The 1,153,433-nt window shown below is 34.8% G+C and overlaps 1 protein-coding gene and 3 pseudogenes across 2 annotated transcripts; 1 reads left to right on the plus strand and 3 right to left on the minus strand.

The window, feature by feature from the left end:
• Window positions 1-10,143: 10,143 nt before the first annotated feature.
• On the plus strand, window positions 10,144-10,572 carry LOC125389328 (small ribosomal subunit protein uS8 pseudogene; annotated as a pseudogene).
• A 217,232-nt stretch (window positions 10,573-227,804) lies between these two features.
• Window positions 227,805-954,819, minus strand: Pcdh11x (protocadherin 11 X-linked). 2 transcript variants are annotated; one of them, XM_048417810.3, is made up of 8 exons: window positions 954,505-954,819; window positions 881,931-882,514; window positions 846,049-848,544; window positions 607,590-607,670; window positions 579,203-579,232; window positions 469,129-469,327; window positions 325,444-325,467; window positions 227,805-232,795 (listed from the first exon to the last, which is right to left on the minus strand). In XM_048417810.3, exons 2-8 carry the CDS (start codon window positions 882,468-882,470, stop codon window positions 232,113-232,115), a joined length of 4,053 nt encoding a protein of 1,350 aa, XP_048273767.1. In that variant the 5' UTR covers window positions 882,471-882,514; window positions 954,505-954,819; the 3' UTR covers window positions 227,805-232,112. The 2 variants fall into 2 exon arrangements, with proteins under 2 accessions (XP_048273767.1, XP_048273766.1); XM_048417809.3 differs by lacking the exon at window positions 325,444-325,467.
• On the minus strand, window positions 563,959-569,897 carry LOC125389205 (endosome-associated-trafficking regulator 1-like; annotated as a pseudogene).
• A 71,142-nt stretch (window positions 954,820-1,025,961) lies between the features above and the next one.
• On the minus strand, window positions 1,025,962-1,026,929 carry LOC148117354 (tRNA-splicing ligase complex subunit RTRAF pseudogene; annotated as a pseudogene).
• Between the last annotated feature and the right edge of the window lie 126,504 nt (window positions 1,026,930-1,153,433).

Below are 1,153,433 nucleotides of genomic sequence, written 5' to 3' on the forward strand. Positions count from 1 at the left end.
AGAAGACTAACAAATTTGCAGACAGTCTAGGCTACAAAACAAACCAATTCATGGGCAAGACATTATGTGAGCAAAAACCTCCTGTCCTACTATCTTCAAACTAAAAAAAAAAATAATACTTTGTCATTCTTTCAGACACAAATATACAATGACTTGCTTGTATTTCTGAATTTTACCATCTCTGAAAACAAGAATTTCTAAAAATGAAGATACCCTATTGGTTCTATTTCTCCTAAGTATCTTAAGTGAAAAAGTACCATTTCATTGTTTGTAAGTATCCTTTCTTCATTCTCTCTTACTTTTTCATTTATTTATTCCTTTGGAAGCTCTCTTGATATATCACTGTGGAACTGAGCATTTGAAAAATATTCCTGTAATCAAAGTCATTTAGTTTCTTGGAGATGTGATCATGATGCAATTTACCCTGGCTACAGTCATAAAACAATAATTTCCTGAGTAACTATTTCCACTGGGGTGTTAATTTACAGTTGGAAAAGTTACTTAACATATAGAAAAATTTTTTCAGTGAATAAGAAGCATAGAACTTAAATATAGAACTGGTAAATTTTTAAATGGGGATAGAGGTGGGAGTGGGGATGGGGGAATGGGGGAGGGGGAGAGAAAGGGGAGAAGGTAAAGACTGGGGAGAGCTTGGGGGAGTGGGAGGGTGGAGATAGAGGAAGGGTGGATATTGCAGCAGGGAAGAAGATATCTACATAAAGGGAGCCATTTTAGGGTTAGCAAGAGACTTGGTTCTAGAGGGGATCCAAGGTGTCCAAGGGGATGTCCCCAGCTAGGTCCTTGGGCAGCAGAGGAGAGGGTGCCTGAACTGTCTTTGCCCCACTATCACCCTGATGACTATCTCGAATATCACCATAGAATCTTAGTCCTAAGTAAACAAGAAATAAACAACTTCCAAAAATCTAGAAATGACAGAGACATCTTGCTTCCTGAACAGTCACACAAAGTTTTTCTGTACCATTGGGGCATCTCTCTTGAGCCTTCAGGCCCATAGTATCCAGCAGACTTCTCCATGAATCAGGAAATTTCAAATACAGTTTAGTCATTTTCTTTTGTATCATGCAGAATGCCCCACAAGCTTTCTTGATACAGGAACCCCAAGAAACATCTCACCTTTAGGCAAGTTCAATAGTCCTCTCTCTGTGGGTTCTTCATGTCCAGTTTAGGCATCAGTTTAGGCAAGAGCAGTTTCTTGCCCAAATGGATATCAAACTCCATAAGGAGCCTCTTTGATGCCCATCTTCCTCTTGAAGTAGATTGGTGCTGCCAGGAACAGATGTGTCTCATTGTCATGAAAAGCCCTAAATTATTAAAACATTAAATGTCATATTCTGTAGTCTTTGAAAGCTATGAAGAATGCCTATCTAACTGAAATATATTTTTATATATCTAGAAAATCTAACTAAAATGACTACAAGCTTGACTATTAGTAATGCTTGCCTATTAACCTATATTTCTTAATTATACATTACATTTTTAAATGAACTACACAATACCAATGCAAATTATTCATATCTATAACATATCTCCCTTTAAATGCAAACAATATATGGGAATATGGGCGCAGTTTTTTCTCTCCAAACTGTTTCGTGCCGAATGGGGGTGCTGTTAATCAGGTCTCTCATGGTGTATCCTGTGTGTCAAGTTCATCTCAGTCTGCAGTTGAGCAAAGTAAGTTTTTGAGGGTGTTCAGAGGAACCCTACAGGAGGGCGTAGTCTATCATACCATATTGCTCAAGAATCTATCCACAGGGTCTCATCTTCTGTGAAAACAAAAGAAGAACCTCTTTTCCAAAGCATCATACTCTTTGACCCAAATTGTGATGTCAAGATACCTTTAGAACATACATGCTGGTTTAGCTTAACAGACTACACAATGAAATGTCTGTCTGTATTTAGCTCCTTCACAGTCAAAAAATTCAAAGAAAACACAACGAACATAATCCAGACTCACTGTGAATTTTCCATTTTTATGTTTATTACTTTATTCTGTCTTTTTAATGACCTTACTCTTTTTTTAAAACATTAACTTTATTTTATAACTATATACTCTTTTTATTTTCTCTCCCAAGTCTACATATGTTTATCTAACACTATGGTCCACTTAGAGGTCTTTTATGTCTGAATCTGTCCTATTGCATTGTCTGTAATTCTTTACTGTCTTAAAGAGCTTTTAAAATGTTAAGCAGCTTGGTTGAGGCTGCTCTGGATGTTGACTCCACCTCTCTCCAATTTCAAAAGGGTGGATGTACCATTTCTGCTAGCTCTGGGCCGCCAGGTAGGAGCCACACTCAGCACTTTAACTCTGAGAATGAGCGTGCAGCCCATAAACTCTTTCTTTTTGAATTACAACCAAATCTGCCACGCAGAGCACTATGCAGCCTGGAAACATCTCTGTGTATGGAGGTCGAAATCTGCCATGCTTTCTTGCCTGCCCAAGCCGAATGCCACCGTCTGCAAAGGCAGAAAGAGCTGAGCTTTGGGCATGATCCCAGATACTTTCTTTCAGACCCTGATTGGACACACAAACACCAGGACCCACAAATGCTCCTTACTGGAGTTTGCACTGGTGGCAGGGCCCAGGAAGCCTCGTTTTAAAATGGTGCAGCTTTTTTCCTGCTGCTATTGCTGAGTCAGGGAAATTTCTCGGAGACACCCTGCAAGCAAACAGCAAAATAGCTGTGTTCGACTCTATGTTTGTGTCTAAAATTCTTTTTCAAGCCCTCTCAGGTTTTTAAGTGGATTTAGTCCATCACATCGCAGTGCCAATCTGTAGTATGGGGGGGAGCAGGCTTCATCCCGCCGCCTGGCTAGCTTACACCCGAAATAACCACATGGAAATTGTATTAATTAAATTACTGTCTGGCCCATTAGTTCTAACCTCTTATTGACTAACTCTTACATATCTGTTTAACACATCTCCATTAATGTGTATCGCCACTTTACTGTGGCTTACCGGCATGAGTCTAACCAGTATCCATCACAGACAGGAGAATAATGGTGTCTGCCTGTCTCTGCTCTTCTTCCCAGGATTCTGTTCTGACTACTCTGCCCACATATGTTCTTCCATATCAAAAGGCCAAGTCAGTCTCTTTATTCAGCCAATGAAATCAACACACAAAGAGAAGAATCTCCTACACCATTGCTTTACTAAGGGGTCAATATTTATGTTTCCAGTACTAAAAACTGAATCTCCCTGATTGCTGAGGCACTGTATTTCTGAACTCCTGATCAGACTCTAAATGACAGTGTGACAGCTATTCTTGGGTTTCAACTTGTTTACATCTGGAATGAACTAAAACCCAAGCAGCTGCACACACCTGTGGGGGATTTTTCTAAATCAGATCATTTGCAGTAGGAAGACCCACCCTAAATCTAGGCCACACCATGTAGTGGCAGCCTATATATGAGGGTCATGGGGGAAGGAAGCTTTTGCCCTTTGCTTGCTGGCCTTCACACTCACAAGCAAGCCTATCTATCCCACTGCTGAGGCTTTCCTTTACTGACATTGGAGCCTACTTTTTCAGTAGGTCGATGTATACTAAAGACCAGCTGAGACATCCATCCTCTTGGGCTGAACTATTAGATTCTTGGAACTTCTATCAGTAGATAGCACTTGTTGGACTAGCTAAACCATAGCCTGGAAGTCACTACTATACTCATTCTCTCAGTTCTCCTTTAGAGAACCCTGACTAATATAGACAGTTTAAGCACCACCCCCCATATACTTTTACACTTCTGGAAAGAGACACGTTCCCAATATACACTATCATCAACCATCCTGACTTTTAAGTCCTGCTTTATTTTTTCGTTTGGATGTTTAGTTCCATTTAATTGCAAGCTGTAATTACAAACAAGAATCATGCATAGGACCAGTCTGATTTTAATCCAAAGTCTAGTCATACATAGTCAAGGCCATCTTTCTGAATCTTCATTTTTGTTTTCTTCTGTTTGTTTTGTTGTTGTTGTTTTTTTCAAGAAAGGGTTTCCCTGTGAAACAGTCCTGGCTGTCCTAGAACTCACTCAGTAGGCCAGGCTGGCCTCAAACTCACAGACATCTGCCTGCCTCCTTCCCCAGTGCTGAGAATAAAGATGTCTTTAGTTCCAGGCATACCAAGCATGCCTGATTTTGCTTTCACTTTCTTGGACAATTTTGCCTATGCTATCCCCACTACACCTGCCACATTACCCAAGACCTCGAATAACATGATCTTCTGCGTATCTGACAAGCGAACACAATAGTGTATGGTCCCAGTAAATAATGCCATACACCCATCCAATGCTCACCACAGAAAAAGATGGATGGTTTTAGTGAGGCACAGCAAAAAAAAAATATTTTGGCTGTAGGGTCCACCTTGAAATCCTTAGCTTGTCATGTTTGTGACTCTGTTATGATAATTTGGGTGATAGGTTTTACTATTTAAAATTCCCACCTTCTGAAATGTGATTTCTCTCTGCCTACCATGAATCATAACTTTTAAAAGAATGCAAAAAAAGTAACAAATCACAAATCTCTGCAAATCCAACTGAGAAAATTTAAGGAGCAACAGACAGAAAGACACATCAAACAAAAAATTAATATGTTGGGAAATTTGGTCTTACTTTTAGAAGGCTTTTTGATATCAAAATCTGCCTTCCTTAGGAAGCTATGGTATTCAGTCGATTAAAATGAGATGTCCACCATAGTCGCAGGCATTTGAATACTTGGTCCCAGTTGATGGCAATGTTTCAGGAGGCTTGAGGTGTGTGGTCTTGATTTAAGATTAAATATGTTACTGGGTAAAGTTTTGAGGTTTCAACGACTCTTGCTACTTCTATTTAGTTTCTTCTCCCTGTATCACACCTGTGGTTCAATGTGTAATCTATAGGCTCTTGTCACCATGCCTTTACTCTACCATTGTAAGTGGAGACTGCGCTTTTGATTCCTTGATTCTGAGACCTGAATATTCACAACAAACTATGTTAATTATAAAACTACTTGACCAATAGTCCATGCATATCTCTAGCTAGCTCTTACATCATAAATTAACCCATAATTCTTCTCTATGTTTAGTCACATAGAGGCAATCTTATTTTGCTTCCTGTATGTTTGAGTGGCGACTGTGTCTGGCCTTTCCTTTTCCCAGAATTCTTTTTCTCTTGTTGCTCCACTTATATCTCCTACCTGGCTACTAGCCAACCAGCATTTTATAAAACCAATACGAATAACAAATATTTATAGTGTACAAAAGCATTATCCTACAGCAAACTATCTCTGGAACATAATCCTCGCAAAACCTTTTTTCTCTAAGTGCCTTGGTCATGGTATTTTAGCATAAAAATAGAAAGGTAACTAATATTGTTATCTTTTATTAAAACCTGAAAAGTGCTTTCCCTGAACTCTAGCAAGCATGGACATATGAATATGACTATGTTCCTACTGATTTAGGGACAATTGCAGTTATCACAATGGTTGAAAAATTGTATTAACAAGTAAACAAGGTCAACCCATTTCAGACAGAGAGGTAACCCATTTCTAGGAAATTGCTGAGGTTAGCTCAGATGCCTGTGACTTCAGCACCATGCTAATAGCTATCTATCACAAGAGCTATATCCTGGAAGGGTTTAAGAGACCTCAAAAAGAAGATCATGGACTATGGCTGCACCTCAGTGGTTCAGCTTTTGCCCAGCATAGCAACACTGAAAAATTGTAAGCCATGCCTAGTGAGGAAAGTTGGGAAAGTAGTCTCAAATAGATCTCATTGCTGTTCTCTTCTATTAACACTGGTACCTTCTTCTTCTTCTTCTTCTTCTTCTTCTTCTTCTTCTTCTTCTTCTTCTTCTTCTTCTTCTTCTTCTTCCTCCTCCTCCTCCTCCTCCTCCTCCTCCTCCTCCTCCTCCTCTTCTTCTTCTTCTTCTTCTTCTTCTTCTTCTTCTTCTTCTTCTTCTTCTTCTTCTTCTTCTTCTTCTTCTTCTTTTCCTCTTCTTTTTCTTTCTTTTCCTCTTTTTCCTTATTATAATTATTATTCTCTCCTACATAACATCTGAAACACATTTCCCCTCTCTCCATTCCTCCCAGTTCTCTTCCCCTCTCCTCCAGATTCATTCCTCCATTTCTATTTGGAAATGAGCAGCTCTTCCAGGGATATCAACTGAACACGGAAGAACAAGTTACAGTTAGATCAGTTACTCGCATTTATCAAAGCTGGATGAAGCAACCCAATAGGAAGAAAATAAGATGCAAGCAGTTTCAAGTTTACAGCAAGATCCAGTTCTAAAATAAAATGTGTTTATATTTTTCTTCAATTCAAATCCTTCTTTACCAAGCATCAATGATATAAATGGTAACTTGGTTCCAAAATCAACCCACACATATTATTTAGCCTTAAATGTTGAGGAATGCTGAATCTTTGCAAAAGAAAATAGCAGAATATAGTTGAAAAATCAATAGCTAATGTAAAATGATAACAGAATAATCATTTAAAAATTTTCATCCCATGGAAATGCTGGAGGTCACATATGCTTAATTGGGGCTGATGAGGATGAGAGGTCTATGATAACTTCAAGGGTAGGAGTTGGGGTTCTTGGACTCCTTGATAAGCCACAGAACTTGCTGTTCCTGGTGCCTTAATTTGAATTTACTGCTCACCTTCTGCTAGTGTTTTAGTATTACCTTCACTGAACTCAAAGATTAGCTGGATTCCTTGTTAGAGTATCTTGAGGAAATGACATAGATGAACATATCTTTGCCTCTTGCCCAGTGTTATATCCATCATTAGACACATGGAAACCATGGAATGAACTCTATCTGACTCCTATCTACAGTAGGAATAGAAATCTTTATTAAACAGCATTTCTAAATTAGTAGTTCATGAATTCAGTTTATACTGTAAAGTAAGTAATGACTACATGTAATTTTCCATTTACAAAGTCTGTAACTTGAAGGGGGGCTGCTTGTTGGGGTTTCTGTCCATACTGGTCCCCCAGCCTTTTAGTCCCAGAGAAAATCATGCAAAGACTCAACCAAGAAAGAAAATTACAGACCCATTTCACTCATGAACATCGAAACAAAAATTCTAAATAAAATATTGGCAAACTGAATCTAAGAATACATCAAAAAAATCCATTATGATCAAGTAAGCTTCATCCCAGAGATGCAGGGCTGGTTCAACATAAACAAATCTATCAATGTAATCCATCATATAAATAAACTGAAATAATAAATATATGATCATTTCATTAGATGCTGAAAAAGCATTTGACAAAATTCAACACCCCTTTATGATAAAGGTCTTGGAGAGATTAAGAATGCAAGGTTCATACCTAAATAAAACAAAAGCAATATACAGCCAATTGACAATTTACATCAAATTAAATGGAGAAAAACTTAAAGCCATTGCACTAAAATCAGGAACAAGACAAGGCTGTCCATTCTCTCTGTATCTCTTCAATAAATTGCTTGAAGTTCTAGCAATAGCAATAAGACAACATAAAGAAATCAAGGGAATTCAAATTGGAAAGGAAGAAGTTAACTTTCATTATTTGGACATAATATGATAGTGTACATAAGTGTCCCAAAAAACTCTACCAAAAATCTCCTACAGCTGATAAATATCTTCAGTGATGTGGCAGGATACAAGATCAAATCCGAAAAATCATTAGTGCTCCTATACACAAATAACAAAGAAGCGGAGAGGGAAATCAGAGAAACATCACTTTTCACGATAGCCACAAAGAGCTAAAGTATCTTGGGGTAACTCTAACCAAGGAAGTGAAAGATCTATTTGACATAAACTTTAAGTTTTTGAAGAAAAAAATTGAAGAGGATACCAGAAAATGGAAGGATCTCACATACTCTTGGATTGGTAGCATCAACATAGTAAAAATGGCAATTCTACCAAAAGCAATCTATAGATTCAATGCAATTCTCATCAACATCAAAACAAAATTCTTCATAGAACTTGAGAGAACAATAATCAACTTTATATGGAGAAACAAAAATCCCAGGACAGCCAAAACAATCCTATGTAATAAAAGTACTTCCAGAGGCATTACCATCCCTGCCTTCAAACTCTATTACAGAGCTAAAGTAATGAAAACAGCTTGGTACTGGCATAAAAATAGAGATGCTGATAAATGGAATTGAATCAAAGAACCAAATATTAATCCACAAACCAATGAACATGTGATTTTTAACAAATGAGCTAAAAGTAACAAATGGAGGAAAGAAAACATCTTTAACAAATGGAGCTGGCATAACTGGATGTTAACCTGTAGAAGAATGAAAATAGATCCATATCTATCACCATGCACAAAACTCAAGTCAAAATGGATTAAAGACCTCAAAACAAATCTGACTACACTGAACCTGATAGAAGAGAAATTTTGGAGTAGTCTGCAACACATGAGCACAGGAGACCACTTATTACGTATAACCCCAGTAGCACAGACAAAAAGAGCAACAGTGAATAAAGGGGACATCTTGAAACTGAAAATCTTCTGTAAAGTAAAGGACACTGTCATTAAGACAAAAAAGCAACCCACTTAAAGGGAGAAGATCATTACCAACCCTACATCAGACAAAGGCCTGATCTCCAAAATATATAAAGAACTCAAGAAACTAGACATTAAAACTCTAATTAACTCAATTAAAAAAGGGGGGTACTGAACTGAACAGAGAATTCTCAACAGAAGATGTTCAAATTGCCAAAAGATACATAAGGTCATGTTCAACTTTCTTAGCAATCAGGGAAATGCACATCTAAAGAACTTTTAGATACTATCATATACCTGTCAGAATGACTTAAATCAAAAACACCAATGATTACCAATGCTGAGGATGATGTTGAGTAAAGGGAACACTCATCCATTGCTGGTGGGAATACAAACTTTTGCAACCACTTTGGAAATCAGTGTGGCTGTTTCTCAGGAAACTGGGAGTCAACCTACCTCAGGGTCCAGCAATTCCACTCTTGGGAATAGACCCAAGTAATGCCCAATCATACTACAAAAGCATTTATTCAACTATGTTCATAGCAGTACTGTTTGTAATAGCCAGAACCTGGAAATAACCTAGGTGCCCCACAATGAAAAACTATATAAAGAAACTGTGGCACATATACACATTTTGATTTCTACTCAGCGGTTTAAAACAATGACTTCTTGAATTTTGCATGCAAATGGACGAAAATAGAAAACACTTTACTACGTGAGATAACCCAGACCCAAAAAGATGAATATGGTATGTACTCATTCATTAGTGGGTTCTAGTCACAAACAAAGGACATTGAATCTATAGTTTGTGACCAAAGAGAAGCTAAATAAGAAGGTTAACCCAAATAAAAACATATATTTATCCTCCTAGATATTGGAAGTAGACAAGATCTCTGGGGGAAGGGGTGTTTGAGATTGAAGAAGGGTGGATATGGGATCAAGGAAGAAGATATCTTAATTAAGGGACCCATTTTAGGGTTGGCTAGAGACTTGGCTCTAGAGCGGTTTCCATGTATCAAAGGGTATGTTCCCAGTTGGTCCTTGGGCAACAGAAGAGAGGGTGCCTGAATGGCCTTCTCCCATAGCCACACTGATGAACATTTTGCATATCACCATAGAACCTTCATCTGGTGATGGATGGAGATAGAGACAGAGACCCATATTGAAGAACTGGACTGAGACCCCAAGTTACAGATGAAGAGCAAAGGAGGTAGAACATGAGCAAGGAAGTCAGGACAGTGAGGCATGCATCCACTCACTGAGATGGTGTGACTGATCTAATGGGAGCTCACCAAATCCTGCTGGACTGGATCAGAATGAGCTTGTGATCAACCCGGACTCTCTGATTGTGACTGACAATGGGGGATGACTGAGATGCCATTCATAATGGACTGGTTTTTGATTCTACTGCATGTACTGGCTTCCTAGACCTGGATGGAGAGGGGAGGGCCTTGGACTTCCCACAGTGAAGGGCACCCTGACTTCTCTTAAGACTGGAGATGGTGGAGGGAGGGGAATTGTGGGGAGTGGGAGGAAATGGGAGGCATGGAGGAGGTGGAAATTTTAATAAATAAATAAATAAATGAATACAAAGAAAAAATTCAAACTGTTAAAAAGCTATGATCGGCTCTTTCCGCCATCTTCCCAGCGCCGCCACCATGGTGCGCATGAATGTCCTGGCCGATGCTCTCAAGAGCATCAACAATGCAGAGAAGAGAGGCAAACGCCAGGTCCTCATCAGGCCCTGCTCCAAAGTCATCGTTCGGTTCCTAACCATGATGATGAAGCACGGTTACATTGGTGAATTTGAAATTATTGATGACCACAGAGCTGGGAAGATCGTTGTGAACCTCACAGGCAGGTTGAACAAGTGTGGAGTGATAAGCCCTAGATTTGATGTGCAACTCAAAAACCTAGAAAAATGGCAGAACAATCTGCTCCCGTCCTGTCAGTTTGGCTTCATTGTACTGACTACCTCAGCTGGCGTCATGGACCATGAAGAAACAAGACGAAAGCACACAGGAGGGAAAATCCTGGGATTCTTTTTCTAGAGATGTAAAACAGAAATAAAAAGCCTTTATGGACAAAAAAAGCTATGATTGTTTAACAGATAGAGTATCTTTCCAGGATTGCAATTTCCATGCTATTTAAGTAATGTCTTAGGATGAGGTGTTATATTTAAAGAAGAAACCTCAGACATGGAATCGCATGTACAGAATGAGGACCAGAAGCTAGGTGCCTCAAAGAAATCACTAGAGATATATACATGCCAGGAGATGTAGGCTTTACAAAAGACAATTGTAAAGAGATTTTAAATAACTGAGGCAATTATTGGAACTGATGAACAGAGAAAGAAGACACAAGAACAGAATGCAACATTGCTAGTAGCTCTCAAAGATGACTTACCCAGGATTTTAGCTTCCTATCCTGTAATATACTCTAAAAAATCATCAAGATCTAAATGCCCAAAAGAATCCAAAGAAGGTAGATGAATTTCTACAGGAATGAATGACCTAAAAGAAATTAAGTATGCTGTTGTAACTTATGGTTTGAATTACACATTTTTAGGGAGTTGATAAAGATATGGGATTCTAGTATCAAGTCAACATCACTTGATAGTCTTCAGTTAGTTTCAGCAGTACTGGATTATGGGCCACAGCTGATGTTTAAATGTTATTTCTGGAAAGAATCAAAAATTTTGGAACAACAGTTAAAAGCAGGAGGATTTGAGACTTCCCAAGATCAAATTCTTGGTGAGGGCACTTATGCTGACACATAGGTTCAAGCTCTTTACAATGAACAACCATTTTTCCTATGCCACAAAGAAGTCTTAAATGATTGGGACAGGACTTAAGAATCAGGAAAATAAATTGAATCATGTACCAGGATTTAATAGGGCCAGAGAGAACTCTTTAGTATCTTTTTGCAAAGATTAACTAAGACTGTACAAATTGGAGTAACAGACCCATATGCTAGGTTTTGAAAATGTCAAATAAGAATGCAAAAAAATACTTGGATCTTTAAAGGATAGATTAACACCTATGGATGAAAGGATATTGTATATAATGAGCATTGAGACATTTGATTCTAATACTTAATCATAGAGAGGGAAGAAATTTCCAAAAAGTGAGGAGATATTAAAATGCAAAATGTTTTAACTGAGGTAGAATAGGACATCTGAGAATGGATTGTAGACAAAGAATTCCTAGGAATAGTATTACCTATGGGAATAACAAGAATAAGAGGACTCCAGCATTCAGGTATATGTAGTAGGTGTGGCAAAGGGAGACATTGGACAAATGAATGCAGATCAACAAAAGACAGAAAAGGCAACCTGAAACCATCAGGAAACTTCTTGAGTGGCCTCTTGCAGGCCTTCAGGATATGCCTCACCAAGGAAATTAAAAAAATATCCAGAGCCTTCTGTAAAAGACCATACTGTTCTAGATGATGGCAAAACATGGAGGATATGTCAAAAATTCCAATAGGAAATGGGAAACATATATACTGGTAGACTTCTATCAATGATCAAACATTTATGTAAATTATTACAATTTTAGGATATATTTATCATGTTGCAATACACATTTCTACCTCTGATAATGATACTTATACATTTTTTTTAATTTTGAGGTTATTGTCCTCTTTTTTGCAGATGTTTATTGTATAATATTCAAATATAATGTTTTAGTCTTTATATTATATAGGTATTATGAATTATAGATCAATAGTCATCTATGATTGTCATACTTATAGTTAGACTAATCAGGTTCTTTAGATTCATAGAGATTGTATTTTGCATAGACAGGTAACTTTCAATTACTTTAAAGAGCTATAAAATATGGCATTTAAATATCTTATGGTTCTGTTAAAGTGAGACATGATTGCTCCTGCCAGCATAAATCTATTACCAATAGAATGTTGAGCACCAAAGAAACATTACTTGGAGCTTGTTTTCTTCTTCTGAAAACTGGTCTTTGGGCAAGGAACTGCCATGCCTCCACCACTGACAAGGTACATAGTATCCAGGAATGGATAAGCTGGACACAAGGAAAAATACTGTAAAATCATTCAAAGACATGGTAAAATGGTTATGAAAAATTTCCTGCCTCTGAAAATTGTCAATTACTCTAGTCCTTAGCTAAAGTTGCTTGCTTCAACGTTGCAAATGAGAATTTGGGTGATGTAACGTGTAGGCGCTTGGCTCTGTCACTTGTTGCACAATTTGAAATTTGCTTAATTTCACTTCCTGATTACTCAAGTAATATTATTTCCCTTCTCAGATCTTCAGTGAGGTTGAAGACTAGATACTTGTTGTTACTTTATTCTCATGACTTGGCCAATTTTTTTATTATACAAGACTTAAACTCATTAGGATAGGATAATAATTAAATGTTTTTGCTATTATTGTATATAATGTTGCATTATATACAACTTAGACTTAGAAATCTCTTTTTTAACAAAAGGAAAGGTGCTGTAGAAAACCCAACAGCAAGTAGGCCTTAAGTTACCTGCCAGTGGTGCATGCCTCTAATACTATTTATGCAGATGTAAAGCATGCATCTGGCCTATTTTCTGGATTTGAATTTTGGTTACTGTTTTTCATTCGAGAAGAGGATAATGATTTGTGAATATACTCCTAAATAAATAACAATCTAATATTTTCAAAACTGCGCTATTGTCGGATTTCTTTTAAGTGTCCTTCTTCACTTTAAGACATCCTTTTTATTATTTTACATTCTCTTCTTCCTCATTTTATCATATTTGTATATTTGAAGCTAGGAACCTTAAATAAGATAAAACATGAGATATTTGTATTTCTAGGTCTGAGTTAACTCACTAAATATGATCTTGCTAGTACTATCCATTTATCTACATACTTCATAATTTTTCTTCTTTTTACATTTGAAATAGTTTGCAGAGTATATGTACATCACATTTCATTACACATATATCTGTGGAAGGATATTTCATTTGTTTCCATTTTCTACCTATTGTGAGTAGATCAACACTACACATTGCTGATCAAGTATCTCTGGAATATGATAAATCTTTATGCATACGCCAAGGAAAAGTATAGCTAGGCAACATAGAAGATGTATTTTTCTGAAGTAGGGAAATTTAAAGGCAGTTCAGTTATTAACTGCTATGTCCTGCAGAATGTATCACAGACTCTTTTATGAATTAGGAACCATGAAAGATCATCTTACCTTTAGGCAAGTTCAGCAGTCCTCTCTCTGTGGGTTCTCTCTGTCCAGTTTATATGACAGTCCAGGCAAGAGCAGTTTCTTGCCCAAATGGCTAACTAACTCCATAAGGAGTCTCTTAGATGCCCATTTTCCTCTTGAAGTAGATTAGTGCTGCCAGGAGCAGATGTGTCTCATTGTCATGAAAAGCCCTAAGTTATTAAAATACTAAATGCCATGTTTTGTAGTCTTTGAAAGATATGAAGAATGCCTATCTGAAATATATCTATGCATATCTAGAAAATCAAACTAACATTACTACAAGCTTGACTTTTATCGATGATTATCCATTAACAACCTATATTTTTAATTTTACATTACATTTTTAAATGAACTACACAGTCACAATACCTCAATAAAGATCAGAAATATATATACATATAACAAAATTGACATTAAAATCCATACCAAAGCAAATTATTTATATTTATATCATATCCCCCTTTAAATGTCAAAGAACATTTATAAGCAATATTTGGGAACATGGACGTAGTTATTTCTCTCCAAACTTTTTCCTGCTGTTTAGGGGTGCTGTTAATCAGGTCTTTCATGGTATAAACTGTGTGTTTGATTCATCTCAGTCGGCAGTTGAGCAAAGTAATTTCTTGAGGGTATTCATAGCAACCTTTTAGGAGGAGGGGTCCTACAGGTTGGAGGTGTTGATAATCTTATGGGGACCTAAAAAATTATAATTATTTTCAAGCTCTGAGCGTAAGGCTTGATCGTCTCAGTCAGCAGGCTTGAATCTTTTCTGGATGTAGAACATCTAGATGATCCAGAACATCTGTTTCTACTGGAATTTTCTCAGTTGGTCTTCCTTAATCAAATCCTATTTTTCTTAACTCAAAATGAATCCACAGCCTCTCATTTCCCATGGAAACAGAAGATAAAACTCTTCTCCAAAGAAACATACCTTTAGACTCCAATTTTGAAGGCTAGGTACTTTCAAAATACCTATCTTGCATTAATTCAGCAGCATTTATAAACAAATATCTTTTAGCAGCTCTTGCTCCTTCCTCAGCATACAAAAATTAAAAGAGAACTTAATAACATACAGTATCCCAATATCTGTGTTTTTCATCTTTACATGGCTTTACATTAACCTCTATTTCTTTTATTTTTATTTTTTAATTTTTGGCTTTTTGAGATAAGATTTTTCTGTATATCTTTGTCCCGGAACTCACTCTGTAGTCAAGCCTGTCCTTGAACTCACAGAGATTCATCTGCCTCTGCCTCTTAAGTGCTGGGATTAAAGGTATGTGCCACCACACCTTGAATTCACAGAGTTCTGCCTGCCTCTTTCTCCCAAGTGAGGGATTAAAGGTGTGTGCCAATACACCCAATGGCTCTCTTTCTTTCATTTTTATTTTAAGGATTTTAAACTTTTTCATTGCTCTCCCAAGCCTGCATATATTTTTAACACACTGTAAATCATTTAGAGGGTTTTTTTCATCTTTGAATCTCTTTACTATATATATCTCTCCTTTTTTGACCACATGAGTCTGTAATTTGCTAAGCAATATGGGTAGGTTTAAAGCTGTCAATTTGATGTCTGGATCCAGCCCATTCTTTAGATTTCTGAGATTCCGGCCTCATGGCAGAGGTACTGACTGGAGCCATGTTTATTGCCACAACTTAATGACGTTTCAAGGTCCCTGACACCACCAGAAAGCATGCAGTCAGCTTTTCATTAACACCATTTAAGTGTTTCATGGCAGGACCTCTTAAAAGAGCTGCAAGATTTTCCAACTAAAGCAGAGTCAGAAAACCTCTCTTAAATTAGAGTGATTGCCTCTAGCAAGCAGAGCCCACCTGAGAAAATGCTGCTATCAATAAGCCATGCTTAAATCTATTATATTCATCTAGAACTACTTCCCATGCTCTCTCAGGTTTTACTTGGATGCAGTTGTATATGTGGGCACCATTTGTTGACTGAGATTTCTGTCTTGCCCGGTTCCCATAGTCATTAAGTCCCAAAGAAATCACACAGAGATCTACATTAACTAAAAACTGATTGGCCCATTAGCACAGACTTCTTATTAATTCTTATAACTTATATTAGCCCAGTATTCTTATCTATGTTAGCCACGTGACTTGGTAGCTCTTTCTGTAAGGCAGTTAACATCTTGCTTGCTCTGTGGCCAGGTAAGGACAGCAGACCAAGCTTTCCTCGTTTCATAACTCTCCTGTTCTCATTTCCCATCTCTACTTCCTGTCTGGTTGTCCCACCTATGTTACTTGCCTGACTACTGACCAATTAGCATTATATTAAAATAAAATTGACAGGATACAAACCATTTTCCCACAGAAAGAGTAGATAACACTCATCATGCTAAAAATAAATTTACTTGAAGATTTAGCTATATTAATTCTTGGCATATACACAAAGGATTCAACATCTTATTCCACAGATAGCTTATATATATATATATATATATATATATATATATATATATATATGCAGATATGCAGTTATTTTCTTAAAATATCAGGCAATTTAGGTCATTTATGGTTTTCTCAACTAAATTTCCTTTGAAATATTTAGATTTCACAGATTTATAAGTAAATATTGTTAGGAATATTTTCTACCGTGAGCTCTCTGCCAATGCAAAAATCCCATTCAAGGCAAATCACAAGTTGAATTAAAGGATATCCAAGTTTAATGGTATTTCTGTGCTCTTGGGTGACCTCTAGGGGAACTGAGAAGCTGCCAATGCCAATGCGATCACCTGGGGGAAAGAGGGAAGACCACGAATGGACTTTCCCGGGAAGCAGTATAAATAGACTAGGGGAGTGGTAAAGATTTGGTGGGCTACCTTGACCTTCCTCTGGGGGAGGGGTCAAGGTTTTGGCAGGCTACCTTGATCCTTCTTCAGGAGAGGGGTCAAGGTTTTGGTGGGCTGTCTTGATACTACTCAACGGAGTGGTCAAGGTGTGGTGGGCATAGGGTGGGGCCTCCAAAGGTGGAGGCCATAGACTGGGACTTACATTCCAGACTGTTTGTATAAGGGGTTACAGGAATCTGAGGTGATATTTTTACTAACATTTAGCCTTTCTTTGGAAAAATGGTGTTGGCTCAATTCTGGCTACTTCCTGCGGGCATGGGGCAATGTGGGAAAAGGGAGAGCTGGGTGTCTGTGGGTCCACACTTAGTGAGAGGTGTGACTGGAAAGTCATCCTGTGTACTGTCATCCCAGAGATGCCAGGCATATGTTCCTTGGTGGAGGTAAGAAGGCAGGTGTCTAGGAAAAATATTTTGTTATTACCTATCTTGATTGTATCAACAAAGATGAGTGTGCCAGGATGAGGTGTAGTTAGGCCCTTCATTATGGCATCTTGGAAAACAGGAGGGTGGAAGGTCCTGTCATCTGGACAGACCAAGTGTTCCTAGTAGGTGCCCGCTTGATTCTGGAGAGACGGTACCAACATGAGTGTCCTAGGAGTTTGGCAGTTGAGGAGGTGGTGAGGATTATCATGTGAGGTCTTGTCCATCAAAGTTTGAGGGACCTACGAGTTAGCTAAGAATATATTGACCCAGTAAAGGTGTTGGGAAAGCAGGTATCATTAAGAAAGAATGACAGAAAAATTGTCCTGCAAGAATGCAGGGCAGTGACAAAGTTTTAAGTGGGGGAAGAATGGGCGCAATCTACACCGAAAACTGAAATTGGTGAGAGGAATATAAGGCTGAGTGAAATGTTATAACAGAATAGTTAGCTCTCATGTCCAAAAGAAAAGTAATGGACTTACCCACTACCTGCAGCTCTAACCTTGGCTCGAATAGGGTTACAGGATATGACATGTCTGGACAGCATCAATCCTCTGTAAGGCTGAGAATTTCGAAGATTTCACAGTTTCACTTGCCGATGTTGGTAAGGCCAGATATCCATTGCATGACATAGAGAACAAGCCTGCATGGGGCATTGTGATTTCCAATGCCCAGGTTGCTGGCATATTGGGTTTGGCCTTGTAGGAGGTTTAGTGCAGTATTGTGCCATTTGGCCATTTAGGTAGGCCACACTTGTAATAGCTTGCCTGTGAGGTTGACTTAGGCTGGGCTTCAGCATGGTAGAGCCTTGTGGTTGGCTTCACTTGTCCTCCCTCCTGTGGCCTTAGGGAAGCAGCTAAGGCTTGAGCTTGCAGATTAACTGTTTGTTGTAGCTGTGTCTGTTGGGAAGACTCGAGTGTTTCTTCTCAGTTATTAAAAACTTTAAAGATCTTTTTCACCAATTCCTTTATAGGGGTGTGGGGATCCTCCTCAACCTTTCTTAACTTTTTTTCTAATATCTGGTGCTGACTGAGAAATAAAATGGGTAGCCAAGACCGTGGATCCCCCTAGGGAGGTTGGATCTAACCTGGTATATTGAGCCATGGTCTCTTTTAACCGATATTAAAAAAAAAAAGTCTAGATTTTCATGTTGTGTAATCTTTCAGAGTTTGAAAAAATTAACTACTTTTTCCAAGACCATTCCCATACCATGAAGGAGACAATGAACCATGATTTCCCACCTCTGTCAGCAGATTTGGCCAGGTTGTGACACAGCCACTTCTCCCACAGGGACTGTACTCTCTACCAAATTCGTCTGGTCCTCACATTGCCTAGCTGCTACCTGTATTCTATTTTGCTCCTCAGGAGTGAGAGTAGTAATTTAGATGACGTAATAGTCATCCCAAGTTAGATCATAGGCCTGAGACAAATAATGAAACTCTTTAATATAAGCAGAAGGATTAATAGAAAAAGAATCTAGTGACTTTTCTATCTGCAAGAGATCTGGAAGCATCTGGAAGATCTGGAAGATGGGAACATGAACTTTGATAATGCCATCCTCCCTGCCACTTCCCAAAGCAGGCAGAGAAGGGCTGGGATTTGATGGGATCCGGTATGGAGTAGACTAGGGAGGATTGGAAGGGGCTACCCCAGTGTGAAGAGGGAGTCCAAGGGTGGAAATATGAGATATGAGAGGGCGAGGGGGAGGAAGGTGGGTAAGGTAGAAGTTCACCTTGAACTTCTGGATTGGCAAGAGAAAGGATAGGTGAGGACAGGGAAGAAGAGGAATGTGGAGAATGTTGCTCCACAAGAGGGGGTGGGTAGTGTGAGTTTGAGGGAGTAGGGAAGGGGCCAGTTCCTCTGATTGTATGGACCAGCAGGAATTGTGGTGGTCCCAATTTCCAGATGACCAGGAATTTGGAGGCATCGAGGTACTAGTGACCAAGACTGGTGAAGCAAGACCTGGCTACTGAGGGAAGGGTGAGAGAGTACAGAGTCCAAAAACCATGTACATACATAAGCTTTATCCATTTGTACCCACAGAAACAAAAATATCTAGGTCCCAGAAGATGGTAAGCTCAAGGCTTAGGGAATTTAGCCCTTTGGGAAAGATTGTATTGGACAGCCATGATTTATAAAGATATTGTAAGAGACAACAGTGGATCTGGCTCTGAACTGCAAGTAAAATGTCCTGCAGAGAAGGGAGAGAGCATGAGACACAAACAAACCCACGTGTATAAGTTTATTAAGAAGATCTATGTCAAGCTCAGGGGAAAGACAGTGACGCGATGGTGAGGGGAGCGAGGAGAGGAAGAAAGAGCGGAAATGGCACTCTTAGCTTTTAAAGGGTTCCCAGAACATGCTCGTGAAAGAAAAGGCATGTCTATGTCAGACACTGGTGATGGGCGATGCTATGTTCTGTGCTTGTGTACAGGGGCTTCTATGCCAGACGCTGGTGACGCAGATGACAGGTGACTCACAAATGAAAATGTGCCTACGCCAAGTCCTGCACATGGGGTGGGGAGTGTACATCAGATGCTGGAGACATAGAGGCAAGTGACCCACGCATGTGCACCTGGGATACCCGAGCTGGTGGAACCTGGAAGTGCAGTCTTCCGGGTGGCCAGGGAATAACAGCAAGTGCCCATTTTAAAGTTTATGCCCATCTGTGTGGCCTAAGCCTATTATAGTGTGTCCGCCAAAATAGCTCTTAGGCCTAAAGGAGGTTGTGAAAATTGAATACTAGGCATCCATTAAACAAACAAAATTCACCTCAGCTAGGTCTGGCCTAGCTGCTGAGATCAAATTCTTGTTGCGAGCCTGCATTTTCCACAAGAGTCCGATAACTGAAAAAAATTATGTACAATTTGGTTCCCCAAAGCCCTATAGCATTGACAAGAAAAAAGGCCTCACCAAGACACAGCCACTGTAGTCCTGGAGCTGGTTTTAGCCTGGTGTGGAGAGTTTGGATTGTGGACAAGGGTGCTTTCGATATATGGCCATAGGTTACGAGAAAAAGCTTCCCTATCTCAGTGGGATGTCCAGATATTAGGAATATTTTCTAGCGTGAGCTCTCTGCGGATGCAAAAATCCCAATCACGCCAAATCACAACAAGCCAAGTTAAAGGATATCCAGGTTTTAATGGGATTTCTGTGCCCTCGGATGGCCCCAAGGGGAACCTGGATGCTGCCAACATGACCACCAGAAAGGGGGAAGGTCACAAATGGATTTTCTGGGAAACTCTTCAAATAGACTGGGGGAGTGGTCAAGATTTGTCAGGCTACATTCACCCTCCTCTGGGGGAGGCATCAAGGTTTTGACAGGCTGCCTTTACCCTCCTCTGGGGGAGGGGTCAAAGTTTGGCAGGACAGGGCGGGACCGCTAAAGATGGAGGCCAAAGACAAATATGAATGGCATTAAAAGCATTTAGTCTGAAATACTAGATTATTGGATGTTCTACATAATAAAATTTCATTGTCCTTAGATATAAAAAAAAAAAAACAAGTTTTGTGAAACTGTTTCCAGTATCTATTCTATAGTGGAAAAAATCAATTTTAAAACTTTTACTATTCCTCTAGAGTCAATTAAATTATTTTTTAGTGTAGATAGAAAATACTAAGGCCAAATGTAATTTATAAAAGGAAGCCTTTATATGGCTTATGGTTCCATAGATAGTATGTATAATGAGAGATTACACAGGACAACATGTGGCTTCAACAAGAAGTTGAGATATCTCATCTTTAACTATAAAGTTGAAATACAGGATGGGAACTGAAAGTGGCACAAAGAAATAAACTCTCAAAGTTGTTCGAAAATAAAATAGTTCCTCTATCTAGAGATCACATTCTAAAGGGTATTTACCCTCCCCCAAAATCACCACAACAAGAACTAATTTGTGCCTATAGGAGATATTTTTTGTTAAAAGTATCACAGTGGTCTTTCTCTGTAATAATTTTTTTGTTTGAAAACTGTGGAATTGCAACACAATTTTTACAATGTTAACCAAGGAAACTATTGTTTACCAATCATGTTAAAATTTGGATATACTTGATATACTCTAAGCAACTCTCAAAAGTAAATCTTTTATGATTCTCAAATTACCTTCAAAGAGAAAAGTAATGCAAGTCAGGTAAAACAAGAAGAAACATATCTAGCTATTAGAAGAATAGATAATACCTTTTCTTCAAAAGATTTTGAGTTTTAGGTTTTACCATACTATAAAGAAAATAAAATGCATCTCTTTTATGATTCCTATAGATTTCTAGCCAGATGTATATTGTTATTAGTTTCCATTTCATCATCCAGAAAAATTGATTAATAGAAACTATTAAATTATATTTTATCTGTCAAAAACATAGATGTTAAAATATGAAATTAGTCTTTGTAAAAGTGTATCTAAACTTGAATCTTAGTCTTATCAGAAAACATTAGTGACACATTTGCACATAATTGCTGAATTGTTGGAATTCACAAAGCTTATTCTATTCTGACAATAAATTCAGTATTTATCTGAATGCTACTTAAATGGAACTATTAAATCCTGGCAGTCAACTAAAGCATAAAAGTTTATTTCTTGCTGAAAAATAGACAATAAACATCATTTCAGATAATCAGTAGTTTATTATAGGATTAAAATTAATGAATATTCATGATGTAATGATAAATCAACAGTTTTTCATGTTTTTGTTAAAAATATTTACCAGAATTAAAGACAGAAGCACGCCATTATTCACTACTGTGATATTAAAACATGGAATGTATTTTTAAATATGTTTTTAAAATAAGTATAACACAAAGAGACAAATTTGTGGTAACAAGAGTTTCCTAGAAGATCAATCACACTCTGTTGAATAGGCTCAGACTCTGAATATGAAAACAGTACAACTTGTAATCAAGAGTTTATTAAACAAGTAAAAAGGACAGGAATTTGTGTGGTTGTTAAGGAGGCATTGTTATATTTTAGTAGAGTTAACTAGGGGACTTGTGTGTATGTATGATCAAAATACATCATATTTAATTCTCAATAAATTTATAAAATCTATATATTTAAAAAATTGGTGTGGGAAGTCCTTCTGTCTATGTGTTGTTTTTATTGGTTAATGAATAAAAAATTCTTTGAGCCTATGGCAGGGAAGAACATAACAAGGACGGAAAAGCTAGACTATATGTTGGGAAAAAAAGGATGGAGTCAGAGAGCCACCATGGAGCCACAATCAGAGATAGATATGCTAAAACTATGCTGGTAGGCCACAACCTCATGCCAATATACAGATTAATAGAAATAAGTTAAATTAATATAAAAGAGTTAGTCAATAATAAGCTAGAGCTAATGGATCAATCAGTAATTTAAATAATACAGTTTCTGTGTGATTATTTTGGGTCTAAGCTAGCAGGGTAGCCAGGAACAAACACGCAGCTCTCTTCATCCAACAAGAAATTAGCAAGTTTTAAAATGTTTAAGTCTGTTGAAAACATTAATTTTCTACTTATATTTTGTTGCAAAGGAATTAAGTTCATAAATGCACAGTCATCACATACATCACAATCTGTGCACATATCAACATGTGCACACAAATTTCACACAATTTCTAAAAATATTTGTCCCATCACCCTTTACAATAGCCACAAATAACAAAAAAATATCTTGGAGTAGCTCTATCTAAATAAGTTGAAGAACTGTATGACAAGAACTTAAATCTTTGAAGAAAGAAATTGAAGAAGATATTAGAAAATAGAAAGATCTCTAATAGCTACCTACCTTGGGTAGGTAGAATTAACATAGTCAAAATGGCAATCTTAACAAAAGGAAACTACAGATTCAATGAGATGACCATCAAAATATCAGCAAAATTTTTCACAGACCTTGAAAGAATAATAGTCAACTTTATATGGAAAAGCAAAATTTCAGCATAGCCAAAACAATCCTATACATTAAAGGAACTTCTGAAGGCATCACAACCCCTGACTTCAAACTCTACTACTGAGCTACAGTACTGAAAACAGCCTGATATTGGCATAAAAATAAACAGGAAGACCAATGGAACTGAATTGAAGACTCTGAAATAAATCCACACACCTATGAATACCTGATTTTTGATATAAGAGTAAAACATATAAAAAGGAAAAAAGAAAGCATATTCAATAAATGTTGCTGGCATAACTGGATATAAACATGTAGAAGAAAGCACAAATGCACAAACTCAAGTCTAAATGGATCAAAACTCTCAATGTAAAACCAACCATACTGAACCCAGAGAAGAGAAAGTAGGAACTACACTTGAAACATTGGCACAGAAGATCACTTTCTAAATATAACCCTAGTAGCATAAACATTGAAAGAAAAAATTAATAAATATGATCTCCTGAAACTAAGATGCTTTTGTAAAGCAAACAGCACAGTCAACAATACAAAACAGTACACTACAAAATGGCAAAAACCTTTATCAACCTTACATCTGACAGAGGATTGATCTCTAAAATATACAAAGAAATCATAAATTATTAATCACAAGAACAAATAATCCAATAAAAAAATGGGTTCACCTAAGCAGAGAACTCTCAACAGATTAGTCTAAAATGGCTGAAAGACACTTAAGGAAATGTTCAATGTCCTTAGTCATCAGAGAAGTCTAAATCAAAACAACTCTGAGATTCTATCTTACAGCTGTAAGAATGGCCAAGATCAAAAATACTGATGACAACTAACTTGTGCTGAACAGGATATGCGGTAAATGAAACACTCCTTCATTGCTAGAGGGAGTGCAAACTGTTACAGCTGCTTTGGATATCAGTTGATGATTTCTCTGAAAATCAGAGGACAACCTATATCAAGACCCAGCAATATCATTTTTGGGTATTTAAAATAAATGTCAGGATGTATGCTAATAACTTATTTTTCACATGTTCATTGCATAGTATTTTAATCATTTTAATTACAACAATAAATAGTATTGACAAATTCCATACTGTATATAAAAATCTCCTATTTCTAAAAGCTTTTTAATGCATAAGAGTTATAACAATTAATAATGTCCTTTCAATAACATAGCAATCATCAATTCTGTTTCTTTTCATTGACATATTTTATACCTCATGTATTTGTGATCATACTATGTTCATTCACTATTATCTGGTTTAATAAAATATGCTTAAAATATTTAAGTTGAATATGTCAGATATTCAAACCTTTTTATAGCTCATTTTTTATTCACCTAGCAAGACAAGACTCCAAACTTGCATTAACTAAGTGTATGCAAACTGTCATTTTGAATCTGTGCTTTTGTTTTCTTTGAGCTTGTAGTCAGAAGAAAATTCCTTTATTATATATGTTCCAGTTTTCCAATGTTCCCCTTTACTTAGCTGAATACTGAGTGTAACCACATGTAGGATCTTATACATACCAGAGAAGCAGTCTAACACTGAGATCCAACTCCAATTTCTATTTGATAAATACTATTTTTAAGATGCCCAAAGGAAAATTAAGATCACTCTCTGACATGGTAACCTCTCAAAATTGTAATCCTTCTGTGTACCTCCCAGATTATAGAGTAATACAGGCCTCTACCACCATGGTAAGAGTGCATTTCAAGTTTCATGAAGTTTCTTTCTAATCTCAATTTGTTTGATGTTCATATTGTTGCATGGTATTATTTCTTGTCTTTTAAGAATTGAAAACATACTTATAAAATACAATCTCATCATTCTCTACTTCACTCTCAGGCCCATTCCAGATAATTTGCACCTCCCTATGCTCCCACCTGTGCTCCAAAGCTATTTGCAATTGGTACCCCCATGCATAGGAAAAATTAGACTTCTTCAATTCAGTGTCCCTTTGTATAATAACAGTACTATAGTGTATTATTTTATCAATTGTTTTTCAACAAAATTTAGGTTATCATATCATTTTTTAATTTTTATATTTTAAATGTGTTACTTATTCTATTGTCTTCCTGTATATATTAAATGTACAACATATATTTATTTCTATTATAATTCTTATATAAAGTTTTCCTTTATTACACTTCCTTATCTCCTTGCCTATTCCTGATGCACCTATCCTCTACTCTATTTTCAAGTATTTTAACTTTTTTCCAAGATTTCACAAGAATTTCTGCATATTACTTATTTTGCTTTGATTAATTATCTTCAGTTATGTACATTTTTCTGCTACATTCATGATTCTGATCTCACAGTCAAAGACAAATGTAGTCTGAATGTAAAAGAAAAGAAATATTATTCTAATCACTACTTAAAATGACTAAGATTATTACTTGATAGTGATACAGTTCACAAACAGTACATCAGTAAGGATTATCAATATGCATATATGAAGAAAATTATTTCATACAAGCAAGACGGTGCCCAAATGACAGACTGAACATAGTGATTGCTCATTTCTCAACAATAGATAAGTCACAAAACAATATGAAGAAAAATTGAGTTTTCATGTTCCATTCTTTGTTATGCATGAACTGGTGTCATAGTTTATTAATACTGTGATAAAAAGAATAGAATTTTGGACCAGGTTTAAGTATTAAATCAAAAGTCATTCTAATTTCTATTTGTACTGACATTTAACAATCTAATTTCTATTTACCATGTTATTTCTATACTTTTCTTATTGTTTAGACACAATTCTACAGAAAGTTTTCATGGAAGCTATGGTGAATAGATACAAAACTGTCATTCCAATGAGCCATGATAATTGTAAATTCTTCTGCAGACAGTTGTACTCAGAAAATACTAAAAGATTATTATTAATATTGATCTCTGGGCGATATGCTGTTCCGAATATTTCATACACTGACCCACAACATTTTTGTATTTATATGAAAGAGAAAAAACAATTTTTATTTACTTAAATGTAGGAAGCAGATTGATATATAACAAAGGTATCTTAGCCCATGTATATAAGGGAAAACAAAAGTTAATTACAAAAGTGTCCATATATATAAAATATAATTATGAAAAATTCTGTTGATTTTCTCAGGCTATTTTATGTAAGATTGTTATTTATTTATTAGAATATTTACTGGTATAAAGTAATGGTGAGCATTAAGATAATCCATACAATTTATTTCAGTCATGTTCACTCTCTTCTTTACTTCTCCCACATTCATGCTGATAACCTTTCTCTCATTATCCAACATATGTGAATTTTTGCTTTTTGTGTTTCTGATACTGGCATGTCTTTTCTGGATACAGATAATAACTTTCTGTGTCTAGGTACACTCAAGTTTGAAACTACAGATCCTCACATTCACAATTCCTTTCCTCCTTTCTAGAATTTCTCACATTATTCTTTTCTGCTGTACCACAACATTGTGATTTCAAACTCCCATCAACTAACAAAACTAATTTTAATAGCAGTTGTGATATCTGTTGTGTTCAGATTATGTAACCCTTCCTTTGTTGTGTATATTGTTTCCATCCCTCACATTGATCTGATGGACTAGAATTATTCTATCCCCTCCACATTCTGACCTTCCTCCTCTTTCTTTATTTCTTTTTTTTTTAGATTTGCTTATTTATTATGTATACAACATTCTTTCCATGTCTGCCTGCATACCAGAATAGGGCACCAGATCTCATTATAGATGGTTGTGAGCCACCATGTGGTTGCTGAGAATAGAAATCAGGACCTCTGGAAGAGCAGTCAGTGCTCTTAACTTCTGAGTCATCTCTCCAGCCCCCTCTTTAATTTTTTCCTGATTTTCTTCTTCTTCTTCTTTCCCACACACAAACACAAACACAATCATACACACAAACACATGCATACATGCACACAAACACACAGGTGAGAAAGAGACAGAGAAAGAAAGACAAGGACATACAGAGGCAGGAAGAATCAGCCAGAGAGAATTAACCATATATTTAAATAGGAAAATGAATTCAAAGAGGCTTACTGCAGTATTATTTGAACAAGATATCAAAACATGGTGATCAAAGAATCCTGGCCACCAAGGGGCACTGATCATATTGCAGCAGATTCATCACTGGGGTGAGTTTGCTAAGAACCGCGGCAGAACCCCTACAAGGAGGAGCTCAGACATCCCTGGGCCCCCTTGACTACCTAGCTACTCTACAGGGGCTAAGACCTCTTGACTCCTGGTCCATCCCACCTTTCATCCAGGAACCCCTTCCTTTATTCCTCCCTTCCTCCTCCTCAGGGCCATAAAAACACCCAGCTCAGCCAGCTTGCAGGATGGGACTGGGATGGAAGTGTAACCCAGCAGGAGGGAATGGCTGTGTTTCAATAGCCCGCCTGCCAGGGGTGGAAAGGTAGGCCCTGCATCAGCTCAGCAAGAATCCTGGCCAGCAAGGGGCTCTGATCCTGTAGCAGAAGATTCATCAGAGGGGGGAACCTGACCCAGGACTAGAAGATCCACTAGAGAACAGTTGAAGGAAGAGATGGGCAGACGCCAAGGCAAGAATTCCACCAACAATCTGAAAAACAACATGAAAATGCCAGATCCCAGGGATCTTACTACAGATGGACTTGAACACCCTGTTCTGGAAGAAGTGAAAAACAGTGTCATTATGAAAGCAATAGAGTCCATTAAACAGGGTATGAATAACTCACTCAAAGAACTGGAAGAGAAGTATAACAAAAAGATTGAAGAAATGAATAAAGAAATGGAAGAGAAATATAACAAAAGGTTTGAAGAAATGAGTAAATCTGTAAATGACAACCTGGGAAACCAAGAAAAAACAATCAAACAGGTAGTGGAAACAGTTCAAGAATTGAAAGCTGAAATGGAGGCAATGAAGAAAACACAAACCGAGGGCCAGCTAGATATGGAAAATCGACGTAAACAAACAGAGACTTCAGAAATAAGCATAACCAATAGAATACAAGAGATAGAAGAACAAATCTCAGATTATGAAGACACCATAGAGAAAATAAACGCTCTGACCAAAGAAAACAGCAAATCAAACAAATTCTCAACACAAAACATTCAGGAAATCTGGAACAAAATAAAAAAAAAACAAGTCTAAGAATAATAGGGGTAGAAGAAGGAGAAGAATTTCAGATCAAAGGTTCAGAAAATATATTCAACAAAATTATAGAAGAAAACTTTCCCAATCTAAAGAACAATATTCCTATCAAGGCTCAAGAAGCATACAGAACACTGAATAGACTGGATCAAAAAATAAAACATCCCCTCGCCATATAATAATCAAAACACAAAGCATTCAGATTAAAGAAAGAGTATTAAGAGCTGCAAAGGAGCTCTCTTTCCCCCTTCCCCCTGGGGGCACAAGATCTCCCCAGATCTGCTCCCTTGCACGCTGAGCCTGGGCTGTGGGCTCAGCCGGGCAGGGGCAGTTTCTGTGCTTTGAGAGCCTGCCTGAGGACAGGCAGGCCCTGAAACAGCTCAGCCACATTCCTGGCCAGCAAGAGACAATGAACTTCTAGCAGACATCCATTGGAGGAGGGGTGAGTTTGCTCCTGGCCCGAGGGCTTCGGGTAGGAAGAATTCAGACTTTCCCCGCCCCCCTCAACTTTCTGGTCACCCTGCAGTGGTGGCCCCACCCTGCGGAGCTCTCCCGAATCCCATCCCAGCCTTCATCTGGGTACACCTTCCTCTCTTCCGCCCTTCCCCCTGGAGCCACAAGATCTCCCCAGAGCAGCTCCCTTGTGCACTGGGCCGGGGCTGTGAGTGCAACCCGGCAGGAGGAAGTGCCTGTGTTTCAATAGACTGCCTGAGGAAAGGTAGACCTTCTGTCAGTGAAGTCTCTGATCAACAAGGGAACCTGACCTGGTACCAGAAGATCCAATATAGATCTTCAATATAGCAGTTGAAGGAAGAGATGGGCAGACGCCAAGGCAAGAACACCTCCAACAATCTAAAAAAAAAAAAAAACATGAAATCACCAGATCCCAACAACCCTACAATAGAAGGACTTGAAACTCATAATTCAGTAAAGTGGAAAAAAGTGCCATTATGAAAGCAATAGAGTCCCTTAAAAAGGATATGAATAATTCCCTTAAAGAACTGGATGAGAAGTACAACAAAAAGATTGAAGAAATGAGTAAAGAAATGGATAAGAAGTATAACAAAGAGTGGAAAGAAATGAGAAAATCCGTGAATTATACGCTGGGAAACCAAGAAAAAACAATCAAACAGGTAATGGAAAGAGTTCAAGAATTGAAAACTGAAATGGAGGCAATGAAGAAAACACAAAACGAGGGTCGGCTGGATATGGAAAATCTAGGTAAATGAACAAAGACTACAGAATCAAGCATAATCAATAGGATACAAGAGATGGAAGAACGAATCTGAGAGTCTGAAGATACCATAGACAAAATAAATGGTCTGATCAAAGAACAGCAAATCCAACAAATTCTCACCACAAAACATTCAAGAAATCTGGGACAAAATAAGAAAAAAAACAAATCTAAGAATAATAGGGATTGAAGAAGGAGAAGAACTGCAGATCAAAAGCCCAGAAAATATATTCAACAAAATTATAGAAGAAAACTTTCCCAACCTAAAGAATGATATTCCTATGAAGGGTCAGGAAGCATACAGAACACCAAATAGACTTGATCAAAAAAAAATCCCCTGGCCATATAATAATCAAAACACAAAACATACAGATTAAAGAAAGAATATTAAGAGCTGCAAAGGAAAAAGGTCAAGTAACTTATAAAGGTAAACCTATCAGACTTACACCGGACTTCTCTAGGGAAACCATGAAAGCCAGAAGATCCTGAATAGAGGTACTGCAAAAACTAAGAGACCATGGATGCAAACACAGACTACTATACCCAGCCAAGCTATCATTCATTATGAATGGAGAAAACAAAATATTCCAGGATAAGAACAAATTTAAACAATTCATAGCCACAAACCCAGCCTTAAAGAAAGTAATAGAAGAAAAATCGCAACCCAAGGAATCCAACATTGCCAACACTGCCTACAAAAACTCAGACATCTAGCAACCCTTCACGAGCTTAACTCAAAGAAGAGACACACACAAACTCTATTAAACAAATAAACAAAAAATAATAGTAACTAGAGTCAACAACCACTGGTCATTAATGTCACTTAATATTAATGGACTCAATTCACCTATAAAAAGGCACAGACTAAGAGATTGGATACGAAAACAGGATCCAACATTCTGCTGTTTACAAGACACACACCTCAACCACAAAGACAGACATCTACTCAGAGTAAGGTGCTGGGAAAAGGTTTTCCAAGCAAATGGACCTAAGAAACAAGCGGGTGTGGCCATTCTAATATCTAAGAAAATTGACTTCAAACTAAAATCAATCAGAAGAGGTGGAGACAGACATTTTATACTCATAACAGGAACAATTCATCAGGAGGAAGACTCAATCCTGAATATCTATGCCCCTAATATAAAGCCTCCTACTTATGTAAAAGAAACACTTCTAGAACTCAAGGCAGTCAAGGTGTGGAACATATACACATTAGAGTTTTACTCAGCGGTAAAAAACAATGACATCTTGAATTTTGCATGCAAATGGATGGAAATAGAAAACACTTTACTGAGTGAGGTAAGCCAGACCCAAAAAGAGGAACAAGGTATCTATTCACTCATAAGTTGATTCTAACCATAATTAAAATTCTTTGAGCCTATTATTCGTGATCCTAGAAAAGCTAAATAAGAAGGTGAACCTGATGAAGATTATTTAGCTATCGGCCAGGAGATAGGAAATAGAAAAGAGTCCCAGGTAACCTCAGGTACATGGGGGTTTGGGAGGGTTGTTGGAAGGGGAGAGGGTTAGGGAGAAGGGAGTAGGGGAGGAATGGGGAAAGCTTGGTGGACTCAGATGAGGGGGAGGGAAGAAGGACAAATATGGGATCAGAGAAGAATATATTTCAACTAAGGGACTCATTTTAGGGTTTACAGGAGAATTGATTATATATGGGATCCAGGTACAAGGAAAGATCCCCAGATTGTTCTCTGGACAGAGGAGAGGGTGCCTGAACCGGCCTTGGTCCATAACCATACTGATGAATATTTTGCTTATCACCATAGATCCTTCATCTGGCGTTGGATGGCGATACAGACGGAGACCCACATTGAAGCACCGGACTGAGCCCCCGAAGGTCCAAATGAGGAGCAAAAAGACAAAGAAAATGAAAAAGGAAACTGCGAGGGATGTTATCACCCACTGATACAATTTAAACAATAAGTATCTACAAATCCAGCCTTACAGAGAGTATTAGAATGAAAATCGCAACCCAAGGAATCCAACATTCCCAGCACTGCCTACAATAAATCAGACAGCTAGCAACCCTTCACAAGCACAACTCAAAGAAGGGAAACACATACATTCTACTTCCCCCCCAAAAAAATAACCGGGGTCAACAACCACTGGTCATTAATATCACTTAATATCAATGGATTCAATTCACCTATAAAAAGGCACAGACTTAGAGATTGGATATGAAAACAGGATCCAACATTCGGCTGTTTACAAGAAACATACCTCAACCACAAAGACAGACACCTACTCAGGGTAAAGGGTTGGGAAAAGGTTTTCTAAGCAAATGGACCTAAGAAACAAGTGGGTGCGGGCATTCTAATATCTAAGAAAATCGACTTCAAACTACAATCAATCAGAAGAGACAGAGATGGATTTCATACTCATAACAGGAACAATCAATCAGGAAGAAGTCTCAATCCTGAATATCTATACCCCTAATATAAAGACACCCACTTATGTAAAAGAAACACTTCTAGAACTCAAGGCAGTCATGAAACCACACACACTAGAAGTAGGAGACTTCAACACTCCTCTCTCACTAATGGACAGGTCAATCAGACAGAAACCTAACAGAGAAATAAGAGAATTATTGGAGGTATTGAATCAAATGGACTTAACAGAAATCTATAGAACATTCCACCCAAATAGGAAAGAATATACCTTCTTCTCTACAGCTCATGGAACCTTCTCGAAAATTGACCACATACTGGGTAACAAAGCAAACTTCCACAGTTACAAAAAAATATTAGTAACCACCTGTGTCTTGTCAGACCACCATGGATTAAAGTTAGAATTCAACAACAATACTACCCCCAGGAAGCCAACAAGTTCATGGAAGTTGAATAGTCAACTACTAAATCACCCCTCGGTCAAGGAAGAAATAAAGAAAGAAATTAAATCTTCCTTGAATTTAATGAAAATAAAGACACAACATACTCAAACCTATGGTATACTATGAAAGCAGTGCTAAGATGAAATTTCATAGAACTAAGTGCCCAATTAAAGAAAACAGAGAAAGCACACATTGGAGACTTAACAACACATTTGAAAGCTCTCGAAAAAAAAAGAAGCTGATTCACCCAGGAGGAGTAGAAGACTGGAAATAATCAAAATGAGGGCTGAAATCAACAAAATAGAAACACAGAAAACAATCCAATGAATCAATGAAGCAAAAGGCTGGTTCTTGGAGAAAATCAACAAGATTGACAAACCCTTGTCCAAACTAATCAAAAGGCAGAGAGAGAACATGCAAATTAATAAGATCAGAAATGAAAAGGGGGACATAACAAACAGACACAGAGGAAATTCAGAGAATCATTAGATCTTACTACGAAAGTTTATATGCCACAATGTTGGAAAATGTAAAAGAAATGGACATTTTTTTAGATAAGTACCATATACCAAAATTGAACCAAGACCAGGTGAACAATTTAAATAGACCTGTCAATCGTGAAGAATTAGAAGCTGTTATCAAAAATATCCCTACCAAAAAAAGCCCAGGACCAGATGGTTTCAATGCAGAATTCTACCAGAACTTCCAGGAAGAGCTAATACCTATACTCCTTAACGTATTCCACAATATAGAAACAGAAGAGTCATTGCCTAACTCCTTTTATGAAGCTACAGTTACCCTGATACCAAAACCACACACGACACAACCAAGAAAGAGAATTACATGCCAATCTCACTCATGAACATTGACGCAAAAATACTCAATAAAATACTGGCAAACCGAATCCAAGAACACATCAAAAAAATTATCCATTATGATTAAGTGGGCTTCATCCCAGAGATGCAGGGCTGGTTCAACATATGCAAATCTATCAATGTAATCCATTATATAAATAAACTGAAAGAAAAAAACCATATGATCATTTCATTGGATGCTGAAAAAGCATTTGACAAAATTCAACACCCCTTAATGATGAAGGTGTTGGAGAGATTGGGTTTGCGAGGATCATACCTACATATAATAAAAGCAATATATAGCAAGCCGACAGCTAACATCAAATTGAATGGAGACAATCTCAAAGCCATTCCACTAAAATCAGAAACACGACAAGGCTGTCCACTCTCTCCATACCTCTTCAATATAGTGCTTGAAGTTCTAACAAGAGCAATAAGACAATATAAGGGGATCAAGGAGATTCGAGTTGGTAAAGATGAAGCTAAACTTTCGTTATTTGTAGACGATATGATAGTGTACATAAGCGACCCCAAAAACTCTACCAAGGAACTCCAACAGCTGATAAACACCTTTAGTAATGTGGCAGGATATAAGATCAACTCAAAAAAATCGGTTGCTCTCCTATACACTAAGGATAAAGAAGCAGAGAGGGAAATCAGAGAAGCTTCACCTTTCACGATAGCCACAAATAGCATAAAATATATTGGGGTAACTCTAAGCAAGGAAGTGAAAGATCTATTTGACAAGATTTTTAAGGTTTTGAAAAAAGAAATTGAAGAGGATACCAGAAAATGGAAGAATCTCCCTGCTCTTCGATTGGGAGAATCATCATATTTAAAATGGCAATTCGACCAAAAACAATCTATAGATTCAATGCAATCCCCATCAAAATCCCATCAAACTTCTTCACAGACCTTGAGAGAACAATAATCAAGTTTATAAGGCAATAAAAAAACCCAGGATAATCAAAACAATCTTATACAATAAAGGAACTTCTGGAGGCATTACCATCTCTGACTTCAAACTCTATTACAGAACGACAGTATTGAAAACAGCTTGGTATTGGCATAACAAAAGAGAAGTCGATCTATGGAATCGAATAGAAGACCCAGATTTTAACCCACAAACCTATGAACACCTGATTTTCGACAAGGGAGCTAAAAGTATACAATGGAAGAAGGAAAGCATCTTTAACAAATGGTGCTGGCATAACTGGATGTCAACCTGTAGAAGAATGAAAGTAGATCCATATCTATCACCATGCACAACACTCAAGTCCAAATGGATTAAAGACATCAACATTAATCTAACCACTTTGAACCTGATAGAAGAGAAAGTGGAAAGTAGTCTACAAGATATAGGCACAGGAGACCACTTCCTAGGTAGAACCCCAGTAGCACAGACAAAAAGAGAATCAATGAACAACTGGGACCTCCTGAAACTGAGAAGCTTCTGTAAAGCAAAGGGCACTGTCAGTAAGACAAAAAGGCTACCTTCAGACTGGGAGACGATCTTCACCAACCCCTCATCAGACAAAGGTCTGATCTCCAATATATACAAAAAATTCATGAAACTAGACATTAAAACTCTAATTAACCCAATAAAAATTTTGGTACGGATTTGAACAGAGAATTCTCAACAGAAGAACTTCAAATGGCCAAAAGACACTTAAGGTCATGCTCAACATCCTTAGAGATCAGGGAAATGCAAATCAAAACAACTTTGAGATATCTTACACCTGTCAGAAAAGCCAAACTCAAAAACACCAATGATAGCCTATGCTGGAGAGGATGTGGAGTGAGGGGAACACTCATCCATTGTTGGTGGGAATGCAAACTTGTGTAGCCACTGTGGAAATCAGTGTGGCGATTCCTCAGGAAACTGGGAGCCAACCTCCCTCAGTACCCTGCAATTCCACTCTTGGGAATATACCCATGAGATGCCCTATCATAATACAAAAGTATTTGTTCAACTATGTTCATAGCAGCACTATTTGTAATAGCCAGAACCTGGAAACAACCTAGGTGCTCCTCAATAGAAGAATGGTTAAAAATGGTGTGGAACATATACACATTAGAGTTTTACTCAGTGGTAAAAAACAATGACATCTTGAATTTTGCATGCAAATGGATGGAAACAGACACAAAAAGAGGAATATGGTATGTACTCACTCATAAGTGGATTCTAGCCATAGTTAAAGGTCTTTGAGCCTATAATTCGTTATCCTAGAGAAGCTAAATAAGAAGGTGAACCTGAAGAAAATCATATGGTTATCCTCCTGGATATTGGAATTAGACAAGATTGCCAGGTAAACTTGGGTGCACGGGGCGTGGGGGGTTGAAGTAAGGGGAGATGGTTAGAGAGAAGGGAGTGGAGGAGGATTGGAAATGGCTTGGGGAATGGTATGGGCGGAGGGAGTAAGGATGAATATGGGAGCAGGGAGGTATCTATCTCAACTAAGGGTGTCATTTTATGGTTTTCAAGAGACTTGATTCTGGAGGGGTTCCCAGGCCCAAGTAGAGGTCCCCAGATTGTTCCCTGGGCAGCAGAGAAGAGGGTGCCTGAACTGGCCTTGGCCCATAATCATACTGATGAATATTTTGCATATTAAAATAGAACCTTCATCTGGCAATGGATGGAGATAGAGACAGAGACACATATTGGAACACTGGACTTAACTCCCTAGGTCCAAATAGGAAGCAGAAGGAGGGAAAACGTGAGCAAGAAAGGCAGGACCAGAGGGAACCTCATCTGAGGATAGATGGAGATAGAGACGGAGACCCACATTGGAGCACTGGACTGAGCCCCCAAGGTCCAAATGAGGAGCAGAAGGAGGGAGAACATGAAAAAGGAAATCAGGACCGCGAGGGGTGCGTTCACCCTCTGATGCAAGGGGACTGATCGAATGAGAGCTCCCCAAGGCCAGCTGGACTGGGTTGAAAGAGCATGTGATCAAACCGGAGTCTCTGAATGTGGCTGACATGGGGGCTGACTGAGAAACCATTGACAATGGCACTGGGTCTTGTTTTGTCTCCATGTACTGGCTTTTTGGGATCCTAGTCTGGTTGGATGCTCACCTTTCTAGACCTGGAGGGAGAGGGGAAGTACTTGAATTTCCCACAGGGCAGGAAACCCTGACAGCTCTTAGGACTGGAGAGGGAGGAAGAGAGGGAGTGGGGGAGAGGAGCAGAGGGAGTGGGGGGAATGCGAGCGTATGGGGAGGAGGAGAGGAAGTGGAAATTTTTATAAACAAATAAATAAATAAATTTGAAAGAAAAAACATGTTGATTTATCTTGATATATTCCACTCGCAGAAATCTGTCTTTCCATGACACATTCTTCAGATATCCCATAAATTAATTTTTCATTTCCTACTTCATCATAGTTTTTCCTCCCTTTGTCCTTTCTCCCCAGTCCCTTTAGCCAACCTTTCTTCTTGCCCTCCATCCCTTACACTCTTTCTTCTTTCTGTTCAAAAAAGGGCAGACTTCCCATGTATATCAAGTAAGACAGGGCACCTTCTTTCCTAATAAAGCTGGATGGTTACACCTAGTAGGAGGAAAGAGTCACAAAAGCAAGAAAAGTTCAGATACAGCACCTGCTCACTCTGTTAGGAGTCCAAAAAGAAGACCAAGTTGTACAATATATACGCTATATATGTGCAGATTCCTAGGTAAATCCTAGGCAAATTCTCTGGATTATGTTTCAGTCTCTGTTAGCTTCTTTAAGCACAGACTAATTGATTATGTGTGCTTTCTATTTTGTAGATTTCTTGTCCCCACTGCCTTGTATAATCCTTCCTCCCCTTCTTTCACAGGATGTCTGCAAGGTCTGCCTAATGCTCATCTATAAGTCTATTCATCTGTGTTCATCAAAGGCTTGGTGAAGGCTCTATGTTTACAATTGGTATGAGTGACAATCTATGAATATATTAGAATAGCATTATGAATAATTTCATTAGCTATTTTTTCCCTTTTTAAATAGTCATGATTTTTTCTATATTAGGTCTCTTGGCTTTCAAAACTCTGGGTCCTGGGCCTATAAGCATTGTAGGTTAAGGGTTCTTTCTTAAATTATGGGTCTCACACTTGAACAGTTATTGGTTGACCAGTCCTACAATTTCTGCACCAACTTTGTCCCAGTATATCTTACTGGCAGGGTAAACTGTAGTTTAGAAGTTATGGTGCTAGGTTGGGGTCCCAGTCCCTCCACTGGAAGTCTTGTCTAGTTATAGGAGGTGGTCAGTTCAGGTTGAATATTTTCCATTGCTAAGAGTCTTAGCAATGATCACCTTTATAGATTGATTAGAGTTTCCTTTGTTCTAGGTTTCTAGATTTTACTAGAGATTCAGTTGTCTTTCCTAATATTCACTCCCTCCATCATCCTTCCACCTGGTCCACTCTCTTTCCATCTCTACTCACCAATCTATAATCCTTCTAGCATCCACTCACCCACTGGAAATGTTTATTCTATTTCCCCTTCACAGTGAGATTAGTGTGTCTTCCCTTGAGCCTTCCTTATTACGTAGCCTTTTTGTGTCTATGGATTGTAGAATGGTTAATTATTCTTTGCTTCATGGTTATTATCCAACTATAAGTGAATACATATGTTTGTCTTTATGGATCTTGCTTAGTTCACTCAAGATGATCCTTTCTACTTCCAATAGTTTGTCAACAAATTTCATGCTGTCATCATTATTAAAAGCTGAGTAATACTGTACTGTGTAAAGTTATCGCATTTTTTTTGTCGATTCTTCATTTGAAGGACATCTAGGTTGTTTCTAGGTTCTAACTATTATGAATAAAGCTGCTATGAAAATAGTTGAACATGTGTCCTTGTGATATGGTAGAACATTTTTTAGATATATACACAGAAGTGGTATAACTGAGTCTTTAGATAAATTATCATTTTCGAGAAACTTTAATATTGATTTCTAAAGTAGCTGTGCAAGTTTGCATTCACACAATCAACAGAAGAGTGTCCCTTTGTTCCATATCCTCTCCAGCATGGGATGCCACTTGTGTTTTTGATTTTAGTCATTCTGATAGGTTTAAGATTGAATCTCAAAGTCATTTAATTTGCATTTCCCTGAAAGCTAAGTATGATTAACAATTCTTTAAGTGGTTTTTTTTTTTTGGCTATTTTAAACTTTTTTTTTTTGAATATTCTCTTTTTAGACCTGTACACCCATTTTATTGGATGATTTGGTATTTTGATGTCTATTATACTGTGTTCTTTATATAATTTGGAAATCAGCCTCTGTCAGATTTGAAGTTGATGCAGATCTTTTCCCATTTTTGTATGCTGCTATTTTATCCTTTTGGTGATGTGTCTTTCCATACAGAAGATTTTCAGTTACATGAGTTCACATTTATTAATTGTTGATCTTAAATGCCTACACAATTGGTTTTCTCTTTGGATAGTTGTTTTCTGTGCCAGTGTGATCAAGGTTATTTCATGACTTCTCTTCTATCAGGTTCAGTGTATCCAGATTTATGTTACTGCCTTTGATCCACAGGGCAGATTGATATATATGCATATATGCATCTATTTATATTCTTCAACATAATGAAATATATATATATATATATATATATATATATATATATATATGCACTATTTGTTGAAGATACTTTCCATTTTTCCATCGTATATTTCCGGCTTCTTAACCAAAAATCAGGGGTACATATATATGTTCACTAATGTTATGTCTTCAATTCAATTCCATTGATAACCTTGTCTAGTTTAATGCCAATAACATTCTTCTTTATTATTACAGTGCTGTAGTACACGACAAAATCAGGGATGGTGATAGGTTCAGAAGGATTTTTTCTTACTGTACAGAATTGTTTTGACTATCCTTGGTTTTTTGCTTTTAAATATGAAGTTGAGTATTTTTCTTTCAAGGCCTATAAAGTATATTGTTGAAATTTTTGTAGGAATTTCTTTGAGTCAGTAGATTGTTTTTGGTCAGATCGCCATTTTTTACTTTAATAATTCTTCCAATCCATGAGCATGACACATCTTTTCATCTTATGATATCACCTATAATTTCCTTTTTCAGAAACTTGAAGTTCTTGCCATATATGACTTTCACTTGCTTGGTTAGAGTTACACCAAGGCATTTTGTATTATTTGTGGGTGTTATGAAGGGTATTGTTTCTTCAAATTCTTTCTCAACCTGTTTAGCATTTGCACATAATATCAGGCAGACTATTTTTTTGAGTAAATTTTATATCAGTCACATTGCCAAAAGTGCTTATCAGCTGTAGAAATTTCCTGTTAGAATTTTGTGTAACATTTGCATACTATTATATCATCTACAAAAAATGATAATTTGACCTCTTCCATTCTAATTTGCATTCCCTGGATATATTTTAGATTTTCATTTCTTTAGCTAGAATTTGAAATACTATATTGAATAGAAATGGAGAGAGTCAACATTTTTTCTTGTTCCTGCTTGTAACACCAATTCTGTGTTACCCCCTCAGTACAGTTCGCACGCACTGTATGCGAGTCAGGGAAAGGGCCTGGAGATTGAAAAGAACACACAAGAGACCTGGGTCATTCAAAGGAGATCAGCAGAATGCTGTTTATTCAATTCTGGGGAAATCCTATTATACCTGGCTGCTGCACAAAGATTTCCGACAAGGCAAATTACAAGGTAAGGTAAATTACCATATCAATGATGAAACAATGCCCTACAGCTATTCACCAGGCCTGGCAGAGGGAGCACAGGAACAAACAGGATGTTTTAGCTGGCTGACCAGAAACTGTCCTCAAGATGCACCCCAGGAGCAAGGGTAGACCAGACCCTACACCTGCTTTTAGTGTTTTAGTGGAATATCTTTGAGAATGTTCATTTAATTTAATATTGTCTGTAAGCTTGCTGTAATTACCTTATTATGTTATGGTGTGCCCCTTGTATCCCTAATCTCTCCAAGAACCTTTGCATGAAGGATTGGTTTTTCTTCAAAATCCTTTCTACCATCTAATGAAATTATCTTTTACAGTTTATATTATCTTATTTTTGGAGTCTTTTTTGTGGTTGGTGTATCAGTGTGACTGTGGACAAATAAAATAAATTTGACAGTATTTCTTCTGTTTCTGTTTTGTGGAATAATTTGGGGAGTATTGGTATTAGTTATTCTTTTACAGCCCATTAGAATTCTCAGCTAAGTCCTTCTGGGCCTAAAATTTTGATTGTTATTTTTGTTGTTGTAGTGCAGGAGACATTTACTTCAAATTTTATAGAGGTTATAGGTCTACTTACATTGTGTCTGATCATAATTTAATTTTGATATTTGTTATATAACAAGAAAAATTTTCATTTCGTTGAGATTTTCCAATTTTGTGGAACACAGGTTTTTAAATATGAATTAATGATTTTTTGATTTCTTAATTTTTAATTAAATATTAATAAAATATATTTTGTCATGGTTTGCCCTTTCCAACTTCTTCTAAATCTTCCACACCTAACTTTTCCTCCTACTCTATGCCTTCTTTCCTTCTTTATTTAGAAAACATTCAATTGGAAAACATTAGTATTAAAAACCATAAGAAGTAAGGACATAAACATATACACATAAGGGTACCTAAAAAAACAAAAGTTGGAAAACATAATACACATGCAAAAGAACAATAACAGAAGAAAATCCAAACAAAGCTCCATAAAACATAATGTCTACAGAAACATCATGGCCACCTCCTGGTGAGTATGGTGCATGCCTTTCATAGTGCTTGATAAACCCAGTGATATTCCATTGGCAAAAACATTTTTTTGCATATGGGTGTCAATTAGATATAACTTCTATGTTAGGAATGGAAAGATGTGCTTACTTCTACCTCTTAACCCTGGGAGCCAATCTGGCTTAAACCAGTATTCCCTTGTGAATACAGCTACAGTCTCTGTGAGTTCATATATGCATTGGTCCTTTTGTGTCTGGAAGACACTGTTTCCTTAGTGACATTCATTCTCTCTGCCTCTTAGAAAATTTCTCCTTCTGCCTTTGATTTTTAACAGACTCTCTCACTGTACCTGAAGCTCTACATTTCAACAAGACAGATTGGCCAATTAGCTCCACTGATTTGTTTTATTTTGTCTTCTCCATAACTGAGGTTACTGACAGACAGTATTTCTTGTTTGCCCTTAACTGATGATTTGCTAGAGCCTAGAATCAACTAAAAGGAAAAGCATCAAGTGAATAATTTTTAAATCAGATTGATCCTGTGGACATATCTGCTTTGTATTTTCTTGATGACTAATAGATATATAAGTGCCTAGTACACTGAGCGTGGTACCATTTCTAAAGTAGAGGACCCAGACTGTATCACAAAACTAGATAAACATGGTATTGAATTAGAGAAAAAATATTCCAGGAAACACTTCCTGTGAGAGGTCCTTCCGTCTGTGTGTTGCTTTTCTTGGTTAATGAATAAAGAAATTGCCTTGGCATCTTGATAGGGTAGAACTTAGGAAGGTGGGGAAGATGGAACTGAATGTTGGGAGGAAGAAGGGCAGAATCAGGGAGAAATGCCCTGAAGCCACTGAAAACAAAGATACACATGCTGAAAATTTGCTGATAGGTCATGACCTCATGGTGATATACAGATTAATAGAAATGCATCAAATTAAGATATAAGAGTTAACTGATAAAAGGCCAGAACTAATGGGACAAGCAGTGATTTAATGAATACAGTTTCTGTGTGATATTTAGGATTTATGCCAGGACAAACAATCAGCTCCTCCTTCAAAAGACTGGTCCCCACATGGCCAACTGAATCCACATAGAACCTGAGAGCTCTTACAAAAGTAATTTTAGACAAAAAAAAATACAGAGTTTAACACAGCTTCTTTCTGTTTGCTGGCAGCATGCCACAGATCTTTTAAGAGAGATTTCCCTAATTCAGACATACCAGGGAAAATGCCCCAGCCATTTTAAAATGCTGGCTTTCTGGGCTATGCTGCCAGTGTGCCCTCTGGCTTTTTCAGGACACAGAGCATTTGATTGAGGTTTGGGAGTAGCATGCTGTAATTTGCTTGATGGAATCTTGGACCAGCTTTGTGCCTGGGAATGTGGCAGTGTACGATTCTCAGAGGCACAAAATGTTCTGCTTTGCTGGACTGTGCTAAATGAACATGCAGTATGATATATATCATAGTAAATTTACAGCTTAAGTATTAGCCTGGGCAGGTAGTAGGCACTGCCATATTTCACCTAATAATGGCACAGCTTAAGTTTTAACAAGTGCTTAACATTTTAAAAAGTGCTTCTGGACAGAAAATAATTAAAGCTATGCATTAGATACAAATCTAGATAAAATGACTTCTAGATAGGTCACAGTGTTAAATAAATGTATGTAAGCTTGAGAGAGAGAAGAAAATAAGTATAGAGAGTTGAAAAAGAAGTAAATCATTTTAAATAAAAATGAAACAAAGTCTTTAATGGTACAGAGTACAGATAGTCATAGACTAAAAGGTGTAAAGAAAAATAAGCGATGTAAAAAAGGATAATTCAAAGATAGTCTGGATTATGTATATTATTGTGTTTTCTTTGAATTTTTTGACTGTGAAAGAACTAAGTACAAGAAAGATATTTCATTTTAGGGGCTGCTAAACTAAATCAGGATATATATTATAAAGGTATTATGACATTAAAATTTGTGTTTAAAGATATGTTTTGAAGAAAAGTTCTTCTCTTGTTCCACAGAAGATGAGAACCTGTGGAAAACTTCTAGACCAATATGATTTGACAGAATAATACACCCTGAAAGATTGCCAAGAACACCCCCAAAAATTACTTTGCCCCATTGCTGACTGAAATGAATCTAGCACACTGGATACACCATGAAAGACCTGATTAACAATGCCCCCAAGCAGCAGGAAGTAGTATGGACAGAAATATGCCCATATTCCTAAATATTGTTTATAATTGTTTATTTACATTTAAGGGGGGATATGCTATAGAGATTTGCATTGGTATGAATCTTGGATTACTGATACAAATTTAAGGTCAATTTTGTTATATGGATATCTGTTTCTGATCTTGAGTAAGGTATTGTGTTTGTGTAGTTCATGTAAAAATGCAATGTATAATCAAGAAATATACATTAGTAAGTAATTATATGTAATATTTAAGCTTGTAGTCATGTTAGTTAGATTTTCCAGATATATAGAAATATACTTTGGTTAGATTGGTCTTCTTCAAATCTTTCAGACACCTTCAAGATAAAATGTTTAAGAACTTAAGACTTTCCATGACAATGAGACATATCTGCTTCTGGCAGCACCAATCTACTTCAAGAGCAAGATGGACATTTTAGAGGCTTCTTATGGATTTGGTTAGCCATTTGGACAAAAACTGCTCTTGCCTGGGCTGCCTCACTGAACATGCAGGACCCACAGAAAAATGAGTAATAAACTTTCCTAAAGGTGAGACCATCCTTCGGAGTTCCTGCTTCATGAAAATGTCTGCAAGACATTCTGCAGGATACAAAAGAAAGTGACTGGCAAACTGCCAATACAGGTAGACCTGCCTTTAAAATTTCCTGCTTCATGGAAAAGTCTGCTGGATACTATGAGCCTGTAGGATAAAGATGGGTACCCCAATGGTACAGAATAATTTTGGGTTACTATCCAGGCAATGAGTTGTCTCTGTCATTTCTAGAGATTTGGAAGTTGATTACAATGCACCTCTTCTTTACATAGGTAAAATTATTTATTTCTGGATTTTTTGATGGAGTTGAAGAATTTATAGTAATAGTTTCTGTTTTCCTTAGTTGTAATAAAATATCAAACTGGACTCTCTGAATGTGGCTGACAATGAGGGCTGACTGAGAAACCAATGATAATGACACTGGGTTTTGATTCTACTGCATGTACTGGTGCTGCGGGAGCTCCTTCTGCTCCTTCAGCCAATAGCTGCTGAGATACCAGCCCATTGGGACGTGGTCTCTCTCTCTCTTTAAAAAAGCAGTGGCTGTCCTCCACTCTCTCTGGCTTCCGGCTCTGCTTCCTGCTTCTCAAAATATTGCTGTTACAGACTGAGTCATGTGGCTATAGCTGGAAACTCTGCCATGAGGCTGGAAAGCTAGGGAATAGGCTGGATCTAGACGTCAAAGCCACATTTCTCCATATTGGTTAGTAAATTAAAGGCTCCTGTGGTCAGAAAAAGAGAGATATACAGTAAAGAGGAAGAAAACCTCTAAATAGTTTACAGTGTGTTTAAAAATATATGCAGGCAAAAAGTTAAAGTCATTAAAAATAAAAAAGAAAGAAAGGGAGAAATAGGGTGTGGTGGTACACACCTTTAATCTCAATGCCAGGGAGGCAGAGGTACTTTGACCTCTGTGACTTCAAGGGGCAGAGGTACATTGACCTCTGTGACTTTAAGGTGTGGTAGCACACACCTTTAAACTCAATGCCTGGGAGGCAGAGACAGACAGATCTCTGAGTTCAAGGTGTGGTAGCATACACCTTTGAGCCCAGCTCTGGGGAAGCAGAGACAGAGGGATCTCTGTGAGTTCAAGGACAGCCTGATCTACAGAGTTATTCCAGAACAAAGATATATACAGAGAACCTGTCACAAAAAGCCAAAAGTTAAAAGAAAAAATAAAGCAAATAGATGTTAAAATAAAGCTGCATAAAGATGGAAAATACACAGAGAATCTTGATACTGTGTGTTATTATGCTCTCCTTGAATTGTTTGAATGCTGAGGAAAGAGTAACAGCTGCTAAAAGATATTTGCTTATAAATGCTGCTGAATTAATCTAAGATAGATATTTCGAAAATACTTTGGCTTCAAAATTGAAGTTAAAAGGTTTGCTAGTTTGGAGAAGAGATTGTGCTTTTATTTACACAGGAAATGAGAGGCTGTGGATTCATTCTGAGTTAAGAAAAATCAGGTTCGATAAAGGGAGACCACGTGAGAAATATCCAATAGGAACAAATGGCCCCGATGACAGAGTTCTTCATCCAAAACAGGTTCAAGACTGCTGTCTGAGATGATCAAGACTCACAGGATACTCCAGTCATAACTTGATTATAACTTTAAATATTCTTTAGATCCACATAAGATTATCAGTGCCCCCAACCAGCAGGAAGTAGCCTGAAATACTACGCCCACATTCCCAACAAATGGACTATGGATATTTTCCTTTGTTTTGTTTTTTTTTTTTTAAAAAAAGAGGGAAATGGTGTGGGAGAATTGTCTGTATTCTGTCAATCATGTATTTTAATAAAACACTGATTGGCCAGGCAGAAAGTAAAGGTGGAAATACCAGACAGGAAGTAGAGGTGATGCAATGATCCAATGAGAACAAGAGAATTCTGGGAAGCAGGAAGCTTCCTCTGCCATTCCTGCCCAGACCACTGAAGAAGCAAAATGTGAGCTGACAGCTGCAAAAGGTACCAAGCCATATGGCTAACGTAGATAAGAATAATGGGGTAATATATGTTATAAGAACTAATAAGTAGCCTGACCTAATGGGCCAATCAGTTTATAACCTAATGTAGACTTTGTGTGATTTTCTTTGGGACTTGCCGGTTGTGGGGTGCCAGGCGGGATGGAAACCCCGACAAGCCGGCCTTCATGTTACATACTGGCTTTTTGGGAGCCTAGTCTGTTTGGATACACACCTTCCAAGACCTGGATGGTGGGGGGAGGGCCTTGGACTTCCCACAGGGCAAGACACCCTGACTTCTCTTAGAACAAGAGAGGGAGGGGGAAAGGAAAGAGTGGGAGGGAAATGGGAGGAGGGGAGGAGGTGGAAATTTTTAGTAAACAAATAAATAAATAAAGAGAATTTGGATTGAAATTAAAAAAATAAAAGAAAAGTAGATATAAATATTGTAACTGTGATTTTTGCTAAAATTTTACTATGTTAAATCCTTCCTTTTTGTTTAAACAGAAAAAAAAGAAATTGTGTTCTAGGTCCTTCTGTCTGTGTGTTGATTTTCTTGGTTAATGAATACAGAACCTACTTTGGCCTATTGATAGGGCAGAACTTAGATAGGCAGGGAAGATAAACCTGAATGTTTGGAGGAAGAAAGGTGGAGTTAAGGAAGAGGTCACAATCAGAGATATATGTGTTAAAATTTTGTTGGTAGGCCATGAAATCATGGTGATATACAGATTAATAAAAATGGGTTAAATTAAGATTTAAGAGTTAGCCAATAAAAAGCTAAAAATAATGAGCCAAGCAGTGATTTAATTAATATAGTTTCTATGTGGTTATTTCAAATCTAAGCAAGCTGGGTGGTCAGGACAAACATGTAGCTCCTCATTCAGCAAACAATGTACCTACAATGTTACTCTCTCAAGTTTCCCCAGCTCTAAGAAGACTCTATGATGATATGTGACCTGAAAATGAAAACCAAATAAATCCTTTTCTCCCCAAATTAATTTTAGTCAGTGTGTTTTTTTAAATCTCCACAACACAGAAATAAAGATCGCATACTAGCACACACTATATCTTTGTGGGTACTAGAATTCCAAACTCAGGTCTTCCATGTCGAATGACATGCACTTTCCTGACTGAGCCATATCTCTAGCCTCTGTCATCATTTTAATCTTCAAACCTGCATATCCACTAACCTATTTGAAGGTTTTAATTAATGTATCATTTATGTCATATGAAATATTTTAAATATTGAGTTGAAATAAAATGTTACAATGCTGCTACTTTTGCTCACTGAAATCCATATGTTTCCATCAGAAATACTTATCTTCAACATATAAATGATGATCATCATCATTTAAGTTGCTTTTTTTGACACATTGATTTTTAATTTTTTTGAGAATTTCATGTCATTTCTGTTGCCTCCCTCTTTCTCTCCAACTTCTTTTGTGTCATCTCCCCCTGTACTGCTATATATGTATAAATGATTATATATATTTGCATGTATGTGTGTGAGATATATATATATATATATATATATATATATATATAAAATGTAAGTATATACACATATATACATGTATGTGTATACACACATACATAGCCTGATGACTGTTTGGTGTTGTATTAGTCAGTAGTTGTTCAGTTCATATCTTAGCAGTCCCATTCAGCTTCTGGAGTTCAGGTGCTAGAGAGTTGCTGGTTGTCTGTAATTGTTGGAATCCAGAGAAGTATCCTAGTAATGTAAGTTGCTTTATAATGCTCTTTCATTTTCAAATTTAAGTGTCCTTGATAGTCTTTCTTTAAAAAATGCTGCTAATTGGGATGAAAATACTTCTATTATTTATTTGACTGGAAGCCTTTAATTTGTTCCTCAAAATTGCAAAAGGTTTCCCATGTATAGAATTTCAGTTTAGGTGATTTTTTTTTCATTTCTATGTGATAAAAGCATCAATCTATTTCATTCTATCCCCTAAATTTTCTGATATGTCCTATGACTCTTGTTTAAGGGTTCTTGTATGTGATGATTCATGTTTTCTCGTTCTGTTCAAATTTTTTCTTTTGCTTTCAATTGTTCAATTGTGTGCTTTAGTGTACCTCATCTTATTTTTATTTTAATTGGAATTTATAAAATTTCCTGGAATTTTAAACTCATGTTCATCATCATTTGTAACATTATACTATTTCTTTAAATAATACATTTCTTTTTGATTCATGAAACCAAACAGAAGAATTGACACCAATGGTGTTCTTACATAGGTCATTAGGGTATATTCATATTTATTCATTACTTTTCCTTCTGTTCATCAGACTCAGTTATTTGAGTTTCCCATATTCAAACTTTCTTATTCTCATTATTAAATATTGTTATTGATATACATCAGATATTTTTAATTTCTGTTATCATACTTTTATCTCCAAATCTTGTTTTTATGATTTCTATTATTTGTTTACATTCTCGATTTGTTAATGTAACTTTTCATTATTTTTCATTATTTTCTTGTACAGCCTAATAACTTCTTGAATATATTTAAATTGCATAAATGTGTCGTATCTTAAATTTGATTACTGCTATTTCTCAAATATAATTTATGAAGATACATTGCATACTTTGCCTCAACCAGTATTCCATAATTTTTTGTAGACCCAGTGAAACATTGTTTTGAAATCTGTAGCCAAAAGAATAATAATAGTAGTTACTTAGTATGCTTTCTGAAAACTGGCTTCTACTTTGAAAGTCATCTACATAGTATTTTGATTTGTTCTAAACATGAAGAGCAAGCAGAAGTTAAAAATTAAATTTCTCTCCATAATTTTCTGAGAATACATGTTACATGTACCATTGTGTATATCATTTTGTTCGTGGCTAATTTTTATTATTTTACTACATGATAGGAGCCTAAATTAAGCTTCTCTTCGAGGCCATAGATCATTTCTTGCATGTCTATACACAATGTGTTGTCACCAGATCCTATATGTGTATGATTTTCTTGTAGCTTTCACAAATTTCCCTTGCTATAATTCTTACATAAGATTTAAGATGAATGAAAGAAAACAGCTATACAGTCATCCTAATATAACTTGAATACAGCAAATACTTTGTGTAACCCACCACTTCCAAAATGGGGATTTGAAACTAGTCTGGACAAATGATGTCAAGTTCAGGGGAAAATTGGAGTCTTCATTGCATTCTGACACACAAAGAAACATAGTTTGACAGTTTCTCAGAGAGTCAAATCATAAAATCACCATATGAAACAGCATCTATGTTCTCACTTCTATACATGCAAAATAGAATAAAATGAAAAATAATAGGAGAAATGAAGCACAGGAAACATACCACAATATGAGTGAACCATTACAAAATATGGAAAATCAAATAAACAAATCAGAAAAGGCAATACATTGCTTGATTCTACTTTTAAATGCCCAGAAATGAGACTTCTACAGTGGCAGAGTACTGCAACATATGCTTATGTTGACAGGAACAGAGGATGAGTTGCTAGACTTAAAATGATTATAAAATTATGGAATATCCTTTGAGACAATGAAAACCTCTTGGAATTAGAGAGTAAAAATGAGTTCACATAATGATAACTCCAATTGCTAGCCAAACACCTACAGGTGTGTAATCTCCTTTCTATTTAAGCAATGTTTCCCACTTTGGCATATTCTGTGAGTATGTTAAATTTCACTGACTTTTATATGTAAGCCAATTTCTTGCAATCTGTAGTATAGCAACATAGGTCATTGTTATAAAATCACTACATAGATATAAAAGTTGGCTAATATTATTTTGCTATTCCCTTAATTATATCAATAATGTCAATATTACAAAATTTGTAGAATGGTGTATCACAAAATATAGTATAAAATGTATGAAAATGTGTTTGATACAGAAAATAAGCAAGATTTGAAGATAGGAATATACATGGTAAAATGGCTTAGTATCTTTAATAAAATGGTCATAAAAGAAAAGAAAATTGTCTTATAATGGCAATAAAAACAATTTGTTTCCTGTTTCTATAGAAATTAGTGCATTATTAGCATCATTCAAATGTCAAAAATAGTGTCTTCTATATGGTGAATTTGGATGTAGGTTACTTTTCTTCTGTGCCCCTTCTTCTCAGTATATGCTTTCAAATTTCTATAACAGAAAATTAATCTGAAGATTTGTGTAGGTGCCCATGTCTCAGGCTAGAAATGTGAGTAACTATTTCCACTTTTAGCATAGAAATCATAAGCTGTCTCTTAACTCTTCTATCCTTAAAAAATCAGAAAAAATGTAGGTTTGCATATGTCAACAATGAGACCCGAATATTACAAAATATTGATAAAATTTGTCAAAAGTTTTATGCTATGTGTTTTCACCATTTCAAATATTTCTGAACCCTAACTCCTTTCAGTACAGGAGAAAAACTGAGAAGGAACTGTTCATTTTTTTTCACTTAGGTAAACATTGAATATTCTTTCTCCTTTCCTCTAAAACTCTCTACTTTTTTCAAGTATATTGAAATCCATAGAAGATAGAGTTATCAAAAAATTCAAAATAGGTGCAAAATCTTCTGGTTTGTAGCAGGGAAAAAGAGAAGGAATTATAAAAGCTTAGATAGGAAAATAATTAAGCTTAGAATAGAGATATATTGCTTGCTTATATGCATGTGTTCATGTTCACACAAAAAAATATTAATAAAACACATGCTATGACACAATTTCTGTGTTCATTCTTTGTGTACATATATCAAACCTGAGAGTGAAAAAAGTAAAAAGGAAGCATGAGATTGTATTTCTCGGTTTATTATTAAAGTTTTACTAAAATTATGTAATTATTTTTCATTAATATTTCTGACCTAGATATCAGTGCTTATTCATAGTTGTACTTCATAGTACTCCTTCATCCTAAACCAAGGGCATATTAGAACTTCTTGTCATAGAAGTTTAAACACAGTGTTCAATACCAAATGAACCTTTGTGCATTCTCACTTTTATTTGCCTGTGAATATTAAATGCAAGAGTATTCTTGGTATTATCTTTCTGTATTTATGTTAATTACTTTGTTTACAAATTATATAAAACAAATGCAAATTAAAATATACAATTTAAATGAACCATCTTATGAATTTAGGAAATCCTTGTCTACATTCAGATTCAACAACTAGAGCCACAGACTTAAAAATTGATAGATATGACTTTTTCAATATCTCAAAAATGTTTACTGTATATCTTGAACATTTTGAATGTTAGTAACTTTGACCACATACTCTGCTACTTATGTAGAACATAAGAAATTTATTTCCTCAATAGTTACTTGTTTATATATTGATTTCTGAGTAATATAGACATCTAAATGTGCCAAAGAAAGTTGACAATTGACAATAAGCCCCATACCTCATTGTGAAAAGAGACCAACATTAGATATAAGGATCACTTGTGCCATAAATTTTAGCAGGCTTTGTCTGTCCAACAGCTTCCAAATCATGACATGGATACTTATTATTATTATTGAATTCTTTGTCTTATCTTTTGCTTGTTGCAATAACTCATATAACTTAATTTAATCTGTTTCTCTTCATCTGCATTTTCTCTCAGGTCTTTTTACCTTTTGTGTTTTCATTCTATATGTCCTGTTCTTTGTCTGGTTGACTGACAGCTGAGTCAACAGACCTGGGCATCTCCCCTTCTTTCTCCCTTCACTTCTTTTCTCCAGGTTATATTTCTCCTTCTATTATTCCCTCTGACTGCCAATTTGCCTATCCATCTACTGCCTAGATATTGGCTGCTCAGCTTTCTATTAGACCAATACAATGCCTTAGGCAGGCAAAACAATGTGTTTGTACATTGTTAATCAAATGATGTAAAATCAAATGCAATACAGCTTTATGTTTTAAATAATTTTCTATAACATAAACAAATATAACACATATTTACATTGTCACAACAATAAATCTGTAGTTGCATTTTCAGCAGCATTATTGAAGGGCTGAACAAGCTAAGGCTACTTGGTACCTCTACATTTCCCATGTTTCAATTACACAGAGTTTTTTTTGCCATATCAGTTTCACACTGTTTTAAATTATAGAAATTTTGTGTTTCATTCACAATCAATTTTTTTGTCAGAATAAGTTAAATATTTCTTGTTTATAACAATATCTAGTGGTATTTTCTTTTCTTTCTGCTTTTCAGAAAGGGCAATTGTTTCCTTATTTTCTGTACATATTGATAAGATATGATTATGCCATTTTGGAAAATAGATTATGCAAAATATTATTTCCTGTCCACCTACTTGCAAAATATAAAATAACACATTAAAAAACCCTCATATTTTAGATGTAGTAGTATAAATATACTGTAGCATTTTTCTTTTATAGATCTTTGTTGTTTATTCAGTACCATAGCTATTTGCTACATATTTCATTCTATTCTGTTGAATGCAAAACAAATGAAAAAAATCTTGTTTAAATACAGCTGAGGCAAACTGACTGAAAAAAAGCATTTTAGTAAAGGCTGAAAATGATAGCTATTTATACTCTAAAGTGGAAAATAATTTGGAAACATTGTCATTTTCATAAATGATGAAACACAAAAAGTGTACTTACATCAAATAAGAGATTGCTAAAGAAAATGATAAGACCAATATATTAATAAAGTTTGTTAGTTGTTAATTGTGCTTCAAAAACTTTTGGAAGGAAATATTACACAATTTTGAAAATAATTAGAGCAGAAGAGACAGGAATAGAAAGGTCAGGGAGTAGATTGAGGGTGAGTAGACATAGCAGGTAAAAAGGGATAAAAAAGGAAACTTGATTTCTGTATAGTTGAAGTGATTACTACTTATGAGCTCTAAACGTAAAAGACACAAGACTGATAAAAGCTTAAGAAACCAATGACAAGTCAAACCTTAATCTTACAAAAATTGCTTTCAGGAAAATTTCTATTTAAGTGTATAACACCCAATACTTTTTTTCAATTAAACAAAACAACTATATAAAAAAATCACATCAAATAAGTGCTCTTCTAAGAGAAGATTGGCAGCTTTTGGTTTAGCTGTTTTCAAATTGAGAAAAGATAATAACAGTTTTTCTCTTTTTTTTGAACTTCTTTTCCTTCATTCTCTGTACAGCTATATTTTTTACACACAGGTAATTGAGATGGTTATATAAAATAGCACTTAAAATAATTTTTTGTATAAAATATATAGTAAAATAAATATGTATAAATAATATTAATAATGCATAATATTTATTTAATATATTTAGAATTCAAGAAAAAATGGAAGATCATTTATATAGAGGTATAGCTACTAAGAATTTATTTTATTTTATGTGCATTAGTATTTGACTATAAATATGCTAGTATATCACATTCATGTCTAGTGTCCAAGGATTTCAAAAATGGAAATCTGTTGGGGCTAGTGTTACAGGTGGTTATGGGCTGCCAGATACCTACTGGTAATCAAACCTATGTCTTCTGGGAAATAATCCAGTATTTTAAAAAAACAACCTCAGGAAAGAAAAGTGGGAAGGAATATTGCAGGAATTATATAAATGTAATAGGAGGTATTTTTGATCAAAACATATGCATGCTAGGAATCTTAGCTGATGTCATCCTTGTGTATGCCTAGGAGATTCACTTGCACCAAGTTTTTCATTACCCCAAAATGTCACCCATTACATTAATCTCTTTCAGTTCTTGGCCCCTCCAACCCCTGGTCATTCACAAAGTGATTGCTCATGTTCCTAGCTTCAAGGCTCCTAACAATACTGTATACATAGTCTGAACTGGCCATCTGTGACTATGCAAGATTTCAGGTAGAGTTATTTGAACAACAACCCAGTCACATAACCTTCAACCTACAGTATGTCCTGCCTGTGGGATGTGCTAGGATTGGTGCCAAGCCCAATTTTCTTCAAAGAGGTGTAGAATTATTATTGCTTGGGCCAGAAGCTTACAAATAATAACTCACCAATTTATATGAAAGCTTGGCCTTAGTTTTGGCTTGTTCTTGACTAGCTCTTATAACTTCAATTAATCATTTTCTATTAGTCTGTTTTTTGTCATATATCACCAATTCTGTTTCCTTTGTACCACTCTCTCTCCTTCAACAAATTCCTCCTCCTACTTCTCTCTGTATGGATATACTGCCTATTCCCCCTGCCTAGTTATTTGCCATTCAGTTTTGATTATACCAGTCACTGCAATATAGTTTCACATTGTGTACAAATATTCAACAAGAGAGGCTTCATCCCTTACCTGATGGAAACAGATGCAGATAAACTGCCAAACATTAGGTAGAGCTCATAAAATCCCACAGAAGTGGAGGAGAAAGGACTAAAGAAGCCACAGGGGTCAAGATCACAACAATAAACTCACAAAATCAGCTAATGAGGGCTCATAGGGGAATCAGAGAGATTGAATCGATAAGCAGGGATTCCTTGTGGGACTGACCTAGATCCTGTGCATATACGTTATAGTAGTACAGATTTTTCTTTTTGTGGGACTCTGAACAGTAGGTACAGAGGCTCTCTCTGATAGTTTTACGGTCTTTTGGGACCCTACTCTTCATATTGGGTTTCCTTCCCCTGCCTTAATACATGGAGAGGTACTTAGTGTTACAGCAACTTGATATGCAATATTTTGATGATACTTATGGGACTCTGGCAATTTCCTGAACAGAAATAGTGGAATAGCATATTACAGGTGACAGCAAATGGGAATATGGAGGGAGGTACTGAGAATAGAAGAAGGAGGGGAAATTGTGATTAGGATGTAAAATAAATAAATAAATAGATAACAAACAACAAAAAAATACACTTGTATGAAATTCTCAAAAAATAAAAGGAGAAAATAAATTTTAAAATAACTTAAAATGTATGTATTTCATTATAATATTTAGCAATATTTTCCAATATCAAGTATTAGAAAACTTATTTATTCAATTTTTTCACATAATTTTATAATGGTTTCTTCAATTCATGATCTAAATATTTTTACTTTCACAATTCTTCACTATATATTAAAATATAGTTTTCTTAGAATATAAGGATGTGCTTATTCTTAAAAACAGCAAAAAGAGGAACAGACTAACATGTTCAGTGAATCATTTGATTGTGTTCTGTTATGTTCTGCTTCACATCCAGTTGGTGTACTTATACAAAGATTTCATGGGTACACTTCCTTGTATAACAAAAACATTTCATAGACCATGACATAATTCAGACAATAACTAAACATTCAAAAGATCCTCTTGTCATTTTTAATAGTGATGAGAACAATGATTATTAGGTGATATATGTCAGTCTAATCTGTTAATTTTGAAATTCTACATAAACTTTTCACATCAGAGTTTTAGTGTTGATTGATGATCATTGTGTCAAGCATTTATTTCTTTAAAGTTTGCCATGTGACCAAATATTATTTCTGCTGTTTCTTTAAATGTTAGCTGAAATAATTTTATTTTTATGTTTGTTAGATTTCCATATATTGCAGCTATTATATAATTATATACAAATTAACTAAATTTTGATTTATTTTATACTCAAATATATTCACAAATTCTGTTTAGATAGCTGAAATTCGTATCTGTGAAAATAAATATATATATATTACTTATATTTTCATTTCAAAATTAAAAGTTTGACCCTTTTCAGTTTCTGCTCTGCATTGCTGAATGTCTGGACTTCTATTTACATTATTAAAAGCATTTATTTGCTCAATATTGCAATATCTTGACAGTATTTTTGAGGCAAATAACATCATTAATAAAACATGCAGTCTTCATTTTTCATCAAGGAAAATTATCCTTGCAACAGAAAGAGACCTCTCCAGAATACTACAGAAAAACAATATGCTCAGTTACCCTGAAACACAAATCAAATGAAGAAAGAAAAAAGAAAGGGGAACAGATTAATCTTCCTCATTAACAGAGATGCAAATCTACCCAATTAAATAATGGCAAATCATATTGAAGAACACATAAAAGAATCATCCACCATGATCAAGTGGAATTCATTCCAGAGCTGCAGAGATTGTTCAACATTCAAAAATCTGTCAATTTAATCCATCATATAAATAAACTGGAAGAAAACAATACACATGATAATCACATTAGATGGTGAAAAAACCTCTGACAAAATCACAGATCCCTTTATGATAAAGGTATTAGAGAACTCAATGGTACAAAGCTCATACCTATATATAATAAAGGCAATATACAGCAATATATTAGTAAACACAAAACTAAATGGAGAGAAACTCAAAGTGATTCCAAAGAAATCAGGAGCAAGACAAGGCTGTCCACTTTCTAAATCTATTTAGTTTTATACTCAAAGTTCTAACTAGAGCAGTAAAATAACCAAAGAGATTAAGGGGATACAAATTGGAAGGAAAGAAGTCAAGCTGTTACTACTTGCAGATGGTATACTAATATACATAAGTTGAAAAGACCCCAACTCGTTTTAGCCACAGTTATGTCATTTTGCAAGCTTAGTTCAGGGAAGGGCCCCCCGGAATGCTGAGCAAAGCAGGATACCTGAGGTCAGAACGAGGACAGCCTTATCAGGCTGCAGGACAGGGGATTTATGGTCAGACATCTGGCGAGATATCCAGGACAGCCTTATCAGGCTGCAGGACAGGGGATTTATGGTCAAGGCATCTGGCCTAGGTGGAAACAAAGACTTCAAAAGACTGACCATATGTGCTTGAGATAGGGTCAGATCAGTTATCTGGTTTCTTTGATCCAGGCCAAGGACCACAAGGCCTGCCCTCAAATTCACCCCTCGCCTCATTCAAACTGGCCAATGGGACCCCTGTAACCGCGCTTTTGCTTCTGTAACATTGCTTCTGCCTATATAAAGATACCCCAAGACGTAGCTCGGGGTGCTCAGTTCTCCATGTGACTGCAGCACCCACAGGCCTGTGAACAATAAAGTTTGCCTCTTGTTCTTGCATCCAGTGGCTCTCGGACCTGGTTCTTGGGCATGGGTCTCCTCGCATGTGAGACACCCTCTGGGTGCTCTTTCAAAGTGACCCCTAAACATTCTACTAGTGAATACCTACAGCTGATAAATATCTTCATTAATCAGGAAGTCTATAAGATTAACTAAAATAAAGTAGCCTTCCTATATACAAATGATAAATGGGCTAAGGAAGACATAATAGCAACATCATTCTTTAAAATAGCCACAAATAAAACAAAATAATTTGATATAATGCTAAACAAGTGAAAGACCTGCATGACAAGGATTAAGTCTTTGAAGGAAGAATTTGAAGAAGAAATCAGAAAATGGAAAGAACTCACGTTCTCTTAGAGAGGTAAGCTCTATATAGGAAAATATGTCAATCATACCAGAAACAATCTGTAAAGGCACTTTAATACCCATCAAAATCCCAAAGCAGGTCTTCACAAATTTCCAAAAAGCAACACTCAGCTTCATATGGAAAAACATCAATACCTGAATACCAAAAAGTATGTACAATAAAAAAAATTCAAAAGCATGACCATCTCTGAATAGCAAACACTACTATAGAGCTATAGTAAAAATATATATAAATAAAACTTGATATTGGCATAAGAACAGAAAGTTGGACCAAGGGAATTGAACTAAATATCCTGCTATTAATCCACATACCTGTGAATACCAGGTTTTTAAGTAGTACCCAAAATTTCTCAATGGAAAAAACAAAGCATCTACCATAAATGATGATGGCATAACTAAATAACAACAAATAAAATAAAAAAATAGATCCATACCTAGACTCATGCACAGAATTAAAGTAGAAATGGATCAAAGACCTCAACATAAATACAACTACACTGAACTTGACAGAAAAGAAAGTGGAAAGCAACCTTAAACTCATTGGTACGGGATATCACTTCAAAAATATAAGATTAGTAGCACAGTCCCTGAGAGCAACAATTAATAAATTCTACCTCCTGAAACCAATAAGCTTATCTATGACAAAAGACAAAATGATAATAAGACAAAATAGCAGCCTAAAGAACTGGAAAATATCATTACCATCTTTACATCTAACGAAGAACTGATCTTTAAAATATATAAAGTATTCAAGAAATTAGACATCAAAATATAAAATAATCCAATTTAAAATGGGGTGCAAATATAAACAGAGAATTCTCAACAAAAGAATCTAAAATGGCCAAAAGACATTTAAGGAATTACTCAGCATTCTTAGCCATCAGAAAAATGTAAATCAAAATGATACTGAGATACCATATTTCACTAATTTTTATGGCTAAGATCAACAACAGCAAAGACAGTTTATGTTGGAGAGGATGTGGGATAGAGGAAATATATATATACACTGTTAGTGGAAGCAGAAATTTGTACAGTCACTCTGAAATTAATATGATGGTTTTATCAGAAAATTGGTAATCAACCTACCTCAAGACCCAGCAATACCACTATTGTGCATTTACACAACAGATAATCATATCACAAGATCCCTTACTCAACTAAATTTTTACCAGCATTATTAATAATAGCTAGAACATAAAAACAACTGAAATGTTCTTCAATAAAAAATGGATAAACAAAACACAATAAATTTATACATTGGAATATTACTCAGAAGTTAATAAAACAATAACATCTTAATATTTGTAGGTAAATGAATGGAACTAGGAAAAAAATCATCATGAATGGGGTAAAACAGACCCTGAAATACAAGTACATTATGTACTGACAAATGGATATTGGATTCAAAGCAAAGCATAACCAGGCTACAATCTGGAACCCCAGAAAATCTAACAAAAAAAAAAGGAACTTAAGAGGGATATATTTGGATGGTCCTGGTATGAGGAAACAATTATGATCTACATTGATGTGGGATTCCCTTCTGTATACTCTACTTACCAATAGTGAATAAAGAAAACTGTCTTCAGCCCATGATAGGGCAGAGCTTAGGTAGACAGAAAAAACAAAACTGAATGTTTGGAGAAAGAAGGGAATAGTAAGAGAGAAGCCATTTAGCCATCACCAGAGACAGATACTGGGAACTTTATCCCATAAACTGCTGCCACATTGTGACACACAGATTAATAGAAATGGGTTACATTAAGATGTAAGAGTTAGGAAATAAGAAGCTAGAGCTAATGGGCCAAGATGTGATTTAATTAATACTGTTTCGGTGTGATTATTTCAAATCTGAGCAGCTGGGAAATTAAAAAGCTGCCCCTTCCACCAACAAATTGGTGCCCAACATGGAACGCTCCATCCACATAAAAACCAGAGAATGGTTAAAAAGAAATCCGAGGCACAAAAGAAGAGAGTTAGCATTGCTTCTTGGTAGCCAGAATTTTTCTGGCAGCTTGCCACAACTCCTTTAAGAGAGGTTTTCCTGATTCAGCAGTGGCAGAAAAAAAAAATCTCCATTTTTAAATGTTTGCTTCCTGGCCCATGCTGCCAGCACTAACTTTGACTCTTTCAGGAAACAGAGTATTAAAATGGTGTTTGCAAACAGCGTGATACAAACCGCTTAATGGCTCCATATAGACCCACTGCATACTTGGAACTTGGATTATGTGCATAGCTCAGAGATAGTTAACGGACCTCCTCTGCCTTGTCAGATCGTGCAGAACAAGCAGAAAGTACCATTTATACCATAGCAATGCCGTAGTTTATATTTTTAAGAAGTTCTTAGCATTTTAAGAAGGAGTCTTGGTCAGAAAATTATTATAATATACAATAAAGAAAAATTCAGATAGAAAAGACCTCTAAATGGGTCACAGTGTTGGATAAAAGTACATAGGCTTGGAAGAGAGAGAAAAAGAATATAGACAGTCATTAAAAGAATCAAATGTTTTTTTTAAAGTACAATCTTTAAAGAGACATAGTACATACAGTCATAGTTTAAAAGGAGTGAAGAAATATTAAGCCATGAGAAAATGGAGAATATACAGAGAGTCTGGGTTGTTTTGTTTTCTTCAAAATTTTTGAATTCAGGGAGACATTTGATACTGGGGGCTGCTAAGCCAAGCCAATATATCTGTGTGTGTGTGTGTGTGTGTGTGTGTGTGTGTGTGTGTGTGTATGTGTGTGGGGGGGTGTATGTATGTATGTATATGTGTGTATGTATGTATGTATATGTATAAGTATATATATATATATATATATATATATATATTTAGGTATCTTGAATTCAAAATATGGTTCAAACTATATGTTTTTTTGAAGATCAGATTCTTCCTTTGATTCCATAGAGGATGAGAAGCTATGGATTTCTTCCAGAATAATGTGTTTTTATGAACAAAGACCCTCTGAAAGGTTTTAGACAACTATTAAAGCTATTGTTTTCTTGATTTCTTCTTTAGACTTGCATTTACATAGAGGAAGTCTTCAAGTTTCTGTAAATTATGTTTCTATCATGCTACTTTATTGAAAGTATAAACTTTAGAAGTTTCCAAGCAAAATGTTAGGTTCTTTTATGTATAAAATCATTTCATTTACAAATAAAAAAAAGACACAACTTCAGTGCTGAAATCTGGACAAGTAAATTCATCTCTGTAAAGTTACTCTTCAGAACCTCTTATTCTATATATATTTAAGGGAAACTAGTTTCTTTCTTTTTTTCTTTCTTTTTTTTTGGCATACCACTGGGGAAATGAGTAGATAATATCCTTTGTGTACTGGTTCATAATGAAAAAAGCAAACAATCTCTAGTCTACTGAAGAGATGACATATTGTTTTGTGTTTAATGAAAGATAAATTAAAATCATTTGACATTTCCATATGCTAACAATCATTTCCTGAGTAGAAAGAACATTACCACAGATGACTGGATAGATTGTCCTAGAAAGGTTGCAGGGAATAAACCCTCCATTCTTGCTATAGTTGTTGGTGTGAAAATAGACACAATATTCAGTGAACACAACTGTTGAGAAATTATGGCCATGTCTTCCATTTTGAATCAGGTACATAATGTGAACAACTTTGACTTATTTGGATAAATCTTTGAACATAAAGTTTAAAAAGCATGCAGAAAGATGTTGTGTGTATTCTCATACTCTAGCTGATAGATCCAATAATAATCAGGTGTGAATAGGAAGCCATTCAGACTTTTAGTCATGACAATTATTGTACAAGTTCTTAACATTAATATATATATATACATACATATATATATATATATATATATATATGAAGCAAGGTGTTTTTATCAATATCAACTATGGTCAATATATAAGATAGGTAGTATTACTATGTTCAAAATATCCTGAAACTTAATATGTAAATAATATGTACATTGTTTGACATTTGTTAAAATTATAAAATATTATTATATATAATGATAAAAAAAGAAGAGGAAAAAGAGGGGGATTGGCATGGTATGTAAAATTAAAAAAAGTATTCAAATAAATAAAACTAAAATGACAATTATTTGGTTTTCTAGCATATTAAGTGATTTGTTTTATTAACACATGTTCAAGAAATAACATAGAACTTAATGTTAATTAGAAAATTGTTTAGCGTTAACCATGTTTTTACTTCACTTTTGATACATTAAACTGATTATTTCAGAATGAGTTAGAGGGTTTTTTTCAGGATATTTTAAACAGTAATAAATAAAATTTGAACTTGAAGAGAGTTTTATTGTCATGCCAGAGAAATTTGGGTTCATCAGCTCTTACCAATATTTATCGGAGGGTTATTACGTGCTGTTCACATATTCCTTTCAGTTGGAAATACGAAAACTGTCATCAATTATTTTGATTTCATGACTTACACATATTGTAAGGAAATACAAAGCTGCATTGTATTAATCCTTTGCTGAAAATCAGCTATTTTTAACTATGTACATAAAATTGTGAAGTTTAAGAAATCAAAATTCTTGTTCAAGATAAACTTTTAGATGATAAGAACACTTATTTCAGGATTTTTTTTCTATAAACTAGATACAGTGTGTTCTTATACTCTAAAGTAAGCATTCAGTAATTTTTGACACATCACTATCAAAATCAACTTTTGAGATACCTAGCTTCAGAAATCATCACAAAAATTTGCATCTGAAAAGCATTGACATAACTGAAGCAGGTATTACATTACAGCAAAGTCTTTCTACAAGCTTCTTTTCTAAGAGCTCAGAAGAAATTGAGGTTGACAGCATGATTAGAAAGCTGCATATAGTACTTATTCAAGGAAAATCAGAGGACCAACTTTCAATTACCTACAGTAATAGGGTACTCAGAGAGCACACAATTAAACTACATAGGTAATTATTTTAACTGTGACTCTTAAACCATCTGATCCTTTGCTAAGGACTCAATTTTTTCTTCATTATTAGCCTGACTATCCTTTAATAGAGCATTAAAATAAATTTTTAAGGCAGAGGAACAGTGATAAATTACTAACAATGTAAAATTTCATGAATCAAATAATTTTCTGTATATATTTGGAATTTGGGGACTGCTTACTTGAGAAAGATGATTTATCTATGGATAAATGATTCATCTATGGATAACAACAAATAAATATTGTGAAAAAGGCAGTTAATGCAAACACTATGTTTTGGGACTGACAGAAACCTAAAGAAGAGAAAATATCATTATCAATGGATGGGTCATATGAACATTATAGCTATATATTAATGTTGAGTAGCAAAACTATTCCTAAAGTAGATTTTTGATGCACATTATTAATATACATAAAAATAGTTAATTGGCACCTAGAGAATTATCAACTAACTATTGTATACTTACATTCTGTGTATACAAATTCTAAATTATTTCCTTCATTACTAATTAGTTTATACTACATATTATTATTTATTGCTCATCATATTATCCCTCAACATTTACTTGTCTATGATAATAAGTACAAGTATCATTTAAATTTTATTTTTAATGATGACTATGTATTGAAAAGTAAAGATAAATGAGATCTAACCCTAAAGACTGATATTTCATAATCCATCATAGATTAACTTTGAGATTTCAGCTAATTGCCATAATACAAAAGTATCATGGGGATGGCCAAGAAAAGAACATAATTATAATTATCAGTTTTTATTTTACCCCCTTTTGTTTTTACACGTAAGAAGCAAAAGTACTTAGTAGAGACAGTCAAACCATGGGTATTAAATTAAGTTTTCATCCAGTTGACAAGCTTTTATACTTTACACCATTTAACAACTGTATATTTTTATATACAGTTTTTTATATAACAATGATATTTGTTATATAACAAATGAATATTTGTCATTTCTTATTTTTATGACATATGTTAGTTAAAAAGACAGCATTTATTTACAATTTTTTTTAATCAAACATCATGTCATTTATAATTATCTAATACACATTCTTTTGTATTTCATTTTCCATGGTGAGTACAAAATTATAATCATTTTCTAAAACACATTTCCATTTATAAGGAAAAAATCATTAATTCATTTTTTTCTGAAGCAAGAAGACTCTTGACGCTGCCTAGTGTGACATAATGTTTATCTATGTATCCTTATGAACCAGGGTATCAAATGACAAATTTGCTTATTGGATAGAATATTAATATACTTTTATCTAAAATATCATTGCACAAAAAGAAAACAAACACCCATTGTGTAAAAGCAAAAGAAAGTGATAAACAGAAGAATTTACTTGAGAGTCAATAAAAATATCAAAGCAATCTGAACATTATTTTAAAATGTGAAAGCATACGGTCTAATACATTCTTTTGTATAAATGTACCAAATTTTCTGTTGAGGGACATTTACATTGCTTCTAATTTCTTGCAATTATTTTTTTTAAAAAAACATAATGATTACAGTTGAGCAAGGGTCTTTGTGGTAGAATGAAATATCTTTTGGGTATATATTCAAGACTTGTAGTTGTATCTTGAGGTATGCAGAAAGAGTGGTGGGCCACTTACCGCCACCCGTATCTCAGCTAGCTTTATCCCTGAAATAATTACATGGAAACTGTATTCTTTAAAACATTACTTGGCCCATTATCTGTAGCCTCTTATTAGCTAACTCTTACATATTGATCTCACCCATTTCTAATAATCTATGTAGCACCACAAGGTGTTGGTTTACCAGGAGGATTCTAACCTGCAGCTGTCTCGGAGAGGAGAGTCATGGCGACTGCCTCATTGCCTTCTTCCTCCCAGCATTCTGTTCTGTCTACTCCACCTATCTAAGCTGCTGTCCTATCAAAAGCCAAGGCAGTTTCTTTAGTAACCAATGAAAGTAACACATAGAGAGTTAACCGTCCTCCATCAGAGGTTCCCCAGATTATTGTCTCTTTTGCCAAAGAGTTGAAGACTCTTTTATATTTTTCTTCTATCACACAAGGATTTCTGTCAAAGAAAATTTTCAGTCAGTTTTATCCAAACAAATATGTTTTGATAGATTGATTCTCCACACTATGTTCTATGAATCTCAAATCTCCATATGTCTTTTTCATGTTTCCCATGATTTAGGTCTCTTTCATCTTTCCCATGACTTTGGTCCTTTCATATCATGCTCATGTAATGTGTAATTGTTCATTTTGTTGTTATAAATATTGTCTGAAAATGAATAATTAATTTAAAATATCATTTTCATCTTACATTTTATTCACGGGACAGAAAGTTCAAGAGTAGAAGGACATACTTCTCTGAGTTTTCAGTAAACTACCTTTGACTACACCACAATAAAGCAGATGACATCAGAATGCAAGTGCACAGCCAAGTAAAGTTGCACAGAGTTACGAAGAAGAAATAAGTGTTAGAAGGAGCTGTTGGAGGGAGCACAGGCCTTTTGTTCATCCTGCCTGGCTAGCTTACACGAGAAATGACTACAAAGAAATTGTATTAATGAAATCACTGCCTGGACCATTATTTCTAGCCTCCTATTGTCTAACTCTCACATCTTGATTTAACCCATTTGTATTGATTTGTATAACACCATGAGGTTATGGATTACCAGGAAAGATTCAGCATTTCTGTCCTTGAGTCCCCATGGCAAACCTTTCTCTTTTCTTTCTCCCGGAATTTAGTACTGTCTTTTCTGCCTACCTATGTTCTGCCCTATCAGGCCAAGAAGTTTCTTTATTAATTAACCAATGAAAACAACACACAAATAGAAGGACCTCCTACACCATTTCCCGTTTTCTTTCTATTTTATTTTCTTATTGTTGTTGTTTTTCCATTATTAGAATTAAGTAAAACTATCAATATTTGCTAAATACAAACTGTAAATTTTGATCCCCTTGTTTTGATTGATCATCACAAAACTGTCTCAGTAAAGACTTGGTTCTGAATTAAATATTATGCCAAAATAGCACTGGTTTGGTGCCAAGGATGTTATGAGTTCTTTGTGAATATTAAGATACTTTTGTCCACCTCATCTATATAAGTGCTCCAAAGAATACAAATGCAAAATCTCTTCACTATAAATATTTCATGATAATCAGATCTTTAAATCAGAAAGTTCCTGTAATTACAGAGAAGTGTAGTGGCATTTAATTTGTATTTTAATACATAAAGTTTGCCTGAGGATCAGAAGGTAAAACAGCCATTCTGCCCAACTTTATAAACTTGGCAGCAATGACATACACCTTTAATCCCAGAAGCCACAATGACACACATCTTTAATCCTAGCAGCCACACTAGCATGATGGAGCTATTTAAGCCCACCCCCACCCCTAACTCCACTCCCATGTTTCCAAATTTTGCCTAGAAATCTTGTTTGCTTCCAGTTTCCAAGAGGCTCTATATAGGTTTTTCTTTGGGTTCACCTTGGTATTTGACTTCTCCAAGCTTAAAGTCCTTTGTTTATGGCTAGAGTCCACTAATGAGTGAGTATATACCATATTCATCTTTTTGGGTCTGGGTTATCTCACTCAGGATAGTGTTTTCTATTTCTATCCATTTGCATGCATAATTCAAAATGTCATTTTTTACCACTGAGTAAGTACACTAATGTGTATATATTCCACACTTTCTTTATCCATTCTTCCATTGAGGTGCATCTAGGTTGTTTCCAGGATCTGGCAATTAGAAATAATTCTGCAATAAACATAGTTGAACAAATGCTTTTGTAGTATGATTGGGCATCTCTTGGGTATATTCCCAAGAGTGGTAATGCTTGACACTGAGGTAGAAAGATTCCCAATTTTCTGAGAAACTGCCACACTTATTCCAAAGTGGTTGCACAAGTTTGCATTCCCACCAGCAATGGAAGAATGTTCCCATTACTCCACATCCTCGCCAGCAAAGGCTATCATTAGTGTTTCTGATTATAGCCATTCTGACAGGTGTAAGACGGTATCTCAAAGTTGTTTTGATTTGCATTTCCTGATGGCTAAGGAGGTTGAACATGACCTTAAGTGTCTTTTGGCCATTTGAACTTCTTCTGCTGAGAATTCTTTTTTCAGTTCAATACCCCATTTTTTAATTGGGTTAAATAGAATTTTTGTGTCCATTGTTTTGAATTCTTTGTATATTTTGGAGATCAGGCCTTTGTCTGATGCGGGGTTGGGAAAGATTTTCCCACATTCAATAGAATGCCTTTTTGTCTTAATGACAGTGTCCTTTGCTTTAGAGAAGCTTCTCAGTTTCAGGAGGTCCCATTTATTCACTGTTGCTCTTGTTGTCTGTGCTACTGGGGTTATACATAGGAGGTGATGTCCTATGTTCAAGTGTTGCAGTCTACTTCCCACTTTCTGTTCTAACAGGTTCAATGCGGTCGGATTTATATTGAGGTTTTTAATCCATTTGGGCTTGGGTTTTGTGCAAGGTGATACACACGGATCTATTTTCATTCTTCTACTGGTTGATATCCAGTTATGCCAGCACCATTTGTTAAAAATGCTTTCTTTCTTCCATTGTATACTTTTAGCTCCCTTGTCAAAGATCAAATGTTAATAGGTTTAATGGGTTAATATCTGGGTCTTAGATTTGATTTCATTGGTCAATGTCTTTGGGTTTTTTTGTTGTTGTTGTTTGTTTGATTTATGACATTTTATTTATTTATTTATTTTATTAATTTATAAGAGTTTCCACTTCCGCCACTCCTCCCAATACCCTACCACTCCCCCACTTCCTTTCCTCCTCCCTCTCCATCCCTAAGAGCAGTCAGAGTTTCCTCCCCTGTGTGAAGTTCAAGTTCTTCCCCACTCCCTCCAGGTCTAGGACGGTGAGCATCCAAACAGACTAGCGACCCAAAGAGCCAGTACACGCAGAGGAAACAAGTCCCAGTGCCATTATCAATGGCTTCTCAGACAGTCCCCATGCCAGCCACACTCAAAGAATCCGGTTTGATCACGTGCTCGTTCAGTCCCAGTCCAGCTGGCTTTGGTGAGCTATCATTAGATCACTCCCCTTGTATCAGTGGGTGAATGCACTCCTCACAGTCCTGCCTTCCTTGTTCATGTTCTCCCTCCTTCTGCTCCTCATTTGGACCTTGGGGGCTCAATTCAGTGATCCAATGTGGGTCTCTGTCTCAATCTCCATTCATCGTCGGATGAAGGTTTCCTCTGATCCTGTCTTTCTTGCTCATGTTCTCCCTCTTTCTGTTCCTCCTTGGGATCTAGGGAGTTAAGTCCAGTGTTCCAATGTGGGTCTCTGTCTCTGTCTCCATCCATCTCAAGATGAAGGTTCAATGGTAATATGTAAAATATTCATCAGTATGGTTATGGGCCAAAGCCAGTTCAGGCAGCCTCTCCTCTGCTGCTCAGGGAACAATCTGGGGACCTCTCCTTGGGCCTGGGAACCCCTACAGAATTAATTCTCTTAAAAACCCTAAAATGGCTCCCTTAGTTGAGATAGATACTTCCCTGTTCCCATATCCATCCTTCCTCTCTCCCCTCCATCCCAATCCACCAAGCTTTCCCCAATCTTCCCCTACTCCCTTCTCTCTAACCATATCCCCTTCCATTCACCCCCCCTCGTGCACCCAAGGTTGCCTGGCACTCTTGTCTACTTCCAATATCCAAGAGGATAAGTACATGATTTTCTACAGATTGACCTTCTAATTTAGCTTCTCTAGGATCATGAATAATAGGCTCAAAGACCTTTAATTATGGCTAGAATCCACTTATGAGTGACAATATACCATATTCCTTTTTTGGGTCTGGGTAACCTCAACAGTAAAGCATTTTCTATTTCCATCCATTTGCATGCAAAATTCAAGATGTCATTGTTTTTTACCACTGAGTAAAACTCTAATGTATATATGTTCCACCCCTTTTTTAACCATTCTTCTATTGAGGGGCACCTAGGTTGTTTCCAGGTTCTGGCTATTACAAATAGTGCAGCTATAAACATAGTTGAACATATACTTTTCTGGTATGATAGGGAATCACTTGGTATATTCCCAAGAGTGGAATTGCTGGATCCTGAGGGAGGTTGACTCCCAGTTTCCAGAGAAACCGCCACACTGATTTCCACAGTGGCTGCACAAGTTTGCATTCACACCAACAATGGATGAGCGTTCCTCTCACTCCACATCCTCTCCAGCATACACTATCATTGGTGTTTTGAATTTAGCTAATCTTACCAGTGTAAAATGGTATCTCATAGTTGTCTAGATTTGCATTTCCCTGACCGATAAGGATGTTGACCATGACCTTAAGTGTCTTTTGGCCATTCGAAGTTCTTCTGTTGAGAATTCTCTGTTCAGATCAGTACCCTAATTTTTATTGGGTTAATTAGAGTTTTAGTGTCTAGTTTCTTGAGTTCTTTGTATATTTTGGATATCAGACCATTGTCTGATGAGGGGTTGGTGAAGATCTTCTCCCTGTCGGAAGGTAGCCTTTTTGTCTTACTGACAGTGTCCTTTGCTTTACAGAAGCTTCTCAGTTTCAGGAGGTCCCAGGTGTTCATTGATTCTCTTATTGTCTGTGCTACTGAGCCTCTACCTAGTAAGTGGTCTCCTGTGCCAATGTCTTGTAGACTACTTCCCACTTTCTCTTCTATCTGTTTCAAAGTGGTGAGATTAATGTTGAGGTCTTTAATCCATTTGGACTTGAGTTTTGTGCATGGTGATAGATATGAATCTACTTTCATTCTTCTACAGGTTGACATCCAGTTATGCCAGCACCATTTGTTAAAGATGCTTTCCTTCCTCCATTGAATACCTTCAGCTCCCTTTTCGAAAATCAGGTGTTCATAGGTTTGAGGGTTAATATCTGGGTCTTCTATTCATTTCCATAGGTCAACATCTCTGTTCTTATGCCAATACCAAGCTGTTCTCAATACTGTCGCTCTGTAACAGAGTTTGAAGTCAGGGATGGTTATACCTCCAGAAGTTCTTTTATTATATAAGATTGTTTTGGCTATCCTGGGTTTTTTGTTTTTCCATATAAACTTGATTACTTTTCCCTCAAGGTCTGTGAAGAAGTTTGATGGGATTTTAATGGGGATTGCATTGAATCTATAGATTGCTTTTGGTAGAATTGCCATTTTTACTATGTTGATCCTCCCAATCCAAGACCAGGGAAGATTCTTCGATTTTCTGGTATCCTCCTCAATTTCTTTCTTCAAAGACTTAAAGTTCTTGTCAAATAGGTCTTTCACTTCCTTGGTCAGAGTTATCCCAAGATATTTTATGCTATTTGTGGCTATCATGAAAGGTGATATTTCTCTGATTTCCCTCCCTGATTCTTTATCCTTTGTGTATAGGAGGGCAACTGATTTTTTGGAGTTGATCTTGTATCCTGCCACATTACTAAAGGTGTTTATCAGCTGTAGGAGTTCTTTGGTAGAGTTTTTGGGGTCGCTTATGTACACTATTATATCATCTGCAAATAACGAGTGTTTAACTTCTTCCTTTCCAATTCTAATCCCCTTGATCCCCTTATGTTGTCATATTGCTATTGCTAGAACTTCAAGAACTATATTGAAGAGGTAAGGGGATATTGGACTGCCTTGTCGTGTTCCTGATTTCAATGGAATAGCTTTGAATTTCTCTCCATTCAGTTTGATGTTAGCTGTTGGCTTGCTGTAAATAGTTTTTATTATATTTAGGTATTATCCTTGTATCCCCAATCTCTCCAACACCTTTAACATAAAGGGATGTTGAATTTTGACAAATGATTTTTCAACATCTAATGAAATGATCATATGTTTTTTTTTCTTTCTGTTTATTTATATGATGGATTACATTGATAGATTTCTGTATGTTGAACCAGCCCTGCATTTCTGGGATGAAGCCTACTTGATCATGATGGATAATTTTTCCAAAGTGTTCTTGGATTCGGTTTGCCAGGATTTTGTTGAGAATTTTTGCATTGATATTCATGAGTGAGATTGGCCTGTAATTCTCTTTCTTGGTTGTGTCGTTATGTGTTTTGGCATCAGGGTAACTGTAGCTTCATAAAAAGAATTTTGCAATGACTCCTCTGTTTCTATATTGTGAAATACATTAAGGAGTGTAGGTATTAGCACTTCTTGGAAGTTTTGATAGAATTCTGCATTGAAACCATCTGGCCCTGGGCTTTTTTTGATCGGAAGGTGTTTGATAACAGCTTCTAATTCTTCGCGACTGACAGATCTATTTAGATTGTTCACCTGGTCTTGATTTAACTTAGTTAAATCGTAGTTATCTAAAAACCTGTCCATTTCTTGAACATTTTCCAACTTTGCGGCATATAAGTTTTTGTAGTAAAATCTAATGATTCTCTGAATTTCCTCTGTGTCTGTTTGTTATGTCCCCCTTTTCATTTCTGATGTTATTTGCGTGTTCACTCTCTGCCATTTGATTAGTTTGGCTAGGGGTTTGTCAATCTTTCTGATTTTATCCAAGAACCAACTTTTTTTTTCATTGATTCTTTGGATTGTTTTCTGCTTCTATTTTGTTGATTTCAGACCTCAGTTTGATTGTTTCCAGCCTTCTACTCCTCCTGGGTGAGTCTGCTTCTTTTTTTTTCTAGAGCTTTCAAGTGTGCTGTTAAGTCTCCAATGTGTACTTTCTCCGTTTTCTTTAATTGGGCACTTAGTGCTATGAACTTTCCTCTTAGCAGAGCTTTCATTGTATCCCATATGTTTTAGTATGCTGTGTCTTTATTTTCATTAAATTCAAGGAAGACTTTAATTTCTTTCTTTATTTCTTCCTTGACCCAAGGGTGATTCAGTAGTTGACTGTTCAGCTTCCATGAGTTTGTAGGCTTTCTGGGGTTAGAACTGTTACTGAATTCTAACTTATTCCATGGTGGTCTGACAAGACACAGGTGGTTACTAATACAATTTTGTAGCTGTGAAAGTTTGCTTTGTTACCGAGTATGTGGTCTATTTTTTTTTTTTAGTAAATTTTATTAAATTATAAAAGTTTCCATTTCCGCCCCCCCTCCCAACACCCTCCCACTCCCCCCACTCCCCTCTCCTTCCCCTCCATCCCCCAGGGCAGTCAGGGTTTCCTGCCCTGTGGGAAGCTCCAGCTCCCTCCCCCTCCCTCCAGGTCCAGGAAGGCGAGCATCCAAACAGACTGGATCCCCAAAATCCAGCATATGCAGAGGAAACAGGTCCCAGTGTCATAGTCAATGGCTTTTCAGAAAGACCCCGGGCCAGCCACAGTCAGAGAATCCGGCCAAATTCCGAGAATCTGGCTAGATCACGTCCTCGTTCAGTCCCAGTCCGACTGGCCCTGGTAAATTCTCATCAGATCCGTTCCCTTGTATCAGTGGGTGATAGCATCCCTCGCAGTACTGATTTCGTCTTTCATGTTCCGCCTCCTTCCGCTCCCCCTCCGGACCTCGGGGGGCTCAATCCGGTGCTCCAATGTGGGCCTCCGACTGCATAGCCGTCCTTCGCCAGACGAAGGATCTATGGTGATAAGCAAAATATACATCAGTATGTATATTGGTGGTCATGGGCCACGGCCGATTCAGGCACCCTCTGCTCTGTCCAGAGAGCAATCTGGGGGATTTCTCCTTGGACTTGGGATCCCATATATAATCAAGTCTCCTGTAAACCCTAAAATGGCTCCCTTAGTTGAAATATATTGTTCCCTGATCCCATATTCATCCTACCTCCCTCCCCCCCCATCCCCAGCCACCAAGCTTTCCCCGTTCCTCCCCTACTCCCTTCTCTCTAGCCCTCTCCCCCTCCATCGACCCTCCAACCCCCCCATGCACCCGAGGTTACCTGGGACTCTTGTCTATTTCCTACCTCCTGGTGAATAGCTAAATAATCTTCATCAGGTTCATCTTCTTATTTAGCTTCTCTAGGATCACGAATAATAGGCTCAAAGACCTTTAATTATGGTTAGAATCCACTTATGAGTGAATACATACCGTGTTCCTCTTTTTGGGTCTGGCTTACCTCACTCAGTAAAGCGTTTTCTATTTCCATCCATTTGCATGCAAAATTCAAGATGTCATTGTTTTTAACCACCGAGTAAAACTCTAATGTATATATGTTCCACACCTTTTTTAACCATTCTTCTACTGAGGGGCACCTAGGTTGTTTCCAGGTTCTGGCTATTACAAATAGTGCAGCTATGAACATAGTTGAACAAATGCTTTTGTAGTATGTTAGAGAATCTTTAGGGTATATTCCCAAGAGTGGTATTGCTGGGTCCTGAGGGAGGTTGACTCCCAGTTTCCTGAGAAACCGCCACACTGATTTCCACAGTGGCTGCACGAGTTTGCATTCCCACCAACAATGGATGAGTGTTCCCCTCATCCCACATCCTCTCCAGCATAGGCTATCGTTGGTGTTTTTGACTTTAGCTATTCTGACAGGTGTAAGATGGTATCTCAAAGTGGTTTTGATTTGCATTTCCCTGATCGCTAAGGAGGTTGAGCATGACCTTAAGTGTCTTCTGGCCATTCGAAGTTCATCTGGTGTGAATTCTCTGTTAAGTTCAGTACCCCATTTTTTAATTGGGTTAATTAGAGTTTTAGTGCCTAGTTTCTTGAGTTCTTTGTATATTTTGGAGATCAGACCTTTGTCTGATGAGGGGTTGGTGAAGATCTTCTCCCAGTCAGAAGGCAGCCTTTTTGCCCTACTGACAGTGTCCTTTGCTTTACAGAAGCTTCCCAGTTTCAGTAGATCCCATTTATTCATTGTTTCTCTTATTGTCTGTGCTGCTGGGGTCCTACTTAGGAAGAGGCCTCCTGTGCCTAAATCTTGTAGACTACTTCCCACTTTCTCTTCTATCAGGTTCAAAGTGGATGGATTAATGTTGATGTCTTTAATCCATTTGGACTTGATTTTTGTGCATGGTGATAGATATGGATCTACTTTCATTTTTTTACAGGTTGACATCCAGTTATGCCAGCACCATTTGTTAAAGATGCTTTCCTTCTTCCATTGTATACCTTTAGCTCCCTTGTCGAAAATTAGGTGTTCATAAGTTTGTGGGTTAATATCTGGGTCTTCTATTCGATTCCATAGGTTGACTTCTCTGTTCTTATGCCAATACCAAGCTGTTTTCAATACTGTAGCTCTATAATAGAGTTTGAAGTCAGGGATGGTAATGCCTCCAGAAGTTCTTTTATTGTATAAGATTGTTTTGGCTATCCTGGGTTTTTTGTTTTGCCATATAAACTTGATTATTGTTCTCTCAAGGTTTGTGAAGAAGTTTGATGGGATTTTGATGGGGATTGCATTGAATCTATAGATTGCTTTTGGTAGAATTGCCATTTTTACTAATTTGATTCTCCCAATCCAAGAGCAGGGGAGGTCTTTCCATTTTCTGGTATCCTCCTCAATTTCTTTCTTCAAAGACTTAAAGTTTTTGTCAAATAGGTCTTTCACTTCCTTGGTTAGAGTAACCCCAAGATATTTTATGCTATTTGTGGCTATCATGAAAGGTGATGCTTCTCTGATTTCCCTCTCTGCTTCTTTATCCTTTGTATATAGGAGGGCCACTGATTTTTTGGAGTTGATCTTGTATCCTGCCACATTACTAAAGGTGTTTATCAGCTGTAGGAGTTCTTTGGTAGAGTTTTTGGGGTCGCTTATGTACACTATCATATCGTCAGCAAATAACGAAAGTTTAACTTCATCCTTTCCATTTCGAATCCCCGTGATCCCCTTATGTTGTCTTATTGCTATTGCTAGAACTTCAAGCACTATATTGAAGAGGTATGGAGAGAGTGGACAGCCTTGTCGCGTTCCTGATTTTAGTGGAAAGGCTTTGAGTTTCTCTCCATTCAGTTTGATGTTAGTTGTCGGCTTGCTGTATATTGCTTTTATTATATTTAGGTATGATCCTTGTATCCCCAGTCTCTCCAACACCTTTATCATAAATGGGTGTTGAATTTTGTCAAATGCTTTTTCAGCATCTAGTGAGATGATCATATGGTTTTTTTCTTTCAGTTTATTTATATGATGGATTACATTGATAGATTTGCATATGTTGAACCAGCCCTGCATCTCTGGAATGAAGCCGACTTGATCATAATGGATAATTTTTCTAATGTGCTCTTGGATTCGGTTTGCCAGTATTTTATTGAGAATTTTCGCGTCGATGTTCATGAGTGAGATTGGCCTGTAATTCTCTTTCTTGGTTGTGTCTTTGTGTGGTTTTGGTATTAGGGTAACTGTAGCTTCATAAAAGGAGTTAGGCAGTGACTCTTCTGTTTCTATATTGTGGAATACGTTAAGGAGTATAGGTATTAGCTCTTCCTGGAAGTTCTGGTAGAATTCTGCATTGAAACCATCTGGTCCTGGGCTTTTTTTGGTAGGGAGATTTTTGATAACAGCTTCTAACTCTTCGCGACTAACAGGTCTATTTAGATTGTTCACCTGTTCTTGGTTCAACTTTGGTATATGGTATTTATCTAAAAAAATGTCCATTTCTTTTACATTTTCCAACTTTGTGGCATATAAACTTTCATAGTAAGATCTAATGATTCTCTGAATTTCCTCTGTGTCTGTGGTTATGTCCCCCTTTTCATTTCTGATCTTATTAATTTGCATGTTCTCTCTCTGCCGTTTGATTAACTTGGATAGGGGTTTGTCAATCTTGTTGATTTTCTCCAAGAACCAGCTTTTTGATTCATTGATTCTTTGGATTATTTTCTCTGTTTCTATTTTGTTGATTTCAGCCCTCATTTTGATTATTTCCAGTCTTCTAGACCTCCTGGGTGAATCAGCTTCTTTTTTTTCTAGATCTTTCAAGTGTGCTGTTAAGTCTCCAATGTGTGCTTTCTCCGTTTTCTTTAATTGGGCACTTAGTGCTATGAACTTTCCTCTTAGCACTGCTTTCATAGTGTCCCATAGGTTTGAGTATGTTGTGTCTTTGTTTTCATTAAATTCAAGGAAGAGATTAATTTCTTTCTTTATTTCTTCCTTGACCCAGGGGTGATTTAGTAGTTGACTGTTCAGTTTCCATGAGTTTGTTGGCTTCCTGGGGGGAGCATTGTTGTTGAATTCTAATTTTAGTCCATGGTGATCTGACAAGACACAGGTAGTTACTAATATTTTTCTGTATCTGTGGAAGTTTGATGTTACCGAGTATGTGGTCAATTTTCGAGAAGGTTCCATGAGCTGCAGAGAAAAAGGTATATTCTTTCCTATTTGGGTGGAGTGTTCTATAGATGTCTGTTAAGTCCATTTGATTCAATACCTCCAATAGGTCTCTCAATTCTCTGTTTGGTTTCTGTCTGATTGACCTGTCCATTGGTGAGAGAGGAGTGTTGAAGTCTCCTACTATTAGTGTGTGTGGTTTGATGACTGCCTTGAGTTCTAGAAGAGTTTCTTTTACATATGTGGGTGCCTTTATATTAGGAGCATAGATATTCAGGATTGAGACTTCCTCCTGATGAATTGTTCCAGTTATGAGTATGAAATGTCCATCTCCATTTCTTCTGATTGATTTTAGTTTGAAGTCGATTTTGTTAGATATTAGAATGGCCACTCCCGCTTGTTTCTTAGGTCCATTTGCTTGGAAAACCTTTTCCCAACCCTTTACTCTGAGTAAGTGTCTGTCTTTGTGGTTGAGGTGTGTTTCTTGTAAACAGCAGAATGTTGGATCCTGTTTTCGTATCCAATCTCTAAGTCTGTGCCTCTTTATAGGTGAATTGAGTCCATTGATATTAAGTGATATTAATGACCAGTGGTTGTTGACTCCGGTCATTTTTTTTTTTAAGTAGTAGAGTGTATGTGTTTTTCTTCTTTGATTTGTGCTTGTGAATGGTCGTTAGATGTTCGAGTTATTGTAGATCATGTTGGGAATGTTGGATTCCTTCGGTAGTGATTTTCCTTCTAATATTCTCTGTAAGGCTGGATTAGTAGCTACGTATTGTTTAAATTTGTTTTTATCCTGGAATATTTTGTTTTCTTCGTTGATAGTGAACAATAGCTTGGCTGGGTATAGTAGTCTGGGTTTGCATCCATGGTCTCTTAGTTTCTGCAGTACCTCTATCCAGGATCTTCTGGCTTTCATGGTTTCCATAGAGAAATCCGGTGTAAGCCTGATAGGTTTACCTTTATGTTACTTGACCTTTTTCCTTTGCAGCTCTTAAAATTTTTTCTTTAATATTTATGTTTTGTGTTTTGATTATTATATGGCACGGGGATGTTTTTTTCTGATCCAATCTATTCGGTGTTCTGTATGCTTCTTGAACTTTCATAGGAATATCGTTCTTTAGGTTGGGAAAGTTTTCTTCTATAATTTTGTTGAATATATTCTCTGGGCCTTTGATCTGCAGTTCTTCTCCTTCTTCAATCCCTATTATTCTTAGATTTGGTTTTTTTATTGTGTCCCAGATTTCCTGAATGTTTTGTGAAGAGAATTTGTTGGATTTGCCGTTTTCTCTGACCAGAGCATTTATTTTCTCTATGGTATCTTCAGAATCTGAGAGTCGTTCTTCTATCTCTTGTATTCTATTGGTTATGCTTGATTCTGTAGTCTCCGCTCATTTACCTAGGTTTTCCATATCCAGCCGGTTCTCGTTTTGTGTTTTCTTCATTGCCTCCATTTCAGTTTTCAATTCTTGGACTGTTTCCTTTACTTGTTTGATTGTTTTTTCTTGGTTTCTCAGGGTATCACTCACGGATTTACTTATTTCTTCAAACTTTTTGTTTTTTCCCATCCATTTCTATACTCATTTCTTCAAACTTTTTGTTATAATTCTCAACCAGTTCCTTAAGGGAGTTATTCATATCCTGTTTAAGGGACTCTATTGCTTTCATAATGGCACTTTTTTCCACTTCATCTGGGTTAGAGTGTTCAAATCCTTCTGTTGTAGGGTCATTGGGATCTGATATTTTCATGTTGTTTTTCAGATTGTTGGAGGAGGTCTTGCCTTGACGTCTGCCCATCTCTTCGATCAAATGCTCTCTATTGGAACTTCTGGTATCGGGTCAGGTTCCCTTGTTGGCAGGGAGTTCACTGATAGAATGCCTACCTTTCCCCAAGCAGGGTATTGAACCACAGGCACTGCCTCTTTCCGGGATGCCCCTATAGAGCAGGCCCAGTGTGCAAGGCAGCTGAGCTGGGGAAAATTTATGGGCTCAGTGGGAGGGGAGAAATATAGAAATTTGTACCTGGATGGAAGCTGGGATGGCAGGTGGGAGAGCCTAGCAGGGTGGAAACAGCACTGCAGGCTGACCTGGGAGTCTATGGGGTCGGGGAGAGTCCTAGCTCCCCCTCGCCGGGCCCCTGTCGTGGGCCCGAATCAACTCACCACTCCGAAGGCCCTCTGGATGGAAGCTGGGATGGCTGGCGGGGAAGCTAGCAGGGTGGAGCCAGCAGAGCAGGCTGACCTGGGAGTCTATGGGGTCGGGGAGAGTCCTAGCTCCCCCTCGCCGGGCCCCTGTTGTGGGCCCGAATCAACTCACCACTCCGAAGGCCCTCTGGATGGAAGCTGGGATGGCTGGCGGGGAAGCTAGCAGGGTGGAGCCAGCAGAGCAGGCTGACTTGGGAGTCTATGGGGTCGGGGAGAGTCCTAGCTTCCCCTCGCCGGGCCCCTGTCGCGGGCCCGATTCAACTCACCACTCCAAAGGCCCTCTGGATGGAAGCTGGGATGGCTGGCAGGGAAGCTAGCAGGGTGGAGCCAGCAGAGGAGGCTGACCTGGGAGTCTATGGGGTCGGGGAGAGTCCTAGCTCCCCCTCGCTGGGCCTGCGGGGACCCGAATCAACTCACCACTCCACTCCGAAGGCCTTCTGGATAGAAGCTGGGATGGCTGGCGGGGAAGCTAGCAGGGTGGAGCCAGCAGAGCAGGCTGACCTGGGAGTCTATGGGGTCGGGGAGAGTCCTAGCTCCCCCTCGCTGGGCCCGCGGGGGCCCGAATCAACTCACCACTCCGAAGGCCCTCTGGATGGAAGCTGGGATGGCTGGCGGGGAAGCTAGCAGGGTGGAGCCAGCAGAGCAGGCTGACCTGGGAGTCTATGGGGTCGGGGAGAGTCCTAGCTCCCCCTCACTGGGCCCGCGGGGACCCGAATCAACTCACCACTCCACTCCGAAGGCCTTCTGGATAGATATGTGGTCTATTTTTGAGATGGTTCCATGAGCTGCAGAGAAGAAGGTAGATTCTTTCCTATTTGGTTGGAAATTTCTATAGATATTTGTTAAGTCCATTTGATTCATTACCTCTAGTAATTCTCTTATTTCTCTGTTGGGTTTCTTTCTGATTGACCTGTTCAATGGTGAGAGAGTTGTGTTGAATTCTCCTACTATTAGTGTGTGTGGTTTGATGACTGCCTTGGGTTCTTAAAGTTTTTCTTTTACATAAGTGTGTGCTTTTATATTAGGAGCATAGATATTCATGATTGAGACTTCCTCCTGATGAATTGTTACTGTTATGAGTATAAAATGTCCGTCTCCATCTCTTCTGATTGATTTTAATTTGAAGTCAATTTTGTTGGAAATTAGAATGGCCACACCCACTTGTTTCTTAGGTTCATTTGCTTGAAAAATCTATTCCCAACACTTTACACTGAGTAGATGTCTATCTTTGTGGTTGTGGTGTGTTTTTTGTAAACAACAGAATGTTGAATCCTGTTTTCATATCCAATCTCTTAGTCTGAGCCTTTTTAAAGTTGAGTTGAGACCATTAATATTAAGTGATATTAATGACCAGTGGTTGTTGACTCCGGTTATTGTTGTTGTTTTTTTTTTCTGTGTGTGTGTGTGAGTGTGTGTAGTAGAGTTTGTGTGCTTCCCTTCTTTGAGTTGGACTTATGAAAGGTCACTAGATGTCTGAGTTATTGTAGGCAGTGTTGGCAATGTTGGATTCCTTGGGTTGCGATTTTCCTTCTATTACTTTCTGTAAGGCTGGATTTGTGGCTACGAATTTTTTAATTTTTTTTTTCTCCTGGAATATTTTGTTTTCTCCATTGATTGTGAATGATAGCTTCTCTGGGTATAGTAGTCTGGGTTTGTATACATGGTCTCTTAGTTTCTTCCGTACCTCTATCCAGGACCTTCTGGCTTTCATGGTTTCCATAGAGAAGTCCAGTGTAAGCCTGATAGGTTTACCTTTATAAGTTACTTGAACTTTGCAGCTCTTAATATTCTTTCTTTAATCTGTATGTTTTGTGTTTTGATTATTATATGGCGAGAGGATGGTTTTTTTTTTTTTTGATGCAGCCTATTCGGTGTTCTGTATGTTTCTTGAACCTTCATAGGGATATCGTTCTTTAGGTTGGGGAAGTTTTCTCTTATAATTTTGTTGAATGTATTTCCTGGGCCTTTGATCTGCAATTCTTCTCTTTCTTTTACCCCTATTATTCTTAGATTTGTTTTTTGTATTGTGTCCCACATTTCCTAAATGTTTTGTAAGCAGAATTTGTTGGATTTGCGGGTTTTTTTGATCAGAGCGTTTATTTTCTCTATGGTATCTTCAGAATCTGAAATTCGCTCTTCTATCTCTTGTATTTCATTGGTTATGCTTGATTCTGTAGTCTCTGTTCATTTACCTAGATTTTCCACATCCAGCCGGCCCTTGTTTTGTGTTTTCTTCATTGCCTCCATTTCAGTTTTCAATTCTTGAACTGTTTCCTTTACCTGTTTGATTGTTTTTTATTGATTTCCCGGGGTATCATGTACGGATTTACTCATTTGTTCAAACTTTTTGTTATACTTCTCATCCAATTCTTTAAGGGAGTTGTTCATATCCTGTTTAAGGGACTCTAATGCTTTCATAATGGCACTTTTTTCCACTTCTTCTAGATTAAGGTGTTCAAGGCCTTCTATTGTAGGGTTGCTGGGATCTGGGGTTTTCATGTTGTTTTTCAGATTGTTAGAGAAGTTCTTGCCTTGGCATCTGCCCATCTCTTCCTTCAAATGCTCTCTTTTGGATCTTCTGATACCGGGTCAGGTTCCCTTGTTGGGCAGGGACTTCACTGACAGAAGGCCTACCTTTCCTCAGGCAGGCTATTGAATCACAGGAACTGCCTTATTCCGGGTTGCGCTTACAGTCCAGGCCTAGTGTGCAAGGCAGCTGAGCTGGGGAAATTTTATGGCCCCAGGAGGAAGGGAGGAATAGAGGAAGGTATACCTGGGTGAAAGCTGGGATAGGAGGTGGGAGAGCTTAGCAGGGTGGAGCCACCCCTGCTGTGTGACCAGGGCATCAAGGGGGTCAAGGAAAGTCTTTACTCCTCCTTACCAGCCTTCTGCCACAGGCCAGGAGCAAACTCACCCCTCTGATGGGTTTCTGCTAGAGGATCAGTGCCCCTTGCTGGCCAGGAATGTTGCTGAGCTAACACCAGGCCTACCTGTCCTCAGGCAGGAAATTGAAACACAGGAGCTTCCTCCTGCCAGGTTACACTAACAGCCCAGATCCAGTGCCCAATGTCTTTGTTTTAATGCCAATACAAAGCTGTTTTTATTACTGTAGCTCTGTAATAAATTTTGAATTCAAGGATGGTAATGCCTCCAGAGGTTCCTTTATTGCATAGGATTGTTTTGGCCATCCTGTGTTTTTTGTTTTCCCATATAAAGTTGATTATTGTTCTTTGAAAGTCTGTGAAGCATTTTGTTGGAATTTTGATGGTGATTGCATTGAATCTATAGATTGCTTTTCGTAGAATTGCCATTTTTACTATGTTAATCTTCCCCATCCAAGAATGGGAGATTCTTCCATTTTCTAGTGTCCTCTTGAATTTCTTTCTTCAAAACCTTGTCAAAGAGATCTTTCTCTTCCTTGGTTAGTGTAACCCCTCGATACTTTATGCTATTTGTGGTTACCATGAAAGGTGACATTTCTCTGATTTCCCTCTCTGCTTCTCTATCCTTTGTATATAGGAGGGCTACTGATTTTTTTTTTTTGAGTTGATCTTGTATCCTGCTACATCACTGAAGGTGTTTATCACCTTTTTTTTTGGTTGGGAGGTTTTTTTATGACAGCATCCATTTCCTCATGACTTATAAGTCTATTTAAATTGTCTACTTGTTCTTGATTTACTTTTGGTATATTGTATTGATCTAAAAACAAGTCCATTTCTTTTACATTTTCCAACTTTATGGCATAAAGGCCTTTGTAGTAAGACCTAATGATTCTCTGAATTTCTTCAGTGTCTGTTGTTATGTCCCGCTTTTCATTTCTGATCTTGTTAATTTGCGCATTGTCTCTCTGCCTTTTGATTAATTTGGATAGAGGCTTATCGATCTTGTTGATTGTCTCAAAGAACCAGCTATTCGTTTCATTGATTCTTTGGATTGTTTTCTATGTTTCTATTTTGTTGATTTCAGCCCTCAGTTTGATAATTTTTAGTCTTTTACTCCTTCTGGTTGAGTCTGCTTCTTTTTTTTTTCTAGAGCTTTCAGCTGTGCTGTTAAGTCTCTAATGTGAACTTTCTTCATTTTTTTTTAATGTGAACATTTAGAGCTATGAACTTTCCTCTTAGAACTGCTTTCATAGTGTCCCATAGGTTTGTGTATGTTGTGTTTTTATTTTCGTTAAATTCAAGGAAGACTTTAAGTTCTTTCTTTATTTCTTCCCTGACCCAGGGGTGGTTCAGTAGTTAACTGTTCAGTTTCCATGAGTTTGCAGGCTTTCTGGCTTTAACTTTAACATAGTAAAATTACATATAACAAATCAGGTATCAGATAAGAATTACAGTTACAATATTTATATCTATTTTATCTTTTATTATAGCAAAGGAAAACTTTAAGAATCTATCTATTCTTCAACTCTATCAAAGACTCCAGAAGGATACAATATTACCTAAGTAAACAAGAGGTAAGCAACTACCAAAACCCTAGAAATGACAGAGACATCTCGCTGTCTGTACAGTCACAACAAGTTCTTCTATATCGTTGGGGTATCCATCTTAAGCATATAGACCCAAAGTAACCAGAAGACTTTTTCAGGATTCAGGAAATTTCAAAGATAGTTAAGTCCCTTTCTTATGTGTTTTGCAGAATGTCTTGTAGATTCTTTCATTAATCAGAAACCCCAAAGGATCATCTCATCTTTAGGCAATTTCAGCATTCCTTTCTCTGTGGGTTCTTCATGTTCAGTTTATGCAACAATCCAGGCAAGATCAGATTCTTGCCCAAATGACTAACCAACTCCATAATGAGCCTCTTCGATGTCCATCTTTCTCAGGAAGTACTTTGGTGCTGCTAGGAGCAGATGTATCTCTTTGTCATGAAATGCATTAAGTTACTAAAACATTTTAAATGCCATATTCTGTAGTCTTTGAAGATACAAAGAATACCTATCTGAAATATATCTATGTACATCTAGAAAATCTAACATGAGTACAAACTTGACTATTATATATGATTGTCTATTAACCTATATTTCTTAATTAAAAATTACATTTGTTAAATGAACTATACAATCACAATACCTTAATCAAGAGCAGAAATATACATATGAAATGATGATTTTAAATTTGTATCAACAAAGCAAAATCATACCAATGCAAATTATATATATATATATACACATATATATATCCCCTTTAAATATAAACAAAGATTTATAAACAATATTTGGGAATATGGACATAGTTACTTCTCTCCAAAGTTCTCCCTTCTGTCTGGAGGTGCTGTTAATCAGGTCCTTCATGGTATATCCTGTGTGCTAGGTTCATGTCAATCAGCAGTTGAGTGAAGTAATTTTTGAGGGTGTGCACAGCAACCATTCAGTGGGCCGTGGTCTATCATACCATATTGGTCTAGAAGCAATCCACTTGTTCTCATCTTCTGTGAAAACAAAAGAAGAACTTCTTTTCCAAAGCATCATATCCTTAAACCCAATTTCTGAAGTCAAGATGCCTTTAAAATATACATTCTTATTTAGGTTAGCAGCCCATACAATGAAATGTCTCTCTGCACTTAGCTTTTTCACAGTTAAAAAATTCAAAGAAAACACAACAATATACATAATCCAGACTCTCTGTGAATTTTCCATTTTTATGTGGCTTATTTTTCTTTACCTTTTTAAATCTATAACTATCTATACTCTGTCTCTTTAAAGACTTTACCATTTTTTAAAAGCATAATCTTTTAACAAAATATAATAATATAGACTCTATACTCTTTATCTTTTCTCTCCCAAGCCTACAATGTACATTTTCCTACCACTGTGACCCATTCGGAGGGCATTTATGTCTGAATCTGTCCTATTGTGAATCTGTAATACTTTACTGTCTAGAAGAGCTTTTAGAATGCTAAGCAGCTTGGTTACAGCTGCTCTGGATGTTGGTTCTTCCTCTCTCCAATTTTTAAATGGTAGACGTACCATTTCTGTTAGCTCTGGGGCTGCCAGGCAGGAGCTGTGCTCTGTACTTTAACAAGAATGAACGTGCAGGACATAAATGTTTTTTATCTGAGTTACAGCCAAATCTGCAATTCCCAGCATTGTACAACCTGGAAACGTCTCTGTTTATGATGGTGGGAATCTGCCATGCTCTCTTGCTTATGCACTGTTAGAAGACCTGATCTCGCTGAGTGCCCAGGTAGGGAGCACCAAGCCACAAGCATTGTCTTAGTCAGTTTCCTCCTGATCCCGAGTGGTCACACAAACACCCAGGCCCACAAATACTCCATAACTGAAGTTTGCACCAGAGGCATGGCCCAGGAAGCCTTGTGTTAAAATGGCATGGCTTTTTTTTCCTGTTTCTATTGCTGAGTCAGGAAAATCTCTCTGCAGCACACCAACAGCTGTGCTAAACTCTATATATGTATCTGGAATAACTTTTAAAGTGGTCTCAAGTTTCATGTCGAGCTAGTTTATCATGCTGGGTTCCAAACTCTATGTTATTATGCTCTCTTTGAATTGTTTGAATGTTGAGGAAAATGCAACAGGTGCTAAAAGATATTTGTTTTTAAATGCTGCTGAATTAATCTAAGATAGGTATTTTGAAAATACGTTGATTTCAAAAGTGAAGTCAAAAGATATGTTACTTTGGAAGTAGCCTGGGATACTATGCCCACATTCTCAAAAAGTAGACTGTGGCTATTTTCCTTTGTTTAAAAAAAAGAGGGGGAATTGGTGCAGGAGAACAGTTCTATATCTGTCAATTATGCTTTAAATAAATGCTGATTTGTCAGTAGCCAGGCAGGAAGTAGAGGCGGGACAACCAGACAGGAAGTAGATGTGGAACAATAAGAACAGAAGAATTCTAGGAAGGAGGAAGCCCACTCCTCTGTAGTCCTGTCCAGACACCAAAGAAGCAGAATGTGATTTGCCCCACTAAAAAAGTTTTTGAGTCATGTAGCTAACATGTACTTGAATAATGAGCTAATGTAAGTTATAAGAGCTAATATGAAGCCTGCGCTAATGGGCCAATCAGTTTATAACTTATGGAGACTTCTGTGTGATTCTTTGAGACCTAACGACTGTGGGAACTGGGCAGGACAGAAACCCTAACAAGCAATCCCACATGTCTACAAGGAGACAATCCCATTATTTTTTTTTTTAGAGATCACTTTTGAAAAAAAAAATTCATAAAAAACTATTACTATGCTTTTATCAAAAGTCTTAAGAACTTCAATTATGAAAAAAAAACTTTGGACTAATGAATAGATTATAGATAATAGAGCATTTTCTCTGAATTTCTTAAATGCAAGTGGACAGTACTCTGTCAATTCAATTCTTACTTGATTAATGTTCTTTTTGTACATAGTTTTGCTATGTTAGTTAAAAACTTCCCTTTAACTTAGACAAAGATGGAGAAATGTTGTACTATATTTTGACCATATCCTGACAATAAAGTTGGTTTTGAATTCAAGAATATTACCTACTTTCTCCTCTATCAAATTCAGGGTATATTATGTATTGTGTTGATTTTCTTGATCCACGGAGTTTCACTCTTTTGTAGAGTGAGAGGTAATGATCTAGTTCATTTTTTATACTATAGTTGAACTTTCTCACTACTATTTGTTGAAAATTGTAGTGCTAGGTGGAAATTACCTTCCTAGTAGTTATTTGTAAATAAGGATCCTAAGGCACCACCAAACAACAAAGGCTACTGTTATTACACCTGCATGTCCACCATAACTTGATATTAATACTATATTGCTGAAGATGCCACGGAGTGTAGTTACAAAAAAGAAATAAATCTTGAACTGACCAGATAACTTTCTTCCTGCTGAACAGTTTTCATAGTACTGGAAAATTCATTTGAAGATTTCAGAGGAAAGAAAGATATCACTGATCATACTCAGCACTGGAACTTGTATACTGCAATACCGGTTCACATATCAAAAATAAATATGTTAACTGGTGAAAGAGTAGCAGTACTGTTTATTAAGATATGTAATATTTTTGACAGATTTAAAGCTTGCTCCATAGGAGGGAGTTCATGTCTGATAATGTAAGTAAATAAGGTCAAAATTCACTTGTCAGAAATAATATGCCCAAAGTTAGAACCAATAGATATTGTTTTACTAAGTGTTTCCATTACCAGGCTGCCTTGTAAATATTTATTTTATATCCAAATATTTGTATTGTTTTCATATTTGGTTAGAAAATCTTGCAGTAGTTAGTGTTTATAGCAGAAATTCAAGGTACTGAAAATTAGTGACTGTGAATACTCAGCTCTAGAAAGAAAAGCCATATAAACCCCCTGTATCCAAGACAGTGGAAACATTGATTCAGATGGGGCAGAAATAATGTAAGAGATGATAAAGGGAAGGAATCCTAAGACTGATATCTGAGGTACTAATTTCGGTTGATGGCTGATGAGGATGAGTCCCTATTTTCCAGTAGTGTTCATTGGTAGGTGTTCCATCAACAAGTTGAGAACCCCAATACCTTGCAAATATGACAAATACTAACTGGATGAGCAATAAAAAATACAAGATGAAGTAAGGAGGGAGTTATGTTGCAGAATTTCCTTAGGGAATTTTTAGAGAGTTATTGATAATATAATCAGGACAAATTGAATACAAACATGTAATTTGCAAGCAGTAAATAAAAATAATTTCATAAAGGAATCTGCATTCCTATAGGAAATAGTATTGTCATAAAGACATAAAAATGATGCATGTTTAAATACTTTTGTCTGAGATTAATGCCACTACATTATTCATGTTATCCATTTCATCTCTCCTAAAACTCAAATGTAATCCAACTTTATTCTCTTTAAAATATTTTGATTGATATAAAAAACATATATGTGTTAATAAATACATAATTACAATTTGATCAGTCAATGTAATGTATATGATTTGAGGGGTGAACATTTTGTATTGGATAACCAATTGATGTGCTCTCTTCTGAAGAAGAATTTTTCTCCCATTCTCACAATTTTATTATTTACCTTCTATTCAATGTCTATAATTAAGGTTTTGGAGCTTTCTCCCTTCCGCAATAGCACAATGTTAGTTGTTGGGCAGTCAGTTGTGGCCACAACTCTGGAGAAACTGAATCTTGATTAGTTTAGAAGGCTTTATAGGGTGCATGGAGGAGAGTATCAGAAAAAATCACCTGGTCAGATCTAGGTGATGGATGTGTATGCAGTGTCTGGTTGACACCAGTGCTGTATTCTGAATCTATGTTACTGTCTAAAATTCATATATTTGATTTTAATAATAGTATTCTCAAATACATTGCATTGAGCTGTGCCCAGCAGATAAGAATATCATACCTTTGATCACCTTTGATTGTTTTTATTTTTTGAAGCCATTTCATGAGAGCACTAACTAATATAAAAAAAAGTTATGGCCTGAAACCAACTATCATCACCCCCAATCTTGACAGAAATAAAGCAAGTAGAGAAAAATAAAGCTGAATCAGCTCACAGAACAGGGATTGTCTCTTTGTGTCCCATCTTTCAGGATCCAAGTTCTCCCTGTGCAATATGATCCCATTCACATAATGTTCTCCCCAAGTACACTGGCTGAGAAAACCACAGAAATGTTGGATAATATGCCAAATTAAATCTCCTTCCATTAACTTGTTTTCTCAAGGATTTTAATACAGAGATTATAATGTCTGATTAGTACAGAATCCAAAGTAATATGAGCTAGGACCGTTTAGGAAGCAATTTAATCATGAACACTCTGAATTCTTAAGTGGAATTAGTGATTTTGTTTATGTTATTATTTAAGGATGATATTGTGCTTAATTTTCTCTGTTCCTTCTACTTTGTAATGTTACATCACTTTCTTTTGTGCAACTATTACAACAAAATAACACCAGTGTGAAACTGACCTTTAACAGACAAGGAAATATGTTGAATGCCTTTGATCATGAATTCCTTTGTTAATAAAACTATAGGAAATACTCCTAATTTTATGTGTCCATTATGAATGGTTTCATTTTTACACTATTAGAGAAGTACTATGACATCAAAAAATTATTACTTATGGTTCTGAAGGCTTAGAATCAATGTTAAAGGAATTGTCTCTCCTGTGGCTTGCCCAATTTCTTGCTATGTTCTCACAAGGCCATTTTTTTTCTTTGTGCATTCTTCTCTCTGATTTCTCTTCTACACCAATATTGTAGACTTTGGATGAAATTTTAGAGGCTCATTAAATCTTTGTAGTGAGGGGCTGCAGGCAGGCCTGTTTTTAGTCCTGCCCAGCTCCCGCACGGCTAGCTTAGTCCCAGAAATAATAACACACAAGTTATATTCATTTAAACACTGCCTGGCCCATTATCTCTAGAGAGTTAGTTACTGACTAACTCTCATATCTTGATATTAACCCATTTCTAATAATCTCGTGGTTGCACCAGGAGGTAGTGGCTTACCAGAAAAGATTTAGCATGTCTGACCTGGTGGCTGGCTCCATGGCGTCTGGCTCATTGCCCTCTTCCCAGCATTTTGTTCTGTTTACTCCACCTACCTAATTTTCTGTCCTATCAAGGGGCCAAGGCAGTCTCTTTATTGACCAATAAAAATAACACAATAGACAGATAACCCTACTCCATCATTTCCCCTTTTTCTGTTTAAACAAAAAAGAAAGGCTTTCATTTTAACATAGTAAAATTACACATAACAAAACAGTTACCAAGCAAGAATTACAGTCACAATATTTATAACTATATCTTTATCATAATAATGGAAAACTATAACTACGACTATCCATTCTTTAACTCCATCAAAGACTCCAGAAGGATATATTACCTAAGTAAACAAGAGTAAGCAACTTCCAAAACTCTAGAAATGACAGAGACATCTCACTGCCTGGACAGTCACCCAAAGTTCCTCTGTATCGTTGGGGCACCCATCTTCAGCCTTCAGGCCCATAATATCCAGAGACATTTCCATGAAGCAGGAAATTTCAAAGGCAATTCAGTCACTATCTGCTGTGTCCTGCAGAATGTCTCGCAGACTCTTTCATGAATCAGGAACCCCGAAAGATCATCTCACCTTTAGGCAAGTTCAGCAGTCCTCTCTCTGCGGGTTCTCTGTGTCCAGTTTATATAACAGTCCAGGCAAGAGCAGTTTCTTGCCCAAATGGCTAACCAACTCCATAAGGAGCCTCTTTGATGCCCATCTTCCTCTTGAAGTAGATCGGTGCTGCCAGGAGCAGACGTGTCTCATTGTCATGAAAAGTCCTAAGTTATTGAAACATTAAATGCCATGTTCTGTAGTCTTTGAAAGATAAGAATGTCTATCTGAAATATATCTATGCACTTCTAGAAAATCAGACTAACATTACTACAAGCTAGTATTATCCATTAACAACCTATATTTTTAATTATACATTGCATTTTTAAATAAACTACACAATCACAATACCTCAATCAAGATCAGAAACATATATACATATAACAAAATTGACCTTAAAATCCATAACAAAGCAAATTATTCATATCTATATCATATCCCCCTTTAAATGTAAAAGAACAATTATAAACAATATTTGGGAATATGGACGTAGTTATTTCTCTCCAAACTTCTTCCTGCTGTATAGGGGCACAGTTAATCAGGTCTTTCATGGTATAACCTGTCTGCCAGGTTCATCTCAGTCGGCAGTTGAGTGAAGAAATTTTTTGAGGGTGTTCACAGAAACCTTTCAGGAGGGTGTGGTCTATCATACCATATTGGGATAGAAGCAATCCACAGGGTCTCATCCTCTGTGAAAACAAAAGAAGAACCTCCTTTCCAAAGTATCATATCCTTAGATCCAAATTCAGAAGTCAAGGTATTTTCAACATATCTATCTTGGATTAGTTCAGCAGCATTTATAAACAAATATCTTTTAGCAGCTGTTGCTCCTTCCTCAGCATTCAAACAATTCAAAGAGAGCATAATAGCATACAGTATCAAGATTCTCTGTGTATTTTCCATCTTTATGCAGCTTTATTTTTAACCTCTATTTCTTTTATTTTTACTTTTACTTTTTGACACAGGTTCTCTGTATATCTTTGTCCTGGAATAACTCTGTAGACCAGGCTGTCCTTGAACTCACAGAGATCTATCTGTCTCTGCTCCCCAGTGCTGGGATTAAAGGCGTGTGCTACCATGCCTTGAACTCAAAGATCCTTCTGTCTCTGCCTCCCAGGCATTGGGATTAAAGGTGTGTGCTACCACACCTTGAAGTCACAGAGGTCAATCTACCTCTACCCCTTGAAGTCACAGAGGTCAATATGCCTCTACCTCCCGGGCATTGGGATTAAAGGTGAGTACCACCACACCTATCTACTCTCTTTTTACTTTAAGAACTTTAACTTTTATCCTGCATTTATTTGTAACACACTATAAACAATTTAGAGGTTTTCTTCGTCTTTGAATCTCCCTTTACTGTATATCTCTCTTTTTCTGACCACATGAGTCTTTAATTTAGTAAGCAATATCGGTAGGACTAAAGCCATGGCTTTGACAGCTAGATCCAGCCCATTATTTTGCTTTCCATCATCATGGCTGAGGTACCAACCAGAGCTGTGTTCATTGCCAGAACTCTATGGCGTTTCAAGGTCCTTGCTAGCAAGCAAGCTGCAGCATTCTGCTCACAGACCACACTTAGTCGGACTGCCTGCCTGAAAGAGTCAGAGATTGCCCTGGCAGGACAGTCCAGAAAGCCGGCATTTTAAAACAGCACAGCTTTTTTCCTGCTATGGCTGAAAACCGAAAAGCATGCATTCAGCTTTTGATCAACACCGTAAGTGTTTCGTGGCAGAACCTCTTAATGAGCTGCAGGGTTTTGCAGCTAAAGCTGAGTCAGGAAGCCTCTCTTAGACGAGAGCATTTGCTTGCCTCTAGCAAGCAGAGTAGACCCGAGAAATTGCTGCTACCAAGAAAACATGCTTTACTCTATTCTTTCCCAAGCTTTCTCAAGCTTTCTGTGGATTCAGTTATCCACGTGGGCTCCATCTGTAGTGAGGGGCTGCAGGGCAGGCCTGCTTTTCGCCTCACCCGGCTCCCGCATGGCTAGCTTAACCCCAGAAATAATTACACATAAGTTGTATTCATTTAAATACTGCCTGGCCCATTATCTCTAGAGAGTTAGTTACTGACTAACTCTCATATCTTGATATTAACCCATTTCTAATAATCTCGTGGTTGCACCACGAGGTAGTGGCTTACCAGAAAAGATTTAGCATGTCTGACCTGGTGGCTGGCTCCATGGCGTCTGGCTCATTGCCCTTTTCCCAGCATTTTGTTCTGTTTACTCCGCCTACCTAATTTTCTGTCCTATCAAGGGGCCAAGGCAGTCTCTTTATTGACCAATGAAAATAACACAATAGACAGATAACCCTCCTCCATCAAATCTTAATTATTTATTCAAGTCTCTATATTTCTAAATGTAATCACAATGATTTGTTAAGGTTTTTTTTTAATTTGGGGACAAAAGAACAATATAACAATCAGTCCATAGTATTAACAGATTATGTTTCAATTGTATGTGCTCATATGGGTTGCTCTAACTTCCTTTCTCTTTGAAAAGTTTGTCCTTTTTTCTAAGGACACAACTACCAATATCCAATATTAAAAGTAATTTAAAAGTAATTTTGAGGTCTTTTTGTATTAAATACTAACACACTTTTGTGGGAAGAATGTATCACAACTAAAACTTTTAGAATGAATATTTCACTCATATTATAGGAAAATGTAACTGTATTTGATATCAAGTCCTGTATAAAAATAACTGAAGCATAATTAGGATATTTTTCTGGTCTCTAATTTGTTGTAAATTCTGTGTTCACACAAAGATAAAATCAGGCTCTAAATTTTCACCAAGTGAAATAAAGCATAAAGACTTATAGAAAAGATAGTCATTAATCAGACAGGAAATGAAGTATGAAGAAGTAAACATAAAATTATTTTGACCTTCAAGTTACAGCCTTCAGATAAATGAGAAAGTAATATACATTTTTACTTAATACTTGTTATTTTGTCATGGTTACCCTAGAGAACAACACAGCTACAATTTTTTATAATGATTATATGTTTTTATGTATTTAACATAGTCTTTTTCATTCCCCAATCAAAGCTATTAATCTTTGTCTGTAAATTGGTATGTTAAAGAATTGGGGTACAAATCACCAAATCAACCAGAGATGTAGTCCACTAGACTTTTGAGATAATTTCTCCAAATTATAACCTTGTAGAAACCTAACTCAAGTATTGCAGATTAAGTGCAAACCTCGAGAAGTCACCAGAAATTTATTCCTTTCATACTCTGTTAATGCATCCAAATGACCCAGCAATCCAGTAATAAGTAAAACTAAAATCTTCCAAGAAAAGCTCATTACTCTTTTCACTTCGCAAACATACTCTATATTTTAAAGTTTTGTTTTGTATGACTAATAACAAAAGGAAACACTGTAATGCATTTTTGGAATTTAGGATTTGTGTTTTATAGACTCAGATTTTTACCATTTCATTTTCAGTGCAGTTGTAGATTTCTTGCTCTTTAAATATCTGCCTGTACTGTTGCAAAATGAGTCTAAAATAAAAAAGAAAGCTGGCAGACAGCAACACTCCCAAATCACAAGAGTGCAAATGGCTGAACTGTCAGTTTAGTCAATTTATTTTCTACTATCTAAGTCATCTGTGTACCCCAGAATGATCACTTTTATTACTTCACTTTCTAATATTAAAATTTTTTAATGTATTTTGAAATTCATATCAATTGAGTTATATAGTACATAGTCTTTATTTTTTGTTCAACATGACAGAGTGTGTGAAATTGTAACTTGTCACTTTATGTAGTATCATTTTAGCATTTTTAAATTATCCATAAAAGTATATTGTATAGCATTTCTTGAAGAGGGACTTGCTCTTTGGTATAGCAGGAATTTTAATTGGTCTTAACAATAAAAACCCAGAGTCAGATATTAGGGGCTGAAAACTGAAAATTCAGAGACGCAGAGAAGCCAGCCCCTAGTTCTTACCTCTATGGAATCCTCAGACTGAATGAAGTATCCCGTCTCTACAAATCCTCAGTCTGAATACTGCCACTGTGAAACCTCAGACTGAACCCTGAGCTCCTGTCTCCTACCGCCTTATATCAATCTCTCCATCCAGCCATATTGCTTCCTCTCTCCACCTGACTAGTACTGGGATAAAAGAAGTGACCCCATGCTTGTCTGTTTCTTTCTTAGACTGATACAATCTCATGTAGCACAGGGTCGCCTTGAACTCAGAGAATTCTCTCTGTGTCTGTAAGCCAAGTGATGGAATTAATGATATTGTAACCACTGCCTGACTCTATGACTAACTAGTGTGGCTAACTACACACTCTGATCATCAAGTTCTATTTGTTAAAGTATAAGGAAAATATCACAACACTTTGGCTCCTTTCACAGCTAGTAGCCATCAGTTTCTTTCTTTTTGCCATAGCTCATGGATATCAGGGATTTCTGTTTTAGAGAATGTTGTGTACTTTATTCTAATAAATATATAACTACATATATGTTACCTATATGTTAATTAGTGGGAATTTTGGTTCCTAATTTACATGTGTTAAGTTTTAACAGAGTTAGAGGAACAATTTGATAAAGTTACTTTCCTAATTTTATTAGTGTTCATACATTCATTTCAAAATTCTTTAATGAGTCTATTTTTGATTTCTGTATAGTTTGTACTTCATTTTTGAGACAGGGTTTCTCTGTAGCTTTTCATCTTGTTTTGAAACTAGCTCTTGTAGACCAAGCAGGCTTCAAACTCACAGAGATCTGCCAGCCTCTGCCTCCCACATACTGAGATTAAAGGCATGTGCAACCACTACCCAGATAAAGATGTATGTCTTTTGATGCTCTAAATTTTTCTATATGTTATAGGAAGAAACATGATCAAATCATGTAGATCCCAATAAATCACATTCCCCCCAAAATTTTCATTAATTTTGTGGATTTTTATTAAAAGAATTTATACATTTTGATATAATTTGATTTTTTGTTTCCTTAACTCAATATTTTTATAATTCCTGTAAAAATACTTTTTGTATATAAAAGCACTGTATAAAAACAAAACAAAACAGGCATTGTGTTGCCCGCCTTTACTCCCAGCACTTGTGAAACAAAGGCATGTAGATCTCTTTAAGTTCAGGGTCATCAAGGAATTCAATGCTCTTCACAGCTATATAGGGATAGTCTGTGACAAAAAAATAAGATCAAACCAACAGAAAATTATGTGAACATTCTTTTTTAACTCCCAGGAGTATTGTAGCTTTGCATTTCACAATCATTTTAGAAGTGCAATTCATTGGTACTATTCAGGAGAGATGATACACCACCATGTTGAACTGAATTTTGCATCCGTAGCCCCCATGTAAAAAGCAAGGTACATCATTGAATATCTGTATCCCCAGCTCTGAGAAAGCAGAGGTATTTAGATGTATACAACCCTCTGGGCAAAGAACTTAGCCAAATCTTAAGGTTTATTTGGAGAATATGTACATATATATGCATGCAAGAATGTATATATATATGTGTGTGTGTATGTGTGTATGTATATATATATATATATATATGCATACATGATGAGATAATGAGTAACAGATGAAGACACAACACTGACCTACCTCCACACTCTAATATGTACATAAAGGTGTAAATACCTTTTTGAACAAAAAATGATTACTAGGAAAATTTCTGCAATATGAAAATATCTCCATACCTCTTCAATATAGTGCTTGAAGTTCTAGCAAAAGCAATAAGACAACATAAGGGGATCAAGGGGATTCGAATTGGAAAGGATGAAGTTAAACTTTCGTTATTTGCAGATGATATGATAGAGTACATAAGCGACCCCAAAAACTCTACCAAAGAACTCCTACAGTTGATAAACACCTTTAGTAATGTGGCAGGATACAAGATCAACTCCAAAAAATCAGTTGCCCTCCTATACACAAAGGATAAAGAAGCAAGGAGGGAAATCAGAGAAACTTCACCTTTCTCAATAGCCACAAATAGCATAAAATATCTTGGGATAACTCTGACCAAGGAAGTGAAAGACCTATTTGACAAGAACTTTAAGTCTTTGAAGAAAGAAATTGAGGAGGATACCAGAAAATGGAAAGATCTCCACTGGTCTTGGATTGGGAGGATCAACATAGTTAAAATGGCAATTCTACCAAGAGCAATCTATAGATTCAATGCAATCCCCATAAAAATCCCACCAAACTTCTTCACAGACCTTGAGAGAATAATAATTAATTTTATATGGAAAAACAAAAAACCCAGGATAGCCAAAAAACAATCTTATATAATAAAGGATCTTCTGACGGTATAACCATCCCTGACTTCAAACCCTATTACACAGCTACAGTATTGAAAACAGCTTGGTACTGGCATAAGAACAGAGAAGTCGACCTATGGAATCGAATAGAAGACTCAGGTATTAACCCACAAACCTATGAACACTTGATTTTCGACAAGGTGGCTAAAGGTTATCAAGGGAAGAAGGAAAGCATCTTTAACAAATGGTGCTGGCATAACTGTATCTCAACCTGTAGAATAATGAAAGTAGATCCATATGTATCACCATGCACAAAAATCAAGCCCAAATGAATTAAAGACCTCAACATTAATCTGACCAATTTAAACCTGATAGAAGAGAAAGTGGGAAGTAGTCTACAAGACATAGGCACAGGAGACCACTTCCTAGGTAGAACCCCAGTAGCACAGACAATAAGAGAATCAATGAATAAAAGGGACCTCCTGAAACTGAGAAGCTTCTGTAAAGCAAAGGACACCGTCAGTAAGACAAAAAGGCTACCTTCTGACTGGGAGAAGATCTTCACCAACCCCTCATCAGATAAAGGCCTGATCTCCAAAATATACAAAGAACTCAAGAAACTAGACACTAAAACTCTAATTAACCCAATTAAGAAATGGAGTGCTGATCTGAACAGAGAATTCTCAACAGAAGAACTTCGAATGACCAAAAGACACTTAAGGTCATGCTCAACATCCTTAGCGATCAGGGAAATGCAAATCAAAACAACTATGAGATACCATTTTACACTGGTCAGATTAGCTAAAGTCAAAAACACCAATGATAGCCTATGCTGAAGAGGATGTGGAGAGAGGGGAACTCTCATCCATTGTTGGTGTGAATGCAAACTTGTGCAGCCACTGTGGAAATCAGTGTGGCGGTTTCTCAGGAAACTGGGAGTCAACCTCCCTCAAGACCCAGCAATTCCACGCTTGGGAATAAACCCAAGGGATGCCCTATCATACCACAAAATCATTTGTTCAACTATGTTCATAGCAGCACTATTTGTAATAGCCAGAACCTGGAAACAACCTAGGTGCCCCTCAATAGAAGAATGGTTAAAGAAGGTGTGGAACATACATACACTAGAGTTTTACTCAGCGGTAAAAAACAATGACATCTTGAATTTTGCATGCAAATGGATGGACATAGAAAATGTTTTACTGAGTGAAGTAACCCAGACCCAAAAAGAGGAATATGGTATGTATTCACCCATAAGTGGATTCTAACCATAATTAAAGGTCTTTGAGCCTATTATTCGAGATCCTAGAGAAGCTAAATAAGAAGGTGAACCTGAAGAAAATCATGTACTTATCGTCCTGGAGATTGGAAATAGACAAGAGTCCCAGGTAACGTCAGGTGCATGGGGGGGGGGAGGGTGGTTGGAAGGGGAGAGGGTTAGAGAGAAGGGAGTAGGGGAGGAATGGGGAAAACTCGGGGAACTGAGATGGGGGGAGGGAGGAAGGATGGATATGGGATCAGGGAAGAATATATCTCAACTAAGGGAGTCACTTTAGGGTTTAATAGAGACTTGATTATAAATGGGATCCCAGGTCCAAGGAGAGATCCCCAGATTGTTCTCTGGACCGAGGAGAGGGTGCCTGAACCGGCCTTGGCCTATAACCATACTGATGAAGATTTTGCTTATCACCATAGATCCTTCATCCGACGATGGATGGTGATACAGATGGATACCCACATTGGAGCACTTGACTGAGCCCCCCATGTTCCAAATGAGGAGCAGAAGTAGGAAGAACATGAAAAAAAAACCCAGGACCATGAGGGGTGCGATCACCCACTGATACAAGGGGACTGATCTAATGAGAGTTCACCAAGGCCAGTTGGACTGGGACTGAATGAGCCCGTGATCCAACCAGATTTTCTGAATGTGGCCAGATTCTCTGAATGTGGCTGGCCCGGAGCCTTTCTGAAAAGCCATTAGCAATGACACTGGGACTTGTTTCTTCTGCATATACTGGATTTTTGGGATCTAGTCTGTTTGGATCCTCACCTTCCTTGACCTGGAGGGAGGGGGGAGGAACTTGAACTTCCCACAGTGCTGGAAGCCCTGATTGCTCTTAGGGATGGAGAGGGAGGAGGGGGGGAGTGGGAGGGTGTTGGGAGGAGGGGCGAAAATGGAAACTTTCATAATTTAATAAACTTTGAAAAAAAAAGAAAATATCAGGTTCACTGCAAGGGAAGGATATTTAAGATATTTTATAGAATTTATTTAACAAGATAAGGAGAGAAATTATTCATGCAAGATATATCTTAGAAGGATATGTAGACCATCTAAGGAAAAAATCCATTGCTACTAGAGTAATTGTGATGTCTGAGGAAGAATTAAAGAACATGCAAACTAAAAATGTAACTTGATACTGGAATAAAAGGCAACAGCAAAATTGCTAAACAGAGGATGATATCAACTTCAGGTAACCCTAGGAACAAATAAGGATAGAAAAATTAGCTCATCAATATCAATCGTTAAAAAAAGAGGAAGATGAAAATGCAGGCAGTCAAGATGTTGTTCTTATTACATGGCATAACCTTGTATGAATTTATAAACTGAACTTTCATTTTAACTAAATTTGATTGTGCCTGTCTTCTTAAAATAATGAACAAAGTTGTTTTATTTTTCTATCATAATTTCTAGATAAAATTTTCATCTTTAAATACTTTAAATTCTATGGTTTGTGAAAAAATTCAAGTTTATTTTTTTTACATAGATACGCAGTTGGATTGCACCATTTATTGACAGTAAATTTATTTGCCAATATATGATGTGTCATCATTGAAGTAAATCAGATGGCCTTTCTTTGAGTCAGTGTCAGAGATCTGCATTCCTTTTTTCCTTACTCTCCTATTCTAATTTAAAAATACCATCTCTATCACTATATTTTAATAAAACATAATTCCTTCCCATCCAACATTGTCTAGGTTATTTTTAGGCCACGTAAATACATATAATTTTATAAATGTAAATTTTAAGAAGTGGCTATTAACTCTGATTACAATTGCTTTGAACCTGTACATTTTTAAGTGAACTACACAAGCATAATACCTTAATCAAGATCAGAAATACAAATACATATAACAAAATTGACCTTAAAATCCATACCAATACAAATTATTCATATCTATATCATATCCCCCTTTAGATGTAAAAGAAGATTTATAAACAATATTTGTTAATGTGGACGTAGTTATTTCTCTCCAAACTTATTCCTGCTGTATACGGGCACTGTTAATTAGGTTTTTCATGGTATAACCTGTCTGCCAGGTTCATCTTAGTTGGAGGTTGAATGAAGAAATTTTTTGAGGGTGTTCACAGCAATCTTTCAGGAGGGCATGGTCTATCATACCATATTGGGATAGAAGCAATCCACAGGGTCTCATCCTCTGTGAAAACAAAAGAAGAACCTTCTTTCCAAAGTATCATATCCTTAGATCCAAATTCTGAAGTCAAGGTATTTCCAAAATGTCTATCTTGGATTAGTTCAGCAGCATATATAAACAAATATCTTTTAGCAGCTCTTGCTCCTTCCTCAGCATTCAAGCAATTCAAAGAGAGCATAATAGCATACAGTATCAAGATTCTCTGTGTATTTTCCATCTTTATTTGGCTTTACTTTAACCTCTATTTCTTTTATTTTTACTTTTACTTTTTGAGACAAGTTCTCTGTATATCTTTGTCCTGCATTAACTCTGTTGATCAGGCTGTCCTTGAACTCACAGAGATCCATCTGTCTCTGCCTCCCAAGCATTGGATTTAAAGGTGTGTGCTACCACACCTTGAAGTTACAGAGGTCAATCTACCTCTGCCCCTTGAAGTCACAGAGGTCAATCTACCTCTGCCTCCTAAGTGTTGGGATTAAAGTTGTGTACCACCACACCCAACTACTTTCTTTCTTCCTTTTTTTAACCTAAGAACTTTAACCTTTAGCCTGCATATATTTTTAACACATAGTAAACCATTTAGTGGTTTTCTTTATCTTTGAATCTCTCTTTACTGTATATCTCTCCTTTTTTCTGACCACATGAGCCTTTAAGAAGAGGATTGAAGTCATGGCTTTGTCGGCTGGATTCAGCCCATTCCTAAGCTTTCCAGCATCATGGCTGAGGTACCGGCTGTAGCCATTTTTATTGCCACAACTCTATGGCATTTCAAGGTCCCTGCCAACAAGCAAACTGCAGCATTCCACTCACAGACCACACTCAGTTGGACTGCCTGCCTGAAAGGGTCAGAGTTTGTCCTGGCAGGACAGCCCAGAAAGCCGGCATTTTAAAACAGCGCAGCTTTTTTCCTGCTACGGCTGAAAACCAAAAAGCAAGCATTCAGCTTTTCATCAATACCGTTTAAGTGTTTTGTGGCAGGACCTCATAAAAGAGCTGCAAAGTTTTGCAACTAAAGCTGAGTCAGGAAACCTCTCTTAGATTATAGCATTTGTTTGCCTCTAGCAAGCAGAGCATACCCGAGAAATTGCTGCTACCAAGAAAACATGCTTTATTCTATTCTTTCCCAAGCTTTCTCAGGCTTTCTGTGGATGCAGTTATCCACGTGGGCACCATCTGTAGTGAGGAGATGCAGGCAGGCCTGCTTTTTGTCCTGCCTGGCTCCTGCATGGCTATCTTAGCCCCAGAAAGAAGAACACACAAATTGCATTCATTTAAACACTGCCTGGCCCATTATCTCTAGAGTGTTAGTTACTGGATAACTCTCACATCTTGATTAACCCATTTCTAATAATCTGTGTAGCACCATGAGGTATGGCTTACCAGGAAAGATTCAGCATGTCTGACCTGGTGGCTGGCTCCATGGCATCTGCCTCATTACCCTCTTCCCAGCATTCTGTTCTGTTTACTTCACATACCTAATTTTCTGTCCTATCAAAGGGCCAAGGCATTCTCTTTATTAACCAATGAAAATAACACATAGACAGAAGGCCCACCTACATCAAGTGTCTTTTCCATTCAGTGGTGCATCCCACGTTCAGAGTAGGTCTTCAAAAATCATCACAATTTCTAATAGGTATGTTAACAGGCAAACCTGATCTAGATAACTCATCAATGTGATTCTCTTTTTTCAGGTGACTCTCACTTCTATGAAGTTCAGAATAAAACTAAACAGCATAAAACTAAACACTCAGATATTTTAGTAGGGATTGATTCCATAAGAGTCCTTTGTAATAAAGCTCCCTTTCCTCAATAACATAACTTTTCATTAACTTTTACTTAGGAATTCTAAGAGTCTCACTAGAATCTTTAGCAAAAATATAATAAATATTTAAATTGGAAAATGACTTGATGTACCTATCCTATGCTAACTTCAAAATAAATAACTTCAAAATAAATTGAGATTTGCATTTATCAAGTGATTTTTTTCTTCTTAAATGTCTAACAGATTAATTAATAGAGACTCTTTGTATTGATAATGAAATTATTCACCAATGAAATATAACAATATAAATCACAAAATTTCTAATCAACCATGATACATAAATTCTTTAATTATAAAAATTAATGATTTATTAACACGTACAGTGCTTCTATTTCATGAAAAGATTACAATTTTTTTATTAAGGCAAACTGTATTTTAGAAAAACTAAAAAAAATCAAGAAATCATTGTATTTACTGAACACTTTTTATTTGTAAACTTCTACCTCTCTAAGTCTTGCAGGAAACAAGTTTCCTTAACTAATCAGAATCAATTTCTTTGAGCAAACAGAGTGTCAAATTTTGACTTTCTTAAATTACTTAGCAAGAGGTAAGTTGTTAGAGATAAGAGAAAAGAAAACAACTGTTTAAATTACTTTAATTTCCATTTAAGAAATCAAGAGTTAAGCTTATTGGGTTTAATATAAAATTTCATGCAATAGTATCCCTAAGGAATCTGAAGAAAAGAAAACAAGCTCATTCTTTTACTAATAAATCATATGAAGATCCTTGAGACATATGAATAATTAGGAAGTCAGATTACCAAGAGCTTTACAAATCAGAACAAGCACCAAAGGACAGAAAGGCCAGATGAATTTAAAGATTTGAAATATTGACTCTCTTGACTGAGACTATCACCTTTGATATGAGTAAACACATCTGCTTCCATGCATTGAACACAAAGATTGAGCAATGAGTTTGAAATAAAGCTGTTAAGTGTTCGATGACCCTGAAGTGAAGGCCTCGATTTCCTGCAATTTTAAAAACAGAGATCAAAATGTAAAATTGGGACTGATTAAACACTTTATGTGCAAGAGATCTCATACTATTTTGATAGAATTTACTAAAATAAGATTGTTAGAACATGAGGTCTACAAATAGGTAAAACACATATCACCTGAGAAATCAGATGTTGCTAGTTTGACTTTATGATTCACTCTGTTAGAGACTCAAACTATCACGTATATTGAGACACTAACAAGGGCTCAAAGGTCTCCAGGAAAGTTCAAGAATTGTATTCCCTAAGGCTTGTGCAAACCATGGGAATAACCATATGCTATATGTAAAAAAGAAATAAAGATGAATGGAGTGAGACATTTCACCATAATTTGATGAGCTGTTTAAGCATTCCAAGAAAGATCCACTGTATTAGATAAGAAATGTTGAGGAACATTTGTTTAACTATGCAAAGATGTATTTAATCTCTTTAACTATATAAAGATATGTTGCGCTGTGTCAGCTCAGCCACATTCCTGACCAGCAAGGGGCACCGACTTCTAGCAGACAGCCATCGGAGGGGTGAGTTTGCTTCTGGCCCAGAGGCAGGAGCCCGGCGAGGAAGAGTTTAGACTTTCCACGAACCCCTAGACGCCCATGTCACCCAGCAGTGGTAGCTCTACCCCACTAAGCTCTCCTGCCTGCCATCCTAGCTTCCATCCAGGAACAACTTCCTATATTTCTCCCTTCACCCTGAGGTCATAAAATGTCCCCAGCTCAGCTGCCTTGTGCACTGGGCCTGGACTGTAAGTGCAACCTGGAAGGAGGGAGTGTCTGTGTTTCAATAGCCTGCCTAAGGAAAGGTAGGTCTTCTGTCAGTGAAGTCCCTGCCAAACAAGGGAACGTGACCGGGTACCAGAAGATCCAATAGAGAGCATTTGAAGGAAGAGATGGGCAGACATCAAGGCAAGACCTCCTCCAACAATCTGAAAAACAACACGAAGACACCAGATCCCAACAACCCTACAATAGAAGGACTTGAACACCTTAATCCAAAAGAAGTGGAAAAAAGTGCCATTATGGAAGCATTAGAGTCCATTAAACAGGATATGAATAACTCCCTTAAAGAATTGGATGAGAAGTATAACAAAAAGTTTGAACAAATGAGTAAAGAAATGGATGAGAAGTATAACAAAAAGTTTGAAGAAATGAGTAAATCCGTGAATGATACCCTGGGAAACCAAGAAAAAACAATGAAACAGGTAAAGGAAACAGTTCAAGAATTGAAAACTGAAATGGAGGCAATGAAGAAAACACAAACCAAGAACCGGCTGGATACGGAAAACCTAGGTAAATGAATAGACACTACAGAATCAAGCATAACCTATAGAATACATGAGATAGAAGAACGAATCTCAGATTCTGAAGATACCATAGAGAAAATAAACGCTCTGATCAAGAAAACAGAAAAATCCAACAAATTCTCTTTACAAAACATTCAAGAAATCTGGGACACATTAAAAAAAAATCTAAGAATAATAGGGATTGAAGAAGGAGGAGAATTGCAGATCAAAGGCCCAGAAAACATATTCAGCAAAATTATAGAAGAAAAATTTCCCAACCTAAAGAATGATATTCCTATGAAGGTTCAAGAAGCATACAGAACACCGAATAGAATGGATCAAAAAAAAAAAACCCTCGCCATATAAGAATCAAAACACAAAACATACAGATTAAAGAAAGAATACTAAGAGCTGCAAAGGAAAAAGGTCAAGTAACTTATAAAGGTAAACCTATCAGGCTTAAACCGGACTTCTCTATGGAAACCATGAAAGCCAGAAGATCCTAGATAGAGGTACTGCAGAAACTAAGAGACCATGGATACAAACCCAGACTACTATACCCAGCCAAGCTATCATTCACTATCAATGGAGAAAACAAAATATTCCAGGATAAAAATAAAATTAAACAATTCATAGCCACAAATCCAGTCTTACAGAAAGTAATAGAAGGAAAATCACAACCCAAGGAATCCAACATTGCCAACACTGCCTACAATAACCCAGATATCTAGTGACCATTCACAACCACAACTCAAAGAAGAAAAACACACAAACTCTACTATACACACACATACACACACACACACACACACACACAAATAATAACCGTAATCAACAACCACTGGTCATTAATATCACTTAATATTAATGGACTCAACTCACCTATAAAAAGGCACAGACTAAAAGATTGGATACAAAAACAGGATCCAACATTATGCTGTTTACAAGAAACACACCTCAACCACAAAAATAGACATCTACTCAGAGTAAAGGGTTGGGAAACTGTTTTCCAAGCAAACGGACCTAAGAAACAAGTGGGTGCGGGCATTCTAATATCTAACAAAACTGACTTCAAACTAAAATCAATCAGACGAGATGGAGATGGACATTTCATACTCATAGCAGGAACAATTCATCAGGAGGAAGTCTCAATCATGAATATCTATGCCCCTAATATAAAAGCACCCACTTATGTAAAAGAAAAATTCTTAGAACTCAAGGCAGTCATCAAACAACAGACACTAATAGTAGGAGACTTCAACACTCCTCTCTCACCAATGGACAGGTCAATCAGACAGAAACTCAACAGAGAAATAAGAGAATTACTAGAGGTAATGAATCAAATGGACTTAACAGATAGCTATAGAACATTCCACCGAAAAAGGAAAGAATATACCTTCTTCTCTGCAGCTCATGGAACCATCTCAAAAATTGACCACATGCTCGGTAACAAAGCAAACTTCCACAGATACAAAAAAAAATTAGTAAGCAGTGCTAAGAGGAAAGTTCATAGCACTAAGTGCCCAATTAAAGAAAACAGAGAAAGCACACATTGGAGACTTAACAGCACACTTGAAAACTCTGGAAAAAAAAGAAGCAGACTAACCCAGAAGGAGTAGAAGACTGGAAATAATCAAACTGAGGGCTGAAATCCACAAAATAGAAATAGAAAACAATCCAAAGAATCAACGAAACAAAATGTTGATTCTTGGAGAAAATCAACAAGATTGACTAACCCCTAGCCAAATTAATCAAACGGCAGAGAGAGAACACTCAAATTAATAAGATCAGTAATGAAAAGGGGGACATAACAACAGACACAGAGGAAATTCAGAGAATCATTAGATCTTACTACGAAAGTTTAAATGCCACAAAGTTGGACAATATACAAGAAACGGATTGGTTTTTAGGTAAATACCATTTACCAAAGTTCAATAAAGACCAGGTGAACAATCTAAATTGATCTGTCAGTCGCGAAGAATTAGAAGCTGTTATCAAAAACCTCCCAACCAAAAAAAGCCCAGGGACAGATGGTTTCAATGCAGAATTCTACCAGAACTTCCAAAAAGAGCTGAAACCTATACTCCTTAACGTATTTCACAATATAGAAACAGAAGAGTCATTGCCAAACACTTTTTTATGAAGCTACAGTTACCCTGATACAAAAACCACATAAAGACACAACCAAGAAAGAGAATTACAGGCCAATCTCACTCATGAATATCAATGCAAAAATTCTCAACAAAATACTGGCAAACAGAATCCAGGAGCACATTAGAAAAATTATCCATTATGATCAAGTAGGCTTCATCCCAGAGATGCAGGGATGGTTCAACATACGCAAATCTATCAATGTAATCCATCATATAAATAAACTGAAAGAAAAAACATATGATCATTTCATTAGATGCTGAAAAAGCATTTGACAAAATTCAACATCCCTTTATGATAAAGGTGTCGAAGAGATTGGGGATACAAGTATCATACCTAAATATAAGAAAAGCAATATACAGCAAGCCAACAGCTAACATCAAACTGAACGGAGAGAAACTCAAAGACATTCCATTGATATCAGGAACACGACAAGGCTGTCCACTTTCCCCATACCTATTCAATATAGTGCTTGAAGCTCTAGCAATTGCAATACGACAACATAATGGGATCAAGGGGATTCGAATTGGAAAGGAAGAAGTTAAACTCTCGTTATTTGCAGACGATATGATAGTATACATGAGCGAACCCCAAAAACTCTACCAAAGAACTTCTACAGCTGATAAACACCTTTAGTAATGTGGCAGGATACAAGATCAACTCCAAAAAATCAGTTGCACTCCTATCCACAAAGGATAAAGAATCAGGGAGGGAAATCAGAGAAACTTCACCTTTCATGATAGCCACAAATAGCATAAAATATCTTGGGATAACCCTGACCAAGGAAGTGAAAGACCTATTTGACAAGAACTTTAAGTCTTTGAAGAAAGAAACTGATGAGGATACCAGAAAATGGAAAGATCTCCCCTGCTCTTGGATTGGGAGGATCAACATAGTTAAAATGGCAATTCTACCAAAAGCAATCTATAGATTCAATGCAATCTCCATCAAAATCCCATCAAACTTCTTCACAGACCTTGAGAGAATAATAATCAACTTTATATGAAAAAACAAAAAACCCAGGATAGCCAAAACAATCTTATATAATAAAGGATCTTCTGGAGGTATAACCATCCCTGACTTCAAACTCTATTACAAAGCTAAAGTAATGAAAACAGCTTGGTACTGGCATAAGAAGAGAGAAGTCGACCTATGGAATCGAATAGAAGACCCAGATATTAACCTACAAACCTATGAACACTTGATTTTCGACAAGGGAGCTAAAGGTGTGCAATGGAAGAAGGAAAGCATCTTTTACAAATGGTGCTGGCATAACTGGATGTCAACCTGTAGAAAAATGAAAGTAGATCCATATGTATCACCATGCACAAAATTCAAGTCCAAATGGATTAAAGACCTCAACATTAATCTGACCACGTTGAACCAGATAGAAGAGAAAGTGGGAAGTAGTCTACAAGACATAGGCACAGGAGACCACTTCCTAGGTAGAACCCCAATAGCACAGACAATAAGAGAATCAATGAATAAAAGGGACCTCCTGAAACTGAGAAGCTTCTGTAAAGCAAAGGATACCATGAGTAAGACAAAAGAGCTACCTTCTGACTGGGAGAAGATCTTCACCAACCCCTCATTAGACAAAGGCCTGATTTCCAAAATATACAAAGAACTCAGGAAACTAGACACTAAAACTCTAATTAACCCAATTAAAATATGGGGTACTGATCTGAACAGAGAATTCTCAACAGAAGAACTTCAAATGATCAAAAGACACTTAAGGTCATGTTCAACATCCTTAGCGATCAGGGAAATGCAAATCAAAACAACTATGAGATGCCATTTTACACTGGTCAGATTAGCTAAAGTCAAAAACACCAATGATAGCCTATGCTGAAGAGGATGTGGTGAGAGGGGAACTCTCATCCATTGTTGGTGGGAATGCAAACTTGTGCAGCCACTGTGGAAATCAGTGTGGCGGTTTCTCAGGAAACTGGGAGTCAACCTCCCTCAAGACCCAGCAATTCCACTCTTGGGAATATACCCAAGAGATGCCCTATCATACCACAAAATCATTTGTTCAACTATGTTCATAGCAGCACTATTTGTAATACCCAGAACCTGGAATCAGCCTAGGTGCCCCTCAATAGAAGAATTGTTAAAAAAAGTGTGGAACATATATACATTAGAGTTTTACTCAGCGGTAAAAAAAACAATGACATCTTGAATTTTGCATGCAAATGGATGGACATAGAAAATGCTTTACTGAGTGAAGTAACCCAGACCCAAAAAGAGGAATATGGTATGTATTCACTCATATGTGTATTCTAGCCATAATTAAAGTCTTTGAGCCTATTTTTCGTGATCCTAGAGAAGCTAAATAAGAAGATGAACCTAAAGAAAATCATATAGTTATCCTCCTGGAGATTGGAAGTAGACAAGAGTGCCAGGCAACCTCAGGTGCACAAGGGGGGGGGTTGTTGGAAGGGGAGAGGGTTAGAGAGAAGGCAGTAGGGGAGGAATGGGGAAAGCTCGGGGGATTGGGATATGGGGAGCGAGAAAGGATGGATATGGGATCAGGGAAGTATATTTCTCAACTTAGGGAGTCATTTTAGAGTTTACAAGAGACTTGATTATAAAGGGGATCCCAGGTCCAAGGAGAGATCCTCAGCTTGTTCTCTGGATAGAGGTGAGGGTGCCTGAACTGGCCTTGGCCCATAACCATACTGATGAATATTTTGCATATCACCATAGAACCTTCATCTGGCGATGGATGGAGATAGAGACAGAGACCCACATTGGAACACTGGACTTAACTCCCTTGGTCCAAATGAGAAGCAGAAGGAAAGAGAATGTGAACAAAGAAGGCAACACCAGAGGGAACCTTAACCTGTTGATGGATGGAGATTGAGACAGCGAACCACATTGGAGCACTGGACTGAGCCCCCAAGGTCTAAATGAGGAGCAGAAGGAGGGAGAACATGAAAAAGAAAGGCAGGACCGTGAGGAGTGCGTTCACCCACTGATACAAGGGGACTGATCTAATGAGAGTTCACCAAAGTCAATTGGACTGTGACTGAGCGAGCACGTGATCCAACCAGATTCTCTAAATGTGGCCGGATTCTCTGAATGTGGCTGGCTAGGGGTCTTTCTGAAAAAGCCATTGACAATAACACTGGGACTTGTTTCCTCTGCATATACTTGATTTTTGGGATCCAGTCTGTTTGGATGCTCACCTTCCTGGACCTGGAGGGAGTGGGTAGGAACTTGAACTTCCCACAGGGCAGGAAACCTTGACTGTTCTTGGGATGGAGAGGGAGGAGGAGAGGGAGTGGGAGGAGTGGGAGGGTGTTGGGAGGAGGGGTGGTAATGGAAACTTTTATAAATTAATAAGCTTTTATTAAAAAACGATATGTTGCAATTGTATAATTGTGTAAAGATGTGTAGCTGTTTTGACTTGCAAGTCTATAGCACCTGATTGGTCTAATAAAATGATGAATGGCCAGTAATGATGAAGTAGGTTTAGGCAGCACTTCAAGGCTGGGAGATTAAGTAGGAGGAAGAATTTAACCTTGAGGAATAAAGAAAAGGGTACAACAGGGAGAGGGCGGGGGTTACACAGTCAAACATGGAGGAAACAATAAAGTGGACAAACAGAATGAAAGAAAGGTAAAAAGCACTGAGACAAAACTTAGATGAATAGAAAAATATTAAATTAAATTAGAAGAGCTAGTGGATCAAGGCTAAGCTAAGGTTAAGCATTCATAATTGATAATAAGCCTCCTTATCTTTATTTGGGAATTGATTGGCAGCCCCCAAAAATTCCAACTACAAAAGATTCAGTTATTAATAAGAGTTGAAATCACAGAGTTATACTTAAACTCATAGGGGGCATACTAGTTATTTTTATTTTAGCTATTTTCATTCCTATCCAATAGAATCATGCATAAAATATGACCTTCTCCCCAAAATAAAATCAGTTATATACACTGAAAAGGGCATTGGTAGTTAATTGAGTATGGACAGGTGAGCGAAGCTTGATTTCAATCAAAATCATGGGGAGACGGTGACAGGAGAAACTCTATGAATTCCAGGCCAGTCTGGTCTGTAGATATAGTTCCATGACAGCTTGGACACTTACACAGAGAATCACTGTCTTAAAAATATTAATTAATTAGTTAGTTATTTTAAAAAAATATACGTAAATGTTAAAACACTATTTGTCATAGTCATGTCATATTTTGTTGCTGTTTTTTCTTTTTTCTTTTTTTTTAATTTTCCATTCAAAAATTACACTTCTTCCCCTCCTCCTAATTCCCTCCTGCTCCCCCACTCACCCTCCTCCCTGCCCCTTCCCTGTTTGAGAGAGAGCAGGGAACCCTGCCCTGTGAAAAATCTAAGCCTCTCCCCCATATATCCAGGCTTAGGAAGCTGTGCATCTATATAGACTAGGGACCCCAAAAGCAAGAACATGCCATAAAAACAAGTCTCACTGTCTTTATCAATGACTTCTCAGTCAACACCCATTGTCAGCCACAATCAGAGAGTCCGGTATGATCACACACTTGTTCAGTCTCGGTCCAACTGGATTTGGTGAGCTCCCATTAGAACTGGCATGCTGACTCAGTTGATGGACCAACCCCTCGTGGTACTGACTTCCTTGCTCATCTTCTCCCTCCTTTTGCCCTTCAACTGGACCTTGGGAGCTCAGTCCATTGCTCTGATGAGGTTCTCTGTCTCTATCTTCATTGGTTGCCGGTTGAAGATTCTATGGTGATATTTGAGATAATCATCAGTGTGATAGTGGGGCAAGGAAAGTTCTGGCATGATGATGGGGTGTCATTGTGTGTCCTTGGCTGTTCTTGAACACATTTTATGGACCATACTGTCCTGAAACTCAGAGATCCATTCCCTTTGCCTCACAAGTTCTGGGATTAAAAGTGTAGTCCACCTCTGACTAAGGGAAAATTTTATTAAATAAGATTTCTTCAAGCTATATTGTCTTTCACATTTTTTCATTCGTATATCCTGCCATATTCCAATCTTTTTTTCACTTTTAATTTGTTTTTCTTTTTTCTAAAGTAATTTTATTAAATTATAAAAGTTTCCATTTCCACCCCTCCTCCCAACACCCTCCCACTCCCCCCACTCCCTCTCCTCCTCCCTCTTCGTCCCTAAGGGCAGTCAGGGTTTCCTGCCCTGTGGGAAGTTCAAGTTCCTCCCCCCTCCCTCCAGGTCCAGGAAGGTGAGTATCCAAACATACTGGATCCCCAAAATCCAGTATATGCAGAGGAAACAAGTCCCAGTGTCATTGTCAATGGCTTTTCAGAAAGACTTCGGGTCAGCCACATTCAGAGAATCTGGTTGGATCACGTCCTCGTTCAGTCCCAGTCCAAATGGCCTTGGTAAGCTCTAATTAGATACGTCCCCTTGTATCAGTGGGTGATAGCATCCCACGGAGTCCTTATTTCCTTTTTCATTTTCTTCGTCCTTCTGCTCCTCATTTGGACCTTGGGGGACTCAGTCCGGTGCTGCAATGTGGGTCTCCGTCTGTATTGCCATCCATCGCCAGATGAAGGATCTATGATGATAAGCAAAATATTCATCAGTATGGTTATGGGCCAAGGCCGGTTCAGGCACCCTCTCCTCTTTCCAGAGAACAATCTGGGGATCTCTACTTGGACCTGGGATCCCATATATAATCAAGTCTCCTGTAAACCCTAAAATGACTCCCTTAGTTGAAATATATTCTTCCCTGATCCCATATTCATCCTTCCTCCCTCCTCCCCATCCCAGTCCACCGACCTTTCCCCATTCCTCCCCTACTCCCTTCTCTCTAACGATCTCCCCTTCCAACAACCCTCCCATCCCCCCCACGCACCAGAGGTTACCTGGGACTCATGTCTAATTGCTACCTCCTGGCGGATAGCTAAATAATCTTCATCAGGTTCTTCTTATTTAGCTTCTCTAGGATCTCGAATAATAGGCTCAAAGACCTTTAATTAAGGTCAGAATCCACTTATGAGTGAATACATACCGTGTTCCTCTTTTTGGGTCTGGCTTACCTCACTCAGTAAAGCGTTTTCTATTTCCATTCATTTGCATGCAAAATTCAAGATGTCATTGTTTTTTTTTTTTTTTTCCGCTGAGTAAAACTCTAAAGTGTTTATGTTCCACACCATTTTTTAACCATTCATGTATTGAGGGGCACCTAGGCTGCTTCCAGGTTCTGGCTATTACAAATAGTGCAGCTATGAACATAGTTGAACAAATGATTTTGTGGTATGTTAGGGAATCTCTAGGGTGTATTCCCAAGAGTGGAATTGCTGGGTCCTGAGGGAGGTTGACTCCCAGTTTCCTGAGAAACCGCCACACTGATTTCCACAGTGGCTGCACAAGTTTGCATTCCCACCAACAATGGATGAGTGTTCCCCTCATTCCACATCCTCTCCAGCATAGTCTATCAGTGGTGTTTTTGAGTTTGGCTGTTCTGACAGGTGTAAGATGATATCTCAAATTTGTTTTGATTTGCATTTCCCTGATCACTAAGGAAGTTGAGCATGACCTGAAGTGCCTTTTGGCCATTTGAAGTTCATCTGTTGTGAATTCTCTGTTCAGTTCAGTACCCCATTTTTTAATTGGGTTAATTAGGGTTTTAGTGTCTAGTTTCTTGAGTTCTTTGTATATTTTGGAGATCAGACCTTTGTCTGATGAGGGGTTTGTGAAGATCTTCTCCCAGTTGGAAGGTAGCCTTTTTGTCTTACTGACAGTGTCCTTTGCTTTACAGAAGCTTCTCAGTTTCAGGAGGTCCCTTTTATTCATTGTTTCTCTTATTGTCTGCACTCCTGGGGTTCTGCTTAGGAAGTGGTCTCCTGTGCCTATATCTTGTAGATTACTTCCCACTTTCTCTTCTATCAGGTTCAAAGTGGTGGGATTAATGTTGATGTCTTTAATCCATTTGGATCTGAGTTTTGTGCATGGTGATAGATATGGATCTATTTTCATTTTTCTACAGGTTGACATCCAGTTATGCCAGCACCATTTGTTAAAGATGCTATCCTTCTTCCATTGTATACCTTTAGCTCCCTTGTCAAAAATCAGGTGTTCATAAGTTTGTGGGTTTATACCCGGGTCTTCTATTCGATTCCATAGGTCGACTTCTCTGTTATTATACCAATACCAAGCTGTTTTCAACACTGTTGCTCTGTAATAGAGTTTGAAGTCAAGGATGGTAATGCCTCCAGACGTTCCTTTATTATATAAGATTGTTTTGGCTATTCTGGGTTTTTTGTGTTGCCATATAAACTTGATTATTGTTCTCTCAAGGTCTGTGAAGAAATTTGGTGGGATTTTGATGGGAATTTCATTGAATCTATAGATTGCTTTTGGTAGAATTGCCGTTTTTACTATGTTGATACTCCCAATCCAAGAGCAGGGGAGGTCTTTCCATTTTCTGGTATCCTCCTCAATTTCTGTCTTCAAGGACTTAAAGTTCTTGTCAAATTGGTCTTTCACTTCCTTGGTTAGAGTAACGCCAAGAGATTTTATGCTATTTGTGTCTATTGGGAAAGGTGATGTTTCTCTTATTTCCCTCTCTGCTTCTTTGTCCTTTGTATATAGGAGTGCAACCGATTTTTTGGAGTTGATCTTGTATCCTGCCACATTACTAAAGGTGTTTATCAGCTGTAGGAGTTCTTTGGTAGAGTTTTTGGGGTCGCTTATGTACACTATCATATCGTCTGCAAATAACGAAAGTTTAACTTCATCCTTTCCAATTCGAATCCCCTTGATCCCCTTATGTTGTCTTATTGCTATTGCTAGAACTTCAAGCACTATATTGAAGAGGTATGGAGAGAGTGGACAACCTTGTCGTGTTCCTGATTTCAATGGAATGGCTTTGAGTTTCTCTCCGTTCAATTTGATGCTAGCTGTCGGCTTGCTATATATTGCTTTTATTATATTCAGGTATGATCCTCGTAAACCCAATCTCTCCAAGACCCTTATGATAAAGGGGTGTTGAATTTTGTCAAATGCTTTTCCAGCATCCAATGAAATGATCATATGGTTTTTTTCTTTCAGTTTATTTATATGATGGATTACATTGATAGATTTGCGTATGTTGAACCAAACCTGCATCTCTGGGATGAAGCCCACTTGATCATAATGGATGATTTTTCTAATGTATTCTTGGATTCGGTTTGCCAGTATTTTATTGAGTATTTTTGCGTCAATGTTCATGAGTGAGATTGGTCTGTAATTCTCTTTCTTGGTTGTGTCTTTATGTGGTTTTGGTATCAGATTAACCGTAGCTTCATAAAAAGAGTTTGGCAATGATTCTTCTGTTTCTATATTGTGAAATACATTAAGGAGTATAGGTATTAGTTCTTCCTGGAAGTTCTGGTAGAATTCTGCATTGAAACCATCTGGTCCAGTACTTTTTTTGGTAGGGAGATTTTTGATAACAGCTTCTAATTCTTCACGACTGACAGATCTATTTAGATTGTTCACCTGGTCTTGATTCAACTTTGGTATATGGTACTTATCTAAAAGAAATGTCCATTTCTTTTACATTTTACAACTTGTGGCATATAAATTTTCGTAGTAAGATCTAATGATTCTCTGAATTTTCTCTGTGTCTGTGGTTATGTCCCCCTTTTCATTTCTGATCTTATTAATTTGCATGTTCTCTCTCTGCCGTTTGATTAATTGGGATAAGGGTTTGTTAATCTTGTTGATTTTCTCCAAGAACCAGCTTTTTGATTCATTGATTCTTTGGATTGTTTTCTGTGTTTCTATTTTGTTGATTTCAGCCCTCAGTTTGATTATTTCCAGTCTTCTAGACCTCCTGGGTGTATCAGCTTCTTTTTTTTTCTAGAGCTTTCAAGTGTGCTGTTAAGTCTCCAATGTGTGCTTTCTCCATTTTCTTTAATTGGGCACTTAGTGCTATGAACTTTCCTCTTAGCACTGCTTTCATTGTGTCCCATAGGTTTGAGTATGTTGTGTCTTTATTTTCATTAAATTCAAGGAAGACTTTAATTTCTTTCTTTTTTTCTTCCTTGACCCAGGGGTGATTCAGTAGTTGACTGTTCAACTTCCATGAATTTGTTGGCTTCCTGGGGGTAGCACTGTTGTTGAATTCTAACTTTAATCCATGGTGGTCTTACAAGACACAGGTGGTTACTAATATTTTTTTTTTGTATCTGTGGAAGTTTGCTTTGTTACCCAGTATGTGGTCAATTTTCGAGAAGGTTCCATGAGCTGCAGAGAAGAAGGTATATTCTTTCCTATTTGGGTGGAATGTTCTATAGATATTTGTGAAGTCCATTTTATTCAATACCTCCAATAATTCTCTTATTTCTCTGCTAGGTTTCTGTCTGATTGACCTGTCCATTGGTGAGAGAGGAGTGTTGAAGTCTCCTACTATTAGTGTCTGTGGATTGATGACTGCCTTGAGTTCTAGAAGTGTTTCTTTTACATTAGTAGGAGGCTTTATATTAGGGGCATAGATATTCAGGATTGAGACTTCCTCCTGGTGAATTGTTCCTGTTATAAGTATAAAATGTCTGTCTCCACCTCTTCTGATTGATTTTAGTTTGAAGTCACTTTTGTTTGAAATTTGAATGGCTATACCTGCTTGTTTCTTAGGTCCGTTTGCTTGAAAAACCTATTCCCAACCCTTTACTCTGAGTAGATGTCTGTCTTTGTGTTTGAGGTGTGTTTCTTGTAAACAGCAGAATGTTGGATCCTGTTTTCGTATCCAATCTCTTAGTCTGTGCCTTTTTATAGCTGAATTGACTCCATTAATATTAAGTGATATTAATGACCAGTGGTTGCTGACTCCGGTTATTATTATTTTTTGTTTGTTTGTTTAATAGAGTTTGTATGTGTCCCTTCTTTGAGTTAAGCTCATGCAGGGTTGCTAGATGTCTGAGTTATTGTAGGCAGTGTTGGCAATGTTGGATTCCTTGGGTTGTGATTTTCCTTCTATTATTTTCTGTAAGGCTGGGTTTGTGGCTACGTATTGTTTAAATTTGTTCTTATCCTGGAATATTTTGTTTTCTCCATTGATAGCGAATGGTAGCTTCACTAGGTATAGTAGTCTGGGTTTGCATCCATGGTCTCTTAGTTTCTGCAGTACCTCTATCCAGGACCTCCTGGCTTTCATGGTTTCCATAGAGAAGTCTGGTGTAAGTCTGAGGTTTACCTTTATAAGTTACTTGACCTTTTTTCTTTGCAGCTCTTAATATTCTTTCTTTGATCTGTATGTTTTGTGTTTTGATTATTATATGGCGAAGGGATTTTATTTTTTGATCAAGTCTATTCGGTGTTCTGTATGCTTCTTGAACCTTCATAGGAATATCATTCTTTAGGTTGGGAAAGTTTTCTTCTATAATTTTGTTGAATATATTTTCTGGGCCTTTGATCTGCAGTTCTTCTCCTTCTTCAATCCCTATTATTCTTATTTTTGGTTTTTTTATTGTGTCCCAGATTTCTTGAATATTTTGTGAAGAGAATTTGTTGGATTTGCTGTTTTCTTTGATCTGAACATTTATTTTCTCTATGGTATCTTCATACTCTGAGAGTATTTCTTCCATCTCTTGTATCCTATTGGTTATGCTTGATTCTGTAGTCTCTGTTCGTTTACCTAGATTTTCCATATCCAGCTGGCCCTCGTTTTGTGTTTTCTTCATTGCCTCCATTTCAGTTTTCAATTCTTGAACTCTTTCCATTTTTTTTTTTTTGGTTTCCCAGTGTATCTTTCATGGATTTATTCATTTCTTCAAACTTTTTGTTATACTTCTCATCCATTTCTTTTCTCATTTCTTCAATCCTTTTGTTGTACTTGTCATCCAGTTCTTTAAGGGAATTATTCATATCCTATTTAAGGGACTCTATTGCTTTCATCATGGCATTTTTTTCCAATTCTTCTGAATTAAGAGGTTCAAGTCCTTCTATTGTAGGGTCGTTGGGATCTGGTGATTTCATGTTGTTTTTTAGATTGTTGTAGGAATTCTTGCCTTGGCGTTTGCCCATCTTTTCCTTCAACTGCTCTATATTGGATCTTCTGGTACCAGGTCAGGTTCCCTTGTTTGGCAGGGACTTCACTGACAGAATGTCTACCTTTCCTCAGGCAGTCTATTGAAACAGAGGCACTCCCTCCTGCCGGGTTGCACTCACAGCCCTGGCCCAGTGCGCAAGAGAGCTGCTCTGGGGAGATCTTGTGGCCCCAGTGGGAAGGGCGGAAGAGAGGAAGGTGTACCTGAATGAATACTGGGATGGGATTCGGGATAGCTCCGCAGGGTGGAGCCACCACTGTAGGGCAACCAGAAAGTCGAGGGGGGTGGGGAAAGTCTGAATTCCTCCTAGCCGAAGACCTTGGGCCAGGAGCAAACTCACCCCTCCTCCAATGGATGTCTGCTAGAAGATCACTGTCTCTTGCTGGCCAGGAATGTGGCTGAGGTGATTCAGGGCCTGCCTATCAGGCAGGCTTCAAAGCACAGGAACTGCCCCTGCCCGACTGAGCCCACAGCCCAGGCTCAGAGTGCCAGGGAGCAGCTCTGGGGAGATCTTGTGGCCCCAGGGGGAGGGGAGAAAGAGAGGGAGGTGTACCTGGATGAAGGCTGGGATGTTATTCGGGAGAGCTCCGCAGGGTATAGCCCATATTCCAATCTTTTAACTTTTCCGAGATAAAATAAGGACCTTCGTTGTCTTGGAAGAGCATAATTTGAATATCGTTTAGTGGTTATGCTTTAAACCAAAAAAATAAACTTATCCTCTCTATCTAAAATTTGATACATTCCTTGATTTATATTGACAATTTTATGTGGAATTTTAGTCAGTCAATTTTAACTTTTGTAAAGTCTATCTTTTAAGGTTGTGCAGATGCCTGTTAAAAGTTTTAAGTTTTGATTTTGTGTGAAGTAAAATCATTGGCATCTTATTTGACTATTTAAGTTTTACTTGTTTATTTATTTTGATATTTTCCCTGAGCTTCACTGAGGCATAACTGAAAAGTTGCATCTATTTAAAATATAACATATTATTCATTGGTTTACATGAAGAATGTCAAATAAATACTTGATTCAAACTTAAGAATATGTTTCTTCTCCCAATCCATGTGTTGGCTTTTGTATGCATATTGTGAAAGCAGTTGTGATATAGTATATAAATGTGTATACAGTATTCAATTTTTAAAAATAGCCACTGTGAAGTATACTGGATTCAAGAAATTGGGTCAAACTTTGATCATATTTTCAAATGTCTCTAAATTTCCAAACCCAACTCTTCTGTTAATGGATTTTTCTTTAGGACACTGTCTTACAGATAATGACATAGAGACTTATTATTAATTATGAAAACTTGGCCTTACCTTAGTCTTGTTCTTAACTAGTTCTTATACATCACATTCAACCATGTTTTTAATCTATGTTCTTCACAAGACACATAACCTCATCTCCTTACTCCCCATCCTACTTTCTCCATGTTTGAGTGGTGACTCCTTGTGCTTAGACACCTCCTCCTTTTCCTTTCACTTTCTGAAAATCCTGCCTATATTTCTTGCCTATCTATGGGACATAGAGCTCTTTATTATAACAGCCACAGCAATTTATCTTCACACAGTGTGAAAATATCCCTTATTTCTCTGTTTTTTTCTCTAAAAACAAGGAAGGTTTTAACTCTGACAGAGTAAAATTACATACTATAAGGAATATTAACAGTTAAGAATTATGTTCACAATGCATGCTCCATATATATTTGGTATATTTGGAGAAATTATTGCACTGTGAAATGTTATTTTAAGATAGGTTGTATTTGTTTATGCTCTGGAATGATTGTTTAATGATATGAAGATATTTTACTTTTGTTTAAGCTGCACTTGTTTATCTCTCTGAAGGTGTAATTCTTTGACTATCCAAAATACCTGATGGTCTAATAAAGAGATGAATGTAATAGCAAGGTGGAAGAAAGAACAGATGGAGCTGTAAGTCAGAAAAAAATAAATAGAGGAATCTGGAAAGAAGAAGGAGCAATATAGAAAGAAAGGAGGACAAAAAGGGTCAGCCAACCCCCTACATAACAAAACATGGGGTAAAACTGAAAGTCAGAGAGATAGAACTGATGGGTTAACTTAAGAAAAATTGGAAAGACACAAGTCAAGCTATGGCCAGGCTTCTATAAGTTATAATAAGTTTCTCTGATTGTGATTTATTTGGGAACTGTGTGACAAACCCCTAAAGAACAAAAGGATAAAGAGTAATCAAAATAATCAAAAACTCTACTATATTATCTAGCCTATATTTTAGTCTTAACTTTTATACATAAACCCTAGATTTTCATAAATTGTTTTACCATGGGAGAGGGTTGAAAGAAAGGGGAAAGGAATGGAGTTGAACCGAGAAAAAATTATAGATAAATTAAATCAATAAAAGAGGAAAAATTGGTAAAACAAAAAAATATGTATTACCATCCTAAAAATATATCTTAGATCTTAAAACATCTTCTTAGATAAACAAATTAAGCTTTAACATCTCAACCTTATATATTTTACACCTCTTGTGTGAATATTTTCTCAGAATTTCATAGCAAGAAAAATCGTAACTATAACTATCTAATCTTAAGCCCATTAAGACACAAAAGATTATAATAGTTTCTGAGTAAACAGTCTGTGCAGAATAAACAACTTACATAACTATAGAAATGAAAAGACAGCTGGCTGCCTGGACATTCACTCAAAGATTCCTCTGAAATGTTGGGATATCTTGATCCTACAAGCCTAAATATTCTGACAGTGTAATGAAGCAAGAACATTTGAAGGACTGTCCTACTATGACTTGGGAAAGTTCAGTGGTTAACTTCTTTTGTGTCCTTATTGTCCAATTTGAAGAGCATACTGTTACAAATTGAGGCAAAGACAATTTCTTCCACAATGGCTAGCTTTAACACATTGAAACTCCGTATGAAGTTTCTGTGATGCCCATCACCCTTTTTTGAAGTAGTTTGGTGCTGTCAGGAACATGTGTCTCACTATCATGAAAAAAATTATAACATTAAAACATCTAAGTGACCAGTTATGTATGTCTCTAAAGTATATAAAGACTTTAAAATATATCCCTGTTTGACTTTCAAAACATACCTAATATGAATAAAGCTTGACTGTTTTATACAAATAACTACTAATCTGCCTTAATTTATAATCCTAAATAGTTTTTAAAAATAAAAACTTTACATTACATTTTAAATAAGTTGCATAGGTAGAACATCTTAAAAAGGAATAAAAACATATATACAGTATAACAACAATAACCTTAAATATGTATCAATATGCAAAAATCCATACCAATGTAAAATATTTGAGACTGATAGTTGTTTTTAAACATGATGATAGCAGACTAAACCTCTAAAAATGTAATCCAAACAAAATCAATGTTTTCATTTCATAAGAAAAAAATGATTTTTGGTTTAAAGTTATTAAATAATCTACTCTTTATCCTATTATTTCTATAACACTGTTTTATTTTAATAACCGGGTCCCAGAATATAATTTTCCTGTTTAGTTTCCTCCCTGGCCATGAGCAATAACAGCTTTCAACTAACCCCACTGAAAAATGAAAAACATCCACCAAATGACAAAAATCGCCTGTTCTATCTCTTGGAAATATGGTCATTGTTTTCTTTAAAGTATTTATTGTTTTCTGGGAGGTAATGACAATTTTAGGTAACTTTATGGTACCTGATAAATTTGGAGTAATGATCAAGTCATGGGAGACCTTGATGTCCTCAGTTTCAGTGTGATGGATAAGTATGGGGCTTATTTGAAGTCCTGATTGAAGTAGTCTGTGAGGTTGGACCATTTCATCTAGTAGCTTTGAAGTTGTTCTTAAAGTATAATTTTGAGGAAACTGTAAAAGCATCACATTGAGAGGTTGATTCACCTGGGCTCCTTTTATTTATTGGTTTCTTGTCCTTTTTTTCTGAAAACACACAACTTTTAAAGGAAATATACATATCTGTATTAACAGAAGTATGGATGGAATGTGTGATGTGCACAAGTTAGCAAAAGATATTTTTTTTCTTTTATGTTTGAGGAGTTAAAGACATCTGTCAACTCCATAAGTACATTCAGGATGTAAAACTAAACTACATGAAGACTTTGTTGTCAGCAAGATTCATTATGTATCATCTAGTCTAGGCACTGTTCCCATGTAGAGTGATCAACATATATATCACATGTCTTGTAGGGTTTTTGTTTGTTTGTTTTTTTAATGTCTGTAGTCAAGATTTTTCAGAGGTCTCCCCTGATTAAATATTTTCCTTACTAATTTTGAAGAAATAGCTTTTGTTTCTTATGAAAACAAAAGCAAAACCTCTCCCTATATACAACATATATTTAACTTCATTTTTAAGTTATGACATTCTTAAAATATATTGGTGAGTTTAATTTTAGGTTAGTATTCATAATCCAATATTTCTCAGCAGCTATTGTTTTGCTGTTGTTTATTAGCATTTAAAAAGTTTAAAGTCAAAGAAATACCATACAGGATCTAGATGTCCTATGCAGTTCCCATCCTTATATGGCTTATTTTCCTTACTCTATTTATTCTTTATTTAAAAACTTCTACATGTTTTCATTTCTAATCTATCAATTTTAATTACAATCTATACTCATTTTTTTTCTTTCTTCAGCACCTAAGCACATTCAAATGTATTGTAACTGCTTAGAGGAATTATCAGTCTAAAACTGACATTTTGTGAATTTGAAGCATTCTCTGAATAGTGAGCCAAATCTTAAATTGCTATGTGGTGGCTAGGCTACATACCACAAGGTTCTGCTTAAGACATGGCATTGATGGCATTGAGGTTGGCTCTGGCCACTTCAGGTGGATGAAAGTGCAACTTCATGCTACCTGTCCCTGGCCTTGAGCCAGAGTTTTCATCCCAGCTCCAGGAGATTCTTCTAGCTAGTGTTCCACCACTGTGTAGGGAGTTGCCTGCCACACATAAACCACATTCAAGTATTTGGTAGATGATTCACATTGAAGAAGCCACACCTGTGTTTGTCGTTGTCACTGAGCCTATTTGGAACTTTGTTTTTCACTTTTCTCAGGTTCTATTTGGATTTATATGATCTGCTACGTAACAAATGCAGCAAGTTTTATTGTCAGACTATCTTTAGACTGTCAACCCACAAATAATGACATGGAGACTTATCAATTATCAACGATTGTCATTAGTTTAGCCTTATGCCACTAGCTCTTATGTAGTGGTATTATTATTTGTACTTTGATAAAGAAATTTGCCCAAAGGACAGAGGCAAAACTAAAGCCCCAAGAGGTTAAATAATGGTGACACACACCTTTAATCACAGGATTTGGGAGATGGAGTCATATGGATCTCTATGAATTCATGACCACCCAGAACTTGAGTTCACAAGATCAATGTAGAAACAAATCAAGGTGGTGTTGGCACACACCTTTAATCCCAGTGTTTGGAATTTACAGGCCCTTAATCCCAGCACTAAATGGAATATAAAATAAGAGACAGAGGCTAGAGAAACACCAGAAACTTAGTTCACCAGCTTTGGAAAGTCTCTCTCCCCAGGCAGTCTGCCTTTTAACAAAGGATAAGGAGCAATACATCCTGGCCTTTGTTAGGTGGCTGACTTGCTTGTTTGGCAGGATTACAGCTGCCTAGTGCCCAGTGAGCCTGCCTGGAAATTATTTTATATGAAATATGGGCCCACAGGAGATGTGATTTCCAAATGATTGAGGAAAAATTAAAATGTCAAATAATATAATTGTGGCAAAGTCACCTTCAAGCGATTGTATAGGAAGAATTCCTAGAAATATTTTTTTCTAAGAATAATCTATTCAGAATGTCCCTCCTTACTGAAATATGTTGACACTGTGGCAAAGGCATGCATTGGACTACTGATGAATATTGATGTATTCATGATGTAGGTCAATGATGAATATTGATGGTAATCCTTTGGCATTGGACAGCTTCTCAAGAAGCCTCTTTCAAATTGGGTTCAATCATTTCCTGCCATTGTAGAGGAAAGTCCTTCCCAGAGCACTTTAAAAACCTAAAGTCTATTGTAAGAAACCATACTGCTGTGAATAGTAGAACAAATGTAGAAGAGGCCACAAAAAATTCAGAGAAACATTAAAGTGACTATTTGACAAACTTTAATGAATGAACAAAATCAAAATTAAAAATATGAATAAACAATGTCATTGAAGTTCTAGTAGACACAGGCACATATGTAACAACAATTTCATCAGAATCTTGGAATCCAAATTGGGCACTTCAGGATGTAAATGTTCAATTTTGGGGAAATGGAACTTTATCTCACATAATGCAGAGCAGAGATGGATTGAATATATATGGCCAGAAGAACAGAGAGGATTATTAAAACCATGTATAGCTAACTAAGGTATGAATTTGTGTGGATGTGATATGTATGGAATACTCAGATTATCATTCCCCAGATCTTAGAAACAAACAACCATAGATTATTGTCAGTTTCTAGGGAAAATATTAGAATATTAAAAAAAAACCAGCCATCGCCCATGCAGTTTATAGAAGAACAGGGAACAACAACTACTGATATTTCTAAGACACCAACAGTTCTATTCTTAAATTGGTTTACAAAAAAACCCATATGGGTTAACCTATGGTCTTTAACAATAGAGAAACTGCAGGCTTTAGGACATCTAGTAGAGGAATAATTAGATTCTCTGTACATTGAAAAATCAACAAGCTTTTTGAATTCTCCAATATTTGTTGTTAAAAAGAAATCTGGAAAATGAAAAATGGCAACAGAATTAAGAGCTATTAATAAGTAAGGAGATTCAGCCAGCAGTCTCTAAACAGTCTGGCATTCCTTTGTCTTCTATATTTCCCAAGGGATGGCCTCTTATAGTTACTGATTTAACAATATATATTTAACTATATGTAAAAATTATTTCTTTACTGTACCTTTACAAAAAAGACGGAAAAATTTGCCTTCACAGTGTCTAATTATAACATTTTTCAGACTGCAAAAGATATCAATGGAAGGTTCTCCTACAGGAAATTTAAATATCCCTACCCTCTGACACTATTTTGTAAGTCATCCATTGGAAATGATAGGAAAGCAATTATCTGAATCTAGAGTTTAACATTACATGGACAAAAGTTTGTAATCTGTTTCAAATGTAGAAACTTTAGAAAGAATGTTTGAAGGTGTAAAGAAAATTTTGCTGTGTTTGGCATTACAAATTGCTCCTGAAAAATACAAATAGAAGACTATATTAATTATTTAAGTTATAAAATAGGGACATAAAAAATTAGAAACTGAATTATACAAATTAGGAGAGATCTATTGCAGACTCCTAATGACTTCCAAAGATTGCTAGGAGACATTTCCTAGTTATGATCCACTATTAGGATACAACCTGATGGACTGATTCATTTAAACAAAACATTAGATGGTGACAAAAACTTAAATATCCTCAGAGGATTATCAGCTTCACCTGAGAGAAAATTAACATTGATTGAAGAGAAATTTGAAAAGACATATGCGGATCATTGGGATTCTGTGGATCCGTATATTAACTGTGCTCTGGTCATATTACACTCAAAATATTCCCTTATTGTAATTTTAAAGGAGTGGAAGGATATTATCTTTGAATGGATCTCTTTACCACATAGACTAAGCAAAAAAAATAAAAACTTTATGTTAAAAGGTCTATAAATTAATTATAAAAGGAAAATTGAGACTTTATCAATTGGCAAGAATAGGCACAGAAGAAATTAGTATATTTTACTAATGATAAAATTAACAGATTATGAGAAGAAGGTCAACCAAGGCAAAAAAAGCTTGTTGTAATTTTGTTTTTGCAGAGGTTAACAAGAAATCCCAAAAGTGAGAGAGTTTAACTTATAAAGAGAGATAATTGAGTCTTTTTTCACACTGTTTGAGATACACCAATAACTGGAGTCTCTACTTTTTATATTGATAGAAGTAAACTGGGAAAGATAGGATACAAATCAGAAATTTTAAATAAAGTGGATCAAAGTTCTTATACTTCTGTTCAAAATTCAGAAATATATGCTACTATTTCTAAGAGATTTTAAAGAACCTCTCAATATAGTTACTCATTTACAATATGCATAAAGAGTTGTTTTGCATATTGAAACAGCTGAATTTTTGCTATATGATGCAAATTTTATTTTGTTTTTCATTCATGTACAAGATATAATCAGAAATAGGAATTATCCCCTATATAGAACGAACATTCCAGACCATATATTTCTGCCAGGTCCTCTAGAACAAGGAAATGCAGAAATTTGTTTATTATTGACTGGAAATGTGCTGAAACACTCAGAATTTCATAAAAAGCATCATGTAAATAGCAAAGGATTAAAGACGGACTTTTCCATTACATTCAAAACACCAAGAAAATTATAAGAAAGTGTCATACTTGTTCTTTATACCACCAAACACCACTACCTGCAGATGCAACCAAAAGGGTACTCAAAGAAATGAAATCTGGCAGATGGATGTGTTCCATTTTTTAGAGATAAAAACTATAACATGAACACCGTATCATTAATACTTATTCAGGTTTAAAAGGGTAAACTGCTTTGAGTTTTGAAAAGGCTGATTCAGTACTCACACATTTGCTAGAAGTTATGGCCATCATGGATATATCTACACAAAGACAGACAATGCTCCAGCATATTTCTCCATAAAAATGAAACAATTGTTTGCATATTATTTTAAAATATATTACAGGTATACTTCACAAGTCTACAGGGTAGTCAGTAATATAAAAATCAAATCAAGCTCTAAAGGATATGTTAAATAAACAGAAATAGATGCAAACTACTCCCAGAAAAGATTGCATAATGCTTTATTATTTTTGAATATTCTAAGTGATAATGAGGAAGGAACAAAAGCTGTGTAGTGACATTGGATAGTAGAAAAAGCAAAGGAACTTAATCAGCCAACAGACTTAAAAATGTACTGACCTCAGAATGTATAACAGGACATGTTGTGGAAGGGATTTTGCTTTTGTTTCAACAGGAGAAAAAAATGTTATGGATAATAGCAAAAAGATTTGATTTAAATAAGAGACACCTCTTAATTAGAAGAGATAATAGTTCATCAAACATCAAAGACTTTTAGTTTGAAATAAACTAAAAAACTAGCAAATCCATTTCATTTGAACAGTTATATCTTGCCAAGAGAATATCCCCAAAATTAGGGTTGGGGAAACACTTTATTTTTGTCATTTCAGAGAATAAATGTATCCAACTAAGAAATCTAAGAACTACTGTACAAATGAGATATTTGAAGAAAAAGGAAATATCATTCAGAAAAAAAAATCAAGAAAAAGTGTAAATTGGCTTATTGGTAAATGACATTTCCAACAGGGTAAAAGTTCATAAACCATCCCAAATATTTGTTTCTGCTATTCTCTATAGATATAAAATGCAAATTAACTCTTTGTAACCCCAGTTGAACTAAAGTTTAAAGCAAGATTTGAAGATGGAGTGTGGTTTTTATTCTTTAAACCCAAACATGCTTATTAAAATGAAATTCAAAAATCTCTGTCTCATGTCAGAAAATCCATCTATATGGGACAGAAAAAAAACAAAAAAAATTAAGGACTGTTTTATTAATAGTAATTTCATAATCCTTTGGTTCTATATTGGCCCCTTGAAAGCTTTTCTTATGGTATAAGATTTATATAATTTAGGATAATGAGGAAATATAAGTGATTAATTATATAGTGTAATTCAACTTATCGTCACATTAGGTATGTTTTTAAGGTCTAAGAAAGACATATTTTACATGAAAACTTCATCTTCAGACACTTCAGAGATTACAGAATATGGCATTTAAGATGTTTTAATAACCAAGAATCTTCTTCATTTTTATGACAATAATACGTGTCTGTTCCTGGTAGCACCAATCAACTTCAGAGAAGATAATGGTCGTCCAAGAAACTCCACATGAAGTTTATTGACTTTTTGGCAAAAGTAAGCCCCTGGGCAAGAAAATACACTTGCTTTGACTGCTGACAGGATGCTGTTCTAATTGGACAAGCAGCACACAAAAAATAAGTGACTGCCATACATTGTCAAGACAAGGAAGGACAGCCCTTCAGAATATCCTGCTTCACTTGAAAGACTGTTCAATATGGGAGGCTTGTAGGTTGAAGATAGAATTGCCCCAAAATTGCAAAGGAACTTTGCATGATTATGCAGGTATCCAGCTGTTTCTGTCATTACTCACTTGTTTTTTGGAAGTCTGTTAATTGCACTTCCTGATCACTCAATTAATATATTTATTTCTCAGGTCACTGTAGTAGTTAAAGAGTAGATAATTATAGTTATTGTCTTCCTTGTTAATGAAACTCAGAAAAGAAATTCACTAAAATATATAAAGTATATAATGTTGAGAGACAATAAAAGATAGTTTTGGATGGTAATGCAAGTTATGGTAGATAGTAAATTAGGTACAAAATTTGGAATCACAAGAATAGGATAGATGTGGAAAATTTTCTCTGAATTTGTCAAATGCAATTGTACTAAATATTATTGATGAATTTCTTGCCTATATTTATTGTATATTTTCATTATATTTATTGTATGTGATTTTTCTCATATTATTTATACCCTTTTTAACTTTAGATGAAAAGAAAAACTGTAGTGGTATATTATTTTTTTTTTGATAAATGAACCTTGCCTGATGATCAGAAGCAAAGCAAAACCCACAGGAGTTCAGACAATGGTGATACACTCCTTTAATCCCAGGGTTTGGTTGACAAAGACAGCTGGATCTCTATGAGTTCAAGGCCACCCTGGACTATGAAAAATCAATGTAGAAACCAATCCAGGTGGTTTTGGCTCACTCTTTTAATCCCAGTGTTTGAGAGTCACAGGTCTTTAGTCCCAAAACTAAAAGCAGTATAAAATGAGAGTAGAGAGAGACTTAGGCTTCTTAGTTTTCAGTCACCAAGCCTTGGTAGACGTATGATTTCTCTAGTGGCTTGAGTGCTTTACTTTTCTGGTTTTCAGGATGAACCTCAGTTTCTGTCTCTGGGACTTTATTATTCATGCTACACTCATAAATTAAATGAACCTATTTGTATTAAACTAATTCCTGCCCCATGATTTCATTACCTCTACTCTGTACTGTATGTCTGTCATCTTCAGTGTCTCTCTGGCTTCCCACTAGCATAATCGGTGTGTGTCTAAATCTTCTATGCTTCTGCTTCCTCTCACATAATTACATTCTACTGTACAATTTCAGCATTTGAAACATCAGCAATTAAATATGAGAAGATAGAAAATATGCATTTGGCATTCTATTTATTATATAATCACTTATTCTTATGACAAATTACTTGAGTTCAAAATATCTACTATTTTTATTAATAATTTAATCCTCTTTTAAAACTAAAATAGCTTTTTTATTTTTTGAGATACTGTTTCTCTGTTGCTTTAGAGCTTGTCTTAGAACTAGCTGTTGTAGACCAGGCTGCCCTCAAACTTACAGAGCCCCACCTGCCTCTGCCTCATGAGTGCTGGGATTACAGGCATGCAACATGACTGCCTTGATAATTAAGACCATTTAAAAAATAACATTAGAAAATAATACTCAGGAATCAACAACTGTTAATTAAAGTGATACTATTCAATGAATGCAACTATTTCCTGACTGATTAAATAACATTGATTTTTCTAACCAGATTATTAACAAAACTCCTAAATTTTATTGGTCAATATATTTTTCAAATCTCTTTTTCTTATTCTACTATTTTTGAATAAAACTCTCATTTCCATTTTCTTGATTTCTCTGCTCCAATTTCAGACAATTATATCCATATCTTAGTTATTGCTATTTAATATTGGGTAAGTAAATTTTTTAAAATGTGATTTGAAGCAGTGCTTCATATGTGATATATATTTACCAATTATCAGAAAATTCCTAATATCAAAGGTCTTCACTTTTATGTTATATTTGAACACCACATCTATTATAACTACACCATCAGCCTTTTGCAACATTTTGGTGAATATTGATCCTTTTAATGTATATATTATTTTTATCATAATTTTACTACCATTATTATTAGTTGTAAATTCCTTTAAGACTGCCCATTATTATATTATCTGATAATAGTTTATTTACTAAATGTAACTTTTAATAAATTTATAATTAAGAAAATTAGTAGCACATTTATTCTTAATGAAACACAATGTGTCATGGTTCCTTTTTTATTTTCTTTGTTTACTAATGTTATCCTTAACAGTTATTCATTATTTTATTTTCACTGTTAGTTTAGAAGTTTTAATTTTGATTCATATTCATATATCAAGCATAATAATTATATTTATTTACTGAGTGAATCACTAGCAGAGACACAACTTATTGTTATTCTTTGTAACTACAAAGAAATCCTTAGACTATTTCCACTCCAATTCCCAAATTTTCAAAAGGATTTTATTTATTTATTTATCTATTTATTTATTTATTTTAATTTACTTATTTATTTATAAAAATTTTCACTTCCTCCCCTCCTCCCAATACCCTTCCACTCCCTCCACTCCCTCTCCTCCTCCCTCTCCAGTCCTAAGAGCAGTCAGGTTTTCTTGCCCTGTGGGAAGTTCAAGTTCCTCCCCCCTCCCTCCAGGTCTAGGAAGGTGATCATCCAAACAGACAAGGATCCCAAAAAGCCAGTACATGTAGAATAGCAAATCTCAAAAACACCAATGATAGCCTATGCTGGAAAGGATGTAGAGTAAGGGGAACAGTCATCCATTGTTGGTGGGAATGCAAACTTTTGCAGTCACTGTGGAATTCAGTGTGGCGGTTTCTCAGGAAACTGGGAGTCAACCTCCCTCAGGACCCAGCAATTCCACTCTTTGGTATATACCAAAGAGATGCCCTATCATATACTACAAAAGCATTTGTTCAACTATGTTCATAGTTGCACTATTTGTAATAGCCAGAACCTGGAAACAACCTAGGTGCCCCTCAATATTTACTTTGTTTTAATTTTGTTTATAAGTCCACTAGCGTAGGTGGAGACTTCTTGTTTGATCCAGACCTGAAATAATAACACAGTAACTATATTAATTGCAGCACTTCTTGGCATATTAGCTTAGATTTCTTATTAGCTAACTCATATCTTAAATTCACTCATTCCTATTATTTTGTATTTTACCATGAGGCTTGTGGTTGACCATTAAATTTCTGACATGTTTGTCTCCTTTGGTAGTTACATGGCATCTCTTTGACTCTGACTACTTTCTCCTCTGTCTCTTCTTTAAAATCCGATTTTGCTCAATTCTGCCATGTCAGTAGCTCAAAGCTGCTTTTTTTTTTAATTAGTTTTTAAAAAACACATTCACAGCATACAAAGGGGATTCTCACACCACCTCCTCTTTTTTTGTCTAAATAAAATGGAAGGTTTTAACTTTAACATAGCAAAATTAAATATAGCAGAACAAGTATCAAGCAATAATTAGAGTTAGAATATTTAGTCTATTTACATTAGGCAAATTAAGGAAAACACTATCATCTATCCTATCTTTTTAAGTCTAAAGTTTTATATCTAATTTATCTTTTATCATAACTAAGGAAAACTATAAATATTACTACCTAGTCTTCAACCACCAAAGACCCCAGAAGGATATAATATTATCGAAGTAAACAGGAAGTACATTGTAAGCAACTTCCAAAACTCTATAATTGACTGAGTCATTTCGCTGCCCTCACAGTCACCTAAAGTTTTTTGTAACATTGGGCCATCCAGCTTTAGCCTGGTATTAGGCCCATAATACCTGGCAGAATACCATGAAGCAGGAAATATGAAGATCTGTTTTGTCTTTTAATGGCAAAGTTCATCAGATACTTTCATCTGTGTCCTGCAAAATGTTGGTCAGACTCTTTCATGATAAAGTAACCCCGAAGGACTGTCTCACTTTCTTTAGAAAATTTCAGAAGAAATTTTTCTGTGTCCTGCATGACTTGCTCCTCCAGCATACAATCAAGCAGTCCAGGCAAGAGCAATTTCTTGTCCAAATGTTTAGCAAGCTTCATAAGGAGTCTCTTCGATGCCCATCATTTTTATGATAAGATTGGTGCTCCCAGGAGCATATGTGTATCATTGTCATAAAAAGATCTAAATTCTTAAAAAATTTAAAATGTCATATTTGGTTAGTCTTTGAAAGTTTGAAGAATAGCTATCAATCTGAAATATATCTCTGTACATTTAGAAAACCTAACGTGACTACATGCTTGATTAATATAGATGACTATCTTCAAATGAGCTGCATAAACAGAATATCTTAAACAAGCGAATATATATATATATATATATATATATATATATATATATATATATGACAGTAAATTTGTATCAATTAACCACGATCCGTATCAGTGCAAAGTGTTCATCTCTAAAGCAACATTGAATGGTGTATTTTTCTTCTGCATCATACATTCATGGTTCATTTGACCTTTATTTATTTATATTTTATTTATTTCCTATTCTATTTACATCCTACCTAATATCTCCTTTTTCACATTAGTCTCCACTCTGCAGAAGTTTAATGTGTAGTAGTTATATTATTTCATGAAGTTCAATTGCTATAAATTTCTATTTTATTATCAATACAATTTTGTTTCCTCATAGCTATAAAATATCATTAGTTGCCCTCAAATTTTATCTTCGACAATGTTTTATTTTTTTTAAATTTTACATATCAACCACAGTTTTCCCTCTCTCCTTTCCTCCCTCTCCCTTCCCCCATCTCCCTTCTACTCACTCCATCCACTACTCCTCCATCTTTATTCATAAGGGTACAGCTTCCCATGGGAGTCAACAAAGCATGATATATTAAGGTGAGGCATGACCAAGATCCTTTCCCTTGCATGAGGCTGGGCTAGTCATTCCACCCTAGGGAATAGGTTCCAAAGAGCCAAATCATGAATCAGGGACAGATCTTTGTGCCACTATTAGTGGCCCCACCCAAAACAAAGCTATACAACTATCACCAACATGCAAAGGGCCTAGGTCAGTCTCATGCCAACTCCCTAGCTATCGGTACAGAGTTCATGAGCACCTATAAGCTCAAGTCAGTTAGTTGTCTTGGTGGATTTGCCTGACATTACCGTGATAACCTTGCTCACATAATTCCCTTCTCCCTCTCTTCAACTGAAACCCAGTGCTTGACTCTGGAACTCTGTGCTTGATTGTGGATCTCTGCATCTGTTTCCTTTACTTACTGCATGAAGGCTCTGTGATGACAATAGGGTAGTCAGCAATCTGATTACAGGAGCAGACCAGTTCAGGCCCCCTCTCTGCTATTGCGAAGAGTCTTGTCTTGGATTATCCTTGTGGGATCCTGGGAGTTTCAATGACACCAGGTTTCTCCCTAAACCCATAACTGCCCTCTCTAAAAAGATTTCTCTTTCATTACTCTCCCCTTTCTTCCTGCCCCCATCTCAACCATTCTGATCCCTCACATTCCAATCTCTCCACACCCACCCCTCTCTTTCCCCACCCCCAGTACACCATTGATTTCTTCTTCCCAGGGATATGCATCCCACATAGGGTTCTCTTTATTAACTTAACTCCCTTCTCTGGGTCGGGTTATACTTTGCTTTATGCTTAATATCCAATTATAAGTGAAGACATGTCATGTTTGTCTTTCTGGGTCTGAGATAGTTAACTCAAGATGACTGTTTTCTAGTTGTATCCATTTGTCTGTAATTTCATGATATAATTGTTTCTTTTTTCCTATTGAATAATACTCCATTGTGTAGATGTACAAGATTTTCTATATTTATTCTTCAGTTGAGGGACATCTAGGTTGTTATCAGGTTCTAACTATTATGAACAATACTGCTATAAACATAATTGAGGATGTGCCCTTGTTATATGATTGAACATCCTTTCGGTATATGCCCAAGACTGATATCATTGGATCTTAAGGAAAAATGATTCTAAATTTTTTGTGAAACCACCATACTGATTTCCTAAGTGCCTGGGAAATTTCGCACTCCCACCAGCAGTGGAGGAGTTTTCCCCTTGCTCTACATCCTCTCCAACAAGATGTCATTAGTGTTTATGATCTTAGAGATTCTGACAGGTGTAAGATGGTATCTCAGTATCATTTTGAGTTTCATTTCTCTGATGGCTAAAGATGTTGAACAATTATATGTATTTTTGCTAGTCATGAGTTTTCTGCTACGAATTCTCTGTTTAAATGGGATAATTTGGTGTTATGATGTGTAGTTTCTTTGGTTCTTTATGTATTTTGTATATCTTTCTTCTAAGATATGGGGTTGTTGAAGTCCTTTTCCCATTCTCTAGGCTTCCATTTTATCTTATTAACAGTGTCCTTTTCTTTACAAAAGCTTCTCAGTTTCTGGAGGACACATTTATTAATTTAAGACATAAGTGTTTGTGCATCTCATTTTATAATTAGAAAGTAGTCTCCTGTCCCCATATTTTCAAGTCTACTTCTTGATTTCTTTTCTATCAGCTTCAGTGTAATTAGATTTATGTTGAGGTTTTTGATCCACTTGAACTTGAGTTTCTCAATAGATATTTCAGAGACATTTAAATATTTTATCATTTGGAGGACTGACCTTTACTGGCTACCACAGGCTGCAATTGAACAGTCCAAACCATAAATTCATGATGTCTGTTGTACATCCAGTATTTTTCAAAGACTGAACCGTACTTACGACTGATAATTTTAAACCTCTTTGTTCACGGAGACAATTTTCTGACTTCATGGTGAAAGATACGAAAAGTTGCACATGCTTTTTACACTGACCATCTGTTAAACAGCAAATTTAATTACAAAACTTTGTCTGATAAGAAATAATCTGCAAGAAAAAAATCAAACATTGAATGTGTCTTGGCCCAACTTGATAACTTTGGACAGTAAGAAATTGGGACTTGTTCTTGCAAACAATAATGTGAAAAACACAAAAACTATAAATAATCTGAATTTTAAATTATTTTTAAAATTCAAGGAAAATTGCTTTTGTTGCTGTGTATATTGAAGATCCCCTTAGAGATTTCTCCTAGGTCTTTACTGGTCCAAGTCACAGAATTTGCAATTGCAGAGACTGAGCTTATTATTTAAACTATGACACAAAATTAGGTGAGGTCAACAATATGAAGACTGATCCAGGAGTATATGGTAAATTTTTATAGAAATTATATAGTCTTGGCAACAGGTTTAAGACCAGAGGATCTTTATGTTTATTGTTTGTTTGTCTTATCATAGGTGTCATATTTTGTAGTCATTGACTTCATACAGCCTAGTATATAATTGGTCAACATCAGCTATATATCAAAAATAAAATGCTCATTTTTCAGCACCATTATAATTTTTATTTCAATTAGACCGAACCATTGTGCAGGAAAATCCACTTAGAATTGTTCAAGATCAAGATGGGTTTAGCTGAATCCCTATAGCATTATTTGTACTTTTCAATTTTAGAAGTTCTTTACAAAAATTAGATATAAAATATTCTGGATTTAAAATCTTTAAAAATTACATGATCAAAATCTCATCACTTTGACTATTTTCTCTTAGTAGAATCCTCTGTGTAGAAGGACAATTAATTTTATGAAGCATACTTTAGTGTTTTAGTTATTTATGATGATATTCTTTATTTAGCAAATTGCTATCAAATAATTTTATGAAAATACAATGTTTTAGATATTTTGAAGACTCAAAATTTATTTATATATAAATATGGATTTTGCCTAGTACCACCAGATGTCCTGAAACTCATTATACGTCCCAGACTGTCCTCAACGGTACAATGATTTATCTGACTCTACCTCACTTGTATTATGATTACAGTTTTAAGCCATCACAGCTATTCTGACATTTGGGGATTTTGGCAGTCTGTCCATTTTGAATTTTTTGTTGTTATGAGAGTAACCATGCAGTTTGATAATTTTCAAGAACATTATTCCTTCCAAAACTAATTGGCTTAATTCTTCTTTTAAATCAGTTGACTATTTAAGAAAAGACTTACTTCAGATTACTAATCTATTCTCATTTGTTTTTCTATGTATTCTTACCTAAGTACCTGTGCATTCTTATTGATTTTTTACTTTTTAGTTTTTTCAAATCAATTTATAGTGTACATTCATTGCGTATAGTAATATATATCAATACAATATTTGACTATGTAGTGATATTTTATTTGTGATTTATCAAACAAAGCTTACCTGAAGATCAGAGTGCAAAGCTAAGCCTCCAGTTAGCCATAGAGGCCAGGCAATGGTGGCCTTTAATCCTTTTAACACCTTTAATCCCTGAACCAGGGAGGCAGAGATGGGAAGTGGTATGGATTAAGAGAAAAAACAATATAAGGCAGGAGGAGACAAGATCTCAGAGGCAATCTGAGAACACAATTGAAAAATCATAGTGACAGTATCATGTATTTGGTTTGAGACCTTTCAGGAGGTCTTGGTCCCTGAAACCATATTCACCTGGAGGCAATCCACAGGTACTCATCTTCTGTCAAAACAAAAGTAGAACCTTTTTTCCCAAGCAACATATCCTTAGATTCAAATTTTGAAATCAAGATACCAACATATTATACATGCTGGTTTAGCTTAGCAGCCCATACAATGAAATGTCTCTCTGTACTTAGCACCTTTATAGAAAAAAATTCAAAGAAAGCAAAATAATATGCATTCTTCATATCTTTCAAAGACTACAGAATATGGCATTTAAAATGTTTTAATAACTTAGGACTTTTCATGACAATGAGACATGTCTGCTCCTGGCAGCACCAAGCTACTCCCTGAGGAATATGGGCATTGAAGAGGCTCCTTATGGAGTTGGTTAGCCATTTGGGCAAGAAACTGCTCTTGCCTGAACTGCTGAACTAGATATGCAGTACCCACAGAAACATGACTGTTGAAGTTGACTAAAGGTTCAGGGTTCCTGCTTCCTGAAAGAGTCTGCAAGACATTATGCAGGATACAGAAGAAAGTGACTGAACTGTCTTTGAAATCTCCTGCTTCACGAAAAAGTCTACTGCATACTATGGGTCTATAGGCTGAAGATGGATTCCCCAATGGTACAGAAGAACTTTGAGTGACTGACCTTACAGCAAGATTTCTATGTAATTTCTAGAGTTTTGAATGATGCTTACAATGCACTTTCTGGAGTCTTTGATCTAGTTGAAGAATTTATTGTTATAGTTCTCCTTAGTTATGATAAAAGATAAAGTATATATAAGCATTATAACTGTAATTCTTATTTGATAGCTGTTTTGTTATATGTAATTTTACTATGTTAAAGTTAAAGTCTTCCTTTTTGTTTAAACAGAAAAAGGGAAATGGTGTAGGAGATTCTTCTGTCCATGTGTTGTTTTCATTGGTTAATGAATAAAGAAACTACTTTGGGCCTGATATGGCAGAACTTAACTAAGCAGAGAAGAAAGAACTGAATGCTGGGAAGAAGGGCAGAGTCACAGACACCATGGATCTTCTGCCTGAGATGGACAGGTTAGAATCTTGCTGGTAAACCATGCTAAAAAGCAATACATAGATAAATAGAAATGGCTTAAATTAAGATCTAAGAATTAGCCAATAAGAAACTAGAGCTAATGATCAAAAAATGTTTTAATGAATGCAGTTTCTGTGTGGTTATTTTGGGGATAAGCTAGCCAGGTGGCCAGGAAAACTAAGCAGACCCTCCCCTTGCAACAGTTACCTATAACACATGTGCACCAACTGCATGCAATTTCATAAAATAAATTTTCTCCTGGATTTAAAGAAATGGATTGATATCAACTCAATACTAAAGGTGATTATGACATCACACTTCCTCCAAAAGACATTAACATGGATAAAACATAAACATAAACATAGAAATTTCAGAGTTCAATGTCATCATATATCAAACAGATTTAACTGAAATTTACAGAACATTAAAGCCAATCATCAAATAATAAACTTTATATTAAGAAGTATAATAAAGCCTCCTTAAAAAAGATCACATTCTAGAACACTAATTTATTTTTAGAAATTCAGGAAGATTGAAAAATATTTGTAAAAAATTTTAAGATTGACAGCAAACAAAATTTAGTAAATTTGCAAATTAATGAAGTAGTGATAAATATCTCACTACTAAATGATAAATGGGATCAGAGAAAAAATCATAATTAATAAGCTCCTAGAACTAAATTAAAATTAAACTATTATTGTAAATAGAGACTATGTCTTTGTTTCCTGGACTCCTAGACCTGAATAATCACACAGAAACTATATTAATAACTCTGCTTGGTCAATGGCTTAGATGTATTCCTACCTAGGTTTTATATCTTTAATTAATACATTTTTATTAATCTGTGTATCACCACAAGGCTGTGGCTTATTGTTAAATATACTGGCCTCCTCCTTTTGGCTGCTAGATTGTGTCCCCCTTACTCCAACTTCTTTCCTCCTCTAATTCTTCTTGGATTTTCTACCTCATTTTAATCTGCCATGCCATAGGCCAAAGAAGCTTCTTTATTATCCAAAGGTAATAGAATATATTTATAACACACAGATGGGAATCATACATTATTTCCTCTTTTCTGTCTAAAGAAAGAAAAAGTTATTAACTTTAACAATAAAGTCACACATAAAGAAGCAGGTATCAAAAAATAATTATAGTTACAATATTTTCGTGAGTCTAAAGTTTCATATCTAACTTATCTTTTATCATAACTAATGAAAACTATAACTGTAACTATCTGCTGCTATCTCCAGCAAAGACCTCAGAAAAATATAATATTATCTAAGTAAACAGAAAGTGAATTGTAAGCAACTTTCAAGACTCTAGAATTGATATATATATCTCACTGCCTTTACAGTCACCCAAAGTTCTCTGTAACATTTGGGCATCCATAATTTGCCTTCAGGCCTACAATATCAAAAAAACTTTTCCATGAAGCAGGAAATTTGAAAGACTGTTTCACTTATATTGGCAATTTGTGTGTTAATTTCTTCTGTGTCCTGCAAAATGTTTGTCAGTCTCTTTCATGAAGCAGAAATACTGAGGGACTGTCTAACATTCTTTTGAAAATTTCAGCAGCCATTTTCTGAGGATTCTGAATGTCCAGTTTATATAGCATACAGACCAAGCAAGAGAAGTTCTTGCCCAAATAGCTGACCTTGTCATACTGAAGTCAAATTTCATAATGAGATTCTTCAATGCCCATCAACCTCTCTGAAAGAATTGGTTCAGTCAGAAACAGACATTTCTCATTGTCAAGAAATTCTGTTTGCAAAATCTTTTAAAGGCTGTATTCTTTAAGTCATTGAAGTGTTGAAGATCATCTATCAAATCTAACTAAAATATATCTCTGTATATTTAAATAGCATAAGTAACATTACTACAAGTTTGATTATTATAAATCACAATTTATTAATCTGTAATTTTAATTACACATTGTATATTTAAATGAACACTATAGCCATAATACCTGGAACAAAAGTGGAAATAGACATATAATAATATTGACCTTAAATTTGTATCAATAAAGTGAAGTCCATACCATTTTGAAGTATTCATTTCTAAATCATATCCACCTTTTAAATGAAAACAAACATTTATAAACAAATATTTTGGGAATTGTGACATTGTTTTTCCCAAACTCTTTTCTGCTGTTTGTTGGGTGAAATATTTTTAGGATTCATGGAGACATTACAATATGTCTTGTTCTATCAAACCACATTATCCTTGAAGAAATCCATATTTTCTCATCTTCTGTGGAAACAAAAGCAGAACTTCTTGTCCAAAGAAACATATATTTAGACTCAAATTTTGAAGTCAAAATATCTTTAAAACATATATGCTTGTGTAGCTTTGCCATCTATACAATAAAATGACTCTCTGTACTTAGATCAGTCACAGTCAAAAAAATTAAAGAAAACACAATAGTATACATAATCTTGGCTCTCTATGTATTATCCATCTTTATGTGGCTTTTTCTATTGTTTTTAAATATTTATTATCTTTACTTCTTTAATCTATGTCTATCTGCATGCTTTATAGACTTGTATTTGTTTAAAAAATACTTCTTTTTTTAACTCTATATTCTTTTTTTCTCTTTCCCAGGCTTATGTACTTTTTTAAAACACACTGTGCCCTGTTTAGAGATCTTTTATATTGGAATCTCTCATGTTGTGTATCTGAAATCCTTTATTGACAAGGACTATTTTAAAATCATAAACAGTGTGGTCTCAGCAGCCCTGGAAGCTGGGTCTACCTCTTTTGGCCTTTCCATATGGCAGAGGCATATTTACTGCTAGTTCTGAGACAGCTAGGTGGGAGTAATGCTCATACCTCAACTCTGGAAAGCACCATCCAGCACATAATTTTTTTTGTCTGAATAAAAGCCCTGAAGCATGTTGTGCAGCCTAGAAATATCTCTGTGTATGGCAACAGGAATCCATCACGCTCTGCTGACTATACATGCTTAGAAAACCTTACCCCACTTCTTGGCCATGTGGACAATGCTGAACTGGATTGCTGAGCCATACAACAATGCTCTCAGCTATATTACTCCTGACACTGAGTGTGTGTAAATGTACCTGGTTCGAAATGGATTGTAGACCATGTGGGTTACCCAAAATGCTTCGGTGTCATTTTGTGAATAGAGACTGGGAAATCATGCCCCTGACACCCAGATTTAAATACAGAAACCGTATTAATTACAGCACTGTTTTTAACAACATTTAGGTGTATTTCTACCTATCTCTTATATCTTAAATTAGTCCATTTCTATTAATCTGTGTATTGTCACAAGACTGTGGTTTACTGATAAGTTTCTGTCCCCTTCTTTTTGAGCAGCCAGATGGTGTCCCCATGACTTCACCTTCTTTTGCTGCTCAGACATGAATAATACAGACACTATATTACTTAAAGCACTGTTAGGCGAATCACTTATGTATATTGCTAGCTAGCTCTTATATCTTAAATTAACCCATGTCTATTAATCTGTGTATTGCTACACGGCTCTGGCTTACTGGGTAATGTTCTGTCCAGAGTCTGTCTCTGGGCAAGGCTATACGACTTCTTCCTGATATCCTTCTACTCTCTCTTTCTACATCTTTATTTGGATTTCCTGCCTGGCTTTACTCTGTTAAGACATTGGCCAAAAGAAACTTTATTTATTAACCAATAAAAACAACAAATACAAAGAAGGACATTCAGCACCATGCTTGGATTTCCTGACTTAAAATATTCTGCCAAGACAAGGGTCAAAGAAACTTCTGTATTAAACAATGGTAAAAAAATATATCCACAGCATACAGAGGGAAATCACACACCACTTTATACAACAAAGCTTCTGAGTCACATTAAAATTTTCCTACAATGGAAATTCATTGCTATTAATACTGATAATATAGATAATATCTGGAGTTTTTTCCAATGGAGTGTCACTTCATATGTCAACCAAATACAGGGAAGGCTCTACACAAAGGAGTAACTGATGAACAAAAAATGGACTCCTTATTTATGTGTGTGTATTTGGTTTTTGTTTTGATTTGTGTTGGTTATACTTTGTATTTCTTGTTTGTCTTTAATTTGATTTTGATTTTTTTATTTTTCTTGATCTTTCTTGTGATTGAGAAAGATCACAAGATATTACAGATCCACAATAATAAAAACAATATGGTACTGACACAAAAATAGACACATGGGCCAATGGAACAAAATTAATGACCTAAATATGAGTATAAATATCCTTAGCCAATTAATATTTGTCAAAGATACCAACCAAATAAGCTAGTTTTTAAACAAAGAACCTCCAATGAATATTGCTGGAAAAATTAGATGTCCATATTCAGAAAACTGAAATTAGAACCAAATATATCCCTTGGAACAAACATTAAGTACAAATGGATTAAGGACCTAAAATGTAAAAAAAAAGACAAAATTTCTAGAAGAAATTCTTATCAGTACTGTACACTAAATTGATGCAAAATAGAACTTTCTAAATTAAACTTTATTTGGCCAAGAATTAAGGACAACTTAAAAGTGAGACTTTGTAAAACTATAAAACATCTTTACAGCTAAAAATGCAATCTATTGAAGGAGAAATGCATACAGAGGGAGAAAATTTTTTCCAGTTATACAACTGACAAGGATTAGTGTCTAGAATATACATTAAAAACCCAAAACACAGATTGAAAAAAACTCCCCTAAATGGGAGGGTAGGGGCAATTGGGTCAATATAAAGTTTACTGAAATTGTGTTTGTGCAGTAAAGGAGAAGCATCTCCAAAATATTCTTTATTCTAGGAATTAGAAAAATACAAATCAAAACAAAACTTTGAAATTTAGTTTCATCATTTTAACATTGCAGGCACCCATCTTCAGCCTACTGGCTTATAACATCCAGCAGACTTATCCATGAAGTAGGAAATTTCAAAGACAGTTCCACCTATATTGTCAGTTTGTCAGTCACTTTCTTTTGTGTCCTGCAAAATGTCTGTCAGACACTTTCATGAAGCAGGAACCCCAAAGTAACATCTCAACTTTAGGCAAGTTCATCAGTCATTTCTCTGTGTGTCTTCCATGTCCATTTCATACAGTAGAACATCAAGCAGTCTAGGCAAGAATAGGTTCTTGCCCAAATGGCTAAACATCTCCATAAGGAGTCTCTTCAGTGCCCATCATCCTCTTGAAGTACTGCCAGGAACAGATGTGTCTCACTGTCATGAAAAGTCCTAAATTCTTAAAACATTTTAAATGCTGTAATCTGTAGTCTCTGACAAATCTGAAAAATATCAATCCATCTGAAGTACATCTCTTTACATCTAGAAAACCTAATTAACATGACAACAAGCTTGCCTATTACAAATGATTGTTTACTAACCTACATTTCTTAATTATACATTATATGTTTTAAATGAGCTGCACAAACACAATACCATAATCATAAGCAGAAATATACATACAATAAAATTGTTTTTAAATTTATTTCAATAGCCCAAGTTCCATACTAATTTAAATCTCTCTATCATATCCATGTTTAAATGTAAACATATTTTTAAAAACTATAATATAGGGAGTTTGGGTATTGTTATCTCTAAACTGCTTCCTGCTTTTTGTTAAGCAAAATAATTTTGGGGGGTATTTACAGTGACCTTTCTGGGGTTCTTGATCCACAAAAACCATATTATTCTGGAAGAAATGCATGGGTTCTCATCTTCTGTGGAAACAAAAGAAGGACGTCTTTCCAAAGTAAAATATCCTTAGGCCAAAATTTTGAAGTAAGTACCCTTAGAGTATATATATATATATATATATATATATATATATATATATATTGGTTCAGCTTAGCTGGTCATACAATAAAATGTCTCTCTGTACTTAGCTCCTTCGCAGTCGAATAATTCAAAGAAAACACAATAATATATATAATCTAGTCTCTCTGTATATATTCCATATTTTGTGACTTATTTTCTTTAGTCTTATTACTTTCTCTGCAAGTTTAATCTTTCTCTTTAAAGACTTTGTTATACTTTTAAAAATTCATTTACTTCTTTTTATAACTCTCTATAATCTTTCTCTTCTTTCTCCCAATCCTATGTATATTTATCCAATACTGTTACCCATTTTGAGGTCTTTTTAATTTGCATCTGTCTTTATTGTATAACTGTAATTATTTTCTTACCAGAAGTATCTTTTTTTTTGCTTTCTAAAATTTCTGGTCTGCCCAGTTCCCACAGTCATTAAGTCTCAAAGACATCATACAGAGGTCTATATTAATCATAAACTGATTGGCCCATCAGCTCAACCTTCTTATTAACTCTTACAACTTACATTAGCCCATTATTCTTATTTGTGTTAGCCACATTGCTCAGTACCTTTTTCAGTGTTGCAGTCACATCTTGCTTCTACTGTGTCTGTATTGGACTGCAGAGGGCGCTTCCCTCTTGCCAGAATTCTCCTGTTCTCATTGACCTGCCTCTACTTCCTGTCTGGTTATTCCACCTATATTTCCTGTCTGGCTACTGGCCAATCAACATATATTTAAAACGTAATTGGCAGAGTATAGACAATTGTTCCACACCATTTCTTTTTCTTTTACTATTTCTATTTTTTATTTTTTAGCAAAGTGTTCATGGCTAGGGCCACGAATGCCTTCCTGTTGGCTCTGCCCAGTTCAACATGATGAAACCATGTTTACTGCCTCTTAGCATGCCCAGTGGGAGTCAATCTCAACCCCTTAACTCTGCGAAGCACAATGCAGCATATAAACACTTTTTTTTTCCTTAGTAAAAGCTAAATCTGCCGTTCAGCACACTGTATGGCCTAAAAATCTGCCACACTTCACTTCCTGTGTTTGCCTAGCAGACCTGATTATGACACCTATGCAGGTGGGGAATACTGAGCTATGGGCATGGTCTCAGCTAGTCGCCTACTTAGCCCGAGTGGGCATATAAGCATCCAGACCTGAAGTGAGTGGCAGGCATCAACCACAAATGTTTCAAATCATGTTGGAATGCCAATTTGTTGGGGAAGACTACTTGTTCATTTTCTTGGCTGCCCAGACTCCCAAAATAATCATAAAGAAACTATATTTGTTGCAATACTATGTAGCCAATGATCCCCAAATTGGGAGGGCAGGGGTACTTTGGTATGAATAAAGATTACTCATCTGGTTGGGGGAGTAACTGAGAAGCATCTCAAAAATATTATTTATTCCACCAATTATGGAAATAAGAATCATGGGGGCGGGGTGGGAGGGTTGTTGGAAGGGGAGAGGGTTAGAGAGAAGGGAGTAGTGGAGGAATGGAGAAAGCTCGGTTTACCGGGATGGGGGAAGGGAGGAAGGGTGAATATGGGATCAGGGAAGAATATATTTCAACTAAGGGAGTCATTTTAGGGTTTACAGGAAACTTGATTATATATGGGATCCCAGGTCCAAGGAGAGATCCCCAGATTGTTCTCTGGACAGAGGAGGGGGTGCCTGAACCGGCCTTGGCCCGTGACCATACTGATGAATATTTTGCTTATCACCATAGATCCCTCATCTGGCGTTGGATGACGATACAGATGGAGGCCCGCGTTGGAGCACCGAACTGAGCCCCCCAAGATCCAAACGAGGAGCAAAAGGAGGAAGAAAATGACGAAGGACTGCGAGGGATACTATCACCCACTGATACAAGGGGTCGGATCTAATGAGAGTTTACCAAGGCCAGATGGACCGTGACTGAACGAGCATGTGATCCAACCAGATTCTCTGAATGTGGCCGGATTTTCTGAATGTGGCTGGCCTGCAGTCTTTCCGAGAAGCCATTGACAATGACACTGGGACTGGTTTCCTCTGCATATACTGGATTTTTGGGATCCAGTCTGTTTGGATGCTCACCTTCCTGGACCTGGAGTGAGGGGGGAGGAACTTGGACTTTCCACAGGGCAGGAGACCCTGACTTCCCTAGGGGACAAAGAGGGAGGAGGAGAGGGAGGGGGGAGTGGGAGGGCGTTGGGAGGAGGGGCGTAAATGGAAACTTTTTATAATTTAATAAAATTACAAAAAAAAAAGAATCAAAACAACTTTGAAATTTCAATTTACATATTTTAGAGTGGTAAGGATTATAAAAAATACCAATGGCAAATACTGAAGCAATTGTGGTGAAATGGAATTCTTCATTTACCATTGGTGAGATGGAAAACTGGTGCAGTCACTATGTAAATCAATGCAAAGAATTGCTACTTTTTCGCATATGCCCTAAGGTCTCACAATTATACTCAAAGTCAACAGATGGTTGTTCAACCACTTTCAGTGCTTCTATATTTCCAATAGCAAGGAAATAGAAACAATACAAAATTCTTTGAGCTAACAAAACAAAATGTGGTACACAAAAACTATAAAGTACTAATCAGCTATGAATAGAAATGAAATCACAAACTTTGTAGGTAATTGAATGAATTAGACAATGTCATATCAATTGAGGTAACCCTGAGATCCATTTTCTGTCTTCTAGGGTACCTAACTTTAAATATTCATGTATGAGTACATAGCCTAGAAGACTAGAGGAACCAGGAATTTAAAATGAAGCCATTGTAGGGGAGGAGCAATAGAGACAGGAGAATAGCATTGTACAAGCAATGTAAGTGGGGAAATAGGAAATATGGCAAATGTTCTAGCTAATTTTATATCAACTTGACACAATCTCTAATCATGTGAGAAGAGGGCAATTCTGTTGAGAAAATAACTCTGGAATAGTCATTTTCCATCTTCATAATGATCTGATATTTAAGAGAGGTATTTATTTTGTTATGATCCTAACCATAAAATTATTTAATTGCTACTTCATAACTGTAATTTTGCTACTCCTATGGATCATAATGTAGATTTCCGATATGCAGGATATCTAGATATGTGACCCTCAAATGAGTGGAAACCAAAAGGTTCAGAATCACTGGTGCTGTAGAATCTAGTTGCAAGCAAATAAGCCTGTAGGACATTTTCTTGATTAATGATCAATGTGGGAGGGCCCAATCCATTACAATTGGTACATCCTTGGGCTGGCGGTTTTGGATTCTTTAAGAAAGCAGATTAAGCAAGGAAATAAACAGTACTCCTCTATGGCTTCTTAATCAGCTGCTGCCTCCTTATTACTGCATCTACATCCTGCTTTAAGTTCCTTCAGTAATGAAGAGTCATGTGAAAGTGTAAGTCAAATAAACCCTTTCCTCCCTGACTAAGTAGGTTCCCAACATATTGTTTCATCACAGCAACAGTAACAATAACTAGGACAGAGGAGTTATTGTTAGGGAGTAAAATAAATAAAGATGGTAAAGTAACTGTAAGGTTGTCTGAAGAAATTATGAGGAATCATACTATTAACTACCTACATAAAAAACCTATAGAACACATAAGAGTTTTAAGAATTATTTTACTTGTACTAGTTGTTTAGGATAAAGTTTAAAATAAAGAATGAAGGCATATTGAAGTTGAAAATGTTAATTAGTATCCTGAATTTTCCTCTGTGTACTTTATTTGCTCACATTACTAAATGCCTCTGATTATCAATAGCTTTCGAAGTAAAAAATGAATACTAATAGTTGTTAATTTTTGTAAAAGGGGGCTTTCAAGTGTATTGTCTAGATAGAATATTTGAGTATCCTGTTGGAATGCCAATAAATAGTAGAAAAAAGATGGATATGTGTTACTTTGACAAAGAAAACTCTGGTACAAAGCTAGTGGTATGTGTGTATGAGGACCTTATGTATATTTGTTGCTTTCATTGGTTAATAAATAAAGAAACTGTCTTGGCCTAGTTGATAGGGAAGAACTTAGGTATAGGAGACAGAACTGAATGCTGGGAAGAAGGGCAGACAGAGAGAACCACCATGGAGTTGCAGGAGTCAGCCATGTTGAATCCTGGTAAACCATGACCTCATGGTGATATACATATTATTAGAAATGTGTTAAATCAAGATGTAAGAGTTAGCCAATAAGAGGCTAGAGCTAATGGGCCAAGCATTAGTTTAATTAATACAGTATCTGTGTTGTTTTATTAGGTATAAGTTAAGTGGGCAGTCAGGATGAACAAGGGCCACCCTACTCTCTTTGTAACAGATGTGTGTTAGTTTGACAAAGAAAACTCTGGTACAAAGATAGTGGTATAAAATAGTGGTTGGATGCAGTAAAGTTAGGAGCAAAATTCTAGACAGGAATCATGCATCTCTAAATTGAGACTCTATGTCTCAGAATGAAAAAGAGTACAGAATTGAGAACCATATCAAAAATAAAATCTATGTATCTTGGTTTGTTTAATCAAGAGATGTCTTTAATCAGTCGACCATAATACCTCCTAAATAGCCCATTTTACATATGAATTCCTTCAAATTATCCCTGCTAATGAATGTATGATGTATGAGGGTCATCTGTCTATGTGTTATTTTAATTGGTTAATAAAGAGATTGCCTTGGCCTTTTTGATATGCCAGCCCTTAGGTGGGTGGAGTAGACAGAACAGAATGCTGGAAAGAAGGCAATGAGGCAGACGTCATGATTCTCAAACCCAAGGTGGACGCAGGTTATAATCTTCCCGGTAAACCACTACATCATGGTGACACACAGATTATTAGAAATGGGTTAATCAAGATGTGAAAGTTAGCCAGTAAGAGGCTAGAGCTAATGGATCAGGCAGTGTTTAAAAAAATACAGATTTCGTGTAATTATTTCGGGTATAAAGCTAGTCGTGGCAGAGCCGGGCGAGAACACAGTCTGCCACTCCTTTTTACAACAAATGTAATCCTTGATTATTTCATAGTTAAATCATTCCCACGTGACATCTTAAGGTATGTTTTTGAAGTACACACACAGCTATATCAGATTGGAGTATTGATAGTTGCCCACACTAATATATATATATATATATATATATATATATTATATTATATTATATTATATGTAATGAACTCTTAAATTATCAACAAGGAATAAAATGACAAGACAGAAATAATTCAAATATGGAAAAATATTTTCTTTTAAAGAAATTAAATTTAGTAGACCAAAGACAATTGCATATATAGTAGCAGACTGAAATTAAAAGGATGTGCAGTATAAAATGGAGTGAAAATGAAAGTCAATACATACATAATAAAAACTAAATTTAATGAGGTCAGTGAAAATTAGAAGAAAAATGAGTATATTCATGGATTTTTTTATCAGAATACTAATATCATGCACAAATGAAAAAAGTTATGGCTAAATAAACCTGAAAATAATGATATACTGTAAGTACAAATCCATGTAACAAGAAGTCAGAGACAATACAGTGAATATAGGATAAATTAGTTACTCTGCTGTTGTAAGGAGAAGGTCTGCTTGTTCTTTCTCTCCTCTTCAGTATTTTCCTTTATACATTTATTTCTTTACATAGATTTATAACCCACATTGGATACCATTTCTGTATTGATTACTTTTCTTTAATTGCTGTGAAAAAATACCTGAAAAAAGGTACTTAAGAAAGATCTTATTGTGGAGTTTGGTCTGTTCGTGTGACTCCTGGCAATGACAGCAGGGCCTCTCCCAGGTGAATTTCCTGAATTTTGAGAACTATTCCTTATGCCTTGTCCAGACTGAATACAAGGAGGGGGGAGGTTGGTCTTATGACAGCAAGGTATTATCTTGACATGATTTATTGATGCGCTGGGAGGCCTGCTCCTTTCAGAGTGGATTTGGAATAGTGGTGAATTGACAGGTTGTGAGGGAGGCAAGGTTGTGGTGGGGATGTAAAATAAATAAAGATATGCATTATTCCATACACATATACATAAATAAATATTTTTTAAGGAGTGAGACCCTTTTTCAGCTTGCCATTTAAGTAAGTATAGTCTAAGAAGGGAAGACATGACAGTAAGAACATAAAGTATCTGATCAAATCACTTTGATATCAGTAACCAGAGAATGGAAAGAGAGTATAGCCTGACTATAAAAACTTCAGAGTGTGCCCCCAGTAACCCACTTCTACTAAGGGTCAGCTTCATGAAGGTTACACAATTTTCCAAGTCATTTCCAACAGCCAAGGAACTCTTTTCAAACAAATAAGCCTACTTGAAATATTTCATGTTAAAACTGCACTGGAGTATGTGAAATTAACAATGAAAAGAAGAAAGGTAAATGGAAAATAAAGACTAAAGAAAATATAAAAAACAAAGAAATAGCTAATTTACATAAATCAAACATTAAATTTAAATTTAATAACTGCTGCAGGTGATGGTACTATAGTATATGACAGTTGAAATCATACAGTATAATGTAATTCCTGTCTCTGAAATATATATGCCTAGTGAGCTGATTATTAGTGGGGATTTCCATAAATTTCTTATAAGTTTGTTTTACACATTTCCATATATGATGATTTTCGCCTTAATTAGAGCAAAACTGTTTCTTACATTAAAAAATACAAATGCAAAACAAAAGAATTCTTTCACATTTGTATTCATTGTATAATATTTTACTTATTACCCTTTGTATGTATTTCATTGTCTATTTTGATAGGTTTTCCTTCATTATCCACAAAAATATTAATATTCTTGACATTCCCTAAATCTAGAATTCACACAAGTACCTCACAAACCAGTCACAATTTCTCTTCTTTCAATGTTAAGCATTACTCTTCAATGAAATTGATTTATGTGCTGCACATAAAATTTTGTTTTATGTCAAGTAACTTCTCTTTCACAGTTCTGTTGTAGTTGTAGATATTATCAACTGCATACTGTTGTTATTTTTCTTCCTCTGACTTTTATATGGCAATGCTTTTTGATTAATACCTAAGTGAATTTTCTATATACATTTTCAGCTTCTCTTAATTCTACTGCCTACTAAATATGTAATCTAATATGTACCATCTTCATAAAACATTTACTGATATTGTTTACTATATTTGGCTCTGGCCATTTCTTTTTAGCCATGGGGTAATTATTTATGCATGTTACATTTTTGATGAAACTTCATTACACTATTATATCTGGTGATGAGTCTAGATAAAAATAGTTCTGATTTTGACTGTTGTCTCTCTACCTAGCAGAATTAGTGTTGCTTCAATGACAGATATGTCTCTCACTGTTGATGCCTTTCTTCTTTTTTTGTTTTATTCTCTTTACATGGTGTGTCAGGCAAAACATTCATCTTCTTCCTACTGTCAAGACTAAATATTGTTATATGGTAGTTTAATGATGCATACCTCCCTCCCCTTTCAAAAATTTGCTACTAAATTCACAAAGCATTGTTCTTGTCTATCTATAACTTTAAGAACATACAGTATATTATCCCTTCATGGGTTTCCGGCAATCAAACTTTGGTGTGGTGAGGAAGATGGACATGTTACACATTAATATACAACAAAATTCTGAAGTCAGAAGTGACCTGGATGTCAACATGAAATTGAAAAAAAAACTTCACAACTGATATCACATGACAGATTGTAGTACAAATAAAAATCTCCTGAATATACTTTATTAAAAAGTTTAGGCTATGTATATGAGAGATGTATGCTTATTTTCTCTAGATTTTTCCAATGTCCTCAATATGACATTATGCACTTAAAATAGCTGAATATTAAAATAGCTTAATAATTCCTAGTTCAAAAATTTTCAGATGCACTAATAATTTAGAATAACAATTATATATCAAGAATCTATAAAGTTTAATAATTGTTCTGCATATTTACCCAACTATAACATCTTTGATTCTTTTAAAATTTTACACAGTATTAGTTTTCCCAACTATCCATGGAAAGACATTAAGCAATTGATAATTGTGAAGACTTCCAGAAGCCCCACAACTAGTAATTACTAAGATAGTGATTCAAACATCCATATTTTTGGTTTAATATATTATATTTTTCAACACCAGGTATTAACAGCTTCCAGAGTTCCTGAGAAGATCAGTATTAGTGCAGGTAGTGTTGTGAAATGCTCTCCTCCAGGTATAAGGTAACTATTGCCACCTTGACCTGCCAGTAACTGAAATTTCCAGAAGGAAATATTGAGCTGACTTTGAATCATAGCAAGGGGAAGGGCTCAAAAAGTCCAAGCTATCCTCAAGAGTTAGTCAGTTCAAATTACAAAAGGACATATCACACAAGGCTCTGCCCTTCTCTAAATCTTATAAGAAGTAGAGAATTTTTAGGGGAAGGGTCTCTCAAGGACATACTCCACTATAAGGATATATAGACTTTTAACTTTTCTTTTTGGAAGAAAGCTATTTTTCTTCAGTAGTGCTTTCAATTTTGCCTCTCATCAAACTCCTAATGAAACTATTTGACTAAGTTAGTCTTTAATACAATCATTTCATTTGTCTGTTTCTGCTACATTTTGAGTTAGTTGATAGTTGTTCATTTCCCTATGAAAAGGTCACACAGTAAATTGTATTTTCACAAATTAACTAAGCTTTGTCAGTGGGCAAAACACATGAATGAAATTTTAAACTTTTCTGGAAGTAAATATGTCAAAAGACCACAACAGAATATTGAATATACCTAAATATAATTAGCTTTTATAATTTTTTTCAAAGGAAGACACTTCACAGATGCCATCAAATGACATAATTACCTCTTTGAATAATTGCTTACATTGTTATTGCCCTCCATCTGACTACTTCTACTTTTATATAATTATTATTATATACATATAATTTTAATATTTTTCTCAAAAACGCTTCCTCTCAGAAAACAAATCTATGCTGAAAATTTCTTATGTTACTACTACACACAATGCCTCCTGCCTTGCAACTTCTGATGAAAAGAACTGTACAATAACAACTTATTTGATATTTCCAACTCACTAGCTCTATAAAGCAAATATCCTTAGAATTGCATTCCCCATTTTCTTGTTCTATACAATTTATTGCTATGTCATCTAATTTATTCCAACAATATTACTCAGCTAAAAATCTCTATGCTGTCTTTTATTTCATCTCCTTCATATCCTCCATGGTCAACTATCACTGAATTTTATAAACTATAATTCTATGGGATAACTAACTGAGATACATTCTTTTTATGCGTTCTAAAGCTGCTGAAATATAGTCTTCCTTTGCTAGTATTATGCCATTGTAAGAGATATTAAATTGATGTCTATATTTTTTAATTGCTGCTACTTACAAGTTGTCCTAACCTGATATCAAAATAAACTTATTTCAGGCAAGCTTCTATGTTCCATTAAGCTTTTAAAAATATTAAACAGTCTGTTGAATTAATATTAAAATTCTCAAGCTAGTATTTTAAATTGTCATCATTTTCACTCAAAAATATTTTTTATAGTTGTACACATTTGCCTGAAAATTTCATGATGTCATTGTTTTAACTATTGAGTAACAAATACACCATTGTATAAATGTACCATATTTTCTTTATAAAGTCTTTATTTGAAGTATATCTAATTAACTTTCAGTTCCAGGATATTTTGAATAGATATACACTGAACATAATTGAGCCAGTATCATTGAGGTTTTATGGAGTGTCCTGGGGTATATTCCCAAGAATGGTATAGCTGTGTCTTGAGGAAGGTCAATTCTCAATATTCTGTAGATCTGCCACATTGATTTTCATTGCCTGCTCTTGGGACTCTTTTCTTCATTTTTTGTTGCATTATCCAGTCTTGATAATACAGCTCTTGCCTTGTTTTAATGTACCTTATTTTCCCTATTTGACTATCTCTCTTGAAGGTCTTTTCCATTCTGAAATAGAAAACAAAGGGGGAGTATGTCTGTGGAAGATGAGAGCTGGGAGAAGTGGAGGATGGGGAAACTTCCAATGGGATATATTGTCTGAAAGAAGACAGGGAAATTGAAAATAGTCAAGTTATTTGTTTTTACTTTTAGCTTTAATTTTCTCATCTACAATGGAATCTTTACTGCCTTTTCTTTTAGCCAACCTTGTTGTTTCTCTTTAGTTTCCTGCAGTGCCCTCTGTCATCTGTCTCCATCCTGAATTTTGTATGTCAAGATGTTATAGTTATATATAAACAATATTTTATGAAATATCATTGATTTCCATAACTTTTTATTTTTATTTAATTGCTGCAAAATTTTGTTAAGATTTTGGTAGAGTTGTTACAACCTGATTCTTTTAGCTGCTCTTAAATTTACTTTAGAGACTGCTCTATAATTCCACCTAAACAAGCTTCTGAACATTATCATTTTAAAATCACAGAGGGTGTTACTTCTTCTACTTTTTCCCTGTAGTGCTTAACATATTTTAAAGCACTCAGTAAATATAGCAAGGGCCTAATGTATTCCTCTGGGGAGGGAGTGTAAAGGCTGAAAATGAAAGAAAAAAATTATGAGAATCCAATCAAAGATATAGAAGATATTACTTTATTAAGCAACAAGGAGAGCAGTGTATAGCCTTCCAGCACCCAGTCAATCTAATCCATTGTCATCACATGGCCACTTTTTATTGACTAGGCATGATTAAGACCTCTGACCGTGCCTGTTGCTAGGCCCTCTGACAGCACTGTATAATTGTCCTTCATAGGCTAGGCATGACCAGGACAGCAGCAGGCAGAATCCAGGTTGGTTCCTCAGCCTGGTAGGCCTTAACATGCTATAAGTAAAATCATTTTGTTGAATTAAAAATTTAAATATAACGTGATTATTTATATAGAGGCTGCAGGTATAAACCATATATTAGTGTACTTGGAAAGAGATAAGAATTTACATATGTCATGTTTACCATATGCTTGCTACACCTTTATGCTTTTGAAAGGATCAAACAAACATCAGTATATTACATAGGTCTCAGCAAAGAAAATGAAGATTATATAGATATAAAAGTATATGTATTCCAGAATTATCTAATACAGTTATGAATGATGGTATGTTTTGGGATAAATTTTGAGGAGGATTAGCTTATGCAATGATTTTAGGTTAAGGGTGAGGAAATAAGGGAGGGGGAGTATTGATAGAAGTACCAGAATCCAGAGCCTCAAGATTATAAAATTCATAGATCAAAGCACAGGATGAAATAGGTCACAAATTTATTTTTCCTGTATCAATTTGGGTAACACTAAATTCATTGAATGGTGTCCATTCAATAGGTTGAGAAATCTTTCTCAGTCTATAGTTTATAATGGAAATGTCTTCCAGATGTATTCACATAAACATGTGTAAAAATAATCTCTTAACAGCTGTGTTAGTGTCCCTTAACCTATTAAAATGACATCTTAGATTATGTTACAGACATTTCCATTTCCCATTAATCACTGGTTTGTAGTAATAAACAATTAATCATCTAAAGATAGTATGCAAAACCACTGAGGGCAACAAATGTCTGTGTTTATCTCACTGCTGTATCCTCTGTTTAGAGAAAACTATTTGGCATATGAATTAAATTATGTGTAGAATAAACAAAAAACAAAAATGTAAGAATTCTGTGTCACATTATTGTATATTAATTATTTTTGTATTTATGGATATTAGACTCAGACATTCACCTTTATTAACAAGAAAGAAAACAGAGTAGAAAGACATAGTAAATTCAATTTTTAAATATATTGATTAAAATAGAATTACATCATTTAACCTCTCCCTTACCTCCCTCCAGACTTTTCATGTACCCTCCCTCCAAGCCTTCCCATATCCTCTTTCAAGTAGATATCTTCATTTTCTTAAATTATTCACATTTGTTTAGATGTTTTTGTGAATAACTGCAGCTTGATAAATCTAGTTTTGTTGTTTTTGTGTTTATGGTTTCAGAATTTACCAGTCTTCATTGAACAACCAATAATGGGACTCTTCCCAGAGAAAGGCTAACTTTCTTTCTCTCAGCAGTCATTATTTGCATGTAGCTCTTTATGTACCCTGTTGGATCCATCCTTATATTTGTAATCTCTATTAGTGTTGGCTGTAACATGAGGGGGCCTGCTTATTGGGGTTTTTGTCCTACCCAGTTCCCCACAGCTGGCAAGCTCCAAAGAAAATCACACAGAGGACTCCAAAAGATTACAAACTGATTGTCCCATTAGCTCAGGCTACTTATTAGCTCTTATAACTTATGTTAGCCCATTATTTTTATCTACGTTAGCCACATGGCTCAGTACCTTTCTCAGCGGTGCAGCTTACATCTTGCCTCTTTGGTGGTCTGGACAGAACTGTGTAAGGAGCTTCCTGCTTAGTGGTGTGGGAGAACTGTCTGTATTCTGTCAATCATATTTTAAATAAGTACTGATTGGCCAGGCAGAAAATATAGGCGGGAAAACCAGACAGGAAGTCGAGGTAGAGCAATGCAAATGGGAGTCTTTTTGTAGACTCTGTCTAATTAAAATTAAAGCCTGCTTTGGAGTTGGGGTGTGGATCTCTAAAGCAAAGTATGTTTATTACAATGAAAGATAAAATGTCTGTCTCATGTCAGAAAAATCACCTGTTGGAACATCCATATCTGATTGAAATGGCAGAAATCATAAAGACAGCCTAGCTCTTTGACAAAGATCTAGCAAAGCTGAGCCACAGGAAGGCCACCATGCCTCATATGGCTTTCATCTCCACTTGTTGCATATTTGTGAGTTTTTTCATATTTATATAATTTGGGACTACTGGATAAGTGGAAATTTTCTTATGAATCATTTATACCTTCTCCTAGGAAGGTTATTTCTAAGTTTCTCTAGGACAGTCATGAGAAAACAATTACCCCCGCTTTAGGGAAATATCCTTATCTACTTGAAAGCCTTCCTTTCAAGGAGGTCGTGATTCACACAAAGACACCAGAGGTTTCTTCATTAGGCTATGAGATATTTTTGAAGCATCTGTCCCTGTACTTAGTCAAGAACAAGATAATCAAAGCATGCCCTTGCTTTGAATTCTGACAATATGCTTTCCTAATTGGACAAGTAGGACACAAAACATAATGACTGTCAAACATTTTCAAGACAAGGAGTGACAGCCCTTCAGAATATCCCACTTCACAGAAAAGTCTGTTGAATATTCTAGGCATATAGACTGGAGATTCATGTCCCAACATTGCAGAAGAAATTAGGGTTACATTAAGACAGTCAGTTGTTTCTATTATTTCTCACAATTGTGGATGTAACTTGCTTACACTTACCTTACTCAGTTAATATTATTTTCTTCTTGGATCTCTGAGGGAGTTGAAGACTAGATTTTTATAGTTATAGATTTTCTTGTTTACAAGATACAGAAAGAAAGTTATAATAGAGAGTAAATTAGGTACAATACCTTATACGCATGAGATATGATAGATGTGAAGTATTTTCTCTAAATTTGCCAAATGCAACTGGAATAGACATCGCTGATGTATTTGTCTTTTTATATTATATATAGTTATTATGCTTTCTATATATAGTATTTCTTTTTTTTCAAAGTAATTTTATTAAATTATAAAAGTTTCCATTTACGCCCATCTTCCCAACACCCTCCCACTTCCCCCACTCCCTCTCCTCCTCCCTCTTCGTCCCTAAGGGCAGTCAGGGTTTCCTGCCCTGTGGGAAGTTCAAGTTCCTCCCCCCTCCCTCCAGGTCCAGGAAGGTGAGTATCCAAACAGACTGGATCCCCAAAATCCAGTATATGCAGAGGAAACTAGTCCCAGTGTCATTGTCAATGGCTTTTCAGAAAGACTCCGGGTCAGCCACATTCAGAGAATCTGGCCACATTCAGACAATCTGGTTGGATCACCTCCTCGTTCAGTCGCAGACCAACTGGCCTTGGTAAACTCTCATTAGATCCGTCCCCTTGTATCAGTGGGTGATAACATCCCTCGCAGTTTCCTTTTTCATTTTCTTCGTCTTTTTGCTCCTCATTTGGACCTTCGGGGGCTCAGTCCGGTGCTTCAATGTGGGTCTCCGTCTGTATCGCCATCCAACGCCAGATGAAGGATCTATGGTGATAAGCAAAATATTCATCAGTATGGTTATGGGCCAAGGCCGGTTCAGGCACCCTCTCCTCTGTCCAGAGAACAATCTGGGGATCTCTCCTTGGACTTGGGATCCCATATATAATCAAGTCTCCAGTAAACCCTAAAATGACTCCCTTAGTTGAAATATATTCTTCCCTGATCCCATGTTCATCCTTCCTCCATCCCCCCCCCATCCCGGTCAACCGAGCTTTCCCCATTCCTCCCCTACTCCCTTCTCTCTAACCCTCTCCCCTTCCAACAACCCTCCCACCCCTCCCCATGCACCCGAGGTTACCTGGGACTCTTGACTATTTCCTGCCTCCTGGCGGATAGCTAAATAATCTTCATCAGGTTCATCTTCTTATTTAGCTTCTCTAGGATCACGAATAATAGGCTCAAAGACCTTTAATTATGGTTAGAATACACTTATGAGTGAATACATACCGTGTTCCTCTTTTTGGGTCTGGCTTACCTCACTCAGTAAAGCGTTTTCTATTTCCATCCATTTGCATGCAAAATTCAAGATGTCATTGTTTTTTACCGCTGAGTAAAACTCTAATGTGTATATGTTCCACACCTTTTTTAACCATTCTTCTATTGAGGGGCACCTAGGCTGTTTCCAGGTTCTGGCTATTACAAATAGTGCTGCTATGAACATAGTTGAACAAATGCTTTTGTAGTATGTTAGGGAATCTCTAGGGTATATTCCCAAGAGTGGAATTGCTGGGTCCTGAGGGAGGTTGACTCCAGGTTCCTGAGAAACCGCCATACTGATTTCCACAGTGGCTGCACAAGTTTGCATTCCCACCAACAATGGATGAGAGTTCCCCTCATTCCACATCCTCTCCAGCATAGGCTATCATTGGTGTTTTTGACTTTAGCTATTCTGACAGGTGAAAGATGATATCTCAAAGTGGTTTTGATTTACATTTCCCTGATGGCTAAAGAGGTTGAGCACGACCTTAAGTGTCTTCTGGCCATTCGAAGTTCATCTGTTGTGAATTCTCTGTTCAGTTCAGTACCTCATTTTTTAATTGGGTTAATTAGAGTTTTAGTGTCTAGTTTCTTGAGTTATTTGTATATTTTGGAGATCAGACCTTTGTCTGATGAGGGGTTGGTGAAGATCTTCTCCCAGTCAGAAGGCAGCCTTTTTGTCTTACTGACAGTATCCTTTGCTTTACAGAAGCTTCTCAGTTTCAGTAGATCCCATTTATTTATTGTTTCTCTTATTGTCTGTGCTACTGGGGTCCTACTTAGGAAGAGGCCTCCTGTGCCTATATCTTGTAGATTACTTCCCACTTTCTCTTCTATCAGGTTCAAAGTGGATGGATTAATGTTGACGTCTTTAATCCATTTGGACCTGAGTTTTGTGCATAGTGATAGATATGGATCTACTTTCATCATTCTACAGGTTGACATCCAGTTATGCCAGCAACATTTGTTAAAAATGCTTTCCTTCTTCCATTGTATACCTTTAGCTCCCTTGTCAAAAATTAGGTGCTCGTAGGTTTGTGGATTAATAGCCGGGTCTTCTATTCGATTCCAAAGGTCGATTTCTCTGTTCTTATACCAATACCAAGCTGTTTTCAAAACTGTAGCTGTGTAATAGAGTTTGAAGTCAGGGATGGTAATGCCTCCTGAAGTTCCTTTATTGTATAAGATTGTTTTGGCTATCCTGGGTTTTTTGTTTTACCATATAAACTTGATTATTGTTCTCTCAAGGTCTGTGAAGAAGTTTGATGGGATTTTGATGGGGATTGCATTGAATCTATAGACTGCTTTTGGTAGAATTGCCATTTTAACTTTGTTGATTCTCCCAATCCAAGAGCAGGGGAGGTCTTTCCATTTTCTGGTATCCTCCTCTGTTTCTTTCTTCAAAGACTTAAAGTTCTTGTCAAATAGGTCTTTCACTTCCTTGGTTAGAGTAACCCCAAGATATTTTATGCTATTTTTGGCTATCATGAAAGGTGATGTTTCTCTGATTTCCCTCTCTGCTTCTTTATCCTTTGTGTATAGGAGGGCCACTGATTTTTTGGAGTTGATCTTGTATCCTGCCACATTACTAAAGGTGTTTATCAGCTGTAGGAGTTCTTTGATAGAGTTTTTGGGGTCACTTATGTATACTATCATATCGTCAGCAAATAGCGAAAGTTTAACTTCATCCTTTCCAATTCGAATCCCCTTGATCTCCTTATGTTGTCTTATTGCTATTGCTAGAACTTCAAGCACTATATTGAAGAGGTATGGAGAGAGTGGACAGCCTTGTCGTGTTTCTGATTTTAGTGGAAAGGCTTTGTGTTTCTCTCCATTCAATTTGATGTTAGCTGTCGGCTTGCTGTATATTGCTTTTATTATATTTAGGTATGATCCTTGTGTCCCCAGTCTCTCCAACACCTTTATCATAAATGGGTGTTGAATTTTGTCAAATGCTTTTTCAGCATCCAATGAAATGATCATATGGTTTTTTTCTTTCAGTTTATTTATATGATGGATTACATTGATAGATTTGCGTATGTTGAACCAGTCCTGCATCTCTGGGATGAAGCCTACTTGATCATAATGGATAATTTTTCTAATGTGTTCCTGGATTCGGTTTGCCAGGATTTTATTGAGAATTTTCGCGTCGATGTCCATGAGTGAGATTGGCCTGTAATTCTCTTTCTTGGTTGTGTCTTTGTGTGGTTTTGGTATTAGGGTAACTGTAGCTTCATAAAAGGAGTTTGGCAATGACTCTTCTGTTTCTATATTGTGGAATACATTAAAGAGTATAGGTATTAGCTCTTCCTGGAAGTTCTGGTAGAATTCTGCATTGAAACCATCTGGTCCTGGGCTTTTTTTGGTAGGGAGATTTCTGATAACAGCTTCTAATTGTTCACGACTAACAGGTCTATTTAGATTGTTCACCTGTTCTTGGTTCAACTTTGGTATATGGTACTTATCTAAAAAAATGTCCATTTCTTTTACTTTTTCCAACTTTGTGGCATATAAACTTTCGTAGTAAGATCTAATGATTCTCTGAATTTCCTCTGTGTCTGTGGTTATGTCCCCCTTTTCATTTCTGATCCTATTAATTCGCATGTTCTCTCTCTGCCGTTTTATTCATTTGAATAGGGGTTTGTCAATCTTGTTGATTTTCTCCAAGAACCACCTGTTTGATTCATTGATTCTTTGGATTGTTTTCTGTGTTTCTATTTTGTTGATTTCAGCCCTCAGTTTGATTATTTCCAGCCTTCTACTCCTCCTGGGTGAATCAGCTTCTTTTTTTTCTAGAGCTTTCAAGTGTGCTGTTAAGTCTCCAATGTGTGCTTTCTCTGTTTTCTTTATTTGGGCACCTATTGCTATGAACTTTCCTCTTAGCACTGCTTTCATAGTGTCCCATAGGTTTGAGTATGTTGTGTCTTTGTTTTCATTAAATTCAAGGAAGACTTTAATTTCTTTCTTAATTTCTTCCTTGACCCAGGGGTGATTTAGTAGTTGACTGTTCAACTTCCATGAGTTTGTTGACTTCCTGGGGGTAGCATTGTTGTTGAATTCTAATTTTAATCCATGGTGATCTGACAAGACACAGGTGGTAACTAATATCTTTTTGTATCTGTGGAAGTTTGCTTTGTTACTGAGTATGTGGTCAATCTTCGAGAAGGTTCCATGAACTGCAGAGAAGAAGGTATATTCTTTCCTATTTGAGTGGAGTGTTCTATAGATGTCTGTTAATTCCATTTGATTCAATACCTCCAATAAATCTCTTAATTCTCTGTTTGGTTTCTGTCTGATTGACCTGTCCATTGGTGAGAGAGGAGTGTTGAAGTCTCCTACTATTAGTGTGTGTGGTTTGATGACTGCCTTGAGTTCTAGAAGAGTTTCTTTTACATATGTGGGTGCCTTTATATTAGGGGCATAGATATTCAGGATTGAGACTTCTTCCTGATGAGTTGTTCCTGTTATGAGTATGAAATGTCCATCTCCATCTCTTCTGATTGATTTTAGTTTGAAGTCGATTTTGTTAGATATTAGAATGGCCACACCTGCTTGTTTCTTAGGTCCATTTGCTTGGAAAACCTTTTCCCAACCCTTTACTCTGAGTAGGTGTCTGTCTTTGTGGTTGAGGTGTGTTTCTTGTAAACAGCAGAATGTTGGATCCTGTTTTTGTATCCAACCTCTAAGTCTGTGCCTCTTTATAGGTGAATTGAGTCCATTGATATTAAGAGATATTAATGACCAGTGGTTGTTGACTCCGGTCATTTTTTTTTTTGGGGTAGTAGAGTGTATGTGTTTTCCTTCTTTGGGTTGTGATAGTGAAGGATTGCTAGATGTCTGAGTTATTGTAGGCAGTGTTGGGAATGTTGGATTCCTTGGGTTTTGATTTTCCTTCTAATATTCTCTGTAAGGCTGGATTAGTAGTTACGTATTGTTTAAATTTGTTTTTATCCTGGAATATTTTGTTTTCTCCGTTGATAATGAATGAAAGCTTGGCTGGGTATAGTAGTCTGGGTTTGCATCCATGGTCCCTTAGTTTCTGCAGTATCTCTATCCAGGACCTTCTTGCTTTCATGGTATCCATAGAGAAGTCTGGTGTAAGTCTTATAGGTTTACCTTTATAGGTTACTTGACCTTTTTCCTTTGCAGCTCTTAATATACTTTCTTTAATCTGAATGCTTTGTGTTTTGATTATTATATGGCGAGGGGATATTTTTTTCTGATCCAGTCTATTCGGTGTCCTGTATGCTTCTTGCACCTTCATAGGAATATCACTCCTTAGGATGGGAAAGTTTTCTTCTATAATTTTGTTGAATATATTTTCTGGACCTTTGATCTGCAATTCTTCTCCTTCTTCTACTCCTATTATTCTTAGATTTGGTTATTTGATTATGTCCCATATTTTCTGAATGTTTTTGATGAGAATTTGTTGGATTTGCTGTTTTCTTTGGTCAGAGTGTTTATTTTCTCTATGGTGTCTTCATAATCTGAGATTCGTTCTTCTCTCTCTTGTATTCTATTGGTTATGCTTGTTCCTGAAGTCTCTGTTTGTTTACCTAGATTTTCCATATCCAGCCGGGCCTCGGTTTGTGTTTTCTTCACTGTCTCCATTTCAGTTTTCAATTCTTGAACTGATTCCATTACCTGTTTGATTGTTTTCTCTTGGTTTCCCAGGGTATCATTTATGAATTTAATCATTTCTTCAAACTTTTTGTTATATTTGTCTTCCATTTCTTTACTCATTTCTTCCATCTTTTTGTTATATTTGTCTTCTATTTCTTTAAGTGAGTTACTCATACCCTGTTTAAGAGACTCTATTGCTTTCATAATGACACTGTTTTCCACTTCTTCTGGAATCGGGTGTTCAAGTTCTTCTGTCATAAGATCGCTGGGATCTGGTGTTTTCATGTTGTTTTTCAGATTATTGGAGGAATTCTTGCCTTGGCGCCTGCCCATCTCTTCCTTCAGATGCTCTCCAATGGCTCTTCTCTCCACTGGGTCTTCTTCTACTGGATTAGTGCCCCTTGCTATCCAGGAATCACTTTGCCTGCAGCCTTAGCTTGCTGCAGGCAGGCTATTAGAACAAAGGGACTTCCATTCCTTTGCACTCACCACCTGTCCGGCCTGCGGTGCCCACCCAGGCTGAGATGGAGGAATTTAAGCCCCAAAAAAGGGAGAAGGGAAGGGTAGAGGTTCCAGGCAGAAAGCGGGGAAGGCATAGAAGGGGAGAGGGTTTAGCTGGGGGAAGCTGCCCCTTTGGAGTAGCCAGGGAGATAAGGATGGCGGGAATATTGTGTATTCCCTAACCGGACTTGTGTGGTGGTCAGGAACACTTACACCTCCATTGTATCCTCTGGTACAGGATCAGAGCCCCTAGCTGGTAAGAAGTCTCCCTGCCTGCAGTCTTAGCTTGCTGCAGGCCGGCTATTAGAACAAAGGGACTTCTGTCCCTTTGCACTCACTGCCTGTCCCGGCCCGCGGCGCCCTCCCTGGCTGAGATGGAGGAATTTAAGCCCCGAAAAAGGGAGAGGGGAAGGGTAGAGGTTCCAGGCAGAAAGCTGGGATGGCGTAGCAGGGGAGAGGGTTTAGCTGGGGGAAGCTGCCCCTTTGGAGTAGCCAGGGAGATAAGGATGGCGGGATTATTGTGTGTTCCCTAACCGGACTTGTGTGGCAGTCAGGAACACTTACCCCTCCATTGTATCTTCTAGTACAGGATCAGAGCCCCTAGCTGGTCAGAAGTCTCCCTGCCTGCAGTCTTAGCTTGCTGCAGGCCGGCTATTAGAACAAAGGGACTGTATATAGTATTTCTTATATTAGTTAATGCTTTCTTTTTTATTTTAGACAAAAAGAAGAAATGTAGTAATATTTCAATTGTATAAAGGTTTCCTAAAGAACAGAATGCTAAACAGTTACGCTAGGCAGCCCTGAAGTCCAGGAAGTAAGTACACATAACTTTAATCCCAGTACTTGGGAGACAGAGGCAGATGGATCTCTATGAATTTAATGCCATCCTGGGATACACAATATGAATCTGCCTAAAAGAAAAAATGGATCTCACACAAAGTTGATCCTAGCATTTTAAATCACATACTTTTAATCCTAGAACTTGTGGGGTTCGCTCCATGCCACGGGGTCAACATCACCACCCACCTCCCATGAGTTCTAGATTGTCCTAGGAATTGAAACACAGACACACACGACACAGATAGAGTTCGAGTCATCCTCAAGAAGAGAATGCCCAATTTATTTAGCTTAATCTGGGGTTAATATACCCTTTTGCCCCAGTAAAGAAAAAACCTCCCACCTAGAGGGGGCTGGGGAAACTGGCGCCTGTGAGAACTCCGCAGGCAGGTGGTCGAGGGTGCAAGGCAGTGTCAGACAGGGTAGATGGACCTTGGCACCTGGGCTCTTCCAGGCAGGTTGAGAAATTACCAATTTAAAGTGATATAGAGCCCCTGGAATAACTAGCCAGACTAAATGACAGCCAATTAGTAAATTTTGTATTCCAGGGCCCATGAAAAATAGTAAAAATCCTTATGTGTGACCAGCAGAGGTCAAAAACCATATCTAACCTGTAAGATTAACTGCAGTATCCAATTGTAAATTTAGCTCAATTTGAATAACCATGGCATTTTATAACCTGCTTGAAGGTACCCACAGTGCTTAGCAGAAACAACTGACAGGATAAGGGGAAACCCTGTAGTACAGCAATTGTACAGCAACGACAATACAGCAAAGATTGACAGATCAAGGGTAGGGAGCTGGGGGAAGATGAATTCAGGCACTGGATAGCTTTTTAGGAATCCGCCAGCTCCGCAACAATCAGGTCAGACAGCTCCACAGCAGAGGCTTTGTCCTCAGGCTTCTGGACAGATGTACAGCACAGCAGTACCCAAATGGACTGGATCTCTAGAAGAGACATAAACAAACTTCTCTCCCAGGTTAATACTTAAGAGTAATAAAAAACTCAGGTTAAAATTTAATACAGCCAGTTCTGGTGTAGGCTGGTCTTGAACTTACAGAGATCTGTAAGTCTCTGCATTTAAAGAGTAAATCCTATTGGCCTGTGCCACCGTTGCAGGCCTTTGTATTGGGCTGAATAGCCAACCTCAAAACATTTCCTAGAATCAGCTCTGCCTGGAACTTTTCCAGGGGCAGAAAATAATTATCTGATCCAGTACATGAGCATTCACACAACTGGAAAGAATTATTTAAATTGTCATCTTCATGGGGGCACATAGTCTCCCACCAAAATTTAAAGAAATAATTAATAGGATCTGTAGAACTGAGAAGCTTCCATATAGCACAGAACAGTCAACAAGACATACCAGGCTATAGACTTGGAAAATCTTTATCAGTCATCAATCCACTTAAAAAACATAAGGACTCTAGAAATTAGTCCTCCAAAGAGCATTTAATTAAATAAAAATATATGCAATAGACCTAAACTGAAAACTCTCAATAGATGAGTTTAAAATCACTGAAAGACATTTAAAAAATGTTTAAATATAACATCCTTAACAGTTGGAGAAATGTAAATCAGAACGACTTTGAGACTCTATCTTATCTCTGAAACATAACCAAGATTAAAAATATTGTTTATAACTTATGTTTAAGAGAAACTCCTCCACCACTGGTGGAAATGCAAACTGGCACAGCCACTTTGGATCCTAGTATGTTGAAATCTCAGAAAACTAGGAACAAACCATCTCTAGATTTAGCTATACCACTTTTGGGCCTATATACAAAAGATGTTTAACCATGTCATAAGGACATGTGTTTAACCATGTTTATAGCAGAATTACTTTATCATATATAGAACTTGAAACCAACCTAAATGTACTTCTTTTATATATCTGATAAATGAGATAGTCATAAATACCATAAAATACCTTCGAGTAACTCTACTTACGCAATTGAAAAACCTGAAGAAATTTAAGCCATCAGTTAATGGAAAGATCTCCTATTTTCTTGTGAAGACAGTGCCAATATAGCCAAATTGACAATATTATTGAAAATAATCTATAAATTTAATGTAAGCTCCCATTAAATTTATAATGAAAATTTTAGACTTTTAAATAAATTAATTTTAACCTTATGAGAAAAGACAAAACTCAAAATCCTGTATAAATCAAGGAACTTTTGAATTTATTATAATTTTTGACTTTAAACTTCACTACAGAGCTATAGTACTGAAATTAATTTTTCTTGAATACAAATTTACCAGTCTACAAGCTGCAGACTTCTGACAAAGAAGCAAAATTGTAAAATGGAAAAAAGCGTTTTTAACCTGTTTATCTAGAGGCTGTCTTAACTTAAACCTGTCTTTTCCAGTAGCTGAAGCCATGCTGCACAGCAGGGAGCAGAACACAGTCCCATTTCGTCTGTAGACTGTCTCCTGAGCTTTGGCGGGCGGGTTTTTAACTATCCCTTTATAATAACTTGTAAATCATAAAATTAGGAGAATTTTTGAATCCTCTCCTCTGTTTATAGACTGTGTGAGGTTAAATTTGCTCGCCATATATTTCCTTTGGCCAAGGCAGTGACTGATGAGGCCGAATCTTTTTTTTTTAATTTTTTTTATTACTTCTTTTTTTTTCCTTTTGTAATTTTATTAAATTATAAAAGTTTCCATTTACGCCCCTCTTCCCAACACCCTCCCACTCCCCCCTCCCTCTCCTCCTCCCTCTTTGTCCCTAAGGGCAGTCAGGGTTTCCTGCCCTGTGGGAAGTTCAAGTTCCTCCCCCCTCCCTCCAGGTCCAGGAAGGTGAGTATCCAAACAGACTGGATCCCCAAAATCCAGTATATGCAGAGGAAACTAGTCCCAGTGTCATTGTCAATGGCTTCTCAGAAAGACTCCAGGCCAGCCACATTCAGAGAATCTGGTTGGATCACGTGCTCGTTCAGTCGCAGTCCAACTGGCCTTGGTAAACTCTCATTAGATCCGTCCCCTTGTATCAGTGGGTGATAGCATCCCTCGCAGTCCTTCGTCATTTTCTTCGTCCTTCTGCTCCTCATTTGGATCTTGGGGGGCTCAGTCCGGTGCTCCAATGTGGGTCTCCGTCTGTATCGCCATCCAACGCCAGATGAAGGATCTATGGTGATAAGCAAAATATTCATCAGTATGGTTATGGGCCAAGGTCGGTTAAGGCACCCTCTCCTCTGTCCAGAGAACAATCTGGGGATCTCTCCTTGGACCTGGGATCCCACATATAATCAAGTTTCCTGTAAACCCTAAAATGACTCCCTTAGTTGAAATATATTCTTCCCTGATCCCATATTCACCCTTCCTCCCTTCCCCCATCCCGGTCAACCGAGCTTTCTCCATTCCTCCCCTACTCCCTTCTCTCTAACCCTCTCCCCTTCCAACAACCCTCCCACCCCCCCCCCCCCATGCACCCAAGGTTACCTGGAACTCTTGACTATTTCCTGCCTCCTGGCGGATAGCTAAATAATCTTCATCAGGTTCGTCTTCTTATTTAGCTTCTCTAGGATCACGAATAATAGGCTCAAAGACCTTTAATTATGGTTAGAATCCACTTATGAGTAAATACATACCGTGTTCCTCTTTTTGGGTCTGGCTTACCTCACTCAGTAAAGCGTTTTCTATGGCCATCCATTTGCATGCAAAATTCAAGATGTCATTATTTTTTACCGCTGAGTAAAACTCTAATGTGTATATGTTCCACACCTTTTTTAAGCCGCTCAAGGTTGCTGTGCTCTCTGTTTTCACCCCGCAACTCTCTCCCTCTCTCTCTCTCTCTCTCTCTCTCTCTCTCTCTCTCTCTCTCTCTCTCTCTCTTTGTGTGTGTGTGTGTGTGTGTGTGTATACCGGACGGACACACCGTGGCTCGCTCTATTGTCCAAGTCGCTGCTCTGCTCTGTCTTTGGAAAATTTTTACTTTTTGTATTTTAAAACTCTAACCCAAGGCCCGCACTCCAAAGAGTCACCTGCCAATCTCTAGCCGCCAGCTGTGCTGGGCCCTGTTGCCTAGGAAACAAACTATCACCGGGCGCAAGCTGTGCTCGCCAGCCTGTTTTCTTTAGTAAAAAATTAAAGCCCCGTGCTAGTAAAGCCAGGGACTGAACTTTAATAAAAATATTAGGCATTTACTACCTACATAAAAGGAAACTGTTTTAAGGAACTCCCATGTAGTGTCGTCTACATTAAAATATTGGTGCTTCTTCAAAAGCACTGGCAATTGGCCGTAACAGGCCTCCCTGTTCTGAACAAGAACAGAGATAATTGTATTCTAAAATCCCAATTCACCCTTAACATATACAGCTGGCCAGCCTATTTTCTCAGGGCAACCCCATAGGTTTTTTACCTTTTTAGAAACTCGTGGCTGCTTCTTCTTTGTATCCCAGCAGGGCCTCCATCTGTGGGGGTTGCTCCACGCCAAGCCACGCCACGTCAGCATCACCACCCACCTCCCATGAGTTCTATATTGTCCTAGGGGTTGAAACACAGACACACATGACACAGATTGAGAGTGCGAGTCATCCTCAAGAAGAGAATGCCCAATTTATTTAGCTTAATCTGGGGTTAATATACCCTTTTGCCCCAGTAAAGAAAAAAAACCTCCCACCCAGAGGGGGCTGGGGAAACTGGCGCCTGTGAAAGCTTCTCCACAGGCAGGTGGTCGAGGGTGCAAGGCAGTGTCAGACAGGGTAGATGAACCTTGGCACCTGGGCTCTTCCAGGCAGGTTGAGAAATTACCATTTTAAAGTGATATAGAGCCCTTGGCTATTATACCAGGCTAGAGCAGAAGCAAGCACAGAACTTAGCAGGAAGCTTAGCTGGTTAGCGTAAACATTTTTTGCATCCTGTGCTTTGGCCTCGAGGAACAGGAAAGACAGGACCTCACAAGTACTAGATAGAACTATAAAGTGGAATGGGACAAGAACTCTTTCTCTTTCAGTCTTAATATTTCACAAAGGTAAGAGCTCTCTAGTGGCTTGGCTGCTTTCCTTTTCTGATCTTCAAGTTGAACTACTATATTTGTCTCTGGGTTATTATTATTCATTTCATGCTACATCTTGTTCAAGGTTTTGTATCTATACAGTTCATTTAACAGTGTTACGTAAATCTCTAATCCTTGAAAGTTATTATTACAAACTATCTAGAATAATAAAGAAATGCAGGTTAATAGACACATCTTTACATCAAACTTATATTTATTTTAGCATTGTTTTCCAAGTCAAAAAAAAAGGATTTATTTTTGATAGAAAGGAGATTTTCAAATACTTCAGAGATCTATAGATTATGACCTTTAAGTTGTTTTAATAATAAGGCTTTTATGAAAATGAGAAATGTCTGCATTTATGAAAATTATTATGAAAATTATTATGAAAATGAGAAAATGATGGCAGCATCAATCTAATTCAGAGGAGATGATGCACATCAAAGAAACTCCATATGGAGTTCATTTTTTGTGACAAATATTAGTCAGTAGGCAAAAAAGTGCCATTGCTTCAGGTGATGACAATATGCTGTCCAAACTGTAAAAGCAGGAGACAAAAGAAAGTGACTGCCAAATTTTGCCAAACCAAGGTAAAAGAGTCCTTCAAAAATCTTGATTCACATAAGAGTATTTCAGTTATTCTAGGCCTGAACATCAAGATGGATGTTTCAAGCTTACAGTGGCTCCTTGTATGAATTTACGTGCAGCCATCTACTTTTGTCATTTCACAGTTTTGGAAGATGTTTGCTCTGCACTCCCACTTTACTAAGGTAATGTTAAATACTTCTCAGGTCTCCTTGGAGTTGAAGAATAGATTGTTACAGTTAAAGTTTTCCTTGTTACAAATTTCAGAAAAGAAACTAACAAAAGAGGTATAAATTGCATTATGTCAAAACCAGAAAAGGGTAATTTGTAATGGTAGCACATGTTAGTGTAAAAAGTGATATAGGTGTAAAACTTTGGACTCACCAAGAATAGGAAAATAATGAAGTACATTCTCTGAATTAAACAAATGCAAATAGACTGTACATTTTTAATGCAATTCTTATCTGTATATATTTGTATATAGTTATTATAATTATTGTATATACTTTTATTATGTTATCTTAAACCTCCACTTTCTATTTAGACAAAAAATATATGATATTTTGATTTTTTTCTGAGAAATAAAGCTTACTTGGTGTCAGAGGACAGAGTTTTCCACTAGCTGACCAACATTAACCATAGATGCTTGGAAGACTGTAGATAGAAAGGAGACAAGAAGTCTTAAAACAATGCTGAGAGAGGATCTCAACCCTTTTGGAGGAAGAAACAGAAGAGGGAGAAGGCAACTTGTTGACTGGGGTTTTTGTTCCACCGGGTCCTACATCCATTTAGTTCCTAATAAACATATAGAGGCCTACATTAATTATAAACGTATTTGCCTACTAGCTCAGACTTTTTATTAAATCTTACAACTTATATTATCCCATAATTTTTGTCTGTGTTAGCCACATGGCTTGGTACGTTTTTTGTGAGGTAGTCACATGTTGTTTCCTCTGTGTCTGGGTGACAAATGTAGACTGAGTTTTTCCTCTTTTCAGAAGTCTCCTGTTCTCATTGCCTCACCTCTACTTCTTGCCTAGTCACTCCACCTCTATTTCCTGTCTGTCTACTAGCCAATCAGCATTTTACTAAAATATTAAAATGGTGTGATAGGGCACACACCATAGTCCCACAGCAATAACTGATGGCGTATGTCTGGTAGACAACTTTTTGTTAGTCTATGATTTTATGGGAAAACATAATCAAATCAAAATACGCATACATGGATATGTATCTGTGGCTATGTATGTGTGTAATGTGTATACATGTATGTTTGAGTGTATACATGTGTATCTGTGACTTTAGATAAGCACAAAATAACCATTATTATTCATAGATTTATCTAATACCTTATGTGAAATTAAGCCTTCCTCTTTCCTTTTTGTGGTCTGCAGGTAAGTTTAGATCATCCAAGCTTAGACAGTGAAAGATAGAAAGCTGGTGAAAATATAATTGAACAAGGGGACCATGGTCCAGCTTCATGAAGCAATAGAACTTGACAACTTCAGCTGTGTGGTTATGGATTTAGTTAATGAAAGAAGAAAGAGGTTATGGAGCTTGCACCTCTTTCTTAAAGTAAGCCACTGTGGTTAGGCATGTGTCAGGGGTAACCCTGAATGGAGGCCAAGTAGAAAAAAACATTGTGAGAAGCTAAGAATATGTATCCTGGATTGCCTTGAGACCACAAGATTTTGGAGATATTAGAGATGTGGGATAGCTGCCAAGGAAGGCTACTAAAAGGGAGTCACATTAATCCAAGAAAAAATAAGAGTGATCCAGTAACAGTGCTAAATGAAGTTGGAGATCCTACAAGCATTTTGAGAGAAGAAATGGAGATACAGATTTCATGTTTGCCCTGCTGGCTTTTGGTCTTGCTTTGGTCCAATATCTTTGCTAGGATCCCTTTCTTTTATTTTGGAGAACATATGCCATTATATGATTGAATTATGTGGTATACTTTTTGACTTTGATTTTTATAGGAGATTCCATTCTCAAAAAAAACTTAGAACTGTGGACTTTTAAACATTGTTGAGATTATGATAGACTATGGGAAATTTTGAAGTTTAACTAAGGGCATTTTGCAACCTAGTATTGTTAAAACCTTATGGGGGACAGGAAGTGGGATGTAGAGTTTTGAATGTAGTTGGTCCTCATAATTTTATAAGGAGTGGCACTATTATAAGGTTTGGCTCTGTTGGAGTTAGTATGGCCTTTCTGGAGTAAGGGTATTACTGTGGGGATAGGCTTTGATGTTTTCTGTGCTCAGGATACCAGACAGTGTCTCAGTTAACTTCCTGTTGCCTTTAAGATATAACAGTCTCAGGCCCAGCACCACATCTATCTGCAAAGCCATCATCTCCATTATATTAATAATGAACTGAAACTCTGGAACTATAAGAGAGCCCCTTCAGTTAAATGTTTTTCATATAAGAGTTTCCATGGTCATGGTTTCTTATACAGCAATGAAAACCCTATCTAGGACAGAGGAGATGAGAGAAAACATTTTATGTTTGTCTTTCTCAGTCTAGTTTATCTAACACAACACAGTATTTTCCAATTTCTATCTATTTTCCTGTACATATAGTTATTTATTTTTTTCTTTATACATAAGTGGTATTTCACTATGTATATTTACTACATTATCAATATTCTTTCATCAGTTGAAGGATGTTTAGGTTGTTTACTCTTTTATCTATTGTGACAAGAGCTGGTGTTCTAGTGAACTCAATTGGGAAATTTCTCTTAATGTTGTGATCATTTAATGCAGTTCCTCTTTTTGTGGTATGACCGAACCATAAAATTTTGTTGCTACTTCACAACATTAATTTTCTTACCATTATGAATCATAATGTAATAATCTGTTATATAGGATGCTTGTTATGCAACTCCAAGCAGGGTTTTAATGCACAAATTTAGGACTACTGCTTGTAGTGAAAGGAGCGGTGGGCTGCATTCCGCCGACTGAATCCCCAGCTAGCTTTTCCTGAAATAATTATATGGAAACTGTATTCATTTAAACACTGCCAGGTCCATTAGTTTCAGCCTATTATTGGCTAATTCTCACATCTTGCTTTAACCCATATTTAGTAATCTGTGTAGCACTACGAGGTTGTGCCTTACCAGGAAAGATCCTAACCTGCATCTGTCTTGGAGAGGAGAGTCATGACGACTGCCTCACTGCCTTCTTCCTCCCTGAATTCTGTTCTGTTTACTCCGCATACCTAATTTTCTGTCCTATCAAAGGACCAAGGCAGTTTCTTTATTAACCAATGAAAGTAACACATAGACAGATGACCCTCCTCCATCAACTGCTTTAGAATATGTCAATTCCTGTGATCATACTCCAGGAAGTTTTAGAACTGTGACATATGGTAGATTGATCTTTAGATTTCTTTGTATTTTTTCATACTTATTTATAGAGGGCTACTCTAGTTTGCAATCACATTAACAGCAAATGAGCATTCCTCTTTTTCTACATCCTCAAAAGCGGTAGGTTTCCTGAGTCCCCTTATTCCCCAGGAAAAGGTGAATGCCTCATACTTTCCACCCATTCTGTAGCCCCATGATGCAGGATGCCCATTTGGCAGCCCCATGATACAGGACAATCAGACATGATAGGGAGTCGTGTCAAAGCAGGAACTCAATTTATTACTGTGAGCATCCACTTATAAATGTTAAACGATATCCTGTGATATTGGGGTACCTCCAGTCAATGAGAGGCAGCCAAACCCTCCCTCTGGGTGGAGAGGCATCTACCCAGTTTTGCCGTCTCATCCTTACTCAAACTTGAGAAAAGCTTTTCTCTTTTCTGAAATCAAGACAAGCTATTTTTCTGTCCTATAGGCCTTGAGGTATAGGCGTTGAGATAATTTTCCAACATCTCCACCTTTTATTTCATATCCCACCCTCTACCCCAGTCACCAGGCCAGAATAGCCCATCAGGGAGAGAGCATGGGTCAGGTTTACCCCTATCCAGAATTTTGACCTGGACACCCTCAAATTGAGAATTCATCCTTGGAATGATGTATCAAGCCTACCATAATATACTTGAAGGGCCATGTTACCTTGTTATATCTGTTTTTGGAATGCTTGTTTCAGCCTTTAGAATATGTATGGAACAAAAAGAATGATCAATGAACATATAACCATCGACCCAATCAGGGAAGAGAAGCCATAATTGTTGGATACTATGTTGATACCATTCTGAATAGAATGAAATGAATTATCAAAGTTTTTGATTGGTATTTCGCTAAATTTCAAGGGACACTTATCAATTTTTGAGGTGTTTCTTAGCCATGATTTATTCTTATCTTGAAAACGTTCTATTTAGATCCACAGTCTATGTGTGTGTGTGTGTGTGTGTGTGTGCGTGTGTGTGTGTGTGTGTAATCTCTTTGTGTTTGTATTTAATAGATGTATAGTTGTTAAAGATTCTCCCATTCCGTGTGCTTTCTCTTCGATTGTTTCCTTAGTTTTACTGGAACACTATAGTTTTATGATGTCTTACTTGCAAATATTTGCCGTAATTCTTGGGCAAATAGTGTCAGACTAAGAAAATTCTTTCTTATACCTATACATTGTATTGCTGAATCTATTTTCTTATAGCACTTTCAATGTTTTAAGTGTCAAATTGAATACTTATTTTCTCTTAAAGTTAATTTTCCTGTGCCTCATATATTGTCATAATTGGTTTTGTGAAAATGACTTTATTTCCAAAAGTTGTCTGCAGATGCAAAAAATATTCACATGAAAATACAAATGTTATTCCTCACAAAGGAACAAAACTGTACCAAAATCCACATGTAGATTAATATTTGTGTTTGTGCAAGTGTACAGATTATGAAATTAAAAATTGAGGGTTAGATGGAGGATGTTTGGAAAATATAATGTAATAGAATTAGTTAATAGAAAGTAAATGAAGTGACATTTGAGAGGGAGGGAACAGAAGGAAGCAAAGCAAAGATGAGAAAATATGATGAAATCAAATTATTATGAAAATATTATAATGGAACCCATGTTATATATGTTAATTTAAAAATAAATGACCAATTTTTATCACAATTTCTAAATAAACTATGAAAAATCCTTTAAATTTTTGATAGAAGGCATGTTGATATTGGGTTAAACTATGTATGAACCTAAGAGATATCTGTCTATGAATGGATTCAAGAAATAAATGCAAAAGAAACAAACATAGCAATACATTGTGATGATTTGCTACTGAGAAAAGTACTACCGTGCTTTAGACTTTGCAGCAGTAATTATCCACCTTCATAATTGTGTGACTCTTATAATACAGTTCCTTATGTTGCATTGACCACCAACCATAAAATAATTTTCATTGTGCAATTTAAAACTGTAATTTTGTTACTGTTATGACTCATTGTTATAAAATATTAATTTAATAGATTGCATTTGTTTATGCTGTTTAACTTTTATAATGATGGAAAGATTTACTGCATACTTTTATGTTTCATTAGTTTAACTCTGTGAAGTTGTCATGTTTTGTCTACCAAAAACAGGTTATTGTTCTAATAAAGAGATGAATTGCCAATAGCAAGGCAGGAGAAACAATAGGTGGGGCTGACACGCAGAGAAAATTAATACCAAAAGAAATCTGGGAAGAAATGTTTAAAGAGTGGGAAAAGAAGGGGCAAGCCACTCAGCAACAATAGAAGACAGCTCTGACTGAGAAGTCAATGATAATGGCACTGAGTTTTGATTCTATCGCATGTACTGGCTTTTGGGGAACCTAATCTGTTTGGATGCACACCTTCCTAGACCTGGATGGAGTAGGGAGGGCCTTGGACTTCCCAAAGCACAGGGCACCCTGACTTCTCTTAGGACTGGAGAGGGAGGGGGGAGGGGGAGAGTGGGAGATAAATGGGAGGAGAGAAGGAGGTGGAAATTTTAATAAATAAAAAAAATAAATAATATGAAAAAAGATAGTGTAAATGAAAATAACCTCATAAAATAGGAAAGACACAGGAAGCCTGGATCCTGCAAGTTATTTGTGGATTTTGATATTTTTGATTGCTGAAAAGCAAAGGACAACAGGAAAAGACCAGGAATTGAAAAAGGATTGTTGAAAAAGAAAGCAGCCTATGCACTTTAGGATGATTTAAACTTAAAAAAGTGAAACATGTATTTGTAAAACGCAACTTAAAAGATGAATTGTTTTGAAAAAGCAGTTCTGCTTCCATTTACTTAGAAAGCAATTGGCTGTATATTCATTCTATGTTAATATGGATTAGTTTTCATGAAGTAGAACCTCCTGAATTTTGACAGGTGATCTCTATCAACAAAAGTTATTGCTGGTCTTCCCATGAATTGGTCATTATCTTAATTTTTTTCAGGGACTCCAAAAAATGCCTTTGCTCACAGAAAATGGGAAGCAGTCTTGAAAAAACAATGCTGTGTGTATTTGTCGGTTTTGTGGTAGGCTGTGGTTGTTTGCTATCATTTTTAAAAATAAAGTATATTGATACATATTTAAAGATATTTTTATTAAACTGGACATATGTTTCTATTCTTGTTTAAGGTATAGCTGTGCAGTTCATTTAAAATGAAAGGTAAACTTTTATTTTCTGAATGATATCATTATAAACTATTTAGGATAATCAAGAAACACACATTTATTTTTGTCCTTCTATGGTGATTGAAAGTTTTGCTGGATATAATAGTCTGGGATGATACCAGGGTCTCTTTATGTCCGCATAATGCTTGACAATGACCTTCTGGCTTTCATTGTCTCCAATGAAAAGTAAGATGTAATCCTGATAGGTCTGCCTTTATATGTTACTTGGCCTTTTTCCTTTGCAGCTCTTAATATTCTTTCTTTACTCTGTATGTTTAGTGTTTTGATTATTATGTGGCAAAGGGACTTTTTCAGATTTAAAAAAATGCCTAGCCACAAGCCCAGCACTATACAGAGTATTAGAAAAGAAAACTCCACCCCAAGGAAGTTGGCTACATCAACAAAAACACAGACAATTTATGGTCTCATTGCAGCAAATCCCAAAGAAGGGAAAAATGCACCAATTAACGTAACTAAAAATGGAAACTAAATTAACAAGAGATAGCAATCACTGGTCTTTAATATCCCTTAATATTAATGGACTCAACTCACCTATAAAAAGGCACAGACTAACAGATTGGATACAAAATGAGAATCCGTCCTTCTTCTGCATACAAGAAACACACCTCAATCTCAAAGACCGACTTCATTTCAGAGTAGAGTGTTGGGAAAAATATTCCAATCAAATGGACCTAAGAAACAAGTGGCTGTAGCTATCCTAATATCTAACATAATAGACTTCAAAATAAAATCAATCATAAGAGACAAAAAAGGACATTTCATAGTAGTTACAGGAGAAATCATCAAGAAGAAATATCAATACTGAACATCTATGCCTCAAATACAAGGGCACCCTCATATGTAAAAGAAACAAATCTAAAGCTTAAAACATACATTAAACCCCACACACTAATAGTGGGAGACTTCAACACTCCACTCTCACCACTGGACAGGACAGTCAAACAAAATACAAACATAAGAAATAAGGGAAATAACAGAAGTTATGACCCAAATGGACTTAACAGACATTTATAGAATAGTTCGTCCAAAATAAAAAAGAATAGACCTTCCTCTCCACACCTCATGGAACCTTCTCAAAAATTGACTACATACTCAGTAACAAAACAAACCTCAACAAATATAACTAAATTGAAATCACTCCATGTACCTTACTGATAGCCATGGTTTAAAACTAGAAGTCAAAAATAATATTAATTATAGAAAGCCCACAAACAAATGGAAATTAAACAATGCTCTCCTGAATCATCAATGGGTCCAGGAAGAAATAAAGAGAAAAATTAAAGACTTCATTAATTAAAAATTCAATGAAAATCACCACACAACATATCCAAATTTATAGGACACAGTGAAAGCAGTGTTAAGAGTAGAAAAAATAGCAGTAAATGTCTACATAAAGGATCTGGAAAAATACCACAGTAGTGAATTAACAGAACATTTGAATACTTTTGAACAAAGTGAAGCAAACTAACCCAAGAGAAATAATAATATTGGAGCTGAAATCAACAAAATAGAAAGAAAGAAAACAATAAAAAAATAATTAAACAAAGAGTTGGTTCTTTGAGAAAATCAAACAATTGACAAAACCTTTATTAAAAGTAACCAAGAGGCAGAGAGAGAATATCCAAATTAAAATCAAAAATGAAAGGGGGATATAGCAATAGATAAGGAGGAAAAACAGAGAATCATCAGGTCATATTTTGAAAACCTCTACTCCACAAAATTGGAAAACTTAAAGGAAATGGACAACTTTCTTGATGATTTTCACTTACCAGAATGAAATAAAGACCAAATGAACAAATTAAACAGCCCTATAACTGCTGAAGTAATAGAAACAGTCATCAAAAGTCTCCCCTCCCCCCAAAAAAGCTCAGGACCACATGATTTCAGGTCATAATTTTGCAAGATTTTCAAAGAAGAACTAATACCAATTCTCCTCAAATTATTCCACACAATAAAAACAGAAAGAACATTGCCAAACTCTTTTTATGAGGCTACAATTATCCTGATAACCAAACCACAGAAAGACATTACTAAGAAAGATAGTCATTACTAAGATAGACATTACTAAGAAAGATAGACCAATCTCACTTATGGACATTGATGAAAAAATACTGAATAAAATACAGGAAAATCAAATCCAAGAATACACAGGAAGCATCATTCACCATGATCAAGTTAGTTTCATCCCAGAGATTCAGGGATAGTTCAACATATGAAAATCTGTCAACATAATTCAGCATATAAACAAACTGAAAAATAAAAACCACATGAACATCTCATTAGTTGCTGAAAAGCTTTCCACAAAATATAACATCCATTCATGATAAAGGTCGTGGAGAGTAGGGATACAAGGAACATACCTAAATATAATAAAGTAATATATAGCAAGCCAACAGCCAACATCAAACAAAATAAAGAGAAACTCCCAGTGATCACACTGAAATAAGGAACAAGACAAGATTTTACACTCTTCCAATATATATTCAATATAGTTCTTGAGGTCTTACCTAATGACAACAAAAGGAGATCATGGGGATACAAATCCAAAAAGAAGAAGTCAAACTCCCACTATTTGCTGATGATATGATAGTTTATATAAGCAAAAAAAAATCTACCAAGGAACTTCTACAACTCATAAACACTTCCAGTAAGGTAGCAGAATAAAAGATTAACCCCCTCCCCCCCCCAAAAAAAATCAGTATCCTTCCTGTACTCAGATGATAAAAGAGCTGAGAAATCAAAGAAACATCATGCTTCACAATAGTCACAAAAAGCATAAAATATCTCAGAGTAACTCTAACCAATCTAGTGGAAGATTTGTATGACAAGAACTTTAAATCTTTGAAGAAAGAAATTGAAGAAGACACCAGAAAGTGGAAAGATCTCTCATGCTCTTGAGTAGGTAGAATTAAAAGAGTAAAACTGACAGTCTTACCAAAAATGATCTGCAGATTCAAATCAATGCCTATCAAAATCCCAGCAAAATTCTTCACAGACCTTGAAAGAACAGTACTCAAGTTAATATGGAAAAACAAAAACCCAGTATAGCCAAAACAATCCTGTAGGATAAAAAACAATTCCGGAGGCATCACAATCCCTGACTTCAAACCCCACCACAGAGCTATAGTACAGAAAACAGCCTGGTATTAGCATATAAACAGACAGGAGGACCAATGGAACCAAATCAAAGACATGGATATTACTCCACACACCTTCAAATACCTGATTTGTGACAAAGAAGCAAAAAATATCAAATAAAAAATAAAGCATATTTAACAAATGGTGCCAGCATAACTGGATAATAACATGAAAAAGAATCAAAATAGATCCTAATGTATTACCATTCATAAAACTCAGGTCTAAATGGATCAAAGACCTCAACATAAAGCCAGCCACACTGAACCTTATAGAAGAGAAAGTAGGAAGTATACACTTGAATTTATTGACACAGGAGACCTCTTCCTAAATTTAACCCCAGCAGCATGGACACTGAGAGAAACAATAAATGAGAAATCTTGAAACTGAAAAGCTTCTGTAAAGCAAAGCAGATGGTCAACAAGATAAAATGACAGCCTACAGAATGGGAAAAGTTCTTCATTACCCTACAGCAGATAGAGGTCTGATTTCCAAAATATCCAAAGAACTTAAGAAATTGGTCATCAAAAGAACAAATAATCCAATAAAAAATGGAGTACAGACCTATATGGAGAACAGTCAACAGAGGAATCTAAAATGGCTGAGAAACACTTAAGAAATTGATCAACATCCTTAGTCATCAGAGAAATGCAAATCAAAACAACTCTGAGATTCCCTCTTATAACTGTAAGAATGGTCAAGGTAAAAAGCAATGATGACAACTTATGCTGAAGAAGTTGTGGGGTAGTGGGAACACCCCTGCATTGCTGGTGGGAATGCATCAGGTACAGAAACAGAGAAAGACAACCCCAGAGGCAAAAACTGAATGGAATAATTTAAGTTAAGAAAAGCTGACCAGAAAAAAGCCACACTAAAAACCTGGCACTTAAAAGTAATAATAAGCTTCAATGTATGATATTTTGGAACTGGGTGACCGACTCACAAAGAAAAAAATGTAAAGAGAAAAAAAAATAAACATTAAATCATAATATAAATATCTGTGTTTGCTGATGGTCTTAGTTGACCCCTGTGAAAGGGCCATTGGATACCCCCCAATGGATATTGACCCAGAGGTTAAAAAACCATGGATCTACCCACTGCAGAAGGCAAAAATCAATATCTTCAGCACAAGCATTTTTAATAGAATTATTAACCATAACAAACATATAAACCTCTCTAGGTGACATGTAATTATTTAAATATAACCAAAGAAAATTATTTTCTTCGATTTTTTTGATATTTAGAAAATATTTAAATTTTTACATAAAAACAAATAAATGACACATATTTACATTATGGTACAGGTAGTCTAACAGATAGTTAAATATACATGCTTGCAAACTAAAATTTTACAATGAGATTGAAATGAATCAAAAGAATACTTTGCTTAGAAATTGCTATTGTCAACTAAAGAGACTTGAAAGTAAGAGCAATAGGGAGTTAATACATGTGTGACTTTTAACCCACAGGCAACAAGCTGTGATTTATAGAAGCAGGGATCTGAAAATATAGCTCCACTTCTCGGGCACACTTCTTTCTCACTTTCCAGTTCCCAAGTATGCTACATGGAAACATAATATTATTTACAAATGTGTGGCCAATAGTTCAGGCTTGTTCAACTCACATATTTTAAAATTACCCACATTTCTTATCTACCAGCTGTCATGTAATTCATTGTTTATTACTTCATTTTGCACATTTCTTGCTTCCTGTGTATCTTCTGGTTTCTCTTCTTACTCCACCCATATTTATCCCAGCATCCTTAGTTTGGTTGTCCTACCTATACTTTTTCTATAGCTACTGGTCAGTTGGCTTTTTTGTTAAATCAATTACAGTGACATATATTAATGTAGTTTATGGAAATATTTTACAATTCTCCCATGTTGTCTAATTAAAAATGAAGGTATTACCTTTATTATAGCAAAATTATATAGAAGAAAACAGTTATCACATAAGAATTACAGTTATAATATTTATTTCATTTGTATTTGTCAAAATTAGAGAAATATATTATATATTTTATCATTGAGGCTCTAGAATTTTATAACTAATTTATTTTTTATTATATCCAAGAAAATGTTTAACTGTGACAATGTAGTCTTCAGTTTCACCAAAGACCACAGAAGCTGAAATGTTATCTTATGACAGGGATATCTGTCTGCTCAAACAGTTACTGTAAGTTCTTCTGTAATGTTGGAATCTATCTTTGTCCTATAGTCCTATAATATCTGAAAGCCTTTTATCTGAATCTGGAAAATTTGAAGGCCTGTTTTATCTTGTCTTGGCAATGTTGTACAGTAACTTTCTTTTGTATCCTACTGGTCCAGACAGGATAGTATATTTTCAGCAATTGAGGCACAGGCAGGAATTTTGCCCAAATGGATAGCTTTGTCAAAAAAAAGGAAGCTTCATTTGGAGTTTCATTGGTGCCCATCTTCTTCAATAAATAGTAACAATAAAAATAGTTGCTATTTTATTTTTTAAATAACTCAAAATATGATAGTGCCCACTACTTTTCCTGTTTGGTTAATCACAAGAGGGACAAGGTAGCAGAAACTAACAAGACACTGGAATGTAGAATATTCCTATACACTATGTGAATGTGTGTTGCTTTCATTGGTTTAATGAAAAACAAAGGCAGAAGTTCTAGCCATGTTGCGTAGCAGTTTATAGGCTTGCACAGCCAAGAAATTAATCCACATATTTAATAAAGACAGATTCAATTAAAAAAATCTTAAAGGGTTATACTATATTGAAAATAACTATAGTCTTTGAAAAGAGAATTGGAAGAGGATATATAGTTTAGATTAAAAATAAAATTTTAAAGTAATGATATCCTTAAAAGGAATAAAATAATAAAAATATAAGCCATGCAAATATAAAAAATACACAGAGTCTGGATTCTGCATGTTATCATGCACTCTCTAGATGTTATGATTGCCAAAGAATAATAGTTGCTAATACACATTGAATTGTGAAAATGCTCAATTTACCAAACCAATATGTTTTCTAAATTTCTTTACTTCAAAATGGAAGTAAAAAGATATGTTACTTTGGGGAAGAAGTAATGCTTTTATTTCTACAAGGAATGAGTGTCTATTGAGTCCTTCAAGCTCAAAAATGACCAGTTTTCTGTTCAGTTCAGCACCCCATTTTTTAATTGGGTTAATTAGAGTTTTAGTGTCTAGTTTCTTGAGTTCTTTGTATATTTTGGAGATCAGACCTTTGTCTGATGAGGGGTTGGTGAAGATCTTTTCACAGAGAATTCACAACAGATGAACTTCGAATGGCCAGAAGACACTTAAGGACATGCTCAACCTCCTTAGCGATCAGGGAAACGCAAATCAAAACCACTTTGAGATGCCATCTTACACCTGTCAGAATAGCTAAACTCAAAAACACCAATGATAGCCCATGTTGGAGAGGATGTGGAGTGAGGGGAACACTCATCCATTGTTGGTGGGAATGCAAACTTGTACAGCCTCTGTGGAAATCAGTGTGGCGGTTTCTCAGGAAACTGGGAGTCAACCTCCCTCAGGACCCAGCAATTCCACTCTTGGGAATATACCCAAGAGATGCCCTATCATGCTACAAAAGTATTTGTTCAACTATGTTCATAGCTGCATTATTTGTAATAGCCAGAACTTGGAAACAACCTAGGTGCCCCTCAATAGAAGAATGGTTAAAAAAGGTGTGGAACATATACACATTAGAGTTTTACTCAGCGGTAAAAAACAATGACATCTTGAATTTTGCATGCAAATGGATGGAAATAGAAAACGCTTTACTGAGTAAGGTAACCCAGACCCAAAAAGAGGAATATGGTATGTACTCACTCATAAGTGGTTTCTAGCCATAGTTAGAGGTCTTTGAGTCTATAATATGTGATCCTAGAGAAGCTGAATAAGAAGGTGAACCTGAAGAAAATCATATAGTTGTCCTCCTGGATATTAGAAGTAGGCAAGATTGCCAGGCAAACTTGGGTGCACGGGGGGGGGGTGTGGAAGTATGGGGAGATGGTTAGGGAGAGGAGAGAGGGGGAGGATTGGGAATGGATTGGGGGAGTGGGAGGGGGGAGGGAGGAAGGATGGTTATGGGAACAGGGAAGTTTATATCTCAACTAATGGAGCCATTTTAGGGTGTGCAAGAGACTTGATTCTGGAGCGGTTTCCAGGCCCAAGGAGAGATCCCCAGATTGTACTCTGGGCAGCAGAGGAGAGGGTGCCTGAACTGGCCTTGGCCCATAACCATACTGATGAATATTTTGCATATCACCACAGAACCTTCATCTGGCGATGGATGGAGATAGAGACAGAGACACATATTGGAACACTGGACTTAACTCCCTAGGTCCAAATGAGAAGCAGAGGGAGGGAGATCGTGAGCAAGGAAAGCAAAATCAGAGGGGGCCTTCATCTGACGATGGATGGAGATAGAGACGGAGACCCACATTGGAGCACTGGAAGTCAGGACCATGAAGGGTGCGTTCACCCACTGATACAAGGGGTTTGATCGAATGAGAGCTCACCAAGGCCAGCTGGACTGGGACTGAATGAGCATGAGATCAAACCGGACTCTCTGAATGTGGTTGACATGGGGCTGACTGAGACCCCAAGGTCCAAATGAAGACTGAGAAGCCATTGATAGTGACACTGGGTCTTGTTTTGTCTGCATGGACTGGCTTTTTGGGATCCTGGCCTGTCTGGATGCTCACCTTCCTGGACCTAGAGGGAGGGGGGAGGAACTTGGATTTCCTACAGGGCAGGAAACCCTGACTGCTCTGGAGAATGGTGAGGGTGGAGGAGAGGGAGTGGGGGGAGTGGGAGGGTATTGGGAGGAGGGGAGGAAGTGGAAAGAGTTTTCGGATACTTGAATAAACAAGTCTAACGGAAAAAAAAAATGACAAGTTTTGATCATGGAAGACCCATTAAATCTTGGCTACAGACATAAAAAAAATAAATCTATGAAAACCACAATATATGCAATGCATATTTTACCTGCTCAAACAAAAAAAAATAAGCTTTGGCTGACTTGTGTAGTGCATAGTCTATACTTATATTAATGCAGAACTTTATGAATCTTCAGATCAGGGGTTCATACACCAAGAAACATGGATGATGCAGTGATCCAACATCTTAAAGAGCTTCAAAGATGCTGGCTGAGATGATCTAGCCTCCCAGACTATTAAAGTCAAGAAATAAACATCATCATAAATTTTCTCAGGCCAAAAATTATCATCATCCCCAAACAACAGGAAGTAATCAAGAAATGGCAGCCACATTCCAAAAGTATTTGTTAAAAATGTGTGTTTTCATCTAAAAGGCACATCATATAAGTTGTTATTGATAATGATTATAAATACTATACAAAGAAGAGTATATATCAGGCATCTCATTCTGAAAAGATAAAAGTTTGATATAAAAATGATAGGACCATTGGGTAGATTGATGGTGTGGGACAATCATCGATATTCTGTCAATTATATTTTAAATAAACGCTGATTGGCTGGTAGCCAGGCAGGAAGTATGTGCTGGAAAACAAGACAGGAAATAGAGGTGAGGCAATGAGAACAGGAGTATTCTGGGAAAAAAAGAAGCCCATTCCTCCACAGTTCTGTCCAGACATCAAAGAAGCATCATGTGTCCTGCCCCACCAAAAAAGGTACCGAGCCATGTGGCTAACATAGATAAGATTAATGGATTAATGAAAGTTATAAGAGCTAATATGAAACCTGAGCTAATGTGACAAACATTTTATAACTTAAATGTAGACCTCTGTGTGATTTTCTTTGGGATTTACTGGCTGTGAGAACTAGGCAGAACAGAAACCCCAATGAGCAGGCCCTCATGTTACAGATTGATATATCTAATTTTAATCTATTAAAACAACAACTAGTGTTAAACATTTCACATTGATATGTATTTTGGCATATTGATACAAATATAAAGTTAATTTTGTTATACTGTATGTATATTTTGGCTTTTGTTTGTGGTATTGTATTTATGCAATTCATTTTAAAATGTAATGTATAGTTAAGGAATACAAGTTGATAGTCATCTACAATAATCAAACGTATAGACATTTTAGATATGTCTTCATTGTAACACACAGAAATAATTAGATAAAATTATTGTTTTCAAACACTTCAGAGACCTACAAAATGTGACATTTAAGGTGTTTTAACAATATAAGTCTTTTTATGACCATGAGAAATATCTGCACTTGGCAGCATTATTGTTTGTGTATCCCAATCAATGTTTACTTTCCCTCCCATCTTTACAGTCCCTCCTCTTCCTTTCACTCAATGCTGTATTCACACCTTTTGCACTGTTTCTCTTCACTTACATCCTAGTTTCTCATGGATATTAAGCAGCCATGATATATCAAATTTTACTGAGACTAGGCACCTCCTCTTTTGATAACAATGGCTTTGGCAATCTAATATGAGGAAAAGGGTCCCAAAAATCAGAAAAACATCAGATACAGCCTCTACTTCCACTTTTGAGAGTCTCACATGAACACGCAGTTATGCAACTCTAACACATATGAAGAGAGCCTATGTCAGTTCTATGCAATCTCCTTGTTTGATAGTTCAGACTTTGTAAACCCCTATCTGACTAGGGTAGTTCAGTATGTGAAATAATATCTTGTGTTGCCCTTGATACCACTGAGTCTTTCATTCCTTCCTCACTTCTTACACAGAATTGCCAGAGCTCCACCCAGTGTTTAAATGTAGAGCTACACATATGTTTCTATCAGTTGATGAGTGAAGCCTCTTTGATGACAGTTGGGCAATGTATTAATCAGTATATTCATCAGACTCATTCTATTAGCTTTTATTTGGCCATTCTATTTAGTTCTATCCTAGGTCTCCAAGGTATCATGCCTCTGGGTTCTGGCCCTCAGTGAGGACCTCCCTATCAGGGTATGGTTTCCAATTGTTCAATAGTTCGTTACTACCACAATTTCTATGGCATATTTACCCCAGCACATCTTGTATGCAGGACAAATTGTAGGTTGAATGGTTTGTGGCCATGTCATTGACCCTTTCCCTCCCATGGAAGTTTTGTCTTATTACAGGAAATGCCTGGTGAATGCTCTGTATCCAATATTGAGAGAAGTCTTAGCTATGGTCACCCTTATAGATTTCTTAGTTTTTATTGCTCTAAGTTTCTAGATCATCTCAGAGATGTCCTCAGATCCCAGTGATCTCTCCCAATACACTCTAATTACTCAAGAAATTAGAAGCCAAGAGTCAAATAAGTCAATTAAATTGGGGTATAGACAAATCAGAAAATTTTCATTGTATGAGTTTAAAATGGCTATGAATTCCTTAAAGGAATGTTCAACATTCTTAGCTATCAGTGAAATGCAAATATAAATGTATTGATATTCTATCTTACATTTGTAAAAAGAGCTAAGATGAAAAACACAGGTGACAGTGTGCTAGTGAGTATGTGAAGCAAGGGAATCACTCCTCTACTACTTGTGGGGGTGAAAATTGTATAGCCACTTTGGAAATCAATATGGTAGTTTCTCAGGAAGTTGCAAATCAATCTGTCTCAAGATCCAGCTATTCCACTCCTGGGCATATACCCAAAGGAGCTGCACCTTATCACAAAGACACTTGCATAACTATGTTCAAAGCATTTTTATTCATAAGACCCAGAAATTTGAGCAGCATGGATGCCTCTCAACTGAAGAATGGATAAAGAAAATGTGATACAGTTGAACAATGAATAAAGAAATGTGGGTACATTTACATAATTTTAACAGTTGTTTAATAAAATAACATCAGGAAATTTGCTGGAAAATAGATGGAACTAGAAAAGATCACCTTGAGTGATATAATCCAGGCATAGAAAAACAAACATGGTATGTACACAAGCATTAGAGAGCATTAGCCATAATGTAAAGAAGAACTGTGCCACAACCCAGAGATCCAGAGAAGCTGAGTCACAGCGAGGGCTTGGGGGAGGGGGAAGTGTGTGCATAAATGTGACTGTGAAAGGAAAGTAGAATGGGTATATCCAGCAGAAATGCAGAGGGCTCTGGAAAGGGAAGTGAAGGAAGAGACAGGACTTATTGAGATCAGATTAACTATTTCTAACCCTGTCATAATTTGATACTTTTTCTCATTTCCTCAAGAATATCAAGTTGAAAGGAAAACTTGCCTTTTCCAAAAAGTGGTTGTTGTTTTTAAAAAAAGGAGAAACAAAAACTAGAAAGTATCAAAGCTTTGAGTAACAAAAATATTCATATTTTTTAATCTATAAAAGGTAATAAAGTATGTCTAACATACATGATAATTGAACACCAATGTGAAAACTGACTATGGAATATATTATCATGATAAAGTTGTACCTATATACAATAACTGTGTTACATGATTATTTGTATATATTATAATATTTTACAGTATTTTCATATTTTCACTTAGAAGGCTCCCTCAATTTGCTTTAAGATTTCTACAACAAAGTAATTTTCTTATATTTGAAAATAATGAAAATAAGGCAAGTTATATAAAAGTCACTTTATATGGTAAAAAATTATTTGTTAAAAAATTCAAAGAGATACTTCAGAAGCTTTGATGGAATTTACATTTTAATACAAGGAAATAATAGTTTAATTTTTTTTTGAAAATTGAGAAGCAGCATAAAGGTAATTAATTACCTATTTATATAGTCTCTTGTTGCTATCAATATATTAATGGACCAAGAATCCAAGCGATTCTATGGTTGTCTTTATTTTCCCCTTCTCTATGTATTGTTCATTTAAAAATTATCAAAGTTCTATTAGTAATCATGAATTACTTGCTTTGTTTAATATTGATGTTTTAATATCAAGAATTAGGGACAGCTTCAGCCAATGCATTGCTACATACTGACCATTGTTTTCTTTTAGAATTTGAAGCATTAAATGTTTTTCTGTAATGAGTTATTATTAGTTTTGTTTGGTAAAAACTTTACTTCAGTTTTAGGTTACTTTGTATGGAGTTCTGCAAAGAGCACCACATTTGTGTAAAAAACTATAGACTACTGGTATTTCCCTTGGCACTATAAATCCCCAAGTTCACAAACTTTGGGTGCAAGATGTAGGAACATCAAACTGAAATAGAGTTGCTGGAACTGGATTGCAATCATTTTGTTAAATTACAAGCTTTTAGTCAGAAACTGTTATTCATGTTACTGAAAGAGAAATGACCTGCTGTAAAGCTGCCTTTGTAATACTTAAATTTATATTCATCAATTAGTACTGCTCTTACCTTGGGTCAGCAAAATGTCTCTTTGCATTAGTCAGCAGGTAATATAGAAACTATAACTGGTCAAAAGAATAAAAATAAGGGACTGTTGATTGTTGAAATCTAAATGTGACACCGATATAACACCTCCAAGACTCACAGAATGTTGATGAAGGAGGATCAAGAAAAATTTAAAACATAGAAGGTGAGGTGAAATGCTGAGAAATTATCTTCAAGAAACCACATGACACATGGTCATGGTACTCATGAACTCAAAGCAGCAGTACATAACTTTACAAGCTTTGTATAAGCTTTGTCGTATCAATGTTTCATAAGTAAATATATGAAACTGTCCCACAATTTAAAAAAAGTATTAGAAGAAATATGTTATTCTGCTTGTTTTTCTGTATTATAATTGGAATTTCATAATGACTTAATCATTCTTCCTTTTTCCTGCATGTTCAATGTTTGAACTATAATATGATGTGTGCACGATCTTTCTTTATTCATCTAAGTTTAGTGTCCTAAAATATTTATGCACTAAGATATTCAAATTTTTACTAAGATTTTTGAAATTGTTAGTTATTTTATTGAATATACTGTCTATATCTTTTAGGTTTTATCTTGTAGCTCTTCTTCTAAGCACATGATTTGTAAGTTTGCTATTTTAATGGCATACCAAAGGTCTCATATGTTCCAATCTTTCTTTCTTAGGCTTTTTTTCAATATCTACTAGAATATTCTAATTTATTGTCCTTATCTTCAACTGCTGATATTCCACCTTCTTCTAGGTGCAGTTATTTGTGAATTTTTTTCTTTTTTGCTTTTAGTGGTTAATTCTCACTTGGTGCTACAGACTACATTCTGAAGTCTATAATGCTCTTGCTCTATGTAGACATTTCTTTTTTTTTTTATGCTGACACATTGATTGCAATAGTCACATTATCCTTAGATTTTTGTCTAAATCTCAAGTCTAGAAGTCTTCCAAGGATTCCTCTGGCTTATATCTTCCTAAACACATCCAGGAAATTTTAAACAGATAGTAAATTATAGAAATTAGAATTTTTTTACATTTCTCATAAATGACTATCCTACCGTACTTGTATTTTAATATTCTCAAAAGTGTTCATGTATGTTATTCAATTTTGTGTTGCCTCTGACAATCAAGTAAGTGTAGTATATTTTACTTTATCAGAAAAGGACTAATTGTATTATTTCTGTTATTGTCACTTTAATGATATTTATTGTCTAGGTTTATTCAAAAACCCAAGATTATGTTCATGGTAATAAATAAACAATGAAATATTCCTTAGGAGATTTGTTTTATAAAGTAAATGCTCTTTACAGTATGCTTAATAAGCATTTACATGAGTTGGCAAGAAATCTTTCATTTAGGTTAGTACGTAACAAACCACATGAATTCACAAATGTTCAATAGGTGTATAGCTCACATTTCTTTGTTGGAAATTTTTCTAGTATATGTAATCAATGCACCAAGAAATGAATTTATATTTTTAATGAGAGGAAAATAATTAGCATTTTTTATAATCTTACTTTCATTAAAATTATAAGTGACACTATGGAATTTTTATGGGTTTTTAAATAGAATGTAGAAGAAATGGCAGAATATAAAGAGAACATTCAGAGAGATAGATTTCCTATATGAGAAGTAGCATGCAAGCATGTCCTGTAATGAATGTTATAGATAGTTAAAAAGATGGTGAATAATTTTGTGTAAGTATATATTTGCTAATTTGTTACTGCTATAATAAAAACCACCTTCACCAAACACTTCATAAAATAAGGCACTCAATTGAACTTTCAGTTCCAAAGTATTAGAGTCTTTGATGGTAGAGCAAAGGAATGGTAGCTAGAAAGGCTTATAGTTCATATCTCCAAGCATAAGCAGAAAGCAGAGAATACTGTGTATGTCAAGAATCTTTGAAAACAAAAATTAAAACCCCAGTGAATTATTTGCTTCAGCAAGGGTATACTTCTTAAGATTCTCCAAACACCAACCAACACTGTACCAAGTATTAAAAATGCCCCAAAATTTTGAGGAGCATTACATTCAAATTATCACAGCAGATAAGTGTATTATTCTTGTAATAGCAAATTAACACTATCATTTGTAAAGCATTATAATTTTTACAGTTCAAATAGTTTAAGTTCTCCAATAACACTACATTTTGCTTTGATATAAAATCCTAACAATTACATTGTTCATTTAGCATTCAACAAAATTTATTTTCAGAACCAGCCAGATAATAATAATATACAAACTATTGAGATACATTGAAAATATTCATTTCATAGTCTAATCATGGAACAAAATAAATCTTAGATATTGCAATAGAAACTTAGTTCTAATATTTTATGCCAACAGTGCAATGGAAGTATGTAAATTTTACTCCACTTCCATAAGGATGGAGGTTAAAAAAAATCACTTTCCTTTTGTGTTGTATTCTCAGATAACAAATTTCCATGTAGTAACTGAGCACCACCAAAAATACATAAATAAACATCTTTTTACATGGAACTCTATCACATTATTATCATGACAACCATAATTTAAATTTGCCTGAATGTGTTTAACAGAAGTTTGGACTCTGACCTCTTGATCTTCATTCCAGTACAATAACCTTATATGTCAAGATAGGTGACATTTTAGTCTACATTTCATGCAAATTTAATTTTTTAAAGGTTTTCTTATCATTCCAATTCATAAAGGATATGCTGTTAAATGTTTCAAGTAAGGACATGACTGTTATCTTTTAAAAGCACTGGTTAATGTGAAGAGTGATTCCTTTTTTTAAATTTTTGAACAGAATATTCAACATATTCTATTTGAATACAATTTGTATAATTTTAGGTTCGTTGAATTATCCAAATGCATTCATATTTCTTGATTAGTGAATCAAGTTCACAAGAATATATTTTACTTTATGACATGTCACATTAATAATTTATCATCTCTCACTCCTGTTTCTTTTAGGAAAGCAGTGGGAAACATTCAGCAAAAGTAATTCTCAAAATCACAGTGATACTAATTCCAGGTAACACACCATGACAAGAAGAATAATCTTGGTGAATTTGAAAAGGACCATTAATGTTCTGAAAATTGCAACTGTATGAAGATATACAATTATAGAAATTTACAATGAATTGTTTTCTTAAGAATTATGTCAATAATTATATTTAATCAAATGCCTTTTATCTACAGTTTATCTTAATATTCTCAAGTGGCTTCCTAATAATACTCTGTCTTTCCAGCATTTTAACATGTCTATACTCTGATTATTTAGTTGAAGCATTAAATGGAAATAGGCACACTTCCTACATTGAAACTAGTAAATATCCACTGGAAACCTGTAAATGCAATAATTACAAAGAATTTCATGAATAAAATACAGAGTGTTAACCAGTTCTATATGGCAAACATTTCCCAATGTGCTGCCAAAATTTTTTTAAAATGTAATGTGGCATTTTATTTGTAGTTTAATGAATAAAGCTTGACTGAGGTCAGAAAAACAAAGTAGACCCATGTCAGGTGCCATTTGAAGCACAATTAATAAAAACTCAAAGACAGATATTGGGATTCAACCTAAATATAAGAAAAGCAAGGTAGTTATCCTTTGGCTCTTACCTCAACCTTAGTCCAAAAATTGTGACTCTGCCTCCAGGAAACCTGAGAATGAGACTGAGGCTAACTGTCTCCTCCATTTTATAATACTCTGTAGTTCTGGCATTGAAATCATGCAACACTACCACCTGGTTTCTATGTCAAGCTAGTCTGGCTACTGGGATTAAAGGTGTGTGTCATTGTTGCCTGGTCTATAAGTCTACCCAATTTGACTATTTTACTTTTCTGATATTGAGACAAGCTTTATTTATTAAAAGACACAAGAAATACCACTACATTGTAACTACATTATATAAGTAAACAGTTAACAAACTTCTATCTGTTAGAAGAAATACTTGATTGAACAATTAAAATGACTAACATTCAGTTGCTATTAAAATAAAATCTAATATTTCATGTATCTGAAGAAATTTGCCTTATGGCTACATATAAAAGGGTAAAATAAGCCAAGTGAAACAAAGAGATCATTATTGAAGAAAACTGAAAAATGAAAGAATGGTATGACAATGTGACATTATTACTGCTTTGAAATACTGCTATATTTCAGTGATGATAATTTTATGACTATTGTTGAACTTATCTTGGTTTTCTGCTTCAATAGCAAAATATCACAATCTAAGTGATTTAAAACAAGTGAAAAATAGTTTTGTCATAGTTTAAAGGCTGCAAACTCTTGTAAAGACCTTATAATTGTGTGATCCCAAAGGAAAGTAGATGAGAGAATGAAATGAATATAAATTTAAAATCTTTCATTTTCTGCATTCCAAAATTCAAACCATAATACAATTCATAACCTATTTATATTTTACTCCCTAACACTGTGGTATTGGATAGTATGGGTCCTTAAAAACAGATAAACAAACAAATGCTTTAGGAGACATACTTTCAAATCATAACAATCTCTTTAGTAGTTATTTTAATGCTAAGGTTGAGAACTTAGTCACTGACTACTATATTTCAAATGTGTCCTGTAGTATTCTCAAATCAAAATATCAAATGAAATACACATACTGGTAAGCTCATTTTCCTTCACTGATTCTATCACAGAATTTACAGCTTTTAAGAAGGTTTTTACAATTATTTAGTGAAGATGTGGTCAAAGCATTGTTTAGATATATTTCTAAAAGTAATTCACGGACAGATTCAACAAGAAAGCTCTCTTTACATTTAAATAATTTATTCTTTGAACTTCTAATCAATCAGTACACACCTTCTCCATGTATTTCATATTGGCCTGAGTGTAAATAATCTGATTCAATGAATTCCAACTTGTGGTTTCAAGAGTCTCTCCTTTATCTTTAAATGTGATATTTGGAGGTGTAGATGGAGACTGCTCATTTCCCAGCTTCCCAGACGCAAATAATAACACAAAAACTATATTAATGATGTGGAATCCCCCTCTGTGTGCTGTGATTACCATTAATGAATAAAGAAACTGCTTTGGACCTAAAGCAAGGCAGAATTTAGGTTGGAAGGGAAAGCTATGCTGAATGCTGGGAGAAAGGAGGCAGAGTAAGAGAGAAGACATGGAGCCATCGGTGATAGAAGCTGGGATCTTGACCCAGTAAGCCACAGGCACATGGAAATACACAGATGAATAGAAATGGGTTAAATTAATATAAGAGTTATCCAAAAAGAAGCTACAGCTAATGGGCCAAGCAATGATTTAAATAATATTGTTTTTGTATGATTATTTCAGTTCTAAGCTAGACAGATGGCTGGGAATCAACAAGCAGCCCTTTTCCAACAGAATGGCACCAATGTGACAAACTAAAATCCAATTAAAAACCTGAGGAAACTTAATTCTAGACACAAAATTACAGCGTTCAACACAGCTTTTTGCTGTTTCTTGGCTGCATGGTGTAGTTTCATTAAAAGAAGTTTCCCTGATTCAGCCACAAATCGTTTTGAAATGCCAGCTTTCTGGACCTTGCTGCCAGGATAACTTCTGGCTCATTCAGAAGACAGAGCATGTGGATGAGGTTTGTGAGCAGATTGTTGCAGCTTTCTTAATGAGAACACTGACTGGCTGTATGTCTGAGAATGGGGCTGTGGGCATGGCTATCAGTTGCTGCAAACAGCTCTGCTATGCTGAGCTGTGCTGAGCAAACTGGAAGTACCATATTTACCATAGTAATGGTGCAGTTCAAGTTTTAAGAAGTCCTTAGCATTTTTAAAAGCACTCCAGGACAGTAAAGTATCATAGATATGCAATAAAGACAAATCCAGATGAGTTATAGTGTTGGATAAATGTTTGTAGGCTTGAAAGAGAGAAGAAAAAGAGTATAGCAAGTCATGTAATAAATTTAATGTTTTTAAAAAATGGGATAAAATCTTTAAATATAGAGTACATATAGTCATAGATTAAAAGGAGTAAATAAAAATAAACCACATAAAAATGAAAAATTTGCAAAGAGTCTGGGTTATGTATATTATTGTGTTATCTTTGAATTTTTTTGTCTGTTAAATAGATAAGTACAGAGAGCCATTTCATTGTATGGGCTGCTAATCTAACCAGCATGCATATTATAAAGGTTTTATGACCTCCAAATTTGGGTGTAAGGATATATTACTTTGGAAAAGAGGTTCTTCTCTTGGTTCCACAGAGGATGAAAACCTGTGGATTGCTTCCAGACTGGTGTGGATTGATGGAAAAAGGCACCCTGAAGGTCATCATGAACACCACAAAAATTATTATGCCCAACAGTCAGCAGGAAGCAGTATGGATAGTACTTCACCCATATTCCTAAATATTATTTGTAAAATGATTCTTTACAATTAAAGGGGGAATGTTACAGAGATGTAAACTTTGCATTGGTATAGATCTTGGTTTATTGATACAAACATAAGGTAAATGTTGTTATATATAAAAATAAAATGTATAATTAAGAAATATAAGTTAATAGATACTCATCTATAATAAGTAAGCTTGTAGTAATGCTAGTTAAATTTTCTAGATGTTTAGACATATAATCCAGTAAGATATGTATTCTTAAAATCTTTCAGATACTTTAAGAATATGGCATTTAAAAATTTTAATAACAGATGACTTTTCATGACAATGAGACACATTTGTTCCTTGAAGCACAAGCTACTTCAAAAGGAAGATGGGCATCAGAGAGGCTCCTTATAGAGTTGGTTAGTCATTTGGGCAAGAAATTACTCTTGCCTAGACAGCTTTACTGAATATGCAGGACCCGCAGAGAAATATATTGCTAAACTTGCCTAAAAGTCAGATGATCCTTTGGGGTTCTGGTTTTATGAGAGGTTCTGCTAGATACAGAAGAAAGTGACTGACAAACTTCCAATATAGGTGAAACTGTCTTTTAAATTCCCTGCTTCATGGAAAATTCTGCTGGGTACTATGGGCCTATAGGATGAAGATGGATGCTCCAGTGGTAGATAAGAACTTTGGGTGACTGTTTAACAAGTGAGTCGTTTCTGTCAATTCTAGAGTTCTGGAAGTAGCTTAAAATTTGCTTTCTGTTTACTTAGGTAATATTATATCCTTCTGGAGTATTTGATGGGGTTGAATAACTTATAGTTTTAGTTATAGTTTTCATTAGTTATGATAAATGATAAAGAAGATATAAATATTGTAACTGTAATTCTTGTTTGATGCTTGTTTTGTTATATATAATTTTACCATGTTAAATTTAAAACCTTTATTTTTATTAAACAGAAAAAGGGTGGTGATGTGGGAGTGCCCTCTGTGTGCTGTGATTACCATTAATGACAAAAGAAACTGCTTTGGACCTATAGTAAAACAGAACTTATATAGGCAGGGAAAGCTAGGCTGAATGCTGGGGAAATATTAGGCAGAGTAAGAAAGGAGGCAGCTCCATGGAGATACCGGAGATTGATGCTAGGATCTTTATTCAGTAAGCCACAGCCACGACGTGATACACAGGTTAATATAAATGGATTATATTAATATAAGAGCTAATAAGAAGCTAGTGTTAATAGGCCAAGCAGTGATTTTTTTTTAATACAGTTTCTGTGTGATTATTTCAGGTATAAACTAGCGGGGCAAGCGGGAACCAACAAGCAGCCCTTCTCCAACATATTAATTACAATATTGTTTGGCCAATAGCTTATGCATATTTCTAAATAACTCTTCCATAATAAATTAACCCATTTATATTAATCTGTGAATCACCATGAGGATATGGCCTACTGGTAAGGTTCTGGTTGGTGTCTGGTGTCATTCTCCTTTGGCAGCTATATGGCATCTCCATGACTCTGCCTATTTTCTCTCTATATCTCTGTTTGGATTTCCCACTTTGATTTACTCTATTAAGTTATTGACCAAAGCAGAATCTTTGATGACCAATGGTAAAAAAAATGCATTTGTAACACATAGAGGGGAATCCCACATCATCTCCACATTTCTACCTAAATAAAAAGGAAGATTTTAACACTATCATAGTAAAATTACATTTAAAAGAAACAGGTATCAAAGAAAAGTTACAGTTGCAATATTTATGGCGTTTTTATTTTTTATCACAGTAAAGAAAAATTATAGCTATTCTAAAGGAAACTTAAAAGAAATCCCACACTAACGAATAGTTGATTGTAACCGAGGGTTATTTTTTTAAGAGTATACACACAGGTCACAATCCTCTGAGGGAACAAGGAATATCAACTGAATACCACAGCTGGAAGAGGGCAGACTTGTGCTTTACAACAGCATAAATAGTATAAGAGGCCATGCCCAAATAGGGAAGTAACTTAAAGGATACTGTTGGTTGGAATTTCTACAACACTTCCCACTTTTGTTTAAATAAAAGAGTTCTAAGCCTAATACAAAATTATATACAATAAGAAAAAATATATCAAGCAAGAGACATGTAATAAATGTTTCAATAATGATCCTATCCTCATGAGTTTAAGTCTTGTGTAATAAATATCTTGGACAAATCATGAGAGGAAAATGACTATAACATCTAGTCTTCAACCACAACAAAGATCCAAGAAGGGAAAAAAAATATTACTTGAGTAAGTAGGAAGTGTAATCAAGACAGTTCCAAAATGTGCAACAAATGATAGAGATAACTGACTACCTGGGCCATCACCCAAAGTCTCATTTTCAGTGTTGTAGCAATCAACTTTGACTAAAGCCTAGAGTAACTGACAGACCATTTTCAGAGGCAAGAAAATTTTCAAAATCAACTTACACTCTCTTGGCAAGATTTAACAGTCTTTTTTCTTTTTGCCTGCTTATCGTGTCTGGATACTATGCATTTTGTCAGTGGTTGATGCATGGACAATTCCTTGCCCAAAGGCCAATTTTGCCAAGAAGATAACAAGCTTTAAGTGGAGTGGCTTCAGTGCTCAAAATTTTCTCGGCAATAGATTGGTGCTGCCCATGAGCAATTGTGTCTCACTTTAACAGAATGCCAAGTTATTTAACTGCCACATTGTACAGCTCTTTGAAGTGGTTGAAGATTACCTATCTATGTGGAATTTAATCTCTATTTATCCAAAGAACCTGATTAGTCTAACTATAAGTATGACAAACATAGATGTCTATTGATCTATAAATCTTAATACCTATATAACTTAAAGACAAAGACTTCATATTAGAATATTATACAATAAACAGCTGTGCAACAAATGAGGACTATGACCTCAAAACATAAACAATGTATAAGGATCTTCATCAGAGGTAGAAATGTACATCACAATATTATAAACATATCCTAAAATTGTATCAACATGCAAAAATGTTTTAAACAGAGGTAGAAGCATGCATGTATACAATATGACAAAATTACTTTGTTTAGATATACAAATATTATAGACAAAAATAGGAAAATAATCAATATAATTTGGTTGTATCAATGTACAAGAATCTATACCAATGAAAATTGACTACAAATAATAGCTCAAAGTATTCATTCTATTATTCACCATTATTATTCGTGTGAGTAAGCTCATACTAATCAATTATCCCATCTAATTTCATGCCCCTCCCCATTTTTTTCCCAAAGAGATACCCGAGCCTACATAATTTCCTCCCAACCCTCAACCTTATACGAATTATAATCAACCCCTAAATGATGTCCGTAATCATGAGGATAAACTTTGTTGGAAGAAGGTATGTTGTCTTCTAGAATTACTTCCAGGTGTCATGGGTCAATGCTTATTCTATGGGATCCCATGAAAGTAAAATGATAGTTAAGTTACCAGATTACTGTATGGTATAATTGTAAATAGTCTCTGAGTGTTTGGTAGTATTTTTCTGAGGTTCCTGGTCAGGAGGTTCCTGAGGTTCTGGAGTTCTGGCCAGAACATTATAAAAATGTACACAATTTTAGTTAACCAAGATGGAACCATCTCGAGCAGCTGGTACACAAAACAGGTCTTATAGTAACACTATCAGAATATTGATGTTATATCAACAAGGTGGAGTTATTGCTGTTGGGCTCCACCTTTGTCCTGGTAACTTCAAAGAATAAGGCAGAAACATTCATTGTTCATTGTAGAAATCTTAAACATTATTTATATAGACATAGAGAGACATACATATTCAATGAAATGGATGATAGAGACAAAAATAGGTATGAAGAAAAGTAATTTCCTTCTAAATTCCTTCTTATTTCGGCCACATACCAGACAGCTCTTGACATGAGACAGAAATTCTGAATTTTTCTTTTAACAACATGTTTGCATTTAGAGAAGGGCAGATCTGTTATCCAACTCCAAAACCAGCTGTATATATTCATATATATTATACTTATTGCCTAGTTATTTTTCCATTTTTCAGCATCCAAACACCCAGGGTATCTTGAATTTTTGAAGAAGTGTATTTTCTTGTAAAGACAAGAGCAAAACCCTGCCCCAACCCATATGAGGATTTCTTACCACCTGTATGATTGTCATTCCTGTGGATGAGCTGACATTTCTCTTTTTCAATAGGTTTCTCTTTTCAACTGAATCTTTATTAATTTTGATGGTAATCATAGTTTTTTTTTTCCTTCTGTGGAAACAAGAGCAAAACCCCTTCCCCAACCTAGAAAATTACCTGGCTTCCATTATGAGTTCAAAACATCCTTGAAATATACTGGCTAATTTAATTTGAAAGAATTTCTGTTATCCAATGTCTTTCTGCTGCGGTTGTCCCTTTCTCATTAGCGTTAAGAAAATTCAAGGTTAAAAAATCACTTTGTAATCTATTTCTAGTGGTATTTTCCATCCCTTTTTGTTTGTTTAACATATCTTTTATAGTTTGTTTTGATCTTTATACAACTGCCTGACATGTAGGATTGTTTGCTATACCTGGTCTATGCTTTATATTATAATAATCAAAAAATGTTTCATTTTCTTAGAAACATATGCTGGACCATTACCTGTGTTTATTTGTGCAGGTATGTCCATGATATTCATAACTTCTAATAAATGTGTGATTACTGAATCAAACTTTTGTGAGCTTAAAGCAGTTGCCCACTGAAAACACAAATAAGTGTCAATGGTGTGGTGTACATACTTTAATTTTCCAAAATCTTCAAAGTGGAACACATCCATCTGCCTGATTTTGTTCCCTTATGTACCCTTTGTGTTAGTTCCTGCAGGTAGTAGTGTTTGGTTACAGAAAAAGCAAATAGAACTTCTCATTATAATCTCTTTAGCATGTCGCCATGTAATAGAAAATTCTTTCTTTAAACATTTGTTATTGACATGATGCTTCTTATAGAATTCTAAGGTCTTCAACACACTTCCAATTGGTAATTGATCAATTTCTGCATTACCTTGTGCTAGAGGACCTTACAGACAGGTATGGGATCATATATATCACACACACACACACACACACACACACACACACACACACACATATATATATATATATATATATATATATGGGACAAAGCCTATTCTTCATTATATCTTGAAACTGTATGAATAATAAGGTCAATTCTGTATCATCTGGTAAAAATTTTGTGGTTTAAATATGTAAAACAACACTTTCTTCATAGTGTGAATCAGTAACTATATTAAGCTATATCATTTTCCTGTCTCTTCCTATCTCTGACTATACTTCTCAGTATTCTGGAAAATCATCCTTGTACAAACATACTTTAAAGCTTAAAACACAAGGATTTGTAAGACAAACAGAAGGAATTTAAAGATAGAACTTAAAATGAGGTTTAAATTCCATTTTATTATATTCTAATGATTAATATAGTATTTTACCTGTATTAGTTTCTTTCTTCTTCAGTCTCTAGCAGTCGTTTTGCTTTCCAATATTTTTTCTTTAGTATAATATTCATATCTTGGCATTCCTTATGATATTTTTAAAAAATATCTATATTTGGACTGATATTTCACAGACTCACTTTCTGGTTTAAGAAATTCTACTCTCAGCCTAAATTTATCCTAATATTTTTACTATATTACCTTTCGCATTAATTATATAATTTTTTTACTATTACTAGCTATTATACATATATTATTACATTATATTTGTAATTATGCAATATCATCAGTTTTATGTGCACCATCATATAAAGAAACACAATTCAAAAGTAGTTCTGACAATTCAACTAGTTTACATTTTGTCAGTTATAACTTCTATTTTATTCCATTAATTTCTTTTAAACTCTTATTTAGGAATAAATTTTTTAACATATTACTATTGTACTTGTACTCTACCACCACATGCAATGGTCAAGTTCTAATCTCTTGCTTGCTTAAACCTGAATTGCTCACCTTATTGTGAGATGATACAACCAAGTGGTTACCCTTATTACAGAACAAACTATGAACTACATTAACCATTATATTCATAAAGTAAATTAATCTATGACATATGTTTAATGATGTTATAAAAGACTAACTAATAAAAAATATTGGTACCAGAGAGGCAATTCCAAAAAGTCTATCTCACTAGATTGCATTAATGTATCTTTACAAGTGACATTGCTGTGGAATCGAAAGACCACATATCTGGTAGAATTGTAAATCTTAAATTACATCAAAAAATTATTACTTATGGAAATAAAGATTCCATTGCAAAATAGAGAAAACAACACATTTAATAAAACAGGGCAAAAAATCTGGACTCTGATTTTTAGAGAAAGGAAAAACTAAAAGTCATTAACTTGTTTATTTAGTGGTAGATATTTCTAAACAAGGAAGTAGTGAGAGTGTAACCTCGGTATTATTATTCACTGATAGTTACTTTTACTTTGAAAATATTTGGGAAAAGAAAGTAGATCACAAAGATTAAGGAAGTTCATAGACTCGCTAGTAATAGACAGAAAAGTTATGTGAGAATGTGTCCTGAGGTGTAAAAAGATTGGCCTCTTATTAAAAGATTAGCAGGAATTTAAATTTAGTCAAGTGTTTCTGTTACAAAAATAGGACATCTCAGTAATCTTGCAGAGCAGAATTAATTAAGGAAAGAACTTTATCTCAAGTTGTGTTCCTAGAAAAACCTAACATAATTGTAGCTTACTACTGAATACTCAGTAGATACAATATTTGAAATGCACCTATGTATCATGGAGATATTTGGTACCATCTGCATTTTTATAGCTATACAAAAATACAAAATGTAAAGTGCAAGAAATAATGATTATATGGAAATATACATGAAGATTAAAAAGAAATTCTCTAGGTAGTAGGCCAGAGTTAGAATTCTTGTCCCCCATGAGGTTATTCTTAGTATTTTGAAGGATAACAGAAAAGGAACCACCCCAAAAAATGAGTAAAAAAACTCAGCAAAATGATACATCAACTTTGGAAATGATACACAAAATTTGCTTCTCTTTCCAGTGTCTCAGATGCCATATTTGCTGTTACTCTTGTTTTCTGGGTTTGCTTAGATCAAGGAAGAACATTTTCATAATGTGACAGGGTCCCAGAACATAGAAAAATTAATGCTAAGATGAAAGTACCATTCGAACCTTGGAACCCAGCAAGTGGGCAGCAGCATTTTCAAAAATGAGAGCAACAGTCTAAAATATCAAAATTCATAATTCTGGGAAATTTAATAAATATTCTAACTTTGTCTTTAGACTACTTATTTTTGCTTCTGGCTAACTGTTCTTTCTCAGGTGTGTCAACCCAGGATGTAGATTTTGACTTAAAATGTCACCCTGAAAAAGGCTCAGGTTTGCCCAAGAGACACAACAAGTCACCAGTTTTTCTTTCTTTCTTTCTTCCTTCCTTCCTTCCTTTCTTTCTTTCTTGCTTGCTTGCTTGCTTCCTTCCTTCCTTTCTTTCTTCCTTTCTTTTTTTTGTTTTTTTTAAGACAGAGTTTTTATGTAGTTTTGGGGCCTGTCCTGGAACTAGCTCTTATAGAACCAGGCTGGCCTTGAACTCACAGAGATCCACCTGCCTCTGCCTCCTGAGTGCTTCGATTAAAGGCACGTGTCACCACCACCCAGCTGTCACCAATTATTTCTTAGGTTTTAAAACCATTTAGATACTGCGCAACCTGTTTTATACCAAAAGCTATCTTCTCCCTTCATTGATGGAAGGTTCCTGTATTTCCACCAACATATGGTTATTGAGCCCTACAAGTCTGTTTGGTGTAATGAAATACTTGAATTCTCTCTGTTTAATTGAATACTAAGTAATGTAGAGAAGATGTTGCTTCTTCCTTTTAGTCTCTTGTGCAATGTATGTAAAGAGTGAAATTGAGTTGTTAATGAAAGGCATTCAATTATGATAATAAACTTTCTATTCACAAATTGGAATACACTTTAGTGGTTGAAACTTAAAATATTTACAATGGTTTAATAAAGAGATCAAAAATGTTATGTTCTCAATTTTTATTATTTGTAGACAAATGTTAATTATTATTTCATTGGAGGATAAAATCAAACCCATGTCATCAGCTCCTTTCAGATAGTAAACATACTCATATGGATTCCATAACCCATGAGACACCTAAGTTTTCTTAAGAAAGCAATGACTATCTTTGATGTTATTGGACTCAGGACAAACCATAAATAAAGTGATAAAAAACCAAGTTGTTCTCTCCAGTAGACTTTTCTGGATTGCAAACAAGCTCCCAAATCAAGACATAGAGACTTATTATCAAATACGAATGTTCAATCTTATGTTTGTTATACTAGTTCTTATATTTAACCTGTTTCTCTTCATTGACAGTTTATTTTATTTATTTTACCAGCTGGTTGGCTGACTTTTTCTCTCACATTATCTTCTCAATATAGCCTGGTGTCCTCTCCTCATTATTCGCTTTGATAGCCAGCTCTGCCTATCTCACCTCTGCATAGGTATTGGCCAATCTGCTTGTTGTTAGATCAAATAGGTACCTTAGGCAGACAAACCAACAGATCTTTACACTGTTAAATTTAATTCATCTTTACATAGTTTAATATTCCTCAACAGCTCTCTGATGGACCCTAAAATTTCCTTTTTTGTACGACATTCTTTCTGTCCAGATTAGGTCTTTGCGTCATGACTGGTTGCTCCTTTTGCACTCCATCACAGTCTCATGGGTTGTGCAATGAGGTATTATCTATTAGGAATGTACAAAGCACACAGGTGCCCTGCACATCAGGATAAACAAAGATGAACTCCTTGATAAAAAGCAAGCTATGCTCACATTACAGTAGCAATCACTGTAGTTGGTGAAGACCAGGCTAGGTTCCAATGGGGACAGAGGTTCTTAGAATCACCCTCTAAAAACTTAAGGACATCTTCAGTATAAAAAAAATGCCACAAGTGCCCAGCTTCATATAATCACCTGGGAATGCCATGATCAAAGAATTTTCTCAGCTAGCAGGTGTTGAACATTCAATGTTCAATGTGAAGTTGTCTCATACATTCATGAAAACACACACCCTCTATCTGTGCTGAAGAAAAAGAAGTTGATGATACAGGTATAGAAGTTAAGGACTTCAGATAGGTCTTATAAACAAAGGAAGTACAAGACCTGAAGAGCAACTGTAACGATATTGTAAATGCTGTTACAAAATTGAAAAGGCACTTAAGAGATACCTCAGTGATCAAGAGCACATATTTCTACTGTGCTCCAAGGAGCCTGTTTTTGTTGAACCTATTGGTTTTCTTTTTTCTTTTATTTAAATTTATTTATTTATTCAAAATTTCCACTACCTCCCCTCCTCCAATTTCCCTCCACTTCCTCCTTCCCCCTCCCTCTCCAGTCCTAAGAGAAGTCAGGGTGCCCTGCTGGACCTGGACTGAATGAGCATTCAATCAAACAGGGACTCTCTGAATGTAGCTGAAAATGGGGGCTGAATGAGACATCATTGATAAAGTCACTGGGACTTGTTTCTACTGCATGTACTGGCTTTTTGGGATCCTAGTCAATTTGCATGTAAAGGTTCCTAGGCCAGAATGTGGGAGGGGGGGCTTGGACTTGCCACAGGGCAGGGTTCCCTAACCTCTCTTAAGGAAGGAGGGAGGGGGGAGGGAGGAAGGGGAGTGAGGGAACAGGAGGGGAATGGGAGGAGGAGAGGAAGTGTAGATTTTTGAATGGAAAAATAAATAAATAAAGTAAAAATAAAATTTCCACTACCTACCCTCCTTCCATTTCCCTCCCCCTCCCTTTCCACTCCTTGGAAAAAACAGGGTGTCCTGTCCTGTGGGAAGTCCAAGGCCCTCCCCCCTCCATCCAGGTTTAGAAAGGTATGCATCCACACAGACTAGGCTCCCAAAAAGCCAGTACATGCAGTAGAATCAAAACTTTGTGTCATTATCACTGGCTTCTTCTCGGTCAGCCTGCATTTTCAGCCACATTCAGAGAGTCAGATTTGATCACATGATCATTCAGTACCATTCCAGTTGGCCTCAGAGAGCTCCCATTAGATCATGCCCTCTGACTCCATGGGTGGACATACACCTCACGGTCTTGACTTCCATGCTCATCTTTCTTCTTTTTGGTAGAATTGCCATTTTTACTATGTTTATCCTCCCAATCCAAGAGTATGGGAGATCATTCCATTTTCTGGTATCCTCTTCAATTTCTTTCTTCAAAGACTTAATGTTCTTCTCAAATAGATCTTTCACTTTCTTGATTAGAGTTACCCCAAGATACTTTACACTATATGTGGCTATCGTGAAAGGTGATGTTTCTCTGATTTCCCTCTCTGCTTCTTTGTTCTTTGTGTATAGGAGGGCAACTGATTTTTTAGAATTCATTTTGTATCGTGCCACATTACTAAAGATAATCTGCTGTAGGAGTTCTTTGGTAGAGTTTTTGGGATCGCTTATCTATCATACCATCTGCAAATAATGAAAGCTTGACTTCTTCCTTTCTAAATCGAATCCCTTTGATCTCCTTATGTTGTCTTATTGCTATTTCTAGAACTTCAAGCACTATATTGAAGAGGTATGGAGAGAGTGGACAGCCTTGTCTTGTTACTGATTTTAGTGGAATGTCTTAGTTTCTCGCCATTTAATTTGATGTTAGCTGTCGGCTTACTGTATGTTACTTTTATTATATTTAGGTATGAACTTTGTATCCCTAATGTCTCCAAGACCTTTATCATAATGGGGAGTTGAATTTTGTCAAGTGCTTTTTCAGCATCTAATGAAATGATCATATGTTTTTTTTTTCCTTTCAGTATATTTATATGATGGATTACATTGATAGATTTTCTTGTGTTGAACCAGCCCTGCATCTCTGGAATGAAGTCAACTTGATCATGATGGATAATTTTTTTTGGATGTGTTCTTGGATTCGGTTTGCCAGTATTTTATTGAGAATTTTTGCATCGATGTTCATGGGTGAGATTGGTCTGTAATTCTCTTTCTTGGTTGAGACTTTGTGTGGTTTTGGGATCAGGGTAACTGTAGCTTCATAAAAGGAGTGTGGCAATGACTCTTCTGTTTCTATTTTGTGAAATACATTGAGGAGTATAGGTATTAGCTCTTCTTGGTAGTTCTAGTAGAATCCTGCATTGAAACCATCTGGCCCTGGGCTCTTTTTGGTAGAGATATTTTTGATGACAGCTTCTAATTCCTCACTACTTACAGGTCGAACTTAATTGTTCACCTGGTCTTTATTTTGGTATATGGTACTTATCTAAAAAAATGTCCATTTCTTTCACATGAATTGTTCCTATTATGAGTATGTTAGGGGTATAGATATTCAGGATTGAGTTTTCCTCCTGATTAATTTTTCCTGTTATGAGTATAAAGTGTCCTTCATCTCTTCTGATTGATTTTTTGTTTGAAATCAATTTTGTTAGATGTTAATATAGCCACACCTGCTTGTTTCTTAGGTCCATTTGATTTGAAAACCTTTTCCCAGCCCTTGGCTCTGAGGTAGCGTCTGTCTTTGAGGTTGAGGTGTGTTTCTTGTAAACAGAAGAATGTTGAATCTTGTTTTTGTTTCCATTCTCTTAACTTGTGCATTTTTATAGGTGAATTGAGTCCATTGATATTAAGTGATATTAATGATCAGTGGTTGTTAACTCCAGTTATTTTTTTCTGGTGGTAGTGTTTGTGTGTTTCCCTTCTTTGAGTTGTGATGGTGGAGGGTTGTCAGATGCTTGTGTTATTATGGGTGCAGTTGGCTTCTTTTGTTTGCAATTTTGCTTCTAGTATTTTCTGTAAGTCTGGGTTTTTGGCTATGTATTGTTTAAATTTGTTTTTGTCCTGGAATATCTTGTTTTCTCCATCAATGGGGAATACAAGCTTTGCTGGGTATAGTAGTCTTGGCTTGCATTCATGGTCGCTTAGTGTCTGCAGCACATCTCTCCAAGACAATCACTACATAGTTTCAGATCCACTACACACACTTACTATTGCAATTTAAGTCTCTTCTTTCTTTTCCCTTTTTTCCCCACTTCTGCCACAACTGTGACCAGCTTTATATCACAGGCTTAGTTTCAGACCCACAGCCTAAAATCCAGATTTGCTCCATAATTGAATTATCATGAATCTTGTATAAACCCAATCTAAATTATGCCAGATTCTTATATCAGACATACAACAAATGAAAAAAGTACACATGCACAGGTTAAGTAGTAAAATATAAACACACATACAAAAAAACCCCATAAATTATAAGAGAGTGTGGCTCCTATCAAACATGCTGGCTCTGTAAAAGTGTTGTCTAAAAATAACTATTGAGGTGAATCTCAGGATATAAACTTAAAAAAAAATTTCATAAGTTTTCTTTATAAAAGTATTCAAAATATTTTACGAAGACATAAACAAATGTAGTTCATTAAACTCTAGGAGGATAAAAGAAAGTGTCTGAGTAATGTCCAAGAAAAAGTATGTATGTGGATTAGTAATATGATAAATATAATTGAGCATTTTGAAAACTTAGTTCAATAAAAAGAAACATTGAAAAAAACACAAGTGTAACATGAAGGGCATGCTTGTTGGGGTTTTTGTCCTTCCCAGTTCCCACAGCTGGTAACCCCCAAAGAAATCACAGAGAGGTTTATATTAGAAACTGATTGGCCCATTACCTCAGGCTTCTTGTTAACTCTTATAACTTAAATTAGCCCATTATTCTTATCTACATTAGCCACATGGCTTGATACCTTTTTCAGCGGGGCAGGTCACATCCTGCTTCTTTGGTGACTGGACAGGACTACAGGAAGAACTTCCTTCTTCCCAGAATACTCCTGTTCTCATTGCCCCACCTTTCTTTTCTGTCTGGTTGTCCTACATATACTTCCTGCCTGGCTACTAACCAATCAGCATTTATTTGAAACATAATTGACAGAATACAGAATTGTCTCACACCACATAAGCTGAATTGATGATAGTGAAAAACTCAACATCCCAATTCAGAAACTCAGAGGAATCCTTACAAGTTGAATTTACCAGGTAGGAGATATTATATCAGGACTATATGATTAATGTAGAGGAGGTAGAAAAATAAGCAAATATCATGAATAACTTAAAAAACCACAATAAAGATATATGCAAAAAATTTGGGACACAAAGAAAAAAAAACAATGAATTGCAAACTTATATGAGAAAAAAGAATCCTAGATCAATAGCATACTACACCTCTTAACAGATCACAGACAAATACTTTCACAAACAAATGAAAGACATTTCCATACAGAGACACAAGATCCAACTTAACAGTCAAGACCAGAAAACAAACTCCACCAAGACATATAATAATTATTATACTAAACCTTTGGAAAAAAGGAAAAAAATGTTGGATGCTGAAAAAGAAAAAAGAAACAAGTTGCATATAAATAAAAACCAATAATATCTGATTTAGCAATGAAATCTCTAAAAGCCAGATGATTCAGGAGCAATGTATTCAAGTTCTAAAAAGTCACCACTACCAATCTAGCCTATTGTAGCCTGCATAACTATCTGTCATAGTAAAAGGAAAAAGAAAATCTTTTCATTATCCAAATTACCTAAAATAACCACATTCAAAATAAAACAACAGCAACAAAAATTAACCAAAATACTGGAAGCAATATTTTGAAAATATTATAGTAATAAGCACAGTCAAGATACTCTAGAAAGAACAACAAATGAAATTATAAGTTATTGGAAATAAACCCCAATTAAGAACACATACTAGTAAAAATTTTAAAATGACTGCAATCCACAAACACCTTCCAAAAATATGCCTTAATAATACCCTCAACTATCTAATCAAAAGAAATACAGACTAGATGAATGAATTGAGAAACAAATTCTATCTTTCTTTTGTCTACATGAAACTCATCTACTTTTTAGAGATAGGCAATACATTAGAGTGAAAGCATGGAAAAAGAACACCAAAAAAAATAGCAGGAAGCAATCATGTGCTTGCATCCTATTATATGAGAAAAAAGAATTCAAACAGAAACTCATCAAATGAAGTCATCATTCTTATAAAGGGATTAATTACTCAAGAAACATATTACAGTAATATTAAATATCTTGGTACAAACTTCTGGGTCACCAAATTTTATAAAAAGCATAATATGGCATTAAAATCTATATTAAAACAAATCCAATAAATATAGGTGATTTTCCTATTCTACTTTCTCCAATGAATACATCATATGGACAAATATTTTACAGAGAAACCACAGAATTAAATGATGTCTTATATCAGTAGAAATAGATACTTACTGAATATTCTACTTGAATTCCAAATAAAACACATTCTACTCAACAACATGTAGAAGAGTATCTAAGGTAGACCTCAGGCTGAAGCACACACACATGCACACACACACACACACACACACACACACACACACACACACACACACACACACACACATTCACACATGCAAATATTAAGAAATACAGAAAAATTGAAGTAATTACAAGTCTTACCTGACCATTATATAAAGTGTGGTAACACAGAACCAAAAAGACAACCACCATATGTTCCCTTTCTTCTGATGTTCTTAGCTCCATATCTTCATATGTATACATATTAAATGGAGTACCACAGAAATCAGGGAAGTATAAAGGGACAAATGTAAGGGTGACAGAAAGAGGAAATCAGAATACAGGTGATAAGGGTAAAATGGAAACAATGGGAAGGGACTTTACTGGAAAGAGGACAGGGAGTTCAATACAGAGGAAGAAGGAGGGTTAGAAAATACCAATATAGTTGTTTTGTAAAGCCTCAAGATATATTGTTATATGCTTACATAAATTTATAAACAATACATCCGATTTTCTGCACCTTGGGATTACGAAAACACCCATGATAACCACTGACTAACAAAATGCAGAACATGGGACAAAATACCTTTTTTTGTAAGTGGTCCATCTGGTTATTCCATGCAACTCTCAAAATTATATGGGCTATAGTTGTGTCTTTAGAAACATCTAGAGAGTGAAATTAAGCACCCTATTGCTAAAAATAAAATACATTTATGACACAGGATGCAAATTATCAGAATAAGCTCTAAAGTGAATGCTTCTTTTTTGTGGAGGAAATTAATGCTCATATGTATCTGTGACACCTATGAATCACAATCATAACAGTATGGCAAGATATACAAATTGATACAATAGTTATACTTATGCAATGGTATTAAATAAATGTTGGATATGTGGTATTCAATCTCATACAATATAATAGAAATTAGGGCATCCAATTCACCCTCAGATCTTCCCTACTTTAGTGGATCCCTTGACAGACAATCCCTGCTCAATCATTGGCCATGACTACCAGAAAGCCAGGTAGGCCACCTAACCTCTACCTTAGGACCTTCCCCACTCACTAACTTCCAACAGACTCAATGCTTATCTGTCCTTCCTACACTCATTGCTGTGTCACTGTTCCAGCTACAGCAGATAAAACCTGCCCAAACACAGGTCACAACTGCCAGAAGACCAGTTCGGACACATACCAGTGGACCTCCTTCACCTTCTTGGTGCCCTCCTCTGACACTATCTCTAATCTTCCTCCCCTCCTTGTTTCTATATCACATCTTAAAACACAGCCATGGACACCCTGATATACCAGAGGTCATACAGATCACCAGAACTGTAGCTCCCAAATTGGATGTAGACAACCTAAGACAAGAGACTACAGAAACTAACAGAAATCCAGCCTTCAAATAAGATTAAGGGCCCCTTATTTGGAGGCCACCCAGGCCAGAAGGCCATACTGGAACCAGAAACAAAGTTAGAAAAAATATCTATCCAATAAAGACAAAGCCAGAAAATGACAGCCAGATCTGCTGGCATCTCAAACAGAGATGTCTAAATGCCAGCATAGGAACAAAATCAATAACAGCCAGTGCAATACGTCCAGCTATCTTTCTTCATTAAGCTTTGAATATTCCAACACTGCTAAAGCACAAGAAAAAGATCATAATACTAATTTTATAAAAATGATAGAGTTCCTTAAATAAGAAATGAAAAAATCTTTTAAAGAAATCGAGGAAATGATAAATAAACATTTGGAGGAAATAAATAAAGCCCTTGAAAAAGCCAAGAAAAAATAGTTGAAAGTAAATGTTTAAGATTAGGAAATGGAAATAGAAGCAATAAAGAAACACAAACTGAGGGAATTATGGAAATAAAAAATTGAGACAGGTGAAAATAAATTATAGACACAAACACCATAAACAAAATACAAGAGATGGGAAAGAGAATCTCAGGCATTAAAGATAAGTTAGAGGAAATAGATTCATCAGTCAAAGAAAATGTTATATATAAAACTTTCCTTAAACAAGACATCCAGTAAATCTGGAACACTATAAAAAGACAAAACCTAAGAATAATAGAAATTGAAGATGCAGATGATTCCCAGATCAAAGGCCAAGAAAATACTTTTAACAAACATTACAGAAGAAAATTTTTCTAATATACCAAAGGAGATGCCTATAAAAATAAAAGAAGCATATAGATCATCAAATAGATTGGAACAGAAAAAGAAGTCTGCTTACTAATTAATAATCAAAACACTAAACACACATAACAAAGAAGGAACAGTGAAAGCTGCAAGGGAAAAGATCAATTATAATATAAATTAGAATTCCACCTAATTTCTCAATGGAGATTATAAAAGCCTGATGGCCTGTACAAATGTCCTGCATACTCTAAGATAACACTGATGCCAAGCCAGACTACCATACCCAGAAATAATTTCAATCATCATCGAAGCAAGTTTAAACAACATTTTTCTCCAAATTCAGCCCTATAGAATTTACAGAAATCTCTAACCCAAGGAGGTTAACTACAACCATGAAAATGCAGGAAATAAATTACCTCACATGATCAAGACAGAAAAAGGGAAATACAAACACACACACACACACACACACACACACACACACACACACACATGGTGTGGGAGTTCCTTCTTTTGTGTGGTGATTTCACTGGGTAATGAAATAAGAAACTTCCCTGGCCTAGTTGATAGGATAGAACTTAGGGAGGTGGAGTAGGCAGAACTGAATGCTGGGAAGAAGGGCAGAGTGGCAGATGTCATGGATCTCCTGCCTGAGACGGATGCTGGTTAGAATCTTGCCGGTAAGCCACATTCACATGCAATACACAGATTAATGGAGATGGATTAAACTAATATGTAAGAATTAGCCAATAAGAAGTTAGAGCTAACAGGCCAGGTAGTGTTTAAATGAATACAGTTTCTGTGTGATTATTTCGGGTATAAGATAGCTAGGCGGCCAGGACAACACACAGCCCACTCATCCTGTTACACACATACACACACATGCACATGTGTGTGCACTATCACCACCAAAACAACAACAACAAATCAACAGGGATTAACAATTATTGGTCATTAATATGAATATCTCTTAATATCAATGAAATTATTTCCCCAATAAAAAGACATAGACTAATAGAATGTATGAGAAAAGAAGATTCATACTTCTCCTGCATACAAGAGACATACCTCAGCATCAAAGATGGACATTACCTAAAAGTAAAATGTTGAAAAACATTTTCCATGCAAATGGACCTAAGAAGCAGGCAGGTGTAACCATTCTAATGTCTACCAAAATAGGTTTTAAACAAAAATTAGTCAATGGACACAAGGAAGAATACTTCACATTCATCAAAGGAAAAATTCACTGAGATGATATTTGAATTCTTAACATCTATATCCCAAAGACAAAGGCATCCACATTTGTGAAAGAAATATTGCTAAAACTTAAACCACATATTCACTCTCACTTATTGATAGTGGGAGACTTCAGTATCCCACACTTACCAATAGACAGGCCATCCAGACAAAATCCAGAGAAATACTGGAGCTAATAGACTTTATCAAATAAAGAGACATTGTATATATTTACAGAACATTTCACCCAAGCATGAAAGAATTCACCTTCACAACTCAACATTCTCTAATATTAACCTTATACTCAGTCACAAACCAAGTCTCAACATATATAAGAAAATTGAAGTTTCCCTCTGCATTATATCATACTGCCAAGGATTAAAGCTATATTTTAACAATAGAGATATCAGAAAGCTTACAAACTCATGGAAACTGAAATTTTCTCAACTGAGTGAATAATGGGTTAAGGCAGAAATAAGGAAATAAATGTTTCCTAGAATCCAGTGAAAATGAAGGCACTATATAATCAAACTTAGAGACACATTGAAAGTAGTGTAAAGAGGAAAGTTCAGAAGACTAAATACATACCTAAGAAAAGAAAAGAAGAGAGATATCATATGTGCAACTTTATAGCAAACCTGAAGGCTTACAAACAAAAAGAAGCAAAAACCAACAAGACATGTAGATGGAAGGAAATAATCAAATTCAGGGCTGAAATCAATAAAAATATAAACTTAGTGAAGGATACAAAGGATCAATGAAACAAAAATATTTTCTTTGAATATATATATATATATATATATTTATATTCAAATATTTGAATATCAACAAGATACACAAATTTTTATCCAAACTAATTAAATGATGGAGGAAGAATACTTAAAACAATAAAATCAGAAATTAAATTGAAAATCTTATAAATTATTATCCTATACTTTAAAAACCTGAAATCCACAAAATTGGAAAATCTAAAGGAAATGGCTAATTTTCTCAAGAGATACTACTTACCAATGTTAAATCAAGATCAGACAAATGATTGAAAAAGACCTATTAATGCCTAAGGAACTAGAATATGTCATTAGAATTTTCCAACCCCCCCCATAATATCCCAAGAAAAGACAGTTTTAGCATAGAATTCTACTAGATTTTCAAATAATAGTTAACACCAGTTCTCCTTAAAATATTCCACAAATACGGAAACATAAGAAACATTATCAATTTTATTTTAAGAGGTCACAGTCACTCTGATGCCCAAACCATACAAAGATTCAGCAACATAAAAAAGAAAATAACAGAGCAATTTCTATTATGAATGCAGATATAAAAATACTCATAAATTATACAAAAACTGAATCCAAGAACACATGAAAAAAATCATCCAAAATAATCAAGGAAGTTATATTTCAGAGATACAAGGATGGCTCAACCTATAAAAATGAGTCAATGTAATCAACCATATTGACTAAATGATATGCATACACACACATGATCACCTCATTAGGTGATTAGTAAGCCTTGACAAAATCTAACACCACATGTTGTAAAGGTCTTGGAGATATTAGGGATACAGAGGTCATGCCTAAACATAATAAAGAGAATTTATAAAAATCCTATTGGCAACACAAAATTAAATGGAGATAAACACAAAGCAATTCTATTAAAATCAGGAACAAGTTAAGACTGTCCATTCTCTCTCTATATATATACATTTACATCGTATTTGAAAAGCTAGCTAGAGCAGTAAGATATCTAAAAGATATCAAATAGATAGAAATTAGAATGCATCAGTAGAATTAACATAATAAAAATTGCTATGTATAGCTTTTTATCAAAAGCAATCTATACATTCATTGCAATCCTCATCAAAAGACTAAAACAATTCTTTACAGATCATGAAAAGACAAAACTTAATTCTATATAGAAAAACAAAAGCCCAGGATAATTAAAACAATTCTGAACAACAAAAGAACATCCAAAGGTATCACTATTCCTGAATTTAAGCTGTAATACAAATATAAATTATATACCATATATTTTTATATATAGTATATATGTTATATATACTATATAAAATATAGTAATAGAAATCACATGGTATGCATATAAAAACAGAAACATTGATCAATTGAGTGGAATCAAAGACATAGGCTTAAATCCACACACCTATGGACACCTGAATTTTGAAAAGAAATCAAAATTACAAAAATGAAGAGAAGAAAACAGTTTCAACAAATGCTGCTGGTCTTACTGGCTCTCTGCATGTGCATGGAGAAGAAGACAAAGAGACCCATAATTATCACTTTGCATAAAATTCAAGTCCGTGTGGACCAGAATATCAACATATTACAGCTGGGCATTGGTGACACATGCCTTTATTCCCAGCATTCGGGAGGCAGAGGCAGGTGTACCTCTGTGAGTTAGAAGCCAGCCTTTTCTACAAGAGCTAGTTCCAGGACAGTGTCCAAAGTCACAGAGAAACCTTTTCTTGAAAAACCAAAAAAAAACCCCACAAAAACTCAAACTCAAAATATTACTCAGAAACACTTCATGAAAATGACAAACTTATAAGGTAAATGACACAGACATTAGAACAAAAAGGCAACCCAAAGAATGCCAAAAGATTTTTACCAACACAAGATCCAACAGCAGATTAATATCCAAAATATATAAAATACCTCAAGAATTTAGATACCAATAAACTAAATATGTCAATGCAAAAATGAGGTACAGATCTAAACTGTGAATTCTCAGTAGACAAATCTCATATAGCTGAGAAACATTTAATGAAATTTTCAACTTCAATACCAATCAGGTAAATGAAAATCGAACTGCTTTGAGAGTCCATCAGTTAAGCTGTCAGAATGATAGCTCATGATGGTGAATAAGTGGAGAAAGAGAAACACTCCTTCAGTGCTGGTGGGAGTACAAACTCGTAAAACCACTATGGAAATCAATGTTGTGTTTTTTTATTAAGTTGGGACTCCATTTACCTTAATATCCAGCTGTACCACTCTTGGATATGTACGCAAAAGAAGCTGGATCCTTCCACAAGGACACTTGTCCAACTGTGTTCATGTGTGCTTACTCATAATTGCAAGAAATTGGAAACAACCTAGATGTCTGTGAACCATGAATAAAGAAAATGAGTTGCATTTACACAATGGATTATTACTTAGCTGCAACATAAAATGGTATCATGAAATTTAAAGACAAATGAACAGAACAGAAAAAAATATCATCCTGCTTGAGCTAACCAAGGCTCATAAAGACAAGTATGTTAAACACAAACTAATAACAGGATATTAACTGTTAAGCAAAGTATATTCACAATATAATCCATAGACTTAGGATAAGCAGCAAGTAAGGCTCTAGAGAAACACATGAACTTCCCCAGAGAGGTGAAATATTTGTGAGTGAGTTGGCAGCAGGTGGAGATGGAAACAGGAGTGGTCAGGTTGGGAGAAGAATGGATAGAGACAGTATTAGGAGAAAGGACTTGAATTGGGGTGCATTTTGGAAAGTGATATAGAAACCTACTACAGTGGAACCTTCTTGGAACAATATGAGGGTGACTATAGAAAGACCTTCTAGTAATGAAGGATAGGCAACCTAAACTGGCCATCTTCTATAACATGACAAGATTTTCAGTAGTAGGATTGGGACAACAACCCAGCCACAAGACCTGAGACCCACAACCTATCCTCAGCAAGATGTGATTAGGTAATGTTGGCTCAGAAATAGAGTGGGCAACCAGTAACTGTTTAAATTTGAGTCCTAAGCCATGAGAGGGAGCCTGTGCCTGATACTGCCTGGATGTCCAGGAACAAAAAGCTGAATATTCCAGAGACCTAGAATATAACAAATCATAACTGACCAAAATAAATAAATGAGTAAAGAAAGAAAGAAACAGAAAGAAAGAAAGAAAGAAAGAAAGAAAGAAAGAAAGAAAGAAACAGTGAATAAAATTGTTCATAATGGTATTCTTCTATACTCACGTTATCAGTTGTTTACCCATTCATGTTCAGAGAGACTTCCTCTAGCAGCTGAGGGGGGGAGATATAGTGACCCACAGGTGGAGTTTAGCAAACCATCGGGAGAAGAGAGAGGAAGAATTGTAGGAGATACAACATTCAGGAGTCAAGGAACACAGTCCACAAAACCAACTAAGCAAGGCTCCTATGGGCTAACAGAGAACTGGTAATCACAGAGCCTACATGGGTCTATTCTAGATCCTCTGAAAATATGCTTGGTTGTTTGGCTTTTGCTTTTTGTGGGACTCCTAACACTGTGTGTTTTGGTATCTCTGACTCTTTTGCCTTCTCTTTGGTTCCTTTTCCTCTTACTGGATAGCCTCATGTAGCCTTGTTGTGAATGGATGTGCCTATTATTATTTCATCTTTTTATGGCATGTTTGTTTAATGTCCCAGGGAACCCTGCTATTCTCTGAAGGCAAATGGAGGAACAGTAGATTTTGGGAATATAGGTGATGGGTGTTATAGGAGGAGTGAAAGAAGGGAAGGCTGTATTGTATGAGATGTTTTGTATGAGAGAAAAATATTTTAAAAAGCCAGAAATAAACAGGATGGAAATCATGCCTGGGCCTTGAACTAGTCAGGACCCTAAAAGGGTTAAGAAGGTCATAGATTCTAAAAGAGAATCTGCTACCACATTTTCCCAAAACAACATATTTCCTTACATACATTCTAAATCATATCCATAATAGCAAATGGAGAGCATCCCAAAAAGAAAACTATAAAACACAAATGGATCTAAAGAATAAATTAATAGATTTTTTTAAAAGCCCAGAGAAACAGCTACACTTTCTACATTTGTGGCTTTAGGAATACAGTGGAAGAGGGAGTTGAAAGATTTCAAAAGTGAGAATACCAGATAGTCTGCTTTAAGACTGCTTCAGAATGGATAAAGAAAATGTGTTATGTTTATACAATGGAGGACTACTCATCAGTAAAAACAGTGACATTATGAAATTTGTAGGCAAATGCATGGAAGTCAAAAAAATCATTCTGAGTGAGGAAACCCAGACCTAGAAAGACAAACATGGTATTTACTTACTTATGTGTGAATATTAGCTGTAACGTAAAGGATAATCAGGCTACAATCCACAACCCCAGAAAATATATGTAAAATGGAGGGCCCAGAGAGAGACTCATGGATTTTTCTAGGAAGTAGAAATATAATAGATCTCCAGAGTAAACTATGACACAGAGAAGAAGTTGTGGAGATATGGAAACATGGGGGATCAGGTTTGGCGGGTTGAGGACATGACTGATGGGGATAATATTTAAAGAGACATCTGGGTATGGGGGAGCAATTTTGTAGTTAGGGAGAAGTATGTTGCCAGGAAAACTCCCAGGAACCCACATGGATGACATCAGCTAAGACACCTAGCAACAGTGGAAAGGGTGTCTGAACTGGTCTTCTCCTATAATCAGATTGGTGACTATACTGTTATCAGAGAGATTTCAGCCAATTAAGTGATGCACTGGACTGAGATCTGGGAGTCCTCTTTAAGAGGGAGAAGAATGATTGGATAAACCTTGGGTGTCAAGGTCATGACAGGTGTACCCACAGAGACAGCTGACCTGAGTTCCTGGGAACTCATTGACTGTCAACCAACAACTAGGGAACTAGCATGGGACTAACCTAGTCCCTCTGCATGTGTGGGAGAGTTGTGAATATTGCTTTGCTTGTAAAACTCCAATCTGTGGAATCAGGACCTGTCCCTGGTACTTACCTGGCTTTTGTGAAGTCAAACTTCATGTTGGATTGTCTTTCCAAAACTTGATGCTGGGGGAAGAGCTTAGTCTTCCCTCAACATGATGTGCCACGCTTTGTTGACTCTCAGGGGAAGCCTGCCTATTTCTGAATGGAGATGGAGGAGCATTGGAAGAGAGGGGTAAGGAAGGGAGGTGGGTGGTGGAATCAACAAGAAAAAGAACAAAATAAATAAATAAATAAAGGAATGGCTACATTAGTAAACAAGACCTGAACAATGGCAATATTAATAGACATGTTTATGTGAAAGGGAAAATTCCAAGAAATTCCATCTTCAGAAAAAGAACTATAGATAACTAAAGACTGTTGAATTTGGAAGAATTAGCACTTCCCAGGAATGAGCATTAAGATGGCTATCCAAAGTAAATTAGTCTGCCCTGAAAGAATTTACATGCACACAGATAAAATGAACTCATTGATTTGCATTTATACAGTGTTCATATGAATATATATATATATAATATAAAAAATAATATTAAAAAAAGATTATCAGTTTGAGAATGGGATGTGGGAGAAGTTTAAAGGAGGGAGATACATTAGGAGAAGAAAGAAGGAAAATGAATAGGTAATATAAATATATTTGAATTTAAATTGTAATTTCAGAGATAAATCTTTAAAAATTAATGTTGGGAATTGTGGCATATACCTTTAATTTATGTAATTAGTGGGAAATGGAACATGGTTCTGCCAATAATATTATATGAGCAATCATCTCCTCTTGAATTTTCTTTAAGGTCCATTCTATGAGATTAAAGTCATACATTTCAAAACAATGCTAAAGTGACAAAATTCTGAGAATAGTTAAGTCATGGCTCCTAAGGGAAAACCTACTGCTGTCATTCTGTTAAAGAAACATAGCAATGAAATAATTTCTAAAGTCATATTGCTATGCCTATATATTAGCTCATTGTTTATCTTTCATCAGAGAAGCTTTTACTTTCAGTAAATAGGAATTAGAACAAAGATTCACCAATGGACATTGTGCAGAAAGTGAGAGACTTGGAACACTAAGCCCTAAATTAGATGTCTTTATCAAACCCCTTTGTTCAGGGATGAGGGATTTATTCTCAAAAGAATTGGAAAGACTGTAAAAATTAGAGGTACTTAGCAAATCCAAGGAAACAATGTTTTCTAGAAACAATAGGGCTGATACACAGAATTATATAGACTGAATGCATGCACAAATCCTGCTCAAGTTCAAACCAGACAAAAACAATCAAGTAGAAAGGGAAATGGATACAAAATCTCAACCTAACCAAGAAGTTATTTGCGATTGATATAAGCTAGGACAGGGAATAACAGTTTTCTCCAAAGGAATGATAGTGATATGTCAACCACACTCCAAGGCAGGCACCATTCCCAGTAGTTTTCCTACACAAAATGGACTACATTCTTTTTACATGCTTTTTGTTGGACATTTATTGACTTACCAATTTCTTTATTTGTTTTATTTTTTTTTGTTTTTATTTGTCCTCTGGAGAGATAGACAAGGAAAGACGTTGTGCAGTTGAACGGGTAGGGAGGTGATAAAGATCTGGTAGGGGGCTGGTACAAAAATATGTTGAAAGTGTATTTAAAAAGTTATATAAATCTTTTAAATAAATCAAAATCTGCCATTGGAAGATGAGAACAAATGATCCTAAGAGAGCAACTACAGGTATTTCTAAACTGTATAAGATCAAATATTTTCATTTTTCTGATATTTGTTTTTTCTTTGACTGTTAGAAAATTACTCTCCTTATCTCTTCCCTCTCAAAGCCATCAGTTCTTTGTCTGTTGCTATCATTAATAGCTTAGAATCTCTAATATGTCTTCTCAGAGTGTTTTGGTTTGGCTACAAAATCTATTCTATAATTTAATTTATTATGAAAATTTATTCACTTCAACAATAATTGGTTTAGAAAGTACTATGGTACGATCGCATTTTGAGAAATAGCAGGTAGACTCCAGAGGAAACTTGTCCTTTCTCTTAAAATGGGACCCTGGCAAGGTAAAATATACCTCTAATCCTAACACTGAAAGGGAAAAAGCCAGTGTATCTCAGTGAATTCAGAGCCAACTTGGTTTCAGTAGCAAGTTCAAAGACAGGCAAAGCTACATAGTAGAATACGGTTTAAAATAAGTGAACCTTGGCTGAAGAAATGGCTCCATTAGTAAAATACCTGCTCTGTGAGAAACAGGCTCTAAGTTTAGAAGTTTAGAACTCTGGAACCCAAGTTAAACATTAGGTGTCATGGTGTATGCCTGCAATTCCAGAATTTGCTGGCAATGACAAGCATATCTTTGAAAGTCATTGAACTGCTAATGTTGATTCAATGTGCTTTAGACTTATAGAAAATACATTTTTCAAAAATACAAGTGTGATATGGTCAAGGAAAGATACCTATCATCAATTTCTTTCATTGACAACTATACACACTACACACACATGCACACATACACACGCACAGATTATACATCTGTATGCACATGTGTGAAACACACTGCCAAATACCTACTCCACACAATATAATCCAGAAAGGCAACACACACACACACACACACACACACACACATACATGTTACCTTTAAGTAAACTAATGGATGAAAATTCTCAATAAAATATTGGCAAACAAAATCTAAGAATACATCCAAAAAATTAGAAATCATTATCAAGTAGACTTTATCTCAGAGATGCAGGGCTGGTTCAAAATAAGAAAATCTATCAATGCAATCCATCATATAAATAAACTGAAAGAACAGAAATCATATGGTCATTTCTTAGATGCTGAAAAAGCATTTGACAAAATTTAACATTCCTTCATGATAAAGGTCTTGGAGAGAGTAGGGATACAAGGTTCATACCGAAACATAATAAAAGCTATTTACAGCAAGCCGACAGCTAACATTAAATTAAATGGAAAGAAACTCTAAGTCATTCCACTAAAATAAGGAACAAGACAAGGATGTCCATTCTCTCCATACTTCTTCAATATAGTGCTTGAATTTCTAGCAATAGCAATAAGACCGCATAAGGAGATCAAGGGGATTCGAATTGGAAAGGAAGAAGTCAAACTTTTGTTATTTGCAGATGATATGAGAGTGTACAAAAGCGACCCCAAAAAAGTCTACCAAAGAACTTCTACAGTTGATAATCACCTTTAGCAATGTGGCAGGATACAAGATGAACTCCAAAAAATCAGCTGCCCTCCTATACACAAAGAACAAAAAGCAAAGAGGGAAATCAAAGAGACATCATCTTTCATGATAGCCACAAATAGCATAAAGTATCTTGGGGTAACTCTAACCAAGGAAGTGAAAGATCTATTTGAGAAGAACTTTAAGTCTTTCAAGAAAGAAATTGAAGAGGATATGAGAAAATGGAAGGATCTCCTATGCTCTTGGATTGGGAGGATCAACATAGTAAAAATGGCAATTATACCAAACACAATCTATAGATAGAATGCAATCCCCATCAAAATCCCAACAAAATTATTCACAGACATTGAGAGAACAATAATCAAGTTTATATGGCAAAAAAACCCAGGATAGCCAAAACAATCCTATATAATAAAGGTACTTCCAGAGGCATTACAATCCCTGACTTCAAACTCTATTACAGAGCTACAGTAATGAAAACAGTTTGGTTATTGACATAAAAATTGATGTTGACCAATGGAATTGAATCAAGACCCGGATATTAATCCACAAAACTATAAACACCTGACTTTTGACAAAGGAGCTAAAATTATACAATGGAAGAAAGAAAGCATCTTTAACAAATGGTGCTGGCATAACTGGATGTCAACCTGTTAAAGAATGAAAATAGATCCATATCTATCACCATGCACAAAACTCAAGTCCAAATGGATTAAAGACCTCAATACTAATCTGACCACACTGAACCTGATAGAAGAGAAAGTGGGAAGTAGTCTGTCACACATGGGCACAGGAGACTACTTCCTACATATAACCCCAGTAACACAGTCAATAAGAGCAACAACGAATAAGTGGGACCTCCTGAAACTAAGAAGCTTCTGTAATACAAAGGATACTGTCAGTAAGACAAAAAGGCAACCTACTAAATGGGAGAAGATCTTCACCAACCCCACATCAGACAAAGGTCTGATCTCCAAAATATACAAAGAACTCAAGAAACTAGACATTAAAACTCTAACTAACCCACTTAAAAATGAGGTATTGAACTGAACAGAGAATTCTCAACAGAAGAAGTTCAAATGACCAAAAGACACTTAAGGTCACGCTCAACCTCCTTAGCGATCAGGGAAATGCAAATCAAAACAACTTTGAGATACCATCTTACACCTGTCAGAATAGCTAAAATTAAAAACGCCAATGATGGCCTATGCTGGAGATGATGTGGAATAAGGGGAACACTCATCCATTTGTGGGTGGGAATGCAAACTTGTGCAACCACTTTGGAAATTAATGTGGCGGTTCCTCAGGAAACTGGTATTCAACCTACCTCAGGATCCAGGAATGCCACTCTTGGGAATATACCCACGAGTTGCCCAATCATATTACAAGAGCATTTGTTCGACTATGTTCTTAGCAGTACTATTTGTAATTGCCAGAACCTGGAAACAACTTCGGTGCACCGCAATAGAAGAATGGATAAAGAAGGTGTGGCACATATATACATTTTAGTGTTTTACTCATCGGTAAAAATCAATGACATCTTGAATTTTGCATGCAAATGGATGGAAATAGAAAACACTTTCCTGAGTGAGACAACTCGGACCAAAAAAGAGGAATATGGTATGTACTCACTCATAAGTGGATTCTAGCCATAAACAGAGGACATTGAGACTATAGTTCGTGATCCTAGAGAAGCTAAATAAGAAGGTGAACTTAAAGAAAAATATATAATTATCCTCCTGGATATTGGAAGTAGATAAGATCACTGGGAAAAGTTGGGAGCATGGGAATGGGGGGACTTCGGCGGAAGGGGAGATGGGGAGAAAGAAGGGAGAAAGAGAGGATTATGGAGAGCTTGGTGGAATGGGATGGTTGAGATGGAGAAAAGTTGAATGTGGGAGCAGGGAAGAAGATACCTACATTATGGGAGCCACTTTAGGGTTGGAAAGAGACTTCATTCTAGAGGGGTTTCCAGGTGTCCAAGGGGATTTCCCCAGCTAGGTCCTTGAGCAGCAGAGGAGAGGGTGCCTGAGTGGCCTTCTCATAGCCACACTAATGAATATCTTGCATATCACCATAGAACCTTCATCTGGCGATGGGTGGAGATAGAGATCAGAGACCCGAATTGGAGCACTGGACTGAGCACCCAAGGCCCAGATGAAGAGCAGAAGGAGGGAGAACATGAGCAAGGAATCAGGACCGTAAGGGGATACGTCCACCCACTGAGACTATGGGACAGATCTAATGGGAGCTCACCAAGACCAACTGGACTGGTACTAAACGACCATGTGATATAACTGGACTCTCTGAATGTGGCTGACAATGAGGGCGGACTGAGAAGCCAATGATAATTATACCGGAACTGATTCTACTGCATATACTGCCTTTTGGGGAGCCTAGTCTGTATGAATGCACACCTTCCTAGAACTGGATGGAGTGGGGAGGACTTGAACTTCACACTGGGCAAGGCACCCTGAATTCTCTTAGGACTGGAGAGGGAGGGCAAGGAAAAGTTGGTGAATTGGGAGAGAAATGGGGGGATGGGAGGAGGCAGGAATTTTTAATAAATAAAATAAATAAATAATAAAAAAGAAAACTAATGGAATTACAATCAAAGTTAGATGCTGATTTACCATGTCTGAGTTTCCTTAACCCAGACAGTACATTTGAAATACAAGAAGTAAGTGCCCCATCCTTTACCTATATTAGTAAATTTTATTTTGTCTGGAACTATCTTAATATGCAATGTATATAAAATATTCAACTTCAATTGTTTCACTTTATTTTTATAAACTCATATTTATCCCCAAATTCTTGTGAATATATGAAATAATATATGCACTTATAACTATCACCAATTTTATTATAGAAGTGAATATACCCTTCATTGGTTTGTTTTTTTCAATTGTGTATCATTAGCTAATAAGCTTTATTTCATGGTTTGTATTGATTATAAATTTGGCATGATCATGTATCAGCTAAGACACAAACTTAGACGTAACTGTGGGAAATTTTTTTAAATTAAGATAATAGAAGTGTGAAGATCCACCCTGAAACTTGTTGGCAATACGTTTTATTCCTGAGCTAACCTGAGTTGCATAAAATTGATAGAACAAGTTGATCACCAGCATTCAAATCACTCTACTTTCTTATTAAACTGCAATGTGACTTGCTGTTCCAAGCTCCTGATGCCGTGACATCTCTTCTTGTTAGACTGAACTGTGAGCCTAAGCAAATGTCCTCTTTTAAATTTATCTTGTCAGAATGTTTTATTGCAGCAATGAGGCAATTTCCCAATGTGCTCTTTAAGAAAAGGAACTGACTTTAAACTCTATTACAGAGTTACAGTAATGAAAACAGCTTGGTATTGGCACAAAAACAGGGATGTTGACCAATGGAATTGAATTGAAGACCAAGATATTAATCCACAAACCTATAAACACCTGTTTTTCGATAAGGGAGCTAAAATTATACAATGGAAGAAAGAAAGCATCTTTAACAAATGGTGCTAGCTTAACTGGATGTCAGCCTGTAGAATAATGAAAGTAGATCCATTTCTATCACCATGCACAAAACTCAAGTCCAAATGTATTAAAGACCTCAATATTAATCTGACCACACTGAATCTGATAGAAGAGAAAGTGTGAAGTAGTCTACAATACATGGGCACAGGAGACCTCTTCCTCCGTAGAACCTCAGTAGCACAGACAATAAGAGCAACAATGAATAATTGGGACCTCCTGAAACTGAGAAGCTTCAGTAAAGCAAGGGACACTGTCATTAAGACAAAAAGGCAACATACTGACTGGGAGAAGATCTTCACCAACCCCACATCCGACAAAGGTCTGATCTCCAAAAATATATAAGGAACTCAAGAAACTAGACTAGGCTACCATAGAGCTAGCAAAAGAGAAAGCCATATCAGAGAATCTTCACTAACTGAACTGAGAGAGTTTGGTCTGAAAGCAGTCATAGGCACCTGTTTCTAGTGTGTGGAAGTTATTAACACTGAAATGCTACTACTGAGAGCTGCAGCATAGTTTTTAGCAGAAAAAAAATGAATTATACATTATTTTCCACACTGTGGTGACCCATCCCCACTCAAGTATGAACAGAAGTGAAGGCATAATTTAAAAAAAAATTAAAATATTTTTAAAAACCTTAATATTTAACGTTACTTGGCCTTTTGGAATTTTCTTAGAACTGATTTTCATTTCTTCATCTCTTTTTCTCCCACTCTAAATATAAATATCTGTCCTATGACTTTTATTGATTTATTTTAATTTATTTACTTTTAGTTTCTCTCTGGTGTCTTTTATAAAATTGCATTTTACTGGTAAATGACTTGTAGGGATTTATCATAATCATAGCTGATAGACACTGTGTCCTAAAATTAATTTTATTTTAAGGAGGGCTGCAAAGAGGGATCAGCAGTTAAGCTCACTGGCAAGTCTTGCAGATGACTCTGGTTCAATTAAATGAACCCACACAACAGCTTACAATCATTTTTAACTCTAGTTCCAGGGTATTCCACAACCTTTTTGGCTGTTATGGGCACCAGGCATGCAGGCAGTACATGTACATATACAAGTGCTGGCAAAAGACTCATGCACATATTTTTTTATAAAAGTGAATCTTTTAAAAAATGAATTTTACCTTAAGTCTCACCTGTACTTGATTTGTATATTAAAACTAGATTTTTTGGACTTTAACTTTTGAAATAATAATGAAAGAAAATAAAATATTCAAGGATGTTGATATATAATTCGTGGGTTTTGCATAAGAGAAGGATGTGAAGTTTGGAGCAGAGAGCAGGATTATAACTTTATTCTCTCAAAGTTTATATCACCCAGAATTAATAAGTTATTTTATAAAAACTTGACCTTATTAAGGGTTGGAGTCTCTGGGATGTCCTAAGAATATTTTATTTGTTAATGTATTTAAATCCCCTTATGAAGGAAACTATTGTAACAGAACAAGGATATCTCCATCTTTTATTCTGCTGAGGCCATTTAAGGTTTAACTAGAATTTGATCTCATAAACAGAGTTTCTCAGGGAAACTTATTTAACATTATTCTAGATAAAGATTAACCAGCTAAGTTAGCTTCTGTTAAACAGTCTGCTTGGGTATAACCTGCTCCAGATAAATGCTTATTTTAGTTTCTGTTAGAAGTGCCTGCTTGTACAGAACTTCCTCAAGCTAATTGCTTGTCTTTGCTCCTGTTAATTGGCTTCCTTCTAGGAAGCACCTCTGCAGCTGTGAAGCAAGATGCCAGGAAATGACATGACATTTTTTGTTGTTGTACACCTCTGCAGCTGTGAAACAAGATGCCAAGAAATACCACGACATGTTTTGTTATTGTTGTTTTGATTTTTGACCTTCAACAACAGCATGCTCTGGTCACTTTTTGCTGCCTCCAGGACCCTGACTACCTGAGTGTAGTCCCAACTTGTTGAAATACAGATTTCCAATTGGCTATAAATTGAAACTGAGTGGCCACCTCTGGTGGAATTCCCTGTAACACTCAAGGAAGCTTTTGTATGTATTCTTGTTTCAAAAAGTGGTTATAACCATATTACAACTCTGATTTTTGTTTTAAAAATTTGTTATTGCTACCTTTTATGAATATCTTCTGTTATGTCTATATTGTTATAACCACCTTATAATCATGTATTTCTTTCAAGATACTGTTCTGCTTATGTCCAACCCCTACTCCTGTGTATTTTGCATACCACAACGCCCATTAGAAAACTCCATCCCTGAGCTATAAAAATCTTGTGTTTTTTACATTCAATGCTGAAATCTTGAAACAAGACTTTGAGGGAGGTGGTGTGTGTACACAAATGAAAAAGATTTCTTTAATTAATTTGGCCATAGTTATTAAGGTTACTGGCCACATCTTTATGATTAACACTTGTCCAAATATTAAAATTTTCCCTAATTTCAAGTGGAAAAACTGAGGTCTGTGTTGACATTGTTATAATTCCAGAGACTAAGAAAGTAGACAGAGAGTGATACTGGAAACAATTCTGCATTTGCCCCAGTTATACTACAGCAACATTCTTCTCTTTGTAATGGAGTATTATTTTAGTATGTGGCTTGTTTGGTTTTAGAGACTGAGTTCAAATATCTGAATAGTATACTAACAGGTAGCAGAGGTAGGATAGAGCTGAATTTAAGTTTCAAGATGGAAAAAAATCTACTGACAGATATGGTTCCTCTTTAAAACAGATCAGTATATTTTTCTCTTTAGTTCTTTTAAAATATTTTTGTGTTTTTTGAAATTAAAATTTAACTATATCATTTTTGTCCTTCCACTTACTTGTCCTTCCCACAACCCTTAAATTGCATACCTCCAAATGCTTGCTTTTAAACTAATGGCCTCTATTTCTTTAACTGTATATTATTTCATATACATTACCTTTTTATTTTTTATAATTTTTTAAATTTTTTTAAAACATTTTATATTCTAACTGCAGATCTCCCTCCCATCCCTACTCCCACTTTGCTGGATCACCCCAGCCCACCCCCATCCACTCCTCCTAAAGGATAAGTGCACCCATGGAGAGTCAACAAAGCCTGGCCCATTAAGGCAGAGCATGATACCCGACCATAGAGAATGGGCTCCAAAAAGCTAGCTCCTGCACCAGGAAAAGATCCTGGTCCTATTTCACGAGGCTCCTCAGGTAGACCAAGCTACATAACTGTCTCCCACATGACGAGGGCCTAGTTCAGTTTCTTGTAGATCTCTCTGCTGTTGCTCTAGTTTTCATGAGTTTCCCCGAGTTTGGTTTAGTTGTCTCCGTAGATTTCCTCTTCATAATTTTGATCTCCCATGCTCATATATTCCCTCCTCATTCACTTCAGCCGGATTCTCCAGAGCTTTGTCTGTTGCTTTGTTGTGGATCTCTGAATCTTGTTCTATCAGTTCCTGGATGAAGGTTTTATGATGAAAGTTGGTGTACTTACCAATCTGATTATAGGAGAAGGCCAATTCAGATTCCCTCTCCATTATTACAAGGAGTCTTAACTGGGGTCATTTTTGTGAATTTCTGGGAATTTCCTAGCACCAGGTTTTTCACTAAACCCATAATGGCTCCCTCTTTCAAGGTATCTCTTTTATTGCTCTCCTACTCTGACTCTTCCGTGACTCAACCATCTCAGTCCCTCATGTTCTCATCTCCCATTCCCTCCTCTTTGTAGGCCCACCTCGCCCCCAGTTTATCTAGGAGATCTCATGGATCCATTCATCACTCTTAGCTTCCTCCTTGTTACCTAACTTCTCTGGAGCTGTGAATTGTAGTCTGGTTATCCTTTACTTTACATCTATTATGCAGCCTGTACAGTCTGTAAAGTGTTAGTTGTTTGTATATGGTTTCTGGACTGGCCAGTTGGTATTGCATAAGCAAGTGAGAGGCTTGTCACTGAAGACAACTATTTCTCTCCTATTATCATTACTTAATTGCCTGGATTTCTTTGTCTAGGACTGATGCCCCATAAGATTTCTGCATTCCATGTTAGCATATCTATTGATGTTTCTATTCAGGTCTTATTTAGGCAGTCAAATTGATGAAATTTTGTGGGTGAGACTTCTCTGACTTTTCTCTGAAATGAAATATTTGATTTCTGTGAAGATTTTTTGTCCAAGCACAATCCATTTAAAAGTAAATCTCAGCCAAATAACATTTGTGTTACCTTGTAAGATTGAGATATATTTAAGAGATGAGTTCAAGCTTTCAAGGCTACACTGAGCAAGATAATAAAACACATCTAAAAATCTATCGTTTTTGTAAAGCCTACTGTGAAAACAAACAACCAGATGTGTAGTTGAATAACTTCTTTTCTGTAGCCAACTCACATTGACACAGTGAAATTAAACCTACACCAAATCTTAGTACCGTTGTGTGACTCATTTAAGTGGTTTTAAAGGGAACTATCACCTATCCCTAGGATTATGTATTTGAATACTTTGTCCTTATTTGGTAGTCTATTTTGGGGAGGTTATGGTACCTGTAGAAGGTTTGGTCTTGCTAGAGGAACTGTGTCACTGGTGATTGAGATTTGATATTTTATGACATTATCCAACTTTATGTTCTTTCTCTCTGCTTCCTATGTGTGAATTAATTGTGCCTAAAAGCTTTTCTCATCCTACATCTATAACATACTGTGCTAGCCGCTAGAGACACTGTTAATGAAACTACCTTTTTGATATGATGTATTTATTAGAATTGATATATAATTTCATTGCTACATCATTCTCAATTCAAATCCATGGTATATTTGTACTTATTTTGAATTTATTTAGTGACCTTCGAAAAACTAAATGCAAAACTGCATCCATGGTCCCATATAGCATTTTGTTTACATTTCTCTTTTAGATTCCTTTAGACTGTGATATGATCTTGATTTTTCCTTGTCAATAATACCCTTGACAAGTTAGAGAAGGAGTACTGATCAGGGATGATGCAGAACAGATTTCATAAAAAATATTTTTTTTTCTAAATATTCTCTCCTAGGATTTAGCCTAGAGATGTAGATTTTCAGGTAGAGAATTGCAAAGGAAATTTTAATACCTTTCTTATCACCTTGCATTACTTTAACAGAGTGTGTAATAATACAGTGTTACCCTATGTATTTAATACAGGGAGTGGTTTCATGTTAAGTTTTATGTATAATATTTTATCACTGAAGCAGGGTGTAGAAAATATTGAAGCACAATATTGTTTAACAGTTTTCAAATTGATTGAAATAATGTTTAAATTAAAGGACATCTGCTGTAAAGACCATGACATCTATTTTGTACAGGGATCATGTACCCAGGGAATCTCACTTCTACGACTATCTACAGAAGAAATGCATAATGATAAAACATCAGTTGACATGCCAGTTCACAAGGAATAAATTTCATAAGACCTTATTACTAGATGAAGAGTTACAGCTTCATTAATGGCTGCTGAAGGAAATAAAATCAGTCTTTCCCAAGAAGTAACCCTTGATAGGGTTTTCGATTACTGTAACATCTAAAGGTAATGTCAAATACACTAAGCAGGCAGTGCGTGTGTTTGTGTGCATGTGTTTATGTCTGTGTGTAACAGCAATTAAAGAAGTCATGAATTTACAATGGAGCAGGCAGGATACATGAAACATCAGAGGTCAAAACGCAGGGTAGAAACGAATCATCTATGAAATTCTCAGTAAGAATAACAAAAGTAAATCAATATGTTATAATCATTTATAACATAGAAAACTTACAAAATATGTCACCATCAACAATGTGATTTTATTTTAATCTTTGCACATTTAACACAACAAAAAACAAGAACAAAATCATAGTCACTGTTTTCACATTGGTGGTGTTTGAACCTATGTTAGGCAAGTGTTCCAGCTCAACTTTTGAATTTTGATTACACAAAAACACACAAACATAATCATTTCTCATAACTACTTTATTAATATCTATCTTTATGAATAAGAAAACATGCAGTACATAAAACTGAAAGAGAAAAATTAATAAACAATTATCACTGCCATACTGGTCCAAATGTATCCAATCTTTATCCAATCTTTTACTTCCAAAGCATCCCATACTTTGGGATGCTGTTCATTTTCAGAAGCTGTATGATGTCACAAAGGAATCTTCCAGAAATACAAACATAAATATACAATTAATAAAAATTCAAATAATTGAGAGGGAACAGCATAAATTTCACAAATTTAATTCCTAAAATTAGCATATACAATTACAAAAGAATTGCCTTCCTTATTTTTATTTGTGCACACACATTTTTATAAGCTTTTTTTTTCTCTCATCTTTCTGTTGTAAACTTACAGTACTTTTAACAATCATACTTATGGAAAGCACATGGGTGGTATAACATTAGCGTAAGGAAGCTCCTGTGAATGAATATTTTAAGGTTGTTGCATAAGACTGTGTGGTAATTGGCACATGATTTTAAAATATCTCTGTCCAAATATACTCAACTTCTCTGCTCCCATAGTAACCAGGCCAATTGTGCCACTTGAAAATAACAAAAATATTACCCTACCTTTGTGAGAAAATTTTCACTTCAATGGAACTAAAGTTTGGCTTACAAAAAAATGAAATAAAAAAATCACAAAGTATAACCACATTGAATTACAAATTAGAAGAGGGTAAAGAAATCATATTTCCATAAATGCATAATAGATAAATACACATTCAGTCTTAATAAAATAATTAAAGAATATTGTTTAAATATGCATAGGGGAAAATGTCATTTAATCTATCCACTACTGAAAGTGATCTTTTTGAATATGATATGATTGTATTTTAAGGACTGCTCAATTTATGATTTATTTGGTCTAATATTTTACTACTTTAATGAAAGTGTGTGACAAACCTTAATTTGAGAAGGCAGAGGCTTTTCATACTGTCCACATTGCACAATATCACTCATCATTTAACAGTAATTTTTCTATCCAGATTTGCATAACTAAAAATAAAATGTTAAATTACTATATGAGACTACATAAAATGTACCCTCTAAATTGTTTACATTGTTGGTATCATATGTAAAGTTAGTTTTAATACACTGACACATTATTTGTTAAAACTTGTAGATAAAGTTTGGTAAATGGATGTGTATGTATTTAGCACAAGATACACAGTATTTGAATACAATTACAAGTGTGATATTAAAGCTATAGCTAGAAAATTAATAATTACTTTTTAACTGAATATAGCCACAATACAGAATAATCAGTCTGGCAGACATATTCAGAAAATAAAAACTCACTGTCTAAGTCCAATTAAAATCAAATACTTTTTTTCTTTTTTTGAGGGAAACCTATTTAATGAAGGTAAACTAAGATATTTTGCAGTTGTAAGATGACATATGTTGCTTTTCCGAGGAACCACTTGTCATTTTTGTCAATCTATAGCTCTGTCCATCCATGCAATGAATTTGTAATGTAATGAGAAAGATCTCATCAAGTACAAAGTCGTGGGATTTCCAGGTTTCCAAGGTTTTACCTATTGGAAGCAAAGAAAGAGAATGCATAGGGGAGAATAACTGGGCTCTCACCCCTAGCCTCTTTGGGTAACTCAGCCTGCTTCCGTTCAATTTCTCTCTGGTACAAAACCAGACAAAAGTGCCCAGTCATTTAATTTCCTAAACACTGTCTAAGTCTGATAATAAAACCAGATTTAGAAAGGGAACAAAAGCATATCTGTTCATTCCTATATTTCTAGGAAAGTTATCAACACTTCTCAAATTGTTAAATATCAGGATATAAGAGCTTCCCTGTTAATTCAGTAACTCTTGTGATCAGAAAAAAAACTTAAATATCTGATATTTTCAGATTCTATATTTCCATTAGCAAAATAAGCATTCAGATTTCTGATGCATTAATTAATGAAATTTAACCTCAATTTTAATATCTTTAAATTTTGTGTTTATATGTTTGAATAAAATGCAATAGTTATGGAAATAAAATGTATAAATAATTAAAATAATTTCCCACTCACATAATTCTGTTTTTCTTTGTTTATTTGTTTCTTTTTTCCTTTTTTATTTTTTGTATGTGTGTATTGAGACGAAAAACAGCAGTCTAACTCTACTGGAAACACTGATTTTGTCATTCTGGGTTTCTTTATCTTCCCCAGGTTAAGTATCTTCATTGACAACAACAATAGCAACAACAATATCAATACATATACATGATCATATTTCAACAAAGTTTCAGACACCATTGATCTTTTGGGAGTTTTGTGCACCTGGAAAACCAGTATGCTTCAAATCCCTGAATACACTAACAAATACAAAGAAAGAACAAAGGAAGAGTAAAAATTATTTTGAAATTTCACTTATTAGACTCTTGGTTTTAAAATTAAGAAGATATTCTATACACCAAATCAAAATCAAATTAACTTGACGAGGGAACAATATATTCTCAAAATACTACTTAACCTGCCAGAAACACAAAGGAAAACAATTTTCAATATTAAGTGAAAAACATTACTAACAAAATTATACATTTACCACAATTTACATTACAACATTTACACACAGTTTAATTATAAATTACATACCATCATGTTACACATTATAAATTCTACATCTAAATTATAAATACATCATTATAAATTCTACAGGAAATTTTCAGGACCCTCAAACCCAAAAATTAATTGATTCTTTGTTTAGTATAATACTAAAACAAGACACTTCTTGAATTTGTTATGGGAGAAAATTAAGTTTGTGGTGTTTCTGTATGAATTTATGAAACGTGCTCATAGAAGGTAACGACCATTTAAGCAGATGAAAAAAAAAAACTAAGTGTAGGCAACAATGGAAAGTAATGTTTCCTATGAATATTACTGTATTCTTTGTTTAGGATGCATTCATTTCATATGTGAGATTTTGTTCTTCAGTGTGTGTTACTGGGGTATTTTTTTTAGTCACCCCAAGAAATAGTCTTAAATCTTATTTCTCCTACACATATTCTTGAAATTCTGTGTTGAATATTTGTTAGGTTTAGAATTAAGTCTCTTGAAAAGTTCTTTCCTGACTTTCATCTTATTTTCAGTAGTTTTCTTCAGTAAATTGAGCTAGACTGACAAAAATACCTTAGTCTTATATACTTAGTATGTGGGTTTATGTACAATTTATGAATTTGTTCTTTTCAATGCGAATTTTTCAGTAACAGCTATTGAGCTGTCAAATCAATATTTAAATCACACTAATTGTCTTTAGAAAACAGTACATTGTAATAATAGTTAAAGTTAATAATGCATTTAATGCATCCACCTTCTTTGTGATTTTTATATATAAATTTCAGAAAGTAAATACCCAAGTTTTACTGGAATGTAGGCTTAACGTGGCAGACACAATAATATTTCTGATGTACTTTAATCTGATGATTAATATACAAAAGTATATTGATATAAAAAGCACAAGCCCATTCTGGCTAACTGTTGCCAAATATGAGCAAAGCTATTGCACTTCAGTGTCTCGAACTCTACTAAAGAGTAGAGAAATAGGTTTAAACCTTTGTCTGTACAGTTTATATTTTTTTTTTGGAAAATGTATATACAAATTATATCAATATATTCTTGAAATAAAGGTAAAAAACATAAAAAACAAGATTAGAGACAAAAAACTGTAAAAGATTTTATTTACACCCCCTCTGTACATTTTTGAAGGTAGAAATATGGCAATAAGAAAGTAGAGAAAATGAAGGTAGACAGAACAAAAAGATGAAAAAAATGCTACTATAGTACTTATGTCTCTAATTTTATCCAAAAAAAATTAGGCAAACTAAAAGAAAGCTTTGAAAATAAGATCTTCAACAATTTAACAATAACTATATACTGAGTTCACAAAATTCAGAATGGAAGAAATCAGCAATACTGCACGAGGTGGTAAAAACTAAAAATTCATTGAAGTACATCAGAAGTGTTACACACAATATATTAATTTCTGCCATGATAAGCCCTTCTGTACATGGGGATATAAATTGTACAATATTTATTTTAAAAATTTACAGTCCAAATCAAATAAATCTTAATTTTATTTTATATCAAGTTTCGGTGACTAAGTGTCTAGCTCTAGTTTTAACCTGGTATCTGTTTCTATTTACAAAGCTATTTACAAACATTTTAATTTGGAATATTCATTAAAACTGAATATTAATCTATCTATCTATATATGTGTGTATGTATGTATATACATTTTTAATATGAAATATTCAGATAAGCTTTACAAGGGATGTTCTTCAATGATGGGAGAATCACTCCTTGAAGATCTGGTCTGTTTACCTGAAGTAAAGGTGGTCAAGGGAATGACTTTAAGAGAATCATCATCTGAATGGAGTCTTTCAGTAATGGGGTAAAAATGAGCTCTTGTATTACCCTGTGCTCCCTGATCAAGGGGATGCAGTCCTTCAGCTCCAGTACCCTGCACCCTTCCTTGCTGTAAACTCATTGCTGTTTGGGCCTGATTGCGATGGAGTATAGCAGCCTGTGTCAGAGGAGGACTGTGGTGAATTATCACAGCCTGTGCCAGAGGTGGGCTGTAGCAGACTGCAGAGGCCTGTGCTGATGGTGGGCTATGGCGGAGTGCAGTAGCCTGTGCTAAAGGAGGACTGTGGTGGAGAGAAGCCACCTGTACTGGCGGAGGACTATGGCACAGTGCAATTGCCTGTGTCACAGGGGGGCTGTGGCAGATAGCGATAGTCTGTGTTACTGGAGGGCTGCAGCGACGAACAGATGTGTGGGTCCTGGGTGAGCTGTGGCAGAGAGCAGAGGTCTGTATCTGTGGAGGGCTGTGTTGGGTCAGAGTAGCTGGCATCCAACAGGAATCAGAGTGGCCCAAAATGAGGCATTCTTGAGTACAGTTGTCAGAGGCTTCTTCCACAGTTGGTTGCATTTTTATTTCTGCAGCTGTCAGAGTGGAGAAAACAAAACAAAATAATTTTTATTATCATCTACATAAAACTAAGTCATATCTAACTAAAAATTTAATAGTCTGTTTAAGAACATTGGAGGTTTCCAATGGATTTATAATTAGTGTCTAGTGTCATATATATATATATATATATATATCAGGAAATATTCTTGAAGTCATATAAATAGCAGAGAGTAGATAAACAGGTGGGGATTCTTTTCTATAATTATATTTGTTCAGCAAAAGGCGCTATAAGGAATGAAAAGATAAGCAGCAGCATGAACTTATTTACAAATTACTTTCTTATCTATCAATTTGAATGCATGAAGGAAGAGAAAATTCAATAGGAAAGAAATAAAAGTACATGAGTGAATCTTAAGGAAAAGAAGTTGGAAATAAATGTTTACCATATGTGTAGGTCCCATTCTATAACCTTATGATAAAGAATAGAATTTTAGGGATGATAAAAAGGATTGGTGAGTTCGAGGCCTTGGGAGTGGAGCAAATCTTCACTAAGGGGCAGCAGAAAGAAATTTTATTACAGATGCTATTCCTATGAAAAGAAGATTGTATGTTCATGAAATTCATGAACCATTTTTATAAGTATATGAAACTATACAGCATGAGTTTTATTTTACATTAATATATAATATAGTAATGAGTGTTAATCAAATATCAATAAAAATTCTTTACAAATTATTTCTTGTTGGCTATAATTCAACATAATTCTAATGAGATAGCACTGGATGCAAAATACATATTTTCTTTGCAAACTTGCTCTTTGGGATATTTTAACTTTCAAATTTTATTATTTACTTTGTGTATTTGTTGTTCTCTGTGTGCACAAAATACATGTGCATATGGTGTGGGTGTAACACATGAACATATGTGAATGACTCAGGCTGTAGTCATCTATTCCTAGGCCAGAGCAAGAGTTTCTTCATCTAGTACTCTCCACCTTAATGTCTAGATAGGGTCTCTCAATGAATCAGAGTCTTACTGTTTCTCCTGCCTTGCTGGCCAGTGAATTCTTGGCATCATCTGTGTCCTTTCTTCCAGTTAGTACTGAACTTTCAGGAATGCCTGGCAATTTGGTTGCTTCTTTGTTTTCTTTCTGTTTTACTTTATTAGACTATTTATTTTGAGTGAGTGTGTGCATGTATACTTCTGTATGTCTGTATGTATGGATAATGGGAACTGAAATTCAGGCCCTCATATGGCATTGACACGTGACTTTTCTGACTAAAGCACTTCCAAAGACTACTGAATAATTTTATATAGGGATCAGATTTAAAACATACTTCTGAAATAGTAGAAAATACTAAACTGATTACCCATATACAGAAGAACCGGAAATTTTATCATATAGTATTATAAAAGAGAATTGGTTTATTTGCAAAGTGTATAACCAAAACTCTAATGTAGTGTTTTATGAAAGACTTAGATTTCTTTGGAGATTATCTACCAAGTCAGAACTTAAATGTGGAATGATGACTTTATTTGTGCATTTTTATCTGTCCATAATACTGAAAGACTACAATAAGATTAAAGAAGTTGGATTATATATATATATAACTTGTTTATTTATGTCTTCCTATTTTCTTATTTTTTAGTTACATCTATTGCCAAGACAGGGTAGTATGATTTTTGAATATTTCATGGCTCTGAAAATGGTCTGTCAATTACTCTAGGCCTTAGCAAAAGTTGGTTGCCCCAATGTTGCAGATGAGATTTTGGGTTATTGTCCAGGTAGTCAGTTGTCTCTGTCTTTTTTTTTTTGGAAGTTGTTTGATTTCACTTCCTGTTTACTCATCTAATATTATTTTCCTTCTCAGGTCTTTATTGGGTTTGAAGACTAGATAGTCGTAGTTATTAACGTCTCATGACTTATCCAAGCCATTTCTAATAAAAGACTTAGACTCTTTAGGATAGGATAACTATTAAAACATTTAGCATATGTTTCTTGTTTGATTTTGTTCATGCTGATTGCAATTCTAATTTTTATACTTGATATTTGTTCTTACTGTATATAGTTTTGTATTAGGGTTAGAACTCTCTTATTTAGAAAAAATGGGCGAAAGGCTGTGGGAACTACTTCAGCCAATAGCCTTTAAGATACTGGCCCACTTTGGGCATGGTTTCATGTACAGACAAAAAGCATGTGCAGGCCCCTTGGCTGCTAAATTCAGTTCCAATTCCCCACAAATGCAGCGGACTGTGGATTCTTGAAGAAGTTATGAATTTCAGGTAATTCAAATGAATGGGATACTAAAAATAGTATTAATACATATATATATATATATATATATATATATATATATATATATATATATATATGAGAATACCCTTTTCATTAGGGAATCCTTTAGTAAAAAATCATGAGAATAACACATATTCTATAGTTCAAGTGAGTATACCTAAGAAGTATATTTTTATCATATTGATAATCCTTTTCAATAAGGACCCAATTAACAGTCTTAGGAGTCTTTCTATGATGTAGGAAGGTTACCTCTCTATGTGTTACTTTCATTGGTTAATAAAGAAACTGCCTTGGCCTTTCATAGGACAGCAGCTTAAATAGGTGGAGTAGACAGAGCAGAATGCTGGGAAGTAGGGAAGTGAGGAAGACTCCATGATTCTCTGACCCCAGACAGACGCAGGTTAGGATCTTTTCCGGTTCATCACCATCTCGTGGTGCTGCACAGATTATTAGATATGGGTTAATTAAGATGTGAGAATTAGCCAATAAAAGAGTAGAACTAATGGGCCAGGCAGTGTTTAAATGAATATAATTTGTGTGTTGTTATTTCGGTTGTAAAGCTAGCCATGCGAGAGCCGGGAGGCGAAATGCAGCCCACTGCTCCTTCTACAAATGGTGCCCAGACGTGGATAGCTGAATCCACAGAAAGCCTGAGAAAGCTTGGGAAAGAATAGAGTAAAGCATGTTTTCTTGGTAGCAGCAATTTCTTTGGTCTGCTCTGCTTGCTAGAGGCAAACAAGTCCTCTCATCTAAGAGAGGCTTCCCAACTCAGCTTTAGTTGCAAAACCCGGCAGCTCTTTTAAGAGGTCCTGCCACAAAACACTTAAATAGATGATAAAAGGTGACATCATGCTTTTGGGTTTTCAGCAGTAGCAGGAAAACAGCTGCTCCATTTTAAAATGCTGACTTTCTGGGCTATCCTGCCAGGACAAACTCTGACTCTTTCAAGCAGGCAGTTCTGACTATGGACACACTGTTGCAGCTTGCTTCCTGGCAAGAACTTTGAAACGGCCATAGGAGCTTTTGAATGTTGCTTATGGAAACACTGTTGCAGCTTGCTTTCTGTCAAGGACCTTGAAATGCCATAGAGTTGTGTCAAAAAACTTCTCCATATTCCTTAGCAAATTAAAGACCCATGTGGTCAGAAAAAGAGAGATATACAGTAAAGAGAGATTTAAAGAGGAAGAAAATCTCTAAATAGTTTACAGTGTGTTAAAAATATATACAGGCTAAAGTTTAAAGTTCTCAAATTTAAAAAAAAAGAAAAAAGAAAGAAAGAGAGTAGTTGATGTGCTGGTACACATCTTTAATCCCAGCACTAGGATTACATTATACACTAGGATTATACAGCATTGGTATAAATTTTGCTTTGTTGAGACAGATGGATCTCGGATCTCTGTGATTTCAAGGATAGCCTGGTTTACAGAGGGAATTCAAGGACAAAGATACACAAAGAACCTGTATCAAAAAGCCAAAAGTTAAAAGTAAAAATAAAAGAAATAGAGGTTAAAATAAAGCCACATAAAGATGGAAAATACATAGAGAATCTTGATACTGTATGCTATTATTCTCTATCTGAACTGTTTGAATGCCGAGGAAGGAGCAACAGCTGCTAAAAGATACTTGTTTCTAAATGCTGCTGAACTAATCCAAAATAGATATTTTGAAAATACCTTGACTTCAAAATTTGGATCTAAGGTTATGATGCTTTGGAAAAGTTTTTCTTTTGTTTTCACAGAGGATGAGACTCTGTGGGTTGCTTCAATCCCAATATGGTATGATAGACCACACCTTCCTGAAAGGTTGCTGTGAAAAACCTCAAAAAATTACTTCATTCATCTGCCAACTGAGATGAACCTAGAACACAGGTTTTACCATGAAAGACCTGATTAACAGCACCCATATACAGCAGGAAGAAGTTTGGAGAGAAATAACTACATCCATATTCCCAGATATTGTTTATAAATGTTCTTTTACATTTAAAAGGGGATATGATATAGATATGAATAATTTACATTGGTATAGATTTTGCTTTGTTGATACAAATTTAAGGTCAATTTTGTTATATGTATACGTATTTCTGATATTGATTAAGGTATTGTGATTGTGTAGTTCATTTAAAAATGTAACATATAATTAGGAAATATAGGTTGTTAATGGATAATCATCAATAATAATCAGGCTTGTAGTCATGTTAGATTTTCTAGATATATAGAGATATATTTCAGTTAGATAGGCATTCTTCATATCTTTCAAAGACTACAGAATTTGGCATTTTAAATATTTTAATAATTTAGGGCCTTTCATGACAATGAGACAGGTCTACTCCTGGCAGCACCAAACTACTTCAAGAGAAAGATGGACATTGAAGAGGCTACTTATGGAGTTTGATAGCCATTTGGGCAAGAAACTATTCTTGCCTGGACTGTTGCATAAACTGGACACAAAGAACCTGCAGAGAGAGGACTGCTGAACTTGCCTAAAGGTGAGATGGTCTTTCGGGGTTTCTGATTCATGAAAGAGTCTGCAAGACATTCTGCAGGATACAGAAGAAAGTGACTGAACTGTCTTTGAAATTTCCTTCTTCATGGAAAAGTCTGCTGGATACTATGGGCCTGAAGGCTGAGGATGGATGCCCCAATTGTACAGAAGAACTTTGGGTGACTGTACATGCAGCAAGATGTCTCTGTGATTTCTAGAATTTTGGAAGTAGCTTTCTTCTTGTTTACTTCTGGAGTCTTTGATGGAGTTGAAGAATGGTTAGTTATCAGTCACCCTCATATATTTCTTAGTAATCGTCAGCTCTCTAAATGGACTTAAAGTCCACTCAACAGAAGGGAAGTCATGCCTGGTATGAAAAATCTAGCCAGTTTCCCTGGGGTAGTGAGGTCCTGGACCTTAGAAGGGACTCTACTGTCACCACTTTGCTCGCCCAGCACAATTCATAACAATATTCTAAATCTTAAACTGATACAGGTAATTAATTGATCAGTAATTAATTGTAGCTATCATTTCCTTACCCAAAACACCTCTGTTCATACCAAATGAAGGCATTCACAGAAAATCACAGGTAAACACAATGTAGAGATTAAAGGACTGTTGGGAACCCAGGCCTGATAAATATATCTATTTCAAAGCTCCTACATTTATGCCCAGGGATCATTGTTCAAAAGGGTGCAGAAAGGTTTTAAGAGTTAGAACTCCAGGATGTCTTCTCTGAAACATCATTTCATAGAAATGACTGCATAAATAAGACACATAAAATCATACATAACCTACTAACTACTTAGAATAATTAGCTCTTCCAGGGATGAGCTCCTTAGTAGTTTAGGTTATTTAATATAAAGTGGTTAGCCTTAAATCCATATACAAATACCTACACAAACAACAAAAATGGAGTCAGCAGTTCATATATAAATAAACATACATATGTTTATATATGTGGGGTATTGTAATAACAATAGTATTAATAATAAAAGAATAATAATAGGCTCTCAATTTGAGAAGAAGGAGGTAGAGCTGGTGGTTTTAAGAGTGGCTAGAGAAACAAAATTGCCCTGATGCACCATAGGCCACTCCAACACTCAGATCCTCAGCTCACATCTCTGGTGAAAACCCCCTGCTCCATAAGGGGACATGCCAGCACCTAAATCTTAAGATCACATCTCTGGTTATAGCTTCCTGCTCCACCTGAGGCTACTCCAGTCTACACATTCAACAGATGGCCGTACTTCAACAGAGGCCATTCCAGCACTCAGATTCCTAAAGATCTCATGTTGGTCATTAGAATTCCAGCCTCCAACTTGTGTGGACACCCTCTACTTAATTACATGCTACTCTGGCAAAATATCAGAGAGAAGACAGAAGCCAAGGAACAAAATACCCATACCACAAAGATAAACTCAGAATTCAAACCTATATCTATACTAACCCCCAAACCATATACATAAACACAAGTTTAAGAAGACAATCAACAACACTCAGGATAATAGGTTACCATCAGAGCTCAGACATCCTATTTCTGTAAGCCCCAAATATGTCAACATAGTTGAACCAGAATAAAATATCCTTAAAATGAACTTTTTAAAGAATATAGGGGCTCATAAAGAAATGAAAAAAAATTCTTGAAAACTTGAAAAAAACACAAACAACTAAAGGAAATGAATAAATGTATTAAAGAAAACCATGCTGCCTTATACAGATCCAACAACAATGAGGCAGTCTAAAATACGACCTGGAATCTCAAAATCAAATGCGCAGTCTACTGTGTAAGATGAATTTGTGTCTGTAAGTAAATTTGCTAAGGTTCTTGCTATAGAAACAGAACGGAGACTAATATAAGAATATTATTTTTGTTTGTGATTATTTTATCCTCCCACCCTCCAAACTGTATTTGTGTGTTTGTGTTTGTGTGTGTTTGTGTGTATGTCCAAGGTATTCAGGTATTTTCTAAAGCTAGAAATTCTAAGGCCAGAGTTATTATTCCTGAAGTTATTGTTACAAGGGGTGTTGAGTCATCTGCCATATGTGTTGTGAATGGAACTCTAACTTTCAATGAGAGTGCTAGATTACAGTGATTTTTTCCAAATCCAGCAAATTCTTAATAGTAATGATCTAAGGCAACACTTAGAATAAACCAATGAAAGAAAACTAATCCTAGCAAAATGAAATAAACTATTAATCTTTACACTAAAATATTTTTACACTTAAAACATTACACATACATTAATATATGTCTCCTATTATAAATAATAGTTAGTGAAAAGTTCCTTCCACTCATGAAACTCTTTAAATTTACTAATAAAAATATCCCTAAATAATATAAAGTATTTGGGGGTAACTCTATCCAAGTAAGTGAAATAATTGTACAATTAACCCTTCATGGCTTTGAAGAAATAATTTGAAGAAGATATCAGAATTTTATCAGTAGGATTAAAAAAGTTAAAATGGCCATCCTATCAAAAGTAATCTACAGATTCAGTGCAATCACCATCAAAATTCCATCACAATTCTTAACAAACCATGAAAGAACAGTACTCCACTTTATAAGAAAAAATAAAAAAACAGTATAGCTACAACAATCCTGTACAATAAAAAACTGCTGAAAGAATCACCATCCCTGACCTGCTGCTGTTCTATGGAGCTATAGTAATGAAAACATCATGGTATTGGCATAAAAAAATGTATTGTGTATAGAGACAATTTCTGAACAAAATGCCAATAGCACATGCACTAAAATCAGCAATTAAGAAAAGTGACCTCATGAAGGTGAAAAGGTTTGTAAGGCAAAGAACACTGTAAATTGAACCAGGAGGTAGCTTATGAAATGGGAAAAATTTTTACTGCACATCCGATAAAGTTTTAATATCAAGAATATTTAAAGAACTCAAGAAACAAAATATTAAAACAACAAATGATCCAACTTAAAAATGTGGTGTAGATCTAAACAGATAATTTTCAACAGAGGAAACTGAAATGACTAATAGACATTTAAATGTTCAAAATGCTTTAGTTATAAGTAAAAAGTTAATCAAAATTACATTGAGAGTCTATATTAGACCTGTCAAAATGGCCAGTATTAATAACATAAGTGACGTCTCATGCAAGAGAGAATGTGAAGCAAGGGGTCACTCCTCCATTACTGTTGAGAGTACAAACATTTACAGCTACTATGGAAATCAATATGAAAGTTCTATCTGAAAAACGGTAATCGAGCTATCTCAAAAACCAGCTATAATTCTCTTGGGCAAATATCAAAGAATACTCAATCATACCACAAGAACACTTGCTTGAGTATGTTCATTGTAGCTTTATTCATAATAACCAGATGGAAATATCCTAGATGTCCCATGAATAAAGATAATGTCAAACACTTACACAACAGAGTATTTTTTTTAACTCAGCAGTTAAAAAAATAGTATCATCATGAAAATTGCCATCAATTGGATGGTACGAGAAAAAAAATCATTCTGAGTGAGGTAACCCAGACCCATAAAGATAAATTTGGTATGAATTCACTTATAAGTTTTATTAAGCTCTTAAGTATAATATAATCACAATCCTGCTGAAATTCACAAACCCAGAGAGGTTAGGTAAAGAGGAGGAATATAGTGGAGAATCTTGATAGATAAAGAAAAGACAACAGATTCTGAGAGTGGACTGGGGACAGGCACGGATGGGAGCAGGAACATCAGGTGGGTAGGGTGAAAGGAGAGAATATAGAGAGAGACAACTTGAATGGGGGCCATTTGGGAACAGCGAGGAAACCTAGTGTACTGGAAACTTCCTGGAATTTATGGTGGTGACCTTAGAGAGAACTTCTGGAAATTGAAGATATGGACTATGAACTGGTCATCTTTCATAGCCCTGCAAGGCTTCCAGCAGTGTTATTGGGTTACATTTTATTGAATTGTTAGCCAAAGAGATCCAATGAATATCTCTAAACACCCCAGGCTAATGCTAGGAAAGAGAAGTCCCACTGATTCTGTATGCATCCACTCATCATATTGACCAAGAGAAGTAAAGTTGATATGGTGTTAGAGCCTTCACCCCTACATTCTAGTATCTTGGCATGAGTAAGGAGGTACTCTGGAAGCTATGGAAAGAGAAACCTGGACACTACCCTAGTTATGACTGCCCCCATCCAACTACAACCTATCCTTCCTTTAAGATGAACTGCGGCAATGGTAGATTAGAACATGTGTGTTGACTAACCAATATTTGGTTTAATTTGATGTCATTCTCATGAGAGGAAGCCCATTCACTTCACTGCATGGAAGACTAGGAACCAGATATTGAATACTCCAGAATCTTGGATAGAATAACATAGGGCTAGCCAACAACCAACAAAAACAAGAAAAAAAAGTTTCCTATGTTATCTGGTAGTAATTTACATCTAAGTAAGTATTCTTATTAAGCAATTTTATACTAATTCTGAAAATAATAACCACAAAGAAAATCCTATGCACTCTAATTTTGTTCATTGATTAATTAATTAATTGATTAATTTTTACTATTGAGGGGTACACTGTACCACAGTGCTTATAGATGTCAGAGGACAACCATCACAAGTTTCTTTTCTCCTTCTGTCCTTAGAGTCAACCTTTCAGATTTCTAGTTCAGTTCTCAGGCTTATCAACTAACCCATCTCTTCAGCCACCATGGTGTCTCAAGTCTCAAGTGGGCCCACAGATGTGAGTCTTATTCCACCTTGGCTAAAGGTCATAGAGTTTGAGCTTTTTATTTTTTTTTCTCTTTCAAATTTGTTGACAACAGGTTTGGCTGAAGAAAAGAGATCCTGATCTAGGGTGTGGATAATTAATATTTTGAATCTAGCAGTGGATCCACTCCACCTTCACCAAAGGTCAAAGAAAACAAGTCTTTTCCTTATATTATATTAATGATGTCTGTTGCCTTCTCCCTCTCCCTTTGGAGTAGAATATATAAGTATGTGGAAAATAATTGCAAATAAACTCAGTATCCACTGAATTTCTCTCCTTGTGCTGTTCTGTTTCTGTCTTTTATTTCTCTCATATCTCTTTTCCATTTGCTTGATAATTCTAATCCTCATGCTTCTATACTGGAATGTACAAAATTGTAGAGGCTAGACACTGACAGATGTCACCACAATGTATGACTTATGACACTCTAACACATTCTAAAAGTACTATTCAAATAGTGTCTTACAGTGACATTTCAAGAATTCATTCAGTTAAAGTAAGTTAACTGTGATTTCAAGGATAACTTGAGATATATAGTGAGGTTTTGTGATTTTGACACATAATAAAATAAGAAAGCTGACAAATAAATAAATGAAGATTTTATATGTTTAATAAAAGTAGCAATTCTTGTGTGATATAAGGTAAAAGCCTCTGAATTACCTCAAAACAAAATAAATTCATAAATAATATGGCAGGACTGTAAAATGTTTGAATACCTGAAATTATTGAAAATTAAAATTTACATGCAAGGATGGAAATAGAAAACGCTTTACTGAGTGAGGTAAGCCAGACCCAAAAAGAGGAACACGGTATGTATTCACTCATAAGTGGATTCTAACCATAATTAAAAGTCTTTGAGCCTATTATTCGTGATCCTAGAGAAGCTAAATAAGAAGATGAACCTGATGAAGATTATTTAGCTATCCACCAGGAGGTAGGAAATAGACAAGAGTCCCAGGTAACCTCGGGTGCATGGGGGGGTGGGAGGGTCGATGGAAGGGGAGAGGGTTAGAGAGAAGGGAGTAGGGGAGGAACGGGGAAAGCTTGGTGGCCTGGGATGGGGGGGGGAGGGAGGAAGGATGAATATGGGATCAGGGAAGAATATATTTCAACTAAGGGAGCCATTTTAGGGTTTACAGGAGACTTGATTATATATGGGATCCCAGGTCCAAGGAGAGATCCCCCAGATTGCTCTCTGGACAGAGGAGAGGGTGCCTGAATCGGCCGTGGCCCATGACCATACTGATGTATATTTTGCTTATCACCATAGATCCTTCATCTGGCGAAGGATGGCGATACAGTCGGAGACCCACATTGGAGCACCGGACTGAGCCCCCCGAGGTCCAAATGAGGAGCAGAAGGATGAAGAAAATGAAAAAGGAAATAAGGACTGCGAGGGATGCGATCACCCACTGATACAAGAAGACGGATCTAATGAGAGTTTACCAAGGCCAGTTGGACTGGGACTGAAGGAGGACGTGATCTAACCAGATTCTTGGAATTTGGCCGGATTCTCTGACTGTGGCTGGCCCGGGGTCTTTCTGAAAAGCCATTGACTATGACACTGGGACCTGTTTCCTCTACATATACTGGATTTTGGGGATCCAGTCTGTTTGGACACTCACCTTCCTGGACCTGGAGGGAGGGGGAAGGAACTGGAACTTCCCACAGGGCAGGAAACCCTGACTGCCCTGGGGGACGAAGAGGGAGGAGGAGGGGGAGTGGGGGGAGTGGGAGAGGGGGCGGAAATGGAAACTTTTATAGTTTAATAAAATTTACTTAAAAAAAAGAAACCAGAAAAAAAAAGAAAATTAAAATTTAATGTATATAATCTTTTATGGCCCTCTCATTTTATATTTCTAGTATGGTTAAAGAGTGCATACAACTTTGATGAAGAGAAAATAATAATATAGGTATAAAATATTATAATGGTAGCAATTGTGATTCAATTTTAACAGAAACGCCTTGCTTGTATTTATCTTTGGAAATCAGAAAGAACACTATTATTCCTTTGCATCCTTAAAAAATATGTTATTGTTTACCTAAGTGTTATCTAACATCCAAGTCAAAACAGGACCACTGGTTTTTTGGACTTATCCTTCAATACCTTTTACAGCTTAATAAACAACTTGTCAGAATAATTGTAGATAATTTGTTTACACTAATAACCTGGAAGAGAGTAATAAATCAACTAGTGAGAGTAAAAATGGAGAGAATACACATACATTCTTTCAATACTGGGACAATTTAGTTTTATACTTTAAAGTAAATCTTTTTATTATTGCTTCACTATATAAAAGGCAAAATAGTCAAAAATACTAATATGCAGGGTCAATATTTGCTTCTTCGATTCACTATATTTATTGACTTACTTGAAATATATGAAATAATTTCTCCACCTCAATTTGTAAGTATTCAGGAAGGGTAATAGGTAATTGTTTTGATATATGTATACCTATAATACATTAAAATTCATTTTATAGATATGTAAAATTAAATGTCCAGTTTAATCTAATAAATTGCATTCACCTACCTGTTCTTCAATATTTCATATTACTATGTATTAACATCAACACTTAAGTTTATTTTTAGTAATCATTGTAACTTCAGAATCATTGAAATGCTTCCTTTTATTCTTTGTCAACTTTAAAGACAAACACAATATAATTTTTTTCTGCAAGTATATTTAATATGTTTTAAAACATATTTATTATTATAGAACTGTTGTTTAGCCCTTAGATAAAACAAACTTTACAATAATCACATTGAAGCAAGGCTTATGTTTATAAATTCATCAATATGTGTCAGGCATTTTTTACTTTCTTAATAAGATAACTTACAAGAAATAATTTTTCAATGTTAAACAATCATACATTTCTGTGATATATCATAGTATTTTATTTATTATAGCACTTCATTTGTAATTAACTATTCATTTTTTATTATTTGATCTGCATTAATGAAGGATTTCCATTTCTTTCATTTTTTATTCATATAATTTCCTGTCTTGTTTCACATTAATGTTGGTGCTGTAAATGAGATATATAGTTTTCTTTCTCTAATAAGTTCTTAAAATAATTTTGGGCAACAATTTAATTCTTTCCTAAATAGTTGCTAAAAATCATGTGTGACAATATCAGAGGAGATTTTATTGTGCAAAAATTAATAGAAAAATGCAGCTGTCATAAGTATGTGTTGTCTTGAGAGATTTATGACAGTTCTGTCTTTCAGGGACTTCATTTTTATGTGCCACATTGTCTAAAATGTTGAATAAAAAATTCTTCAAAATTACTGTGACATTTCATTTATGCTTACTTTATAATTACTTTGAATCAATTTCACTAGTTTATTAAAGTGGGATCGTGGAGTATTGCTTTTTATTTCTCTTCTTTATGAGAAATATAAGTATGCAAAACATTAGTTTTCCTGTGACTAGTTTTATTTAATTGTAATGTATACATTTTAATATTTTCTCAGCTTATTATAAATAAGTTTAAATTTTGTTTTACTTTTAAGTGTTTTGTCATTTGAAGTACAGAGTTAAATTGCTTTAGGATGTAATTTTTTTTACTATATGTGTTATTAGTATTTATCATTTTACTGATGTCAATAAATGGATTATATGTGTCTTCAATATTTTTTAATGTTTTCAATCAGTTTTTTCATTAAATGTGCATCGGAGTGAACAATAGAAACAGACAAAAAAGCTTAGTAGGCATTTTAGAGATATTTGTTTCAGTTTTATAGTATCATGTTAGATCAGGATGGTTAGTTCTATAGTGTAAATTCTTGATTTGTAATCATCAATCAAGTCATCTAAATGTTAAAAATATCTTGTAATATTTGAGATTTTCAGTTTCATGTTTAATTCTATTATATGTACTTAATTATTTTGTAGCACCTAAGTAGATTAATCAATACATCTTCCTCAGAAATTAACATTCCCGTCACTAGTAAGTATTTCTAATTACCTTAGGGATAACTGTGTGCTCAAATCTATTTTGTATTATCAAAACAGCTTAACATTTACTGTTTATCTAATACATCTATTCTTTCATATATTTTGAAACTGTATTTTTTATTAATTACATTTCTTTCAGATAAAAATTGGATTTTCTTTTCTCTTTTACTTGGAATAATTATTTAAACTTCCATATGATTATAATAATTCACTAAATTTGTCATTTTGAAATAGTGTTCTGTTTGTCAACTTTTTTAAAATCTTTTAAATTTTTGCTGATTTTTACTATTTGAAACTTTTGGATTTTAATATTATTTATTGGCTTTTTGTCTAATTGTCTTTGATTATTTTGAAAATTCATGTCATAAATAAATACATATTTTCATCAGATTTGCTATAATTTATGTTGTATTATTAAGGACAAATAGTCTATCATTTGCTCAACTGTATTTCAATTCTACTACAGTGTATGTATATTACATCATATTGGTCAGCAATATTCTTTTGAATTAATTGACTCTTTAATGAGGCAATCAAGCAGCAGTGTGTTTTGTGGAATGTGTGTAGGGTTAGTGGGTGGAAAATCACCAAAATAAGACACCAGTAGTATGGAGCCTCTTACTAAACCAAGTTAAAATGATGCTCACTCGAGATTGGGCACTGTGATCAGTAACAGCGCTGGGTACTGTCTCCAAATTGACTTAAAAAGATTCCTGTTAAGGGTAGACTTAGTAGGTGAAGATAAGAGCCAAAGTCAAAGCCTGTTTGAAAGGAGAGCATAAAGGAACTACTGTAAAAGCTGATGATTAAGAACACTATTGCCTCTATCTCTTTATAAAATACAAAACATTAAGGCAGAATACTTATGAACTATACATAAACTAGTAATATAAGGTATATTTTTGGTTGTTATGAGATTCTTAATTGTAGCTACTTTAAATTTTCATACTTTGAAAACACACTCATACTGAACTAGTTCTCTTTGTGTTAGTCTAATTCTCACTCCTCAGAAATATGTTAATATCTTCTTGGAAATACACATTGTTATTTTACCAAAAGTACACCAAGAAACTAATATAGTGATGTGGTCTTGTTATTTCTGGTGTTTGTGGAAGCTAAATCACACAGACATATTTGGTAAATATGCCATTTGTATTTTGACTTCCCATCTTTACCTCATGTCTGACAGAAGGAATTTAAGAAAGAAGAGTCAATTTTGTGATCAAAATAAAATATTTATTTAGAAATGTTAGCAACTCAATGTGTTTGGAATAATGATTTAATATCCTTTTTGAGTTGAGTCTTAAAACATTAATAATAGCATAAATAATAACATAAATTCTATATTTTGTCTTTGCCACTTACCAAGGTAATATATGCCAAGAAAACACTACTGTAATTTTGAATTTTTAACTTAGCAAGTTAACAAATTGAAGGGTAAATTTATAGCCTTTTTGCAAAATGTATTTCATGAGAGTGGGAGATTATTTTCTAGTTTATTTATTCTTATCGAAACTATCTGAAATAAACTTGTCCTTAAATAAGTTTATAAGTACAATTTAGACTAAGGTATTTTATTTATCCTTAGAATGTTTTACCTAAAACAGAATTGAGTTTTCTATCCTTCAAGTCTTTTAATTCTAAATTTTATATCAATATCATATTACTAAATATATATACTTTAATTAGAATTTTTTTGATATTACACCTAGTGTCAAATATATAAGAAAATTCACTTAGCAAAATTATTAAATTGGTTTTATCTAATAAAGAAAGAGTCAATGTGCTATTCTATACACATATATATCCTGATATTTTAAATATATCCTCTGGTAAAATATGTTTCATTATTCAATGGATTCATAACAAAAATGTATTATTATTTTTATTTTGTACATAAGTTATACAGATTTATGTCCTTAGGAACAAAAAAATAATGTTTTTTTATTATGGAACTTCTATTTTTCAAGCCACTTTCTCTAATTATTTACATAATTGTTGCTAAAATACAATTGAAATATATTTCATAACTCTTAACTATGTGTGTTTTGCTAATCAAATGCTTAAGAATATTTTATCAGATTCTATTAAGTGTCTCTAAAAATATAAATACATTGGCTATAAAATGAAAGCATTTAATAGATGACACATCTACCACATATTCACCCCATTTCAAATAATAAATATCATATAAATACACATATATATGTGTGTGCATTAACTATTAATATAGTTTTATAGTTAATATATGTGATCAACATGTGTTTTTTAGAGTCTGTCTTATTCACATTTTAGTTAATAGATGTGTATGCTATGACATATATTTATAACTTAACTTTATCTAATCCAAGTTTTAGCTTTCTCTTGAAAAAATTTTATGTATGACTCATCACAATTTTAGCAAAACTATACACACACAAACAGCAAAATGGGCTCAACAGGTTCTATTCATATTTCTACAAACTCATACAATGCATATACATTCGTACTAAAAGTAAAGCAAAAGAGGAAATCAATTTGAAAGTTGGAGGGCATGGAAAGAATTGGAGGTAAGTAGCAGGGAGGTGCTGGAGGGAACAAAGGGAAGGAAAAAAGTGAGGTAGTTATATTTTAATGAAACTGAATAGGAATAGATTAAATTAAAAATAAGTTAAACAGGAGCTGTGTATAAATAGTTGTAAAGGTATTTATGCAAAAGTATTGAATAGAATTGAGAGCCGGTATATAGGATGAATGTCTAAGAGTAATGCCTGAAAATTTAAAAGGTTAAACTTTCATAACCAAACGGATTTTACCAGATATAATGGCTAAACATATTGGTTCTACACACATGTGAAACACTATGTGTGATAATAATTATAATTTGCAATATGAACAAATTTAGCAGTAACACCTAATGAATAAAGTTGGCCTCCTGCTGACATCAAAAAGTTCATGGGCTGGAATGCCAGGTATGGAATCTACTGCATAGAATTAGTCTACAAGCATTTTTTTTTGAAATTTATATCAAATTTTAGTCCTTCCTTTACCTTTCTTTACTTCTTGTTGGTCAAAAATAAAATAAGAGGTTTTGGTACATGCTTTTGTTTCCATATTGTGCTCAAACACACAGAGCAAAGACACTAGAGGGTGAAAATTCTGAGTCAATGAGTCATAAGATATTCTTTACATTGAAAAGCATTTGGTGACAACCACTATAAAACTAAGTAAAATACTTATATAAATGTAGCACAGTGGTAAAGTAATTGTACAGTTTGAAAGCCTATTATAAGCATAAAATCTCACATGATGCATACATAAGTGCACATAATGACTAATATGTAAATAATATTGATTTCTATTCTCAACTCACGAATGGATCAATATTGGATGTCAGCATAAATTAGACTAAAGTAAAACTTTCAATCTCTAGGAAAGAATAGGAAATTGGCATTAGCTCCTTTTTATTATTTGTGTAATATATGATGAAAATAATTCCCAGTTAAAAGAAGGATAACAAGAAAAACCTTAGTAATATCATTTAAAATATTCTAATTAATTATTTATTATTTTTTCCATTTAAAAGTTTACACTTCTTCCCCTCCTTCCATTCCCCTCCCACTACCCTATTCCCCCTCCCCCCCCTTTAAGAGAGGGAAAGGTATCCTGCCCTGTGTGAAGTCCAAGGTCCTTCCCCCTACTCCCAGGCCTAGGAAGCTTTACATCCAAATAGACTAGACTCCCAAAAAGCCAGTACATGCAGTAGAAACAAGTCCCAGTGCCTTTATCAATGACTTCTCAGTCAGCCCCCATTTTCAGCCACATTCAGAGTCCGGATGGATCACATGCTCATTCAGTAGCAGTCCAGCTGGATTTGGTGAGCTCCCATTAGAATAGGCACATTGTCTCAGTGGGTGGACCAACCCTTTGGTGGTCCAGACTACATTGCTCATCTCCCTTCTTCTGCTCCTCAACTGGGTCTTGGGGGCTTAGTCTGCTGCTCTGATGAGGGTCTCTGTCTCTCTCTCTCCATCTGTTGCCAGACAAAGATTCTAAGAGGACATTCGAGATAATCATCAGTGTGATAGTGGGGCAAGGCCAGTTCAGTAACCCTCTGCTCTGCTACCCAGGGACCTAGCTGGGGACATCGCAATGAACACCTGTGGTCCCCTCTAGAGCCAAGTCTCTTGCCAACCTTAAAATGGCTCCTTTACTGTAGATATCTTCTTCCCTGTACCTATAATATTTTCATTTCGAGCTTTTTGAATTCTTTATATATTTTGGAGATCAGATCTTTGTCTGATGAGGGGTTGGTGAAGATCTCTGATTCAGTAGGATGTCTTTTTGTCTTAATGACAGTGCCCTTTGCTTTGCAGAAACTTCTCAGTTTCAGGAGGTCCCATTTAGTCACTGTTGCTCTTGTTGTCTGTGCTACTGGGGTTATACGTAGGAGGTGATCTCTTCTGTGCTCATGTGTTGCATTCTACTTCCCATTTTCTCTTCTATCAGGTTCAGTATGGTCAGATTTATATGGAGGTTTTTAATCCATTTGGACTTGAGTTTTGTGCGTGGTGATAGATATGGATGTATTTTCATTCTTCTATAGGTTGACATCCAGTTAAACCAACACCATTTGTTGAAGATGCTTTCTTTCTTCCTTTGTATACTTTTAGCTCCCTTGTCGAAAATCAGCTGTTCATGGGTTTGTGGGTTAATATTCAGGTCTTCAATTCAATTCCATTGGTCAGCATCTGTGTTTTTATGCCAATACCAAGCTGTTTTCATTACTGTAGCTCTGTAATAGAGTTTGAAGTCAGGAATGGTAATGCCTCCGTCAGTTCCCTTATAGTATAGCATTGTTTTGGATATCCTGGGTTTTTTATTTTTCCATATAAAGTTCATTATTGTTCTCTCAAGGTCTGTGAAGAATTTTGTTGGGATTTTGATGGGGATTGCATTGAATTTGTAGATTGCCTTTGGTAGAACTGCCATTTTTACTATGCTGATCCTACTCATCTTAGAGCATGGGAGATCCTTCCGTTTTCTGGTATCCTCTTCAATTTCTTTCTTCAAAGGCTTAAAGTTCTTCTCAAACAGATTTTTTTATTTCCTTGGTTATTCGAACCCTAAGACTTTATGCTATTTGTGCTAACCTGAAAGGTAAAGTTTCTCTGACTTCTCGCTCTACTTCTCTATCCTTTGTTTATCCTTTGTTTATAGAAGGGCTACTGAGTTTTTTGAAATGATCTTGTATCCTGCCACATCACTGATGGTATTTATCAGCTGTCGGAGTGCTTTGGAAGAGTTTTTGGGGTCACTGATGTACACAATCATATCATCTGCAAATAATGAAAGACTGGCTTCTTCCTTTCCGATTCAAATCCCCTTGATCTTCCTATTTTTTTCTGTTTTTTTTTTTTTTTTTTTTTTTTTTTTGCTATTGCTAGAACTTCAAGCACTATGTTGAAGAGAATGGTTAGAGTGGAGAGCCTTGTCTTGATCCTGATTATAGTGGAATGACTTTGAGTTTCTCTCCATTAAATTTGATATTTGCTGATGTTTTGCTGTATATTGCTTTTATTATATTTAGGAATGAACCTTGTATCCCTAACCTCTCCAACACCTTTATCATAAAGGGGTGTAGAATTTTGTCAAATGCTTTTTTAGCATCTAATGAAATGATCATATTTTTTCTTTCATTTTGTTTATATGATGGATTACATTGATTGATTTTTGTAGGTTGAACCAGCCCTGCATCTCTGGGATGAAGCCTACTTGACTGTAATGGATTATTTTCTGATGTGTTCTTGGATTCTGTTTGTCAGTATTTTATTGAGAATTTTTGCATCGATGTTCATGAGCAAGATTGGTCTGTAATTCTCTATCTTGCATGAGTCTTTATGTGCTTTTGGTTTCAGGGCAAATTTAGCTTCATAAAAAGCATTTGGCAATGACTCTTCTGTTTCTATTATGTGAAACACCTTAAGGAGTATAGGTATCAGCTCTTCTTGTAATTTCTGGTAAAATTCTGCATTAAAACCATTTGCTCCTGGGCTTTTTTCTTTTTTGGTTGGGAGGTTTTTTATGACAGCTTCTATTTCCTCATGACTTACAGGTCTTTTTAAATTGTTCACCTGGTCTTGATTTAATTTTGGTATATTGTATTCATCCAAAAACAAGTCCATTTCTTTTACATTTTCCAACTTTGTGGCATATAGTCCTTTGTAGAAAGACCTAATAATTCTCCTAATTTCCTCAGTGTCTGTTGCTATGTCCCCCTTTTCATTTCTGATCTTATTAATTTGTGTGTTCTCTCTCTGCCTTTTGATTAGTTTGGATAGGGTTTGTCAATCTTGTTGATTTTCTCAAAGAACCAGCTCTTTGTTTCATTGATTTTTGGATTGTTTTTTGTGTTTCTATTCTGTTGGTTTCATTACTCAGTTTGATTATTTCAAGTCTTTTACTTCTCCTGGGTGAGTCTGCTTCTTTTTTTTCTAGAACATTCAGCTGTGCTGTTAAATCTCTATTGTGAGCTTTCTCCATTTTTAATGTGGGCACTTATTGCTATGAACTTTCTTATTGTACTGCTTTCATAGTGTCCCATAGGTTTGGGCATGCTGTGTCTTTATTTTCATTGAATTCAAGGAAGACTTTAATTTCTTTCTTTATTTCTTCCCTGATCCAGGGGTGGTTCAGTAGTTGACTGTTCAGTTTCCATGAGTTTGTAAGCTTTCTGGGGGTGGAATTGTTGTTAAATTCTAACTTTATTTCATGGTGATCTGATAAGGCACATGTGGTTACTAATATATTTTTTGTATCTGTGGATGTTTGCTTTGTTACCGAGTATGTGATCAATTTTTGAGAAAGTTCTATGAGATGTGGAGAAGAATGTATATTCTTTCCTATTTCGGTGGAATGTTCTGTAGATGTCAGTTAAGTAAATTTGATTAATTACCTCCATTAGTTTCCTTATTTCTCTGTAAAGTTTCTGTCTGTTTGACCTGTCCATTGGTGAGAGAGGAGTGTTGAAATCTCCTACTATTAGTTTTTGGGGTTTGATGTGTACTTTGAGTTATAGTAATGTTTCTTTTACATATGTGAGTTCTTTTATATTAGGAGCATAGATATTCAGGATTGAGACTTCATCCTGATGAATTGTACCTGTTATGAGTATAAAGTGTCCATATCCATCTCTTCTGATTGATTTTAGTTTGAAGTCATTTTTGTTAGATATTCGTATAGCCACATCTACTTGTTTATTCGATCCATTTGATTGAAAAACATTTTCCCAACCCTTTATCTTAGCAAATGTCTGTCTTTGTGGTTGATGTGTGTTCCTTGTAAGCAGCAGAATGTTGAATCCTGCTTTCACATCCATTCTTTTAACCTGTGCCTTTTTATAGGTGAATTGAGATCATTGATATTAAGTGATATTAATGACCAGTCTTTGTTAACTCTGGTTACTATTTTTTTTGTGGTAGAGTTTGTGTGTTTCCCTCCTTTGAATTGTGATGGTGGAGGTTTGTTAGATGTTTAAACTATTGTGGGTGTTGTTGGGTTCTTTAGGTTATGTTTTCCTTCCATTTCTTTCTGTAAGGCTGGGTTTATGGCTATGTATTGTTTAAATTTGTTTTTATCTTGGAATACCTTGTTTTCTCCATTGATGATGAAAGAAAGCATGGCTGGGTATAGTAGTCTGGGCTTGCATCCATGGTCTCTTAGTTTCTGTAGCACATCTATCCAGAAATTCTGGCTTTCATGGTTTCCATAGAGAATTCAGGTGTAATTCTGATAGGTTTCCCTTTATATGTTACTTGACTTGTTCTTTTGCCATTCTTTATATTCTTTCTTTATTCTGTATGTTTTGTGTTTTCATTATAATATGGTGAGGGATTTTTTTTTCTTTTTCTTTTTTTTTTTGATCCAGTCTATTTGGTGTTCTGTATGTTTCTTGTACCTTCATAGGAATATCCTTCCTTATGTTGAGAAAGTTTCCTTCTATGGTTTTGTTGAATATATTTTCTGGGACTTTGAGCTGTAATTCTTTTCCTTCTTCTACCCCTATTATTCTTAGGTTTGGTCTTTTCATGGTGTCCCAGATTTCCTGGGTGTTTTGTGTTAAGAATTTGTTGGATTTGCTGTTTTCTTTGATCAGTGAGTTTTATTTCCTCTACAGTATCTTCAGTGTCTGAGATTCTTTCTTCTATCTCTTGTATTCTGTTGGTAATACTTGTCGCTGTATCCCCTGTTTATTTACCCAGATTTTCCACATCCAGCTGTCCCTTGGTTTATGTTTTCTTCATTACCTCCATTTCAGTTTTCAAGTCTTGAACTATTTCCATTACCTCTTTGATTGCCTTTTCTTGGTTTCCTAGGGTATCTTTGAGGGATTTATTCATTTTTTCAAACTTTATGTTATTCTTCTCATCCATTTCTTTAAGGCAGTTTTTTGCATCCTGTTTACAGGACTCTATCACTTTCATAATGTTACATTTAATGTTTATTTCTTCTATGTCTTCTGGATTAGGGTGTTCAAGTCTTCCTGTTGTATGTTTGCTGAATTCTGGTGTTATCTTGTTGCTTTTCAGATGTTGTAGAAATTCTTGTATTTGAGCTTGCCCATCTCTTCCTTCAAACGCCCTCTGGAAAAACAGATGTTCTGGTACAGGATCTAGGCCAATTGCTGGCCACAGACCCCACAAAAAAACGGGCACACTGCTGGGTGCAGGCTCAGCATTTGCTCTCACTACTTTGTCCCCAGACTCTCAGCCCCAAATCAAGCTGAGTTGGGGGATCCTATGATCCCCATGTCGAAATGGGGTAGCTGGGGGGCAAGCTGAGCTCCCTATCCAGGGTGTCCAGCTGGCCACTGGTGGGGCACATACTCACTCTTCTGCAAGGATGTATCTTCTTGTTCAGGGTCCAGCCCACTTGCTGGCCAGTAACCTCACAGACAAATGTGTACCCTTGCTGGTTTCAGGCTCAGTGGGACAAAGAAAGTCCTGCAGCAGTTGCCCTAACCACTTTGTCCTCAGACCCTCAGCCCCGAAGCAGGTTGAGTTGGGGAATCCTATGACCCCACAGATGGAGAGGGGTACTTGGGGGGAAAGCTAGGATGGAATAAAAAGAGTAAGGCATCAGCCAGGGGGAAGCCCCTCTTGAATGGCCAGAAAGTTTAGGGGACTAAAATATTTTTAAATAATACGCATACATATTTGATAATGAAAATTTTCTAAGATTTTACATTATATGTACTGATAGGAAATAACATTATTTGGATTTTAAGCTGTGAAGTTTTTTATGTTTTCTTAGTTGAATGGCATTGGACTTAGACATTAATAGTTTGACAGTAATCTGATAAATATTTTTCTTTCAATTTCTATTCCAAGTTTCATGACTTAATCCGTTTTGTTTCTGGAACTAAATACAAAACAAACCATTTCTTTTAAAGGTTCTTTTGTTGCTCCAAGAGTCAGTGATTTTCATGCATCATTTCCTGCTTCACTTCTTTCTGGGACATGTGAAGCAAGACAGAAAATCAAAAGCAAAACTTTTCTCTCCTGAGAGGCAAAGGAGTGGAAATGAGTGTGACTCGGTTAACAAGTATAGCCCTTACTTATTTAATCTATTGGGACCATCAGCACAGATATTAAAGGAAAGTTCCCCTATCCTCCATGTCCCATGTACTTTCTTCAGCAATGCCCTTGCAGATAAAATTGGAAGTGTGGTTTACTAATTTACTAGATTCATTTCTGTCTTATAAGATTGTAGATAAGGATTTAAACATCACACGTACACAACAAGTGGGTGTCATAAGTGACATTCTGTCACCCAATTTACTCATTTATAAAACAATTTTAATTGTATAATTCTTATAATTTATTTAGATATAAAGCCCAGCTGTTTCTATTTTTCTGGTATTTTGTGTGAATTAAAAGTCTATTAATTCTGCAAAAATCCTATAATAACTTTTAATATTAAATAACTTTTTATCTTATACATCCTTCCAAAATAAGTAAATTTGATTCACAGTGACTGAAGGCTAGTGATAATACTAGTTTAATAAGTTAATAATAAGGCTAGTTAATAATATGTGGTTTTGAAGAAAATGGTAACAGAGAGAGGTTATTTTTAAACCAATTACATTGTGTGATCAAAATTTTATATGCTTAAATTTTAAAATTTTAGGATATAATCATTCTTCTCTTCTTAATTAATGATAAAACAACATGAAGAATTTTATTAGACAAATGAAACCCTCTCTAATATTCATTTTTAATTTTTTCAGTCATTGGGAGATGCTGCTGATTTCAAAACTGTCTTAATCCTGTACTTATAACAGTGAAACACCTTGATATTATGCAAAGTGGCTTCAATATAAGTATCTGTTCATTGAAATAATTTGGAGAATTTGCATGTATTTAGAAATCATTAAACTGTTTTAAAATAAATCTCCAAAAGTTACTTTAGAAAATCTAATATTTTCCTCTTATGGTCAAGAATTGTAGAATCCTACTGTCATTATCATAATCAGAGTAGTGTGTTTAGAATCTTTGAAAAGATAAATGTCATCTTTTTAATTATTGAGAGAAATGAGATTATTTCACTAGTTCTTAGAAATTTAAATGAAACACAGAAGTGAGTGATTTGGTACTGCAGGTTTTAGAAAGATGAAAGTGTGTGCTGAGGAACTGTAAAGTCTTATGATGAATAATCGCTTCTAGGACCATTAATAACAGAAATGATTGAAACACTTTTTTTTCCTGTGTACTATGATGTATCTAGACAGATGGTCCTCAGGAGAGTAAAATATTTTCTTTATTGAATTTTTTAAGATTATCATGTATTTCTTTTATCACAGTTACATTAAATTTGTAGATATCTGAAACTAGAAAGATTTAAGTCTTCCAGTGATACACCAGGCAGCAGAAAATTAATGATGTTTTCTACTGTGAACAGGGTTTCTCTTGTTAAAGTTGTGTTTTTCTACAATTCACAGAAAATAAAGTCTCATTTTTTTCATACAAGAGAATTTCATAAATTCGTATATTTGATATCAATTTATTTTCTTCCTGAAGTTTATATTTAAAGAAACAGAATGAAAATACATTGTTGGTCCAAGTAATCTTTTCCGTTTACTTTGAGTTCTTGAGAAAAAGATGAAGATGTTATTTTATTGTAATTGTAGCATAATTCAAGGATATTTAAGGTATTATTAGTGTAATTATTCTCTGTATAGTATAATCATAGAGAAATTATTAATTAGTGGGAATCATTGAAATTAAGTCATGTTTTTTTCTGGGGCAATTGTAGATAATTCACAGTATCACCTTTGTCAACTAATGGTCAAATATGTATTTGTTGATAGAAAACTGATTTTTAATTAGTTCAAAATGAAAATTAAAATAACCACTAAAGAAAGAATAATTCAAATGCATAGATTTTATATCTCACATTATTATATATCTTTTAAATTCAGCAACAAATAAATACTTAATCATAACTATGCAGTGTGAGGATATACTATATAAGAATTATATTTAAAATATTTACAATAGACTGGGCATTGTGGTACATGATTTAATCCCAGCACTGTGAGGCAAAGGCAGGTTGATATCTGAATTTGTGGCCACTCTGATATACAGTATAGCCAAGAAAAACTCTGTTCTAAAAACTAAACAAAACAAAATAAAACAAATAAAAAGTTCAAAATTAAAAAAAGTTGTAACTAATATCTCTGTGAGGTAGAAATAAATTCTTAAGTATGTTTAAACTACAAAGTCTGTATCATATAATGATCTTATTATGAAACAAAATCTAGCAAATGAATGATTATATTCACAAGATGATAAAGATTCTTCAACATAGATTATTCATCAAACCACATTGTCCTTTTGTTACATTATTGATGAATAGTTGAACTTTAATGATATGGAAATAAAATTGCAGTGGTTTATAAATGTGCTACAAATTTTTTTCTTATACTGTTAATGAATAAATATCATATAATAATTAACTAAATGAACATTTTAGCCTGGAGAAACAGAATTAAAATATAATTATTCAAATAAATTATATTACATATAAAATATTAGTTAACTAGAAACTGAAAATAATGAAAATATGAATCAGTGGTCAAATATTGCAAAAAAGATATATATATATATATTTAAGAACACCAATTTAAACTGAATTATTCCAGATATCAAAATCTTGGGCCTTTCTTTTTTTTTTTTCCTTTTTTGGTTTATGAGACATGGTATCTCTGTGTAGCTCTGGCTGTCCTGGAACTTACTCTGTAGACCTTGCTGTCCTCCAATTCACCGAGATACGCCTGCCTCTGCTTCTCTGAGACCTGAGAATAAAGATTTGCACCACCACCAGGTATCTTAGGTCTTTCTTAATTTGTAACTGTTTTGTGAAACTGACAAAGTACTTTAATACATTTATATCCTCAAAAGTTTCAGACTGGGAAACTAAAAACTTTACAGAAATTATTCATTCAAGTATATATTCAGTCACTATTATAAATTATGTTGTTATGAATACAAGAGTTAGTTCAGTTATAAGAGCATTTGTTGCTCTTCCAGAAGACTGAGGTTTGGTTCTCAATAGCTCAAAATCTTCTGTAATTCAAGTTTAAGGAAATTAAATGCCCTTTTCTAGAATCTGTAGGCACCCAAAACACATGAAATATGGAGATATGTATGCAGGCAAAACACTCATACAAATAAAATAAAAATAAATGAATCTTTTAAAAAATTGTTTTATATAGTTTGATTTTTAATGTACCTAATAAGTTTTTCCTACTCAGAATCTTTTAATGTGTTTTAACCAATAAATTTGAGCCCCATCAACTTCACTGCTAATGAAGTAAAAGTAAATTATAGAAAAATATGTTGATTTTAGAATTTCAAGAAAGTTTCAAAAATTTATTCTTATATTATTGAATAATAAAATGAACAAAAATATTCTGACATCATTATTTAACAAAGATTCTTATAACAATTTGTTAATAAGATAAATAAATCTTAACTCACCCACAATCTAACTGACATACTTGTGATAATTGTGAAAATAACCATAATCTCTATTTTTATAAATCATTAAATAAAGTATATACAGTCAATATAAATTTTAGTTGCTTTAATAATTTTGTATGGTACCCTGTTTTGGTCAAACTTTTTAAAAGGAATATACCTATTCTGTAACTATTTTATGTAAAAATGAAATAACTAATATTTAATATCAAATTTCCCATAAGGAAATGCACATTTTCTTACCTAAAAATCTATTTATTAAGCAATGATGTATTATCAAATGTCTATTAATCTTTACAATTATATAATTATATGTAGCTTTTAAGAGTTTTAGAAGCCCTAAAAATAAAATACTGATTTGTTTTAAGATGTTAAGATTTCATTTTGATTGTATTTTCAAAAGACTTTAAGAATCATATATTTTTCTCCTGCCTTTCATAAATCATAAAAGTTCTCACTAGATAATGTTTAACTTGTATACAAATAACTGACTCTGGGTTTTTACTGATTAAAACTAGTAAGATTCATATTTCATCTGGTCTCCAACTTTTGCGGCACAAATTAATGAGAAAGCCGCTTACCCATGGATTTGCAGCAACTAGAACATGCCTGAGCTGCACGTGGGGTTCCTGCCAGAGTCACCGACCCACCGCCTAGGTTTTCCTTTCTATTTTTCCTCAAGCTCTCTGAGTGAGTTTGGGATTTTTCTGTTGCAGCTTCTCTGCATCAAACTTCACAGGCACTTCGGTTTCATATGATGCCAGAGCTAGCTGCTTTTGCAGGCATCCTCATGCAGATGGTATATATATATATATATATATATATATATATATATATATATATATATATATATATATATATATATATTTTACTTCTTATCCCCCTGTGGGCTGTGAGCTTTTCCTGGACCCACTCCTCGGATTGCTGCCACACTTAGGCAGCTGCCTTGACACCTGCTTGGGCTTCTACATAGTAGCAGTCAGCCTCACACTTCACTGTCAGCTTCACCAACATCATCAGCAGTTTTGGTGAGACAATTCGATATATTTAAAGGGAGGAAAAAGTTTAGAAAAAAGACAAAATTTTCCCATGTTAAAAATGGGAAACACTATTACAATGGAGGGAGTTATGTTTCTGTATTATTACATGATGAATGATTTTAAAATGGAGCAATTAAGTGAAGGGATAATCAACATAAACAGGATTGACATAATATTATCATTTTTATATTTTTATTGTTGATTTGATAATTCTTGGTTGTCCTCAAACAGGTGGTTGATATGAGTGCCAAGATAAAGGCATTAGCAAAACTTATTAAAACATGTCATAGAGATATTCAGATCCATACAAAGGAATTTAAAGAAGAACCAACTTCACTATTACATTATAAAATGACAGAAGAACAGGGCAAGATTTGCACACAACCAACCTTAATTTATCCAGAAACTTTATAGGAACTGCCATATGTCAAATATCCCCATGGCTGAGTAAGAGCTGATTGAATTTCTGTGGAAATGTTAGATTTAAGGAGATTTAAGGAAGTGATAGTCTCATATGATATGCATTCAACTTTTGTAAAGTAAATGTTAAATTCATGGTCAATTAATAACAGAATTGTTCCACAAGCCTGGAGAGAATTTGTTATAGCAGTATTTGAATCTGTTCCTCAATTACAGTGGAATTCATAGTGGAAAGAAGAGGTTAGGATCATTGAGCCGATGAATGTAAATCAACAAAGGACAGGAAGCTTAACCCTTAGAAATTGGGAAATGCCTTGGGATGTCTATCATGTTCCCCTTGTGTCATTCATTCCCTGTGACTGTGGGGGAAACTCCTCCACAGAGCAATTAAAAACATCTAAAGCCTATTATTAAAAAAACCCACACACACTGCTCTGGATGATAAAAAAAGTATTAGAATCTAAGACAAATATTTCAGGAGAAACCGTAAAGCAAATATTATAAAGATTAGATTAGAATAAGAGAGACAGACCTCTTGATTAGAAAAGATTACAGTTAATCGACCAGCATGACTATTCAATATAGTCTAACTTAAAAGACTAAAAATTACTTTTCTTTTGATCAGATATAACTTGGCAAAAGTGAAACTCCCCAAAGTTAGGGATGGTTAGGGTTTTGTTTTTGTCTTTCCAAGAAAATAAAAGCAACCATCTTGAAGAATTTAAAGACTTTTGAACAAATAAACATCCAAAGAAGGGAGAGATACCTGGAAAAAATTACCAAGAAAAGGAATAATCTGAGCTAATAAGATCTTGGAAGTTTCTAAAGAGATAATGGGGTACAACAATGATTTTACCTAAAGTAGTAATGATTCAAAGCCAACAAAGACAAATTAAAGGTTTGCTTAGGACTACAAAATGCTCAGGAAAATTTCAAAGTGGCTGGCTGAGATGATCCAGCTTCAACGACTACTGTAGACAGGACTTGAGGCAAGGCCTGTACTTTCCTATTATATAGAAGCTACACAACAGATGATAGAGCTAGCCAATGAACCCATTTTTACAGAGTACCCTAAAGATGCTGCTGTTCCACAAACATCAGGAAGTATTTTTAAGAACAATATGCCCACATTCCAAAGAGATTGGGGGTGAGTAAATTTTGGTCATTCAGTTGGTTATGTATATTTGTCATTGTATAGGAGGAGTGGCTACAAGCTGTTATTGGTAATGAATGGTAAGGAAAACATCTGAAAAAAGTGAGTAGATTCAAGCATCTCATTCTTAAAATAAGAAGGGAGGATACAGATATGTGAGGAAAAAAAGCATAGGTTATTGAATTTTTTTTAAAAAAAGCAATGACTACTTCTAAATTTTTTACATTGGTATGGCTTTTTGCATATTGATACAAAATTGAGGTTATCTTTGTCCTACTGGATATATGTCTCTACAATTGTTTAAAATTTTTTTATATTGATACAAATTTAAATTTATTTATGCCAACTCCCTTGGTGGTCCATCATATCATATGTACTCACTCATAAGTGGTTTTTAGACATAAAGCAAAGAAAAATCAGCTTAAAATTCACAATCCCAGAGAACCTAGACAACAATGAGGACACTAAGAGAGACATACATTGATCTAATCTACATGGGAAGTAGAAAAAGACAAGATCTCCTGAGTAACTTGGGAGCATCGGGACCATGGGAGAGAGTTGAATGGGAGAGGAGAAGAAGGGAACGGAGCAGAGAAAAATATATAGCTCAATAACATCAATAAAAAATTTAAAGTTATTTTTATTAGAAACTACTATATATATTTTTTTACTCTTGCTCAAAGTATTGTACCTATACAGCCAACAATGTAATGCAAATTTCTTGTCCTTGGAAGCTCTTATTATAAACTATTTTGGGAAATCAACAAATACAAATTAGTACTTAGTCACCTATAACAGTCAAACTTACAGCCTTGTTAGGTATGCTTTCAAGGTCAAACTGAGATATATTTTAAGTAGACAGGTGGTCTTCAAGCACTTTAGATAACTATAGAATATGGCATGTAAGATGTTTTAATAACATTAGATTATTTTTATGACATTGAGACATGTCTTTCCCCGGCAAGCCAACTATGAATGTCCCAACATTGCAGAGGAACCTTGGGTGACTATCCAGGAAGTCAGCTGATTCTGTTATTTTTTTTAATTTAGGAAGTATTTCCTGTTTACTCAGGTAATATTTATATCCTTCTCAGGTCTCTGATTGTGTTGAAGAATAGGCTGTTATAGTTCTCCGTGCTAACAAATTCAGAAAAGAAACTCACAAAATACATGCAAAGTGTATAAGGCTGAGATAAATAAAAAGATAGTTTTGGTTTGGTAATGCAAGTTAGGACAGAAAGTGAACTGGGTACAATACTTTGGACTCGCCAAGATAGAGCAGATAATGGAGTCTTTCTCTGATCAAAGCTTGTTTTCTTTTTAGCATTTGTTTAACTAGATATACTTTCTGTAATTATCTGACTAGATAATGCCTATCTAGAATTGCATATAGTTACTGTACTTAATATATATAGTTTTTCTATATTAGTTAAAACCTTCAATTTTATTTAAACAAAAAGGAGAAATGGTGTGTGGTATTTTGTTTGTCTTTTGACAAATGAAGCTTGTCTGGAGATCAGAGGGTGACGCTAGCCACTAGATAACCATACAAGCTGGATAGTGATGGTACATTCCTTTAGTCCCAGCACTCAGGAGGTGGGAACAGGAAGTGAGATGTTGGGGTAGAGAAAGGATATCAGACTTTTTGGATGCAAGAAAAAGATAGGTAACAAGCAACTGTCAGCTGTTCCTCTGCTTCTCTGATCTTCCAGGTTTTTACCCCAATTTCTGACTCCAGGTTTATTGATAAGAGTAATTAGATTTATGCTTCACTGAATTAATAATTACTGTATTGTAGATATAAAGTCTGTTTCCAGAAAACGAAAAATATCTTATATCTACTCTAAATTTGAATAACAAAGGTAATATTGTGTCTGAAGATTCTTAAGGTGACAGCAAATGTACTATAATTTTAGGATAATTCAATATCCACCGTTTCAAAAGAATTTCATACTGATGTATTCCTTTTAAATAAATTTGCTACTTTGAGAAATAAGCACTATATGAATAGGCAATTTTTTTCCAGTGAAACCTGGAACAGAAAAAGACAGAAAAAAATCATCTCTAAAGATCACAGGTTCATCATGATTAATATTCTTTTTGTTTTGTTATATGCTTCCTTAATGAATTTTTTAGTAGATCTTAGTTTTCCTAATGTCTACTTTGCCCTTGTAATATTTTACCATGAGTGTTGAGGTGTCTCTACAGTATCATTATTAATATATTACTATAACGTGACAGAAAATCTCATTAATTCTTATAACAGCAAGAAAAGATAGGTATTATATTATCCACATTAGTGAAATTAATGAACTCAAAGATCTTTTCATTTCTAGTCCCTCAGGCAAACTGAGAGGCCACGATCTTTCAGGATTTTGTCTCAGAAAAAGATAATTGACTTTATTTTTATGACAATAGGGGACTTAAATAAAACTGAAAAAAAAACTCATAGCTAAGTAAGATTGTTTAAATGGGTCATTCACTTAATCTTAATAGACTTAACATACTGTCATGTATACTTATTTCTAACAAAACCAGAAAAGCATTGTGGTTAATGATTAGTTCTGTTATTGATAAAAGTCCCTTGTAATTTTACCTTTCAAATTTAATTCCAAAGCACAATACACATGCAAACTTACATTTAGCCATTTACACTTCAAAAATTATTTCTTGAATTAGTGTCCCATTGAACATATTTTAATAAGTTATTAACTTGTGGGTCTTTGAGAAAGCTGAACCTATTTTAAAATATTAAACCAGACAGGTGATATATTCTTGGATACTTATATCTGATTATTCACAATTTAAAATTCTTAGTCTTTTTTACTTTCATTCAGGCCAGTACTACTCTGGGAAAGAGCGTACACCATAGTTGTTCTTTATTATAACAGTTGTAAAGGATACAGTATATTATTAAAGTCCATAAACATAATAAATAACTGGAACATAAACACATGAGAATCTGGGAATGGTAATGACACTAAATAATACTTACAGAGTTAGAAGACTGTAATAAGCATTTCTCAGAAAGGTATCACACTTCTGTTCTGTTGTTAGAACAGCTTTTGCAACTGTGGAATAAATCTAAATTAACACTAGAAACCTGGAATAATGTATCTATCATGAATAAGCCACACAGAAACAAGCAACTGTGTTTTGCTTGTTGCATCAGCAGAGATTACACACTAATCACTGTCTGTTCTATATACATCAGTCCTAATGTGTTCATTTCTTCTGATTTCTTGAAAATACATTTATCCTCTAAAGTCAGAAAAAGTGCAGTTTTATACCATGTGAAATATAATAATTCAGAAGAAAGTGGCACGTTAAACTTCTACTTATATACTAGTCTGCAATATAAGTTTATCAGATTTTCTTTTATTGAAAAAATGGTCAGATCTGAATATGTCTTATAGTGTCTCTCTGTGTGACCTTTATTCCTCCCATACCTGTCAATCACCAGTTAATAATGAGATAAATATTACATTGAAGAAAAAAATGGACCTCAGTTCCTAAATCTCCTTGTTGATACTTGTATTATACAAATGAATTGCAATATACAGTGCTAGATGGATTTTTATAGAAAAAAACCCACTACTGGCTGTTCTTTCTTTGACCCTGAAAACTATTGTAAAAGAATTATCTCATGATTTTAGTGGAATCATTTCAAGTTTCTCTCCATTTAATTTGATGGTACGTGTCAGCTTGTTATGTATTGTTTTTATTATATTTAGATATGTTACTTGTATCCTTGATATTTCCAAGACCTTATTCATGAAGGGGTATTGGATTTTGTCAAATGCTTTTCAGTACCTAATGAAGTGATTCTATGTTTTTTTTTCTTTCAGTTTATTTATTTGATGGACTACATTGAGAGATTTTTGTATATTGAACCAGCCCTGCATCTCTGGGATAAAGCCGACTTGATAATGGTTGATGATTTTTTGATGTGTTCTTGGATTTGGTTTGCAAGTATTTTATTGAGTATTTTTGCATCCATGTTCACAAGAAAAAGCTCTTCACTCTCTCCATATCTCTTCAACATATTCTTTGAAGTTTTAGCAAAAGCAATAATAAAACAAAAGGAGATCAAGGGTATTCAAATTTGAAAGGAAGAAGTCAAAAATTTTTTATTTGCAGATGATATGATAGTGTACATAAGTGACCCCAAAATTCTACCAGAGAACTCTTACAGTGATCTATACCTTCAATGATGTGGCAGGATACAAGAACAGCTCAAAAAAATTAACAGTCCTCCTAAACACAAATGATAAAGAAGCTGAGAGGGAAATCAGAGAAACATCACCTGTCACAATAGCCACAAATAACATAAAATATCTTGAGGTAACACTAACCAAAGATGTAAAAAGCCTATTTGACAAGAACTTTAAGCCTTTGAAGAAAGAAATAGAATAAGACACTAGAAAATGAAAAGATCTCCCATGCTCTTGGATAGGAAGGATCAACATAGTAAAAATGGCAATCCAACCAAAAGCAATCTTCATCAATCCCCATCAATGCAATCCCCATAAAAAACCCCAACAGAATTCTTCACACATGTTGAAGGAACAATAATCAACTTCATATGGAAAAACAAAATATTCAGGATAGCTAAAACAATCCTGTACAATAAAGAAACTTTGGGAGGCATCACCATCCCTGACATCAAGCTCTATTCCAGAGCTACAGTAATGAAAACAGATTGGTATTGGCAAAAAACCAGAGATGTTGGCCAATGGAATTGAATTGAAGACCCAGATAATAATTCACACACCTATGAACAACTCATATTTGACAATGGAAAAAGAAAGCATCTTCAATAAATGGTGCTGGCATAACTGGATGTCAACATGTAGAAGAATGAAAATAGATCCATATTTATCATCATGCACAAAACTTAAGTCCAAATGTATTAAAGACCTCAATATAAATCTGACCACATTAAACCTGATAGAAGAGAAATTGGGTAGTCGTCTTCAAGGCATGGGCACAGGAGACCACTTCCTAGATATAACCCCAGTTGCATAGACACTGAGAACAACAATAAATAAATGGGACCTCCTGAAGCTAAGAAGCTTCTGTAAAGCAAAGGACACAGTCAATAAGGAAAAAAAAAACAGCCTATTGAATGGGAAAAGATCTTCACTAACTTCACATCAGAAAAAGGACTGATCTCCAAAATATATAAAGAACTCAAGAAGCTAGACATTAAAATTCTAAGTAACCCAATTTAAAAAAAAATGGGGTACTGAACTAAACAGAGAATTCTCAACAGAAGAGTCTCAAAAGGCCAAAAGATACTTTGGAAATCAGTATAGTGGTTTCTCAGAAAATTGGATATCAATCTACATCAGAATCCAGCAATACCACTCTTGGGCATATACCCCAAAAATGATCAATTATACTACAAAAGCATTTGTTCAACTATGTTCATAGCAGCACTATTCATAATAGCCAGAATCTGGAAACAACCTATATGAATAATAGATAAAGAACTGAAGAATAGATAAAGTACTTGTGACACATTTCTTTATTAGAGTTATTTAGCACTAAAAATACATTGACATCTTTAATTTTGCATGCAAATGGATGGAATTAGAAAACACTATTCTGAATGAGGTAACCCAGACCGAAAAGCATGAATATGGTATGTACTCACTCACAAGTCAATACTTGCTATAAACAAATGACATTGAGCCTATAGTTCATGATCCTAGAGAAGCTAAGTAATAAGGTGAATCCCCTCAAAACATATATAGACCCACCTATAAAATGGAAAAATAAAACAAGATTGCCTGACAAAATTGGGAGCATGGGGGTAGGTGGAGAATGGACGGGAGAAGGGGAAGAGGAGGGGAGAAGCAGAGGGTTGAGGAGAATTTGAGGGAATGGGATAGTCGAGATGGAGGATGGACAGAGATGAAAGCAAGGAAAGAGATATCTTAATTGAGAGAGCCATTATAGGGTTAGCAGAAACATGGCTCTAGAGAAATTCCCCGGAATCCACAAGGATAACCCCACCTAAGACCCTAAGCAATAGAGGAGAGGGCAGCAGATCTTCACATGCCCTGAAGTCAGAATGATGATTATCTTAAATATCACCATAGAACCTTCATCAAACAACAGATGGAAACAGAGATAAACCCACATTGGAGCACTGAAATTAGCTCCCAAAGTCAAGTTGAAGAGGGGAAGGAAAGAGAATATGAGCAAAGAGGTCAAGCCCATTATGGGTTCACCCACTGAAACAGTTTACCTGAGCAAATGGGAGCTCACCAACTCCAGCTGAACAGGGAAGAAACAAACATAGGACAAAACAAGTCCCTGTGAATGCAGTTGACGTTTGCATGGCTGGGTCAGACAGGATTTATCCCTACTGCTTGTACTGGCTTTTTAGGATCCTATTGTCTTTGGATATATACCTTGCTCAGCCTAGATATAGTAGAGAGGGCCTTGTACCTTCCACAAACAATGTGCCTTACCCTCTGTGAGGATCAGATGGGGGTAGGGTGAGAGATTGTGTGGAGGGAATGGGAGGAGAAGAATGAGTGAAAATTTGGATTGGTATCTTTTTTAAAAAAATATAATAAATAAAAACAAATTCCTCTTTATTTCTCATGAATTTTGAAATAGTAGTTCAAATTCTTATAAAAGACAAACATTCTGTGGGTTATATGAAAATGAGTTTAACTGCAATTTCACTAAGGATTCTTGTCTTGATTTAAGATTTACTAAATATATGTTCAATGTGTATGTGCATTAATTTACAAGCATGTCTACATCGATCTAATTTTGTTAAGAGAACACTCTTTAGTGTGCTATTCCATATCTTCCCATTCTTAAGCAATTGAATTCAAATAACAAAACAAACAAAACTACTATTACCACTAGCCACACGTGTACTAACTCTATTTTTATTTTGTTTAGTAGTCAGGAGAGTTTTAGAGCTAGTTCTGAAACCTTCCTGTAATTCACAGCTATTCATTTGGGAAAGACAAGATCTTTTACATTCAAAGTGTTATTCTGGAAACCATGGCCTTTTAATTCATATGTGCATTTTCATTCTTTTTTTAATAAATGAATGATTTGATTTTAAATATGCTTGACAATAATGACCTAACGGCCATAAAATGTTTCTATAAATAAAACATTTACATACTTTGGATGAACAGTTTATTTGTATCTTTAGAACAAAAGAATGTGTGATGTTCTCAAGGAACAATTCTATTATTTTTCATACCTTCAAACAAACAGATTCTCAATAGGTGAATAAATTTTATATATTGCTTTTTGAGATGTTATATTTTAAAAAATAGAGTCTACATATTTTATAAAATAAATCAAATATAAAGCAAAGATTTCAGGTCATATCAAATAACACAAGTTCATTTGTATAACTGCTTATCATTTTAAAATATAAGTATTCTAAAAGTGTGTGATATCATCCAGATTATCATCCCATTCAGACAGACCACAGAGAAGTGCAAGCTTATTTATAAGCTTTGATTTTTGACTTTTTTTTTTTTGACTATAGGACTCTCTGATTCCTAGTGAGGGAACAAGTTTATTGTAGTGTCCCATTTGTAAAACTGTATTTCTCTGGATATCATTCGATTGGAGAAATACTGTTGTCTGCTTTCCTCATGCCAAATATGACATAAATAATATTAAGACCCTTCCTAGGCAGAGTGAATGGTTGATTCTTTCTTCTAGTCTTTTGTTGGCTGAAGAGCTAGGCTATGACACATAGGAAATGCTCACACATGCCTTGGCTTAGCTTTTCATGTGTGCTGTCCTTCCTATAGCCCCAAGTAGGTATAGAAGTAAATCAGAAAAGAGTAGACATGAGTCATGTTTCTAAATTGCTAGCTTCCTAAGCATGTTTGTGATTGAACAAACATTTTACAATGTGAGATTGCACAATGAATATTAAAGACTGTTTCCTCCTCTCGATTGTGTCATCAGCAAGACCCAATGTACTTTAAAGCACAGTGTACTTTAGCTCCTTTAGAATGGTTCAGAACTGGGTTCGGAGCATTGCTTGATCTTACACTAGAAGAAACACAACTGCATTAATAAAAAGTACAGCTTTCCCTAATAATTCAATAGGAGACCCTTGTTTTCTCTAATAATTTATCAGTGGACTCTTATTTTCTCTAATGATTTGTCAGGAGACTCTTATTTTTAGTCAGGGTTACCTCATTGAATTTCCTAGACCAAGACCTTAGTTTAGTACTTATTAGCTGTGTGACCATGAGCAATTTATTTATCCATGTTTATACTCAGTTTTCCCATATGCAGATTGAAAATGATTTAGGATTAACTTATGACATTAATGTGAGGACAAAATGACATGACACACATCAATTGTTTAAAGCACAGCAAGTAGTACGGTCTTAGTATATGCTAAGAATTCAATAAGTATTAACCATTCATACCCACCTAAAAGTATGTGATATCATATTTAATTGAATGAGGAAAAATGTATCCTGTAATTTCAAATATAAATCATATGAAGTTGTACTCATAAGACTTTTACATTGAGAAACCAATTTCATTTAATTTTTATACATTATGTTAGTTTTCAAAATATTAGAATCATTTATGCATGTAATTTCTCAAAAATATTTCTGATTTATTGCAAAGACTTTCACCTTGAACTCTCTAAAATCAAGTAACAAAAAGTACTTTATGATGCCTATGCACATCAAAAACAACATAGTAACTTGTTTCTTTCAATAAACAATGAATTTTATAATATTGTAAATAGTTATATTGGTAAAGATCACATATACACTTATAAAAGATCCAGTTTTTAAATATAAGCCAAAACAGTTTAATTTTTATTCTGACAAAATATACAGATTCATTGACAGACCAAAATGAGTTAAAATCTTTTCCTTGTGAAAATAGAATTTTCCAAAAAATATTAAGTGATATTAATGACCAGTGGGAGTGGGAGGGTGGTGGGAGGAGGGGCGGAAATGGAAACTTTTATAATTTAATAAAATTACAAAAAAAGAAAAAAGAAAATAGAATTTTCCAAAAAATAAAGCAAAAAAGGTTTTCTCTCTTTTTCTATAGTATAAGTGGTTCATATTTTCAAAAAATGCATATTTTGCTTTTTAATGTAATGATGGTTATAAACCAGAGCAAGTAAAAAAGCAAGTGGAGTAGAGATTATAACAGACTCAATTTATGTAGAGTCACAGTGCCACAAAATAACCACAAACTTCTTTTCCTTCCTTCCTTCCTTCCTTCCTTCCTTCCTTCCTTCCTTCCTTCCTTCCTTCCTTCCTTTCTTTCTTTCTTTCTTTCTTTCTTTCTTTCTTTCTTTCTTTCTTTCTCTTTTACCCTTTGATGCCCATTACCTACAGTCCTATCACATTTTCTAATGATCACAGAACTGGGACTATATATCAAATATTGGAGGCGATAAAATAGAGGAAGGAAATGAGGAAATGTTAACATTAATCTACAGGGACTTATCCTTCATGCAATGAATTAAGAATGACTGATATTTCAAGGATAGATACTCTCTTCAAAGTTCAGATGCAGACCTGTTGCATTCTAACACCTAAGAAGTAGACAGTAGCATGGAATTTGCTTCCAAGGTACTAAGAATTACCTTTTTATAATTGCATACTAATTAGTTATTAAGTAATTCTGTAAAAAGCTATTTTCTTCTTAAAAATAAATCAGAAAAGGAAATGTGGTAATAACTCAGGAAATATAGTCTATGCTCTCATGAAATATTTTTCTTTTAAGTAATAATTATCAATTGAAAAATAACAGATTTTCTTTAAGAAATGATGATATTATCATAAAAAGTTTTGCAAGCCAAAGCTGTTACAAATGTATTAATATTTTAATAAGGAATTATGTGCCAAGTTTGTCAAGAACTGATAATTACTTTTGTTAAGAGTGTTATGTTATAATTTCATAAAGTATCATTTTTATAATACCTTGAATTATTTTTATCTTTCTCTTGACATCATGCCTATGTCTGTAAATGCTAAAAGAGACAGTTTCTTATCTAGTTGCAAATGAAGACATAATACAGGAAGGAAGTTGGTAGTTATAAAAAGATAATTCAAAATGGGTTATAAGGATATGCTAATATTAATCAAAATACCACACAGATACTAAATTTAAGTTCATTCTTTTGGGTTGATTGAAGACATGTAATAGTTTATGAATATTCTTGGTTTCTATTTAAGTACTCTTAACTTTTTATACTGAGTAAGGAAAAGCATAGCAAAGTCATTTACTGTGATCAAATTTACTTGCTTGGTAGGTGGAAGATCAATTATAAATCACAGTTTTATGACAGAAAAGTGAAGTCCTATGCAGAAACAAGAGCATAAGATCCTACTTTGAACTGAGGCACTACCACATACATTTTTAAAAAGTGATGATTTCAAAAGTTGGAATTCTATTGTATTATCTGTATCTGCTAGAACTGAGCACCACACAGGATCCCTTGTTCTACACATTTTGATTGGTTTTGGAAGACAGTACAGTAGATTGTAAGAGCCAGAGTCATAGGAACATTGCTGAGAGATTATCTCTTCTAGAAAATAAATATTAGAAAAGTTACACCCATCAATTCTCATCAACATGACTGCCTAAATAAAATCTGAACAACGAAGACACAAAGAGACACACTAACATAGAAAAGCTCACTAAAGGTGCTTCAGTACTAGACAAAGAACTATAAATTACTAAGAAATACTGAGGGTTGGAGAAGCAATCTTTCACAGGAAAGAATCTCCCAAATGTTTGACAAGTTGTCAGCTCTTAAACTATATACATATGAGTAAAATGATATGGATTCATCAAGTTACATTTATATATTTAGAGTATATATAGATTATGAATATGTATATCTATGTATGTGTAACAATAAAGAAATAAAAACAGTCCATGAAAATGAGAGAGAATAAAAAAAAGTATATATGGAAAGGTTTGAAAGGAGGAAATTATAAAATTAGAGTATAATTTCAAAAACTAAAATTGTCACTGTAAAAAAGTTAAAAGTGTTGTAAATTTGTTTTAAAATTTTGGGGTTTAGAAAAGAATCAAGGTAATTTTTCCAATCCAAAAGTACCTGGAGATTCATTTTTCTACATCAATTGACAATATTCTGAAATGCCTACACTCATGGCTCAAGAAAGTCAGTGCATTGATTGTGTTCACTAGATATCATGGTATCATTCACATGATGTCAATGTAGAAGCCACAGAAAATAAGAGTAATAGATAGAGAAGCATAGTGGTTTCTAACAGTGCACGACAGGGTCTTAGTTTCTAAAAACAGTCCCTAACAGAGTTAAAAGTGAGATTTTTGATGTAAAGCCTAACTTGTAGTTAAGACTAAGGAAATCATATATACAAGTTTAAGAAAAATTCAACAAGATAACCTGATGTCAACATGTAGTCTCCGCCTTAGTGTGAGGTCACGCTAATTTCAACTGTCAAATTATGCTCTGAGCTTCTGATAAATGGACTGATAGTTTAATGTAATTATTAAGGTTCACATTTTTGATAATGTCTGCTTATTATTAGGAACCATAGATAGGATGTTATATTTACATAAATTTTTATCATAATGATCAATGTGTTAAATTTTTGTGGAACTATCCATACATGGTGGAAGCTTTTAGAAGTATGCTCTAGCCAGATGGTCCAAGCACATACCTTTAACCCTAGCACTTGGAAGGCAGAGGCAGGAAGATCTCTGTGAGTTCAAGGTCAGCCTGGTCTACAAAAGGTAGTTCCAGAACAGTAAAGGTTGTTACACAGAGAAACCCTGCCTCAAAAACAAACAAATAAATAGATAGATAGATAGATAGATAGATGATAGATAAATGAAAACAAACTAAAAGAAATGTGCTCTAGAGAAATGTGCTTAGGTCACTAGTGCATGGACAAAAAGGAGTTATCTTTGAGATTCCAACCAAGCATGTGGTTCCTACCATTGCTTTTAAGCACTCTGTAATGATACTTTCTGATTATCAACTGGTGCTTTCAATATCATCAACAAAAATATTTTTTTCTTTTAATCTGATTATCTTATGTATTGGGTATCATAACCAACAGCTGACTATGAAAAAAAAACTGATTTGTTGTTTGAAGAATCAGCAAAGCCTGTAGCAGATCAACACTGCCATTACAGTATACCATAAAAAACTCAGTGCTTGGAGTTGCTGGCCAGTATAATTTCATATACCCACAAACATTACAGGTGATTGTCATTGATTTTTGTTACCCTCCACAACTTGATGGTAAGACACGATTGCATCACAGACTTGATCTTTGCCATATGGGAAATTGAGCTGGTACCGAGCAGGAAACTTGATCTCAACTGTCTTGATTACACTGTGTTGGAATGTGTTATTCATACTATTAGAGATAAAAATCAATCTTTAACCAGTCACATGTGTGAAACACGAGTGACAGTAAGAACTCACCTGTCCCACTGGTGCAGTAGTAGCAGACACATCACAGAATTAACCTTTCACTTTGTGTCCTCCCACTTCACAAACCCATACCTATCATCATTATTGGACCAAGAATCTGTGACTTGACCATTCATAGGACTGATTGGAAAATCTATTACGAAATGGGCATAGAATTAACCTGACTCTTAATTTTTTATCATAATACCCATACTCTAATATAGTTTTTAATACTCATTAGAGGATCTTCTATTTGCAGTATAAAGTGATTAACACGGAGATCTGTAACTGTCCAAGATGCAGAGAAAAAGAGTTTGAAATATTTCTCATCCATAGAACATAGATAAGATACCACCTCCTCCCAAAGCTCAGGTATCATTTTGAGAAAAAGGTCAGAAAAAGTATATGAGCAAGAGTTGGTAGTTGACTGCAAGGAAATGTATGTTCTGGATAGCCCATGGTAACTGTGTGTATGAACTTGAAATCATTGTGAGAGTATGTATAAAACCTTTACTAAGCCAAGACAGAATCTCATTATAAGGATGTAATATATAGTGTCATGAAATCTGACCCTTAACTCTAGCTATTATCCATTGTCAGTTACTAATAGAAAAAAAAAAGATAGGTTTCTCTGAGTCTTGTTCCTGGTAAGCTAACCACCTTCCAGTAGAATACCATACACCCAAGGTATATATTGGTCTTGTATGGATAGGGGAGGAGGATGGGTCTGGGACGAGTTAAGGGAGGAGACTGAAAATTCTTTGAATGAAAATTCTTTGAACAAAATGCTCAAAGAACTAGCAATTTTTTTAAAAAAAATGGGGAAAAAAGAAACAAGGCACTTGATAATAAATTAAAATTTTAAAAATTCACTTGTTAAAGAATTAAAATGGTTATAAAATAGTATGATAAGTTGTATGAGGAAAGAAAATTAGAGGAAGAAAATAAGTGCAACTTCTGTATTTGAAAGAAGAGAAAATGTTTTTCAATGTCTTTTAAGTATTGTTATGATGATGTTAATGATGTATTAAAAAAGAAAACTGAGTCACTGCTGTGAAAAATGCCTGCTCGAGGTAAGTCTTTACAAAAGCATAGATGTATTCATCAGAGCACATTATCCTTCTTTTATAGAAACTTTGAGCATTGTAGGAAAGAATAACAAAAACAGAAAAGTAAAAATTTGTTGTGGGATCTATAGTTCTCTATGTAATATCTAGCATTCACATACTTAAGACTATAAATCACTAGTTAAAGTCAAATTCCAGTATTCATTCCAAGTATCTTTTTATATGAAATGTAAGAGATATTTAACATAATTATGATACCTTCAGAAATGAAGCAAAGCTCATGGCCCTCTAGAATATTTTAAGGGAAAATAAAGAAAAATAATTTGTTGAAACAACATTTGTGAAACAATCTAATAATTTGAAATTTTAGATACAGACCAATTGTACTTTTGTGTATTTCTAGAATGAGAGCATTTTTTGAAGTCTATGGTCTTAGTACTAAGCAAAAGAGGAGTCTTATCCAAGTCAATAAACATCATCGTTTGTATCAAAAAGTTTTTGCATTATTGTGAAAACTCCAGTGGTGTGATATTGAGCAGCGGTGAGAATGAACTGTATGTGTTGTAATGTTACTTTGAGGGAAAGAATTATAGAGGACTTTCATATTAATAAGATGTTTGCAGCAACTGAATAGTAATCTAGACCAAGTCATTGTTAAGCATATAGTTTTCTGAAACATGTTAGAATTTTATATTACCACGTTCAGCAGTTATACTCTTAAGCATAAAATTTAATTAACATTAAAATGGTGCAGAAGCCCTGGCCGCATGTCTCCTTTCCTATACATTTAACTCACTTTCTGATTTAACTATCAATGACTAATTTCTCAGACGAACTAATATCTGATTGGTAAAATATAACTGCTAATAATAATACATTCCATCCATGTGATGACAAATTCTGAAAATAGCATCAATACTACTATCAGATAGATCTGGGATTGTTTTTGTTGCTGTATAATTTTTCATGTAAAAATGATAATTTTCTTGCTCAGAATTCTGTATCATTTTTCTTTCAGCTCTAGAGTGAAGTTTTAATTCTTATACCTTAGAAGAACAAGAGAGGATTATGGAAGGAAAAATTTGGTTAAATAAAATGTTATTTACTACATAAAAATGCTAATATCAATTCACCATTATTTTTCTTTTCTGTCACTTAAACACATATACTTTTGAAACTTATGTTTCTCTATTTTTGCAACAGTCATAGTATAACATTATCTTTATCCTATTTTTTAAAATTAGCAGTAAATCAGCTGTTTTATATCAATGAATGAAGCAGAATATTCAATATTTTCCAAAGTTATGTCCTAAATATAATGATAGAAACAAATCTGTAGAGGTATGCCTACATTTATTACTACTGTCCTTACGTACAATCCCTCAAATCTGCCACAAGTAACAGTTTAAATGTGTGTTAGCCAAAGTTACTGAAAGGTAATATAATGGTGGCAAAATATAAAAACTCTTTGTTATAAATGTATAGCAGCATGATTTTAACATAGTTAACTAAAGAAGAATACTATTCAAAAATATGTGAATATTGAAAATTAGTGATGTAGGTAACTTTAATTGATTTTCCTTTTACATATAAAACACACAAACACAGATACTCACACGCACAATTTGATACCACCATGACATTCATGCATCTGGATTCCATGTATAAACTGAGCTAATTATAAATCATAAATTAATGCAGTTTTTAATAGATAATTCTACAATTGATATAACTATCTCTAGAAATAAAAAATATAATTATTATTGAGAATCTTGCAAGACAGAAGGTAATATTAGTTCAATCATATAAAATAAAAAGACAATACTCAAACTAGATGGTATTTGAGAAAAACATGGCTATTTTTTTACCGTGTAATGATTGAGATGATAAAGAAATCATTTCCTATTATAATAGAAAGAGAAAGAAGTTTAAATTCAATTATAAATGAGCAACTCTCAATTGCTTCATTGTGTTAGTCAATTTATCTTTACATATTTTTCATCTGTAATTAGAATGTATGAGTTTTTGGTGGGTTGCTTTATAAGTTATTATAAATAGGAAGTAGCTACTCTTATGGTTCTCATTTTGAAGATGAGAAAATAATGTTCCAAATGTATACTAATTTATTTAAAAACAATAAGTTTCAACATTTCATTGTTATAGTGATTCATACCAGAAATTAGTATTGAAAAAAGAAAATAGAAGTTAGTGCTTCAGAAAAATGTTAGGATTAAGTAATTATCTTAGGAAATACACATAGTTTTATTTCCCCTGTAGTTAGAACAATATATACTCATACATTAAACAAAATCTTGTAATATCTGATATAAGAAGGACACAACCAGAAACTTTTATATAACAAGTTATTCCTTCATTTCTTTCAATATTGCTGTGTTTTTGTCATTTTTACAAATGTGTATGAGTGTTATGCCTGCATACATTTATGTGTAGTGCTTGTATGTGTGATGAACATGGAAGACATAAGAGTCAGTTGGAGGCCATGGAACTGGAGTTACCAATTGTTCTGTACCTCCAATTGGGTGTTCGGAACCAAACCTCAGTCCATTGCTAGAAAGTAAGTGATCCTTTTTTTGTTTTGTTTTTCAAAACAGGCTTTCTCTGTTGCTTTGGAGTCTATCCTGGAACTAGTTCTTGTAGATAGTCTAGCCTGGCCTCGAACTCACAGAGATCTGCCTACCTCTACCTCTTGACTGCTGAGATTAAAGACGTGTACCCCCAATACCCAGCTAAAGTAAGTTATCTTAACAGATATGCCATCTTTTCAGCCCCAAGCTTGTTTTTCTTAATTTTCCAGATCACTGTATTTTATTTGAAACTGAATCTACATTACTAACTTTCTCATCTCTTTTGATCACTGAGTATAAAATCATTCAATGGCATTGTCACAGAAGTTGTTTACACCATCACTGACATTGTATAACAGACCATGACCAACATTCCATAACAGATTACATAAGTATACCAAGATTGGTGTGGGAATCTGTAGTAAGAGAGGAGGCTTGTTGTTTTCTGGCCACTTAATCACCCCCCCAAATACCGCAGAAACTGTATTAATTAAAGTACTGCTTGACCCATTAGCTCTAGCTTCTTAGTGGCTAACTCTTACATATTAATTTAACCAATTTTTATTAGTCTGTGTATTGCCACATGATAGTAACTTATTGGGTAAAGCTCCTAGCATCTGTATCCAGTGGCTCCGTGTCTTTTCTGTGATTCTGCCCTTTTTCCTCCCAGCATTCAGCTTAGTTTTTCCTGCCTAGGTTTGTTTTGTAGTTGCCATAGGCTCAAAGCAGTTCTTTCTTTATTAACCAATGAAAGCAACACATAGACAGAAGGACCTCACATACCATTTCCCCCTTTCTGTTCCCAAATATTGTCTATAAACATTTGTTTACACTTAAAGGGGGATATGATATAGATATGAATATTTTGCATTGGCATGGATCTGGTTGATTGATACAAATTTCAAGTCAATTCTGCAGAAATAAGTTGATGATTTATGATTAGTAGAGATAGATAATAATTTAGTAGATAATTGCACTGCTACAAAACTTTATAAAAGTTTATATGATGTTTTAGCATGATTTTGATATTTTTAGTCTTTATAATTCAAAACATCATGGACTTCCTCTTTATGAAATATTTTTAGCAATTTATAAGGTTACTTTTATCTAAAAAGTCATCTCATTTTACTAGTATTTATTTATAATTCTAGTATAATTATTTTATATTTCTTACAATGTAAATGTAATTTTTAATTCATTGCTATTTTGTTATCCTTTTTAAAAGAGGAATTTTTAAAGCTTTTAAGTTTTTATTAATTCACAAAGAACTGCATTTTATTGTTACATTTTTAAAGCAAGTATGCTTTGTTGTTTCTCTCCTCACTTCTTCCCCATGATCTCACTCCTATGGCTACTTTTATCTTATTCCCAATTTCACGTCACATGGTAAGCCTGAACCTAAATTTCTCAATATTCCATCTACCTTTCATAGTGAATTGTTTTTGTTTTATGAAAGAATTAACAATTCCATATATTACTGAATTATAGTGACTGTATCTGCATAGATTTTCAAAATGCATTCATTATCAAGTCTTTTCATTTTTATGCTCTTATCAGGAGTATCAAGATTAGTAATATTTTAATCAAGACTAAAAAGGGGCATGTTTCTATGATTTATAATTATAAAAACCTGACTTGATCATATTAAGTTCCTTTCTAATGCTTCACAGTCACTCCATCTATAATAATCTTCACTGTGAATACAGATGACTCTTAATGATGGCCAAATGTATGCCACACACTTATCCAAAGTCATTATAATTTATCACCTCTCATTTATTCTTCAAGGAATTCTCATGAAGTAGTAACTATTATTATCTCCATTTTAAGGTAAGAAAAGCCAAAGTGCAGAGTCTTACTATAACAGAAGAGCTAAGAATTATAGATGAACGATTAAAACTTTGCCAATCTGATTATAGATCAATGCTCTTAACCACAGTGCAATATTACCTCTTACATTTTATTAAAAATTCATGCTCATGTATCACAATAATTCAAAATATTTCATTTTGGTAAAATTTCAAACTTTTTGTTGTGTTTTAATTCTCAAAAGGTCCACTGTGGAAAAATTACTCTATTTTTATGGCCTGTAGGTACAAAAATACTAATTATGGCTTTAATTAAACATTTTTTCTCCCTTTCATATACCATCCTTTAAACATTTCTCTAGTACTTTCATCCCAAGTAATTATTTAATTCTCAGGAGAAACTCAATTCTACATTTTATAAAACCAGTTTCCTCCAGACATTTTAGTCAGCTCTCTGAAAATGTAACACAAAGAAGAGCATTCTGATTAATTTAATACAATTTTACCTAGGCCCCTGCCACAGTTCCTAGAATTATCAAGTGAGCTACTCTTTACAAATCTATGAATGTAGTAGTTATCAAATCTGTTACAATTTTTAGTGATGTACCTATCTTGTCATTATAGGTAGAATACTGATTCAACTCAGTGAATCAGGCAGATGTCATTTTGCTTTCTGATGCATAAGTAAAAGGATGAGTATTCACATGAAAGTGTTCATGACATAGAGAAGAAGATGATTATGCCAGTATGTCATTCACATAACAGACGGAATGTGAAATCAGATTATTGGATGATGAGGTTTCCAGGTTATGATTCACATTTTATTCCTTAACATCAAGCAACACCACAAACTTTGGAAGAACTTTTCTACAGCATCGTTTACAATGATTTATATTTCAAGGAATATCTTTACTCAGAGCAATGATAAGCAATAGATATTTTTTTGATTCCATGGATTAAAGTGTTTTAAATTTCAACTGAGTTTGCTATCAAGGGTTGTCATACTGCTGGGAATTCTTTCACATTTCTTAACCCCATGAATACTATCAAGAACTAAAGAGTGCAATCTGAAAGATTGGACTTCTTTTTACTATGCTGAATTATTCATAAGCAAATACAGAGAAATAGGATAACAGTTTTCTGCCTGTATTCTGTGTCACTAAACTTGTCAAGGTACAGATGTACTGAATTAAAATTCATTTTTATACTCATCCAGTTCAGTGTACTTACTTCTCTCCTTGTGTCTACTATAATAAAAATAATTCATCATATCAAAAGCTACAATAAATTTGAAAACTATAATGTGACAAGCACAGCACTTATCGTTTTACACACATTATTTCATTAAATTTGTTTGAATTATATCAACTTTACAGTTGTATCACAATAGTCTAACAACTAATGAAAATAATATTCAAACTCAGACTCACACTTCTGTAAGTGTTCCTGCCCAGACCTATTAATATTCCCTGTAAAACTTATTATTACCTACAAATTGTATTGTGAGATTTAAGAGTTGTAGCTTTCCTTCCTTATGTGAGCAGTTGTCATTGACATTTAATATCACTCAGTAACTGTCTCTTCCAGGGGTAAGTGCAATTTAGTAGACATCCCCAAATCAAACTGCTGCCATAGAAAAACCTCTCAGATGCATATAATAGATAACAGTAATTTTCAGATACACTCAGTGCTCCAGAGAGTTTGCAAAGGTATATATTATGGTCACATGGAGATAAAAATTTAGTGAAAACGAAAATCATTTTCAACTATCTTTAACTACTGTAATCTAAATTACAGTTGAACAAATTGACCTGCAGTACTACCAACAGCAGTAAGTGAGGATGCCTAAGGTCTGAACATTCAGCAGCTTTGAATGTTATTGCTAAATGTGCACTTCTTCGAGATAAACACTAAAGATAATTGAAAGCCTGAGAATGGATTTCCATAATTTAAAAATATCTTTCACGTACAGTAATTGAACAGCCCAGTGAAAACGGTGCATTTGAGAAAGAGTTGTATTAGGATAATAGACTGAGTTTCTTAACAATCCAATAAAATGCATAAGCAGGAGCATTATATTAAGAATAAGTGCATCTTTAAGAACAATCCCCCAAATTATAGTCTGTTGACAAAAGGAAGCATTGTAAAGAATATTGCCTGATTCATCCCAATAACTGAACCAATTCTAGAAAGTAAGTGAGGTCAACCTGATGGTATAGTCATCTATTGCTTGGAAAATTGCAGGAATTTATTAAATGACCTTAGTGTATTAGTGATTTGGAACAATTTTTACAAGCATTGTGGTTGAGATGTACTTCTCTCCAGATTTATGGTGCTAGTTCCAGATTTATGGTACTGGTGTCATAAATTGATTCAAGATTAGCATTTAGGAGGCTGTTGTCCCTTCATTCATTTAGTTATGTGTGAGTGTGTGCGTGTATGTGTGTGTGTGAATGTATATGTGTATATGCCACAATGCACGTGTGAAAGTAGAAGATCATAGACAATTTTTAATAGCTTGTTCTCTCCGTCTACCATGTGATCTCAGTAGTTGAACTAGGGTCATCAGATTTGGCAGCAAAAGTGCCTTTACTCACTAAGCTATCACTTTTGGTCACATTGAATGTTTAAAACCATGTTGTCACAGCCTAAGTTCATATAATATTAAGTCATTTTTTTTAGGAATAGGTGAAATGAGCCCTCATGGCTTATATAAAAAAGAATAAAATATTCAGTTTAGTGAACCTTCATAGACAATTAGTAATAACCTGGTGATGGTTCATTTTAGACAAATACTTCAGTGCTTTCCTCAATAGGATATTAATTCTAATTATAACAAAACTAATTTTTAATAAAAGGAAATATTCAGTTCATTGACCTTCTGTTCTGAACGCTTATCTCTATGGAAGCATAAAACACATACCATTATATATCAAGGTAACAGAAAGAAGAACATATTGTGCAATATTGTTGAATATGATAATTGTTAGATCTGGATTATGACAATATTTCTTTGCTTATCTTAAAGTGTTACATGTTTCAAAAAATGATAGTAAGGTTTCAATGAACTCACACATCAAGAAAGTTAACAGCTGATATGAAAGTTTAATAATTCTTTTTCAACCAAGGTTTCCCTTTGTTGCTTTTAATTATTATGAACTTTATCTTTGGATCAAGTCTTTACCTAAGTTAAAGAATGCAAACACACAGCTATTAATCGTCTCTCATGTATCAAATATAAACTGTAGAACAGGTAAGCCTACTGTTTTTTCTTATTAGATACATTACCTTATCTTCAAAATGCAGAGGGGAAAATAAGCAAAATATAACTGAGATGATGTGAACTCTTTTAATGAATAAATAAGTAACTGTCATCATACAAATATACTGTTTCCAAATAACACTTAAAAACCTTTTGAGTAATTAAAATAATGATGAGAGAAAATAAATATTTCTTGTCCTTGTTAAAAGTAATTTATTTTCATCAGATTTTCTTTAACCTTTAAGAATCAGGATGTGCAGACTCTCAAGTTAAAATTTATTCAATTGTGTAATTCATAAATGTCAATTAACATGTGGGTAAAACTGATATAACCTCCCCTAGCCCCAACTGAACCTCAGACACACTCAATAATTTTCATTCCATCATTTCAGCTAAGAAGTACATCTGACAATTTATTACAATGCTCCTTCACCAGATAATGGTCCAATTAATGGTATGCAACACAGCAGCTTAACTTCAAAAGCCACTGTTGCTCTCTTTAACCACTGTTACTGTTGCTTTTCTCAGCTTCACCTTTGTAAGTGATTCCTGTTTCTCTAAGTTATTGCTATGAAATTGAATAAAATAAGTGGTTGAAGTATTTTTCCCAATATGTACATCAGAGTTTCTCTAATATAATAATATGACTGACACCAGCTACATATTATTTTTCTAGTCAGTCTAAGTAAATGACTAATATATCATCTTAGCTAAACTCTATTTTTCTGGTGGCATGATATATTGAGGCATATAAATGTAATTAATTAATTGGAGCAATTTTGATTACAAACATACTTGTAATGCAAACACTTTAATATATGTCATATTTCAATTACTCATGTGCAAAATTATTTTTCAGTCACATACTAAAACTATAGGTAAATTTCTATCTGGAATGTCACTTTTACTTTTACTATCATTCTATCATTTGCTCTTATATTCTTTCATAACAAGGGACTTAAAATGCAAAATATGGAGAAAATTTATGTATTCTGGGAGGATTGAAATAAATTTATTAAAATTATGCCACATAGTTTAATATTAATGTACTTGCTTATTTTGATATTTCTTTTGAAATTTCATAATTGCTCTTTTGTTTGATTCACTACCAGTATGTTTTATAGTTAACTATTTGGTCAATTCAGTAAGGTAGTTCAATGATTCATTCTTTGGTCATGGTTGTTTTTTATTTTTTCTTTAGTAGTTTTAATAAACTTGGCAACAGAAAATTTGAAAGAAAAATAAACCTCTTCTTTGAAAATAGAGCATATTTGTTTTAAACTATTAAATATCTGTATATTTAGATATAATCTTGTACACTCTGTTAGTTAACCACAGGTGTAATGTAAATAGTGAGTAATTTGGAGTAACATATGTGCAGTCATTCTGTCTCAATAGGATAGCATCACTACTATATAAGCATTGCAATTTGCCATGATACTATTGTCCCTCAGTAGATGAACTATTTTTACTTCAATTAAGAGAAAATAAACGATCTCTTTTAAACAACATCCATTCAAAGATCACCTTAAAAATAACAATGTGGATCACACTTAGTTGAGACTATCAAAGATATTGACCCAATTATGGAATAACAATGATATTCTATTCAAATGTTTTTTTATTTTAGAATTTAAACAGAGAAGGGATACAATTTTTAAAATCAATAACAGAGTGAACCTGAAAAAATAAAAAAAAATGTTGAATTTTCAGTCTAAATAAACTAATTAGAATTTTCTTTGTTTTCGAACAGAGTCTTGTTATATATCTCAGGCTCATCATGGACTTGCTTTTTTGTTTCTGTTTCTTCTAGTTTTTGGGTGACAAATGTGTATGACCATGCTATTATAATTAAATTTCTTTCTAATCACAGACATATTCTTAAGTGATCAATATCTGAATGAAATGGCATAGAAACATTTACAAGAATGTAACTGGTAAAAATTGAGTAATTATACTTTTGTCAACACTCTATTATTCTTAATTGGTCAACATATAGATATATAAATGGGATTTACCAAGATCATAACATGTATCAGAAAAACTATAGATATTTTGATTTATATTTATCAAGAAACTTCAGTCCTAGTTTTGTATCTATAAATAGAATTATTTGAAGTAGTGTTTAAAATGTAGCAATGCATAATATTCATTTAGTTGAAGTAGTTCTAATATTCACAATTAGTAAAGAATAAATTTTAGGCTTGAAATGTCCTAAGTGATGTTTCCTTAAAATAGGCTAGGATCTAAATTCTAATGGATATCTGCCTATTAAAGTTGCATTTTATTTTATTTTATTTTATTGTTTAAATTAAAAGGGAGTTGGTTCTCCTAAAATGTCAGGGAATATACAATCTTAAAATATTATCAACATAGCAGCTTAAATAAGACCTAAGTAAGGAAAACACTAATACATATGTTAATAAGGAAGAGAGAAATACTACAGGGCCTAAGACACAGATAAAGAACTACTACTAACTAAGGAATGCTGAAAACATGTAAAGTAGTCTTCCCCAGAGAAGAACCCACACTACTTAATTGGTGATCCAGTATGAAGTGGTCAGTCCTGAAATCCTAAAAAAACACAGGTAACCAAGAAGCATACTGACTGAGCAGGATGTATTTATGTATTTAAGAATATGTAAACATTAAATAAAAAGAAACCCAAGGCCATGGATTTATGAGAAAGAATGCACAAGGTAACATGGAATGGATGAAAGGATAAATGGAGAGGGAAAGATTATATAATTATACCCAATTTCAAAAAATAACAAATTAATGTCATAGTTTACTTTTTGTGTAACATTCTACACTAAATTTCTGTTCAATATTGATTGCATGTGCCAAGAATAAACTATCTGAAAACAACACATTGTTGAATGTTGGCATTCAGTCTAATAAGAAATACACAAAAAGAAAAATCTTAAATGTTGCTTCAGTACCTTGTGATGAATGTTGTGATTGTAACAGACACTATTTTTTTTCAAAAAATTTCATTGATCCAAGGTTAATCAACTTTATTTTAGCCCTTTCCTATAATACATAGTTTAGGTGTGCCTTGACTTCATGCTAACTTTCCTTCATCCTTCTTTTGATAACTCTGACTCAAGTTTGTGATGTTTGTTTAACAACAATTTCCACTATCCTTTATTATTCATTTTCTATTTTTCATCTACACAACCTCACTCTATAGCTCATGTCTTAGCAATAAATTATCATGTTCTTATATTGGAACTAAGCCCAGTTCAGTACTCAGCTTTCTTTCCCCTGCTGTAATAATGGTTGAATAATTTTTTTCTGCTTTTTTTAACCTGGCTCTAGTCTTCTTCATAATATAATTCCACAGTGGTATGGAATACAAAGTAGAGGTACCCAAACAATTCATCCAGAAATATCTTCTTCCAAGAGACTACTTCAAAACTAGAGATCAAGTGAAAGAAATTAGGAGATATGAAAATCATTCTCAGGAAAGTTGTTTATAAATTGTGTAAGTTGAGAGTGTAAATAATTCTATAAATGTGGGGACCCACAGATGTGAATCGTGTTTCACCTTGACTAACAGTCACAGTGTTTGATCTTATTCTTTCAAAGTTGTTGACAATAGGTGGTGTGGGAGAATTTCCTATTCTGTCAATCATGTTTTAAGTAAATGCTGATTGGCTAGGTAGGACATATAGGTAGGCCAACCAGACAGGAAGTAAAGGTGTGACAATGAGAACAGGAGAATTCTTGGAAGAGAGAAGCTCTCTCCCCAGTACTGCCCAGACAATGGAAGAATCAAAATGTGACCTGCCCCCACTGAGAAAGATACCAACCATGTGGCTAACATAGATAAGAATAATAGGTTAATATAAGTGATAAAACTAATAAGAAGCCTGAGAAAATGGACCAATCAGTTTATAATATTATGGAGAACTCTGTGTGATTTTCTTTTGGACTTGCCGGCTGTGGGAACAGGGCAACATAATCCCCAACAAGCCTCTCCCTCATGTTACAAATAGGTGTGGCTACAACAAGATATCCTGACTTAGAGTGTTGTTATGTGGTTCTTTGTACATGAAGATGGCCCATAGAGTTGGATCTGCTTGACCCTGACCAAAGGTCAAAGAATTCAAGCCTTTACCTGCTCCTTCATTTTTAAATAGGAGGTTTGACATAGGATGCTTGGCCTATGGTCTATATCTTGACCAAAGCACCTAAATGCTTAACACGAAAAAAAAATGGATTTATGTCTCAAGTACTGGAGCAAGTAACTGTTCTGGTTATTATTTGTATCATGTTAAAGCAGTCTTATGCCTACTTCCTCCTATGTCTCTGCATTTCTTTCATATCTCTGTCTATTCTGCCTAACATTTTTTTCTTTTTTTAAATTCTGCCTAACATTTCTATTCCACATGTCTTTACACTGACATATAAATGCACAAATTTGTCGAGGCTGGACCCTGACATATAATTTCTAGTTGCTTAGAATACTTAGACTGTTAAGTCTTATAGGCACAGTAATTCAAGATGCATATGTAATGTTTTGGTCTTCATACCTATTGTCAAGGAGGAATTATTTCAGTTTCCATTAATATATATTTTTATAATCAAAGGGTTTTATTCTTTGTCATCTTCATGGTAAATTTGCTATTTTGGCATAAAAGATCAAAGTTCCAATGTAAACTAGTTTATAACCCTAAAAGAAAAGCCTTCATAATTATCTTCACATACTTACACACTGTCTTTTAATCATAATAAAACCTTGCTTTGCTAACATTGTAATTTACCTTCAACAATTCCCAAATACAACGTCCAATAATTTTGTTGAATTCACATTTTCAGTCAAAAAAATAAAATGTAATTAACTAATCCCCATTCTAGGTCTGTTTAAAATATTACATTATCATCTTATGCTATATTGTTATGATTTTAAGAAATTTCTGTTTTATTATATAAGGAATAAGTGAACAATTTCTCTCCACAATTGCTATTTTTAGAAACACTTATACACAAGATTTATCTCTAGCTATTAAAAATTATCTAAACTATATTTTAGAAATTTAAGATATACAAGCAATTCTCAACCTTCTTAACACTGTGGCTTTATAATACAGTTGCTCATATTTTGGTGACCCAAACTATAAAATTATTTTCATTGCTACTTCATAACTGCAATTTTGTAGCATTATGATTTAATAAATAATGTAAATATCTATGGTTATTTGTGACCCCATGAAAGTGTCATTCAACCCCCAACATGTTGTGATCCACTTGTTGAGAACCTGTGCTCTATATTATATATTATAAATTATATTAATAAGAAAGGGTCATTCAACCCTCAAAGATGTTGTGACTTACTTGTTGAGAATCTGTGCTCTATATTATATATTTTAAATTATATTACTAAGAAACTTATTTCCATAAGTATAATGCAATTGAGAAATGCATTTATTTTTGTATATATTTATTTATTGCTCCTTTATGTCTAAAAATACTGATATGGTTATAAAATGCTGTTTAGTCATGTTATAATATTTACCAATAATAAAATAAACTATAATCTAGTAGTCATTGCAGTAGATACTAGGAACTTAAGGAAACTTTTGGAGCACAAGAAAAACCTTTAGTATTTTGTTGTGATGATACATTTGTACAAATGAATGTGCATAAAACAAAACTTAAATATTTACATGATTTACATAGGGAAAATTAGTAGGGTATTAATTATCTACCAGTAAATCCATCCAACTAAATAATAATATATCTTAACTATTATGATAGTCATCCATATATTAAGGTATTAATTATCTACCAGTAAACTTGCCCACCTAAATAATAACATATCTTACCAATTTGACAGTCATCCATACATATGGTATGAGAGATCGTAGAGGAGAAGTACTGATTCTACCTAAGAGTAATGGTATCTTAGTAAATTTTTGTCAACTTGGCAGATGTGGGTGTCACATTGGAAGAGGAAACCTCATTTGTAAAAATGTATAAGAAAGCAAGCTGAGCAAGTCATGGGAGGTAAGCTAATAAACAACACTCTTCCATGGTCTCTGCTTCAGTCCCTTCCTCCATGTTTCTGCCTTAATACTATCCTTACCTCTCTTCACCATTCACTATAAGCTATAAAATAATATAAACCCTGCCATCCTGAGTTGCTTTTTATATAAACTAAGTATATAACCACTTCAAGTTATGGTTGTTAGTAAACGTTTGATCATAGATGTGAGGGAGAGTACAGCCAGAGGAATCTGGAGGAGTCTAGAGCAATGTCTAGGAGAGTCTAGGAGAGAATGGATGGAGTACACTGAACATGGCCAGAATACTGAACTAGTCCATTATAAGAGAAAGAGAAAGGGGATGAGAAAGAGTGTGAGCAGAGGAGACCAAGAGAGAGGAGCAAGAGAGAAGAGAACAATGAGAGCATGCAGTCAAAATAGCAAGGCCATTAGGAAACAAGCAGTTTGGGAAAGAGAATCCCATTTATTTTTCCAAGTGTAAGATACAAGATGGAATGAGAAGAGATGAGAACCAGGATGCCATTGTACTTGTGATACCTTAAGAGCCTGGAGGACAGCGTATGCTTCAATATACTGATAGGCACCGAAGGTAAACAATTGTTCCGAGTATCTTTTGGACCTGACATTTTTTGATCACAGTTTTCATCACAGCAATAGAAAGCAAGCTAAAACAAATTGAAACTATATTAATAAAGTTGACTTTCATAAAATATTGAAAGTTAAGAATAGTTTCCAAAGCAGATTTTCAAAATACTACACTAGAGTCGAACCCAAAACAGGAGTTTGTATCATTGAGTGAACTTTAAAATATTTGGCTTGCTTGAAATATTTTGATTGAGGGATTAAACCAGAATGTAGAAGGACAGTCAATATCATGATAAGTAATTTGTATCAGTTGACAAGACACGAACTAGATGAAAGGGTTGTATCGATATATAAAGATGTCCACACATATTAAGGGAACCTATAACAATGCAATATAATATAATTAAAAATTAACTAGTATAAATTATCAAAAGTTGATTGCTAAATGTCACTTCAATTTGGTACTTATGTGTATCTAAGTAAGATACGTAACATTTTAAGTCTCACTTCACATATTTAGATGGTGGATTACTAAGATATTGAGACTTCTATGCCCTTAAAATGGTATTTTAATATCTAGTATACAGTTGTTTTTAATAAAATGGGACCTTGTAATCTATGCATATAACCAAAACAATAGTAGCTAGTGATGCAAAAATAGTTGTATTCAATTATTCTTATAATACTAGAAAACTATTCACAAGTGTTTTGTATATACTGCTACGTTTGTTTAAAATGAAATCCTACCACTACTTACAGTCTCTGATTCTTTACTCCTAAAAAAAAAATAGCTGTATATCATTGCATTTTCTTGAAGACATTATGAAAATTAAGTATTGTCAGTGAGAAAGGATGGATTATAGTGGCTCTGGCCTATAAAATTCACCAGAGAAAACATGATTTTGTTTTTGGAAAAAACTCAAATGTCAGTTTCTCTCTACTGAAACAAAATGAAAGGTGAACTATTTATACATATGACTTGACAGCCCCACTAGTACATACTTCATTTTTCATAGGAAAAAATGACAGTGACATTTAATACTCCTAACACGGGCTAGATGTTCTGATCTATAAAACTACTTGACAATTCATGCAGAGAAGACAAAAGTGCACTAATATGCTATTGAGAAGTCAAGACAAAACATATTTTTGAATTACAAATGACATGAAACAGACTTGGGAATGACCCTATTTGAAAGGGTTTGGGGTTATTTTTAAAGTAAAACTTTCTGAACAGCTAATATCTCTTTAGTATCTCATATCCAGTACTTTACCATTATTTTTCTTAAGAGAATAACTGAATTGTGTATAAATTCAGGGTCATTTCAACTCTTTTTGGAACTCATGGCTAGTGTGTAAACCCCAAAATAAATTTAAAAAAATAATTGGTAAACACTCACTTGAGTGTTTGATTCTACAGCAGATAATTACTCTTTCTTTTACATTACATTTTCTGACCTGGAAAATAGAAATAAAAAAAAAAACTTTGAATAATGTTGGCATAAAATTGTACTAATAGACATGTAGGAGATGTGTAAGTTCTCTCTCTCTTTTTTTGGTAGACATGGTCAAAGCCCTAAAGTATGACTTCCCAATTATTTGTCCTAAAATTCACTTTGTACTGCAAATAAAACTCATTGGTTTCTAGGACTAAGAAAGACAATGAATGAGTGGATTTATTTATTTGTAATTCTAAGATTATTAGTTATATATATAAATATATATCATTTTAAGAATTATCTTTTTAGAACACTTGAAATCTATCTTTAAGATTTTAATCAAGTGATAAAGTACTACTGTTTATACATATACATATGCAGTTCTGTACAGAAGATTTCTTAAACAATGTGTTATTTTTTTGAAATGATACAAATTATCATACTGGTCAAAATAAAATATCCACTCTACTATCATATATCATAGTCTCTAGGTAAAAAAAAAATTATATTATACATCTGTATAGCCACATAAGTGTTTTTTTAATGAATTCTAACAAAATGTTAGTTCCACATGATTCAGAAAAAAACAGAAATAAATTATTTTAATCCATTCAAACAAACAAAAGGCAACAGTTTAAAAATATTTTCTAATTTTTTTAAGACATGCACATATTACAGATAGTTTGCTCTATTTTAAACTATCTCTCAACACTATGTGGTTGGAAGGATAAAGAGACATGCTGTGAAATAATAATTCTGCATACTGTGAAAATATGCTGCTCCCATTTTTAATAAAAAGCTGCTTGGTAGACAGCTAGGCAGGATTTTGGGGGTAGAAAGAATGCTGGGAGAAAGAAAGGTGGATACTGAGGAGTCATGAACCAAATGTAAAGGAAGCAGGAAGTACAGAAAATGAGATAACATACCAGGGACACATGGTAGAACTTAGAAAAGAAATATATGGTATTTTAAATTAGAGATAGTTAGTAACAAACCTAAGCTATTAAATGAGAATTTAGAATTAACAATAAGTCTTTATGTGGATCTTTATGGAGCAACTGGTGGGACAAAAAACGTCTGCCTACAGATACACAAAGCAATTTTGCTAATCTTTCAAGAAAGAGATTATTATAAAGGTAAAGTTTAAGAAAAAAAATTTTCCACCATTTTGTGAAATATTAGTCTTCTTAGTATGAAGTACAGAAATTCCATTTGTTACCCAACACCCGTATTTTCTAGATTTTCAAATATATTAACAGTGGCATGTAACTGATAAGTGTATTTTTAAAGCTAATGTCTATATCTATAAGCAATCATACCATTTATAAAGTATTATTTTAGACAGCTTGTTTATACAGTTTCCTGATCTTATTTTCACCTTGCAGGTAAAACTCTGCAAGGAAAAGGATGCTGTAAGAGATCACTTACATATTAACAGCACCCTGGAAATTAAATATTTAAGCATTCTACCTGACCCACTAAACTAGTTAGCACCCCTGGGAACCACTCCAGGGACACCATTCATACTTCCAGAAGATCTCTCACATTGTTGTGTGGAGATATTTTCAAAAAAAAAAAAAAAAAAAAGAAAGAAAGAAAGTAAGAAAAGAAAGGAAAGAAAGTTATATTCTAAGAAATAAAGACCTATTGTTTAGGTCCCATTGTCATTTTAATGAACCTGATCCAGTACTCTTCTGGGTTGACAGTGTGTAATACTAAACTAAAAATTAAAAATTCAAATAGGTTATAGAATAAGTCTAAGTATCTTTACAGATAAGAAACGTAATAGGTTGTGTTCATATGCCCTCAAATTTTGTAATGAATAATTTCAAGTCTAGTGAATGATTCTCACAACTTGACTTAAGCACAGGGGAGAGTCATCTCCATATGGCAAAAGAATCACCACATAAAATGTGTTAAGGCAAGAACTATAGCACACATCTCTACATTCTCAACCACAGGAACATTGAAACTTATAAAATAAACTTTTACTGATCAAAGTCTTTGCTTTTAGGGTTAAAGAATTAATTGACTTTAATTTATAGCTTCTTTACATCACTAAAAGAAGAAAGCTCGTTGTTGGATTGAGGAACAGACAAATTGATCAGGTCATGTCTGTCACATTTTCTGTGAGAATAATTTGAAAGAATGTGTGATCTCTCTAACAGTGCTAGTTTATTTAGTTAACACTAATGATTTAAATAAAGTACTTATCTTTCCTTTGTATATACAGAATTAAATCTGAATCACAATTTCCCCAAATTATCTGTCCAGATGGAAAAAAAAAACTTTGCCACCTGAATCAATGAGAGGATAATAGCTTGAATTCATTTCAACAACTTCACAGCTAAGACAGGTTTATCCAAAGTAAGTATGTTTTGAGAAACAATGAGAGGACAAAGTAAAATGATGATGTGAAATGAAAAACAACATGTAGAAAGGGAGTTACACATTCATATCTACATAATTAGAAATGAAAATAAAGGCACAGTAAAGGTTCTTACTGTTTAGTTAGAAACATCAACTCAGCTCCCTAAAACCCCATTATACAAAGAATCTGGGAGTGGCCACAGTCCAGACTCCACCACCAAGAAAGCCTCGAAATGGTGACCATTCCCCAGGGTGGGTCAAGAACACTCCCACAAGTTATTTAAATTGCCCCCCCCAGAGAATGAACACATGGTCTCCCCTTTCCCTCTCTGGTGGTCATTCCAGTTTTCCTCTCCCTTTCCCTGTTTTTTCCCAGGGGCCAACCTGGAGCACTAGCAAACATTAACCTGGGCATCTTTTAATTTGGTCTGATTGAGATTATTGTATTGGTGGAGAGGTTTTTCAGTTGGAAAATACTCAATATTTGGAGGTCCCACAGGAGGTGGTGGGGGGCTGTTTTTTCAACTGGCCAAGGGCTAAGTGTTGGAAAAGGCCCTTCTTGCCCATGCTCTCTGCCTGGCTAAGATTGGCTTTATCTCAGTGAGTTTCTCTCTCTCCTCTCTCTCTCTCTCTCTCTCTCTCTCTCTCTCTCTCTCTCTCTCTCTCTCTCTCCTTCTCTCTCTCTCTCCTTCTCTCTCTCTCTTTTTCCAAGTACATGTCTGTAAGGCCTAGGGCCCATTTACCTTTATGTCTGTTGGGGTGTTTGTGGAAGCCATGGTCCATGCCATGCGCCCAACTTTACAAGCAGTAAGGCAGTCCTCATTGAGATGAGGTTGCCTGGGTAGAAGACATCTGCCCACACATTTCTCAATTCCCTCTGCTTCTAACTCAAAAATCTTATCAGGGTGGACACATTGTGATAGGCATTGAGTTCTGAGATTTGCAGAGAGTTGTAAAATGGGCTTTTGCAATTCAAAGCTGGATCTTCTATTGCCCTTGGGCTGTCTTCTACAAAATTTTTCTAAATTGGGACTGTCCAAAACCAATCTGTCCCGAATAGCTAATCTCTCTACGCAGAAAGATCTGGCCTCAATGTGACCTTGACAATGTGACACAATGGCCACTGGAGGGACCTCTTGAATTTTCTATCCTCCGGGCCCTAGAAAATTTTTGCTGGAATGGGGATAAGTGGATAGAACTCTCATATGTCCATGGTTTCTGAGCACTGTGCTCCCATTCCTCCCTCAGTAGCCAGTGTCTTAGTTGCCAGGGTCTTGGTTGCCAGGGTCATGATGCCTCCAGATTCCTGATTATCTGGGAATTTGGGACCCTGAAACTTCCATTGTGACCTTGCTGTCAGAGATTCTGACCCTTCTCCCACTTCCTCAAACCCTGACTACCCAACTGCCTCCTGTGGAGCAACATTCTCCACATTCCTCCCCTTACCTACTATTACCCACTCCCTCCTCAGCCAAAGAAAAGCTTAAAAGGACAACTTCCTTGTCCTTACCCACCTTACTCCCCTCCCCTTTCTCCCACCACTTCTCACTACACCTCCATGCCACAACCTACCTACTGAACTCCTTCTATACACTGGCCTAATCCCCCAATCTTCCCCTGTTTCCTCTCATAACAGGTCTCACCATAACACTGCCCTTTTCTGTCCTCTCTGGGAGGTAGCAGAGGTGATGGTATTATTAAAGTGCACATTCCCTTCTTTCTTCCCAACATCTCTCAAATAGAAAAGCAGTTGATTTCCTTCTCTGCTCATCCTTCTGCTTATATTAATCAGTTTCTCTATCTGTCCCAGGCCTATGATTTAACCTGGCACGATTTCTGTGTCATCCAGGACTCTACTCTCACACTTGAAGAGCAAAGTAGAATTCAGGCAGCAGTTAGACAGTACGCAGAACAGACCCACCTGGTAGACAATACAGTCCCTGTTGGGGAATTGGCTGTGCAAGCTACAGAACCATACTGGGATTATCAACCAGACTAAAATGGCCAACAGAGTTAGGACATCATGCTCCAATACCTCCTTCAGGGTATGGAGATGGCCTCGGAAAAAGTTGTTAATTTCAACAAACTCCAGGAGATCTCACAGCTAGCTATAGAAAACCCAGCCATTTTTTAAAACTGATTACAAAAGACCATGGTTCAGTATACTAGATTGGACCAAGCTTCCTAGCGAGAGCCATGGTCCTGGGTGCCCATTTTATTTCTCAGTCAACACCAGATATTAGAGAAAAATTTTAAAAGGCTGAGGAGGTTCCCCAAACTTCCATACAAGAATTGGTGAAAATGGCATTTAAAGTTTTTAATGCCCGGGATAAGGCAACTGAGTCATCCTGAGAGATGAGGCTGCAGCAGGCAGCAATTCTCCAAGCCCAAGCCCTAACAGCTGCCCCGAGGCCACTGGGACCCCCTCAAGGAGGACAAGAGAAATCAACCATGAGGCTCCATCTTGCTGGAGCTCAACCTAAGTCAACCTCTCCAGGAGCCTGCTTCAAATGTGGCCTAAATGGCCTTTTGGTACAATATTGCTCTGAGCCTCGGCTGCCTATGAGACCATGGCCTATCTGCCAGCAGCCTGGACACTGGAAATCACAATGCCTCCATGTGGGCTCATCTTCTATGCCATGCCATGGAAGTCCAGCCTCACCAACATCAGCAAGTGAGACTGTGCCAACCTTTGAACTATTCAAACTGGTGGAGGATTGACATGGCCCAAACTTGGTCACTCCCATCGACCTATCTGAGCATAGGGTAATGCTGCAGGTAGCAGGTAAGTCCATTACTTTTCTTTTGGACACAGGAGCAATCTACTCTGTTTTAATGTCTCACTCGAGCCCTATGATCCCCTCACCAACTTCAGTCATGGGAGTAAATGGATCAGCTCCTTCTCATTGAGACTCTGCAACTGTCCTGCATTCTTGCAGGGTGATTCTTTTCTCATTCTTTCCTAGTCATACCTGCTTGCTCTGCACCGCTTTCGGCACACACTCACTTTGACCCCAGCATTCTCTCCTGTGTCACACTTTCTTCTCACCTTTATAGCCTCACGGACTACCCTGTACCTATTCTCCCTAATCTAGTAGGTCCCCAAATATGGGATATTTCCACTCCAGTGGTTGCTACTTACCACCAGCCTGTCCTAGTTTGCCTTAAAGATCCTTCATCTTTTCCTTCCAGATCCCAGTTTCTTATTTTTGAAACCCACCACCGAGATCTTAAGCCTATTCCACCAGCCTCCTATCTCAAGGACTTTTAATTCCTATTGGCTCACCTTACAATACTCCCATCCTTCCCATACATAAGCCTTCAGGTGCTTACCTTTGAATTCAAGACCTCTGCCTCATAAATGAGAAAGTTACTTCAATTCACCCATTAGTTAACAATCATACAATCTCTTGTCTAATGTCCTTCCTGCCACCTCTTTCTTTACTGTTCTAGACCTAAAAGTTGCCTTCTTTACCATCCCTTTACACACTGACTGATACTTCCTCTTTGTCTTTACCTGGGAGGCCCCTAACTCCTGGTCCTCCAGACAGCTTTCAGGGACTGTTCTCCATCAGGGTTTTTGGGACAGCCCCCATTTCTTTGTGCAAACTCTGGCTTGGGATCTCTCAAACTTTGACCCTGGTCTTAGCGTGCTTCTCCAGCATGGTGTTGATCTCCTTCTCTGCAGTCCTACATTGCCTCTGTCCCAACAGGTCATCTCTGCGCACCTGAACTTCCTTGAATCCCTGGGATATTGAAACTCCCCATCTAAGACTCAGCCGTATTCTTCCATGGTGGTATATCTAAGTGTTCAACTCAGCCCACGATCTAAGACCCTCACCTCTGACAGGGTCCAGGCCCTGCAGGATTTACAGCCACCCACCACAGGGACTCAGATTCGCTCATTTGGGGGCCAGATAGGATTCTTCCATCATTAGATCTCTAACTTTGTCATTACAGCTAAGACTCTGTACCAGGCACCCAGAGAGACCCCCACAGGGCCTCTCACCAACCTGGCCATCATCTGCCGCCACATCTCACATTTCACTGCCTACTGTGAAATGCCCATCTAATGGCCCCTTTTTTGGTCTTTCAGAACCCACGAGACCTTACCACCTTTTTAAAGATGAGAGATCAGGAGTGACCAAGGGAGTTCGAATCCAACAGGTTTTGCCTTCGAATTGGGCTGTCACTTTTTTATCTAAACAGCTTGACCTCACCGTCTGTGGATGGCAGCCATACTTAAGAGCTCTGGCAGCACAGCTGAACTTACTTGGGAGGATCTCAAGATCACCCTGTCCAGGCCAACCACAGTATATTCCACCCTCTGTCTCTCAGACCTTCTGAGTCATTCTTCTCCCTCTCTCCTTGGGCCTTCACAAATCCAGGTTATTCACTTACTGCTTCTATAAAATTCCCAAATTACTTTGGCCTCCAGTCCTGCCCTTAACCCTGAAACTCTCCTTTCTGTTCCTTTCCCCTCTGGTACTCCCTCTCACTCTTACTCAGAGGCTGTAGAGACCTTAAGTTCACCTCAGCCAGGTCTTCTAGACTTGCCACTTGCAAATACCCAACTCACCCTATTTGTTGATGGAAGTTCCCTTACAGACAAATTAGGAAATCACAAGGTAGCATATGCAGTGGTCACTTCCACTAACACAGTGGAAGTGACCCACCTGTAAATGGAAACCTCCTGAAAAATGGCTGAATTAATTGCCCCGAGTAGAGCACTCCTAATAGTCAAGGATCAATGGGCTAACATTTATATTGACTCTAAATATGCCTTCTTAATAACCCATACCTATTCAGCACTGTGGAAGGAAAAGGGGTTTCCTTACTACCAAGGGTACTCCCATAGTTAACGGACCCCTTATTGCCAAACTCTTAGAGGCCCTACTGCTCCCTGTAGAAGTATCCATAATTCACTGTCGGGGATACCAAACCTCCAAGGACCCAGTGGCTGATATGGGATTCCCTTCTGTATGTTGTGAATGTCATTGATTAATAAAGGATTGATTTGAGCCCATAGCAGAGCAGGGCAAAAAGACCTAGACAAGGAAAACTAAAGTGAATGCTGGGAGAAAGAAGGGCTGAGTCAGGGAGAAGCTGTGTAGTCTCACCGGAGACAGAGAGCAGAACTTTAGCTTGTAAGCCACAGCCACATGGCAATACACAGATTAATAGAAATGAGTTAAATTAATATGTAAGAATTAGCCAAAAAGAAGCTAGAGCTAAGGGGCCAAGCAGAGATTTGATTAATGCAGTTTCTTTGGGATTATTTGGGGCTGAACAGCTGGGAACCAACAAGTGGCCTCCTCTTACAAGTGGCCTTAGGCAATGCCAAGGCTGATTCAGTGACCTGGGGGCTGGCCTCCAGCTCATTTAATTCCACAAAACATATTTTGTTCTTGACTCCCTCCTACCAGCCCTGTTACTAACAAAAAGAAAGGAATGAGCTCATAAAAAAAAGGGGGCCACAGAAACCAAAGGGTGGATGGTTCTACTTAAATAACCGTGTCATCCTTTCTCAAAACCAGGCATTGTTGTTCATTTCAGACAGCTATCAGACCTTACACATAGGTCCCAAAGCTTTGTTTCAGTTTTAGAGACTCTCTTTGACCCCACCCATCTCCAAAATCATATTTCCCAGGTTCACTCTTCCTGCCAGACATGTGCCCAGGACATCCACAGAGGGATCTCCATATATATATACATATATACATATATATACATATACATGAGCTTCATGGACATCAACCAGCAAAGAATGGCAAGATGGTTTTACCCATATGCCTACTCATAAACAACTTTGTTATCTTGTAACATTTGGGGACACTTTTACAGAATGGATAGAAGCATTTCCAGTATCCAGGGAAACAGCATATGTAGAGGCTCAGGTAGTCCTATATCACGTCATTCCTTGGTTTGTCATCCCATGACCACCCAAACGGACAATGGGTAAGCCTTAACTTCCAGAGTCATGGGGCTTATGTCAGAAACTCTCAACATCTCCTGGAAATTGTACATCCCCTACTGCCCTCAATCCTCGGGAAAGGTGAAGAGTGCCAATGGACTCATCAAACAATAGCTAATCAAGCTCTCTATTGTCCAAACTCCTCTACTGGCAGGGTACATACCTTAGCACTCCCTTCTGAGGCCCTTTCTCCATTTACATGTTGACAGCTATCTCCCTGCTCCCAGTAGACCAAAATGACCCTTAACCTTCCCCTCTCTCCCCAGGGTACAGAATACTTCTCAAAGAGCTAGTTCCTAGGTCTCTTGAACCTTGATGGACAGGACCTCATATAGTATTCCTTACCACCCCTTTGGCTGCCAAGCTTCTGGAACATCCATGCTGGAACCATCTCTTCCGGCTCAAGCAGTCACCTATTCAGGATACTTGGTCTGTCCAGCACTTTGAACCTTCCACCCTCCAGCTTTCCAAGATGCCACAACAAAGGGCCTATCTGCTCCTCATACTGGCACACTCATCTTTGTCAGTACAAATAAGACCGATAATAACAATATTTTTCTCCTAGCCACCTGCCTTCTGATCCCACTCAAGGAACAGATGCCTGATGTCTCCAGGACGACAGTAAACCTGAAGTCTCTCCAGCAACACCTCTTGTTGAGTGTGAGCCCACCATCTCCCAGCTCTCCCCTCTCCCACATCACCCCATGCCTGGAGGAAGTAGCCCGACTTGAGCCAGAACCCCTTTATCCAAAGAGAGTCTGGGATGCTTGGTTAAAACCATCACCTCAGCGTCCTAACACACATTTAAACAAAGAGTCTAGAATATTTAGTTGGGGGCTTCACCCCACCCCTCTGGCATCCATTTTTGAAATCTACGTCAGAAAACTCCATTTCAAGCCCCCTCCTTTGGGAGTGGCCACAGTTCAGACTCCACCTCCAAGAAAGCACACAAAATGGTGACCCTTTCCCAGGGAGGGTCAAGCCCACTCCCACAGGCTACTTGAACTGCTCCCCAGAGAATGAATATGTGTTTTCTTCTTTTCTCTCTCCAGGGGTCATTCTGGTTCTCCTTCACCTTCTCTGTGTATCCCGGAATGCCACCCAGGAATGCTGGCATCTATTAAACCAGGAAATCATTTAATTCTGTCTGATTTGGTATGATTGGGATTATGGCATCAGTGGAGAGGTTTGACAGTCGAAAAATACTTAACAGTTTCACCTGTGAATTCCAGTTTAGTGATTGGTTAGCAGCTCATTTGGGTAGACTCCGAGTATAAAAATATTGTCTCTGAATGTGATGCAGTCTTTCTTACAGTCTGCACGACTTACTATTTCCTTGTAGGAATAGAAACATGTATCTTCTAATACTTCCAAATTATTCAAAGGGTTATAGGCAATAAACAAAAACTTGGCAAGTAAAAATTTTAAATTAAAGGGCAGGGGTTGATACCCCACAGGTTAAAAACACCAACTGTTCTTGCAGAGTACCTAGGTTCTGTTCCCATCACCAACAAGACAGTTCATAACTGTAACTCCAGTTCTACAAGATCCACAACCTCTTCTGGTCTTCTCAGCAAGCACACAAATGGATGATACACAGACATACATTCAACCAAGTGCCTATATACATAAAAATAAACTTGCATGAAAGTTAAAAACTTAATTAATCACAACTTAGTTATTTCTTACATAGAATTAAAATAATGTATGTTGCAACACACAACTGTGTGAACTTAAAAATTTGTGAACTTAAAAATGTATAACACATCACCACCAAAATTTTCTAACTGTTGCATACTTCACCATAAAAAAATAAAACAAAAAAAGTAATTAAGTTCAATTACAAGTATTATTAACATAAGTTGTATATTTATGTTAGTAATAGAGATAATATTCTACAATAATATTTAGCATTTGGAAATATATACTACTACTGCAATAATTTGTGTGATCCTAAAGAATGTTAGACGAAGTGAAATAATGATAAACACCTATTGTATGATCTGATTTACTTATGGAACCTGAAAAGTATGTTGAATGCATAAAAGCTACATTAATAGGTTATGTTAGGATTTACTAAGTAGCAAGGAAGAGGAAAGAAACAAAAACATTAAAGTCAAAGAACACAAAGTTTAATTATGTAGGATTAAACAATGTAAAACTTTAATGTCTAATAGGAAAATATAATTAATGATATTACACTGAAATATGGTAAGGGGCATTTTAAGGAATCTTATCACACACCAAACTGTCAGTCTGAAATATTCTCAAAAATTTAATTTGCTTCACTGTGGCAATCTTTTCACAGGCTGTATAATTTATAAAACTAAAATAAGTAAATTTGGTTGATTAATTAATTGGACATAGAAATTTAAAAGAAAAGTCAGTTTCTTCTATTATGCAACTTGAACACATTTCTGGAATTACAATCCACAAAACAGTGCGTTTGTTCCAACTCAGTTAGTGATAAGATACTGAAGAGCCTCTGGAGTTTTGAAGAATGCATTTCCTGTTACATTGCTTCTGTTCAAATTTCTCCCTTAAAATATTTTGATAAGATTTGATTGGGGAATTTAGAGTAATTGGTATATCATGTTTTAAAATGAAACTGAATATATCAAATAAGCTCACTCACACTTTACTGAACTTACTTAGTTTTAAAAGTGGAGCTCACCAAATCCAGCTGGACCGGAACTGAATGAGCACATGATCAAACCAAACTCTCTGGATGTGGCTGACAGTGGGGGCTGACTGACAAGTCATTGATAAAGGCACTGGGAAGTGTTTCTACTGTGTGTACTGACTTTTTGGTACCCTAGTCCATTTGGATGCAAAGCCTCCTAGACCTGGATGTAGGGGGGAAGGGCCTTGGACTTCCCACAAGGCAGGATTCCCTGCCCTCTCTTTAGGAGAGAGGGGGAGGGAAGAGGGTGAGTGGGTAGCAGGAGGGGAATGGGAGGAGGGGAGGAAGTGAAAATTGTTGAATGGGATAAAAAGAAAGAAATAGATATAAAATATCCTGCTGAGGTATGTGATCTGTTATCATTGTTTGATATGTTTGTGGTTATTTGTAGTTATTTTGTTATCAAAATTACTCACATAGAATTACTTAAGACTGTGTCAGAAATTAAAGTTGATATTTTTACTAGTAGCAATTTTAGTAATTATGCCAAAAATGAATTGCTTAATTAAGAGGGAATGAATGCCATTCCTATATCGAGGCTTCCAGATCAGCCATTGAGGTGAGACAGTACACACTACTTCAATTTCAGAAAATGTGCAATTGTTTTTCTTTGCATAAAATTGAAAGGTATGATTTCTGACGTTCATCTCTAACATGCATTTTAAGTTCTACTGCTGGTATGTTCATTATAAATATATAGGTCTTTCATTATCATCAATACCTAAAATAACATTTTACATAGATTGTGTACATCCTATGACCACATCCCGCTTCCATTGAAGGCTTCATTTAATTGAAGGAGCTAGTTCAAATATAAACTTTACTTAAATTTTAGTAATTAAAAATTAAAGTTTCTATTATGTTACCAAAATTAAAATAAAATAGTTCTGATGTTCTTAGCCTGTTAAGTATGAGTCAGTAGAATTAAATTATCATGTTGGATATAAAATAGTAATATCTGACAGTTCATTTTACAAAGATGAATATTACTTAGTATCAATATTCAGAGACAAAGTGATTGAATCCAATTTAAAATAAATATAGATGAGTTAGTGTATGAAATAATTTCCATGGAGATTTGGATGTCACTTTGTGGAAATTATAATTGGGTAAATTATTTGAAATGATTGTCTTGAAAGACAGTGTATTATCTTTGTTTGTTCCTTCTCCTTATGATAAGGTCATGATTGTATCCAGAGCAACCCATATACCAATTTTTTTTCTTTTTTATTATTTTCTTATTTATTTTTTCAAACAATCTTTTCTCATTTTATATACCAAACCAAGTTCCCCCTCCTTAAATCATGGTTTTTAAACAACTTAAATCCCTGAAAATCAGAAATTATCCAGTGTTCATTTGTTCTTCAGTAATGATGATTTCACTTTGTATAGATTTAGAGTGAGTTTATCTTTCCTTGGGATCCCATATGAAACTCTTGAATACAAATTTGAGAATACAAATAACACTTTCTTTAGTCATGCATGAATCTACATGAATCTACTGCATACAGAAAAGAGTGTGTGAATACACAAGAACATATATAATGAAATAAAGACTTTTGATAAAATTAAGGCATAGATATGAATTTGACTTTAGTTATTATAGGGAACTTGTAAATAATTACTAAATACATATAACAATTTGACTCCACTAGTAATATAATCAAATACTAGGTAGTAGTTACAATTAGAATATGATTCACTAATTATTTATTTAAAACTATCTATATGCATGTTACTCCTTATAGGTCTTGGAAAACTTAAGTGAAGAAATTAAAAAAGATCCCTGCCATCAGGGATTTGAGATTATAATAAGATTATTTCCAATGAATTTGAGAATAAGCTTACTTCATTAATAATTAGGGCACTAATATCTTACCCCCAAAGTAAACTCCCTCATGTCTTACAATTTACAAATCCTCACTCACTTTAAATGGAAACGGCTGTTCCTATCACATGTTAATCAAGAAGATAGTCAGAAGATACAGTTCTAATGAAAAGTGACAAAACCTGAACTTTAATGATAGGAATTGATATTAATTAGGTGACAAATGAATCTCAACATCATAAGGTGCCCATTGAAGGATAAAATGTTTTTGTTAGTAGTGTGTAGACATCATTAAATTGTCAATATTGCAGATCTTTAGAGAAAATTTTTACTCATCCAGATTATCTTTTATCATTAGATTAGAAAAAATTCATAACTAAACCTTTATTACCTATTGTTTTTAAATGTCTATGCATATAAATGTTTTCAGAAATCAAAGATAGCAATATGCTTTTTTAATGAAACCTTATTTCTAATACAATATCTGACATAAATTAAACACTTAGAACAGCTAACTTAACTATTATTGACTGCCATACACTTTTGAAAAGTATAAGAATTAAACACCATTTATAATTCATTGCTTTAAAACAAGAAATTTATGGACTATTTTTCTATGCACAGGAGTAATTTTGTATGCTAAATAATTAAATATTTAATAAGCTATAATGTAAAATTTAGAAACTGCATTATTATCTTATTTCAACTCTAATGAAAGATAATAAGGAATTCCATAAATTATCCCAATGAGAGGCAAATTTATTTTCAAGTTTTGATGTAGCAATGACTGGATACAGTTTTCACTGACATAACTTGAAGATGTAGTATCAGTACTATTAAACAGATGACTTATTTATGCATTGTGAAATAATGGTATGTTGTGGTAAGTGTTAGAAGCAGTCTGATGTAAAAGGTAAAATTTAGAGAGGAGGATTCATCACTATTTTTCCAAGTGATCAACTAATCTCTGAGTTCAGTGAAGTTCCATTAGGTGCTCAGCTTGCATTATGTGGTATTAACTACTTCTGTTCATTAGTATTCTTTCTTTCTAAAGTGAATTTGTTTAGCGATAACATAAAGAAGATAGAAATATTAGTGACATGGGTAATTTAATATTGAACACTAGTCATGTTTTTGAAAAGTGAAAATGGATTAAATTCATTTTAATGGAAGAGTACATATAACATGATACATAAAACATATTCTCTTCATTATTAAATTAATATAAATTATTTATAAAATATTTAAAATTATTTTAGTATGATGTTATTCAATTCCCATCTTCATTTTATACTTATCATACATACCAGCTAAAACTAATTCCATTTCTGAATCAAAATACTTTTATTTGGTTAGTGGTTACCATTTTAGTCAAAACTAGATACTTAAAAACAAACTTTATAAAGGTTAATTATATACTATACCGCTAAGTTTTATTACCCAAGACCTATCTTAGATTTGAACATGTCTGTCTGAAGAATCAGAAAAAAATATAAAAATTCATACTTGTTTTACTATTAGTAAGATTTTTTATTTTCCTCTTTTCTTTTTCTGCACCAAGAAGGAAAGAGGTTTTTTTTTTTCTGCTTTAGAGAATTATTTGGTAAATAAAATAGTATTCTAAGTTGTCTTCATTTCTTTGTTTTATGGATTGAAATTAGGAATAACAAGTCTTTATTCAAGAGAGTCCTTCCTTTTACCAGTCCAGGCAATAGTAGTCATATATCAAATATACATGGTCTAATTATTTCTTCATTATTAACGAAGAAAACTATTAAAATTGAACATATACTGTTATATAAATCTTTCTCTATTATACGATTTCTTTAGTGTTTAGAGTATGTTTTGCAAACTGGGAAATTGTCTGTGTATCTGAATTGCCGTCTTAAGTTTAAGTTAAGGACAAAACAATAAGACATATTTAATAGTTGAAGAACCTGGTATTAGTCATATTGGTGAAGCTCTGCATGGGAAGCACTTTATCAACAATTATGTGAATTTCCTGGCTCTACAACATAATACTTCAGTCAAAAGCCTAACACAGGATTATATGACAGTTGGAAAACTATAATGCAGTATTTCCAATAGGATAGATAGAAACCCTTTTTGTGACAAGATGATTTTACCTCTGTTTTAAGACATGCAAATGCTTTCAAATTATGTACTTAATAGTTTGAACAATGATAAAAATTACAATAAAATTTAACATATTTATCTGCTTTTATTGACATATTTTTCAAGCAAAAAGAAAAAGAGTATAGGAATGATAAATCTCAATAAATTATAAATTGTGATGCAATTCTTCATGTACAATTATATGTCATATTACATGTAGTGCATGGAGCAAAAGTAGAATGTTTTATTCCCCCAAAACTCAACATCCAGGCATAGACATTTTTAATGTGGTATTTGTTAAAGACATTTTATAACTTTTGCATTGTATCTTCATTGTTCATTATTTTTAACAACTATGAGTTTTAATTTATTACAATGAAAATCATAGATAGATTAATAAAATAATGACACTGAAGTGCTTTGTTTATTACTTAATATATTCATATAAAAAATTTTCATTAATATGCCCACAATGTAGAAGCCTGTAAATAAATATGGTTAAATTTATAAGGTTTGATATGTAAAGTATAATTACTTTTATATAAAATTGGTGACTCTTTTAACTTCCATAACACACTTCACATTAAAAGTAAATAATTTATGCATTTTCAGATTTTACATATGTGGGGAAGTTAACATTTTGTTTAATGATAGTAATAAATTAATTTGTCTTTTGGTCAAATTGGTATTGAGGAATTCTACTTGCTATAAAATTATCATTTACTTTTACTGTCAAAATCACATTTTATAAAGCTAGGCAAAGTCTTTGGATTGAATGTTTTTGTCAGAACAGTATTCATAAAGAATAAATAATGTTTTCATTGCTAATTCAATACATGGTCTGAAAAAATCATCCAGTATCACTTTTAATGGAGCAATGCTCATGTTTCTTATTTTTGCTGTATTAATGGAAAAAAAAAAGATTCAAAAGTCCAAGATTTTCTGCTCTAATAATAAAGTTGTTTTTAAGTTTAACATAATTCACCATTTCATCAATCTTTTTGAAATTATACATACGTATACCTTTGGGGAAAATACTATTAAATTCATTATTGGTAGTAATTGAAACATTATTCAGTATTAAAAATAATAAATTAACTAAAGAAGCTAGCCTTTCCTCTCATCATTTAAAAATAGCTTTTAATGTGATGACTAATTGTGTCATCCTGTGAAATTATTAGAAAATCTCATTAGTAATTACAAATTTTCTGTTTAATTGCAAAAATGCTTCTTTTGATGCAAAATGAGCATTTTACACAAAAAGGAAATTTTCTTTAGGTAATAATGGTTTGTTGCATATTGTTATACCTTGCATTATTACATCACTGTTTATTCAGAAACTATATTCTCATACAGAAACAAAATAAAGCTACAGAGAAAAAAAAAACTTCACACTAGAATAGGAAAAATCTCAAATGCAAAGTTTTTCCAAAAGTTTAACTGTTTCTCTTTAAAGAAATATTTCATTTTATGGAATAGATTTTGAAAGAATAAAATAAAATGTAATCTTTCTCCTGATGGTGGGTATAACTGATGTTTAACTATTTACCAAGATAAGACACAGCAATAAACAGTATGAAGTACAATTTCCTTGTCCTCATTTTTACTTATGCTTTCTACTAGCATTAAACAAGAAAAACAAGAAATTGTCAGAGTAATGCAGACCATTATGCACCTTAAACACCAACTTCACTGGCAGATCTGATATTTGAATAGAGGAAGTTTTAGACAGATAATAACTAATATAGCACTGAGATTGATCCTCTATTGAGGATTGGTCATCGATATAGACAGTTCCATTAAGAAACGGTCAACCCTGAATACACACATACAGGTAGCATTATATGGTATTCACAGGTTAATAAAAAATAAGCTGTGAGTTTGGAGTAGGAACCATTATGTGGGAGGGTATGAGAGAGAAAACAGGAAGGGAGAAATGTAATTATAGTCACAAAAATTAAAAAAAAATGAGCATTTCGAAATTTTCTGTATCCATGTTTAGATGTAGACTGGAGTTCTCATTATGAAGATCTTGTTTAGAAAACTATGTCAAAATTTCACTGATATAGCTCCATTGAAAACATAAATCATACTCTCTTCCATCCAAGGTCTTGGTCATAAGGACTCATCCTTAAATGAAGAGTGGTAGGAAATTAATGTCTTCTGAGAGAGAAAAACAAAGTCTTCTCTTTGGATGAAAACTCCATGATCCAGTCCCAGTGATGAACTTTAAGTACACACACATATAGGCAACACTAAATAAACTCTTTTGGTTAGGTATCTCATAATAATAGTTAAAGAAGAGGTTATGAATTTGAGAGGAAGAATGAATCAGACACAGTAGGAACTAGAATAATGAGAAGTTAGCGGAGAAATATTGTACATACAGTACTCACCTATAAAGCTATCAAAAATGATAAAGACAGTTTAAATAAAGAGGAAAAGGAAAAACAGGATTGCCAATTATTTGAATCATTCATCTTATCTAAGTTAATTTCTCATACTACATAATGCTATGATGAAAGCAAATGAACACCAATAAAACAGCTGCAGAAAACTTTATATTTTTTCTTTGCTGTATGTGAAGTTAGCATTTAAAATTGAAGAAAATTACTTATGCTTAAAGTTATGTTCTCTTAAGTCAAATTAAAAAATATGTTCAGTGATATTATTTAAAGTTCATATACTATGTTAAAACAATAACAATAAAATATGTATATGAATATCTTGAGATATTCCGATAAAGCAAAAAATAATTTGCAATAATTAATATGAATTCTTGAAGTATGTTTTCATAAGAGTCAACTACCAGATACTCATAAAACTTCTGTTTCTTCCTTTAAGTAATCTTTAGGTGAGGCTTTCCAAAATCACAAACACATTCATTTTTAAACAACCAAATTTTGTGATGTCAGTATCATTTTCAAACAAACTATTTACCAATAACACTGATGATAATGAATGTACAGATATTCAAAAGAATGCTAGAAAATCCAACCCAATATCACATTAAAATATTATTTAATATAACCCTTTGGATTTCCAATTTGGGACAAAACAAGGGGTGAATATATGTTAAACAATGCATAGATTCAATATATCAACAAAATGGTAGTAAAATCTTCTTCACTGGTGAATAAGCAGTGGACAAAATTAATATCCCATTATGATAAAATAAATCAAATGATATATTTATGCAAAAATATCCTTAACTCAGTAAATAAAATTTGTTTTTACTTCTCCTAATTTTACTCAACATGAAGTTGGAAGATCGAGTCCAAAAAATAAAGAAACTGTTTACAAGATGACATAATTTTAGACATACAAAAATTATCAAGTCCATAAAAATCTATTAGTACTAACCCAGAAGTTGAGAAAATTACTGGTCAGGAAGTAATATAAAATTTTTAACAGTATGGCTAATATTTGGTATTATTGGGCTAACTGAATTAGAAATCAAGAAAATAATTTAATTTATGACAGCAATCAAAAATAAATTAGCAAATGCATAGGAATAAAATTAAAAATTATAAAGAAATTAAATTATTTTTAAATGTAATGGAAAAAACTGAGGAAAGCAAAAAATGAAAAGACCCCATGTTAATTGTTTGGAAGTATCACCATTATTAATGGTTTACAACACCAAGAAAAATCATACATTCTATATCACGTTCAGTACAACAAAAATGATACTCTGCACAGAACCATAAATGTTTTTGAAATTATATGGAACACTAAGACAGGCCCAAACAGCCAGTGCTACCTTAAGACATATAAGCAAGCCAGGAGGAATTATGCTACATGACTTTAAAAATACTATTATTAAGTAGAAGCTTAGCTCATTAAAGAACTGAAAAAGAGCACCACTTCTCATAAAAGGACATGAAATACATTAGGTAGGCCTGGTTGTCTTCCTGAGACAAGATGGAAAAATGCTTGTACTAGTTCACTAATAGTCAGAATATAAGCATTACTATGGTTGAACCATCTTCTATTTGCTCAAATCCTCCAAAATACGATAAAAAGAACACAAAGTTATAGTCCTCAATATATTGCATCACGACAAAATATGTTTCAGGTATTTCTTAACCAAAGGAACATGTACAGAATCTTCCTAACCTTTCATATAGTAAATTTTTCATCTCTAGGATTACTTAATTACTTATACATATAGATATTCATGTTATATATCAGCTTATAACAGATGAAATTCTGGGAAAAAAAAAACTGAGCCAGACTCTTTCCTGAGATTCCTCACTTTTTGAGAGTCACAGAAAAGAGAATAAAATGAAGAGATGTGAGCCCTATGCCAGATATAATCATTGCCTTTGTTGCTAAATTTATCTGTGTCCTTATTTTCAAAAGGGTATTATTTCTTGTGGGGCGCTGCTCGCCTCCCCCACATGGCTCCCCAACTGTGCCTTAAAGATGGCACTGGCTTTTAACCTTTCTAACGGCCACCTTGGAGTAAACAACTCCTTATTTGGCATCAGATCACAGCTCCTCTGTGGAGTGACTCTGCGTCATACTCTGACGAGTGTCTGCAGTTGCCAAGGAGCCTATGAGCTATGCCCACGTGGCTAACATTTATTGGAGAACAGAGGCTTATAAGCTGGTTACACGGAGGGCTCAGGGAAGAAGACTTTATTACCCCTAAGCTGTAACTGAAATCCTGCATTAAAGCCGCTTGCTGGAAGACTCCTTGTTGTTACATCAATCTTTGCTGGTCGAGGTTGGGCGTGACAATTTCTGTTCTTGCTTACATACTAAACTTTTGACTGCTGTTATTTTCTTTAATACAAGGCCCAAGACTGCTGATTTTCTGAATGGAACAGCTCATAGGCCAATAATAAATAGTATAGAGACTACAATAAACCTATAGTTACATCTATAGTCAACTTACTTTTGACAAAGTAGTTAAAAGTATGCTTTGGAGAAAGTGCTATTTTCAATAGAGTGTTTACAAATTGTATAACCAAATGCAGAAAATCAAGTAAGACCTTACATTTTACCACTTACAATAATCATCATCATCAACAAAACCAATCAAATATGTAAGACCCAAAGATGTGAAAATAAGATAGATCTTAATGCAGTGAGTATAAAAAATGATGAAATAGATGCCAGAAAATGGACAAACTTCTACAATCTAAAGAAAATTCTCAACACAAGGTAGTGATAGTACAAAATATCTGAGAAAATATTAGCATTAATAGTACAATGGTATATCTCTGACAAATCTTGATATCCAGAATTCATGCGAAATAACACAACAGTGAGAATTGATCTGATTAACATAGGTAATAGAAAGTTGCATGGTTTGATCTTGTGATGGTTTAAGTCTACCATTAACAAATTATGAAAAATTCTGGTAGAGAGAGAGTCACTTTAAGAATGTGTCTTCTTGCACTGGACTGAGCCCTCAAGGCCCAAATGAGGAGCAGAAGGAGGGAGAACATGAACAAGGAAGCCAGGACCACGAGGAGGGCAATCACCCACTGATACAAGGGAACTGATCTAATGAGAGCTCACCAAGACCAGCTGGACTGGGACTGAACCAGCATGTGATCAAACCGGATTCTCTGAATGTGGCTGACATGGGGGCTGTCTGAGAAGCCATTGATAATGGCACTGGGACTGCTTTCATCTGCACGTACTGATTTTTGGGATCCTTGTCTGATTGGATGTTCACCTTCCTAGACCTGGAGGGAAGGGGGAGGAACTTGAACTTCCCACAGGGCAGGATGCCCTGACTGCTCTTAGGACTGGAGAGGGAGGAGGAGAGGGAGTGGGGGCAGTGGGAGAGTATTGGGTGGAGCGGAGGAAGTGGAAATTTTTATCAATTATTAATAAAAAAAATTTTAAAAACATAAAAAAAGAATGTGCCTTCTTGGTGGAGGAGGTTTGTCTGTCTATATGTTGCTTTCATTGGTCAAATAAAAAAACTGCCTTGACCTTTTGATAGGGCAGAAACTTATTAAGGTGGGAAAAACGGAACTGGATGCAGGGAGAAAGAAGGCAGGCAGGAGAGCCACTATGAAGTTGCCAGAGTCAGACATGCTGAATCTTTCTCAGTAAGCCACAACTTTGTGGTTCTACATAGAGTATTAGAAATGGGTTGAATCAAGATGTAAGAATTGGCCAAGAAGAGGCTAGATATAATGGGCCAGGCAGTATTTAAATGAATACAGTTTCTGTGTAATTATTTCAGGGGTTAAGCTAGCTGGGTTGGATGGAACATAGGGGCCCTGTGCTCCTCATACAACAGATTGGCACCTACTAACTCCACGTAAAACCTTAGACTGCTTGAAAAGGAATTATAGACACACAGAAAAAAAAAAACAGAGTTTAACACAGCTTTTTTCTGTTTGCTGGGGCATGCTGCAGAGAGATTTCCTGGCTCGGCAATAACAACAACAACAAAAAATCTGGGCCCTGGCAGTGGTGCAGGTGGCAAGATCATGTCTACTAAACGTGCACATGTGGGAGAACATGGTGGATTTCTGCCACCATACAGAGAGATGTTTCCAGGTTGTGCAGTGCTCTGCCTGGCAGATTTGACTGTAACTCAGATGAAAAATGTTTATGTGTTGCACGCGCATTCTCCATGTTGGACTGCTGAGCATAGCTCCTGCCTGGCGGCCCCAGAGCTAACACTGGTAGTGCTTCCACCATTTTAAAATTGGAGAGAGGTGGAGCCAACATCCAGAGCAGCTGCAACAAAGCTGCTTAACATTTTAAAAGCTCTTCGAGACAGTAGAGAATTAAAGACAATGCAATAGGACAGATTCAGACATATAATACCTCTAAATGGTTCATGGTGTTAGATAGACATATGTAGGCTTAGGAGAGAGAAGAAAAAGAGTATTAAAAAGTTAAAAATAAAATTAATGCTTTGAAAAAGGGGTAAAGTCTTTAAAGAGACAGAGTACAGATTGTTATAGATTAAAAAAAGTAAAGAAAAATAAGCCATGTAAAATGGAAAATTCACAGGGAGTCTGGATTATCTGTATTATTGTATTTTCTTTGAAATTTTTGACTGTAAAGGAGGTAAGTACAGAGACACATCACATTGTGTAATCTGCTAAGATAAACCAGGATGTATATTATAAAGGTATCTTGACTTAAGAATTTGAGTCTAAGGATATGATGCTTTGGAAAAGACATTCTTCTTTTGTTTTTACAGAAGATGAGACTCTGCGGATTGCTTCTATACCAATATGGTATGGTGGACCACACCCTCCTGAAATGCTGTGTAAACACCCTCAAAAATTACTTCACTCAACTGCTGACTGAGAGGAACCTAGCAAACAGGATATACCCTAAAAGACCTGATTAACAGCTCCCCCAAACAGCCCAAAGCAGTTTGGAGAGAACTAACTGCGCCCATATTCCCAAATATTGTTTATAAATGTTCTTTTACATTTAAAGTGGGATATGATATAGATATGAATAATTTACATTGGTATAAATTTTGCCTTATTGATAGTAATTTAAGGTCAATATTCTAATATATATATATGTATTGTATATGTATTTCTGAGCTTGATTAAGATAATGTGATTGCATGATTCATTTAAAATGTAATGTTTAATTAGGAAATATAGGTTAATGGATAATCATCGATAACAGTCAAGCTTGTAGTCATGTTAGTTAGATTTTCTAGATATATAGAGATATATTTCAGTTAAATAGGCATTCTTCATATGTTTCAAAGACTACAGAATAAGGCATTTAATGTTTTAATAACTTAGGGCTTTTCATGACAATGAGACACATCTGCTCCTGGCAGCACCAATCTACTTCAAGAGGAAGATGGGCATCGAAGAGGCTCTTTATGGAGTTTAGTAGCCATTTGGACAAGAAACTTCTCTTGCCTGAACTGTTGCATAAATTGGACACAAAGAACCCACAGAGAAAGGACTGCTGAACTTGCCTAAAGGTGTGATGGTCCTTTTGGGTTCCTGCTTCATGAAAGAGGCTGTGAGACATTCTGCAGGGTACAGAAGAAAATGACTGAATTGTCTTTGAATTTTCTTGCTTCATGGAAATGTCTCCTGGATACCATGGGCCTGTCGGCTGAAGATGGATGCCCCTATGGTACAAAATAACTTTGGGTGACTGTCCAGGAAACAAGATGTTTGTCATTTCTAGAGTTTTGGAAGTTACTTACTTCTTGTTTACTAAGGTAATATATCATTCTGTAGTCTTTCATGGAGTTAAAGAATAGATGGATAATTATAGTTTTCCATTGTTATGATAAAACATAAAATATATCTAAATATTGTAACTGTAATTCTTGCTTGATAACTGCTTTGTTATATGTAATTTTACTATGCTAAAGTTAAAGCCTTTCTTTTTGTTTAAACAGAAAAAGTGGAAATGGTGTAGGAGGTTCTTCTTTCTATGTGTTGCTTTCATTGGTCAAATAAAGAAACTGTCTTGACCTTTTGATAGGGCAGAAACTTAGGTAGGCAGTAAAGACAGAACTGGATGCTGGGAAAAAGAAGGCAGTCAGAAAAAGCCGCTATGAAGTCACCAGAATCAGACATGCTGAATCTTTCCTGGTCAGCCATGACCTCGTGGTTCTATACAGATTTTTAGAAATGGGTTGAATCAAGATGTAAGAATTATCCAAGATAAGGCTTGATATAATGGGCTAGACAGTGTTTTAATGAAAACAGTTTCTTTGTTGTTATTTTGGGGGTTATGCTAGCCAGACAGAATGGAACAAAGGGGCCCTGTGCTCCTCATACGACACCTTCTGGAAGGATAACAACAATCTTGTGGGTTGAGCCTGTGTTGCACGGTTTTTGTCAATTTGTTGCAAACTAGAGTTGCCTGGATAACGAAAGTATTAATTGAGTAATTTCATCCATTATATTGTTTTATTGGCATGTCTGTGATGCAAAATGACAGATTAACGATTGATATTGGTGGAACCAGTTCAATGTGGATGCAACTCTGAGCAGGTGTTTATAATGCTTATAATGTTTATAATGTTTTATAATATAGCAACCTGATCTAGCTAAGGAAATTAAGTGGAGACACAAGGCTCTCTTGTTTCTGCTCAGAACTTCTGCCTTAAATTTCTGCCATGAAATTTCTCATGTTATGCATTGTTTCCTGGATATATAAGCCAAATAAAACTTTACTTTTAATGTTGCTTTTGGTCATGATGTTTATCCCAGCAATAGAAACCAAACAAGGATAGAAATTGATGCTAGGCACGGTGGGTCTGCTGTGATGCATTTTATCATGTGTCCTCTATATCTTTGAATGTTTTGTGGCAGCAAGTTGGAGAAATTTGAAACTTTGGGTAAAGAACCTTCCTCAGTACCTACAGGTTAAATGGTTATTCAATGGTGTTTGAAAGCTAAGAATGCTAAATAATACAGATATGGATTCCTGGTTTGAATAGGTTCAGAAAGAAGGTCGAGAGCCCACCAAAGATTATATTGGGATCATTCATGTGATATTTTGCATAAAAATCTATGAATTATGATCAGATGGAGCTGAAGACTCTGCTGTGCCTAACAAGTATTCTGCATCACTGAAGAAAAACCTTTGTTTTACTGGGACATTCAATGCTTCTTACCTAGAACTGAAATATAAAATGTTATTAATAAGAGAACAGCGTAATTCAAGGTGAAATCTTAGAAGTGTTTCCTCAGGCTAAGAACAGAGAAGTTGTGATCAAGAGGAGCTAAGAAAACACCTCAAGCCAATAGCCAAACTTAGTGTCACACACATGGTAATTGTTTGTCTTCATAGAAGCTGAAGGATAAATGGGGTCATGGAGATAAGATAAAGCTTAGATAAGGGGCAGGGACAAAGTCTCTGAGAATTCCAGGAGGTATTTATGAGACTCAGGTGTAGTGACAGCCCCAACATATTGGAAATTCTAGGACATTGAGATGACCACTAAAGATGTGGTAGATAAGGAGTGCATTTGGACTGAACCTAGAAGAAAAGTTGTGTGATGTTATGAATGGGAGAGCCAGAGAAGTGAAGAGCTCAAAGTTCTTTATATCCCAGAAATTCTTCCACATGTCAGACATTTGAGCTTCTCAGACTGTTAGACTTTGATTTTGCTGATTGTAACTGTGCTCTAGTTACTTCCCTTTTAAAATAAGAAGTTTATAAATTCTTTGTGATTTTTACAGGAACTCACACTAAATACTTAGCTGTTTAAAAAATAACTTGGACCTTCAAATCATTAAAATGTTTTAAAAATGTTAGGACATATGAAATTGGCTTGGCCAGTGTTTTACTCACACCCAGAAATATATGGACAGTCCAAATTGGAGTCAATAGACTATTAAATTAAAACAAAAAGAGAGACCACAAAGTAGGAGAGGTATAAAAGTAGAAGCAGGTCTAGGAGGAATTAAGAAAATGAGCCAGGAGAAAATATAACAGAAAAATAATAATGTGAAAAATCTTAAAAATTAATAAAACAATTTAATGAAAAATAGGTAAAAGATCTAAATAGACAATTGTCTTAAATATATGTATATATATTTAATATATATTTATATATAATATATATTTATAAATATATATATATAATACATATATATATATATATAACAGGAATACAAAATGTTAACTATTACTAATCAGAGAAGTGCAGATCAAAGTCACAAGATGTCGCCTCACCTCAGTAAGAATGGTTAATATAATATAGACCCAACATTTTGAACAGTATAAATTTCTCCAATTGATACATGTTAAATAATAAGTTTCCTTGACCAAATTTCAGAACAGCAAAAATCTATGCATATGAATTTAAATATTTGCGGAGAATTTGACTACATGATCACATAGTTAAACAACAGTAGCTTAACTCCTAGCACCTATGTCTTCTCTAGCCAGGTTTTTGTTTGTTTGTGTATTTGTTTGTTTTACCAGGTTCACAGAAGTATCAGGTGTAAACAATTGAGTGCATTGGTATTTATTGAATATCTATGTCAAACTGTTTCTCTTCCAAAGTTCAAGAAATTTGTTGAAGATGAATCATAAAGAATATAAGAGTTAACTGATGGTCAGGAAATAAGAAAAAGAGCTGTGAAATGTGATCTGCTAAACATGTTGTGTCTGAACACATGTACTCACATGAACTGTGGTTACATGAACAAGACTTTCACTAGAATAAAAAAGCTAAAATTTTTAGTGTGGATGGAGAAGAGGCTTCAAGATCTTACCACTAAGAATTTATTGGCATTTGGAGGAGGAAGAGTCATTTTTCTTTTTGTGGTGTGGTAACAAGTAGGTTACTAATGCTTCACTGTATGATACCATACCCATGTGCATATGAGCAACATTAACTCAACATAGCAAAAAAATAATAATAACAAGAAAATCAGTCAATGTATCAACAAATGGGCAGGAAGTAAGGAGATATATATTTTGGGATATCCTAGGAATTGAAGGCAGGGAGAGAAAGTGAATATAGTCAAGGCACATTTATATAGTCTTGAAAATTTCAAAAAATTAAAAACATTCTAAAAGACTTAATGTACTCAGTGCTGATAAAGATTTGGGGAAAACTAAACTATAGTACACTGTTGGTAAGAATGTAAGTTAGTATATCCATTTAAATAATAATACAGAAGTTTCTCAAAACAGATTTCAACTGTATTATAATATGGTCCAGGAGCCCTACTCTTGAACATATATACTCACAGGAAATGTAATCAGTATGTCAAGAAACACTTTCTCATAAAGTTCATTGCAGTTGTATCAAAAACAGTCAAGAAATAAGAACAACCACAATGTACATCAACTGGTGAATGAAAAGTTAACATGTGGTATATATAATAATATAACATCATTTAGGTATAAAAGAAATTTTTCACAAGAAAAATAGCAAGGTTAGAGATGTAGACAATTACAGTTCAAAAATATATGAGATATGAGGCCTCCCACACATGCAGAACCTTTGAAACCTTCATAAAAGTAGAGTAGAATGGTGATTCCAATGAGCATGGGAAAAAGGAATGAGAAAGGTGTGTAAAGGTTGATAAATAAGTACTAAATTACAATTAGATGGAGAGACAAACTGTGCTGCACACACATTATAGGAATTATAGAAAATAATAATGTACATTAGAAAATTCTAGAAGACGGGATTCTAAACATAACTATAATCAAAGGTCAATTTTGATAATGTAAATATAATTAACTTCATATAGATATGATGTGGTATTCAAATGAATGTGTTTATAACATTGTTCTTTACTAACATGACCAGTTTTTTTTGTCTTAACTATCAATGAAAAGTAAAATTAAATATATACACTAACATGGAAATAAATAAAAACTAATGCCAATAATTGAAATTGTTAATGTAAGGGATAACAGAACTTCTAGTTATCTTTTATGAGGAGCTTTCCCACTACTTCTTCCTTTCATATATTTATTGTTGAATTTTCTGCAAGAAAATTGTTGCAGCAATTCTCATAATGTTAAAAGAGGTATGAAGCTACTTTAAGTCCATATGTTCCAACTACACGCCCACTTATCCTATAGTTTTATAGTAGTGTAGTCCTCTACAACATTCTTCTAACTTTGACCAAGAATTGGCATAAACACTTAGTATATAAGTTTAGAGAAGACAATAAATTAGGAACAGTAAAATTAACATAGTCTGTTTTCCCCTGAAGCTATGAAAACTGATAAAAAGTGACTTCAAATGTTTTTGAGAAGAGCATTTGTTTAACTATGTTCAAAGATAGTACTTATTCTATGTGATGTCACATAAAATTAAGCATATCATTATTTCAAAATAAATAAAATTATATAAAATCAAGTAAGTGTTGATGTTATAAAGTTCCACCGCATGCTATATAATTTTTAATGTGTCCTGAATTAATTTTCTATTTTGGACAGTGTGTAATAGAATTGAACACAAGATATGATAAAGTAGAATCAGGTTTGAACAATTAGACTGATACTTAAGTGGTAGAGACATAAAAATGACTTGTTTCTAAGCTATAGCATTCTGTAACTGTATAAAATACTTTAAGATATCAGTTTTTGAGATTGTCTATGGTATAGCTTATATTTTATTCTTTCTCAATGCCAATGATCTATTGCAACATATTTCCAAAAGAGTTGTATCTGTATTTTCAGAACATAGAACCATACAAAATACATAATAAAGTATCTGGCAGATAAAAGTTGATAAATAAGTATTAAAAAAAGGTCATATATTTGTTTTTTGGTTGGCTGGTTGGTTTTGTTTTATTCTGATTTGTTTGTTGGCCTGTTTATTTTCTTTAAAAAGGTAGAAAAGTGACCGGAGTTGAATGACTGAAGAGTTTGAAATGATATTGGAGGATACAAGGGAGAATAAACTATGAAAAGAATATAGTGTATAAAATATTTTCAACTAAAAATACAGTAATATAAAATGTCAGAATAGATGAATTTTTAATTTTATTATGATTTTATTTTGTGGATGGATACATGCTAGGGTGAGTAAGCACATTTGTGTAGATGTTCATTTGTCCATGTTACAACTATGAAGATCAGAAGATATTTTGTAAGAGTCAGTTCTCTCTTTCAACAATAGTAGAATTAGGAATAGCCTCATGTCATGAGTCTTGGTAGTCTAGGGAAATAATGATCTCAAAAGGATAAGTGCATATTAAGGACTTTTAAGGTTGTTGTTTATTATTTTATTTGTCCTTGAAAAACGTTAACACAGTGGGTACCAATGCCAAATAGAAAGGATAACTGCTATTCTTTTAGAAGGATGAAAAAATTATGTAGTGGCCATTAGCCAAAAACAGCTATTCTAACACAAAATATGATTGGCTGGAATTGAGAAGTTTTAAATTCATAAATTACATACTTAATTCCTATATACACTGTGAGAAAGAATAGAAATATCTCCCATCTGAAATTTTAAATCAGTTATGTTTTAGGTAGGTAAAACTTGGGGTATATTATGTTAAAAGTTTTATTAAAACATTTTGTCTATGTCTTTTTACTTTTCTTCTGAGACAGGGTTTCTCTATACAACAGCTCTGGTTATCCTGGAACTTGCTTTGTAGAGCAGGGTAACTTCAAACTCACACAGATCTTCCTGCCCTTTCCCTCCCAAGTGCTGAATTAATGGCACGCACCACCACAACTCAACTCTTAACTATTTAAGAGTACAATAACTAGACAATTTAAAATTTCTCTCACTATATTTTCATGTGACTGTATTAATAAAATATATAACAATACATGCTCTAAATCTAAATGCTGTTCAGCTACAGGTCTTAAAATTCATACTGTCTAAAGACAAATTTACATAAACAAGAATAATTTCTGTGGCATACAAAATTTTGCTTTTAAGTAAATTTGAGCTTTTTCAGACATATTTAGAAGTTTTACAATGTTTATGTCACATTTAAATTGTTCTATGAATCAGATGCCAGTTTGTAATGTCATTTACTTCATGAACCTTTAAATTTTTAAAAGTCAGACATACAAATTCAAACTACAAATTTGGGTAAGGTGTTCTGTTATCACTGGTTATATTATTATTCAATACTATACCAAAAGTTTAATCAGAATGATAATAGTGAAGTGTTATAGATATTTAAACTTTAATAAGCGTACTGTCTCCAAATTAAACTTTGTTTATTTTTATACTATATTTTTTATGATAAATCCTTTCAACTTTTTAATTGTTTTTATAACTAAGAAAAATGGGAGAAAGGTAACAGAATTTTATTTCCATCTATTTGCATGCAATATTCAAGAGGTCATTGTTTTTTACCACTGAGTAGTACTCTAATGTGAATACATTCCACACTTTATTTAACCATTCTTTCATTGAGGGGCATCTAGGTTGTTTCCAGGTTCTGGTTATTACAAATAAAGCTGCTATGAACATAGTAGAACAAATGCTTTTGTAGTATGATAGGGCATCTCTTGAGTACATTCCTAAGAGTGGTATTGCTGGATCCTGAGGTAGGTTGATCCCAAATTTCCCGAGAAACGGCCATACTGACTTCCAAAGTGGTGGCACAAGCTTGCATTCCCACCAGCAATGGATGAGTGCTCCCCTTACTCCACATACTCTCCAGCAAAGGCTATCATTTGTATTTTTGATTTTAGCCATTTTGACAGGTATAAGATGGTATCTCAAAGTTGTTTTGATTTGCATTTCCCTGATTGCTAAGTAGGTTGAGCATGACCTTAAGTGTCTTTTGGCCATTTGAACTTCTTCTATTGAGAATTCTCTTATCAGTTCAGAGCCCCATTTATAATTGGGTTGGTTAGCATTTTAAAGTCTAGTTTCTTAAGTTCTTTGTATATTTTGGAGATCAGACCCTTGTCTGATGAGGGATTGGTGAAGATCTTCTCCCAATCCAGACCCAAAAGATGAATATGGTATGTACTCACTCATAAGTGAATTCTAGCCATAAATAAAGGGCATTGAGCCTATAATTCGGGATCCTAAAGAAACTAAATAAGAAGGTTAACCCAAAGAAAAGCATATAGTTATCCTCCTGAATACTGGAAGTAGACTAGATTGCCAGGCAAAAATTGGGAGCTTGGGGGTGGGGATGGGGTGGGAGTAAGGGGAGATGGGAAGAGAGATTGGAGAAGAGGACAATGGGGAGAACTTGGGGGAATGGGATGGTTGGAATTGAGGAAGGGTGGATTTGGGAGCAGGGAAATAGATATCTTAATTAAGGGAACCATTTTAGGGTTGGCAAGAGACTTGACTCTAGAGGGGTTCTCAGGTGTCCAAGGAGATATCCCCAGCTTATTCCTTGGGCAGCTAAGGAGAGGGCACGTGATCTGGCCCTAACCTATAGCCACACTGATGAATATCTTGCACATCACAATAGAAACTTCACCTGGCGATGGATGGAGATAGAGACAGAGACACACATTGGAGCACTGAACTGTCTCCCATGGTTCAAATGAGGAACAGAAGGAGAGAGAACATGAACATGGAAGTCAGGACTGTGAGGGATATACCCACCCACTGAGACAATGGGGCTGATCTAATGGGAGCTCACCAATGCCAGTTGGACTGGGACTGATGGAACATGTGATTAAACCGAACTCTCTGAATGTGACTGACAATGAGGGCTGACTGAGAAGCCAAAGACAATGGCACTGGGCTTTGATTCTATTGCATGGACTGGCTTTTGGGGAGCCAATCTGTTTGGATGCTCACCTTCCTAGATCTAGAAGAAAGGGGGAGGACTATGGACTTCCCACAGGGCAGGGAATGCTGACATCTCTTTGGACTGGAGCGGGAGGGAAAGGGGAAGGGGGAAAAGGGGAAGAAAATAAGAGGAGGGGAGGAGTTGAAAATTTTTAATAAAAATAAAAAAAAGTTACAGAATTTTATTAGGAGTTGCATTTTGTCTAGCTTTGTGTTAATGTACAATATATAATGAATATTGTTGAATTATCATGTTATAAATTACCTGAAGAAAACTCTTTCGATATTTAAATCTTTAAATCTAAATGCTTGATAAGACTTAATACTTTTTGCAAATATTTTTCTATCACATTTTATGTCTATGATTAGTCATCAAAAAAGTTAACAAAACTTCAGTTGATTCAGTCTTGTGGCCTGTTAATGTATATAGGTTTTTGAAATAGAAGAGATCAATTGTAATACACATATAATTAGTAACTTAAAACTGTTATCATTAAAGCTTACCTATGAAAAACATTTTCATTAAAAACACATTTTCATTAATGTCTACGCATGAAAAATAGATACTTCATATACCTATCCTTCATACAGATTAATTACTTTTTGTGTTTATAGAGTCTTAGCAACAAGGTATTTAGTAAGTAAGCCATTTCAGGAGGCTGAGAGAAAACTAATTTTAAAAAGAGAAATAACAGCTCCTCAACAATGGTGACAAACATACAGATGGTAAAGAAATTTCATAAGGGTTGGGGCGGGGTTTTTTTCTTGTCTTTGCAGGAAAATACTGATCTTCAAAATTTCAAGAGACCACGGATATTTGAATATTGACAGATGGAAAAATAACTACCCAATAAGGATCATTAAGAAAACTGAATATACAGTATACAGTTATGTGTATATTTATGTATGTATGTATTTATATTTATGAATATATAGAGCTGGTTTTGGAGTTGGACAATGGCTCTGTCCTTCTTTAAATCCAAGCGTTCTCTTAAAAATAATTCCAGAGTTTCTGTCTCAGTTCAGGAGCCATGATATGGAACAGAAAAAAAAAAGAATTTAGAAAACATTTTACTTTTCTTCATATCGATTTTTGTCTTTATCATACCTTTTATTGAAAATATATGTCAGTGTATATCTGTATAAATAATGCTGAAGTTTTCCACAATGAACAAAGAATTTCCTGCAGTAATCTTTGAAGTATCTAGGAAGAAGACAGGACCCCACAACAACTCCACCTGGTTTATATGACATCATTATGCTGACAGTGCTACTACAAGACTTGCTTTGGGTACCAGCTGCAGAAGATGGTTCCAACTTTCCTCTCATGACTTAGCCAAGTTGTTTACTATACAAAACTTAAGCTAGTTAAGATGGGATATTGGTTCTTATTGTATATAATTTTGTATTAGGCTTAGAACTCTCTTATTTAAACAAAATGGGGAGGTGCTGTAGGAAGGCTTGCAGCTTGTAGTTACCAGACTACTGGGGTGTGGCCTCTTACACTATATATGGGGATGCAGAGCCTGTCTCTGATCCTTCTTCCTTTGCCCTGGCTGCTCATTTGTTCAGATTGTTGGATTGCTATATTCAATCTCTGTCCATAGTCCAAGCAGAGAATTCTAATTTGTGAGTTTACCATAATAAATAAATGACTATCTTTTTTCTCAAATCTGAGCTAGTGTAGAATTTCCTTTAAACATCCATTCATCAGAGCTTGCATATGAAAGTATGATGAGAATGACAAATGTTTGCTGTACAACAACATGCACAAATAACTGCATATATGAATACTAAATAGTGTCAAATTCTATGTATTTTAATTACAGTGTTATATCTCTTATACATGTGGTTACTACAACATTGAAAATGAAACAAAATTGAATCTGGGGAATTATCTCAATTGGTTGAGTTCTTGTCTAGTATAACCAAAGCATTGGTTTCAGTCTTTAACACCACATAAATCAGATGTTATTGTTTATGCCTGTAATCTCAGCACCCTTGCAATTTTAAGGTTATACTCTGGTATATGTTGTATTCAAGGCCAAATTTGGCTATGAAGGGAAGAGGGCAGGACGGATAAAGACAAAGAGAAAGGAGATGAGTAAGAAAAGAAAATCAATAGAGAAGAAAGGAAACATAAATTAATGTTGTATTTTTAATGTTAAATGACTTCATTGAGTGCACTCATATAGTCAGGTATAATACTATCATCAGAATATATGCGGTCCTAACTTATATTCAAATTTTCATTCCACTATACCTCTATAAAGTGTTTATAAAGGTACAGTGCTGAGTAAAATAAGTAAGACACATAAAGCCAGCTATCACATGATTTCATACCCATGAAAGAATACATTATTGAATAAAAGAAAATTAGGTACCTAAACAAGGATTCTGGGAAATGGTTCTTCTTTTGAGTTTCTCAAGATGAGGTTTCCATTTCCTTAGAATGTCAATGCAATATTGATTTCAGTTTTAAAGCTTTTAAAGCATAATAAATTATAGGTTTTGATCACAGTAAAGCAAAAGAAAAGTCATTTTCAAATATGAAATAAAAATGAGCATAAATATGTGATGCATTCAGAATATCCAATAACCGTTTTAAATCCTATGAACAAAAATTTAAAATTATATACCTTTTAATTGGTTGCTTAAATTTCATTTCTAAAAATACTGGTTATTTCTTAGCCTTATCTTAGGGGAGCTTTACATAAATATTGATAAAAGTATACCTTACATACAAGAAAGGAGAATGAGACTATTTTGATAGGCATAAGTAGAGCATGGAAATTATTTTAGACCAAATTAGAAAAGAAATGCTGAACCATAAAAAAATTCTATCTTTTTCATTCATTCAAATGTTGAAAATATTCACCTGGTTAGAGGACTACATAAACAATTAAATCAATAGATAATTGGAAAGCAACTATTTTCAGTCAACTAAATGACTATATGACTACAATTTTGTTACATGCAAATTGTTGAAAAGAAATGAGAAAAAGTCATTCAAGTAGTCAAGATAAAAAAAAAAACCTAAGGAATATTCTTTTAGAAAGCAGTTATTTTAATATCTGAAGCAAGCAGTTAAAATTTTAATGGTTTCTGAGAAGTGTAAAAAGGTCTTAAAACACAAATAAATTCATTGTGAAATGTAACATACATTTTAGTGAAGTTTTGTTTTTGTTTCTACTGTACCTTTCTTTAGTCCAGGAATGAAAGCTAAAAAGAGATTTGTATAAAGTTAAACAATATTCATTTTCTCTTCTTCTGAAAATACTATATAAAATAACATATAAAATATATTAGAATAAATTATATGATTTTCCATTATATTTTCAACCTAATTTCACGGAAAGTATGTTAATGTAAAGAATATTTAAATTTATCAATTTGTCTTTTGAAGTTTGCATGACTGAGATTTGACCAAGCTTATGTGATATGTTGCACTTTCAGCATGCAATGATTTGTCCTTAACAAATAGCTATGTGCTTTTAGGCATTAGTTAGCAGCTCAATATTTTGCAAGAAATAAATACAATTCCCACTTCATTAACTGTGAAAGGAATATACAGTACATGATTACAATGCCAATGTATTTATATAAAACTCTACTAGAAACACAGTAATCAACAAGCAGCATGTTTTACCAAGAGTACCCTGTCTCTAATTTCTAGTAATAAATATAAAGATAACAGACAAAAATCAATAGACAATAGCATGACAGTGGTTCATTAAAATTTATTTCAGACAATTAAAGTTGGTGATTCAAGTGTATTCTAATAATATTCTAGATAAAAACAGGACGAAATTTTTAATTAATATTCTCTCAAAGACTCTATGACATCATGTTTCATAACAAGTAATCAAGTTTAATTTTAAAATAAATAGCTTAAACTAATAAAATATTAGTATTCTATCAATCTGTATGAATGGTTATCCTGTTTATTATTCATAAAATTTTAAATATACAGTAAAACTTACTTATTATTCACTTCTGTGTTTTAGTATATATTTTTAAATGTTTACATATAGATAAAAGCTTAAAAGACAAGCAAAATGAAATTTCATAAAACCTACATTAATTAGAACTGAGGTAGTTCCAAATGAGACATAAAATTAAGGGAGTAAAAGAAGGTAAAAAAAAACATAAAAGCAAATGGTAGTGTGAAAACAATGCTATTATAAAATCACATGAATTAATAAAAGAAGATTGCTGACTAATTTTAGTGGCATTGGGATATCACTGAACATTTATTTTCCCTCACAAGGTATTTCATCATCAAGAAGTAATGCAATTTAATAGTTAGCACATGCTAAAAAAGAAAAGAAAAATAATAGTTCATTCCAAAGATACATAGTATAAGATTGATATTTTAAATAAAATCCTAAAACTCTATATACTTGATTGATTGTATTCTTGGGGAAGATTCACCTGCAAACACATACATGAAAGGATAATTCCATCCATTATTACAATAAACAATTAATACATATGTTATCTCAGTATTATTTGTGCATTTCTTAAAATAAAATGGAAAATTAGAAATAAAATACTTGCTTTTAACTTCTAAGGTAAAATTACAATGTAGTCTAGTGCTTAGTGATCTGAATTCTGTTATTTGGTAACTTAAAAGTTCAAAATGAAAGGGATGTTTGGAGCTAGATATGTTTCTAGGGCTCTGGATGGGTATTTTCCCCTTAAATATGCAGTTTATTTATGAAAGATTTCATGAATATGAAACATGATATTTCATAAATTATTTGATACCAGGATAACAGTGAGTTATACACTGACAATACCCTTGTATTTGCATATTTGTGTCAATATTCTATTTCTAGATTTCACATTATTAATGCAATTTCCATTAAAGGTTCCAGAAAAAGAATTGGCGTCCCCTGCTTTGAAGTGGTATTAAAATATTCTGTTTGTGGATTACTAAGGAAGCCAGTTGTGTAAAGCCATATTCTAGGGATTATTTTCTTTTTTAAAATTTTTATTGTGCTCTACATTTTTCTCTGCTCCTCTCCCTACTTCTCCCCTCCCCATCAACCCTCTTTCAAGGTTCTCATGCTCCCAATTTATCTGCCTCTCAAGTGCTGGGATTAAAGGTGTATGCCACTGCTGCTCTCTGGATATTTTTTTTTAATAATTAAAAAAAGTTTAATAAACTCTAAAGTGTATATGTGCCACATCTTCTTTGTCCATTCTTCTATTGAGGGGCACCTAGGTTGTTTCCAGGTTCTGGCTATTACAAATAGTGCTGCTATGAACATAGTTGAACAAATGCTTTTGTAGTATGATTGGGCATCTCTTGGGTATATTCCCAAGAGTAGAATTGCTGGGTCCTGAGGTAGGTTGACTCCCAGTTTCCTGAGAAGCCATCACACTGATTTCCAAAGTGGTTGCACAAGTTTGCATTCCCACCAACAATGGATGAGTGTTCCTCTTGCTCCACATCCTCTCCAGCATGGACTCTCATTGGTGTTTTTGAATTTTGCATGCAAATGTATGGAAATAGAAAAGATTTTACTCAGTGAGGTAACCCAAACCAAAAAGAGGAATATGGTATGTACTCACTCATAAGTGGATTCTAGCCATAAATAAAGGACATTGAGCCTATAATTCGTGATCCTAGAGAAGCTAAATAAGAAGGTGAACTTAAAGAAAAACATATAATTATTCTTCCTGAATATTGGAATTTGACAAAATTGCTGGGCAGGGGTTGGGATCACAGGAGTGGGTGAGGTGGGGATAAGGGGAGATGTGGGGAGAGAAGGAAGAAAGGGAGGATGAGGATAGCTTGAGGGAATGGGATGGTTGGGATGAAGGTGGATGTGGGAGCAGAAAAGTAGATATCGTAATTAAGGGAGCCATTTTAGGGTTGGCAAGAGACTTGAATCTAGAGGGGTTCCCAGATGTCCAAGGAGATGTCCCCAGCTTGTTCCTTGAGCAGCAGAGGAAAAGGTGCCTGAACTGGCCTTCTCCTATAGCCACACTGATGAATATCTTGCATATTACCATAGAATCTTCATCTGGGGATGGATGGAGATAGAGACAGAGAACCACATTGGAGCACTGGACTGAGCTCCCAAGGTCCAAATGAGGAGCAGAAGGGGGGAGAACATGAGCAAGGAAGTCATGACAGCAGGGGTGTGTTCACCCACTGAGACAATGGGACAGATATAATGGGAGATCATCAAGGCCAGTTGGAATGTGACTGATGGAGCATGTGATCAAACCAGACTCTCTGAATGTGGCTGAAGGTGGAGGCTGACTGAAAAGCCAAGGACAGTAGCACTGGGCTTTGATTCTTCTGCATTGATGGACTTTGTGGGAGCCTTGTCTGTTTGAATTCTCACCTTCCTGGACCTGGGGGTAACAGGGAAGACCTTGGACTTCTCATAGGGTAGGAAACCCTTACAGCTCTTGGGCCTGGAGAATTAGAGGGAGGAGGAGTCGGGGGAGGGGAGAGGAGGGGATGAAAGTTGGAGGAGAGGAGGAAGTGGAAATTTTTAATTAAAAATAAATAAATAAGTTTAATAAATATAAAAACAAAAGCCAAAAAGAAACCAAGTGTTTTAAAATAATATAGTCAAGACCATTGTTTCCCTAACCTAAAAACTGAAAACTGATTTATGTATGACTCAAATCAAACTGACCAACTTTCCTTAAATCTCAAGAAAATAAGGATTATTCCATGTAAAGGTTTCCTTATAAAGGTTGGGTTGGCAGTTAGACACCAGAAAATGGAAAAATCTCCCATGCTCTAGGGTAGGTAGAATCAACACAGTAAAATTGGAAATTGTATCAAAAGCAATCTGCAGATTCAATGCAATGTTCACTAAAATCCGAGCAAAATTCTCCATGGATCTCTAAAGAACAATCGTCAACTTCATATGGAAAAAGCAAAAAAACCCAGGATAGCCAAAACAATCCTGTATGACAAAGGAACTTCTGGAAACATCATAAGCTCTGAATTCAAACTCTACTATAGAGCTAAAATAATGAAAACAGGCTAAAAATAGACATAAAATCATACAGGATATGTTGGCACAAAAATAAACAGGAAGACCAATGAAATCAAATCAAAGATATGGATATCAATCCACACACTAAGAACATCTAATTTTTGACAAAGAAGCTAAAAATATTAAGTGGGATTAAAAATAATATTCAACAAATTATTCTGGCATAACTGGATATCAACATGTAGAAGAATGTAAATACATCCTTATCTATTGCCATGCTCAATACTCAAGTACAAATGGATCAAAGACCTCAAAATAAAACCAACCAAACTGAATTGATTTGGCAAGTCCTCCTGCATATGTGCTTCTTTTATTGAATAATGAATAAAGAATCTGCCTTGGCAGAATAGAAAAAGACAGAAATTCAAAGCAGAGATAGAGGAGAAAAGATGGTGTAGTCAGGAAGATGCCACATAGCTGGTGAAGGAGACAGACACCCTGGAACCTTACCAGAACCTTAAATATATTTAACCTCATGGTAAAATATAAAATAATTGGACTGGGTTAATATAAGATGTAAGAGTTAGTTAACAAGAAGCCTAAGATTTTGCCAAACATTCTTGTAATTAATATAGTTTTTTATGTTATTATTTGGGTCTGAGCATCTGGGAAGCAAAGTAGCATTTTCCACCTACACTGAACCTCATATAAGACAAAGAGGAAAGTACACTTGAATGCATTGGCATATTAGATCACTTGCAAAGTATAATTCAGACATTGATAGCAACAATTAATAAATGTGATCTCCTGAAACCAAGAAACTTCTGTCAACAGCCAAATCTCAAATGGCTGAAAGACACTTAAGGAAAATCTCTTGACATCCTTAGCCAACAAAGAAATGCAAATCAAAACAACTCTGAGATTCCATCTTATACCTGTCAGATTGGCCAAGATCAAAAACACTGATGACAGCTTAGGATAGGGAGGGTGTGGGATAAGTGGAGCATTCCTCTTTTTCTGGTAGGAGTGCCTCTTTGAAAATTAGTATGGTGATTTCTCAGAAAATTGCGAATAATCTACTTCAAGACCCAGTAATACCATGGTTTGGTATCTACCCAAAGAATACTCAATCATACCACAAGGACATTTATTTGCTAAGTGATGTTCATAGCAGCATTACTTGTCATAGCCAGAAACTTGAAAACATCCTAGATGCCCCTCAACTAAAGACTAGATAATGAAATGGTCGTCCATTTACATAATAGAGTACTACACAGTGGTAAAAAGTAATGGCAGCTTGAAGTTTGCATGTAAATGGATAGATTTGGAAAAAAAACATATTCACTGAGGTAACCTAAACCCAGAAAAACAAATATAATATGTACTCACTCATACATGGCTTCTAGACGTACATCAAAGAAAAAAATAAACCTACAGTTCACAATACCAGAATGCCTAGGTAACAAAGAGGGTCTTAAGACATATATGGATCTACATAGGAAGGAGAAAAAGATAATATCTCCTGAGTAAATTGAGAGCATTGGGGTCTTGGGAAAGGGCAGAAGGGGAGGAGGGAAGGGAATGGTTTAGAGAATATGTATTGCTCAATAAAAAACAATAAAAATTTTTAAAATAATTAAAATAAGTAAAGGAAAAAAGGTTTCCCTTACATAGTCTGATGAAACACTTGAAATAACAACATAAAATTTTCATATGGAGATATTTTCAGCATCTAAAGCAGTATATTTAAGACTATAATAACACAATAAAACATATATAAAATTATGATGTTTGTGTTATATAAAAAAATTAAAAACATCATACCAACTCATGTATACACACACACACACACACACACACACACACACATATATATACCCATATATATTTCAAAAATATATAGAGGAAATTAATTTGAAAGGGAGCAAAAGGGTACAAGAGAGATTTTGAAAGGAAGAAAAAGAAAGGGTAAATGATTAAATTATATTAAATATATTTTAAAAAATTAGTCATATACATTTTTGAAAATCATCCACAATGTTCTACATTTTTTATTGTATATATGTATACATCTTTATCTATGTCTATATTTTTATTTTTGAAGACAGGGTTGCTCTCTGTAACAACTCCAACTTTCCTGAATCTTGTTTTTAAGACTAGGCTGACCTCAAACTTACTGAGATCTGCTTGCATCTACCTGCTGAGTGCTTGTTCTAGATCTTTTATCATCAAGATAAACATGAAGCTTTTCCTCTGAGATGTTATAGTCTTAATGATTAATGAGTAAATCAAAATTTTTTCTTATGGATATAATTAAATCCAATATTTATCAACAACTATGTGTATAGTAGCATTAATATTTAATATAAATATAATTTTAAATAATAATAAAAATGGATATATTTATTAATAAACATTTGTTTTAAGCAATTCTTTGCAGGTAAGGAGTTCTGGTTTTCTTTCCTCTTTCTTTGTTGCAATGACTGTAAATGTGTGCTCCAGAGCCCAAATGGGGAACAGCATGTGTGTAGGTAGGAGGACAACTTGTGGAAGTAGAACTTCTCTTTCCACAAGGAGAGTGGATTCTGGGGATGTAAATTAAGGGTAGCTTCAAGCTTTCTTTTCACAACATATCCTCTCACTAAGTCCCTTACATTGGTTTTAATAATAAGATTGTTTTTAAACTGTGAAGTATTTTATAAATCAGGTATAATCTGTACTTATAAAAATGTAACAATAATATGAAATTGTATGTTGATATGCATGCATAGTTTGACTACACTTTATATATATATATATATATATATATATATATATATATATATATATTCTTACTTTCAGTACTTGTGAAGAGACTCATGGCCTTGTACACACTATGGGATTCTTATCTTCTATAATTGGAGTTTTAAAATTATTTTGGAATATATGATCTAAATAAATACTTCATTAATATTACTTTCGAATTACCTAGACTATTTGCATTTCAAAATTAAAGGAGCACATACTTAAAAGTAGAAAATGTAACTCCAAACTAAATTATATTAATATTAATAGTTTATCATAAGAATAACACAACAACATAGAGTATCACACTATTCATGTTTATTGTCATAATCCTAGAAGAAATATCCGCATCTTCAATATTCATTAGAACTATCCTGAAACAACTCACAGCTTCTCCTATAATTTTCTAGATAAGACTCTTCTGTTGAGGGAGTTCATTTTCATCAATGTGTTCTAAAGCTTTAGAATGTCTTTGAAGTGCTAAGGAGGATCTAGTCAGCCTGATCATATAAATCACTGTAAAGATAAATTTGGTGACATATGTCAAAAACAGACTTCTCCCATATACCAGATAAAAAAATGAAAATCATTAATTGGTTAACAGGGGTCATCATAGAATTGGAAAGATGTACACATATATTTGTCAGTGTATCAATTTATAATTTCTGATTACTTCAATAAAGTAATCACATCTGAAGCTGTTAAAGAATCTAAAATGTAAGTTCTAAAAATTAACTTTAAGAGAAGCAGTTTTACAATAAATACTATCCCATTTCTTTGGAAATAACTCAAAATTTAAAGAATTTTTTTATACATAATTGAATATTTGACAATGGATTCAATTGAAGAATAATATTTATTACTATATATAGCAATATTTATTATCCTTAAAACAGTGTATAAAATTTTAGAATAATTTATAATATAGGGGAAAAAGTAAATGAATCAATATGCAAGTGAATTTAAACCCTAGGCATATTCTCAAATTTTATGAACTAACATTTGAGAATAAGTTTTTAATTTATTTTCTTATGCCAAGACTTTGAGTTGAGTACATAAGATCATATAATGCAGTAGAAAAACAGCAAAAAAAGGTAAGAGTTGTAGACTTGAAGACTAAAATGATAAATTAATAGTCTAAGATCTAATATTCTTTGAAAATTCTAATTTTAAAAATGATAAAATTTTCTCTGAAGATCTAATTTTTCTTGATATAAGGTTCAAATCACTCCTGTACCTATTCTATTGATTGCATTACTAACAAGTTGTATAACAATGATAATTTTCTAAAGTAAATGGGCTTCAAAAAAGGAAAACAGTTGGGCCCAAATCATAGTTTCTTTTTAAATTGTGTAGAAGATAAAGACTACAAATGTAAATGCTGGGTGAAGGTCATTCACATAATGAGCATCTAGATTTTACAGAAAGAAATATTGAAAATATATGCTTAATTCCTCTATGAGCTATAAATTTCTCTGTATTTTGTTTTGTCATAAACATTGGAAGGGTACTGCCTCCAAGAAGCAATTATTTAAAGTTTGCAAACAGATAAATTGTGTTCCTTTTATTATGAAAATAATAAAACATTTAAACTAACCACCATTATCCATATTAACACAACTTTGGTTGATCATGCTCATGCTGTAGCATACTATCAAGTGTTCCTCTTCATTCATAGACCAAATCTATATACAGAAATGTTTAAGATTAACTCATATTCTCATTTCTTACATCTCACTTCTCTGCCAGTTATCTTCTGCACTTTCTGCCCTTTTATTGATAAAAACTCTTATAATAGGTACACTCTAAATTAATTTTCAAGTAGAGAATGATTACACATTTCAAAAGCTAAAAGATGAATGTTAAAATATATTCAGCATAACAATGAATGTAAAGATGAAATACCAGTGCCTGTAATAAGTCCTAAGTATATCATGTGAACAATACAATAATATATCTGGAGAACAATACAAAAGTATGCTACATTATATTACACAAATATCTCTATTTATATATTTAATATATATTAGAAATATTTGACAATTTGAAAGAAAACTAGGAATTGATTTCTGCTTAAAATGCATCATAGGAATGTATTATTCTACTCAGCATCCTTAGTACATGTGAAGAAATAAGTTTAGAACAAATGACATAACATTTAACTTAAACAGCAATATAGAGTCTAATTAGAATTTGAATTCATGTTTGTGGTTGCAAAATACCATTTACTGTGGAAAACTACCTTATACCAATCATCTTATATAATCAGGAAAGTCTTACAGCAATGAGACTGGGTTACCATCCCATCCACAAAACCTTCAATTGTTTTGTCTTCAAGGTGTGCTTGAGTATTTGTGGTGTAGAATTTTTGAGAGTGACCAACCAATGACACCTCCAACTCGAGGGCCATGCAATAAGAGAGGGAACCCAAGCCTGAGATCATGTTGATAATGGTCAGGAAGCAAATGCTGGACAGCATTGAGACCCAAAAGATTAGCAAATAGGACTGATGTGGTAGTTTAGATGTATTTGAACTCATAATCTCATAGAGAATTGCACTACTGGGAGGTGTGTCTTTGTTGGAGTAGGTAAGCTTGGTTGCATGAAGCATGACACTTTGGAGATAGTCTCTAAGGTCTCATACATGGTCCAGCCATGCCCACTATCTCAGTTAATTTCCTATTGACTCTGGATCAAGTTATAGCTTTTTTTCTACTCCCACTTCTTCTCCAGGACTATGTCTGCCTACATGCCATCAGGTTGCACCATTATGAAAATGGACTAAACCTCTGAAAATATAATATACTCCAATCAAATAATTGTCTGTTTTAAGAGTTGCCATGGTCATAGTGTCTCTTTATAGCAATAAAAAAATCTAACTAAAAAAAGAAGTTGGTATCAGAGCCTGGATATTTCTGAAATTGGCTTGACAATGTTTTGTTTGGAGAAATTTGGTTCTTGAGATAGGAATGTAGTCAAATTCTTTATGCTCTGCTTAATGGAATGAGCCATACTAGGAACATGGATGGCAATGATGCTGAGAAAGTTTTGAACTGTGCAGGACTTGCTCAAGAGGTTTCATAGGAGAATAGTTTTATTATGTTGTCTGAATTTCATTCATGTGCTATTTTGGAGAAGCAAATGGATGATTTTTGCTGTTGACTGAAAAATCTGCCTGAGGCTTAAGTTAAGAGTTTGGAAGTAATTCCATTGACAGAGGAAATCTCAAAGAAACCTAATATAGTATATCATGTGGTTATTAGTGGTAACTCTAAGGAAGATTTATAATGAAAAGGAGCGAACTGATCAGGGTAAATTACACAGTATAAAATTTGTGGATAAAAGAAGCACCAGAAAGTGAAACGCATCTGAGTCCTGTGTTGAAGGAGATAAACAAATAAGAAATATGATAAAATGAGTGGTGACTTTAGGGCAAGATTCCATATAGCTAAATTTTCTACTTGTGAAAAGAAACTAAATAAAAGTTTAGAGAGAGCTGTGGTGGAACATGCCTTTCATCCCGGAACTCTGAAGGAAGAAGCTGGTGAATCTTTGAGTTTGAGACTTGCCTTGTCTACAGAGCAGTTCTAAGAACAGGCAAGCATAGGAAAAGAAAACCATAGAAAGCATAAAGCTGCTAAAAATTATGTGATCCATATATAATTTTTTGTAAGATGTAAGAAGTACTTGCCATGATCTGACCCCAGTAAGTAGCAGGATATGGCATCTTCAGCCGTATGATTATGGAGTTAAGGATAGAAGAAAGGATCTATGGAATTTGATTCTGAGACTAAAGAAAACCTCTGAGGATAGGCACATGTCAGGGATGTCTCAGAATGGAGACCTTGAGAGGAGATTGGGTGAAGTTGCAAATGGAAGTCTGAATTGCCTTTAAGTCCCCAAGATATTGAAAATGTCGTAGAGGTGGGATACCTGCAAAGGAGAGCTGTTCACAGGGATTGGACCCAGCACAAGAGAAAAAAGTATGCTGTACTCAACAAAGCTGAAAGGATTTGGAGATCTGAAGAGTGTTTTGACATCAGACATGGAGATGTAGAGCTTGGAGTTTGCCATGCAGATTTATGTTCTATCTTTGGTCCAATATTTCTTTACTTTGACCCCTTTCCTATGCTTTGGAATTCTATGTATACCCTGTACTATTATATGTTGGAAGTATATGGTCTGGTTTTTTTTTATTTGATTTTATAGGGAAATACAGTTAAGAAATTTCATGAAGAGACTTTGCACTTTAAAACATTGCTAAGACTGTGATTGACTTTGGAGACATTTTAAGTTAGACTAAATATAATTTTCATCATAATATTGTTAAAAAATTATGGTGGTCTGGAGTGGAATGTGTCAATTTGAATGTGATTGATCTCCATAATCTCATAGGAAATGGTACTGTTGGGAGGTATAATTTCATTGGAATAGGTATGGCTTTGTTGTAGGAAGGGTGTTACTGTGGAGGAGGGCTTTTAAGTTTCATATATGCTCAATCCATGTCCAGTATTTCAACTTCTTCCTGTCACCTCTACATTACAGATTTAGTTTCTTCTCCACTCTCAGCTCCTACTCCAGCACCATGTCTGCCATCATGCTGCCATGTTGTACAACAATGATAATGCACTAAATCTCTGAAACTGTAAACAACCCCAATTAAATAATTTAATAATATAATTATTTAATTAAATAATTTAAATAGTTGCTGTGATCATGACACATCTTTACAGCAGCAGAAATCCTAAGATAACTTGGGAAAAATTCAATGAAATAAATACTAATGATATTCTGCTCTACTCATAGATCAGTTGTCATCAGAGAAGCATCATCCAGCAACTGATGGAAACAGATGAAGAAATCCATAGCCAAACACAAACACTAGGCAGAACCAAGGGAATTTGGCTGAGTATGGGGAAGGATTGCAAGGGCCACAGGAGTCAAAGAGACCTTGAGAACATGGTGCACATCACCAACTAAGCAGGTCTCCTAGAGGCTCACAGAGACTGGAACAGCTATCAATAAGCATGAGAATATGCTAGGTTCTCTCTTTATATGTTGTTGGTTACTAATCTGGGGATTTTTATGGGATACCTCAATAGAAGTCTGGGTCTGGTATCTCTGACCCTTTTGCATGCTCTTGGGACTCTTTTTCTTTCACTGAGTTGCCTTATCCAGCCTTATATTAAAACATGTGGCTATTCTACTAGAATTTACACTGTAGACCAGGCTTCCCATATACTCAGAGATCTGCATACCTCTGACTCTTGAGTGCTGGGATTAATGGAGTAAGCCATCACTGCCCAGATTTTATAACTCTCTGTGTCATGTTACATGATATTCCTGGGCCTGCTTTATTAAAAGGGAAACTGAGGAGGAAAAGGTTAGGGAGAGAAGGGAAATAGGAAAAAGGAGAAGTAGACACCAGAGGACATAGATAAGTGGATGGAGGGAAAACTGCAGTTGGAATATAAAGTATCAAAAATAAAGAAAAAATATTTCCTAGAGATGAGAACATGTATTTCCTAATGTCTTTGCTGAAGAAGGCAGCCTTTTTTCAGCAAATAGTATGAAGGTGCTTTTATTAGTATTTTAGGAAATTTCAACATCTTCAAATACAAATGTAATTTATCCTTTCACGTAACAACCAAGGGAAAAAAAACAAGAAAATATCATAGTTTATAAATTAAAATACTGTTTTGGCAAAAACATTAAAATGTCTACTGAAAATGGGAATTAGTAATCAGTTATATTCTGAAAGGAAACATAGTTTGCTTCTCTTTTAACTAAGAAATAGTAATCAGCTTCAAAAGTTTAGCCTTAATTTATTTAAATGATTCAACCTCGTATGAAGGAAATCTAAAAAATCTGATTTCCATGTAATAATTTTAACTAAGAGAAGTAATATTCTGCGATACACAGACTGAATTCACTGTAGAAAAAGTAACTCCTACTTTTCATCAAATAATATGATTTCATTAATCAATCTGGGGAAAACATCAATTTTTCTTGGTTATCAGAAATACTTAATAGAGAATTTTAACTTTTTTGAAAATATTGTACTTATTCTCAAAGAGAACCAAAATTTAGAGTAAATATGGAAAACTGAACTTTTCAAACAAAATCATTTGAATACATATATTTTTATAGTATACTAAAAGATAAATATGGCTATTACTATACTGATTGGAAAAGCAAATGAATCTTTGATAATAGGTAAATGTTAACAACCTTAAGAAAGTTCAAAAGCAAACCTTAAAGAGCTGGATGCATTTTTTTCAGTTGTGAGAGAAATTATTAAATCAATATTTTTGAAACCTGCCTCAAAGCTATTTCAAATGCTTGAAACAGTTACAGATTTCAACCATTTCACAAATTTTAATATTCAATCTGTTCTTCAGTGAATAAGTTCTAAATTAAGATATTGTTAAAATAGGACTTGGTTTCTGTGTCTGTTCTTTAGGACCACAGAGAGATTGATTTTTTTAATCATATTCTTTGGTTTAGTTTAATGCAGACAAATACAAACTTCAAAGCTAACAATGTAAAATCTGTCCCTTACTAAAATTTAAATTATTATTTTCCTTTAATAATTTTCTCCAATATTATGAAATTTGAATGCTTTTCTAGCAAATAATTTGGGTTGTGCCAATAGAAAGTTATTGAGAAAAATCTTTATTATGTTTAGCAGAAAAAACTATAATAAATCTTTCAAAAATAAGTTTATAATTAGAATGGAAATAATTAAACCTTTATGTCTCATTTTCACTAACCTCTTTATTCTATCACATTTTGCTTTTAAAACACTTTTGACATAAAAGGAACACCAAGTAATTAAACATTTTGATAATATAAGTGGATGCAGTAATAGAGAGAGTGTGTTACATAACATGAAGCTCTTTATTACTGGTGAAAGTCCATCTAATATTCTATGTGTAGAATATGATACATTAGTAAAATCAGCTAATATATTAGAATCTATAAACAGTTTGCAGTTTGAGAATAAACAGATTTCTATTTAGAAGGATTTATTTCTAATAAATTACAAAAAAACTATATTTATATTACAACATAATTAGATATTATATTATTAGTAGCATATAATATAGAAAAACCACTAAAGTAAATATATCATATAATTACTATTTTCCAAATGTCCTATTTCAGCTCTGTTATTTCACAGAATATATATTTGTATATGAATGCTTAGAAATAGCCTGAAAAAAATTATGAATGTTCAAGGACCTTCACTCTTACAAATGGCACATAGTTTCCTCAAAACAATGTTCTGTTAATTTAATGTTAAAATTCTGTATAAAATGAAAAATACAGAGAGGTTGATTTACTGAAAACTTTTTCTTGTCTTAATAATCAGTTTAAATAAATGCATATGAGTGACAGTAAAATGATAGACTTCACTGAAATATAGTTTGCCCCCTGTTACTACTGTGGAAATCAGTATGGCGGTTTCTCAGGAAACTGGGAGTCAACCTCCCTCAGGACCCAGCAATTCCACTTTTGGGTATATACCCTAGAGATTCCCTAACATACTACAAAAGCATTTGTTCTACTATGTTCATAGCAGCACTATTTGTAATAGCCAGAACCTGGAAACAGCCTAGGTGCCCCTCAATAGAAGAATGGTTAAAAAAGGTGTGGAACATATACACATTAGAGTTTTACTCAGCGGTAAAAAACAATGACATCTTGAATTTTGCATGCAAATGGATGGAAATAGAAAATGCTTTACTGAGTGAGGTAAGCCAGACCCAAAAAGAGGAACACGGTATGTATTCACTCATAAGTGGATTCTAACCATAATTAAAGGTCTTTGAGCCTATTATTCGTGATCCTAGAGAAGCTAAATAAGAAGATAAACCTGATGAAGATTATTTAGCTACCCGCCAGGAGGTAGGAAATAGACAAGAGTCCCAGGTAACCTCGGGTGCATGAGGGGGGTGGGAGGGTTGTTGGAAGGGGAGAGGGTTAGAGAGAAGGGAGTAGGGGAGGAATGGGGAAAGCTCGGTGGCCTGGGAGGGGGAGAGTGAGGAAGGATGAATATGGGATCAGGGAAGAATATATTTCAACTAAGGGAGTCATTTTAGGGTTTACAGGAGACTTGATTATATATGGGATCCCAGGTCAAAGGAGAGATCCCCATATTGTTCTCTGGACAGAGGAGAGGGTGCCTGAACCGGCCTTGGCCCATAACCATACTGATGTATATTTTGCTTATCACCATAGATCCTTCATCTGCCGAAGGACGGCGATACAGACGGAGACCCACATTGGAGCACCGAACTGAGCCCCCCAAGGTCCAAATGAGGAGCAGAAGGAGGAAGAACATGAAAAAGAAAATCAGGACTGCGAGGAATACTATCACCCACTGATACAAGGGAACGGATCTAATGAGAATTTACCAAGGCCCTCTGAGTACTGGGATTAAAGGCATGTGCCACCACAGCCCGGCTAAATATTATATTTTTCATACTTATAAAAGGAAAGCATGTCTCTAAGTGTGGAGATTTGGAGACTGTGATATAAAATGCAGGGATTGTGCCACCCGTGCCAGGGGAGGTGTTGAGTACTGCCTTGGAATCTAAGAGAAGTTTCATGAAATGCTATGGAACATTTCAGAGTAACAAGTCCTCTGGCCTTATCTCTAAGTTGCAAGTATCATATACCCAGTGGTTTGCCGAAATGGTTGCCCTGAGGCATAGTCTCAACTTGAACCAGCTGTCCTGCTTACTGGAGGAAATCTTAGAATAGATTGGGACAGTAAGATAACGTCTCTGAGGACCCTTGTTTAAAATAGGCCAGGATGTCTTGCAAGCCCCCAGACCACCTTTGTTACATTAAGCTGCTTTGTGTGCATAATCTAAATAAGTCCTTGGTTAACTCATGATCTATAGTTCCTCTTTTAGATAAAACTGTTGACTGAAGCAATTATTTCCAAAGTGTTTAAAAGGATTGCTTAATAAATGTGCAGCATGCATTTGCAAGTGCTGCTTTTGCTCTGCATCCCCTGTGTCCTGATTTGTTTGAGACCCTTACCCAGGGACCCCGACACACTAGACGTTGACATCTAAGAGGCAAAATATTGCCTGAGAGCTACTTTTTATTTAACAAGGAAAAAATAAATCTTTCACACACTATAAATTCATGTCTACATTTGCTTGAATTACTAAATATTAATCTCTAACTTTCTTAGTTATTTCAAACAAAATGTTAGCATTACTTCAGGCTCAAATGGGATATCAATGTAGAAATGAGCTTACATTTGCAGATAAATATTGCTCAGAACTTGACTTAAATTTATACTAGAAATAAGTTCATGAACAACTGGTACAATTATTTAGAACAGATGCCAGTCCTATCTAGTCCTCTACAACCCATCAAAGAAACATTGTAACAAAGAATTTCTCCTGTTCCTTAGCAAAAATTCTTTCTTTCTCTGTTAAAGTTCCCCTTCTTCATTATCCAGAGAATATACTATTGTTTCTTTATCGCATCAAGCTATATCTTACTGGAGGAAAAAAATGTGCCCCTAAGAAATGTACTTTAGTTTCATTTGAATCAACTTGAAGACCTACATGTATTTGTCTCTCAAAATTATAAACAAAATTAACCTACAAAATGAAATATTAAAAGAAAGCTTCATGGGAAATCATTAAGTCAGAACAAAATATTCTTATCTTCATCCTATAGTTTCTATTCTAACCAGGATTTGTAAACATTAGTAGGTACAGAAGCATATTCAAATTCTTTATAGTATATTCTAATTGGCTTAAATAAACTCTAATAATCTTTTTTTCATGAGAACTACATTTTCCCCACTACACTGTATGTTTTATTCATATATTAATTTAGTTTTATGCCATGAAATTTTTAAATAAATATACATTCATTTTTTGATTTTTCCAATAAATATTTGCTATTTACTACAAATACTCAATGGAATGCTATCTAAACAAACTGCACAAGTGTAACTTTTATTCAAAATAATATCCGTGGAAATTATAATTAAATCTAACATTTTGCAGAAAACCCATCCATTTACAAAACAAGACTGTTCAGTCATATGTGTTTATAACATTGTCAGACTATTTTGTCCAAAAACTACATGTAATGTGGATTAATACATCAAGAAGAAAAGAATTGTAATTCATAATTATTTAAATAACCTAAATTCAGAATTTAAATACTATGTAACACACTAAATACAGAAATGATTCTGAAACTTGGGAATACCGAGATAGCTCACCAGTTAAGAGCACTTGTTGCTCTTTCAAAAAAACTGGATCTCATTCCCAGAACCCACATGTTGGCTCAAAATTGTTCTTTACTCTAGTTTCAGAAGATCTAACACACTCTTCTAGCCTCTGCAAACATTAGAAATCTACTCATTGTATTTAAACACATGCTAGGAAAATATTCGTAAACAAAAAAGAAAAAGAAATAAAACTTGAACTATCAACTTGGTATTATTAATTATAAGAACTCAAGGTTTGTGAGACTTTCTAACAAATGCCCTTAAGAAGAAACATTTACCCAGGTAAAATGATTTTCAATCTATATATTAGAATGTAGTACATCTATACAAAGTTTCAAATGACAAAATTTATTTTATGGATTGCAAATGGCATTGGAAATATATTATCTCAGTAGAAGCAATGATCTGAAAATAGCTCATTGCATAATTAGGATGAATTAACAATAGAGCTATCTGTATTACCATAAAAAGAAAAAAGTTTTTAAATATGTTTATTGAATATTTTGTAATGATTTTCTCCAAGATAAATCTCAACAATGAATGAAAGCTCTGTAAGACACAGGCTAATCAAAAGGAAGGGAAATAGCTATTCATCAAAGGAACTCATTAATACACAGAATGTTCAAAAAAGAGGTAAAACATTCTATAATGAAATGTATCTCTTTAATCTCTAGAAGTAAATATAGGATGCTGGAAGTCCAGATTTATTAGGAAATTTTCTCCCCAAGGGTATATCATTCCTAAGAAATGAACAAACAAGTATAGCTGTCTAAAAGACACAAAGAATAGCTGAATAGACTAAAATGAAGCAGAGACTAGCTGAGAGGCTAGGAGGAGGGAGAGACTAACAGTGACACCTACATAGGAAATTCTAACCTTTAAATTTTGGTGACTTCATTTTTAGTATCGTAAGTAGTCCCTCACTTACAGTCTTACAATTAATCCCAACACAATCCATTGATTTAAGTCAGAATTTGGTGATGTCTTTATTTTGGTGTGTCATTTCATACCTATTTGAGATGAGTATGTGTTTATTTACATCTCCTCTAGAATAGTGTCACACTGCATTCAACAACTGGAGTACATTCAACTTAATTGAAAGTTATCCTAGTAATTATTAAAGGATGGAGTTTTCAAAATCTATCATTATAGAGTTTACTTAGCAAAAGGCTTCCCCTGACCTACTGTGTTTTGTGATATCTAGAAATAGTATACTTTGAATATTAAACATGGAAAATATTTTATTTTCACAAGACAATATCAATTAGTAAAAAACTCAAGTAGATACTCATGACCATAATATTCACTATATGTTTTCTAAAATTCATTGCTTAAATAAAGCCTTTGCTAGTTTATGAAGATAATAAGATGCTTTAATAGTTCATATTGGGCTGCCTTCCAAGAAGTCAAATTGACTTAAATTTTTCTAAATTAATAATTAATTCTGAAAATGTGGAGTATTACCAGTTACATTATAAGTTAGGTTTAGGAAATGAAGCATCTATAGCACAAACAATGTTTTAAATATTGACACATCTATAAAATGAAAACTTAATTATAATTCCATACAGACTACTTACTAAGCATGGAAGCAAGTCAGTAAACTTGTAAGAGACAAATGAAAATAAATATACAGAATTAAAAGAAAAAATACATAAATAGTCCAAATGTTATATTCTCTATCTTTTTTATATAATTGTGCACACACAATAAATAAAGTTTGACTTGGTTATGAATAAATTCAACTTCACACTATATTTCTTAGATGATGTTTCTGTCCTCATGACATCAAAGGATATACATCTATTTCACAAAACATTCAAAATGTTTTTCATCTTTCAGAAAGTTTTCACTGTAGATGACTGAAAACTCAGAAAATAAGTGATTTTCTTATGTTAATTTTCACAAATATATTAGTATCTGGGTCCAAATGATTTGTATCTTTCTTTATCTATTTCTCTATAACATATATCTTTATCTATGTCTATCACCTATCTATATTATTTTCTAACCTTATGGTACATAAAGGGTTGATATGAAAAATTTAATCATAAGTGAAATGATTCTATATTTTGCCTATTAATTTTATCAATTACATCAGATTATAGTATGATACAAATAAATTTGTATCACATCCTTGACTAATTATTAATAATTTTCCTCATTTATACATTTTGGGCATTACAAAATCAATGTATTTGAATTCAAAAGAATTTGATATGTCATTATCTTTTTTAAAATCATAGTCTTTTTATGGAAGCAAGAATTCTCAAATTAGTTTTAATTTATTTAATTTATATTTTTTCTGAAGGCAGAAGAAGGTGAACATTTTACAAAATGTTTCTCATCCATTTATATTTAATCTTCTGAGAGCACTATGCTTAATTCTATCTCACATTTGTTAAATTAGGGTGATTTCTTGATGTTTATTTTTTTACTTCTTTTCATATTCTAGATGCTTACATTCTGGTATTGGTTAGTAATTATTTTTCTCTTTCTGTACCCTGTATCTTTGTTCAAACACTGGTGTAATTTCCTGCACCAAAGATTTTTACATTCATGAGGCCCTACTGGAGTTCAGATGGCCCACAGCTCCTTTATTGGGCACAAACTCAGACTCAGATGTACGGCTGAGAATAGAAAGCTGCAGACACTGTGGAAAACTGAAGGTATGAGATAAGGCTTAGGAGGAATGTCTCAGACAAAACAAGACCAGGAGGTTGAGGGAAGTATAGAAGGAAGAACTTAGATGAGGGAGTCCAGAGATTGTTTGCTCAAGCTATGTTTGTAACTTTATCATTACTACCTAGCTGAAGGTTATATATGTAGTTTTGGAAATAAAAATGGTTCATTCCTAAAGTGAACAGAATCTGGTATTTCTGTCTACCAATATGCTCCCCTCCAGGTCCATGTGTTGCTCACAGCTGCTCTGGCCACAGCAAGGACCCATTTTTTAATTGTGAGACTTAATATATACACTATCAGAATTCTTTTTTAAGAAGTTATTTTGTATCCATGAGTTCAAAAATATTCATTATTTTCTCCTTTACCATATTCAGGCTATTAGATTTAATTCTGAAGTTCATTTCCATTTGTAGTTGAAATTTGTGTAGAGTTACAGATAAGGAACAAAGTGCATAATTCTACTTGTATACAACCAGAATTACCAGCACCATTTTTTGATGATAAATAATGTGTACTTCACTTCTGTATGCTATGAATATGTTTTATTACCATTAATAAAGAAACTGTTTTGCCTATAGAAAGTCAGTATATAGTTGAGCAGCAAAACTAAACTGAATTCATGGAGAAAGAAGGAGTTAGTCAGATGCCATGTAGCCACACACAAAACAAGATTTGAGGTATCAAACCATGAGTTAGATTTTCTAGATATACAAAGACATATTTCAGTTAGATAGATAATCTTCAACACTTCAAAGGTCTATATAATATGGTACTAACAATGTTTTAAGAACTTTGTCTTGACAGTGAGTCATGTCTGTTTCTGGCAGCACCAATTACTTCAGAAAGACTGATGAGCAATAAAGAAACTCATGGATTTTGCCCTCTATGCAACAAGGCTAGCCATTTGGGCAAGAAACTGTTCTTGCCTGGACTGCTTGAAAGTATCCTATATAAACTGAGCATGCATAAACCACAGAAAAATGACTGCTAAGTTTGCCAAAAGAAGGTGAGACAATACTTCAGGATTCCATAAAAGAGTCTTCAAGACATTCTGCAGGACACAAAAGACAGTGACTGGTAAGCTGTCAATATAGGTGGAACAATCTCTTTCAAATTTCCTGCTTCATGGAAAAGTCTGCAAGATACTATGGACCTGTATGCTGAAGATGGATGTCCCAATGTTACAGAAGAATTTTGGGTGACTCTCCAGGCAGTGACATGTCTCTGTCAATTCTAGAGTTTTGGAAGTTGCTTATAATGAACTTCCTATTTGCATAGGATATATTATATTCTTCTGACCTGTCTGGTGGAGTTTAATACAAATAGTTATAATTATTGCTTTTCTTAGTTATAATTAAAGAAAAATTAGATATGAAACTTTAGGCTAACAAAGATAAATTAAATGATAGAAGATTTTCTTTATTTTTTCAGATACTAGTAGACTAATTATTGTAACTGTAATTCATGTTTAATACTTGTTTTGTTAAATGTAATTTTACTATGTTAAATTTAAAACATCAATTTCTATTTAGACAGAACTTGAGAGATGATGTGGGATTCCACTCTGAATATGTTTTATTACCATTTATTAATAAGGCAGCAGCTTTGGCTTATGGCAGACCAAAATAGAGCTAGGCAAGAAAACTGAACTGAATTTAGGGAGAAAGGAGGAATCAAACATACACCATGTAGCCACCCAAGAAGCATGTTGTGAGGTAACAAACTTTGTGATGAAATACAAAATAATAGAAATAGGTTAATGTATACATAAGAGCAAGTTATGAATATACCTGAGCCATTGGTCAAACAGTGTTGCAATTAAAATAGCCTTTGTGTGATTATTCATGTCTGAGTGGCTGAGAAATGAAAACACAGTGTCTGATAACATATAAAGATAATGATTATTGAAGTAGTTCTTTTCAGAATCAGGAATTCATAAGATATTTGATTTTAGAATAATGAGCTTATGTATGGACCTAACTGATATTCCATTGATCAAAGAGATTGATTTATTCTAGAACTTTACTATTTTATAAAGGTAAATGGTGGTGTAAATGTGGAAAATTTGGTACATTTTTTACTGCTACTAGGAGTCCAAACAAGTGTAGCCACTATGGAAATCAGAGTGGAGCATATACAAAAAGAAATAGATATTATATGTAATCCAGCTATACACTATTGGACACATACCCACATAACTTTGTAAGATTAAATAGAGATAGATTTTTATTCATGTTCATTGATTCCTATTCATAATAACTAGGAAATAAAATAACCTAGGTATCTGATGTGGAATTCTTCCTCTGTATGCTTTGAATGTTTTATTATCATTAGTTATGAATAAATCTGTTTTGGCCAATGGCTTAGCACAGTAAATCCAGGCAGAAAATCAGAACCAAGATAGAGAGTGTAGGCAGAATCAACGAGACACCAAGTAGTTGATGGAGGAGTCAGAGGCCTGTAACTTTACCTGGTAAGCAACAGAATTAGGGCAATACACAGAATAATAGAAATGGGTAAATTTAATGTGGAGACCAAGAAAAATGTGACCCTAATTCCACCTTGTCTGAAGGTCAGAGAATTGTAACTTGTTCAAAGTTGTTGACAGCAAGTCTGGATACACATCCTGACAGACAATGTGTCTACTTGCTTCTTTTAACATTTAGATGGCTTTTGGGGCCATGCTCCTAGCACAAACTCTGACTCTTTTGGGATGTCCAGCTATGGAGGACTTAGATTGGGTTTGTGAGCAATGAGTTACAAACTGCTTTATGGTGCATCATAGGCCCGATGCATTCTTGAAACTGAGGGTGTGTGTGCATTTTACAGAGGAAGTGAACATGCCACCACCGTGTTGAACTGGACAGAGACAAAAAGCAATGCAGCCTAAGTCTTAGACACTTTGTGGTTTAGCATTTTATAATGAGTTCCTAAACTGAAAGGTAATTCAGATACATAATAAGACAGATTAAACATTAACAACCTCTAAACAAGTCACAGTATGTTTAAAAAATGTATCTTTGCTTGGAAGACAGAAGAAAAAGTGTAATGAGACAATAAATGTAATAAAAAAAAGTACAGACAGTCAAAGATTAAAGGAGTAAAGATAATAAAAGAAATATTAAACTTATAAAAAAAGCAATTGAAGCTGTCAAACTCTAAAATAATTCTGAGGCCTCTCAGCAGTAGTACCCCTCTCTCCTGGGAACCAAGGACTGAACAACTATCATGCATGTACTGAAATGTTGGAAACTTTTCATCTCCCTGAGTCCTTGTGAGTGTTCTCCAAATAAAGTTCTGTTCCTGAAATTGGGACAAGATAACCCAAAGATGTCCACAGATGTTTTGACTCAGTCCCTGGGCATGGAACAACATGCCCCTTAGATGTCTTCTCTTACCTCATCTGATCTGGCAACTGCTTTCCAGCCAATTATTGGTAATAGCCCTTTAAATAAGACAATCATAATAGTTAAAAAACAACCCCCAGAACCCCCCCTTGTTTCTGTGACTTTTTGCTTTAAAAGTAGCCATTCAGGATCTTTCTAGCTTCTCAAATGCTGAAAGACACTTTCGCAACAGAATTAATAAAATCCTCATTCTTTTACATCAACTGTGGTATGAGAGATGGTCTCTTGGGGTGACTCTTCCTGGTAGTTGGACTTCAGGGTACAACAAAGCCAGACAGTGGTGTTGCATGCCTTTAATCCCAGCACTCAGGAGGTAGAGGCAGGCAGATCTTTGTGAGTTTGAGGCCAGCCTGGTCTACAAGTGCTAATTCCAGGACAGGCACAAAAGTTACAGAGAAACCCTATCACAAAAAAAACCAAAAAAAAAGAAAGAAAAAGAAAAAGTAATAGAGTAAGAAAAATAAGCCAAGTAAAGATGGAATATACACAGAGTCTGGATTATGTATATTACTGTGTTTTCTTTAAGTATTTGACTGTAAATGTGCTAAGTACAGAGAGACATTTCATTGTATGGTCTGCTAATATAAACCAACATAAAGGTATCTTGACTTCAAAATTTGGGTCTAAGGATTTTTTTGCCTTGGAAAAGAGGTTCTTTTTTGTTTTCTAGATGAGAACCTGTGGATTAATTCCAGACTAATGTGGTTTGATAGACCAAGACCCTCTGAAAGGCTGCTGTCAACAGCCCCCAAAATTACTTTGCCCTACAAAAAACAGGAAGCAGTTCTGAGAGTACTACAACCAAATTCTCTATATGATTGTTTCTAAATGTTTTGTTACATATAAAGGAGGATATGCTACAGAGATTTTCATTCATTTGGGTCTTGGTTAATTGATACAAATTTTAAGTCAATTTTGTTATATGTATATTTCTGTTCTTGATTAAGGTGTTTTTGTGCAGTTTAATTAAGTAATGTATAATTAAGTAATATAGGCTAATAGTCATATTTAATAGTAAAGCTTGTAGTCATGTTAGTTAGCTTTTATAGATGTACAAAGATATATTACAGATGAGCATATATTCCTGAACCCTTTCAAACACTAACAGAATATGGAATTTAAAATTTTTTAAGAACTTAGGATTTTTCATGATAATGAGACTCATCTGTTCTTGACAGCAACATTCTTAGTCAAGATGAGGATGGACATCAAAGAGGCTCCTTATGGAGTTTAATAGCCATTTGATCAATAAACTGCTCTTGCCTGAACTGCTTGACTGGATTTGAAGGACCCACAGAAAAGTGATTGTTGAACTTTCCTAGATAAAAGACAGTCCTTCGGGATTCCTGCCTCATGGAAGAATCTGCCAGACATTCTGCAGGACAAAAAAGTGACTGAAAAACTGCCATTATAGGTGGCACTGTCTTGGAAAGTTCTTGCTATGTGGAAAGGTCTGTTAGATACTATGGTCCTGTACACTAAAGACTGGATGCCCCAATGTTTCAGAAGAACTTTAGGTGACTGTCCAAGTATCGAGATGTGTCTGTCAATTCTAGAGTTTTGGAAGATGCTTACAGTACACTTTCTGTTTACTTACTTAATATTGCGTTCTTCTGGGGTCTTTGATGGATTTGAAGAATAGATAGTTATAGTTATAGTTTTCCTTAGTTATAGTAAAATATAAAATAAATATAAATTTTGTAACTGTAATTCTTGCTTGATCTTTGTTTTGTTATATGAAATTTTACTATGCTAAAATTAAAACCTTCCTTTTTATTTAGACAGGAAAAGGAAGGTATTATAGAATTCTGAACCTCTGTATGTTGTGATCATCATTGATTAATAAAGAATCTTCGTTGGGCTTATAACAGGGTAGAACAGAGCTAGGTGGGGAAAACTAAGCTAAATGCTGTGAGAAAGAAGGTGGAGTCAGGGAGGAGACATGTCATTCCACAAGAGACAGACACCAGGCGGAACCTTGCTGGTAAGCCAAGCCACATGTTAATACAAAGATTAATAGAAATGGGTTAAGTTAATATGCAAGAGCTAGCCAATAAGAAGCTAGAGCTAATAGGCCAAGCAGTGATTTAATTAACATAGTTTTTATGTGGTTATTTTAGGGCTGATCAGCCGGGAACAAACAAGTGTCCTTCAGCCAACATCTTTTGTAATGGGCTATAAAAGTGTATGTAAAATTAAACACTGACAATTTCAGTGTTCACTGGAACTCCCTCCTGGTACTATCATGTGTTTTATTTATTATTTTACTCATATCTTCCTATTCTTTATTAACATATCTAATCCCCATGGCCTTATCCTGATGAGTGGCATTTATGTTGAGGCTGATCCCATAGCTTCATGGCAACACAACTTAAAAATATAAAATCAGAAAAATTAAGAATTGCCACATGTTGTAAGGAGGCCTATTTGCTTGTTTCCTAACATCCTGGCAGCTGAGACTTGAAATAACGACACAGAATCTGTATTAATTAAATTACTGCTTGGCCCATTAGCTCTTGCTTCTTATTCATTAATCTTTAATTGTCTTTTGATAGAATAGATTTAAGAGAATTGTGATTTGACAAGTTGTGTGTTATTGTTAATTTCTACACTAGAATTATGGTATCAACCTGTTAATGTTCATTAATGTTTTAGTTTCGAAGATTAGAACTTGTATAAGAGAAGTTTGACATTTCCAATGAGTTATTAGATTTGTCATTTGATAAGACTAATTTAGATTATGATACAACTGAATACTGTTACAAAACACTTTAGACCAATTAAAAGGTGGAATTCCATCCCTGGTGGTATTCTACTCCTTTAAATAGAAGATACTGCAGCCATAGGAGTATATACCTCACAAAGCATTATCTGCTTGCACATGATTATCTCGCTTTTGGTAAACTCTCTTGAGAGAAACATGGTTTAGAGACACAGAGGCCCAAGGTAATTTCTTCCTTAATCCTTTGCTTACCAAAAGTGGCAGTCAGAGATGCATTTCATACATTTTCCCCCTAGGCATCTGAGATATGTGCATGCTTAACTGTAATGCATGTACCAAAGACAGGTAAGTCCAAAAAACGGAAAAGTGTTCACTTAAGGCAGATATGATCATCTGTCCATTTGTGGAAACACAGGCTTTATAAAAATTAATAAAAAGAGAAAAATTTTGAAGGACCAAAAATGTGAGCCTATTTCCATTTTGTCTGAAGGTCAGAGAATTGTAGTGTGTTCAAAGTTGTGGACAACTGTGTCTATATATCCTGACCCAAGATGTGGTTACTTGATTCTTTTGGCATTAATTAAGATTTCACATACAGGTAGATCCATTTCATCCTGGCAGATGGTCAGTATATGGAAACATACTTCTGCTTCTTTTGTAACAGGAGGGTTGACCGATGTAATTGCTGCCTTTAGGATATTTGGTCTAGGGTTGCTCCCCTGTCTAAAGAACAGAAAAATAATGACTTGATATCTGAAAGTGTTGAAGCAATTAACTGTTTGAGATGTTCTGTGTATCATGTTACAAAACTCTTGCTGTCTTCTCCCTTTTGCACTTGGGTTCAAAACTGTATGAAAATTTTAACACGGATAATTTAAATATTCACTGGAACTCCCTCCCAGTACTATCCTATGTTTCTATTTTATTATTTTATTCACATCCTCATATAATTTTCTAACATCAGATGCACATGTCCTTACCCTGGCAAGTGGTATATATGTCAAGACTAATTCTTGACAACTTAAACTTGTAGCTAGAAATACACTTGAGGCATTGTTGAAACAATTTGTAACTAATATACCTTCAAATCTGGGCAGTTAGGAATGGAAGAGCAGAGTCTATAGGTGTCCATGAAATGATGAAAATAGATAAAGAAAATTTGGTACATTTAAATATTGAAATATTTTTCAGATATTAAGAAGAATAAGATAATTAGTACACAGGAAATCAACGGAGCTGGAAACAATCATTCTGAGTAATGTAACAGGGATCTAGACAGAAAAAAAAATGGTGCATGTTTTCTCTCATTTGTAGATGTTTCATTTGAATCTTCAGATACGTGTGTTCCACTTGGAATACGGACGAGTAATAAAATAGAGGCCATGAAGTTAGTAATGTAACAGTGAGAGGATTAAAGAGATGGAAGGTAGAATACTGTATTACAAAAATTCAAGTGTAATAACGGAATGGGAGTGGTTAAATAAAGTGAGGGATTGGGAGAGCTGGTCTTAGGTGTGCAGGGATGACTAACACTAAGAAGATTTTGAAAAATTCATAGGTAAGTCAACTACTAAAGTAGCTTTCTAAGTTATATGCATATACACATTTAAAAAAGAAATTAAATGGTATTATCATATTACAGGGCAATGATGATAATACTATATAACAGAAGAATTCAAATAAAAAGCTCAGTGCTAGAAACAATTTATCCCTTTTGGAGTTGATAGACAGTGAGAGCAGCAAGGAATACAGAGAAGGATAAGTAATAGTAAAGAATATTTGACAAAAGTCACAGGTAAACCTACCTTCCCCATTACTATCTAGTAACTACTGCTATTTAAAGTAAAATTATCCTATATCTTAGTTACTTTTATATTGTTCTAATAAGATAGTGTTACCAAGGAAACTTTTAACAGAAAGCATTTTGTTTACAGCTCATATTTCAATAGGGTTAATTTCCTGCCCACATTGGTGGGGACCATGGCAACAAGCAGAGAGGCATGGAATGCAAACAGTAACAGATATCATATCTTGATCCATAAATATGAAGCAGAGAACTAGCTGGGAAGGTCACTGATTTTTGAAATCTCATAGCCTGTCCCCAGTGACATACTTCCAACAAGGCCACATCTTAATCTTCGTCAATTTCATCAATTGGATGTAAATATGCACACATTTATTTCTATATTGGCCATTCTCATTCAAACAACCAAATGCTAAAACTGTATGACAATGCCACTAATAGATAGCAAAGACTATTCCTAGTGGTTTAACTGGCTTTCTTTAACGCATTATCTTTGGAGGGATAACTTGTTCAGTGTACATATAGCAGTGAGGATCTTGGCTCTGCCTCAAAGTGATGTGCCAGACCTTGTTGACTCCCCATGGGAGGCCTTACCCTCTCTGAGGAGTTGATGTGAGTGGGGTGCCAGTAGGTGGAGGAAACAGTAGGAGGGTAAGGAGAGGAAACTGGGATTTGCATGTAAAATGAGAAAATATCGTTTTTTAAATAAATAAATAAATAAATAAATAAAATAAAACACTTTTCTATCCCATGTGGCTAAAATAATTGGTGAAATCAAATGCAAAACTTTACTTTTAATTTGAAGTTGTAAGTGAAAGACATTTTAAGATTTTCTTCTTAAATTAGTGATTCTTTTTTTCTATTCATATCTTTGCAAAAATATTTCTAGCTTCAGAGGATATGTGCATAATGGAAGAATATGATACAATAATTTAGTAACTAAAAATTATTAGAATTATAGCATTTTAAAATGCTATTCAAATTTCCAAGTGAACACTATTTTACAAACTATGTGTTTGTATATTACAAACTATGTGTTATTAATGTGTGTAAAGTTTTCTCATTGTATTAACTGATAGGTAAAAGCACTTTATCACATTGGGAGCCATGTATATATTTCCTAATTTAAAGCATTTACCTATCTTTTACATATGCATACCCCTATAAGTATAGGTATACATATATACATATATTTGCATATGTAACTAAAAAGCATTTACAGCCTATATTAATTTTAACCAATCAGTAAACACTTCTCATATATCTGCTAAACAAACACAGAATTAAATATGGTCATGTACATAGAAATTCAAATTTTTATGTGTTTGTATCCTTCTAGCAAAACATTCATTCATTAGACTAACAAAATACATATTATTCAAATTTCTTCTACCTATAATTATATTTTTTTGTACCTTCTTGACTGTATTTCTTCATTTGACAATGTTGTTTTGGGGGTCTTAGTTTGGTTTTAATTGATTTTTTTCCATAAGTTTTGATTGAAATTTAGTTCTATGTCTGTTCAAGATATTCATCTGCAATCAAATGTATATACATTGAAAGTGTGTTCTTCTTTTAGGAAGAACTTTGGCATCATCATTTACTTCTTGGAAAGTTTAATCTGGTTCAGTACCATTGGATTACTAACGTTATTTCCATAAAGCAGTGTTTCAGATATGAAAAAGAAAATAACTTTGGGCAGAAGATCCATCAGAGGGGTGTGTGTGCTCCCGATCCACAGCAGAAGCCCAGAAATGGAGCATAGACATTCCCCGACCCCCTTAACTGCCTGGTCATTCTGCAGGGGCTGCTCCACCCTGCTATGCCCTCTTTCTTCCTATTCCATCCAAGCTTTCACCCATAAACACCTTCCCTTCTTCCTCCCTTCCTTGGGGCCATAAAATCCCCCAGCTTAGCCTGTATGGGTACTGGGACATGCTGGTGAGTGCAACCAGGCAGGCGGGAGTTCCTTTGTTTCAATAGCATGCTGGCAACAAGGTAGGTTTTTTGTCAGTGAGGTCCCTGGCCAACAAGGGAACCTGACCATGTATCAGAAGATACACTGGAGAGCATTTGAAGAAAGAGATGGGCAGGCACCAAGGCAAGAATTTCTCCAACAATCTGAAAAACAACATTAAAACACCAGAACCCAGCGATCTTACAACAGAAGGACTTGAACACCCTAATCCAGAAGAAGTGGAAAAAAGTGACATTATGAAAGCGATAGAGTCCCTTAAACAGGATATGAATAACTCCCATAAAGAAAAGGAAGAGAAGTATAACAAAAAGTTTGAAGAAATGAGTAAATCTGTAAATGATACCCTGGGAAACCAAGAAAAAACAATCAATCAGGTAATGTAAAAAGTTCAAGAATTGAAAACTGAAATGGAGGCAATGAAGAAAACACAAACCAGGGGCCAGCTGGATATGAAAAAACTGGGTAAACGAACAGAGACTACAGAAACAAGCATAACCAATAGAATACAAGTGATAGAAGAATGAATCTCTGATTCTGAAGAAACCATAGAGAAAATAAATGCTCTGATCAAAGAAAACAACAAATCCAACAAATTCTCATCACAAAACATTCAGGAAATCTGGGACACAATAAAAAGAGCAAACCTAAGAATAATAGGGGTAGAAGAAGGAGAAGAATTGCAGATCAAAGGCCCAGAAAATATATTCAAGAAAATTATAGAAGAAAACTTTCCCAACCTAAAGAATGATAGTCCTATGAAGGTTCAAGAAGCATACAGAACACAAAATAGACTGGATCAAAAAAAATCCCCTCACCATATAATAATCAAAACACAAAACATATAGATTAAAGAAAGAAAAATAAGAGCTGCAAAGGAAAAAGGTCAAGTAACTTATAAAGGTAAACCTATCATGGAAACCATGAAAGCCAGAAGGTCCTGGATAGAGGTACTGCAGAAACTAAGAGACCATGGATGCCAGCCCAGACTACAATACCCAGCTAATCTATCATTCACTATCAATGGAGAAAACAAAATATTCCAAGATAAAAACAAATTTAAAAAATACATAGCCACAAATCCAACTTTACAGAAAGTAATAGAAGGAAAATCACAACCCAAAGAATCAAACATTGCCAACACTGCCTACAATAACTCAGACATCTAGTGACTCTTCGCAAGCACAACTCAAAGAAGAGAAACACACAAACTCTACTACTAAAAAAATAATAATAATAAAAAATAACCAGAGTCAGCAACCACTGGTCATTAATATCATTTAATATCAATGCACTCAATTCACCTATAAAAAGGCACAGACTAAGACACTGGATGTGAAAACAGGATCCAACATTCTGCTCTTTACAAGAAACACACCTCAACCACAAAGACATGTATCTACTCAGAGTAAAGGGTTGGAAAAAGGTTTTTCAAACAAACGGACCTAAGAAACAAGAGGGTGTGGTCATTCTAATTTCTAACAAAATTGACATCAAACTAAAATCAATCAGAAAAGATGGAGATGGACATTTTATAATAATAACAGGAACAATTCATCAGGAGGAAGTCTCAATCCTGAATATCTATGCCCACTTATGTAAAAGAAACACTTTTTATGTCAAAGAACTCCAAGCAGTCATCAAACCACACACACTAATAGAAGGAGACTTCAACACATCTCTCTCACCAATGAACAGGTCAATAAGACAGAAACCTAACAGAGGAATAAGAAAATTAATGGAGGTAATGAATAAAATGGACTTAACAGACATCTATAGAACATTCAACCCAAATTGGAAAGAATATACCTTCTTCTCTGCAGTTCATGGAACCTTCTCGAAAATTGATCACAGACTCGGTAACAAAGCAAACATCCACAGATACAAAAAAAAATATTAGTAACCACCTGTGTCTTGTCAGATCACCATGGATTAAAGTTAGAATTCAACAACAATGCTACCCCCAGAAAGCATACAAACTCATGGAAGCTGAACAATCAGCTACTGAATCACCCCTGGGTCAAAGAAGAAATAAAGAGAGAAATTAAAGTCTTCCTTGAATTTAATGAAAACAAAGACACAACATACTCAAACCTATGAGACACTATGAAAGCAGTGCTAAGAGGAAAGATCATAGCAATAAGTGCCTAATTAAAGAAAACGGAGAAAGCACACATTGGAGACTTAACAGCACACCTGAAAGCTCTAGAAAAAAAAAGAAGCAGACTCACCCAGGAGGAGTAGAAGGTGGAAATAATCAAACTGAGGGCTGAAATCAACAAAATAGAAACACAGAAAAAATCCAAAGACTCAATGAAACAAAAGGCTGGTTCTTGGAGAATATCAACAAGATTGACAAACCTCTATCCAAACAAATCAAAAGGCAGAGAGAGAACACTCAAATTAATGAAATCAGAAATGAAAAGGGGGAGATAACCAGAGACACAGGGGAAATTCAGAGAAACATTGGATCTTACTACAAAAACCTGTATTCAACAAAATTGGAAAATGTAAGAAAATGGACATTGTTTTAGATAAGTACCATATAACAAAGTTGAACTAAGACCAGGTGAACAATCTAAATAGACCTGTTACTCCCAAAGAATTAGAAACTGTCATCAAAACTTCCCTAGCAAAAAAAGCCAAGGACTAGATAGTTTCAATGCAGAATTCTACTAGAACTTCCAAGAAGAGCTAATACCTACACTCCTTAATGTATTTCACAATATAGAAAGAGAAGAGTCATTGCCAAATTCTTTTTATGAAGCTACAGTTACCCTGATACAAAAACCACACAAACACACAACCAAGAATGAGAATTACAATTCAATCTCACTCATGAACATCGACACAAAAATTCTCAATAAAATACTGGCAAACCAAATCCAAGAAAACAATAGAAAAACTATCCATTTTGATCAAGTCAGCTTCATCCCAGAGATGCAGGACTGGTTCAACATACGCAAAACTATCAATGTAATCCATCATATAAATAAACTGAAAGAAAAAAACCATATGATCATTTTCTTAGATGCTGAAAAAGCATTTGACAAAATTCAACACCCATTTATGATAAAGGTATTGGAGAGAGTAGGGATACAATGTTCATACCTAAATATAATAAAAGCAATATACAGCAAGCCGACAGCTAACATCAAATTTAATCGAGAGAAACTCAAAGCCATTTAACTAAAATCAGGACCATGACAAGGCTGTCCACTCTCCCCATACCTCTTCAATATAGTGCTTGAAGTTCTAGCAATAACAATAAGACAACATAAGGGGATCAAGTGGCTTCAAATTGGAAAGGATGAAGTCAAACTTTCATTATTTGCAGATGAAATGATAGTGTACATAAGCGACCTAAAAACTCTGTCAAAGAACTCCTACAGCTGATAAACACCTTTAGTAATGTGGCAGGCTTCAAGACCATCTCCAAAAAATCAGTTGCCCTCCTATACACAAAGGACAAAGAAGCAGAGAGTGAAATCAGAGAAGCATCACCTTTCAAGATAGCCACAAATAGCATAAAATATCTTGGGGTAACTCTAACCAAGGAAGTGAGAGATCTATTGGACAAGAACTTTAAGGCTTTGAAGAAAGAAATTTAAGAGGATACCAGAAAAATGGAAGAATCTCCCATGCTCTTGGATTGGGAGGATCAACATAGTAAAAATGGCAATTCTACCAAAAGCAATACATAGATTCAATGCAATCCCCATCAAAATCCCATCATAATTCTTCACAAACCTTGAGAGAACAATAAGCAAGTTTATACGCAAAAACAAAAAACCCAGGATAGTCAAAACAATCTTATACAATAAGGAATTTCCGGAGACATTACCATCCCTGACTTCAAACTCTATTACAGAGCTACAGTAATGAAAACAGCTTGGTATTAGCATAAAAACAGAGAAGTTGACCTATGGAATCAAATAGAAGACCTGGATATTAACCTACAAATTTATAAATACCTGATTTTCGACAAGGGAGCTAAAAGTATACAATGAAAGAAAGAAAGCATCTTTCACAAATGGTGCTGGCATAACTGGGTGTCAACCTGTAGAAGAAGGAAAGTAGATCCATATCTATCACAATGCACAAAACTCAAGTTCAAATGGATTTATGGCCTCACTATTAATCTGACCACATTGAACCTGATAGAAGAGAAAGTGGGAAGTAGTCTACAAGACATGGGCACAGGAGACCACTTCCTAGGTAGAACCCTAGTATCACAGACAATAAGAGCAACAATGAATAAATGGGACCTCCTAAAACCAAGAAGCTCCTGTAAAGCAAAGAACACTGTCATTAAGACAAAAAGGCAACCTTCTGACTGGGAGAAGATCTTCACCAAGCCCTCATCAGACAAAGGTCTGATCTCCAAAATATACAAAGAACTCAAGAAACTAGACACTAAAACTCTACTTGTCCCAATTAAAAAATGGAGCACTGTACTGAACAGAGAATTCACAACAGATGAACTTCGAATGGCCAGAAGACACTTAAGGTCATGCTCAACCTCCTTAGTGATCAGGGAAATGCAAATCAAAACAACTTTGAGATACCATCTTGTACCTGTCACAATAGCTAATATTAAAAACACCAATGATAGCCTATGCTGGAGAGGATGCGGAGTAAGGGAAACAGTCATCCGTTGTTGGTGGGAATGCAAACTTGTGAAACAACTTTGGAAATCAGTGTGGCAGCTTATCAGGAAACTGGGAGTCAACCTAACACAGGACCCAGCAATTCCACTCTTGTGAATATACTCAAGATATGCCCTATCATACTACAAAAGCGTTTGTTCAACTATGTTCATAGCAGCATTATTTGTAGTAGCCAGAACCTGGAAACAGCCTAGGTGCCCTTCAATAGAAGAATGGTTAAAGAAGGTGTGGAAAATATACACATTGAATTTTTACACAGAGGTAAAAAAACAATGACATCTTGAATTTTGCATGCAAATGGATGGAAATAGAAAATCCTTTACTGAGTGAGGTAACCCAGACCCAAAAAGAGGAATATGTTATGTACTCACTCACAAATGAATTCTAGCCATAATTAAAGGACATTGAGCCTATAATTCATGATCCTAGAGAAGCTAAATAAGAAGGTGAACCTAAAGAAAATCATTTAGTTATCCCCCTGGATACTGGAAGTAGACAAGATTGCCAGGCAAAACTTGGGTGCATGGGGGTATGGGGGGTGAATGTAAGGAGAGATGGGTAGATAGAAGGGAGAAGGGGAGGATTCGGGAAAGCTTTGGGGAATGGGATGGGTGGGATGGAGGAAGGGTGGATATGGGAGCAGGGAAGTAAATATCTTAATTAAGGGAGCCATTTTAGGGTTTGCAAGAGATTTGATTCTAGAGGAGTTCCCAGGTCCAAGGAGAGTTCACCAGATTGTTCCTTGGGCAGCAGAGGAAAGGATGCCTGAACTGACCTTGTTCCATAGCCACACTGATGAATATCTTGCATATCACCATAGAACCTTCATCTGGCGATGGATGGAGATAGAGGCTGAGACCCACATTGGAGCACTGGACTTAGCTCCCAAGGTCTAAATGAGAAGCATAAGGAGGGAGAACATGAGCAAGGAAGTCAGGACCTGAGACAGTGGGACTGATCTAATGGGAAATCACCAAGGCCAGCTGGACTGGGAGTGATGGAGCATGTGATCAAACTGGATACTCTGAATGTGGCTGGCAATGAAGGCTGACTGAGAAACCAAGGACAAAGGCACTGGGTTTTGATTCTACTGCATGGACTGTCTTAGTGGGAGCCTGGTTTGTTTGGATGCTCAGCTTTATAGGCCTGGATTTAGGGGGGAGGACCTTGTTCTTTGCACGAAGCAGGGAACCCTTACTGCTCTTATGACTAGAGAGGGAGGGGGAGGTGGGAAGGGGGAGGGAAAAGGGAGGAGGGGAGGAGGTAAAAATTTTTAGTAAATAAATACATTAATAAAAAAGAAATTAATTTGGGTAACAAAAAATCCAAGTGCAAAAGATTAAAAGAGCAGGGAGAATGAAAGGCTCAAACTTGATTTTAAACTATAGTGTAGGAGTTATCTAAAGAGAATACAATATGTGAGAATCAATTGTTACTTATTTTTAGTAAATGGAATAGAGAATGTGGAAGCATGATTACATATGATACTAGCTATAATGAAAAAGAACTAGTATAATCAAAAAAAAGAAAAATTAATATGAGAAATCTAGAACTTATATTACATGAAAATAATTAAGTCTAATTTTGAAGGTCTTTCACAAATGATTAAAATTCAGTCACACATTAAGAAGTATATTGGGTTAGAATTATGTTTATAGTCCTAACCTTTGACTCCATGAAAATACTAAAACAGGAAAACATGCTATGAAAGAATTTCTGCTTCATTGACATTATGAATTCAAGCACATATTAGTATATTTTCATGCAAAATATCTTAATTCTAGCACTAGGATGGCTGAGGAAGAATGAGGCTGAAGTCTAGGCCAGGAGAAGCTAGGAAACATTTGGAGACATTGTGTCAAAAAGAAAGGAAAACTCAAAATTTCCAAACCAAACCAAATGAAACAAACAAAAAAACACTTCAAGGGTAATATATTCAGTGTATAATATTATATGATATTTCTTCAAATTTATTTATCATATGAAACTCTTATTATTTTTTATTCAAATTGTTTCATACAATATTTTACTTTACTTTGGAGACAGTAATTTTTTGCTATCTCTTACTTCCTTTTTCACCCTCCTAACTCTTCTATATACTCTTACTTGTTTCTTTAAAATTCATGCTCTCTTTTTATTAGTGTTTATTGTAGGTATTGATTTGATGTATATACATAAATATTTCTAAATATAGCCTCTTAAGTTCATATTGTATTACTCTTATAATATATATTTATTTATACCAATTTCGCCCTGCCAGCTCCTTTCATATCCTCTCCATCTCTTCACCCACTCAACTTCATCTCCTTACTATTTTAAAAAAAGAAAAAAAACAAAACCCACAAAATCCAAAAATCAAAATAGACAAATTATGAAAACAGATAATATAAAAACAGCAAAACAAAATAATGTGAGACAAAATGTCTAGAAAAATTGAGTTTAAGTTAGCTTATTACTTCTTAACCTTGGTCCTGTCCTGGAGTGAGATTAATATACCCAGTGATATTTCATTGACATAAACTGAATTTTCAGTTACAGACTGATGCCATTTGCAAATTGCTTTTAGGGTAAGGGTGGATCAATTTACATTCTCTCTAATTTTTGGTCTCTATTTTTGAAATTTTATATTTATGTTTGGAAGGAATATAGTTCAGGAAATAAGAAAGTATACAAGGGTTATGGAGGAAGCATAACAATAAATGAAGGATATTAAATTTTGGGGACCTAAAAGTGGTGGGAATAAGAATGTTGGGTACGTTCATATGTAAAAGAAACATTACTAAAGCTTAAATTACACATTAAACTGCACATATTAATAGTGGGAGACTTCAACACCCAACTCTCACTACTGGACAGGTCTATCAGGCAGAAAAATAACAGAGAAAAAAAGGGAACTAACAGAAGTTATGACTCAAATGACTGTACAACATATCCAATTTTATGAGATGCAATGAAATCAGTTGATGTGGGAGTTCTCTCTGTGTACTGTGATTACCATTAATGAATACAGAAACTGCCTTGGCCTATTGATAGGGCAGGACTTAGGAAGGTGGAGAAGATGGAACTGAATGCTGGTAGAACGAAGGATGGTGTAAGAGATGACATTGATATGCCTCCAGAGATAGAGATGCTGAAAATTTGATGGTAGGCCATGACTTTCTGGTGATTCACAGATTACTAGAAATGTGTTAAACTAAGAGTTAGCAGATAAGAAGTTAGCGCTAATGGGCCAAACAGTGAATTAAATAGAACAGTTTCTGTGTGGTTATTACAGATCTAAGCTAGTTGGGTGGCTGGAAATAACAGGCACAACAAATTAGTGCCACATGGCCAACTAAATCAATGTAAAACCAGAGAGGGTTTGAAAAGCAATTCTAGACACTAAACACAAAGTTTAGCCACATTTTTTTTCAGCTGGCAGTTTGCTGCAGCTCCATTAAGAGAGGTTTTTCTGATTCAGCCATTGCAGAAAAAAAGCTGCACAGTTTTAATATGCAGCTTCCTAGGCCATGCTGCCAGTGCAAACTCTTGTTATGGAGTATTTGAATGACATTAGTGGGCTTGGGTGTTTTTTTGCCCTCTTGGGGTCAGAAGGAAAGTAGCTGAGACCATAGCCATGGTTCAGTGCTCCTGGCCTAGGCAGGTGACAGGATCAGGTCTGTTAGGCATGCATTGGCAGGAAAGCATGGCAGATTTCTACTGCCATACACAGAGATATTTCCAGGCTGCACAATGCTCTGCATGGCAGATTTAATTATTACTCAGATAAAAAAGGTTTGATTTATGTTCTGCATGCTAAGTCTCAGAATTAAAGTCCTGAGCATTGATCCTAGCTGGGAGTCCCAGAGCTGACACTACTGGTACCTCCATTTTAAAAGTGGAGAGAGGTGGAGCCATCATCCAGAGTAACTGCAACCAAACTTCTTACTATTTTAAAAGCTCTTCAAGGCAGTAAAGAATTACAGATATGCAATAAAGACAAATCCAAATGAGTCAGTGATGGATAAATGTACGGAGGCTTGGAAGAGATAAAAAGAGTATAGAGAGTCATAAAATAAAGATAATGCTTTAAAAATGGGGTAATGTCTTGAAAGAGACAGAGTACAGATAGTCATAGATTAAAAGGAGTAAAGAATAACAAACCACATAACAGTGGAAAATTCACACAGAGTCTGGATTATGTATATTATTGTGTTTTTTCGAATTTTTTTGACTGTGAAGAAGCTAAGTATAGAGAGATATTTCATTGTATGGATTGCTAAGTTAAACCAACATAAAGGTATCTTCATTCCAAAATTTGAGTCTAAGGATATGTTGCTTTGGAAAAGAGGTTCTTCTCTTGTTTTCACTGAAAATGAGAATCTGTGGATTGCTTCCAGACTGGTGTGGTATGATGGAACAAGACCCCATGAAAGGTTGTCATGACCACCCTCAAAAGATTACTTCATCAAACTGGTGACTGAGGTTTAACTAGTATGTAGGATACACCATAAAAGACCTGATTAACAACACACCCAATCAGCAAAACAGTATATAAAAAAAAAACTATGCCCATATTCCTAAAATTTGTCTATAAATGTTTGTTTACATTTAAAAGGGGATAGGATATAGATATGTATAATTTGTATTGGTATGGATCTTGGTTTATTGATACAAATTTATGGTCAATTTTGTTATATGTATAATTGTGCTCTTGATTAAGGTATTGTGTTTGTGCAGTTCATTTAAAAATGTAATGTATAATTAAGAAATGTAGGATAATAGATAATCATCTACAATGGTCAAGCTTTTAGTCAGGTTAGTTAGATTTTCTAGATATACAAAGATGTATTTCTGATAGGTAGGGATTTTTCAAATCTTTCAGAAACCTTTAGACTACAGCATCTAAATGTTTTAAAAATTTAAGACCTTTCATGACAGTGAGACACATCTGTTTCTGGCAGCACCAGTCTAATACAAGAGGAAGATGGGCATTGAAGAAGCTCCTTATGGAGTTTGTTAGATAAACTGGACATGCAGGATTCATAGAGAAATGACTGCTGAACTTGCCTAAATGTGAGATGGTCCTTCAGGGTTCCTGCTTCATGTAAGAGTCTGCATATATTATGCAGGACACAGAACAAGTAACTGACAAACTGCCAATTTAAGTAGAACTGTCTTTGAAATTTCCTGCTTCATGGAAAAGTCTGCTGGATACTATGAGCCTATAGGCTGAAGATTGGATGCCTCAGTAGTACAAAAAAACTTTGGGTAACTGTCCAGGCAGCAAGATGTCTCTTTCAATTCTAGAGTTTTGGAAGTTGCTGACAATTCACTTCCTGTTTATTTAAGTAATATTATATCATTCTGGAGTCTTTGATGGAGTTGAAAAATAGTTATTATTAGAGTTTTCCTTACCTATAATAAAAGATAAATTAGACATAAAAATTGTAACTGTAATTATTGCTTTATAACTGTATTTTCTTTGTAATTGTACTATGTTAAAGTTAAAACATTCCTTTTAATTTAATGATAAAAGGGGAGGTGATGTGGGAGTCCCCTCTGTGTGCTATGATTACCATTAATGAAGAAAGAAACTGCCTTGGCCTGTTGATAGGGCAGAACATAGGTATACGGGGAAGATGGAACTGATTCCTAGGAGAAAGAAGGGTGGAATCAGAGAGATGCCATAGATCTGCCACCAGAGTTAGATGTGCTGAAATTTTGCTGGTAGGCCACAAACTCGTTGAGATATACAGATTACTAGAAATGTGTTAAGCTAAGATGTAAGAGTTAGCAAATAAGAAGTTAGAGATAATGGGGCAAACAGTGATTTAAATAATACAGTTTCTTTGTAGTTATTTTTGGTCTAAGCTAGTTAAGCTGCCAGGAAGAATAAGAGGCCTCCTCCAACAATCAATAGTAAGATAAAAATTCATAGCATTAAATGTCTACATAAAGAAGCTGGAAACATCTCACAGTAGTGAATTAACAGAACATTTGAAAACTCTGGACTGAAAAGAAGCAAACTCAGCCAGGGAAAATTGAGCGCCGAAATCAATAAAATAGAAACAAAGAAAGTAATACAAAGAATCAATGAGGCAATACATTTTTTTTAGTGAAAATCAACAAAATAGACAAACTTTTATCCACATTAAAGAAAAGGCAGAGATAGCATATACAAATAAGCAAAATCAGAAATAAAAAGGGGGAACATAACAACAGATATGAAGGAACTCCAGAGAACCATTAGATCATATTTTGAAAACCTGTACTCCACAAAATTGGAAAACTTAAAGGAAATAGACAATTTTCTGGGTAAACATCAATTATCAAAATTAAATAAGACCAGATAAGCAAATTGAATAGACCTGTAAGTGTTAAGAAATAGAAACAGTCATCAAATGTCTTCCAACCAAAAAAAAAAAAAAAAAAAATCCCAGGGCCTGATGCTTTTGGTGCAGAATTTTATAAGATTTTCAAAGAATGACTAATACCAACACTCCTCAAATTGTTTCATATAATAGAAATAGAAGGAACATTGCCAGACTCCTTTTATGAAGCTATAATTACTCTGATACCTAAACCACACAAAGATATTACTAAGAAAGAGAATTACAGACCCGTCTCCTTCATGAACATTAATGCAAAATACTCAATAAAATACTGGCAAACCGAATTCAAGAACACATTAGAAAAATCATCCACCCTGATTAAGTTGGCTTCATCCCAGAGATTCAGGGATGGCTCCCCATACAAAAATCGGCCAGTGTAATCCACCATATGTACAAACTGAAAAAAAAAACATAATCATCTTATTAGATGCTGAAAAAGCCTTCGACAAAAGGTTTTGGAGAGAACAAGGATTCAAGAAACAAATTTAAATATAAAAAAGGCAAAATAGAGCATGCTGACAGCCAACTTCAAACTAAATGAGAGAATCTAAAAGCTATCCCACTGAAATCAGGAACAAGACAAGATTTCCTGTTCTCTATATGTCTATTCAATATAGTACTTAAGGTTCTAGATAGAGCAATAAGACAACAGAAGGAGATCAAGAAGATAGAAATCAGAAAAAAAAGAAGTTAAACTCTCACTATTTGCTGATGATATGAGAGCTTACAAAGGGAACCCAAAATTTCTAACAAGGAACTTCTACAACTCATAAATACTTTTAATAATGTAGCACGATTCAAGGTTAACTCAAAAAAATCAGTAGCCTTCCTTTACACAGATGACAAACAGGCTAAAAAAGAAATCAGAGAAACATCACGTTCACACAATAGCCACAAATAACACAAAATATCTCAGTGTAACTCTAACCCAACAAGTGAAATACCTGTATGACAAGAACTTTAAATCATTGAAGAAAGAAATTGAAGAAGACACCAGAAAATGGAAAGATCTCCCATGGTCTTGGATAGGTAGAATTAATATAGTAAAAATGACAATCTTATCAAAAAAAATCTACAGATTCAATGCAAAATCTATCAAAATCCCTGTAAATCCTTCACAGACCTCAAAAGAACAATACTCAAATTTATATGGAAAAATAAAACCCAGGATAGCCAAAATAATGCTGTACAATAAAGGTGTTTCTGGAGGTTTTACATTCCCTGTCTTCAAATTCTATTACAGAGCTACAGTACTGAAAAGAGCCTTGTATTGGCATAAAAACAGAGAGAAGGAACATTGTAATCAATTTGAGCTCAGATACCAATCCACACACCAAAGAAAACCTGATTTTTGACAAAGAAGCAAAAAATATAAAATGGAAAAAACATATTCAACAAATGATTCTGGCATAACTGGTATCAATATGTAGAAAAATTAAAATAGATCAATATCTATGCCCATGCACAAAACTCAAGTCCAAATAGATCAAAGACCTCAACATAAAACCAACCACAGTGCATCTCACAGAAGAGAGAGTGGGAAGTATACTTGAATATATTGGCACAGGAGACTACTTCCTAAATATAACCCCAGTAGCACAGACACTAAGAGAAACAATTAATAAATTGGGATCTCCTGTAACTGAGAAGCTTTTCAAAGCAAAGGACATGGTCAACAAAACAAAATGACAGTCTAGAGAATTGGCAAAGGGCTTCACCAACCCCACAGCAGACAGAAGACTGGTCTACAAAACATATAAGGTGTAGGTACCAAGGTCTTTTTCCCTTCTTCCTGGCGATTCGCAGGGCCCTGTGACCTCCAGCTCCCTGGAGATTCTGCACTAGCACTGGCTTGAGGGGATAGCTTAGGAAGAACCTGGCTCTCTTTGTTATGGTGATTCCACCTGTAATCAAGGTTCTAGCAGTGGGCTCCACATGCCTGGCCCCTCCCAGCTGATTCTGCCTGAGGCACCGGGGCCTGTATTCTCCTTCTCCTGCTGCTGATGGGAGGAGGCCTTGCCCTTTTGATCCACCTTGCCCACTGGTATAAATACCTGACTTGAGTTTAATAAAGTGGCCATTTACTCTTGGTAAGTGAGCAGGTCTCTTTTGTGTGTGTCTGTTTTAAACCCTCAGGACAATCGTCCATTCTCGTGTTCCCGAGTACAGGAAGGCGCACGCCTGGATCGGGTGTGGGTATCCACAGAAGAGGCGGGGTCCTACAATAAGGAACTTGAAAAACTTGACATCAAAATAACAAATAATCCAATAAAAAATGAGGTACCACCTAAACAGAGAACTCTCAACAGATAAATCTCAAATGACTGAAAGACAACTGAGAAAATGCTCTCATTATCCATAGTTAGCAGAGAAATGCAAATCAAAACAACCCTGAGATTCCATCTTTTACCTGTAAGAAAGGCCATGATAAAAAACAATGATAATAACTTATGTTGGAGAAGATATGGAGTAAAGGAAACATTCCTCTATTGCTGATAGAAGTGCAAAGTGGTATAGCCACTTTGGATTTCTGTATGGCAATTTCTCAGAAAATTAGGAAACAACCTACATGATGACCCAGCAATAACACTTTTGGATATTTACCCCAAATGAATTGTGCTCAAATTTGTTCATAGCAACATCATTTATTATATTCAGGAACTGGAAACAGCATAAATGCCTCTCAAATGAAGAATGGATAAGGAAAATGTGGTACATTTACAGAATGGAGTACTACACAACAGAATAAACTAACGACATCTTGAAATTTGTGGGCAAATGGATGGATCTAGAAAACATCATATTTAGTGACATAACCCAAACCCAGAAAGAGAAATACCAATTTATACAAAATTTTCTGAGTGAGGTAACCCAGACTCAGAAAGACAAATATAATATGTACTCACTCATAAGTAGCCTTTAGATATACAGCAAAGAAAAAAAAAACATCTTACAATTCACAATCCCAGAGAACCTAGACAATAATGAGAATCCTAAGCAAGACATACATGGATCTAATCTATACAGGAAGTAGAAAAAGATAAGATCTCCTGAGCAAATTGAGAGCATGGGGTCCATGGGAGAGGGTAGAAGGGGAGGGGAAGAAGGGGTGTAATGGAGAAAAAAATATATAACTCAATAAAAAACAGTTTATAAAAATAGAATGCTATGTATGAGACATTGAAAGTGATAAAGGAATAGGAAGATGGGGGAAAGCTAGAGGTGGAGAATGTAAACATATACAAATGATCCATGCAAAATCTACCACTTTAGAGGATATTTATTTTATATACACACACACACACACACAAACACACACAAACACACACAAACACACACACACCTTCAGAGATACTCTGTGTTGTCGGATAATGCTGCTCCCAGAATATACTGTTTTTTAAATGAATATCACAGGGATAGCTAAAAAAAATTGCTAGCCAAGAGTGTCCAGAATCTTACAAAACAAGAAAGGCTATAACCATTGCTCTTGATTGTTCACCACAATTTGATGGTAAGACTCAGTTACTGAAGACATCATATGCTTTGATTAGAGGACACAAAGAAATTAATTTGAATGTGTTTGAAGTTTCCTCCTGAAAGGCCTTTGTATGTAATACAAGAAGGTGCTATTCAGGCATTTGGAGAAAAAAAAAGTTATCAGTAGTTTGTCCCAGCAATTCTCATCCCTGCCCCACCTTGTTACAACTCTAACCTGGCAGGAATACAGTTCCCACTGGGGCAGTAACAGCAAGACTGTGTGAAAATCAAGCAGTTAATTTATTGAAACATGTTTCATGGAAGGGATTAAATGTCTGGAACTATAAACCATACAAAATTCCTATGGGTAGGTAGGTCATGGGCTTTATTTTGGAAGATACTACTGCTATTTTCCTAAATGGGTATGTTTTCAAATTATCTTATAGATGCATATGTTTATATCTCTAGACTAGTGTTGATCTCAAAGCCGGGCAGCAACCTTCCTATTCCACTGTGTAATAGTTAATGTGGAGAATCTTATCTGGCCAATGTGATAGGAATAAGTAACTAAAGAATTAATGGAAACATGCTATATTTCTTTACAAGGTCCAGGAAACAAAGCAGGAACGTGTGTGTGTGTGTGTGTGTGTGTGTGTGTGTGTGTGTGTGTGTGTGTGTGTATGTGTAGGTTGTAATATAAAAAATGGAGAACTGGAAGAAGTTTTGTGAAGTGTTGTAAAACATTCCATCTAGATGTTACATATCTCTTGCTATGTGACCACAAAAAAGTGAAGCATACCTACACAAGGTATGCTGCACAGAATTAGATCCTAAAATATTCCATCATGAATGAAGGAGGCATCCATGATGTAGCACATTTCATGAGTATTTATTGGTGGAGAGTGGTTGCTGGGGAATGGGTATTATTTTCTAAAGTATAAGCACTGTGGTTTACTCATGCTTCATCAATAATGTTCTGGCTATGCTTAGGAAAACAACGTTGACCTACAATCTATTCTTGTTATAGTCTGGTCAGGAATCTGATCCCATTTGGTCTATTTCCTAAGAATTTGAGTGAGGTTGAATTCAAAATAAGAGAGCAATTTGATTGATGGAGGACATTACAAGATTGTATAACATTTGAGAGTGGTAATTGTCACTGCCCATTACTCTAATGCCCTGTCTACTTTGCAAGAAAGCAGAAAATTGAGTAAATGGAAATGTAAAACACACAGTTTAACAGGAAAATGACTTTTTTTTAAAGTCACAGAAAAGGTATCAAGGAAGGTGTTGAGAAATCATGCACTAAATAGATTAGATTACTAAATAGATTAGAACTATTAAAGAGCGGTCTTGTGGTTATACTGGGATAACAGAAAATATACACTAAGAGCAAGACTCCATCAATGAAAACCTCTACCTTGCGATAAAAATGTAAATTCATTTCAAAGCAAGGAGACTTAGATGAGCATTTTACCGAAAGAATTCACTGCTTGAAAACAGATATCTAGGGTAGTGGTTTTCTGAGTGTCACCAAATAGAGACTAATGCACCTGTGGTCTCTCCAAGTCAGATGAGCTCCATGTGTAGTGGCAGCAGAAATTAGTAGCATAATTCTGATTATTCCAGTTTTGTGGTCATGGGAAATGCAAGAATAAGAAGCTCATAAGTGGTTGTAACACTGTTCCAGAAAACCAGTTAAGCCAGGAAAAGTGTAGTAGTGTCAGACTCATTGTATGAATGAAAATTCCTGATAAGAAGCTGTGTCTGACTGTGGATAAAACACATACACACACACAATCACATACAATCACATACATACACAATTAGTTTATAAGAGTGGGTCTATAGAACTAATAAGATACCAAAGGGTTAAAGGATCCTCACAGTTAAAAATACCTTATGAGGCCAAGCCAGAAATACAAGGTAAGTCATGAATCCAGTTAGAGAGTGCAGAAAATATCAAAGCAGGAATAATCACGGTCATAGATCTAGATCGGTAGTCAAATGGTGAATATGAGCACTATAGGGAGATAATGTCTAGTCCAGTACTGATGAATGGAATGACAGCTAGTACAAGGAATGATAAAGTAGATTCGATAGGCCTGATCAATATACAAAGAATAACTAGAGCTGAAGGCCCAGGAACATTTTGACAATCTATGTCTATCAGTCTCATGACACTCAAAATGTTCCTGGGACTTCAGCTGGTACCATCATTACAGATTCCAGTTAAGAAAGTGTAACATTCACTTATTTGATGGAATTTACACATTCTTTGGTGTAATTTTTCTGATATAGTTTTAATCTACCCACATGTTAATATTTTCCATTCTCATTTAACAAAGTTTATAGGTCATGTCATTTTACTTTTATTAGTAAGCTATTAAATAATCCATGCCTCCTGCTTGGTTCTGGACCAGAGTAAAATCCCTGTATGCAAATGGGATTCAAAAATTCTGCCTATGCATTTGCACTCAAAATGAAGCTATATTCCACCATTTTAAGTGGTTTCTTCCAAGGCAAGTCACTGATTTACACAACACTGTGTAACTTAGAGCAAGTTACAGCCTAATACCCACAATGTATTTATATAATATACAAATAATGTTTGAGGCAATTAACAAAATGCTTCAATTTTCATTTGAACAACTTTTTCAGCAAATAGCATTACTGTAACAAAACTTATACTTTATACACTAGGCTGCTTGACTGAGTATGAAAGTGGAACACATAACCTCTAAATGTTATTTACTGGCTTTTGGGGAGCCTAGTATGTTTGAATGTACAGCTTCCTAGACCTGGATGGAGGGGAAAGGGCCTTGGACTTCCCACAGGGCAGGGCACCCTGATTTCTCTTAGGACTGGAGAGGGAGGGGGAGGGGGAGTGGTGGGAGTAGGAGGGAAATGGGAGGAGGGGAGTAGGTGGAAATTTTTAATAAATAAATAAATTAAAAAAATAAAAAATGTTATTACCATCCTGAATTTTAATATGCTTTACAATTATTCTTTCTTTTTGTCTTACTGCATATAAAATTAGGTATAAATCATATGTCTCACTATTTATGGCTATGATATTGAACATATGGTGATTTCTATTCAGTACTGTATTGCATTTTACTTGAAGCATTTTGTTCCTCTATTGTTAACACACTATTTAAATTTTATTTCAGTCCACAGGTTGCTTATGGTTAGAGCTACCTATTTTAATTTTCTGCTCATTTTTATGTAAATTATATTTTTTGTGTCCTTGATTTTTATTGCATCCAGGTATCCACTCTGAAGCCTTTGTTAACCTGATACTCTTTGCAATTCATTTCCAAGGCATATTGAGATTTGAGGTTACAGTTGTGAGTCACCATACCTGTTATAGCATATATTTTAACAAAAGTCCTTTCTAACATTTGTGCTATTTTCAGAAAAATTTGAGTTTATAATTTCTCTATTACCTGGGTATCTTAAGAAAGAAAGAAATTAAACAGCATGCAAAAGAAAATTAAATGTGTTTTCATTTAAAACTATGAACCATTTCATGTGAGAAATCTTCTCTTCATCTTCTTTAAATACCTCAAATGCAATGAAAGCATAGTTCCAGGAAGTAATACAATTAATAGAAGCCACTGAAATTAATTAATGAGTAGATACTAAGTTTATAGAAAGAAAGGAGGGAACACAACAACCATTATCAAATTAATTATACTCATATTTATTCCTCCATTATTAAGGTCACTTATGTATTTATTTTAAGTAAGTTGCATTATCCCTAATTATCATAATCTGACTTAGCCAACTTATATTTACTCTTAAAATTTTCACTTTTCTTAACAGAAAATCACTGGGCTAACAGTACAAAAATTACTGACATGGAGCATAAGTTGAATATTTCACTGTGATCACTATGTGATTATCTTTCATCTGAATTATGAGTAGCAGTGTGGCTTGCTAACAACCTTGACAACAAACTGTTACTATTGCTAATCTTCCATCATAATGAAAAATACACTATGCCATGTGTTTATCTCTTTGTAGTTCTATATATTTTCTTTGCAAATGGCATCCATCATGTCATATACTAAACACATCTGCTTTTTGCTATATTTATTGATAATGATAAACAAGTAATTCATTCTGTTAATTAGCAATTTTTAGTACATCACCTTTTTGTTTCTACATGAACACATCTATGAAATTATGTGCAATATATTTATTAAGTGACAATGCAATAATAAGCAGAAAGAATCACTTGCGAATACTTGATGATTTCCCTCTCTGAAAATTTTTAGAAGAGCTCTAGAAAATTTACTTTAAGACTTCAAAGAAAAGGTACACAGCATCACATCCCAGGCAACTTAGATTAAATGACTTATATTTTTATTTTATCTTACTAAATATGGAATTGATGTTTTTGTCAATAATTAAAAGTTTACTATATTTAATTTTTCTTTTTCTAAAATGCTTCCATGTAGATAGTTTACATTTCTAAACCAGGAAAATTATATACAAAGAGTTGTACATTTCTCACACAATGATACATTTCTATGACAAATCACACTGGATCCATATAGTCATATACAAACATAATCGCTGCTGGTTTCTAAATTAGTGAATAGTGTTATAATATTCAGTTTTAATTAAGTACAACATTATTTTTTTGTATAAGTGTGTGTTTCTTTTCATCACATGCATGCAAGAGGCCCCAGAGACAGCAAAGTGTTGGATCTCCTAGAACATGAGTACAAATAGATGTGCCATTAAATAGGTGCTTAGGACTAGACTCATAGTATGAGCAGCAATTACTATGGCTTTGAGACATATCTTTGGCTATGAAGCTCTTCATGATTATAGAAAGGAATGAATGAGACTTAGTGCTGTATTCAATTTTCTAAATATCATTTTCATGAATCTAATGAATAAAAACGATTTATTGGAAGGCTAGATTCTGTAGACATTGATAGATATTTAATACTTACACTTTATAAAATAATATATTTTCCATAAATCTCTACTTATTTAGTTATTAAGATAAGGTCTCTCTCTGTAGTCTTGGCTGTCTTGGAACTTACTCTGTAGAGAAGACTGGCCTCAAATTCAGAGATTTGCCTGTTTCTGCCTCCCAAGTGTTGGGATTAAACACATGCACTATTAACACTGGGCTCCATAACTCTTTTTAAAAGTTACATTGAATTTGTGATTTATAAGAATTGCATATTTTACTATAATGTCAGTTTCTCAGGTACATGTGTTTTATAGTTTTATTTTTATTTTCCTTGTTTTTTGAGAATTTCCCAGTATTCTGTCATCCATTCCTTGCATTTAGAATTTGTTTGCATTAGAATGGGATTTTTCCTTTCAAATTAATAGAAATTTGACTATATTTCTTTGTTTGTTAAAAAGTAACCATTTTTCTTAGATTTTTGAAGACTTTTTTTAGTATTTCTTCCAAGTTATTATTATTATTAAAAGATAGATTTTCATTTGAGATATCTGATATTGATATTTTCTTAGTTCTCATTTGGCATACATTAGAAAATATTGTTTGAAATTGGATTTTACAATGATAGTAAATCCCACTTTTAAAATGAATATATCTATTGTTAGAATGTCAATATTCTTTCAAATTTCAATTCATTCTGAATAAAAATGCTTACAACACTTTGCCAAGACTAACACTTATGTTTGTCTTTTTATTTTAGCTAAGCTATCCCAATGCAAAAGTAATATTATTCATTTAGGGAACTGTTCTGATTTAAATAATACTTTTAGCAGTTGTGAAATCAGATTCATTTTTTTCATTCAGCTTCTTTCTTGTTTAATCAAATGTTAAGCAACATATGGTGAGTGACAAAAGTCTATTTGTGCAACATGGTATGAATGCATAAATAGAAAAATATGTAGAGGATAGAAGGTATGAAGGTAGACAGATAAAATAAACCAGAAGGTAATGTAAATACATATTTATGAAGAAAAGTGGATTTTCTTTAGATCTCCAAATATGAACACAGCATGGTAAATTGAATTTTAGTTTAGAATTCCCTGCATTCTCAGGAGTCTAATGTATATTCAGACCCTTTTGTTCACTCTTTTGGCATGACTCACAACACTGATGTTATGTGATCATCTTTGCAACTTCAACATAAGTGAAGAAAATAAAATTGTTACCATTAGCATCCATATATTTGCCTCAAATACTATGCAAGGAGCTTCATATATATTATGGCATTTGATCTGTGCATTTTCATTAAAATCAATATTCACTTCCAGTATAGTTGACAAAATGCATAGTTCTTTACTTATTCTAAACTGAAGGTCAATTACAAGTTTTCATGTCATTGGCACTTTGATAGTACTCGATTCCTATCAGAGGTTCTCAGAGCTCAAACTGTAACAAAAGGAATAAGGATTAAGAGACATCTTCTAGCTTCCTTGTGTCTCATACATATGCTAATGATGCCACAGGTTAAAAGAGAAGACATTATGTCTCTTAATTGAAAGTTACCTTAAGGATATAATAAGAAAGTTGAATATTATTTATTTGTTTTACTAAAAATAATTAGGGTTATGTATATATCAACTATTATTTCCTAGATCTTTTAGTTCACTTGGTTCAGGCAAGTGAAGGAGCAAGTTATTAAAGCTTTGAAACAGTAAGTGATTTATACATTTTCCCTAAATAAATATATTGTTGACTTAGAATCCCAAAACACCATATGAATAAAAGCAAAATAATCAACACAATATTCTAATGCAAGTTGTTCCTCCTTCATTCTTTTATATTGAAAAAATTATGGAAATTCATTTTTATCTATTTTTTTTGTTAAACTAAACTACATTTGCAATGTCTCTGTTCACACTAGAAAATTTATATTAAATTTTGAAATAACACATCTCTTATATAATACTAGAAATAAAATACTCTTTAAGATGATTTAAACTAAAGTATATTTTAATTGAATTTAAGTATAAAAATAAAATAAAGATTTGCAAATTTACAAAAGTTTGGGCATCAAGAATAACAAGTACTGGTAGCATGGTCAGAAGAGACTCTTCCCCACAAGCCCATCAACTTCTGAGACAGCCTGGGGAGCTGACGCTGAGGTAAGAAAGAGTGGCATTGATGTCCCTACCCCCATGAGCTTTAGCACTCTGGAAAGCAGGTCCTGTACTTAGCCTGAACAGCACAATACAGCCAACTCTGTTGGCACAAGTGTAGGTAAACCAGGACAGAAGTTGTAAACATTAGATAGCTGTACTCTCTACTCATCTGTCTTGTGGTGGCATGGGTGAGTAAAAGATGCCCTCACTCTCTTGCACACTAACACCTGAGGCAGGTGAAAAAGCTGGCCCTAAAGTCACAAGAGTAGGAGAGCTATTTATGCCCTCGCTAGGTGCCTCACTAAGAAGAACAAGTCCTGCACCTAACGTAGGCAGCACAATAGAGATAACACCGTTGGCAGAAGTGTGGGTGGGCCAGCTCTTAAGAAGTGAGAAAAGAATTCCTAGCCCTACCCCACATCTACCATATGGTGGCATGGACTGGAGAAAGATGCATCTCATCACCCATCAATACTTGAGACAGGTGGGAGAGCTGGTCTTGTGGTTATAGGAGCAGAAGCACTGTGTTGACTCCATAACTGCTAAAACTCTCAGGAGATCAGGGCCTGTACCTCACCAGGGCAGCATAATAGAGCCAACCCTGTAAGCAGAGGAGTGTGTTAACCAGTCCCAAATCTGTAAGCATGAGAGAACTGTCCACATTATCATCTATATTTTGGTGGCATGGGTGGCTGAAAAAGCCCCCCCAACCCATCAATACCATAGGCAGGTAGGAGAAACTGGCTCTGAAATGACAAGAGCAGGAGAGCTATCCCTGCCCCCATCAGTTACAGAACTCAGGAGAGCAGTCCCTGTACTTCACAGGGACAACATAATAGAGCCAACCTTGCTTGGCAAATGTGTAGACAAGTCAGCCCCAATGTTGTAAGCATGTGAGAGTTGTCCCCACTATTTGACACTCATGAGGAAGTAGGGAAGAGATGTCCCCATTTGCCCTCCCATGCCCTTTACCACATGCAACAGAAAATCAAGATGCCCCTCCTTCTTGCCAGCTTTGGCAATCAGAAAAGTGGGCCTTGCTCCTCACCTAGGTAGCACAGCAAAGCTAGCCCTGTTGTTAGAGGTGTGGGTGACCAGTTTCAATGTTGTGTTCATAGGAAAGCTGTCCCCATTACTCATCTGACACATGGTGGCATGGGTGAAGGAGAGATGCCCTCCTTTCCACCTCTACCCATCAATATCTGGAGCAGATGGCAGAACTGATCCTGGGGTCATAAAATGGGAGGGCTGTTGCTGCTTCTCACAAGCTACACCACTCATGAGAGTGCCCCTGCCCCTTGCTTAGACAACACAATAGAGCTGGTCCTTATGGTTTAGGCCAAGGAGAGGTGACCCTAAAGGTACGAAAGCAGAAGAACTGGGCCCACCCCTCACTCATTGTTGCAAGGGTAAATTAGTTGGGCAATGCTGGAGAGCTCAAACTGGTAATGAGGATGGGAATAACTGACAGGCTGACCAAATCCACAGATGCCCAAACCAAGAACCAGGGTTAAAATTTGGCCTACCCCAATATCCACTCCATCTATGATCTGCTTGAACACTTGAAGGTATCTTATCCACAAACCCAAAGATGGAAGATTTCCATGACACAGCAATAATAAAGAGGTGTTCTAGTGAGGGCCAGTATCAATAATATAGTAAAAGCAAAGGCCTTGAACCAGACCAATGACTTTGCAATGAATACTTGTAAGTAAAGATATATGGACAAAGGTGTTTACTGTGTGACTTAATGTGTCACACTGCAGCTTCCATGATGAGACTTTCAACTTTTTTCTTTTTTTCTCTTAAATTTAGAGTTATTTTTTGGAGGGAGAAGGTTTCAGAGGCATAGCTTAGTTGCAAAGAGACAGAGAAATAAATGGGATCAAGATATATGATGTGAAAGAAATATTGAATAAATAAAAAGAAATAAAATACAAAAAGGAAAACAATTAATAAATGTATAAAAATGTTGCCATAATAATGAGTTAGTTTGTCAAATATCTTAATTTTACTTAATTGTCATATTCTTGATTTAATAAAAATCTAACCTACTCATTATTTTAAGGAATAAAAACTATGTAAAACAATCAATTTCTGGCAGAATTTCTTTAACAACTGTTTCTCATTGATATTCAACTCTAACTTAATATTAAATATGGAATCACCTGCCAAAGGAAATAAAAGAAAATATTATATGATAAATATTTTTATCTTTATCATCTGAGGTTTTCACTGTCAAACATATTGTCACTAAAATCAGTACTCAGTAATATGACTGACAAAAATATTAGATATTTATTTAATTATTCAAAACCAAGGGTTCAAAAAAGTTTGTTATTATCTGGTAACTGGGTGTGTATATATATGTGTGTGCATGTGTGTATGTGCTATGAGTAGACACACATGTGGTTGGTCACAGGACAACATTATGTAGTCAATTTTCTCCTTCTGCTTTTTTGTAGTTCTAGGAAACCAAATCATGCCACCAGGCTTACATATCTAGTGCTTTTAAACACTGTACTACTTCAATCTCCTCTGAACTAAGAATTTATCAGCCCATGTGATGGAAGTTTTCAATTCTGAAGAGAAAATATTTACAAAAAAATGGTTTTATGAAAAGAGATTATTTTTATCTAGAAATATCAGATGCTGAGAAATACATTTTAAGTAGAAAATTATTTATAAATCTTCTCTTTGATACAGAACTGGAAAAGTAACCTTTTGTAAATTGAATTTTTGGAGAAACGAAAGCCATAATCTATTGTAAGAAAAAAAAACTATTTTCAGTATTACGAAAAAAGTAAATACGATATTTTTTTCTACCATTTCTCAAACAAAACTTTTGATACAGTCATAATGGCTCATATCTTTAATCCCAGGATTGTAATCTTTTACATGTAAGGCTGAGAAGGGAAAATTTATATGATGATTGGGACATCCTGAGCTACCTAGTGAATATCAGGTCACTATGGCTTTCATAACGACTCTTCATTTCAAAACCAGCATAAAAAAAGGAAGAAAAAGAGCCAAGAAATTTTAGAAATCTGAAGTAATTGCTAAAACACCAAAATTTGTACATAATTAGAGTAATCTTGCGGCAAAAAAGTTAAAGAATTTACAAACACTGATAAACTATACAAATCATTATTACTATTTGAAAGAAATGTGGATTATTATGTTTTGAGTAATGCTTTTTCATGTCAATCAAATTTAAATAAAATATATTCATTTTTCCATATTTTCATGCTTGTGGTATGCATACATATGGACATGTATATTCATAAATGTCTGGGTTTAAACTCATGCTCATTCATGTGTCCAATTGTGGAAGTATATTGACGTCCAAGATCTTTCTAGATAATTCCTTATCTCATTTTTTGATATAGGATCTTTCAGTTGAACCCATAGCTTGTAAGTCTAGCCAGAAGGGGTAGCCAGCTTGCAGGGTCTGTCTGTTAAAAATTCACAATCTCTTTTCCCAAGTATATTATCACAGAAAGCTGGCATGTCCATGAGGCATTAATGTTTGTTTTAACAAACAAAATTAATGTCTTTTGCATGGCAAGTGTTTCGTACACCCACTGAATGAGTAGTATGTCAGTAAAAAACAAAAACAAATAAAAATAACAGAAAACAAAATACTTTTTTCTATACTATCTGAAGGTAAGATTAAAATTATTGAGGTCTAACACACCATACTTTTAGTCATGATAGTATATAATAGATTGATAGATATTGTACCCTATCCTCACTCTTAAAATATAATCCTCAGTTTCAAAATACCCAAACACTTCAATTAGATTCAACTGATGACTTTGTCCCCTTTATTTTCTTACAAATGTTTAGAAAAACATTGATTGAGTTTTCTTATGCATCTTAAACTTGAATAAAAGTTGATGAAATTATTATTTTTCTTTTGCCAATAAACTACTCAATCATAGATGGCATTATTATGTAGGGTTAAAATAACAATGTAAAATACAGTCATTTATAATTTTCAGCTATTTTATGAAACAATTTCTTGTATATAAATTGTTTTACTTTTTTTAAAAAAAGACTTCATATGTGAGCACTGCATCTACTTTTCTTATTCCCTTTGAACACAACCTTTGTCTTCCCTCACTAGTTCATGATCTTTTTTAAACTACTAATTATATATAATATATACACATATATATTATATATATAATACTAAGTCAATATATTATTGCCCATATGTACAATGTGTTCAGCACTGGTCATGTGATATTGGGCAACTCTGTGGGAGCTCATCCCTGGAGAAATCATATTCTTCCTCCCTCAGCATTTAGCTCATTAGTATAGCAGAGTTCAAGATAGTGTATTTTATTTATAATTTCATCGACTTAAATGATACATATTAGTGGAAATATGAAGAAAATACCACTGGTTTCAGCAATAATCTGAAAACAGTAAATTCATATTTCTTTCATATTACACTTTTATATTTAGAAAAAGAAAGCAGCTGGTCTATGGTGGTGCATGCCTTTAATCCCAGCATTCATGATTCAGAGTAAGGCAGATCTCTTTGAGTTCTAGGCTGGCTTGGATAGCCAAAGTTACAATAAGTAACCCTGTATTGAAAAACCCAAATCAAGAGAGGGAGAGAAGGGGAGAGAGAGAGAGAGAGAGAGAGAGAGAGAGAGAGAGAGAGAGAGAGAGGAGAGGGAGAGGGAGAGGGAGAGGGAGAGGGGGAGAGAGAGAGAGAGAGAGAGAGAGAGAGAGAGAGAGAGAGAGAGAGAGAGAGAGCAAAAAGTATTTTGACTACAAGGAAATTTATGGTTTTTGTTAGTCAAGCATTGCTTAAATCAGGGAGGCCTACAATTTCAGGTAGACCTCTTACCATCAGACCTCCCCTCCTCTCTCTATGCAAATAACATATAAAGGCAGACCTATTAGAAATACACCTGGATTTTCAATGGATACTCAAGAAGCCAAAATGTCAAGAACAGATGACCGGCAAACTCTAAGAGACCACTGCTGCCAGCCCAGACTACCATATCTAGCAAAACATTTATTCACCATAGATGGAGGAAAACAAGATATTTCACAACAAAATTCACATTTAAACACTGTATATCTACAAATTCAGCCTTTTAGGAGGTACTAGAAAGAAAACTCCAGTCTGAAAAGATTGACTATATATATATATATATACACTTGAAATTTAAGGCAATGAACAACCTCAAACCAACACATCCAAAATAGGCCTTACCTCAGAATAAAAGTTTGGAAAAAGATTTTTCAAGCAAACATACCTAAGAAACAAGCAGGTGTAGTCATTTTAAGATCTAGACTTCAAAACAAAATTAATCAAAAGAGATGGGGAAAGATACATCATACTCATCAAATGAAGCCTCCACCAAGTTGATGTTTAAATTCTTAACATCTATGCCTAAAATTAAAAAAAAACATTACTAAAACTTAAATCACACATTCATAGTGATAGACTTTAACAGCCACTCACACCAACATACAGGTCATTCAACCAAAATCAAGCAGAAATCCTGGAGTTAACAGATGTTATAAACCAAACGAACCTAACAGAGATCTACAGAATATTTCAGCAAAACACAAAACAAGATACCTTCTTCTCAGCCTTTTACAAAACTTTCTCCAAAATGGAACATATACTAGGTATCAACAGGTACAAGAAAATTGAAACTTCCCCACATATCGCACCAGTCTACCACAGATTAAGGCTGTATATCAACAACAGTAAGCTTACAAACTCATGGAAACTGAACAATCCTCTACTGAATGAAAACTGGTTTAAGACAGAAATAAAAGAGTTAAAGCCTTTCTAGAATTCAATGAAAATGAATATATGATATACTCAAACTTATGGGACACAATTAAAGCAATACTAAGAGGAAAGTTCATTGCAAAGTGCCCACATTAAAATAATGGAGCACTCTCATATTAGCAACTTAGCAGCACATCTTAAATCTTTAGAACAAAAAATAAATAAGCATATATCAGAGGAATAGATAACAGGAAATATAAAACTAGGAGACAAAATTAATAAAATAGAAACAAAGAGAACCACACAAAGGATCAATGAAACAAAGAGATCTTTATTTGGGAAAATCAACAAGATAGATAAACCCTTATCTAACTAAATAAAAATATTGAAAAATAATACTCAAATTAGTAAATCAGAAATGAATAAGAGGACATAACAACAAACAATGAGGAAACCAAAAGAATCATTAGATCATACTTTTAAAAACTTTGCTACATAAAATTGGAAAATCATAAAGCAATGGATAATTTTCTCAATATATAACACTCAACAAAGTCAAATCAACATGAATTAAGCAATTCAAATAGACCTACAACCTCTAAGCAAATAGAAATATTCATTAAATGTCTCCCAACCAAAAAATCCAGGGTCAGAGGGTTTTACAGCAGAATTCTACTGGATATTCACAGAAGGGCCTATGGTCTTTTGAATAGTCATCAAATTTTCCACAAAATAGAAACAGAAGAAACATTGACAAATTAATTTTATGAGGCCACAACACTCTGACACCCAAATCACACAAAGATTCAGCAAAGAAAATTACAGATCAATTTCCCTAATGAACAGAAGTGCAAAAAATTTAACAAAAAAACTTACAAACTGTATCCAAGAACACACAAAAGAGACCATCCACCATGATTAAGTAGGTGCCATCCAAGAGATGTAAGGATGATTCAATGTACAAAAATCAATAAATGTAATTCACTATATAAAAAAATTGCAAGACAAAGCCCTCATGATCATCTCATTAGATGCTAAGAAAACCTTTGACACCCATCTCTTCATGATAAAAGTCTAATAGATATCAGGAATACAAAGAACATATGTAAATGCAATAAGGGCAATTTTCAGTAAGCCACCATCAAATTAAATGGATAGAAACTCAAAGCAGTTCTACCAAGATCAGGCACAAGACATGACTTCCACATCTTTTCACTATAGAATTTGAAGTTCCAGCAATAGCATTAAGACAATTGAAGGAGAACAAGAGAATACAAATTCTAAAGGAAGAAGTAAAATTATGGCTATTTGCAGATGATAAAATAGTACACATAAGCAACTCTAAAAATTCTGCAAGCAAACTCCCACAGCTAATATACAATTTTGGTGAAGTGACTGGATACAAAATTAACTTAAAAAAAAGGTATCAATCAGCAGCCCTTCTATATGCAAATGAGAAGTGGACTGAGGAAAAAAATCACAGAAACACTTTTCAAAATAACCAATAATTATGTAAAATATCTTGGGAAATTCTAAACAAGCAAGTGGAAGTCTTAAATGTCAAAAAAAGTGCAATTTTTGAAGAAGTTGAAAAAGATATCAGAAAATGGAAAGATCTCACATCCTCATGAATCAGTGATATTAACATAATAAAATGGCACTCCTATCAAAAAGAAATCTACATACTCATTTCAATCCCCCAAAAAAATCTCATCAAATTTCAGACCTTGAAAAACCAATACTCGACTTCATACTGAAAAGCAAACAAACAAAAACACCCAGGATACCTAAAACAATCCTTAATAATAAAAAAAACTTCTGGAGGTATCACAGTCCCTGATTTCAAGCTCTACTATACAGCAAATGTATAAAGAAAATACCCACAAGGTATTGGCATTAAAATGGACTCATTGACCAATGATATTGAATCAAAGATCCAGACATAAATCCACACACATATAGACATCTGATTTTTGATAAGTCAGAAATACACACTGGAAAATAAAGGATCTTCAACAAATTGTGTTATTCCAACTGAATATTTACACATAGAAAAATAGAGTTGATTCATATTTATTACCCTGCAGAAAACTCAAGTCTAAGTTGATTAAAGACCTCAACATTAAACTAGGTACATGGAACCTAAAAGAGATAGTGAGGAATAGCCTTGAATGCATAGGCACTGCAGACAACATCCTGAACATAGCACCATTACTGCAGACGTTAAGACTGTCTGCTAATAAATAAAACCCCATGAAACTGAAAAGTTTCTGTAAGGCAAAGGATACTGTCAATTGGACAAAATTATAGCTTACAAAATATGAACATATTTTCACTAACTACACATCTGGTAATATTCTGTATATATTGTCCAAAATATATACAGGACTCATGAAACTAGACATCAACAAAAACAAACGAAAAATCCATATTAAAATGGAGCGTGGATCTAAACTGAAAATTCTCAATAGAAGAATCAGAAATGACTGTGAGATACTTAAATGAATGTTCAACACCCTTAATCATCACTACTTTGAGATTCTATCTTATGGCTGTCAGAATGGTTAAAGATCATTAGCACAAGTGACAGCTCATGTTGGCAAGAATGTGGAGCAAGGGGATGCTCCTTTATTGCTGGTAGTAGTGCAAACTTGTACAGCCACTATGGAGATTAATATTTTCTTGAAAAATTATGAATTTATCTACCTACCTCAATTTTCAGCTATACCACTTTTGGGGGTATTTGCCTAAAGCATACTTCATCCTACCACAAAGATACTTGGTAAATTATGTTTGAAGTAGCTTTATTCATGAAATCCAGAACCTGGAAAGAAGTTGGATATTCCTCAACTGAAGAATAGATAAAGAAAATATGCCACACTTTTTTAATCCATTCTTCAGTTGAGGGGCATCTAGGTTGTTTCCAGGTTCTGGCTGTTACAAATAATTCTGCCATGAACATAGTTGAACAAATGCTCTTGAAGTATGATTGAGCATCTTTTGGGTATATTCCCAAGAGTGGAATTTCTGGAACCATGGGATCCTATTCTTTTTGGATGTAAACCTTACTCAAACTAGATGTAGTAGGAAGGGCCTTAGACTTTCCACAGGACGGAGTGCATGGTACTCTCTTAGGGTTGGACAGAGTGGGGAGGGAGGCTCTGTGGAGGGAGAGGGAGGGGACTGGGAGTAGGGGATGGAGTGGGAATTTGGATTGGTATTTTTTAAGTAATAATAAAAAAAAGAAGAAAAAGCAAAAAATAAATAGCAAAAAATGCAACAAAATGTGGTATATTTATACAGTGGTGTTTTCTCAGCTGTTAAAAACATGATAATATGAAATTTGCAGGCAAGTTAATCAATCTAGAAAAAAAAATCATCCTAAGTGAGGTAACACCATTTCAGAAAGACAAACTTGGTATATACTCATTCACAGGAGGATATTAACTCTTACCTTATTGATAAACTTGCTATAGTTCACAAACTCAGGGATACTAAGTAACAAGAATGACTCTAGGTGGGACACCTATATCTCCTTAGGGAGCGAAAACAATAGATTTCACAGGCAGACTAGGATCAGGTAGGGTTGGGAATAGGAGAAATGGATTGGGCAAGGATGAACGGAGATAGTACATGGAGACATGACTGGAATTGGAGGGCATTTGCAGGGAAATGTGGAAACCAATTGCACTAGAAACTCCCTGGGATCTATTAGTGTGAACCTAGTGAGGACTTCTAGTAATGGAGGAAATGAAACCTGAACAGTTGATCTTTCATAACCAGGTAAGGGTTCCAATGGTGGAATATGGACACAAACTCATCTACGAAACTGTAGATTTACAATATGTCCTTCCTGTGAGATGTGTTTAGGCAAATGTGGGAGTGCTCGACTCATCTAATTTGATGTCCAAGCCTTGAGAGGAAACCCATGCAGGGCACTGCCTAGATGACAAGAAACTGGTAGCAGTATAGCCCAGAGACCTTAGGTAGAATAAGACATGACTGACCAAAAAACAAACAAACAACAAAAAAGCAATACCTAGAACAATGGAATGATTTCTAATGATATTGCTAGACTGGTGTGTAATCTGCCTCTGCCAGCTAATAGGAGCCGATACAGAGACCCATAGACAAACTTTAAGTGAAAAGAGAGCTCAGGTTGGAGGTAGAGTCCCTCACCTCAGTGCTCATAGAATCTCATGGATTAGGGGGAAAAAGAATTGAGGGAGCTAGTGGGACATCGAGGACACCAAGAAAGCAAGTAATTAACTAAGCAGGTGTCATTGGAGCTCACAGAGACTGAAAAGGCAATAGTGGAGCCTACATGGGTCTGTACTGGGTCCTCTGCAAATATGTTATGAATTTTGGCTTGGAGTTTGGGGGCTACTCCTGAGAGTGGGAGTGGGTGTCTTTGACTCTTTTGCTTATTTTTAGGATTATTTGATTATTTTTCTTCTACTAGATTGCCTTTTTCTGCTTTGAAGTGAGTGTTTGTGCCTGGTCTTATTTTAGATTGTGCTGTGTTTGATTGATTTCCGTGGGAGGCCTACTCTTTTCTGGATGAGAAGAAGGAGGGGAGGATGTGGGGGAGAGGTGAGTTCAGATGTGAACTGGGAGGAGTGGAGGGAAGGGAAGCTGTGATCAGGTTGAGTTGTATGAGAAAAGAATAAATAAAAAAATTAAAAATCAGGGATTATATTATTACATTACAATAGAAGATATTTCATAATAACAGCTAGCACTATGAAACATACATTATCATACATGGTAGAAGAAAACAACGTTTTAAGCTTGACTTAGTTTTATTAATGTATGAAATACATTACAATATCAATTATCACTTAAATGCCTAATGACAATGACCTACTTATGAAAAATAATAATATGATGATAACATGTCTTGGTTTCAGAAATTTTTAAGACATGTTCTACAATCATTTTTGCAACAGAAATATAGTTATCTTCATTTATGTTTTAGATATATTTTCTAATCACTCTTGTTGCTGGAAGTTTTACAATTGACTTCAGTGTAGGCTGCATATTACTTTCAGGAAAATGACCAGAGTTCAGACACATAATAGAGATATTTGCAACATACAAGACAGCCAAACTACTTTAAATCAAGATGTTTTGTCAGCACGGTTCCTTATCTTTGACTACAATTAGTGAAGAAACACTGACATTGTCACAAAAGTGAATGTTCTCAGAGAAAATGTAGAAAATGTTCAAGTGACACTGAAAATGAAACTTTCAGTTAAACAACTCTGCCAAACTACTGAATAAACATGCAATCAATTGCTATGGTAAATTGTGTTGTATTAACTCAGTGGTTATGTTTCATTTTTAGCGTTTTTCTGCTGAATCCTATTTAGCATAATCTTCATAATAAAGATAAAAATAGATCATAAATTTTCCCAAACGAAATCAGGACAGAAATATTATGCATAATCAGGTGAACTCTCACAGAATTCCAGAAAAAAAGCTTGACATTTGGCAGGGTGCCACACAGAATATTTTCACAATGGACAAAATCTTAAAGATGCATGTAGCACAATAGACTGAAATATATTAATTTTGACTCTGGAAAGCAGTCACTGATCATTCTTCTCCAAAGACAGCAGATGGTAAGTCTAATATTCTTGAATGTGGCATATTTGATTATTCCACAAAGACTGAAACTCACAAATTGAAAAGAAACACTTTATCTGTTGTTTAATAATATACTAAACGTTTTAAGAAAACTTATTTTATTGGAACCTTTCTTTTCAGCGTTTCATCCACATTAGCACATTTGAGCATGTCAAAACATATTAGTAGACCTCACTAGACAATGATTCTCAATGAGGATATGCACAACAATATGGGGATTTAGAGAGTATATTTAGTAAGAAGTAAATGATTTGAAAATGCCTAGCTTTTATCTGGACATGTGCTTTTCCATAGAAAAGAGCTTTCTACTGGCTTATTTTCTTGGAAATTCACTGAACTCCTCCTATAGAATAAAAAACTATGATCAAAGGCCCGAGTATAAAAGCATTGGAATCAGTGACTATACTAATTTTTTATTGCCCAGGCATAGACTACTGTTTTGTAAATTCACTAACATTCTGAACTTTGTTTTTGATATAGCTTTTTTTAATTGCTAAGGAACATATATTGTAGAAAACACATCATGCAAATAACAAGTCTGTCACATAAAGGATCTTAGTGACACTGATTTTTGTAGGACAGTCTTTGACCTTTCAGGGATGAATTTTCTAATTATTTATTTTCTTGTATTTTTATTAGTAGAAGGACAACAGCCAATTTCACATTTAGTTGTCTTTTGTACCCTCAAAAGTATTTTGCATATATTCCTAATTTGTCAACTTGAAGTTTATTATATAAATGAAATAGTAAGTTGTTTTGCATTTTGAATTGCCTTCACCAAAATATATATCATCTTAGCCAGTTCATGTTATTGTCTACTAGCAAGAAACTAATATTTTGCATATAAATTTTCATTTTTATTTCCTTTTCAAAATGCAGTTTCAAACCATATGGAAATGATGTACCTATGATAACAATTAGTTTCACCCATAACCATGTTATATAGGACATGTTCAATTTAACAACTTTGATAGAATGATAGCTGGTCTCTATGTAGTAATATCCAATCATACTTTATTGAAAACCAGAGTATACGAGTCCATCAGCTCCAGATTTGCCCTATATGTGTTTATAACACCCTATATGTGTTATAAAAGCTCTCCTGCTCAAATACAAGGGTGAAATTATAAATACTCAGGTGCTTTGATAGCTGTAGTACAAACTGGATTCATTTAGCACATGTTAATTATATCATAAAAGAAACTACCATGCTATATTTTCAGATGACACAATAGTACCTGCATGATCACAGAAAGTAAATGTAGAAAACTTCAAATTGTGAAAAGAAAACTATGATATTTTATATATTTATATATATATAAATATATATATTTATATATTTATAAAATATACCTGAAGAAAGACTAGAGTGTTTTAGGCATTTACCCACCTATACAATTTGTAGATGGGAATGAACATTCCGTGAAATCTTATAGAAGAATTTTAAATGTACAGAAGCCAAAAAAGAAGCTACCAGAGAAGGATGACTATAATAGTTAATTTTAATGTATACATGTTCCTTTACATATATCTATCTATCACCATTATCAGCAAGCCATAAAGGAAGGGAAAACATCATTTTCTCCTTAGCATTCTAGAAGACAAAATAAGACATAGCAAGCTTAAATAAATGAAAAGTAAAGAGTATATACTATCTCTTCATTTTGGTATCAATAAGATAGCTATGATAACAGATGCAAATTTCAGTTTACACTAATTAATACTATAAATTGTTGTTTAATTTATTATTCATATGCAATCTTTACAAGGGTTTTATTATGACTCTAATTGCGTAACTTCAAGAGACATGACTTTACTGTTTGTATATATGTATAAAAAATTACAGTGATCTCAGTAAATATTATTTGAAGGTTCATAATTTTTCAATATCTATTTTATTCTAAAACCCAGAGTTAAATGCATTAATGGCTGTCTTAACTTGATTATGATTATTATAAGAATGGAATTTCCAATAATGAAATGTGAAAGTCAGAATTCTTAACATGAATATGAAGTGACTTTAGATTATGTATAATGTCTCTATTTATTTATTTTTATTAATTCTCTTCTTTTCTTTCCTTTTCTTTTTTTTTAATACATGCTTTCTCTGTGTAACATCCCTACCTATTTTGGAGCTCACATTGTTGACCAGGATTGCCATTAAGTCACTAAGATCTGCCTGCCTCTGCCTCTCAAGTGCTGGGAGTAAAGTCACAAGCCATCATTGCTCAATCATATCTCCCTTTATTAAGGATATGGCAACTCAATTTAAAATTTCTAAGAACTATAAAGCTTCAGTTTTACTTGGATATGATTTCTGAATAAATAATTCTTAATATAGCTATGAATATTCAAGAACATCTTTTTCAGTAGAAGAATGTTACTCATGCAAATATGATCAATAATTATCAAATATTTTAATAGTTAAAATAATTATCTAAATAATTACTTTAAAAGTTATACCATTCCAAGTTGGTCATTTGAAAGTACACATAGTTTTAAAAATTAGCACCTTGAATTATCTCTGTATTCTATGTTTTCTGTGGGAGCTCCTTCTCCTCCTTCAGCTAATAGTTGCTGAGATACTAGCCCATTGGGGTGTGGTCACTCTGTCTTTAAAAAAGCAGTGGCTGTCCTCCATTCTCTCTCTGGCTTCTGGCTCAGCTTCTGGCTCCTAGACTCCTTTCTTGATTGTGCAGAGAGGCTGTTGTCTGGAACGGTAATCTGTAAGTTTTTTCCCCTTTGAATAAATAACCATTCTATTAGTCATAATTCCAAACTGGTGTGCGATTGTTTGTGACCTACGCCTTCATCTGGTGCCCAACATGGGGCCCGAACCCACGACCCTGAGATTAAGAGTCTCATGCTCTAAGAATTGTCTGTAATCTGTCAATTGTATTTTAAATAAATGTTGATTGGCCAGGCAAAAAGTATAGGTGGGAAAACCAGAATGGAAGTAGAGGTGATGCAATTAGAACAGGAGAATTCTGGGAAGCAGGAAGCTCCCTCCATCATTTCCATCCAGATCACCAAAGAAGCAACATGTGAGCTGACAGCTGAAAAAGGTACCAAGCCATATGGCTAACACAGACAAGAATTATGAGTTACCGTAAGATGTAAGAATTAGTTAATAAGAAGACTGAGCTAATGGGTCAATCAGTTTTTAATCTTATAAACTGTGTGTGATTTTCTTTGGGACTTGCCAGCTGTGGGGCACCAGGCGGGACAGAAACCCCAACAAGCCGGCTTTCATGTTACATATATTAACAATATGAGTATTATATATTAAATCTTTCACAAATTAATAAGAAAGGAACTGTTAGCTACAAGGCGTACAATTTAAAACAAGACGTACATGCCTGTCTACACACATAAAACAAATAATATTCAGGCAAATTAGTCACTATCCCAAAGAAAACAAGAACCTCAGGAAGTTATTGATCAAAATTCATGAACTAAATTTGTAGGTTTTACTGATATTTCTTTTTCTATGTTGGAATATATGAGTTCTTTACACTCTTTTATCTTCCTTTCCACATGTAAAGGAGTAAGAACAAAGTTAAAATGACTAGAGAGGAAAAAAGAAAGAAAAGAAAAAGTCATATAATACAGGAGATGAGGGAAGTCGGATTGATGATGATGTTTGTTTAATATGTTCAAATTTCTTTTCTGATGTGATAAGAGTACTAAAAACTATGCACATATGAAGAATGTCAAAATTAGCTGGATTGTTTTGAAAAAAAATCATTAAATATGTGCTGTAGGAAGTCTTGCAGCTTGTGGTTACCCGCCTACTGGGGCATGGCCTCTTATACTATATATTCAGATGCAGAGCCTCTGTCTACCCCTTCTTTCCCAGTTGCTTTTTTGGGTTGCTGGATTTGGTCTCTGTTCTCCATTCAAGCAGAGAATTCTGATTTGTGAGTTTTCCCCTAAATAAATAATCATCTATTTCTCAATTCTGAACTAGTGTGGAATTTCTTTTAAGCATCCTTTCCACATTTGGCACCCAGGTGGATTCAGACCCATACCTATTGGATGAACAGCCTAACAGCCTAGCAGTTCCATGGCCCAGACAGTCTCCCAACCCTGCCAGCTTGACTCAATTTTACCTAAGCGGTTTTTGGCTTGCATTTGCCTGTTGGATCCCAGGCTTTCCCGGGCTCCTCGGGTGTGCTATGCAGGACTGTTTACCCAACCAGTCTAGCTTCCTGTCATCTCCTCTGCTTGCTCCACCGGCTAGGGGAATTACCATAGAGAGCCTTATCCTCTATTGACATGGTAATTCCACCTGCAAAGAAGGGTTCTTGCAGCCGCAGCGGTGCCTGCCCTGTCTGTTGCTGCAGCTAGCTCGGCACACCCTGCCTGGAATCTCCTGCCACTCGGCGCCAGGCGCTCAACACCATGATCTCACTCCCAGCTGAGAGGGGGTTCTCCTCCTTTGGCCCCTAAGTTTATAAACCTGGAATTTTGCTGAATAAAGTTGACATTTACCTTTTGGGCAAATGATCCAGGTCTCTCTCTCTCTCTCTCTCTCTCTCTCTCTGTGTGTGTGTGTGTGTGTTTAACTCCTAGGACATTGTTCCAAGCTCGCGGTTTGATATGGGAGGCGTGCAACCATATGGGGGGGGAATTTGCAGAATGGGGTGGAACATTTGCCTAAGCAGTTTGGCTCACTTTTACCTAAGCATTTTTTTTTCTGTATAATTCCCACCACAGTGGAGTTTACTGCATGTGGCAAATTGGAATTTTCCCAAGTGCACGCATGACTGCTGCATTCCCTGGGGTGGTTCCTTGCCAGATGATGAATTGTGCAGCTTCCGGTTTCTGCTCCTTGCCCATGAGTTCTGGGTATCTTCCTCCTTGTATGAAATTGATTTAGTTGCTTTTAATTTGTCAAGCAAAGCATATTAACCAGTATCAAAGCATTTTAACCAGTACCAAGGCAAAAACTAAAGCAGCCCAGGACCATTCCTGTCGCCACTGGTTGCATAGAAACTCTGCAACCACAATACCTGCTGGACAATAAAGATTGCTGTTTACTGAATCATATAACAGGCAATTAATAAATCGATATGGCAGACTTCATTAATTGTAGTGAGGGGCTGCAGGTAGGCCTGCTTTTCATCCCGCCTGGCTCCCGAATGGCTAGCTTAGTCCCAGAAATAACAACACACAAATTGTATTCATTTAAGCACTGCCTGGCCCATTATCTCTAGAGAGTTAGTTACTGACTAACTCTCATATCTTGATATTAACCCATATCTAATAATCTGTGTAGCACCACGAGGTGGTGGCTTACTGGAAAAGATTCAGCATGTCTGACCTGGTGGCTGGCTACATGGCGTCTGCCTCATAGCCCTCTTCCCAGCATTTTGTTCTGTTTACTCCGCCTACCTAATTTTCTGTCCTATCAAGGGGCCAAGGCAGTCTCTTTATTGACCAATGAAAATAACACAATAGACAGATAACCCTTCTTCATCAATTAATATTACAACTTTCAGTAACTTTTTTTGCTAATACTATGAATTGTGCAATGTGAGGCATATATGGCGGTGATACAGGATTAATACCATAGAAAATCCAAAGTTACCTGAAAAAGTTAATACTATTACAGACAAAATTGAATCCATATCTAAGGGTACTAATAAGTTATCTGAAAGAATTCATACTGTTGAATTTGACAATCAAAATTTATCAAATTGCTATGATAAGTTAGCAGAAAGACTGTCTCTCCAGGAATGCAATCTGCACGCTATTCAAGTAGTGTCTAAGGATGAGATGTTATCTTTAAAGAAGAAACTTCAGACTTTGGAATCACATGTAGAGAATGAGGACCAGAGGCTAGGTCCTTCAATGAAATCACTAGAAATATATACAGTCCAGGAGATTTAGGTTTTACAAAAGACAATAATAAAAAGACTCGAAATAATTGAGGAAATTGTTGGAGCTGATGAACAGGTTATAGGGCACAAGGACAGGATTCAACATCACCAGTAGCTATCAGAGATGACATACCCAGGGTGCTGTGGGAGTTCCTTCAGCTCCTTCAGCCAATCGCCGCTGAGTTACCAGCCCATTGGGGCGTGGTCTCTCCCTTTAAAAAAAGCAGCGGCTGTCCTCCACTCTCTTTTTGTCTTCCGGCTCTGTTTCCGGCCCCTGGACTCCTTTCCTGTTCGCGCGGAGGGGCTGTTGTCTGGGACGGTAATCTGTAAGTTTTTTCCCCTTTGAATAAATAACCATTCTATTAATCATAATTCCAAACTGGTGTGGGATTGTCTGTGACTTACGCCTTCATCTGGCGCCCCACGTTTGGTTGTAGAACCTCCCCTTCCCCCCCACTCAACTGCTTGCTACCAGCTCGGCTAGTCACGAGACCTCCCTCAGCTGCGGCCTGTGCCCTGTGTGTGGAGCCAGCAGTTCAGTTAAACCCCACGCCTCCCAAGCTCCACAGGCTCGGGACAGTCTCTGCCTGCCTGGTTTGCTCTTTTCTGAGTTGTTTTCAAATTTCCCTTGTAAGTGCGGCGCTTTAGTGGCGTGAATCAGAACGACTCGGTCACGTGGAGGCATACGCGGCTTCCGGGTTGCTCTTTTCTACCCCTGGATTCTGGGTTTCTGGTTCCGTGTATGGAATTGATTTAATTAAACTTTCTTTCTTGAGCAACTTATATTTCCTAGTTTTTAACAAATACTAAGGCAGACACTGAAACAGGACCTGTTTAAGTCACCTTTGCAGTGGTTCTAGTCGCAACTTGGCAACAGCGCCACCAACTAGACAAGAGGTAATATGGCAGTTTTTGTTTCCAACGCCAATTTTACTGTTTTCTTTATTAATACAATGGATTATGTCATGCAAGGTTTATATGACTATGGGAATATATTAATTTACTTGTTACTAGGTTTCAGTTTTCTTTTCAATATTTTATCATTAAGAAAGATACGATTTTTACGGACTAATATTGAACAACTAGTTGAAAGGATTAAAATTATTGAAAATCAGGGGTTATCTGAACAAGTGGATACTATGATAGACAAAATTGACTCCATGTCCAAGGGTACTAGGAAGTTACCTGAAAGGGTACAGGCTGTTGAATTTGACGTTCAGATGTTACCACAAAGTTTTGATAAGGTAACAGATAGAATGAACCTCCAGAATGGGAACCAAAAAACTGATACCTTAGTGAAATTACTAGAAACACGGGTAGGTCAGGAGATTCAGGATTTAAGGGATACAATGATAAAAAGATTAGAAATGATTGAAGAAACTATTGGAGCTGGTGAACAGAGTAAGAAGGCACAAGGACAGGATACAATGCCACCACCAGCTGTTAGAACTGGCTTACCCAGGGTCCTAACAACATACCCTGTAATTTATTCTGACAAAGGGTTAACTTCCAAAGGCTCAAAGGGAGTTAAAGAAGCTAGATGGACACCAATAGCAATGAATGATTTAAAAGAAATTAAGCAAGCTGTCATTAACTTTGGCTTGCACTCTGCATTTGTTAAGGAAATGATAAGGACTTGGGCTTCTAATGTCAGAGCTACCCCCCATGATTTCTCTCAGCTAGTGTCTGCAGTTTTAGATGATGGGCCTTCCTTGATGTTTGGAATTTATTTCAGAGAAGAATCCAAACATATGGAACAGCAAGGAAGAGCAAAAGGTGTGGAGGTTTCCCAAGATCAAATTCTTGGTGTAGGAGCATATGCTGATCCACAGGTCCAAGCTCTTTATGATGAAGAAGTGCTGTCCTTATGTCACAAAGCAGCCTTGAATGCTTTGAATAGAATACAAGATCCAGCAAAAAGGGTCGAATCATATACCAGGGTTAGGCAGGGACAGAGAGAACCCTTTACTGACTTTGTGCAAAGATTAATTAAGGCTCTGGACATAGGGGTAACAGACCCAGAAGCTAGACGAATACTTCTTGAATCTCTAGCTTTTGAAAATGCAAATACTGAATGTAAAAAGATAATTGGGCCTTTAAGATCTAGATCAGCACCAATGGAAGAATGGATACAGCATACAATGAATGTTGAGATGTTTAGCTATAACGATGAATCCTGGGTAGGAGAAGCGATTTCCAAAGCTATGAGGAGACATCAAACTACCAGGTGTTTTAATTGTGGTAAATTAGGACATCTGAAAAGGGATTGCAGGCAAAGAAATCCTAGGAATAATATCTCCTCTGGGAATGACAAAAGTAGGAGATCTCAGCCTTCAGGTATATGCAGAAGATGCGGTAAAGGCCGACATTGGTCCAACGAATGCAGGTCAACAACAGACAGACAAGGCAACCCGATACCATCGGGAAACTCCTTGAGGGGCCTCTCGCAGGCCCCCAAGCCAAAAGTGGCCCAGTCATTCCCAGTTACAGTCGAAAATGTGTCTCACCAAGAAAATTAAAAACTCCAATGTCTGCCGTAAAAAGTAATACTGGTCTAAATGATGAATTACATGTGGAGAATGAGTCAAAAAATTCAGGAGGACAGAGTAAACGTATATTTTGGCAAACGTATATTAACGATCAAAGACCAAAGCTAAGAGTCTGTATAAATGGCATTTTTATTGAAGGCTTATTAGACACAGGTGCGGATGTAAGTATAATTACTCCAGAATCCTGGCATCCGAATTGGCCTCTTCATGAGGTAGATGTTCAGTTCCTGGGAATTGGAACCCTATCTCGTGTAAAACAAAGCACAAGATGGGTGGAATGCATAGGGCCTGAAGGGCAAATAGGAAGATTAAGGCCATATATAGCAAATATTGCAATAAATTTATGGGGCCGTGACCTGCTACAGCAATGGAATACCCAGATTAACATTCCTGTAGTTCCAGGAACTCACAATTCTGGGAAGGATATAATGAGGTATTATGGAAAAAGGTCACCAGCCATTCAGGCTGTACAAGAACACACAGCCAATAGCAAACCTTTAGAGGTACCAACAGCCCTACCTTTAAAATGGCTAACTGAGAAGCCAATATGGATCAAGCAGTGGCCTCTAGCTGAAGATAAGTTACAGGCTTTGGAACAGCTGGTACAAGAGCAACTAGATGCTAACCATATTGAAGAATCAACCAGCCCTTGGAATTCTCCTGTGTTTGTTGTAAAAAAGAAATCTGGTAAATGGAGAATGGTGACAGATCTAAGAGCTGTCAACAAGGTAATTCAGCCTATGGGTCCGCTACAATCTGGAATTCCTTTGCCTTCTCTATTACCAAGAGGATGGCCTCTTATAGTTATTGATTTGAAAGATTGTTTTTTCACTATACCTTTGCAAAAAAAGGATAGAGAAAAATTTGCCTTCACAGTGCCTACTTATAATAATTCTCAGCCTACTAGGAGATATCAATGGACTGTCCTCCCACAGGGGATGCTCAATAGTCCCACATTGTGTCAATATTTTGTTAATAAGCCACTGGAAATAATTCGTAAGCAATTTCCCAAGTCCATAATTTATCATTACATGGATGACATTTTATTATCTGATTCAAATAAAGATATTTTGGAAAGTATGTTTGAAGAAGTAAAGAAAGTTTTGCCTAGGTGGGGATTACAAATTGCCCCTGAAAAGATTCAAAGAGGAGATTCTATTAATTACCTAGGCTACAGAATAGGGTTAGAGAAAATTCGAACACAAAAGGCACAAATTAGGAGAGACCGGTTACGGACTCTTAATGACTTCCAAAGATTGTTAGGAGATATTTCCAGTCTACGACCAGCTGTTGGGATAACACCTGATCTAATAGTTCATTTAAACAAAACCTTAGATGGTGATAAGGATTTGAATAGTCCCAGAAAATTGACAGTTGAAGCAGAAAAGGAACTGACAATGATTGAGGAAAAATTACAGGAGGCACATGTGGATAGGGTCAACCCGAATCTTAGTTCCATCCTAGTCATACTGCCTTCCAGAATTTCTCCTACAGGGATTTTAATGCAGAGGGAAGATATTATTTTAGAGTGGATATTTATACCTCATAAACCAAGTAAAAAATTAAAAACTTATGTAGAAAAGGTTTCAGAATTAATTATAAAAGGTAAACTGAGACTTCGTCAACTAGCAGGTATAGACCCAGCAGAAATTATAGTGCCTTTTACTACTGAGGAAATAAGAAAGTTATGGGAAGATAATGAACCATGGCAAAGAGCTTGTGCTAATTTTTTGGGAGAAATTAGCAGCAACTATCCCAAAAGTGATAGACTTAACCTCATAAAGAGAACTTCTTGGATTCTTCCTAGAATTGTACGTGATGCTCCAATAACTGGAGCTCGGACATTTTATACCGATGCAAATAAATCAGGGAAAGCAGGTTATAAATCGGAAGAATTGAGTAAGGTGGAACAAAGCCCTTATAATTCTGTCCAGAAGGCAGAATTATATGCCATTCTTATGGTGCTAAGGGATTTTAAAGAACCTCTTAATATAGTTACAGATTCACAATATGCAGAAAGAGTTATCTTGCATATTGAAACCGCTGAATTCATACCAGATGACACAGAGTTGACTTCATTGTTTATCGAGGTACAGGACATAATTAGGAATAGGCTTTGTCCAATGTACATAACACACATCCGGTCCCATACCGGTCTGCCTGGGCCTCTAGCACAAGGTAACGCTGAAATTGACCAATTATTGATTGGAAGCGTTCTGCAGGCCTCAGAATTTCATAAAAAACATCATGTCAATAGTAAAGGCTTAAAAAAAGAGTTTTCCATTACATGGCAACAAGCTAAGGACATTATAAAGAGATGTCCTACTTGTTCTTTCTATAATCAAACACCATTGCCTGCAGGGAGTAACCCAAAGGGTACTCAAAGGAATGAAATCTGGCAGATGGATGTGTTCCACTTTATGGAATTTGGTAAATTAAAATATGTACACCACACCATAGACACGTATTCAGGTTTTCAATGGGCAACTGCCCTGAGCTCAGAAAAGGCTGATTCGGTAATCACACATTTATTGGAAGTTATGGCCATCATGGGTATACCTGCACAAATAAAGACAGACAATGGTCCAGCATATGTATCTAAGAAAATGAAACGCTTCTTTGCTTATTATAATATAAAACACGTTACAGGTATATCAAATAATCCTACAGGTCAGGCAGTTATAGAAAGATCAAATCGTACTATAAAGGATATGCTAAACAAACAGAAAGGGACGAAAGATACCCCCAGAAATAGATTGCATAATGCTTTATTAACCTTGAATTTTCTTAATGCTAATGAGAAAGGAACAACAGCAGCAGAGAGGCATTGGATAATGGAAAAAACTTCTGAACTAAACCAACCTGTTTATTTCAAAGACGTGCTGACCTCTCAATGGAAGCCAGGAGATGTGCTACGTTGGGGAAGGGGTTTTGCTCTTGTTTCCACAGGAGAAGAAAAATTGTGGATACCATCAAAATTAATAAAGGTTCGATTTGAAGAGGAGAAACCTCTTGGAAAGGAGAAATGACAGCATCTACAATGATGATAACCATACAGGTGGTAAGAAAAGCATATAGAATGGGGGCAGGGTTCTGTTCTTATCTCCACAGGAAAACACTGATCTTTGAAAAGTTCAAGGGACCCTGGATATTTGAATACTGACAGATGGAAAATAACGGCCCAATAGGGACTATCAAGAAAACTGAATAGGTTCTGTAAGTACCATATACTAAATCATATTTCTAAATTTATAGAGCTGGTTTTAGAGTTGGACTCTGGCTCAGTCCCTCTCTAATTCCAAGCCTGTTGTTTAAAGAAAAACCCAGAGTTTCTGGAGTTTCTGTCTCATGTCAAGAGCCATGATATGGGACAGAAAGAAATATGAGTTTAGAAAACATCTTTACTTTTCTTCATATCTATCATACCTTCATTAAATATATCTATCATGTCTCTCATTGAATATAGGTATTCATGTATATGTCTATATAATTAATGTTTAAGTTTTCCACAATGAACAATGAGTTTTTCCTACAGTGACATTTGAAGTTTCCAGGAAGAAGATGGGGCCCCATAACAACAACTCCACCTGGTTGATATGACGTCATGATACTGATAGCGCTACTACAAGACCTGTTTTGGGTACCAGCTGCACAAGACGGTTCCAACGTGCTGAAATGGTGCACATCTTGTACAACATTCTGGCCAGACCTCCACAAAATACTCAGAGACTATTTGCAATTTTAAAAGACATTGATCTTGAAATTTAACCATCATTTTACTTTCACAGGATCCCCCAGAAAGAACGTCGCCCCCATGACAGCTGGAAGTAATTCTAGAGAACGACGTCCCCTCTCCCAATAAAGTTTGTCCTTGGGTTTAGGGACATCATTTAGGGGTTGGTTATAATTAGTATACGGTTGAGGGTTGGGGGAGGAATTTTATAAGCACAGGAATCTTAAAAAAAAAAAAAAAAAAAAGGAGGGATAATTGGATTATGGGATAAATAGATTTGTATTTGTGAGTTATTGCTTTTAGACAAACATATTGGTATCGATTCTTATATATTGATACAAAGTTAAATTATGTTGACTATTTTATGCATGCATGCTTCATGCTTCTACCTCTGTTTAAAACATTTTTATGTATTTGTATATATATATTGTATTGATATATGTATATTTACCATATTGCATTGTACACTTCTACCTCTGATTAAGATACTTATATATTGTTTATGTATTGATATATATTTACCATATTGCAATGTATACTTGCACATTGTTTATATTTGGAGGTCTCATTGTCCTCATTTATTGCACATTTGTTTATTATCTCAGTCTTTAAGTTAGATAGATATTGAGAATTATATAGATCAACAGTCATCTAAGTTTGTCATTTATAATTAGACTAATCAGGTTCTTTAGATATATAGAGATTATATTCAGTATAGATAGATAATCTTCAACCTCTTCAAAGAGCTGTAGAAAATGGCCTTTAATCTAATTCAGAGTTCTATGGTAGGGAGACACAATCACTCCTGGCAACACTGATCTATGCCCGAGAGAATGTTGAGCACCAAAGACACTCCACCTGGAGCCTTTCTTCTTGGCAGAACTGGCCTTTGGGTAAAGAAATGCTCATACCTCAACTACTGACAGAGTTACAGAATATCCGTAAATGGATAAAACAAGACTGTCATATCCTGCCAAGACAGGGTAAGATAGTTTTGAAGTTTCTTGCCTTTGAAAATGGTATGTCAGTTACATCAGGCCTTAGCCAAAGTTGGTTGCTTCAACGCTGCAAATGTGACTTTGGGTGTTTGTCCAGGTAGCCAGTTGTCTCTGCGATTTGTTACATGTTCTGGAAGTTGTTTGATTGCACTTCCTAATTACTCAGATAACATTATTTCCCTTCTCAGATCTTCGATGGGATTGAAGATTATATAAATGTAGTTACTTTCCTTTCATGACTTGGCCAAGTTATTTGTTATACAAGACTTAAGCTAGTTAGAATAGGATATTTGTATTTATTGTATATAATTTCGTAGGTTTGTACTTATTGTATATAATTGCGTAGTAGGCTTAGAACTCTCTTACTTAAACAAAAGGGGGAGATGCTGTGGGAGTTCCTTCAGCTCCTTCAGCCAATCGCCGCTGAGTTACCAGTCCATTGGGGCGTGGTCTCTCCCTTTAAAAAAAGCAGCGGCTGTCCTCCACTCTCTTTTTGTCTTCCGGCTCTGTTTCCGGCCCCTGGACTCCTTTCCTGTTCGCGCGGAGGGGCTGTTGTCTGGGACGGTAATCTGTAAGTTTTTTCCCCTTTGAATAAATAACCATTCTATTAATCATAATTCCAAACTGGTGTGGGATTGTCTGTGACTTACGCCTTCACCAGGGTTTAGCTTCCTACCCTGTAATCTACTCTGACAAAGCATCAAGTTCTAGAGACCCAAAGGGATCCAAAGGAGGTAGATAGATATCTATAAGAATGAATAATCTAAAAGAAATTAAGCAAGCTCTTGTAACATATGGCTTGCATTACGCATTTGTTAATGAGATGATAAATACTTGGGCTTCTAACATCAAAGAAATATGACATGATTTCATTCACTTCATTTCAGCAGTCCTGGATGACTGACCTCTATTAGTGTTTAAAATTTATTTCAGAGAACAGGCCAAAATTTTGGAACAACAGGGAAAAGCAAAAGGTCTTGAGACTTCCAAAGATCAAATTCTTGGTGAAGGCTCTTATGCTCACCCACAGGTTCATGCTTTTTATGATGAAGAAATCTTGTCCCTGTGCCATAAAACAGCCTTAAATGTTTGGGAATGGATCCAAGAACTAGGAAAAAATAATTGAATCATATGCCAGGGTTAGACACGGACAGAGAGAACACTTCATTGGTCCTTTAAAGGTTAGATCAGCACCTATGGATGAATGGATTCTGCATACAATGAACATTGAGACCCTTGACTATAATACTGAATCTAGGGTAGGAGAAGCAATTTCCAAAGGAATGAGGGGACATCAAAATGCCAAATGTTTTCACTGTAGTAGAATAAGACATCTGAGAAGGTATTGTGGACAACAATTCCTAGGAAAATTTTCTTCTCGGGGAATGGCAAAAATGTCTTCAGATATATGTGGAAGGGGTGGCAAAGGCCAACATTGGACCAATGAATGCAGATAAATAACAAAAAGACAAGGCTAGCCAATAATATTGGGAAGCTCCTTGAGGGGCCTCTTGTAGGCCCCCAAGCCAAAAGTGACCCAGTCATTCCCACTGACTGTGGAGGACATGTCTCACAAGAAAAATTAAAGAAATCCAGAGCCTTCTGTAAAAGACTATTCAGTTCTAAATGATGGAATAAACATAGAAGATAAGTCAAAAATTCAAATAAAAATATATTCTGGAAGACTTCTCTAAATGATCTAAGAACAAAGCTAAGAGTGCATATAAATGGCACTTCAATTGTTGGTTTGATAAACACAGATGTTGATATGAGTATCATTACTCCAGAATCTTGGCATCCAAATTGGCCTCTTCAAGAAGGAGATGTTCAATTAATAGGAATTGAAACCATATCTCAAGGTAAACAAAGCACAAAATGGGTTGAATCTATTGGGCCAGAAAGTCAAAGAAGAAAGCTGAGGTCATATGTGGCTAATATTGCAATAAATTTATGGGGTCATAGCCTGTTGCAATAATGGGATAGCCAGATTAAGATTCCTGCAGTCCCAGGAACTCATGATTCTGGGAAGGATATTATAAGATACTGTACACAAAGATCACCAGCCATTTAGTCTACACAGGAAAAAAAACAACTAGCAAATCTTTAAAGAACCAACAGTCCTACCTTTAAAATGGTTAACTGAGAAAGCAATATTGGTTAAGCATTGTTCTCTAGCTGAAGATAAGTTGCAGGCTTTAGAAAAACTGGAATGAGAGCAAATAAATGCTCACCATATTGAAGATCCAAACAGCACTTGGAATTATCCTGTATTTGTTTTAAAATGGAAATCTCGTAAATGGAGAATGGTTACAGATCTAAGAGCTGTCAATAAGGTTATTCAACCTATGGGCCCCCTACAATCTGGAATTCATTTGCTGTCTCTATTACCAAAAGGATGGTGTCTTATACTTAGGGATTTAAGATTATTTCCTCGTTATACTTTTACAAGAAAAGGATAGAGAAAAGTTTGCCTTCACAATGTCTACTTATAATGATTCTCAGCCTACTAGGAGATATCAATGGGCTATTCTCCCACAGCGAATGCTCAATAGCCCGACATTGTGTCAATACTTTGCAAGTCAGTCATTAGAAATGATATGTAAGCAATTTCCTAAGTCCATAATTTACCGTTATATGGACGACATTTTGCTATCTGATTCAAACATGGATACTTTAGAAAGAATGTTTGAAGAAGTAAAGAAAGTTTTGCCAGAGTGGGTATTACAAAGTTCTCCTGAAAAAATACAGAGAGGAAATTCTGTCAATTACTTAAGTTATACAATAGGTTTGCAGAAAATAAGGACACAAAAGGCACAAATTAAGAGAGACTGAATGTGGACTTTTAATGACTTTCAAAGATTATTGGGAGACATTTCCAGACTATGACCAGCTGTTGGATAAAACCCCACCTAAAAATTCATTTAAACAAAACCTTAGATTGTGATAAATACTTGAATAGTCTCAGAGAATTAACAGCTGTAGCAGAAAAGGAATTGACAATTTTTAAGAAAAAATTACAGGAAGCACATGTGAATAGGGTAAATCCAAATCTCAACTGTATTCTAGTCATACTGCCTTTTAGAATTTCTCCTACAGGAATTTTAATGCAGAGGAATCATATTATATTAGAATGGATCGTTTCATCACATAAACCAAGTAAAAATTAAAAACTTATATGGAAAAAGTGTCAGAATTAATTACAAAATGTAAATTGAGACTTCGTCCATTAGCAAGTACACACCTAGCCAAGATTATAATACTTTTCACTACAGATGAAATAAATTTATGGGGGGACAATAAACCATAAAACCGAGCTTGTGCTAATTTGTTGGATGAAATTCATAGCAACGATTCCAAAAACAATAGACTTAACCTTATAAAGAGAACTTCTTAGATTCTTCCTCGAATTGTATGTGATGCTTCAATAACTGGAGCTCACACATTTTATAATGATGCAAATAAATCAGGGAAGGCAGGTTACAAATCAGAAGAATTAAGTAATGTGTAACAGAAGGCATAATTATATGCTATTTTCATGATGCTAAGTGATTTTAAATAACCTCTTTATATAGTTACTGGTTTACAATATGCAGAAAAAGCTATCTTGCATAATGAAACTGCTGAATTTATACCAGATGACACAGAATTGGCTTCATTATTTATCCAGGTGTAAGACGTGATCAGGAATAGGTTTTTCTCCTACATACACAACACACATCTGATCACATACATGTCTGCCAGGTTCTATAGCACAAAGTAATGCAGAAATTGATCAATTATTGATTGGAAACATGTTGTAGGCCTCAGAATTTAATAAAATAAAATTATGAAAATAGCAGAAGTTTAAAGAAAGTGTTTTCTCTTACATGGCAACAAGATAAGGAGATTATAAAGACATGCCATACTTGCTCTTTCTATAACCAAACACCACTACCTGCATGGACTAACCACAAGGGTACTCAAAGGAATAAAATCTGACAGATAGATGTGTTCTACTTTGAAGAATTTGGAAAATTAAAGTATGCATACTACACCACTGACATGTATTCAGGTTTTCAGTGGGCAACTGCTTTAAGCTTGGAAAAGGCTAATTTAGTGATCCCACATTTATTAGAAGTTATGGCCATCATGGGTATACCTGAACAAATAAAGACAGTTAGTGGTGCAGCATATATCTCTAGGAAAATGAAACAATTTTTTGTTTACTATAATAGCAAGAATATTACAGACATACCACACAATCCTACAGGTCAAGCAGTTATAGAAAGCTCAAATTGAACAATAAATGATATGATTAACAAACAGAAAGGGGTGAAAAATACCCCCAGAAATGGATTATATAATGCTTTATTAACCATGAATTTGGTTAATGATAACGAGAAATGCACAACAGCAGCAGAGAGACATTGGATAATAGAAAAGTCTTCTGAATTAAATCAACCAGTTTATTTTAAGGAAGTGCTGACCTCACAATGGAAGCCAGGAGATGTACTACGTTGGAAAGAGGTTTTTGCTCTTATTTCTACAGGAGAAGAAAAACTATGGATACCATCAAAATTAGTAACAATTCAGTTGAAAAGGAGAAACATCTTGAAAAGGAGAAATAACAGCTCATCCACAATGGTGATAACAAACAAAGTTTGTGCTCAGGGTTAGAGACAACATTTAGGGGTTGATTATAATTGGTATAGGGTTGTGAGGGAAATTTTTTAGTCTTAGAGATCTTTAAAAAAACCGGGAATATTGGATGGGATTATAAAATAGTGTGAGTTTACTCATACCATTAATAATATTGAATAATAGAGTGAATACCTGTGAGTTATTATTTATAGACAATTACAATGTTATAGAATCTTATATATTGATACAAAGTTAAAGTATATTGAATATTGTATGCATGCATGCTTCTACCTATGTTTAAAATATTTTCTCACAGCTAAACCCCCAAAATTTCTGACATTCAGAGAGGCTTTTCTCCCTTGCCTTTCTCTTCTGCTTCCATTCCAGCTTGCTCCCAGAAACCCCTTCCCTTCAGCGGGGTCATAGGATCCACCAACTCATCCTGCTTTGGGGCTGAGGGTCTGGGGACAAAGTGGTGAGTGCAACTGCATAGGAGTTCCTTTGTTTCACTGAGGCTGCACACAGCAAGTCTGCCCCTTTGTCTGCGAGGTCCCTGGACAGCAAGTGACCCTGATCCTGTACCAGAAGATCCATCAGAGAGCATTTGAAGGAAGAGATGGGCAGGCACCAATGCAAGAATTCTTCCAATAATCTGAAAAACAACATGATAACTCCAGAATATAGCAAACATACAACAGGAAGACTTGAACATGGAAATCCAGAAGAAGTAGAAGATATAGACATTATGAAAGTGATAGAGTCCCATAAACAGGAGGTGAAAAACTCTTAAAGAAATGGATGAGAAAAAAACAAAAAGTTTGAAAAAAATGAATAAATCCCTCAAAGATACACTAGGAAACCAAGAAAGAGCAATCAAACAGGTAATAGAAACAGTCCAAGACTTGGAAACTGAAATAGAGGTAAGGAAGAAAACACAAATTGAGGGACGACAGGATGTGGAAAATCTGGGTAAGCAAACAGGGACTACAGAGAGAAGTATAAACAACAGAATACAAGAGATAGAAGAAAGAATCACAGACACTGAATGTAAGGAGCCGCCAGGATGTTGCCTTGGCGAGATAGTGCCAGCGGTCCTACAGCCTGGAGGTATACAAATCCTTTGATGCTGCCGTGCAGGCCAATGTGCTTGGGGCCTTGTTTTGCATTTCAGAGACTTGGTTCCCTGACCTGTCCTGTGGCCTTGGGCCCTAGCAGACTGGCATCAACCAATCAGCATTCGAGCCTCTCACCCTAGAAAAGCAGCTGCCTTTGGGTTTTTCGCTCTCTCTCGTCATCCCTTTTCCCCATTCCCCTTTTTAATCAAGTGGCTCCAATAAATTGTGATTGAGAAGGATTCTTGATTTTGTGATCGTTCCTTCTTGCTGGACAAGGAGTGCGTGTCGCAACTGAAGATACTATAAAGGAAAAAACCTCATTGATCAAAGAAAACAGCAAATTGGACAAATTCTAACCACAAAACATCCAAGATATCTGGGACATTATGAAAAGACCAAACCTAAGAATAATAGGTTTAGAAGAAGGAGAAAAATTACAGCTCCAAGGCCCAGAAAATATATTCAACAAAATTATAGAAGAAAACTTTCACAACCTAAAGAAGGATATTTCTATGAAGGTACAAGAAGGATAGAGAACACTAAATAGACTGGATCAAAAAATAATCCCTTTGCCATATTGCCATATAATAATCAAAATATAAACCATACAGAATAAAGAAAGAATATTAAGAGCTGCAAAGGAAAAAGGTCAAGTAACTTATAAAGGTAAACCAATCAGAATTACACCTGAATTCTCTATGAAAACCATGAAAGCCAAATGGTCTTGGATAAATGTGCTGCAGAAACTTAGAAACCATAGATGCAAGCCCAGACTATTATATCCAGCCAAGCTTTCATTCACCATCGATGGTGAAAACAATATATTCCAGGATAAAAACATATTTAAACAATACATAGCCACAAATCCAGCCTTACAGAAAGTAATAGAAGGAAAATCACCCAAAGAACTCAACAATGCCCAAAATAACTCGGACATCTAACAACACTTCACCAACACAACTCAAAGAAGGGAAACACACAAACTACCACCAAAGGGGAAAAAAACAGAGTTAACAACCACTGGTCATTAATATCACTTAATATCAATAGACACAATTCACCTATAAAAAGGCACAGGTTTAGGGATTGGATGTAAAAACAGGATCCAACATTCTGCTGTTTACAAGAAACACATCTCAACCCCAAAGGCGGACATCTACTCAGAGTAAAGGGTTGGGAAAAGGTTTTTCAAGCAAACGGACCTGAGAAATAAGCGGGTGTGGCTGTACTAATGACTAACAAAATTGACTTCATATAAAAATCAATCAGAAATGGTGGAGATAGACACTTTATACTCATAACAGGAACAATTTATTAGGATGAAGTCTCAATCCTGAATATCTATGCTCCTAATATAAAAGCACCCACTTATGTAAAAGAAACATTACTAGAACTCAAGGCACACATCCAACCCCACACACTAATAGTAGGAGACTTCAACACTCCTGTCTCACCAATGGACAGGTCAATCAGACAAAAACCTAAAAGAGAAATAATAGAACTAACAGAGGTAGTGAATTTAGTGGACTTAACAGACATTAATAGAACATTCCACTCAAATAGAAAAGAATATACCTTCTTCTTAGCATCTCCTGGAACCCTCTCGAAAATTGATCACTTACTCAGTTACAAAACAAACTTCCACAGATATAAAAAAAAATTAGTAACTACCTGTGTCTTATTGGATCACTTTGGAATAAAGTTAGAATTTAAAAATAATTCTACCCCCAGAAAGCCTACAAACTCATGGAAACTGAACAGTCAACTACTGAACCATCCCTGGGTCAAGGAAAATATAAAGAAAGAAATTGAAGTCTTCCTTGAATTCAATGAAAATAAAGACAAAACATACCCAAACCTGTGGGATACTATGAAAGCAGTGCTAAGAAGAAAGTTCATAGTTCTAAGTTCCCACATGAAAAAAACAAAACAAAACAAAACCAAACAAAACCAAACCAAACAAAACAAAACAAACAAAAAAAAAAACCAGAGATCGTTCACATTAGAGATTTAACAACACAGCTGAAAACTCTAGAAAAAAAAAGAAGCAGACTCACCCAGAAGGAGTAGAAGACTGGAAATAATCAAACTGAGGGCTGAAATCAACAACACAGAAACACAGAAAACAATTCAAAGAATCAATGAAACAAAGAGGTGGTTCCTTGAGAAAGTCAACATGATTGACAAACCTTTATGTTGTGATCCAGCTGCCCTCACTCCCCATGACTGACAGAAGAACTTCCTTGTGGTCTGTAATTGACAAAGATGTTTGTGTTCTTCCTGGATGGTGGGTCTCCACAGAAGGAATAGAGGTATAAAAGGTAGCTGGGCAAAATAAAGGTTGCTGTTTTTCCACGTGAAAAGAAACCTCCATGTCTCAATCCCGGCACTCCCCGCCAGTCTTGGCTATCCAGGCTGCACTGGCTGCAGCAGTTTATCCAAACTAATCAAAAGGCAATGAGAGATTACTCAAATTACCAAGGTCAGAAATGAAAAGGGGGCATAACAACAAACACTGAGGAAATTCAGAGAATCAGTAGGTCTTACTACAAAAGCCTATATGCCTCAAAGTTGGAAAATGTAAAATAAATGGACTTGTTTTTAGATAAATACCATTTACCAAAAGTGAATCATGACCACATGAACAATTTAAATAGACCTATAAGTCATGTGGAAATAGAAGCTGTCATTAAAAAAAACTCCCAACCAAAAAAATCCCAGGACCAGATGGTTTTGATGCAGTATTTTATAAGAACTTTTAAGAAGAGCTGATACCTATACTCCTTAATGTGTTTTACATAATAGAAACAGAAGAATTATTGCCAAACACTTCTTTTGAAGCTACAATCACCCTAATTCTGAAACCACACAAAGACCCAAACAAAAAAAGAGAATTACAGACCAATCTCATTCATGAACATCGATGCAAAAATTCTCAAAATATTCTGGCAAACTGAATCTAAGAAAACATTAAAAAAATTATCCATTACATTAAAGTAGGGTTCATCACAGAGATGCAGGGCTGGTTCAACTTACGGAAATCTATCAATGCAATCCATCATATAAATAAACTGAAAGAAAAAAAAAAACATGTGATCATTTCATTAGATGCTGAAAAAGCATTTGAAAAAATTCAGCACCCCTTTATGATAAAGGTCTTGGAGAGATTAGGGATACAAGGTTCATTTCGAAATATAAAAAAAGCAATATACAACAAGCCATCAGCTAATATCAAATTAAATGGAAAGAAACTCAAAGCCATTCCACTAAAATCAGGAACAAGACAAGGGTGTCCTCTCTTACCATATTTCTTCAAAATAGTGCTTGAAGTTCTAGCAATAGCAATAAGACAACATAAGGAGATCAAGTGGATTCAAATTGGAAAGGAAGAAGTCAAACTTTCATTATTTGCAGATGATATGATAGTGTATATTAGTGACTCCACAAACTCTATCAAAGAACTCCTACAGCTGATAAATACCTTCAGTGATGTGACAGGTTACAAGATCAACTCAAAAAAAAATTAGTAGCCCTCCTATACACAAAGGATAGGACAGCAGAGAGGGAAATCAGAGAAACGTCACCTTTTACAATAGCCACAAATAGCTTAAAGTATCTTGTGGTAACTCTAAACAAGGAAGTGAGAGATCTATTGACAAGAACTTTAAGGCTTTGAAGAAAGAAATTGAGGAGGACACCAGAAAATGGAAGGATCTCCCATGCTCTTGGGTAGGTAGCATCTACATAGTAAAAATGGCAATTCTACCAAAGGCACTCTATAAATTCAAAGTAATCCCCATCAAAATCTCAATAAAATTCTTCAAAGACCTTGAGAGAATAATAATCAACTTTATACGGAAAAACAAAAAACCCAGTATAGCCAAAACAATCTTATACAATAAAGGAACTTTTGGAGGCATTACCATCCCTGATTTCAAACTCTATTGCAGAGCTACAGTAGTGAAAACAGCTTGGTATTGGCACAAAAACAGAGATGTCAACCAATGGAATTGAATAAAAGACCCGGATAATAACCCACAAACCTAAAAACACCTGATTTTCAACAGAGGAGCTAAAAGTATACAATGAAAGAAAGAAATCATATTCAAAAAATAGTGCTGGCATAACTGGCTGTCAACCTGTAGAAGAATAAAAATAGATCCATATCTATCACCATGCACAAAACTCAAGTCCAAATGGATTAAAGACCTCAATATTAATCTGACCACATTGAACCTGATAGAAGAGAAAGTGGAAAGTAGTCTACAACACATGGGGACCAGAGACCACTTACTAAGTAGAACCCCAGTAGTACAGACAGTAAGGGCATCATTGAATAAATGGGACCTTCTAAACCTGAGAAGCTTCTGTAAAGCAAAGGACACTGTCATTAAGACATAAAGGCATCCTACACAATGGGAGAAGATCTTCATCAACCTCACATCATCCAAAGGTCTGATCTCCAAAATATATTAAGAACTCAAGAAACTAGACTTTAAAATACTAATTAACCCAATTAAAAATGGGACACTGAACTGAACAGAGATTTCTCAACAGAAAAAGTTCAAATGGTCAAGAAACACTTAAGGTCACATTCAACTTCCTTAGCGATCAGGGAAATGCAAATCAAAACAACTTTGAGATACCATCTTACACCTGTCAGAATGGCTAAAATCAAAAAACACCAATGATAGCCTTTTCTGTAGAGGATGTGAAGTAAGGGAAACACTCATCCATTGCTGGTGGGAATGAAAACTTGTGCAACCACTTTGGAAATCAGTGTAGTGGTTTCTCGGGAAACTCGGAATCAATTTACCTCAGTATCCAGCAATACCACTCTTGGGAATATATTCAAGAGATGCTCAATCATACTACAAAAAGCATTTGTTCAACTATGTTCATAGCAGCACTATTTGTAATAGTCAGAACCAGAAAACCACCTAGATGCTCCTCATTGGAAGAATGGGTAAAGAAAGTGTGGAGTTTATATGCATTAGAGTCCTACTCAGCAGTAAAAAACAACGACATCTTGAATTTTGCATGAAAATGGATGGAAATAGAAAACATTATCCTGAGTAAGATAATCCAGACCCACAAAGATGAATATGGTATGTACTCACTCATTTGTGGACTCTAGCCATAAACCAAGGACATGAAACCTATAGTTCACAAGCCCAGAGAAGCCAAATAACAAGGTGAACCACAGATAAATATATATAGATCCTCCTGGAAATTGGAAGCAAACAAGATTTCCGGGAAATAGTTGTGAGCATGGGGATGGGGATACAGGTGGAGGTTAGGTTGGGGAATGAGTGAGGGGAAGAGGGAAGTGAGAAAGGAAGAACTGGCAAGAGCTTGGAGTAGTGTGAGAGTATAGATGGAGGAAGGGCAGATATAGGAGCAGGGAAGAATATACCCGCATTAAGGGATCCATTTTAGGGTTAGCAAGAAACTTGGCTCTAGAGGGGATTGCAGGCCTCCACGGGGACGTTCTCAGCCAGGTCCTTGGACAGCAGAGGAGAGGGTGCCTGGAACTGTCCTTGCCCCACTATCACAATGATGAGTATCTCAAATATCACAATAGATTCTTCGTCCAGTGATGGATGGAGATAGAGACAGAGACCCTTATCAGAGCAATGGACTGAGCTCCCAAGGTCCAGTTGAAAGGCAGAAGAAGGGAGAAGTCGAATAAGGAAGTCAGGACTGTAAGGGGTTGGTCTACCATTTGAGGCAGTGTCCCTATTCTAATGGGAGCTCACCAAATCCAGCTGGACCGTGTCTGAATGAGCATGTGATCAAACTGGACTCTCTGATTGTGGCTGCCAATGGGGACTGACTGAGAAACCATTAATAAAGGCATTGGGACTTGGTTTTACGGCATATTCAGGCTTTTGGTGACCCTAATCTATATGAATGCATAGTTCCCTAGGCCTGGATGTAGGGGGGAGGGCCTTAGACTTTCCACAGGGCAGGGTTCCCTGCCCACTATCAAGCAGGGAGGGAGAGGGAGGAGTGGTGTGGGGGAGCGAGAGGGGATTGGGAGGAGTGAAGGAAGTGTAAATATTTGAATGGAAAAATAAAAAATAAATAAAATAAAATAAAATAAAATAAAAAAGAGTTAGCCAGAAATATGCTTAGGCTATTGACCAAACAGTATTGCATAAAAAACATTTTATATATTGACACTGGGACTTGTTTCCTCTGAATATACTGGATTTTTGGGATCCAGTCTGTTTGGATGCTCACCTTCCTGGACCTGGAGGGAGGGGGGAGGAACTTGAACTTCCCACAGGGCAGGAAACCCTGACTGCTCTTAGGGATGGAGAGGGAGGAGGAGAGGGAGTGGGGGGATTGGGAGGGTGTTGGGAGGAGGGGTGGAAATGGAAACTTTTATAAATTAATAAACTTTTATAAAAAAAAAAGAATCAACAACAGCTGAATGCCAAAGAGAAAAAAAAACATTTTATATATTGATATATATTTATTATATAGCAATGTACGTTTCTACCTCTGGTCAAGATTCTTATACATTGTTTACATTTTGAAGTCATTGTCCTCATTTGTTGCACAGTTGTTTATTGTCTTAGTATTTTAATTATAGATATATTATGAATTATAAATCAATAGTCATCTATGTTTGTCATATAGTTAGACTGCTCAGGTTCTTGAGATACACAGAGATTATATTTTGCATAGATATATAATCTTCATCCACTTTAAGAGCTGTAGAAAATGGCATGTAAATAACTTAGGATTTTATTGAAATGAGACACGATTGCTCCTGACAGCACCAATCTAGTCCGAATAGAATGTTGAACAACAAAGACACTCCACTTAGAGTCTGTTTTCTTCTTGGTAAAATTGGCCTTTGGGGAAGCGAAATGCCCATGTGTCAACCCCTGACAAAATACATAGTATCCGTAAATGGATAATCTTGCCAAGACAGTGTAAGATAGTTTTGAAAATTTTCCTGCCTCTGAAAATTGTCTGTCAGTTATTCTAGGCCTTAGCCAAAGTTGGTTGCTTCAACATTACAAATGAGACTTTGGGTGATTGTCCAGGTAGCCAGTTGTCTCTGTCATTTGTTGCACATTTTGGAAGTTGCTTGATTGCACTTTCTGCTTACTCAACTGATATTATTTCCCTTCTCGTATCTTCTATGGGGTTGAAGACTAGATTGTAGTTTCTTTCCTCTCATGACTTACCTGGCTAAGTTATTTATCTTACAGGACTTAAACTAGTTAAGATAGAATAATTATTGAATATATTTGTTCTTATTTTATATAATTTTGTATTAGGTTTAGAACTCTCTTATTTATTCCAAAGGGTGAGGTGCTATATGAAGTCTTACAGCTTGTGGTTACCTGCCTAATGGGGCATGGCCTCTTATACTATATATGCATCCGCAGAGCCTGCAGCCCTCCCTTCTTCCACAGCTACTCTTTTGGGTTGCTGGATTCAGTCTCTGTTCTCCTTTCAAGCAGAGAATTCTGATTTGTGAGTTTACCCCTAAATAAATCACCATCTATTTCTCAATTCTGAACTAGTGTAGGATTTCTTTTAAGTGTCCTTTCTACCTATATGCTGTATTTTCATTTCTACAGTTGGAATAAAATAAAATTGTGATAGAACTTTTCTAGAATGCACTTCAAATGCCAAAACAAAGATATATAATGTCACTTTTACTTTAAACTTAGATAATAAGAAAAAATGTTTATAAGAGATGTGTTAAAATAAGCAATATTTTGTTTTCACTATTTCATCATTCTCAGTCATCTTAAAAACTATCTAAAATAATATTATTTTAATAAGCAAATTATAAGTATTTATTTATATCTTTGTCTTGTTATGTATATAAAATGCAATTGACCCCTTCTCTTTATTGGCTTCCAAATGAAAATATTGATAAATATTTTAATGATGGGGGTGGAAAATCTTAAAACTTCCTACTCTTTGTCAAAGAACTACAGGCTACTAATGACTGCTGAGAGAAGCAGATTTAATATTTCCCAAGTATTAGCTCCCGAATATAGTATCCATTACAAAGTGGTCAGCCCTGAAATATATGCATACAAAAACAAACAGTGTAGGGTGTTTTTATCTATTTGTGCATATGTATATATATATGCTAATTTTGTTTTAATCCTGTGCATATGCATTAGTTTTTAAATATACTTAGGATTTAAAACAGAGCCATCATCCATTAACTGATGGAAGCAGATGCAGAGATTCAAAGTCAAACAATGGGCCTAGATCCAGGAGACTAGTTGAAGAGAGGGAGGAGGAATTAAATGAGCAGTGGTGGAAGGGCCAAAATCATGATGAGGAAACCCACAGACCTGAGGAGACCTGAGCTCATAGGAACTCATAGCCTCTTTACTGCCAGCTAGGGAGCTGAATAGGACTGACCTAGGCCCTCTGCATGTGCATGACATTTGAGTAGCTTGGTCTGTTTTTGCGGACACTAGCAGAGGGACCAGGATCTGTCACTAACACATTTGCTGACATTTTGGAAAATATTGTATACAGTGCTATGCCTCTCCCAGACTTGATGCAATAGAAAGGAGCTTGGTTCGGCCTAAACTTAATATGCTATGTTTTTCTGGGGACCTCTCCTTGGGCCTGGGAACCCCTCCAGAATCAAGTCTCTTGCAAACCCTAAAATGGCTCCCTTAGTTGAGATAAAAACTTCCCTGCTCCCATAGCCATCCTTCCTCCCTACCCCCTCCCATTCCCCCAAACCATCCCCAATCCTCCCCCTCTCGCCTCTCCCTAACAATCTCCTCTTACTTCCACCCCCCCCCCCCCCCCCCCCCCCCCGTGTACCGAAGTTTGCCTGGCAATCTTGTCTACTTCTAATATCCAGGAGGATAACTATATGATTTTCATCAGGTTCACCTTCTTATTTAGGTTCTCTAGGATCACGAATTATAGACTCAAAGACCTTTAATTATGGTTAGAAGCCACATATGAGTGAGTACATATCATATTCCTCTTTTTGGGTCTTGGTTACCTCACTCAGTAAAGCGTTTTCTATTTCCATCCATTTGCATGCAAAATTCAAGATGTCATTGTTTTTTACCGCTGAGTAAAACTCTAATGTGTATATGTTCCACACCTTTTTTAACCGTTCTTCTATTGAGGGGCACCTAGGTTGTTTCCATGTTCTGGCTATTACTAATAGTGCAGCTATGAAAATAGTTGAACAAATACTTTTGTAGTATAATAGGGCATCTCTTGGGTATATTCCCAAGAGTGGAATTGCTGGGTCCTGAGGGAGGTTGATTCCCAGTTTCCTGAGAAACCGCCACACTGATTTCCACAGTGGCTCTTCCCTGGGCAGCAGAGGAGAGGGTACCTGAACTGGCCTGGGCCCATAACCATACTGATGAATATTTTGCATGTCACCACAGAACCTTCATATGGCGAAGGATGGAAATAGAAACAGAGACACATATTGGAACACTGGACTTAACTCCCTAGGTCCAAATGAGAAGCAGAGGGAGGGAGATAGTGAGCAAGGAAAGCAGAACCAGACAGAACCTTTATCCGACTATGGATGGAGATAGAGACGGAGACCCCCACTGGAGCACTGGACTGAGCCCCCAAGGTCCAAATGAAGAGCAGAAGGAAGGAGAACATGAAAAAAGAAGTCAGGATTGCGAAGGGTGCGTTCACCCACTGATACAAGGGGACTGATCGAATGAGAGCTCACCAAGGCCAGCTGGACTGGGATTGAACGAGCATGTGATCAAACCGGATTTTCTGAATGTGGCTGAAATGGGGGCTGACTGAGAAGCCATTGACAATGGCACTGGATCTTAATTCGTTTGCATGGACTGCCTTTTCAGGATCCTGGTCTGTTTGGATGCTCACCTTCCTGAACCTGGAGGGAGGGGAGAGGAACTTGGATTTCTCACAGGGCAGGAAATCCTGACTGCTCTTGGAATTGGGGAGGGAGGAGGAGAGGGAGTGGGGGGAGCGGGAGCGGGAGGGTATTGGGAGGAGGGGAAGAAGTGGAAATTCTTTAAATAAATAAATAAGAAAAAATATGCTATGTTTTTGTTGACTTCCATGGTAGGCCTTTCCCTTTCTGGATGGAAAGATAGGAATGGATGGGGGTAAAAAGAAATTGGGAAAAGGGAACAGGAGCAGAATAGGGAGGGGAAATTGTGGTTTGTAGGTTACGTAAATTAATAAAAATAAATAATTATATAAATAAGTAATAAAAGATTTAATACTGTTTTCTGTCCACTTATGCAAAATCTATATTTTGATATGTTAATAACTTTAAAACAAAATCATATGCATTATTTTTCTGAGATTAAAATGTTTTTCAAACTAAAAATAATTTTATGCAAATATTTCCATATTTGAAAATATACATATCAATTTTAGTTAAATATGTAATCCAAAAAATATATTTCAAAGTTTTAATTTTTTAAAAAACTTCTTTTTTAGTCAGTTCTAGTGTCTCTATTTCCTTTCTTTATGTTATCCTTCTGAAGATAAGACTGCAACGTTCTAATTTGCTTGTAGTAACACCTGATATCTATACCAAAGTATCCAACTAACTCAGTCTGTGATAATTAAGCTCTATTTTTTATAAATTAGCAATTTTGTCAGTTCCACTACACTTTTAGTCTTTGTTAGTTGTAGCCCACAACTTTTCATAGCTTCCTTTCCTGAGAGGAGTTACTTAACTGAACAACGTTCTAGATTATAATGGCATTTTGTGAGGTACTGTCTTGATTGTTTAATTGATATCAGACATACCCAACTGCCTATAGCATCATCTCTAGGCATGTGATTTTGAACTCTATAAGAACCTTGCGTATAAACTGGCCTGCCATCTATCTAGCAACAAGCATTTTTTTGTGATTCATGCTGCACATCTTTGGCTGTGAAGTAAGTTCTTTGATTGGATTTAATGCTATGTGAAACAACAAGCACACCTTCCTTGAGTTCCTGACATGACTTCTCTCAATGATCGACTGGGATGTGTACTTGTAAGTTGAAAGAATGCCTCTTTTCCCCTATGTTGTTTTATATCAAAATATTTTATCACAAAAATACTATGTACATCTTGCAAGCACTAAGAATCTATAGAAGAGATACAGCCAAAATGAACACATAAACTAGATTCTGAAATAAAGATATTTATGGAAAAATTTAGAAAGAAGGGATAGAGGAATAAAATTCACAGAGACAAACCAAATTGCTAAAACAAAGTTTAATCATACCAATAAATGAATTAAGTATTTATAACAGATATATTGGGTTGGGTAAAAGTAAAAATGAAGTAAAATAGGAAGCTTTCTTGTATCTATAATTAAGAAATATATCATAACTATAGCAATATAATAATATAAAAGTAAAAACTGAAAACTATACTATAAATAGAAAAATCTAATAAGAATCAAAATAGATAAAGAAATTGAAAACACAAAAGAGAATTCTGTACACATCAACATAACCAAAAGCAAACAGAAAATTTCTATGATGATAAAAGCACAAAAACACCAATAATCGATACTTCTACTTGAATATGAGTCTTAAAATTTAGCTTTGAAATACAGTCATAATTCAGAACTTCAAATGATTTTTTGCTGTTTATGATTTTTTTATATTTTTGGTTGTGAGCTTATTCCTTCATGCCTGATCCACCTAGAGTGATCTAAGACAGTCATATAATTTCTAAGAGAAAATAAAAGCCAGACAATTAGAAGAAGAAAATAACAAAGCACTTGAACATAATTCATGTGGTAAAATGTAAGGCACAACAGAAATTAAAAAAAATATTTGAGTAGAATTAAAAACAAAAAGATGTTGGTGGAATTGTTTTATTGTAGCAACATGGGAGACTAAGGCAGGAGAATTTCCAACTCAAGGAATGTCTATACTCAGAAGAAATTCAAGGTTTGAGCTGTATCTCGGTGATAGAGTGCTCGCTAACATGTGTGAGGGTTAGAGTTTAATCTACAGCGTAAATGAGGTTTAGAGTTTGAATCTAGCTTAGAAAGTCAATAAATCTACAAACATAAACAATGTATATAGAATATTTCAGGCTCAAAATCAGTAGTTAGATCAAAATTAAATTTACTATTAAAAACATAGAAAAGGGTACAATCTTTAAATTCTTATTTAATTTTGATGTATATTTGTTTTTAAGAAACTAGAACAACAAGTTTTACCCAAAACAAGTAGAGAATGGAGTGGGGGTAAAAAAAAAAGACAATGAAATTGAATTCTTAACCATTTATGCAAAAGTTATTAACTAAAAACCTAGGACATAGCATACTCATTGTTAGTGAAAACAAAAGAAACAACATACAGGATTTTAACAAATACATTTGCTTTACAATATTTTTGATCCTTTATAGAAACTAGATCTGAAGGAAATATGGTCATGGCTTTAGTTATCTTATTCCTTTACATAAGGAGTTGGATTTTTGTTTTCTATTTGTATAGAAATAATGAAAATGACTACTTGCAAATACACAATGATGAATGAGATAGGATCTCAGAAACGACATTAGCTTACAAAATGTGTTATCTTCAATGTCACTACATGTGTTTCACAAGCAAATGGTTTTTATCATGAAATCAAAATATTATGAACATAATGATTGCTAATGAATGTTGGACAAGGTAACATTGGTGATTATATGGGACGATATTTTAAATATATATTATTTTAATTTAGTGTGGAAAAGTTGTAACAATAAAAGCCTTGAGTTTTGTGCATGGTGATAGAAATGGATCTACTTTCATTCTTCTATAGGTTGACATCCAGTTATGCCAGCACCATTTGTTAAAGATGCTTTCTTTCTTCCATTGTATAATTTTAGCTCCTTTGTCAAAAATCAGGTGTTCATAGGTTTGTGGATTAATATCTGGGTTTTCAATTCGATTCCATTGGTCAACATCCCTATTTTTGTGTTACTACCAAGCTGTTTTCATTACTGTAGCTCTGTAATAGAGTTTGAAGTAAGGGATGGTAATGCCTCCGGAAGTACTTTTATAGTATAGGATTGTTTTGAGTTTTGTTTTTACATATAAAGTTGATTATTGTTCTGTCAAGGTCTGTGAAAGATTTTGTTGGGATTTTGATGGGGATTGCATTGAATCTATAGATTGCTTTTGGTATAATTGCCATTTTTACTATATTCATCCTCCCAATCCAAGAGCAAGGGAGATCCTTCCATTTTCTGGTATCTTCTTCAATTTCTTTAGCACTGGACTTAGCTCCCAAGGTCCTAATGAGGAGCAGAAGGAGGGAGAACATGAGCAAGGAAGTCAGGACCACGAAGGGTGTGTTCACTCACTGAGACGGTGGGACAGATCTAATGGGAGATCACCAAGGCCAGTTGGAATGGGACTGATGGATCATGTGATCAAACCAGACTCTTCGAATGTGGCTGATGTATCACACACTGTACATGCTAATTTCAAATGGCTTTGAAGGCAGTTTGACCTTGTACTGATTCAACTTTGGCTTGCTGCTCTGAAGAAGCTATTTCCTTGAAATAGCATTTGCCTCTCAACTCCCCACCCAGTAAACATTATTTTTTAAATATTTTTTAAAATAAAACAAACTATTTTTATTATACATGCCAATGACAGTTCCCACTCCCTCCCCTCCTCCCATACCCTCCACATATATCCCTACCCCTTCCCTCATCCACTCCTCAGAGACTGTAACACACATTGATTTGGGGAAGGTACAAGGCCCTCCCTACTATATCTAGACCTAGCAAGTTATCCATCCAAAGAGAATAGTTCCCCAAACAGCCAGTACAAGCAGTAGGGATAAATCCTGGTGCCACTTCCAGTGGCTCAGCAGTCTGTTCCAGCCATATAACTGTCTCCTACATTCAGAGGGAACAGTTTGAAACTAGACTGTTTCTTTCCCTGTCTGGCTGGAAATGGTAATCTCCCATTAGCTCAGGCAAACTGTTTCAGTGGGTGCCCCTATCATGGTCTTGAACACGTTGTTCATATTCTCACACTTTCCGCTCTTAAAAAAGGACTTTGGGAGCTCAGACCAGTGCTCTGCTGTGGGTCTCTGCCTCTCTCAATAGTTGTTTGATGAAGGATCTTTGGTTACATTTAAGATATTCATCAATCTGACAACAGGGCAAGGCAAGTTTGGACAATTTGTCTTTCATTGTTTAGGATATTAGCTTGGTTTATCCTTGTGGAATCCAAGGAATTTATTTAACGCCAGGTTTCTTTCTCCTCCCATAATTGCTTTCTCAATCAAAATATCTCTTTCCTTGCTCTCATCTCTGTCCTTCCTCCATCTTGACTATCCTATTCCCTCAGGTCCTCCCCCTCCCCTTCTTCTTCATCTTCCCCTCCCACCAACTGTTCCTGTTCTGTCAGGAAGTCTTGTCTATTTCTCCTGTCCAGTAGGATCTATGCATGTTTTTTTAGGGTTCACTTTGTTACTTTTCTATGATCATGAACTATTGGCCCAATATCTTTTGCTTTATAGCTAGTATCCACTTATGACTAAACATATACATTGGTCTTCTTTCTTGGTTTGTGTTACTTCACTCATGATGTTTTTATTTTTCTAGTTTCATTCATTTGCATGCAAATAATATGTCATTATTTTACCACTGAGTACTCCATTTTGTAAATGTACCACGTTTTCTTTAACCATTCTTTGGTTGAGGGGAATCTAAATTGTTTTCAGGTGGTGGCTATTATAAATAATGCTGATGTAAACATCGTTGAACAAATGCCTTTGTAATATGACTGAGCATCCTTTGCGTGTATGCCCAGGAGTGGTATTGCTTGGACCTGAGTTAGGTTGATTCCCAATTTTCTGAGAAACAGCCATAATGATTTCTAGAGGGTTTGTCCAAGTTTGCATTCCCACCAGCAATGGAGGACTATTCCCCTTAGTCTATATCATCTCCAGCATAAGATGTCATTGGTGTTTTTGTTCTTAGTTATTCTGACTGATGTAAAATGGTATCTCGAGTCATTTTTATTTGCCTTTCCTTGATGGACAAGGACATAGAACATTTCCTTAAGTGTCTTTTAGTAATTTGAGATTTTTCTGTTGAGAATTCTCTGTTTCGTTAAGTATCACATTTTTAATTGGACTATTTAGTATTTTGATGTCTATTTTCTTAAGTTCTTTATATACTTTGGATATCAGTCTTCTGTCTGATGCGGTGTTGGTGAATATCCTTTCCTATTCAGTGGGCTGCATTATTGTATTATTGACTGTGTATTTGCTTTACAGAAGCTTTTTAGTTTCACAAGGTTCCATTTATTTATTGCTACTCCCAGTGTCTGTGCTACAGGTGTTATAATTTTGAAGTTGTCTCCTGTGCCCAGGCATTGAATGCTACTACCCTCTTTCTCTTCTATCAGGTTCAATGTGATCACATTTTTATATTGAGGTCTTTAATCCACTTGGACTTGAGTTTTGTGCATGGGGAGAGATATGTATTTTCATTCTTCTCCATGTTGACATCCAGTTATATCAACAGCATTTATTGAAGATGCTTTCTTTTTTCCATTGTATAATTTTACCTTCTTTGTCAAAACTCAGGTGTCCATAGGTATTTTAATTAATATCTGGATCTTTAAATCCATTCCATTGGTCAACTAGTATGTTTTTATGACAATATCAAGATGTTTTCGTTACTGTAGCTCTATAATAGAGCTTGATGTTAGGGATGGTGGTGTCTCTGGAAATTCCTTTATAGTACAGGATTATTTTGTCTATCCTGGGTATTTTGATTTTCTATATGAAGTTGATTCTTGTTCTTTCAAGGTCTCTGAAGAATTGTGTTGGGATTTTTGTTGGGATTTTGATGGTGATTGCATTGAATTTATAAATTGCTTTTGGTAGGATTATCATTTTTATTATGTTGAGAGCATGGGAGATCTTTCCATTTTCCGGTACCTTCTTCAATATCTTTCTTCAAAGATTTAAAGTTCTTGTTGAACAGGTCTTTTAGTTCTTTGGTTAGTCTTACCTCAAAATATTTTATGTTATTTGTGGCTTTTGTGAAGGGTGATGTTTCTCTGATATCTTTTTTAGTTTCTTTATCATTTGTATATAGGAGGGCTATTGATTTTTTGAGATGATTTTGTATTTTGTCACATTACCAAAGGTATTCATCAGCTGTAGGCGTTCTCTAGTAATGTTTTTTGGGGTCATTTATGTATTCTATCATATTATTTGCAAATATTGAAAGTTTGACTTCTTTCTTTCTAATTTGAATCCTCTTGACCTCCTTTTGTTCTCTTATTGCTCTATGCAGAACTTCAAGAACTATGTTGAATAGATATGGAGAGAGTGAGTAGATTTGGCTTGTTCCTGATTTTAGTGAAATCACTTTGAGTTTCTCTTGATTTAATTTGATGTTGCCTGTCTGCTTGCTGTATATTGCTTACATTATGTTTAGAAATTTTCCTTGTATCCCTGTTCTCTCCAGGATGTTTGCTATGAAGTGGTGTTGAGTTTTGTCAAATGCCTTTTCAGCATCTGAAGAAATGATCATATGCTTTTTGTTCCTTTCAGTTTATTATGTAGTAGATTACATTGATAGATTTTCACATGTTGAACCATCCCAGCATCTCTGGGATGAGGCTGACTTTACATTGGTGGATGATTTTTTTATCTGTTTGACAGTATTTTATTGAGAATTTTTGCATCTATGTTTATGAGTGACATTTGTCTATAATTCTCTTTCCTAGTTAAGTCTTTGTGTGGTTTCAGTATCAAGGTAATTGTAGCCTAATATAGAGTTTGGCAATGTTCCTTCCATTTCTATCGTGTGGAACACTTTGAGGAGTATAGTTATTAGATCTTCTTTGAAAGTCTTGTAGAATTCTGCATTGAAAACACCCGGCCCTGGGCCTTTTTGGTTGGCAGATTTTTGATGACTATTTCTATTTCCCTGCAGATTATAGGTCTATTTAAATTGCTCACCTGGTCTTGATCTAATTTTACTATGTGGTAGCTACCCAGAAAATTGTCAATTTCTTTTACATTTTCCAACTTTGTGGAGTACAGGTTTTTGTAGTATGACCTAATTATTCTCTGGATTCCCTCGGTGTCTGTTGTTATTTCTTCTTTTCATTTCTGATTATGTTAATTCAGAGGTTCTCTCTCTCTGCCTTTTGAGTAGTTTGTGATGAGGGACTCCCCTCTGTATTCTATGGATACCACTGGTTAATGAGGAATAACTTTGGTTTTATATCATCAAAGAATAGGGCATGGTGAGAATTCCAAGCAGTTAGTGGAAGAAAGAAGGCAGAGTCAGAGAGAAGCCATGTAGCTGCCAAAGGAGAAAGATGCGAGCCACCAGTCAGAACCTTACTGGTTGACCTTTGGCCTTGTGGTAAAATATAAAATAATAGGAATGGGTTAATTTAAGATATAGGAGCTAGGCAACAAGAAGCATGAGATAATAGGTCAAGCAGTGTTGTAATAATACAGCTTCTGTTTGATCATTTCAGGTCTTGGCAGCTGGGAATGATCAAGCAGTTTTTGTCAACTAATTGGCATCTTGTCATACCATTTGGATAAAGGTTTGTCTATCTTGTTGATTTTTCTCAATGAACCAGCTTCTTTTTTCACTGATTATTTGTATTTTTTTTGCTGCTATTTTACTGATTTCAGCCCTCAATTTGGTTATTTTCTGTCATCTCCTGTTCCTGAGTGAGTCTGCTTCTTTTTGTTCCAGAGTTTTTAGGTGTCCTGTTAAATCACTAGAGTGAGCTTTCTCCATTTTCTTTATGTAGGTAGGCACTTAGTGCTAAGGACTTTCTTCTTAGCACTGATTTTATAATGTCCCATACGTTTTTATATGTGGTAACTTCATTTTCGTTGATTTGAGGAAGTCTTTAAGTTCTTTCTTTATTTCTTCCTTGACTCAGTGGAGGTTCCATTGAACACTGTTCAATTTCCATTATTTTGTAGGATTTCTGTGATTAGTGTTGCTATTATATTCTAACTTTAAACCACGATGATCCTGTAAGACACAGGCCTCAGTCCAAAGTTTTTGTATCTCTTGAGGTTTGCTTTCTTATCAAGTATGTGATCAATTTAAGAGAAGGCTCCATGAGATGCTGAGAAGGTATATTTTTTTTATGTTTGGGTGGAATGTTCTATATATGTCTGTTAAGTCCATTTGAGTGATAACATCTGTTAGTTCTCTTATTTCTCTGTTTAGTTTCTGTCTGGTTGACCTGTCCATTGGGGAGAGTGGAGTGTTGAAGTCTTCTACTGTTTATGGGGCTTGATGTCCAATTTAAGCTTAAGTAACGTTTCTTTCATATATGGGTGCTCTTATATTTGGGACATTGATGTTTAGGATTGAGACTTCATTTTGATGATAGATTGTTCCTATTATGAGTATAAGGTGTCCTTCTCCATCTCTTCTTGTTGGGGGAGGCTGTTCATTCATTACCAGCTGCCTTGGCCCAAAATATTTACCCAGAAACTGTATTAATTGCAACACTGCTTGACCAAAAGCTTAAGCATATTTATAGCTAGCTCTTACATCTTAAATTAACCCTTTCCTATTATTTTATATTTTACCACAAGGCTCATGGCCTGCTGGCATGGTTATGGCTGGTGGCTGGCATCTTTGTCCTCTGGTGTCTATATGATATCTCACTGACTCTGCCTACTTTCTCCCAATACTCAGTTTCCACCTAGCTCTATTCTGCTAAGCCACTATCATAAACAACTTTATTAATCAACCAATAAAAGCAACACATTTACGAAAGGACTTCCTACACCATCTTCTAATTGATTTTAATTTGAAGTATATTTTGGTACATATTAAGATAGCTCCACCCATTGGTTTCTTAGGTACATTAGATTGGGAAATCATTTCCTAATTGTTTACTCTGAGGTAATGTCTGTCTTTGAAGTTGAGGTGTGTTTCTTGTATATAGAAGACGGATTGATCCTCCTTTCACATCCATTCTATTAGTCCGTGTCTCTTTTTAAGGTGAATTGAATCCATTGATATTAAGAGATATTAATGACCTGTGATTGCTAATTTATGTTATTTTTCGGTGGTAGTATTTGTGTGTGTCCCTTCCTTGGTGTTTGATGGTGTTAAGTTTCCTTTTCCTCTGTTTTTGTGGGTGCAGTTATCTTCCTAGTTTTCCTTCTAGTACTTTCTGTAGGGATGGAATTGCGGATTGGAGCGGATAAAACTGGTTTTGTCATGGAATATCTTGTTTTCAACATTGGTAGTGATAGAAAGTGTTGATGAGTATAGTAGTCTGGGTTGCATTCATTGTTTCTTAGTGTCTGCAGCCCATCTGTCCAGAACCTTCTACCTTTCATGCTTTCCATTGACAAGTCAGTTGTAATTCTGATAGGTTTGCTTTTAAATGTTGCTTGACATTTTTCCTTTGCAGCTCTTAATATTCTTTCTTTATTCTGTATGCTTTGCATTTTGATTATTATATGTCAAGGGGATTTTTTTCCTGGTTCAGTCTATGTGGTGTTCTGTAAGCTTCGTGTACCTTCATAGGAATATATTACTTTAGGTTAGGAAAGTTTTCTTCTGTGATTTTGTTGGATATATTTTCTGTGTCTTTGAGATGAAGTTCTCCTTCTTCTATCCCTATTATTCTTGGGTTTGGTATTTTCCAGGTTTCCCAGATTTCCTAGATGTTTTCTATTAAGCATTTGTTGGAGTAAATGTTTTCTTTGACCAATGAATCAATTTCCTTTATAGTATCTTTAACCCCTGAGATTCTCTCTTCCATCTCTTGTATTGTGTTGATTATGCTTGCCTCTGTAGTTCCCATGGTTTACTCAGATTTTCTATATTCAGATTTACCACTGTTTGTGTTTTCTTTGTTGCCTCTGTTTCATTCTTCAAGTCTTGAACTGTTTGCTTCAACTCTTTGATTGTTTTTTTTTCTTTGTACACTTGGATTTCTTTGAGAGATTTATTGATTTCTTTCAATTTTGTTTGCCTTTTCCTACTTTTAGGAAAAAAATTCATTTTCTCTTTAGAATTTTCCATTATCTTTATAAAGTTACATTTAAAATTATTTTCTTCTGCTTCTTCTGGATTAAGATGATCATGTCTACCTGTTGTTTCACCACTGAGTTATTTGTTATCTTGTTGCTTTTTATGTTTTTCGACAAATTCTTGATTGGCGCCTACTCATCTCTTCCTTCAATTTGTGCTATCAGTGTCTTTGCATCTTGGTCTAATTTTTGGAGTGGCTGTTGTTGTCTTTAGAGACTATTGCTGGTCTGTGCTATATTGTCACTGTCTGTGTGTTAGTGAGCCACTGAGGTCTCTCTTGACCCTCTCTCTTTGCCTGCTCTCTTGGTCTACTCCCTTGGTGCTCACCCTCAGTCTACTCTGTGAAGTCACAACTTGTGCTTCAGTGTTCCTTTTTTGGTCCCCTCTCTTGGTCCTCTTTGTGTAGTAGCAAGCTGTCTTTCAGAGTTCCACTGTAGTAACAGGCTGTCTTTCACAGTTCCACAGATAGGAAGGTTTGGGAGCAGAGTGGGACTTGTAGCTTTCAGGGTTCTTTAGATGGAATGGGAGAGATGGAACAGCCTACTTGCAAGAAACTCGCCTCCAGTAAACATATTATTAAGTGAATTATGATGGTAAGTGAATGTAGAGGAGCTGTAGTTGGAAAGCAAGTGCTAAACTATGAACTCCCTCTTAAATAACTCATAAAATTTTGTTTGCTAGTGATATTTTCTTGCTATTCTAAATATGCCACATTGTACTATGAATGAAATTTAAATAGCTATAATTTTTATTCATGTCCCTTATGTATATAGTGCTAGGTAATTTGATGCCATTCTACAAGGATAATATGAATAATTTATGAAAAGTCTCTGAGGACTAATTTTGTGATATTCAAGGTTAAGAAATGATTTTCCTTCCCAAAGGTTATTATTCTGACCATCAAAGGTAGTCTTTGATTTTAGTGATATTTATAAAAATAGGAATATATATATATATTATTATTCAAAACTTAACAGATGATATATTGGTAAATGCTGTACTACTTGATTGAAAGTTACATTACAATTAATTTCTTTTGCATTCAAGTGATGTTTTTAGCATGTTCTCAAGAAGCTAACTTCAGTTTATAATATCCCTATATTTGCTTCATATTGTTACACATAAAGTTTCATGTTTATCAAGAGATAAGAGATATCAGTTAACCATAATTTATGTTTCTACAAAATATGCAAATATTTATTTAAGTGGAAAATCAATAAATTTTATCAATGTTAATGTAGCAAAAGAAGTGAGAACAAATAATTGATGGAAAAAGTCATATGTTGTTTTTGGGTTACAGTTATGTGTTTGTTTATACTTTTTACTATATGCAGGTATAGATAATGAAAAATAATTAATAACCCATGAATGAGTAGCTCTTGGCAAAGTAACTGTCATTGATTTTACTAAAATTTATGTGTTTAAGAAAACACACTAATAGAACAGAAAGTTAAAAGGCCTAATAAAAGTTTGTTCAATCAAATATTGACAAAACTCAGTTTGGAGTATATGGATCTCACAGATCTTTTATTATCATTCATGCTGCTAAATTATATTTATAGATTAAATTTATCTAAAAGGCTAAAAATCAGATCATCTATTATAGAATTTGAATTAATATTATACCATGTAAATACCTCTTACTCTAGGGCCATGGGTCAGTATATTATTGTTAACAATTTGAAAATAATGAAACACTTTATTGACTTAAAGGTGAAAATTCACATCTAATTCATTGTCAACAAAGTAACCATGAGAATTTAAGAGTAAGAGAAGCAACCATGTGAACTATTTCTTCAGAGACACCAGGGAGATAATTCTCATGGTAGGTAAAAAATTATTTAAAAATTGAATTAATCATGCATAAATGGATTGTAATTTTCAAAATAAAAAGAACTCATATTTTTCTAGATGCTAACAGTATTTGGTATTTACTAAAGAACTGTCTTCTCTTTTTTTCTTGTAGCACCTGACGAATCTATTCTTACCATTGATTAGAATCAAACAGGGAGGGAAGAAATATATCAATTACCCAATAAAACCAAATAGTTTTAGAAAACTTAATAGGAAATAAAAAAATTAATAGAAAGTTATCTTTAAAAAAAAGTTAAAATAAATTAAAGAGTGTTAGCAATACTGTCTTCATGCTTCTTAGGAGCTACAGTTTTGGTTCTGTACATTACCATGAGCAGAACAATTAGAAAAAAACCGATGATATATACTACTAATACAACAAAAAGAGACATACTAAAAAGTTTCACAAGACACAGCTATTTTCATCCATAAACTACTGAACATACATACTATGTAGCTTTTTCTTGGCTGTCATGAAGAAAATGATAATGCCCACCTTTAAGTCTATCTAAAATAAATTTATTTACATAGTCTGAATTGTAAATCAAAACACTATAATAGGTATAAAATATGTCAAAAATATTCAAAAACATGTAAATAGGTATTAGTTAATATTTTTTTCTTCTTCCAACCACTCCTGTTCAGAAAAACTACTTTTTATAATGAGCCTGATAAAAATAAACACCAAGAGTTTGTGTATATTTGTAAAAGTGAAAGAATAGAATACAAGGCCCTGGCAAAATACACATACACATACACATGCACACACCCACTATTTATGTATCTATTACACACACCACTGGATAAAAAAATAATGTATGTGTTTTTTTATTTTCAACATCAGATTTCAAGTTTTAGAAATTAAACTGTCAATTGTCAATACTTTATGCCCTGTGTGACAGTGTATCACCTTGGCAGATCTTGAAACATTCAATTAAATTGAAGTCAAACTTGCAATGTCAGAAATTTAGTGTGGAAGGAAACTACTGAAGTTGCTCATCTACAGAAATACTTTAGGAAGTACAGGGTGAACTCTCAATAAGACATATTTACCAATCATTTCCTCCACCATAAGGTTTAGAAAAAATCCCAGATGAAAAAGAAAAACAATACTAGAAGCAAAGTATAGGAAGGACACTCTGAAATAGCTGACCTCTGAACAGGACACAATTATAATACTCACTCACTTTCTGCAGCTGTGACTACCTGCATAAGACCATCACAAATTTAGCTGACAAAACTTCCATCACAGATAGAGGAGTTGTTAATGAGGGCCCATCTCTAATTGCAGAGTTATTGGCAACTGATAGCTGCTAATGAAGAGAGACTCAATGACTAATGGTCATTAGAATATTGCTTGTGCTCCACTATATGGACCCTCAACCTTGTGCCTATGACCCTCACTAAATGAATTCAGTGAAGTATTTAAAAAATAAAAGAAGTAAAAGAAGACTCGATGTAGCATGAGGGCCAGCTTGTTGGGGTTTCCCTCCCGCCCGGTACCCCAACAGCCGGCAAATCCCAAAGAGAAATTACACACAGGACTCCATAAGGTTATAAACTGATTGGCCCATCAGATCAGGCTCCTTATTAGTCCTTGTAACTTACATTAATCCATTATCATTATCTATGTTAGCACATGGCTCCGTACCTTTTCTCAGCTGGGCAAGTTACATGTTGCCTCTTTAGTGGTCTGCGCAGGAGTGGCGAGAGAGCTTCCTGTGTCCCAGAAAACTCCCAGTCTCTTTGCTCCACCCCTACTTCCTGTCTGGCTTTCCCGCCTATACTGCCTGCCTGGCCAATCAGCGTTTTATTAAAATACATGATTGACAGAATACAGACAATTCTCCCACACCAACTCGAAGATGGAAGAGTAATGTAGGATGAATATTTTGAGAGGTTAAGAGAGATATGGGAATGGATACAATCATATTTCATAATATGTGTGTGTGTGTCTGTGTGTGTAGCAGCTTCAAGATGAATAAATGAAAATAAAATAGAAAGGCAGTATGTTTAACAATGAAGAGATCTTGTTCCCTCTTTATAATTTTATAACAGTATCTCGTAGTTTATCTTCTCCTAGAGAAAGAGTTTGTTCAGTCCAAGTTCCCTTTTGCCTCTTACTCACACTTTCAAATATGGAAAGCTACATGTCCATAAATATATCAGACATGGAGGGAAATATAAGTTAAGTAAAGGCCTTCAGAGAATTAACCATCTCAAAGATGGTATGACACACACACATAAAAAAGGATGGTATGACAATATTCTCTTTCAAGTTGACCTTTCTGGGATACCTCCAAAGTAAGTTTTTATTTCCCTCTATAGTATTAGCCTTTGTTGATTAAAAATAAAAGCTGATAAAAGTGCAAGAAATTATACTTTGTAATGATAAATGTAATGCATAGTTGTATGATTAAAGCATATGAAGTCATTTAAACTAATTATGCAAAAGACAATGATAATTACAAACCAGACTTTCCATTATATTAAAAATTTTCCTTTATATTTAAAATCTACTACACTTGTCAAAGCTATATTTTCTGAAAGTCAGTTTTATTATGCCTTTTATGCAGTTGTAGCACTAAAATTCTCTACTTTGTGCTCCAGATGAAATTCTGCAGGAAAAGTAGAAGTCAAGGGCTGATTTCACACTGAAAATATCGTAAGAAGAAACCTTTTATTTCTGGGCAGCTAATTCTTAACATTGAAGATGTATCATCCAGCAAAGTAACTCCTTATAATCATTAATAAAATTAATTTTCTCTATCTGCATCTAAACACCTGGAGGAATGACTACCAGCAAGCATGCAGGGAGAAAATATAAATATTCTTGGTAATTTCTAAGTGTGATTTCCTTCTTAATTAGGTTCCTTCCTATCAATTTACTCAATGACAATGATAGGTGAAAAAAAACATGTAAAGGATGTTTCCTTAAAAATGAATTATGATTCCACTGATCCACTGATTTCTCTGCATGGGAGAGGCATGAAGGAGCTAGAAATTTTTATATTCATGTCTATTTTTCTCTTTTTAAAATTGTCTTTTAGTGTAATTAAAGCTATTATCACTACTACCATATCTTAGGTTTAATTTTCCTATCACCATCTTTTCAAGCAAATACATGTACATTTTAAGATGTTAAAAGCAGGCTTTTAAAGTGCTGATGAAAGACAAATATTTTATACTTCAAAGTATATATTTTGAATAAATAATTTCTTGTAATTGATTCTTCTGTAATACAAATGTTGAGTCTACTAATTGATATAGAATAAACACAAGCAAAATAAATGATGTAGGGTAGTTAACTAAGAGAAGTATGAACCAAATATACTAAATTTGACTTGACTTTATCCATTCCAAATTATTAGAAAACATATTTAGTATAATATGCCTCTTACAATGAATGAATGAATGACAGAATTTGAATTTGATATTTTTTTTATTCCTGAGCTGAGTGGAAAATGTTCTTAACCTGAATCATTTTATCTTTCTTATCATCATTTACTTGTAATATATACATTATACTTCTATTTGTATTTATCATTCAGATTACCTTTTCACAAAAATAAAAAACTGAGCTTATCAACATGAAAGGGATTTATGTTCTTTATTTTGAAAAATAATAAAGTAATTAAGGAAGAAGGCAGCTAATTTTTTTTTAATCTCGTGCCAGAACAAACTGAAACCTGAAACAACTTGTAGCCTTTTAACGTGTATTTATTTCTACATGATAGTGTTACTATTTAAAATTATCCCTTGTTCAACTATGATGATACCAGATATATTATTTGGTGACACATAATTTATGTTAATTCTAAAAACTCTTTTGATATTATAAATAACATCTCACAAATTAGTGCTACATGATTAAAATAAGTATAGCCACAATCAAAGAAAGTCATGCTAGCAAAGTAAATTACACCAAAACACTTTAAAACACTTCTAAGTAGCAATCAATGTCCCAATCCCCTATTCTCAGGAAGTATATAATACACCACCAAATATTATTACAATGTTGGCAATTTTAAGCTTAAATTAAGTCACTTTAAAAAGAATCAGCTAATTTTCTTTAAAAATACTTTAATGCCAACCATTATTTCACATACATGATGTCAACATACATTATACAAAAATACATTTTATGTAATACTCATAATCAGGCATGTCTCAAATTGAAATGTAATCTTGCTACTATGACACTAGAGTTTTGAGTATTTCTCCCTTCTTGTACATGAATTTGACAATGTAAATTAATCTCTGCTGTATCTAGCAACTTATGTAATTAATAACAACTAAAATTTATTTTTTCAACAATAATCTATAATAAAATGCAAGGCTTCACTTTTTCAAAATAGTGTTTTTAAAGATATCACACACAGGCCAATATATTTGGCATGCTATATTTACTTTTACTCAAAAACATAAGAAATATTGAGACAGTAACAATATGTGGGAAACATCAATAGTGACAGAAAAAAATGCAAATTTATGGAAACTCTGTGACATTTTAAATGACTGCATTCTTTAAGTCAAAAGGCAGAATTTAGGAACTTATTTTAAAACACAGATGAAAATAGGACCTCAAAATATGATTTATGGAGACAGTTCTATTAAAAAACTCAAGTTACAAGAGCTCTAAAGATCTATCTATCTATATATATCTATATCTATATCTATCTATTCTATCTATATCTATCTATCTCTCCATATATATATATATATATATATATATATATATATATATATATATATAGAGAGAGAGAGAGAGAGAGAGAGAGAGAGAGAGAGAAGCATGGAAGGAACCCAGTTTGACATGATATCGCCATCTTGGTTATAACTGCTATCTTTGTCCACCAGCAGACTACAGTAAATATTCCAAACCCAAGAGATAAGAAAATTCATTAAAACTTTGAGTCCTCTGTTTCATGTCAAGCTTAGGACTATTTCATAATCAGTGCTAGACAGTTGAAAAATTAAAACCCAGGATCACTGCTGTGATAATTTTTGTTGATTGTTATCTTGATAGCTCTAGACTAACCTTAGAGACAACTCTCACTACACTTATACTTGTAATTACCTGTAACTTGCTAAATGAGGAGAGTAAGCTCCTCCTAAGTAGAGAAGGCACTGTTCCCTCAACTGTAATCCTGGACTGTACAGAAAGCAGAAAGTTAACCTAACATACACATTTTATGCTCTCTGCTTCCTGACTGCAGGTTCAACGTGACATACACTTTAGCCCTCTTGCCACTAAGCCTTCTCTACCATGTTGGATTCCCCCTCAAATGGTAAGCAAAAATAATCCATTCCTTCCATAAATTATGTTATCAAGTATTCTGTCACAGTATGGAAGAAAGTAGCTAATACAATTGCCACATCTTTCTAGCTTAGTCTTTAAATCACTTCCTTCTGTCACTGCATGCAGGGTTATTATTTCTTTCTCTTATCTAGGACAAAGTATGTTTTCAACCATGTATTAAATTACACTTTTTCTGTTTAAAAATCTTCTTATCTTGGATCATCAAATCTTTTTCCTTTTGTAACCAATTCATATCTATTGAGGATTTTTAAAATGGATAATGAGCTATAATCTATTTGAATTCACATTGCATGTTTTTCTTAATTTTATTTTAGGAAAGAAAAAGCTTCTATTTCCATGCAGATGATGAATAAAAAGAAACAAGCAGAAATACATCTGTACTAAACTAAATCTGGAATGTACAGTGAGATTAGATATTTTAAACAAATTTCCTGAATTTGCAAATTGTAAAGGAAAATAACAAAGAGCAGATATCAGCTAATTGTGCCATACTGTTCACAGTTAATACATTTACAAAGTAACCCCTACATTTAAGGATCAGAGAAAATTACAGAAAGTAAAAGATTCAAAGAACTAGAGGCCTAGAACAGATGCTGTGTGGTAATCTCTTCTAAAATGATGAATTAAAAGAGTAGACAGGGAGGGAGCAGTATGCAGGCATGGAGGTATATATGATGAAAGTACATTGCATGAAACTCTCAAGAATAAATACAATAATTATACAAAAGAAATTGTCATTCTACATAGCTGTATGATTCAAAGGAAGACAATTTTCTACTTTGTTTATTTGATTCTAAATGATAATTTCAATTTTATGACTATATTATCTTCAAAAACCTTGCTTTTCAACTGGAATATGATATACATGGTCATGTTCTGCCTCCAAAATATCTCTATGTATACTGAAATATTCAAAGCATGCAGTATATTATTTATTTAATCACCTCCTGTTAATACTAATAGATAATGTTAGGAATTCTTCATTTTGAAAAAAAAACATTGTTATATAGGAATTTTAAATAGTGTCTATCTTTGTTAAATTAACTCTTGTTTTTTGAAAGGGAAACATGGTTTAATTAGTTTTCTTTAAGTAAGTTAGAAAATGTATAATTATCACAGGACATTTTAAAATTTAATACACTTTTATGTCATATCAAAAGGAGTCTCATTATTAGCATCAAATAGAATGCTAAGTCCTTTAGAATTGAATTCTAACAGTATCAGCATTGTGCAACTTTAATGTTAGTCATCATCATAAAGATAAGCTAATGAATCAAATTAGTTACTTCTATTTTTGATTTTAAAAAGAGATTGCTCAAAGTCGAAAGATTAAATCTTGCAAAGGTAATTGGGTAATATGAGTCACTTTGATATTTTGTTCAATTTTATCTAGATGACTAGGCTTTGCTTATAATGTGACATTTTATTTTCCTGATTGCAATCTCATTTTACTTGCCCTTGCTAAAACATGTTTTCAGTGACCTCCTGCTTGTTAAATATTCAATAGAAAGTTTATGGTCTTTCACATAACCTTGATTTAAAGCCTTTTGGAAAACTAAATGCTGAAACAAGAACTTTATTTGAAAAGTAACTCAAGTGTTACCTGATGATTTCTGTTTCACTAACAGTACTTGCAATCAGCAATCTCTGACAAAATATGAGAGCACAGGTGAAGTATGTTAAAGCACTTTCACTTGTTAGTAGGTGAATAAATAAAACATTTACAACTTGGCTTAACATCTGGAAAAATATTATTGAGCTCATGGGAATAAGGCTTGAAGTAAAATCCAAATTGTCATGCTACAATATAAAATGCCAACATACATTTTTCTTTTACCCTCCAGAGGAAAAAAAGAAGATACTCAGCATATTCAAACAACAACTCATGAAATGACATTCACGTATTGAATAAAAGTTAACTAGAGATTTTTCAGATTTAGATTATCTATGCAGAAATTCCCACTGACTTGAAGTGCCATTATCTCAAGACAGACTATAATCTACCTAATGATTCACTAAATCATATTAATCGTAGCTTGGATAAAAAATGGAAGACAAGCATGGTCATGGCACTTGCTGTTTATAGTCCCACAAGTTGGGTGGAAGAAGCAGGAGGATCATCTCAGATTTAAAGCAGTTTTCTTTACAAAATGAGCTCCAGGACAATCAGATCTACCGAGTGAAAGCAGACGAAATCTAGAGTGGAGTCATGTATATGGTCAGTGAGTTTTTAACATTTATTGAGCATGTGTATGTGTCTATGTTGTTTTAACTTATCGCATTTTTAATTTATTTTGTTTTATTACATATATAAAATAAAATATTGAAAATATTCCTTCTCATTAGATTTATGTCTATAATAATAAAACAATCAGATAAGCATCTAGGTTGAAATGTCTAAACAATAATATTGGAAGAAACTTTAGTTCTTTAATTAAATTAAAATCATAAGTCTAGGACACAGTCTGAATTATTTAAACTTTGACTTTTTCCTGGATTTAATTTCTGTTTAACAATAAGCTTATAACCAAACTGTTTATTTCTTGTGTTTTCTATTAAAGAATATTGTCAGGTTTACAATACTAACTTAGAGTAACTTTTTTTTGTATATTTCCTTCTTTCCTTTTCATTCTTTTCCTTTATTTGCAAAGAGATAGATAGGATTTTGTAGGGTCATTCACAAACAAGCAAAGGATTTTACCATTCAGATACATATCTAACTTAAACATTATTTTCTACTATGTTGAAAAATAAATAAAAGAATACCAGCATTTACATGCAATCTTATTGAAGGCATTTTATTTAATATCCTTTTAAGTTGTACTAACAAGAGAAACATGCTCTTACATTTGCTACTGAGATTTTTGGAAGTAGTAATAATCTACCTGTTATAAAGAATTTTTATTAAAAATTAATTATACAAATAAAAATAGCATTTCTTTACAGGTTTAAAAATAAAATTCATTTGCCATATAAATGCTGCCAACATTTTTGGAGATTATTTCCATGTTCCATACAACTTATGCATGACAAAGGACTTAATATGTTTTAGAGATTCAACATATATAAGATATAAATTCATAAAAAAGTCATGTTGATAATATGCACCTGTAATATAAGTACTTTGAAGGCTAGAGAAGGAGGATGCAAATTCTGGCCATACTGGAATACAGAGTAAGTTTGAAACCAGCTAAAGTAGCAAAGAAATAATTTCTAAAAATTGAGGAAGAAAAAAGAAAAATAAATTAATTTCAACAGCAAAACCATTAACAAGGATAATAACTTTTGTATTGTTTCTAATGTTCACCATTTTGAGTAACACATGCTGTGTTCTAAACTTCAAAAAATCTGAAAATAAAGTTGAAGTTTAACTAATGTGTGTATATGTATGTGTATATATGTATGTATGTATAGGTATCTCCTTTAGAATTCAACATGAATTTATGAAATATGTGAATAATGCATCAGCTATGTAAAGATATTTTAAATATAATAGTTCATTTGATTTTGTCAGCTTCTCTTATAGATAGTTTGAAAAATCCACCACCTTATACAACATTATTGGAATAAAAATGTGCTTGTGTTTGTGTGGTATAGAGTCTTAATTGCTTGCTATGAGAGACTACATTCACAAGAGCAAATTCAGTACCTTTTCTTACTTACACTACATCCCCTAACTAAAATATAATCATTAAACATTATTACTAAGCTGAACTAAACAGGTCTATTTATAGTGTATTAAAAACAAAACAGTGTGTAATTAACTTTGCCTTCAACCACCTAATATCCTCCTACTCAAGAATTCCAATGAAGTAATCATTTCTATTTAACACCCAAAAGTGGGAAGCATAAGTACTCAGTAGTTTTCTACGTATTTTGTTTTCCTTACTTCTATATTATTAAAAATTAATATCTCCCACAAATTAAGAAAATCAGAATATTGATAGACACATATATAGCTATTATATTTGTATATAGTTAAATACATGAAAGTATGAACACATCTATAAGAAAAATTGGAACAGCTGACAATACAATGGTAATAATGGATCTTTTATCTAAGAAATAATTTTGAATTTCACCTAATTGCAGAAAATTCTAAAAGCTTTAGAATTATGTAATCAAAATATCCGAAGAGAAATCTCAAAGCCTTAGGTGGGTTGTATAGCACCTTGTGTACAGGACTATAATGTCATGCTTCATGAGAGAAATCTATAGTAGATATTGTAAATATATGCTATTTTTATTGTGGTTGTTGTTTAGGAAATCATGCAGTACTTGAAATGTCATTCTTCTGCTACTATTTGTATAATAATTTAATCCTCCCTTCAAAATATTTACATAATATATGACAATTTATCTTTAATAACATACTTTACTTCAAACTATGTATTGTTTATCAGAATGTGCTATTTTATACTATGTATCCAAATTAATAAATAACAGTTGCACTGCCTATAAATCACTGTCTCTGGGTCAACAGGCATAATAAAATACTTTAACAGTCACATAGAACGGTTTAAACTTTTAAATATATCTTTATATATTCTCAGCCTAAAATTTATATTATACTTAATTATTTATTATAATTTCCTTTAAGGCTTAAATGTTGCAAGATATTCCTGTTAGGTATTAAGCTTATGAGCTTTTGTGATAATCTAGGTCTCTCACCTACACCTATACATCCTTTTTTTTTTTAATCCTACTAACCATTGTTTCTGGTCTGATAGAAAGCTCAGTTTCAGTACTATGATATGAATAAGAGGTATTAGTGATAGCTGTTGCTGTGGGAGAAATCTCTCCCACACTGTAATAATTTGTGATTCATTTTGGCTTAATAAAACACCTATTGGCTAGTAGCCAGGCAGGAAGTATACGTGGGACATCCAGACTAGGAGAATTCTGGAAAAAGGAAAGAGAGACACACAATTCCAAGAAAAACATAGAGGAAGTAAGATCAAAATGCTTCTCTGAGAAAAGGTACCAAGCCACATGACTAAACACAGCAAGAATGATGGTTTAATTTAAGATGTAAGAGATATTTAATAATAAGCTTTTATTGGTAGGTCAAAGAGTTGATAATTAATGTAAGCTTCTGTGAATTTCTTTGAGACTGAATGTCTGAGGGACCACGTGGAACAGAAACTTCTGTCTACAAATGGTGCCCAAACATTTGGTAAGAAATAAACTTCCACATTAAGACTAAAAAAGCTAAAAAAAAAAATGACTCTAGACAGACTAGAAAAGAAGCACAGCTTCTTGGTAACCATCCTTTCTCTGGTAGGATCTGGTAGGTTCTGATTGCTGCTGGTGAGCAGATGCACTGTTCCTTCAAGAGAGGCTTACTGACTGAGCCTTAGTGTCAAAAAGAGGTGCTGCCATAAAACACTTAAATATTGTTTATGAGGAGCCAGCATCAGGCTTTTTTTTTTTTGTGATGGCATGGACCTAGAGGCTTGACAGAGTTGTGGCTATAAATATGGCTCCTGTCACTACCTTTGCCATGAAGTTAGACTCTGAAAAACCTCAGAAATGGATTAGAGCCAACAACCACTGCAGCTTTAATCCTAGTCATATTGCTTTGCAAATAAAAGACTCATGTCATCAGAAAAAGATAGAGATATATAGTAACGACAGATTCAAACAAAAACCCCCCATCCTCTAAACAGTTTACAGTGTTGTTAAAAATAAAATTGGATTGGGTGAGAAAAGGAAAAAGACAGAAAAAGTATTTTTAAAAAGGAAATAGCATAGTCAGGTTTGGTAACATGTGCTTTAATCTCAGAATTTGGGAGGCAGAGACAGACAGATATCTGTGATGTCTAGGCCAACCTAGACTACAGAGTGAATTCCAGGAGAGTCAAAGATACACAGAAAAACTGTTGTAGTAACAAATCTGCTCGCCTGCTCTGTCACAGGTGTACGTTATTGCTTTAAAAGACAAGCCCTGACCACTCGTAATCTCCCCCTTCTCATGAAGGCAAGAAGATAACATCCCTCCGACCCATCTTTCTCTCTCTGTCTGTTCTTTTGAAGAAGCTTCTGCCTCTCCTTTTCCCTCCCTGTTTCTTCTCTTTCTCTGTCCCAGTCTCTCTCTCCCTCCTTCTCTCTCTCTTTGCCCCCCTCCATAACCCCTTATACTCACACCCATCCCAATACTAAATAAACTCTTTGTCCAAGCTTTCTCTGCATGACCTGTCTGTCTCCCACCTGCCATGGCCTTGCCTCACCCACACCATGAATCATAGCCTTGGTACGTGAATCGGCCAGGATTTCTCCATATTCCCTCCTACCAGCAGGCAGGTGGGCTGAGGCACACAGGAATCCTGGATCTTGAACACTTTACAACTTCTAGTGTCTACTTTATCACTGCACACAGCACCGACTAAATGTTGGTAAGGTTCCCTTCTCCAAGTCAGCTTTCCCTTTCATTCATCTCTGGTTATTCCCCATGGCTGAGAACTGAGATCTCATCTTATGTCTTAGACTGCAGTCCCTCAGCCACTCAGAAAGTTTCAAGTCCCCACCCTCTGTGTTGTAGAGTCTGAGGATGGCTTGAACTGTCTGCTCGATGTCCACATTATTTGAAGGATGCCTGAAATACTTGCTTGTGGATCTTGGCTTTCGTGTCTCACTGAGCTCTAGAAACAACCTAAAGCCCTTAAACAACACTCAGCCCTTAAAAACAACCTGAAGTGGCTACCTACTAGCAGACTGAAACATGAGAGCGTTTTAATTTCTGTCAGTAAAAAGGCAGATGAAAAAGTTTCTATCCAGCCATGTTAGGCTCTGTCCCACCAACATCTCATGCCCAACTGCTTTCTCGTTTCTGGCCTGCCTCCCACCACAGCTAAGCTTATCTGAGCCCCCTTTTCTCTGTGGGATGAGCTACTACTGCTGGTCCCATAAAAACCAGCAAAACTGGTTGCTTATGGCTGCTCCAGTACCAGACCTCATTGTTCATGGCTGCCACCACCAGGCAGGCAATGCTGAATACTTTTGCTGTATACTTCATATATGAAAGAATGTGTAAATGGTGTGGCCACACAGATGTGATTATGTTTTAAATGTTTGTTCTACAAGTCCTCTATGTCTCTCTTATTATTTGTATCTCTTCAAAATTCACACTGAGGCTCTGAAAACATGTGGTTTCTCCAGAACACATCACCACTGTCATCTTGACTATGGACAAGGAGGGCACATCAAATGACCACACTGCTATCTTTGCTGTGGATGATCACATGGCTACTACTATCTTGACTAAGGGCAAGTCAGATAACTGAGTCACCATCTTTACTGAGGTACTTCTTGCCTCATTTTGCCATTTACTTATATTTTTGTCACTAAATTAATCTTACTATCTTTTTTAAAATTAATTTATTTATTCATTAAAAATTTCCACCTCCTCCCCGCCTCTCCTTTCCCTCCCCCGTGCCACCTCCCCCTCCCTCTCAAGTCCTAAGAGCAGTCAGGCTTCCCTGCCCGGTGGGAAGAACAAGGTCCACCCACTCCATCCAGGTCTATGAAGGTGAGCATCCAAATAAACCAGGCTCCCACAAAGTCAGTCCATGCAGTAGAATCAAAACCCAGTGCCTTTGTCCTTGGTTTCTCAGTCAGCCTTCATTGCCAGCCACATACACAGTGTCCAGTTTGATCACATGCTCCATCACTCCCAGTTCAGCTGGCCTTGGTGAGCTCCCATTAGATCAGTCCCACCGTCTCAGTGGGTAGACGCACCCCTCATGGACCTGACTTCCTTGCTCATGTTCTCTCTCCTTATGCTCCCCATTTGGAACTTTGGAGCTAAGTCCAATGCTCAAATGTGGGTCTGTGTCTCTATCTCCATCCATCGCCAGATGAAGGTTCTATGGTGATATGCAAGATATTCATCAGTGTGTCTATGGGACAAGGCCAGTTCAGGCTGCCCAAGGAAAAATCTGGGGACCTCTCTTTGGACATGGGAACCCCTCTAGAATCAAGTCTCTTGCAAACCCTAAAATGGCTCTCTTAGTTGACATATTTACTTCCCTGCACCCATATCCACCCTTCTTCCATCCGACCCATCCCATTCCCCCAAGCTTTCCCGAATCCTCCCCTTTTCCCTTCTCTCTACCCATCTCCCCTTACATCTACCCTCCCACAGCCCCGTGCACCCAAGTTTTTTCTGGCACTCTTGTCTACTTTCAATATCCAGGAGGATAACTATATGATTTTCTTTAGGTTCACCTTCTTATTTAGCTTCTCTAGGACCACGAATTATAGGCTCAATGTCCTTTAATTATGACTAGAATCCACTTATGAGTGAGTACATACCATATTTCTTTTTTTGGGTCTGGGTTACCTCACTCAGTAAAGCGTTTTCTATTTCCATCCATTTGCATGGAAAATTCAAGATATCATTGTTTTTTTACGGCTGAGTAAAACTTCAATGTGTATATGTTCCACACCTTCTTTAACCATTCTTCTATTGAGGGGCACCTAAGTTGTTTCCAGGTTCTGGCTATTACAAATAGTGCTGCTATGAACATAGTTGAATAAATGCTTTTGTAGTATGATAGAGCATCTCTTGGGTATATTCCCAGGAGTGGAATTGTTGGATCCTGAGGTAGGTTGATTCCCAATTTCCTGAGAAACCGCAACATTGATTTCCAAAGTGGCTGAACAAGCTTGCATTCCCACCAACAATGGATGAGTGTTCCCCTTACTCCACATCTTCTCCAGCATAGGCTATCATTGGTGTTTTTGATTTTAGTTATTCTGACAGGTGTAAGTGTTTTTTGCTTAGTTGCATGATTTTGGTAGGGCCCACAGAGCATCCACTTCACCGAACTCCTGCTTAAAATATGTATGTGTGCATGTATGTGATTTTTTTATTTAACTTTATCTTTGAACAGAAGTTAGCTTTAACTCTGTGTGTGTGTATGTGAATGAAACATAGTTCAACTTCATATACATATACTTGCTGCTAAAAAAATGTTTCATGTAGTCCCAGTCTGAGAATAAGAAAGCAATAAGTCTCAAATATTTTAAGTTTTTATATACTTTTAAATTTGTTATAACATACTGTATATGTAATCCAACTCTGCTCTAATATATATTAAGCTGTTCTGCACTATTGTCAGTTTTATGGTTAATCATCTATTGCTAACAGTTTTTTTCTTTGTCTTTCACAAGTATAAATCTCACCTGTTAAGTTAAAAACCAGTACAGTCAAACTTAGACACAGCTCTCCAGGCAAATCCTATACTGTAGTAATAATGTTAAACATATAGCTGATAAACAGCCCTCAAGTGCTCAGATATCTGTGGAATGTGACATTTAAATGTTTAATTATTAAAAGACTTTACATAACAAAGAGACAAATTGGCTCCTAGCAGCAGCACCCAATTTCCTCCAAAGAAGACACAAGACAGATGGGCACAGAAAAATGTCCATTCACAATTTGTTTCATCAAGTAAAAATGCTAACCACTGGGGAAAACTGCCTTTTATCTAAACTTCTGAAGATCTCCAGACAGTGGACAGAATTGACTGTAACTGACTTACTAGCCACTCAGTGCAATGTTTGATTGTTTTTCTACAGATTCCTAACACAGGATCTTCTGAAGTCTGGCAAACCATGTGCTAACAGAAGGAGAATATAGTTCTAAAAGCTTCTGCCCTTAACGGCCATGGAAGACCCTGAGGAGTGGCTCTAGGTAGCTCTCTACCCACCTTTCTCTCTCTACTTTGAAATAAAAAAGGTAAAATGCTGTAGGAGAATGCTCTTGTATACTGTAAAGATTTGTTACTCATATTGATTAAATCAAATGCTGATTGCCCAGTAACCAAGCAAAAATTAAAGACAGGGCAACCAGACTACGAAAATTCTGAGAAGAGACAAAGGAGAGATATAATGGCAAACAAGACATAGAGGAAGCTAGATGAGAATGCTGCACTGAGAAAAGGAACCTAGTCATGTGGCTAAACACGGGTAATAATTATGGCTTAATTTAAAATATAAGAGCTAGTTAACAATAATCCTGAGCTAGTAGGCCAAACTGTTTATAATTAATATAAGTCTCTGTGTGTTTCTTTGAAACTGAACACCTGTGGGTCCAGGCAGAAGGGATCTTTTTTTAAAGCTGTCATTTATGACACGATTTAGCATCCTTTGGATATATACCCAAAAGTGGTATTAAAGGGTCTTGAGGAAGATTGTTCCCTAATTTTCTGAGAAATCTCCACACTGACATCAAAAGGGGCTGTACCAGCTTGCATTCCCAAATGCAGGGCTGTTCCCTTCACCCCACAAATTCTCCAGCATTAGTTGTCATCATGTGCTCAACTACATTCATAAAAGCATTGTTTGTCATAGCCAGAACCTGAAAACAACCTAAGTGTCCCTCGACCGAAGAATGGATAAAGAAAATGTGGTACCTTTACACAATGAAATACTACACACCAGAAAAAATAATGACATCTTGACTTTTGCAAGAAAATGGATAGAGATAGAAAACATAATTTTGAATGAGGTAACCCTCACACAGAAAGACAATTATCATTTTTACTCACTAGTAAGTGGTTTTAAAACATAAAGCAAAGAAAACAAGCCCACAGCTTACAATCCCAGAGAACTTAGACAACAATGAGGATCTTAAGAGAGAGACATACATAGATCTAATCTACATGGGAAGTTGAAAAAGACAAGATCTCCTGGGTGAATTGGGAGCATGGAGACCTTGGGAAAGGACTGAAGGAGAAGGGAGAGGCAGGGAGAGAAGCAGAGAAAAATGTAGAGCACAATAGAAATTATAAAAATCTATATTTAAGGAAATTATTGTTTCTATTTAACAACCATTTTACTCAAATACTCCTGTATTTGATTCAATATCTGAATTTAAGATAGTGGGGACAGTATTTTTTTTTGTTCGAAACTTTAAATAATAGTTTTGAAATTTTCATGTAAGGACTAGGTTTGTCTTTATTAGACTGTAACTCCTTAAAAATGACCATAGCATCAAGATTGAAAGGGTATTTAGTATGCATAAATTCACAGCATTTTTTTACAGACTTAGAGATGAGACACTGATGTGGGTTTTCCCCTCTGTATGCTGTGATTACCATTGATAAATAAAGTAACTGCTTTGGGCCAATAGCAGAGCTATAGGGGAACAGACCTAGGTGTAGAAAACTAAGCTGAATGCTGGGAAAAAAGAGGCAGAGTCAAGAGAAACCATGGAGTCACTGCCAGAGATGGATGTGCTAAAACTTTGCTGGTAGGCAACGACCTGATGATGATGCAGAGATTAATGAAGATAGGTTAAATTCAGATGTAAGAGTTAACTAATAAGAAACTAAAGCTAATGGGTCTAGCAGTGATTTAAAAAATATAGTTTTTTGTGGCTATCATGAAAGGTGATGCTTCTCTGATTTCCCTCTCTGCTTCTTTATCCTTTGTGTATAGGAGGGCCACTGATTTTTTGGAGTTGATCTTGTATCCTGCCACGTTACTAAAGGTGTTTATCAGCTGTAGGAGTTCTTTGGTAGACTTTTTGGGGTCACTTATGTAAACTATCATATCGTCAGCAAATAACGAAAGTTTAACTTCATCCTTTCCAATACGAATCCCCTTGATCTCCTTATGTTGTCTTATTGCTATTGCTAGAACTTCAAGCACTATAATGAAGAGGTATGGAGAGAGTGGACAGCCTTGTCACGTTCCTGATTTTAGTAGAAAGGCTTTGAGTTTCTCTCCATTCAGTTTGATGTTAGCTGTCGGCTTGCTGTATATTGCTTTTATTATATTTAGGTATGATCCTTGTATCCCCAGTCTCTCCAACACCTTTATCATAAATGGGTGTTGAATTTTGTCAAATGCTTTTTCAGCATCTAGTGAGATGATCATATGGTTTTTTTCTTTCAGTTTATTTATATGACGGGTTACATTGATAGATTTGCGTATGTTGAACCAGCCCTGCATCTCTGGAATGAAGCCGACTTGATCATAATGGATAATTTTTCTAATGTGCTCTTGGATTCGGTTTGCCAGTATTTTATTGAGAATTTTCGCGTCGATGTTCATGAGTGAGATTGGCCTGTAATTCTCTTTCTTGGTTGTGTCTTTGTGTGGTTTTGGTATTAGGGTAACTGTAGCTTCATAAAAGGAGTTAGGCAATGACTCTTCTGTTTCTATTTTGTGAAATACATTAAGGAGTATAGGTATTAGCTCTTCCTGGAAGTTCTGGTAGAATTCTGCATTGAAACCATCTGGTCCTGGGCTTTTTTTGGTAGGGAGATTTTTGATAACAGCTTCTAATTCTTCACAACTGACAGGTCTATTTAGATTGTTCACCTGTTCTTGGTTAAAGTTTGGTATATGGTACTTATCTAAAAAATGTTCATTTCTTTTACATTTTCCAACTTTGTGGCATATAAACTTTCATAGTAAGATCTAATGATTCTCTGAATTTCCTCTGTGTCTGTGGTTATGTCCCCCTTTTCATTTCTGATCTTATTAATTTGCATGTTCTCTCTCTGCCATTTGATTAATTTGGATAGGGGTTTGTCAATCTTGTTGATTTTCTCCAAGAACCAGCTTTTTGATTCATTGATTCTTTGGATTGTTTTCTGTGTTTCTATTTTGTTGATTTCAGCCCTCAATTTGATTATTTCCAGTCTTCTAGACCTCCTGGGTGAATCAGCTTCTTTTTTTTTCTAGATCTTTCAAGTGTGCTGTTAAGTCTCCAATGTGTGCTTTCTCCACTTTCTTTAATTGGGCACTTAGTGCTATGAACTTTCCTCTTAGCACTGCTTTCATAGTGTCCCATAGGTTTGAGTATGTTGTGTTTTTGTTTTCATTAAATTCAAGGAAGAGTTTAATTTCTTTCTTTATTTCTTCCTTGACCCAGGGGTGATTTAGTAGTTGACTGTTCAGTTTCCATGAGTTTGTTGGCTTCCTGGGGGGAGCATTGTTGTTGAATTCTAATTTTAGTCCATGGTGATCTGACAAGACACAGGTAGCATAAAGGAAGTAAAAGACCTATTTGACAAAAACTTTAAGTCTTTGAAGAAAGAAATTGAGGAGGATACCAGAAAATGGAAAGACCTCCCCTGCTCTTGGATTGGGAGAATCAACATAGTAAAAATGGCAATTCTACCAAAAGCAGTCTATAGATTCAATGCAATCCCCATCAAAATCCCATCAAACTTCTTCACAGACCTTGAGAGAACAATAATCAAGTTTATATGGCAAAACAAAAAACCCAGGATAGCCAAAACAATCTTATACAATAAAAGAACTTCTGGAGGCATTACCATCCCTGACTTCAAACTCTATTATAGAGCTACAGTATTGAAAACAGCTTGGTATTGGCATAAGAACAGAGAAGTCGACCTATGGAATCGAATAGAAGACCCAGATATTAACCCACAAACTTATGAACACCTAATTTTCGACAAGGGAGCTAAAGGTATACAATGGAAGAAGGAAAGCATCTTTAACAAATGGTGCTGGCATAACTGGATGTCAACCTGTAAAAAAATGAAAGTAGATCCATATCTATCACCATGCACAAAAATCAAGTCCAAATGGATTAAAGACATCAACATTAATCCGTCCACTTTGAACCTGATAGAAGAGAAAGTGGGAAGTAGTCTACAAGATTTAGGCACAGGAGGCCTCTTCCTAAGTAGGACCCCAGCAGCACAGACAATAAGAGAAACAATGAATAAATGGGATCTACTGAAACTGGGAAGCTTCTGTAAAGCAAAGGACACTGTCAGTAGGACAAAAAGGCTGCCTTCTGACTGGGAGAAGATCTTCACCAACCCCTCATCAGACAAAGGCCTGATCTCCAAACAGAGAATTCACAACAGATGAACTTCGAATGGCCAAAAGGCACTTAAGGTCATGCTCAACCTCCTTAGCGATCAGGGAAATGCAAATCAAAACCACTTTGAGATACCATCTTACACCTGTCAGAATAGCTAAAGTCAAAAACACCAACGATAGCCTATGCTGGAGAGGATGTGGGGTGAGGGGAACACTCATCCATTGTTGGTGGGAATGCAAACTCGTGCAGCCACTGTGGAAATCAGTGTGGCGGTTTCTCAGGAAACTGGGAGTCAACCTCCCTCAGGACCCAGCAATACCACTCTTGGGAATATATCCTAAAGATTCCCTAACATACTACAAAACCATTTGTTCTATTATGTTCTATTATGTTCATAGCAGCACTATTTGTAATAGCCAGAACCTGGAAACAGCCTAGGTGCCCCTCAATAGAAGAATGGTTAAAAAAGGTGTGGAACATATACACATTAGAGTTTTACTCGGCGGTAAAAAACAATGACATCTTGAATTTTGCATGCAAATGGATGGAAATAGAAAACGCTTTACTGAGTGAGGTAAGCCAGACCCAAAAAGAGGAACACGGTAAATATTCACTCATAAGTGGATTCTAACCATAATTAAAGGTCTTTGAGCCTATTATTCGTGATCCTAGAGAACCTAAATAAGAAGATGAACCTGATGAAGATTATTTAGCTATCCATCAGGAGGTAGGAAATAGACAAGAGTCCCAGGTAACCTCGGGTGCATGGGGGGGGTGGGAGGGTCGATGGAAGGGGAGAGGGTTAGAGAGAAGGGAGTAGGGGAAGAACGGGGAAAGCTTGGTGGCCGGGGATGGGCGGGGGAGGGAGGAAGGATGAATATGGGATCAGGGAACAATATCTTTCAACTAAGGGAGCCATTTTAGGGTTTACAGGAGACTTGATTATATATGGGATCCCAGGTCCAAGGAGAGATCCCCCAGATTGCTCTCTGGACAGAGGAGAGGGTGCCTGAATCCGCCGTGGCCCATGACCATACTGATGTATATTTTGCTTATCACCATAGATCCTTCATCTGGCGAAGGACGGTGATACAGATGGAGACCCACATTGGAGCACCGGACTGAGCCCTCCGAGGTCCAAATGAGGAGCAGAAGGAGCAAGAACATGAAAAACGAAATCAGTACTGCGAGGGATGCTATCACCCACTGATACAAGGGAACGGATCTAATGAGAGTTTACCAAGGCCATTTGGACTGGGACTGAACGAGGACGTGATCTAACCAGATCCTCGGAATTTGGCCGGATTCTCTGACTGTGACTGGCCCGAAGTCTTTCTGAAAAGCCATTGACTATGACACTGGGACCTGTTTCCTCTACATATACTGGATTTTGGGGATCCAGTCTGTTTGGACACTCACCTTCCTGGACCTGGAGGGAGGGGGAAGGAACTGGAACTTCCCACAGGGCAGGAAACCCTGACTGCCCTGGGGGACGAAGAGGGAGGAGGAGGGGGAGTGGGGGGAGTGGGAGGGTGTTGGGAGGGGAGGCGGAAATGGAAACTTTTATAATTTAATAAAATTTACTTAAAAAAAAGAAAAAAAGAAATATACATTGCATAGAATTCAGGAATCTCTCAGACACAGACAAAATCCATTTGCTTCTTTGGAAATAAATTCAAGGAGAAAATTCTCAAGCCTTTTTCTAATATTGGGACTGCACTTTCTGTTCTAGTTTTTTTCAGAAATATCTCCCTCTTTGAAGTAAATTTAAACTACTTTTGGCTTAGTTAATAAATATTGAGTGAACAATAAAAATATATATATATATAGTTTTTTTAATTAATTTATAAAAATTTCCACTTCTGCCCCTCCTCCCAATACCCTCCCACTCCCCCCACTCCCTCTCCTCCTCCCTCTCCAGTTCTAAGAGCAGTCAGGGTTTCCTGTCCTGTGGGAAATTCAAGTTACACCCCCTCCCTCTGTGTGATTATTTTTGGGCTATGCTACAGGGAACTAACAAGCAGTCTCCTCCAAAAAGACACTGCAAAACTTCATTCTGTAAAATAAGTTTTTCTTTGCCTGTTACCTTTTTAAAAGAAAATAATAACATTTTGCCAGGGATTAACTTGCAATATGTCATCTTAAAATATTGCAACAAATAAGCTTGATTAAGCTCATAGACATTATAAGTAAGTTTTGAAACATATTAAAACAGTACTGTTGAGTTCTCTCATGATAGAAAGCAAAAAATAATAAATTGTGTCAATGTATCTTAAGAAGTGTGTAATACTAGGATGGAAATATTGGTGAATGCCAATAATCTTAGCACTCTGGTAGAAGACATTGATGGTCATTAGTTCTAAGGTAAGTATCAGATAGATAGTGAGACACATTTTCAAAAAGGATAAAAAAGTTTAATAATGATAAAGGTGTTTTCGTTCTATGAAGATATGAAGTCTTTATAAAACTAATAAGAGCACTGATTATTCATTCCTTCAATGAGTGTGTTTGTTGTCTTGCTTTCGGTAGATTCATTTACCCACATAGAACATTTTTTTTTCTGCTCTAGAGTATGAAGACACATTTACATATTTACAGTAACACATGATGAATTTGTCTCTTTTCGCATACTCATCTATTCACTTATAGTGTCTCTGTAAGCTCAAACATGAACAGTTTATTTTTAAATATGTGATTTTAATTACCATTTCTATTATTTAGGACAATTTTTTATCTTTTTAAATAATTTACTTATTAGTTTTAAAATTCTAAATTAATTGGCAATAACTAAAACAAGACATTTTTAGCCTGTTGAAGTTTTCATTAAACCCAGCCATAATGTTAAATAGAAGTGGCTACTTTTGATTTCTATCAGGGGATAGGCAAATCCATATACTCAGAGATTAATACAAATCTGCTTACAATTTCCCCATGCATCTATATTCAGAAAACTTCATCCATACTAAAAACACATCTTCCTTTCATTTTATTCCCATTAGAATTGAGGTGCAAAGACTACTAATAAAAAATTTAGTGGGAGGGTGCAAACATAATAAATTATGATAATAAAACAAGATGCAAGAAAAATAATTAGTCAATAATTCTTTACTCTTTCCAACTAAAATAGGATATATTGGTAAGCAACAAGATAAAAGAATAAATAAAACTCACACATCATCAGCTATTACACATTTAAATTTCTTATCATAGGATGAATCAATTTTAAATTGCTAAGCAAATACACTTCTAAAAACAATTAGGATTTTAACAACAGGACTTTTTATTATGAATTACAAGACATACAGAAAAAAAAGATTTTAAAAGATATATGCAAATGCAGTCAAAACAGTACAGACTGAATCTGTTAGGAGATTTATCTTTCTCTTTTTCTAGTTTCTGTTCCTTTACTGAGTGCTTTTTATTTAATATATTACAATAATTTTCTTAGTAATCTAGACCCTAGAGATGATCCAGTAAAATAATTAACCACCTTGTTTGAGATTGAGAGTTTGCTGACTTCACTTGCATAGAAGATATTTGCTGATTTGACTAGTTGAGAATGCAGCTTTGCCAATATGCTTTCTTTCTTGTTTTGTCATAATTCATTTATGTGAAATAAAATTCTGTAATATCTGTATACCAGGAATAAAAAATAGCTTTTATCTTTTCTTGGAGGGCATGGGCAATATACAGTTATGTTTCTTTTCATGTAAGAACTGTGAGAACAATTATGAGGTATGAATATATATTTGCATGCACACATGTGTATGGCTATAGTAGAGAAAGAAGAGCAAGGATCTTTAAAGAATAATCCAGTGAATATACACAAATGCACTAACACTTGGATTCTATTTGTCCTTTCTTAAATGAATTATTGTTAGGCATAGCCTTAAGAATATATATTGTAAATGTCAGAATAGTAAAAAATTTCAACTATTTATAAATAGAAAATAATTTATTTTAAAACATTCCTGTATTTCATCATCAATTATTTTAATTCATCAAACAACTTATTCTGCGGTGGTTATTCATTTAACATATTTGTTAGAACTTCATTTCCAAATTGTGATCAATAGACTAGCATCATGAATATAACCTAGGGAGTTTTTAAGAAACATAACCTGAAAGCCAGGTGATGGTGGTACACACCTTTAATCCCAGCACTCAAGAGGCAGAGGAAGGGAGATCTCTGTGGGTTTGAAACCATCCTGGTCTACAGAGAGAGTTCCAAGGCATACTCCAGAGCTACACAGAGAAACCCTGTATTGAACCAAAAAAGGAAAGAAGTCTAAAAATCCCATAGCTTGATTCATGCCACTTACTAACTTATTTTCACTTTTATGAAGATATCAATGCAGCTTTATATCAGTGTAAGGTGAAAAACTATAAAATAAATCCTTCCTAAAAGAAGAAATATTTTAAATTATAGAATAAATATATACATCAAATATAGTTATATATGTTTATTTATAACAATACTTGGGGATTCCTGCTTCCAGCATAATAATTTTAAGGACAAACTCAAATAAAATAAAAACCTGAGATAAAGGATGATTAAATGTCACACTAATGAGTCAAAGCATTTATAAGAAAAAAAGATATTTTTAATTTAGGCAACTGCCCTCAACTACTTTAGAAATGCTTTTCTTAATAACTACTTATTAAATCATACAAATTATGGAATTAATTGAGTTCTTTTTTGATTAAAAATTAGTACAGAAATAGAAGAAAATGAAACATTTGTATCCTCTAAATTATAATGTATTTTAAAAATACTTTTCAAAATTTTCATCAGAGGAAAGATTTCTTTGGCAGTACACTAAAAGGAATTTCTGCTATATATGAAGACACACTTTTGTAAAGGCAGTTTGAATTTTACATCAGGTTACATCAGGTGTGACGTGTGTGATTAGTTTTGCCTATTCAGTGGTCTTTCAGTCTCTGCTCCCAAGGCACTCTAGTTCACCCTATGTTGAGTAAAAATATATAGACATATTCACTTTATTCTCTTTGTATTATGGGAGCTTTCTAGTTAAAAGGTGTTTTGTTTTGCTTTGTTTTGTTCTTTTACTTAGCTGTAGACAGCATTCTTTGAAATCTATAGGGGATTTTGAAGAGGTAGATAGGTATTGAATTGGTCTCAGTGTGTTTAAGATCGTTCTCCATGCTATTTGTATGTCAGATATTATCTTTTAGAAATCAAGTTGTTATGTAAAATTGAAATATGAAAGAAAGACAAAAAAAGTTTAATACAATGGACTTTTTAATTGGAATTTCAATATTTGAATTTCATTCTATTTTAGCCCTGAAAATCTAACTTTTTACTGGAGAAAATATTTTGTGACATTTTCCATGTTTCTCTGTTTGCTAATTCTTCAAAAGTCAACACTAGGACTAGGTTTAATCATTATACTAAAAAAACATTCCTGATGGTATAATACTTATTAGAGTTTAGATTTTTGAAATAGTTTTATAGAACGTTGTCTGTGGGAAAATAAACAAACAGCTTAATAATTTTCTCATTGATCCAATAATGAATGTGGTCTATGTTGTGCTGTATTTCATAAATAACTTTAATGAGTGTTACATCTGTGCTGATTCAATTTAAATCAACTTGATCAAGCTAGAGTAATCACAGAAGAGAAAGTCTCAACTGATAAAATGCCTCTACCATACTAGCTTATCAATAAGCTTTTGGTGCATTTCATTTGGTTGGTTAATTAATTAATTAATTGTATTACTTCTTTTACTTTTGATATTAAAATAAAATTATACACTTTTTACCTTTTTATTTCCTTTAAACCCACCCATTTACCCCTCCTTACTCATTTTCACATTCATAGCCTTCCTCTTTTTATTAATCATTGTTACATGATGTATGTGCATATGTATAGGCATGTGTAGCCAAATATTTCCTCTGCTCTCCTGTATCAGTTTTTCTCCTGCCTGCTTGTTTCCTAAGCTTCTTATAAAATAATCATTCAGAGGTTTAATTTTAATTATAATTTCTTGTTGATTGCTCAGGCTTACTACTGGCTATATCTTATATATAAATAAACCCATTTCTAATAATCTGTGTTTGCTATGTAGCCTCATAGAATTACCTGTTTTCTAGTATGTCTTTTTGCTCCAGAAACTTCCTTATTTTTCCTCTCAACCCTGCCCTTCTTCACCTACATTTCTGTTTGGTTTCTTGCCTAGCTACATTCTGTCCTTCCATAGGCCAAAACAACTTTATTCATCAACTTATAAAGCAACATAGATTTATGCTTTAGGAAGTTTTACAGCTTGTTATTACCCACCTGCTGGGGCATGGCCTCTTACACCATATATGCTGATGCAGAGCCTATGTCTGCCCCTTCTCTGTTCGTCATTTAAGCAGAGAATTCTGATTTGTGAGTTTACCCTTAAATAAATAACCATATATATCACAATTCACAAATGGGGGGATTGGATTGGATAATAGATTGGTATGAGCTTACGTACACTAATAATAATAGTGAGTAATAGAGTGAATACTTATAAGTTATTATTTATAGACAATTATATTGGCATAGATTCTTGTATATTGATACAAAGTTAAATTATATTGAAAATTATATGTATGCGTGCTTCTACCTTTGCTTAAAACATTTTATATATTGATATAAATTTATTATATTGCAATATACATTCCCACCTCTGATCAAGATACTTATACATTGTTTACATTTGGAGGTCATCCTCATTTATTACACAGTCATTTACTGTCTTAATCTTTAAGCTAAATAGTTATTAAGAATTATAGTTCATCTGTGTTTGTCATACTTATAGTTATACTAATCATGTTATTTAGATACATAGAGATTATATTCTGCATAGATAGATAATGGCATTTAAATAACTTAGGGTTCTGTTGAAGTGAGACACAATTGCTCCTGGCAACACTGAACTACTCCCAAGGGAACGTTGAACACAGAAAACACTCCACTTGGAACTTGTTTTCTTCTTGGCAAAATTGACCTTTGGGCAAAGAAATGCCCATGCCTCAAACACTGACAAGATATCTAGTATTCAGAAATGGATAAGCCAGACTGTCAAATCTTGCCAAGACAGGGTAAGACGGTTTTGAAATTTTTCCTGACTTTGAAAACAGTCTGTCAGCTATTCCAGGCCTTAGCCAAAGTTGGTTGCTTCAACATTGCAAATGAGACTTTGGGTGATTGCCCAGGTAGTCAGTTGTTTCTGTCATTTGTTGCACATTTTGGAAGTTGCTTGATTGCACTTCCTGCTTACTCAAGTAATATTATTTCCTTTCCCAGATTTTCAATGGGGTTGAAGATTAGATAATTGTAGTTACTTTCCTTTCATGACTTGGCCAAGTTATTTATCTTACAAGACAAACTAGTTAGGATAGAATATTTGTTATTATTGTATATAATTTTGTTTTAGGCTTAGAAATCTCTTATTTAAACAAAATGGGGAGGTGCTGTAGGAAGTGTTAGAGCTTGCAGTTACCAGCCTACTGGGGTGTGGTCTCTTAGACCATATATGCTGATGCAGAGCCTGCATCGGCTCCTTCTCTCCTTCTCCTTTTTCCCTGGCAGTTCTTTCAGATTGCTGAATTGCTGGATTTGATCTCTATTCTTTCAAGCAGAGAATTCTGATTTGTAAGTTTACCCCTAAATAAATAACCACCTATTTCTCAATTCTGAGCTAGTGTGGGATTTTTTAAGCATCTGTTCTTCATATTTGTAATATACAGAAGGACATCCCACACCAGGTATGTATGAAATATGTAAACATATATGCATATATTTTCCAAAACATAACCTGCTCAGTCTTCTATATAATGTTACCTACATGTGTGTTTTCACTGTTTACTATATGGCACTGAATAACTGCTATTTTTCCTGGGAAGTACTATTTGTACCACTCTTAGAATTCCTTATTTGTCTGTAATTCTTTGTGTACCATACAAGTCAATGATCCCTGACAACTGCAGGAGGTGCCACCCTAGAATGGGCTTCCTCGATTGTATAAGAAGACATTTGGAGCAAGTTATGAAAAAAGTCTGCAAACAGCAATTCTCCATCACGCTGCATCAGTTCCCACCTCCATATTTTTACCTTGAGTTTCTGTACAGGCTTTATCACAGCAATAGAAACACCAATTAAGACAGTATAATTTCAACAACTTTAAAATAAACTTCTTAAATGCAATGTCATCTTTATAATGCAAAATGGAAGCAGTTTACAATTAATTACAAGAGACATTCAAAACAAAAGAAGAGTTGAGCATAAAGCAAAATGAATAGGCAGTATATTTAGAGATTTTTTTCTCCCTGATATTATATTTAATTTTGCAACACAGAGAAATTATGAATTCTAAATTTATTAATAATTACAAGTTGTTTTAAAGTAGTGCAGAATAATGTAATGATTGTAATGGTTCGGTAGTATTTCCGTGTTTTCTTTAAAAATTACCTTACTTATCTCTAATGTCATTTCAGAAAGAGCAAACTATACTGTTTTTTAAATTATGTAAGATTCTAAATGAGAAGCTTTGCTTGAATCAGGGCCTTCATATGCACACAAAGTTTTCCATATGAATATACTACCATAGTTTCTTAGGGTGGTAATAACTATTTAAATTTTAGTTTAGTTTATTCACAATGAGTTCATTCATTTAAATTGCAAATATAGGTGCTTATAAACATTAGTATCTTTTGATTTTAGAAAATGATAAACATCAGATCTTAGTTTAGGACCTTAAACAGTTGATCAATAGGATAAATCTTGATTTAATATTTGCACGTGGTACCTAACCAAAAAATCATCAATTTCTTTTTCATTTTTCAATTTTGTATAGTACAGGTTTATGAAGTATGTTCTAATGATTCTCCAGATCTCTTTGGTGTGATCTCTTTGGTGTCTGTTGTTTAATCAAGATCAGGTGAATAATTTAAATAGACCTATAAACAGCAAGGAAATAGAAATAGTCATCAAAAGCCTCACAACACAAAAAGGTCTAGACGTGGATGGTTTCAGAGTAGAATTCTACCAGAAATTCATAAAAAGACCTAATACCTATACTCTTTAAAGTGTTCAATATAATAGAAATAGAAGGGACATTGGTGGTCTCTTTTTATGAAGCTACAATTACCATCATACCAAAGCCACAGACTCAGTAAAGAAAAAGAATTGCAAACCAATCTCACTCATGAATATAGATGCAAAAATACTCAATAAAATACTGGCAAACCAGATCTAAGAACACATAAGAAAATCATCCACCATGCTCACGTTGGCTTCATCTCAGAGATGCAGATGTGATTCAACACATGAAAATCTCTCAATGTAATCTACCACATAAATAAACTGAAAGAAAAAACCATATGATCTTCTCATTAAATGCTGACAAATCATTAGACAAAATCCAACACCCCTTCATCATAAAGTTCCTAGAGAAATCAGGGATACAAAGAACATATCTAAACATAATAAAAGTAATATACAGCAAGCCAACAGCCAATATCAAATTAAATGGAGTGAAAATCAAATTGATTCCACTAAAATCATGAACAAGACAAGGCTGTCAATTCTCTGCATATCTATTCAAAATAGTAGTTGAAGTTCTGAATAGAGCAAAAAGACAACAAGAGGAGAGTAAGAAGATTAAAGTTGGAAAGAAAAAATTCAAATTTTTTGCTATTTGAAGATGATATGATAGGATATATAAGTGATCCCCAAAACTCTACCAGAGAATTCCTAAAGCTGATAAATACTTTCAGTAATGTGGAAGTATACAAGATATACTCAAAAAAAAATCAATAGCCCTCCTTTATACAAATGATAAAGAAGCTGAGAAAGAAATCAGGGAAACACCACCCTTCAAAATATCCACAAATAACATAAAATATCTTGGGATAACACTAACCAATGGATAAAGAAAATGTTATACATTTACACAATTGAGTACTACTCAGTGGTAAAAACAATGACATCTTGTAATTTGCATGTAAATGGATGTAACTAGAAAAGAACATCCTGAATGAGGTAACCCAGACCCAGAAAGATGAACATGGTATGGACCTACTCATAAGTGGATACTAGCTGTAAAACAAAGGATAACGAGCCAATATTCCACAATGGTAAAGAAGCTAAGTAAAAAAGTGAATCCTAAGAAAAACACACATAGGTCCAACTGGGAAGTCGAAAAAGACAAGATCTTTAGATGAAATTGGAAGCATGGGGTTGGGGGGGGGAGGAGGGTGTAATGGTATGGGGAGAGAAGTAGCCAGAAGTAGAACTTGAGGGAAGGGTTTAGGTGAGATGGTGGAAGGACAAAGATGAACAAGGAAAGAGATATTTTGAATGTGGGAGCCATTACAGCACTAGCAAGAAACCTGGCACTAGAGAAATTCCCAGGAATCCATAAGGATGACTCTGGCTGAAACCTTAAGCAATATTGGAGAGGGTGTCTGAACTGGCCTTGCCCTGTTGTCACACTGATTTTGTCTTAAATATCACCATAGAACCTTTATCTAGCAACTGATGGAAAGCAGAGAAATGCAGTGGAGCACTGAGCTGAGATTCCAAAGTCCATTTGAAGAGTGGGAGGAATGAGAATATGACCAAAAATGTCAAGATAATGATGGAGATACCCACTGAAACAGTTTACCTGAGTTAATGGGAGCTCACCAACTCCAAACAGACAGGGAAGGAACCAGCATAGGACCAAATTAGACTCTCTGAATGTGACTGACAGTTGTATGGCTGTGGCAGACTGTGGGGCCACTGGCAATGGCTCCAGGATTTATTCCTACTGTTTGTAGTAGCTTTATGGGAACCCATTCTCAATGTATGGATACCTTGCTCAGTCTAGATATAATAGGGAGAGCCTTGAACTCTCACCAAAACAATGTACTTTATACTCTGTATGGAATGAATGGAGTGTGGAGTGGAGGAAAGGTGAAGGGAATGGGAAGAGAGGAGGGACTAGGAACTGTGATTAGTATGCAAAATGAAAAAAAGATATTTATTTAAAAAAATAAAAGAAAAAGGTCTAAATTTCAGTTCTCTCATTTGCATTATGAGGAGGTTAGACTAAATGTCATCCAACATCCCAAAGAGCCTGAAAATTCAAAGTCAATATTAAAGCCAATACCTCGAGTTTCACATTTTGGAATTTAAATAGTTATAAATAACCCTAAGAGGAGGATCAGTATAATCTCTTCATTTTACAGCAAAGGAAAAGGAGGTAACATAATCTATCCAATGCTACCGAGCTAGTAAACTACAATTTATAGATGAGAGTTCTGTGGTATACAAGGCAATTGCCTGAAGGATGAGATCTATTTTGCATTGTGGTGAAAAGATTTCATGAATAGTAATTACAAAACGAAGAAGTACAATAAAGAATTTTATTTAACATCAAATATTGTAAAAGTTTGATTCAGGTAGTTGTTTACAGAGCCTCCATGTGGCTTGCTCATCTGCCTCCTAAGCCGGGAGATATGTTTTCTTTTTTCTTCTATCTCTTTCTTTCTGATATTGGGCCTTATTTATCATTCTTTTAGATTTATTGTTTAAAAATTTCATACATGTTTATATTATAGTTGATCAAACACACTCTACTCTCTCACTCAAATAACTTTTATTCTCTCCACCATATTTTATTTCCAACTCCAAATACTTTTATAATAGCTCACTGAGTCGATTTAATACTTTTCATGCATACATGGGTGTCTAATGTTCTTCTCCCCCTGTCTGCTTACAGTAAAGGATGTTTGTTGAAAATCCATTGGTGATCATGCTAGGAAGCTTAAAAGACATGGCTTCTCTCTTCTACTTCTCAATAGCCCTTCTGAAAGCTGCTGTTATTTATTCCAGGCATATTCTTCCAGTTCCTTTTAAAATCTAAAAATGTTTCCTGAGATTTAAAAATCTGTAACTAGTTTTTAAAAGTAAGTTTTAAAGAAATAATGAAAGGTAGATGTAAAATCATGAGCTTGTCATAGGTTTGATGTTATTTTTTTAGGAAAAAAAAATTTTAATGGCTAATTTTATTTGTACTGCTTGAAAGAACATTTTTGTATAAACTAAATTTTTCCCAAAATAACATTAAAATTAGTGTGTAAAAGAAATATCATAAAGCTACAGATATGGAGACAACTTTACCTATATTATTTATTTAACAGGGGATAAAACTGACTCAACATACAATTGTAACTTATACTACAGTCTTTGTTGCAAAATTTCAAAATCCAATAAAGATATAAATTTAAGATTGCAGAGATCACTCTGACAGATTTTCCATAGTTATTTATTATGTAATGGATTTACTGATATACTCACTAGACATTGCATGTTAGTGTGAGCAGTAGTGAGAGCTGCATGTTATTTTACAATTTAAAAGCATCAAGAAAATCCAAAATATATTGTTGTGGTATTCCTTATTCATTATAAACTGGGCACTATATTTAAGAAATTTGTATGTGGCTAATATTGTTAAGTAGTTTAAGTCACCCATCAGTTGAAATCTGCCTATCTGGTTGTACTGACCTCCAAAATCAAACTACAAAAGAAGCAAATGGAAAATTATCTTGTTTTATGATCAAAGTAAAACAAGAAGAAAGAATCAGATAAAAGAAGCAGATGACAGAAGAAGGTCATAAAATGAATAGCTTCTTGGCTTATAAGAAATAGAAACATAAATTTCAAATTAACTTTTTTGTATGGTGTAGGTAGTCTAATAACAATTTAGAACGACAGGGAGAATTAATATGCATAGTAGGCCACTGATTCTCTGTCATTGAAGGTGGTTATTCAGTTTATTGATACTTCAGACTTTATGGCATAGGCTTTCTATGACAGCTGGTGCCAAGCTCCCAGAGTTGTCATTTTCAAACAGAAAAGACAAGATATGAGATTGCTTTACATACAGAGGCCTGCTTTGAGTGATAAACCTCCACCTAATCCATATTAGGTTTATGATATTAAAGATAATGCTCATCTTCCACGCTGTCATTAAAATGGAATGCTGCTAATATCTTTAAGTTTTCAACTTTAAACATATTTATCTTTTGATCTATGACATTTGTAACATTTTTTAAGATCATCTCTTGTAGAAAATCCTTCTTTGCCTTCACTAAGTCCACATATTACAAATTAAAAAATTTTTTTCAATTGATCTTCATTGTTACTACAATTTTTACTAAGGGAAGTTGAAGATGATAGACCATTCACTAAAATATTTATTTTACCAACTTAGATAATATGCCCTTATTCGAAACCCTCAATAGACAGAGATAACAGTCCTTTGAATTTTAGGCCAGCCTGTTATACAGAGATAGTTTTAGGACAATCAGGGTTACACAGAGAAATGCTGTATTGTCCCTCCACAAACAAAGAAACTAAAAATATTCATTTTACCCATTTTTTATTATAAACTACATTTTAAACAAACTTCCATGGAAAGGAACTGACATAACACATACACCTCAATTGGTAAAATTTCTACATCTACCTAAGTAAATTGATCTTAAAGAATCTATGACTGTCACATGTCATTTACTGTCTCTCTCTCAACAACAAAAATAAATTTCATTATATGTTTTCAATATAACACAATTACTATATAACAGACCCTAAAATAAGTCAGCAGTAATAAATAGTATCAATGTTTGCAGTATTTTTCTTTTAGAAAAAAGGCTCTGTTTTTATTGTTACCTTAAGATATTATATATGAAATAATATTTTATCATTCCATTGGATTATAAAGCTGTTCATTCTGTTCTGTTTGCAATCCAATGAGAAAGAAAACATTTCTTCTGTATAATTATCAAGCCAAAATCACCATGTTCAGATACTTTATCCGAATAAATAATATCAATGAAAATCTTACCAATGCATAAAAACGCTGATAGATTTAAAAATATTTTCACATTTCATGAACTGATTTAAATTATATTTTCCTCTATAGTCTTGCATTATTGTAGGTTAAGAATGCACGTTTTAGTAACATGTGCTCCTTGATAAATCGGTGGATTCATATCACTATAAACCCATACTGAATAAAAATATTCTGTCACAAATATATTTAATATACCTAAGCTGCCAAACATTGTAGATTAGCAATGTAGACAGTAGAGTATGGGTAGATTTTCCACATAAAGGAATGACTCAGTTATGTTTTTGAGGATTCAGACAATATTATCTCTACCAAAGAAGTGACCAAAATTCAAAATTGGAATTTTATTTTCTCTAAGTACATACTGCTTCCATAAAACTGTACTCTAAAAAAATCACAATTTAGCTATTTCAATAAAAGGATGTGTGTATATAGTCCATACATAACAGTCAGAATCAAATAAATTATTCATTCTTCAGGTGGTGCATTACTTCTCTTAAGTGGAATTAATTTCATTTTATTTCTTATAACATTGTAGTCAAACTGATGGGCATTCAATTTTATTCTCAATGAAATGAGTGAATTTGTGTGAGGCTTACCTCAAAAGTATCTCATAAGAAAAAGGCTTATGTAGTCAAATTATCTTAGTTGTTTCTAAAGTATAATGAGCATGGGATTGAATACCTGAATATCTACTACTCCAGAGGCAGGATCAGAAGGATTCAAGAGTATTCCAAGCTATATACTTATTTCATGTTCATCCTGCCTCACAAAAACAAATCACAGTCTCAGAGAACCTAGACAACAACGAGGGCCGTAAGAGAGACATACATAAATCTAATCTACATGGGAAGTAGAAAACGACAAGATCTCCCGAGTTAATTGAGTCCATGGGGATCGTGGGAGAGGGTTGAAGGAGAGAGGAGAGGAAAGGAGGGGAGCAGATAAAAATGTATAGCACAATAAAATGAAAATTAAAATAGAGCAAAACCAAATAAAACAAAACAAATGGAAAAATACCTAATAAGTTTAAAATATGTATGTAACAGTGAATAAACTGTTCATAAGAATAATTCTGAAATTTTCTCAAAATATATTAGATTCCCCTTAATATATAAGGAATTATTCTTTTTTACTCAATAACTGAATTATAATTTTTTCCTAGATTTTTGGATAAATAACAAGAATAATCTTTCTACATTATTTGTATACCCTTAAAATAGAAGTATAACAGCAGTTGTTTGGGAAATTATTTGAGTGGTTTTATTTTGGTTTTGACTTATGAACTTACTAAGTACCTAATATACATAATTATAGTGTTGCATTTTAATGATGTATTATTAGTATATCTTTATACAGTATCATAGGTTTATTTATTTATTTTAAATTTTACCAGCTGTCAATCTTTAGAATATTATGTTCAGCTAATGAAACACTCAACTCATGAATACCCTGGTGATCTCAATATCAAGGGCTTTACCCAAAAAAGACAATTTTGGAAGATTTCTGAGAAGTAAAATAGTAAGTCAAGTTATTTTTCCACTTCTTACACCAATTATATAGGTTATGATAGAAGATCAATCAAAATGTCCTATCAGGAAAAAATAATTACTTCTTTTTTTGGATTAATTAAAAGTATATTAGAGTACTAAGCATACCTATTTTGTAAAAGGGAAACGAATACCAACATATGTGATAACCTGAGATATAATATAACAATATATCATTTTAAAATTAGGAAAAACATCTTTTTCTTTCTTTTATATATAGAACATGTGTATATAGTCTTAAGACTCATGTATTTTATTTTGTTACTAAATACACAGGTATTATTTGTTGGAAGGAGGGTCCCTTCTTCATCCTGGCTGCCCAGAATCAAAATAATCACACAGAAACTGTATTAATTAAAACACTACTTGTCCCATTAGTTCTAGGTTCTTATTGGCTAACTCTTATATTAATTTAAACCATTTCTATTAATCTGTATATCACCATAAGGTTGTGGCCTACCAGCCAAGTTTTATCACACCTATCTCCAGCGGCTCCATAGTATCTCCCTGACTCCATGTCATCTCCATCTACCAAAGTTATGCCCTATCAACAGGCCAAGGCAGTTTCTTTATTCATTAATGGTAATCACAGCACACAGAGAGGACTCCCACATCACCTCCCCTTTTCTGTTTAAATAAAAAGAAAGGTTTTAACTTTAACATACTAAAATTACATATAACAAAACTGGTTTCAAATGGGAGAACTGGACTGAATGCTGGCAGAAAGAAGGGCAGAGTCAGAGAAACACCATGGATCTGCCACTAGAGATAGATGTGCTGAAATTTTGCTGGTAGGCCATGACCTTGTAGTGATTTACAGATTAATAGAAATGGGTTAAATAAAGATGTAAGAATTATCCAATAAGAAGCTAGAGCTAATTGGCTAAGCAGTGTTTTAATTATTGTAGTTTCTGTGTGGTTATTTTGGTTTTAGGCGGCTGTGATGAACAAGCAGGCCCTCCTCCTGCAATGATTGGAGACAAAATATATAAAATTTTACACTTAAATATTTTGTTGTCTTGAGGATCAAATGTTATCCACTGAGTGATTTACTTAATAATATTTTCAGGAATTAAGGCATCATGTATGAAATGACCATACACTGTGATAATATGTTTTCAAAGGCACAAGATATATCTTCTTCTCTGCAGTTCATGGAACTTTCTCGAACATTTACCAAATACTCGGTAACAAAGCAAACTTCCACAGATACAAAAAAATGTTAGTAACCACCTGTGTCTTGTCAGATCACCATGGATTAAAGTTAGAATTCAATAACAATGCTACACCCAGGAAGCCAACAAACTCATGGTAGCTGAACAGTCAACTACTAAATCACCCCTGGGTCAAGGAAGAAATAAAGAAAGAAATTAAAGTCTTCCTTGAATTTAATGAAAATAAAGACACAACATACTCAAACCTATGGGACACTATGAAAGCAGTGCTAAGAGGAAAGTTCATAGCACTAAGTGCCCAATTAAAGAAAGTGGAGAAAGCACACATTGGAGACTTAACAGCACACTTGAAAGCACTAGAAAAAGAAGAAGCTGATTCACCCAGGAGGAGTAGAAGACTGGAAATAATCAAACTGAGGGCTGAAATCAACAAAATAGAAACACAGAAAACAATCCAAAGAATCAATGAAGCAAAAAGCTGGTTCTTGGAGAAAATGAACAAGATCGACAAACCCCTATCCAAACTAATCAAACGGCAGAGAGAGAACATGCAAATTTAAAAGATCAGAAATGAAAAAGGGGACATAACCACAGTCACAGAGGAAATTCAGAGAATCATTAGATCTTACTACGAAAGTTTATATGCCACAAAGTTGGAAAATGCTAAAGAAATGGACATTTTTTTAGATAAGTACCATATACCAAAGTTGAACCAAGAACAGGTGAACAATCTAAATAGACCTGTTAGTCTTGAAGAATTAGAAGCTGTTATCAAAAATCTCCCTACCAAAAAAATGCCCAGGACCAGATGGTTTCAATGCAGAATTCTACCAGAATTTCCAGGAAGAGCTAATACCTATACTCCTTAATATATTCCACAATATAGAAACAGAAGAGTCATTGCCAAAATCCATTTAAATGTCATTTTTTGATGGATTCTTCATTTGCTGATATTTTTATTAGTCTAAGTAATGTCAAAGAATATGAACATGATGAACATAATGTTGTGATGTTATTATAAGAGGAAAGTTTTGGAATGTAGGTTGTTGTTCCAAACACAAAGAAATGTAGATGAGTGTGCCAAGTGACCCTAATATCAAATGCTCTATAAACCAACTATAATATAAAATACAAAATTTCAGAAAGCTCTCCAATGACACAAAATGTTTTACTAAAGTTGTTTCCCAAACAAGTAAATATATAAATAAATTCTCATTTTTAAATTTATTTACATTTGTTATATTTAGTTATATGTCACCGTTTGTCTGCTTGTGTATTTGTGCATGTGAGTGAGTGCAGTTGCGGATTGGTGGCAAATGTATTTGAGCTGGAATTATACCCGTTTGAGATTCAATGAACTTAACTCAGATATTCTTCATAAACGGTAAACACTCAATTCTAAGATGTTTCCCTAGCCAAACTCCTTTTTTCCTTCTTACAAAAGAAAGTTAATATTATTGGCAAAACCTTAAGAAAATGGACTGTATAATTTATTCATACAATCAATGATTTTTGGTCAATCTGGTGCTACATAAACAAAACAGTATTAACAAATTCCTGTAACAAGTTTTGAGAAAAATCTTATTCACAAAAACTATATTTCTGTTTTTGTTAACTTACAAGGGACTTTAAAAACTATGTGCTCATTTCAGCGATTCCTTTTCAGGAAAAAATATGATTGAGGTTTCAACAAATTTCAGAAATATGTTTAAGCAAACTTTAAAGGAACATAATAGATTCAGTAAAAGAATTGATTATTATTATAACCCACAGTAAAAGTAAGTTTCTTTTTTACACATTTTTTTTTGTTTTTGTTTTTGTTTTTGTTTTTTGAGACAAGGTTTCTCTGTAGCTTTGGAGCCTGTCCTGGAACTAGCTCTTGTAGTCCAGGCTGTCCTCAAACTCACAGAAATCCACCTGCCTTTGCCTCTGATTCCCGAGTGCTGGAACTAAAAGTGTGTGCAACGACCTCCTGGCAAAAGTAAGTTTCAAATATTGACCTAATAATGTTTAATTTTTTGCACAAATGGAAATCAATTTGAATTAGCTCTAAGCCTCCCCTAGGCTTATTAAAATATAAGTAACACAAATACAACATTTGTTTGCTAATATTACAGCCAACATCAAGATTAATGTAAAATAAAATCTACTGAACTTTAGAAACTTGGAACTTCCAATTCTTTCTTCCTGTAGAATAAATATGAAAAAAGATTCAATGGCCAACATACTGGTTTCATTTTCATCAGAGGAGATAAGTGGTCAGTCCTAATAACTGAAAGAAGATTTTGTGTATATACATATAAGCCTTATAAGACATGTTACATAGGCCTTATTATGTCAGCTAAAGTCATGTCATTAACATTTGTGTCTTTATTTTTCACATTAGGGATTGAACATTTAAGGCAGCATATTAAATACAAAAAAGACAAACTCATTTCTTTTTCATATTTCAAAGAATACTCTATGAATATGTATTTTGAAGATATCTCATTAAAATAGGATCATTAATATAGCTATATTTACTTTTAAATGATTTATAAATAAAGATACACTGTAAAATATAGTATTTATAATCATTTTCTATAACTATAAATAAAATTCCATCATATCCAGCTTAAAAGATCATTTCAGGATTGGATGTTTATTCTGAGCAATCTTATTTGAAAAGGAATTAGTAACAAGACATATGTAAATGATTCTGTTTTTCTACCTTATAAAATGATATTCCCTGCATTCATATTAATCCACAAATTATGATAGGGATATATTTAAAATAAAAGAAATACATCTGAGTTCATCAGAGTAATGAATCATTTTAAGAACTATGCATGGTCCCTAGAATGTAAAGGAGGATACAACTATTATCAATGCTTACTGAACATTTATAGTTTTTAAATTAATATTAGCTTATTGTTCTGAGTATGAAATTGAAAGTATATAATGTAGAGATCAGGCATTTAAGACTTTGTGTCTATTATTTTACAAAAACCTTTGAGCATCTATATTTGCAGAGAGGAAACATGAAAAATGATGAGGTGTTTTTATTTATTGTGACTCTAAAGATTTATATTAAATCTTGATGGTTAACCATTATATTTCCCCAAATTTTATTTTAATCTAAAGGAAGAGATTAAAATGTGATGAGAAAGGCTGGAAAGATAGATGCCTCAGTAGTTAGGAAAATCACTGCCCCTGACGATCTGGTTCATTTTCAACGCCCATCTCAGAAGCTCAAAAGCACCTGTTGTCTCATTTCCATGTGATCAGAACATATTTCTAGTCTCTGCTGCCCTTTGAAAAAATGTGATATTTTTTAATTTATTTTTAATTTGTTGTAGTTAGATTTGTGTGTGTGTGTGTGTGTGTGTGTGTGTGTGCAAGCGTTTGTGTTTCTCTATGGGAGTCTGTCCCCCAGATCCCAAATATACAAACAGAAACTTATAAATGCTCTGCATTAGCTTGGCTTGTTTTTAGCCAGCTCTTCTAACTTAAATTATCCAATTTCTCTTTAGTGCATTTTGTCTTTGGGTTTTTTAATTTTTCTTTAGTTTATATATATTTCTTTTTTCCTTACTCCATGGTGACTGGTGCCTGGCATCTTTTCTTCTCCTTTTTTCACTTCTCACTCTCTTTCCTAGATTTCTCATCTTATCTAGTTTCTTTGCCTACCAGACTGGCCAGTTGCACTCTCCGAACTAACTATTGAACCTTCAGCTTTTTACAAGACCATTCAGGTGATTTAGGCAGGCAAAGTAACACAGCTTTACAGAGTTAAATAAATGCAGCATAAAAGAATGCAACACATTGTTGCATCATTAAGCAAATATTCCATAGCATAAATGAATGTTAAAATTTTAAGAACATTTTTAATAAGACTCTTTCCCTCAACTCCTCCCAAATCTTACCTAACTCTGTACCAACCTAACACAATTTTATTTCTTTTTCTGTCACTCAATAAAAGGAAACTAACTCAAATAAGCAAGCAAAAAAAAATAGACAAAAAGTACAGAAAACAAAAGGAACATACACATACAGACATGGAGATCACTTTGTGGTGACAAATTACTCCTGGGAATGGAGACTAGCCTGCAATGTGGTTGATATAAAAGGCCATTTCCACAAGAGAAAATTGATTTTTCAATTTCCTAGTAGGTATCAATTGTAAACAGCTTTTTGTTTAAGGGTGAGACTTTTAAACAATGGCATGACACAGAACTATGATGAGAGTGTATTATTAAAATCCTCAGTACAATAGCCTCTCCACTAGAATTAAAATTTTATTTTTCCTGAAATACTTGGAAATTACTTTATCTCTATTAAAACACAAACAACTATAAAATAATATAAAAATTAGTATAAATTATTATGTTTACAAATTTAGTAAATGAGAAGAGATGGCAGATTGTACATAAAGATATACAAAAAAGGAAATTTCCTACCTGTGCCTAAACAAAATTACTATTATAATTTTCCTAGTAAATTATGTTTAGAGAATATGCTATCCTGTATTTCATATACTATCAGCTATTGTATATATGTCAGCCACCTTATTAGGTTTACCTTTTATGAATATACTACTAGCCATAGTAATATGACTAGTATAACCTTATAAATAAAGCTATGAAAACCTAATTTGTAAACAGAAATAATCTATTTCTATTGAGGAACTAGGAAAGAATCACTTACTAGATTCAGGATCAGAGTTACCATCTCCTTCAGTGCGGTTGTTTGGAGTGCCATGATCAAAGTACTCTTCCTGAGGATATCCGAGAGGGAGGGCATGGGATGTGCTGGAAAGGCTGCCTGCATCATGGTCTCCCAATCCACCATCACTGATGCTTTCCTGAGAGCCTTCTGGTAGATGAAATGTGACCCGTCGCTGGGACTGAAAGAAAAAAAATATACAGGGTTTCATCAATGTTCTGAATAATTGCTTAATTCGTCCAATTTACAAAATGTATTATTTCATATATCTTGTAAAACCACATAAAATTATCTTGCACTGTGCAGAATTTCAGACATTTTTTTAAACAAGCAGATATAAAATGGCTAAATAAGTTAATACAGAAAAATGAAGCATAAGTTATTAAGTGTAAGAAGTCTATGAATTCTAGGAACAGAAATATGCTAAACAGATGCAGCACCATTTTAGTTCTCAGTATTACTAATTTGTACAGTATCTCATGTACAAAGATAGCCCCCTGACTGAACTTCACTTCCTGTTTTCACAACCTTCTGCATCTGGACCAAATAACTCTGGACTGGGCCAGTATAATCAAACTTACAACACCTGTTTTGCTTTCTTGGATTAGTCATGTTGTAGAAATCTAGCTCTATTCTGATGTGTCTGAGTACAGAAGGACCTATACTACTAGGAAGTACAAACAAGTGAAATGGACAGACAACATAAAAGAAAAATAAAAGGTAAAATCCAAAAAAAAAAATAAATAACCAAATTGTTTCAGAATAGAGACATTATAGACTGGGAAGAATTCATAGTAGATATTTTATCTAAAGTTCTTAATCGAATATCTCTGCCATCTCCAGACATTCGTATCACCTTAATAGATATGATCTTAAATATATAAGAGACATTTATACTGTACACTGAATTTCTGACCTGCAAGGTTAAAAAGTTTTTGGGTTTTCAATCCCACAATATTAGGGATAGTCATAAAAGTATATATCAAACCAAACACTAAACTATTAGCAGAATAAAATAAACAAATAAAACATAATTATTGAAGAAAATTTTTGAATCAAAATGACAAATTTTTTATACATTTTTGTGACAGAAAACAAAAATTATTGCTGCTTGTACACTGTAAAGATTTGTCACACACTTATTCACTTAATAAAATGCTGATTGGACATTAGTCAGGCAGAAAGTGTAGGCAGAAAAAGCTGACTAGAATTCTCGGTAGACAAAAGGAAGAGATGCTGTTGCAAGTCATCAGCAGAGGAAGAAAGATGAGAATGCCTAAGTGAGAAAGGGTACCAAGACACTAGGCTAGATAAGAATTATTGGTTAATTTAAGTTGTAAGAGCTAATTAGTAATAGGCCTCAGCAGAAGGCTGAACAGTTTATAATTAAAATAAACCTCTGTGTGTTTATTTGGGACAGAATGGCTCTCTTTCCAGGCAGGATAGAAACTTCTGTCTACAAATGGTGTCCAACATTCGGCAACTCCATCCACATAAAACCTGAGAGAGCTTGTGAAGAGATTCTAGACATAAAAGAATGGAATCAAGCACGGCTTCTTAGTAGCAGCATTTTCTCAGGTGAGCTCTGTTTGCTAGAGGCAAGCAGATACACAGCTTATTTAAGAGAGGCTTCCTGAAAGTATTAGTAGTGACATTTTTAAGCGCCTAGTTATTAAACACTTAAAATGTGTTCATGAGGAGCTGCTGGCATGCTTCTTGTTGGTAGGATGGACCTAGTAATTCTGCAGAGTTGTGGCAATAAATGTGGCTCATTCCAGTACTTCTGCTATGCATCTTGACTTTCAGAAATCCAAGGTGGAGCCAGTTGCCTAAATTGCTGCTTTAACCATAGCCATTGTGCTTATCATATTAAGATTCACATGATCAGAAAAGATAGACATATACAGTAAAGTGAAATTCAGATGAAAAATTCTAAACACTTTACAGTATATTTTACATATACGTAGGCTTAGAAGAGAAAATAAAAATGATAAAATCCTTAAAAAAGAAATAGAATAATGGAAAAAGTCATGGAAAGATGGAAAATACACAATGTCTTGATATTATATGTGGCTGTATTGTCTTTGAATTGTTGACATCTGAGGAAGGATCAACAGATGGTAAAAGACATTTCATTCTAAATGCTGCTGTATAAACAAGATATATATATATAGTATCTTGAGTTCAAATTTCAAGTCAAAAATTATGTTACTTTGGGAAAAAGGCTCTGCTTTTTTTTTCACAGGAAAGGTGAGGCTGTGGATTCATTCTGAGTTAATAAAAACCAGGTTTGATCAAGGAGGATGCCCCTAAAAATCTCTGATAGAAGCAGATGCCTCAGATGATCCACTATCTCAGAGTGCCTCTGTTGTAGATGACTCTGAGTTCTACATGCAGAACAGCTTCAAGGTGATTGGTTGAGGTGATCCAGCCTCACAGAGTACTCAAGGCAGGATAAGACAAAAATCCTAATTTTTCTCAGGGCCCTTCAAAGATTACAAACACTCCCAATCAGCAGCAAATAACCAAGAAAATTATGCCCACATTCCCCTCAAATAATGGGTTATTGATGTTTGTCTTTGTTTAGAGTGTTGGTTACAAGTTTTTATGGATAATGATCAGGAAAAAAAAGCTAAGCAAAGGAGATTAGATTCAGGTTTTTATTTTTGTATTTTTTTAATTTTTTTTTCCGTTAGACTTGTTTATTCATGTATACGAAAACACTCTTTCCACTTCCTCCCCTCCTCCCAATACCCTCCCGCTCCCCCCACTCCCCCCACTCCCTCTTCTCCTCCCTCACCATTCCCCAGAGCAGTCAGGGTTTCCTGTCCTGTGGGAAATCCAAGTTCCTTCCCCCTCCCTCCAGGTCCAGGAAGGTGAGCATCCAAACAGGCCAGGGTCCCAAAAAGCCAGTCCATGCAGACGAAACAAGACCCAGTGCCATTTTCAATGGCTTCTCAGTCTTCATTTGGACCTTGGGGGCTCAGTCAGGCCCCATGTCAACCACATTCAGAGAGTCCGGTTTAATCTCATGCTCGTTCAGTCCCAGTCCAGCTGGCCTTGGTGAACTCTCATTCGATCAGTCCCCTTGTATCAGTGGGTGAACACACCCTGCACAGTCCTGACTTCCAGTGCTCCAATGTGGGTCTCCGTCTCTACCTCCATCCATCGTCAGATGGAGGCTCCCTATGATTTTGCTTTCCTTGCTCAAGATCTCCCTCCCTCTGCTTCTCATTTGGGCCTAGGGAGTTAAGTCCAGTATTCCAATATGTGTCTCTATCTCTATCTCCATCCATCGCCATATGAAGGTTCTGTGGTGATATGCAAAATATTCATCAGTATGGTTATGGGTCAAGGCCAGGTCAGGCACCCTCTCCTCTGCTGCCCAGAGTACAATCTGGGGACCTCTCCTTGGGCCTCCAGAAACAAGTCTCTTGCAAACCCTAAAATGGCTCCCTTAGATGAGATATAAACTTCCCTGCTCCCATAACCATCCTTCCTCCCTCCCCCCCTCACATTCCCCCAATCCATCTTCGATCCTCCCCTTCGTCCCTCTCCCAAAACATCTCCCCGTACTTCCACCCCCACCCCCCGTGCACCCAAGTTTGCCTGGCAATCTTGCCTACTTCTAATATCCAGGAGGATAACTATATGATTTTCTTCAGGTTCACCTTCTTATTCAGCTACTCTAGGATCACAAATTATAGACTCAAAGACCTTTAACTATGGCTAGAAACCAGGTATGAGTAAGTACATACCATATTCCACTTTTTGGGTCTGGGTTACCTCACTCAGTAAAGCGTTTTCTATTTCCATCCATTTACATGCAAAATTCAAGATGTCATTGTTTTTTACCGCTGAGTAAAACTCTAATGTGTATATGTTCCACACCTTTTTAAACCATTCTTCTATTGAGGGGCACCTAGGCTGTTTCCCGGTTCTGGCTATTACAAATAGTGCTGCTATGAACATAATTGAGCAAATACTTTTGTAGTATGATAGGGCATCTCTTGGGTATATTCCCAAGAGTGGACTTGCTGGGTCCTGAGGGAGGTTGACTCCCAGTTCCCTGAGAAACCGCCACACTGATTTTCACAGTGGCTGTACAAGTTTGCAATCCCACCAACAATGAATGAGTGTTCCCCTCACTCCACATCCTTCCAGCATAGGCTATCATTGGTGTTTTTGAGTTTAGCTATTCTGACAGGTGCAAGATGGTATCTCAAAGTGGTTTTGATTTGCATTTCCCTGATCGCTAAGGAGGTTGAGCATGTCCTTATGTGTCTTCTGGCCATTCGAAGTTCATCTGTTGTGAATTCTCTGTTCAGTTCAGTACCCCATTTTTTAATTGGGTTAATTGGAGTTTTAGTGTCTAGTTTCTTGAGTTCTTTGTATATTTTGGAGATCAGACCTTTGTCTGATGAGGGGTTGGTGAATATCTTTTCCCAGTCCGAAGGTAGCCTTTTTGTCTTACTGACAGTGTCCTTTGCTTTACTGAAGCTTCTCAGTTTCAGTAGGTCCCATTTATTCATTGTTTCTCTTATTGTCTGTGCTATTGGTGTTCTACTTAGGAAGTGGCCTATATCTTGTAGACTACTTCCCACTTTCTCTTCTAACAGATTCAAAGTGGACAGATTAATGTTGATGTCTTTAATCCATTTAGACTTGAGTTTTGTGCATGGTGATAGATATGGATCTACTTTCATTCTTCTACAGGTTGACATCCAGTTATGCCAGCACCATTTGTTAAAGATGCTTACCTTCTTCCGTTGTATACCTTTAGCTCCCTTGTCGAAAATTAGGTGTTCATAGGTTAGTGGGTTAATATCCGGGTCTTCTATTCGATTTCATAGTTCGACTTCTCTGTTCTTATGCCAATACCAAGCTGTTTTCAATACTGTAGCTCTATAACAGAGTTTGAAGTCAGGGATGGTAATGCCTCCAGAAGTTCCTTTATTGTATAAGATTGTTTTGGCTATCCTGGGTTTTTTGTTTTTCCATATAAACTTGATTATCGTTTTCTCAAGGTCTGTGAAGAAGTTTGATGGGATTTTGATGGGGATTGCATTGAATCTATAGATTGCTTTTGGTAGAATTGCCATGTTTACTATGCTGATTCTCCCAATCCAAGAGCATGGAGGTCTTTCCATTTTTCTGGTATCCCCCTCAATTTCTTTCTTCAAAGATTTAAAGTTCTTGTCAAATAGGTCTTTCACTTCCTTGGTTAGAGTAACCCCAAGATATTTTATGCTATTTGTGGCTATCGTGAAAGGTGATGTTTCTCTGATTTCTCTCTCTGCTTTTTATCATTTGTGTAGAGGAGGGCAACTGATTTTTTGGAGTTGATCTTGTATCCTGCCGCATTACTAAAGGTGTTTATCAACTGTAGGAGTTCTTTGGTAGAGTTCTTGGGGTTGCTTATGTACACTATTATATCGTCAGCAAATAACGAAAGTTTAACTTCATCCTTTCAAATTCGAATCCCCTTGATCTCCTTATGTTGTCTTATTGCTATTGCTAGAACTTCAAGCACTATATTAAAGAGGTATGGAGAGAGTGGACAGCCTTGTCGTGTTCCTGATTTTAGTGGAAAGACTTTGAGTTTCTCTCCATTCGATTTGATGTTAGCTGTCGGCATGCTATATATTGCTTTTATTATATTTAGGTATGATCCTTTTATCCCCAGTCTCTCCAACACATTCATCATAAATGGGTGTTGAATCTTGTCAAATGCTTTTTCAGCATCCAATGAAATGATCATATGGTTTTTTTTCTTTCAGTTTTTTTATATGATGGATTACATTGATAGATTTGTGTATGTTGAACCAGCCCTGCATCTCTGGGATGAAGCCTACTGCGTCGATGTTCATGAGTGAGATTGGCCTGTAATACTCTTTCTTGGTTGTGTCTTTGTGTGGTTTTGGTATCAGGGTAACTGTAGCTTCATAAAAGGAGTTAGGCAATGACTCTTCTGTTTCTGTATTTTGGAATACATTAAGGAGTATAGGTATTAGCTCTTCCTGGAAGTTCTGGTAGAATTCTGCATTGAAACCATCTGGTCCTGGGCTTTTTTGGTAGGGAGATTTTTGATAACAGCTTCTAATTCTTCATGACTAACAGGTCTGTTTAGATTGTTCACCTGTTCTTGGTTCAACTTTGGTATATGGTACTTATCTAAAAAAATGTCCATTTCTTTAGCATTTTCCAAGTTTGTGGTATATGAACTTCCGTAGTAAGATCTAATGATTCTCTGAATTTCCTCTGTGTCTGTGGTTATGTCCCCCTTTTCATTTCTGATCTTTTAAATTTGTATGTTCTCTCTCTGCCGTTTGATTAGTTTGGATAGGGGTTTGTCGATCTTGTTCATTTTCTCCAAGAACCAGCTTTTTGTTTCATTGATTCTTTGGATTGTTTTCTGTGTTTCTATTTTGTTGATTTCAGCCCTCAGTTTGATTATTTCCAGTCTTCTACTCCTCCTGGGTGAATCAGCTTCTTCTTTTTCTAGTGCTTTTAAGTGTGCTGTTAAGTCTCCAATGTGTGCTTTCTCCGTTTTCTTTAATTGGGCATTTATTGCTATGAACTTTCCTCTTAGCACTGCTTTCATAATATCCCATAGGTTTGAGTATGTTGTGTCTTTATTTTCATTAAATTCAAGGAAGACTTTAATTTCTTTCTTTATTTCTTCCTTGACCCAGGGGTGATTCAGTAGTAGTTAACTGTTCAACTTCCATGAGATTGTTGGCTTCCTGTGGGTAGCATTGTTGTTGAATTCTAAGTTTAATCCATGGTGATCTGACAAGACACAGGTGGTTACTAATATTTTTTTGTATCTGTGGAAGTTTGCTTTGTTACCAAGTATGTGGTCAATTTTTGAAATGGTTCCATGGGCTGCAGAGAAGAAGGTATATTCTTTCCTATTTGGGTGGAATGTTCTATAGATATCTGTTAAGTCCATTTGACTCAATACCTCCCATAATTCTCTTATTTCTCTGTTGGGTTTCTGTCTGATTGATCTGTCCATTGGTGAGAGAGGTGTGTTGAGGTCTCCTACTATTAGTGTGTGTGGTTTGATGACTGCCTTGAGTTCTAGAAGTGTTTCTTTTACATAAGTGGCTGCTTTTATATTAGGGGCATAGATATTCATGATTGAGACTTCCTCCTGATGAATTGTTCCTGTTATGAGTGTGAAATGTCCATCTCTATCTCTTCTGATGGATTTTAGTTTGAAGTCAATTTTGTTAGATATTAGAATGGCCACACCTGCTTGTTTCTTAGGTCTGTTTGCTTGGAAAACCTTTTCCCAGCCCTTTAGTCTGAGTAGATGTTTGTCTTTGTGGTTGATGTGTGCTTCTTGTAAACAGCAGAGTGTTGGATCCTGTTTTCGTGTCCAATCTCTAATTCTGTGCCTTTTTATAGGTGAATTGAGTCCATTGGTATTAAGTGATATTAATGACTAGTGGTTGTTGACTCCGGTTATTTTTGTGGGGGGGGTAGCGGAGTGTATGTTTTTCCCTTATTTGAGTTAAGCTTGTGAAGGGTCGCTAGATGCCTGAGGTATTGTAGGCAGTGTTAGGAATGTTGGATTCCTTGGGTTGTGATTTGCCTTCTAATACTTTATGTAAGGCTGGATTTGTAGCAACGTATTGTTTAAATTTGTTTTTATCCTGGAATAATTTGTTTTCTCCGTTGATAGTGAATGATAGCTTGGCTGGGTAAAGTAGTCTGGGCTTGCATCCATGGTCTCTTAGTTTCTGCAGTACCAGGACTTTCTGGCTTTCATGGTTTCCATAGAGAAGTCTGGTGTAAGTCTGATAGGTTTACCTTTATAAGTTACTTGATCTTTTTCCTTTGCAGCTCTTAATATTCTCTCTTTAATCTGAATGTTCTGTGTTTTGATTATTATATGGCGAGGGGATTTTTTTTTTTTTTTGATCCAGCCTATTCGGTTTTCTGTATGCTTCTTGAACCTTCATAGGGATATCATTCTTTAGGTTGGGGAAGTTTTCTTCTATAATTTTGTTGAATATATTTTCTGGACCTTTGATCTGCAATTCTTCTCCTTCTTCTACTCCTATTATTCTTAGATTTGGTTTTTTATTGTGTCCCACATTTCCTCAATGTTTTGTGATAATAAGTTGTTGGATTTGCTGTTTTCTTTGTTCAGAGCGTTTAATTTCTCTATGGTGTTCTCAGAGTCTGAGATTCTTTCTTCTATCTCTTGTATTCTGTTGGTTATTCTTGTTTCTGAAGTCTCTGTTCGTTTACCTAGATTTTCTATAGACAGGCCGCCCTCGGCTTGTGATTTCTTCATTGACTCCTTTTCAGATTTCAAATCTTGAACTGTTTCCATTACCTGTTTGATTGTTTTTTCTTGGTTTCCCAGAATTTCCTTTACGGATTTACTCATTTCTTCAAACCTTTTGGTATATTTCTCTTCCATTTCTTTACTCATTTCCTCAATCTTTTTGTTATATTTATCTTCCATTTCTTTACAGCAGATTTTCACCTCCTGTTTAAGTTCCTCTATTATTTTCATAAAGATCCACTTAGAGTCAATTTCTTCTATTTCTTCTGGAGTAGGGTGTTCAGTTCTTCTAGTTTCCTTATCCCTGGATTCTGGAGATGTCATGTTGCCTTTCAGGTTTTTGGAGGAATTCTTGCATTGGTGCCTGCCCATCTCCTCTTCTCTGAATGAAACTCCTCAGCACTCTCTGGATAGAACTCCTCAGCAATCTCTGGATAGAACTCCTCAGCACTGAAGCATGGATATCTGGTATTTCTAGGACCCAGGAGACAAAAGAGCGGCAGCAGTGGGGGTAGGGAGGGGTCCCGTGGAACACCTAAGACCCTGCTGCAGAAGCTGAGGGGGAAGGGGCTGTGCACTCTTTGGGGACAGGCTGTCCAAGGGAGCACCCACTTACCTCTCTCGATCTCAGGTTTTTATTTAATAGAACAGAAACAGGAAATGCTGTGGGATAATGTTCTTGTACATTGTAAACATTTGTCATCTGTATTGGGTTAATAAATATTGATTGACCAGTAGCCCCGCAGAAAGTATAAGTGGGGTGACCAGACTAGGAGTATTCAGGGAAGAAAAGAGACAGAGACACAGTCTAATGCAGCCATATACAGTCTCTGCAAGTCATATGCAGAAGAAGCAAGATGAAAATGCCTTACTGAGAAAAGATACCAAGCTACATTGCTAAAAATAGATAAGTGTTATGGGTTAATTCAAGTTGTAAGAGCTAGTTAGTAATAAGCCTCGGCAACAGGCCAAACTACTTACAATTAATAAAAGTCTTTGTGTATTTGTTTGAGACTTAATTACTTTGGGACTAGGTAGGACAAAAACTTCTGTTTACAAAAACTTTCATGAATTCAGTTTATATGTTTTGGAATTTAAGATGGGAGGATGCAAATGTTTTTATTCCCTCATCTGATAACAAACAATATACAAACATATATGCATATAGTACTTAGTTGCTTAATTTGCATCCTGATTATTTTCATATTCCTAATTTCCAGAGTATAGTCTTAATAAAATATGAAAAGGTTAATTGCTATGGTATATTTAATGTGCTTATGATCAGAAATATTTCATTATTTCTAATAAGATTCTTTTGATATTTTATTACAGCATTATAAAAATATTGACACCTGCAATAGGGAGTAGCAAGTTGTGTTTGTTGAGGCATTTGAGGCAGAATTAACCCATAGCACAAAAAAGCTAAATACAAGTAAAATCTGGTAGATTGTGGTGGTACACAACTTTAGTCATCGCACTAGGGAGGTATAGGCAGACAGATATCAGTGAGTGGGAAGCCAGCCTGATCTACATATTTTGTCCAAGACTTGTCAGGGCTACAAAGTGTCGAGTGTGGTTCTCTTAATACATCATCATTACCATAATCATCATCATTTGTTTTAACAATGAAATAAGGAAGAGTTCAGGGAAATATTGTTATTTTTGCTCTTTTTTACAGTGTATGTGTTATTGCACAAATAATTTTTAGATGATGAGATTGGATGTTATATGATTAAACTATAACATACATTTTAGGATCTATGCATTACTCCAGGAAACTTTTTAAAAAGGTGGAACCTTTCTTGGATTTTGCCCATTTACTACCATATTTCTGCTATTCACTATGTAGGGCACAGTTCATGAAATAGAGAAAAGAAAGGCTTCAGGTTTTTAATAATCATCATTATTATAAAGGCATAATCTGAATATCAGACTGATTTTTATTTTCATATTCATCACTCACATTACATTTGATCAAAGTAGAGGAAGGTAATAAATTCCATGTATATGAGTATCCTATATTTCATCACCTGTGAGTTATGCTTTTATTTATTAAGACTAAAGGTATTTAGTAGGAGTTCATTGGAATAAATAACAATGTTGTATTCTTAAAAGTACAGAGTTTTATAATTGTTTATAGAAAGCATAGCTGTTGAAAATTTGAAGTTTAAAAGCACTATCTAAGCCTTAATCTAATTTTTATTTATTTATTTACATATTTATTATTCTCTAATATAATACATTCTAGGCAGAGTTTACTTTCTTTCTTTACTCTTCTCCCAGTCCCTCCCCTTACCTTCCTTTCCTCTCCAGGTCCACTCCTCTGTTTCTTTGAGGGTATGTGTCTAGTATTATTTTAACTTGTTAAGCATTGATGGTCTTATAATCAAAAACGTTCTCAGCTCGTTGAATGTGTTAAGATATTGCTTGAAAACAGAAAGTAGACTCTGACTAGGCAGTTTAAAATAGAAGATACCACAAGTACATGGTTTATTTCGTCATTGAAAGCTAGAAAATTTCCTTGAACATCTTAGTAGCAAATGTTGCCAACATTCTTTATAGGTTCTGACCTCTTCCCTGGTGAGTAAATAATTCAAGGTGACATTTTCAGAGGGAGTAATGTTATGAGAAGAAAATCATGGATGGGAGAGTAGGCTAGAGATTCAATATTCAAATTGTGCTTTAAGGAACCCCCACAGGATGTCAGAGTCAGCTTAAGCCATGCAGAGACATAGACAAAATAAATGGTTCATTAGTGAGCCACTGTATGTTTCCTTCCTAGAATGCACAACCCTAGAGCAGAAACTTCCATGGCCAAAGGCTGCAGAGTAAATACCATGGAGCTTGTAAATCACCTTGCATTTCTAAATTCAGAAAGTAAATCTCTTTCTTTCTTGGCAAGTTTTCCTTATCTTTCTAGGATATCTCATGTTTGAAGGTTCTTTCTTTCTTTTTTCTTTCTTTCCTTCCTTTCTTCCTTCCTTCTTTCCTTTCTTTCTTTCTTTCTTTCTTTCTTTCTTTCTTTCTTTCTTTCTTTCTTTCTTTCTTTCTTTCTTTCGTGAAACTACCCTTTCTCTTGTGTGGCTGTTTTTTTACCATCTGGTAAGCTGGCTAGCTTGAATTACAGGGAATACTTTTTCTACCATTCCATTCTTTTCTTTCAGACAGGTGAAGAGGTTTTAGATTTTGCCTGTCTAGGGATTTTTTCAAAACTACTATACAAATGTCCTTGAGTTTAAAAGAAAAAAGAAATTCCTAATACAAATAATGAATAAAATATATGCACATTTTTGACAGTAAACACTAATTATCCTCTAGAACAGCTGCCACAACCATGTTGTGAAGTAGAATAGAAATTTCTATTTATTAATGGTTTAATGGTAAATGTTTAGATTTTCTGAGACATTAACTCACCATTACAAGGTTCATCTTATAATATAAAAACTGTCTTAGAAAATATTGATATTAGTAAATTTCCATTTGTTTGCTTTAAACAGTTTTAATCTATATAAAATCTTATGTGTCTGGAAAGACTATTTTTGTTTAAACTTTTAAAAACATTTTCCCTATTGGCCAGAATTTGCAGAAACCCTGATGGAGGCTAATCTTATCATTCCAACATAACAGTTTTAGACCATTTTCTAACTAAGAAACTAGGAGAGTTGTAGTTCTAGGTTTAACTTTACTCATTGCACATGTTAGTTACTATGATTAATATATTTTTAAGTATTTCAAGTAAAGTATAAAGATGTATACTTGTTATTATTTCAAAAATTAAAAACCTTGGAAAATAGGTTGAGAAGTATACAAAATATTACATTATAAAAATTTATGTATCATCAATTGTACATAATTTAAAGTTAATATAATACTCCATGCATTATCTAAATGACTACACATCAATAAAATATATTGCCATAAAACTATAATTTATTTTCTTATACTTAATAAATACTTTAAAAAATATTAATTTATATAAATACACAAGTTTTTATATTCCAGAAGTAAAATATTTTATGTATCAACATTTTAACATTATATTATAGCTTTGTCATTTAAAATTTTACTGTTAAAATGATAATAGAACAAGATAATAAAAAACACTGCTGGCATAAATACATGGAATTGATAGCTTAACCTCTATGTTTAAGGAGTCAATAATCTCTCCTTTTAAAACTGAAGTCCCCTGTGACTAGTACATATCATTATGGAAAATTATAGAAGTGATGGCTATGTACATTATTTTGGGATGTAAAGAGAGTGATGCAATATATATCTATCTTCACTAAAAATAGCAAGGTAATTTTAGTACTAAGATTTATTCTATTCTGTGGTAGTACCTTTAAAAAACCATCAAAAAGAAATGCCCCCAGAATGAATGTGTCATAGGTTTGTGTATATATATATATATATATATATATATATATATCTTCAGATACATTGAATTTTCAAAAGTATATATGAGAGAGAATAAGTGAGTATATAAGAGTCAACCTCAGAGAACAAAACTCACTGCCTTTGCTGACCATCCTGAATGTGTTTAAAAACACAAACACACCATTAGTATTTCAATTTTGAAAAGTATTTCTTCCACTTGAAACTTTCCCACTTATTCATATATACTGGAAAACCCATCTGCAGGACAGACACACTGACAAAAGATTTTATTTATTCTCTCTTCTATCATTTGTACTCCAAATAATTGGAAATACTAAACTTGAAAGCAAGGCAATGGCTCAGAACTAGAAAGACAAGAGAGAGGTGTTTCTATTCAAGACAAAAATAAATCCAACGTTAAATTTCATTTTCCTAACTAATTAGTGTCAAGCTACAGGGTCAATCCTATCATTTTTTGGTAGTCCTGTGGTGTGGGAGAACTGTCTGTATTCTGTCAATCATATTTTAATAAAACGCTGATTGGTCAGGCAGGCAGTATAGGTGGGAAAACCAGACAGGAAGTAGAGGTGATGCACTGAGAACAGGAGAATTCTGGGAAGCAGGGAGGTTCCTCTGCCACTCCTGCGCAGACCACTAAAGAGGCAGCATGTAACTTGCCCAGCTGAGAAAGATACGGAGCCATTATGGCTAACATAGATGAGAATAATGGGTTAATATAAATTATAAGAGTTAACAAAAAGCCTGACCTAATGGGCCAATCAGTTTATAACCTTATGGAGTCCTATGTGTGATTTTCTCTTTGGGGCATGCTGACTGTGGGGTATCAGGCAGGACAGATACCCCAACAAGCCGGCCCTCATGTAACAGTCCTGAGTCAAGTTAGAAGGTTAACACTTAAGAGGGATTCAGTAGCTATTTGTTGAATAAATGAAAGAATGAATGAAATGACCCTGAGTTGTGATTGTTAGATGTATGCAGAAGCATGAAACACAAGTCAACCATGATATTTTATTACCTTGGTGATTCTGTTTTCTTTTAAAGACATTAATAGCTCTTATTGAGTGAAAAAACATAGTGTAGAAAATTATTCCTTAATTCATGCAATGTATCAACAAGCATGCCATTCAATTATCCTTCCGTGTAGCCTGAGGCTTCATTGTAGTTCCAGAAGCATAGTAAACAAAAAGCTTACAAGCAAATGTTAGCAATCTGACCAGACTTCCCTTTCAATAGAGCATCTTAAATACTGCATGCCTGTATTCAGAGGCTGCATTCAAAGGTGGGAGTGGAAGTAGGGTGTGGAGAAGGGGAGAGGTGGAAAGAGAAGGGAGAAGGGAAGGACTGGGGAGAGCTTGAAGGAGTGGGAGGGTTGAGATGGAGGAAAGGCAGATATAAGAGCAGGGAAGAAGATATCTTCATTAAGGGAGCAATTTAGGGTTGACAAGACACTTGGCTCTAGAAGGGATCCCAGGTGTCCACGGGGATGTTCCCTGCTAGGTCCTTGGACAGCAGAGGAGAGGGTGCCTGAACTGGCCTTGTCCCATAGTCACACTGAAGAATATCTCGAATATGACCATAGAACCTTCAGCCGGCTAGAGATGGAGACAGAGATGGATAGAGATGGAGACAGAGACCCACATCAGAGCACTGGACTGAGCTCCCAAGGTCCAGTTAAAGAGCAGAAGGAAGGAGAAGATGAGCAAGGAAGTCAGGACCTCAAGGGGTTGATCCACCTACTGAGACAGTGTACCTGATATAATGGGAGCTTACCAAATCCAGTTGGACTGGGACTGAACAATCATGTGATCAAGCCGGACTCTCTGAATGTGGCTACTAATGGGTGCTGACTTAGAAGCCATTGATAATGGCACTGGGACTTGTTTCTACTGCATATACTGGCTTTTTAGAACCCTAGTCTATTTGGATGCACACCTTCCTAGGCCTGGATGGAGTGGGGAGGGCCTTGGACTTCACACAGGGCAGGGTACCCTGCCCTCTCTTAAGGCTGGAGGCGCAGAGGGGGGTGAGTGGGGGAGCAGGAGGGTAATGGGAGGAAGGGAGGAAGTGAAAATTTTTTAATTCATTTGTTAGAATTTCTTAAGTTTAAAACATGATGAATTGTTCATCAAGAATATAAGGTAATCTAATATTCATCACATCATGAATGTTTGAGTTCTTTCTCAATTCTCTGATCTGATATACTTTTTTCTGTTTTTATAATTTTTATCAGTTCAAGAAATATCACTTACATGAACATGCATGTATGTACACATGCATCATTGCAGACATTTATGTGTGTGTGTCTGTGTGTGTGTGACATTAATGCAATGATCCACATGAGTCAAGAAGGGGACATTGTATCAACTGGAGCTTGGGAGCTTGGTGCTGGGAACTGAACTCAGGACTTGTGGAAGAGCAAGAAATACTTTTACCTGTTGAGTTATCCCTCTGCCCTATCTAGGGCTTTAATTCTCCAAGAAATGTTGTATTAAGTAAAACTGTTAGAATTGGTTCAAATAGAATGTTTTATAGTCCTTTTAAATTTAAAATTTGATGGATTATGAATACTAAGTTTTTGCTTTTCTTTTTCTCTTTCTTCTTTTTATTATTTCCCCCCAAATTATTACTTTAGTGATCCCTGCATCATTTTGCCCTTTTTATAATTGTGGCACTTCTGGAAAGAATTGAACAAAAAATGATTATACTAATTTTTATAACTTAATACTCATAGCATATCTTGAAAAAATGGCTTATTTACCTTTAATATTTTAATTATTGTTTCTATTTTAAATTTTTATTGTACTGGAGGTTTTTTTGTTTGTTTGTTTTGTTTTTCAAGACAGGGTTTCTCTGTGGCTTTGGAGCCTGTCCTGGAACTAGCTCTTGTAGGGCATGCTGGTCTCAAAGTCACAGAGATTCATCCTGCTTCTGCCTCCTTTGAATGCAATGCCTTGCACATGACAAACACATGTTCTATTGTAGAACTGTATCCCCATCACTACTCTTTACTTTTTATGTCTAACATAATATTTTATTACATTTTTTTAATTTCCTACAATGTACCAGATTCACAGTTGCTTCCCATGCTTTGCAGGTCCACCCTCTTAGCTTTATGAATTCTTCTCCCCCATTACCCCCAAATAAGAAAGAAAAAACACTAACTCGGAGATTGATCAAACTCCACTTAAAGAAAGCTCAGTCATTCCCCACCCTCTCCTCAGAAGCCATAAACTGTGAAGAGCTAAACTTTTGTACTTTTATCAAAATTTTTAATGACTCTTATAAATGGCTTCATTGCTGTACTGTTTCTTTTCTTGGTGGGTGGTGGCACAGAAACATTCGGTGTCTCTCATAAGAGTCCACTGTCATTAATATCACTGCAGGAGAGGCTTCCCTCTACATGACAGTTCAAATCCTTCCCTGTCATAGTAGCACAGGACTTCCACAGGTTTTCAGGAGGTAGCAATGATTGTGGACAACAACATAGTATCCAGCACAACCTGGATCATGGACATCAAACAGGATTCTAGTGGTAGCATTCATTGTGATCATCAACATGCTTTCGAGCAGCAGCATGGATCACGGATATCTTTAGAGGATACCTAATCTAGATGAAACATTTTTCGTCTAGGATAGCTTGTTGTAAAGTCAGGGTGATCATGTGGTTCGGTATTTGTCTGGGTTTAGGACCTACCTGATCTTCATGCTGTTGTATATCACCTTACTGTTTAGGAATAGTATTTAACTAGGCAAAGAAGTATTATATTTCTTTATGCTGCAGACTATTACTTTAACTGTGTGATGATGTGCTACTTTTGTTTATGTTAGATTTGTTCAACAATGTAAGGATGTGTGTTTGTGTATATATGTATGTATATATACATATATATGTATACACACACACACACACACACACACACACACACATATATATATATATATATATATATATATATATATATATATCATTTGTTTCACCTTGCTTGCCTAAGGTATCTGACTGATCCAATAAAGAACAGACGGGTCAATACCTAGGAAGAAGAAGGGTACATGAGTCTGACAGGCAGAGAGAATAAATAGGAGGAGAACTCTAGGTTTTAGAGGAATAACAAGAGAAGAAGGAGAGGAGATTGAGGGATGCACCCAGGGTAAGAAGCCAGCCAGCCACCAGCAGTCAGACAAGATAAGTAGTGAAAGTAAGTTATACAGAAAGAAAAGATACAAAGCCCTGAGTTGAGAGGTAGATAAAGAGGTACAGTTTAATTTAAGTTTAAATAGCTACCCAGAAAAAAGCCTAAGGTAGGCCAAGCACTCAAAACTATTAATAAGTTTTTGATGGCCCAAAAAGAAACAGCCTGTTACACTGCACCTTCTTTTCTAGCCACCCACAGGGATCACTTGCAGCCTTCAGGCCCATGATCTCCTCTCTCAGCAGGCAAGACAATAAGCAGCAGTAGCAACAGCAGCTGTGACTCCATGTAGAGGTAGGGCATGTGGACCAAGTGGTGGCAGTCACCTAGCAGGCATCAATGGGGCAAGGTGGGCCTGGTCATGACCTGATTCTTCTGTAGGTCAGAAAAAAGGTCCTATTTGGCAACAAAGTGTTCCTGCTATTCCTGTGACCAGACTTCCATACCTACTGCTACTTGCATCTATAGTTTCATTTCTCTCTATTGCTCATGCTGCTCTGTTTTGCCATTTCTTCCAAGTTATACTCTTTACTTTTTAAATAATGAATTTTTAGTGTCTATTGTCGCTTTTTCTGCTCCTATTCATAATGCAGGAACCTTCAAAGTAAATATCTATTTTTCTTGTCTGCAATATGTAGAACTGTTAACTATTTCATGTAAATAATTTTTAAACAAAACAAAAAAAATAATTTTTTTTAATATTTTGAGAATTTTTATAGTGTTCCTAAAATGTGTACAATTATCTCAATATATAATATGATATCACAATATAATAATATAAATGTATTAATCTATTAATATGCAGCCACTCAGAAAGTTATGGTGTCTGTCTTGAAACTAAACTCTTGATTGAAATTATGATTTAATAAATTTTAGATTTTTCCTGAATAAATGACTGCATTTTACAATTTGCTATTATCACAAGGGATGCTGTTCTCTAAATATACATCCCTTTTTTGTAATTCACATCAAATTTTCATAACATTTCATGAACAATACCGGTTTCCTTAACTAAATGATTCATAGGTAAAATGCCACTATACCTCATAAAGCTACAATTCTATACTACAGATAATAGAAATATTACATTTCCATAATATGATTCAAGTGACATTTTAGAAAAGTTAAGTTGTCACCAAAAATCTGCAAGCTTTGCCAGCATGTGATTCTCATTAACTAATGCTTGAGTAGTCTCTTCTGAGTAACATATTAGAATTACCTGAAAAAGTTTTCAAACTTATCATACAACATTGCATTTCTCCTGACTCTAATTTTAATATAGCCTGCAACAGCCTTTCACTAGAAACATTGTCATCACATGTAATTCTTAGTAGAAAGGGTAGCCATAAAAATGCACATTGCTTTATAATGACTATCATGTAACAAGGTAGTTTTTGATTCATATATTAAGAACACCCAACTACTAAGCATATGCTAAGCTTTTGAATTCCTAAATTCTGAAATAATCAAAATACTTTTGATGAATTTCATGGATTTCTATATTTTCTCATGGGAAAATATCTTTAAAAATTGAACTTTAGTTACTCAACATATTAGAAAATAATTGTGAAAATATTTTCAAACTCAACTAAAAAAATACTTATCTCTATTATATGGTCAACTCATGTGTCTTACTTGAAGGTCCTAGCTGATATAGGAAGTCTTTTGTATTTTAAGTAAAGTCTATGTGTTTGTGTCTTTTAATTTGTAGACTGTTTTATTTTTATTTTTACATTATTTGTTTGTTTTAAAACTGTGTCCTGTAATTTGTGGACTGCTTCTTTTTTAAGAAAAATATTAATAATTTTCTTTGTTTTTCTCTTATGTTTCTGAAAAAGGCTTGAATAATCACATCCTTTTTACATTGTTCACACAATAATCCTGAAGTTTTAATCATTCAAGCCTTTGCTTGATTGTTTCTATGCATTTTTGTATTTATTGCAATTAGTGCATTCTATAGGAAAAATCCTTTATGCTCAGTTGTTTCAGAATAAATGTGTTCTCTTAACTCTGATTATTCAATTAAAATTATCATGATATCTGAGTGTGAACCTGTTCCTCTCTCTCTCTCTCTCTCTCTCTCTCTCTCTCTCTCTCTCTGTGTGTGTGTGTGTGTGTGTGTGTGTGTGTGTGTGTGTGTGTAAGTGTGTGGTCAGAGTTTGACATAATTCTTTGACACAACCCAAGAGCATCTGAGTTTAATTCATGATTAATTTCAATTCAAAAAAAAAAGGATGAAGTTTCTTTTTTCAAAAACAATGATAAATATGGAATTACCTGAGTTGCATGAATTTTGAAAATGAATCAGGGTGGATATAATTACAATACAGTTGATACATAACAATTAAATTAAAATTTTACATGCTTTGTAGTTAACATGTCTCCAAAATTATAGTAAGTAATAAAAGCTAAATACTAACACAAATAACAATAATTGTCACAATAAACATCTTCCATATCAATCAAAAATTGCAAAAGAAATTTGTATGTTGCACATATTTATAGCTATCTTTAGTGATTTACATTTAAATTAACAAATTAGCCGATCATTTTTATATACAAGAAGAAACCATATCATAGATTCAAATATACAAAACTGTCATATACAATAAAGCATGTAGAAAAGAATATGTGAATTGCCAAGAGTGTTCACCAACTTCATGCTGAGAAGCATACAAATCTTACTCTTTTTAGAGAATCAAGGTTTTTTTTTTTTTTTTACATTTTCCTTCTTTGAGAAGCTAAAACATTGACAAAAGAAGAAATCTCCACCAAATATCCATAAAGCTGCCTCCCAGAGTTTTTGTTAAGAATGAGCATAGTCCTTCCCTTTTAAAACAAAGTGCTCCAGCAGTATAAGATACTTCAGGGTTTGCACAAGTCTTTTGACTTAAAGTGGGAAATACTAACTTAATTTACATGGCCATCAGAATATTTACTTTACTAATAACATTGGTATTTGCATGCATATTTACATAATGTGAACAAGGCAAAGTGACTTTTATCACTTTTGATGATAAAAATATACGCCATTATTGGTGTGTTTATAGATGATATAGAACAGTAATAATCATGCAATTTGTAAGAATGATAGTTGATTTTTTATATGCTAAACTCTGTGAATTTTGTTTCTGTGAAAGAAGCTATGCTTTGTTTTAAGTTGTGCTTCTCCTCTGCTGTCATATTTTTGTATTTGCAAAATAATTTACCCATTGCCATAGTTACACAACATGTTTGTTTAATTGATGCATTTTAAATAAACCAAATGTCATTTGAGCAACAGATGGTTTCTGATTTGAATTACACATGTTGGAATAACTATGAAGCATACAGCGGAAGAGGAGAAACCTGGCATTTTCATCAAATACATAAACATTTGAATCAAAATATTCTTGGTTTAATGTTAGCAGCTATCACAACAAAAATGTGATAAGGACCAAAAACTAGTTTACAAATACTAATGATTAAGCTATTTCCCTCTTTCCAAATGAATTTATACATTTGATAGTATGTTGTCTCTTTCTTTAGTGTGTTGAACTTTTGAATATTGCTCATATACTTTAAAATAACTGTAGTATTACTTATTTTAAATACAATTTTCATCTCTGTTACTTAGTACTCATCAGTATATCCCATGCAACGGCTATTTGTGTAAAACATGTCACATTCGGAACTCACTCCATTGTTCTGATGCGAGTATCTGTCCCTGTTTCCATCAGTTGCTGGATGAAGGTTCTATGGTGATATTTAAGATAGTCATTAGTCTGACGATAGGACAAGGCCACTTCTGGCACCCTCTCCTCTATTGTTTAGGGTCTTAACTGGGATCCTGAGCATTTCTCTAGAGCCAGGTTTTTTGTTAACCCCATAATGGCTTTCTCAATCAAGATATCTATTTCGTTGTTCTTTTCTCTGTCCTTCCTCCATCTCTACTATCCCGTTCATTTAAGTTCTCCTTGACCATCCCCCTTTCCCTTCCTCTTCCCCTTCCACACTTTCTTCTCTCCCCACCCCTATGTTCCAAATTTTGTCAGGTGATCTTGTCTATTTTGACTTTTCAATTGGATCTATATATGTTTTTCTTAAGGTTCTCCTTGTTACTTAGCTTCTCTAGGATCATGAACTATACACTCAATATCCTTTCTTTATAGCTAGTATCCTCTTAAAAGTGAGTACATATCGTATTCATCTTTTTGTGTCTGGATTATCTCAATCAGAATGCTGTTTTCTAGTTCCATCCATTTGCATGCAAAATTCAAGATGTCATTATTTTTCACTACTGAGTAGAGTAGTACTCTAATGTATTAATGTGCCACATTTTCTTTATCCATTTTCTGTTGAGGGGCATATAGGATGTTTACAGGTTCTAGCCATAGACTGAGCACCCAAAGTCCAGTTGAAGAGTGGGACAAATGAGAATATCAGCAAAGAGTTCAAGACCATGATCGGTACACCCACTGAAACAGTCTACCTGAGTTAAAGGGAACTCATCAACACTAGCTGGACTGGGAAGGAACAAGCATAGGACCAAACTAGACCCTCTGAATGTGGGTGACAGATGTATTACTGGGGCAGATTATGGGATCACTGGCAGTATCACCAGGCTTTATTCCTACTGCATGTACTGGCTTTTTGGGAATCTATTCTCTTTAGATGGATACCTTGCTGAACCTAGATATAATAGGGAGGGCCTTGGACCTTCCCCAAAGCAGTGTGCCTTACACTCCAGAAAAGAGGATGGGGGTGGGGTGGGGGGCTAAGTGAAGGGAATGGGAGGATGGGAGGGATTGCGAAGTTAGATTGGTATGTATAATGAAAAACATAGCTTGTTTTCTTTTAAAAAAATAAAAAAGTACAGAAAAGTGTCACTGAAAATTAAATGAAATGAAAAAATTATAATTGCCTTTGACTTTTTCTTCACATTTAAGAGAAAAATTGAAGTTCTATAAATCCTATAGATAATTAATGACAGAATTAAAATAGCATGATTTTCTTTCAAGAACATTAACTGTAAAAAAGATAGAATCCTGTAGTGCTGGGGTAGAAGCAACTGAGTTCAGAGAGGAGGAATTGGCAATCAATATTATTTACAATACTGTTGAAACTTACACTTGTGTAACTCTTCTTAAATAGCAATTAATTTTTAAAAATGAAGTTCCCTCATCTTGATTTATAAAGAGAATAATCTCCCAAATGAATATACTTTATACACATAGATAAACATATGTACAATACAAAGCAAAAAAGAATCTTCTCATGATCAAGCATCCAGATTTAAAAAATTAAGCTTAAAACCATTACATTAAAATATATATTAGCATAAAATGTCTGAACCATATAATAACACACTGCCAATGTAATTAGATTCATTACTGTTTAATATTGTCTTCATTATGCAAAATTGTATTTTTGTTGAGATGAAAGTCAAATAAAATCACAGAATGCATTATGCTACCCCAATTCTATTTTCAATAAAAGGAAAAAGTGTACATTTAAGTAAATCCTTAAAAAGAGAAACTAAAGGAGTATTTCAAAAATAAGCAATCAAGTAAATGTATGAGCTTATTTTGATATTGAATTTTCTTCAATATTTGAAGAAACAGTATGATATAAACAGTATGGATAAAAAGTATGAGAGTAGAAAAAAAGAAAGATAATTACTACTCAAATGTTTAAAATCTTCCTTGAGCATGTTTTATAGCCATATATGCTTGCATCCTTGGACTTTATTTTTAAATGTATTTCATGAAATTTATATATTTTTAAAAAGTCATATGTGTTCTCTATTTGCATCATTTTCATGTCTCACTCTTATCCCTCTAACTTCTCACATGCTTCCTACTCTCTGTCAAATTCATGACCATTTCTTAATTATTATAGTTACATTTATACAAATGAGGGAGGGAGAGAGAGGGGAGAGAGAGAAAGAGAGATAGAGAGAGAAAGAGAGAGAGAGAAAGAGAGAGAGAGAGAGAGAGAGAGAGAGAGAGAGAGAGAGAGAGAGAGAGAGAGATTAGCCTGTTAGCCTGGTCTATCATGGTTGGCCACATAGGATTAGATTACCTGTCAAGGTTTTTATTCCTTGGGAGTAATTGTGTTTTCTCTCTCAGCAGTCACTGACTCTCTGTAGCACATCTCATAGAATTTGTTAGAGGTAAGGTATCAAGAATTAATTTATTGCTATTCAGAAGGTTTTAAGAAAAATTAAATGACTGTTGGTTACCCTAAAGACATTCTTTTTCTTTAAAATGTTGATTAATAAAGGTATAAGTTAGAATTTCAAAATATTATACAGACATATGGGCACATATACATTTGAAATATTTAACTGTTTAACTTTGTAGTGAATATCTAAAAAACAAAATTTATGTCAATTTCCAGAGTTATTTTGTTCCAAGGACGCCAGAAAAGAATGAATATCAGAAATAGTAAAAAACAATTACTATTTTATTTAGATTAATTAAAGAAAAGGAATGTAGTTTGCTTTCACCTATGAACACTGTTGTAACAATAATTTAATTGATTCAATAAAACATGGTTGTCTGAAAATAAGTCTTATCTTTAAAATATAAAGGTATATTTGTAAAAATATAAGATAATTATCTTTCTGATATCACTCTCAATGTGTAGTAGAAAATGAAAGTAGTTAATATCTGCTAACCTCTCTAGAGAAGAGCTGATTTCATGATTCAAAAAACAGAAATATTGTTTCAAAAGCATCACTTTAAGTGTCCACCTCTGTTCAGTTTCTTTCTTGAAATCTAATGCCATAAAGTAATTCAGAACATATCGTTCCTAAATATACTTCTTTGGCACAGAATTATTTTGAGCTAAAGCTACTTGGAAAAAAGCAGGTGCAAGATTGCTCTCATTTTGATTCTATTTCTTGAAATAAAGAGATGAAATTCCTATGTGAAAGACACCCTCTCTGTGATAGAAGAAATATAACATTCTTATCATAAAGGGCAGAATAAGGGCTATCTGAATAAAAAAGCAGCCAATTTCAACTAATTCATGTACTTTACAAAATTACCAAACGTTGCCTAAATCCCCTTCTCCTATCATATTTTCCAAATTGCTCTTTGTCTAATCAGACAGATAGATAAACAGGCAGAAAAATTGATGAATGGATAGGTTCAAATATATCTTTGCATCTTAAATTCATTATAGAAAAAGATGCCCTTGAAATATATTATACAACTAGTATTAAATAAATGTAGATGATTTTCTCTTCCAAGGATAAGTAGCAGATATAGCTGATAGGTCCTGATTGGAAATAATTTTTTATAACCATTAAAGCAGTTTCCAAATATATTTGGACTCTCATTATCAATACATGAACACAGATTTTCTTTTAAATATAAAAATCCATTTAACTGATTTATACTGTATCCATTGTCATGTTTCAAATTAGCATACTCAGCCAGTGCAAATAATAAAAATTGATAATGTCAGTACCTCAGTGATGATCATGATTTCCTTTTTAATTTTAATCTATTCAACTGTAAAATATTGTTAGTAGTATAGTTTTAGCAATATATCAATTGCATTTGCTATAATTAGTTGCTCTCAAACACAAACAGCAAAATAATAATTGGTAAGATAACTGCTTAATTTTTGGAAATCCTTTATATAACATTTAATACCTCTAGCATAAGTCATTGAACATATGATAAGTTCAAGCTTAAAAAGTCATATGTCCCTAGTGTTTCACCAAATTTCTTAAAACCATCTATTTATATCAATTCAAGTCTCTCATTAGTTCACTTTTTAAAGTAATTAATCCTACTGAAAGATATATATTTATCATGAAGATACTCAACAATGTTAACCCTAGATGAACTAGAGACTAAACACATACTTAATGTGTGTTATCTAAACAAGATATGGTGAGCATGACAATAGCAATATTCTATGCTTACTTATGACCAAATCTTCATATAGATCTAAAGGGTAAGCAGGGCAGTATAGCTAATATCAGGTGAAATTTAAAATTAAATCAGAAAAATTACTAAATACATTCTAAATATTTATCCTTGTACCATAGGTAAATGCGATTCTCACTTCACATCAAACAAGCATCTCTTTATAAGAAACAGAGGTCATTACAGAAAACCACAATTAGGCTCAAAGACCTTTAATTATGGTTAGAATCCACTTATGAGTGAATACATACCGTGTTCCTCTTTTTGGGTCTGGCTTACCTCACTCAGTAAAGCGTTTTCTATTTCCATCCATTTGCATGCAAAATTCAAGATGTCATTGTTTTTTACCGCCGAGTAAAACTCTAATGTGTATATGTTCCACACCTTTTTTAACCATTCTTCTATTGAGGGGCACCTAGGCTGTTTCCCGGTTCTGGCTATTACAAATAGTGCTGCTATGAACATAGTAGAACAAATGCTTTTGTAGTATGTTAGGGAATCTCTAGGGTATATTCTCAAGAGTGGAATTGCTGGGTCCTGAGGGAGGTTGACTCCCAGTTTCCTGAGAAACCACCACACTGATTTCCACAGTGGCTGCACGAGTTTGCATTCCCACCAACAATGGATGAGTGTTCCCCTCACCCCACATCCTCTCCAGCATAGGCTATCGTTGGTGTTTTTGACTTTAGCTAACCATAATTAAAGGTCTTTTAGCCTATTATTCGTGATCCTAGAGAAGCTAAATAAGAAGATGAACCTGATGAAGATTATTTAGCTATCTGCCAGGAGGTAGGAAATAGACAAGAGTCCCAGGTAACCTCGGGTGCATGGGGGGGTGTGGGAGGGTTGATGGAAGGGGAGAGGGTTAGAGAGAAGGGAGTAGGGGAGGAATGGGGAAATCTCGGTGGCCTGGGATGGGGGGGAGAGGGAGGAAGGATGAATATGGGATCAGGGAAGAATATATTTCAACTAAGGGAGTCATTTTAGGGTTTACAGGAGACTTGATTATATATGGGATCCCAGGTCCAAGGAGAGATCCCCCAGATTGTTCTCTGGACAGAGGAGAGGGTGCCTGAATCGGCCGTGGCCCATAACCATACTGATGTATATTTTGCTTATCACCATAGATCCTTCATCTGGCGAAGGACGGTGATACAGACGGAGACCCACATTGGAGCACTGGACTGAGCCCCACAAGGTCCAAATGAGGAGCAGAAGGAGGAAGAACATGAAAAACGAAATCAGGACTGCGAGGGATGCTATCACCCACTGATACAAGGGAACGGATCTAATGAGAGTTTACCAAGGCCAGTTGGACTGGGACTGAACGAGGACGTGATCTAACCAGATTCTCGGGATTTGGCCGGACTCTCTGAATGTGGCTGGCCCGAAGTCTTTCTGAAAAGCCATTGACTATGATACTGGGACCTGTTTCCTCTGCATATACTGGATTTTGGGGATCCAGTCTGTTTGGATGCTCACCTTCCTGGACCTGGAGGGAGGGGGGAGGAACTTGAACTTCCCACAGGGCAGGAAACCCTGAATGCCCTAAGGGACGAAGAGGGAGGAGGAGAGGGAGTAGGGGGAGTGGGAGGGTGTTGGGAAGAGGGGCGGAAATGGAAACTTTTATAATTTAATAAAATTTACAAAAAAAAAGAAAAAAAAAGAAAAAAAAGAAAACCACAATTAGTCAAAATGGAGAGGAAAAAAAGATCTTCTGGTGCTTAGGCCCATTTGATATGTCTACAATATGGTTCCTGAACCCAAAGCTAAAAATCATTGTGGAAGAAAAGGTGGAAAGATTGTAAGAACCATAATAACCAGTGTTGGGTGTATAGCATGAAGTCATTAACTCTCTAGAGAAACCAGGATGTTAAACATACAAGATTGCATTTCTGGTGGGAAAAATGAAAAACCTATTCTTCCATACAGAAAAGTGAGAATTTGGAGTGATTAACAGTCCGATGATCTGCTTCATCCATTATGTGAGGCCTTGACAATCTTCTACAAACCAGGACTGGGGTCGGGGCTAATAATTAATCTTAATGACCCTGATAACCAGAGGTTCTCCCAAGCTTCCACAACCAAGATCAAATGTTGCTACTATTTCAAATGACCTTTACTCTGTCTATATGACAGAGACCTTTGGCCCTTAAGTTAGTACAGGTAGTCTGTCTATAAAACCCATTGTCTTGGAAGAAATGACATTTACCCTAAATTGTGTTTCAATGTCATTATGATTCCTTGTGCAATGGGGATTATATTACACTATAAAATATTTTTTCCAAACTAGCCATGGCTCAGATACATAAGGAATGAGCCATCTGCTATTAAACTCCCTGGAGTCTGATACAAGTTGACAAAATTAATATGTACTGGGTTTTATTCTTATATATTTGTGCATTTGCTCACCACTATGACACCTCCAGGGATATCCTCAAACAAATATTTCTTGTGAGATTGTTTCTCTAGAACTGTCATAAAAACTGCACTCATGAAGGCTTATCAAAATGGATATCTAAGCAAGTCCATGAAAATCACAAAACCAATGAACATACTAACATGAAAGAGGTGGTCATGGAAACAAAATCATAGACAAAGAACTATAGTCAGCTAGTTAAGACTAAGAGCAAGAAAAGTGATCTTTTACAGGGAAGACCTGTACACACTCACTCAGTAGGCTATCTGGAAATTGGTGGTCAGATCTGAGATCATGTATATGGCAGGTAGTGTTGTAATTTAGAAAAATACCAGCTGGAGAAAAATGTCATGCAAAAGAAGTCATGTGGAGGGGTTTCTATTGTGAAAAGGGAGTGCAAGAAGAGGGAATGTGAGGGGGAAAAATCTTGATTTTATACATAGTTAAAACCAGGATTTTTTTCATTTTCATGTAATGTGCCTATTCTGGTTATTCATTCTACTCTAGTATATTAGCATTAGATAATTTCAGTATACTCCAAATTAATACATAGATAGATGCAGTGATTACTAAAATAAACCATAAATTGGAAACATACTGGGATTTAAGTCTCAATGCTGTACAAAGCACCTAGAAATTTTGTAATAATGGAAACATATCCTGAATTGTGAAAATGCTCATATATTGACATTTAAAACAAGGACTTTTATCATTATACAAATAATACTTGAATAGTTAGTGACACATCTAAATTTTGAAAAACTATAAATATCTTGTCAATAATCATTTAAAATGTATGGATTTCAGGGCATGGTGCATGACACATATTCAAGAATAATGAGAGTTTTCAAACAGATGAATGTCATTACATTTATGATAGAATTGAAAAAAGTTAAAGGGAATTTTGAAAACACTAATTAAAAATACCTTGTTTTATTTGATTCTGAGTAGTAGTGATTGTATTGTTAATACTCTATCATCCCAGGAGAATATGTTTGCACTCTCGATGTCGAAATTAATTTCTATGACAAATGTTTGTATTAGTATGAGGTATCCAGTTTTTCACTAGTTTCAAAGTCTTCTATTCAGTTTATTTACCCCAAAGGATTCTGTAATTCACTGGCAATTTTATTGTTTGAAATTTAATTTTTAATAAAAGGTATAATATAATTGCGGGCTAGAAGATTATTATACCTTCCAAATATTTTAAGGGTGATGAAAAATCAGTGATGAGGTGTCCAAAGGTACAAACATCAATCTAAGTGTTTCATAATCAAAAAGGGTCTGAAATAACTGTCAAAGATTTTATAAAGCTCTCTTACAGCTACCTTAAAGGTAAATAACTTCAAGAAATTTGTCATATACTCAATAATTACTGAAAATTTTCAGAATAGATGAATGTAATTAAATTTAAAGTAACATACTGGGTCAATATACTTTTCATTTCTTTACTTTTACCAGAAACAGTTTCATTGCTCTACAATATAGATAAAGCCTGTTAACACTTTACCCCTTTAGATGAAATACCTTGAAAATCTGCAAAATTTACTAGAAGATATGTATATGTATATATATATATATATATATATATATAACAAAGAAATTGAAACAACCATAGATTTCATACAGAATGTACAAAAATAATGTAGAGTAATTTTGTATCTTCTATGAATGAAATTAAAGCTACTTTCTTATTTGACCAATCATTTCAAACTTAAGCAATGTTTAAGGTAGAAGATATGGAATGAATTAAAGTATCCATTTTTGTTTCATTTTAGTTTAATTTAATTAAAAAATATTATTGAAAACATCTTAAAATTGTAGAAAGTTAGATGGATTGGCCATGAGAGTCCTGCCCGCCTTGCCTGGGGAGCAGATGAGAGTGTGACTATCCCACTGATTGATATTGCTATCCTCAGTATGAGGGTCTGTAACCTGAATATCGAGGCCACTATCACTGTTTCCTTATTGCAAAAGATGAATCTGACTAACTGTCTGCTCTTGGGAATCAGGAGTTCTATACCAATTCAAGCCTATTATGGCTGTGGTCATAGTGTACACCTGTATCAGCAAAGCTCCTTCTCTGCACATAGAGTGCTTGGCCTTCCATATCTATTCAAAGATTAATAATCCTGTGAGGTCTTCTGCTCAGCCAGGCAGCAAGGAAGAAGCCAGTGAAATGGTGACTCCATGCTACAGAAGAAGGGGGGAAAATTGGGTGTCATTTATCTACAATCAGGCTGTCCCTAGTAATAGACAAATTGTTCTCAGAATCTTATGACCCCAGATAGTTCAGTTAATGACACAGAGAACCTAAACAACACTGTGCACCTGACAAGAGCAGAAAGCAAGAACTTTGGTTTGTATATTTCACAGGGTTCCGCAAAGTAATCTTTAGAAATTGATGTCAAACCATGTCTGCTTCTAAAATTATGTGTTGAAGAGAATGGCCATTGTAGGCACTTTGAAAGTCCAGAACTTCTGAGAAGATTGTGGATTTCAGAATCATCTTTGACACCTGGAAAAACATCACAGACTTCTCTTTGTAGGTATATGAATGGAAATTATGCTGATTCTAACAGGGACCGATTCTCTTTTGATATCAGCTGACCCTAGAAAATTTAGTCTTACAAAATTTTGCTCTGAGCTCCAAGTGTAATTTAAACCCTCAGTGTTCCTAAGGTCTATTCACAGGGTGGCTTAGTTTCCAGAGTTAAGTAAGCTGGGGCCAGTACTATTAGTGACTGCAGTTGAAAGACCCTGGCTCTAGTCATAAAGTACAAAAGACCAAAAAAAAATGAATGAAATTTATTTGTCACTAGACATATCTTTTTAACAATATAGGATCTTATTTAATTTTTTTCTTAAACCAGAAAGTCCAGTTAGATTTTCTTCTCAGCTGTTTTCTTGTCCAGAGGACAGGAGGTGTCCTGCCCCTCCATGGTACGTACCTGGGACAGCCATGAGTGAAAGCACAGGATGGTGACCTAAGTATCTGAAGAGGAACAAAGCCTATTGTTGATGAGGAATTTGAAAGCTGACTAATCTCTGTACTTCCACATGGAAAATTAGTTATCCTGAGGTCATTCAGTCTCCAGCTACCTATGGCAGATCCCTAACTTTGATCTCTTGTCATGCATCTGCAACACTTCCTTATGTGGTCCTTCACTTACAAGTCTACTCAGAGCAACCTTTATCTCACATATGTCACATGAACCTCATGAACTATGTTTCTTTTTATTTTATTTTATACGTACAATATATTCTTATTAAGCTTTCTCCTACTTTTACACCTCCCAGTTCGTTCATACCTTCTCTACCATCCACTCCTGCCACATTTCTGTCTCTCCTTAGGGAAGAATCTAAATGATAATAATAAAATAAAATACATCAAGAAAATAAAAACTAACAAATCAGACTAGGAAAAAGCAAATATAAAATAGAGAACCTACAAAGAAACAGACATAGATACAGAAACCGTTGCATTCACACAGTCAGGGATCCGATAAAGACACAAAACTAGACAGGTACAGGCCCTATGGATATTGTCTCACTTTTTTGAGTTTGGATGTATATTCAGATGTGTTTAGAAGGCTTTGATTCCTTGGTGTCTTCTATCATCTCTGGCTCTTAAACTCTTGCTGTCTCTCCTTCCACAAGGTTAATTCAGCTCTGAGGAAAGGGATTTGAAGGAATTGTGGAATCCTACTGTTTAGGGGTGTGTTTTCCAAGGTCTTTTTCTACATATTATCTGGACATGAATCTCACTGTTTTTTCCATTTGCATATTGTTGCAATTAGCTGTTATGATAGTGATAAGCAAGCTACAGTCCAGGAAATCAAAGAGATTAGGAGTAAGAGTCTAAGGGAAAGAGATAGATCTCCTAAGGAAATGAAAATAGAATAGATAGCTATGGATGAAAAGTGGGTGAATGGAATGAGAGGATTGAAAGGAGAGAAGGAGGAAAAGGGAGATATAGGAGGAAATATGGGAACGGACAACAAAATTTATGGGCCACTTGTATTATAATATGGAATTCTAACACATTGAGAAACTTCAAGAGATATACAAACACAAAGATGGTAAAAAAAAATGAGATCAACTCTTTCCCCCATCCCCCTGGGGTCACAAGATCTCCCCAGAGCAGCTCCCTTGCACTCTGAGCCTGGGCTGTGGGCTCAGCCCGGTAGGGACAGTTCCTGTACTTTGAGAGCCTGCCTGAACACAGGCAGGCCCTGTGTCAGCTCAGCCACATTCCTGGCCAGCAAGAGACAGTGAACTTCTAGCAGACATCCATTGGAGGAGGGGTGGGTTTGCTCCTGGCCCGAGGGCTTCGGCTAGGAGGAATTCAGACTTTCCCCACAAGCCTCGACTTTCTGGTCACCCTGCAGTGGTGGCTCCACCCTGCGGAGCTCTCCCGAATCCCATCCCAGCCTTCATCCAGGCACACCTTCCTCTCTTCCCCCCATACCACTGGGGTCACAAGATCTCCCCAGAGCAGCTCCCTTGCACGCTGAGCCTGGGCTGTGGGCTCAGCCCGGCAGGTGCAGTTCCTGTGCTTTGAGAGCCTGCCTGAGCACAGGCAGGCCCTGTGTCAGCTCAGCCACATTCCTGGCCAGCAAGAGACAGTGAACTTCTAGCAGACATCCATTGGAGCAGGGGTGAGTTTGCTTCTGGCCCGAGGGCTTCTGCTAGGAGGAATTCAGACTTTCCCTGCCCCCCTCGACTTTCTGGTCACCCTGCAGTGGTGGTTCCACCCTGCAGAGCTCTCTCGAATCCCATCACAGCCTTCATCCAGGCACACCTTCCTCTCTTCCCCCCATTTCCCTGGGGTCACAAGATCTCCCCAGAGCAGCTCCCTTGCGCACTGGGCCTGGGCTGTGAGTGCAACCTGGCAGGAGGGAGTCCCTGTGTTTCAAAGGCTGCCTGAGGAAAGGTAGACCTTCTGTCAGTGAAGTCCCTGCCCAACAAGGGAACCTGACCTGGTACCAGAAGATCCAATATAGAGCATTTGAAGGAAGAGATGGGCAGATGTCAAGATAAGAACTCCTCCAAAAATCTAAAAAACAGCATGAAATCACCAGATCCCAAAGACCCTACAATAGAAGGACCTGAACCTCTTAATTCAGAAGAAGTGGAAAAAAATGCCATTATGAAAGAAATAGAGTCCCTTAAACAGGAAATGAATAACTCCCTTAAAGAACTGGATGAGAAATACAACAAAAAGATTGAAGAAATGAGTAAAGAAATGGATGAGAAGTATAACAAAATGTTTGAAGAAATGAGTAAATCCGTGAATGATACACTGGGAAACTAAGAAAAATCAATCAAACAGGTAATGGAAACAGTTCAAGAATTGAAAACTGAAATGGAGGCAATGAAGAAAACACATAACGAGGGCCGGCTGGATATGGAAAATCTAGGTAAACGAACAGAGACTACAGAATCAAGCATAACCAATAGGATACAAGAGATGGAAGAATGAATCTCAGAGTCTGAAGATACAATAGAGAAAATACATGCTATGATCAAAGTAAACAGCAAATCCAACAATTCTCATCACAAAACATTCAAGAAATTTGGGACACAATAAAAAAACCAAATGTAAGAATAATAGGGATTGAAGAAGGAGAAGAACTGCAGATCAAAGGTCCAGAAAATATATTCAACAAAATTATAGAATAAAACTTTCACAACCTAAAGAATGATATTCCTATGAAGGTTCAAAAAAGCATAAAGAACACCGAATAGACTTGATCAAAAAAAACCATCCCCTCTCCATATAATAATCAAAACACAAAACATACAGATTAAAGAAAGAATATTAAGAGCTGCAAAGGAAAAAGGTGAAGTAACTTATAAAGGTAAACCTATCAGACTTACACCAGACTTCTCTATGGAAACCATGAAAGCCAGAAGGTCCTGGATAGAGGTACTGCAGAAACTAAGAGACCATGGATGCAAACCCAGACTACTATACCCAGCCAAGCTATCATTCACTATCAATGGAGAAAAAACAATATTCCAGGATAAGAACAAATTTAAACAATTCGTAGTCACAAACCCAGCCTTACAGAAATTAATAGAAGGAAAATCGCAACCCAAGGAATCCAACATTGCCAACAACGCCTATAATAACTCAGACATCTAGCAACCCTTCACGAGCTTAACTCAAAGAAGGGACACATACAACCTCTATTAAACAAACAAACAAAAAATAATAATAACCGGAGTCAACAACCACAGGTCATTAATATCACTTAATATTAATGGAGTCAATTCAGCTATAAAAAGGCACAGACTAAGAGATTGGATACGAAAACAGCATCCAACATTCTGCTGTTTACAAGAAACACACCTCAACCACAAAGACAGACATCTACTCAGAGTAAAGGGTTGGGAAAAGGTTTTCCAAGCAAACGAACCTAAGAAACAAGCAGGTGTGGTCATTCTAATTTCCAACAAAATTGACTTCAAACTAAAACAATCGGAAGAGATGGAGATGGACATTTTATACTCATAACAGGAACAATTCATCAGGAGGAAGTCTCAATCCTGAATATCTATGCCCCTAATATAAAGCCTCCTACTTATGTAAAAGAAACAATTCTAGAACTTAAGGCAGTCATCAACCCACAGACACTAATAGTAGGAGACTTCAACACTCCTCTCACAAATGGACAGGTCAATCAGACAGAAACCTAACAGAGAAATAATTGAATTATTGGAGGTATTGAATCAAATGGACTTAATGACATCTATAGAACATTCCACCCAAATAGGAAAGAATATACCTACTTCTCTGCAGCTCATGGAGCCTTCTCGAAAATTGACCACATACTGGGTAACAAAGCAAACTTCCACAGATACAAAAAAATATTAGTAACCACCTGTGTCTTGTCAGACCACCATGGATTAAAGTTAGAATTCAACAACAGTGCTACCCCCAGGAAACCAACAAACTCATGGAAGTTGAACAGTCAACTACTGAATCACCCCTGGGTCAAGGAAGAAATAAAGAAAGAAATTAAAGTCTTCCTTGATTTTAATGAAAATAAAGACACAACATACTCAAACCTATGGGACACTATGAAAGCAGTGCTAAGGGGAAAGTTCATAGCACTAAGTGCCCAATTAAAGAAAACAGAGAAAGCACACATTGGAGACTTAACAGCACACATGAAAGCCCTAGAAGAAAAAGAAGCTGATTCACCCAGGAGGTCTAGAAGACTAGAAATAATCTGAGGGCTGAAATCAACAAAATAGAAACACAGAAAACAATCCAAAGAATAAATGAATCAAAAAGCTGATTCTTGGAGAAAATCAACAAGATTGACAAACCCCTATCCAAATTAATCAAACGGCAGAGAGAGAATATGCAAATTAATAAGATCAGAAATGAAAAGGGGGACATAACCACAGACACAGAGGAAATTCAGAGAATCATTAGATCTTACTACGAAAGTTTATATGCCACAAAGTTGGAAAATGCTAAAGAAATGGACATTTTTTTTAGATAAGTACCATATACCAAAGTTGAACCAAGACCAGGTGAACAATCTAAATAGACCTGTTAGTCTTGAAGAATTAGAAGCTGTTATCAAAAATCTCCCTACCAAAAAAAAAAGCCCAGGACCAGATGGTTTCAATGCAGAATTCTACCAGAACTTCCAGGAAGAGGTAATACCTATACTCCTTAATGTATTTCACAATATAGAAACAGAAGAATCATTGCCAGACTCTTTTTATGAAGCTACAGTTACCCTAATACCAAAACCACACAAAGAAACAACCAAGAAAGAGAATTACAGACCAATCTCACTCATGAATATTGACGCTAAAATACTCAATAAAATTCTGGCAAACCGAATCCAAGAATACATTAGAAAAATTATCCATTGTGATCAAGTGGGCTTCATTCCAGAGATGCAGGGCTGGTTCAACATAAGAAAATCTATCAATGTAATCCATCATATAAATTAACTGAAAGAAAAAACCATATGATCATTTCATTGGATGCTGAAAAAGCATTTGACAAAATTCAACACCCCTTTATGATAAATGTGTTGGAGAGACTGGGGATACAAGGATCATACCTAAATATAATAAAAGCAATATATAGTAAGCCGACAGCTAACATCAAATTGAATGGAGAGAAACTCAAAGCCATTCCATTATAATCAGGAACACGACAAGGCTGTCCACTCTCTCCATACCTCTTCAATATAGTTCTTGAAGTTCTAGCAATAGCAATAAGACAACATGAGGGGATCAAGGGGATTCGAATTGGAAAGGATGAAGTTAAACTTTCGTTATTTGCAGACTATATGATAGTATACATAAACGACCCCAAAAACTCTACCAAAGAACTCCTACAGTTGATAAACACCTTTAGAAAATGTGGCAGGATACAAGATCAACTCCCAAAAATGCGTTGCCCTCCTATACACAAAGGATAAAGAAGCACAGATGGAAATCAGAGAAACATCACCTTTCATGATTGCCACAAATAGCATAAAATATCTTGGGGTAACTCTAACCAAGGAAGTGAAAGACTTATTAGACAAGAACTTTAAGTCCTTGAAGAAAGAAATTGAGGAGGATACCAGAAAATGGAAAGACCTCCCCTGCTCTTGGATTGGGAAAATAAACATAGTAAAATGACAATTCTACCAAAAGCAATCTATAGATTCAACGCAGTTCCCATCAAAATCCCATCAAACTTCCTCACAGACCTTGAGAGAACAATAATCAAGTTTATATGGAAAAACAAAAAACCCAGGATAGCCAAAACAATCATATACAACAATGGAACTTCTGGAGACATTACCATCCCTGACTTCAAACTCTATTATAGAGCTACAGTATTGAAAACAGCTTGGTATTGGCATAAGAACAGAGAAGTCAATCTATGGAATCGAATAGAAGACCCAGGTATTAAGCCACAAACGTATGAACACCTGATATTTGACAAGGGAGCTAAAGACATACAATGGAAGAAGGAAAGCATCTTTAACAAATGGTGCTGCCATAACTGGATGTCAACCTGTAGAAGAATGAAAATAGATCCATATCTATCACCATGCACAAAACTCAGGTTCAAATGGATTAAAGACATCAACATTAATCCCACCACTTTGAACCTGATAGAAGAGAAAGTGGGAAGTAGTCTACAAGATATAGGCACAGGAGACCACTTCCTAAGCAGAACCCCAGGAGTGCAGACAATAAGAGAAACAATGAATAATTGGGACCTACTGAAACTGAGAAGCTTCTGTAAAGCAAAGGACACTGTCAGTAAGACAAAAAGGCTACTTTTGGACTGGGAGAAGATCTTCACAAACCCCTCATCAGACAAAGGTCTGGTCTCCAAAATATACAAAGAACTCAAGAAACTAGACACTAAAACTCTAATTAACCCAATTAAAAAAATGGGGTACTGAACTGAACAGAGAATTCACAACAGATGAACTTCGAATGGCCAAAAGGCACTTAAGGTCATGCTCAACCTCCTTAACCATCAGGGAAATGCAAATCAAAACAACTTTGAGATATCATTTTACACCTGTCAGAATAGCCAAACTCAAAAACACCAATGATAGCCTATGCTGGAGAGGATGTGGAATGAGAGGAACACTCATCCATTGTTGGTGAGAATGCAAACTTGTGCAGCCACTGTGGAAATCAGCGTGGCGGTTTCTCAGGAAACTGGGAATCAACCTCCCTCAGGACCCAGCAATTCCACTCTTGGGAATATACCCAAGAGATTCCCTAACATACTACAAAAGTATTTGCTCAATTATGTTCATAGAAGCACTATTTGTAATAGCCAGAACCTGGAAACAACCTAGGTGCCCCTCAATAGAAGAATGGTTAAAAAAGGTGTGAAACATATACACATTAGAGTTTTACTCAGCGGGAAAAAACAATGACATCTTGAATTTTGCATGTAAATGGATGGAAATAGAAAACGCTTTACTGAGTGAGGTAACCAAGACCCAAAAAGAGGAATATGGTATGTATTCACTCATATGTGGATTCTAACCATAATTAAAGATCTTTGAGCCTATTATTCGTGATCCTAGAGAAGCGAAATAAGAAGGTGAACCTGATGAAAATCATGTAGCTATCTGCCTGGAGATTGGAAATAGACAAGAGTCCCAGGTAACCTCGGGTGCATGGGGGGTTGGGAGGGTTGTTGGAAGGGGAGAGGGTTAGAGAGAAGGGAGTAAGGAAGGAATGGGGAAGCTCGGTCGACTGGGATTGGGGGGAGGGAGGAAGGATGGATATAGGATCACGGAAGAATATATTTCAACTAAAGGAGTCATTTTAGGGTTTACAGGAGACTTGATTATAAATGGGATCCCAGGTCCAAGGAGAGATCCCCAAATTGTTCTCTGAACAGCAAGGAGGGTGCCTGAAACAGCCTAGGCCCATAACCATACTGATGAATATTTTGCTTATCACCATAGAACCTTCATCTGGCGACGGATGGAGATAGAGACAGAGACCCACATCGGATCACTGGACTTAATTCCCTAGGTCCAAACGAGATGCAGAAGGAAAGAGAACGTTAGCAAAGAAGGCAAGACCAGAGGGAACCTTCATCCGACGATGGATGGCGATACAGACGGAGACCCACATTGGAGCACCGGACTGAGCCCCCCAAGGTCCAAATGAGGAGCAGAAGGATGAAGAAAATGAAAAAGGAAATAAGGACTGCGAGGGATGCTATCACCCACTGATACAAGGGGACGGATCTAATGAGAGTTTACCAAGGCCAGTTGGACTGGGACTGAACGAGGACGTGATTTAACCAGATTCTCGGGATTTGGCTGGATTCTCTGAATGTGGCTGGCCTGAAGTCTTTCTGAAAAGCCATTGACTGTGACACTGGGACTTGTTTCCTCTGCATATACTGGATTTTGGGGATCCAGTCTGTTTGGACGCTCACCTTCCTGGACCTGGAGGGAGGGGGGAGGAACTTGAACTTCCCACAGGGCAGGAAACCCTGACTGCTCTTAGGGAGGGAGAGGGAGGAGGAGAGGTAGTGGGGGAAGTGGGAGGGTGTTGGGAGGAGGGGCGGAAATGGAAACTTTTATAATTTAATAAAATTACTTTTAAAAAAATGAGATCACAAAATAAAGGGGTGGACAGAGTCCCAATGGACATCTCTTGTCACCAAATGACGCTTTCTTCCAATACCAGCAAGGTATTGTATCAAATTGAATTGTTTACCAAAGGGTTCTCATGAAAACTCTTAAACAACCCAGACTGTGCCAAGGATATAGGTTGCTCTGTACAAACTTATGACAAGGCCGTATTGCTGAAGAAAACATCTACAGAATTTAATCAACATAGAAAATTTGAACTGGTGCTTATACAGAGCCTTCACTACATGTTCTAGAGTCTTTGGTAAAGGAAGATACTGTGCAGGATGTGTTGATGTACACATCAACCCAGCAACAAAATCTTTGATCTACAATGGTGTCCTGCCTAAAGATATTCTAGTACAATATTACTAAACTAGAGGGAATCACCAAGTAATATCTGATTTGGTAAGTGATAAGACCTACTCCATGAGATGGAGCCCATACCTGGTTCTGCTTGGATGAGGAAGAACCTGAGAATAGATAGCACAGGGAGCTAGTATAAAGTTCTACTAAAAGAACATAGTAATAAAAGGATTCCTAATAACATTTGGAATACCTATAAACCAGTTCCTTGCTCAGCCATCATCAGAGAGGCTTACTTCTAAAGTATCTGCCCCAATTTTCAAACAGAGCTTCAGAAGAATAATAGCAGTTCTTTTTTGTGTAGATTTATTTTTTATATTGGTTTTTCTTCTAGAGTCTATTTGATGTTCTGAACAGTATAATAAACTCAAATAAGTAGGTTGTGGCTGAGATATCATTTCCTTCCCCACCCTCTTTTTGACCCTGTATTTGTTTTCCAGCACAGAGCAACACACAATTTAACAGAAAGTCCTTGTCTTCATCTTGCATCATAGGTTGCCACATTGTGACATGGTAGATAAGATGTGAGTTTTAGCATTTAGGTTTGTCTTTTGTGGGAGCTTTCTAAGCACTCATTTTTCACCCCAAGTTACCAGAAAGCTCAATGATACAATGTTTTTACTTGTCTGTATGGTATGTGAGCTGATTTTATTAACAAAGAAACATAGTTCTCCTTTCCAGGTAGAGGTAGTGTCTAGGATATTTGAGTGGCGTATCTGAAATATCCTAGAAACTTTCAAAAAATGCTTACATTTGTCTGCAATATATATATTATATTGAATATATAATATTCAATATATATATTGAATATTATATATATATCAATATTCAGGACACCCAAAATTTTGGATGGGCATTTCTATTTAAGGTGTGCTTGTAAACGGCTAAGGGAGAGAAAGCTCAGCAAGTATTTGTGTTATTTTAAATATTTGTCATTTCTGAAAGAATGGATACATGTAATTCTTAATTTTTTTTTTACTTCAATGTCTTGGTAAATGCTATTGTGAGACTCCTGAGACTTTCACTATTGAATGGATCCCCAACCCCTATGTTGATCATTCTTGAGAAAGATAAAATTTCTTTTATTTAAGGAATATGGCAAAAAATATTATTACATGCATAGTTCTAAAAAGCTGGGGAGATGATCTTTTGTTTTTTTGATGTTTGTAACAGTGGATGTCCAAATTTGTTGTTGAAGTGAGGTTTGCCTGAGGCAAGACAGAAAGGTCTGCAGTGCTATGTTGATTCAGAATCAGAGCCTCTGCACCTGCACAGCAAAGAATTGTGTACTCCTTATGTCTTCAAACCTTATGTGTTCAAACTTAAACACCAAGTATCAAGTAATTTTTAATCCAAGCAAGTATGTGAGTAGGGGTTATTTTCATTTTACTTTTTTCTCTTTAGAACTTCAAAATATTTGGATTGTAAAATATTAAGTAGTATTTTATGTACTTTTTCACTCCTAAAAGTGTGTGATACTTGTCTGCAATCTGTGTTTCATGTTTTTTTTCCTCTCCCAGATAGATAGAACTCTGGGGTTACATTCAAATATCTCATAGGGAAATCACACTTGTAAGTAAGGCTGAAATTAGGCAGGAATGTGCTTTATTTAAGAAAACTGTATATCAGCTACACAGACATACTTTAAAGGTTCCAGATTTTGTGATAAGAGCTACTAATAATATCAGTATAAATTGTTTGGAAGCAAAACAGATCACTTGTGTGTCATAAATTTTTTATTGTTTTAGAAAGTGTACCCTTTTTAATGTAGGAAGACAGCCATGTGCCCTGTTGTTTAAAGAGCATCAGATTGAAGATCATTTTTCAGATAAAATGGCCCCAAGTTATTCTAGAACAAAATCTGTTCAGATGTGCATAGCATAGTTAACCTCAGGCATCCCAATGTCAAAATGTAAAACAAGGCTATTTTGTGACCTATATGTCTTCCAAAACCCTATGGCCTCCATTCCATTCCCCCAGTTTAGCCCCAACTTTCATGCTAAGGATACAGGTTTAAAAACCTTGCAAAGCACACCTGTGGTCTACATCTCACCAATCACCACAGAAGACAAAGTCTCAGAAGTCACTTTTGCGTAGACCATTCTCTATAAAGAAGCCTGTGCACCTGACTTCATTTATTAAAGTTGTCACTCACTGAGACTAAAGAATCTTTCTTCTGTTGTCCATTTCTATTCTCCATTCTAGTCTTTGTCATGACTCACTCTGATAGCCCCAGGAGCTGATTCTTGTTAGTTCATAGCTCATTACATACAGGCATGTGCAAACCAGGAGGTCATACTTGGAGAACTTGCTGCCAGTTTGTCCTGGCTATCTGCCTTTTTATAGCTCTTGATTATAGTGAAAAATGGACCCTAGTTCCAGTGTCTTCTCTTGGTTTTCCAGAAAGATAAATCTCTTGTCACTGTGCTGCCAGACACCATAATGCAGGAAAAAGAGGGAATTCTATTTTCACTTTGTATTTATTTACCAAAATTCCTTGGGGTATTTTTGCAAAATGGATGCATTAAATAAGCTATAATATATAAAGATATGTAATATATAAATTTGCATGTTTCTTGATAGTCCAAAAATATGTGAGTTATGTTTTAAGTGTTCTTTTTAAGCAAGCTAGCGTAAAATATTTGAACTCTGTAGTGCTCCAGAAACTAAAGCAATATGAGTAAACAATAAAAGTTACTTTATCCTTAAGATTTAATTCTAATGGTTAGAAAACACGGATGCAGAATATGAACCACTTTTTGATTTAGGATCTTTGCATATTGCTTGCTAAATAAATATTCTTTGTGGCCATTTGAATCACAACTAAACTAAGTCTTCTTTTCGTTTAGAAGTACTCATTTCCAAGTGTCTCCACTCTCAGTATACAATAAATAGAAACTATGTGACAATTCACTGATTTCCCTTTTAAAAAATGCTCTAAGGCATCCAACCTTGATATGAGGTTTTGTGCTTAGACTTATCATATCTTATTATGCTTTGTTCAGCTAAAATACCAGGGTGGATGTTCTTTTCTGAAGGAAAATGGAGGAAAAATGAATCTGGGAAAGGGGGTAGTTAGGGGGAGGTTCTGGGAGGAGTGGAAGCTGAAGTCAGAATATACTGTATGAGAGAAGAATAAATAGAAAGAAAAAATACTATGTAGGATGCAAGTCTGCTGGTTCTTTTTTATGAGAAGGTCTTCGCTTTCCTGTGCCTCCAAACGTGATCACAGATATTGGAGGTGAGATGTTATACAAATCATGGGAAATTACTTGTAAAAGATTATTAAAGAGTCACCCAAAGACAGGTTAACAGCACTTGGAAATTTCCAGAAATTGAGGATAGAATGTTAGGGACAAGCAGTTTCTCATGGAGGGGGCTGTTAGGTTTGTCAGCTCAGCTTATAATGCTGTGAATGTTTTCAGTTTTTCTGGTTCTTCCTAGAAATACCAAGGCGCATGAGAGTGTCTAGAAAGTAGATGTGGTGATGCTACACTTTTCTTTAGTATGAATGTTCATCTGAGGACTTCTCTTCATTTTGTTTTGAAAAGTGCCTTCTCAAAGAAAATTTCGCAAGTCTTTAAGAAATAATTTTGTGCACTGTGGTAGAGGGGTAATAACATTTCAAAATCACAAGAATGGATAATTTATTGTGTGTGGTGTAAGAGAATGTTTTTTATGTATTTTTCTCAAAAGCAAAAATAAAATAAATAAAAAAATATTTAAAATTGAGAGTTCTAGCATTGTTTTCTTTAAAAACCAAAGTGACAGAAAGTGATATGTCACAAAATATGATAATCATTCTTTAGAAAAAATTTATTATTTTCCTTTATGCTGTCAACCACTATATATGTTGGAGACCTTTTGGAATGAGATCCTGAAATTAAAAGCCACTAATACTTTATTGTTCTACACAGATCATGGTTTAATTACTATTTTTTGTTATCATTGATTGCACCGGTACATAAGAGAGAAGCTTACTCATAGGGATATCAGTTGCTAAGAATACTACTGTGTTAGTATGCATTTAAATAATATGTATATTCATTTTCTTCTATTATAAGGAAAATTTAAACCTCATTTTATAATAGTGAGATTATCATTACATTATTCATCATAACACTAAGGTACAATTCTCATTATTTTTTTATATGTTCCCATAGTACTAAAACCCTTTTATTTAGGAATCCTTAACAATCAAGTCACAATTTACACTACCATTCCCTTTCAGAGCTCTTTGGTATAGCTATAGCTCATAACGTATCTTGTGACATACTTTTATTTTCATTGTTTTTACATATGGGACAGTCCTTTATTTAATTCATTTTAGTATTATTAAAACTTAACATCAAAGACAGCATAAAGTTTATAGCTATTTAAATTAAAACTCATTTAGTGTGTTATAAGGACTGATACAATTCTTAAAAGAATATAATAATTTCTGAACTCATGGATATCCCTGAAGGATATAAAAATATCAATGAACATTTTTTTTACTTCAAACAATAACAAAATCAAAGTATAACTTTCTTTTCCATTTTAAATTTTTCCTTAATGAACATATAGACAGAGAGGAAAATAGACAACTGCAAATGCACTATTTCTGTAGTTTAGAATAAAAGTTATATGTACTCTAAAACGTTCAGTTCAATTGAAGGAGATATGGCAGGAATAATTCTTTTAATATTAAAATTTATTGATTTCAAATAACCAGAAAATATAGTGATATTAGAATCTATTCAACAGTTAAAAAACATTTCTGTACTATAACACCAACCAAAGAATTGTAGATGATGGGGTCATGGGCCCTAAAAGAGAACCTGCTACTGCCACATTCTTTTTTTTTTTTTTTGAAAGTAATTTTATTAAATTATAAAAAGTTTCCATTTATGCCCCTCCTCCCAACGCCCTCCCACTCCCCCCACCCTCTCCTCCTCCCTCTTTGTCCCCAAGGGGCAGTCAGGGTCTCCTGCCCTGTGGGAAGTCCAAGTTCCTCCCCCCTCCCTCCAGGTCCAGGAAGGTGAGCATCCAAACAGACTGGATCCCAAAAATCCAGTATATGCAGAGGAAACCAGTCCCAGTGTCATTGTCAATGACTTCTCAGAAAGACTGAAGGCCAGCCACATTCAGAAAATCCGGCCACATTCAGAGAATCGGGTTGGATCACATGCTCGTTCAGTCACGGTCCATCTGGCCTTGGTAAACTCTCATTAGATCCGACCCCTTGTATCAGTGGGTGATAGTATCCCTCGCAGTCCTTCGTCATTTTCTTCCTCCTTCTGCTCCTCATTTGGATCTTGGGGGGCTCAGTTCGGTGCTCCAACGCGGGCCTCCATCTGTATCACCATCCAACGCCAGATGAAGGATCTATGGTGATAAGCAAAATATTCATCAGTATGGTTATGGGCCAAGGCCGGTTCAGGCACCCCCTCCTCTGTCCAGAGAACAATCTGGGGATCTCTCCTTGGACCTGGGATCCCATATATAATCAAGTTTCCTGTAAACTCTAAAATGACTCCCTTAGTTGAAATATATTCTTCCCTGATCCCACATTCATCCTTCCTCCCTTCCCCCCATCTCGGTCAGCCGAGCTTTCTCCATTCCTCCCCTACTCCCTTCTCTCTAACCCTCTCCCCTTCCAACAACCCTCCCCCCCCCCATGCACCCAAGGTTACCTGGGACTCTTGACTATTTCCTACCTCCTGGCGGATAGGTAAATAATCTTCATCAGGTTCGTCTTCTTATTTAGCTTCTCTAGGATCACGAATAATAGGCTCAAAGACCTTTAAATTATGGTTAGAATGCACTTATGAGTGAATACATACCGTGTTCCTCTTTTTGGGTCTGGCTTACCTCACTCAGTAAAGCGTTTTCTATGTCCATCCATTTGCATGCAAAATTCAAGATGTCATTATTTTTTACCGCTGAGTAAAACTCTAATGTGTATATGTTCCACACCTTTTTTAACCATTCTTCTATTGAGGGGCACCTAGGCTGTTTCCAGGTTCTGGCTATTACAAATAGTGCTGCTATGAACATAGTTGAACAAACACTTTTGTAGTATGTTTGGGAATCTCTAGGGTATTTCAAAGATTGGCACTAGAATTACAAATATTGACAACTATATAATGTGACAATTATTCTTAATAGGAATGAGAATTTAGTATCAACAGAAGATATTCAGTAGCTATAATAATATCTGTATCATATATACACTAGACAGAATTTTTAAACTGATTCTTGTTAAATCTTTTAAAAAATGTGTAATGCAGTAGATAATATCTTTTTGAAACATGCTGAATTTGTACTTTTCTGGTATTAAAAATCAATAATATAAAGTAAGAAATATTTTTTTCTAGTAGAGGTACACATTAAAAGCCATTTTGAATTGTCTGTCTCCAGTTTGTTTCTCAGATGTATGTTTAATAATTTCTCACATTGTACTTATTTACTTGATTTACTTATATAAAAATTTAGATTATCTCAGTGCTGAGAAATGGCTATTTCATTTATGATTTCACATGCAGTATTTCAATTCATATGCAAATTCTAAACACATTGTGCATTAAAATATTCCAGATTATACAGAAATGGAAATGATGTTATCCTCCTAAAATAATTTTTTCAGTGTAAGGGAAAAGCAAGAAATAAATATATATTTCACTTTGACAAAGTGGCAAAAAATACTGTAAAAGCACTTCTGAAAAAGGAAATAATTCTAGTTGCTGTAGTGTGTATCTGAGTTATATTTTGAGTTTTATATAACACAAGATATTTCATATTCAAACAATTTATAAAAAAATAATTTCCTAAGTTTGTAAAGATAAGATGTTAGCAATTAACTTCAGAAAGGATGTAGCTTATGTTCAGACACAAGTTTGCTCTTGTAGGCAACTTGTTTAAAAAGACATCATTACTGGCTCAGTTCATCTCTTTGAAGAGGACCACATGACTATTTTTGTATCAGTGTAGTAATTTTGTGCTCTTTTTCTTGTGGTCATTTATAAAGTTTAGTCAATGACAAAATAATTCTTTCTATGACTGAACATCCAGTCTATTGCATTATAACAGAAAACAGAACAATTCCTTAAGCATGATCCTCATAGAGTTTCATTTGCTTATTCTACTAAGAACTACTTACCATGCACATAGTCAAAAACATAATGGAGATTTCACATGCTTTTACTCACTGAATTATACATACTGTAGTGAACTGCTTGCATTGCTTATTTTAAACACCAGAGATAATCAAATTCATTGTGTTGTAAAATGAATCAGATACTGAAGACACAGAGTTTATTGTGCTGAATATTTTCATAGAGGCTTGACTTTTATTTAAGATTAAAATTTTATTAGTTTTTATTTATTATACTTGAAAAGATCATGAACCTTACACTTTTAGGTGTACCATGGGATACAATTACCCATTACTGCAGAGAATATATTGAGACATTTTAAGGCAATATAGCAACTTATAGACATTTAATTACTCTCAGAGTACTTTTTGTCTTTATTTCTGATCAATAAGATTAAACAATAAGAAGGATAATACTAATGAGGATCACAAGAAATCAAGTCTTTTGAATACAGCCCAACATGGAGACAAATCACTTATACCTATCTACAGTCCTTCTTTTCCAAACTAATCAAGTGCATATAAAGACATATTATATACTTATATGTATATATGTACATTTGCATATACAATGTAATTGGCATAAAAATAACTTGCGAGATAAGATGAAAAATAGAAATTACAATCAAGGGCATGAGGACTAAAATAAGTGTTACATTCAATTGCTAGAAAAATGTATAGTATAACTACTGCCTTCCTCATAGAACTTTTTCCTCACATATCAAATGAAATGGAAGGATACAAAGTTAGCGATAATTTATGAAAATATAAATATTTCTACTTTGTTAACATAGTATAGACATATATTAAATTGGTTTTATGACTAATAGGACACCTCCTATGAATGAAACCTCTAAAAGAATAAAGAAATAGTCTGTATATTTCACATTGTTTATACTATGGAAAAAATAAGAAAAACATAGCCAAGACAGGAAGTATTATTATGTTTACATAAGAACACATTTTTGTCTGTACTTTTTTATTGTTCTTCAATAGTTTCATACATATATGGAATGAATTTTCATTCACTCCTTTTATCTGCACAACAACTCATTTTACTATCATCATTTTTTCTTCATCTTTTCTTTTCCTATTCTTCTTTGATAATCATCTGGGGTGAATTAGTATTGCCCCATGTGCATAATATTTGTCCCTCCACCAGACCATGGGTAACTAAGGCCCAGAATAGCAAACATCACATGCTCTTTCTATTATATGTGTCCTACTATCAAATCATCTTCTTGTGTCTTTAAGATAATGCATTAATATAAGGTGGAAAACTAGAAGTGAATCAATAGTGGGGAAATATATTCCAGAAAATAGCAAGTTATAGGTAAAATGGAACTAGAGAGTTTGAAAACTGAGGTTAACAACATTCTATAGCAGGATGGCACATAGGAATGTGGGAAAGTCAGGCTGTGTGAAGAACCAAAGGAAGAATGCAAGAAAAAGCTATATGTAAGCATGCTGTCTCACCACCCAGTTAAAATGTATTATAGGAAAGTTACTAGGACACATGTGATAAGATAGAAGAACAAGGGAAAGTGAAGGGGCAAGAAGATAGAATAGTTGGTGTACTAAAGTAATGATGAAGCAGAAGAGAGACAGAAAATTAGTGCTTAGCAAACTAATTTCAAAATACAATATATATATATATATATATATATATATATATATGGAAATATCTAGCATAGTTACATGATGTTTTTTGGGCTTTATGGTCAATTAACTGAAAATCACTGTGAAAAGTGTGGAATATTTCCTTATGAGTTAATTGTCAGGGAAATCTCATAAGTCTCCAAAACAGTACAGGCTATTGCCAATGTCCTTGGGTACCCAGCATAAGCTAGATCCTAAAACCTATGGCTTAAACCTTTTTACATACTTTTGTTTCTGGATATAGAGGAAATGAAATGGCTAGGAAACTCTGTTGATTAGCTTTCATAGTGTTGGATGGTGCTTTCAAAGTTGCTGAGGGATAAAATATGTCAACAGTCTCATCTATGCTGGATTCTGCATGTTATATAATACCAAATTGTCCATGGCAGAGTTCACAAGTCAAATGATATATTTGCTTGTACTATGCTAAATGGAAAATATTATTTTCCATTTACTTAGCACAATCAAGGTTTTCTTCCCATATCTGTGGTTCTCCAGTGTCTGAGATACTTTTCTGTTTCTGAAGGACATATCATGCTAAGATAGCTCTATAAGAGAGAGAATTTAATTGGTGATATGCATCTAGTTTTAGAGGATTACTCTATGATCGTCATGGGAAGCAGGCAAAAGTGGTCCTGGACCAATGGCTATAAGTTTTACATCTTGACCTGTAAGCAATAGGCAGAGAAAGAGAGAGGAGAGAGGATAGAAATAAAGAGAGAGAGAGAGAGAAGAGAGAGAGAGAGAGAGAGAGAGAGAGAGAGAGAGAGAGAGAGAGAGACATACTTGGTAAGGAATGGGCTTTTGAAAGCATAATGCCCATCTCCTGTAACATACCTCATCCAACATGGTCAAAACTATTCCAATCAGATCATACCAGCGAATCCTTCACAAGCTGTTTTACTCCTTGGTCACTAATAATTTAAATGTATAAGCCTATGGAGTACATTCTCATTCAAATCACCACAATGACATTATGGGTTTTTTTAATTTTTACATAAGAGAAATGTTGAGTTTGTAAATTACAATGTAATTCATAGATTATTATGGCAGTTTGACAAAATATGTGACTGCCAGATTCCTATCCTAAGACACTAAGACAAAGTCTTTAAAAGAAAATGCCAAAAAATTACTAGTAGCACTAAAACATTTTATTAACAAAAATCTGAAGCAGTGTGAGGTTTATATTGAAAAAGATCTCATAATGAAGAAATACTATATATATATATGCATATATATGTGTGTGTGTGTGCATTTATAATAACATCAATCACCATTTTATTCTCATGTTTTATATGTAATATGTTTTAAGTTATTTGCTGAAACCTTTAGTGAGTACATATATAATGAAACATGATTTAGTTCATAATTTATGCAATACTGCCCACTACAAACATACATCACCAAAGCTCATGTTTTGAAGCATTAGTTCAAAGCATAAGCTTCTCTTGGTGCTATTGAGAGGTAGTGGGTCTTTATGGGGTAAAGCCTACTGTAATCTCTACTAGTAACACAAGGGTTGAGAACCTAGGCCTACCATTTTCTGTTTTTCATGTCAAGGCCACAAATAGAGCCCTGAACTACATGTTATGCATGCTATGATACCACAAGGGCAAAACCAAGAAGCCTAATCAATAATGAACTCAAATATTAGAAGCAATAGAATGAGATATACTTTAAATTTTTTGATAAGATGTTTATATCAGCTGGGAGTGGTGGGAGATACCTTTAATTTCAAGACTTGGAAGGTAGAGGCAGGAGGATCTCTTTGAGTTCAAAGCCAGCCTGGTCTAAGAACAGTTCCATGACAGTCATAGATATTACACACACACACACACACACACACACATGCAAACTCACACACACACACAGATACATAGACATACAAAAACACACAGAGATACAGACAACACACACATATACAGACACACACACACACAAATAGGGCATTATAAAATCTGCAGTAAAATATATGAAACTAGGAAAACTCATCCTGAGTGAGGTAATCCAGATCCAGTAAGACAAGCATGATATATACTCACTTATAAATGGATATTAGCTATTAAGTGAAGATAATTATGATACAATCCACAGATCCAGAGAGATTTAGTAACAAGGAAAGATGAATGCAGGGTATATTGGGACATTGGGGATAGGAACAGAAGGGATCAAGGCACACTGGGGAAGGATGGAGGGAGAAAGTAGTTCTAGGAAAGTCAAGTGGAATTTGGTGACATATTTTGGATCAATGTGGAAACCTAGTAGTGGAACATCCCAGGAATCTATAAGGTTAAGACAAATAATGATTCCTAATAATGAAAAATATGGAGCCTGAAGCAGTCATCTTCTGTAACCAGGCAAAGCTTCCACTGGTGGGGCTAGGACTCCAACCCTGACAGAAAACCTTTGACCTACAATTTGTCCTCCCTGTAAGTTAATGCTGGAATAATTGTTGTGATAGGTGAGTAGGCTGTGTCCAACCACCCGGCTAGCTTATATCCCGAAATAATTACACAGAAACTGTATTCATTTAAACACTGCCTGGCCCATTAGCTCTAGCCTCTTATTGGCTAACTCTTACATCTTGCTTTAACCCATTTCTATTACTGTGTATCGCCACTCGTCTGTGGCTTACTGCCATGAGTCTAACCAGCGTCTATCTTGGGCAGGAGAACCATGGCATCTGCCCCACTGCCCTTCTTTCTCCCAGCATTCTGTTCTCTCTACTCCACCCATCTAAGGGCTGCCCTATCAAAAAGCCAAGGCAGCTTCTTTATTTGACCAATGAAAGCAAAACATAGAGAGAAGAACCTCCTACAAATTGTGGCAAAGTCTTGTGAGAGTAACTAAGCAATGACTGGCCTAAGCTGAGACTCAAGTCACGAGAGTGAGTCCATGCCCTACAATATTCAGATGGCTAAGAACTAGAGGTTACATAGTAAAGAAACCTTGACAAAACAAAACATGAGTGGTCTAAAAATTGTCAATGAAATTTTCCTAATATATTCTGCTATACTCCAAGATCAGCACCTAGTCCTATCGTCAATCAGAGAGACTTTTTAGAGCAACTGATGGGAGCAAATGCAGAGACTCTCGGTCAAACATTAGACAGAGCTCATAAAATGCTGTGGAAGAGTTGGGGGAAGGATTTCAGGAATAAAAGGGGTTAAGTACACCCTGAAAATATTACTCACAGAATTAACTAAGCACTGTGTCCAGGGTCTCACACAGACTAAAGTGAAAATCACATAGCCAGAAGGGGTATACAGTATATCTTCTGCATATACCTTCTGCTTGTGTAGTTTTGTGTTCTTATGGGAATCCTAACAGTGGGAATTGTGGTATTTCTGACTCTTTGACTTCCTTTTAGGACTCCCCTTTTCCTACTGGCTTGACCTTTCTAGCCTAGTTTGTGACTAGACTTATTGTACCTGGTAATGGTGTTTGGGTGATATCCTTGTGTGACCTGTTTTTCTTTCTAACTAGGAATGGGAAGAATGCATCAGGGGAAGGGGGTTCAGACTGGGAGGGTAGAGGAAGGAAAACTTGCATTTGCTATGTATATTATGAGAGAATAAAAAAATCTAAACAGGATAATGGTCAGGGGGCACGAGAAATACAGCAGGCAATAATAAGTGTTCAACAGGGTGATCTGCCAGATGAGTTATTCTCTGATAGTAAGCCACACCTGGAAAATCCATAGAGTTACTGCCTGTAGAAATCAGTTGCTCCTGTCTGTAATTTCTCTCATGAAACACTTCATTTCTTCCCTAAGAACATCATTTCTTCCCTAATAAAATCATTGGTTGTTTTCCCACTGCTTGTGTGTTTATCTTATGAAAATATTCCATCTACTGGGCACATATATCTGTGGAAGGTCAGGAAAATGGTGTTTCATTTGACTGTATAATTTTGATATATAGAAAATGTGATAATCTGCTGGCCAGGTCTATCTCCTGGGTACCCTGTTTCTTTAAGAGATTAGCCCCACCCACTCCCAATTCCCCTTTCTGCTAAGGCTGAGGCAAGTGGACTCTCTCTCCCTTTCTTAAGTCTCTCTCTCTTCTTCCCTCTTTCTCTCCTTACCCATTCTCCCTTCGTAACCAACGAAATAAACTCTATACCCAAACTCTCTCTCTGCATGATGTATTTGTCTGTCTCTCACCTTTTGCAGTCTCCCACACACTAAGTGGATGTGCTGAGTCCTAGGGGACCTGTTGAGACCTCAGGTGACATTCCACTGCCCCGCATATAGCCACTGTTCCTGTGAAAATACCACCTGTTTTAAATGATGACATTGGTGACAATGACTGAGTGGTACATTCGTTTTTTGGGCCCAGGGACCCTTGGATTATTTTTGGGATACTGTCCCCGTTTGGCCTAGTGCCTCTCCTGTTACTGTCCTTTCTCAAGCTCTGCCCTAGCACTGCACTCACTGAGCAGTGTATTTGTTTGACCTATGGATCTTTTTCAGGATACTGCTCCCTTCTGGTGGCCTCTCAGGCAACTGTTATTTATCAGCCCCCATTATCTTGTGGATGAATGGATAAGAACCTCAGCTAGTTGTTTATTTTTCTGCCTTACTCATAGGAAACAGACTGACATTTCTATCAAAAACAGCCAATGGCTAAATTTAAAGAGTTTCACTGTGTGGATAACCATGGCTTTTGCCATTTTCTTTGAGCTTTCCAAAGCAAGGAGGCAAAGGTTCCACCCCTAGCCAACTAGTGGAGATAGCAGGCTCTCCATGTAAGATTCCATCCCAGCCAGCTTCCTCTCATTCACTTTTCATTTAACTTTATGTGGAACTAAAAATTCCTAAAAGTAAAACTAAAACTGTGTGTAAATGTATGTATCTTACTGTTAAATGTCTTAAGTTCATTATATCTCATTTCTGACTAAGAAACCAATAAGTCCCATAGTTTAAATCGGTACATACTTTTAAGTCTCTTTCAAAAATACTGTATTTGTAATCTAATCCTGCTTTAAAATATATTAAGCTTTTCTACACTACTGTCAGCTCTACCCACTAAGCTTCTAGTGCAAAGCTTTTTCTACTTTGTCTTTTACAAGTAGAAATTGTACCTGTTAAGTTGAGAGCCAGTACAGTCAAGCTTAGAGCCAGCTCTCCAGGCACCTCCTATACTGTAGTGATAAATTATCTGTACCTGATAAACAACCCTCAACTGCTCAGAGATCTGGGGAATATGACATTTAAATGTTTAATTATTTTAAGAATTTTCATAGTAGAGAGACAGGTTGACTCCTAGCAGCAGCTCTCTATTGCCTCCAAAGAAAGAAGACAGGTGGGCATAGACAACATCCATTCAAAATTCACTTCATCAAGTGAAAGTGCTAACAATTGGGCAAAAGTGCCTTTCATCCAAACTGAAGATCTCCAGACAGTGGACAGAATCACTGAAATCAAACTACTCAGGTTAAGGCAGGCTTGTCTTTCCTACACATTTTCTAGCACACAGGATCTTCTGGAATCTGACAGACCCTGCTTGTAACAAAAGAAACCAAATACAGTCCTAAAGTTCATGCTCTCAAGGAACCTGAGGAGTGGTTCTAAGTAGCTAACCAAGTTCTCTTTCTTTTTCAATCAGTAACTCAAGTAAAATTTTATACTTCTCAAAGATCTCTGATGCAATTTGACAGATAAGTGGTTATATATTTTTTAAAAGCCTCACTAAACAAATTTCAGTAAATCTTCTTAACATTTTCTTAATAAAAGGCAGTTTATCATATACAAATGCACGTTATTAAAATGTATACCTGCAAGTTGTAAAAGTTTGTGGATAAATACATGTTATCAAACTTCTCTCTCATGCTGCCTTTCATAGTCTTAAAGATACTTTCATTGTGTAACAACATATGTCACAGTCATTCTGGCATAAATATGTGGCTGTTTATATAATTTATATGTCTAAAACTTATGTTTTCACAAACTCAAATAATTCTTGTGAGTTCCAGAGAGGAGAATTAAAGGATCCACATTTAATAGGTCAGATACACTCCTCTCAGTTTCCTTGTCCTAAGAAAACCTTTTTTTTCCTTCCTAAACTTAACTTTGTCCACTGCTCCAAGAAACACAGAACAATTCCACATCACAAATCCTGGATAGAAGTAAAGCGATCAGTTACCTCAGGATGCAACTAGCACCAAGCTTTCTTGGGTCCCCTCATGACAATGCCCACAATAAAGCAGGAGGCAGTCTTGAGAATTCACCATTCCAATTCCCTCAACCTTCCATAACTAAATTCCTACCTTTTTATTATAAGAAAAAGATGGGACTGTTATAATTTTTTGTCTTGGTCTGTCACCTAGGTATCCTGTCCCATTGAGGGACAAGTTCCAACCCCTTTCAGTTCCGCCCTCACTAAATAAACTCTACACCCAAGTTTTCTGTCTGCATGATGTATGTGTCTGTCTCTCACTTGCCATAGTCTTCCGCCTACCAAGGGGGTACCCACTGAGGCCTTGGGGAACCTGCAGAGGACTTGGGGGACCTACTGCCACCCCTTGTGTGACCACTGACCCTCATGGGATTGGTCCCACACTATGACCTGTTTATAAATGATAAAAGAATATATACTGGGGCATGCCTCATAAATGAATCTATTTCTCCGACAAGGACTGTGGACACTTGAAACCCTGACTTGGTATTTTGCTCAAGTAAGTACACACAATTTGCTTATTTGCACCTCAGAGCAATGTCAAACTGGACTAAAGTCGTTTTGCAAATATATCATAAGTTTAAAACTTTGCTATGATATAAGGATTTGAAAATAAATGGCATCTTTCCTCAAATGCAATAATTCAATAAAAATATGGATAATACATTTTTACATACTTGAATCATCTTTAAAGTTTGCAATTTATTTCACACTCCTGTAGAGAGAATAAATGAAGAACTTTTAGAATATGCATATGCCAAGATCATTGACAGGTTAACTGTTCATGTGTGAAGGAAAAAAGGTAAAACCTATCCTTTCCATGGGGAACTGATGTAGGATTCTTCTCTGTATTCTGTGAATACCATTGGTTAATAAAGAAACTGCTTTGAGCCTATAGCAGAGCAAGGAAGAACAGAGCAAGGCAGGAAATAATAAAGTGAATGCTGGGAGAAAAAAGGCAGAGTTAGGGAGAAGCCATGGAGCACCACCAGAGACAGACACCGAAACTTTACCTGGTAAGCTACGGCCTCATGGTAATACACAGATTAATGGAGATGGGTTAATTTAAGATATAAGAAGTAGCCAGAATTGCACTTAATCGATTGGCCAAACAGTATTTCAAATAATATAATTTCTGTGTGGTTATTTTGGGAGTATGGACAGCCGAAAAAAAAAAGTATGCCTCCTACAACAGGGAAACAACTATCTAGGAAAATGTATATAATTGGGTATAAAAGTTGAGACTTGCCTGCCAATCACCCTTGTAGCCAATTTTGAAAATCTTAAGTCAATACCCAGGACTGATTTAATTCTCTTGTCTGATTTCACAAACTGTTATCACACCTCCTGAGACTTGGTAACTGAAAAGAACTTAATCAATGCTTACCAAATAAAATGGACATATTTTCAGGAAAAAAAACCTTTAGAGCTTGCACAATGTCAGAGTCACAGATATCTCGCCAGGTTGCTGATAAGAGCACTCTACAAAGGCCATGCCAGTTCCTTACTTGCCAGTCTGTTAACAATGGACATATGTCTCAGAGTTGTCATTGGGTACTGTGTTCCCCACCTCTTATAGCCCTGATACCTTATGCTGCCATGACAGTGGCTCAGCTCCCTAATTGCTTACCCTAGGTACTTTTGACCAATGAGGAGGTAACTCATGCATTTTGTTTATCTCTTCAAGGCTCCCAAAGGAGACAAGTTTTTCAGAATGGAAGAATGATCTAAGAGAAAAAGCTAGGAGATGTTAAAAGTAGAACAAAAGAATTAGGATAGAAGCAAAGAATAAATAAACTTGCTTAGAGAGGCATGTACGAGAGTTTTTCATTTACTCACAGATTTTTCTAAGTTGTACAATCTCTCTGAACCCTGAATGGGCAATGAGGCTGGTCTTCAAAGGCTCCAATTATATAATTATCTCAGGTACATGTTATAAGACAAAATTGACCTCGTTTAGAGCAATAAAGAATAGAGAATATTATGGTAGCTGAAAGTTTACTAACTAAAGGCTGTAAATATTTCTTTTATCCAAAACTTTATACACTTTAATTGTTGGCATTGCTGTTTTGAGACAGTCTTAAAATATAGCACAAACTTACCTCAAACTTGACATTCCCCTGCCTTACTCAGCTTTCTTAGTGCTTAATGTATACTAGGACTAATGATTATTTCTACCTATTTGGAGATGTAAAATTGACTGGTCACAAGATTTTGAAAGTATTACATTAAACATGAAGTTACTATTGTACATTTACTTATTCTTTCTCCTATGTTAACAGTTTTACATTTCTTATAGATTTTTACCCCGATCCTAATGAAAATTCTTGTCCCCAAATTTATCCTTTGACAATCATTTTATTTTCTTTGTATAGACCCAGTATATGAATTTCCATTGATTTCTCTAACAAAGTAATATAAATTGGATGGCTTACAAGAAGCAAAATTTTATTTCTCATAAATCAGGTAATTGGAATGTGCAAGATCAATGTACCTGTATACTTTCTGTGTAGTGTGGATCCTCATAAAGGCTTTTTATGTTTCTATCTTATTTTTTCCTCATACAATAGAAGATATGAAGCAATCTCTCATCAATTTTACAATAGCATATGTCTCATAAATGATTTTTTAAGACATAATTGATTCACTTTCAAATTTTATCTCCTAATATTATTACCTTAAGAATAATAATTTTTAGACTCAATTTTGTGGAAACATGTGTTTAGATTATAATATAATAAAACAGTAGGAAATTTTTTTCTCCAAATTGTTTAGTTGAGAGAATAACAAAAATTATTTTCTTGTTTAAATAGTTAATGGCAAAGAAGCATCAATTGTTAGGAACATCAATATGTAGTTTTCCAAATTTCTTCTTCTTTTCAAATGTATCCAAAATCAACCAGCTATATTAACATAAAATAAACATTCTCTTCCAAGAACAGGTGCTGCTTCAATGAATAACTCCAGGGTCATGTTTTGTAGTCTTTGGTGTGTACTACGCTTTGATTCTTCTATGAGAGACAAGTATTCTGCTCAAAGGTGTATTTCTGCCTAACTCTTGCAAAGTCATTTTTCCAGGGAATCATCTTTATGTGGACAATCTTTGAATTATAGAAATTGTTATAAACATGACGTCAATCATAATTGATAGAAAAGTAAAGACTAAATGTTTATTCTAAAGAGCATAGTAATAATCCCCTGGAAAGATGCTTTGTATCACAGTCCAAATTGCCTAAGTACATTTATATATTAAGCTTGAAAGATAAAAATAGCTTTTGTTTTGTTTATTATTTTAAAGAATAAACAATTTAACATTAAATTTTAAATGTTATTACTTTACCGGTAAAAGCAATTTCAAATGATCCTTCAATAGGGCTTATTCGGCACTTTTACTGTAATATTCTTCCTACATCTGCTGCTTACTATATCAAGAGTCATGTACTATGCATTCTTAAAGACATGAAACATATTAATGTTATTAATATGTCCTTTTAATAAAACAATATAAATTTTAGTTACTTTATTGGCAAAAGAAGGTCAATCTGTGAAATTAAATGAATTCCTCCTGTATCAAGAAACTGGGCAATAATGTTACAACTATGACTTTGCACTGTAAATTATCTTCTGAGGTTCTCTCAAGGGGAAAAATGTTGAAGCATTTACCAGAAGCACTGACATAGAAGGAACTCCTGGAAGTCTAAAGAACAGAGATAACAGAAGCTATTCTTTTATTGTATATGTATACTGCTTGGTCATATGAATTATACATCAATGAAGACATCAGTTCTTGGATGCCCTGACAGCAACACTTTAGAATATTTATATTTTGTGGTAAATTCAAAATGATTTCTTGGAAATTTGTGGGACATATCATGTTTACATAATCAACAGATCAGAGAGCACATTTCTTAAGTGCAGTGATTAGTTGCAAATATACATCATGAATCTATGCCCATATCTATATCCATCAAAATCTACACTTTGAAAATATCACATGATTCTAATCACAACTAATCTAACAAAAACAGTATTCAAGATGCTGGAGGATACATACGAATGGTGTAATATATTCAGGGATATATTAGAGAAAGATACATAACAAATGATAAAAAATATGAGAAGGGGTATTGGATATTTCTAGTATAATAGCAATATAAAATACAAACCACTTTACTGTGAAAGGCTTCATATCCAAGAATATTTGAGGAGAACAAATTAGCCTTATTAGTTTTTTAAAAAACAAACATTAATTTTGAAAAGTGTTCACTTTTAAATTATATCCTTTAGGCACAGCAAAAAGTTTTGTTTGTTTTTTATTTTAAATATATTTGTTAAATTTTATCATTGATGTTTTGATAGAGGTGTATCTTGCATATTTTCCCCAAAGACAACTATCAGCCACATTCTTCCTTAACAGCATTCCATTTTTTAAGTAAAACTTTGATTTAAAGTTTTATCTAATGCCAAGTGAAAAAAGAGATTGCAAGAATATTTATTCACTTCAGACAGTAAAATTAAAAAAATTATTAATTTATTATAGGCTAGCATAATGAAGATTGCTTACTTCAATTGTGTTGCAACTGTTAACATCTTGCTGGTTGTTAACATCTTTCAGATTGGTTATTAGTGTTCTTTTAAGACAAAACTTAAAAGCCTGGTTATTTTCTAGATTATCCTCACATTTGTCAAGTTTTTACAGTCCTACCTTGTTGAATTCCTCTTAGAGTTAAAAAAGACTATTGGTGTATATATAATCTTGAACATTTTATCTTGTCCTTGACTCTATTGGTTTATATCAACACTATTCTTAGTAAAATTTAAAATACATAGTTTATAATCAGAAGAGCTTAATGAAACAAAAAGTATCCCAGATTGTAAATTGGAGATCTAAATTCTAGCTACAGATTTATTTTAAAATTAACTTTGCAAAAAATTTCATCTATCAAATCAGAACATTGTATGCATAAATTCTTTTTAATATCTCTCTCATTGTTCAAACTATAATGCTTCTTTAAGAATATCTGACCTCTAGCCACAGGCCTCAATTCATTTACAGCATAAGATCAAGACTCGTTATACAAACTATACTGCATTTTCTAATATAGCACTTTTCTATTATAGGAAGTAAAGCTTATCATGACAGTGCAAAAAATCTTCTCAGATATGGGTTTCCAGGACATAACTTAGTCTTCCAGCTGATGGTTAATCTATCTAATATGATTTAGTCATTACCTCCAATTTTCCAGTACTACAGAAAAACAGAGATTGCCCTTGAACTCAGTATAGAAACTCTTTATAATCTATAGGATGCTGTGTAAGGTAGATTGTAGAAATAAAATAATGAGTTAAAGGAGCCAAAACAAATCATGATAAATGTAACTCTCATACTCTTAGCACCATGGGAACTTAACTTTAGGCAGATGAGTCAGGATAATAGGAAAATCATTGAGAAAACCTCCCCTGAAACTAGTTGAAGAATACATTTTGCTTCTAGAAAATAACTTGAATTTTAAAGATAGAGAAAGAAAAAGAAAACTTACTATTATATATCCACCTTAGCATTAAGTAACACAAAATCACTTTAAAAGGAAATTTAACATTATTGGTTTATACACAATTAAAATCAGGGCATTTTTTTTCTTTTCTAATCCTGATCTTAGCTATTTTTGGACAAATAATTAAGAAAGCAAAGAAACTCAGTTTTGTTGGACAACATAAATAATAAACATAAATAAATAAACATAAATAAACCATTGTCAAGATTAGAATTCAGATGAAAGACTGGTTAAAAGGAAGTGAATCTTGTGAAATAGAGGTAATTTTAGCTTTTTGAAACAGCTACATATGATTGGGGATTATTGTCTCTCATAAGTGAAGAGCACAGGACCTGTGATCATAGTAAGTAACATGCACAGAACAGAGATCACTCAGAAGTTTGAAATCAACTCATAAGTTCTTTAATTCACTGTGAATTGCAAAGCAGCCTGTGTAAGTTCAAAGCTGCCACAAATGAAATACAAAAGCTAGAAATATGTTTTCATTGTCTGTCAGATAGCAAACATTTCATGATAAAAGATACAGATAATAGAATATTTTGTTAAAATGGATATATTTTAAAATAACAAAGCAAAGTTGCAATTAAATAATCACAGTTTTGCAATGTTTGCAGATATGCTACTAAGATCTAATGTTTCATTCATATTCAAATTATAAATGCATATTTGTAATAATATGAATAATATATTTTTGTCGAAATTTATGAGAGCCAGAGGAAATGACTTTGGATATGAAATCATAGGATAGACACCTAAATTGTTTGAAACTAATTTTCAGCTTACACTGTATTATTAATTTAATACTCGAAAGAACTAGTTCATTTTTACCTCACAAATGTTCCTGATGTTGTGCTAAAAACTGTTTCAAGGGAGATGGCTGCTTCTTTGACCCAACCTCCCATCTAGGTTAGCCAAAAAATAACCACACAAAAACTGTTTTCATTAAATTGCTGCTTGACCTATTAGCTCTAACATCTTTTTGGCTAACTCTTACACCTTGATTTAGATCATTTCCATTAATCTATTTATTGCCATGTGGCAGTGGCTTACAGGGAAATATTCAGCAAGTCTGATTCTGGTGGCTCCATGGTGGCTCCTCTTGACTCTGCTTTCTTCCTCCCAGAATTCAGTTCTACCTTCTCCGCCTACCTAAGTTCTGCCCTATCAACTAGACCAAGGCAGTTTCTTTATTCATTAACGAATGAAAGCAGCACATGAACAGAAGGACATCCAAAACCATTTTCCCTTTTCTGTTTAAACAAAAAGGAAGGTTTTAACTTTAACATAAAAAAATTACATATGACAAAACAGTTATCAAGCAAGAACTATAGTTATAATACTTATATCTACTTTATCTTTTCACATAATTAAGGAAAACTATAACAATAAATTCTTCAACGCCATCAAAGACTCCAGAAAGATATACTATTACCTAGTAAACAGCAAGTACATTATAAACAACATCCCAAATTCTAGAATTGACAGAGATATCTTGCTACCTTGACAGCCACGTGAAATTCTTCTGTACTATTGGGGTATCTATGTTCTGCCCACAGGTCCATAGTATTCAGCAGACATTTTCATGAAGCAGGAAATTTCAAATACAGTTCCACCTATATTAGCAGTTAACCAGTCATTTTCTTCTGTATTCTGCAGAATGTCTCATAGACTCTTTCAAGAAGCAGGAACCCCGAAGGATTATCTTACCTTTAGCCAAATTCAGAAATCATTTCTCTTCAGGTAATGTATATTCAGTGAAGCAGTTCAGGCAAGAACAATTTCTTGCCCAAATGGCTAATCAACTTCATAAGGAGTCTGTTCAATGCCCATCTTTCTTTTAAAGTAGCTTGGTACTGCCAGGATCAAATTTGTTTCACTGTCATAAAAAGTTCTAAGTTCTTAAAACATTTTAAATGCAATATTCTGAAGGTCTCTGAAAGATTTTGACACTACCTATCTAACTGAAATATATCTCTATATATCTAGAAAATCTAATGAACATGACTATAAGCTTGACTATTAAAAATGACTATATATTAGCCTATATTTCTTAATTATACATTACATTTTTAAATGAAATACACAATCATAACACCTCAATCAAGAGCAGAAATATACATATAGCAAGACTGACCTTAAATTTGTATCAATAAACAAAGATCCATACCAATGCAAATTATTCATATCTTTATCATATACCCCTTTAAACGTAAATATACATTTACAGACAGTATTTGGGAATATGGGCACAGTTCTGTCCATACTGATTCCTGCTGATTGGGGGCACTGTTAATCAGGTCTTTCATGGTGTATATCCTGTGTAGAAGGTTCATCTCAGTCAGCAATTGGGAGAAGTAATTTTTTGAGAGTGTTTATGCCAACCTTTCAGGAGGCCTTAGTCCATAAAACCATATTCGCCTAGATGCAATTCAGAGGTTCTCATCTTCTGTGAAAACAAAAGAAGAACCTCTTTTCCCAAGCAATGTGTCCTTAGATCCAAATTTTGAAGTCAAGATACCTTTATAATATACATGCTGGTTTAGTTTAACAATCCATACAATGAAATGTCTCTCTGTACTTAGCTTCTTCCCAGTCAAAAACTTCAAAGAAACCACAATATATGCATAATCCAGACTCTGTGAACTTTCTATTTTTACATGTCTCATTTTTCTTTACTCCCTTTAGTCTATGATTATTTGTACTCTGTCTCATTAAAGACTTTATTTTTAAAAAAACATTAACGTAATTTTATGACTCTCAATACTTTTTCTTCTCTTTTTCAAGCCTATGTATATTCATCACACACTGTTACCCATTTAGAGTTCTTTTATATCTGAAATTGTCCTATTGTGAATCTGTAATTCTTTACTGTCCAGGAGCACTTCTTAAAATGTTAAGCGCTTCTTAAAAACATAAGCTGCATCATTGCTCAGTTAATACATCAGTGCCTGCTTGCCCTGCCCAGTACAGCATGGTGGAGCCACTCGTGCCTCTGTGCCATGTGCACCACCCCAGTTCCAGACACCCAGCAAGTCCACATTGCCATCGAGCAAGCCGCATTCCACATGCTGCTCACAAGCTCAAGTCAAATGCTCTGCTGGTCAAACAGTGGTGGCTCATGCCTTTAATCTTGCACTCAGAAGGCAGATCCAGGTGGATCTCTGTGAGTTTGAGGCCAGCCTGGTCTACAAGGACTAGTTCCAGGATGGGCAAAACAAACAAACAAACAAACAAAAACAAACAAACAAACAAACAAAAACTACAGAGAAATCCTGTTTTGAAAAACAAAACCAAAAAACCACATTTTGGATGCCATTTGTTGACTGAGTTTTCTATCCTGTCCTGCCTGGTTTCCATAACAGTTAAGTCCCAAAGAAATCACACAGATGTCTACATTAACTGTAAACTGATTGGCCCATTTGCTCAGTCTTCTTATTAACTTGTATAACTTATATTAGTCCATTATTCTTGTCTATGTTAGACAATTGGCTTGGTACCTTTTTCAGTGAGGCAGTTAATTATTGCTTGCCCTGTGGCTGGGTCAGGACTGCAGACAAAGCTTTCCTCTTTCCAGATCTTTTTTCTGTTCTCATTACCTGCCTGTACTTCCTGTCTTGTTGTCCCACCTATACTATCTGCCTGGTTACTGACCAATCAGTGTTTTACTAAAATACAATTAATAGGCTATAAACCATTGTACCACAGTAAAAGAAAAAAAAACCTGTTCTATAAAGTAGGATATAAAATTATATATTTTTAAAAATTCCTTAAACTGATATTTCTTGTTCTGACACAAAAGCATTACAACTGAGGAAGACAAAATTGAAACTTTTTATAGTTCTTCAAATTTATATTAGTATCCAAAATAGAATTACAATAAGAAAACTGTAAAGGTCATACTGAATTTAGTGAAATTTTAAATGAGCATTAATAATATTCATTGAAAACATGCCATTTTAAATTAAAACTGCTATGAAAAAGTCTCGGATACATTTGTTTAAAACAGATATTTGCTATATTATGTTTTACAACTTAGAACCCTTATGTGTGGATCAATAGGTTAAAATAAAACATGGAATTCTTTTTGTAAGTACTAATGGAAATCTGACTTTTCTCAACATTTCCATATTCTACAAACTTCTTTCTTAGCCTTGTGTCATCTGTCTCCATCCTCATATTCAACAACATTATTTTTATTGTTATAAACACCCTTGCATCTGACTGTTGATCAAGAAATTTATATACTTTATTGCATTTCTGCATTTACTCTTAGCTTTATAATTTTAATGTTTTCTTTTTCCAAATGCTTATTGAAATGTGTTTGTCATTATATGAACACAGATAAGTAAGAACTTGAGAGATGCTTAGACCATGAAGTTTGAGTTCTTTTGAAGGCATTAATATTATTACAGAAATATGTTAGCCTCTCTTGATCACATTCATGTTCTCTCCCAATCTCTGTCACTGACTCTCTGTCTATCTCTCTTACTTTTATTTTCTGTAATCTATTTTCTTCCTTTCCTTACATTAAATTTCTCACTATACTAGAATAAATAAAAAAACCATTTTAAGGTGAATATTAATGCTATATTTGACATCAAGCATTTAATTAAAGGAAACTATATGATTTTAAAAAGGGACCTAATTTTCTATAATTTCTTAAATATCTTAAAAAGATATTTATAATTCATCAGTTTGGTATTAATCTTTCAGTAGTACCTTGGTATATGATAAAGTTTAGACTACATAAATATATAAACACATTGGAAAACAGTTTAAAACTATTTTAATAAGGTACCATGAAACTGTAGGCAATACACAATTTATATCAAATTTAATATACTATACTATACTATATTATTAATATGTTATATAATGCAATATGTGATTGATATTATAATTATAATATTAATTTTAAGCATCTATGATGAACTAGAAAAGACCATTAAAATACAAAACGCAAATGACTAGATAGTTCAAGTAATTTATTAATAGTGATTTCATTCATTCTTACAGTTTGGAAATTGAACATCGGACAAATATTTAGGTTATATCCTGAGGGATTTGGTGGAGCTTTTAAAGGTAGGAACAAAACTAGGGTTTACATCATTGGGACTTTTCCTTAAAAATGGTTTATGACATGCTGGATAAGTATTTTTCCTTTTCTCTGGTACCATGAGATGAGGTCCTTGTTTCAGTTATCTAATGGCTGTCAAATCATGCTACCTGAGTACAGGTACAAAACAAACTCAGCAATTCTGAGACAGAAATATCACTAATTAGAAATATAAAATGTCCATTTTTATATTTATAAGCTGAAAAGAAAGTATTTGTTAGAGCAATGCAAAGCTGAGTAATACAAAAAAATTTAGTTCCTATTCATAAAATAACATGCACCACATTTTCTAGTTGGAAATCATTTTTTATACAATACTTAATATTGCATACCCATAGAAATATGCACATTGAAACTATGTTCTAATAATAAATTAAAGTATGCTTATTTACATAGTGAAGTTGCTATCATAAAGGTAAACTAAGACAAAATTACTTGAATAGACTAAAATTACTGAATAACAAATTAAAAAATGGAGAATGTCTATATTTATAATTTACAATTTCAGAGATTTAATATATACAGGCATTTAGTGTAGAATGTTGGGAAGTCTATTATATATGACTATTTCACTTAAAAGCTAGCCAGGCAGCGGAAAGCGTTCTGCAGCTCCTTTTAAAACAATTAGCGCTCCAATGTGATGGACTAAATCCACTTAAAAACCTGAGAGGGCTTAAGAAGGAGAGAGAGAGAGTTTAATACAGCTTTTTGAGGTTTGCTAGGGTGTGCTGCAGAGAAATTTTCCTGACTCAGCAGCCTCAGCAGGAAAAAAGCTGCACCATTTTAAAATGCAGCTTCCTGGGCTGTGTCGCTGTTGCAAACTCTGGCTATGGAGCATTTCTGGGCCTGGATATTTTTGTGCCTGCTCAGGATCAGGAAGAAAGTACTCTGAGACCATGCCAATGGCTCAGTGATTCCCACCTGCACCTGGGCAGATGGTGGGATCAGGTTTAGGCAGTTAGGAGAGCATGGCGGATTCCTGCCACCATACAGAGAGATGTTTCCAGGCTGTGCATGGCCGATTTGGCTATAACACAGATAGAAAGAGTTTCTGTGCCGCACACTCAGTCTCAGAGTTAAATTGCTGAGTGCTGCTCCTACCTGGCGGCCCCCGAGCTAGTGGAAATGGTATATCCCCTATTTTGAAATTGGAGAGAGGTGGAGATAACATCTAGAACAACCTGCTGCTCTGCAGCTCAGAGGCCCAACTGCTTCAGAGTCACAAGCAGCTCTGCCATGTTGGACTGGATGGGGAAGCCCGCAGTACCTGTTTTTGCCCTAGGAATGTCACAACTTAGATACTTAAGTGCCTAGCAATTTAAAAGCGCAATGCAAAAACAGACAATACAATAGGACAGATTCAGATATAAAAGACCCATAAATGGGTCATAGTTTTAGACATATGTAGGCTTGGGAGAGAGAAGGAAAAGAATATAGAGAATAAAGTTAATGCCTTAAAAAAAGGGTAAGGTCTTTAAACAGACAGAGTACAGATAGTTATAGAGTGGTGCAGGAGAATTGTCTGTATTCTGGCAATCATGTTTTAAATAAACGCTGATTTGCCAGGCAGGAAGTATAGGTGCGTAAACCAGACAGGAAGTAGAACAGGAGAATGCTGGGAAGGAGGAAGCCCAGTCCTCACCAGTTCTGCCCAGACCACCTTAGAGGCAAGATGTAAGCCACCCCACTGAGAAAAGTACTGAGTTGTGTGGCTAACATAGATAAAAATAATGGGCTAACATAAGTTATAAGAGCTAATAAGTAGCATGAACTAATGGGTCAATCAGTTTATAATCTTATAGAGTCCTCTGTGTGATTTTTCTTTGGGGCTTGCCGGTTGTGGGGTACCAGGTGGGACACATACCCCAACAAGCCGGCCCATCATGTTACAGATGGCGCAAATGTGTGGACAAATGTATCCACAGAAAGCATGAGACAGCTTGGGAAGTAATTCTAGAACAAAAAAAACAGTGTGATGCATGGTTTCTTGGTAGCATCAATTTCTTGGTTCTGCTTTGCTTGATAGAGGCAAGCAAGCACTCTCATCTAAGAGAGGCTTCCTGACTCAGCTTCAGCTGCAAAACCCTGCAGCTCCTTTAAGAGACCCTGCCATGAAACACTTAAATGGTGTTGATGAAAAGCTGGCCGCATGCTTTTCAGTTTTCAGCTGTAGCAAGAAAAAACCTGTGCCGTTTTAAAATGCTGGCTTTCTGGGCTGTCCTGCCAGGGCAAACTCTGACTCTTTCAGGCGGGCAGTGAGCAGAATGCTGCACCTTGCTGGCTGGCAGTGACCTTGAAATGCCACAGAGTTGTGGCAATAAGAATGGCTCCAGTGGTACCTCTGTCATGATGCTGGAAAGCTAAGGAATGGGCTGAATCTAGCCATCAAAGCCACAGCATTAATCCTCTCCTTAAAGAATCAAGTAGTCAGAAAAAGAGAGATGTATACAGTAAAGAGAGATTCAAAGAGGAAGAAGACCTCTAAATGGTTTACAGTGTGCTATTAATATATGAAGGCTTAAAAGAAAAAAGTGGTTAAAGTTCTTAAAAAAGAAAGAAAGAGAGTAGTTGGGTGTGGTGATACACACCTTTAATCCAAACATTTGGGATACAGAGGTAGATTGACCCCTGTGACTTCAAGGGACAGAGGTAGATTGACCTCTGTGACTTCAAGGAGTGGTAGCACATGCCTTTAATCCCAATGCCTGGGAGGCAGAGAAAGAGAGATTTCTGTGAGTTCAAGGTGTTGTAGCATACACGTTTAATCCCAGCACTGGGTAGGCAGAGACAGATAGATCTCTGTGAGTTCAAGGACAGCCTGATCTACAGAGTTATTTCAAGACAAAGATAAACAGAGAACCTGTCTCTAAAAGTAAAAGTAAAAATAAAAGAAATAGAGGTTAAAATAAAGCCACACAAAGATGGAAAATACACAGAAAATCTTGATACTGTATACTATCACGCACTCTTTGAATTGTTTGAATGCTGAGGAAGGAGCAATAGCTGCTAAAAATATTTGCTTATAAATGCTGCAGAATTAATCCAAGATAGGTATTTATAAATACCTTGACTTCAAAATTGAAGTCAAAAGGTATGTTACCTTGAAGAAGAGATTTTGCTTTTGTTTCCACAGAAAATGAGAGGCTGTGGATTAATTCTGAGATAAGAACAAACCAGTTTGATCAAGGAAGACCACCTGAGAAATCTCCAGTAGGAACAGATGACCTGGATGTCTGAGTTCTACATCCAGAACGGATTGAAGACTGCTGCCTGAGATGATAAAGACTCAAAGGATACTCCAGTCAGGACTTGATTATAACTCCAAATTCTCTTTAGGTCACCATAAGATTATCAGTGCCCCCAACCAGTTGGAAGTATCATGAAATACTATGCCCACATTTCCAAAAAAAATGGACTATGGATATTTTCCTTTGTTTAAAAAAGAAAAAGAGGAGGAAGTAGTGAGGGAGAATTGTCTGTATTCTGTCAATCATGATTTAAATAAACACTGATTGGCCAGGCAGGAAGTAGAACAGGAGAGTGCTGGGAAGGAGGAAGCCCAGTCCTCACCAGTTCTGCCCAGACCACTGGAGAGGTAAGATGTAAGCTGCTCTGCTGAGAAAGGTACTGAGTCATAGGGCAAACATAAATAAAAATAATGGGCTGATGTAAGTTATAAGAGCTAATAAATAGCCTGAGCAAATGGGCCAATCAGTTTAAAATCTTATGGAGTCCTTTGTGTGATTTTTCTTTGGGGCTTTCCAGTTGTGGGGTACCAGGTGCAACAGATACCCCAACAAGCCGGCCCTTCATGTTACAATAGATTAAAAGAAATAAGGAAAAATAAACTACGTAAAAATGGAAAAATCACAGAGAGTTTGGATTCTGTATACTGTATTTTCTTTGAATTTTTTGACTGTGAAGGAGCGAAGTACAGAAAGACATTTCACTGTATGAACTGCTAGACTAAATCACTATGTATATTATTATAAAAGTATTATGACTGCAGAATTTTGGTCTCAGGACATAATGCATTGGAAAGGAGGTTCTTCTTTTGTTTTCACAGAGGATAAAGCCCTGTGGATTTCTTTTATCCCAATATCGTATGATAGACCACGCCCTTCTGATAGGTTGCTGTGAACACCCTCAAAAAATTATTTCACTCAACTGCCGACTGAGAAGAACCTGGCACATAGTATACACCATAAAAGACCTGATTAAGAGTGCCCCTATAGAGCAGGAAAAAGATTGGAGAGAAATAACTATGTCCATATTCCCAGATATTCATTATAAATATTTTTTTATATTTAAAGGGGGATATGATATAGATATGAGCAATTTACATTGGTATAAATTTTGCTCTATTGATATAAATTTAAGGTCAATTTTGTTATATGTATATGTATTTCTGATCTTGATTAAGGTATTGTGATTGTGTAGTTCATTTAAAAATGTAATATATATTTAAGAAATATAGGTTGCTAATAGATAATCATCAATAACAGTCAAACTTTATTATAGTACAAAGGTTTTTGGAAGGGGAACAAGCTTGCATAGAAAATTTATTTTGTAAGTGAATGAATACTCTGTTATTTCAGACTTTAAAGAATTATAAACCTCGATATGTAAAATGAGGCAAGGATGCTTTGTTCCAGCAACTAACCTATGAATCTCTGTATGACGTTCTCACTGACATTAACCAGACATTTATATTTTGCAGGACAATACGATTGACTGATAAGAATCTGATGACCTTCCCTTTCCTTCTTTCTTCCTAATACAACAAAAATGGTCTTCATCAAAATGTCATGAATCTATTATTCTATAAATCTATAAATCTATCATTTATCTATCATATGAGTCATTACCAATATAGAATCAGCTTTCTTTAGTGGGCATTCAAGAATTGTACTTAATTTTTGTTGCTTAAACAAGGACAAAGATTGAAATGTATCTTTTCAAGCTCAAATTATCATTTTATCTTGAAAAAGAGTTCTGTGCGTTTTATTTTTAGATCTATCATTTCAAGTTCTTTTTGATATAGTAGCTGTTGACCCATTAAAAATCATTTTTAAATTAGAGTTTCACTATATCTTTGGAGTCTGCCCTGAACCTCACTCTGTAGACTAGGCAGGCCTCAACTCATAGATAACAGCCTGCGTTTGCCACCTGAGTGCTGGGATTAAAGGTATGCACCACCACCACCCAGCTGAAAGCCACAATTTTAAACAGAAGAAAAAATATGTGTACTAATTTTTTGTTATTTTTCTGATAATTGTTCATAAGTGAGTGTTTGGTTAATAAATAATATGTGTTATGTTCACATATGCAGGAAAAGTAATCAATGTACTCATTGTGGTGGGGGTAAATCAAAAGGCCAGAAAGAAAATCACAGAATTTGCGTCTTATTTTTTCTGTTTGTGACAAGCAAAATAAACAATTAACACTAGACACCCTGTCCATTTAAGGAAAGTATTACATGGACACTGGACTATAAAGACTTCTATATTCCACTAAAACTCTCTCTCTCTCTCTCTCTCTCTCTCTCTCTCTCTCTCTCTCTCTCTCACACACACACACACACACACACACACACACATTTATTAACTTAAATATTTAAGCCAAATAAGTGTTACTTTTGGTTAGAAATAGTGTTTTATTTCCACAGAAAATGAAACCCTGTAGATTCATACTGGCTTATAGAAAATCAGGTTTGATTGAGTAAGACTCACTGAATAGTCCTGACTACAGGCATGCAGAAATAAACCTAGAAGAACGTCAAAGCATATGATATATATTTTACTTGCTTAAACATAAAAAAATCACCTTTGTCTGACTTGTATACAATACAGCATCTAAATTTATTAATGCAGATGTGTATGTTACTTTAAAATATTGTATTTTTTCAGAAGGAAAGGACTATACATCAAGGAAAATGAATGACCCAGGTGATACAGCATCTCAAAATACCTGTGTTACAGTCTCTTTATAATTCTTAATCCAGAACAGCTTCAAGATTGCTGGCTGGGATAATCCAATTTCACAGAATACTCCAGTCAGGACTAGACCATAATCTTAATTTTTCTAAGGTTCTAAAAATTACCCGATCCCAAATTAGCAGGAATTATACTAGAGAATGGTAACACTGCCAACATATGGGTTATAGATTGCTATTATAATATAAGGGGAGGGGGGTTGGTTACAAGTTGCTGCTGGTAATGGTCAGGAAAAAAGCTGAACAAAAAAGATTATATTCAGGGATCTTCTGAAACAAAAAAGGGGCATATAGAAATAATAGCATAAAGGACAGATTATTGATTCTACTTTTTTTAAAAAAGCAGCTACTAGTCTTAAGTAGATTATGAAAGTATGGCTTTTTGTATACTGATGTAAGATTAAGGTTATTTTTGTTATACTATAAATATATTATATTAGAAATATCTTATTTAAGATATTATTTTATATTGATTCAAATTTAAGGTTATTTTTGTTAGAACATATTTTACTATGTTTCTATTCTTGTTTGAGGTATTTTACCTATGCAGCTGATTTAACAATATAATACAAATTTCTAGTCTTTGAAAGTTATTACAAACTATTTAGAAAAATGAAATGCAGGTTGGTAGAGAGTCACCTATTACAATCACACTCATAGTCATGTTATATATGTTTTCAAGAACAAACAGAGATCAATTTTATATAGAGAGGTGGTCATCCAACACTTCAGAGTTCTACAAAACTGCCCTTGCCTAATTTACTGACAGTTACTGTCCATTTTTAAACAGCAAAATGCAAGGGAAGATGACTGCTAAACTTTGTAAAGACAAGGTATGATAGTGTTTCAAAATTCCTACTTCATAGTATAGTATGTCCAATATGTTAGGCCTTAAGCCAAAAAGGCATTAAGTCAAAGATGGATGCGCCATTGTTACAGAGAAACTAGGGGTGACCATCGAGGCAGCTGAATGTCCCTGACATTAGGGAACATTTTACCCTTCTAGGGTCTTAAAGGAATTAAAGACGAGATAATTAGAGTTATAATTTTTCTTTGTTATGCTAAAAAGCAAATTAGGTATAAGACTGTAAATTCACCAGATAATATAGATAACAGAGTGTTTTCTCTCATTTTTTCCAAATACAAGTAATCTGAACACTGTAACTGTAATTCTTTTTTTATAACAATTTTGTTGTATATACTTTTACTATGCTAAATTTAAATATTCCTTTTTAATTAGACATAAGGGGAAAATTCTATGGAATAATCATTCTGTATACTCTGCGAAAATATATTGCTATGAACTGTTTAATAAACAAGCTGGCAAATTACTAGCTGAACAGGATAAAGTTAGTGTGAAAAGCCAAAGTGAGAATGATGGGAAGAAGAAGAGTGGCGTCAGAGGAGACATCAGTCAGTCATCAAGAAAGTAGGACGTAAAATGAGGCAATAAGCAATGAGTCACATGGTAAAGCATAGCTAAGAAGTATGGGTTAATTTTAATGTAAGAGTAAGGTAGTAAGAAACCTGAGCTATTTGCCAAGCATTTTAAACTTGAATTAAGACTCTGAATGATTGTTTGAGAGAGGTTGTTGGATAGAAAAACTCTGCCTGCATTCATCATTTTTCCTATCAAACGAAACAATTTGGATAACTATTTATTTTGTAAAATATTTCAGATTAGTCAGAAAGTGCAAGAAAGAGAAAAAAAGTAAATGTTTTTTTCAGGATAGAGAAATTAAATAGGATAATTACCATAATTTTCTTCCATTATATTGAAATTTTATTATGGGAAATATAGCCTAATTTGTAGCTTTTATCAACCCTAGCAGTTACTATAGTAGGAAAGCAAACCACACACTTCAAAATTAATTTTAACACCTAAGATTCTGTCTATCAAATAACATCTACCACCTACTTCTGGCAGAGTAATTGTTAGCAATATAATTAAGTGATTCAATCTGATTAGTTTTTTTTTATTTACAATCACTTTGATGATTGGGTTTTCTATTTTTTCATGCTATTTAAGTATTGATAAATTGTTTGACATAAGAAGTGGTGTTCTCAGTTAAGTAAACAAAATTTTCTCTAATAGAAAACAAAGCTGAAAACAAAGATGAGAGGGCTAACCTCAAACATAAATTCATGCACGGAACACATATTAGTTTTAAAAGCACTTACAAATTTTGGTAAGGGGCCTACTGTATTTCTGCGCAATAAATGTCTCCAAATATATATAATTTCCTAAATTTGGTCTTTCATTATTATTGTATATAATTACTTTTATCTCTAGTTTTAAATTACTCAAGTAAAACAAAAGAGTACACTGCTGATCAATGACAGACACATGTATACTCTGCTATCATATAATGGGTTTTGATAACACAGTTAAATGAACCCTTGATTTTTGAGAACAGAAGAAGCCAATTCATTTGCTTTTTCAATAATAACAAAGAAATTAATCTAGTATTTTACTTATGTTTGTTACTGCATTGACTATGAATTTTTTAGTATTCCTTGTCTTATTTACCTCACAATTATATGACTCAGAATAGTGAGTGATTTAAGAATATTCAATGAAAAGTGGTAAATAAGTGATATATTCGTCTCACCATTTGGTTCAAATGCAGTACTTACTCTAAAAATAATAATGGGATTGTCAATCATATAAATATCTACTAACTTTCAAATGAACTCAGGTTTCACATTACTTTTTATTTACTATAAGCATTGCATAGGGTTAGTTGTTTCTGAAAACCAAAAATAGTCCCCAATATGTGAATAGTATATAAGCCTTTTGGATTTTGAAAAAGGAAGGTGAGCCCTATAAAGTTAACAGACACAAATATAACACTTTATAGGTTTGTTTTGAAAATAATATTATAATACTAAACCCTCAGGGTTCCAGTACCTTTTGTTACAAATCAGTAATAAAGAGATATGTTATATATATAGTATGTACACATTTACATAGATTAAAATGAAATTATGTGACTAATGCAGCCATTTTAAGATATGAACAAAACTAATATGATAACAGGGAATAAGAAATTTCACAAAGTCCCATTATGAGACAAAGACCCACACGAAACTAATGACTGATGAAAGAGAAGCAAAATACATGGGATTTTCTCATGGAATGAACTCCCTCTTCATTACCCAACATAAAATGTTTAGTCCTGATATATACACAGAAGCAACAAAGTTTGCTCATTAAAAGAGGTTGTAGTTATGTCTCTGTGTATGTTTATTATGCAAAAATGATAATCAAATGGGAAAAAAAGACCATCAATTTGAGGGAAAGATAGGAGAGGGGACAATGAAGAGGTTGAAGTTTGGGGATCTAAAAGGGTTTGATGTAGGAAACAAAAGGTGGAAAATGATGACATTGTATTTAATATAAAATGTATTCAATAAAAAATATGAAAGAAGGGTCTCTGGATGTGTGGACAAATCAACTCCAGAAGTTCATAAAGTTATTAAATGAAAATTGTGGTGCCAATAGTAGGTTACCTCCCTATCTTCCTGACTTTGCCCAAGCAATAGTTGGTATTGATAGCAGTACTAGTTTGAATGACCTTTCTTCATGAGATATGCTGTTTTTTGATTGAAAGACGTAAGGAAATTAAGCTGGAAATGACCTAGAAGATTCTTCCTGGAATTTTTTCTTTCAGGTTGCTGAGGGCTGCTCATCAACAATCTCACTGAGCTATCTAAACTGTGCTACACTGCCAACTTGCCAGGTAAGATGTGCCCAATGCGTCAATAGTTATATGACCTTTATGCAGTGACAAATTGTTTTATAACTTGATGTGAAGTCCAGTATGCAAAAAGAAATTCAGATCTGGTATTGTAATCTTTACAAAAATGCTTAGTTTGGGTTGCCATTGATATTAGTAGGGAATTAGCTGCTATGCTACTTATTTTCTAAATAGAGTTCACATGGTAAACTGTACCCCAGTACCCCAGATATCTATGCTTTTGCTCATGGATTGGTGCTGTTCTCAACTTTTCCTGTATATTGTATGTCAAAAGACTATCACTCATATCAGCTTCTTTTTACAGTGGGCTGCAGAGACGTATAATTGAAAAATATTGAGAAAAATTGACATAATATTAAACATTAAATGGGGCATGTAATAGTACCTACTCCAAAGCTTAAGGAGCACTATATGGGGTGGTCATGCAAGAGTTGGAGAAAGGTGTGAAATATAATACAATACTGTTTTCCAAGCATGATATGGACTTTGTACATTTTAATTCTTAAGATCTGTGATTAGATATATAAGACCTTCACATGACAGAGCTCATCTCCATTCCACATGGAATGACAACAGAGCTCATAATGCCCCATGCTTATCTGAGGATGTCCAGGCAATTAGCAGTGGATAGATAATAAGAGCTCTTGAGTTTCTATCCTTCAGTGAAAACCAATAAGATGTTAATAGTTGCTGGAGAAGAGAAATTTTGTACAGTTTAATAATTGATAGATTGCCCAGGTAACTACTAATAATTTCTTAGTTATATTCTTGTAAGGTAATCCTTATTAAACGTACTGGTTCATAGGAAAAAAGAAATGTATGGATAAAAGAAAGGGTAATGGCAGGAGTGGGAGGGATACTTGAAAGGGTAGTGGAGGGAGTGAATGATAAAAAATCTTTATACACACGCATGAAAATGTCATGTTAAGACATATTGTTATATGTAATTACTATTTTGTATAATTGATAACTATTAATAAAATAAAAATAAAAAGAATTGTTGTACCTAATACAGTATAGTTTAAATTGATCAAATTCATTATTCACCAATAAGTAAGCTATCACTTCACATCTACAACTTTCTTTTATGGAATCCACTTTCAACTTGATGTAACATCAAATATTTTGAAATTACCACTGTTTTATGTGTAAGATCATACCAGAGGAAAATAATGTGAGGAATTAAAACCAAATGAATTTTGTGTAAATTCTGTATCCAATCTTGCTATAAGACCATCAGTTGCAAAGAGATAATTATGCCAAAAATTATCCAGATATTGTGTATTACTTAATGAAAAACTTCTGCAAACTTAAAGAATACTGCAGAAGTTTGAAGAGCAACAGTTATTCAGTGTACCATTTCTGTAATAGAACACATAACAGCATTTCAGTGAACTCACAGACGTTTTCAAAAACACCCTAGAAAACGGGAAAGGCATTGCTGAATTTAATACGAAAGCTTTCATATGTTGTCAAAATTCAGTGTGATATTTACAAGGTTAAGACTATATTTATAACAAATTAGAAAGTAAAATGCTTAGAATTCATTGTCATATATAAAGTATGAACATTTTATATATATTTTCAAAATCAGGAAATATCCTTGCATTGTTTGATGAATGTTAATTATGTTAGCATAAAAATAAAATTTTGAAAGAATCCAAAATGAAATTTTAGTGCAATCTTGAAGATACTTTTTCTTCAAGTAATTCTGTCCATACATGTTCATAATAGACTTCCTTAAAAAAAACCTTTCCTATATATTAGAAATAATGCCCGAATAAATCAAAATACATTTTGAACAATTTTATGAAATTGTTCTTTATATGTAGATGTAAGAATTGCTATTACTCTGAAAGTGGGAAGCCAAGGACAATGGCACTGGGTTTTGATTCTGCTGCATGGACTGGCTTTGTGGGGGCCTGGTTTGTTTGGGTGCTCACCTTCCTAGACTTGGATGGAAGGGGGAGGACCTTGAATTTCCCACGGGGTAGGGAACCCTGACTGCTCTTAGGACTGGATAGGGAGGGAGTGGTGGGGAGGGGGAGGTGAGAGAAAAGGGAGGTGGGAAGGAGGTGGAAATTTTTAATAAGTAAATAAATTTAAAAAATTGATATTACTTTTATAAAATAATCACAAACAAAAACTCTGAATTAGACACTGAAGCTGTTATTTGTGTGATAGACCATACCTACCACTACTGAAAATACAATTCCCTATGTAATTTCTAATTGGATCCACAATAAATGACTATTCTGGTATTGTTTTCATTCTGCTGACTAGATAAAGGAAGATTAATCAAAGCATAATATAGATATTTAAGAGAAATTAGGCACAATAATGATCAATTCAATTTTTATAAACATATCCAAACTTTTAAATATTTACACAGACACAAACATATGTATAAACATTTATAAAATACTATGGATAAATAATGACCTTATTTTCATAAAATCTCAGCTTCACCCAAAAAGTACATTTAATAAAATTTTTCTTCATAACATTTATAGTAGATGCTTTCTGTTACTCATTGTAAGTGTAATTTTTACACCATTTGGAAAACTCCAGAGTATTGGCCTGCTCTGTTAACAGATGGAGTGTTATTGATCTGATAGTTGTAGATTAGAGGGGAGCTTATTTTCACTCATAAGATTTGTTATCATTTTGTTGCTTCTAGTTCAACAATGGATTGAAAAACATGCCTATGCGGGCAAAGTAAGTTCAAGATGAATAGATTTCAATTTTGTACAAATGCCTTGATTTTCACGCATTTTCAGACAACTTACAGGAATCAAAGCCTGCAGCACAATGCTTTTAGATTCTTGATTATAGATACAAGTATGATTTAAACATAAGAAGCTACTTATAAGTGAAGCAAATAGAAAAGCTATCTCTAGTGTTGCATTGAGAGTCAATCAAGGTCTATAATTATGGATTTTTGTTATCATTTGGAATTGAAAGCAATAATTTCTACACTTTGGAGCTATGAAGAATATTGATTTTACATATAATTGAGGTGGTTTCTTACAATCATCCAATGCTGAGTAAATAAATTCTTGCCTCCAAACTAGAAAAAAAGTTTTAGAAACTCACTAATAGATTGAGTATATTATATTTACTCCTTAATTACAATTTGTTGACCCTAATCTTGAATGATCCTTAACCCTTAGTAGTAGAACAAACTAATTGGAAAGCATATTTTAGTTTCAGACAATAGTATAACATCAAGCCTCCTAAGAAAGCCAAACTGCAAAAGCAGAAATTCAAAATAGATTCTGACTGAATTTTTTAATATTTGCAACAATTTCTCTTATTTTTATGTAATTAAATATGTCAATACATATGTTATCATAATTAAGTTTTACTTCCTAAAATTAGAGAAAATTTATAATCAATAAATTATCAAAAGAGTGTAAGGAACAGCAAATAGTTAAACTAGAGAGATTGTCACTTGGAGCTAAATATGTACATACTTGGAGCTGACTCTTTGCAGCTTTTTTCAGATGTCTTATCTGCAGCACCCCAACTTTTATCAAGAAATGTCTCTTATAGTAGGAAGAAAGGACTCCCAAGAGCAGACAAAGAGTCAGACATACTCATTCTTCCAGTGAGTCCAACAAGAATACCCACAACCATAACTTTTATGCAGAAAACCTAACTCAGATATATACAGGGTACATGATTGTGGATTTGGTCTCTATTAATAGTGGTAGTTGACTTTGTAGGCTATTTTCTGGTGGTGTCTACTACGCCTCTGGTTCCTGTGATCTCTCCTTCCTCTCTTCTAAATGGTTCTCTTGGCTTCAATCACAGCAATGTCTAATATTTCCTAAGTTTGTTGCCTGAATAAATTAACCAGTGGTCCAAAAATTTCAGAATTCTTAAAGCCAACTGTATTCTGATTGGATTCTCTTTTCCATTCTTCTGACTGATAATCTTGTTCAGGAAACAAACTTAGTCAATGGTAGATACTGCTTTGCTTTCATTTTTTAGTTATCATGGCCTTTATAACTTTTAATATTTTAAAAATATTATTTCATACATTTTTTTGTTTTTCTTTTTTAGAAAACATGATAAAACTACTCTTTATTTTTACAAGAGAAAGAATCCTCTAGCAGTTTTATCACTTGATTTTATTTAAATGTAACTATTAAAAATATTAGCATCTGAACATCAAACTAAATGGAGAGAAACTCACAGCAATCTTACTGAAATCAGGAATAAGACAAGGTTATCCACTCTCTCCATTTCTATTCAATATAGTTATTGAGGTCCTAGCTCCAACAATAAGACAACAAAAAGGAGATCAAGTAGATACAAATCCAAAAAGAATTCACTCACTCACTATTTGATGAGGATATGATAGTTTACATAAGTGACTCCAAAAATTCTTCCATGGAACTTCTACAACTCATAACCACTTTCAGTCATGTAGCAAGATACAAGATTAACTAAAACATATCAGTAGCCCTCCTTTACACAGATGATAAATGGGATAAGAACAAAATCAGAAAAACATCACCCTCCATAATAGCCACAGAAAGCATAAAATATCTCAGAGTAACTCAAACCAAACAAGGGAAAGACCTATATGACAAGAAATTTAAATGTTTTAAAACATAAATTGAAGAAGACATCAGAAAATGGAAATGTCTCCCACGGTCATGGGTAGGAAGAATTAACATAGTAAAAGTGGCAATCGTAATGAAAACAATCTACAGATTCAATGCAATGCCCATCAAAATCCCAGCAAATTCTTAACACACATTGAAAGAACAGTACCTAATTTTATACGGAAAAGCAAAAAAAAAAAAAAAAAAAAAACAGTATAGCTAAAACAATTCTGCAAAATAAATGAAATTTCTGAGGCATCACAATCCCTGACTTCAAATTCTACTACATAGCTTCAGTACTGAAAACAGCCAGGAATTGGCATAAAAACACACAGGAGGACAAATGGAACCAAATCAAAGACACAGATATTGATCCACACACTTATGAACAAAGTATTTTTGACATAGAAGCAAAAAATATAAAATGGAGAAAAGAAAACATATTTAACAAATGGTGCTGCCATAACTGAATGTCAACATGTAGAACAATGAAAATAGACCCTTATCTATCACCATGTACAAAACTCAAGTTAAAGAGGATCGAAGACCTCAACAGAAAGCCAACTACACTGACTCTCATAGCAGAGAAAGTGGGAAGTACACCTGAATGCATTGGCACAGGAGATCACTTCCTAAATATAACCTCAGTAGCCCAGACACTGAAAGAAACAATTAATAAATGGGACCTCCTGAAACTGAAAAGTTTCTGTAAAGCAAAGAACATGCTCGACAAGACAAAATGACACCCTACTGAATGGGAAAAGATCTTTACCAACCCCACACCAGACAGAGGTCTGATCTCCAAAATATAAAAGAACTCAAGAAATTGGTCATCAAAAGAACACATAACCCAATAAAAAAAAAATGGAATACAGACCGAAACAGAGAACTCTCAACTGAGAAATCTAAAATAGCTGAAAGACACTTAAGGAAATGTTCAACATGCTTAGTCATCAGAGAAATGCAAATCAAAGCAACTCTGAGACTCCATCTTACACCTGTAAGAATGGCCAATATCAAAAACACTGATGACAACTTATGCTGGAGAGGATGTGGGGTTAAATAACCACTCCTGCATTGCTGGTGGGATGGATATCAGTATAGTGATTTCTCAGAAAATTAGGAAACAACCTTTCTCAAGACCCAGAAATACCACTTCTGAGCATATACCCAAAGATGATCAATTGTACCACAAGGACAAGTGCTCAACTATGTTCATAGCAGCATTGTTTTTCATAGCCAGAACCTAGAAACAATCTAAATTTCCCTTGACCAAAGAATGGATAAGGAAAAAGAGGTACATTTTTACAATGGGGTATTACAAAAAAGAAAAAAATAATGACAACTTGAAATTTGCAGGCAAATGGATGGATCTAGAAGACATCATGTGAGTAATGTAACCCAGACTCAGAAAGAAAAATATCATATGTACTTACTCATAAGTGGATTTTAGACATAAGTCAAAGAAAGTCAGCCTACAATTCACAATCCCAGAGAAACGAGAAAACAATGAGTACCCTAAAATAGACATACATGTATCTACATGAGAGGTAGAAAAAACATATGATCTTTTGAGCAAATTGGGAGCTTGAAGAAAATTGGAGAAGGTTGAAAGGAAGGACAGAGGAAGGGAGGGGCACAGAGAAAAATGTAAAGCTCAATTTTAGGAGGAGGGCCCCGCTTGTTCTTCCCAGCCGTTCGGCTAGCTTAGCCCCAAAATAAACACACAGAAACTATATTACTTTAATAATTGCTAGGCCCATTAGCTCTAATTTCTTATTTGCTAACTCTTACATCTTAGTTTAACCCATTCTTGTAATCTGTATATCATCACTAGGTCTTGGCCCATCAGCAAATTCCAGCAGGTCTATCTCAGGTGGTGGATACATGGTGTCTCTGTCTCCTCTTCCTAGCATTCTGTTTAGCTTTCCCCACCTATCTCTGTTACCCTATAGCTCTGCTATAGGCCCAAAGCATTTCCTTTATTAGCCAATGAAAGCTACACATAGACAGAACCTCCTTCACCACTAAAAGAAAATCAATAGAAAAATTTTAAAATCTTTGACTACAGAAAATTTTCAAAACAGATTTTAAAATAAATTCTATGATACATAATTTTCTAAATTATTTATGACTGTTTTTTTCTGAGGTTGACATATTTATATTTCTGAGGATGAAATATTTATAGTCTGATTAACTTATACCTTAATTATCAATGTCTTCACTGATCAAAGGAGAGTATCTTTTGTAGATATTTCTCAAAAACACTCAAGAAGCTTTTATTGAAATAAATAAGGTAAATAGAAATAGACTCACTTTTCCTTTAATATTCACAGATCCTTTAATATTCTGAAGACAAGCATGAGGTCAGTTAAAGATTTCATGTAAGAATAATTCTTCACTATTATATTTGCCAACAATGAGATGAAGGATTAATATTTCTGGAGATGTCCATAAAACCTCAATTTTTCAGTTTGACATGTGTAATATATATTAAATATTGCTTCAAATGATTGCAGCTTATATATTTGTGGTTTCTGCCATGATAATAAAGGAAAATGAAACTCTTAAGTGGTATTCAGGGAAGTGTATCATTCTTTTCCATCATACCATTATGTATCAATAAATATTCATCTTAATAGCTTAATCTTGCTGTAATTAAGTCACAAAGAACAAACTACTAATTTTGGCAATTTTCTTTTATAAAGAGTCTAGAAATATGTAGGCCATCCTTAATATTCTACCAGAAATTTTGTACTTCATAATCAAACTATCATTATTTTATTACCTGGTAGAGAATATAAGCAGTCCACTGTAAATGGCTACCTCTTATTAGAGTAAAATAAAAAGTAAAAATTATGCCAACAGTTCCAAAGCCAAGACATGAAAGTATTGAGTACTTTTGCATGATTCTGAAGAAGGGCACACTTGTAGGCCCTTTAGGTCACTTGAAGTAACGAGAAACTTAAGGTTGTCACACTGCAAGGAATGCCACAATGTTAACAGGTCAGAATCTGTATGAAAATGTAGGTTTACTTTTCACTTTTCAGTTGTTTTAATCATTCATTCTTCTATCTCTGTCAAACAATGTTAAATGCTTCAACTAAATTTTATTTTAAGGTAGAACTTTCCCATTGATTCATTTCTAATTTCCAAAATTATATATGTTGAGAAACATAATACAGTAACTATAGTTATTTTAAATCAGTATATTTTGGAGTTGTTTCTTATATAGAAATTGCTTCACTATTTATTTCTTTGATAAGCATATAGAGCCCTGAAATAAATTATTCTTCAGTAATAGTATGGCATTAAGATCTGTTAGCACACGCCAACCACAGAGGTCAGATATGGGAGCATACTCAATTTGATAGGGAAGTCAAATTACATTAGTTTTGAAGCAAAATGTGAGATTGAAATATGTTGATTTTTCCGCAACATTTGGAGAACATAAACAAGTTTTAGATGGACTGACAGTACAAAGAAACATTGCCTAGTCAAGTGAGGAGTTATTAAATTGTAGCCAGGATTTTGATGACTGTGGAATTTGCAATGAATTTTCAATGGGCACAATTACAACCTGTCTTCTGTTTTTTTCACATAAAGTTGATTATTGTTCTCTCAATGTCTGTGAAGAATTTTGTTGGGATTTTGATGGGGATTATGTTGAAATTAAAGATTGCCTTTGGTAGAATTGCCATCTTTACTATGTTGATCCCACCCATTCAATAGTATGGGAGATCCTTCCATTTCCTGGTGTCCTGTTCAATTTCTATCTTCAGTGCCTTAAAGTTCTGGTCAAATAGAACTTTCACTTCCTTGGTCAGAGTTACCCCAAGATACTTTATGCTACTTGTGGCTATCGTAAAAGGTGAAGTTTCTCTGATTTGCCATTTGCCTTTCTGCTTCTCTATCCTTTGTGTATAGGAGGGCTATTGATTTTTTTGAGTTGATCTTGTAACCTGCCACACTACTGAAGGTATTAATCCCCTCTAGGAGTTCTTTGGTAGAGTTATTCATGTCACTAATGTACACTACCATTATCATATCATCTGCAAATAACGAAAGTTTGACTTCTTCCTTTCCAATTCGAATCCCCTTGATCTCTTTATGTTGTCTTTTTACTATTGCTAAATTTCAAGCACTATGTTGAAGAGATATGGTGAAACTGGACAGCCCGGGATAGCCAAAACAATCCTATACAATAAAGGGATTTCTGGAGGCATTACCATCCCTGACTTCAAACTCTATTACAGAGCTACAGTAATGAAAACAGCTTGATATTGGCATAAAAAGAGAGGTGTCAACCAATGGAATCGAATGGAAGACCCAGATATGAACCCATAAACCTATGAAAACCTGAATTTTGACAAAGGATCTAAAAGTATACAACAGAAGAAAGAAAGCATCTTCGACAAATGGTGCTGGCATAACTGGATGTCAACCTGTAGAAGAATGAAAATAAATCCGTATCTATCAAAAGCACAAAATTCAAGTCCAAATGGAATTAGACCTCAATATTAATCTGACCACACTGAACCTGATGGAAGACAAAGTGGGAAGTAGACTGCATCACTTGGGCATAGGAGACCACTTCCTGCGTATAACCCCAGTAGCACAGACAATAAGGGCAACATTGAATAAATGGGACCTCCTAAAACTGAAAAGCTTCTGTAAAGCAAATGATACTGTCATTAAGACAAAAAGGCATCCTACTGAATGGGAGAAGATCTTCACCAACCCCGCATCAGACAAAGGTCTGAGCTCCAAAATATATAAAGAACTCAAGAAACTAGACTTTTAAATTCTAATTAACCCAATTAAAAACGGAGTACTGAACTGAACAGAGAATTCTCAATAGGAGAAATTCAAAAGGCCAAGAGACATTTAATGTCATGTTCATCTACTTAGCAATCAGGTAAATGCAAATCAAAATAACTTTGAGATACCATGTTACACTTATCAGAATGGCTGAAATCGAAAACACCAATGATAGCCTTTGCTGGAGAAGGTGTGAAGTAAGGGGAACACTCATCCATTGCTGGTGGGAATGCAAACTTGTGAAACAACTTTGGAAATCAGTGTAGTGGTTTCTCAGGAAATTCGGAATCAACCTACCTCAGGATCCAGCAATACCACTCTTGGGAATATACCCAAGAGATGTCCTATCATACTACAAAAGCATTTGTTCAACTATGTTCATAACAACATTATTTGTAATAGTCAGAACCTGGAAACAACCTTGATGCCCCTCAATAGAAGAATGGATAAAGAAAGTGTGGAATATATATGCATTAGAGTACTACTCAGCGGTAAAAAAACAATGACATCTTGAATTTTGCATGCAAATGGATGGAAATAGAAAACCCTATTCTGAGTGAAATAACCCAGACCCCAAAAGATGAATATGGTATGTACTCACAGATTTGTGAACTCTAGCCATAAACCAAGGTCGTTAAGCATATAGTTTACAAGCCCAGAGAAGCCAAATAACAAGGTGAACCCAAAGAAAAACATATATAGATCCTCCTGGAAATTGGAAGGAAACAAGATTACTGAGCAAAAGCTGTGAGCATGGGGGTGGGGGTAGGGGTGGGTGTTAGGTTGGGGGAAGGGGAGGGGGGAGGGATAAGGGGGAAGAGCTTGGGGGAGTGGGAGTTTGGAGATGGAGGAAGGGCAGATATAGGAGCAGGGAAGAAGATACCTACATTAAGGGATCCATTTTAGGGTTGACAAAAGACTTGGCTCTAGAGGGGATCCCAGGTGTCTACGGTTATGTTCCCAGCTAGGTCTTTGGACAGCAGAGGTAAGGGTGCCTGAACTGTCCTTGCCCCACTATCACACTGATGATTATCTCAAATATCACCATAGAATCTTGGTCCGGCAAAGGATGGAGATAGAGACAGAGACCCTCATCAGAGCAACGGACTGAGCTCCCAAGGTCCAGGTGAAAGGCAGGAGGGAGAAGAGGAGCAAGGAAGTCAGGACTGCAAGGGGTTGATCCATCAACTGAGGCAGTGGGCCTAATGGGAGCTTACCAAATCCAGCTGGACCAGGTCTGAATGAGCATGTAACCAAACCGGACTCTCTGACTGTGCCTACAATGGAGGCTGACTGAGAAGCCATTGATAAAGGCACTGGGACTTGTTTTTATGGCATGTTCTGGCTTTTTGGGACCCTAGTCTATATGGATACACAGCTCCCTAGACCTGGATGTAGGGGGGAGGGCCTTGGACTTCCCACAGGGCAGGGTTCTCTGCCCTCTCTCAAGCAGGGTGAGAGAGGGAGTAGGGGGTGTGAGAAAGCGAGAGGAGATTGGGAGGAGGCAAGGAAGTGTAAATATTTGAATGGAAAAATAAAAATAAAAAAATAGAAAATGAAAATATAAAGCACAGAAAAGAAACTGGAACACTTTTAAAAAGTTACAATTTTATGTTTTCTCTCAGTTAAATTAAACCATCATTTTAAACAAAACTTGCTACTTAAATTTGAATGAATGATGTTTTTGTTGTGTTCATTAGAACACTATTTTATTAATGTTATAGTAATTTTTTTTAGACAGTGACTTTCTAATATTTAATTTTGAACTGCTTTGAGATGTGTGGCTTAGAATTCACAAAGCTCTGAATTTAATCTTTAGTACCACCAATGTTTTATTGTCAGTTAAAGTTTACTGCTTTTCAAACTATGTGAAAAATTATGAGATCTTTGTTATTTAGTTCCTTTATGTTTTCATTGCTTATGATTTGAGAGTATGAGATGAATAAGAAAAATCACTTATTCCTAGAACTCTTTATGATAAATGTCACTAGGTTTTTAAGTCGGTGGTACAAAATGATGTCAGATGTTTGCACTTTTCTCTTTTTCCACTGGATTATCATTTGTTTTAAATATTGCAGTATGTTAATGACAGCACTCAAGGTGTCAGTGATAAATGTTATTATGTACTATATTGTTATCTTTTCTATATTGGAATCTTAACTGTACCATAAATTTTATATAAACATTGCTCAGGAAATTCTGTGTTACCTAAAAACTTTTAAGGAAAAATGGCAGAATGATGCTAAGATATTTCAATAACTCTTCAGAGTCTTCTCTGAAAAGAAGAAACTTCGAAGCTTTAAATGAAGGAAAATTTATCTGCTCTATGAAGTCAGATTTTTGAACCATTGAAACCAAAGACAAGGGCTACCAAGTAGATTAATGAGTACAGTGAAAAACACCAAATTATTTATCTTCCAGTAACAGGTTTTCAGGTTTATATGAAAGATTTCATACTCTGTAGTAGCCTTATGTAAGTGCTGAGCACTCTAGCAATGGCAAAGCAGAGAGTGATTTTAGTGAAGCTTATCAAAATCTTTAACTGTCCTAAAAATATCACAAATCTACTGATTAAGGAAAATTTAGAAGGAGTATAGTTATGTCTCCCTCTAAAAGTCAGGAGATTTGGTCTTTATGCTAATCCTAATTAACCCATCAACTTCAAACCAAAACAAGATGATCACTGTTTGAAAGATAACTTAGACATACAGAATGTGAAATGAGATTTTGTCATCATCCAATTGGTCTCAGAATTGAATTTTATGTTTGACTTACTTGTTTTATTTTAGACTCCTGATAAATGATGCTGTTAAAGCTCAAAATGATTTATATTATAAAATAATCTTGTTTAACTTATATTCTTGAAGTAGAAATCATTGAATACCTTAATGAAATAAATATACAACTATTAAAATTCTGAATACCTGTGAACAAAAATTACAATAGATGGAGTGACTTTGATTCTTAGCTTCCTTTCTTATATGCACAGTTTCCAAAATTACACTATTTTGATTTTACATGTATGATTGTTTTGCAGTGTTATATGTCCTTATACCATAAGTATGTCTGGTGCCTATAAAATGCCAGATAAGAGCATCAGATCTCCTGGAACTGCAATTTTAGTCAGTTGTGAGAAATCTGACAATAAAATTTGAGTCCTCTGCAAGAGAGTTAGTTCTATTAAATATTGGGCCATTCATCAATTACACTATTTTTTAAAGAGTATTTTCCTGTCTTTTATTCATTTTCTAAATTTTGAAATTGTTGTGACTTAGGGCATATCGTGTCTTTGAATGATTCTTCTTTTCCTTATTACTTTTTGACCTCTAACTGGTCAGCAAAACTGAGGTAAAGAGACAATTTCAGAATTCTTTGCCCTCAATGTTGATGTTATATAACAACATTCCTATAATTATAGAGCTAATAGAAGACTTCCATAAGTTTTCTGTAATCTGATACTGAACCAATCTATTCCTGAACTTTTATTCTTTTAAATTATATTTAATAAAGCTTCCAGTATCTTTGAAAACAATTCCCATTACTGACCGCAAATCAATGCAAGAGACATTATACACTTTATGCAAAAGTGTACTTCAGTTTTTTTATATCATGTGCTGCCTATTTAAATTCTACTTTGACAGAAACTTCAAACTTGTCTATAGAATCACATAGTGAACAAAACAGTTTCCTACTGACAATCATATTTCTAGCAGTGCACTTATATGAGTTTTAAATTTGCTAACTTTTTTTGGCAACTGTTAAAAATGTCAATGTTACCCTCAGTTAAAAAACATGTAATTTTATGGGTTAGGGCAAATTTTGAATAAACAGATAAAATAAGCCAATTTGGAAATGCGATCAGGCAATCATAACATAAGGAAATATTTTAATTCTGATGGCATTTTAATAAAATGTTTGTATTCAAACAGAATTCTATCCATGAAAATTATAGTGCAAGTATACTGCTCTAATATTCCCCCTTAGAATTACAAGCCTTGTCATACAAAAACAATAAATTCAAATATCAAAGAAGCAAAGAAATTCAAAACTGTAATTAATTTTCTTACAGTTTTAGAGTTATTATAGTTTGTTACTAACGTTGTAACATGAAGGGCCGGCTTGTTGGGGTTTTTGTCCCACCCAGTACTCCACAGTTGGCAAGCCCAAAGAAAAATCACACACAGGACTCCATAAGGTTATAAACTGATTGGCCCATTAGGTCAGGTTTTTTGTTAACTCTTATAACATATATTACCCCATTATCCTTATCTATGTTAGCCATATGGGCTCAGTACCTTTCTCAGTGTGACAGCTTACATGTTGCCTCTTTGGTGGTCTGTGCAGGAATGGAGGGAGCTTCCTGTTTTCCCAGAATACTCCCAGTCTCTTTGCTCCAACCCTACTTCCTGTCTGGCTTTCCCACCTATACTGCCTGCCTGGCCAATCAGCGTTTTATTAAAATATGATTGACAGAATACAGACAATTCTCACACATCAAATGTTATCATTTCTACTTTTACTATAAGTAGTATTCATTTAATAGCAATTGCTATAGGACAAAGTATTACATGAATATTACTAAAATTCCTCTCAAAACCAACCTGAGGAAATGGTTGCTATTATTTTTCTAATTTCCTGCTGAGCAAATAAATTTTAGAGACTATATGCAATTTGTTTATAAATTATCTCTCTAAGATTAAACTCTGGTATTTATGATGGCAAATCTGTAAGTATATCTACTATAGAAATCTGCTTCTCATGCTGTCATACTGGTCGAAGAGCAGGAGAATGTATCTAGATTTTGTCTAGTGTATAGCTCTTTTCGCAAAATACTCTAGAGAAAGTTATTACTTGATTTTTTAGGCAGTCAATATTTCCTGCTGAGAAATAAATACAATATTCTATGGAAACACTGGAAATTATTCTCAATAATGATCTTCAATTTTTTGATTTGGTCTAGATTTTCAAAATTTCCCGTGTGAGTGGAAGTGTTGCTCAGGGACAGAGCACATGTTTACTGTATATTATGTTCTTAGAGTTCTCAGGACAAAGACAATGAGAGAGAGACACAGAGAGAGAGACAGAATTAAGTTATAAGTTAAGGAAATGTACAGTTATCCACATTTGTCTGAACCGTATTTGTACTGTCAAACATGAACGCTTAAAACATTGTTTTTCAGACAATTTTCTGTTTTTTTCCTGTTTGGTTGTAATTGTTTTTGTTAGTATATATTTAGCTGTTATTGAAAAATGGTCATTTTATTTTCAGTTTTGAAACTGAAAACCTATAATGAATTTTTCTATTTATATGGGTATGGAGAATAAAGACCTATGAAAGATAAAGAACCTTGATATTTAAAAATTCAGACAGGAAGTTACCTATTATAGCAAAACCAGAGAGAGAAGGTACTAAAACCTAACTATATAGATTCATTAGAATGTTAAATATAAAATATTTACATTCCTCAAAATTATTTGTAGTGAGTTGTAAATTAAGTAAACTGTCAATGTACAGTCAAGAACAGAAAAATAATCATTGACATCCATATTTTCATTATTTTAGAGCTATATCATTCATAACGAAAGCTAAAACTCCCAGGGGCATATAATTAAATTTCAAAATAAGGTAATTATTGAGCACATTTATCACAGGCAATGCATTTTCTATAAACTTTTAATAATTGGAAAATTATTTTAACATTAAAAATATAAACACAAAAAATCTTAAAACTCATTTTAGAAAAACAAGCTTTAGTTAGCTGTTTAAGTAATTAAATTTGGCTTTTACTTATTTATTTCAAGTAGTCACTTGAATTTCTCTGTGTCTTGAATGATTTTTTAAGTAAGATTACAAACAATGATCCATTCAAAGTATCCACTGACACAAAGTAATAGACCTAGATGTATACTTATTCTATATTGTTTCTTTAAAATAAGACACTGTTGGAATAAAGAAAAAGTTTTCTGAGATATATACTGATGAATGATCTTTAATTCAAAATTTATTCAAAACTAAATGGTTTAGAATTAATGTAATTAATGAATATTAATATTACTTTAGTTCAAGGAGAAATAATTATATTGGGTGGGTTTGTGTGTGTGTGGGAGAGAGAGAGACAGAGAGAGAGACAGAAACAGAGACAGAGAGACAGACAGAGAGACACAGAGAGAGACAGAGACAGAGACAGACTCTCTGAGAAGACACATACGTATGGATATGTATTCGGAGAAAGAGACCAAGAAAGGGATAGAAATTTTCTGCCTCAATTAACATTTCCAAATACCTATCTCTATAATTCCCACAAGGGCAAATTAAGGCTCCAATTTTTATTTGATGAAAGTTTTGTTAACAGACCATTAGTCTCCCTGAAATGCCTAAGCATAACTATGTGTAGTACTTCACTTTCTCAATGAAAAAAAATTCTCTAATTCCATTAGATAAAAATTAAAGCTCCTACATTTTTTGTCTTTTATATATTAAAGAATTTCTTTCACCTACATGTATTTCATTTGATTTATTCCACCTTCCTAACCTGTATCACAAACCTGTACACTATTCTAAGTTAATTCTAGTCAATCTCAGAATAAAATATATTCTCTTATATTTTTGCTATCACATTTTAATGATTTTCCCAGATTCATCTCTACAGTATTATTTCCCTAGCATTTGGTAAACTATGAGGATGATATTAAGTACATTATTCTGTTGCCAATAAAAGGTGTGTCCTCCTCCAGAATTAAACTGGTTTTCTTTTTTATTTTATTTTCTTTTTTTATTTTTTTAATTAAAAATTTCTACCTCCTCCCCTCCTCCCACTCCCTCCCCTCCCCTCCCCCCACTACTCCTCCCCCTAATTCTCCAGGCCAAAGAGCAGTCAGGGTTCCCTACCCTATGGGAAGCCCAAGGTCCTCCCCATTCCCCCCAGGTCCAGGAAGTTGAGCATCCAAACAGACAAGGCTCCCACAAAGCTCGTCCATGCAGTCGAATCAAAGCCCAGCACCATTGTCCTTGGCTTCTCAGTCAGCCTCCACCATCAGCCACATTCAGAGAGTCTGGTTTGATCACAGGGTCCATCAGTCCCATTCAAACTGGCCTTGGTGATCTCCCAGTCCCACCCTCTCAGTGGGTGAACACACCACTCGCAGTCCTGACTTCCTTGCTCATGTTTTCCCTCCTTGGTCCTCATTAGGACCTTGAGAGTTCAGTCCAGTGTTCCAATGTGGGTCTCTGTCTCTATCTCCATCCATCACCAGATGAAGGTTCTATGGTAATATGCAAGATATTCATCAGTGTGACTATAGGAGAAGGCCAGTTCTGGCACCCTTTCCTAAGCTGCTCAAAGAACAAGCTGGGGACATCTCCTTGGACACCTGGGATCCCCTCTAGAGTCAAGTCTCTTGTGTGGCACATATATACTTTAGAGTTCTACTCAGCGGTAAAAAACAAAGACATCTTGAATTTTGCATGCAAATGGATGGAAATAGAAAACACTTTACTGAGTGATTTAATCCAGACCCAAAAATAGTAATATGGTATGTACTCACTCATAAGTGGATTCTAGCCATAAATAAAGGACATTGAGCCTATAATTCGTGATCCTAGAGAAGCTAAATAAGCAGGTGAACCTAAAGAAAAATGTATAGTTATCCTCCTGAATAATGGAAGTTGACAAAATTGCCAGGCAGGGGTTGGGAGCTGGGGGTGAGGTGGGGATAAGGAGAGATGGGGGGAGAGAAGGGAGAAGGGGAGGATAGGAAGAACTTGAGGGAATGGGATGGTTGGGATGGTTGGGATGGAAGGAGGGGTGGATGTGGGAGCAGGGAAGTATAAACTTGTTTTCTAAAGAAAATACTGAAACCAACTTATTTTTAATTTACAAGATGCATCACAGTTAACAGCTATAAAATTATGTGCATTTAAGAGGTTCAATGTGTCTTTTGATGTTGGTAGAGAAGTAATAATTTGTTATACTTTTGAAGCAAAATGTGTTTTATCCTCATTTGAAAAATCCATCAAATTTGAAATATAAAATATATTCTTTTTTCCTTGAATTTTTATTAATTGAAAACATCTCTAAAATCTTCATTCAATTTTGACTAAGGACATATATACTCATGTGAAGAGCAATAGTGAAAAATTAAAATATTGTATTATTTATTTTAACGATGTTATGGCTCATGTTCAATTATCAGAAGAAGTCAAAATATTCAAATGACTCTGGTTAAAATACAAATTACATAGGCAGCATTATTAACAAAGCAAGAAATCTTCAAAAATGGGTATTTAAATAAGAGTGGCTAAAATATCTAAGCTAACTCCATACTCATTAAACTTTAACAGAAAGATGCCAATTCTAAATTACACTTTATTCTATTATAGGCCTGTCTTCAGTAAATGGCTTATGTTACATAATATTTTAGTGAGGCATGGGATTTGTGGCTAAGATCACTGTGCACTCATGTGAATCCATAAAAGTTCAAATATTTGAAAGATGTTTAGTGATTCAACAGACTCAGGGCTCCCTGGGAGGTGCACATATTTATTGCATTTTTCTGTGTCATTCAATCCCTAAGGATATGGATGGAGATTTTCAAAATTCATGCTTGTTCTTGAAACTAAAAAAAAAAGAAATGGAAACTAAAATCATAACATATTATGAAGCATTCAAGTTGAAGCATACTGAAATCCAGATCTGTAGAGGGTTTTATGGAAATATTAATTTACCACAGTCTTCAAACATTGCAATTTTAAAACTTCATTGAGAGGTAAACAGTCTTATTATGTACCATTTACATAAAGAACAATTATGAATAACCTTGGAATTTTAGATATTGCTCAAAATTTGTATAAATGATGCATAGTTCTATGATATATTTAATAAGTATGCAATGAAAACTATTGATTTGTATGAATTAACTCAATTTATAGAAAATAACAAAATAATAATTAAAGAATAATACAGGGCATATGGCCAAATACAAGAATTTTGAAGGTTAAGTGGTGTACTTTCTTTAATATTTAATATATAGCAATGGGAAGTGTGGTATTTTGAATATGCATGAACTCCATAACCTTATATATTTAAATGCTTAATCATCAGAGAGCAGCACTTGAAAACGAATAGATAGTTGGGCCTTGTTGGAGTAGATGTAGTATCTCACACTTATAATTCCAGAACATAAGAGGTTTAAATAGGACAATGACTGTGAGTTAGAGACAAAAACTGTGATGGACTCTGCCTCAAAAAATCTATAAATATTTATATTTATATATTCATATAATATTCAATAAATGCACAATATTTACTATTTTGATCACAGTAAATCTATAGCTCAATAAGAGACAATGAAAGATCTTTGGAGATTTCTGATTGATAATCATCAGTTTAATTTTCTAACTTGAAAATCCTGTGGAGACAATTTAAAAATAACAGAGGAATAAAACAGTATGGTCACTACTTAAGTTTTAATACTAGCGTTTTCTTCAAACACTATTTCTCAGAGAATTGACATTATAATGGGACTTAAGATATGTCATAGTTTCAATATGAAAGAAATCTCTACTTAATCATTTAAAACTCACTTTATATAGTAGTAAATAGATGATGAAACTTCTGAAGATAATTAATTGCTGCTTTTCTTTTGAGTCATAATTACAAAAGACAAGTGTCAAAGATTTTTTTTAAGATCAGTGAAATTAAAAGTACATAATTAATGTTAGCTGTCTTCTCATGGAGGGGAAATCTGCATCTTTTAAAATCACGTATACTATGTAAAATAGTCTTAAAATGAAAATAAGATTTTGTTGGAGGGTCATTTTTAAAAAATCTGGAACTCCGAAAAATATTTAAACATGTGGATGCAGGTGGCACACTGACACAAACATATTCACATTTTAAATATACAATGAGACCTGTACATAAGACATAGAATTGCTAAGAAGAGTCAGTATGAATATTTTATAGATTATGTACACATTCACATCTCATTCTATTTATGTTAGTATTTCTCTAACGAACTGCATAACAGATCATCATAGATGGTGGTATTAAAAATTCACTCCTTCAGTTATGAAATGAAATGTTTGCTATATACTCTTCCTTCATACTCTTTAGGTATTTTTTTCCCTAAAATGTTCTTTTTCCTCAGTTCCCCCAGAAAGCTTAGCTTTCTGACTTTAATTTTCCAAAAATGTCTTTGCCATGGTAGTCATTCAATCCTATTCCTTTGTAACTCTAAGCCCCAAAATTATTCCTTCTGCAAGTTGCCTTGGACATGGTATCTGATCACTAGAATATAAAAGTAACTAAGATACAAATTTACATGTAAACCAAAACCAAGCACTCATAGCTGAGATCATATACATTTAGACAACTTTATTCAGACTGAGAAGGTTATATTTATGATTTTAGAAATTATATATATATGTATGTATAAGATACTGATCAAAATTCTTAATTTATTAGAGTTTACTTTTTTCTCTTGATATTTAAAGAAAAAACTTGCTGAACAACAACAACAAAAATCATGCAACAAGTGTTTATTTCCATAATAATATTGTATTATATTTTTAGTCATAAATATTTGTATCATATACTATGCCTATAGGGACATCATGTTTCAATTGGCCTAACTTTGTTAGCATTGCCAATTTTTACTTTTTAACATTTTTATTATGCATTATTTAACTATGATACTATGTTACATAATGGCCTTATGTTATATATTGATCAGATAAACAAGGAGTTATTAGGGGACATGAGGTGTATATGTAATCACATTTTATGTTGAGTAGTGACTCTCAGATGCATCAACAAATACATTATAATGTTTATTTTATACAAAATGATTATCAATTTAGTGCTACCAATTTTATTAATTTAATTGTATCCTAAATAAAATTGTGGTCATAGATTCAGTATAAAAATGTTAAGGTTTCAACATATTTTCCAGTTTATTTACAAAGAAAATATTTCAGGCAACATGTAATTCACTTATTTGTCAATTTGCTCATAGTGTGTAACTCTATTAACTTTTGTGCCTTGAACTTTTCATTTTGAATGTAAATATACCATATTTCCATGCACATCTCCTGAAGAGAGGGAGAACAAAGCAATAAAATATTTCTACATTCTTACAACAAATGTATAAATATATAACTGCTCAAGAGCAGCCCACACAGCATGGGGCCAGCGACACTGCTTAGGCTGTGAAATGCTTTGCTGAAGACTGCATAGTTAGGGGCAAGTTTGGAAGACGTGGTGGCACAGGTGAAGAGGTGGTGCGAACTGGTGGCAGCTAGTGGTTCTCAAGAGTCTGCCTCATCTTTAACTTCAGTAATTCTGTCGATGGACTTAAGGATTTCAGCAACAAAGTTCAGTGTCTCTGCTCCAGATACCAGATGCTTTATGGATGCATGTGTGCTACATCCACGGCTGTCACGCCAGTGTAGCAGAAATGCTGACTGGACGGACTGATGCCATAGGATTGGGGCTCGCACTTCACAGAGTTATGTCCCTGGCTGTCCCTTGGCAATCGGCTGTGGTTATGATGCCACCTGAAGTTGCTACCTGCACTGACTCGACCTCGCTGTCCTTGGCGCCGATATGGCTGTCTTTTCCTTGTCTTTCTGTTCTTTGTGATTCTTGCATATTGCCAACAGATCAGACTATTCCAGGCAGTTGCAGATACAAACAAGACTGCTGAGGACATTTTGAGCTCTGCCCCACCATTCATTAAAGCCTTTAAAGAAGTAGCGAGTTCTGGGAATTGGGGGTCATCGTTAGGATAATTCCTTGATGATGTGGAGCAAAAGGAATTGCTCTTATCAGGAGAAGCCTTCTGTAGGAAAACAGTTGCAGCAGCCCCCACTAGACATTTGCCTGGGGGATACATGCAGTTTCAAACAGGAGGCCTATGAAGCCTTCCTTATGGCCAGAAAAAACCTAGGCTGATAACAACATCTGAGCCTGAGAGTTGGGGAGGGAGGAGAGTTGAGATTAATGGTATGAGACGAGTTTCAGAGAAGTTTGAGATCATGAAACTTCCTAGTAGAAAGTTTTTCCAGGAAGATAATGCCCTTCCCCTCTCACACCCAAGATATTCTGGGCACAAGGTCACTTAGCCCAGCCAGCCACCTGGTACAGACTGAGCAAAAGTCCTTGTACCTAAGTCAAAACATTTTAAAAGATTCTCTTTGTAAACTGTTTTATGCTGTTCTTTTTTCTTTTTTTATGATCTGATGATGTATGTCTTTGTCAAGTTTTTTGGTTATAAAAGAATATAAATCTTACGCTGAAAAAAGTAAAGTTACAGCAGCATATTCAACCACATTGAATCTGTCTGTCTGTCATTTCCTCGCCAATTCCTAAATTCTTCTGAGCCTTTGTCCTGATTCTCCCACGGTCTGAGGGCTCCCCTGAGCCGGTCCGTGGCACATGTGCACTGTTCATGACAACATGGAGGTTCTGCAAGGCCACATCGGTGTTATGCTTCACCACTGTAAGGCTGGCACCCTGGCCTGACAGCAAGGCTCCATTCTGTAGCTTGAAGTTGGAGAACTGTGTCTGGAGCAAACTTAATTCCTGTTTCAGCTTCAAGACATGATTTTTTACTTTTACAGCTCATTTGGTCATCAGTTCGAGGTTCTGTTCGACTTGCTGAACCACTGACTCCAAGTCATGGAAGTCACTCTCCTCCTTGATCATCTTCGCTTTCAACTTTCATTCAAGCTTCCTCATCATTTATGTTTGAGTTTCAGAGAAGCTCTGAACCTCACTTAGCTTTCTTCTGAGCTTAGAATTTTCATCTTTCAGCGCTTCATAGCTTATCTGCAGTGCCCTCAGGTATCTGTCTCACAGGGACTCTCCGAGAGCTGTAAAGTCTGCATTAGGACTCCCAGCTGGAGATGCTGGAGAGATCCTTGAATTGATGTCACTCAGTGTCCATGGGCACAAAGACTCAGGTCCTGCCAGCTCTGATGCATTGGAAAAAAAAGGACAGGTAGGTGCCACAGGGTGATGAATTCTCTGTGGCCCTAGAGCAATGAGTCTGCTCCACAGCAGACGGCAAGTAGGCTCCATTCCACCCATCTTCTTCCTCATCCTCCTCTAGGTTGCTGGCTCTTGTTGGGTCTTGAAAAAATGGCTGCTGATATTCCAGGCCGTACCCCATGGGCTGGGAGGCAGGGGAGTTGCGATCTAGTCCCCATGGGTGCCTCAAGGCTTCCTTCTGGTAAACTCGACTGTTATTCGTGTCTTCTTTTGACAGGCTGAGGTTCTTGGTTTTCAGAAACTCTTTAAAGGAAAACAGATTGGCTTCTTCAAGGTCTTCAAGTTTGTCACCGTCAGGAACCTGACATCGCCGCTCGCTAAACTGGGTGTGACCTCATGGCCCACTATGCTGCTGCCAGCTTCCATAAGCTTTTTTGATAAAGTCTGGGTACTGCATTATTTTAGGCATTTATATTTTATATATGCATGAGTATGTGTGTGTGGATTTTGTGTATGTTAATTTATTTTATAATAAGCCTCTACTTTATTGCAATTTTAGCTACTGGAAAGAAGCACACAGAAAACCACAGCTTTGATCATTGGTAATGTTTTAAGGACCTTGATAGATCTAACTGATATATGGAGGACCTTAAAGAATCTATTTTAATTTTTCTACTCAGGTCAACATTTTATGAACAGCAAATACTATTCCTTCCTCCAAAACATTTAGCCATGAGATATAATGTGTATGTTATAAGGAACCATATAGTAATCATTAATGGGAATTCACATTTTAAATTGAATAATGCCTTACAATGGTTTGCTAATTATTTCAGCAGATACTGTATAGTAAAACATTGGCTCTAATTACAGTATTGGACAGTTTAACACATCAAGTATTACATTCCCCTACATTTAGCCAGCATTATCTCACCCCTATTTTTCAAAGGATAAATTTAAATGCCCCCACACTGATGCACAAATATACTGCATGATAATTTCCTTGACAAAAGGCACTCTGTCTTCCTTAATAGTTCTATTATGATCTTCAGTGACTAACTGTTATTGATTCATGAAACAAATATGACTTGTTTTCGGTTTTATTAGTCAGAATGTCTCTTGTTTATTACTCTCAGTTCAAATCATTTTTGTATTTCATTAAGATCAACAAATTGAAAGGACTGAATTATTCATGTTGGTCTCTCAAGTTCTCTTGGCTCTACCCCTTACTTATTTAAACACCAATAAATAATAAAGTAGCATTTTTCTTTATCCAGCATTGCAAATCGTTGAAAGGTGTGGGGGAGGCAGAGAGAGCAGAATAGAATAATGCAGGATATCAATGGAAGTTTATACAGCAAGAGTTAAGTAAATAAAGTCTTTAAATATTTTCCTTTTTCCTTTCTTATTGTTCATTTCTGGAAGATACTGTTCTATTATGTGACACTTACAGATAACAATAAGTTTTATACAAAACTTTATGAGATTTCCAGTATTATTTCAACCAACAGTGATCCACAAGTAATCTGGTTTAGCAGACTTTACGTAAACATATTGAGATTAAGCATGTATGAGGTCCTTTATTTCATCTCCAGCAACACAAAATTAGCTAGAAATTTAAATTACTTCTCTGAGATAATTGCTTCAGGAGAAATAAAGTAGAGTTAATTCAAAGAAAAATGTTTAAGTAAGCCATTATAGTACCATGCACATCAGGCACAGTCAGTTCTAATTCATAACTGTGCTGCTATTTTCATAAAACATTATCTGAGTATTATTTTTAAAATGAATTTGATTTTCTCTAAAGAATATGTGAAAAATTCACCCAATGACTGAGCAAGATCAACTTTTTTTGTCAGTTCTAAAATATAAATAGTTATTTGTTAGTAATATAGAAGAAAACACTTTTAATACAATATTTGTTTTATATTGCTGATATTATTCACATATAATTTTCACACACATATGTACAAACTTGCCCACATTTTTTTAGACTTTCTAGAGCTACCTTACAACAATGGAAGGTGAGTTCATCGATTTTCTATCAGTAGAACAAATACATGGAATACTTAATGTATAAATAGGAGGTATTTGATTGGGATCCAACTTTTGAAGAGTTCTAGCACATAATCAGTCTCTGCTATTGCTCTTGGACCAGCATTGGTGCAACAGAGTATACAAGTGGTATGTGAGAGTACTAAAACACTTACTACAATGCCTGGATGAGCAAAAGAAAATAAGGAAGATATCAGATTCACACTATGGCCTCTGAAGCATGGGACTAATTAATGGGTTAAATATACCTGACTATTTGTTCTACTTCTTAAAGTTTCTAACACCTCCAGAGTTTGTGTAAGTGATTGTGTATGTGGAAAAATTAAGATATTTTCCACCTTTTTCTTTGCAGTATGACTATAAAACAGCATGACCTTTTCTTTTTATAGTGCTTTGCTGGCTGTACATTATAGCACAATAAATGAAAAGAAAGAATAAATAGTTATTAGCAGTTGTTGATAGAATTGTGCTTATTGCTATTGGCCTCTAATTCTGTCAATAACAAATCACAATCAACCAAAACTCATTTTACTAATGGAGAAAATATTGATAGCAACAGTGATTCCTTTGCATAATTAATATATATAAAATCCATATAAAATATATTAGTAATTTCATAAAAATTTAAATCATATTTGCTATGAATGTGGTAAGGTTAATAATGCATACTTCTCAGTTTTTAAGTGTATACATTTAAGAAAAGGTCATCAAATATGCTATATTAAGGAAATTTTGTGACCATTAGCTCTATTCTTTATTGTTGCTGTATAAATAAATCACTTTTGCCATAAAAAATGTACTTCCAAACTTAGTATCAGTTTTAAACAATGGCAAAAGAAATAAGACAAATAATACATATTTTTATTTTTTGAGGCAAGTTTTCCCTATGCAATCTATGCTTGTTTGAGTATGCTTTTTAACCAAGGTTTGGAACAAATTCATGACTCTTCTGACTTTCTCACAACTTACATTTTCTAGGAATATGTAATCATACTAGGGTCATGGTTATGTCTTTAAGTAACTGAATTTGTTTTGTATATTTTTACACTTTGTTATTGATTTTATTGAGCTATATGTTTTTCTCTGATCACCTTTCTTTCTTTCCCCTCTTTAATTTAATTTAATTTAATTAATACAATTTCTGTGTGGTTATTTCAGGGCTAAACTAGCTGGGCGTCCAGGATGAATAAGCAGGCCCTTTTCTTGCAGCAGAAAAACTTACAGTATTACATTCATCATCCTATACAATGGAAAATGTTGAAGGTCGGTATTTGAGCTCTTTGATTCAATATGCATTTTGTTTCCAGGAAAATAAAGAGGAAAATCAGTCATTTGATAATGAGATACAACTTAAGATGTGTTGTGCACTTCAAGGAGATAGAAATGAATCTTAAATCCATGTTTAAAGTGTATTTGGATAACAAGAGTTCTCACTTATAAATAATAAAACAAGCTGTTAAGGAGTATCTAATGAATACCACAGTTTGAAATGAATCAAAATAATGGGGAAAGGTATGCAATTTGAACAAAATTTAAATGCACTATTGTATATGATTCACATAGCTAAAAAGTAAACGAAAATATTGATGATTTAATACAGAGTACAAACAAGCAAACATTTGATAATTTATGGAAGCCCATACCACCGAATTATTAAGTCTGACAGAAATATCAGTAAGTGCAGTCTAGATTTACCTAAGAGGAACAATCTATAGTTGTTTAGTTACAATGAATTTAAATAATGATAACAAATTGAAAGTAGGATCTTAAATATATTTCTTTTACTTTACCATGGCTCTCCTTGAGGTCAACAAGTCTAGTGCAATCTTTCAGATACTTCCAACAGTGGATATTTAGTCAGACACACAGAAAACATACTATATAAGTTTATTAAATATCTTAGAGCAAACTGTAATTAAATATTTACTAGGTTCCAAGTGGTTTGTAAGACTAGAGAAATTATTAATCCATCTTGAATTATTAATTCTCTGTATTACAACATTAGATTTAAACTTAGGTTTTCTTTCTTTTATGAATCAAAGTATAAAAATCAAGACTAGAAATTTTTCTAAAAATTAAATATATAATGCATAAATGTGAATTGTTACCTTCATAGTGACCCTCAAGAGGTAGATTTGAGAATTAGCTAATATATTTATAATCCTCTAATAAAATGACACCAATTATTACTAATTGCTAGAGGCATCACAATGAGTTTTCTGTGATTCATTTATAACGTAAAAAATTATTTGTAATTAGCATTCAAATTAAGTTATTTCCCTATAGCATATCCAAGTTTACTTATCTTTGGTTGATTATACCCCTAAATCATTTCTTATCTTTCTAACCTCCTCCATACCCTTCAACCCCCAGTAACTTCATTTCAACTTACATATTGAATGTTCTATTACCCTTCCAATCTACTTAATTAAAGCCTCCTTGTTCCCTTCCATTAACCCATCTCTAGATTTCTGTCCCCTGCTCACAGTTACTTACATATCTAAGTCTGAGAAATTTTTAATCTAAATACAATTGTGAACAGAAAGTATTTTTCTTGTGTCTGGGTTATTTCACTCAGTATATTGTTTTTTTTCTTTTCATCCATTTTCAAATTTTATGATTCCAGTTTTCCTTAGATCTGAGTAAAACAATATATATTTATTATTCAGTCACAAATTGATGGACATCAAGGATTATTAATTTCTTTAGCTATTATGTATAGAGTAGCAGTAAACATTGATGTGAAAAATTATCTGTGCATTGGTTGTATATGAAAATTATTCTTTATCTCTATAATTTAAGTAGTAAGTACATTTACCAACTTTAAATTCAAGAATATGATAAGGGAAAATACATGAAATGATAATTTAAATCACCACAACACCCCCTCAATAGTTGATCTAGATATACCAGTTAACTCTATTGGGAAAATAGTTGTTGATATGAAAGCATCTTTATTTTGTAAGATAAAGCACATGTTAGGAGATAATCTCCATGTTAATACTAATGTGGATTGCACCTGCATTTCATACTGCATCCACATATTTTGTCATTGAAAGAGATGAAGTTTTCACTCAGTACTGTCATAGATTGCCAAACTTAATCCACTGACTAAGTTCTTACTTACTTATGCTGAAAGTAAACAGTCAACCTTGAATTCCAGGTACTGCAGGACTGACCTAATAACTTTCTTTATGGAAAAGGAATGAAACTATTCATACAAACTTGCAGTATAATTCAGACCATTATATGACTACCTCCAAATCAGGACAATTACTCCTGATTATAAGACCAGGATCCAGATCATAACTAATCATCTCATAGAAAACATTTTGCTTCACTCAAATTTTGACAGGGTGACAAGACCCCCAGAATCCCTTTCAGAACGATAACTGAGAAAATGATCAATGTTGTGAAAAATTGGCATCATCACAGAAGAGCATGAAGGTGGTGCTGTATTTCAGGATATATCATGTCAGATAATACCATAAGAATTAAAATATGCCACCTGTAAAAATGCTTACTCAGCATAAGTCTTTTTTTTAGGTATTATTTTAAGAAGCAACATACACTGGTTTAGCTCAGAAAAGTTCCTCTTTGGTGAGAGAAGCGTATAACTATAAAGAAATCCTCATATGTCAGGATGTATTCCTCAAAGAACTAATAAGACAAGGATGAGTAAATCTCCAAAGCTCAGTTGACAGAGACAGATTTAATTTTTAGAAATAAACAAAACTATGATGTAGAATTCCCCTCTGTATGCTGTGAATATCATTGGATAATAAAACAGAAGGAGAAAACTATCAGACACAGCCTCTTTCTGAGTTTCTTGGAGTTAGGATTCCCATTTTAGTTTGAGATAAGAGCAAGGTAAGAGATGGCTGGCTATTTCACTTTTCTGAACTTCAGGCTGAACCACAATTTCTCTCTCTGAGTTTTTATTTATCGTGTTTCATATGATACGTCCACCATCCTCCCAAAATGAAGAATAAAACTATAGAGTAGGTGAGAATGAGTTTAATGTCTTGCAAAAAATTTCTAAGATTCTAGGTAATCTAATTGACAAGAAACTTCTTCCCACTCTCTTCCTACAAATTTCCATCTAGCTACTTAATGATTGAAGATTCAGATCTGAGTTTATTGTTTGCCTTTGTTCTTCTCACCAATTGAACAAGAAATATATATATATATATGCATATGTATATATACACATACACACATATATGTAAATATATACATTCACATATATATATATATGCATATATATGTATATATATTTCTCTTTTTGGAAAAACACAGTACTATAGTAATATAATAATTGTTTCTATATTTTATGGGCCCAAGTTCTTTCATAATAATATTTCTTTAAGGAAAATATGAGTAATTATTTGTTGATATATAATATATAAATTCAAATCAGAGCACCATCTGTTTCCTTGTAACAGTTGATCATCATAGACATTGCCAAAGCTTTTAAATTATATACTGATTCAGATTTAGAAGTCATTAACTAAATTCCAACAACTACTACCTATGTTTGCTAGAAAAATAATAAAAAAATATAAAATCCTCCAATCTGTAACAATAGAAAATCCCATATTCAAAAAATAGTTTGTAAATATGCCTAACACTATTGTACAGCTAAAGACCTCGGAATAATCCACTTAATACATATTAAAGTACTATGCAAATAAGCCTACAAATGCTTTCCTCTTTTTAACTACTTTGAATAAAATATAGTTTCAAGCCTTTTAAAACATCAACGTATTTTTCTTGAAGTTATATGGCTATTGTTTTCTGTATTTCAGAACAGGAAAATAGCTGAAATGAATATGAATGATTTTATTTTGGAATGCCCTCAATTCTATGCCACACACAGAGTGTGTGGAGATTTCTCTGTTTCTTAGAGATATAATGGAAGATTTGATGTTTCAAAGTGAGATGATGGACTGGCTAAGAGATTAGAAAATTTTGATGAGAGAATTAGTGTTTTCAGTTAGGGAAAATAAAAAGGTTGTGATAATTTACTCCTTTGATTTCTGTTGCCAAAAATCAAAGAATTACTTTTTCAAATGAAATAATACAGATTGAACAGTACCTTACAGAGAAATACTTGAAAATAATATTTTGAGTATCAAAGTTATTTTTAAAAATAACAGTCAAAATTGATTTTTTAGAAAACTGTGAAACACCACAATAATCATTTGAATTTAGGGCTAAGAACTAGTTTGTTATGTGTAACAATTTTTACCTATAATAATAATGTATTATTATTATTTGGAAAGGAACATTTTTAAAATACCTGTATTAAGAAATACTAAGCATAAGTATACAGTTATGCTATATTGTGGAAAGTTAGAAGTCATGCTCTTTTGAATTAAGAAAGGTCAATTAACTGTTCAAGTAAGTTTGGAAATCAAATAATAAGTGTGCTAAGTGTTTAGTAAACGTGAAGACTACGTTTTGTTAAAACCTAAGAAGCTACTACAAAACAAGGGTACTTCAGCATGAATTAACAGTTCAGGTACAGAAATTATACCATTATACGTGGAGAGATTACAGAGAACTTTGTGGAAGAAAGTTCTATAAGAGTCCACAGCAGACTTGCACTAATAAAATCATATTGAATGTAAAGTTATAATAAAAAATTTGTGTTTTAATTTGAATGAAAAATATAAAGAATTAGTAGGAACCATATGATGATGTCAGCATAGATAAGGTAATTGGCAAAGTGACAGTAACAGACTGAATAAAAAACTGCCAAATATTTCAAAATTTATGAGGAAATAAAAGATTGAATAAAAAAGGCAGTCAGAGGTATATTGTTGTTTCATAGGTGGTGTATATTTTCAAATAATAGTTTTTAAAGTAGCCTAATATTTATGTGAGGAAATTGTATAAGGTCTAAAAAATGTTGAAAAGTTTGGACAGTTATTTAGGAATTGGTATAGAAATATAATAACAATAGAATATCATAGCTTCTGAACAATGTCTAGAGTTCTACTCAAGTTTAATACAATTAATACACAACAAGTTAAATCTTTGCTACAATTTCATAGTTATGTTCCTTCAGGTGTGGTCTGTCTAGAATTTAGAGGAAAAGATTGCCTAAACATAAAAACTTATAGGGAGCAAAGACAATAATCAAATAAGATGGTAACATTAGAAGTATGTATGTAAAATAGGCAAAATAGAGAATGGAGATTTTAGAGAATCAAATCAGAGGAAAGTTCAAGTTAACTTTATGGTATAATAAAATATCAATAATAAAGATAAGAGCCGGGCGGTGGTGGCGCACGCCTTTAATCCCAGCACTCGGGAGGCAGAGGCGGGCGGATCTTTGTGAGTTCGAGGCCAGCCTGGTCTACAAGAGCTAGTTCCAGGACAGGCACCAAAAGCTACAGAGAAACCCTGTCTCGAAAAACCAAAAAAAAAAAAATAAATAAAAAATAAAAAATAAAAAAAAAATAATAAAGATAAGAAAATAAAAGTTAAGGACTCTGTCCAAAAACATTGTACACTTTAATCATGTTAAAATCAAACCCAGTAAGCACACATGCATAAATATAGGGACAAAATAATCAACAAATCAGCAAGTAACAATATGATACAAAATATTTACTTGTACTGATGACTACAGTTACAGTTGTGACACTCAATATGTGCAAGCATGTTTTGAATAAGTACGGGTTGAGCATGGAAGACTAATCCCAGATGATTGAAGCTTTCTCCTACTTTTTTTTTGGAAGAAATTGTCTGCTCCTTTAGATCCCTAATAAAAATTTCAGTTATTGTTATATTTAATAAATACAAATATAGTCTATAGAAAAATAAGTTGTTATGATCCTGCAAAATACTTCAGAGTGTGTCTTCAACAGAATGTTCTTAGAATTTCCTATCTAAGAATATTATGCAGTATGAGAGAAAACAGGTTCCTTGGATAATAATGCCAAATTGAAACGTTTAGTATTATTTAATTTTTTTTGTCACACTTCTAGAACTAAAATAAAATTTTAGTAGTGAAAACTGGCAAAATCAACAGAAAGATGGCGCTCATATTTGCTGTAGCTTTAGTCTCATGAATTTGTTAGTTAATAAGGGTAGAAAATAATCATATATTAAAATAATCCTTCAGTACATACAAAGGATATAGATACATACTTTCAGTAGCATAACATATGATTTGACTATATTTGGAAAAAAGTTTATAAAATAAATCAAGGTCCCATTCTTTATTCAAATCCCCAAATTAAATGTTCAGTTGGCTACTTAAAGTCCAAATATGTCTGTCTTGCTGAGTTTCAAAGAAAGTACCTTGGAGATAGCAGCACAATAAGGAAAGTAATACATTATTGCTCTAACATTGTTGTCACTCAACTCCTTTGTCTTCATTCAAGCTGGGAGCAAATGAGTACACAAATGATAGAATTGAGAAAGAAGATAAGCAGATGACAAAGAGGTCTTTTCACTTTCACTCAGACTATAGTTGTTCTCAGTTATCCAGGAAATTAGTCAGAAAGGAGCCACTTTTGAAAATCATCTCAGGCAGATATAAAGAAATCAGAAACATATTCCTTGGAGCATTTCAGTCAGTTTTGTTTCTGTCATCTTCAGTTTAACACTTTGGTGAACATAAACTCTAATAAACCAGGCCATTTGTACAATGCCTCAGGGCATCTTAGACATAGCCTTTTCCAAAGAGGGGAGGGAACTCAAAAATTTTTATATGAAAAACCCCATGTTAATGATAAATAAAGAAAAAAAAGCAGCATTTAAAGTATAACATCCAGTGAGTGCTCATAATTTTATTTTAAAATTACTGAACAAGCATGTTACAAGAAATTGCACTCTTTTGTTTAGGTGAAAATAAATTTTGCTACTATTTATTTAGTGAGAGTGGCTTTGTTTTGAAATGCATTTTCCTCTTAATTAGCTATTATCTTCCAGAATATCAGCTAGCTAAAGAGTGAATGAACTGTGGCGTGTGGCATTTGCTTTTATTATGCTATTTGAATGCCACTAGATGATCTGTGAAATATCATATTTAAGAATTGACACAAAGACTTTATATTTCTAACTTAAACTTCTATTTAAAATATAAAAATAGGTCTGATTTAGTTAGTTCTCTTAAGCCTCTTAAATTTAAATTCTAAGAATGTCATTGAAAAACTCTCTTTTAATGTTTTAGAACTTATAAAGCAATCAAGCATTCATGAAGGCATAAGATAATGTATTGCTCTTAATTTTTATGAATGTGGTATCTGAATTAAACTGAACATAAAAGATATAGTTTAGAATTAATTAAAAATCTAAATAGGTGAAGTTCATGGGTGCAAAAGATTAATTAATCTTTTATGGAAACATTTGCAATAAATTAAAAGTTAATGAATATTCTGACACTTAATATATTTAAGGTTTATAGCTTCTCAAATTTAACATCCAAAATACTCATCAAAATGCATACATAAATGAAATGGAACTAAAACAAAGGACATCAGAGGACAGATCTCACTTTTATGGTATATGGTGACCATATAAGATCAAGATATGTGTAATATACTAGTTAAACAGCTTTAATTATGCATTTTAGCCTAATAATGAAGAGAAATAGTTCCAAAAATTAATTAAAAATTTTTAAAAAACCTCTGTTATAAAGAATTTGAAAATAAAAATCATCCACTACTAAAAATTTGAATATAACTCTCTCTTTCTCTGTCTCTGCCTATCTGTGTGTGTATATGTGTATGTTCGTGGGTATATGAACATAATTGCATTGCTGCATTGTAAACAGAGCCTAGAGGCTCCAGATTCTCTGGAGCAGTAGTTAATGGCAGTTGGGAGCCACTTGACTTGGCTGCTGAGAACACAACTCTGGTCCTCCCTAAAAACCATAGAAACTCTTAAATTGCGAGTCATCTTTCTACCATCAGAAATATTTTTACATCATTATTCAATGAATACCATTAAAATGCCACATAAGCATGTATTTAATACAATTACTGTTATGCAATTAAAACATTGTTTGATTATAATATAAGTAGCTTTTTTCATAATACGAAGCTTTTGTCATTTATCATTTGAAAGGTTTCTGAAAAGAGACTGTTCAAATTCAAATACTGGCTCTTCTCTTGTGAGTCAATAGCCTTGTACTAGTTCTTCAAATTCTTTGTAAAACTGCTTCTTCAGTCATAAAATGGATTTCTCAGACAGAAAAGGTATTTTAAGGTCTATTTTTATATTTACATAAGAAAATATCTCAACAAATATATTTTACATATTCATACATACTATAATTGTTTATATATATTTATACACATACACATAAATATATGTATGCTCATTATTGGATATAAATCATTATATTAGCACATTATTGTATCATTTTTATTTTTTGAGAAAGTTAGGGAAAAATTGGCTAAATTTTAAGAATTATCAATTTTTAAGATTGTGTATTTTTTAACCAAACTTAGTAATGTATCTTTCATTCCTGTGAACCCAGGCCTGGGCATGTCCCAATACTGAGAAATTACTAAAAAACTGAGATGTATTTCTATCATTAGTACATGGCAATTAACTGACACAACATACTTTTTCTTGGAATGTTCTTAATATGTTTCCTGTTTGCCCAGCTTCCTCTTAAGAATCTGCGTACAGAGTCTGTTTATCTCTATAGGCTTCACCTACATAAAAAAAAAATGAACAATTCTGTTCTTTGTAGAGAGCTTGTAGATTTCCTAAGCTATATAGAGTTCTCGTAGTCATAACTCTGAATAATGTTTCCATTTTCAAAGTTCTGATTTGTTTTCACATAACAAAATGTTTTTTTTACAAAGACACTATTGTTCAAAATCACAAATTTAAAATAAATGCCAATGGGCTTACTTTTAAATTCACAAAAATTATGGAGAATATTTGACACCTCAAATCTGCAAACATTTTAAAGTTTCTACTTTCTCTCTGTCCATCTTCTTTCCTTTGTATCTAGTACCATTTTAATAACAATTATATTTGGTTTTATGTTTTAAATAGACAATTCTATTATTCTTTTTCTGGACTTTGGTTTTCTGAGTGGAGTAAGTTTCAAAATTTCAACATTACAAGGACATAGTGACTTTAAAGAGAGTTCATAAAGACATTTGAAAACTCTTGGGAAAGTAGATTGATTTATACTCTGATACTGTTATTTTACTTTCTCCTTCAAACATTAATGCTAATTGACTTTGACATTCTAGTAAAATTCCATTTTCAGGAACTTCTCACACTTTAGAAAAGTGTGCAAGGGCACCAGATGTAGCTCAATGCTTTTTGGCAGAGCCTAGTTCATCTAGTTATTCTTCTAATGTCAGATTTGACCCATGAAACCACAGTAAAACAGTTCATAGTGAAAATTATATATATTATTCTATTAGTTAAAACAGCCATATGCTGATGCTTTGAATGAATATTTGTTAATGGCTTAGTGTAATATCATTTGTTAGAAGGTCAATGTTACTACTGTTCATTCAATCTGAAAACATGATATGAAACCCAAGATACAATGCTAGGAAGTTTGTCATATAAAAGAAAAGTTAATTAATACTTGTGGTCAACTATTTGACTAAAGAGAGAATTGAAATTGGGTAAAATGTATAAATCATCTTTATATTTTATTTTATGGATTCTGGAAAGCTGACATTATTCAGAAGAGTCGGGCAGTGGTGGCACATGCCTTTAATTCCAGCACTCGGGAGGCAGAGCAGGTGGATCTGTGTGAGTTTGAGGCCAGCATGGACTACAAGAGTTATTTCCAGGACAGGCTCCAAAGCTACAGAGAAACCCTGTCTCGAAAAACAAAAAAAAAAAAAGAGAAAGAAAGAAAGAAAGAAAGAAAGAAAGAAAGACAACAATACTCAGAAGACAACTCTATTAACTGTCTCAGAATTTTTCACATTGAAACTTGATATTCTACAGATTTGTTCCTCAAAGTGTAATATTTTGTTGATTATAAATGAGTAGGAGTAGGATAGTTTTAATTTTCTTTGTTTGCTGCTACCAGAGTTTCCTCACTCATAGTCACTAATTTTCCATGATTCTGTTATAATGAGAACTGACATAAAATTACAAATTTTTATAGCTAACATCTATCACACAAAACATGTATTACTGAGACATCTACAAACTAATGATGTTAAAAGTATGTTTATTTTTGGAACAGTGAGAAAAGAAAGTATTGGTGAAAAATAAAATAAGTCCTGGAAATTGAATCTACAACGATGTAAGTAATACAGAATATCAAGACAGCTCAATGTGAAGCTCTTCTAAGGCAGAACCATAATATATGTCATACTAAATACTGATAGTTTTAACTACTATAGCAATAGTTAAGGTCAAGCAAAATAAATAAAAAAAAACAACACTAAAAAATATTTTGCTATCTTACCTTTCCTGTTTTTCTCCCTTCGGATCTCCACTGATTTGGGAATCAAGGCAAGCAAAACAAAACAAAACAAAACAAAAAATAAAAATCAGCTCTAATTTGATGACTCTATGTTTATTTCATTTTTTACAAAACTGTGTCAGTATTACTGGTATAATATTATATAGTTTTTCTCTGATTTAAGTGATTGAACAAACAAATTTAAAAGTACTATGAAATTCATGTAACAACATGAGCAACCATATTAAACATTGATTGTTTTTAAAAGCTTCACTGACCGACATAGACATTAGCCAAAATATTTACCTTTTTACCTTTTTCATTAGATATTCTTTTTTGATATCATATACATTTCATCAAGTTTTGAATTATCATGTTTTTATATTTTATATGAACACATTTATTATTTAAAGCATGATGAATTAAGTTCATTAAAAATTATTTAACTAAAAAAACATATAGATTCTCCGTATTACATCATGACAATATTCATAAATGATAAGTCAATAAATTTGGTGGTTGTTAAAAGGGATATCTTAATTTAATTCAGTTTACCTAACTGATTAAAACTATCAAAACCAACTCATAGAGTTCAATTTATTTAAGATTTTCTTTTTGTGATTTTCCTTAGTTAATTAACACTTAAGACTCAATATTTTAGAACATTCATCTTTACAGATTTATTCTGAATTTTAAAGGATAACAAATGAACTATGTCTTTCTAAGTATTTATTATCTTTAAATTTAAGTAATTATTATCTTTAAATCCCTTTCTCTAATTTTGTTTTGTTTCTCTGTTCATTGTACAATAATGCAAAACTTTCACACACAGCCTGTTAGAAAGCAAACAATCACAGAAACTTGGATACAGTATTTATAAATGCAGAGGGGAGTACATTCAATTTTACGACCAGGAAAAGATAGCATAAATTTTTAATACAATGGCATATTATCAGTCTCAGAGAATGAATTTTTATCTGTCAAATAATCACAATTTGAACCTTCAGAGTTGGTATAATGGTATGTCTTCAGAGATTAGATCCATATATACATATACAGGTATAATATATGTGTGTGTTTGTGTATGAATTAATGAATGAATTTATATATATACATATATATATATATATATATGTATATATAAATTGACAAGATTCAACTATTCATGGATAAGTGCTGAAACTTAATGTGTCTGCAAAGACAGATTAAGGATAATTTCTGAAGCAATTGTCCAAGGTGTTTTTACATCTTTATTTAATCAGTGCTTATTGATTTACTATCTCTTCCTATTATGAATGATATTGATTCAGTAATAGCAGAAACAATTTAACTTTTCATAAATCAATCTAATTACAACAAACCACATTTTTAACCATATATAAAGAATAGTACTGAAAATACCACACAGTATTCTATAGAATCATGGTAGATTATTTTTTTTATTTCTCATAAAATTATGTTTAGTATACAGTATATTTTAGATAAGGTTGCCAGTCATAACTAAAAATTCACTGCCAATCAAATTTTTAGGGAACCAAGGAAAGACCTAATAATATTCATCTTATCTCTTTGTGAAATATGCTTGTTTATCTGAATTATATGCTATAAATAACAGTATGGCTAAGTTGTGCAACTTTTGACAATATTTGAGAATCCCCATTGAAGAAAAGCAAAATAGAGTATATGGTAAATAGTAAAGTTACTCTCTTTATGCATATCACACAAAAACAATATAATCTGTTATCATGAGTTGGTTCTACTTTTTACGTTTCCACTAGACAAATACCAGAATTAAAAGAACATATAGAAGCATAATGCAATACATGTAAGTACCTAATTGATCCTATATTTTACGCCAAAAATATCTCAAAAAAATCTATTACAGGTCTATGATTTAGGGCACATGTCTATAAAATCAGAATTGATGTATCTAAAACATATACCACTATTCAGTACAGAACTGGTTTACTTATAATTTTAGACTTTTGATGGGTTACTGGAACAAATAATGGCAAATTTTGAAACAATAAGCCAACTTTTCATCTCAACATGTTTGTTTAATACCTTTCATTTCTAAAATATATGTGGTTGCTTTAAAAATACTTAATAAACTGCTTATAGAAATTTTTATGCTTTATTCATTATTTTACAAATTTAAGATATGTATAAATATAATATAGTTAGTGTCTTATGTACGGTAAAGAGATTGTGATATCTAACACAAAAAGAATTGAGCTTCAATTCTTGGTCTGCAAGGAGATACATGATTGTATTCAAGCAAAATTAGGAAAGTTAAATATGACACTTTTACATAAACAAACCAGGACATATACTACATTTATCAATGTTAGTGATAATGTCAAATATATCTGTTAAAAAATACTAATACAGAAAAGTTCACTGTCACTATAATCAAACCCTTTTATTTATTATATAATAGACAGTCTTACAAGAAACTTATCTTGCTCACACAGCAGCATTATTATCACTTTTCAATGTTAATTCTCATTTTATAGACAAGAAGGATGTGAGCCAAAAAGTTTCTTTATTCAGTTCTGAAGGACCAATGTCTACAGAGTTTTAAATTTCACATGTTAGAATATATGCATTATTACAACAGGGATTACTTTTCTTTCTTTTTTAAATTTTAGAACACAGTTAAGTACTTAGTGTCTCCAAAAGTGTCTGTCGCAAAGGAGATTCAGTAATTAAGTGTGAATAGATTAAATATATCACGATTTAATTTGAGGTATCTTAACCAAAAGTATACATTATGAAAATGTACTATTTAGATACAGCTATAACATTTACTATCTATGGTATGCCATGCATGTTTCTTTATAAATATTTTTCTTGATTATTATCATCTCTAATATAGTTTAATGAATTTCTCTTTCAAATTAGTTTAAGTTGAATGAAGTTAGTAAATTAATTTCCTCAAAAAGTAACTACCACATTTAAGAATTACATGTACTCTACCTTCTAATAGAGCAGTATGAGAAATAATTCATATGTTTTACTAAAACTGATTCTGAGAATTTTAAGTAAATGCACTGATATTAAATTAAGGAAAATCAATTTTAGAATATTGCTATAATTCAAAATGATCCTTCATATAATTTATCTCCTCCACTATTACTATGAACCAACATCACTAGAAATACTTTAAAAATTTATTTTACTTTGATAAACAAAATTCTCAATGGTGATATAAGGGTATTTCCCCAATTTTCTTTCACTATAGTTTGTCCCTCTGCTTTAAATATCCACTAATGAACTTCTTATATTTATAAATTTCCAAGTTTGGGGCATATTAATTAAAATATTTGATATGTATTATTTTACCTAAATATCTTATTTAATATAATGATTTATACTTTCAATTACATTGCAGCTATAAATTTTGGAAAATGCAATTTTATGTCTAATAATGCTCTATTGTAAAATTTCATTGTTTTTCATTAAACATTTGTTTATTGAATCAGAATCAGATCTAGTTCCTCTGTACTGTGGTTGTTATGAATCATTAATTATGAAGTTTACATGTTCTCCCTTAAATTATTGGTATTTAATTTAAAATAATGATCTTTTGAATTACTTCTGCCAAAATATTTCAATATCATGCACTAAAAGTAAAACTGACTATAAGGTTATGTGTTATGACTATTCTTTGATATTGATTGCATTATTATATATTATTATGATACTCATTCTAATTAGATTGAAATGTAGCTTATTGTCTCATATGGATTTTTGCATGATTTGAAGCAAATATTTAAATAGTAAACTTATGTTTAAGCAAAAATACTCCAAAAAGTACTATATTGTTTTCTATTATGGAGGAGAAATTCTAATAGTCCCATAAGTTACTGAGAAATAATTAGTTGTGAGTAGGTACTGTGAGTGGAAGAATCATTCTTTTTTTAATGTTTCCACTCATAGGAATGGCATGCTGCAGTGAATGGCCCCATACCCATGCTCATGCCTAACCACACCTACTAGACAAAAACAATTATATAATTAAAGACAAGAAACTAGTAGGGAAACATGTTGGGAACTTATGAAGGGAGTTGAAGAAGGAAAAATGTAGTGGACATGATCAAATTTATTGCATGTAATAAAAACTTTTCAAAGAATGAATGAAATCACCTATTTAAATCTAAAGTACTTTTCCATATAAACTTGAGTGTTGTTCTTTCATGGTCTGTGAAAAATTTTGCTGGGATTTTGATGGACACTGCATTATAGATTTTTTGGTAAGATTGCCATTTTTACTATGCTAATTCTACCTAGCCAGCCCAGGACAGCCAAAACAATCCTGTACAATAAAGAAATGTCTGGAGTTATCACAATCCCTGACTTCAAACTCTACTACAGAGCCATAGCACTGGAAACAGCCTGGTATTGGCATAAACACAGACAAGAGGAAGAATGGAACTAATTCAAAGACCCAGATATCAATCCATACACCTACCAATACCTAATTTTTGACCAAGAGAAAAACATATAAAATGAAAAGAAAAAGAAAGCATATTCAACAAATGGTGCTGGCATAACTGGTTATCAACATGTGGAAGAATGAAAATAGAGCTATATCTATTGTAAAATTCAAGTCCAAATTAATCCAAGACCTCAACATAGAGCCAGTCACACTGAACCTCATAGAAGAGAAAGTTGGAAGTACACTTGAACACATTGACACAGGAGACATCTTCCTAATTATAACCCTGGTAGCACAGACACTGAGAAAAACAATAAGTAAATGGGATCTCCTTAAACTGAAAACCTTCTGTAAAGCAAAGGACACAGTCAACAGACACAAAGGCAGCCTACAGAATGGGGAAAGATCTTTACCAACCCCACATCAGACAGAGGGCTTATCTCCAAAATATATAAACAACTCAAGAAACTGGGCATCAAAAGAACAAATAATCAAATAAAATGGGGTACAGACTTAAACATAGAAGTCTCAACAGATGAATCTAAAATGGCTGAAAGACATTTAAGTAAATGTTCAACATCCTTAGCTATCAGAGAAATGCAAATCAAAACAAATCTGAGATTCCATCTTATACCTATCAGAATGGCCAAGATTAAAAACACTGATGACAGACAGCTTATACTGAAGAGAATGTGGGATCAAGGTAACACTCCTCTATTTCTGGTGGGAGTGCAAACTTGTATTGCTGCTTTGAAAATCAATATGGCAATTTCTCTGATAACTATGAAACAATATACCTCAAGACCCAGAAATACTACTTTTATGTATATACTCAAAGGATGCTCAATCATACCACAAGGACATGTGCGCAATTATGTTCATAGCAGAATTATTTGTCATAGCCAGAACCTGGAAACAACAATCTAAATGTCCCTTGACTGAAGAATTGATAAAGAAGATGTGGTAAATTTATAAAATGGAATACTATACAGCTGAAAAATAATGACATCTTGAAATCTATGTGTAAATGGGATGGATTTAGATTACATCATATTTAGTGAGGTAATCCAGACTCAGAAAGACAAATATAATATGTACTGACTCATAAATGACTTTTAGACATAAAGCAGAGAAAAGCTACAATTCACAATCCCAGAGAAGCTAGACAACAAAGAAGACCCTAACAGAGATATACATGAATCTAATATACTTCAGAAGTTGAAAAATAAAGATCTTCCAAGTAAATTGCTAGTATGTGGATCATGGGAGAGGGTATAAAGGAAGTGGGAAGGAAGAGAGATAGAAGGGGGATGGAGAAAAATGTATAGCTCAATAAAAACAATAAAAAGAAAAAAATTTCTAAGTACTATATATCATAATAAATAGTTCCTAGAGATTAAAATTTAGAGTGACAAGATAAACACAGTTATCTTTTTCTTCCTAAGAAACTAGATTCTATAAAATGGAATAGAGATAACAACATAGATACATATATCATTCATAGTATCCAAACAATATCATCTCCTTCTTCACTAAGAAACATTATTTTCTCATAGAATAATTTATACATATTTAGTTGCCATGTGAGCAGAGATGAAAAATGAAACGTCATATTTACCATAACCAAACCAATCAGTATACATGAAGCTGTCAGAGTTTCTTAAGACACATAGAAGAACACACTTCATGAATGGTCTTTGAGGTCTCTAATTGTCAAAGGCTTACATTAAAATTGCATGAAAATCCACTTATGAGTGAGTACCTACCAAATTCCTCTTTTTGGGTCTGGGTTACCTCACTCAGTAAAGTGTTTTCTATTTCCACTCATTTGCAAGCAAAATTCAAGATGTCATTGTGTTTTACCGCTGAGTAAAACTCTAATGTGTATATGTTCCACACCTTCTTTATCCATTCTTCTATTGAGGGGCACATAGGTTGTTTCCAGGTTCTGGTAAAAAAAAAATGCTCAGACAAAGCCTACGTAGACATCACAGGATCATTCCCAACAATACTTTGCCCAAGGAAAGATCTATTTTATAATGAAGAAGTCACATATTTTATAATGATGTGATTCTAAACTTATACTTTATTGTTCTCTGGGTGTATTATATTATGTGCAAATAACTGGCAGTGTGAACTGTTGGATGGCTTCCTAAAGGTACATCTATAACAACCAGTTTGGGAAAGAAAAAAAAAACTGCATGAGATAGGTTCTCAGCTTCATTTTCAAAGTTATTTCATTCACCTAGTGGTGTGTGCACCCAGGTATCTTCTCTGTATTTCGTACTTAAAGTATCTAAAATATTTTAAGCTTGTTTATATTTTTACTGCTGTGTGAACTGATCTTAGAAACTTTCTTTTTAGAAAACTGACTTTGTTGAATTTATTTTCAGCTTTCAATGCAACATAAACCAGACAATGATTTCATTTATCTGTCTGACTGCTTTATTCTCAACAGAGTTCTGTATTTAAGAGAATTTTGCTTGCATTATGGATTTATTATCATTAGTTGTTTTTAAAGATTAAGAAAATTATAATTCGTAAAGGGTTTAATTGTGAAATTTTATCAAGCAACATCCCGCTAATTGAATATCTACTCTGTGACAATCAAAGCAGCTAAAATTCTTAATCACACAATGTAAATTGCTTTAGCTTAAATGCAATTTCACTGTTATTAACTCTGTAGCTTATCTGACCGGGTAAATTACTTAAACACTTCGTGAATGAATGTGTTTATTTGTAAAACTCCAGTAACGATACTATTAACATGACAAGGTGGTTGTAATATCTAATTAAGTTAATACACAATTATGTCGTAAGGATTAAAAAATGTTGGCTACCAAAAGTATTGTCATTATTTTAACAGCACTACAGTTTTTGAAGCTATGAAATACTTTATGAAATAATGATAATGTGGTCCCATATAGCTAATGCTCAGTACACACTTGCTGTTTAGAAATTATTAAGATATGACTTTGCTGAAGGAGGTGTGTCACTGGGGATGGGTTTTAATTTTTCAAAAACGTATGTGACACCCAGTCTCACTCTTTGTCTGCCCAGAACTTATAGATCATATGTGAGTTTTCAACTATTTCTACAGTTTTTTCCTTGACCTGAGAAGTCCTTCTGTATATGTGTTTCTTTTATTGGTTAATGAATAAAGAAGTTTGTTTGCCCTATGATAGGGTAGATTATATCAAGGCAGGAAAACTAAACTGAATGCTGGGGAAAAGCAGGTGGAGTCAAAGAAAAGTCATGTAGCCACTACAAGATGCCTCTGCAGGAACCCACCAAAACTTTGCCAGTAGTCTACAAACTTGTGGTGATGAACACATTAATGGAGATGGGTTACTTTAGGATATAAGAGCTAGCTAGAACTACACTTAACCTATTGGCCTAACAGTATTACGAATAATATAGTTTCTGTGTGATTATTTCAAGTCTGAGCAGCCAGGAACAAACGAACAACCTCTCTTGGCAAATTGGAGTGCCAATGTGTGCCAACTAAATCCACATAAAACCTGAGAGAGTTTATAAAAAATTCTAGACACACACACACAAAAAAGTTTAGCTGTAATTTTTTTCCCTTTGGACAGGCTCTATTTACTGGTGGTAAGAAGGAGCACTACAGCTCATTTAAATTAGGTCTTTATGATTGATAATTGAATTGATAATGATTCAACATTATCAGAAAAGAAATGCAGCTTCTTTAAATATGGTTCACCAGCAAAAACAGATCTGACTCTTTCAGGAGGTCGGGCTACAGAACCTTTAAATGGGGTTTGTGAACACAGTACTACAACATGCTTAATGGCATCATAGATTTATTGTGTGTCTGAAAATGGGGTGATGTACATGGCTCTCAGAGGCAGTGAACATGCTTCTGCCATGTTAGACTGGGCTAAGCCAACAGGAGGGTAGCAAAATTGATCCTAGCCATACTTGCATAGAATTTTGGGAAAAAATAGTACTGATCAAAAATTAATTAAAGATAGTCATGCAATAAAGAAAAAATCAGATGAAAAAGACCTCTAAATGGTTCACAGTGTTGGAGGAATGTGCATAGGCTTGATACAGAGAAGAAAAGGAGTACAGAGAGCTATAAAAAAGTAGTGAATTGTTTAAGAAAAGAGCTAAGTCTTTAAGAGACATAGTACAGAAAACCATAGATTAAAGGAGTAAAGAAAAAATAAGCCATATAAAGATGGAGTACACACAGAAAGTCTGGATTATGAATATTATTGTGTTTTATTTGAATTTTTTCACTGTTAATGAGCTAAGTACAGAGAGACACTGCACTGTACAGGCTGCTGTGTTAGGCAAACATATGTATTTTAAAAGTATCTTGATTTCAAAATTTTGGTCAAAGGATATGTTGCTTTGGCAAAGAGTTTCTTCTTTTGTTTCCACAGAGGATCAAAACCTGTGGATTCCTTCCAGACTAATGTGGTTTGATGGACTAAGATCACCTGACATGTCTCCATGAACATCCCTCCAAATACTTTGCCCAACAGAAAAGCAAGACACAGTTTGGAGAGAACTACACCCAAATTACTCAAACATTGTTTTTAAATGTTTGTTTACACTTAAAAAGGATATGCTATAGAGATGAATACTTTGCATTTATATGTACCTTGACCTATTGTCTAAAATTTAAGGTTAATTTAGTTATACATATGTTTCTGCTATGGATTAAGGTATTGTGTCTTTGTAGCTCATTTAAAAATGTAATGTATAATTAAGAAATACAGGCAAATAGTCATATGTAATAATCAAGCTTGTATTCATGTTAGGTAGATTTTCTAGATATGTAGAAATATATTTCAGTTAGATAGATAATCTTCAAAATTTTCAAAGAACAATAGAATATGCCATTTTAAATGTTTTAAGAACTTAGGAATTTCATGACAATGTGATGCATGTGTTCCTGGTAGCACCAATCTACTTCAAGAGGATCATGGATGTCAAAGATTATACAGATTGTTAGCTCTTGCCTGGACTGTTTGATGTCATGCTGTATGAACTGGGCATGCAGGACCCACAGAAAAATGACTGCAGAACTTGCCTAAAGGTGAGACAGTACTTCAGAGTTCCTGCTTAAGAAAGAGACTGCAAAATATTCTCCAGTACACAGAAGAAAGTGACTGATAAACATCCAATATAGTCGAAATTGTCTTTGAAATTTTCTTCTTTATGAGAAAGTGTAGCAGATACTATGTGCTTATAGGCTGAATATGGATGTTCCAATGATAGAGAAGAACATTGGGTGAATTCCCAGGCAGTGAGATATCTCTGCCATCGAGAGTACTGGAAGATTTTTACAATGTACTTCATGTATGAAAATCGACTAAATACTGTAACTATAATTTTTCCTTGAAAACTGTTTTGTTGTATGTAATCTTGCTATGTTAAAGTTAAAACTTTCTTTTTTATTCATACAGAAAAAGGGAGATGATGTGGGAAGTCCTTCTGTATATGTTTTGCTTTTATTATTCAATGAATACAGAAGCTGCTTTGGCCTGTGATCAGACAGAATATACCTAGGCAGGAAAACTATACTGAATGCTGGAACAAAGTAGGTGGAGTCAAAGAGAATCCATGCAGCTGCTCCGAGAGACAGATGCCTCTACCAGAGCTTGCTGTCAGCTATTAAAATCTCTGAATGATCTTGCAGAGGATTAGAGTTCAACTCTCAGCATCTACCTGGCATCTCAGAACAAGATATACATCCAATTCCAGGGGATCTTATACTATCTTCTGACTTCTACTTGCACTATGCAATGACACCATACATAAAATACATGCAAACAAAAACTCATACACATAAAAATAAAACATTAATTTTTACTATGTACTCATAATGAAAACTGATAATGGTTTTAAAATAGGAGCATTATCTCTACAAGTTATTGAGAATATATAAAATATAGTATATTAAAAATGGAAGGACTACATATTCTGTTCGGGTAGAATGCAAAGATCTACATTTTTCAGCACTCTTAATATACAATTAGACATAAGGCAAGAAAAATCAAAGAAAAGCCATGAGAAACTAAGAAATGAAACAGCCTCTATTTATATGCCATGTGATTTGCTAACAGAAATCCAAAGATAAACAAAAAGACCTTCCATAAATAGTGCAAAAACCAAACCAGAATTTAACACTGAGGGATGTAGAGCTTTCAGTGAGACAAATGATGCCATTCATATCCACGTTTTAGAAAATAAATTTTTTTGTGACCTGATTGTCAGGAGTATTATATTAAATGAATTAGATATCTGATGCTGTTATAAAACTAACATAGCAAATAAACCTTCCTATATAACAATATAATTGGTAAAAATATAAGAATCCTTATTATTACTCTGAAAAAACCTACTAGGTACATCTTCTTTGATCAATAGTTTCTATCTTTGTTAGACTGCTCTCACTCATGATGTAGCCATGACTAGTTCACAATTCACTAAGTAGATCAGGTTTGCATCAAACTCATAGAAATTCATCTGCCTTTGCTGTGTAGTGCTCTGATTAAAGACACCCACTACCATTCCTTTGTTCAATTTATTCTTAATAACTCTTTGAAAAAATGTGAATTTACATGTATTTTTTTCATCCTATATACATATGCAGATCGCTTGTATTCCTGAACCATTCTGTGCAATAAGGCAAAATTTTACAATACATAAACAATGGCAATTAGTCATAAGTGAAACAGGTTAGATAGTTAATCGAACAACTACTTTCACAAATTTAAAAACCATTGTCTAGAACAATATAAAAATAAAATTTATATTGATATCTATTGGACACATAAAAATCTAGGTTTCTCCCAAAATTAATTTTTATCTGTTAAAAAAACCTTGTTCCCCATATATAAACATCCTATTTTATTTTTTAGTATCACTCAGTATAAGATTTTATAAATGATATCTGGAATTGTTTCTCATGTGTACCAAGTCTTTTTTGGTAAATGTATATGGTACACAATTTATTTTATCTTCATATTTCACAGTACTATCAATACTCAAATGTATCAAATGAGTTTTGGCTAAGGAAAGGTCATGCATGCTAAGTCCATTTTCAAACACTGATTTACATTTCATCAACTTTTGCTTATTATTGCTTGAATTTAATAATACTTTAAATTACAATTACATTAGCAATTAGAACTCTCATTCTATACTTCTGCAGTTTGAACTAGATATGCTATTTGTATTAAACCACACTTTTGCTTATTGCTGTATGAATAAAAAGTGAAAGACAAGCCCATTCTAAGGTACTTTGTACAATTTTTCTTGATCAGCAATGTTTTGGTATAGACATGTATTTCAAGCAAGTACAATGCTGACATTCTCTGAATATTATCCCACTGCCCAGGCTTTCAAACAAATTCTTCAAAAAAGTTGACCCCCAATTTCCCTTTGTTTCTCTCCTCCATATAAAAGAATAAAATATAAATACAGCTTTAAGTGGTACAGTTTTGGTGTGCAGATCTTATCAAAGATCTAGAGTTACAAACGCTGCTATATTCAGCAATAATAATATAAAAAATATACCAGGAGCAAACTGAAATATCCTATTTATTATACTTAGCAAAATACATCTTTGAATATGACGAGACATGTTTTTATATGTTTCATTTATATGAATTTAATTTTTATTTACAATGTACACATTTGTATTAAGAATCCCCACTTTTCAAACTTACACACAATTGATAACAATGATGATGCCATGGAAGTTATAACCTATACCTGGTATTCAAAAATTTAATTCTATGATCAGGTAAATCCTCTATGAATAAATAAGGAGTACCTATTTATCAGTAAGCTGCCGAATTTTTGGATTGTAATATTGTTTTATAAAATTATAAAAAATACTTTATATTATTTATATAGACTTCCAATTAGAAAGGAAAAAAATATTGCTTCTGAAATTTATCCCTGAAATGTATAATAAAATACCTTTAAAGACATTATATAATATATAAAGAATTTGTTGTTCTGTCTCATTAAAACAGCTCTTTGAAAAATGAACTATTTTAGTATCTTTTGATGCTTGGGATCTTAATAAAGTTATGATTTTATTTGATTATGAAATAATATTTTGTTTGATGTTGTGATTAACAAAATTTAACTCTTCTATGGCTCACTGAAAAGTGAAAGTTGTTTCCAAATATAATGATGATAAATGTAATGACAAATGTAATTAAGAGATACAAGCCCAATTGTTATTTATATTATAAACTCATTAACCTAAATAAAAAGTGTGGTATCTTTTATATTCAATGACAAGTTTCATAAAATATCTATTATGCTGTGTACAAGTGTGTGTATGTGTGTTCAAATGACAAACTTATCAAATCAGTTTTGAAAGCATCCTTTGTTTAAAAATTGCACTGAAAAAACACATACTTTAATAATGTCCTACTCTGCATTAATTATATTTCTTCTGGTATAATCATGATTTCTTTCTTTGCCCACCCTGACCATAGCTGTCCTAAAGCTCACACTTTAATCTGTCACTGTAGTTATCAGTTTTTGTAATGCTTTAACAAGCCAGACCTCGTGTTGATAAAATTTAGTTCAGACACTTTTGATATTACTGCTTCAAGCAAAGATAAAAATTATACTATTAAGTACTGAAGAGTTTATATTAATAAAACAAAAAACCAAGAAGATAGATTTAAAAGGACCAGTGTTTTCTAGAAAAATGGAGAGTAGTTATCTGATTTGGACCACTACTAGTACAATTTGTGTTATCTTTATTGCCCTGATTACTTAAAAGTATACAGTCTAGAAATATTTCTTTATTCTTTAAAATTTAAGCTGCTTAAACCACACCAGTAATCTATAGAAGATTGGAATCATTATGTCTTTGTAAGTCATAAAACATGAATTATCTTTATTTTAAAGAAGATCTTTAATAAAATCTATGGAAATCACAATGAAAGTGAATTATATTATATGTAGTATGCAATAAATTTATTATTGAAAAATAAGTATTCCCATCAAAATCTCTACAGTAGTCTTCATCAGTTAAAATTCAAGTGCACTTGAGATTTAAAATGGCAATGTAACTTTTTCTGCATTCAGGAAAATCCACAGATTTAAGGCATATGGTTTTAGCTTGCTTCCCAGTAATTGTATTTATAAAGAAAATGTGAACTAAAATATACCTTCAATCACTTATATGTAATCTTTCTTTCCAACTATTTCAACTAATTACACAGTAAAACACATTATATATCATTAAGTAAATTTATAAAACATCAAGAACTGAGACATAGACACTACTGTAAGTAACATATCACTACAAAGATATTCACATTTTATAGTTAAGCAGTAATTTTAACTCTGATCTTCCATGACAAAGCCCCAAGAGAAACATGTAGCATGACATATTTTTCTTACAATTATTGAAGTATCGCCCTTTAAATATTATAAACAGTATTATGCAAACTTTTTTAGTGTTTTAACACAAGTAAGGAAGGACTATGCCATAATCAGCTTTTAAATTTGACAATAGGGCATCAGTTAACATACGGTCTATGTAACATAGATCAATGATCGATGAGGTAATGTGTTACTATCACTATCGTTAAGCCCTGATATGTTCATTATAAGTAAGAAGTCTGCCACAGGAGTTATAGTTTAATGAAACTGATTGAGATCAGGTTCTTGGAGACATTACATGAAGTTAATATGTAGGGAAGCAACAGAATCATTGGTTAAATACAGGTGATGTGTTGTAGTAGATTCATTTTTCCTAGTAAATTATATTTGTATTTAAGGATCAAAATTAATACATTTCCCCTTAGTTATAAGTCTTTACAATATACATTCACACAGTGTCAATGTCTATATCTTGTGAGAAAAATATTTATGTATGTGCACATAAGCCTAATTTCTCCAAAGAAAATAAGATAACCATATAATTTAGTAAGTAGAAATTATGCACCAGAAGTTAATACATTTGCTAGAAGATACTCAAAGTTTCAAACAATGCAATAAGTAATTTTAAAATATCTCATGTGTGTGAGACATTAGAAATATTTTGCCAAATTTGGAAAAATATGAAATCAACAAAGTTGCAGAGTGCACCATCTAGTGGCTTGTACACGACAATATGGTCTTGAATTTAAAAAGCAAGGTTTTTTTTTATTAATTTACTTCTTTGTGTCCTTTGCTAATATAATTATGTTCACTTACTTTTTTATTTATTTGTGTATTGTGTGCGTGTTTGTGTATTTGCATGTGTGGGAATGTACATATTCCAAGGCACATGTATGGATGTCAGAGGAAAAATTTTAGGATTTCTTCCTACCATTCAGGTACCAAAAATTAACTTAAGTTGTTAAGCTTTGTGCTAAATTGCTAAGCATGCTAAGACATATCACAACCCCCAATAATCTTATACCCTTTGTTTTTTTTTTCTGCTACCACTAATACATTCTTTCCTTTGAAAGAGAAATAAACAGTGAGTAGCTGTTCTGTGAAATAAAATATATTTCCATAATTTTCACATAAATCATGGAAATGATTAACTTCATATTATAAGAAAATTAAACGTATAATAATACTGAGACACAAATACAATAATATACTTATAGATGTAATCTATAAAGTAATGTTCCTACGACTTTTATTTCTTTACAAATGTCCCTGTGTTGGGAAAAAATTTCCCAACTTTACTTACCTATTTGCTTCTCATTAACACTTTATAATTTTTAATTAGTTTACTTTTATTGAAGTAGTAATTAATGAAAAATTGCTTATTTTCAAACTTGTTTTCTCACATATTGATATAGGTATACTTAGAGAATTTTTATTTCTTTCACTATGACAAGTTATAAAAATAATCATGATTCATTTTCTCTTTCTACTCTGGATGAATTTATCTGTAATTGTATATACAAATTCTGTACTTGATTCTGAAAATCTGGAGGAAACTGCCGTATGCTGCCTACTTCGTTATTTTTGTGTGCAGAAGTTAGTGAAAAATTTCAATGATTTCTCTGCTATTTCTCGGTTGCTCTTCAAGTATACACTGTGGTTGTGGTGGTATGAATGTGAGGTCTGGAAACAGTGACTAATGTATTATCTGACATATACTCCTGTGCCATGTACACAATGGAGAATCTAACTGAAGTATTCCTGTAGCATATGGACTTTTAGATTATTTACTGACAATAGAGGAACATTTATCAACTGGTATGGTAGATTCTATAGAAACCTGTTCTTTTCACCACTGAGAAATAATGGAAATGTTCCCAGGATGATAATTCTATTGGTCATTTACTAATGTCTGTAAATCTATACAGGGGGGATTTTATAAAGTGAAAAACACTTGCCTGAAAATGTTACAGATATATGTATATTCATCTTAATAAATAAACTTTTAAAGAGAAAATTGAAGTATAAAATAAATATAGGATAAAAAATAGAAATTATAGGGGATAGGTCCAAAGTGTCTTAAAGTTAAGGTTCTTTTGGTTTATCTATAATGAAAATCACATGGAAAAACATTTTATGTTTCTTGTACATGTGTATCCTTCTTAGGCAAGTACTAAAGCAAAATTAGATATTGTTATTTTCCAATATATCAGAAAATATATTTCAAAATATAACAAGTATTTTACCATAAAATAGTGGAATATCATCTCACTAAGATTAATCAGATTTCTAGTAACTGCCATTTATTGATTTTAATTACCTAATTTAATTCACAGTACATTACTTCTAAGCAATAAAGTCATTGACATTTCTGGCTTTCTAAACTTGAGAATGTTTTAATATTGTTCTATAAAGCATTTATGAATTTAGAAGACTTTTGGAGGAGTGAGCAGAAAATTATTTTTCAGTAAAGTGATACCAAAATCTTAAATTTATCTTATTGACATTTTTTGAGCCTCAGATATACAAAAATTTCATTCACACTTTAAAAATTAAGCAAAGATACATACATAGATCTAATGTACATGGGAAGTAGAAAAAGACAAGATTTCTTGAGTAAATTGGGAGCATGGGGACCATGGGAAAGGATTGAAGTGGGGGTAGAAGAAGGGAGGAGAGCAGAGAAAAATGTATAGCCCAATAAAATCAAGAAAAAATTAAGCGGACATACTTGGAAGTATTTTATTTCTTTTATTACAATTTATGCAAAAATAAATCTTAAAATCTTTTATTTGTGTCAATAGATTAAATAGCTAAAGAGTTACTATAAAATTAGAACCATTATTAAATAATTATACCTAGAAAAATATCATGCTATCTCTGTAACTTTTCTGATATTAGCTAACAATTCATTTCAGGTGCTGTTATGAAAGTTAAAGTTTAGAGTTTCTTTTCTCTCTAGGCTTTTAACACATCCTGACATTATTAGTGGCTCCCTTATGGCATTGCACAGTAAGCTGAAAGCTCAACTCTCTAGGTGTTAGCATTTATATTTCAGAATAACTTAGCAGGGGAGAAAACAAAGTTAAACTCTTATGTTCCAAGCAATATCACTACTCAGTAATCTTTGGGAATTGTCTGAAAAGAAAAATGAGACCTTGGCAATCTGAGAGGAGACCTGATGGCTATTTCATGTTGTCCTTATAATCTGGTTGCTACCCTTACTTCCTTGAATACCATTTTTGTTTCTCCTCCTATACATTCCCCCATTCTGAGAATTTTTCTCTTTACAGGCAACTAGAATTCTACATCTTTTATATCTCTCCCATCTGAAATGATGCCATCTCTAAGGGTTCAACTCAAATTTCTCCTTTTCTAATGAGTACAATAACCTAATTTAGTCCCAGTGGACTTGAGCCCCTATGGTATTCAGATTGGTAGTTTAGCCTAAAATTAAAGGAGAGTTGTGATTTTTTTTCCAGATTAAGCTCCATGTGTCTTTTATTTTTGCAAAGTGACCTATATTTATATGAATCAAAAGATTTGTTCATTTTCACAGACTTGCTCAATCTTCAGCACCTCACAGGAGAGGAATAACCTCTAAAGAATCACACCACAAGATCAGATGCATTCCAGATGCCACACAAAATGTCTGATTCTCTCGGTATGTTTGTTCTCCAGTATATATGATCAGTACAGAGTGCATCAATGAAAGTGAGTCAAAGCTTCAAGTCTCACATTCTGTGACAGGCAGAGTGGACATTATATGCTCATTGAACTGTGCTTTAAAGCAGAGATCTTAAAATCTTCAGAAAATAAACCAAAAATTGATTAGAAACCAATATCAGATGCTAATATCTCACCAAACTGTATCTAAACATGAACTATGAAAGAATAACAAATATACACATGCCAAAGTGGATGGGAGAAGCCTAGAGACCTCACTCCTACACAAAGAACTACAGAAAATAAGAGAATGCTTTGTCCTATTGAGAATGCTGAGAGCTGGAGAAATTGTCTTACTCAGGATGGAGCACTTCAATTTATTAATTTGTTATCTAATACTAAATTGTTAGTCCTAATACTAAAACCATATATATAAATAACACATAAATATAACACATAAATAACACTATAAAGAGTGAATAAGATATAGTTAGTAATATGTATATATATATATATATATATGTGTGTGTGTATGTATGTATTATAATATATAGTACTTTATATTCATACTCAAATATATATATTCGGGATCACTTGAGTTAAATCCACTTAGTGGTCAGAAGTGTTCCTTGCACCAACATCCCTTTCCAGCTTTAGGACCTGAAACAAACTAAGGCTGAACCCAGCAATACTCCAAAATAAATCACACACATACACACACACACACAGACACACACACACACACACACACACACACACACACACACACACTCACCACACATATATGTGTGTTCAAATATAACTATATATTTATGTAGTTATATATGTTGATTGCTCATACATGAACATATGCATATATACATATAAAAATTAGACAATGAATTTGAAGACTTTTGATTTCTTTTTTTGGTTGTTTGTTTTTTGTTTATTTGCTTTAGGTTTTTTGAAACAGGGTTTCTCTGTAGATTTGGAGCCTGTCCTGGAACTAGCACTTGTAGACCAGGCTGGCCTAGAACTCACAGAAATCCACCTGCTTCTACCTCTCAAGTGCTGGGATTAAAGTCATGTGCCACCACTGCCTGGTGAGTTTTGATTTCTAAAATGAAAGATTTAGCTTCAATCATTCTGTAGGTTTGTTGGAAGGAAAAGGGGTAATTGAATATAAAATTATCCATTAGCATAAGAATACAAATCCACATATGCATACATGGGTGTGGTAGTATTATCTGTGTTTCACCAATGAGAAAACCATCAATTTGATCATGGCTTCATCATTAGCAAAGGTAAACAAGGTCAGCCTATTCCAAATTTCTGAGTATGTTGTATTACATCCACCAAAATAAAATTGGTCTCAATGAATAGCAAATGAAACAAATGAAGAATGTTTTCTGACCAAATTGAGCATACATTAAATTCTGTATTCAGATATTGACCTGTTATTTTAATTTCCAAAATTTGAGCGTCAGTGTTTTGTAGCAGCATGATATAAGGTACAGACAAAATATATTCAGTAGAAACAGGAGAATAATATTTACTTGTTAAATGTGGCCAGGTAATCAGGTTTTACTTTATTAGTGAAAAAATTACCTGACAATTGAGTATTGCAGATGATATGATAGTGTACATAAGCGACCCCAAAAACTCTACCAAAGAACTCCTACAGCTGATAAACACCTTTAGTAATGTGGCAGGGTACAAGATCAGCTCCAAAAAATCAGTTTCCCTCCTATACACAAAGGATAAAGAATCAGGGAGGGAAATCAGAGAAACTTCACCTTTCATGATAGCCACAAATAGCATAAAATATCTTGGGATAACTCTAACCAAGGAAGTGAAAGACCAATTTGACAAGAACTTTAAGTCTTTGAAGAAAGAAATTGAGGAGGATACCAGAAAATGGAAAGATCTCCCCTGGTCTTGAATTGGGAGGATCAACATAGTAAAAATGGCAATTCTACCAAAAGCAATCTATAGATTCAATGCAATCCCCATCAAAATCCCATCAAACTTCTTCACAGACCTTGAGGGAAAAATAATCAAGTTTATATGGAAAAACAAAAAACCCAGGATTTACACCCATATGCAAATATCATTTGCTAATACACTATTCCTTAAGTTCATTTGTTAAAGTTATATGCTTGTTTAGTTTTTCAAATTATCATGTTTCACAAAATTTTTCTATAGGCTACTGTTGCATCTTTATAGAATCCGTGGTCCAAATAATTAAAACTCCCAGAAATTTACAAATATGTTTCTCTCCCCAAGGAAAACAAAGCCCAGAAATAAAGCTATTTGAATTCCAGGTTTTGGTTTTAAAGTAATTTAAGTTATGATAGGAAAATAAACAAAGCACAGTTTTCTTTTCTTTTTTGAGTGAACAAAAAAACAAGACACACAACTATTTGTTGAAATTGATAACATATGCTGTTAAAATCAGCAACTTTAGTAGAAATATTAGTTATTTTCAGCATCATTGCTATGATATTTTAGAAAATAGATTTCTTAACAGAAAATAAAATTGAAAGAAACCAAATGATTAGTATTTACTGAAATTTACCTAAAATTTACATTTCTCAAAACACTAAGGAATACTGAGACTAATGTTTAGGAAGTGTGAATTGGATGACATTTCCCAAAAGAAGGCAAACAATTGTCTTTGAGTGCAAGAAAAATAATGCTCCACATCATCAATAATGGGGACAATGAAAAATCACAGAGTGATATCACTTCAACCCTAAAATTCAATGAAAATAACCACACAAAATACCCAAATTTATGGGACACAAGAAAGCAGTTTTAAGAGGAAGGTTCATAGCACTAAATGCCTACATAAAGAAGCTAGAAAAATTTCACACTAGTGAATTATCAGAACATTTGAAAACTTTTAGAACAAAAAGAAGCAAACTCACCTGAGAAAACTAGAAAGCAGGAAATAATCAAATTTAGAGCTGAAATCAAAATAGAAACAAAGAAAACAATACAAAGAATCAATAAGACAAATAGTAGGTTCTTCGAGAAAATCAACAAAATAGACAAACCTTTATCCAAACTAATCAAAGGCAGAGAAAGAATATCCAAATTAACAAAATCAGAAATGAAAAAGGGTACATAACAATATACACGGAGGAAAAGCAGAGAAAAATCAGGACATATATCAAAAACCTATACTCCACAAAATTGGAAAACTTAAAGGAAATGAACAACTTTCTGGAAAAATATCAATTACCAAAATTAAATCAAGACCAGATAAGCAAAGTAAACAGACCTATAGCTGCTGGAGAAATAGAAACAGTCATCAAAATTCTCCCAACCAAAAGAAAAAAGAAAAATAAAGCCCAGGACCAGATGGTTTCAGCTTAGAATTCTACAACATTTTCAAAGAAAAACGAATACTAATACTCCTAAAATTATTCCACACAATAGAAACAGAAGGAACATTTCCAAACTCTTTTGGTGAGGCTACAATTACCCTGATACCCAAACCACAGAAAGACATTACTAAGAAAGGGAATTACAGACCAATATCACTCATAAACAATGATGCAAAAATACTAAATAAAATACTGGCAAATCGAATCCAAGAATACATCAGAACTATCATCCACCATGACCAAGTCAGTTTCATCCCAAAGATTCAGGGATGGTTCACTGTATGAAAATCAGTCAATGTAACCCACCATATAAACAAACTGAAAAATAAAAACAACATGATCATCTCATTAGATGTAGAAAAACTTTTGACAAAATACAACATCTCTTCATGATAAAAGCCTAGGAGAGAGCAGTGATACAAGGAACATACCTAAACATAATAAAGGCAATATACAACAAGCCAACAGCCAGAATCAAACTAAATGGAAAGAAACTTCCAGCGATTCCATTGAAATCAGGAACAGAACAAGGTTGTCCATTCTCTCCATATCTATTCAATATAGTTCTTGAGGTCCTAGCTAGAGCAATAAGACAATAGAGATCAAGGGTATACAAATAGGAAAAGAAGTTAAACTCTCACTGTTTGTTGATGATATGATAGTTTACATAAGTGATTCCAAAAATTCTACACAATTCTTCACAATCCCTGGCTTTAAATTCTACTACAAAGCTACAGTACTGAAAACAGCATGGTATTGGCATAAGAACAGAAAGGAGGACCAATGGAACCAAATAGAAGACTCAGATATTAATTCACACACCTTTGAACACCTGATTTTTGACAAAGAAGCAAAAAAAAATAAATGGAAAAAAACATATTTAACAAATGATGCTGGAATAACTGGATATCAACATGTAGAAAAATGAAAATAGATCCATATCTATCACCATGCACAAAATCCAAGTCCAAATGGATCAAAGACCTCAACATAGAGCCAGTCACATTGACCCTTACAGAAGAGAAAGATGGAAGTACACTTGAATGCATTGACATAGGAGACCACTTCCTAAATATATACCCAGCAGCACAGACACTGAGAAAAACAAATAATAAATGGGGCTTCCTGAAATTGAAAAAGCTTCTGTAAAGCAAAGGACAAGGTCAACAAGACAAAACGACAGACTACAGAATGGGAAAATATTTTCACTAATCCAGCATCAGACAGAGATCTGATCTCTAAAATATACAAAGAACTCAAGTAATTGGTCATGAAAAGAACACATAGTCAAGTTAAAAAAAAATGGTGTGCAGAACTAAACAGCAAGCTCTCAACAGAGGAATCTAAAATGGCTGAAAGACGTTTAAGGGAATGTTCAACATCTTTAGCAACTGGAGAAATGCAAATCAAAATAAATTTGAAATTCTATCTTATAACTGTAAGAATGGTCAAGATCAAAAACACTGATGGCAACTTATGCTGGAGAGGTTGTGGGTCAAAGGGAACACTTCTGCATTGTTGGTGGGAATGCAAGCTGGTACAGCCCCTTTGAAAGTCAGTGTGGCAATTTCTTAGAATATTAGGGAACAGCCTTCCTCAATACCCAGTAATACTACTTTTGTGTATATATCCAAAGGATGCTCAATTGTGCGAAAGAACATGTGCTCAACTATCTTCATAGCAGCATTATTTGTCATAGCCAGAACCTGGAAACAACCTAAATGTCCCTCGATCAAAGAATGAATAAGGAGAATGTGGTACATTTATACAATAGAGTACTACACAGCAAAAAAAGAAAACAACATCTTGAATTTTGCAGGCAATTGGATGGAACTAGGAAACATTATTTTGAGTGAGGTAACTCAGACACAGAAAGACAATTATTACATGTACTCACTCATAGGTGACTTTTAAACATAAAGCAAAGAAAACCAGCCAACCTACACCACAATCCCAGAGAACCTAGACAACAATGAGGACTCTAAGAGAGTCATACATAGATCTAATATACATGAGAAGTAGAAAAAGACAAGATCTCCTGAGTAAATTGGGAGCATGGGGACATTGGGGGAGGGTTGAAGGGGAGAGGGGAGAAGCAGGGAGGGGAGTAGATAAAAATGTAGAGCTCAATAAAAATCAAAATTAAAAAAAATATGTAGGTGGATATTAGTACTGAGATAAAGGAAGCGTGTTATAGATGGCATTGAAAAATAAAATATGTAGTGAGTATGAGATGCTCTGATTCAGATGGAGGTATAATCTAGATAGCTTCATTGTTCTCAGGAGCTCCCATTCCCACAGATTCTTGCAATTTTAGACCAGACATAAAAAGCCTCCTGAGTTGCAAACTATATGAGTGCAAATAATCACTAGTAAACAGAGGTAGATATGAGGAGGGAACATTAAGTAGAAGGTGAGAAATATATAAATTAGTGCCCAAAGAAGAACAAAGACAAATAATTAGCAATGTATTCACTCTGACTAAATTGTATGTATGCTTTAAAAAATGAACAGTTAAGAACAGAAATATAAGGGACAATAGAGACTGAATGAATTGAATCCTATTTCAATATCCAGTAAGAGATAATTGAAAACTTATAGAATTAACATATTCTACATTCATTAGAAGGTAATCTGTAATCACCATTGACATGCAGACTGAAATGTATGGTAATCATTTTAGAGTGAACTAGAAAGAGAAACCTGGGAGAGTCAATGTTTCACAACAGATTTTCAGGTCATTGTGTTTTGCAGCCTTGCTATGAGGCATATTCATATGAACCCTTTTGAGGATCTCATTCTCAAGAATTCTTTAAAGCTAAACAAATTAAAACTGACTATGGTGTCTCTTTGCAAAACCTTGGTAAGCTTCCAAATACCAGAAACTCTTCACTCATCTTAACCTATTTTCATATAACGTGTTATCAAAGAAAGCTTCATATCAAAGAGCAGAGCTTACAAGTATAGAAAGTTTAGGAATTATCACTAAGAAATTGAAGGAGAGTAGACCCAAATTCTAAAAGTATATAAATCCAGACTACACAGCAACATAACAGGAAAAATGTAAACTTTCAGAAGTAACTACTAGCTGAATTATTCTAACATTGCTTCTCTTTCCTTTGGGCACTAACAGTGAATAGACAAATAAAAACCTCTCCTGTAAAGCAAAGGACATGGTCTACAAGATGAAATGACAGCCTGCAGAATGGGAAAAGTTCTTCACTAACCTCACATCAGACAGAGGGCTGATCTCAAAAATATACAAAGAACTCAAGAAATTGGTAATCAAAAAAAAAAAAAAAAAACAATTAAAAAAAGGAATACAGACCTAAACAGAGAACTCACAACAGAGGAATCTAAAATATCTGAAAGACACTAACAGAAATGTTCAGCATCCTTAGTCATCAGGTAAATACAAATCAAAACAGCTCTGAGATTCCATCTTACACCTGTAAGAATGGTCAAGATCAAAAACACTACTGACAGCTTATGCTGGAGAGGTTGTAGGGTAAAGGGAACACTTCTGCATTGCTGTTAAGAATGCAGCTGGGACAGCTCCTTTCAATGTCAGTGTGGCAATTTCTCAGAAAATTAGGAAACAATATTCCTCAAGACCCAGTAATACCACTTTTGGATATATTTCCAAAGGATGCTTAATCGTGTCACAAAGACATATGCTCAACTGTGTTCATAACAGCATTGTTTGTCATTGCCAGAAACAACTGAAATGCCTTTAGACTGAAGAATGGATAAGGAAATGTGGTAAATTAATACAATGGAGTACTACACAGCAGAAAAAAATAATAACATCTTGATTTTGAAGGCAAATGGATGGAGCTAGAAAACAGTATTTTGAGTGAGGTAACCCAGACCCAGAAAGACAATTATCACATGTACTCACTCATCAGTCGTTGGTAAATATAAAGCAAAGACAACCAGCCAATAATTCACAATCTCAGGGAACCTAGACAATAATGAGGACCCTAAGAAAGACATATATAAATCTAATCTACATGGGAAGAAGAAAAATACAAGATTTCCTGAGTAAATTGGGATCATGGCAACCTTGGGAGATGGTTGAAATGGAGGGGAGAGGTAGAGAGGCGAGCAGAGAAAAATATAGAGCTAAATAAAATAATAAAAAAATATAAAAATAAAATAAAGAACTCTCAAAATGATTGACTCAATATTAAGAATGAGTTATTTGCCTAAACATGATGTGAAATATGTTTATATCACTTACAAGAACTTCTTGCTTATGTGCCTTCTTTACAAACCAGATAAAATTGTGCCATACAATTAAATCTAGAAATCAGCAAATGCTTTAATCAGTAACATGTTTAATAGAAATATAGTAGAGATTTTGAAAAAAATATTGTTTTGTCTTATGTTTGTTATATAGCTATACATTACTTTAACTATTAACAATTTGACACACACACACAAACATATATACAGTTTATTAGCACATGTATGAGCAAAACGGTGATACATTCTTGAAGAGAAAAACAAATTTTTATATTCTCTCTCACTCCTCATTCGCTCTAATATATATATATATATGTGTGTGTGTGTATGTGTGTGTGTGTTAGAATATCACTCTCATATATATATATATCTATATTCACTCTTATATTTATATTGTGTGTTAAACTTAAAATTTACATGAAATAACTATCCCCAATGTATAAGTGTCAAAGCAAGTTGAAATATTCTGTCCTTTACCCCAGCTATCAAGTGCCATTATTGGGAGATTCTAACAAGAGCTTTACTGTAAAAAGAACCAAATATGATGTATGCTTGAAGAATGGTATAAATGCTTATGCATTTTCTTCTCTACAGAATACTTTTCATCAAATAGAATCCCTAGTTTCTGCTTTTGTTCTAAATTGATATTTCCTCTTGTGCATGCTAATGTTCCTTGCCTCCTACCTTCTTTTCAGCATCATGCTTTTATGATATTGATGTCCTTCATATGGATTCTTGGTGTTCATTCTTTTCTCAAGTGGACTCCATTTAACTTCCAATGTGGTATTCTTGGGATTAAATATGATAAATGAACTAATATAACAATAATAATGATCTTATATTATCTTGATTTTAGTATGATCAACAAGGTTGACTCTATGATTGAAAACAGAATTTATTTCACTTGGATGTAAGGCATAGCAAGAAGACTCACGCACAGGCTGATGAGTCATAATTTCAAATTATATATAAACAAATGATTCATTGATTTTCATCTTATATTTGAAAACTGAAAATCTATGTTTTATTCATTTAAATTATGATTATATTGAATGATACATAAAGTCTATATTTATTTTTGAAGTCTAATTACAAGGAGATGTGGAGTTGTGAATATCACAGTTACCAACATCTTTTCAAAATTGAGTGCTAATATTATGATTCAAGATCTATAGAGAAATGATTCCCATCTGTTGCCCTCTGCATTTGACTGCTATGGAAACTCATAAGCCTTTTATATTTAGATATGGAACCCATCTGCTATGTTACTAAAATTTACTAACAGGCTATGGAACTCATGGAACCTCTGGTCAAACTTAGGATATATGTTTAATGAAGGGCTGTCCATCCTGATTACAGTTATAAAAAAGTTGATTCAGTGGGTAGACATGGGTCTCCAAATACCATTTATGCGTTAATTTCCTTATCTGACATTTGTAAGCTGTGAAATGTTAGATAATATTATTTAACTTTTCCCAGTTCTCATCTGGAAAAAAATATAATGTCTATAGTTCAAAGTAATTTTACAAGAATAAATCATCAAATGAAAAGGAGGAGTTATTAAGATTTGGAGCAATTCTTTAACAGTCACTTATAACAATATTAATTAAGGAACAAAATTCAATTATTAATGCTATCATATGCTATGAATGATGGCCAAAGTTTATGACTCTGCTTGGATAGTGAAATGGGTGTTTTCTAAAAACACTGAAAAGAAAGCCTACTTAAAAATAAAGTGGATAACATTAAAGCACACTGATTGAACATAAAATAAAGCTTCCCCTTGTGTAAAGAATAAAATACTAATTTGTTTGGTATTCAAGTGCTTGCATAAAATATCTCTAGAAGATCAAAACAATTCTCAAAAGTCCCCATTCTGGTCTCAAAACATTCTATGGCAATAGTTAACTTACATTTTAACAAAACACATACTTTTCTCTAAGACATTACAAAGGTACACTGTAATGGTATTTTACTTGTATTTTGATAAATAAATCTGTCCTGAAGACCAGAGGCAAAACTAAAGCCACTAGAGGTTAGGCAACGGTGACACACACTTTTAATCCCAGGATTTGGGAGACAGAGGCATATGGATCTCTGTGAGTTCAACATTACCCTGGGCTATACAAGATGAATGCAGAAACAATTTAAGGTGGCTGTGCCTACACCTTTAATCTCAGACCTAGGGAGTCACACCTCTAGTCCGAGCACTAGAGAGAAATAAAAGGGAAGGAGAGAGAGGTTAATTGCTTAGTTTATGATCATCCAGTATTGGTGGAGGTAAAATTTCTCTAGTAACTTGGCTGGTTTGCTTTTCTGGTTTTCAAGTTGAACCCCAAATTCTGTCTCTGAGCTTTTTTTTTTATTTGTGATACAGCACACCCTGAGTTTTTAGCCAAGTAAGTAGGTGCTTTGAACTTTGAGAAAACAAAGCAAAATACAATAGAAAGAAATAACGCATTTACAATTTCATTTTCATCATTGGAGCTTAACTTGAAAATACCTAAAGAAATATGATAAATCATATATATGAAAACACTTATTCCTCATACTCTTATAAAATCACTGATGATAATGAGGATCAAAAAAAAAAAACCTATCCCTTTAGTATAAAGCTTGTCAAACTGAGTACATTGAATGAAAGGATGGATAGAGGTTATCTTAGAATCATTGCCTCTCTTATATTCTTTTGTTCCTATTTTGCTAATCTCTAAAAAGTCATCTCTTTAAAGGATATTTTTCAAAGAAATATAATTATCTGAATCTTTTTTCAGAAAATTTTATTGAGTACAAATTATATCAATTAGAAGACCTTAATATCTCTATTAATTTACACATATTACATGAACTCTGGAGAAATTTGCTTTAATAACTTTAAGATATGTAACAAAACCAAATTGGTTATTAATGAAGTTCTATCACTTATCTTCCCACCAGTTGTTTTATTAACCATGGAGCCCAGAGGGACTTCGTTACTCTTTGGATTCTTGTTTTGGTATCCAAACAGTTTTCCTAAAATACATTATAATTTTGAAATTACATACACCTCCCTCATTCCTTTCTTATCTGTGAACAGAGTTTAAACTTGAAACAAGTTATCATTCCTTGATATTTATTACATGCTATACAAGAGCAAGTTTATGTGTCAGTCTATCTGTATACTGTTAGTATGTTTTAATAGACCCAAATATTATATCTTTGAAGGGAAGTTTGAACTTGTCTTGCAAAAGTTAAAGGTGGGAAATATTAAAGCATATTGTTTTGATACCTGTGGATGGGGATGAGTCCAGATTTCCACAGTTGTTGCCTCTTTCATCGGGGTGCGAGATCGTACCATCTCCTTTATTGTCTTTGTAAAGGAAGAAAAAGAATATTTTAAGCTACTCATTCACAATAATACAAATACATGAACATGCACACAACACACACAGACATTGTGTGCAAGGAAATAAGAAAATTATCTCTTTTTAGAAAGAATATTTTATGTAACTAATGAGTTATTATGTGTTACAATATGCTGAATCTTCCAGGTCCTAAAAAATGTGAAACAGACAACACTTTTCTTTCTCAGAGTTTATATTTAAATGTAGTACAGTTATTTATTATATTCCCAGCATAGGATCAAATACATGACAGCTTAAATTGTCTAAGTCAAAATTTATGTTCGGGAGAATTTCAATGCAATATTCCTATAACTCAGTGACTTCAAGATTTATGTTTACTGTTTTCACCATTGTCTAAAATTAAAATCTGTCCTGTGTGTGCTATGAAACTGTATATCTGCCTTGTGTCTTATAAAGACATTCAATATACACATGAAATGCAAAAGGATTTATGAGCCAATGGACAAATCCCAATCTACCATGCCTAAACAGTGATTAACATCAGAAAAGAAGGAAGTTTTGTAATTAATTTAATTTGTTTTCCTCATATTATAAAGTATATGTTCTGTCTTTAAAACATTAAATACACATTATATATATATGATTTTAGGTAATACAGTAAAATGTTGGTTAAAAGCAATGATTTCATCAATGAAATAAATAACATTATAAAAGAAGTAGAAATTATACAAACCAGGGTCTGCTGGATGTGTATATGCAAAAGTAGTGTAGTTGAAAAATGTTGTTACAGGTCTTATATCATGGTCTCATGATTTTCTGATGCTGGATAAAACATTAGAAACATCAATGATGGGGCTACTACTTGTCAGAGTTTCACATGTCACATATATCACCATACACTGACAGTTCAATTTATTATTTTTCTTTTTACCAGGCTTGTAGTCACCATATATCTAAACATGAAAAAAACAGATGTGTATCACGACATCTTAATGCAATTCAGTAAGGATTATTTCATTATCAGTTAAATGCCAACTCATGTTTATTATGAAGTTATACTCTTGCTGCCACATAAAAGACACATAACAGATTATTATTAATAGACAAAACAGTTATAACCATGTTTCAACTCATGGAATCACAGAAACCATGAGAAACATAAGTAAAAATGTAACATCACATTATAGCAATTCTTCTCATGAAAAAATAAAATTTTGTAAATGATGTGAGGCTATGGGCAAAATAAGTATTATAAAGCTATTATAAACTATCATAAAGCATAATAAACTATCCAAAACAACTGTGTATTAATGGTCATTGCATTAAAAGTCCTGTTTACTAACACAGTCTCATAAACTGTATTCAGAAAAAATAAAATCGAGATTAGCAACTTGATAAATTTGATTACATAAAAAGTTATGGACATTAAGATAATAATAATTAAGATATTATGTATTAGGGGGAATTTAGAATATATGGAGTAATGACTTGGAATATGTTTCATTGTCTCTCCATCAGTTAACAGATTTTCATCAACAATAAATATTTGTTCATCATGTGAAGAACTAATACTAAATTTTAAATGATTATACATTTGCCTATATGAATTGCTCCCATTGACAAAAGAGCCTATAGTATTTTTAAAGATGTTAGATAATATTAACTGTTATGACTGATAGAATATACATATGGCATGAAGGAATTTATTTAATGAAAAGAATATTCTACTGAACAAGAAGAAAAGCACTCATTCTTACTACCAAACAATGAATCACAGTACAAAGTCATTTTTGCTATAAACTTGACATTTCTTAATAAATCAAACTACAAGTACAAGTTAAAACAGTGTTTATATTTGAAAATTAAACTGCAGTGAAGGCATTTTGACAAGTAAAATACTTCAAATCACAAGCCTTGTCAAATTCATTTATAAACTACAGTGTTGTCAAAAATTTAAATCAGGAAGAAAAATTTCCATTGCCACACAAATTTCAAGTGAGTTATGACAAATTTTCAAGTGAAGACATTTACAAAACCTGCAATTGTAAAAACTTAATCTTCAGTTATATGATAAGTTAAGTGGAAGAAACAAGAAAATAACCTAATGCTTTTCTTCACATGCTATTGACATTGAAGCTTGACTCTAGTTATCTATGCAGGAAAACACTTTGGAGTAGGAAACATGTTCATTCACTGCCTGTATCACACTGAAATTTTACTATATTGACATTGCTTCTATGCCACCAGTACAGGTTATGGTGGATATTTATTTTCTCTTTTATTATACAAATATGTTCACTTCTTTAAAGGAAAATATTTCAGAAACATCAACTATAGACGGGAGAAGAAATTCTGAAACTCTAGGCAAGTATGAAAGTTAAGAAAGAATGGTAGCGAGACCAGCTAGCCCTGTTGCCCTGCTGAGGAGTTCTTCCCAGAGAGGTGAGTGGGTGCACACCTGGGCAGCCTGCCTGCCCAGGAAGAGAGCACAGCACCCCCCCCCCCCAGCTTCTGCAGCAGGGTCTTCGGTGTTCCAAAGGAACCCTGCCCTCCCCCCTACTGCTGCAGGCCCTTTGCCTCCCGGGTCCTGGGAAGACCAGCTAGCCCTGTTGCACTGCTGAGGCGCTCTTCCCAGAGAGCTGAGTGGGTGCTAGCCTGGGCAGCCTGCCTGCCTGTCCGGGAAGGGAGCACAGCCCTTCCCCCCTCAGCTTCTGCGGCAGGGTCTTCGGTGTTACAAGGGACCCCTCCCCTCCCCCCACTGCTGCGGGCCCTTTGTCTCCTGGGTTCTGGGAAGACCAGCTAGCCCTGTTGCCCTGCAGAGGAGTTCTTCCCAGAGAGCTGAGTGGGTGCTAGCCTGGGCAGCCTGCCTGCCTGTCCGGGGAGGGAGCACAGCCCTTCCCCCCTCAGCTTCTGTGGCAGGGCCTTCTGTGTTCCAAGGGACCCCTCCCCTCCCCCCACTGCTGCTGACCCTTTGTCTCCTGGGTCCTGGGAAGACCAGCTAGCCCTGTTGCATTGCTGAGGAGTTCTTCCCAGGGAGGGCTGAGGAGCTCTATCCATAGAGTGCTGTGAAGTCCTACCCAGAGAGTGCTGAGGAGTTCTATCCAGAAAGTGCTGAGGAGTTTCATCCAGAGTGGGGGAGATGGGCAGGCGCCAATGCAATAATTCCTCCAACAACCTGAAAGGCAACATGACATCTCCAGAATCCAGGGATAAGGAAACTAGAAGAAGTGAACACCCTACTCCAGAAGAAATAGAAGAAATTGACTCTAAGTGGATCTTTATGAAAATAATAGAGGAACTTAAACAGGAGGTGAAAATCTGCTGTAAAGAAATGGAAGATAAATATAACAAAAAGATTGAGGAAATGAGTAAAGAAATGGAAGAGAAATATACCAAAAAGTTTGAAGAAATGAGTAAATCCGTAAATGAAATTCTGGGAAACCAAGAAAAAACAATCAAACAAGTAATAGAAACAGTTCAAGATTTGAAAACTGAAAAGGAGTCAATGAAGAAATCACAAACCGAGGGCCGGCTGGCTATGGAAAATCTGGGTAAACGAACAGAGACTTCAGAAACAAGCTTAACCAATAGAATACAAGAGATAGAAGAAAGAATCTCAGACTCTGAGGACACCATAGAGAAATTAAACACTCTGACCAAAGAAAACAGCAAATCCAACAAATTCTCATCACAAAACATTCAAGAACTGTGGGACACAATAAAAAAAACCAATCTAAGAATAATAGGAGTAGAAGAAGGAGAAGAATTGCATTTCAAAGGTCCAGAAAATATACTCAACAAAATTATAGAAGAAAACTTTCCCATCCTAAAGAACGATATTCCTATGAAGGTTCAAGAAGCATACAGAACACCGAATAGACTGGATCAGAAAAAAACATCCCCTCGCCATATAATAATCAAAACACAAAACATAAATATTAAAGAAAAAATTTTAAGAGCTGCAAAGGAAAAAGGTCAAGTAACGTATAAAGGTAAACCTATCAGGCTTACACCGGATTTCTCTATGGAAACCATGAAAGCCAGAAGATCCTGGATAGAGGTACTGCAGAAACTAAGAGACCATGGATGCAAACCCAGACTACTATACCCAGCCAAGCTATTGTTCACTATCAACGGAGAAAACAAAATATTCCAGGATAAAAACAAATTTAAACAATACGTAGCTACTAATCCAGCCTTTCAGAGAATATTAGAAGGAAAATCACTACCGAAGGAATCTAACATTCCCAACACGGCCTACAATAACTCGAACATCTAGTGACCATTCACAAGCATAAATCAAAGAAGAAAAACACATACACTCTACTACCTAAAATAAAAAAAAAAAATGACCGGAGTCAACAACCACTGGTCATTAATATCACTTAATATCAATGGACTCAATTCACCTATAAAGAGGCACAGACTTAGAGATTGGATACGAAAACAGGATCCAACATTCTGCTGTTTACAAGAAACACACCTCAACCACAAAGACAGACACCTACTCAGAGTAAAGGGTTGGGAAAAGCTTTTCCAAGCAAATGGACCTAAGAAACAAGCGGGCGTGGCCATTCTAATATCTAACAAAATCGACTTCAAACTAAAATCAATCAGAAGAGATGGAGATGGACATTTCATACTCATAACTGGAACAATTCATCAGGAGGAAGTCTCAATCCTGAATATCTATGCTCCTAATATAAAGGCACCCACATATGTAAAAGAAACTCTTCTAGAACTCAAGGCGGTCATCAAACCACACACACTAATAGTAGGAGACTTCAACACTCCTCTCTCACCAATGGACAGGTCAATCAGACAGAAACCAAACAGAGAATTGAGAGATTTATTGGAGGTATTGAATCAAATGGACTTAACAGACATGTATAGAACACTCCAGCCATATAGGAAAGAATATACCTTTTTCTCTGCAGCTCATGGAACCTTTCGAAAATTGACCACATACTCGGTAACAAAGCAAACTTCCACAGATACAAAAAAATATTAGTAATTAGATGTGCCTTGTCAGATCACCATGGACTAAAATTAGAATTCAACAACAATGCCCCCCCCAGGAAGCCAACAAACTCATGGAAACTGAACAGTCAACTACTAAATCACCCCTGGGTCAAGGAAGAAATAAAGAAAGAAATTAAACTCTTCCTTGAATTTAATGAAAATAAAGACACAACATACTCAAACCTATGGGACACTATGAAAGCAGTGCTAAGAGGAAAGTTCATAGCACTAAGTGCCCAATTAAAGAAAACGGAGAAAGCACACATTGGAGACTTAACAGCACACTTGAAAGCTCTAGAAAAAAAAAAGAAGCTGATTCACCCAGGAGGTCTAGAAGACTGGAAATAATCAAACTGAGGGCTGAAATCAACAAAATAGAAACAGAGAAAACAATCCAAAGAATCAATGAATCAAAAAGCTGGTTCTTGGAGAAAATCAACAAGATTGACAAACCCCTATCCAAATTAATCAAATGGCAGAGAGAGAACATGCAAATTAATAAGATCAGAAATGAAAAGGGGGACATAACCACAGACACAGAGGAAATTCAGAGAATCATTAGATCTTACTATGAAAGTTTATATGCCACAAAGTTGGAAAATGTAAAAGAAATGGACATTTTTTTAGATAAGTACCATATACCAAAGTTAAACCAAGAACAGGTGAACAATCTAAATAGACCTGTTAGTCGCGAAGAATTAGAAGCTGTTATCAAAAATCTCCCTACCAAAAAAAGCCCAGGACCAGATGGTTTCAATGCAGAATTCTACCAGAACTTCCAGGAAGAGCTAATACCTATACTCCTTAATGTATTCCGCAATATAGAAACAGAAGAGTCATTGCCTAACTCCTTTTATGAAGCTACAGTTACCCTAATACCAAAACCACACAAAGACACAACCAAGAAAGAGAATTACAGGCCAATCCCACTCATGAACATCGACGCGAAAATTCTCAATAAAATACTGGCAAACCAAATCCAAGAATACATTAGAAAAATTATCCATTATGATCAAGTCGGCTTCATTCCAGAGATGCAGGGCTGATTCAACATACGCAAATCTATCAATGTAATCCATCATATAAATAAACTGAAAGAAAAAAACCATATGATCATCTCAGTAGATGCTGAAAAAGCATTTGACAAAATTCAACACCCATTTATGATAAAGGTGTTAGAGAGACTGGGGATACAAGGATCATACCTAAATATAATAAAAGCAATATACAGCAAGCCGACAGCTAACATCAAACTGAATGGAGAGAAACTCAAAGCCTTTCCACTAAAATCAGGAATGCGACAAGGCTGTCCACTCTCTCCATACCTCTTCAATATAGTGCTTGAAGTTCTAGCAATAGCAATAAGACAACATAAGGAGATCAAGGGGATTCGTATTGGAAAGGATGAAGTTAAACTTTCGTTATTTGCTGACGATATGATAGTTTACATAAGTGACCCCAAAAACTCTACCAAAGAACTCCTACAGCTGATAAACACCTTTAGTAATGTGGCAGGATACAAGATCAACTCCAAAAAATCAGTGGCCCTCCTATACACAAAGGATAAAGAAGCAGAGAGGGAAATCAGAGAAACATCACCTTTCACGATAGCCACAAATAGCATAAAATATCTTGGGGTTACTCTAACCAAGGAAGTGAAAGACCTATTTGACAAAAACTTTAAGTCTTTGAAGAAAGAAATTGAGGAGGATACCAGAAAATGGAAAGACCTCCCCTGCTCTTGGATTGGGAGAATCAACATAGTAAAAATGGCAATTCTACCAAAAGCAATCTATAGATTCAATGCAATCCCCATCAAAATCCCATCAAACTTCTTCACAGACCTTGAGAGAACAATAATCAAGTTTATATGGAAAAACAAAAAACCCAGGATAGCCAAAACAATCTTATACAATAAAAGAACTTCTGGAGGCATTACCATCCCTGACTTCAAACTCTATTACAGAGCTATAGTATTGAAAACAGCTTGGTATTGGCATAAGAACAGAGAAGTCGACCTATGGAATCGAATAGAAGACCCAGATATTAACCCACAAACTTATGAACACCTAATTTTCGACAAGGGAGCTAAAGGTATACAATGGAAGAAGGAAAGCATCTTTAACAAATGGTGCTGGCATAACTGGATGTCAACCTGTAAAAAAATGAAAGTAGATCCATATCTATCACCATGCACAAAAATCAAGTCCAAATGGATTAAAGACATCAACATTAATCCGTCCACTTTGAACCTGATAGAAGAGAAAGTGGGAAGTAGTCTACAAGATATAGGCACGGGAGGCCTCTTCCTAAGTAGGACCCCAGCAGCACAGACAATAAGAGAAACAATGAATAAATGGGATCTACTGAAACTGAGAAGCTTCTGTAAAGCAAAGGACACTGTCAGTAGGACAAAAAGGCTGCCTTCTGACTGGGAGAAGATCTTCACCAACCCCTCATCAGACAAAGGTCTGATCTCCAAAATATACAAAGAACTCAAGAAACTAGGCACTAAAACTCTAATTAACCCAATTAAAAAATGGGGTACTGAACTTAACAGAGAATTCACAACAGATGAATTTCGAATGGCCAGAAGACACTTAAGGTCATGCTCAACCTCCTTAGCGATCAGGGAAATGCAAATCAAAACCACTTTGAGATACCATCTTACACCTGTCAGAATAGCTAAAGTCAAAAACACCAATGATAGCCTATGCTGGAGAGGATGTGGGGTGAGGGGAACACTCATCCATTGTTGGTGGGAATGCAAACTTGTGCAGCCACTGTGGAAATCAGTGTGGCGGTTTCTCAGGAAACTGGGAGTCAACCTCCCTCAGGACCCAGCAATTCCACTCTTGGGAATATACCCTAAAGATTCCCTAACATACTACAAAAGCATTTGTTCAACTATGTTCATAGCAGCACTGTTTGTAATAGCCAGAACCTGGAAACAGCCTAGGTGCCCCTCAATAGAAGAATGGTTAAAAATGGTGTGGAACATATACACATTAGAGTTTTACTCAGCGGTAAAAAACAATGACATCTTGAATTTTGCATGCAAATGGATGGAAATAGAAAACGCTTTACTGAGTGAGGTAAGCCAGACCCAAAAAGAGGAACACAGTATGTATTCACTCATAAGTGGATTCTAACCATAATTAAAGGTCTTTGAGCCTATTATTCGTGATCCTAGAGAAGCTAAATAAGAAGATGAACCTGATGAAGATTATTTAGCTATCCACCAGGAGGTAGGAAATAGACAAGAGTCCCAGGTAACCTCGGGTGCATGGGGCGGTGGGAGGGTTCATGGAAGGGGAGAGGGTTAGAGAGAAGGGAGTAGGGGAGGAATGGGGAAAGCTCGGTGGCCTGGGATGGGGGGGGGGAGGGAGGAAGGATGAATATGGGATCACGGAAGAATATATTTCAACTAAGGGAGTCATTTTAGGGTTTACAGGAGACTTGATTATATATGGGATCCCAGGTCCAAGGAGAGATCCCCCAGATTGTTCTCTCGACAGAGGAGAGGGTGCCTGAATCGGCCGTGGGCCATAACCATACTGATGTATATTTTGCTTATCACCATAGATTCTTCATCTGGCGAAGGACGGTGATACAGTCGGAGACCCACATTGGAGCACCGGACTGAGCCCCCCGAGGTCCAAATGAGGAGCAGAAGGAGGAAGAACATGAAAAACGAAATCAGTACTGCGAGGGATGCTATCACCCACTGATACAAGGAAATGGATCTAATGAGAGTTTACCAAGGCCAGTTGGTCTGGGACTGAACGAGGACGTGATCTAACCAGATTCTCGGAATTTGGCCGGATTCTCTGAATGTGGCTGGCCCGAAGTCTTTCTGAAAAGCCATTGACTATGATACTGGGACCTGTTTCCTCTGCATATTCTGGATTTTGGGGATCCAGTCTGTTTGGATACTCACCTTCCTGGACCTGGATGGAGGGGGGAGGAACTTGAACTTCCCACAGGGCAGGAAACCCTGACTGCCCTAAGGGACGAAGAGGGAGGAGGAGAGGGAGTGGGAGGAGTGGGAGGGTGTTGGGAAGAGGGGCGGAAATGGAAACTTTTATAATTTAATAAAATTTACTTTCAAAAAAAAAAAAAGAAAGAATTGTAGCATTTAGCCACAAAGGAAGATGAAGAGCTTTTTGTTTGTTATGATTTTCAGAGAAGGCAATTTAGAAGAGAAAACATTGTTAAAAGTAATTAAAATGCCAGAGATGTGGCAGAATTTTTGACAGATGTATTCAAAAAGTAACTAAGTATGTACTTAATTTGGACCTGCAAAATAGGCCAGAAATTTTATTCTTGAAGTAAACGTAACATTTCATATGCCTAAACAATAAGTTGTGGTTAAAGATTCATAGACTATCTATGCTCAGAAGTCACATTTAATTAAAAATGAATATACCTTTGAGTTTTTTATGCATATTTAAAAGATGTAATTTAAACAAAATCTGTCAATTTTTAGTAGATGAATTCATGTTTCGGCAGCAAATTTTTAAATACAAAATGCTAAATTAAAATGTCCATTGAATTAAGTAAAGATGACATATTAAGGGTTTAAATATTTATAGCAAAATGTGTAAGTATGTCCTGTCTAGTTAACTTTGGTAATTATTATATATTATTTTCTATTGTTTAAGAATCAGAAAAAAATATTGAAAACATTTGTGCAAACATACAAATGAGGAAGTCAAGCAAGACCCACAAACTTGCAAGTGTTTAGTTGCTACTCTTTTCCTTCTCAGTAAAGGCTCTCTGTTATAAGAATGATGAAGCATGTCACAGAACAGCTTAAAAAAACCTTTCAAATTTTGATGTAATGCAAATGGGACAAACAGCAATTATTGAAAACGATAGTCCTTAAATACATTAGATTCTTTAAGAAAAGTAAATATGGTGGATCCTTGACACCTGAGAAATGAAATACCAACCTGCCTTTCTTGTTCTTTATATGTACTATGTACTGTATCTGTCCTTTTATGGAATTAAGTGTCAAACTGTGCCTTTCTTGTTCTTTATATGTACTATGTACTGTATCTGTCCTTTTATGGAATTAAGTGTCAAACTGTCAAGAAAAGAGTAATGATTAAAATAATCACAGTCTTCATAGATTTCAGCCTCATTTTAATCCAGTTCACAAGAAGACAACATTTAGTTCCAGTGATCTTAAAACATGTTGAAAAGTGTTTTTTGGCATTACTCTTAATAATAAAGATAAAATCTCAAAGAGAAAGATGGGAGAACATTGAATATTATTAGTACTCCTGGATTAGAGATCACTAGTTCTTACTTTAGGCATTGAAAAAAATCTGATATTGTGCAAAATTGAATTAGTTCTCTTAATCATGAATCACTGGTTCAGCAATGCCTCTTTACCTAAAGAAACAGAAAAACATGAAAAAAATGTAGTAGAACTATAATGTCTCATTTTAAAATCTAAAATTCCAAGAGAGAAAAGTTGGTTTAGAGTTTACTTATTGTGGTTTAAATGAGATGCACTACCTCATCATTCTCAGGCTTCTACTTGGTCTAGGGTTGTAGCTTTTTGGGGAGGATTAGAAAATGCGGTCTTGCTGAAAGCATGACAATGGGGGCATGATTTGAGGTCTCAAAATCACTCCCTCTCCTTATATTACGGCTTACAACCATCTCTAATTCCAGTTCCAGGTCATCCAAAGCCCCCTTCTGACTTTCATAATACACTTAGGCACACACACACACACACACTAAAAATATGAATATGCATTTCTTAAAAGTAAAATGAAAAATCTTCTTTGGAATATAGAGATACACAAGAAATATATTAAAGGTTAACAAGTAATTGCGATGAATTCTAAAGGTTCTGCACAAAACAAATAGCTGTTTTGTACTTGTCTTCAAAAGTAACAAAGTCATCTGGTAGGAAAAAGACAATCTAGGATGACTAAATTAGAACTTATCAGGTGTGAGCATGCACATGTGTGTGCTTGTGTGTATGTGTGCATGCATGCAATGTGTGTGTGTGTGTGTGTGTGTGTGTGTGTATGTGTGTGTGTGGTGTATGTCTATTCTATTAGAGAAGGAGGAATTTTACAAAAGGAAAATGTCATGAATTGGCACTGAGAAAGCTCAGAACTTTAACAAAATCTACAATTTTCCAGATGGCTTAATACCAGATTGTAAAATTTAAAACTAATCTTCACTTAAGAGTTTTAATGGTTGTATTCTTCTTCAAAAGCCTCTGCTCTTATGCTAGGGTGATTCTCCAAAATTATAGATCAGGGTTTCAAGAACAACTTCTATGAACAGTCTCTTTAAGTCTCAGCTTAACTGAGCAAGAAGATTACACATTATTATGATGTAGCACAGCAGGGCTTTCCCCCAGCAAACATAATGATGTGAAAAAAGAAAAAGTTATCACTCCTTTCAACGAGGTCATTCATATAATCACAGAAGAACAATGCATTTCACAAAGATTATCTAAAGATGCTGAAAGTTTCACATTGTAAAGATTGTTTCTTAATGTTTCTATAAGGGATTCTGATCCCAAAAAACCTGAAGAACTACCCAGTGATCATGCTTCTCAATGAAAACACATGGAGAAGTAAGAAAAAGGATTCATTTTGAAATATTACAATGAACGAGATTCTTATGGCAAGGCACAAAAGGCACTTCTTAACCATTAATATTTGATAAAGGAATATTAAAATTATATAACATCTATGGTTTTACCCGTTCAATACTTACATACTAGGTGTAAAGAAGTCTCATTAGATTTCTTATCATATGAACAACTCTCATGAGAAGTTGCTGTTCTGAAAGTTATTTGCTTTATTCAAAGATATTTTTAGGATTAAATTTTAACATCCTTATTGTTTGAGAAATTTATATTACATGCATTTAACATTTTTCCATTGACTTTACTCCCATGCCCTTCCGTCAAAATTCTTCCTCATTTCCCAAACCACATTTACCTCACAACTTCTTTTTTATTCAATAAAATCCACTTTGTCGCCTTAGTTTAGCCTGTAGATTGATGTATGTAGGATTATCTACTAGAGCATGAGGAATGGCTCAGGGGCTACATCCCTGAAGACAAATGACTTAGATTAAATTATTGACAATGTAGGCTGCACAACATAAAATCTTCATTGTTACTGTAACTTAATTTTGTAAGTGCATGCAGATAGCTAAATATATTATTATAATACAAATTATAAAATAAATATGCAACTTCTCTATCTTAAAAACACTTCATAATATTGTTTTCTAAAGCTATGGAAGCCCCAGTGCAAGAAAAGTCATCTGTGTTCTTATTTGGCTGTGAACTCTATGAGTGATAACAATTCTCCAGACAAGATTTATCAACTTGTGCAATTGTGGTAAAAATATTATTGTGGCACCTAATCACTCTTTGATAAGGTTTGAGGATGACTCCATTGAATAGAAATGGTGTTTGGTACTATAAGGCAAATTAAATACACATGGTTAAATAGAATTTAGGTCATAGTCGGAAGATTACAATAGCTGTTTATTTAAAACAATATGATACTAAACTGTCCATTTAAATATTTGCATTTATACTCATAAAAAATTCTACAACTGGACTCATCAGAAGAAGTATCCTCTTTTGGTGAGCTGTAGTAGATACAGAACCTCATGGTTATTCGTAATACAGAGAAAAAGTGATAGTTGATTACTCAGTCATAAAGAGAAAGTTTGTACTCTGGTTGCAAAGACTCAGGAAACAATACAAAAAAAGGGAAAGAAATAAAGTAAGAACTAAAACATAAGGAGAGGGGTTACAAACTATTATGAGAATGACATGGTCATTAAGACTGTGATCTGATAGCAGTTATGGCTGTCTATACTGGGTGGACATAAAACTAGTTTTAATCTCTCAAGCACAAATAGAAGAGGAACTTATGGACAACACCTTACTCTGATAAACTAATGAAGCCATTGCCTTCTGATTCTTACGGATAGTTCAAAACCCCTGGTCATATAGACTGCTGGGGATAAACACAGTGGCTAAAAATCATACATAAATACTGAGCATAAAGAGGATTGTGCCTTGACAGATGGAGGAGGGAAATATAGTATGGTGAGAGTAATATTAAGCAGAATTCATTATGGTGGTGTATAAATTTTTAAAATTAGAAATTTTAATGATACTTACATACACATTTTGATTGTTAAAGAAAAATTATTATGATTCAACTTTTGTATCATTAAACTGGTAATAAACTAAATTAATATAATTTGTAATGATATTATGTAAAGATTTTAGTAAATATAATTTATTTTTATAAAAATTAAAAAAAATCCTGTCATATACTAGTTAATTGATTTAAATCTCACTATAATCACCTGTAAAAATAGAAAAAAAATTACATAAGATTAATATATAAACAAACATACTGAAACCATATCTGGCATGCATTTTTAATATCTCATAAATGAGCATTTGTTTCATGCTTAAATGCAGACCTAAACAGAGAATTCTCAACCGAGGAATCTCAAATAGTTGAGAAACACTCAAAATTTTAACATATTTAGCCATCAGGGAAATACAAATCAAAGCAACTCTGAGATTCCATCTTTCACTTGTCAGAATGCATAAGATCAAAACACAAGTGACAGCTTATGATGGAAAGGAAATAGAGTAAGGGAAATACTATTCCACTGCTGGTGGATGTGCCAACTTGTACAATCACTTTAGAAATAACTCAATAGGAGGTCCTCAGAAGATTGGAAATTGATCTATCTCATGACGTAGGATATTATTCTTGAGAATATGACCAAAGAACCCTCTCTGTACTATGCTCATAGCAGTTTTACTCATAAAAGCTGGAACCTGGAAACAATTTTGATTTCTCTCAACTGAAGAATGGACACAGAAAATGTGGTATATTTATACATGGAGTATTAATCAGCTGTTAAAATTAATGACAACATGAAATTAGCTGGCAAATGTATGGAACAGGGAAAGATAATTCTGTGTGAGGTAACCCAGACCCAGAAAGAAAAGTGTGTATTTATTCATTTATAATTTGATATTAGCTGCAAATTAAAGGATTAGATATGTTTGGAACAAATAAATAATCATTGAACCCCCATCACTGACTAGAAGTCATTCAGTTAGTATTTAATAAAGTCATGTAAATAAAATAAAAATAAATCATATTTTCAGATGTTTCTGCACTTTTTTTATGCTAGGATGAAAACTTGAACTTTTAGTCCATTACCAGCATCTATTTTTAAAAACCACTGGTAGACACAAAGACGTAACATTATTCTCAGAGTAGAATATACGGATTACCAAGGTGATTTCTGTAACTGCTCAGTTTCTGAAATCATTTCCAGCAACTAATATAAATTTGCTACCTCCCTTTTTAGGCAAGCAGAATCATTCACCTACCAAGGGGAAAAAGCAGTCCACATTCTATTATATGTGTTTATGAACATGTTAAACCATATGGCAAAGAAGACTTTGCATATGTAACTATAATATATAATTTGAAGAAAAATAATCTGAGTAACTATGGTAAAAGGGCACATAATTACTATATGCTTATAACAGAAAGATGGTAAAAAAAAGTCAGAGCATATCAGGAGAGCAGAACGAGGGTGTTATACCCATGAATCAATAAATTCAGACATCCTCTAAGATAAGAAACAGCTTGTTTCAGGAGTTTATACAAGAAATAAAATGTACCCCTATTGATTTCTTGTTTTTAGTCCCATAAAATCAACATTCATACTACTGAATTCTAGAGTTTAATTTTAAAAATAAATGTGTAATATTTATTAACAGCGATAGACACAAAGACTAATGAAAATCAGTGCTGGCATGTGTGTCTACCTTTCTCCTTAAAACTTTTTCCCATCAAATGCCTTCTACTTATTGTTGATACCACAGAAGTTCTGAGAAAACTTTCAGTCCAAAGTTGTTATGGAACTCATCATGGCAAATTTTCTCAAAGGCAAACCTAGACGTATGCTCTATTAATTTACTAGGAATCTATCTCTCAATCTAGTCAAATTTATTATAAAGATTAAATATCATAATATTTTGTTGTATCCATTTCAACAAGCAATATGGAACAAATATCTTTGTAAATTCAAGCCATTCTTATTGTGAAATAAGCAACATTTTAAATTAAACACAATTACCATAAATTACAAGGGGAGATGGGAAATTAAGAGAGACTTATATAGATATAATCTACATGGGAAGCAGAAAAAGACAAGATCTTCTGAGTAAATTGGGAGCATTGGGGACCTTGGTGGAGGGTTGAGGAGGCAGGGAAGGGAGCGGAGAAAAATGTAGAGCTCACTAAAATTCAATAAAAATAAAAGACCTGTACATCGATCCATCAAAAGTTCACAACTTGCTGCAGTTGGGGTTCACTGCCCAGGAAGCCCGGCTCAGCCTGAGGGCTTATGATGGCAGAGAGTAACTGACCCAAATGAGGAGGAGGAAAAGTGGAGAAGCCACCTGGAAAACATCAACACTTTGAAAGGAATAGGTATATGCCCATTCCACACATGCTGCCAAAAAGGCCCTTCTCCAGGTCACAGGCAACTTGGATGATGCCCTGAAGATTCTCCTCAGTAACCTCCATATGTGGTGGTTATAGGACTCAGATCCTGAAAACAACAGTCAACAAGCAAGTCCTTCCCAGGAAAGCATCAACCAACTGGTGTACATGGGTTTTCCACACAGTGGTGGTTGAAGCCGCCCTAAGGGTGTTTGAAGACAATGTCCAGGTGACAGCTCAGACCCTTGCTCAGACGATGGATGAAGTCTTCCTCCAGACCTGCAGTTCTCAGGAGAGGACTCTTCCTCCACATCATTTATATTCCTGTCTGACTCTGCAGGAACCTCTAGTGCTTCAAAAAGGAGACATAGGCTGTCAAAGAAATCCTGGAGGACACTCCAGGGCATGAGAAAGCATACCTGGAAGGTATATGAGGAAGCACAACTGAAGAGAAACAAGTGTTACTTTTCTGTCTAAAAATTCTGTCATTGGGAATGGTCAAATGCAGCTCTTCTTTGCATTCCTCTTGCTTTACAACGATTTTGCTCCTAGTAGGCATTTTCCTCAGGTATAGGGACCCAGTACAGTGAAGAGAGTCTTTGTGGGGAAGAGGCGGTGTAGAAGAGAGTCTTTGTTGGGAAGAGACAGATTTCCTGACTCTGCTGTTCCCCTTCTGCCTCCAGGTTGCATCCCTAACCCTGTCGTTGTCAGTATTCCATCAGAACTGGAAAGCAGGCTGTCTAATGGAGGCCTGGTGGTCTGCAGAGAGATGGGGAGTCTGTCTCTTGTCTGCTTCTCAGTTAGGCCTCCTGTGCACTTTTCCTCCTATCCTGCTGCTGAAACTTCTCTCCTCCACCACTGCCTCTGCTGGGAAAATCTTACCTCAGCCTTTGCTCACCCTGCCTCACCCCTTGACTCTTCATTCCAAGTGCTGTGGGAACTTGAATGAGATACAGGCAACAATCCCATACCAAATGGTGGCAGATACCTTGATCTTGAAATATCAGTGTTTATGCTCTTAGATCAGTAAAATCTAGACTTGAAATTCAAGGATGCAAATCAGTTTCTATAAATTCTAAATTACTCACACAAAGTGAAAGTCTTTTATTAAATTGAAGTTTTAAATGCTGACCAAAACAATTTATATTTAGTTTACATTCCTAGATTGCTGTCATAGAAAACTCACTGATAACTAGAAGAACTCTGAGATTAAGATGTGGTTTCTCAAGTCTCTTGTTGTATTTTTCTATAGCTGGATCACAGGACTGTTACTAGTATGGCCTGTCAGCCTTTGGTTCGTTCTTCCTAGGTTTGGATCAAATGGATAGCCTTCTGTCACTCACGGCATGGCAGCAACCTGGTATGAAGTGGGTCAAGTGCCACTGTGTCCCTGAAACCCTACAATCTCAGTTCACCTGAAGCCTTGACAACAGACTAGGCTAAATAAGTAGAATTGTTTCTTGTTTAATTTAATCAAATATATTTATTGTGTGGTAGGTGGGGAAAACTTGTCATAGTACAAGAGTGGGGATTCAGAAGGCAATATGTGGAAATTTGTTCACTTTCCACCATGTGGGTACCAGGGATTGAACTTAGGTTGTCGGGCTTGGTGGCAAGTCTCTCTCCATAATGAGTAATCTTGTTGGCCCTTTACTATTCTTTGGAAGTGGCTGATGCTGATGGAAATAAATGTGGATAATGCAATTGAAAAAAAAAGTAAATGAAAAAAATTTAAATCTCAGCCCATAGTCTATAGTGACAAATGCTGAACTAAAAACTTGAAGTTAAAGAAAGGTTTTAGAAATAAGTAAAATTTTATCTGTTTTATATAGTGATGAATTAAGAGCATATTCATAATACAAATTTAAATAGACATAGAAAGGCAGCAATAAATTAGTCTTTTCAGGAAATTTAGATGACATTTAAGATTTAGAAAATTTAGTAGAATTTAGCAAAGCTAAATTTTTTAGATACTAACATGTTTGATAGTCTTGGTATATACCATCATGAGCAAAGGGAACAGTGTGATTAGAACAGAAAGAGGAAGTAAAATCAATGTACATGAGAAAACAGAATAAATGGAAAACCCATTAAGGCTTTCTGAATATTACAACTATTCTCATAATTATTCTGAGTGTGATCGTAATATACTGGAAAGTTATAGACATCAATGTTCATGTTTTACTCTAGGTGATAAAGAAATAGAACACAGAACAATAGTAAGTTCCTAATCTATCAGGAAACTATTGTAATAATCCTGGAGAGATACAGTGGTATCTAATATCAGAAAGGATATACCACAATTAGTCAATAGTAGATGGTTAAGCCACCAATTGTTTTGAGAGTGTAAGATGTGTGACTTCTATAAAGGAGTACAGTTGAAAATGATATTAAGATTTTTTTAAAGTTCAATTGATATGGTAAAGCTCAGAAATATGTTTGGAGAAGGGGAAATTTGAGTTGACCTTTGAGCATGTTAATTTAGAAAAGTATATAAGAACCTTAAAGTCATTGAAAAAACGAGCCCAAGGAAACTACAATTTTAGAGAGTAGAAAAATTCAGTAAGGATATTGAGAATGATTGGCTTTAAGGTTAAAGCAACAAGAGATAAGGTCAAGAAAGCCTATAAAAAAAACCCTATAATATAGGTCTGATAGATTCATTGAAATGTTAGAAATAGGTCAATTGAAATTTCAACCTTAGAAATAATAACAGAATATTTGCTAATGTCACATGATATTTGGAAGGATCATATGAGGTAAAATCCTCAAAAGTTTGTTACCTATATTTACATTCATATAAAACAATATGAAGTGAAGGCAAAATGTTTATTGATTAGGACACTTGTAGTAACAAAGAATTAATAGTATATGAAATAGCACAAATTCTAGGAACAGATAATTTGAGAATATTATCATTTAAACAATATATTTAGCTTTATTTATAATGGTAATGAATAGTGTTCCTACCCACATTTTATAAAGTGTTTAACCACTGGAGTAGTTTAGAAACTAAAATATTTCATAAAATGTATGGTTAATCACATATAATTGTGTTCTATATAAAATTGAATGTTGTAAAACATTCCTTAAACTGCTTAGTGAAAACATCTCATGTTGCAAAATATCTGGGCATGCAAAAATAGTTCTTACCAAGTCTTGTTAAATCATAATGAAAGACAATACTACAAAAATTACATAATTAGATATAAAATATAGAAGTTTGAAACAAAGGTCTTGTGGCTACATAAACCTAGGATGAGTGTTAAACAATTTAAATTATCAATTTAAAGATTATATAGTATAAATTTCAGAATATACATTTTCCAAATTTCCAGAATTCATTGAAGCTTTTCCAATCTCAAAATTTTTAAGTTAATTATATAATTAGGACAGTACTTTAAAGAAAATGATAGAATGATACATTAAAATTGAAGTTTTAATTCTTGACACCTCTGAAACTATATAATACTGTTGTTCAACTGTGGAAGTAAAAGTAATGAAATGAAAACAATAAGCATAACTTGTACAATTGTAGCAAACTCGGTTTACTCAATATTATTCACTCTTCTACATTCATAATAAGCTACACAAACCAGGTATGATTCTTTCACATTTGTTATAGTGAACATCAAAAAGTAGAATTAATTGCAGCACTGAATTGAGCATTTTCATTCTATTTAATGCTCCTACTTTTCACAAAACATATTTCAAAATGTTTCTGTTAAAAACTGAGTTTCTGAACTTGAGAGTTGCTGTCTTTAAAATAAAGGATGAAGAAATGAAAGACAGGTCCTCAAGTCATTCTGTCATCCAAAGCTTATGACACTTCTCAAAAACAGTCTCCATGAAGTTAAAGTTATGAATCAAAAGCAAGTGATATTAATAGTGACTAATATGTAAACCAAAACAAATCACTGAGTACTGTCAAAAATTAACAAAAATAAGCATTTTGTGAACACATGCAATTATATGAAAATTAATAATTCACTAAATGATATGCATATAACACATAAATGACTAATACTGAAACTATATACAAAGATGTTTGTATGTAGGTCTGCACACATTGGAGATGCATATATATTCAAAAACAAAAATAAGAATTCAGTGATTGTCATAGAATGCAGTCCTTATAGACAATTTTAAATCACATTTCAAAGGTGGTTCTCCTAAATTATTGTAGATTTTGAGTGCTTTTTTAAGGTTTAGAAACTTCTTTTTTAAGATTTATTATGTACACAGTGTTCAGCCTCCATATATGCCTGCAGGCCAGAAGAGGGCACCAGACCTTATTATAGATGGTTGTGAGCCACTATGTGGGTTGCTTGGAAATGAACTCAGGACCTCCAGAAGAGCAGTCAGTGCTCTTAACCTCCAAGCCATCTCTCCAGCACCAAGGTTTAGAAGCTTAACTAACAAAATAAGGATTAATTTTTTGCAAGTTTTAGTACTTCCAAATTTTATATGGGTAAAAATACAAATAGAAAAATATTACATTGCTAAATCAAAACGAACATATAAATGGCCCCATCATTCAGCTGATATAACTTTTTACTACCTACTGAAAAACGGGCCTGGTCACTATGTCTGTGAAGACATTATTGACAATTTTATTTTTAATTCTGGTTTGATTGCTTTTTTGTGAGAGTCAGAATGGGTTACTCTGCTGATGTCTTAATGTCTATCATGTAATAACTCATTTCTTTTATAAGAACACTCACAAAGAAAATTAAGCACTATTCACAATGCTGAAAATTAACTTTGGGTTAAGAATCACTGATTTGCTTTTTAAAACTTGAAATACCTTCTATTTATAGTGACAGTATTGTCACTAATGCAAAAGGAAGTACAGGAACCTGCTATAAACATTGATAGTACATAGCTGTTGGACTATTAAAGACAATGGCAGAAGCTAAGGAACTATTCAATGATATTCTAATACAATCAATTGTACACAATATTTTTCTTTTCTTCTTTGGAAAGGGAGGCAGTATTTTGAGAAAGAAATATGTATTATTTGTATCTGTGCCAAGATTCCTTTGTACAAAAGAAGCATTTGGATATTTTAAATCATGGAATTAACTTATAGGCCATTTGAAGTATAGACAATTGCATATTATTTTATGTACAAAGATTTGAATGTTGAAACACTTGAACATCTTTAATCATGGAATTAAGTTATAGGCTATTTGAATTGTAGAACTGCATGTGATATTATGTAGAAAATATGAAGGTTAATTTTTAAAATGATTATATATTCTGAATTTTGAGCTGAATCTTATTCTGGAAAGAATATCACCACAACATTGTACACTGAATGGATATATAAAATGACAGATGTTGGAGGAAAAGAATAATGTTAAACTTGAAAGATTAATAAAGATTTACTTTTCAAACTCAGCACATTTCCAGAAAATATCTACAAGCCTGTGATTTATCTAATCCATTAAGTCCTGTGCCATTTTCAGTGAGGATCTTAAAGTCCTAGTCAAATCCATTACAATGAACAATAAGCATAAAATGAAAAGAATCTCTAAAATTACTCATTTTTGTTAAGACTCAATCTGAGGAGTCAATTATTTTGATGAATTCTAAATTTTTAGAAAGCTAAGTAATATGCAATAAAGAACCATATGTCAATGTGGTTGCTCATTTTGTTTAATTATTCTAAGCTTTATATGTGCCTGTTTTATTCTGTGAAATGATGAGAAAAATGAACAGGCACTCTTGTTTAATTCTCTTATTTTCCTCTCATTCTCTTTTCTGATATTACTCTGACATTTAATGGAGAATTTCTATTATTTTTTTTTAAATAACAGAGCCAGCAAGGATCATTTAGAATTACAGAGTAGAAAGTTCATATACTGGAGATGCTGTCATATCACAAAGTTCAACCTCTTCATCTAGGGAATGCATCCATAACTTGTGGATATGGGTTATTATCCAGGTGAGAATATCTTCATTAGTCAGCCATATGATCAACATTTCTTGGAATTTTTAACTAAAATTACCAAGCATTTGAATGTTATAAGCCTTAGGCTAGGTAGTCACTCACTTAAAATTATAGCTTACACTATATAAATATTTTGCAAAGCCAGACTTTTATGTTGAACTTTATAGTAGATTGTACCAGTTTTTCAAGGAACTGACAGATTACAATATATGCCTTTCTTCTCCTTGAATGATTAACTGACATTTTAAAAGTTTTATATGTTTAATATGCTTTTATGTTGGAACTCAATTTCTTTCAAGTATTCTGTGGTAGCAAACCATATTTAATAGCTACTGGGAAACCATCATCCTTCAAAGCTTAAGGACATGGATATATAAAGTTACAATTTTGCACACTTTGTATAGACAAGAAGTGGTTATTCTCTGGATCATAACATTCAGTTTGCATGTTTTAACTGACTACATTAAACTTGTCTCAAAAATGTGTTGTGTCATGTTTCTGAAGGATTGCTAAAGCTGCTTTTTTTAGACAATGAGCTAAACTTTCTTTTATAATAATTTGTAGAATGATTAATGAAAATTCAGGGGCAGAAATTGGGCTTCAACATGAAGATCAAAAGAGCAAAACTCTTGCTTCAAGTTTGTGATTATCTCAGTTCTGTGTCTCTAAATTTTCTTAACTCTTTTCTTTGATTCTTAAAATGTTCTGTTTCTCCCTTACATGCATGTGACATACTAAAAACTAAATTTAACATGGTCATTCAACACACAGTTCTCTGTTTTGCATAAACCTCAGTTTCATGTACATAGAATAGTAAGGCCACCATGATAATTTCCATTCTAAAATAGTGAAATCAATGTCAAAACTATAGTAAAGTCGTCTAATTACACTCTTTTCTAAATCTTCTAATAACAATTTTCAGTTTGTCTTTCTTGGATATTTTAAAGATAAAAATATGATTTAATGCAGCATTCATAATAATTATCTTTGTCTGTAGTCTTTTGGTCTTAAGAACAACTTTTATAATAAAATAAGTTGAAGTTATTCTTCAGTGTTTCCTATCAAATGTATTTATTAATTATATTAATTTTATATTATTATTAATTATATTAATTATATCGTTATTAATTATTATATTATTAATTAATCATATTAATATATAATTATGTATTATATATTAATATTATCTTTCAGATGATATTTCTGCTTTGAAACTATTTTCATTTTGTCAAAACATATTTTAGGTGAATTTTTCCTTACTTCCATTTCCCATTGATTCTTAAAGCATAGGATTAAAAATACCTTTAGAAGGCATATATTTTAAAATTGTCAATCAGTCATGTTCAAGAAAAATGTGAATTGTGCCAATAAGTACAACAGCAATGTACACATATGCCATTTTCTCCTTGAATATATTTCTAGTACATGCAGAGGATAAAAATAATATGTGACAATTATGGCTGCTTAAATCAAATGCGATCTTCATGGTATGATTTGATATTATTAACTACTTCCAACAATTTAAAATATTATAAGGAACATTTATAGGAGTGAGTACAGCAAAAATAGAAATTGAGGATAGGAGGCAGGGAAACAAGTCAAGAGGGAAAAATAGGATGAGAAGAGAAAACAGAAAGATAAAGAGATGCTATTTTCTTCTTTATTCTAGAATGTCATACAGTAGGAGCTAATCTGTGGTGGAGCAAGCCTTTTGGGTTCTTATCAAGATATATCTGCTTGAAATAAGTGACAAACTCTCAGTATATGATCATTAAACATAATCTAATTGAAAATAATATTATAATTTCATAGTTTAGGACCCTAAAAAGAACGAGGAATGCTTTTCTTAGCATTTACAAAAATATGAAATTTTGGTGAAGAAATTAAAGCCAGAAAACAACATAGGAGACATACTATTTTGTCAAGAAACATTAAGCAAACCAAATAGTCTATTTATTACACTATGTATAGATGAAATTCATATCCTAAACTAAAGTGACCAAAGAGAATGTATGGATATTATTAATTATCTGGGTTATAATAAAAATTAATTTGACATAGAAAGTAAATCATAAAAATAGGGGCAGAATTTTAAATATTCTAGGCAGAGTTACACAATTTTCAACCATGCTATCATTTCCATAAGTGGAAAAAAAGACTCATTTTGAAAGAATGAACTGATGATTTTCTAAGCAAATAGGTTTCATTATAGCTCATCAAATGATATGTTTAACATTCACCACTTAACCAGCAGCAAATCTGTCCTTGGATGTCTATAAATTAAAAGTTTTGCTTATAAGTTTTTATTTCACTTTTATATAATTTATTTAAGAGAATATGGGTAAGACTTAATGAAATAACATGCTTACTGGAAAAGAAGAAATAGATTGTTCACATTTTGAGCTGTGACAATTTTACATCTTGGAATTTTGATTATATGGTGTTGTTAATATAGTAATTAGATAAGAATTTGTTTGTGTAAGCTTCTGTAGTATAAATTTCCTCTGTCCATTATCCTCTGTTCATAGTCAAATGTCATGGAACATGGCTAATGCCATTAATATTTATATATAAATATGCTTGTCTCTGTCAAATAGGCAGATATACTGATAGGAGTTATGTGTTACTAAATAATGTGTCTTCAATTCACAGGAATTTTTGAAATTTTATATACAAAGTGCTAAATGATGGACATTACAATGAAATTAATACTTAACACAAATTTTTGTCTCACTTAAAGGAGTCAAAATTTGGTGCAAAACTTGAGGACAAAATATAATATACCACTCTCTAGCAGTAACAAGTAAATAAGGCAAAATGTTACTGTAAAATGTTCTAGTCATTTATTTAAGTAATTAACTAAAGTCAATCTAGGGAATAGATAATTTGTACTAAAAAATATATGGACTTTGGGAGCCATACGATAAAACGTGCCAACTGAATTGCAACTTAATTTACTAAGATGATAACATTTTCCCTAAAAACATTTAAAAAAAAAACATAAAGATCTCTACATTTTTAGTCTCCATCTACTATGAGCAATACTGTGGCTAAAATCTTTTAGAAGAGTGATAACTGCCTAACTCATTCAGCCTTTATTAACATTCTGGATGAATTTATAAATAGAGTGCTTATTAAGATCTACAAATTAGACAATGTATCATTCTTACCTAAATATTTATAAAACTTGATTAAAGTCTACTTTTACAAGAAAGCCAAATCATTGAAGTACATTTGAACCTACATTGCAAATGACTAACAGATTTCTCCACAGAAAAATGGAGACATCATATTAAGTCCTAAAGTTTTCTCAGAAAAGGTACCATTAACAGTTTGTGTCCATTGTGCTTGTGAAAAATTTTGATATATATTCATGTCAGATCACAGAAAATATGCCAATTACAATATATATTTTCCAAATTATAACATGTGATCGAAATAATAATTTCATGGAAGACATATATCAAGGCAGACATCTAATATTAAACTTTGAAAATTAAAAAATATATGCCATATCATAAAGCTGGATCAAATACTGATGTATATTAATATTTTCTTTCAAATATAAATATTTATATTTGAAAGAAAAATATTACTCCAAATATTTTTTATTGTTAATCTTACTAGAACTATAATTAATAGTGGTGATAGAAGAGATTTAACCCTAGGCATTATGCATGCTCTAATTGCATTCTACCAGTAAGCTGTATTCACAGAATCTAATCATCATGTATATCAAGATATTTTCTTACAATAATTTATCATGTATTATAGCAACTTTATTTCATACTCTTTTGTAAATCTATCATTTTCCTATAAAGTGACATATGTTTTTCATCTCTATTCTTGTTTAGCAATTCAAAGTAAATTAATATGTTCCAATATGGAAAAAATGTCTAGAGCATATGCAATAGTAATAGAGTCACTAATAGTAAATACCGTTTATCTGAAATGTACATAAAAGCCTGAATCTGACACAGGATTAATGTTCTTTCTTACATGACTCCCACAGATAAGTGGCATGGACCGGGAATATCTTGTTAAGTTTTATGTTTAGACAATGTGTCCAAATGAACTTCTACTTAGCAAGTGCTATGCATTGTTATAGAACATATTCCATCCCCTGGATTGCATACTTCAGGAGAAGAATGATACAAATAGTAATGTTTTTGTTAAATGAATATCATCTGCCCTGATTAATTTAAATTTCTTTTGAGTTCTTTTATGGAAATATTCTTAAACTTATCCAGGAAGGTAAAACTAAGTATCACTATTATATTTTGACTTCTTATGAAAAAAAAGTACATTAGGATTTTTTCTTTTCGTAAGTAGATTGTAAGGCTTTGATTTGAGTTCTTGTATAAAATATAGTTTTGAAATGTTTTGATTAGAAATGACATTGAGAATGAGGTATGGTAATGGATATTGTGTGAGCTGATTGAAACTTTGACTAAAGTTCTTTCTATATGTGTTTAATTGATATTTTTAGGTATATTAAAAATAAATTGTCAAGATTTTTTATTGAATGTTGATATGATAAAAGATAGCTTTAAATGATTGTGGAAGTATTTATTTAGATAAAAGTGCATGTTTGTGGAATTTTAATTTGGAATAGTATTAAGTTAACCTGTAGGTGGAACTTCTTTTAATCGAACTTTAGCAAATTCTCTAATGTCTACTGTTTTCAGATAGATTAATATTTAGCTTGTTAATAAAATCCCCACTGTGTTTTATCTACATAGCCATTGATTTTTGAAGTTTTGCTATAAGTACATGTTATTTGTTGTTATCTGTGGCTAGTGGTGCTCTCTTATTCTTTTCACTATAAAATTATTATTCATAAAAAGTAAAATGATACAAATAATTCAGGGCAAATGAACTTGTTTTTTATATAATTTTCTGATATATATATATATAATTGTAAAGTATATATATATATATATATATATATATATATATTGTAAAGTATCATTGCTGGTTTTGAAACACAGAATCTTTAAAACTGATAAAATTTTCATGTTCTATGTTTATAAAGGTCTGATTTAGAATGTCATTGAAAATTTTGCTGACCTAGCAACATGGTGGTAGTAGATTCTCACCTAATCTTATCTTTACACCCCCGGATGAGTGTATATTTCTCCTTTCACAAAGATTCTTCCTTTATAAGAAAAGGAGACTGTTTTAGGGTTTTTATTGCTGTGATGAAATATCATGACTTAAAAGAAAGTTTGGGAGCAGAGAATTTATTAAGTTGACACTTCAGCATTGCTCTTCATTGTTGGAGGAAGTCAGGACAGAAACTCAAACAGAGCAGGATCCTGGAGTCAGAAGCAAATGCAGAGGCAATGGGAAAAAAATCTGTTTGCTAGTTTGTTTAGCATGACTATTTCCGTCTTTTTTTCTTATAGAACCATAGAGCAGCAGCCCACAGATGTCACTACCCACCACAGGCTGGGTCCTCTCCCATAGAACAATAAATGAGAAATGGCCTTACAGCTGGATCTCATCACGGCATCTTATCAGACAAGGCTCCTGTCTTAGTTAGGCTTTATATTGCTGCAATGAAACACCATAACCAAAGAGTAAGTTGAGGAGTAAAGCGTTTATTAGGCTTACATTTTAGCATTGTTGTTTATCACTGAAGCAAGCCAGGACAAGAACTCAAACAAGAAAGGATCCTGGATACCGAGGCAGGAGTTTATACTGAGGCTGTGGAAGAAAACAGGTTGCTGACTTACTTCCCATGGCTTGATCAGCCCATTTTCTTATAGGACCCAGAACTAGTAGCCCAGGAATGCTACCACCAACCATGGGAAGGAACCTTCCCCAATGATCACTAAATAAGGAAATGCCTTACAACTGGATCTCACTGAGGCATTTACTCCTTTGACAACTCTCTGACATAAATCAAGTTGATACACATAACCAGCCAGTATAAAGACTAATGTAGAAAATCACAAAACAATGCAGAGAGGAATGGATCATGGGAAACCTAGACCTAATGAATGCATCTACATTACAACTCCTGCATCTATGGCTTAGCAAAAATCTTGGAAGTGGGATTGGAAAGATTGTTAGAATCAGAATACCAGGAAGACTGCTTTGAAACTTTCTCTTCTAGAAATGGCTGCATAAACCTGTCAAGAACAATGGCAAGAGAATTGAGTATACTAATTTGGAAGTGGGGAATTCTCAGGGGTTCCAGCTCAAAAAAAGAACTACGATACAAGGGACTGATCTAATGAGAGTTCACCAAGGCCAGTTGGACTGGGACTGAACGACCATGTGATCCAACCAGATTTTCTGAATGTGGCCGGATTCTCTGAATGTGGCTGGCCCGGAGTCTTTCTGAAAAGCCATTGACAATGACACTGGGACTTGTTTCCTCTGCATATACTGGAATTTTGGGATCCACTCTGTTTGGATACTCACCTTCCTGGACCTGGAGGGAGGGGGGAGGAACTTGAACTTCCCACAGGGCAGGAAACCCTGACTGCTCTTACGGATGGAGAGGGAGGAGGAGGGGGAGTGGGGGGAATGGGAGGGTGTTGGGAGGAGGGGCGGAAATGGAAACTTTTATAATTTAATACATTTCAGACAGTTGAAAAAAAAAAGAACTACGTGTACATAATGACTGTTGAGAAAGGGGAAGTTAGTCACTCTCTGATATGAACACCCTAGTCATTCTGCAGTATAAAGTAGTTATTCCTGAAATTACATGCACATAAGCATAAAAAGGGACTGAACAGATTGTGCTCATATATTTGCACATAGTAACAGTTTGAGAGTATAGGATAACATGGAAGGAGCTGGAAGGTGGAGAATTAGTGGCGGCTGGAGAGAGAAAAGAGAAGGAAAAAGAAAAGGATGCAATTCTATTTTAGTTTAAATTTATTAAGGTAATTGTAAAAACAATAGAAACTCCTAAATTCATTTTATCTTCAAAATATGTTGCCACTGACTTTCAAATATAAATGCATACAAACAGACATTTGCAACAAAATTTGATAATACAACAAAGTCCTCTTACTAAACAGCACAAATCCTTTGCTATGTTTATGTTCATTCAGTTTACTTGGCACGTCTACACAATCAACACATCTGTTAGTATAACAGTGTGCCTACTATACTGAAAAATGTCTGAAAATTGGAATGGTGAAGTCAAATCATGTAATTGTCAAACTTGAGATTTTAGAGCCTATCTACACAAATCATCTGTTCTCTTCACTTACATGTTTTTCCTGGGTCTTCCTGAAATACTTTTATTTATAATCCTCAAATGTTTCAAAATTTTCTTCCTAAAATTTTTGAGTTGTATTATTAAAAATCATCATAGAGGGTTCATCTAGTAGCCGCTGGGTATGGATTCAGAGACTCATAACCCAACAGTGTGCAGAGATTCTAAATATTTTCATCGGGTCTCTCCCTTCAGTGTCTAGGAACCCAACAGAAGACAAAGAAGACATATTATAGGAGTCATAGGGGATGGAGAAGAGAATATGGTTCATTAAATCAACTAAGCAGGAGGCATATGGGTTTATACAGACTGAAGCAGTAAGCATGGGGCCGGCAGGGATGTACTCCAGATCCTCTGTATATGTTACAGCTGTTAGCTTGAGTTTCTGTGGGACTTGTAACAGTGTGAACATGTGTGTCTCTGACTCTTTATGCCTACATTTGGGGCCCTTTTCCTATTGGTTTATCTTGTTCAGTCTCAATAAGAAGCCTTTGCCTTGTCTCATTAAATGTGGTTTTGTCCTATTTAGTTGTTGTCCAACTAAATTGTGAAAACAATTCAGACAACAACTAAATAAGCCTGTGCTTTTCAGAAGGAAAATGGATGAGTGGATCTGCTAGAGATGGGAGGTTTTGCATTGCCAGCAGGAATAGTAGGGGGAAAAATTACAATTAGGTTAGGGTGTATTGTATCACTGAGGAATCTATTTTCATTAAAAGTACATCCTTTAAAAGATATGTAAAGTGTACAAGAAATAATTTCAAATAAATTTAGTAGATTAAAAATAGTGTATTTTATCAAATAGATAAATTCCTGGATTTTCTTAGTGATGTTGAAAAGCTATTTACTTTAAGTACATCTACACAATTAACTGAAATACACACAGCAATACTAAAGCAAATGTTTGTGGTTTATTTGTTATCTATGAAAGAAAACACTGGAAGAAGGACAAATTCTATATCTATAGAAAACTTGGGTTGAAATAGTTACTGAATAAATCAATAAATAGAAGACTGTTTTCAATACAGATTGACAATATTTGAAAAAATTAGCATTTTTATTTTATAAATATATTAATAAATAGTGAATGACAGACAATTTCATCAAACTGGAAAGTATATCAAAAATATCTACAGCCAATCCTTTGCTTAAAGGTGAAAGATGGAAGGCTTTCTGCTATAGATTGAGAAGGTGGCAATACTCATCCTGTTTCTTGTGTTCATTGTTGCTCAGAATTTTTTAGCAAATATACTAAATTAGCAGAGAAACTAATGATTTAAAGGCCATAGAGAACTACAAATTATTATATTTTCAAGTGATACAATTAGTGACATGTAACAATCCAGAGAATCCACGTAACAACATAAGTCATCCATAAATAATATTATTGAAATTCTGTGCTAACTGGTTAAGTATACACAGAGTAGTTGCATTCTTAAACTAACAGAAGGTAACTAGAAAATAAAATTTAGTGGTTGCATTTATGTCAATTGGATAACGTACCTTAGGAATAGACCTAAAATATCCTTGCCAATGATATCTATACAATAAGTATGTTTACATACGAAATTAAATTATATCTGAAAATACAGAAATAAAGAAGTGACTTATAAGTTTACCATAGTGTCACTTTCAAATAAAAACCAACGTAGTTTGAAAGTATAAACTGAGAAAATTTTTAATGAACCTAACCCATTTTACATTCTAGTTTAGTAAGTTGTACATCTTAGATAGAATTACTTTTTCACTCGCTATATTATGTGTATTACTGGAAGGTGTTGTGTTAAGCTGAAACCCAGCTTTATTACAATATAATACCTCTGTATCTTTAAGATATTTGACAAGCATGCTAGGCAAATCAATGAGTAAGGAAAATATTTTAACAAATGAAATGGGAACAATAAGAAGAAGCCTGCAAGACTACAGATTTTGTTTGAAATTAATGCCTATTATCCAAAACACATATGTGCACATGTATACACACACACACACAAGTCAAATGAATTAATTACACATGCAAACATACAAAATATAATTATTAAATATTCATAAAAATGTGATGAGGTCAACCATTGTGAACTTGAGATAAGCAGTGTCCATACACATGTAAGTAAATAGCATTAAAGAAATATGTATATATTATAGTACTAAAATTGGAAAGCATTCATTTAATTATTTAGTTTTTTTCTTTGTCTCGTTTATCCATTTTATTGGATATGGAATAAAATGTATTCCAATCAATTTTATTGGAATGTAATGAGGCTATATTTGCATGAACATACTATTATAATAAATAAATAGCATGGAAATAAATAAATAAATAAGAATCTATGACTATCATGTACCTTAAAAATGTGGTTCCAAGTATCATACATATATACAGCTTATTCTTCAACCAATTGACAGTTAATTATTAAAAGCAGTAGCATATGTGAAATGGACACAGCCAGAGATAGTGGTGATTTTGTAGGATTGCAACTTTCTATTCCAATCATTATTTAAAATATAAATGCATGCAAATTTATCAAAGACAGAATCCCAAAATTATACCATAAAAGTAAGAAAATGATGTTTTTATGTAGCTGAGGAACATGTATTTGAAATAAAATAATGATTTCCGAAGGCATATTTCATGTAAATTTAGATGTGCTTACATTGGCTAACTGTGTTAAGTAGGCAGTTCTAATGTACATTCTATCATAGGTGCTATTCCTGTATATTAACAAGAAAACAGGAAAATGTAGCAAAGGAGTAGTGTAAGTGCATGGTAGAAAGAAAAAAACAGTCAATTGAAATAAAATTTATGCTGTGAGAGCATATATCATTTTTAAGGCAAGCTATTTGTAATTAATTTAGACGACAATATTATCTGAATATTTCTTTTAACAAAATTAATTGCATTCTTTCATTGGTTTTTGTGATAATGAATAAGCTTTTAGCCTATATTCAATAGATTTAAATAAACAAAGCTCACAAGCAAATTGCTGAGTCTCTTTCACAGAAAATAGGAACGCAAAACTGCTGACTCTGCACAAAGCAGTAGAAAATATGAAGATAGACTTTAAATTGTAAAAGTAAAATAAGACTATACTGTAAATTTTGTTATAATTAGCCCACTTATGTGGTCTTAAGAATATTTAAATATCAAATTGGATATTCTTTAAGATCATTTTTTTATTAATACTTTTATCTTTTGCTTAAGTCATGTTTAGCAAGAGAATATTTGGCTCTGCTAGTGACATTGGCACAGCATCCAACATAAGCTCTTTTTTTGTTGTTGCATCCTTGACTTTCCATTATTTAGAACACTTCCTCAAACTTTTCCTTTAGAGCAGCACTGTACAAAACAAACCTAATGCAAACTTCAAGGAAAGACATATGTATATGCTTACATTGTCTAATAAAAGGTAAAAAAAAGTAACAAAAACGTTGGTGAAATTAATCATAGTAATATATTTTCATTTAGTAAAATATATGCAAAATATTTAATGTAGCTTCTGTAAAATTATAAATGTAGTTTGTGATAGATTTTGTATTTAAACTTAAAATAGTTTTCAATTTATTTCAAATGCTCTGTAGTCATATATAGCTAGAGATTCAGTACTGCACATATTTATGTGTTTCTAAATTCTTTCTGCCCTAAAAACCATATAAAATATTTGCCTTTGTGGCTGCATGCTATTAAAAAATAAAACAGCCCTAAAATGGTTCCCTTAATTAAGATATATACTTCCCTGCTCCCACATCCACCCCTCCTTCATCCCAACCATCCCATTCCCTCAAGCTCTCCCCATTCTCCCCTTCTCCCTTCTCTCCCCCCATCACCCCTTATCTCCACCTCACCCCCACCCCCATGCTCCCAACCCCTGTCCGGCAATTTTGTCAACCTCCAATATCCAGGAGGATAACAATATGTTTTTCTTTAGGTTCACCTCCTTATTTAGCATCTCTAGGATCACGAATTATAGGTGTCCAAGGAGATGTCCCCAGCTTGTTCCTTGAGCAGCAGAGGAAAGGGTGCCTGAACTGGCTTTCTCATAGAGCCACACTGATGAATATCTTGCATATTACCATAGAACCTTCATCCGGCGATGGATGGAGATAGAGACAGAGACCCACATTGGAGCACTGGACTGAGCTCCCAAGGTCCTAATGAGCAGCAGAAGGAGGGGAAACATGAGCAAGGAAGTCAGGACCACGAGGCGTGCGTTCACCCACTGAGACAATGGGCCAGATCACCAAGGCAGCTGAACTGGGAGTGATGGACCCTGTGATCAATCCGGACTCTCTGAATGTGGCTGACGGTGGAGGCTGACTGAGAAGCCAAGGACAATGGTGCTGGGTTTTGATTCTACTTCATGGCCTGGCTTAGTGGGAGCCTTGTCTGTTTGGACCTGGGGGGAGCAGGGAGGACCTTGGACTTCCCATAGGGTAGGGAATCCTGACTGCTCTTTGGCCTGGAGAAGGAGGGGGAGGAGGAGTGGGGGGAAGGGAGGGAAGTCGGAAGAGGGGAGGAGGTGGAAATTTTTAATACAGAAAATTAAAATAAAATAAATATCTGCAAGGCACTACTAAAAAAAAGAATACTATTTCAGTAAACTTGTTAATGAAAACCTGAAATTGTTTGATTTTTCATTAGCTAAGACAAGAGTTATTTGTTTTCATTATTTTCTAAGAATATAAGATTATAGCATACAACTCATTATCTTTAGACACAGATCAAGACACTAAAGTTTTGCTTCAAATTTTCACACTTGACTTTGACATACTTGGGCATCTCCATTTTAGCATATGAATGGGTAATATGTTGATTACGTGTTTATTGCTGAAGCAGCTAAGCTGTGATCAAAGTCTCAGATGTTGCAAAAACATGAGAATATCTTGCCAATTGATTAAGCAATATTAAGATCGACAATGGAGGTCTCTTGTCTCACCTTTCTAGAGTCTTTCAAATTTTTGTCACTGTTCTCTTCAGTTTAGTAGATGCAAATCAATGAAAATACTACTTTTGAATATGTATTTCAAGTGCTCACTGAATAGAAGGCCACTGGAAATGAAATCTAAAAATGTTTTCAAAATAATTTGAAGATATAACAGATTGTAACACAATGTTGAGTTTCAGATATAATATTATGATTAGAACTTGTGATAAACTAATTTACCAGAGTTTATCAACATTTGAAAGATAAATAATTGCTTTGGATCTTAGGTAGTATAGAAGTCTCACTGTTAAATTCATTTTTGTGGGTAATTTTGAAAAAAATCCCTATTCAAATTTCTTCTTTTCTGAATTATTAGTAGGGGTAGCAATGACTTTACATAACTATTTTTTTTTGTTGTTGTTTAGATGAAATAAGAATACACCACTAATGTTTGTGCTTACATATACTAAATATACTTGGAGTACATTACTGTTTTTTTAACCATTAACTTATCTAAACCACAAATTTTATTATACATGCACACACACACACATATTAAATAGCATTTTGTAAGTATCATACAACTTGAAGAGTATACTAATGAATTAAACAAAGAATTATCAGGGGGATTGTGCATTGTCAACTTGCTATTAGAAATGTGCCAAAAATCTACACCTAAAATCTTGAATGTTGTTTTGCTATAAAAAAAGGAGAGAAATTTATTTACTGATTATAGAGAAATTAATTAATGGAAGAGATGCCAGTACCATAGTGCTGTTCTAAGTTATGTTTTGATCCCTAGCTTCAACACAAGTTGCACAGACAAAATGTAATTATAAAATTTCCCATTGAAAGCAAGTAGTTGAATACAATGATAAAGCTTTTCCGGTTAATATATTTCATGGTTAAGGAAATGATTGTTATACCTGATGAGACTGTCTTTGAGTTTATATGCTGTCAAAATTAAATTCCAAAATAATAGTTCATCTTTTATTGCCCCATTTTATAGTAGACAAGAAAAAGAATTCTAAAATACCCCATTAATGTGATGCTTCTTTAATTTATTTATTTATTAAAAATTTCCAACTCCTCCCCACCTTTCTTTTCCCTCCCCCTCCCCGCCTCCTCCTCCCTCTCTAGTCCTAAGAGCAGTCAGGGTTCCCTGCCCCATGGGAAGTCCAAGGTCCTCCCTCCTCCATCCAGGTTTATAAAGGTGAGCATCCAAACAAACCAGGCTCCCACAAAGTCAGTCCATGCTGTAGAATCAAAGTCCAGTGCCATTGTCCTTGGCTTCTCAGTCAGCCCTCATTGACAGCCACATCCAAGGGGAACAATTTGATCACATGCTCCATCACTCCCAGTCCAGCAGGACGTGGTGATCTCCCATTAGATCAGTCCCACTGTCTCAGTGGGTGAACACACCCCTCATGGTCCTGACTTCCTTGCTCATGTTCTCCCTCCGTCTGCTTTTCATTTGGACCTTGGGAGCTTAGTCCAGTGCTCCAATGTGGGTCTCTGTCTCTATCTCCATCCATCATCAGATGAAGGTTCTATGGTGATATGCAAGATATGCAGTGTGGCTATGGGACAAGGCCAGTTCAGGCACCCTCTCCTCTGCTGCCCAAGGAACAATCTGGGAACCTCTCCATGGACCTGGGAACCCCTCTAGAGTCAAGTCTCTTGCAAACCCTAAAATGGCTCCCTTAATTAAGATATTCACTTCCCTGCTCCCATATCTACCCTTCTTCCATTCCACCCATCCCATTTCCCCAAGCTCTCCTGAATCCTCCCTTTCTCCCTTCTCTCTACCCATCTCCCCTGTCATCCATCCTCCACCCCCTTGCACCCAAGTTTTGCCTGGCAATCTTGTCTACTTCCAATATCCAGGAGGATGACTATATGTTTTTATTTGGGTTCACCTTCTTATTTAGCTTCTCTAGGATCACGAATTATAGGCTCAATGTCCTTTAATTATGGTTAGAATCCACTTATGAGTGAGTACATACCCTATTCCTCTTTTTGGATCTGGGTTACCTCACTCAGTAAAGCGTTTTCTATTTCCATCCATTTGTGTGCAAAATTCAAGATGTCAATGATTTTTACTGCTGAGTAAAACTCTAATGTGTATATGTTCCACACTTTCCTTAACCATTCTTCTATTGAAGGGCACCCAGGTTGTTTCCAGGTTCTGGCTGTTACAAATAGTGCTGCTATGAACATTATTGAACAAATGCTTTTGTAGTATAATAGAACATCTCTTGGGTATACTCTCAAGAGTGGAATTGCTGGGTCCTGAGGTAGGTTGACTCCCAGTTTCCTGAGAAAACGCCACACTGATTTCCAAAGTGGCTGAACAATTTTGCATTCCCACCAACAATGGGTGAGTTTTCCCCTTACTCCACATCTTCTCCAGCGTAGGCTATCATTGGTGTTTTTGAGTTTAGCTATTCTGACAGGTGTAACATGGTATCTCAAAGTTGTTTTGATTTGTATTTCCCTGATTGCTAAGAGGTTGAGCATGACCTAAGTGTCTTTTGGCCATTTGAACTTCTTCTGTTGAGAATTCTCTGTTCAGTTCAGTACCCCATTTTTTAATTGGGTTGATTAGAGTTTTATTGTCTAGTTTGTTGTGTTCTTTGTATATTTTGGAGATCAGACCTTTGTCTGATGAGGGGTTGGTGAAGATCTTCTCCCATGTTTATGAAAAGAATTATTCATGACAGTTCTATAGAATTTTTTCAGAATCAAATGATTTTGATAAAAGTATACAGGATTTGTCTGTTATACACAAAGCATATTTGCAAGACACTAGAACAGATTTAATTTTTTGCACTCTCCAAATAAAAAATATTCTGCATTAAAAAATAAAAATTGTGAACAGCTTGACATTTTTATTTGTCAAATAGTTTCTAATCATGTAGAACTGAAACCTTTCTCAGGATAGTATGAAAATACTGAAAAAAGCATAGCTAAATCATCCTGAAGTATATTAAAACATCCAGTATGGTAAGAAAATTATGTAGATATAAGCAAGTATTTCTGATTTCCAAGCATTTATTTCTTAAAGAAATTAGTATATGGTCATGAGGGTAGTATAACTGAAGCAGAACAGTTCATTCATCCACATATTTATGATTTTTTTGAGTTTCAGGTACTACTAGTCTGTATAATAATGAAAGCCTTTCAGTGAACACAATTGAAAATAAATCTTAAATTGCCACCAATAATGAAAATTATTGCCACAATTATATCTTCTTTAAAGTAAGAAAATTTATATATTTTCTCTATGTATTGCTTATATATAAAGCAGTAATATTTATATAGGAGCTTTTGCTCATACTTATGAAGCCTAGGGAAAATATTGCTGTTATACATGCATGATCAGAAATTTCCATGAAACCTAAATTACATATTATAATTTCCTTCTCAGAGATCATAAAATAACACCACCACCAACACACACACACACACACACACACACACACACACACATACATTAAGTGCAAAATAACCATAAGTTGCAGATATATCCTGGAGATGAATATCAGCAAAATATTACGCTTTTATGAAAGTTCTAAGTTATTGCATCCACTATAATTTTATCCTCATGATTCTTTTGTTAATAATCAACTAATGTGATATTGGAATCATTGTATTCTTATCTGGGCTAAATACAAGGAAAGAAATATTTTTTTTTCTGCATGTTCCACTTACTGTCCTCAGATTACATGCATTTGAAATGTAAGATACATCCAAACTCACAGAGCAGTGATTATGCAATACTGTATTAGATAAAGCAAAAAATAGGGGAATCAATGATACTTAAAGAAATGTTCAATAGAATACTACCATCGTTTGTCAGTTCTCCAGAGACATTTGGACATAATCCATTGACACTATTTTATATTTTTTATATACAACAAGCAATTCTGTAGATCTGGTTGATAGGTCAGACACTTAAATCAGTTACCCAAAAGTAGATGCAAAATTGTCAATAATTAAATTTCTAATACATATGAATTAATTTCTCTCCTGAGTGTACATTGATTTCTTATAGATGATTAAGAAAAAATTCAATACTAAATTATATAACCCTGAGAAATTATTTCACTGTTGACAACTGGATGGTTAGCTAATTGCGTAGGATTATAGAATAAACTGCAAGCAAAGCAGGAAATTAGAAATTGGATGACAAGTATGAAATTGTCAAAGGAAAAGAGTTTAGAATATTCAGAACTATCTAATATTTCTATGAATTATACGGGTATTAAAAGACAACTTTTGTGTTTTAACAAATGCAGCAATACAAGTTCTTTAAATTAATCCTGTAATGTATATATTCTGATTTATCTTTTTTACAAAGAATAATTAGGTTCATTTGAACATTTTTACTCAGTCACACTGTTACTCCATATTGTCTACAACATAGACTTCATCTGTTTCAAATCACTTCAAAGTTTATTCTGCCTCAGATAATTATATTTATGTAGTTCTAGATTAGAAAGTGGAATATTTTTGCTGAATGTAAAATTGAACGTACTGAAAGTAGGAGTTAGTGAGCTCTTTGTTTATTAGAAACCAATTCTTGATACATTGTTTTAAAATTTATCTCAAATAAGAAGAGGGAATAATAGCAGATTTCTATCACTCTCTAGGATCTCCCAAATCCAATTTCCTGTTGATTGCTCTGCAGCAGTCAACCTGTTGAGGCCTCATTCCCCATTTCTTTTTATCTCCATTAGAGCAAAAGATCTTCCTCTCCTAACTACTCCCCATTACTATTCATTGCTTTTACTTAGCTCCCAAACACAGCAGGTGGTGTTCCCTAGGAAACAGCTCACTCTGCCAGGGAAATAGATCTTAACATCTCCCATTCCTAGAAATCCAATTCAACCCAATGTTGTCCCTTCTCTCTATACCTATTTAATGCAGTACTTAAATGCTTCACTAGAGAAACAAGATAACTGAAGGAGATCAAGGGGATACAAATCAGAAAGGAAGAAGTCAAAGTATCACTCTTTGCAGATGATATAATAGTATACATAAACAACTCTAAAAATACAGGGAACTCTTACAGCTTATAAACACTTCCAGCAAAGTAGCTGAAAATACAAAAATAAATTCACAAAACTCAGTAGTTCTCTTATATACAAATGACAAATGAAGTATAAAATAAATCAGGGAAACAACACCTTTCACAATAGTTTCAAATAATATAACCTATCTTGGGTTAACTCTAGCCAAGCAAGGGAGAGACTTGTATGATAAAAACTTTAAGACATTAAAAAAAAAGATATTGAAGAAGATATCAGAAGCTTGAATGAATTCCCATGTTGATAGATCAGTAGAAAGTTCAGCAGAAATTTGGGAATCTATCTACCTCAAGACCAATCTCTATCACTCTTGGACATATACCTAAAGGACACTCCATCCTACAATATGGACACTTTGTCAACCAAGTTCATTGTGGACTTCTTAATAAAAGTCAGAAACTACAAAAAACTATCTTTCAATAAATGAAATGGCTAAAGAAAATACGGTACATTTCCACAATGGCTTATGATTCAGCCATTAAAATGGATAAAATTTTGAAATTCTCATATAAATGGATGAAACTAGACATAAACATCCTGAGTAAGATAACTCAGTCCTAAAAAGAGAAATATGTATTTGCTTATATATGTATATTAGTTGTTAGTTAATGACAATGAAGATAAATTCATAGAACTATAGAGGTTAACAGAAGTTAGGTATAGAGTAAGGAACTATGGGGAAAAAAGAGATCTTCTGAAGTAACGTAAATATAACAGAAGGGTGTCGAGCTAGATGGTGAAGATAAAGTGGAGAGTAGATAAAGGAGGATGAGGGATGAAATAGGTAGAGAGACAGCTAAAATTAAGGGCCATTAAAGGTGTACTATGGGAACCTAATATAATGGAAACTTTCTTATATTTGTGTTTGTGAGTGTGTGTATGTGTGTGTGTGTGTGTATGTGTGTGTGTGTGCATGCACATGTGCTAATGTGTGTGAAGGTGATCTAAATAAAATTGCTTAATAATGGGGAAAACAGATTTGAACTGGCCATCTCTTTTCAACAAATAAAGGATATAGTAGTGGGATTAGATTACATCTAACTGAGCTTTTGTCCAAAGGGGCTCCACAGGTTTATCAAATCATCCAGGTTGTTGCCAAGACAATAACTTGCTGACTACAAACTGATGACAGGGCTCCATTGCTGAGGGTGATACCTAGAGAACTCATTGAAGGTAGAGAAGCAAAGTTTTATTTATTAATTTTCTAAAGCAATCGTCTTTTCTCATTTTACACACCAATCCCAGTTACTACTGCCTCCCCTACTCCTGTTCCCCTCACCTTCCAGCAATGCCATCGCTATTCTCAATTTGAAGAGAGATAAAAAGTCTAGCACATCACTTTGAGGCAGGACCAACGCCCTCCTTAGTATATCTAGGCTGATCTAAGTATCCATTCAAAGAGAATGGGCACCAATAAACCAGTTCAAGCACTAAGGATAAATCCTGATCTTACTGCCACAGCCACGCCAATGTCACCCACATTCAGAGTTCCTAGTCTGGGCTTATGCTGTTTCAGTGGGTATCCCGTCATGGACGTGACTCCTTTCCTCATATTATCACTCCCCCTTTTCTCTGAGTTTGGGAGTGTTCACTGTGCATCCCTGCACTTGCTTCCATTGGTTGCTGAATGAGGTTCTTTGACAGCAATTAAGGTATCCATTGATCTGATTACAGGGGAAGGCCAGTGCAGGCACCCTCTCCACTTGCTTAGGGTCTTAGCTAGGGGCCTCCCTGTGGATTCCTGGGAATTTCCCTAGTGCCATGTTTCTTGGTAGCCTTATCATAGTTCCTTCAATCAATATATCTTTTTTTCTTTGCTCTCGCTTTCTGTCCTTCCACATCTTGACCCTCCCATTTCCTAAAGTTTGTCTCCCTCCTTCACCTTATACCCTCCTCCTCTTCATCCATCCTCCCTTCTACCACCACCCACACTTCTAATTTTCTCAGTAGTTTTTGTCTATTTTTCCTTCCCAGAGGGATCCATGTGTATTTTTCTAAGGATTGTCTTGATACCTAGCTTCTCTGGGGTCTTGGACTATAGGCTGGTTATGTTTTGCTTTAGGTCTAATATCCACTTATGAGTGAGGAAATACTATGTTTGTCTTTTCCAGTCTGGGTTACCTCATTCAGGATCCTTTTTTTCTAATCCCATCCATTTTGAACCAGAGTCAACTTTTTTTCATTTTATGGCAAAGAGTTTTCTTTTTTCTCACGTAACATACCATAATTAGACTTTCCGTTCTTTCTCTTCCTCCCAGTTCCTTCACACCCCCCCTCACATCCACCTCCACTTGTCTCTCATTAGAAAACAAATAAACATCTAACCAATAGTAACCAAATATAACAAAATAAAATATAATAAAATAAGTAAGCCCAGTAACACAGACATTGAGAGTAATAATAAATAAATGGGACTTAGTGAAACTGAGAAGCAAAGAACACAGTCAATAAGACAAACATGCAGCCTACTGAATGAGAAAAGATCTTCACTAACCCCACATCAGACAAAGGACTGATCTTCAAAATATATAAAGAACTCAATAAATTAGACATCAAATTTCTAAATGACCCAATTAAAAAATGAGGTACAGAACTAAACAGAGAATTCTCAACAGAAGAATCTCAAATGGCAGAAAGATAAGGATGTTCAACATCCTTAGCCATCAGGGAAATGCAAATCAAAACAACTCAGAGAGACCAATTTACACCTGTCAGAATGACTAAGATCAAAAACACCAATGATAGTTTATGCTGGAGAGGATGCAGAGTAAAGGAAACACTTATCCATTGCTAGTGGGAATGAAAACTTGTACAAACACTGGAAGTTAGCATGGCCATTTCTCAGAAAATTAGGAATCAATCTACCTCAGGATCCAGCAATACTATTCTTGGGAATATCCAGAAGATTCTCAATCATACTACAAAGCTATGTTCATAGCAGCATTATTTGTAATAGCCAAAACTTGGAAATAACCTAGATGTCCCTCAACTAAAGAAAGGATAAAGAAAATGTGGTACATTTACACTTTAGTGTGCTACTCAGTGATAAAAGACAATATCTTGAATTTTACATGCTAATGGATGGAACTAGAAAACACAATCCTAAAAGAGGTAACCCAGACAAAAAAGATGAACATGGAATTTACTCATTCATAAGTGAATATTAGCCACAAAGGATACTGAATCTATAGTTTATGATCATAGAAAATAAAAGTAACAAGGTGAATCCTAAGAAAAATATATATAGATCCACCCGGAAAGTCTAAATAGCCAAGACCACCTGGAAATATTGTGAATATAAGGGTGGAGGGAGAAGGGAGGGGAGAAGGGGAAGAGGATGGGGAAAGGGGGTATGAGGTGAACTTGAGGGAATGAGATAGTTAAGATGGAGGAAATACAGCGATGAGAGCAAGGAAAGAGATATCTTTATTGAGGGAGTCATTATGGGGTTAACAATAAATCTTCTAGAGAAATTCCAAGGAATTCACAAGGATGACCCCAGCTAAACCCCTAAGCAATAGAGGAGAAGGGCCCGAACTTGTCTTGCCCTGTAGTCAGACTGATGAATATCTTAAATGCCATCATAAAACCTTCATCCAGCAACTGATGAAAAACAGAGGCAGAGACCTTCATTAGACCACTGGACTGAGCTTCCAAAGTCTAGCTGAAGAGTGGGAGAAATGAGAATATGAACAAGCAGGTCAAGACTGGGGCGGGTACACCAATCTAAACAGTCTACCTGAGCTAATGGGAGCTCACCAACACCAGCCAATCTGAGAAAGAACAAGTATAGGACCAAATTAGTCCCTCTGTATGTGGTTGACATTTGCATGGATGGGACAGATAGAGGGATCACTGGCAGTGGCACTAGGATTTATTCCTACTACATGTACTGGCTTTTTGGGAACATATTCTCTTTGGATCGATACCTTGCTCAGCCTAGATATAGCAGGGAAGGCCTTGGACCTTCCCCAAAGTAATGTGCCTTACCTTCTCTGAGGAGTGGATGGTGGTGGGGTGTGAGTGTATGTGGAAGGACTGAGAGGACTGGAGGGAGTGGGAACATGAATTGGTATGTACAAAAAAAACTGATAGTTTCTTTTCTTTTAAAAAAAATTAAAGTAAAAAATAAAAATAAAGCTAGCACATCAAAATTGTTTGAAACAAACAAACAGAAGGAAAAGACTCCCAAGAGAAGGCACAAGAAACAGAGACTCCCTCTTTCTCACACTCAAGAGTTTCTCAAAAACCCAATAAGCTGGCGGCCATGATGTATTTAGGAAGGGAGATGCCTCATGAATTTCATTAAACATATGCCACTGTTATACCTTAGTGCAAACATTTGTAAACACATGTATATACATAATATATAAGTAAACATATGTAAACACATACACACATACATACACACACATATGCCTGAGTTATTATTTATTTGTGTATGTGTGTGTATGTGTATGTGTGTGTGTGTATGTGTGTGTGTGTGTGTGTGTATCAGATTTTAAAAAAGTAAAAATCAAAGCCCCATAATACATATAGAATTGACCTCTGGAAAAAATGTAAAAATTTATAAAACTTTATGTGTATTTGTAGATTGAATAAAAAAATTGAAGGTATATGCTATTATGTGAATGATTTACAAGTAGTCAAAGCTTAAGTTGCCCAACTGCTTCAGTAAAGTGTTACATCTGTAAAATGCTAACTTACTATTTTTGGTTATTTCACTCAGCACAAAAGACTTCAATTAATGCCTTTACAGTTTGTCTAAAAATAGATGAACACTTTATTATTTGAAATATATATATAATAGAAAAATGTTAGAACAAAGAAATTACAATAATATCTCTTGAATTTCTGATTACCATTTTTTCCAGTCAAATATATTTAACTATATTTAATTTATAATTTTATGAAATACTTCTACTTGTCAAGTATCAGAAAAAACATTTTGTAATAATATGGATTTAAAATGTAGAACTTGTTGAGTAAATAGTCTTATCTGAAAACTTCTCAACAGTATTAAAAATAGAATATTCAAATTTCAAGTAAACAGAATATTTTATTAATTTTGAAAGAGAGGTTAGATAATCTCTAACCTTAGAATGGGCATTCTGTCAAGTAAAACAGCAGTCACAAGTGCTATGTATAACAAATATGTTGTAAAATTACTATGATTTAATCTATTACAGAAGATGGAACTATAGCTCAATGGCTAACTGCACATAGCATCCTTTCAGAAGACCCAAGTTAAAACTCCACCAACTCGGTCAGGTGGCTCATCCCCACCTAAAAACCCAGTTCCAGTTTATCTGATATATCTAGCTTCCATATTTACCTACATTAACATATACTAATGTACATAAATGAAAAACAATAAAAACAATTCTTATTAAAAAATAAAAATTCTAGGTATTCAAAATAACAATTATTGGTTTGCATAGCTAGATCAAATGGCTTTATTGTTAGTAAAATAATAATGTATCCATGAACTTAAAAAATAATAGCTAAAAACTAAAAGGTTTAGATGACTAATTTTCATATCAAATGTCTTAGAAACTATCAAACTTTCTTGTCTAAGTATCATATAACTTAATCTTCTAAAATTAACATATTGCTTTGACGGTATGAAATCAAGATGTATAAAGAAGTGTGGTGGCACACACTTGTAATCCCTGTACTTGAGAGGTTGAACCAGGAGAATCAAAAGGCAAACCCATCTGAGGGCTTGGATACCTAAACCCTTATCCAAAATTCTTTTTTTTAAGTATAATATAGGATTATTTATTTGGAAACAAAACTTAAAGTAAGGGTAGAGGTCCACGATCATCTGTGTGCATTGGAAGCTGGGAACCGAATTCAGCAGAAAAGGGATTACATATGCTTTTCATCTGTGCTGATGGTACCTTAGACCATGCTCCAAATGGGCCAGTATCTAAAAGATTATTGGCTGAAGGAATTCCCACAATATATAGAAATGAATACTTTACAATGGTATGGACTTTGGTTTATTGATACAAATTTAAGGTCAACTTTATTGTATATATATATTTCTACTCTTGTTTAAGGTATTATGATTATACAGCCCATTAAAAATGTAATGCATACTTAAATTTACAGATTAACAGTCATTTATAATAGTCAAACTTTTAGTCATTTTAGTAGGTTTTCTAGATATATAGATATATTTTAGTTAGTTAGACAATATTCAGCACTTCAAAGATCTACAGAATATGACATTTAAAAGGTTTTAAGAACTTAGACTTTCTCAACAGTGAGACATGTCTGCTTCTGACAGCACCAAGTACCTCAACAGGATGATGGGCATCGAAGAGACTCTTTTTGGAGTTTACTAGCCATTTGGGCAAGAAACTGCTTTTCCCTGGACTGCCTGATGGTATGGTATATAAACTGGACAAGCAGAACTCACAGAAAAATGATTGCTAAACATGCCAAAAGAAGGTAAGATGGCCCTGTGTTCCTGCTTCCTGAAAGAGTCTGCCAGGCATTCTGCAGGACAGAAGAAAGTGACTGGCCAACTGTAATATAGGCAAAACAGTCTTTCAAATTTCTTGCTTCTTGGAAAATCTGCCAGATACTATGGTCCTATAGACTGAAGATGGATGCCCCAACATTACAGAATTTTGGGTAACTGTCCAGGCAGCATAAAGTCTCTGTCAATTATAGAGTTTTGGAAGTTGTTTACAATGCACTTCCTGTTTACTTAGGAAGTATTATATCCTTCTGGAGTCTTTTTTTTAAATTTATTTATTTATTTATTTATGAAAATTTCCACTTCCTCCCCTCCTCCCATTACCCTCCCACTCCCCCCACTCCCTCTCCTGTTCCCTCTCCAGTCCTAAGAGCAGTCAGGGTTTCCTGCCCTGTGGGAAGTTCAAGTTCCTCCCCCCTCCCTCCAGGTCTAGGAAGGTGAGCATCCAAACAGAATAGGATCCCAAAAAGCCAGTACATGCAGACGAAACAAGACACAGTGCCATTATCAATGGCTTCTCAGTCAGCCCCCATGTCAGTCACATTCAGAGAATCTGGTTTGATCACATGCTCGTTCAGTCCCAGTCCAGCTGGCCTTGGTGAGCTCTCATTCGATCAGTCCCTTGTATCAGTGGGTGAACGCACCCCTAGCGGTCCTGACTTCTTTGTTCATGTTCTCCCTCCTTCTGCTCCTCATTTGGACCTTGGGGTCTCAGTCCAGTGCTCCAATGTGGGTCTCTGTCTCTATCTCCATCCATTGTCGAATGAAGGTTCCCTCTGATCCTGCCTTCCTTGCTCACGAATTCCCTCCTTCTGCTTCTCATTTGGAAACAATGATGTGATATGTACTTACAGTTCTGACTTTGTCTTATTAAATTAAATGAAATATTTTATCATGTTGCCATTTCCATTTGCTTGCCTAACACATTCGGTTAAAATATGGTCCCATAATATTAGCACATTCTAATATGCAATGTCAACAATTTGGTGAATAGAAAATCAATAAAAACTGAGAAGAATAATGCAAAATTTAAGTATACTTTTTCTGTCATAATGTTTTTTAAATAAAACAGACAGGTCAATATTGTCTCTTTTAGATAGCTTCTTTAGGAATTACTTATAATAACATTATAACCCAACAATAAATATTTAAATATCATTTAAAACAGATTAAATTATATTTCTACTTCAATGTTGAACAAAATATCAATACCTATAATATAGCAGTTGAAATAATTATTCAACTCATAAAACCTTCCTCATATTTATATGTATATATGATTAGTAGGTGTTTATAATTTTAATCATGATAATTTGCATGTAGTTTCTCCATGTACAAGCAGACTTAGGATATGTAATTCAAAGTAGAAGATTTGCAAATATTTCAGAATTTTCAATATGATGTATATATTCATTTGAACATTAAAAGGTGAACAATTTAAATATACCTGTATGTAGTGTGGAGCTGCTGGCCGGCCTGCTTTTCATCCTGCCCAGCTCCCGCACGGCTAGCTTAGCCCCAGAAATAATAACACATAAGTTGTATTCATTTAAATACTGCCTGGCCCATTATCTCTAGAAAGTTAGTTACTGGCTAACTCTCACATCTTGATTAACCCATTTCTAATAATCTGTATCACACCACGAGGTGTGGCTTACCGGGAAAGATTCAGCATGACTGACCTGGTGGCTGGCTCCATGGCTTCTGCCTCAATTCCCTCTTCCCAGCATTCTGTTCTGTTTACTCCGCCTACCTAACTTTCTGTCCTATCAAGGGGCCAAGGCAGTCTCTTTATTGACCAATGAAAATAACACAATAGACAGATAACCCTACTCCATCATTTCCCCTTTTTCTGTTTAAATAAAAAAGAAAGGCTTTCATTTTAACATAGTAAAATTACATAGAACAAAACAGTTATCAAGCAAGAATTACAGTCACAATATTTATAACTATATCTTTATCATAATAATGGAAAACTATAACTATGACTATCCATTCTTCAACTCCATCAAAGACTCCAGAAGGATATATTACCTAAGTAAACAAGAAGTAAGCAACTTCCAAAACTCTAGAAATGACAGAGACATCTCGCTGCCTGAACAGTCACCCAAAGTTCCTCTGTATCGTTGGGGCATCCATTTTTGGCCTTCAGGCCCAAAATATCCAGCAGACATTTTTATGAAGCAGGAACTTTTAAAGACAGTTCAGTCACTATCTGTTGTGTCCTGCAGAATGTCTCGCAGACTCCTTTATGAATCAGGATCCCCGAAAGATCATCTCACCTTTAGGCAAGTTCAACAGTCCTCTCTCTGCGAGTTCTCTGTGTCCAGTTTATATAACAGTCCAGGCAAGAACAGTTTCTTGCCCGAATGGCTAACCAACTCCATAAGGAGCCTCTTTGATGCCCTTCTTCCTCTTGAAGTAGATTGGTGCTGCCAGGAGCAGACGTGCCTCATTGTCATGAAAAGTCCTAAGTTATTAAAACATTATATGCCATGCTCTGTAGTCTTTGAAAGATATGAATGTCTATCTGAAATATATCTATGCACTTCTAGAAAATCAGACTAACATTACTACAAGTTTTACTATTATCGATGATTATCCATTAACAACCTATATTTTCTAATTATACATTACATTTTTAAAATGAACTACACAATCATAATACCTCAATCAAGATCAGAAATATATATACATATAACAAAATTGACCTTAAAATCCATACCAATGAAATTATTCATATCTATATCATATCCCCCTTTAAATGAAAAAGGGGAAATGATGGAGTAGGGTTATCTGTCTATTGTGTTATTTTTATTGGTCAATAAAGAGACTGCCTTGGCCCCTTGATAGGACAGAAAGTTAGGTAGGCGGAGTAAACAGAACAGAATGCTGGGAAGAGGGAATTGAGGCAGAAGCCATGGAGCCAGCCACCAGGTCAGACATGTTGAATCTTTCCCGGTAAGCCACACCTCGTGGTGCTACCATGAGATTATTTGAAATGGGTTAATATCAAGATATGAGAGTTAGTCAGTAACTAACTCTCTAGAGATAATGGGCTAGGCAGTGCTTAAATGAATACAATTTGTGTGTTGTTATTTCTGGGACTAAGCTAGCCATGCGGGAGCCGGGCGGGATGAAAAGCAGGCCGGCCAGCAGCTCCACACTACACCTGTAAGTCGTGAAGAATGAGAAGTTGCCATCAAAACCTCCCTACCAAAAAAATTTCTGGAACAGATGGCTTCAATGCAGAATTCTACCAGAACTTCCAAGAAGAGCTAATACCTATACTTCTTAATGCATATTTCTTTATATGAGGATAAGAACTATTAATTATAATGTACTATGATATCTATGATATTCCCATCTATTTTAATAGTCAGCTAATATAGCATGCATTACCCTTGATACAGTATTTTCTGTTCCTACACTGAGGAAAAACTAGCTCATTTTTTGTTAATTTCATTTTATGCTGCAGTTAAAAATATTCGTCTTTTAATTTATTTAGCCTATAAGGCATATTAAATATTTTTAGCAACTTTTATGGAAATGAGAGTAAATTGTGAATTAAATAACTGAGGGCAATTCAGTTTTAACAAGACATTAAAAGCATTTAATAAATTATAATATGTGAGGCTACGGTAGCATAATGCCATACACTGTTACATTATTTTTACATGAATATACAGTATAGACAAAACCACAGTGATAAAATTTTATTACGGACTGCCAGAAGCAAACATAGTAGAAATGGATAAGAAAGGTAAGAAAATTTCTTATAACTGTTATTGCTTTTCTTTAGGAATAAATAGCATACTAAAATTGTGATCTTTATTGTATAACACTGATCATGCTGTAAATCAATAAATTATACCCTTTAATTGGGTGATATGCATGGTATCTGACACATTTCACTAAATAAATATATTTATATTTGTTCCCCAAAACAGGACTTCATAAACTGAAATTTATAAGAAAATATTTTATGACAGTCTTTCCACTTTACTAGAAGTCATTGTGCTTTATTGGCTGCTGAAACTAAGAATGATAGAATTTCAATAATAACTATTACTATTACCTATGAATTATTAATTAAAATTTACTTCTTTAGACATTCTTTATGAGACAATATTTTATGTGAAATAAATTTATCTCACTGAAATTGACTTAATATGTACATGACTACTCTTGATGTACATGTACATGCAAGCATTTCTATGTATGTTTGAATATAGTTTAAGAAAAGGAGCAAGTAAACAGGAAAAGAGCACCTATTTAATAGCAAAGATAAGCATTTTAGGGACAACAAAAGTATGACTCAATTCTGATTATTAGTGTTATCAACATAGTTACTAAAATTCAAACTTTCTGCTTATTATGTGAAACATACTCATATGATTCCAATGCTAATAATCTACAGAGGAGTCCTTGCCTCACCCTAACTAAATCATAATTTTTAAATTTTCCACATATCTATAGCCAGGATTGACAGAAATCAAAGAAAATTTATAAATGGGCAAGTAGTGAATATTGTAGCTCTTCTGAAGATCAAGCAATCACTAAGACTATGCAGCTCATCTCCTTTGTGGTGATAATAGCCATAGGCAGTACAAAAGAATGCATATAGTTGACTGTAAGATACTGATATTTGAATAGTACAAAATGTTTACAATTCAATTAATATTAGTTTTCCTCTGTGTTTTTGATCCATTTTAAAAATGTAAAAAAATTTTCTAGGCCTGGAACTATCTAAAAACTTGTAAGGATTTCTGATATTTTGTTTTTAATTTTTATTTTATTTGGTAGATTACAATTTAATCATGATATTTCTCCCTTCTCTTTCTTCCCTTCAAACCCTCCCATAGACACCTCCAATGCTCTTCCAACTTTATGGCCTCCTTTTTCACTAACTGTTATTGCTTTCATATGTGTACATGTATATACATAAATATTTCTAAATATAACCTCCTAAGTCCATACAATGTTACTTGTATGTTTGTTTTCAGGTTCAGTTATAGTCATGATTATTTTAGAAGATTTAAAACCATTAATTCATTAAACCAGCATAATTCCTAACAGAAATTTATAAACATTTGTCCTTATAGCCACTGATAAGTATAGTCTTCAAACCTGTTGATATCTGACCATTGTTTTTCTGACACAGTCTTCAACCTTCTTCATTCTTTTAAAATTTTCTTACATGCACCAACACCACACATATAAATAATGTCTTAGATCTTATAGTCATTCTTTTGGGAACAGATGTTTCAAATGGCAATACGATTTATGTCCCCATTTTATTCATTTTTTCTCATATGCCACCAAAAATATTCAAGAGATATTTGTTGTTGAATTCTTAGCTTAATTTATGCATAGCATAACAGCTAATGTGACACTAATTAGCATTCTTGGATCTTAATTTTGACAATAAGGCAACTTCTTTGCCATGTGCCAATGACTTGGAATTCAAAAGCAATTATTGACTGAAAAATTACCTATTTACAACCTTTCATTCCCCTAAATTTTCTGTTTGGAATTAATGAAATTTTTGCATGCCATCTTCAAAATACAATATTATATTATCAATTTATTATTACTTTCTCATTTTGAGATAAAAAGCAATAAAGATTTTCTTTACCAAGATTATAATTTTACTCTGAATTATTATATAAAAAAGATAAATTCTCTAGTTGACTTTATATATTACAACAACAACACACGCATACACAAGCAAACAAACACATGCACATGGAAAGTTTAAGTAAGCCTGATATTTGGAGTAACTCGTTTTATTAGTATACTCTTTTTTCAGGAAGAAATATGTACGTTTCTCTGATCAATGTTTAAAGTAATATTCACATTTTAGGACATAAATCCAATCATGCACCAGATGTTGAGAGATATATTCTCACTTTTATTACACCAATTAATCATAACTTATGTCTGAAAATTTGCTGTTACTCTACATGAAGAAATTATTCTTTCTGAACAGAATATTAACTGCTTAAAATACTGCTCTTAATTAAGCTATCATTTTGATAAATTAGACATAATAAGAAAAAAGAATGATGCTAATCTACCTTTTAGGGAAAAGACATAGAAGGGAGACACCATAAGATAGAATGAGTATTTCCCTCTCAAGGAAGAAAGATAAAACATTTTTGTTGTAAAATGCATTAAAACTACAGTTTTGTTATTTCAGAGTAAGACAAGCCCCTAAAACTCCAAGCAGAGTACCACTTATGAATCCAATGAAAACAATGTTGGAATCTGATTTTTATTATCAAATACTTTCTTCCTGTAATAACTAGAAGCACTGAGAGTGTATATATTTATTTTAAGTTATTTGTTACTAAATATTACAACAAGGCCATTGTGAAAAAAATCATTATTTACTAAAGTGTGAATTTTACTTCACTTACAGTTTATGCATTTCTATTGGATCATTTATCCTTATACTTTAATGCATATAAATTCTATATTTATAAAATGTAAATCAAGCTTTTCAAAACAGTGAAAAGTTTTGAAATAACTTCTAAAATATGAATTTTACAAAGATTAATATGGACAAAGCACTCAGAATTTGTATTGACAAAAATATCAAATTTCAATTCATAGGAAAATTCAGAATAAGTCAGCATAAAGATATTCAACACTTAAGCAGGCTGATCAGGATTGCTTAAGATTTCAAATTTAATTGATGAACAATATCATTATCCAGTAAATTATTTCATATGATATTATTTTCTAACAGTTTTTAATTTTATGAAATCCTCAAGAAAATCAATAGAAATTGAATTTGTGTTGTTTTCCTTCTTGGAAAGTTAATGCCATTTTCAAATATGAAGAAATGTCAGATTTGTAAATTATTGAAAAAGATACAAACTTTTCTTAATTCCAAATACACACACACATACACACACACACACACACACACATATGAATAAACCATGAAGAAAGAGGAAATTACACTGTGATTTTCTTTCACAAGTCTAAAGATAAAGCATAGAAGAACTCGTGTTTCTTGTGTATGCAAATGCTCCTTAACCTTTATTTTTTTCATTCTTGATTTAACATTCAATTCCATAAAAAAGTTTAGCCTGACCTTATGACTTTAAAATTTAAAATGAACAATGTACATAATTTAAATTCAATAAATATTTATCATAAGCTAACATAATAGAATAAGTCTATTCATCTTTGAAGTACTGTGGTGTGAAACATTAGAAAATAATCTTGTACAGTAAATAATTCAGAACTCTATACATAAATATAGCCCATGATTCAATATGTATTGCTTTAATACTATGAGTGCATTATGTTAAATAGAATTTATCTTGCAGCTGTCATTGAAATTCCTTTTCAAACTTTATTGCAAGACAGAAAACATTTTAATTTGATACTTAAACATCTATCAGTATTTTATATATAAAACTTGCTTTGAATTCTCACATTGGAAACTTAATCCCCCATTGATATCTGCCTCACTCTATAGCTTATATTTTACCCATCATCTATAGAAACAATGAATAAACAAATGTATTTTTGATGTTACAAATATATATATACAACACACACACACACACACACACACACACATACTTATGTCCACAGTATAGGAGCGTCTTCTATTAACTTGTATTAATAAATAGGTGAATGTGAAAAAGGAATCTCTTTCATTTTCTTTTTTAGATTCATGTATATGTAAACTCAATCTTAACAATTTCTTTTATTTCTTATTTCTTTATTATGGCTCCGTTTTATCAGATGATATTTTTAGTAAATGTGTATACTGTTCTTGTTAACCTGTTCTCTGTTAATGTCATTTAATGTGGCTCAGATAATGTTATAATGAGTAGAATAGAGAAAAGCCCTTTCCTTTCATACAATTGTAAGATAATAACTGCAATTTAAACTGTTATAATATCCATTTCTGTACTAAATCTAAATAAGAATAAAAGTCATTGTTTTGCTTCTTTATTTTCTGGTACAATAAGGCCAACTGTTAAATATCATTGGTAGTATTCCGCTTGTGTTTACAATCTCTGGTATGTCACCACTGTCCATGTGCTTTTCTACTACTCATCACATTGCCTAAGAATATATATATATCATATCAGGAGGAAATGTTTGTAACACAAAGTGTAAAATAAATTAATTTTGAACCCATTACTAACTTCTGTGCAAATTATCCCACAAATTATGAAACTGCTTTAATTAGCAAGGGATCATTTTACAAAATTAATTTTAGAGAGAATTGGTACTGATTTTTTATATGCTCTTCCCTTATATGTCGAATGTACAGTTCCTAGAATATTTTGTTTTTTCAGAAAATGTATTCATGACTGACTGTAGACCCTGGAGAGTGAATTCAGAGATGGTGGATCAATAATTTCTTTTTCCTTTCAGTAAATACAACTTAGCTCATGATCCCATGAGAATAGCATTTTAAACATGTATAACATTTAGCAAAATTCAAATTGCTTCTTTATTCCATATTCCATATTTACTGTATTAATTTTGATTCCTCATTTAATTTGAAGACTAGAAGATTTAAAAAAAAGACATGAAGGTTTAAAAATTCTTCACACATCAAATAATGTATTATACTGATATAAATCTTTTGTTCTTCATTTCTATGTATTCATCTTTATATGTATATATATTTATGAACATTACTTACATATATATGTATATATATAGATGATGTATATCTCCAATTTCTTGTATTTTCCTGTTTGACCTGGAGCTCCTCATTATTACATCTGCCTGTCTCAACTTTCTGATCAGTGGAGACGAGCATTTGTCACTGTTCCTTGTTACTTAGTCCTTAAATAGATAATCATTTGATGCTAACTTGTTCAATAAACATTGTAAGTCAAATATGTCTGCCTTAATTGACATTTTACATTTAGATAGGAACTTTCTTACAACCTGAAAGAAGAACTATGTGGCTTCTTCTGATGTAATTTTAAATAATTATTTTGAATATTACCATATTCCAAAAAGTAAACATTATAGAAATTTTGTTACACTTCATGATCTGTAACGAAACTATGTACCTATAATTTAAATGTAAATATAATAAGCCTAACTCAACAATGAAAAAAATTCAAATGTTAAAATTAGGATTAGGGATTTTGTTTAGTAGTTTCAGTGCTTGACTAATAACCACAAGGCCTTGTATTCAGTCCTCAATACCATAATTCCCCAAAAGACTAAAATTTAAAATAGGAAAAAATCTTATACTATATCCCCTTTTTACTAATAAAAGTCTTGGTTTTGAGGAAATCAGCTTCCCTTTCTTGAAATACGGACACTATGAACAATAAAACTTTTTAAACACATTCCAAGCAAAAATATATGTACATACACCAACTAAATACAATATTCAATAACTAAAGTTCCATTTAATATTCCATAAATAATCACTGTTGACAATGGATATATAATATTCTTATAAAGGAATAAGAGATAATTCCACAACAAAATGTTAAAATCATCTCCATTCCATTGAATTTTATCAGGGTATTAATAGGAAACAGATTTTATTCCCTTCGGATTTGAAATACAGCAGTAAATCTGTTAGAATGACAAGTTTTGAGAATTTCATTGTAAGTTAGCACATATAACCAATAGGCAAGTAACTTTGTTCAATAAATATGACCATTTTAAAACTTTTAAAAACTACTTATTTTGAGGGATGATAAGAAATATAGGTAAAATTAGAATAACATGGGAAGGAAACAAAGCCCATTACTCCAATTCTAGTGACTATTTGATTCCCAAGAGTTAAAACCTCAGTTATATAGACCAAAATGACAGTTTCAATATAAAAGAGGGAGCTGCATATACAAGTTTAGACATGAATTGCAACTAAAATATAGTTCAAGTCCGTAGTATTTAGAATACCTATTCCTCTTTCCCACCACACACAGGCTCAGAGGATAAAGAAAAAAGAAGGTTAATCAAATTCTCAATCTTCTTCTAAGAAGATTCTACTTTTAGTAGTTGGTAATTAACACAGTGACCCACAACTGACCAAGGTGTACAGAATAATAGTCCACAATGCTCAGTCTTAAATAAAAGATCCATACAATACCACCTTCTCTAGTTTCAGGGATGAATGTGTAAGACAGGAAATAAAGAGTGCAATATGCAGGAGTGGTGGCTTATTATTAACAAACAGTGTCTTATAGACTCAACAGGGCAGCTACACATGTAAACTCACAGCAGTTGTGACAGTAAATATAGTTTCCAACAATGGTGCTATCAGAATTTTATTAGTTGGCTAAAGAAGGATAAATAGTTTCCTCTACGAGTGTAGCCCCAAAGAGAAGAGAGAAATCTGTGACTTATTACGACCTCAGAGATTTTAAAAGAATGTGTAAAAATTTGATTTTTCAATTTCATAGCTTGGTCTTGAAGGATTTAAAACATAATGTAAGAGGAACAAAAAGTTGAGTGGTAAATCATTGAAGAGTCAGGAAAAGTGAGAACAATAAGATCAAAACCCATTGTATAAAATTCTCAAGGAAGTAATAAAAATTAATCAACAAATACAGAATTTATGCAAAATAAAGATATTGTATAAAAAGCAGATGTTGGCCTTCTCACCTAACAATAAAATACAACATTATTGGTTGAGTATATCTATATGTTACGAAAGTGATAATTTGTATAGTTCCTAACTATAAGGAGTTTACAATCTGCATATAGATATGATTATATCTATCTATGTATAATCTCATAAAATTGTGGTCTGCTGAGTAATAGCAACAAAATTATGTGCTAATAAATGGAAAGTAACCTTTATCTATGTCTTGAAATCAAAGAAGTCTCCAATAAAGAAATAACCTTGTCATTACACAACTACAATCTTCACCAAAAAAAAAAAAAAACATTGAGTATATAAAGCCTTGGTTTGAAGGGAAGACATACGAAATGAGATAAGTTCCCAAATATAAATGCAGGATTATGTTGTCCACATGTCAGAAATTACAAGTTGCCTAAGTAAGTGTGGGACAAATGAAGGACAATACTTCATTTCACACACTACCATTCAATCTTTTTGTTGTTTTTCTTTCCAAAGGAATTATTTTTTTAGTAAGTTTTACACATTCAATAGTCAAGGAAAGCTTATCCAAAAGAAGTATAAGAGACTATGGCCTAGACTCTTTGTCACCCAACAATTTTGTCTTTACTTATCAGCAAGCCAAGGAAGGATCAGAAAGTTCAGTAAGAGGTCATTAATTTAAAAGAGAGCAAGATGTTTATATGGGAGGGTTCAGGGGAGAAAATGAAAGGATTAAATAATGTAATTAAATTATAATCCCCAAGATAAGAAAAATACTCAAACATAAATTATCTCATTACTCTTATTTCATGGAAAGAGGTGATATGGTTTGCTTTATTATAGTTTATTCTGAATAGTAGTACTTTCCTTTTTTATACATTCTTTATGAATTTCATATTTTTGTGCTAAATGACATGTTTTATTGTTTTTATTGAGCTATATATTTTCCCGATTCCCCTCCCTTCCTTTCCTCTCTCCTTCTACCCTTTCCCATGATCCACATGCTTCCAATTTACTCAGCAACTCTTGTCTTTTTGTACTTCAAATGTACATTAGACACATGTATGTCTCTGTTAGGGTCCTCTTTGTTGTCTAGGTTCTCTGGGATTATGAATTGTAGGCTGGTTTTTCTTTGCTTTATGTCTAAAAGCCACTTATGAATGAGTGCATATTATATTTGTCTTTCTGATTCTGAGTTACCTCACTCAAAGAATTTCATATATTTTGATTACATGCTTTCCTCTCCCCTAAATCCTCCTCCATACCCATCAAACTTCATATTCTTTTCTTCTCTTAAAACAAATAAAAACATGCTATCCAATTTGTGTTGGCTGACTACTTCTGAGGATGGGGTCTAGTCTAGATTTTTGGTGATTTTTCCCATTGTTACTACACTGAAAAAAAGTGATGTTTTTCTTCCAGTAGCTATCAATTGTGAATAATAAATTCATGGAATGAACTTGGAGTTTGTTTTTACTGCCCATCATCCATGTTGGGAGTTTGTCTGGCTTGAGTTTGTGAAGATCTTTGCATGCTGTCATACTCTCTGTGACTTTATATTTCTGTCTGCCACTTTGTATGCAGAAAATGCCATTTCCTTGAAGGTATCCACTAGTTTGGGATCTTACAATCACTCTGTCCTATCTCCCACGTGGATCCCCAAGATTTAAGAGAAGGGCATGGTATATACATCCCATTTATTTATTTTTATTCATTTACCCTTTGAGGACTGCTAACACAGATTGCCCTTTAGCATTCATTCCATTTTTTCTTATATTTGTTAATTTATGTTTTCCTTGAGTTTCTCATTTGATTATTGAATTTTCATTATAGATCATTAAAGCATGTGTCAATTATCTGTGCATTATAATTAAAAGTTATAAATTTATTTATATGAAGAATAATGAGAATCCTACTAATCCATAGCTTCATTCTAGAATTAATATTTAATTTTTTTATTTCTTAATGTTTACAGACATATATGAATGGAAAGTATAGCTCATCATAATTTTGCAATGAAATCAGATTTGCTTGTTTATAATAATTTTACTGTGTCTAAATTATCTAGCTTTAAATAGAGGTGTAGGGAGATATGAAAAGCACTATGTGACATTGCACATGCATTCTTAATTAGGGTAAGTACACTGATGTGCAAGGTACCCTTCTGATGACATAATACATTTACAAAAATATGAATGAGAGTATTAGGGACAACTTTGCAAATAAAATACTTGAAAATAAATATTAATTTTAAATGTATAAAAAGTATCATAGATATTTCTTTATTGACCAGTATCATATACATATATAAATCAAAATAGGAAGTGTATTCATAATTTTTGAGAATAACATGACAAGTAATCCAACACATGAATATGACTACTTCCACAAAACATTTTTAATTATATTTGTGTTTAATATATGCCATAATCCACCCAGGTAGTGATTACATGCCTTTAATAGTAGCAATCTGGAAGCAGAGGCAGGCAAATCTCTGTGAGTTTGAGGCCAGCCTGGTATACAAGTGTTAGTTCCAGGACAGGCACCAAAACTACAGAGAAAATTTGTCTCAAAAAATGTATATGCCATAATCCGTACTATATATAATACTTCTTAAGTACTAATGGAGAAACTAATAATGCTAATTCTGTCTAGCTTATAAACTTTATGCTGTGCACAAATCTGTAATTCTGTTTTATTTCATTAGCAGTCACATTCAAACTGTAATAGACAATGCAGTTTCAAAAGTAAAACAATAGCTTCCAGCTACATTTGGGTCAGCCTTCATTTATGAGTATAAAAGACAGGATTATTTCACTATAACGTCAAAATAAAACTAATAAACTTATGAACAAAAATATAAAATGTAGCCCAGCTTCCATTCAGAGGGCCATCTGAGGGGTGAGTTTGCTTCGGGCCTGCGGCAGGGGCCTGGTAAGGAGGAGCTCGGACTTTCTCCGACCCCATAGGCTCCCAGGCCAGCCTGCACTGCTGGCTCCACCCTGCAAGCGTCCCCGTCAGCCATCCCAGCTTCCATCCAGAGGGCCATCAGAGGGGTGAGTGTGATTCTGGCCCGCGACATGGGCCCGGCGAGGAGGAGCTAGGACTTTCCCCGACCCCATAGACTCCCAGGTCAACCTGCTCTGCTGGCTCCACCCTGCTAGTGCCTCCGCCAGCCATCCCAGCTTCCATCCAGAGGGCCATCAAAGGGGTGAGTGTGCTTCGGGCCTGCGGCAGGGGCCCTGCGAAGAGGAGCTCGCTCTTTCCCCGACCCCATAGATTCCCAGGTCAGCCTGCTCTGCTGGCTCCACCCTGCTAGCGCCCCCGCCAGCCATCCCAGCCTCCAGCCAGTGGGCCATCGGAGGGGTGAGTTTGCTTCAGGCCAGCGGCAGGGGCCCGGCGAGGAGGAGCTCGGACTTTCCCCGTCCCCATAGACTCCCAGGTCAACCTGCAGTGCTGGTTCCACCCTGCTAAGCTCTCCCGCCTGCCATCCCAGCTTCCATCCAGGTACAAATTTCTATATTTCTCCCCTCCCACTGGGGCCATAAAATTTCCCCAGCTCAGCTGCCTTGCACACTGGGCCTGCTCTGTAGGCGCATCCTGGAAAGAGGGAGTGCCTGTGCTTCAATAGTCTGCCTGAGGAAAGGTAGGCATTCTATCAGTGAACTCTCTGCCCAACAAGGGAACCTGACCTGCTACCAGAAGTTCCAATAGAGAGCATTTGATCGAAGAGATGGGCAGACACCAAGGCAAGACCTCCTCCAACAATCTGAAAAACAACATGAAAACACCAGATCCCAACGACCCTAAAACAGAAGGATTTGAACACTCTAACCCAGATGAAGAGGAAAAAAGTGCCATTATGAAAGCAATAGAGTCCCTTAAACAGGATATGAATAACTCCCTTAAGGAACTGGTCGAGAAGTATAACAAAAAGTTTGAAGAAATGAGTATAGAAATGGATGAGAAATATAACAAAAAGTTTGAAGAAATAAGTAAATCCGTGAATGATACCCTGATAAACCAAGAAAAAACAATCAAACAAGTAAAGGAAACAGTCCAAGAATTGAAAACTGAAATGGAGGCAATGAAGAAAACACAAAACGAGAACAGGCTGGATATGGAAAACCTAGGTAAACGAGCGGAGACTACAGAATCAAGCATAACCAATAGAATACAAGAGATAGAAGAACGAATCTCAGATTCTGAAGATACCATAGAGAAAATAAATGCTCTGGTCAAAGAAAAGAGCAAATTCAACAAATTCTCTTCACAAAACATTCAGGAAATCTGGGACACAATAAAAAAAAACCAAATCTAAGAATAATAGGGATTGAAGAAGGAGAAGAACTGCAGATCAAAGGACCAGAAAATATATTTAACAAAATTATAGAAGAAACCTTTCCCAATCTAAAGAACGATATTCCTATGAAGGTTCAAGAAGCATACAGAACACCGAATAGACTTGATAAAAAAAAAATCCCCTCACCATATAATAATCATAACATAAAACATACAGATTAAAGAAAGAATATTAAGAGCTGCAAAGGAAAAAGGTCAAGTAACTTATAAAGGTAAAACTATCAAGCTTACACCAGACTTCTCTATGGAAACCATGAAAGCCAGAAGATCCTGGATAGAGGTACTGCAGAAACTAAGAGACCATGGATGCAAACCCAGACTACTATACCCAGCCAAGCTATTGCTCACTATCAACGGAGAAAACAAAAAATTCCAGGATAAAAATAAATTTAAACAATTTGTAGCCACAAATCCATCCCTACAGAAAGTAGTAGAAGGAAAATTGCAACCCAAGGAATCCAACATTGCCATCACTGCCTACAATAACCCAGACATCTAGCGACCCTTCACAACCAAAACTCAAAGAAGAGAAACACACAAACTCTACTACACACACACACACACACACAAAAAAAAATAATAACCGGAATCAACAACCACTGGTCATTAATATCACTTAATATTAATGGACTCAACTCACCTATAAAAAAGCACAGACTTAGAGACTGGATAAGAAAACAGGATCCAACATTCTGCTGTTTACAAGAAACACACCTCAAACACATAGATAGACATATACTCAGAGTAAAGTGTTGGGAAAAGGTTTTCCAAGCAAACGGACCTAAGAAACAAGCTGGTGTGGCCATTCTCATATCTAACAAAATTGACTTCAAACTAAAATCAATCAGAAGAAATGGAGATGGACATTTCATACTCTTAACCGGAACAATTAATCAGGAGAAAGTCTCAATCCTGAATATCTACGCCCCTAATATAAAAGCACCCACTTATGTAAAAGAAAAACTTTTAGAACTCAAGGCAGTCATCAAACCATACACACTAATAGTAGGAGAATTCAACACACCTCTCTCACCAATGGACAGGTCAATCAGACAGAAACCTAACAGAGAAATAAGAGAATTATTGGAGGTATTGAATCAAATGGACTTAACAGATATCTATAGAACATTCTACCCAAAAAGGAAAGAATATACCTTCTTCTCTGCAGCTCATGGAACCTTCTCGAAAATTGACCACATACTCGGTAACAAAGCAAACTTACACAGATACAAAAAAATATTAGTAATCACCTGTGTCTTGTCGGATCACCACGGAATAAAGTTAGAACTCAATAACAATTCAAATTCCAGAAAGCCTACAAATGTGTGGAAGTTGAACAGTCAACTACTGAATGATCCTTGGGTCAAGGAAGAAATAAAGAAAGAAATTAAAGTCTTCCTTGAATTTAATGAAAATAAAGACACAACATACTCAAACCTATGGGACACAATGAAAGCAGTTCTAAGAGGAAAGTTCATAGCGCTTAGTGCCCAATTAAAGAAAACGGAGAAAGCATATATTGGAGACTTAACAGCACACCTCAAAGCTCTGGATAAAAAAGAAGCAGACTCTCCCAGGAGGAGTAGAAGATTGGAAATAATCAAACTGAGGGCTGAAATTAACAAAATAGAAACACAGAAAACAATCCAAAAAATCAACGAAACAAAAAGTTGGTTCTTGGAGAAAATCAACAAGATTGACAAACCCCTAGCCAAACTAATCAAACGACAGAGAGAGAACACTCAAATTAATAAGATCAGAAATGAAAAGGGGGACATAACAACAGACACAGTGGAAATTCAGAGAATCATTAGATCTTACTACGAGAGTTTATATGCCACAAAGTTGGAAAATGTACAAGAAATGGATTGGTTTTTAGATAAATACCATTTACCAAAGTTAAATCAAGAGCAAGTGAACAATCTAAATAAACCTGTTAGTCGCGAAGAATTAGAAGCTGTTATCAAAAACCTCCCCACCAAAAAATGCCAGGTCCAGATGGTTTCAATGCAGAATTCTACCAGAACTTCCAGGAAGAGCTAATACCTATACTCCTTAATGTATTTCACAATATAGAAACAGAAGAATCATTGCCAAACTCTTTTTATGAAGCTACAGTTACCTTGATACCAAAACCACACAAAGAAACAACCAAGAAAGAGAAATACAGACCAATCACACTCATGAACATTGATGCCAAAATACTCAATAAAATACTGGCAAACCGAATCCAAGAACACATTAGAAAAATTATCCATTATGATCAAGTGGGCTTCATCCCAGAGATGCAGGGCTGGTTCAACATACGCAAATCTATCAATGTAATCCATCATATAAATAAATTGAAAGAAAAAAACCATATGATCATTTCATTGGATGCTGAAAAAGCATTTGACAAAATTCAACACCCCTTTATGATAAAGGTGTTGGAGAGATTGGGTATACGAGGATCATACCTAAATATAATAAAAGCAATATATAGTAAGCCGACAGCTAACATCAAATTGAACGGAGAGAAACTCAAAGCCATTCCACTAAAATCAGGAACACGACAAGGCTGTCCACTCTCTCCATACCTCTTCAATATAGTGCTTGAAGTCCTAGCAATAGCAATAAGACAACATAAGGGGATCAAGGGGATTTAAATTGGAAAGGATAAAGTTAAACTTTCGTTATTTGCAGACGATATGATAGTGTACATAAGCAACCCCAAAAACTCTACCAAAGAACTCCTACAGCTGATAAACACCTTTAGTAATGTGGCAGGATACAAGATCAACTCCAAAAAATCGGTTGCCCTCCTATACACAAAGGATAAAGAAGCAGAGAGGGAAATCAGAGAAACATCACCTTTCATGATAGCCACAAATAGCATAAAATATCTTGGGGTAAATCTAACCAAGGAAGTGAAAGACCTATTTGACAAGAACTTTAAGTCCTTGAAGAAAGAAATTGAGGAGGATACCAGAAAATGGAAAGATCTCCCCTGTACTTGGATTGGGAGAATCAATATAGTAAAAATGGCAATTTTACCAAAAGCAATCTATAGATTCAACTCAATTCCCATCAAAATTCCATCAAACTTCTTCACAGACCTTGAGAGAACAATAATCAAGTTTATATGGAAAAACAAAAAACCCAGGATAGCCAAAACAATCTTATACAATAAAGGAACTTCTGGAGGCATTACCATCCCTGACTTCAAACTCTATTACACAGCAACAGTATTGAAAACAGCTTGGTATTGGCATAAGAACAGAGAAGTCGACCTATGGAATTGAATAGAAGACCCGGGTATTAACCCACAAACATATGAACACCTGATATTTGACAAGGGAGCTAAAGGCATACAATGGAAGAAGGAAAGTATCTTTAACAAATGGTGCTGGCATAACTGGATGTCAACCTGTAGAAGAATGAAAATAGATCCGTATCTATCACCATGCACAAAACTCAAGTCCAAATGGATTAAAGACGTCAACATTAATCTGACCACTTTGAACCTGAAAGAAGAGAAAGTGGGAAGTAGTCTTCAAGATATAGGCACGGGAGGCCTCTTCCTAAGTAGGACCCCAGCAGCACAGACAATAAGAGAAACAATGAATAAATGGGATCTACTGAAACTGAGAAGCTTCTGTAAAGCAAAGGACACTGTCAGTAGGACAAAAAGGCTGCCTTCTGACTGGGAGAAGATCTTCACCAATCCCTCATCAGACAAAGGTCTGATCTCCAAAATATACAAAGAACTAAAGAAACTAGGCACTAAAACTCTAAATAACCCAATTAAAAAATGGGGTACTGAACTGAACAGAGAATTCACAACAGATGAACTCCGAATGGTCAAAAGGCACTTAAGGTCATGCTCAACCTCCTTAGCGATCAGGGAAATGCAAATCAAAACAACTTTGAGATATCATCTTACACCTGTCAGAATAGCCAAACTCAAAAACACCAATGATAGCCTATGCTGGAGAGGATGTGGAATGAGGGGAACACTCATCCATTGTTGGTGGGAATGCAAACTTGTGCAGCCACTGTGGAAATCAGTGTGGCGGTTTCTCAGGAAACTGGGAGTCAACATCCCTCAGGACCCAGAAATTCCACTCTTGGCAATATACCCAAGAGATCCCCTATCATACCACAAAAGCATTTGTTCAACTATGTTCATAGCAGCACTATTTGTAATAGCCAGAACCTGGAAACAACCTAGGTGCCCCTCAATAGAAGAATGGTTAAGAAAGGTGTGGAACATATACACATTAGAGTTCTACTCAGCGGTAAAAAACAATGACATCTTGAATTTTGCATGCAAATGGATGGAAATAGAAAACACCTTACTGAGTGAGGTAAGCCAGACCCAAAAAGAGGAATATGGTATGTATTCACTCATATGTGGATTCTAACCATAATTAAAGGTCTTTGAGCCTATTATTCGTGATCCTAGAGAAGCTAAATAAGAAGGTGAACCTGTTGAAAATCATGTAGCTATCTGCCTGGAGATTGGAAATAGACAAGAGTCCCAGGTAACCTCCGGTGCATGGGGGGGTGGGAGGGTTGTTGGAAGGGGAGAGGGTTAGAGAGAAGGGAGTAGTGGAGGAATGGGGAAAGCTAGGTGGACTGGGATGGGGGAGGGAGGAAGGATGGATATGAGATCAGGGAAGAATATATCTCAACTTAGGGAGTCATTTTAGGGTTTACAGGAGACTTGATTATAAATGGGATCCCAGGTCCAAGGAGAGATCCCCAGACTGTTTTCTAGACAGAGGAGGAGGTGCCTGAACCGGCCTTGGCCTATAACCATACTGATGAAGATTTTGCTTATCACCATAGATCCTTCATCTGACGATGGATGGCGATACAGATGGAGACCCACATTGGAGCACTGGACTGAGCCCCCCATGGTCCAAATGAGGGGCAGAAAAAGGAAGAACATGAAAAATACTCAGGACCGCGAGGGGTGCGATCACCCACTGATACAAGGGGACTGATCTAATGAGAGTTCACCAAGGCCAGTTGGATTGGGACTGAATGAGCATGTGATCCAACCAGATTTTCTGAATGTGGCCGGATCTCTGAATGTGGCTGGTCCGGAGCCTTTCTGAAAAGCTACTGACAATGACACTGGGACTTGTTTCCTCTGCATATGCTGGAATTTTGGGATCCAGTCTGTTCGGATACTCACCTTCAGGGACCTGGAAGGAGTGGGGAGGATCTTGAACTTCCCACAAGGCTGGAAGCCCTGACTGCTCTTAGGGATGAAGAGGGAGGGGGAGGGGGAGGGGTGAGTGGGGGGGTGTTGGGAGGAGGGGCGGATATGAAAACTTTCATAATTTAATAAACTTTAAAAAATAAATAAATAAAAAATATATAAAATGTAAAGTGATAAAAAACATGTTGAATTACTTAATAAAAAGAATGCTATATATTTTATTTGTTCATATAAACTGATTTTATCTCTTCATTTCCCCCAAATCTTAGAAAAATTATCAAATGTTGCCTTTGTAAATCATAAGTTAACATTATCACTGTACTTCAATTGCTCTCCATCTTATTTTTTGAGGCATGATGACAAATATTTAAGAATACTTTGATGTGAATGAGAAATGGAATGTCTTCACATTTTTCATTTTTCCTTATCAGAAAGCAATCCCATGCTAGTAAAGCAGTGAACTCCATTTTGTTTCAAACACTTAAAGTCCTACTAGTTACATGTTAGATCAATATTTTTGTCTGACTTATTACTTTGCCACTTTTAAATGAAAGATTTCTATTAAACCATAGTATAATGTGCATTATTATGGAAAGAAAGCCAAAATTACAATATTTCTGAAGTGCATGTGGCTTCATAAAACTGTTGTTGGTGAGTCTGTACTGTAGTCTACAAAACCTATAACAAATGTAATCTGTGGCTCAAGCAATAAAGTAGGTGCCAACTATCTGCATATCAATGCAACATTTGTGGCTGTTAAAGACTACTGTTTTAAAACAGCAGTATGCATGACTATAAATCCATTTGACATTTATATAGCTGAGTTCTAATCTCAATGTTCCGTGCATGTAGAACAGCCAGAACCATAAATGATATTACACATTCCTCATTAATATGCAAAGGTGATCCTACATACTGAACACATATTTCCTCAGTTTGTTAATGAGCATTTCATGGACTGTGCAACTGCTAAGCTACATTATAGAATCACTGAGTAGTTTTTTTAGGCCTTAAGTTTCAGCATGTCTCCTTTCACTTTGATTCATAAATTAGAGTACTACATGGAAGGATCCCAAAGGGTTACTAAAGTTGTTGAGTCTTTACATTTAAATTGAACATAGTTTTCATAAAATGTACTTGGGAACAAGATTTTTCATCAATTTAATGCATAAAATAATTTATACTAACACTGAAAAACACCAGGTTTAAAATTATATTTATTTTCACTGTTTAACAAACCTCTCAATACTAAATTATGTTTTTCATTTTTCATTGAAAATGATAAGAACAAAAATTATTGCAAAATATCGAATATATAAATGTCTTCTTGAGTTTTATTGCACTTAAGAAATGTTTTCAAATATTTTTGTTTTTAATTTTATGACAGAGTTTCTTACCGTTTTATAAAAATTAAGATAATTAATACCTCCATATAGAAATGAAAGATAAAAATAAAGCTGTTGTGGTTCAAAGAGAAATATAATTTTCCCTCTATATGCATTAATCTTCTTAAATATATTGGAACTCAAAATAATTTTAAACAAATATTTCATTGCAGTTTTCATACATGAAAGTTTTTTTCAAAGTTAATTTTATTGTTTTACAAAAATATAATCACTATATACAATATTCTCATATATCTAAATATATAGAAATTTAACCTGTCTGTTTACTTTACTGAGTGAGAACCCTCATCTGGCGATGGATGGAGATGGAGGCGGAGAACCACGTTGGAACACTGGACCTAGCTCCCTAGGTCCAAATGAGAGGCAGAAGGAAAGAGATCTTGAGCAAAGAAGGCAAGGGCACAGGAAACCTTCATCCGATGTTGGATGGCGATACAGATGGAGACCCATATTAGAACACCGAACTGAGCACTCCACAGTCCAAATGAGGAACAGAATGATGAAGAAAATAAAAAAAAGTAATCAGGACTGCGAGGGATGCGAGCACCCACTGATACAAGGGGACTGATATAATGAGAGTTCACCAAGGCCTGTTGGACTGGGACTGAACGAGGACGTGATCCAACCAGATTCTCTGAATGTGGCTGGCCCGGAGCCTTTTTGAAAAGCCGTTGACAATGACACTGGGACTTGCTTCCTCTGCATAGACTGGATTTTGGCGCTCCAGTCTGTTTGGACTCTCACCTTCCCTGGACCTGGAGGGAGGGGGGAGGAACTTGAACTTCCCACAAGGCAGGAAACCCTGACTGCTCTAGGGGATGGAGAGGGAGGAGGAGAGGGAGTGGGGGGAGTGGGAGGGTGTTGGGAGGAGGGGCTGAAATGGAAACTTTTATAATTTAATAAAAAAATAAAAAATAATAAAAAAAAGAATCATAAAAAATAAGATAAAATAAAATAAAATAAAATAAAATAAAATTCCTGTAGGGGAACGTTTAGAGGGTAATATTATCAGAATACAGTTAAAGAATTGGACCCACAAAAAAAATATAATCACTATATACAATATTCTCATATATCTAAATATATAGAAATTTAACCTGTCTGTTTATAGATAATTAATTTATACTGAAACAATGAGTAATTTATGTATTACAAATAATAAGTCTTAACAATCAATTATAATTAGTATTTAATTGCCACAATAAAAATAATTTAAAAACAGATGAAGAAATTAATAGTGCAGATTTTTCTTAGTTATAAGCTCATTATTAGAAACATAGGAATTGTGATTTAAAGCTATGATTGGTAAATATGGCAGAATAAGTGAGGAATTTTACATGTTCTTTATTATACTTTTACTGAAAAATCTTAACCTGTTCTTCTTATATTTATAATTATTTTTAAATGGTTACAATTCATCTAGTCCCACTGAATTCTTTAGCCTAGTTGAGCAACTGTAACATGAGGGGCCGTCTTTTTGGGGTTTCTGTCCCTCCCAGTACCCCACAGATGGCATACCCCAAGGAAAATCAAACACAGGACTCCATAAGATTATAAAGCTGATTGGCCCATTAGGTCAGGCTACTTATTAGTTCTTATGACACATATTGCCCCATTATCCTTATCTACGTTAGCCATATCGCTTGGTACCTTTTTCAGCTGGACAAGTTACATGCTGCCTCTTCGGTGGTCTGCGCAGGAATGGCAGAGGGAGCTTCTGCTTCCAGAATACTCCCAGTCTCTTTGCTCCACCTCTACTACCTGTCTGGCTTTCCCGCCTATACTGCCTGCCTGGCCAATCAGCGTTTTATTAAAATATGATTGACAGAATACAGATAATTCTCCCGCACCAAGCAACTCCTCATTTGATTTGAAATTTTCTCTAATTTATACAAATACTTTCAAGTAAAGTGTATCATCAATACTCTTTTAAAGATGCTAAATGTTTATTTAGAGAAAAATACAAATATAATAATAGCTTTTTAAATTATTTCAAGAAAATATTAATTGCAGAGAAAAATAGATGAAATTTTGTCTAATACCTGACTTATGATGTGCCTCTTTCAATAACTGGAATATAAAGATAATTAAAATAATATCTGCCATAAAATAATAATAATAAAATTTATTTATAAATATGAATGATATTTAAGTCACACATAATTTTGAGCAAAATTGGTTTATTTGAACACACTTTATTTTAGTTATGTCTACTTCTTATGAATAATTCAAAACCAAAATGAATTATAAAACCCACTTCAAGCTTGGCTCTTAGCAGGTGCAAACATTAGAATTTATATTAACAGATGCATTACTATGATTGTATTTCTAAATGTATTTACTTATTATTTAGTTATAAAAAGCCAGTAGTGTTGTGCAGGTCACAATGAGAGACAGAATAGTGCATTGTAAAATAATGGTCAAACGTCAGTCTGTACTCAAAGACTGTAGAATAGATTGTACCATATTCATGAATGGAAAAATAAACGTCCACAAACATGAAAAATTATAAAAATTATAGACTTAAATATTTCTCAGTGTTATTTTATTTATTTTTCTACTCACACAAAATTGTTTTGTGCTGATTTGAAATAAAAGTACTTCTCAAAACAAACTATTTAGCAAATGGACTCAAGCTTTGATTCTACTGTTCTTGCATAATTTTAATTTCTAATTAAGTTTATTAATTAATTAATATAAATTAATTAAATTTCAGGTTTAGATAATGCACAGTACTTTTATTTTAAGTGATACAATGTATGTATTTTCAAGAGTCTGACTGAAGTATATTTTCAAAGACAGATATTGGAGCACATCTACTTGCAATCTTATTAAAATAATATCCAACACTTCATCACTTTTAAATAATTTCACTCTGATTTTAGTATAAAGTCCACATAACCGAAAATGTGCATTATTTCAATGCCAGTTTATATTGTTTCTACAATGCAAGTTTTCAGTTTTCAAGGTGAAATAATAAATTTGTTAGACACATAAATTTCTAAACATAAGAAACTAAATTATAGTTTCATTTTATTTTTTGACACTAGTATTTAATTCTATCCATAACTCCCTACATAAAGATAGGACATCAGGAGTTCCATAAAATTATGGATATTTCTAATATTTTTACTATTATTCCCTCCAGTCTCTACAACAAAACATCACTAGAATGAAACATTGCTGCCCATTTTTGTGGAATAACAATTTAAGGAAAAAATGTAAGAATAAACTTCACCTTTCAATTTATATTTTCTAATATAACAAGTGATATCCTGTCTAAATTTTAGTACTCATATCATTAACTGTCTAAATCATTCTACAAAATTCCAAAGACACACAATGTCATTCATATGACAAATACCTAAAATTGGAAATATCCACATAAGCTGTAAGTTTCTAAACTAATATTCAATCTTAACTTTTGATTTCTGACATGGCCTATACTTTTGTTAAACAGGACTGTAGCTAAAATGGCCCTCTTTTCTAGTATTTTTTTTAATTTGACTTTGTATTCTACTTCTATGGTTATTCTGCTAAAATATGGGAAAAGTTGTCTACTTCTAATACAAATATGCTAGTGCTAACCATTCAAAACTGCTTTAAAGTTGAGAGATACATATCATTTCACACTTATATGTATATACATATAGTATGAAATTAATACAGTATATAAATAAAACTACAAAATAAAGCAACTATGACATTCATGTTACCCAGACAAATTAAATTTTCAAGCTGCTCATGGATAATTAAGCATTAGATCTCATTAAAATCAAAAGGTGTCATACAGTGAAATCTCAGAAAACAGATTAGAAAGAATAAATGATATCTTATTAACCACAGAGTTAATTTAGTGCTTAAATTTTGAGAATATTTTAAGGTTCTTTATATTTTTCTATATCAGAAAATGTTATGACAGTCAGCAGATATTTGAGGATTATCTCATTGTGCATTGGATATCATAAAATTAGTAAAAGAAAAATTGTCAAATATAATCAAAATAAATATTTTGAATTATTTTAAATTTAATAGTGTATATTTTGGGTTATATATATTTTATTTTTGCAGTCATCACAATTCTACCAGTATGAGAATATTTGCAATAGAAACAATATAAACGACAAAATGCCATGAGAAAAATGTTTAAAATAATCATGACACAATATAGAAACAGGATATGATCTTAGGAAAGAGAATTCAGTATCAAAAGGCTGATCATTCACCTGTGAAGGGACTTGCAGGTGCTACAAACAGACTGACTGAAGTTAAGCTATTCATATATATCTTATTATAGGATATTGACTTTTGAATATTTCTAAAATTTGATCTATTAAAAGTCCCAAAAAGTAAATGTATTACTTTCAGATGGGAATTAATGGCCTTGAACTAAGTATGTAAATGAGTATGACCTTGAAATTCTGATTCATTTTGCCTTCATCTCCCAGGCACTGAGACTGCAAGTATGTACTACCACTCTATATTTCATCGCCCTGGTAAATCAACAAAAATTCCTACATGTTTCAAGTGCACCCTAACAACTGAGTTGTATCTTCAACCTTGCCAGTTAAAAGTAATTTTTAAAATATTAAAAATCTAAAAACGAAAAAGAGAGAGAAGAATGGTAACTACACATTTTGTTAAATTAGAAAGAATTAGTCTTATCAACAAGATAGGTTTCCAAATCTCAATTTTGTTGAAGAAAATTTCCATTACTTTTTTGAGTTCAGTCCTATTTATTCTACTTGGCTATCAGAAACTTAGAGATAATTTTCAGGTAAATCACAGAAAAAATAGCCTAAACACCACAGACAGAGCTAATGATACAAAAAAAAGGCTTAATGATTATCAAAAGTATCACAGGTTGCCATAAAATTTTAGCATGTAAATATTTTTTCAATAATAATAGTTCAATTCAGAGCAAAGAACTAACTTTCTTTCTTTTCTCTCCTCAGCAAAACTACATTTATTGTCCCATTTTCAAGGTACAAACTTTTTTTTTATTCAAACGATGCATAGCTTTACTTTTAGGTAGAATATGTAACAGAATCTGGGATTGAGAGAAATAAAACCATGACAAAGGAAAGTAAAATGCCATTATCAGCAGCTATGTTTTTACAGAGGTTAAATTGTTCAATTTATGGCAACTTTTTCCCAAGATTAATATAATTATGGGAGATCAAGCTAAAACCTCCAATTGGAGATACCTGACACACAGCTTGCTCTAAAACTGATATCATCAGCACTTACTAGTGTGATTTTGGAAGAAAACATACTGAAAGAATACCTAGCAACAATCTTTTGACAATTATTTCTCTCTCACTTTTGCTACTGAAATATTATTGTCATATTTTCCAGATATTTAACGCATATAGGATATCATGCTGAATGTATTTCAGTAGCAAAAGTGTTAACATGTGGAAAATGAGGTTTTATGAATAAAATATTCACCTGCAATTTAAATTTTAATCAAAACCAGAATATTTGGAACAAAAAAGTAATGAAGCAGTGTGCTTAAGAAAATGTATGTTTAATTATTTATGGAAGGTAATAAAGTAACTAAGGCAGAAGTGTAAAAATTTATGTACTTGTCCAAAACAGCACTTCAAAAATATTTAAAGGCTAAATCTCTTACATATTATCATATTTTTTCCACAAATGATAATACTCTTGAAGTTGAGTTACTTCCTCTGATGACTGCGGTGATGATGTCTGTTTACTATCTGTTCCATATGACCATTGTCATTCTTTGTGGTAATTTTGCAACTAATATTCTACTACCTCCACTTTTCAAATTCATATAGCTCCAAAGAATTGCCAGCAAAGAGGCTGAGTGGTCCCAAATGAGTCTCTAAAGAGAACAGTTATTTGGCATGCAGTATTATGGCACTCTCTTGTCTATTCATTTCTTATGAGTGAAAGTCATTCAAAACAGTAATCAACGTTTCACTTGTGAAATTCTTAACACAGACATGGAAGGTTCTTGCTTATACCTGAATTTATTTATTTAGAAATTATCCATGAAATTCTAACATAACAGTAAAATTGTATAGTTCAAATAGCATATTAAAGTATTTCATAAGGTATAAACTTTTCTCTGTCATGCTAAGAGGGCTCCTTAGATGGGACATGAAAATTATACTGAAAAATAAAAGCAATAAAATATAATTCATGTGTTAATTTGCATTCTAAAATGGCTTCTCATCTCTCTTTTAAATAAAGGACGAGAAAAACTCACTCTCCTGCTAGACAGTAATCACAAGTCTGTATGTACACAAAATACACTTTTGCTATTTTGAGAAGAGTTGGTATCATCGTTGCATTACCCTCTCAGGCTTGAATGATATAAATTACATATTTTGTCCCCTAGCACACAAAGCAATTATATAACCTCATGAACTTTCCAGGACCTGAGAATAATTGTGTGTAGAGAAGAAAAATTCAAGATAGACTTATCTGACAACACAAAAGACACAAAGTCTGAGAACAAATCCATACTGCCAACCTCATATCAGAATTTAAGTAGAATATGCAAACAGTTACAAAGATGTGCTTCCTAATTTCTTGATAGCAATGTAGTTTGATTCTTCAATATGCTAAACTGTCTTCCTGTTTTTCAAACTAGAAATACCTAAAGGATTTGATAGACAACTTCAAAACAGAAAGATAAAAAAAGAAAAAAAACTCACTAAAATGTACTACTTATGTTAATATGTTAGCAACTCAATTTATTCAAGTGCTGATCAATGGCAAACAATCAGAAAGTTTCATGAATTATGTATTTAAAAAGAACTGGGTGCTTTTTAGTGGAATGTCACAAGGTTAACGAACTAGTAGACATGAATTCCCTTGGGTACAATTTTGCCTGCAGTGCTTCTACACCAGTTGATGGATGAACAATAGCAAAACAGAGCTTTGTTTGAAATACATAATGAGCTGCTCTTATAAACCTCAACCTTCAAAAGTCATTATACATGAGTATTTGATACTGCAAACAATTACCGGACCTCCATTTCTCTGGCACTAGCATCTGCTGTTACTTTTTATATTCCATAACTATATCTCAAAAATTATTGATAGCACAATTGTCATAGACTGACTTTTTAATACAATTGCATTAGCAATTAAACCAACATGTTATGTTTCCTGCTACAGGATTTAAAGAATTGCCACAAGTTTCTCCATTTCTCGGCAACGGCTGCTTTAGTAAAACTTGAAATCCTCGACTATTTTTTTGTGTCCCTGATTCTTGAAACTATTTCTTCACATTTTATTTTATCAAAATTTATAGAAATAAACAAAAATTTATAGAAACATCCTTTTACCATTTGCAAATGAAAGGCAGTTAAATTTGAAGCCAATGTTGATAAAACAAATTTGGCATTTTAAGCATTTGTAAAAGCAGAGGGCTATCTTCAGTATTAAAGAGATTAGAAATCCTAAGAATCAACTAAATCTAAGTTCAGTTGAAATTCTATTTTACTTTTGTCTGCGGGGTCCTTTGACCTCCAAGAGTCCTGTCCCTGTCCTGAGGACAACCTTTCAGACCAGTGAGTGGGTGCCATCACTGGACGGGGTGGAACATCCGGAAAAAGAGTACTGGGCCCCTTTAGCTCCTGAAGCAGGGGCTTCTATGTTTCACACTTCTCTGCCCACTCCCCCAAACGCCCCAAGCCTGCCCTAGTGTCTGCAAGGTCCTTGGCCCAGGAACAGGAACAGGTCCTGCTCCTTCACTGAGGCTAGCCTTACAGAGGGGTGAGTGCATACACACCCAGCTGGAGGGGAGTGCACAGCACCTCCAGCTCCTGCTGGAGGGGCTTCTTGGCTCCGCACAACTCTTCCCTCCCCCTCGAGTTTGCCCTTTTGTCTGCAGGGTCCTTAGACCTCCAAGAGTCCTGTTCCTATCCTGAGGATAATCTTTCAGACTGGCCGCCGGGGAAACAGTTCCTACACCTGCACTGAGGAGATCCACCCAGAGTCAGTCACAACAAAGGTTGGACCAAGACACCAAGACTCCCTTGGCTGCATTTGAAAAAAGAGATGGGCAGGCACGAATGCAAGAATTCCTCCAACAACCTGAAAGGCAACATGACATCCCCAGAAACCAGGGATCACGAAACAAGAAGAATTGAACACCCTACCACAGAAGAAATAGAAGAAATCTACTTTAAAGGGAACATTATGAAAATATTAGAGGACCTTAAACAGGAGGAGAAAAACTGCCCTAAAAAAGTAGAGATGGCAAACAAAAAGGTAGAGGAAATGGATAAATCTCTCAAAGATACCCAAGAAAAGCAAGAAAAACAAGAAAAATCAATCAAATAGGTAAGCGAAACAGTTCAAGACTTGAAAAATGAAATGGAGATAATGAAGAAAACACAAACAAAGAGAAGGCTGGATATGGAAAATCTGGGTAAATGAACAGGAACTACAGAAACTAGTATTACCAACAGTTTAAAAGAGAGAGAAGAAAAATCTCAGACACTGAAGATATTACAGAAGAAATAAACTCACTGATTAAAGAAGAAAACATATCCAGCAAATTCTTAAAACAAAACATCCAGGAAATCTGTGATACAATGAAAAGACCAAACCTAAGAATAATAGGGGTAGATGAAGGAGAAGAGTTGCAGCTCAAAGGCCCAGAAAATATATTCAACAAAATTATAGAAGAAAACTTTCCCAACGTAAAGAAGGATATTCCTATGAAGGTACAAGAAGCATACAGAAAACCAAATAGACTGGATCAATAAAAGCATTCCCTCACCATATAATAATCAAAATACAAAACATACAAAATAAAGAACAAATATTAAGAGCTGCAAGGGAAAAAGGTGAAGTAACATATAAAGGGAAACCTATCAGAATTACATCTGACATCTCAATGGAAACCATGAAAGGCAGAAGGTCTTGGGTAGATGTGATGTAGAAACTACGAGACCAAGGATGCAAGCATAGAACACTATACCCAGCAAAGCTTGCATTCATCATCAATGGAGAAAACAAGATATTCCAGGACAAAAAAATGATTTAAACAATATGTAGCCACAAACCTAGCCTTACAGAAAATACTAGAAGAAAAATCACAAACCAAGGAAGCTAACAACACCCATAATAACACAAGCATCTGACAACCCTCCACCAGCACAACTCAAAGAAATAAAACACACAAACACTAGCACCAGGAAAAATAAGAAGAGTCAACAACCACTGGTCATTAATATTGCTTAATATCAATGGGATCAACTCACCTATAAAAAGGCACAGGTTAAGAGAATGGATACGAAATCAGGATCCAACATTCTGCTGCCTACAAGAAACACACCTCAAACACAAAGACAGACACTGCCTCAGAGTAAAGGGTTGGGAAAAGGTTTTCCAAACAAATGGACCAAAGAAACAAGTGGATGTGGCTATACTAATATCTAACAAAATTGATTTCAAACTAAAATCAATCAGAAGAGATGGAGATGGACACTTTGTACACATATCAAGAACAATTCATTAGGAGAAAGTATCAATCCTGAATACCTACACCCCTAATATAAAAACACCCACATATGTAAAGAAACATTACTAGAACTCAGAACATACATCAAACCTCACACTCAAATAGTGGGTGATTTCAACACTCCTCTCTCACCAATGGACAGGTCAACCAGACAGAAACTTTACAGAGAAATAAGTGAATTATCAGATGTAATGAACCAAATGGACCTATCAGACATCTATAGAACATTCCACCCAAACAGAAAAGAATATACCTTCTTCTCAGCATCTCATGGAACCTTCCCAAAAATTGGTCACGTAATTGGTAACAAAGCAAGCATCCATAGATATAAAGAAATTGTAGTAATCACCATTGGACTATCGAACCACCATGAAATAAAGTTAGAATTCAACAGCAATTCTACCGTAGAATGACTATAAACTAATGGAAACTGAACAGTCAACTACTGAACCCTCCCTGGGTCAAAAAAGAAATAAAGAAAGAAATTAAAGTCTTCCTTGAAATCAACTAAAATAAAGACAAAACATACCCAAACCTATGGGACACTATGAAAGCAGTGCTTAGAAGAAAATTCACAGCACTAAGTGCCCACATAAAGGAAACAGAGAAAGCACACATTAGAGACTTAACAACACACCTGAAAGCTCTAGAAAAAAAAGAAGCAGATTCACCCAGGAGGAGTAGAAGACTGGAAATAATCAAAATGAAGGCTGAAATCAACAAAATTGAAACACAGAAAGCAATCCAAAGTATCAATGAAACAAAAAACTGGTTCCTGGAGAAAATCAAGATTGACAAACCCCTAGCCAAACTAACCAAATGACAGAGAGAGAACACACAAATTAAGTAGATATGAAATGAAAAGGGGGACATAACCACAGACACAGAGGAAATTCAGAGAATCATTTGATCTTACTAAAAAAGCCTGTATGCCACAAAATTGGAAAATGTGAAAGAAATAGACACATTTTTAGATAAATACCATATACCAAAATTAAGTCAAGACCAGGTGAGCGGTTTAAATAGATCTGTAAGTGACAAGGAAATAGAAACTGTCATCAGTAACCTCCCTTCAAAAAAAGCCCTGGCCCAGATGGTTTCAATGTAGAATTTTATCAGAACTTCCAAGAAGTGTTAATACCTATACTCCTTAATGTGTTTCACAAAATACAAACAGAAGTGTCATTGCCTAACTCCTTTTATGAAACAACAGTTACCCTGATACCAAAACCACACAAAGACTTAACCAAGAAAAGAATTACAGACCAATCTTACTCATGAACAATGATGCAAAAATTTTCAATAAAATACTGGCAAACAGAATCCAAGAACACATCCAAAAATTATACATTATGATCAAGTAGGCTTCATCCCAGAGAGGCAGGGCTGGTTCAACATACTAAAATCTATCAAAGTAATCCATCGTATAAATAAACTGAAGGAAAAAAAAACATATGATCATTTCATTAGATGCTGAAAAAGCATTTGACAAAATTCAACACCCCTTTATGATAAAGGGCTTGGAGAGATTAGGGATCCAAGGATCATTCCTAAATATAATAAAGGCAATATACAGAAAGCCAACAGCTAACATTAAATTAAATGGAGCGAAACTGAAAGCCATCCCACCAAAATCTGGAACAACACAAGGCTGTCCACTCTCTCCATACCTCTTCAATATAGTGCTTGAAGTTCTAGCAATAGTAATAAGACAGCATTAAGAGATCAAGGGGATTCAAATTGGAAAGGAAGAAGTCAAACCTTCATTATTTGCAAAAGATAGGATAGTGTACATAAGCAACCCCAAAAACTCTACCAGAGAACTCGTACAGCTGATCAACACCTTTAGTACTGTGGCAGGATACAAGATAAACTCCAAAAAATCAGTTGCCCCACTTACAAAAAGAACACAGATACAGAGAGGGAAATCAGAGAAACATCAATTTCATGATAGCCACAAATAGCATAAAGTATCTTGGGGTAACTCTAAGCAAGGAAGTGAAAGATCTATTTGACAAGATCTTTAAGGTTTTGAAGAAAGAATTTGAAGAGGATACCAGAAAATGGAAGAATCTCCCATGCTCTTAGTTTGGGAGGATCAACACAGTAAAAGTGGCAATTCTACCAGAAGCAATCTATAGATTCAAATCAATCCCCATCAAAATCCCAACAAAATTCTTCAAAGACCTTGAGAGAACAATAATCAACTTTATATGGAAAAACAAGGAACCCAGCATAGCCAAAACCATGCTATAGAGTAAAAATACTTCCAGAGGCACTACCATCCCTGACTTCAAACTCTATTACAGAGCTACTGTAATGAAAACTGCTTGGTACTGGCACAAAAACAGAGATGTTGAACAATGGAATCAAATCAAAGACCCAGATATTAATCCACAAATCTATGAATACCTATCTAATTTTTGAAAAGGGAGCTAAAATTATACAATGGAAGAAAGAAAGCATCTTTAACAAATGGTACTGGCATAACTGGATGTCAACCTGTAGAAGAATGAAAATAGAAACATATCTATCACCATGCACAAACCTCAAGTCCAAATGGATTAAAGACCTCAATATTAATCTGACCACATTGAACTTGATAGAAGAGAAAGTGGGAAGTAGTCTACAAGACATGGGCACAGGAGACCACTTCCTAGGTAGAACCCCAGAAACACAGACAATAAGAGCAACAGTGAATAAATGGGATGTTGTGAAACTGAGAAACTTCTGTAAATCAAAGGACCCTGTCATTAAGACAAAAAGGCATCCTACTGAATGGGAGAAGATCTTCACCAATCCCACATCAGACAAAGGTCTGATCTCCAAAATATATAAAGAACACAAGAATCTGGACATGAAAATTCCAGTTAACCCAAAGAACTCAAGAAACAAGAAACTAAAACTCTTATTAACCCAATTAAAAAATGGGGTACTGAACTGAACAGAGAATTCTCAATAGAAGAAGTTCAAATGGCCAAAAGACACTTAAGGTCATGCTCAACCTCCTTTGCAATCAGGGAAATGCAATTCAAAACAACTATGACATACCATCTTACAACTGTCAGATTAGTTAAACTCAAAAACATCAATGATAGCCTATGCTGGAGAGAATGTGTAGTAAGGGGAACACTCATCCATTGTTGGTGGGAATGCAAACTTGTGCAGCTAATTTGGAAATCAGTGTGGCGGTTTTTCAGAAAACTGGAAGTCAACCTACCTCAGGACCCAGCAATTCCACTCTTGGGAATATACCCAAGAGATGCCAAAGAAGCATTTGTTCAACTATGTTCATGGCAGCACTATTTGTAATAACCAGAACCTGGAGACAACCTGGGTACCCCTCAATTGAAGAATGGTTAAAGAAGATGTGGAACATATACACATTAGAGTTTTACTCAGCGGTAAAAAACAATGACATCTTGAATTTTGCATGCAAATGGATGGAAATAGAAAACGCTTTACTGAGTGAGGCCACCAAGACCTAAAAAGAAGAACACGGTATGTACTCCCTCATAAGTGAATTCTAGCCATAATTAAAGGACATTGAGCCTATAATTATAGTTATCCTCCTGGATATTGGAAGTAGGCAAGATTGCCAGGCAAATGTTGTGTGCACGAGTGTGTGTGGGGGGGTGGATGTAAGGGGAGATGGGTAGAGAGAAGGGAGAAGGGGAGGATTCAGGAGAGCTTGGGGGAATGGGATGGGTGGGATTGGGGAAGGGTGGATATGGGAGCAGGGAAGCAAATATCTTAATTAAGGGAGCCATTTTAGGGTTTTCAGGAGACTTAACTCTAGAGTGGTTCCCAGATACAAGGGAGGCCCCCAGATTGTTCCTTGGTCAGCAGAGGAGAGGGTGCCTGAACTGGCCTTGTCCCATAGCCACACTGATGTATATCTTGCATATCACCATAGAACCTTTATCTGGCGATGGATAGAGGAAGAGACAGAGACCCACGCTGGAGCTCTGTACTGAGCTTCCAAGGTCCAAATGAGGAGCAGAAGGAGGGAGAACATGAGCAAGAAAGTCAGGATCACGAGTGATGTGTCCACCCACTGAGACACTGGGACGGAACTAACAGGAGCTCTCCAAGACCTGTTGGACTGGGAGTGATGGAGCATGTGATTAAACTGGTCCCTCTGAATGTGGCTGTCAATGAGGGCTGACTGAGAAGCCAAAGACAATGGCACTGGGTTTTGATTCTACTGCATGGAATGACTTTGTGTGAGCCTGATTTGTTTGGATGCTCACCTTTATATACCTGGATGGAGGGGGGAGGACCTTGAACTTTCCACGGGGCAAAGAACCCTGACTGTTCTTAGGACTGGAGAGGGAAGGGGAGGTGGAAAGATGGAGGGAAAAGGGAGGTATAGAGGAGGTGGAAATATTTAATAAATAAATAAATAAATGAAATTTTTAGAAAAGAAACATACACAATGGGAATATTAATACGCATATTTATTTCTGATGGAAAATGCATAGGCTGTTAGACATTAATAAAGGATTATCTTTAGAGAAAAGGAAAAAAAAGAAATCCTATGAAATCCTATTTTACTCATATTCTACTGCCCTTATTAAGCAATTATTAAGCAATGCAATTCTTTTTTTATAACTCTTCATTAATACTTGCTAAATATGTACTCAATATAAAAGTATTAGTATAGATAAACTTCATTGACTCAGAAACATTTAAGCTCATATATAGTTATTTATACATGTCAGTGTTTATATATCAATCTTCTATAATCCTTAGCAATACCATTTAATAAAAATTGTTAATGAATATATTAATACCATCAAAAGTTTGTTTAAAATAGTGACTATAGAAAAATGAAATCAATAGTTCGAAGACTTTACTGACTTTAAATAAAAGTCCTGATCTGGTATATTACAATAGCTGCAATTAAATATGGAAACAGTCTCAGAACACTGTTAATAGTTCTTTAATCAATTCTTAAATCACTTGCTGCAACAAGAGTCTATAAATGATAATAAAGTGTTTCAAATGATCTATATATAATAGTTATGACCCAATTTCCTAAAAGAAACACAAAATATAGTCTGTTTTCTCAAATGTATTATAGAAACTAAGTTAAAATTCTAAGAAACACTGATTTATTTGACACAAATGATTCAGAAGGTAAAATGTATTTGTCGTCAAATTTGATTATTTGACTTGGGACCATAGAACGTACATGCTAGAGAAATAGGAAAAATACTCTGTCAAATTTTCTTCTGCCCTTCTGCCTAAGAAGTCATGGAACAGTTATGACTATAGATACATATAAACACTCAGTAAATAAATATTTTTACTAAACTTTAAAGATGGGTTGTGAAATTTATTAAATATGAAGAACTATTTTTATATTCTGTTCAAATTAATTTATTCTTAAATCAAATTCATATATGATATTAAATTTGTTTCTTAGTTAAGATTATACATCTCTAGTTTTTGTGAATGGGTGCCATGACTCCCTTTACACTTAAAGATATTATTGTTTCCAGTATAATTTGTATATTTATAACATAGATTATATGTTTTTAAGTTTTAAAATTTAAATAAAATTTTACTTCTTTCCTTTCTTTCTCTTTTCCCACTAATACATTCACATTCCCTCTTCCCTTCATCTCAAATTGATAGCTCTTTTATGACTGGTATTTTTATAGATACACAGACACTTTTATATCTGTGCATAAATATAACTTTGAGGAATTTTAATAAGGTTTATGTCTATATAATCATATTTCAGGACTGACCAGTTTGTATTAGACAATAAATTATGGGTCTTATCCCCGAGAAATGTTAATTATTCCTCTGAGAATTCATTAATTGTTTTGACTTAGAGTGTAGTCTAGTAAGATTTCCTCTTTCCATGATAGTATAACTATTGGTCTTGCCATTGTTCAGTTTTCACAACAACCTTCCACATCTTATAATTCTTAAAATATTTCCAACCCTCTTTTCCAGTACTCCCTAAGTATTTGTTGTATGAGTTGTAATGTAGATGTATCTGCTGTGGGTAGGATCCACATAATCCGTTAATCTCTACATTGTGACTTGTGGTCTTCTGCTATAAAATCAAGCATTGCAGCTAGAAAAATCAATGTGTGCATGCTTGCTGTGAATATGAGGTTTAACACATCTGTACATATATACAAGAATTATTGTATTCTAACTAAAGCTGATTTCAAATGTACAGACAAACCATTTGTCATTTCATTATTTATTTCATGTTTCATTCTGCCCATTAGTAAAACAATCTGTTTTAGGTTTATATTCTTTTAATATTTTCTTCTAATCTATAATCTGACTGTACCAATTTCAAAACAAGATACCGATTGATGATCATAGTGTTCCTATTCAGATAATAAAACTGAAATAAGGAGATGGATCAGTAGATAAAGTGTTTGTGATGCAATCACAAGAACCCGAGTTCAAATCTCTATTCCCCTGCTACATGACTTATAACCCCTGTGCTAAAGAAGCACAGACAGGCAAATCCTGGAGTTCAATAATGAGACAGTTTTGCAGGTTCCGTTAAAGATATTGTCAAAAAAGGAAAAAAAAAAACAAGCTTCACAGTGATGGAAGAAGGCAGTGGATATTAATCTCAAGAATTCACAAATAAAAGCTCACATGTACACACACAAACGCGTATATATGATATATGGTAGTTTTATGTGTAACACTCAAATATCTTCAAAACTAGTAGTCATGACAAAGAAAGGGTCATAAGGCAGTAGAGAAATAAAAAAACACATAGTTCTAATAATAGTAAAAATAAATAATACAAATGTTATTGGATTATTCTACTTATCAAAGAGAAAGAAACATGCTTTACACTAGGGAAAGCCAGACAGTTAATGGTTTTCCTTTGCAATACTGATTTGATTTTCCCAGTTTAGTGTTGGCATTCCTGTTCACATTATAGGTAATACATTGAAAATATCTTTGAGAACTGGAGCATAATGTTTTAAACTGTATTAAGCCAAAAGTAATTACTCTTCTTATAAAGCATTTTCTACTTGTTTAAACAGATAATTGTCAGATAATTCAAGACCTAGCTCAATAAGCAGAAATTTAGAGAAGTTTCTTGCTGTGGGAAGGTTTACAGCTAGTAATTACTCACCTACTGAGGCATGTTCTCATAGACTATTTACACAAATGCGGAAACATATCTGACCCTTCTCTCTTCCCCCTGGGCCCCATTTTGCTTGTTTGGTTTATTTTGAATCTCATCTTCTTCCATCGTTCAAGCAGAGAATCCTGATTTTGTAAGTTTTATCCTTTTATAAATGCCTGTCTATTTCTTTGTTTTGACCTAGTGTGGGATTCCTTTTTTAAGTGTCCGATCTCTCAACCATCAGTTTCTACAGGACTCTAATCAAAAATTGAAAAAAATCATTTAAGAAGGAATGTCTAACATTTAATAATAAACAGTAACCTAATTGTTAACAAAATATGTCAGTCCAAATGATTACAACAGCATAGAATATTATTTATCTGAGAGAAGACTTACCTACAAGAAGGCTTTTTCCGACAAGAAGTCCTAGGTGCAGGCCCAAATACAGCATAATTAAATGGGGATATACACCTTCAAAGCTAGGTTCAGCAATGTACAGAGCTCTGAACTAATCTGGGCTATATGAGAACCTAACTCAAAAAGGACAGACAATACATGATTACTGCTTTAAAGGAAATTATAAAAATGAATAAAATTCAAAGAAATATAACTTTTATCAATTTCTCATGCTTAGATAGGACACAGAATCTAGAAAAGAATCTAATCATCATAACTTCTAACTGTATTATTAATACTTATCTTCATCCTTATAGCCACAGATAGGTATATTCTCTTGGAGATTATTACAGAAATCCACAATTGTAAAAAATGCAGAGAATTCATGACTGTGGAATGCCACAAACCAGTCAATATATCTACAAAACAACTATTACCCCTAAGATTTAGGAAAAATCATGTGAAAGGTTTCAAAAAGATTTTAATAATCAGAGAATCAGTGCACTGTTTGGATAGGATTGGAAAGATTCACTCATGTAATATAAACAGTATGACTATCTAAAGAAGACCTGCATGATGAAAAAACAGTAGATATGCCAATATGGGTGGGGTAATTTACCAAAACTCATACTTGAGATGAAGACATAAACACGAGTGCAACAGTATTTTTTAACATCTCAAATATTGGTTTTACTAGAAAATATAAAATATAATTCCCTGTTTTTAACATGTATACTACATCTGGGTTGTAATAATTCATGATATTTTTTCCAATGCAAAATTTATAGTAAATAATTTCTATCCCTTTTTAAGAGAGACTGAGGATCCTGAAATGAATGTTTAATTTATGTCTGTATATTTCTAGCAATATTAATAATTTATTTTTATAGTCCTCTTCCGGTACCAGAATTTATAAATTAGTGGTTGAACTGCATCAAGAAAATATTCCATAATGCAATATTTCAGTGACGTATTATTTCATGTAATACATTAATACTTGCTGAAACATTTTCTTCCCTTTAGACTTTAACAGGAGGAATAAAAAGTTGAAACTGTTTAGTTTTTCTTTGTTAGTATTGTTGTTACTATGTCACCTATATAAGTTTTTATACTCTAAAGGTTTCTCTGAGATACATATTTTTATTTACTCTTTCAAAATTTCATTCAGTATACTTTTATTTTCTTTCTTATTCCTTTAGTCCTCACAGATTCCCTTGTATGCCCAACTTCTTGTTCTTTTGTTCTCAGTAGTCTCTAGTCACTCTCTCTCTCTCTCTCTCTCTCTCTCTCTCTCTCTGTGTGTGTGTGTGTGTATGTGTGTGTGTGTGTGTGTGTGTGTTTGCATGTGAAAAATTAAATAAGAAGAGGTTATGAATTTGAGTGGGGAAACAGACATGGGAAGAATAACAAGGTATAGACCATTGACTCTCAAGTTTACTAATGCTGTGACCATTTAACCTTAATACATTGTTTCATGTGATGACTCCCAACCATAAAATTATTTTCATTGATAATTAATAATTTTAATGTTTCTACTGGTATGAATCATAATGTAAATATTCAGTTTTAGTAGTATACAACAATTTAAATATAAATTGTAATTTAAATTTTGATTTAAATATACCACTTTTAGACAAATAACTTTAAGAAATCAATCTTCCATACTTATTTACTTTCACATGGAAATACTTATAGAATATTGTCAATATTGCGATGCTGAAAACCATCACAAATCAAAATTCAAAACCACAAAATGTTGTTTGATTTTGTTAGATTTGGTGTTATAAATGTAACTCAGACTGGACTCAAACTCAGTACACCAAAAACCTCTAACAAACAAACAACAATAACAATAACCTCTGAACACACCATCCACCTATATAGGGTTTGGTATATGGTTGCAAACTACTACATCTAATCTGACAACAGTTGCTTACATATTTCATGTATACTATAAAGTATCTCTAAAATACCTCTGTACTTTTATACTTTTATTTAATACTGAGATATTTATACACCTAACATTTGAATAAGTGTACAACTGACCCATATTTTATTTAAGGTAAAGGAAGCATATATCAGAAATCCAACAGAAGCTGCTTTTTATCAAAATATATGTTTTCTCAGTGTCTGTGCTGCTTCAGTTACATTTAGGAAGTGGTCTCTTGTACCAATGTGTTCAAGTGTTCTTTCCACTTTCTCTTCTATAAGGTTCAGTGTGACTGGCTTTATGTTGAGGACTTTGATCCATTTGGACTTGAGTTTTGCACATGGTGATAGATAGGGGTTTATTTTCATTCTTCTACATGTTGATATCCAGTTATGCCAGTACCATTTGTTAAATATGCTTTCTTTTTTCCTTTTGATAATGTATGCTTCTTTGTCAAAAATCAGGCGTTCGAAGGAATGTGGATTAACAGAAGTCTGATCTCCAAAATATACAAAAAACTCAAGAAATTGGTCATTAAAAGAACACATAATCCAATAAAAAATGGAGTACGGAAAAAAACATAGAACTCTCAACAGAGGAATCTAAAATGGCTGAAGGATACCTAAGGAAATGTTCAACATCCTCAGTTATCAGAGATATGCAAATCAAAACAATTCTGAGATTCCATGTTATACCTATAAGAATGGCCAAGGTCAAAAACACTGATGACTACTTATGCTGAAGAGGTTGTGGGGGAAAGGGAACACTCCTGCATTGCTGGTGGGAATGCAAGCTGGTAGAGTCCCTTTGAATGTCAGTGTGATGATTTCTCAGAAAATTAGGAAACAACCTTCCTCAAGACCCAGTAATATCACTTTTGGGTATATATCCAAAGAATGCTCAATCTTGTCACAAAGACATGTGCTCTACTATGTTCATAGCAGCTTTGTTTGTCATAGCCAGAACCTGGAAACAACCTAAATCCCCCTTGACTGAAGAATGTATGAAGAAAATGTGTTACATTTACACAATGGAGTACACTACAGAGCAGAAAAAATAACATCTTGAATTTTACAGACAAATGGATGGAGCTAGAAAACATTATTTTGAGTGATTTAACCCAGACCCAGAAAGACAATTGTCACATGTACTCACTCATAGGTGGTTTTTAAACATAAAGCAAAGAAAACTAGCCTACAAACCACAATCCCAGAGAATTTAAACAACAATGAGGTCACTAAGAGAGACTTACATAGATCTAATCTACATGGGAAGTGGAACAAGAGATCTCCAGAGTAAATTGGGAGCATGGGGACCTTGGGGAAGGGTTGAAGGGGAGGGGAGAGACAGGAAGGGGTGGAGAGAGAAATGTTGAGATCAATAAAAATCAATAATATATATGTTTTTTTCCAGTTATTTTTAACTCGAGGCTGACAGTGTCTGTCATTACCTGTAATTTTTCTGCAAGTACTCAAGAAATTAATGCACCATTAAAAGTCTTATTTTCTTCATCTTTGAAAGAAAGTGTGTAATTTGCACTTTGTAGGAGTACAAATGGATAGTCAAATTAAAATAAATGGAACAAGGCAATAATTATTATTATCATGTATATTTATTACTTAAATAGACAATTTAATATGCACAAAACAGTTTGTTTCCAATCTACAGGTGTATCATTTGAGACCATTCTATAATGTCAATAAAATTTCAGTTTAGTATGTGAATGTACTTGTGCAGGAGATTTTTGTCTTAGCCCATCTAAAGTGGTACCTTTTTATATTGTTCTATAATTTGTAGTGTTTCGCTAATTAATGCTTAATCATATATTATAGCACACTAATGATGATATGTCTCTGTGTGTTTTAACTTTCCAATTATACTGAAAGTTATTAGTGAAATTGGAGTGAGTCATAGATCTCCCCTCTAGCCCATAATGATTAACCACATAAGTGCTTATCTGATCAATTATGTATGATACCAGTTCCCAATCTCAGTCTCATTGCTCATATATCATGTCATATGACCTTTCTTTGATGGAAAATATGTATAGGAAAGAAAGTTGCACGTGGGACACAGGTGTTTCATTTTGCTTCTCTATTTCTGATATCTGTGTTCTGTGTTTCTGTCTGCCCGTCTCTCTCTCTCTCTCTCTCTCTCTCTCTCTCTCTCTCTCTCTCTCTTTCTCTCTCTTTGTATTTATCTCCATTGATGAAGACTAGAACTGATTTTGTTGCTCTGAAAGCAGTTTTCAAATAGAGATGATTCAATTCTCAGCCTTCAAAATGTTGAAAATACAGATATGAACCACCAGTAAATTAAAAATGTATCATTTGACTATTTTGAAGCCTGATATTAATTTTATACTTTCTGGGTTAAATTGCATAAACAACAGCAAAATAAATTAATTTATTATACAGAGGCATCTGTTGGTTTCCAATTGCTACTTTGTCATAACCCTACAAGCTATGTGACCTAACAAAATGCATATTTTCTTTCATTTTTATAAACTTACCTTTCTGGAACTCATTAAGAGGTATGTCTTACTCAGGCAAAATCAGAGTTTCAGTCCTTCCTAGATCTCTAGGGAAAAATAAATTCTCCCATTTTTTCAGCTTCTACAGGCCACACAATGGAATTTTTTGCATCTTCATAGTAAAGTTAATAACACTTTTTGCCTCTATCTTTTTTATCTGCCTCTCCCATATAATTTTAAGAAACCTTATAATCACATAGTGACTTCTAGGACAATTAAAGACTATTTTCCCAATTCTAGGACACCCATATCAAAATCTTGGCTGTATCCACAACTATGGTCTTTATTCACTATGTATTCTAACATATTAACAGACTCTAGCAAAAAAAATGGATAAATATAAACATACATTATACAGATATTTGCAGCGCTCAAAGAATAACAAGAAATGAATAAAGATATACCCCAAAATGTGACTGCCATTGGGAAAGTGATTTTTATACCTAACATTTTCAGGAGTACTAATATAAAATGGAAATACAATGGATAAGGGACACCATTAGGTTATTAATTTCTTCCTTTATTCATAGAATGCTGGTAGCTGATATTAGGATTCACAGTACATACATTCTCTATACCTGTGAACAATAAATAAGTTAATACTGAATTTTCACTTCCAAGCATGTATGTATACATATCTCACTAGATTCACACCCTAAGACACAGGAACATTCTATCTATCCAAATATGAAAAAAAAATGTTTTTCGATATTCTTAAGTGACTTTAATAAGGGATAACTTTTACATGGGCAATTTAGGTATTAACTCAAATCACATGATTCCAAGGTACAGTTTTTTGAATTTTATGACACTGTTCCTAATGGAGACTTTCTGTATTTGCATCATTTTTATTTTATGTTTTTATTTGATATTTTTATTCTTTGAGAACTTCATACATTAGTGCTATGTTAATATCATTTCTATCCCTCCTGTTAATCCCCTTTTGTTCTCCTTTCTATTCTACTCCCTTTGAAATTAATGATCAACAAATTCAACAACAATGACTGTTATGACAAGATATACCCAAGTGCAAAATAGTGGTATTTTTATACTGAGGAAACAATAGATACCTAATTGGACTCAAGACTTATTAGTAGGAGAAAATTCATGATTGATTCTAAAAACCACATATATTACTTATGGCTGGACATAGAAAAAATCTAATACTGACATTTTCCTAAACTGAATTCAATTCTAACTGTATTCTAAATGTCTATCCTATCAAAAGATAGGAGTAGTTCTCACCTCTCATCCAATAAGCTTCTTGTTTCAACAGAGAGAGATTATTCCAGAGATGAACAGCTTATTGCAATGCAAAGAGTAAATGGCTATAAAGTATCCAACTCCAACTGACAAATCTAAAATGTGACCCATACACAGAAGGCTCAGAAAGAAACAAAGAATAGGCAAAAAGATTGCAAGAGTCAGAGGACCAGGATAATTGCTCTTTTTGTCTTCTAGCCATGACAAGGAAACTACACCCATGAAATCCTAATAGTGTGGTTGCCTTACTTCACTTTTTGATTATATCTGAAGGACAGAATGACGCATTCCAGATAGAGCTCAACTAAAACTTTCCCAGAAATCTCCAATTTGAGGATTCTTTACTTACTTTCATGAATAACCATTAAAATGTCAACAGCTGTGGCTTTGAAATTTAAAAGAAACATCAATATACAATTACATCTTCAAATACAGAATCTGAAAATCAGAACCTTTGAATGTATTAACTGATTATCTACTTTGTTAAGAAACCACTCTTCTGCTTTTGTCCCCTGTGTCCTTGGAATACCAACTGTCCCTATTTCAGTGCTGAGGAGTTTCATCCAGAGAGGTGAGTGTATGCTATCTGGGGCAGACGGTCCCTGAGGAGATCACAGCTCCCCCACCACAGCTCCTGCTGCAGGGTCCTCTGTGTTCCACTCGACCCTGCCCTCCCCCACATTCGCCCTTTTGACTGTGGTGTCCTTGGAATACCACCTATCCTTGTGTTTGTGTTGAGGAGTTCCATCTAGAGGGTGCTGAGGAGTTCCATCTAGAGGGACAGGAACAGTTCTTGCTCCTGCACTGAAGAGATCCACCCAGAGAGCCAGTCACAGAAAAGGGTGAACCAAGACACCTAGACTCTCCTGGCTCCATTTGAAAGAAGAGATGGGCAGGCACCAATGCAAGAATTCCTCCAACAACCTGAAAGGCAACATGGCATCACCAGAATCCAGGGATCATGAAACTAGAAGAATTGAACATCCTACTCCAGAAGAAATAGAAGAAATTGACTCTAAGAGGAACTATATGAAAATAATAGAGGAACTTAGCCAGGAGGTGAAAAACTGCCATAAAGAAATGGAGATAACAAACAAAAAAGTAGATGAAATGAATAGATCTCTCAAAGATACCTAAGAAAAACAAGAAAAGGAAATCAAAAAGGTAAGGAAAACAGTTCAAGACTTGAAAAATGAAATGGAGGTAAAGAAGAAAACACAATTCGAGGGAAGGCTGAATATGGAAAATCTGGGAAAATGAATAGGAACTGCAGAGACAAGTATTACCAACAGAATACAATAGATAGAAGAAAAAATCTCAGACACAGAAGATACTACAGATGAAATAAACTCACTGATTAAAGAACAAAACAAATCCAACATAGTCTTAACAGAAAACATTCAGGAAATCTGGAACACCATGAAAAGGCCAAAACTAAGAATAATAGGGATAGAAGAAGGGGAAGATTTACAGCTCAAAGGCCCTGAAAATATATTCACCAAAACTATTGAAGAAAACTTTCCCAAGCTAAAGAAGGATATTCCTATGAAGGTACAAGAAACAAACATACAGAACACCAAATAGAGTGGATCAAAAAAAAATCCCTTTGCCATATAATAATCAAAACACAAAACATACAGAATAAAGAACAAATATTAAGAGCTGCAAGGGAAAATGGTCAAGTAACATATAAAGGGAAACCTATCAGAATTACACCTGACTACTCAATGAAAACCATTAAAGCCAGAAGGCCTTAGGTAGATGTACTGCAGACACTAAGAGACCATGGATGCAAGCCCAGACTACTATACCCAGCAAAGCTTTCATTCACCATTGATGGAGAAAACAAGATATTCCAGGACAAAAACAGATTTAAACAATACGTAGCCACACACCCAGCCCTATAGAAAATACTAGAAAGAAAACCACAAACCAAGGAAGCGAACAACACCCATAATAACACAAGCATCTGACAATCCTCCAACAGTACAACTCAAAGAAGGGAAACGCAAACAATAGCACCAGGGAAAATAACCGGAGTCAACAACCACTGGTTATTAATATTGATTAATATCAATGGACTCAACTCAACTATAAAAAAGCACAGGTTAAGAGAATGGATACGAAATCAGGATCCAACATTCTGCTGCCTACAAGAAACACACCTCAAAAACAAAGACAGACACTACCTCAGAGTAAAGGGTTGGGAAAAGGTTTTTCCAATCAAATGGACCAAAGAAACAAGTGGGCATGGCTAACAAAATAGACTTCATACTAAAATCAATCAGAAGAGACAGAGGTGGACACTTTATACTCATATCAGGAACAATTCATCAGGAGGATGTCTCAATCCTGAATATATAAGCCGCTAATATAAAAGCACCCACATATGTAAAAGAAACATTACTAGAACTTGGAGCATACATGAAACCCACACTCTAATAGTGGGTGATTTCAACACTCCTCTCTCACCAATGAAGAGGTCAAACAGACAGAAACTTAACAGAGAAATAAGAGAAATAACAGATGTAATGAATCAAATAGATCTAACATACATCTATAGAATATTCCACACAAACAAAAAGGAATATACCTTCTTCTCAGCATCTCATGGAACCTTCTCAAAAATTGATCACATAATTGGTAACAAAATAAACATCCATAGATATAAAGAAATTGTAGCAATCACCTGTGTACTATCAGATCACCATGGAATAAAGTTAGAATTCAACAACAATTCTAATTCCAGAAAGCCTACAAACTCATGGAAACTGAACAGTCAACTACAGAACCATCCCTGGGTCAAGGAAGAAATAAAGAGAAAAATTAAAGTTTTACTTGAATTCAATGAAAATAAAGACACAAACATACCCAAACCTATGGGACACTATGAAAGCAGTACTAGGAGGAAACTTCATAGCACTAAATGCCCACATAAAGAAAACAGAGAAAGCACACATTAGAGACTCAATAGCACACCTGAAAGCTATAGAAAAAAAAAGAAGCAGACTCACCAAAGAGGAGTAGAAGACTGGAAATAATCAAACTGAGGGCTGAAATCAACAAAATTGAAACACAGGAAACAATCCAAAGAATCAATGAATCAAAAAGCTGGGCAGGGAATCCTGACTGCTCTTAAGGCTAGAAAAGGAGGGGGGTTGGGGAGGGGGGAGGGGAAAGGGAGGCGAGGAGGACGTGGAAATTTTTAATAAATAAAAAAAGAAAACAAACACCCCCCCAAAATAAATAAATAAATAAATTCCAGTGAAGAATCAAAAAAAAAAAAAAAAAGAAAACACTCTTCTAAGTTCTGGTAAGATAGACACTCCTTTGTTTTTTGTTTCATATGTGAAACAATACTCATGTATTGGAAAAACAGTTTTCCATCATTATTTCATATATATGTAGTTAAGATGATTACATATATGTTTTTTGAAAAATAAATAAGAAATGAACATACATGTACACACAGCATAACAATACTATGTGATCTCATATTCACTGACTTTAAAAACTGTCATTTTCTCATGTTATTCCTGGCATGTAGACTTAGGGAAAAAATGAGCAAGTCTTATTGCAACTCTAAAAAATTAGCATAGTCAGCTTCTCAGCTGAGCAAAAGTTTTAATGTAAAGTACTGTTCATCGAGAGAGTGGTGCCATGCTGTACACTGTTGCTATTTCTTTTTATAACTGTCCTCATTCTGCCAAAATACTGTGAATCATTCATTAGCAGTCTTAAAATGAGGTGGTATTCTGTGTAAATATCATATGCTTGACTTAAGAAAACTTACCTAAATCAATGGTTGTATACATATATTTAAGTTTGGGTTTCAAAATATTAAAGCAAGATTGTCTAAAATACATTTGTTATCAGAACATATAAAGTAGGAAAGAAAAAAAAAACAACTAAGAAGGATTCCAACTTACTGTCCTATCAGGATGTAATTATATTAGATAAAATATTTTGCAAATATTTTGCAACGTGAGCAGATCCCTTGGAAGTCTTAAACTGAAATACTGTAAAGATGCCAAGCTGCTCAGTATCTTTATTTTTAGAAAAAAAGGGAATATAAAATTTAATTTTCTGTAAATAAGAGGCATTTTTTCATGAGTGACTGTAATTTATACAAAATTGAAGGAAATTCAGGTGATAACACTGTAACATGTATGTATATGTATAATATATATATATATGCACAAGATTTTAGGTATTCAAAAATATTCAAATTAATTTTAATAACTTTTGAATTTACAGAGAAATACTATTCTGCTTTGTTTCCAGGAAACCAAATACTAGTAATGGTACTAGAAATAATATTTATAAATCACATATTTTCCCTTCAAGGGCAGTAAAGATATGACAGTTTAAATAAGATTAAAATATTAACTTAACCTATTTCATTGCTATAGTAAAAATGTGAAATTATTAATTACAATTTTAAAAGCATAAAGTCCCAGGAATATTAAAGCTATTTCAGTATTTATATCTGAAATACAGTTTAAATTCCCTCCAGAAATATCATGGAAATGAATGGTTCTTTCTCAGTCTTTGTAGACTAATATACTGTGTTTCAAATTTTGTCTATTTAATTAGTTCATTAAATTCCTAGGCCATTTGTGAGGTACATTTCTGTTGTTGTCTTTGTACGTATCTCTATAGAAAATTAACAAAGAAGGAACATCTAACCTAAGGTAGACATTATCATCTGTTATCTATGATCCAGGATGTAACAAAAAGAGAAAAGGAGAAAAATCCAATAAAGTACTGGCATTCCATTTATTCTGCTTCATGATTTTTCAAGTTAAGGGTAAGGAGCTTCATAACATGCCAGCACAGTGGAAATCCACTCCTGTAAGCATACTACTCATTCAGTGATGAACTGGGCCCACAATCCATAAGTGAAAATTAAACATTCCTCTTTCATGTGTCTTCTTATGAGATATATATTTACATTGAAAAATAGTAGCAAATATGTGCAATATACAGTAAATTGAGTTTTGTTTGTTGAGTGTTATTATTTTATTACATTCAGTTGGTTTATTTTCTTATTTATTTTTTTTCTTTTTTGACTTCTTATAGAGTCATTTTTATGAGCATGTGTTTGTACGTGTTTGTTGTTGAGCACATTCTGCTACTTCAGCTTATAACCTTTAATTTACCAGCCCACTTGGGTGTGGTCTTTATACTGTAAAAAGCAGCATTACCCATGTGCCTGCTCTCTTGCTTCCAACTCACAGTTCTGGCTGCTAGAATCTGTTCTCGTTTTCTCAGAGGACTGTTGTCTAGGACAGTGATCTATAAGTTTTCCCCTTAAATAAATAACCTTTTAATTATTCATAATTCTTAACTTGTGAGGAATTGTTTTCTGACTTACATCATCATTTGGCACCTGAACATTTGGTTTTAGAACCCCTTGTTCTGCTGCCCACCACCAGTCTGGAGTGCCCTGGCTAGTTATGAGCCCACCCTCAGCTAACCACGGCCTGTGCATGCAGCCAGCAGTTCAGTTGGAAATATAATTCTCACAAAGTGGCAGCTTTACTTGATGCTGATTGGCCACGGTTCTTCATATTATATCATTACTTGCCTCAGAGAAGCTTCCAGTCACTGCAGACACTTCCAGTGTCTATGTTTCACCACATAGACACAGCATGGAAGTTCTGACAATATATGGACTTTCCTAGGTGCCTGCTGTTATCTTGTTATCCCTGTGCTCCTGTGGCTGCTGACCAATTAGGGCCAACCTCAGTAAACATAGTTTGTGATTTCTATTTATAACTATTTTTTTGATCTAAGCATACCTTTCAGCATTCCACACTAAAATTAGATTCATACCAGTCATGTGACTCTAACTGCATCACTGGGCCCAGGTGGGTTAGTTTTGTAGGTGACCCATAACATCTACTGGCAGGTAATGGTTATTGCAGCTAATCCAGCTAATTAAACCACAGGTAAGTTTTAATGTCCTAAATATAGATAATAAGTTGCTAATTTAAAAGGGTAATATGTCAGAAAACCTAACTGTCCAAGGTTCCAATAGCCTCTTTACTTACACCATGTGCGATGTTTTACAAGACTTATATGATGTCCCATATACATCACTATTTTTGATTCTGGGGATTAGTCTTGGTCTCAGTATTTTTTCTTAAAAATATAGTTTGAAAATAGGGCTAAGAATGAGACATTTTTAGAAATGGTACAGTCTTTACAGACTGATTTCAGGCTTTTTAAAGAAGAGGTTGGGAATACGAAGAAGGATATGACCACTTTACCCAGAAAACTCAGTAAACTGGGGTACTTTTAGAAATGGTACAGATTGGTACCAAACTTCTTGAAAAGAGATCTTACATCTGAAGGAGGATACAAAAATTTAACTAAAAAAACTCGGTCAACTGAGGTACTTTTGAAAATCGTACAGATTGATTTATTTAAAGGAAGATTCAGCATTCTGGGGAAGGAAATAGCCAATTTGGCACATAAAACCCAATTAATGACAGTGGGTGCTGAAACATTATTTGAGAGAATTTGCACTGTTGAATGTATTAATCAGACTCTATCAAAGGGCTATGCTAGAATGACTGATAAAATGTCTCTCCAGGAAGGTGATATGCATCTTATAAAGATTATGTCCAAGGATGAGATACTATCTCTAGTGGACAGACTTCATACCTTGGAATTCTCAATGAAGGCATTAGAGCAGAACATTGGACAGGAGACGCAGACATTACAAAAGGCAGTGGTAAACAGATTTGGAAAGACCAAAGGAATTATCAAACTTGAGGACCAGGAACAAAAGGTAAAAAAAGACAAAATTTAACTCCGTTGGTATGTAAAAATCTCCAGGATAGCTTCCCCAGGGTTCTTGCTATCTTTCCAGTAATAACATCATATGTATGACTTATCTAAAAGAAATTAAACAAGCAGTTGCTGCTTACAGACTACATTCATCCTTTGTTAGGAAAATGCTCAAACAATGTGCTTTTAGTTCAAAGCCATGCTTCAAGATTGGGCTCAGATAATCTCAGTAGTCCTAGAAATTGAACTGCAGTTATTTTGGAGGTTCTTTTTTTAAAAAGGAAGTGAGAATTTTAAAGCAACAAGAAAAAGCAAAAGGACTTGAGATTTCCATTGATCAAATTCTAGGCAAAGGACTTTACTCTGATCTTCAGGATCAAGTTCTTTATGATGACCACTACTTGTCCCTATGTAGCACAATAACTTTAAAGGTGTGGGACAGGATTCAAGAACTAAGAAAGAGAGTAGAATCATATCTTAGGGTTAAACAAGAGAGAACCTTTTGGTGATTTTTTGCAAAGATTTACTAGAGCTGTACAAATAGGGGTAACTGACCCAAAATCTAGACATATAATAATTGAAGCTTTGGGTTATAAGGATGCCAACATTGAATGCAAAACGATCCTTGTATCTTTAAAGAGTAGATCAGCACCAATGGATGAAAGGGTCTTGCATACAATGAATGTCAAGACACTTGACTATGGTACTGAAAGATGAATAAGAGAAGCAATTTCCAATGGTAAGAGAAGACATCAAAATACTAAATGTTTTAATTGTGGTAGAATGGGACATTTGAGAAGGAATTGTAGATAATGGATTCCTAAGAATAATGTTTCCTCTGGGAATGGCAGAAATAGGAGTACTCAACCTTCAGGTATATGTAGAAAGTATGGAAGAGGCCTAAATTAAAACAATGAATGTAGGTCAACAAAAGATAGACAAGGCAACCCAATACCACTGGGAAACATCATGGGGGCCTCTCACAGTTCCCCATGATGAATGTGATCCAGTCATTACCATTTGCTGTGGAGAATTTGTCTTGTCAGAAAGATTAAAAAATCCAATGCCTGCTGAAAAAGCAATACTGGTTTGAATGATGGATTAAATGTGGAGGATGAGTCAAAAACTTCAGTAGGATACAGGAAGCATATATTTTGGCAGACTTCTATAAATGATGAAAGACCAAAGCTAAGAGTTTGTATAAATGGCATTTTAATTGAAGGCTTATTAGACACAGGTGTGGATGTAAGTATCATTACTCCATAATCTTGGCCTCCACATTGGCCCCTTCAAGAGGAATTGGAGCCATATCTCGGGTAAATCAAAGCATGAGATGGGTTGAATGCACAGGGCCAGAAGAGCAAATAGGAAGAATAAATCCGTATATAACCAATATTGCAGTGAATTTTTGGGGCCATGACCTATTGCAACAATGGAATAACCAGATTAATATTTCTGCAGTCCCAAAAACTTATGTTTCTGAGGAAAGTATTAGAAAATATTATAGACAATGGACATCAGCCATTCGGGTTGCAAAGGAACACAAAACAATCGATAAATTTTCAGAGGTACCAATAGTTCTACATTTAAAATGGTTAACTGAGAAACCAATATGGGTGAAGCAGTGGCCTCCAGCTGAGGAAAAGTTGTGGGCTTTAGAGCAGCTGGTACAAGAGCAACTAGATGCTCAACATATAGTAGAATATATCAGCCCTAGGAATTCTCATGTCTTAGCTGTTAAAAAGGAATCTGGAAAATGGAGAATGGTGATAGATCTTAGAGCTATCAATCAGGTTATTTAGCCTATGGACCCTGGAATTCCTCTACCTTCTCTGTTACCAAAGGCAAGGCTTCTCATAGGTATTAATTTAAAAGATTGTTTCTTCATTATAACTTCACAAGAAAAGTATAGAGAAAAGTATGCCTTCACAGTGCCTACTTTAATAATTCTCAGCCTACTAGGAAATACCAATGGACCTTTCTCCCACAGGAAATGCTCAATATCCCCACCCTATGCCAATACCTTTTCAGCCAGCCATTAGAAATAATACATAAGCAATTTCCTAAATCTATAATCTACCATTACATGGATGACATTTTGTTATTTGTTTCAAATACAGATATTTTAGAAAGGATGTTTGAAGAAGTAAAGAAAGTCTTGACTAAATGGGGACTACAAATTTCTCCTGAAAAGATTCAAAAGGAAATTCTGCTAATTACCTAGGTTACCTAATAGGATTACAGAAAATTAGAACACAAAAGGCACAAATTAGGAGAGACTGGTAACTTAATGACTTTCAAAGATTATTGGGAAACATTTCCAGTCCACTACCCACTGTTGTGATAACACCTGATCTAATAATTCATTCAAACAAAACCTTATATATTGATAAAGACATGTCCCAGAGAATTAACAGCTAAATCAGAAAAGGAATTGATGATTGTTGAGGAGAAATTGCAGATGGCACATGTGGATAAGGTGAATCTAAATCTTAATTGCATTCTAGGCATATTGTCTTCCAGAATTTCTCCTATCGGAATTTTAATGCAGAGGAAAAATATTATCTTAGAATGGATCTTTTTACCACATAAACCAAGGAAAAATTAAAAACTTATGTGGAAAAAGTCTCTAAATTAATTATAAAAGGTAAATTGAGACTTCATCAATTAGCAGGTATAGACCCAGCAGAGATTATAATGCCTTTTACTTCTGAAGAAATAAAAAAGTTATGGGGAGGCAATGAACCTTGGCAAATGGTTTGTGCTAATTTTTTTGGGAGAAATTAATAGCAATTATTACAAAAGCAATAGACTTAATCTTAAAAAGAGAACATCTTGGTTTCTTCCCCGAATTGTATGTGAAGCTCCAATAACTGGAACTCATACATTTTATATTGATACAAATAAATCAGGGAAGGCAGGTTACAAAGCATAAGAATTAAGTAAGGTGAAACAAAGCCCTTATATTCTGTCCAGAAGGTAGAATTATATGCTATTCTTATGGTGCTAAGGAATTTTTAAAGAACTTCCAATCTCGTTACTGATTCACAATATGCAGAAAGAGTTGTTTACATATTGAAACTGCTAAATTTATATGAGATGATAAGGAATTGACTTCATTATTTATCCAGGTACAAGACATAGTCAGGTTTAGGCTTTGTCCTATAAACATAACAAATATCTGATCCCATAGACATCTGCCATGTCCTATAGCACAAGATGATGCAGAATTTGATCAATTATTGCTTGGATGTGTGTTGCAGGCCTCTGAATTTCATTTAAAAAAACATCATGTCAATAGCAAGGGATCAAAGAAAGAGTTTTCAATTACAAGGCAACAAGTTAAGGATATTATAAAGAAGTTTCCTGCTTGTCCTTTCTATAATCAAACAGCATTGTCTGCAGGGAGTAACCCTAAGGATACTCGAATGAAATCTGGCAGATGGATGTGTTCCACTTTACAGAATTTAGAATAACTAAAATATGTATACCACACCATAGACACGTATTTAGGTTTACAATGGGCAACTTCCTTGAGCTCAGAAAAGGCTGATTCAGTAATCACACATTTATTGGAAGTTATGGCCATCATGGGTATACCTGCACAAAGAAAGACAAACAATTGTCTGGCATTGATATCTAAGAAAATTAAATGGTTTTTGCTTATTATAATATAAAGTATATTACAGCTATAGCAAATAATCCTACAGGTCAGGCAATTATAGAAAGTTCAAATGGTATTATAAAGGATATGCTGAACAAACAGAGAGGGATGGAAAATACCCCCAGTTATAGAAACCTTGAATTTTCTTAATGCTAATGGGAAAGGAACAACAGCAGCAGAAAGACATTGGATAATAGAAAAGTCTTCTGAATTAAATCAACTGATTTTTTTCCAAGGATGTGTTGACATCACAATGGAAGCCAAGAGATGTGCTACAATGGGGAAGGAGTTTCATTTATTTCCACAAAAGAAGAAAAATTATGGATACTATCAAAATTAATAAAGATTTGCTTTGAAAATGAGAAACCTGTTGAAACAAAGAAATGACAGCTCATTCAAAGCTGTCAAGCATATTGTTTCTAAAGAAAGTCATACAGGGTCGGGGAAGGGTTCTGCTCTTATCTTTGCTGGAAGATTACATGTCATCAAAAATTTAAGAGACCCTGGATATTTTAATACTGACAGAAGGAAAAATAACTATCCACTAATGAATATCTAGAAAACATAATATGGATTATATATAAAGGTGCTGATCACACTTGCATTTACACACACACACACACACACACACACACACACACATATATTCAGCTGGTTTTGGAATTGGACAATGACTCTGTATTTCTCTAAATCCAAGTGTGTTGTTAAAAGGAATATTAAGAGTTTCTTTCTCATATTGGGAGTCATCTGTTATGGGACAGAAGGAAGACTTTAGTAAAAATTTTACTTTCTTCATGCCTATTTTGTCTATATTGTATTCTTCCTTGTGTGTTTGTTTATATGAATGATGTTTATGTTTTCCACAACGAACAATAGATTTTCCTACAGATCCTTGTTCTGCAATAATCTTTGGAGTTTGCAGGAAGAAGATGGGTCCCCAGAGCAACATCTTCACATTAGTTGAGGTAACATCATGATGTAGATAGTACTACTATAAGACTGCTTTTTGGGTACCATCTGCTGAAATGCTGCACCTTCTCAGGACGTTCTTGCCAATACTCCAAATAAGACCTTTGGGGGGGGAAAAACCCTATTGACTGCTCAGAAATTGATTGCAACTATTTGTTCAAAAAAAGGGAGGAAGTAATAGTGGGTAATAGACTGAATACTTGTAAGCTATTATTTATGAATATTTTACATTGGTATAGGTTTTGTATATTGATACAAGTTCAAATTATATTTGTTACTTTTGTTTACATTTGTACACCTATGTAAATTTTTTGTCAGGTTATATACATGCATGTTTCTACCTCAGTTTCAGACATTTTGTATATTGCTTCAACTTTTAGGATATATTTTCATGTTGCATTTTATATTATTCCTACCTCTGATCAAGATACTTATAGATTGTTTACATTTTGAGATCATTTTCCTCATTTGTTGCACATTTGTTACAGACTATTTAATATTCTGACATAAAGTTTTACTCTTTAAGTTATACACGTATTAATTATTATAGGTCAATAGCTGTTCATGTTTGTTGTACATACAGTCAGATCAATCAGGTTCTTTAGATATATAGAGATTAAATACTGTCTGGATAGGAAATCTTCAACCACTTCAAGGATCTGTGAAACATGGCATTAAAATAACTTAGGGTTCTGTTGACACAAGGCATGATTGTTTCTGACAGCACAAATCTGTTCCCTAGAAAATGTTGAGCACTGAAGACACTCCACTTGGAATTTGTATTCTTCTTGGTAAAACTGGCCTGTGGGCAAGGAACTGAGAATTCCTCAACCACTGACAAGTTATATGATATCCAGAAATGGATAAGCAGAACTGTCAAATCTTGCCAAGACAAGGTAAGATGACTTTGATAATTTTCCAGCTTCTGAAAATGATCTGTCAATTATGCTAGGCCTTAGACAAAGTTGGTTGCTTTGATATTGAAAAATGAGACTTTGGATGATTGCTCAGGTAGCTAATTTTCTCCATCATATATTACTTGCTTTGTAAGCCACTTAATTGTATTTTCTGCCTGCTAAAGTAATATTAACTCACTTTTCAAGCCTTCAATGGGGTTAAAGATTAGATAGTCATAGTTACTATACTCTTATTATCTAACCAAGCCATTTCCTATACAAGACTTAGACTCCATAGGATAGAATGTTTATTAAAACATTTAGCATATGTTCCTTGCTTAATGTTGTTTATACTGGTTGTAATTCTAATTATACTTGTTATCTGTTCCTAGTGTATATAGATTTGCATTGCATTTGGAACTATCTTATTTAAAGAAAAAAGGAAGGTACTGTGGGAGCACATTCTGTTTCTTCAGCCAATAGCCTTTAAGATACCAGTCCAGTTGTAAATGGTCTTTTATTCTGTAAAAAGCAGCAGTAGCTATGTGCCTGCTCTCTTGCTTCCAACTCTCGCTTCAGGCTTCTAGACTTTGGTCCTTTCTACGACAGTGAGCTGTAAGTTTTCCACTTAAATAAATAACCCTTTTATTATTCATAATTCTGAACTGGTGTGGTATTGTTTTGTGAGTTTTTTCATCATGAGCTTCTGTATATTGATTCCAGGTTCTAGAAGATACTAGCCAAATGTCCAACTATTGAACTACATATGCAGCTGCCTTTTAAGTTTTGAAATATTTATTGCAAGTAGTCAACAGGAACACAACCTGGAATAAATTTGTTGTAATTATGTCTTTATAATACTGATCTTTTTATAGTTCTTTTACTATATATTCTATATTGGGAGCATGAAAGTTTGATCTCAGTAAAATTTAACAGAGTAATTCACTGAACTGATCATAGACCTTACTGGAAGCATTCCAAAGTAAATAAAAGTAGAGACTTTTCTTTACTTTTTGGGTGATGATAAACATTGGCTTTTCACCATATTGTATTAAAAATTGAACTTTGGCTTATTTTCATCTGTTCACAACAAATATGAACGATTGCTCTTGCCTCTCACTGCTTTTTCTCTCAAAGACCAACAAAATGTTACAGAAATTCAAGTGCAAATATGCACGGACTTTTCAGAAAGCATAAACTAGGTTGTGACTGGAGCATTATTTAGAATGCAATAATGACATTGTTCCTAACATAAATTACTTTTATTGTCATCTTCACCAACAGAATTGCTCTAACATCTCCCATGAGTATTCAAAGAAATTCTTATTGTCAGGAAGATAGTATGAGTATTTATACTGAAAGAATTAATTTTATTTATTTATATAATTTCATCACTTCTACAATATACATTGAATATTAAAACATTAACTCCATCTCCACAACATAGTCTGATTTTTACTAATTATATCTTTGTACACTTATGATTAGGAAAGTGTGAAGTCAATCAGATTCTAAAAGTAGTATTGGAATATAATGAATTTAGACTTACTAATTTCAAATATTAAAGAAATTTATAAAAATGGAGATAATTTTCTCACTTGTAAAAGCAATAGTAAACTCACTAAACTTAAATGAGGATCAATTCAAATGAAAAAAAAAGTGCCTTATATGTGTTCAAACCATAAAAGTCTGTTTCTTTGGTGGAGGAAACAGAATTTTTGAAGAGCTAGAACTTTTTAAAAAGAGAAATCTTATATAAATTCCAAAAACTGAAATGCTTTTGAATAAATTGGATGTAGTTTGGATCACTTTATAAGATCATTCTTTTCTACTCAATTGTCTCAATGCATCATACTGACTATGTGGCATCAAATGAAGACTATTATATGTTCATAGAAGAAAGTAGAATAACTTGTGAAATTTTTGGTCAAGATAGGCATAACTCAGTTCAATATTCTTCAAGAGGCCCAAAAGTATGCATCTACAGGTGTTGGAATACCTGTTGGAAACATACTTTTAAAGTTTACTTCTGACCTACACTCAGCTAATTTTTCTGATAAAAATTTTTCATACCCATTGATCTAAAGAAATAATAAAGTTGATCATTTAATAATTCTTATTTAGATTTCTAACATTCCAATGTATAAATTCAGTAAAGCTTTTCAAGTGTCTTTTAGATCACAAAGTTGACATTTCAAGAAAAAGAAAAGAACATTTGCCTCTCTGAAAATGTATTTAAAGAATAAAAATGCCTTTATTGCAAATACTATACAATTTTGTCATGCCTTGTCACTTACACATAATTTATTGCTTAACCTATGTCCCCTACATTCTCTGAATTGGCAGTAACAGAGACAAGATTGAGACTGTTACCACTATATGGATTGAAAGGGAATGGCTCCCATCAGCACATATTGGCACATATCAGCACATATTTTTGAAATCTTGACCCCTCTCATTTGGTTAAGCTCTTTGGGAAAGATTAGGAGATGTTTTCCTGATGGAGGAGGTGTGTCACGGGAGTTTGCATATGAGGCATCAAAAGATTTCTGTCCTTTCCAATCTCTCACTCTCTCTCTTTCTCTCTCTCTTTCTTTCTCTTTCTCTCTTCCTTATGTTTGTACTAGTGTATGAGATGCAACTTCTCAGTTACTGCTCCAGCATAATGCTCACCTGCCTGCTGCAATTCCCCTGAATGTAATAGTTATGGACTCACACTCTGAAACTGTAATCACTCAAAAAACTACTTCTTCTGCCAGGTGCTTTCATCTTGATGTCTTATCACAGCAATAAAAAAGTAACTAAGAGTGTTACTGCTTTTATATCAAATAAAATACACTGTAAGAATTATGATAGGCAGAATTAAAAGTGAAAACAATAAGATTAAGGAAAGAATAAAGAAAGAAGACAACAATAAGCATTGAAAAGCAAGTAATAATTAAACATAATTAATGAGATAATAAATTATTAGATGGTTGTATACTAATGATATTACTTATTAGGCTAGAAAAATTCTCAAAGAAGAATCATATGAGTAAACTCTAAGGATGAATGAGTGAACTATTTTCTCATTTCCATTCCTGATTTATATTTATCTTGAATTGCAGTGTCACAAAAAAATCTAATTTCCAATAAAATAAATTGAGTTTATGTTGCTTATACAAATCTATTGATATTGGTGGTTGAAAATTAGAACAAACCAATAATAAGTCTTCCATTAAAGATAAATTAATACATTTGTTTTATTTTAAAGTATATCATTGTTTATAAGCAAAAAGTTATTTTCCTATTTACTTTCAGGAGATATTTTATTAAAGATTTTTAAAATGACAAACACTTCTTCCACAATATTTATTATTATTAAAACATTTACTATTTATCAAAAACTTAATCATATTTCTTAATTTGCCATCATTCTAGCTCCACTATGTGGACATAGAGAAAAAATGCTGTTCTTTCTGTTCTTTTTCAATATTCAAGGGTATATTTTGCTGAAAAAAATTTCTTTTGCTGATGAAGAATTATAGTTACTTGATATCAAATTAGTTTAATGTAATCCAACACCACAACTAGAAAGGTATCAAAGGGGTTGACATTTTCAATCCTAGAATAAAGAACTAACTGACTAGGCATTTAATTTAACTTGCTCCCTGGGTAGTTTTAAGTCAGATTGTTACAGAATCATGCTTTGAGAAAAATACCTCACTTATTTTCTAGGTGAGATCTCATTCTCTACTTACTATATTAGATATGAAATGTCTATCTTTACATATGCCTAATATAATTAGTAAAATGTGCATTCGACAGGCTTGAGTAAATATTTCTTCAAATTGTTTACCCTTGCTGTTCTCATGGTACATTCTATTTTCCCCCATATTATCACACCTAGTGAATGTAAATTTTACTCTGTTTAAGTTCTGATTACTGGGCTTATATCAATGACCACACTGTGAAATGTCAAAGTATATTTGACACCAGGCATGTTGTGATAAATCTTACTTTTTAAGTTTGTTGAGTGAGTCCCTGCTTTTAGATACATCTGATTATATACAATTATATGCCAAATTTTCAGGTAACTCTAATATATGCAAGTATCAATCATTTGAGGACTGTAAGCTTACATATTTGTACTCTATGCATAAGATTCATGCAATTATATGCATCAAAACAATGAAATAGTTGATAGATAATGTCTAAATTAAGAATAACATTTATGAACTTGAAAAAAATCTTTAATTCCAAACTGGATTTCTTATATTTATAGTATCAGTTTACTAACATAAGAAGATCAGTTTTGACTATGAGAGATTAACAGAGATGATATTAGATAAAATTGAGTACCATGCACTTTCTAATAACAGTAAGATTATATAATTTTCTACTTACTGCATTTTCTTAGTGCAGGTACACATTAAATTATATGTATTCCTTATGGAATTAAGTTAATCATCAATAATATAAGTAAATTAAGAGGATTTTATAAAATGCTCAAATCAAATCTCTAAAAATGTATAAAGAATAGTATTCCTATAAATTCAAATGCTATTTAGTTAAAATTAATATAAATAGCCACTAGATTTTCCTCATATATGTGAGAGCCATATTATAAACAGATTCCAAAAGTAGGAATATGTTAGCTCTCAACACAAAATTCTACCAAAGATAAGTGAATGGATCAAGAATACAGTAAATAATAATATAATCAAGATGAGGATCATATCTCTTGAAAGCATCAAAAAGTATTATCTCTACACACTATCAGCCATATTAGGTTGTTTATTTCTTATAAAATATAAAGTATTATTGCTACAGTAGTGTTTAATAAATAATCTTAAGAAGTTAATTATTTATCATTTAATATTAATTTCAGGAGATGGAGCTTCAAGTTTTCTTTCATGTCAAATTTATCTTTGTGTGTTCATGTTTTATAATTACTGATTTTTAGAGACAATGTATTATGTAGTATAAAACTCACTATGTAGCCAAGGTTAATTAAGAGCACCCCTGCCTGTACTTACCAAGTGCTGGATTTATAGGATTATGTCTCTATGCTTGGTTTCATCTTTTAGAGTTAGTCAATAGGTTTTCTTATATAATTTTTCATTTAAAGCAAAATACTGAATGATCATTCAGTTGAAGTTTGAGATCATATTTACTTTCCAAGATAGATATAATCAGCCTTTGTTACATAGTTTTGGCACTAGAATTTCATAAATTATCTAAAACATGAAATTCATAATGTCAATATAATCAGCTATTGAAGTTTCAAAATGTTTTTAAACAACTGTCATAATTTTCCCATTATCAACAATACTGGAAAGATTTATTTAAAACTAATAATTTTGCTAATTATCATGTCATTACTAATCAATACCTACCATGGAATTTTATTTCTGTAAAATTTTTAATATGCAAAAGTAACCTATTGGTAATCAAAATGAGAAGTATTTTCCTGTGACAAGGAAAAGGGAAACTTGCCTACAAACACAGGAAGAAACTATTTTCTTAAAAAAATCATATACCTGGACTGTAAGAGCTTTTATATGACTGTTCAGTCTTTTCCCAACTGTTTTCTTATAACTAGAACACTGTAGCATATATAAGTCATATTTGAACTAACTAAAAAATTTTAAGTTGAAAAATGTAACATATGTTTCTAGATGTGTGTAAAATTTATAGCTAAAAAATTACAAAAATACCTAACAGAGAGAAAATATTCCATTCTACATTAAAAACACTCCTTTGCACATTGCACACAGAAGATAATAGTATTAAAGTTATTTTTAACTTTTTCAATTAATAGTTAATGATATCATGCATGAAATTTTCTCATTCTGTCATGTAACAATTTATGACTTTATTGATAATCTCTTTTCTTGCACATGTTTTTAATGTATGAATCAATCTATAACGAGAAACAAAGCACTTTAATTCTATTAGAACATTGAAATGCACTTATATTTTCAGTACACTGCACATGCTATACTACATTAAAACCAATGAGTCAGAAATGTCTGTACTGTTATGATGAAGTTTTATTTTTTTTAAAATTGTCATTTCTGTAGTTCCTAAAAGTTGAAAATAAAGAATTGGGAATGTTCCTTTGTTTAAAAATCATTAATTGTTGATTACTTGTTTAATCTATTTGATATTTTATAAACATTGATTTCAATTACCTTTACATAATACTCAAATACATATTATATCCGTACATGGGTGCTTTGTAATTTTCACTTACCCACTATTGGGTAAAACTGAGTATCTGCATGTGTATGGTCATTTACAAAAGGCTCTGGACGTTTTAATTTTCCTGGTGAGATATGTCCTTCAAAGTGACTGGAAATGACTGGACCACTTTTGGCTTGGGGGTCTGTGAGAGGCCCCTCAAGGAGTTTCCTGATGGTATCCAGTTGCCTTGTCTGTCTTTTGTTGATCTACATTCTTTGGTCCAATGTCAGCCTTTGCCACATCTTCTATGTATACCTGAAGGCTGTATCCTTCTATTCTTACCATTTCCAGGGGAGATATTATCCCTAGGAATTCCTTGTCTACAATCCTTTCTCAGATGTCCTATTCTACCACAATTAAAACATTAGGCATTTTGATGTCCCCTCATTCCTGTGGAAATTGCTTTTCCTACCCAAATTTAATATTATAGTCAAATGTCTCAAAGTTCATTGTATGCAGAAATCATTCATCCACTGGTGCTGATCTAACTTTTAAAGGCCCAAGTATCTTTCTGCTTTCTAAGTTGGCATTTTCAAAAGCCAGAGATTTAATAAATACTCATCTAGTATCTGGTTCTGTTGCTCCTATTTGTACAGCCTTAGCTAATTTTTGTAAAAAGTAAGTAAAGGTTTCTCTTGGGCCCTGTTTAACCATGGTATATGATCCAATTTATTATCCTACATCTTAAATCCTTTCCCAAGCATTTAAGGCTGCTTTGTGGCATAGGGGCAAGATTTGTTCATTATACAAAGCTTGAACCCTTGGGTCAGCATAAGTGCCCTCACCAAAAATTTGATCTTGGGAAGTCTCAAGTCCTTCTGCTTTTCCCTGTTGTTCTAAAAGTTTAGCCTCTTCTCTGAAATAGCATTTAAGTATCAATTCAGGCCCGATATCCAGGACTGCTGAAGCTAACTGAAGCCTTCCATGTAGTATCGCTTTTCTGCTAGAAGCTGATGTCTTTATCTTCACTCTAACAAATGTGGAATGCAAGCCATAAATTACAACAGCTTACTTAATTTCTTTTATATCACTCATTCCTATAGATATCTATCTACCTTCTTTTGATCCTTTTGGACATTTAGTACTTTATGCTTTGTCAGAGTAGATTACAGGGTAGGAAACTAAAACCCTGGGTAAGTAATCTCTGACAGCTACTGGTCATGTTGAATCTTGACCTTGTGCCTTTTTTCACTGTTCATCAGTTCCAATAAGTTTCTCAATCTATTGTCTTGTGTAAAGTCTGAATTTCCTGGCCTGTATATCTTTCTAGTGATTTCACTGAGGCACCTAGCCTCTGATTTTCATTCTGCACATGTGATTCCAAGGTCTAAAGTTTCTCCTTTAAAGATAGCACCTTATCTTTGGACATTATTCAAATAGCATGCAGATTGCCATCCTGGAGAGACATTTTTTCTAATAACATATCAAAACTTTTAACAAATTTTTATTGTCAAATTCATCAGTATGAATTATTTCAGATAATTTTTAGTATCCTTAGATGTGGATTCAATTTTGTTTGTTAAATTAATGGTACCCTTTTCAATAGTATTAATTATTTTCTGATAACTTTTGATTTTCGATGGTATTAATTCTGTCAACTACCTGTTCATTATTAGTCTGTAAAAACTGTATCAATTCTAAAAGTGCTTCATTTTCACTTAAGGATATAATATGAAGAAAAAAAAACTGAGTCCCAATATTCAATATATGGATGCATCATCATGACCATATATGCCTTGCATAATATAATCTATATAGTATTAGTAGGAAAGTTACTAAAAGTTTCAATGTTAATGTAGTCCACCATACTGATTAATTAATTACATGTAAATTGTTTTAGGTGTAATGATCTTTATTGTGCGCCAGATGCTGTGGTTGCAGAGTCACAACTAGCAGTAATGCAAGTGGTGGTGACATGAATGGTCCTGCCTGCTCCTAGTCCCCCTGGGAAATGGGTAATGGGGATTGCACATAGGCAATAGCAACAAGCAAGTAAAACTTACAGAGAGTGTTAGACTAGAGGGAACATACATCAATATAATAAAAAAACCAGTTTTTTGTAAATGTACTTTTGAAGTATATTGTCCTGATAAGACATTCTAGAATGAATCCTGAATAAATAAACAAAGTATAAGGACATGCTTCCAGTAAAGCATAAATTTTAGGCTGAGGTATAATTAGAGACATGTTCACAATCATAATTATAGAATTACATGTAATTAAATATATAGAATTCAGAACACACCAATATGTTGCATTCTTTCTAAAATAATTTTTGAAGTATAAACATTCATAAGCAAAGGTAATTTTGTGTGTTGTAATGATAATATTTAAAATATCCAAGTGTTTGAAATAAGAGAAAATGAACCAATACTAATTTCTCAGTCATCAAAACATGAGCACAACTGTGTTTACTTCAGATTTATTCATTTTATATATGAGTACTTTGCTGAATGTGTGTATTTGCATCAAAAGTCATAAAAGGTCATCAATTCAACTGTACCTATAATTACAGAGAGTTGTGAGCTTCCTAAAGGTGGCTTGTATTGAAACTGAGTCTTCTGCAAAAATAACAAATTTTTTTTTATTAATTTATTTATTTGTTTGAGCCTATAATTCGTGATCCTAGAGAAGCTAAATAAGAAGGTGAACCTGAAGAAAATCTTATAGTTATCCTCTTGGATATTGGAAGTAGACAAGATTGCCAGGCAAACTTGGGTGCAGGAGGGGTGGGGTGGGAGGATGGAAGTAAGGGGAGATGGTTAGAGAGAAGGGAGAGGGGGAGGGTTGGGGATGGCTTGGGGGAATGGGAGGGGGGAGGAAGGATGGATATGGGACTAGGGAAGTATATATCTCAACTAAGGGAGCCATTTTAGGGTTTGCAAGAGTCTTGATTCTGGAGGGGTTCCCAGACCCAAGGAGAGGTCCCCAGATTGTTCCCTGGGCAGCAGAGAAGAGCGTACCTGAACTGGCCCTGGTCCATAACCATACTGATGAATATTTTGTATATCACCATAGATCCTTCATCGGGCGATGGATGGAGATAGAGACAGAGACACACATTGGAACACTGGACTTAACTCCCTAGGTCCAAATGAGAAGCAGAAGGAGGGAGAACGTGAATAAAAAATAGTTTTAACCAATGAGCTACTTTTCCTACCTAATCTCCAATTGAAGCAAGATATTTTGTATCCTAGTGTTCACATGAGCAACTTTGTGTGAAGAAGTATAGAAAGCACATCAGCAAGTAAATAGAGAAAGGAAGCATAATTTTATTAGACCTGAAATATTAATGACATTCACTTTTATTTATCTTATTCATAGACTGTTTCTTTCAGCAATAAATTATCAATCCAGTCTTACAAAATTTGAAATCCATGGTATTTGCGTCTCCTTAAATTCCACCAGAGATCCTTTAAACTGTGTATTATGGGAAATTATGAACTATGATTTTCATAGAATAATCTTATTCTGGGACTGAATGTTCATGTGATCAAACTGGACCCTCTGAATGTGGCTCACAATTGAGGCAGACTGAGAAGCCAATGATAATGGCACTGGGATTTGTCTCTACTGCTTGTTCTGTCTTTTTGGGATCCTATTCTATTTGGAAGCATACCTTCCTAAGCCTGGATTGAGGGGGGAGGCCCTTGGACTTCCCACAGGGCAGGATATCCTGTACTCTCTTAGGACTGGAGGGGGAGGGGTAAGAGAGAATGGAGAATCAGGAGGGAAGTGGGAGTAGGGGAGGAAGTGGAAATTTTGAATGGTATTATTTATAAAGTAATAAAATATTATTAGTAAAAATGAATAAATTAAGGCCTCTAATTAGGAATGGGATAGGAAGATAAATACACAAGAAGGAGGTAATTAGGTAAAATAAAAGTAAGGATTCTGAAAGTCATATAGAATCACACAATTAAAATAATGAAATTTAGCTATAATATATTTAAGTTGGTATATAAATATAGAGGTATAGTTTAAATAAGCTTTACCAGCTGATGTGATAATGCTATACCCACAAGGCAAAAAGCATCCAACAAAACTCCAATAACAAGCATGAGAAATTCTCCTTTGAGCTGTTAGTGTGGGATGTCCAGGAGATTCCCATAACATTACAGGCTTTTCCTATTACCCATGCTCCCCAGAGGTAGAAGGCAAAAATTTCTTGTTGAAGATACTGTACATTTCAGACATAGGATCCAAAGGCCCTTAAGTTAGAACCAGCCTAATTGACTTCCATTTGAAGACTAGAATTCATGGTACCAGTATTTGCCATCCAAGTTTTTTTTCTTCATATTTTTTATTTAAAAATTATTTTTTCACTTTACATACCAATACTAGTACCCACACTCCCCGTCTCCTGCACTCACACCTCCCTGACTCTCATCCCCCATCCATTACTTAGAGGGGGTAAGACCTTCCTCAGGAAGACAACAAGGTCTGGCTTACCAACATAAAGGTAGAACCAAGACCCTCTCAGATACTATCAAGACTGAGCAAGGTATCCCACCATAGGGAATGGGCTCAAAAAAGACTGTTAATGCACCCAGGATAAGTCCTGTTTCCACTGCCATCTTCTGCAACAGATCAAGCCACATAACTGTAACCACATATAGAGGGTCTATTTGGTTCCATGCAGGTGATCAGCTGTCACTCACTAGAGCTCCCACTAGTTCGGTTCAGCTCTCTCTGTGGTTTGCCCCATCATATCCTTGACCCTCACTCTCTTCAAATGAAGTCCAGTAGTTCAGACCCATGGTTAGCTATGGGTTATTCGTCTGCTTCTGTAGAACCTACTGGATGTTGGTTCTATGATGAAAATAGGATACTCACTGATCTGATAAAAGTTAAAGCCCTTTCAGACGCCCTCTTCACTATTTCTATAAGTCTTAGCTGGGGTCAATCTTAAGTATTCCTGAGAATTTCTCTAACATTAGATTTTTCCCTTCACCATAATTGCTACCTCTATTGATATATCCCTTTCATTGCTCTCCCCCTTCATCCCTCCACCAAGTTTTCAATGGAGGGAAGCAAACAATCCTAATCTAGCTATGATGCTTATAAACCACAGCAAAGATAAGCATTACATAATAACTTTAAGGATGTAATGGTAGCATGAATATTGTGGTGGCAACTAAAAGGTCCGCAATTTTACTTAAGTTATGTTTAAGAAGAATGAAATCATGTCTGGTACTGGAAACCTGCCAAATACCAAGGACTAGTGAAGACTTGGACCTCAGGGAAGAACCAACAACTGGCAAATTTCTAAACCAGCATAATCCCTAACTATACTGTAAATATTTGTCTTTACACTCACAGAGAAGTGGAGTCCTCACTGTTCATCAAAGAAACTTTTTTGCATCAGATAAAGACCATAACAGAAAATCATAACCAATCAAAATGCAGAATAGTGGAACACATCCTCAATGAATACATATATAAGGGCCAATGAACCTAAGATTCTGGAAACAAGGTGAAGATCCTGTGTAGATTTTGACTCAGAAGGTCAGAAGTCCGCAGTGAGGTTGTGTTTTCTAAGAATAGCAATACCTATAAACTATCCACAACTTGACTGACTAAATATTAATTGAACTAGGACAACACAAATAGGTATGATAAATGTGGATGGGATGTGAGAAAGCCCAGGAAGCTCTCTACCCCACACAAAGAGATTCAGGAAACTTAGACATACTGAGAGCAGGAGAAGTAGTTTTCTGATTGTTTATCCAATATCAAATGGTCAGCCTGAAGATATTCATGTAAGTAACATTATACAAATTGAACAGACTGTTTATGTATTTATAAATAGATATGCAATTACCTAGGAATACATTTATGTAACAATGATTAGTATAAAAATAGGTCATGAATTTGAAAAACAGAAAGGAGGTATGTATGGGAGGGTTTTCAAAAAGAAACAAGAATGGAAGAAGATATCTCAAAAATAAAAGAAATAATTAGATAAAGATTCTAAATTCAATATTAATTTGAATGATTTTTCTTCTGCATTACATAAAAAGTAACTATCACTTCTCTTAATGCTCATGTTCTTTAACCTTGTATCCTTCCCTTAATCTTATGCTTAGGCTCAACTAGAAAAGGAAAGGATAAGTCAAAGTGTATCCTGTGAAAACTGGTAGTATGATTTTAACAAATCACTGAACTGGATAATGTTCGCTTTTATCCAAGATGTTAAAACTTTCATTTTTTTCTGCATAACTATATATTGTGTGCACATTCTTTAGTTAGGTTTCCAAAAATCTGTCTCCCTATTATTCTTAAGACAATGGAGTGTGAATTTATGTCTGAAAGATAAGAAAATGGGGGAAAATATTTCTTCTGTCTTCTGGGAATCAACAAAAAAATTTGAACATATTATTTACTACTCTATTCATAAATTAAATACTTGACCATAAAAATACTCAATTAACATTTCACTCTAAAGTATACCAGCTTTCAATATTCAGCACAATAGTATCGAACCCAGAAAAAAAGAAAATACTGCCCAGAAAATGGCCAAAGTTAAATGACAAAAACTATATTAATCTTAAATGCATTGATTATCAAAATACACAATAACAAATTCCTGTAGTAATCTTCTGATTCAACAGTGATTTATGGCATGTCTATAAAACATGACCAATCAAGACATAAAGAGGATTACTTGAGGAAAATCATGATTTCTAGAATTCACATAAACAGGACAGAGACCAGTATTACTTAAGTTTCATAGAAGAGAAGGACAAAAAGAGAGAAAGTGAGGTATAAAGCAAAAAATAAAAAAATACTTCCCAATAGAAATTATACAGTATTGTAGAAATTATTCAATTATATTGTTATAATTATTTTACTGTATTTTGTGTATTTATAATTCTCCACTTTTTAACAGACAATACAATGAACAAGATAAGGTGTGTGTATGTATTTTAAAACCATTAAGATGTATAATTATAAATATATCTTACTATTTCAGTGATATACCCTAAGAAAATAATTCATGTTCTTTCTCTTTTTTCTCTTTGGATTTATTTTTGAATGTATATACTAATATTTACAATTCTGAAATGTTGTTAATACATTCTAATTTAATTTAGTGAACTTAAATGGAAAGTTACATAATAAGTTTTAAGTGTGTGGCAAATATCAACAATCCCATGAGAACATTTCTTTGAAAACACAATATTTGAGTAGAGCTTTGAATTAAAAACTTAAAGTCTATATTTCTAACACTCATCTATTTTTCTTTAAGTTTAACTGACAAATTTAGCATTCATAAATATGATACTTTTTAGTTGAAATAGTCTGATAGTATATTAGTGCTCTCTTTTTAATAACATAATAGACATTTAGATTTCTCATTTTATCATCTCAGAAAAAAATGTCTTTATTCCCCCTGAGACCCCCCTTATGCTAATTATATGTGGATCAACTCACACAGGATATCTAGAGCAAAGTAAATAAGTAAATAACTACAACATTATCAATAACAATGAAAAACAAACAACAAATTATTTTTAGTTAACTTCCTCCAAGGAATTTTTGGTATTTGAAATTGAATTTTCTCATGGGATTTCTTTCCATAGAGGATGGCATATTAATTCAGTGTCTGGAAGATGGTCATTTCATTTTCCTTCATGAAGAAATATATCCTCCTTATATTCTGATAAGTGACTTTCTAATTTGAAATGTCTGACAAAAATTATAATCTGTATCCTCAGGTAGTAACAAAAAAGACAATTATCAAAAGTGTAATATTCACCTAGAGATATAATGGGGTTGATGATTAGTTTTTAATAATTTTAAAAAAAACTACTGTCATAACAGCTGTCCATAATTGTGTTTTAAACACACGTTCTATTATTTATTTAAATCTATTATGAGATCATTGATTGAAGTTGGAAAGACATTGACAAACTTGGTTCTTGCAAGTCCATGTTCATCAATTTCAGCACTCCACTGCTGCTTTGTCTTTTGTAGTACTGGATTGACATGTAATGACACTTACTGAATGCAGGTTCTTTACTGATGCTCTGCATATGCCACTGGTAAATATCACCTGCAAGTGTATTATCAGCCACCAAACACCCAAGCCTAATGTCTCAATCTTAATCCCTTCACAGTTGCACATAATTGATGGGGAAGCTCAGCCTATCACATTTGGCTAGGGTGTGGCTGCCTGGGGCCAAGGAAACAAGGACCAAAAAATCCAGGTGCCCGCCCTTTGCTCTCTCTCACTCCTGGCTGCGTGTTTGCTCGCTGGATCTCGGTCTTGTGAGCTTTCTGTTTCCCAATTATTAAATATATTATTTGTCTTTGAGCTGGTCTGGTTAATTCTAACGGCCGATCAACCATGCCCTTCACATGGCACCTTAACTTAGGGCTTTTTAGAGCTCTTTAAGGCTCTGGCCAGTTGGGGCCAGGCTGTATTCATTTGGGCATAGACCCTTGCTCGCCCACCTGTCAGCCACTGCCCAGCAGCTTCAGCTGAGCTGCAGTGGGAGATGGATGCCCGTGCACTGAGCTTGGGAGTCAAAGCCCCTGGCGCCTGTGCTGCCAGAAGGCCTAGGAGTCTGTGCCCCCAGCGCCAGCAGCTTATCAGGTTGGCTCTTCAGTGCCGCTGCTTCCGGGTGCCCATGCTGCTGTCATCCCGGCACCAGAGCGGTTCTACAGCCATAGGAGTGAAAGATTTTCTTATTGTGGTTATCTAATCCACAGCTGGTACAAGAGCAATTAGATGCTCGACATGTAGAAGAATCTACCAGCCCTAGGAATTCTCCTGTATTTGTTGTTAAGAAAATATCTGGTAAATGGAGAATGGTAACAGATCTTTGGGCTATCAACAAGTTTTTTCAACCTATGGGCCCTCTGCAATCTGGAATTCCTCTGCCCTCTCTGTTATCAAAGGGATGGCCTCTCATAATTATTGATTTAAAGGGTTGTTTCTTCACTATACGTTTACAAGAAAAGGATAGAGAAAAGTTTGCCTTCACAGTTCCTACTTGTAATAACTCTCAGCCTACAAGGAGGTACCAGTGGACTGTCCTTCCACAAGGTATGTTAAATAGCCTCACCTTGTGTCAATAGTTTGTAAGTCAACCATTGGAAATAATATGCAAGCAATTTCCTAAGTCTATAATTTACCATTACATGGATGATATTTTGCTATCAATTCAAACATAGATACCTTAGACTGTTTGAAGAAGTAAAGATAGTTTTACATAAATGGGGATTGCAGACTGCTCCTGAAAAAATACAGAGAGGAGATTCTGTCAACTATCTAGGTTATAAGGTAGGTTTACAAAAATTTAAGACACAAAAGGCACAAATTAGGAGAGATTGGTTAAGGACTCTTAATGACTAACAAAGATTGTTAGGAGATATCTCCAGCCTACGACTGGCTGTTGGGATAACACCTGATCTAATAATTCATTTAAACAAAACCTTGGATGGTGATAAATTCTTGAACAGTCCTAGAGAATTAAAAGTTGAAGCAGAAAAGGAACTGACAATGGTTGAAGAAAAATTACAGGAGGCAAATGTGGATAGAGTGAATCCATAGCTTAGTTGTATTCTTGTCGTATTTCCTTCCAGAATTTCTCCTACAGGAATCTTGATGAAGAGAGATGATATTATCTTAGAATGGATCTTTTAGCACATAAACCAAGTAAAAAATTAAAAAACTTATGTGGAAAAAGTCTCTGAATTAATTATAAAAGGTAAATTGAGGCTTTGTCAACTAGCAGGGATAGACCCAGCAGAAATTATAGTGCCTTTCACTACTGATGAGATAAAAAAGTGATGGGAAGACAACGAACCATGGCAAAGAGCTTGTGCTAATTTTTTGGGAGAAATTTATAACAACTATCCCAAAAGTAATAGGCTTAACTTTATATAGAGAACTTCTTGGATTCTTCCTTGAATCATCCGTGATGTTCCGATAACTGGATCCCGTACACTTTATACTGATACTAATAAATCAGGGAAAGCAGGTTACAAATCAGAAGAATTGAGTAAGGTGGAACAAAACTTTTATGATTCTGTCCAGAAGGCAGAATTATATGCCATTCTTATGGTCCTAAGGGATTTTAAAGAACATCTTAATGTAGTTACTGACTCACAATACGCAGAAAAAGTTTTCTTGTATATTGAAACTGCTGAATTTATACCAGATAATACAGAACTGACTTCATTGTTTATCCAGGTACAAGACATGATCAGAAACAAGCTTTGCCCTATGTACATAACACACATCTGATCCCATATGGGTCTGCCTGGTCCTCTAGCACAAGGTAATGGAGACATTGATGAATTATTGATTGGAAGTGTGCTTCAGGCCTCTGAATTTCATAAAAAAAAACCATCACGTCAATAGCAAAGGCTTGAAGAAAGAGTTTTCTATTACATGACAGAAGCTAAGGAAATTATAAAGAAATGCCCTACTTGCTCTTTCTATAACCAAACACCACTGACTGCAGAGACTAATCCAAAGGGTATTCAAAGGAATGAAATCTGGCAGATGAATGTGTTTCACTTTGCAGAATTTGGCAAATTAAAATATGTACACCACACCATTGACACCTATTTAGGTTTACAATGGCAACTGCTTTATGCTCTGAAAAAGCTGATTCAGTAATCACTCATTTGTTAGAAGTCATGGCCATCATGGGTATACCTGCACAAATAAAGACGGATAATGGTCCAGCTTATGTCTCTAGGAAAATGAAATGGTTTTTTGCTTATAATAATATTAAGCATGTTACGGGTATACCATACAATCTTACAGGTCAAGCAGTCATAGAAAGATCAAATGGAACTATAAAGCATATGTTAAACAAACAGAAAGGGGTGGAAAATACCCCCAGAAATATGTTACATAATGCTTTATTAACCTTGAATTTCCTCAGTGCTAATGAGAAGGGGACAATGGCTGCAGAAAGACATTGGATAATGGAAAAGTATGCTGAATTAAATCAACCAGTTTATTTCAAGAATGTGCTGACCTCCCAATGGAAGCCAGGAGATGTGCTGCATTGGGGAAGGGGTTTTGCTCTTGTTTCTACAGGAGAAGAAAAATTATGGATACCACCAAAATTAATAAAGGTTCGATTTGAAGAGGAGAAGCCTCTTGGAAAGGATAAATGACAGCTCATCCACAATGATGAAAATCATACAAATGGTAAGAAGAACATATAGGATGGGGGCAGGGTTCTCTTCTTATCTCTGCAGATAAACACTCATCGTCAAAGTATTCAAGGGACCCTGGATGTTTGAATTTTGAGAGATGGAAACTATTTACAACCCAATATGGATCAGCAATGACACTAAATAGGTCTAGTAAGTGAAATTATTATACACATATTTTTAAGTATGTACTAATGTACACTTACTTATAAATATATAGAGCTGGTTTTGGAGTTGGACTCTGGCACAGTCCCTCTCCAATTTCAAGCCTGTTGATAAGAAATATCCCAGAGTTTCTGTCTCATGTCAAGAGCCATGATATGGGACAGAATAATAATAATAATAATAATAATAATAATAATAATAATAATTGATAAACTTTATTTGCCTTTATTCATATATGTTTCTGTCTTTATTACACCTTTCATTGAATATATGTGTCTGAATATGTCTTTATAGATAATGTTTAAGTTTCCCATATGAAACAATAAATTTTCCTTCAGTAATCTTTGAAGTTTCCAGGATGAAGATGGGGCCCCACAAGAACAACTCCATCTGGTTAATATGATGTTATGATGTTGATAGTGCTACCATTAGACCTGTTTTTTGGTGCCAGCTGCACAAGACAGTTCCAAATAGTGCACATTTTTGACAACAGTCTGGCCAGAGCTCCTCAGAACACTCAGAGACTATTTGCAATTTTCCCAGACCAAATATTGATCTTGGAATTTTATCATAGTTTACTTTCACAGGACCCCCTAAGAAGAACGTTGCCACCATGACAGCTGGAAGCAATTTTAGAGGATGATGTCCCCTCTCCCAGGAGAGTTTGCCCTCAGGTTTAGAAAGGGGAGGTATTTTATAGGCTCAGAGGTGTTATTTAAAAAAGGATAATTGGTAATGGGATAATAGATTGGTATTTGTGAGTAATTGTTTTTAGAACATTATATTGGTATCGAATCTTATACATTGACACAAAGTTAAATTATATTGAATATTGTATGTGAGTTTGCTTCTACCTCTGTTTAGAACATTTGTTATGTATTGATATATATATTGTATTGATATATATTTACCATATTGCAATGTTCATTTCTACCTTTGATTAAGATACTTATATATTGCTTACATTTCTAATTCTATACTTGTATTTCTAATCTCTCCTAGTGTGACAAAGAGATTCTTCAGGGAAGGTATGAGATTCGTCTTTCCCTATTTAGGTGTTTTTTTGGAAACTAAATTTCTTGAAAACTGTATTTGTAACTAATTCACAAACTAATGGAAGGCAGAATTTTTTTGCAAAGTATTATTTTTTTATGAAGAATATTTCTTACATACTTTATCAGGATTTAACTCATATCTAACCTTTTCCAAGTAATTTCTTGTTACAAATTTCAGGACAATGTAGCTTTCTCCCTAAGAACTACTTCTATACATCACTGAAAGATATGAGTAGAAAAAAGGTTGAAAGTAGATTACTATGTATTTGTGAAATTATATTATAGATATATTACTTGTTTTAAATATGTCATGCCACAAATAAATAAATACATTTAACTATTAATTTTAAATAATAATTTTAAATGTAATATCAGTTTAAAATAAGTAAAATTAAAAATAATAAAATTATTTTTTAAATCGGGAAGCATATAAATTTTGAAATGATTTGAAATGGCAAACTTTCTTCCATTTTATGTATATATGGTTAATTATCAAATAAAATTTTTAATATACTTAAATACACAGTGTCTTATTATTTATTGAGCAATAAAATAAAATATTTGTAAATGTTTCCTCACTAAATACAAAAATTCATTATTTCATGATATCTGGAAAGCAAAGGATTGACTAGATATTAAGACAGTTAGCACTAAGTGCTTTCTCGAAAACAAAGTAAAATGCAATCTACTAAACAAAAGTAAAATGTAGCCACCTCAATTCAGTTGAAAACCTTTAAAAGCAGCATAGTTAGTCATCAGGTTTACCCTGTCATAATTGTATCAAGATTTTGATTTTTCTTCTCAAGACCATTTCATTAGTTAGAAATAAATATTTTAAAAAGTTATATCTTGATTTAGAAAGCAAGGTATTGAAATAAATTATCCACTTCCCATGTCCATTGAAATTCAAATGAATTTTGCTACAGTACACTGATGGACTGCTTGACTGAATCCTTAGGATTTCGAACAACATATTGGTATAAAATTGACAAGCTGCATAAATAGTTTACTGAACATTTCACCCTTATAAAGATTATAAACAAATTGGGATTTTTCTCATTAACTCTATCATCTATAAAATTAAGATTATAAATAATATGTTTAGGCTAGTATTTTTAAACCTGAAGAAAGTCATTCCCATGACAGTATATTTGTCAATGAATTCCAAACCTTTAGAAATAAATTAAAATTTTATATTAGGATTTGTATATAATTGAACATCTGTAGGGATTATATGTAACTTTGATAAATCATCAATTTAATATTTCTACAATGTCTCTGTTATAAAATAAATTCTTGCTTATGTATAACAATAGCTGAGAGATTAACTGTTTGCATATAGTCATGTTCCTTTTCTAGTTCCAAGTTTTAGTTCAATCACTATAAACCTATGTTCCAGAGAAGCATGAAAGAACTTGATCACCCACTACTAAGATAAGGTCTAAGAAAAATCATAGCAGTGCTTTGAATTATACTTGCAGTGATGATAGGTCTCATAGAATCACAGTCCTGCCAATCTGCCTACCATTTTAGATCTATGTAGACTCTATAATCAATATTTCTAGAAATTTCAATAAAATTTCAACTGAAATTAAGTGATTAAAAAACTAAATATGTTAAAGTAATTATTCTAATTTTAAGTATAAACATTCATATCTGGCAATATGCCACGAGACGATATGTAAATTGTAGAAAAATATTTTTCTCAGTGCAAAGCAGTAGTGTGCTAATATAGCAGCATTATCCTTTTCAAAAAGAAAGCTAGGAAATATGTGCCAAATAATAATATAAATAGCTAATATGTGGAAGACATGTTAATTTTTGGGTCAGCTATTATGTTATAGAAGATAGAATATGCACCTTAAACTTCATATATTGCTAAACTACAATATTTATTCAATAAAGTATTTCTGAATAACTGGAAATGGCCACTCAGTAGCAAAATATATACAATTAAAAGAAAATAGTTTTAAGATTATTATTATGTAAAATTATGGTAGTCATTCCTTAGACAAATTCACATGTAATTTTTCTAATGCACATTTCAAAAAATAATAAATTCTTCAAAATATTTGTATTACTCTTAGTCATATGTGATTTTTATAATTCTCCAGATTGATACATTGATTGTTTAAATATTTTTCACTATAACTTATAAATGTATATGAAAAGGGTAAAAATTTTTATTTGAAAATTCACTTAATGACTTCTGATTGTGCAGTAAACAATGTCAATATCTTCCATTCATTCTGTTTTTCAAATTAATAATTCAATACATATAAATATTTTATTGTGATTTTGACCACTACATTTTAATGGGTCATATGGAAAATATTTGCACTTAAGTTTTTTCATATAATATATAAATCATACTGAGAAAATATAAAACATACTGAAAGCCTCTGTTTGCTTTAGAATTTCATATTTTATAATTGAACAATCACAACAGCTCAGTGTATAGAAATTGAGCAGACAGATCACCTTTCAAATTGCAATTTTTTAGTGGGTGTTTGGTGGTGGTACAGATCTTTAGAACAGCTTGGTTTACAAGAGCTAGATCCAAGACAATTAGGACAATGACAAAGAGAAACCTTGTCTCAAAAAAAGCAAAAAATATAAAGCTTTTACCTTTTCACAATTGTGATACATGATATTTTAAAATCAATAGAATATCAAAGAATCAAAGGTCAAAGAATTATTTACGCCTATGATTTTATGACACAATTTATATTGAATACTGTTGGTTTTAATATAAAAATTAAGGGAGATATAGATACCCTGTGCTATTACTTCAAATTATGAATGTACCTAGTGATGTGCATCAGGTTATTATAAGGTAAACTATCAACTAAGGAACAGACAAATTCATTAATTCATAAGAGTAAAAATTTGATTATATAAAAAAAATTTGAATTAGGCCTTATGGCTTGGTGTTCCTATTATAACTCAATTCTATGATGATGTTTACTTAAATACTTACTGAAATTTATTTCACTAAAAAGAGAATAGACAAACTAAAACCCAGTAATATTGTAACTTCAAACATGGGAAGATTTCAAAAAAAATAAAAGTTAGGTGTGGCCAATAATTAGCAATATCTATACTATCCCAAATGATTAATCATAATTATACTGGAATTATGATATTGCTTGTGGAAGTATGTTGTACCTAAGATACATTAGTATTTTTTAAAACTTTGTATATTTCCATCAAATATTATTTTTAAACAATAAAATGTCTTCATTATTAAAAACACAACTTTACTGAAAAGATTTTAATTTAATTATTGTTTGTATTTGGCCTTTTGCTTGTTTTGAGACAGGATTTCTCTGTGTAACAGCCTTGACTGTCCTAGAAATAGTTTGTTTAGACTGGGCTAACCTCGAGCACACAGAGATCTGCCTGTGTCTGCCTCTCTAATTCTGAGATTAAAGGTGTAAACCACCACCAACTGTCTGTATTTATTTATTAATTGCAAGATTTTGCAGTATTTATTACAACCTTTGTTTGAAGTGGACAAAAACATAAGCTAAGATTTCTTCATAAAATCAATGGTCATCACATTTTAGTTTCTGTGTACTATAATGCAATATGATAAGTATAAATAACAATAACATATTCAGGAAAGGAAAATAGATGGGAGGACAGTATGGGAAAATAATATCAGCAAAGTAAAATGATATATATGAAGAAAATGCGGAAACTTAAACTGTTGTTTTAGTGTTAACTAAAATATATGAATTCTAACCAATTAAAAGACAGCAAAAATTCTGTGGTCATATAAATATGTTTAAACATAATCTAAACTCTATTTCATAGATAATTATCTTGAAACATTACAGGCATAAAGCCATTTATTTGCCTGATTTTTGAGTTCCTAACTATAAGTACAAAGGAAATAACATAGATTTCCTCTATGTACATCTATAATATTTCAAAATGTAAATAGTTATGCTGAATCAAATGAACATTTGGTGATATTAAAACAAAACTAAATGTTTTCTTCCTTTCCCAGAAACATTTGTTAATGTGGACAAAAGACATCAAGGGTTTGAAAACATACTATGTTATTCCTTCTTTTTCAAAGACTTCAGTTCGATTGATGATCTTACAGAAGTGGGTGGGGCAATCTTTCATAAATTGTACTTTGAAGAAATATGAAAAAGATGTCTGAATGAGTAGTACATCAACTCTCTCATGTCTACTCAAGTGTCTGATTTCTTCTCACTGCTTTTGACTCCTCATATTTAAAGTTTTAACTATAAAGTAGCAAAAAATTCAGCCTTACTCAGGAAATGTTCAACATCCTTAGTCATCAGAGAAATACAAATCAAAACAACTCTGAGCCTCCATCTTACACCTGAAAGAATGGCCAAAATCAAAAACACTGCTGAAAACTTATGCAGGAGAGGTTGTGGGGGAAAGGGAGCACTGCTGGTGGGAATGCAAGCTTGTACAGCCCTTTTGGATATCAGTGTAACAATTTCTCAGAAAATTAGAAAACAGCCTTCTTCAAGACCCAGTAATACCACTTTTGCATAGGTATCCAAAAGATGCTCAACTGTGCCACAAAAACATATGGTCAACTAAGTTCATAGGAACATTGTTCGTAATAGCCAGAAACTGGAAACAACATAAATCCCTTTGTACTGAAGAACAGATAAGGAAAATGTGGTATATTTACACATTGAAGTACTACACAGCAGAAAAAAAATGATGACATCTTGAAGTTTGCAGGCAAATGGATGGAGCTAGTAAACACCATTTTGAGAGAGGTAACCCAGATACAGAAAGACAATTATCACATGTACTCACTCATAAGTGGTTTTTAAACATAAAGCCAAAATATCAGCCCACAAATCATAATTCCAGAGTACCTAGACAACAGTGAGGACCTTAAGAGTGGTATACATAGATCAAATCTACATGGGAAGTAGAAAAAGACAAGATCTCCTGAGTAAATTGGGAGCAGGGGGAGTTTGGGAGTGGGTGGAATGGGAGGAGAAAGGTAGGGAGGGGAGCAGAAAAAAATGTAGAGCTCAATAAAAATAATTAAAAAAATGGCATTAGACACTAAAAAACAATGTACACAAGAAAGTTTGTTGGGAGTTTTGGAAGTAAATGAAGTAGTGGAATTTAGTTTACATATCACTATAGTACAAAGTCTAATTGTACTTAATTATAAAGAGACAGAAACAGATATTTGGATAAATGTTGAAAGATCAGAGAAATAAAGTAATCAAACACTGTAAAAAAAAAGCTAAGTGGAAACAGTTCTAATCTAGCTGCATGAAAGACAACTAACTGTGTGTGTGTGTGTGTGTGTGTTTACTATTTTTTAAGTACCTAAAACAATGTCAATACATTAATTTAATGATGGGTGAGGTGACAAAAGTAACACTGGGCTATGAATAAATGTAAATAACAGGTTTATTTGTTCTTCATATGTCCTTATAAAAGAGCCAAGCCCTTAAAGTTTCTTTAGTCTAAAATTATCACTACTCTGTCCTGTAGCTGGTCAGTATTTTATCAACAACTTGAATTGGGCTCTCTGTCCATGCCTTGTAATCTCCCAGGGAGAGCACTAAGCATTACTGGAAGAAAAATTAACTCTTTCAAGAACTGAAGCAGTAATTTTCAATGGTACCCTTATGAACCAACCATCAAAGATAAAAGAAAATGTCAAAACCAACTATATGTAGGTTGCTCACAATGACTCATTGATATCATACTTAGACCTGGTGAAATAGAAAGTTTAATCCCCCTGAAAAAAAAATCAGAACAATAATAGCTTTCTGTTACTGTTTCTTTTATGGTTTTGTTTTTTTCCTTCACTATTTACACCTAGGGAATGCAAGGAATCAGTCCAAAGGGAAATAGAAAACAATTCATGAATATAGTTGTTTATTAGTATTCGAAAAGGGAAATGTGATATTAACTTGTAGATATAAAATTATGAAGAAGACTAGAGGCTAGTTTTAATTGAGATGGAAAAGGATAAGAAATTGGATGAAATAATTATAACAAAAACAATTATAAATTTCCTTGGATAGAATTGTAAAGATATTAGATTTTAATCTAAATAAGAAGGTTATTCTTTGAAGATCTGAATGAAAGAATTAGCAGGAATACGTTAATAAAAGTTCTCAACTGTTGTGAAAATAGACTATGGTAAAGCAAAAGTAATTATAGATACTGTTTAGGTAATTAAGTTGAAAGATAATTTGGATGGGACAACATCAAAAATAGAGTGGTCAGAAATGTTGGTCACTAAACTCTAGGTATGGAGTCAAGCACAAATTAGAGTCATAAAATATGTATAAATTTGTATTAATCCTAGTCTTTACAATTCCCATAGTATATAATGTGTAATATTACCTGCAAATAATCTTTGAAGAACTTTCAACAGATTTTCAGAGATGTCTCATGCTTTATGATTTTGAGAGTAATCATAATGCTTTAAATTAATTAGTTAATGAACTTCTGATTATTTTGACTGTTCAGGGAGGAATACACTAAACTCTATGAATAATTAAGTAAAACTGCTTAGGAAACTCAGGTCTTCAACTAAAATTGTAGGTTAGATGATAGGAAATCTAGTCTATCTATTAAATATCTTATATCATATATGAAACACTAAATTTTAAGCAATTTCCCTGGGGATTATTATAGTTTGGTTTATATAAGTGACTGTCACATACTTAACTAATTTTTCAGCTATACCGTAGGATAAGATGATTTTGTAATGATTCCTTCATGCATGGATTAATCACTAAGCACAAGTGATAAATTGAATATTTGTAGATGAATGAAAAGGGTAGCTATATGCTTATCATTTTTATGCTTCTCTAGTTCTTCCATATATATGTTCTAATAAACCTAATTTATGAGTCATAATTCTGTCTTTCTTGGCTGTAATATACATGGTTCCAGGGACTATTAAACTTGTTCTGTATTTCTCCTATCCTTCTGCTAAGGAATATTCAGTAAAAATTGCTTTGGACCTGAATGACTTGTATTATTTGGGGTTTGTACAATTGTTGATGATAATATGCACACACAAAATTTCATGACCATAAAACTCAGCACAAGGAAGAAGTATTAAAGATGTTCTTTAACAGAACAATAATAGTCACTAAACTGGCAATATATAACTTTCTAGCAGATATTGGGTAAATATTTAATAAAGTTCCATTTTCAAAAGGGAAAGGCTAAATGTGTATGAAACACATAATTGCAGAGGTATGAGTCTTTCCCTTTCGATTAAGCATTTTCTTCTCTGTGTCTATTTTCCTTTAAAAGATGAGTTCTTCCAAACATTAACCAGAGGTGAGTATTGCTTCCATGATTTCATAAAATTAGAGGAGAAAGCTGGGCTGTGATGTCAAACGCCTTTAATCCTAGGACTCAGGAGGCAAAGACAGGTGGATCTCTATGAGTTCAAGGCAGCCTTGTCTACAGAGCACATTCCAGGACAGTCTCCAAAGCTACAAATAAGCCCTGTCTCAAAAAAATGTTGGAGGAGAAACTGAATAACAGTAGAAGCAAGCATTAATTGTTTTTCTTCTCTCATGTAATATTTGACACAAAGAACATAGTACTTAGAAACATATTCTTAGAGTAGTTTATTAACAAAAATTTAAAATCTGCTTTTTGAGAAATTCAAAAAGGGGTCAACCCATCATGTTTTATTTTGAGATTTCCCTTATAAATGTTACTTAGACAACGGGGTAATTCATCATTCCGTTGCCTTCACTTTGACTGTGAGTAATCTATATAGCAAGAGTCAACATATTGTTTTCCTGTAAATTGACAGACATTAATTTATGTTAATTGAAATATATGGTTTCTATTTTAACTCCTTTGACACAATATAAGTGATTGACAATTTAAAATACAGTGATTATGGCTTTATTCAAATAAATATGAATGATCACTCAATTTTACATGTAATATATTTTTCATATAGCACCAATAATTTAAGCATCTTTAGACTTTTCAAAATCAAATAACTCATACATCACACATATACAAACATACACACATACACACCACTCAAGGACAACACACAGTAATCCAATATTGCTATAAAAAGGACCTATGAAATATTGAAAGGCCTGTGAGGCTAAATAACCAAAGGTGTCGTGTTTTTCCAGAATTGGGGTCTATTGGAGAGATTTCATGTCATTGAAGACATATATTTTAAGGGGAATAAGTACAAAGTACTGTCTTGTTTATCACAATTCACATTCTCACCACAAAGTGGGCAGAATTTTTCATTTTTACTTTACATTGAGGCCAAAATACACTGCCTTGCCATTTGATTAAAAACAATCATGAGCCACCATAAACATGTCCTGTTTATAAACTCCTTTGCTGAGGTATTTCTTTAAAATAACAGAAAATAGATGAGCACAGTTACCAACAATTGAAAGTACTACATTACATTAATAATTCTCACAAATTTCTGAAGACAGTAAAATTGGAACAAATACTTTTCCATTGTAGGTCGCTATGCAATTTAGTAACTCAACATCTCACACCATTTTCTGAGTATTTGATATTAAATGGATCTTTAATAATCACTGTGAAGGCAATGGTATTTTGCTCTGTATGTCATGATAAATTTACTTTAAAATATTAAAATTAGCTGGGCAGTGGTGGTGCATGCCTTTAATCCCAGCACTTGGGAGGCAGAGGTGGGTGGATTTCTGTGAGTTTGAGGTCAGTCAGGTCTACAAGAGCTAGTTCCAGGACAGGTTCCAAAGCTACATAAAAACCCTGTCTCAAAAAAACCAAAGAAAAAATTAAAATTATATTTGTGCTAATTTACACCAATTAATATCAATTATAATTTGAGTTTTTTCCAGTTACTAAAATTGATTTATTTATTGTTATAACTATCTTCTAAAATGTTTATAATTAAAAATAAATAAAGGTCTAGTTATTATAATGGCAGTTGTCTACCTAAATATTATTAGAAAACCAATATTTGGTGTCACTTGTGGTTGAAAATCAACCAAAACATAATGGCTCAAGGATTCATTTTCTATTCATTTCTATACGAAACTATTCACTTCCCCCAGCTTTGACAATTAACAATAGGAATGAGCCAAAGTAGATAGCAATTAAATAATAAAAAAATCTAGATGTTTCAGTATAATTTTTTTTGTGTTTTTTTGGTTGTTTTTGGTTTTCAGTACCCATACATTTCACAAGCTGATAAGAAATATATATCTATTTTGCAACTGTCATCATTGAAGAGAAGCAATATAATACTTAATTGACTCAAAAAAATTTTCTTCATTGATATTATGGAGGTCTACCATTTCTAACTTTGTAAACTCATAAGTGGTTTTATAAGTAAAAGCATTATACAATAAAGGAACTTCAGGAGGCATTACCCTCCCTGACTTCAAACTCTATTACAGAGCTACAGTATTGAAAACAGCTTGGTATTGGCATAAGAACAGAGAAATCGACCTTTGGAATCGAATAGAAGACCCGGGTATTAACCCACAAACCTATGAGCACCTAATTTTTGACAAGGGAGCTAAAGGTATACAATGGAAGAAGGAAAGCATCTTTAACAAATGGTGCTGGCATAACTGGATGTCAACCTGTAGAAGGATGAAAGTAGATCCATACCTATCACCATGCACAAAACTCAGGTCCAAATGGATTAAAGACATCAACATTAATCCGTCCAACTTGAACCTGATAGAAGAGAAAGTGGGAAGTAGTCTACAAGATATAGGCACGGGAGGCCTCTTCCTAAGCAGGACCCCAGCTGCACAGACAATAAGAGAAACAATGAATAAATGGGATCTACTGAAACTGAGAAGCTTCTGTAAAGCAAAGGACACTGTCATTAAGACAAAAAGGCTGCCTTCTGACTGGGAGAAGATCTTCACCAATCCCTCATCAGACAAAGGTCTGATCTCCAAAATATACAAAGAACTCAAGAAACTAGGCACTAAAACTCTAATTAACCCAATTAAAAAATGGGGTACTGAACTGAACAGAGAATTCACAACAGATGAACTTCGAATGGCCAGAAGACACTTAAGGTCATGCTCAACCTCCTTAGCGATCAGGGAAATGCAAATTAAAACCACTTTGAGATACCATCTTACACCTGTCAGAATAGCTAAAGTCAAAAACACCAATGATAGCCTATGCTGGAGAGGATGTGGGGTGAGGGGAACACTCATCCATTGTTGGTGGGAATGCAAACTTGTGCAGTCACTGTGGAAATCAGTGTGGCGGTTTCTCTGGAAACTGGGAGTCAATCTCCCTCAGGACTCAGCAATTCCACTCTTGGGAATATACCCTAGAGATTCCCTAGCATACTACAAAAGCATTTGTTCAACTATGTTCATAGCAGCACTATTTGTAATAGCCAGAACCTGGAAACAGCCTAGGTGCCCCTCAATAGAAGAATGGTTAAAAAAGGTGTGGAACATATACACATTAGAGTTTTACTCAGCGGTAAAAAACAATTACATCTTGAATTTTGCATGCAAATGGATGGACATAGAAAATGCTTTACTGAGTGAGGTAAGCCAGACCCAAAAAGAGGAACACGGTATGTATTCATTCATAAGTGGATTCTAACCATAATTTAAAGGTCTTTGAGCCTATTATTCGTGATCCTAGAGAAGCTAAATAAGAAGACGAACCTGATGAAGATTATTTAGCTATCCGCCAGGAGGTAGGAAATAGTCAAGAGTCCCAGGTAACCTTGGGTGCATGGCGGGGTGGGAGGGTTGTTGGAAGGGGAGAGGGTTAGAGAGAAGGGAGTAGGGGAGGAATGGAGAAAGCTTGGTTGACCGGGATGGGGGGAAGGGAGGGAGGATGAATATGGGATCAGGGAAGAATATATTTCAACTAAGGGAGTCATTTTAGGGTTTATAGGAAACTTGATTATATATGGGATCCCAGGTCCAAGGAGAGATCCCCAGATTGTTCTCTGGACAGAGGAGAGGGTGCCTGAACCGGCCTTGGCCCATAACCATACTGATGAATATTTTGCTTATCACCATAGATCCTTCATCTGGCGTTGGATGGAGATACAGACGGAGACCCACATTGGAGCACCGGACTGAGCCCCCCAAGGTCCAAATGAGGAGCAGAAGGACGAAGAAAATGACGAAGGACTGCGAGGGATGCTATCACCCACTGATACAAGGGGTCGGATCTAATGAGAGTTTACCAAGGGCAGTTGGACTGCGACTGAACGAGCACGGGATCCAACCAGATTCTCTGAATGTCGCCAGATTTTCTGAATGTGGCTGGCCTGGAGTCTTTCTGAGAAGCCATTGACAATGTCACTGGGACTAGTTTCCTCTGCATATACTGGATTTTTGGGATCCAGTCTGTTTGGATACTCACCTTCCTGGACCTGGAGGGAGGGGGGACGATCTTGAACTTCCCACAGTGCTGGAAACCCTGACTGACCTTAGGGACAAAGAGGGAGGAGGAGAGGGAGGAGGGGGGAGTGGGAGAGTGTTGGGAAGAGGGGCGTAAATGGAAACTTTTATAATTTAATAAAATTACTTAAAAAAATAACAAAACCCCAATAAAAAAAAGAAATGAGTTACCAAAAAAAATAAGTAAAAGCATGAGTTAATTTAATAATTCATAAGTAATGATACTTAACTCTGTGCAAGTATTAATTAAAATAAATATATTTGTTCTTTGTGTATAGGAGGGCTACTGATTTTCTGTAGCTGATCTTGTATCCAGCCACATTACTAAAGGTGTTTATCAGCTGTAGGAGTTCTTTGGTAGAGTTTTTGGGGTCGTTTATGTACACTATCATATCATCTGCAAATAACAAAAGTTTGACTTCTTTCTTTCCAATTCAAATCCCCTTGATCTCTTTATGTTTTCTTATTGCTATTGCTAGAATTTCAAGCACTGTATTGAAGAGGTATGGAGAGAGTGGACAGCCTTGTCTTGTTCCTGATTTTAGTGGAATGGATTTCAGTTTCTCTCAATTTAATTTGATATTAGCTGTCAGCTTGCTCTATATTGCTTTTATTATATTTAGGTATGAACCTTGTATCCCTAGTCTCTCAAAGACCTTTATCATAAAGGGGTGTTGAATTTTGTCAAATGCATTTCAGCATCTAATGAAATGATCGTATGTTTTTTTTCCTTCAGTTTATTTACATGATGGATTACATTGAGAGATTTTCACATGTTGATCCAGTCCTGCAACTCTGGGATGAAGCCTACTTGATCATAATGGATAAATTTTGATGTGTTTTTTGATTCAGTTTGCTAGTGTTTTATTGAGAATTTTTATGTTGATGTTCATGAGTGAGCTTGGTCTGTAGCTCTCTTTCTTGGTTGAGTCTTTGTGTGGTTTTGGTATCAGGGTAACTGTAGCTTCATAAAAGGAGTTTGACAATGACCCTTCTGATTTAAGAAGCATAGAGGAAAATCAGAGAAACATCATCTTTCATGATAGCCACAAAAAGTATAAAGTATCTTGGGGTAACTGTAACCAAGGAAGTGAAAGATCTATTTGACAAAAACTTTAAGTCTTAGAAGAAAGAAATTGAAGAGGATATCAGAAAATGAAAGGATCTCCCATGATCGTGGATTGGTAGGATCAACATAGTAAAAATGGCAATTCTACCAAAAGCAATCTATAGATTCAATGCAATCCCTATCAAAATCCCAACCAAATTCTTCACAGACCTAGAGAGAACAATAATCAACTCTATATGAAAAAACAAAAAAAATCCATGATAGCCAAAACAATCCTATACAATAAAAGTACTTCTGGAGGCATTATCATTCCTGACTTCAAACTCTATTACAAAGCAACATTAATGAAAACCCCCTGGTATTGGCATAAGAACAGAGATGTTGAACAATGGAATTGAATTGAAGACCCAGATATTAATCCACAAACCTATGAACACCTGATTCTCGACAAAGGTGCTAAAACTATACAATGGAAGAAAGAAAGCATCTTTAACAAATGGTGCTGGCATAACTGAATGTCAACCTGTAGAAGAATGAAAATAGATCCATATCTATCACCATGCATAAAACTCAAGTCCAAATGGATTAAAGACCTCAATATAAAACTTACCGCATTGAACCTGATAAAAGAAAAGGTGAGAAGTAGTCTGCAACACATGGGCACAGGAGACCACTTCCTAAGTAGAACCCCAGTAGCACAGACAATAAGAGCAACAATGAATAAATGGAACCTTCTGAAACCGAGGAGCTTCTGTAAATCAAAGGACACTGTCATTAAGACAAAAAGACAGCCTACTGAATGGGAGAATATCTTCACAAACCTAGCATCAGACAAAGGTCTGATCTCCAAAATATATAAAGAACACAAGAAACTAGACATTAAAACTCTAATTAACCCTATTAAAAATGGGATACTGAACTGAACAGATAATTCTCAACAGAAGTTCAAATGGCCAAAAGACACTTAAGGTCATGTTCAACTCTCTTAGCGATCAGGGAAATGCAAATCAAAACAACTTTGAGATACTATTTTACACCTGCCAGATGGCTAAAATCAAAAAAACCAATGACAGCCTATTCTGGAGAGGATGTTGAGTAGGGGGAATACTTATCCATTGTTGGTGGAAATGCAAACTTGTGCAATCACTTTGGAAATCTTTGTGGTGGTTTCTCAGGAAACTGGGAGTCAGCCGACCTCAGGATCCAGCAATTCCACCCTTGGGAATACACCCAAGAGATGCCAAATCATACTACAAAAGCATTTGTTCAACTATGTTCATAGCAGCACTATTTTTAATAGTCAGAACCTGGAAACAACCTGGGTGCCCCTCAATTGAAGAATGGTTAAAGAAGATGTGGAACATTTACACATTAGAGTTTTACTCAGCGGTAAAAAACAATGACATCTTGAATTTTGTGTGCAAATGGATAGAAATAGAAAACACTTTACTGAGTGAGATAATCCAGACTCAAAAAGATGAATATGGTATGTACTCACTCATAAGTAGTTCCTAGCCATAAACAAAGAACATTGAATCTATAATTTCTGATCCTAGAGAAGCTGAATAAGAAGCTGAACCCAAAGAATAACATATATTTTTTCTCCTGGATATTGGAAGTAGACAAGATCACCAGACAAAAGTGGGGAACATGGGAGTGGGGGTGGGCTGGGGGAAGGGGAGAGAGCGAGAGAGTAGGGAGAAGGGGTGTATTGGGGAGAGCTTGGGAGAACGGGATGGTTGAGATGGAGGAAGAGTGGCTATGGTAACAGGGAAGATAACTACATCAAGGGAGCCATTTTAGAGTTGACAAGAGACTTGGCTCTACAGCGGCTCCCAGGTGTCCAAGGAGATGTCCCCAACTATGTCCTTGGGCAGCAGAGGAGAAGGTGCCTGAACTGGCCTTATCCCATAGCCACACTGATGAATATCTTGCATTTCACCATAGAACCTTCATCTGGCGATGAATGGAGATAGAGACAGAGAACCACATTGGAGCTCTGGACTGAGCCACCAGGGTCCAGATGAAGAGCAGAAGGAGGGAGAACATGAGAAAGGAAGTCAGGATCACAAGGGGTGCGTCCACTCACTGAGACGGTGCGACTGATCTATTGGGAGCTCACCAAGTTCAGTTTTACTGGGACTGAATGAGCATGTGATCAGACTGGACTCTGAATGTGGCTGACATTGAGGGCTGACTGAGAAGCCAATGATAATGGCACTGGGTTTTGATTCTACTGCATGTACTGGCTTTTTGGGAGCCTAGTCTGCTTGGATGCACACCTTACTAGCCATGGATGGAGAGGGGAGGGCCTTGGACTTCCCACAGAGCAGGGCACCCTGACTTATCTTAGGACTGGAGAGGGAGGGGGTGGGGGAGTAAAAGGGAAATGGGAGGAGGGGACAAGGTGGAAATTTTTAATAAATAAATAAATTTAATAAAAATAACTGGAAAGTAACTGATTTAAGAAGGAAAAAAAGTTATTCTTTAGAAAATGAATTACTTAAAGATGACCCTTGCCTCTTTACTCAGTGATTGAAAAATATATTCTACATTTTTTTGGAAACCTTACTTATAGAAGCCAATTACAAAAAGAATATGCTTCCTAAAGCGGCAAAAGCATGGAGCACACTTTTACATGTGAGATAACTTCTCTTTGCCAATTCAAGGAAGTAGTATATATATATATATATATATATATATATACACACAGCTGGAAATTCTCTAGTAAGTCACTTTCTACATTAAAACCAGTTGCCATTTTATAATCTCCTAAAGACAAATCATTAAGCCACACATCAAAATATTTCTACTTTGAATAAAAGTAACAGATAATCTTTATGAACTCACAGCTGCTCTATATATTCACTAACACTTAACTATTTTTACATAACACAAAGAAGCAGGTTGTTTCAAAAGATTATGAGGGAGCAAAGTCATGTCTAGGTTTACCTACTAGGTTATTGCAATGATCACATATGTCACCATAATTTTAAGATATTAGGTATTTCACTAAGGAGACTTTAACAAGTAGTACAATTATGGTGCAAGGAATGTTAGTCTGAGATATCTGCTTCTACCCATGAGAAGAGTTAATGTTACCATTTACATACATGCTAGTGTTTAAATTGCATTCCACTAAATGAATTTTGGAGTCCCTTGGTTGTAAAAGTTAAGTATCATTTCCCTCGTAATTTTGTCAATGAATCCTTACATATATTTTTACCACTCTACCTATTTCATCTGTTCATATATCTATCTACTAAGTCTTAGTTTCTTTTGGTGTTATTGTAATAACTTACTATGATAAAAGCAGTAACTGAAGGGCAGTGGATTTATTGTTTCCCAAACTTCCAGAGTGATAGAGTCCATTATGGTAGAGATGGCATAGATTTATATAGGGAAGGCATGGCAGCAGGAAAAGAAGATAGACAGGTCATAATGGATTTATATTCATGAAGAAGAGAGTAAACAAAGAAGTTGGGTCAATAACTCACTTCTTCCAGGAAATCACCGATTCTTAAAAGTTTCATCGTCTTCACAAAAATCACCCTTATATAGGGACCAAATATTCAAACCCATGTGGCTATTAAGAATGTTTCACATCCAAATTACAATATACTATTTACTAATTTATTACTCCCTCTCATACTTAAAAAAAGTTAGCAATGGTAATCAAACCACAAAAACGGATCTATTTTTCTTCTAATAAGTTATATAGTTCCAAATATTCATCTTAAAAACAAGAAAAATCTGCATGTACACAATTATGCAATCAAATATTTTGGATGAAAACAATAGGAAACCATCCAGTGTGTATGGGAAAAATATGTGGATTACGAATTAACATGGTAAGAAAAAACTGATAGTCTAAACTAATACCTACATAATCATTGTTTTGATGAATTTATAATAATTCTAGGATCACAAACCATTAAATGACTATATGTATAGGCAAAGAATAAGTAAAGAAATGATTTTATAAATGCTCTACAGAGTTGATTCATATACCCAAATTTCTTTCAATGTTCAAAATTTGAATGCCCATTTACATATAAGAGGTAATGCAAATTATATGTCATTTATTTTAAATTATAGTAATTTACATAATTATTTCTCTTATCCTTAATTTCATGTTTTTGTATTAAAAGTCAACATTTTCAACACTGATTATATTATATAAAATTTCAAAGGTGTTGTATTTAAAGTACTTAACTACTTGGGGATTTATAGTAATTGTTGTGGGATTTTCCTTGCAACTTTCCATCAGTATAATAAAGGATGGCAACAGATTCTGACTATAATTAATGCTAACAAAAATAAAAAAATTCTTATTTAAAATAAAAATTGTTTAACTATACAACAAAGAAAACAATAGCATGGACAACATTATTTTTAAATTAGTTTTATATGCAGCCTTCCAAATAAATAAGAATAAGATGTTTTTTCAATAAAGAATTATAAACATAAAGCATAATGACTTTTGTGCAAAATATAATCATCTACATTTTATAAGAATGTATATTTAGTTAATGTATAAAGATCAGAACTTTTAATGTGAATAAACAAACAAAAATGGGAATTATTATGCCAAGAACATAATTTCAAACAAAATTTATTCATGTTGTTCTTATAATAGTGTTAATTTCTACTGTGCTATATGGAAGAAAGCATACCCTTTTTTATTCTTTTTCAGGTTTCGTTAACCCCTGTCTTACACAATAATATTTTCTTACATTTTAGTATATTTGAAATATAGAATTAAATACATTTACTACTTTATTTCATAGAAAAAGATATGTCCTTAATAATTTTGGAGCTGAACTGGAAAATACTGTATGCAATTATAGCAAACAGTAATAATGTTTTAGTAATTTTAATAGTCTAACCTGGAATCTAAGAAAAAAGAACAATATTGGGTCAAAATTATCTCAGGGTCTGTACCTTGAGGCCTACAAGACAGAAAAAAACCTGGCTCAAATTTGAAGGATAGTCTCAAAGCTACCAAGTGAGGATGAGACAGCAAAATCTAGTTAGTTAGACAGCCCTCCAGTCAGAAGGAGGGCTTGGCTGTCTCTCATTGGTTGGAAGTACCCCTACATCACATCAGCTTTTATGATGTCGCTTAACCTATATAAGCTGAGGCTCACAGTAATAAGCTGAGTTCCTGCTTTGACTTGACTCCCTATTGCGATTGATTTTCCTGTTAAGTGGGGCTGCTGAATGGGTGGTTAGCACTCTTAACTTTCCCTGGGGAATAAGGATAAAGAGGCTTGGCAACTGGTGTCCAAACAGGGACACAACTGATCCCAGTGCTAAGTGGTCAGTCAAGGTGAGTAAGACCCCATGATGGGTAATACTACTTTACGCAAAAATGGCCTAGTGCTGAAGGCGCTGAGATATATGCTGCTCTCCCAAGGCCTGAAATTGTCAGAGCACAATGTGATCCAGGCATGGAAGGATATAATTACTCTGGCCCTCTGGGTACCCAACAGGAATCGTTTCTCATTGGACACGTGGAACCTGGTAAAGATTCTGGCCAGAGAAAGGGAAAACTACTTTGATATTCCCCCACCATTAGGATTCTATGCAACTATTATGGTCCTTAAGGCATGTTTTCAACCTGCTGCTCTGCCTACCCCAACAGTGGGTAAGGGAAAAAGCCAGAAACTGGGAGAAGTCTTAAAAAAATCTGAAAATAATCAACTGGCTAGAAGAGCAGGGGTAAAGAAGACAGGTGAGGTACAGGAAAAGGCCAAAGATCAGGAGAGGTCTGAATAATCCAAAAGTAACTAACTAACGAAAAGAATAAGAGAAAAGGAATAAGATGAGGAGGAAGATCAAAAATGGCCACAATTTACTGAAGAGCAGTCCCAGGGGGAAGAAATATGACAGACAGATGCAAAGACAAAAAGAAAATTAAATATTGTCTGTGAGGCCTGGAGCAAGTTAGAAGATGGACCCATTGAATCACCTATAGCTGAAATCATGCAAAAATCAGGGCAGCCATTTCCGGACATTATTTTCCATGTGCAGACAAGACTTGAGAGGAAACTGGCCCCACGATGGGTTTAGAGTTAAATTTACTAAGCTGCTCGTCTGGGAAGGTATGATGCAAGATACTAAGATGGCTTATGTGGGCCTTAGGGAAGATTCTGTGAGTCAATGGTTTGTGGCATCACAGAATGTCGGGATCCAGTCACATATCAACCAGACTCTTTTGGTGACCCTTCAGGCCCAGACACAAACTTCAGCCTCTTTTATTACTCAGTCTCTCGTTGCTGGACAGCAAAAGCAAACACGTTTGTAATGTTTCTTATGTGGTCAAATGGGACATTTACGAGGGATTGTCCACAAAAGGGCAATAAAACCCAGGTGTAGAAGGGACTTCCTCCATCTCCCTGACTAATGACACAAGGGATACCACTGGGGCTCAGAATGCTCCTCCAAATTTGACATAAATGGGAAAACCATTGCAAATCAACCTTTAAACTAGATAGGGGCACCTTCCAGCTCCCTTAACCAAAGGAAGGAAAGATGCACCTTCAGTTAATTCACTACCCCTCCAATGGTAGAGGGGTTCCAACTCAATATGACTATAATCTTTGGGGTCAAAGATTCCAATGCCTGATAGATACAGGAGTTGAGTGGATGTTCCTCAGAAATGAAGAGGTCCCAACCAGCTGGGATCTCATTATTACTACTTACCATCTAGACTTTTATGATGATAAAGCTGAGCAAGGTGCCATCAGACAGACCCCTGACACCTGAATTCACCCCCAAAAGTAGACACCACTGCTCCCAGGGTATCCCCCATCGGGTGGGTACCTGGTAAGCCAGTATGGGTGGAGCACTGGCCATCACCCAAACTTAAACTTAAGATGCTCAAGGAAATCACCAAAAATCTGCTTAAAGAAGGAGAGATAAGGCCTTTGATGAGCCCCTGGAACAGCCCTGTGTTTGTGATACATAAGCCTAATGGGACCAGGAGAATGTTTCAGGACCTATCAGCAATCAATTCCCATATGGGGCTAGTAGGTCCCCTTTAAGGGGCTTACTTTGGGACCCAGTAACCACCTCCCAATTTCCCCTCACTGTAAATGATTTAAAGGACTGATTCTTCTAAATCTCTCTTCATGAGGAAGACTGCAAAAATCTTGCCTTTTCCATTCCTACAGTTAACTCCTCTTGACCTGATGAGAGATATGAATGGACTATTCCCCCCACAGGGGATGGCCAATAGTCCAACCTTTTGCCAACAATATTTGTATAGTACCTTCTCTTTTTATTTTGATAAAGATAATACCTTTTATATATTTATATTGATGATGTAATCATTGGACATTTGGAAGAATAAGGGCCAGTTCCCTGGGTAACCACTATTGTTAATATCTTCCAACATTGTGGCTTTAAAATAGCCCTGAACAAATTGCAAATGTCACCCCCATTTCCTATATCAGAATCCCAATTAACACTCACTCAAGCCAAAGTGAATGGACACCAATTAATCTTGCCTGAGCCTTTTATTTTATCGGGGTTACAAAAACACTGGGAGAAATGAACTGGCTAGGTCCTTGTTGCCTGTAGGGACTGAGCTGTGTTATATGATCTCCTAAAAGGGGGTAACCTTATGACATTATTTCCTTGCCCCCTGAGGGCCGTCAGGCACTCACGGGATTCATCAATGATCTCCATCAGGCTTCTTTGGTGAGATATAATCCTTGAATTTCAATACATGGCTAGATATTATTAGTAAAAAAGACCATGCTGGCTGCCATTGTTCAGTAGTCACAACCACTAGAATGGGTACATACCACCCTGGGGGGCACTCCCAGAGTGTACTATCTAGTCTATCAAATAGCTAATATGATCATAAATATCAGGGACACGTCCCTCTGACATTATGGAACAGATACCTCTAAATTAATAATTCCATTCTAAATTAAGGATTTAGAATGGGTGGCCAGAAATTGTTCTTGATTAAGCCTCACCATGGAGGAATTTCTGGAGACCCTGGACACCCACTTTGGGGAGTCCCAGTTAGTGAATCTATATTAATAACTACACTGGAGAGTCCCTTTAGTCTTTTCTTCTAGGCTCCTGCCCCAAGCATTAACAGTTTGCAGAGATGGTGGGAAGACTGGATCTGTCTTTGTAGTTTTCCCTGCAGGGGGGACTAAGACAAAAATTACCAAAATTCTCCCTTGTGGGATCCACTCAATAAAAGGAAATAATGGCCATGTATATTGCCCTACAATAAGTCCCAGAGCCCTGCAACCTCTATTCAGACTGTTATTATGTGGTGAATCTACTGCCATATTTACCCTATGCCTATATCAGATTGGATGCTAATCCTATTTCTGACTTAATGATACAGCTCAGACTGCTCTTAGAAGGTAGAAAAAAGCCCATATATATCCTACATCTCAGAGGACACCAAAACCTTTATAACCACATTTCCCAAGGGAAGGTTGCAGCGAATGCTTCAGGGGCCTGTCTCATAGAGGTCTCAACTCTGCCCATACAAAATATTACCCAAATGTATGACTTAACTCATGTCAACTGGAGAGGACTCAAATATATATATATCCCCAGACCCCAATAATAGAATTAAAGAGAATTGTTCATACATGTATGACTTGCCAAGGGTTTCTCGGCTTCTACCCATTTACAAGGGCCATGGGGTGAACCCAAGAGGGTTAGGATCCAATATCATCTGGCAAACAGATGTAACACTGGTGCGAGAGAATTGTCTGTATTATGTCAATCATGTTTTAAATAAATGCTGATTGGCCAGGCAGGAGGTGTAGGCGGGAAAACCAGACAGGAAGTGGAAATGATGCAAGGAGAGCAGGAGAATTCTGAGGAGGAGGAAGTTGATTCTTTCCACTCCTGCTCAGATCACCGAAGCAGCAGGATGTGATCTGCCTCACTAAAAAAGGTACTGAGCCACATGGCTAACATAGATCAGAAAAATGCGTTAATCAAGATGTGAGAGTTAGCCAGTAAGAGGCTAGACCTAATGGGCCAATCAGCTTTATAACTTACAGAGTCCTCTGTGTCATTTTCTTTGGGGTTAAACAACTGGGGGGACAGGGCAGGACAGAAAACCCCCAACAAGCAGGCCCTTCATGTTACATAACACATTACCCTCCAATTGGCAAATTAAAATATAATTTTGGGATATAGACACATACTCTAAGGCATGCTGGGATACTCCCCACTCAGGGGAAATGGTAACCCATACCAAAAACCTCTTCTTAAAATGTCTTCCTATGTTGGGACTACCACAACAGGTCATTAAATGGTGTGGGGGGGTCTTTCTAAGTGTTGCTTTTATTGGTTAATGAATAAAGAAACTGGCATAGCCTATAGAAAGGTAGAAGAAAAGCAGAGTCAGAGAAAGGCCATATTTATGCTCTGATTAAGTTTGTTTTTTTGTGTAGCTCATTTGAAAATATAATGAATAATTAAGAAATATAGATTAATAGAGGGTCATCTATAATAGTTAAGATTCTAGTCATGATAGTTAGATTTTCTAGATATATAGAGATATATTTTAGTTAGATAATCTTCAAACCTTTCAAAGACCTTTAGAATATGTCATTTAAAATGTTTTAATAACTTAGGACTTTTCATGACAATGAGATACATTTGCTCCTGGCAGCACAAATAACTTTAAGAGGAAGATGGGCATTGAAGGGGTTCCTTATGAAGTTTGTTAGCAATTTGGGCAAAAACTTATGCTTGCCTGGACTGCTTGATGAACTGGACATGCATGTCCCACAGAGAAATGACTGCTGAACTTGCCTAAAGGTGAGACAATCCTTCAGGGTTCCTGCTTCATGAAAGAGTCTATGAAACATTCTGCAGAACACAGAGGAAAGTGACTGACAAACTGCCAATATAAGGCAAAACTGTCTTTGAAATTTCCTGTTTCATGGAAAAGTCTGCTGGATAGTATGGGCCTGTAGGCTGAAGATGGATGTTCCAGCAATACAAAAGATCTTTGGGTGATTGTCTAGGCAGTGAGATATTTCTGTCAATTCTAAAGCTTTAGAAATTGTTTACAATGCATTTCCTGTTTATTTAGGTAATATTATATCCTTCTGGATTCTTTGATGGAGTTGAAGAATTTAGTTATAGCTATAATTTTCCTTAGTTATGATCAAAGGTAAAGTATATATAAATATTGTAACTGTAATTCTTGCTTGATAACTGTTTTGTTATATGTAATTTTACTATGTTAAAGTTAAAGCCTTCCCTTTTGTTTAAACAGAAAAGTGGAAATGGTGTAAGACGTTCTTCTGTCTATGTGTTGCTTTCACTGGTTAATGAATAAAGATACTGGCTTGGCCTATAGCAAGGAGGAAGGAAGGCAAAGTCAGAGAGAAGCCATGGAGCCACTGCTAGAGTCAGACATGCCAAAACTTTGCCAGTAAGCCACTGCTATGTGTCGATACACAGACTAATGGAGATGGGTTAAATTAATATGTAAGAATTAGCCAGTAAGAAGCTAGAGCTAATGGTCCAAGCAGTGATTAATTAATTCAGTTTCTGATGAATATTTCAGGACTGAGCAGCCGGGAACCAACAAGCAGCCTCCTCCTACAGCTGCCCACTCAGGGAAAAAGGTAATCTATGCCAAAAGACACTTCTTACAATGGTTTGCTATTTTGGGACTACTATAACAGGTCAAGACTGACATCAGCCCCTGTTTTCTAAGTAAAAACATTAAAAGAATTCTTCCAGAGATGGAATATATCCCATACCACCAGGATCCCATACAACCTTCAAGGTCAAGCAATTATTCATAGACATCACCAATATCTCAAAGAGGTTCTTATAAGACAAAAAAGGAGGAGACATCTCTCCCATCTACAAATGAAAAAGGTGTTATTAACCATCAGTCTTTTAAATTTTAAAAATCAGATGAACAAAATAGATTCCAGAAATATTGGGGATGCCTATCAATGAGGCCCTGCCTAAAGGTTAGGTAGAAGAATCCTTTCACTAACCAATGAAAGAGCCCAGATTCCTTGTTGATACAAGGCTGAGGATATGGGTGTGTCTTACCAAACCAAGGGGAAATGTCTATATGGTTACCTGCTCATAATTTAAAATTTCTCCCCTACCCTCAGGACAATGGGGAAGATCAAAATGACCAATAAAAAAAAGGAAGAGGTTATGGTCGACAATACTTAAATTCAAAGAAAAGAAAAGAAAACTCACCACTGCCCAAGGGAGATTGACCCTTGAGTAAAGTGTTGCTATTTCAGGTGGCCCTCCCTGTGGCAATCATGTTAACTCTTCTCACAGGGATCAAGGTTCAGGCAACAAGTTCCCACCAATCACAGAAGGATCTTGTCTAGTGTTGGTACTAGAGGGATCCTAAACCAGACTTCTCAGATGGTGATACCCTGGATGTGATGGCCTGATGTTTGACCTCTGTGATTTTGGCATGTGGGAGCTGGAATGTGGGAGACTGGATTCCAGGAATCAAAGGGAAACTTGAATGTAGAGGCTCTCAGGGGTGCACCCTACTCCAGGTATCTTACCCTAAAGTGCCTGGGTATATTCTCATGTCTTTGGAAGGCATGCCCTACTGAAAACACCATTTTATGTATGCCCAGGATGCAATTAGACAGCCTCCACTATTAGAAACTGATTACTATTGTTCTTCCTTGGGATGTGAGCAGACTGGGACTGGACATTGGTTAAAACAGCATGGAGAAATAATGATCTCCAGGGTCTCCCAAGTACCTCTACCCCAGAAACCCCTATATGGAAGATGCACTCAATTTAGATGGGTATTTTTGGATCTACCAAGAGCCGGGAGTTAGTCCCTGCATCTCTGATACACTGATCATTTAGAGTAATAATACTTACCTGCTAGTATTAATTTCCCCTCATGTACTTTACCACATGAAAGAAGAATTCCTGGCCCGAAGGCATAAGAAGTAGCCCCAAATGACCCTGGCCATCACCACATTGATGGGGCCTGGACTGCCCTGGGCACCTTGTCCCTGGTGATTTTACAAGAAGAAATGTGAATAATTTGATTACAATTGACAGCAACCTTAGAAAAGACAGAGACTATATTACGTTATTTACAAAAGTTTTGGATTCCTTAGCAAGAGTAACCTTACAAAATAGGAGAGGCTTGGACTTGTTTATGGAACAGGGAAAAAATTTTGTAGGGCACTTTGGGAAGAATGCTGCTTCTATTCAGACCATTCCAGGATGCTTACTAAATGAGTTAAGAAAGATATCGATTCTTTTAACTTAAGAATCTCCTATGAGACCTGGTTAAATTGGTCCCCATGGCTTACCACACTCATCTCTTCCCTCATTGGGCCAATGGTTATTTGTTTATTGATCTGTCTTTTTGGACTATGTGTTCTCCAAAGGCTGAAACACGCATTCCAAAAACAGATAGAATAGGTACATCTCATGCCCCTTCAAGTACATTATGGTAGATTTGACAAATCTCACCCCACGGATGAAGTCTCAAATTGGGGGTGTCCAGACTGAAGCTCTAGATAGGGGTGGCTATGATTGGTAACCCCTCCCCAGTGGGCTATTATGGCCTGGTGACTGGAATAGGGGGTGGGATATAAGCAAGAAGGGGGAGATGTTGGGCCAAAATTATCTCAGGTCTGTAACTCGAGGCATGTAGGACAGAGAAAAGCCTTGCTCAAGTTTGAAGGATAGTCTCAAAGCTGTCAAGTGAAGATGAGACAGCAAAATCTAGCTCCAGCCAGAAGGAGGGATTGGCTGTCTCTCATTGGCTGAAGGTACCCCTGTATCACATCAGCTTTTATGGTATTGCTTAAACTATATAAGCTGACATTCACAGTAATAAACTGAGTTTCTGCTTTAACTTGACTCCCTAGCACATCTGATTGTCCTGTATAGTGGGACTACAGAATAGGCAGATAGCACACTCACCTATCTCTAGGGAATAAGGCTAAGGAGGTCTGGCAGAACAATAGTTATTTTAAAAAGAATTAAAATCACAACAATCTAATTGTATTAATTGGAATAAACATACATTTTCTAAAATAGAGTTCATTGAAATTTGCCATTTATAAAAAATCAAACTAATCTATTGAACTTTCACATGGCTAATCTTATTATTTCTATGATGTTAATCTTCTAGGGTTTTGGAGTAGTGGTTCAATGTAGCTGTTTTTCTTAATGCCAAACCACCAGAAATAGCTCATGGGCTACACAATTTTTTTCAAATACTATTAAATAAAGATAGCATGTTAATGTCTCTTCATGGCCCAACACATAATTTGATTGCTGTAAAAATAAAAGTCACGCACAGGCAATAAAATATAGTAAATATATTATGGAATGGACATAAACATATATAAATATATTATGAAATGATATACATATATAAATATACATTATATATATAAATTATTTTCTTAAATAAGATAACATTTAAGTATATTAAGTATAATAAAATATAACATGTAATATATTAAATAATGTTTCTTTTCATTTCATAATGTAATATATTAGTTAATGAGAATCCATTCTGTGGAAATCTTAGGAAATCTATATTATAAAAAGAAACAAAGAAATTAGACAAATGCAAATTTAACTTGCTTTGCTAACTTTTTATTACTTTAAAAAATTGTCTGAGAAAGGTGCATGATGCAGGAATGTGTGTCAGTAAGAGGACATCTTAAAGGATCTTGAATATTGTAACACCACAAATCATTAAGTCAGAAAATGTCTTAAGTGAAATTATTTACATACATAAGAAATAAATATTACGTGGTATGTTTAAATATGTACTTTAACTCAGAAATAATTTGCAGAATAGTGGTTAATAGGGGTTGGAAGGTTAGAGGGAAGGTATTTATATTGGTCAAATGACATAAATTTTTGTTGCATACAGAATAAATATTCTTACCCTAATATGCACCATTTTGACTATAATTAATTTATGATATGTCTGTAATTTGCTTAGACTACAGACCTCATATGTTCATGACACACAGAGAGAAAAAGATAACTATAGATGGTGACTGTTATACCAAATAGCATAATGATCCAAGCATACTACAATGTACAGATATAGAAAAATATAGACTTTGATAATTGAAATATATGTATTTTTCCAGCCACAACCTAGTGAAACAGAAATAAATAAGGAAGGAAAGAAAGGGTATTATGGATATAATATTCTTCTTGCAGCTTTATAAAGAAAATATATTTTAATTGAAACCCAATAAAATAAATGACACGGAAGAAAATGAAAAAGTAAGCCAGGACTGCGAGGGACGCGATCACCCACTGATACAAGGGGACTGATCTAATTAGAGTTCACCAAGGCCAGTTGGACTGGGACTGAACGAACACGTGATCCAACCAGATTCTCTGAATGTGGACGGATTCTCTGAATGTGGCTGGCCCGGAGTCTTTCTGAAAAGCCATTGACAATGACACTGGGACTTGTTTCCTCTGCATATACTGGATTTTGGGGATCCAGTCTGTTTGGATACTCACCTTCCTGGACCTGGAGGGAAGGGAGAGGAACTTGAACTTCCCACAGGGCAGGAAACCCTGACTGCCCTTAGGGATGGAGAGGGAGGAGGAGAGGGAGTGGGGGGAGTGGGAGGGTGTTGGGAGGAAGGGCGGAAATGGAAACTTTTATAATTTAATAAAATTACTTTCTCATAAAAAAATGACACGGGGCTGTAGACAATCAATTTATACTGAACAAGCAGAGCAGACAAAATTTTTGTACATGACATTAAAAATGAATTTTTAAGTATAAATTAATCCAGACCAATTAGCTGATAGAAACATTGCTTCTTCAGCCAAGGAAATCCTAACAGGTCTGTTTCTTTATGTTTACATGGAAACATCTTGACTAAGCAGGATTGTCAATGTTACAGCATATTTTTCAAATCCTGATAAAATTAGGTTTCCATTGTAAGTTCTCCCTTTACTGTTTCGCTGAAACTTGGTTTGAGTATAGCAGTGTCTTCCTTCTCCTATTCTTCAACTCCCAAAAAGTTACAGAGATTCGAAAAACCAAAGTAGTAATCTGTGTTTTAGTGGAGTTCTTAACTTAAAATAAGAAAAAAATGTTCATTTACCACTTAACTTCCAGTTGTCCATCTCTAAAATGATATTTTTCTTTAATCTTTGAAATAAATCAGAACATGTATCAAGGAAAAATCTGAGAGATGATGCCCTGTTCTGATTTGAGACTGAACATTAAAAGCAGGAGGTAATATATGGTCAAAATTTCATTATAGAGATTATATCTGCTCTACACTAAACACATCACACCATGAAATGAATTAATAAGAACACAGACTTGGAGCCGGGTAGTGGTGGCGCATGCCTTTAATCCCAGCACTCAGGAGGCAGAGGCAGGCAGATCTAGGTGAGTTCGAGGCCAGCCTGGTCTACAAGAACTAGTTCCAGGACAGGCTTCAAAAACCACAGAGAAACCCTGTCTCGAAAAACCAGAAAAAAAAAAAAAACAAAGAACACAGACTTGGCAAACTTTTTAATCTGAAAAAAATTAAACTTCAACAAATATCACCTTCCTTTGCAGAACATGCTCATCTTTGCAATCAAATTGAGGTTTATTTTCAAAATGTTTAGTAAGGTCTGCAAATGAACAGTGAGTGCTACAGCACACTTGCACTCTTGAGTTTCCTTTTGAATTTTAGGAATTCATTAAATGTTTAGTACTAGGATAAGTTAATTGATAAAAAAAAGACTTACTTCACTGTTGTCAGTGTATACTCCAAATGAGATGCCATTTTTCCCAGTAGTGAAGAGGAATCTATACCAGTCAAAAGTATTGTTTTCAATGTTACTAGAAAGAAATGAATCTTTGCTCCACCCTGTATTAGCTGTGGTATTTAAACCTAACTTTGTATTCCAAAGAGAGCCTACATAATAATGAATATGAGAAGGCAATGTTGGTACCAGGTTTTTAAACTAATAAAGTCAACTTAAAACACACACAGAGCAACTAATTAGCAAAAACAAAAACAAAACCCAGAAACATTATTTGCAACAACACTCACTAGTTGACCAGGAATTCCATTGAAATCACCAAGAGTCTCAATGGATATATATTAATACCATGATAATATATATCATACATATACCACGATAACACCATAACACCAGCTAAATTTTAGACATTTCCATTATGACAAGGGCATTTGGGGATGAGTTGAACTATATCCTGTGTTGGGAGGCCCTGCTGGTCAAAGGTTTCAGCATACCATGTCCTAGCAGCTGTCTCTGATCTCTGCACCATGGATGATTCCCTTCCAGCAGAGGTCTTCCTGCTCTCTATCTGAAATTATTTGGAGAATGTCTTAAGATCAAGATGCCTGACTTACCTCTTATGTGACCCTTAACACAGTTTCCTGCAGGAACTTTCCCCTGATGCCCATATGGTAATCAGACATCATTTTAGAAGCTTTGATATAGGACCCTGCTGTCACATATGAAACCTTAAAATAGAAGCATGCTGTTTAATGCAAATTAGGTGACATCCAAGCTGCTGTCCCCAGTCTTTATATCTCCCTTCACTCTTTAATAAGGCTGAGCTATAACAAAGAAACTGTATCCCAGAAGGCTATTTTCATTGTACCACAAGCTGCTTGTTCCTTCTGCACTTTTTGCCCTCTCTGCCCTCATGGCCTGATAGTCAACTAACAGAAAAGAAAGAAGGAACTTGCAATCCTGTAAACCATCCATCCTTACAAATACATACATACAACCTGCTCAGTTTGTATAATATTGCTGTATGTATATGCTTCCAGTACTGATCATTTGATATTAGATAATCAGTTGATGTGCAATTCTCTGGGGGAAACTACATTTCTAGCTCTTTGCATTCCTTAGTCCCTACAATTCTTTATGTAGGCTTGAGACCTCTTGAGCTCCTCCATCTTTGTTAAAGTATCTGTTCTTACTGTCTCTGTTCTCCTCTTGTTTATGCAGTTGTGTTGATTAGACTTCATGAGTACAGGTTATTTGACATTTCTAGAAGGAACAATATTCTCACAATAAACTTGCTGCTCTTATGGTTCAACTTTGTAAAAATCAAAAGTGAGGTTGGTGCTAGATTTTTCCCACTTGCAACGATATATCACTATATGAAATGTCATTTTAACTTGAAAATGGAACAAAAACCATGAATCATTTGATTTTGGAAAGAAATTAATGAAAGAGTAAGCTGCCCCCACTAGTTGAAGTGAGTATGTTGTCTAAAGTGGTAGATCAATCTTAGTTGTCTAATACCCTCTTATATTTAGCAAGGTGACACTAGGAGGTACATAGAAATTGTAAACCAGGCTACTACACTTAGAAATTAACAATAGATAAACAAAGATAAAATAAATTAAGATATTCTAATTTAGATTTGTTATAAGTATATCCCGCTTTGCAAACCAAAGTAATGGTATAACATCCACACAGTACATTTAGCCAAATCCTGCTTAATTCTAGTCACCTGAATACATAGTCAGCTTGATACTTTTGCCTACTTAAGTTTTGACTTTTCCTATTTAAACAAACTAGGACAGGTGATACGTACTATGACTATAATGGCCAATATGATTATTGAATATAAATTATTATAATTAGTTTATTATTACATATATAAAAGAAAAGATAATTGTTAATATATTTAAGCAAAGAACAATGACAATTTAATATTGTATAAATAGCTGGTTTTCTGTTCCCTGAGAAAGACTGTTTCTTACAATATCATAATTCCTTAGTTGCCTGGACTCCTTAGTACAAGGCTAAAACTCTTTGCTTGTATATATATATATATATATATATATATATATATATATATATATATATATATACAGGCAGTGTTGTAAGGACCGAATAGGTCATATTTAGTAATATATATATATATATATATATAGGCAAATAATGAAGAAAGGCTATAAATTTTGTAGAGAGTGAAGTATATATATATTGGAGTGTTTGAAAAGTTGAAAGGAAAAATGGAGGTGATGTAATTATATTATAAACTCAAAAATTAAAATAAATAATTTTAAAGAGAAAGATGATCACACCCAATAGCTCAAAAACCAAATAAAGGGAAATTAACATTTATTAAAATGTTTTAAGATATATTAATTGAATGGTTTAAGATGCAATGAGTTCAATATGCAAAAAAAGAGAGGGCTGAATATTGGAAAGGAAAGAGACAATAATTCAAAGTATGAATTTAGAGAAGGAACAGGAATTTAGAGAAGAACAAGAGATACATGGAAAATGTAAGTAAAAACAAATAGCTTCCTTACATGCCTGGACTATTAATATAATGTTACCTTTAATGACATTATTTGTTGTATTATTGCTGCTCAAAACAACTATGGTATTATTAGACTAATAAGCATAGGTACTTTTCTACATTTTTTAAAATTTTAATATTGAAAACCTATTCATGTTGTTATATTAATAGCTCGGAGACAGTAACAAATCACCACAACACTGCAGGTGATACAAAGATAAATTGGATATTTTGTAATTTCTAAATGGGATTATTTCTTGAATTGTGAAGAAGTATTTTCTTGACCATAGTGGGTTTTTATTCCATTTTTTAAAAATATATTTTAAATTTAAATAGAATTATGTAACTTTTTTCCATCCCTTTCTTTCTTCCAACATCACACCACAGACACAATTTCTCCAAGCTTTGCTATTTCCTCCATACAAACTATTAAGATGACAGCTCCGTTGCTCCGTTTCCTTTGACATTTATTGTTACATACATACAAATTTTATATATATATATATATATATATATATATATATATATATACATATATATATATATATATGTAGGCTTCTTTGTTGTTTGAGTGGGTACAGTTTCTGTGCTCACCACTATCTACTGAACAACCAATATGGGGTTTAATCTCTGTCTCAGATGTAATTGAAATACACACTAATTAAGTAATAAAAAGATTTATTAAGTTTACAAAACTCTATACAACTAAAAAGTTAGCTCTTCTATTTTACCATATGTTTAATTAGGAATTAAACCATAAATAGATTTTATAATAAATACTATGCAATTTTGAAAGGCAAATTATTGACTTCCTAATAATATGTGTTTCAAATACTTAGTCCTTATAATTTCTAATGGATTTTCTTTAATAAAAATAGAAATACTCTGAAATTTTATAATGCAAAAGAATTCTAAATTTCTTTTTATCATATGATAGGGACTATGCATAGTAGTACAGAGCATTTATCATATTTTTTGTGCAGGACAATTGTCTATATTCTGTCAATTATGTTTAAATAAATGCCAATTGACCAGTAGCCAGGCAGAATGTATAGGTGGAACAACAAAACAGGAAGTTGAAATGGGTGAATGAGAACAGGAGAATTCTGGTAAAGGGGAAGCTTCCTTTGCAGTCCTGTCCAGATACAGAAGAAGCAAGATGTGACTATGTCATTGAAAAAGGTACTGAGCCATGTGACTAACACAGATAAAAATAACAGGTTAATATAAGTCATAACAGTTAATAAGAAGCCTGAGCTAATGGGGCAATCAGTTTATGATTAATGTAGAACTCTATGTAATTTCTTTGGGACTTAATGACTGTGAAAATTGGGCAGAACAGAAACCTCAGACAACAAATGGTGCCAAACATGTGGATGACTACATCCACATAAAGACTGACAGAGATGGGAAGTAGTTCTAGACAGAAAAGAATAGAGTTATGCATGGGTTATTAATAGTAGCATTTTCTCATGTGGGCTCTGTTTGCTAGAGACAAATATGTCTCATTTAACAGATGTTTCCTGACTCAGCTTTAGTTGTAAACTTTGCAGGTCTTTTAAGAGATCCTGCCATGAAACCCTTAAATGGTATTGATAAAAAGCTGACTGCATGCTTTTTAGTTTTTATCTGTAGCACTAAAAAAGCCATGCTATTTTAAAATGCCTCCTTTCTGGGCCATTCTGCCAGTGCAAACTCTTATTCTTTCAGGTAAGAGGTCCTGCTCTAGAGCATTTGAGTGTGGTTTGTGAGCACACTGCTGCAGCTTGCTTGCTGGCAGGGACCTTGAATGCCATAGAGTTGTGACAATAAACATGGCACCAACCAGTACCTCCGCAATTAGGCTGGAATCTCAGGAAGCTAAGGAATGAGTTGGATCCAGCTGTCAAAAACACAACTTTAATTCTAGACATATTGCTTTGCTAATTAAAAACACATGTGGTTAGAAAAAGAGAGATATGTAGTAAAAGAAAGATTCAAAGTCAAAGAAAACCTCTAAATGTTTTACAGTGTGCTAAAAATATATGTAGGCTTGGAAAAAAAAGAAAAAAAAGTTAAAAAAGTCTTTAAAAAAGAGTAGTTGGGTATGGTGGCACACACCTTTAATCCCAACACTTCTTTAATCCCAATGCCTAGGAGGCAGAGGCAGACAGATCTCTGTGAGTTCAAGGTGTGGTAACACACACCTTTAATCCCAGCACTTGGGAGGCAGAGGCAGGTAGATCTCTGTGAGTTCAAAGATAGCCTGGTCTACAGGGCGAGTTCCAGGACAGCCAATGATATAGAGAACCTGTCTCAAAAAGTAAAAGGAAAAATAAAAGAAATAGAGGTTAAAATAAAGCCACATAAAGATGAAAAATACACAGAGAATCTTGATACTGTATATTATTATGCTCTCCTTGAATTGTTTGAATGCTGAGGAAGGAGCAATAGCTGATAAAAGATATTTGTTTATGAATGCCGTTGAATTAATCCAAATATGTATTTTGAAAATACCTTGACATCAAAATTGAAGTGAAAAGATATGTTACTTTGGAGAGGAGATTTTGCTTTTGTTTCCACAGGAAATGAGAGGCTGTGGATTCATTCTGAGTGAGGAAAAATCAGGTTTGATCAAGGAAGACCACCTGAGAAATCTCTGGTAGGAACAGATGGCCCAGATGTCTGAATAATACATCCAGAATAGATTCAAGACTGCTGCCTGAGATGATCAAGACTCACAGGATACTCCAGTCAAGACTTGATCATAATTCTCAATTTTCTTTAGGTCTCCATATGCTTATCAGCACCCCCAACCAGGAGAAAGAAGCCAGTAGCCAGTCAGAAAGTATATGTGGGACAATCAGACAAGAAGTAGAGATGGGTCAATGAGAACAGGAGAATTTTGGGAAGAGGGAAGCTCCCTTTGCTTTCCTGTCCAGAAACAGAAGCAGCAAGATGTGACAATGCTGCTGAAAAAGGTACTGAGCCATGTGGCTAACACAGATAAGAATAATGGGTAATATAAGTTATAAGAGTTAATAAGAAGTCTGAGCTAATGGGGCAATCAGTTTATGATTAATGTAGACCTCTGTGTGATTTCTTTAGGACTTAATGATTGTGGAAACTGGGCAGGACATAAACCTCAGACAACAATTCTTAGAAATTTTAAATATTAACTAACACATAAAGTTTCAAAACCTCAGACAAATAATTCTAAGAATTTGAATATAAAAGTAATTGATTATTTTAATATAAATGTAAGAAAAATACAGAATTTTAGAATAAAAATTAATTATATGCTTATGTGCATAACTCTGCATGTATATGTGCATATGTTTACATATACAATTAGGCTAAAATAGGGTCTCAGATTCCTTAAAATCATTTGATTTTGGTGATGAGTAGTGAACAGTTTCCTGGAAGAAAAATAATGGCTCTTAAACATTGAAACATTTCTTTATCTCCTTTAATTAAATCTAATAATGTCTCTGATAATTTTATGCTTTTGATTAAAAGCCAATATATACATCATAATTTGTGATCAAAACTATTTATTGAATATTCAAACCACTGATTTTAATAGGAGAAATTTTTCTCTTTGATACCAACATCTATACAAAATATTTCATTTAAATTTTCATTGCAACACTATAGTGCCTGAATTAGATTAATTACACAGCTAATTTCTTTGCTTAATCAAAATTGAGGTTATAGATCTTAAAAGAAAATAGAGATCACAAATTTACTAGGCCAGATTACTTCTTAACTACATTCTAAAACATATTTTTTATATCCACAGACAAGTATAGCTTTCGTTTCTTATCAAATAATATGATATTTCAACAGACAGAGGTTATTAGAGCAATCCACAACTGGAAAAAATGCAGACAAAAGTAATCATGCTGCGATGCCCCCAACAAGGTATAAATCAGAAACACATCTGCAATTATGGCTAGTTGAGAGAACATTGTTGAGTAGTAGACAGAAAGTGTATAAACATCAGAGGACAAGGACGTATGATGTGAGATGCATACTGTTTCTCCTAGAAATGGCTACATAAGTAAAACCTGAGCAACAACATTATCAATAGACATGCTAAGGAAAAGGTGTAGGAGGATCTCTGAGTCATATATGTAAACAAGGAAATGTAGTAATGACTTCAGAGTGAGATAGAGAATTAGTCTTTCCCAGGAATAAGCCCTCTAATTGGTCATCAAAAAAAAGTGGCCATTACTGAATTTTCATGCACATAAACAGCAAAATCAAACTCAGAAAGTTGTATTTCTATATTTGTACATATGTAATAATAATAAAGAAAAACAAACTATCAATTTGATAGGGAGATGCTGACATGGCTTGGGTTGTAGGGAGGAAAGGAGGAATGAGGCAATTATATTCTAATTAAAACATATTAAGATAAATTAAAAATCTCAATTCCCAGCACTAATATGGTGACATGGTGGCTCACAACCATCTGTAACAACTCTAGTTCAAGGGAATCTGAAACCCTTTGAGAACTCATGAATATCAAGCATACACATTGAGTATTCATAAGTAGGAGTAAGTCACAATGTATTTATTCGGGCTCTGGGTGGCAGTTTCCCAAACAATAAAGAGTGAAATAATCAACTACATTAGGAAATGATCCTGGATTATGCAAGAAAGTCAAATTCAATAACTGTCTAAAATGTAAAAAGTTTGATTAAAGGTAAGTATAAAGAAGGTACATGAAAAGAATACAACACAGATGTTTATGGAGGCAAACACCTCTACAAATAAAAAAGTTGTATATATAGTGTTTGAAGACAGGGTTTCTCTGGGTAGCTATAGATTCTGTCTAGGAACTCACTCTATAGACCAGGCTGGTCTCAAACTCACCTGTCTCGGCCTCCCAAGTGCTGGGATTAAAGGAATGCACCACCATTGCCTAGAAATAAAGTTCATATTTATAGATACTAAATTCTTAAATACTAGAGTGTTGTGGAATATTAATTTAAGATTTGTTGCAATCATTTATACAGTGGGATATTTGTTTAATGATGTAAAGATTTGCTACATTCTTTTAAGTTGCATTTGTTTAACTCTCTAAGGCTGTATTATTTTGCCTGTCTAAAATACCAGAATGATCTAATAAAGAGATGAATGGTTAAGCATGAGAGAGAAATAGGTGGTGCTCCATGCAGACAGAATAAATAGGAGAAAAAGAGAAGGAGAAGAAATGAGAAAAGGAGAAGGAGAGGAGGACACTGGGGCCTAGCCACCTAGGCTAGCAGTAAGAAAAAAAGGAAGGCATATAGAATAAAGGTAAACATCCAGAGGCAAAAGGTAGAGAGGATAATTTAAGTTAAGAAAAACTGTCTAGAAACAAGTAAAGCTAAGGCTGGGCATTCATAATTAAGAATAAGTCTCCATGTATTTATTTGGGCACTGGCTGGCAGGTTCTCAAACAGTAAAAAGGGAAATAACCAGCTACATTAGGGAGCAATCCTAGATTTTGCAAGGAAAGAAAATGTAATAAGTGTTTAAAAAACAAAAAGAAAACAATAGGATAAAGGTATATTTGAAGAAGAAACATGAAAGGAATTCAAAGTTGTTTCTTTAAACATTGTTAAACATATCCTTAGGAAAAGAAAGCAGAAAGTCTTTAAGAACAGGGACAAAGATTGTTCTCCAGAAAGTCACATAATAGTTTTGCCCCCATGATTTCAGGCCACTGAGATTTATGTAAAACTTCTACATTAAAAACTATTAAATATATTAATATTATCTTTTGTCACTAAAGTTGTGATAACCTGTTACAATACAAGAAAGCTAATTCACATATAAATGTGATTTAGGTAATGTATGTTTATATTAACTGTAACAATGACCTTATGAAAATTGAGTTTGAAAATGGTTGAACTGAAAAAAAAAATACATGTAACAGTTTCAAATAATTTGAATCTATATTAAGTTTATTTCCCAAAAGTAGTTTGAATTTTAGATATTTACTTTTTGGCAGGCATAATTTATAATGATACTAAAAGAAAAACCTGACACATGAAAATGCCTGGATTTTAGATGAGTTGATCTATTTTTTTTTTCTTACCTCATCCCACAAAATCTACTTTCAAGAAGAGGCTGAGGTTAACTGTGCTTGTATAGGCTTATTTGAGCTAATCACTGAAAGAAATAGATTCTTAAGGAAAGATGTCAGATATGGAAGTGGGAGAGGAGACATCTGCTGTCCTCAATGTGGTGGTATGTATCCCTGTGGGTGGCTGAAAAACATCTGTGGTTCATCATACTCTTCCATGAAAGAATTATGCTTCTTCACCAGACATTTCAGGCTCTTAAAAAAAAACACATTTAAAAAAGAGAGTTTTTCTGTACTAGCATTTAACTTAGCATTTAGCTTATTTTTATGCTGAATTAATTTAAATTTTCAGATAAAGTAGTTTTCAGGCAAGAACCAAAATTTTCCAAGTTTTGTCAAACATATCCTTTCCTTCTGAAGTGCTAAGGATGTAAAGCTGAAAGGAAAGAAGTAAAAAATAACATATTTACAAAGCAAAGTTATGATAAAAGGAACAAACAAAAATTTTGGAGAAATGACAAGGTGTCTGCAAAAATGTGCTCATATTCTTTCAACAATGCAAATATTCCAGAGGGAAAAAAGGTTTTTGTGTATATTTTGTGGTTTGCAAAACTAATAAAATTCCCTGGAGTATGAAACCTAGATTTCTAATAACATGACAAAATATATAACTTAATCTAGGCTGTTTCAAAACTTATTGAACAGACGAAGAACAGATAATAGCATTCCCTTAAATGTGTTCTTAAGATCACAAAAATGAAAGGAGGATTCAGAGGAACAAAACAGACAAACCTGATGTCTAGGCTATTCTGGTGATGATACTGAAGGAAGAAGGATTTACAGGTTCTCAAACCATTTGGTTGATTTGCTATGAAGTATATTTAGGTTTGGTATTAGATTCAAATGAGATGAGAAGTTAGAAATTAGATCCTTAGACAAAGTCAAGACCATTTCAAAATTACTTGTAATTTAGATTTTCTAAAAATTACTCATTATAACAACAAAATTCCACAGAATTGTGCTTTGGATATGTGTCTCATTGGTTATAATTAAAATGAGCTACATCTTAAAAAGTTGATAATCACAACTTATGTTGTTCATAGGTACTAAGAGTATTCAAAGTAAAAGTGAAAAGATGCAAAAACAAAAGCGTGCTCAAAGTAGATGATTATTCTGCATGGCCCTGAAGCAGTAAACTCAATCATGGGTAAAAGTACAAGCTCAAGAAAAAAAATGGGATTTCTAAAAATGTGTCATGTCTAAAGATCAGCTCATAATTTCAAATTCACAGCACAATACTCTGCAACCAACCTACTAGATCAAAGTTAGCCATTTGGAGACTTATCTACGAAGAAAACTAATTCTTCTTTATTAACAACCATCAATTGCATATTCATTAATGTATTTCTCTTTCCTATCAAGAACATTTACATTATATTTTACCATGAAAACAGAACATATGATTTTATAAAGAAACAGTCCACAACCACAGAGATGCTTGGTAAAATGGAAGACCCTAAGAGGGACAAACATGAAAGACCCCAGGAAAGGAGAATAATTAAGATCTTCTGTGTAAACTGGCAAGGGGATCAGAAGAGGGAGGATAGGAGATGAAAATATAAAGGTTGGAGTTAGCTGATTTTCAGGAGGGACTGAGAGGGACCGGAATGAATAGGAAGTCTGATAGAGGGAGAAATCAGGTGTTAAGAATATTCCCAGGAATCCACAAAGATGACCCAACCTAAGACTCTTAGGAATAGTGGGCAAGGTGCCTCAGTTGTCCTTCCTCAATAATCAGATTAGTGACTACCCTAATTGTCATCATAGAACCTACATCCAGTAACTGAAGGAAGCAGATTCAGTGATCCACAGGTGAGCTCCTGGAGCTTGGTTGAAGAGAAGGAAGAGGGGTAATATGAACAAAGTTGAAGATCACAATAGGGAAAAACACATACAGAGCTGACCTGAGCTAGTGAAAGTTCATGAACTCTGGACTGACAGTTACAAATCCTGAATGGGAGGGACCACACTAGAACCTCTGAATGTGGGTGAAAGTTTTGGGGCTTGATATGTCAGTCAGGAGGCTGTCAGTGAAACCAGGATTTATCCTGCATGTATGAACTGGTTATTTGGAGCCCATTCCAAATGGTGGACTAACTTGTTCAGCCTTGATAAGGGGGTGGAGGGTGGGGAGGGAGGAGCTTGTCCCTGCCTCAACTTTGTATACCACACTTTGTTGACTCCACAAGTGAGGCCTTACCCCACTTTGAGGAGTGGATGGGCCTTGGGTTAGATGGAGATGGAGAATGGGAGAAGAGGAGAGAGGGGGAACTGGAGCTGGTATGTAAAATAAAAATAAATAAATAAATAAATAAATAAATAAACAAAAACTGAACAAAGAAAAAAAACAATTTAATTATTAAAATTGTTCTAGTATATCTACCGAAAGACATAATTACAGGCAAAAATTCTTGAATAATATTGAAAAGTAAAATGGAAAACGCTTCTGCTCTTATAATTGAACAGTGCTTTTTAAAACTGGCTATATGACTTTGGAAGAGAGATATAGGAAATACAGATCAAAAAAGAAAGATTACCTGATCTAGGTTTCCAATTTTATCTCAAGAGAATAAATTCACTGATTCTGGATAAAAGTGTCAGCTTTTAAAATGCTAACACATTTAATCCATTTCTTGCTTTCATTCAGTTCAATTCAGAGCTAAACTTAGGGTAAACAGCCACAGCTGACTTTACTTTTCAGAAATTAGAGACTAAGAATTTTCATGCTAATTTTAAGCCAGGGCAATTAAAGATAAGATATATAGCATTTGGTTATCTCATCAATGCCTCCCTAGTTTCTGGTGTAACACTCAAGATGCTGATTACTGAGGCATTTAGTGTGTGTGTGATGAGGCAGGATTTGGAAAATTTTATTAGTTCTTTGCATTTAAAAATGTTTGTCCATACATAGAACACTAAAACACATAGGGTAGTTGCTCTATGACTATTTTGTTATGTAGTAATTACCATTTTCTCCTATTTTCATTGGTAGTGAAGATAAGCATTCTTGATGTTTTGCATTTCAGTTATTTGTAGGAACAACGATGGTGCTTTCAGATTCCCACAATTTGTAATGACTTTACAGAGAAGCAGAACATTTTTTTTCTCTGTAGTAAACGAAACTGTTTACATTCTAGCAAATACACAAGCAAAGTCCAATCACAATAGAGTGTTAGGCCCTAACAGACTCGTCAGTCTTTGAATACAGATTCTCCCCCTCTTGATTCACTTTAGATCTGGCCTTCAGTTTCCACATATTTTTTAAATTTATTTTTAGTTATCTTTTCTCATTTTAAATACTAATTCCAGTTCCCACTCACTCCTTCCTCCTGCTCTCTCCACCTCCCTCCCCATCCCAATCCTCATTAACTCCTCAGAAGTCACTAAAGTCTAGAACATTGCTTTGAGGCAGGACCAAGACCCACCCTACTTTGTCTGGGCTGAGTAAGGAATCCCTCAAAAGAGAATGAGTTCCAAAAATCCAGTACAAACAGTAGGGATAAATCCTGGTCTGACTGCCAGTGAACCCACAGTCTGCCCAAGCCAGACAACTATCACCCATATTCAGGGGGCTAGTTCATTCCTATACTGATTCCCTCCCCATCAGGCCAGAGTTAGTGTGCTCCTATTAGCTCAGGTAAGCTGTTTCAGTGGATATCCCCTTCATGGTCTTGACCCCTTTGCTCATATTGTTGCTCTGCCCTTTCTTCAACTGAACTTTGGAAGCTCTGCCCACTGCTCCACTGTAATCTCTGCATCTGCTTTCATCAGTTTTTGGATATGGGGTCTATGATGACATTTAAGATACTCATCAATCTGGCAACAGGGCAAGGCTAGTTAAGGCACCCTCTCCATAACTGCTTAGGGTTTTAGCTTGGGCCATCCTTGTGGATTCCTGGGACTTTCTCTATTTCCAAGTTTCTAGCTAGCCCGATAATGGCTCCCTCAATCAAGATATTTCATTCCTTGCTCTCCCTCTAGGTCTTTCCCCCATCTTCACCATGACCATCCCACTCCCTCAAGTTTTCCTTCCCACTCGTCTCCCCTCCTCCTTGCCTTTCTCCCTCCCTTCTTCCCCAACTCCCATGACTTTAAAACATCCAAATTGAGTTCTTTAAGATTCCACAAGCTACATTAAAGTAAACCTAGAGGTCTTAGGGCTATGATGGCACCCATAACAAACAAACAAACAAACAAACAAAAAACTACTTCTTCTTGGTAAAATTTTATAGAATTATTTCACATTGCTTTGTTTTTTATTTTTTGTCAATTCTACTCTGTTTCCCGATATTTAAGAAAGGGAGTATAAACATGAGCTTTAACTCTAGCCTGTGCTAGAGATTTGACATTCTAAATTTCTTAAAATAGTGTAAGATTACCCAAATCATATATACATTATATTTCCTCACTTAAGAAACAACTCAACTGACCTGCTAATTACTTGGCCAGGAGACACTCCCTATACACAAATGATACACATCAAAAAAGATGGGAGGAGCAACATTCATTAATGCATGTTTATGCTCCAGAATCTCCTCTCTCATTTCAAGTTCTTCACGGTGAAGCCTGTCAACTTGTTTGAGTTCTTAACTAAAATATCTTTTCAACTTTTCATTTCCCCTCCTTTCATCTCTTTGAAATCTATCCAAAATTTTAAGTTGGCTTTCTTTGACACTCAGGGAATTCTTATTTTTTTCTATGTAAAGACCTTCTACCCCCATACATCATACACCTGCTACCAGACCTTCATTACTGTGCCTCCCTACTTTTAAGACAATAACTCAAAAGGTGTCTTTTTTTCTCTCTTACACTTCTTCATCCCCCTCCTACTGACTGCTGCTGAAATACAGCTTACCTACCCTATTGTATTCTCCTTTAATAAAATGAGCGCAGGATAGCTCGAAAGTCTGTTTTTATATTCTCATATGTGGAAGAGTAAGAACAAGCAAAATGCAATACTTGTTTCCTGGTAACAAGAGAAAACAGCATAAAATACAGTTAAATAAGTCTGGGAGAAAAGAGAATTTTACTTTAATCCTGACACTGTTATTAATCCTGTGTCTTTAACTAAGTCTTGTAGATCTTCTAAGATCTTCTGCACTTATATTTTAGCAAAATGTTGTTGCTTTTAATGTTTTAAATACTCTAAATTATTGTGTAAATTTAAGTCTCAGAAATCAGTTTAATATTCTATTTCTTGCCAAATATCATTTTCCTTCCTAGATTTTATATCTTCCTCAAGAAAAACAAAAAACAAAAAAAATCAAAAAACTATAAAGAAAATACCTTGAATTTTAGTATGATTATTTATTCTCAGCTGATACTACATTAATGTTAATTGCTGACTTAATTAATTAAGTTTTCAGATGAATATATTTTGGATATAATTAAGATAGCTTTAAAATTGTATTTCTGTATTTGTCTGAAATTTATTGGTTTGTTTTAAAAATTAAAAGACAAACTACTGTTAAAGAAATATGACAATGCATAATAAATATTGATGTGCAGTAGTGAATTATATATTTTATAGGCTTGAAATCATCAGCCATAGCTTTAGAATTAATCTTTGACCTGAGATTGGAAGAAATCCTCAAAACAGAAAAATGATGGCAGCGGCTGTCACTGATTCTGGCAGCAAACTAAACTAGAATGTCTACACATAATCAATCACAGAACCCTGGCCTCATCTTTATCACTACTTCCATCATTAGAGACTGTGGGGCTGGGGTGAATAAGCAAACTGTCATGAATAGGTTTGAGGGCAAACATGAAAAACTGATTGACGATTAGGCAGATAAGAAAAGGAATGATAACTGCACACAGAATATGAATAGGAGTAAACAGGAAAATCACTTTTTACCTGTTTCAGAAATACTTATTTTACATATATCATGTGTTAGCCATCTCTGTGTGCTGGTGATAAAAAATGAATTAGATCCAGCATATCTTATCACAGAGATCTCTGTATAGTAAAAAATGAAGCAGACACATGAATCTTAAAGGACATTGTGATAAGTGATGCACTACAGGTATATGTGAATTGTGATTGGTAGCCCTAATAAAGAATCATGTGTTCAGTAGAGTCTTCAAAAACATTATGTTCTATGATTTGGAGCATAGGAAAATAGAAAGTCTTCATATAGAAGAAAGTTAAAGGGTATGTAGATGGAGAAAAGCCCACTTGAAAGAAAAAATAAGAAGAAAAGACAATCTAAAATTTAGGAATTGTATGTTTTAACTGGTGTATGTTGCAATGGCAGGAGACAAAAATAAATGGCTGTGAAAGGACTGTGCCTTGGATTATTTCCCTGTTGTGATTTAAAAAAATTGTGACAAAGGCAAATTAAGAATGAAAGGGTTTTGTGGTAATATTTAATTTGTCATCTAACAAATAAAGCTTGCCTGAAGATCATAGTGCAGAGCTAAGCCACTATTTACCCAGAGAGGCCAGGAACTGGTTCAACACACCTTTAATTCCAGTACTTGGGAGGCAGAGGCAGATAGACCTCTATGAGTTCAAGGCCACCCTGAGGTACTCAAGATATATTCAGTCCAAAAGAAAAATAGAGCAAGACAGTGATGGCTCACACCTTGATTCCCAGTGCTTAGAAGTCACATGTCTTCAATCCCGGAACTAGGAAAGTGGAGACAAGAAAGGATATGGCTGAGCAGAGAGAGACAAGGGAATATAAGGTGGGAGGAGAAAGGAGAGGGATGCCCCTCTGTATACTGTGAAATTGTTTTATTATCATTGGTTAATAAAGAAGCTTATTTGGCAAATAGTCATGCAGAATAAAGCCAGGAGGGAAATCCAAACAGAGATCCAGGGAGAAAAAGGGCAGAGTCAGAGAGATGCCAGCAGCCCTGTAGACGTAAGATGCCAGTGCATTACTGGTAAGCCACGGGGCACATGGCAATACACATATTATAAGAAATGGATCACGTTATACGTAAAGCTACAAGTAAGAAGCCTGAGCCATCAGCCAAAAAGTTCCTAATTAATATTAAGCCTTGGGCTTTGAAGTGCTTATTCAGGTACTGGGAGTGGGGAGAAGCCTCCAGTTACACTAGTAAGCAAATTAAAACTATGCTATAGCAAATACATAGGCAGCAACGAATAAATAATTAATAGAGAATTTAAATTTTAACTTTACTCTAGCTTTATATGATTAAATTCCTTACTTCTACAAATTTAATCTGAATGGACACATTAACTAAAAACACATAGTGGCAGGAAAAGTTACAGACATGATGTCTCCTCAGGAATGAAATGATGGAAGCATAAATAAGGAAGTAAAGAATACAGGATCTAAGTGTTGAAAACTATCTAGACAAAAAAAGAAATTCTAATGGATAGTAAAAATAATGGATTGAGTACAAGTGGTTATCTCAAAACCAAAGTGAAGCATTAATATGGCTTTTCCCCATTTAAGGTTACCTGTTCATAAATTATTAGTAAGGTAATGTGGATAAATATAATGTCATGTGATACAAAGCACTCTATGCAATTTTATGTATTTAAGCACAGATACATTTCCTGGTTTCAAAACCAGTTGCCTTTTACATATGGCATAGTCATATTTGACAGACATCTCCCAAATATTAGGTAATTAATGAACAGATTAATTCAAAATATAATTGAATAAACAGTGTTTAATTTTCCTTTCTATTGCTATAATAAATCACTGGCTAAAAACAACTTGCAGGCAGAACATAATTATTCACCATACACTTACATATCACACTCTATCCCTTACGAAAGTCAGTTGGGGTAGGGATTCCAGCAAGAAACTACAGAGGAATACTTTCTGCTGAATAATGCATGTTCTCATGCTTAGCTAGCTTTCATAGGCAACTAGAACCACATGCTTAAATATGGAGCAGCCTTACATGTAATGGGTCCTACTACATCAATGCCAATAAGACAATCTTCCACATAAACTTCAGTGGGTCAATCTGATCTAGTCAATTCTGCAGTTGAGACTTCGCTCTGATGACTCTAGGTTGTGACAAGTTGAAAATAATTGTATACAGGACAAGCACTAAACTCCACGCCAAAAAATAATATATACTTTAAAAAATTCAAGAACAGAGTGAGAATTTATGTTGTTTATTACATCACAGAGGCCTCTGTAAAATCCCTCTTTTCTGAATAAAAATGAGCAAAAGTCCAACACATGCTATTATCCATTCTCTTTTCAAAAGGTAGAGGGTATGAATGGTTTTGAAGAGAATTAAAGAAATAAATGTCAAATTCAGCTACTATAAACTAGAAATTAGAATCTTGTATTGTTAGTAGTGAAAGTAAAAGGTGCCTTTAAAATTCCTTTTGCTGTATACTCTGTGGCAAAGCAAAAGCATTACTCTTAGCCAAGTATATCACAAACTCAAAGCATTAAAGCTCCTTATAAAGCAGAAAAATAATAAAAAATAATGTAAAATTTCCCAAATAGAATATACTGTGAAATAGAATGGTCTGTCAACATAGGAAACTGTGTATCCTCCACTATAATTCACATGTAATATTTTTTTCTAAACAGCACCCATCAAAGTCCATACTTGTCTTGATGTAGGCCATATGATGATGACCCTGATCCCTTTGTTATGTAGAAAAAATTCCATTAAAATGTCTAATTTGATTTTGTTATTCACATTTTTTTTTCTTGGTTGGTAAATCACTTTCTTTAAGGTCGATTTCCTCTTGATTTTAGTTGCTGTTATGTCAGTATTTAAGCAGTTGTATTACTTTTTATTCCTTGTCAGTTTTCTTCATCTTACTGTCATGGATTAGCATTTTCTTTTAGCTTTTGAAAAACAGCCTCAGTTCTAGCTTGGTTACTATAGCTCTACAAAAACTGGAAAACTCTAAAGTTTTATCTACCTATTCATTTCTTTAACAATATCCAGACCTCTCTTCTAATGAAGCTGAATGGTGTCTGCATCAATTTCCTGCTCAACATATCCATAAGAATGTCTCTGTAACAGAAAACTCAAATATAACATATTAGAAATGAATCTTCTCATCTCTTCCACTGGTGTGTCTCACCTACAGTCTTTCTAATCTGTTGATAATAAATTTATACTTACAGTTACCAATAACAGATACTGCTGTCAATTTGACATTTCTGCTTGTCTCATACTTTACATTTTAGTCTATCATATCTCCTTAATTTAATTTTCAATAAAAAAATCTAAACACATTTTATCATCTCCATTACCACTACCATATTTGAAATCATAGTTTTCTGTCCTGGCAATTATTTTAGTAAATCTCTAGTCATACAGTTACCACTTATGTACTATTAGCACAGCTACCAGAGACATCCTTTTAAAATCTGAGTACAATTATTTTATTGATTTAGGCAAAAGCATAACACATGTATTTATTTCAAATTAAAGTATTATCTCTGCACTGGCTTCTTATTTCTCATTTCATCACAAATATCCCTTCTCTGAAAAATATTCTTCTCCCACATTAAAGTACCTTAACAACATAGACATTCTTGATTATAACATGTCATAAATTTTTACCTTTGTGTGGTAATAATTCCTCTTGGTGTGTGCAAGACAATTTTTCTTATCATATTAAATATTATCTTAGATATCACTTTTTGTGAAGCAAATCTTGCTTACTATAAACTCACCATGATAAACATAGGAACTCTTAATACTACTTGCAATGTTAATAAAAATATTATCAATTTCTACTAGCCTCTGTAATTAATCAATTAGAATAATTATTTAATATTTTCTTTTCCACAGTTGGAGTGCTATGAAGATAATTATCTTTTACTCTTTTCTGTCTTCTAAAACATCATACCTATTATATATAAGAATGTAGGTGTGTAAATATGGAATTGATTTCTGCTATAATTTAGTAAAATATAAAATAAGAGAATTTACCAGAGTATTTTAGTTTAAATTTCAGAATCCTAAAGTTACTCTCACTGTAATAACTCATAAAAAGAAGATGAAGAAGAATTATATGTGACTTTCTTCCTATGTGTCAGGGCCTTGATTAACACTATATAAAATATTACGCATTTCATTGTTAAGACAACCATGTCAGGACAGCATAATTAGCTCTCTTTTAAAATTACAAAACTAAGCTTTTATGCTTCACAGCCATTGTAGTTCAACAAAAATTATTCTTTCTTCTGTGATTCACATTTGTTATCTATGAAAACAAATACATACATTCGAATAAATCTTGGACTGTCAGTGATATAACCTGGCTATGGTTTCCTTTAGTTTTCTTTTAGTTTTTTTTTTTTGTGTGTGTGTGTGTGTTTTTAAGACTTGGTTTCTCTGTGCAGCCAGAGCTGTCTTAGAACTTGCTCAGTAATTAATGCTGATCTCACAGTGCCTGCCTCTGCTGCCTGAGTGATGGTATTAAAGGCATGCACCCCCATTACCCAGCTGATTATATTTTATTAGAGTAAATATTGTTCCTTTCAAAGCTATTCAAAAATCTTTCTCATAGTAAAATTAAGAATGAGTAAATTATAAAATATTAAATTATAAAACATTGGAAGTAAACATCTAATATAGAGATTTTGCAAAAATATATGTTAATTTCTATTTCTAAGACTTAAATTGGAAGAAAATTTTTAAATATTTAGTTTTGGGTTGGCTAATTCTAGCTATTAGCAAATATATTACATCCCATATTAATCATTTTTCTGTAGTAGGAACATTAAAATCTACTCTCAGAAATTTACAAAGGCACAACACATTGTTATTAGCTGTATTCAGCATGATAGATGACAGATCTCCTAAAGTTGTTTCTTCAGTCTAACAAAAATAGGACCTGTAGACATGTATCTTCTTAATGGTTTCCCATCACTACCATTTCTGTTTTATTTTTAAAGTATTTTTGAATGTAAATAATAGCTGACAGAGTAATAAAGGAAAAATGATTGCTGAAACACCAAGAGAAGCTCCCCCCCCATTTCGTCTAAGCTTTCAATGCATAAAATTGAACAGGATAGCGAATAAAGAAATAAAAGTGCTTGTCCTACAACTTGTTTTCATTGTCAGATTCTGACAACTGGGATTTATAACAAAGAATTTTCATTTAAGAGGTTGAAGTGTAAAACCTAAAAGCAAAATAGTTCAATATAGGTAATGAAGCTATTTTAAAACAGCAATGCTGTGTTTTCTCTAGAAGTTCATAGGATCTCTTTTTAAAAATCAGCCATCCTATATATATATATATATATATATATATATATATATATATATATATAGCATATGCACATATATAGTCCTAAGTATAAATTGCTCAATCTATTTAATGTCATTAGTCTTTATATTTTCATGATTGGCAGTTTGATAGTGGATAACCAATTGGTGTGCTTCTCCCTGGTGAGCATTATCGCTCATGCTCTCAGTGTTCCTTTGGTGCCTGTGGTCCTAGGAAAAGAGGTATTATGAGAAGTGAGAGGTGTATATGATTAAAATATATTCTGTGAAAATCTCTAAGAATTAACAAAGAATAAATTTTTAAAAACAAGAAAAAAAATCAGCCATCCTGCTCTAAGAGAACATCCAAATTGCGTGCATTGTCTTGTAATTGACAACCCTTGGGATTTGGAGTTTATTTATAAGCTGCAAACTGAATCCACATATAAATGTCAATAGAGAGGCCTTTAATAATGGGAATCAAATTCCCTTCCTACTTCATGACAAGGCTATGATGTACTGAGTAAGCTTAATGGAATTATTTTCTTTTACCAAAATATGCACAGTTGTTCAATTTCTCCTTTTCTTTCTTTTGAACTAATCATCACCCAAGGCTCCTATAAATGGATTATCTACTCCCTTTGAAGAAAAAGATCAAGAAAATTCCCCAAGTACAAAATTCAAAAGACAAAGAAAGCTTCCTTTTCTTATCTGAACTAAAAACCCTGTCTTCATGTTACTTTAATGTTTCCTTAAATGACAAATTTCTAAAGAATTGGTATAGCTTTACTGGTAAAGAAGCCTATCAAGAAGCCTGGGACCATACCCATGTGATGGAAGGAGAAAACTGATTCTGGCAAGTTGTCCTCTGACTTTCAAATGTGTACTCTCATACCAACAATAAAAATATTTGTAATTGATTTGAAAAGAATGAAAAGTGTGTGATTTTTCATCTGCATATCTGCCTTCCAAAATGACTAATTTGTTAAAAAAAAGAAAGAAAAGGAAAGAAATTTTAAGCTATGGTAACATTAAGTGGCAGATGATGAATTTCATTTTTATTTGCATTTTGATTTCACAATTTATTAAAATGCTGAAAGTAACTGACAGATATTTCAAGTTTACAGCATCAAAATTTTGTTATGTAACTTATTACATATCTCAATAAAATAACTGTCATCAGACCTCATATTTTAAATGTAGAATGTGAATTATAGAAAGTCAATTGAATCTCATATAATCACATTATTAATTAGATGTGTGGTGTTGTCAGAATCTGATGCTGTCTCTAAAATGCACTCTTTCACTACACTAATATATTAGACACTACACTACTTTGTTGCAATCTGTTACATCATGTTTAATAGGCAAACAAAGTAACTACCAAAATCGACTTTATCAAATACCTACTAGATGCTATGCTATGAGGTTACTTAGTGCAAAATATATCTAAAGCTATGCAAAATAGGAATTTATGTTTAATTTAGAGTTGAAAAATTAAATCCTCACTGAGATTATATATATATATGTATATATTATTCTAGATGACATAACTCTAGAATTATAGGCCACAGTCTTTTTTACCACACCAAGCATGAAGATACTCCCAGGATGTTCACTGTACTCTCAACAATGTGCTCCAAATCTTTAACGACAATGCCAACTCTAGAGCGGTTCCCTGGTGTCCAAGGGGATTTCCCCAGCTAGGTCCTTAAGCAGCAGAGGAGAGGGTGCCTGAACTGACCTTATTCCATAGCCACACTGATGAATATCTTGCATATCACCATAGAACCTTAATCTGGCGATGGATGGAGATAAAGGTAGAGACCCACATTGGAGCACTTCACTAAATTCCCAAGGTGCGAATAAAGATCAGAAGGAGGGAGAATATGAGAAAGGAAGTCAGGACCGTGAGGGGTGCTTCCACCCAGGGAGACGGTGAGACTGATCTAATGGGAGCTCACCAAGGCCAGCTGGACTAGGACTGAACGAGTATGTGATCAAACCGGACTCTCTGAATGTGGCTGACAATGAGGGCCGACTGAGAAGCCAATGATAATGACACCGGGTTTTGATTTTACTGCATGTACTGACTTTTGGGGAGTCTAGTCTGCTTGGATGCACACCTTCCTAGACCTGAATGGACGGTGGAGGGCCTTGGACTTCCCACAGGGCAGGGCACCCTGACTTCTCTTAGGGTTGGAGAGGGAGGGAGGAGGGGTAGTTGGGGGACTGGGAGGGAAATGGGGGATTGGAGGAGGCAAAAATTTTTAATAAAAAAATATAATGTCAGACTAGAAAAGAAACTAGCACAATTTTTAATTAATAGTATCTAATAATTCTATGTAATATACTTAAAATAACGAAAGCTTATTTGAATGATAATTTTATAGTACAATTTTATAAGGAGAAAATTGTTTGGCATATATGTAGTATGTGTGTGTGTGTGTGTGTGTGTGTGTTTAGCCATTGGCATGTTTTCTCCAGAGTTAACAAATGCTCATGTAATTTAGCTACACTCTCTGAGGTGACTACATTTTAAATAAATAATTCTATACCAACTATTTTTTGTGGAGTAAATAATTGAAGACATGTTATTATGCACACATGATGTATAGTATTTAAATTAAAAGATGTATCACTGAATAAATAAGCATTCTGTGCCTACCAAAATCTATGATCACTACACAATTTGAATAAGCAAAGGAACAGTATATACCTTTTTGTTCATATTTCAATTATGATGTAAATTTCATTGCTGCAAAAGATTATAGGTTTTTTAAATACATAATACATTATAAAATGTCCTTAAATTCTAATGACATTAAAATCTAATAATGTCTATCAATGCCTAAATTTTGCATTTGACCCAACAATGTATAATAAAAAGATATACCATCCACGTTTGATTTTGTAACAATGTAGTATCACAAATGCCAAAAGTTTATCATGATTTTTCAGTGTGTTGTTATGAATTAGTTTCTGGTAAATTTGGATTGTTTGGAATTCAGGATAAAACTTTGGTAAAGGTATTAACTCCCTTTTCAGATCATTTGAATATTTAATAATTACATGAAGTTGTAAATTGCTAAGTTTGCCTAAACTGTACTATTATGAAATTCTATTCATCTCTGGAAAATTTACTAGACTGCAAATGTGTTTTACAAAATAAATTTTTTTTAAAAATTATACTTTTTAAAATAAAACTCTCTGTACAATCTATTTCTGAAATGTCCTTGATTCCTTTGGGAGAATCTTCTTGTTTATTCAACAATTTTTTATTGTTAAGTGAGCTAGACAAGTAACAAATAAAATAGTATACATTTAAGTTTGACTGGAAAAAAACTGTATCACACTTGTACTGTTTAGGGTATACATTATAATAAATATTGTGAATCAAAACATGTACTCCATGAAATTGAAAAATTAAATGGAAATGAACAACTTTCTGGATAAATACCACTTACCAAAATTAAATCAAGACCAGAAAACAAATTAAACAGACGTATAACTGCTGAAGGAAGAGAAACAGTCATCAAAAGTTTCCACCGAAAACAGTCTAGGACCAGATGATTTAAGCTCAGAGATCTACAAGATTTTCAAAGAAAAACTAATACCAATACTCCTCAAATTATTCCACACAATAGAAACAGAAGGAACAGTGCCAAACTCTTTTTATGAGGCTACAATTACCCTGATAACCAAACCACAGAAAGACATTACTAAGAAAGAGAATTACAAAACACTCTCACTCATGAACATTGATGCAAAAATGCTAAATAAAATAGTGGCAAATCAAATCCCAGAACACATCAGAAACATCATCTACCATGATCACCTCGACTTGGTCCCAGAGCAGAGATGGTTCAACATATGAAAATCTGTCAATGTAAGTCACCATATAAACAAACTGAAAAATAAAAACCACATGATTATCTCATTAGATGCAGAATAATCTTTTGACAAAATACAACATCCCTTCATGATAAAGGTCTTGGAGAGAGCAGGGATACAAGGAACATACCTAAACATAATAAAAGTAGTATACAGCAAGCCAACAGCCAGCATCAAACTAAATGGAGAGAAACTCCCAGCGATCCCACTGAAATCAGGAACAAGACAAGGCTGTCCACTCTGTCCATATCTATTCAGTATAGTTCTTGAGGTTCTAGCTAGAATGATAAGATACCAAGAGGAGATCAAAGGGATACAACTCAGAAAAGAAGAAGTCAAATTCTCACTATTTGCTGATGATATGACAATTTACATAAGCGACCCCAAAAATTCTACCAAGGAATTTCTACAGTACATAAGCACTTTCAGTAATGTATCAGGAAGCAAGATTACCTCAAAAAATTAGTAACCCTCCTGTATACAGATGAGGAACGGGCTGGGGAAGAAATCAGAGAATCAACACTATTCATAATAGCCACAAATAGCATAAGATATCTCAGAGTAGCTCTAAGCAAACAAGTGGAAGACTTGTATCACAGGAACTTTAAATCTTTGAAGAAGTAAATTGAAGAAGACACCAGAAAGGAGAAAGATCTCCTATGCTCTTGGGTAGGTGGTATTAACATAGTAAAAATGGCAATCTTACCAAAAGCAATCTACAGATTCAATGCAATGCCCATCAAAATCCCAACAAAATTATTCACAAACCTTGAAAGAACAGTACTCAACAATATATGGAAAATAAAAAATCCAGGGTAACAAAAACAATCCTGTACAATAAAAGAACTTTTGGAGACATCACAAAACCTGACTTCAAACTCTACTACAGAGCTACTGTACTGAAAACAGACTGGTATTGGCATAAGAACAGGCAGGGGGACTAATGGAACAGAATCGAAGACCTGGATATTAATCCACACACCTTCTTTGAACACCTGATTTTTGATAAATATCAACTGGAAAAAAATGAAAAAAGACTAAAATAGCATATAAGAATATAAAGAAATACAAGTGTTCATTTTAAATCCATTCTTTAAAAATAACCACCATGAACATGTTTGACTTTGACTGTTAACTGTATTTGAAAATAAATATGAAGTTTCTATTAATATTTCATTCTGATAATCTGTAAAGACTATTTAAATTCTTTGTATTACTAAAACTTTGATTCATATTGTAGATTATTAGTGAAAGAAAAGCTAGTCAGTTGCATGCAGAACTAAATCATGTTCTAATGAAAAGTTAAAACCTATGAGTATAAATTTATCAGTTAGAAAAATCATACTATTTATTTTTAGGCTTCTTGGTGATTTAAGAGAGCACAAATATGTTTTTTTAAAGTAAAGAGTGAAATAATAGTCCAAAAGATATTTTCTACATCATAATAACTATAATTTAATAAAATTGTTTCATGTTTTTGAAAATTGGTAAAAGAATAGATTCTAAATGTTTTTGTTGTAAATAGACATATTCGTTGATTCATGTTAATTAGCTTGTTTCAGTCATTCTATACTGACATAAGTATTATAAAATATGATTTATACCATAGACATACTTTTGTTTTACAATTAAAACTAAGAACAAACAAAAAGGAAGCACTTGGTGGAAAATTTAACATAGTTTTTTATATACTTACTCCTGCTGTTTCCAATATAGACAAACAGAAAAAAATGTACATTAATTAACAATTTCCACCTGCTTTTCATTTCTAGAAGGTTCTGCACTTTTCCATTCTCTTGTGATATTGAGAGATTACTACAAAAGAAGGAAACATTTCTACTTACCTCCTTTTCCCACAATATTCTCACAGCATAGGTTGTTCACACACTTCTAATAACTACACACAGGTATCAGATTAAACAAAGGAAGAAACAGAAAGACTTTAATCAAAACAATTCCTTCCAATATCTGTATGCTAAATTGATTTTTTTCACCCAAGAAACTGCAAATAGCATAGGGAAAAGAACAATAGGAAAATATTCAGTTGAGCATCATCACTATTCTATATTTGAGAATAATATTTAAGTATGTCAATTTACTTTCAAAAGCATCATGTGTGGCTAAGAGTTGTGGCTGTTGTTCACCAGCCACAACTAAATTGAGGCAAAGAAATTGCATTTTATGTTTTATGTATTGTGACAATTATGTATTATGATAATTCTTGTATAATCTCTCAAATCCTGTACCTATTTTGTACTTGTTTTACTTAGAAGTTGAACTCAAATCGGTCTTGAAGTCACTCCATATAAATATGGTGTCAAAAAATTAGAGATTAAAATTGAATATTGAACTACATGGATTCTAATTGATGAAGAGAGAGTTTTTAAAAGTTGATTTAGCAAAGGCCTGTGAGAATATTTGGTATGGAAAAATGGCAGTGTACTTGAGTAATTGAACTCCCATTTCTACATCATGTGTTTTAAATGTAGTATACATACAGGAGAGAATGACAACCTGGTTTTATAACCAGGATTATTTACCATGTAATCCAATGTTATATTTTCTCATGTACATTATTACAATATTATTTCCTTATCTCATTGTAATCCACTAGAACAGAATATTGCCCTAATCTTGCATTTTTGCTCATTTCCTATATGTGTTAATTTTTTCCTTTGTTTCATAAGATCAGAATGTTCTTTAAACTTCTGGGCACAAATAAATATTGTATTTCCATTTTTTAAACATCAGTTAAAGTTCAAACTATTACAACTTCAGTATCTCTCATTATTATATAAAAATACCTCCAAGACAGATTGAAATTCAGGAACCTACACGTAGTAAGAGTCTAATTTCTACTACATGCTAACATGTATTATCTTAGCCTAGTAATACTTAACAGTACTTTCCTATGCAGTTCTCTGCCTCTGTTTCTATCTGTTGTTGGATGAATGTTCTACAGTGATATTTAAGATAAGCATCAGTCTGACTACAGGGCAAGAACAGTTCAGGCACCCTCTGGCACATACTTGTGGATTCCTGGGAAATTTTCTAGGGCCAGTTTTCTTGCTAGCCCCGTAATTGCTCCCTCAATCAAGATGTCTCTTTCCTTGGTCTCATATTTGTCCGTCCTCAGTCTTGACTATCCCATTCCCTCAAGTTCTCCTCAACCCTCTTCTTCTCCCCTTTCTTCTACCCCCACACCCATACTCTCAATTTTTGTCAGGCGATTTTGTCTGTTTCCAATTCCCAGGTTGGTCTATATATGTTTTTCTTTCGGTTCACCTTACTACTTAGCTTCTCTAGGATCGTGACCTATAGGTTCAATGTTCCTTGTTTGTGGATAGTCTCCACTTATGACTGAGTACATACCATATTCACTTATTTGGGTCTGGGTTACCTAACTCATGGTAGTGTTTTCTAATTCCATCCATTTGCATGCAAAATTCAAGATGTCATTGTTTTATAACACTGAGTAATATTCTAATGTGTAAATGTGCCACACTTTCTTTATCATTTTTTCAGTCGAGGGGCATCTAGATTCATTCCTGGTTCTGGCTATTACAAATAATGCTGCTATAAACATAGTTGTGCATATGCTTTTGTAGTATGATTGAGCATCTTTTGGCTATATTCCCAAGAGTGGTATTTCTGGTTCCTGAGGTAGGTTGATTCTCAATTTTCTGAGAAACCACCATACTGATGTACGAAATGGTTGCAAAATTTTGCATTCCCACCAGTAATGGATGAGTGTTCCCCTTATTTCACATCCTTTCCAGCATAAGCTATCATTGGCGTTTTTGATCTTAGCTTTTCTTACAGGTGTAAGATTGTATCTCAGAGTTGTTTTGATTTTTATTTCCCTGATAGCTAAGGAAGTTGAACATATCCTTAAGTATCTTTTAGCCATTTTAAATTCTTCGCTTCAGAATTCTCTGTTCAGTTCAGTACACCATATTTAATTGGGTTATTTAGAATTTAATGTTTAATTTCTTGAGGGTTTTTTATATATATTTTTGACATCAGTCTGTTGTCTGATGTGGGGTTGGTGAAGATCTTTTCCCATTCAGTAGGCTGCTTTTTTGTCTTATTGACTGTGTCCTTTGCTTTACAGAAGCTTCTCAGTTTCAAGAGGTCCCATATATTTGTTGTTCCTCTTAGTGTCTATGCTACTGGGGTTATATTTAGGAAGTGGTCTCCTGTGCCCATGCATTGAAAGCTACTTCCCCTATTCTCTTCAATCAGTTTTCAGTGTGGTCAGATTTATACTGAGGTCTTTAATCCACTTGGACTTGAGTTTTGTGCGTACCACCCTGAACGTGCCCAATCTCATTTGATCTATGACTATTTCAAAATATTTTGTGCTTTGAAAATTGTTTTGAAATACACTCTATGAAGAGTCATGCTATTATGAAGTAATAAATCACACAATCTGAACCCATCATTGGTTTTTAATATGTACATTAATCTCTTCACTTACATGACACTTTCATCCTCCTCATTACTTATTATTCCCCTTACCATATTTCTACTTTTAGTTCCTACTTTTCTCTCTGTCTATGGAAATCCAAGGCACATTTTTAAGCAACTGTGATCTCCTTACTTTGATGTTACCTCTTTTCTAAATACACCATCACTCTTGGTTTACTTATTTTCTTCTCCTCAGATTTTATAGTACCAATTAAACAAATATTTTAATCTACTGATTAAATTCTCGGACATAAAATCTTTAACTATAACTGGAATTGCTTCTTAAGATCATTTAATCTATCTTCATTTTAAAGCAGAATAAATGAAGCCACATCAACTTAGTGATTGACTTCCTGTCATTCAATGTATAAATGCAGCATGAAGCTAATGCTATATACTTTACCTAGAGTGAAGAATACTTTAATCTACAAAACTGCTTAAACAAGTTTGCTTCTTTCCGTTTGTTGGATTTTTTGTTTTTATTGTTGTTTACTTGGTTATTTTGTTTTTGTTTTGTATTTATACTGATCACTAAACTTTGTTTTATACTGGTAAGACACAAATAATAAATGCTTAACCTATGATAATCTTATTTACCCTCAGGGTGGAAAACTAGAGTGATTTATTACAACTTGCCCCTTAAAAAATTTTTAGTAAAGAGATGGAAATGAGAACAGATGTGATAAAATGTTATATATAAAATTCTCAAAGACTTTTTAAAAAAATGTTTGACTAAACTACGAACTCAGCATTTTAGCCTTTCTTTCACCTTGTATTTTAAGATGCCATTGTTTCAACACATCTTTGAAGCATATTCCTTGAGGATATTCCTATGGATTAGAAGGCCTAATTTTAACTTTGTGATTCACTTTCATATTTTCTGTGAAAGATCATAAAATGAAAGATGACATACAGCAAATTTTTCAACATTTCAGATGCCTCATGGGGTCTAGATCAGGAAGGTGAGATAGAATGATTCAGAGAAGAATGCCTAGAAGGCATTTCATTCCTAGTGACTGAATTTGATTTTAGAAATAGAAATAAGATTGCTTTCAGATCTCCAGAAGGTTAAGCAATCAGACAGATATGTACATTATTGTATTGAGTTATATTTCCAGGAATTGTAATGTGCATACCCTGCATTGATTAGACACTATCAACATGCAGAATGTAATACATTGTCACAAAGAATGCAGAAAAATATGAGTAGCTTCTATAGAAAAAAAATAATTATTTTATTTTTCATCTTTTAGTCGTCATTTGTTTTTAGACAGGATTTAATAAAGATCAAACTGTTCTTGAATTTTCTAAGTAACAAGTCCTTGAGCTTTCACTTCCTATGTGTTTGGATTATAGGTATGCGTACAAGGATTACAAGTGAAATGGGACAGAGAAAAAGTAAGTAAACAAATTCAAGTTATTATAAAAGCAAATTACTAAAGTCAAAAACCTCTAGAATTTAAGGGGAAATAATAATATTTCCCCCCAAAGTTGAATCACGTAAAGAACATTAGGAATTTTAAGATGATTATCTCTCTATTGGAAGATAGTTATTTCTTTACCTGAGGAGTGGTTTTGTAGAAGAAAATAAAGAACACAGCAAAGGAAGCCCAGTACAAAATGAAGCAGATTATGTCTAAACTCTTCCAGTTTTAGACTACAATTCAGTCTTATTAGATTATTGCCCCCTTCCATTCCAGGTTAATTATCTTTGAAAGTTAGTGTGATCCTTAGTCCAGCAAGTTGTTCATTTCAACTGTTTGTGTCACAGAAATGTGTTCAGGAAATATGTTCAGAGACATTGTTAAAACAATCGTCTTATAAACATTTTATTTATTTTTGATGCTTGATTTTGTAAAATGGTCTATAGTTAAGATGAAAAAACTATATAATTAAAATGGTAAATATTGAATATTATAAACAATCAACTTTAATATTATTTTAATTTTGTTTTATTAGAATAAATTGCATAAAATTATCATATTTATGGTAGATATATTTATTAGCATTCAGTTTACATTTTAACCAGTCAGAGATGGAAGAGTAAATCAAGAACTAGGTTGAGAGCAAAGACAAAACTGAAGTATCTATGGCCTAGCAATTAACTAGTTGTTAAATGTGAGTAATTTACTTAATTGTTGCTATACCTCAATTTTTTTCAGGTGACAATTAGGAGAGTAAGAGTTTGCACCACACCAAATTTCTGAGAACAGTAAAGGAATAATAAATGTGTGGGTAAAATACCCTAAAACCAATAGCAATCAACAAAACAAAAATGACAACTGCATTTTAAAGTAGTATATTTCTACAATCTGAATGTTATTGGAAAATAAAACCTTTATCCATCTACAAGGTCTATAACTTTACTACTTTTGTTTTAGAGATCATGTCTTCCAAACTGACTTCCAACTTATTACGTTTCTGCGTAAGATTGGCCTTGATCTGATTCTCCTGTCTCTGAGCGCTGGTACTGCAAATTGCACCACCATACCTGTTTTATTATGTGTTATGTACTGAGCCCAGTGTTTCCTGCATACTAGGGAAGGACTCTCCCAATTTTACTATATTCTCATTACCTTAACTAACTTTTTGATTAGGAAAATAATTATGGAATTGGATAGACTCAGTTCTACATCAAATTCTAAAATTCAATTTTAAATGTGAAAATACAAACACAAAAATTAAGAGCAGGTTACAGAAAGATAACTGTAGTGCCACCTCCGGTAGAGTCTGTGTGATCTCTCACGTAAGATGTGGTACAAGCTTCAAGAAAGAATGCCCACAAAAAAGGCGTGTGTGTGCTATACTTCCTTCATTGGAACCCACACACTTTTGGCAATACCTGCTCAAGTTTTAAGAAATAGAGTCTGGATTTTTCTGGAAGGAAATATAGTATGTTTAAGTTTCCAGAGTCTACTGATAAACCATTGCCACATACAGAATTATATGATACTAATGGAGGAAGATGGGTTAACATGTAAGGGAAAAGGATTCTCAAGGTTTAATCTGATGCTTAGTAAATAAAGAACAAAAGGCAAACTTAAACAATTAAGACAGATTCAGCAAAAATGGGATAAGGATAAAAAAAATTGATAAATCCCTATAACTTCTTGAGATTGGTTTTGAGGAATGTTTTAAAAGGAGTTAAAAATATGGGGAAAAAAGGAAAAAAATGTTCTGCTGCATATATTGCAGAAATATAAAAAGTATGTAGACTGTGTGAGTATTAACCACAACTGCTTTCCCTTGGCTCAAAATGCCATAAACTCATAGCCTAGATAATGATTTATATCAAAAGTAATACCAATTGATTTAAAATCCTTTTCCCAACCATTTACTCTGAGGTAGTGTTTGTCTGAGGTTGAATTATTTTCCTTGTAAAGAGCAGAATACTGGATTCTGTTTTCATATCCATTCTCTTAGCCTGTGTCTTTTAATTGGTGAATTGAGACCATTGATATTAAGCGATATTAATGACCAGTGGTTGTTAACTCTGGTTATCTTTTGGTAGTAGTCTTTGGGTTAGGCCGGTGGGGGGTTATCAGATGTCTGTGTTATTGTGGGTGTTGTTAGCTTCCTTTGGTTGAGGTTTTCCTTCTAGTACTTTCTGTAGGGATGGGTTTGTGGATAGATATTGTTTAAATCTGTTTTTGTCATTGAATATCTTGTTTTCTCCATCAATGGTGAATGAAAGCTTTGCTGGGTATAGTAGTCTGGGCTTGCATCCATGGTCTCTTAGTGCCTGCAGCACATTTATTCAGGACCTTCTGGCTTTCATGGTTTCCATTGAGAAGTCAGGTGTAATTCTAATAGGTTTTACCTTTATATGTTATTTGAACTTTTTGCAGCTCTTAATATTCTTTCTTTGTTCTGCATGTTTTGTGTTTTGATTATTTAATGGCAAGGGGATTTTTTTTTAGATCCAGTCTATTTTGTGTTCTCTAAGCTTCGTGTACCTTCATAAGGATATCCTTCTTTAGGATGGGAAAGTTTTCTTCTACAATTTTTTTGAATATATTTTCTGTGCCTTTGAGTTGGAGTTCTTCTCCTTCCTCTACCCCTATTATTCTTAGGGTTGGTCTTTTCATGGTGTCTAAGATTTCCTGAATGTTTTCTGTTAAGAATTTGTTGGATTTAGTGTTTTCTTTGACAAATGAGTCTATTCCTTCAATAGTTTCTTCAGCGTCTGAGATTCTTTTTCCTATCTCTTGGATTCTGTTGGTTATACTAGTCTCTGTAGTGCCTATTTATTTACCCAGATTTTCCATTTCCCGAGTTCCCTCAGTTTGTGTTTTTATTTTTTATTACCTCAATTTCGGTCTTTATGTCTTGAACTATTTCCTTCACCTGTTTGATTGTTAAAACTTGTGCCAAGCCATGTCTAGCATGACCAACCACACTGGGGACATCTGTCTGATAAAAATCTATACTCATGTATTTACTATAATAATTCTAAAAATAATCCATATTACTTAAATATACATGATATTAAACTATTTTTTTCTGTATAAAGGATGAGCTTCATGCCTAGTAAAGACACATTCAGATGCAATTCCTTTGAGTCTTGTATCTGTTTATCATTTGCCAACTCCTTACGCACCTATCCTGAGACCCTATCTCATCTCCCTCAGTGCTCTGGCTGAGCTGGTCCTTCACAGATAGTGTCCTAGTTTTCACAGCCACTTATATTGCAAGCAAACATGATTTATTTTAAATTAATTTTATTATGGTAAAACATTTTGCAATGCAAAACTTTGTGTTATGAATGAAATCCTGTCATGCTTAAGGTATCATTAGTAGCATCAAACATTTTGGTTGGTTGTTTGCTTGTACTGTGTAGCCCTGGATGTCCTGGAATAGTAATATAGACTGGCCTAAAACTCAGAAATATACCTGTCTCTGCATCCCAAATACTACCACGTCTGCACAGCTAGTAGTAAAAGTTTTAAAGCATAAGCAACAATATATCCAAGAATAAAACTACAAAAACCAAATGTAAGCAGTAGCTGAGGTAATAACAGATAGATAGATAGATAGATAGATAGATAGATAGATAGATAGATGTACTTCTAACAGGCCTCATGTAATTTAGAACCAAGAATTTAATTGATTCCGGTATTCATCTGCTAGGTCTGTAGAACTTTGTGAAGTTGTATCAATACAGACTTTGAAGCACAGATCAATTTACTTAGTAAGAGACTCAAATATTTAACTACACCAAGAAAAGAATTTAGTATGAACATGCATAGAGACATCTGCATTTATTTCTTGTCTTTTTTTGTCCATTTTGACATGAAAGACTGCCTATAAAATTTCTTATCATGCAAGTCTCCTAGTAATAGATGCTTACAGCTTTTAAATGATTTATTTCATTCTTGGTTTTGAAAAACATATCCACTGGAAATTAATTTTAGATTACCTTTATTTTCATTCAAGATTTTAAAGTTATTACTCTGTTCTCTGTTTACCTACATTTTTTTCAGACAAAATGTATGCTACCATCTATAGTTCTAATTATATGCACTGTCTTATTTCCCTGGTCTCTCTCTCTCTCTCTCTCTCTCTCTCTCTCTCTCTCTCTCTCTCTCTCTCTCTCACACACACACACACACACACACACACACACACATATATTACTAAAATTGAAGAAACGAAGTCATTTTAACCATGTCCTTTAAGTTTTGGGTTTCCTGATGTTTACAGTTGTCATTGAATTTAGCAGAGAGGGAATGTATTACAGCAAACAAATATCTTCAAAATTGCTAGCTTCAGGAAAAGTATCTGAATGCGTATTAAATTTTTTTTGAAATTTTCATGCAGTTTAGTTATACATCATTTTATTTTTAATATTCATGTTCTGTAATTCATTTAGTAAAGCTCCTACTTTTCTTCCTCCTTATCTTATCTGATAAAAATGAAAACCTACTTTTCATCTATTATTGCATTGTACATTTTACTTCTCAAAATTTGAAGTCTTTTCATGCTTATATATTTCTGCTTAAAAGTTTGTATATATGATTCAGTTATTTTGGCATCTTAACACACTATTTTCAATTCTATCACTTTGATAACTTCTTGATCATCTTTCTCCTTATAATATGTTTCTTGCACTCAAATTTATATATTTTATAATATTCATTGTGATTATTTTTTGGATAATGATATCTAGTAATAATTAAAACCAAAATTTAATACAGAATATATCCACATTATTTTGAAAAGTTTTAATTCTTTTGTCAGTTTAATATATTTAATTTACTTGAAAATAGGGTTATTTTTTGCTTGTTTTACAAGATTCAGAGTAAATCTTCATCTAAAAGTAATTATTCATTAATACATAGCAATATTTTTCTTCTGTAATTTACTTATTGCTTGAGCAGTGTAATTTTTAGGTATGTTTGTAGAAACAGGTACTATTCTCAGTCTTGTTTAAGCAACACACTTCTATATTACTGGATGATTTATCTTGCTTTGAAATTGTTTCTTCACACATGTCTCAATCAGCTGACTAATGAATATCCCATACAAACATTATTGATCTTAAGTTTTATCTGTATGTAGTTTCCTTATAATTTTTTTCTTTTTTTCCTAAAATCTATTTACTGTGCTCTTAAATCCAAGACCTGTCTCCTCAATTCATAGAGTTTTCAAGTTCTCCTTTATGTTTCCACATATTACTGTATTGTGGCAACACCTCAGCATTTCAATCTGTGAGTTCTATTCTTTTAATTCAAACTAAAATCTCTTGCATAGCCCATGTGAGGCTATGTTTTGATGTTTCATGTCACAAATACACAAATGCATCAACAAAAAACAGTATTCTAATCTTTGCTTATTAGATATATAGTAATACTTCCTGATTATGTAATTGTGAAAACATGAGATTTCCATTAAGAAATTTTCGGCTATTTTGACTTCTGCATTTTTGAAATACAAAGGCAAATTGAAGTAAATTTATACAAAATTATGTCATTTATTTATGCATTAGTTCTTCTTTGGAGATGGAACATAAGTCTGTAGATATAATAGAAGGTTAAACATGTCAAAAAGGGTCTGTCTCATTGTGTTATGTTTCAATATTGATTTTTTAAGTTTGAGAAATAGTATCTAATAAAAAATGATTAATTAAAAATTAATGGAGACATTATTGGAAAAACTAGAGAAATAGTCACACATAAATGTTTTAACACAATTTTTGAGATCTGAAGGTCATATTTGCATGAGGAAATTGATTTTAAGGTTTTACAATTTAACAAACAAGAAAAATTGGCTGAAACTACCTCATGATAAAAGTATAACTAAATTAAAGTCTTCTGCAATTGCTGACAGTAAAGGGAAAGTATAGAAATGTTTTTAACAGAGACTAGGTACTTGCTAGACAGTTGTTGCATGGAAAGTTCGTGGCCACTCTGACCTATCTGATATGCTATCTGAAACAAAGCAACAAATGAATAAATAAATTTAAATAAGTAAAAAACCTTTATTTTGCCAGTTGATTATTTGAATAAAATGACATATTCTGTCACCTAAACAATCACACTAGCACACTGATCTATAACTGACTGAAATCATGGGAGATAAATCTAACAAAATTAGTAAATATTCCTCTGAATATACTAGAGTTGATATAGTTATAACTATTTAATTAACACTTTCTCTTCATAGTCTTAAGGGTTAAATCTAGAATCTCCATGCTATGCTCATGTGACAGGTTATCATCTTAATCACAGATGACAGATATGAAATCATATTTTATATAAGGCTATGATAAAATAAAAATGTTAGTAATCTATAAAGAAAATGAAGTCATAGGCAGTTCACAAACTATTTAATAATCACAATGATGATAAATTACACAAAGTATCAGTGTGACTTTCAAGTCAGGGGCAAATGATAAAAAGTTATTTCATGTAAAGAACTCTTCAGAATATTACATTAGAAATACATAGTAGGCAGATCATTGTTTTGATTTCAAGATTTTGGTTTTAATAGAGATTATAGAGAAAAGAAAGAATGATGTCAAATTCAAGTTTAACTCAAAGAAAGCCTTTGCAAGGGTAAAACATGTGTCTATGTTATGTATCAGTTAAGTTAGAAAAAGGGTAACATTATTAAGTTGTGTGAGAGGTCCTTCTGTCTATGTATTGCTTTTATTGGTTAATGAATAAAGAAATGGCTTGGCCTATGGCTTGAGAAGAGGAAGATGCAGTTAGAGAGAAGCCATGGAGCTGCTAGGATTAGAGGCTGTGAACTTTACCTGGTAGACCACAGTCACATGGTGATATACAGAATAATTGAAATGGGTTAAATTAATAAAAGAATTAGCCAATAAGAAACTAGAGCTAGTGGGAAAATCAGTGTTTTAATTAATACAGTTTTTGTGTGATTATTTTGTGGTTGATCAGCTGGGAATTTCCACATGGCCTCTCTACTCACAACAAATTGGCACCCAACATGGGGCCAACTAAAATCCAGTAAAAACCTGAGAGAGTTTGGAAATGAATTCTACACACTAAAATACAAAGTTTAGCAACATTTTTTTTCTAAATGGGTTTTGCTTGCTGGTGATATGTGGTGGCTCCTTTAAGAGAGGTCTTACCAATTCAGCTGCATGGTTTCAAAACTGCAGCTTTCCAGCCCTGGGCTATGCTGTTAGCACAAACTCTGACTCTTTCGGGAGACCAAGCATTTGGATAAGATTTGTAAGCAATGTGCTGTGACATGCTTGATGACAACTTGGATTGGCTGTGTGCAAGGAAAATGAGTGGTATGCACGACTCAGAGGTAGCAAGCAGCTATACCATGCTGAACTGGGAGGGGCAAGCAAGAAGTACAGTATATACCCTAGTAATGGTGAAGCTTAAATTTTAAGAAGCACTTAGCATTTTAAAAATGATCCTGGACAGTAAAATCTTACAAGTATGTAATAAAATTCAAATCCTGATGGAAAAGAACTCTAAAGAAGTAACAGTGTTGGATAAATGTACATAGACTTGGGAGAGAGAAGAGAAAGAATATAGAGAGACATAAAAGAAACTTAATGGTTTTTTTTTAAAAAAGGGTAAAGTCTTTAAAGTGAAAATAGAAAGTCATAGATGTAAAAAATACAAAAAAGAATAAGACACATAAATATGGAATATACACGAAAGTCTGAATTATTTATATTATTGTGTTTTCTTTGAATTTTTGACTGTGAAAGAGCTAAGTACAGAGAGACATTTCATTGTATGGTCTGCTAAACTATACCAGCATATATGTTCTAAAGGTATCATGACTTCCGAATTTGGGACTAAGGATATGTTGCTTTGGAAAAGAGGTTTTTCTTTTGTTTCTACAGAAGATGAGAACCTGTGGATTGCTTCCAGACCAATATGGCTTGATGGCACAAGATCCTCTGAAAGGTTGCTGTGAACATGCCCTAAAAAGAAAATACTTGGCCCAATAAACAGCAGGAAGCAGTTTGGATAGAACTACATTCATATTCCCAAATATTGTTTGTAAATGTTTCTTTACATTTATAGGGGGATATGCTATAGACTTGGATACTTTGCATTGGTATGGATCTTGGTTTTTTGATACAAATTTAAGGTCAATTTTGTTTTATATATATATATATATATATATATATATATATATATATATATATCTTAATTAAGGTATTATATTTGTGTAGGTCATTTAAAATGTAATGAGTAATCAAGAAATATAAATTAATAGATAGTCATCTATAATAGTTAAGCTTGTATTCATGTTAGATTTTCTTGCTATATAGAGAAAGATTTCAAATAGATACATATTCTTCAAATCTTTCAGAGACCTTCAGAATATGGTATTTAAAATGTTTTAATAACTTAAGACTTTTCATGGCAATGAGACATCTGCTCCTGGCAGCACAAGCTACTTCAAGAGGAAGATAGGCATCAAAGAGGCTTCTTTTGGAGTTGGTTGTCCATTTGGGCAAGAAACTGCTCTTGCCTAGACTGCTTGAAAGGACATGAAGGACCCATAGAGATATGATTGCTGAACTTGCCTAAATGTGAGAAAGGGCCTTCAGAGTTCCTGTTTCATGAAAGAATCTTCCAGACACATGCAGGACATCGAAGAAAGTGACTGACAAACTGACAATATAGGCAGAACTGTCTTTGAAATTTCCTGCTTTATTGAAAAGGCTGCTGAATACTATAGGCCTGTGGACTGAAGATTGGATGCCCCAATGGTACAAAAGAACTTTGGGTGACTGTCCAGGCAGTGAGATGTCTCTGTAAATTCTAGAATTTTGGATGTTGCTTACAATGTATTTCCTGATTACTTAGGTAATATTATATCCTTCTGAAGTCTTTGATGAAGTTGAAGAATTTATAATTATAGTTACAATTTTCCTTAGTTGTGATAAAAAATAAAATAGATATAAATATTGTAACTTTAATTCTTGCTTAATAACTGATTTCTTATGTGTAATTTTACCATGGTGAAGTTAAAATCTTCCATTTTGTTTAAACAGAAAAGTTAAAAAGGTGTTGGAGGTCCTTCTGTCTATGTGTTGCTTTTATTGGTTAACAAATTAAGAACTGGTTTGGCCTATAGCATGGGATGAGGAAGGCAGAGTTAAAGAAAAGTCATAAAGCTGCTGGAGATAAATGCTGTGAATTTTACCTTGAAAGCCACAACCACATTGTGATATACAAATTAACAGAAACAGTTTAAATTAATATGTGTTAGTCAATAAGAAGCTAGAGCTAATGGGACAAGCAGTGATTTAATTAGTACAGTTTCTGTCATTATTTCAGGGCTGAGCAGGTAGGAATGACAAAGCATCCTCTCTACTTTCTCTACTTGCAACAACTTAGGGAAAACAAGTTTACCTATCTCAGGTAAACTTGATAGTCACCCCTTTTCCAACTCCTTACATGCTATGATTGAAGAATAAAGAAGAGAAAACTTGTCCCTAAAAGTTTATTCATAATTAAATACTCCAGTGTACTCTAAATTATATAGATATTATTGTTAAAGAACAAAGAAACTTTTTAATGTTAAATAAAATTGTATTTCTGAAGCATGTACACTAACAAAATATTACAGGTTTTTGAATAATTTTAAATGTTAGGTCATTAAAAGATAATTTAATTTTGTATGATTAAATGTATCGCCAGGCACTCATGTTATAAGTTAGTGTACAGATTTAGGGATGAATGCTGTTTAGAGAAACTAAATTATGTTTAGGAACACTGCCAGAATTTGAAACCCGAGAAGACAAAATATTCCCCCCCCTTTTTTTTCAATTTTATGATTTTACTTTGGTTTATTCTGTCAGAAACAATCATTTTGTAACTATCTGAAATTTTTAGCAGGCTCATTAGAAGTTATCTTTTTATCTCTATAGCTATGACTATTTGATATAGTATTCTAATATTAACTAATGAATCATTTGCTTTGTCATGTTTTTATTAGATGTGAATTTCTTGGCCTTGATATATATTTCATTGGAATATTATATCTTTCTATCATATTTTCTAACTGAGTTGGCATACACTGAAAGCTACAAGTTTCTCTTTTGAATTATAGAATTAAACTGGATGTGTTCAATTACATTGCTTGGGATCTTTATTGTTGTGTTGAATTTATAAAATTATCTTACATCCTTTTCTTTCAAACAACTGCTTCCTATTTATTTTCTGATTGGCATTGAGTAATATATTTTAGAATGATCCAATTCATTTTTAATTACTTTACTGATGGTCTATCTATTCAGTAAATTTCCGGTGTTATTTTAATAGTTTATTCAATACTGTTATATAAAAATGTTAATTCAAGCTTCCCTTAATTCAGTATAATTCAACAAATAATGTGGCAAATTTAGAATCAACAGCACTTTGAAATATTTGAGAAAGTTATTAGCATTTTAGTCAAAGTATTATTTGAATATTATGTATTTAATAGTGATACTTTAAATCATGTTCACATAATTATATTGTTTGCATATAAGTCTGAACAACTATTTATGGTATCCCTCTTTTATTACTTAGCATCATAACAATAAACTCTATAAAATTCATTACAGTTAGGGGAAGAAAAAAGAAAAACAGTTAACAATGGAGTGTTTCAGGAATGTACAGTTTTCAAAAGAAAAAAGTGTGATTTGTACTTTTGAAAGAAAGAGAAAATATTCTCTCAAATGAGTAAGGTATCGTCTTTGAAAAAATGTAGCTGAGACTAGAGTCATAAGAGTTGGCAGATGTGACTAATTATGGATGCTATTCTAACCCTACTCTTCTAACCCTGAAGAAACTACACTTTTCTTGGATGCTGATAAAACATGAATTCCAATAATGGATGATTTTTAACACTTGGAGTTTTGAAAGTATTCTACAATAAAGTTCCAATGGAACTTTATTTATTGTTTCCAATTTATAAAATTGGAAAATAATTTATAATTATTTATTATAAATTATATATTAATTTATAATTATTTATAAAATAAAACAATTTATTTATTGTTTCCAATTGTTAGGAAACAATTAACAATGGGAGCAGTCAAGAGAAAAAATATTTACAAAACACAATATAAAAGGAAGTAAGATTTAAATAGCTGAGGTAAAATATTAAACCGCATTTTAAGAAAAGAATAATGTGTCTGGGTGTCTGAGATCTTAGTTCTATAGTTCTAATTAAGAAACTGAGAATGTTTTCTTTGAAACATTCCTTAAAAACATGAATGCTCTCTCCCTTTCTTTAAAACACATGCGACAAAAAGACTATTAAGAATGGCACTACTTAGAAGCCTAATTTTCTTTTTGTGATTTTATTAATAGTTCACCTTAGGATTGTTATTACTTTCTAATTAGGAACTTTCTGAGGGTTTTTTAAACAATGATTTCAAACAAAATAAAATCTACCTAGGCATGTCTGACATGAGAAATCATCACCTATTCACACAACCATTCAGCATTTCCTATCCAATGCCAAATTTAGAAAGAATTACTTATGATCTAAACAGTTTATAAATATGCATTGACTTTACCAACAAACTTTAAAAATGGATATATTTCCATAAAAATGCATGTGAATATATCTGAGTATATAGAGAGTTTCTGCTTGATAATCTGACTACCTACTACTTTTTAAAAGATATTTGCTTTAAAATTCATCAGGGAATAAAGTAATATTCAAAGATTTACATAGAGAATTTTGATAAATTTTGTTTTAAGGTTGAAATACCACCTTCTGTGGTATTTGCACTGCTAATAGGAAAATAAAATTTCATTATGTGAAGTATTGTGTATGTTCAAACAGCCTCTCATATTTTATTTAATAAAAAAAGTTCTTTCTCTGTCTTTCAAAATTTCTTGTTGAAAGGGATGCCCCAAACTCTCTCTCTCAAGGATAATTATAGCAGAAAAGATATCATTTGTTATTATGTGACAAGTTTTAATTAATCAAGCATAAATCAAGCATAGTATACTTAGCATAACTAATTTACTTTTCAGAATTCTTCTCTCAAACCAAAAATATGCACATAACTTTATTGTTAGATATAATTTATGTAAAACAAATTGTCAATGTTATTATTTTAAGTTTTCTTTCATACAAAATTATGTCAAAGGCAAGTTCAAAATTAATAATACCACAATTGAGTTTGATAAAATAATCAATGAACTTCTAAAGAGTGAATAAATATATGATTCCTTTCCAGAATGTTGTTTTCAAATATTCACTATAAGAATATTTAAATTTTTTAATATTACGCACTATCAGTCTTAATATTATTTAAAAATAAGATTCAAATACTAACCTTGCAGAATTTCTCTCCCTACATTTATCTTTAGAATGCAAGTTGGAACAACATACTTAAAATGAAATTCATATTGTAATGATCAACTTATGAAAAGATATTGAATGTTTTCATGCCTTACCCAAAATGATCTCTGAGTTCATTATTAAGAACTAAATTAAGACATCAAATATAGGTCAAAGACAACCTTAATAGTTGTTACTCTTTTGGGAAACAAAGAATTACTCCTAAATGGGCTTGAGTTTGTAATATGGGTACAAGCTCTGTTCTGTTTTTTTTTTATTAAATTATAAAAGTTTCCATTTCAGCCCCTCCTCCCAACACCCTCCCACTCCCCCCCACTCCCTCTCCTCCTCCCTCTCCTCCCTCTCCATCCCCTAGAGCAGTCAGGGTTTCTTGCCCTGTGGGAAGTTCAAGTTCCTCCCCCCTCCCTCCAGGTCCAGGGAAGGTGAGTGTCCAAACAGACTGGATCGCCAAAATCGAGTATATGCAGAGGAAGCAAGTCCCAGTGTCATTGTCAATGGCTTTTCAGAAAGGCTCCGGGCCAGCCACATTCAGAGAATCTGGTTGGATCACCCACGTTGGAACACTGGACCTAGCTCCCTAGGTCCAAATGAGAGGCAGAGGGAAAGAGAACGTGAACAAAGAAGGCAAGGGCAGAAGAAACCTTCATACGACGTTGGATGGCGATACAGACGGAGACCCATATTGGAACACTGGACTGAGCACTCCACGGTCCAAATGAGGAGCAGAAGGATGAAGAAAATAAAAAAAGTAATCAGGACTGCGAGGGATGCGAGCATCCACTGATACAAGGGGACTGATATAATGAGAGTTCACCAAGGCCTGTTGGACTGGGACTGAACGAGGACGTGATCCAACCAGATTCTCTGTTCTGTTTTATAAAAGACTTATTTAATCATTTCCTCACTTTCAGTGTTCACAATTTAGTTTCCAACATTTCTCTTTTTATATCTGGTTAAGCAATAACACATATATGTTTGAAGAGAATATGTTTTTTGATATTATTCTTCTGCTCAATTTTGTTCCCCTTCTTCTTTTGTTAGTATGCTATACTTTACAATTATATAAGCACATGTCTCTAAACACTGTCTTTTATTTTATAAGATATTTCCTTTCCATTGGAGACAGACATATATGCAAACTTTCCACAACTATCCATTATGATTTCTAATTATTGTCATTATTTCTACTTTAAAAATGGATTCTTATCATACATTCACTAATGTTTTAAATAACTGATTTTTCTGTATTTAAGTTTATTTTTACATATCTGTGCTTATCTAGCAGTTATTAATCTGTACTTTACCAAAAAGAAAACTCTATTAATTGAGCCAATTTGTTTCACTATTTTTCTAATTCCAGGGTTTATTCACCAAAGTCATACCATAGACTACTCTATTTTTTTTTGAGATAAGGTTTCTGTGTAGCCTTGGTGCCTGTCCTGGAACTAGCTTTTGTAGACCAGGCTGGCCTCAAACTCCCAGAGATCCACCTGCCTCTGCCTCCCAAGTGCTGTAATTAAAGTTGTATGCCACCACCACCTGGTAGACTACTCTATTAGGTAGGTAACTTTCTAAAATGTATTTAAACGTGCTTTATGTTTTATTTTGGTGGTGGTGATGATGGTTTGGTGTGTGTGTGTGTGTGTGTGTGTGTGTGTGTGTGTGTGTGCTCTTTTAAAGAAATCACTGGTGTTCTCAGTCTGCTTTCTGTGGTCCTCTTAAATATCTGGTCTACACAGTGGACAATACACAGTGAAAGCTTAGAAGTAAGTATGTTATAAAACTAAATTACAGGAGGTAAAATTCCAGAAAATTCATTCAACAATTAACATGTATCTTTCCCTAAGAAATATTATGATCATTTGATCATTTGATCATTTTGAAGATATTAAATAGATATTCTATTTCACATCATTTTCTCTGACATGAAGTTTCATTTCACCAAGGTTTCTACTTTTAGTTAATCATATCTAAATATTTTATAAGGTTATTAGAAAAAGCCTTATCTCTTTTGCAGACAAACATGACTTCAAGATTTAATGGTGAAAGTTATTTCTGGAGATGAAATGCATGTGCTTTAATCTTGGGCAATTTAATTACCATCTCTTTATTTTAATTTTTATCTGGATAATATCATAAAAATATTTATCAGTTTGTATTTTTCAAAAACTTATTGTTGAACTAGTACTTGGTACATAAAAATGCATATGAAAAAGTTACCATGAAATCAACGCTACTTTTAAAAAGACTTTTTAGTCGGATGAGAGTGGCACATGCCTTTAAATCCACGACTCAGGAGGAAGAGGCAGGAGGATTTCTGGGAGTTTGACAACAGTCTGGTATACAGAAAAAGTTCCAGGACAGTCAGGGCTACACAGATACATCTTGTCTAAAAAATACACAAACAAACAAGCAAGAAAAACATCAACAAACAATCAAAATTTTAAACTGAAAAAAAAACTATTAAATGACATTTTATACAGATTCTTCATTATCATCAAGAACAGGAGTCATTTAATCAGGCTCAGTTTGTAGATTTTAAGTTTTGTAGCTCATTTAATTTTTCCTAAGTGTATAATCCATTTGTATTTAAAAGATTATCCAAATCATAAAACAAAACAAAATAAAACAAAAACTAGAAGCTTATGTACATATACAACATATAAGGTTTGAACTTATTTCTTCTGTTGTATTTTTGCTTATATGTTCATGCCATTCACTTGTACATTCAACTTTTTCATGACATTTAGGTAATTCAATGATATCCCAAAGAAGTAAATTCTGTAAACTGAAAATATGCTCTGTAATATGAATTGCAAGGATGTTACATTAGATCTTGAAAACATATCGGCATTCATCTGTGCATTTCCAAGAGCTAGTTTCATTTATTAACCACTCTTATTTCTTATATTTACACTCCCAGATGGGATATAACATTCATATATTTCAAACATATTTGTTCATGCATTAAACCATTAGTTGATGAATTGTAACTTAGGGGCATCTGAAAGTATACAGTCTTTACAAATTCTAACCAAATATAGTGCCATAAATATAAGAAAATTTTGTTTCCTTTATTTCCTTTTTATAATAATAATATTTGTTTCTTGATATATAATACTGAGATTTACACTTTTTAATATGTTTGATAAATTTAATCAGAGTCCTTTCAGCATCTTCTCTCCTCAAAATAATCACACTTTATACAGCATACAATGAGAACTGTTACTTTTAAGAATGATATTTTTTTAGGTTTTGCCACAGTTTCCTATAAATAGTAACAGCACAAGAGCCACATATTACAGAATTTTTCCTTGTAGAAAACTTTAAGTGTAATAGTTGATACTTTTTAGTATACATAGTGGGGAAAGTGTTGTGACTAGGTATAATGATACATACACATATTATATATCTAGTGTACATATACTCTATATGGTGATTAAAATTTAAGGTTATGAAGATTCATTCAAATTAACAAAAACTAACTTAGATATTTCAAATAAGTATTATGTGTTTTCCAAATATTTAACACCAAACTTCTAGATAATTTATATAAGTGGCAACATGTGTTTGAGGAATAGGTATTTAATAGATTATATATGCAATAAATTATGCATATGCAATTTATTAAATATTTTGTTTAATTTAATAAATTATAATTGTTATATATTTATAAAAGTATATTTATATATAAAACATGAAATAACTTATTAATAATTATATAAATATATATACATTTTCTATAATGAAATGACTGGTCTCCAGAAAGGGTCTTTTTCCCCAAGTTGGGCATTTGGAAAGAGGCACCCCATGGCCTGTCAAGGGCAGTGCTGGCCTCTGTGCTCAATCAGTCACTGCTAATGGGCTATACCCCAACTCATAAGCCCCCTTTTCTCTTGTTCCCATTTGGCTCTCGTGTTGCTTCCCTTATCACTTTTCTTTGCTTTCTTGGGAGACAATCTTTGTTTGGTACAAACTTGGTTCTTTCCACGGATTTAGATTATGCTCTATATCCCAGGATCACAGCTAATCACCAGAGACTGAAATATTCCTATTAGATGATTCCTACACAGTCTGACAAAAGATCTCCTTATCTAAAGTCTATTCAGGCTAACACATACCAATTTAAGAATATATGCCAAACTTTCTTTCTTTAACTACCATTGGTAGGCTCCAGAGTTCAACTTGGAACACCCCCAAACATGTCAGATTCACTCAGATGAGTACCATCCCACATGTTCTTGGTATTTGTTGGCCTGAATAGACTTTAAGTAAGATCTATTCTTGACAGGTCATGGGGGGCCTCTTTTCAAATGCCCAACTTGGGGAAAAAACCACTATGACAAATGTACAAGTGTATATCCACCTAGGGAAATGAGATTAGCATGAAATTTGCTTTCAATATATCAAAATAATGATCCTTCATTTACAATAGCCATTGATACTTCAGTATAATAACAACAACAAATGGAATATACAGGTTTAAGGTTAATGTGATTATTTTCCATTAATTGTCTCTCCTAGATAACTGGGGGCTTTTAAATTTTATGAAATTTAAAAATGAAGAAAAGAGAAGATCTGTATTTCGAGAGGTGTGTACCCAACTGGCGGCTGGCTGGATGCCCAGGAAAAAGAACTGAGGCACCCTCCATTCTCCTAAAAGTTCTGGCCAGCCAGTGGGGTCTTCTCCCTGGCTATTGCCTGTCTCTTCTTATCCCATCCCAGATTGCCCCCCCAAGCACCCCTTTCCATCTGCAGGGTCATAGGATCCCCCAACTCAGTCTGCTTCAGGGTTGAGGGTTTGAGGAGAAAGTGTTGAGTGTAACTGCTACAGGAGTTTCTTTGTCCCACTGAGTCTGTGCCCAGCAAGCCTGCCCTTTCGTCTGCAAGGTCACTGGTTAGCAAGGGGCCTGATTCTTTCCCAAAAGGTCCATTCCTCAGGAGGGTAAGGAAGTGTCCGACTGTCTGGTCAGATGCCTGGGAACAGAGCACAGGAATACCCCAATCCCCTAAATTTTCTGACCATTCAGTGGTGCTTCTCCCTGGCTACTGCCTTTCTCTACTTACTCCATCCGAGCTTTCCTCTCAAGCACTTCTTTCTACCTGCGGGGTCCTTTGATCAACCACCACAGCCTATTCCAGGGTGGAGAGGATCTGAGAGACGTCAGTGCTGAGGGGAACAAAGAGAGGACAGAGCAAGAAAAAACCCCAAGTACAGAGATAGCCACAGCAAAGATCAGACCAAGCTGCCAAGACTCTCCTAACAGTATTTGGAGGAAGAGATAGTCAGGTGCCAATGCAAGAATTCCTCCAAAATCTGAAAAACAACATGATAACACCAGAATCCAGCGAACATACAACAGGAAGACTTGAACATCCTAAACCAGAAGAAGTAGAAGAAATAGACTTCAAAGGTAACATTATGAAAGTGATACAGTCCCTTAAACAGGATGTGAAAAACTCCCTTAAAGAAATGGATGAGAAAAATAGCAAAAAGTTTGAAGAAATGAATGAACGCCTCAAAGATACCCTAGGAAACCAAGAAAAAGTAATCAAACAGGTAATGGAAACAGTTCAAGACTTGAAAACTGAAATCGAGATAATAAAAAAAACACAAAACGAGGGACGGCTAGATATGGAAAATCTGGGTAAACAAACAGGGAATACAGAGACAAGTATAACCAACAGAATACAAGAGATAGAAGAAAGAATATCAGATGCTGAAGATACTATAGAGAAAATAAATTCATCAATGAAAGAAAATAACAAATCCAACAAATTCTTAACAAAAAACATTCAGGAAATCTGGAACACCATAAAAAGACCAAACCTAAGAATAATAGGGGTAGAAGAAGCAGAAGAATTACAGCTCAAAGGCCCAGAAAATATATTCAACAAAATTATAGAAGAAAACTTTCTCAACCTAAAGACAGATATTCCAATGAAGGTACAAGAAGCATATAGAACACTGAACAGACTGGCTCAAAAATAAATAAATAAATAAATAAAAATAAATAAATAAAAAACATCACCTTGCCATATAATAATCAAAACAAAAACATACAGAATAAAGAAAGAATATTAAGAGTGGCAAAGGAAAAAGATCAAGTAACATATAAAGGTAAACCTACCAAAATTACACCTGACATCTCTATGGAAACCATGAAAGCCAGAAGGTCTTGGATAGATGAGATGCAGAAAGTAAGAGACCATGGATGCAAGCCCAGACTACTATACCCAGGCAAGCTTTCTTTCAACATCAATGGAGAAAGCAATGTATTCCAGGATAAAAAAAAACAAATTTAAACAATACACAGCCACAAACACAGCCTTATAGAAAGTAATATAAGGAAAATCACAGCCAAAGAACCAACAACACCCACAAAAACATAGACAACTAATAACCCTCCACATGCACAAACCAAAAAATGTAAACACAAAAATGCTACCACAAAAAAAAAAAAAAACAGAATTAACAACCACTGGTCATTAATATCACTTAACATCAATGATCTCAATTCACCTATAAAAAGGCACAGGTTAAGAGAATGGATGGGAAAGCCGGATCCCACATTCTGCTGCTTACAAGAAACACACCTCAAACACAAAGACAGACATTTATTCAGAGTAAAGGGTTGGAAAAGGTTTTTCAATCAAATGGACCTAAAAAACAAGCAGGTGTGGCTTTACTAATATCTAACAAAACTGGCTTCAAACTAAAATCAATTAGAAGAGATGGAGATAAATACTTTATACTCATAACAGGAACAATTCATAAGGATGAAGTCTCAATCCTGAATACCTATGCCCCTAATATAAAAACACCCACATATGTAAAAGAAACCTTACTAGAACTCAAAGCACACATCAAACCCCACACACTAATGGTAGGGGACTTCAACACTGCTCTCTCACCAATGGACAGGTCAACCAGACAGAAATCTAACAGAGAAATAAAAGAACTAATGGAGGTAATGAATCAAATGGACCTAACAGACATCTATAGAACATTTCATCCAAATTGTAAAGAATATACCTTCTTCTCAGCATCTCATGGAACCATCTCAAAAACTGATCACGTACTCGGTAACAAAGCAAAATTCCACAGATACAAAAAAAATAATTATTAACTACCTGTGTCTTATCAGATCACCATGGAATAAAGTTAGAATTCAACAACAATTCTAACCCGAGAAAGATTACAAACTCATGGAAACTGAACAGTCAACTACTGAATCACCCCTGGGGCAGGGAGGAAAAAAAGACAGAAATTAAAATCTTCCTTGAATTCAACGAAAATAAAGACATACCATACCCAAACCTATGGGAAACTATGGAAACAGTGCTAAGAGGAAAATTCATAGCACTAAGTGTCCACATAAAATACAACAACAAAACAAAACAAAACAAAACAAACAAAAAAAAAAAAAACAGAGAAAGCTCACATTAGAGACTTAATAGCACACCTGAAAAATAAAAAAAAATGAGGGCTGAAATAAACAGAATACAAACACAGAAAATAATCCAAAAAATCAATGAAACAAAGAGCTAGTTCTTTGGGAAAATCAACAAGATTGACAAGCCCCTATCCAAATTAATCAAAAGGCAGAGAGAGAATGCACAAATTAACAAAATCAGACATGAAAAGGGGGACATAACAACAGACACTGGGGAAATTTAGAGAATCATTACATCTTACTACAAAAGCCTAAATGCCACAAAGTTGGAAAAAGTAAAAGGAATGGATTTGTTTTTTGATTAGTACTATATACAAAAATTAAATCAAGAACAGAAGAACAATTTAAATAGACCTATAAGTTGTAAGGAAATAGATGCTCCCAATAAAAAAATAAAAAAAAGAAACCAACCAGAAAAAGCCCAGGACCAGATGGTTTAATGCAGAATTCTACCAGAAATTCAAAGAAGAGCTAATACCTATACTCCTTAATGCATTTCACAACATAGAAATAGAAGAGTCATTGCGAAACTCCTTTTTTGAAGCTACAGTTTCCCTGAAACCAAAACCACACAAATACTCAACCAAGATAGAGAATTACAGACCAATCTCACTCATGAACATTGATGCAAAAATTTTCAATAAAATACTGGCAAACTGAATCCAAGAACACATCAAAGAAAATAATCCATTACGATCAAGTAGGCTTCATCCCAGAGATGCAGGGCTGGTTCAACATACAAAAATCTATCAATATAATCCATCATATAAATAAACTGAAGGAAAAACAACATATGATCATTTCATTAGATGCTGAAATCTCCCTTGCTCTTGGATTGGGAGGATCAACATAGTAAAAATGACAGTTCTACCAAAGGCAATCTATAAATTCAATGCAATCCCTATCAAAATCCCACCAAAATTCTTCACAGACCTTGAGAGAACAATAATCAACTCTATATGAAAAAACAAAAAAACCCAGGACAGCCAAAATAATCCTATACAATAAAGGAACTTCCAGAGGCATACCATCCCCGACTTCAAACTCTTACAGGGCTACATTAATGAAAACAGCTTGGTATTGGCATAAAAACAGAGACGTCGACCAATGGAATCAAATAGAAGACCCAGATATTAACCACAAACCTATGAATACCTGATTTTCGACAAAGGAGCTAAAAGTATACAGTGGAATAAAGAAAACATCTTCAACAAATGGTGTTATCATAACTGGATGCCAACCTGGGGAAGAATGAAAATAGATCCATATCTATCACCATGCACAAAACTCAAGTCCAAATGGATTAAAGACCTCAATATAAATCCAACCACACTGAACCTGAAAGAAGATGAAGTGGGAAGTAGACTGTAACACATGAGCATAGGAGACCACTTTCTCTGTATAACCCTAGTAGCACAGACAACAAGAGCAACAGTGAATAAATGGGACCTCCTGAAACTGAGAAACTTCTGTAAAACAAAGGGCATTGTCATTAAGACAAAAAGGCATCCTACTGAATGGGAGAAGATCTTCACCAATCCTGCATCAGACAAAGGTCTGATCTCCAAAATATATAAAGAACACAAGAATCTGGACATGAAAATTCCAGTTAACCCAATTAAAAAAATGAGGTACTGAACTGAAAAGTGAATTCTCATTAGAGGAAGTACAAATAGCCAAAAGACACTTAAGGTTATATTCAACTTCCTTAGTGGTAAGGAAAATGCAAATTGAAACAACATTGAGATATGATCTTATACCTGTCAGAATGGCTAAAATCAAAAACACCATTGATAGCCAATGCTGGAGAGGATGTAGTGTAATGGAAACACTCATCCATTGCTGGTGGGAATGCAAACTTGTGCAATCACTTTGGAAATCAGTGTGGCAGTTTCTCAGGAAATTGGGAATCAATCTACCTCAGGATACAGCAATACCACTCTTGGGAATATACCCAAGAAATGCCCAATCATACTATGAAAACATTTGTTCAATTATGTTCATAGCAGCATTATTTTTAATAGCCTGAACCTGGAAACAATGTAGATGCCCCTCAATGGAAGAATGAATAAAGAAAGTGTGGAATATAAACACATTAGAGTACTACTCAGCGGTAAAAAATAATGACATCTTGAATTTTGCATACAAGTGGATGGAAATAGAAAACACCATCCTGAGTGAGATAATCCAGACCCCAAAAGAAGAATATGGTATTTCCTTACTCATTACTGGATTCTATCCATAAACAAAGGACATTAAGCCTATAGTCTGCAAGCTTAGAGAAGCCAAATAACAAGGTGAACCTAAAGAAGAACATATGTAGATCCTCCTAAAAATTGAAAGCAAACAAGATTTTAGGGAAACGTTGGTAGCATGGGGGTGGGGTTAGTGTTGGGGTAAGGGGAGAGAGGTAGAGCGAAGGGCGAAAGGAAAGTCTGGAGAGAGCTTGGGGGAGTGTGAGGGTAGAGATGGAGGAAGGGCAGATATTAGGAGCAGGGAAGAAGATATCTACATCGAGGGAGCCATTTTAGGGTTGGCAAGAGACTTGGCTCTAGAGGGAATCCCAGGTGTTCATGAGGATGTCCCCAGCTAGGTCCTTGAGCAGCAGAGGTGAGGGTGCCTGAACTTGCCTTGCCCCACTATCACACTGATGATTATGTCAAATATCACCAATGAATCTTCATCTGATGATGGATGGAGATAGAGTCAGAGACCCTCATCAGAGTAATGGACTGACCTCCCAACGTCCAGTTGAGGAACAGAAGGAGGGAGAAGATGAGCAAGGAAGTCAGGACCATGAGGGGTTGGTCTACCCACTGAGACAGTGTGCCTGTTCTAATGGGAGCTCACCAAATCCAGCTGGACAGGGACTGAATGAGCATTTGGTCAAACCGAACTCTATGCATGTGGCTGACAATGGGGGCTGACTGAGAAGACACTGATAAAGGCACTGGGACTTTTTTCTACTGCATGTCCTGGCTTTTGGGGACCCTAGTCTATTTGGATGCAAAGTTTCCTAGTCCTGGATTTAGTGGTGAGGTCCTTGGACTTCCCACAGGGCAGGCTTTCCTGCCCTTTCTTAAGGAGGTAGGGGGAGGGAGGAGGGTGAATGGGGGAGCACGAGGAGAATGGGAGGAGGGGAGGAAGTGTAAGTTTTTGAATGAAAAAAACAGATTAGCTAAAAAAAGAAATAAAAGCAGACATGTGCATGGCAAAAAAATAGAAGAAAACAAACAAAAAAAAGAAAATGAAAAAGAAAAAAAGGAAAGTTAATCCCTGCTTAGAAATAAGGGATTAACTACTCACCAGTAATTTATGGGACTGTGCTGGAGTGGATTTCTTTTTTCATATTTTCACACAGACAAAATCAAATCAAATTAAGAAAAGGAAGAGTGTGAATGGATGAAGAAAGGAAGAAAAGAACACCAAAATCTTAAGTCTCTCCCAGGTTTCTATGCTCAAGACACCCAAATTGAATTAAAAGAAATGCTATTAAAAATAATAAGATTAGTTGGATCTGCAAAGCAGCTGTTTTCAATTTCAGCCTTTGTTCCCTGCTGTCACTTGTGGTGTGGTGGTTCAGCTACAGGGCAGATTATACCTCTAGGTCTCTCTTGTTATTATGTTTAAAATTCCTGGGGCTCATAAAATCTGTCTTTTCCATACATTTCAGCCTTTCTGACTGAGGTCAGGTGACCTTACTGCCATCTTAACTGAGATCAGGTGACCTCACCATCATCTTAACTGACAGTTCAGGTGACCAAGTCCCACCATCTTTACTGAGGTATACCCTGCCTCGTTTCCCAGTTTACATATGTTTTTTTTTTCTCTAAATTTCTCTTGATGACTCTGTTGCATGTGTGTTTTGTGCAATGATATGCCTTTGGTAGGTCCCACAAAAGAATCCACTTTGCCCTGGTCCTGTTCACTGTGTGTGTGTGTCTGTATGTGTGTATGTGTGTGTGTGTGCATACATGTAATTCAAATGCACCTATGCTTTCTGTTAAATGTAATAACTATCTGTTCATTATATCTCATTCCAGACTACAAAAACAGTAAGTGTCATGTTTTAAATTGATATGTACTTTTAAGTCTTTAACAAAAATATAGGATATGTAATCCAAACTTGCTTTAAAATATATTAAGCTGTTCTCTACTATCATCAGTTCTGCCATTAAAATTCTATTGCAAACAAAAATAAAATTAAATTAAAATGGAGACAAAATATAAAATGAAATAATAATCTCAATGTGATAATTAGGTATGAAATGTTTCCTATAACAAAGAGTGATAGTTGATTTGTCAACTTTGGTAAGATTAAACGTAAAAAGTAATGAGTTTTATAACAACACTCTAAGAGAATTTGACCCAATAATTTCAATAATTCGAAGACACAGGTAAAATAAAAAAAACTAGATTCACTGAGGTAGAAGAAATTCCAGCAAGCTGCCTTCAGATGCTGTTAGTATCATTTTTTTTTTCTCCTTTATTTTGAGGCTGAAGTTTTCCATGGCTGATTTTGGAGGTACAAACCTCTATAAACTCATGAGTGAATTTCTAATAATAAAAAGCCTTTCCATATACTCACATTCTAAATCTAATTAGTTGATTTTATTGAACAGTTCCAAACACACACATATATACATACATACATATATATACATATATATATATATATATATATATATAGAGAGAGAGAGAGAGAGAGAGAGAGAGAGAGAGAGAGAGAGAGAAAGAGGGAGAGAGATTTGTTCAGATTTCTGCTTGTCTTTGTTAAGAAAACATACTAAGCTCAAGGAAAATGTCATTAAGAAACTTGTACTCAATCGAGAGGGGTGAATGTGTGCTATCCTGGGAGGACTGTCCTGGAAGAGAGCACAGCCCCCCCCCAGCTCCTGCTGTAGGGTCCTCTGTGTTCCACTTGACTCTGCCCTGCCCACACGTTCACCCTTTTGTCTGTGGTGTCCTTGGAATACCAGTTATCCCTGTGCTTGTGCTGAGGAGTTCCATCCAGAGGGTGGTGAGGAGTTCCATCTACAGGGACAGGAACAGTTCCTGCTCCTGCACTGAAGAGATCCACCCAGAGAGCCAGTCACAGCAAAGACTGAACCAAGACACCTAGACTCTCCTGGCTACATTTGAAGGCAGAGATAGTCTGGCGCCAATGCAAGAATTCCTCCAAGAATCTGAAAGGCAACATGACATCACCAGAATCCAGAGATTGTCAACCTAGAAGAATTGAACACTCTACTGCAGAAGACATAGAAGAAATTGACTCTAAACGGAACTATAAGAAAATAATAGAGGAACTTAAACAGGAGGTGAAAAACTGCCATAAAAAAATGGAGATAACAAACAAAAAAGTAGATAAAATGAATAGATCTATCAAGATACCCAAGAAAAAGCAATCAAACAGGTAAGGGAAACAGTTCAAGACTTGAATAATGAAATGGAGGTAATGAAGAAAACACAAACCGAGGGAAGGCTGAATATGAAAAATCTGGGTAAACAAATAGGAACTGCAGAGACAAGTATTACCAACAGAATAAAAGAGATAAAAGAAAGAATTTCAGACACTGAAGATACTATAGAGGAAATAAACTCACGGATTAAAGAACAAAACAAATCCAACAAATTCTTAACACAAAACATTAGGAAATCTGGGACACCATGAAAAGGCCAAACCTAAGAATAATAGGTGTAGAAGAAGGAGAAGAGCTACAGCTCCAAGGCACAGAAAATATATTCACCAAAATTATTGAAGAAAACTTTCCCAATCTAAAGAAGGATATTCCTATAAAGGTACAAGAAGCATACAGAACACCAAATAGACTGGATCAAAAAAAAATCCCCTTGCCACATAATAATCAAAACACAAAACATACAGAATAAAGAACAAATATTAAGAGCTGCAAGGGAAAAAGGTCAAGTAACACATAAAGGGAAACCTATCAGAATTACACCTGATTTATCAATGAAAACCATGAAAGCCAGAAGGTCTTAGATAGATGTGCTGCAGAAACTAAGAGACCAAGGATGCAAGCCCAGACTACTTTACCCAGCAAAGCTTGCATTTACCATCAATGGAGAAAACAAGATATTCCAGGAAAAAACAGATTTAAACAATACATAGCCACAAACCCAGCCTTACAGAAAATACTACAAGGAAAACCACAAACAAAGCAAGCCAACAATACCCATAATAACAAAAGCGTCTGACAACCCTCCACCAGCACAACTCACAGAAGGGAAACACACAAACACTAGTACCAGGAAAAATAACCAGAGTCAACAACCACTGGTCATTAATATTGCTTAATATCAATGGACTCAACTCACCTATAAAAAGGCACAGGTTAAGAGAATGGATATGAAATCAGGATCCAACATTCTGATGCCTACAAGGAACACACCTCAAACACAAAGACAGATCCCTTTACCTCAAAGTAAAGGGATGGGAAAAGGTATTAAAATCAAATGGACAAAAGAAACAAGTGGGTATGGCTATACTAATATATAACAAAATAGATTTCAAACTAAAATCAATCAGCAGAGACAGAGATGGACACTTTATTCTCATATCAGGAACAATTCATCAGGAGGAAGTTTCAATCCTGAATATCTATGCCCCTAATATAAAAGCACCCACTTATGTAAAAGAAACATTACTAGAACTCAGAGCATACATCAAACCCCACACTCTAATAGTGGGTGATTTCAACACTCCTCTCTCACCAATGGAGAGGTAAACCAGACAGAAACTTAATAAAGAAATAAGAGAACTAACAGATGTAATGAACCAAATGGATCTAACAGACATCTATAGAACATTCCACCCAAACAGAAAGGAATATACCTTCTTCTCAGCATCTCATGGAACCTTCTCAAAAATTGATCACATAATTGATAACAAAGTATATATCCATAGATATAAAGAAATTGTAGTAATCACCTATGTACTATCAGATCACCATGGAATAAAGTTAGAATTCAACAACAATTCTAACCTCAGAAAGCCTACAAACTCATGGAAACTGAACAGTCAATTACTAAACCATCCCTGGGTCAAGGAAGAAATAAAGAGAGAAATTAAAGTCTTCCTTGAAATCAACTAAAATAAAGACACAACATACCCAAACCTATGGGACACTATGAAAGCAGTGCTAAGAGGAAAATTCATAGTACTAAGTGCCCACAGAAAGTAAACAGAGAAAGCTAATATTAGAGACTTAACAGCACACCTGAAAGCTCTATAAAACAAAATGAAACAGACTCACCCAGGAGGAGTAGAAGACAGGAAATAATCTAGCAGAGGACTGAAATCAAAAAATTGAAACACAAAAAACAATCCAAAGAATCAATGAAACAAAAAGCTGGTTCCTTGCCTCTCTTTCCCCCCTCCCCTCTGGAGCCACAAGATCTCCCCAGAGCTGCTCCCTTGCACGCTGGGCCTGGGCTGTGGGCTCAGTCCGGCAGGGCAGGGGCAGCTCCGGTGCTTTGAGAGCCTGCCTGAGGACAGGCAAGCCCTGTCTCAGCTCAATCACATTCCTGGCCAGCAAGAGAGAGTGAACTTCTAGCAGACTTCCATTGGAGGAGGGAACCCTCATCTGGCGATGGATGGAGATGGAGGCGGAGAACCACGTTGGAACACTGGACCTAGCTCCCTAGGTCCAAATGAGAGGCAGAAGGAAAGAGAACGTGAGCAAAGAAGGCAAGGGCAGAGGAAACCTTCATCCGACGTTGGATGGTGATACAGAAGGAGACCCATATTGGAACACCGAACTGAGCACTCCAAGGTCCAAATGAGGAGCAGAAGGATGAAGAAAATAAAAAAAGTAATCAGGACTGCGAGGGTTGCGAGCACCCACTGATACAAGGGGACTGATATAATGAGAGTTCACCAAGGCCTGTTGGACTGGGACTGAACGAGGACGTGATCCAACCAGATTCTCTGAATGTGGCTGGCCCGGAGCCTTTTTGAAAAGCCATTGACAATGACACTGGGACTTGCTTCCTCTGCATATACTGAATTTTGGCGCTCCAGTCTGTTTGGACTCTCACCTTCCCTGGACCTGGAGGGAGGGGGGAGGAACTTGAACTTCCCACAGGGCAGGAAACCCTGACTGCTCTAGGGGATGGAGAGGGAGGAGGAGAGGGAGTGGGGGGAGTGGGAGGGTGTTGGGAGGAGGGGCTGAAATGGAAACTTTTATAATTTAATAAAAAAAAGCTGGTTCCTTGAGAAAATCAACAAGATTGACAAACCCCTGTCCAAACTAATCAAATGGCAGAGAGAGAACATAGAAATTAATAAGATCAGAAATGAAAAGGGGGGCATAACCACAGACACAGAGGAAATTCAGAGAATCATTAGATCATACTACAAAGGCCTGTATGCCATAAAATTGGAAAATGTAGAAGAAATGGAAACTTTTTTTTAGATAAATACCATATACCAAAATTAAGTCAAGACCAGGCAAGCAGTTTAAATAGACCCATAAGTCGTGAGGAAATAGAAGCTGTCATTAGAAATCTCACTACTAAAAAAAGCCCTGGCCCAGATGGGTCCAATGCAGAATACTATCAGAACTTCCAAGTAGAGTTAATACATATACTCCTTAATGTGCTTCACAAAATAGAAACAGAAGAGTCATTGCCTAACTCCTTTTATGAAGCTACAGTCACCTTGAAACCAAAACCACACAAAGACTTAACCAAGAAAGAGAATTACAGACCAATCTTGCTCATGAACATTGATGCAAAAATTCTCAATAAAATACTGGCAAACGGAATCCAAGAACTCATCCAAAAATCACACATTATGATCAAATAGGCTTCATCCCAGAGAGGCAGGGCTGGTTCAACATATGAAAATCTATCAACATAATACATCATATAAATAAACTGAAGAAAAAAAAACATATGATCATTTCATTAGATGCTGAAAAAGCATTTGACAAAATTCAACACCCCTTTATGATAACGGTCTTGGAGAGATTAGGGATACAAGGTTCATTCCTAAATATAATAAAGGCAATATAGAGCAAGCCGACAGATAACATTAAATTATATGGAGAGAAACTCAAAGCCATCCCACTAAAATCCGGAACAAGACAAGGCTGTCCACTCTCTCCGTACCTCTTCAATATAGTTCTTGAATTTCTAGCAATAGCAATAAGACAGCATAAAGAGAACAAGGGGATTCACATTGGAAAGGAAGAAGTCAAACCTTCATTATTTGCAGATGATAGGATAGTGTACATAAGCGACCCCAAAAACTCTACCAGAGAACTCGTACAGCTCATCAACACCTTTAGTACTGTGTCAGGATACAAGATAAACTCCAAAAAATCAGTTGCCATCCTATACACAAAGAACAAAGATACAGAGAGGGAAATCAAAGAAACATCATCTTTCATGATAGCGACAAATAGCATAAAGTATCTTGGGGTAACTCTAACCAAGGAAGTGAAAGATATATTTGACAAGAACTTAAAGGTTTTGAAGAAAGAAATTGAAGAGGATACCAGAAAATGGAAGAATCTCCCATTCTCTGTGATTGTGAGGATAAACATAGTAAAAGTGGCAATTTTACCAAATGCATTCTATAGATTCAATGCAAGACCCATCAAAATTCTTCACAGACCTTGAGAGAACAATAATCAAGTTTATATGGAAAAACAAAAAACCCAGGATAGCCAAAACAATCCTGTACAATAAAAGTTCTTCAGGAGGCATTACCATCGTGGACTTCACAATTCTTAATCCACAAACCTATGAACACCTGATTTTCCACAAAGGAGCTAAAACTATACAATGGAAGTAAGCAAGCATCTTTAACAAATGGTGCTGGCATAACTGAATGTCAACCTGTAGAAGAATGAAAATAGATCCATATCTATCACCTTGCACAAAACTCAAGTCCAAATGGATTAAAGACCTCAATATTAATCTGACCACATTGAACCTGATAGAAGAGAAAGTGGGAAGTAGTCTGCAACACATGGGCATAGGAGACCACTTCCTAGGTAGAACTATAGTAGTACAGACAATAAGAGCAACAATGAATAAATGGGACCTCCTGAAACAGAGAAACTTCTGTAAAGCAAAGGGCACTGTCATTAAGACAAAAAGGCAACCTACTTATTGGGCGAAGATCTTCACCAACCCCTCATCAGACAAAGGTCTGATCTCCAAAATATACAAAGAACTCAAGAAACTTGACACTAAAACTCTAATTAACCAACTTAAAATATGGGGTACTGAACTGAACAGAGAATTCACAACAGATGAAATTCAAATGGCCAAAAGACACTTAAGGTCATGCTCAACCTCCTTAGCAATCAGGGAAATGCAAATCAAAACCACTTTGAGATACCATCTTTCACCTGTCAGAATAGCGAAACTCAAAAACACTAATGATAGCCTATGCTGGAGAGGATGTGGAGTGAGGGGAACACTCATCCATTGTTGGTGGGAATGCAAACTTGTGCAGCCAATTTGGAAATCATTGTGGCGGTTTCTCAGGAAACTGGGAGTCAACCTACCTCAGGACCCAACAATTCCACTCTTGGGAATATACCCAAGAGATGCCATATCTTGCTACAAAAGCATTTGTTCAATTATGTTCATAGCAACACTATTTGTTATAGCCAGAACCTATAAACAACCTAGGTGCCCCACAATAGAAGAATGGCAAAGAAGGTGTGGATCATATACACACTGGAGTTTTACTCAGTGGTAAAAAATGATGACATCTCGAATATTGCATGCAAATGGATGGAAATAGAAAATGCTTTACTGAGTGAGGTAACCCAGACCCAAAGAGAGGTATATGGTATGTACTCACTCACAAGTGGATTCTAGCCATAATTAAAGGACCTTGAGCCTATAATTCGTGATCCTAGAAAAGCTAAATAAGAAGGTAAACCCAAAGAAAATCGATTTGTCTCTAGAGGGGTTCCCAGGTCCAAGGAGAGGTTCCCAGATTGTTCCCTGGGCAGCGGAGGAGAGAGTGCCTGAACTGGCCTTGTTCCATAGCCACACTGATGAATATCTTGCATTCACCATAGAACCTTCATCTGGCGATGGATGGAGATAGAGACAGAGACCCACATTGGAGCACTGGACTTAGCTCCCAAGATCCAAATGAGGAGCAGAAGGAGGAAGAAAATGAGCAAGGAAGTCAGGATCACGAGGGGTGCGTTTCCCCAATGAGATGGTGGGACTGATCTAATGGGAGCTCACCAAGGCCAGCTGGGCTGGGAGTGATGGAGCATGTGATCAAACTGGACACTCTGAATGTGGCTGGCAATGATGGCTGACTGAGAAGCCAAGGACAATGGCATTGGGTTTTGATTCTACTAAATGGACTGACTTTGTGGGAGCCTGGTGTATTTGGATGCTCACCTTTATAGACCTGGATGGATGGGGGAAGACCTTGGGCTTCCTAAGGGACAGGGAACCCTGACTCTCTTAAGACCAGAGAGGGAGGAGGAGGTGGGGACGGGGGAGGGAAAAGGGAGGTGGGGAGGAGGTGGAAATTTTTAATAAATAAATAAATTAATTAATTAAAAAAAGAAATTTGTATTCAACCTACATGGAACAGCACAAGGTGCCAAGATAATTTTAAATAGAAGAAGAATATTATTAAAGAAAATGGTAATGATATCAGACAATTTTTGATTTGGAGTATTCTATTGCTGTATACTGCCTGAGATAATAATACTAAAGTTCTGGTTATATTTATTTATCAAACCATGGAGCCGTACACCTTAGAAAAACACATAATTAACCATGAACAAGTTTTTCGGGAAGTTTACCAACTTCATCTAAGGATGAATCTTAAATTTAATGGTATTTTTTTTTTGGTAAAAGTTTGAAAACTCCCCATTTGTTTTTGAAAATTATTTCTTTCTATCATTTATTTCTGACCTTTTAGCCTTTTGTTGAAAAGTATCACTCCATATGCATAGTTCCAATACCAAGGGATATTAATTAATGATACATTTAATGAGAAATATATATTTTTAGCTTTTAATTTTATTTTTGAGTTTTCATGCAAATACTATGTCAAACATAGTATTTCCATTTCTTGCTTCCTTCTCTTTAATTACATCTTTCATCTCTTATTCCTTTTCTTTGGTCTCCTAGAAGTTTCCTTTTACATTTTTGACCATTACAATTACAAAATTTTCTATATGAGATCTTGGGATGATGACTGAGAAAAAACAAGGTCTCAGTGTACAACCCTGGCTGTCCTAGAACTCACTGTGTAAATCAAGTTGGCCTCTAACTCATAGTGCTCTGACTGCCTCTGCCTCCTGAGTGTTGGGATTAAAAGCCTAAGTATTTTCTGTTGCATAGTTCTTTCTGCAAACAAAATAAGTTTATATAAATATGAAAGCCTTTCAGATACATGTTGAATATGTTGGATTAAGAATTAGAGATGAATGACAATTATCTTATAGTTTTGTGATTGTAGGATATGTTCTTCTGTCTTTTGTCCAAGTGCCAGAATCAATCAGCTGTAAGAAAGGAAGTTGGGTACAGAGTGGGCATTCATTTCCTTTCCTTTGAATACTTCAATAACTGTAAGTTCCTGTCACTCAACTGACTGCATTTAAGCATTATAATGAAATTATTATTTAAGTGTCTCACAGAACATGACTTTTACTACAGAATAAAAAGTGGGTCTGACAAAGACAATGTATTAACTTGGTGCTTGCTTACTGTTTAGGTTCCCATCACTCCACAAACTGGGTGTGGTGACACACACGTGCTGTACAAGGTCTCCATCTTATAACAATATGGAATAGATAAGAAACAAACAAAAGCAACATAAAAACGAGAACAAAAATGGTATTACTATGTAGCCATGGCAGATCTGGAACTCAATTTAACCTCAACAATGGAAAATTAATATATATGTGAAATTTCATATGCATGCATATATATACATATATATATGAAACTACTCTGAAATGATACAATGAAGAACATCTCCTTTTATAGTTTATTTCAGAATTTATAAGAATTATGAGTTAACTGTAAAGAAAAGATGGAGTTTGGGTGGTATAGATATGCTGATGTGAACTCATGTATATTCTTAAGCATAAAACTGATAACAAGTATTGATATCAGAGAGGCTAAATAAGTATTGGGGCAGAAGGAACAAAAGATTTATATGTGCATTTCAACAATTATTCTTGTGAATCTAAATCTCCTGTAAAAGCAAAATAAACTTTCAAAAGTGAAAAAGGATCAAATATTTCCAAGGATGCTTCTGAAAAAAAGGCATAGGTATGGAATGCATGCACAAACCAAACACCTAAGGAGACTTTTCACAGGTGTTTAGGATGACCATTTGATTCTTTCCAGAAATTTATACATTCCAAAATAATAGTAAATCTTTAGCATTTAAGTGTTTTATTTCTGTGTATCCTAAAAATATAAATTTATATGTAATTTAATATAACTACCTAATTTAGTCATAACTGTTGTTTCCCTAAAGTTTTGTGCTTGGTGATAAGCAAGCAGAAGAATCTATGACTCCACAATTATTTAAGTATTGAATATTTTTCAAGTTACAAGCATACTTAGAGGAGAACTATAAATAATAGAAAGGGAGTTATAAGGAAACAAGCATTCATAGATGCTTTTCTATACAGGTACTCTCTTTCTTACCATTGTAATGTTGAAAAATAGAAAAAGCAGCAAACAGTATGAAAATATAACAGTTACAAGAAAATATTACCAAAGAAAATTGTAACAACAAGGAAAAAAGCATGATTTTCCTTTTCATAGACTTTCGTATTTCTCTGATTTTCTTACTTCTCTTTATAGAAATTCAGCAGGTAATTTGGACTATACCTTCATCTATAAATTTAAAAAATTCTATACTAAGGGAACACTCCTTATTGAAACTTTATTACCTTTTTCAGTTGTTCACAGCATTCAAAATATATTAATTATTTAACATAGCGGGTTTGTTTAAAGCTTTAGTGAAAACGCCTCTGGTACAATACAGCACATCCCCATTCTATCCACCACTGCACAGAACATCTATAAATGTCCTAAGTGTTTGCAGAGTGCTTTAGGGCTCATTTTTATTATCCATAACTTGTGGATACTTCAAATTCTCTGTTATTTTTTTTCAGTTTTCTTACATGCTCTAGAGGAAAATCTAAATATTCCCACAAAGTCCCAGAGAAATCCCTCTAATGAAATTAAGCAATAGGGATAAAATATGTTTTTGTCCATATAGTCCTCTTAAGTTAAATTTTGGAAGGTTTTACACAAGGATTACTCGATACAAAAACTTTTGATTAGTGTCACTTTACATTTACACTGTAAAGGACAAAAGCAATCAAGAAAGTTTTCAGAACGTTGCATTTCTATCAGTAATTTTTTTGAAAATTACTTGCAGTTAATTTAAGCATTCTCAGAAAACAAATTTTGCCTCTTCAATATTTTATTGGTTTTCTATCTTTTTTCCTCACTTCCTAGTAGTATTTTATTTTCCTTAGTAGTATACTTGTCATGTCTTTATGGAGATTTTAAAATGCATCAACCCTACCCCACCTGCAAAGATCACAACAATTTCTAAAAGCCTTAGAGAAGTTATCATGACAGAGAAAGAAGTGCATATATTTTGACTATACCTAAATACTGGTTTATGGCTTGAATTGGTGTGTGTGCTTAAAACAATAACTGTCCCCACCTTGTACAGTTGAATGAACCCATTTACTTTCAGTATAGTACCCCAGATGTCATTGTTCCGAAGACTGTCTCTTGAACCAACAATAATCTTTTCTTATTCTTCAAATTTAACTTATAGAATCTTTGTAAGTGACACTAGGTTAGTGCTGCCATCAGTTGAATAGCAACTGACCTTGGCAGCTCTAACATTTTCAACATTCATTTGGTCATGATTGATTCACTAGAAAATAGCTCATTATTTATGGTGTTGTTACTGAAATGCTTTGATTTCGACCTGAGTGCGTTTTTTCTGCACCTGAGCAGTGTCCAATTACAGACCCCTGCTGAATTGAAAAGTAATCTCTTTCTGTGCATTCCTTAATTTTATGCCTTTCAGTTATTCTGTCTCACTGCAGGGCTGTGTCCCTTTATGTGGGCGATATACTATCTAGACTGTATCATACCTAGATTACCTCAGTGAGAATTAATGCTAGTACATGACTTTTTCTTTTCTCTATTGTTCTTCCCCCTTAATTTACGGAATAAAAGTTTATGAAATGTTTGGCAACCAGTGATTGTTTGAGGTAGACACTTATCATATGTTCATGAAAAATATTAAAAGAAAACTCCAAACACAAATTCATATATTGGTTCAATTCAGAAGAAAGCTTGAAAATAAAAATTCTACAAAGTAATTGAGAGTTTTCCCCAATCAAAATTGGGGAAACCATTGCTACACAATGTTATTTGTTTCTCTTGGTGTAAATATCCCTATAGCAATAATTTCTAGATTTCAGACATAGTATAGAACTAAGGAAGATATTCATTATGAGCTGGTGGTTGTTTGTACAAACTCAATGGAATCTCACAGAAGTTTGGCACAATTATTTAGTGTTGCAAAAGTGCACTTAACCTAAGTATTTGAAAATAGAACTACAATTAATAAATTGTATGTTACTATGCCATTTTCACTTTCTTCCAAGATAAAGATACTCTGTCTATAAGATTAAAGCTCGGTCAAAACTGCATTGCTATAAGAAGGAGAGTTAGAAACTAAATTATTCTCAACAGATACTAAATTTAATGCTATGTTTTGTATGCAATATCAATTTTATGATAAATACATTTCTGTGCACATAGAAATTTAGAGCAAAAGTAATTCTTATTGTTTGTGTAAGTATGTCTCCAAGAACCATGTATTAAAGTCTTGGTCACAAAAGTGAATCTATTGTGATTGTTGTGTGGACTTTCAGGTTAATGTTTATAAAAAAAATCTTTAGGTCATCAAAAATGTATCTTTGAATCAGGATTTTAATTTTTCTCCATCATGCTCTTCCTGCCATTGCCATAAGCACAGCTATCAGATGAAGGCATATATTAACACACACACACACAAAGACACACAGTCACAGACACACAAATACTCAGCATTAGAAGGAGATTTAAAATTATCTATTAACTAAACATAATTACTTTTTAAAGAGCAAAGACCTAACTAAAATCGATGGATAAAAATCATAACAATAATACTGAGTGAGAAATGAGTGACAAGCACACTGTAAGGAAATCTAACCACAGGTATATAATTCTGATTATTAATATGAAGGATTTAAAAGTTTCATTTTCAAGCACATCTAACAATTGTTCAAATATCTCAAGGCACAGTCTGTCCATCATGCAGAGAATACTATTAAAGATAAATTTATTTGAAGGCCGGCTCTCCAGGGCAAGTGTCCACCCAAAAGTTTGAAAAAAAAATTCTCTAAAGTCTATAATTTCTATGAGAAAAATAATAATTTTAATAGTTTCTTGATTGTAGAAATTCTACAGACACTCATACAGACAGATTTTCTTTTACATAAATTAAATTCACTATGAGAGGTAAGTCGAAAATTTCAAATCAAGGAATATCTTAGATACAAGAATATGAGGTTTGCTTTCTCTTCACTGAATGGTGGGAAATTGAGAATAGAGGACATTATTAGAGTGTGCCTAAAGTAGATTAAATGGTATTCCATTTGTATGAGTAAACTGAGGAAATAAAAGCATGGTTTGGTGGTTTGAAAGAAAATGGCTCTCAACAGGATTGGGACTATTAGGAGGTATGGCCTGATGGAGTAGGTAGTGTGTCACTGTGGAGAAGAACTATGAGATCGCATTCTCAAGCCACAGCCAGTGAGACAGCTCACTTCCTGATGGCTTTGGATCAAGATGTAAGGAATCTATGCTCCAGCTTCATGTCTGCTTGCATGCCCAGCACCAAGTCTGTCCACACATACTTCCTGCCTTTATGATAATGGCATAAACTTCTGAACTGTTACTGAGCCATCCCAATTAAATGTTTTCCTTGGAAAAGAGTTGTCATGTTCATTTTATCTCTTCACAGCAATAGAAACCCTAACTAAGACATATGGAATCAGGGAAATACTTTGAGGAATCATTTTATTTGATAAGGTGAAAGGTAATAGAGATCTGTGATTTACTTTCAAGCAAAGAACCAAAAGAATAAGAAAATAGGTATAAACAAACTTGGTACCCAGATAATCTGTGAGCACTGGGTCTGGAAATACGTGAATTCTTAAGAGCAAGAATAAAGAAAACTTTGGAGATTAGAAAAATGCATTTTATGGAGAGAACATTTTGCCTTAATTCACATTTTAACATTACATAAATAGTGTCAGAAATCAATTCAGTTCATGGTTAAGTTCTTACAAATGAAATAAAATTCAAGAATCAAACATCCAAATATATCTTAGCAACAGAAAAACACACTTAGGAGTTCGAAATTAACTTTCTTCATATGCAAGAATGTTTCTTGGCTATATATTTCAATTTTTAAGCATCTTACCTATAAATAATTTACCTAACTTTTTATATTTGGAACTAAAATATTTTACATTACTATCTATGTTTTAAAAATTTTGCTTAATTTAGTAATATTTTCAGAAATCTATATAAAGGCACTTGTTTCTTTTTTTTTTACCTAAAATACCATAAAGCACAGAAGTTGTGGGCAATTAATGGTAAGCTAGCATTGGCAGTTTATGTAAATATGAGAAAAAATCCTTTAATGTAATAAATCTAATAGTTTCTTACTGACTATTGGAATATAATCTCCCACAGAAGGAGCTAAAACTGATATAAGTTTATATTAAAATCATGTACCACATTTATTACCTTGGATGTACCATATCAACAATACATTGATTGTATATAAATGCCTAATATTAACACAAGTGATTTTAATTAAAAATGTGATCAGACAAATATTTTGCACTATTTCTTCTCTTGGTTAGATATATCTGTTGTTTTCAGACAACTAGTCATGACAAGGAATCTCAAAAATTCCATAAACAGTTTGAGGCTATTTTGAGAATTTCAATTTGAATTACTGACAATTTCTAAATGATTTGATTGGGAGGTTTTAAGTCTTATTATATGTCTAAGAGAAATAATTGGAAAACATGCTACATTTTCAAAATAATTTCTTGCATTAACTAATTTACCCTGGTGGAATACTGTTTACAGATCTAGATCAGAACAAATCAAGCTGCAATAAGAGTAACTCCTTCAAAATTATGACTTTAAAATATTTAATATTTCATAAGATTTGTTCTGTATTCATTTTTGATAGACTAATATGTATTATTATAATATATAAAATCTTTTCTTAATGTTTTAACTTATTTTATTTCTGTTGTAATTAACTGTAAAATACTAAATAAATGTAAAGAATATTAGAATAAGACTAAAAATAGATATCTCATGTGGCATAAAATTAGTTGATAATAGTTAGACTCTTCTGTACAGACATATATATTCCAAAATTACAAGTAAAATCTGTTCACATAAAATAATTTTATATAATTTTGAATAATTTTGCTAGGGAAACATATGATACCACTAATCAAGTACCTCAACTACGACATGCTAGAGAAATAGGAAATGATTAAGAGAACATGAAAATAAAAATGCCCCTTGTCGTCACCACCTGGAACTGATTAAATTTTCTTGCTTACTGAGTTACGAGTTTTGACAAAACTGACCTGAGAATGACCTCTAGAGAAACTACACAATACCTATTCTTCCTTCTTAAAAATATCACAAGCAAGGTTATTAAAACAACTAGTGATCCATGCTGTGGATAAAAACAGCTCATAACCCCTTTGGGTTACTTAAGTACAGCAAAATTGCTTCGATTCATTTGATTTCTTTTGAACCATGTTTTTGTCACAATAATTCTTTCTCACAGTACCCTCATAAATCCTTTTTTTTTGTAGATTGCAATGTGTTCACTGCCTTTGTGAAGCAGTATAATTGTATAATTTCGTGTGTAAACTGAATGCTTGGGCTTTCAATACAGTATTCATATAAAGCAATAATTATTAATGTTATGAAAAAAATATTTTTTCTAATTTTATTTATAAATTCATCATATGATATGAAAGATTAAGTAACAGCTTTTCTAACTCACCCAATCTTCCTCATGTATTTCTCCCTTTAAATATTGTACAACCAAGCTCCCTAATTGTTACATATTTCCTGCTGCAGCAGCATTTCTGTGAGTTCCTCGCCTGTCTTATACAAGATTCTCTTCAGGTGTATCTGGGTCATTTACTTAATTAAGATTTGTTTTCTAAATCTATAACTTTTTTGAATCTAGCTTGTGTTGAAATTTGTGCAGCACCATGGCAGAACATCAGTTATAACTGATAGAGAGTACTGAAGCTTGAACATTTGAAGAATGTCCAAGAATGGACATTTGCACAACCTCAATCTTTAATTTGCATATTTAAAAAGCTGCATGGTATTAAATGAAATTATATGCTCTTTCTAGGAAATACTACAATATGCATGCACCTTCTGTTTTATGTTTGCACAATGTAAAACAGATTTTAAGAAACACTCCAAAACTAAACTCATCCAACATAACTCACCCAAAAGATAATCATTCAACATTGAATAATACATATCAAACATATAAAAATAGGTTAGCAAAAATCACAAGGTCACATAGGTAAATGTGACTAAGGAATATGTTACCCCTCCTTAACACCTTTAAACGTTTATATTGAATTAAGTTCTTGTATGGAACACAGTATGGCCCTGAATTAAAGATTCTTCTCAAGTGACAGAAGTATATAATATCACCACTACATCCAGCTCTTTCCTTTTTATTTTTTTCTGGTGGTGGCAATTATTTATTAAACTGATTCATTAATAAGAGTTTGAACTATTGGTATGTCTGAAAAATATTTATTATTAATAGACTGCAATGCATCATGTCCCTGTGTAATCAATGGGCTGAATCTCTCAGTAACTTGCCAAAAACATATAATGTAATGATATGTTTTGTTGATTTGTTTGTTTGTTTTCATTTTTTGCCCTCTTAATCTGAAAGAAAAATAGAACAAAACTCTATGAGAAAATAATGATATATGTAATGAGTTATCTAGAAGTCACTTTATTTCCAGAAGGCGGTTTAGTTAAAAAGGGAATATTCAGCAGTGTAGAGTATCATTGCTATCCAATCATTTTGTGATAGGCAGAATTCTAAAAAGCCTACCTTTTACACAGTTATATGTTTAAGTCTTTGGGCTTTGGTGGATTGATAGGACTGTGATTATGTTACTTTGGTAATAGGAATTTGGCTGATACAATTACTTTAATAATCAATTGACTCGGCACTTATCAAAAATATTATTTGGGAGGACTTAAGTTAGTAATATGAGATTTCAGAAGCAGCATTTTCCAGTGACTATAAGATTTCACAGAAATTAGAAGTGTGAGAGGGTTTAACATTCACTAAGTATCTGAGACAGATGGAGCCATGGAGCTAACAATAATATCTAGAAATGAATTGTGCCCCTGACCATTATTCAGAAAGAAAACCCTCAATAACATGAACAGTGAAGTTTTCCCATACAGATAAAAGGCAACATATTTAACACCTTTAGCCTGTTTGTGAGACATTAAGCAAAGAAGCTAAATGAACCTGCATGGATTGCTAGCCTCCCAAATTCTGAAAGATAGAGTTTTATGTGACTAGGTTTGTGACAATTCTATGAGAAAACTATGAACATGAATACAACACTTTACTTTACATAAAAAAGTTAATTAAGCCATAGACAAAATGATATATTTTTGTTGTCATTCTTTACATTTTTTTCTAGTACATGTGTTTTACAGTTCTTTATTGACAACTATCTATGAATATCACAACACTATAACTATTTTTCGAGAAGTAAAATGTGTTATGATTCAACAAATTGGAAAGGAAACAAAACATCAATTACTGAATTATTTAACAGACTAATGTGGGAGTTATTTTTCTTCAAATCCATCCCCTAATTATTTGAAACCACTTTCATTTTTCCTTGGAGGTAATAAACTCCTTAAACTCCCCATATTATTAGGTCCAAAAATCTCTCTGGATATCTATAATAACTTTAGAATACATATAATCAATGAATTGTTTTTTCAATCAAGCTCTTGAGGTAAGATAATTTTTATCTAACATAGCCAGTTTCATTATCTCATGTTGAATGAAAGTCCGTTTGTGTTTACAAACTTGAGAAATAAGCATAAAATCAACCTAATCAGGATTTAAAAATAAATCACACCAAGTTAATGAAGTGTTAGCCATCCTATTATGGAAGAGAAAAAGGTACTGATATAACTCATTTACTTTTTTTTCTTTTTTTTCCAATGACAACAAAGAGTTTACTTTATTGATATTTAGGTCTTAGGACGTTACACAACTTTTATTGTGTTTAGTTTTCTTTATTATTGACAATTTCATACGTGTATACAATGAAATATCTAACCCCATTGCCTTCTCCAACTCCCCCCTACAGTCTTTAATATGTTCTCCTCTTTAATTCATTTCCCCTTCCTTTTCTTGACAACCCACTAAGCCAGTTAATGCAACCCATGTGTGCACGAGAATGGGGCAATCCACTTGAAAATGGCCAAGATGCCACTGGCCATACCCTTATAAGGGAATGGTTCTCATTACTTTAGCAACCATCAACTGCCAATATCCCGTCTGCAAAGTGTATTTTTCTGGAGATTATCTCTGCCATTTATGCTGAAATTTTCACTTACTTGATCTGGTGAGGGTCTTGAGAAGGTACTGAGAGCTACTATGAGTTCAACAGTGCAGTAGTTTTGTAATATCGAGAAAAATTTCACAGTTGTCCTCCCTGTCCTCTAGCGCTTACATTGCTTCTGCGTTTACATCCTTGATATTTGCTCAGATGAGCGGCTAGAGGGTTGAATGATAAGGTGAATGATTTAAACCCTTGAATTAGACTATATTTGTTTTAAATGGCCTATCGTGCAAAAGAATTGTATCATAATATGGTATTAGAAACTTATACGGTCTCCATATATGGCATCAACTATGTGCACATCAGTGCATATCTGCGTGTATATGTTTCCTGAGCATGTCAGTGTTTAAATACACATGAATTCAGTAATAAGTATTAAGAATGTGTGTTAGTGTCTACAAAAAGATCACCAAGAGAGACAGATGTTTTTACTAGGAGAATTTACTTGGCTCATGAGTCCTGTTCCTGAGTTACTTACTTCATGGTAGGTCCAACTAACAGCATTTGCTTACATGTAAGATTTTTTTTAGTTGTAAGATTTAAATAATCTGCATAAATCTACTTCTAATAATTATGAAATTAGAATGTTGATTATAATAACATCCAAATTAATAAAAAATATATGAAGTTTTTTAAAAGTTAAACTTGTAGTTTTTATTCAGTATTTCTTGGGCACAAAATACACAAAAGTAAATAAATCATTAAGGTCCCCAAGTAATTGTTAAGTATTGAATTTCTTTCATAATGGACTTAAATATATAAGAGTTAAAATTATGAAAAAAGTAAATGATAATTTTAAAGAATTTCTTTCTATTTGTATTTGCATTTGTTTTGTCAGTAGTTTGAAACATGTATAAAATGGTGTACTTTATATAAATATGCTAATCATATTTATTGGCAAACAGATTTATAACTCTCATTTTGTGGAATCAAGTAGAAGTGTGATAGTTTGAATGTGAATGGACCCCATAAGTTCATAAGTTTGAATACTCGGTCCCTAGCAGGTAGAACTCTTCGGGCAATGATTAGGGTTGGCCTTGTTAGAGAAGGTCTGTTGCTGGAGGAGGTCTGAAACTAGGGTAAATGTTGATTTAGAAGGTCTAGTTTTCTTGGTGTCCTCCATGCCCATTGTCTATTACAATATTTCCACCTCTTCCATAAAGTTCCCTGAGCCTGAGGGAAGGATTTGTTGGGAACATCCCTTTTAGGACTGAGTGTTTTAATATCTCTTATTCTCTGCATAATATTTGGTTGTGGTTCTCTCTATTTGTTCCTATCTGATTCAGAAGGAAGTTTCTCTGATGATGATTGAGCAAGGCACTAATAAAAACTTATTTGCTGGTTTTCAGGGAATCCTATTTATGGTTTTTCTAATAGTTAACTTTTTAGTCTCAAAGTTTTGGCTTATCAGTTTAAGGATACTATATGTATATTGAATCATTACCTATATGATTCTACTACATGAAATTATTGAAGCAATAGTTTTAAAATAAACAGACAAAAGGTGATTAGTTATATGTATAATGACTAATAATGAATTATAACAATGTACAGAAACTACAGGCTTTGCCAACATAAATGGCAAAACTTCTTTCTGTGTTGCTTTTTGTTTACATTTTGAATTGTATAGTGGCACAATTAAATGTATTTTTAAAAATGTGGGTGAAAAGCCCCCACATTCAAATACTGAGAAAACTATTTTATAGTTCTAATTAAAAAATTAACATTTAACACAGAGAAACAAACTCATAAAAAGTAAGTGAAAATATCATGCCTTAAATAATCGCTTTATTAATTATATTAAACTTTTTTCTTTATTTAGGCATTGAATCTTAAATCATTAATGACAGGGACTATAAACTATTTTTAATTTTTTAATAATTTATTTAATTCTTATTTTATGTGCATTGGTGCTCTGCTTGTATGTATTTGTGTCTGAGGGTGTCAGATTATCTGGAACTAGAGTTACAGACACTTGTGAACTGGCATGTGAGTGCTGCAAATTGAACTCAGGACCTCTCGAAAAGCAACCAGTGTTTTAAACACTGAGACATCTATTAAGCACCCTAAACTAATTTTTAAAAGCTCTGTTGGGAGCATGAATTATGTTCCTTTTCAATTTATTTTTATTTTATGTGTATTGGTGTTTTGCCTGAATTTCTGTCTGTATGAGGTGCCAAAAGTCCTGGAACTGAGGTTACAGACAGTTCTGATATGTCATATGCGTGGCTTGAAATTGAACCCAAGTCCTATAGAAGAGCAATCAGTGTTCTTAGCCAATGACCCATCTATCTAGTCCCAAATAAAATGTTTCTGTCTGCTGTGTTTTATTTTGTTTTGTGAGACTGGACTTTTCTGTTTCAGTGGCTGTCCTGGGAACTCAATCTGTAAACCAGGCTGGTCTTGAATTTGCAGAGATTCATCTGTCTCTGCCTCTCAAGTGCTGGGATTAAAGGTTTGCGACACTACTAACAGAAAGCTCTAAACTTTTTAATAGGGGTTTTCTTTACAATTCATTTTTGGAAGTAGTAAATATGATATAAATACTAAGAAAATTATTACTAGCTAAAAATTGCCCTCTAATAATATGATACATAAAGATATTTTAAAATTGAAACATTTGTAAAATTACATAGTAATTTATCAGAAGTGGAATTATTACTTTTTCTGTGCATTATTAATGCTGCTTATACTGCCAAAAGTTTTCTTGCACTTTCTTGGTAGAAGTTCATTAGAAACAATAAATACTAACAACACTGAATTATTCCTTTTTAGTATTTATTTCCCTTGTCTTGTTGTTTTAAGAAGGTCTAAAATAGTTTATTGTAAAAATAACATATTAATGTGTGTGTGTGTTTATATAAGCTTGCACGTGTTTATGTGTATCAGTATACATGTGTGTCATTAATTTGGAGTCAGAATTCCATATTTAGCTTATACTCTGTTATTTTTTTTTTAATTTGAGACAGGTTCTGGAATTCAGTGTTTGACTGTGCTAGCTAGCCTCAAGCCTGAAGGACCCTCATATCTCCCCATCTCCAGTACTGGAAATATAGGCACATGCCACCATGACCTCTCTCTCTTTCTCTCTCTCTCTCTCTCTCTCTCTCTCTCTCTCTCTCTCTCTCTCTCTCTCTCTCTCTCTTCTTTCTCATTTAATGTAGTGGGTGACATTCTTGGAGCAGTTTACTGAGTGAATCTTTCATAGAATTCACTCATATTACTCTCAATACACTCAGAGGGATATTGTGTTGATTCTGATTTCATTAACAATTATACACACATCCCAGTATTTAAACATATTTCTTTGTAACAAAATCTGGGATTGAAAAAATAATATTCTAATTTTTTCAAAGCTGAAGAATTGTCAGGATTATGTATGGAGATTATAACTCATCAGGACATTGATTAACTTTAAAAAATAAAGAAGGGATAAATAAGATAAAGTAATAAAAATAGTAGGTTGAGGATATAAAATGAAATGCAATTGCCTGAAAACATTTAAATCAACATAGAAACTATCATAACGAAAGATAGTAGAATTCAAAATGATAGAATATAAGTACTTGCTAGGATTCAGAGTTAAAAATATAATCATTCTGATTGGATTTAGCAGATAAGGGTGAGCACATAAAGTTTGTGTTCAGTGAAAGACTAGAGACTAAGCATCAGTATTTTGACAAAGTAATAAGGATATAGGATGAGTCAGATATTCCAAATAGAAATCAAATTTCCTACAGCCTGTGATTTTATTCCACAAAATTACCATTAATGTGGCCTTAACTTTTTAAAATTTCAAAGATGGCAAGCAAATGGAATGTGCTTGATTTACTTATCCCATCACTGTACTTTTCTTATTTTATCCATTTCAATATACAGTGTTTAATGTCCTCTATAAAACTTTCCGAACAAAATCTAGCTCATAGTGATTTTTCTCTTCCAATATAAAAAGACAATTTTTATACAGCATCTTGCATTGATTTTGAGAGATATACACTTTAAGAAACAGCAATTTGTTTTGTGTTCTGAAACCAGTTTTCTAATTCCTTAATTTTAGGTGAAAAAGTTAGCAGAATAGTATTTAAAGTTGTACTATAATAAATATTTTAATTATTATGCATATTATACAACATTGAAATACATAAAATTGTGCTCAGAAAAAGCCTGGCTAAAATACAAAAGAAGATGGGTGTTCAAATTGCAAACATAGATTCAACTCTGTGTTTTTACCTGTCATTTCATAATGGTGTGATAGGCATGGATCCTAACGACTTGCCCATAATAGGCAAGTACTCTACCACTAAGCTACATATCAAGCTCTTGTATATTTTCCATTATTTTCTTAAGTTTTTTATATCAGATAAGTTTATTAGGGTTTAAAATATACATTATTTATCATATTTAAAATTTGACATGATAAGAAATACATTTTCAAACTGTTTCTTGACAATTTATACATATAGTTAATAAGGAAAATAGATTTTAAACATAAATCTACAATAACTGGTATTAGTATTTGCACTGAAGCATATGTCTTATTGTTAATTTATTCAACAGTGCATTTCTGAATATGTTCGTTTTGAAGTTTATTAGGATGGGTTAATGTAAAGAAGATGCCTGAATCTGGCAAATAAATTTTAGATGTCATTAGGATCAATAAATGTATTTGACTGAAATCAAAGAAACTAAAAAAAGCAATAAAAAAAAACCTTGTCTTAATTTTAGTTAGAAATGTATTTTGTCAGACACCAGTCTACCTACATTAAATAATGTGCTTTAATGTTCAAAAAACCAATACTTTAACTGAGAAAAGGAGGGGATGTATGATTGCATTTACAGAATTTTGGCCGTCTGAATCTGGAGCTTGAGTGTATAACTAAAGAGGACTAATAAATGAGACACTGTCAGAAAATAACATAAAATTTAGTAAATCAGATGGCTATAATATATAAGTTGTTCTCATCTGAATTGATTAAGCTTTTAGAAATGAGACTACTTCTTATAAAATTTATTTCTATATCTAGAGAAAAATAATGCAAAATTATAATCAATCATGTACTTCTTACTGAATATAATGATGAATTTTTAGTGTGTTAACTACTCGTGAACAAAGGCATTGGCTCATAATAGTCACTTTAAATTGTCTCCTCCTATATCTATAACTGAAGCTGATCCTCATAACTATGTAGTAGACAAGTAATGTTAGCATAATTTTCTACATCACAAAATAAATTGGTTACTGAAGTACAAAATTTCAGCAATTTAACTTAGGCAACTGGTAGATGACATGTCTTGTACTTTACTCAAATTGAGCTCACTCTCAATGCTGAATTTCTTCATGGATACTGAAGTTTGAAGTTTTGGAATTAAATATATTATATGTTATAGAATTAGAGTATAAATCTTGCATAGTATTAACATGAATATTTCAATTAGTACATACACATTGAATATTTAAAGTAGCATAAATAAAAAATCAAATAGTTCTCCAATTTGTGCTTTGTAATTGAAACCTACTGGTTTAACATTGCTAAAGTAAAAAGAAAAAACATGTTATTGCTGAATTAATGACTTAATACTCTATAAATATATGATGACTCATTTGATTTGCATTTTAATCTGTACCAGTATGTATCAGCTATATTGAATGCATTAAACTATTTCTTGAGGAAAATTGCTTTATGTCACTTACTTTGAAATTTAGAGCAATTAAACCATAATCATGTTTTATACATTGGAAAGGTCCAGTGGATCGATGGCAAGTACCTCAGTATACTCTTTATGTTAAGGTAATAAAACAATTTTAGCTCATTATCAAATTAAAAAGTATATACTTGGAGTATGTACTAATGATTTTCATTTTAATCAAATGATATTTATTCATTATTTCTCATGCATTTATTTGTTAAAAATATAACTTCCAGAATGAACATTAATTCTTGCTATCTTAATAAACATCTACTACAAATAATTATTGCCAATATCACCTGTCCACACTTTGACAGAAGATACAATGTGGAAGAAGGACTAATTAAGTGCAAGATAATCTGTTGCTTCAATTGGTTGATGAAATATAAAACAATCTAGAAATGAACAAGGAAGTAAAATATGGAACAAGTCTTTGATTTTCAAATCATGAGATCTGGAAGGCACAGCTCTGCCAAAAATTGTGATGTGGTCTAATGTAAGAAAATGGACTCAATATGATTTTGACATGAATTCTTATTCCACAACTTCTTAACAATAGGGTGACTCTAAGGTAATAAGTAACATATGTATAGGGTCAAGCACACTGCCTTACATAAAAGAGGTACTTAATAAAAGTTTGTTTTTGCTTTGGGCCTAATATAGTCAATTCTGAGAGTGTTGACTACACTTTTGTGGGACAGTAATGTTACATTTGTATCAGAAATCAGAGCTGATAACAGATATAACCACGTATTTAATAAAAATATAGGTGTTTGGGGCTGGAGAGATGGCTCAGTCGTTAAGAGCATTGCCTGCTCTTCCAAACGTCCTGAGTTCAATTCCCAGCAACCACATGGTGGCTCACAACCATCTGTAATGAGGATTGGTGCCCTCTTCTGGTCTGCAGGCATACAAGCAGACAGAATATTGTATACATAATAAATAACCCTAAAAAAATAGGTGTTTGACATGCCAGAGAGTTAAAAAATAAATTTTTCAATACGAAACAGCCAGGAGATTAGAAACCATTCTGAAATGATTCAAAAATCATCTCTCTAAATACAAATAAAAATGAGTTTCCAGAAGAATATAATTTTCATTTTCCTGTATTTGTTTTTTTAATGCAGAAGTAAATATAAGTTCTATCAACTTTATTTAAGTTTATATATCAAACGTGTATATATAAAATTTGCTTAGATATCTTTTTATTTTTTTACTTTGAAAAAATCAGACACAATGATGCATCTTTTATTAAATACTTATTATATCCCTTGAGATAGGAAGTAGTTACAGATAAATAAATGGGGATATTTTTTCTTTGATGCTAGCTAATATAAAAATAAAAATATCTGAAATAAATAATAAAAGTTTTTCTAGAATTAATGGAGTTATAAAATCAATAATACAAAAATAAAACACCAGCAATTATAAACTAATATTGCCAATGTTGTTGGTGTACCCTAAGTGGAATAGACAAGTTACCTCACATTGTTGTGAACAAGGATATTGATTCATAAAGTTCCAATTAATACAACACCAATAATGACTCATATCAAAAAGAATGTAGAAGTTATCATGCTGAAAGTATTTTAAAATTCAGGGAGATATTAATAAAACAATAATCTCCTGCTTGCAATTGATGCTTTGAAAAAATATCAGAATATTAGTTATTGCAATGCAGAAAGATTTATTTATAGATATATCACTCAGTACAAATTACAGAAAGTGTAGCCACTGAAATTGTATCAGATACAATGAAGTGTTAATATCTAAAACACAACACGTAAAGGAACGTCTATCATACCCATTTTAATATAGTCATGAAAGCCATTTATTCTTTTTTAAAACACCATTACAAATTAAAACTTGAGAATACTCCTGTATTTTAAAATTTACACCTATAACATACAGTGACATTTTTAGTACTTTCTCCATGTAAAAGACAGAAATAATGATTATTGTATACATACCCCATTGTGAAAACTAGTTAAATCCTCACAAATGTAAGTGAATCCATATTCCGTGCTGAAATCCATACAATAATGAATATGTGTATAAACACAGAAAATTATGATACGATGCTGAAATGTCCATTCTACACTCTATTGAAGAAGGTGCAAATTAAACCTATACAAATGTGCTAATCTAATATTATATAAACAATTGCTATACTCTTATTTACATTTGAATAAAATTGGGGCTAATATAAATATTAACAATAATGTTTAAATTAACATTTATTGTAATTATAAAATTGAGAAGAAATTATATGTTAGCAAAGATGAAATTAATTTTGTTCTGCACAAAAAAAGGTGAAACCTCAATATATAGGCAAGAAAAATAGCTATTTATTCATACTACTTTAATATTATTGAGTCTTTAAGGTTTAATTAAAGTGTAAAACTTCATAGAGACAAATACTACAGTTACTTTTTTAGTATAAAGTTACTTTTTTTGATGATTTTTGTTGAGTTCTACATTTTTCTCTGCTCCCCTCCCGCCTCATCCCTTTGCTTCAACCATCTCTCAAGGTCCCCATGCTCCCAATTTACTCAGGAGATCTTGTCTTTTCCTATTACCCATATAGATTATGTATATATACATATACATATATATACATATACATATACATATATATATATATGTCTCTCTTAGGGTCCTCATTGTTGTCTAGGTTCTTTATGATTGTGAATTTTGGGCTGGTTTTCTTTGCTTTATGTTTAAAAACCACTTATGAGTGAGTACATATGCTATCTATTTTATTTTTACTACTTTAATATTATTGAGTGTTTAAGGTTTAATTAAAGTGTAAAACTTCATAGAGACAGCTACTACTGTTACTTTAAATTCAAGTGACATGAATGAAAGGAAAAATAGCAGAAGCACATACTCAGAAAATACTGAATAAGGAGGAGGTTCTATGAAACATAACAAATGATAAGCTATGAATTAAACAGGATGATCACATTTTGTAGCTAAGTCACTACAATCTAGAAAGACACTAATATTCAAAATATATATGCATTGTCTTTGAAAAGCTGTCTTAAATTTGAATTTATGTCAGTTCTCTCTCCTAGAAATTTAAAAAAATAACACACATGTGTAGAAATTTGCTTATAAATACACTAAGACAATTTAATTAAAATATACTAGAACTACTTAACAAAATAAAATTTGTTCTCTAGACATTCAAGCAAGTATATCAGTTACTAAACATATGATTGATTAATATCTATCAGTTTTCAAACGGAAGAAGACTTAGTAATCCTTTTTAATCACCTGTATGATTTCTGCTTATTTTGAAATGTATGTTTTAATCTTATGAAAAACTAAAATTTATGCATGTTTAGTTGAGTTGTGGCACTATATGGAATTTTGTTGTTAAATATTAGCAATTCCTCTAGATTCATATAATTTTAATAAGGTTATGTAGCATGCTAAACATTTTTGTTTGTAAAATCATGCTACTATATAATTCTGTGTCCTTGAATATAAACTTCATGTATTTATGAAATTGAGAGATATACCTGATTTTGTACTGAAAATTGTATTATGTCTTCAGTACTGTTTGGCTAGCATATTCATGGAGTCATGACACCAACTGGGATTGAATACACTCTCAAATAAATAAATCTCTACAGAAAATATAATTATTTTACCAGAACATCTCAAATGATGCTACCTAACACATAACTTTGAATAACTGAGTGACAAAATGGAAAGATATTAATGAAATTTAATGACTCATAAATTGGTTAGGGAGGTTCTATGCAATTCCATTCTGAGTTTTTTTACAGCCTTGAAAATATGCAAATGTCTCTGTTTACTTACCATAAGAGCTGATGAAATAATAGTAAAAAATTAAAGCTATTGAAATGCATATTGAATTACTGAAAATATTTTCATAAAAACAAATGTGATCACAATCAATTTTCTTCAATTTTACATAATATTGAAATAATCCTTTCATTGACTTTGCAATTAAGAACCTATCTGGCCAATAATAAAAGAAATAAAAAATATATTTGATCTTGCATCTCAAAATTTTATAACCAATAATGTGTCAATTACCCATTTTTTATTATTTACCAACATGGATTACGCACAGTACAATTTAAATTACTACCCAATTGAGTAATTATTAAAAATAGTTTGCAATCTATCTTTTGTGTAATTTTATGTTGTAAACCATGTTTTGGTTTTAGAAGCCAATCATATTTCAAGAAGAATAACATTTTATGTAATAATTAATGAACAATAAAAGATTTCATAGTGGGAACAATGCAAAGATTTATGATAATCCATTCAAGGTTTATATTTTCATTACTAAGTCAGTTTGGCTACATGAGAGCTAATAGATTGCAAATGTTATGTTTAACAAAGTATTAATCCTACTAAAATGTTAACTGTTAATTTGTTCACCATCAAAAATAATGAGACATTTACAAACAAAGTACTAAAACAATTTTAATTGAGACTCTCTGAATATAAAAAAGTTAAACATTGTTTCAAGAATCCTTGGAATTAAGCAATTTGGTTGTGAAAACTAAGGAAAATTTTTCAAAATAATTTACATGGTTTCCTTTTAACTGAGAGATTTTTCTTAGACTTGGTAGTTAGTTTCATGGAGGAGGTATTTATCATGATTGGATATTATACTATCAGGTATTCATTTTGATCATACACATATAAAATAAATAAGAGAATCTTTATTTTGTTGCAAAAACATCTATATAAAATTAATAATATAAAATAAAAGATTAATTATGTGCCATCCTTGCATGTGGACAAATTAATGTTGCCTCTATTATTATAATTTTAGGACATGTGCTGCCAATGTTTCACAGAGAATAATCTTACACCTGTAAAATAATTGCTTTCCAAACTAATTGAACTTTCAAACTAGAATTCTAAGTAAACTATAATATTTTTCCTGATATACTATAAAATAAAAACAATTAAATTATGCATATCTAAATTCTACATTTTTCTAAAATAAATATGCACTACACAGAAAATAAACTTAAAAGCCTATGGCTACAAAAACATTTGAAAGCTCAATAATTATAAATATCATATTGAATCATAGATGTCATATCCAGATTTCCATCGTTCATAATAAAGAAAAAACTGACAATAGTACTCTTAAAAAACATGAACATTTATACAACTTTGTTATTATAGCACCTTTGAATATTGAAACTTAAACAATTACAATATTTGATATGACAGACAACTTGATGAACTCAAGGACAGATCCTTTACATAAATAAACCTATAACAAGTGTTTGCAAAATGTGACAAGTGTGGGGATGTCTAATGGGAATGTGGGAGAATATCTAATGTGAATGTGACTTGAGTGGGAATGTCTAATGTGACTTGAGTGGGAGTGTCTCGTGCAACTTGAATGTGAGTGTCTAATGGGAATGAGTGTGAATGTTTAAACAGAAAGTTTGACAAGAGTATTTTCTGCTGAAATTAAAATACTAGTAAACATTGTTCAAGACAGTGGTTGAATAAATTGAAATTTAAAAGTTTCTTAAAGTATACCCACTTTCATTTAAAATGTGGTAAGGGTCATTAACCAGGATAATAGAAAACATAAATAATGGAAATTAGCATGATTATATAACATATATTTCAAATAAAAATATTAGAAATATAAAATCAGAAATATAATTGCTTGAATACCTTACTTTAGAAAATAAATTTAAAATTTAGTTTTGTTATATACAATGTGGATTTCAATCAAAATAGTTCTTTTAGTGTTTATAGTGAGGAACAACTCATACTTCAACTCATCAAGTAATCTACCTATCATTTATACAGTAAGTTGAAAGTTTATTTTTCTTATTACAGTTAGTCTTTAACATTTCCTATCTTTATAATTGGCTAAAATGAGAACACAGGTACCATCAAAAGTACTTCACTGAAAATATACCAATATTAGCACCAATAAAAGGAGCTAGAAACAATTTTAGACCTTGCAAAGCAAAGATGTATTAATAATAACGGCTAAGTTATAAGTAACCCCAATTTAAATTGGTAAGAAGAAAGTAGTGCTGCACATAATTTTGTCTATTTATGGCCTTTGTGGAAAATTGTTGTCAGTGCCTTCCATTTTGTACTCAAATGTGAAAATTCCCTCAAGCACAAATAACTGATAGATGAAGAGTTGTTAATAGTCAAAAGTACAGTCTATTTCCATGTATGGTAATTTAGACCACTGTTAAAACTCATCCATCTATGATTTACTTGTGTGAAAAAAAATTAGCAGAACGATCTAGGAAAAAAATCAATTTGGACATTCTTTTCTTAAAGAAGCAGTGTTCTAAATGATAGAAATAACTTTAAAAAATAAAGTAAATTTTTAATCATGTGTAATGACAACACTGAAAAGCCATTGAGAAATCTTTTAAGGAAACATTCATTGACTATCTTAAGATAGTCACCTTTTTTATAGAAAAAAAAACTAAGAGGTAGTCTCAAATAAAATCATAAAGAAGCCAACAAAATAAAACAAAAATAAAGTACTTGCCCTTAATTCTCAGTGTAGAAGAAATAAAGAAAACACTGCTAATCCCGAGAAAACAACTTCAAATATATTTATACAGTAATTTCACACAAAATTCTCATGAAGTCAAAGTGGTATATCATAGAACATTTCAACGATTTTATTGATTTTTATTGAGCTGTACAGTTTTCTCTGTTCCCCTCCCTGTCTCCCCCTCCCCTTCAACCTTCTCCTAAGGTCCTCATACTCCAAATTTAATGAGGAGATCTTGTCTTTTTCTACTTCTCATGTAGATTAGATCTATGTATGTCTTTCTTAGGGTCCTCATTGTGGTCTAGGTTATTTGTGACTGTGATTTGTGGGCTGGTTTCTTTACTTTATGTTCAAACTTTTGATTCACTTTCTTAGACTTTCTCATTTAAAATAAATTAAATAAAGATGGTTTATTTTAGAAATGTGCCCATATATAATATAACTTAGCCCTGTATAACTTTGACATTAGGGGTATATTAGATTGACTAGACTTTTACAATCAATGGAATAATTTGAATTGGATAGCTTATTAATCAAGAAGAAGCAATAGGTCTCATAAGAAGCAGCTTCATGTAAATAGCATATGTAAAGTTAAGTTTTACTTTCATATATCATCAACAAGAATTTATAAGTAGCTATATTAGAATGCACATAACATTTTAAATTACTAATCAAATCATTGTTCTTCCAGTCATTATAATCAACTATATAAATTTTAAACAACCAGATATTATGTGTTCAATTAATTTAATATCATCATAATATAAACTACTACCTAATATTAAATATTTGAAAACTGTAATAACCTGAAACCATAAATATAGCAATAGCTTCTTCTAAATATCATCACAAAAGGAACACGTCATAAAACACACTAATATTAATGTACATATGTAAGAATAGTATCCACATACATCCTTCCACATAAATACAAGATTTATAATTTGAAAAAAAATTAAATAAGATATTATATGATGGCTATATGTTCCTGTATGCTCCCATTTTATATGAACATGTAATAAAGGGTTTTTTGTTTTTGATTTAATCCTGTTAGTAGTATTAACAAGACATAAGGATCTTAAAGAATAATTAATAAAAACATGTTTTGTCATTCTTTCTCAAGTATAACATAGGTTATACTGCATCTGAGGCATTCAATTATTTTGGAAAAAGTAGCTAATCAAAAAGCACTGTGAAAAAAGACTGAACTTTAAAAGATAAATTATTAAGATCAATGGTCTGTAGTCAACAATTTATTGTCAGTAAAATAACATAAATCCATTCAAATGTTATTATGGTGTCACAAATTTTTCCTAGAGAATTTCAAAGTTCATATATAATCATTTTAAAATGTGATCCCTGAATCTTTGTCTTTATTGTCATATGAATGGAATTCTGTTTCTTAATAATAAAAACACCAAAATAGTCAGCACAAAGAATTTTACAATTTTTGTCAAATTTCCTTCATTTTACATAGATATGTATGAGATGAATCACATTAACTGCAAAACATACTTTTAATAAACAAATTACTGGAAAATATGTTTAAATTCAAGGTAAAAATTAAGACTTTATTTTACATCATACAAATCTTTAAAATACCAGAGGTAATAATTGTTTTCTCAGTGACAATGATAATGCATGTTCCAAATACCTTGGTCTATAGATTTCTCTCATTTTGTTGTTGTAGTTTTGATTTATTTTCATTAATTTTTTTTCTTACCCTTGATATCTTCCAGAGGGTAACTTGAATGAATACTTCACCTTTACTTCCAAACTTCATGACATGATTTTTAAAGTCTTCAGTAATCACAAAGGACAGGTAATTCTATATTTCACAAATATACCACCCACCAGTATTACACAAAGGCAGCATTGCACTACATCATAGTTATTAATATCTATAGCAAATAAACAAAAACAATATGAAGAATAACTACAACAATGCATTTCTTCTTCCAGAAATTTTAATTTATCTTTAAATTTATAGTTGTCAATTTACAACTAATGAAATCTCATGGTTATGTGGGACTTAATTTTTAAGGTTGTTTTGCTTTGCTTGACTTTGTGAAGAAATAAAATTACAAAATAAACTAGCTTGTTCAAATTTTGTAATCATAAATTATTGAAATATTTTAGGAAAGGAATGCAATTATGTTATTCCTAGAAAGTTATATCTCACTGTAGATTTCAATAGTTGATGTCCTGGAATCAGTTTAGAGAAAGAAAAATAACGTTATCAAAATCAGATGGTTGTGTTGTAAGACTCAATATAAATCATGCTATGTGGCTATAATTGATATGCTAAGATACTGATACACAGAAACAATGTTTGGTAATCTTATTTCAAGCTTAGTCTAATGTCATATATAGCATGCATCAGTTCATGTATTATAACTATCCAAACATTCTAATATTTTGCATATGTATATTTCACGATATTGCTGGTGTGGATATTTACACCTACATTTTGTGGTACCCATGCTTGTTTGTGGGTGTTCATGAGGAAGCCAAATGTTAAAATCGGGTGTCTTTCCTCTATTGTTCTATGCATATTTTATGAAAGAGCATATCCCTAAAAAACTGAATATTATCCATTTGGTTAGCCAGACTGGCCTAAGAGATTTGGAGATCTGCCTGTCTCTTTTCCCTCTCTCAATTCTGTTTTAACAAGCAAGTGCCATTGTAGAGTTTCTTACATATGATCTGGACTCTAAACTTGGTTCCTTATACTTACACCATAGGCACATAATCCAGAGTCACCTCAAACTGTCCCTTGTCCATTTTATACATTTTATCTGATCTGGAAAAGTTTGAGGTTTGAGAGTGTCTCAATTCAAATCATAGAATTTTATGGAACTTTCGGACTTGGATGCAGTGGAGATGAATTTCTAGGACACCCAGGTCTATGCTACATACAAAGATCCTACATCAAATAAATAAAAAAGATATTGAATGGTATATAGAAGACCCTTAAAATGGTACTTTCACTCTAGTTCTCCTCTTTATTTTTCAAATTCATTGCTTTCACTGTATTATTTGAAGAAGAAAGCTTTATTAACCAAAACTGTTCTTACCACATGCATCTTGAACATAAAACAATGTTAATTCAAAATAACTGTTTATACTTACAATTTTCTATGAACATACCAAAATTACTATCTAAACTACTTAATGATGTTAGTAGAAGATAGTCCACATAATTTTTCACTCTTTAATTTCAAGTCCTACATTTCTCCTATGATATGTATAAAAAGTCCTTCTATTATACACATGGAAATTGATGACAAAAAAGGGCAAAATATTTCTCAGACACAGGAAATTCTATCCAAAATGTTCATGATATATAAGCAATGTTACACATTTTTCCAAACACTGGAGTCATAATAAAGCTAAGTAAACTGTATACTTTCATTTGTAAACTGTAAAATTTTTGCCAGAACACCTTTCTCCACATTCTTACTTTTAAAAGGTTGACTAATCAGTTAAGTGTATATATAACACTAAACATTCTTTTTGAAAAATATTCCTCACTTAATGTAACAAATACTAATGTTTCTGTCTTCTGGCAGAAATATTTTAATTCTTTTTTTTCCCAAAATTTTCTCAAGGAAAATGATTTTTTTTTAATTTTATAACCTGACATACTTGTCTCTTCCCATTTTTATTTTATCATTCTTAATACTAACTGTATTTGAATGTTTACATAAGCTCCTTTTTGTGATTACTTATTTTGTTAGCTTTCTTCAATACCAGTGGATAGAAGGCACTTCTCTTGATATTAGTCCTAAATTAAAAAGTATACAAAAAGTGCCAAAAACATTGCAAACGTAGAACAAAATGTAAGTATATTCAGAATAGTTTAATAGTTAAAGTTATATTGCTGCAATTACCCACGTCATATGAAGAAGATATCCATTAAGGAAGTAAAACAACTGTCACTACTGAAATAAAGTATACAGTTGATTTATTTATTTTTTTAATTGTGAAAAGATTCACAAAAATAATGTGATTCAATGATAAAACATTCCGTTAGTAAAATGCTAATAATAATGAATAATTCATTTTCAGTGGCACTTCTTATGTTTTGCCTAGCTCACTTAGATATGCTTTGAAAAAATATTATATAAAACACTTTAAATTTCATTCAATATTGGAAATTATAAAATAAGAGCACTAAAAGATAAGAGTATCTAGAAAATACATAATTTTCAGTTTTATCTGTGTCATTACATGTTTACATAATCAAATAATCCTTCTGTATGAAAAAAAATCTAGTTTCTTAAAATAGTTGTGAAAAAATTGTTTTACAAATTTATTGGGCCAATACATTGAAAGTTATGAATTGCAAATGCAGTTCACAAACACTCAGTATACATTTTTCAAAGCAAGTGGGAAATCGAGCTCAGGAAAAATTGTTGGTATAAAAATAAATACTATTAAAATGCTGTTGATAATACATATTCTTATGAAGAAATAATGCTAATGAACAGAGTAATTGTGGTAATACTCAAAAATATAGTTCCCCTTTGAATGGTTAAATATAAGCAAAAGCACACTCTGAAGATATTGGCCACCTAATACATTTGTCAATGATGTAGTAAAGGATCATGGAACTCATCCAAACTGTAAAAACCACTCTTATTTCATTCAAAGCATAGCAGGAATCCTACACAATGACTAGGGTTCTATTATCTTTGTAGCATTATGCAATGATGGGTCTATTACAATAAAAATAGACTAACTGTGGAATTAATATCTTGCTCCCAGTGTATTATTAAGAGAAAGGCATTAATATCTTTCTCCTTTTTAATTGCATATATCCTCAATGATCTTTAGTGTTCAAATATTTCCTCAAATTATGATCAGTTATTTTCACTGGTTTTTGACTATCATAGGCTTCTTTCAGTATGAGAAATTTTCAATGAAAAGGAATATATTTTTGGTTTTGTAACCATTATATTAAGTTGAATAAGTTAAACATATCTATTAAATGCAAATGAGGTAACTAACTTACTGAATTACACAGTTGAAACAATAAAATCAGCAGTAGTATGACTTTTAGAGAAAAAATATAGATAAATTCTATCACTTAACTTTATTAAAGAAATAACTTACTTCATACAATTTACTCATGAACTTCTAGATAAATTCGCACTTTTTTCTCCCTGGAATACTAATTTAAAAGGCAGTGTATAAACCCTTGTTTTCAGACTTGTATTGGGCTTTAGATTATTGTTCACAGATTTCTAGGTTCTTAATATGCCCTTATTTCCATTTGTGACCATTAGGCAAAGCAAACATATTCAATTTTACCAAAAGTCAGTATCTTTTAAGAATGTTTACTGAAGGACTTTGAAATATGCAAATATTTAACTTGTAACCTAAATTAACGATGCTTGCCTATTTCAATCTGTGTCTTAAAGATAAGAATGAGCATGCCTCTACTTTCTTAAACAGTTTTAAAGCTTTACCATGAGAGAGCAAGTTTGATGAGCCAACATAATTTTGAATTCCTAATATAAAAGTGAAACTCTTCATCGCTGAGAGTTAGTGGCATAATTTCAAAAGGAAAAGGTAGTGGATATGTTCATATCATTTAAATACCTCAGACATCTACATATTAGCCCACATGAAGCTAGAGTTCGCAAAACCATTCATACTGAGAACTGCTTATCACATTTGAAAAAGCTTTCTTATGAAAGAAGAAGCTCAGGCTTTTCTGATTCTAGTGAAGAAGATGGTAAAATGGATAGTGCTATAATCATTATTATGCAATTTTATAGTATGTGTTCAAGCAATCTACATTATGCTGCCACCTACAGAAAAATTCCCCTTATTATAATCATCAGTATATACCATATTTTTCTAACAGCATTTATTTTGCTTTGTCTATCAAATTGAAATAAACTCATATTTCTATTTTAATATTATGTCTAATATGATTGATACCTCCTAGAAATCAGTGCTCTTTATAATCCTATATCAAGGGAAAAGAATGAGAATAATAAGTTAGAAAGATTACTTAGAAAGGTGGATTACCTACCGGTCTAGCATGTACCGATACAGGGGTCTTGAAGGTTGTCACTGAATAGCTGCACTCAGAAACACTGTAGGGATCAGAACTGCTGGAAGAGCACTTAGAGATTGAATCGCAGCCTACAAAAGTATTATCAAGAGGCAGTTCCTGGATGATGTGGTGCTTTGAGTTCAGGGGCGTTTCAGGTTGGATCTGGAATGCAGGCTGAGGAGAGGCAGATTTATAGTGTCTAGCCAAATCAGGGCTGTCAGGCTTGAAAGTAGTAGGTGTACTGCCCCAGTTGTATTTGCCCATGGTTTGCTCTTCGAGCTCAATGGGAAGGTCTAGTGTCACACTGGTTCTATCATTGTCTGCATCATCTGGCTTTGCTTCTTCAATAGTAACAAAATTAAGTAGCAGATTCTTAGGGGGATGCTTCTTCTTTTTCTTTTTCTTCTTCTTCATCATAATCATTTGCCTGTTTTCTGGATTTGGAGTAACCCACTCAGAATTTTGTTTGTTTTTCTGATTAGCTTTAAGGTGTGGGGATTGGCGACATCTTACTACAGCAGTGATGAAAATCACTATGACAACAGTTATGGTGCCAGCAACAATGGCAACCATTATCTTCACATAGTCAGTTGTTGGAGAGGATGCATTAGTAGTTTCAGTACTTTGAGTCTCAGGTGAGTCGATGCTTTTGCGTACCAGTTCATAAATCAGTGTAGTATTTGGCACTGACTCATTCACAAACAGATTGACATTTACAATATTGAAGAGAGAATCAGGTTGTCCTAAATCTTTAGCTTTGACTATCACTCTGTGTAAACCAAGATCTGAAACAACACATTTATCTTTCAATGTGATGTTGCCTGATATTTGTTCAATCATAAACAGTCCTTTTGTGTTTCCTCCAACAATGCTGTAACGAAGCTCAGCATTTATGCCAGTATCATTGTCAATTGCAACAACCTTGAAGATGACTGTACCAGGATTTGTGGATGGTGGAACCCATTCATAGGAGTAATTGGAAGGAGGGTCAATAAAAATAGGTTTGTTATCATTCACATCAACCACATTTATGGTTACTTTAGCAGTTGAAGAACGTGATACCCTACCACCATCCTCAGCCTTTACATAGAAAGTGTAGGATTCTTGCTTTTCTCTGTCAAATGAAATATTTGGTCGGATGACACCAGTCTGTGGATCAATAGAGAATTGATTATTCACATCTAAGATGGAGAGAGTAACTGCAGAATTCTCTCCATAATCAGGATCAGTCACAGTGATTAGCCCTACAGTGCCATGTCTTGGAAGGTTCTCAGGGACATAGAAATTGTACTCATTGTGAGTGAAAATTGGGCTGTTATCATTCTGGTCAAGAACAGTCACAAAGACAGTGGCATTGGACATTAAGGTTGGAATTCCATTGTCCTGTGCCAGGACTGTAAAGTAATATTTTTCCTGTTTTTCTCTATCCAATTTTTTCACTGCAGTCAGGATGCCCGTACGACGATCCAGGTCAAATTCCGGTGGTGCATCAAAACCTAGCAGGTAGTTTATTTCAGCATTATGTCCACTATCTGCATCTGTTGCACTGACTTTTGTCAACTGTGCACCAGGAGAGTTATTCTCTGGAACAGAAAGGCTTATGAAAGACTGGGTGAAAACTGGAGGATTGTCATTTTCATCTTTTACTTTGATCAGGAGCATGGATGACTGATTCAAAGGAGGTTTGCCAGCATCAGCAGCCAGTAATTTGATAGCATATTCTCTTGTGGATTCAAAGTCAAGAAATGCAGCAGTTTCCAAGAGGAACTGATTACTGAACACTGGCCGTAATCTGAAAGGAACTTCATGATCTGTGAAGCATGTCACCCTACCATTATGTTCAGAATCTTTATCCATGACAGTTATAAGAGCAATTTTCGTGTTAAGTGGAGCATTCTCTGAAAGAAGCACAGTGCCATTGGTTGGATTGACAATGTATCTTATGTCAATAGATGGGGCATTATCATTGATATCTGTAACATTTACCAGAACCATAGCTCTTGCTGGAGTTGATCCACCATCAGTTGCCAAAACCAGCAACTTGTGGCTTGGTGATTCTTCTCTATCCAGTGGTTCTTTGACAGTGATAAGTCCAGTGGTGGTATTAAGGTGAAACAGTCTCTTAGCAATGCTGGAGACTAGATTGCTGAAATAAAAGTTAATTCTGGCGTTTTCACCTATATCAGCATCTGTGGCATGGAGCTGTGTCACTGAAGAACCTACAGGAGCATTTTCTGGTATACTGACTTCAATTTCACTCTCTAAGAAGACTGGCCCATTGTCATTTGTATCAGCAACACTGACTTGCAAAATAGCTGTACTGGATCTTTGAGGAAAACCACCATCTTCAACTTTTATTTTCATCACATAGGTATCCTTCTCTTCTCTATCTAACTCCTTCTGAACAATCAGCTGTGGTATCTTGTCTCCTTCTGGGGTTTCAATGACATCAAGACCAAAAATATTTTGACCCTAGAAAATGTGAAATGATAATTTAAATTATATTAATATACAATACCACTTATATTGTAAATTATAATTAAATTATTCTAAATCATGAAATGAGAATGATTTCCAATATTTAATATCCATGAGACTTTAGGAAAGCCTCTGTAACAGATACCAAAAAAGTAGTTCTGAATTTTAACTTGGCCTTGAGTTAAGATTGCAACCACAAGCAAGTTATTAAATTCTTTTTGATACATTTAATATAAAGCATTTTTGATAGTAATTATCCTTATTACATAGATTATTCACGTTTCCAGAAGAAATGTAAAGAATTTTGGAAAAAAACTATTCCTGAACTTTCAGATGATATTGAAGCTACCACTGATTATCATTTTAAACACATATATTTAAATAAGAAAACTTATACAACATTTTAAAAAAAATTAAATAAAATTGAGCATCCTATTTATATTTTGCTGATTTCTCCTTTATAGGAAAGAAAATGTTTTCACATTTTATTTATATTTAGTGAGGGATTGGTAAACTGAAATTTATTAATTCTTTTAGGTCATATTTTTTGAAAAATGTTTAGGACTGGAGAGGGAGGAGAAGAGGGAGTGGGGGGAATGGGAGGGTATTGGGAGGAGGGGAGGAAGTGAAAATTTTTATAAATAAATAAAATGTGAAATATTAATAAACATAATGTTAATTATTATTAATGAAAATAAAATTATGGGCATGTGGCAATAAGTAGTAAACTTTTTATGATGTGATGCAAATAGAATTTTAGGAAGGCTTAAATTCTCAATGCTTCTAAATTGTAATTTATAGAATTTCTCAATTCTCATCTATATTCTGTTAGTTGTAGACATAACAATAGTGACTTTCTAATATGGTCATGGAATTCTTCTCTAAGTATAGGGCATATGTTGGTAAGTAAAAATAATTAACTAATATAATAATGTATAAAGCAAGTAAAAATCAATGATTTTCAAAGTACTTAAGAATCATATATACATGAGTAAAATAAGAGACTATTTTTTTTTGAGACAGGGTTTCTCTGTGTAGTTTTGGAGTCTGTACTAGCACTATCGTTTATAGACCAGGCTCCCTTGAACTCAAGAGATCCATCTGCTTCTGCCTCCCAAGTGCTGGGATTAAAGGTGTGTGCCAGCTGACTTACAGATTTTAAATAAAAGTTATAAAGCTGTATTACAAGGTAACATTATTTAATGAGAGCAATATAAGGAGAAACCAACATATAAAATGGTTTCAAAAAAATATCAAAGTTAATGCATTTCGAATCCAACTTTTCAGCTTATGATTTAAGTATACACTGGTCAAATTATTAAATTCATGATTACAAGCTTATTTATTTCTTAATTTTCTGCATATATATTTAGATTTTAGTTTATCTAAAATTAGAATTGAGTTGATTTTTCAGAAAGATTAAATCAGATTAAATTTCCAAAAACGTACTTACTCTCCTTTTTTTTAAATTTTAAATGAAATTAGAACCATCATAAGAGTTTTTTATAGTGCTCAAGATGGATATCATACCTATTTCTCTCCTATGTTTTCTTAATGAATGATTTTCAATATAATAATGGAGCATTTTAATTTAAATTTATTAAATTAGAAGCAATTCAAAATCAGTTTCATTTTTGTGCAAAGATGTCAGCCTTTCAACAATTCCATGTTGTTAATAGCTATTGTGATAGACTTGTGCAAATAACTTATTTACATTGCTACCATCATATCAAACTATATTATTCAAAAATGTAAAATTTTATATTTATATTGTTTTTATTTATAAGTATGTGTATGTGTATTTGTTTTGGTAAGTTCTATGGAGGCCAGAGTCTTCAGATACATCTGAAGTTTGAAGTTCCATACATGGTTGCTGGGAATCAAGCTTGAGTTCTCAAGTTAAGCTCTTTTAACTGCTGAGCCATCATTCCAGCCTCTATAATATTTTTCTGTATAAAACATAACCTGGTACAAACATAATACTCCTCCCTAAATATTTAAATACCTATATATAATTCCTACCTTCCATGTTTAAATGTCATGTAAATCAATCTCTAAGTAACTTACTTAAGCTTTAACATACGAAGGCAGATAAGCAGAGATTAAAATAAAAAAAACCATTTTTTTGTTTATATGCACAGTGTGTAAGGATATAACATGTAACACACTTAAACACATTAAATTCTTGTTTCAATGATAAATGTATAAGTTCAAAATATAGATCCTATTTTCAAAGACAGGAGGAGATCTAGTTATTTTCTCAAAGTAATTTTCTCATTTATGTAGACAAAGTAATATTCACTATGTGTATACTTATCTATTTATGCATTTACACTGTTAAAATTATATGAAGCATTATTCTATAAAATAACTTCTATTTTACTAAGAATATAATAAGATCAAAGTGTTAAATGCCAATAAAGTTATAACTTTTTTTAAACATTTAACCAATAAAGTTATAAAATCTTTTTTAAACATTTATTTGTAAAGAAATGGTAAATATTTGTAATATGTGAACAGGGTATTCCTTATGAAATATTAAAGCTTATATCTGTCAAACAAATATAGGTGCAACCATAGTTTGAAACAGAGAAAATGGCATTAAATAAAATATTTAATATTGTTTTTAAATTTTGATGTCATTAATTACATTGATTACAAGTACATAAAATTGTTATTTCTATTTAAGGTCAAGAACATTTTTTATAGACTTAAAAATCTCATTTAAAGCAAACTATTTAATTTAATCTGTGAGTGATATTTCCTTTTTGATTAAGAAAGTATACTTTGGAGTTGCAAATCCAAGATGACAAACAGAAACCTTGCTAAAATGAGTAAAATGATAAATTTGAGACTCTAATCCTCTAGAGAATCTTGTTGAATCAAAGACATGCATGTGTACAACATCACTTCATTGCTTACTGGAAGGTAATAAATAACACAGTACTTTCAATATAATAAATCTGGTACAGTTGCCCAGAAAATGCATACAATGCCAGTAAGTACTAAAAATATTTCCAAAGGGAACGGATTAAATAAAGACATTTACTCTGTAGATGAAGGAAAGGTAGTGGCAAGACTAAAACTTTCTTTCTCCTCTTTTGCTACTGCAAGATTTTTTTAAGCAAACTTCTAAAAGTTTTTTATTCTACAGGTACTAGTGAAATAGATAAAAATAATAATAATAACCTACAGTGATATAGCAATTATAGAAAACAGTAGGGAAATGTACTTAATTCTCATTTAAAATGGAGGGCACTATAATGAATTTGCTTTCATTTTATTACAATTGTCCTTTTTGCTCTATAAGTTGTCTAAAAGTACAAGAGATAATAAGAACTGCCATTTATATATTCAATAGCATGTTAGCATTTATACTCAATGTACTATTTCTACAGCTTTTCTTTCACCACCCATTTACCAAACTGAGGAGAAAAATGCAACAAAATACATTTAAAACAAAAGAGTTTGAGATGTTAATTATATATGTGTCAATAATTCTGAAGCCACAAATTCCTTCCTACATGTATAGTTAAGGAAATAGAATAATATGTAAAAATCAAATTCCTATTTTAAAAAATAAAAAAAAGATTTATAGTAATAGTGCTATTGTGGTTGAAGTCACATAGTTCTTAAAATATCCTACATGTTCTTTTTATTAGCTGCATTTAGCAAAGTTTATTATGAACAAAATATTCTCATAATATTATTCATCATTTTTAGTATTAGTAAAAAGAAATTATTTTCACTGTACATTTGTTTTAAAGATTTTAATATTAGGAACAGTTTGTAATTGCTTTTTGGAAATGAATAGACATTATTAATTTTTATAAAATATTTTTGTTAATTTGTGTCTTTCATGGCTATGGATCTCTGCTCAATCCATTAAACAAATAAACATCACATATTATTTATAATATATATCCAAATCGAATGTGTTTCATGTATTAACAACTGCACAATGCTATCCGTGAAATGGTTATTGTTCCCTGATAACAAATTGATAAATTAAACAAATCCATCCATTGGATTCCTCTTCATTCGTTTTTCATCATTTTTTTTTCTTTTGGTCTTTTCTTCACTTAATTGTGGAAATGTAGATGTTTACTTACAGGAAATGTGTATACCTAGGCATGTTGTTGCATGTCTTTATATACAGTATTTGGGATACTGAGGCAAGATTGTGAGTTCCAAGTCAACATGGGCAAAATATTGAGATCCAGACCAGCAGAAAAAGGAAAAAACGTGGAAATGACCAAATGTGAGATATAGAAAAGAAACAAATAAAAAAGAAATCCTACAATATTTGATGAGTATGTATGCTAATTCCAAATTCTAATTCTCTCTTGTAATATTTACTTCTGCTTATACACTTTTCTCTCTATGTTCCTAAGATTTACAAAGGTTAAGCATACTCATAATTCTGAAATTTGTTTTACTATGTCAATATTTGCTACAAAATTAAACAATAACTGGAGATTTTACTGTAAAATTTTATTTGAACATATTTTTTAAAGAATATATCTTCAGTTAATATCAATGGACTCAATTCATCTATAAAAAGGGACAGACTTAGAGATTGGATATGAAAACAGGATCCAACATTCTGCTGTTTACAAGAAACACACCTCAACCACAAAGACAGACACCTACTCAGAGTAAAGGGTAGGGAAAAGGTTTTCCAAGCAAATGGACCTAAGAAATAAGCAGGTGTGGCCATTCTAACATCTAACAAAATTGACTTCAAACTAAAATCAATCAGAAGAAATGGAGATGGACATTTCATACTCATAACTAGAACAATTCATCAGGAAGAAGTCTCAATCCTGAATATCTATGCTCCTAATATAAAGGCACCCACATATGAAAAAGAAACACTTCTAGAACTCAAGGCAGTCATCAAACCACACACACTAATAGTAAGAGACTTCAACACTCCTCTCTCACCAATGGACAGGTCAATCAGACAGAAACAAAACAGAGAATTAAGAGATTTATTGGAGGTATTGAATCAAATGGACTTAACAGACATCTATAAAACACTCCACCCAAAAAGGAAAGAATATACCTTTTTCTCTGCAGCTCATGGAACCGTCTCGAAAATTGAACACATACTCGGTAACAAAGCAAACTTCCACAGATACAAAAAAATATTAGTAACCACCTGTGTCTTGTCAGATCACCATGGACTAAAATTAGAATTCAACAACAATGCTTCCCCCAGGAAGCCAAAAAACTCATGGAAGTTGAACAGTCAATTACTAAATCACCCCTGGGTCAAGGAAGAAATAAAGAAAGAAACTAAACTCTTCCTTGAATTTAATGAAAACAAAGACACAACATACTCAAACCTATGGGACACTATGAAAGCAGTGCTAAGAGGAAAGTTCATAGCACTAAGTGCCCAATTAAAGAAAACGGAGAAAGCACACATAGGAGACTTAACAGCACACTTGAAAGCTCTAGAAAAAAAAGAAGCTGATTCACCCAGGAGGTCTAGAAGACTGGAAATAATCAAACTGAGGGCTGAAATCAACAAAATAGAAACACAGAAAACAATCCAAAGAATCAATAAATCAAAAAGTTGGTTCTTGGAGAAAATCAACAAGATTGACAAACCCCTATCCAAATTAATCAAACGGCAGAGATAGAACATGCAAATTAATAAGATCAGAAATGAAAAGGGGGACATAACCACAGACACAGAGGAAATTCAGAGAATCATTAGATCTTACTATGAAAGTTTATATGCCACAAAGTTGGAAAATGTAAAAGAAATAGACATTTTTTTAGATAAGTACCATATACCAAAGTTTAACCAAGAACAGGTGAACAATCTAAATAGACCTGTTAGTGGCGAAGAATTAGAAGCTGTTATCAAAAATCTCCCTACCAAAAAAAGCCCAGGACCAGATGGTTTCAATGCAGAATTCTACCAGAACTTCTAGGAAGAGCTAATACCTATACTCCTTAACGTATTCCGCAATATAGAAACAGAAGAGTCATTGCCTAACTCCTTTTATGAAGCTAGAGTTACCCTAATACCAAAACCACGCAAAGACACAACCAAGAAAGAGAATTACAGGCCAATCTCACTCATGAACATCGACGCGAAAATTCTCAATAAAATACTGGCAAACCGAATCCAAGAGCACATTAGAAAAATTATCCATTATGATCAAGTCGGCTTCATTCCAGAGATGCAGGGCTGGTTCAACATACGCAAATCTATCAATGTAATCCATCATATAAATAAACTGAAAGAAAAAAACCATATGATCATCTCACTAGATGCTGAAAAAGCATTTGACAAAATTCAACACCCATTTATGATAAAGGTGTTGGAGAGACTGGGGATACAAGGATCATATCTACATATAATAAAAGCAATATACAGCAAGCTGACAGCTAACATCAAACTGAATGGAGAGAAACTCAAAGCCTTTCCACTAAAATCAGGAACGCAACAAGGCTGTCCACTCTCTCCATACCTCTTCAATATAGTGCTTGAAGTTCTAGCAATAGCAATAAGACAACATAAGGAGATCAAGGGGATTCGTATTGGAAAGGATGAAGTTAAACTTTCGTTATTTGCTGACGATATGATAGTATACATAAGTGACCCCAAAAACTCTACCAAAGAACTCCTACAGCTGATAAACACCTTTAGTAACGTGGCAGGATACAAGATCAACTCCAAAAAATCAATGGCCCTCCTATACACAAAGGAAAAAGAAGCAGAGAGGGAAATCAGAGAAACATCACCTTTCATGATAGCCACAAATAGCATAAAATATCTTGGGGTTACTCTAACCAAGGAAGTGAAAGACCTATTTGACAAGAACTTTAAGTCTTTGAAGAAAGAAATTGAGGAGGATACCAGAAAATGGAAAGACCTCCCCTGCTCTTGGATTGGGAGAATCAACATAGTAAAAATGGCAATTCTACCAAAAGCAATCTATAGATTCAATGCAATCCCCATCAAAATCCCATCAAACTTCTTCACAGACCTTGAGAGAACAATAATCAAGTTTATATGGCAAAACAAAAAACCCAGGATAGCCAAAACAATCTTATACAATAAAAGAACTTCTGGAGGCATTACCATCCCTGACTTCAAACTCTATTACAGAGCTACAGTATTGAAAACAGCTTGGTATTGGCATAAGAACAGAGAAGTCGACCTATGAAATTGAATAGACGACCCAGATATTAACCCACAAACCTATGAACACCTAATTTTTGACAAGGGAGCTAAAGGTATACAATGGAAGAAGGAAAGCATCTTTAACAAATGGTGCTGGCATAACTGGATGTCAACCTGTAAAAGAATGAAAGTAGATCCATATCTATCACCATGCACAAAAATCAAGTCCAAATGGATTAAAGACATCAACATTAATCCGTCCACTTTGAACCTGATAGAAGAGAAAGTGGGAAGTACTCTACAAGATATAGGTACAGGAGGCCTCTTCCTAAGTAGGACCCCAGTAGCACAGACAATAAGAGAAACAATGAAAAAATGGGATCTACTGAAACTGAGAAGCTTCTGTAAAGCAAAGGACACTGTCAGTAAGACAAAAAGGCTGCCTTCTGACTGGGAGAAGATCTTCACCAACCCCTCATCAGACAAAGGTCTGATCTCCAAAATATACAAAGAACTCAAGAAACTAGACACTAAAACTCTAATTAATCCAATTAAAAAATGGGGTACTGAACTGAACAGAGAATTCACAACAGATGAACTTCGAATGGCCAGAAGACACTTAAGGTCATGCTCAACATCCTTAGTGATCAGGGAAATGCAAATCAAAACCACTTTGAGATACCATCTTACACCTGTCAGAATAGCTAAAGTCAAAAACACCAACGATAGCCTATGCAGGAGAGGATGTGGGGTGAGGGAAACAGTCATCCATTGTTGGTGTGAAGGCAAACTTGTGCAGTCACTGTGGAAATCAGTGTGGCAGTTTCTCAGGATACTGGGAGTCAACCTCCCTCAGGACCCAGCAATTCTACTCTTGGGAATATACCCTAGAGATTCCCTAACATACTACAAAAGCATTTGTTCTACTGTGTTCATAGCAGCACTATTTGTAATAGCCAGAACCTGGAAACAGCCTAGGTGCCCCTCAATAGAAGAATGGTTAAAAAAGGTGTGGAACATATACACATTAGAGTTTTACTCAGCGGTAAAAAACAATGACATCTTGAATTTTGCATGCAAATGGATGGAAATAGAGAACGCTTTACTGAGTGAGGTAAGGCAGACCCAAAAAGAGGAACACGGTATGTATTCACTCATAAGTGGATTCTAACCATAATTAAAGGTCTTTGAGCCTATTATTCGTGATCCTAGAGAAGGTAAATAGGAAGATGAACCTGATGAAGACTATTTAGCTATCCGCCAGGAGGTAGGAAATAGACAAGAGTCCCAGGTAACCTCGGGTGCATGGGGCGGTGGGAGGGTTCATGGAAGGGGAGAGGGTTAGAGAGAATGGAGTAGGGGAGGAATGGGGAAAGCTCGGTGGCCTGGGATGGGGAGGGGAAGGAGGAAGGATGAATATGGGATCAGGGAAGAATATATTTTAACTAAGGGAGTCATTTTAGGGTTTACAGGAGACTTAATTATATATGGGATCCCAGGTCCAATGAGAGATCCCCAGATTGTTCGCTGGACAGAGGAGAGGGTGCCTGAACAGGCCTTGGCCCATAACCATACTGATGAATATTTTGCTTATCACCATAGATCCTTCATCTGGCGAAGGACGGCGATACAGACGGAGACCCACATTGGAGCACTGGACTGAGCACCCCAAGGTCCAAATGAGGAGCAGAAGGAAAGAGAACGTGAGCAAGGAAGGCAAGATCAGAGGGAACCTTCATCTGACGATGGATGGCAATACAGACGTAGACCCACAATGGAGCACCGGACTGAGCCCCCCAAGGTCCAAATGAGGAGCAGAAGGAGGAAGAACATGAAAAAGGAAATCAGGACTGCGATGGATGCTATCACCCACTGATACAAGGGGACGGATCTAATGAGAGTTTACCAAGGCCAGTTGGACTGGGACTGAATGAGGACGTGATCTAACCAGATTCTCGGAATTTGGCCGGATTCTCTGAATGTGGCTGGCCCGAAGTCTTTCTGAAAAGCCATTGACTATGATACTGGGACCTGTTTCCTCTGCATATTCTGGATTTTGGGGATCCAGTCTGTTTGGATACTCACCTTCCTGGACCTGGATGGAGGGGGGAGGAACTTGAACTTCCCACAGGGCAGGAAACCCTGACTGCCCTAAGGGACGAAGAGGTCGGAGGAGAGGGTGTGGGGGGAGTGGGAGGGTGTTGGGAAGAGGGGCGGAAATGGAAACTTTTATAATTTAATAAAATTACTTTCAAAAAAAAAGAATATATCTTCAAACTTCTAGTTTTAACTCCTAGGTAGTTTACATTAGTTAACTGCCATTCCTAATTGATGTTAATCTTTTTTTAAAATATGTTCTGAGCCAGCCAGTGATGACACATGCCTTTAATCCCAGCACTCAGGAGTCAAAGACAGGCAGATTTCTTTGAGTTTGAAGCCTACCTGTTCTATGTAGCGAGTTCCTGGGAGACTCCAAAAGAGTTACAGAGAAACCCTGTATCAAAAACCCTAAACAAACCAAAAACAAAAAATATATTTCTTTGTTCAAAAGTTAAATGGGCAAAATTTATAATAAAAGAAACATAGTATGCTAAATCACTAAAAACTAATTTTTCAGTCCTTCAAGTATGTCCTAGTCTTCCTTGTCCTGAAATAATAATAAAACTCAATCAAGGTAAATGACTTTCTTCAGACCATATCTTTGGTGTGGGAGAATTATCTGTATTCTGTCAATCGTGTATTTTAATAAAACGCTGATTGGCCAGGCAGGAAGTATAGGCAGGTAAACCAGACAGGAAATATAGGCGGGGCAGTGAGAACAGGAAAAGGCTAGGAAGGAGGAAGTCCATTCCTCCATTCTGCCCAGATCACTGAAGAAGCAACATGTGAGCTGACAGATGAAAAAGGTACCAAGCCATATGACTAACATAGATCAGAATAATGGATTAATATAAGCTATAAGAGTTAACAAGAAGCCTGAGCTATCAGGTTTTTATAATCAGTTTTATAATCTTATGGAGTCCTGTGTGTGATTTCTCTTTGGGGCATGCTGACTGTGGGGTACCAAGCAGGACAGAAATCCCAACAAGCTGGCCCTTCATGCTACATATCTTCAATTTAGTGTACAGCCAGACTTGAAAACCAAGGGTCAGAACGTTCAGTAAAATAGATTCTAACTAAATTTGCAGTTACTTCTCAAAAGGATGACCTTTTGGATCCTGACAAAAACTCTTTATTATAAAGAATTCTCAGTAAGAGATAAATACCTAGTAATTGTATTAAAAAATAAAAAAAATGAGCGCCACAGATTTTTGTATGCTTTATTTTGTTAAAATTTGATGCTTTTAAAGATTATTGTTTTATTGGTTTGTGGGGAACTTGTTGTATTAAGTTTAGAGATTTTGTTGTGATTTTTTAGAAAGAGCTATAAGTTGGGGAGGCTCTGAAATAACTTAAGGGAGAGGAAGAATATCATCAAAATATAATAAAATTGAAATTTTTTTAAATAATAAAAAGTCATAACAAAAAAGAAGAGAATCAGACGATGTCAAACTGATGCCTACAAGAGATTTTCTTTGTAATTTGAATGAACTTTACTGGAATTTTTTAAAAGCAAAAGAAAACAATAAACTCTGCTTCATGATTCTGGAACATTAAGCTTTCTTCACAGGTTTCTTTGAACCTGGGTACCTATCTTTCCACTGCACCCAGATGTTTACCATATTGAAAGTGTCCAGAATTCTTGGGTTCAAGTGATTCTCCTGCTTTAACCTCCAAAATGTGTAGAACTACAGGAATGATTCATGGAATCTCAACAACATGGCTATTTAAACGGGACCTTAACAATGAAAACAGCTGCCATGACAAATTGGATTAGGGTAATTTCATGATGCCTTACCCGTAAATGGAGAGCTACATATAATTATAACTGCCAAGATAGAGAAAATTAGTATTCACTATGGATGAGAATCCTAAATGTTTATCCAATAAAAGTGGCCAGCCATTAAATAAATACATAAATTCAGGTAAAAACAGACTCACCAAGTTACTTTGTATATTTAACCATATATAAAACAAGTAACATAAGATGTAAAATGTATGTAACTTGTAACAATAAAAAGTTTTTCTTCTATAAAAATAACAGACTAGAATTTTAAGAGGGAGCAGAGAGAGTGAGACATGGGGCATGATTGTAGGGAAAAAGGAAATTGTATAATTACGTTTGAATTATAAAATCGATCAATGATCTCTTTCATGCTGTCTTCAGTAATATTCTATTACTTCTGAAGTGTAACGTTTTGTGGATGAGTCAGATTTAGAGTACAGAATTTACTATGTCAGGTAATTAAAGTGTATAATATTTCAATTTTTTGATTTTCTTAATATTTTTCTTTGCACTGGGAAATTATACAAAGTAAAACGTTCTAAAATAATTTAGAAACATTTCATGTGTAATACCCTTAGTCTGAACTATCATCTATATTAAATTAATAACTAATACAAGTATTTGGTTAAGTCTATTAAAAATGTTGCATAAGTTTTACAGACTTTGATGTAGAACTTAATGTTTATTTATTAATGTTGAGTGGCTAACATTAAAGATGTCTGTCTACAGTGTCAGAGACAATTTCTGGTTAAGGTCAATAAGACAGTATTTTCAGAAGGGGGAAAATAGTATTGCAAATCTGGGCTTCATCACAATATTTTCTCCCACATGTCTCAGGGTTTAGGAGTGTTCCTTTTTTTTTTGTATTTCATTTTCAGAGTTTTCTGATACTTGTTTGTTTGTTTTCTTTTTAATGGTGTGAAAACAGTTCTACTATGAAGCCTTGACTAGTCTTGAAGTAATGTTCATCCTCTTGCCACAACCTTGATTTCTGGGATGTATGCTACGATTCCCAGCTCTTGAGTGTTTCCACCTTTGCACAATTGAAAAGAGGCTCACCTAATTTCTTTTGCATCTAAAAGGTTCAAAGTAGAGCATCTCCCTTTCTTATTCCTTCAAAAAAAAGGAATAGGAAATTTTCTTGGCATGAGAAATTTATTTCTTCTGGGTATGAGTGTGTCTCCTTCTTTAGCAAATTGAAGAGAGACATTCTCAGGATTGAAAAAAAAGGTCCTTTATCCTGGTGTTTTTGTGCTTTATTCCAGGGCAATGAAAAACTACTCTGATATGATCTATATTTTCTGACTGTTTTAGAAGAAACTTAATACTATGATTTTGAAATGTCCTCCATAGAATCATGATTTGAATAATTTCCCCATATCAGTTATTGCTCCTTTCAGAGGTGATATAACTGGAATAGGTAGGTCAGTAGTGTGAACATTTGAAGTAGATGCTAGATCCTCATTTCATCCCTGTTTTCTATCATGAATAAGGTCATCTGTCATCTATTACTGCTGCCATCATATTCCACTCAAGCTTGAGGAGTCAAGTGTTCACAGCCTAAACGATCTCAGATTATTAGTTAAACAAGCCCTTCTTTATATAAACTGCTTATGTCAGATATTCTGCCAGATCAATAAGAAATGAAACCCACAAAAGTTTTCAGTCTTCTCAAATAATTTCTACCTCCAGTGTAGTATACTTTTAAAGTAACACCATAATATGAAAAGTGCCATCTGTGGTCTAGAAGCATAGCTACTAATCATATTTATAGAATCATCAATGTATTAAACAAACAAGAAGTATTTAATTTTAGTAAACATTATGACATTTATTTTTAGAAGTAATTTATGGTTATGATCAGTTTGAATTATTATCAGTAATATATTTATAATGCCAGATATTTACTTTTTGCTCAAGAAAAATTAAGTTTTAAAATTTTTACCATACTCAATAACCTCCAGTAGAAGAATAATAATGTCCCTGTAATTTCTGCAAATTATTAAAAATCAAACTTCAAAAGTAAGATACATTTTTCCTAAGTAAATATAATCATAATGGTACTAGATTAATAAATGTTTATTTTTAAGCAAATAGTTACATTAGTTGTTTTATACAGTGATATAAATTTCTCTGCTTAATTCACATACTGAATCCTCAGATTGATTTTAATTTGCCGAATTCTAGATGTTCACTTTATCACTTTTTCAACATTTTAACAAGTTTAAGTGACTTTTCAAGGTTTGCTATTTTAATATTGACACCTCTTGTGAAATAAGGAAATCAAACTAGAAATGTAAGCTTCCTAATGAAGAAACAATCTTCCCTTTATTAGTTGAACTCCAATAATCTCAACTACATCGATAAAGAAATACACTCATGTATACAATTTTTCTCTCAATTTTTCATCTAATTTTGGAAAGCAATTTATTAAATGATATTGTATTGTTATACCTTCATGTACCAAATTATCTAGAATGTAGAAGTAAATACTCTATGTAGTTCTTTGCTCAATTTCTTCATGTTCAATGTGTTGTGGTGATGTTTTCTTTGCAATGCGGCTTTTCTATCCATTTGTGGGAAAAATATAGTTTTGTCAACAGCCTGGGTTGTTTGGAAATTTTCATGGTCTCTTTGGCCAACAGCTCAGTTATTGCAACCCAATCCAGGTACTAAATAATTTGGTGAATAGAGGCCATATTTTCCTTAAATGTCCCTTAACTTTAGCTGTCTCTTCCGATATTCCCTTCCTCAATTCACTTTTCCCTCCACCCCTCCACTTGATCCAAACTTTCCAGCTTCCCAACCCATTCATAACTACCTATTCTATTTCCTTTTCCTAACAAAATTACGGAAAGGTAGATATGAGGATAATGACATCTTTTCCTGTCACCATCATGAGCAGACCAGATGTTGCTGTAGTGATGTCGAAAACATAGCTTGATAGTCATAGCAGGAAAATATGTAGAACCACAGTGATCACTATGCTCCATGGTAATGCTGCTGTTCACACTACTTACATTAGGCCTGTGGATGCCATTAGAGCATTATCTGTGGTTCTACCCATCTTGCAGCTACAAATGTTCTTAGGAGGTGCAGATGCCTGCAGCAAATGGAAGATAAACTAAGGTGGGGGCTCTGTAACTCAGTTTCTGTGAAGTTACCAAGTGAAGATAAGAGATCTTTTGGTGATGCAGATGTTTTGATTGACTTGTGTTGTTGTTTGAAAAAGTGCAGTTGACTCACTGATTCACTGGAATAAATAAAAAAATAAATAAGAAAATAAATAAATAAAGTGTTTTTATGCCTTAGGATTTAGATTTTTCTAGTCCTAAGAGAATAGGTTTTCCAAGTCTAGATTACAATATAATAATAAATGTCAAAGAATTCTGGCAATAAAATAATATTTAATACTTATCTCAAAATAGAAGAAACTCATAGTAAACATTCTCTGTCAATATTTCCACCTTCAGTTACAAAGATAAGAAAGTAAAATTTACAAATGAAATTAATCTTGGATAATATTTTTTAAACTTTTTGAAAGCCACTATTACTTCATAGTAATCTTTAAAAATAAAGAGACTTGGATTTTGGCTATTGTTCTTAATATGTGATTTCCTATAATATAGGGTATTGAAATAATTTGCTATTATTTATTTTATCAGTTCTATAAGTATTAACTACTGTCTTTCTGAAGGAAACTTATCATTTGAAAGTTTGTGGAGAGAATTTTAAAGAAACCCAAATCCTCCATGGAGGTTCAATGTTTTTCTATAAAAGTCAAAATATTTTACTATGACAAGAAAAATGGGAAGAAGTGCTAGGGAATGTTTCCCTATAGTAAATATTTTGTAAACCTTGGAGACATGTTTGTTTGTCATAACTGGATAAGAGAATGGTGTTAAAATGCAGGATTGAAGTACACAGTGTTGCTAAACTTAATATAGTACAAAGGACATTCTTTGTACCAAACAAAAGACAGATACAGAGTTCCAAATATCAATTCTGTCAAGGATAAAAAATCTTGAATGAACAAAGTAATAACTTCAGACCTTAAAGAAGACGTATTTGTATTCAAAGACAGATTTTACTCTAAATTCTGTACCACTGGAATTGAAAATGTAAGATCTAATGAAGAATTAGAGACGATCAAGAAAAATATAAATGGAGACTAATTTAATTTTTTTCATGAGAATTATTGGTACAAATATCAATCTTTTAAGGAGAGTAAACAGACTATAACAAAACATAGTTTGCTTAGATTTTCTTATTTTGTGATTAATAGAACATTTGGCAAACCTGTAGTCAACAACAACTAACAACTAGTTTTATAAAAATGTGAATCAGCTTTTATGAGAAGAAACTTTTCAACAGATTTTTATACTAGCAAAAATTAAAAGCAAATGAATTTTATAAGAAAAAGAAAAATAATTTCCATTTTATTCATCATTGGAGAAATGTATCCTCTATTCACTTTGCTTCATGTATGTGTAGGAATGGGTACATTGCTGGTTTCAGACAACTACTTTTGGAAGGTAGTTACTTTATTTCTAGCCAATATGTGGTCTAGGAATCAGACTTGTGTCATAAGACTTGATAGCAAATGTGCTTACCCAGTAACCTTTTCAATGCCATCCAAACTAATTATTTTATCAAAGTAATATTTGTGTGATGAAAGAAAGCACCACTTAAAAGTCCAAAAACATGGTACCTTAACAGTATAGTGTGGTGGCTTTTATGCACATGTAAAATATAATACTGAATTCAAATGAATTTGATTAGTTTACTAGACAGCACTACTTTAAAACTAGAAAAAATGATTTTGCATACAGCTATCTGGATTTCAACTAAATTTTTACAATGTAAAGTGATTCATATTATTATATCGGTTCTAATTCAGGGAAATGTTAATCAGATGAAAAAATAATTGAAACAAAAGAAAGTGTATGTATGCACAGAGAATATTTTCTTATCATACATGATCAAATGTATAACACATTCATTTTATATTTTGTACAGTATATTACATATAATAATGTATATTAAATATAATATTACCTTTATTTATTTTTGTTGTTATTTCATTTGTTTAGACAAGGTAATACTCTGTAGTTCAAATTGTTCAGGAGCTTGCGGCAGTATCCTAAATAAGCCTCTTAAGTGTTTGGATTATACATGTGTGCTACCACAACTAATAATATTTCATAACAAAAATAGTTAATGCATATGAAAGTGAAAAATTTATAGAAACCATAATAATTTAAATATATCAGTTTTTAGATGATTTCTTTAACTAATATTTTAATTTTTCAGATCATATATAAACTATTGAATAACTTAAAGATACAGTCAGTACAGTATGATTATGGAAATGTGGAAATTTTTTCTGACCTATCAATATGTTTAATTTAGTTTTTCAGAAATAATACTCATCTACTACACAATATAAGAAAGACAATTGCAAGTCAGCGGAAATTTTACCATTTTGAAAATTATAAAGCTGATCTAGTCTATCCTTCACCTATTATAGCAATAACTCTCTTGTTTATTTCTTACTTGACTTAATAGCTATCAAAAATGTCAAAAGATGTGACAAGTCTTGGTGGCTAAGGATTATAAAATAAATCTTTTGAAAGTATAAAATTCATAAGGAAATTCATTTTAACATGTTATTGAGTTGGAGCTTTTCTATTCCTTATGATCCTCTGTTGATAAAGATTAACAATATAACACAATAAATGGTACACTCACTTTTATGATTAGTTTATAAGAGATATCTTAATTTAAAAGAAGGGAAATATAATTTTTCATCATCATAGGAACATATATACATACATATATATGTATATATATATATATATATATGAAAAGTCACGTCTTGAATAGCCTGTTCTCAAAATGGAGTTCTAAGCCATAATGTCTAGAAAAAAATTAATGATATTAAAATGTTTAAATGATAATCATTTGGAAATGTGAAAATGTTATTTAACATATAAGATTCTTAGAGTAATTTAAAGTATTAAATGTGATAAAAGCAAAATAATATTTCTATTTCACCACTGGGGCTCAATGCAGAAGTTAAAACTGTAGCTAGGTACACTCTCTTATTATTAATCTAGTCTCAAAAAGTTATAAGCAGTTGTAGAAAAAAAAATGTTTAATGTTTAATGTTTACAAATATGTGTAGTATCAAATATATTTCAAAGAGTATTCAGCTGTACTTATGTACGTTGCTAAAAATATTCATTTCTTTATAATTCTCTTGTTATACTGAGATTTTTGACTCCATTCAAAGTCCAAGTAGAAAATCCATTCAACGGTTACTACTACTCCCATATGAAATTATTAAAATAAATAATTTAAGTAAAATGGTTACTACTGTTCTAACTAGCCATACTCCTATTTCTTTTGACCTAAACTCTTAAACAAAGGAACTCCATACTTTATAAAAGTTGTTCTTTATATAATAAAAACCAAGAAAATGTTATTGTAGCACTGATTTGAATTGAACAAGATATTCCAATGAAGATTTATGCTTACCTAACTATATGAATTATTCGGGTCTTAAAAAATGCTTTCTGGCTTTGTTGACCATTATAACAAAGAAAAAATTTTCTAGGAATAGTCATATAAATTTGATTAAGTAAAGAATTTATAATAAGTATTTTAAATTGTTTAAAGAGGAAGAGAGATGTGTTTCCTTGATATATGATTATTTGCTATTCAATTATGATGCATTTTTATTATGTTTAAAATGATGAATAACCAGTCTTGTACTAAATAACTCTCACATGCATATTTGCATGTAAAATAAAACCCATATAAAACAACAGCATTAATATGACAGATTGACAGGTTTTGTTTTGCTTGCTATATAGTAATTTAGTGCAATTACCATTTCTCAACAAATTGACAATTATTGAATATATGTTTTTTAAAATGTAGCAAGATTTATGAAGAAGACTGAATTAGTAAATATTTAGAATATACTTATACTTTTAAGAAATGACAGATACCTTCTGTGATAAAAGTGCAGTTTGTAATTAGGGAAATTGCTGAGAGAACAAAGAAAAATAAAAAATATGAATCTAAGTACCTTAAAAATAAGCAAAATTTTAGCCATTATATTATCAACGTAATTTAACTCTTTCCCACATTTTGTGCTTAAATTAATTTTATTATCAACAGAGTTATCTAGATTTGTAGTAATTGCTATTAACTATATTATGTAAACATGTACTTGTAATAAATTCAATTCTTTCTATTAGGACTATATTAAAGTACTAAAAATGTCTCTAAGTATTAAGGTAAATGTGAAATAACTATCCTTGAAATGTATTTACAAAATCATTTGATCACTTCAACTTGTGAATAATGTCTAATAAAAGACATTAGCGAGATAGTGCATTTGTGATTAAAATAAAATTCTGTATCATAACTGATTCAATGAGTTAAAACTTACACAATATTCTAGAGAGCAAATTAAAGCTTGTCATTAAAGAAAGCTTTTGTGTATGGAAATAGTATTTGAGATGTATGTATAATATCCAAATCCCTTAAAAATATGAGCAAATCCACTAAGGAAACCCAAACACATGATAAAAAATGAATTACATTCTAACTGCTGTGACCTTGTATTTTGAAATGTCCACTAATGGAGAAAAAGAACTGAATATAACTTTGATACCAATATAATTATAAATCAGTGATCCATAATCTATTATACCTATTTACTGTCTATTATCTTCAAACCAGCATAATGAGGAGAAATAGAAATAACTCATACATATGTTTGTGACAAGGAAGCCAACATCTTTTTCCTATAAAAACTTTCAAAACTCTTGGTTCTATGATCAATTATTATTTGAGAATGACGATCAAGCAATTCTGTAAGTCATCCTCTATTTAGGCTATAAACAAATGGTCTTATGATAAATAGCTATTTAGAAAAATGTGGAAAGATAAAAGTAAATTACATTTAACATTTGAAAACTGTCATTGTTTAGATCCTGGTCAGATGCACAGTGAGTCAATGTGTAGAAGTAGAAGACATATTGTTTCCTTCTATTTGAATCATGATGAAGAGAATGTAAATCTTGCACATTAACTATTAATACAATTTTGTCTGCTTTGCATGTCACTTTCTTGTCGATTTAGCATTGCGAGCACTACATAAGATGAACCATATCAGTTCAAGTAAGGATTTACCCTGTGTAACTTCGATGATTGATTTTTGCTGCTAGATATTTCTTCACAAGATAAACTTATGTTAGCAGAGATGACCTATCCTAAGAGTTGTATTGCTAAGATAAAATCAAGGTCATAGATGAAGTTAACTCAATAATTGACTTTACTCATATGAGCCTCTAATTCGTTGCCTTAAAGAAAGAAATTAAAGTCTTCCTTGAATTTAATGAAAATAAAGACACAACATACTCAAACCTATGGGACACTATGAAAGCAGTGCTAAGAGGAAAGTTCATAGCACTAAGTGCCCAATTAAAGAAAACGGAGAAAGCACACATTGGAAACTTAACAGCACACTTGAAAGCCCTAGAAAAAAAAGAAGCTGATTCACCCAGGAGGTCTAGAAGACTGGAAATAATCAAACTAAGGGCTGAAATCAACAAAATAGAAACAAAGAAAACAATCCAAAGAATCAATGAATCAAAAAGCTGGTTCTTGGAGAAAATCAACAAGATTGACAAACCCCTATCCAAATTAATCAAACGTCAGAGAGAGAACATGAAAATTAATAAGGCCATGGATTTTTTTTAAACATTTTTTGTTTGTTTGTTTTTACTTTTACTTTTGATTTTACTTTTAAATTTTGTTTTAAGTGAGGAAGGTTTCAAAGGCAGAAAGTGGAAAAAAGGGAGAGGGAGATGATTAGGATTAGGTTGCATGATATGAAATTCACAAAGAATCAATTAGAAGTGAAAAAATGTAACTGTCAGAATACCAATACTTGTTTAGAATCCATAGACTTATATAAACAATAGTATATGTTTTCTAGCATCTTTATGCGCTCTAGTTGAGATGATATTACACAAGATAAAAATAATAAATATTCATTTTGTGAATTGAATAGTTATCCAGTAATGAAAATTTAACTTTGTAATGCTACATTGACATTCATCATTATTAAATTAAGCCTCTTCGCTGTTTGGTGATTTATTGCTGTTGTGACAAATATCACAACCAAAAGCAACTTAGAGGAGTTAAGTGTTTACATGACTCATAGATTGTTATCCATCATCAAGAGAAGAAAACCAAGGCATGAACCTGAAGGCAGGAACTGAAGCACAGACCACAGAAGAATACTGCTTATTGGTTTACTCTCTGTGACTGTCTCAGACTTAGCCAGCTTTCTTCCGACTTTTCCTGATGTTTCTAATTTTCTAACAATTTTCCAAAACTTATGAACACACATGTAAAACAGTCACTCAAAGAAATAGTTTCATGTTTTTTTTTCTCAAATCTTTACATTTGAGATTTGTTAAAGATTATGTATAGATAAGAATAATATACCATGTAAATTATTCACTATGCAATTGGAGAATAAATAAAATTTCTTCATTACCCCACAGTGTAATTATATTGTTATATACCAATATTTATCAAGAAAACTAATCTATTAAATATTTTTAGAAAACAGATTTCAAAGAATAAAATAGAGCTCAGAGCAACAGTTTTAATGATATTTTTATCATGCACACAAATTTCAATAATTTTCCATGTGACAGTTATACATGTCCAAAAATTCTGTTTATAAGGGTTACATGCTTGATATTAAACAAACACAATTGAGGATTTAGATAAATGCTTCCATCATGTAAAAATTTATAGGAAGCTGTTGAAGACAAGAGATTGAGAAAAACTGTCACATTCCTAAAGCATACAGATGGATATACTGCTTTGGTTCATGCAGAAACCAGCTAAAATGGTCCAAGAAAGGAATGCATGTTTTGTTAGCAATGACGACATTTTTACTTTTCCAATTTCAAAAGGACATCTACTTAAAGATAAACCCATGCTACTACTATGTTTTCTAAAGTATGAAAAATGACATTGTGACCATTTCTACATCCACTTGAAAAAGCTCCCCATAGGAATTTCAATTTAAAAAACAGTGTGTTTGTTAGTGTGGTATAACTATTTGTAGTTGTTACCATAGCAATAACTTTCTTCATGTTAAATTGAAAGATTTAAATGTTTTTTAGAAAAACATAATATAAAAAATATTTAACTATACAGAGAAAAAGCAGGGTGAGATCACCAGAGAATGAAATACTGAACTTTAGAGACTTATATTCTTATTTTTTACTCAACCACTATCACTAGCCTTTCTTCATTTTACATGTATGTATTATTAAAAAGAGTTGCATTTCTGAGAGTTAATGGAATATTTATTAGAAATCAAATAAGCAGTATTTTACTTTTTATATTTTGATATCTACATTCACTCTCATATTCATTTACATAATCATTCAGTAACTTAAAGCGTTACTTTTAAATGAAAGTGATCTATAAAGTTCTATATTTCTTAAATTATTTATAATCCATTAAACTGTTTTTCTAAAATTTATCTATCCAGAAGTGATTTAGAAGACCACTTCATTCTACTGCTAATCATTTATTTTATTGTTTTCATTACTGACAGCAAAGTTTTTATTGTTCTATTGAATGCAGGATTCAGGACATTTCCTGTGATTCCCTTTTGAGAAGCTCCTTCTAAATAAACTATCATCCTTAAAGGACATGGTTTCCCCCCCCATAAAACAAGAAGAAATGCTAGCATAATGTAGGTCTGATGATATCATATCTTAAAAGTCAATGTGCATGTTTTTCTTGCAGAATAACCAGAGATATAAAACATAAACATGTCGTTACATACTGCTTCTACTACATCTACAATTAAGAGGTAATCATGACTGGACTTATAAGGAAAGAGATAGGAAAACAAAAACAAAAAGTTCTCCTGGTGACAAAAGAAAAGACAAGAGAGAAAATATGATTTTTTTAAAAGGCATATTATTAAGATGGAAATAAAACAATCCCAGATGGTAGAAGCAGTCAGTATATGGGAAAGTATTCATATTAACAACATCATAGTCAAATGGAAGTGCAGGAGAAGGTAGAGACAAATGAAGATAAGTGGACATCTGATTCAAGAGTTAAGTTAAAGAAGGTAAATGGAAGATATTTTTATATTGAAATAGTTCAAAAAGTAAATGTGGAGCCAGTGTCATTGATTGCAAAAGAAAACAATGCTGCCATATTTTTCTCTGTACTCACACATAAAATATGTATTAAAAGTAAATTTAGTTTATGTAATACTCTTTTCAAAGAATATAAAGCATCCAATCTCAAAAAGAGTTAGCAATGACTAATCTTAAACTATAGATTAAAACTACTGTTTAGAGAATGTTTTTCTTCAAAACATTCAGGAAATTTGAAGTAATTTCATTATTTTAGTAATTACTATATGTTCATCACTCTTGCTAGATAAATATATTTTACTTTTCTTTAGTATGTGAGAGAATAATTGGAGGTTCAGATATTGAATTTGATGATTAAGCTAATAAAATAATATACTGTTTAATACTGGCAAAGAAATTGCCATTGTCATCAAAATTGTATTTATTTCTTAGCTCTAAATTATTTTTTACAAAACTGTCAAAATATTATTGTCATAATTATGAAACTAGTAATTACTAAAAATACTTGATACAGATCTTAGTATATTGAATTAGATTTGGAATTTTTAAGAATTTTGTGATTCTGATGATTTCAAACAAGTACATGATTGTATTAGTAGCTCAAAAGAAAATGTTCATTCTTGATAATAAATATCTTCCTGTTTATCATTTATATAGTATAATAGTTTCTATAATGTCTATAACAAGCTCCATGAAGATAGTATTTTCAAACCTACATTTTTCTCTCAAGACTTTTAACTAGATGACCACTAAATCAATTAAATTTCAATCATTGAAAATGTACTAAGAGGGCTGGAGAGATGGCTCAGCAGTTAAGAGTATTGCCTGCTCTTCCAAAGGTCCTGAGTTCAAATCCCAGCAACCACATGGTGGCACACAACCATCTGTAATGAGGTCGGGTGCCCTCTTCTGGCCTGCAGGCATACACACAGACAGAATATTGTATACATAATAAGTAAATAAATAAATATAAAAATTAATAAATATATAAAAATAAAATGTATTAAGATACATATGGTCATTTACTCCAATAGTAAGAGAGAATATGTGCTCTTTAATTTTTTTCATAGATTTTAATGATCTATATGTTTTTCTTTGCTTCCCTCCCTACTTCTTCCTTCCCCTTCAACCCTCTTTCATGGTTCCCAAGCTCCAAATTTACTAAGGAGATCTTGTCTTTTACTACTTCCCATGCAGATTACATATTTTAAAATTACACTCATTTGTAGTGGTCAAATATAGTCTATTTATACACATACATTAACATGTGTAAGAAATAAAAGAATATGAAGTCTTATTGGTAGTACTCTTCAAATAATCCTATTGTAGTGGGTATACTCTCAATTAATGACCTTGGGCTATCTGAATCTATAAAAGTGGTGCTTCTTTTCTGCCAGTGTGACTTCTATAAAGGAATGAAGGGGACAGTTGCTATCTCTTTCTCTCTCATGTGGTGGTTGGAGATTGGACTGTTGGTTTCATTCAACCACAGGCATAATGGAAGAACACAGTGGTTATTTACTTTGTTGCATATCCATTAGCATATCCTAATTAATCCTAAATACACCCTTAATCAAATTCATTGTATATTTGCCTACATCCTAGTGAAAACCAGCAGAGTCCTAGTCTGCTGACTTCCTCCCAGGGTTTGGTCAGGTTGCCTCAGCATAGCAAAAGGGATTTTAGGAAAGCTTTAATCTGAGAGAAAAGAATCACCTGCTTGCAGTTCCAGTCTTGTCTCTATTGCTTTGCTTTAATTTTAATTTTCTTACCCTAAGTATCTATAAGTTCTTAGCTTTAATTCTGTCTCAATTTTAATTATGAATTCAATTTTTTGTTACAAATCTCTCTGCAATTCATTCTAGCTCTAATTACTATACATTTTTTCCTGTTTTCCTTCTTCATGTTCCTACATTTTTATCATTCTACATTCTTTACTCTTTCAATCTTATTTTTCCCAATATTATTTTTTCTGCTGTTACAAATTATCAGGCATATATGTTAGCAATAAAAATACTACAAAGAAAATTCTCAGGGACACATGATTTTTTGAAGATATGCAACAATATCTATCTACTAGTTTGTAGCTAACCTCATCTGCAGCTATACGGAGGCTTTGGTCATCTCTTAAAGGGGAAGCTACAGGTAATAAAAGGAGAAAACTGATCTATTGAGAGATCTGAAGAAATGGTAAAGAATATGTGCACTATTTTACATTTCTTAAGTGTGATAAATAGTATCTGGACATTGTTAGTCAATAAACAGCCTTTTAGTTATCAGCTGAATCACAGGTCCTAAACAAAAATAGTCACTCTACAGCATCAAAGGCTGGTACAAAGAGTTAATTGCTATTATGATTCAGAGCAGGGAGCTGCCTGTGAAGGAAGCATAGGACAACATAGGTGCTATTGGTCTATTTAAGTACTATGATATAATAAGAACAGACACCCATAATACTACCTTCATTAGTCATAAATCTTTGAAAGACATAGACCTAGCAATACTGCTCTGTGGAAGTTCTTTCTGTGATCCCTCCACAAGGACTTCTATCTTGCCAAATCGTACTGTCAGGGAGTTAAGTATACAGAGCAAGTTTACAAGTTTTTTTTGTTTGTTTGTTTTTGTTTTTAATTGCAGCATGGAACAAAAGGTTTGCCTTTCTTATTGTATTGACTGGAATTACACAGTTTGGCGAAAAAGTATTTTTATTAACATAACAGAGGAAAATAGTGCTCAGCATATGAGGAATAAGAGTCCCAGGGCTGGGTTATGGGTGGAGTGTGTTGTCACTCAAAAGAACATACAGATAAAGACAGACAGCTATTCAAAAAGTAGTATTTATCATGGGCTGTGCCTACATGAATTTAATGTCCATCAGATGTGTTAATCTCTGGTGTTTTGGTCTTCCAAATGTCAGCTGATCTTCTGTGTAACCTTGCAAATCTCATGATAATTCATGTTTAAATGGAATCTCAAATACAAAGTTATATTAGATAAAGAAAATTACTGTTTACATTATTATATTTAATAAAACTAAAATTATAGTTATTTCTAAAGTCTTGCTTTCATATGAATGCATACTCCATGATACTTTTATAGATAACCTATAAATATAGAAATCTGTACATTCAGCAATTAAAACATCATACCATTGTACAATTTTCTCAATGTATTAAAAATAAGAAATAGTTTCCTTAAGATTGGTCACATGTAATTATTTGAAATGTTGCACAATAAATGAAAAATATTTAAATATCTATGTTTTATTATTTTAGTTGGTATAGTGTGTGGGTATATGTGTTTATTTGGTAAAATATGTGAGAACATGAATTCTATTTTGATACACTTAACTTTCTATTAAGTATGATTTAACATTTCTAGATAAAGTGCATTGTAACATTTTCAAAGACTAAGATTGACAAAGACGTATATTCTACATGCAAAAGAACAGTGAATATTGGACATGTCAATAATATTTAAGTAAATTAGGATCTATGTTATTAGACCAAATTGAAGTTCAAGTTTGTCTTCTACGGGTGCATCTACTTGTACCTAGAAACTAAAAGACATTTCCAAAAGAAAATATATTGAAAATTAATTTATACTTAAAGCAGATAAATTTATCAATTATGCTAGGATGTTGTTTTGTTATATATTTTTGAACTGGTATCATGAAGCAGAATATTAATAAATGAAAAATAGTGCTCTTTATTTAGTATTTGTGTATGAGCATGTATACATGTGTCTATGTGTATGTGCTTGTGAATGCAGGTATTTGCATACAATGATCCATGTGTGAAAGTCAAAGGACAACATCAGGTGTCAGTCTTTAAATTCCACTTCATTTTGGATAGTGTCATTTGTCATTGTGCATGCCAACCTGTCTGGCTCAAAAGTTTCCATGGACTCATTTATTTTCCCAAAGCATCTTTTAACAGCAGTATGCAGCTTTACATGAAACTTGGAAATTCTAACTGAAGAACTTAAACTTGCATGCAAGCACTTTATGCAATGAACTACAGCTCCTGGGTCTAGTATTTAATTTTTAGATTTATTTAATGTATATAGGTATTTGCCTATAGATATGTCTGTGTACCTTGTTTGTGGTATCCAGAAACGTCAGAAGGAGGCATCATAATCCTCTGGAACTGGACTTATGGATGATTGTGAGATACCATGTAGGTTCAGGGAACCAAACCAGGGTCCTCTGCAAGAGCCACCTCTTAACCACTGAGCCATCTCTTCAGACCATAATATTTTATTTTTAAGTGAGAGCTTTTATTGTTCAGTTTATATTTTCAGTTAAAGAAAACATTTGGTCACAACATGTATAAACCCACATATATTGATAAAAACATAAAGTTATCTCAACTATTTTATAGGATAAGCAACAATAAAATTATTACTTTTAACAGAATCATTGCTCTCTCTCTCTCTATATATATATATATACATATACATATATATATATGTGATATAAAAATTATCATTTTTGATGTAAAAACCTTACCCATAAAATAGATTTTGAGCTAAGACTAAAAGAGTATTATTTAATTCGTTTTTCTACAGCAGGGTGGTTTTACAACTGCTAAATTTGTAAATAAAGGGAACAATTTACAGTAAGCATATTACCTGCATTGGTACATATCCTATATTATATTGTTATCATTTACCAAAATTAAGATTGCAAACAAGAGTATTGAGATCAAAACCTCCGTGTTATAATTAGAGTTATGTGTCAATTTTTTTTAATATACTTTTGTTCTGTTGTTGTTGAGAGCCTTAGCCTTTATTAACTAATCCACTTTCTTAGTCCTTGTTTAAGTTCACTTTTGTGACAGCTATTAAGAGATTTTCTTTAGTATTCATAAAATTATGCATTATGCATTGAGATCTACACAGTTTGGTTCTGTTTAACTTTGTCAAATGATACTTTTACTATTTTCCATCTTTTAGAAATAATATTAGTGATAAAATATTTTAAATAATCAATTTAAGCACTAAATTAGTTATCATCTGTATATCAGATGTACAAGAATAAAAAATTAAAAATTCTCTATCTAGTAACATTTAGCAGTTTCTTACATTTGCTTAGTAATACTAAATTAAATATCATTATCTGAAAAAATTGGTAATATTTGCAAACTCATTTGATTTTCAAAGTCTTGATTTCTAAATTACTTATTTGGTCATCTAACATGTATGGATCCATGTGGGACAATTAATAACAAGTGTATTTAATGGAAGTCATTATTGAACTATGAATACTAACCAGGACTGTGATAATTGCAATAAAGTCAAAAGTTACTTGAACTTATTAGTGTTACATTCTCACTTTAATAGAATCTGAAAGCACTAATGAAGATCTATTTATGATCACAGTTAATTTATTGCTGTCGGGTTTTCCCACTGGAGGTGCACTTTTATAATAACACCACCTTTTAAGGACCTAAAAGTCATTATCATTTAATAATCATCTTTTATTTATGTTTAGCAGAGATCAGAAATGATAATTTACACATCATGGAACTAGAGATTATGAATTAAAGTGAACTTAAATATGAAAGGAAAACTAAATACACTTTATTTTATAATTAATAAATGAGCATATGTTTTTACTAAACTCTTCTGAGACTTTTGGGGGGAAATAATATCTATACAGTTTCTAAAACACTTATACTATTCATTGTTGTATATTTTGTCTATATGATTAATGAATCTTTTATCCCATCTGATACTGTGTGCCAGACTGAGATAGTCAATGAAAATGAATGTTGCATATTTATCTCTACCACATATTTTTGATTACTCATTATCACCCATTTTAATCAACAAATCTAGTGGCAGAAAATATGCTAAAAATTTGACTTTCTGAAACCACATTTCAAAATTACTCTAAGGTTAATTGTATTCATTTTAGTTTAGGTATTTAACAAGGAGAGCCTGTGTATATATCTAGACTAAAATATCTTTTGAGATATTAAAATTAATTATAAAATTATATAAATAAATTGTAAATATATTATATTATATATATATAAATTATAATGCTTTAGAGATGGATATAAACATGTCAGTATTTGTATTGGGACGATCAGGGAGTAAAGTTGGCTTTTATGTTCTTTTAAGCTCAAAACAACCTTAAACACTGTCTGTTTCTGTTAAGGGAACAAATAAGCTCACTGACACTGAGATGTTGTATGAAGTTTACTGCTGACATCTGTCAGAAAATTAGGAAAATCAGAGGCAAGAAAAAAATGAAGACATATGTAACTTCATCACACACAGTAACTCCCCTGAGATTCAAAAATTAACTACTGTGTTGTTCTGGTTTGTGTACATATACTAAGTGTGATAGAGTAGCTTAGGCATATTTTTGGATTTTTTTTTATTAATTGCTGACTTCGCTGACAATAAAATCTAGATAATGAAAAGGAGTTTTAGAAATAACAAGTTATAAGAATTTTTAAAACTGAAAGCTAAACAGATAGTTTAATATCTTAAATTCAGCTTAATAACTCTTTTATGGTATAAAATATACAAATATATGTATATGTAGATAGATGATAGATAGATAGATAGATAGATAGATAGATAGATAGATGGATGGATGGATGGATGGATGGATGGATGGATGGATGGATGGATGGATGGATGGATGGATAGATAGATAGATAGATAGATAGATAGATAGATAGATAGATAGATAGATAGAGAGAGATGTGGGTAGATAGAATAATTTTTCAAGCAGTCTAAACTAGGAGAAATTATTAGTGAATTCAAACTGCATGATTTTGTTTCAAGCATAGAAAAAAGCATTTCACATCTAGATATTTTTATAAAAAATCTATATTATTTATTTTTCTTTGCATATATATTTTGCTTAAAAGCTTGAAAATGAACCTTACCAAGATCACACAGCTAACTAATTTAGTTCTCACATTGATTATTTTAAAAATCTTTTTAGCAAGCAGAATTACTTCTTGCTTTCATTGAACACTCTCTCTGTTGTTTCTCCTTTTACTCTCCAAGTATCAAAATATGACCTGCTATCTCAAGTTTGTATGTCAGTCTGTTAATCAAATTTAGGAGTCAACAAGCATATTCATGTTCTCAATCACATTGCTTACAAGTTTTATGATAATAACCCTAACACATTACCATTCTATGAAACATTTTTTAAGTGTGTAGAAAAATAATAACTTCGTGGTTTATGTCAGAGTATACAAAAAAATCACAGAATAATATGAACCGAAACTTTACTAAAATGTAACTTTTACTACTATTCTGTGCTATTCTATTTTATATTCAATAAATATTTATATATTTAATAAATATTCTCCACCATTACTAGAGATTGGGGGAGAGGTGAGAAGGGGGAGGGAAAAGGAGGGAAAAGGAAAAGAGGTGGAAATTTTAATAAATAAATAAATAAATAAATAAATAAATAAAAAGAAATCAGGGATTGTAATGCCTACAGAAGTTCTTTTATTTTGCAGGATTGTTTTGGCTATCCTGGGGCTTTTTTGGTTTTTCTTTTTCTTTTTTTTTGCTTTTACATATGAAGTTGAGTATCGTTCCTTCCGGGTATGTAAAGAATTTTGCTGAGCATTGCATTGAATCTACAGATTGCTTTTGGTTAGATTGCTATTTTTAATATGTTAATTCTACCTTCCCAAGAGCATGGGAGATCTTTCCACTTTCTGGTTTCTTCTTCAATCTTAAATTTCTTTCTTCAAAGATTTAAAGTTCCCATCGTACCAGTCTTTTACTTGTTTATATAGAGTTACTCCAAGATATTTTATGCTATTTTCCACCATTAATTTTAATTTCAGTTAAATTGAAACTGTAAATTTAACTAAATTTCTGTATATTCTCTCTGTTATTTGACATTTATATATATATTTTTTCTATTACCCTAGTTATGATCAACTGCAATTTTGCTACTATAATCCTCAATAAGATTGATCAGATTAACAATAATTAATTACCAACCTGTAAGACAAAAAAATTTTTAGAAACTTATTATTTTTGGCTTACTTATTTTCAAACAGTAAAATTAACTAAAATTTATTGATGAATCAAAACACTATTTTTTCTTGTTTGTTAGTTTTCAGGTGCCTCTCCTATAGAATACATGTAACTTTCCTGATAATACATTTTTTGCAAGTCAAAGTGCATTCACTTAATGTCACCCAACCTATGTCATAGCCTATTTTGTACCCAGGGCAGTACTTTTATTCCATTCTCATTATTTTTAACAAGCACTCCTAATATTATTTATTCATGATCCTATACAAATACCCAAGTAATTTAGGTACAATATATAATTATTTACTTGTATCATACACTCTAAAACAGAAATAAATTGCTTGCCATATTTCGATGAGTTATTTACAATCATATAGTGAAGTTGTCTATATAAAATTCATTGATATTTTAAGAAATAAATTATAATCAAAATTATATTAAGAAATTGGAATCCATCCCAGCAGGATTGTTTCATTTAAATTTGTTAAACAGTTTTTAAGAAAATGTGAAACTGCATAGAGTTGTCTTAGGGTATAGTTGACAAAATTGTTCCTTAAATGAAGTCTAGCATTCTAAATAAGACTTTTTTTCGGAATGTCCAGTGGATAGATCCACAATAGTTCTATTGTCTAGTTTCAGTTTTCTAAGAACCTGCTTCAACTTTAATTATTACTATTATTTCCTAAATAAACCAGTTGTGTTTACAATCTCATGTACTATTTACAGTAAATTACTAATTATGACTATAATTATTACTATAATTTATAATTATCAATATTAATAGTAATATATGTATATATATACATATATTACTATTAAAATTGATACCAAATTAGAGGATCCTGGCAGCTTTATACAAATTCAGTGGATTAAAAAAAATGTGCATGAAGTTCAGAGTAAAAATGATAGGTATATGGAATGAGTTCAAAGGAAGTATGAGAATTTAATCAAAATGCATTGCATACATATATAGAATTCTTAAATAACAACTAATAATACAAAAAATGGGACAACATACAAAAAATAATTCAGTTCCTTGGTATCTTTTTAGCTTTTCAAATACTTAAAGACTACCCATTTGCCTGTCAAAGACTGAAATAATTCATCACTACAGAAAGTTTTATTGGAAAGGGTTTCTTCAGAGTCAATTTTCCTATACCATTTACAATTTAAAGTTTGATGGTTCATTTTTTAAGTACTAAAATATTTGAATATATCATCATAATATTTCATGCATGCTTCTGTACCTTATGTTTAGTGCTTTTTGTTTAGACTTCATCCTTTTAATAATTATAGAAAAAGCCATATTTATTTTTTAAAGACAGAAAGACAGGACTTATGACATTTGTTAAGAAATGAACTGACCAAAGAAAATGAAATGTGCACAAAATCACAAAAATATTCTGATTAATATCTTTCCTGTTTTTTTTTACACAATTTACTTCAAAAGCAAACATCATGGTCAAACCCTAATCTAAAATGATTATCTTGAAATATCCTAAACTGGCTGCTTTGTGTCACTCCTTCAGATAAATCCCTATTTTTAGAAACATTTTATATAATCAAATATCTTTTTCATTTGAGTTCACTCAGAAAGACTGTTGTCTTAAATTTCTTTTTAAAAATATGCACCTTATAAAATGAGTGAGGTCAGTCAAGCAATTGTTCCATATTATACATCCCCTGGGATGTATAATATGTCTACAGATTATATATAATATGTCTACAAATTATATCCATCAGAATGAAATATTTGTATGCTCTTCTAATTCTTTGAAATAACAGTTATAATGTCAATTACAATTTGGTAGCACCTAATATGAAAAAATAGAAGATTTTTAAAAAGCTTTTAATATAAATATATCTGCAAATGTGTTTACTATCTGAAGAACACTATGTAAATTTTATTATTTTGCATTCCAGTAACTGAGCTTTCAACAATTCTGAAAGCTTCCCAGTAATCTCACACACACACACACAAAAAAAATACTCACATACTTGGTCCATGAGACCTCTGACATTTCTTAAAAACATGCAATATTTCATTCATGCTTTCCCTTGTCTTTTCTATCACAAGATTCAAATCAAGACAAACTAAACTCTTTAGATTAACTGCAATTTTTGAGAAAAAGTACTTATCTTTTTATAAGACAAAATGACCTCTATGTTTTTAAATAACTCAGACAAAACAAAAATATATAAAAATAAAAGTATGGTGACCAATGCTTAGTTCCACTTTGAGGATTGTGAAGATGATGACAGATATAGCCTTGACTTGAAATCATCATGAAAATTTATCAATAACCTAAATACTAGAAAAATGCTAGTAATAAAAGACTTTTAGATGGGATGTGTTGGGAGAATATTGAAGAAATTAGGGTCAAGTGATGTGGGTATATATTATCATATTTAATTATATAATGCATGAACTCCTCAAGAACAATGCCCTCTTATTTACCTCTCATAATCTTACATCTTTTCAAATGCTAAGATTAAGCTTTTTGTCTGAAATAATGCTTTAAAAACTCATTGTCTCACCTAGTTATTCTTAGCACTTAGAATTGTAGTTATTCTTAGCACTTAGAATTGTGTAGGGTTTTTTTTTGTTGTTGTTGTTGATGTTATTTGGGTTTTTTTTTTTTTTGAGACAGGGTTTCTCTTTAGTTTTGGAGCCTGTCCTGAAACTAGTTCTTGTAGACCAAGCTGGTCTGGAACTCACAAAGTTCTGCCTGCTTCTGTATTTAGATGACGTTTGTGACAAAGTTCAAAGTCAGATACCAAGTATTCTGTTGATTTGTGAATATCATAGCTGAGCTCATTGTCTGTGGCCTATATGTGTTAATGTAAACACAAATTTTTGGAAAGGAATACACACACACACACACACACACACACAGAGAGAGAGAGAGAGAGAGAGAGAGAGAGAGAGAGAGAGCAGGTTTTAAAAACTAATGTGATTGAATAGTGAGTTTTTTCTAGTTTGCTTTGCATAAACAATGAAAAGTTATGATGATAGTTCTACACAGAAGTACAAAAAGATCTTATACTCTAGAAGGAGTTTAATATTTTTAACAAAATGGGGTTTTTAACGCACCTTAATTAGATGGTAGTTTTGAACTCCATTTATTCCGATGTCAGGATCAATGGCTGCTGGAAGAGAATATCGAGAGTTTATAGCCGAGTTCTCTGGAATTGATATGTTGATGACAGTTGCCGGGAATAATGGTGCATTATCATTTATATCTTCTATCAGAAAGCGTATCTTAACCAATCTAAAAATTTCATCTGGCAAAACGGCCACCTCCACTTCGTAAAAGCAACGGGCATCCAGCAGTATTCCAGCACATAATTTCTCACGATCAATGCGAGCGGCAGTTGTGAAGATCTCACCAGTACCTTCTTCAATCCGAATTAATGGTACATCCCCGGTTTTGTAAACCAATTTGAACTGCATAGGAGTGGTTAAGGACTTGTCGGGAATAAGCGACAAGTTGAGGTCTTTCAACAAGTCGCCTATCAGGACGTTCTCTGGCATTTCTTCTCGGACCGTGTAATTCTTCTCCTGGGCGCCAGACTGAAACACGACGCATGCTAACAGGACCGCAAATATATACGTCCCGGACAACAAGTCCATACCAGTCTCGATACAAAAGGTACTGTTTGTCAGCCCACAGTATACTGACAAAGAAAACACAGAGAAAGGATAGAGGGAGGGAGAAGTAAGAGAAAACAGGGAGGGAGAGAAAAAATAAATTATTAGAAAACCAATCATAAATGTTCATGTTAACTAAATGTTTTTAAATCCAAAAATTAAATGAAATATAAGCACTAATAAATGACAAATTTGTTTTGCATCAACTATCATGCGTTTATATAGTACAAAGATATCTGAAGTATTACCAATGGTACTTAAGAGATGGGATATTAAAAAAAAGTCCACTATTGAAGATGTTTATTTATTTTAATATATTAAGATATTTTAAAGAAAACACAATTGCTTTAGATATTCAATTCAAAAGCTAAGGAAAAATAAAAGTGTATTTGTTAGAATCACAAAAATACTCTTATCTTTTGATGACTGAGAATTTCAAAATATTTATTTTACTGTCAATAGGCATTTAACACAATAGTCTATATTTTCAGTTCCATGCATAATGATGCACAACTATCCACATAAAACTAGGCAAAATGTATTTACACATGAAGGACTTGCTCAAGTCTGAATTCAAAGCAAAAGTCTTCTAGGTTAGAAAATGGGTTATTGTGAAAAATATCTAAATATAAGGAATAGATTATAAAATGCAAAAATGATTTGATTCTTTTCAGGTCAATAAACAAATAAATATAAATTACAATTATGCAAATTATATATATATATATACACACACACACATACATCTGCTCATTTAGGAATTTAGGGAAAATAGTTTTTCCTTTTGTTTCAGCAAAGAGTGAAACTCATAACTTTGAGATTACTGATAGAATGTAGAAATAAGATTAAGGTTTACGAATACATATTAGGGTAGGGGTATAGACCTCTTAAATAACATGCAAGCACTTAATAGTAGATATGGCTTAAACTATTTTGCAAACTTGAAAATGTATTTTTATGCATCGGAAAATGAAAATTGATCCCATAAAATGACATAAGAATAGACAAACTAAAGAATAACTGGATTAGATTTGAGAATAAAAAATACTTTTATATAAAGACTTCAGAGAGTATTGCTGTTGCTTATTTTACATTTAAACCACAATAATTATCAAGAGAAAGTTATGCTAATCAAAATTTTTCAAATATTCCTATGATAATAAATAGCAGATCATTCCATACCATAAAACACATGTTATATATGGATGAAGAGGGCAGACTGAAATAAGAGAATCAAACTGGGAGGGGAGATAAAAACAGAGGATAAGATTGTCTGCAAAGTCCTTGGCCCAGGAACAGTTCCTGCTCCTGCACTAAGGCGACCCACCCAGAGGGGTAAGTGTTTGCCAGTCAGACAGGCAGAAAGGTCCTGCACTCAAGGGAGTGCAGAGCACCTTCAGCTTCTGCTGTAGGATCTTCTGTGTTCCACTTGACCCTGCCCCCCCAAGGCCACACTTTTGTCTGTGGGGACCTTGGACTGCCAGGCATCACTGTTCTGTTTCAGTGCTGAGGAGTTCCATCTAGAGGGGTGAGTGTGGGCTATCCCAGAAGCAAGCACTGCCACCCCAGCTCCTGCTGCAGGGGCTTCTTTGTTACACACTTGCCTCCCATAAGCCTGCCCTATTGTCTGCAAAGTCCTTAGCCCAGGAACAGTTCCTGCTCCTGCACTAAGGCCATCCACCCAGAGGGGTGAGTGTCTGCCAGCCAGGCAGGCCAGAAGGTCCCCTCAAAGGAGTACAGGGCACATTCACCTTCTGCTGAAGGGTCTTCTGTGTTCCACATGACCCAAGGCCCCCCTTTTGTCTGCAGGGTCTTGGACTGCCAGGCATCCCTGTTTCAGTGCTGAGGAATTCCATCCAGCCTGGAATAGTTCCTGAACCTGCACTGAGGAGAGCCACCCAGAGACTCAGTCACAGCAAAGATTGGAACAAGACACCAAGACTTTCCAGGCTGCATTTGAAGGAAGAGATGGGCAGGCGCCAAAGCAAGAATTCCTCCAACAACCTGAAAGACAACATGACACACCAGAATCCAGGGATCACGCAATAAGAAGAATTGAATACCATACTCCAGAAGAAAAAGAAGAAATCGACTTTAAATGGAACTTTATGAAAATAATCGAGGAACCTAAAGAGGACGTGAAAAACTGTCTTAAAGAAATGGAGATGACAAACAAAAAAGATAGAGGAAATGAGTAAATCTCTCAAAGATAACGAAGAAAAAGCAATCAAACAGGTAAGGGAAACAGTTCAAGACATGAAAAATGAAATGGAGGTAAAGAAGAAAATACAAACCAAGGAAAGGCTAGATATGGAAAATTTGAGTAAATGAACATGAACTACAGAGACAAGTATTACCAACAGAATACTAGAGATAGAAGAGAGAATCTCAGACACTGAAGATACTATAGAGGAAATAAACTCACGGATTAAAGAACAAAACAAATCCAACAAATTCTTAACACAAAACATACAAGAAATTTGGGACACCAAGAAAAGGCCAACCTAAGAATAATAGAGACAGAAGAACGAGAAGATATACAGCTCAAAGGCCCCAAAAATATATTCAACAAAAATATAGAAGAAAACTTTCCCAACCTAAAGAAGGATATTCCTATGAAGGTACAAGAAGCATACAGAACACTGAATAGACTGGATCAAAAACAACAACAAAAAAAAACCATTCCCTCACCATATAATAATCAAAACACAAAACACACAGAATAAAAAACAAATATTAAGAGCTGCAAGGGAACATGATCAAGTAACATATAAAGGGAAACCTATCAGAAGTATACCTGACTTCTCAATGGAAATCATGAAAGTCAGAAGGTCTTGGATAGATGTGCTGCAGACACTAAGAGATCGTGGATGCAAGCCAAGACTACTATATCCAGCAAAGCTTGCATTCACCATTGATAGAGAAAACAAGATATTCCAAAACAAAAACAGATTTAAACAATACGTAGCCACAAACCCAACCTTACAGAATATTAGAAGGAAAATCACAAACCAAGGAAGTCAACAACACCCATAATAATACAAGCATCTGACAACCCTCCACCAGCACAACTCAAAAAAGGGAAACACACAAACGCTACCACCAGAAAAAAAAACAGAGTTAACAATTACTGGACATTAATATCAGTTAATATCAATGCACTCAATTCACCTATAAAAAGGCACAGGTTAAGAGAATGGATACAAAATGAGGATCCAGAATTCTTCTGCTTATAAAAAACACATCTCAAACTCAAAGACAGACACTACCTCAGAGTAAAGGGTTGGGAAAAGGTTTTCCAATCAAATTATCCAAAGAAACAAGCAGCTGTGACTATACTAATATCTATCAAAATTAATTTCAAACTAAAATCAATCAGAAGAGATGGAAATTGACACTTTATAATCATAACAGGAACAATTTATCAGGAGGAAGTATCAATTCTGAATATCTAAGCCCCTAATATAAAAGCAGCCCACATATGTAAAAGAAACATTACTAGAACTCAAGGCAGCCATCAAACCACACACGCTAATAGTGGGTGATTACAACACTCCATTCTCACCAATGGACAGATCAACCAGACAGAAACTTCAAAGAGAAATAAGAGACCTAAGAGATGTAATGAACCAAATGGACCTAACAGATATTTATAGAACATTCCACCTAAACAGAAAAGAATATACCTTCTTCTCAGTATCTCATGGAACCTTCTCAAAAATTGATCACATAATTGGTAACATAGCAAACATCCATAGATATAAAGAAATTGTAGTAACCACCTGTGTACTATCGGATCACCATGGAATAAAGCTAGAATTCAACAACAATTTTAACCCCATACAAACTTATGGAAAATGATCAGTTAACTACTGGACCACCTCTGGGTCAAAAAAGAAACTAAGAAAAAAATTATAGTCTTCCTTGATTTCAATGAAAATAAAGACACAACATACACAAACCTATAGGACGCTATGAAAGCAGTGCTAAGAGGAAAGTGCATAGCACTAAATGCCTATATAAAGAAAACAGAAAAAGCACACATTAGAGAATTAACAGCACACCTGAAAGCTCTAGAAAAAAAAGAAGCAGATTCACCCAGGAGGAGTAGAAGACTGGAAATAGTCAAACTGAAGGCTGAAATCAAGAAAATAGAAACACGGAAAAGAATCCAAAGAATCAATGAAACAAAAAGCTGGTTCCTAGAGAAAATCAACAAGACTGACAAACCCCTCTTCAAACTAATCAAATGCCAGAGAGAGAACACACAAATTAACAAGATCAGAAATAAAAATGGGGACATAGCCACAGACACAGAGCAAATTCAGAGAATCAGTAGATCTTACTACAAAAGCCTCTATGCCAGGAAATGGGAAAATATGAAAGAAATGGACACTTATTTAGATAAATACCATATACCATAATTAAGTCAAGACCAGGTCTGCAGTTCAAAGTGACCTGCAGGTCACAAGGAAATAGAAGCTGTCATCAGAAACCTCCCCACCAAAAAAAGCCCTGGACCAGATGGTTTCAATGCAGAATTCTACCAGAATTTCCAAGAAGAGTTAATACCTATAATCTTTAATGTGTTTCACAAAATAGAAACAGAAGAGTCATTGCCAAACTCCATTTTTGAAGCTACAGTCACCCTGATACAAAAACCACACAAAGACTTAACCAAGAAAGAGAATTACAGACCATTCTCACTCATCAACATTGATGCAAAAATTCTCAACAAAATACTGGCAAACCAAATCCAAGAACACATTCAAAAAATTATACATTATCATCAAGTAGGCTTCATCCCAGAGAGGCAGCGCTGGTTAAACATACGAAAATCTATCAAAGTAATCCATCATATAAATAAATTGAAGGAAAAAAACATATGATTATTTCAATAGATGCTGAAAAAGCATTTGACAAAATTCAACACCCCTTTATGATAAAGGTCTTGGAGAGATTAGGGATACAAGGTTCATTCCTAAATATAATAAAGGCAATATAGAGTAAGCCAACAGCTAACATCAAATTAAATGGAGAGAAATTGAAAGCCAGCCCACTAACATCAGGAGAAAGACAAGGCTGTCCACTCTCTCCATACCTCTTCAATATAGTGCTTGATGCTCTAGCAATAGCAATAAGACAACATAAGGGAATCAAGGGGATTCAAATTGTAAAGGAAGAAGTCAGACCTTCATTATTTGCAGATGATAGGATAGTGTACATAAGCGACCACAAAACCTCTACCAAAGAACTCCCTACAGCTGATAAACACCTTTAGTAATGTTGCAGGATACAAGATCAACTCCAAAAAATCAGGTGCCCTCCTATACACAAAGTACAAAGAAGAAGAAAGGGAAATCAGAGAAGCATCACCTTTCATCATAGCCACAAATAGCATAAAGTATCTTGAGGTAACTATGAACAAGGAAGTGAAAGATCTATTAGACAAGAACTTTAAGACTTTGAAAAAGAAATTGAAGAGGATACCAGAAAATGGAAGGATCTCCCATGCCCTTTGATTGGGAGGATCAACATAGTAAAAATGACAATTCTACCAAAAGCAATCTATAGATTCAATGCAATCCCCATCAAAATCCCAGCAAAATTTTTCACAAACCTTGAGAGAACAATAATCAAATTTATATGGAAAACGAAAAACCCAGGATAGCCAAAAAAATATCCTATACAATAAAAGTACTTCTGGGGGCATTACCATCCCTGACTTCAAACTCTATTACAGAGTTACAGTAATGAAAACAGCTTGGTATTGGCAGAAAAACAGAGACCAATGGAATTGAATCAATGACCCAGATATTAATCTGCAAACCTATGAACACCTGATTTTCGACAAAGGAACTAAAATTATACAATGGAAGAATGAAAGCATCTTTAACTAATGGTGCTGGCATAACTGGATGTCAACCTGTAGAAGAATGAAAGTAGATCCATATCTATCACCATGCACAAAACTCAAGTCCAAATGGATTAAAGACCACAACATTAATCTGATCACATTGAACCTGATAGAAGAGAAAGTGGGAAGTAGTCTACAAGACATTGACACAGGAGACCAGTTTCTATGTAGAACTCAAGTAGCACAGACAGTAAGAGAAACAATGAATAAATGGGACCTCCAGAAACTGAGAAACTTTTGTAAAGCAATGGACCCTGCCATTAAGACAAAAAGGCAACCTACTGACTGGGAGATCTTAACCAACCCTGCATTACACAAAGGTCTGAACTCCAAAATATATAAAGAACTCAGAAAACTAGATATTAAAACTCTAATTAGTCTGATTGAATAAGGGGGTACTGAACTGAAGAGAGAACTCTCAATAGAACAAAATTTAAATGGCCAAAAGACACCTAAGGTCATGATCAACCTCCTTAGCAATCAGGGAAATGCAACCCAAAACAACTTTGAGATACCATCTTACACTTGTCAGAATAGCTAAAATCAAAAACAGCAATGATAGCCTTTGCTGGAGAGGATGTGGAGTAAGGGGAACACTCATGCATTTTTGGTGGTATACAAACTTGTACAACCACTTTGGAAATCAGTGTGGTGGTTTCTCAGGAAATTGGGAAACAACCTAACTCAGGACCCAGCAATTCCACTCTTGGGAATGTACCCAAGAGATGCCCAACCATGCTACAAAAACATTTGTTCAACTATGTTCTTAACAGCACTATTTGTAAAAGCCACAACCTGGCAACAACCTAGGTGCCCCTCAATAGAAGAATGGTTAAAGAAGGTGTGGCACATATACACTTTAGAGTTTTACTCAGCAGTAAAAAACAATGACATCTTGAATTTTGCATGCAAATGGATGGAAATAGAAAACACTTTACTGAGTGAGATAATCCAAACCCAAAAAGATGAATATGGTGTGTACTCACTCATATGTGGATTTTAGCCATAAATAAAGGACATTCAGCATATAATTCATGACCCTAGAGAAACTAAATAAGAAGGTGAACCGAAAAAAAATCATATAGTTTTCCTCCTGGATATTGGAAGTAGGCAAGATTGCCTCGTAAAAGTTGGGTACATGGGGTGGGAGTGGGGTGTAAGGGGAGATGGGGAGAGAGAAGGGAGAAGAGGAAAATTGGGAGAGCTTGGGGGAATTCGATGGGTGGAATGGAGGAAGGGTAGATATGGGAGCAGGGCAGTAGATATCTTAATTATGGGAGCCATTTTAGGGTTGGCAAGAGACTTGACTCTAGAGGGGTTCCCAGGTCCAAGGAGATGTCTCCAGGTTGTTCCTTAGGCAGCAGAGGAGAGGGTGCCTGAACTGGCCTTGTCCCATAGCCACACTGATGAATATATTACATACTACCATAGAACCTTCATCTGGCATTGGAGGGAGATAGAGACAGAGACCCACATTGGAGTACTGGACTAAGCTCCAAAGGTCCAAATGAGGAGCAGGAGGGAGAACATGAGCAAGGAAGTGTGTCTACCCATGGGGACTGTGGGACTAATTTAATGAGAGCTCACCAAGTCTAGCTGGACTGGATCTGATGGAGCATATGATCAAACCAAACTCTCTGAATGTGACTGTCAATGAGGACTGACTGAGAAGCCAAGGACAATGGCACTGGGTTTTGATTCTACTGCAAGTACTGGTTTTGTGGAAGCCTGGTTTGTTTGGATGCTCACCTTCTTATACCTGGATGCGGAGGGGGTGGACCCTGGACTTCCCAAGGGCAGGTAATCCTGACTGCTCTCTGGACTAGAGAGGGAGGGGGAGGGGATTGGAGGGAGTGGGAAGGAAATGGGAGGATGGGAGGAGGTGGAAATTTTTAATAAATAAATAAATAACAGAGTATAAGAAGGAAATACAGGGAATAATAAATAAAATTAGGACCATTTGAGAGGTCATATGGAAACCTAAAACAGCAGATGCTTCCTAAAATCTATACAGAAATGACAGTCACCTTAGCAAAAATGCCAAATAAGAAGGGAGACTGGATGTCTCTCATTAACCATTGAATCTTCCCTTACTGAGAATGGGTAATGTGAAATTAAATTGTTTGCCAAAAGTATACCATGTGAACAATCAAGAACCCAGGATTTTGCAAAGGCTATATGTTGTACGCTATGAACTGTTGACAAGACCTTATGCTAAAGACAATAACTATAAAAATCATTGAAGATAGGAAATTTGAGGTAATGCCTACCTAGAATCATTAGCTCTATAGACTAGTATTCATAGTACTAGAAGGTACTCTGCATGCAGCTTAAAGAAAACATAAACACCAACCTTGTCAAAAAACATTTGAGAAACAAGACCAATCAGCATGCAACAAAATCTGCTACAACAGTCACACAAAGTTTGTGGCAGTAAAGTGCATTCCATGAAATGGAATCCATACCCAGCTTGATTGACAAAGAACCCAAGAGCAGATAGCACAGGGACCAAGGGCAAAACCAAATACTATTGTTCATCTAAATGAACAAATAAATAATGTCATTCTGCTATATTGTTTAGAACATTCCCTTGTTCAGCCATCATTAGAGAATTTTCCTTCTGCAGCAGATGGGAACAAACATAGAGACCCACAAACATACAGACAGACAGACAGACAGACAGACAGAAATAGTAAGACAAAGAAAGAGTGAGGCAGAAATAGGGACAACGATTTTAGAACACTCAGTCCTATTTGGGATACCTCTATCAAATCCCTCCCCTCCAAGCCTAGAGAACCACTCAGAAATAAACAAAGAATAAAGATGAATATCTTGCATATTACTATAGAACCTTCATCTGGTGATGGATGGAGATAGAGACAGAGACCCACATTCTATATCTAAATATCTGTAGGAATTGATTTTTGTATTAAAAACAGTTATAAATCTATTTCACATTTGATAGTCTTTTCCAAATGATCACAACATAATAGGGTTCAGGTTACTAATTATTCCATGTATAAAAGAAAGGTGCTTGCATGCAAAACAAAAGAGAAATAGAAACAGAAAGTGAAACCTGACCTATGTTTCATATGTATATAATGATTATAGTAATATCAAAGAGGAAGTCAAGTGTTAGAAAGCAATACTATTTAAAAAAACAACAATCATTTCAGATACTACAGTCATAAATACTTTTTAGAAAATTTTGATCATGCATATAATTTTGGAACGTATTTGTTACTTCAGTGGATTTTTGTTGGGTTGCCTAGAATGAGTCAAGATAATTATAGGTAAATAACATGCTCATTTAATGCCTGTTTCTATGAACCATTGAAACAATACAGTACTGAAAAGAAACATAATTTGTATTTTAGTCATTATATCAGTATTAAAATACCTATGTATAGACATCAATTAATATTTTAGCATTAATTACCCAGTTTTCTAAACAAATGTATTGGTTACAGTACAGTATCTGTTCAAATATTTTATCTCATTATCCATGTATCCATTTGCAAACTACAGCATAGCTTAATATTTTTTCTTTCTGCCAGCTGCTAGGTTTTCAAAATCATGGTTTCAGTAATACCAGTAGTTAAAAATCAAATGTAGTGTACAACCAAAATCTTAGAAATAACATGGAAAGGCAAGATTGCATCTGACAGCCTCTAAAATGAATTCAGTTAAAGTATTGATAGTGAAAAAGGAAATATCTCTCATATAATTGTTTACAACAATAGATGGAAGAATTTCATCCTTCATGCCCACATTCATTTCCCTGGGAACACAGTGAAGCTCTCCCTAGCAAAATGACTTTGGAGTGGCATTATCCATACTTAGAAAGTGAATATCATATACCACTAGTCATAAAATATCTGGCAAAATTTTTAATGATCCTTCCTGCGTGGTTTACAAATTGTATAAAGTTTCTTAGCTTAAAGATTCAGTAATAACTTCTCTTCAATCAGTTCTGATTCATTTAAACATTCAAATGTTATTTCTGTGGTGCTTTTGTTTTGTGTTAACACAAAATTAAAACTAATTGATGGTACTTTTATCTTAATAAGTAAATAAATGTAAAACAATTGAACAATTAATGGTGAACACAAACATTAATATCACATTACATGTTCAATAATGGTACATTTAAATTATTAATAAATCTCAGCAGATAATATTCTGCCTTTAAAAAGGGTATAGCAATTAGGAATTAAATGTTATTTCTTATCTCTTTTTTATTTGTTCAAAAAGTTCACTTGCTAGATTCAGACCTATAAAATATAATTATAATGATTTTTTTGGTTTATTTATTCTTCACTCAAAAGTCCTGAGCACATCCTCCCATCCTTCCCCATCTCTCATTCCTACCCTAACTCTGGTCTCACCCAAATCCTGCCCCACCACACACAAAATATAACGAGATCCAATGGAACTAAACCTAAACCCTTTTATCAAGGTTGGATGAGGCAATCTGGTAAGAGGAAAAGGGGCCTAAAATCAGGCATAAGAGAGACCTGCCTTGGAGCACTGGACTGAGCTTCCAAAGTCCAACTGAACTGTAGGAGGAGTGAGAATATGAGCAAAGAGGTAAAGACCATGATGGGGACACCCACTGAAATGCTCTGAGATAATGGGAGCTCCCAAACTCCAGCCTGACTGGAAAGGAACAAGCATAAGACCAAACTAGTACCTCTAATTATAGGTTGCATGATTGGGACAGTCTGAGGGACCACTGGCAGTGGCATCAGGATTTATCACTACTGCATGTATTGGCTTTTTTGGGAACCTTTTCTCTTTTGATGAAACCTTTCTCAACCTAGATATAGTAGGGTAGACCTTGGACAAAGCAATGTGTCTTACCCTCTGAGGATTGGATGGGAGTGGGGTCAGTGCGTAAGTGGAGGGAATGGGAGGAAGGGAGGGAGTGGGAACTTGGATTGGTATGTATAATGAAAAAAGATAGTTTGTTATTTTATTTTAAAAAAGATTATTTAAAAAAGAAAGAAAGTCATGCAAAATTAAAAAAGAAAAGAGACCTCTTACTCCCACTGTTAGGAGTTCCACAAAAGCCCCAGCTAAACAACCACAGCATGAATGCAGAGGACCTAGCACATACAGAGGTTCTTATACAAAGACAATTTACAGATTTTAGTATATCTACACTTAAGCTTTTCTCTTTTTGCAAGGTTACTACTTAATAGACATACCTTAAGATCTGCCAATATTCCTCAAATTTATAATTGGTTATTTGACTGCTGTGAGACTGTATTATAATTCAATATAAAACCTAATATTAATTGTATTTATCAAATTATTTTTTGGTTTTTAGAATTACAATGTATGTTATAATTATATGCATTTTAAATAAAGTTTGAAATATGGAAAAAGCAATTATATCTTATCACAATATATACATGATCTTCATATATTAACATAATGCTAAGCAATATGGCAAATACTTAAATATTTCATTCTGATTTTTTCTTTTAGAACTCTTCAACTCTTTAATGCAAAAGACAGAGAGCTCATGCTGCAGGGTCTTCTTTGTTACACATGACTCTGCCCCCCACCCAAGTTTTCCCTTTTGTCTGCTGGGTCCTTGGACTTCCAGAAGTTGCGGTTCTTGTGCAGAGGAGTTCTATCCAAATGGAACCTTCATCTGGCGATGGATGGAGATAGAGACAGAGACCCACATTGGAGCACTGGACTGAGCTCAAAGGTCAAGATGAAGAGCAGAAGAAGGGAGAACATGAGAAAGAAGTCAGGACTGCGAGGGGTGTGTCCACCCATGGAGATGGTGGGACTGATATAATGGGAGGCACCAAGGCCAGCTGGACTGTGACTGAACGAGCACGTGATCAAACTAGACTCTCTGAATGTGGCTGACAATGAGGGCTGGCTGAGAAGCCAATGATAATGACACAGGGTTTTGATTCTACTGCATGTACTGGCTTTTTGGGAGCCTAGTCTGTTTGGACGCACACATTCCTAGACCTGGATGAAGGGGGAAGGGCCTTGGACTTCCCACAGGGCAGGGCACCCTGACTTCTCTTAGAACTGGAGAGGGAGAGGGAGTAGGGGGGTGGGAGGAAAATGGGAAGATGGGAGGAGGTGGAAATTTTTAATATATAAATAAATTTTAAAAAAAGAAATTTCAGGATGAAGAATCTTTAACAGCCACTTTACAAGGAGAACAAGCAGCGCCAGAAAGTAAGAGCTGATGAACCCTAGAGCCTGTCACCTTTCCAATCTTATACCTATATAATCTGAACTTTATAAGTAGACTCTGGAATTCTGGAAAGAGGTAGGTACTGATATGTAACATGAAGGGGCCTGCTTGTTGGGGTTTTCTGTCCTGCCCGGTACCCCCAGCTGTTTAGTCCCAGACAAAATCACACAGAGAACTCTGTAAGTTATAAAGCTGATTGGCCTATTAGGTCAGCCTACTTATTAGCTCTTGTAGCTTATGCTAACCCATTGTTTTGATCTATTTTTGCCATATGGCTTGGTACCTTTTTCAGCTGGCAGGTCACATCTTGCTTCTTTGGAGACTGGGCAGGAGTGGGAGGAATCAACTTCCTCCTTTCAAGAATTCTCCTCTTCTCATTGCATCATTTCTACTTCCTGTCTGGTTTTCCCGCCTATACCTCCTGCCTGGCCAATCAGCGTTTATTTAAAACATAATTGACAAAATACAGACAATTTTCCCACAACACTTCCCCCTCTTTAATAAAAAAGGTAAAATATCCATAGTCCTTTTTTTGGGGATGTGGGCATAGTATTCCAGGCTAGTTCCAGCTTTTGGGGGCACTGATAATCTTATGGGGACCTAAAGAAAATTTAGAATTATGATCAAGTCCTGACTGAAGTATCCTGTGAGTCTTGATCATCTCAGGCAACCTGTTCTGGCTGAAGAACTCAGACATATGGGCCATCTATTCCTGCCAGAGATTTCTCAGGTGGTCTTCCTTGATCAAAGGTGATTTTTCTTAACTCTGAATAAATCCACTACCTCTCATTTTCTGTGGAAGCAAAGGCAAAATCTCTTCTCCAAAGTAACATACCTTTTGACTTCAATTTTGAAGTCGAGGTATTTTCAAAATATTGGAATAATTCTGCAGCAATTATAAGCAAATATCTTTTAGCAGCTGTTGCCTCTTCCTCAGCATTCAAACACTTTAAAGAGAGCATAATAGTATACAATATCAAGATTCTCTGTGTGTTTTCCATCTTTATGTGACTTTATTTTAAACTCTATTTTTTTTTATTTTTGCTTTTGCTTTTTGAGACAGGTTCTCTGTATACCTTTGTCGTGGAATAAATCTGTAGACCAGGCTGTCCTGGAATTCAGAGAGATCCATCTGTCTCTGCCTCCCCAGGCAAATCCTACTGGCGTGTGCCACCACAACCAGCCATTCTCCTTCTTTTTTTTTTTACCTTGAGAACTTTAACCTTTAGCCTGTATATATTTTTAACACACTGTAAAACATTTAGATGTTTTCTTCCTCTTTGAATATCTCTTTACTGTGTATCTCACTTTTTCTGACCACATGGGTCTTTAATTTGCTATGGAATATGGAGAAGTTTTTTTGTTGTTTTTTTACCACAATTCTATGGCATTTTAAGGTACTTGCCAGGAAGCAAGCTGCAACAGTGTGTCCATGAACAACAATCAAAGCTCCTATGGCCTTTCAAGGTCCTTGCCAGGAAGCAAGCAGCAACAGTGTGCCCATTGTCGGGACAGCCTGCTTGAAAGTCAGAGTTTTTCCTGGCATGATGGCCCAGAAAGCCGGCATTTTAAAACAGTGCATCTTTTTTCCTGCTACAGCTGAAAACTGAAATGCTTTACTCTAGCCTTTTCCAAGTTTTTTCAGGTCTTCTGTGGGTGCAGTTATCCACGTGGGCTCCATTCTGTAACATGGAGGCTAGATTGTTTGTGTTTTCTGTCCCACCCGGTACCCCACAGCCAGCAAGCCCCAAAGAAAATCACACAGAGATCTCCATAAGTTATAAGCTGATTGGCCCATTAGGTCAGATTTCTTGTTAGTTCTTGTAACTTATATCAACCCTTTATTCTGATAAATTTTAGCAACCTGACTCAGTACCTTTTCCAGCTGGCAGATCACATATATAGGTTTTTCCGCCTATATTTCCTGCCTGGCTGATCAGCGTTTTTTTTTTTTTTTTTTTTAAACATGATTGACAGAATACAGACAATTCTCCCACACCACTGACATCTTGTTGAAAGAGCAGGAGCAGTTTCAGCCTATATAGACTTCAGGGATGTTAGAACACATGGCACTCAGACCTAAATATAGCACCATGTTACACACATTTCAACACATTAAAGTAAGCCAGGACTGACCCAAGAATTTCAAAATTCACAAGATATGGAAAGAATACAAATTTTTAGATGACTGCCTAACCCTCAATTATTTTGTCCATACCTGTCTTCTGTCATAAGGATGCTGCATATTGAAAGCATTAGAAAGTTTTTGAAACAGATGACTAAATCGAATGACACCAAAGTTTTATAAGCCCCCCTTCTTTGTATCATTGCATGTGTTCTAAGCCACAAAGGAGACATGGCTAACATCCTTTTCCTTACTCATTGATATCATCTCATATCCTCAGCTTTAGTTAGAGTAACATTTTTTATAGTACTCTGCAATGTAAAAAATAATGCAATTTGCAGTATTTAAATATAACTCTAAAACAAAATGAACTATGTTTCTTAGTGCAAGTTGACACAGTGAACAAATGTTTTACTAAAAACATTAAGAAGTGCACCTTCAAACACAGACCCTCTGATTCTACATTCTTCCTGGTACTGAGGACAATATTATTTTTCATGTCTCTTACATCCCAGTCCCATGAGCACGCCATCATTATGGCCTACCTTTTTTTGTTTTTTGTTTTCTTTATTTTTCAGTTTCTCTACAGTTTTGCCCTTTCTCTTCCCTCTGTAACTTCACATCTTTCTGGGTTCCAATAGCATCCATACCATCTCTTCCCTTTTGAACTTTAGACAGTTTAGAGACAATTCTTGGAAACATTTTGGTTTGTCAATACTTAGTGGGAGATGATGCTAAAATAATGCTGAGATCAAAAGGCACCTCAAACTAGCCTCGCATTATACAACACTAAAAGCCAACAGTGCCGAGATCAAGAAACCCCATTCTAGTGAGAATTCAAATTTAACATCTTAAGATCTCAAAACTTTCTGAATAACTAAATCTTGACCTCTAGGTGACACCTTTGTCAATTTCCCTTAGCTAGTCATTTTGTAAGTTACACTTATACTCTTAAGGGAGCTAGAAGTTCAGTCACAGGAAGAATATTTTTGGTCCCAGTGTGCTCAATGAGTATCTTCTGAAGCAATGAGAGGTGTGAACATAGGCTTCATTGGGTCAACATAACACTTTAGATTTTGTCCAAAGTGATCTTCCTAATTATTCCAAGCCCTATGTGTCTCCCTTGCCGTTCTTTTTCTTCTGTATTCTCCAGTATACAAACAATGTACCTCTCTATTTTATCATTAATATACCCCTTAACTTAATCTTCAGAATCTACAAACATGCAAGTTTTGGAGAATAAATCCTGTAGGTCTCATTCTTGCTGTGGCTGTTAATGCAGTGTTTTGGTGGGACTCCAAAGGGCAGGAAGAGCTGTGCCCCGACTCTTTAGCCTGCTCCAAGACTTGTGCTCCTGTTGGGTTGCCTTGTCCAGCTTCAGTGTTAGGAATTTCACCTTCTCTTATTGTATTTTATTTTGCTATGTTTGGTTGCTGTCTCTTAAATCTTGCTCTTTTCTGAAGTGGGATAGAGGGAGTGTGGATGCAGGAGAGAGGGAGTTTAGGAGGTGGGGGAAGCTGAGAGGAGTGGGAGGGGCAGAAACTTTAATTGAGATGTGTTGTATGAGAGAAGACTCTATTTTCAATAATAAAGAGAAAAAGAATAATAAATAAAGAGAATAAGTTATCAGAACTGAAACTGTCTCACCACACTTGCTGTAACTCCCTTCTCTCTATAAAATTATGAACATGTGTAGCATTACCTCTTTCTGTAAACTCAGAAACAAAAACTCAAAGCCTGAACTATTCATGATAAAACTGTTTTTATCAGTAATTGATCTGCTACATAACAGAAGAACAAAATCTTCGATATCAAGTTTCATTGTGTCCCCAAAATTTTTATTTTCAACATTACAGTTATATTTCAATTATAACTATAAGATAAATTAAGCCTAATATAGCAGCCCTTGTTATATTCAGCTGTAAAAACTAAAATTATAATTTAAAAAGCAATGGTTTGGTTTCATTAAGACATATTTCAGTCTTTAATAGCTGAATCTGGCTGAACCCTAAAATATTTATAAATGTAGATTAGATAACATTTCTACCGTGACAGAAAGTATTATTAAAGAGCTCTTAATTACATCAAGATGTCAGTACTCTTTATGCATGAACCAAGGACAATAAAATTATAAGGAGAATATTTATTCTTAGGTGACCAATACAAATGTAGTCTAAAATGAAATGGTACAGTGAAACTGTTGACTTACTTAGGAATAAATACCACTTTTATATTAAATCTTGATACTATTAAGTAGACTACATTTTGTGACACTGACAATTTGTTAATTAATAAGGGAGAAGAAAATTCTCTATTTTATTTAAAGCCATTTTGAATTAATACATATATAGTTATTAAATTAAAATGTATTTCAACTCAATTACCATGTGGAAACTATAATTCCTTTAATATTTTTGTAAAAGTTGCAAAAATTATATGTATCTATGATAATGCCATAAAACCCACTATATTTTATGATTAATATGTGCTAATAAAAATACTAACTGTTGTGAATTACCATTCATTATCAGAATTACATGTTTAGTAGCTTTCTTTCTTTATTTGTCCATTTATGTTATTATCTGTTACCATATTTTCTTACAATATTACTTGTGGTTGGCACTTTGACTTTCTGCTCACTTGTATAATTTCTGGAAGCTTCCACAGTGTAAAAGTTTCTAGTACATGACATTTCCTACCATAAAGTAGTTATTTTTTTAATATGAAACTTTGGAGAAGTTAAACTTTTGAAGAAATTTTGATGTAAGACATATGTAATATTTCCTGATTTATAGCAGTCTATGTAACCAGATTTGACTTTGAACTTGCAGTGATGTTGCATGCAATAGGAATGTAGATGTTTAACCACACTTGTTTGAAAAATTGACAGACATTTAATTTTATTTATGAATTTCAGTTTTCTACAACATGGTTCGTAATTTTCAATTTAAAATAAAACTGTGTGTTGCTCTGGATGGGAGAGGAGGTGGGGAGGAATGGGGAATAGTAAGTACAGGGGAAACCATAATCATAATATATCTCATTATAATAAAATAAAGAAAATGAAAGTATACTGTGTGCCTTACTCTGGAAAGAATATTGCAACTAAATTGATATGAGTAAATGATGACTTAAAATATAACGATTTCATAAAATATTATTGATCGAAATAAAATCTATGAGGTATGCTATATTGTGGTATGAGGTGGTCAAACTTAAAATAATTAAAAGAAAGAAAAAAAATTACCAAGTTATATAGCAATATATCTAATCAGTTTAAATATTCTAGAATATTTTATATAGTCTATGAAAATATGAAGTACTTACCATTATCTTCTCATTAACCATCATCGTAATTCTTATATTTGTACGTAAAAATATGATTCATGACAGACATCATTTCCTTTATGGTAAATGGTAGCAAATGCAGAGACATATGGCTATTCTATGTGCTTAGGGAAAGTGACATTGAGTACTCAGCACTAAACAAGTCATTTATAATACGTTTTCTAATACTCAGGGAAATGTGCCACTGAAGAAGGAATTGAAAGAGTTAGGCTCCAGAAGTCTTTGAAAGGAAATGCAAAATGATCTTCCAACTGGATACAGACTACATGAGATCATGGCAGTCAACAGCCAATCACGGATCAAACAGAGGGGCTCTTGGAGCCTTACTCCTTCCTGCTGAAATAACAGCTACTGATGAATTCTGCAGGAGGGAGAGTCATCATCTTCATTTTTATACACAAATTTATGCCCACCAATCTCCAATTGACAATTCTAAGCCATGATCACACAGAAGGCCCTGGTTAAAATTGGTTGTTCACAAGGAAAAATAAAAACAAAAAAGAATGGGAAAGGGAATTGTAAGGAGAAGAGAAGATGATGAGATGTGAGAGAGATAAAAGAGAGGAAGAGGAAGAGAAATTAGATGTATTAGACAAAAATATGAAATTTTCAAGGAACTAATTTAATCAATTAAAAAATAAACAAGCATAAACATATCACTATTCTTCCAAAATTTAATATAGGAAACTGGAGGATAGCCCCACAGGTGTCCTAGTACATAGCTCTAGAAATCTTTCACTATCTAGCCTTGTACAGATTCAAACATGTATATAAAATATAAAAGCACCTGCAAAAAAGAACTATGCGAATTAAGCTAAAAATTTCTTTCATAATCAATTGTAATATTACTTTAAATCTTTTTTTGTATCCCAGAGACCACATGGCCTGTTTCTTTTCTGAATATAGAAAAAGTTGACTTAAATTAAATGCTTCTGTTTATAAGTTTCCTCATATTCCTACTTATCCACATATATAATACTCCTAAGTCTTCAAAGTGCTGCTCATACAGTGTTAATGAATATTGGTAATTTATTTATTTTTTCTTACTGTATATACATTTATTTGATCAAGATATAGTAACTCATAGAGGAAATGGCTAAGTGAATTCAAAGAACTTACACAAAATGAATTGAAGCTTTAGTAACAAATATCACACCTTGAATTGGAAATGAAATCTTTCTGTTTTCAGTACATAATATGTATACTCTTGCCTCTACAGACTTCCTTGAAAAATAATTTTAAAAAAGAAATTGTATTCTTGTTTTTTTTTTCCTTTTGTTTTTTTGATATAGAGTTTCTTTGTAGCTTTGGAGCCTGCCCTGGAACTAACTCTTGTAGGCCAGGCTGCTGGCCTCAAACTCAGAGATCGGCCTGTCTCTGGCCCCCGAGTGCTGGGATTAAAGCTGTGCAACACCAATGACCAGTTAAAAAAAAGTGTATTCTTATATCATAAAAATCAACAATTACTTATTTATTGTATTTTAAAAATATGAGTAAAGGTAATGGAAATTGGGGAAATATGTGATATTCAAATAATTTTAATTGGAATTTTTATAATGCATTTCATAATTTATTGTCACTACATATAATTTAGTAAATTTACATACACATTTGTACATAATTATTTTTAACTTTTCAGTATCTACTATATATATACAGATTTTTTCTAATTTTAATTTATAGTTAACAATTTCTTTGCATATATGAATATGTTAACCTATCATTCTGTCAAAATACATTTTTTATAGGACACGATTTTAGCCATATGACTTTCAAACTAGCCACTGAATCCATATGATTAAAAAAAAATGGGAAAAAATGAAGTTCTACTTTCATGTTATATTCCACATTAATGAATATAATATAAAATCAATTTTGTTTATGCAAGAATTATTCAGTATATAAAGCAGTTGGTAGTTTATTCTACCACAAACATAAAAATGAAGACATCTTAGAAAGGCATTTATAAATATTACTTTTTTGATTTGTTAATTTAGTTTTAATAAAAAATGATTTTTTGTATATTATGAAGTAAATACTCAATAGTAATCTATTTTTGCAACTATCTTATTTAACGTTACTGAGTACTTCAGACAAAACATTCCTTCTGGGATTTACATGAATTGTACCAAGACCATTTAATTAAAACAAATGATAAATATATCTGAAATTAAAATCAAAACACTTGTTAACTTTCCATCGTAAAACTTTAAGAATCAATTATACATAAACTATAGCCACAACCACCCTGCCTCCCTGTGGGGGAAATGAAATTTACAGTTTTTATCGATATTTTGGAGCATGGACTATTGGGTTGGTTGATTGGTTTGGCATTCAATATCTACAGCTTACTAGGCTGCATGATTTGAAAACTCACTAAAGTTTTCTGTGTCTCTGTTTAAATTACAATAATACTAGTCCCTGCTTCATAGTGTGATCATAAACCCTCAACTATTTAATGTATGTAAAGAAATTAGAAAACTTCCAGGTATATAAAAATATGGTTGTTTTTATTATGCAACAAAGTGTATAAGTAAAGGATGTTTATATCCTTTAGTCACAGAAATAAAGCAAATTCTATGGGGGGAAATAATAACATTCAAATTCATATACTAAAAATCAACTATATCATTTTTATAACTTTTTTCTATTTTATGTGTGAATATTTTTCTGAAGGTATGTCTCTATACCACATGTATTTCTGGTGCCTTTGAAGACCAGAATATGCTGTCAGACTCCCTGAATCTTGAGTTTCAGATGAGCCACAAGGTAGGTGCTGAAAGTCAAATCCTGATTCTTTGAAAGTACATTCAGTGTTATTAACCACTGAGTCATCTTTCCTGCTTTAGATATGGTCTATGCTTTTTTGTTTTGCTTTACTTTGTTTTGACAGGGAATACTATGTAGACCTGGTTGGCATGGAGCTTGATATCAGTTTGTTCTTGATCTCTCAGAGATACACCTGCATCTGCTCTCAACTGAGGAATTAAAGATACAACATCTGGCCTCTATTAATTATAAATTTAGGTATTCATGCCTTTGAATAAGTCATTTAGTTATGCTATTTCTCAGTAATATGACTGAAGATCAGAAGTGTTTCTCTGTAGCTTTGGAACCTGTCCAGGAACTTGTTCTGTAGACTAGGTTGGCCTCAAACTCAGATCCTCCTGTCTCTGCCTCGCTAGTGTTGGGATTAAAGGCATGTATCTCCACTGCCAATCATTGTCTAAAATTCTTTATAGCAGCAGTTTACATTTGAAATATGATTTTAAAGTAACTTAATCATTTATACCAGATATATATTACTAGCAATGCTGTAGTTTTAAAAGATGAGGCTTTATGATTTCACATGCAAAGTCAGAATACTTTGTATTTGGCTACCTATTTCATTAATTTTAATTGACATGAAAGTATGCTTAAAGAATTAAAATATTTCATAGATTGTAGCTTTGAGTAATAAAATATTTTTTTTTAATTTTTCAATGTAATTTAGGATGAAAAGCTTGCTTCATGTCAATTTTTATTATTCTCATGTTACAGAGAAGAACCCTAAATCAGGAAGATAACAATTAATATATTCAATCTCATCCTGCTCAAAAGAACTAGCATTAGAACCTAGATACTCTGACTCTAGAGCATCTCTCCTGAAAATCTGAAAGACGTAGATAATGGATATAAAAAGAATGATAGCCTTTCCTATCACTAAATTATTTCCAAGGCAATGGACAAACTGCAATGGCTGGGATATGGTCAGAATCTGTTGCCTCAGGGTCTCCTATGTAGGAATCTTGGTCCTCAGTGTGGTGACTCTGGGAGCTGGTGTGATCTTTATGAAGTAAGACTCACTGTAAGGGATGGGATCATTGAAACTGACCTCAGAAGAAACTTATAGACTTCTTGTGTTATGCAAAGTGGGTTGTTACATATGAGTAAGATTGGCCCAATCCTAGGCTCTGACCTTTCCCTTTAACATATGCTTAATCTATTGAAGACAAACAGCATGAACATACACAGACATGGGATGGGAGATTGTCAGAGCAGGTGTGGTGCTGTTAGGACTATAAGTCTCCAGAATTGTGCTAGTTAAACTTTATTAATAATGTTAAAAGAATTTTAATGACTATTTCCATTTATGAGATATATTTCTTTTTTTAGTTTTTTTTAAAGTTTATTAAATTATGAAAGTTTTCATTTCCGCCCCTCCTCCCAACACCCTCCCACTCCCCCCTCCCCCTCCTCCTCCCTCTTCATCCCTAAGAGCAGTCAGGGCTTCCAGCCCTGTGGGAAGTTCAAGTTCCTCCCCACTCCTTCCAGGTCCCTGAAGGTGAGTATCTGAACAGACTGGATCCCAAAAATCCAGCATATGCAGAGGAAACAAGTCCCAGTGTCATTGTCAGTGGCTTTTCAGAAATGCTCCGGACCAGCCACATTCAGAGATCCGGCCACATTCAGAAAATCTGGTTGGATCACATGCTCGTTCAGTCCCAGTCCAACTGGACTTGGTGAACTCTCATTAGATCAGTTCCATTGTATCAGTGGGTGATCGCATCCCTCGCGGTCCTGAGTTTTTTTCATGCTCTTCCTTTTTCTGCCCCTCATTTGGACCATGGGGGGCTCAGTCCGGTGCTCCAATGTGGGTCTCCATCTGTAGCGCCATCCATCGTCAGATGAAGGATCTGGGACTCTTGTCTATTTCCAGTCTCCAGGCAGATAGCTACATGATTTTCAACAGGTTCACCTTCTTATTTAGCTTCTCTAGGATCACGAATAATAGGCTCAAAGACCTTTAATTATGGTTAGAATTCACATATGAGTGAATACATACCATATTCCTTTTTTGGGTCTGGCTTACCTCACTCAGTAAGGCGTTTTCTATTTCCATCCATTTGCATGCAAAATTCAAGATGTCATTGTTTTTAACTGCTGAGTAGAACTCTAATGTGTGTATGTTCCACACCTTTATTAACCATTCTTCTATTGAGGGGCACCTAGGTTGTTTCCAGGTTCTGGCTATTACAAATAGTGCTGCTATGAACATAGTTGAAGAAATGCTTTTGTGGTATGATAGGGCATCTCTTGGGTATATTCCCAAGAGTGGAATTGCTGGGTCCAGAGGGAGGTTGACTCCCAGTTTCCTGAGAAACCGCCACACTGATTTCCACAGTGGCTGCACAAGTTTGCATTCCCACCAACAATGGATGAGTGTAACCCTCATTCCACATCCTCTCCAGCATAGGCTATCATTGGTGTTTTTGAGTTTAGTTATTCTGATAGGTGTAAGATGATATCTCAAAGTTGTTTTGATTTGCATTTCCCTAATCGCTAAGGAGGTTGAGCATGACCTTAAGTGCCTTTTGACCATTCGGAGTTCATCTGTTGTGAATTCTCTGTTCAGTTCAGTACCACATTTTTTAATTGGGTTAGTTAGAGTTTTAGTGTCTAGTTTCTTGAGTTCTTTGTATATTTTGGAGATCAGACCTTTGTCTGATGAGGGATTTGTGAAGATCTTCTCCCAGTCGGAAGGTAGCCTTTTGGTCTTACTGACATTGTCCTTTGCTTTACAGAAGCTTCTCAGTTTCAGGAGTTCGCATTTATTCATTGCTTCTCTTATTGTCTGAGCTCCTGCGGTTCTGCTTAGGAACTGGTGTCCTGTGCCTATATCTTGTAGACTACTTCCCACTTTCTCTTCTATCAGGTTCAAAGTGGACGGATTAATGTTGATGTCTTTAATCCATTTGGACTTGATTTTTGTGCATGGTGATAGATATGGATCTACTTTCATTCTTCTACAGGTTGACATCCAGTTATGCCAGCACCATTTGTTAAAGATGCTTTCCTTCTTCCATTGTATGCCTTTAGCTCCCTTGTCAAATATCAAGTGTTCATATGTTTGTGGGTTAATACCCGGGTCTTCTATTCGATTCCATAGGTTGACTTCACTGTTGTTATGCCAATACCAAGCTGTTTTCAATACTGTTGCTCTGTAATAGAGTTTGAAGTCAGGGATGGTAATGCCTCCAGAAGTTCCTTTATTGTATAAGATTGTTTTGGCTATCCTGGGTTTTTTGTTTTGCCATATAAACTTGATTATTGTTCTCTCAAGGTCTGTGAAGAAGTTTGCTGGGATTTTGATGGGGATTGCATTGAATCTATAGATTGCTTTTGATAAAATTGCCATTTTTACTATGTTGATCCTACCAATCCATGATCATGGGAGATCCTTTCATTTTCTGGTATCCTCCTCAATTTCTTTCTTCAAGGACTTAAAGTTCTTGTCAAATAGGTCTTTCACTTCCTTGGTTAGAGTTACCCCAAGATATTTTATGCTATTTGTGGCTATCATGAAAGGTGATGTTTCTCTGATTTCCCTCTCTGCTTCTTTATCCTTTGTGTATAGGAGGGCAACCGATTTTTTGGAGTTGATCTTGTATCCTGCCACGTTACTAAAGGTGTTTATCTGCTGTAGAAGTTCTTTGGTAGAGTTTTTGGGGTCGCTTATGTACACTATCATATCGTCTGAAAATAACGAAAGTTTAACTTCATCCTTTCCAATTCGAATCCCCTTGATCCCCTCATGTTGTCTTATTGCTATTGCTAGGACTTCAAGCACTATATTGAAGAGGTATGGAGAGAGTGGACAGCCTTGTCGTGTTCCTGATTTTAGTGGAATGGCTTTGAGTTTCTCTCTGTTCAATTTGATGTTAGCTGTCGGCTTACTATATATTGCTTTTACTATATTTAGGTATGATCCTCGTATACCCAATCTCTCCAACACCTTTATCATAAAGGGTTGTTGAATTTTGTCAAATGCTTTTTCAGCATCCAATGAAATGATCATATGGCTTTTTTCTTTCAATTTATTTATATGATGGATTACATTGATAGATTTGTGTATGTTGAACAAGCCCTGCATCTCTGGGATGAAGCCCACTTGATTATAATGGATAATTTTTCTAATGTATTCTTGGATTAGGTTTGCCAGTATTTTATTGAGTATTTTGGCATCAATGTTCATGAGTGAGATTGGTCTGTAATTCTCTTTCTTGGTTGTGTCTTTGTGTGGTTTTGGTATTAGGGTAACTGTAGCTTCATAAAAAGAGTTTGGCAATGATTCTTCTGTTTCTATATTGTGAAATACATTAAGGAGTATAGGTATTAGCTCTTCCTTGAAGTTCTGGTAGAATTCTGCATTGAAACCATCTGGACCTGGGCTTTTTTTGGTAGGGAGGTTTTTGATAACAGCTTCTAATTCTTCGCTACTAACAGGTTTATTTAGATTGTTCACTTGCTCTTGATTTAACTTTGGTAAATGGTATTTATCTAAAAACCAATCCATTTCTTGTACATTTTCCAACTTTGTGGCATATAAACTCTCGTAGTAAGATCTAATGATTCTCTGAATTTCCACTGTGTCTGTTGTTATGTCCCCCTTTTCATTTCTGATCTTATTAATTTGAGTGTTCTCTCTCTGCCGTTTGATTAGTTTGGCTAGGGGTTTGTCAATCTTGTTGATTTTCTCCAAGAACCAACTTTTTGTTTCGTTGATTTTTTTGGATTGTTTTCTGTGTTTCTATTTTGTTGATTTCAGCCCTCAGTTTGATTATTTCCAATCTTCTACTCCTCCTGCGAGAGTCTGCTTCTTTTTTTTCCAGAGCTTTTAGGTATGCTGTTAAGTCTCCAATATATGCTTTCTCCGTTTTCTTTAATTGGGCACTAAGCGCTATGAACTTTCCTCTTAGAACTGCTTTCATTGTGTCCCATAGGTTTGAGTATGTTGTGTCTTTATTTTCATTAAATTCAAGGAAGACTTTAATTTCTTTCTTTATTTCTTCCTTGACCCAAGGATCATTCAGTAGTTGACTGTTCAACTTCCACACATTTGTAGGCTTTCTGGAATTCGAATTGTTATTGAGTTCTAACTTTATTCCGTGGTGATCCGACAAGACACAGGTGATTACTAATATTTTTTTGTATCTGTGTAAGTTTGCTTTGTTACCGAGTATGTGGTCAATATTTGAGAAGGTTCCATGAGCTGCAGAGAAGAAGGTATATTCTTTCCTATTTGGGTAGAATGTTCTATAGATATCTGTTAAGTCCATTTGATTCATTACCTCTAGCAATTCTCTTATTTCTCTGTTGAGTTTCTGTTTGATTGATCTGTCCATTTGTGAGAGAGGTGTGTTGAATTCTCCTACTATTAGTATGTGTGGTTTGATGACTGCCTTGAGTTCTAAAAGTTTTACTTTTACATAACTGGGTGCTTTTATATTAGGGGCGTAGATATTCAGGATTGAGACTTTCTCCTGATTAATTGTTCCGGTTAAGAGTATGAAATGTCCATCTCCATTTCTTCTGATTGATTTTAGTTTGAAGTCAATTTTGTTAGATATTAGAATGGCCACACCAGCTTGTTTCTTAGGTCCATTTGCTTGGAAAACCTTTTCCCAACACTTTACTCTGTGTAGATGTCTATCTATGTGGTTGAGGTGTGTTTCTTGTAAACAGCAGAATGTTGGATCCTGTTTTCTTATCCAGTCTCTAAGTCTGTGCTTTTTTATAGGTGAGTTGAGTACATTAATATTAAGTGATATTAATGACCAGTGGTTGTTGATTCCATTTATTATTTGTGTGTGTGTGTGTGTGTGTAGTAGAGTTTGTGTGTTTCTCTTCTTTGAGTTGTGGTTGTGAAGGGTCGCTAGATGTCTGGGTTATTGTAGGTAGTGATGGCAATGTTGGATTCCTTGGGTTGCAATTTTCCTTCTATTACTTTCTGTAGGGATGGATTTATGGCTACGAATTGTTTAATTTTTTTTTTATCCTGGAATATTTTGTTTTCTCCGTTGATAGTGAACGATAGCTTGGCTGGGTATAGTAGTCTGGGTTTGCATCCATGGTCTCTTAGTTTCTGCAGTACCTCTATCCAGGATCTTCTGGCTTTCATGGTTTCCATAGAGAAGTTTGGTGTAAGCCTGATAGGTTTACCTTTATAAGTTACTTGCCCTTTTTCCTTTGCAGCTCTTAATATTCTTTCTTTAATCTGTATGTTTTTTGTTATGATTATTATATGGTGAGGGGATGGTTTTTTTTTTGATCAAGTCTATTCGGTGTTCTGTATGCTTCTTGAACCTTCATAGGAATATCGTTCTTTAGGTTGGGAAAGTTTTCTTCTATAATTTTGTTAAATATATTTTCTGGGCCTTTGATCTGCAGTTCTTCTCCTTCTTCAATCCCTATTATTCTTAGATTTGGTTTTTTTATTTTGTCCCAGATTTCCTGAATGTATTGTGAAGAGAATTTGTTGAATTTGCTGTTTTCTTTGACCAGAGCATTTATTTTCTCTATGGTATCTTCAGAATCTGAGATTCGTTCTTCTATCTCTTGTATTCTATTGGATATGCTTGATTCTGTAGTCTCCGCTCGTTTACCTAGGTTTTCCATATCCAGCCGGTTCTCGTTTTGTGTTGTCTTCATTGCCTCCATTTCAGTTTTCAATTCTTGGACTGTTTCCTTTACTTGTTTGTTTTTTTTGGTTTCTCAGGGTATCATTCACGGATTTACTTATTTCTTCAAACTTTTTGTTATATTTCTCATCCATTTCTATACTCATTTCTTCAAACTTTTTGTTATACTTCTCGACCAGTTCCTTAAGGGAGTTATTCATATCCTGTTTAAGGGACTCTATTGCTTTCATAATGGCACTTTTTTCCACTTCATCTGGGTTAGAGTGTTCAAATCCTTCTTTTGTAGGGTCGTTGGGATCTGGTGTTTTCATGTTGTTTTTCAGATTGTTGGAGGAGGTCTTGCCTTGGCATCTGCCCATCTCTTCGATCAAATGCTCTCTATTGGAACTTCTGGTAGCGGGTCAGGTTCCCTTGTTGGGCAGGGAGTTCACTGATAGAATGCCCACCTTTCCTCAGGCAGGCTATTGAAGCACAGGCACTCCCTCTTTCTGGGATGCGCCTACAGAGCAGGCCCAGTGTGCAAGGCAGCTGAGCTGGGGAAATTTTATGGCCCCAGTGGGAGGGGAGAAATATAGAAATTTGTACCTGGATGGAAGCTGGGATGGCAGGCGGGAGAGCTTAGCAGGGTGGAACCAGCACTGCAGGTTGACCTGGGAGTCTATGGGGACGGGGAAAGTCCGAGCTCCTCCTCGCCGGGCCCCTGCCGCTGGCCTGAAGCAAACTCACCCCTCCGATGGCCCTCTGGATGGAAGCTGGGATGGCTGGCGGAGGCGCTAGCAGGGTGGAGCCAGCAGAGCAGGCTGACCTGGGAGTCTATGGGGTCGGGGAAAGTCCTAGCTCCTCCTCGCCGGGCCTCTGCCGCGGGCCAGACTCACACTCACCCCTCCGATGGCCCTCTGGATAGAAGCTGTGATGGCTGGCGGGGACGCTAGCAGGGTGGAGCCAGCAGTGCAGGTTGGCCTGGGAGCCTATGGGGTCGGGGAAAGTCCGAGCTCCTCCTCACTGGGCCCCTGCCGCAGTCCCGAAAAAACTCACCCCTCAGATGGCCCTCTGGATGGAAGCTGGGATGGCTGGCGGAGGCGCTAGCAGGGTAGAGCCAGCAGAGCAGGCTGACCTGGGAGTCTATGGGGTTGGGGAAAGTCCTAGCTCTTCCTCGCCGGGCCCCTGCCGCGGGCCCGAATCACACTCACCCCTCCGATGGCCCTCTGAGATATATTTCTTACTATATCAAAATGCTCAAAGCATTTTTAATTATGATATATACTCCAAGTACATTTACATATATAAGTACTATTTTGAGTTCTTTGTAAATGCTTATATGTACTGATTTGTTATTTTATTGAGGCAGTACTCATAAGCTCACTGGATGATTTTAGTTAATATTCACTTATTCAAGAAAGTGATAGAAACAAAATATTATTTATAATGGGTAACTTTAGTATGTTTTAAAACTGAGTAATCCAGCATTGTGTTAAAATGTTAACAAGAAAGTGATTTTCAAACAATTCGTGAGCTATACCATCATTATTTATAATGGAAAAATGAGAATTCAACTTTTGTAAAGCTGATCACTTTAAATTTAAAAAAGAAATGGTTAAAAACTGTAACTGTTAAAAGCTACAGCATTACACCTTTAAAATTTCCACTAATTACAGTTGCTAATTTTTAAAAGGAACTGTTAAAGTGAGTCAGATTTGACACAAGGACAATTTTTCAACCTCATTTTTTTTGCAAGCAAAAAGATTTTTTATGCAAAATAATTCCAAACAGATTATCTATCCAACCAGAATTTTCCCAAATTATTATGCCTTTGATATTGGAAAATAAATATGACTTATTTGTAAAATAATACATATGCTAAAAACATTTATTGCCTATTGAAAATTATAAAACCATGCACAGTTTGTTCCAGCAACACGGGACTCAGTCAACTCTAAGTCATGATTCAGTGTAGAAGTGCTTTTCCTTGATCTTGTTTGAGCTTTTTTTTCCTGTTTGACTTACAAAATATCTCTTTATGTGTGTGTGAACTTGTGTTGTACTCTGTAAAAAATTATAAATTTTGTTTTAATGGTTTAAGAGAAATTAAAAAAAAAAGATGGCAAGAAGAGCCCCTATCGCTTTTCTTACTTAATCACAGTTTGTGTAGTGGATTATAAAAGAAAAAAGTTGTTAAAAGTTTGGAGCAAGAGAGTATGTATTTACAACGACTCTCCTTCCCCTTTTTTGTGTGTTTCTCCTTTTATCCCAGTGGGGAACCTGAATCTGCTAAATTGCACAGACACAAGGACAAAAAGTCATTTTGTATCTGCCATGCGTGGTACCTTCCTTTGTTTCATGTGCTATTAAACTGAGAAGAACAAAAAAAAAAAGGAAATTAAGAAAACCCACAGAGTTGTGTAGTAATTAAGGTCATTAATCAGCTTCTTCTTTAAAAAAAGAATATTCTTTAATTTGTATTTTTTGATTTGTCCATCATTCTCTAACCAATACTCTAACCATGACTTTTTAGTATCTTTCTTGATGATCCACAATCATCATTTCTTTAAATGCAATCCAAAACTCACTTCCATTAATAGGCTTCCCCAGGTTAACAATACATGAGAAATAGCAGGATAATCATAATAGTAAAGAAAACCTTAACTATAATTTTATAAGTTACATGCATTTAAAATAGAACGAATGTGGTAAAGGCAGCCAGCAGCCTTCAGCAGTCTTGTAGCAATGAAGGGAGTTCTTTTTTAACTTTAACTGAAACAAAATCATTGTTACTGCATATTATTTTCATTCAAGTAGTACATATTCTTACCTATCATTTCTACTTTCATCCTTGAAAATTACAGACAATAATTTTTGAAGTCAATTAACTGACCTATCTTCCTTAAGAAAAACTTATCTCTTTTATTTGTATCTACTATACTAATGATAAAAAACAACTAAGGTAATAAGTGTCATGACACCTAAAGTTTTATAATTCACCTCTGTTTCTTTATTTCTCTTTCATGAAATATGAATATATATATATATATTTAAAAAATAATATATATTGTTATATGGATTAAATGAAATGAAATGAAAATTAATAAAACCTAACAATGATAAAATTTCAAGCTCTCAAATTGTAAATTCAATCTGTTTTTGCTATCCTCATGTTGTTACAATTTACATTTCACCTAGTTTTGAAAGGCCATGAATTATTTTTAAACAGCAATGATGCTAGAAACTGAGGGAACAGGATAGTTGAGATGGAGGAATGACAGAGGTGAGAACAAGGAACGAGATACTTTGATTGACGGAGCCATTATGTTGCTAGCAAGAAACCTAGCACTAGAGAAATTTCCAGGAATCCACAAAGATGACCCCAGCTAAGACCCTAAGTAATAGAGGAAAGGGTGCCCAAACTGGCTTTGCCCTGTAGACAAAATGATGAATATCTTAAATATCACCATAGAACCATCATCCAGCAACTGATGGAAGCAGTGGCAGAGACCCACAGTAGAGCAAGGGGCTGAGCTCCCAAAATCCAGTTGAAGAGTGGAAGGAATAAGAATATGAGCAACGAAGTCAAGACCACGATGGGGATACCCACTGAAACAGTTTGCCTGAGATAATGGGAGCTCACCATCTCCAGCCAGACAGGGCAAGAACCAGCATAACTATTTCCTTTGAATGTGGATGACAGTTGCTGGGGCAGACTGCTGAGCCACTAGCAGTAACACCAGGATTTATTCTACTTCATATACTGGCTTTTTGGAAACCTATATTTTTGGATGGATACCTTGTTCAGTCTAGACATAGTAGGGAGGGCCTTGGACCTTCTGCAAAGCAATGCCTTACCATATCTAAGGAGTGGATGTGGGTGAGGTAAGGGAGTAGTGGGGGAGAATGGGAGAAGGGGAGAGAATAGGAACTAGAATTAGTATGTAAAATGATGAAAAATGGTTTCTTTTTAAAAAATAAAGGAAAGAAAAAAGAAAGATAGCAATTAAAGAGGTTATTTGAAGAAATTTGGAAAGAATTGAAAGGACTAAGAGTTTAGAGTCTGCATACAATCTGAACATCATAATAAGAGCATAGACATATAATTAACTCCCCTATAAAAGGCCAAATATAGAAATTTCAAAAAGGAAGTAAAATATATAATTTTTAAAAATATGTGATACTAGTACTTTAGAAGTATTGTGAAACATTTGAAATTGCACACTAGAGGAATAATTAATCACAGAGTCTAAAAAATTCAGATGATTTTGGAATGAATTACAATGTTTTATTGTACTGAACATACCTCCCAACTGTAGTTTAATCTAATATATCCAACCTAGGAATAATGTTTCATGCCTGTAATTTCAGTACCCTTGAAGCTGAGATAAAGAGATTTGAATTTCAAGCCAGCCTGGGCTAGACATTGAGATCCTATTTCAAACACAGTGGTAATGTTAATTCATATTCTATTCAATTTAGACTGGAACATAAGCTACTAATGCATTTACCATGCATTTTCTAAAAATTATCAATCACCAGCACAATAATGTTTTGATATTTATTTGACTATTCTCATTTGTATACATCCACTGAATGCATTTTAAGATAGGCATCAGTAAAAGAAGGATGGACAATCGTTCTAATGAAGATGCTCATAACTTTCAAAGTATTTGTTTGAAGGGAATTCATTTCTTGAAACTGTCAGTACAGTTAATAGACCTAAAGGCATCCATGCAAGACCATGACCCAGAAAGTTCTTATCATCATCATTGATTACCTTCAAAACAAGGATAGTGTTGTCTTTTCCCAGAATTAATTCCTTAGAAATGATGTCTAAGCATCCAAAGAAATTTATTCTAACTTGTGAGATTTGTTATTATATTACATCTCCCATACAATATAAGTCAGTGCATAAGTATTCTTTTAGCCACTCTCACTATCAACATTTCAAACTTGAATCAAAGCTTTTTAGGAAAAGAAAAAGATCAAAAATTTAAACTGAGAGTTTCAATAAAATTAATACTTTTGAGAAAAATGCAAAGAAGAAAGGAAACTAATAAACAGAACACTGAGCATATTCTCTTAACTACATCTCAGTTAAAAACTACTTTAGTACAGTCCACATAATTCTTTACAAAATGATTTATGGTAAAGGCAAAAACAGGGTGGGAGAGAAGAAAAATAATTTTGTATCAAGTATAATGTTACTGAATCTTAAATAAGATATACATTTAAAAGTAGGGTTTTAATAATCAGAAATCTTCACTAAAGAGGAAGTTCAATTTTTAGACCTTTGAAAGCCTTTCAGTTTCAGAGATGCATTAATTTTGCCTTAACTTATGTACAAAGTGGTGTTAGCATCAAATCATGTGCAGTTCTGAACTATTGGAACAAACTCTTCCATGAATTTTAGTTGAAGTTATCTGTTTGTTTGCCAAAAAACGTAAACAAAAATGTTAATTTTGCTACTTTCACTTGGTCCTTCAATCATTATAAAAATACTATCAATGTAAAACACAGATTTTGATATTTGCAGTAGGTTGACAAATAGTAAAATTATACATCAAAGGCACTGTGTATATGGACAACATGTTATGTCAACTCTGTTAGCTAACAATATTTTCCTAACTTTAAAGAATGGTTAGAACTTCCTTAAATATTAATAACATATTATGTCACTAAGAATGATACATTATTTATATTTCAAGTTTATTCACTCACAAAATTTCTCTTAATTATGTCTGTTGATACAAATTTATACAATCTGAGAAGGGCATTTCTATTTATTTAAGGAGGATAGAAAAATATCATATCAACCAAGCTCCTCAGCTTCTTCAAAAGACTATAAATTTTAGAGTAACTAAGGCAAGACATTTTTTAGTTCTTTTTGTTCCATTTACATTTTTTTTCATTTTACATACCAACCACAGTTTCACCTCCATCTCATTCTCCCGCTGCCCCCACATTCCTCCCAACAAACTGCCCATTCCCTCTTCAGAAAGATAGACCTCACTGGAGAAGTCAACAAAGTCTGGTATATCAAGTTGAAGCAGTACCAAGCCCCTGCCCCTGTATTGAGTCTGAGCAAGGCTACAAAAAGCCAGTTCACACACTAGGGATAAATCCTGTTCAGAACTGTCACTCACATTCAGGGGCCTTGTTTGATCCTATGTAGGTTCCCCAGCCGTTATTCCAGAGTCAGTGAGCTCCCACTAGTTTGGATTTTGACCCCTTTGCTCATATAATCCTTCTTCCCTCTCTTCCACTGGACTCTTGGCTTGGTGCCGGGCTGTGGATCTCTGTATCTGCTTCCCTTAGTTACTAGATGAAGTTTCTATTATGACAGAGTAGTAACTTATTTGATTACATGGGAAGGCCTGTTCAGTCACACTCTCCACTCTTGCTTGGAGTCTTAGCTGGGGACATCCTTGAGGGTTTCTGGGGATTTCCATATGGTACAAGGAAAGAACCAATTACTGCACCTTGTTTACTGATACACACAGTATGCTCGGCTGTTCCTTTTCCCTAGATATGTACTTTCATAGGTAGATAGGTAGGTAAGTAGGTAGGTAAGTAGATAGGTAGGTAGGTAGATAGATAGATAGATAGATAGATGATAGATAAATACTAAAAAAATATTTTACTCAATTAAAATTTCTAGAGCACTTGTATCTAATACAATTCTCTGAAGGGACAGAAATTTTCTTTCTCTACATAGTTGAATGTGTTAATACTGTGTGCCTACTAATTTAATCATTTGAAATTTTGGTAATACAACTAAAGGGGTAAATTTTTAATTTAATTTTATTTCAGTTAATTTCTACAGCCATATGCACCCTGCATCTACCATATTGTAAAGTTCAGGGATACTTCTCATTTTGTATTCAATTTGAATCATGCATAAATCTATTTAATATGTTTTGTTAGCATTACTCATACACTTCCATCAAGACCCACCCATCCATTCTCCCAGTTGATGATCTTTAAGCACCTTTTTTATTTCCTTGTTTTAGGTTTTTTAAGACAGGGTTTCTCTGTAGCTTTGGAGCTGGTCCTGGAACTAGCTCTTGTAGATCAGGCTGACCTTGAAATCTCAGAGATTTTCCTGCCTCTGCCCTCCTGAGTGCTGGGATAAAAGGCACGTACTACCAACACCCAGCTCTTTAAGCACCTTTTTGTGTGCTAAGTATTACATCATGTTTTTGTTGCAGGAGAACATTTGTAAGTTTCTTGCAAATATTAATACTTAAAATATATTCTTGGTAATCAAATTTCTGGAATTTGAAAATTGTTCAAATATCTTTTATATCTGCTAGCTCTATAGTCAAGAATCATATGAAGGCTTTATCAGCAATATCAACTCTACCTAACACAGGACTAATTTTTGCTAAATACTGATATGTAATAACTCATATCAGTTACTGTTACAAATATACTAAATGACCCAGAGAAGAGAAAATTGGAATATTGAAACCACATAATGAGAAATAATTAATATGTTTAAATATTTTATGTAAGTAGTTAAAATTACAAAAGTGGAGATTAGAAGGAAAAAAGATTCCAATATAGAAAAGTATGAAGTCCATTATTGGATGGAGAAAAAGAAGAGGGATAGTCAAAATCTTTTCAACCCCACGTGGCTGAAGAAGTTAATATCAAGAAAAAAATAAGGTAGTATCAGTAAGACTGAAGAGTTGGCTCAACAGTTAGAAGCACTTGCTGCTTTTTCAGTGGACTAATGCTCAGTTCTCAACAGGTACATTGAGTGGCTCACAACCACCAATTTGGATCCTGGAAATCTGAGTACATCTTTTCACCACTGTGTGCACACATACAATCATGATCCAAACATACACATGAATAAAATAAATCATTTTTATTAGTCAGATCAGGAAAATGAATATGTATTTTTTAAAAAAAAACTAACTTAGAGAATATTTAAAACAGATTTTGGTGAAGGTAATTAGAGTATGAAATTGTTTGTTATAAAACTTAATTATAATTAAAGTTTTCCAACATCTATTACATAGCAGTTTTAGTTTTGCTATAAACAAACATAATAAATATTGAGATAACATAAGCTTAATGTGACCTCTATTATAGTGTGTATTAATTATCTGTGTCACCTTCAGTTTGGCTGTAGTACATGTGACTAAACACAAATTTAAGTGTTATCATATTTCCTGAAAAGGATTATTATTGGGCAGTAGCAAATAACAACTTTTATTCAGGCACTAATAGAGTAGCTGAAAGAAAACCATTACTGTGTTGTATATTAATCTAAAAGCAAACAAAGACCAAAACCCTACATGGAAGTGGAATGTCTTACAAAGCAGCCTAACCAGGCAATAGCTAATCATGTATCATAAACTAGAACCTTGTTTTCTGTTTATCAATGTTTGGTTCTTCCAGACGTTGCTTTCATATATATTTATTACTATGTCAATATTTGAGATATTTAGTAACTACAAAGAACATTGTTGTTTTGTTTGTTTATTTAAATTGATGCTCACAAAATGAAAATACATAATAATTTTGATATACTTGCAAAATAAGAACTGATGACATTTTGATTATTTCCACTAATTATAATTTTATCAAAGAATTTGCCATTTACTACAATCATCAATTTGAATATTATGTGAAAGTGTATGAAGTAGTAACTATAGTTTTGGTGAACTTTTGTTATATTTTGTTTTAAAGATTTTATATTTTATGTTCAAGTGTGTCTCTGTGTGGCACCTCTGTGTGAGTGCCCTTAGAGGACAGAAGAAGGCATCAGAACTCCTGGAGTCAGTGTTACAGATGGTTGTAACCTGCCCAACCTGATTTTAAGAAATGGTTGTCTTAGCCAGCCTTAATACCAAGGGAGGTGCTTAGTAATATATGAATTTGATATGTCAGGCTTGGTGATATTCATTGGAGGCCAAATCCTTTCTGAACACAAAAACAGAAGAAGTCGATTGTGTGGGGGGAATAATGAAGATGAACGAGAGAATTGAATGAGAGGAAGAAGAAACTATTGTCAGGATATACAATAAAAAATTAATTCATAAAGGATATGTATATGGGTGTTTTATCTTTATGTATGTCTGTGCCCTGATGCATACAATGTCCAAAGTGGCCATAATAGGGTGTTGAATCTCCTACTGCAGTTACAGATTACTGAAAGATTCCTCACATGGGTGTTGGGATTCCCATCCTATGAAAGTGATGGGAGCCATCTCTTCACCCCCTGTTTGTCTTAAATAAAGCCATTTCTGTAATGGACTATAGTTGTTTTCCTGATAAACTTCACATCAGAACTGAGAAAAATAATAACAGTTTGATAATATTACTTTGTAGCAACTATGAATTACCATGACATTTATGATATTTGATTAGTACAGATACATTATTTCACTACTATATGTAAGAAATTTTTAAACTGAAATTTTTCAGCTCTTTCAATGTTAGTATTCTTTGAGCAGTCAGGATGATCACTTTGTATCTAAAGTATTATCATTATACAGTTATCTTTATACTTTTTCGAATGATCTATAAATGACAAGGGGTTATGGGTACGTTTTATTGGTAAAATTTTATGTTTTAGCTCATGTGACCTCTAAAAAAATATCTCTTTAACTTGAAAACTCAAATCTATTTTAATTGGTGGGTTAATTTAAACACAATATTTCTAATTGGTTATTTGTTTTCACAAACATACACATGCACACATATATACACATTTTTGTCATGAACTTTAATGCTATATATATGAATATAAAGTAATTTTTATTTTAACATTACACTATAATGCAGCATTTTAATGAAACTAATGCTTTTCGTTTTAAATGCTGAAGAAAAATCTGACTATGAAAATAACATTAACTAATAATTAATTCAATGACCCCTGGAATAATATTATTTTGTACATGAGCATATCTGTTGAATATGTGTGCATGTGCTCCCCTAAGAATGAACATGTGGATACCAAAGATCAATGATTTATATCTTCTACTGCCCTTTACTATTTTATATTTTGAGATAATGTCTTTCTCCGTGACTGGAACTCATCATTTGGCCAGCTAGACTGAATGACCTTTGTGTCACTGCAATCTGTTTCTGCTCTCACAGTTCTGATGTTACAGATACACAATGTAGTGCTAGGCTTTCACTTGGATCCTGGAGACATGAACTCTTGTCTTTATACTTTTGCAGGAGGCACTTTACACCCCTAGCTATACCCAAATATCCAGATACATGTCATTTAATAATAGTTGCTGTGAAATTCAAGACAAAGTTACACAGCAATTGGTCAAAAATAATAACCAAAGTACTGTCAATATTGACAGAGAACAGAATACTTCTGATTAAATCTTGTTGTAATATATCTGGAATGGAAAACAGGCAATGCTTTGGGCTTTATATTTTAACCCAGCTAAGTGGATGTCATACTTGTAAATTTGTGAAACTGAAAAGTGACACAAAATAACTTGCTTATGAACATTTATCTTTGTAATTCTGGTTGTTATGTAAAGTTCTGACTATAACGTACAGAATTATAACACATTTCCTGAAAAATGTTGAGTAAATTTGAAAAAAAAAACCTTTGTTTTAGATATAAAAGAGCAAAAGATAATGCAATTTTCAGGTTTAGAAAAAAAATTGAAAATGTGATAATGCTAGAGAATATTTGAAAGCTTAGAATACACTTTTAAATTACTTTTAACTGTTTGAGCTACATTTTTACTAGTTCAGCTATGAAACTATATGACTTTTATTCACAAAATTCTGAAAATTCATGAAGAGTATTTGCATGAAACATAAGATAAAACTCATTTTGAAAATTCATAAGTATTTCAAACTGTAAAACACAAATACTTCTAATGATTTTAAGGTTAAGAAAAAATACCAACAATAAAACCAGCTCAAAATGGTTAATCTTAAGTATTGACCAATAGAACAATCTTAAGTATTGACCAATCTTAAGTATTGACCAATAGAACAACAGAAAATTCAAAGAAAAGTAACTGAGAAAAAAGAAAGTAACATATCAGCTAAAAGACACACACTGCTTTTCAACAATACAAATACTTCCAGTGGTATAATCAAATATCTGAAATTAATTTATTAAATCTTGTTACAGTGAATACCGGTTAATGATTGGTCCTCCATCAATAGAATTATGGAGACTTTTAAAAATTACTATTTTGAACATTTTTCAAATAAAAGAATTTCTTTTATTGCCTTTTTCTGATTCTTTAAATGCCAAAGTTTTTAACTGATAATGAAAGTTTTCATCTTCACTCATATTGTATCACTAAAATTGTATTCACTCATATTGTATCACTAAAATGTGCTCATGATTAGATGTTGTGGTATGATAGAACAAATGCAACCTATTAGAGATGATCACATGCTACATAGAGAGTGGAGATTATCACATGCAAAAAGGTTTCTTGAGAGCCCATATTCTGAAGATTTAAGGCATTTGTCAATCAAGTGTAATGCTCTGGATACAGTTTACATAATAGCAAAAGGTATAAAGAATAGAAAGCTATTGAACAATTTGCTGTTATTCTTGTTGCTTGACCCAATAAGTACAAACTTCTATGTTGCCAATTATCTCTCTACAACATTAGACTAGTTTTAAAGTGAAATTTTATATTGCATATTTAAAAGTAACTTGTACAGGGTACTTTATTTTGAGTGAGATTAAAATTCACATAACCACAGTGCCTTAATAGTTTAAAACACTTGGAAAGGAAATTCCCACAGATTAAGTGACTGAAGCTTATATTCTTTCTTACTTATCATCTTGAGAAATATTTCTTTTGTGGTTTCAGATTTCTGTGGACTATAATCTTTTAAAAAGTTTACTGTGGAGATCATGAAACAGTTCCATTTAGAGAAATGGAGATGTGTGGGAAAGTTGACAAATTGGGAAAGGTGAGAAATACCAGAGGTGAATGTTTCTTTTAAAAAAAATAAGGAAAAGAAAAACAAAACATTTTTTAGTGGAAACAAAATCCTTTAAATGAATTTTTTGTCGGAATGCACAAATAGTTTATTCCCTTTCATTCTCATTATTATTCACCTAGCAACTTTTATTTTTGACATGTTAAATATGAAAAAATTGATCAATTTTCAAAAATTAGTTACCCCATAGATTATTCATGATAAGTAATTCAAAATACACAAATACATGTCTTTGTAAATGTTACCAATTAAAATAAAATTTGGACAGCTCACTTTCTTTCTCTCTGTCACTTCTGTAGTCTTTCTATTCTCTCTACTTTATGCCATCTTAAATTATTTACAAAAATATTCTAGATTATTCAAGAAAAATATTCTCAGCCCTTCACTTACCCAATAAGTGTCATTTTTCTATTAGCAAATCATGTGTCTGATATTTTTATAAGGGTGAGTGATTGTTCATTTTATTCTATCCTATATCTCACTTGTCTTGAACACTTATTTTACTATGAAATTGATGTAAATACACATACTCAATGAATAATACTAAAGCAAACATAGCATTTCTATTCTTAAGTTAAAAATCTCAAAATATTTTTTAAAATGTTGGTGAATTACTACAGATATTGTTTTAAAATACATACTACACACATCTGCATAAGGTCTTCTGATATGTAAGGCAATGTATGCTGTGAATATGTTGTATTGGTATTGGTTAATAAGTAAAGCTGTTTTTGGCCAGTGGCTTGGCACAATAGAGATAGTCAGGAAATATAAACTGAATACTGAAAGGAAAGAAGGTGGATTTAATGAGAAACCATGTAACCATCTTCAAGAGACAGATGCTTCCAGTGGAGGCCACCAGCACCTTGCTGATAAGCCACAGCCAATTGTTAATACAGATTAATAGAAATATGTTAATTTAAGATATAAAAGTTAGCCAGAAATACACTTAAGGTATTGTCCAAGCAGTATTGGAAAAATACAGTTTTCTGTGTGATTATTTTGGGAGTCTGGGTAGCTGAGAAATGAATAAATAGCCTCCCCCAACAAAGTGGTGCACTCTGGTGGAGTTGACTATATCCACATAAAATATGAGAAAGCTTGGAAAGGAATTCTAGACACAAAAGAACAGAGTTAAGCATGGCTTCTTGTTAGCTGCAACTCCTTTAAGACAGGTGTTCCTGACTCAGTCTTGGCAAGGAAGGCTGCATAGCTTCTTTAGTAATCAGCTTCCTGGCTCACCAGCACAGATGGTTATGTCTCTTTCAGAAGGTCCTAATATGGAGCATTTAAATAGGATTTGTGTGCAGTGTGTTACTGAGCAGTGTGCTACAAACTGCTTAATGGCATGACATAGACCTGCTGTTTACCTAGAACTGAGACAGTGTTCATGGACCACAGAGGCAGTAAATGGACCTTCACCATGTTGGTCTGGGTGGAGACAAAAGGGAAAGCAGCCTTATTCCTAGCCACACCACTTAGCATTTTAACAAGGGGTCCTGGTTAAAAAAGAATTACTGATACACAATAAATACAAATTCAGGTGAAAAAGATCACTAAATGGGTCACAGTGTGTTTTAAAATGTACATAGGCTTGGGAGAGAGGGAAAAGAGTATAGAGAGTTATAAAAGAAGTATTTAAAAAAACACAATCTTTAAAGAAACAGAGTAAAGACAGTCTTAGATTAAAAGAGTAAAGAAAAAATAAGTGACATAAATACACAAAAATTCTGGATTATGCATGTTAGTTTTATTTGAATTTGTGACTGTGAAAGAGCTAAATACAGAGATATATTTCATTGTATGGACTGCTAAGCTAAACCAACATATATTTTAAAAGTATCTTTACTTAAAAATTAGGGTCTAAGAAAAATTTGCTTTGGAAAAGAGGTTCTATATTTGTTTCCACAGAAGATAAGAACTTGTGGATTCCTTCCATACTAATGTTGTTTGACCAAGACCCCCCAAACAGTTTCTGTATATAGCTCCAAAAATTACTTCACCCAACAAAAATCTGGAAGCAGTTTGAAGGGAACTATGTCAAAATTTCCAAATATTGTTCTTGATTTATTGATACAAATTTAATATAAATTTGTATATTTATATATATGTATATATATATGCTCTTGATTAAGGAATTGTAATTGTGTTTAAGCAAATCATTTAAAATCAAATATACAATTAAGAAATATAAGAGAATAGATGATAATCTCTAATATTCAAGCTTCTAGTCATATTAATTAGATTTTCTAGATATATAGAGATATATTTCAGTTACATAGGTATTCTTCAAATCTTTTAGAGACCTTCAAAATATGTCATTTACAATGTGTTAATAACTTAGGACTTTTCATGACATGGGACACTTCTCCTGGCCACACCAATCTACTTCAAGAGGATGATGGGCTTCAAAGATGTTTCTCATGGAATTTGTTATACATTTGGACAAGAAACTGATTTTGCTTGAACTGTTGGATTGGAATTGCAGGACCCACAGCAAAATGACAGCTGAAGCTGCTAAAAGAAAGTGACACAGTCATTCAGCGTTCCTTCTTCCTGAAAGAGTCTACCAGACATTCTATTGGACACAGAAGACTGTGACTGACAAACTACCAATAAAGATGGAACTGTCTTTGAAAGTTCCTGCTTCATGGAAAAATGTGACAGATACTATGGGCCTGTAGGCTGAAGAAGAATGCTCCAATGATACAGAAGAACTTTGGGTGACTGTCCATGCAGCAAGATATCTCTGTTAATTCTAGAATTTTGGAAGTTGCTTACAATGCTCTTCCTGTTTATTCAGGCAATATATCCTTATGGGGTCTTTGATGGACTTGAAGAATGGATGGTTATAATTATAGTTTTTCTTAGTTGTGATAAAAGTTAAAGCAGGCATAAATGTTGTATCTGTAATTCTTGCTTGATACCTGTTTTATGTAATATTGTTATATTAAAGTTATAATATTCCTTTATATTTAGACAGAAGAGGCAAGATGTTGTATGCTGTGAACATGTTTTATTTTAATTGGTTAATGAAAAAAGCTGTTTCACCCAGTAGCTTGGCAGAATAGAGCTAGGCAAGAAAACTAAACTGAATGCTGAGAGAAAGAAGGCAAATTTGAGAAGAAGGCATGTAGCCACCTGCAGAAGACAGACACCTCTGCTGGAGCCTATCAGCACCTTGCAAGTAACCCACAGTCACATGGCATTAACAAATTAATAGAAATGGGTTAATTTAAAATATAAGAATTAGCCAGAAATATGATTAAGCTATGGGTCAAAAACTATAGTAATCAATAAAGATTTCTGTGTGATTATTTTGGGAGTCTGGGTGGCCAGGAAATGAACAAGGAGCCTCCCCCAATTGTCTTCCACATACATTACATTAACATTCATTAAAGGTCATGGATTAGTGCAAAGAATGACATAAATTCGGTGCAGAAATTACATTTATACTTGAAATAAAATTCTGAGGCTCAACTATACATATTTTACATATTGTATAATTATTTTTCTTGGGAGATTAAAATTTGCAAAATAACAAAGTTAATAAGCATTTCAAATATCAAGCAAACCAAAAATTTAGTAGAAAATTAAATCTAATTTTTTAATTTATATTAACAAACAGATATATTTAGAATGTTAGATATATTTATTTTAATGTTGGAAAGTAAAAGTGCAATCTCTTATCATAATGGCAGTTGGTTGTAATACTCATTTTGTCACTTAAGTTGCCATAAATAGAAATACAATATTTTTCACAACTATTTTACACCGTGTTATATTTTTTTAGTTTTTAATGTGTTTTCACTTAAAAATGAAAGCATGCTCTTTTTTTATTCTAGATTTTATTCTAATGCTTAGTAGTGTTCCTCTTTTTACATAACCTTTTATAAAATGCTTATATTTTCATTACATGAAACTTCTTAAATTTGTAGACATTAGTGTGGTGGTTTTATGAGAATGGACCCCATAGACCTATCTATTTGAATATTTGTTTGACAGTTGGTAGATTAGAAGGACTAGGATATATGTATGACCCTGTTGGTGGAAATGTGTAAATAGGGCTAGGCTTTGGAGACTCAAAAATATGAGCCTATTCCACTTTGTCTGAAAAGAAAAGAGTTTGAGCTAGTTCAAAGTTGTTGCCAACAACTGTGGCTACTCACCCAGACCTAGGATGTGGTTGCTTGGTGTTTTAGACATTGGCATGACGTATAGAGGTAGATTCATGCCACCCTGAACAAAAGTCATAGAATTCAAACATGCTTCTGTTCCTTCATTTGAAATAGGATGTTTGAACTAGGGAATGGATACCCGCCTCAACAATAGAATGTTTTTCTCAAGAAATAACGATTTGATATCTCCAGTACTGGGGAAAGTAACTGTTCTAATTGTCCTTTGTGTCATGTTGAAACAGTCTTTTTTTGGTCAGCAAGATTCCTGGACAGCAAGGGGAACTGATCCTTTAGCAGAAGATCCATCAGAGGGGTAAATGTGCTCCTGACCCTTTACAGTAGCCTGGCAACGGAGCACAGACATTACCCGACCCCCTTAACTTCCTGCTCATTCTGGAGGGGCAGGTCCACCCTGCTATGCCCCCTCTTCTCCTATTCCATCCCAGCTTTCACACAGAAACCCCTTCCCTTCTTCCTCCTTTCCTCGGGGACATAAAATTCCCCAGCTCAGACTATTTGTGCATTGGGACAGGGTGGTGAGTGCAACCTAGCAGGAGGGAGTACCTTTGTTTCAATAGCCTGCCTGAAAGGAAGGTAGGCCTTTTGTCAGCGAGATTCTTGGCCATCAAGGGGCAGTGATCCTGTCGCAGAAAATCCAAGAGAGGGTGAAGTCCCTGGCCAACAAGGGAACCTGATCCTGTACCAGAAAATCAATTGGAGAGCATTTGAAGGAAAGATGGGCAGGCACAAAGGCAAGAATTCCTCCAACAATCTGAAAAACAACATGAAAACACCAGACCCCAGCGATCTTATAACAGAAGGACGTCAACACCCTAATCCAGAAGAGGTGGAAAAAGTGCCACTATGAAAGCAATAGAGTCCCTTAAACAGGAGATGAATAACTCTCTTAAAGAAATGGAGGAGAAGTATAACAAAAAGTTTGAAGAAATGAGTAAATCCGTAAATGAAACCCTGGGAAACCAAGAAAAAAACAATCAAACAGGTAATGGAAACAGTTAAGAATTGAAAACAGAAATGGAGGCAATGAAGAAAACACAAATCGAGGGCCGGCTGGATATGGAAAATCTAGGTAAATGAACACAGACTACAGAAACAAGCATAACCAATAGAATACAAAAGCTAGAAGAATGAATCTCAGATTCTGAAGACACCGTAGAGAAAATAAACGCTCTGATCAAAGAAAACAGCAAATTCAACAAATTCTCATCACAAAACATTCAAGAAATCTGGGACAAAACAAAAAGACCAAACCTAAGAATAATAGGGGTAGAAGAAGGAGAATTGCAGATCAAAGGCCCAGAAAATATATTCAACTAAATTATAGAAGAAACTTTCCCAACCTAAAGAACGATATTCTTATGAAGGTTCAAGAAGCATACAGAACACCGAATAGATAGGATCAAAATAAAAAACCCCTCTCCATATAATAATCAAAACACAAAACATACAGATTAAAGAATAATAAGAGCTGCAAAGAAAAAAGGCCAAATAACTTATAAAGGTAAACCTATCAGACTTACACTAGACTTCTCTATGGAAACCATGAAAGCCAGAAGGTCTTAGATAAAGGTACTGCAGAAACTAAGAGACCATGGATGCAAGTCCAGACAATTATACACAGGCAAACTATCTTTAACTATCAATGGAGAAAATAAAATATTCCAAGGTAAAAACAAATTTAAACAATACATAGTCACAAATCCAGCCTTACAGAAAGTAATAGAAGAAAAATTACAACCCAAGGAATTCAACATTGCCAACACAGTCTACAATAACTCAGACATCTATAATTTTATGTGGAAAAACAAAAAACCCAGGATAGCCAAAACAATCTTATACAATAAAGGAACTTCTGGAGGTATAACCATCCCTGACTTCAAACTCTATTACAAAGCTACAGTATTGAAAACACCTTGGTATTGGCATAAGAACAGAGAAGTTGACCTATGGACTCGAATAGAAGACCCAGATATTAACCCACATACCTATGAACACTTGATTTTTGACAAGGGGGCTAAAGGTGTGCAATGGAAGAAGGAAAGCATCTTTAACAAATGGTGCTGGCATAACTGGATGTCAACCTGTAGAAGAATGAAAGTAGATCCATATGTATCACCATGCACAAAAATCAAGTCCAAATGGATTAAAGACCTCAACATTAATCTGACCACTTTGAACCCGATAGAAGAGAAAGTGGGAAGTAGTCTACAAGACATAGGCACAGGAGACCACTTCCTAGGTAGAACCCCAGTAGCACAGACAATAAGAGAATCAATGAATAAATGGGACCTCCTGAAACTGAGAAGCTTCTGTAAAGCAAAGGAAACCATCAGTAAGACAAAAAGGCTACCTTCTGACTGGGAGAAGATCTTCACCAACCCCTCATCAGATAAAGGCCTGATCTCCAAAATATACAAAGAACTCAAGAAACTAGACAATAAAACTCTAATTAACCCAATTAAAAAAAGGGGTGCTGATCTGAACAGAGAATTCTCAACAGAAGAACTCCGAATGGCCAAAAGATAATTAAGGTCATGCTCAACATCCTTAGCGATCAGGGAAAAGCAAATCAAAACAACTATGAGATACCATTTACACCAGTCAGATTAGCTAAAGTCAAAAACACCAATGATAGCCTATGCTGGAGAGGATGTGGACAGAGGGGAACTCTCATCCATTGTTGGTGGAAATGCAAACTTGTGCAGACACTGTGGAAATCAGTGTGGCGGTTTCTCAGGAAACTGGGAGTCAACATCCCTCAGGACCCAGCAATTCCACTCTTGAGAATATACCCAAGAGATGCCCTATCATACTACAAAAGCATTTGTTCAACTATGTTCATAGCAGCACTATTTGTAATAGCCAGAACCTGGAAACAACCTAGGTGCCCCTCAATAGAAGAATGGTTAAAGAAGGTGTGGAACATATATACACTAGAGTTTTACTCAGCGGTAAAAAACAATGACATCTTGAATTTTGCATGCAAATGGATGGACATAGAAAACGCTTTACTGAGTGAGGTAAGCCAGACCCAAAAAGAGGAATATGGTATGTATTCACTCATACGTGGATTCCAGCCATAATTAAAGGTCTTTGAGCCTATTAAAGGTAACCTCAGGTGCATGGGGGGGTGGGTGGGAAGGCTGTTGGAAGGGGAGAGGGTTAGAGAGAAGGGAGTAGGGGAGGAATGGGGAAAACTCGGGGGACTGAGATGGGGGGACGGAGGAAGGATGGATATGGGATCAGAGAAGAATATATCTCAACTAAGGGATTCATTTTAGGGTTTACAAGAGACTTGAATATAAATGGGATCCCAGGTCCAAGGAGAGATCCCCAGATTGTTCTCTGAACAGAGGAGAGTGTGTCTGAACCGGCCTTGGCCTATAACCATACTGATGAAGATTTTGCTTATCACCATAGATCCTTCATCCAACGATGGATGGCGATACAGAAGGAGACCCACATTGGAGCACCGCACTGAGCCCCCCATGGTCCAAATGAGGGGCAGAAGGAGAAAGAACATGAAAAAAAACTCAGGACCGTGAGGGGTGCGATCACCCACTGATACAAGGGGATGGATCTAATGAGAATTCACCAAGGACAGTTGGACTGGGACTGAACGAGCTTGTGATCCAACCAGATTTTCTGAATGTGGCCGGATTCTCTGAATGTGGCTGGCCCGGAGCCTTTCTGAAAAGCCATTGACAATGACACTGGGACTTGTTTCCTCTGCATATACTGGAATTTTGGGATCCAGTCTGTTTGGATACTCATCTTCCTGGACCTGGAGGGAGGGGGGAGGAACTTGAACTTCCCACAGGGCTGGAATCCCTGACTGCTTTTAGGGATGGAGAGGAAGGAGGAGGGGGAGGGGGGGAGTGGCAGGAGGGGCAGAAATGGAAACTTTCATAATTTAATAAACTTTAAAAAAAATAACTCAGACATCTAGCGACCCTTCACAAGCACAAATCAAAGGAAGGAAACACACAAGCTCTACTACCAAATAAATAAATAAATAAATAACCAGACTCAACAACCACTGGTCATTAATATCACTTAATGTCAATGGACTCAATTCATATATGAAAAGGTACAGACTAAGAGATTGGATATGAAAACAGGATCCAACATTCTGCTGTTTACAAGAAACACACAAGGACATACATCTATTCAGAGTAAAGGGTTGGGCAAAGGTTTTTCAAACAGACATAAGAAACAAGCAAGTGTGCCCATTTTAATTTCCAACAAAATTGATTTCAAACTAAAATCAATCAGAAAACATGGAAAGCGACATTTTATACAAATAACAGGAACAATTCATCAGGAGGAAGTCTCAATTCTGAATATCTATGCCCCTAACATAAAAGCACCCAATTATGTAAAAGAAACATTACTAGAACTCAAGGCAGTCATCAAACCTCACACACTAATAATAGGAGACTTCAGCACACCTCTCTCACCAATGGACAGGTCAATCAGACAGAAATCTAACAGAGAAATAAGAGAATTCAAAGAGGTAATAAATCAAATGGACTTAAGAGACATTATAGAACATTCCACCCAAATAGGAAAGAATATGCCTTCTTCTCTGTAGCTCATGGAACTTTCTCGAAAATTGACCACATACTCAGTAACAAAGCAATCTTCCACATATACAAAAAAATATTAGTAACCACATTTGTCTTGTCAGATCCCCATAGATTAAACTTAGAATTCAACAATAATGCTACCCCCAGTAAGCCTACAAACACATGGACACAGAACACTCAACTACTGATTCACCCCTGGGTCAAGGAAGAAATAAAGAAAGAAATTAAAGTCTTCCCTGAATTTAATGAAAATAAAGACACAACATAATCAAACCTATGGGACACCATTAAAGCAGTGCTAAAAGGAAAATTCATAGCACTAAGTGCCCAATTAAAGAAAACGTAGAAAGTACACATTGGAGACTAAACAGCACACCTGAAAGCTCTAAGAAAAAAAAGCAGACTCACCTAGGAGGAGTAGAAGAGTGGAAATAATCAAACTAAGGGCTGAAATCAACAAAAATAGAAACACAAAAAACAATCCAAGGAATCAATGAAACAAAAAGCTGGTTCCTGGAGACAATCAATAAGATTGACAAATCCCTAGTCAAACTAATCAAACAGCAGAAAGAGAACACACAAATGAATAAGATAAGAAATGAGAAAGGGGACATAACCACAGACACAGAGGAAATTCAGCCAATCATTAGATCTTACTACAAAAGCCTGTATGCCACAAAATTAGAAAATGTTAAAGAAATAGACATTTTTTTAGTTAAGTACCATATAGCAAAGTTGAACAAAGACCAAGTGAACAATCTAAATAGAACTGTTAGTTGCAAAGAATTAGAAGCTGTTATCAAAAACCTCCCTACCAAAAATGCCCAGGACCAGATGTTTTCAATGCAGAATTCTACCAGAACTTCCAAGAAGAGCTAATACCTATACTCCTTAATGCAATTCACAATATAGAAACAGAAGAGTCATTACCAAATTCTTTTTATGAATCTACAGTTACCCTGATACAAACCACACAAAGACAGAACCAAGAAAAAGAATTACAGGCCAATCTCATTCATGAACATTGACACAAAAATTCTCAATAAAATACTGGCAAACAAAATTCAAAAACACATTAAAAAAATTATCCACCTTGATCAAGTAGGCTTCATCCCAGAGATGCAGGGCTGGTTCAACATATGCACACATATCAATGTAATCCATCATATAAATAAACTGAAGGAAACAAATATGATCATTTCATTAGATGCTGAAAAAGCATTTGACAAAATTGAATACCCATTTATGATAAAGATTTTGGAGAGATTAGGGATACAAGGATCATACCTATATATAATAAAAGCTATTTACAGCAAGCCGACAGCTAACATCAAATTAAATGGAGAGAAACTCTAAGGCATTCCACTAAAATCAGGAACACGACAAGGCTGTCCACTCTCTCCATACCTCTTCAATATAGTGCTTGAAGTTCTAGCAATAGCAATAAGACAACATAAGGGGATTAAGGGGATTCGAATTGAAAAGGAAGAAGTTAAACTTTCATTATTTTCAGATGATATGATAGTGTACATAAGCGACCCCAAAACCTTTACCAAAGAACTCCTACAGCTGATAAACACCTTTAGTAATGTGTTGGGATACAAGATCAACTCAAAAAAATCAGTTGCCCTCCTATACACAAAGGATAAAGAAGCAGAGAGGGAAATCAGAGAAGAATCACCTTTCAAGATAGTCACAAAAAGCATAAAATATCTTGGGGTGACTGTAACAAAGGAAGTGAAAGAACTATTTGACAAGAGCTTTAAGGTTTTAAAGAAAGAAATTGAAGAGGATACCAGAAAATGAAAGGATCTTCTTTGCTCTTGGATTGGGAGGATCAACATAGTAAATATGGCAATTCTACCAAAAGCAATCTATAGAGTCAATGCAATCCCCATCAAAATCCCATCAAAATTCTTCACGGATATTGAGAGAACAATAATCAACTTTATATGGAAAAACAAAAAACTCAGGATAGCCAATACAATCTTATACAATATAGGAACTTCTGGAGTCATTACCATCCCTGACTTCAAACTACATTACAGAGCTACAGTACTGAAAACAATTTGTTATTTGCATAAAAACAGAGAAGTCGACCTATGGCATCGAATAAAAGACCCAGATATTAACTCACAAACCCATAAACACCTGATTTTCGACAAGGGAGCTAAAAGTATACAATGGAAGAAGGAAAGCATCTTTAACAAATGGTGCTGGCACAACTGGATGTCAATCTGTAGATGAATGAAAGTAGATCTATTTCTATCATCATGCACAAACTCAAGTCCAAATGGATTAAAGACCTCAATATTAATCTGACCACATTGAATCTGATAGAAGAGAAAGTAGGAAGTAGTCTACAAGGCATGGGAACAGGAGACCACTTCCTAGGTAGAACCCTAGTAGCACAGACAATAAGAGAATCAATGAATAAATGGGACCTCCTAAAACTAAGAAGCTTCTGTAAAGAAAAGGACACTGTCAGTAGGACAAAAGGGCTACCTTCTGACTGGGAGAAGATCTTCACCAACCCCTCATCAGAAAAAGGTCTGATCTCCAAAATATACAAGGAACTCATGAAACTAGACACAAAAACTCTAATTAACCCAATTAAATAATGGGGTACTGAACTGAACAGAGAATTCTGAACAGAAGTTCCAATGACCAAAAGACAATTAAGGTCATGCTCAACATCCTTAGCGATCAGGGAAAGGCAAATCAAAACAACTTTGAGATACCATCTTACACCTTTCAGAATAGGTAAAATCAAAAACACCAATGAGAGCTTATGCTGGAGAAGATGTGGAGTAAAGTGAACACTCATTCATTGTTGGTGGGAATGCAAACTTGTGCAGCCGCTTTGGATATCAATGTCACGGTTTCTCAGGAAACTGGGAGTCAACATCCCTCAGGACCCAGCAATTCCACTCTTGGGAATATACCCAAGAGATGCCCTATCTTACTACAAAAGCATTTGTTCAACTATGTTCATAGTAGCACTATTTGTAAAAGCCAGAACCTGGAAACAGCCTAGGTGTCCTTCAATAGAAGAATGGTTAAAGAAGGTATGGAACATATACACATTAGAGTTTTACTCAGCGGTAAAAAAACAATGACATCTTGAATTTTGCATGAAAATGGATGGGAATAGAAAATGCTTTACTGAGTGAGGTAGCCCAGACCCAAAAAGAGGAATGTGGTATGTCCTCACTCATAAGTGGATTCTAGACATACTTAAAGGACTTCGAGCCTATAATTCGTGATCCTAGAGAAGCTAAATAGGAAGGTGAACCTAAAGAAAATCATGTAGTTATGCTCCTGGATATTGGAAGTAGACAAGATTGCCAGGCAAAACTTGGGTGAATGGGGGGTGGGGATGGGGGTGGGTGTAAGGGGAGATGGGTAGAGTGAGGGATGAAGGGGAGGATTGGGGAAAACTTTGGGGAATGGGATGGGTGGGATGGAGAAAGGGTGGCTATGAGAGCAGGGAAGTAAATATCTTAACTAAGGGAGCCTATTTAGGGTTTGCAAGAGACTTGATTCTTGAGGGGTTCCCAGGTCCAACTAGATGTCTGCAGATTGTTCCTTGGGCAGCCGAGGAGATGGTGCCTGAACCGGCCTTGTCCCATACCCACACTGATGAATATCTTGCATATCACCATAGAACCTTCATCTGGCGATGGATGGAGATAGAGACAGAGACCCACATTGGAGCAATGGACTTAGCTCCCAAGGTCCAAATGAGTAGCAGGAGGAGGGAGAACATGAGCAAGGAAGTCAGGACTACGAGTGGTGCATCCACCCACTGAGACACTGGGACAGATCTAATGGGAGCTCACCAAGGCCAGCTGGACTGGGACTGATGGAACATGTGATCAAACTGGACCCTCTGAATGTGGCTGGCAATGAAGGCTGACTGAGAAGCCAAGGACAATGGCACTGGGTTTCGATTCTACTGCATGCACTGACTTTGTGGGAACTTGGTTTGTTTAGATGCTTAACTTTATAGACCTGGATGGAGGGAGGAAGACCTTTGACTCCCAACAGGGCATGGAAACCTGACTGCTCTTAGGACTAGAGATGGAGGGGGAGGTGGGGAGTGGGAGGGAAAAGGGAGGCGAGGAGGAGGTGGAAATTTTTAATAAATGAATAAATAAATTAAAAAAATAGCCTTTTTTTTTCTTCGCCTCCACCTTTTGTATTAAGGTATAAAAGTGTATGGAAAATTAAACAAGGGAAATTCATTGAGTTGCCCTCCGGTTACTATCCTGGGTCTCTGTGATTTTTCCTTATCTCTGTTCCTCAAACTTATGTTCTAATCTTGAGCTCCTTCCCTGGAAAGAAGAAACCCTGCTTGCCTACGATCTCAGTAGAGGTCACCACAAAAAGGTGGCTTATGATACCCACAAGAGTTATTTTATTGTTCTCTTTCTTATGTATAAAATGGAAGCTCTCATCTACTGCTCCAGCTCCATGATCCTCACTATTATGGTCATTGACTCTAACACTCTGAAACTATTAGCAAGCCTCTAGTTAAATACTTTCTAGTATAAGTTGACAAAATCATGATTATTTTCCCAGCATAGAAAAGTAACTAAGATACTTAGTATATATAAATATTTAATGGTACACATATAAAATATATAGACTGTTATTTTGTTTGATTATATACCCTTATAAGAAAAGAACTTTAAAACCATGTACATGTTTACTGAGTAGTTTATTTTTAAGAGATTGACACAGTAACTCTTCTTTTAAAATAAAATGTCCTCAGACAAGTTAATAAATAGAATTAAGTAAAGACTGTATAAACAATATAAAAAATTGTAAAATTTTACTTTGGCAAAATAATTACACCCTAAAATCACAGTATTTTTCTTACACCAGTAAGAATTAACCATTATTATCAGAATCTTGCAAATTATAACTGTTTTTACTTTAATGACATTTTTCTTAATATATAATATTCTGAATTTCTACAAAAATATTAATTAAAATGATAATTTTCTTTCTTAACCCATCTTTAGTGCTATAATTTAAAAGTAAAAAGTTTGTACTTGTAAATATTTTTAAAAATTTACATTTTGATGAATGAGAAATATCACACTTCTTTTTCTTTCCATTGTATTCTTTCATTTTTTTTGACAGGTATCCCAAGTGAGACTTTGCTGGCCTGTAAAGCAGGATGTAAATCCATGCTGTACTCAAACACATGAAGATTCATCGAACCATTTCTGCGTAAAGCTGGGGTTAAAAATGTTTGTACCACCACACCCTACTTACATTAACATTTTTTAACTGTGAAGAAAGCATACTTTTCATTGGTACTCATTACAGTTGTCAATGTGTCACCAACTTAAAAAAAATGTAATATTTTGATGTTCAGCTAATGAAATCTATTATCAGAAATCCTGATATGGTTATGTAATAGAAAACATAAGGGTATTCAATAGTTTTCTACTCAAGGTTATATGAACTCCCGTTATAAAGATTACAGAGGCACTGACAATTGTCTGCTATTACTGATCCTATTAAAACAAAATATAAACAAAATACACATCTGTTCCTAAATTTCACGAACAAATAATATGATGCATTTAACACATGGATTCATTTTAATAGAATCATCATTAAAATTGATGTACCATAACTGAGACATTTTCACTAAAAAAATTAATAGAACTATGCATTGTTCTTGTATTAAAGGTACTTGTATTAAAATTAGATCAGAAGTCCCAACTTTACAAATCTTACTTTCTCCAAAGATATGCATTATTCATAATAAATTCTTTAGTAGCAATTTTCCTTATGTAATGACCTTGAGAATTTGCATATGTGTAGAATATTCAGAAATATCGCCAATGATAATTTACCATAATTTAGCTATAAAAAGCAAAATAGGATTTTTCTCCTTTTCTGTAAAAATTCTGCACTACAACTTCAATTAGTAGATGGAACCATGCAAAACAACATATTTTTTTCTGAAAATAATTTTTATGTTTCAAATTAGTATGTTTTCAATATTTATTCAAGATTTTCTACTACCCAATTTGCTACATAAATCATTATTTGAATTAGGGAAGATTTATTCAAATATATGAGGAATACACAAACTAGGATTGTAGGAACAAATTATTAGTGCAGGTATACATTAATAGTCATGAGAGAAACTGAAAAAAATATGTCTTTTTTCTCAATGCTGTAATATTGATATAGGTGAGAAGTTTAATGTTTACATAAGTGAGGAAAATTATTTATCGGACAGCTAAAATAAAAGTTGTGGCAAAGAGGATCATAAGATAAAAAAAGAATAAAAACTGTTAGTCTAAACTACATATAGCATACCAAACTAGAAGAAAAGTGGCAAAGACAAGCCAATAGAAAATCTTGGCTTCTTTTCAACATGGTAGGGTATGGGCTTTCAATAACTATTTAAATAAACATGTTCCTCCATCTATTTTAATGTATGCATGCAGGGTTAAAATTTCTTGAGTATGACTATCTCCATCATGCCTGCATCATTAATTTTCCTTATAGAATGCTGTGAAGGACAGAGTATCAATTGTAAAAGGAACAGTGGGCCACTTCCCGCCACCCATCTGGCTAGCTTTACCGAACATAATTACATGGAAACTGTATCCTTTTAAACACTTCCTGGCCCATTATCTGTAGCCTCTTATTGGCTAACTCTTACATATTGATCTAACCCATTTCCAATAATCTGTGTAGCACCACAAGGTGTTGGCTTACTGGGAGGATTCTAACCCATGTCTATCTTGGGCAGGAGAAGCATGGCGACTACTTGACTCTGCTTTCTTTCTCCCAGCATGCTGTCCTAGCTACTCAACCCACCTATGTTCTGACCTATCAGGCCAAGCAGTTTCTTTATTAATTGACCAATGAAAGCAACAGATATATAGAAAATCCTCCTACATCAATCAATCTTAACAGAAGGAAGACCATATTCTCAATTCCAACAAGTATGTTTCTTTCTAGGCATCAAGACTTTTAGGCAGCCAATAATTAATGTGATAGTGTGTTTTGAAATAAATGAGGAACATGATGTTTTATTCCCAAAAAGTTGTGCAACAGTTTTCTTATCTCACATATTTGCTTCTCCTAAAAACTTTTTATTCCATTGCTTCCTAATCTTTCCCATTTGATAGATGGAGCATTATATGTGAATGAATGCTATTTTTAAGATACAATATTTAAATAAAACAGAATGAATTCAAGCAAAAAAATCTTTTGCAAAAATTTTATCACAACAATATCTGTTCACATTTATATTTATATGTCAAAATATTTCTGATTTTAAAATCACATTTTTGCATGAATTTTTTCTCATGAGGTTTATTCTATGACATTTTTATAGAAAATATTGTATTTATAAAACTCCAATGAAATTTAGTTCTGATTTTCACTGATGAAAGCTTATTACACTGTCATAATTCCAGTACTGTGGTTAATCGAATTTCTTATATAAGCATCAGAGAGGAAATAAATGCTATTTTGGCAAATCATACTGTGTTATTTCACTCCCTTGAAACACAACGTTTTATCTTGTTTTGACTTATCTCTGATCAATGATACCAATACACCAGGCACTCAAGTGATGCACATATGCACATTTATAGAAGATAAAGAAAGGATTGAAATATAAATATTAAATTACACAGCCATATGTTTATAAATATTTGCTTTGGGTATAATTATGTGTTTATGTGTGCTCCTGTGTGTGGCTATGTGCCTTTTCCAGCCAGATGCATTGGTGTGCTGAAGTTGGATCTGCAGGTGGTTGTGAATTTCAAAACAGAGTTGATGAGAACTAAAGGGTCATCTGGAATAGTCTATGTTCTTAACGACTGAGTCATCACTCTAAACCAAAATATATAGCTATTTTTATTATAATAAATCATCTATCTTATACCACTTATCTGTAAATTGTTAGTACATATGTATACACTATCATCTTCACTTTATAATAAGCATATCTAGAAATTTGTGTGTGTGTTTGTGTGTGTGTGTGTGTGTGTGTGTGTGTACCCAAAAGTCTTCTGAGTGTGTGTATCTGCAAAAAAGTACCAACCAAAAGAAAAGATGAAACAAATTTAGAGTATGGAGCAATAAGGATTACCTTAGAAAGCCCAAACATATAGTACAAATTGTACATTTTGAAATCTCTAATAAATATTTTAATCTCCTTAATCTATAATGTGTGGAGTTTATTAATTAGGCATTAATCAGCTACAAATAAGAAGAAAATAAAAGGTATTTTTAATTGATTTTATAGACAAAAATTAAAACTAATTAATTATTCCTTGAATTGTACATATGCTAGCTGCAATTTTACTTACAAATATGTCTGTAATTATCATATCATTTGTCTAAGTAAAATAAGTGTATATATATATATATATATAGAGAGAGAGAGACAGACATATATAAATATATCCACATATGTCTCTCCCATAAATACTATTGTATAATACATGAATATTACATCTAAACAAAAGTACCTAAAAAATATTTTAAAAAATAAAACTTATAATGTCTCAACAGACTTTTAAATAATTTATCTATTACATGTAATTTAGAAATTAATAGATTACAATATATCGATGTTCAACATAACTAATAACTATAAATAAAAAACATTATAAACTCATACATTTGAATTCTTAATCTTTGTGTTTACATTTATAGTTAATCAGAAATAGCATTATCAACCAGTATAATTTTAATTTTCAACTAGGAAAGTATATGTAGTTTTTGAGAAATTAATATTATATCATAAAAAAGTCTAAAAAGTCTTTTTTCATGTGAATCTTTAAAAAACATTTCAGATAAGCATTCAACACATATACCGAAAATTTGAGGTGGGTCACTCCTCAGAGCAGCCATTTGCTTTAGTAAGTCATTCACACATTTTTGAAAGCCCAGTATAGTTCCACAAGAGAAATGTAATCTTTTATTTAACAATGTAATACATATTTATGATATTTTATTCAATTAACTTAAGAATAATAGAAATTACAAATTTTTAATGTCAGAAAATAAAATAATTCATGTTTATCAGATGATGACTACCCCAAATATCTTTTTTTTAAAGTAATTTTATTAAATTATAAAAGTTTCCATTTCCGCCCCTCTTCCCAACACCCTCCCACTCCCCCCACTCCCGCTCCTCCTCCCTCTTCGTCCCTTAGGGCATTCAGGGTTTCCTGCCCTGTGGGAAGTTCAAGTCCCTCCCCTCTCCCTCCAGGTCCAGGAAGGTGAGTATCCAAACAGACTGGATCCCCAAAATCCAGTATATGCAGAGGAAACAAGTCCCAGTGTCATTGTCAATGGCTTTTCAGAAAGACTCCAGGCCAGTCACATTCAGAGAATCCGGCCAAATTCCGAGAATCTGGTTAGATCATGTCCTTGTTCCATCCCAGTCCAACTGGCTTTGGTAAACTCTCATTAGATCCGTCCCCTTGTATCAGTGGGTGATAGCATCCCTCGCAGTCCTTATTTCCTTTTTCATTTTCTTCGTCCTTCTGCTCCTCATTTGGACCTTGGGGGGCTCAGTCCGGTGCTCCAATGTGGGTCTCCGTCTGTATCGCCATCCTTTGCCAGGTGAAGGATCTGGATGACTACCCCAAATATCTTTAAAAAATTTTTGAAATATTGTCCAAAATATTCTATTTTAAATGACCACATATTTGAAAACTTTTTTCAACAATTCAAAAAAATGTAAAGAATAAAATGTCTAATCAATGTATTTAGAATTCTTTTTCTAGATTTTATTTTGATTTACTTAATCATTTGTGCTGTATGTGTGTGTGTGTGTGTGTGTGTCTGTGTGTGTTCTAGATGCCATGTGTGTGGGCACTTAAGAGAGGCCTGAAAAGGACATAGTATCAACTGAGCTGATGTCACAACTGTTTGAGGGTCACCCAACATGGATGCTGATTATCAAAGAGTTGTCCTTTGTAATAGAAGCAAGTGATCTTAATGACTGAGCTATCTACCCAGTCACAAAAAGTAGTTTTGATAATCTATTCATGATATATCTCTGATGAAAAACTATAATAAATTGGACCTAAATACTTTTCAAAATTGGTTCTTAATAAACATGCTTTATATTTTATTATATAATTTCATATAAATATTATATACTAAAGAATTAGTAATAAAGAAAGAGTTAATATTTTTAAAAGTAACAGGAACCTTAAATCATTTCCTAGATCCAATTTTAAGGTAATTATGTATGACAAATTTAAAAAGTGACACTCCAGATTTTGGGTTTCAAGATTTTTAAGTGTCAGTACAGGAAATATTATATAATGCTTACCTCCAAGTGATATTTTTTGGAAAACATTTAACAGTGCTGTGTTTTCTTATATGTACTTATAATATTAATGCATCTGTGTTACTTTTAAATAATTATTGCATCATAATGTTCATTATTAAAAATGAAACAAACATAACAATTAGAAACATGTTCTTTTCTAATGAGAGACATGAAGTAGATCCACAGGTGATTGAAGGTGAAGAGGAATTGACAGGACTAGAGGGAAGGAAAACATAATCAGTTATATAACATTAAAAAAAAAGAATCTATGTTCAACAAAATAAAAAATTAAAATAATGTAAATGTTATGGAAAAATGCTCTTGTACACTGTAAAGATTGGTCACTCATATTGGTTTAATAAAACACTTATTGGCCAGTAGCCAGGCAGGAAGTACAAGTAAGGCAACCAGACTAGGAGAATTCTGAGAAGAGGAAAGGCAGAGATAAATTTGTCACCCAGAAGTAGAGGAAGCAAGATGAGAATGCCTTTCTGAGGAAAGATACCAAGCCAAATGGTTAAATATAGATAAGAATTAGGGGTTAATTTAAGTTGTAACAGTTAGTTAATAATGTTAACCTGAGCTAATAGACCACAGAGTTTATAATTAAAATAAGTTTCAGTGTGTTTCTCTGGGACTGAATCATTGTAGGACCAGGCAGAATAGAAACATTTGTCTACATGTAAAAAAATAAAAATAAAATTAAGCAGTCCAAAGATATTCTATCTTCTAATCTTTGATTAATATCTAGGTCTCAAAATTGTCTATCTTGGTTAAGATTAGCACTAAGGATGTGACTAAACAATAAAAATTTGCTGTATTTTACCTGGTTTATATTCAAATATAAACTGGTATGTGGATGATAAAGTTAATTTATATATGAAAATAAAAGCAGCTATTAGCTTGGAAGAAAATTAGTTAATATAACGATTCAACTAGATGTAGCACTATGCACAATGATTGAAAATGAGCTTAATTCATTCTCTATGGTTCAATGAATGTTATTTTCTTAATTATTTAATGCTATGAGACATTTTGTCCCTTCTGTATTTATCCCAATTATTGTAGTATACCAGAATTTTTAAGCAGGAATTAGAGTTGAAAGCAAGTATTTTAACTTAAATTTTTCTATGTGAAACCATTAGAAGTGGGCATGATTAAATACCCCTTGAACAAGCAGGCAAACCTCCTAATAAAAATGAAGTAAAAATGTAATAATCTCTGAGAAAAATATGAAAAGGTAGCTATTATTTTAATTATTATAAACTGATTATACAAACTACAGCAAAAGTAGAACAAAGAAAGGAAAAAACAGGTTTTATATTAGACCATTAAAGTTTGTGTGTTCACATTTTACAGACTATAACTATAATTTGAAATGACATGGGATTTTACAGACAGAATATTTGTCATACAATTAAGTTATCAAAAAGAAGAATATTCAGCATAAGCAGTATGTTGTTTTTTATTAAGACATTGTATTTAGCAGCCATTCTATAATCATGCAGCTGAAAAATTGAGTAGAAAAGAAAGCATGTCTAGAGAAAAGCAAATAATGCAATGTCCTTGTGCATAGTCAAAAATACAATTAAATTATATGTATTATGTAAACAAAAAGTAAATTGTTATTTTTTTATTCTGGCTAAAATTTAGGTCATTAAGTAAAAAGTATTTGTGACATATCCATTTACTGTCTTTATACTTTTTAGTAAGTCTCAATGTACTTTTTTATAAACTGAAGAGTAGTAGAAAACTTCCTATTCACAGAGGTAAAAATGTATGCACCTAAATTCTAAATAAAAAAACAAATTTAGCTTCTGGTTAATTTAAACCAACTAAAAAGTGTAAATTTGTAATATTAATCATGGAAAGAGTAACTCCTAGTATATTTGGAAAATATAATCAAATAAAACTAAATTTTAGTTTCTGTGAATTTTTTTTGAGAAATGGTATATCAACTGAGTAGAAAAATGATATTGATAATTTCACTTCCTTTTGGTCACCTAACATTTTTAACTTTGCCTGTTTATCTTCAAAAGTTTCTGAAAGGAGTTTGCTTCTGGCCTGTGGCAGGGGCCCAGCAAGGAGGAGCTCGAACTTTCCCCAACCCCATAGACTCCCAGGTCATCCTGCAATGCTGGCTCCACTTAAAATAGAGAGGGATAAATTACAAGTTTAAGACTAGTTTTTTCTACATAGTGAACTACAGACTGATCTAAAATAGACAGGGGAGACTCTATATCAACAAACAAAAAAGAACCAAAACAAAGAAGAAAACAAAAGCTTTAAAAATCCTTGGCTTGGAATGAGTATAAAACTGTCTCATACCTTGAAAAACTAAATATTACGATGTAGCCATGGGACATTTCAGTAAATTTTACATTTCTACAGAAAACAGCAGTTGGGAGATTTATCTATCATTCAAAATAAAACTACTATAATTACATTATGCTTTCTAATACAATTTAGATTTTATTTAGGCTGCTGGTAAACATTTTTAAGTATTTGGTCAAAAATACCCATCACATGCTATCCAATAAACTTTACTACTAAAATCTCTACCGATAATTAACTATAGGGATAGCACTTGACAACATTTAGGCTATATTATTATTGTTAACTCAATTGCTTTAATTTACACAATGCATATATTATAGGAAGAGAAATGATACCATGATACCTGAAAAAGCAAAATTATCAGAGAGACATCCATTTTTTTCCAGACTGTCATTAAGTTAAGACAATATTTTTATCATTTTTGTTATGTCACTTCAAAATCTTGCATAACTTGAAAATCTTAGACCTTAAGAAAGTGTAATTGCTCCTAACATTTAAAATGTATTTGTATTTTTATTAAGTTAGTTTAAAAGAACACATTTTATATAGTATTACAAAAATTTCCCATAGGTGAACAAGCAAAAAACAATAAATAAATGATTTAACAAACAAATAAATAAAATTAGAGATTCACAGGTATTACATAATGCCTAGAAACATTCACTTTATTGAAGTAATTCATATATTCTCCATTCAGAGACACCTACTTATGAGAAGAGAAAAAGCAGAACAGAATCTCACTAGCATGAAAATATTGTTAGTAATGAATTACTTCAGAACACTGATATTTCAGTCAAACCCAGATATTTCATCACAATTTAGTTGATTTCCTTCTGAAGGAAAATATTAGAACTAACCTCCATTCTCTCTATATATTAAATACTTCTTTTCTCTTTTTTCTTTTTTAGAAGAATTACATCACTAAACATTTTAATAATAAATTACCTCTAACGTCTAATACAATCTACATGGCAAAGCAAATATCTCCATAAATTTTGGCTTTATCTCCACGCCAAATAGTGACCTAAAGAAGTCATTTAACAGCGTAGGAAACCCTTATTCTTCATTTGGAAAAAAGGAATCAGGAGAATGTGGGGCTGGAAGTGAATATTAACTAGTAATATACTAGACCTTGAAGTGTAAAGAAGAAGTTCAAAACTAAATATTAGTGACAGTGCTACCTAAATGAATTGTACTTTTAAAGAAACTTTACAATAGGGGTAAGACTTGCCTTTTTTTTATTAGTGCTTAGAATGTACACATCATTTATGCTTTTAAATGTATTAATTATCTCTTGAGATTCATTAAAGAAACTAAACAAGGCTTGTGTCTCTGTCAACAAAAGTCATTTTTGTAATACCTTCTAATAATCTAGTTCTTCCAAGGGAAAACATTGCTTGATTTCCCAGTGTGTGAAATTATTCACCCTATATGGTTAACTATTGTCAGTGAAAATCTATACAATTGAAATTCTTGAATATGTTTAAATTGAAATTAAAAATATTAAGCCTCCCAATATTCAGGCTTGCAAGCATTGCCAAAACACAGCTATAGAACATTCTCTCTCTCTCTCTCTCTCTCTCTCTCTCTCTCTCTCACACACACACACACACACACACACACACACACACACACACACTCACTAACACATTGTCTTTTTGTTTGTTTTATTTGTTCTGTTTAAAACACATGGTGAACTAATTAATAGCTATAATATATTTTCTTTTTCTTCTCCCAAATACTTTCTTCCAGCACTACTCTCTCAAATAAGTGTATCTTTACAAAGAACAAAAACACCAAGGGGACAGACTCTGATTTCTGTACACATTTTAAACTGCAATATTTTTTCCTCATTCAAATTGATTTCATCTTTGTTTTCAAGTTTATCACATATATTTCATAATTATATACTTATGTTACCACATTTTGTAAATTTCTAAAGGTAGAGATCTTATCTTAATTATTCTTAATAAAACTCAAGGTTCTGGTAATAGTGTCTCACACCTGAATATCAAGAACATGGGAGCTCAAGGCAAGAAGATTACCTGTACAAAGTCAACCTGGGTTATATAGTGAGTCCCAAGTAATCATGGTCTACAGATTGAGATACTGTCTCAAAAAATGAATAAACAACCCTATAAACTATCTCAATTATTTCTAATATAAATTCAAATCTCCCAACACATTAAGTGCATTGCTAATTTTTCATTTAATATTCATGTCTACTTAATTTTTGTGGATATAAAAAGGTATTGTACAAGCTGAGAATATTAATATTATTCCCTGTCTCTGAAACATAAAAGACATGTGAATTCAAGATAAAATAGATCTCTGTTATTTTTCTCAAAATATAGAGTATTTTAAATACCTGTGCGACAAATTTATTGTGAGAGATTCAGATAAGATAAAATTTGGAATATTATAAAATCAAGAAAAATTAATTTTAAAATAATAATATCATCATTCATACAGTTAAAGTCATCTGTCATCATAGTAATTTCTTGTTACTAAGAGATGCTATTTCAAGTATAATAGTATTCCTTTTTCCATGCCTTTGGTTTCCACTGATTCAGTTACCCATGACCAAAGTTCAAAATGTTAACATATTTCAGAAATAATTCATAACTTTCATTGCAGTATCATTACGATTTTTCTGCAGTATGCATTGTTACTGATCTCTTACAATGCCAAATGTACACATTAGAATATATTTGCATAAAAGATATATGCTATTTATGCTGTTCTAAGCTCTCTGGCAGACAAGTGAAACAGTTTACACTTAGCATTATTAAGTAATGCCAGGAGTAATGAAACACAAGGCAATTTTGGCAGGCACCCAAGTTCATTTAGCACTCGCAAAAATCATTTTAATCCAATTGGCCCTGTAGTTTACAGAGATCCTCAAGTTACCTCCAAACAAGCTCTGCTGCTGCTATTACAGTATTAGAGCTCCAGAAAGGCAAATGGTCTCCCTGGGAGGACTGTGGCTTGTAGTGCCACAAAATAAGACAACATCATCATTGAGGTGGTAAATTTTCCAATTATTTTCATAAACTCTGCCAGACCACATGTGCTTCCACCAAAACACAGTTTAGACATTTATATCTGCCTTATTTTAATAGACGCAATGAATGTTGTTGCTTTTAATACTGCTTCTGTACCAAGATTAGGTGCACATAAAAAATTTATCTGCAGACTTTACTTCTATAGATGGATTAGCAATGAAGGTTTAACTCAGATTAAGGAGCTACACTCTAAAGCAGAAACCTGGTTGTGACAAAACACACATGTGTCTAATTTATCATTTGTTCCCAGCTTTTAGGATTTTTTGTGTGAATAGAGAAAAAATACATATAAAGCCTTTCAGTGTGTTTGGGTTTTTTTTTTGTTGTCCTTGGAATGCAAAGTGTCAGATACTGATTTTTAAAAGTAAAGAAAGAAAAATTCTAAGATAGAGATGTAAGAATTCAATTGGCTGCTTTGAAATATGAAATACTGAGTGATAGATTTATTTATAATATTTTATCATTCTAGAAAAAAATTGGTAAAGGTACTTACTGTCAAGCCAGATGATCAGAGCTCACTTCTCAGAGTGAAATAGTAGGACAGAATAGATTCCTGAGAGCTGTCTGCTGATTTTTGCACACATTACGTGATGTGCACACACACACACACACACACACACACACACACACACACACTAAATATTAAAAATCATTACGATATTTCAATAAGCTCTACCCTGCTAAAAAAATAATTACAGCTTTTAGATTCTTTGAAATTTGTAAAAATATTGGCAAACTATTAACAATGTGTGTTCAATGGTTTTCAGATCTCATGCTATATAAATACATTTATGTGGAGCTGGTGAAATGTTAAGCATAAGACAAACAAGCAACTGGTTATCATTTTGATGAGATCGTCAACTAGATTACTCAGAACAAAGATTTAGGTCAATTTCACCAAAATGCAAATAATCATACATTTCATTTATTTTTAAATGTCTGATCCTTTCCACAATAACTCAAATTGCTTATTTTTTAAATTATATTACTTTTGTTTGACTTCACCTTTGTGTACATGATGATGAGTTGGCTCCTTTCTACTGTGTGCGGGGCCAAATGCAACAGGATCAACATACCCACATCATTCATCAGAAACGCAAAATTACAGGTCTTAACCAGAAGCTTCTGAATCAAAATTTGCATTTCAACAAGATTTCTAGATAATTGGTCTGCACAATAAAGGTGGAGAAGTACAGAAATACAACACACCTTCTATGAAACTGGAGTTGAAAATAACAAATCATAAGCAGTGATTTTGATTGATTACAAATTGCTTACTGACTCTATTTCTCAATGTATTTTGATAGTGTTACAGCTACCCATTTACAGCTATACATTTTATGGAGCATTAGCCTCACTTTCCAAATTTGTTTACTCTTGAAGACAATTATAAGACACAAAGTGTGTGATGTTCAATGGATTTATAATCTGTCCCCTATATAATTCTGACTTCACATGCCTTCATCTTATAAATTGAACAGTGTATAGATCTACTCTATGTAGTGACTAAGAAAAATTGTGAACAAGAAAGCTCTACAAGCTGCCTACTTGAAAACAAAGGAGGAAAAGAAACAGAGTTAAACTGAGCATCATATTTTCTGATGTAAAAAGATAAATAATGGGGATGCAGCATGCTTAGATTTTTATCCTTGCTTGTTTCTATAAATGTGTGTGTGTGTGTGTGTGTGTGTGTGTGTGTGTGTAGTACCTTTTCCTAAGCATCTTTTTAAATGAAATGTAGTCTAATGTTTTGGAAAATGTATTTATCTTAGTACACCACAGACATATAAAACTTAAAGTGTTCTAAAATATTATATTTGAACTCAGAAAAAGAGAATCCAACACACGCAGTTTCAAAAAGATTGCATACTTCACGCTAGACTGAAATCCAAGCCCCATTACATAACACTCTGGTTGGTCTTTCTTCTCCATTTGAATTTCCATTCCTTTTCACTTTCTCCAAGGAAAATACAGCTGTACAAGGTTATGTGTAGAAAAAAGTAAAATTTGCTTTGAAATATTTAGCCTGCCTACCTTTCCTCACTGTCATTTTTAGTTTAACTGTTCAATATTTAGAACATTATAAATAATAAATATGGCCTTTAAATTTCTGAATACTTGAAGAAATTCAAAGTGTAAACAATAATAGAAACATGATTTGGACAAATCATTTTTTAATTCTAAGTTGTAATGGAAAAGGCCCAGCTTTTTATTTTTATTTTGTTATAGTAAAATTTCAATCTTGATATGTATGCAACTAACACTCTAAAGACATTTTCAACCTAATCTATTTTTCATCTACTGATAAACCCGTACTTTATCATTGTTATTGCATGGGCAATAAATCATATAAGTCAGTGACTTTTTTCTTTCTCAAATCAGGTTTTTGAGATATGCCTTTTATCATTAACTGAAGCCAAATTATATTTTTAAACATGACCAGTTTAAATATTAGAAACTAGTCTAAAATATCAGGGAATCTCACCTATTTTTTATTCATTCTGCATACTAAATGATCAAGAAAGTCTTCCAACATCAGAACTCTGCTCAGACATGTAATTCAGAATGTGATAATATTAAGTTAAGTAGTATAAATAAATGTACTTATTATATATTTTATTTTTCCCAAGGTAAAATTAACATCTTTTCTGAGTAAAAGTACGTATAGCAAAATTTTCCCTAGCATTTCCCAACACTATAGGGCTAAAATTACACAACGTAGAGTAGCATGCAAATTGCTTTCTTTTCTCTACACATATCAAGAAATTTTATAAGTTTAAATATTGTAGAAAAAGATTTCTTTATCTCTGGACATGGTAACTGCATATGTTGATAGAAACACAATTTGGACTTTAAAAATCTTGTCTGGAATCCTAAAGATGATGATAATCTCTCCAAATATTTAAACTTATTCTCTTACAACAATCTCACTAAGAAAAAAGGAGTAGGAAACTTAAAAAACAAAAGTTACTAAAACCAATAAAATGAAAGGTCCACACCAGAAAACAAATAGAACACATCAGAAAGGTTCACATATAAAGCAACATCGTAAAGAATGTACAATGAAAAGTTCAGAAAAGTTGGAATACTTCTCCGTGCAAAACATTAAACCCTAAATGCAAACAAACTAAATCAGGCATTTGCAGATATAATAAATATAGAATAAATCAGAGAAATTCCACTAAAAATCCATTTGAAATTATAGCATCAAAAGACACAGAGACAACATTAAACATTCTTAGTGGAAAAAAATGACAAATTTGTAAAAAATTTGGGGTAGAGTATGCTTTATTTATTTCCTTAGTTTGTTTATTTATTTATTTATTTATTTATTTAAAGCTCCTTTGAGGTTACTGAAGAAGCTAAGATAGCTAAAGCACAGTAGAATATGAAAGAATTTATGACAGAGATAATGCTGTGAGAGCAAAAAATGAAAAGGAAAAAAAGGTATAGTTGCTTACTGGTGTCTAAGGAAAAGAAATAAGATTCAAGACAGTCTTAAGAGGGCACTAGGTAGAAAGCTGAAGTAGTTAACTGTAGAAATGATGTAGGGTGTTGAGATGATTCAAGAATGTGTACAAAAAGTGGAGTAGGGTGGGTAAAACTGTGCTTGTGGTGAAGAAATACTGATTTCTAAGACAAATGGTACTTTCTTTTGTTGTAAGATGAAATATACAAGATATGGACAGGATAGTGTGATATGTAAAATAATATAAGTACACAGATAAATAATGAGAAACCTTTTCCCCACAAAGTAGCATTCCTTGCTCAGTTCTGGTTTACTTTAAGTGTTCTTGTGTCCTGTGCTCTGCCTTTTGCAAAAGCTTCTCACCATATTGGCCCCCATTCACTATTGCAAGGCACCAAATTATTTAATATAATTTAAAGAGCCGCATTTTGTAAACCACCTACTGCAAGATATTTGTTCTTTCTTTTACTGGTATTAGCATTTTTCCTGAAAGAAAAAAAACCCTCAAAGGTGGCTAGAACTTACAAATTAAAGAATTACAAATGCCTGTTAACTCAACAATAATCCATAAATTCCTGCCACCACCCTTTCTTTACTACTTTGTTCTGTATAACCATTCATGTCTATTTATCTAGCCATTGACCAGCAATGGCTATTTTTTATAGTCAGGAAGACATTTTTTAAATGATCCTTTTAACCTCCCAGCAAAACATTAATCCCTTCCTCCATTACGCGCAATTAGAGCATTCATCACATTGTATCCTAGCTCTATGAGAGTCTCCTAAGCTCAATTAAACCCAGGGTAAATTTTTCAAACTCTCTTTCAGATTCTTAGAGCCTGACACTTATCTAGAGCAAATAGTTGACCAATTTATGTTTGAGATTTTTTTCAGCAAATAAATAAATGGGTGACACCTCCTTCAAATATGTATACCAAGATCACTGGAGGAAATTAGCTTTCAGGTTTTTATCCATTGAATAATTTCCTTTCCCACTAATAGAAATGTGTCCGCCTTGATGTAGTTCAAAGCCAGCGGTTTGTCTAAAGTTTCCTTGTCTGTGTGCCTTCCTGTGCTCCTCCAAGAATCTTATAAATATTGTCCAAAGGCAGTTGTAGACAGCTTGCTTTTAAATAGACAGCGCTCTGCTTTTAAAATCCCTTACCATATTTCTTCCTGTCACCAACAATCAGGAATCTTACTATCAGAAATTTTTATGTTTCATAAAGTTTGGAATACCAGGAAAAGGGATAATGTGAAACCTGCAATCCTCTCAGCCAGACCTTCCAGCTGCAGAAACCTAACATTAAGGGCATTCATCAGAATAGTACTTGGGTGATAAAGGGAGGGTGGGTCTTTAGCAACTGATTGAACATAGAATATAAACTTGGTTTAATGCTTGATATGATTTCCCTTTCTTTCAAATGCACAGCAACTCTTCAGTTGGAGGAAGCTGTGTATCATGTAAAGGAATCTTTGAATCAAAGCAAGGAAGAGAAATGGGGGTGGGATAGATACCCCACATTTATGAAATAGAAGAATTCGCTAAGCAGTTTTTATGATCCCCTGGATTCCAATTTCCACAGGAATGTGACAGCTGTAAGCTTTAGTTGGTGTCCACATGCCCAACCTGTTTCTCCTTCCTCTTTGCCCTGTACAACCTTCTCCAACTGCTCCCTAGGACCCTTCTCTTGGAGCAAAAGAATACTCTGTTCACAGTCATTTGGAAAAGGGATTAGCTTTGCTTTCAGCAAAGTGGGGTGTTGTTCCTCAAAAGGACTGGAGCAAGCTATAAAAGGAAGCTACAGCGCGGGCTTCTGTCTAGTAAAAAATCTTATTCAGGAATCTTCCCAATTTGGCGCGTTGGTCCACATAAGTGACTCTGCAGCCTTAGAATAAAAAGCAAGAAGGCTTCTTGCCTGCTGCTACAAAGCCAGAAACATTTCAGTGTTCAATTTCCTATTTCCAACCTAGTATTTTTGTCCACCAGACTCCCGACCCAGAACATTCACCTTCGTCCCTTCCCCCAAAGCCTCATCTCTCCATCTCCAGGAGAAAAGGACCATCCTCCCAACTCATTTCCTAAGGTTGCAGGCAGAAAAGGAGACAAGGGGAGGGGTATAAAGATATCCCTACATCCTTAGGAATCGTGGTGGGGTGTGTGTGTAGAGATTCAGAGATTTCAACCCTAGTAACTTGCCCTCTAATTCGTCACTAGACCATCAAATTCAGAAATTCGGTGCGAATAAAAAAGATACAAGCTGGAAAGTGGGAAGAACAGACAAGCAGGGAGCTGCTTGAAGGTGGGAGGGGAACTAACACACACACACACACACACACACACACACACACACACACACACACACACACACACACCAGGATCTGAAGCCTGCTTTTGAAAAGAGCAGCGGGCAAGGCAGCACCTTGACAAGCCTTGGGGGATCCGGGTGCCTCTGGGAGGTGCTGCGGGTGGGGATTGAATTCGTGGGAAGAGAGCTTAGGGACTTGGAGCGACTGCACACCGGGAGAGCGCCCAGAATGTTGGCCTGCTCACGCCCCCCGACCGGTACAATCCGCCTGCCCTCCTCCTTCTATACCGCGGAGCCTCTGGGCCGCTGACATCATGGCCTGAGAAGGAGGGGCGGCAGGGCGTAGGAGGACCCCAGCACGAACTGCGTTCCTGCGGCTTGCTCGCCAAGGAGCTTGCTATCAGCTTGGCAAACTCAGCGCCCTGGCGGCGGCACCCGGACTCAACTGGGCGCGGCAGTTCTTAATTTAGCATCAGGATAAAGGTGGACTTAGATTTTGGCTCGTCCATCTCCTGATTCTTTCTCAAAACCGCCCGCACACTGTCGGCTCTACCTCCAATAAACCAAAGACAAGAGAGGTGAAACATGGATACATACTATCAGTTACTTCCCCTGGCATGCTTCCTCCCCCAGTACTAACACACAGGCAAAGACAATCCTGAGGCTATCTCTCCTTGACCATGACAATTTGTTTCAAATAAGATTAAAAGTGCACGTCTTCCAAAGTTGAGGAGGTGTCAGCAAATGCACCCTCCCCCATCTCCTTCTTTTATTCAGTCCTAAGTCACACTTGTTTTTCTTGCCTTCTTTCTTCCTTCCTTTTTTCCTTCCTTCCTTCTTTCCTTCCTTCCTTCCTTCCTTCCTTCCTTCCTTCCTTCCTTCCTTCCTTCCCTCCTTTCTTTCTTTTTCTTCATGGAAGACAAGGAAGACAGTCTCTTTAAGTCACCTAGTGCCTTCATCGTTTTGGCGATGTGCACAGTGTTTGGAATTCACAGCCTGTTCCTCAGGTTGTTTCCTGGATACAGTGGTAGGACCACGTACAGGGCTCCTCTGTCCCCAATCACTCTGGCATCTTTTAGCCCCCTTTGCCCATGGCCTAGATTCTCAACCACTTTTTTCACACTAGGTCTATTGTACAGAAACAGCCCCTAGGCTGGTATAAATCTGCCTTTGGAAAGTTTTCTCATAGAGGGGGAAAGAACAGCTTTACGCTTTTGTTTTTATTGTGTGTGTTGCTGTTGCCCTTTTCTTTTTTTTTATTTTTATTTTTTTCTTTTGTCCTAAGCCCCAATTCTCTCCCTGATTTTCTTTGTAGGTGGGTGCCGCAGTGGCGCAGTGTTGGACTTCAAGCCCCCAAGACAACATTTTGGAAGGGCACCCAGCTCACAGAGGCGAGTGTCTGCCCACAGGCAGGACTCACACACTCCAGGAGAGCATGCCAGTGCCCTGAACCCCAAGCCACAAAGGCTGCTACAGTGGAGTCTGAAAAAAATCACAGTCAGCAAAGGGGTCATCTTCACTAAGCTCTGAAAAGTCTTTTCTTGGGGGAGACCCGGAAACGGATCCTGTTGTGTACTCTGGGACATTGACACCCCAGGGACAAAACGCTTTCGGACTCCATGCTCAGAGAGAAGTAGTGTCTCCAGCCTGAGGTATACAGTCGCTGGGCTCTTCCAAAGTCTCTAAAGCAATGTGATCGCTTTTTAAAGTCACCTTTTCCAATGACGCTCTCAACAAGACGCATTTTCTTAAAGGGGAGCCTCTTTGTACATGTTCCAGTAAGGTTGTTCCTTTGTGGAAGAAACTGCTTTTAGAGTCTGTTTTGGAAAATGTCATATATTTATGACATAAGTGGACAGTATTTTGGCTAAGGAATCCATAAGTCATTTCTCTAGAGAAAAGAGATCCCTTTTTTGTTAGGCTTGACTTATGAAGTCTTTTTGTTTCCCTCAATGAGAAAAGAACACTGGTTTTTAGTTGCCGTTTTATAAGAAGTTGCGTTTATATAAGGGGGACAGAATTTCCCACATCTACCATTTCCACATTCATTAGGTCCCAGAGCAGGCAGAAAAGGTAGAGCACCAGGAGCACCAAACCAAGAGGACCCTGGACACCCTGCTGCGCTCAATGTTTTCCGTGTCCTGCAGCAAGGGTCTGGTCCCCAGGGGGTTGTGCCATCAAACTGGCAGTCAAACCCAGAGGAGCGCATCTGGGCCTGCTCCCAGGGTCCACCGCGGATTCGCTGCTGGGGCATTGCCCCTCATCTGGAATCACTCCTGGAGACACCCCCATCCCCAACAGTCGGGGGCATCAACTCTGCATACCCACACTTTCACGATCAGAGTTTCATTCATCTTCGCTGAAGCGGGCACATTTCGTTAAAGTGAAAGACCCTTTTGCATTCATGCGTGGACACTTTTCTGAGAAAAGTGAGAGTTTTAGCAAAGTAACCAAACCAAGACTAGGTAGTACCAAAAGATTTTCTGTGCGAGCTCACCTTCAGGGTTTGCTCTTTCTATTACCTCTAGGGAGCAGAACCGGAAAGGGAGACCACCTTTATGTAAAAGCAAGCTGTGGTCAACTGTCCAGATCCCACGCACAGGCAATCACCAAGTCCTAAGTACAGGACATGCTATGTGTACCCAGCCTCAGCGCCTCTGACACCCGGACCCGATACTTACCTACTGTTAAGACTCCTCTTGAGTAGAATGAAGAGGGGAACGAAAAAGAAGAAAAAAAAAAAAAGGCTTCCGCCCGCTCCACGGAGACTGCGATTGCTGTAGCGGGATCTACCGCCACAGCTCGCAGTCCGCGGAGCAGCTGTTTGTCCTGGAGGCTGATTGTGAAGCTAGTTGGGCCGCCCGGGCTAGCTGGACTGCCTGTGTTGCTTGAGTAGTCTAGGCTACAGCCACTCCTTGCACTCTGGTAGTCAGGCTTTTTGCTTTTCTGCGCGGGCCGCTGCTGGTAGCTCTGACTCCAGCTCCTCCCGCCCTGACAGTTCGTCGACTGCAAGGAGCCACTGCCAAGCCAGTCCTTTTCAATGGCGAGGGGGAGGGGCTAGAAAGGAGGGGGGAAGGGGGACAGAAGGGGGGTGAGCGAGTGTTAGACTGGGAAGAGGAGTGAACAAGTGCCCTAGCCGCCTGCTGGGATGGGATGGCGCAGCATCAACTGCTGGGTACCCCTTTTTTGTCCCCACTCCCTGCACCCCGCATCCCACTCCAGCTCAGGAGGCAGCCTCTCCCAGCGGACGCTGAACCCCAGGAGCGGTGCGGGGGCGAGATTGAGGTAAGCTTGGGAAGTTACCCTTGAGGCCCAGAGAGGGAGGCAGAATGCGCACTGCCCGCCAGCTTCTTTATGGGACTGGAGGTTTAGGGAAACGCACAGAGCAGATTAAGAAGGGCATGAATTTCTATTCGCAGGAGGTTCCCCTGTCCTTGCACTTTAAGGCTACCCTTTAAGTTTCACTCCTTTACATTATGTTACAGAAGTTTGATTTTTTTTTTTCTTTTCGGTTTGTTTTATCTTGAATCCTCTGGCTCCCCGAGTCAAGCTAGAGAACCTGCACATAACAGCACCATCTTCTCATACAAAGGATACTTATCAGATACACTAGTGGAAGTAGGGGCAAAAGCAAGGAAAACACGCATTTTGAGCCAAGTACCTGTTTCTGAATATATCATTCAACTGTGAGTTGCTGTCTAGGTCCACACTCATCCTCTGGCATGGGATGAGGTGGAGAGGGATAGAGTGTCTGAGGAGGAAAACCGGCATTTCGCTATCCCATAGGGCAACTAAAAGTAGCATTAAGCAGGTAGGTGACTGTTGCCCTGTAGTTGGGAGATCACAATGTGAACAACACCAGCATGTTTGGTAGGCAGGAAAGATACCAGACAAGGAAGTTCCCAGCATGGAGCTGCAAGCCCAATGCTTGCCTATAAGATTGGATAACCCTGACTGGCATTGGGTGTCAGCTCTCTCAAGAGCACTAAAGCCACAAGAAACAGTGTGTCTGGTTTTGGCTCAGGTATGTAATGAATATCAAGAAGTAGTAAATTTCCCATCTATAGAATGTGATCAAAAAAGTAGCAACACCCAGACATCTCTGATTCTTATTGTAATGATAAAAACCTCATATTTATCTAGAGGCCAGAGATTGAGACAGCTGAATTGTCTACATTAGTATGTACAATAGGCGTGCGTTTTAGGAAATAGTCTACATTCCTTGATTAATGTGTGGGAAAATTGAGTTTTCTGGTTCTCCACTTTGGTTTTAAAAAAGAAAACTCTATTTGCTTGCTTGTTTGTTTGTTTGTTTCTAAGAAAAAGGGAGAAAACATCCACTGCTTTCAGGTACTAAATTCAGTATTCAGTTTTTGATCTTGTATACTGAAGGGAAAATAGAATGAGAGATTGCATCCACAAAGGAACAGAATATGAAGAAAGAAACAGTCTGCTAGTTATTATTAGTTGATTTTCTCAAAACAGCTTTATTCGGGAAAGTTCTCTAAAGGACAAATCTTTATAAATCCACTATGAATTCACAAATCTTTATTACTCTACTATGCCCTACTCTGTTTTCATTACCCTTTTCCAATTTGCAGGGTTTTTTATTTTTAACTTAAAACTTGCTTTAAAAATTCCCCAGATCATTTTTTCTGTTGCATTATTTTTATACCTGAAGCCACTGCTAAGAGAAAACCTTAGTATGCCAGTTCAGTGCAGTCTGCACAAAATGAAATAAAACACAAGAAAATATTTGTCCAGGGGGACACTTTACCACTACATTTTATTCCTGTTGTATCTCTGACTTCATTATTCATATTATCTAGCAATGTTCTATCCTCTTTTTCCGAGCAAGGAAGTGTGTAGGGGATGAAATCAAATGCTGTCAAATAGTTTCTCGTCTGAGACTTGGATGTTGCACTGTTGGGTGATACTATCATAAGGGATGGCAGTAACTCAATGACAAAAATCGTGGATCTAGAATAGTGACAAATCTATTTCATGGGGATTCTTTCAAAGCTCAAATGTCTTTTTTCCTTAACACATATAACAGAGATCAATTAATTGATTTCTTACAATTTCAATCTCAATTTGGTTTTAAGGGAGAGAGCTAATCATTAACTCTTCTTAAAGCTATCATCATGGCAGAATTGTGTAGTTAATATTGTTAAGTCTGTTTTATAATTCTTAAACTGAAACTCATAAAGCACAGGTACTTTACACAAGACATTAAGATAAACAGTTTAGTCCCTGGCATTCTGTTCAGAGTGGATTATCCTTACATTTGGCCAAATGACAGTTTTGCAGTTAATATGTATTCTTCAGTAGTATAGAGTGCAATATTTCATTTTTTATGTGTATAGTCCAAAAGAAAGCTGTTTATGTGGAGTAGAAGCATTACTTATAGATCAAGGAAACTCTACAAGTTGAACTAAGTAACCCAGAAGGTCATCTGAGAAAAAAAAAATGCAGCTTGTTGTCAAGACTGACAGAAATTCACATCTGAAAATAATGAAAGGAATTTTCCCAATTTCTCTTTGCTTGTATTTTGACTGAGGGTGGCACCAGTGAGCAATGAATAGCCAGAAGCTGGGACACCTGGCAAAAGCAGACTGAATTCTAACTCAGAAAGAACTGATGAGAACCTTCCTATGCTTGAAGAGAAGGGTTCTCCTTTTCTAAATGAATTTATGGACTTCTTGCATTATTAAATAGCCCTATTAATCCTCAAAAACCACTCCATCAGGTAGATTTTATTAATGTCTCCTTTTCTTTCTTCCTATTTTTGCTTTTGTTTTAACATAAAAGGAAACAAGAACATAAAAAAAGTCTAAGATTTTATAGCTATAAAATCTAGAGTTGGAAAGCCTAACCTGTACTATTTGCAGTACTTTGTGCTGTTTATTCACATATGATTTTCAGATTGTGTGTTTATAGATTTTTATAATACAAATCCTACAATAAATCTTATAATTAACTAAGTTTTTAAAAGATAAAAAGATACTGTGGCAATGTGTTTGTTGAAGGAAACAATAGGAAACAACTGTGATATTTATTGCATTTCACAACTGTGATATTTATTGCATTTCTTCAGTGTTTCAATTAGGAGCCTGCTATGCATACAAAAGTGTAATTATGATAATCTATACCCTGTGAGTATGGAAATATGCTTACTTTATTAACTTTAACCATTATGGTATTATATGATTATATTAATGATCAAAGACATTTCTCTTTTAAACTTCAGTGAGTAAAGTTGTTTCTAAGTCATAGGAGAATTGAATGCTGAGAAAGAAAGAGTTAATTTTAAGAAGGATTGAAAGCTATGTTCTAGTAAAGGGACAACTATTGGCACAGCCTGTTACTAAAATGTCAGTCACTCTGCCAAAACCATTTTTGATATGAGATCACTAAGAACAGTAAATTCCTTTTCTTTTAGTTTCCCTTACATTAAAATACTCCTTTTTGGGTAATCTCCTTGGGGATTTGATCTCTCTTGTTATAACTGTGCAGAGGAAAACACATTGAACTGTCCATGCAGGTTAATCAGAGCAAGCACATCATCTCTCTTAGATGATAGCTACTTTATAAAAAAAAAAAATAAAAAAATAAAAAAAACAGACATTTTGTGTTGTACTAAACAACTTGCACTATACATTGTGCACACATATTGGAGTTAAGAGGTTTTAATGGGTATTTGGTAAATAAGTAATGCATGATAAAATGTATTGTTCATATTTATATGCTTAATGTTAAATCAGAAACAATTGCAATTTTTAGCAGATAATGATGCTCAATGTTTAAGAAAAGAACAGTAATTTTAGACTAAACAGGGAGTCTCAACTCTGGCACTTTTTAGCAGTATGATTGCAGACAAATAAACCTCCAAGACAGTATTGTCCAGCGAGATAGCCACTTTCCACATGTGACCTCTGATCACATGAAATGTGATTCTCAAAGAGAGATATGCTGGGAGCATAAAATCTGTATGCAATTTTGGAGATTTCTTATATGTGAACATTCACACAAATATATGAAATACCTCAATATTGAATACCAATATCACTATGCAATGCCCATATTCTGAGTAATTGTTTAAGCAAAGCTATCATTCAAAGTATTTGTTTTTCATGATTTTTATATGATTTGAGAAAAATTTAAATCTACATATGTGGACTTTTTAAAATTTAGGGACAGAGTTCTCTTGTAAAATGTTTCTGTCCATTAATCTAAATATGAGGCTCATATTACTCACCTTAACATACCTATGTAATTTTTTTTAAAAGAAAATGTATCCAATATGTTCAGGAGCTGTCATTCTCCATAATACTGGCAATAAAGAAAAATGCTAGTATTAGGATGATACTGTAATATTCACAAATAGTAAAGTATATACAGATGCTCTGAAAAGCTTAGGACATATGTTTGTAATTACAGACTTTTCTTACATCTACATCACCTGTACACACGCAAATCAAAGTAAGTCTGAGAGAACTACAAGTACACAAAAAGGCACGTGAAATCTTGCCGAATATAAAGAAGGAGAAATGGAAGAGAGCTTGTTTTAATAGCCCCCTAAACTGTTAATAGTTTTATCTATAGATATTTTTTTTTTCTGTTCCTAGCTGAAAATCATGCATAGCTTAAGTGGAAACACTAGAGGGTGCTATTAGTGAAAACTTAGAAAAATAGTCTTCTAACACCCATCCCCCTCTCCACCACTATAGATTATTAGAATTTAAAAGGGACATATCTGTGAAATAAAACTTACAGTTCTCAATTCCCTTCTGTACATAACTTGCAAGGTTTAGCTTTCTTTTTCTCTTTTTATTCTTTTAGTACCCCTGCCCCCTTTCTTTTTGCTGGCACTACCACATTACCTAAACAATATTAGGTGTTTGCAGTAGTACCTGGACATTTAAGAGGGAAGTATTTGAGTCAGTTCTCTATTCTTAAAAACAAAAAAAAAAGCAAACAAACAAAAAACTGAAGAAATAGAGGCAATAAAAAATTCACTAACAGGTTTCTCAGGGAAGAAAGATTTTTATAGCCATTGCTGATTACTTCAACAACAAGGATTAACTGAGTAACTGTGAGTGATCAGGCCATATACAATTATCTTCCCTTCAAGCCTGACCATCTTGATACTTAGAGTGGACAAAAGCTGAGACCTAGTTTTGTTTTGTTTTTTCAATTCTCCCAATTTCAGGGACTGACAGCCTTGTGTGTATAGCTGAACTTTGCTGAAGCACAGGACTCTAATTATTGCCAGGAAATGAATAAGCATGAGTCCTAGTGGTTACTCTTTTCAGCTAAAGAATGTATTTCTTGTCCTGTGTTCTCACTTTTCTACATTATATCAAATGATATTCTTCACATTCTCTGTGGCAATTAGTTGTATTATGCTGTCTGTACATGAGCACAGGAAAATAATGTCTCTTTAAAGAATTAAACATTCAAAATATTATCAACAACTTCTATCTTTCTTTGTGCAAAAAGGATATTGGCTTAAGTTATTCTGATGCTGTGTCATGAGGTAAAAAATATTGCAAGGTACTTTGAATTTTGAGAAAAACTGAATTCTATTTTTCCTTGTTAAATATTGAGGATATTTTTTTTCATCTTGCCAATACTCTGACCTATTTTCTTAGTAAGGTAGGTATCAAAATATGCTTTACATTTAGGAAACACACACATACACAGGAAAACACTCACACATTGCCAAATGAGCATCCTTAGACTGATGAAAAGACACATTATTTTCAAGATTCTTAGACTAATCCCAGACTATTCCAAGCCTTCTTTATTTCTTAAGCTTCTTTATTTTTATGACAAGACTATGAGTCAAACAGGTTCAACTTATTTGTGGCTTGTGAAATTATTTCAATTTTCTAATGTATGATGACATTTATAATGTGTATTTCTGAAAAATATAAAAAGACAAAATGCCTTTAAAAATAATTATGACTGTGATTTTAAAAAGTAATTAATGAATGGCAATTTTGAGCTGGTTTTCATTGAGTACATTACTTCCGTCATCACATTTTACATGACCAGACAGCACATGCAACATGATAATTTTTTCAGTTTTAAATTAGTTTCTAATTCTCCTCTATTAAAACTTAGCAAAATGTCAGTTTCTGTATTTATTGCAAACAAAAAGCCCTAAAACTAAAACAGACCACATTCTCAACTGTGTTCTCAACTGTAAAAATGCAGTTAGTCTTAATTATTTAAATTCTATTTATTTTCACCTAAGTTGAACAATGATGATACATTTTATTTTGTGTAAAAAAAAGTATTGAATTTTTGATATTTTTTAAGTAAAATTTAAAAAAAAAACAATAAAACCACAAGTGCAATTAGACTCTGTATTAACTCCCTTGTGGTTATCTTTTTTGATGAGCCAGATAGTAAATGTAAAGGATTTGGAGTATAGACAAGTACTCTTTTAATTTAAGCAACTTACAAAATGACATACAGCTATGATGGTACAGAATCATGAATTAGATTAAGACTTTCATGACTCAAGTAATATATACCAAGTATGTTCCTGTTCCCTTTATGCAGTGCTGTAAAAAAAATGCTCTGCAACAGAGCATATTAAAAATATATCATGTACATCAGAACTTTTATACAAAATGTTATATATTAGTTCAAGAATAGGAACATTGGAATCCCTTTACTATGTCACATGCAAATAATATTTCATCCATTTCCATATACAAAATTTAGTTTTCACATCTCAAATTTTTTATATTGAGTATGAGCTAATTTGGGCAGCAGCACCCTCAAAGAATGATGAATGTTAACAGGATGGCATAGCTATATGCTATGCATTTAACTTGTTTATTATTAAAGGGGACAACAAGTTTGAAGAGCAAAGAGTACTTTTAAAAATCCTAGAAGAGTGGTTCTCAGTCTTCTTAATGTTGAGGTGATGCCCAGCCATAAATTTATTTCATTGCTATCTTACAACTGTATTTTGATACAATCATAAATTGTAATACAAATATATGGTGTACAGGATATCTGATATGCTATCCCTGTGTAAGGGTTTTCAAAACTCCCAAAGGATAACATCCCACAGGTTGAGATTCACTGACCTAGAAAAATTTTTCATACTCTTTCAAGCTAATGCTGTTGGTATTGAGAGAATGTTCAGCCAGTAAATGCTTAAGGCTCACAAAGAAAGGAAAATAGTGTTCCCTAGTAGAATATACTCATTACTTGACTTTGATGGAGAGTCATAAATTTTCCTTTTAAAGATAAAGAGTTGTCTGACTTAATAATTGTGTTTATCACCTGCATACCACTACAATCTTCTGAACAGCAAATTTTGTCCTCTGATGTCCCTTAAAAGTCCTTGTCTACAATCTATGCACTTCTTCCTTCTAGTTCTCTTTTATTGCCCACTTCTCTACCTGAAGTTGGATCCAAAGAGATCAAAGCATTTAGTAGAAGTTTAAGTATAGGGCCTGGATACCAGTTTGTGTTTCTCTATTCCTTGTTAAAACCTAACATTATTTATTGCTTTCCAAAATCTACAGAATGGATATTATTCTTTTTTTTCCACTAGCACTTCTGTTTCTTCTCATACCAGTTTCCAGAGGATTATTTCGCTACACTGTAGTACTTATTCAAATTTAAAAAATCAAAGGATAACTTACTAAAATTATGGTAGGAAAACTGAAGGAGAAAGAAAATAATAGAAGTTTAAAGAATATTTTCTGTTTTCCTTTCCACAGGACTCAGAGTATGGCTAGTTTTTATGTTCCATTTTCTTCCTCTAAGACAGAGTCCAAGTTACTATTTCTTAAATATAGCTTGGGACAAAAGATTACTTTCTATTTTTGATTTATTAAGAATTAAGCAAATCTACACCAAGTTAATTTTATTAAAATTTTATGGAACTACAAAATTTTATTGAGCTACAGTTATTGTTTCTTGGTATAATAAATGAAATGTTAAAAGTGTACTTAGTCAATTGTGTTGGTCTACATTGTACATCAGACCTAAATATCTCTGTGAAATATAGCAGGTGCCAACTGGGAGGTGGTGGCACACACTTATAATCCCAGTACTCAAGAGGCAGAGGCAAGTGGATGTCTGTGAATTCTAGGACAGACTGGTCTATAAGCCTGTTTCATTATTTCTTCATTATGACCATTCTTTATCTCTTTACTAAATTCATTAACTTATAAACCAATATTTATAAATAAACTATTCATTTCAGAAATTCTCAAGGTATTAATTAAAAAACCCTTTCTAGTCAATGTTTTAGAGCTGTGATTTGTGGATTATGTATGCTAAGTACAATGAAAGAGAAAAATTAGCAACTTTAATTTATCTTAAAAAATGAATATCCAATGACATTTAAACAAAACATAGTACATACATTTCCTGAGAAGTTTCTGAACCTTTAGTATAGCCCAAAATTTGTAACAATGGTAATTATGGGTTGTGTGTGTGTGTGTGTGTGTGTGTGTGTGTGTGTGTGTGTGTATGTGTATTAAGTTACTTCCCCTAGTTGACTTGTTGAATTAAAGGTGACACATATATTTATATGGTACATATTATTTTTTCCTATTTTGGTAGAACTTGATTTATATATGAGTCTTAGTAGTAATGACAAAGGAAACAGTTTTCTGTTGATTGTAAGAGCCAATGCCAATGGTGGAAAAAACTGCAATTTTTTTACATAGATGGGATAATAAAGAGACCATAGTTTGATCAGCAGTCGATGTTTCACTAATAAAGGGTGGAGACCAACAATATCTGCAAGGTCAGTGAGTAGCAAAACTGACAAAAGCTAATAGCCAGCAGCTAGCCAAGGTCATTAGCTAACAAAAAATAAAACAAAGATATTCACTGTGGGGCTCTGAATACTATGTTTATTGGAAGAACAGCATGTGAATGCCACATGATCCTCTCCACCGTTTGTCAAGGTTAACATGTACAGAGTATGGGACTCAGTAAATGACACACGGAGAATTTACCACTATTAAAGAAATTTCTTCTTTGCCTATTTCCAATGAAAATTTAATAAAATTTACACAAAGTTCCTTATGACAACCCTTAGAATATCCTATTATAGGAGCCTTGTTTAATTGCTTTTTGGAATAAATCTTTTAGTCTTGAAGTTCCCCCTCAGTTTTCCTTAATTTTTCAATATCCTTATTTTCTGTATTAAAGTCTACTTTCTCTTTGTTTGTTTTCAAGTATCTGTGTCTTTAGATACTTGATACTTTAGATACATCAAATCATCTCTAGGAGACAGAGATTGAGAGCTATTGTCTTAGATTAAATTTTGGTGACAACCATCCATCTGTTACCTGAATCTTTATCGTGATTTTTTAGCTGAGAAACTCCTTGATACTCTCAAATATTTACATCAGTAAGAGTTAAAAATTAATAATATTAACAATAAAAATAATTTCTATGATACTTTATAATACATGTGATCCTTCTCTCTTACAATATTTGTTTTGCTTTGTTTCTTTGAAAGAAGGTCTAACTATGTAATCCTAGATGGCTCTGATTCAACCTCTATGGTGCTCATATTATAAGTATGAATCAATAAAACTGGCTGTCAAAATCAGCTTTTTATTTAGTAGAAATACTGCATAATTTATTTTTGCTATATCTGTACTGATAACATTGTTATTTCAATCCATTATGAAATATAATTAGAACCATTTAAACACAAGTTCTATGTTTTAGCAATCACATCTGAAAACTGTGATGGTTACAAAGTACCTAGTGTGAGGTTAAAAAAAAATCATAATTCATATCCTTGGCAAGATAAAATGGAAGAGTGCAAGGTTCCATTATGTTACTTTGAACAACACACAATTTAAAGCTTGTAATTATTTGTTTTTGAAAACTTCTACCTAATAGTCTCAGAATAAAGTGGATTACAGTTGACTGTCGCTATTGTCAAGTTGATGAAATTTAAGATTGTTAAAGAAACCAACATATGTTTTAGATATGTCTGTGAGGATGCATTTAGTTTAAGTTTGTTGAAATGGAAAGAAGCACCTTCAATGTGAGTGACACTATTTTTTTAGCTTTACTCATTCACTAAGTAAAAAGGATAAAGTGAACTTAGCACTAGCTTTTATTAAATAAAAAGAATAAAGTAAGCTTAGCACTAGCTTTCATTAGCTAGATTTCTCCCATTACTGTATGCTGAAATAAATCTATAGAGATTCATGTTTTACATAGAGTTCTTTTAATTATAGATCTTTTGAACATAGGCATATTGATTGAATAATTCAATTAAATGAGGAAGATTCATCATGAAGTTAGTGAACATTAAACCTGAGTGACTCTCTTTGGACTCTTCCAAGATCTCATTTTAAGAACACTGTTGGTATATGAGGTAGCAGTGAACAAATAGTTAGCCCAAAATATTGGGGGAAAGTAAGGCAATGATGTTTCATGTTCTTTATTATTACAATATGTACTACCTTTTTCTAATACTTGAATATTTGTGATAATTTTATATGCTTTTATTTCTGATTTTTTATTAAATTTATGTTCATATTTAAAGAGATAGCCTTCAGCTTAAGTTTCACCCTCCCCCCAAAGATTCAGTTATATGTTTCTATGTCACAAAATCTTTTTTATTTTTTTCAGAAGAAATAAGAAAAATATCTTTCAATATGAAGCTCTAGCTATAACTCTGGGCTATTACTAGGTGGATTAGTTCTACAAAAATAACTACATTTATTTTTATAGTAATTAAAATTTACTTAATAAAATTAAGTAAATAAAATTAAAAATTTCATACATGTAAAAAACTCATATTATTCACTCTCAGTTCCAACCTTTTTCTATCTCTTAACAAGACACCCACTGTACTCCTCCTAGGTAATCTTTCTCACATTCATCTATATTCATTTGTTTTAGGAGTTATAGAATTCAAACATGGTCGCTTTTGTGACATCGGTTTCACACTATCCTTTGGAGCCTGACAGGCACTGTTGTGTGACAGTACTTTTTCTGGGGAGAAGAAACACACACATTTACTCACCCCACATAGGGGTCCTACAAAAGACCAAATACTGATACCACCAGAGTTCAAGTTAGTAAACCAGTGAGTTTTATTGAAGTTGTTTACCAGAATATGATTGAGAAGTTACTTACAGGGGCAGAAATGATTCAAAGACAGCTGTATCACCATATCCCATGGCAGCAGGGGTGACTGCTCTCAAAAGCTGAGAAACTGGAGCAAACTTGTGCAGTATTCAGAGAGTTCAACAAGTTTGAGAATGTCATTTCAAAGTGACTCAGTTAGCCTAAACCTCTTCCAGGAAGCATCTGGTTTCTTCCTTCAGTCAGCTAGTCTGGTAACAGGAATTTCCCAGCATCTGTGCTTGTCTGAGGGTGCCCCTCAGAAGTTTTTATTACTTACTCCTGGAAAGGAGGGGCCTGGTGAATCTGGTCAGTTTCAGGGACATTCTGAAATATTTTTAATTGTTTACAATCTCAATTAAGGCACTTCAGCACAGAATGGAAATTTTTTAGTCTCACATGAAACTCTTACACAAGTAGAAAAGCATTAAGTGTGCAACTGGACAAAAGAATTTCCCACTCTGCCAGAGTTCATAAATAATCAAATGTCCATCAGTGAAGAGTAGGGTCCATTGATCCTCAATCTTTTTATCACAGTTATGAGTTAAAAATTACAATGGTTGTATCATGTTTGTTTTGTTGTCTTCCATCATCTCACTCTCTTGTAGCTCTTACATACTCACTGCCCCCTGATTCACAGTGTTCCTTTGCCTTAGACAGGGTAGTACAAATGTCTTGTTTATGTATGAGCCTGCAGCTGACACTTATTCTTAGCCTTTCATTAGCCATTAGTCTCTATATCTAACACTGTTCCTTTTAAAGAGAGGTTTTCTCGTTAAGGTTCACAGCAGCTCTTGTCTATGTCTATAATAAACATTTAGAAGACAAATTTATGCTATGTTAATTTAGTTAAATAATGGTAAGAAGCTTTATACTTGGGCCTCCACCCTCCCCAGTCTTGGGTGTGTTATGCATCCAGGGTTGTTCAGTGATTCATGAGTCTGAACATGAATAAATTTTAACAAAGAGGATATATATGTATATATATATATATATATATATATATATATATATATATATACATATTCATGCCAGATCTCCACTTGGGACGTGGCATTTTTGAATGCAGTTTTAACTACCTCAGTTAAGGTCTTTCAAAGACAAGTAATACAAAGTTATATTCTGTCTATGGGCAGGCAAGATCATCGGTGAAAAGCAAGCTTTTGCTAATATAATCAGAAAAAAAAGTTATGCTAGTTGTACAAGACTAAACAATTACATAAATTATCTCTTGTTGACTGAGATTTCTGCCCCACTCAGTCCCACAGTCATTTAGTACCTAAGAAACACATAGTGGTCCACATTAATTAAAAACTGGTTGGTCTATTAGCTCAGGCTTCTTATTAACTGATAACTTATATTAGCCCATAATTCTTGTCTGTGTTAGCCACATGGCTTGGTATCTTTTTCATCGAGGCATTCACATCTTGCTTCCTCTGCTGCTGAGTCGTGACTGAAGACTGGCTCTTTCCTCTTCTCAGAATTCTTTTCTCATTGATCCACCCCTACTTCCTGACTGGTCAGCCCACCTATACTTCCTGTCTGGCTACTGGCCAATCAGTATTTTATTAAAAATACAAGTGACAGGATAAAAGACCATTGTCCAACAGCAAACCATCAACACCTCAATATTTGGAGGTCCATTTTTGCTTTATAGTTCACTTAAGTGTAATAATTTTAAACATTTAAACTTAAAGTTAGTTTTCAACCATAATGTGACCATCACAGGTGTTAGTTAGCTTAAAGTACTATGCATTGGTTCACCCCTCCTCTGTGAAGCAGATCTCAAATAAAATTAGAAAGCAATTGGATATCCTCACAATTGTTATACCACTATTGCACAGTTGAATACATCTTCCCTGGAAGGTTAGGGTTTCTGGTTTATAGGATTCACAGCTAGGCAAAAGTATTGATGACTTTCTCCTCCAGCAGCTTTCAGAATATCCTCTAATGTTTTGAAGGTTGTGAACTGTAAGGTTTGTAGCTTTGTTCCAGCTTCCTTTCTCCAAGTATTAACTGTGTGGTATGTGATAGCTTCTGTGGTTAACAGAATATTCTCTGATAATTTCAATTTTGAGTCCAAGAATGTTAGTTTCTGAATCATACTGAAACACTATTCTTAACCATACCCAATGCTGAAAGAAAAATCTTAAACAGTATGTCTATACTAAATAAACAGTATATATAAACCAAACCTGGAGTGTGCTGTTCCTTTTATTAAAGCATAGAAAATATACAATTTTTCCATATGAGTGATTTTTCTCAACTTGGAAATTCAAATTTTGGACTTTGGTCATATGACTCATTATCTCTTATAAGTATATTCCATATTTAAAGGATGTATAAAATTCCTAAGAAATAAAATCAAATGGAATTTTGTATTGTATACTAAATAGAAAATTATCAAATTACTTCTTTTTATGTATATGCTGGCAATTACTCCCAGATTAGATATTTTTCCTCTTTAAACCACTAAATATATATTATTTTTTAAAAAGGAGTATGCCAAGCATATAACATTTCTCCAAAGTAGGTATTATTTTGATATTTTAAATGGCAATAGATCGAAAATAATCACAATTATATTTAAAAAATTATGCTAAAGTTTTGCACTTTTGTTTTATTTACAATGTGCTCTGAGAAGATATTAGAACCATGTTTTGTGTAGTAAAATAATATGGATGGAACTCTTTGTAAAACTACAGAATATCTAAGCATTAAAAAGTAGTACTAGCCCATGAGAAAAATGCTTTCTGAGTTTGCTGTTGTATTGTGTATTATGTTACAATTAAAAGTATTCAGACTTGCCCAGTCGTGATGGCACACACCTTTAATACCAGCACTTGGAAGGCAGAGACAGGTGGATCTTTGTTAGTTCAAGGCTAGCCTAGTCTACAAAGGGATTTCCAGGACAGCCAGGGCTCTTACACAGAAAAACCTTGTCTCAAAGAAATAAAGAGTGAGTGAAAGAGAGAGAGAGAGAGAGAGAGAAAGAGAGAGAGAGAGAGAGAGAGAGAGAGAAGCTTTACTTGTATTCAAGAGAATAGACCATCAGTTCAAAGGTGGGAAAATTTTGAAGTTTTCACCCCTCTCTTCTCTGTCTCTGTCTCCGTCTCTGTCTCTGTCTCTGTCTCTCTCTCTCTCTCTCTCTCTCTCTCTGTAGGTATGTATGTGTCTGTTTGTCTGTATATCTGCGTATTTTCCCTGTTTTATTGTTTTTTAGAATTGTAATAGATATCATTTATTATAAAAATAATACACATTTCTATGATTCTTTGTTAGTGGCAGAAGGCCTAATGTGGGTGGAATTTTACAGAATTAACTGACCTATATGTGGCTGAAGTCAGTGGCTTTGGAATCATTATCACAATGCTATAACTAATTAAACTAATGAATCTCAAAATAATGACAAAATTTAAGTTTGAAACAAGAAGTTTCTTCTTGAACCTGGCTTGTTAAAACTGATGCAGACTATTAGCAAGAATCCTGAAAATGTGCTAACACTCTCTGAAATCACAATGACAATCAGAGAAAGAATTCTCTTTTATTTCTCCTGGCACATGTTCAGAGATGCAGAAAATATCATAAATCGGCATTCTGCAGTATACTGATCAAGTATTCACATCAATGATAAATGCAAAAAATGTAAGGGATAACTCAAAATATAAGTAAGACTGACACCAGAAGTGCTAAATATTGCTAAAATTCTATGCATTCACAAAAGGTGAAAGCTTAAGGAATTTAATCGATCTTTCCCTTTTGAAATATTTGTTTCCTTATCAAAGTCCAAGTACATATAGTACCAGATCTAGTACTAGGACCTGTTCTAAACTGCGAAATTGATTTGTTTGGCTCATTGATTACTTTGATGATATGTATACACACTTGATGAAGAATAAAGAATATTAACCAGTTTGTTTCACAAGGTGCCTGAAATATTTGTTCAGACAAATGTATCATTATTTACAAGCACTTATTAGCTAAGCAATACAAGTAAATAAAATGTTTTTGTGAAACATTTTACAAGGGCTAGAAATATTTATTTTAAAGGCTCTGAAATACTATAGATAATATAGCAAGGAAATATAGTTATATTTTCTAACTCACCATTTTTCAAACTAAGTGCCTGAGGAGTCTTTTTTCATCTTTTTTCCCAGAGAAATCTATGATTGTACTTATGAACGCACTTTGTGCAATTGTGGATTTCTATTGAAAAAAGAACATAAAATAGCTATAAATTATTTGCTTTGATTTTGTTGTTTTTGGCTGCATGCTTGTTGTTTGAAATAGGAGCCCTTTTTGTAGCCTTGGCTGGCCTCAAACACACGAAAATCTGTCTGCTCTGCTTCTCAAGTGCTGAAGTTAAAGACAGGCACTACCATGTTCAGAGAAAATTAATTGCCTATAGTAGAACTGTAAAAACTTCCTTTATTACTTAACAAAAGCTCTATTTCAAATGTTCACAATCTAAAAATAGCTGCACAACTTTAACTTGAATTTAAGCATTTGAAATATTATATTTCATAATATTAGATGTTAACATACAAGAATATAAAATTTGCAGACACAAAAAAATAATTCCACATGCTTGAACTGCCCTAGAAGCTACTTTATTTATAACCTACTTGCATAAATTCAGAAGGCTCTGTGAAAGCAGATGAATAAGAAAAAACAATCCATAGTCTTTCCTAGCTGTGATGCCTATGAACTACAAGAAAAAACAACATGACAAGGTATCACTAAAGGTCAACAGGTGCACTCCTATCCTGAAGATAACCAACATCTGTCTAATTAGACTTAAAGCTAGAGCAAAAGGAGGCAAATAGAAATCTGCTCAGCTATCCAGGGATAGGTGTGTCTTGGATTTTAGAGGAGTGGTATAGGAGGTCCTTCTGTTTATCTGTTGCTTTCATTGGTTAATCAATAAAGAAACTGCTTGGCCTGATAGGAAAGAACTTAGGTAGGCAGAGAAGACAGAACTGACTTCTGGGAGGAAGAAAGCAGAGTCAGAAAGATACCATAGAGCCGCCAGAGACAGGCATGCCAACTTTTTCTTGGTAGGGCACTGCCACATGGAGATACAGATTAATAGAAATGGGTTAAATCAAGATGTGAGAGTTAGCCAATAAGAGGCTAGAGATAATGGGCCAAGCAGCAATTTAATTACTACAATTTCTATGTGGTTATTTCCAGTGTATGCTAGCGGGGCAGCCGGGACCAAAAGCAGGCCCTAACTCCATCAACAATTGGCAGCCCAACGTGCCCAACTAATTCCATGTAAAACCTAAGTGGGCTTAAAAAGGAATTCTAAAAAAATAAGAGTTTAACACAACTACATGTTGTTTGCTGGCTGCTTGCCGCAGCACGCAGAGATTTTCCTGAGTCAGCAGCTGAAGCAGGAAAAAACTGGTGGTTTAAAAATACCAGCTTTATGGGCTGTGCCACCAGTGTCACCTCTGTCACTTGCCGAAGACAGAGCATTTCAATGGGATTTGTGAGCAGATTGCTGCAGCTTGCTTGATGCCAACGTAGACTAGCTGTGTGCCTGGAAGTTGGTTAGTGTGCGTGACTCAGAGATGGCAAGCAGCTCTGTCATGCTGGAATGTGCAGAGCAAGTGCAGGAATTACAGTATTTACAATAATAACAGAGCAGCTTAAGTTTTAGACTGGGCAGGCAAATAAGTGTCACCATATAACCCTTAATAATGGTGCAGCTTAAGTTTTTAAGAAGCACTTAGCATTTTTAGAAGTGTTCCTGGACAATAAAGAATTACAGATTCACAATAGGACAGATTCAGACATAAAAGACCTCTAAATGGGTCACAATGTTTGATAAATGTACATAGGCTTGGGAGAGAGAAGAAAAAGTATAAAGAGTCATAAAATAAAGTTAATGCTTTAAAGAAAAATGATAAACTCTTTAAAGAGACAGAGTGCAGACAGTTATAGATTAAAAGGAGTAAAGAAAAATAAGCCATGGAAAAATGGAAAATTCACAGAGAGTCTGGTATATATATATTCTAATATATATATTCTAAAAAACACAAATATAGAATAAAATAAAATTCTAATAAAATTTAGAATTTTATTGACTGTGAAGGAGCTAAGTACAGAGAGACATTTCATTGTATGGGCTGATAAGCTAAACTAACAAGTATATTATAAATGTATCTTGACTTCAGAATTTGGGTCTAAGAATATGGTACTTTTGAAAAAGTGTTCTTTTGTTTTCATAGAAGATGAGAACCTATGGATTGCCTCCAGGCGAATATGGTTGCATGGACTATGCCCTCCTGAAAGGTTGCTGTGAACACTCTCAAAAAATTACTTTGCTCAACTGCTGACTGAGACAAACCTAGCACACAGATACACCATAAAATCCTGATTAACAGTACCCAAACAGCACAAAGCAGTTTGGAGAGAAAAAAATTATGCCCATATTTCTAAATATTATTTATAAATGTTCTTTTATATTTAAATAGGGGATAAGATAGAGATATGAATAATTTTCATTGGTATAAATCTTGATTTATTGACATAAATTTAAGATCAATTTTGTTATATGTATATGTATATTTCTGCACTTGACTAAGGTATTGTGATTGCGTAGTTCACTTAAAAATGTAATGTATAATTAGGAATATAAGTTGTTAATGGATAATCATTGATAATAGTCAAGCTTGTAGTCATGTTATATTTTCTAGATATATAGAGATATATTTAAGTTAGATAGGCATTCTTCATATTTTTCAAAGACTATAGAATATGCCATTTAAAATGTTTTAATAACTTATGACTTTTCATGACAATGAGACATGTCTGCTCCTGGACGCACCAAGCTACTTCCTGAGGATGATGGGAATTGAAGAGGCTCCTTATTTACTTTGTTATCCAATTGGAGAAGACACTGCTCTTGTCTGAATTTTTGTATAAACTGGACATGAAGAACCCACAGACAGAGGACTGCTGAACTTGCCTAAAGGTGAAATGATCCATTGGGGTTCCTGATTCATGATAGAGTCTGCTAGACATTCTGCAGGATACAGAAGAAAGTGAATGAACTCTCTTTGAATTTTCTTGTTTCATGGAAATGTCTGCTGGATACTATGGGTCTGTGGGCTGAAGAAGAATATCCCAATGGTACAGAAGAACTTTGAGTAAATGTCCAGTCAGCAAGATGTCTCTGTCATTTCTAGAATTTTGGAAGTTGCTTACAATGCAGTTCCTGTTTACTTAGGTAATATTATATCCTTCTGGAGTCTTTGATGGAGCTGAAGAATGGATAGTTATTATTATAGTTTTCCTTAGTTATGATAACTATAAAGGAGATATTAATATGGCAAGTGTAGTTCTCACTTGACAATTGTTTTATTATATGTAATTTTATTATGTTAAAATTAAAGCCTTCCTTTTTGTTTAAACATAAAAGGGGACATGGTGTAGGAGGTCCTTTTGTTTATCTGTTGCTTTCATTCGGTTAATCAATAAAGAAACTGCTTGGCCTGATAGGGAAGAACTTAGGTAGGCAGAGAAGACAGAACTGAATTCTGGGAGGAAGAAAGCAGAGTCAGAGAGACACCATGGATTTGCCAGAGACAGATGTGCCAACTCTTTCCCGCTAGGCCACTGCCACTGGTGATACAGATTAGTATAAATGGGTTAAATCAAGATATGAGGGTTAGCCAATAAGAGGGTAAAGATAATGAGCCAAGCAGTAATTTAATTAACACAATTCCTGTGTGGTTATTTTGGGTGTATGCTGGCTGGGAGCCTGGGACAAAAAGCAGGCCCACTCCCCATCAACAGAGGAGTATGTATTACTACAAGTTTACATACCAGCATAATTGCTAACTGTATTCTAAATACCTCCATCTATACCCAAAGATAAGCATAGCTCTCAGTCCTCATCAAAAATGTTTCTGTTTGCAATGCACAAAAATCATTTTTAAACACAACTCCTCAAAATGCAGAGAATAATTAATCATGGGGTACGCAAACCCAATTGGTACATCTACAATGTAACACCTTATACTTAAATGTCATAGAAAAGTCTCAGAAGTGGTTGTAGAAACATTGTTAAAACCCAGAGGACTAAAAAAATCTGCTGTGAGATTGTGTCCTAGAAAATGACAGGGAAGTTTCAACCATAAGAACTCAATAACAAGGCTGCCTAAATGATATCTGAACAAGGACAAATTAAGGCAGATTTATGTAGCATTGGTTGGGGAGAATCTCACAAGACCATGCCAGTAGATGTTGAGCTAAAGACAATTAATGAGACTATGAGTGAGAGAGACAGTCTTTTGCAAGGATGAGGCCTCTGGTAGGTTGTCAAATCATTAGTAGTCAGCCCTATTCAAATCACAAAAACATTTGTGTAACACCAAAGGGACTTGGAGGTTCTGTTTGTGTGTGTGTGTGTTTGTGTGTGTGTGTTTGTGTGTGTGTGTTTGTGTGTGTGTTTGTGTGTGTGTGTGTGTGAAATTAAAAAAGTAGAAAAGATCATGAACCTAATAAAGGACAAGGCACAGAAAGAGTTGGATGGGAAAAAATGGGCATTGATTATTTAAATACAGCATTATAGTAATGAAATTCTAGAAAATAATGTCAACAAATAAATAATTCCAACATAAATGGTACACACTTTATATGTTGTGATTATTTGTATAATACTAATTACTTGGTCAAATTTTAATGTAGTTTAAATTATATGTGATCTAACTAAAATGGTCACACACACACACACACACACACACACACATATATATATAAATATATATATATATATGCTGTAGGGAGTCTTACAGCTAAGGGTTACCCTCCCACTGGGGTGTGGCCTCTTATACTATATATGCTGATGTAGAGCATGCATCCACCCTCTTTTCCAGCCTCTCGATTTTGGTTGCAATTTCAGTTTCTGACCTCTGTTTAAGCAGAGGATTCTGATTTGTGATTATACCCCTAAATAAATAACCATCTATTTCTCACTTCTGAGGTAGTGTGGGTTTTCTTTTAAGAATTCTTCTTCATTTGTCACCCTTGTGCATTTGGAATCCGTGTCTACCAGTGGATGGCCTAATGGCCTAGACGGTCCACTGTCGAGACAGTCTCCCAACCCTGTTCTCTTGCCTTTCTTTTATCTAACTAATCCCTGCAACAGTGAAATTTACTGCATGTGGAAAGTTGGAAATTTCCTAAGCGCACAAATGACTGCCATATTTCCTGGCATGGTTCCTTGCTGCATGGCAACTTTTACAGCTTCCAATTTCTGCTCCCTGCCTCTGAGTTCTGGTTTTCTTACTGCGTATATGGAATTGGTTTAATTGCTTTTAATGTGTCTAGCAAAGCATATTTCTCAGTATTTAACCAGAACCAAGACACAAAATTAAAGCTGCTCGGAAATTAAAGCAGCCCAGGACCTTTTCTTTCGCCAGTGGTTGCACCTGCTTCTAGTCGCAGCTCTGCAACCATTACATTGGTTGTACAATAAAGATTGCAGTTTACTGGATCACATAACTTGTAATTAATAAATCAATATTGCAAACTGCATTAAAATTGCAACTTTTAGTAAAATTTTTGCTAATACTATGGATTGTATTGTGCAAGGCTTATATGGGTATGGTGATAATTCAATTTATTGGGTATTGGGTTTCAGTTTTTTTCTCCATTGCATCTTTTAGTAAAATTTTTGCTGATACTATGTATTGTATTGTTCAAGGCTCATATGGGTATGGTGCTACTTCAATTTATTGGGTATTGGGATTCAGTTTTCTTCAACATGTTCTATCATTAAGAAAGAATATGGCACTTTTAGGAATGATACAGTCTTTACAAATTAATAATACCATCAAAAATCAAGTTACCTGAAAAATTTTATACTATTAAAAAGGATAACATCAATTTGATAAACAAAATTGAGTCCATATCTATGGGTCCTAGGAAGTTATCTGAAAAAATTCATACTGTTGAATCAAAATTTGCATAAAAGTTATGATAAGTTAGCAGACAGACTCTCTCTTCAAGATGTCAATCTCAACACAGTTCAAGTAATGTCCAAGGATGAGAAGTTATCTTTTACAGGAGAAACTTTAGACTTTGGAATCACATCTTCAGAATGAGAACCAGAGGCTAGGTACCTCAATGAAATCTCTAGAAATATATATAGACCAGGAAATTCAGGCTTTACAAAAAAATTTAAAAATTGAAATAATTAAGGAAATTTTTGGAGCTGAAGAACAGGGAAAGAAGGCAAAAGGACTGGATTCAACATCACCAGTAGCTGTCAGAGAAGACTTGCTTAAGGTTTTAGTGTTCTACCTTGTAATCTACTCTGACAAAACATCAAGTTCTAAAGGCCCAAAAAGATCCAAAGAATGTATATGGATACCTATAGGAACATATGAACTAAAAAAAAAATTAAGCAAGCTCTTGTAACTTATGGCTTGCATTCCTCATTCGTCAAGGATGATAAAGACTTGGGCTACTAGCATCAAAGCAACACCACATTATTTCTTTCAGTTAGTTTCAGCAGTCCTGGATGATGGACCTCAATTAAGGTTTAAAATTTATTTCATTAATGAAGCAAAAATTTTGGAACAGAGAAAAGCTAAAGGACTTGAGACTTCCAAAGATCAAATTCTTGGTGAAGGCCCTTAGGCTGACCCACAGGTTCAAGCTCTTTAAAATGAACAAAACTTGTCCATATGCTACAAAGGAGCCTTGTATATTTGGGACAGGATTTAAGAACTAGAAAAATGAATTGGACTATAAACCAGGTTAAAAAGGGCCAGAGAGAACCTTTTACTGACTTTTTACAAAGATTACCTAAGGCTGTACATATAGGATTAACAGACCCAGATGCTAGATGAGTGCTTATTGAATCTCTGACTTTTGAAAATACCAATACAGAATGCAAAACGATACTTGAGTCTTTAAAGGTAAGATCAACACCTATGAATGAATGGATCCTGTGAACAATGAACACTGAAACATTTTACCATAATCTTGGGTAGGAGAAACACAATCCAAAGGAATGAGGAGACATCAAAATGCCAAATGTTTTAATTGTGGTAGAATAGGACATCTGAGAAGAGATTGTAGACAAGGAATTTCTCGGAATAATATCTCCTCTGGGAATGGCAAAAATAGGAGGACTCAGACCTCAGGTATATACACAAGGTGTGGCAAAGGCCCACATTTGACCAATGAATGCAGATCAACAAAAGAAAAATAAGGCAACCCGATATCTTTGGGAAACTCCTTGAAGGGCCTTTTGCAGACCCCCAAGCCAAAAGTAGCCCAGTCATTCCCAGTAACTGTGGAGGTTATGTCTTACCAGGAAAATTAAAAAAAAATCTAGAGTCTTCTGTAAAAGACCATACTGTTCGAGATGATAGCAGAGACATAGAGGATATGTCTGTTGGGACCATTTGGAGTTCTGGCTCTTCTCTGCTGAGATCTTTACTTTCCTTCTGATTTGGACTACTGATAGCTGTGTCAAAGTTGTTTACGATCTCTGCTTTATGAGCACATGTTGCCTTGCCTTGAGGATCAGAGAATAATTTTTTTTTACCTGTTGGCCCACCTGACTGTATTGGGTATATAACCCTCCGTGGTGTTATTGAAAAAAGGGCTTCTTACCAGTGACTAGATTTCCGTGTCTCTATCTATGTGTGAGTCTTTGTATGTTTCAACATTCAGCCCCTTGCACAAAGATCACGAAATGTATGGTAGCACATAGAGCACAGATAGGTGCTGTGTACTGCATAAGTCAAAAATTTCGATATGAAATAAGAAATGTATTTTCTGGCAGACTTCTATAAATGATCAAAGACAAAAGCTAAGAGTGCATATAAATGATGTAATTGTTGGTTTGAAAGACACAGGTGTGGATGTTAGTATCATTACTCTAGAATCTTGGTATCCAAATTGACATCTTCAAGAGACAGATATTCAATTACTAGGAATTGGAACCATATCTCAAGTTAAACAAAGCACAAGATGGGTGGACTGTATTTTGCCAGAAGATTAAAGAGGGAAGTTGATGCCATATGTGGCTAATATTTCAATAAATTTATGGGGTTGTGACCAGCTGCAGCAATGGAATAACTGGATTAACATTCCTGCAGTCCCAGTAACTCATAAATATGGGAAGGATATTATAAGTTACTATACACAAAGATCACCAGCCATTCGGGATGTAAAAGAATCTAAAGCAACTAGCAAACCTTTAGAAGTACCAACAGAACTACCCTTAAAATGGTTAGCAGATAAGGCTTTATTGGTTAAGCAGTGACCTCTAGCTGAAGATATGTTACAGGCTTTAGAACAGCTGGCACAAGAACTAGATGCTCACCATATTGAATAATCAAAAAGCCCTTGGAATTCTCCTGTATTTATTGAAAAAAAAATGATCCGGTAAATGGAGAGTGGTGTCAGATGTCAATAAGGTAATTCAACCTATGGGCCCTCTACAATATGGAAGCCCTCTGCCCTCTCTATTACCAAAAGAATGGCCTCTAATAGTTATTGATTTGAAAGATTGTTTCTTTACTATCCTTTATAAGAAAAGGATAGAGAAAAATTGCCTTCACAGTGCCTACTTCTAATAATTCTCAGGCTACTAGGAGGTATCAGTGGACCCTCCTCTCACAAGGAATGCTAAATAGCACCACATTGCATCAATACAATGTAAGGCAGCCATTGGAAATAATACGTAAGCAATTTTCTAAGACTGTGCTCTCGGGTAGCCATCCTCAGGGAGGGCTCGGGATCTGGCCTGCTGGAATTTGAAGTCCAGACCAGGCCTGGGGGCTGGGATAGATGCAAGGGGCTGGGGCCTAAGGTCCCAACTTGACATTCCAGACTCTTTGGATATAGGGGTGACAGAAAATTGAAATGGTGATTATTGCAAACGTTTTAGTCTCTCTTTGGAAAAAGGACATAGACTCAAATCTGGCTACTTCCTGCGGACACAGGTCAGTGTGGGGAAGGGGAGAGCCAGATGTCTACATTTACTGAGAGGTGTGGCTGGAAATGCACCCCATGAACTGTCATCCCAGAGAAGGCAGGCTAAAAAGGCATCCCATGATCTGTCATCCCGGAGAAGGCAGGCATCTGTTTCTTGGTGGAGATGAAAAGGCAGATGTCTAGTAAAAAAAAATTGTTATCACTAAAGATGAGTGTGCCAGAATGAGGAGCAGGTAGGCGCTTCATCATGGCATCCTGGAAAATCAGAGGGTGGAAGGTCCTGTCTGCTGGACAGACCAAGTGTCTTGAGTAGGTGCCTGCTTGAACCTGGAGAGATGGTACCAGCATGGGTGTCCCAAGAGCTTGGCAGCCGAGGGGGTGGTGAAGATTACCGTGTGAGGTCCTGTCCATCAAGGCTCGAGAGACCTAGGAGTTAACTGTTTGAGGAGTACTCTGTCCTCTGGGGAGAGGGGGGCGGATTTTATACTGTTTACTAACACTAATGAGAAAGGGACAACAGTAGCTGAGAGACACTGGATAATAAAAAAGTCTTCTGAATTAAAACAGCCAGTTTATTTCAAGGATGTACTGATATCACAATGGAAGCCAGGAGATGCGCTGTATTGGGGAAGGGGAATTGCTCTTGTTTCCGTGGGAGAAGAAAGACTATGAATGCTATTAAATTTAATAAAGATTTGGTTTGAAACGGAGAAACCTCTTGAAAAGTAGAAATGACAGCTCATCCACAATGGTGACAAGCATACAGATGGTAAGGAAACCTCATAAGTGTTGGGACAGGGTTCTGTTCTTGTCATTGCAGGAAAATACTCATCTTCAAAAATTCAAGAGACCCTGGATATTTGAATTCTGATAGATGGAAAATTAACTACAAAATGATGATCATCAATAAAATAGAATAAGTTTCATAAGTACAAATATTACAATATATATATATATATATATGAATATATAGAGCTGACTTTGGAGATGGACACTGGCTCTGTCCTTCTCTAAATCCAAGCATGTTGTTATAAATTTACTGTTTCTGTCTTATGCCAGGAGCAATGCTATGGGACAAAAAAAAAAGAATTTAGAAAAAAATTTACTTTCTTCATATCTATTTTTGTATTTATTGTACCTTTCATTGAATGTATATGTCTGGCCGGGCAGTGTTGGTGCACACCTTTAATCCCAGCACTTCTGAGGCAGAGACAGTTGGATCTCTGAGTTCGAGGTAAGCCTCGTCTACAAGAGCTAGTTCCAGGACATGCACAAAAACTTGTCTGGAAAAAAACAAACAAACCAACAAACAAATGAATATATATGTCTGTATATGTTTATACAGTAAACTTTGAAGCTTTGAGGAAGAAGATGAGGCCCCACAACACCTGGTTGATATGACATCATGATGCTAATAGTGCTACTAAAAGATCTGTTTTGGGTACCAGCTACTCGAGATGGTTCTAACTTGATTAGTTGAAATGGTGCACCTTTTTTTTGCAATGTTCAAGTCAAAACCCCTACAAATACTCAGAGACTATTTGCAATTATAGCAGACATGAATCTTGGAACTTAACCATCATTTTACTTTCACAGGTTCCCATAGAAAGAAAAACACCCCCATGAGAGCTGGATGTAATTCTAGAAGACAATGTTCTGTCTCTAAATAAATTTTGTCCTCAGGGTTAGGGACATCATTTTCAAGTTGATTATAATTGGTATAAAGTTGGGGTTGGTTGGGGAAATTTCATAGGCCCAGGAATCTCTTTGGAAAAAAAAACCCAAAAATTTGGATGGAATAATAGATTAGTGTGAGCTTACTTGCACTAATTATAATAGTGAGCAATAGAGTGAATACTTGTGAGTTATATTTATAGTCCATTACATTGCTATAGATTCTTGTATATTGATACAAAGTTAAATTATATTGACTATTGTATCATGCATTCTTCTACCTCTGCTTAAAACATTTTTTATATATTGATATATATTTATCATATTTCAATGTACATTTCTACCTCAAACTTAGATAACTGTATATTGTTTACATGTTGATGTCATTGTCTTCATTCTTTGCACAATTATTTTTTGTATAATACTCTAATATGAAGACTTAGTCTTTAAGTTATATAGGTATTAAGGATTATATATCAATAGTCATCTATGTTTGTCATACTTATAGTTAGACTAATCAGGTTCTTTACATAGAGATTATATTCTGCATAAATAGGTATCTTCAACCACTTCAAAGAGCTGTAGAATATGACATTTAAGTAAGTTAGGGTTCTCTTGAAGTGGGACACAATTGCTCCTGGCAGCAAGGAACTATTTCTGAGAGAATGTTAAGCACCAAAGACACACCACTTGGAGCTTGGTTTCTTCTTGGCAAGATTGGCCTTTGATCAAAAAAAATGCCCATGTCTCAATCACTGACAAGATACATTGTATTCAGAAATGGGTAAGCAGGACTGTCAAATCTTGCCAAGACAGGGTCAGACAGTTTGGAAAAATTTCCTGCCATTGAAAATGGTCTGTCAATTATTCTATTCTTTAGCCAAAGTTGGTTGTTTTAGCATCACAAATGAGATTTTGGGTGATTTCCCAGGTAGCCAGTTGTCTGTCATTTGTTGCACATTTTAGAAGTTGCTTGATTGTGCTTCCTGCTTACTCTAGTAATATTATTTACCTTCTCAGATCTTCAATGGGGTTGAAGACTAGATAGTTGTAGTTACTATCCTCTCATGACTTGGCCCTGTTATTTATTATATAAGACATAAACTAGTTAGGATAGGATAATTATTGAAAATATTTGTTCTTATTGTATATAATTTTGTATTAGGCTTAAAACTCTCTTATTCAAACAAAAATGGGAGGTGCTATAGGAAGACTTACAGTTAGTGGTTAAACGCCCACTGGGGCATGGCCTCCTATACTATAGATGCTGATGTAGAGCATGCATGCAGCATGTTTTCCAACCTCTCTGTTCTGTTTGCGGATTTTGTTTTCTGATCTCCATCAAGAAGAGTATTCTAATTTGTGAGTCTTTTCATAAATAAATAACCATCTATTTCTCACTGCTGAGCTAGTGTGGGATTTCTTTTGAGCATCCATCTTTATATATATATATATATATATATATATATATATATATATATATATATATAATATCTATTGATATTAAGTGATATTAATGACCAGTGGTTGTTAACTTCAGTTATTTTTTCTGGTGTTAGAGTTTGTGTGTTTCCCTTCACTTAATATCAATAGACTCAATTCACCTATTAAAAGGCCCAGGTTAAGAAAATGGATAAAAAAAAAAAAAACAGGATCCAACATTCTGCTGTTTACAGGAAAAACACCTCAAACTTAAAGAAAGACACTACCTCAGAGTAAAGGGGTGGGAAAAGGTTTTCCAAACAAATGGACCAAAGAAACAGGTGGGTGTGGCTATACAAATATCAAACAAAATTGATATCAAACTAAAATCAATCAGAAGAGATGGAGATGGACACTTTATACTCATAACAAGAATAATTCATCAGGAGGAAGTCTCTATCCTGAATATCTATGTCCCTAATATAAAAGCACCCACTTATGTAAAAGAAACAGTACTAGAACTCAAAGCATACACACTCTGATAGTAGAAGATTTCAACACTCCACTCTCACCAATGGATAGGTCAACCAGACAGAAACTTAATAGAGAAATAAGAGAACTATCAGATGTAATGAACCAAATGGACCTAACAGACATCAATAAAACATTCCATCCAAACAAAAAGGAATATACCTTCTTCTCAACATAGCATGAAACCTTCTCAAAAATTAATCAAAAAATTGGTAACAAAGCAAACATCCATAGATACTAAGAAAATGTAGTAATCACCTGTGTATTATCGGATCACCATGGAATAAAGCGAGAATTCAACAATGATTCTAACCCCAGAAAGCCTACAAACTCATGGAAACTGAACAGTCAGTTACTGAACCATCCCTGTGTCAAGGAAGAAATAAGAAAGAAATGAAAGTATTCCTTGAATTCAATGAAAACAACAACACATCATACTCAAACCTATGGGACACTATAAAAGCAGTGCTAAAAGGAAAGTTCATAGCACTAAGTGCCCATATAAAGAAAACAGAGAGAGCACACATTAGAGACTTAACAGCACACCTGAAAGCTCTAGAAAAAAAAAGAAGCAGATTCACCCAGGAGGAGTAGAAGATGGGAAATAATCAAACTGAGAGCTGAAATCAACAAAATTGAAACACAGAAAATAAAATTCAAAGAATGAATGAAACAAAAAGATGGTTCCTGGAGAAAATCAAGAAGATTGACAAACCCCCAGCCAAACTAATCAAACAGCAGAGAGAGAACCTGCAAATTAACAAGATCAGAAATGAAAAGAGGGACATAACCACAGACACAGAGGAAATTCAGAGAATCATTAGATCTTAATACAAAAGCCTATATGCCACAAAATCGGAAAATATGAAAGAAATGGATAATTTTTTAGATGAGTACCATATACTAAAATTAAATCAAGACCAGGTGAACAGTTTAAATAGACCTGTAAGTCATGAGGAATTAGAAGCTGTCATCAGAAACCTCCCAACCAAAAAAAGCCCTGGACCAGATGGTTTCAATGCAGAATTCTACCAGAACTTTCAAGAGGAGCTAATATCTATACTCCTTAATGTGTTTCATAAAATAGAAACAGAAGAGTCATTGTCAAATTCTTTTTATGAAGCTACATTCACACTGATACCAAAACCAGACAAAGACTCAACCACGAAAGAGAATTACAGACTAATCTCACTCATGAACATCGATGCAAAAATACTCAATAAAATACTGGCAAACAGAAATTAAGAACACATTCAAAAAACTTATACATTATGATCAAGTAGGCTTCATCTCAGAGAGGCAAGGGCTGGTCCAACATATGAAAATCTATCAATGTAATCCATCATATGAATAAACTGAAGAAAAAAAGCATATGATCATTTCATTCGATGCTGAAAAAGCATTTGACAAAATTCAACACCCCTTTATGATAAGGTCTTGGAGAGATTAGGGATACAAGAATCATTCCTACATTTAATAAAAGCAATATACAGCAAGCCAACAGCTAACATTAAATTAAATGGAGAGAAACTCAAAGCCATCCCACTAAAATCAGGAGAAAGACAAGGCTGTCCAGTCTCTCCATAGCTCTTCAATATAGTGTTTGAAGTTCTAGCAATTGCAATAAGATATCATAAAGCGATCAAGGGGATTCAAATTGGAAAGGAAGAAGTTAAACTTTCTTTATTTGCAGATGACATAATAGTGTATATAAGAGACCCCAACAACTCTACCAAAAAACTCCTACAGCTGATAAACACCTTTAGCAATGTGGCAGGATACAAACTCAAGTTCAAAAAAATCAGTTGCCCTCCTATACACAAAGAACAAAGAAGCAGAGAGGGAAATCAGAGAAACATCACCTTCCACAATAGCCACTAATAGTTTAAAGTATCTCGGGGTAACTCTAACCAAGGAAGTGAAAGGTCTATTTGACAAGAACTTTAAGTCTTTGAAGAAAGAAATTGAAGAGGATACCAGAAAATGGAAACATTTCCCTTTCTCTTGGATTCGGAGGATCAATACAGTAAAAATGGCAATTCTACCAAGAGTAATCTTTAGATTCAATGAAATCCCCATTAAAATCCCAACAAAATTCTTCACAGACCTTTGGAGAACAATTATCAACTTTATAATGAAAAACAAAAAACCCAAATAGCCAAAACAATCCTATACAATAAAAGTACTTCTGGAGGCATTGCCATCCCTGACTTCAATCTCTATTACAGAGCTACAGTAATGAAAATAGCTTAGTATTGGCACAAAAACAGGGATGTTGACCAATGGAATCAGATCAAAGACCCAAATATTAATCCACAAATCTATGAACACCTGATTTTTGACAAAGGAGCAAAAATTATACAATGGAAGAAAGAAAGCATCTTTAGTAAATAGTGCCTGCATAACTGGATGTCAACTTGTAGAAGAATGAAAATAGAACCATTCCTTTCACCATGCAAAAAACTCAAGTCCAAGTGCATGAAAGACATCAATATGAAACTGACCACACTGAATCTGATAGAAGAGAAAGTGGGAAGTACTATACAACACATAGGCACAGGAGACCTCTTCCTACATTGAACTTCAGTAGCACAGAAAATCAGGACAACATTGAATAAATGGGACCTCTTGTAACTGAGAAGCTTCTGTAAAACAAAGGACATTGTCATTAAGACAAAAAGGCAACCTTCTGACTGGGAGAAGATCTTCGCCAACCCCACATCAGACAAAGGTCTGATCTTCAAAGTATATAAAGAACTCAAGAAACTAGACTTTAAAATGCTCCTTAACCCAATTAAAAAATGAGGAACTGAACTGAACAGAGATTTCTCAACAGAAGAAGTTCAAATGGCCATAAGACACTTAAGGTCATGCTTAACCTCCTTAGAGATCATGAAGATGCAAATAAAAACAACTATGAGATAACATCTTACACCTGTCGGAATGGCTAAAATCAAAAACACCAATGATAGCCTATGCTGGAGAGGATGTGGGGTGAGGGGAACACTCATCCATTGCTGATGGGAATGGAAACTTGTGTAACTACTTTGGAAATTAGTGTGGCAGTTTTTCAGGAAACTGGAAATAAACCTAGCTCAGAATCTAGCAATTCCACACTTGGAAATATACCCAAGAGATACCCTATCATACTACAAAAGTATTTGTTTAACTATGTTCCTAGCAGCACTATTTGTAATAGCCAGAACCTGGAAACAACCTAAGTGTTCCTCAGTAGAAGAATGGATAAAGAAGGTGTGGCACATATACACTTTAGAGTTCTACTCAGCAGTAAAAAAACAATGACACCTTGAATTTTTCATGCAACTGGATGGAAATAGAAAACACTTTACTGAATGAGGTAGCCCAGACCCAAAAATAGGAATATGGTATGTCCTCACTTATAAGTGGATTCTAGCCAAAAATAAAGGACATATATTAATTGAACATATAATTCGTGATCCCAAAGAAGCAAAATAAGAAGGTGAACCTAAAGAATAATATATAGTTATCCACCTGGATATTGGAAGTTGACAAAATTGCCGGACAGGGGTTGGGAGCAAGCGGGTGGGTATGAGGTGGGGATAAGGGGAGATGGGGGCAGAGAAGGGAGAAGGGGAGTATGTGGAGAGCTTAAGGGAATTGGATGGTTGGGATGAAGGAGTGGTAGATGTGGGAGCAGGGAATTATATATCTTAATTAAGGGAGCCATTTTAGGGTTGGCAAGAGACTTGACTCTAGAGGGGTTACCAGGTGTCCAAGGAGATGTCCCCAGCTTGTTCATTGAACAGCAGAGGAAAGGGTGTCTGACTTGCTCTTATCCTATAGCCACACTGATGAATATCTTGCATATTACCATAGAACCTTCATCTGGTAATGGATGGAGATAGAGACAGTGACCCACACTGGAGCACTGGACTGAGTTCTCAAGGTCCTAATGAGGTGCAGAAGGAGGGAGAACATTAGCAAGGATGTCAGGACTGCGAGGGGTGTGTTCACCCACTGAGACAGTGGACAGATCTAATCGGAGTTTACCAAGGCCAGTTGGATTGGAACTGATGGAGCATGTGATCAAACCGGACGCTCTGAATGTGGCTGACAGTGGAGGCTGACTGAGAAGTCAAGGACTATGGCACTAGACTTTGATTCTACTGTATGGACAGGCTTTGTGAGAGCCTTGTCTGTTTGGATGCTCACCTTCCTGGACCTGGGGGGAGTGGAGAGGACCTTGGGCTTCCCATAGGGTAGGAACCCCTGACTGTTCTTTGGCCTGAAGAAGGAGGGGGAGGGAGAGTGGTGGGAGGGGAGGGGAGGGAAGTGGAAGGAGGGAAGGAGGAGGAAATTTTTAATTAAAAAATTAAAATACAAATAAAAACCACAAATATCACTACATTTCCCATTTTTTGTTTAAAATAAAAAGAGAACTGTAACTAAAAAAAAAAGTTTATTGTAAACCACACTGTGTTTTTTAATTAGATCAACATTTTACACAAATGGCATTGTTACATTAGTCAAAATACTTATCAACAACATTGATTGTGTTACCATTGTCCATCATATAACTGAGATTTTGAAAACCATTTATGTTTGTGGTTTACTTGATAAATAAACTATAATTTAGAGGTGTAGCAGAGTTTATAGGAACAGGGCCCAAACTAAAAGCAATAGATCCTAAATTTAAAGTTGTGCTTTTTATACCAGAGGACACTATATTTTAATTTGAAACATATGCTCAAAAATGAAGACATACACTTTTGCCAGAGGTTTCAATGCAAGTTTTACATCATATAGTTTCTCTGTCACAGATAACAAAAGATTTTGTAGTGGTATTCTTAACAACCCTGCTGAGGCGGATGGGATAAACATCTGTTTTTATGAATTTCAGTGTCTCAAAAGAAAACTGGAATGCTCATTGTGTGAGGATTGGTTATAATCTTCTAACACTGGAGTTTTCTTCACCAATTTTAATAAGATCTTAAAAGTAAAAAGTTTATATATTTTCTTCCATCCAGAAAAGATTCATTGTCTGTGTTTTAAAATTGAACCAATTCTTAGCTTAGCATCTTTAAAGGTGAATGAATTTCTTTTTAATTTCAACAATAATCAATCATAAAATTGTACTACTTTAGCACATATGTGTCTTAATATCTTCTATATCTATTAAAATGTTTATGATTTTCTAAGAGTCCTTCAATCTGATTCTAATGTCATCTCAAATGCATTCTCAACTGGCTAGCCTTTTCTTATGAATACAAATAAATTCCATAAATCTTGACAATGTTAGCAGCAGAATTAGAACTTGTCAATTAACCTTTCATATTGGAGAGAGAAATTAAAACAAAAGCATAAAATTTATTCTTATATGCTGATGACTTCCGGGTTATTTTAAAAATGAAATAAATTGTCAACTAAGGACCATTTTAATGGCATATTTCATTAGGATAAATATGTCTCAAGGAGTAGAAATAAAGATATGTGTTCCACAACAACAATTACTTACAAATTATTATCAAGATAGATTAAAATGTTAAGGAAAACAAATGTTTACTATGGGATAATGCTCTTTTATACTATAAAGATTTGTCTCATGTATTGGTTGAATAAATCAATGATTGGTCAGTAGCCAGGTACATAGGGCAACCATACTAGGAAAATTCTAGGAAGAGGAAAAGCAGAGGTGCAGTCGCCATCAAGCTGTCAAGGAAGAAAGGAACCTGAGAAAAGTTACCACCCTACGTAAATAAAAACAGCTCTGAATTCTGGGTTGATTTAAGTTGTAAGAACTAGTTACTAATAAACCTGAACAACAAGCCACACATTTTAAAATCATCATAAGCCTCTCTGTGTTTATTTGGGACTGAATGGATGTGAAACTGGGTGGGACAGAAACTTCAGCCTTTTAAGGGTGCCCGAAGTTTGGAAACTACATCCACATAAAATCTGAGAGAGCTTTGGAAGGGATTCTTGACACAAAAGAACAGAGTCTAGCATGGTTACTTGGGAGAAGCAATTTTTTTCAGTTGGGCTCTATTTGCTAGAGGCAAGCAGAGGTGAAACTCCTTTATAAGAAAGGCTTCCTGATTCAGGATTAAAATGCATATTTTTTCTCATATTTCTTATTTAAGAAATTACATTTCATTTTATTTATCAACCCCAGTTCCTCTTACCTCCCTTTTCCCACTACACTATCTCCCCTTTTCCCATCCCCTATCTACTCCTCAAAGGTTGTAAGGCCTTCCTTGTGGAGTCAACAAGGTCTGAAATACCAACTTGAGGCAGGACTAAATCCATCTCCCCATATCAAGGCTGAAGAAGTTATCCTCCCATCGGGAATGGGCTCCAAAAAGCTAGTATATGCATCTGGGATAGGTCCTTGTGTGACTATCAGGGCCTCTTCCTGACAACAGGTCAAGTCTTATAACTGACTATCATATTCAGAGGGTCTAGATCATTCCCATGTTTCACTAGCTCAGGTAATATGTCTCTGTGGTTTACCCCATCATGCTCTTGACCACCCTTATTTGTATATTCTCCTCTCCCTCTCTTAAACTGAAGTTCAGGAGCTCAGTCCAGTCTTAGTTGTGGGTTACTGCATCTGCTTCCAGCTCTTGCAGGAGGTAGGGTTTATGATGACAATTAGGATAGTTGCTAATTTGATTAAAGTATAAGACCCTATCAGACACCCTGTCCAATATTGCTAGGAGTCTTAGCTGGAGGTCCATTCTTGTGGATTCTTGATAATTTCTCTAACATCAGGTTTTGCTCTAAATCTATAATTTCTCCCTTTACCAAGATATCTCTTACACTGGGAATCAGGATACCTCCATACAAACCCCAACTTGATTTTCTTGATTATCTCATGTTCCCACACCCTACTCCCTCCCTTATCACCCCATCCCTGATTACCCAGGAAATCTTACCTATTTCCTTCCTGGGGCCCTCCATATATTTCCCTATTTAGGGTCCCTGTTATACCTAATTTCTCTAGGATTGTAGATTATAGCTTAGTTATCCTTTTGTTTACATCTAATAAACACTAGTGAGTGAATACACACCATGTTTGTCTTTCTAGGCCTATGTTATCTCACACAGTATGTTTTTGTTTAGTTCCATCCACTTGCCTGCAAATTTAAAGATGTCATATTTTTAACCACTAAGTAATGCTCCATTGTATAAATATACCACATTTTCTTTATCAATTCTTCAATCAATGAGCATATAGGTTGTTTCCAGGTTCTGCCTATTATATATAATGTTGCTATAAACATAGTTCTTGTGGTATGATTGTGTATCATTTGAGTATATGCCCAATGGTGGTGTTGCTAATATGGAGATAGTTTGATTCCTAATTTTCTGAGAAACCAGCAGGTGGCTCTTTTAAGAGATCTGATAACAAACACTTAAATGGTGTTTATGAGCAGCCAGTGTCATACTTCTCGCTGATGGCATAGATCTAGAAACACTGCACATTTGTGATAATAAATGTTCCTTCCAATACCTCTATCAGGAAGCTAGAGTTTCAATATCTCACAAATTGACTGGAGCCAGCCAACAACTCTGCCGCTTTATTCCTGACTATACTGTTTAGCAGATTAAAGACTCATGCAATCAGGAAAATTTAGAGATATACAGCAAACACAAATTCAGATTAAAAAAAAGAACTCTAAAAGGTTATATCAGCATTTACAAATATATGTAGGTTTGGGAGATAAAAGAAAAAGAGTAGAGAAATCCATCCAAAAATAAATAGAGTAATGATAAAAATCACATAAAGATGGAAAACAAAAAGAGTCAGGATACTCTATACTATTCTGTTGTCTTTGAATTGTTTGACAGTGTGGAAAAAGCAACTGCTACTAAAAGACATTTGATTATAAATGCTGCTGTATTATCAATTTACATATTTTAAAAATATCTTGACTTTAATATTTAAACCAAAATTTTTACTTTGGGGAAGAGGTTTTACTTTTCTTTCCAAAGGAAATGTGAGGCTGTGCATTCATTATGTGTTAAGCAAAATCAAATTTGATCAAGGAAGACCCACTGAAAAATCTCCTGTAGGTGGGAATGGCCCACATGATCCAAAATCTCTGATACCGTTTTCTCTTAGTTCTTCATCCAAAACAGCTTTGAGGTAACTGGTTGAAGTGAACCAAGCCCCACAGAATATGCCAGTCATGGTTTGACCATAATCCTAAATTTTTGCAAGGTCTGCCAAGATTAGCAGTGTCCCCGATGAGTGGGAACTAGCCTTAAGAAATCTGTGCCCAAATTCCCCCAAAATGAATTATGGATGTCTGTCTTTCCTTAGAGTGCTGATTACAAGGCTTTTTTAAAATGGATAATGATCAGGGGAAATAAAAGCTAAACAAAAGAGATTAGATTCAGGGTTTTTGTTTTGAAAAAAGAAAAAGGGGGGAATGCTGTGGGATAATGCTCCTTACATTGTAAAAATATTTTACTTACATTGATTTAATAAAAATTCTTATTGGCCAATATACATGCAGAAAGTATAAATGGGGTAACAAGAATAAGAATATTCTGGGAAGAGGAAGTGGGGAGTCCTGAGACACCAGCTAGCTACAGAAAAAGCAAAATGAGAATGCCTTGCTGAGTAAAGGTACCAAGTCATGTGGCTAAACATAAATAAGAATTATGAGTTAATTAAAGTTGTAGCAGCTATTTACTAATAAGCCTGAGCAATAGGCCAAACGGTTTGCATTTAATATAAGCCTCTGTGTGTTTATTAGGGACTGAATGACTACAGGACTGGATCAGAGAGAAATTTCCATCTACAAATTCTAGAATCTATAAAAAAGTGAAGAGATGTGCTACAAAAATAGAATCTCCTTAATGAATAGGTATGGATGGGGCAGGAAAAGATCTCAAGAGAGGAAGATGCCAAATGTAAGTTCAACGCTGCTAAAACCTGGGATATCAGAGCTCAGCACTACTGTGTATAATTGTGCAATTGTTCACAAAGTAAGGAATTAAAAATTTGAAAAAAAATGGAGAATAATTCTAAATAGTATACCCTAGAAAAGTTTTTAGAGGCAGGGAGGGTTCTGGTAGTCAAATTTTTCAAGAGGCCTTATTTTCTCTCTCAGGTGTATTTAAGATCTTGATCGTGTTATTCAAACACTGATTAGTTTTGATATTATACGTAATATCCATTTTCAGTTGTGTAAATGACACAAAAATTATTGATATGTGATTGACCAAATTACAAAACTCCTTAAAAAGCAGTAACTTTTTAAAATGCATATCTCATAAGGTGTTGTGAGAATATAAAATAAGGAGAATATGGCATGAATTTTCTGGCTTAGGAAATGGAGGTAATTATTTGTGACACATGAGTAAGTAATACAAACTGTGAATGAGATAATACTTCTATAGAAGATATTTATTTAAGATTTATAATTGTCTATATTATCAAGTACTTTTTAGAACTAGTATTATACTTGTTGGAAAAAGGTGAAATTTTACTGGGTCTTCATTTAAGTCTTCCCAATCAAAACCTGAGTTGTGGTGCAGGAGGATTGTCTATATTCTGTAAATTATGTTTTAAACAAATGATGATTGGCCAGTAGCTAGGCAGCAAGTATAGGCAGCACAACCAGGCAGGTAGTAGAGGCGGTCAAAAAGAATAGAATTCTTGGAGGAAGGAAGGCCATTCACCCTCAGTCTTCTCCAGACACGGAAGAAACAGGATGTGACCTACCCTGCTGAAAAAGGTACAGAGCCATGTGGCTAACATAGGTAAGAATAATGGGTTATTATATAACCCATTATAATGTAAGTTATAAGAGTTAATAAGAAGCCTGAGCTAATGGGCCTATCAGTTTATAACTTATTTAGATCTCTGTGTGGTTGTCTATGAGGCTTACAAGCTGTGATACATGGACTGGACAGAAACAACAACAACCAAGTTCTCATATTACAAATAGTGCCAACGTGTGGACAACTCCATCCACATAAAGCCTGACCTAGCTTGGGATGTAATTCTAGAACAAAATAAAAGCATTATGCATGGTTTCTTAGTAGCAACAACTTCTTGGATCTGCTCTGCTTGCTAGAGCAAGCAAACGATCACATCTAAGAGAGGCTTCCTGACTCAACTTTAGCTGCAAAAGCGTGCAGCTCTTCAAGAGGTCCTGCCATAAAACACATAAAAACACATAAATGGTGTTGATAAAAGCTGACCAAATGCTTTTGTTGATGTTGTTCTTTATTATTATTATTATTATTATTATTATTATTATTATTATTATTATTATTACAAATTTTCAGCTCCTCCCCTCCACCCATTTCCTTCACCCACCCCACATTCCCCCTCCCTCTCCAGTCCAAAGAACAGTCAGGGTTCCTTGCCCTGTGGGAAGTCCAAGGTCCTCCTGCCTCCATCAAGGTCAAGGAAGGTGAGGATCCAAACAGACTAGGTTCCCACAAAGCCAGTACATGGAGTAGAATCAAAACCCAGTGTCATTGTCTTTGGCTTCTCAGTCAGCCCTCCATGTCAGCCATGTTCAGAAAGTCCAGTTTGATCACATACTCCATCAGTCCCAGTCCAGCTGGCCTTGGTGAGCTCCCATTAGATCTGTCCCAGTGTCTCAGTGGGTGGATGCACCACTCGTAGTCCTGACTTCCTTGCTCATGTTCTCCCTCCTCCTGCTACTCATTTGGAACTTTGGAGCTCAGTCCAGTGCTCCAATGTGGGACTCTGTCTCTATCTCCATCCATCGTCAGAGGAAGATTCTTTGGTGATATGCAAAATATTCATCAGTGTGGATGTAGTATACATCTAGTTCAGGCACCCTCTCCTCAGCTGCTCAAGGGGAACCCCACTAGAGTCCAGTCTCTTGCCAACCCTCAAATGGCTCCCTTAATTAATATATATATATATACTTCTCTGCTCTCATATCTACTCCTCCTCCATCCCAACTGTCCCATTCCCCCAAGCTCTCTCCATCCTCCCTTTCTCACTTCCCTCTCCTCATCTCCCTTCACTCCTGTCCCACCCTCATCCCCAAGCTCTCAATTTTTACCTGAAATCTTGTATACTTCCAATTTCCAGGAAGAAAACTACATGATTCTTGGGGGGGGGTTCACCTTCCTATTTAGCTTCTCTAGGATCATGAATTATAGGCTAAATGTCCTTTAATTATGGCTAGAATCCACTAATGAGTGAGTACATACCATTTTCATTTTTTGGTTCAGGGTTACCTCACTCAGGATAGTGTTCTTTATTTCCATCCATTTGTATGCAAAATTCATGATGGTCTTGATTTTTACCACTGAGTAGTACTCTAAAGTGTATATGTACCACATTTTCTTTAATCATTCTTCTATTGAGGGGCACCTAGGTTGTTTCTAGGTTCTGGTTATTACAAATAGTGCAGCTTTGAACAGAGTTGAACAAATGCTTTTGTAGTATGATAGGACATCTCTTGAGTTTATTCCCAGGAGTAGTATTGCTGGATCCTGAGGTAGGTTGATCCTGAATTTGCTGATAAACCACCACACTGATTTTCAAAGTGGTTGCACAAGTTTGCATTCCCACCAACAATGGATGAGTGTTCCCCTTGCTCCACATCCTCTCCAGCAAAGGCTAGCTATTCTGAGAGGTGAAAGATTGTAACATGAAGGGTCCGGCTTTCTGGGGTTTTCGTCCCACCTTGTACCCTACAGCCGTCATGCCCCAAAGAAAATCACACACAGGACTTGATAAGATTATAAACTGACTGGCCCATTAGCTCAGACTTCTTGTTAACTAATTCTAACGACTTATGGCAACCCATAATTCTTGTCTGTGTTAGCTATGTGGTTCAGTAACTTTTTCAGCTATCAGCTCACATGTTGCTTCTTCGGTGATCTGGGCAGGAAGGGAGGAAGGAGCTTCCTGCTTCCCAGAATTCACCTATTCTCATTGCATCACCTCTACTTCCTGTCTGGTTTACCCACCTGTAATTCCTGCCTGGCCAATCAGCATTTATTTAAAATATGATTGACAGAATACAGACAACTCTCCCACACCATTTCCTCTTCATTTTTTAACAAAGGAAAATATCCATAGTCCATTTGTGGGGGAATGTAGGCATAGTATTCCAGGCTAATTCCTGCTGTTTGGGGGGTGCTGATGATTTTATGGGGACCTAAGGAATATTTAGAGATCTAATAAAGTCCTGACTGGAGTATACTGTGAGTCTTGATATCACAGGCAGCAGTCTTGAACCTGTTCTGGATGAAGAAATGAGACATCTGGGCCATCTGTTCCTACCAGAGATTTTTCAGGTGGTCTCCCTTGGTCAAACTGAATTTTTCTTAACTCAGAAAGAATCAACAGCCTCTCATTTTCTTTGGAAACAGAAGTAAAATCTCTTCTCCAAAATAGCATGCCTTTTGACTTCAATTTTGATGCCAAGGTATTTTCAAAATACATATCTTGTATTAATTAAGCAGAATTTATAAGCAAATATCTTTTAGCAGCTGTTGCTCCTTCCTTAGCATTCAAACATTTCAAAAAGAGCATAATAGCATACAGTATCAAGATCCTCTGTGCATTTTCCATCTTTATGCATCTTTATTTTAACCTCTATTTCTTTTATTTTTTACTTTTACTTTTAGACACAGGTACTCTGTATATCTTTGTCCTGGAATAACTCTGTAGACAAGGCTGTTCTTGAACTCACAGAGGTCCATCTGCCTCTGCCTCTCTAGTGCTGGGATTAAAAGCATGTACTACCACACCTTGAACTCACAGAGATCCATCTGTCTCTGCCTTCCAGGCATTGATTTTAAAGGTGTGTGCTACCACATCTTGAAGTCACAGAGGTCAATCTACCTCTGCCTCCGAGGCATTGGGATTAAAGGTGTGTACCACCACACTCAACTACTCTCTTTTATTATTTTTAAGTTTAAAAACTTTAACTTTTAGCCTGGATAAATTTTTAACACACTGTAAAACATTTAGGAGTTTCCTTTGTCTTTGAATCTCTCTTTAATGTATATTTCTCTCTTTTTTGACCTTATGAGTCTTTAATTTGCTAAGCAATATCCAGAGCCATGGCTTTTTAACACTGGATACAGCCCATTCCTTAGTTTCCAGCCTCATGGAAGAGATACTGCTGGAGTCATTTTCATTGCCACAACTCTGTGTCGTTTCAAGGTCACTGCCAGCAAGCAAGCTGCAACATTCTGCTCACAGACCACACTCAGTCGGACTGCCTGCTTGAAAGAGTCAGAGTTTGCCCTGGTAGGACAGCCCAGAAAGCCGGTATTTTAAAACGGCGCAGCTTTGTTTCCTGCTACAGCTGAAAACTGAAAAGCATGCAGTCAGCTTTTCATCAACACTATTTAACACTATTTAATATCAACACTATTTCTTGGCAGGACCTTTTAAAAGAGCTGCAAGGTTTTGCAGCTAGAGCAAAGTCAGGAGGCCTCTCTTAGATGAGAGTGCTTGCTTTCCTCTAGCAAACAGAGCAGACCTGAGAAATTGCTGCCACCAAGAAAACATGCTTTACTCTATTCTTTCCCAAGCTTTCTCAGGCTTTCTGTGGATGCAGTTATCCATGTGGGCACCATATGTAACATGAAGGGTCCGGCTTGTTGGGATTTCTGTCCCACCTAGTACCCCACAACCGGCAAGCCCCATAGAAAATCACACACAGGACTCCATAAGATTGTAAACTGATTGGTCCATTAGCTCTGACTTCATGTTAACTAATTCTGACATCTTACGGTAACCCATAATTCTTGTCAGTGTTAGTCATGTGGCTCAGTACCTTTTTCAGCTGTCAGCTCACATGATGCTTCTTCGGTGATCTGTGCAAGAATGGAGGAGGGAGTTTCCTGCTTCCCAGAATTCTTCTATTCTCATTGCATCACCCCTACTTCCTATCTGGTTTTCCCGCCTATACTTCCTGCTTGGCCAATCAGCATTTATTTAAAATATGATTGACAGAATACAGAAAATTCTCCCACACCATAAGATGGTATCTCAAAGTTGTTTGATTTGCATTTCCCTGATTGCTAAGGAGGTTGAGCATGACCTTAAGTGTCTTTTGGCCATTTGAACGTCTTCTGTTGAGAAATCTCTGTTCAGTTCAGTTCCTCATTTTTTAATTGGGTTAAGGAATATTTTAAAGTCTAGTTTCTTGAGTTCTTTATATATTTTGGAGATCAGACCTTTGTCTGATGTGGGGTTGGTAAAGATCTTCTCCCAGTCAGAAGGTTGCCTTTTTGTCTTAATGACAATGTCCTTTGCTTTACAGAAGCTTCTCAGTTTCAAGAGGTCCCTTTTACTCAATGTTGCCCTTATTGTCTTTGATACAGGGGTTATACATAGGAAATGGTCTCCTGTGCCCATAGGTTGTAGACGGTTTCCTACTTTGTCTTCTAATAGTTTCAGCATGTTCAGATTGATATTGAGATCTTTAATCCATTTGAACTTGAGTTTTATGCATGGTGATAGATACGGATCTATTTTCATTCTTCCACAGGTTGACAATCAGTTCTGGCAGCACCATTAGTTGAAGATGCTTTTTTAAATTCATTGTATACTTTTAGCTCCTTTGTGAAAAATCAGGTGTTTATAGGTTTGTGGGTTCGTATCCAAGTCTTCTATTCAAATCCATTGGTCAGCTTCTCTGTTTTTATGCCAGTACCAACCTGCTTTTATTACTGTATCAGTAATAGAGTTTGAAGTCAGGGATGGTAATGCCTCCAGAAGTTCCTTTATTTTATATGATTGTTTTGATTCTCCTGGGTTTTTTGTTTTTACAAATAAAGTTGATTATTGTTCTCTCAAGGTCCGTGAAGAGTTTTGTTAGACTTTAATGGGGATTCCATTGAATTTATAAATTGCCTTTGTAGAATTGCCATTTTTACTATGTTGTTCCTACCCATCCAAGAGCATGGGAGGTCTTTCCATTATCTGGTGCTCTCTTCAATTTCTTTCTTCAATGCCTTAAAGTTCTTGTCAAATAAATCTTTCACTTCCTTGATTAGAGTTACTCCAATATTCTTTATGCTATTTGTGACTATAGTAAAAGGTGAAGTTTCTCAGAATTCCATCTCTGCTTCTCTATCCTTTGTGCAAAGGAGGGCTACTGATTTTTTTGTGTTGATCTTGTAGCCTGCCACTTCACTGAAGTTATTTATCAGCTGTAGGAGTTCTTTCATACAGGTTTGGGGTCACTAATGTACACTATTCTATCATTTGCAAGTAATGAAAGTTTGACTTCTTCTTTTCCAATTCTAATCCCCTTGATCTACTGATGTTTTCTTATTGGTATTGCCAGATTTTCAAGAACTATGTTGTAGAGATATGGAGAGAGTGGACAGTCTTGCCTTGTTCCTGATTTTAGTGGGATGGCTTTGAGGTTCTGTCCATTTAATTTGATATTATCTGTTGGCTTGCTATATATTGCTTTTATTATATGTAGGAATTATCCTTATATCCCTAACCTCTCCAAAACCTTTGTCATAAAGGAGTGTTGAATTTTGTCAAATGCTTTTTCCACATCTAATGAAATGATCATATGGTTTTTTTTCTTTAAGTTTATTTATGTAAAGGATTACATTGATATATTTTCATATGTTGAACAAGCCCTGCCTCTCTGGGATGAAGCCTACTTGATTGTAATGGATAATTTTTTTAATGTGTTCTTGGGCTCTGTTTGCCAGAATTTTATTGAGAATTTTTGCATCAATGTTCATGAGTGAGATTGTTCTGTAATTCTTTTTCTTTGTTGGGTCTTTGTGTGGTTTTGGAATCAGGGTGACTGTAGCTTCATATAAAGAGTTTGGCAATGACTCTTCTGTTTCTATTATGTTAAACATGTTAAGGAGTATCAGTATCAGCTCTTCTTGGAATTTCTGATAAAATTCTGCATTAAAACCATCAGATCCTGGGCTTCTTTTGGTTGGGAGGTTTTTTATGACAGCTTCTATTTTCTCATGATGTATACGTCTTTTTAAATTTTTCACCTGGTCTTGATTTAATTTTGTTAAATTGTACTTATGTAAAAACAACTCCTTTTCTTTTCCATTTTTCAACTTTGTGGCATATAAGCTTTTGTCGTAAAACCTAATGATTCTCTGAATTTCCTCAGTGTCTGTTGTTGTATCCCACTTTTCATTTCTTATATTGTTAATTTGCAAGTTCTCTCTATGCCTTTTCATTAGTTTGGATAAGGAATTATCAATCTTGTTGGCTTTCTCAAAGAACCAGCTCATTGTTTCATTGTTTCTCTGGGTTGTTTTCTGTGTTTCTATTTTTTTGATTGCAGCCCTTAGTTTGACTATTTCCAATCTTCTACTCCTTCTGGCTGAGTCTGCTTCTGTTTTTTTCTAGAACTTTCAGCTGTACTGTTCAGTCTCTAATGTGAGATTTCTCATAAGCACTGCTTTCATAGTGTCCCATAGGTTTGGGTATGTTGTGTCTTTATTTTCATTGAATTCAAGGAAGACTTTAATTTCTTCTTTATTTCTTCCCTGACCCAGGGGTGGTTCAGTAGTTGACTGTTCAGCTTCCAAAAGTTTGCAGGCTTTCTGGCAGTAGAATTATTGTTAAATTCTAACTTTATTCCATGGTGATCTCATAAGGCACAAGTGGTTAATAATATGTTTTCGTATCTGTGGAAGTTTGCTTTGTTACCAAGTATGTGGTCAATTTTCCAGAAGGTTCTGTGAGCTGGAGTGAAGAAGGTATATTCTTTCCTATTTGGGTGGAATGTTCTATAGATGTCTGTTAAGTCCATTTTATTCATTACCTCCACTAATTCTCTTATTTCTCTATTAGGTTTCTTTCTGATTGACCTGTCCATTGGTGAGAGAGGTGTGTTGAAGTCTCCTAAATTATTGTGTGTGGTTTGATGGCTGACTTGAGTTCTAGTAATATTTCTTTTACATAAGTGGGTGCTTTTATATTAGGGGCATACATATTTAGGATTGAGACTTCCGCCTCATGAATTGTTCCTGTTGTGAGTATAAAATGTCCCTTTCCATCTCTTCTGATTGATTTTAGTTAGAAGTCAATGTTGTTAGAAATTAGTATGGCCACTCCTGCTTGTTTCTTAAGTCCATTTACTTTATAAACCTTTTCCCAACCCTTTACTGTGAGTAGATGTCTGTCTTTGTGGTTGAGGTGTGTTTCTTTTAAACATCAGAATGTTGGATCCTGTTTTTGTATCCAGTCTCTTACCCTGTGCCTTATTATAGGTGAATTGAGTCCATTGATATTAAGTGATATTAATGACCAGTGGTTGTTAACTCCAGTTTTTGTTTTTTTTTTTTTTTGGTAGTAGAGCTTGTGTGTTTCCCTTTTTTGAGTTGTACTGGTGAAGGGTCGCTAGATATCTGAATTATTGTGAGCATTGCTGGACTCTTTGATTTGTTATTTTCCTTCTATTACTTTCTATAAGACTAGATTTGTGACTACGTATTGTTTATATTTGTTTTTATCCTGGAATATTTTGTTTTCTTTATTGATAATGAACGAAAGCTTGGCTGGGTATAGTATTCTGGGCTTGCATCCATGGTCTCTTAGTTTCTGCAGTACATCTATCCAGTACCTTCTGGCTTTCATGGTTTCCATAGAGAAGTCAGGTGTAAGTCTGATAGGTTTAACATTATAAGTTACTTGACCTTTTTCCTTTGCAGCTCTTAATATTCTTTCTTTGTTCTGTATGCTTTAGCTTTTGATTATTATATGGCAAGGGGATTTTTTTTCATCCAGTCTATTTGATGTTCTACTTCTTGAACTTTCTTAGGAATATCTTCCTTTAGGTTGGGAAAGTTTTCTTCTATAATTTAGTTGAATATATTTTCTGTGCCTTTGATCTGTAATTCTTCTACTTCATCTACCCCTAATATTCTTTGGTTTTTATTGTGTCCAAGATTCTTGAATGTTTTGTGGTGAGAATTTGTTGGATTTGCTGTTTTCTTTGATTGGTGTGTTTGTTTTCTCTATGGTGCCTTCAGAATCTGAGATTCTTTATTCTTTTTTTTTTCAAAGTTTATTAAATTATGAAATTTTCCATTTCTGCCCCTCCTCTCAACACCCTCCCCCTCCCTTCCTCCTCCCTCTCTATCCCTAAGAGCAGTCAGGGCTTCCAGCCCTGTGGGAAGTTCAAGTTCCTCCCCCCTCCCTCCAGGTCCAGGAAGGTGAGTATCCAAACAGACTGGATCCGAAAAATCCAGTATATGCAGAGGAAACAAGTCCCAATGTCATTTTCAATGACTTTTCAGAAAGGCTCCGGGCCAGCCACATTCAGAATGAGATTCTTTTTTCTATCTCTTGCATTCTGTTGGTTATGCTTTTTTCTGTAGTCTCTGACCATTTACCAATATTTTTCATATCCAGCCATCCCTTGTTTTGTGTTTTGTTCATTGCCTCCATTTCAGTTTTCAATTCTTGAACTGTTTTTGTTATCTGTTTGATTGTTTTTTTCTTGGTTTCTTAGGATATCATTTACGAATTTACTCATTTTTAAAAACTTTTTGTTATTCTTCTCATCCATTTCTTTCAGGGAGTTTTTCACCTCTTTTTTAAGGGACTCTATCAATTTCATAAAGTCAGATTTTTCTACTTCTTCTTTATTAAGGTGTTTAAATCCTCCTATTGTAAGTTCCCTGGGTTCTGGTGTTTCCATGTTGTTTTTCAGATTGTTGGAGGAATTCTAGCATTGGTGCCTGCCCAACTCTTCCTCCAAAAGCTCCCTGAGGGATCTTATGGTACAAGATCAGGTCCCCTAGCTGTCCTGGGACCTCGCAGACAAAAGGCCTACCTTGCTGCTGGCAGGATATTGAAACAAAGGAACTACTTCCCGGTTAGGTTCACCACCCCATCCCAGCAACCAAACCGGCTAAGCTGGGGTTTCTTATGGCCCCACAGAAGGGAGGAAAAAGGGAGGGGATTTCTGGGTGCAAGCTGGGATGGGATAGGAAGAGGGAGTCAGTAGCTGGGGAGAGTAGCCCCTGCAGATTGACCAGGAAGTATAGTGGGTTGAAGAATGTCTGTGTTCCATCTCCCAGGCTGCTACCGCAGGTCAGGAACTCATTCACCCCTCTGATGGATCTTCTGGTACAAGATCAGAGCCCCTAGCTGGCCAGGGACCTTGCAGACAAAAGGTCTACCTTGCTGCAGGCAGGCTATTTAAACAAAGAAACTCCCACCTGGTTGCACTCACCACCCCATCCCAGCACCCAAACGGGCTGAGCTGGGGGATCTTATGACCAAATGGTTTTTGATTTTCAGTGATAGCAGGATAAAATCTGCCATTTTAAAATGCCAGCTTTCTGGACCTTTCTGCTAGGACAAATCTTGACTCTTTCAGGCAGTTGGTCTCACTTCAGAGCATTTTTGTGTGGTTTGGGAGCAGACTGCTGCAGCTTGCTTGCTGACAGGTACCTTTAAATACCACAGAGTTGTGGCAATAAAGATGCAGCAACTGGTACCTCTGCAATGTGTGTGGAATCTCAGAAAGCTAAGGAATGGGATGTATCTAGCCATCAAAGCCATGGCTTTAATCCTTTCCATATTGCTTAGCTAATTAAAGACTCATGTAGTCAGAAAAAAAGAGAAATATCCAGTAAATAGAGAGTCACAGATGAAGAAAACCCCTAAATGGTTTACAGTGTGTTAAAATATATTCAGGCTAAAGGTTAAAGTCCTTACAATGAAAAAGAAAAAAGAGAGTAGCTGGGCAGTGGTGGTAGACACCTTTAATCCCAATGCTTGGGAGGCAGAGGCAGAGAGACCTCTGTAAGTTCAAGGTGTGGTAGCACATGCCTTAAATCCCAAAGCTTGGGAGGCAGAAGCAGACAAACCTTTGTTCATTCAAGGTGTGGTGGAGCACACCTTTAAACTCAGCTCTCAGAAGGCAAAGACAGGTGGATCTCTGTGTGTTCAAAGATAGCCTGGTCTACAGAGGGAGTTCCAGAATAGCCAAAAATATACAGAGAACCTGTCTCAAAAATAAAAGTAAAAGTAAAAGAAATGGAGTGAAGGGTGTGGTCAACCAGTAGTTAGAATTAACCACACCAGCTTAAAAATAAGGAAAATAATTTTAATAATTGGGATAAAGAGAGACTCACATGACCAAGGTCCAGCAAGAATCACACACAGTGGAGAAAAAGAGAAAACAAGGGGTTGGCACCCAATCCCCAGGTGCTTCTTCCTTCACCTCAGGAGGCCACACCCTTGCCAAATGTGATTGTCTGAGTTTCCCCATCATCTCCCCCTTTGTCTAAACAAGATTAAACCAAACCCAACACAATACAATAGGAATAGATACCAAATATAAAATTACAAGTAACAAACAATATTAAGCAAGAAACAAATAACAAAAGTTTTACTAAGCATTCTATTTCAAGGAGTCTAAATAATATATTGAAATTAAGTTTAACTAAATCATGAGGAGGGTAACTACAATTATCTCATCTTCAACTCCTTAAAAAATCTGAGAAGGAAAGTAATATTACTTGAGCAAAAAGGAAGTACCAATGAGAAACTTCCAAAATGTGCAACAAATGACAGAGACAACTGACTACCTGGGCAATCACCTAAAGTCTCAATTTCAATGTTGAGTCAACCAATGTTGTCTAAGGCCTTACATAACTGACATACCATTTTCAAATGCAAGGAACTTTTTAGAACTATCTTACCCTGTCTTGGCAGGATAAGACAATCCTGTTTTTATCCATTTACGGATACTCTGTATCTCTGTCAGTGGTCGAGGTATGGACTTTTCTTTGCCCAAAGGTCAGTTATGCCAAGAAAAAGACAAGCTCCAATTGGAGTGTCTTTGGTGCTCAACGTTCTCTTGGGAGTAGAGTGGTGTTGCCAGGAGTGATTGTGTCTCACTAGCACGGAACTCTAGGTTAGAATAAAGGCCATTTTCTACAGTTCTTTGAAGAGGTTGAAGATTATACTATACATACTAAATATAATCTCTATGTATCTAAAGAAACTTAGTAGCCTAAATATAAATATGACAAACATATATAACTATTGATTTATAATTCTCGATACCTATCTAACTTAAAGACTAAGAGAATAAACAACTGTGCAATAAATGAGGACAATGACCTCCAAATGTAAACAATGTAAATGATATATAAGTATCTTAATCAGAGGAAGAAATGTACATTGTAATTTGGTAAATATATATATATATATACATATCAACACTATATATATATATATATATATCAATACATAAAAATGTTTTAAACAGAGGTAGAAGCATACACACATACAATATTCAATATAATTTAACTTTGTGTCAATATATAAGAATCGATACCATTATAATTTTCTAAAAACAATAACTCACAAATATCAATCTATTGTCCTATCACAAATTTTCCCTCTTTTTTATAACACCCCTGAGCCTATGAAATACCTCCCCCATCCCCTCAACCCTATACTAATTATAACCAACCCCTAAATGATGTCCCTAAACCTGAGGGCAAACTCTTCTGGGAGAGGGGACATTGTCCTCTAAAATTACTTCCAGCTGTCATGGGGGCGACATTCTTCTTAGGGGGTCCTGTGAAAGTAAATTATGGTAAAATTCCAAGATCAATATTTGGTCTGGGAAAATTGCAAATAGTCTCTGAGTGTTCTGAGGAGATCCGGCCAGAGTGTTGTAAAAAATGTGTACCATTTGGAATGGTCTTGTGCAACTGGTACCAAAAAACAGGTCTAATGGTAGCGCTATCAACATCATGACTTCATATTAACCAGGTAGAGTTGTTGTTGTGGTGCCCCATCTTTATCCTGGAAACTTCAAAGATTACTGAAGGAATCTTTTTATTGTTTCTTATGTGAAACTTAAACACTATCTATAAAGACATATACAGACACATATATTCAATGAAAGGTGTAATAAAGACAGAAACATGTATGAATAAAGGCAAAGAAAGTTTATCAATTATTATTATTATTATTCTGTCCCATATCATGGCTCTTGACATGAGACAGGAACTCTGGGATCTCTCTTATCAACAGGCTTGAAATTGGAGAGGGAATGAGCCAGAGTCCAACTCCAAAACCAGCTCTATATATTTATAAATAAATGTATATTAATACATACTTAATAATATGTGTATAATAATTTCACTTACTAGACCTATTTAGTGTTATTGCTGATCCATATTGAGTTGTAAATAGTTTCCATCTGTCAGAATTCAAGCATCCAGGGTTCCTTGAATTCTTTGAAGATGAATGTTTACCTGCTGAGATAAGAAGAGAATCCTGCCCCCATCCTATATGTTCTTCTTACCATTTGTATGATTGTCATCACTGTGGATGAATTGTCATTTATCCTTTCCAAGAGCCTTCTCCTCTTTAAACCAAACCTTTATTAATTTTGATGGTATCCATAATTTTTCTTTTCCTGTGGAAACAAGAGAAAAACCCCTTCTCCAATGCAGTACCTCTCCTGGCTTCCATTGCGAGGTCAGTATATCCTTGAAATAGACTGGTTGATTTAATTCAGCAGACTTTTCCATTATCCAATGTCTTTCTGCAGCCGTGGTCTCCTTCTCATCAGCCTTGAGGAAATTCAAGGTTAATAAAGCATTATGTAACCTATTTCTGGGGTTATTTTCTACCCTTTTCTGTTTGTTCAATATATCCTTTATAGTTCGATTTGATCTTTCTATGACTGCTTGACCTGAAGGATTGTATGGTATACCTGTAACATGCTTAATATTATAATAAGCAAAAAACCATTTCATTTTTCTAGAGACATAAGCTGGACCATTATCCGTCTTTATTTGTGCAGGCATAACCATGATGGCCATGACTTCTAATAAATGAGTGATTACTGAATAAGCTTTATCTCAGCTTAAAGCAGTTGCCCATTGAAAATCTGAATAGGTGTTAATGGTGTGGTGTACATATTTTAATTTTCCAAATTCTGCAAAGTGGAACACATCCATCTGCGAGATTTCATTCCTTTGAGTACACTTTGGATTAGTCCCTGCAGGCAGTGGTGTTTGGCTATTGACGGAGGAGGATCATCTGTCTATGTGTTACTTTCATTGACTAATAAAGAAACTGCCTTGGCCCTTTGATAGGACAGAAAATTAGGTAGGCTGAATAAACAGAACAGTATGCTTGGAGGAAGAAGGCAGTGAGGCAGACACCATGACTCTCATCTCCGAGGCAGATGCAGGTTAGGATTACTAAATATGGGTTAAAGCAAGATGTGAGAATCAGCCAATAAGAGCTGAAACTAATGGGCCAGGCAGTGTTTAAAAGAATACAGTTTCCGTGTAATTATTTCAGGTAAAGCTACTCGGGTGGTGGGAAGTGGCCTGCTGTTCCTTCTACAGATTGGCACCCAAAGTGGTAATGAACTCCACGTAAAACCTGAGAGGGCTTAAAAAAATGGAAGGAAAGTTTAACACAGCATTTTGCTGTTTGCAAGGATGCGATCTAGAGAGATTTCCTGATTCAGAAATGACAGCAGAAAAAAAAAGCCATGCCAGCCATTTTAAAACGTGGCTTCCTGGGCCCTGCTATGGAGCATTTCTGGGCCCACTAGGTGTCGGGAACAAAGTAGCTGAGACCATGTCTGTGGCTCAGCTCTTTCTGCCTGTATAGGCAATGGGATTCGGTCTACTAGAAAGTGGTGGTTTTGAAATACCAGTTTCTGAACTTTGCCACCATCACAATCTCTATCTGGCTCCTGTGGGAAACAGTGCTTTTGAATGGAACATTTGGAGTAAAGTGCTACGATTTGTTTGATGGCAACTAGACTCACTGTGTGCCTAAAAGGGGGTTATTGCGTGCTGTGGCTCAGAGGCACAAGCGCCTCTGCCTTGCTAGCAGTGCAATGTGCAAGACTCAGAGGCACGAGTGGCTCTGCCATGTTGGGCTGGGCAGGGCAAGCAGGCAGTACCTGTTTTTGACCTAGGAATGTCACAGTTTAGATTCTTAAGTGCTTAGTGATTTAAAACGACAAATCAAAAATGCTTCTGGATAGTAAAAAATTACAGATTCACAATAGGACAGATTCAGATTTAAAAGACCTCTAAATGGGTCACAGTGTTGAATGAGTATATGTAGGCTTGGGAGAGAGAAGAAAAAGAATATTGAGAATAAAATTAATGCCTTAAAAAAGGGTAAAGTCTTTAAAGAGACAGAGTACTGTTATAGATTGAAAGAAATAAAAATAAGCCACATAAAAATGGAAAATTCACAGAGAGTCTGGATTATGTACATTGTGTTTTCTTTAAAATTTTTATTGTGAAGGAACTAAATGCAGAGAGACATTTCATTATATGGGCTGCCAAGCTAAACCAGAATGGATACCATAAGGGTATAATGACTTCAGAATTTGGGTCTAAGAATATGATGCTTTGGAAAGGAGATCCTTCTTTTGTTTTCACAGAGAATGAGACCTTGTGGATTGCTTCTATCCCAATATGGTAAGATAGACCACACCCTCCTGAAAGGTTGCCGTGAACACCTTCAGAAAATTGCATCAATCAACTGCTGACTGAGATGAAGCTGGCACACAGGATTCATCATAAAAGACCTGATTAACAGTGCCCCTATACAGCAGGAAGTAGTATGGAGAGAAATAACTATGTCCATATTCCCAAATACTGCTTATACATGTTCTTTTACATTTAAAGGGGGATATGATATAGATATGAATAGTTTGCATTGGTATAGATTTTAAGGTCAATTTAGTTATATGTATATATATATATATATATATATATATTTCTGATCTTGATTGAGGTATTGTGATTGTGTAGTTCATTTAAAAATGCAATTAATTTTAAATTAATTAATTAGTTAATTAATTTAAAATTCAACCAACAAATATAGGTTGTTAAAGAATAATCATTGATAATAGTCAAGCTTGTAGTCATGTTAATTAGATTTTCTAGATGTGCATAGATATATTTCAGATAGGCATTCTTCATATCTTTCAGAGACTACAGAATATGGCATTTAATGTTTTAATAACTTAGGACTTTTCATGACAGTGAGACATGTCTGCTCCAGGCAGCAACAATCTACTTCAAGAGGAAGATGGGCATCGAAGAGGCTCCTTATGGAGTTGGTTAGCCATTTGGGCAAGAAACTGCTCTAGACTGGACTGTTGTATAAACTGCACACAAAGAACCCACAGAGAGAGGACTGCTGAACTTGCCTAAAGGTGAGATGGTCTTTTGGGGTTCCTGATTTATGAAAGAGTCTGCGAGTCATTCTGCAGGATACAGCAGAAAGTGACTAAATTGTCTTTGGAATTTCCTGTTTCATGAAAATGTCTGCTGGATACTATGGGCCTGTAGCCAGAAGATGGCAAGCTCCGTATGGGATCGGATGTGTGTTATGTACATAGGGCAAAGCCTGTTCCCGATCATGTCTTGTACCTGGATAAACAATGAAGTCAGTTCTGCATCATCTGGTATAAATTCAGCGGTTTCAATAGGCAAGATAACTCTTCCTGCATATTGCGAGTCAGTAACTGTATTAAGAGGTTATTTAAAATCCCTTAGCACCATAAGAATGGCATATAATTCTGCTTTCTGGACAGAATTATAAGGTCTTTGTTCCACCTTACTCAATCCTTCCAATTTGTAACCTGACTTCATTGATTTATTAGCATTAGTATAAAATGTACAGGCTCCAGTTATTGGAGCATTACAGATGATTCAAGGAAGAATCCAACAAGTTCTCTATATAAATTTAAGCCTATTGCTTTTGGGGTAGTTGTTATTATTTTTTTCCCAAAAAAATAGCACAAGCTCTTTTCCATGATTCATTGTCTTCCCATAACTTTTTTTTTATCTCATTAGTAGTTAAGGCACTCTAATTTCTGCTGGGTCTATGCCTGCAAGTTGACAAGTCTCAATTTACCTTTTATAATTAATTCAGAGACATTTTTCACATAAGTTTTTAATTTTTTACTTGGTTTATGTGATAAAAAGATCCATTCCAATATAATGTCTCTCTGCATTAAGATTCCTGTAGGAGAAATTCTGAAAGGCAATATGACAAGAATATAACTAAGCTTTGAATTCACTCTATCCACATGTGCCTGCTGTAATTTTTCTTCAACCATTGTCAGTTCCTTTTCTGCTTCATCTGTTAATTCTCTGGAACTGTTCAAGTCTTTATCACCACCCAAGGTTTTGTTTAAGTGAATTATTAAATCTCGTGTTATCCCAAGAGCTGGTAATATGCTGGAGATATCTCCTAACAATCTTGTTAAGTCATTAAGAGTCCTTAACCGATCTCTCCTAATTTGTGCCTTTTGTTTCTTAAATTTTGTAAACCTATTTTATAACCTAGATAGTTGACAGAATCTCCTCTCTGTATTTTTTTCCGGAGCAGTCTGCAATCCCCATTTAGGTAGAACTATCTATACTTCTTCAAACAGTCTTTCTTACGTATCTATGTTTCAATTACATAGCAAAATGTCATCCATGTAATGGTAAATTATAGACTTAGGAAATTGCTTGCATATTATTTCCAATGGTTGACTCAAAAACTATTGACATAAGGTCACCATTCTCCATTTACCAGATTTTTTCTTAACAACAAATACAGGAAAATTTCAAGGGCTGGTAGATTCTTCTATATGTTGAGCATCTAATTGCTCTTGTACCAGCTGTTCTAAAGCCTTGCAACTTTTCCTCAGCTAAAGGCCATTGTTTGATCCATATTGGCTTCTCAGTCAACCATTTTAGAGGCAGGGCTGTTGATACCTCTGAAGGGTCATCAATTGCTTTGTGTTCTTGTATAGCCTGAACAGCCTATTTCCACCACCTGTAATATCTTTTAATATTTTCCTCAGAAATATAAGCTTTAGATGCAGCAGAAATGTTAATCTGGGTATTCCATTGCTACAATAATTCATGGCCCCATAAATTCACTGCAATATTGGCTATATATGGCCTTAGTTTTCCTATTTGCCCTTCTGGCCCAATGCATTCAACCCATCTTGTGATTTGTCTTACCCGAGATAGGGTTCCAATTCCCAGGAACTGAACATTTACCACTTGAAGAGGCTAATTCGTATGTCAAGATTCTGGAGTAATGATACTTACATCCACACTTGTCCAATAAGACTTCCATAAAAATGTCATACACACTCTTAGCTTTGGTCTTTGTTCATTTATAGAAGTCTACCAGAATATACATTTCCTCTGTCCTACCATATTTCTTTATTCATTCTCTACATTTATCTCATCCTTCAGGCCATTATTGCTTTTTACAGCAGGCATTGGGCCTTCTAATTTTCCTGACAAGACACATTCTCCACAGTAACCGGAAATGACTGGAACACATTCACCATGGGGACCTGTGAGAGTCCCACCACTGCATTTCCTGATGGTAACCTATTGCCTTGTCTATTTCTTGTTGATCTACATTCATTTGTTCTGTGTCTGCTTTTTCCACATCTCCTACATAAACTTGAAGTCTGAATCCTCCTGTTCCTGTTATTTCAAGAAGAGGCATTATTCCTGGAAATCTGTTGTCTGCAATCCCTTTTCTTATGTCCCATTTTACCACAATTAAAACTTTTGGTATCTTGATTCCTTCTCTTACCATTGGAAATTGCTTCACCTACCCATGCTTCAGTGCCATAATCAAATGTATTGACATTCATTGTATGGAAGACCCATTCCTCCAAGGGCACTGATCTGATCGTTAAAGGCCCCAGGATCCTTTTTCACTCTACTTTGGCATTATCACAAGCCAAAGATTCAATAATTATACATCTGGCTTCTGGGTCAGTTATCCCTATTTGTACAGCCTTAGTTAGTCTTTGCAAAAAAATCACTAAAGTGTTCTCTCTAGCCCTATTTAACCCTGAGATATGAGTCCACTCTCTGTCCTGGGTCCTGAACCCTGTCGCAAGATTTAAAGCTGCTGTGGCACATATGGATAAGATGTGGTCATCATAAAGAGCTTGGTCCTGAGGATTAGAGTAAAGTCCATCAACTAGAATTTGATCTAGGGAAATCTCAGTTCCTTTTGCTCTTTCCTGTTGTTCTAAAAATCTAGCCTCTTCTTTGAAAAGGCATTCCAATGCAACTGAGGTTCACTCTCTGGGACAGCTGAGGTTAATTGAGCCCAATTGTGTGGTGTGGCCTTGTTACTGAGAGCCCAGGTTTTGACCATCTCTCTAACAAAGGACGTAAGTAGTCTGTAATTCACAATTGCTTGTTTAATTTCTTTCAGATCACTCATACGTATGGGCTCCCATGTATGTTTCTTGATGATCTTAGGGTTTTTGTAGCCAGCTACCTTTTCTGATGTCATTACTGGAAAGGCAGGTAGAACTCCGAGGAAGCTATCCTAGAGAGATTTACATACTGACGGCGTGAAATTTTGCCTTTCTACCTTTTGCTCCAGTTCATTGATGTCTATATTTTCCTCAATCTTTTCAAATCTGTTTACCATTGCCTTCTGCAAGGCCTGAATCTCCTATCCAGTATTATGCTATAATGCCTTCATTGATGATTCTAAGGTATGAAGTATGTCCATTAGTGATAATATCTCATCCTTGGACATAATCCTCATGGCATGTATTGTGCCTTCTTGGATGGACAATCTGTCAATCAATCTATCAAACCCTTTTGACAAAGTCCAATTGATACATTCAGCAGTTCAAATCCTCTCAAACAATGTTTCGACTCGTGCAGTCATGGACTGGATTTTATAAGCCAAATCAACCATTTCCTCCTCCAGAGCAGCAAATCTCTCCTTAAATGAATTAATATTAGACTGCATCTTATCAAAATTTAGTTCAGTTGACTGAGTCATTTTAGATAAATATCTAGTCTCCCCCTTGAGAACTCCAATCTCTTTCTTGAGGAGGTTCATGTCAGTTTGAATTGTTTTTGAAATTACCTCAGCCTACTGAAAATTGTCAGACAAGATGATTGTGCCCTTCCTTTGATTTTCAACTTCTTTTCTAAGAATCTTGAAGTCAGTCTGTAAAGACTGCATCATTTTCCTATTGTCAAATGATATTATGGAAAAACTGCCAAATACGAGAAAAATGGTAAGTCCAAGAAATAGCCAAGCAAGGGGGATATCATAAGCATCTTGTAAAATCTCACCCATAGTGTTAGTGAAAAACTTCTGAAAACCGTGAATGGTTAGATTGTCTGACATACTTGCAGTTTTGTTTAACTGTACCTTTTTTCAAGTCAGTAAGAATAGGTGTCCAGGCCATTATGCCATGGCACTGGGAGTGCAGGATCCTTGACATTCTGGTGGCACTGGTGCCGGCGAGTATAGTGGGTGCAGTGTGCATAAACACAGTGCGGGCAGCAGCTACCTGTCTATTTTTGGAAATGCTGAGGAAGGGCAGATGACACCAGCCTTCGGATTCCCAAGCTGGAGCCAACAGCGGTGTGTGCTGAACAGGTGCGGGACCTGTGGCACGCAAGTTCGTTGCTCTAGGCTCCCTCACTCTTGACTGGGAAAGCTGTGCACAGCTGGGACACAGATCAAATGTGATGACCCACTGAATTTAAGCGTATTAATCAGCAGAGGAACCCTCAGTAATGGCGAGTGAACAGGGAAGAGCCCAACACTGAATCTCTGCCATGCAGCGCTGCACAGGAAATTAAATGTGGTGTATCTAGAAACTTAAAGGACTCCAAAAGGCCCCCAGTGGGATGCCAAATGAAGGACATGGTCGACCGGTAGTTAGAATTAACCAGACCAGCTCCAAAACAAGGAATATAATTTTAATAATTGTGATAAAGAAAGACTCACATGACTGAGGTCCAGCGAGAATCATGTGCAGAAGAGAAAGAGAGAAAACAAGGGGCAGGCACTCAATCCTCAGGCACTTCTTCCTTCACCCAGGAAGCCAGACCCTAGCCAAATGCTATTGGCTGAGCTTCCCCATCAATGGAGTTTAAAGTAAAACCATGTAAAGATGGAAAACACACAGAGAATTTTGATACTGTATGTTATTATGTTCTCTTTGAATTGTTTGAATGCTGAGGAAGGAGTAACAGCTGCTAAAAGATACTTGCTTATAAATGCTGCTGAATTAATCCAAAATAGATATTTTGAAAATACCTTGATTTCAAAATTGAAGTCAAAAGGTTTATGACTTTGGAGAAGAGATTTTCCTTTTGTTCACAGGTAATAAGGGTCTGTGGATTTATTCTGTGTTAAGAAAAATCGGTTTGATCAAGGAAGACCACCTGACAAATCTCTGGTAGGAAGAGATGGTCCAGATGTCTGAGTTCTACATCTAGAACAGGTTCAATACTGCTGCCTGAGATGATCAAGACTCACAGGATACTCCAGTCAGGACTTGATCATAATTCAAATTTTCTTTAGTTACCCATAATATTTTCAGTGCCCCTAACCAGCAGGAAGTAGCCTGGAAAACAAGCCCACATTCCCAAAAAATTGATTATGGATATTTTCCTTTGTTTAAAAAAAAGAAGGGGAAGTGGTGTGGGAGAATTGTCTATATTCTTTCAAATATGGTTTAAATAAATGCTGATTGGCCAGTAGCTAGGCATCAAGTTTAGGTAGGACAACCAGACAGAAAGTAGATGCTGTTCAAAGAGAACAGGAGAATTCTGGAAAGGAGGAAGCCCATTCCCCCACAGTCTTGTCTAGACACCACAGAAACAGGATATGACATGCCCAGCTGAATAGGTACTGAGCAAATATAGATAAGAATAATAGGTTATTGTAAGTTATAAGAGTTAACAAGAAGCCTCAGGTAATGGGTCAATCAGTTTATACCTTATGTAGACGTCTGTGTGATTTTCTTTGGGACTTACCAGCTGTGGGAACTGGGCAGGAGAGAAACCACAACAACCAAGCCCTCATGTTACAAGAGGGTTAAATTACCACCTAACCTTGTCAACTAAAAACAAAAATATTTTAATTAAATTATTTCTAATTTGAAAACTTCTATAACTCTTGAGACTTTTAACTTGCAAACATGTGAAAAAAAGGAAAATTGCAAAATCAACATCCTGCAGACTGAAGGGAATACTTTATAAAATTTTCCATTTAAATAAAAAAAAAGTTTTACTCTACTATGGACATAGTCAAATATAAAATGCCTTATACATTTTATCATTTTTTCTATTTGCCTATTGGTAATTTTGTATTATAGTAACATAGTATGTCAGCATTTAAGATGAAAATTGGGGCAGTGTCCCAGTTAACTATAGTAGTTTGCATTTTCAAAGTTAACAGAATCTTCCAGATATTGATTTTAATAAAATTTATGTTTAATTTTTGTATGTGTGTGTGTATGTGTTGCAAGTTGTTGTGATTCACCTGATGTGGATGCTAGGAAGAAAGCTCAAGTGTTATGCAAGAGTCCAAAAGACTCTTAGTCACTTAGCTATCTTTTCATTCTCCTCAGAGTCATTTAGACATATAAATAAAAAACAATTAAATATACAAATGAGAATATGGTCTGGCGGTTGTTGTACATGTCTTTAATCCCAGAAATTGGGAGGTAATGGAAGGTAGATTTCTTTGAATTGAGGTCAGGCTGATCTACAGAGCTAGTTCCAGAACATCTAGGGCTATTACACAGAGAATCCCTATTTCGAGAAATAAAAAAAAAGACTATAATGACACCTGCTTTTCCATATTTGTTTTTCTTATTTTATCAAGCTTCCCTGCCATGTGTATGTTGTACCATTGAGCTATATGACCAGCTCTAATATTCAACCTTATAGCTAGATCTTTTAGTATATGTTATCACATAATAAGAAATACATATACAGGGAATTCAACTTTTCTCAAAAAAAAATACCAATATAGATTGAGCTGGTTAAATATGAACTTTTATGACTAGCAACAAATTGCACATTTGAACTTAACTTTCAAGTTCTTGTGCTGTTTTCAAACAAAATCAAAACCGAGTCTAAGAATAATTTGCCAACTTTTATTGTTTAAGGGACTCTGAAAAAGAAAACATTCTATTTTTCATGAAATACACTAAAATAAAAACATCCTAAATGCTCTGATGATATAAATTGTATAAAGTATTATTACAAAGGCAGGAATATTTCTGTTATGCAACCTTCACAAGTTACTATATCTACATTGCACTATATTCTAACATATAAGTGATAACACATACATTAACATTGCACTCAAGCTAGGTGAACTGTGGCAGTATCTAAAATAATATTTATACAAAGGCATCTAAACTGCTCACATTGAAATTGGTGTTGATGAGTTTCTGTTTAGGTATCACTATTCATAACATCCAATGACTGCCTTATTATCTAAATCATATGCATTTATATATTGTGAATCTCTACTTCAATTTGTCTAATCTGATATTTAGAAAGAAAATATAACATTCAAAAGAGCATGGCTCAGTTTATTAATAAACTCTGTAAAAAATAAGATTTTTGGATTATGTTCAGTTATTCCTATAAGTACTGATGATTAATATGACATAGAAAGAAAGTAAAATGATTTCTCCTCCCTAAAATCAAAATTATTGAAATTACAATCACTGATATTTAGGTTTACCACTATGAGACATTTACAACAGCTAATACAATAAACTATTTTTAGTAAAATATCTCTAGGTTTAATAGAAAACTGATCAACATCTGTACATAATTTTGCTAAAGAAAATTTACAAGCAATCATTTCTTTCTTGGAAAAGTGTGTTGCTCATTTTGCTAATGGAATGTCAAGGGTTTGGTTTATTTATTATCCTTTGGCTCCTTTTTGCTTATGATTACCATTACTTCTTTAGAAAATTACTTCTTATTACAATTGAATAGAAATATCAAAGTAATTATTTGTCATTATTTTAAAAAATTGAAATATTTATTTGGGAAATATTAATTCATGAATGCAAATTAACATTCTAAGTGTTACATTGTTTCTTTTATGAATGATTTAAGAAAGGAGCAGACAACATAATAAAGACATTACAGCAACTCACATCAGTTTAATAATAAATGTTGGCAAAATATTTCTAACATTCTATGGTACTAAAATATTTTACCTAGAAAATAATTTTATGAGGTCAGCTGTCAGAGATATTCTAATGAAAGGTTTACAACTCAATGATAATTTTAATACCAGTAATAAGAAAAGAACTCTAAAATTGGGTGAAGTATAAAACTGGAAATTTCAAAACTTTGCAATAGCAAAAGAAGTGTCAACCCATTAGAGAGTCATTTATGAGATATTAGGGAGTAACTTTTAACAATATAATTGGAATGAGTTAATTCTTGAACCATTTTGGAACATATGACAAAATACAGAGGAAAATGCCAGTTATAAGGGCATCAACTCAACACTGAATCTTCCTAACTAATGCAGAGAAATAAAACTAAAAATTCACCACAGTAGTAGACAGAGAACAGTTACCTGTATCTGAGTAGGAAAAATAGATCTTTATTGATTTGCCAACAAAGAAGGAACTATAAATAGTGTTTTTGGCCAGTAGTTATAAACATTTTTTTTTTTATCCTCAACATTTCTACTAAGGTGGAGTATATAAGACAGGTTATCAAGATTTACTTTGAGCAGGGATGGGCATTTCACAATATTGCTGGCTCTACATCACTAGATGCCAATATCTTTACACTCCTCACAGTTACAACAGTCTATAATATTATGAAACACTTGTAAATATGTGGAGGTCTAAAAATCTGAGCCTATTTCCACTTTGTTTAAATGTCATAGAGTTTCAACTTGCTCAAAGTTGTTGCCATACCACCTTATCCAAAGGTAAGAGTGTTGGAACTTACTTCTTTTCCTTCAGGATTATTGTATTTTTCTACCTCAAAGATCTGATCTAGTTTTAGATCAGAGTTCTGCTCTCTCATTATTATTATCAACAGGTGTAGTTAATTTTCAAACCTTGTATTTAGGTTTTAAGAAGTAGACCTTTTTCTACCTCAAACAAAAGGCTAAGGATCCTACTAAATTCCTACTTCTTTAGGGAGATAACAATGGATTCCACCCTGTGAGTGGTTTGCCTACAGAATGTTTTGGTCTAGGGTGTGAGAATGACTTGTTCCAGCAACAGAAACTTAAACTATGAATATAGCCTGCAACCTTCAATTGGTATGTTCATTTCCTTTATTCATTTCATACAGCTTTTTAAATCATATTCAAGGTGTGGGAAGTCCTTCTGTATATGTGTTGGTTTTATTGGTTAATGAATAAAGAAGGTTCTTTGGCCTGTGATAGGACAGATTAGAGCTATATCAGAAATAAAAAAAAAACTAAAGTGTTTAAAGAAACAGAGTATAGACAGTTATAGATTAAAAAATAAAGAAGAGAACAATAAGCCATGTAAAGATGGAATATACACAGAGAGTCTGAATTTTATATACTATTGTGTTTTCTTTAAATTTTTGACTGCGAATGAGGTAAGCACAGAGAGACATTTCATCGTATGGGCTGTTAAGTTAAACCAATGTATTTTTTTAAAGTAATTTTATTAAATTATAAAGGTTTCCATGTACGCCCCTCTTCCCAACACCCTCCCACTCCCCCCCTCTCCTCCTCCGTCTTTGTCCCTAAGGGCAGTCAGGGTTTCCTGCCCTATGGGAAGTTCAAGTTCCTCCCCCCTCCCTCCAGGTCCAGGAAGGTGAGTATCCAAGCAGACTGGATCCCCAAAATCCAGTATATTCAGAGGAAACTAGTCCCAGTGTCATTGTCAATGGCTTTTCAGAAAGACTCCTGGCCAGCCACATTCAGAGAATTCGGCCACACTCAGAGAATCTGGTTGGATCACGTCCTCGTTCAGTCGGAGTCCAACTGGCCTTGGTAAACTCTCATTAGATCCGCCCCTTGTATCAGTGGGTGATAGCATCCCTCGCAGTCCCCATTTCCTTCTTCATTTTCTTCGTCCTTCTGCTCCTCATTTGGACCTTGGGGGGCTCAGTGTGGTGCTCCAATGTGGGTCTCCGTCCTTATCGCCATCCATCGCCAGATGAAGGATCTATGGTGATAAGTAAAATATTCATCAGTATGGTTATGGGCCAAGGTCGGTTCAGGCACCCTCTCCTCTGTCCAGAGAACAATCTGGGGATCTCTCCTTGGACCTAGGATCCCATATATAATCAAGTCTCCTGTAAACTCTAAAATGACTCCCTTAGTTGAAATATATTCTTCCCTGATCTCACATTAATCCTTCCTCCCTACCCCCCATCCCGGTCCACCGAGCTTTCTCCATTCCTCCCCTACTCCCTTCTCTCTAACCCTCTCCCCTTCCAACAACCCTCCCACCCCCCCCCCCCCATGCACCCGAGGTTACCTGGGACTCTTGACTATTTCCTACCTCCTGGCGGATAACATTCATAATAATAATATTCATCAGATTCGTCTTCTTATTTAGCTTCACTAGGATCACTAATAATAGGCTCAAAAACCTTTAATTATGGATAGAATCCACTTATGAGTGAATACATACCGTGATCCTCTTTTTGGGTCTGGCTTACCTCACTCAGTAAAGCGTTTTCTATGTCCATCCATTTGCATGCAAAATTCAAGATGTCATTGTTTTTTACCGCTGAGTAAAACTCTAATGTGTATATGTTCCACACCTTTTTTAACCATTCTTCTATTGAGGGGCACCTAGGCTGTTTCCAGGTTCTGGCTATTACAAATAGTGCTGCTATGAACATAGTTGAACAAATGCTTTTGTAGTATGTTAGGGAATCTCTAGGGTATATTCCCAAAAGTGGAATTGCTGGGTCCTGAGGGAGGTTGACTCCCAGTTTCCTGAGAAACCACCACACTGATTTCCACAGTGGCTGCACGAGTTTGCATTCCCACCAACAATGGATGAGTGTTCCCCTCACCCCACATCCTCTCCAGCACAGGCTATCATTGATGTTTTTGACTTTAGCTATTCTGTCAGGTATAAGATGGTATCTCAAAATGGTTTTGATTTGCATTTCCCTGATCGCTAAGGAGGTTGAGCAAGACCTTAAGTGTCTTCTGGCCATTCAAAGTTCATCTGTTGTGAATTCTCTGTTCAGTTCAGTACCCCATTTTTTAATTGGGTTAATTAGAGTTTTAGTGTCTGGTTTCTTGAGTTGTTAGTATATTTTGGAGATCAGACCTTTGTCTGATGAGGGGTTGGTGAAGATCTTTTCCCAGTCCGAAGGTAGCCTTTTTGTCTTACTGACAGTGTCCTTTGCTTTACAGAAGCTTCTCAGTTTCAGTAGATCCCATTTATTCATTGTTTCTCTTATTGTCTGTGCTACTGGGGTCCTACTTAGGAAGAGGCCTCCTGTACCTATATCATGTAGACTACTTCACACTTTCTCTTCTATCAGGTTCAAAGTGGTCAGATTAATGTTGATGTCTTTAATCCATTTGGACCTGAGTTTTGTGCATGGTGATAGGTATGGACCTACTTTCATTCTTCTACAGGTTGACATCCAGGTATGCCAGCACCATTTGTTAAAGATGCTTTCCGTCTTCCATTGCATACCTTTATCTCCCTTGTCAAAAATTAGGTGCTCATAGGTTTGTGGGTTAATATCCGTGTCTTCTATTTGATTCCAGAGGTCGACTTCTCTGTTCTTATGCCAATACCAAGCTGTTTTCAATACTGTAGCTCTGTAATAGAGTTTGAAGTCAGGGATGGTAATGCCTCCTGAAGTTCCTTTATTGTATAAGATTGTTTTGGCTATCCTGGGTTTTTTGTTTTGCCATATAAGCTTGATTATTGTTCTCTCAAGGTCTGTGAAGAAGTTTGATGGGGATTGCATTGAATCTATAGATTGCTTTTGGTAGAATTGCCATTTTTACTGTGTTGATTCTCCCAATCCAAGAGCAGTGGTGGTCTTTCCATTTTCTGGTATCCTCCACTATTTCTTTCTTCAAAGACTTAAAGTTCTTGCCAAATAGGTCTTTCACATCCTTGGTTAGAGTAACACCAAGATATTTTATGCTATTTGTGGCTATCGTGAAAGATGATGTTTCTCTGATTTCCCTCTCTGCTTCTTTATCCTTTGTGTATAGGAGGGCCACTGATTTTTTGGAGTTGATCTTGTATCCTGCCATGTTACTAAAGGTGTTTATCAGCTGTAGGAGTTCTTTGGTAGAGTTTTTGGGGTCACTTATGTACACTATCATATCATCAGCAAATAACGAAAGTTTAACTTCATCCTTACCAATTCGAATCCCCTTGATCTCTTTATGTTGTCTTAATGCTATTGCTAGAACTTCAAGCACTATATTGAAGAGGAATGGAGAGAGTGGATAGCCTTGTAGTGTTCCTGATTTTAGTGGAAAGTCTTTGAGTTTCTCTCCATTCAATTTGATGTTAGCTGTCGGCTTTCTGTATATTGCTTTTATTAAATTTAGGTATGATCCTTGTATCCCCAGTCTCTCCAACACCTTTATCATAAATGGGCGTTCAATTTTGTCAAATGCTTTTTCAGCATCCAATGAAATGATCATATGGTTTTTTTCTTTCAGTTTATTTATATGATGGATTACATTGATAGATTTGCGTATGTTTAACCAGTCCTGCATCTCTGGGATGAGGCCTACTTGATCATAATGGATAATTTTTCTAATGTGTTCCTGGATTCGGTTTGCCAGGATTTTATTGAGAATTTTCGCGTCGATGTTCATAAGTGAGATTGGCCTATAATTCTCTTTTTTGGTTGTGTCTTTGTGTGGTTTTGGTATTAGGGTAACTGTAGCTTCATAAAAGGAGTTTCGCAATGACTCTTCTGTTTCTATATTATGGAATACTTTGAGGAGTATAGGTATTAGCTCTTCCTGGAAGTTCTGGTAGAATTCTGCATTGAAACCATCTGGTCCTGGGCTTTTTTTTGGTAGGGAGATTTCTGATAACAGCTTCTAATTCTTCACGACTAACAGGTCTATTTAGATTGTTCACCTGTTCTTGGTTCAACTTTGGTATATCGTACTTATCTAAAAAAATGTCCATTTCTTTTACATTTTCAAACTTTGTGGCATATAAACTTTCGTAGTAAGATCTAATGATTCTCTGAATTTCCTCTGTGTCTGTGGTTATGTCCCCCTTTTCATTTCTGATCCTATTAATTTGCATGTTCTCTCTCTGCCGTTTGATTAGTTTGGATAGGGGTTTGTCAATCCTGCTGATTTTCTCCAAAAACCAGCTTTTTGATTCATTGATTCTTTGGATTGTTTTCTGTGTTTCTATTTTGTTGATTTCAGCCCTCAGTTTGATTATTTCCAGTCTTCTACTCCTCCTGGGTGAATCAGCTTCTTTTTTTTCTAGATCTTTCAAGTGTGCTGTTAAGTCTCCAATGTGTGCTTTCTACGTTTTCTTTATTTGGGCACCTATTGCTATGAACTTTCCTCTTGGCACTGCTTTCATAGTGTCCCATAGGTTTGAGTATGCTGTGTCTTTGTTTTCATTAAATTCAAGTAAGACTTTAATTTCTTTCTTAATTTCATCTTTGACCCAGGGGTGATTTAGTAGTTGACTGTTCAACTTCCATGAGTTTGTTGACTTCCTGGGGGTAGCATTGTTGTTGAATTCTAATTTTAATCCATGGTGATCTGACAAGACACAGGTGGTTACTAATATTTTTTTTGTATCTGTGGAAGTTTGCTTTGTTACCGAGTATGTGGTCAATCTTCGAGAAGGTTCCATGAACTGCAGAGAAGAAGGTATATTCTTTCCTATTTGGGTGGAGTGTTCTATAGATGTCTGTTAAGTCCATTTGATTCAATACCTCCAATAAATCTCTTAATTCTCTGTTTGGTTTCTGTCTGATTGACCTGTCCATTGGTGAGAGAGGAGTGTTGAAGTCTCCTACTATTAGCGTGTGTGGTTTGATGACTGCCTTGAGTTCTAGGAGAGTTTCTTTTACATATGTGGGTGCCTTTATATTAGGGGCATAGATATTCAGGATTGAGACTTCTTCCTGATGAGTTGTTCCTGTTATGAGTATGAAATGTCCATCTCCATCTCTTCTGATTGATTTTAGTTTGAAGTCGATTTTTTTAGATATTAGAATGGCCACACTCGCTTGTTTCTTAGGTCCATTTGCTTGGAAAACCTTTTCCCAACCCTTTACTCTGAGTAGGTGTCTGTCTTTGTGGTTGAGGTGTGTTTCTTGTAAACAGCAGAATGTTGGATCCTGTTTTCTTATCCAATCTCTAAGTCTGTGCCTCTTTATAGGTGAATTGAGTCCATTGGTATTAAGAGATATTAATGACCAGTGGTTGTTGACTCCAGTCATTTTTTTGGGGAGGAAGTAGAGTGTATGTGTTTTCCTTCTTTGAGTTGTGCTTGTGAAGGGTCGCTAGATGTCTGAGTTATTGTAGGCAGTGTTGGCAATGTTGGATTCCTTGGGATGTAATTTTCCTTCTAATATTCTCTGTAAGGCTGGATTAGTAGTTACGTATTGTTTAAATTTGTTTTTATCCTGGAATATTTTGTTTTCTCCATTGATAGTGAACAATAGTTTGGCTGGGTATAGTAGTCTGGGCTTGCATCCATGGTCTCTTAGTTTCTGCAGTACCTCTATCCAGGACCTTCTGGCTTTCATGGTTTCCATAGAGAAGTCTGGTGTAAGTCTGATAGGTTTACCTTTATAGGTTACTTGACCTTTTTCCTTTGCAGCTCTTAATATCCTTTCTTTAATCTGAATGCTTTGTGTTTTGATTATTATATGGCGAGGGGATGTTTTTATCTGATCCAGTCTATTCGGTGTTCTGTATGCTTCTTGCACCCTCATAGGAATATCACTCTTTAGGATGGGAAAGTTTTCTTCTATAATTTTGTTGAATATATTTTATGGACCTTTGATCTGCAATTCTTCTCCTTCTTCTACTAATATTATTCTTAGATTTGGTTTTTTTATTATGTCCCATATTTCCTGAATGTTTTGTGATGAGAATTTGTTGGATTTGCTGTTTTCTTTGGTCAGGGCGTTTATTTTCTCTATGCTGTCTTCATAATCTGAGATTCGTTCTTCTATCTCTTATATTCTATTGGTTATGTTTGTTCCTGAAGTCTCAGTTTGTTTACCTAGATTTTCCATATCCAGCCGGCCCTCGGTTTGTGTTTTCTTCACTGCCTCCATTTCAGTTTTCAATTCTTGAACTGATTCCATTACCTGTTTGATTGTTTTTTCTTGGTTTCCCAGGGTATCATTTACGAATTTCTAATATCATTCGAATTTCAAACGAATGTTTGAAGAATTCATTTCTTCAAACATTTTGTTATATTTGTCTTCCATTTCTTTACTCATTTCTTCCTTCTTTTTGTTATATTTGTCTTCTATTTCTTTAAGTGAGTTATTCATACCCTGTTTAAGAGACTCTATTGCTTTCATAATGACACTGTTTTCCACTTCTTCCGGAATAGGGTGCTCAAGTCCTTCTGTCGTAAGATCGCTGGGATCTGGTGTTTTCATGTTGTTTTTCAGATTGTTGGAGGAATTCTTGCTTTGGCGCCTGCCCATCTCTTCCTTCAGATACTCTCCAATGGCTCTTCCCTCTGCTGGGTCTTCTTCTACTGGATTTTTGCCCCTTGCTATCCAGGAATCACTTTGCCTGCAGCCTTAGCTTGCTGCAGGCAGGCTATTAGAACAAAGGGACTTCCGTTCCTTTTCACTCACCGCCTATCTGGCCCGTGGTGCCCACCCTGGCTGAGTTGGAGGAATTTAAGCCCCAAAAAAGGGAGAGGGGAAGGGTAGAGGTTCCAGGCAGAAAGCTGGGATGGCGTTGCAGGAGAGAGGGTTTAGATGGGGGAAGCTGCCCCTTTGGAGTAGCCAGGGAGATAAGGATGGTGGGAATATTGTGTGTTCCCTATCCGGACTTGTGTGGCCGTCAGGAACAACACACTTACCCCTCCACAGGATGTGAGCCCCTCGCGGGTCAGAAGTCTCCCTGCCTGCAGTCTTAGCTTGCTGCAGGCCGGCTATCAACCAATGTATTTTTTAAAGGTATCTTGATTTCCAAATTTGGATCTAAGGACTTGTTGCTTTCGAAGAAAAGTTCTTCTTTTATTTCTAAAGAGGATGAGAACCTGTGGATTCCTTCTAGACTTATGTGGTTTGATAGACCAAGACCCCCTGAATAGTGTTGTAAACACCCCCCCAAAATTACTTTTCCCAACAAAATGCAGGAAACAGTATGGGGAAAACTATGCCCAAATTCCCTGAATGATTGCTTTTAAAGTTTTGTTTACATTTAAAGGGGGAATATGATATATAATTGAATACCTTGCATTGGTATGGATCTTAGTCTATTCATACAAATTTTATGTCAAATGTGTTGTTTTTCTGCTATTCATTAAGGTATTGTGTTTCTGCTGCTCATTTAAAATGTAATATATAATTAAGAAATACAAATTAATATTCATTTATAATATTCAAATTATTAGTCATGTGAGCTAGGTTTTCTAGCTATATAAATATATATTTCAGTTAGATAGGTATTCTTCAAGTCTTTCAGAGCCCTTCCAAATATGGCATTTTAAATGTTTTAATTACTTAGGACTTTTCGGGATATGAGACACATCTGCTCCTGGCAACACCAAATTACTTCAATAGATTGATGGGCATCAAAAGGCTCCTCATGGAGTTTGTTAGCCAGTTGTGCAAGAAACTGCTCTTGGCTGGACTGCTTGGTGTTATGTTGCATGAACTGGACATGTGGGACCCACAGAAAAATGACACTGAACATGCCTAAAGGTTAGATTGTCCTACAGGGTTTCTGCTTCATTAAAGAGTCTGTCAGATAATCTACAGATCACAAAAGAAAACAACTGACAAATTTTGCAATACAAGGCATAAGAAATCTTCAAATTTCCTGCTTTGTTGAAAAGTTTTCTGGATACTATGGGCCTGTAGGCTGAAGATGGGTGGCCCAATGTTACAAAAGAACTTTGAGTGACTGTTCAAGCAGCAAGATGTCTCTGTCAGTTCTAGAGCTTTGGAAGTTGCTTATAATGCACTTCCTATTTACTTAAGCAATATTATATTATTATAGAGTCTTTGATAGAGTTGAAAGTTAGTCATAGCTATAGTTTTCCTTAATTATGGTAAAGGATAAAGTAGATATAAATTTGTAACTATAATTCTTGTTTGATAACTGTTTTGTTATATGGAATTTTTCTAGGTTAAAGTTAAAAACATCCTTTTTATTTGAACAGAAAAAGGGAAATGGTTTGGGAAGTCCTTCTGTATATGTGTTGCTTTTATGGGTTAATGAATGAAGAAGCTGCTTTGGCTTGTGATAGGACAGAATAGAGATAAGTGGGAAAACTAAACTGAATGATGTGAGAAAGTAGGCAGAGTCAGTGAGAAGACATATAGCCACCATAGGAGACAGACACCTCCACTGGAGCCACTGAAAACTTGCTGGTAGGCCATAAGCTCATGATGCACAGATTAATGGAGATGGCTTAGTTTAGGATACAAGAGCTAGCTAGAAATATGCTTAAGCTATTGGCCAAATGGAATTGCAAATAATATAGTTTCTGTGTGATTATTTTGGGTCTGAGTGGCTGGGAATGAATGAACAACCTTCAACAACATATTCCTACCTTTTGGGGTTACAATTTTTTAAGCAACTGGGAATTAAATGTGGGTGATTTCATTATTCCCTGAAACTCCCTCCCAGCACTGTCTTATGTTTTCTGTTTTATTTTTGCTCACATCTTTGTCTTGTTCTAGCAACAGAAATTTTAACTATGAATGAATCTTGAAACATTTGATAGGTCTGTTCACTTGTTTTATCATGTAAATGCATTTTTTTTAAAAAAAAAATTATGCCTATCTTTTGGGGTTGGGGTAATTTAAGCAACTAGGAATTAAACATGGGTGATCTTGGTATTTACTGGAACTCCCTCCCAGTACTAGCCTATGATTTCTGTTTTTTTTTTTAATTTTACTCACATCTTTCATCTCTTCACTTTTTTTTTCTAATCGCCACGCCCCTAACTTGGTATGTGGTATTTTGTCAAAGCTGATCTCCAACAGAAATTTTTCCTGAGAAGCATGATTTCCCTAAATTGGAAGTTAATAATGTAGAGCATAGCAAATGCTTAGTGAACTCCAGATACAAGCCTAATCTCATGATTGGCAAGAGACTTTGGAGAGAAGAAAAATAATAACTTAATACCACACCTGAAAGGTATGTACTTTGGACTTTAATATGATCTACTATGTGATTTTGATTAAATATTACCATTAACTTTGCTTGCACAGATTGATTTTTCATAATATTCAGTTTTCTAAAATATGTTATTCCTTCCAAATTTAAATATGAAGCTAAAGTTATCAATTATGCTAACAAAATATAATTAACAGTAACAGGTAAGTTGGTATAGAAAAATGTGCTACATATTATAATTGATTTCAAGATATTTAATTATGTCCTTTTACTACATTACCCTATATAATTTTTTTTTTTTTACTTTCCCCAACTTTATTAAAGAAAAAAAAAAAGCAGTGGTGGTAAATCTCTAGAACACGGTCAATTTCCTGGGATTCCTCCCTCGAAAATGTGACATTTGATTTCCAAACACATGCCGATGCACATGGTTCCCCTCACACTAGGCAGGCAAGAAGCTGAAATCCTGATGTGCTCATCTTCCGACTTTTCCCAGTCTGTGGTCCGTCTTTGGGTCAGCAATGATTGCCTGAACAGCTACTATGGCTTCATTAATTTTCGTCTGTAGTTCTCTGAGCTCTTCTATGTGCAGCAATCGCAAGATCTGAGCAGCTTCGTTCAGAACTGCATCTCCTGTGTCAAAGCCAAGAATATGTTTGTCTAAAGCAACAGGTAAGCCCTCTTTCGTTTGATTGGCTTTGGCAACTGCATCCTGTGTTAGACGCTCCTGAACCAAAATGCGAATTGCCTTAAGCATTACCAGGTAATCATCATGACGCTGAATCTGAAGGAGGTTAGCCAGAGCCATGACACCAGCCTTAAAATCAGGATTATTTACGTCCAGGTTGATCAATGGCTCTACATTTTTAGCTGTGTTGTCAGTATTTTTCCTGTTATCGGGTACTAAGTCCTTGTATTTTTCAGCATTATCTCCATATTCAAGTCTAACAGCTAAACCAAGAAGCCAGTCAATTGCTTCCTGTCGCTCCTGAATCTTGAAAGGACAGTTAACATCTCTTAGATACTTTTCAAAGAACTTGGGCCAGTCACTGCTGCGGATATTTCTCAGGTTACCTCTGTCTTCAATCTTGTAGTGTCTAATTTTCTGGTCTTCAAGCCAAACAATAAAGTTTCTAAATTCTGTTTCATCTTTGCAGTTGAAGCCTGCAGGGTTGTGGTAGTCCAGGACCGTGAGCTTGCGTCGGAACATGATCCCCGTTGCTCGTGCTGGCCGCCCGGGCCTCTGCCGGGACACAAGAGAGTCTACCCTATATAATTTAAATGATGCTATATTTATAATGTAAAGTATATCATAATAGTTTCAAAAATTACAATTTATATTATAAATCTGAAGTTAGGACTATAAAAGTAAAGGCCAAATTTTTGAAGAATGTGAAGACATGAGGAAGAGTTGAATAGAAAAATTTTGAGTATAATAATTATATATTGAAACTAAGTTTTGGAGATTAATGTGGTATTGACAAGCATAATATATTCAGATTAGAATGACAAAAGAAAAACCTTGCTTGATTTTTATCATTTGATAGTAGGAAGAAAAAGATCTATACGATTATGAATGGCTGTTGACCTTTTTCATAGTGCCTTATAATATCCTTCCTAGAAACAAAAGATTTGGGGACTGCAGCGGTGTTAATCTTGGTATTCCTTTGCTGCAATAAGTCATGACAGCATAAATTCACTGTAATATCAGCTACACATGGCCTCAGCCTTCCTTTCTGTCCTTCTGGCCCTATGTTTTCAATCAATTTCATGTTTGTTTCACTTAAAATTGGTTTCCAATACCTAGGAATTGAACATCTGCATCTTGAAGAGGCCAATTTGGATGCCAAGATTTGGAGTCATAACAGTTTTATCTGTACCTATGTCCAGTAGTCCCTAGATTATAATGCTATTTATATACACTCTTAGCTTTGGTATTTGATCATTTAGAGAAGTCTGTCAAAATATACCTTTCCTATTTCCTGATACAGATTTGATTCATACTCCATGTCTATTCCATCATCCATATGAGTATGGTTTTTTAAAGTAGTCACTGGATTTTTAACATTTTCTGGTGAGATATGTCCTACTTAGTGACTGGAAGTGACTGGATGATGCTTGACATGGCAGCCTGCTAGAGGACCTCCAAGGAGTTTTCTGATGATATCATGCTGCCTTGTCTCTCTTTTGTTGATCTACATTCATTGGTCCAATGTTGGTCATTGTCACATTTCCTACATAGTCCAAAAGGGTAAGACCTTCTAACATTTCTACTCCCAGAGGAGACATTATTCTCAGGAATTCCTCATTTACAATTCCTTTAAAGATGTCTTATTCTACCACAATTAAATCATTTGGCTTTTTGGTGTTTCCTTATACCATTAGAAATTGCTTCTGCTGCACAAGGCTCAGTATTATACTCAAATGTCTCAACATTCATTATACACAGAGCCCATACATCCTTTGGTGCTGATCTGACTTGTAAAGGCAAATGTATCTTTTTGCATACTATGTTGGCATTTTCAAAAGCCAGAATTTTAATAAATACTCATCCACCTTCAGGGTTTGTTATTCCTATTTATACAGCCTTAATTAATCTTTGTAAAAAGTCACTAAAGGGTTCTATCTGACCCTGTTTAACAATGGTACATAATTCAATTATTTGTCTTAGTTCTTGAATCCTGCCCCAAGCATTTATGGCTGCTTGGTGGCATTTGGACAAGTTGCATTCATCATATAGAACCTGGTCCTTTGGATATTCTTAATAGCCCTCGCCGAGAATTTGATTTTGTGAAGCCTCAAATTCTTTGGTTTTCCCTGTTATTCTATAATTTTTTTCTCTCCTTGCTAGTAGCACTTTCATAACATCTGTGTTCTGTTTTTGAGGACCACTGAGACCAACTAAAATCAATCATGTGGGTAGTCTTATTACTTGAAGTCTAAGTTTTTACCATTTCGCTAACATACGGTGAATGCAAGGTGTAAGATGCTATTGCTTGCTTAATTTCCTTTAGATTGCTCATACCTATAGATTGCCATTTACATTCTTCAAATCTGTTACAGTATTTTGTACTCAAAGTCTTGTCAGAGGATATTACAGGGTATTTACATAGAGCCCTGGGTAAGTCATCCTTGAGTTTGACACCTTCTGGTGAGGTTAAATCCATTTCTTATACCTTTTTTCCCTGCTCATCAGTTCCAATAATTTCCTCAATTGTTTCAAATCTTTTTATCACTTTCTTTTGCAAAGTCTGAACTCTTCTCCTAGGTACAGTTCTAGTGCCCACATTTATTTATTTAACATCTGGTCCCTATTGTGCACATATGATTCCAAGTTATAAAATTTGTCCAGTAACAATAATGTCTCAACCTTGGACATTATTTAGTTGGTGGGCATGTTGCCTTCTTGGAGAGATACCCTTTCTATTATCCTATCATAACTTTATAACATATTTCAATTGTTAAATTAAGTAGGATGAATTCTTTCAGATAATATCTCAGCCCTGTTTGACTTGGAATGAATTTTCTCTATTAATGTTATATTTTTCAATGTTATTAATTTTTTTCCTCTAGCTGTTCATTATTAGTCTGAAAAGACTGTATAATTTCTTAAAGTGCCTAATTCTTGGTTCTGTTATCATATCATATTCGTGAGGATATAATATAAAAAACAAATCTAATCCTCAAAATCAAATAAATGAATATGTAAGAAAAATCACATAAACCTTACAGAATACCATCCATAGTATAATCAAAATAGTTATTAAATTCTTAAATGATAATATTGTCTGTAATCATATAACTTTCAAATTTATTATTTCACTTACCTCCCTAAGGAACTTTCAGTGAGTTGATGTAGGTGTAATAATCTTTATTTGCCAGCAGGTATTCCAGTTGCAGCCACATATCTGAGAACTGCAATCAGAGCATACATGTTGTTGCCTGCTTATATACTGACAAATATGCTTTGTTTAACAAATTTAAGAACAATTATCAAGAGTAATTAAGGCAATTCCATACACACTAAACATTTTTTGGTGGTCAAAATCAGAAAGAGACCCAAAGTTTTCCATTAGTCACAAGTTGCCATAGGTTCAGACAGCAGATATAATGCCATGTAGATTGCAGAGTGAAATAAAATGGGGTGCTGATTTGGGGAAAGTCCTAGTCAGTGTTCTAGGCAGTGACAGGTGGGTTGTGAGTGAAAAAACATGTCTGGGATGACCAACCAGGAAGTACAGCAGTGGCATGAAGCCCATCACAGTACCTGTAGACCTGTAACCACATTGGAGACGTCAAATGAAGGGAAACGTGCAAGATAAAGGGGAGTTCACAAAATGAAGTAACCCTACACTAGCTCCAAATAGAGTATAATAAAAGGGTTCTTTATTTAAGTGGGGACTCAAAGATAACAACAGGGTACAGGAATGGAATTCAACACACAGGTATGAATATGGAGAGATCGAAAGAGAGAGAGAGAAAGAGGGAGAGAGAGAGAGAGAACGAGAGAGAGAGAGAGAGAGAGCAGAAGAGCTAGCCCTTTTTTGTAGCCAAGGCCATGCCCAACCTTGTCCATCCTCCTAAAGGCTGATAGAGGTTCTCCACCAATCTATTAACTCTTGGAGAATATAAAGGGGATAAACCTACCTATCCAAAACAGCAGGATCTCCATGACACAGGACAACATGATATTCAAGAAAAGACCAGTGAGATTCCATTATTGGTGGTGGAGCAGAAATCATAGCCTTCAAGTCAGACCACTGACTTCTATTAGTGTACATTTGCAAGCAAAGACAAACAGACTAAAGGGTAAACTGATTCAACCGTTACACTACAACTTACATTATATGATTATTTTTGTTGTTGTTGTTTTGTTCTTATATTTGTGTTGTTTATTTGTTTATTGTGTTTTTTTAAATTTTATGTGGTTTTGGTGGGGTAGATTGCAAGAGTAGATGGGGATGTGAGGAGACTGGAAGATAAATGGGATTGGAAGGGACAAGTATACAGATATCTAGCAAAGGAAAAAAAGAAAAATGAGAAATTATGTAATCGTATTATAAACTAAAATAGCAAAATAATTAACTAATGCATAGCTTAAATGATGGAGGAGGGTTATCTCTCTATGTGTTATTTTCATTGGTTAATAAAGACTGCCTTGGCCTTTTTGATAGGACAGCAGCTTAGATAGGCGGAGTAAATAGAACAGAATGCTGGAAGGAAGAAGGTAGTGAGGCAGACGCTATAGCTCTCTTCTCCAAGATGGACGCAGGTTAAGATACTTCCAAGTAAGCCACCACCTCGTGGTGCTACACAGATTATTAGAAATGGGTTAGATTAATATGTAAGAGTTAGCCAATAAGAGGCTACAGATAATGGGCCAGGCAGTGTTTAAATGAATACAGTTTCCATGTAATTTTTTTGGGTAAAACTAGCTGGGCAGGCAGCGGGAAGTGGCCTGCCATTCCTTTTACAGAGTGGCACCCAATGTGGTGACTAAATCCATTTAAAAACCTGAGAAGGCTTAAAAAGGAGAGAGAGAGAGAGAGAGAGAGAGAGAGATTATCACAGCTTTTTGCAGTTTGTGGGTGGCATGCCACTAAGAAATTTTCCTGACTCAGCAGCAGGAAAAAAATGGCTGTTTTAAAATGCCAGCCTTCTGGGTTGTGCTGCCCTTGTGATCTCTGGCTGGCTCCTGCGGGAGACAGAGCTTTTGAATGGAGCATTTGGAGTAAAATGCTAACGTGCTTGATGGCAATGTGGACTTGCTGTGTGCCTGGAACTGTGCGTGGTTGGTGTCAGGGGCACCAAATGGTTGAGGTAGGAGCAGCTCCGGTTCTTCTCCACCATGCTGAACTGTGCTGAACTCAGGCAGAAACTATTGTAATTACCATAATAACAGCACAGTTAAGATTTAGACTGGGCAGGAAACAGGCAGTACCATATTACCCCTATGTGGCACAAGATAGTTTTTAAGAATCGCTTAGCATTTTAAGAACTGCTCCTGGACAGTAAAGAAGTACAGATTCACAATAGGATAGATTCAGACGTAAAAGACCTCTAAATGGGTCACAATGTTGTATGAATGTACGTAGGCTTGGGAGAGAGAAGAAAAAGAATATAGAGAATAAAGTTAATGCTTTAAAAAAAGGTAAAGTCTTTAAAGAGATAGAGTACAGATAGTTATAGATTAAAAGAAAAAAAGGAAAATAAGCCACATAAAAATGGAAAATTTACAGAGAGTCTGGATTCTCTGTATTATTGTGTTTTCTTTTAATCTTTTGACTGTAAAGGAGCTAAGTACAAAGAGACATTTCATTATGTGGGCTGCCAAGCAGAACCAGAATGGATTTCATAAGGGTATTATGACTTCAGAATTTGGGTCTAAGGATATGATGCTTTGGAAAGGGTCTTCTTTTGTTTTCACAGAGGATGAGACCCTGTGGATTGCTTCTATCCCAATATGGTATGATAGACCATGCCCTCTTGAAAGGTTGCTGTGAACACCCTCAAAAAATTGCTTCGCTAAACTGCCAACTGAGATGAGCCTGGCACACAGGCTATACCATGAAAGACTGATTAGCAGCTCCCCCATAAAGCAGGAAGAAGTTTGGAAAGAAATAACTATGCCCATTTTCCCAAATATTGTTTATAAATGTCTTTTACATTTAAAGGAAGATATGATATAAATATGAATAATTTGCATTGGTATGGATTTTAGGTCAATCTTGTTATATGTATATGTATTTCTGATCTTGATTAAGGTATTGTGATTGTGTAGTTCATTTAAAAATGTAATGTAAAATTGGGATATATAGGTGGTTAATGTATAATCAATAATAGTCAAGCTTGTAGTCATGTTAGTTAGATTTTCTTGATATATAGAGATATATTTCAGTTAGATAGGCATTCTTCATATCTTTCAAAGACTATAGAATATGGCATTTAATGTTTTAATAAGCTAGGGCTTTTCAGAATAATGAGACATGTCTGCTCCTGACAGCATCAGTCTACTTCAAGAGGAAGATGGGCATTGAAGAGGCTCCTTATGGAGTTGGTTAGCCATTTGGGCAAGAAACTGCTCTTGCCTGGACTGATGCACAAACTGAACACAAAGAACCCACAGAGAGAGGACTGCAAAACTTGCCTAAAGGTGAAATGGTCTTTTGGGGTTCCTGATTCATGAAAGTGTCTGTGAGACATTTTGCAGGACACAGCAGATAGTGACTGAACTGCCTTTGAAATTTTCTGCTTTATGGAAATATCTGCTGGATACTATGAGCCTGAAGGCTGAAGATGGATGCCCCAATGTTACAAAATAACTTTGGGTGACTGTACAGGCAGCGAGATGTCTCTGTTATTTCTAGTGTTTTGGAAGTTGCTTATTTCTTGTTTGCTTAGGTAATATTATATCCTTCTGAAGTCTTTGATGGAGTTGAAGAATGGTTAGTTATAGTTATAGTTTTCCTTAGTTATGATTAAAGATAAAATAGATATAAATATTGTAACTGTAATTCTTGTTTGATAACTGTTTTGTTATATATATAATTTTACTATGTTAAAGTTAAAGCCTTTCTTTTTTGTTTAAACAGAAATAGGGGAAATGATAGAGGAGGCTCATCTGTCTATGTGTTACTTTCATTGGTTAATAAAGAGACTGCCTTGGCCTTTTTGATAGGACAGCAGCTTAGATAGGCGGAGTAAATAGAATAGAATGCTGGGAGAAAGAAGGCAGTGAGGCAGACACTATAGTTCTCCTCTCCAAGATGGACACAGGTTTAGATTCTTCCTGGTAAGCCACCACCTCGTGGTGCTACACAGAATATTAGAAGTGGGTTACTTCAATATGTAAGAGTTAGCCAATAAGAGGCTACAGATAATGGGCCAGGCAGTATTTAAATGAATACAGTTTCCATGTAATTGTTTTAGGTATAGCTAGTCGGGTGGCGGGAAGTGTCCTGCTGCTCCTTCTACATTTAAATAAGTTTGTCCACAGTCTTCATTTGATAAAAGCAAGGTTGAAACATATTAAGTAACATGTCCAAGTTCACATAGTATGATGAGATCTGTGAGGAAAAATATGAAAATAAAAAGAGGAATAGGATTTATTGGGGAGAATAAAATACAGATTTCAAATACAGAAGAAAGAATTTGAGGTAAAAAAGCATTAAATGAAAAAAGAAAACTACATAGATCACAAGTTGTGAGTTCATCAAGAGAATTGGAAAATCATGTGAAATGTCTTTAGTAATTCCAAAAATGTTCTTTTCAAAATGCTTGTTATATAACAAAAGATCTTCCACTTATAAAATTGTGATCATTTAAAACTTTTAAGAGATTTTAAAATAGTTAAATTTTTACTTGAATTGATAAGACAACAGCAGTAATATTTATTTGTTACTAGTAATGCTTAACTTCAATAAATAATGAAGTTAAAACCATGGTTTATTGAAGTGAGTAAACCAGAAAGAATATAAAGTGTTTTAAAAATATTCTAAAGTGTTTAAAAAATATGTAAACATATTTTTAGTAAATATGTTAAGAAATGAGGTATTAGAGAATAGTAAAAAAAAGCTAGTAATGAGTATTTGAAGTTATTTTTTAAGATTAATATCATATTCAATATAAAGTTTTTAAATTTAATATGATTCAAGTGTTTACTTATCGTACTATCAACTTTTATTTCTTAACACAAATTTAATATTTAGTACACTCCTTAGACAAGGACCAAAATCTAACATTAATATGTTTCTTGTATGATAAAATAACTACATAACCAACTGAAGGTATAGTATCTATTTTAAATATTAAAATTCTGTTTGATTTCCAGTAATTGAACCATGTCTACTGCTCTTATTGATTCTTGACTTTAGAATATGCAAATAAATTTAAGCCATAGAGCTAGAAATAGAATATATATGGGTATTGAAGTAACTCTTCAAAATTTTATTATGAAATAGACTGAAATTTTTTGACACCAAAATGTTGCTACATCAATATCTATACAATAATTTTTTTTTATTTTTTAACTGAACTATAAGAGACCTGAAATAAAGATGTGAAATTTAGAAGAAATAGTGAAATTTATTAAATTTGTTTACTTACTCAATAAAATAGGAAGACTTTGTAGCATGCTTGCTTAAGACCATTGCTATTTAGGTAGCAATGTATATATCAAGTAAACGAAAAATGTTCAGAATTGTTTGAACTTGTGTGTGTGAATATATTTTATTTTGCTTTTATTATTTAAAACAAATTTTAACTGGTATAATATTCCTCCCTTCCCTCAAGTCCTCCCAAATTCTCTCTCCCTCACTAATCACCCAACTTTTTATTTCTTCAAAACCAAGCAAAAACCAAATATAACAACAAGATCCTTCCAAACCAAGGGAAAAAAATGAAACATGCCTCCCAAATATACTACCAAACTGTAATGAAATGAAAGCACACAAAAACTGTTAAGTCTTTTATATGTTGGTCTTCTATTTCCAAATATGAGACCTATCTTGCAGTGGTTTATATGCTCACTATCACTGTGTTGGAGAAAACTGATTTTACTTCTCCCATTAGATATAAATGACCGTTCAGTGGAAGAATGGATAAAGAAAGTTTGGAATATATACACATTAGAATACTACTCAGCAGTAAAATATAATGACATTTTAAATTTTGCATGCAAATAGATGGAAATAGAAAACACTGTCCCAAGTAAGCTAACCCAGACCCAAGAAAATGAATATGGTATGTACTCACTCATTGGTGGACTCTAGCCATAAACAAAGGACATTAAGCCTAGAGAAACCAAACAACAAGGTGAACCCAAAGAAATACATATATACATAGATCTTCTTGAAAATTGGAAGCAAACAAGATTGCCCTGCAAAAGTTGGGAGCATGGGGGTGGATGTTGGGGTGGGGGTGGCAGTGGAGGAAGGGGAGTGGGGGAGAGATAAGGAAAAAGAAAAAGACTGGAGAGTGTTTGAAGGAGTGGGAGGGTAGAGATGGAGGGAGGAGAGATATAGGAGCAGGGAAGAAGATATCTATATTAAGGGAGCCATTTTAGGGTTGGTAAGAGACTTGGCTCTAGAGGGGATCCCAGGTATCCTCGAGAATGTCCCCAGCTAGGTCCTTGGGGAGCAGAGTAGAGGGTGCCTGAACTGGCCTTTCACTACTATCACACTGATGATTATCTTGAATACCACCATAGAGTCTTCATCCAGCTATGGATAGAAATAGAGATAAAGTTTCTCATCAGAGCAACGGACTGATGAACAACAGCCCCCTAGGTCCTGTTGAGGAGCAGAAGGAGGGAGAAGATGAGCAAGGAAGTCTGGACCACGAGGTGTTGGTCCACCCACTGAGACAGTGTGCCTCTTCTGATGGGAGCTCACCAAATCCAGCTGGACCGGAACTGAATGAGCATGCGATCAAACAGGACTCTCTGAATGTGCCTGACAATGGGGGCCGACTGAGAAACCATTGATAAAGACACTGGTACTCGTTTCTACTGCCTGTACTGGCTTTTTTTGGGGACCCTAGTCTCATTGCATGCAAAGCTTCCTAGGTCTGGTTGGGGGGGGGGGCTTGGACTTCCCACAAGGCATGGTTCCCTGCCCTCTCTTAAGGAGGTAGGGGAAGGGAGGAGGGGAAGTGGGAGGGGAATGGAAGGAGGGGAGGAAGTGTAATTTTTGAATGAAAAAATAAATTAAAAACACTATAAAATGTACTTAATAAAATGAGAATTAATGATCATAACATTAACTTAACAAAATATATTCCTAATCAATAAACAAGCACTTTAGTTACAAGGAGAGCACTGGAGACTTTATAGACGGAGCCAAGGAATATCTTTTGTCCAGAAAAAAACAAATGAATAAGAGGTCCCAGCACATGAGATCCAAGGCTTTAAGTGAATCTTACTCAGTTACTCTCCAACAAAATGTATTTATTCCCAAGTTAGAGGAATTCTTGTGTAGTACAGAAGCATGGCTAAAATGGGCATAGGCCTTCCGGAATTAAAGCCACGTGACACTAATTTATGATGTGGCAGAATATATGATGAAACCCTTAAAAATATAGCTGTCTCTAAAGGTGGTATTTCTACTGTTTCTTCAATACCCCACATTCAATCATAGATATATAACACATGTGTGTGCACACGTACACTCATACACATACACACACAGAAAATGTATGATCAAAAACAATAGCAGATAGTATAAACTGATATAATTCAAGGGCAGTTGGGTCATTATATATATATTTGTGTGGAACATCCGGTGAATTAACTGTGTTTGGGAAACAAAGCATGTAACAAACTTACCAAACAATATGAATCCTGTGAAAAATAATCAATGAAGAAAATTGAATAAAAATACAGTAACAACAATACAGATTTGAATAAGTAACATTTCCCTGATGAGAAAACACAAAAGAAACCAGAGAAACAGCATTGAGAATTCCTAAAATATCATGTAAAGACAGAACAAGATAGAGTAGAAAGTTGGTCATAGCTGTAATCCTGGAAATAAAAGAGTAAAAGGCAGAATCAATATTAGAAAAAAAATACAGTTCAGTTGCTAACTTTTACCCAAGTAGTTAGGTTTTATGTCATTTATTCATACATTCTTTGCTCATTTATTCTTTTAAAAAATATACAAAATAACAGTCTGGATCTTTGCTGATGTTCATGGCCCATGTTGCTACCAAAGTCCACAAGGATATCAAGGTTCTGCAGTTCTGTGGCCACACTGGAGTTTGGGACATTAGCCGCTATCAGTGCTATGTTGATCTGAGCATCCTACCGTGTCACCTTGGGTCAGTGTCATTCAGACCCAAGATTCTACAAAGAGCCATGTCTGGGTTCATGGCCCTACCTCAACCATGGTCTGTGTTAATATCTGTGGCTATTATTACCTCCAAAAGATGTGCTGCCACCTGGAACCATGTTGGAGCTCAGGGAACATGCTGACCCCATCCTGATTTGAGAAGACTGCACAGGGTCATGGTGATATCTGGGCCCAAGCTGTTTCAGATGATCTTGTCTGGGTTCCTGGTGCTGCTGTCACTAGGGTCTATGTTGATATCCATTGCCTGTGTTACCACAGGGGCCCATGAGAACTACGTGTTGAAGTGCTAGGGTCATACTGAGCTGGCCACATCCCTTACTGTCCTGAAGACAGTCCCCCCCCCCCCAAAGAGCTGATTCCACCCCTTGTGGCCTTGAAAAAGTGGCTCCAATAACCCTGGCATGGGATAGCTGTACCACTGTTTACTGGAGAGATGGCTCCCCAATGGGGAGAGCTGTCCACACTATTTACCATTGGTATGGCAGACCTTGTTCCACCATTCATTTGAGGGGTGCTGTTTGACTAGCCAGGACTGATCAACGAAACTGATCCTCAGGTACAAATTCAGGGCTTTGCATTAACACTACCCAGCTTCTATCCCATTTATCACCTGCTCACGCATGTGAAAGGACTGAAAGGACTGGTCCTGAACAATCTTAGCCCATAGTCGCAGGACCTCCATGACTAGGGTCAACAGAAGGATATCTGAGAGGAGTTTCAGTGAGGGCCCAGTACTGATGGCATCCCAAAAGTCAGATGCCTTGAACAGGATGAACAACACACTACACATGAAAATTTGTGAGTAAAACCATTTGAACAAAAGGCTGCAATGCATAATTCACAGCATCTTCTAGTGCCACTAAGACAAATGAAGAGGTGTTGGAGGTGTATGCTAGATAAATGTGCAAAGTGTTTTTTTCTTTATTTTTGTTTCCTTTCTTGTATTTTTTGCTTTGTTTTATGTTTGATTTTAAATTACTATTCTTACTATATTTTTTTTGTTTATTTCTTATTTTTATTATTTCTTGGTAAGTTTTCCTTGGGGGTGATGCTTCCAGTGTGAAGGGCAGATACAGAGGGATGGGGAAATGAGTAGGATCATGATACATGATGCGAAATTACCAAAAATCAGCAAAATATGTGTAAAATGTATATGTATAACAAAATAAAATGTAATAAGATTAAACAAAAACTATCACATCAAAGTTAGAAAAAAAACTGAAGAAAAGAGATCCAGTGAAAGCACAAGAATCAGAAACTCCCTTATTTTCTTACTCAGGTGTCCCATAAAAATCACTGAACTGGAAGCCATAATATATATACAGGATACCTGGTGCAGGACCCTGAAGTCCATGTGTTTGCTGATTCAATCCCTGTGAGTACATAAAAATTTTACTCATGTTGATATATGGGGCCTTTTCTTCCTGATATCTTCCATCTCCTCTGGTTCTTGAGCTCCTTCGTCATCCTCTTCTTCATGGGTTCCCTGAGCTTTGGGAGGAGGAATTTAATAGAGACCTACAATTTAGGGCTGAGTGTTCTGTTTTCAACATGTTCTTTCCAAACCCTTGTGCATCAAAAGATGAGGCCTTTGTTTAAACTACAGGTTATGTTCTTAAAACTTTGAAGCCTAATTTCCACCTGCATTGTTTGTTTGAGACAGGGTCTCATTATGTACAGTTGACTGAACCTAGATATGAAGAACAGACTGGCCTTAAACTCATAAAGATCTGCCTATGTCTTCTATCAGAATGAAACTGCATTTCAAATAAGTGTGAGTTAATGTAGATATGATTAATTCACAGACCACACTTTGGAGCTAGGAAGTAATTCTATATTTTTTAATTTACTGATAAAATAAGGGTATAATTATATAAAACTATAGTGACTTAAAATGATAAATTACATTCTCTAGTTACTTGATTCTTATTAATATTTTATTTTGTGATTTTTTTTCATTTGGGTGAGTGCAACAATATTATTTTTATGTAATTGATATTTGGCTTTTTGTTTAATGAAATACTATGATGATTAAAATAAAGAACTTATCTCTACCCTAACCTGATAGGGAATATTGGAAGAATGTGCAATTTTTGAATAAAACATTTAATATTTTTCTCTAAGAAAATAGACAAATGGACCTTGAGAGCTTGTTTAGAGGTTCTAGCCGAGGAGAGCACAGCTACTCATATATCCTTGACCTGCTCTCTTTGGGGAAGGTCATACTCCCAAGTTCCAGTTAAAGAGTAGAAGGAATGAGAATATGAGAAAAGAGGTCAAGACCATGGAGTATTTGTCCACTGAAATTCAGTTTACCTAAGCTATTGGAAGCTTACCAACTCTAGATGGATTGGGAAGGAACAAGCATAGGACCAAACTAGTCCCTCTGAATGTGGTTGACAGATGGATGGCTGGGGAAGACTTAGTGCCCACTGGCAGTGGCACTGGGATTTATCTCTACTGCATGTACTGGCTTTTAGGAATCCTATTCTCTTTGGATGTATACCTTGCTAAGCCTAGATATAGTAGGAAGGGCCTTTGACCTTTCACAAAGAAAAGGGCATTTCAGCTTCTTAGGATTAGAGGTGGTAGGGGGGGAGAATGTGTGTGGAGGGAATGAGGGGAGGGAGTGGGAATTTGGATTGGTATTATTTTAAAAAAATCTATTAAACAATAAAAATACATAAAATTACACACCACACACACACACACACACACACACACACACACACACACACATATATATATATATATATATATATATATATATATGAAATTAGACAAGAACACAAGAATAGATAGTAGGCTTTCCAAAGCTTCTCTCTACAATTATAATATCATTTCCCAAATGATTGGATAGGAGCAAAGTAAAAGAGAGAAGTTTATTGACTTTCCAAACTTGATTTACAAGAGAAAGGTTTTATAGTATAGTCACATTATTTAAACCCAGCTCCAGTATGGAATAGTAATCCATTTGCACAATTTCAGAATTACAGAGATTGAAAGAAAAGTCAACGGCATCTTGAGTTGCATAACAAATACATACATGAGTTGTAATAACAGAGTAAAAGCCTGATCCAAATGACATCTTCAACAAAAATAAATAAACAAATTTAATAATTCTATCAGCAAGAAAATAAAATCAAATAAATGTATATTGTTTTGTTAATTGTATAAGTTATTATCCCAATTTGTTAGTATAGATATCACAGCATTGATTGTCCACCTAAAATGTATATGTAATTTGCTAATGAAAAGTCTTTTGCTTGTTCATTTTCATTGGTTATTTCTGTATACATTATCATATCTTCATTGTAACTGATTTTCAATTCCTAAAGCAAAGTCTTCAGTTTGATTATTGATAACATTATATACTTTTATAACTTTCAGTCTTTGCCTTAACTTAGTTAAGATTCTAGATATATTCAAATTTACTTTATTATCCATTATAAATTTTTATTTATAAATCTAATAATCCATGTTCAAATGTGATCAGCATAATTTAGTAATTCTACTAAAAATATCTTGTCATTGTATTTATAAACTAAACAAATTTATGGAAAAAATGTATATATGCAGCTTCTGTCAAAAAAGTTGGGAGTTATGTATATATTCCAGGAAAGGTACTAGATAATGACTTCTCTTTTCCATATCTGAACTTCACTATACAACTTGAGATCACAAGATGTGTGTTCTGTATGTAAACTTTCCAAAGTATTTGTGCAATTCTTATGATCCACAACCTCTTCTGTTATCTCCTGAAATACTTGTTTATTTTCTTTTGGAGAGTGATTACTTGTTAATTCATCAGTGATTTTTCAAATAAATATAGGTACTCATAACTTTGTAATATTATATATAGTTACACCAAAATTAAAAAAAAATAGAGGCTGACCTGCTTTCTATTACATTCAGTTTTATAAGTACATTTTTATGGTGTCTCTGTGTGTTTAGGGTGTGTTGCTTCAGTGGTAGGGAAATGAAATTAAATTCATTGCTTAAAATAGTTGACAAGTAAATACATTTTACATTTTTTAAAGTTTAATTTTTCCACTAATTTTCTTCCTAAAAGTTGGGGCCAATATTAATGCTTAAAAGAAGTAGAAAGAAATAAAAATGAAAGACAAGATCAAGGAGAAGAGTAAATGATCAGACCAGAAATTAAACATATATTTCAATTGTTGGTAGGACACTGTCAGCTCCATAACTACTTTGTGGATTTTCTTGCTCTGCTTTCTACACTGAAAGTGGTGTATAGATGGAGCAGATATTTCCTGAAAGTAATGTACTCCCTTTTGTTATATGACTAATCCATTGTAAAATTTTGTTCTTTGTATATTTCTGTTCTTAGTCAGAAACACCACATTCATGTCCTTACAAAAAAACGGTGCTGCAAATCCTATGCTAATAATGTGTGATTTGTCTATTCATGTAAATGCATCAGGAACATTTTCCTGCTTTGGAGAAATGACAGCAGGATATATTATTAGCACATTTATCACATGTGTACCTTTGTAGTATTAAAACTGAACTGTCTGACAGGAATCAATACTTGCCAATGACTTTTATTGTTATGTATTTGCTGATATTGTAAATTTGTATTCTCCCAGATTATATTAGCTTACCTGACTGGACAGCTGGGATGTGCTAGAAAGTAAAATTACTTCCTTTAAAAAATTTCAAAAAGAATCTAGATCTTTAAGAACCTTTTGATTCCAAAGAGACCTGGATTAAATATCTCATACAATTTTTTCTTTTATTTTGATTTATTTTCCATTATTAAGAAGTGTGTTCTTGGAAGCTGCACAATTTCTTTTTCTTGTGAATACTTTTGATGACACAACTATTGTCATGGAAAATAAAAAAAACTCTTATGTAGAAATTATACTAATCAATCAATTCTCAGAATATTGTTCTGAAACTCTCTAAGTCTTTTAACATAGAATCCCTATGTAAGTTTTCTACATACCACCTATTTTAAAATATATCAGTTCCTTAATAGCATTATGACGAAACTATTCTATGCTATGGGCTTGGTGGCAAAAAGATCTTTAAAAGTGAGATGTTTTATATTTCAAGGAAATACTGTAAGTCAATGTTAATGAAATTTTGTTATTAATAGTAAAGCATGCAATTTAGATACATTTTTTAGTTTCATATTTTGACTTGATAATATTTTTGTGCATTCATTTCAGTGCTTCTAGAACTAAAAATAAATACTTAGTAAATATGATGTGTCCTGAATTTATTGCATGAATGACTTCCTTTTGCTTACTAACATTCACCAAAACCATATTACATTACAAGAAATTCTAAAAACAAATTTTCCCTATTCTTCTAAACTTGGGAGGTAGGTAAGCAGTTATTTACTTGGTTAGTAATTCTGAGATTTAATATTTATGATTATTTTACAATACCTGAAGAGGAATGAGCAAATAATATGAGGGAATTAATTGTCAAGGCTTTATTCTGTCCTCTGTAGTTCTGTGCCCAATATCCACACAAATAATATATCAGAAATGTGGTATGTAACTGCACAGATTTTTTTTTCTGCTGGCAGATACTTTATTACCCTTTGCTCACACCCTGCATTGATCATGATTTTTGGAGCCAGATAACCATATCATATTCTTATCAGTGTTGCTGACAATTTATCTTACCTAGGTTGTGTAGCATAATATCTCTTTACTGACTGGGCATTGAGTCCTGGCATATCAGATCTTTAAAAACCTCTCTTAGCAACTGTCATGTATTATTCAATTATCACTGTTTTATAATTAATATTCTGTGAACATGCTGTCTACTCATATCATACCAGTAATTTCCTACTCACACATGCAAAATATACATATTCACAAAGGAGTTTTTGGAGTGGGACAATTCTGTATTCTGTCAATTATGCTTTAAATAAACGCTGATTGGCCAGTAGTCAGGCAGAATGTATAGGTGGGACAACCAGACAGGAAGTAGAGGCGGGGCAATGAGAACAGGAGTATTCTGGGAAGAATGAAGCTCTTCCCCCAATCCTGCCCAGGTCATGGAAGAAGCAAGATGTGACCCACCCTGCTGAAAAAGGTACTGAGATATGTGGCTAACATAGATAAGAATAATGGGTTAATATACATTGTACGAGTTAATAAGAAGCCTGAGAAAATGGACCAATTAGATTATAACTCATGTAGACCTCTGTGTGATTTTCTTTGGGACTCTCCACCTGTGGGAACTGGGCAGGACAGAAACTCCAACAAGCAGACTCTCATGTTACAAGGTTTTATCCAGCACTGTGAATTCTTAGAGGCAAGATACTCTTATTTAGTCAAGTCTGTGATTCTAGGTAAAAGTAATGCTTATGCTTTTGTATTTCACATTTTAGCTCTAGGAGAAAAAAGATGTCATTACGTATTCCTTTTGTCAAGATGTCTGAAAGAGTTATTCAAAGGTAATTAGACTGAGTGTTGTCAGTGCTTAGTAACTTTACAGAATCAGGTGTTGAGACTTATGAAGAGCTCAAACATAAATGATCACTGGTCTAAGGAAAGATATATCTTCCATGAAAGTCATAAGAAGAAAACATGTCTCTTGTCTCTAACAGGACTTTCCAACTTCAGTCTCACAGTTGTGTCATTAAAACTATCAGAGATGTAATAGGTCACACTTAATGTTACCTGTATAATATATATAAAACTTCTAAAATGCACATTATAGTGATTAAGGAATTCTTTTGGAAGTTGTCACTTTGGTATCCAACAGTGGTCTTCCATTTGGTTTAGAGTCATATGCCATCACATTTGTGAGGTAAAATAAACCCTGTAAAGGATCTTGCAAATGTTATTTCAAATTATTGAATACCAGTTTTAAAAAACTTCACTGTGTATGTGCAAGTGTTTAAGTACAGTAGATTTACAAACACAAAATGGTAGCTTCTCATTAGTTATTAAATAATACATTATTCCCTGGTGAAAGTATCTTCTTCAAAATTTACACTCAACTCTAAGCAGTGCAGGGACAAATATATTGCATAGTTTTTCAGTGACTGCTTTGAAATGAAGTGAATCATTATGTATTCTTCAGTTCAAACAACACTTGTTGTATCATAAACTTAATTTTCCTAATATTTACTATTAACAAAATTATGGTTAGGAATCTATATTTTAGAGTATCATTCCATATATCTCAATAATAGTTTCACCATTTATTTTTTTCTAACTTATCCCTTAATTTATGCTTTTGTCTCAGCTTATTGGTCTATAAAATGGGAACACCAAAAGATTCTACCAAAGAATGTTTTTAAGCATCTGAGATAATGTAGCAAATAAGAAAATTGCTATTATTTTGTTTGGCTGTTTTTTTGTTACTTGTTTTTCCATTAATCATAAGTATTAAAGAATTATTTTATACCCCTGTTACATTTCTCATATGATGAGGATAGAGTCTATTTAAAGAGCTAAATGAATTAAAAACCAATATTATTGTTGATCACAGAATAATTATGCAGTATGTTTGACAAAACTTTTAAACAGTATCTACACTATATCTATATGTCTAAATGTGGGTTGATGAAAGTGATACATGAGAGGTCAGTGTCCCAAAACTCAAGAAGAAAATTTTATTTTCTGTTAAATGGAAAAAAAGCAAAAAAAAAAAAACAACTGCGTGGTGAATTAGGATGAGATGAATGAAATGGAAGAGAGGTAGCATTTATGATTATCAAAGAGAATCTAGAGATAATTCATGGAACTAAAAATCTTCAAAATGTCTAGTGCTGGGTATATCATAAGCAAAGTAAAGGGAAATAAATTGTAAACTTTACAGTAATGTAAAAAGATCAAAGCAATGTCATATAAACCTTGATATTGTGTGAAGGAGACATTGTGGATTTATTTAGCTGTTTGGGTTTTATGTTTTTTGTTTTATATTTTTGTTGTTGTTGTTTGTTTTTCAAGACAGGGTTTGTCTTTAGCTTTAGAGCCTTCCTACCTCTTGTAGACCAGGCTGGCCTCGATCTCAGAGATCTGCCTGCCTCTGCCTCCCGAGTTCTGGGATTAAAGGCATGGGCTACTACTGTCCGGCTAGCTTAGCTGTTTTAAGAGCAGAAATTGAACAATTTAATTTTATTTTTGCCCATACTAGTTTGCCTGTACTGTTGTATAAACTGACTGAGCCGAACTAACAAAAAGACAGCTACAATAGTGAAAGTGAGGTGTAGTGGGCTTTTTACTGGAGAAGAGGAAAAGAAGTTACATTGAAGCTCATTCAAGACATATTTAAAAAATCAAATCAAAAGACTTAGTGTATTGAGATGAGTCATACTGATTACCAATTTAAAAGGCTATGAAATCACCAAAGAGACAGGCCACTAACCAAAGTAAAAAGAGACAATATGACCACAAAAATAGTAATGTGGCCATAAATCAAGGACAGATTATCTTTGAGAAGTGCAACTGTGAATTTTGTGTCATCAAGTTGGTATTAGTTTATTACTACAGGATTAAGAAACTATTACATTAGAGTACAATATTTACTGTTACTTGTATTTACTAGGCTGACACCCTCCCCCTTTTTGTAACATGTCACTGAGACTTGTTTGACATTTTAAGTGTCCAAACTGATTATTGAAGGAGTGAAGATAAAGTTTCATTTAATTTCTTAACACACACAAAAAACTTTGAGTCCACATTATTATACAGTGTATCAAATTTTTATCATTGCTAAGTTTTGTGGTCAAAGAATTGTTTTATGCTAGCAAAGTGTCCCTTATGCACACTGACAGTTTCTTTATTCTTATAATTGATTTTCACACTTTTCCTTATTATGTGAATTTTTCTGGAGAGATATGAACAAACATTTATTCATCCCAGATAAGCTATTGAGAATAGACAAGAATAACAATTCCACAATTTCCAGCTGAGGGAATCAGTGAATTTATTGGAATTAGTGGTATAAAGACCATCCCAGCATGGGTGAAGATTCACTAAAGCTTCTTCCGTGAAGTTCCTTGTATAACTTGCAGGCAAGCTAAGCAGGTAGGAGAGTATTTTTTCCTTAGATAGTTATTGTTTACATAACATTGGGTAAGGGCCATGTGAATCAAAAAAGTTTTATGAAATTCCAGAAACTTAGACATTTTGTTTGCTTCCTGAGGTTCACTCCAGGAAGCACTCTTTCAAAGCAGAGAAAATCACTCTACAACAGCCTCTTTTGAGTTGATTTTCCAAGGACATGCATAATTACTTATTTTTTATCCATTTCTGTCTGCTTTACTTCACCTGTGAATGCATTAGTAAAATACACTTTATTTAATTTGATATTTTCGCATACAGGCTAATTTAACCCATTAATAACCTCTGAGGTATCATTAATGAGTTTTGTGTATGTTAATGTATATAATGAACTGTTAGAAGTATTCTTCCTTTATAGAAAGAGTGGTTTAGAAAATTCATAGAAGCAGCACTAGGCTTAAAGCCTCTTAATTCTTCTTTCTACTGCATTTTATGGGAAACAGTCATCTGAGATACATTGTGATTCTGTTAGTTCTGAATAGGATTGGAGGTTCTAAAATTTCTATGGAATTCTCAGGTGATTCTAGTGTTGCTCATAAAAACACTCTGGATAGCAAGACTTATAAGCTATGAGGTTCATAATAGAAATTACACATCCAAATTTAAAACAAATTAATTTTAGCTTCAAAGCATGTATGTTTGATTTGCAGAACCATATTGTAAGGAAGACAATTGAACCTATCTTAATGAAAAATGCAAGTATAAATGTTTTTCTAAGTTTGTTTTTGTAATTTTCTATCATATTTTTAATTCAAATTATTGCGAATGATTCTCCAAAACATGAAATAAAACAATCATACTTTTGTTTATTATATACAACATACAAAAATCTGATTTTACATACCATAAATAGAATCTGTTTTTGTTTGAAATGTTTGCAGAACAAATAAATGATACCATACTTTTTATATTTTTCTTTTTATCAAATGTAGTTTTTTAAGCAATATATCCTGTTTATGATATGCCCTCTTTCTTCTCCTTCCAGTTCTCTCCCACCTCCTCTCATATCTGGATCCATTCCATTTCTTTCTTTCATTAGAAAACAGCCATCTAAGGGACAAAAACACAATAAAATATATACGATAAAAAGCAAGCACATGTGATAGGACAAAATAAAACAAAAAACCCCATATCATTTGTTTTTATTGCTCTTAGTCATTCTTACTGCTGTCAAATGAAATCATCAGGAAGTTTTATTACATTTTCCTGATGATTAAGAATTTTAAAAAATCTTAAATGTTTCTTAGTTATTTGAGTTTTCTATTTTAAGAATTATTTATTTAGCTATGTACCTCATTTTTTAGATTCAGTAAATTTAAATTTAGTAAAACCCTTTAAACATTCTGTTGATTGGTGTTTTGTACAAATGATGGTATTCCCATGCAGAGTATTTTCAGTTTTATGAACTCCCATTTATTAATTGTTGATATTAGTGCCTACACTATCAGTGTTCTGTCCAAGAAGATATCTTCTGTGCTGATGCACTCAAGGCTGTTCCTCAGTTTTTTTTTCTCTCATATTCAGTTTGTGTGCTTCTGAGTTGAAGTTTTGATCTACTTGGACTTGAGTTTTGTGTAGCATGATAGATATGGATGTATTGTTCATATACGGTATTCAAGTTCAACTAGCATTATTTGCTGTAGATGGTTGCTTTTTTACAATGTATATTTCCGGCTTCATTATACATTATTAGGAATGCATAGGTGTGTGGATTTATATTTTTAACTTGTAATGTAAGGTATTTGTGGAGCCTGTTTGCCATTAATGAAACATCATGTTAGTTTGAATTTTGTCTTTTAATATGACTTGGAGAAGTATGGTATATAATAATTTCTTTTCACTTATTGTGAAACATTATTTCTTCTTGCACCTGAAAAAGTGTTTTCCTCTACCCAACTGTCAACAAGCAAATTTTAAGTAATTAGACAACAAACAAATATAATTTAAATGCAACTCAGTCATATAATTAGCATTTAAGTTAAGCACATTACCAAATAGTATTAAGACACCAATGTGGAAACTTGAAAAAAATTGACTCCTTGTTATTTTACAGTATGTTCTCTCTCTCTCTCTCTCTCTCTCTCTCTCTCTCTCTCTCTTTCTCTCCCCCTCTCTCTCTTTTCTCTCCCCCTCTCTCTTCTCTCTCTCTCTCTCTACTACTTCTCTATCTTTCTCTCTCTCTCTTCCTGTATGTGTGTGTGTGCTTTACTATGATCATGCAAGTAAATTAAAACAATGAATAAGTTATTTCCCTCACCAGGACTGAAACAATAATTAAATAAAATGGAGACGAAAATATATAACCTTTACCACTTATCTCAAATAAAGTTGATTTTTTAAGATGTGATTCGAAAGAGTTCAGGAACTTGAGTTTCATTGGGGACTTACAGTAACCAATAGAACAAATAAAGTATTTCTGAGCATTAGTAATACAATTACTTGAGGAATGGTGACCACGATGCATTTTATCATTTAGAAAAAGATGTTACTTCAAATTCTATAGTAAAGCTCAGTGAAGTTTTATGACATTGAACATTTTTGGAAGGGTACTTTCATTATTGATTTCAATTGCCCTAAATATTATTTAGTTGTCAATACAGAGCTCATATATTTAATCTGATATTTTAATTACATTCTCCAAATTTAAAAAGGACTACTTTCAGTTGACCTTAATTTAAATTTCTAATGCTTATAAGGAAACATTTATGTAGCAAAATGCACTATTTACAAATATTTATCTGACAGTATAGTGACAAAGATATTTCAAAAGTTGAATACAAATCTTTGCATGTGTTCCACATATTCAGTAAAAAGCAACCTCTACTTTTGATTTAAGCATTTATAAAATACATCAGTCTCCTGGAGTAATATGTCTCCACCTAATGGCTCCCTTTTTTCTCCTAACCTGCAGTGTTTTGAAAGACAGAATGTAAAATGCCTCACTGTTTTTAATATGGAATTGTTTTCCCTCCTGGAAAGATTTCAGTAAGATGGGAAGGGGAGGTATGTTTTTAACCTGTTCTAAATTCAAACATGAACAGTGGGATCTGTCTGACAAGGGAAAAAAGAGAAAGATTCAGAAATAGATGTTGCTGCAACAATTCTGATATGTAAATACTCATTTCTTTCTAAATAAGCAAAACAAAGAATAAAGTATTAAACACTCATGTTATTTACTTAGCTTCAAATGTAAATATTTGAAAATTATTAATTTTCCATATTTTTATAGAATAATCCATCATATTTCCAGTATCAAAAATATATAATATTGTAATAAAAACTTCTTGGCTAAGCTGAAGGTATGAAATATTTAATGAGGGTAAATTTACTGTTAGTATTAAAGGTTAACTTTTCCTGTACTGAATTTTTAAAAGTCTCAATTGTGCATATACATGTGCATGGCAGAAAAGGACGATGCTTTTGATCTTAGTTAATCAGGGAAAGTAAATAATGGAAATTAATTATGGTCTCTGGAATTGGTTTCCTTTGTGATTGTAGCTACACATTTCCTTTACTGATTTGCTTGTTCTCTTTGATGATATTTTGTTTGTTGACTTTGTTAAAACTGAAAATAGATCTTAATACATCCTAATCACAGATTTCCCTTGCTCCACTCTTACCAACTCTCTAACAACTTTCTCCCAAAATATATTCCCCTTCCATTTTTCTTCATAAAGTAGCAGACATCCAAGAGACAGCATCCGAACAGGACAACGCAAGATACAAAATGACACAGCAAAAGGACTCATATCAATGATAGGCAAGACAGTTCAATATAAAGAGTCTCAAGAATAGGCCAAATGACTCTCTTTTACTGTCAAGAATCCAACAAAAATATCAAGCTAACAGCCACAACATATATGCAGAGGACCTAGTATAGACCCATGGATCCCCATGCTTGCTACTACAGTCTGTATTAGCCCATATGAGCCCTAATTAGTTGAATCAGTTCTCTATGCTCTCCTGATGTCCTCTATCCCTTCTGACTATTATAATTTTACCCCCTGTTCAATGGAATTCAGGTGCGGTTAAATTTTGTATTCTGTCAATTATGTTTTAAATAAATGCCGATTGGTCAGTAGCTAGGCAGGAAATATATGTGGGACAAACAGACAAGAAGTAGAGGCAGGGCAAGGAAAACAGGAGAATTCTGGGAAGAAGGAAGCTCTACCCACAGTCCTGCCTAGACCACAGAAGAAGCAGGATGTGGCCTGCCACACAGAAAAAGGTACTGAGCCATATGACTAAAATAGATAAGAATAATTGGTTAAAATACATTAAAAGAGCTAATATGAAGCTGGACCTAATGGGCCAATCAGTTTATACCATAATTTAGGCTCTGTCTTTGGGACCTACCAGCTCTGGGAACTGGGCAAGACTGAAATTTCAACAAAGCAGGCTCCTCATGTTACAGAAAGGTGCCCACGTGGACCTGACAGAGTTTGGGAAGTAATTCTAGACAGAAAAGAATAAAGAAAAGTATGGCTTCCTGGTAGCAGCAATTTCTCAGGTCTGCTCTGCTTGCTAGAGGCAAGCACTCTCATTTAAGAGAGGCTTCCTCACTTAGCACTAGCTGTAAAACCTTGCACCTCCCTTAAGACATCCTGCCATAAAATACTTACATAGTGTTGATGAAAAGCTGACCCCATGCATTTTTGTTTTCAGCCATAGCAGGAAAAATCCATGCTGTTTTAAAATGCCAGCTTTCTGGGCCATACTGCTACAGAAAACTCTAATTCAAGCACTTACTATGGAGCATTTGAGTGTGGTTTGTGAGCACACTGCTGTAGCTTGCATGCTGGAAAGGTTTTTGAAATACTAAAGAGTTGAGGCAATAAACATGACTACAATCCGTACCTCTGCCATGAGGCTGGAATCGCAGAAAGCTAAGGAATGATGTGGATCCAGCTGTCAAACCATGGCTTTAATCCTATCCATATTGCTTTGTAAATTAAAGACTCATGTAGTCAGAAAAAGCAAGATATACAGTAAAGAATGATTTAAAAAAACCTCTATATGGTTTCCTGTTTGTTAAAAATATTTGCCAGCTTGGGAGAGTAAAGAAAAAGCTTAAAGTCCTTAAAAAAAAGGAGTAGATGGATGTGGTGTTACACACCTTTAATCCCAACACTTGGGAGACAGAGGTAGGTGGACCTCTGTGAGTTCAAATTATGGTGGCACATGCCTCTAATCCCAAAGCTTGGAATGCAAAGGCAGACAGACCTCTGTGAGTTCAAGGTGTGGTAGCACACACCTTTAATCACAGCACTTGGGAGGCAGAGTAAGGTGGATCTCTGTAAGTTCAAAGACAGCCTGGTGTACAGAGGGAGTTCCAGGACAGCCAAAGATACACAGAGAACCTGTCTCAAAAAGTGAAAGTAAAAATAAAAGAAATAGAGTTTAAAATAAAGCCACATAAGGATGAAAAACATGCAGAGAACCTTGATACTGTATATTATTATGTTCTCTTTGAATTGTTTGAATGCTGTAGGAGCAACAGCTGCTAAAAGATATTTGCTTATAAATGCTGCTGAATTAATCCAAGAAAGGTATTTTGAAAATACCTTGACTACAAAATTGAAATCAAAAGGTATGTTACTTTGGAGAAGAGATTTTGATTTTGTTTCCACAGGAAATGAGAGGCTGTGGATTTATTCTAAGTTAAGAAAAATCAAGTTTGATCAAGGAAGGTCACCTGAGAACTCTTTGGTAGGAACAGATGGCCCAGATGTCTGAGTTCTATATCCAGAACAGGTTGAAGACTGCTGCCTGAGATAATCAAGACTCACAGGATACTCCAGTCAGGACTTGATCATAATTCTAAATTTTCTTTAGGTCCTCATAAAATTATCAGTGCCCCCAACCAGCAGGAAGTAGCCTGGGAAATTACACCCACATTCCCCCAAAATTGACTGAGGATATTTTACTTTGTTTTAAAAAATGAAGAGTTTAATAAACTTTGAATTTAAATATAAAAAAAAATAAAGAGTGGAAAGTGGTGTGATACAATTCTGTATTCTATCAATTATGTTTTAAATAAATGCTGATTGGTCAGTAACCAGGCATGAAGTATAGGTGATTCAACCAGACATGAAGTAGAGGTGGGGCAAAGAGAACATGAGTTTTCTAGGAAGAAGGAATCTCGTCCCGCAGTCCTGCCCAGATCACAGAAGAAACAGGATGTGACCTGCCCTGCTGGGAAAGGTACTGAGTCATGTGCTAACATAAGTACGAATAATGGGTTCATATATGTTATAAGAGATAATACAAAGCCTGAACTAATGGGCCAGTTGGTTTATAACCTAATGTAGACTCTCTGTGTGATTTTCTTTAGGACTTACCAGCTGTGGGAACTGAGAAGGACAGAAATCCCAACAAAGCTGGCCTTCATGTTACAGAATTCTCCAAGCTTTTGAGATGAGGGTCCCTATGGAGACCTCCAGTTTAGACTCCCTTCACATTATGTTTGGCTGAAGGTCTCTGTAGCTGTTCTCATTTGCTGACCATGGAAGTCTCTTTGATGAGGAGCGGACAAGTCACCAATCTATGAGTATAACAGAATATCATTAAGAATCTTTCTACTGATTTATCCCTAGTCATGTTTAGTGCAACCCTCAGTGCCTGGGATATCTAGTCTCCTGTTCTTGGTCAATCAGGCAGTTTCAGGCATTGGCTCCCTATAATGACTTATGCTCAAGTTAAACCAGACATTGTTTGACCACTCTGATAAATTCTGTTCTGCCACTGCCCCAGTACATCTTGTAGACAGGACAGCTTTGAGGTCCAAGTTTTGTGGCTAGTTTGGTGTAAAAGTTTCTTTTCCAGTAGCCTGTAAATTACCTTGCCACAACAAAGAGATTAGAAACTGGGTTTGAGGATTTTATGCAGCCCCCAGTTCAACTTCTCTACATTCTGTGAACTGTGTGGATATTGTCCTTGGTAATGGAGACATCCTATCAATTTTCAGAGAATGATCCTCCCTCTTCACAAAAGTCGTCTGGGTTCTTTGGGCATTTCCATGGGACTCCCTTGTCTAACAGCTAGACTGGATTCAACCCTGGCCCATCACTGGATGCCTTGACTGGCTACAAGAGATGGGAAGTTCAGAATCAGTATCATACACTGTTCCTTATAGTTGAGGTAAAAATTGAATCTAATCTTCCATAGGATATGATACAAAATTCAACAGCACTTCCACTTCTCCAAAGTTATTGATTTTCTCAGAACAAATAGAGTCCCATGTCACCAAATAAATCATGGAAAAAATGGTCCTACCTTCCAATATTGAGTACATCACATCAAGACTGCAATTGACTGTTAAAAATTTATCTTTGATATAAAAATGAAACAATACCCACATCAGACAAAGGTCTGATCTCCAAAATATACAAAGAACTTAAGAAATTGATCATCCAAATAACACATAATCCAATAAAAATTGGAGTACAGACCTAAACAGAGAACTCTCAATAGAGTAATCTAAAATTGTTGAAAGACACTTAAGGAAATGTTCAACATCCTTAGCCATCAGAAAACTGCAAATCAAAACAACTCTCATATTCCATCTTATACCTGGATGAATGGCCAAGATCAAAAACACTGATGATAACTTATGCTGGAGAGTTTTGAGGAAAAGGGAACACTTCTGTATTGTTAGTGGGAATGCAAGCTTGTAAAGCCCTTTTGGATGTCAGTGTGGCAATTTCTCAGAATATTAGGAAACAACATTCCTCAAGACCCAGTAATACCACTTTTGGGTATATATCCAAAGGATGTTCAATTGTGCCACTAAAACATGTGTTCAAAGCAACATTGTTTGTCATACCCAGAACCTGGAAACAAACTAAATGCCCATCAACCGAAGAATGGATAAGAAAAATGTGGTACATTTACACAATGGAGTACTACAAAGCAGAAAAAAAAATTTTGATTTTTGCATGAAAATGGATGGAACTAGAAAACACTATTTTGAGTGAGGTAACCCAGACACAGAAAGGCAATTATCACATGTAATCACTCATAGGTGGTTTGAAAACTTAATAAAACAAAGAAAATCATCCTACAAACCACAATCCCAGAGAACTTAGACAACAATGAGGCCACTAAGAGAGACTTACATAGATCTAATATATATGGAAAGAAGAATAAGACAAGATCTTCTGAATAAATTGCGAGCATAGGTCCTTGGTGCAGGCTTGAAGGGGGAAGGGAGGGGAGCAGAAAAAAATGTAGAGCTCAATAAAAATCAATAAAAAACTAAAATAATAAATAAATAAATAAATAAATAAATAAATAAATAAATAAGGAGTTGCATGTCACTATCCTGCCTAGTGAAAGAAATCCAGTGGATAGAAAACTTGCAGGTCAGTTATGTTTTAAAATAGAATCAATAACCTGCAATGAATCTGTCTCTCACATAATTTTAATGCCTATTTAAACAAAATAAATAACAAATGTTCATGAAAAAAATGAAACAATATAAGATGAGGGTAAAATCTTAAAAGATATAAATGGAAAAGATTATTTTGAAGGGAAATGGTGCTAAATCCTTAAAAAAGAAAATCAAACTACCTATTTTTTATAGTCCAGTAGAATGTTGTATTTAACCTATATCTATATCTGGTAGACATTCAACTTTGAATAATCTTAATGAATGTTTGATAAAGATTTAACATTTTGAATTGATAAGAAAGTACTTTCCCTTTGCAGAATTTCTTTTATAAATCTATTTTATGTTTAATAATTTGGTTAACATATGTTTGCGATCATGTTAGAAAATTAGCTTTTTTCATATAAGTTAAAGCAGCATATTTATTTTTTTAATATAATTTTCAATTGTATTGAATGCATATTTATACTGTCAGATTCTTTGCTTCTTGAGTAATAATAGACAAAACATGATCATGTTGAAAATAGAAAATTATGGATAGTTATGAAACCATTAAAATAAATAATTTCATGCAAATTGTCAATATGCTGAAATTATGCTTAAATAGTATACCAAATTTAAGATGCAACTCCCCTCCAAGCCACCTAGCCCTAATTATACATTGGTCATCAAGTGAAGCATAGTTTTCCCGTCTAAGTACTACCCAACCCTGACCCTGCTTAGCTTTCTAGATCAGGGGAGATCCTGGTGTGTTCAGGGATAGCGCAGAGGAGAATATGAGGAAGTGGGATTTTCAAGGATGGGAAAGACAGTGAAGAAGAGAAAGAAAAGAGATATCTTGATTGAGGGATCCATTAAAGATATTCAAGAAGCATAGCACAAGGGAATTTCCTGGGAATCCCAAGGAATGATCCAAGCTAAGACTTAGCAACATTGGAGGAGACACCTAAATTGGCCTTCTCTGTAATAAGACTTATGTCTGATGATTGTGATCATAAAACCTTCAACCAGCAACTGATGAAAGCAGAAACAGTATCTACAGTGAAGCACTAGGGGAGACTAGCCCAAGGGCAGGAAGGGCAATAATATGATCAAAGGGATTAAGACCATGATGGTGATATCCATAGAAAGAATGGAACTGAGCTAGCTGGTGAGAGCTCACTGACACTGGACTCATAGCAGGTGAAACTGCATAGGAACAAACTATGACCACTGAATGTAGGGGACAGTTGTGAGAATTGGACAGTCTCTGAGGCTACTGAGAGTGGGACCAGGATTTATCCTTAGTGCTTGAATTGGCATCTCGATGAATATTCTTTTTGGAGAGATACCTTACTCAGCCAAGATACAGGGGGCAGGGCCTTGGCCTTGCCTCGAAGTAAGGTGTCACTCTTTGTTGACTCTCCATGGAAAGTCTTACCTTTTCTGAGGAGTGGATGGGGAGGTGGGGTGAAGGAGAAATGGAGAAAGTGGGAGGAGGGGAGGGAGTGGGAATGGGGATAGCTATGTAAAATGAGAGAAGATTGTATTACAAAAAATCTTAATAAAAAAAGAGAAGCATAGTTTTAAAAGCATATGATCTGAGATATACCCACACTTGAGGAAACAGTTAAATAAGTAAGAATTATTTGAATTTTTTCATTCCCTGGTAGAAATGTAGGCTTGTGAAAGGCTCAACTGCTCCTATTGGAGAATCATAGATGTCATATATGTTAAGGTATCATTTTATAAATATATTTAAGTTTATAATGATTTGTTCAGAGTCTTAGCATAGGTATTCTTCTAAAGGAGAAAACATGTGCTCTTTTTAAGTGATGCCACTGAATGCACATTTGAGTCTACTTTCTGTTCTGTGGATCACCAATATATCTAGTTGCAGCAGTGATGCACACAGAAGAAAAATCTTCAAAATGCAAAACAGAAGAAATTCTCTGTAAGGTGTTTTGATTTTAAGTTAAAGAACAACTTACTTGTTTTTCTTTTTTTTGCCTTAGAGGGTAGTTTGCTAAATGGAAGATGCTCTAAAAGTAAAGGCAGTATTTAGAAATTTAATAGATCTTAGAAGTATGCTTTTATCCCCTAATGTACAGAACTGTAGTTGTGTTCCTCTGGCCCCTATTACATTACATAGTAGCTCAAGTTTTTTGCAGAAAAAATGAACCTTCGGCCATAAAGACAGGCATATTGACTCATTTATAAAGAAATTATTCTTTTCTTACACATTTATATGAAAAGCAAATGAGGCTATATATATATATATATATATATATCAACATGTTTTTTAAATTATGACTTTATCAACAGAAATTAGCTATAATTATTTCACATGATAAGCATTATTGTTCATTATTAATTCTTGCAAGTGAGTTTCATTCCTGAATGAAAGAATACATTTCCTTCATTGTGTTGCTGTGTCTTTTAATGATTCGGATAGAAAAGAAGACAAAGTATTGCTTGTGGACAGTAGAATGTCTATTTTATGAAGGCAATAAAGAATGAAATTAGAGCTAGGCAGCTTTCTAAAGCATCTTTAATAGAAGACCTTATTTACATTTATAACTGTAGTTCTGTTTATTGTATTATATATTTCTAAATGATTATATGGACAAAAGAAAACTTGTTTTGAAGTTAAAGTTGCTCCTTCTATAATGATAAGTATTTTTTTGATAGGAGATCATTTCAAAGATGTTATTATTCAATAGTCTCCTATTTATCTTTGGAGATACACAGAAGAAATTTCTATGTATACGTAGTATAGCAGTAATGAGCAAGTTTTATCATGATATGTCTTTCTAGGTTATAGAATTAAATTAATTAACAACTATTAACATTTACATTGTTTAAGATAACAAAAAATAATACTTATATGCAAATATTTAAACTATTATAAATTTAATAATTCAATATATATTCAAACAAAACTATTTTGTGTGCTATAATATATACATATTTGTATGGATGTTTAGAAATATTGCCCGGCAGATATTTTGGACATATATTTATTTACTGTGTTAGACAGTGTTCTATTGCTTTAAAAAGACACTATCACCATTGTAACTTTTATAAAGCAAAACATTTAATTGGGACTGGATTATAGTTCAGAGGTTTAGCCCATTGTCATTTTGGCAGGAAGTATGATAGCATGCAGACAAACTTGGTGCTGGAGAGATACCTGAGAGTTTTACATTCAGATCACCAGACAGCAGGAAGAGAGTGAGACACTGGCTTGGCTTGAGCATCTGAAAGAACAAAGTTTACACCCAGTGACACATTCTTAATGAAAGTCACACCTCCTCCAACAAGCCTACATCCCATTTATTCTAGAAAAGCCATACCTTCTCACAGTTCCATGCCCCATTGGCCTATGGAATCCATTTTCATTACCCTTGAAGTTATCTGTCAATGATATATTTCCTCTGACAAGCAACACCTACTTATCTCTTCCAATTAGTTCCACCAACTAGACACCAAAATACATAAGACAATAGGTCTCTTTCTTTAAGGAACAAACATTGAAATATCAATAACAAAAAAATCATTAAAATAAGCAGTTTAGGCTATACTTTTCTAAACTGAAATCTCACATTTTGTAACTATTCTTACATTTTAACAGATGATTCTGTGTTAATTTAAGCAGCCATGTCAGATCTTCTCATTTTTATATACTCCCCCCAAAATGGTGTTTTTCTTTTATTCCATTTGACCATGTGCCAATCAAGTTATCCGAGGAGTAAAAAGCAGAACCAAAAGTCACTTTGTTAGCTGTTATATTAATAATGTACATACACACACGTGTATATACATTATGCTGTATTCCTGAAATGTGTAACAAACTTCTGTTTGTTATATGGGATTCTGTGTGTGCAAATGTGTGTGTGTATCTATATGCATTTTATTATGTTGTTTTCCATTGTCTCATTTTCTTCTTTGTTTTGTCCTTATATGATCTGATTTGTTTTGTCTTACTACATTTTATTTTATTATTATCCCTTAGATGCCTGTTTGTTTTCTATGAAAGACAAAGTGTATTGATTTGGAAGTGACGGGAAGAGGGAAAACCATAATCAAAATATTTTACATGAAAAACATATTTTTAATGGAAGAAAATTAATTAAAATAAACAAGCAAGCAAGCAAGCAAACAAAAAAGAGTTCCAGCCTCAATTTCAGTATGGTGAATATGCTAAATAAGCTTTGCTGTGTTTTAAGTCCCTCTGGCTTTCTTGTATTGAGTAGACCATTTTCAATAATCAAAAACTGATTTTAAATTTCAGTTTCTCTAGGAAAACCATCTTGAATCCTCAAAACAGTTAGACTTTAACTTTTTCTCTCTCTGTTTTCTGTCCATATTTAATATATAGTAGTTTGCATGATGATTAACAGTATCTTGAAGAGAAAGTCCAATATATATTCATGTACAAATGAAAACTAAAATTTGAGATTAATGCTTAAGGGAAAAACTATATATGAAATACCTAAAGTGATAATATTAATCACTTTTGCATGTATTGTTTGTTAAGAATGGATTTTGTGTGGGATGAGTAGAGAGGATGGTGTTTCATTTAAAAGTGAGAAATTTCTATGCTGGAGGGAAAAGAGTAATTATGACCTGACTTCCAAAATTTGTACTCCCACCACCAAGGGAGAAAGGATTTTCTATTAGACACAAAGCACTGTCAAAAGAACAAAACAGCAGCCCACATCTGACAAAACGACAATTTCCAAAATACATAAATAACATAAGAAACTACACATCTACAAACCAAATAATTCAGTTTAAATAATGGGAAAGATATCCAAACAGAGAATTCTCAAAAGAAGAATATCAAATCTTCTAGAAACACTAAAAGAAATATTCAACATTCTTAGCTGCCAGGTAAATAAAAATCAAAATTACTCTGACAGTCCATATCACACCTAGCAGAATTATTAAGATAAAAACCCAAGTGACAGCTCATGCTGGAGAGGATGTGGAAAAAGAATAACACACCTCACTCCACTGCCTGCAGGTGAAGAATGACACTTAAAAGTAATCCCACACTAATTCAGAATTAAATTAAGTAGAGGGTTATGTAATTAGGGGTACACTCACAGATCAAAATGTTCTGCTCGAATAGAGCAAATCAACCCAATGCCACAGCTGGAAGAGAGAGAACAATGCAAGTTTTACATCTGCATTTATTATTTATGAGGCCCTGCACAAGGAGGCAGGTAAGTTAAATGCTACTTGCTGCAGGAGTTCCTACAGCACCTTCCTCTTTTATTTAAATAAGAGAGTTAAATGATATACAATAAGAACTTATGTATCAAGCAAAGAACATGTGATAAATGTTTCAACAATTATCTTATCCTAATGAGTTTAAGTTTTGTATAATAAATAATTTGGTCAAGTCATGAGAGGAAAGTAGATACAACTATCTAGTATTCAATCCCTTCAAAGATCTGAAATGGGAAACAATATTGATTAAGCAAGAAGTGTAATCAAGCAACTGTCAAAATATGCAACAAATGAGAGAGACAACCGGCTACCTGGGCAATCACTCAAAATCTCATTTTTAGTGTTGGAGCAACCAACTGTGGCTAAGGCCTAGTATAACTGAAAGACCATTGTTGAGGCAAGAAATTTTTCAAAACCATCTTACCCTGTCTTGATAAGCTTTGGCAACCTTTTTTTTGTATCCTGCTTGTCATGTCCAGCCATCCTGCATTTTGTCAGTGGTCGATACAAACACAGTTCTTTGTCCAAAGACCTGTTTTGTCAAGAAGAAAACACACTCCAAGGAGAGTGTCCTCAAAGTTAAACATTTTCTTGGGAATATATCAGTGATAACAGGAGCAATTGTGTCTGACTTCAACAGAAACCTAAGTTATTTAAATGACATATTCTACAGCTCTTTGAAGTGTTTGAAGTTTACCTATCTATGCAGAATACAGTTTCAATGTATCTAAACAACCTGATAGGTTTATCTAAAAATATGACAGACAAGGATGAATATTGTCATGTAATTCTTAATACCCATATAACTTAAAAACTAAGACTTCATATTAAAATATTAAACATACTTTAGACAACTGTATAACAAATGAAGACAATGATATTAAAATGTAAGCAGTGTATAAGTATCTTGATACAGGGCAGAAACGTATATTTCAGTATGATCAATATATCCTTACATTATATCAATATACAAAATTTCTTAAGCAAAGGTAGAAGCATGTATGCATAAAATATGACAAAGAAATTTGCCTAGGCATGCAACTATTTTAGATGAAAATAGGAACATATTAAATATTATTTAAGCTTATATCAATATACAAGAATCTACACCAATGTAAATAATAGCTCACAAGTATTCACTCCATTACTAACTATTAATATTAGTATGAGTAAGCTCACACTAATCTATTATCTCATAAAATTTCTTCCCCCCTTTTTTCAAAGATATCCCTGAGCCTACATAATTTCCCCCAACACCAATCTAAATAACAGTTATAATCAACCCCTAAATGATGTTCCTAACTGTGAGGACAAACTTTGTTGGGATTGGTGACATTGTCTTTCAAAATTATTTCCAGTTGTTATGCAGGTAATGTAATTTCTATGGGATCCTGTAAAAGTAAAATGATGGTTAAGTTCCAAGATTACTGTCTTGTATAACTGCAAATAGTTTCTGAGTATTTGGTAGGATTTTTCTCAGGCTCCTATTTGGAGGTCTGGACAGAACATTGTAAAATTGTGCACCATTTCAGTTAACCAAGTTGGAACAATCTTGAGCACCTGATACCCCAAAGTAGGCTTCTAGTAGTGCTATCAACTTAACGACATCATATTAGCAAGGTGGAGTTGTTGTTGGGAGCCATCTTCTTCCTGGAAACTTCAAAGACTACTGCAGTAAAATGCATTACTCATTGTGGAGGACTTAAACATTATTTATACTGACATATATATATATATATATATATATATTCAATGAAAGTTACAATAAAGACAGAAATAGATGTGAAGACAAATAATTTTTTTTCTAAATTCTTTTATCTATCTCATATCCTGGCTCCTGACATAAGACAGGAACTCTGAATTTTTATTTTAACAACAAGCTTGGATTTAGAGAAGGACAGAGCCAGTGTCCAGCTCTAAAGCCATTTTTGATTTTTAAGTGAATCTTTATTATTATTTTAGTTTATGTTCTGAGATTCTTACCCTCAAATGACATGTCCTAATAAGTCATAATTTTCCTTGCTTGGTGAACCTATCTAGATAATTATCTTTTCCTCTTTAGGCATCTAGATGTCCAGTATCTCTTGTCATTTTGAAAATGAGTATTTTCTTGCAAAGACAAGAACAGAACTCTGTCACAACCCTTAAGTTTTCCTAACCACCAGTATGACTGTCACTGTTGTGAATGAGCTGTCGTGTCTTTTTCAAGAGGTTTCTTCTTTTCAAATTAAATCTCTACTAATTTCAATGATATCCATAGCTTTTATACTCCTGTGGAAACAAGGGCAAAAGCCCTTCCCCAATGAAGAAAATATCTTGAATTCTATTGTGAGGCAAACACATCCTTGAAATACATCGGCTTATTTAATTCAGAAAAAATTTCTATTATCCAATGTCTCTCTGATGCTGTTGTCCCTTTCTCACTAGCCAGAAGAAAATTCAAGTTTCATAAAGCATTACATAATCTTTTTTTCTGGTGGTATTTTTTATCCTTTTTTTTGTTTGTTTAACATATCACTTATATTTTGAGTTAACCTTCGATAAATGCCTGACCTATAAAATTGTGTAGCATACCTGTAATATGCTTAATATTATTATAAGCAAAAAACTGTTTTATTTTCTTAGAGACATATGCTGAACCTGTACCTATCTTTATTTGTGCAGGTATACCCATGATGAGTATAACTTCTAATAAAAGTGTGAATACGGAATCAGCCTTTTCTGAGATCAAAGCAGTTGCCCATTGAAAACCTGAATAATTTTCTATGGTGTGGTGCACATGTTTCAATTTACCAAATTCTGTAAAGCAGAAAACCTCCATCTGTCAGATCTCATTACCTGAAGTACCTTTTGGATTACTCCCTTCAGGCAACTGTGTTTGGTTATAGAAAGAGCAAGAAGAACATCTCTTCATAATCTCTTTAGCTTGTTGCCATGTAAGGGAAATTTTTTTTAAAGTTTTGTTATTGACATGATTTTTTAATGAAAATCTGAGTCCTGCAATGTACTTCTAATCAATAATTGGTCAATTTCTGCTTTACCTTTTACTAGCATACCTTACAGACCCATATGGGACTGAATACGTGTTATGTATATAGGGCAAAGCCTATTCCTGAATAAATTTTGCACCTGGATAAATAATGAAGTCAATTATCATTAGAATAAATTCAGTAGTTTCAATATCCAAGACAACTCTTTCTGCATATTGCAAATCAGTAACTATATTGACAGATTCTTAAAAATCCCTTAGTACCTTAAGAATAGCATATAATTCTGATGCTGGACAGAATTATAAGGGCTTTGTTCCACCTTAGTTACTTCTTCTTATTTGTAACATACCTTCCCTGATTTTTTTTCATCAGTCTACAATGTTCAGACTCCAGATATTGGTACAGAATATACAATTTGGGGAAGAATCTAAGAAGCGCTCTTTATAAGATATATAAGTCTATCATTTTGGGGAAAATTGCTATTAATGTCTCCCAGAAAATTAGCACAAACCCTTGGGCATGGTTCATTGTCTTCCTATAACTTTTTTTATTTCATCAATAGTGAAAGGTAATATAATCACTGATGGGTCTGTACCTGTTGATTGATGAATTCTTAATTTATCTTATATAATTAATTCAGAGACCTTTTCCACATATTTTTTTAAAATTTTTTTACTTGGTTTACATGGTAAAAAAAATCCATTCTAAGATAATATCTTTCTTTGCATAAAATTCTTGAAGGAGAATTTCTCAAAGGCAATATGACTAGAATACAATTTGGATTTGGATTCACCCTATCCATATGAACATTCTGTAATTTCTGCTCAACAATTGTCAATTCCTTTTCTCCTTTAGCTGTTAAATCTCTGGGCCTATTCAAGTCTTTATCACCATACTGATGGGTATGATCTACTTTATGGTATTTGGTAATTTAAAATATGTACACCACACAATGGACACATATTAAGGTTTTCAATGGCAATTGTCTTGAGCTCAGAAAAGGTGACTTCAGTAATCACACATTTATTGAAAATTATGGCCATCATGGGCATACATACACAAATAAAGATAAATGATGATCCAGCATATATATCTAAGAAAATGAAATGCTTTTTTTGCTTATTATAATATAAAGCACATTACAATTATACCAATAATCCTACAGGTCAGGCAGTTATAGAAAGGTCAAATTGTATTATAAAGGATATGCTGAACAAACAGAAAGGTATGTGGTGTGGGATTGTTTGTGATTTATGCCTTCATCTGGTGCCCAAACGTTTGGTTATAGAAACCCCCTCTTCCCCTCACTTGGCTGGCTGCTGCCAGATTGGCTAGGCAAGAGCCCTCCCTCAGCCATAGCCTGTGCCCTGTGTGTGGAGCCAGCAGGTCAATATAAACCAAGAAAAGCAGTGGCTTTTCTTGCTGCAATTCTTTATATTTTCTCTCTACAAGCCTCAGATTGGCTTCAATCCCCCTCGCATCCAATCATTTGCCTTCCCGTGTGGATTTAAACTCCATGTCTCCTGGGCTCCACAGGTCCAGAAAGTCTCTCCCCTCCTGGTTTGCTCTTTTCTGAGTCGTCTTTAAATCTCCTTTGCAAGCACAGTGCTTAAGTGGTTCCCAAAATTTACAACTGCTCAGGGCAACTCTGTCATGTGGAGGCATACGCGGCTTCTGGGTTGCTCTTCTCTACCTCTGGATTCTGAGTTTCTGGTTCTGTATATGGAATTGACTTAATTACATTTACTTTGTTGAGCAACTCATATTTCCCAGTTTTTATCAAATACTAAGGCTGACACCGAAACATCCCATTTCCATCACCTTTGCAGTGGATCTAGTCATGACTTGGCAACGGCGCCACCTGCTGGATAATAGGTAATATGGCAGTTTTCATTTTCAATGCATCTTTTACTGTTTTCTTTACTAATACAATGTATTATATCATGCAAGGTTTATATTACTATGAGGATACCTTAATTTACTGGTTACTAGGTTTCCATTTTCTTTTCCATATTCTAGCATTAAGGAACAATATGGTACTCCTAAGAATGACACAATCTTTATGGACTAATAACGAACAGCTAGCTGAAAGAATTAAAATTATTGCAAATCAGAGGTTATTTGAACAAGTGGATACTATGATGGACAAAATTGACTCCATATCCAAGGGTACTAGGAAGTTACCTGAAAGGGTTCAGGCTGTTGCATTTGATGTTCAGATGTTATCACAAAGTATTGATAAGGTAACAGACTGAATGTACCTCCAGGATAGGAATCTACATGATATAAAAGAAAAGTTTAAGAAGGACACGTTATCTTTGAAGGAAAAAATTAAAGCCTTGGAACCACAGGTGCAGAATGGGAACAAAAAAAATTGATACCTTAGTGAAATCACTAGAAACACATGCAGGTCAGGAGATTCAGGATTGAAGAGAGACAATGAAAAAAAAACTGAAATAATTAAATAAATTATTGGAGCTGGTGAACAGAGTAATAAGGCACAAGGACAAGATACAATGCCACCATCAGCTGTTAGAACTGACTTACCCAGGGCTTTAACGACATACCTGTAATTTAGTCTAACAAAGCATCAATTTCTAAAGGCTCAAGGGGAGTCAAAGAAGCTAGATGGATGCAAATAGTAATGAATGAGCTAAAAGAAATTAAGCAATCTGTTATTATTATGGCTTGCACTCTGCATTTGTTAAGGAATGATAAGGACATGGGCTTCTAATATCAGAGCTACCCCCTATGATTTCTCTCAGTTAGGGTCTGCAGTTTTAGAAACATGATGGACCTTCCTTAATATTTGGAATTTATTTCAGAGAAGAATACAAACATATGGAACAGCAAGGAAGGGCAAAAGGTTTGGAGATTTCCCAAGATCAAATTCTTGGTGTAGGAGCATATACTGTTCCACAGGTCCAAGCTCTTTATGACAAAGAAGTATTGTCCCTATGTCACAAAGCAGCCTGGAATGCTTGGAATAGAATACAAGTTACAGCAAAAAGTGTTGAATAATATACCAGGTTAGGCAGGGACAGAGAGAACCCTTTACTGACTTTTTGCAAAGATTAATTAAGGCTCTGGAAAAAGGGGTAAACGACCCAGAAGCTAAACAAATAATTCTTGAATCTCTGGCTTTTGAAAATGCAAATTTAGAATGCAAAAAGATAATTGGACCTTTAAGGTCTAGATCAGCACCTATGGATGAATGGATTCAGCATATGATGAATGTTGGGACATTTAGCTATAATGATGAATCTTGGGTAGGAAAAGCAATTTCCAAAGCAATGAGGAGACATAAAACTGCCAGGTGTTTTAATTGTGATAAATTAGGTCATCTGAAAAGGGATTGCAGGCAAAGAATTTCTAGGAATATGATCTCCTCTGGAAATGACAAAAATAGGAGACCTCAGCCTTAAGGTATATATAGGAGGTGTGGCAAAGGCTGACAATTTTCCAATGAATGCAGGTCAACAACAGACAAACAAGGCAACCCAATACCATCGGGAAACCCCTAGAGGGGCCTCTTGCAGGCCCCCAAGCCAAAAGTGGCCCAGTCATTCCCAGTTACAGTGGAGAACGTGTCTCACCAAGAAAATTAAAAACTCCAGTGTCTGTTCTAAAAAGTAATACTGCTCTAAATCATGAGTGACATGTGGAGGATGAGTCAAAAAATCCAGTAGGACAGAGTAAATGTTTATTTTGGCAGACTTCAATTAATAATCAAAGACCAAATCTAAGAGTCTGTATTAATGGCATTTTTATTGAAGGCTATTAGACACAGGTGCCGGTGTAAGTATCATTACTCCAGAATCTTGGCATCCGAAGATGCCTCTTGGCCTCTTCAAGAGGTAGATGTTCAGTTCCTGGGAATTGGAACCCAATCTTGTGTAAAACAAAGCACAAGATGGGTTGAATGCATAGGGCCTGAGGGGCAAATAGGAAGACTAAGGCAATGTATAGCCAATATTGCAATAAATTTGTGGGGTCATGACCTGCTACAGCAATGGAATACCCACATTAACATTCCTGTAGTTCCAGGACTTATAATTCTTGGAAGGATATAATGAGGTATTATGGAAAAAGGTCACCAGCCATTCAGGCTGTACAAGAACAAATAACAAACCTTTAGAGGTAACAACAACCCTACCATTAAAATGGCTAACTGAGAAGCCAATATGAATCAAGCAGTGGCCTCTAGCTGAAGATAAATTACAGGCTTTGGAACTGCTGGTAAAAGAGCAACTAGATGCTCATCATATTGAAGAATGAATCAGGCCTTGGAATTCTCTTGTCTTTTTTTGTAAAAAAGAAATCTGGTAAATGGATAATGGTGACAAATCTAAGAGTTGTCAACAAGGTAATTCAACCTATGGGTCCACTACAATCTGGAATTTCTTTGCATTCTCTATTTCCAAAAGGATGTCCTCTTATAGCTATTGAATTGAAAGATTGTTTTTTCACTATACCTTTACAAGAAAAGGATAGAGAAAAATTTACCTTCACCGTGTCTACTTATAATAATTCTTAGCCTACTAGGAGATATCAATGGACTGTCCTCCTACAGGAGATGCTCAAGAGTCCCACACTGTGCCAATATTTTGTAAGTCAGCCATTGGAAGTAATTCATAAGTAATTTCCCAAGTCCATAATTTATCATTACATGGATGACATTTGTTATCTGATTCAAATAAAGATACTTTAGAAAGGATGTTTGAATAAGTAAAGAATGTATTGCCTAAATGGGGATTACAATTGCTCCAGAAAAGATGCAAAGAGGAGATTCTGTTAACTACCTAGTTTACAGAATAGATTTACAGAAAATTAGGACACAAAAGGCACAGACTAGGAGAGACCAGTTATGAACTCTTAATGATTTTCAAAGGTTGTTAGGAGACATTTCCAGACTATGACCAACTGTTGGGATAACACCTCATCTAATAGTTAATTTAAACAAAACCTTAGATGGTGATAAAGATTTAAGTAGTCCCAGAATATTAACAGCTGAAGCAGAAAATGAACTGAAAATGGTTGAGGAAAAATTACAGGAGGCACATGTAGATAGGATGAACCCAAGTCTTAGTTGCATCCTAGTCATATTGCCTTCCAGAATTTAACCTACAGGGATTGTAATGCAGAGGAAAGACATTATTTTAGAATGGATATTTATACCTCATAAACCAAGTAAAAAATTAAAAACTTATATGGAAAAAGTCTCTCTAATAATTATAAAATGTAAACTGAGACTTCGTCAACTAGCTGGTATAGATCCAGCAGAAATTTTAGTGCCTTTTAGTAGTGAGGAAATAAAAAAGTTTTGGAAAGACAATGGATCATGGCAAAGAGCTTGTGCTATTTTTTTGGGAGAAATTAATAGCAACTATCCAAAAAGTGATAGACTTAACCACATAAAAAGAACTTCTCTGGTTCTTCCTCATAGTATATGTGATGTACCAATAACTGGAGACCGTATATTTTATACTAATGCTAATAAATCAGGGAAGGCTGGTTACAAATCAGATGAATTGAGTAAGGTGGAACAAAGCCCTTATAATTCTGTCCAGAAGGCAGAATTATATGCCATTCTTTTGGTGCTAAGGAATTTAAGAAAAAAAACCTCTTAATATAGTTACAGATTCACAATATGCAGAAAGAGTTATCCTGCCTATTCAAACTGCTAAATTTATACAAGATGGCACAGAATTGACTTCATTGTTTATCCATGTACAAGGCATAATCAGGAATAGCCTTTGACTGATGTACATAACACACATCCGTTCCCATATGGGTCTGCCTGGTCCTCTAGCACAAGGTAATGCTGAAATTGATCAATTATTGATTGGAAGCATGTTGCAGGTCTCAGAATTTCCAAAAAAAAATCACGTTAATAGTAAAGGCTTAAAGAAAGATTTTTCCTTTACATGGCAACAAACTAAGGAGATTATAATGAGATGTCCTACTTGTTCTTTCTATAATCAAACACCATTGCCTGAAGGGCGTAACCCAAAGGGTACTGAAAGGAATGAAATTTGGCGGGTGGACATGTTCCACTTTATGGAATTTGGTAAAATAAAATATGTACACCACACCGTAGAAACACATTCAGGTTTTCAATGGGCAACTGCCCTGATCTCAGATAAGCCTGATTCGGTGATCACACATTTATTGGAAGTTATACTGATCATGGGTATACCTGCACAAATAAAGACAGACAATAGTTCAGCATATTTACCTAAGAAAATGAAATGCTTTTGTGATTATTTTAATATAAAACACATTACAGGTATACCAAATAATCCTACAAGTCAGGCAGTTATAGAAAGATCAAATCATACTATAAAGAATATGCTGAACAAACAGAAAGGGATGGAAAATACCCCGAGAAAAATTAACCATGATGATGGAGGAGGGTTATCTGTCTATTGTGTTATTTTCATTGGTCAATAAAGAGACTGCCTTGGCCCCTTGATAGGACAGAAAATTAGGTAGGCGGAGTAAACAGAATAGAATGCTGGGAAGAGAGCAATGAGCCAGAAGCCATGGAGCCAGCCACCAGGTCAAACATGCTGAATCTTTTCCGGTAAGCTACCACCTCGTGGTGCTACAGATTATTAGAAATGAGTTAATATCAAGATATGAGAGTTAGTCAGTAACTAACTCTCTAGAGATAATGGGCCAGGCAGTGCTTAAATGAATGCAATTTGTGTGTTGTTATTTCCGGGGCTAAGCTAGCTGTGCAGGAGCCGGGTGAGGCGAAAAGCAGGCCTGCCCACAGCTCATACTACACCATGAATTTTCTTAACGCTAATGAGAAAGGAACAACAGAGGAAGAAAGACATTGGATAATGGAAAAGTCTGCTGAACTAAATCAACCGGTTTATTTCAAAGATGTGCTGACCTCTCAATGGAAGCCAGGAGATATGTTACATTGGGGAAGGGGTTTTGCTCTTGTTTCCATAGGAGAAAAAAATTGTGGATATCATCAAAATTAATAAAGGTTAGATTTGAACAGGAGAAACCTCTTGGAAAGGAGATACGATAGCTCATCTACAATGATGATAATCATACAGGTGGTAAGAAAAACATATATAATGGGAGCAGGGGTCTGTTCTTACCTCTTCAGGAAAACACTCATCTTTGAAAAATTCAAGGGACCCTGGATGTTTGAATACTGACAGATGGAAAAATAACTACCCAATAGGGATTATCAGGAAAACTGAATAGGTTCTCTAAGTAAGAGATACTAAATCACATTTCTAAATTTATAGATCTGATTTTGGAGTTGAACTCTAGCTCAGTCACTCTCTAATTCCAAGCCTGTTGTTAAGAGAAAAATCCAGAGTTTCTGTCTCATGTCAAGAGCATGATATGGGACAGAAAGTAAAATGAGTTTAGAAAACATCTTTGCTTTTCTTCATATCTATCATACCTTTCATTGAATATTTCTATCATGTCTTTCATTAAATATATGTATGTTTGTATATGTCTATATGATTAATGTTTAAGTTTTCCACAAGGAACAATGAGTTTTTCCTGCAGTGACATTTGAAGTTTCCAGGAAGAAGATGGGGCCAATAACAGGAACTCCACCTGATTGATATGATGTCATGATACTGATGACGCTACTACAAGATCTGTTTTGAGTACCAACTGCACAAGATGGTTCCAAATTGGTTAGCTGAAATGGTGCATATCTTGTACAACATACTGGCCAGACCTCCACAAAATACTCAGAAACTAATTGCAATTTTAAAAGACATTGATCTTGAAATCTAACCATCATTTTACTTTCACGGGATCCCCCAGAAAGAACATCACCCCATGACAGCTGGAAGCAATTCTAGTGCACGACATCCTCTTTCCCAGAAAAGTATATTCTTGGGTTTAGGAACATTATTTTTGGGTTGATTATAATTAATATATGGTTGAGGATTGGGGGAGGAATTTTAAAAGCTTAGGGCTCTTTTTGAAAAAAAAAAAAACGATAATTGGATGATGGGATAAAAGATTGGTACTTGTGAGTTATTGTTTTTAGAAAAATATATTGGTATTGATTCTTGTATATTGATAAAAAGTTAAATTATATTGACTATTGTATGCATGCATATTTATACCTCTGTTTAAAATATTTTTATGTATATATATATTATTGATACATGTATATTTACTTATTGCAGTACATTTCTACCTCTGATTAAGATATTTATATAATGTTTATGTATTGATATATATATATATATTTACCATATTACAATGTATACTTGTACATTGTTTATATTTGGAGGTTATATCATCCTCATTTATTACACAGTTGTTTATTGTCTTAGTCTTTTAGTTAGGTAGGTATTGAGAATTATATATATGAATAGTCATCTATGTTTGTCATTTATAATTAGACTAATCAGGTTCTTTAGATACATAGAGATTATATTCAGTATGGATAGATAATCTTCAACCTCTTCAAAGAGGTTGTAGAAAATGGCTTTTAATCTAACTCAGAGTTTTGTAGTAGTGAGACACTATCACTCCTGGCAACACCGATCTATTCCCAAAAGAATGTTGAGCACCAAAGACACTCAACCTGGAGACTTTCTTCTTGGGAGAACTGGCCTTTGTGTAAAGAAATGCCCATGCCTCAACTACTGACAGAGAACTCTCTTATTTAAACAAAAGGGAGAGGTGCTGTGGGAGCTCCATCCACTCCTTCAGCCAATAGCTGCTGAGATACCAGCCTATTGGGGCATGGTCTCTCTCTTTAAAAAAGCAGCGGCTGCCCTTCATTCTTTCTCTGGCTTCTGGCTCTCCTTCCAGCTCCTAGACTCCTTTCCTGATTACGTAGGAGCTGTTGTCTGGGATGGTGATCTGTAAGTTTTTGTCCTTTGAATAAATAACCATTCTATTAACCATAATTTCAAACTGGTGTGGGATTGTTTGTGACTTATGCCTTCAGGTATGGAAAATACCCCCAGAAATAGATTGCATAATGCTTTATTAACCTTGAATTTTCTTAATGCTAATGAGAAAAAAAGCAGCAACTGAGATGCATTGGGTAATGGAATAAACTTCTGAACTGAGTCAAGCAGTATATTTCAAGAATGTTTTGACCTTACAATGGAAACCAGGAGATGTATTATGTTGGAGAATGGGTTTTGTACTTGTTTCCTCAGCAGAAGAAAAATTATGGATGCCATCAAAATTAAGAAAGATATGCTTTCAAAAGGAGAAAACTCTTGAACAAAAGAAATAATACCACATCTACAGCAGTACTATCATACAGATGGTAATTAAAGCTCATAAGAGTTAGGGCAGGGTTCTGCTCCTATCTTTACAGTAAAATATACATCATCAAAAATTCAAGAGACCTTGGATGTTTGAATTCTGACAGAAGAAAAACTAACTGTCCACTAAGGAATATCTAGAAAATATAATATGGTTTATGAACCCACATACTGTTTATATTTACATTTACACACACACACACACACACACACATCATTATGAAATGACATCATTATGCAGACAGTACTTCTATAAGACTGCTTGTTTTGGGTACCAGATGCTGAAATGGTGCACCTTCTCATATTCTGGCCAGAACTCTAAATAAGAACTTAGAAAAACAAAACAAAACAAAACAAAACAAAACCTATTGACTGCTCAGAAATTGTTTGCAACTGTACTAGACAGTAATTTTGAAACTTAACCACCATTTAATTTTTGCAGGATCCCACTAAGAGACCACCACCCCCATGACAGTGGGAAGCAATTCTAAAAGATGATGTCCCTATCCCCAAAAAAGGTTTTCAATAGGGTTGGAACACTGTTTAGGACTTGTTGATTATTACTTGTACTAGATAGAGGGTTGGGGTGAAAACTATGTTTAAAAAGGGGGAGATAGTAAAAGTGGGTAATAGAGTGAATAGTTTTTAGTTATTATAAATGGCTAATTTACATTGGTATAGTTTTTGTATATTGATACAAGTTCAAATTATATCTGTTACATTTGTACACTAATGAAAAGTTATTTTGTCAGATTGTATATATACATCTACCTAGATTTAGGAAATTTTGTATATTAATATATCTTTTAGGATATATTTTCATATTGCATTTTATACTACTCCTACCTCTGATCAAAATACTTATAGATTGTTTACATTTTGAGACCACTGTTCTCTGCTGCACATTTATTTACAGATTATTTAATATTCTGACATGAAGTTTTACTCTAAGTTTTATAGGTATTATTAGCATAGGTCAATAGTTGTTCATATTATTATACATACAGTCAGATCAATTGGGTTCTATAGATATATAGAGATATTATACTGTTTAGATAGGGAATTTTCAACCTCTTCAAGGATCAATAGAACATGGCATTTAAATAACTTAGGGTTTTGTTGACATGAGACATGACTGCTTCTGACAGCACCAATCTATTCCCAAGAGAATGTTGAGCACTAAAGACACTCTACTTGGAGCTTGCTTTCTTCTTAGCAAAACTGGCCATTGAGTAAGAAACTGACAATACCTCAAGCACTGACAAGTTACCTGATATCTGTAAATGGATAAGCAGGACTGCCAAATCTTGGCAAGACAGAATAAGATGGTTTTAAAAAATTTCCTGCCTCTGAAAATAGTTTGTCAATTATGCTAGGCCATAGCTAGGGTTGGTTGCTTCAGCGTTGCAAAATGAGACTTTGGGTGATTGCTTAGGTAGCTAATTGTGTCTGACATATATTGCTAATTTTGAAAGCTACTTGATTGTACTTCCTGCTGGCTCAAGTAATATTATCTCCCTTCAATAGGGTTATTATCTCAGGCCTTCAATAGTGTTGAATATTAGATAGTTGTAGTTACAATCCTCTTATGTCTTCCCAAGCCATTTCCAATACAAGATTTAGACTCCTTAGGATAGAATGTTTATTAAAACATTTAGCATATGTTCTGTGCTTAATATTGTTTATGCTGATTGTAATTCTAGTCTTATACTTATATCTGTTCCTATTGTATATTGTTTTGTATTGGGTTTGAAACTCTCCTACTTAAAAAAATATGGGGTGTTGCTGAAGGAGTTCCTTCTGCTCCTTCAGCCAGTAGCCTTTAAGATATCAGCCTACTTGGGCATCATCTCTTTTGCCTTAAAAATCAGCAGTAGTCATGCGTGCTCTCTCTCTCTCTCTTGGATCTGGCTTCTGGCTATTAGACTTGGTTCCTGATCGTGCAGAGGGCTGTTATCTGGGATGGTAATCTGTAAGTTTTTCCCCTTAAATAAATAACCTTTTATTAATCATAATTCCAAACTGGTGTGGGATTGTTTTGTGACTTATGCCTTCACACCCAGGAGTGCAAACATGTATAGCTACTTTTGAATTCAATATGGAGATTTTTCAGAAAATTGGGAATACATCTGTCTCAAGACTCAGACATACCACTCTTGTGCATACACCCAAAGGATGTTGAATCATAACACAGGAATATCTGCTCAGTTATGTTCATACAGCTTTATTTGTAATGGTCATAAACTGAAAAAAAACTTAGATGTCTGTCAACCAAAGAATGGATAAAGAATATAATGTATACTCACACAATAGTGTGCTCCTCAGCTGTTAAAAGCAATGAGATGACATTTGAAGGAAAACGTATGGAACTAAAAAAGATCATCATGAGTAAGATAGTCCAAACCCAGAAATACAAAGATGGTATATATTTACTTATAGGTCAACATTAGACATAAACTGAAAGATATTCAGGTTACAATCCTAAAACCAAAGTGGCTAAGTTGTGAGGTGGGCTCAAGGCTGGATACATGAATCTCATTATGAAAGGGAAATAAAATAGACATGACTTGCAGAGAGAGAAGAAGGGTCTGGATGAGGGGGATGAGCATGTGTTCAGGAGCAATCAGGTGGGAGAATGATGAAGTGAGAGAGAACTGGGAAAGACATTTAGAATCAGGAGCATTTCTGGAATGCACTAGAAAACTAGTGTAATTGAAACTTCCAGGAATCTATGAGGGTGACCCTATATAAAACTCCTAGCAATGTGGGATAAGGAGCCTAAATTGTCCATCTCCTTTAACAAGACAAGACATAGAGTGGAGAGATCGGGATCTAAACCTAGCCACATAAGCTACAATTTTTCCTGCCTGCAGGATATGCAGGTGTAAAGTTGACACAAAAATTATGGGAGAGGGCAACCAATGACTGATCCAGCTTGAGACCCAAACCATGAGAGGGAACACACCCCTAACACTTCCTAGAGGGCCAAGATACAGAAGCTGGACAGCCAAGAGATCTAGGATAGAAACAAAAAAAACCCAAGAATTCAACAAAATGTTTCCTAAAGATATTCTGAAATACTCAGAAATTTCTGAGTGCAGTTGCCATCAGAGGGTCTTCACTCAGTAACAGCTGGAAACAGATGGAAAGATCCACAGTTGAACCTTAGAGAGACCTTAGAAAATCATGTGAAAGTGGGATAGGAATATATTGTTGGAGTCAGAAGGTTCAAGGGAACCACAAAAAACACCCACATAATCAACTAACCTGGGTTCATAGATGCTCACACAAACTAAACAACCAACCACACACACCTGATTGAAGAAAATTGGGAAGTAGCCTGTAATACATGGGCACAGGAGACCACTTCCTGCATTTAACCTCAGTAGCACAGACAATAAGAGCAACAATGAATAAATGGGACCGTCTGAAACTGAGAAGCTTCTGTAAAGCAAAGGACACAGTCATTAAGATAAAAAGGGAACCTACTGAATTGGAGAAAATCTTCACCAACCCCACATCATACAAAGGCCTGATCTCCAAAATATATAAATAATTAAGAAACTAGACATTAAAATTATAAATAATCCAATTCAAAAATGGGACACAGTACTCAACAGAGAATTCTCAACAGAAGAAATTCAAATGGCCAAAAGATACTTAAGGATGTGTTCAACTTTCTTAACTACCAGGGAAATGCAAATCAAAACAACTTTGAGATAACATCTTACACCTGTCAGAATGGCTAAGATCAAAAACACCAATAATATCCTATGCTGGATAGGATGTGGAAAAAGGGGAACACTTATCCATTGTTGGTGGGAATCCAAATTGTGCAACCACGTTAAACATCACTGTGGTGGTTTCTCAGAAAATTAAGAGTCAACCTAATTCAGGATTCAGCAATATCACTCTTGGGAATATACCCAAGAGAAGCCCTATCATACTACAAAAGCCTTTGTTCAACTATGTTCACAGCAGCATTATTTGTAGTAGCCACAACCTGGAAACAACCTAGATGTCCCTCAATGTAAGAATGGATAAAGAAAGTGTGGCACATCTACACATTAGAGTATTATTCAGCAGTAAAAAAAAATGACATCTTCAATTTTGCATGAAAATAGATGGAAGTAGAAAACACTAGCCTGAGTGAGATAACCTAGACCTAAAAAGATGAATATGGTATGTACTCAATCATTAGTGGACTCTATCTATAAGCAAAGGACAATGAGCCTATAGTTCGTGATCCTAGAGAACCTAAATAATAAGGTGAACCCAAACAAAATCATATGCAGATCCTCTTGCAAATTGGAAGCTGACAAGATCGCTAGGCAAAAGTTTGGAGCATGGGGGTGGGGGTGGGGTGGGTTAAGTGGCTAGTGGGAGAAAGAAGGGAAAAGGGGAGGGTTGGGGAGAGCTTGTAGGAGTGGGATGGTTGAGATGGAGGAAGGACTGATATGGGAGTAGGGAAGAAGATATCTTAATCAAGGGAGGCATTGTGGGATTGGCAAGAGGCTGGACTCTAGAGAAGGTCCCAGATGTCCACAGGGATGTCCCCAGCTAGGTCCCTGGGCAGTGGAGGAGAGGGTACCTGAACTGGCCTTGTCCCGTAGTAAGACTGACGACTATCTTGAATATCACCATAGAACATCTGTTCTATGACAGATGGAGATAGAGACAGAGTCCCACATGGGAATACTGGAATGAGCTCCCAAGGTCCAGTTGAAGAGCAGAAAGGAGGGAGAATAGACCAAGGAAATCAGAACCACGAAGGAATGATCCACCCACTGTGACAGTGTTCCAGGACTAATGGGTGCTCACTAAAGCCAGCTAGAATGGAACTTAATGGGCATGGGATCAAACTGAACCCTCTCAATGTGGCTGACAATAGGGGCAGACTGAGAAGACAATGATAATGGCACTGGGATTTGTCTCTATGTCATGTCCTGACTCTTTGAGATCCTTGTCTATTTGGATGTACATCTTCCTAGGTCTGGATGGAGGGGGGAGGGCCTTAGACTTTCCACAGGGCAGGGTACCCTGCTCTCTATTCGACTGGAGGGGGAGGGGAGTACGGTGAGTGGGGAGTAGGAGGGAAATGGGTGGAGGGTAGGAAGCAGAAATTTTGATTCCTAGTATTAATAAAATAATAACAAATAAATAAATAAAATTTAAAAAATACTTTTTTTATATTTTATTTCCCATTATTTAAAATATTTTTATATTTAAATATATTTTGATGACATTATTCCCTCTCCCCTGTTCTTTCAGATCCTATCCCTTTCCCTACCCACCCACATTAAGTACTTTCTCAAGAAAACAGTAAAATATAGCAAAACCAACAAAATAAAATAAAACCACACGTCAAAAGAAAAAAAGAACAAAACAAAACAAAAAAACACTTACCTAAATAAATACTGCCTGGGAGATGGAAAACAATTTTTTTCATGGGAGTGTTACTGTATATATCAAACACTGTAGGACAGACCTCATGTTCAGGAGTACTTGACCAACATATAATAGACTCCACATTTTGTTTTGTTTGTGTGCTTTTATTTGGTTACAGTAAGACTTTTTTTATTTGTTTGCATATAGCTAGTTTCTAATCTATCTTTCCATGTTCAGTATGTATTGCTCCCTTAATCCTATTTTCATCTAATGAATCATAACTATATTAAATTATCCTGTTAATTTGTCCTTATATCTGGAAATTGCTCACATTTATTCATATGAAAAATCCTAAACCATTATTTTAACATTTGTTTCCCTTTCTCTGTTCTACCTTAGGTAATTGTAGTATGTGCACTATTTTTTTCTTCTCCAATCCATGTTTTTTTCTTTCATTCATGCTTTCTATATAATAATATTTGTAGTATTTGATTTGTCCCTCAGAGACACTTTTCAGTTCAGAGATTATCTGTTGAGTTCTGTCAGATATTTTTATATTGAAACTTTTATAATGAGTCAAAAATTTGTCAGTGGCATAAAAACAGTAGAAACAAAACAAACATGGGTTTTATATTTATAATATGGGTAAAATATAAAATATATAAATACTATTACATGGTCCTTTACCATGTAAATGTGGGTTTTTATTAGGGTTCTTGAATTTATAACACATTTTATCAAAATTAAAAATATCCATTAAATTGTAGCCTTATTTAATAAATGTATATACAGATACTGAGAATTATCTCATGGGCTAGTCACCTGTTTTCATAGTTTTTATGGGAAGTGTTAATCTTTGAGAATACTAATGATGTTGCAAATCCCCAAACCAGCTATCACTAGTAGTAAGTGACATTTCTTATATGTTATTTTGCTATTTCAATTTATTTTTTCTTTTATGAACTCTCTTGTTCTTTGTGATTCTATTTTGCTATTACTTTTCATACATGAGCACTTCTATATGTTTAAAAGGTCATCACTCATAATATTCCTAATAATTTTATTTTAAAAATATTAAATAGCAAATTAAAATTAAAGTTTTAAGTATTTGAGGCAAAACTTGAAATCGTGTTATAAATTGAGAGGACATATTTTTTTTCTAAACTATTAGCAGTAAGGAGTTCATCAGGAGAGGTTGTGAGCTATTATATGGGTGCTTCAACCAAAACCAAGTTCTGTGAAATAGTAGCATGTAGTGTTAATGACTGAGCCATTTTATATCAAATAGCATCAATTTTAAACTAATCTCCAAAAGTGACATAGTAACAAAACATTTTAGTTAAACTATGTTTTATGTAACTTTAAAACAAATATGGGAGTTGAATCTCTATATGTTTACAGTTAATATTAATATGATATATATGTATATATGCATAGACATGTAAATAATGTCCATAACGAATAATGTCAGGACATACAATGATACACACATTTTATTAAGAGTTATATTATTCTTTTCCTTATAGATTCATGATGAGGGATTCCCCTCTGAATGTTGTGAATACCACTAGTTAATAAAGAATCTGCTGTGCGGACTACTTTAGTACAGAATAGGGCATGGTTAGAATTTCAAGCAGATAGAAGATGCGAAAGTAGGTGGAGAATGATAACACAGCAGGTAGCCACTGCAGAAGACAGACAGGCTGGAACCTTGCTGGTAAAACTCGGGCATTGTGGTAAAATATAAAATAATAGAAATGGGGTGATTTAAGATGTAAGAGCTTGTAAGAAGTACCTTTAGTTATTAGCCAAATAGTATCAATTTTTAATTTTTTTTAAAATTAATTAATTAATGTATTTATTTACTAAAATTTCCACCTCCTCCCCACCTCCCTTTTCCCTCCCCCTCCTCACATGCCCCTCCCTCTCTAGTCCTAAGTGCAGTCAGGGTTCCTTGCCTGGTGGGAAGTCCAAGGTCCTCCCTCCTCCATTCAGGTCTGTAAAGGTGAGCATCCTAACAAACCAGGCTCACTCAAAGTCAGTTCATGCAGTAGAATCAAAACTCAGTGCCATTGTCCTTGGCTTCTCAGTCAGCCTTCAGTGCCAGCCCCATTCAGAGTGCCTGGTTTGATCACATGCTCCATCAATACCAGTCCAGCTTTCCTTGGTAAGCTCCCATTAGATCAGTTCCACCATCTCAGTGGGTGGACTCACACCTTGCGGTCCTGACTTCCTTGCTCATTTTCTCCCTCCTTCTGCTCCTCATTTGGATCTAGGGAGCTCAGTCCAGTGCTCCAGTGTGGGTCTCTGTCTCTATCTTCATCCTTCGCCAGATGAAGGTTCTATGGTAATATGCAAGATATTCATCAGTGTGGCTATGGGACTAGGCCAGTTCAATTACTCTTTCCTCTGCTGCCCAAGGAAAAATCTGGGGACCTCTCCTTGTACCTGGGAAACCCTCTAGAGTCAAGTCTCTTGCAAACACTAAAAGTGCTCCCTTAATTAAGATATTTACTTTCATGCTCCCATATCCACCCATCCTCCATCCCACGCAACCCATTCCCCCAAACTCTCCCAAATCCTCCCCTTCTCCCTTCTCATTACCCATCACCAATTACATGCACCCCCCACCCCCGTGCACCCAACTTTTGCCTGGCAATCTTGTCTACTTCCAATATCCAGGAGGATAACAATATGATTTTCTTTGAGTTCACCTTCTTATTTAGCTTCTCTAAGATCACGAATTATAGGCTCAATGTCCTTTAATTATGGCTAGAATCCACTTATGAGTGAGGACATACCACATTCCTCTTTTTGGGTCTTGGTTGCCTCATTTAGGAAAAGCATTTTCTATTTCCATCCATTTGCATGCAAAATTCAAGATGTCATTGTTTTTTACCGCTGAGTGAAACTCTAATGTGTTTATGTTCCACACGTTCTTTAACCATTCTTATATTGAGGGGCACCTAGGTTGTTTCCAGCTTCTGGCTATTACAAATAATGCTGCTATGAGCACAGTTGAACAAATGCTTTTGAAGTATGATAGGGCATCTCTTGGGTATATTCCCAAGAGTAGAATTGCTGGGTCCTGAGGTAGGTAGACTCTTAGTTTCCTGAGAAACCGCCACACTGATTTCCACAGTGGCTGCACAAATTTGCATTCCCATCAACAATGGATGATTGTTCCCCTTATTCCACATCCTCTCTAGCATAGGCTATCATTGGTGTTTTTGATTTTAGATATTCTGACTGGTGTAAGATGGGATCTCAAAGTTGTTTTGATTTGCATTTCCCTGATCGCTAAGGAGGTTGAGCATGACCTTAAGTGTCTTTTGACCATTTGAACTTCTTTTGTTGAGAATTCTCTGTTCAGTTCAGTACCCCATTTTTTAAATGGGTTAATTAGAGTTTTAATGTCTAGTTTCTTGAGTTCTTTGTATAACTTGGAGATCAGATCTTTGTCTGATGAGAGGTTGGTGAAGATCTTCTCCCAATCAGAAGGTTGCCTTTTTGTCTTAATGACAGTGTCCTTTGCTTTACAGAAGATTCTCAGTTTCAGGTGGTCCCATTTATTCATGGTTGCTCTTATTGTCTGTGCTACTGGGGTTCTACCTAGGAAGTGATCTCCTGTGCCCATGTCTTGTAGACTGCTTCCCACTTTCTCTTCTATCAGATTCAACATGGTCAGATTAATATTGAGGTCTTTAATCTATTTTGACTTGAGTTATATGCATAGTGATAGATATGGATCCATTTTGATTCTTCTACAGGTTGTCATCCAGTTATGCCAGCATCATTTGTTAAAGATGCTCTCTTTCTTCTATTGTTCGATTTTAGCCTCTGTCAAAAATCAGATGTTCATAGTATTGTGAATTAATAACTGGGTCTTCAATTTGATTCTATTTGTCAACGTCTCTGCTTTTATGTCAATACCAAACTGTTTTCATTACTGTGGCTCTGTAATAGAGTTTGAAGTCAGGGATGGTAATGCCTCTGGAAGTTCCTTTATTGTATAGGGCTGTTTGGCTATCTTGGGTTTGTTGTTTTGCCACATAAACTTGATTATTGTTCTCTTAATGTCTGTGAAGAATTTTGTTGGGATTTTGATGGGGATTGCGTTGAATCTATAGATTGTCTTTGGTAGAATTGCCATTTTTACTGTATTGATCCTCCCAATCCAAGAGCATGGGGGATCCTTCCATTTTCTGGTATCCTCTTCAATTTTTTCCTTCAAAACCTTAAAGTTTTTGTCAAATAGATCTTTCACTTCCATGGTTATTGTTACCCCAAGATACTTTAAGCTATTTGTGGCTTTTGTGAAAGGTGATGCTTCTCTGATTTCCCACTCTGTATCTTTGTTCTTTGTGTATAGGAGGGCAACTGATTTTTCTGAGTTGTTCTTGTATCCTGCCACAGTACTAAAGGTGTTGATCAGCTGTAGGAGTACTCTGGTAGAGTTTTTGGCGTCACTTCTGTTCACTATCATATCATCTGCAAATAATGAAAGTTTTACTTCTTCCTTTCCAATTCGAATTCCTTTGATCTCTTTATGCTGTCTTATTGCTATTGCTAAAATTTCAAGCACTATATTGAAGAGGTATGTAGAGAGTCGACAGCCTTGTCTTGTTCCTGATTTTTGTGGGATGGCTTTGAGTTTCTTTCCATTTAATTTAATGTTACCTGTCAGCTTGCTGTATATTACATTTATTATATTTAGGATTTAACTTTGTATCCCTAATCTGTCCAAAACCTCTATCAGAAAAGGGTGTTGAATTTTGTCAAATGCTTTTTCAGCATCTAATGAAATGATCATATTTTTTTCCTTCAGTTTATTTATATGATGGATTATGTTGATAGATTTTTGTATGTTGAACCTGCTCTGCCTTTAGGGATAAAGTCTACTTGATCAGTATGTATTATTTTTTGGATGTGTTCTTGGATTCTGTTTGCCAGTATTTTATTAAGAATTTTTGAATTGATGTTCATGAGTGAGATTGGTCTTTAATTCTCTTTCTTGGTTAAGTCTTTGTGTGGTTTTGGTATCAGGGTCACTGTAGCTTCATAGAAGGAGTTAGGCAATAACTCTTCTGTTTCTATTTTGTGAAACACATTAAGGAGTGTAGGTATTAACTCTTCTTGGAAGTTCTGGTAGAATTTTGCATTGAAACCATCTGGTCCAGGGCATTTTTTGGTAGGGAGTTTTCTGATGTCAACTTCTATTTCCTCACGACTTGCAGGTCTATTTAAATTGCTCACCTGGTCTTGACTTAATTTTGGTATATGGTATTTATCTAAAAAAGTGTCCATTTCTTTCACATTTTCCAATTTTGTGTCATACAGGTTTTTGTAGTAAGATCTAATGATTCTCTGAATTTCCTCTGTGTCTGTTGTTATGTTCCCCTTTTCATTTCTGATCTTGTTAATTTGCATGTTCTCTCTCTGCGTTTTGATCATTTTGGATAGGGGTTTGTCAATCTTGTTGATTTTCTTCAGGAATCAGCTTTTCTGATTTGAAAATGAAACGTTTCATTGTTTCATTGATTCTTTGGATTTTTTTCTGTGTTTCAATTTTTTGATTTCAGTCCTCTGCTAGATTATTTCCTGTCTTCTACTCCTCCTGGGTGAGTCTGTTTCATTTTATTTTATAGAGCTTTCAGGTGTGCTGTTAAGTCTCTAATATGAGCTTTCTCTGTTTGCTTTCTGTGGGCACTTAGTACTATGAATTTTCCTCTTAGCACTGCTTTCATAGTGTCCCATAGGTTTGGGTATGTTGTGTCTTTATTTTAGTTCAGCACTCTGTTTGTTCATTTCCAGTCTTCTACTCCTCCTGGGTGACTCTACTTCTCTTTTTTTTTCTAGAGCTTTCAGGTATGCTATTAATCCTCTAATGTGTGCTTTCTCTATTTCTCTTATGTGGTCACTTAGTGTGATGAACTTTTCTCTTAGCACTGCTTTCATAGTGTACCATAGGTTTGGGTATGTTGTGTCTTTATTTTCGTTGATTTCAAAGAAGATTTTAATTTCTCTCTTTATGTCTTCCTTGACCCAGGGATGGTTCAGTAGTTGACTGTTCAGTTTCAATGAGTTCGTAGGCTTTCTGGGGTTAGAATTGTTGTTGAATTCTAACTTTTTTCCATAGTGATCTGGTAGAACACAGGTGATTACTACTTTTTTCTTATATCTATGGATGCTTGCTTTGTTACCAATTATGTGATCAATTTTTGAGAAAGTTCCATTGTAGCTGCCAAGGTTTTTCCCTTGTCCTGGCGATTCGCAGGGCCATGTGACCTCTGGCTCCCTGGAGACTCTGCACTAGCTCTGGCTTGAGGAGATAACCTAGCAAGAACCTGGTTCTCTTTGCTATGGTGATTCCACTTGTATTCAAGGTCTTAGCAGTGGGCCGATAGCCTGCCTCCCCTAGCTGACCCTGCCTGAGGGGCTGGGAAGCTTTAATCTTCTCGTCCTGCTTCTGGTTGGGAGGAGGCCTTGCATTTTCGATCCTTCTAGCCCACTGGTATAAATACCTGACTTGAGTTTAATAAAGTTGCCATTTACTCTGGTAAATGAGCAAAGGTCTCTTTTGTGTGTGTCTCTTTTCCAACCCTCAGGACAATCGTCTATTCTCGTGGGCTCGAGTTCGGGAAAGCGCTGCAGCCTGAACCGGGTGTGGGTATCCATTGGGAAGTGCAGACTCTTACATTCCATGAGATACTGAGGAGAAGGTATATTCTTTTCTGTTTGGGTGGAAAGTTCTGTAGATGTCTGTTAGGTCCATTTGGTTTATTACATCTGTTAGTTCTCTTGTTTCTTTGTTAAGTTTTTGTCTGGTTGACCTGTCCATTGGTGAGAGGGGAGTGTTGAAATCACCCACTATTAGAGTGTGGGGTTTGATGTATGCTCTGAGTTCTAATAATGTTTCTTTTACATATGTGAATGCTTTTATATTAGGGGCTTAGATATTCAGGATTGAGACTTCCTCCTGATGAATTGTTCCTGATATGAGGATAACATATCCATCTCCATCTCTTCTGATTGACTTTAGTTTGAAATCAATTTTGTTAGATATTAGTATAGCCACACCCAGTTGTTTCTTTGGTCCATTTGATTGGAAAACCTTTTCCCAACCCTTTATTCTGAGGTAGTGCCTTTCTTTGCGTTTGAGGTGTGTTTTTTGTAGGCAGCAGAATGTTGGATCCTGATTTTGTTTCCATTCTCTTAACCTGTGCCTTTTATAGGTGAAATGAGTCCATTGATATTAAGCGATATTAATGACCAGTCGTTGTTAACTCCGTTTTTTTTTTTTTCTGTTGGTAGAATTTGTGTGTTTCCCATCTTTGAGTTGTGCTGATGGAGGGTTGTCAGATGCTTGAGTTGTTATACATGTTGTTGGTTTCCTTGGTTTTTGATTTTTCTTCTAGTATTTTCTGTAAGGCTGGGTTTGTGGCAACATATTGTTTAAATCTGTTTTTGTGCTGGAATACCTTGTTTTTCCCATCAATGGTGAATGCAAGCTTTGCTGTGTATAGTAGTCTGGGCTTGCATCTATGGTCTCTTAGTTTCTGAAGCACATCTATCCAAAACCTTCTGGCTTTCATAGTTTTCATTGAGAAGTCAGGTGTAATTCTGATAGGTTTCCCTTTATATGACATTTACTTGACCTTTTTTCCCTTGCAGCTCTTAATATTCGTACTTTATTCTGTATGTTTTGTGTTTTGATTATTATATGGCAAGGGGATTTTTTTGTTTGATTCAGTCTATTCAGTGTTCTGTATGCTTCTTGTACCTTCATAGGAATAGCCTTCTTTAGGTTGGGAAAGTTTTCTTCTATAATTTTGTTGAATATATTTTCTGGTACTTGGAACTGTAAATATTCTCCTTCTTCTATCCCTATTATTCTTAGGTTTGGTCTTTTCATGGAATCCCATATTTCCTGTACGTTTTGTGTTAAGAATTTATTGAATTTGTTTTGTTCTTTAATCAGTGAGTTTATTTCCTCTATAGTATGTTCAGTGTCTGAGATTCTTTCTTCTATCTCTTGTATTATGTTGATAATAATTGTCTCTGCAGTTCCTTTTCGTTTATTCAAATTTTTCATACCCAGCCTTCCCTCAGTTTGTGTTTTCTTTATTACCTCCATTTCATTTTTCAAGTCTTGAACTGTTTCCCTTACCTGTTTGATTGCTTTTTCTTGTTTTTCTTGTTTTTCTTGGGTATCTTTGAGAGATTTATTCATTTCATCTAACTTTTTTGTTATCTCCATTTCTTTACAGCAGTTTTTCACCTCCTGTTTAAGTTCCTCTGTCATTTTCATATAGTTCTGTTTAAAGTCGATTTTTTTCTATTTCTTCTGGGGTAGGGTGTTCAGTTCTTCTTGTTGGGTAATCCCTGGATTCTTTTGATGTCGTGTTGCCTTTCAGGTTGTTGGAGGAATTCTTGCATTGGCACCTGCCCATCTCTTCCTTCAGATGCAGCCAGGAAAGTCTTGGTGTCTTGGTCCAACCTTTGCTGTGACTGACTCCGGGTGGATTCCCTCAGTGCAGGTACAGGAACTGTTCCCCAGTTGGCTGGTCTAAAAGGTTGTCCATTAGCACAGGGACAGGACTCTTGAAGGTCAAAGACCCAGCAGACAAAAGGGCGAACTCAAGGGGTAGGGGAGAGTTGTGCAGAGCCAAGAAGCCCCTGCAGCAGGAGCTGGAGGTGCCTTGCACTCCCCTCTGGCCGGGCGCATGCACACTCACCCCTCTGGGTGTGTTTCAAGGAGAAAGCTATTTTTATTTATTATGCTAAGGATTAAAAGATGACATTATTTCAGCTTTGATTAAGATACCATTTCCTTTAGAGCATGGAAAATAAAAGTGAAATAATATCTATCCAGTTGTGGTATTATATGAATTCATCTATAGCTTGAACATGAGGCTGTAAAGAGTGAAAAAATAATCAATATTTAAGCATTATGCTACTCCAATGTAAAGGTAAAAGTATTCATCCTTTCTTCTGTTGATAGCTTTGACTTAATTTTTTTCATTTCTAGATATTCTTATAAATTTAGGGGAAAATCTTTTATAAAATGTTTCAGCTGTAACTTCCAAGACCCTGAGGATATAAAGGAAAGAAGCAACTAGAGTTTGTGCATACTGGAATACGAAGCAAGAACACTTTTAAGCATTGGAGAAAATATTAGTAGTATTCTTAGAGGATTGTTCCAACTGTACTTCCAAATACTTTGCCTGTAGGCCACAAGCCTGATGGTAAAATATAAAATAATAAAAATGGCTTAATTCAAGATTAGTTTCTAACCAATTAGAAAAAAGAGCTAATAGACCAAGCTGTGGTTTAATACATACAAGTTCTGTGTGATTATTTCAGGTCTAAGCAGTCAGAAATTAACAAACAACCTCCAAAAACAACTGATACAATTTCAATTGCATTCTCCTTCTTCAATAACAGAGATTAACAATTTTAATGATTTTATTTCAATGTGTATTTATGATTGGTCAACCTGCGCTCATCAATAGGGCTGTTCAGGTTCCCTGCAAGACTTAAGCTAGGTAATAAAAAAACAAACTGTATCTTGATATCAAACTATTTGAACAGGGATACAAATGAAATATTATATGTGTGGGTACATTTCAATAGAGTATACCAACAAAATAAAAATTGTGTTCATATTTAGATGGAACTGTTAATTTTTATATGAAATTGACTTGTGGTATAGTATTATGAAATATTTCTTTTACTACTTTTGGTTGAAATATTATGGAAAATCATAGATGCAAACAGATAGATGAAAGTAAGTTCATTTGCACATGTTTAGCATTGCTTCTGCTTTTGCATGGCTGTTCTTCAGGTAATCCCAATTCAGTTGAATATTATTATCATGTTATCCATTATTTCTGAATGTTACTAATGAACCCTTTATGCTTAGAAGTCCTTATTCAAGTTTTATCCTGACACTGATAATTTGTTTTTATTTTATTCCTTGTATAAATAACAAATACTATTGTAAGATTCATTTGAATATTTTTTATTCATATATTGTTTGTATTTGGCTTGAAACTTCCCTAACTTCATTAATAATTATGTCTTTATTTCTTTTAAAATTTATATTACAGGATTAATTAAATGCAAAAACTATAAATAGTGGTGATGGTGGCTTAGATTAAATTTGTATGGTGTATATTTAATTGATAATCTGATTGAATAGAATTTGAGATACAGGTATCAAGAAATGTAGCTCATTTTCATCAATTTCTTCATATTCTTTCTATTTTAGATATAATGTAACAGAATTTTTTGCAAAGGGCATGAAAGGAAAATCTCCCTGAGCAAAACCAAATCATATTGACTATGTCTTGTGTCACTGGAAGCACACATTTAGACTCCATGATGTTATAATTTTTGATTAATCTTTTTGATAATGCAGCATAGTTGCATCTCTGTCTCAACCATAAAAGAGGAAAAAAGCTAAAACATTACAGTTTTGTACCTACTTACCATTTTTTAATACTTTCTCCATTTTTAATATCCAAAATCTAGAAGCCTCCCTGCATAATAAGAGAGATGTGATTGTGTTATTATCTGTCAATAATAATACACTGATAAAATACAGTGACTCATACAAAATTAAATCAAAGAAACTTGTAAAGTGTAAAATGATTTCATTTTCTCCACATTCTAATAACAAAGTTCACATTTACCTTGGGCATATAAATATGGAGCTATATGTTCAATCTTCCCTATTTCTTACACTCTTATCAATGTCTCTATGACCTACTGCCTTGAGCACACATCTAATTCATGAACATTTACCGGTATTAAAATGAAACATATAGAAAGGTTGTTTTATTCTAAAGCATCTATCTGGTCTCTTTTATTTGTGAATGTTCATTGTAAATATGGTTAGATTTTATAGATACAATTTATTTAGAATATAATAGCTATTTTTTGAAAGTAAATTTTATTAAATTTTAAAAGTTTCCATTTCCGCCCCTCTTTCCAACACCCTCCCACTCCCCCCACTCCCTCTCCTCCTCCCTCTTCGACCCTTAGGGCAGTCAGGGTTTCCTGCCCTGTGGGAAGTTCAATTTCCTCCCCCCTCCCTCCAGGTCCAGGAAGGTGAGTATCCAAACAGACTGGATCCCCAAAATCCAGAATATGCAGAGGAAACAGGTCCCAGTATCATAGTCAATGGCTTTTCAGAAAGACTTCGGGCCAGCCACATTCAGAGAATCCGGCCAAATTCCGAGAATCTGGTTAGATCACGTCCTCGTTCAGTACCAGTCCAACTGGCCTTGGTAAACTCTCATTAGATCTGTTTCCTTGTATCAGTGGGTGATAGCATCCCTCGCAGTACTGATTTCGTTTTTCATGTTCTTCCTCTTTCTGCTCCTCATTTGGACCTCGGGGGGCTCAGTCCGGTGCTCCAATGTGGGTCTCCATCTGTATCGCCATCCTTCGCCAGATGAAGGATCTATGGTGATAAGCAAAATATACATCAGTATGGTTATGGGCCATGGCCGATTCAGGCACCCTCTCCTCTGTCCAGAGAACAATCTGGGGATCTCTCCTTGGACCTGGGATCCCATATATAATCAAGTCTCCTGTAAACCCTAAAATGACTCCCTTAGTTGAAATATATTCTTCCCTGATCCCATATTCATCCTTCCTCCCTCCCCCCATCCCAGGCCACCGAGCTTTCCCCATTCCTCCCCTACTCCCTTCTCTCTAACCCTCTCCCCTTCCATCAACCCTCCCACCCCCCCATGCACCCGAGGTTACCTGGGATTCTTGTCTATTTCCTACCTCCTGGTGGATAGCTAAATAATCTTCATCAGGTTCATCTTCTTATTTAGCTTCTCTAGGATCACGAATAATAGGCTCAAAGACCTTTAATTATGGTTAGAATCCACTTATGAGTGAATACATACCGTGTTCCTCTTTTTGGGTCTGGCTTACCTCACTCAGTAAAGCGTTTTCTATTTCCATCCATTTGCATGCAAAATTCAAGATGTCATTGTTTTTTACCGCTGAGTAAAACTCTAATGTGTATATGTTCCACACCTTTTTTAACCATTCTTCTATTGAGGGGCACCTAGGCTGTTTCCAGGTTCTGGCTATTACAAATAGTGCTGCTATGAACATAGTAGAACAAATGCTTTTGTAGTATGTTAGGGAATCTTTAGGGTATATTCCCAAGAGTGAAATTGCTGGGTCCTGAGGGAGGTTGACTCCCAGTTTCCTGAGAAACCACCACACTGATTTCCACAGTGGCTGCACGAGTTTGCATTCCCACCAACAATGGATGAGTGTTCCCCTCACCCCACATCCTCTCCAGCATAGGCTATCATTGGTGTTTTTGACTTTATCTATTCTGACAGGTGTAAGATGGTATCTCAAAGTGGTTTTGATTTGCATTTCCCTGATCGCTAAGGAGGTTGAGCATGACCTTAAGTGTCTTCTGGCCATTCGAAGTTCATCTGTTGTGAATTCTCTGTTAAGTGCAGTACCCCCATTTTTTAATTGGGTTAATTAGAGTTTTAGTGCCTAGTTTCTTGAGTTCTTTGTATATTTTGGAGATCAGACCTTTGTCTGATGAGGGGTTGGTGAAGATCTTCTCCCAGTCAGAAGGCAGCCTTTTTGTCCTACTGACAGTGTCCTTTGCTTTACAGAAGCTTCTCAGTTTCAGTAGATCCCATTTATTCATTGTTTCTCTTATTGTCTGTGCTGCTGGGGTCCTACTTAGGAAGAGGCCTCCTGTGCCTATATCTTGTAGACTACTTCCCACTTTCTCTTCTATCAGGTTCAAAGTGGACGGATTAATGTTGATGTCTTTAATCCATTTGTATTTGATTTTTGTGCATGGTGATAGATATGGATCTACTTTCATTTTTTTACAGGTTGACATCCAGTTATGCCAGCACCATTTGTTAAAGATGCTTTCCTTCTTCCATTGTATACCTTTAGCTCCCTTGTCGAAAATTAGGTGTTCATAAGTTTGTGGGTTAATATCTGGGTCTTCTATTCGATTCCATAGGTCGATTTCTCTGTTCTTATGCCAATACCAAGCTGTTTTCAATACTGTAGCTCTATAATAGAGTTTGAAGTCAGGGATGGTAATGCCTCCAGAAGTTCTTTTCTTGTATAAGGTTGTTTTGGCTATCCTGGGATTTTTGTTTTGCCATATAAACTTGATTATTGTTCTCTCAAGGTCTGTGAAGAAGTTTGATGTGATTTTGATGGGGATTGCATTGAATCTATAGATTGCTTTTGGTAGAATTGCCATTTTTACTATGTTGGTTCTCCCAATCCAAGAGCAGGGGAGGTCTTTCCATTTTCTCCTATCCTCCTCAATTTCTTTCTTCAAAGACTTAAAGTTTTTGTCAAATAGGTCTTTCACTTCCTTGGTTAGAGTAACACCAAGATATTTTATGCTATTTGTGGCTATCATGAAAGGTGATGTTTCTCTGATTTCCCTCTCTGCTTCTTTATCCTTTGTGTATAGGAGGGACACTGATTTTTTGGAGTTGATCTTGTATCCTACCACGTTACTAAAGATGTTTATCAGCTGTAGGAGTTCTTTGGTAGAGTTTTTGGGGTCACTTATGTAAACTATCATATAGTCAGCAAATAACGAAAGTTTAACTTCATCCTTTCCAATACGAATCCCCTTGATCTCCTTATGTTGTCTTATTGCTATTGCTAGAACTTCAAGCACTATATTGAAGAGGTATGGAGAGAGTGGACAGCCTTGTCGCGTTCCTGATTTTAGTGGAAAGGCTTTGAGTTTCTCTCCATTCAGTTTGGTGTTAGCTGTCGGCTTGCTGTATATTGCTTTTATTATATTTAGGTATGATCCTTGTATCCCCAGTCTCTCCAACACCTTTATCATAAATGGGTGTTGAATTTTGTCAAATGCTTTTTCAGCATCTAGTGAGATGATCATATGGTTTTTTTTCTTTCAGTTTATTTATATGATGGATTACATTGATAGATTTGCGTATGTTGAACCAGCCCTGCATCTCTGGAATGAAGCCGACTTGATCATAATGGATAATTTTTCTAATGTGCTCTTGGATTCGGTTTGCCAGTATTTTATTGAGAATTTTCGCGTCGATGTTCATGAGTGAGATTGGCCTGTAATTCTCTTTCTTGGTTGTGTCTTTGTGTGGTTTTGGTATTAGGGTAACTGTAGCTTCATAAAAGGAGTTAGGCAATGACTCTTCTGTTTCTATATTGCGGAATACGTTAAGGAGTATAGGTATTAGCTCTTCCTGGAAGTTCTGGTAGAATTCTGCATTGAAACCATCTGGTCCTGGGCTTTTTTTTGGTAGGGAGATTTTTGATAACAGCTTCTAATTCTTCGCGACTAACAGGTCTATTTAGATTGTTCACCTGTTCTTGGTTCAACTTTGGTATATGGTACTTATCTAAAAAAATGTCCATTTCTTTTACATTTTCCAACTTTGTGGCATATAAACTTTCGTAGTAAGATCTAATGATTCTCTGAATTTCCTCTGTGTCTGTGGTTATGTCCCCCTTTTCATTTCTGATCTTATTAATTTGCATGTTCTCTCTCTGCCGTTTGATTAATTTGGATAGGGGTTTGTCAATCTTGTTGATTTTCTCCAAAAACCAGCTTTTTGATTCATTGATTCTTTGGATTGTTTTCTGTGTTTCTATTTTGTTGATTTCAGCCCTCAGTTTGATTATTTCCAATCTTCTAGACCTCCTGGGTGAATCAGCTTCTTTTTTTTCTAGATCTTTCAAGTGTGCTGTTAAGTCTCCAATGTGTGCTTTCTCCACTTTCTTTAATTGGGCACTTAGTGCTATGAACTTTCCTCTTAGCACTGCTTTCATAGTGTCCCATAGGTTTGAGTATGTTGTGTCTTTGTTTTCATTAAATTCAAGGAAGACTTTAATTTCTTCCTTTATTTCTTCCTTGACCCAGGGGTGATTTAGTAGTTGACTGTTCAGTTTCCATGAATTTGTTGGCTTCCTGGGGGAAGCATTGTTGTTGAATTCTAATTTTAGTCCATGGTGATCTGACAAGACACAGGTAGTTACTAATATTTTTTTGTATCTGTGGAAGTTTGCTTTGTTACCGAGTATGTGGTCAATTTTCAAGAAGGTTCCATGAGCTGCAGAGAAAAAGGTATATTCTTTCCTATTTGGGTGGAGTGTTCTATAGATGTCTGTTAAGTCCATTTGATTCAATACCTCCAATAAATCTCTCAATTCTCTGTTTGGTTTCTTTCTGATTGACCTGTCTTTGGTGAGAGAGGATTGTTGAAGTCTCCTACTATTAGTGTGTGTGGTTTGATGACTGCCTTGAGTTCTAGAAGAGTTTCTTTTACATATGTGGGTGCCTTTTTATTAGGAGCATAGATATTCAGGATTGAGACTTCCTCCTGTTGAATTGTTCCAGTTATGAGTATGAAATGTCCATCTCCATTTCTTCTGATTGATTTTAGTTTGAAGTCGATTTTGTTAGATATTAAAATGGCCACGCCCGCTTGTTTCTTAGGTCCATTTGCTTGGAAAATCTTTTCCCAACCCTTTACTCTGAGTAGGTGTCTGTCTTTGTGGTTGAGGTGTGTTTCTTGTAAACAGCAGAATGTTGGATCCTGTTTTCGTATCCAATCTCTAAGTCTGTGCCTCTTTATAGGTGAATTGAGTCCATTGATATTAAGTGATATTAATGACCAGTGGTTGTTGACTCCGGTCATTTTTTTTTTTTAGGTAGTAGAGTGTATGTGTTTTTCTTCTTTGATTTGTGCTTGTGAATGCTCACTAGATGTTCGAGTTATTGTAGGCAGTGTTGGGAATGTTGGATTCCTTCGGTAGTGATTTTCCTTCTAATATTTTCTGTAAGGCTGGATTAGTAGCTATGTATTGTTTAAATTTGTTTTTATCCTGGAATATTTTGTTTTCTCCATTGATAGTGAACAATAGCTTGGCTGGGTATAGTAGTCTGGGTTTGCATCCATGGTCTCTTAGTTTCTGCAGTACCTCTATCCAGGATCTTCTGGCTTTCATGGTTTCCGTAGAGAAATCCGGTGTAAGCCTGATAGGTTTACCTTTATAAGTTACTTGACCTTTTTCCTTTGCAGCTCTTAAAATTTTTTCTTTAATATTTATGTTTTGTGTTTTGATTATTATATGGCGAGGGGATGTTTTTTTCTGATCCAGTCTATTCGGTGTTCTGTATGCTTCTTGAACCTTCATAGGAATATCATTCTTTAGGATGGGAAAGTTTTCTTCTATAATTTTGTTGAGTATATTTTCTGGACCTTTGAAATGCAATTCTTCTCCTTCTTCTACTCCTATTATTCTTAGATTTGGTTTTTTTATTGTGTCCCAGATTTCCTGAATGTTTTGTGATGAGAATTTGTTGGATTTGCTGTTTTCTTTGGTCAGAGTGTTTAATTTCTCTATGGTGTCCTCAGAGTCTGAGATTCTTTCTTCTATCTCTTGTATTCTATTGGTTAAGCTTGTTTCTGAAGTCTCTGTTCGTTTACCCAGATTTTCCATAGCCAGCCGGCCCTCGGTTTGTGATTTCTTCATTGACTCCATTTCAGTTTTCAAATCTTGAACTGTTTCTATTACCTGTTTGATTGTTTTTTCTTGGTTTCCCAGAATTTCATTTACGGATTTACTCATTTCTTCAAACTTTTTGGTATATTTCTCTTCCATTTCTTTACTCATTTCCTCAATTTTTTTGTTATATTTATCTTCCATTTCTTTACGGCAGATTTTCACCTCCTGTTTAAGTTCCTCTATTATTTTCGTAAAGAAGCGCTTAGAGTCGATTTCTTCTATTTCTTCTGGAGTTGGGTGTTCAATTCTTCTAGTTTCGAGCTCCCTGGATTCTGGCGATGTCATGTTGCCTTTCAGGTTGTTGGAGGAATTATTGCATTGGCGCCTTCCCATCTCCCCCACTCTGGATGAAACTCCTCAGCACTTTCTGAATAGAACTCCTCAGCACTCTCTGGGTAGGACTTCACAGCACTCTCTGGATAGAGCTCCTCAGCCCTCTCTGGGAAGAACTCCTCAGCAATGCAACAGGGCTAGCTGGTCTTCCCAGGACCCAGGAGACAAAGGGCCCGCAGCAGTGGGGGGATGGGAGGGGTCCCTTGGAACACCGAAGACCCTGCCGCAGAAGCTGAGGGGGGAAGGGCTGTGCTCCCTTCCCGGACAGGCAGGCAGGCTGCCCAGGCTAGCACCCACTCAGCTCTCTGGGAAGAGCGCCTCAGCAGTGCAACAGGGCTAGCTGGTCTTCCCAGGACCCGGGAGGCAAAGGGCCTGCAGCAGTGGGGGGGAGGGCAGGGGTCCCTTGGAACACCGAAGACCCTGCTGCAGAAGCTGGGGGGGCTGTGCTCCCTTCCTGGTCAGGCAGGCTGCCCAGGTGAGCACCCATTCACCTCTCTGGGAAGAACTCGTCAGCAGGGCAACAGGGCTAGCTTAATAGCTATTTTTACCATGCTTACCTCACACCATCTGCTTTTTTCCTCTTCTCATTCCTTAGTTCACTACTCTATTTCCTTCCCTTCGTCTTTCACTTCATGAATTTATGTTACTTATACAAATGTTAGGATTCATTAACCTACTATAAAGCTTGCAATTGTCTGGCACAAAACAAATAAGGGTCAGTGGGTGGCTCAGCAGATAAAGGCACTTTTTTCTGGTTGGGTATCCTGAGTGATTTTTAGAACTCATCCCAGGAAGGAGATAATGGAATTCTGAAATTATGCTGAGTTCCATATGTGCATTTACATACACCTCTTCCCCCACATATAATAAAAATTAAAGCAATAAATTATTTAAGAAAGGCTGGTGAGATGGCTCAGTTGGTAAAGCCATTGGAATCCAAATTCATGACCTGAGTTGAATCCCTAGGATCTACATAGTGTAAGAAAATAATCAATTTCTCAAAATTGTCCTCTGATGTTCCTACTCATATACATGTAAATGCATACACACAATAAATACCTAAATGAAGTTTTGAAAATAAGGCCAAGTTTAACTTCTCTCTACTTTGAACAATTTAATTTTTTATTTGGTATCAAAATCTTTTCATTTTGTGATTTATATTCTTAAAATGCTAAATTATATACTTATATTTCTATGTCTACCAGAATTAATGGTTTTAAGTAGCAACTTTATAATTATTAATCAATATAGCTCTAGTAGCTTTAACATTATAACTACACAGTGATGAGAGGGAGATACAAAAGAGAATAATAGTTTCTTAGTTAGGGTTTATATTGCTATAAAATTATGCCATGGACATGGCAACTTGAAGTGGCTTGCTTAGAGTTTCAGAGGTTCAGTGCATTATCTTCCTGGATCTTCATGGTGGGGAACATGGCAGCATGAAGCAAGGCATGGTGCTGGAGAGGTAACTGAGAGTTCTACATCTTGTAGGCAACAGAAAGTTGACTGACTCATACTTAGAGAAGTTAAAGAAAAAGAAACCCCAAAGCCCACTCCCACAGTGACACACTTTCTCCAAATTCACCCATCCTGATAGTGCCACTCCCTTTGGGGGTCATTTTCATTCAAGCTACTACAAAGAACCCATTATGAAAAGCTTATGAACACAAAACAAAACAATCTTTGAATGAATTTTTTCTGCCTATAGCAACTATAATCAACATTATTCTATGACTATGGTGTAGTATGTATTATATACTGAGTATGCAAATAGCAATTTTTTATAGAACAAGGATCTAAGTATTTAGATTCTAAATCCCTCATTCAGGAACTGAATAAAATAATTGTTTTACAGATGTCAAAGCCCCTTTTATTTTTTCTTCGCTCCTCTAACACAATAAACTGTAAACACACAGTGTGAAAAATCATCTTTATTTGGATGTCATTGCATATTCCAATGAAAATCTCTACTGTTACTTTACTAACATGTCTAATAGAAATTTATTTTTATATAGTTGTTGGCTTCCAACGATGAAGGTGCTCATTTAAACTACTAAAACACAGACCATATATTCATATATAGCAGTGCTCTAAAATCTCAAGAATTTAGAATGTGATTTTTCTTATTGAATTATTGAAAAACTTGTCAGCCTTCATGGTCAGATGCTAGGGAATATAATATAATATATTTTGGACATAGTCCTTTCTATAAAATTAAAATTGCAGAAATACTTCAGAAGCAACACACTAAAAAGGCCATGCTTTGATGGAGCTGGACTATAGAATTTGATATCTCCAGCATTTTTTTATTAAGTAATACCTTAACAGCTGTTAGTAACTTATGAGTACCTCAAACACAAAGACTTTAAGATATCGTCTAGGAAAAATAAGAAGTAAATAATGATTGACTCAGTAAGAAGTTGTGCTATTCTGATTCTGTAATACTGCTTGACTGTAGTAATGGGGATGAAAGTGATTTCAGCTCTCTTATATCTCCAAACCAATACAGAACTTATTCTGAAATTTCTTAGATGATAGATGTTCAGGTTTAGTTAAATTGAAACTAATTATCTTAGTTAGACTTTGAGAAAACACGATGACCAAAAACAAGTTGGAAAGGAAAGGGTTTATTTTGCTTATACCTTAACGTTGATGCTCATCACTGACAGAAGTTAGGACAGGAACTTAAACAGGGTAGTATCCCAGAGACAGAACTGATGCACAGACCATGGAGGGGTGCTTTTTTCTGTCTTGCTTCTCCTGGCTTGCTCAGTTTTCTTTCTTTGAGAAGTCTGGACAACCAGATCAGAGATGACTCTACCCACCATGAGTGGGCCCTCCCACATTGATCATTAACTTAGTAAAAAGCTTATAGCTGGATCTCGTGGAGTCATTTCCTTAAATGAGGCTCCTTCCTCTCTGATGAGTCAAGCTTGTGTCAAATTGACAAACAAAACCAGCCAACACATCTGACCCTTTGCCAACTTGACAAACTAAGCCATCATTATTAAGTCACAAGCCTCTATTTCTTTTTCATCCCCAAGATGTCACGTTAAAATTATAACTAATCTTTAAAGTTCCACAGTATTTAAATATTCAGACACATTAAAATGTAAGTCTTTTTAAAATATACAATCTCTCTTAAAAGTTTAATTCTTTCAGCTATGGGCTCCTTTAAAAATTAAACTTAAATACCTTCTTCAAGAGGGAATTACCAGGTCATGTTACCAATCTGATCCAAGCAAAACCAAACACTCCCACAGCATAAATATTTCAGTGGCAATTTATCTGTGATCCCCTCATGATCTCCTGGACCCCTCCAAAAGACTTGCATCACTTCTCTGGCTCTGCCCTCTGCAGCATAAGAACTTTGTCCATTATGCTATGGCTGGCTCCCATCCCACTGCTGCTATTGTTCTTGCTGGTCTCTCCATTGTACTGGCATTTAAAAGATGTTGGGTATCTTACTACTACTGGCTTGCACTTCACAAATAGACTCTCATAGTCACTCTTCATGGAGTCAAGACTCAAATTCTTTGCATGAAACCTTCAGTCCTGGGTTTTTAAATGCTACTAGGCTGCTTCACCAAAAGCCTCTCCTGTCCTCTCATAGTGCCAAGCCTCAGATGCTTCTCATGAGCCCAAGATGCCTTCAAAACTAGTACCACCTGGGTGAGGCTTACACATTGCCAAGTCTTGCTGCCAAAGTGAGGTATAAACATGGCTGCCACTGGGACACAGTTTCTCTCCATTATTATGAAACCCTTTCCTGAAGATTTCACCTCAGTGGAGCTGCTTTCTTTTAAAACACTGCTAATTTCTTTGCTCCAGCTAACATGCATCAAGTATCCATGCAAAATGGCCATGGTAGTCATTAAACTGACACACAAAACTTCACAATACAGGCCTCCATCCTTAAAAATGCTCTTCATATTCTTATCTTCTAATTTCCCTCAGAACATCCCACAGAGCTCTTAACAATCAATGGCACTTTTAGCCCAGGGTTCCAAAGTCCTTCCACAATCCTCCAAAACATAGTCAGGTCTTTCACAGCATTAATCTACTGCACAACAATTTGCTTCCTCTGACTTGCTCAGCCTGCTTTCTTATAGAACCCTGGGAACTTAGGGATGATAGCCTAGGATCTCCCAATTGATCACTTATTAAGAAAATGATTTACAGCATGTAGAAATTACTAATTCGGAAAATGAATAAGCATTTCCTCAACAGAGACTCTTTCCTCTCTGATGACTGTAGATTGTGTCAAATTAACACACAAAAAACAGCCAGGAGAAGGATAGTAATATAATAGGCCAATCACAATGTAAACTTCATTGTTTTCCTCAAAAGTGGGTGTGAGTTTATGGTTCCACTTTTTCTTGATGCATATATGTAGTGAATATATTCAGCTTTTTACTGAAGCTGGGTTAGTATTTACAGAGGAAAAATATGAAAATTCTTCAAGAAGAGATTCTGGTAGTACATGACTTTACTATTTTCTGTATATGTGTCGTGCTGAATTACAATAAATGTCAGCAATGATTTCAAGTCTGATGTAATTGAAGTTAGATGAAAGAATGCTGGAAAGAGATGAATGTTTTTCCTTCTTTCCTTTCTTCTTCTTTCCTTCCTTCCTTTCTCTCTTTCCTTCCCTCCTTCCTTCCTTCCTTCTTAGTATTGCACAGTTTTACCTTTAGTTTAACAAAATTTATTTGAGCAAGGAAACAGTAACAAGTTAATTTAACAAAGATTGAAATACCTTGCTATGTCCAAGTGGAGGTAGATGATGTGGGACAATTATGTATTCTGTCAATTATGTTTTAAACAAACGCTGATTGGCCAGTAGCCAGGCAGAAAGTATAGGTGGGACAACCAGACAGGAAATAGAGGCAGGTCAATGAGAACAGGAAAATTCTGAGAAGGAGGAAGCCCATTCCTCCGCAGTCCTGCCCTGACATGGAAGAAGGAAGATGCGACCTGCTCCACTGGAAAAGGTACCAAGCCATGTGACTAATATATGCTAGAATAATGGGCTAGTATAAGTTATAAGAAGTAATAAGAAGCCTGAGCTAATAGGCCAATTAGTTTATCATTAATATAGACTTCTGTGTGATTCTTTGGGAACTAACGACTGTGGGAACTGGGAAAGACAGAAAATTTCAAACAACAGTAGATTGATAGTACAATCAAGAGTCTTATCTTTTAGGAAACTGAGACAACAATAAAAGAAAAGTCATTTATTATACTATCTCAGTGTGTTTTAAAATTGTATTTCCTAGGGATTAATGAAAAAAATAAGAGCTAAAAAGTAGTTACAAGTTAGGGTAAAAAATAAAACTCCAAATGAATGTACCCAATTGATTTATTAGCAAAGAGACTGATGTAATTTTAGGCCTCTTAACAGCCTCATTCTTGCCAGAGGTCAGTGAAGTCTGGGGTGTTTGGGACCACTTATCCCTGACTTGGTTCTTAAGTGATTTTAGGTTTACCACTACAAGGCAGTAATGATAAAATAGAAACAAACATTGAAACAAAGAACAGACGAACTAACCTCCTTTTCATGAGACTACTGTATGCTCTGGTTTGAGTGGAGACCTAACTATCTGGTTGAGCTGGTTCAATTACTCGGGCTAAAGAACCACCCTTAGGAAGGTGGGCTTGTGCTAATGATATAGGCAGAATTAGTTGTTCTTTAATAAGATACTGTACTTGTCCTTTCAGGAATATTCACCCCCTAATGAATAAGCTTGTGGATCACAGTATAAACTTGTCCTATTATTCCTACTCATTTCTAAGAGTGCTTTTCTTAACACTGTGCTTTCTCCATAACTTTGGGCTCGCTTACTCTTTTTCCATCTAAAGTCTTTCTTCCTTGACAAGTAGATGCATATTAGTCATATGTCTCACCTTCATGTCAGCTTAAATAGGTTGGATTTTCCACCTTTCCTTTTTCTTTCTCTTCCTTTGTGCAGCTTCTGTGATTTTACTGCTTGCTCATTCTGTGATTTTTTTTTCATTTAAATGTTAACAAAATTGGTATTGTGGTAAAAAAAAATATAGTGAAAAAATTACGATTTTAAGGACTTCTTTCTTCTATTTTATATGGGTCTTTCCAGGTAGTGAAGGCTATCCTTTGGACTTAGAGCTATTCCTGCCTCTGCCTACTGAGTTTAGACATCAAAGCTCCAAAAATTATGAAACATGACTATACTCAATATACTAGTTTCAAGATCTTTTACCTTAAGGACAAGAGTGATTTCTCCTTCAAGATTGGCTATATCACCAGTCATGGAAATTACTTCATATCATGCTAAAGGAAATGAATCTCCATAGAAAACACAGATGGGCAGTTGATTATCTTGGAAGATACCTTAATAATCTTTCATGTTTCTCTCACGGGAAACTGATCACAAAATATACGGAAACCTCTAGATGGAAGAGAGAAAGATGGTCACAACAGGAGTGACACTGAGGTCTGTAATATTATAGAAATGTTTAGATGATCAAATTGTCAAATAGATCTGACAATTTACTGATTACTCAAAATGGTATATTGACAGAGGTGTTGTCTCTTAGTTAGAGATTCAATTCCTGCGATAAACCACTATGACCAAGGAAACATGAAGACCAGAGGGATTATTTTGTATATAGTACCACATTATAGTCCTGTATCAAAAATGAATTTAAAGTAGGAACTTGGAAAGTAGAACTAAAGGAGAAGCTGATTTGATGCAATGATGCTTATAAGCTTGCTACTAGTGGCTGACTCAGAGTCCTTTCTCATATAATCCAGAAACACCTGCCCAGAAAAGATGGTTTCCACAATGAGATGGACCATGGTCTTGCTCTTTGTAAAGATTTGTCACTTGCATTTTCATAAAACACTGATTGGACAGTAGCCAGGCAGAAAGGATAGACAGGGTGACCAGGCAGGAAGTAGAGGTGGTGGAATGAGAAAAGGAGAATTCTGGGAAGGGAAAAGAATCAGCATGCAGTTGTTACCCAGACACAGAGGAAGCAAGATAAGAATGCCTAACTGATAAAGGTACCAAGCCTTGTGGCTTACATGGACAAGAATTATGGGCTAATATAAGTTATAAAAGTTAATAAGAAGCCTGATCTAGTGGGATAACCAGTTTATGATTAATGTAGACCTCTGTGTATATCTTTGGGACTAAATTCCTGCAGGATTGGGTAGGACAGGAAGTTCTGTAAACAAAATGGTGCCAATATAGACAACTGAATCCACTTAAAATCTGAGAGAGCTTGGTAAGCAATTCCAGACATAAAAGAACAGGAAGCATGGCTTCTTTTTAGCAGTTTTTTCTCAGGTGAGCTCTGTTTGCTTGAGACAAGCACATCTCATTTAAGAGAGACTTCCAGGCTCAGCTTAAGCTGCAAAAAAAATTGCAGGTACTTTAAGGGGCCCTGCCACCAAAAATTTAAATGATAGCCAAACACATGACTTTTGATGGTGGCAGGGACGTTTAAAGTCCATAGAGCTTTGGCAATCAACAGGGATCTTGCCAGTACCTCCACCATGAGTCTAGACTCTCAGAAAGACAAGGAATGGGTTGGATACAGCCATCAAAGCCATGACATTAATCCTAGCCATATCACTTAGCAAATTAAAGACTCATGTGGTCAGAAAAGGAGAGATATGCAATAAAGATAGACTCCGATGAAGAAAATATCTAAATGGGTTACTATGTGCTTAAAATACATATGTAGGCTTGGGAGAGAAAAGAAAAAAAAAGATAAATTCTTTAAAATAAAAAGAATAAAAAAAATAGTTTGTGTGGTAACACACACCTTTAATATGAACAATTGGGAAGCAGAGGCAGTCAGATCTCTGTGAGTTCAAGGTGCCTTGGCACACACCTTTAATACCAACACGTTGAAGGTAGAGGCAAGCATATCTCTGTGAGTTTAATGGCAAACTAGTCTACAGAGTGAATGGACGACAGCCAAAGATACACAGAGAAACCTTGTCTCAAAATACCAAAAATTAAAAATAAAAATAAAAGATGTATACTTTAAAATAAAGCCACGTAAAGATGGGAAAAACACAGAGAATCTGTATACTGTATGTATTGTGTTATCTTTGAATTGTTTGATGGCTGAAGAAGAAAAAGCTGCTAAAAGACATTTGATTATAAATGCTGCTGGATTAAGCAAGCATATATATTTTGAAAATGCCTTGATTTCAAAATTGAAGTCAAAAGACACGTTACTTTGGAAAAGAGTTTTTTATTTTGTTTTCACAGTTAATCAGAGACTCTGGATTCATTCTGGGTTAAGAAAATCATATTTGATGAAGGAAGATTCCTGAGAAATCTCTGATAGGAGCAGTTGGCCAAGATTTCTGAGTTCTACATCTAGAAGAGATTCAAGAATGCTGCCTGAGATGATCAAGCCTCACAGGATACTCTATTCAGTACTTGATAATAATTCTAAATTTTCTTTAGGTTTCCATAAGATTATCAGTGCCCCTAATCAGCAGGAAGTAACTTAGAAAACTACATCCACATTCACAAAAATGGACGATAGAAAATTTTCTTTGTTTAGAGTGGTGGTTACAAGTTGTTATGAATAATGTTCATAAAGAAAGCTAAGTAAGGAAGATTAGATTTAGAATTCTTGTTTTAAAAAAGGGGGGAAGTGCTGTGGGGCAATGATATTGTACTTTGTAAAGATTTGTCACTTGTATTTTAATAAAATGCTAATTGGCCAGTATCCATGCAGAAAGTATAGGCAGCGCAACTATACAGGAAGGAAGTAGAGGTTGAACACCCAGGTAGGAAATAGAGGCAGGTCAATGAGAACAGGAGAAATCTGGGATGAGAAAAGAGTCAATCTGCAGTTGTCACCAAGAAGCGGAGGAAGCAAGATGAGAAGGCCTTGCTGATAAAGGTACCAAGCCATGTGACTAACACAGGCAAGAACTATTGACTAATATAACTTATAAGAGTTAATAAGGAGCCTGATCTAGTAGACTAACCATTTTATTATTAATGTAGACCTTTGTGCATTTCTTTGAGACTGAATGGCTGCAGGACTGGGTGAAACAGAAACTTTTGTCAACATTAGTAGCATAATCATTAATCAAAACAACACTGTATATGCTTGTGTATAGGCCTATACTATAGAGATTTTTTTTAATTAAGATTCTTTCTTCTAGATATCATGCATTTCCTAACCTTCAGAACTATGGGACAGTAAATTATATTTAATTAAAGGTTACCCAATCTGTTGCATTCTGATGTATCAACACAGAAAGGATTTATACACTTGGTTTTGTAAAAGGGTCTTTATTCAATGAAGAATGATCAGATTACATGGACTCCTTTATGTAGCTATGTCAAGATCAGGAAATGCTGAGTTTGGCTCACTACATTACATTTCCTAAATTATAAGGACAAATCACTAAAAAAATATAGTGGTTTAAAGTAATAACAACTGATTAACTTACAGTCAGAAGAATGAAATATAAAATGGATTCCCTTGGCAGTGAGCAAAGGGTTGAAGATTTAGCTCCATAGTTATATTTTTTGGCAAATAGAAGGCTTTGGGTTAAGTCCCCAGACTGAGAGAAAATAATTTTCAGAAAAGAATATATACAATCGAGGCTCTAGGAGACCACACACTCCCCTAACTATTCTGGATTCTAGAATTTTTCCATTTTCTTTGATTTATTGTTTCATATATTTCCCATCTGTTTCCACTGCTGCATCAACTTCTGTGTTTTTTCTACTTGCTTCCTTCATATAGGGTCTTTGTTGCAATCTTAATTTAATCATATCTGAAAACTTGTGCAAAGTAAGTTATAGGTTCTGAGATTAGCAGTGAACACATTTGAGGACAGCATGTGGAAAAAGTTTCTAATCATAATAATTTCCTTTTTTGGGATAAAATGTTCATAAATGTTTTGTTAGTTTCAAGTTTTAACTATAATATTCTTACTTTTCATAGATATTTTGTTGTTTTTCCTTTGTATTTAATAGGGGAAAACATAAATAAATGAGATAATGCTATCTTATTCATTTCAGGAAAAGCTCTTTGTATTTTATCAATCTTGCCCTGCATTCATGGCGACTTGGGATTGTGCAGTTTTTAGTTACGAAATAATTTATTGCATTCTATGTCAGTACCATAGACTAAGTACTTTGAAATCACAAAATGCTAACAAATAAAGTAACCTAATGTACCTATTATGTATCATACTGAATTTAAGGGGACTTTGACATTATTAATTGGTTTTATTGTTGAGGACTTAGAATGAGCTCTATAAAATATACTTCAAATATATTTTGTTTTCCTGTTACTTTGTTTCCCTCTATACCTGACCTATAATAGTCATGCTTTGTGTTACAGAAATCACAAATATCAGGCTTGTCCCTTGACATCTTTCACCACTATACCTTTGAATTTTGATCATAGGCTTTCATCTCTTTATATCAGGAAAATATTTATAAAACCTTTATTTGTCTGTTGATCTGTGGCACCAATTCCTCTAACTTTCTATAATTCTTGCTATATGTAAACATGCCTCTACTTTTAGAGTATTGTACATGCATAAAATTCTTCATATTTTAAGAACACATTTTGCAATAGACCATCTGAAAGTAGATAAAGTAAAAAAAAAGATTTGCTATAAAATAGATACTACTTCATAAATGCTTACTGTTAGTACAGTGTTTGTACTTGAAATATCCATGTTTTTATAGGCACTCTATTTCAAACACATTTGAAATTTTTCTATTTCATTTCCTGCTAGGAGATAGAGAATGATCAAAACACATGGAAAGCATGCACGACATTTTCAAAGAATTAATTAAAATAATTTATACTTTAAAAAAATTGCAGAGTTTGCAAAGGTCAACTGCTGTCATCGCAATGATTTCAACAGATTTTAATTAGTATTTATGACTAAGTTCTTAGATAAACTTACAGATTCTGGGGCAAAATACTTTCTGCTATTCAAGTATTTACGTAGATCACCTTAAATTATTTTTACATTTCTAGCATGTAGGGTTTAATTATTACCTAAATTTGATCAATCTGACAAATGAATCATAGAAAACATTTTTGTTTCTTTAGGCAATAAGTCAATATCTGGAACAGAACCAAATACCTATGCATTAGATACTTTTAGGTTTCTCATATCAAACAACAAAGAGAAGCATGTTGAGGAAGTAAATATTTGATTTGACCTAACTAAACACAATAAATACTTCAACCTAGAGTGGAATCCATGGTGGTGGATATGTGTGGCAATTATAGTTACTGGTATGCTAATGTGTTTTGTCATATGCTGATGGGCATGGTCAACCGGTAGTTAGAATTAACCAGACCAGCTCAAAAACAAAGGAATATAATTTAATAATTGGAAAACAGAGAAACTCACATGACCGGGATCCAGTGAGCATCATGCGCAGCCCAGAGAGACAAAACAATGGGCAGGCACCTGGATTCCCAGGTCCTTCTTCCTTGGCCCCAGGTGGCTACACCCAAGCCAAATGTGATTGACTGAGCTTCCCCATCAATATGAAATTACAGATGAAGACAAATAGTTATCAGTCTAGGGGTAATGCCAAGATCGATACATGTGCAAAGCAAACCATTTGTGCCAGTCAGGCTTCACATCCAAAAGTGTTCCCAACTATCAAGAGCTATGTCATAGGCTTGATGATCAAGTGTTCAAACACACAAGATTTTAAGATACATTTCCCTTTCAAATAATCTGACATAGTTATTTTAACAAGGATAATATTTTTATTAAGTGTTACAGGAATATTCTTCTTAATGAACAAACTCTCAGTGGTCCCATGACAAAACCCTGTTTTCTTATAAAAACAGAAATAAGAAACAAATATTATTGTAGGCCTATTGATCTTCGAAAAAGGTGGTTAATAGCAGTGTAGAAACTTGATTTCTTCTATTCAGTAATGCATAGTATTATGTTTAAGACTAGTAAGATATTTGTCCTAAAAGAGATATTTATCTTTTGTTTTGACAAGACACATCATGCTTCTTCTCATCATGTAATATGTGGGGCATCTGCTTGAAATACTGATTTAGTAAAGAATGGTTTTAAGGATGATACTAAATGCTCCATAAGTATTTTGGATTACAGAGAATTTGTTGCATGTATTTTTAGTTAGACAGGTATGTATCAGTAATTTTTTCTCAATGTTTCTGATCACTTGTCTTAAATTGAAAGTATGGTATCCAATACATAGTATAGGAAATCCCAGCCTGATTATAAATGTGTGAAAAATGTCACAATGAACAAGCAGACATCCCATTATAAAATTGCAACATAGGTTAATTTGCAACATAAATGACATTTTGTTATCAATGCTTAGACAATAAATAGCTAATATGGCCTTTTGCTTACTCTCAACTGTATTACAGATACATCTGTCTCAATTGCTTTTGCCTTTTCACTGTCAGCCTATTGAACTATTGAATGCACTTCATGATAACAACAGCTGGACAACTGCTGGACTGTTATGTATAATTATGCTAGCAGATGGCTCTGACAGGACACTTACTCTTGAAATATGCAGCATGCTGAGGATATAAATTTTATCCAATAGTCTCTTGTAGTTATACAACAAAAAAATAAGCATCTCACACAAATAAAATGGGTTGAAGTAGAATAATCAATGCTAGCTATTTATAGCCATAAAATAATCTGATAATGCAATTATATTTCAATTTTTTCTTGCCATCAACACTATTACAACAGATCTAACTTACTACCCTATTTTACACCATTTAGGTTGATTCTCAAATAAATAATTTTCTGAAAATTTTTATTTTCATAGAAATAAAACTTTTCATTTAAATTTATCAAGTAAATAAGCTTTTAGGAAAAGAAAAACAACAGTAAAAACCTTCTGAAAAAGTCATATGAAAACTGAATACATTAAAATAATCATCCATGGATTTACTTTATAATACGACAATGATGTCTGTATTACATACCAGAGACTAACTTATAAAAAATCAGAAATATATGACTTAAATTTGTGAGATGCTGGTCAATGAAGTTTCATAGACATCAAAATGTTATATGCTATTGCATCTTGCTATCCTTCCAACATGTAATGGCAAGATTTTATTGATGAAGAAACAACATACATATGTCATAGAACATGGAAAAAATCAAACTCGTATAGATCTGGAAACTTTATCTGTAATGGCTAACTTCTATAATGCTGGAAAGTGCTATTACAGGAAAAAAGCAATCACTCATATCCAGCTGTGTGCTCTAAGAAATACAATAGTGAATGATCTAGCAAGAAAAGGCACTGCTACAATAGTGGCACAATAAACATGAGAGGAAGCAGCTACTATCTATTTGGTTTTACGTTCTGTTCCACAATATTAAATCTGTACCTGGCACCATTATTAGTACAAGATCTTATAGCTAGATTGGTCATAGGCTACAAAGGCAAAGCTATTACTATTACTATTTTAAATTTTCATAAAATTGACTTGTCTCCTAATGACCCACATATCAGTACATCATTAATACCTCATGAAAGTAGTTTCCTTTTAAAGTAGATGATAACTAACACAAAGATCCAAAACCAGCAATGGTGTAGAGAATAAGAGACTGAAGAATTCTCAACTCTAATTGGATCATAAATACTGTACTCTCCCTCGCAAGGCTCAAAGATAATTGTAGAGGAGGGGACAGAAAGAATATATGAACTGAATTTATATGGATATATATATATATATATATATATATATATATATATATATATATGAATGTATTTAGGTACAGCATATCTGCTTCACAAATAAATTCACTGTATAGCTATGATAAACTGATCACTTCATTTGGAATATCACACATCCAAGGATATTTGGGCAGCACAAATTGATCCTGATGCTTGTAAAATAAAATTTTCAAAGGATATAAGTTTGACTGTGTATAAACAGAGGACAGATCTAGAAAACTTTGGTGGATAAATATGATGAAAATATGTAGTATAAAGCTCTCAAAGAATTAATGAAAATTAAAAGTTAGTACAGTGATATATGATCTCAACAGCCATTCCTTAAAGAGAGAAATCCTGTAAAGGGGAAGATTATTCAAAATATAAGTATGTTCAGAAAATTTCTTTTTAAATAAGATGTTTATAATGAGATACCCCTTATTTGTATGAAAAATATAAAGTTGTGGTGGAACTTTTTCTAACGCTATTAAACACCAGTAAATTAAAGAAATCCCTTCAAATTTTATGAATATTTTTTGCTGAACTGTAAGTTCTTTTTCTCTCCACTATAGTCAATTTATATCAACAAGTTGATGCTAATTCTCATGGCATAGGCATTTAATTATAGGAAAGCAAATCAGTTTTGTGAAAAGGGCAATAGTTTCTAGAATCAGAAAAAAGTTTCTTTAAAAAGAAAAATATAGATTTTGGGGAAAAGTACTTCAGGTATCTCTGTGATAATAAAGTGACATAATTGAATTTTATTTTTCTTACCACTAAAATACTAATATCTCTCCTTTTCTTTTCAAGGTCATTCTGAATATCAAGTGGAATCATAGTAATTAAAGTACTAACAAATGTAAATAATACTATACATGGATAATATTTAATATATTTTTAATATTGGGTGTGTTTCTACCCTTGGTATATAAAGGACCCTGAAACTATTCCTTTAGGAAAAATTATCAAGGCAGGTAAATTTCAAAGCAATTGACTCTTTGTCCCACACTCAACTGCATGATATATTAAGGACAAACATGTGAATCGCATTTTTGCTTGTAGAAATAAAAATTATTTACTTTGTCTGCATATTGTTTCTGTATTTGTGAATTGAGCACCCTTGGGGGTGATGTCTGATTCAATTATTATGTTGCCGAATGAAGGGATAACCTATCTATCCTGTAATTTCTTACTGAGGTCAGAAAATTCAGGTACTCAATCTTGGTTATATGTTCTGTAGAAAGTGGTATGATACCATGCTGCTTTCTTTTTCCTCCAGGTGTTGTGTCTTAAACCAATGTATACTCTTACCACCTTTTCATAATTGTTCTATGGCTGTATCATATATTATATGTAGGAATGATAGTAGTCCATATTGGTTAGAAAGTGTAAGAGACCTATGTCATCATAGCCAGAGATCTATGTCATTATAGTCAGACTTGAACATGATTTGCATTTGATTTCTAATGTTAAAATTGCATGTTTGTTATTATTAACACACACACACATGCATGCAACCCCCCACACAAATGTACACAAACTAAAACATAAACACTGTTTGTTGTCCTGTTCCTGATGCTTATTTCTTATTTCTTAGACTAAATCTCAAATGAGTTTAGCAAAAGATGGCAGCTAACCTTCTCTATCAGTAGAATATGGGTCTTAATTGGGATAAGGTCAAATGACAAGGTAGAGCAGAGAACACCATAGCTCTGGTCTGAGTAGTGGTTACTTTATCCCTATAGTTGAGATGTTACTGCAGAGATGGAAGAGGTTGTCATTTCCCCATTCCCAGTTCTGAAAGCCTGGCTCAAAGATTTTGCTTGGGATGAAAGCAGGCTATAAATCAGTTGATTCCTAATCCCTTCTCTAAGAACAGACCTCATTTGCAACATAGTTTAGAGAAATTTAAAACTAAATGTGTTCTCCCTAAAGAATAGTGGAGGTGTGGTAAAAGCAATTCAAAGGAGATACATGAATCTAATAACTCTTAATCAGAGAGTGGAGGCCTGCTAATTTTCAGGACAATGACAAAATAAGATAAGTAGGGGGAGCCCTCCTGGAGAAAGAACAATAGCAGTTCAGAAAATACCACATAGGAGGAGTTCTACCCGGACAGGTGAGTGGGTGGTAGCATGGGCGGCCAGCCCAGGAAGAGAGCACAGCCCCTCCCCCCTCAGCTTCTGTGGCAGGGTCTTCCCTGTTTCACCGGACCCCTCCCTGCCCCCACAGCCCTGCACTCTTGTCTCCTGGGCCCTGGGAAGACCAGCTACCCCTGTAGCAGTGCCGAGGAGTTCTACCTGAAGAGTAGAACCTGGCCTGGGCAGCCAGCCCGGGAAGAGAGCACAGTCCCTCCCCCCTTAGCTTCTGTGGTAGGGTCTTCCTTGTTTCACCGGACCCCTCCTGCCCCCACTGTCGCTGCACTCTGGTCTCCTGGGCCCGGGGAAGGCCAGCTATCCCAGCTGCAGTGCTGAGGATCCCTATGCAGAGAGTGCTGAGGAGTTCTATCCAGAGAGTGCGGGGGAGTTTCATCCAGGGAGGTGGAGATGGGCAGGTGCCAATGCAAGAATTCCTCCAACAACCTGAAAGGCAACATGACATCTCTAGAATCCAGGGAGCACGAAATGAGAAGAATTGAACACCCTACTCCAGAAGAAATAGAAGAAATCGACTCTAAGCGGATCTATATGAAAATAATAGAGGAACTTAAACAGGAGGTGAAAACCTGCCAGAAAGAAATGGAAGATAAGTATAACAAAAAGATTGAGGAAATGAGTAAAGAAATGGAAGAGAAATATACCAAAAAGTTTGAAGAAATGAGTAAATTCGTAAATGAAATTCTGGAAAACCAAGAAAAAACAATCAAACAGGTAATGGAAACAGTTCAAGATTTGAAAACTGAAATGGAATCAATGAAGAAATCACAAACCGAGGGCCGGCTGGCTATGGAAAATCTAGGTAAACGAACAGAGACTTCAGAAACAAGTATAACCAACAGAATACAAGAGATAGGAGAAAGAATCTCAGACTCTGAGGACACCATAGAGAAATTAAACGCTCTGACCAAAGAAAACAGCAAATCCAACAAATTCTCATCACAAAACATTCAGGAATTGTGGGACACAATAAAAACACCAAATCTAAGAATAATAGGGATTGAAGAAGAAAAAGAACAGCAGATCAAAGGCGCAGAAAATATATTCAACAAAATTATAGAAGAAAACTTTCCCAATCTAAAGAACGATATTCCTATGAAGGTGCAAGAAGCATACAGAACACCGAATAGACTGGATCAGAAAAAAACATCCCCTCGCCATGTAATAATCAAAACACAAAACATACAGATTAAAGAAAGAATATTAAGAGCTGCAAAGGAAAAAGGTCAAGTAACTTATAAAGGTAAACCTATCAGGCTTACACCGGACTTCTCTATGGAAACCATGAAAGCCAGAAGATCCTGGATAGAGGTATTGCAGAAACTAAGAGACCATGGATGGAAGCCCAGACTACTATACCCAGCCAAGCTATCGTTCACTATCAACGGAGAAAACAAAATATTCCAGAATAAAAATAAATTTAAACAATTCGTAGCTACAAATCCAGCCTTACAGAAAGTAATAGAAGGAAAATCGCAATCCAAGGAATCCAACATTGCCATCACTACCTACAATAACCAAGACATCTAGCGACCCTTCACAACCACAACTCAAAGAAGAGAAACACACAAACTCTACTACACACACACATACACACACACACAAAGTACTAACCGGAATCAACAACCACTGGTCATTAATATCACTTAATATTAATGGACTCAACGCACTTATAAAAAGGCACAAACTAAGAGATTGGATACGAAAACAGGATCCAACATTCTGTTGTTTACAAGAAACACACCTCAAACACAAAGATAGACATCTACTCAGAGTAAAAGGTTGGGAAAAGGTTTTCCAAGCAAACGGATCTAAGAAACAAGCTGGTGTGGATATTCTAATATCTAACAAAATTGACTTCAAACTAAAATCAATCAGAAGAGATGGAGATGGACATTTCATACTCATAACAGGAACAATTCATCAGGAGGAAGTCTCAATCCTGAATATCTATGCCCCTAATATAAAAGCACCCACTTATGTAAAAGAAGAACTTTTAGAACTCAAGGCAGTCATCAAACCACACACACTAATAGTAGGAGACTTCAACACACCTCTCTCACCAATGGACAGGTCAATCAAACAGAAACTCAACAGAGAAATAAGAGAATTACTAGAGGTAATGAATCAAATGGACTTAACTGATATCTATAGAACATTCCACCCAAATAGGAAAGAATATACCTTCTTCTCTGCAGCTCATGGAACCTTCTTGAAAATTGACCACATACTCGGTAACAAAGCAAACTTCGACAGATACAAAAAAAATTTAGTAACCACCTGTGTCTTGTCGGATCACCACGGTATAAAGTTAGAATTCAATAACAATTCGAACACCAGAAAGCCTACAAACGCGTGGAAGTTGAACAGTCAACTACTGAATCATCACTGGGTCAAGGAAGAAAGAAAGAAAGAAATTAAAGTCTTCCTTGAATTTAATGAAAATAAAGATACAACATACTCAAAGAAAACGGAGAAAGCACATATTGGAGTCTTAACAACACACCTGAAAACTCTGGAAAAAAGAGAAGCAGACTCTCCCAGGAGGAGTAGAAGACTGGAAATAAACAAACTGAAGGCTGAAATCAACAAAATAGAAACAGAGAAAACAATCCAAAAAATCAACGAAACAAAAAGTTGGTTCTTGGAGAAAATCAACAAGATTGACAAACCCCTAGCCAAACTAATCAAAAGGCAGAGAGAGAACACTCACATTAATAAGATCAGAAATGAAAAGGGGGACATAACAACAGACACAGAGGAAATTCAGAGAATCATTAGATCTTACTACGAAAGTTTATATGCCACAAAGTTGGAAAATGTACGAGAAATGGATTGGTTTTTAGATAAATATCATTTACCAAAGTTAAATCAAGACCAGGTGAACAATCTAAATAGACCTGTTAGTCGCGAAGAATTAGAAGCTGTTAACAAAAACCTCCCGACCAAAAAAAGCCCAGGGCCAGATGGTTTCAATGCAGAATTCTACCAGAACTTCCAAGAAGAGCTGATACCTATACTCCTTATGGTATATCACAATATAGAAACAGAAGAGTCATTGCCAAACTCTTTTTATGAAGCTACAGTTACCCTGATACCAAAACCACATAAAGACACAACCAAGAACGAGAATTATAGGCCAATCTCACTCATGAACATTGACGCAAAAATTCTCAACAAAATCCTGGCAAACTGATTCCAAAAACACATTAGAAAAATTATCCATTATGATCAAATATGCTTCATTCCAGAGATGCAGGGGTGGTTCAACATACGCAAATCTATCAATGTAATCCATCATATAAATAAACTGAAAGAAAAAAACCATATGATCATTTCATTAGATGCTGAAAAAGCATTTGACAAAATCCAACATCCCTTTATGATAAAGGTGTTGAAGAGATTGGGGATACAAGGACCATACCTAAATATAATAAAAACTATTTACAGCAAGTCAACAGCTAACATCAAACTGAATGGAGAGAAACTCAAAGCCATTCCATTGAAATCAGGAACGCGACAAGGCTGTCCACTCTCCCCATACCTCTTCAATATCGTGCTAGAAGTTCTAGCAATAGCAATATGACAACATAAGGGGATCATGGGGATTCAAATTAGAAAAGAAGTAGTTAAACACTCGTTATTTGTAGATGATATGATAGTATACATGAGCGACCCCAAAAACTCTACTAAAGAAATCCTTCAGCTGATAAACACTGTTAGTAATGTGGCAGGATACAAGATCAACTCCAAAAATCAATTGCCCTCCAATACACAAAGGATAAAGAAGCAGGGAGGGAAATCAGAGAAACTTCACCTTTCGCGATAGCCACAAATAGCATAAGATATCTTGGGATAACTCTGACCAAGAAAGTGAAGGACCTATTTGACAAGAACTTTAAGTCTTTGAAGAAAGAAATAGAGGAGGATACCAGAAAATGGAAAGATCTCCCTTGTTCTTGGATTGGGAGGATCAACATAGTAAAAATGGCAATTCTACCAAAAGCAATCTATAGATTCAATGCAATCCCCATCAAAATCACATCAAACTTCTTCACAGACCTTGAGAGAACAATAATCAAGTTTATGTGGAAAAACAAAAAACCCAGGATAGCCAAAACAATCTTATATAATAAAGGAACTTCTGGAGGTATAACCATCCCTGACTTCAAACTCTATTACACAGCTACAGTATTGAAAACAGCTTGGTCCTGGCAAAAGAACAGAGAAGTCAACCTATGAAATCGAATAGAAGACCCAGATATTAACCCACAAACCTATGAATACTTGATTTTCGACAAGGGGGCTAAAGGTATGCAATGGAAGAAGGAAAGCATCTTTAACAAATGGTGCTGGCATAATTGGATGTCAACCTGTAGAAGAATGAAAGTAGATCCATATCTATCACCATGCACAAAAATCAAGTCCAAATGGGTTAAAGACCTTAACATTAATTGGACCACTTTGAACCAGATAGAAGAGAAAGTGGGAAATAGTCTACAAGATATAGGCACAGGAGGCCACTTCCTAAGTAGAACCCCAGTAGCACAGACAATAAGAGAATCAATGAATAAATGGGACCTCCTGAAACTGAGAAGCTTCTGTAAAGCAAAGGACACTGTCACTAAGACAAAAAGGCTACCTTCTGACTGGGAGAAGATCTTCACCAACCCCTCATCAGATAAAGGCCTGATCTCCAAAATATACAATGAACTCAAGAAACTAGACAATAAATCTCTAATTAACACAATTAAAAAATGGGGTGCTGATCTGAACAGAGAATTCTCAACAGAAGAACTCCGAATGGCCAATAGATACTTAAGGTCATGCTCAACATTCTTAGCGATCAGGAAAATGCAAATCAAAACAACTATGAGATACCATTTTACACTGGTCAGATTAGCTAAAGTCAAAAACATCAATGATAGCCTATGCTGGAGAGGATATGGAGAGAGGGGAACTCTCATCCATTGTTGGTGGGAATGCAAACTTGTGCAGCCACTGTGGAAATCAGTGTAGCGGTCTCAGGAAACTGGGAGTCAATCTACCTCAAGACCCAGCAATTTCACTCTTGGGAATATACCCAAGAGATGCCCCATCATACCATAAAAGCATTTGTTCAACTATGTTCATAGCTGCACTATTTGTAATAGCCAGAATCTGGAAACAACCTAGGTGCCCCTCAATAGAAGAATGGTTAAAGAAGGTGTGGAACATATATACACTAGAGTTTTACTCAGCGGTTAAAAACAATGACATCTTGAATTTTGCATGCAAATGGATGGACATAGAAAACGCTTTACTGAGTGAGGTAAGCCAGACCCAAAAAAGAGGAATATGGTATGTATTCACTCATAAGTGGATTCTAGCCATAATTAAAGGTCTTTGGGCCTATTATTCGAGATCCTAGAGAAGCTAAATAAGAAGGTGAACCTGAAGAAAATCATGTACTTATCCTCCTGGAGATTGGAAATAGACAAGAGTCCCAGGTAACCTCGGGTGCATGGGGGGGGGGGTGGGAGGGTTGTTGGAAGGGGAGAGGGTTAGAGAGAAGGGAGTAGGGGAGGAATGGGGAAAACTCGGGGGACTGAGATGGGGTGACGGAGGAAGGATGGATATGGGATCAGGGAAGAATATATCTCAACTAAGAGAGCCATTTTAGGGTTTACAAGAGACTTGATTATAAATGGGATCCCAGGTCCAAGGAGAGATCCCCAGATTGTTCTCTGGACAGAGTAGAATGTGCCTGAACCGGCCTTGGCCTATAACCATACCGATGAAGATTTTACTTATCACCATAGATTCTTCATCCGATGATGGATGGCGATACAGACGGAGACCCACATTGGAGCACCGGACTGAGCCACCCATGGCCCAAATGAGGAGCAGAAGGAGGAAGAACATGAAAAAAAACTCAGGACCGCGAGGGTTGCGATCACCCACTGATACAATGGGACTGATATAATGAGAGTTCACCAAGGCCAGTTGGACTTGGACTGAACGACCATGTGATCCAACCAGATTTTCTGAATGTGGCCGGATTCTCTGAATGTGGCTGGCCCGGAGCCTTTCTGAAAAGCCATTGACAATGACACTGGGACTTGTTTCCTCTGCATATACTGGATTTTGGGGATCCAGTCTGTTTGGATACTCACCTTCCTGGACCTGGAGGGAGTGGGGAGGAACTTCAACTTCCCACAGGGCTGGAAGCCCTGACTGCTCTTAGGGATGGAGAGGGAGGAGGAGGGAGATGGGGGGAGTGGGAGGGTGTTGGGAGGAGGGTCGAAATGGAAACTTCATAATTTAATAAACTTTGAAAAAAAAAAAGAAAATACCACATAAATTGAGTTTAGATTGAAACAATTAGGTTTAGAATTTATATCTCTGAAAAACAATAAGATATGTAGCCAGCATTTAGTACAATAATGTAGTCAGGAGAGATCTATAAGAAATCCTAACTAGTACTACTATCATTGTCAATATCATAAAGGTGAGTGTGGACAAACATAAATCTCTATGATACTGAATAAACACTAGCAATTTAACACACTGTCTAGGAAGATGTAGAAAAGAATTAAAATAGTTATGTTCTGGATAAATATTATTCTAAGTATTATTCTAAGTAATAAATAATGACTTGGCTTCTTGAATGAAAATATGCAAAGTAGTAGAATACTTAAGAGATGGTGCCTGTGCAAGTCAAATACATAATTTACGTAAGTTATTCTCCTAAAACAAAAATTAAGGATTTTGATCACTTCCTCTTTTGGCAAATAGATTTTTTTCCACCACGTTTCACCATGATTTCAGTCTTCTCAAGAGGCATAAGTGGCTATTTGGATTCTAACTGTAATGTGTGTGTATGTGTGTGTGTGTGTGTGTGTGTGTGTGTGTGTGTATGTATGTGTATTATTTGTGTATTTGTTTGTATTCATACATACTTATATATGATTAGGTATTATGGTATGGCAGATCTGCATATTGTTGACCCCTTATTTTAGTAACTTGAACAAAATTCTTAGAAAAATATCATAACCAATTATGTTATGAAAAGTTACACACATATGCCTGAAAATCACCAAGCGATAAACATATTTTTAAACAATCAAATTTCTGATATAAAAAATGTAAAAGTAGCTGCTATAAATATATTCACAGACTTAAATGAAAGAATGAATAAAGTAAAAGGGAGTATGAGAACAATGTTGAATCAATTGTAAAATATCAATGTTATCAAAAAAGTCAGGAAAATTATGGAAATAAATTTTCTTATAAAAATTTACTCAATGGAAAGGAAAGCTATAAAGGAATACTGTATTACAGAGGCTCACAGGGTATAGGTATAGTAATATACAAGATGATTACCTATCTACACATATAATGTAAAATAAAATTTTATAAATTAACTCAATCCAAAGGGAAAGATTCTAACACCGAAGAAAATAATATATATATTTTCTTCTGCCCAGAAGATATACATTGTATGTGAAAAATACAAATGCATTGAAAATAAGATAGAAGATCATGTTTTACCAACTGTAAAAGAAATTCTTTGAAATATAAAATTTTCCTAAAAATCATTATAACAATAAATTAAAATCATTTATGCATATAAATGATTACAATATCAATTCAAAACACTTAAAACAAGAACTAAGTAAAATGGGATAAGAAACAGGCAATTTAATAGTACATTTTGGAAACTATACTATTTTTAATGAAGGATATTGTTAAGTTGGGGGCAGAGCCCCAGCCACTGGCCTTGGAGTTGCTTTGCTCTGGATTCCAGCAGTCCCATAGGGTATTTAAGGGGCCTCCTAGAGGAGGAAAATGTGGTTTTCGGGTCTGCATGGGCTCCTTGCTGTGCTGTCTCCCAGTCCCGCCATGTGCTCAGCCACCTGAGGGTGTCTTACTTAATAAAATGATGGGCATTATGATTTTGTTTTCTTTGACATAATTGGATTTCTTGTACCAGTGGAGCTGCTCTTATTCTTAACAGATATAATACCTGGAAAATTAATATTTATATATAATAAAAGACTTTAACAGGATAAAATTTAAAGTAGATTGAGAAGACAGTCAAACAATACAGCATTCTTGAAAAAATAAAATATATATTATTTCAATAAAACATGGCAGATTCTTCATTATATCAAGCATATTAGATGCTATAATGATGCTTATATACCAGTACTTTCTTCTTGGGAATTCCAGTTCACAAATAATAAAACAGAGATTTTTTTATTAGTAATAAAAATTTATCCTTAGGTTAAGCTTACTCCTAACTACTCTTTATAACTTAAATTAACTCGTATTTTTTTTTAATTTTTAATCTATGTTCTTTCACAATGCTTGTTAGCTTATCTCTATACTGCCCATCCTACTTCATCCATGTCTGGCTAGAATCTCTGCTTTTCTTCTTCTCAGAGTTCTTTCTCTGCCTGAAAGTCCCTTCTTCCAGCAAAACTACTAGTCATTCAGCTTTTTATTACAACAACCACAACAATATATCTTCAAGCAGTTTGAAAACTTCTTATAACACCCTTACAAAATAGATTATAAAAAAACAGATTGAGTCTTATAACAATGTAAAATTAAATACCATTTGTAAAGTGTTATAAAATATCATATATGCATTATGTAATAAACCTTTATAGGAACTAAAAAACAAATATCAATATGAGATTTTAGTTTTCAAAGAAATTATTTGCTGTCAGAAGCTTGTTCAAAATGAGGTAATTTCAATAATCCACATCAGTATTGCTCAACCCTTCTAATGCTATGACAATTTAATACAGTTCTTCATGTTGTGGTGACCCCCTACCATAAAATTATTTCTGTTGCTTCTTCACAACTGTAATTTTGATACTTTTACAAATAGATATATAAATACTTTATATGCATTATATCTGATATGCGGCCCCTGTGAAAGCCTCATTTGATCTCTCTAGGCGGTCAAGACCTGATGTAGGTGGCCCTTATGTCTATGTGTTATTTTCAATGGTTAATAAAGAGACTGCCTTGGCCCTTTGAGAGGAGAGAAAATTAGGTAGGCAGAGTAAACAGAACAGAATGCTGGGAAGAGGGCAATGAGGCAGACGCCATGGAGCCAGCCACCAGGTCATTCATGCTGAATCTTTCCAGGTATGCCACCAACTTGTGGTGCTACACTGATTATTAGAAATGGGTTAATCAAGATGTGAGAGTTAGCCAGTAACTAACTCTCTAGAGATAATGGTCCAGGCAGTGTTTAAATGAATAAAATTTGTGTGTTGTTATTTCTGGGGCTAAGCAAGCCATGCGGGAGCCATGCGGGATGAAAAGCAGGCCTGCTTGCCCCTTCACTAAAAAGACCCATGAGCTGAGAACTGCTGCTTTATAGGGATATGATGGTCAAAAATTTCTCAGTTCAGAAATCTTCTGTACTCTCTATGACACTGCTACTAACATATGTGCTTTAAAATTTTATTATTTCCCTGTAATAAATTCAAAATATAATACTTCACTGACTTCCTTACATAATACTGGTGAATCTTTAAACCTAAGGTTGCTTGTGGAAAATATTATATTTTTCTTTATTTTTGTTTATCTTCTTTACTTTTTAACTTTATAATTTCCTCAAATATCTGTATAACCATGAAGAAAACACCCAGTACCTACACAGTTTTTGAATTGTCCTTACTGAAGCAACAGGGAATGAAGAACTGCTAGGCACACAGAGAGGAAATCTGAGATTGGGTAGACATATTAATTATGATAGAAATGCATTGATAGCCCCGATACACTGCATAAGTATTATATACAGCAGAACAAAGGTGACATGGAAACTAATATTGGGTTAGGGTGTTGAGTTTTTATAGGTGAACAGTCTCAGAATGCAGTCCTCCAGGAGAAGGACACTATAAAGTTTAATACTTTATGCACCCTCTGTCAATATTCATATTGGGACCTGAGGATGTCCTGCCATTTTCCTGAGCCTGACCCACGGAATGCATCACCATTTCTATTGGTCTGAAACATTGGAATTCTTCACAGGGCTGTCCTGATATTATGAATGTTCATTCATGTATAATAATTGGCATTCTGTAGATGTTCAAAAGTTATTAGTTTTTAGCAAATGAGTAATAGGAATATGTATGTCTGAACTTTTTGAGCACAGTTTTTCATGGGTTTGAATGTAAAAGGTATCACAGATTCGTATCAATCACTTTTATGAACACAGTTGTAAAAATTTCACAACAATCTGTGATCAAATTGAATATATTAAAAAAGAATTAAATATCATACATAAGTTATATTTATGGGAGATGAAATGATGACTGTAGTTGTAGTTTATTTTTATCTTTTGGTTCTTTGAGGGCTGTTTGCTTTTGGAAGGCCCACTACCCATACTCCAAATAAATCACACACTTGGAGACTTATTCTTTTCTATGAATCTCTGATATTAGTTTGGCTAAATTCTAAACCACTTTGCTTAAATTCTCCACTCTACCTTCTTCCTCTGAGCTTTTACCTTTCTCTATTTCAATATACCTTTTTTTTCCTTCTCATTCTGTATCTTGCTTATACCTGGATGTTTGGCCGCTTTTTGTCTCTCTTTTTGATCTTGCTTCTTTTTCTCTTTTTTTCCTTCTATTTATTCTCTTTGTGTGACAGCACTACCTATCCTTTATCTGGCCTATCTATTGGCTGTTCAGCTCTTTCTTTGTCTAATCAGGTGTTTCAGACAGGCAAAATAATAGCTTCATAGAGTTAAACAAATGCAACATAAAAGGATGTAACACATCTTTGCATAATTAAACAAATGTTCCACAGCATAAACAAATGTAACACATCTTAAAATAATATTCCACAAAATAAATCTGAATATGGAAATGAACTAATAAAACAGGAATTTAAGATTTTTTTTTTTTTTTTGCTGAAGAGTTTCATCCAGAGGGGTGAGTCTGTGCTATCCAGGGAGGACTGTCCTGGTAGAGAGCACAGTCCCCCTGCCCAGCTTCTGCTGCAGGGTCTTCTGTGTTCCACTCGACTCTGCCCTGCCCCATGGTTGCCATTTTGTCTCCTGTGCCCTTGGAATACCAGCTGTCCCTATTTCAGTGCTGAGGAGTTCCATTCAGAGGGGTGAGTCTGTGCATTCCAGGGCAGACTGTCCAGGTAGAGAACACAGTCCCCCTACCCAGCTTCTGCTGTAGGATCTTCTGTGTACCACTCAACTCTGCCCTACCCACACAGTTGTCCTTTTGTCTCCCATGTCCTTGGAACACAAGCCTCCCCTATTTCAGTGCTGAGGAGTTCCATCCAGAGGGCTATCCCTGTGTCTGTGCTGAGGAGTTCCATCCAGAGAGTGCTGAGGAGTACCATCTAGAGGGACAGGAACAGTTCCTGCTCTTGCACTGAAGACATACACCCAGAGAGTCAGTAACAGCAAAAACTGAACCAAGACACCAAGATTCTCCTGGCACCATTTGAAGGAAGAGATGGTCAGGCGCCAATGCAAGAATTCCTCCAACAATCTGAAAAGCAACAAGACATCACCAGAATCCAGGGATCATGAAACTAGAAGAATGGAACACCCTACTCCAGAAGAAATAAAAGAAATCGACTCTAAGCAGAACTATATGAAAATAATAGAGGAACTTAAACAGGAGGTGAAAATCTGCCATAAAGAAATGGAAGAGAAGAAAAACAAAAAGATTGAAGAAATGAGTAAAGAAATGGAAGAGAAGTATAACAAATAGTTTGAAGAAATAAGTAAATCCGTAAATGATAATATGGGAAAACAGAAAAAAACAATCAAACAGGTAATGGAAACAGTTCAAGAATTAAAAATGGAAATGGAGGCAATGAAGAAAACACAAACCAAGAGCCAGCTGAATATGGAAAAACTACTTAAATGAACAGAGACTTCAGAAACAAGTATAACCAATAGAATACAAGAGATAGAAGAACGAATCTCAGATTCTGAAGACACCATAGAGAAAATAAACGCTCTGACCAAAGGAAACAGCAAATCCAACAAATTCTCATCAAAAAACATTCAAGAAATCTGGGACACAATAAAAAAAATAAATCTAAGAATAATAGAGGTAGAAGAAGGAAAAGAATTGCAGATCAAAGGCGCAGAAAATATATTCAACAAAATTATAGAAGAAAACTTTCCCAACCTAAAGAACAATATTCCTATGAAGGTTCAAGAAGCATACAGAACACCGAATAGACTGGATCAAAAAAAATCCCCTTGCCATTTAATAATCAAAACACAAAACATTCAGATTAAATAAAGAATATTAAGAGCTTCAAAGGAAAAAGGTCAAGTAATTTACAAAGGTAAACCTATCAGACTTACTCCAGACTTCTCAATGGAAACCAAGAAAGCCAGAAGGTCCTGGATAGAGGTACTACAGAAACTAAGAGACCATGGATGCAAGCCCAGACTACTATACCCAGCCAATCTATCATTCACTATCAAAATATTCCAAGATAAAAACAAATTTAAACTATACGTAGCCACAAATCCAGCCTTAAAGAAAGTATTAGAAGGAAAATCACAACCCAAGGAATCCAACATTGCCAACACTGCCTACAATAACTCAAACATCTAGTGACCCTTCACAAGCACAACTCAAAGAAGGGAAATACACACACTTTACTACCGGAAAAAAAAAAAAGAAAAAAAAAAGAAAATAACTGGAGTCAACAACCACTGGTCATTAATATCACTTAATATCAATGGACTCAATTCTCCTATAAAAAGGCACAGACTTAGAGATTGGATACAAAAACAGGATCCAACATTCTGCTGTTTACAAGAAACACACCTCAACCACAAAGACAGACACCTACTCATGGTAAAGGGTTGCGAAAAGATTTTCCAAGCAAATAGACCTAAGAAACAAGCGAGTGTGGCCATTTTAATATCTAACAAATTTGACTTCAAACTAATATAAATCAGAAGTGTTGGAGATGGATATTTCATACTAATAACAGGAACAATTCATCAAGAGGAAGTCTCAATCCTGAATATCTACGTCCCTAATATAAAGGCACCCACTTATATAAAAGAAACATTTCTAGAACTCAAGGCAGTCATCAAACCCCACACACTAATAGTAGGAGACTTCAACACACCTCTCTCACCAACGGACAGGTCAATCAGACAGAAACCTAACAGAGAAATAAGAGAATTATTGGAGGTATTGAATCAAATGGGCTTAACAGATATCTATAGAACATTCCACCCAAATAGGAAAGAATATACCTTCTTCTCTGCAGCTCATGGAATTTTCTCGAAAATTGGCCACATACTCGTAAACAAAGCAAACTTCCACAGATTAAAAAAAAATTAATTGCCACCTGTGTCTTGTAAGATTACCATGGATTAAAGTTAGAAATCAACAATAATGCTACCCCCAGGAAGCCAAAAATCTAATGGAAGCTGAACAGTCAACTACTGAATCACGCCTGGGTCAAGGAAGACATAAAGAAAGAAATTAAAGTCTTCCTTTAATTTAATGAAAACAAGGACACAACACACTCAAACCTATGGGACACTATGAAAGCAGTGCCAAGAGGAAAGTTCATAGCACTAACTGCCCAATTAAAGAAAATGGAGAAAGCACACATTGGAGACTTAACAACACACCTGAAAGCTCTAGAAAACAAAGAAGCAGATTAATCCAGGAGGAGTAGAAGACTGGAAATAATCAAACTGAGGGCTGAAATCAACAAAATAGAAACATAGAAAACAATCCAAAGAATCAATGAAAGAAAAAACTGGTTCTTGGAGAAAATTAACAAGATCAACAAATCCCTATTCAAACTAATCAAATGGCAGAGAGAGAACATGCAAATTAATAAGATCAGAAATGAAAAGGGGGACATAACCATGGACACAGAGGAAATTCAGAGAATCATTAGATCTTACAACAAAAGCCTGTATGCCACAAAATTGGAAAATGTAAAAGAAATGGACATTTTTTTGATAAGTACCATATTCCAAAGTTGATCCAAGACCAGGTGAATAATCTAAATAGACCTGTTAGTCGCGAAAAATTAGAAGCTGTTATCAAAAATCTCCCTACCAAAAAAAGGCCAAGATCAGATGGTTTCGATGCAGAATTCTACCAGATCTTCCAGGAAGAGCTAATACCTCTAATCCTTATGGTATTTCACAATATAGAAACAGAAGAGTCATTGTCAAACTCTTTATGAAGCTACAGTTACCCTGATAACAAAAACACACAAAGACACAACCAAGAAAGAGAATTACAGGCCAATCTCACTCATGAACATCGATCCAAAAATTCTCAATAAAATACTGGCAAACCAAATTCAAGAACACATTAGAAAAATTATCCATTATTACCAAGTAGGCTTCATCCCAGATATACATTGCTGGTTCAACATACACAAATCTATCCATGTAATCCATCATATAAATAAACTGAAAGAAAAAAGAACATATGATCATTTCATTGGATGCTGAAAAAGCAATTAACAAAATTCAACACCCCTTTTATGATAAAGGTGTTGGAGCGATTGGCGATACAAGGATCATACCTAAATATAATAAAAGCTATTTACGGATAGCTGACAGCTCACATCAAGTTGAATGGAGAGAAACTCAAAGCCATTTCACTAAATTCAGGAACATGACAAGGCTGTCCACTCTCTCCATACCTCTTCAATATAGTGCTTGAAGTTCTAGCAATAGCAATAAGACAACATAAGGGAATCAAGGGGATTTGAATTGGAAAGGAAAATGTTAAACTATCATTACTTGCAGATGATATGATAGTGTTCATAAGCGACCCCAAAAACTCTACCAAAGAACTCCTAGAGCTGATAAACACCTTTAGCAATGTGGCAGAATACAAGATCAACTCCGAAAAATCAGTTGCCCTTCTATATACAAAAGATAAAGAAGCAGAGAGGGAAATCAGAGAAACATCACCTTTCATGATAGCCACAAATAGCTTAAAATATCTTGGGGTAACTCTAGCCACAGAAGTGAAAGACATATTTGACAAGAACTTTAAGTCTTTGAAGAAAGAAATTGAGGAGGATACCAGAAAATGGAACGAACTCTGTTGCTCTTATATTGGGAGAAACAACATAGTAAAAATGGCAATTCTACCAAAAGCAATCTATAGATTCAATTCAATCCCCATCAATATCTCATCAAATTTCTTCACAGACCTTGAGAGAACAATAATCAAGTTTATATGGCAAAACAAAATCCCAGGATAGCCAAAATAATCTTATACAATAAAGGAACTTCTGGAGGCATTACCATCCCTGACTTCAATCTCTATTACAGAGCTACAGTATTGAAAACAGCTTGGTATTGGCATAAGAACAGAGAAGTTGGCCTATGGAATCAAATAGAAGACCCGGATATTAACCCACAAACATATGAACACCTGATTTTCAACAAGGGAGCTAAAGGTATACAATGGAAGAAGAAAAGCATCTTTTAACAAATGGTGCTGGCATAACTGGATGTCAACCTGAAGAAGAATGAAAGTATATTCATATCTATCACCATGCACAAAACTCAAGTCCAAATGGATTAAAGACCTCAATATTATTCTGATCACATTGAATCTGATAGAAGAGAAAGTGGGAAGTAGTCTACAAGACAGGGCATAGGAGGCCACTTCCTAGCTCTAACCCCAGTAGCACAGACAATAGGAGAAACAATGAATTAATTGGACCTCCTGAAACTGAGAATCTTCTGTAAAGCAAAGGATACTGTCAGTAAGACGAAAAGGCTCCCATCTGACTGGTAGCAGATCTTCACCAACCCCTCATCAGAAAAAGGTCTTATCTCCAAAATATACAAAGAACTCAAGAAACTAGACAGTAAATCTCTAATTAACCCATTTAAAAATGGGGTTCTGTACTGAACAGAGAATTCTCAACAGCAGAACTTCGAATGGCCAAAAGACACAGAAGGTCATGCTCAACCTCCTTAGCAATCAGGGAAATGGAAATCAAAACAACTTTGAGATACCATCTTACACCTGTCAGAATAGCTAAAGTCAAAAACACCAATGATAGCCTATGCTGGAGAGGATGTGGAGTGAGGGGAACACTCATCCATTGTTGGTGGGAATGCAAACTTGTGCAGCTACTTTGGAAATCAGTGTGGCGGTTTCTCAGGAAACTAAGAGTCTACCTACCTCAGGACCTAGCAATTCCACTCTTGGGAATATTCCCAAGAGATGCCCTATCATACTACAGAAGCATTTGTTCAACTATGTTCATATCAGCACTATTTGTAATAGCCAGAACCTGGAATCAACCTAGGAGCCCCTCAATAGAAGAATGGTTAAAGAAGGTGTGGAACATATACACATTAGAGTTTTACTCAGCAGTAAAAATCAATGGCATCTTGAATTTTGCATGCAAATGGATGGACATAGAAAATGCTTTACTGAGTTAGGTAACCCAGTCCCAAATAGAGGAATATGGTATGTATTCACTCATAAGTGGATTCTAGCCATAATTAAAGGTCTTTGAGCCTATAATTCGTGATCCTAGAGAAGCTAAAAAAGAAAGTGAACCCAAAGGAAATCATATAGTTGTCCTCCTGGATATTGTAAGTAGACAAGATTGCCAGGCAAACTTGGGGGCATGGGTGTGGGGGATGGGTGTTAGGGAGTGGATGTAAGGGTATTTGTGTAGAAAGAAGGGAGAAAAGGAGGATTCGGAATAGTTTGGGGGAATGGGATGGGTGGGATGGAGGAAGGATGGATATGGGAGCAGGAAAGTAAATATCTCAACTAATGAACCCATTTTAGGGTTAGTAAGAGACTTGATTCAAGAGGGGGTCCCAGGTCCAAGGAGAGATCCCCAGATTGTTCTCTGGGCAGCAGAGGAGACGGTGCATGAACTGGTCTCACCCCATAACCATTTTGATGAATATTTTGCATATCACTATAGAAACTTCATCTGGCGATGGATGGAGATAGAGACAAAGTCCCTCTTTGGAGCACTGGACTTAGCTCCCTAGGTCCAAATGAGGAGCAGAAAGTGGGAGAATGTGAGCAAGGGAGTCACGATCACAAGGGGTGCATCCACCCACTGAGAAGTTGGGACTGATATAATGGGAGCTCACCAAGGTCAGCTGGACTGGGAACGATAGAGCATGTGATCAAAATGGACACTCTGAACGTGACTGGCAATGAAGGCTGATTGGGAAGCCGAGGACAATGACATTGGGATTTAATTCTACTGCATGGACTAACTTTGTAGGAGCCTGTTTTGTTTGTATGCTCACCTTTAAAGACCTGTATGGAAGGGGGAGGACCTTGGACTTCCCATGGGGCAAGGAACCCTGACTGCTCTTAAGACTAGAGAAGGAGGGGGAGGTGGGGAAGGGGAGGTGAGGAGGGGGAAGTGGAGAGGGGGAGGGAAAAAGGAAGCGGGGAAGAGGTGGAAATTTTTAATAAATAAATAAATAAAAGAAAACTAAATAAAAAACAGGAATTTAAAACAATATTCACAATTATTTTTCAAATTTAGAAAGCTCTTTTTAATGACAAAACACTAATCAAATTAAGAAGAAGAAAACCTCCAAGTAACATCATAGTTGGCTGATAAAGACTATATATTTCTCCCTAAGGAAAAACAAAACAAAACAAACAAAACACTACAAATATGTTCAATTCTTCCACCCCTACTCAATTTAAGTACTGCTTCTAGTCATGGAGGATAAAAACAAAATACAACATATTAAGATCAGAAATAAATACAATTTCTCTTAACAGAAGTTAGGAAAATCATACAAAAGTCACTAAAAATTTCATGAGCTTAGTTTGACTACAGTATATAAGATCACTAAACAAAAGAATTTACAATTTTATATAATATCAATTTAAAACCATGAAAATTAACCTGTGGAAACAATTCAATTCACATTAGCAACAAAACCATGAAATTGTGTGAGTTTTAGAGCTCTGAAGCTTTAAGGTTACCCTGAATTATTGGGAAGCCAGGTTATACTTATAGCCACAATAGGACAGCTCTGGAGGGGTAGAGCTTCAGTAGGACAGCTCTAAAGGTTGAAGCAACAATATAATAGCTCTGGAGGCTGGAGCTGCAATAGGATATCTCAGCCCTGAAGAAAAAGTGTCATGACTTCACAGAAAGGCAGGCTACCTAAAGCTGAGGTGAGGTGGGGGATGATCTCCTCACAGGATCTAGCAATCCTCTTTCTCCCCTGGAGAGCTGCTACAGATGAGTTCAGCTCAGATGTTCCACTAAGAGAACACCCTAGCATGGTTATCAGGCTATCAACTCTTCTTCCCTGGCCCAAGATGATACTTTTGCAAACATTCTTATAAAGGGGAAACCTCTACAGAAATGTAGCAATCTCCTCCAGATCCAGTAAAAAGTTGTTACTTTTCTGCTCAACCTCCTTCAGCCCCACTAAAGGAACTCCTCAGCAATGTTTTTCAGCTCAGTCACCTATGGGACAGCCCAGCCTGATCCTTCTGTACCAGTGAATAAAGATTGACACCCAGACTATTTTGAGAAAGAGATTTATTTGGGAAAAAGGAGTTCAGGAGAGTGATTGCCTCAGGCAGGGTGGGGGTGGGGCAAAAGCATCCTCCTACTGAACAGGCAGAGAGGCTTATATATGGCTCCTTAGGGACATAGTTTTCCCAAGGAGAAAAAGGGTTGACCTACTCAGGGATTGGTTAGTTTAGTTGGTCAGGGTCAGAGATGACTCTGATTTCATGGCCAAACTTTGTTTCTTTCACTGGTCCTTTGATGACAGAAGTCACAAAATAATCCCACACTAGCTCAGAATTATGAATAATAAAAGATTGTTTATTGATGGGAGACTTACAGATCACTTTCCTAGATAACAGTCTTCTGCAGTAACAGGGAACAGTAACAGAGTCTAACAGCTAGAAGCGACAGCCAGAAGCAAGATAGCAAGCACATGCTTAACAGCTGCTTTTATAGTATAAGAGATCATGTTCAAGTGTACTGGTATCTTAAAGGCTATTGGTTGAAGGAGTAGAAGTAACTCCCACAGCAGGCCTTTTTAGAGTTTTTACTCTAATCTTAGGACCAGGATATATTTCTTTCACTGGTACTGATTCTATGGACAAAGTGTTTCTTTGGCACAGGTTTCAGAGCTTGTGTCTTTGGCCCTGGGTTCAGGGATAAATATGTTTAATTCTCTACTCAGGTCTCAGATCCAAGGTGAATTTCTTTTACTGGTTCTGGGTTCAGAGTCAGGGTGTTCAGTGATTGGTTGGTTTCCTGTTCCAGTTAACCCTTTTACCTATAATCTTAGATAATATCAATTTTAAAACATGAAAGTTAAATTATAGAAACATTTCAATTCACATTAGCAACAAAGCAATAAAAAATTAAGAAAAGTGAAAAATTAATATGATGAAAACTATGAAATATTAGTGACATAAATCAGGAAAGACCTAAACAAAAGAAAAACTATCCTATGTTCCTGGTTCAGAAGAATAAACATTGCTATGGTGCCAATACTTAACCAAATTGTTCTACTGATTTAAAATATCAGATTTCATTGCCAGCTGGCTTCTTCAGAGAAACTTAAATGCCAAATGTAAGATCACTATTTATAGTTATGTTATTTGTGTTTTAATAAATAACCTTGGCTGAAAACCAGAGTTCAAAGCAATCATACTAATCACCCATAAAGGGCAGGCAGGGCCTTCTTGATTATATCTTGTAACTTATGAAATAATAAAGTTAATTCTGTATATTCTTGTATAAATTCAGTGGCTTCAATATGTATAACAACTTTTTCTGCATATTGTGAATCAGTAACAATGTTGACAAGTTCTTTAAAATCTCTTTGTATTTTGAGATTAGCATACAGTTCTAAATTTTGGCCAGAATCATAAGGGATTTGAATGACTTTATTTAAAGTTTCTGATTTGTAACCTGCCTTTCCTGATTCATTTGCACTAGTATTGAACGTAGGCACTCCAGATATTGGTGTTTTCTGTATAACGCAAGGAAGGATACATTTAGTTCTTTTTATAAGTTGAATTCTCTTGCTTTTTGAATTGCTGTTGTTAATATATCCTCAAAAATTACTACAAGCTCTTTGCTAGTGTTGATTTTCTTACCACAATTTGTCAATTTCATCAATATTGAAAGGTATTATAATCGCTGCTGTATCTATTCCTGTTAATTGATGATGTCTCACTTTTCCTTTTAGAATTAACTCAGGGACGTTTTCCAAATAAGTTCTTAATTTTATACTATATTTATGTGATAAAAAGATCCATAATAAAATAATATCTCCTTTCTGCACTCAAATTCATGTAGGGGAATGCTTGAAGGGGAATATAACCAGAAAGCAGGTAAGATTATTATCCACTCGATGCAATCCACATGTGCCTTCTGTAATTTCTTTACAATAAAAGCCAATTATCTCTCAGAATATTTTTGCTAATTTCGTAGGATAATTTAAGCCCTTGTTACCATTTAAGTGTTTTTTTTTTTAAAATCAGGTCATCTGTACCTATCTAAATAGTATGCCATAGATAGGAAATATGTCCAAGCAATCTTTTTAATTCATTTAGAAACTGTAATCAATCTCTTCTAATTTGTACCTTTTGAGGTATAATTTTTGTGTACTTATTTTATAATCTAAATAATAATTAATATGCCCCCCTTATATTTTTGGAGGAGCAATTTGTTCTCAACAAGGTAAAATTTTCTTTACTTCCTCAAACATTTCCTAAAAAATCTACATTTGAATCAGATAGTAAAATGTCATCCAAGACATGCTATACTATAGATTGAAGAAATCACTTGCATATTTCCAATGGCTGCCATAAAAATATTGGCATAGAGTATGGCTTCTTAATGTTCCCTGTGGGAGAACCTTCCATTTATATCTCTTAACACCCTGAGATTTATTACAAAAAGGTCCTGTGAATAAAATTTTTTTCTGTCTTTTTCTTGTAAATGTATAGTAAAGAAACAACCTTTAAAATCAATAAATATAAGAGGCCATCTGTTAGGCAATAGATAAGGCAAAGAAATGCCAGACTATAGTGAGCCCATTGGCTGAATCATCTTATTAACAGCTCTTCGATATGTTACTATACTCCAATTTCTAGATTTCTTTTTAACAATAAGTACAGGAGCATTCTAAGAACTAGTTAATTCTTCAGTATGCTGAGTAGCTAGTTGTGACTATGCCAGTTGTTCTAAAACCTTTAGTTTCTTGATCATTAAGGCCATTGCTTAGCCAATACAGGTTGGTCTATCAACCATTTTAAATGAAAGGCATTAGTACCTTTGAAATATCAAGAGCAGTTGTACTCTGTTCTTGTAAAACCTGAATGATCAATAACTGTTCTTTATAATATTTTTCCAGAGACTTAAGTTAATTTATGTTTTCTTTCTAAGATTAGGAAGATTTAATCTAAGTATTCCTTTGTTGAACAAAGAAAATCACCTTGAATTTATTTCTATGTTAGCCATATATGGCTTTAGTATTTCTCTCTATCCTTCTGGCCTAATGCTTTTGACCCATCTTGTGGTCTGTTTTTTGTGAGATAAAGTTCTAATCCCTAAAACCTGAGCAATTGCCTTTTGAAGAGCAAATTTGCATACCAAGATTCTGATAACATTATTATTACATCTGCACCTGCATCTAGCAGACCTTCAGTGACAATGTCTTTTTTTGGTATTTCTAATTTTGGGCTTTGTTCATTTATAGAAGTTTGCCAAAATACTTGCTTTATGATTTTTCCTGAGCATTTTGTTCTATCTTCCATTACTATTCTATTATGCAGAGAACTATGGTTTCTCACAATAGGTATTAGGTTCTTTAATTGTTCTGGAAATAAGTTTCTTCTACGATGGCAGGGAATGATTGAACCAGGGTTGACATGGAAGCCTGAAAGTGGCCCCTCATAGAATTCCCTGATAGAAAAGGATTACTTTGAATATCCCTTGTTGTTGTAAATTCATTATTCCAATGCCTGCCTTTGCCATACCTTCTGCATAACCAAGACGGGACAGGCATTCTGAATTGATTATACTTAGAAAAAACATTGTTTCAAGAAAGAACATCCCTTTTAAGGTGACCTTCTCCACTTAAATTAAAATATTTGACATTTTGATTTTTCTTCAAAGCTCTAGAAATCATATCTCCTATACATGTATCATGATGGTGTTGAAATTCTGTATTAATTGTATCTCAGTTCCATTACTCCAAAGGTGCTGGCCTTGTCTTTTACAGCATAATTATTTTCTGTATTGAGAAATATCATTTTCAAAAGCCAGAGATTCAATTATTATTGCTCTATCTTCTGAATTTGGTAGCATTCTATTTGTACCTGTTATAAATCTTTGTAGGAAATTCATGAAGTATTCTCTTAAGTGCTGCAAATTTTTAGTAAATGATTAAAACTTCTTTTCTATTATTTTTAAAATTCTTTCCCAAATATTCAAAGTTGCTGCATGGCATAAAGCCAGGATGTAACCATCATATAGAGTTTGCCTTTCTACTGTATTATAACTTCATTCTCAAAGAAGTAGATGTTGGGAGATTTCCAAACCTCTAGCTTTTCTCTGTAGTTCAATACTCTTAGCTTCTTCTCTGAACCAATTACTCAATTTCAATTGAGGACGAAGTTCTAAAAAAAGCTTTAACCAAGTCTATCCAGTTATTAGGAATAATTCTACTACAAACTGATCACAACTTTAACATTTTCTGCACAAAAAGGTGAATGCATGCCTTATGGGACTAATAGCTTAGGCTTGTAAATACTTAACTCTTTCGTTTTAATTACATTATATTTCTTATCCATGATTTTTAAATGGCTCATGACCTGTTAATTTATTTTCTTCACATCCTGCTTCCACAGCAGTAGACTGGTATCTCCTCTGACTCTGGCTTCTTCATCCCATCAAGTTATAGAACTCCCCTCTGTATGCTGTTCATATGTTTCATTACCACTGGTTAATAAAGAATCTGTTTTAGTCAATGACTTAGCAGAGTAAAGTCAGGCAGGAAATCAAAACAGAGATATATAAAGAGAATCGGCAGAGTTGAAAAGATGCCATATAGCTGCCGAAGGAAACAGATTCCAGAATCTTACCTGGTAAGCCACACCCTTGTTGCAATACAAAGATAACACAAATGGGTTAATTCAAGATGTAAGAGATAGCTAGAAATATGCCTGAGCCTTTGTTCAAAAAATGCTATAATTAATATAGTTTCTGTGTTATTGTTTAAGTCAGTAAGGCCAGTAAATGTAAGAGCTGTCTCTTTTTACACAATGACACCCAACATGGCCCAATTGCATCCATTTAAAACCTGAGAGAGCTTGGGAAGGAATGCTTCACACAAAAGAATAGAGTTAAGCACAGCTTCTTGATATTAGCATTTTCTCATGTGGGCTCTGGTTGCTAGAAGCAAGCAGAGACATGATTCCTTTAAGAGAAGGCTACCTGATACAGTAATATCAACAAAAACTGTGTGGTTCTTTTTAGAGTCATATTTTTGTTTTGTGCTGGCAGAACAAATAGCTCTGGCTCCTTTGGGAGGTCCTGCACTTAAATGGAGTTTGGAAACAGAGTGCTACAAGTTGATTAATAGAGACATATATGCACTGAACCCTGGGAGCTGGTTAGTAAGCATGGCTCACAGAGGCAGAGAACATACTTCTGTCATGTTGGATGGAGCAAAGTAAACAGGCAGGGCTGTGGAGTTGGTCCTAGCCATGCCCACTTAGCATTTAAAAAATAGGGCACTCCTGGTCAGAAAATGATAACAGATGCACAATAATACAGTTTGAGATAAAAAAAAGACCTATGAATGGGTCACAGTTTGGATAAATTTACATGAACGAGAGAGAGAAAGAGAAAGAGAGAGAGAGAGAGAGAGAGAGAGAGAGAAGAAAGAGTACTGAAAGTCATAGATTAAAGAAGTAAGATAATTAATAAAAATAATAGAGTAAAAAAGTCACATGAAGATGGAAAATACACAGAGAATCTGGATTATATAAATTAATGTGTTTTCTTTGAATTTTTGTCTATGAATAAATTAACTACAAGGAGAAATTTCATTGTACAGGCTGCTAAGTTAAATCAATATATATATATTTTAAAGGTATCTTGACTTCAAAATTTGGGCCTAAGCTTATGTTTCTTTGGAAAAGAGGCCCTGTTCTTATTTTCACACAAGATGGAAACCTTCTTGGATAAGGTGATTTTATGTAAAAAGTACCCTGAAAGGTCTCTTGTGAACCCTAAAACTACTTTGTTCAACAAATATCAGAAAAAATGATGCCCAAATTCCCAAAATGATTGCTTGTAAATGTTTGTTTTCATTTAAAGAGGAACATAATATAGAGATGGATACTTTGCATTACTATGGATCTTGAGCTATTGATACAGATTTAAGGTTGATTTTGTTACACAACTTATATGTATTTCTACTCTTGTCTACGGTCTTGTGTTTGTGCAGCTCATTTACTAATATAGTGCATAATAAAGAAATACAAATTAATAGACAGTCATTTTAATAGTTAAACTTATAGTCATGCTAGTTAGCTTTTCTAGATAAACCAAGATACATTTCTGTTAGATAGATAATCTTTAACACTTCAAAGACATACAAAATATGGAATTTAAAATGTTTTAGAGACTTAGACTTTTCTTGACAGTGAGACATTTCTGCTTCTGGCAGTACTAATCAACTTTAAGAGAATGATGGACATAAAAAAGCTCCTATTGGATTTTATTAGCCATTTGGGCAAGAGACTGCTTTAGTTTGGACTTCTTGATGATATGCTGTATAGATTAGACATGCATGATCTACAAAAAAATGACTGCTGAACTTGCCTAAAGAGGATAAGACAGTAATTCGGCGTTCTTGCTTCATGAAAGAGTCTGTCAGCCATTCTGCAGGGCACAGAAGAAAGGAATTGATGAATTCTGCCAATAGATATTAAACAGTGTTTCAAATTTCCTGCTCCATAGAAAAGTCTAGTGGATACTATGGGTCTGTAGCCTTAAGATGGATGCCTCAAAATTACACAAGAACTTTGGGAGACTATCCAGGTAATGATGTATCTCTATCAATTCTAAAGTTTTGGAAAATGATTAAATGCACATCCTGTTTTCTTAGGTAATATTATATCCTTCTGTGGTCTTTGATAGAATTGAAGTCTAAATAGATATAGTTATAGCTTTACTCAGTCATGATAAAAAACTAAGTAGATGTAAATATTATAACTGCAATTCTTTCTTGATATCTTTTTGTTATATGTTATTTTTCTATGATAATTTCATTTTTTTTTGATGAGAAGGTAATTTTATTAAATTATAAAAGTTTCCATTTCCGACCCTCCTCCCAACATCTTCCCACTTTCCCCACTCCCTCTCCTCCTCCCTCTCCATCCCTAAGATCAGTCAGGGTTTCCAGCCCTGTGGGAAGTTCAAGTTCCGCCCCCTCCCTCCAGGTCCAGGAAGGTGAGTATCCAAACAGACTGGATCCCCAAAATCCAGTATATGCAGAGGAAACAAGTCCCAGTGTCATTGTCAATGGCTTTTCAGAAAGACACCAAGCCAGCCACATTCAGAGAATCCGGCCACATTCAGAGAATCTGGTTGGAGCACGTCCTCATTCAGTCCCAGTCCAACTGGCCTTGATGAACTCTCATTAGATCAGTCCCCTTGTATCAGTGGGTGATGACACCCCTTGCAGTCCTGATTTCCTTTTTCATTTTATTCCTCCTTCTGCTCCTCATTTGGACCTTGCAGGGTTCAGTCCGGTGCTCCAATGTGCGTCTCCGTCTGTATCGTTGGATGAAGGTTCCCTCTGGTCTTGCCTTCTTTGCTCACGTTCTCTTTCCTTCTGCTTCTCGTTTGGACCTAGGGAGTTAAGTCCAGTGTTCCCATGTGTGTCTCTGTCTCTATCTTCATCCATCGCCAGAAGAAGGTTCTGGGACTCTTGTCTATTTCCAATCTCCAGGAGGATAACTACATGATTTTCATCATCGGGTTCACCTTCTTATTTAGCTTTTCTAGGATCACGAATAATATGCTCAAAGACCTTTAATTATGGTTAGAATCCACTTATGAGTGAATACATACCATATTCCTCTTTTTGGGTCTGGCTTACCTCACTCAGTAAAGCATTTTCTATGTCCATCCATTTGCATGCAAAATTCAAGATGTCATTGTTTTTTATCGCTGAGTAAAATTCTAATGTATATATGTTCCACACCTTCTTTAACCATTCTTCTATTTAGGGGCTCCTTGGTTGTTTCCAGGTTCTGGCTGTTACAAAGAGTGCTGCTATGAACATAGTTGAACAAATAGTTTTGAAGTATGATAGGGCATCTCTTGGGTACATTCCCAAGAGTGGAATTGCTGGGTCCTGAGGGAGGTTGACTCCCAGTTTCCTGAGAAACCGCCACACTGATTTCCACAGTGGCTGCACAAGTTTGCATTCCCACCAACAATGGATGAGTGTTCCCGTCATTCCACATCCTCTCCAGCATAGGCTATCATTGGTGTTTTTGAGTTTGGCTATTCTGACAGGTTTAAGATGATATCTCAAAGTTGTTTTGATTTGCATTTCCCTGATCGCTAAGGAGGTTGAGCATGACCTTAAGTGCCTTTTGGCCATTCGAAGTTCATCTGTTGTGAATTCTTTGTTCAGTTCAGTACCATATTTTTTAATTGGGTTAATTAGAGTTTTAGTGTCTAGTTTCTTGAGTTCTTTGTATATTTTGGAGATCAGACCTTTGTCTGATGAGGGGTTTGTGAAGATCTTCTCCCAGTTCGAAGGTAGTCTTTTTGTCTTACTGACAGTGTCCTTTGCTTTACAGAAGCTTCTCAGTTTCATTAGGTCCCATTTATTCATTGATTCTCTTATTGTCTGCACTCCTGGGGTTCTGCTTAGGAAGTGGTCTCCTGTGCCTATATCTTGTAGACTGCTTCCCACTTTCTCTTCTATCAGGTTCAAAGTGGTCAGATTAATAGATTTGATAGAATTGAAGTCTAAATAGATATAGTTATAGCTTTACTCAGTTATGATAAAACACTAAGTAGATGTAAATATTATAACTGCAATTCTTTCTTGATATCTTTTTTGTTATATGTTATTTTTCTATGATAGTTTCAAACCTTTTTTAATTAAACAGAAAAGGGGAGATGATGTGGGAGTCCCCTTTATATGTTGTAAATATGTTTTATTTCCTTTAATTAGTAAAGAAGCTCTTTTGGTCAATGGTTTAGCACAGTAAAATCAGGCAGAAAATCCATTTGGAGATAGATAGATATGGTAGGTAGAGTCAGAGAGATGTTATTTAGCTGAAGAAGGAGACAGATGGTAGAAACTTACCCTCTAAGAAACAGTCTCATTGCAATATGCAGAATAATAGAAATGGGTAAATTCAAGATGTAAGAACTAGCTAAAAATATGCAGGAGTCATTGGCTAAACAATGTTATAATTAATATAGTTTCTGTGTGATTATTCAGGTCTTGGTTCAGGAAACATAAGAGTAGTCTCAATTTATAACATCATTTTCAGTTTTAGTTTCTTCTGGAACTTTATCTGCTTCAGCAATTGGCCAGGGACCTTCTTTATTAAGCTCACGATAGTGACCTATATTCTCACAGCATACAGAAGGACTATTCCATAGCATGTGTCTTGTTCACCATGCTTGCCCTTGTGGTAGTACACTTTACACGTATGATTCATTTTTCCCCTCAGATTATAACTGTTTTATACATGGAATAAAGATAACTACTGAAAGAGACTTTAGTCCACTTTATTGATTGGGTCAATTCTCTCAGGTTCCACTACCTCTAGAGTAATAAACATGGACGCAACTTGGAAAAAATGGTACTTATGGTAAGATACAATTATGACTTATTATTTTTTATCATTGGTCTATTGCCTGAATGATGGAAAGTCCACCATGAGTATGTAGTAGTGATGGCTAGAAATGGGCATCACATTCCATAATATATGTAGTTTTTGACCTTCATGGGGATGCTATGAACAAAACCCAGGACCTCTGATAGAATAGCACTTTTATTAATTACTAAGGCATTTCTTTAGTTCCTAACTCATTTATTTTTAAAGTGATGTGAAGATCTTAAAATACTAGCTAGTCATGACTAAAGACATCTATGAATACATTTAAAAACTTTTAATTCTATACTTATAGAGTTAATTATAAAATGTCATTTTTATCTCAAAAAAGTGTTAGGCTAATTAGCAGAGCTATATATTGTGGTACTGGACACTAAATAGTTCCTTAAATTCTGATGAAATAAAAATTGTATGATATCAGGTCAATCAAGACATATGTCCTTTGACATTGTGCCAAATATGACTATTAAAGTTTGACAGTATTGTATCACAATAAGATTGATATTTTCTCTTAAATTTTATTTTATTTTATTGGGGGGAGGATGCAAGGGCAGGGGTCAGATAAGAAAGTATGGGAAATGAATGGGAGGGAGATGTAAAATATAAAGACTAGATTAAAGAAAGTTTAAAAAATATTTGAGAAATGTTGAACACTTTATTTTGACACATATTTTCAGAGCTCTCATTTCACATTTTTGTCCTGTAACTTTGAGACTGAATTTATAAGCAAAATGGGAGCAGAGAAAACCTGCTTAACTTGTAGTTGCAAGTATAGTGATATATTTTTCTTAAGTATGTATTTAGCATTCAAAGAGACTGACCTTTTTCTTAAAGTTGTGGACAAGTTAATATTATTCCTTGATATTATTTAAGATTGTACTGATCTTGCTATTCTATTGTATATTTAGCCTATTTATGTTTAATCTAATTTTAAGAAAAATACCTAGCCATCCTTACCATGCCTATAATTGCCTATGTAACCAACTCTCTCTACAGAAGCTTAATGCAGACTAGCATTTCTTGCCATTTTGATTTCAAATATTTAGTGTATTTCTGTTTATGTCTCTCTGTGTGCATGTGTGTGTGTGTGTGTGTGTGTGTACCTGTGTGTGTGTGCCTGTGTGTGTGTGTGCCTATGTGTGCGTGGGTGGGTGAATGTGTGGGTGTGAAAGAGAGAAAGAAAATTCATAAGTGAAGTTAAAACACATGCAAAAGTAATTATATCCTACATTGTGTCCTCAGATACACAACTTGTTTATACTGGTTTTAGGGCCGGTTTTATCAAAAATCTCACCAAAGTAAGTTCCTCTGTGTGATTCAATGAAACACAGTTACACAAATCTGGATAACTGGCTAAATTTAGTCTATCGAGAGTACATAATTGAATCTGATTAACGTGGTTAAAAAAATAGGACCAATGACTATGCTTCAAATTTTCCCAGACAGAAGTTTGCTTCTGCTTAAAATTTTGCTTTTTTATTGATCACTTAGAAAAAAAAAATTTGAAAAAATGAAATATATTCACTTTTATCTTAGAAATGTAGCATTTAAGGAAACACAATCATAGTAAATTATAACAATTACTTTATTAAGAAATCTATAAATTCTTTGAAAACAGAAGGACTGGTCACTGAGTTGCTGTAAACATGTTAATTAGATATTTTGATACAACTCTGATTTTTTTCTATTAAAATTCTCTTTCTAAAATAGGTAACTAGAGAATGAAAGAATCTTGAAAGGAAAAACTTATGTCCCCTAAAAATGTAATCTAAGTCTAATGTTTTCTGCAATTTTTCTACTACAAAATGAATATAAGAGAAGAAAATAGAATTCAGAAGCTTAGAGAAACAAATTTGAAATAGATAGATTATATGCTTATCTATATGTTTATGTATGTCTCTATATATGTATGTGTGTGGATGTGTATATATGTATATATATGCATATAAATATTATAATTTATCTAAACTTGAGTACCTAAAAATAATACAAAACTCCTAAGAAATTCTGAAAATCAAAAGAAGCAATGGAAAATTATTTCTTCAATAGCTTGATTATTTGATGTCACATGCATCCCTAAACTACTAAATTAAATATAAATGGTTCATTTTGCATGTATAAGTATTCCTAGAAATTCATTATTTAATAATTAATAATGAGAAATTATAGTCATCTAGAAAACTTAATATATACTCTATATTCTTGTAAGAAAAGCTAGAGATTTTCAAGAACTTTCTTTATATATGAAAAAATTGTAATTTCCAATATATTAATATATTTAATACCACAGTTATAGAATTTTGATTGATGACTTTATAAAAATGTATTGCTTAATTCCTATATTAACTCTGAACCTTTTACTGATCATTGTTCATAAGTCCCAGTTTGCAGAGAGAAAACTGCAATTGGAGTTCTAGTAAAGAGATGTCGTACACTAAATATTATAACACAACTTCCTGAGCAAGCAGGAAATGAAGATGAATTAGGAGGCAGAGAAGTGAACAACTAACACTTTGTGGCATAAAAGTATAATAAATGCCACTTGACCAGGAGTCAAATTGTAGAAATAAGGATATGACTATGACCTATAGTATATTTCTCATAATACAAACATTAACAATCTGCAAATGTGCATGTCTAAGTTTAGAAGCCCAGCATTCTTACACAATTATAAAGGATACAATACATAGGATTTACATAGGATATATTCTTGACTGTTGTGGTATTTGAGATTTCATTATCAACATTCTTTGATGATAGATGAAAAAGCAGATTTTAACTGATACATTAAGTATTACTCATATATAGTACAGAACAAAGTGGCAATTGAATTGGAGACAGTATCCATTGAAGACAAATATAAAAAACTACATTATTATATGTTCTTTCATTTGGGGCAATGAAGTGTTAGCAGGATTACATGAAGCCTAGGCTGTTCTCACAATCTCTGTGTCACAAAATATGACTTGAACTTTTGATCTTCTTGCCTTTACATTCCAAAATTTTAGGAATGTGCTAGAATGTTCAATTTTCATTTTATGTTGCTCATTGAAAAATATTGATATGGGAGACTTCTGACCATTGAGTGCTCTGACCCTGTATCAGAAGATACAATGGAGGGGTAAGTGGGTTCTTCAAGGCCACACAAGTCCGGAAAGGAAACACACAATCTTCCCGCCATCCTTATCTCCCTGGCTACTCCAAAGGGGCGGCTTCCTCCAGCTAAACTCCCTCTCCTCCTACGCCATCCTGGTTTTCTGCCTGGAACCCCTACCCTTCCTCTCTCCCTTTTTCGGGGCTTAAATTCCTCCAACTCAGCCTGGGTAGGTACCAAGGCTGGGATGGGCAGTGAGTGCAAACAGGAGGGAGTCCTTTTGTCCTAAAAGCCTGCCTGCAGCAAGGTAAGACTGCAGGCAGGGAGACTTCTGACCAGCAAGTGCTCTGATCCTGTAGCAGAAGATACAATGGAGGGGTAAGTGGGTTCCTGACTGCCACACAAGTCCAGAAAGGGAACACACAATCCTCCCGCTATCCTTATCTCCCTGGCTACTCCAAAGGGGCGGCTTCCCCCAGCAAAATCCCCTCTCCTCCTACACCATCCCGGCTTTCTGCCTGGAACCCCAACCCTTCCTTTCTCCCTTTTTCGGGGCTTAAATTCCTCCAACTCAGCCTGGTTGGGCACCGTGGCCTGAAAGGGCAGTGAGGGCAAACGGGAGGGAGTTCCTTGGTTTTAATAGCCTGCCTGTAGCAAGGTAGAACTGAAGGCAAAGTGATTCCTGGATAGCAAGGGACACTAATCGAGTAGCAGAAGACCCAGGGGAGGGAAGAGCAATTGGAAAGCAGCTGAAGGAATAGATGGACAGGCGCCAAGGCAAGAATTCCCCCAACAATCTGAAAAAAAAAAAAAAAACATGAAAACACCAGATCCCAGCGATCTTACGACAGAAAGACTTGAACAACCTATTCCGGAAGAAGTGGAAAACAGTGTCATTATGAAAGCAATAGAGTCTCTTAAACAGGGTATGAATAACTCACTTAAAGAACTAGAAGAGAAATATAACAAAAAATGGAGGAAATGAGTAAAGAAATGGAAGAGAAAAATAACAAAAAGTTTGAAGAAATGAGTAAATTCATAAATGATACCCTGGGAAACCAAGAAAAAACAATCAAACAGGTAATGGAATCAGTTCAAGAATTGAAAACTGAAATGGAGGCAGTGAAGAAAACACAAACCGAAGGCCGGCTGGATATGGAAAATCTAGGCAAACAAACAGAAACTTCAGAAACAAGCATAACCAATAGAATATAAGAGATAGAAGAACGAATCTCAGATTATGAAGACACCATAGAGAAAATAAACGCTCTGACCAAAGAAAACAGCAAATCCAACAAATCCTCATAACAAAACATTCAGGAAATCTGGGACATAATAAAAAAACCAAATCTAAGAATAATAGGGGTAGAAGAAGGGGAAGAACTGCAGATCAAAGGTCCAGAAAATATATTCAACAAACTTATAGAAGAAAACTTTCCCATCCTAAAGAACGATATTCCTATGAAGGTTCAAGAAGCATACAGAACACCGAATAGACTGGATCAGAAAAAAACACCCCCTCGCCATATAATACTCAAAACACAAAGCATCCAGATTAAAGAAAGGATATTAAGAGCTGCAAAGGAAAAAGGTCAAGTAACTTATAAAGGTAAACCTATCAGACTTACACCAGACTTCTCTATGGAAATCATGAAAGCCAGAAGGTCCTGGATAGAGGTACTGTAGAAACTAAGAGACCATGGATGCAAGGCCAGACTACTATACCCAGCCAAGCTATTGTTCACTATCAACGGAGAAAACAAAATATTCCAGGATAAAAAGAAATTTAAACAATATGTAGCTACTAATCCAGCCTTACAGAGAATATTAGAAGGAAAATCACAAGCCAAGGAATCCAACATTCCCAACACTGTCTACAATAACTCAAACATCTAGCGACCCTTCACAAGCACAACTCAAAGAAGGAAAGCACATACACTCTACTACCCAAAAAAAAAAAAAAAATGACCGGAGTCAACAACCACTGGTCATTAATATCACTTAATATCAATGGACTCAATTCACCTATAAAGAGGCACAGACATAGAGATTGAATACGAAAACCGGATCCAACATTCTGCTGTTTACAAGAAACACACCTCAACCACAAAGATAGACACCTGCTCAGAGTAAAGGGTTGGGAAAAGGTTTTCCAAGCAAATGGACCTAAGAAACAAGCAGGTGTGGCAATTCTAATATCTAACAAAATCGACTTCAAACTAAAATCAATCAGAAGAGATGGAGATGGACATTTCATACTCATAACAGGAACAATTCATCAGGAAGAAGTCTCAATCCTGAATATCTATGCCCCTAATATAAAGGCACCGACATATGTAAAAGACACTCTTCTAGAACTCAAGGCAGTCATCAAACCACACACACTAATAGTAGGAGACTTCAACACTCCTCTTTTACCAATGGACAGGTCAAACAGACAGAAACCAAACAGAGAATTGAGAGATTTATTGGAGGTATTGAATCAAATGGACTTAACAGACATCTATAGAACATTCCACCCAAATAGGAAAGAATATACCTTCTTCTCTGCAGCTCATGGAACCTTCTCGAAAATTGGCCACATACTCGGAAACAAAGCAAACTTCCACAGATTAAAAAAAATATTAATTGCCACCTGTGTCTTGTATTATTACCATGGATTAAAGTTAGAATTCAACAACAATGCTACCCCCAGGAAGCCAAAAATCTAATGAAAGCTGAACAGTCAACTACTGAATCACGCCTGGGTCAAGGAAGACATAAAGAAAGAAATTAAAGTCTTCCTTGAATTTAATGAAAACAAGGACACAACACACTCAAACCTATGGGACACTATGAAAGCAGTGCCAAGAGGAAAGTTCATAGCACTAACTGCCCAACTAAAGAAAACGGAGAAAGCACACATTGGAGACTTAACAGCACACTTGAAAGCTCTAGAAAAAAAAAGAAGCTGATTCACCCAGGAGGTCTAGAAGACTGGAAATAATCAAACTGAGGACTGAAATCAACAAAATAGAAACACAGAAAACAATCCAAACAATCAATGAATCAAAAGGTGGTTATTGGAGAAAATCAACAAGATTGACAAACCCCTATCCAAATTAATCAAACGGCAGAGAGAGAACATGCAAATTAATAGGATCAGAAATGAAAAGGGGGACATAACCACAGACACAGAGGAAATTCAGAGAATCATTAGATCTTACTACGAAAGTTTATATGCCACAAAGTTGGAAAATGTAAAAGAAATGGACATTTTTTTAGATAAGTACCATATACCAAAGTTGAACCAAGACCAGGTGAACAATCTAAATAGACCTGTTAGTCGTGAACAATTAGAAGCTGTTATCAAAAATCTCCCTACCAAAAAAAGCCCAGGACCAGATGGTTTCAATGCAGAATTCTACCAGAACTTCCAGGAAGAGCTAATACCAATACTCCTTAATGTATTCCACAATATAGAAACAGAAGAGTCATTGCCAAACTCCTTTTATGAAGCTACAGTTACCCTAATACCAAAACCACACAAAGACACAACCAAGAAAGAGAATTACAGGCCAATCTCACTCATGAACATCGACGTGAAAATTCTCAATAAAATACTGGCAAACCGAATCCAAGAACACATTAGAAAAATTATGTATTATAATCAAGTAGGCTTCATCCCAGAGATGCAGGGCTGGTTCAACATATGCAAATCTATCAATGTAATCCATCATATAAATAAACTGAAAGAAAAAAAACCATATGATCATTTCATTGGATGCTGAAAAAGCATTTGACAAAATTCAACACCCATTTATGATAAAGGTGTTGGAGAGACTGGGGATACAAGGATCATACCTAAATATAATAAAAGCAATATACAGCAAGCCGACAGCTAACATCAAATTGAATGGAGGGAAACTCAAAGCCTTTCCACTAAAATCAGGAACATGACAAGGCTGTCCACTCTCTCCATACCTTTTCAATATAGTGCTAGATGTTCTAGCAATAGCAATAAGACAACATAAGGAGATCAAGGGGATTCGAATTGGAAAGGATGAAGTTAAACTTTCGCTATTTGCTGACGATATGATAGTATACATAAGTGACCCCCAAAACTCTACCAAATAACTCCTACAGTTGATAAACACCTTTAGTAACGTGACAGGATACAAGATCAACTCCAAAAAATCAGTGGCCCTCCTATACACAAAGGAAAAAGAAGCAGAGAGGGAAATCAGAGAAACATCACCTTTCACGATAGCCAAATATCTTGGGGTTACTCTAACCAAGGAAGTGAAAGACCTATTTGACAAGAAATTTAAGTCTTTGAAGAAAGAAATTGAGGAGGATACCAGAAAATGGAAAGACCTCCCCTGCTCTTGGATTGGGAGAATCAACATAGTAAAAATGGCAATTCTACCAAAAGCAATCTATAGATTCAATGCAATCCCCATCAAAATCTTATCAAACTTCTTCACAGACCTGGAGAGAACAATAATCAAGCTTATATGGCAAAACAAAAAACCCAGATTAGCCAAATCAATCTTATACAATAAAGGAACTTCTGGAGGCATTACCATCCCTGACTTCAAACTCTATTACAGAGCTACAGTATTGAAAACAGCTTGGTATTGGCATAAGAAAAGAGAAGTCGACCTATGGAATCGAATAGAAGACGCGGATATTTACCCACAAACCTATGAACACCTAATTTTCGACAAGGGCGCTAAAGGTATACAATGGAAGAAGGAAAGCATCTTTAACAAATGGTGCTGGCATAACTGGATGTCAACCTGTAGAAGAATGAAAGTAGATCCTTATCTATCACCATGCACAAAACTCAAGTCCAAATGGATTAAAGACATCAACATTAATCCGTCCACTTTGAACCTGATAGAAGAGAAAGTGGGAAGTAGTCTACAAGATATAGGCACAGGAGGCCACTTCCTAAGTAGGAACCCAGTAGCACAGAAAATAAGAGAAACAATGAATAAATGGGACCTACTGAAACTGAGAAGCTTCTGTAAAGCAAAGGACACTGTCAGTAAGACAAAATGACTGCCTTCGGACTGGGAGAAGATCTTCACCAGCCCCTCATCAGACAAAGGTCTGATCTCCAAAATATACTAACAACACAAGAAACTAGACACTAAAACTCCAATTAACCCAATTAAAAAATGGGGTACTGAATTGAACAGAGAATTCACAACAGATGAACTTCGAATGGCCAGAAGACACTTAAGGTCATGTTCAACCTCCTTAGTGATCAGGGAAATGCAAATCAAAACCACTTTGAGATACCATCTTACACCTGTCAGAATAGCTAAAGTCAAAAACATCAATGATAGCCTATGCTGGAGAGGATGTGGAGTGAGAGGAACACTCATCCATTGTTGGTGGGAATGCAAACTTGTACAGCCACTGTGAAAATCAGTGTGGCAGTTTCTCAGGAAACTTGGAGTCAACCTCCCTCAGGACCCAGCAATTTCACTCTTGGGAATATACCCAAGAGATGCCCTATCATACTACAAAAGTATTTGTTCAACTATGTTCATAGCAGCACTATTCGTAATAGCCAGAACCTGGAAACAACCTAGGTGCCCCTCAATAGAAGAATGGTTAAAGAAGGTGTGGAACATATATACATTAGAGTTTTACTCAGCGGTAAAAAACAATGACATCTTGAATTTTGCATGCAAATGGATGGACATAGAAAACGCTTTACTGAGTGGGGTAAGCCAGACCCAAAAAGAGGAACACGGTATGTATTCACTCATAAGTGGATTCTAGCCATAATTAAAGGTCTTTGGGCCTATTATTCGAGATCCTAGAGAAGCTAAATAAGAAGATGAACCTGATGAAAATCATGTACTTATCCTCCTGGAGATTGGAAATAGACAAGATTACCAGGTAAACTCAGGTGCATGGGGGGTGGTTGGGAGGACTGTTGGAAGGGGAGAGGGTTAGAGACAAGGGCTAGGGGAGGAATGGGGAAAACTTGAGGGACAGAGATGGGGGGAGGGAGGAAAGATGGATATGGGATCAGGGAAGAATATATCTCAACTAAGGGAGTCAATTTTAGGGTTTACAAGAGACTTGATTATAAATGGGATCCCAGGTCCAAGGAGAGATCCCCAGATTGTTCTCTGGACAGAGGAGAGGGTTCCTGAACCAGCCTTGGCCTATAACCATACTGATGAAGATTTTGCTTATCACCATAGATCCTTCATCCGACTATTGATGGCGATACAGACGGAGACCCAGATTGGAGCACCGGACTGAGCCCCCCATGGTCCAAATGAGGAGCAGAAGGAGGAAGAACACGAAAAAAAAAATCAGGACCGCGAGTGGTGCGATCACCCATTGATACAAGCGGACTGATCTAATGAAAGTTCACCAAGGCCAGTTGGACTGGGACTGAACAAGCATGTGATCCAACCGGATTTTCTGAATTTGGCCGGATTCTCTAAATGTGGCTGGCCAGTAGCCTTTCTGAAAAGCCATTGACAATGACACTGGTTCTTGTTTCCTCTGCATATACTGGATTTTGGGCATCCAGTCTGTTTGGATACTCACCTTCCTGGACCTGGAGGGAGTGGGGAGGAACTTGAACTTCCCACAGGGCTGGAAGCCCTGACTGCTCTTAGGGATGGAGAGGGAGGAGGAGGGGGAGGGTGGGAGTGGGAGGGTGTTGGGAGGAGGGGCGGTAACGGAAACTTTCATTAAAAATATTGATATCAATGCAAGCATAAAAAAATCCACAATAATTCCAATGTCTTCAGATCTTTCTCCCCTTTGGTGCCTCATAACTTTAATAGAACAGAAGAATCATTTCATTGTTAACACATATATGTATATAAAATAAAAGTTAAAAAAATAAAATAAAATAAATGTTACAGCATTCACTTTATTTAACATTTTTGGACTCTAATGAAGAACTTTTGGCCATATTAAGAGGAGTCAGATAGTCAGTCACATCATTTTATCTGTACCAGAAGATTTATAAAATTTAAGATATAATATATACTGCATTAAGAAGGTTTTCTGTACGATGAATAACTTTACTAATCTTAGTTCTCGTTCTGCAGTATTAACAGGTTGAATGCTTTCAGGAATTTTCATATATAAAATGAATCTCATATTGATAAATGATCACCATCTGATCACCATCTGATCTCAGATTCTTCCCTAGACCAAAAACAGAATAGTGACATTTAAGTTTATTTATGCAACTTTCATTCTTAAAAAAATGTTATTACACAAAATAAAGTAATAGGGTTAAGTGTAAGAAGAAGATTGTTGTGATAGATTTTCATATTAAACAATGATAAGAAATAAATTCTTGTGATATGTCCCGCGCTACGGTCTCGCCAGCAAGAACGACGCGGGGCACTTAGGATACTTCTGCAGTAAAGTTTTAATGCCTCTTGAGAGGGAGAGCATCAGCTTCCAAAGCGGAGACCCAGAATGAGGGGAACCCAGCCCTTATAAAGGAAACAGTCCTCGCTTCTGACGTGTCACTCTTGAATTGGTCCACTGCCCATTATCCCAGATGATGCCTCGGGAGTAGGCAGGGACGCAGCGGTAGAAAGTTACAAAGCACGTGCGCTGGGATTAAAGGCTTGTGCTACATCACCTTGAACTCACAGAGATCTGCTTGTCTCTGCCTCCCAGGCATTGGGACCAAAGGCGTATACTACCACGCCTTGAGGTCACAGAGGTCAATCTGCCTCTGCTGCCCAGGCATCAGGACTAAAGGCGTGTGCCGCCACACCTTGGGGTCACAGAGGTCAATCTCTACCTTTGTTCCTAGAAGCAATGGAGAATGTGGTCCGGCCCTCCACAGTGATACTTATTTTTGGCTTTGTTCATTCTTGATATTTGACATTTAAAAGAAAAGTAATCAAGTATGCCTTGACCTAGGCAAAGAGAGTCCATGACCTACTATTATGAACTTTCATAAGCATAAGAAAGATGATATATTCAAATAATTTACTATCAGTCTGCTTGAAATAGTAAAAACACTGTACTTGCTATTTCTTTAGACTTATTTATTGGAATATTTCTTTAAAGTGTTTATAACACATGTATGTTTCATTCTTCAGTCATATATACCACTTTATGTTGATCAAACATATAAAATCCAGTAACATTTAACATTAATGTTTGATTTGAAGTGTAATGAGACTTTAGGTATATTTCTATGAAATGTATTGAAAAGTATTCCTGTGTAATTTAAAGATTACAATCTATGTATTTTAAAATACATGGCACTTTCCCTTCTACATTTTGTTTAAGGTATATATATATATACATACATACATATATATGAAATTAAATAAGACTAAGCTATAATTATTTATGTTATTTTATTTTACACAACATATTCTTGGGAAGATTAATCTCACATACTTAATTTCAAATCTCGGGGCATAGCTTAATAATTTAATTATAGAAGATTAAAAGGCCTCTACTGTTGGACTGTCAGAGGCCCAGCCTCTCACAAAAAAAAAGCACTAAAAGACCCAGGAATGCTAATCATTCAAGTTTGTCTCTTCAATATATGAGATAAAAATCAAATATTTGCATTCCATCCAGTATTCTCCTTGGTATCTGTGGATGGAGGTCATACCCATATTTTACAATAGAGGTATACCTTACCCAAATTCCCAGAGATTATCTCAGATTTTTCCCTCCCTAAGCATCTTTAGGGCAGATATCACATACTTTATGCCTGATGACCTCCGTGCTATTGTTCAAAGACCACATTAGATTCTAGGCCATTTAGGTAGAGAAAACTAACCTTCTTGGATACATATATTTTGTAAAAGAGTCTCCATGTAATCACACCTTATGCTTTATTGTGAACCTGGAATTGGAATGATTGCTGCCTAGAAACATTTTTTTTAATTGTACTGTGTTTTAAATATGTCTCCATTTAACCACCTAGTATTAGACTCTACAAAGTCTGATACAGATTGACAAAGTCAATCTGCACTGGGTTTTAATTCCTGTCTCTAAGCAGTCCACTTCCCTATTGTGGGTCAATGTTCTTTTATCCTGTCACTTGCATTATATTTTAATAAAATGCTGAATGATCAGTAGCTAGGCAGGAAGTACAGGCAGGGTGACCAGGCAGAAAGTAGAGGTGGGACAATGAGAACAGGAGAATTCTGGGAAGAGAAAGAATCAGTCTACAGTTGTCACCCAGAGAGAGGGAGGAAGCCAAACCAAAGCAAGCAAAATGTGACTACCTCTCTGAAAAATATATCAAGCCATGTGGCTAACACAGACAAGAATTGTGGGCTAATATAAGTTATAAGAGTTAATAAGAAACCTGAGATACTAGGCCAATCAGTTTATAACTAATGTTGTATATATAGACCTCTGTGTCATTTATTTGGGACTTAATTGTGGGAACCTATCAGTACAGAAACCTCAGCCAACACTTTCTTGTCATATAGGGACCCTCTCAGTATAAACAGAGACTTTTCTGTCCCACCTGGTCCCAAAACACTTTTAAAATAATCACTAAGAGGCTTAATATTAATTGTAAACTGCTTGGCCTATTAGTTCAGGCTAATTATTAGTGAGTTCTTACAACAAAATTAACCCATTTTTATTAGTCTATATTTTGCCACAAAGTTCGTGGCTTGTCGTATTATTTACCTCTTGCTTCCCCAAAGGCTGCTGGAATCTCTCTGACTCCACCCTTCTTCACCCTGTATCTCTGCTTGGATTTCTGATCTGTATCTATTATGCCTGGTTATTGGCCAAATAAACTTCTTTATTAACCAATGGTAATAAAAAACATTCATAGCATACAGAAAGACATCCCAGAGCCTCTTACTCTAACTGTTTTTTTTTTTTGTAAAAATGGCCCCTAGACACATAGGGAATGTCACTATTAGAAGGTAATGGCCTTGTTGGAGAAGATTCACACTTTTTGAAGTGTGTCATTGGTGGCATGAGGTCTCAGCTGCTCAAGCAAGATCTATTGTAGCAGTCTCTTCCTCTTTCCTTCAGATCTAGATATAGAACTCTCAGATATTTCTCTAGCTCCAAATCTGAGTGCACATAGCCATGCTTCTCCCATGATGATAACTGACAAAATCTCTGAATTACAAGACAGCACAAAATAATGTTTTTCTTCAGAAGAGTTGTCATGGTCACAGTATCTCCTCACAGCAATGTAAACAATAAGATATGATTTCATATCAGGGACTGAGGTATTGTTGTCCTAGACTTGTCTGTGTTTCTGTTTATAATAATTTAAACTTTGGAAATTTGTTTTCAAAAAACAGTTGAATACATTAAGCAAGGATTAATAGGACATCCTGAAAGAAGCACTGAAGGGAGTGGTGTTGAGGGTTATCGAACTGTGGGGGACTTCCCTAAGAGGTTTGAGAGGAGAAGAATGTGGTAATGTGTTCATAATGTTAATATGTGGCTTTGAGACTGTTCTTGTGATATTTTTGTGAAGAATGTGGCTGGTTATTTTTTGCCCTTATCTGAAAAGTGTGCTTGAGGCTAAATTGAAGTGTTTTGAATTAGTTTCATTTGCAGATGACATTTAAAAAGGCCTAGACTCTGTTGTATCATTATTAGTGTTCATCCTTGTACAGATCTCTAATGAAAAGAGAAAACTGAGCAAGAAAAAATACAAAATGAGAAGCAATTTGAAGAGGCACTGGTAAAAGGAATGGAGCTAAGACCTGCATTAAAGAAGATAAATAGATTAAAGAAAAGAATAATCTTAAATGGAAAAAGGGAATGGTGACCTCAAGGCAAAAATCACACAAAGTTAAGCTTCCAATGTGTGGAAAGAAATTAAAGTTTAGGATCAAGTGTGGCAACATGTAACACAGGCCTTCAATCCCAGAACTCTGGAAAGAGAATCAGGCAAATCCTTCCGTTTTAGGCCAGCCTGATCTACAGATAGAATTTCAGTACATCAAAGTTTAGGTAGGGAAGGAAACAATTGAGAATAGAAAATTGGTAAAGAAGAAGCTTAGTGAGGGGGCCATGTACCAGCCCCAGGAAATTGCAGAAGCTGGCACTTTCAGCTACATAGTTCTGACTTCAGAATGAAGAATAGAAGAAAGGAACAACTAAGAAAAATCACTGAAGCTAGGCAAGTGTTAGGTGTTTCCCTTCATGGAGCCTGAGTGAGGCCATTGTATGAACCTGTGAAAGTAAAACCTGAATTTCCTTGTAGATCCCTGAGATGTCGGAGATACCAGAGTTATGGGATACTCCAAGGAAAATTAGCAGGGTGCTGATCTAGCCAAGAGAAAAAACTGTGCTGTAGTCAATAAAACTGAAAGGAGTTGGATATCTGAAGAGTATTTTGAAATCAGACAGAGATTCAGAGTTTGAGTTTTCCCAGTTGGTTTTTAGGCTTGCTTTGATTCAGTATGTCTACATTGGGCTCCCTCGAATAGTAATGTATATCCTGTGCTATTTTATGCTAAAATTTTGTGATTTGTTTTTTGCTTTTGATTTTGAAGAGTATAATATAAATTGAGTATATATGCATATATAATTCACATCATTTAACTTATTTATGTAAATTAAGAGATTACATGAGGCACTTTTAAACAGTGCTGCTACTGTAATAGACTATCGGGGCTTTTGAAATTAAACTAAATGCATTTTCCATTATGACATGGTTACAAGTCTATGGGGACCAGGGAACAGAATGTGGGGGTTTGAATACCAATGTCCCCCATAGGACCACAGGGATTGACACTCTT

Source organism: Myodes glareolus, chromosome X (genome assembly GCF_982192425.1).
Source record: "Myodes glareolus chromosome X, mMyoGla1.1, whole genome shotgun sequence".
Classification (NCBI taxonomy): Eukaryota; Metazoa; Chordata; class Mammalia; order Rodentia; family Cricetidae; genus Myodes; species Myodes glareolus.

Coding starts and splice junctions, on each gene's coding strand:
- Pcdh11x (XM_048417810.3), bottom strand. CDS start 882,470: ATGGACTTGTTGTCCGGGACGTATATATTTGCGGTCCTGTTAGCATGC. Junction 607,671..846,048: donor TATCGGTACATGCTAGACCG/GTAGGTAATCCA, acceptor TCCTTTACAAAG/ACAATAAAGGAGATGGTACG. Junction 579,233..607,589: donor GGACTCATCCCCATCCACAG/GTATCAAAACAA, acceptor TTCCCAAATCAG/TGGAGATCCGAAGGGAGAAA.